General features: G+C 41.4%; 2 protein-coding genes, 4 long non-coding RNA genes, 3 other non-coding genes and 1 pseudogene across 19 annotated transcripts; 6 read left to right on the forward strand and 4 right to left on the reverse strand.

Moving 5' to 3' along the window:
• The first annotated feature begins 126315 nt into the window (after positions 1 to 126315).
• On the forward strand, positions 126316 to 126481 carry LOC138765562 (U1 spliceosomal RNA). The gene has a single exon (XR_011358564.1). It is a non-coding gene; the product is annotated as a U1 spliceosomal RNA (small nuclear RNA).
• Positions 126482 to 281783: 155302 nt separating this feature from the next.
• chl1b (cell adhesion molecule L1-like b) lies at positions 281784 to 968973 on the forward strand. Of its 10 annotated transcripts, XM_069936961.1 has the most exons (29): positions 281784 to 281968; positions 387854 to 387942; positions 427796 to 427992; positions 442114 to 442219; positions 445555 to 445748; positions 452705 to 452827; positions 454527 to 454697; positions 463945 to 463998; positions 472762 to 472873; positions 473267 to 473451; positions 488325 to 488456; positions 500874 to 501017; positions 514667 to 514778; positions 521023 to 521189; positions 574553 to 574718; positions 577067 to 577191; positions 606641 to 606742; positions 608195 to 608386; positions 630109 to 630179; positions 720965 to 721187; positions 742357 to 742472; positions 808950 to 809154; positions 823953 to 824075; positions 910235 to 910414; positions 949339 to 949452; positions 949834 to 949995; positions 951593 to 951724; positions 953275 to 953347; positions 966179 to 968973. In XM_069936961.1, the coding sequence occupies exons 3-29, from the start codon at positions 427911 to 427913 to the stop codon at positions 966393 to 966395; spliced, it is 3783 nt and encodes a 1260-aa protein (XP_069793062.1). In that variant the 5' UTR covers positions 281784 to 281968; positions 387854 to 387942; positions 427796 to 427910; the 3' UTR covers positions 966396 to 968973. The 10 variants fall into 10 exon arrangements, with proteins under 10 accessions (XP_069793062.1, XP_069793061.1, XP_069793064.1 ...); XM_069936960.1 differs by lacking the exon at positions 387854 to 387942; XM_069936963.1 differs by lacking the exon at positions 387854 to 387942 and having other exon boundaries at positions 720965 to 721184.
• LOC138765600 (U6 spliceosomal RNA) lies at positions 415248 to 415355 on the forward strand. The gene has a single exon (XR_011358594.1). It is a non-coding gene; the product is annotated as a U6 spliceosomal RNA (small nuclear RNA).
• LOC138763205 (uncharacterized) lies at positions 565084 to 602746 on the reverse strand. Of its 2 annotated transcripts, none has more exons than XR_011357392.1 (3): positions 602327 to 602746; positions 600959 to 601259; positions 565084 to 565191 (listed from the first exon to the last, which is right to left on the reverse strand). It is a non-coding gene; the product is annotated as an uncharacterized lncRNA (long non-coding RNA). The 2 variants fall into 2 exon arrangements; XR_011357391.1 differs by lacking the exon at positions 565084 to 565191 and adding an exon at positions 599133 to 599732.
• On the forward strand, positions 594601 to 597193 carry LOC138763204 (uncharacterized). Its single transcript, XR_011357390.1, has 2 exons — positions 594601 to 594760; positions 596909 to 597193. It is a non-coding gene; the product is annotated as an uncharacterized lncRNA (long non-coding RNA).
• On the reverse strand, positions 667572 to 673505 carry LOC138763206 (uncharacterized). The gene is made up of 2 exons (XR_011357393.1): positions 673233 to 673505; positions 667572 to 668146 (listed from the first exon to the last, which is right to left on the reverse strand). It is a non-coding gene; the product is annotated as an uncharacterized lncRNA (long non-coding RNA).
• On the reverse strand, positions 691670 to 699171 carry LOC138763202 (uncharacterized). The gene is made up of 2 exons (XM_069936970.1): positions 698721 to 699171; positions 691670 to 698594 (listed from the first exon to the last, which is right to left on the reverse strand). The coding sequence occupies exon 2, from the start codon at positions 696610 to 696612 to the stop codon at positions 695086 to 695088; it is 1527 nt and encodes a 508-aa protein (XP_069793071.1). The 5' UTR covers positions 696613 to 698594; positions 698721 to 699171; the 3' UTR covers positions 691670 to 695085.
• LOC138762989 (phosphoserine aminotransferase pseudogene) lies at positions 792675 to 794212 on the forward strand (annotated as a pseudogene).
• On the forward strand, positions 844628 to 844700 carry trnaf-gaa (transfer RNA phenylalanine (anticodon GAA)). Its single transcript has one exon. It is a non-coding gene; the product is annotated as a tRNA-Phe (tRNA).
• On the reverse strand, positions 926749 to 970635 carry LOC138763203 (uncharacterized). The gene is made up of 2 exons (XR_011357389.1): positions 970082 to 970635; positions 926749 to 927106 (listed from the first exon to the last, which is right to left on the reverse strand). It is a non-coding gene; the product is annotated as an uncharacterized lncRNA (long non-coding RNA).
• Between the last annotated feature and the right edge of the window lie 12181 nt (positions 970636 to 982816).

Consider the following 982816-nt stretch of genomic DNA (forward strand, 5'->3'; position numbering starts at 1 on the left):
CATGTCTCTGGCACAGAGGCTGGACCCTTGGCTCAAAAGGTGAAGGAGGGGGTGGAGGTGGAGAGAAGAGGAGAACTATAGTGATTGGAATCTCATTGGTTAGGCAAGTGGATAGGAGGGATGTTGCCTCCCAGATTCTAGAGTCAGGGACGTCTCTGATCATGTTCATGGTATTCTGGAGGGGGAGCAGCCAGATGTTGTGGTCCATGTGGGGATGAATGAATGAATAGACAGGAGTAATGATGAGGTCCTGAAGAAGGAGTATAGGGAGTTGGGTAAGAAGTTCAAAAAGTAAGCTCAGTATTGCTGTCTGGGCCACACACCAGAGAGGGTAGGAATAGGAAATTGTGGCAGATGAATACATGGCTGAAGAGTTGGTCCAGGGGGTTCAGGTGTGTGGGCCATTGGGATCTTTTTTGGGGAAGGTCTGACATGTACAAAATGAATGGGCTGCACCTGAACTGGAAAGGAGCCGATATCCTAGAGGGCAAGTTTGCTTGAGCTGTTGGAAAGGGTTTAAACTCATTTGGTAGGGGGATGGGAACCAGAATGTGAGGGCAGAGAATAGGGCTGAAGATCAATGCATGATGCTCTGTTTTCTGAGTTTGTGAGGAAGGACAGACATAAATGTAGACAGTTAGAAGAACTGAAATGTTTATATTTCAATGCTAGGAGTATTATGAATAAAAGGAATGAACTTAGAGCATATGGAGCTATGATGTTGTGGCCATTAGAGACTCGGCTGAAGGAAGGGCAGGATTGGCTGATGCAGGTACCAGGGTTTAAGCGTTTTAAAAGAGTTGAATGGGAAGTAAGAGAGGTGAGGGGAGGAGGGGTGAGTAGCATTACTGGTCAGGGATAGTATCACACCCTTAGAAAGGGAGGATGCTGCAGAGGGAGTGTCTACTGAGTCATTGTAGGTGAAGTCCGGAAAAGGCAGGGTGCAATTATTGTACTCAGAGTAGTCTATAGGCCCCCAAATAGTCCTTGGAACACTGAGGAGCAGATAAGCTGGCAGATTTTTGAATGGTTCAGGAAATACAGGGTTGTTGTTAAGGGTGATATCAACTTCCCTAATATTGACTGGCACTTCCTGATGGCAAGAGGGATAGATGGGCCTGAATTGGTCAGGTGTGTTCAATGATTCCTGACCCTGTATGTGGACCAGCTGATGACAGGAGAACCCATACTGGATCTAATTCTGGGTAAAGAACCTTGTCAGGAGGGGAACTTCTCAGTGGGGGAGCATTTCAGTGAGAGTGACCACAACTCCCTGAGCTTTAGCATAGCTATGGATAAGGATAAAAGCAGACAAAATGGAAAGGTGTTAAAGTGAGGAAGGGCTAATTTTGAAGAGAGAAGGCAGAAGCTAGCGAGGGTAAATTGGAAACAGATGTTCAAGGGTGAAAGCAAAGAACTTAATGCGGACCCCTTGTGCTGGGTTTAGGATAGATTTGTCCTACAGGGACAGGGAAAGGATGGTAGGAAAAGAGAACAGAGTTGACGAAGCAGGTGAGGCAGCAAGTCAAAAGGAAGAAGCAAGTATACATTAGGTATAGAAAAGGGGAAGTGCTCATGAGAAGTATATGATAGTCTGGAAGGAGTTTAAGAAAGGACTTAGGAGAGCTTGAAGGAGGCATGAGAAGCCTTTGGCATGTAGGATTAAGGAGAACCCCAAGGTGTTCTAGTCATATGTGAAGGACAGAAGGATGATGAAAATGAAGGTGGGGCTGCTAAAGGATAAAAGATGCAACATGTTCCTGGAGGCAGATGAGCTTCAGTATTCACAAGAGAAAAGGATCTTGATAAAGTTGAAGCTGGAATAGAACAGGCCTGTATGCTGGACAATGTGGAGATTAGGGAAGAGGAAGTGTTGGATCTTCTTTAAAAACATCAAGATTGATGTCTCCAGGGCCAGATTGATAGACCCCAGGTTGCTGTAGGAAGTGATGGAAGAGAATAGCTGGAGCAGTAGCTATGATTTTTGACCACAGGGGAGGTACCAGAGGATTGGAGATTGGCAAACATGGTCTCCTTGTTTTTTTTAATGGTAATGGGGAGAATACTGGGATTTATAGACCGGTGAATCTCATGTCAGTGGTGTGCAAACTATTGGAATGGATTCGTAAGGATAGGATCTATGAGCATTTGGAGAAGTACAGTGTACTCAAGGACAGCCAGCCTAATTCAAGATTCCATTTATTATCATAGCAATAAAACAGTGTCATATTACATGAATTTCTTTTGCCTGCTGCAAGGCAGACAGATTCCCCAGTGGCAGAAATTGTCTAAGCCCTTCTTACATTTCTTGCAGTCTGACCAATAGTCAGAGAAAGAGAAGCAAAAGAGAGTCCCCCTCAGAGTCACCGAGTATCCAAAGATTTTTCTCCAGTGCTTCTGCAGCCTCTGCAGCCACAGAGTCCAGTCCAAACCAATGGGAACCTGAGCTCCAGATCTCAACCTCCATTGTGGTCAGGGACCCTTCGGTGCCCTCAGCCCCTCCTTGTATTGAGTGCTTTGAGGGGGTAACAAAAGAAATTGATGAGGGTAGGGTGGTATATGGATTTTAGCAAGCCATTTGACAAGGTCCTGCATGAGATTCATGAGGTATGGGATCTATGGAACTTTGGCTGTGTGGATAAAAAATTGGCTTGCAGGTAGAAAGCAAAGACTAGCAGTGGAAGGAAAGTATTCTGCCTTGAGGTCAATGACTAGTTGAGTACCATAAGGATCTGTTCTGGGGCACATTCTCTTTGTGATTTTTATAAATGACCTAGATGAAGAGGTGGAAGGATGGGTCATTAGGTTTGCAGATGATACCAAATTTGGAGGAGTTGTGGATGGAGCTTGAAGGTTGTAAGATTATACAGACAGGATGGAGAGTTGGGCAGAGAAATGGCAGATGGAGTTCAATCCTGATTAGTGTGAGATGATATATTTTGGAAGGACAAACCAGAAGGCTGTGTACAGGGTTAATGGTCAGTTACTTAAGAGTGTGGATGAACAGAGGTACTTTAGGGTCCAACTCCATGCATCCCTCAAGGATGCACGCCAGTTGATACGATATGAAAGAGGCTTATGGGTTGTTGGATTTCATTAATAGGGGGATTAAGTTCAAGTAGAGAAGTCATGTTGTAACTCTACAAATCTCTGGTGAGATGACACTGAAGATATTGTGTTGAGTTCTGGTCACCTCATTATAAATAGTAGATGGAAGCTATGGAGATGGTGCAGAGGAGATTTATCAGGATGTTGCCTGGATTGGAAAATAAGTCTTAAGAGGCAATGTTAGTAGAGCTGGGGCTTTTCTCTCTCGAGCCTAGAAGGATGAGAGGAGACTTAATAAGGGTCGACAAGATTACGAGAGGCATAGATAGGGAAGAATAGATCAGAAGGAATAGCAAATATCAGAAGACACATGAACAAAGGGAGAAGTTTAGGGAAGACATGAGGAATAAGTTTTTATGCAGAGTTGTGGGTGTCTGGAGTTCCTTGGCATGGATGGTGGTGGAGGCTGAATCATTACGGGCATGTAAGAGACTCTTAGACAGGCACATGGATGGAAGTAAAATGGAGGGTTAAGAATGTTTTTTTAAGGAATATATGGGTCAACACAACATCAAAGGCCATGTTAACACCATAGTCATTTAATTGCTTTGGTAATAGAAAAACTGTGGAACTGTAAAAGAGCAACAAAGTTTAAAATGTTTTCACCAAATAACACATGCATAGATGGTGAGTATTAATGTGAAGGAAGCATCACACATAATCCTCTACAAAACCCACATTCATTGTCAATGACTGGAAAGATGTATGGCAGATAAAAATAAATATACTGAATAAATTATTGTTAAACATTCATCCTGTTATACAGCATTATCACAATGTAACAGATTAATGGAGGGAATGCAAGTTGATTTGTGAACTTCATTGTTAATATAATGATATTGTCGCGCTCAGCGCGGACATTGGCGACTTCAGGGGTTTCTACGAGGCTCTAAAGGCTGTGTACGGCCCCTCACCCCAAGTCCAAAGCCCGCTGCGCAGCTCAGACGGCAAAGTCCTCCTCAGCGACAAGATCTCCATCCTCAACCGATGGTCAGAACACTTCCAATCTCTTTTCAGTACCAACCGCTCAGTCCAAGATTCCGCCCTGCTCCAGCTCCCTCAAAAGCCCCTAAGGCTAGAGCTGGATGAGGTTCCCACCCTGGATGAGACATATAAGGCAATCGAACAACTGAAAAGTGGCAAAGCAGCAGGTATGGATGGAATCCCCCCAGAAGTCTGGAAGGCTGGCGGCAAAACTCTGCATGCCAAACTGCATGAGTTTTTCAAGCTTTGTTGGGACCAAGGTAAACTGCCTCAGGATCTTCGTGATGCCACCATCATCACCCTGTACAAAAACAAAGGCGAGAAATCAGACTGCTCAAACTACAGGGGAATCACGTTGCTCTCCATTGCAGGCAAAATCTTCGCTAGGATTCTACTAAACAGAATAATACCTAGTGTCGCCGAGAATATTCTCCCAGAATCACAGTGCGGCTTTCGCGCAAACAGAGGAACCACTGACATGGTCTTTGCCCTCAGACAGCTCCAAGAAAAGTGCAGAGAACAAAACAAAGGACTCTACATCACCTTTGTTGACCTCACCAAAGCCTTCGACACCGTGAGCAGGAAAGGGCTTTGGCAAATACTAGAGCGCATCGGATGTCCCCCAAAGTTCCTCAACATGATTATCCAACTGCACGAAAACCAACAAGGTCGGGTCAGATACAGCAATGAGCTCTCTGAACCCTTCTCCATTAACAATGGCGTGAAGCAAGGCTGTGTTCTCGCACCAACCCTCTTTTCAATCTTCTTCAGCATGATGCTGAACCAAGCCATGAAAGACCCCAACAATGAAGACGCTGTTTACATCCGGTACCGCACGGATGGCAGTCTCTTCAATCTGAGGCGCCTGCAAGCTCACACCAAGACACAAGAGAAACTTGTCCGTGAACTACTCTTTGCAGATGATGCCGCTTTAGTTGCCCATTCAGAGCCAGCTCTTCAGCGCTTGACATCCTGCTTTGCGGAAACTGCCAAAATGTTTGGCCTGGAAGTCAGCCTGAAGAAAACTGAGGTCCTCCATCAGCCAGCTCCCCACCATGACTACCAGCCCCCCCACATCTCCATCGGGCACACAAAACTCAAAACGGTCAACCAGTTTACCTATCTCGGCTGCACCATTTCATCAGATGCAAGGATCGACAATAAGATAGACAACAGACTCGCCAAGGCAAATAGCGCCTTTGGAAGACTACACAAAAGAGTCTGGAAAAACAACCAACTGAAATACCTCACAAAGATAAGCGTATACAGAGCCGTTGTCATACCCACACTCCTGTTCGGCTCCGAATCATGGGTCCTCTACCGGCACCACCTACGGCTCCTAGAACGCTTCCACCAGCGTTGTCTCCGCTCCATCCTCAACATCCATTGGAGCGCTCACACCCCTAACGTCGAGGTACTCGAGATGGCAGAGGTCGACAGCATCGAGTCCACGCTGCTGAAGATCCAGCTGCGCTGGATGGGTCACGTCTCCAGAATGGAGGACCATCGCCTTCCCAAGATCGTATTATATGGCGAGCTCTCCACTGGCCACCGTGACAGAGGTGCACCAAAGAAAAGGTACAAGGACTGCCTAAAGAAATCTCTTGGTGCCTGCCACATTGACCACCGCCAGTGGGCTGATAACGCCTCAAACCGTGCATCTTGGCGCCTCACAGTTTGGCGGGCAGCAGCCTCCTTTGAAGAAGACCGCAGAGCCCACCTCACTGACAAAAGGCAAAGGAGGAAAAACCCAACACCCAACCCCAACCAACCAATTTTCCCTTGCAACCGCTGCAATCGTGTCTGCCTGTCCCGCATCGGACTGGTCAGCCACAAACGAGCCTGCAGCTGACGTGGACTTTTTTACCCCCTCCATAAATCTTCATCCGCGAAGCCAAGCCAAAGAAGAAAAAGATTGTCCACAATTATCTTATTGATTATACGACATCATCTAAAGACGGGTTGAATTCTATCACAAAAATCAAAAAAAGGTTCTTGGATCCTTGTGCAACTGCTGTCACCTATCCTGCGAGTCACTCAATGAATTTGAAGACCAAAAATTTGAAAGAAAGCTAATGTATCCTTCGAAAAATGAAGGATTACATTTTGCAGTCTTACACTGGTATTCATTCATCTCATTAAGTGGTGCAGTCTTCCATTGCAAAGTAAAGCTCCTGCATTTGCCTCCACAAATTGTCATACATTGACCAGAAAAATAAGTTGTGGATATCTTTCCAAATCTTCCAATAATTGGTAAATTAATACAATAAATTGGAAAATCAATGTTAACAATAATCTACATTGTTAACTAACTAAATAGCATAGCTTCAAAACAAAAAGCTAATTAGGATTTGGATGTTGGATTAATTTTCATCCATTGCTTCCAGCATCAGTTTTGCATTGGCTGCTAATTAACATGACTTCTGTGAAGTGCCAGCACCAGCTGTACTATCCATTAGTTTATTGTCTCTGCAGGGATTCCAATATTATGAGTGGCTGATGCCACTCAAAGCTAGCCTGAACTAATTAAAGCTAACTTGCTTCTAATAAAGGAGTGGGGTGGGGGGGCAATATGCTCCAGGCAGGTGCAAGTAATTGTTGCAGAAACAATGCTGATTTGCAAAGAATTTATGAAAGATTCAACATTTGTATGAGCAGTCTCCTTTTTTCTAATGTGGTACTATGCGTCAGAAGGTGCACCGGGAACCTACTGCAAAAGCAATGGAAAGAGATAATTGTGATACACTTCAACAATCTATCATCTGTTGCTTGACCACCAGAAATTTAATAGACTCATCTATGCTGTCAAGGTCAGTGAGTCCAACATCAAATGCCATCTCCCACTCGCTTTACCTCCAAAATCAGCTCAATGAATTGCATCCCTATTCTTCACCTTCCTGGAATCTTTGGCAATAGCACTAGAATTCCTATTCTGTATCACCCCCCTCAGTAGCATACATTACTATCCCAAGCCCCCCCACCCGCCCCCAACACACATACAAATCTCACAGTTTGCCATTTGCTCATTGCCACCTATTCAAATATGACAGGCAAATCACATCAGCAACTTTTGCTGCATTCTTGTTGACATACACAAGCTATATCACCAGCAGTAAACAGATTCCAAGGCTCTCACCATCCTTCCCCTCACCATTTCCCACCTTAATGCTGGGGGATGGGGAAAGGGAGCACATGTCTTCTTTGGCTTGGCTTCGTGGATGAGGATTTATGGAGGGGGTAAATGTCCACGTCAGCTGCAGTCTCGTTTGTGGCTGACAAGTCCGATGCGGGACAGGCAGACACGGTTGCAGGGGAAAATTGGTTGGTTGGGGTTGGGTGTTGGGTGTTTCCTCCTTTGTCTTTTGTCAGTGAGGTGGGTTCTGCGGTCTTCTTAAAAGGAGGTTGCTGCCCGCCGAACTGTGAGGCGCCAAGATGTACGGTTTGAGGTGATATCAGCCCACTGGCGGTGGTCAATGTGGCACCAAGAGATTTCTTTAGGCAGTCCTTGTACCTCTTCTTTGGTGCACCTCTGTCACGGTGGCCAGTGGAGAGCTCGCCATATAACACGATCTTGGGAAGGCGATGGTTCTCCATTCTGGAGATGTGACCCACCCAGCACAGCTGGATCTTCAGCAGCGTGGACTTGATGCTGTCGGCCTCTGCCATCTCGAGTACTTTGATTTTAGGGATGAAGTCGCTCCAATGAATGTTGAGGATGGAGTGGAGACAACGCTGGTGGAAGCGTTCTATGAGCCGTAGGTGATGCCGGTAGAGGACCCATGATTCGGAGCCGAACAGGAGTGTGGGTATGACAACGGCTCTGTATACGCTTATCTTTGTGAGGTTTTTCAGTTGGTTGTTTTTCCAGACTCTTTTGTGTAGTCTTCCAAAGGCACTATTTGCCTTGGCGAGTCTGTTGTCTATCTCTTTGTCGATCCTTGCATCTGATGAAATGGTGCAGCCGAGATAGGTAAACTGGTTGACCGTTTTGAGTTTTGTGTGCCCGATGGAGATGTGGGGGGGCTGGTAGTCATGATGGGGAGCTGGCTGATGGAGGACCTCAGTTTTCTTCAGGCTGACTTCCAGGCCAAACATTTTGGCAGTTTCCGCAAAACAGGACGTCAAGCGCTGAAGAGCTGGCTCTGAATGGGCAACTAAAGCGGCATCGTCTGCAAAGAGTAGTTCATGGACAAGTTACTCTTGTGTCTTGGTGTGAGCTTGCAGGCGCCTCAGATTGAAGAGACTGCCATCCGTGCGGTACCAGATGTAAACAGCGACTTCATTGTTGAGGTCTTTCATGGCTTGGTTCAGCATCATGCTGAAGAAGATTGAAAAGAGGGTTGGTGCGAGAACGCAGCATTGCTTTACGCCATTGTTAATGGAGAAGGGTTCAGAGAACTCATTGCTGTATCTGACCCGACATTGTTGGTTTTCGTGCAGTTGGATAACCATGTTGAGGAAATTTGGGGGGCATCCGATGCGCTCTAGTATTTGCCAAAGTCCTTTCCTGCTCACGGTGTCGAAGGCTTTGGTGAGGTCAACAAAGGTGATGTAGAGTCCTTTGTTTTGTTCTCTGCACTTTTCTTGGAGCTGTCTGAGTGCAAAGACCATGTCAGTAGTTCCTCTGTTTGCGCGAAAGCCGCACTGATTCTGGGAGAATATTCTCGGCGACACTAGGTATTATTCTATTTAGGAGAATCCTAGCAAAGATTTTGCCTGCAATGGAGAGCAGTGTGATTCCCCTGTAGTTTGAACAGTCTGATTTCTCGCCTTTGTTTTTGTACAGGGTGATGATGATGGCATCACGAAGGTCCTGAGGCAGTTTTCCTTGGTCCGAACAAAGCTTGAAAAACTCGTGCAGTTTGACATGCAGAGTTTTGCCGCCAGTCTTCCAGACCTCTGGGGGGGGGATTCCATCCATACCTGCTGCTTTGCCACTTTTCAGTTGTTCAATTGCCTTATATGTCTCATCCTGGGTGAGGACCTCATCCAGCTCTAGCCTTAAGGGCTGTTGAGGGAGCTGGAGCAGGGCGGAATCTTGGACTGAGCGGTTGGCATTGAAAAGAGATTGGAAGTGTTCTGACCATCAGTTGAGAATGGAGATCTTGTCGCTGAGGAGGACTTTGCCGTCTGAGCTGCGCAGCGGGCTTTGGACTTGGGGTGAGGGGCCGTACACAGCCTTTAGAGCCTCGTAAAAACCCCTGAAGTCGCCAATGTCCGCGCTGAGCTGGGTTCGCTTGGCGAGGCTAGTCCACCACTCATTTTGGATCTCCCGGAGTTTGCGCTGAAGATGGCTGCATGCGCGACGGAAGGCTTGTTTCTTCTCTGGCCAGGACGGGTTTGTAAGGTGAGCCTGGTGGGCAGCTCGCTTCTTTTCCAGCAGCTCCTGGATTTCCTGGCTCTTATCATCGAACCAATCCTTGTTTTTCCTGGAGGAGAAGCCCAGTACCTCTTCAGTGGATTGCAGTATGGTAGTCTTCAGCTGATCCCAGAGGGTTTCGGGGACGAGTCCGTGAGACGGATTGCATCGTCGAGCTTTGCTTTGAGGTTTGCCTGGAAGTTTCCCCTCACTTCGTCTGACTGCAGGTTTCCAACATTGAACCTCTTTCTGGGGGCTTTACTGTTCCTTGGCTTTGGCTTGAAGTGAAGGTTGAGCTTGCAGCGAACCAGCCAGTGGTCAGTGTGGCATTCCGCGCTGGGCATGACCCTGGTGTGGAGCTCATCTCGTTTGTCTCTTTCTTACACCAGGACGTAGTCCAGGAGGTGCTAGTGTTTGGATCGGGGATGCATCCAGGTAGTCTTCAGGCTGTCCCTCTGCTGAAAAAGGGTGTTTGTAATGACAAGCCGCTGTTCTGCGCAGAGCTCCAACAGGAGGCGCCCATTGTTGTTGCACTTGCCGACACCATGCTTGCCCAGGATTCCTGGCCAGGTTTCTGAGTCTTTGCCGACGCGAGCGTTGAAGTCACCAAGGATGACAACCTTGTCGGCTGTAGGGGTTCGTTGAATGAGGTTGCGCAAGTCAGTGTAGAACTTGTCCTTTTTTGCCGTTTCCGCCTGGAGGGTTGGAGCATAGACACTGATGAGGGTGATGCGATGTTTGTTTTGAAGGGGGAGTCACATGGACATGATCCGGTCCGAGTGGCCTGTCGGGATGTTTTCGAGTTTGGAGGCAATGGAGTTCTTGACCATGAAGCCTACACCAGATAGGCGTCGTTCATCCAAAGGCTTGCCAGACCAGTAGAGTGTGTAGCCCGCGCCGCGTTCTTGGAGGCTGCCTACATCTGCCAGGCGGACTTCACTGAGAGCGGCTATGTCGATGTCACGTCTGACCTGTCCTCGGGCCTCCGCAAAGGAGCTTTTAGGTGGAGTGCAGTGCGCGCAGTACTGGCCCCACCCTTTACACCCATGGTTCGTGTGCCGTGGCCAAGCAAGCTGGGACGTGGCAGCGAGGTCCTTGGATCGTAGGTTTTATATCGGAGTGGCCTTCTCCTATGCAGGTTTCTTACCCGGACTGCAGGGGCCTGCCTCCCCCCCTCCTAGGTCAGTCCATACTGCCCGGACCGGGATCGAGGCCGCTGCCGCTGCTTTCCCTGTGCCCGGACTGGGGCCGCCACCTCCAACTTTCTGCCCAGTCCGGGGCCTCCAACTTTCTGCCCAGTCCGGGGCCTCCAACTTTCTGCCCAGTCCGGGGCCTCCAACTTTCTGCCCAGTCCGGGGCCTCCAACTTTCTGCCCAGTCCGGGGCCTCCAACTTTCTGCCCAGTCCGGGGCCTCCAACTTTCTGCCCAGTCCGGGGCCTCCAACTTTCTGCCCAGTCCGGGGCCTCCAACTTTCTGCCCAGTCCGGGGCCTCCAACTTTCTGCCCAGTCCGGGGCCTCCAACTTTCTGCCCAGTCCGGGGCCTCCAACTTTCTGCCCAGTCCGGGGCCTCCAACTTTCTGCCCAGTCCGGGGCCTCCAACTTTCTGCCCAGTCCGGGGCCTCCAACTTTCTGCCCAGTCCGGGGCCTCCAACTTTCTGCCCAGTCCGGGGCCTCCAACTTTCTGCCCAGTCCGGGGCCTCCAACTTTCTGCCCAGTCCGGGGCCTCCAACTTTCTGCCCAGTCCGGGGCCTCCAACTTTCTGCCCAGTCCGGGGCCTCCAACTTTCTGCCCAGTCCGGGGCCTCCAACTTTCTGCCCAGTCCGGGGCCTCCAACTTTCTGCCCAGTCCGGGGCCTCCAACTTTCTGCCCAGTCCGGGGCCTCCAACTTTCTGCCCAGTCCGGGGCCTCCAACTTTCTGCCCAGTCCGGGGCCTCCAACTTTCTGCCCAGTCCGGGGCCTCCAACTTTCTGCCCAGTCCGGGGCCTCCAACTTTCTGCCCAGTCCGGGGCCTCCAACTTTCTGCCCAGTCCGGGGCCTCCAACTTTCTGCCCAGTCCGGGGCCTCCAACTTTCTGCCCAGTCCGGGGCCTCCAACTTTCTGCCCAGTCCGGGGCCTCCAACTTTCTGCCCAGTCCGGGGCCTCCAACTTTCTGCCCAGTCCGGGGCTTCCGCCTGCCTCACTCGACCGAGGCCGGGGCCGCCACCTCCCCTTTGCCCTTGCCCGGATCGGAGCCGCCGCTGCTTTCCCTGTGCCTGGACTGGGGCCGGGGCCGCCGCTGCTTTCCCTGTGCCCGGACCGGGGCCGCCGCCTCCTCCTACTTTCTGCCCGGACCGGGGCCTCCGCCAGCCTCACTCGACCGAGGCTGGGGCCGCCGCCTCCCCTTCGCTCTTGCCCGGATCGGGGCCGCCGCCACCTACCCTCTGCCCGGACCAAGGCTGGGTCCGGGGCCGCCGCTGCTTTCCCTGTGCCCAGACTGGGGCCGCCACCTCCATCTATTTTATTCAAGAGCACATGTATCAGTGAGCCAAAGGACAAGATTTTGTGTGTTCTTCAGCAATAGATTCATGAGGGCTTTGATTGTTCAGGCCAGAGAAGAAAAGAACACCAGAAATAGACATGGAAATGGGCCAACCTGCTCAAGCCCATTCCATGACTAATCCTGTACCATATCTGTTTTTCAAAGATTCCTTCAATGTCAATAAATCTAATGATCCTCAGCATTGAACATCAATGAGTAAGCATCTGCAGACTTCTTGGTTATGATACAGTGAATCTTTACTCAATCTTAACTGACAGGACGAACCCTTTCTCTTAGCAATCAATCCAGAACGACTGGAGGAATATCGAAAGAGCTATAATTAGTCATACACATGACTTTAGAAGGAGCTTGGAGATCATCCTTTCAAGGATGGAGATCATAGCCAATCACTTTATCACACTTGAGGATACAATTATCATACTGCTTTGAATAACCAGTACCTTCTTGTACTGTACAATTCTACAATTTCATCTATTATTGAATTACAAGCGGTTGCTGCCCAGCTTTAGATTGTTAATGTGGAGCCAAGCCTCCTGACCAGCAAGTCCAATTTCTCCATGTCACCTGTGCTAGATGGATGTGGATGCCAATATTCAAGGGGTTTGCAAAATGCAATAGGAAATTCCAAGTACTTGAGACATTGCATAGGGGTCATAATAATAACTCTCTGAAGAATGAATCCAATTTATTTCCTCATGTCAGTCATTGGCCTGGATTGCTGCCGCCTGTGGTGAGATGGAAAAATAATCAAAGCCAACACTCTTGTTCAGAGTTATCCTCCATTTGTCCTCCTTACAAATTCAGCAAGCCATTACAAACCATGTGACAGCTACTTGGAGCAGCACTGTATAGATGCATCAAGACAGGTAATGGGAGGTGGGTGACAAGTCATGAGAGAATGCACAAAGTTGAATATTAGATGTTTGAGTTCTAGTGAATGTGACTTGTAAACTCACTGCATAGCTGATGTCAGGGATTGAGGCCTCAGAACAACATACAGTGGATAACCACAAATCTTGAGACTCTAGTACTAAAGAGTCCCTTCTGCCTTCATGTGTTTGATTAACATACTGAAGAAACATTCAGCTTTTTTTTGTCACTTAGTGGTCCCTTTTGTTAAGGTGGCTCAAATGCAGAGTGAGAATTTTTGTGTCAAGGTATTTGATGTAAGCCTTCGTGATTCACTGCAAGTCGTAACATTCCAGTTTCCACTGAAAGATTTGAATCCTTTAAGTTGCGGTGCATCTTATGAGTTGACGTGTAATACCTTGAAAAGTGATGCGTTTGCAATAAGCAGGCTGAAATCTTCGTAAACCATCTGCTGACTCTGCCTGCTGCTACCTAGATTTGATTCTTTGAATAGTGAGTGAGCGACTTCCCATCTGCAACAAATTGAGGTTTGTGGCAATTGTCTCAAGCTCCTGACTGGACAAATCCCAGTGCATTAAAAAAAAATTCCCATGGTCACCCTGACAGCCCATGGCAAAGAGGTCTTTGCTATGTGCTGAAATTAGCATGACCACACCAGCTGAGAAATTTCATTGAGTTATGTTTGTTTAAATACACATTCTTTGTATATTGTTCCTGACTGAGGATCAGGATGGAAATTTGCATGCAGAATACAGTGGGAAGATATGGTCTTGTGCTGAGCACACCTCTGGTCCTTTTCCTCCATTGTGTGGAATGTTGGTCAGTTCTTTCCAATGTGTTCCCAATCCCAGTCTGGCTGTACTCAAAGCAGACTATAAATAATTGTACCCACCATGTACATCCCATATCTAGAATTGGTTGAAGTAGAATATTTTAAATCAAGATATAATGTTTTGACCTGGACAAAGCAGCCTTTAAGACATCAGCAATCAAAGGAAAAACTCCAGGAAGTGTCGAATCATAGTAGAATTAAAGCAAATACAACCGAATTAGTGGGCAGCTGATGCTTCTTTTAAATGGTATTGATACTGTTCCTGTCTGCTTCTGATAATATATTCTACCTGGCTAAGTATCAGTTGGAGCATTGAGCTCTTGTTTGGCAGCACTAACAAGGTCATGTGATGTTATTAATCACCAGCTTCCTCTAGAGATATTGACGTATGGACAATATGCTACCTGACATCACTTATGACATTAATTTGTATGAGATTGGACTCCAAATTGGAATCCCAGACTTATTTGAGGACCTTCCAAACGAATGAAGTGCCTTGCCTTGATTTCCAGGCATTTTCATGAGGTTCTAAAATGCTGCCATACATCGTTTGCATAAGTTAGCAAAGGGAATCAAAAGAACTTCTTGGAGGATTCATAACAGGGTGTCAGGAAAACTGAAAAGATTACCTGAGGGTTGATGTTCAAAATGACTAAATAACTTGTTCTTGGTATGCAATGAATATTAGTTGCATTTGCAATTATTAAATCATGTTCTAGAAAGTCATAGAAAATATCCAGCATCTGACAAAAAAAGTTTAAAAATTACCTACAAAAGGCAAAATGAAGAAAGATTAAAAATTAATGCATAAAGTGCTCTTAATATCAGATTTCAAGGCTTGATCTGCCATTTGAACAACTAAGCTTCAAATATTCATGTGATTTATGGCAATAAATTATGGCTATAGTTAACTTTACTGTTCAATTTATTCCCTCTCCCACTGGGATGCCTGTGCATTTATTCCTTCCATAGCGTGGCAGAAAAGTGAAGCAAAATACAAATGTGATCCTCTCTCTGTTATGATCGATTTGCAGATTTTTTAAAAGTATCCTGACTTCAGGCACAGACATATTGATTCAAAATGGAAGAAGTTGATAGTTTTTGAGCAAAAGCTTAGAAGTGGTCTTCGATTGGATAGTTGTTTCTTTTCTAGCATGGACATGATAGACTGAGTTAAATCCTTCTGTGGCACTAATTTCTTTTTTAATATTTTAAAACCACATCGAAGTATGTGGTTTTCTCTCTTGTAAAAGAGAAAAAAAAATTACAGATGTGATGCGTGTGTAGTTATCCCTTCCCCTTCCCCTTCCCGCACTCACCAACTCTCCCCCACAAAATATATCAAAGAAAGAAAAAAGAAAAGAAAGGAAAAAGAAAGAATTTGGAGAATGTTTAAAAAAAAAAACAAAGTTTCAATATCAATAATGGAACTGGGGTGGTTACCAACAGGATTGGCTTTCAGAGAGTCCTTCAAATTTTCAAAACAATGTGATGCAAGTACATTTTTTGGGAAAAAAAAGATACTTTTTACATAAGTTATGTTATTTTCTCAAGTGGAATACAAGTACGCAATTCAACATGCCATCTCTCCATCCCTAAATCTGTATCTGATTTCCAAGTGATGGCTATGAACTTCCTAGAAACAGCTAAAGCTAGTCATAAAAATTCAATTTGACACATAGTTAACCTTAATTTAGGTCTAACCACTTTAATATTACCCAATAAATATAACACCAAATCCTGCGGAAGTTTATCCCCTAATATTTTCTCAAAAAAATTTCCTACCTCTAACCAAAAAGGTTTTACTCTTGGACACTTCCAAGTAGAATGCAAAAATGAACCAACTTTCTGACCACATCTAAAACATAGATATGAAAAGATTTGATTCAATTTTTAATTTTTTTTGTCATATTTTCTTTACATAATTACATCCAATCTTTTTCATCGATGTCGTTTTAAATCAACCTCATCTTAATCTTTATTTATGAAAATTCCTAACGTAGGAACTTTTTGAAGTAATTTATATATCACCAAGATGAACTTAAATCAAGCCACCCTTGCATATCAATAATTCTAATCATTTTGCCTCGGGAATATCAAATTAGGAGCTAATTTATCAACCAAGGAAGCCTTAACCTGATAATAACAGAAAAAAGGTATTATTTGGAACTTTAAATTTTTCCTTCCTTCATTGAAAAGTAATAGTGCCACTAATTTCAGATTCTGTTCCATGAATTGATATTATTAATTTGACTGTGATTAAATGAGTGCATTTTAAATATAACCCAAAGAACTGATCCACTTTAAAAGGGTATTAAAATAATGTATTCATTTCTGTTCACTTTCTAAGCCTCAAGAAACTAATACATGTTTTATTATACCAGGTACATATTTTGGAGCTATTCTGTAAGAACAGCTGAATTATCAGGCAGGCAGAATGAGAAAATAAAAACTTTTTTTCTGTTCTCAGGAGTCGTGAGAAACACACAGAATGGCAAGGATATGATGGCCAGCATATAGTTCTCTGACATGTAAATTTCTGTGATGAGATGACATGCATGACATCTAAAGTAAACCCCAATATTGAGAGCACCATTTGAAATAGAACTTCATTAATCTCATCCATGGGACCTGAAGATTAATTAGATCCGAAAAGAGTTAAGCGCAATAGTATTGTATTTCTATCAATTTGTAATATGAGATGACATGAGCATATCTGATAAAACTGTTTTGTATTGTATATAATTGAGGTACATGATCCTATCCCCCGTGATGTGTGGTCTGTGAATTTATTTGCGGTAAAAACAACTAAAATCTGTAAATTATCTATGTCTGAATGATAGAATCATCTATCCATTATGATGAGATTCATAATTAAATAAAAAGTCTATTTCTGTTGTATATCCAACACCCTGAATGGATGAATAAATGCAAAACTGCACAATCTCGCTGCACTTCACACAAGAAGTGGAATTTCTGTATTCACCACAGGGTGTTTATGAAATAAAACAATTTTGTTTAATTGGAGTTTCGATGGGGAAAAATTGCATTCAAGAACTCCTTGTGATTGGAGGTAATGCAATAAAATTTTTCTTCCTCTATGAAAACAAATGTGAACTATTTTTAGTTGTTACACCAGATATAAGCAAATTGATAAACAGACTCTGACACATCGTAAGTTTGCAGGTAAAAACTTTTGGAATTTCACAGCAGTAATTATAACTTCATCTTTCCCAGTAAATATGGTTATTTCTGCAGTGTGCATCATTAAGCTTGAAATGTATTTACATTTTCTTGTGCATGCATGTTCAAAAAACTAATAGGATGTACTGAGCTGAATCTACAAACTTTTGCAGGTTTTTTTTCTCTCGGTGGTATTGATGTTCCACACCAGGCTGTGATGCAGCTGGTCAGCACATTTTTCATGACACATCATAGAAATTTGCCAAGGTTTTTGATGACATACCAAATCTCAGAAAATTCCTTCACCTTGTTCTCAGTACGCTTTGGTAATATATGTTTTTAAACAACAGATAACAAGTCGCAGTTGACCGTTTGCCATAATTTGTATTTTATGAGCTAGATACATTGCACAATTGAATTTCCAGGTTCAGTACTATGAACAATAGTGAGGGGTAGATTTAGAACAGAAACCGATCAAGGAATTAATCTTGTTGTTCTTCTTTCACCTCAAAATTTGAATGAGGATGAAATGATCAGCAAATCTTCAGGAAATACATCTTCATGGTTGCAGAGCTGTTCCCTGAATAGCAGTGGGAGGCACAGTGGATGTAATCTTGCGTTTTAACCAAGAAAAATGCATGAACGGCATCAGATACCATGCATGTCTTTTTTGACTTGAGTAAATTCTTTGTTTGCATCTGTGGAACAGTCCAAAAACTCAATGGGTCAAAATTCAGCTTAAGCAGTCATAAATAGTCAATCAAGTTTTGTCAAATGATGAGGGAAAATTTAGATAGAAATTATATGAAGCACATCTCAATCAAGATATGCTTCAAAAAAGATAAATTTGTAGAGGAACATGGAATGAGTGTGTACGGAGAGGAGAGGTTGTCTACAAATGTGTGTGTGTGGAGGGAATCTCCTGAGGATGTGTATTTGACATCTGTGTATGTGATTGGAAGTGATATCTTTGCTAGTCTGAGGGGAGAGTTACTATCTGCACTCTTGGTTTGAGGTGAGTGTGTTGGGTTGAGTCTGTGTGAGAGGATCTATATTGGTGTACTCTGTTAGTGTAATGGTGTGTGTTGGATGGGGATCTCTTTAGGTGTGTGTTGGGGTTTGTGTCAAAGTGAGGGTGTGTGTTTATGGTTCCTACCAATGATGCTCTGTGAAGGTTGGCATTGGGCATGTCTCCATTTGACGGTATGTGAAGGCATTTATTGTAGTGCTCAGATTCTGCGAATTGGGGGTGTGTGTGTCTGTTCAAGGGTGTCTCTGGGTATAATTTTTCTGTGGGTATAATTTTTCTTGTGGAGGAGTGTGTTTGAGATGCTTTTTTTTCCTGACAGGGTATATAAGAGCATAAGAAATAGTTGGCCATCTGGCCCATTGAGCCTGCTGTGTCATTTAATGAGATCATGGCTGATCTGTCTGTGGATTCTGCTCCAGCTACCTGGATTTTCCCCATAACCCTTAATTCCCCTATTATACAAACATCCGTCACACTGAGTCTTAAATATATTTAATGAGGTAGCCTCTACTGCTTCATGGGGTAGAGAATTCCACAGATTCACTGCTCTCAATTCCTCCTCATCTGTCTTACATCTGAGTCTTGTGGAATCTCCCCTCATTCCAGTCTCACCAAACAGTGCACATTGGCTTTCCTGCCTCTATCTTGTCTGTCCCTTTCTTAATTTTATGATTATACATGATCCCCTCTCATTGTTCTGAATTCCAGCGAGTATAGTTGCAAACAACTTAATTTCTCCTCAGAGCCTGACATCCTCCTCTCTGGAATGAACCAGGTGAACCTCCTCTGCACTGCCTCCAAACCCAGTATTTCTTTTGTCATGGAAGGAGATGAGAGCTGTATATAGTACTCTGAGAAAGGCCTCACCAGTAGCCTGCAGCAGAATCTCCTCACTAGTAAATTCAATCTTTTAAGCAATAAAGGCCAATGTTCCTTCATTCACATGTTTAAGATTGTTCTCTCTTAGAGTGAGGATGCGTGTTAGGCCACTTGGTCTGTGTGTGAGGATGTGTGTCAGCTATGACTGTACAAGGGTGTTGTCTTGTCCATATTATGGTGTGCATAACGGGAGGATTTCTCCAAATATTGAGGCAAAATCCCTCTGCACTGAAGGGACTAGTCATTGTTTAACTGAGGATGTGTTGAAGCTTCACTGTGTATGGATGCGCATTGGGATGGTCTCTGAGTGAGAGGTGGTTGGGTAGTCTCTGTGTGAGATGCTGCCTTGAGTGGATGTATTGGTTTCTATCTTTGGGGTGTGTTCAGATGTGAGTGATTTCTGTTTATGTGATTGAGTTAGATGGGGTGTTTTCTATCTTTGGGGCTCTGTTGAGTTGAGGAGTGGTTTGTTTCTTTGTAGGATGTGTGTTGGGGAGGTGATGGGATATCTATTTATGGGAGATTGACGAGAGAGAGGTTGCATTGTATGTGGTGTTGAGTTGGAGAGTTCTTATCTGTGTGAACGTGGACTGACTGGTTAGTTTAAGCTTATTTGTCACATTATACCCAGTACAGTGAGAAGGGTTCTTCTGTGAGCTATCTAACAAGTTATCTCAAATATTCTAACAGCCATGTAAAGAACATCATTTACAGAGAATTGAGTTTCAGTACAACAAAAGATCAAAAGATCAATTAGTTTCAAACAAGGACAGCATGATAGCACTGTTATGGGCTTCCTTTCAGAACCTGATGGCTTTTGGGAAGAAACTGTCTTTAAGCAGGTTGGTGTGTACTTTCCAATGTTTGAATGCTCTCCCTGGAGGGAGATGAGAGAAGAGTGTGTCTCTGGGGTGTGATGGGTCTTCAGTATGATGGTTGTTGGAAATATAGATGGAGCCCATGGAGGGGAGGAAGCTTACAGTATGTTCCGACTCTGAGCTATATACAATGCCTTCTGCAGCTTCTGATTGTGAGCAGAGCAAATCCAATACCACGCTGTGATGCATCCAGTAAATACGCATTCAATGGTTCATCTGGAGAACTTGTTAAGGGACAATGGCAAACTTCCTGAGTCTTATCAGAAAGTAGAGTTGTTGGTACACTTTCTTGACTGTCCTGTCAATGTACTTGGCCCAGGTTAAGTTGTTGAAGATGTCTTTTCCTATTAACTTATAGCTTTCTACTCTTTCCACTTCAGCACCATTAAAGTGGATAGGAGTGTGGTCTCTGCCTGCATTTCTGAAGTCAATGATCATCCTCTAATTGACATAGAAAGAGGGGGAGATTGTTGGCACCATTCCACCAGACTTTGTCTCTTTTCTGTTATTCTGCTTCATGACTTAGTGGTAATTGGTGAATATGAAGATGGAATTGGAACTTCATTTGGCTGTAAATTGTGAGTATGGAGGGGATTAAGTACACATCCTTGGGTCGTAGGTTTTATATCGGAGTGTCCTTCTCCTATGCAGGTTTCTTAACCGGGCTGGAGGGGCCTGCCTCCCCTCCTAGGTTGGACCATACTGCCCAGACAGGGGCCGGGGCCGCCGCTGCTTTCCCAGTGCCTGGACCGGGGCCGCCGCCTCCTACTTTCTGCCCGGACCGGGGCCTCCGCCTGCCTCACTCGACCGAGTCTGGGGCCGCCGCCTCCCCTTCGCTCTTGCCCGGATAGGGGCCGCCGCTTGCCTAACTCGACCGAGGCTGGGGCCGCCGCCGCCTCCCCTTCGCTCTTGCCCGGATCGGGGCTGCCGCCGTCTACCCTCTGCCCGGACCGGGGCCGGGGTCGCCGCTGCTTTCCCAGTGCCTGGACCAGGGCCGCCGCCTCCTACTTTCTGCCCGGACCGGGGCCTCCGCCTGCCTCACTCGACCGAGTCTGGGGCCGCCGCCTCCCCTTCGCTCTTGCCCAGATAGGGGCTGCCGCTTGCCTAACTCGACCGAGGCCGGGGCCGTCTCCCCTTCGCTCTTGCCCGGATCGGGGCTGCTGCCGTCTACCCTCTGCCCGGACCGGGGCCGGGGCTGCCGCCGCCTCCTACTTTCTGACTGGACTGGGGCCGTCGCCTCCTACTTTCTGCCCGGACCGGGGCCTCCGCCTGCCTCACTCGACCGAGGCCGGGGCCGCCGCCTCCCCTTCGCTCTTGCCCGGATCGGGTCCTCCGCCTGCCTCACTTGACCGAGGCCGGTGCCGTCGCCTCCCCTTCGCTCTTGCCCGGATAGGGGCCGCAGCCTGCCTCACTCGACTGAGGCCGAGGCCGCCGCCTCCCCTTTGCTCTTGTCCAGATCGGGGCCTCCACCTGCCTTACTCGACCGAGGCCGGGGCCCTTTTTCAGCAGAGGGACAGCCTGAAGACTACCTGGATGCATCCCCGATCCAAACACTGGCACGTCCTGGACTACGTCCTGGTGCGAGAAAGAGACAAACGAGATGTGCTCCACACCAGGGTCATGCCCAGCGCGGAATGCAACACTGACCACCGGCTGGTTCGCTGCAAGCTCAACCTTCACTTCAAGCCAAAGCCCAGGAACAGTAAAGCCCCCAGAAAGAGGTTAAATGTTTGAAACCTGCAGTCAGACGAAGTGAGGGGAAACTTCCAGGCAAACCTCAAAGCAAAGCTCAAGGATGCAATCCGCCTCACGGACTCGTCCCCTAAAACCCTCTGGGAACAGCTGAAGACTACCATACTGCAATCCACTGAAGAGGTACTGGGCTTCTCCTCCAGAAAAAACAAGGACTGGTTCGACGAAAACAGCCAGGAAATCTAGGAGCTGCTGGCAAAGAAGCGAGCTGCCCACCAGGCTCACCTTACAAAGCCGTCCTGGCCAGAGAAGAAACAAGCCTTCCGTCGCGCATGCAGCCATCTTCAGCGCAAACTCTGGGAGATCCAAAATGAGTGGTGGACTAGCCTTGCCAAATGAACCCAGCTCAGCGCGGACATTGGCGACTTCAGGGGTTTTTACGAGGCTCTAAAGGCTGTGTACGGCCCCTCACCCCAAGTCCAAAGCCCGTTGCGCAGCTCAGACGGCAAAGTCCTCTTCAGCGACAAGATCTCCATCCTCAACCGATGGTCAGAACACTTCCAAACTCTTTTCAGTGCCAACCGCTCAGTCCAAGTTTCCGTCCTGCTCCAGCTCCCTCAACAGCCCCTAAGGCTAGAGCTGGATGAGGTCCTCACCCGGGAAAAGACATATAAGGCAATTGAACAACTGAAAAGTGGCAAGCAGCAGGTATGGATGGAAGGCTGGAAGGCTGGCGGCAAAACTCTGCATGCCAAACTGCATGAGGTTTTCAAGCTTTGCTGGGACCAAGGAAAACTGCCTCAGGACCTTCGTGATGCCATCATCATCACCCTGTACAAAAACAAAGGCGAGAAATCAGACTGCTCAAACTACAGGGGAATCACGCTGCTCTCCATTGCAGGCAAAATCTTCGCTAGGATTCTCCTAAATAGAATAATACCTAGTGTCACTGAGAATGTTCTCCCAGAATCACAGTGCGGCTTTCGCGCAAACAGAGGAACTACTGACATGGTCTTTGCCCTCAGACAGCTTCAAGAAAAGTGCAGAGAACAAAACAAAGGACTCTACATCACCTTTGTTGACCTCACCAAAGCCTTCGACACCATGAGCAGGAAAGGGCTTTGGCAAATACTAGAGTGCCTCGGATGCCCCGCAAAGTTCCTCAACATGGTTATCCAACTGCACGAAAACCAACAAGGTCGGGTCAGATACAGCAATGAGCTCTCTGAACCCTTCTCCATAAACAATGGCGTGAAGCAAGGCTGCGTTCTCGCACCAACCCTCTTTTCAATCTTCTTCAGCATGATGCTGAACCAAGCCATGAAAGACCTCAACAATGAAGACGCTGTTTACATCCGGTACCGCACGGATGGCAGTCTCTTCAATCTGAGGCGCCTGAAAGCTCACACCAAGACACAAGAGCAACTTGTCCATGAACTACTCTTTGCAGATGATGCCGCTTTAGTTGCACATTCAGAGCCAGCTCTTCAGCGCTTGACGTCCTGTTTTGTGGAAACTGCCAAAATGTTTGGCCTGGAAGTCAGCCTAAAGAAAACTGAGGTCCTCCATCAGCCAGCTCCCCACCATGACTACCAGCCCCCCCACATCTCCATCGGGCATACAAAACTCAAAACGGTCAACCGGTTTACCTACCTTGGCTGCACCATTTCATTGGATGCAAGGATCGACAACGAGATAGACAACAGACTCGCCAAGGCAAATAGCGCCTTTGGAAGACTACACAAAAGAGTCTGGAAAAACAACCAACTGAAAAACCGCACAAACATATGCGTATACAGAGCCGTTGTCATACCCACACTCCTGTTTGGCTCCGAATCATGGGTCCTCTACCGGCATCACCTACGGCTCCTAGAACGCTTCCACCAGCGTTGTCTCCGCTCCATCCTCAACATTCATTGGAGCGACTTCATCCCTAACATCGAAGTACTCGAGATGGCAGAGGCCGACAGCGTCGAATCCACGCTGTTGAAGATCCAACTGCGCTGGGTAGGTCACGTCTCCAGAATGGAGGACCATCGCCTCCCCAAAATCGTGTTATATGGTGAGCTCTCCACTGGCAATCGTGTCAGAGGTGCACCAAAGAAGAGGTTCAAGGACTGCCTAAAGAAATCTCTTGTTGCCTTCCACATTGACCACCGCCAGTGGGCTGATATCGCCTCATACCGTGCATCTTGGTGCCTCACAGTTCGGCAGGCAGCAACCTCCTTTGAAGAAGACCGCAGAGCCCACCTCACTGACAAAAGACAAAGGAGGAAAAACCCAACACCCAACCCCAACCAACCAATTTTCCCCTGCAACCGCTGCAACCGTGTCTGCCTGTCCCGCATCGGACTTGTCAGCCACAAACGAGCCTGCAGCTGACGTGGACATTTACCCCTCCATAAATCTTTGTCCGCGAAGCCAAGCCAAATAAGAAGAAAGTACACATGCTTGAGGAGGTTTGGTGTTGAGTGTGTTTGTGGATGAGATCTTGTTACCCATCTTCACTGATTGTAATCTGTTGGCCAGGAGTCAAGGATCTAGTTGCAGAAAGGGCTACTGAGGCAGAGATCCTGAAGTTTAGGAATGAGTTTGCTTGGAGCAGTGGTATTGAAAACAGAGCTGTTGTTTATGAACATTTGTCTGATGAAGGCATCCTTGCCATCCATATGTTTTAGGGTTGAGTGAAAAGACATGGAGGTGGCATCTGCCATGGATCTGTGGACTTTAAGTATTCCCTATGCCATTGGTGCTCTGTGATTAGTCAGGGATTGCTTAAGGTGGTATGTGGGTGGAAAGAAAAAAAATTGAAAACCACTGTTTTAATCATAACTAATTGACTCGTGCGCACGGTTTCATAACTCCAAAGGAAATGGACCAATGACAATTTTTCTCATGCAAAACAGTTCAGTAATAATTGGGTCCAGAGCAGTGATTCTCAACTTTTTATTCCCACTCACATACCACCTTAAGAAATTCCTTACTAATCACAGAGCACCAATCGAGATTACTTAAAATGGTATGTGAGTGGAAAGAAAAAGTATGAAAATCACTGGTTTAGATGATAGGCAAATGAAGTGGATCATGGCTGGTTGATTTCACTGGAGTTGACATGAACTATGATTAGCCTCTCAGAATGTTTCATGATTTTGTGGTTTTTCAACCTATAATAGAGTGTGAATGGAGACATTTATGTCCATAAGGATAGCTAAGATGGAGAGGTGTGATTTCAATCTCAGGGATGTAGAGTTATGATGGGGAAGTTTCTATCTAAGGGAGAGTTGTGATTATGTCTATCCATGTGGTTGTTGAGTAGGGGATGGGAAGGTTTCTATCTATTTGGCTGTATTGGGGTGGAGTGGTTTGTATCTATGGTGGTTATATCAATTGAGAGGTATGGAAGCTGGTTTTTTATCATTGGGAGGTATGGATGTTGAGAGTGGGTTCTATCGATGGGGACAGAAAGGGGGTTAAGGTTGGGTGGTTTCCATTGAAAAGGGTGTATTGGGTGGGGTCTGGTTTCTACTTTGTAAGGTTGTTCCCTTTGCCAGATCCAGGTTCTACCCAGAAGGGGTGCTTCTTTCAGCCCCACGGGTCCGGGTATTACTGGAGGGGGTTATTCCCTTCTGCCCCACCCCAGAGGTGATCCAGGTTCTTCCTGGCCAGGGTGCTCCCCTCTGCCCCACCCCATACTGGTTGAGTTTATCAGGAGGGTGCTTCCCCTCTGTCTTACTCCATCCCGGTCAGGTTGTACCAGGAGGTCTTTTCCACCCAGCTGGCTGGGTTGTACCAGGAGAGTGCTCCCCTCTGTCCCACTCCACTTGGGTTGGACGTGGAGGTGCTGCCCCACCCCACTGATTGGGTTAGACCGGGAAGATGCTCCCCCGGCCCCACCCCACTGGTTGGGTTGGACCGGGAAGATGCTCCCCCTGCCCCACCCCACTGGTTGGGTTGGACCGGGAAGATGGTCCCTCTGCCCCACCCCACTGGTTGGGTTGGACCGGGAAGATGGTCCCTCGGCCCCACCCCACTGGTTGGGTTGGACCGGGAAGATGCTCCCCCGGCCACACCCCACTGGTTGGGTTGGACCGGGAAGATGCTCCCCCGGCCCCACCCCACTGGTTGGGTTGGACCGGGAAGATGCTCCCCCGGCCCCACCCCACTGGTTGGGTTGGACCGGGAAGATGCTCCCCCAGCCCCACCCCACTGGTTGGGTTGGACCGGGAAGATGGTCCCTCTGCCCCACCCCACTGGTTGGGTTGGACCGGGAAGATGCTCCCCCGGCCCCACCCCACTGGTTGGGTTAGACCGGGAAGATGCTCCCCCGGCCCCACCCCACTGGTTGGGTTGGACCGGTAAGATGCTCCTCCGGCCCCACCCCACTGGTTGGGTTGGACCGGGAAGATGGTCCCTCTGCCCCACCCCACTGGTTGGGTTGGACCGGGAAGATGGTCCCTCTGCCCCACCCCACTGGTTGGGTTGGACCGGGAAGATGCTCCCCCGGCCCCACCCCACTGGTTGGGTTGGACCGGGAAGATGCTCCCCCGGCCCCACCCCACTGGTTGGGTTGGACCGGGAAGATGCTCCCCCGGCCCCACCCCACTGGTTGCGTTGGACCGGGAAGATGGTCCCTCTGCCCCACCCCACTGGTTGGGTTGGACCGGGAAGATGCTCTCCCGGCCCCACCCCACTGGTTGGGTTGGACCGGGAAGATGGTCCCTCTGCCCCACCCCACTGGTTGGGTTGGACCGGGAAGATGCTCCCCCGGCCCCACCCCACTGGTTGGGTTGGACCGGGAAGATGCTCCCCCGGCCCCACCCCACTGGTTGGGTTGGACCGGGAAGATGCTCCCCCGGCCCCACCCCACTGGTTGGGTTGGACCGGGAAGATGGTCCCTCTGCCCCACTCCACTGGTTGGGTTGGACCGGGAAGATGCTCTCTCGGCCCCACCCCACTGGTTGGGTTGGACCGGGAAGATGGTCCCTCTGCCCCACCCCACTGGTTGCGTTGGACCGGGAGGGTGCTCCCCCATGTCCCGACCGGGTTGCAGCGCGTGCCGCCAGGGCGCGTCCAGCCTGACTGACACCTCGATGACGTAAGCCGCCTTTTGCTCCACAGTGGAATTTGACGGTGAGGATGTGTGACTGCGCTGAACTGGCTCACAGGTTGGTGCAAAAATAACTGAATATGTGGGGGAATAAAATGTATTTGATGCGGACAGCCTTTGCAGACATGAAATGCCTGAAAGCGAGAAGGGACACTTGTTTTACCTGATGAATGCAAAACCGACCGGACGATTTTTATTCCTTAAATGTGGACAATTCATTAGTTTTGGTAATATCTGAAGGTGGAATGATTCCTTGACATTGCCCGGAAATGTGTTCTCAGCAATAACTCAAACAAAACCCTATTTGGTTTTGTGAACACGGTTAAACTGTGAAGGTTTCTTGCAAGTGGCAGCGAGGAGCGAAATACTGTAATCAAATTGGGATCCGTGGGGATGGAATCGATATGGAAGAAGGGCTGGATGCTGAATGTTTGCTTTTGTTGCACTGTTTAAAAGAAACATAACCCTGCGTGCAAGATAACGGCAGCCTCAAGCCATATTTCGGGAACACTCGGTCGGTCGGTGGAGATGTTTAAATGCGGGTTAATTCGCCAATTCCAGTTGCTCCTTTCGATCGCCGGGCAGATTGCGTAAAAATCGAAGCCCCATGTTGACTGAGACTCTCTCGAAGCTTTTCCCCTCTTGTTGGCACGTTGTCATGGATTCCCGCAAACCGCTGGCAGTGGTCACCGATGCGAGGCACCGTGAGGTCGCCCCTCTTTGTCCAGCCCAGGGAAGCTTTCGCTGGCTGGCAGCTCTTGAGATTTTTAGAAAAATGGTTTTTCGTCTCCTGGCCCTTCAGCTCTATTTCTGTGTTTGTTTCCTTCACAGATTGTCGGAGGAGACACACAGCCCACGTTCCGAGTGAGCTTTGTCCGGGTGGGTGTGCGCGTCCAGGGACAGCACGGAAGGTAGGGCTTGAAACACCCTCGGGTTGAATCCGGATTGGGTTGAGCCGAGCCGCTCGAGGTTGAATGGGATGGGGGGGTTTGTGCAGGAAGCGAGCCCGTCTGCCGGGGAACTCTCCTCGGCGGGGAAACTTTGAAGATCTGCGGGTGGCACCTCAGGGGCAGGGTGGCAGGGAATGGTTTGCACGCCGAATGAAGGGGCGTCATCTGACCTTGTTGGCTCAGTCAAATCGACGTGGCCCGAGTGAGCTGTTTCAAGAAGCTGGAGCCCAAGCGGCGGCGTGACAGTTTCGGGTGTTACCCGGCGTCTGGACACGGCAGGGGGATGCACCCCTCGGTTGTGAAGGCGGACGCCACCTGAGCTCTGTTGACATCGCCAGGGTTGCCTGCAGATGGGGGGCGGGGGGAGTGTTAACCATGCTGGGAGGGTGCTTGGAAAGAAAAGTTGGAGGGAAATCAAGAAAGCTCTGATCTGCGACTGGGCACTGTGTTGCATAGCAACCTCGCATTTAACCCTTCCTCCTCCTATTTATTTTGCACGGATCGGAATTTCTCCAGATTGCTTCTGTGGATTTGAAAGAGCCTGCGGGTGATGCGTCGAATGCCCAGTGCATTTCAATGGCGAATCGTCGAAGGTTCCGTTTCTCATGCCAAAGGAGGCGCGGCGGTGGAGTGTGGCCCCGTTTACAAATCTTAGACGGGATTTTAACCTGAATTGGGTTTCCCACAGTTTGCACGTTGCAATGCAGACGCAGATCTAAGTTTTGAAAAAGGCCGGCTTGCATATTCCAAATGCGTGATGAGCATGGGTTGATTAAAAAAAATCAAAGGACCGAGCAGTTGTCAGCAGCTGTGAAGAGACTTGATGTTTCAACAGTTGGAACCTACATGAATATCAGTGAAAAGACATGCATTGGGAGCATCATCTGTCTTCTCACTTCACACGTACCATTTAGCTGCTATGTCTCCATTGCCAGTCTTTAATACACAATATCATCATCTGCCGACTCTCTCTTGCATTTCATATTTTTATCTGATGGTAGTGAGAAATGCCGGAAGTCCATTAAGCCCACCCTGAAGATAATAGTTCAGCTTTTCACTGATTTGAAACACCCGAATCAGAATTCCAATATCACAGTATGAAATTCAGTGCAAGCATGATCTCTCAAACATGAAGGCAGTAGCTTTCCTGTATAAATATTGATCTATTTTTCCTTTGCCTTGATCTCTTCCTCTCCACTATCTTGAGTTTGATTTTGATTATTTTTCTGCCTTTCCTTTATTGCTTCAATTTTTTTGAATTTTCTCCTTTCTCTCTCCACCCCAGAGCAGATTTTCCACGTGTGCTTGACTGACCCTCCTGCATGAATGCAACTGAATTAAAAAATAAAATAATGATTTATTGCCCACCTGCCAACTCTCCTCATACACCCATCTTTTTTCCCCCCATTGTCACCCTGCATTCTGGGTCAACTCTTATGTTCTTCATTGTTTCAATCCAACGTGCTAGGTCACATCTTGAAATCCAACATAAAAGCAGAAAATATTGGAAATATTTAGATTGGTTAGTATTTATCCAGTTAACATTCAATATTGATGACTATTCATTTGAACGAAGCTGTGGCACATTTTAGAGTGCATTGTAATGTTGAGGAATTACAAGGAAAACGATCTGATGTATCAAAATTAATATGGGAGGAAATATTGGCTTGACAAATCCAAATGTTGAACTAGAATCAATTCAGGTTACATTAAGGAATAACAAATTGCAGAAAACATTGGTAATAGGACCACACCATATTTGTAATATTGAGAATGGCATGTCATATACTTAGATGTGTGTAAGAGGGGGGTCATACAGTAATCATGGAAGACCAATTGTAGGTTGGACAAATAAAGTGGGAGATGAAATTATGGAACATAGAACAATACAGCACATTTCAGGGTCTTCGGCCCTTGATGTTGTGCCAACCCATGTATTCCCTTTAAAAAAAGCACTAGACCCTTCCTACCCTGTAACCCTCTATTTTCCTTTCATCCATGTGTCTGTTTAAGAGTCTCTTAAATGCCCCCAGTGTTTCAGCGTTCACCACCATCCTTGGCAAGGCATTCCAGACACCCACAACTCTGTGTATTTAAAAAAAAATGCTTTCCCCTGATGTCTCCCCAAAATTATGGATGTATATACAAAATTGAGGAACAAGCTTGGGAAAAGGCTAGTTCAGATATTTTGTTCAATTAGAGAGGGTTAATAGTAATCTTGTTGAGGGGTTTTTGGTGAAGGGTGAGAATGACAGAGTTGAACATTGAGTTTAAAAGTGATATAATTCAATATGAAGCTTGAGTTTGCATTAAGGCAAGAAAATGAAAGGAGCATGAGAGGAGAATAGTGCGATTGTAAGAATTAATTTAAAGATTTAACAGTAGGCTATCAGTGCTTGGCATCTAAAGAACAAATGAAAAACCAAGAAATAAAACCCCTTTGACTCCCATCGTTATCTCGGCTACAATTCACAAACATGCTGTAGAAATTCAACAGGTCACTCAGCATCCATGGAATGTAAAGAATAACCAATGTTTCTGGCCTGGAATCTTTGTCATCTTGGGCCTAGGCTCGAAACATTGGTTACCCTTTATTCTCTTGGATGTTTCATGACCTGCTGAGTTTCACCAGCACATTTTTGTCTTGCTCTTGACCACAGCATCTGCAGACTTTCTTGTTTAACTCCAATTGTCTCAGCTACAACTCCTGCCACTTTTACCTGTCATTGTTCCTGTTACTGATGCCAAAACATTTCCTGTCAATGCCTTTCTTTCTTAATGGTAGCTTTCCATTAAGAAAGTCTGCAGATGCTGGGAGGGAGCGCAATACAGAAACCTGCTAGAGAAATTTAGAAGGTTGGGCAGTGTTCACCGGAAATAAAGGAAATAGTCTCCAACCACTCAGCATTAACATGGATTTCCTAATTTCTGTTAAGCCCCTACCCCAGTTTCTCTCTTTCTCTGTCCCTCTAACTCCTTTCCTACAGCTCCCCATCCCTTCTTTCTCCTATCAGTGACTACTTTTGATGCTGTCCCCCAATCACCTCAGCTTTTTGCTCTCCTACTCTTCCATCTCTATCCACTGACCTCTTTCCTGTTTGCCTGAGCTCCGCCCATTGTCCCTTCCTCTCTCCTCTTCCGCCCCCATCCCCCCACATTTTATTCAGGTGCCTGCCCTGTTTTTGCTTATACCTGACAAAAGATCCAGGCCCAAAATGTTGGTTACTCTGTGCTGCATGACTTGCTGAGTTTCTCTGATGTATTTGTGCATTCGTTCCAAGTCAAACATTGATTCCCTTGCACAACTTCGTTGTTATATTCAATTTGGTGGCTAGGTTGTATCACCTGTACATTGGTGAAACCAAACTCATTGGGTGATGACTCGATTTTTCTTTCAGCATCTGGAGTTTTATTCCAGTACATTTATTTGGGTGCTCACTGTATTTTATGAGCTAGACATTGATCTGTCAAAGACTTTGTGTAAATTATAATGTCACCTTGGCTGTTGTACTTGGGTTTATTAAAGAGGAGGAAATGCCTTGCAATTTCCCATTGTCAGTTTTTGAATGATTTTACTGATGAGATTAATTAAGACATTGCACTTTTCTTGCAATGTCTTAAATGTCATTGCATTCTTCAATGTCAGGACACCCGGTTAGTAAAGCTGATTGCATGCTTCGTGTTGATTGTTTGATTAACATTTTCTGTTTACCCACATGAAAAATTGAGTAACGCAAGTGTTTGCAAATGATTCCAATCTGTATTGAGGTTTGTAGATATTTGAACATCTTTATCTATTTTCAGTTTAGGAAATGCTGGTCCAAGTCTGTGCTGTGTGATTTCGTGGTCCTCACCATTTTTTTTGAATGAAAGACCCATTTATTCACTCCCTTTACAGAAATGGCTGATGATATCGTGGGCTGCTCCTTTTGGAGAAATATGGATTTTCTGGAGATTTCCAGGGGCTGCCAGCAGCCCCGATGCTGTGACTGCCAGCAATCCAAGTGCATTTTAAACTTTTTTTGTGAACTTTAAAACTAAATGATCTCCATTAGCAAAGTCTTATGGCATGCCAAATTAGGAACGACTACTGTAGATAATTGTGTCTAGGGTGGGATGATGCAATGAGTTTCTTATCATTTTTGGGAAAGCATTTCTTGCATTAACTGAACATCTAAATAATAATCTCTGAAGCAGTTTGAGAGTTTAATGTTGAGGATATGATACTGGATAGTGATAAGTTCATGTACCAGTATTTTTCCTATATACATTTGTTGGCGTTTGAATCGAGGTTAAACCGTGCACAAGTCTGGGTACCTTCCACTTGGTGTGCATTGAATGCTTGTGACTAAAGCCAATTTATTTTAAAACCCAAGAACACTCACACCAGAAGTGAATTTCCTGGTGATGTCTACTGATTTGGCTGCTGCAATTTCAACTGCTCCCCTGCTTACAGCTTCACCTGGGGATTTGGCTAAACTTTGGCTGAATTCATGACCTATATTTGGGAAGAATACCTGAAGAAATTTGCAGTCTTCAAATGAGGATTTATCAATGTTCTGCAGCTGCCAGTCTGCGCTGTGTTCTCTTTTAAGGTTTTAATTGTTTTCATTTTGTTTACAATTATTTGATCTTGTACAAAGTATCAATGTTTTCCTTGCAAATGAAACAACAGCACTTGCTGTTAGTTTTACTGCAATGTCCAGAATATTCTCAAAATTGCCTGATGAAAAAGCATGAGTGAGATATGATTCCAATAAACATGCAATCCAGTAGAGCTTGTGTTGGGCAGTTGAGCAATGAACAGATAAGGAGGAGAATCTTTGCGATTGGGACTGGGGTTTGAATCCCTTGCTGTCTGTAAGTAGTTTGTACATTCTCCCCGTATCTGCGGTGGCTTCCTCGAGGGGCTCTGGTTTTCTCCCACTGTTCAAAACATATGTAGGTTAATTGGGTGCAAATTGGACAGCATGGATTCGAGGATTGAAATGGCCTGTGACCATGCGGTATATCTAAATTTTAAAAATTATTATTGTACTTCAATAGTAGAATATATTATGAGAAGAATGCAGGTATGGAGAATTAATGGGTAGAATAACACTATGGTGAGATTGCTGTCAGTTTCTTGATTGCAAACGTGCAGTGGTATGTTGTATTGAAGCAGCAATTCAATAAGCATGTGACAAAGGCTTGCTTTAGTATAGATGGTATATTCTGTGTAATTCAGTGATTCTCGAGAGGAGATGTCTTGGTATTGGTAATGCTTAATACATGAACTGTGCGTAAACAGTTATCCAATGTTGACCCTAATTTTCAATGCGGGGTCACAGATGGAGTTGTTGGCTGCCGCCCACGCGATGGTAAAATGGGCTGACCTGCCAAATGACAACATTGTGGGTTTCCTGCAGGAGGTTTTCAAAAGGTAGTTTAACATTGTGTATTAACAACTTGCATCGTCAAGGGCAAGAGTCTGACTTGCTGAAAGAAACAACTTTTGATGATTTAAGAGATATTGGACATAGTCAAAAGTAAACACGTAAAAATATTGGTGGTATTGACAACTGGGAAATAATAAGAACACTCAGGATTATCCAGAACTGGGAGGGTTTAAAAAGTGCTCAAAGGACAGCAGAATCAACTATCAATTCTTATCCCCAATTCTTGGTATAGTTATATTATGTCAAAGGTATTGAATTCTTTGAAGATGAAAGAGGTCGTAAAGGATTTCAGGAGGAACAGTACAGCCCCAGCTCCATTGTATATTAATGTGGACTGTGTAGAAAGGGTCATGAATTTTAAGTATCTGGGAACATATTTGACAGAGGATATTTCTTGGACTATTACAGGAGTGGCCAAACTTGCTTAAGATAAGTGCCGCATACCTTAAACTTCATATGTTTGAGAGCCGTAGCAATCACACGATCGCAAGCCACACCTACTAACACTAACAGGTGGCCATAAAGCCCAAATGTAAAGCCGCCTAGAATACCCGAATGCGGCTGTCAGGAGGACACCTGAAAGTGGAGAACCCGTCCCCAAGGTGTACTTACTCAACCTGCCTCGGGGAGGTATATTCTCCACTTCTGAGTGCTCACCCTAGTGCTCAGCAGGCTGAAAGCAGATAGCAGCTTTCAGGTGCCTAGCAGGGGGCGGGCTGATGGCAATCAGCCCGCAACCCAACTCGCACACCTGATAGCCGCCTTCCCTGCTGCCTGGCGACCCAACTTCCCACAGCCTGACAGACCCCTGGCGCAGGACATCAGGGCTGGGGTGGCCAGTGCAGGACTACGGGGCTGGGGTGGCTAGCGCGGGAGGTTGCCCACACCTGGTACAGTTTTGTTGGGGAAAGTATTTTCCAAAACTTGTCTTGAAAATCATCCATTTGCAAAATGCTGATACACTGCAGATCGTGAAGAAGCACTGTTTCAAAGGGAGCAATTTTGCAAAAGATTTTTTTTCTAAACAAGTCTACACACAAAATGTTGTGATTCTCTCTTGCCCCTTTAGCTGCTTTTAGGTGCTTGGATGCAGATAATGCTCCTGTAGAGCCCCTTTCAGGTAGATTTGCCTGGTAAATGTGGCTCCGGAGTTTTGTGGGGGCGGACCTTTTAGGTGGCAGTGCTGAAGGCTCTGTTCTGCCACCTGAAAGATCCGCAGCGGGGAGAGGTGCCGTGGAGCAAACGGCAGCTCCCAAAGCAGGGGCGGCCGGCGTGGGACATTGGGGTAAAGGTGGCCGGCACGAGATGTTGGGGCAGGTGCGGGTCGCGCTGGCTGCTCCAGCCCCGACGTCATGCGCCGGCCACCCCTGTCCTGATGTACTGTTAAAGGGCAGAGTGTTAATGTGAGAGGGGTAAAGTTTAAAGGAAATTTGCAAGACTTTTTGTTTACACAGAGTGGTGGGTGCCTCCAACACGCCATGAGGGGAGAGGGTGGAAGCTGACAAAACAGTGACTATTAGGCAAAGCTTTCAGGTGCCTAGCAGCGGGCAGGCAGTAGTCAGCTGGCGACCCGCTGCGCGGGCGCCTGCCCTCCCCGCTGCGCGGGCGCCTGCCCTCCCCGCTGCGCGGGCGCCTGCCCTCCCCGCTGCGCGGGCGCCTGCCCTCCCCGCTGCGCGGGCGCCTGCCCTCCCCGCTGCGCGGGCGCCTGCCCTCCCCGCTGCGCGGGTGCCTGCCCTCCCCGCTGCGCGGGCGCCTGCCCTCCCCGCTGCGCGGGCGCCTGCCCTCCCCGCTGCGCGGGCGCCTGCCCTCCCCGCTGCGCGGGCGCCTGCCCTCCCCGCTGCGCGGGCGCCTGCCCTCCCCGCTGCGCGGGCGCCTGCCCTCCCCGCTGCGCGGGCGCCTGCCCTCCCCGCTGCGCGGGCGCCTGCCCTCCCCGCTGCGCGGGCGCCTGCCCTCCCCGCTGCGCGGGCGCCTGCCCTCCCCGCTGCGCGGGCGCCTGCCCTCCCCGCTGCGCGGGCGCCTGCCCTCCCCGCTTGTAAGGTATTCCCGCGAGCCGCACATTACGTGTCAAAGAGCTGCATGTGGCTCGTGAGCTGCAGTTTGGTCACCACTGGACTATTATATACCAATGCTATAGTCAAGAAGGCACATCAATGCCTCCACTTCCTGAGAATGCTTTGGAAAATCAATCTACTGGAGAAGTTATTGGTGTCCTTCTATCATTGCTCTATTGAAAGCGTGCTGACCTACTGCCTTCCTGTGTGGTTTGCCAGCTGTACAGCGGCAGATAAAAGGCATCTTCAGAGGGTTATCAATATGGCCCAGATTATTGGATGCTCCTTGTCCTCATTGGAGGATTTATTTTGATTTTGCTGCATCGGAAAGGCTGCCAATTTTATTAAGGATTCCACTCACCCGGGCTATTATGTGACCTATTGCCCTTGGGTAGACGATCCCTTGAATCATGGACAAACAGACTCAAGAGCATTTTCTATCCCAGCACCATTTGAGAATTAAACTCCACCAATTACTGTATTTTTGTGTTGTTTTAATGCAACTGTTTTTTCTCTTATTGTTTATATATGCTCTTCGATGTTGTATTTGCGAGAACCACTGGTTGCGTTTTTAGTTTCGTTATGTTTTCTTTCGCATCGGCCATAAAGTACTTGCTTATGAACAAGATGGGTTTCTTAAGTGAGTAAACACAAAACAGGAAATGGAAAAATTGTGAAGTAACTGTCTAAATTTGTTGAAGAATAGTCTTGTGTTGTAAACAGTAGTGTGAAACTAATAATTATTGGTGTGCGTTAATTCATGAAAGCTGGCATGAGTATAGAAAGCAGTTAGGGAGGCAACCTAATTTTAGCTTTTAATGCACCAAATTGGCAGAAAGGAATAAGGAAGATTTGCAACAATTGTGCTGGACTTTTGTTTTGAGGCCCCTTCTGGAGCTCTTATTTTCCTTGGATGAAAGTCCTGTCTCCTGTAAAGCGGAAATGTAAAAGTGGCCAAAACTCTGCAATTGAGGGGAATGAGATGTGATTTTTTTTAATAGAATTGGAAACAATTTGCAAAATGTGGGAGTGGACAATCCAGATTCGGGTGGAATTGCACTTGTCTTGGAATAGCAAGTTGGCCATCTAGATCTGAAATAAGGGAGACTGTTGTTAAATTTGAACTTCAGATGTCAGAGTTTGTTCATTTATTGTGTATATTCCAAATTAAACTTGCAGGGTTTTTTGACAGAGTGGAAAGGAGTGATAAGTTGATCAGCGTGAAAAATGGGACAAATAAAAGATGTAGCTGAATGGTGGAGCCGATGCCTAATTCTTGTGTTTTTGTTTCCCTATAATAATCATTATTATTAAAATTACTTTAGTATTATTTAAATATTTTCATCATGCCAACGGTTTGATTAAAAACATTTTATTCCATGAAAACCCATTTTTAGCAGCATTGAAAAGGAAGAGATTATTTTTATTACACTCTTTCCTGAAGGAAAATTAAATTCTATGATGTCTAATTTACCTTCAGCCAAGTGCAAGTAGGTTTGTGATTTTCGGGTCTTGTTCTAAACCAAACACTATGTGCATGGCAGAAACCTGAAATGAATGGCCTGCTATGGCACTGGCTCTTCCTTCATAGAGTTGACAAATCTTTTGGTTTATTTGAGGTTTTAATTCGAAAAGATATTGGGTAAATTAGTTAATGTGATGTATCTGGACTTTGTGACTGGTTTTTGGATCAAGCAAGAGATTATCAAACAGAATTAGATCACAAGGTATTCTTGCCAGGATTGATGAGTAAATGGAGAACAGTGAGTCAACTAGCAGGTTATTTACAGATAATTAGATCTCCAGATTTTCATAATCTGTATCAATGATTTGGATGAAGGGATCAAGTGTAATACACCTAGGTTTGCTGATAATATAAATCTAGGAAACAGATGGGCTGTGAGGAAAATGCAGAGGGGCTTCAAGGGAATGCATGTTGCATAACTGAATAGATAGGACATGGAAGATGTGCAAAAAAAGTGAGTATTAATTTTTCTGGAAAAAGTAGAATATTGAAGTATTTTTAAATGGAGAGGGGTTGAAAAATATTTGTTAGTGTTCTTGAACTGCAAGCAATTCAAAGATTGAAAGTGGATTTCATAAGAGTGGAGATGAGCTGTAATAATATAGAGCCCTGATAAGATTGCATCTGGAATTTTGCATTAAAAAAACTGAAAGATCTACTTGAAAGGGGAATGCAGTGAAGGTTCATCAGATGAAGTGGCAGGTTTGATGTGTGGGGAGAGATTAAGCATTCTGGGTAGTATTTTTCAGAACTATTTTTTAAAAAGGAGGTCTTGTGATGTGGGGGTGATGTTCCTCCTGGCTGTGATGCCCAGAACCAGAAATTACATTCTCAGAATGTGATCAGCTGTTAAAAGATAGAGATGAGAAGACATTTCCTTACTGTAGAATGACTGAGTAAGCACGATAGCCATCTTGTATTCATTGCAATATCACGTGCAATAATTGGGAATATTTTCCTTAATAATCAGAATAAAGTTGAAAATGTCATCCTTGGAAGAAGGAAAATTATGGAGATGGTGGGAGTTTACTTCATTTTCTCAAACAATGAAGAAGCTAATATGCATTGAGTTTCTTTTACTGATGAGAACATTTATTCATAAGCTATTTTTTCATGTAATTTCCACATCGGTAACAATGAATAAATAGTTATAATCACATTGTGTTTTAAAAATATTAAGTGTGGAAATTTCATCTGTGTAAATTATTGCATTAGGAAGTTTCCTAAATATTATTAGACAGTTGCATTGGTGTTGAAATCAAAGATTTTTTAGCAAGACTGAGAGGTGTTGATAACTTTGCCTATTATTTCACAGAATCTATTAAATGGCTTCTGATTGCTGAATTTTTTTTCTGCAGAGGTTATTTACTAACTTGAAAATTGATATATGTTCAGGGGTTTCAAATTACTGTTAAGGAGATTGATGGTATTTTAGCAGTATGTTAGATGTGAGGTAAAATGAGCAGTCTTCCTGTGCACCATTTGACTCAAGTGATGTAAATACAAAGCTTAAAAAGGACTGTTCATCTAATTACTTTCCAAAGTGCTTTGCATCAATTTAATGTTTGTTTTTGAATGTTATGATGGTTATGTTGAGGGAAAAGCAACAGCCAATTTCTGCACAGCAAGCTCATGATAAAAGCATGATGATTATCACTGGATGTTTGATGTGGTCAGGTTGATAGAAATATAAAATATCTTCTTTGAAATAGTCTGGTAGAATACTTCACACCCTTTTGACGTAACATCTGAAGCTCCCCCTCAGTCCTTCACTGGATTTAGATCTTTAAACTTTTGAATCAAGAGAACAGCATTAGTGCTTGATTTGAGACTTGGAAGTTGGTCTGTATGTCTCAGCTGGAAGTGTAGACTATCTGGACATGCTGCCATTTATTCCTCAGTTAGATAACAGCAATTGCTTTGAATTTTCCATGGCCTCAATCATTGCTAGTCAGAGGCGCTCTCATGTTGGAAGTTAGAAGACTGGATTTTAGTATTTTTCCAGTGCTTTTTTTGGAAGTTTGAGCTGTTTTTCTTTCCGATTCATGAGTTACCTTAATGCATTGGTCTGAAATGTCACTTTATTTCTGTCATTCATTATAGATTTTGGGATGGTGATTTTTTTTAAAAAATTGCATCATTCCAAATTGGTCATTATTTTATAATATAACACCACTTTCACATGAATTACATTCATTTCTGGGTTTTGGCATTTGAATGAGCAGGAATATCACATTATGTAACATTTGGTCTTCATCATTTCTTGAATATATTGTAACTCTATTTCCCTGTGACTGCAAGAAATGCTACACTTGCACCTATCCCCTTCCATCACCACCATTCAGTGTCCCAAACAGTCCTTCCGAGTGAAGCAACATTGAACTTGTGAATCTTTTAGGGTCAATTACTGTGTCCAGTGGTCCCAATGTGGCCTCCTCTACATTAGAGCGACTGGATGCAGACTGGGAGATCATTTATCCTGTATGTGGCCTCATACTGCCAGACTACTTCCTCTTCTGTGTCTCTCTCTCTTCCCTTGTGTATCTCTCTCTCTCTCCTTTCCTCCAGCCCCTTCCCTTCCTACCATCAGCGAGCGATCCCCGCTCCTTATCACTTCCCAGCTTTATTCACTTCTACCCTGCCACCTGTATCCATGCATTACCTCTTACCTGATAGGCTGCATCTTTCCCCTCCCCACCTTTTTATTCAGGTGCCTGCCTGTTTTTGTTTTTCCTGATGAAGGGCCCAAGCCTGAAATGTTGGTTACCCTTTACTTCCTATGGATGCTGCATGACCTGCAATTTCTCCAGCACATATTTATTTCACTCTTCTCCTGGTCCCTCAGATTTTACTTATGTCAGTCATTTTTTTTTCATTTATCCCTCTTTTTCCTAGATGGGAAAGAACAGTTGAGGCAAGACTGTTGAAGCTGTCACGAAAACCATAGTTTTACTCTTCAGCTCAATGAGAATTTCTTGGATGTGGAGTTGAAATACTGTATGTTTTTAAATTAAATGAAATCTTTATGTAAGTAAACTATGATATCCAAGAAGATCTTCACAGTAATGTCCAACCATGAACTGAAATGTATTTCTTAAATATGTATTTTGTTTTTGCTTCTAGTAAGGACTGGAATGCAATTAAAAAGCTGATTTCATATGAGGGTTTTTCTTGTTATCAGTGAGGTGTGTGGTTTTTTTTATTGGTTTTTAGCTGTGGTGGTAACAAGTCTGAGATATTGATTTTTTTTTGTTAATCTAAGGTCTTGACCCTTGGTTATTAAGCTCTCTCCATTATTTACACTTGGAGGATACCCAGGGAAATCAGTGATTGCACAAATTGTGTAGGTTCTTGTACCATGGCCAGCTTTATTCTTATGCAAGACACAATTTGGAAAATCAAATTTCAGGGCCTGTGTGCATTATTTCTCAAATCAATAATGTGCCAGCTATCTGGAATTTTAAACCTCCGTTGAAAAGACAAGGTTAATTCAAATTAAACAATTTATATTTTAAATAATATTCTTCACAACCTAAGAATTTATCGCTCAGTCAATATCTCTTCAAAAACAGTTTATTTCGATGAGTGTACTGGGAGCTTACTGTTCACACACTGACAGTTCTATTTTCGACAACCATGGCCACAGTTAAAGCTATTTCTTTGGATGTAAACTGCTTTGGGACAGCATGAAATCATGAATCAAACTTTACAAATATAGGCCTTTTTTTTATTGGTGTCAGAAAGGTGATAAATTTTACCCAGAGTACCAGAAATACTTTTCCATACATTCTTTGGGAGGCCATGTTGTCCGATTAATATCTAATCTCCAGTGGCAGTCCTGTATTCCTTTGATACTGCAAAGAAATGTCAACCAAGGGAAGAAGCCTGTGTTGAACTGGAATCTAATCTTTTTAAACAGCCTCTCCAGTGCTGCATGACACCTTTTCTGTCAAACAGTAAATTTAAGTTACATATTTTTGAAGGTACAAAAATGGAAGCTCTTGTAATGCCAGGAATGATGCATTTCCACAGATGATTTAATAAGTGTATTATTCTAATATATACTTGCAAGTTAATCCTATTTATACACCATGCACTACTGCAATATTTGCATTTAAATTCAGTCAATATTTCAGAATGGAAAAATATTGTTCCACGCTTGTGGCGGGAAACATTCTTTGAGAGCGGAGAGGTATTTGGAACTCTATTCTGATTTTATCCAGGAGACAAAATGTTACGGTTCCTGTAATATAAGAAATGTAGATTTCCCTTTTATAAGAGATCTGTTGAAAATACATTTTCTTGCAAGAAAATAATTGATGTCACAGGAAATCTGCTAGCAGTGTTCAAATTTTAAACATGCTTGCTCTGTGGCAGTGTTAAATACATGGGTAAAAACATAGTAACTCTTAATCATTGACTTTTAAAATTTTATAATTCTTTAAACTTTACATCAGGAAAAAGTAGAATAATTTCACTCTGTGCTCCTCCAAATGTATGATTGAACATTTTAGCAATATTTCTTTGTGGGTCAAAAAGCCCAAGGGACTATTAAACATTCTCCTGGGTTAATGTGCAGCTGGTGGGGACATTTTACACCTTACCAGACAAAGAATTGTAACATTTTGTAGTCAGTGCATTGCATTTAAAATAGAATCATAAATTATAGCTGAAGCCCTCAATCCATTTGTGGTTAAATGGCCGTATATGCATTGAATGTGTTTTTGTCATTCAAATTAATCTCTCTTTGTGCAGTGATAGATGCTCTTTGGAATATTATGTATCAAAAATAAATTATTGACTGTTTTCTGTTAAATTTGGAACCCAAAGCAGTTGCATGCTATTTTTGATCCCAAGCTGCTTTATTTGCACTATGTGAACAAAAAATTAAATTCTGGAGACAAAAAATCCTGTTTGATTCTATTTCATTTCAGCCTTGGTTTAAGTTAAAATATTTGTAATCTAAAACAGCTGGTTTAATCTCCTGGATGGGACTACAAGCTTCAGGTTAAACTTGTCCAAAATTGCTGGTCCCTCTGCAACAAATGCTCATCATCAATTTAGCTTATCAATTTTAATAGGTGGATTTCTAAATAATCTTAGATCACCTATATTCAAACCCAATTCATATTCCTTGATCAAAAATAAAACATCAATTTTCTTCATTTGACATTCTGATGCATTTTTGTAAGTTGTTCAGTTTTACTCATGCATGCCTGATTAAAACGGATGAGGCAAATATATAAATCTAGAAATTGGATCCACCTGTGAATATTTGTATATCTTTTTGTTGTGGGTTAGATCGTAGTAACCCTGCAATTCCCTTCAGTGTCTTTTTATTAATTGGATAGTAAATTACATCATTTGTCCATTGCAAACATTTCTGTGATTAATCAAATTAATTTGGCACGAGGTACAATCTGTAACCTTTAGACACAAAAAGCATGGAGCAATTTCCATGGAAGATGGGCAAAACTATTTGTATCAAGATGCTTTCAATGCAGTGTCATCTGCCATACTTACGTGTCACTGATCTGTTTGTAGATATAAGCATCACATTATTGAGCTCAGTGCCTGGGTCTATGATGTCAGCTGGACTAATGGGCCAGTGGTGTAGAGTATTGGCTTACATTGGGATACATTCTCTCACTGGAGATTGCTGATTCATCGCTGGTTCCTTTCCAAGCCTACCTTTCATGGGCAACCTTTCTCTCTGCAGCTGGTCTTGAGGCTGCCATGGAGCCAGTTCTTTGAGGTCCAACCCCCCGGGCAGTCTCTCAGCTGTGGATTTAGCACCCAACAGAATCTTCACAGTTCCTATGTTTTGCCTGAACCAACATGGAAAACATCACTACACTAACTTTAAAGGTACCTTTCACCAAGTGTTCAATATTTTGACGATCCAAATGAGTGACCGTGATGATGACACACAGCTTGTGTTCAATGCTGAGACAAAAGTGAGCTCCAATTTCTAAATAATGATGTTTATTAGTCTCGAGTTGAACAGGCAATCCTTTAATCAATGAAGGTATCTACAGAGGTCAGACGAAGTACTGGAAAGCAATCTCTGTCCCCTGAATGATATTACATGCATTGGTAAAAATTTGAAGCGTGGGCCTTGTAATTTGATGACTTTTTTTCTAAAATTTGAAATATTGCAGGTTTTAAGTGGAAAATTCAATTTATCTTGAAACTAAAATTAGGCATTAACCTGTCTGTAGCTGCTTGTCCAAGCAGTTAATCTGGCATTAGTGTTCACGGATGTAAAACTGACATCATGCTGTGAGTATTAATTTAAAGGGCATATTTGAATTCTTTAGTAAGCAGAATTTGAAGGTCTTCTTCAGCTGCTATAAACATTGAAGCTTTAAGTTGTGAGTGGGAACAGATGAAAGTTCTGCAATTTTCTGATTTAATTTTTTGTGAGATTTGGAACTTGAAGCTTATAGTTCTGTCTTTTTTTTAAAATCACATCATTTGCCTAAACCCATGAGAAATAAAATTCAAGTTTCTTTTTGGAGCTGTTGTTGAGTTTCTTTGTAGAAAGTCAAAAGAAGTAGAAAAAAAAAAGAAGAGGAATATTAGAATTATTAGTAGTCTACAGATCTAAAAAGATTGGAATACCCAAAATTCTTCGATGGTTTGATGTGTGTTCAGGCAGAATGATTCTTCCATTTAATGAGCCCATAACCAATCAGAATTTATTGTCATGGAATTTGGTGTTTTGTAGCAGCATCATAGAGCAAACATTCATATTATAAACACCTTATAACATTACTATAAATTAAAAAAAAACAATAATTGTACATGAAAAGTAAGGTGGTATCTTTGGTTTATTAATTATTCAGGAGCCTGATGGCAGTAGGGAAAAAGCTCTCCTTGTGCAGTTGAATGCTCATCTTGAGGCTCCTGTAACTTTTTTCCTGATGATGGCAGTCACATGGCCTGGGTGGTGGGGATCTTTGGAGGATAGAGGCTTTTTGAGACTGCCTCATGTAGATGTCCTCAAAGGCATGAGGTCTGGTGCCTGTGATGTCGCAAGCCAAGTTAACAACCCTCTGGAGTACATTCTTGTCCTGAGAGTTGGCAGCTCCATACCAGGCAGTGATGCAACCTGTATAATTTTCAAGAGTTTTCAATGACATACCGAATCTCCTCAGACACCTCACAAAGTATAGCCGCTGGCGAGCCGCCTTTGTGATTACATCAACATGGAGGCTCCAGAACAGATCCTCGGAGATGCTAACACTTAGGAATTTGAAGTTCTTGAGCGTCTCCTCTACTGAGACCTCAATGAGGACTGGGTCATGTTCCCTTGATTTCCTTCCGAAGTCCACAATCGTCTTGGTTTTGCTGACCTTGACTGCACAGTTGTTGTCATTACACCAGTCAACAGGCTGATCTATCTCCCTCCTGTATGCATCCTCATTGCCATTTGTGATTCTGATGATAACTGTGGTGTCATCGGCAATTGTCGATAGCATTGGAATTGTGCCTGGCCATGTCGTCATGAATGTATAATGAATAGAGCAGTGGGCTAAGCATGAATCCTTGGTGTGCTCATGTGTTGATAATCAGTGAGGAGGAGACATTTCCAATTCATACTGACTGTGGTCTTCCAATGAGAAAGTCAAGGATCCAGTTGCAGAGGGGAAAACGGAGGCCCAGAGTTTGTCGCTTCTTGACCGGCACTGAGGGGATAATAGTACTGAAGGCCGAGCTGTAGTCGATGGACTAGTCCCTCATTTAGGACAGTTCTTCATTAGGAGCCAAGTAATGGGACTGTAGAAGGCAGTGAATTATTGGAACGATGCCTCATGAACTGCCATGTTGAAACCACCCACAAATTGGAGGAAAAACCTTGTGTTCCCTCTCAGCAGTCTCCAACCAGACAGCATTTTAACTGACTTCTTCAGTTTCTGTTAATTGTCTTCCTGTCCCTCTTTTTCGCTTATCCCTGTCTCCCATCCTCCAGCTGTCCACCCCATTCCTTCTGGTCTTTCTCCCTATCACTTCATGCTTTTTACTCTTCTGCATTTCGACCTCCATCCACCTATTAAGCTTCCCCCACCCCGACCATCCCCTCTCATAGATGGAGACACCTTCCACCACAGTGACATCCCTCTCTAACCCCTGCCTGATCTTTACAATGCCCCCTGACATTCCTCGCTTGGAGATGGATGCACCCCATTGACACCATTCCATGTTCTTTACCATCCCCCTTCCTGACCTTCTCATTTTAAAGGAATGCTGTTTTCTCAGTAGACATCTCTCTGTTGTCCCCCTTTGCTTCTACATGTAAATTAGCTCTGCACATGACGTGATGTCGAACACTTCCGTCCGTTTTGTCCCGTGCCAATTTTCTCCAACTAGAATTCTCCACCCCCCCCCCCCCCCCCATGACAGACCCTTCTCCCCCTTTAAACCTTCTTTCTCCTCCTGGACACCTATTTCAGGCCTTCTGCCTGATTTGGACCTTTATATTTCCACCTGCCACTGAGACATCAACTGTTTTGACTTCACCACTTCCCTCATCCATTCCAATTTCACCCCCTTAGAGTGCCTTGCCTTCCACTCTTTCCAAACTAATCCAAACATCATCATATCCACAGGCAAGGGTAGCAGTGTTTTGGTTTGGTGCACTGACCACTATCTGGCGAAAGCCAGATGGCAACTCTCAGGCACTTCCTCCTACTTACCCCTCCAACAGAACTCCAACAAAATGCATCAAACCATTGACTCACGCACTATCTCTGAATGTATTACTTCCAGTCATCTCCTGGGCATGGCCTCCAACTTTATTGTTTCCTAACCATGGACTGCCCGGTTCTACCTCCTATCCAAGATCTATGAACCGAGTTGTCTCGGCAGGCCCATTTTTTCCACATGCTTCTGCCCCATCGAACTGGTATCTGCATATCTTGACACCAATTTGTCCTCCCAGCCCAGTTTCTCCCCACCTACATTTCCTTTACTTTATTTGCCCTCCATCACTTCAATAATTTAAAGTTCCCTGAACTTTACTGCCTCATCTTTAACATCGACATCCAAACACTATTCACCTCCATATCCTATACCAAAGGCCTCAAAGTCCTTTGTTCCTTTCTTGACAATAGACCCAACCAGTTCCCCTCCACCACCACCCTCTTGCTGGCAGAACTTGTCCTCACTCTCAATAACATCCTTTGACTCATCCCACTCAAGTCAAAGTGGTAATCATTGGTGCTTGCATGGGCTCCAGCTATGCCTAGCTTTTTGTTGGCTACATGGATCAATCCATGCTGCAAGTTTTCACAGGCAAGGCCCCTCAACTCTTCCTCCACTACATTAATGACTACTTTGGTGCTGCCTCATGTACCCATAAGCTGATCAGATTTATCTAGTTTGCTGCCAACCTCCACCCTGACATCAAATTCACTTGGTCCATCTCTTGCAACACTGTCCATTTTCTCAATCTCTGCCTCCATTTCAGGAGACAAACTCTCAGCAGACATTTCAAACCCACCAACTACCTCAACTACACTTCTTCAAATCCTGTCCCCTGTAAATATTATATTTCTTTCTCTCTATTCCTTTTGCGTCGCATCTGCTCCCAGGATAATATCTTCCATGCCAGATCATCAGAGATGTCCTTCTTCAAACAACCTGGCTTTTCCTCTACCACCATCAACTCGGCACACACCCACGTATCCTCCATTACCCTCACATCAGCTCTGCCCACCCCACCCCTTCGCACAACAAGGACAGGATTCCCCTTGTCCTCAACTACCACTCCACCAGCCTCCACACCTAACATGTCGTCCTCTGCCATTTCCACCATCAAAAGCATCTTCTCTGCTCCTCCCCTCTTTGCCTTCCACAGGGACCTCTCCCTCCATGACTCCCTCATCCACTCTTATCTTGCCACCAATTGCCCCCTTGACACCTAACCCTGAGAGGTGCTTTACTTGTGCCCACACCTCCTCCCTCATTCAGGGCCTCAAACAATCCTTCCAAGTGAAGCAGCATTTCACTTGTGAATCTGCAGTGGTCATCTACTGCATCCGGAGCTCCCATTGTGGTCTCCTCTACTTCAGAGAGAGGCTTGGTGCAGACTGGTAGATCACTTCATTGAGCATCTTTGCTCTGTCTGCTGCAATAGCGGGGATCACCCATTTCAGATCCCCATCCCATTCTCTTGCCAACATATCTATCTATGTACTCGTGCACTGCCAGACTGAGACCATCTGCAAATTGGAGGAACAAATCCTTGTATTCTGACTGGGCATCCTCCAACCAGATGGCATTAACATTGACTTCTCTGGTATCCATGAACCCTCCTTCATCTTTCCCTGCCTCTTTTCCCCCAGTTCTGCATTCACAAAGCCAATCCTTGCTCCCTCAGTCAATTCTCAGCTTTCCTCCCCCCTGTCCTCCTCTTCAGATATAATTATCACCTTGTGTTTGTGGGTCTGTACTCCTCCCCCTCCCCTTTTTGATTCAGGAGCTTACCTGCTTTTCACTCATACCTTGAAGGAGGGCTCAGGCCTGAAATGTCAGTTAGCTCCAATGGACTCTATGAGACCTGCTGAGTTCCTCCAACATTTGTTTTTTTTTTACCTCTTTCCTGTTAGCCTCTGCTCCCCCACCTTTTTTTTCAGGTGTCTGCATGGATTTGACACACCTGTTGAAGGGATTAGTCAACTGCCTTTTACTTCTTGTGGATGCTGTCTGGCCTGCTGGTTTCTCCAGCACTTTGTGTACTGCATTGGACCCAAGTATCTGCAGATTTTCTTGTTTACCTCCATTTGAAATTCTTTCTCCAGGAGGGCTGTGGAAGGTTAGATATCGTGTTAATTCTGAAATGAGGTTGATGGTTCTCTGGAGAACAAAGATATCAAGGGTTATGGGGATGGTGGAGCTTCACAGCATTTGAGTGGAATATCTGTCATGATCTTGGTGAGTGGAGGGAGTAGGCTCTCTGGGTTCAAATATTCCTGCTCTCATTTCTTATGTTATTATTAGCATATGAAATAGATAAATCTTTTAACTTGTTTTATAATTTTTAAATTTAAAGATCAAGCGCGGTGACAGGCCCTTTCAGCCCACGAGCCAGTGCTGCTGGAATGCATCCACGTAACCAGTACGCCTTTGGAATGTTGGAGGTATCTCGTATGGTCACAGGGCGAACATGCAAACTCCTTGCACACAGCACCAGATTTGGTTGGCGGCACTGTTATAGTATTGTGCTTGCTAACTGTACATTTTATTCAACTTTGTTTTATTAATTGCTTTCTCCGTGGAGATGTATACAGATCTCTTTTGCTGTACAATCTACAGTTGTCAGCTGTAAGATTTCTATATTTCTTGAACCAGCCAGTTTTACAGCTCATATGCTCGCTGAAATAAGCTTCAGTTATAGAAGGTCGTTATGGTTATAGCTCGAGGCATGGCATGATCATAGCTCGAGACTATAACAAGAAAGGAGACTCCCACACGAAGGGAGTGTAGTCGACACTGAGTTTTATTGAGATTCAGCTCTTCCTTTTATAGACAGCTGGCCGCGTCACCACCGGGGCGTGGCTTGAGTGGAGCTGCCTGCTGATTGGCTGCCTCTGATCCACAGGCCTGGATTGACCCCCTGTGATCCGCTGATGGTGATTGGTTGGTTTGGCTGCTATTACTGCCTCTGGGAGTGGGTCTCCCATCCTGCGTGGTTCTTGCTCAATCGGCGCTTTTGTCGGCTATTTCCTGTGTTGGTGGGCTGCTACACGATATCTTTCCTATGGTATTGATAAAGTACACAATGAACATAGATAGCAACTACAGCATATGATGATTATACATAACATCAATGTCAGTGACTTCCTGTTGTAAATGAACTCCAAGCTTGAAATGTAAACTATGGTGAGACCTGGCCAGATTTTGAAGCTGGGGTCGATGTTATCATAATGGTATGTTGTTGAATGAAATTCTGCATTGAACTAGATTTAAATATTTCTCTTTTATTCCATAGATACCAAGTATTCAAGAGGCCTTAATTTAAATGTTTGGAGAAGGGATTCTTCCATGAATGCTGTCTAAACATTTACATTTCTCTTTGAAGCTTGCCCTGACCAAGCTCATTCTGGATTTTCACAGAGCTCTCCTTGGAGCAGGGTTATTGATGTTCCAGACAGATAGAGGTTGAGCAGTGAAAGCAAGATTCTGCGTGATTGGAACCCAAACTGCAGCTGGTAATCTTGAGTTGTAGTTGCAGAGTAAAAGCATGTTTCTGTTCACAACTGCCTTGTGTACCCTGGTGTGACAAGTATTTTTCCCATTCAGATATCACTTTTAACTTATTCTCTCCTTCTTTAATTACTATTTATTTAATTCTCCTTCATTCTTCATGCCCATTTCTATTCTTGGATCAGGTATTTTGCTCCTTTAACTGACTCAATGTTCATATTAAAGGCTTCAGAGTGTTCAAGGTGGACACGTGCATTGGAGCATTATACTGATAGATTACTTGAACTCTGATTGGAAGAAGAGAGAACCTCGTTTCTTGTTTCTGTCAGTGTGATCAAAATGACACTTTTTTTCCATTGATGCCTTCACTGTGATTGTATCCCTGTTACATAACGTAATGTTTCTGCAAAATTAATTTGCAGTTGTGTTTGTCACTCCCATTTACCACTAACAGTGATCATTCCAAGGTTTATATTGACTTCATTATCACAGAATTATGGTTTGAGCAGCTCATCAGAATGTTGTAACATTCTAATTATTAAATTGGAAAGCTACTGTGTCCTTTTATTGCTTTGTTTGGTTATTCTCTGGAAGTGGATTTCCTCGAATTCAACTAAAAAAGAATAGCGGCTTTTACTTTATTGATGGCCAGATGAGCAATTTTGCTAAAGTTGGAAATACAGTGTAGCACCAAGTCGTAGGTAATGGTTACAGGGTGTTGTGTCTTGTTTGAGTTTGGAGAAAATTAGATCTAATGTTAAAGAGATCAAGGTTGGATTTGACAAGATATGGGGCCCATTCATGGACTATTATCATAATTTGAATACTTAGGCAGAGATGCTCTGGGTGTTTTCTATCTGATGTCCGAGAGCGGATACTCGATTCTTTATAATTTATTTGCTGATGACTGTTTAATGGGAGGGGTTAGATTAGCATAGTTTTTTTTAAATAACTATTTGGATAATTACAATATTAGAATATGAGGTGAGATTCTCAAGGATTTTTCACTTTTATATAAGACAATGTATAATTGATATGTGACTCATTCTTTATTGCATTATATAAAACCTATATAATTAATATCTAAACTATATACACACACATATAATTATAATATTTTTCTCTATCAAATGAATAAAAATACTTTATACAAGAAAGAGAAAGCTGAAGTAGTAGATCATATCTCATTGATATAGATTTTAGCTTTTCTGTCCTGTTGATTTTTGAACAGTTCTTTGATATGGTGAGTGGCTTTAAAAGTTTTGCTGGTCAAAAATAAACCTCATCAACTAAGAGATGATTTTCAGAGGTCTGTATTATCACATCTTTTTTTCACTTTTTGAAAAGCCAATATCGCGAAGCTTTACAGTCATTGAGGGGTGTCTGTGTCACGATGCATTTTGTCGATGAACTGAACCATCATATAATTGCAGCAGTAACGTTGGTCTGGACTTTGCAATGAGAAGAATACTGGCTCTTTATTAAGACTAAATAATTTCCTAGTTTCCAATGACTACACAGACACATTGAAGCATTGAAATTCGAATTTCTCCTTGACCTTTTGAATTGTTCTGCTCCTCTATACACCATAAAATACTGAAATCTCTAAATAACCCAGTATTTGGATGCATGAAAGCACATGTAATTCAAATAGTTCTTGCTGAATGCCCACTAGAGAGAAGTAACGATTGCATGTGAGTCCATTTTCAATGGTGAGGAATTGAACTGGCAAGCAAACCTGCTGCACTGAAATTTACTTTGGATTTAATTATTGCTAGATATGTTGAAAGTGGTGTTTTTTCTGTTTCACATCTTGTGATATCCTTCTATTCTTTTGTGAACATTGAATTCATTCACTATGGTATCCTGCACTTCATGATTTCAACTTCATTCTTTAACAATTCTTGACTTGTATAGTATGTACCATCTCACAGAAGCAGGCCCTTTGGTCCAAAGTGCCTTGCTGTCCAAATTGACTCCTGTATTCCTGTTCAGCCTGTAGTCTGTAAATCTTTCCTATTTATCTCCCAATCTAAATTCTTTGAAACCTTATAGTTGTCCCCATCTCTAACATCTCTGGTAATTCATTGCCTATGCTCAACATCCTCTGTGTGAAAAAGGTTCCCCCCCCCCCCCCCCCCCCCCCGAGTCGCTTTTTACATCTTTCCCCTCTCACTTTAAATGTATGCCTTCTAGTTTTAGATTCTCTTACCCTGGGGGGGTTGGGGGGGAGACTATTTTCTTTATTTACGCATGCTATGATTTCATAAACTTGCCCTTCTGAGCTGTGGGGAGAAAAGTCCCAGACAAAGAAGGCTCTCCTTTTCATTCAGGCCTACCAGTCCCAGTAGCATTGCAATAAATCACTTCTGCACTCCTTCTACTTTCATGATATCTTTCCCATAGCTGGATACCCAAAACTGCACACTTTAATCTCAATGCAGTCTCACCAATGTCATGAACAGGAATAACATTATATCCTTGCTCTTGTGCTCATTGTCCTGCCTCAATGAGTGCGATAGAGGTGGAGATAAGAAAGGTGGGGTGTTGCATTTTTGATTTAAGATAATATTGCAGCAGTGCTGAGATCTGTGATTTTTCTTTTCCTCCCCCCCTCCCCCCCCCCCCCCCCCCCACACACACACATTTGCAAGGTAATTATTCCTGTTAAGTATTGGAGCCTGAAGTGAGACCCCATCACTATGATCATTCCTTTTTAAGTTGCATTCATTTCACCTCACTGGATGATCTCCCAAGAACATCAGCTGTGATGTTTTCCCTGATCAAAAATGTAATGCCCCATCTGTCTTCTGTCTAGCTCTTTCTGATCTTTAGCATCTGCATCCTGGAACCCTGAGCTGCCAGTTCTACCCCTCTTTCTGCCCTGTTTCTGTTATTGCGATAATCTCCCAGTCCCAAGCACCTTGAGTTCTCTCTCTGTGCCTGTCAGAATTCTTTCAGTAAAATAAATGCATTTAATATTTAGATTTTCCATGCTCTGCCCTGACTTTTGCTGTCCTGTCCACTGATCACTTTTACATCTACATTAACCTCAACTTGCTCACCTCACCAGACGATGAGTTTAAAACCCCCTCGAGTAACTCCCCTCCAGGATATTAATGCTCTTTCAGTTTAGATGCAACCTTTCCCTCTTGTGCTAGTCGCACTTTTCTTGGAAGAGAGCACAACAATCAAATGATCTAAAGCCCTGCCTCTTTGTTACACATTTAGCTTTCTATTTCTAGCCTCGCCAACATTTGGCGCATGGAATAATGCTGAGATTGACACGGACGACACGACCGTGGTGGGCCTTATCAGTAAGAATGAAGAGTCAATGTACAGAGGAGGTGGAGTCACTAATGGTCTGGTGTAGAGTGACAACCTGTATTTGAACATTAAAAAATGAAAAGATGGTTGTTGATATGAGGAGCACGCTCCACTGACCATTGAGGTCATCGAGAGTATCAAATTCTTTGGTATGCACTTGGTGGAGAATCACACCTGGTCCCTAAACACTAGCTCCATTGCCAAGAAAGCCCAGCAGTGCCTCTATCTCCTGAGAAGGCTGAGAAAAGTTTATCTCCCACCCTCCATCCCAACTACATTCTACAGAGGATGTATCGAGAGCAACCTGAGCAACTGCATCACCATCTGGTTTGGAAGCTGTACCTCCTCGGACCTCAAGACCCTGCAGAGGATAGTGAAGTCAGCAGAAAAGATCATTGGGGGCTCTCTTCTTCCATGAAGGACACCTACAACACTCGATGCAGGCGAAAGGCAATAAACATTGTGAAGGACTCCACATACCCCTCACGTAAACTGTTTTCCATTCTGGCACCTGGTAGGAGATACTGCAGCACTCAAGCCCTTGTGTCCAGATTGGGCAACCGTTTTTTCCTCCAAGCCATTAGACTCCTGAATTTCCAGAACATTTGGGGATAGTGTACCATGGACTTTTACTGTATACGTTTTAATATTTCAATGTGTTTAGCTTCTGTTCTAACATATTTATGTAAATATGCGCCATGGTCCTGGAGAAATGCTATCTCATCTTTACTATGTGAGTGTGCTATGAATGATAAATAAAGGTGACGACTTGAAATTTGAAGAGGTTCTCAACCAATGACATCACTTGGCTATCAGGTCTTTTTAATGCTCCCTACTTCAACAAGTTGCAATGTGAAAGCACTCAGAAATTCTACAAGCAAACATATGCCTAATGAACAATGAAGTTAATGGAACCACTACTGACTGCAGAATCCAGGTCATTAACTTTAATGATGAGTAGGAATTTATCCCATAAATGCAGTGATAAAATAAAATAACAGCACATATTGGCTTCATCATTTGCAAAAATAAGCATATCTGGCAGCACTCCAGATCTGGTGATCTTCAATAACTTGTGAAAATCACTACAGCTGAGAGCAAACCTTTGGTTACTGCATTTTGAAAGACTGATTTTTCCCCAAGCACCATGTCTGTATTCCCAGACATGCACACCTTGTGTTGTGTCAGTATTATGAGGCATGGTTAATGTACAGATCCTCCCAGGGACTTGACAGCATGAAAGGGACATTATTGAAGGTTTGTTTGAGCTTGAGAGTTTCCAATCTGTGAATAAGATTCATGAATTTAGGGAGAGAGTGAGAAAGGTGACAGTTGGAGCAACTGAAAAACCTTTTACCAATGAAGGTGGTTACTTGATGAATGTGCTATGAATAGAGGATGAAAAGGTGTGGAAGGAAAAGTAACATGGAGGCTGCACAGTGAGGTGAAGGCTGTCTGCTTAGAACAGAAATGTGGAAGAATTTCTTCAACCAGAGCACGGTAAATTTGTGGAATTTGTTGCCACAGGTGATTGTGGAGGACCGGTTGTTGGGAGAGATTGATACGTTCTTCATTAACTGTTGTGTTTAGAGTAGGTCCGACAGGTTCAAAGAGAATTAAGGCTGGACACATGTTATGAACAAACAGTGGCCTTTATTTACACACTAGGGAATTCACAAAAAAAGGCACAGACTTAGACAGGCACAATATACCGAGAAACAAGGGTTTAACTTGTTTATCACCCAGCACCCACAGGCGTGTTATACTGAGAAACGAGGGTTTAACTTGTTCATCACCCACAGGCATGTTATAGCGAGAAACAAAGGTTTAACTTGTTCATCACCCACAGGCATGTTATAGCGAGAAACGAGGATTTAACTTGTTCATCACCCAGCACCCACAGGCATGTTATAGTGAGAAATGAGGGTTTAACTTGTTCATCATCCAGCACCTACAGACATGTTATAGTGAGAAACGAGGGTTTAACTTGTTCATCACCCAGCACCCACAGGCATGTAATATCGAGAAACGAGGATTTAACTTGTTCATCACCCAGCACCCACAGGCATGTTATACTGAGAAAAGAGGGTTTAACTTGTTCATCACCCATAGGCATGTTATAGTGAGAAACAAGGGTTTAACTTGTTCATCACCCATCACCCACTGGCATGTAATACTGAGAAATGAGGGTTTAACTTGTTCAGCACTCTTCTCCATCCCCCCCCCCCCCCCCCCCACAAGGTTTGGTATACTAAGAAACAAGGGTTTAACATTCACCACCCACAGGCAAGCACATTAATGACAGTCACAAATAAACAAGTACATACATATAAATCTGATCTCCAGTGTAGCCTCTGCTCAGGATCTGTGACAGGCCCATTGCTGTTGGCACTCTGGAACTGCCTGCAGCCTGGAGCTCAGCAATGGTCACAAGTAACAAGTACATATATATAAACCTGGTTTCCAGCAACAACAAATGCTTGGGATTCAGGACTGGCCTATTGCCATTGACCCTCTGGAGCTGGTTACAGCCTGGGCTTCAGAAATGGTTAAAAGGTAACAGCAAACAAAGAGAGTGAGAGAGTATGTGCTGCTTTTTCAATGCAAGACCCTCCAAATGACCTGCGAAGACCAGTCGTGCATCAACTTTACCTGTGGGCAGATCGAAGTGGTTCATGCAATGCATTTACAACACCAGCAATTGGGACTAGACATGGGTTTGAATCCACATGGTCTGTCAGGTTTGTATGTTCTCCCCGTATCTGCGTGGGTTTTCTCCAGAGGATCTGATTTCCTCCCAACGTTCAAAAACATACCGTGGTGCGGGTTAATGGGGTGTAATTTTGGAGGCATGGACTTGTAGGGCTGAAATGACTTGTTACAGTGCTGTATGTCTAATTTTAAAAGAATGAACCTCCACAATCAAACTTCCATCAGGTTTGAGACAGAGAGGCCACATGACCCTTCACAATTCATACTACATTAGCCAGGTCATCAAAAGCAATGGAGAGAAGGCCAGGCAGTGGGGATGATTGTGGAAATAGATTGGCTTGTGGTTAAATGGTAAGGCAGATTCCATGGACTGAAGAACCCATTTCTGCTCCCATGTCTTTTGGTCTTATAATTTGAAGATATGCACCTGGGTCTTAAATATAATGAACTTAGGAAAGGGCACTATTATTTCTGTGTACAATGTAATTAGTGTATGCACCTGGATCTTAAATATAAGGAGCTGACGGAAGGCCACTATTACATCTGTGTACAACATACAGGTATTTAGTGTGCAGTACTGACATTAATAGCATGTGTCTGACTTTGGAAGTACAGGGAAAATATGAAAAACAAGGGCAGGAAAGGAAGGCTTGAAAACAATTGAACTGTGATGTTGACAAAGAATGGATTGAAGTTTCAGAGGAGGATAAATGAAGGTGGGCATTATTATTGGCATAAAAACAAGCATTTCTATATGTTTAATCTGTGGTCTCTGGTAACTTATGAAAGCTAGTAATTTAGACATACAGCACAATAACAGGCCCTATCAGCCCACGAGCCCATGCCGCTCAATTACACCCAAATGACCTACAACTCCATGCGTTTCGAACGGTGGGAGGAAACTGGAGTCCATGGGGAAAACCCACTCAGATGTGAAGAGAATGTACAAACTTCTTATAGACAGCGCAGGATTCGAACAGGATTAGTCCCAATTGCTGGCACTATAGCAGCCTCGTGTTAACCACTATGTGGGCCATTCTGCTAACATTCCAAAGAGCTGGAGAGGAAATCAGATGGAATGGATGGAGATCATGTCAGATTCTTCAAATAATGCAGCAACATTCTGACAGTGGGTGCTAAAAGGTTTAAACAGAGTTTATCCATTATTGAAAATTCTACCTTCAGTTGCTTTGATCAGTCATTTGGCACATGTAACATTTAAATGCAATATTTTTTTTCCAGTTGCAACTTATACTCCAACTATGGCATATATTTCAATATTAGATCTGTGCTGCAGTTTTGAAAATATAAATTGGAACAATTTTTGAAGCACACATTTTGAGTCTAGGATTATCTACCCTGCCACACTAACGCTCTGAGTATATCTGGATTTGGTTGAGAAACTGCAATCACCTAACCCTGAGGATTTTTGAATAGTGCAAAATAGGAAATGGTATTCTGTGTTCTGCTCCTCTATGTGCTGACATGTTCCAAAATGTTATATTCCAAATGTTTCCTTTCATTGGATTGAAAAAGTTGAAGTGACAATGAAATTTGGTCCACCCTAAATCTTAGAAAGTACTCCTGAAAGAGGGAATTGGATTAAGCAACACATAAATGAGATGAAGATGATTGGTTGAATGAAGCACTGGACTTAAGAAGTCTTCAACTTCAGAATCAGGTTTATTGTCATGAACATGTCATGAAATTTGTTGTTTTGTTGCAGCAGTATGGTGAAAAACAAGGTGCAAAAATTACTATAAAATTACAACATAGGGAAGAAGCCGTATTTATAAAGTTGAGTGTGTCTTCAGGCTCCTGTACCCCCTTCTTGATGGTGGCGATTAGAACCTGGATGGCACAGGTCCTTGATGATAGAGACATAACCTTTCAAAGAAGTTATTAATGGAGGGAAGACTAATGCCCAAGATGGCGCTGACCGAGTTTACAACCTTCTATAGCCTGTTCCTGTCCTGTGCATTGGCATCTCCATACCATGCATTGACGTAACCAGTCAGAATGTTCTCAATGGTAGTAATTTGCAAGAGTCTTTGGCGACATACCAAATCTCCTCAAACTCTGAACAAAATATGGTCACTGGCATGCCTTCTTCATAATTTCATGTATCTGATGATCCAAGGATAGGTATTCAGAGATGTTGACACCCAGGAATGTGAAGATTCTGTCCCTTTCCACTGTTGACTCCTCAATGAAGACTGGTTTGTGTTCTCCTTCCTGAAGTCCCCAATCAATTCCTTAGTTTTAGTGATGTTGAATGCAAGATTGTTGTTATGACACTACTCAATTGGCTGATCTCACTCAAGTCAAGAAAATTAGAGAGCCATGAAATGTAACTAATACTTTAAATTTGCAAATTCTTAGCTATTGCATCTTCAACACAGTGGATTTATCATGAGGGAATGCAGCTATGGGTCATTTTAGTGCAAGGTGTGAAATTGTTCCTTCACATGCAGTATGAAGAGTTGATTCAAGCCTGGCTGGATCCATTCTTACAGTATGCTTATAACTCTGCAATTTGAGGCTGATAATTAAATGTTTAGTGGAGCAAATGTGGTTTGTGTTAGACATTGATGTTGATGTCTGCATTATAATAAGTCAAAAACCAAACTTTTAAAAACTCTTCTACTGGATGTATGTTTTGTCAAAAGCAGAATTTCCCTGTTGAGAAGGTAATGGTGAGATGGGACGTAAATGGCTGCACTCTGATGTTTCTTTGTCAATTCCTATCTGTTCTGTTTTTTACACTAAAATCCCGTGATATTTCTGTGATGAAGACCTGCCAATATGCCAGCTTTGGTTGTTCACACTGAAACGAACAAAGCTGGCATTTTTTGGGTCAGTGCATCTTTTTTACACTGGCATTTTGCGAACAAAAGGGGTGGGACATGTAATCAACAGCTTCAGTGGCTCATATTAACATACCATATTTGACAGCATGTTAGACCCACTTTCCCCCCCCCCCCCCCAAAATGGCTCAAAAATATTCTCCTGGCCTTGTATGCCAGATTGAAATTAGGGTGATAATGGTGAGTAATGCCATTAGTAATGCTGTTGCTCCCCGCACTGGTCATTGTAGTGTTGAGAAAGTGTCAGGTCCATGAGAGACAAGTCTGGACACAAGGATTTGCAATCAAATGCTACTTTTATTAACAGACAACAATTAATCAAAGAGTGTGGGAAAATAATAGCGGGAATAAGACATGTACATAATGTATAAAAGAGCATGGAAAAATACATGCACAATTTAACAAAACATAGACACACAATTTATAAGAGTGTGGGAAAATCTACTGCAAGTATTTATCTATTGAAGTGGATTTCAAATTTTTTCTTTCCACTCACATATCACCATAAATAAGTGCTGCTACCTATTGTTGGGGGCTGGTGGTGGATGGTTGGTGGGGCAGTGGGCTTCAGACTGTTCAAACGGAGGACAAACCCACAAACCATTTTGCTCACAATCTGACAGACCTAGTGTCAAATCTTTGTGCTTTGTGATTGCTCTCACAATCTGGCAGGTTAGAGTTTGTGTTAGCAGCTTACAGCAACAGAGAGCAGGCAGCAGACCTCTGGATAGAGCAATACATTGGGCTGCAGGAGACAGCAGGCCATGGGAGAGAGCAGGCAGCACTAAAAACAATTATGGTACACAATGCACATCATGACCCGAGTTGGTCCCAGAATGCCAGAAGTGCAGTTTACACTGCAGGTGTTGTGGGAATTTAACTAGGCCCTTTTTGCAGAAAAAAGACAGGATTGGAATGACTCCCTCCCCCCACCATTTTGTCTCTGTGCTTTGTTAAAAGCAGAAGTGTTATTGATTCAGGAGATGTAGGATTTTAGCCCAGCAGAGGCATGACAATAACAAGATGGCGTTGTTTCAAGATGGTGAGTGACACAGAGAGAGATCCCAGTTTCAGAATCACAGTAGCAAATCACTGAAGTTTTTTTGTCAACAGTGGACTGTGCAATGATGTAACTGCAGATTGCATAAGTGCACTGAGGCTACAACATGTATTGCTCATGCAAATGGATAGAGACAAAGCTGAAGGATGGTAAACTTCAAATAGGAAGTGAAAATAAGAATCATGTGGGTAGCATGGGATGTTGAATTGGAGTGAAAAAAAGTAAGATTTATGTTTATAATTCTGTGGACAGTTTTTAACGTGATAGTTGACTGGAATGAGGAAGTTGAAAGTTAATCAAAGAACTGGTTTATCTCATGAATCAACTGAATACCAAAAGAAGTAAGAAGGCTTTGATGTAGATATAACTGATAGCAATGACATAATCCATGAGCAATTATAATGTAACTGTGCTGGCCAAGATATTAAACATGTTGAGATTTCACTGACTGTAATACAGAAGAAAAACATTCAACAAAGTCTGCCTTAAACAGATGTTATGAGCAGTTACCTTAGGAAGTCATGTTTGACAGAAATACATTTGGAATAAATAACCAGAGCTGTTTAAACAAGTGGATTGTCTTCAAAGCTTTTGGAAGTGGGAATGTTGTGAAAATTTACCTGCAACGTGTGGCTTTTGATCTGGGGAAAATCTGATGTTTGAATGAGTGTGGTTGTTGATTGTTCTTCAGGGAGCTCAAAAGCCAAAAAACCTTCTCACTCTGTCGAGCTGAGCTGATCAGTACTTTGATTTATCAATACAGACTATTCTTTGTGCAATAGCATAAAGGATTTTGTACTTGCTAGTGATGTTCTCAACTGCAGAATGAATTACGGCAAGTCAGAATCTCACCCTCAGAGGAGACCTGAAAATTAAATTCTTCCTCAGAAATCTTTCAATCTTTTTTCCATTTTTTTTGATGGGAGAATGAAAATAGGAAATTGAACCACCTGAGACTACATATATGCAGCACCTATCAGTGGAGGTGAGATAACTGCTTTAAACCCTCATGGTGTGGGATTGAATGTAAAATTGAGTCTGTACAGGACCATAAACAGGTAAGTTCAAGGTTTTTATGTTTGGTTGAATAAACTTTCTGAAAGGATTTGTGGAAACAGTTGGGAAATTTTGGTTTCTCACTGTTCTATGTTTACTGAATCATATGATTGCAGTATGATTTGGAAATTGTGGGTTATGACTTCAAACTGGTTATAAAGCTGAAACTTGTGCATTCAAATCCAGTCAAATTTATGTTGTGTTATGTTGATTTCTATACAATGAGATGTTCAGTGTCAGTGATCTTATTGCAATGAAAATTTCATCTCTGGATACAAAGTTGATGTTGTTGTTCAAATATCAGATAAATTAATTCTTCTCTTTGATTAAAAGCAGAATCATTTGACTCTTGAATCATTCAAAGTAAAAGATTCCTATGTAGAACTCGAGGACATTGTCAATAATTATGTTAGCTCCACATCTAACTCTACAGTGACACAAATATGTTGTAATATTTAGACAATAGGTGCTGGAGTAGGCCATTTGGCCCAGCGAGCCAGCACCACCATTCATTTAGATCATGGCTGATCTTCTACTATCAATATCTTGTCCCTGCCATCTCCCCTTAATTCCCACGTCCACAAGAACCTTATCTAACTTCCTCTTGAACTAATCCAGAGAACCCACCTCTACCACCTTCTCCGGAAAAGCATTCGACAGACCAACAACTCTGGATATTTTTAAAAAAAAATCATCTCTGTCCTAAAGGGCCTTCCTTGTATTCTTAAACTATGGCCTAGTCTCCCCCAACATCGCGAATGTGCAATCGGTTTCTATCATGTCCAATCCTTTAATAATCTTATAAACTTCAATCACATCTCCCCTCATCCTTCTAAATTCCAACATATACAACCCCAGTTTATCCAACCTTTTGGCATGCATCAATCCTGCCACCCTGGGAATTGACCTTGTGAATCTACATTTCACTCCCTCAAATTAGGAGACCAGAACTGGACACAATACTCCAGGTGCAGTCTCATCAGGGCCCTGTACAACTGCAGAAGGACATCTTTACTCTTATACTCTATTCCCCTTTTTATGAAGGCTAACATGCCATTTGCCTTTTTCCAAGCTTGTTGAACCTGCATGCTAGCTTTTAGTGACTGATGTACAAGTACACCTAGATCACATTGCACTTCCCACTCCATAACCTGACTCATTTTAAATAATAATCTGCCTTCCTGTTCCTGCCACCAAAGTGGATAACCTCACATTTATCCACATCAAATTGCATTTTACATGCATCTGCTGACTCACCTAACCTGTCCAAGTCTCCCTGCGTTTTCCTAACATCCTCCTCACACTTCACACTGCCACCCAGTTTCGTGTCATCTGCAAATTTGCTAATGTTATTTATAATCCTCTTGTCTCAATCGTTTATATTTATATATGATAAACAACTGATGACGTAGCACCGAGCCTTGTGGGACCCCACTTGTTACATCCTTTCATCCCAAAAGTGACCTGTTAATCCCAACTCTGTCTGTCAACCAATTTTCTATCATGTCAGCACACTACCCCCAATACCATGCTCTTTGATTTTGCCTATTAATCTCCTAGGCGGGACCTTACTGAAAGTCCGAGTACATCACATCCACTGGCTCTCCCATGTCCACCCTCCTCGTCACATCCTCAAAATTTCAGATTAGTCAAGCATGATTTTCCCTTCAGAAATCCATACTGACTTGTAATGATACTATTATTGATTTCTGAGGAACTCAGCAGGTCCACAGAATCCTTCCATTCACCACCCCAAACAAATTGGTTTTTAAAAAAATCTTTCTGCATTTAATGTTCTTTTAATCCAAGATTGCTGCTAGTTTCTAGAGTAGAAATAAGATCAACAAAAAGTCAAATTACAATTTCAACAAATTTTTGTGCTTCCTCCCATTGTTCATTACAAATGCAACTTAATTGACCATCTTAATAGTCATAGATTTCTAACTCATTGAAAATGGCCCTTCAACCCATCCTATCCATACTTACCAGGATATTCCCATAATCCAGAATTCAGTCCATATCCCTCTAACCTTTTCTGATCCATGAACTTTCACATTAATGAGTACTCTTTATGATTTTGTAACATGTTGAACATTTGACAATGTGCATTCAGTTAATGGTGTCTCTTTCATACCTCAGGATTTGAATGGCTTTTGATTAAGTTTAAGAATAATAATATCTGACAATGTTTTTTCAAAAATGTACACCTGTGATTAATGGTGTTTCTAACTGAATTGTGTGGGTCCCCCCCCCCATTAGTTCAAAGTGATTTGAAGATTAAACTTAAATGTCTTCTCAAATTTCATCAATAAATCTTTTTAAATTAAAAAAAAAATTTGCACTGAGTCATATCAATAACAACATCCACAAATGAACAACAGTAGTGACATTTTTTCTTTTCCCCCACTTCCTCTCTCCCCTTCTCCACCCTCATCAAAAATGAGGGTCTACTTTCACATATTTATATCTTATTGTGCTCATAATTATGTTGTTTTAAGAGATGGAGGTTTGTGGTCGGCATTCTCCGATATATTTTATGTATGATTCCCAAATTTGTTCAAATAATGTACACTTGTTTTTCAGATTGTATGTAATTTTTTTCAAATGGAATACACTTGTTTATTTCTGTATACCATTGTTGTATTTTAAGGTTTGTTTCCAAATTCCAGGTTGTCAGAATACATTTTTTGGCTACTACTAGTGTTATCATAATAAATATTATTTGGACTTTGTCTAATTTTAGTCCTAATTTTTGTCTTTTATATTATTTAACAGAAGTTTTTTGGATCTTTTGGTATATTATTTTTTGTGATTGTGTTTAATATTAGGTTTAGATCTTCCCAGAAAGTTTTTAACTTTTGAACATGTCCAAATTGCATGTAATGTTGTTCCAATCTACAAAAGCATCTCCGAAGCTGCTGGGTGCCACTCTTTTAATTTCTGAGGAGAAATGTATAATCTGTGTAGCCAGTTATATTGAATCATACATAATCTACTATTTATCGTGTTCTTCATTGTTCCAATACATAACTTCTCCCACGTTTCGTTCTTTATCAAAGTGTTTAAATCTTTTTCCAAACCTTGTTTCGGTTTATACTTTATTTAATCTTCTTCTTTATATGTTAATTTGAAGGACATGGTTGTAATAAATTTTTAAATTATCAGTGTGTCTGTGATTAAATATTCATAGTTGCTACTTTCTGGTAATCTCAAACTATTTCCCAATATATCTTTTAGATAAGTTTTCAATTGGTAATATGTAAACATTGTACTTTGTGTTATTCCATATTTATCTTTTAATTGCTCAAATGTTAATAAATTATTTTCCAAAAAGCAATCTTCTATTTTCTTGATTCCTTTTCAATACCATTCCTCGAAAAATAAATCGTTTATTGTAAAGGGGATTAATGGGTTTTGTGTTAATATTATTTTTGGTATTTCTAGCATTATTTATCTTTTTTTCTTCGAGGTGTACTTTTTTTTCCATAATTTAAGTATGTGATGTAGTACTGGTGAATTGTTATATTGCACCAGTTTTTCATCCCATTTATAAAGTATGTGTTCTGGGATATTTTCTCCCAATTTGTCCAATTCTAACTTAGTCCAGTCCGGTTTTTCTCCTCTCTGATAAAAATCTGATAAGTATGTTAATTGTGCCGCCCTGTAGTAATTTTTGAAGTTTGGTAGCTGTAACCCTCCTTGTTTGTAACTCCATGTTAATTTTTCTAGTGTTATTCTTGATTTCTTACCTTTCCATAAAATTTTCCTTAGTATTTTCTTCAGTTTTGCAAAAATAAATTCTCTGTCAGGGGGATTGGTAACATTTGGAATAAATATTAACACAATATCTATTAACACAAAGTTAACAGTAGTTCTTTCCAATTCTCTAGATCTTCCTATATTTTTTAAATTAATGGTTCATAATTTAATTTGTATAAATGTTTTAGGTTGTTATCTATTTTGATACCAAGGTAACATATCACCTGTGATTGCCATTTGAAAAGGGTATTTTTTTAAAAATTCTGAATAATCCACTTTGTTCATTGGCATCACTTCACTTTTATTGGTGTTAATCTTGAACCCTGATTTCTCTCCATATTCTTTCAATTTTATATGCAGTTTTTTTTATTGACTTATCTGTTTCTGTTAAATATACTATGATGCCATCTGCAAATAGGCTGATTTTATATTCTTTCTCTTTTATTTTTATCATAATTTCCTTCCTTATCAACTCGGCTAGTGGTTCAATAACCAAAGCGAACAGTGAAGGGGATAATAGGCATCCTTGTCTTGTTAACCTGCTTAATTTAAAGTGATCTGATACATATCCATTTATTACTACCTTTGCTAAATGTCCATTATATAATGCTCTAAAGTAGTTAATAAATTTTTCCAGTAGTTTACATTTCTGTAACACTTTAAACGAATAGTTCCACTCTACCCTATCGAAAGCTTTCTCTGCGTCTAACGTAACAGCTACCGTTGGCATTTTATTTATTTGTGCTGCATGTATTAAATTAATAAGTTAACAAACATTATTAGCTGCTTGTCTTTTTTTAACAAATCCAGTTTGGTCTTGCCTTACTAGTTTCGGTACATAATCATTCAGTCTGTTAGCTAGTAATTTTGCTATTAATTTATAATCTGTATTCAATAATGATATCGGTCTGTATAAAGATGGCAATAGTGGGTCTTTTCCCTCTTTTGGGATTACTGTAATTATTACTGTAATAATTCTTGAATTAAACTTTGTTTCAATTTATCCCCACTGAAATTATTGACAAAAAGATTAATTTTTCATCTAATTTGTTATGGTATTCATGGAATGGATTTTATTTAAAAAAATTGAGTTTGGATTTCTTTCACAATGGTGTGAAGAACTGAAACAACTGATTGGGGAAAAAAATGGTAATTTCAGGCTTCAGAATGAATAGAACAGGGCGGCACAGTTGATTAGCGGTTAGCGCAATTCCTTTACAGCGCCAGTGATTGGGATTGGATGGGGGTTCAAATCCCACGCTATCTGTAAGGAGATGGTAAGTTTTTTCTGAATCTGTGCAGTGTTTCTCTGGGGGCTCTGGTTTCCACCACCATTTGAAAAACATACTGGGGGTGTAGGTTAATGGGATGTAAATTGGGTGGCACAAATTCATGGGCCAAAATGGCCTGTTACCATGCTGTATGTCTAATTTTAAAAAAAATTAAACCGTGGCACCATAAAACACTACGGCACAGAAACAGGCCCTTCATGCCATCTATTTTTCTGCCTATTCCATTGACCTACAATGAGATCATAGCTCTCTGTGCCCCTCCTATCCATGTACCAATCCAAATTTTTCTTAAATTTCAAAATTGAATCTTCATTCACCACTTCAGCTGAAGGAATGAGTTTATTGTTATATTTGTGCAATGAAAGTGCTACTTGCTCCAGATTTTCAGTTAGATTAGCATAAATTCAATGTAATTACAAGGCCACAAAGCGAAAAGGAGTTTATAAATATAAAAGGAAAAACAAATAAATAATAGATATTTGCAGTTCGCCAGTGGTGGAGGAACAGTGTTCTGTATGACAGGCTAATCTTTGATAGTCTTGAAGCAGCACGATGGTTTGGGTGACAGGGGAGATTCAAGTGCCTGACAGCTGTTTTTTTGGGGGGCAAGAGGGAGGATGTGTTGCATTAGTGGGGGCGAGGAAGCTGTTACTGAATGTAGAGGTGGTGAACTTCAGCTGCTGTATTTCTGGCTTGAAGGTAGCAGTAATAGGAGAGCATGAGCAGGGTGATGGGAATTTATTTTTCTGATTGTTGTCTTCTCAAGGCACACACATCTTCAATGACAGGAGGTTCATTGAAGGTACTGTGTGATGTATTGCTCTTGCACAGCTCCAGTAGAGATTCAATTGGTTGAATATTCTTGTTCATACTCTATCTGAATCCACAGCATAAAAAGAGGCCAGGCTAACCAGTGATGGTGCACAGACCTCGCATAAGCCACCAGCAACTCTAATTTATTTATTCTAACCTAAGAATTAGGATCAATCGTCAGCTACCTATTTTTTTTTTGCTCCATTCCAATTCAGCAAGATCAGGATTGTCCTGATATTACTGTTCACTTATAATAACTTTTCACGCCCTTGCTGATCATGAATCCATCTACTTCCATGAGTATTCAAGGCTCTGCTTTCACCACCCTTTGAGTTTTGAAGATTCACAACCCTTTTGGAGAGAGGTTTCCTCTGTCTTTGGGCAGGTTAGAGGTTTGAAGAATGTTCCAGATGGTGGGAAGTCCAGAACAGGGGGCTACAGTCGAAAGATAAGGGGTGAGCTATTTCAGAGGAAACCTTTTCACTCAGAAAGTCAAACTCGTGAACACAGGTTGTTGATGAGGCCAATTCATTTCCTTTTGTCAAAAGGGTGTTGGATGTGGCTCTCATGGCTAAAAGGATCAAGGGGTATGGAGCAAAAGCAAGAAAAGGGAACTGAAGTCCTGAGATCAGCCATGGCCTTATTGAATGCTGGAGCAGTCTTTTAAGTGCCAAATGGCCTTCTCCTGTTACAATTTTTTTTGTATTTCTTGGTTTAAAATGGGTGACACTACATTTTAAATGGTCAAGCTGCATTCCAGATTTTTCTAATAAAGAAATTATCCTCTCTTCATCCATCTTGTTGTATCGTCAATATCTTGTATGTTGCAACCAAATTCCTTCTCAATGTTCTAAATTCCACTCTGCCCTTGTTTCCATCTGACAGACATTTTAACTTTTAAAAAATTTGATGCAAAACAGTGTTTTGTTAATTTAATTGGTTTGAATGAATTACTCTGTCAAATTACAATTGGGTAGTTTTTGGTGTGTTTACAATTAGCTTGGAAATTGATATATTGTAACAACTATGAGCCACTTAATGTGTAGAATTATTTCCCTCCACTAGGAATCTGTAAGGAATACATTTCACCCTGATTCAATCACCTCTCATTAAATAATATCTGCATTCCATCAATTTGAAATTCATTTTAATAAATAAGACATAATTCTGATTCATAAAATGGTGCTTTGAGATCTTGCTTAAAGCCAATTGAAAAGTTGAGAAATAATTTTAGAATATTATTTTTATCAGTAAATTGAATATTTTGACTGATCTGTAAATAGTCTATGCATAATAACAATAAGAATGCATATAAATAGTGTCATTAGTTTAAACATCAAAACACCTTTTATATGTGTGACGAGACAGGATTTGATCAAGATATTAGCTTGGGTAAATTAGAAAATTGAGAAGTGTATAAAAGGAGCAAAAAGACAAGGTAATGGGGTTGATCCTGGTGTTGGATGTTCTCTGTAAAGAGTTTGACTCTTTTCCCTGAGTCTATATGAATTTTCTCCAAGTGTTCTGGGCCCAACAATGTATTGATTCTTCACTGAATTGTCAACTGTGCCCCAAATGTTGATGGGTAGTGGGGCAACAGGAGATGGTGGGGTTTATTGGGCACTGGAAACAGAAAATATTTTGGGAAATAAGTGTATAAAATGGGGTTAACGAGGTTGCTTTGAAAGCTGGTATAGATATGCCAGACCTCCCTCTCTTACAAAGAAACACGAGTTAAACTGTTAAAACTAAATTTTAAATATCATGATGTACTCATTTTGCTTTGCAACCTTTGCCGATTTGACATGAAGGTAGAGAAGGATTAGATTGTTGTGGATAGGTCTACATGGGTCAGCACAACGTGGTGGACCAAACTTGCGGGGTTTTTATTGTAGGGCTGAAGTACTCTGCATCTTATTCTGAGGACCTCCTACAGCAGTATCCAAGAACTGAGATAATTGTTCACCAACAACTTTGTTTTCCTCTGTGCAAGATTCTTTCTGTCCAGGCTGAGAAGTGCTTCAGTTTTCTTCACAGCTATTCCCAACCTGAGAGTAATGTTTCCCTCTTTTGTGCCTCTAAGATTTGAAGGTTTGTCTTGATTTTTGCCAGCCAGGATGTGACTCTTCATTCAATGTGTAATCTGCTTAAAATCTGATTTCAACTCTGCATCTGTTAGACATGTTCTTCAAATCTCGACGTCGTGGATCTTCTTCAGATTTGTTCTGAGCAAATTCAATTCTTCATGTGAGGTACACTTTTTTCATTTGAGGATGTGTTCTTCATGTGAGGTACACATTTTTCATTTGAGGATGTGTTCTTCATGTGAGGTACATATTTTTCATTTGAGGATGTGTTCTTCATGTGAGGTACACTTTTATCCTTTGAGAATGTGTTCTTCATGTGAGGTACACTTTTTTCCTTTGAGGATGTGTTCTTCATGTGAGATACACTTTTTTCCTTTGAGGGTGTGTTCTGGATTACATTTTATCTCTATCTGTTCCATTCACATTTTGTGTAGCTTATTTTGCTCTTAGTGGCTTCTGAGCTGATTTTCAATTCCACGTGATTCAGATATCACTTGACAATGTATTACCAATTTACATTGTGTTTCAGCTTCCAAATAAAGAATGAAAAAATACAAAATAATTTCATCTATTTTATGATGACACAGGAGGCCATTTGGCCCATTGAGCATATTTCCAGTTTTTCAAAGCAATCCCATGAATCTGATTCCTCCAACTATTTCCCTCTGAAAGCCCACCAACATAAACACCTTCCCCTCCCCCCCCCCCCACTCTTGATTTCCCCCATGTGCTACCAACACTGGAGATAATTAATTGTCATTAATTAATCGAACAACATCATGTGTAGTTGGACTTTCAAAAGGCCTTTGGCAAAGTGCAACACAAGGCTGCTAAATGAGAGGAGAGCCCATGGAATTACAGGAAGGATACCAGCATGGATAGTGAATGGACTGATTGTCAGGAAACAGGAGGAATAAAAAGATCCTATTCTGGTTGGCTACCGGTTGCCAGTGATCTTCAACATGGATCAGTGTTGGAGCTGCTTCTTTTTACATTATATATCAATGATTTGGATTATGGAATAGATGGCTTTGTGGATAAATTTACTGATGATACCAAAGTAGATGGTAGGGTGCATGGTGCTGAGGATACAGAAAGACTACAGAGAGACTTGAATAGATTAGGAGAATGAGCTAATGGATGGGAGATTAAATACAATGTTGGAAAGTGAATGGTCACACTCTTTGGTAGAAGAAATAGATGGGCAGGCTATTATTTAGATTGGGCAAAAATTAAAAAATTCTGAAGTGCAAAGGAACTTGCGAGACTGGAAGACTTCCAAGTTAACCTCCAGATTGAGTTGGTGGAAAGGCGGTGAATGCAATGTTGGCATTCATTTCTAGAGGAACAGCATTTTAGAGCAGAGATGTAATGATGAGACTCTTTAGGTGAGGCTTCATTTGAAGTACTGTGTACAGTTTTGAGTGCCTTATTGGAGAAAAGATGTGTTGGCATTGGAGAGAGTTCAGAGAATATTTATTAGAATGTTACCAGGAATGAAAGGGTTAGCATATGAAGAACATTTGTTGGCTCTTGGACAGTTCTCGTTGGAGTACAGAAGGATGAGAGGGGACTTCATAGCGGCATTTCAAATGCTGAAAGGCCTGGAGACTGTAGATGTGACATGGTTATTTCCCATGGTGGGGGAGTCTAGGACAAGAGGGCACAATTTCAGGATAAAAGGGTGCAATTTAAAAGGAAATGTAGAAATCTTTTCTTTAGTCTGTTGTGAGTTGGAGGAACTTGTTGCCACAGGCAGCTGAGGAAATTAAGTCATTAGGTATATTTAATGCAGACTTGACATTTGTTTAGTCGGGGCATCAAGGATTATGGTGAGAAAGCCGGAGAATAGGGCTGAGTGGGAGGATGGATATGCTCGTGATTAGAATGGCGGAGCAGATTCAATGGGATGATGGGTCTACTTCTGCTCCTATATCTTGAAGTCAATGGAATGTAGGAAGATTCTGAGGACCTCCACACAGTCACATAGAAAATGGGAAAACACTTCAAAGGAATCACTGCAGTGTTACTTGCAGGCCTTGGTGCTGCCCAGAGAATTCCACTGTTACATCTATTGTCCCAGTTCTCTTTATGTAAATCCTTTAGCTTCTTGTTTCTTACTATCAATTTATCATCCCTACCAAGTGAAACCCTGCAGCTTTGAACCTGATCTATTTGCCTTTGCTTTGGAACAAGATCAGATCCAGTTGTCTTGTGGCTGCCTAAGTTTACAATGGCAAGGGGATATCCCACTGATGAATCAGATTAACTTTTCTCAAAGAAATTGTATTGACCAATCAAGGTCATTACTACCAAAAAACATTCCTCAGTGCCTTTTTTGTTTTCATTTGGTTGGCATTCAATATCCCCAAAACGGTGTCTTAAGCTTCACAAAAGTTCTGTCATTCCATAGAGCAGCTTAGAAAACAGCATTGCCAGGGGATCTGCTGTAATTCCGCACAATTTCAGAAACAGTGGGTATTATTGCAAAGTTTAACGATTTGTAGATTTGGCACTTAGCCACATAACCAAGATCTCATCAGCCAACTCTTAAAGGTACATTCCACTGCACTAACTCTCTTCCAACTACTTATTCTAGTCATTCACACACTCCCAAAGATCTTGACTCTGTCATTGCATTTTCTTTCACTCTTAGTTACTCTCACTCTTAGATCCTTCATTCAAGAAGGTCACAGGTATCAAGTCTTCATAGTCACTTCTTGAAAATTGTTTTTTTAAACTCCAAATAAAGATTGTCAGGAGCTATGCTCTTTGGGAGACAGGTTGATTTCTCTGGAGCAATGAGTGTAAGGGCAGGTGAATCCAAGGATCCAAGGTACCAGGATTATGTGCGAGCATTGTCGCAGCACCACCTGATGTGAATTCCTTTTTGGGATTTTCACACAGAGATGGGAAAGGACATTGAGCTCCAACCTGCTGGTCAAGGGGAGCTGCAAAAGCCTTGTACAAAACAGCTAGAGATGTAGACAATGCCTGTTACAGTAGAAGAGCCCCCTCTTCCTATGCAACTGCACCAGTGTTCCTGTTGTTGCAGAGAATGCTCTCCATTTCTGACACAGTGAGTAAAGACATTAGATTAAATGTGGGGGGGGGGGGGTGGACAGGGTAACCTGATGATGGTGGGCTGCTATCAGGGGAAAGGAAGGCACCCTCTTAAGTTTTGCTGTGCTGATTTGGTGGGTTGGGGTTATGTGGGAAGGAAAACAAATTTGGTAGGTTCAAAGAGCAACATGTCTGGACACAGGTGGAACACGGGAAGGATCTTTATTAAAACACACACAAGAGGATTGCAACAAGGAGAACAAGCACTCATACTATCAATCACACAACATAAATAATGAGTCATATCAGACTTAACACTACCGACACTAGCAACTATGTACAGACTTACAACCACAGTACAATCCAGTCACATCAGGCTTAACATCCTGATATTAGCAACTGTGTACAGACTTGTAACAACCAAGGATTACAATACCCGCCATTCCTTATCTAATGTTGGCACAGCTCCAATGGTATCTGCAACACTCATATCCCATGTAGTGTACAACTTTCCAACAACTTCTCCAGCATTTTCCACAGTTTGCAACCTGGAGTGGAGCAGGTTTCATCTCAGGACCAAAGAGCAAAATAGGGAGAGCTATTCCACATGGTGAACTTTATAGTATAGTAAGCTGCCCAGGTAATCACTAGGTGATTGAAGGGACCAGTGGTCAGGTGTGCACTTATGGGTGAGCGGTCCAACCTTGATGGCAGGTGATGTGACTAATGACTAGTTTCCAAATGTGACCCCATAATCATGTGACCCCATAATCCACATACCCACTAGTTTCCAGACTGAGAGTTCACATGACCCTCCACAATCTACACTCCCACCTGTTTCTGGATGGAGAAGTCATATGACCCTCCACAATCCACACTATAGTTGGTAGGAACCCCATGATAGGGCAGCACTCTGCGCTGAAATAGTTGCAGGAGTAAGTGGCCTTTCAGAGTGGCTTTGGGAGAGGTGTCCCCATTCACATTCTGTCAGCATGGTGAAGGGCCAGGGGAATCTCGCTCTTTTTCCCTGAATGCTGAGAGGTATTGTGGCTGAGAATGAATTGCAGCCTCAGATGAAGTACAGTTCCCTTCTTCCAGTACTCTGATAATCTTTAAGCAGCAGTTTACTGATTCCCAGGGGCAGCAGAATTTTCTCTGCTCCGGCAAGTGTCATTACAAGAAGTCATGGTCTCAGGTCTACATTCCTGTCTTGGTTGTTTTCTGATATTCTTGCAACCTGAGCAATTCAAGATGACACGTTGCATTTTGGAGCTGCCCATTGAGAGCACAAGCTCATTGGGATCCTGAGAGGACCCTTGTATCTCAAAGCAATGCATCACCCAGGAGACAACCACTGGGCAGAGTTATTTCCACAGCTATCACAGCAATTGAGAGTAAAAAGACGATGCTGGAGAAGCTCAGCAGGTCAAACAGTGCCCTTTATGTAACAAAGATAAAAATACATAACCAATGTTTTGGCCTTGAGCCCTTCATCAAGGTTACTTTGAAGAAGGACTTGAGCTCAAAATATTGGTTATATATCTTCATCTTTGCTTAGTGTGTCTGCAAACTTCTGTGTTTTACTACAGCAAATGAGAGGTCTGATGGTGAACATGCTTTTGTTTATTGTTTGGCTAGGTTTACCTTCTATTTTAACAGCTTATGCTGAGTGAACCCATTTGATTTAATTGGCAGTGGATTGTGTTCTTGCTTTTCATTCTTAATTTCCTTACCATGTGTAAAGGTTAAAGTGGATTGCAAATTTGAAAGCAGTTCTGTTTGTGGCTTTCAAGATGTTGTTTACAAATTCTTTGATTGTCTCCTTGTAACATCTTCGAGACAAGGCCTTAAGGCTTGTTAGAGAGATTACATATATTAGTGTAGCTCCTTTGTTCTATAAAATATTAAGGAATTATAATGTTACAACAATTTTATTCACAGTTTTACAAAGTTTTAGCACCGTCTAACAATGTTTAATGACTTGTAGCAATATATAACCACAGATAATAATGTTAATAATGTTTAATAAACTTTGGAAAACTCAACTCAACTTTAGTATGGATTTGTTTGAACAACTCATAGACAACAACAACATTCTGATAGCCTGCAAGCGATTATAAAGGAAAATAGTCACTATAGCCTGGGTTAATCATGTTAAGTGATAAGTCTGCAATGGAACATTTGTGTTGCTGTCAATGCAGAGGATGAGGTGAATCCCATGTGAGTGGGTGCAGCTTGCATCCTATTGCCATGTATTTACTGCAAACGTGAAGTCCTTTTGTGTTTGTTGATTGACGCTTGCATCATCGTTGGGAATCATTCAGAGATGGGAGCTGAGCTGCTTGATGGAAATCCGGGGTGTCATGTTGTGAGACCAGATGGAGTTACACATACTGCTGCTTCTGCACCACTGGAGACAACTATAGCTGGCTAGTGTTGGATTAATTAAAGCAGAATAATTTGTTCTGAGCAATAATACTGGATTCATGCAGCTGGGGGGTTATAACACTGACTTGCTTCAGAAACTGGCCTGTTTTTTATATATGTGCAGAAAGTGATGCTGTTATGAATCTGATTTCAGAAGCAGAACCATTAACCAGTGAGTTGAGATGTCTTTGGAAATGTGAGGATGATGTTAATTTTGTATTTCACACATGGAAGGGCAGCCCATGCTTCAAGCCTTGGGTATTTGAGGTCTTTGCTGTTGAAAAGATAGCAATAAGAACATCTGCTTGAAGCACATTGTTGTATAATTCCAATGTAGTTTCTTTTATGAAGGTCTTGTGGGGGCACTTTAACTTTTGAAGTTGAACACCAAGATATGATCAATGGGCGACATTCTAGGAGATTTGATTCCAGTTTCAAATGAGACCATGTAGATATGGAATTCTAGATCAAATGAGATGATGACCACATGCAGTTGAAGTGCAAGTATTCAATTGAATTAACAAAAGATTAGTGATTGGCTTCTTTGAACAGGCCTGTTTGTTTATATTGCCTTGATCCCATATATCTACTTGTGTATTTAATGACAATTGTTCTTAAGTGTGTAGTTTGAGAGCACCAGTAAGGATTGTAAAAGGATGAAGTTTGTTTGTCATAATCATATTCAATCTTTGAGGTTTAATATGATAGAGCAGGTGTTGTATCTTAAAACCCAATGAATTTTCCAGATAACGTGGAAAAACGATTCATGTTTGTACATGGCAATGATGCTAATATTAATGAAATTATGTTTTTGTTATTAGCCAATTTATTTTGCAATGTATTGGGAAACTCTAACCTATAAATTTTAGGAGAGAAACTTGCGCAACCATCCAAGCAAAGTCACTTTATTGATATCATCAGTAATTTCAATATGAGAGAAACACGATAGGTTGCAGACACTGTGATTCTAGTACAAACACTGAAACGCTGGAGGAACTCAGCTGGTCTATTCAGAATTTAAAGGAGACAAAGATATATTGCCGATGTTTCAGGCCTGAGCCCTTCTTCAAGGAAAAATCAGAAAAGGCAGAAGCAGGATTTAGCAAAAAGTCTCAGAATTCAGACAATGGGGGAGGAATCCAGACCAACAAAAGGTGTTAATTGGATATGATGAGGATCAAGGTGGAGTTTATCATGTCTGTTCAAAAGGAGACAGCGAATGGAGAGAAGATGGGGATTGGGGGGGGGTCTATGCATGGGGGGGGGAATTTTAATGTGCCTATCATGTGCAAGGGGAAATAATTGTCTGAAGTTGCTGAATTAAAACTGATAAGTACTGTACTGCATGAAATGACCATGAGCATGTTTGAGTGGTTTGAGTGAAAAGTTGCTAAAGGAGTTAGATAGTTTGAAAATCTTTTCTGAATCAAATGTGAACTTGCAAGATAGCTGATCTTCCCAGAGCAACATGCTGTCGGGGAAATTTGCTCTTCAACCTCCTCTTATTCTCCAAAACTCATTATTATCCCAGGATGGTTCTTCACATCAGTGCTCATTTTTATCTTGAAAGTTGGTCAGCGTCGAGGTTGAGTACAACTCATAAGAGAGCACAGCAGAAAGAAACCCTGGTTGCTCAACATTGTAGAACACTGAGGAAGCAAATTCTCTGGTTGAACAGGGTTTTTGTGGCAGGAGATTGTTTATGGTTGTTGCATTATGCTTGGAGCATTAAATGGTGAGCAATTATTTGAACAGGATTGAGTCGTTTTCCACAAATCAATTCCTTTGGTCACTGTAAACCTTCAACGATAGGAGGCCTGGCTATGAATGAAAGAGACATGTGTGTTCTCTGATTTCTGCATTTGCTTATCTGAGAGGTCCTTTAATTCTCTACTACCAAATACTTGTGATAAAATGTACTCTCATTGAAAATTGGGTGCTGTGAATGGGACAACTATTGTCCACATCAGTGCATCCAATGATTGACGCACTTTTAAGGTCAGGAAATTCTCGTCACTGGTTTGCCTGCTCTGAAGGGAGATGGCGACTCCTCTTCTGGAAGAGAAAACATAATTGATTTTCCTAATACAGTGGTGAACAGAAAACAGGGGAAAACAGCATATTTTAGCCGCTGCAGGCAGGAATGATTTTAGCGTTATGAAATTGAGAGGACTGGTGATCTTGATGTCCACTGTGGGTCCAGTGCAGGCACTTGAATGTGCTTCTACCCTGGGTTTTACGAGGCCATAGATGTGAGTGACAGGTCATAGATATGAGTTGTAAGATATTGTTCTCCTGGGAATATGAGACAAGATCCTTGCTTCCAGTGAAGCTGGGGTGAATAAACTCTTGGGTAATATGTTTTACCAGGTCTCCTGCAAATTAGTGATTGGGCATTTAAGGAGTGTGTGCCAAATGCCCTTATCAAATATTAAAGAAAGAGGGCAGGCATATCCCTGCATGTTGATTGGTTTTGCTTGCTGGAAATTCATTTCAAGGGATACTTTGTTTAGCATGAGAAATGTGCAGATAAACGTGGGACTGCATTCTGGTGATTGACACTTTAAATGACATTTGAATGGGCAAAATGGAATGAGCAATCACTTGGGACGCAGGTCTATAACAAGGATCAAGCATGGAAAAGAAGTTATGTATTCTGTAGAATATTATGATTCCTCTATGTTCTCTTTCATCCTCAGATATTAAATGACCAAAGATATAAACATTTGATTTGTACACAGGTACACTTGATCTCATGTCTAATAAGGTAAAACAGGGCATGTTAATCCTCTTATGGGCAGATATTTGATAGCTCTACGTCACCTCATAACACTTAGCAGATACCTTATTCACTGTCTTTGAACCAGAACGATGGTTCTAATATTCATTGACTTAATAGAAGCCCAACTCCTATACTTGATCATAGAAATGGTATGTGGTCAAGTCCCACAACAGCCAGACAGTTCTCCATTTTGTATGATAGTGTGTGACTACCCTCCATTTTGTAACATAGAAACTTGTGCTTTTCTACATACCCTCTATCGTGATGCTACTTATGTAGTGGCCACTTCCGACTATTATTTCTAAGCAAGGTTCTGTGGATGAAAACATTGTTTTGACCAGTGAGTTTGGAAAATCTCATTGATTGCAAATTTTGGGCACTGCACTTCTTTAGAAGTAATACAGGCAAGTTTCAAACTGAAAACAAAAATGCTTGTGAACACAATAATCTCGATAAATGGAAAGTCGATGATACTGCTAAGTGGAAATGGACAAAGGAATGTGCATAACATGTCTCCACATTAAATTGATTTGAACACATTTCTTATCCATTGATTATCCTTGCTGTTTGTTGAGTAAATGATCCTCAAGATGATCTTCAAAGCAAAAGACGAAGTGTGAAATGAAATTGTAAAGTTCTACAGGTTCTCAGCAGATTTGCTGCATTTTAGGAAAGAAACAGCTATAACTTATCAGAGGGATTATCTTTTACAAAGTCAACAATTTTTCATCATTTCTGCAGTCTGAACCAGTGTTTTTTACTGCTGTCGATCTCTACAGTATCTCCAGAATTTACTTCTTTGCTCAGAATTATCCTGATTTCCAAACCTTCATCGGAAAAGTAGTAAGTCTGCAGTTGCCCGCTTCTCTCTTGTCACTTTATTAAAGATTAGTTCCACTTTTTACTCTTTCTAATTCATTCTGTCCTTTAATCTATTAATGATTGTTAATGTAACATCAGCCTTGTTTGTTTCTCAAAAATAATTTCTCCCTTTCAAGTGTATGGGATTTCTCCCTTATTGATATCAGGTATTTGAATTTTGCCTTCGGGGTGCTTTGCTGTTTATGTCTCATGAATTCATTTCTAATCCTGCACATGGGATCCAATTAGTGCTTTTGCCAGAATAATGCCATGGAATCCCAGAAAGACTGGTCCTCCCTGTCAAACCATATGCAGGATACAGAAATGAAGATACAAGATGAGTTCCTCTGAAACTTGCACTTTTCATGGTACATGTTTAGAAGTCTCAGATATAAGAGCAGAAACAGGCTATTCAATCCGTCGAGTCTGCCCCAGTATTTAATCATGAGAGGATCCATTTTCCCACTCAGCCCACTGCTCGGCCTTCTCTCCATAACACTTGATGCCCTGGCTAATCAAGAATCTATCCTTAAACACACCCACAACCACCTGTGGTTAAAAAGGTCAATAGATTTACCAACGTTTGGCTGAAGAAATTCCTCTCTGCTCAAAATGGACACCCTTCAATCCTTAAGTTGTACCCTCTTGTCCTGGGCTCTCCCACCGTGGGGAAACAATCTTTCTACGTTTACTCTGTCCATGCCTTTCAACATTTGAAATGTTTCAATGAGATCCTCACCTCATTCTCCCAAATTGAGTGCAGGCCAAGAGCTGTCAAATCCTCCTCATATGCTAACCCTTCCATTCCCAAAATCATCCTCAGATCCCTCTCCAATGTTGTATGTTTTTAAATGAGGAGCCTGAAACTGCTCACAATACTCCAAGTGAGGGCTCACCAGTTCCTTATAAAGCCATAACAATACATCCCTTCTCTGATCTTCTATTCCTCTTGAAATGAATGCCAGCATTGCATTTGCCTTTTTCACCACCGTCTCAACATTCAAGTTTACCTTCAGGTTATCCTGCATGAGGATTCCCAGGACCTTTTGCATCTGTGTATTTTCAATTTGCTCCCCATTTAGAAAATAACCTGCCTGTTTATCTCTTCTACCTAAGTTCAGGATAGTACCCTTTCTGAATTATATTTCATTTGCCACTTGTCTATCCATTCCTCTAATCTGTCAAAGCCCTTCTGTAGCCTCAACACTACTTGCTCCTCCACCTACCTTGTTTCATTGGCAAACTTGGCCACAAAGCCATTCATTCCACAATCTACATCATGAATAAACAATAGGAAAAGAAGTGGCCCCAACATCGACCCCTTTGGAACACCACTAGCAGCTGGCAGCCAACCAGAATACGATCCCTGTATTCTAACTCTGCTTTCTGCCAATCATCTAATGTTTCCTGTTGTACCATCAGCTCTTGCCTTGTTAAGTAGCTTCATGTACAGCACCTGAGGTTGAATTGGAGATCTTAAGAGAGGGTGCAAAGGAGAACTATTAGGATGTTGTTTGGAATGGAACAGGACTTGTGAAGCAGGGTTGACCAAGCTTGAGAGTTTGTTCTTTGGATCACCGAGGTGTGAGAGGTAGAGGGGCATGGACGTGGTGGACAGACACTACCTTTTTACCCGGCTTGACAAAAGCAAATAGTGGACAACTGTTTGGGGTAAGTGGAGGAAAGTTTGGGGGAGAAGTTGAAGGAAGGTTTCTCGCAGGGTGGGTGCCTGAGGTGGTTGTGTAAGTTGGTACAATGGGGACATTTGAAAGATTTTTAGATAGGCCCTTGGACATATACGAAAAATAGAGGGTTTTTGATGTGTGGTAGGGAAAGGTTAGATTGCTGTAAAGTATGCTTGCTTAAGTCAGCACAACATCATGGGCCAAAGGGTCTGTTCTGTGCTCTAATTATTTTTAGAGATGCAGCATGGTAACATTCTTGACCTATAACCCCTGGTATATTTTGAATGATGGGAGGAAACCGGAGCTCCTGAGGAAAACCCACGCAGACTTGGAGAGAACAGACAAATTCCTAACAGCATGGGATTTGAACCCTTGTCCCGATCAATTACTCTATAACAATGTGGTGTTAACAATGTTGCCCCAGTGTTCAATATAAACCCTGGTGGCTCTAATTGGACCTGTACACAGCAAGTGTGTTCATCATGCAGCCTGGCAGTCGCAGTGGTGCAACTTGGCAGCATCAGCAACTTGGGTCCCTGACCTCTGGTGTTGTTTCATGAAGCTTGCATGTGAATATATAGGCGTCTCTTGCTTTGCTCCCACTTCTCAGTGACCTGCTGGTTCGTGGGTTAATTGGCAACAATAATGAGTGCTAATGTAGTGAGTAGTAGGAGAATCAATAGTGGTGGAGTTGGTGGTCATAAGAATGGGATTATTGGGATTGTTCTAAGAGATGGCCAAACAATCATTCATATCATAAGAAAACATGAAATAAAGATGAATAAATGCATGTCTTCCAGAAGTACCTTATATATGGGTGTAAAAAAATTAATCCCCAAAATCTGATATTTCCATGTTTCACATGTAAAAATCGACTCCTCCTCCTTATTTTTGGCCCCAGGTGCCTGTCCATCCAAGATACCTATGCTCCGACCACTGTCCCTTGCCCAGGCCCCAACCTCCTGCCCATCCAAGCTCCTGACGCCTGTGGGCCCTCACCTGATGTCCCGACCATGGACCCTCGCCTCAGCAGCCCGCCCTTCCGAGCTCCTGATGCTCTGATCATGGACCCTCTTCTTGGCTGCCTGCCCACTGAGCTCCTGACGCCCCGACCGTGGATCTTGCCTTGGCCCTTCGCACAATGCCCTGTTCTCCAAGCTCCTGACTTCCGACCACAGACCCTTGCCTCCCAACTGAGCTCCATTCACTCCAAACACCGACTTAGCATCTGGTCCCATCTGCCCACCCACCCATCCAAGGAAATGATGCAGATACTTACACTGTTCAAAAGTAGTATGCATGTAATAGTCAACCGCATAAATTTTAACCTAAAAACTGGTCCACAAAATTTGACTATTACATGTGTATATGTGGCAGTCAAATTTGAAGGATGCATGTTCCTGGTTTTACTGTCACACTGAGCCTTAATACTGAATTCATATTCAGTTTATAATCTTGTTTCATTTGGCTTTTGTCAGACATTTGTGGCATAATAGCCTTTCAAAAAGGTTATGATAATTTCATCTTTCTTAATTATTTGCTTTAAATTGCCGGGTATTCCTGTTTTGGGTTATCTTTACCAGGGTCGTAATCTCCTGTCAAATTCGATTGTGTACAAACTTGAGTGATCCCAGAATCCATTTTTCTGTCATTTTATGTAACGGCTATTTTCCTTCTTCACTCCATTGTTAATTTGTTAATCCATTTAGAGTATTGATTATATTGATTTTGGAGCCTCCCAGGTCTGATAATGAAGCTATTGATCCAAGTAGCCATTCACCCATTGTGACTTGATTTCTATTTGTACAAAGCCTAATACAGTAATTCATTTTCATGTTTTGTGAAATCACAGGCTAGATTTTGGTTTTAGTGTAATTGGAAACTCAGCTATCAATGCTCCAGTAATGAAGCATCTTCAAGTGACTAGCAAATGCATAATTAAATATGAAAACTGTCGAAAACACCAGGGCATAACAAAAGGTAAATTTGGAACAGTTGCAAACTGGAGAAGATAAATTAAATATGAAATATAAAATGAAGAGTGTTAGGTCTGCTTTGTTCATGAATGAGTGAGACAAACACCAGGCTGAGTCGAAATCAGGGTTCTTTGTTCTTTATTACCGGATTGTAACACTTGCGACTAACAAAGTTAGTCGGAGAATGCATTCTGCCGTTATCAGCAAAATGGTGATTTTTTATACCCTTGGATACATGCTTAGAACATCATCATATCATTACTTGTCCAATGACTAAAACTGTTGCTATCCTTTCCCTGCTAGCTTCCTGCCTCTCAATCCATCAATGTCTCTCTTAAACTGTTGCTATCCTTTCCCTGCTAGCTTCCTGCCTCTCAATCCATCAATGTCTCTCTTATCTTGTAAGTACAAGGATGCATTCTGTTACTCCTTAGTACTGGGTGACTCCTTCTCCGGTCCCATCTCATGATGTTTTACCTAACAGGAGTACAAGGACACCTCCCCTTCTTGTTACTGCCCTGTACAGGGTAACTCCCTACACATTCCCATCTCATGATGTTTTACCTTACAAGAGAGACAAAAATATGAATGTGTGATGCATGACTGGAGCGGCTGATGATCTGAAATTATTGAACTTCATTTTGAGTGCTGAAAGCTTTAATGTGCTAAGTCAGAAGTTGATGTTCAACACCTTGAATTTTCGATCAACTTCACTGGAAATATTGCAGAAGGCTCATAAAAATATTCCATTTGGGAGTGGGGTGGAGACTTTAAATGGAAGGCCAAGCTTAATTTTGCACTGTAGTCTGCATCAATTTCCCACAACAAGAAGGAGACCACATTGCGATCACTTAATGCAGCACACCATTTTGGAAGTCAACCTCTGATTTACTTGGAAGGAGTGTTTATGCCCTTGTATGATATGAAATGGCAGGTATTACATTTACAGTGGTTGTATGAAAAGGTTTTTATGAGAAGAACAGTGAGCAATAGAAGAATCAGAATTTATTGTCATGAACATGTCACAAAATTCTGTGTTTTGCGGAAGAATCGCAGGTGCAAATATTGCTATAAATTACATTTAAAAATATATAAATTTGTCCAAAAAGAAGAGAAAGTGAGGTAGTGACTGTGGTTCATTGTCTGTTCAGAAATATGATGGCCAAGGGGAAGGTTTTTTGTGCCACTAGGTGTTCATCTTCAGGCTCCTGTACCTTCTTCCTGATGGTAACAGTGTGAAGACAGCATGGCCTGGGTGGTGACGGTCCTTAAAGGTAGAGGCTGGATGGTGTGAATAAGCAGGATAATGCATCCTGAAGGGAACAGTCTTATTAAAGTGCAGAAAGGGGAGAGGAGGAGAAGTTGTATTTAACAGCATTGCGACAATAGGAATTTTGCATCGAATTGCCTCTTCCCACTTTCAAAACTCTCTCCTGTTCTAAGGATCTAAGCTGCTTCCTTGGTTGATACTGTACAATTTCCGTAGTTCCACCCATCTTTGAAACAAATCAAAAGTCTGCGACGCAGTCAACATTTGTTGGTAAAATTATTTTGCTATGTTTTTGTCTGTGCTTTGTGCATATGGAGAGTTTTATGATCAGCTGTCTTCAGGATTTAAAATATTAAACAAGAAAAAAGTGACTGAAATATTTGTTTTCAAGCTGTGACAGATTGTTATATTTTATATTGTATTTAGATATGTTTTAAAGGAGATAAATTGGGGCAGGTTTTTTTTTTAGCGTAGGTCACCTCAAAATAGATTTTATTTAAAATGCCAGAACTCTGCTCAAGCCAGCCAGTCCAGGCTCCAGGTGCCTTTGCAAAAACTTTGAAGGGTGCCTATAAAAACTTCACAAGTAGGTGTTAATTGGACATGCTGTGGAGTAATGGATTATTGTTTTGGAAAGCAACAGATGAATGAAGATTAGGTCCGGAGCTTCAGTCTGTCTGAGTGCAGTTGGCTTTTATAAGAGAATCATGTGGTTTTCTCTGAGTGAGAGAGAGAGAGAGAGAGAGAGAGAGAGAGAGAGAGAGAGAGAGAGAGAGCTACAGTTCAGCAGCAGCAGCTGGGACTGGAACAGGACAAGCTGGCAAGCTTGTGGAAAACCCCATTTTGAAGGTAGGTTGTGAGTTCTTAGTTCAGTCGAGTCAAAGCCCTTAGGTCCATTCAAGAGGAGATGACTGGCTGCATAATGTTCCACTTGAAATAAGGGAAACAAGAAGGAACTCCATAGTAAACTGAAAGGAAGGGGTATGATCTGGAAAACCCTGATGGGGCAAGTTTCTTCGGCAAGACACTGAAGTGACTGATCAGAAGGAATCAGTTGTGGGTCTCCAATGAGCAACAAACCTCTCTCTGAAAACCGACAAGAACCTTCCTGAGTGGTAATCATTTACCTTTCAAGCTCCAAGGCCTGGTGAAATTCATAAATGTTAGTTTCTATGCTCAATTTAAGAATTGCCTGATACCAATGAACTTGGAGGAGTGAGAAGTGAGATTGGACTGTGAATTAAAGAACTTTTCTGAACTTAAATATACATTACACACACATGCACTTAAAATTAGAAGGGGGTTAAATTAGGTTAAGTTAATAGTAATAAGATAAAGTTTGATCCTGTTTTCATATTTAAAGATGATTAAAAGTAACTTTTGTTAAGTAACCATTTGTCTTTGTGAATTTTTTTGCTGCTGGGTTTTGACGTCCTCTGGGTTCATAACAAAGCACAGATATTTGTATAATGTTCAGCAATAATGAGCAATCATTTCATTTATCTTAGTCTTATTTTTCAAAATGTCAAGACTTTGATAAGTTCATGTCATCATGTGAATAGAATTGTTCACATGTAATTGATACAGGAACTCCCCTGAGAAGTTACACCAAGAGAGTATACATCATATGGAAGAACACTGCTAGATTGCAGAGTACAGTGTTAGATTCAGACGTTTGGTTAAAACAGTGTTAGGTCTGGGATAAGGTTGCATTTCAAGATATCATCTTTATTCATGAGAGGTCTTTTCAGGAGTTTAATAACAGCAGAAAATAAACTGTCCCAAATAACTTAGCTAAATAAAGAACACTGTGACCGGCTGAGTTTTTTTCCAGCACTTTTACTCAAATCATAGTGACTGCAGACTTTCTTGTTTAATTCTCAAACTGTCGTAGAATCTCGATGTGTGTGTTTTCAAATTTGGGTATCTTTTGCCTAAAAGGAGGGGGATGAAGTGACTGACCAGGGTGGGATGGGCCCTGCATTATGTTGACTGCTTTCCTGAGATAGGAGAAAGTGTAGGTGGAGGGAGGTGGACTTGTGTGATCACCTGTATTCAAAATTCTCTGCCGTTTCTTGCGATCTTGGTGAAAGCAGTTCCCACATTCGACTAGAGAAGGTGAAATCTATAGCTAAACACATTCTGCTCAAAGAACTCAGCAGGTCAAACTGCATTTTTTTGGGGGGTGGGGGGGAAGATTATGCTTTGACCTGAAACCCATTATTGAGACCCTAAACACACTGCTTGAGGAACAGTGCTTCAAGCAGTTCTGTTTTGTTGGCTCGAAATATCGACCTTTGGTTTTTCTCCCACTGGCAACACTTGACCCGCCGAGTTTCTCCAGCTGTGTGTGTTAGGCTGCCACATCAAGCTGTGAAGGACCCAGACAGAATAGTTTCTGTGGGTCAACTATAAAGATGAGCAGTGGCAATTAGGATCTTCTGAGGAACTCGAGCTCTTGATGTGGTTTTTGGCGAATGTGGTTGGACCAGGACAATTTAATAATATTTACACTTGAGATCTTACAAGCTCTCGACCATCTCTATCTTAATATCATTGATATGGATGGAGCATGGGCTTCATCTTGCTTCCTGAAGTCAATGGTCAGCTCCTTTAATTTGCTGAGTTGTGAAAAGTTAGTGTCCTGATACTATGCCACTAGATTCTTTATACACTTCCTGTACTTTGGAAATCTGCATCGTAATGCATCTGGAAATGTCTAGCTGGAGTTGGACTCACAGTCATGAATTTTTAAGGGAGTATCATAAGGGGTTGAGAACTCAACCTTGCAGGGCTCTGATTTTGAGGATTATCGTGGAAGATAGTTCTCACCAAGCCTCACTGGATTATGGTCAGGAGGTTGAGGATCCAGAAGCAGAAAGACTGAGGTCCAGGAGTTTTTAGTTGTTTCTCTCGAACTGAGGTGTTAAAGCGGGAGCTGTGGCCAATAAATAAGAGTATGCCTTCAGTGTCCTTGTTATCAAGTGTTTCCTGAGCTGAGAGTTGGGCCTGGAAGATGGTATCTGAGATGGCCCTGTCACAGTCAGCAAATTGGAGTGAGAATTGACAACATACTGGTTAGTTATGATTTGACTCTCCATGCTTTCCCAAAGATTTGAATTTTCAAGAGTGTTGTTATCTCCATCAGATTTCTGCTTTCTCTGAGCCATCTCCTTCCATTTCAGTCCCACCAAGCCAGCCAAAAGAATCCAAGACGGTAACAAGCACAGAAATATACATTAGTGATGTTGCATTTTCAGACTGCTCTGCTTGGACTCTTGTATCAGTATCTGCACTATATAGAGAAACAACATTGTTTATAATCGCCTTATCATGCACACAATGGATTTTTAACATCTAGATGAGTTGAGAAGCAAAAATCCTTTGAAGGCATCTCCACGAGCAGAGGTATTACCAGCTCAGATTTAATCATAGTAGAGCAGGAAATGCAGTCCTTCTTGAACAGTGAAGGACATCAAGCAATACAATTTTATCTAACTCGGTCACAATTGGATGAATCAGTAAAGTGCTTTTCGGAAATTCTTCAGTGACACAAGAACAATGGACAAAATAGAATGAGTTTGATGCAATTTTATGAGGATGTCACAGAAGAAACAAGGCTCAATTTCTCTGTCCGTTGCATTCTTCATGAGTTTGATAACAGGACTATTGTGCTTTCCTCATTCTCAAGGGTTAGGGCTTCACAGTGGCAAAATATTGGCTGTGATGGCTCCAGTTCACTCTGATAGACCTTCATTTAATTCTTACATATTAAAACTTTGCTTAAGGCAGTGTTGAATAAATGCTAAACTTTAATTATTTATTGTCTCAGAGGATTGTAATAATAAACTGTAAGATAATTGTACCCATGCCCCTGGGGACACGTTGAGAGAGAGAAAAAAAACCTTGATTGTAATTGTCTAAGATTTGAAGTGTACACTTGACAGGTGAATTCTTGAATGAAGATATTTAGGCCCTAGCTAATTACCGGAGCAGAACAATTATTTTCCTATTGCTCATCTCTCCGTTCTATGCAAACTGGAAAGAATTCAAAGTTTGAACATGGATATTGAATTTTCTTTTTGGAAACATCTTGAAGATAATTTCAAATTCAGTTGGATTTCATGGAATCTGGATCAACACAATGCATACATTTAAATTAAATTTAGATGTATAGCATGTCAACAGGCTATTTCAGACCTACAACCTCGGTACATTTCGAACAGTGGGAGCAAACTGGGACCCCTGGAGAAAACCGACATAGACATGGGGAGAACATACAAATTCCTTCCAGACAGCATGCACTGGCACTGTGTCTTGGGTAAACTTATACCTCTCATTTTGTTCATTTTAGATTGGTCACAGTGTTTGAGCTACCGAAAGAAAATAGACACACACACCGAGAGCAGTTCAGTTTATACAAATGTTTATTACTAATTCAAAAGCTGATTTCACACTACAATATGCAAGCCCTCCCAACTATACTTATCAACGCTTGGACTGGTCCCAACTGCCGAAGCGAGGCAACGACTGCACACTTGTAGTAGGTTGTCAGGGCGCTGGTAGCAGCTTCTCCACCTCCCCCGACCGGGACGTTGCACGGACTCTGGCTGTTCTTCCTTCTTGACAAGGGGTGTTCCCACCCCTCGGAGAGTCCAAACTTCAGCAGCAGGACCACAGGCTTATATACCCCAAAAACAATTAATCATGCGCCTACTCCTTCTAATATTTGTCAGTCAAAATCAAAACTGAACATTACATTCTACAATTTAGAAGATTAATTATTATGGAACAAGGATGTTATGATTTCCTGGTTTATCTCGTAGATACAAAGACTTATTAAAACTTCTCGAGCAAGACAGGTTGTGACCAATTCGTCAATTTCAGAGTGTTGCATTTGACAACTGCTTTCCCTGGGCCTCACAGTGGAATTCCATTTCAAAGTGTATCTTCAGATAAGTCCCCATGGCTGAGTTTAATTACATCTGCTAGTTCTGAAAGTAAGGTGACCTGCGTGTGGACCCAGTGTCGTCAGTTCCACATAAGCAAAAAGCATCTGGGTACATGGTTTTAATCCTCCATTACACACTGTCAAGGCGTTGCGCTAACTGCTACGCCAACTGTACCGCATAGTAGGGGTTTTCTTCCAAAGCATCAATTTGGAAGATCTCTGCATTTGTCTTCCAATTGATTTCCCTTGCCTTTTTACTTTTTTTTCCCTCTCCTAGTGTGTATTTAATCAATGTTTGAATATTAAATCTGATCTCCGTTCCCTTTGAGAATCTCAGAATAAAGTTTTTGACTTTTAATTTTGTTTATTTGTCACATTATATCTAGAGCGATGAAAGGAGTTCTTCCGAGCAGACCAACAGATTATCTTTAAGAGTTAAGCAGACATGTGGAAAACACAATTTTCAGAATATAGAGTCACAATGAAAAGAAAGATCAATTCAAGTCAAGCAAGGATGGTGGTGTTCATTCACAGTAATCTGGAGGTTGTGGAATGAAACTCACGTGAAGCCTGTTGGTGTAAGTTTTCACTTTCCTCAGCTTTCACCCTGATAGGAAGAGGGAAAAAAGGAATGTGTTGAGGCTCCTTGAGTATGTTGGCTGCCTTTCTTAGGCAGCTGGAGATGCAAATACAGGGGTGGGGAAGCTCCAGAAGCTTCTGATCTTGAGCAGAGCAGCTCCCATACCATGTGGTGGTATATCCAGTATCTTTGCTTTTGATGGCATACCTGGAGAATATGTTGAGGGAGAAGAGGAACATGCCAGATTTCCTTTTGCTTCTGAGACCACCACTGTGGCTGTTCCACTCAACAACAAGTATATTGCTTTGGATAATGATTTTGGGGGGGTTGGGGGGTTGGGTGGGTGAAATGATCTCCCATGGAGAAGTTGTGGTGATCATGTCTCTCTGGCACAGAGGCTGCCTCTTGGCATAGAAGGGAAGTGGGGAGAAGAAGAGAGCTATAGTAATTAGGGACTCATTGGTTAGGTTTGGTGAACGAGATTGAGGCTACCAGATGGTATGTTGGCTCCCAGGGGGAATGGTTAGGGATGGCTCTGATTGAATTTATAGCATTTTGGAGGGGGAGGGTGAGCAGCCAAATGTCATGGTCCATATGGGGACCATTGACAGAGATAGGAGTGATGATGAGGTCATGAAGAGGGAATCTAGGGAGTTAGGAAAGAAGCAAAAAAGCAGGATCTCAAGGGTGCTAATCTCACGATTACTGCCTATGCCATGTGCCAGAGAGGGTAGGAATAGGAAGATGTGGCAGATGAATACATGGCTGAAGAGTTCAGATTTGGATCTCTTCTGGGGAAGGTTTGACCTGTAAAAAAAGGATGGGCTGTATCTGAACTTTAGAGAGACCAATATCCTGTCGGGCAAGATTACTAGAGCTGTTGGGAAGGGTTTAAACTAGTTTGGCAGGGCGGTGGGAATCAGAACGTAAGTGCAGAGATTAAGGTAGAAGGACAAAAGCATGATGGTATGTGTTCTGAGTTGGGGAGGAAGGACAGGCAGAGGACAAAATACAAATGTAGCCAGTTAGGGGTTTTGAAATGTGTCTATTTCAATGCCAGGAGTATTAGCTATAAAGGGGGTGAACTTAAAAGGATGGATCAGAACATGTTGTGTTCCTCCACTTGGCTGGAGGAAGGGCAAGATTGGCTGATGCAGGTACCAGATTTGGATGTTTTAAAAGGAATAGGATGGGACATAGAAAAAGGGGTTGGGGGGGGGGGGTGGTGCAGTAGCATTACTGGTCAGGGATTGTAACACAGCTTTAGAAAGGGAAAATGAAGCAGAGGGAGTGTCACTGAGTCAGTTTGGGTGCAAGTCAGAAATCGGAAGGGAGCTATCACTGTGCTGGGAGTAGTTTATAGCCCGCAAATATCCCTTGAGACACCAAAGAGCAGATAAGCAGGCAGATTTTGGAATGGGGTAGGAAATGCAGGATTTTAGTTATGGGTGATCCCAGGAGCTGGACATAATGTACCCCAGGTTGCTGTAGGAAGTGAGGGAAGAGATGGCTGGAGCAGTAGCTATGATTTTTGAGTTCTGTTTGATGGCAGGGGAGGTGTGGAGGATTGGAAAAAGGCAAATATGGTCTCCTTTGTTTAAAAAAGGTAATAGAGAGAATCCTAGGAATTATTGATCGGTGAGTTTTACGTCAGTGGTGTGCAAATTATTGGACAGGAGACTTAAGGATAGAATCTATGAGCATTTGGAGAAGTACAGCCTACACAGTTTTCAGGTGAAGCAACACTTCATCTGTACCTCCAAAGAACTAATTTACTGCAACCGGTGTACCCTCTGTGGCCTTCTCTACATTGGAGAGACTGGTCGCAGATGAGGAGATCGCTTTGCCCAGCACCTCCTCTCCATCCACAAACAAAAATGACCTCCCTGTAGCTAACCATTTCAATTCTGAGTCAAACTCTCAAGCTCACTTATCAGTCCATGGCTTTTCACACTACCCCATCATGACCACCCACAGATGGGAGGAACAACACCTCATTTTTCGTCTGGGCACCCTCCAACCCTTGGGCATGAACATTAAGTTTATTGCATTCCACTAATCAGCTTGCCCTCCCTCCCCACAACAAATTATTCCAGTTCCAACTTCCTTTCTCTCTCCACTTAGCCTAGACTCCTCCTCTCCTCTGCAGTGCCCACCCCCCTCCACCTATCATCTCACACCCTCACCATCCTCTCCTTTTGTTTGGACGTCTCTCATGTTCCCCCACACCTTGATGAAGGGCTCCAGCCTGAAATGTTGGTGATGTATCTTCACTTTGCTACGTAAAGGCACTGTTTGACCTGCGTAGTTTCTCCAGCATATGTGTGTTTTTTCATTTAACCATGGTGTCAACAGAATCCTGTCTACTCAAGGGTAGTGAGCATTGGTTTGTGAAGAAAAGGTTGTGCCTCACAAATTCAGTGGAGTTGTTTGAGGAGGTAACAAGAATTAATGAGGGTAGGATGATAGCTGTGGTCTACATGGATTTTGACAAGGTCCCCCATGAGGATCTCCTCCAGAAAGTCATTAGTCATGGGATCAGTGGAACCTGGGCTGTGTGGATAAAAAAAATAGCGTAGAAAGAAAGCAGAGAGTAGTAGTAGTAGTATTCTGCCTTCAGGTCAGAGACTTGTTGAGTACCACAAGGATCTGTGCTGGAACCCCTGCTCTTTATGATTTTTATAAATGACCTGGCTGCAGAGCTGGAAGGATGGGTCAGTAAGTTTGTGGATCACACATAGGTTGGAGGAGTTGTGGATGGAGCTGAAGGTTACAAGAGGATATGGACTGAATGCAGAGTTGGGCAAAAAAGTGGCAGATGGAGTTTAATCTGGAGATGTGTGAGGTGATGCATTTGGGAGGGACAAACAGGAAGGCTGAGTACAGGGTTAATGGTTGGTTACTTAAGAGTATGGATGAGCAGAGGGACCTTGGGGTTCAAACCCATACATCTCTTAAGGTCATTGCACAGGTTGATAGGATAGTTAAGAAGACCTATGGAATGTTGGTCTTCATTAATTGGGGGAACTGAGTTCAGGAGTAGAGAGTCATGTTGCAACTTTACAAATTTCTGGTAAGACTACACTTAGAGTATTGTGTTCAGTTATGGTCACCTCATTATAGGAAGGATATAGAAGCTATGGAGAGGGTGCAGAGGAGATTTACCAGGATGTTACCTGGATTGGAAAACAAGTCTTAGAGCTGGGACTTTTCTCTTGGAAGCACAGAAGAATGAGAGGAGACTTGTTAGAGGTCTACAAGATTGCGAGACACACAGATAGGATGGAAAACCAGCACCTATTTCACAGAGCAGGAGCAGCAAACACCAGAGAACATATGTACAAAGTTAAGGGAGGGAGGTTTAGGGGAGACATCAGGGGTATGTTATTTTACACAGAGTTGTGGGTACTGAGAATGCCTTGCTGGAGATGGTGGTGGAGGCTGAAACATTAGGGGTATTTAAGAGGCTCTTAAGCCGCTTTTAGGTGTTCCGATGAAGATTACCCACCGACAGGCGCGTCTAGCAGTGTTCAGCCAGCACGTTTAGGTGGCCATGGAATGGATGGCTTTCTTGCACCTAAACATGCCAGCTGACTGCTAGCCATCTAGCAGCAAAAGCCGGCTACTCAGGTCAGTTGCCTAGTCCCGCCCACGCTGCCCTCACGTCATAGCAGCGCGTTGAGCTGATACACAGAATCAGGAGCATGGAGGACAGAAGGGACATTAAGGCATGCCAAGGTCATGCTGTTCAATGCAATTCCGGCTTTTAAGCCATGTTGTTTGATCCCCACGCTTCCCCAGCGTGTTAATTTCAGAACTTTGGGAGGGTGTTTTGTTTTTATTTCAACCAACCGTTTTAAAAAAAGTGAATGGGCAAACAATGTAGTCTGGCTATGGAGACGGGCGCTGCATGAACATTCCAAGCCCACACTGTCTCAGTCACGACTGCATTGAACCTTCGCAAAGCAACACCAGGTCCCAATACCTGCTGCGGCAACTTGACACCACAATATTCCCAATGATGGCTCAAGACACATTTAAACAGATTTAATTTTAATCTTGAAGGGCTCAAGCTATGAACGTATCATGAAACAATGCATTTCGTGACGTGCTCATGACTAGAAATTCTGAACCTGAAGTGTTCATTTTTACCTCTACAGGGTACGCTGAATTTCTCCAGCATTGTGTTTCTACTTCAATTACAGTATCTGTAGACATTCGGGTTTTACTTCTGAATTTTAATTGAGAATGAATCCACACATGCATTTATGAATGTCTCTTGGCAGTGTAATCTAGACAGTGCTAACCAGGCACTGGTGGTTGTGGGGGAATGAAGCTTTTCAAACGAAAATTAAAATGGGAATTTGTGGATGAGTCTTTTTTTTCCAGACAGGGTTTGATCTGAGTGGCAAACTGCAGTTGTTTTGGTGGGGGGGAAGAAAACCTCTTGATCCAAGAAGAGAAGAGACACGTCATTGAAGCACAGTGAGGAGTAAAACTGGCTGGGTAATTCTGTTTTCAAAGTCACTCCCACTGCCGGTCTCTCTCCCCTCCCGTGCCCGACTCACTATTTACCCAAACATATTTAATCCTCATGTTTCATCCATCCCGTTTTATCCCAGCCCTTCTCTCATTAAAATTTGAAGATGTAAGCACATTATTCCCTGTAAAGAAATCATAGCATTTCAACGTCTCGGTGGAATTTAATCTGGAACCCCGGGTCCCAGAACCGTTGCCGAAGCTCAGTCTGCTGAATATTCAGAAATTGTCGCGGAATAATTAATCACGGCGTGAGATAGTAAAGAGATGTAATGTCAATTTATTTAAAATATAAACATACAATCGGTGGTTCCTGTTCTGAGCTGAGTATCACTTTGACTGCTTTAAATTGAGGTGAGGGAAAAGGAGGAGGATGGGGGGGGGGGGTGTTGAGGGAAATTATTTTTAATCACCTTAAATAAATATCCAGGTACCAAATACTTTTAAAACACATGCACGCGTTCAATATTTAAAAAAAGCATGAGTGTACAGACACAAAGCAGTTCTCTCTCCCCCCCGATCTATTTCCCTCAATGCTCTCAAGAGTCGATGGCTGACGACAGCACCGTGACGTCATCAGCCCACCCCCTGGTAGCCCGGCCGCTTTCAGCTGCAATAGATGAGACTCTGAGCAGGATATTATACCTCCTGGAGGAGGGTTAGGTAAGTAGACCTCCTGGCCGGCTTTTCCTGTTTCAGATGGCCACCCAACAGCCGCACAGGAGTATAAAGTGTGGCTTTACAGTCGGGTATAATGGCCATCTGAAAGCGGCTTTAGGTAAGTAGACCTCCTGGCCTGCTTTTCTGGTTTCAGATGGCCACCCGACAGCCACACAGGAGTATAATGTGTGGCTTTACAGTCTGGTATTGTGGCCATCTGAAAGTGGCTTTAGACAGGCACTTGAGGGTTAGGAAGGTTTAGTACTTTTTTTAAAGGAATATATGGGTGCTCACATCGAGGCCTGAAGGTACTGTGCTGTAGTGATCTGTGTTCTAGTGAGCATTATTATGGTAATTTGTATTGTTTTATCAAATTTTCTGGTCTGTATTCTCTCCTTCCCAAATATTTCATCCTGGCAATAGTTTCTTGATCAGTTTATCATGATTTTGAACATAAATGTTGAATTTGTGAAATGCAATACACAAACGTGATGGAGAAACTCAGCAAGTCAGACGACATCCATGGAAATTGGATATGCTTGCCTTGATGCAATCTTTTCAGTTTTAAATGAAAAACAAATCTGCAGATGCTAGAAATCTCAAATAAGTAAAATACTGAGAAAATTCAGCAGATCAAGCAGGATCAGTTCCAATGTATTGCTTTGACCTGAAATATCTCTTTCCACAGATGCTGCATGACGACTGAATTTATACAACATTTTTTTTAATTTCCAGTGTTCTGGTTTTGAATCCATCTCTAACTGACATTAAGGAGCCAGTTTTTGAAGTTTTCTTTTAACTTTTGTATAGTTTATATTACCTCTCCTCAATTTACCTACCAAAATTCATGAATTCACCCATCGCTGCATAAAGCTATCATTGTATTTAATGATCATTGTTTCTGACTTGAATATTTGGTGTATCTTTTTTTTCCTTTCAAGATGTACACAAATTGTTGGAAATTAGCTTGGCAGTAGGGAAAACTTCATGAATTCAGCAAAGGGATTAACAAAGCTTTTTGAGTTGAAGCTCTCAGTTGTTTTGACTGTTTTGTCAACATCTGAACTGGTTAAAGATGTTTGAAAATGTTGTTTTGGGAAATAGTTTCAAAAATTAATTGTTTTTGAATTATTGAATTTGTAAAGTGTCATGTTGCAGATGTCAGATAAATACTGATTTGACTATGTTTTCATGTGGAATTGCATGCTTTTGGATTTGTAATTTATTTGTAAATTTATTTCACTTAAAATGTCATAATAAATCTGGTCTAAATAGAGCAGAAAAACCATCGAAGAGGAATAAAAGTTAATTAAGAACAATCATTCTGAAAGTTTGAAGTAAAAAGGTAGAAGCAGGCCATTCAGCACCTGCAAGAATAGGCAACTCTGTTCTCAGCAAGTGTTAGCTCTCGTAGGTTAATTTTCCTTTGCAAATGGAGTTAAACAAGGAAATATGCAGGTTTGGGGGTTGATTATAATACTGAAGAATCTGCAGATGTCATGCAGCATCCATGGGAAGTTCAGGGTAACCAACTTTTCGGTCCTGAGTCAGGAATCAGGAAAAGCAGGTCGACACCTGAATTAAAAAGGTGGGATGAGGGGTGATGGTGGAGGGGAAAAACGTGGAGAGGAGGGAGGAAATGAGAGGAGAACAGGATTACAGGTAAGAGGGCAGAGGTGAGGTGATAAGGGGAGAAGTCAGAGGATTAAGAAGGATAGGAGAAGAAAGGGAAAGGAGTGGGAGCTGGAGGAAAGTAGAGGGTTCGGGAAAGAGAGAAACCATGGTTGGAAGTTGATGGAAGTTGGACAAATTCATGCCATCTGGTTGGAGACTTCCAAGACAGAATATAATACATAAAAAATACCCTGGTGTCTAACACCAATGGAGATTGATCGATGCCAGATAAATGAATGTTCCGGATGCGTGGATTGGAAAACTTACGATCAGGTGTGCCAATTTTAAATTTCTGTATTTTTGCCTATTTATTGTTTTTGATTTTTTTGATGGTTGTTTGGGGTTGCCTGTGCTTAAATTGCAGATAACAGGGGTTGACCTGCATGTTAATCATCGAATTTGTGGATGGTCTCAATTTTCCAGTGCATGAGGCCATAGACAAACATGTTGGTGTGGAAATGCTGTGTGGAATTGTAGTGGATAGCTTGAAGGTGCCCAACAGAAGAAAGAATCTCCCAATCTGCATCCAGTCTTTTTAATGTAGAGGATCTGCAACAAGAGCACCCCAGAGGCAATTACTCTAGCACGTTCACAGTTCAGTATTGCTTGGATTGGAAGGACTGTTTGGGGCCCTGAATGATGGCGAGGGAGGAGATATAAGTGCAAGTGTAGTACTACTTGTGGTCACTGGGATAGGTACCAAGGGGATAATTTGTGTTGAATGGATGAGCGAATTCTGGACGGAGCAGTCCAATGGAAATGGGGGATGGGAGGTTATCTCTGGTGGTGGGAACACCTTTAAGTTGTGGAAATTGAGGAAGATAATATGTTTAATGTGGAGGCTGGTGGGGTGACAGGTGAAGACAAGAGGAATCCCGTTCTTGTTGCGGCTCGGAGGGAGAGGGGCCAGGTCAGATGTGTGGGAAATAGAGGAGGTGCGAGTGAGGGCTGAGTTAATGACAATAGAGAGGAAGCCACCTTTTCTGTAGCCAACTATTTCCTTTCTCAAATGCTCAATAATTACTTCGTATTTAAAGTATTTTCTGTTCTGCTTGTTTTAATATTGAGGTAGAGAATTTACTGAGTTCAATTATGTGAAAGATCTAAATCAGTGCAAGTGCAATTATTAATCTTCTGCATGTGGTTCTCAATAATCATATTACATCAAATCTGAAAGTTCATTTAACATTAAAACCACCAAGTAGCAGTTTTTCCAAACCATTTTTGTAGGTGATGTCACTGGCATTGTTTGTTGAGTGACACAAAGCCTTTACTTCCAGTTAAAATTGAACACGAGATAGATTTGGGGTCCTAGGTCCTTGGTGATGAAGATGAAATAAAAAGCCGACAATTTTTAAAAAAATTGGAGATTTCCTTGCTGCTGTCCAAAAATTCCATGTCATGGGTCATGTTTTCTGAATGAAATTTTGTTCAAATATGATTTTATTTTATTTTATTAATACTTACATAATACACTGAAAGTATCCTTTTGTGAAACAACAGTTATATTCTAATCGTGATGAATTTTTTAGGTGATGCACATCAGCATCAAAAAAGTGCCATAAAATATTAGAATTGTTTTACGGGCAAATATGTCGATTCTGCCTGAGTTGCAGGTCCCAGGGGTACTCATTAAGGTGGACTGCATTAGATGAACTGCTGTTTCATGAACTGTGCAGTAGTCTTGCAGCTATAGTTTGCTGAGTGTCTGACTTCCCACGATTAATTACGTGCGTTTTGGAACAATTTTGATTTTTCCAACATGAAGCATGTTTTGATCCTCAACATCTTTCTCAAATTATTTGTCATTTGAATAATGTAATTTTACCTTTTAAAATGTTTTATTTTGGAAATATTATCTATAATTTGCTTTAAAATAATTATGATGGTAATGGTATTCCTTTCGATCTTAGCAGACCTTTACATGCAAAATCCACTTAAGTATCTCACCCTTTGGTTGTGTTTGACAACTCAATCGTCTCTAATATCTGGAAGGTAGTCAGTAGGCTGCCTTCCAGTATAGACTCTGTTCCAATTTGGAAATGTATCACTTCCCTTCAACCTTGTCAAGTCTAAGTCATGGGACTTGGCTTCAGTAGCACAACAGGACCACTTTCAGAAGAGCTGCAGGGTTCAAAAAAGCATCTCACCACCACTTATCAAGGAAAGTAAGGATGGGCAATTAATGCTGTACTTGCCAGTGATGACAACATTCTGTAATCGTACAACCTCCCACGATATGAACATTAAAAAAAAATAACATTGTTGATGATATTTAAAAGAAATGTATGTACAGTTCAGAATTTACACTTATAAAGCCCTCTCTCTTCATCTACTTCCTTGTATGTTTTTGACCTACTATTGAATTACATGGACATGTCCTTTTGGCAAATTAAGTTCAACTTGTTCAATTAAATTCAGCTGTGGAATTACATCCTCTGGTCACTCAGATTCCATGATTCCCTCACAGCAGCAACTTCAGCTTTCACATTTCGAGCAGAATGTCACCATTGACTGAGCAAATGAAAATCTAACACATAGCAAATATTATTGGATTTCTTTCAGCAACATCATGATTCAAGAAAAAAATATTCTGCCCCAGAATTATTAATCAAATTAGTTGGAATGACTTGTGAAGTGAAGGCAGATAGGAACATAGGAACATGGGAAGTAGGAACAGGAGTAGGGCAAAAATGGCCCATCGAGCCTGCTCCACCATTCAATACGATCATGGCTGATCTAATTTGTGACCTAACTCCACCTACCTGCCTTCTCCCCATATCCCCTAATTCCTCTATCATATAAAAATTTATCTAACCGAATTTTAAATATGTTTAATGAGGCAGCCTCAACAACTTCCCTGGTTAGAGAATTCCAAACGTTTACTACTCTCTGGGAAAAACTATTTTTCCTCATCTCTGTCCTAAATCTACTCCCCCGAATCTTGAGACTGTGTCCTCTCGTTTTAGTTTCCCTGGTCAGCTCAAAAAAACCTTCCTACATCTATCCTATCCAGACCCTTCATAATCCTATATGTTTCTATAAGATCTCCTCTTATTCTTCTGAACTCGAGCGAATACAATCTTAGATGATTTAATCTTTCATCATAAGTCAACCCCTTCATCCCAGGGATCAACCTAGTAAACCTCCTCTGGACCGTCTCTAAAGCCAGTATATCCTTCCTCAAATATGGAGACCAGAACTGGACACAGTACTCCAGGTGCAGTCTCACCAGTACCTTATACAGTTGCAACATTACCTCCCTATTCCTGAATTCAATTCCTCTAGCGATGAAGGCCAACATTCCATTTGCCTTCTTAATGACCTGCTGCACCTGCAACCTAACTTTTTGCAATTCATGCACAAGCACTCCCAAGTCCCTCTGCACTACAGCATGCTGTAGTTTTTCACCCTTTAAATAATATTCAGCTCTTTTATTTTTCTTCCCAAAGTGGATAAACTCACACTTAGTAACATTGTACTCCATCTGCCAGACCTTTGCCCACTCATCCAGCTTAATTATATCCCTCTGCAGACTTTCCACATCCTCATTACAATTTGCTCTTCCACTCAATTTGGTGTCATCTGCAAACTTGGCTACACCACATTTTGTCCCCTCCTCCAAGTCATCAATGTAAATGATGAACAGTTGTGGGCCTAACACTGACCCCTGCAGCACCCCACTTACCACTCTCTGCCAACCTGAAAAACTCCCACTTATCCCGACTCTCTGCCTCCTGTCAGACAACCAGTTTTAAATCCAGGCCAATATACTTCCCCGGACTCCACTTTCCTGTAACTTACTGATAAGTCACTTATGCGACACCTTATCAAACGCTTTCTGGAAATCCAAATATACAACATCAGCCTGTTCCCCTCTATCCACCGCACCCATTATATCCTCAAAGAATCCTAACAAGTTTGTCAAACAAGATCTTCCCTTTCTAAAACCATGCTGTGTCTGCCTGATTGAACCCTTACGTTCCAAAAGTTTCACTATTTCATTTATGCAAAGAAACATAAATTGATCTTTGGGAAGATGATTAAAAATTTGTTTTGCCAGTCAGCTTTGGTCTGAAATGCCATTTTTCTGTAAGCTATGTGACGTCTATAAGCGTTTTATTGATATATTTCCCAAATTTGCAAACAATTTCAGAATCTCAGGGTTGTATGCGATGTACTCTGACAATAAATCTGAAATCTAATTTTAAAATAAATTCATGTAGATGTTTTCTTTCCTTCAATTGCTTTGAGCTGTTCGTGTCCTGATGCTTATTTCACTAAACCACCCACTGGTACTTCCTTGAATCTCTTGTTCTTGAAAGAGTATAGAGGAGAATTAATATATTTGCATTACGCATAATCAATGAGCACAGAAGCAAGTCATTAGTTGCTTTTGGTTGGTATTGCTATTTGTACTCCATTTTGTTTTAATTACCTGTTTGTACCCTGCACCATATCAACCCTGTACATGTCATTATGTGCAGCATGCAAATTATGTATCTTGGTTAGATCTGAGCTGATGTCTGAAAGTGTTGAATTAACAGAGGGGCTGTTGTCTTCATTTCCTCCATTCTCTCCCTGTTAGTTGACCAGATAGTAAGTGCACCTTGAGAGACACGAACTCTGCTCTGAGTGTGGGGAAGGCATGGAAGAGAAATACAGTTTGACTAAACAACTTGTTAATCACTGTTGTGTTTCTCTCTTGATTTCCTTCTCCTTAATTTTCTCTGTCCCTTCACCCTTCTTTCTTTGTCTCCTGGTTTCTCTTCTTTTATCCTTTGTCTTCTTTCTCATCCAGTCACCAGCAGCTACTTTTTTAAAATGTATTTTACACAGCCCTTTTGTTCCTCGACATTTGCTCATTTTTAACGGAACACCTGCTGTCTAAAGAGCACCCAGATGGAATGGGGGTGGGGGTGGGGGAGGGGGTTCTTTTCAGTCCTGGCTTTTTTCTGGCAGCAGACTTAGTAGCAGATCCGGACCGCTGGTAGTATAAAAGGCAAACACGGCATTCTGGGGCCAATTCAGTAAGGATGTGTATGTGTAGCGTAATCTTTATAATAATAATACTGTTGCCCCCCCCCCCTTTCCTGGCGACCCACTGCCCTGCTCTCTTCTGCTGTGGCCCACTCATGGAGAGGGGTGAGGCCAATCACAGATGTGACTGGGACCAGCACCAGGTACATCACTGATCTGACACGAGGTCTGCCAGATTTAACTGCAATTGTACAGCAGAAGTACAAGGCAGATTCGATCTGGCTGACAGCGAATAGTTCACAAGGCAGGCACTTGGGGTTTAGCTCAACTCGGATGTCTATGCGTGCTTCCATAAATGTTGAAGTCTGAAATGAGCTGTAGATGAAATGAGCTGGTGGTGAAATAATGATGCATCCTCTACTGGACTCACTGTTTCATTAGGTGGGTGAAGCACTGATTGTTGCTGGGAGGAAAATGAGATGATTTAATTCATAAATACATAATTCATAGTTTTGACAGGTCAGATGAGGGGTGGCTGTTAGTCTTTTAAAGTAGGGCTCAATAAGATTAAATAAGAGTGAAAGTCTTTATCAAAGGGTAATGAATCTGGAACTCTACAGAAGGAGAGTGTGAATGCTCAGTTACTGAATATATTCAACAGTCACTGACAGCCCATCAGATGTTAAGGGAGAGGAGATTAGTGTTGGGGAGTGGCATTGTGATAAAGGACCCGCCCCCACACTGACCCCACCGCCCGCTCTCAGCTGTCCTCCAGTGTCTCTAGTCACTTTGTGCTGTGAGCAAGCAAGTCTGTGGGTTTCCCCCCAGTTTGAACAGTCTGAAGCCCACTGCCCTGCTTCTTCCCCCCCCAACAAAAACATCCTATCATCATCCCACAATGATAGTGAAGGATTATTTAAGGTGATATGTAAGGGGAAAGAAAAAGTTTGAAATTCATGCTCTAGATCAATACTTGCAGTAGATTTTCCCATGCTCTTTTATACATTGTATGGAGCTGAAGATCCAGCTGCGCTGGATGGGTCACGTCTCCAGAATGGAGGACCATCGCCTTCCCAAGATCGTGTTATATGGCGAGCTCTCCACTGGCCACCGTGACAGAGGTGCACCAAAGAAAAGGGACAAGGACTGCCTAAAGAAATCTCTTGGTGCCTGCCACATTGACCACCGCCAGTGGGCTGATATCACCTCAAACCGTGCATCTTGGCGCCTCACAGTTTGGCGGGCAGCAACCTCCTTTGAAGAAGACCGCAGAGCCCACCTCACTGACAAAAGGCAAAGGAGGAAAAACCCAACACCCAACCCCAACCAACCAATTTTCCCCTGCAGCCGCTGCAACCGTGTCTGCCTGTCCCGCATCGGACTTGTCAGCCACAAACGAGCCTGCAGCTGACGTGGACTTTTACCCCCTCCATAAATCTTCGTCCGCGAAGCCAAGCCAAAGAAAGAACATATGTATAATTAAATTGTGCATGTTTTTTATAGACTGCACATGTGTGTTTTATTCCCGCTACAATTTTCTCACATTCTTCTCTTAATTGTGAGTTAATTAAAGTAATGTTTGATTGCAAACCATTGCATTCAGACTTGTGTCTCACAAACTTGACACTTTCTCAACGCAACAATGACCAGTGTGGGGACCCACAGCGTTACTCACCAGTCAAGACTAGGGGGAAATTTTTGAGATTTTTTTGGGAAAAACATAGGTCTAACATGCTGGCAAATACTGTATGTTAAATGTGACACTAGACATCGACACTATTGAGTTACATGACCTGTCCCTTTTGCTCGCAGAATGGCAGCTTACTGTGTAAAAAAACACACTGACCTGGAAAAATAACGGCTTTGTTCATTTTAGTGTAAACAACCAAATATGGCTCAATGACGGGTCTTGGTTACAGAAATATCGTGGAATTTCTGTGTTTTTTAAAAAAAATAACATATTTGTATTATAAACAATTGTCAGCCCTTTCTTATGGCATTGATGCTGACAGATTGTATCTGCAACGGCAAACCACTACTATTTTTAGATTCTCCTGCTGAGTGTCAGAATGACAAACCATCCCTTATCTTCTCAATCTGCTCACGCATTCCTGGAAAGGTTCATCAATGATTTCAGAAACACAGCAGGATCAAAGTTCTTGGAAATAAAAATTGACATCATCTGGAAAACTCTTGTTCTTGTAAGAATCTCTTTAATTTCTGTAAAAACAAATCAAACAATGCATAAACTAGCTTGAAAGTTCAGCTTGGCAACATTTGTTCCAACCCAGAAAAATATTGGTGCTGCCTTGTGCCTCTCTAATAGGTCGACATGGAACAGTTCCAAGCTGCATTTCTGTCAGTGAGCTCTGTACCTCGATCCCTGTACACTGTCAGAACATCTTACCACTTGGTGTGTCCCATGGCTCACCACTGTGTGCAGCTCTGTTCCTCAAAGTACTGAGATGAGGGGTGGAGACACTTCAAATCTACTTTACATCACTGGCTTGGCATATCAGCTTGTTTAAAATAAAAGTTTTGAAAAATCCTTCATTCTTTCCATCTTCACTTTTTTTTTCTGTTCTTTCTTTTCATTTTATCTTGTATTTTGAACAGGTTTGCTGAATTTCAGGAAATAGGTCCATAAAGGTTGCTGCTTTGATTTATCTTCATCTTTTATTTTTGTTGATGTTTGCAATTAATTTCCACTGGAGGAATCTGTCATTAAAATAATAATTATTATTTAATATCAATATTTTTATCTTTTGTTCACCTGCCTTTGAATATTTCTGGTCAGTTAGAAACAGCAAAGTCTTCTGATGTGGATATGACGTCAGGTCAGTTAGGGACATGAAAGTTCCACCCACAGCCATTTTATCGGTTCATAGAATTGTGCAGCAATGTCCCTTTGGCCCATAATTTGCGCCGACCATTGTGCCCCTTTATATTAAACCTTCTCCCTGCCCGTTGCCTCCTGCAGGGAACTCTCTTCTGGAAGAGTGGCAGGATGCTGGGAACTGCAGTGTGACAAAAAAAAAACGAGCTCAACTACAGGGAGCCAGCAGCAAAGAATGCCAGTTGTAAGTTGAACAGAGAATGCTCCACACAAACAAAAGCAAGATAGTAGTCCAATCTTGCTGAAACCAGAAGAAAGGATTTCAGATAATAAACTCTCTGGAGTAGAGATTCATCATGTGCATTACAATCTCTTAATTTTGGTTTCATTGAAGTAACTCTAACCAAAATTACACAGAATATGCACGTTGAGTACACATATTCAGCTTGGCAGTGAGGAAGGGTTGCAGCATCCCTGCATTGCAGATTTCTGAATGATTTTGACATGAGACTCCAGTTTTTGTGGAGAACCAACAGACAGGAGACTAGGGATCTCAGCAGCGAGAATGTTGGAAACATAACACAGAAACAGGTTAATCAGCCCACTCTGTTTCCTGCTGCATTCCATGAATGTAACCCTTCATCCTCATCCTTTTTATATATATATATATATATATATGTCCAGCCTGAAACACACTTGGTTCATGGTGGTAGTGGGATCCAGATTCTCAACAGTCCTTGGGTAAAGATGTGTCTTCTGAATTCGTTATAAAAGTTTTCGATAGAAGCTCTTCCCTGGAAGTGTAAGCATTCTCTCTGTATTGACTCCATCAAAGGTTTTAAAGCCACAGTTGGTGGTTACAATAGTGCAGAGATCTGCCCAGGATTATTTGTGATGAGAAGGACATGGCAGAAAACCAGAGAAAGGATATTTTTAAAAAAATGATCTTTATTAATTTTGACCCATTATATAATACACCTTCCTATATTCTCTCAAAACTTGGGGCTATTCAGTGTTATGAGACCTCACGAAGTATGTATTCCAGGACTATAATTATAGACAAGCCCAGACAAGGGTTAATTTCAATTCAGAAGTAACTTAAAATGAAATGCAATTGAGACTTTATATTTAGTAGTGGGGAAGCATTCAGAATCTATTTTCTAAAAGCAAACAGGTAGAATAAAGAAAATAGCTTTAGTTTTTCACTCAAGTGGTACTTCGTTTAGACATTTCAACCTTCACTGAGTATTGTTATCTAGCGAATGACATTGCACACTGAGCTGTCCGTTTGTGTGAAGGAGTAATAATGCTGCAGGATGTTACGTTTAAAATCACAGGTCAAACATTTTTGATAGCTTGATTCTCCAAGGTATTCTGTCAATGTATAAGCTATCTTCCCATTGGCAGAAGTCGGATGAAGAACCATGGGTACTGATGTGAACATTTTCTATGCAGCATTTGACCTTTTTCAGCAGACTGGGACTTTCAAATACATAGGCTAGAGCAGTGAGCAATAACATCTGTTTTCATTGAAGTCTGCTGGATAAACAGTTTTTTAAAGTGTTCCAATAATTATTGGAGTTTATCCTTCTCTGCTATCTTGTAATTTTACAATTTCAATACATAAGTTTTATTAAATCACATCCTGCTAGATTTTTGCTTGCCGGCGTTTATTTGATCGATATGAACAGAGCAAACCCATCATGGACATTTTTCACTTGTGTAGTCATGGTAATAAAGTCTATCACTGTCAATAACACATACGCTTTGAGCAGGGATATTTTTTTAATAAAATTGTCATCCATGATGTGACAAAATATCTTGTGTTTGCTTTGTATATAGATATGTTTTTGGGAGATAAATTGGGACAGGTTTTTTAGTGTAGGTCACATACAAACACTTCAAAACAATCTCATTTAAAATACTGAAGCTCTGCTCAAGCCAGACAGGGCAGTTCCTGGGAGCCTTTGCAAAAACTATGGGGAGTGCACAAGAGACTTCACTAATGGATTGTTGTTTTGAAAAGCAACAGATGAAAGAGATCGGGGAGTAGTTCGGAGCTGTAGGCTATCTTGAGTGCTGCTTGCTGTTTTAAGAGATCATATGGTTTTGCAAGCAGAGAGAGTAAAACAGGCTTTTCTCAGAGAGAGACAGAAGGAGAGAGAGAATTCAGTTCTGCAGTTCCACAGTCAGCAGCTGCTGGGACTGGAACAGGACAAGCTGGCAAGCTTGTGGAAAACCCCATTTTGCAGATGGGTTGTCAGTGCTTAATTCAGCCTGGTCAAAGTCCTTGTGGTCCATACAAGAGGAGAGGACTGGCTGCATAATGTTTCACTGGAAATAAGAGAAACAAAACGGAACTCTGTGGTGACATGAAAGAAAGAGGTTATCATCTGGATAACCCTGATGGGGCAAGTTTCTTCAGCAAGACATTGACGTGGCTGATTAAAAGGGATCAGTTTGTGTCCAGGAACAACAAATCTCTCTCTGAAAACCAACAAGAACCTTCCTGAGTGGTAACCATTTACCTTTCAAGCATCAAAGCCTGGTGAACTTTATAAATGTTAAATTATGCACACGGTATAATAATTGGCTACAACTAGTGAACTTGGAGGAATGAGAAGTGAGATTGGACTGTGAATCAAAGAACTTTTCTGAACTTACACACACACATTACATACACGTCCACTTAGAATTAGAAGGGGGTTATGATAGGGTAGTTAAGGTAAATAGTAATAAGTTAGAGTTTGATCATGTTTTCATGTTTAAAGATAATGAAAAGCAACTTTCGTTTAAGTAACCATTTGTCTTGGTGAATATCTATTGCTGCTAGGTTTTGGAGTCCTCCGGGCTCGTAACAATGATCTCGAAATATCACCGAAGGCACTGAAGAAAATAGATAATTTTATAAGAGAACTTAGAAATAATAACCAGATGGGTATCAGATGACATAATTTCTGGAATCACCCTCTTTAGATCTTTATTTTACATTATGTGGCATTACAGATGGTGCAATTCTGCTGCACCTTGATCTTAACTCTGATTTTCCTCTTCTGAGTAACAATTATTCTTATTAAAGGTAGTTCTGATTAAGTGTCTCTGAAAACTCACTCAGTTTGCAAGTTAAATCTGCACTTCATACTTACAATATTGCACAAATGATGTTGGGGAAGATCTTTTGGTAAATTGCTTGATGTATCCAGAGTAAATAGTAAAACCTCTGCACCATGGACTGAAGAAAAGTTCAGCCAAATGAATAATGGGCAGCTTGTTGCACAGATTTAACTCATCTTAAAATTTTGGTCACTTGTGGGAAAATAAATTGGGGTTTAATCTTCATATAGATATTTCCTATCCAAACATGAAAACAAATACTCTTTGATGCTTGAAGATTGCAGACTGATGAAAAGTAGATCCATTAATAGCAAGAGTGAATGCCTAAAATGAGCACAAGAATTTAACTGAAATTATTGCACATTGTGAAGTTTTAGAAGCTTGATCTTACTTCATTGCCAATGAATGGATAGAATAATGCTGAAGAGTGACCTGATTAAAGTTTTAAAAATTGAGAGGCATTGTTAGGATAGAGGACATGTATTTGGAGGGGTTTAAAGGAGATGAGCGGGCTTGGAAAAGCTGCCTCGAGAGGGTGGAGACAGCCCATTCTGGGCACCTATTACTCACTTAAATGATAATATGGTAGCATTTAAGAGGCTTCTCAATTGATACATGAAATTATTATAGAGAATAGAAGGATACATATCAGACCCAAGCAAAGTTTTAGTTGAAATGGTGTTATCATGTTTGGTGCAGACATGAGGGCCAAGGGGCTGTTCCTGTGCTGTAGTTTTCTATATTAAATCGTAAAACCTGTCTAGAAATGTTATAGTCCCTTTTCACTTAATCATGTACTATAGTCTTATTGTATTGCATAACTGGAATTGGCAAAGTGTCCAATTCAAAGGATCCAGTCTTTCAAAGAAACCTCTCAAAGAATACTTAATCTTTCACAGATTATTTGTTCACTTTCGGCCAATGAACTGAAAATGCCATTGCCAGGAATTTCTTTCAGTTTCACACTGTTCCTTTCCAAGAAACATTCAAAATGAATAATTGGTGTAAATTAATAAACCAACCATGAGCAGCTTCACTTTTAAATAAGTTCTTTCTTCAGAGATTGTTATTGTTTTTCTTCTGGACACCATCCAATTCACAAGGAAATAGCAAAGTTTTTCTGAATACTTTCCCATTTGAGTGAATCCTCAAAATCCACAACACTCCATTGTGATGGAGAGCATGCAACTTTAGCCCATGCTTCTCCTAAACTGAAGCAAAATATTCATGGCTGTACTTTGATTACGTCTGATTTATATTTCACTGCTGGCACCCTGGAGTTTGAAACATTGCTTCCTTGTATCTTAATGTACATCCTTCACATTGGAAAGCTAAATATCAGAGGTTCCATATCTAGTAACAAGTTCATATAAAGCAGAAATTGGAATAGAAAATCCTGAACATACATAGACAGAACTTAGGGCAGAGAGAATAAAAAGTTTGTATTTTCAGGTCAATGACCACCAGAATGGGTGAAGAGAGTAAACAAGCACATGATAACTTGCAGAAATTTGACAAGAATTAAAGGGATGCCAATTATAGGATGGACACCAAGCTTGTTCAAGTGACCTATTGCTTTTGATGCTATCAAAGAATGCTTAACAATAATTGGTCTGTGTGGAACACTGTAAATAGGCAGGAAAGCGAACATGTTGGAATTGTGTGATACAGAATTGTATCAGACTGACCTCTTTGTTTTGGGGTTCCAAGGCTGCTCCAACAAATTCCACTGTCAGTTCAAGACCCTCTTCTTTCTCAGCATATTGCAGCACTCAGGATGATAATAAATTCTATAATTTCAGGTAAGCATCCTTTGCTACTTGTCTCCAAGCTAACCAGTTCTGATGCAAGGTCAGTACCTGTCACCTCAGTTGACCTCTCTCTGTCCATGCTATGGGATCTTCTGAGTGTTTGCTGCAGTTTATTTTATTTCACATGCCCCACACGTATTGTTTTCTACGTCTCGTTTTATTTTTCTCTAACTCCTCTGTATTTTTGCTAGTTACATTCATCTAGATCAGGGGTGTCAAACTCAAATTCACGGAGGGCCAAAATTAAAAACTTGGACTAAGTCGAGGGCCGAACTAAATATTTATTGAAAATTTTCAACAACATCTGCATGTTTTCTCTTTCAACATATGTAATGTTAAACTTTTTCTTATTAAAATAAATGTTTAATAATAGTTTTGGATCAACTCTTTCATTGTCATTGTCATTGGCCCATTTCCTTTAGCATCTGAAACTGTGCACATGACGAGTCAATGAGGGATGATTAAAGCAGTGGTCTTCAAACTTTTTCTTCCCACCCACAGACCACCTTAAGCAATCCCTTACTAATCACAGAGCACCAATGGCACAGGGACGCGAGTGGAAAGAAAAAGGTTGAGAACTGTTGTATTGTGGTAACTCCACATCTGAATAGGTTAATTGTTAGGCAAGTGGTCAGAGAAGGACCCCCCCCCCCACCCCAAGAAAGGCTTAAATCACAGGAACAAAATAAGCTTCCGTCTCACTGCTCCCAATCTTACATACAGTCCTGATGTGGAATGTGGGGTCCCAGCTCCACGTTCACCCGAATTCAGGTGCTGTCTGTGTGGAGTTTGTACGCTCTCTCCTTGTCTTGGACCAACAGGTCGGTTGCCTGATGAAGGCACCCGAACCCCCCGTTGAAACACCGGCGTCCGGGGCGGTGGAGGAATTGGCTGAGAAGAGCGTGTTGCTCCCACCCCCCTCCCATGGTTCGAGAGGGATTAAACTGCGATCTCACGGCGCCGGGCTCGTCTCCAACAAAAGAAGTGGGAGGCAGGGTCCGCCGCGCACGGAGCGAGGGGGAAGGCATCGCCAACGAGACATTCGGTCCGGCGTCGCCGCTGAAGCGCAGACCCAGCGAGGATGGTCCCCAACTCCAGCCGCGTCTGTGTGTCCGGGAGCCGGGCGGGCTGGGTGCGGCGCTCCGATCCCCAGGATTTGGGACTCTGAGATCCCTCCACACCTCCGGCATCTTCATTTTCACCTTCAGTGTGCATGCGCTATACTGGCGCGGCGGCCAGCTGGCCAACTCTAATATATATTTAATATGATCTTGTGGGCCAAATATAATTATATCACGGGCCAAATTTGGTCAGCGGGCCAGAGTTTGACATGTGTGATCTAGATGGATCAATTGTAAATAATCAGAATTTATTTCCCCTGCTTTGCATCAAAAACAATTGTGTTACTTTATTCTTTCTCGCTCATGCAGATTCTGTGTTCTCACCAACCTTCCTCTCTCCAAAACATAAAATGCACTTGTTTTCTCATTGTTCCTATTCTGATCGATCCTGCTTCTTCCTTCATGGACCTGTTGAGTATACTTGGTATTTTCTGTTTTAATTTCAGCTTTGGAGCAAGTGCAGCTTTTTTTCTGTTTTTCAAAATTTGTAGTCTATCTTGTGTTTCAACTGAAACTTAAAGATCAGCTGTTGTTCTAATTCAGTCTAAAAGAGTGAAATAAACCAAGGAGCAGTACCCCAGTTAACCCTTCTCTTCCATTCTCTAAGACTGTAATTGGTCCATTGTTAGCTTTAATGCTACTTCTCCCTTCTCCACCCTCTTTACATATTTATCGAGTCTCTTAGTTCAAATGTCTGTCAAAATTTGCCTTGAATACATTCAGTAACTCCACCTCTAAACTTTCCAAGAAAGAAAATTTCAAATATTTACAATCCTTTGAAAGAACACAAGATAAAAAGAAATTCATTGCAGCAGCAAATAAAATAAAACTGTCCCATTGTTTGGAAATCCTGATGATCCAGCATCTGGCTCACCAGTGACTTCAAGTTCATGTTTATCATCATCTGAACAGTTTGACCTTTGAAATGTGTTCATGAACTCCGAATTGTTATATTTGACAGCAAGTACCATGAAATCTGGTAGACATGCTGCACCTTGAGTATGTTGAATGCAGGTGGGTCTGCTCTGAACTGCTGGGAGAAGTCAGCAGGGTGAATCATGCTGGATCAGACTTGTTCTGAGACTCCTTACCCATGGTTCGAGCCCTCCGCTACATTCACCAGACCAAATGCAGAACCAAGATTAGCTGACAGTCTTTGATAAAAGACAAGTTAAGGTGGGGTTCGAGCTTTTTCTTCTGTCGAACCTGCCAAAGATACTTCAAAGCAATTAAAATTAATACTATATGTCAGCTTTTTCCTCTTCTCGCCCTGAGGCCAAGACGTTGAATGAGGTCTCCATTCCTCGATGGGGAATCTAGCAGAGGGGAGCATTTTGGTGCTCTGGCCTAGATCTACAGCAGGTCTGTGAAACTCCTGGAGTTATTTCAGGGGAAGTAACTAAATGCCAATGAGAATCAGTGTGATTCAGCTTGAGATATCAGGGAGTGGACCTTGCAGGCAAAACTGATTGAATCTGAAATATCATATTTTCTCAAAGCAGTTCAGCAAAAGGATGACAAAGATGTCTGATCAATGTGCAACAGAACAGATGACATGGGTCAAGATGTTGTAAAACAGCTTATTGAGAAGTTGAAATCCCAAAAGTTCTCAATACAACTGGATGAATCTATAATACAGGACAGCGAGGCTCTGTTATTGGCATGCGTGAGGTATATTAATCAGGAAGAGGTTGAAACTAACAAAGTTAGTCCCTCGAATCAAAACAATTTGCAGCCACTGTCTGGGGCGAGGTTCCCACTGAAGCGATGACAATTGTTGAATGTGTGTTTGCGATGGTTGACATATATGAAATAAGTGTTCAGTGTATTCCCATTGAAATACACTTGCAGTAAATTATTTAATTAAAACTTCTTTTGAATATATAACTTTTTTACGCTAATGTCATGGTGTACATTTTTTTTAAAAATTAAAGTGGGGCCTAGGGCAAAAAAAGGTTGAGAACCACTGGTATATATGAATACTTGTCCTGCAAATGTATTGTTTGTCTGTATGGGTGCCAGGTCTGATTGTGTGTCTGCATGTTTTTCACTGAGGACCAGCGAACACTGTTTTGTCAGGTTGTACTTGTGCAATTGAATGATGATCAACTTGACTTCAAACCTAAGTTTTTGGTCTGGGGAAGAGGACCTATTGGTTGAGGGGCTGAGTAAAGTTGTGGAAAGGCTTTATTAAAAACAGTGAGACTTTATTCCATGTTTCGGATAAGAATGGAGTTCATTGGCAGCAAGAATAAACTCTCTGATGTTGGGCACAGGAAAAAAAATTAAACTTTTTTTAGGAGACGCTTGTTTCAGTTAATACAATAGTTCAATGATAAAATATGTTGAAGAAGAAGAAATCTCAGCTGTCCAAAGAGGAACAATTTCCTCTTTGGACAGCTGAGATTTAGCTCAGTTTGAAGTTTCCATGGAAAGCATGATCTGATTCAAAGGTTAAAGAAATTATCAGGGAAACTCCTCAATGTTTCAAGGTCAAAATGGAGAAGTCAGTTTTAATCAGTGTCCAAATGTTATCAGTTGGTATAATTCAATTAATTTTTTTAACTACTTTTTCTCTAATTATAAAATTTTACATCCTTTTTCATGTTTTCTGTGAAATAGATGAAATGATATATTCTTGTCTGCGCAGAATAGAACCATTTACTTCATGCCTCTTTTGCTTTGAAATCTTGCTGGGAAAGTACCTCTTTGCTGTTTTCTGAAGACAATATAAAATAAGAACATTGTGAGGAGTGATTGCTCACGAAAGTGATCGCAATGATTCAGCCTTTCAAGCAAAATGTAACATTTATGCTTGTCTTGGGTAAACTTATACCTCTCATTTTGTTCATTTTAGATTGGTCACAGTGTTTTAGCTACCGAAAGAAAATAGACACACACACCGAGAGCAGTTCAGTTTATACAAATGTTTATTACTAATTCAAAAGCTGATTTCACACTACAATATGCAAGCCCTTCCCAACTATACTTATCAACGCTTGGACTGGTCCCAACTGCCGAAGCGAGGCAACAACTGCACACTTGTAGTAGGTTGTCAGGGCGCTGGTAGCAGCTTCTCCACCTCCCCCGACCGGGACGTTGCTCGGACTCTGGCTGTTCTTCCTTCTTGACAAGGGGTGTTCCCACCCCTCGGAGAGTCTAAACTTCAGCAGCAGGACCACAGACTTTTATACCCCAAAAACAATTAATCATGCACCCACTCCCTCTAACATTTGTCAGTCAAAATCAAAGCTGAGCATACTATTCTACAATTTAGAAGATTAATTATTATGGAGCAGGATGCTATGATATCCTGGTTTATCTCGTAGATACAAGGACTCATTAAAACTTCTTGAGCAAGACAGGTTGTGACCAATACGTCAATTTCAGAGTGTTGTATTTGACAACTGCTTTCCCTGGGCCTCACGGTGGAATTCCATTTCAAAGTGTATCTTCAGATAAGTCCCCATGGCTGAGTTTAATTACATCTGCTAGTTCTGAAAGTAAGGTGACCTGCGTGTGGACCCAGTGTCGTCAGTTCCACATAAGCAAAAAGCATCTGAGTACATGGTTTTAATCCTCCATTACATTCCACCCCTTGGTCACAATCTGTCATTTGCGAGGCCTAACCAGTATTTGAGTACAGAGGGAGCGAAAAAAGAGAAATCAAAACAACAATTACAAAGATAAGCAATGACGCGAGCAACCAACGGAGGATATTGTGGCCCACTCCCCCAAATGTAGCAGTTAGCCATGAGAAAGGATTCCAACCAAGGCTCAAATTATCCTTGTTGGCCACAATACCCAGATACTGGAGCTCACGAACAGATTTTGAAACATGCTGAACAATAACATATTTATATAAGCTGCACTTGAGGCTGGTGACCGAGGACTTCCTTGGTGTAATGCATCGGACCGTGTTTCCCACTGGGAACTCCCTTGGAACGTCCTCGACATTACAAATCCAATTGCTGGCATCAAAGCAGCTGTTAAGCCAGATCACCAGGAGTGTAAAATGGAGAACCTGGAACAAAGAAGCCTGACACATGTCACTCACGATACCATAAGCGTTCAGTGTTTAAACAGACTAAATCATCCTGTCCCTCAATAGCTACCCACCGAGTGTTACCCTGGGCAGGTGTCACTATTTCCCCTTTTACAGGAGGGCCACTACCTGGTGGTGCCACCCATACTTTTTGTCCAACATTCTCTAGTTCGGGGATGGGGGGCATTGACTGTTATTCCTCTGGAATAGGCTGTAATTCAGGAGCGTGAAGAAGTCGGTGGAAAGGTGTACCTCCTTTTAAAGGGCGATGATTCAAATTGTCGACTGCCTGCTGCAGCACATGGCACCATCCCTTCTGGGTCCCCAGTGATGTTAACAAATGAATTTGTTCCTTCAGTAAGCCGTTCATTTGTTCAACTAACCCGGCAGCCTGCGGGTAATAAGGAATATGGTGGACCCATAAAATACCGTTGTCATTTGCCCAATCACAGATTGCTTTCCCGGAGAAGTGCGAGCCATTATCAGAGTGAATCTCCTCTGGAACATCATAACGATAAATCAAATGGTTTTGTCCTTGGATAGTGCTAGCTTGGTCAGCCGTCTTGGTGGGAAAAGTAAAAACCAGGCCCGAAAAGGTGTCAACCATTACTAGGACGTAATATTTACCCATGCAGTCTAGCATGGGGCCTATGTAATCAATTTGCCAGACCGCAGCTGAGTGAGCACCCCGTTTTATTCGGCCATGCGGACCAGGTGGAACGGTATGGAACTTCACAAGCTGACATTCTGGGCATGTACATATGACCATGCAGACATCATCCTTATGGATGGATAAAGCATGTGTACGGGACCACATAGCTGATCCCTTCTCCCCCAAATGACCACTCTGTTCATGTGCCCATCGAGCCAGGGGGACGGTATCAGCACAGCTGATAGTGGCAAGCTGATCTGCTACTGCATTATGTTGAGCCATGTTAGTCGCCATATTGGTATGGGCATCAACGTGATAAACGGTTATCTCACGATGGTGGGAAGCATCCCACAACAGCTGCCACAACTCTTTGCCCCATACTGGGCGGTCATGTATCATCCAGTTGTTCTTTTGCAAATCAGGCATCCATACCACAAGTCCATTAGCCAAAGCCCAGGAATCAGTAAACAGGCGAAGAGGGTGATCATGGGGATCTAGTGGTAAAGTGACTGCCTTCAACTCAGCATACTGACTGGAGCCACCATCCCCCTCCTCCGATAACTGAGTTCCTGACCTAGGATGGTAAGCCACCTGTTCGTGTATGCGGCCCACCCCTTCAGGCCCTCTGGTCGCACGACTCTGAATATACCACTTCCATTTAACAATAGAAGACTGCTGAGCCCGCCGGATCTTTAGATTAGCATCATTAGCCAGGACCCAATTCATTATAGGAAGTGCAGGTCGCAATTGAACATCTGCATCACCTGTCATTCTTTCAGTCTCTAGCAGGGCCCAGTAACAGGCTAGTAACTGTTGTTCAAAAACAGAATAACGAGTGGCAGCCTCAGGCATGGTACGTGACCAGAATCCTAGTGGGACTCGGCGACCCTCTTGTTTCTGCCAGAGGCTCCAGGAGGCCACATCATCAATATAATGGTGAATTGAGAGGGAAGGCGATACTGGAAGGTGGGTGAAGGTATACTGGCGCCCCTTCCAGGTAAAGGCGAACTGATCCTGTGAGTCCTCAGCTATAAGAATACTGAAGAAGGCCTTAGCGAGATCAATGACAGCATACCATGTTCCTGAGTTCCCAGTAGCAATGTTTTCAATAAGAGTGACAATGTCCGGAACTGCTGAAGCAAGTGGTGGGGCATGTTTGTTCAAAAAACGATAATCAACTGTCATTCTCCAGGAGCCGTCCAGCTTCTGGACCGGCCAAACAGAGCTATTGAAGGGCGACGTTGCAGGCCTCACTACCCCTTCTTCTTTCAAAGCATCAATGGTGGCGGTAATCTCCTCCTGCCCTCCAGGGAGGCGATATTGCGGAATGCATACAGGTTTTGAGGGGGGTGGCACCACCACGGGATCCCACTTGGCCTGACCCACCACTAATCTTTTTGTAATAGTCCGAATTCCGAATGCAAACCCCCCTTGGCTAGTATTAAGGGCTGTACCGGCCAACATATTAATACCCAGAATACACTCGTCAGTGGCAGCTACCAACGCATGTAACCATATGGGGGAAGGGCCATCACCCACCGTGGCACGGACTTTTATTTCCTTTGCCAGGGTGATTGCCCCTCCCATTCCTTCTATTCGAAATGTGGGTCCGTTCCAGAGGTCGGGGTTACCAGGAATCACCGAGTGCTCTGCACCGGTGTCAACCAAAGCCAAGTATTGGCGATCATTACCCCCACCCCAGTGAATTGTTAATGGTATGTAGGGCCGCGGATCCCCGTGTGTGCGCCGTGTCTCGATGGAATAGACACGGGAATCCTGCCCACACCTTCAGGCTTCAGAAGGGTTCGGGGGTTTCCAGGACCACATGCTATTGTTATCCTTAAGAGCCTGTTTAACCCATTGTTGTACCTCATCACGGGTAACTGGGGCAGGAGAAGCTGACTCGATAGAAGCAGCAGTGGGAGCAGAAGGCACAGCTGGGCCGGGAGGACCCAGCATCTGGGGATGATGTTCCCCTGCCTTCCTCTTATAAAGGGCATACAAGACTGCAGTAGGTTTCCCATCAATATCACTTTTAGGTACGCCTAACTTTAACAAAGTTAGAAAAAGCTCTTTTCTGGTCAGTCCATTATTAACAGCAGCCCCTCTCCTTTCATCCTGTCTGTCTGCTTTAACCTGGGTTGTACGTGAGTGGATTTTACCTCCCAACTCCAGTTCTTGGAGTCCAGATAGGGCGTGCACCGCCTCAGATACGAGGTGCCCAATTAGCGGACTAGTTACAGACAGGACCAGTCCCCGTATAGTAGGTTGGGCTGAACGAACCAATCGGGTATGCATTCCAGCTGTGAATAATTCTTCATCAGGGCTCCCCCCATGCATCCACAGCCTCAGGCGCCCCGCATACAAAGCAGAGGCCACGGCCTGTTGGCGAATCACTGCTATACCCTCCTCTGGTGTGCCCCAATGGTTCTGCAAATGCAGATCCCAATCTACTGGTGACGGATACACCCGTAACAGGGCTTCTCCTAGAGTAGCAAGTAAATAGTCTACATCTCTCCTTCTGCCACGTAATTCAGCAGTGACTCGAATATCAGTAGTTAATGATCCTAACCCCAACAATTCCTCAGGGGTCAGATATATGCTACCTCCCCCTTGCTCCCAAACCCGCAGAAGCCAGGCCGCCAAAGTTTCTCCTGTCTTTTGCCTAAAACGATCTCCAATGGCGGCCAGCTCTTTTATAGTAAAGTCACGTATTGTTGTTGACTGCTCCCGACCCCTGTTACCACTCTGGCACATGGGAGGCTGCTGAGACCATCCCGTTGAGGGGGGAGCCCACCTAGCATAAGCAGGGGTTTGGGAGCCTTCCCCTGGGTCCGCTTGGGAGATCGGAGCACCGGTCCCTTCAGTTTCTACACTTACATCATCCCCCCTCTCGCCTTCATCTGCCTGGACAGTCCGCTGCCTTACGGGGCGGGCTTGAACAGCGGAGGGAGAGGGGAGTATGCCAGGCACATGCCGGGGGGTATCTGCATTATTACCATTATCATCATACCAGATATTCCCGTCCCAATCATCAATTACATCAGGATCATTGCCATTCCTTATCATGGCACGAATACGGTGTGGATCAGGTTCTACCCCTTGCTTTTCCTTATTCGCACAGAGCTGTTGCCGGAGTTTAATATTACGGCAAATTGTTTGAACATGCTTATCCTCCCATTCTTTGGCTCGATCCTGACTGGTGCTAACAATTTCGCTCATCATCGAGCAGCGCTGTCGCAGAGTCTCTACTTCCTCCTCTAGTTGTTTTCTCTTATGTTCAGACTTTACCTGCTGCTGAACTAATTCAACTTCACGCTGAACGGAGTGGCGTAAGGCTGTGGCCAGCAGCCAAAAACCGTCTGTCAGCGTCCCCCGTTTTTTTGGAAATTTACTTTCTCGGAGGAGAGTGGCAACCCGCTCTCCCAGAGGCACACTTAAGGGTTCTAACCTTTCATCCCAACTGATGGGTGGTCCCAACAAAGACAGGGTATTAGCCAGCATGCCAAACCCATCATCTTTGGAAGTCCATCCTGGAATCAAAAACTGCTCAGGGCTCACCTCTTTCTTTCGGCGAAACATCTTGAGACCAACCCTGCTCGCAGCGCCAATTGTCTTGGGTAAACTTATACCTCTCATTTTGTTCATTTTAGATTGGTCACAGTGTTTTAGCTACCGAAAGAAAATAGACACACACACCGAGAGCAGTTCAGTTTATACAAATGTTTATTACTAATTCAAAAGCTGATTTCACACTACAATATGCAAGCCCTTCCCAACTATACTTATCAACGCTTGGACTGGTCCCAACTGCCGAAGCGAGGCAACAACTGCACACTTGTAGTAGGTTGTCAGGGCGCTGGTAGCAGCTTCTCCACCTCCCCCGACCGGGACGTTGCTCGGACTCTGGCTGTTCTTCCTTCTTGACAAGGGGTGTTCCCACCCCTCGGAGAGTCTAAACTTCAGCAGCAGGACCACAGACTTTTATACCCCAAAAACAATTAATCATGCACCCACTCCCTCTAACATTTGTCAGTCAAAATCAAAGCTGAGCATACTATTCTACAATTTAGAAGATTAATTATTATGGAGCAGGATGCTATGATATCCTGGTTTATCTCGTAGATACAAGGACTCATTAAAACTTCTTGAGCAAGACAGGTTGTGACCAATACGTCAATTTCAGAGTGTCGTATTTGACAACTGCTTTCCCTGGGCCTCACGGTGGAATTCCATTTCAAAGTGTATCTTCAGATAAGTCCCCATGGCTGAGTTTAATTACATCTGCTAGTTCTGAAAGTAAGGTGACCTGCGTGTGGACCCAGTGTCGTCAGTTCCACATAAGCAAAAAGCATCTGAGTACATGGTTTTAATCCTCCATTACAATGCTCAAATGAATTTGAATGTTAAAAATGCTTTTTTTAATCTTGAAGATTTGTACAACCTGAATTGTTGGAAATGGCAGATGGTGTAAATTTGGAATAAAAACAGAAAATGCTGGAAAAAACTCAGCAGGTGAGGTAGCATTTTCTATCTTTATTTGAACTAAAAATGTTTTTGGCTTCTAATTAGAAAAGTGTGAAAAATTAGGTAACTCATATGGACACATTCCCTTCCCCCTCCTGTCCCTTGACTCCTGATCACTTCACGCAGATCTTAACAGACCAGGCGTGGGTTCAGATAACAACTGAAAATTTGGTTTTGATCTGTAGTCCTCTCCTTGAAGACCACATTTAATTATAGAAGAGAAATCAAAGCCTACAACATACCTTGTATGAAAATGTTGGCCTGTATCATGATTTCCATTCACATGCAGTTAATCTGCTCCAATAGCTCATTTTATCTGCATAATCTGAAAAAAATTACCCTATTGCTTAAATCTATCTGAAGAAAATCCACTGACAGAGATGTTTAGATGGCTTGGAATAGGATGCTGTGGGTGGTTATCATGTGCCTGGGTACATCAAGCAACATCAGCTACACTACACAAGCTCAGTCTGCAGAATCAAAGCTGAGCTCAATGGCCTGTATATTAGATGGCATAGCGCTGCTTATAGCGTTGATTAGAAGTGTGTTTACGCTGAGTAAAATACAACCAGCTGCAACCTCCTCCATCAAAGTGACCAACCAGTGGCTCTAACCACAGGGGAAACAATGTGTAGATGTAATAGGGCAGGTAAAGGTTCAATAAATTCTGTTAGTGAGCCTGCACTCAAGCTTAATCCATGCTTTATCACTTTACTTCTGACGTGATGGATGAAAATGTTTGGCATGTTGATTTGGTTGGATGTGGCTTTCATGATTAATGCAGAAGGGGTCACTGAAATGATTGGTGACAGCACAAGAACTATGCAATTCTGGGGCCGCGAATTTTGTTTTATTGGTTGTCATTGTGACTGGTAGGTGTCACTGAGAAGTCAGCAGAAATGACAGGAGCTGCCTTCTCAATGTTCCACAGTGTTTTTGGTTGGTGAGTTTTGAACTGTATTTCTGTGGGGGCAGGTCCAACATACTGAATACGATTTTGATGTCAGGATCTTGTTTGATGGTGTATATCTTGCAGGCATTATACTATCTGAGTGACAGCTGCTCTCATGTTTCCAGTCTGAAAACCATGATTTGTTCCTTTTAATGGGGAGGGAGTTTTGATATATTAGCTGCATTCACTTTCTAGGCATACAATTCATTGCATCAGTGTTTTACTACTGGTCTGGGTAGTTAATGAAGATGGCTATTTTGTGCTGACGGAAATAAAGATTCTTCAATGTGGACTGAGCTGCAAATGCGCTTTATTGATGCCTTGAAACTGCATAAATTTGAACTTGCTGAACTGCTAAAGGGGATGGAATGACTTTGTAACTCTGGAGCTTCTGCCAAACTCCTCACGCTCTTCATTTCATCCTCTTCTTCCTTTACCCCCATTTTTTCGCATTGAAGATTGAGGGGAGATTTGATAGTGGTAAACAAAATTATGATGGTCAGAGAGTAAATGTTGGCAGGCTTTTTCCACTGAGGTTTGGTAAGATAAAAACTAGATGACGGGGGCGAAGGGTGAAAGGCTAAAATTTTAAAGGGAGCATTTGTTTGAACCTCTTCACTGAGAGGACCATGGGAGCATGGAACAAGCTGCCTGCTGAACTATTAAATGAAAGGTCAATTTTAACACTGAAGAAAAGTTTCGGACATGTCTCTGGATGGGAGAGGCATGCAGTGATATGGTCCAAGGGCACTAGGCATAAAAATAGTTTGCCGCAGACTAGAAAGTCCGAAGGACTTGATTCTGTGTTGTAGTCTTCTATAGTTCTATCAACAGTATGATGTCCTTCATTGCAAGAGGAATTGAAAACAAGAATGAAGATAACCCACTGTGATTACATTGGAACTTGATAAGGCCACTGTGAAGCTTTTGTCTCCTCAACCACGGTGTCTGCAGACTTTCATTTAAAACTCAGTGAAATCTCTTTGAGGGATGCCTTCCCTGAAGTTCTTTTTTTGCTCTCCATAGGGAGTTTGGGGGATTCCCTCTCACTGCTCCCCATCTGCACTTTCTGTGGCTGCTCAAGCTCCCTGACCATATACTCACACAGCTACGTTGCCTCCCCCCCACCCTCCTTGTTTGTTGCTGCACCTTCCTTCCCTTCTCCACCTATTACCTCCTGACTGTGGGACTGTGCTCCTCCCTCCCCACCTTCCACCATTTTGTTCAAGTGCCTGCCGACATTTTGTCCATACCTCGATGAAGGGCTCAAACCTGGTTATGTATCTTTGATATATAAAGTACACTGCTGAATGTATCCAGCATTGTGTTTTTACTTTAACCACAGCATCTGCAGACTTTTGTGTTTTGCTAATGATCACACTTGTTATAGAGGGTATGTCGAAGATTTGTCAGACTGGTTTCTTGCATGGTAGATTTGCAAGGTGATAACAGATTAGTCAACTCAGCTTGTTGAGTTTATGAGAAAGAAAATGACCTAATTGAGACAAATATATTTCTTTTGTGGCTCAACAAACCTGGTGCAGGGTGAATATTCCCTAAGGTCGGACTGAAGGCCACAGTCTCCAAATAAGGGAGAGGCCAATTACAATTTAAATGAGGAGTGATTTCTTCACCAAGTTGGTGGTGAAATGTTGGTAATGTGTACCCTGAAAGATTATGCAGTTGTAACTTTTTTACATTCAAACAGAGATTGATAAAGATGGTAAGCTTGATGAAAGTAATAATGGGACATGAGCAAATAGACATCATTTGAGATCAATGATCTTGAAGAACATGGAGAGATCCAAGAAGCTGACTGGCTCACTGCTCCCATTTCATATTTTCCCAAAATGTGTGAGATGTGCCACAAGTTGACAATCATAATTGGTGAATGATTTTATGTTTGAGTTCCAGTTGTATGACATGCATAATGTGATTAAATTTCTAGATCTAGACTTGTGTTAGGTTATTTAATACCCTGCAATTTGAGGATATAATGGGTGTGGTAGATAGAGGGGAACAGGTTGATGTTGTATGTTTGGATTTCCAGAAGGCATTTGATAAGTTGCCGCACAAGAGACTTATCAATAAGATACAAATGAATGGAGTTGGGGGAAGTCTATTGGCATGGATTGAGGATTAATTAACTGATAGAAGGCAGAGAGTTGGAATAAATGGGTGTTTTTCTGATTGGCAGACAGTGGTAAGTGGGGTGCCGCAGGGGTCGATGCTGGGCCCACAGCTGTTCACCATTTACATTAATGATTTGGAGGAGGGGAAAGAATGTAGGGTAGCAAAGTTTGCGGATGATACTAAATTGAGTGGGAAAAGCAAATTGTTCAGAGGATGTGGAGAGGCTGCAGAGGATATAGTTAGGTGAGTGGGCAAAGGTCTGGTAGATGGAGTACAACGTTAGTAAAGGTGAGGTCATCCATTTTGGTAGGAAAAATAGAAGAGCAGATTATTATTTAAATGGTGAAAAACTCCAGCGTGCTAAAGAACAAAAGACTTGGGAGTGCTTGTGCATGAATCACAAAAAGTTGGGTTGCATGTGCAACAGGTTATTAAGAAGGCAAATGGTATGTTGGCCTTCATCGCGAGAATTGAATTCAAGAGCAGGGAGGTCATGCTGCAACTGTACAAGGTATTGGTGAGGCCGTAACCTGGAGTACTGTGTGCAGTTCTGGTCTCCATTCTTGAGGAAGGATATACTGGCCTTAGAGGCAGTCCAGAGGAAGTTCTCCAGGTTGATCCCAGAGATGAGGGGGTTGACCTATGAGGAGAGACTAAATTGCCTGAATTATATTCACTCAAATTCAGAAGAATTGAAGAGGGAAGATCTTATAGAAAATTATGAAAGGGATTGGTAAGATAGAGTCAGGAAAATTGTTTTCACTGGAAGGTGAGACCAGAACTAGGGGGCACAGCCTCAACATTCAGGGGAGTAGATTTATGATGGAGATAAGGAATTCTCTGCCCAGGGAAGCAGTTGAGGCTACTTCATTAAAGGTTCAGTTAGATAGATTTTTACCTAAAAAAAAAGAAATTAAGGGATATGAGGAAAAGGCAGGTGGGTGGAGTTGAGTCAATGATCAGATCAGCCATGATCTTATTGAATGGCGGAGCTGGCTTGACTGGCCAGATGGCCGACTCCTGCTCCTATTATGTTTTTATGTATGCCTTGTAATTTCCAGATCAAGATTATTATGTGCTGATCAGAAAATAATTTGTGGATACCTCAATTATATTTAAATAACAAAAGTTAAAAATTTCATGACTTTTCCATCCATAAATTGCAAGAGCTATCCATAATCATATTGTATATTTGCAAGAAAGGTATAACAGAGTTTTCTACGAGGCTCTAAAGGCTGTGTACGGCCCCTCACCCCAAGTCCAAAGCCCGCTGCGCAGCTCAGACGGCAAAGTCCTCCTCAGCGACAAGATCTCCATCCTCAACCGATGGTCAGAACACTTCCAATCGCTTTTCAGTGCCAACCACTCAGTCCAAGATTCTGCCCTGCTCCAGCTCCCTCAACAGCCCCTAAGGCTAGAGCTGGATGAGGTTCCCACCCTGGATGAGACATATAAGGCAATCGAACAACTGAAAAGTGGCAAAGCAGCAGGTATGGATGGAATCCCCCCAGAAGTCTGGAAGGCTGGCGGCAAAACTCTGCATGCCAAACTGCATGAGTTTTTCAAGCTTTGTTGGGACCAAGGTAAACTGCCTCAGGATCTTCGTGATGCCACCATCATCACCCTGTACAAAAACAAAGGCGAGAAATCAGACTGCTCAAACTACAGGAGAATCACGTTGCTCTCCATTGCAGGCAAAATCTTCGCTAGGATTCTACTAAATAGAATAATACCTAGTGTCGCCGAGAATATTCTCCCAGAATCACAGTGCGGCTTTCGCGCAAACAGAGGAACTACTGACATGGTCTTTGCCCTCAGACAGCTCCAAGAAAAGTGCAGAGAACAAAACAAAGGACTCTACATCACCTTTGTTGACCTCACCAAAGCCTTCGACACCGTGAGCAGGAAAGGGCTTTGGCAAATACTAGAGCGCATCGGATGTCCCCCAAAGTTCCTCAACATGATTATCCAACTGCACGAAAACCAACAAGGTCGGGTCAGATACAGCAATGAGCTCTCTGAACCCTTCTCCATTAACAATGGCGTGAAGCAAGGCTGTGTTCTCGCACCAACCCTCTTTTCAATCTTCTTCAGCATGATGCTGAACCAAGCCATGAAAGACCCCAACAATGAAGACGCTGTTTACATCCGGTACCGCACGGATGGCAGTCTCTTCAATCTGAGGCGCCTGCAAGCTCACACCAAGACACAAGAGAAACTTGTCCATGAACTACTCTTTGCAGACGATGCCGCTTTAGTTGCCCATTCAGAGCCAGCTCTTCAGCGCTTGACGTCCTGCTTTGCGGAAACTGCCAAAATGTTTGGCCTGGAAGTCAGCCTGAAGAAAACTGAGGTCCTCCATCAGCCAGCTCCCCACCATGATTACCAGCCCCCCCACATCTCCATCGGGCACACAAAACTCAAAACGGTCAACCAGTTTACCTATCTCGGCTGCACCATTTCATCAGATGCAAGGATCGACAATGAGATAGACAACAGACTCGCCAAGGCAAATAGCGCCTTTGGAAGACTACACAAAAGAGTCTGGAAAAACAACCAACTGAAAAACCTCACAAAGATAAGCGTATACAGAGCCGTTGTCATACCCACACTCCTGTTCGGCTCCGAATCATGGGTCCTCTACCGGCACCACCTACGGCTCCTAGAACGCTTCCACCAGCGTTGTCTCCGCTCCATCCTCAACATCCATTGGAGCGCTTACATCCCTAACGTCGAAGTACTCGAGATGGCAGAGGTCGACAGCATCGAGTCCACGCTGCTGAAGATCCAGCTGCGCTGGATGGGTCACGTCTCCAGAATGGAGGACCATCGCCTTCCCAAGATCGTGTTATATGGCGAGCTCTCCACTGGCCACCGTGACAGAGGTGCACCAAAGAAAAGGTACAAGGACTGCCTAAAGAAATCTCTTGGTGCCTGCCACATTGACCACCGCCAGTGGGCTGATAACGCCTCAAACCGTGCATCTTGGCGCCTCACAGTTTGGCGGGCAGCAACCTCCTTTGAAGAAGACCGCAGAGCCCACCTCACTGACAAAAGGCAAAGGAGGAAAAACCCAACACCCAACCCCAACCAACCAATTTTCCCCTGCAACCGCTGCAATCGTGTCTGCCTGTCCCGCATCGGACTTGTCAGCCACAAACGAGCCTGCAGCTGACGTGGACTTTTTACCCCCTCCATAAATCTTCGTCCGCGAAGCCAAGCCAAAGAAGAAGAAGAAGATAACAGAGTAATGTGCAGGGGCTCCCTGCGCTTTAAATAATCTGATTTATGCAAATCCAATGTTATAAAAATTTTAAAGAGCTTTCTTAGCTGAAAATAATAAAATGGTTCATAGTTTTCATTATAGATGAAATAAAGTACATCTTCCATCAACTTAATTATGGGTAGCAATGGCATGATTATTTAATGAAATGAATGAACTATCAAAAGTGTATGTAGAGCAATACAATATGGATATCAATGGAAAGCAGATATTTCTAACTCTCAGAGAAATTGGCTTACGAACAGTTCTGAGGAATGGGACCCTGGCATGTCTTTCATGGGGTGGCACTGTTGGCATAGAGGGTAGTGCAATGCTGTTACAACGTCAGCGATCGGGACAGGGGCTTGAATCCTGTGCTGTCTGTCAGGAGTTAGCACGTTCTCCCTGTGTCTGAGTGGATTTCCTACGGGGGCTCCAGTTTCCTCCCACTGTTCGAAACGTACTGGGTGTTGTAGGTTAATTGGGTGAGCTGAAATGGCCTGTTACTGTCCTGTATGCCCACATTTTAATTAAAAAGAATATATAATCAGGATGCTGTTTGTACTTGTTTTAAAAATTATTGTTGCTGGTGTCAAAATTATTAGGTAACACATGAATGGGTGGAATATATTTTCTTTTTGAGAATCTGAAGAACATTCCTCCTCCTATCAAATTGTCTCCTTCCATCAACTCTTTTATATCCAGATTAAAAATATGCTTTTATTCACTAGCATTCTGAGTCCTCCTCATGCATCTGAGTGTTTCCTTGTGTATTAACCTCTCGCATTTGTTTTATTCTGTACTTTAAATGGTTGCCAGTTGTGTTGTCTCTTTGATCTGTACAGCACATCGATAAACTTGAGTTGTTTTAAATGTGCTCTGCAAATAAACTAAACTACTGCTGGGTAAATGGAGTTTACAGAAAAGGTGGTCAAACATATTCTAGTGGGTGGGGAGGGGCGGGGGGTGGTGAAATTTATCATTCCTCCAGGAAGATGTAGACCTTGCAATCTTGGTTGATTTCTGATCTGATTATAGTCTTTCTAGCTAACAAGATCATTGTTTTAGCTCACCAAAAAATTATTATTATTGAAGTGACCAAAATTTCTATCTCTTGATTTGTAATTAAAAACTCTCAAGCAATGGATATTTTAATTGACTTATTTTAAATTTGTGAACAAGCCCTCCCCAGGTAAATTCTTTGAAGAGACTGACAGTTTACTGGAGACATACAGTAGTTGCCTCTGTGTCACACTTGATAGGGGATGTTGGTCAGGATAGTGGGACATCATTAAATTGAACATGACCTCAGGTTGTTTCCACCATGCCAAACAACAATTGGGCACTTTGTGAATCTTCAGTTTGTGCCAAGCTTGCTAAGAACAGTTTCACACGATCACAAGATAGAGGAGCAGAAGTAGGCTAATCAGCCAGTCGAGTTTTCTCTGCCATTTTATCATGAAGTGATCCATCCTCCCACTCAGCCCCCCTCCCTGACCTTCTCCCTATAAATCTTTATGCCCTGACTAGTTTGTGAAAATTCATTTCAAATATGGGAAATAATTCTAATACATTTGAACCACAATTTTGGTCAGAAATTAACCTATTAGTGCCTCTTATGTATAAATTGTATGTAAAAAGCACATATTTACCTGTTTTGAAGTATTTACACTCATTTACTGCGAATGCTTCCCATCAATAATTTAGACCAGGCACTTCTGGGTGTTATTTACCTGTTAATGACTTCTTAACATGATTTATTCCCTTGATAATAATCTCACAATACAGAGAATATGACCTCAGGGTATTATTCAGAAACCAGAGCTGTGAGGTTGATGCAAAGATTGATGTATAAACACAATGCTGGAGAAAGTCAGCAGGTCAAACTGTGTACTTTTTATAGCAAAGATAAGGACTTGAGCCCTTCATCAATTTATGAGCCATATGTAGGCAGGTGCCTGAACAAACGTGGGAGAGGGGCAGGGGGTGGAGCACAGTCCCACAGGCAGGAAGAAATAGGTGGATAAGGGAGGGAGGACACAACAGCAAACAATGGGAGGGGGGATGGCTCTGTGAATGGAGAGGGAAAGGGGTGGTGAGTTGGAGAAAAGAAAACAGAGGGATGGGGAAGAGAGGGAGAATGGAGAATAGCCTCTATGGGCTTATGTTCCTCCCTCTGCCCTGCCCCATGATTTTGTTTGGGCGCCTGCTGACATTTTGTTCATACCTTGATGAAGGTCTGGAAACATTGGTTATGTATCTTTATCTTTGCTTTATAAAGTACACTGTTTGACCTGCTGAGATTCTCCAGCATTGTGTTTTTACTTCAACCATGGAGTATGCAGACTTTCATGTTTTACACTTTTACTGCTTTACTTTTTTATTTTTATTCTTTTACTTAGATGGGGGTGCCAGTTGAGTGTAATTGATAGGTCTTTTGATTTATGGACGATAGATTCCACTAAAATTGAGGACTTTGTGCCATCTGTGATAGCATGTCATCAAACCTCGTCCATGGTTGGGAGGAGTTCCTTCCAGAAACCCATGAGCCTTTACTTCAGTCCCACTGCCTCAGCCATGGGACAGTCAGCAAATAATGCACCGGCTGCCTCTCCAGCATTACAGTCGGACTGTGAAAGTAAACCATAATTTTGCTTGCTTCAAACAAAGATGTTCTAGTTCTGCAAGTTTTTTGAGACTTTCAATTTGACCACAGTAGTCTATTCAACATTCACCAAGCACATTCTTGGCATTTATACCTCACCCTCTGTCCCTCAATTATGATGAGATATTAAAAGAATTCCAAATACTTACTGGTCAGGGGAGAATCGGTGGTCAGGATGGCCGATCTCCCAGGATGAGGCTATCCCATTGCACTCTGCAGGTTTGTTGACGCCTGCGATGTCCCCAAATGCTGGATACTTGACAGCAAAGGTTGTGGGAGTGGGACACTGTGTTCGTGTTTATTTTTTTAAAAAATTCCCTTAGTAATTTTTGTGTTTTTGTACCTGCATCATATCAGACTTAAGTTTGGAAGGAGAATTGTGTCATTAATATTGTGTGGTCTGACATTTTATTCTGATTTCTCAAAAGAGATGATAATGTTTCTGAATTAAAATGCCTAGTTCCATGTGAATGAACAAAGCAATATATATCTACTGCTTGAGTTACTATTTTTTAATATGTTTAAAGATATGACTGATCAATGATCCCAGCTGCAAAATAATAATCAGTTTTTGTGAGTGTGGTTTTATCATGCAGATGAACAGTTTCAACCATTAGTTTGAAGATTGAAGCTCTGCTTTGTAGATTGTTCTTTTATAACTAACATTTATTATCACATCAAATGAAACATTTGATGTGGGATCTCCAAATAGCCATAGAATAATATTTTACAGTTGTAAATGGATTCAGGGAACCCAAGAAATCATGAAAACAACCACATTTGGATGTCTTAAGACAGTGATATCAATCGTAATTTAAAATTAAGCTCATTGTAAAGTTTAGAAAATTAGTGAAGCTCTAAATAAGATGTTTCAGGACAGGAAAGGTTAATACCCCATTAAATATTTCAGGCAGGCTTGACCCTTGAGCACAGAAAACTGAACAAGGTTGACTCTTAACTTGGTAATCTAAATTCATCTTCCAAAGTGCTGATTTTCATTGATAATGAATTTCTTCAATCTGAAATTGGTTGTATTATTGCCAGGTTTGCTCATTCCCATTTGTGTAAATGCTCTGCTCTGTTTTGTTCGAAACTATTTAATAAAGATCTTCTTTCTTTGGCTTGGCTTCGCGGACGAAGATTTATGGAGGGGGTAAAAAGTCCACGTCAGCTGCAGGCTCGTTTGTGGCTGACCAGTCCGATGCGGGACAGGCAGACACGATTGCAGCGGTTGCAAGGGAAAATTGGTTGGTTGGGGTTGGGTGTTGGGTTTTTCCTCCTTTGCCTTTTGTCAGTGAGGTGGGCTCTGCGGTCTTCTTCAAAGGAGGCTGCTGCCCGCCAAACTGTGAGGCGCCAAGATGCACGGTTTGAGGCGTTATCAGCCCACTGGCGGTGGTCAATGTGGCAGGTACCAAGAGATTTCTTTAGGCAGTCCTTGTACCTTTTCTTTGGTGCACCTCTGTCACGGTGGCCAGTGGAGAGCTCGCCATATAATAGAATATAAATGCACAATATTAGCTCCTGACATTTCTGTTGATGGAGCTGCTGCCTCGGTCGATCAATCACAGTGCAACTGAATTGGTCTGTTTTTGTTGTGTTTCAGAGGGAAACAAATGGAAGAAAAACTAATGTTTCAAATTTAATTTTGTGAAATAAGTTAACTAATTAACTTGCAGTTGAGGGAAAGGCAACAGGAGGTAAAACAAAAATAACAGCAGAGTGAAACAGCATGACAAATTGTCAGATTTTTCACCAACTGTAATATCAACATGCAGTTAACTTTTCATTGTTGAACATAGAAGCAGCCAGTGGCAGATAAACACAATGTATGGTGAATAAACAGTTAGGCTGTTTTATTTTATGGCATGTTAAATATTTTAACCAACAATACAGATAACATTTTACTTGTACACTGATGGAGACTGAATTCTAAGTTGATTTATTTATTGAAGCATATGAGAAGATGGGCCTTACACTCAAAATGTGTGAAACTAATGTCCTCTACCTATCTGCCCTCTTCAACTTCACCACATTCTAACAATGAAGATCCATGGCAAAGCTCTGAAAACCACCAGTTCTCGTACCTGAGGAGATGCCTCTCAGCAAAGACATCAATGACAAATTTTTTTGTAATTTTCAATCCCCCAACACAGCCATAAATAAATTAAGAAAGGGTGTTTGAAGATCCAAAACCTGGACATATGCAACCAGATGAAATGTTTCTCCAGACCATGGTGCACGGACATAGACAATACACAATACATAATAATCACAGATGCACATAGAGATGTAATTTCAAATTGCGTGGGCGTGTGTGTGTGTGTGTGTGTGTGTGTGTGTGTGTGTGTGTGTGTGTGTGTGTGTGTGTGTGTGTGTGTGTGTGTGTGTGTGTGTGTTGTAGCCACACTAGTCCTGTAGCAAGGAAAAGAACCACACAGTCGAAATTGAGTTGAACCAACGTGAGTAGAATGCTGGTGTGTGCTTATATCTCTTAGAACCCCATGATGCTTATAACTCCCAGGACCTTTGTGACATCAGCTGCCAGGCTGTGGGGTTGCCCTGCACCTGAAGCTCTCATAGCAACTCCATGAGCCAGTTTGCCTGTTGAGTTGGCAAGTTGCCACATGAACCCACCCAACCCCCCCAGAATCAGACAGTCCACGGCCAACACCTCTTTAGTCCGCTTGGGTGGTCGACCTCGTAGACGTGGGGATAGCACAGTCAGGGATTTCCAGGTCTAGGTGCACCTGCTTGAGGTGGTTAATGGTGAAGGTCTCCTCATGGCCGCTCACGATGAGGATGCACATGGTTCTTTTCTGATCCATCACCTTGTACGGGCCCTTGTATGACCACTTGAGTGGAGTCTGGTGCATGCCCCTATGGATGAAGATGCAGTTACAGTCCTGGTGATCCTTGGGGACAAAGGAAGATATCGGCCCATGGCATGAGGTTGGGACAGGACCTAATGTTCTTATCATCTCTCAAAGTCTTCTGAGCACTGCCATGGGTGTCTCCTCTATGCCACGACCCACTGGCACAAACTTGCCTGCAACCGTCAGTGGGACGCCGTATACCAACTTTGCTGAAGACATGGCTACGTCTTCTTTGGGAGCTGTGCGGATGCCAAGAAGCTCCCATGGGAGCTCATCCACCCAATCCGGGCCTTGGAGGTGCACCATCAGGACTGACTTCTGGTGCCGGTGGATTCTCTCTGCCAGGCCATTGGACTGTGGATGGTAGGCCGTGATAAGGTGCAGCTGGGTCCCAAGTAGCTGTGCCAGTGGCGACCATAGGCTGGATGTGAACTGTGATCCTCTGTCTGAGGTGATGTTGGCAGGCAGGCTGAAGTGTGCAACCCAGCTTGCAATGAGGGCTCTGGTGCAGGGACTCTGTTGGTGTGTTGGCAAGCAGTATGGCTTCTGGCTATCTGGTGAACCTGTCGACCATGGTGAACAGGTACCTTCCACCCCCACCCCGGCAGCAGACCAACGATATGCACATGGATATGCTTTGTGCATTGGTTGGAAGAGTTGATGGGTGCCTTCATGTGCCTTTGGACTTTGGAGATCTGGCAGTATATGCATGTCCTGGCCCAGTGCCTGACCTGTTTGCATAGGCTATGCTAAGCAACTCTATCCGACTCCAGTTGGATGGTTGCCCAAATGGATGGGTGGGCCAAACCACGTAGTGCGTCAAAAATGCATCGCCTCCAAGTGACTGGAACAATGGGCCAGGGTTGGCTGGTGGACATATCACAAAGGATCTTGCTGCTTGTTGAGCTGATGAAGATGTTTTCATTGTAGGTCTGAGACTGCGGTGCAGTAAGCCAGATAGACAAACACTGGGGACAAGGAATGCACCGAGTAATGGAGGTGCAAGACACTGCGTTGGCCCTGATGCTGTTTTTCCTGGAGATGTATTTGACGGTGCTGTTATACTCCGAGATGTATGACAGGTGGCATTGATGCCGTTCCGACCATGGATCCAACACTTTGGCGAATGCGAAGTTGAGGGGTTTGTGGTCCGTGAAGACCGTGAACTCCCACCCCTCCAAGAAATACTGAAAGTGCCAGATGATGAGGTTGAGGGTGAGCAGCTCCCTGTCAAAGGCACTGTATTTCAGCTCTGGAGGTCGTAGGTGCTGGCTGAGTAGTTTCCACTGATCTTCAATTAGTTGTTCCAGCACACTGCCGACTGCTGAGTTGGAAGTGTCAACTGTGAGGGCTGTGGGCACATCCACCCGTGGGTGTACCAGGAGGGTAGCATTTGCAAGGGCGTCCTTGGTCTACTCAGGTGATTTCCTTGGCGTTTGCCAGACGTCAGGCCGAACAGGGGTCACATGATTCGGGCTGCTGATGGTGGGAATGGGTGGTAAAAGTTGATCATGTTCACAAATTCCTGTAGGCCCTTGACTGTACTGAGCCTGGAAAACTGGCAAATGGCCTCGACTTCCGCCAGCAAGGGAACCGCTCCATGCTAGTCGACGCGATGCCCAAGGAAATCAATGGCCGACAGCCTGAACTAGTACCTCATGGGGTTGATGACCAGGCTGTATTTACTCAGATGGTGGCAGTGTTGGCGCAGGTGTGTCCAAAGCTCTTGGTGTGTATGGCTGGTGATCAGGATGTCATCTAAGTAGAAATCCAAACTACACCCCACTGAGTCCATGATCTGCTGAAAAGTCTTTGCTGCGTTCCTGAGTCTAAAAGACATCTGCAGAAACTCGAATATGCCGAATGGTGAGGACTGTCTTGGGGATGTTGCTGGGGTGGATGGGAATCTGGTGATACCCGCGGACCAGATCGACCTTGGAGAAGATGCATGCCACTTGCAAATTGGCCGTAAAGTTCTTAATGTGGAGCACTGGGTAGAGGTCGCCATGGTGGTGTTGTTGAGCCTTCTGCTGTCAACGCATGGTCTCCATCCTCCAGCCGACTTGGGCACCATGTCTAGTAGAGAGGCCCATAGGCAGTCTTAGCATTGGACAACCCCATCTCCTCTGTTTTCCTGAACTCCTCCATGGCAATCTGAAGTTTGTCGGTTGGGAGACAGCGTGCCCAGGCGTGTAGTGGTGGTCCTTGAGTGGGAATATGGTGTGGAAAACCATGCTTAGGGGCGTTTGTGGAGAACAGTGGCATTATAACGGTCAGGAACTCTGCTAGTATGCTGAAAAATTAATTTCCTGACAAAGTCACAGAGTCCAGGTGTGGGGCCGGTAACTTGGCTTCACCAAGCGAGGTGGTCTGGAAAGTCCCTTGAGGTTATATAGGAGGCAGTGCGCCCAGAGGAAATCTCCACCCAATAAAGGCTGTGACACTGCTGCCACCATAAACAACCAGGTGAAACTACCGTTAGCTCCTTTAACTGGCCATTTAAAGTCTGTATGGAGCTGACAGCAGTTTGACGGGGAGATTGGACCCTGCGGGAGAGCTGTATCTCCACTTCTCTCTCTCTCCATGGGTATGCACCAGTGACAGCTCTGCTGTTACAGTGGCTCTGGCAGCCCTGCCATTTTACTTATTGTGCAAAACACTGTAAACAAGAAAAAGTATAAAAAAGAGAGAAATGTAAACAAAGAAGGAAGTTCAAACAAACAGACTTCAATAGATCCATAAAGGATTACAGCACAGGAACAGGCCCTTTGGCTCTTCTAGTCTGTTCCAAACTATTTTTCTGCATGGTACCAATGACCTGCATCTAATCCATTGCTCTGCATACTCCTCCCATCCCTGTACCTGTCCAAATTCTACTGAAATGTTAAAATTGAGCCTGCATTCACCACCAGCTCGCAGCTCATTCCACACTCCCATCATTCTCTGTGTGAAGAAATTCCACAAAATATTACCTTTCCCTTTTTATCCTTAACCCATGTCACCTACTCTCAGTGGAAAAGGTTTATCCACATTTACTCTGTCTATACCTCTCATAACTTTAAATGCCTCTATCAAATCTCCTTCATTCTTCTACGCTCCAGGGAATAAAGTCCTAACCTATTTAACCATTCCCATTAACTAATTTCCTGAAGTCCTGGAAATGCACTAGTAAATCTTCTCTGCACACTTTCTATCTTGTTGATATCTTTCCTGTAGTTAGGTGATAAAAAACTGCACACAATACTCCAAATTTGGTCTCACCAATGCCTTATACAATTTTACCATGATATCCAAATTTCTTTACTCAATACTTTGATTTATGAAGGCCAATGTGCCAAAAGCTCTCTTTACAACCCTATCTATATGTCTCACCACTTTTAGGGAATTATGTTTCTGTATTCCCAGATCCCTCCATTCTAACGCACTACCATTTACCGTTTATGCCTTTTTTTGTTTGTCCTTCCAATATGCAACATCTTGTCTGCATTAAACTTCATCTGCCATTTTTCAGCCCATATTTCCAGCTGATCCAGATCCCTCTGCAAACTTTGACAGACTTCCTTGCTATTACAGAAAACAGAATACAGAAAATTAATTAAAAAATAAATAACATGCAAAGTTAGAGTCCTTAAATGTATCTCTGATTAAGTTTGTTTTCAGAAGTCTGATGATGGAGAGGCAACAACTGTTCCTGAACCTAGTATAAGTATAGCAAGTATAGGCAACAAGGAGCAAATGAGGTATATGAAGAGTACAAAAAAAAGCAAGAAAATACTGAAAAAAGAAATCAGGAAGGCAAAATGAAAACATGAAGTTGCTCTGGCAGATAATATGAAGGTAAACCTGAAGGGTTTCTACAAGTACATTAAGAGTAAAAGGATAGTAAGGGACAAAATTGGTCCCCTAGATGATCAGAGTGGTCAATTATGTGAAGAGCCTCTGGTAATGGGCGAGTTTTTTTTGCATCAGTATTTACTCAGGAATAAGGAAGGAAGGGAAACAAACATAAGGAGGGAGAGGAGCATGCTGACTTAGAGCGAATAAAGGTAGATAAATCACATGGTCTCGATATGATAGTCCCTCGGACATGGAGAGAAACTAGTGTAAAAAATTACAGGCCTGAGCTGATATATTCAAAATGTCGTTAGCTGCAGGTGTGGTGCCAGAGGATTCGAAAGTAGCTCATGTTGTCCTGTTGTTTAAAAAGGTTCCAAAAGTAAACCAGGTAATTATAGTCCAGTGAGCTTGACATCAATAGTGGGTAAATTATGGATGGAGTTGTGAGAGACAGGATATCTAGGTATTTGGATAGGCATGGATGATTAAGGATAGTCAGCATGGCTTTGTGGATGGTAGATTGTGTTTAATGGATTTTGAAGAGTTTTTCAAGGAGGTTACCAAGAGGGTTGATGAAGCAAAGGCCATGTACATTGTCTACATGGACAAGGTCTCACATGGGAGGCTAGTTCAGAAAATTATGGCACAAGGTATTCAAGGAGAGATTGTAAACTGGATTTGAAATTGGCTGTGTGGGAAAAACAGAGAATGGTAATGGGCGGTTGCTTCTCAGATTGGAGGCCTGTGACCAACGGTGTGCCTCAGGGATCCGTGTTGGGTCCACTGTTGTTTATATATATGATAATGATCTGGATAATGTGGAGAAATGGATAAGCAAGTTTGCGGATGACACAAAGAATAGAGGTGTTGTGGAGAGCGAGGAAGGTTTTCAGAGGGATCTGGATCAGCTAGGAGAAAAGGCTAAAAAAAATGGCAGATGGAGTTTAAAGCAGACAAGTGTGAGCGAATGCATTTTGGAAGGGCAAACCAGGGTAGGTCGTACACCCTGAGGAGTGCGGAGAAGCAGAGAGATCTGGGAATACAGATGCATTATTCCCTGGAGGTGTCATCTCATGTGGACAGGGTTGTAAAGAAAGCTTTTGGTATCTTAACCTTTATAAATCAAAGTATTGAGTATAAGAGTTGGGATGTTATGTTGAAATTGATTAAGACATTGGTGAGGCCAAATTTGGAATACTGTGTGCAGTTCTGGGTGCCTAGCTACAGGAAGGATATCAATAAGACTGAAAAAGTGCAGAGAAGATTTGCAAGGATGTTGCCGGATCTTCAGGAGTTGACTTACAGGGAAAGATTAAATAGGTTGGGACTTTATTCCTTGGAGCAAAGAAGGATGTGGGGAGATATGATGGAGGTTTACAAGATTATGAGAGGTGTAGACAGAGTGCATGGGAAGAGGCTTTTTCCACTTAGATTGGGGGAGATAAATATGAGAGGTCATAGTTTTAAGATAAAGGGGAAAGGTTTAGGGGGAACGTAAGGGGAAAGTTCTTTACTCAGAGGGTGGTGGGAGTGTGGAATGGGCTGCTATCTGATGTGGTGAATGTGGGCTCGATTGTGTGTTTTAAGAATAAATTGGATAGGTATGTTGATGGGGAAGACCTGGAGGGTTATGGAATGGGGGATCAACACAGACTAGAGGGGCTGAATGGCCTGTTTTCTGTGCTAAAAACTTATACCTCTTTCCTGATGGCAGCAGCGATAACAGAGCATGTCCTGGGTGGTGTGGAACTTCGATGTTTGCTGCTGCTCTCGGCAGCAGGATTCCATGTTGATGTTCGCAATGCTCGGGAGAGTTTTGTCTGTGATGTAATGGGCTTTGTCCATTAGCTTCTGAAGGGCTTTCTGCTCAAAAGTATTGGAACCTCAGCCAGTCAGCACAGTTTCAACTACACATCCAAAGAAGTTTGCCAAGGTCTCAATGTCATATTGAACCTCCACAAATTCCTTAGAAAGTAGAGGCACTGACTTGCTTTCTTCACGATGCCATTCGTGCGTTAGGTCCAGGGACGGTCCTCCAAAATAGTGACTCTCAGGAATTTAAATTTGCCACCTTCTCCACCTCTGATTCCCCCAATAATCACTGGATCTTATACCTCTGGTTTTCCCTTCCTAAAGTCTACAATTAGCTCCAATGTTTTGGTAACATTGGGTGCAAGTTTGTTGTTGGTGTACCACTCAGCTAAGTTTTCAGTCTTCCTCCTGTATGCTGACTGTTCACCTTTCTTTATATAATCCACTGTTGTTGTATAGCCAGCATATTTGTAGATACAGATCCAGGTATAAAGCAAGTAAAACAGGGGGTTAAGAATGCAGCCCTGTGGTGCTCTAGTACTGATGGAGATTGCGGAGGAGACGTTCTAACACTGATTGTGGTCTTGGGGTGAGAAAATCCAGGTTGCAATTACACAGTGGGGTATTGAGGTCCAAGTCTTGGAGTTGCCTGATCAGTTTTAAGGGGATGATGGTATTGATTGTCGAATTCTAGTCAATAAGGAGCATTCTGATGCTCTTTGCTCTCCTGGTGATCCAGAGTTTTGTGTAGAGCCAGAAAGTTGCCATTTGCCCCCGACCTGTTGTTGCAGTAGGCAGATTGGAATGGATTCATGTTGCTACTAGATAGGAACTGTCTGGCTGCTAGTCATTTAGGCAGGTTACAACACTTCTTGGGCAAAGAAACAATTGAGGCCTGTTTGAAACAGATGATTATTATGTCGGATGAGATGGTGAAGATATCCATAAATACATTGGCAAGTTGGTCAGCACCGGTTTTCAATACTTGGCTGGGTACCCTGTCAAGACTGTATGTTTTACTTGGATTCACTCTTCTGAAGGCAGCCAGCACACCTTCCTCTGTCAGTGACAGAGAATCATTAGGGGACATGGGGGTGTGCAGTGATTCTTCCTTGTTCTGGTGTTCAAATCAGGCTGAGAAAGCATTGAGTTCATCTGGAAGTGAAGCTTTGCTGTCTACTAGTGCACCAGATTTGTTTTTTTTTAAGCAGGTTATGTTATTTAGGCCCTGCCACAGTTGTCAGGTGTCCATTGTTGTTACCATTCTCATCTGACATCTCTGCTTCACCCGGGAGAATGGTTTACATAGATCATATTTGCTTCTTGTGTAGTGATCTTGGTGTCTGGACTTAAATGTTGTGATCTAGCTCTCACTAGGTCCCGGAACATACTGATCAACATGTGTTTTGATAAAGTCTATAATGATCCTGGTGTAATCATTCATATCCTCTGATGAGTTCTTGAGTCCTGACCATTGAGTTAGCTGGCAAGTGTGGATAGAAAAGGAAGAATTAGGATGGATTGCTACACACCTCTGTTGTACCTCGTGGGAAGATGTTGGATTAATTTGGAAATATGATAATGAGAAAGGGCAACCAAGTCTGGTAAAGAAAGAGATTCTCCAGCAACCAGTCCAGGTGAAAGAATAGGGACAATGTTTTTCCTCTCAATGAGCAATATTAACTGTGATGTTCTGGAGGCTGAAGGTGTGTGGTGTGTTTTATGATGAGTTGAGCAGAGGGCGTTTGATCGAATTTAACAAATAGATTCCTCTGTTGACAGATATGGGGATTTTTGGTAACATTTTACAAACCTGTTGCCAGGATTAATTGTGAGTAGAATTAAAGTGATTGGATATTGGACGTGGAAGGACAGCATTCAGTCATTATGTTCCATATCGGTTTGAATAATATTGCAAAATGTTGGCAGCAGTTCCTGTTTGGAACCACGCACCATGTGAGAGGGACAGAAATGAAGAACAGTTCTGAAAAGTTTGTAACCCCTGATTTATTCCCTGGGTCATGCAAAAATTGTTGTAGGTATAAACAAGCAAGGGAGTTGGGCAAAGGGGAATTCAATTTCATCAAAGTACAGGAACTGGAAATGAGTAAAGAGATAGAAATTCAATTAGGAAGTCAATGGGACAAAATATGCTTGTTAATTGAAATAAATTTCAAAAGCAGTGTACTACCAGTAGTACTGTTCAGTTCATTGAGTGTTACTACTGGGAGGAAATTTCTATAGTGTGTCAGGTCCATCAGAAACAGGCAAGGTTTACGATCATGAAGGAACTGATAACGCATTTCAAACAGGCAAAAGAGTAGCAGGTTCAATGACAAAGTTGCATGAAAAAGGTTTCTAAAACAAACCAAAGAGACTGTGGTGCGCTATCGAACATAAAGTCTGTTCTACAGGCTTTATTCAACATAAACTTCCACAGAACTGGCTTTGACAATGCTGTTGCAAGCTCTGAGTCTGGCTTTGAAGGGCCGGATCCTGGAGGGTGATTGGCAGCCGACTGGGTGGGGCTTGGTCCATTCAGCTCCGCTGATTGACATTTGGCCAGGTGTTGTCTTGTCCTCCAGTGCTCTTCTGCAGGTACACAGGTTTCCCCCTACAGTAGGCTAGTGGTGTATAACCACATTCATCCCCTTTAAAAATTGTCCCGAGGGGAGTTTGCAGTCCATGATCTACCAGAGCTCCAAAACATATATGCATTATTTACAAGTTTAGGCAGTCCGACGGCCGTCAGAGTCTCTGCAACCGTCGCAGCAGGGTTGGCTCCTGGTCACAAGTTGGCGAGGGTAAGTGGGGGCTGGGGGCAAGGGCTGGAGCGACTGGCGTGGTGCAGCACGGTGGGGTGGCTGGACGGGGGGGGGGTCGGGGTTGAAGTAAGTGTGTTTGATACGTTGGCTGGGTGAGGGGGGCAGGTTCGTCCCCAACGGTTGGAGTGAGTCCTGGATGCCTGGGGAGGTCTTGGGTGTCCCATAGCTGTCCGGGGTCAAGGGATTGTGTCAGGCGGGCGTGGTCCTAGGATGAGGAATGCTGTTATGTTGTGGTGGGTGCTCCTGCTGGTGCCAGGTCCCTGGTTGAGACGGTGTCCTCTGTGCCATTGCTGAACCTAATGTAGATGTAGTTATGGTTTGTGCGTAGGAAGCATCCAGAGACGTGGGAAGGCGGCCTGGCGGCATGTTGACCACATCGTCATCGCCGTCGGTACTGTGTTCGTTGTAGGCCTGGGGGGACCTGAGTGGCGGCGGCACCTGTGCTTGACCATCCCAAGTTGGTGGTGCCGTGTGGAGGTGCGTGGTGGCGGTGGCATGGCTAGCCTTCCTCTCCGGCTGCGCTGGTTGTGCCGGAGGAAGTGACATCACGTCATCTGCTGTTGGTGTGGGTAATGTCATTATGGGTGGTGGAAGTGACATCACTCTGTGGACCGGAAGTGGCATTATTGTAGTCCATGGATGTTGCCTCTTAGCGAGGCTGCACTGGCGAGGGTGAGGGCTGGTCCAGGCGCATGGCGTGCACACGGCAATCATTGCTGGTGAGTCCAGAAGCAGGGCTGTCAAGGTTGAGGAGGCCAGAAGTAGCTGCGGGGGCAGTGGTGCCACCTGGCAATCGCACTTGGCCGGGATTGGGTGGAAGGGGGATACTTTGGTGAAGTGGCCTTTCTTGCCGCATCGTGAACTGTACTGATTTCTGGCTGTGCGGTTTTGGCGCGATCAACGATCTGACCCACACTTGAATCCATAGTACTTACAAGGGCGCTGGGCACCCGCAGCAGCGATGTTCTCATCCACTGTCTGGTCTTGGGCCGCAGCTGCTGTCTGTGCTGAACATATGGAGACCTGGAGAAGCCTGGAGTTGAGGGCTTCGGTGTGCGGGGCTGCTGCCTCCAAGGTTCAGACTATCTCCACTCTTTTGGCTAGGGAGTAGATTTGTCCTCTAGCAGCTTCTGCCTGACGGATCTCAAGTGTAGACCCCGGATGTAGGCTTCTCTGATCAATCTTTTGACCTCCCTTTCATTCACCCCAGATTATGCCAGACATGGGCGGGCTAACGCATGCAAGGTTCCCACGTAGGACTCGGCCATCTCTCCGGGCAGCTGGGCACGGATACTTAGAAGGTACCTTGAGAAGACCACCTTTGTGGGAGTTTTATACATGGTCTCTAGGGTGTTCATCGCTTCTGACTACCCAGTGCAGTCTTTGAGTGCCTGGAAGGCTCGGGGACCCAGCTTCAAGCAGAGTAAAATGAGCCTTTTTCTGTCAGATTCCAGGATGTCGTCGATGTGTGCCTCAATGATTGCTTCGACTGTGTGCTTCCAGATTTCGAAGCATGCCTGTAGTTCCAGATGGCACTCAGGAGCTTTCCCATAGCAGCTTAAAATTTTATGTTGAATAAATTGTGGTGTGCTATTGAACAGAAGCAAACACACAAAACATAAAGTCTGTTCTACAGGCTTTATTCAACATAAACTTCCACAGAGCTGGCTGCGAGAATACTGTTGCTGAGACTGGCTTTGAAGGGCCGGATCTAGCTTATATCCCGGATGGCGATTGGCAGCCAACTGGGTGGGGCTTGGTCAGTTCAGGTTGGCTGATTGACAGCCGGCCAGGTGTGGCCTCGACCTCCAGTGCTCTTCTGCAGGTACACAGCATGCCCCCTGCAGTAGGCTAATGGTGTATCACCACAGAGACAAAAAAATTGAGTGTCAGAAAATGTCTTTGCCATTAAACCAGGAGTGAAGTTGAATGTTGGAGTGGGAAGACAGATTTGTGTTTTGTCCAGTTAACCTTTTTTTTGTCCAAAATTATAACACATTTATTTGAAGGATTTGTCATTTCTGAGCCAGGGCTGCAAAACAGTCAAACTTACAAAGATACCAGGTCATCTATGTAGTGATAGGGTGCGACCACCAGGAGGAGATGGAGATGGAGTGTGTAGCATCTGAGGAATGTTGCATTTTGTAAAGTTGTTGCATCTTTAGTAAATTCAGGATGGATGCCTTCCCATGAGCTCTTCATGTGTGTGTTCTGTTTGCTTAGTTAATAAATCTAGTTCTTTTATAAAGTTTTTAAGAAGCATCACAATCCATACTTAGAGAAGGGAAGGAAGGTAAAACAGGAGCATAAATGATCTAGGTATTAAAGAATACAATAACTTCAATAATGAGCATTTATGCAGCCAAGGTCTTGGCTGGCAGCAGAGTTCATGCAGAGAAATTAAATAAAATAGATTTTATGATTCAAAAGGGAGTTGTGGAGAGGTGTTTTGGCAACAACCAAGAATGATAAAGCACATAAATGCAGGAATTAGCCAAGCACACAGCAAAGGAAAAATAGTTCTAAGGTGAGATTTTTAGCTGTCATTAAGTTGAGATAGTAGGTCTGAAAGGGAGAGTGTGTTCATGGTAATTTTTATCAATAAAATGAATTGGACAAGTTAAATTTGCAAACTTACAGATTTAGTTAACAGCTTAACAAAGCATGAACTTGTATCTCATGGCAAAAATACAACTTTTTTTTCTTGCATATTGGGCGGCATGGGCTCGTGGGCCGAAATGGCCTGTTATCATGCTGTATGTCTACATTCAAAAAAAAATTAACTGTGAATATCTGTTGAATTGCTTCTTTTTCAATTTTATTTCATATCTACTACGTAGATGATATTTTTAATGAAGTGTTTGTTCACCTGAAGCAAAGAAGAATTTTGCATATGTACATTATACAATGCACAGGACAATAATCTCATTATCAAGCGATATTGAAAGCAGCTGAGAAGATCATGCTTTTCAACAAGACTTCAATGCAATGAGTGCTCACAGATAAATCTGTTCATGAGTAACATGACAGAAGGTGAGTTGGGGTGGTTGAAAGCAACTTTTATCACATAGAATTGGAAAGGATTTCAGCTTGCAAAAAAAACCCCAGACATAACTAAAGAGTTAAGCAACAAAGAATAATGAGGGAAAGGTGCAAAAGGAAGTGGAGGCAAGAGACTGAGAGGTGTGCAAAGATAACAAAACATGACAAAACAGATGGTAGGAACCATAAAACTAAAGTATCAAAAGACTTGCTGGAAATATTGGCAGGTAAGTGTGGCAAATCTCGAGGGCCATGTTTTTATCTCAGGGTTTCAAAGTAAGTTGTGCTGTCTATTGCATTCCAAAGTTCTCTTGATACCAAATGGAAAATTATGCATGTTATTATCCCATTTAAGAAAGTGGAAGAGGGAAACTGGGAATTATACCAGATAGCTTAACATCTGTTATTGGAAAATCACAAGTAGGGATGGTTTAATTAAAAGCTTTGTTCTTTTTAAACTGACAAAGGCCAGCAGGCATTTGAAAAGGGCTGTTAATGCCCAGTGAATCAGATGAAACATTTTTAGGAGACAACTATTTTGATAATGACTTTATTGACATATGCAATGTACAATTTACAAGTGCTCCTAAATTCTAACTTGCTGCAATTTAACATGTACTCAATTTAAAAAAAATACAAAAGTGATATGAAATACAGAAGAGAGATAGTCATGGATGAGGGAATGTCTGTGCATTTTATTTGTGTGGAATCCAGGAAGGCATCTGATGAAATCAACATAACTCTGGAGGAGTTTAGTAAGTCAGGCAGCATCCATGGAAGGCAATAGCGAGTCACCACATCATGCTGAAACCCTTTCATTCTTGGGTCCTCCCACCTCCCAAGAACAACAATGTACACTCGTCAGTGCCCTACCATGTATGTCCTTTCTTGGTTTGTCCTTTCAAAATGCAACACCTCACACTTGTCTGTATTAAATTCCATCTGCTATTTTTCAGCCCATTTTTCCAGCTGGTCCAGATCCCTCTGCAAGCTTTGAAAACCTTCTTTGCTGTCGAGAACTCTTCCAACCTATTAACTCTTACACAGACGATTAAAGCAGGGTATTAACCGCCATTCAAATGCTTCACCTAGCTGTGTGAATGCATCGAAGGTGGATTTGGAGATCTGAACTTACCCAGCTTTAAACTGCCAAAGTGGGGACTGTCAGAGATTGAGCATTGTGATGCAGGGCCATTCTAAAAGGGGCGACCTGTGTTGCTGGGTCAAAACCTGAAGGGAAGATGACATCGTGATGATGTCTTTTGTGTGACATAAGTGCAGGGAATTGAAAATTTTCTGACATCAATATCTGCAACAAACTCGGCAACAGTCACGATACATTCAGCTCTCTCTTTGTCTTCCAACTGGGGTGATAATGAGGTCCATGAACCCCTAACTCTCAGGACACAGGATGAAATAAATCATCAGGTAAGAGCCACAGTGAAGGCCTGATTTTTGAAAGACTGAGCACTCAACTCGGGGACTGCAACTTTATATGGAGCAAAGCTCAGGAAACAACAAAATTGAAAAGCTTCTGCACGAAATTTCTTCAGGACGTGGATCATAATGGCAGAAGTGGCAGAGGGTGTCTAGACTGGTCCTATATTGACCTGTGCCATTTATCTGAGGGACAAGATATTCTGTCATCTTGGTCACTCTTCGGAGCATCATGGATAATCCAGCTCCCCCCCCAACCCATTTCTGCTGCATCTCCCGCCACCAGCAGCAGTGATGATGCAGGAGGAGACATTAACGGCCTGGAGACAGATGCCACCACTAGAATTGATCAAACTGAGCCTCACAATCGGCAAGATAAAAGAAAATATTTTGGTTTGTAATTCCTATCATATTCATGTGTCTTTGTGAGTGTGTTTTCCCATAAGGATCCATGTCACTTATGTTGTTGTTCTCTCAGAGCCAGCCACAGCCAAAAAAGCAGGAACCAACTAAGGTGCAGATCATCTCAAAGGAGGTAGGGATTTGCTGTTTTCAATGGACAATGAGGAGGCGGAGAAGGAACGATGTTGTCTGGAAGGGCAGAGGGAACATGAGGAGCAGATTCGGAGAGAGGTGCAGGAGGTGAAGAATGCAGCACAGGTGGCATATCAGATGAATGGTTTTGGCACTGTGCTGGAATGCATTCAGCCAGAGATGATGAACAGGCCTCACTTCTGCAAGACCTGATTTCACTACTGGCTGCCTCTGTACAACAGGGCCCCTCTCCTTCTCCACTGCACCAAACTCCCGCAGACCAGTACAATGCTCCTCCATCTCAGAGGCACCATTACTATTCCCCACCACATGACAATATCAGCTTCATCCAGATGGATGAAGCTTATGAGTCATCCAGTCCACATTTCTCCTCCTCCAACCTTCAGCTGCTAGAGTGATAGTCCACTTTGATTTGTGCCTCAACACTTTTGAATATCGTAATAGGTGTCTTCTTACTTTGCACAGTTGTAAACAGTCATTTCTAGTTGTATTTGCATTCTTTATTGTTTTTTACATGTTTTAAGTGCACTAAGAAATTCTGACATGTGCCATAAACATTTACTAAGAGATGTTCAACAGTTTACGTTCACACAATGGACATTATCTGTTTACAGAATTAGTTTTACAATGGGCATAATAGCTTCACTGATCACCTACCATGTGGTGACTGTGTGCTTGTGCACGCTGATAAGCAACTCGATCAGGCTCAGGGAGATCGGGTAGCTCAGTGTTTCACTCTGGCAAGAAGTGTTGCTTGTTGTATTCACAAATATTGTGTAGAACACAACAGGCAACAACAATGTCTGAAACAAAAGTGGTACAAATATCAAGTTGCTTGGCCAGGCACCTCCAGCATCCTTTGAGATATCCAACAGCATTTTCTACCACGATCCTTGCCGAGCTCAAATGGAAATTACAGTTTCGCTGCCGTTGATTGAGTGCATGACGATTAGTGAACCCTTCATCAGCCACATCCTGAGAGGGTAAGCGGGGTCCCGTATCAGATGCGTGGGGATTTCCACTCCATTAACAGTTCTGGATTTCTGTGGGCAGAACAATGTAGATTTATAAAAACATGCAATCTCTGAAATCACAAAAAATCAGTTCACTAATGCTTTCTAATAGCCACTTTACAATGACAGGATAGAAACAAACCCTTGAACTTGTCATAGTTTCATTTCAAGTTGAGTCAGTTTAACATATAAACATTTTATTGTCATTACATCCTATATAGTGACATATGACTATAAAAACACAATTTATTGTGTTATCCACATGTACATTACAGGGCAGTGGAGTACATAAACTTACTTCGTGTGGGAAGAGGTACCTGCCTTGATCTTCGTCTTAAACTCGAGCATCATGCAGACTGCCAGGTCAACCCACAAACACATCTGTGAAGCTGGAAAAAAACAAAGGAATGAGAGCGTAGTTTGACATGTGAAACACATTCACTGATAAAGACAGGTAATTGTAATTCAGGCCAGATTCCTGTTGTGGTCAACTACACCTTTTCTGATGGTAGCCGGCTTGTGCGTCTTCATGGTGGGGTGGGGGTGGGGGGGGATGAGGGATGATAGGAATGTGTGTGCCATTGATGGCACCGGCACACGTTGGATACCCCTGTTCCACAAATCCGTCCATTGTCTCCTGGAGATGCGCATCACTTGGCAAATCGACAAAATGTTTAGAAAAGGCTCTCTTTAATGCTCCAGTAACCTGGTGTACCAACACCAACATTATGGCGAGACCAACACCAACAATACAATGAATGGATCGATATTCATGTGGTAGAATACCACCACCAGGCAACAGTGAGTCTAAACCGAGGTTCCAGAAGTTGTAGTCATTTTGTTGTCTTGTGGCTCAGTGAGTTCCAATACAATGTCAAAAGTGTTCCAAGACATACGAAAATTACTCTGCCACTCATCTTCATCAAAATTGTGGAGGACATTACCCCAGAACATGGATCCCCTGTGGCCTCTCTCATCCACATTCTTCTATCAGATACCAGTACAAATTGAATCAGAAGAACCAAATGTCTCGGTTTACGGCAATTAACGCTGCATACCTTTCTGCCTCAAACTTCTCCCTGCTTCTTTTCAAATTATCCTTGTAGATTTTTCTGATTGCACGAACATGTTGCTCACATGATTGTGACATTGCATGCATAATAAAATTGATTACGAAGCTCAGACGATTTGCTTGTGTTCTAAGATTCCACAAAATATACAAATGTACCTGCTGTTCCACCACCATTTTGAGTACAGAGCAATGTCACTTCCTGGCACATATGTTTTACATCACATGGGACACTGATGCTACTGTGCTACTCATCCTGCCTCTTTTGCTTCAGGAAGCCAGCTTGCTGTGTCAAAGGATTCACTGACCTGGCTTTTCTTCTGTGTGAACAAACAAGCCGGCTTCCAAAGATTGGTCAGGTATAGGCAGCTTTTCAGTGTAAAAAGGGCTTTTGTATAATCTGCATACTTACTGATCTAGTTTACCACATTATCATTGAGATAATTGAAATAGATGACAAATAACAATTGTCCCAGCACTGATCCTTGAGTCACACCACTAGTCACAGGCCTCCAGTCTGAGGAAGCAATCATCAACCACTACTCTCTGGCTTCTCTCATTCAGCCACTGTTTAATCCAGTTCATTGCTTCCCATGATTACCTAACTCACCCTCCCTTGTGAGGGGTGCTGGACAAAGTGGCGACTCTCTGTTAAAAAATTTCATGTATGTTGCATTTTAAATGTAGTATTATGTGACTATAATGGAACCTTTACCTTTACTTCCTGTGAATGCTGTGAACTCGATCTGGATATCTTGGGCCCTGCACCAGAGAGGCAACATACCATCTGGGATACTTGATTTCTTCCATAGAACCTCTTATCTGCCCCCCTAACTATGGAATCCCTGATCACTACATCTTGCCTCTTCTCCTCCCTTCCCTTCTTAGCCCAGGACCAGACTCTGTGCCAGACAGCTGATCTCTGTGGCTTATCTCTGGTAGGTTGTCCTGCCCAAGAGTATCCAAAATGGTACACTTCTTACTGAGGGGGACAGACACAGGGGTGCCCTGAACTGCTTACCTGTTCCCTTTCCCTCTCCTGATTGTCATCTATCTACCCTCCCCCTGCCTCATAGGTGTGATAGTATCCCTGTAACTCTTGTCTATCACCCGTCTGCCTCCCGAATAATCTGGAATTCATCCAACTCTAGCTCCAATTCCTTCACTCTGCTTGTCAGGAGCTGCAGCTGGATGCACTTCCTGCAGATGAAGTTGTTAGGGATACTGCTGGCTTCTCTGATGACCCATATTTTGCAAGAGGAGCATTCCCCTGCCTTGGCTGCCATTCCCACTGTCTATGACTAGATGAACAAAATATATATCTAAACAAAAACCTACCCTTACATTTGCCTACCTGCTGAATCCTTTTTGTTCCTCACATCGGGTGGCCCTTTCTGACTTCAACTCCAATTATTCCTTGTCTCTTACCTGTACTCGTCGAAGCCTGTTGAACCAAAACCTTACCAATCAACTTGTATTTTCTCAACAATGTACGTTAAAGAGCCAAAGATTTGCATATACAGTTAGCTATCTCAAAAGGAGGCCAATACCAAAAACATTCAGTAGCCAGTGAAATAGAAATGGTGTTTTGTATGGATGAAAAGTGAAAATGTTAAGAAAGTGAGATTTATTTATAGGTGTCACTTTGTGTTCATTTCATTCCAATAAAATATGGCAGCTTCCTGATTTGAAGTGGTTCATCTCTGAACCTTGCGAAAAGTTGGAGAGGGACATGAGAAGGAACATCCAAAATTGTCAGGGTTCATGTTGTAAAACCCCTAGGTTACACTGCGTTAAAAGGTATTGTGAAGCACACTGGAACATAAAAAAAATTACTCTGTCAGCTCATGGATCTGACGGACATTAATGCATTTAAGAAATAAGAGCTTTTTAAAAAATAATAACTGATTGACTGATCATTATTTGCAATTAAAAATGTGTGTTGGTTTTGTGCCTTGTACTTACTTATCATTAAGTTTTCCACCAATAACTTTGCGTTATTTTTGATTTCTTTGGCTTGGCTTCGCGGACGAAGATTTATGGAGGGGGTAAAAGTCCACGTCAGCTGCAGGCTCGTTTGTGGCTGACAAGTCCGATGCGGGACAGGCAGACACGGTTGCAGCGGCTGCAGGGGAAAATTGGTTGGTTGGGGTTGGGTGTTGGGTTTTTCCTCCTTTGCCTTTTGTCAGTGAGGTGGGCTCTGTGGTCTTCTTCAAAGGAGGTTGCTGCCCGCCAAACTGTGAGGCGCCAAGATGCACGGTTTGAGGCGATATCAGCCCACTGGCGGTGGTCGATGTGGCAGGCACCAAGAGATTTCTTTAGGCAGTCCTTGTACCTTTTCTTTGGTGCACCTCTGTCACGGTGGCCAGTGGAGAGCTCGCCATATAAACGATCTTGGGAAGGCGATGGTCCTCCATTCTGGAGACGTGACCCACCCAGCGCAGCTGGATCTTCAGCAGCGTGCACAGGATCAGTCAGGAGAGTTTGAAATTGGTTTGATAAGAGAAAAATAAGCAAAGTTTCTGCAGCACCTCAGGTGTTCACTCTATCTCCATCATTGCAGTATTTACAGATGCTTCCCCACACCTCTGACATGCCTTTCATCTTTCATGTGTGTTCCATCTGCTGCCTAATAGACAGCACCTCGAGCAGGAGTGATGTTCGTGTATAATCAGAGGAGAACACAATGTGAAGCCTCAATGGATCTGTTTGATTGGAACAGTTTATCTTATTTTTTTAAATCCTGACTCCAATTTGCATGTAAAGGCTATTTTTACAGAATCCATTCAGGGAAGTAATATTCGATATTGAATTTGAGGGAGATTGGAATTATTTTCTCTATTTCATGACCATCATTTTACCCCTCAGTGCAAGTAAGGGCAGTTCTTATTTATGAGAGCTGCCCTCTGGAATCTAAAGCGCTTGCAATTTTGTTTATGCCTGATTGAAGATGATGAAGAGGTGTGAACTGAGGACTTTTTTTTGTTGCCCATCAGTAAAATAAAAGAATCATGCAGTTGTTAAAGATGAATGGAGCTAATTAACCTGCAGCTAGACTTTGTAACTACAAGATGAATTCTTAGGTTTGACATCAATGTTTGACAATAAATATTTATTTGAATTGACCTTGTTCGAAGCACTAAAATAAATGTTATTCTCCTGTTTGTCTCGTTGGGTTGATAACCTTACAATCTGTTTATAGCCTTTTTGGTTCATAACTGTTTTGCACTCTTTTCTCTGACTACAAACTGTGAAGGAAAGTTGATGATTTTTTAAACTCTGAATTCTTGTGCTCAGTGTTGTCACAATCTGGAGTCATTCCAGAATGACAAGAACTTTTTTCCTGTATAGGTACACAAAAAAGTCTGCAGGTACTGGGATCTAGTGGAGTACCCAAAAGTGCTGGAGAAACTCAGTTGGTCATACAGCATCCATAGAAAGTGAAAGGTAGTTGACATGTGGGGCCTGAGATCTCCTTCAGGAATGCCAAAAATCAGGAAGATGCTTGAATTAAAAGGTGGGGGTGGGAGTAACACAAGCGAATAGGTTCAGATGTGAATAGGTGGATACAGGTTTGAAGTAAACACACTGAAATACTGGAGGAACTCAGCTAGTCTTTTCAGCATCTAAAGAAGACAAAATATATTGCCGATATTTTGGGCCTGAGACCGTCTTCAATGAAAAATCAGAAAAAGCACAATCAGAATATATTAGAGAGTTTCAGAATTCACACAATGCAGGAGGAATCCAGGCCAACAAAAGGTATTAATTGTATATGATAAGGGACTGCATGAGAATTTATCATGTCTGTGGGCAAAATGAGACAGGAAAAGGAGAGATAATGTGGGAAAAGCCGGAGGTCGATATTAATGGCATCTGATGTGGAGGGTGTTGCTCCTCCATTTTCCGGGTGGTCTCATTCTGGCAGTGCATGAGACTGTGGACAGACAGACAGAATTGAAATGGGTGGCCACTGGGGAGATCTACCTAATGCGTGGGCAGAGCCGAGCTGAGGTACTCAACAAAGTGATCACCCAGTCTGAACCTCGTCTCTCCGATGTAGAGAAGACCACAGTGGGAGCAGTAGATGACTCTTGCAGATTCACAAGTGAAATGTTGTTTCATTTGAAAGGACTGTTTGAGGCTCCAAATGGTGGTGAGAGAGGAGGTAAGGGTGCAAGTGGAGCATCTCCTGTGGTCACAGGGGTAAGGCCCAAGGGGATGATTGCTGGGGAGGGAGGAGTGGACAAGGGAGTCATGGAGGGAGAGTTCCTTGTGGAAGGGGGAGAGGGAAATGTGTGTCTCGTGGTGGGATGGCATAGTAGGCGGCGAAAATGGTGGAGGAGGATGTGTTGAATGGTGGGGTGGGAGGTGAGGTGAGGACAAGGGAATCCTGTCCTTGTGTGTGGAGGCAGAGGGGGTCATGGATGATTTACACGGGGCTTTTCTGTGTTGATGCAGTTTTTTTTGATGTGGAAAGTAACTTTGCAATGTGCGCACATAATCACTTGAGATTGCAAAAGCTGGCATGGATGTATTTTGAAGTACCTTTTATAACATAAAAACATAACATAACAATTACAGCACGGAAACAGGCCATTAGGCCCTTCTAGTCCGCACCGAACCAAACACCCCTTTCTAGTCCCACCTCCCTGCACAATGCCCATAACCCTCCCTCTTCTTCTCATCCATAGACCTATCCAACCTTTTCTTAAATAATACAATTGACTCCGCCGCCACTATTTCTCCCGGAAGATCATTCCACACGGCTACCACTCTCTGAGTAAAGAAGTTCCCCCTCATGTTACCTCTAAACCTCTGCCCCTTAATTCTTAACTCATGTCCTCTTGTTTTAATCTTTCCTCCTCTTAACGGAAATAGTCTATCCACATCCACTCTGTCTATCCCTTTCATAATCTTAAATACTTCTATCAAATCCCCTCTCAACCTTCTACGCTCCAAAGAATAAAGACCCAATCTGTCCAATCTCTCCCCATACTCCAGATGCTTAAACCCAGGCAACATTCTGGTAAACCTTCTCTGCACTCTCTCCACTCTGTTTATATCCTTCCTATAATTAGGCGACCAGAACTGCACACAGTTCCTGTTTTGAGACATCTATTGATACGAACCATGAGATTAAAAAAAGTTAGAGATAATTTTTCTTGGTTAATGAAGACCAAAGTATTTATCATGTTCATTATGCAGAAGCAGCAGGTGATATTTATGTAATATGACTATGTTTGTAGATGCATGTAATATCGGATACCGTCGTCACCTATGCCAAATGTGAGAGAGATTTGCTGAACTGTTAATCATGAAGACAGTCATTGTCTAGGAACTCATGCCCACGAGATAATGCTAAATGTGCTTATCTGGTAGCATGAAAGTCCAGTGCCTCTAAAATTCAAATCAATTCACAAATTTAAGAGGTCACTGCAAGACATTTCGTGCTTTTAACAAATTTCTATTCAACACACAGTTTCTGGATGGTGATATCTCATCTTTGATCCTGTTTTGGGTCAGGTTTATTCTCAACTTCAGTGGCTTATTTTCTTGTGGGTGCCAGATCTCACTCAGAATGCTGTGTGAAATTTTGTATCTGGGCTGGCCATTCATTTTCAGTGTTCTATTGCAACATATGCAGATTCATATATTCCATCCATTTGATTTTGTGTCGGTTATTTCCAGAGCATCAAAATTTATACACAAGTACCCTGAAAATTGCCATCAATTTTTATTGTCCCATTTCACTTTCCATTTGGCAATCTGTCGGCAGTTGCTGTATAACAATCAAGTATATCAAATAAGGGGTGGGTGGTGGGGGGGGGGGGTCCATTTGGCAATCTGTTAAACACAAAATGTCGGCAGTTGCTGTATAACAATCAAGTATATCAAATAAGGGTTGGGTGGTGGGGGGGGGTGGAGCACCATCCTCAAATTTTCCCAGACACAGTGAGAGATAACTTTCACACACAATGATGTTGCTCTATGCATTTGAGCTGGTTCAATTCCATTTCTTGTACTTTTAACCTGCAACATGAAGTGAGGAAGCTTGTATCTCTTTTGTGTCTTGTCAATTGAAAGAAACATTCCACAGCAAATCACATGAGATAATTGCATTGCACTGCCCAAGGAAGCAAACACAGCTTTCATTTTGCCAACAAAGAATGGAAAAATATGATCCCCATACTCACCTGAATTTACATTTCCAAATCAGACATAAGGCAGAGGAGAATATTTAATTCATTGTGCTTGGGCTGGTTTTTTTTTGAGTGAGCTATCTAATTTGTCCTATTCCCCTGCCCTTTTGCCATGGACAGACAGCTCTCCCATCAAAGCCTTTAGCCAATTCCCTTTTGCAAGTTGTTATTGCATCTGTTTCATTAGATTTTGGTGCCTGATGCTGATCCTTGCTGAAGAAAAGCTCGGGGCATTTTATATCACAGAGCAGCAACTATTGATGCCAAGAAGCAATTACCATTTGCGTGCAGTGTCATTTTTTTTTATTATCAAGCTGTACTACATCCTCTCAATCTCCCTGAAGCACAGTTGGCCACAATTTAAAGAAAAACCAGCAATGCAAATTAAGGAGTGTTGATTTGCACACGATTTCATGGGCATTATGCTTCAGAAATTTGATTGACCCCATCATTTTCCCAATTTTGAAGTAAAACATAAATTCAACTGAGTGAACAATTTTCATGAGTTTTTACAAATTAACATATGATCTCATTTCAGTCACATTTTACATTTCCTGCAGTGGCAATTCTTTGAATCTCTAAATATTTAGTGTGAATTTACTGTTTTGTTGTCTGGCTCACTGCTCTCCTGGAACTTAGTTCAGTTTGATGGAACCTGTGATGTTTCTTTTATTGTAATAAAGAAACTGGGTTCCTTTAAAACAACTAAACTTTTTATTAGCTATAGAACTCATGACCGCATGGATGCATTCATCTTGACTCCAACAGAGAGCTGCAACAAACTAGTTTTTCACTCCCTCTAATGGTCATGAGTATCACAAGCACTCTATCTTTACATCCCCTTTCCTTGAGATGTTTAATCTAACAACATAACACACTAATACAGTATTCATTTCAATGTAACATTCAACACAAACGTAAACACAACATCAGCAGCTTTTTTAAAGTGTGCTGTTCCTTTTAGAGATTCAGTCTATCAGGTTCTTTGATTAAACGTGAGGATCTTCTTAACACAGGGGCTTGTCTCGCCTCTGCTGGCCCACCACTGTATAGCCCTGGTGGTGTTTCCTCTGTTGCTCTGCAGGCTGGATCTTCTGCATTTGTCTGTTCCTCCAGTGTCTCTTGCATTTTCATCAGGCTCTTTCAATTCCTCCTCAATATTTAACCATCCTCTGTTCTGACAGTGTAGGGTGTTGGACTTACTTCCAACAGAACCATAGCCTTTTTTGTCCAAAGTGTGGGAATCTCTGAGTCTCACTGTCATGTTGTGCCAGTGGACCTAAGCTTCTCGCTGACTTGTCATCATTTGCTTTTTGTTTCCATTGCAAATGTTTTTGTTTCCGTTTGACATCTCTTTCCTTGTTTGGGTCTGCAGAGTAAGGATATGCTGTGTGTAATCTATGTTCCATCAGATGCTCAGCAGGCAACATGCCATGTTTAAGTGGTGAAGCTGTGTAACTCAATAGATCTGAGCCACTGTCTAGTGCTTTCTTGACCAACTGTCTAACTATGTGAACTCCTTTCTCTGCTATACCAATTGACTGTGGATACAGAGGACTTGAAGTCAAATGTTGAAAATCATACTCTTCTGCAAAGTTCTGGAATTCTATACAGCTGTAGTATGATCCAGTATCACTGTAGATAATTTGAGGAGTTGCATGTCTTGCAATGATCAATTTCATATATTGGATCACACGAGCAGCAGACATATTAAAAAGCAGTGCAATCTCCAGATAGTTTGATAGATAATCAACAACCAGCAAGTAATTTTTTTCCATCCATGTGGAACAGATCAGTCCCAGCTTTCTGCCATGGTTCTGCTGGTACATCAGTTGTGGGTTCCTTTGCTTTACATGATGTTTTAAACAGGTCTCACAGCTGGAAACCATCCTGTCAATGTCAGTATTTATCCCTGGCCAATAAACAGCAGTTCTGGCCCTCCTTGTGCATTTTTCCATTCCACGATGTTCTTCATGCATCCTTTTCAGCATCTCTTGTCTCAGTGATGGAGGAATGATAATTCTGCTCTGTCTGAGTAGGAGCCCATTGACAACACTCAACTCAGCTCTGATGTAGTATGGCTGACATTCATTATTAGGCCATCCTTCATGAAGATTCCTGATGACCTTCTGTAAAATGGTGTTGTTTTCTGTTTCAGCTGTGATCTGCCTGGATTTCATGTCAAATACAGGAAGAGATTCAGTGATTAGGTTCACGTGGAGATACACATCTGTCACTGTGTGCTTCACTCTGTATCGTTTCCCTGGATAACATATCAGCTAACACAATATATTTCCCTTGTATGTACACCAATTCAAAGTCATAACGTTGAAGCTTCATCAGTCTTTGGATTCTAAAAACATTAAAAAAAATAACAATTTACAGCACGGAAACAGGCCATTAGGCCCTTCTAGTCCGCACCGAACCAAACACCCCTCTCTAGTCCCACCTCCCTGCGCAATGCCCATAACCCTCCATCTTCTTCTCATCCATATACCTATCCAACCTTTTCTTAAATAATACAATTGACTCCGCCGCCACTATTTCTCCCGGAAGCTCATTCCACACGGCTACCACTCTCTGAGTAAAGAAGTTCCCCCTCATGTTACCTCTAAACCTCTGCCCCTTAATTCTTAACTCATGTCCTCTTGTTTTAATCTTTCCTCCTCTTAACGGAAATAGTCTATCCACATCCACTCTGTCTATCCCTTTCATAATCTTAAATACTTTTATCAAATCCCCTCTCAACCTTCTACGCTCCAAAGAATAAAGACCTAATCTGTCCAATCTCTCCCTATACTCTAGATGCTTAAACCCAGGTAACATTCTGGTAAACCTTCTCTGCACTCTCTCCACTCTGTTTATATCCTTCCTATAATTAGGTGACCAGAACTGCACACAGAACTCCAAATTAGGCCGCACCAACGTCTTATACAATCTCAACATCACCTCCCAACTCCTATATTCCATGCAATGATTGATAAAGGCCAGCATACTAAAGGCCTTCTTCACCACCCTATTCACGTGAGTTTCTACCTTCAGGGAACGATGTACCGTTACTCCTAAATCTTTCTGCTCTTCTGTATTCATCAATGCTCTCCCATTTACCACGTATGTCCTGTTCTGATTCTTCTTACCAAAATGAAGCACCTCACACTTATCAGCATTAAATTCCATCTGCCATTTTTCAGCCCACTTTTCTAAGCAGCCCAAATCCCTCTGCAATCCTTGAAAACCTTCTTCATTATTCACTATTCCACCTATCTTAGTATCGTCTGCATATTTACTAATCCAATCTAGGCGACATTTCACTGAGATTTTTCTTAAGTAATGCTATTAATGACTTGTGGTCTATCTCTTGCAGCAAGCTGTCTCATTTTCTTATCAATAATCCCAAACACAATTTAATCACGGATCATTGAATCTTGCAGTGATCCAAAATTGCATATTCTTGCTTTTAATTTTAAGACCATTAAAAAAGTATCAAAACTCGTTCCCTGCAGCTGCATGCATGAGCAAAACACATACCTCTCGAACATTTCATTTTTCTTTGATGCACGGTGTTCATAACATATCTCAATAATCTTGTTGAACTTGTCTTGGTTTTCCGCCTTGAAAAAAAAACAAATGTATTGAAAACCTCAAGTGCTTGAGGTCTCGCCACAATAAGTAGCAGTGCAATCTTCCATGCATCAGGTTTGCTATCAAGTCCAGTGGCTTGCAGGTACAGCATGAATCTTTGTTTGAACAACCTCCATTCATGGTCGATATTTCCAGTCCAATTTTCAACATCGGGAGTCTTTACACTTTCCATTTCTCTGCTGCTATTAGTGCATTCTCATCTGCACTGCATCTACATGCATCTAAAAACATAGTCATATGTTTCTTCCATTCCTGGTACCATGTGATGTTTTTCTTTTATTATAAAAAGAAACAGATTCTTTTGAAGCCTCTATACTTTATTAGCTATAGAACTCTTGATTGTGTGGAGGCATTCATCTTGAATCCAACCAAAAGCTTTAACAAATTAGTCTCCAACTCCCTCTAGTGTTTGGGAGTATCAATAGCACTCTCTCATGACAAAATCAAGTTCAAAAAAGATACTTGGAACAATTACAAGGATGAACCAGACTCAAACTCATTGAACTGAAAACTAAAAAAGTATTTTAAACAGGAATTCCATGAGTTTAATTAATTTGCAAGTTTTAAAAATAATTCATATTGCATTACTTCTAAGAATGGACAAAACCAACTTCACTTTACCACTGGAAACCTGCTAAAAGCCACCTGGCATTATCAGTCATGAATATGGCTCAATGCCCTTGAGATTTAATAACACAGGATACTGCATATTATATATACCACTTTTTGAAGAATTCCTGTAACAGATTGGGGTTGTTGCAATGTGAGCTGATTTGAAAGTGAGGCTGGTTCCAGAGTAAGGGGTTTTACTTCCTGTCTTCTTTTACTTCTGGTGTGCCCAGGAGGCTTTTAGAAATTTCATGGTTTTCATTACTTTTTTGAACGTTTGAACAAAACATTCTCTCTCCCCATTAGTACTTGGGTGATAGGGTCCAGACAAAATATGTTTGATATTGTTGTCATGCATAAATTTTAAAAATGTTCTGATGTAAATTGAGGCCCATAGTCCATAACTAATTAATAAGGCAATCCGTAAGTGTTACGGAGTCCAGAGGACCCCAAAAACCAGCAGCAATAGATATTCACCATAACACAGAGTTACTTAAACAAAGGTAGTTTTACCACAATCCAAATCATTAATATAAATTGTAAACAGCAGCGACCCCAATACCGACCCTGTGGAACACCAGTAGTTACAGGCAGCCATCCAGAATGGGTACCCTTAATTTCAACCCTTTGCTTCCTGCCTATCAGCCACTTTTCTGTCCCAGTTTAATAACTTCCCTGTAATTCCATGGATCCTCATATTATTTAGCAGCCTAATATGTGGCATCTTATCGAAAGCCTTTTGAAAATCTAAATAGATAACATCCACCCCTTTGTCTATCCTACTTGAGATTTCTTCAAAAAACTCTGATAGGTTGGTCAGGCAGGATCTACCCTTTAAAAAAACCATGCTGACTTGGACCTATCCTGTCATACATCTCTAGGTATTTCATCACCTCATCCTTGAGGATCAACTCTAATATCTTCCCAACCACTGACGTCAGACAAATCGGCCTATAGTTTCCTTTTTTCTGTCTCCCACCTTTCTTAAACAGCGGAACCACATTGGCAACCATCCAATCCTCTGGAATCTCTCCAGAGTCTATCAATTTCTGGAAGATCATCGCCAATGGATCTACAATCTCCAATGGATGGAGTTGTTCAAGTGAACCGGTACGGACTTGAAGGGCCGACATGGCCTGTTTCCGTGCTGTAAACGGTTATATGGTTATAATTATAAATGAACAAGAAAACAGAATTAAACTTTAACTTATTACTTAACCTACTTACTAACCGACCTAACCAACTTAATCCCCCCTCTAATACTAAGCACAGGTGTGTGTAATGTGTATTTAAGATTAGAAAAGTTCTTTGGATCACAGTCCAATCTCACTGGTTGCAGGCAATTTTGGTACTGTACACAGAAGTTACCATTAACAATGTTCACCAGTCTTTGGTGCTTCACAGGCAAATGGTTACCATTCAGGAGGGTTCTTGTTGGTCTTCAGAGAGAGATTTCTTTATGCTTCAGGACATCCACACCTGATTCCTTTCCAATTAGTCTTGGTGACGAAACTTGCCCCCTTCACGATTTTCCAGATGATCTTCCTTCTTTCAGGTCACCTTTCAGACAGCCTGTCTTTTCCTTTGACCAGACAGTCTTCCAATAGTTTGCCAGCTTTGTCCTTCTCGAACTATTTCTATCTCCTTTCTCTCTGTTTCACACCCTCCCTCTCTGAGAGCAAAACTGTTCTGTCTGCCTGCAAAAATCACATGCTCTCCCAGGCAAGCTGTATGCTGCAACTTTGTTGCTCTTTTTGCAAAAAGCACTCTGAAAAAGTCCTGCAAATATTCTGTGTTTTAACATGTTTGTGTGCAATTTGCTCTAATAATCCTTCCCAAAACACCTCTAAATACTCTGTCACAGTAAGTGGCAAAGATGGCTCGTAGACAGTCAATCGTTGGATCTGCTTTGGTGTGGCTCAGCTGTGAAACAACTGGCCGTTTGGAACAGCTATTGGGAAAGTCTCACCCATGAATGGTTCAGCAAAGTCTACATGAATCCGATGCTAAGGTTTGGATGGCCATTTCCATGGGTTAGCTTCGGCTTGCGACATTTTTGGCTGCATTGACTGACATACTTTGCATTCTTTTACTGTTGTTTCAATCTCTCTCTCTATAGAGGGCCATCAGACATGCATCTGGGCCAGTGCCTTCATTTGTACCATTCCCAGATGGTTGTGGTGTAGTTCTGATAACATGGTAGTTTGCCATTTGGCTGGAATAATTGTATGGGTACCCCATAGTAAACATTCTTCTTTGACTGATAGTTCATGGCAGCGTGTGCGGTAAGGTTTTAGATCTTCTGGGATGACTTCAGATTCGGGCCACCTATTAAGGGTGACATATAGGATCTTGCTTAATGTTGCCTCTTTTTGGGTTTCCTTTCCGATCATCTGGGCTGTAATGGGCAGTTTTTGAAGTTATTCTTGGTTGACGGCTGCTGCCTCCGCTCTCTATTTAATAATTTCTTCTCGTTGTTCTGTCTCGGGTAGCGGCATGCTTGATAAGGCATCTGCATGGCTGTTGAGTGTTCCTGGTTTATGTTTTATATCATAGTTATACACCTCTAATAGCATGGCCCATCTTTGAATTCTGGCTGGAGCTAATACTGGTATACCTTTGTGTGGCCCCAGGATTAAACCAAGAGGCTTGTTGTCTGCAATCAGGGTGATTTTTTTCCATAAATATATTGGTGGAATTTTTTTACACCAAAAATTATTGCCAATCTTTCTTTTTCTAGTTGGGTGTAATTGCGTTTGCTGTGGTTAATGTTTGCAAAGCATACACTACTGGTTGCTCATTTCTTTCTGTGATTTGGGATAGGACCACTCCTAGTCCCACTGGTGAAGCATCCATGCCTAGTGTAGCGTCTTTACTAAGGTCGTAGTGGATCAGCACCTTATTTGTTGACATTAGTATTTCCTTTAGTTAATCAACTGTATATTTAGTTTCTGGATTCCAATGCCATGTTTTATCTTTCTTGAGTCATTGGTTCAGCGGGCTACATAGTGTAGACATATTAGGGATATATTTTCGGTAGTGATTAACAAGTCCTAAGAATTCGGATTTGTTGGTTGGGTATGGGACCTTGTGAACAGCTTCTGTTCCTGCTGTATTCATTCGCACCCACTTGTTGTTGATTGTAAACCCAGGTATGTTACTGAGAGGCGCATGAAGACACGTTTCCCCTTTCGTAATTGTATATTGTATATTATCAAGGTTTTGTAAGTGGTCACTGTCATTTCAGCTCGTCATGATGACATCATCTAGGTAACACCCAACTGAGAGTCCATGTAGTAACTCGTCCATTGTCGCTTAAAAATTTGCAGCTGCTGCTGGAATTCCGTAAGGCCCGTGTGTCTAGGTGAATAGTCCCAGATGGGTATTGATTGTCACATATTCCCTTGATATTTTTGTCCAATTCTATCTGTTGATATGCTTGTGAAAATCTACATTTGTGAATTTTTGCCCTCCGTTTAGTGCTTGGAGCAATTCTTCTGCCTTGGGCATGGGGTATTTGGGTATTTTGAGTGATGGATTGATGGTGATTTTGTAATTGCCGCAAATGTGAATCTCACCATTTGCTTTTCGTATGGGTACGATGGGCACTGCCCCATCACAATATTGTTTTTGTTCTAATATGCCTTCATGTTTTAGTCTGTTTAACTCAGCCTCAATTTTCCCTTTCATAACAAATGGAACTATTCTGGGTTTGAAGAATTTTGGTTCTGCATCATCTTTTAATTGCGGTTTGGCTTGAATGCTTTTGATTTTCCTCAATTCTTGTTGGAAAACTACTATGTGGTTGTTGAGGATTTGGTTGTGTTCTGGCTGGGAGGTGTCCATATGGATTACATTTAGTGTTGAACCAATTTCCAGCCAGTCTAGGGGAATGTGTGGTAGCCAGTTTCTTCTGAAAAGTTCTGGTCCCTGGGTATCTACTGTTACGAGCCAAAAGGACCTCAAAACCTTGCAGAGATAGATATGCAACATGGCAAATAGTTACTTAAACAAAAGTTGTTTTTAATTATCTTCAAATACGAAAACAGAATCAAACTTTAACTTATCACTATTAACCTAACTAACCTAACTTCACCCCCTTCTAATATTAAGCACACGTGTATGTAATGTGTGCGAAAAATTAAGAAGGTGCTTTGGTTCACAGTTCAGTTTCACTTCTCCCAAGTTCTCTGGTTGCAGGCAATTCTTATATTGTGCACAGAATTTAACATTTATAAAGTTCACCAGGCTTTGATGTTCTAAAGGTAAATGGTTACCACTCAGGAAGGTTCTTGTAGGTTTGCAGAGAGAGAGGTGTTGTTCCAGGATTTCCATAACTGAGGTATCGCCATTAGACACCTCAATGTCTTGCTGATGAAACTTGCCCCATCAGGGTTCTCCAGATGATAACCTCTTTCTTTCAGGCTACTACAGAGTTTATTTGTGTTCCACTTATTCCAAGAGAAACATCAGACAGATAGAAATTCCAGCCATCTGCCACTCTGGAGCTTCTTTTCAGTTCCAACAAGCTCTCCTGGCTTGTTACAGTTTTCTGTGTCACACAGAGTCAAAGACACTGTTTTGTCTCTCATTCTATCTGAGATTCAAAACTGCCAGCAGCGTATCCTTCTCTCTCTCACTTGCAAAACCTTCTCCAGCCAACAATAGGAGTTAGTCTTCTGGTCCATTTGTTCTTTTAGGTAAACAATAACTTCTCAATGACCTCTGAGTGAGCACTTTGCAGAGAGGTCAAAAGCCTTGCAAAAAAGTCCACAACAGACAACCTGGCTCTGGAGTTCTTCCAAGACAATAGTCCATTCATTTCATGACATCATTTCAATTAGCACCTACTTGTGAAATGTGCATAATTCCTCACAGTTCTTCTTCAAAGTACTGTGGATATGAATTCTCCAATATTTCAAATAAGATCTGTTTTAAAGTGTGTGTAACCTTGTCTAATTTTACCTCCCAAAAACATTCCCAAATATTCCATCGCACTACAATGTAGAGAGTGAGTGTTTTTGGTTGCTGTTGTTTGTATTGTAATTGGACCGTACATTTTCCAAACACTTTGATTCTGTCTCCTGTACCAGATCTTAGGGTTATTTCAGTTATTTTTACCTGGAGGCATGGTAGCAAACATTCCTTTATTTTTAATGGCATTAGAAACACCTCTATGTCTAACTCCATCTTCACGGAGCCATTTATTTTTAGCTGTATAAAGATTGCTGTGTTTTCTCAATTTATTCCTCAGATGTGTAATATCTCAGGAGCTGAAATTTCAGGAGCTTGAGTGCTCAGCCACTCAAGGTCAGCCGTTGGGCTGCATCATCATCGTTGGTAGGTTGCCTCTCTCTCTGCAATTGTTTTGATTTTAGTGCTTGTTGGTTTGCAGGCCACCTTCACTTTAGAAGCGAACATTTAGCTTTGTTATGTCCTTCTATTTTGCAGTGGTTGCATTTATAATTTTTGAAGAAACAGTTTTCAGGTCGGTGGTTGTATTTCCCACAACAGAAACATTGTTGGCGGGAAGACCTCCCGACCAGTAGGTCTGGCTGACCTACATCCAAGTTTTTATCTGCCATTTCAGAGCTGCAGGCAACGCTGTATATAATCTGCAATGTAACGTCTTTATTCATAGCTAATAATTTTTGCCTTGCTTGGCGATTTGCCAGCCCCATCACTAATCTGTCTCGCTGTGCCTGATTTAGAAACTGCTTGAAATGACAGTGTTCCTCCATTTTGCTCAACAATGTCAGGTTTTCACTTACTGTTTCTCTTGGACCTTGTCTCCTTTCATAGAATAGTTGCCTTTCTGCCATTACTGATGGTTTGGGGCTTAAATGGTTCCTTAGAGCTCTGCATAATTTGTTGAATGTCTTCGACCGTGGATCCTCCGGGCCCAGCAAGGTCTTAAGGAGCTCAAATGTTTTTTCATTATACTGAGGAAGAGGGCACGATTGCTGTTTACTGGATCTTCCACAATATTGTGGGCTACACAGTAGTAGTTAAACCATTCTATGTAATTAACTCAACTTTCTTATACTTCGTTGAATTCCCTGAACTTTCTCTCTGCCATTGCCTTGATCTTTTGGGAGGAATTTGTTGGGGTTCTTAGGTAGTCATTTTCTACCTTTCTTCTGTTGTTTTCCTTCTCATGGTTGGGGCATGGAGTATGTGTAGGGTTTTTTTCATTCCACGTGCCACTGTTGTGTATGCACTCATACAATTAAGACTTGGAGATGTGATGCTTTCTCATTCTTTACTTCTATTAAACTAACATGGTTACTGGCACACAGGGTTTTATATGTCCAGCAGACGGTGTGATTATACCCAAGACATTAAAGGGCATATCAGTGAAACTCAGTGTTGACCCTGAGGCCACATTTTTTTAAGCCCAGGGCAGTGCCCTACACCATGAAAGACAAGGACGAGGAGGAGCTGAAACGTTTACAGCTGTTGGGTATCTTTGAGCTTGTCCCTTGTGAACCCGCATTATACCTTAGTGTTTTCTTTCACATTGTCTGAAAAAGTAATCTCATGTCATCTTTTAGCCTTCCTGATTGCTTTCTTGAGTTTTTTCTTGCATTTTTATACTCCTTAAGTACCTCATTTTCTCCATCTTGCTTATACCTGCTATACACCTCTCTCTTTGAACCAGATCCCCAATATCCCTAAAAAAAATAGGGTTCTCTATGCCTGTTTAATCCTGACAGGAACATATAAACTCTGAACTCGCAAAATTTAATCTTTCGCACAACCTTGGCAGAAAACAACTTAAACCAATCCATGCATTCTTGATTCTTCCTCATTTTCTCAAAAGAGGTCTTTCTCCAATTTCTACCCAAAGACCAGACCAATCCTTCTCTATAATTAGCTTGAAACTAATGACATTATGATCACTTTGACCCTATATCCTTGGACGTTAATCAGCAATCAAGAGGAGGAGGAAAGACTAGGTGAACAAAGAGGGAGGGGGGGGGGGAGAACAACTGGAAGGGGAAAGGGGTTGAGGAGAGCAAGCTTGCAGGAACTAGAAAAATCCATCTGCAAATTTGAGGACCTTTGAGCATCTCAGCGTGGACTTCAAGGGGCCCCTACCGTTGACCAACCATCATACCTACATCCTTACCATCGATGAGTACTCCCGCTTCCTGTTCGCTGTGCCCTGCTCGGACATGACCGCCTCCTCAGCCATAGAGGACCTGCACAGCATCTTTGCGTACCCCAGTTACATCCACAGTGACAGAGGGTCCTCGTTTCTGAGGGCAGAGCTGCGGCAGTACCTTCTGGAGTGTGGTATTGCTTCAAGCAGGACCACCAGCTATAACCCACATGGTAATGGGCAGGTCAAAAGAGAGAATGCTACTGTCTGGAAAGCGATTATGCTTGCCCTCCTGTCTAAAGTTCTACCCACCTCTCGCTGGCAGGACGTGCTCACTAGTGCCCTACACTCCATCCACTCCCTCCTATGTACCATGACCAATGCCACCCCTCATGAAAGGATGTTCTCTTTCCCGAGGAAATCCGAATTGGGAATGGCCATACTGTCGTGGCTCACGGTTCCCGGGCCGGTCCTCCTGCGATGCCACGTCTTGTATTCAAAGAACGACCCCTTGGTTGACGGAGTGACTCTGCTCCATGTGAACCCGCATTATACCTACATTGAGAACCTGGATGGGCGGGAGGACACAGTCTCGGTAAGGGACCTAGCCCAAGCCGGATCAGGCCCAGCAGTGCTTCCAACCCAACCTTCTCCAAATCCTTCTCCCACAAGTCATGTGCTTGAACAGAGGGTCCAGCACCACCCCACCAGCTCAGGCCAGATTTTGACAATGCCGTTGGAGAATTGAGCGAAGCAATGGCCGCACCTGACGAGCCTGCTGGCGACACGACTCCAGTGACCTCAATCCCGGCACCACAGCAGTCACGCCGGATGGTCAGGCCCCCTGACCGGTACAGCCCCTAACCTCCACCGGGCCCTTTTTTTCTTTTTCTTTTTCTTTTAACAGCCCTCCATCCACCCCGGGGTCAGTTCTCAAAGAAGGGGTGAATGTGATCGTAAAGATTCTATCACCAATGTGTATATGTACAGAATGTATTGTAGGATGACTGTGATTGGCTGAGAGCATAGCCACACCTACTAGCAGGTCTTAAAAAGTTGCTCCTTGCCAGACCAGGTCATTCTGGACTGGTTGACCTACATGTGATATGCTCTATTCTTCTAGTTAATAAATGCTTTGGTTTGGATCAACAAGCCTTTGATTCTTTCGATGTACTCTACACCCTCTATCTACTGAACTCATTATATCTTAAAAGAACTCCAATAAGTTTGTCAAACAGGACCTGCCCTTGCTATGTCTGACTGATGGATCCATTTCACTCCAAATGTGATACTATTTCTTTTTTGATGATAGCGTCAAGCATTTTCCAACTACAGATATTAAACTAACTGGCCGATAGTTCCAGGCCTTGTGCCTATATCCTTTTTTGAATAATAGTGTGACATTCGCCATCTTCAAATCTATGATCACCTGCTAAAAGTCCAGAGAATTTTGGTAAATTAGCTCCAAAACCTCAACTATAAAGTTTGCTATTTATTTCAGTACCCTTGGATTCATTCCATCAGGACCAGAGTACTTATCTATCTTTAGACCCTCAAGCTTACTGAGTAAAACCTCTTTACTGATAGCTATTGCATCCAGGTTCTCACCTCCCATCACATCCATAACATCTGTCTTTGGCATGTTCAGCATTCCTCCACTGTGAAGATTGACCACAAAATAGTCATTCAAAGTCTCATTACCTAATAGCAATGATCCCCTTTCTTCTTCCTAGGGAAAAACTTTTACTTTATCCACCCTTTTGCACTTTATATAATTATAAAACATTTTACTGTCAGTTTTTATATTTTGTGCACATCTTTTCACATTGTCTACTACCCTCCCTCTCTTTATTGCTCAGTTTGTGGTTCTTTGTTGCTTTCTGAAGGTTTCCCACTCTTAGTTTCCCACTGCTCTCAGTGACTTTGTACACTTTTAGTTTGATGCCTTCATTTATTTCCTTAATTATCCAAGGCTGGCTGCCCCCTACCCTTACTGTCCTTGCTTTTAACTGGATTATACTTTTGATGAGCACTGTGAAAAATCTCTTTGAAAGTCTTCCACTGTTCCTCGGCTGTTTCTCCATATAGCTTCCGTTCCCAGTCTACCCTGGCCAACTCTTCCGTCATCCCCTTGTAGTTTCCTTTGTTTAGGCATAACACACTGCTTTTGGACTAAACTACTGTATCCTCCATTTGTTTGAGAAATTCAATGCAACTATGATCATTTTTCCAAGAGGATCCCTAACTACCAGACAGCTAATTTTACCAGTTTCATTGCACAGGACCTGATCCAAGATGTAGGTTCAGTAACATGCTGTTCAAGAAAGCTATCCCAGATACATTATATGTAGTCCTCCTTCAGGTTGCCTCGACCATCTTGATTTACCCAATCTATGTGCATGTTAAAGTCCCCCCAATAAATGCTATTCTATCCTTGCCTGCCTCCGATATTTTTTGGTTATTGCCTATTCCACTGTAATGTTATTGGGTGGGCTATGGACAATTCCCACCAGTGATCTTTTTTTTCCCTTCACTATTCCTAATCTCCACGCAAATATATTCAACATTTTCCTCCTGAGATCTTACGTTATCACTCACTATTTCTCTGATGTCATCCCTAATTAAGAGCACTACTCTGCCTCCCTTACCTTCCTGCCTGTCCTAAATACCCGATATCCTTGGATATTTAATTCTCAATCCTCTCCACCCTGCCACCAGATTTTTTTGGCCACTAAATCATACCCCTTTGAACTGATGTGTGCCATATTTCACTGACCTTGTTTCAAATACTATGGGCTTTCCGACAAAGTGCCCTTTTACTCATTGTTCTTTTAAAATCTGTAACCTTTGCCTTTGCCCCTTTTGCACTTGATTTTGCCCCTTTACTCTTAATTTTCTCTTTTTTTAAGTTTTGCTTTTACTTTATCACACTAAAGCCCTGTCCACAGTTGTAGTTATGCAATTTGCCAGGATTCAGGTCCCATCATGATTCAGATGGAGCCTATTCACTTTGAACAGTTCCTAATTCCCCAACATTGGTGTGCATTTCCAATCTATTGGAATTGACTTTTCCCACACCTAACCTTGAGCCATGCAGTTAACTCTCTATAGTCTTGGTCCTGTGTCAATATGCACATGGCTCAGGTTGTAATCCAGAAATTACCACCTTTTTTGTCCTGCTTTTTAATTTGGTCCCTAGCTCCTCAAATTCCCTCTTTCCTGGTTCTATCTATGTTTTTGGTATTCGCATGGACCACAACAACTGGACCTTTCCCCCCCACTGCAAATTCCTTTGCAGGTCAGATTATACGTCCTGAACCTGGGCAGCATTTAGGGAATTCAGCCTTCAGGACACTCTATCCCTGCGATGGGAATAGACAATGTTCCCCAAACCTGGTCATTTATCCCTCATTAATAGCAGTGAACACTTGATATGAGAAGCATAATGTATTGCACTATTCCACTGATATTTTCCCCACTGATGTATTCCAGGCAATGCTCTGAGTAGTGTAATAATAATTGGAATGTTTTGAGAGGGCTCACCCAGAGATCCTTCATTCCTGAATTGATGCCTATGTTGCTCCTCAATGCTGGTGCTTGCACCACTTTGAGCCTGTTGCCTTAGATGCACAGACTAGTGCAGTGTGTCTGTGACCAGCTTTCCAGAGGTCTGGTAATTTTCATACATTTCCTGACACTTTGAGCCAAACCTGGACAGTTGCATGCTTGTCACAGCTAAGCTTTTGGTCACTGGTGACCAATTGGATGATAATGAAGGGACAAAGTGTATATGATGCCATTAAATGCTAAAATGAAAATGTTATAATCTCGAGCATTGCATGACTGTTGCTTGCCTCTCATCTGCCAGATCTTGTGGCTTGCAGGCATGGAATGCTTCATTATCTGACAAATTGCAAATGGATTGTAGCACCGTGCCAGCCTCACCACCCAGCACCTGACCTTTTTGATTGAAGGAATGTTGCTGCAGAATTGAAGATAGCTGACGGCAAGATTGACAAACCAACCTTTTTTTTTGCTTGAACTCTTAATCCATAAAAGAGCTCGTCAATATTTAGAAGTAATTAGGAATTAATACTGTTATCCATTTTACCCTGCATTCTGATTCAAGGCCTGTCAGGATTTTTTTGTTGTTTCTCCTACTATATTTTACCTTCCATAAGTATCCAAGGGTGAAATGTAAATCATACGCTCAGGATTGTCTTCTGTTTCTTTCAGCAAATTCTTATTAATTATACTATCCTTCTTCTGCCTTTTGTGTGGAGAAAGATTTGTTGCCATGACACTTTGTGCTTCACATGACATTTCAGATGTGGATGTAATGATGATTTCAAACACCTCGTGCCAAAATTGTGGGTTTCGGTGGAAGATTGTTTTTGTTTTATGATCTAATTTGAATAATGCATTCATCTGTGGGGATTGAGTCTACCTTATTATGATTCAAATCCCCATAATTAACTATCTCATTGTCAGATATGTAGAGCACCAGCAGAATTTGATGAAATCCATAAATATGACCTTTATGCAATTGCTGGATAATAGATAAAAATAGCAACAAATTAAGAGATTTTTAAAAACTTTTATGTAGCTACCAAAGTTTTATTTTTCAGCTGATGATCCTCCAAACTGATCATCTTTGTCTTGATTAAAGTGTTGGATCATGGAATAGTAAACATTGCAAGGAAGAAAGATCGTTGTCAACATCTCAACATTTCTGAGGATCTGTCCTGGTGCCTCCACATTAATGCAATCACAAAGAAGGCTCGCCAGCAGCTATACTTCGTGAGGTGTCTGGGGAGTTTCAATATGTCACCGAAGACTAGTAAATGTCTACAGGTGTACCGTGGAGAGCATTCTGGCGGATTGCATCACTGCCTGGTATGGAGGCACCAACTTTCAGTACAAGAATAGACTCCAGAGGGTTGTTAACTTGGCCTGTGACATTGCAGGCATCAGACTCCACTCCATTGAGGACATCAACATGTGGTAGTGTCTACATGAGCAGCCTCTATCCTCAAAGACTCTGCTACCATCAGAGAAAAGGTACAGGAGCCGAAAGACGAGCACTCAGTGGCACAAGGGCAGCTTCTTCCCCACTGCCATCAGATTCCTGAATAATCAATGAACCAAAGACACTGCCTGACTTTGTGCTTTATTATTGTAATTATTATTTATTTTATTTTTATATAGTAAAGTCATAAAGATGGTTATAATATGTATCCTTGAACTTTGATGCTGCCACAAAACACCAAATTTCATGACTTGTTCATGACAATAAATTCTGATTCTGATCCATCTGTGTTGTAAAATAGTTAAATTTAGAGTTACTTCATTACCCATAGACTTCTCTTGAAAGTGTGGTCTGCTGGGTTAATGTGAGACATGATTGGAAGGAAGCATGTTGGAGTCTGAGATCCACATGACAATGAGGAGAAATGATGGAAGGGAAGAGCATCCCTTTAATGATAAGAGTAGATTAAAAAAAAATAAACCAGCAAGGAAGACGAAATGGGAAATGATTTAAGATGATAGTGAGATCTGTGTTGTACTCTTGGAAACAGCTAAAAAAATGATAAATAAGCTGAGAGTCAGCTTATACAGTAAGACTCCTCTTATCCAGAATTCAAGAAACTGGCAAAAAAAATTGAGAGAGAAAAAGTGGATAAAAATACAGAAGTTTAAATTGGCATGCCTCGCCATTTTCGTGCAACATGCAGTCTCAAGCAACTGGAAGTCTTGCTTACCTGCATATACCAATCCCTATGGGTGCCAGATACCAGGGGTTTTCTTCTTTCTTCGGCTTGGCTTCGCGGACGAAGATTTATGGAGGGGTAATGTCCACGTCAGCTGCAGGCTCGTTTGTGGCTGACAAGTCCGATGCGGAACAGGCAGACACGGTTGCAGCGGTTGCAAGGGAAGATTGGTGGGTTGGGGTTGGGTGTTGGGTTTTTCCTCCTTTGTCTTTTGTCAGTGAGGTGGGCTCTGCGGTCTTCTTCAAAGGAGGTTGCTGCCCGCCGAACTGTGAGGCGCCAAGATGCACGGTTTGAGGCGAGATCAGCCCACTGGCAGTGGTCAATGTGGCAGGCACCAAGAGATTTCTTTAGGCAGTCCTTGTACCTCTTCTTTGGTGCACCTCTGTCACGGTGGCCAGTGGAGAGCTCGCCATATAACACGATCTTGGGAAGGCGATGGTCCTCCATTCTGGAGACGTGACCTACCCTGCGCAGTTAGATCTTCAGGAGCGTGGATTCGATGCTGTCGGCCTCTGCCATCTCGAGTACTTCGATGTTAGGGATGAAGTCGCTCCAATGAATGCAAGCCAGAGTGGTTTTAATGGAGGATTTTGATTTGCACAGGTGGCTATAGACAAACTAGGTCATTGTCAGGAAGGCAATAAATGTTCCAAATGGATCCAGGATAGTTAATTTTCATCACAGTGACTAAGGATAATGGGGTAGACAGACCACATTCAAGCTTAAAATGATGTTGATTAAGTTAATAGTGACAAATGGGGCATACTGCCTCACAGTTTCAGGGACCCAGGTTCAATCCTGACCATGGGTGCTGTCTATTTGAAATCAAAACAGAACTGTTGGTGGAACTCAGCTGATCTCCCAGAGTCCATAGAAGGTAAAGATATATTACCAATTTCGGGCCTGAGCTCTTCTTCCAAGGTATGAGTGAAAAAAGACCAACATCTGAATTAAAAGCTAGGGAAAGAAAGGAGGAAGAATGGGAGGGAGAGGTGTTCAAACCAACAGACAAAAGGTGTTAATTGGATATGTTAAGAGGAAAGGTGAGAACTGATTTTGGCTCCATGAAAGGGAACAGAGGGAAAAAATAGCAGGAGAGGAAAGGATATGGGGAAAATTATGTTGGGGGTGAGGGAAAGGTGGGGTTTCAACAGAAACTGGAGAAGTTGGTTAATGTCAACTGATTGGAAGGTACCCAGATGGAATACATGGTGTTGTTCCTCCAGTTCGCATGTGGCCTCAGTCTGGCAGTGCTTGAGACCATCTCAGCAAGGGAATGGGGTTGGGAACTGAAATGGGTGACCAATGGGAGATCCATGCTATTGCAGCAGTCAGAGTCGAAGTGCTCAATGAAGCAATCTCACAGTCTGCGTCCATTCTCACCAAGTTAGGGGAGGCCACAACGGGAGCTCTGGATGTAGCAGATGACCCCTGCAGATTCACCAGTAAAGTTTTGGTTCACTTCGAAGGACTGTTTGGATCTCTGAATGGTGGTGAGGAAGGAGATGTGGCACAGGCACTTGCTGACTGAGATATTGTGCGGCAACGGAGGCAGGCCCATCTTTTGTAATACCTGAGGCAAGTAGAACCTCAGCACATAACGGCATTTGGTGCCCTCCTACTTTGTTTCGATGCACAGCCTGATACAGCCACACTCAAAGGTAATCATCAGAATGAGGGCCACTTTGGTTATGCCCTTGCCCCTGCTATCTGGCGACTTGTATATGGCGATCTTTGGGAACCCCATTTGGCACCATCTCCCAGTGACCAGGTGGAGTTCCCTTGGTCCTATTGTTTCTTCCCATAGTTGTGGTGGTTGGCAGATTCATCAGCTGCTGTAAGCTGCACTTCGTGTAAGTATTAGGATATCAATATGGAGTTGACAGGCATGTGAGAGAGGAGATTACTGGGAAATAAGTGGGTGTTGGGGTTCATGGGATTGTCGCTTGTATAAGCAGGTCAGATGGCCTTCTGTCATGAGAAATACTTTTTTAAATGCAGTGCCGATTCAGAGGAAGAAATGGGAAACAGCTATCAAAAACTAGTTCTATGTTAGGTTTGGTTAAGAGCAACAAGACCATCCACAGTAAAAGGGGCATTTTTTTTCTTGATTTAATTATAAAACATTTTGTATTTTACATAATGTTTTACAATTACAAATTATTTATTTTGCAAATTTTAAGACTTCAGAGCTTGTGCATCATCTGAATTTATTCCCTCGAGACTCTGACATGAGAATGTGACCGAGAATATTTTTTGTATGCATACTTCCCTGAATGTTGAGTTCCTTTTGTTCAGCAGGCTTTAAGTTGTTTTGTGCATTTAATTGATCTGCTACCTTTTTAACCATGAGCAGATTGAAGTTTATTGTAGAAAATCTTCTCAGACCGCAGCTTCATGTGGTTTCATTTATTCTTTTCAAATGTGATATTGAACTCGTATCAGGAAGAAAAGGGACAGGGCATTAGCACAACACTGTTACAGCACCAGTGACAGGGGTTCTAATCCAGCGCTGTCTGTAAGGAGTTTGCATGTCCTCTCCATGCATGGGTTTCCTCTGGGTGCTCAGGTTTCCTCCTTCCATTCAAGTTTCAAAACATACTGGGATTGTTGGTTAATTGAGTGTAACTGTGTGGGACGAGCTTGAAGACCAGAAGGACCTGTTACAGTGCTGTCTGTCTAAATTTAAAATTGAAAGTCTCATATCTTTAAATGGGGGATTACGGTTATTTGAATATTCAAAATTCAATTTGTCATAGTGGAAAAAAAGTGTCCTATTACATGAAATTACCTTTTTCCTGCTGCACAGCAGACGGATACGCCAATTGGCAGAAATTGCCTAGGCACCACTTACATTTCTTATAGTCTGAGAAAGAGAAGCAAAAGAGAGTCCATAGATTCTCTTCCAGTGCTTCTGCAACCACTCAGAGTTGAGTCCAAACCATTGGCAATTGAGCTCTAGATCCAAACCTCTGACACAGTCAGGGACTCTTCAGCACTCTCGGCACCTTTTCGCATCCTGGTTCTGAGATCTGGTACCTTCTGGCCAGTTTGAGCCAGTCTCTAGCAGTCGCTTGCTGCTTCCGTGGGTTCCTTGCCTCAAGTTGCCAGCAGCCCCCTCACTGGTCCACTTCCATGGTCACGGTCCCATAGGTTGTCTCTTCCACTTCTCCATCTCAGATGGGGTGTGTGTCGGACTCTGGCTTTACCTTACTCTTAATTTAGTCTATGTGTGGTCTGAGTCCAGCGTGTTCTTTGAATGAAGTGATAGGAGAAGGTATTCGGTTCAACAGTGAATTTATTACACAGCACAAGAATAAAACATAACAGAGCTCTGGGTCAATCGTTAGTTCATAGGTCACCTGCACAGTGAGCTATTCCCCAAGACTGACCCCTATTGTCCAGTTGGCTCAGTTTATATAGATCAACCTTATCATACAGAACAAAAGTTGGCTTCCTTTGCTAGATCTTTTCGCATAAGGGTTATCACAAGTCATCTCCTGTTTTGCAGATATCTGGGGTGTAGCACTCCCATCTTAATCCTCCAGGCCAGACTATCCTGTTGTGTTGATCAGAAATTAATTCATCCCCAGATATTTCTAATCACCATTCTGTTCCTTGGCCAATTTCCGCTGTTCTCTTTAACACCTCCTCATGCCTTAATCTTCCTCCTAGACTGGTTTTCCATTCCTTTTGTTTCTTGCAGGCCATTCTTTGTTCTGGTCTGGCCTGTGACTCCTGTGCTACTCCCCACCTCCTTCAGTTTGAGCATTCCTCCTAAATCGTTTTATGCATTTCCTCTCCCTGTATTTGGGAGCAGACAATTTTGCTCAGCCAACTTTGCTCCATGCTGTGATCGCCACTTCATCATTCCTCTTTTTCCCTGAACCATGCAGTAAATATAAAATTATTAATTAATCATTTCTTTCTTAATGTTTTAACCCCCTAGATTCCAACAGTCCCCCTTTTGGTCTCATGAAAATGAGACCAACCACCAGTTAACTTATGGGACCAAGACCTCAGGAGTTTTTGCAAGGACCGGCATCTCCGACCCCTTGTCAAACTTAACCTCACAAACTTGGCCATTATGAACACACTTCAGTCCAGTGGGGGCCCCAACACAGTGTTCAGGAATGTCAGTCCAATCTGCAAAGTACTGTTCGGTTCGATATGGGCCTCCCAGGCTGAGTGCAAACACTTTGTACAGTGGTTTTCTTCCCCAGCCCCTTCAAGGGCTCGGAACACCAGTACCCATAGTCCCCACATAGTATTCATCCCAGTTCCCTTCATTGTTTTGATGCCAATAAATTGATTATACTGTCAACCACTGATATACAGTCACCGTAGTCCAATAGTCTCTCTAAAAAGGGACATGTTAAGTGTTCTTAGTCCGTAGTTGCTTCACAGGTTCTCAGTCACCTCCTTTCGAATCTATTCCGGTGTCCGTGTTGGTGGGTCCGTTGCTGTACACTGACTCCAATGATACCACATCTCGCCTTTTCCCTGTAGTTGAACCGCGTGGGACATCCTCTCCACCACTCTGTAGGGTCCTGTCCACCTGGGCTCCGACTACTTTCTTTTGATGACCTTTAGCAGAACCCACTCCGCGACTGAAGGTATCGGTGTTTCCTCTTTTCTGTTTGGACTTGTGACCTGTTGTGAAAAATCTGACACCAGAGCCGTTAGTTTATCATAATAAAGCTTGCATCCCATTGAACTTACCTCATTCTTCGTAGTCTGAATTCCGGCTCCCGGTCCCGGAAACTGGTGCCCCGTTTGTAGTTTATATGGAGTAAATCCTGTCACAGAACTTACCGAACTCCTTATTGACATTAATGCCAGGGGCAACGCATCCACCCAATTTAGTTTGGTCCGTGCCTGTACTTTCCCGATCTTACCTTTTATTGTTTGGTTCATCCTCTCCACTTTCCCTTGGGATTGTGGATGGTACACCGTTCCAAAGGCATGTTTCAATCCCAACATTGCTTCTACCTCCTGTAGATCGTTATTCTTAAAATGACTTCCATTATCGGACCTAATTTTTCTAGGAAATCCGTGTCTCGGAATATACTGGTTGATCAGGAATTTACTTACCGTCCTTGCAGCTTCTTTTTTGGCAGGGATTGCCTCCGGCCACCCTGTGAACACATCTACTGCTACTAAGAGGTATCGATAGCCACTTACCTTCTCAATCATGTCCGTATAATCAAGTACAATTTCCTGCCCTGGTAACTTAGGTAACGGGAACTGTCCTTCATGTGGCTTTACAGTCGCCTTGACATTGAAAGTTATACATACCTCACACTCTCTAATATGGTTCTCCACCATCGCCAGCAGGAAGGGGTGCCACCAATGTATCAAGTACCTTATCATCTGCTTCTTTCCACAGAGTGTTAGCCCATGCGCCTCCTTGAGGAGGGGTTTCATGAGTCCAGATGGTAAAACTGGCCTCCCGTCTATCGATCTCCATAGTCCTTGATCCTCGGTTGCCCCCCTTTTCTCCCATACCATCCTTTCCTGAAGTGATGCCTTTGCTTGTTCCTGTATTATTACTTCTACCCTACACGGTGGTAATAAGTCATGTGCTGTTCTGTCTGCCTGTATCATAATAAACTGAGGGCCGTATCCTGCTGCCCTTTTAGCGGCCATGTCCGCTTCCTGATTTCCCCGAGCCATCATCGTATCTGTTCTATCATGTCCTTTACATTTAAGAACTGCTAATGCCCTTGGTTTCAGGAGGGCCTCAGCCAGTTTCCTAACGTCCTTCTCGTGTTTAATTGGGGTCATTGCTGCTGTTAAAAACCCACTTCTAATCCATTGACTAAGCTCAACCTGTATTGTCCCTACCACATATGCCGAGTCTGTATATATATTGACCTCCTTCCCTTCTGCCCATTCTAATGCTGCTATCATTCCCTGTAGTTCTGCGAGTTGTGCTGACTCCTTTCCTCTCACTGTCCCTGTAATGATTTCTTCAAATCCTCCTGTAGTTTTTCGTACCACCGCATAGGCAGCTTTCAATCCATCTGTGGGGTGTCTGTAACAGCACCCATCTGTAAACAAGGTTTCATCTGGTTCTCTTAAGGGTGTAGTCTGTAGGTCAGGTCTTATTTTAATATCCTTCACTACCCTCTTCTCACAACAGTGTGGTTCTCCCTCTCCCATATTGTCTGCCATGCTAATGCCTTCATGGGTAAATGTAACATTTGGAGCATTCAGGATCTTTTCTAGTCTCGTCTGCCTTAGCGAAGTCATTGTAAATGCTGTCGAGCTCACAAATGCTACAATACTATGTGTTGTTAATACCGTCAGGCCATGTCCCATTACTATGTGTGCCACCTTTTGTAGAATCTTTGCTACTCCAGCTGCATGTCTCATACATGGTGGGTGTCTGTCTTTCGTCGGGTCTAGTGTGATACTCACATACATGAGCACACATCTTCCACCCCCTTTTTTCTGAAAAAGAACACCATCAATTGTGTGTGCTTTTTCAGAAACATCCAAAAAGAAAGGTAGTTTATAATTTGGAATCGCCAAATCAATAGCTGTTGTAAGAGCTTGCTTCAATAGAGTAAAACTCATCTCAGCCTGTGCAGTCCAATCAAGTGTAGCTCCCAGATTCCTCATCCCCTGCTCATTCACCAAAGTTCACAGTGGATGTGTCAACTCACCATACGATGGGATAAACTGCCTACTATAACATGACAAACCCAAAAACGAAAGCATCTCCTTAACTGTCTTTGGTTTTGGATGATGTAGTATCGCTGTTGGATGTGCATGGAAAATCCCTGTGCCTTTCGCTGAGACCATTCTACCTAAAAAGGTGACCACCTGTCTGCAGCATTGCAGCTTTGAGCGAGAGACTTTAAAGCCTGCCTTGAACAGCTGCACTAGCAGGAGACAGGTGGCCTCCAAACAGGAAGTATGATCAGGTGCTGCTAATAGGATGTCATCTACATACTGGATCAGAACTACCCCACCTGGCAGTGCTAGCCCCCCCAGCTGTTCTTTCAACACCTGATTGAAAATCCCTGGAGATAAGATAAAGCCCTGCGGAAGCCTAGTATACCGCAACTTTCTACCTTTATACATGAACGAAAACACATCTCTTAATGGTTCTGCCAGTGGCAAGCAAAAGAAAGCATTCGCTAAATCTATGCAAGAGAACCACTTGTGGTTAGGGGATAAAGCAGTCATGGCAGTATATGGGTTTGGTACTGAAACTGTGGGTGTTCGCACAATACCATTGATGCGCCTTAAGTCATGGGCCATCCGATATTTGCCCGTGTCCTGTTTCGGAACAGGTAAGATGGGTGTATTCCAACTCGAACACGAATGCTCCAACACCCCTGAATACATTAGGCCATCAATGGTATCTGCCAGACCTACCTCAGCCTCGGGTTTATGGGGATACTGTGTCTGCCAAATGGGAGTATAATCTGAAAGTTCAAAGGTTATGGGATCAACCTGCTGGCAAAAACCCACGTCTGCTGGTCCCACTGACCAAAGGTCCTCAGGGAGAGAATCTAACGTAGTAGCAGAGTCGGGATGATCCATCTTCTCTCTACCATGAAAGCGTTCAATCTGTCTATGCTCAAGGAGGACTCGATCATATGTCGGGGACAAAATCCTGTATGCCTGACCAGATGAGGAGAACTGCACTGTCGGTATTTGGGTATCGGACCAGTCACTTATGGACATCAAGTTCCGACACATCTGTCCCAAATCTTTTGCCTGGTGAGTAGTGCCAATTGCAAGGGTGACATGAGGAATGGCCTCACCTGCCATCTCATACCATTTCAGCTGTTCAGATGTCAGTGCTACCGTAGCGGCCACTCCCTCCTTTCCTACCACTATGTAGGCATGCTGAAACATTTCATCCCCATCCATATCGTAAAAGAGGGTCATATGGGGGGGGGGGGGGTCCGAGGGAGGAGTATACTGGTGTAATGCCTGGATCCACGGCTTCCATTGATTATAAAGCTTTAGCAGCCCTCCCTTCTGAGGGTCCTCTGGTTCCAGCAGCCCCAGTAAATGTCGGCCCATAGTCCCTCAGACGTGGATCCTCCAGCGGCTGACAGTAACATCTGGGAACTGGAACGAAGTGTAGTTAATGAACAGTTCATTGAATACCCATTTGGAAAGGTGACCTCTATTCCACTGGGTTCGCAAAGGATCGATGCTCCACACCTGACCAGCAGATCTCTGCCCAAAAGATTAGTAGGGCACATTGCCGACAGAATATATTGATATGCAAAAGTCTGTCCTGCCACAGAAGTGACTAGTGCTGTAGAAAACGGCAGATTTTCTGGTGTACCCGAGAACCCTATCAACTGGACGCAAGAGGATGACTTTTTAGATTGAAACTCAGCGCTAGTAAGTGTTGAAAATCTGGCACCCATATCTACTAAGAAAGATACTTCCATGTCCATCACTTTAATCTGCAGGAAGGGGTCTGCCAACCTAACCTGCTTTTGGGTGCTCGGGCCCTGTCACTGCTGGGAACATTGCTCCTCCTCCGTCAGCAATGGGAATTGTCTCGTCGGAGATAGAGCCGCATGGGGTGCCTGATGTACCGGGGGTGGCACTGACGATCTCTGGGGTTGGACCCAAGGCTCATATTGTGGTGGTCCATATCCCCTTCCCCCAGTGTCCTGAGGACTCCAAACTAGGGGGCAGTCTCTCTTCCAGTGTCCTGGCTGACCACATACAAAACATACGGCTGGCTGCATTCGTGGAGCACCCCGACCTCTCCCTCTGACTCGGAATCCCCCCATTGGACCTCCCATTTGGGGCCGGGTGCCAACTCGTATTATTCCCTTGTGGTGGCTGCGGAATCATCTGGTTCGCACCCTTTGAGGAAATCTTTTTTGCCTCATTTGCTTTTTTCTTAACCTCTTCCAATTGAAGCTTAAGGAGTTGCACTTGTGCAGACTCTGTAATTTGTTTGTCCTCCTTTTGCTTAGCCCTGTAACGCTTCATGTGATGGGTCAAATGTTTTTCCCATTGCTCATTCGAGCAACCAGGAATATCAGGGTTATTCTCTAACGCCTCCCTAACTACAGCTGGCAGTCCACTCGTTACTGCAGCCCTAAAAAGTGTAGTCTTCAAGGGATCTGTGGCTGGGTGTACTCCTGCTTTATCCGTCCAACTCTCCTTACACTGACTCAAAAAGGTCAAGATCTCCTCATCCTCTGACTCCTTTTGTCTATTGTGAGGAGTGGGGGTGGTGTGATCCTCTGACATTCTCAAGTGTCTGTTCTTGCTCTCTCTCATTTGTTTTTTCCAGTCGCATACTAGTTTCCCTTACTTTACATATATCATTCTGTATTTCCTTTGTTAACTCCTTCATTTCCTCCACCCTTTCCTGCATAACTCTCTTAAGTCTCTCCTTTGCCTCCTGGAGTTCGTGACCTGCTAATCCAGTGACATTCGCTATTCCCTCATTTATCTGCATCACTGGCATCTGTGGAATCGGATAAGGTGGTGGCAAGGTCTCTGGTAACTTTGGATATAGCGGGGCTGACGGCTTAACCTCCCCCGTTTTCTCCTTTATGATAGGGGGTCCCTTTTTAATATCATGTTGAAGGTTCGCTTCCACAGCCATGCAAGCCAATGTCATATTGTGTAAATCTGCCCTTCTCTGTTCCTTCACTTCTTTCTGTTCCATATAGATCCTTGTCCCTTTGCCTCATGTTCCTGTACATCCTTTGCCGCTTCCCTCTCGGCTTCTCCTAAGTACATTACCAGCCGGATTTTTTCAAACCCTCGTGGTACCTTCCCCTGACTCTGCAGCTCTTTCCATATCTGTTCGTACCGTGCCATAGCCTGTACCTCCTCTCCCTTCGGTAATCCTCCCAGTAATTGATTCCTTGTTTTTTCCCACTGTCGGTTTACAGATGGGGGAACCCCTCTGTCTTCCCCGAGCTCTTGCCCTACATTCCTATTTACTCCTTCCATCTCCGTTCCGATCTTTAACCCTTTAGACTTCGTACTTCACTGGGTCTCTCCCCTGGTAGGATTTTGACACCCTGCAATCTACTTCGACCCTTCCCACATTATTATAAACACCAGCGGCACACTGTACACAATCCTTAAACAAATACTTATTATAAACTATTATGATACACTATACGATTCTTAAACAGATACTTATACACTATAGAAACAAATAACTATAACACAATACACCTTATACAGATACTTGTTATACACTACTATTGTACACGATCCTTAAACAAATACTTATTGTAAACTATTATGATACACTACACGATCCTTAAACAAATACTTATTGTACACTATTATGATACACTACACGATCCTTAAACAAATACTTATTATACACTATAGAAACAAATAACTATCACAATACACCTTATTCTAATTTGCCAAGTGTCTAAACCTATATCTCGAGATCGCTGCAAGGGGACTCTAACCCCCGTTTCTTGCAGGGGACTCTAACCCCTGAAGCTTTTATACTTTGGCTTTAACTAGGACTTTTGCAGAGTAGTGACAATACACAATTTTATCGTTGCCAATAGCAGAACTTCGTTTAAACAGTCGTCTGCTTACCTCCCTTTGTTGAATGGCCACTTGTTATCACCACACCACAATCGACCGGTGGTTCATATCTTTTTCTTCCGTCACTTCTCCATCTTCATCACGTCGGGGTCACCAAATTGTCGGACTCTTGCTTTACCTTACTCTTAATTTAGTCTATGTGTGGTCTGAGTCCAGCGCGTTCTTTGAATGAAGTGATAGGAGAAGGTATTCGGTTCAACAGTGAATTTATTACACAGCACAAGAATAAAACATAACAGAGCTCTGGGTCAATCGTTAGTTCATAGGTCACCTGCACAGTGAGCTATTCCCCAAGACTGACCCCTATTGTCCAGTTGGCTCAGTTTATATAGATCAACCTTATCATACAGAACAAAAGTTGGCTTCCTTTGCTAGATCTTTTCGCATAAGGGTTATCACAAGTCATCTCCTGTTTTGCAGATATCTGGGGTGTAGCACTCCCATCTTAATCCTCCAGGCCAGACTATCCTGTTGTGTTGATCAGAAATTAATTCATCCCCAGATATTTCTAATCATCATTCTGTTCCTGTCTAGCCAATTTCTGCTGTTCTCTTTAACACCTCCTCCTGCCTTAATCTTCCTCCTAGACTGGTTTTCCATTCCCTTTGTTTCTTGCAGGCCATTCTTTGTTCTGGTCTGGCCTGTGTCTCCTGTGCTACTCACCACCTCCTTTAGTTTGAGCATTCCTCCTAAATCGTTTTATGCATTTCCTCTCCCTGTATTTGGGAGCAGACCATTTTGCTCAGCCAACTTTGCTCCATGCTGTGATTGCCACTTAATCACATTCCTCTTTTCCCCTGAACCATGCAGTACATATCAACTTATTAATTAATCATTTCTTTCATAACGTTTTAACCCCCTAGATTCCAACAGGTGGGGGGGGGGTTATCTTCCCATCCTCCTCTGGTACTGCTCCAGTCCTCCACTTCCCCAGAGTCTGCAGCCCCTCGTGACTGCTGTCCATTAATAGATGCCACCATCTTGGGTGCAGACCCCGAGGGCATGGGATTTCAAATAAAAACCACCGTCAGCTCCCTCAACAGGCCATTCAAAGCCCGTCCAGAGCTGACAGCAGTCGACTGGACAGCTGGACCGTGTGTGAGTGCTGTATCTCAGCTCCCTTGCTGCCCACGGATCTGTGGCAGCAGCACCGCCATTTTTAATTGATATTAAAATTTAATTAATATTGAGTCAATGCTGCTGTCAACAAATTAAAAAAGCATGTTTCAGCTTTGTAACTTATATAGAAATCTTGAGTCCAGTGCAATTTCATGATGTCTTTGATACCTTATTCATTTGTGAGCTTCAACCATGAACAGAGGACATTACTGACAGTGGAAGCACTGCATGACTGTGTCCTTGGTTCTGTGCTGATGTTCATTCTGAGCATTGACTTTGGCCGGGTTATTCTGTGCTGGATTACGTGGTATTTTGAACAGGTTGAGATGATTTGCTTACCTTTAGATGGGTGTGGAAAGAGTTATTCAGATTCAGGACAACTGTGGAGTAGCTTTATCAAGTCAAATGCAAGCTAGGTTTATCTTTACACTGAAATAGATCTCGATCTGTCAAGTGTAACCAGGTGGTGATTAGGAGTGGGAACACCAGCCATCTTATCCTTCCCTACTCAAGGGACATTGTCCTCCAGGTGACAAATCCTTGGTCTATTCTTTCTTTGGCTTGGCTTCGCGGACGAAGATTTATGGAGGGGGTAAAAAGTCCACGTCAGCTGCAGGCTCGTTTGTGGCTGACAAGTCCGATGCGGGACAGGCAGACACGGTTGCAGCGGTTGCAGGGGAAAATTGGTTGGTTGGGGTTGGGTGTTGGGTTTTTCCTCCTTTGCCTTTTGTCAGTGAGGTGGGCTCTGCGGTCTTCTTCAAAGGAGGTTGCTGCCCGCCAAACTGTGAGGCGCCAAGATGCACGGTTTGAGGCGTTATCAGCCCACTGGCGGTGGTCAATGTGGCAGGCACCAAGAGATTTCTTTAGGCAGTCCTTGTACCTTTTCTTTGGTGCACCTCTGTCACGGTGGCCAGTGGAGAGCTCGCCATATAACATGATCTTGGGAAGGCGATGGTCCTCCATTCTGGAGACGTGACCCATCCAGCGCAGCTGGATCTTCAGCAGTGTGGACTTGATGCTTTGACGTTAGGGATGAAAGCGCTCCAATGGATGTTGAGGATGGAGCGGAGACAACGCTGGTGGAAGCGTTCTAGGAGCCGTAGGTGGTGCCGGTAGAGGACCCATGATTCGGAACCGAACAGGAGTGTGGGTATGACAACGGCTCTGTATACGCTTATCTTTGTGAGGTTTTTCAGTTGGTTGTTTTTCCAGACTCTTTTGTGTAGTCTTCCAAAGGCGATATTTGCCTTGGCGAGTCTGTTGTCTATCTCATTGTCGATCCTTGCATCTGATGAAATGGTGCAGCCGAGATAGGTAAACTGGTTGATCGTTTTGAGTTTTGTGTGCCCGATGGAGATGTGGGGGGGCTGGTAGTCATGGTGGGGAGCTGGCTGATGGAGGACCTCAGTTTTCTTCAGGCTGACTTCCAGGCCAAACATTTTGGCAGTTTCCGCAAAGCAGGACGTCAAGCGCTGAAGAGCTGGCTCTGAATGGGCAACTAAAGCGGCATCGTCTGCAAAGAGTAGTTCACGGACAAGTTTCTCTTGTGTCTTGGTGTGAGCTTGCAGGCGCCTCAGATTGAAGAGACTGCCATCCGTGCGGTACCGGATGTAAACAGCGTCTTCGTTGTTGGGGTCTTTCATGGCTTGGTTCAGCATCATGCTGAAGAAGATTGAAAAGAGGGTTGGTGCGAGAACACAGCCTTGCTTCACGCCATTGTTAGTGGAGAAGGGTTCAGAGAGCTCATTGCTGTATCTGACCCGACCTTGTTGGTTTTCGTGCAGTTGGATAATCATGTTGAGGAACTTTGGGGGACATCCGATGCGCTCTAGTATTTGCCAAAGCCCTTTCCTGCTCACGGAGTCGAAGGCTTTGGTGAGGTTAACAAAGGTGATGTAGAGTCCTTTGTTTTGTTCTCTGCACTTTTCTTGGAGCTGTCTGAGGGCAAAGACCATATCAGTAGTTCCTCTGTTTGCGCGAAAGCCGCACTGTGATTCTGGGAGAATATTCTCGGCGACACTAGGTATTATTCTATTTAGTAGAATCCTAGCGAAGATTTTGCCTGCAATGGAGAGCAACGTGATTCCCCTGTAGTTTGAGCAGTCTGATTTCTCGCCTTTGTTTTTGTACAGCGTGATGATGGTGGCATCACGAAGATCCTGAGGCAGTTTTCCTTGGTCCCAACAAAGCTTGAAAAACTCATGCAGTTTGGCATGCAGAGTTTTGCCGCCAGCCTTCCAGACCTCTGGGGGGATTCCATCCATACCTGCTGCTTTGCCACTTTTCAGTTGTTCGATTGCCTTATATGTCTCATCCAGGGTGAGAACCTCATCCAGCTCTAGCCTTAGGGGCTGTTGAGGGAGCTGGAGCAGGGCGGAATCTTGGACTGAGCGGTTGACACTGAAAAGAGATTGGAAGTGTTCTGACCATCGGTTAATCACACATATAACAGCTGAACATCAACCTCGAACTTTCTGAATCCACAAGCAAAGCAGATCAACGGACATTTTGATAGCCCTTTGCTATAAAACAATAGATTGCTGTTTATTCATGATCAGTAGGTTTGTGCAATCGCATTCATTTGAAACCCTGGACAAACAAAAGCTGATAATAAATTGCTGCATGACATTCCAAATGGAAAAGAGGTCTTTTCCCGATTGTTTTAAACTTCAAAGACTTGCAGTTCATGAATTAAAAAGGCAGGTTTATGCACAAGTTACACAGTACTCTATTTGCTTTAATTCCAATCAGTGGAAGCACATAGCCTAGGTAGAATATCATGTGGGGTTACTTTTGTTTTGCATGTTGAGTACACTCGATTGAGGCACTATTTCCATCCCTTCCCCCAAGCAGAACTACATTTTTTGCAAATTAACTGCCTAAAAACAGAATATTTTGTGATTTGTGCGCGATATACCACTGTATGATTAAACTGAATGCAATGACTCCCATTATCATGTAATTGATAAGCAGGACGAAAATCTGTTCTGCCAAATTTGTGACTGTTTCAGCCATTTGTATCAGATCCTGATGAAAAATGAAACCAATATTTTGTGGCAGGTTTTGACTCTGATTTCACTCAGGCTTTAGAATCTAAAGGTAAAATATGTTTAAACCCCATTTCAATGACAGGATCATAAAAAAAATAGATTGATATTTCACACTCAGAGTGCTGCATTGTTACATCTTAGATAAAAAGATTCCACTCCTAATTTGATAAAGTTCTGGAGTTCTCTTGCTGTCCTTTTCTGGAGTAATTATCACCAAAACAGCATAAATGCCAATACAATATATGCAAGTTCAAGTTTATTGTTATCTGATTGTACATATGCATGTTCAACTTGACAAAACAGTGTATCTCTGGACCATTGGGCACACAAACAACATATAAACTGTACAGAGCAAACTAAAACGTATATAAAAAAAATTATGGGTTTATAGAATTGTTCAACAGTGTCACCACCTTCAAGAAGAACCTGTTTCCCAGTCCTGGTTTTTATGCTCCTGTACCTCTTCCTTGGTGGTAGAGTCTCAAACGATATTGCGGGCTGCATGGTGAGAGTCTTCAATGATGCTTTGAGCCCTCTTTGACCACAACTCCCTGTAGATGTTATCGATAGAGGGAAAGGAAGCCCCAGTGATCTTCTCAGCAGTTTTAATCATCCTCCATGCTAATGTCCATTCTGATGCTTTGCAGGTACTATACTCTGATGCATCTAGCCAGGACACTCTATTATGCTCCTTTCAAGTGTTGTTTACAACCTCCTGAGGAAGTGCTGCACCCTCCCGACTAATGAAGAGGTGTTGTGATTTAAATGGACACCAAGGAACTGTCTTCTCCCCACTCTCTCTATGATGGAGCCAGTGATAAGCAGTGGGGAGTACATCCTCCTGAAGTCCACAATCATCTCCTTAGTCTTGTCCATGCTGAAACTCAAGTTGTGGCTCTTGGATCACTCTACAAGCTTAGCAAAACAGTTGTGAGATTCTTGTGGTCTGATTAACATGATTTTGTAAAATTCCAACCAAACCTTAATTCACTATAGGGTGCTTCAGCATCCAAAGAGCAAGAAATCTACATGATAAATCTGATTAATTCTTCCAGCATTTTTGTATTTTCACTAGTGTAAATAGTATATCTATTTTCCTTTGTGTTTCGAGAATAAAAGGTAATACCATTAAAACTTAGTTCTTAAGGAGTTTTTGCATCTTCCTCAAAATTTGTTTTCCCACCTGTCTTCCAGATTTGATCAAATTGGGCAATACTGAACTCAGTCCCTTTAAGTCATTAATTTGGATTGTAAATAGTTGAGGCCCCCACACTGATCCCAGTAGCACCAGACATTTATGGTTTACCAACCTGAAATTGGTCCATTTATCTAAATGCTGTTTCCTGTTAGCTAATTCTCTTCCTGTGTTAATATATTCCTTCAAGTAGCATGACATTCTGTCTTGTGAAGTAACTTTTTCACAGAATCTTTCCAATTGCCTTTTCGAAATCCAAATTCCCATATCCACTGGTCCCCCTTCATCCATTCTACTCATTGTTCCTTCAAAGAAATTACTCATTATAATTTTCCTTTCAAAAACTGTCAACTGCGACTGTATTATGATTTTCTAAATATTTTATTGCTGTTACCTCAATAAATTCCAGCATTTTCCCAACCACAAATGGGAAGCTAAATGAAATGCAGATACATGCATTGTCTCTCTTCTCACATTGGGACAGACTGGCAGGTGTTATGGTTGTCCAAATCTAATGGGGAAAAACATTAGAGTTTTTGAAACGGATGCAAGATAAAGTGACTAAAATCAACCCAGAACTGTAATTGGTATTCTTACATTGTATCATACATCAGAATGTGTTGTGTAAGTCAGTGCTAAAACTTAACAATGTTATTGATGTTGTAACTAAAATAGTTAACTTCATCAGGGACGAGCATTAAATCACAGACAGTTTGTTGCACTCATGGAGGAGCATGAGATTGAACATGGTGACATAGGCTACCACACAACTGTAAGATGGCTCAGCCTGGGCAAAGTGCTGAAAAGAATTTGGGACCTGAAAGCATAGATTCAAGAGTTTTGTGAGAAGAAAGGCAAAGACATACCAGAGCTCTCAGATGGGAACTGGGTGGCAGATCTTGCATTTGCTGTTGATGTGACTGCACTGATGAATGAACTAAATACCAAACTGCAATGTAGGGGCCTTTTTGTTCATGAAATGTACAGCCTGCAATGTGATATGATACTGGCAGAGCACTTTAAGTCAGTATCACTGCTGGATTTTTACTCTTCTCTCAAGGTGGAGAACTTTCCACAGATGAGGAGGCATGCTCAGAATATGTTGGTTCTCTTTGGATCTACCTACATATGTGAACAAATATTCTCAGTGATGAAGTTTAACAAATTCAGGTATAGATCCTCTCTCACTGATGATCATCTGTCATCTGTCCTTCGCATATCCACCTCAGATATTCAGCCTGACTTCGAAGCACTTATTCAAGTCCAACAGAGTCTAGATTTCTCTTACTGAACAAGAAAAAATAATTGAAAAAGTGCAAATGAGGTGGTTGGATTACAAGCAAAATGGTAATAACAATTTGTATAAAGCTTATTTAATGCTGGTCTTTCAAAAATGGTATATTTCTGAACATGCAAATTTTGTTTACAATTGTTTAGGGTAAGTTTGATTGAATAAATGATGTTTTTCCTAAGCTTATTTTCCATTGCTTAATCATCACATTTACTCTTACCAGTCGCATCTTGTCAAAATGATGCAATTTACTGCTTTTATAAAGAGATAGAATTAATATTAAGCATAATTTAGTTAAGCCTATTGGTTTGGCCCTCCACAATATTTTTTGTTTCTCATGTGGCCCCTTGGGAAAACTAATTGCCCACCCTGGATTAGACCATATGTGGGTGCAGGAGTTGTGTTTCCTTTCACTTGGAATGGTGAGGCAAGCTTTGATTATCATCATGACAGGATGGGTAGAGAGAAAAATAGTTTCCACTATTTGAGGAATTCAAAACCAAAAGAAATGGATGACGAATTATTGACAAAACATTTAAGGAGTTATTCTATTGAGCTTGACAATATGTCATTAGAATCCACTTGTTTTGGTACTTTCTTCTCTCAATGTGTTGAGGGCAATGTTTGGCAATGTGAGAAGCAACCTCATTTCACATTGACTGTAGGGGTTGTGGTTTCTTTTTATGAAGGAGGTAGTCCTCCAAAGTTGTTTGATCTCAATTGATGTTTTGTGCAGCCTGAATCCAAGCATTTCTGACACAAGGCCTTCAAATAAGTGCTTAATTGAACTTTTCACATGGCTAGCCTTCAGTTGCTTGCTCACTGTCCATTTGAACTGAGAGACTTTCTACTAAGGGTTGTAAGATTTTAATCTACACATTGTACTTGTCTATTTGACAATAAATTCATTCATTCATTTCACAGTGCAATTAATTTGCATACCACTTGTTTGGTGGTAGCTACAAGTTAGTCAGGGTCTTATGGTCTTGAACACAATTGCATCTTGTTTGTTAGAGTCATTGTCATAAAGTCATACGATATGGAAATGGGCTCTTCAGTGCAATTTGCCCATGCTAACCAAAATGTTCTATCCATATTAGTCTTACCTGTCTGTGTTTGGCCCGAATCCATTTAAACCTATCCAATCCTGTAATGTCATAGAGAGAGCTGTAAGCCAGCTTTCTGGGATTGTGTGTTCGAGTATTATTACTGTACCATTGATATTTCCTACAGAGAGTTTGCATTAGAATGTGTACAAAGACAATAATATAATATTGTACAACTGACTGGATGAGCACTTCATGTGAAGTGTGAGTGCTGCCAAGAGGAACATCACAAATTGCACGTTGAATGATCTCATGGTTCCAGAGACGTCAGGGTGGAATATGGAGGTATTGGCCTGGGTGTCAAGCTTCAGATTTGGAGTGGCAATTCTTGACTTCACACACAATGTAGGCAGATCACCTATGAATCGCGCTCTGCCAGTTTTTGGAGTTTGATTTCTCCACACTGCGCTGTCTTTAAGAAGTTTGTACATTTTCCCCATGTCTGCAAAGGTTTCCTTCAGGTGCTAAAGTTTCCTCCCTCCCTTCAAAACATAATGGGTATATAGATCAATTTTGGTGTAATTGGGTGGCATGAACTCATGGGCTGAAAGGGCCTGTTACTGTGCTGTATGTCTAAAAAATAAATTTCTGGCTAACACATTTACATTGGATTGCTGAGAGCTTGAAAGCCAAAGGCCAAGATAGTTTCAGTATCATTTTCTACCTCAGAAAGGAAAGATCGAAATATATTGATGTTATATTGACATTCTGCTTCTACATGACTTGTGGTGGCAGCAACTATTAATAGCATTTATAGTAATTTATAAAACTGGCAAGCTCTTTAGAGATCATGGGATCAAATATAAGCCTAATTCTTTCTCGGAGAACTGTGACATGAGCTTGCAACAGTAACTGGATGTTATCCTTGACCGGAAACATTTAGCCACCACACTCTTTCCAGGTTTGGACAAGGTCTTGGACTCCGGCTATTCATGTGGAATTTTGTTGGTGGAATATTGGAGAGAACTACTTGAATTAATTTGCATATCACCATCCAGTTCTGCAGGGAATTTGGGAATATCCATTTAGGTCTCCTCTATCCCAGCTTTGATGGCCAATGGGGCTTCATTTATCTCTTCACCTGAGTTTTTTTTTACTATGACTAAGACTTAAAAGTAGGATCTGGTTCTTCATGCATCACCTTGTTCCCTTTTCATAGTGTCATATTGCATGGAACAGGTACTTTGACCCAACTTGTTCAAGCCAGCCAAGTTGGCATTCTGAGTGTCTAATTTGCCTGCAATTTTAGCTGGGATGTTGGAGTTATTGATAAGTGTGTGGAAATATCAAGTCAGAGCATAATAATGCTGTTTTCAAGGCTGCTCAGGATAAATGGAAACATTTAGGAGATTCTTGGACATAAAAATTCTGAGCATTCTTTGGTAAATAAATTATTATTTAAAAATTTGGAGGTACAGCCCTGTAACAAGCTCTTCCTGCCCACAAGACTGTGCAGCCAAATACACCAATTAACCTAGAAACACCATATGTTTTTGGATGATTGAAGAAAACCCACACATACACAGGGATAACATACAAACTCCTTACAGAAAATGCTGGATTCAAACCCGGGTTGCTGGTGCTTTAATTGCCATGCTCAGTTATTAATCTTTTATAATCTGAAATTGATAGATTTTTATTTGGTACCAGAGGGAATGGAGGAGGCAGACACATTATATTTGGTCACAGATGAGTTTATAATCTCATGTATGACAGAACAGGCTCATGGGCTTTAATTTTAAAATTAAGGCCCATGAGCCTTAACATCAAAATGTTACTTTGGGTGATTCACAAATGCGATATATAGTGCACTTAAAGATTAAAAAAAATATTTTTTGTCACTTAACTTAGTCAATCGATGCATGACTGTAAGTTGTATTCAGGGAGACAACTGTTTTATTACTGTCATGTATGAATCATTAATAAGGAAAGAAACAGTTTCATACCTGTCATATGTGAATAATTAAACTAATGAGAAATTAATTAGGCAAATTTCACATTCATCATTATTTTTTACATTCCAGTTCAAATGTTTTGCTTGAAATTTCATGACGTTGAACTTGTAAAAGTAAGAAATATATACACAAACTAATTGGGGCCAGCTCATAAATTAGTTACAAGAAAATGTTTCCTCCATAGTAGGTTTAAATAAAATGGGTATTTAATGCAGCTTTTAAAAACGTCCTTTCTGTTTGCTTCCAGACTAATTACTGTTAATTGGGCAACAAATCCTTCTGATATTTCAAACAGTCCTCCGAAGAAAGAGTGGTAAAAAAGAACTATGATATTGTCATCGATCAGTTGCTTTGAGTGCATTGGGATGAGAATGCCTTGCATCAACATTTAGACACTGGAATTAGCAATGAGTTATATTTGACTGGTTACAATTATTGTTGCAAATTTGCAAAACTTTCGGCTCAAAAGGAAGAAATAATTTCCTTGATCCATTGGATGAGCTTACGCAATGTACACAAATGATCAAGACACCTTACGGTGACTGCAGAAATCAAACTGCATCTAACATTGAAGTAATGGATATATCACATTCAGTTCTGTAATTATGTTGATGAATTATGGTTGTAGAAGAATCATGTATCGGTATGTTTGATCGCGTTATTATAATCGAAGAGGGGAGTGATAGGGGATGATGGGAATTATTTCAGAGGTAGGCTACAGGTACAAATTGCAAAGGGAAGAGTTTGTGGGAGCATGGGGAGGGGCAGTAAGGTCTGAAACAGCTAGAAGAAATAAGAACATAAGAAATTGCAGTAAGCCACCCAGCCCATGGAGCGTGCTCCGCCATTCATTGTGATCATGGCCGACCTTGAGGTGCAGAATTTGGGTTTGTTTGGAATATATCAGCCCTGTACTGTAAATGTGGGAAAGATGTCAAGAAATTACAGCAATAAAGGGAGGAATTCTGGCCACTGAGAGCATTGAGAAGTTTGTGGCAGTGATGGGATAATTGATTTCACAATGCATGAGCATTGGATGGTGGTGGGTCAGTGTAAAGTCACCAGGGAGGGCATTGTGGAGCTTAGAATGGCTGAGAAAGGAACTGTTAGTGATGTTGTTTGTGTGTGTAGATGGGGGAATGGATGTGAGGAGGAGCATGATAGCCGAGTTTTGGAGGGAGGGCACAAATTAAGGGGCATTTCTCACTGTAGGCTGCTACAGAAAACTTTTGAATATCAGACTGCTAGGAGGAGTTGAAAATGCAGGGTTATAGTCAACGGCTAGACTCATACTTCCTAGTTAAAGTTACAGCGATGATGGCAAGAGAGACCAATTTGTAATATAATGCAAGCAACTGCAGGCCATTGACTTCATTGATGGAGAAGCAACAGTTCTTGCCTTTGTTGCTCAGTAAGAAAGTGGGGTGGAGGAGGGTAATAGTTCAAACTTCATTACTTTTTTTAAATTTTTTTATTTTTCACACCATAAACCACATTGATCAAGATACATACATTTTCCTTTTCAAATATATACAGTGTCGTTTTCTCCCCCCCTCCCTCTTCCCATCCCACCCTCCCTACCTCCCCTCCCATTCATTTAAAGTACAGAATCTAAGATACATTAAACCAGTCAAACAATGTTGTCACTCAATAAAAATAAACAAGAAATTCCACTGAGTCAATTCTTTTCATTTCCTTCTCCTTCTGTCATTTTAGGTGGTAGATGTCCCCGGTAGGTTTTCTCTATTGTGTTTCATGTATGGCTCCCATATTTGTTCAAATATTGCAATATTATTTCTTAAATTTTTCTTTTTTCTTTGGCTTGGCTTCGCGGACGAAGATTTATGGAGGGGGTAAAAGTCCACGTCAGCTGCAGGCTCGTTTGTGGCTGACAAGTCCGATGCGGGACAGGCAGACACGGTTGCAGCGGTTGCAGGGGAAAATTGGTTGGTTGGGGTTGGTTGGTTGGGTTTTTCCTCCTTTGCCTTTTGTCAGTGAGGTGGGCTCTGCGGTCTTCTTCAAAGGAGGTTGCTGCCCGCCAAACTGTGAGGCGCCAAGATGCACGGTTTGAGGCGTTATCAGCCCACTGGCGGTGGTCAATGTGGCAGGCACCAAGAGATTTCTTTAGGCAGTCCTTGTACCTTTTCTTTGGTGCACCTCTGTCACGGTGGCCTGTGGAGAGCTCGCCATATAACACGATCTTGGAAAGGCGATGGTCCTCCATTCTGGAGACGTGACCCATCCAGCGCAGCTGGATCTTCAGCAGCGTGGACTCGATGCTGTCGACCTCTGCCATCTCGAGTACTTCAACGTTAGGGGTGTAAGCGCTCCAATGGATGTTGAGGATGGAGCGGAGACAACGCTGGTGGAAGCGTTCTAGGAGCCGTAGGTGGTGCCGGTAGATGACCCATGATTCGGAGCCGAACAGGAGTGTGGGTATGACAACGGCTCTGTATATGCTTATCTTTGTGAGGTTTTTCAGTTGGTTGTTTTTCCAGACTCTTTTGTGTAGTCTTCCAAAGGCGCTATTTGCCTTGGCGAGTCTGTTGTCTATCTCATTGTCGATCCTTGCATCTGATGAAATGGTGCAGCCGAGATAGGTAAACTGGTTGACCGTTTTGAGTTTTGTGTGCCCGATGGAGATGTGGGGGGGCTGGTAGTCATGGTGGGGAGCTGGCTCCCCACCATTTCTTAAATTATATGTTATTTTTTTCTAATGGAATACATTTATTCATTTCTATATACCATTGTTGTATTCTCAAGTTATCTTCTAATTTCCAGGCTGACATAATACATTTTTTTGCTACGGCTAGGGCTATCCTAACAAATCTTTTTTGTGCACCATCCAAATCAAGTCCAAATTCTTTGTTTTTTATGTTACTTAGGAGGAAGATCTCTGGGTTTTTGGTATATTGCTTTCTGTAATTTTATTTAATATCTGGTTTAGATCTTCCCAAAATTTTTTCACTTTCTCACACGTCCAGATTGCATGAATTGTTGTTCCCATTTCTTTTTTACAACGAAAACATCTGTCAGATACTGTTGGGTCCCATTTATTTAACTTTTGAGGTGTAATGTATAGCCTGTGTATCCAGTTATATTGTATCATACATAACCTCATGTTTATTGTATTTCTCATAGTTCCAGAGCATAACTTCTCCCATGTTTCCTTCTTTATCTTTATGTTTAAATCTTGTTCCCATTTTTGTTTAGTCTTACCATTTGTTTCCTCATTCTCCTTTTCTTGCAGTTTAATATACATATTTGTTATAAATTTTTTGATTATCATTGTATCTGTAATCACATATTCAAAATTACTTCCCTCTGGTAACCTCAGACTGCTTCCCAATTTGTCCTTCAAGTAGGATTTCAGTTGGTAATATGCCAACACTGTATCTTGAGTTATATTATATTTTTCCTTCATTTGTTCAAAGGATAGTAATTTAGTTCCTGAAAAACAATTTTCTATTCTTTGATCCCTTTTTTCTCCCATTCTCTAAAGGAAAGGCTATCAATTGTAAAAGGGATTAACTGATTTTGCGTCAGTAATAGTTTTGGTAGTTGGTAATTTGTTTTATTCCTTTCTACATGAATCTTCTTCCAAATATTGAGCAGATGATGTAATACTGGAGAATTCCTACGTTGTACCAATTTTTCATCCCATTTATATAATATATGTTCAGGTATCTTCTCCCCTATTTTATCTAGTTCTAATCTAGTCCAATTTGGCTTTTGTTCAACCTTCATTACTAATGTATCATAAGGATACGTGAAGCTAGACTTGGGACTGCCCTATTAGCTGGAACTAGGATGTGTTTTGGAAAACTTGAGGACTGAGAATAATGCAGGTAATGTATTGAAGGACAGAGGTGAGACAGAGTTTAAATTACTGGACAACCATTTCAGAGGCCTGGTTTAACAATCCAGACAGCTGGAGTCAAACTCCACGATGGCCAGCTGCAGCTTGTAATTTGTATTATTGTAAAATTCTAATACTTTGTGATCTGACTGTTTGAAGATCCCAATGGTTAACTGAGACACAGACGATGTTTGCATCCCTTCTCACTCATAGGTCCTGGTCCTGTGCTCACTTTAAACTTGCCAGGTTCACTGGAACATGGATTTGGACCTTCCCTATTAGCTGGTATTGGAATGTGATTTGGAAAGCAGGAGGACTGTGAAACACATTAAAATAACTGATTTGAAATTGTATTGGAATATTAATCCACTTTGCATGCAATAGTCCAAAAAATTCAATCCCACCAAACTCCAGGCAGAGCCAGATTAACAATCTGCATCTGCAATTTAAAAAGTAGCATAAGTTCCCATTTATGACCATAAAAATAATGGAGAGTGTAAAAGCTCTCCTTATTTACAAATCACAGAGGGAAATCTATTCTTCTCACCCAATCCAGCCAGTGGATGACTCCAGATCCACGAATGTGGCTGACTCTTAACTGTCCTCTTAAATCAGGCAGTAAGCCAATTAGAGATGAAAAATAAATGACCGCAATACCCAAATCCCAAAAAATGAAGATATCAAATAATTACAAGAATGTTTCATTGAGTCTATCCACAAAATTAAATGGCTTACAATAAATGCACACTTCCATGGAAAAACTGCACCAGACTGAATTGTAATGGGCAATAAATTTATAAAATAACCAAATTGAACTTTAAAATATTGAAACCAACAAATGTCCAAGCAATCGCTAATTTTTAATTGCCAAATGTATTCTCAGTGAGCAAGGTCTATTGAGGTAAATTATTCAATATATTACAATTTAAATACTTGATATATTCAGAGTAGTTCTTACAAATCAATTGTTGCAGAGCTCAATTTAAAAGACATTTTTGTTGGCTTATTTACACTGTTAAGATCAATTTAAGTTTATATTTTCCTAGAGATGCCTCAGCCCTTTCTTTCCCTTTATTTCGGCTATGAAAAATCAGTTTATTATGTGGGAAGGCAATATAAAATGTGAATTGGATGATTTGTTTTTTTCTGAAACCAGTAAACAGAAAAACTAATCTTAAGTAAATTAAATAAAGGAAAGACCAGAATGATATTTAAAGGTGTTCAAATTTCTAAGAGAATAATTCAGAATTATTTCAAAGATAATTGGATGTTGCCAATTATTACTCATTCCAGTACCAGGATTACTTATTTTATTGTAACTTGGTCTGATTTGGCATCTGCTTCTCTCACAGTTTAAGCCATTTCATAGAAATCATGGGATCATGGAGTTCTACAGGATGAATACAGGTCCATCAACCTAATTCATCCATGCTAACCAAGGTGATCCCATTTTTCTATGTTGGCCATCTCCCTCTCAACCTTTCCTAGCCATATACCTATCCAAGTGTCTTTTTAATGTTGCAATTATCCTTGCTTCTGCCACTTTTCATGGCAGCTCCTTCCATACATCTACCACCTTCCATGTCTTTCCCCTCTTTATCTTTCCTCTTTCACCTTAAGTTTTAGATTCTCTACCTTGGGACTGTTTGCCCTGTCTATGCCCCTTATGATTTTGTAATGAGATTTCTTTCCACCCCCCGCCCCACCCCTCAGCTTCCAATGTTGCAGGAAGAAAAGTCTCTTCCAAAATTCAGTCCTAGATGCCCAGTAACATTCTGGCACAGTGTTTCTGCTTTTCCAGATTTATGATATAATTTCTATAGCTGGGTGACCAAATCTATGCACAATGCTCCAAATCTTGTACAGTTGTAATATGACATCCCTGTCTCTGCCCTCAGTGCCCTGACTGAAGAAAACAAGTGTGCCAGACACCACCTTTATTTCCCTCGCTACCTGCTCTGCCATGTATGGAAAGAGAGCTTTCATGAGCATACTTGAAAACCATCGTTAGCAGTCATATATTACAAGGGTTGCCAAGCTTATTGGCCTTGATGTCTGCTTGCGATAATATTCAGAAGAGCATCAGAGCAAATTTCATGCTGTGCATTTTTATGGTTAACTTTCATTTTGTAAGATTTGTGGAAAAACCACTCATCCAAGACTTGCAGCGTCATTCTCACTTTCTGCTGGAGGAAAAGGCCGTGGAACTCTCCATCTTGGTCAGATACCTTGTGCAAAATGGAAATTCATTTTCAGTTCCTGTTTTCCTGCTATTTGGAAGCCAAATTACAGACATTTTTCTAATTTTGAACAAACTCTCCTTTAAAATATGGGCAAATAGCATAAGAAGTTTTCTATGAAATGACCTTCAATTCTTCTGTCAGCTTTGACAGTGCAATAAGGAATTAGGATGTGTGGGTGATGGAGGGATCTGGATGTCTGCCTCTGGCTTTTCTCAGAGGGTCCCATCACCCTTCTAATTATGGCTCAGATCAGGGGAGTACACAAATAAAATCTCATGCAGCAGAGGTGAGTTTTTTGGAACATGATGGTTTGTTCAAGCTCGGCCACCCTACACATTGGGGAGCACTTTGACTGAGAGCTTGGACCAAAGCAAAACTTCAAATAGTTCTTAGTGTTCGCAAAAGACTTGACAGTTTCACCCTAATTCATCAGTAACCTTATTTCAGTTTTTTTTATTATTATTTCTGCAGGAGTTGTCTTTAACTTTGTGACAATTGGGATTTGACAGCTATTCCCCCAACTTCTGTGTAATTGATCGACATTGATTTATAGTCTTGATATTCTGTTGGAGCTCCAATTGCATTGTAATCAATTATTCTGTACTTCATTTCCATCCAGCTGATATGCTTAGCAGGACAGTCAAGCAGCATCACATGCCTTTGTTCTATAGCAAATAAAAGCCTATCAGTTTGCTCACCTTTAGTCATGTGGAGTCATTGATGTTTTGCTATAGAACAAAGGCACATCCCTGCTGCTCAACTGTCCTGCACTGAGGAGGGGGCTGAGGAACAGTCACCTTTATTCAGGAGCCTGTGGGATGGGCCACAGGTACAGTCAACCAATGGCTGTACTCAAACAGATAAATATATACATACAGTGGTTTACCACATTCACTCCTTATTTCTTTTAAGATTCTCGCAGGATGAGGTGGTGATGCTACAGTTACAAATTAAATCCTTCAGGTGGTCTGGTTTTTCACTGTGACTGTCATACTCCCTCAGTTATTGACGACTACTCCTGTTTTTCATTTGCCATCCCCTGCTCTGACATGACAGCTGCCACAGTCATCAAGGCCCTGTGCAGTCTCTTTTCTCTATTTGGCTTCCCCAGCTATATTCATAGCGACTGGAGGGTCCTCTTTTATGAGTGATGAGCTGTGGCATTATCTGCTGGCCAGAGGAATTTGCCATGAGCAGGACCACCAGGTACAAGCCTCAGGGGAATGGGCAAGTGGAAAGGTCATCCTCCTAGCCCTGTGGTTTAGGGGCCTTCCAGTCTCCAGCTGCCAAGAGGTCATCCCAGAGGCGCTCCTCTCCATCAAGTCCCTCCTATGTACCGCCACGAATGCCACACTGCATGAACAGATGTTTTTCTTTCCCAGGAAATCTGCAACAGGGACCAAGATGCCAGCATGGCTGGCTGTCTCCAGAAGCATGCGAAGATCCATAAGTCCGACTCTCTGATTGAAAGGGTCCAACTCCTCCGCATCAACCACCATTTCACCTAAGTGGCATACCCTGATGGGCATGAGAACACTGTCTCCATTAGGGATCTGGCACCCTCAGGGGCTCTGGAGACCTCCACTTATCACTCCACACCCCTCTCACCCCTAGCCTCCCACAATTCACCAGAGCCATGATACATTACCTCACTCCCAATGAAGGTCACACCAGATTCATCGCCACATACCCACCAGCCCAACGCCGATGATTGTACATAGGTGCTCCCAGACTGCCTAGGACCACAGCACTGCGCCGCAACTGCAGCCGGTATTATGACGGTCACAGCAAAAAATTAGAGTATGTGAAAAACTTAATTTGCAACTGTAGTATCACCACTTCACCCCGGTGGACTCTTATTAAAAAAAAGAAGTGAATGTGGTAAACCTCTCCATGTACATATTTATCTGTTTGTGCACACCCATTGGCCGACTATACCTGTAGCTCCTCCCACAGGCTCCTGAATAAAGGTAACTGTTCCACAGCCCCCTCCCCAGTGCAGGACAGTCGAGCAGCAAGGATGTGCCTTTGTTCTATAGCAAATAAAGCCTTATCAGTTTGCACAACTTCAGTCTTTCGGAGTCATCGATGCCTAGTGATCTAAACGTTTCCCTAATCTAATTACCATGGTGCCACTGCTAACGTGATCTTTTGTATAGCTTCATAAGATTAGCCAAATCTCCCATCATCATCTTTTTCCAACTTTAATGACACTTTGACCAAAGTGCAAACTTTTCCACAGATATTTCTTATTCCAATAGCTGCTTTAACTTGATTCTAATGCAATTACTCTTGATTTTTTTCTCCTTTATTCTGATCTGGGGATATTTTGATTAAAACTTTGAATTTTCTCCCAAGAATCTGTTACAAGTTGCAGTATACAGCATAAGTGATGCTTTGTAGGCAGGGCTCAGTGGTTTACTGTACTTGAATAAAGAATACAAATTCTTTGTATCATTCTTGCTTAAAATCTTTGAATATTTTTACTTCTTTCAATTTAATGACACCATTACCATTCATGAAATTAATGCAAAAACTTAAATCTTATGAGTTGTGAGGCAGACCATAATATACACTTCCTGATGTCTATGGCCATAGTCCCATTTCTCTAAGTGTGCTGTGTTTTAAACCCAGTGGGCCAAGTTTAGTTTGCAGTGTAAACTGGATACTGTAGCACCACACCCACAATCCAGACATTTGTTGGCTGAGATCAATGTCTGTGGGACATCATTTCCTTTCGATGTGCACTTGTTAAGATTAGAAAGAAAAATGAAGTGAATGTCACGATGTTAGATACCTATGTGCTAGTTCTAAAATGAGAACATTCATAGGCTATTTATCTATGAATCTTGGAAAGATCACTTGAACCTTGAGAAACTGGCTGTGAAGAAATTAATAAGAAACCTTCATATTAGGTTGTGCTTAAATTTGGGTCGTTAAGTGACAAATGCGCAATGTTCAATTTCATTCAACATTTCACAGCAAAGGAAGAGTTGTCCATGTCAGTTTGCATCAAAAGCAAGAGAGATTTGATCCTGATCTTCAATGCTGTTCTTGTGGAGTTTGCAGTTTCTTTCTATGCCAATTTGATTTTTACTCCAAATGTGTTGGGTTCTTTCCACTTGCCAAAGACGTAAATTGACAATTGATTAATCACAATTAATTGTCCCCAGAGATGGAAATGTGGGGAGAATAAGTTTCAGGGGTAGTTAGTGGAGGAATGGGATTGATCTGTGAGCCAGCATTGACCAAATATGGTGAAAAGCCTCCAATGTTGGAAGGGATATGGGGATAAATGGTAGGGGCCATGAATGCTCTGCAGCCTCCAACAAAGAGAGTCTAAACCAGCCATTCTCAATGGGGGCCCTACATTCCCCCTGGGGCAACTGTGCATTTAAGTAAAAGCCTTGCTTTCTTTTCACCTCAAGAAACAAATATTTTTGATTTTTTTTGTGTCGGCAATAGGAGAGAAGTATGGAAGAAACCAAAACATGACTGCTTCACAGGGAAGGGAACTTATTAACATTGAGCAGAATCCTCAGGGACCTGATGGGGTTTACAGCCATTCAAGTCAAAGAAACAATGTTGCACGTTGTAGAACAGGGCTTAAAGTGCATGACGGTCACTCCTGTGAACTCTATTGCAGTCCTTCCTAAGCCCACAGTCTTTGTTAGCAAGAAGCACTACAACAGCCAGCACATGGGAACACCACCAGCTTCCTCTCCTACATTAAAATACCTCATAGACCTGAAACTTCATCGATAGCTTTGCAGGAATGGCTTTGTTAGAAGGATAACAGCAATTCAAGAAGATGATTCACCACTACAAGGATATATTTGTTGGGCAGTAAATGCTGGCCTTGCCAATAACACCTGCATCCTGACAAATGAATTGGAAAAATATACTTAATATTGAAAGCTGATGGAATCTTAAAACTCGTCTATGATGGATGAAAACTGGCAGCAATAAAAATCCTGCGAGAGCCAAGATGATTAAATGCTCAGAGCCACTAATTAGTTTGTTCAGGTGAAAATTTGCTCATCAGATCTCACTGCACTCAACTCCCTCATTACTTGGCTCTATTCTCCCAACATTTACCACTTTATAACGTCGCTCTCCTTTCACTTGGAGAATGTAATTGTTACTTTCATTACAGTAATGCAGCCATTCTCAACAGGGGTCCCTGGGGGCCACAGCACATTTAAAGTTGAGCACAGACTGAAATCATGAAATACTTTGTAATGTTTTTATGTGGTTGATAGAAAAGAAGGATGGAAGAAACCAAATAAACTTGACTGCTTCACAGAAAAGGAGGCCCATAAACTTTAACCAGAATCCTAAGGGGGCCATAGGCACAAAAACATTGAGAATGGCTGCAATCAAGTGTCTCCATAATTACATGACTAACATTTTCCACTGGAACTTTTCATTTAAGATCTTCCAATAAATCTGAACTTGTGGCAATGTTCCCCAATAGACCTCTTGTACTGATAACAAAATGTACCGACTAAGGTGGTGGTGCTGCTGGCTTCGATATTGCAAGAGGCCTTTTATGGATGTTCCACTTTGCCATTTTTATTATGTGGATAATATAAAGCTATTTGAGGGGTAATCAGTTGAAGCACATCAAACATGCATTGCTTGCCATATGAGCACACTGGGATACTTCTGTGCAGAACATGACACACGTAGCTAGTCAAAGCTTTCTGTCAGGTAATTTTCACAAATTCATCTCTGCCTGGATCATAACTTGTGTCATCATGTTCATCCATCTCTCTGAGTGTGTGATCTGAATTGACTGTGGTTAAACAGCAGTATTGTTTTAATATTCTTGATTTTTTAAAAAATTTCAAATCTCTCCATAGCCTTGCTCCTTTCCTACTCTGTCATCGCATATAGTTTGAAACCTGAGATACCTGCTTTTCCTTGAACCTAGCCTCTGGATCTCAACACAAATTGGCGTTAATGCCTGAAGCTGCCAAGCTATTGACAGCTTTTGGTCATCAGTTGCATTATCTCTGAAAGTAGCTTTGGTGTCGATTTTGTTTTTTTTAAAAAATATTCCCAGTGTTGCATCTTTGGGCATTTGTTTTAAGACATACAGCATGGTAACAGGATCTTTGGGCCGACAAGGCCATGCTGCACAATTGATATACAACCCTGGTACATTTTGTCAGCAAAGGAGTGAACAAATATAACATCAAAGTGTTACGAGTCCAGAGGACCCTAAAACTCATTAGCAATAGATATTCACCAAGACAAATGGTTACTGAAACAAAAGTTGCTTTTAATTATCCTTAAACACGAAAACAGAATCACACTTTAACTTATCACTATTGACTTAACTAACCTTACTTGACCCCCTTCTTATTCTAAACACACGTGTGTGTGTTCAGAAAAGTTCTTTTTGTAAACAACATTCCATTAGTGAAGTGTCTTGGGGACTCTCCAAAGCCTTTGCAAAGGCTCTTGGCGCCGATATGTCTAGCATTAGCAGAGCTCCAGTATTTTATACAAGATCTGTTTTAAAGTGTTCGTATGTGACCTACACTAAGAAAAACCTGCCCCAATTTATCTCCCCAAAACATATCTATATACAATACAAACACAACATAATCTGTCACAAAAGTTTAACTCCAAGCATCAGCCAGATCTTGCTGGGTTATTTTTTTATATATACAAAAAAATGCATGCTGTAGTTCTTATTTTCAGAGGATGCTGTACCATGATAACCTTTGATAATATGATTTTGGTTGCCTCGAATCTGGATTTCACTCTTAGGTGCACAAAATGTAAGGAAGTCACCTGCAAAAGCAATGGTGAAATTGTGCAAAACTTTACTTCTGTGGAGATGAGGCATGGCTGATTCTCTGAGTTAAACTTTGATGTTGCATTGGTTCACTTGTTTGCCTTCATATATTGCTGACAACTAAGGATTGCAGATTGTTGAAGAAACCGGATTTTTGTAATTTTATTAAGACAGAAATTACTTCATTCTGTGAAAACAGCTGCAATACAACTACTGATACATTTCTTTTATGGGACAAATATCTCTTGGATTAAAAAGGAATATATGAAAGAAGTAGGAGAATTGGAGCAAGAGATATTATTTGGGAACGGTTCTGAAAGGACCTTCAACAATGAGGAAATTAATTAACAAAAAGCTCAAGTACAATACATTACAAACTTACAGAACAGAAAAAAATGATAATTAGAACTAAACAGAAGCACTATTAGCTAGGGGAAGGAGCCCATAACGTCTTCTCCTGGCAGTTGAAAGCAGAACAGATCTCCAGAATGATAAATGCAATTAAAATAAAACCACACAGGATTTCCTATAAACCACAAGACATTAATGAGGCTTTCAAACAATTTTATGTTAAATTATATAAGTCGCAATGATTAGGAGATGAGAATAAAATAGGATTTCCTGTTACATTTGGACCCTCCAAATTTATATCGAGAAGAACGAAGAGGTCTAACTACTCGCTTTACTCAAGTAAAGATAAGGGAAGCATTGGCCTCATTACAAACTTATAATTCCTTGGGAGAGGATGGGTTCCTTCCCTGAATTTAAAGATCTTTAAATACCTCTTTTGTGGAGGTATTGGATCAGGTTTTTGTAACTTCCCGGAATCTTTTTCAATGACAATAATTATGGTGCTAACTAAAAAAGATAGGGATCCATTGAAATCATCAACATATAGACCCATATCATTACTGAATTTGGACTCTAAGGTTTTTACCAAAGCCTTGCCAAAATTAACTAAAGTGGATCAAACAGGCTTTGTGCAAAAGAGACAATCTGCAGATAATGTAAGCAGATTGCTCACCATAATTCATTTGGTACAAATTAGATGATTTGAGTGTCGCTGTGGCCTTTGATGCGGAAAAAGCTTTTGACAGACTGGAATGGGTTTTTCTATTTAAGGTGCTGGAAAAATTTGGGTTAGGGCAAAGATTTATAAATTGAATTAAATCTCTATATTCTGAGCCTAATTTCATCAGCATTCCCATTATCCTGATCCAGTGGATGAGGTTGTCCATTATCTCCAGCTTTCTTTATCCTCACTATAGAGCTGTTACTGTAATCTATCCAACAAGATCCAGACATAAAAAAGATTCAGGGAGAACATAAAATTAATTTATTTGCTGATGACGCACTGATAGATCTGACAGAGCCAACAACCTCATTACCAAAACTACAATCAAAACTGGAGGATCATGGGATAGTTTTGGGTGATAAAATCAAGTCAGATAAAAGCAAAATTTTGCCACTCTTGGGACAGAATTATAATCAAATTTAGAGAAATTCACAATTTAAGTGGCCTCGAAATGGTATAAAACAATGGTTCTCAACCTTTTCCTTTCCACTGATAGTCCACTTTAAGTATTTATATCCTTAGGAAAAAAATACTGTTTTCCTTAAATTTTGGAGTCTATACCCTTCAACACAAAGGTGTAGATTCTTAACAATTCCTGGGATTCTGGGTAAGTCAGGATATTTGTCCCTTGGCAGGAGATTGATGAATCCAATGAAACCCTTTTCTTAATTTCTTTTCTTTTTTGCTCTTTTTTCTCGCTTCAATTTTATTGACTTTTTCTTTCCTTTTTTCCCCTCGGTGGTTGGGAGGGGGGAAGGTTAGGGCTTGTTCTTTTTCTCTTGTTTTTTTTCTTTTCTTACTCAAAAGCTTTTATGAAATTGATGAATTTCATGTTTTAATGTTTTCATGTTGATTTGAAAATATAAATAAAATGATAAAAATAAGTAAGGATTGTAGATTGCACCCTCGCGTGCCTATTTACATTGGTAATCATGGAAACAGCAGCTGCATGAGTGATGTCCTTCAATACATTCAGATGGATTTTATTTGGAAATATCTAGGCATATTTGCTGGACATTGTGTAGCTGTGGAATTATCTCTGATGCAATCTAACCCAGAGAATATAGTTTTTATGCCCCCTGTGCTCCAAAACACTATGCACACTCTAACACAATTTATAGGCTAATCTTCTTTCTTTGGCTTGGCTTCGCAGATGAAGATTTATGGAGGGGTAATGTCCACGTCAGCTGCAGGCTCGTTTGTGGCTGACAAGTCCGATGAGGGACAGGCAGACACAGTTGCAGCGGTTGCGAGGGAAAATTGGTTGATTGGGGTTGGGTGTTGGGTTTTTCCTCCTTTGTCTTTTGACAGTGAGGTGGGCTCTGCGGTCTTCTTCAAAGGAGGTTGCTGCCCGCCGAACTGTGAGGCGCCAAGATGCACGATTTGAGGCGATATCAGCCCACTAGTGATGGTCAATGTGGCAGGCACCAAGAGCTTTCTTTAGGCAGTCCTTGTACCTCTTCTTTGGTGCACCTCTGTCTGGTGGCCAGTGGAAAGCTCGCCATATAACACGATCCTGGGAAGGCGATGGTCCTCCATTCTGGAGACGTGACCTACCCAGCGCAGTGTGATCTTCAGCAGCGTGGATTCGATGTTGTCGGCCTCTGCCATCTCGAGTACTTCGATGTTGGAGATGAAGTCACTCCAATGAATGTTGAGGATGGAGCGGAGACAACGCTGGTGGAAGCATTCTAGGAGACGTAGGTGATGCCGGTAAAGGACCCATGATTCGGATCCGAACAGGATTGTGGGCATGACAACGGCTCTGTATACACTAATCTTTGTGTGTTTCTTCAGGTGGTTGTTTTTCCAGACTCTTTTGTGTAGTCTTCCAAAGGCGCTTTTTGCCTTGGCGAGTCTGTTGACTATCTCGTTGTCGATCCTTGCATCCGATGAAATGGTGCAGCCGAGATAGGTAAACTGGTTGACCGTTTTGAGTTTTGTGTGCCCGATGGAGATGTGGGGAGCTGGCTGATGGAGGACCTCAGTTTTCTTCAGGCTGACTTCCAGGCCAAATATTTTGGCAGTTTCCGCAAAACAGGACGTCAAGCGCTGAAGAGCTGGCTCTGAATGGGCAACTAAAGTGGCATTGTCTGCAAAGAGTAGTTCACGGACAAGTTGCTCTTGTGTCTTGGCGTGAGCTTGCAGACGCCTCTGATTGAAGAGACTGCCATCCGTGCGGTACCGGATGTAAACAGCGTCTTCATTGTTGAGGTCTTTCATGGCTTGTTTCAGCATCATGCTAAGCGAGTGATGAGGGAGGGGGGTGGAATGTTGAAGATAGGAGAATAATTGATGTGTAATTTCCACGGAAGAAACATGATTTGCAACTCTCACCTTCATTGTGTTTTAGTTGTTTCCATTCTGCATTTCTGAGATGAGATCAGGTGTGCACTTTTAACAGAAAGAAGGAATGAGTATTGAATTTGATTATGTGTGCATTTAGCATCTCCTTCCTCAATGTATATATTGTCTTAATGTCTCTTTCCCCATTTGGTTGGGTTGCATATTTACTGACATCCAAACTCCTCTTTTCACATTAAAACAAAATCATTGCTTTTCTTTATATTTCTGTGTCAATATTTGCCACATAAGTTGTTTTCTCAAAATGATCATTCAGACTTTAATATACCAAAGTATTTCATGTTCTGATTACTAGGTCACTCTAAGTTGCAATTTCCCCAGCTAACAATCTCCCACGATTCAGTTGCCAACTAGTATATAAAAGAAAGAGTTGTATCTTTCAAAGGACTGTGGCTAGTGCTGCAAGCGATTTATTATGTTGTGCATCAAAGATACAGTGGACAAAAAAAGGATTATGGTGCTCTGAGTTATTTACATAGCACATAGGAGTGGGTCCTTTAATCTATTTAGGCATTCAGTGAGATGGTGGTTGATATGCAACCTCAGTTCTCTGCCTTGTTTCCCATAACATTTTAGGTAACAAAAAATTATCAATTTTGGTTTATAGATTTTTCAATCCTTTATTTAATTCTCTTCAGGCAGTATTTCAGTTCTACATGATGTAAACAGATTGCTTGCCAGAAATGCAGAGACAATAGCTTCATGATTCACATCATTGCAATGTTATCTTTTGGTACTTAAATGGAGTATTTTATAACCTTACTGTTCGTGCATTTGTCTTGTACTTAATATGAAGTGTTGTTGAGGTTATTTTCTTGTACGAGAGAGTTAACTAACTCAATATTTGTTAATGCACAGACTAGCAAGCTTCCTTCCTGGAAGAATGCTTGTCAATAAATACTCCGGTATAATTCTGATGCCATGAGATCATGATAGTGAAATACACCATTGATTTCGGACAGAATAACTTGATCTGGTTGCACTGTCTGAAAGGAAATCAGTTCAATTGATTCTTTTCAGACTGTGTATCAATTCTATATCATAAGCATGGGAATTCCAACTGGTAAGTCAAGCTGTCTAATTTTTTAAATTTCACTGCCTTTTTATACCTGAAGAGAAAAGATGAGCAATTTTTCTTGAGCAGAGAGACTCCTTAACTTACCTGCCTCTGTAAATTTTAAGATGTGGGTTACCCCTTCAGCACTGACCTTGAATCAATATAGAGAAGGACTGCCTTTTGTATTTTCACTGCAAGGTTGTGACATCCATGCTGTTGTACGATCTCAATTTCTGGATTAGTGTAAATCATGCTAAAAAAATGTGCAGTTACTTTTTTTGTTTACCAGTAATACAAAAAAAATCTCAGTATCACATAATACAATTTCATGGACAGTGGGTCCTTTCAGAGCTAGATTAGAACTCTTGACCCATTCATGAAACAGATTGAACATTAAGCAACAAAACTTGGATCTCTTTGCCTGGATTTGAACAGATTAACTGATGTTAAATGATCTGGCTGAAGTGCATTTGTAATCAGAGGTGTTTTGAATGGCAAACTGTGATGAATAAGGCAAAGCATGAGACATTTCTGCATGGCCCTTTTATTCTACAGTGGCAGGTTTTACCCATACGACTTGATGTAAATTACCAATTAAGAAGGAAACATGTTTAAATTTTACTTTCCAGAATTTATTTTCCTATTAAACTGTTGCAAGCTGAAAGTCTCATGTGGGTGATATGAAGTAAATCGATATTAGACAATTATTTTCTTAAATAAATGATCACTTATTGCCAATAAAGATCAGTTTTATTGATCCCTTTTATCAGATTGGAACATATTACATTAACGTGCATTGTAAAAATACTTTGAACGGTGCAGTTTTATAAACTCAACTTGGTTGGAGCACATTAACTATGTTATACAGGGTATGCCTGTACTTTAAGTCGATGACAGTGTTTGATCTTGAATGGATTAGTTGTTCCATCATTCTTCAAAAACACAAAACAAATCTATTGAAAATTATCGCCATCTCACTCAGAATAAACTATGATGCCAAAGTACCTATTTAGCATTGTTGGAAATATGTAGTGAAGCAAACAGTGTTGTTATGATGTTACTGTTACATGTTTTTTAAAAATTTTTTATTTTTCACACTATAAACCATATTGATCAAGATACACACATTTTCCTTCTTAAATATATACAGTGTCGTTTTCTCCCCCCCTTCCCTCCTCCCCTCGCTCCCTCCCTACCTCCCCACCCATTTATTTAAAGTTCAGAATATAAGATACATTAAACCCGTCAAACAATGTTGTCACTCAATAAAAATAAACAAGAAATTCCATTGAGTCAGTTCTTTTCATTCTCTTCTCCTTCTGTCATTTTAGGTGGTAGATGTCCATAGTAGGTTTTCTCTATTATGTTTCATGTATGGCTCCCATATTTGTTCAAATATTGTAATGTTATTTCTTAAATTATAGGTTATTTTTTCTAATGGAATACATTTATTCATTTCTATATACCATTGTTGTATTCTCAAGTTATCTTCTAACTTCCAGGCTGACATAATACATTTTTTTGCTACAGCTAGGGCTATCATAACAAATCTTTTTTGTGGACCATCCAAATTGAGTCCAAATTCTTTGTTTTTTTATGTTACTTAGGAGGAAGATCTCTGGCTTTTTTGGTATATTGCTTTTTGTGATTTTATTTAATATCTGGTTTAGATCTTGCCAAAATTTTTTCACTTTCTCACACGTCCAAATTGCATGAATTGTTGTTCCCATTTCCTTTTTACAGCGAAAACATCTGTCAGATACTGTTGGGTCCCATTTATTTAACTTTTGAGGTTTAATGTATAGCCTGTGTATCCAGTTATATTGTATCATACGTAACCTCATGTTTATTGTATTTCTCATAGTTCCAGAGCATAACTTCTCCCATGTTTCATACTTTATCTTTATGTTTAGATCTTGTTCCCATTTTTGTTTAGTTTTACCATTTGTTTCCTCATTCTCCTTTTCTTGTAGTTTAATATACATGTTTGTTACAAATTTTTTGATTATCATTGTGTCTGTAATCACATATTCAAAATTACTTCCCTTTGGTAACCTCAGACTGCTTCCCAATTTGTCCTTCAAGTAGGATTTCAGTTGGTAGTATGCCAACACTGTATCGTGAGTTATATTATATTTATCCTTCATTTGTTCAAAGGATAATAATTTATTTTCCGAAAACCAATTTTCTATTCTTTTGATCCCTTTTTTCTTCCATTCTCTAAAGGAAAGGTTATCTATTGTAAAAGGGATTAGCTGATTTTGCGTCAGTATTAGTTTTGGTAGTTGGTAATTTGTTTTGTTCCTTTCTACATGAATCTTCTTCCAAATGTTGAGCAGATGATGCAATACATTGTACCAATTTTTCATCCCATTTATATAATATATGTTCAGGTATCTTCTCCCCTATTTTATCTAGTTCTAATCTAGTTCAATCTGGCTTTTACCTTGTTTGAATAAAATCTGATAGGTATCTTAATTGTGCGGCTCTATAATAATTTTTAAAGTTTGGTAGTTGTAAGCCTCCTTGTTTATACCATTCTGTTAATTTATCTAGTGCTATCCTCGGTTTCCCCCCTTTCCATAAAAATTTCCTTATTATTTTCTTTAACTCCTTGAAGAATTTCTATGTTAAGCGTATTGGTAATGCCTGAAATAGGTATTGTATCCTTGGGAAAATGTTCATTTTAATACAGTTTATCCTTCCTATCAGTGTTAATGGTAAGTCTTTCCAATGCTCTAAGTCGCCCTGTAATTTTTTCATTAGTGGGTAATAATTGAGTTTATATAGATGGCCGAGGTTTTTATTTATTTGTATACCTAGGTATCGCATTGCTTGCGTTTGCCATCTGAATGGTGATTCTTTCTTAAATTTTGAGAAATCCGCATTATTCATTGGCATTGCTTCACTTTTATTTGCGTTAATCTTGTACCCTGACACTTCTCCATATTCCTTCAATTTCCTATGTAATTCCTTTATTGATATTTCTGGTTCTGCTAAGTATTCTATAACGTCATCTGCAAATAAACTGATTTTATATTCCTTGTCTTCTATTTTTATCCCTTTTATTTTATTTTCTGTTCTTATCAGTTCTGCTAGTGGTTCTATGGCTAATGCGAACAATAAGGGAGATAGTGGGCATCCCTGCCTTGTTGATCTGCTTAAGTTAAATTGTTTTGATATATATCCATTTACTGTCACTTTCGCCAATGGCCCCTTATATAATGCTTTAATCCAATTAATATATTTCTCTGGTAAGCTGAATTTTTGTAGTACTTTAAATAAATAATTCCATTCTACTCTGTCAAAGGCCTTCTCTGCGTCTAAAGCAACCGCTACTGTTGGAGCTTTATTTCCTTCTATTGCATGAATTGTTAATAAATTTACAGATATTGTCTGTTGTTCGCCTTTTTTTGATAAATCCAGTTTGGTCTAGATTTACTATTTTTGGTACATAGTCGGCTAATCTGTTTGCTAATAGTTTAGCTATTATCTTATAATCTGTGTTAAGTAAAGATATTGGTCTATATGACGCTGGTGCGAGTGGATCTTTCCCTGTCTTTGGTATTACTGTAATTATTGCTGTTTTGCATGAATCTGGTAAGCTTTGTGTTTTATCAATCAGGTTGATTACTTCCAGAAGGGGAGGAATTAATAAATCTTTAAATGTTTTATAGAATTCTATTGGGAATCCATCCTCTCCTGGTGTTTTATTGTTCGGTAGTTTTTTTATTATCTCTTGTATTTCTTATATTTCAAATGGTTCTGTTAATTTATTTTGTTCCTCTGTTTGTAATTTCGGTAGTTCAATTTTAGTTAAAAATTCATCTATTTTGTCTTCTTTCCCTTCGTTTTCAGTTTGATATAGTTGCTCGTAGAATTCCCTGAAGTTTTCATTGATCTCCGTTGGATTATACGTAATTTGTTTGTCCTTTTTCCTTAATGCCAATACCATTCTCTTAGTCTGTTCTGTCTTAAGCTGCCACGCTAGAATTTTGTGCGATTTTTCTCCTAGCTCATAATACTTCTGTTTTGTCTTCATTATGTTCGTCTCCACCTTATATGTTTGTAGTGTTTCATATTTTATTTTTTTATCTGCCAATTCTCTTCTTTTAGTTGTGTCTTCCTTCATTGCTAATTCTTTTTCTATATTTGCTATTTCTCTTTCCAACTGCTCTGTTTCCTAATTGTAGTCCTTCTTCATCTTAGTTACATAACTTATTATTTGCCCTCTGATGAACGCTTTCATTGCGTCCCATAGTATAAACATATCTTTCACTGATTCCGTATTTATTTCAAATACATTTTAATTTGTTGTTCAATTAATTCTCTAAAATCCTGCCTTTTAAGCAGCATGGAGTTTAATCTCCATCTTTTTTCAGTAAATTTGGCAGTTTCTTCCTTTTGATTTGGTTATGTATTCCATTAATATTTAAAGTCATATAGTTCAACATAGCCATTTCATACTTTGTTTATCTTTCCTTTCCATTTCCTCATCATCACCTTTCCTTCTTATCCATTTCTGCTTACTTTTTTTGAACACTTTATAAGACAACATTTCTAAAACATAAATTATTTCCACTATTCTCATATCTAAAATTCCTTTAACCCCATTTGTCCCTCCCCTTTCTGAGTTGCCCTTTGTCCCTTGTCGGGCAACCACATCTCCCCTCTCCATTTGGATTTGCGAATTCACTCGCAAGCGTCAACTGATTTCGCAGTGACCGTAACTCTTCCCCTCCCAGCCCCCCCAGAAAAGATTTTAATCTTCATATATAACAAAGGTCACTCTCTTAATTCCCCCCATACTTCCTTTCTTTCCCTCTTAGTTCTTACCTATATTCTATTTTTTTAATATATATATATACATATATATGTATACCTACATACACACATACATATAGTTTGTGGCCATTTTTGTTCTCATTACATATCTTCCTATCTCTGTCTGTTTTGTAGTTGTTCTGCAAATTTTCTTGCTTCCTCCGGATCCAAGAATAGTCTGTTTTGCTGCCCTGGAATAACTATTTTAAGTACCGCTGGATACTTTAGCATAAATTTATATCCTTTTTTCCATCGGATCGTTTTTGCTGTATTAAACTCCTTCCTCTTCTTCAGGAGTTCAAAACTTATATCTGAATAGAAAAAAAAAATTTGACCTTTGTATTCCAGTGGTTTTTTTGTCTTCTCTTATTTTCCTCATTGCTTTCTCCAATATATTTTCTCTTGTTGTATATCTTAAGAATTTTACTAGAATGGATCTTGGTTTTTGTTGTGGTTGTGTTTTAGGGGCTAATGTTCTGTGTGCCCTTTCTATTTCCATTTCTTCCTGTAATTCTGGTCTTTGTAGGACCCTGGGGATCCATTCTTTTATAAATTCTCTCATATTCTTGCCTTCTTCATCTTCCTTAAGGCCCACTATCTTTATATTGTTTCTTCTATTATAATTTTCCATTATATCTATCTTCTGAGCTAACAGCTCTTGTGTCTCTTTAACTTTTTTATCAGATTCTTCTAATTTCTTTTTTAAGTCATCTACTTCCATTTCTACAGCTGTTTCTCGTTCTTCCACCTTGTCCACTCTTTTTCCTATATCTGACATGATCATCTCTAATCTATTCATTTTTTCTTCTGTACTTTTTACTCTTCTTTTTATTTCACTGAATTCTTGTGATTGCCATTCTTTTACTGATTCCATATATTATTTTAAAAAAATATATCCATGTACTTGCCCTTCCCTTCATCTTCCATTTCTCTGTGTTCTTCCTCTTCTTCTTCTGAGTCCACTCCAGGATCTGTGTCCTTTACTTCTGTCTCTTCTGGTTTTCTTGTTGGTTTGTTTGTTTTATGTTGTTGGGCATTTTTGGTCGTCTTATTTTTACTAGAAGTGTCTTGATGCTGGTCTTCTTCCTCTGGGTTGGTCATCTGTTGTTTCTTTGATTTCTTTTTACTCTCTTCTTTCTTGTTCTCGTTATTTTCTGTGTTTTCCTCTTGCTGCTTTGTTGTGGTTGTCAATTTCAGCTGTGGAGATCGACTCCTCAGCTGGTCCCTCCTCCCGTCAGTGTTATTTTTGTCTTGCGCGATTGCGCACTTTTGTTTGGCTCCGTGAGCCATTTTTGTAGTCCCGAGTTCGGGGCTTAAACTGACCTTAGGGAGCGGGCCTCCTCGCACAGGTAAGGCCTTCACCTTCTTCTTCCGACATCCTTTCTTCTTCTCTTCTTCCCGTTGCTTTTGGCTTTTTTTTCGCTGCCATTTTCTCCACACCTTTACTTTCACTTTATTTTGGTTTTTGTGTTTGTGCCTTTGTTTTTTCACTGTCTTTTTTTTACTTTTCTGGAGAGGGCTGGAGTTCCCCAACCGGCCACTACTCCATCACGTGACCCCCCCCCCCCCACTATTACATGTTAAAATTTGCATGTGCTGCTTTAAAATAGTCCATTCGCTAAAAAGAAATGGCTACAGAAAAATAAAATTGGATATGTTTAAACTGTCTGGAAGGAAAGTATCAAAAAAGTGCATTTTTATCAATCAGAGTGTTGAGGTTTGCAATCAATGGTGGAAGAGGAGTAAGCAATATTAAGGGTTCAATCTGTCAGGTGGATATCAGAGAAAATAGGTCAGTATGTCTGCGTAAAAATCACATCACAATTTTTAAGATGATTGTAATGAATGAAGAACTATGAATGGTTTGATATAACAAAAGGTTGAATTGGAATGTGTCATTATGGTTAATGGCTATCCTTGTAGCCATCTAATATAGTTGTCCTAATATATTTCTTATTCATAGAGTGTCTAATGTTTAATAAATATGCATGAGGAGGTACAAGAGAATCCAGCTACAGTTACTCAATTAAGGAATTAATTGGGAGATAATAAATTAACTGTTCATCCAAGAACATTAATTGGATTCCTTTCCTCCGCCTGTAATACCCTACTCAAAGCAAAGCAGACTTGGAACAGTACAACTAATGGCATATTATTCAGATGCATAATGTTTACATTTGTTAAAAAAAAGATTAGGGACATTGAGAAATTGGTAAAATGCCTACATATATTTTTGTCTCAAGACCGTAATGACAGCCCTGTGATATCCCATTTCTTTTATTTGTTTGTTCACATTGTGCAAAGATTGCAGAAAATCTTGTTCAGGGAGTTGATGTTCAGCAGCTAGGTCACGTGACTTGGCTAGAGCTATAAAGAGTGTCAGGGCTTTGCACTGACCTGACAATGTGAGCATAAGCAGAAGGGCCCAAATGTTGCTGCTTAGTTTTGTGAAGGGTGAGCATCAGAATTTGCTGTGTTGAATATTTAATGTGATACTGAGTTTGAATCTTGCAAACTTTTTTTTCAATCTTTTTATTGGTTTTTTGAATAAAAATCAGGTTGCATATGTGAGAAATGAGTAAAACTAATATGAAAATATGAGAGATGAATAAAGCCAGTATGAAAGGATAGATAATAGATAATAGAATGTAGGAAGTAAAGTTAGTCTGAATAAGATAAAGGTCTTCTAGCCTTCGAGAGAGTCAGCAAGTTCCGCATATGTAATTAGTAAGCCTTAGACAGAATTAGCAGGTTCTGCATATAAGAAGTTAGTAAGCCCTGAGGGTCGGGAAGGTGTGAATAAGGACAAAGGCAGGTTTGTGAATAAGGACAATAAGGACAATGACATGATGGGACACCAACAGGATACCCACAGGTCCTCCAAGTTCACAGAAACAGCACGTAGGCAGACAGGATTACCTAATGCCAAACTCATCCAGGAGGCAGAAGAATGTAAGGGGGAGGGTACTTCTATACTGAAATAAACTGTATAAAAGTTGGGTGAGCCCCAGTGTGTGTGTGTATTCTCAGGGTAAGGGGAAGCACCAAACTTTGCATTGTTGTATAATAAATGTTCTTTGTTCTCAATTTTTGTCTCGAGCAAATTCTGTGAAGGTACTTCTGTTTCTCACACATAGATACATATGATATAATGTATCTATAAAGATAAAGTAGAATTGCAGATGATAAACAACGAATGATGAAAAAAGGAAAGAAAAATAAGCATCTTTTGGTAATCTAATTTCTAATCCCAACCTAAGCGATTGCTGACAAAGTCAAACGTCAACTACTAATTTCGATACTAATAGGTTCAAAAAAAAGGAAAGGGAAAAGAATAAGGACCAAAAAAATAATTGATTTACAAATTGTGAAAGTAGTTGAAAAAAGAACCCCAAAGAGAAGAAAATGTTATACTCGTTTTCGTAGTTGAACACGTAATTTTCTCCAGAGAGTGGGATGCCATCCAATCCAATAGCACATACATTGTGTCTGTGTGGGAAGGACTGCACCTTTCCACCGCAGCAAAATGAGCCTTCTAACAATCAGGGAAGCAAAAGCGACGACATGGGATTGAGAAGGAGTCAATATTAAGTTAATTGGCCCACTCATTCCAAAAATAGCAATAAAAGGCCTCGGAGTCAGATTGCTATCAAGAATTAAAGGTAGTGTACTAAATACCTCTTTCCAATACAAACAAGAGAGATACATAGCCAAAACATAACATATAAAGTTCCTTCCTGAGTAGCATCAATTTATCATACTGCCTTGCTCTGTACAAATCCGTGGGTTCCTGACTTGTGAACAAATCTATCGTAAAATAAGCTTATGAGGTAGGGAGAGTTTAATTTTTTTTTTGGGGGGTGGTGGTTATACATTGGTTGGCACAACATTGTTGGCCAAAAGGCCTGTACTGCACAGTAATGTTCTATGTTCTGGTGGATATGAAGAACACACAGCCAGAGGAAGAGGTAGAGGTGGGATACAATTACAGAAACAGGGATATCTGTTAAATACAGGCAAATGGGACTAACTCAGATTGAGTATTTGCTGTTCATGGACAAGTTGGGCTGAAGTGCCCTTACAACCACTCTAAAAGGGAATAAGGACACTATGTCCATTTAATCACCAGCAGAAACTTGCCATGTACCTCTCCATCCTTATACTTAATATCTGTTTTTTTTAACATAACATTCATAACAAAGTAATAAATTAGAATTTTAATTGAAGTTTTCTGATTGTACTGTGCAAGCATTCCCAATGATCAAACTATTGAAAATAGAAAATGGCTTTCCAAATAACTTGTTTTGCTTTCAGACCATTTACTTTGAATTGTGAAATAACTTCTGATCACGTCTCAAACCTCCCCAGTTGTTTATATCAATGTGGTTCTGTTTGTGCTGCCTTCTCTTCAACTTTCTCTTGTTATGAAGATCCGACTCGTGTTGGCAATAACTCTCAAGCAGTAAATGCCCTCACATACTCTGCAGCAAATAGAACTTCTTCATGTGTGGGTCTGGAGAGTGATTATTTGCAAGTCCTTTGATGTGGAGGGGGATATGAACTTTTGAGGTTTATTTTGGACTCCGTCCATCAAGTGTTTTGCTGGGAGTCATAGGTGAGAAACTTGTTGGGAGCTTCTTGTGGCTATTTCCCCAAGTTATTGTGATTTAACTGGTGACATCACTCAGAATAACCCAGAAACATCAATTTATAACCAACATGGTTGTGCATTCTATGGGGCTGCGATGTTAACATTTAAAGCCAAGCTTTATTTCAGATATATAATTTAAAATTCTTTTTACTTAAGCTGAGCTCAATAGCACTGACTATATTAATGCTCGGTCAGTTCTGAAAAAAAAATTCAGTCCTCTGTCTCAGCATGGGATGGATTGAGCATAACCATCCAATGTAAATTTATGGGAGGGGAGAATCATGACCATCTGCAAACAGTCAGGAGATCACTGAAAGCACAGGGCCTTTGCTATGTTTCAACAGAAGCTTCAGTGAAGAGCTTTCTGCTAAACAAGAGCCATATGGAACATAACTCTATGTATTGGGTTCACGTTGCAGTGACAATGTCCTTGAGCATGGGCTGCATTTGAAGTAGCTGTGAGTTCAGGGAGGGTTAGAATTATATGACTGAGATGATCTTCAGATCATGTAATGATCACACATATCTGTGAACCATTGCATATAGCTGATCATGGGAGTCTTCAGACCATAGGCTCTTGCTCCTTCTGTTTTGTTCACAAATAATCATCTTAAATCCCCCAAGATTTGCTTATTACAGTGACCAATGCCTCATGAACACCAAAGCAACTCTTACTGATGGACTCTAGAGTTGACACAGAAGTCCATGGATCCCAATTCTTGCATGTCTCTGTAGTCACAAAGACATTTCTGCCAGTGCACAGAAATCAAGTCCAGACATGTGTTTGAGAATCTTTAAATTTGTGTTATATTGGCTTAAGGAGATATTTGAAGCACTTCAAAATTTATAGCTTTTACTGACCCTTCTGACCCAAGTATTTTCTGGTCGACCTGACTTTAAATATTGATACATCTCTGACAATTTCTCCTTGTGCCAGTATCAAACGCTGAAACTTCTAAAATGCCAAACTAATTCCATGATAAACCCTTTTGCATGAGCTGTTGTCTGGGGGGAAAAAATGTTTTCTCCACGTTGGTCTATTTTTTGATCCATTCTCAAAGCATTCACATTTAATTTAAAATCCAATTTCTCTTGCTTTTCTTCCCATTGAGACCTGGCATGAGCACACACTCAAGTCTTTAAAAAAAATACAATGCCCTTTCCATTTATAAACACATTCTTCCTCAGCAGTCTCTCCAGGGTCATAGGTGACTTGCTTCCCATCTTTTATCAGGGTCTCACAGGCTAGTTTGAAATCTTAGTAAATGTAAAGCAAGTGCCTGGTTGTGGGAAATATTTTTTTTAATCCAGAATTTATAACTTATCATTAATGAGGCTTAATTTTTGCTTGGTTTTCCTCATTTCTCTGGACATGTACCTCCATAATATTCCTCCAATTTACAAATGATGGAAAGTTAGAGTATAGTAAGGAGATAATAATTGACGAAATGTTGCATCTTTTGTTTTAACTGCAAGATCAGTATTAGAAAATTAAAGCTATTTTTACAGCATTAGCTGAATAGATTCAGTGGGATTAAAAAGACTATAAAGTGTGAATATCTTTACAGCGTCAAGTCTTCTGGAGTCTGTTCCATGAATTTGTAAGCCAGTTAAAGTTCTTTATTTTGCACGACAAATCTTCCAAGAGTATTATGTTTGCAAAAAAAAATGCACATCAGAGGCAAATACATTTTCCAAAACACTGAATGGTGGTGCTGAGATCTTTTGTGCACGGTGGGCCATCACATCTCACCACCACCAAATCAAAGTTAGCTTGTGTCTGATCTTTTCATCACACTCTCTGCCAATCTAAGCTTGCCTCAGAAATCAGCAAGGTTCCAGGAATTAAGGACAGAGTAAGTCATAGTAATTGGATGGATGAGGGAGGTTATGAAGTGCAGTTAAGGATGAGTGGAGAAAGTATCAATGTGTTTTTCAAGAATTAAATAAGTGTAAGAAAATGTATTTGGAAAGGGAAAATGGCAAGGGTTGAATTAGAAAAATTAACTTGGAAATTTGTATTAGGAGGGAACAACTACCAAATTAAAAAAAATATTATAGGGCAGCGCAACTGAGATTTTTCTCAGCCTTCTTTGAAGAGGGAGAGAAACCAGCATGGATTCAAATGGAAATGAATAAAATAGGAGAGGATAATCCAGAGAACTTTCTATATAAATGGAATGATAAATTATTAAGTGGAGACTGAGATATGCCTTTGTTAAAACATTTTTAAAAAATATATTTGGAAATAGGAATAAGAAATTATCAGATACCAAGAACAATATTGACTCAAAATAAATGTATTCCTTTTTCGATAAGTAATCAACTTTTTAATGCTTGTTTTAACAAAGGAATTAAGAGAATAAAAGATTGTTTTTGGGTTCAACTTTAATGACATTTGAACAATTGAAAAATAAATATGGAATACAAAATAATCCAATATTTTCTTAATATCAATTAAAACCATATTTAAGGGATAAATGAAGACCAGGTTTGGTATTGCTGAACATGGTCATTTGGAAAACTTAATTACAGATGCATCTATTAAGAAGTTTATTTTAGTTATGTATTCTTTCTTCTTTGGCTTGGCTTCGCAGACGAAGATTTATGGAGGGGTAAATGTCCACGTCAGCTGCAGGCTCATTTGTGGCTGACAAGTCCGATGCGGGACAGGCAGACACGGTTGCAGCGGCTGCAGGGGAAAATTGGTTGGTTGGGGTTGGGTGTTGGGTTTTTCCTCCTTTGTCTTTTGTCAGTGAGGTGGGCTCTGCCGTCTTCTTCAAAGGAAGTTGCTGCCCGCCGAACTGTGAAGTGCCAAGATACACGGTTTGAGGCGATATCATGTATACAAGTTTGGAAAAAGGATTGTATAAATGAGGAGTTCACAAGTCAAGATGAAGATGGGAGACAGATTTAAATACTGGTACAGAATCCTTTATCCGGAACCCTTGGGGGACAGTGTGTTCCGAATTTTAGATTTTTCCGAATTTCAGAACAAAAGCCAGCTGCCTCATATTTAAGCCCACCTGAATTGTGCTGCTGTATCCACCCCCTTCCAGTTGCACTGCTGTCTCTCTCTCCTCCCCCGTCTACCTGAGTCACGCTGCCATCTCTCCACCCCACTCGCCCTAGTCTCGCTGCCATCTCTCTCACCCCCGCCCACCCAGGTCACGCTGCCATTTCTCAATCCTGTCCTCTGACCTACGCTGCCATCTCTAACCCTCCCCCCCCCCGCCCAACCTAGTCGCGCTGCTGTCTTTCTCTCTCTCTCTCTCCCTCTTTCTCTCTCTCCCTCCCTCCCTCCGCTGTACCAGCACCTGGAAAAAAAGGCCGGTTTTTGGAGCTTTCTGGATTTTAGATGTCTGGATAAAGAATTGTGTACCTGTATAAATATTCAAGAGAAAACTTGGTTTGAACTTTGTCAAGACAATATGACCAATACAATAAATGTTTATTATACATTGGTGCAATATAATTTTTTACATTAATTATATTTTACTCCTCAGAAATTAAATGGATTAAATCCATTTTTTTTTCAGATAAATGTTTTAGCTGTAATCAGGAAATAGGAACTTTTTTTTACATTCTACCTGAATATGTCCAAAATTAAGACTTTTATGGATAGAACTAGATTTATTTTTAGAGCGAGATACAAAAGTTAAATTTCCTCAGGATGCAAATATTATTTTACTTGCAAATATATTTGATACAGAATGGAAATTAAATAAATAAGAAAAAGAATTCATAAAGATTGCTCCAGCAGTAGTGAGGAAATGCATAGCAGTAACTTTGAAGTCGGATGTTTATTTGGGAGTGGATAGATGACATGCTGTAATACATAGCTGCAGACCACTTGAAAAGATTACGTATACTTTACGGAATAAATTTGAAACTTTTCAAAAGATTTGGGAACCATGTCTTCAATTTGCAGGCATTAGATTTTAATCACACAACCTAAATGTTCTGATTTCTTAATATGTTTTGGTGATAGATTTGTAATTTTTTAATCTTTATTTTAATAATATCCAGATGTTTTCTTTCTACCTTTTTTTTCTTTGGGGATGAATTATTATTTAGGGGGAGGGTGGGGGGTGTGTTAAATCACTGTATTAATCTTTATTATTTTGAATAAGACCATTTATGTATATATTTAATGCAGAAATGAAAAATTTAAATAAAATTTTCAAAACAAAAGGTGATTTGAGTTTTTGCAGGTTGGGAATGAAGGGTTAGCACCTGATGGAATAATAGTTGCTGTGAATAGGATCAGGCATTTGGTGGACCAGTTACAGTAGAGGCATGCAGATTGAAATTATGACTTTGCATCAGTATTCATGAAGGAAAAGGTTATGGAAAATAGTGATAGGGTGGATAATGTGCCAGATGCTAATGTGTTGGGGCTTTTTAAGATCAAGATAAAGATGGTGCTGGGACATTAGTGAAGCATTAAATTAGATGATCTCCAGAGCCCAATGGGATATATCTGAGTTTATTAAAAGAAGCAAATGAGGAGCTTGCTAGAGCTTTGACATAGAACTTTGTATCCTTGTCAGGAACAAGTGAGGGCCAGGAAGACTGGTGAATAGTGCAGAGTGGTAGGTGCCTGGAATGGTCTGTCGCTGTTTAAGGGGCTTCTAGATAGGCACATGAATAAATGGGGAATAGAGTGATATATATATGATGCCCAATTTAGTTTAAATTGGGCATCATGTTCAGTGCAGACATCTGGGTTTATGCTTTATCTGTAGAGGGGAGAGAAGTGGCCACATTTCAAGATTATGAGGGAGAACTATGTAAGGGTAAGTGCTTTCCCTAAGATGGACCGACGGCACTTAACCAGTGTTTTAATTCCGTCATCTGGCATGTTTGCAGGAAACCCACATGAAGTAAAATTGAAGCAGGACTCAGAAGTGTTTTGAGGGCCTGCTTCTATATTACAGGCCTGGCATGTACAATTGAAAATTATGGAAGGAGCAATGAAAGCCTGAGAATATGGGTTGTACTCCTTTTTGGGCACCACCACCTGTTTGCTCGTCAAACCCCACACTGAGACCCCCGCAATAGACCTGTCACTGAAACTTGATTGCAGCAATGCACAAAGACAAGTGCTGTACAATTCTTGGCACCTACCTCTTTCTGAACATTAACTCAAAGTCTCGGTGGTGGACCAGCGAAGGGCTCTGCGGCTGAAGAACACAGAGGTGACTGGCTGTTAGCGACTCAAGGCGAGGAACCCACACAAGCTCTGGGCTGCTGGCAACTGTGGTCAAAAGACACACACCAAGCTGCAGACTGCAGGAGACTGGCAATAGACTGGCTGAAGGGGTAGCAGGTATTGAAACCAGGACATGAGAGGGTGCCATGAATGAGTGCTGGAGGCTTTCTGATCATGTCTGAAGTTTGCATTTATATCTCGGGTTGCTGATGGTTTGGGACTGAAGGCTGCTGAGGTTGTGGGAGTGCTAGATGCAAATCCATGGGCACCCTAATGACTCTGGGGGGGACTCTTTTTTGCTTCTCTTTCTCTGACTGAATGGGGTGCAGGAAATTTGTACTGATAGTGAATCCTTGTCTGTCTTATGTTAAACAAGTAGAAATTTTGTGTAATATCATATTTTCATTTTTATTGCTTGACAATTAAATAATCTTGAATCTTATCCAAGAACAATGGCAATTATAGTTCACAGTCGGCATACTTAGAATGAGTTCCTCCAACCCAAGCAAAATGTGTGTGTGTGAAGAAGGCTTAATGTAAAGTGGCATTGTCCTTACGTATCATTGCCCGTGAAATTTTAAAAAAGGTTTATTTTGTTGCACATATTTTGTTGAACACAGCAAAGAAAGTCTAACTTCCACATTGGCAATATTATTTTTCATATTACTGGAAATTTGGATCATTTTGCCTTTGGAATCTATGACTCTCTGCTCCAAACCATGTATTTGGCTGAAATGAGAGAACTTCATCTCCAAACTGAGGCCTGAGACCTGTTACGAGCCCAGAGGACTCCAAAACCTAGCAGCAATAGAAATTTACGAAGATAATGGTTGCTTAAACAAAAGCTGCTTTTAATTTTCTTTAAACATAAAACAAGATCCAACTTTTAACCTATTACTATTAACCCCCTTCTAATTCTAAGCTCACGTGTATGTAATGTCTATATGTTCAGGAAAGTTCTTTGTTTCTCAATCCAATCATTCACTTCTCACTTCTCCAAGCTCACCAATATCAGGCAATTCTTATACTGTGCACTGAATTTAACATTTATGAAACTTCACCAGGCTCTGGTTTTTAAAGTTAAATGGTTACTGCTCAGGAAGCTTCTTGTTGGTTTCAGAGAGATATTTATTGCTCGTTGGACACACACAAACTGATTTCCTCCAATCGGTCACTTCAATGTCTTGCCGAAGAAACTCGTCGCATCATGGGTTTTCCAAATGATAACATCTTCTTCCAGGTCACCACAGAGTTCTTCATTTCCATTATTTCAGGAGAAACACTCCAGCCAGCCATCTCCACTTTTAAGGACTACAATAGGATTGAACAGGCTGAACAGAATTCACAACCTATCTTCAAAATGGGGTCTTTCAATAAGCCTGCCAGCTTGGCATTTTTGCAGCCTAAACTGCTACTGTAGAACTGACGTCTCTCCCTCTCTTTCTCTCAGAGACGAATCTTATTTCTTTTTTCCTCTCTCTGTAAAAAGCAAATGACTTCTTACAGGGCTCCAAACCCAATCTTTGAAAGATCTTATCAGCACTTGAGCCTGGACTCTGTTCCAATTTGCACCTCCTTTTAAAATTCTTTCCAAAGCAGTTCCATTGTCTCTGCAAAATCAACCGGAGCCTCAATATCTAGCTTCAGCAAAACTCTTGCATTTTAAATGAGATGTCTTTTGTGAACTGTTACTCTGTTTGTGAAGTGACCTACATTAAACCCCCCACAACCTATCTCTTTTAAATACATATTTATCCATAACCAAAATAACATAACCCATAACAAACCCTTTCTCAGTTTTCATGAAGTTCCACGCCAGCAAAGAAGCCACATAGTTTCAGCCCAAAAAATTGAACTGAATTGTGTTAAATGAGTTACTGTTAACACAAAGCATTTAATTTGACAGTATTTAAAAAACCCAAAATATGTTGAGAATTTTACTGGAGAATTCAGATAGAATGCAAATTAATGTTTAATGTATTTTGCCAATTTCAACAAGTGTATTGGAGGATGGTTTATACATGCAAATCTGAAAGTGACATTTTCATCTTGGATTTTGTTCCCTTCTTTATTTTTATTTTACATGTGTCTGCTTCTGTTAAATAATTTATTTTTTTCATTTGTATTTTGCAGTGTTTCAGTGAAATAATCGAACTTGAATCAGTTTGGCCAGGTGCTCTTAGGGTAAGTTTTTATTCATCTTCATTCTGAAAACAGATGATCAAAATGTTGACCTGCTGTTTTGGCAGAATTGCCATTTGATTCCTGCTCCTCTTTGAACTGATCATACTCTCTTTTAACAAATTCTAAAGGCTTCACAGTGTTTGACAACAGAGAAATTACACCACACATTGCATCACTTAGGTGAAATATGATTTTAATCTTGTCATTGAACATCCCTAAAATGCAAATATGCAAATAACAAGTAGGTTATTTGTTAACCTATTAATATAATGCAAATAACATGTGTACAATAATCTAATGCTCTTACACTTTTTCTTGAGTGTTTTGAAACTTGTTGGGTTACAAAATGAAGTGAGAGGGGCATTGAGAGACATCAGAAAATGCATTTTTGTCATGTAATTTACATGAGTTTCACTCGACAGTTAAATAATTTACAAATGTTAGCTCACATTGATAATTTTGGTGTTCCAAACTTTATTTTTTTTCATGGAAGCTCTTTCCTTCTGGGTATGAATGTAGGTGAGTTTAAAAAAGATGAAGCGACTGTTCTTGTGCATTTACCAGCATGTTTGCTTATTGCTTTAAAACTTGTTCTGTGCCCATTAAAAATCCATCATTGTAAAGGAAATTTTATTATTGGATATGCCAGGTGATAATTTGTACAAAGGTTAGATTTTATATATTATAATGTTGTTAAAATTGAGTCAAATTTTCTTTGTCATTTGCTTCAAGTCATTCAATGCCTCCAAGAAGATGGTGACAATAGGCTGGATTTTTCTGTAATATTGCATAGGATATTATCATGCTTCAATGAATTTATCTGGGCAAAGAAACAATTCTAATCTTAGTCCATTCTGAAGAACTGGTGAGAATGGACTTCTGAAGTACTGGTTGGACTTCAGAATCTGGCTTTGGAAGAGACTCAGAGACGCTCAGGATTCTGAGTGTTAATCTGCCTGGATAGACCCATCCTGGACATAGTTAATAGGCCAAACTTCGCAAAGTTTGTAACTTTATTGATAAAAATGGCAAATCGTAGTTTTAATATTTTGATTCTTTTCTTAACTTTTTATAAATGAACTAACAATGATAATCTAGTGGACATCTGGCAATACACAGCTCTTTATCTACACTGTGTGCTCTAAATGAGGATTGTGGCACAAGATTTGTCATGTGGACAGCAGAATCTTGGTTAAGGATAAAGTTACATTGGTTTACAACTACCCAGCTGTCAGGGCTGTCAGATCATTTTCCATCATGTCTGTAGTGCAAATAAAAGTTCTCACGACTGGAAGGAGAACAAACGCTTTTATTAGCTTATAACTATGGGTAGGGTCTCATAGTCGTCTTTGGAAGGGTTCTGGGTTCAGGTGGGAAACCAGGGTTATATATGGGTAGATGGGGCAGAGCCAGGAGGTGGAACACACCACCAGTGAATTCCAGTTCACTGCATTCACCCCTTCCTGCAGAATTTAGGGTCTGTGAATGAAGAGAGAGAACATGGATTCAGAAAAAAAAAAGTACAGTTATTTAAAAATTTACAAATGTATGTGGTTCAGATGTCTGGAGGTCCTGGTGGAGCGCCTTAGCACCGGGAGGCCTTGGACTCCTTGGGTCTCCTGGTCCCCTTGTGAGGGAGGAGAGGTGAGCTGGGTCTCCGGCTGTATGGTGGAGGGGAATGCACTTTTCTCCTGAACCAGATCTCCTTTAGCCCTGACTGGGGCTGGTGAGAATGAGCTCTGTGGCTCACAGGGCACTTGAGGCAACGGACCCTCTGTTCCAGTGGGTGCCATGTCCCTGATGGAAATGGTGTCCTCTCTGCCATCTGGGTACTCTACATAGGTGTACGTGGGATTGGCATGGAGCAGTTTCATCCTTTCCACCAGGGGGTCGGACTTGCTTCTCCTCACATTCTTCTTGAGAAGGAGTTGTAAACCAGATTGGGAGTGTAGTTCCCGAGGCTGACCTTCTTTTGAAATTGAATAGGAGTACTCCTGTAAAATGGCGGTGCTGGCTCGAAGGGCCGAAGGGCCTACTCCAGCACCTATTGTCTATTGAATACTTATAAGGAGTAGCGTTGGTCATGGTGCATAATGGAGACCAGATGGAATGGAGTGGCATAGGGAGGACTTCCTGCCAGCATGAGTCTGGAAGACCTTTAAACTTCAGGGCCAGCTTGACAGCCTTCCAAACTGTGGCATTCTCCTTTTTAACCTGCATGTTCCCCCAGGTATTATAGACAGTAGTCCTGCTGGATGCAATGCTATAGTCACTAAGACTATAGCTGGGATACCTGAACAGGGCGAAAATGGAGTCTCGGACCTTTATGACTGACGAAATGGACATGTCTGGACATGGAATGGAGAATGGGAAGTGGGAGTACTCATCAATGATAGAGAGGAAGAAAGTGTTCCTGTTCGTGGATGGGAGAGGTCCCTTAAAATCAATGCTGAGCCGTTTGAAGAGCCTGGGTAACTTGATCAGGTGCGCCTTTGTGGGACAGTAGAAGTGAGACTTGCACTATGCGCAGACCTGGCAAGACCTGGTCATTTCCATGACATCTTCCATGGAGTAAGGTTGATTGCGCGCCTTAAGAAAATGAACCATGCGGGTAACCCCTGGATGGCAGAGCTCATTATGCAGAGACCGCAGTTGGTCAGTGTGTGCAAAGGAACAGCTTCCTCTGGATAAGGCATCTGGCCAATAGGCGATGTTATAATTGTAGGTGGAGAGCTCGATTCTCCACCTAGCACTCTTGTCATTTTTGATTTTGTCCCTCTTGATATTATTAAACATGAATGCGACCGAGAGCTGGTCAGTGAGGAGCGTAAATTTCCTACCATCCAGGTAGTGCCTCCAGTGCCTCATGGCTTCTACAATGGCTTGAGCCTCCTTTTCCACAGAGGAATTCCAGAGCTCTTGGCCTTGTGATCTCTGAGGAAAAAAATGCAACAGGCCTGCCCGCCTGGTTGAGGGTAGCGGCCTGGTTGAGGGTAGTGGCCTGGACTACATCCGAAGCATCGCTTTCCACTTGGAAAGGTACATTCTTGTCAACCGTGTGCACGGTGGCTTTCGCAATGTGATTTTGAAGGTAGTTAAAAGCTGTTTGGGCTTTAGCCGAGAGGGGAAAATTAATGGCTTTTAAGAGAGGGGGAATCTTATAAGCATATTGAGGGATCCACTGAACATAATATGAGGAAAAACCCCAGGCATCTCCTCAAAGCCTTCATGGTCCTGGGAATGGGGAATTCTAACAGGGGTGCATCTTATCAGGATCAGGGCCAATAATGCCATTCTCCACCACGTAGCCAAGGATAGCCAGATGTTTAGTCCTGAACATGCACTTGTCAGAGTTATAAGTGAAGTTCAGGGCTTTCGCCATGTGGAGAAAACTCTGGAGGTTGGCGTTGTGGTCTTCCAACTTATGGCCACAGATGGTGATGTTATTGAGGCTGGGGAAGGTAGACTTCAACACATACTCGTCCACCATTCTGTCCAACTGCTTCTGGAAGATAGAAACCCCATTAGTGATAACGAAGGGGACCTTCCGGAATTGATAGAGTGCCGTATATGGTCGGTCCTCAGAATGGATTAGCAGCTTTCAGGTCGATGGTTGAATAGACCTGACACTGCACAATATCATTTACAATGTCCAAAATTCGATGGAGGGGTGTATGCGGCCAGGAGTGTTTACCGATTAATAGTTTGGCTAGAGTCAATTACTAGCCTAGACTTGTTTCCCCTTTTACCACTACCACTTGCGCTCTCCACTGGCTGGTGCTAGGTTCGATGATACCTTCTTCAAGCAGACGTTGTGTCTCAGACTTTATAAAATCTCGGTCTGCTGCACTGTACCTTCTGCTCTTGGTAGCAATAGGTTTGCAGTCCGAGGATAGATTCGAGAAGAAAGGAGGATGGTCGATATTCAGTGTGGAGAGGCTGCCTGTGGGTTCTGATTGAAGTCCAGACCCAACAACACCGGAGCACACAATTCATCAAGTATATACAGGTGAAATATACAGAATTTCCCCCCCTTCAAATGACAGATATACTATACAATGTTGTTGAACACGCGTAGAATGCGAATGAGATGCAAGGGATATGCGTTAAGTGAAAGGATATTTCTTTAGGTTGTACCCTTGCACCATCCACGAGTCTATGAAGCTTTCAATAGAGCCTGTGCTGATCAGACATTTAGTCGAATGTCCGTTTACCTTCACAGTCATTATAGAGTTGCTGAGCTGGTGAGGTCTGACATGATCTAGAACCATTGAGGCTAGGACCCCGGAGACTCCATTCTCCTCACTTGAGCAAGTAGGTTCGGGTGAATTTGGGGCAGATAGCTTGGGGATGAAATCAGATCTGGGAGCGGTGCACGCAGCAGACTTCCACGGGCTTGCACTGCAAACCCTCACCCAATGCCCTTTCTTGCTACAGCTAGAACTCACTGAGTCTTTAGCCAGGCAACGAGATCGGGGATGCTGGCTCTTGCTGCAGAGTGCTCCCTAGCATAAGAAGCAGCAGCCTTTAGGGCTGGGGTAGTAGGAGCAGCCAGTCCTTGGAAGGGGTCACCTGGGTGAGCAAGCTCGCTGGCTTTGAGGATGTCGTTATCGAGCTTGGCTTGTTCCATGATTTGGCCAGTTCAACATGGCTAGCCAGGTCCTTCTTACCTAATTCGAGCAGTCACTGGCTCATGTACCTTGAGCAGACCCTCATGACTAGAATGTCCCGGATCTGTTCTTCTTCACAAACACGGCCCATAGCTGCTGCGTACCTGCAGTTCTTGGCAAGTGTCCACAGATCCAGCAGGTAGTCATTGATGGTCTCTCCTGGCATTGGCAACGTAGAGTGAGTCAGTGCCCCTCTAGGACTTCGATTTGCGACTTCAGGTACAGAGCCTTCAACGCCTCAATGGCAGCATCAAATGTAGTGCAGTCCCTGATGACTGCATACCCTTTCGTTCCTTCCCTCGAAACGAGTACGGACCTCCTGAGTTCATCAGTGTGGAAGACGTCTCTGGTCGAGTTCAGGTAGGCCTGGATGCAGTCTAGCCAGTACGTGAAGTCCTCAGCCGCATCGGGGGGACAGAGGGTCTATCAGCAGCGTGCCTGGCTTAAATAGCACTTCCATCATTAGGGAATAAGCTAATGAAATTGTAGTGCGAATAAAAGCTCTCACGAATGGAGGGAGAACAAACACTTTTTTAGCTCATAACTATGGTAGGTTCTTACAGTAGTCTTCGGAAGGGTTCTGGGTTTAGGCAGGAAACCAGGGTTTTTTGTGAGCAGATTGGGGTGGAGCCAGCCATCAGCACCACATACTACCGATGAATCCCAGTTCACTGCAATGTCACAATTCTAATCCATACAATCAGCCTTAAGTCATTGAAATTAGTTTGTTATATTCTGACTGAGCAATATTATAGGTCTGGTATCTTACTGTCAGCTATTCTGCAAGTAGGGAACTCTTGCATTGACTGCTTATGTATCAAGAGAAACGTTCCTGCAGTTGACTTGACCTTGGCACATGAATATGCAGGGAATGGAGCAGCACGTGCAAGCTTCAGAGTTTTAGTTAAACTTGGACATCATGTTCGACACACTCATGGGTCGGAGGGCCAGTTCCTCTGCTGAACTGTTCTATCTTAACTGTTTTTAATCACATTTGTGAAGCTGAGAATATATTTGGAAGACTGTATAACTGGAAAAAGAAAACAACATTCAAGTTGATGCAATTAGTTCAATAAATACAAGGTAAGCAGTCATATTATTGCTGAATATAAAGGTGAAATAAATTTCTCCTTATTTGCATACAGTCTTTTCAAATACAAGGCTTCATTTTCAAATCTTTCCTGCTAAGTTGCTAGTCAGTCTCTAACATCCCCACCTTATTTTATCATGCATCTTACTCTGCCAATTCTTTTTAATAACATTTTCTACATCTTCTTCATAGTTTCTTGGGATTGACGATTCTTTTTGACTTTGTGGGTTGTGAGATGGTTAATGAAGCTCCTGCCAGTTTGCTCTGTTTCCAATACATGGTCTCAAGGTTCTCAATAAAATTTGCCTTCCTAATTTATGTAAAGCAACTGCTTGGAGTACTTGGCAAGTTCTGCTATTTGAATTTGGCAACAGGCCGAGTGTACTACTGGCAGCGAAGGTGAAAGAAATCCAGTGTGGGTATCCTTGCTTAATCAGTATTACTTCAGCATGACTCTAAGGGAATGATTGAATGATCAAGAATTTAAAATTACCTAATTGGAAACCAGTTCATTTTTGTTTTGAAAATTAACAACCCACAAGAAATCCAATTCCCCATAACCATGTCATCAAGCTTTGCTTGCTTTGTTAATCTTGGTTTGTCATTTTGGATGAATTTAAATTGTGCTTTTGGATAGTGTAGGTGAAAAAGAAATGAGCAGTCATATGCATCCTGGTCAGTTTAGTTACAGGGGATATGTGGGAAGTAAGTTTAATGAGCTGCTGGCAAATCCAGGAGCTGCTGGCAAAGAAGCGAGCTGCCCACCAGGCTCACCTTGCAAAGCCATCCTGTCCAGAGAAGAAACAAGCCTTCCGTCGCGCATGCAGCCATCTTCAGCGCAAACTCCGGGAGATCCAAAATGAGTGGTGGACTAGCCTCGCCAAACGAACACAGCTCAGCGCAGACATTGGCGACTTCAGGGGTTTCTACGAGTCACTAAAGGCTGTGTACGGCCCCTCACCCCAAGTCCAAAGCCCGCTGCGCAGCTCAGACGGCAAAGTCCTCCTCAGCGACAAGATCTCCATCCTCAACCGATGGTCAGAACACTTCCAATCTCTTTTCAGTGCCAACCGCTCAGTCCAAGATTCCGCCCTGCTCCAGCTCCCTCAACAGCCCCTAAGGCTAGAGTTGGATGAGGTTCCCACCCTGGATGAGACATATAAGGCAATCGAACAACTGAAAAGTGGCAAAGCAGCAGGTATGGATGGAATCCCCCCAGAAGTCTGGAAGGCTGGCGGCAAAACTCTGCATGCCAAACTGCATGAGTTTTTCAAGCTTTGTTGGGACCAAGGTAAACTGCCTCAGGATCTTCGTGATGCCACCATCATCACCCTGTACAAAAACAAAGGCGAGAAATCAGACTGCTCAAACTACAGGGGAATCACGTTGCTCTCCATTGCAGGCAAAATCTTCGCTAGGATTCTACTAAATAGAATAATACCTAGTGTCGTCGAGAATATTCTCCCAGAATCACAGTGCGGCTTTCGCGCAAACAGAGGAACTACTGACATGGTCTTTGCCCTCAGACAGCTCCAAGAAAAGTGCAGAGAACAAAACAAAGGACTCTACATCACCTTTGTTGACCTCACCAAAGCCTTCGACACCGTGAGCAGGAAAGGGCTTTGGCAAATACTAGAGCGCATCGGATGTCCCCCAAAGTTCCTCAACATGATTATCCAACTGCACGAAAACCAACAAGGTCGGGTCAGATACAGCAATGAGCTCTCTGAACCCTTCTCCATTAACAATGGCGTGAAGCAAGGCTGTGTTCTGGCACCAACCCTCTTTTCAATCTTCTTCAGCATGATGCTGAACCAAGCCATGAAAGACCCCAACAATGAAGACGCTGTTTACATCCGGTACCGCATGGATGGCAGTCTCTTCAATCTGAGGCGCCTGCAAGCTCACACCAAGACACAAGAGAAACTTGTCCGTGAACTACTCTTTGCAGACGATGCCGCTTTAGTTGCCCATTCAGAGCCAGCTCTTCAGCGATGACGTCCTGCTTTGCGGAAACTGCCAAAATGTTTGGCCTGGAAGTCAGCCTGAAGAAAACTGAGGTCCTCCATCAGCCAGCTCCCCACCATGATTACCAGCCCCCCCACATCTCCATCGGGCACACAAAACTCAAAACGGTCAACCAGTTTACCTATCTCGGCTGCACCATTTCATCAGATGCAAGGATCGACAATGAGATAGACAACAGACTCGCCAAGGCAAATAGCGCCTTTGGAAGACTACACAAAAGAGTCTGGAAAAACAACCAACTGAAAAACCTCACAAAGATAAGCGTATACAGAGCCGTTGTCATACCCACACTCCTGTTCGGCTCCGAATCATGGGTCCTCTACCGGCACCACCTACGGCTCCTAGAACGCTTCCACCAGCGTTGTCTCCGCTCCATCCTCAACATCCATTGGAGCGCTTACATCCCTAACGTCGAAGTACTCGAGATGGCAGAGGTCGACAGCATCGAGTCCACGCTGCTGAAGATCCAGCTGCGCTGGATGGGTCACGTCTTCAGAATGGAGGACCATCGCCTTCCCAAGATCGTGTTATATGGCGAGCTCTCCACTGGCCACCGTGACAGAGGTGCACCAAAGAAAAGGTACAAGGACTGCCTAAAGAAATCTCTTGGTGCCTGCCACATTGACCACCGCCAGTGGGCTGATATCGCCTCAAACCGTGCATCTTGGCGCCTCACAGTTTGGCAGGCAGCAACGTCCTTTGAAGAAGACCGCAGAGCCCACCTCACTGACAAAAGGCAAAGGAGGAAAAACCCAACACCCAACCCCAACCAACCAATTTTCCCCTGCAACCGCTGCAATCGTGTCTGCCTGTCCCGCATCGGACTTGTCAGCCACAAACGAGCCTGCAGCTGACGTGGACTTTTTACCCCCTCCATAAATCTTCGTCCGCGAAGCCAAGCCAAAGAAAAAGTTTAATGAAATATTGAGATGAAGCGTGCTTGAACTGAATGAGTTGGAAATGTGTGGGAGGAATACCATAAGGTAATAATCATACTTTGCTTCAGATTCTTCTCCATCTTTTATTCTAATACAGTCAACCAGCTCCTCTCTTTGGGAAGATCATAGAATCATAAAAATTTCCATCACACAAGGAGGCCTTTTGCCCCATTGTGTTCTTGCGGGCCACAGGTGATCCTTTGTTTTATTTCACTCCTTCCCCTCGTCAATATCTGTAAACTGTAGCAATTAAGAAGTATTGCTGAGAACCAGGTCAGGGTGAATGTTTTGAATGAAATAAAAAACACTCTCCGAATGCAGGAAATCTAATACGAAAACAGGAAAGCCAAGGCCACATCGGTCGGAAAAGAATCAGGGGTCAGCATTTCAGATCAGAGATGTTTAATCAGGTGACACTACGCGCTGAGCATTTCCAGCTTTATTTCTGGATGTGTAAAAATAAGAGGTAGTGCGTTTAAGACAGAGACAATGTGAATGTTCATTTTTCCTTTGAAGGTCATGTGTCTTTGGAAGAGTCTTTGAATATTTTTAAGGCAGATAGGTTCTAAGCCAGGAGAGCGGAAAATGGAAATGAGGTTACAGTTGGATCAGCCATAATCCAGTTGGCATATTTTATTTCTTGAGAGAAGGAAGGTGAGAAAATCCATTTTTATAAAGAGCATTTCAGTCATCCCATTAAATGATATTGCAGGATGTTGCCTTGTATCCATCCATCACTCGCGATAAATATTATTGTAGTTCTGCATTTCAGTCCAGGGATATGATTTGATTGGTTTGCTGCATTTGCTACAGAAGCAGATGATGATAGGGATCTGGAATAAGTCCCAAAGCTGTGGAGAGGAAGGAGAAGAAGCAGAGAGGGAAACCAGGGGGCTCTGAAATTAGATGGTCTGATGTGACAGAAAGCTGAAGTTTCAGGATTCACATTTTTTTTTACAATATTGCAATTCATGCATTGTTTTTACTTTCAACTTCCCCCAACAATATCAGAATCAGAATTTATTGTCATGAACAAGTCACAAAATGTGATGTTTTGCAGCAGCATCGAAGTGTAAATATTCATATAAACCACCTTACAAAATTAAATCAAAATGCGCACGAAAAGTCAAAGTCAGGCAGTGTCTTTGGCTCGTTGATCATTCAGGAATCTGATGGCAGTGGGGAAGAAGCTGTCCTTGTGCCTCTGGGTGCTCACCTTCAGGTTCCTGTACCCTTTCCCCGAAGGTAGCAGAGTGAGGAGGGCATGACCTGGGTGGCGAGGGTCCTTAACGATAGAGGCTGCTTTCTTTTTTAATTTAAAAAAAAAATTTTCACACTATGAACCATATTGACCAAAATACACACAAACATTTCCCTCTTGAATATACACAGTGTCATTTTCTCTCCTTTCCCCCCTCCCTTCCCTCCCTCCTTCACCCCCCCTCTCCACTCACTCAATGTTCAACCTATATGATACATTAAACCCATTAAACGATGTCATCACACAATGAAAATAAACAAGAAATTTGTGTCTTCTACTTTTACACACTGGGTCAGTTCATTTCGTCGTCTTCTTCTTCTATCATTTTAGGGGGTGAAGGTCCACGGTAGGACTTCTCTGTTGTGTTCCATGTACGGTTTCCAAATTTGTTCAAATACTGTGAGGTTATTTCTTAAATTATATGTTATTTTTTCCAATGGAATACATTTATTCATTTCTATGTACCATTGCTGTATTCAACTGTACATGCAATTTGGGCATGTGAGAAAATGGAAAGGTTTTGGGAAGATCTAAACCAGGTATTAAATAAAATCACAAAAAGCAACATACCAAAAAAATCCAGAGATCTTTCTTCTAAGTAAAATAAGAAGTAAAGAACTTGGACTCGATTTCGATGGAGCACAAAAAAGATTTATTATGATAGCCTTAGCTGTAGCAAAAAAATGTATTATGTTAACCTGGAAATTAGAAGAGGCTGCTTTCTTAATACACCATATCTTGTAGATGTCCTTGATGGAGTGAAGTTTGGTGCCTATGATGTCGCAGGCTGAGTAAACAACCCTCTGGAGTTTTTTGTTTGTCTTGAGCGTTGGCACCCCTGTACCAGACAGTGATGCAACCAGCCAGAATGCTCTCCACAGTGCTCCTGTAGATGTTTTCAAGAGTCTTCAGTGACATACCAAATTTTCTCAAGTACTGCACAAAGTATAGCTGCAAGCGAGCCTTCTTCGTGATTGCATTGAGATGGAGGCTGCAGGACAGATCCTCGGAGATGTTGACACCCAAGAATTTCAAGTTCTTGACCCTCTTCACTACTGAGCTCTCGATGATGACTGGTTCATGTTCTCCTGACTTCCTTCTAAAGTTCACAATCATCTCCTTGGTTTTGCTAACATTGAGTGCAAGGTTGTTGGTGTGACACCACTCAATGAGCTGATCTATCTCCCTCTTGTATGGTTCCTCATTGCCGTTTGTGATTCTGACAACTATAATGTCATTGGCAAATATGTAGATAGCATTGGAATTGTGCCTGGCTACAGAGTCATGAGTGTATAATGAGTAGAGCAGTCAGCTAAACAGGCATCCTTGAGGTGCACCTGCGTTGATAGTGAGAAGGAGACGTTGTTTCCAATTCGTACTGACTGTAGTCTTCTGATGAGGAAGGCAAGGATGCAGTTGCAGGGTGGGTGAAGAGGCCTAGGCTTTGGAGCTTGTTGACCAGCACTGAGGGAATAATGATGTTGAAGGCTGAGTTGTAGTCAATGAAGAGGAGCTGTATAAATGAGTGACTGTTTTCGAGGTAATCCAGAGATGAGTAAAGAATCAGTGATATTGCATCTGCTATGGAGGGATTGTGACAATAGTGTAACAATATTAATATTTTGGGGAGAATTTATAAGATTTTAGAGTAGGTCACATACATGCAAACATTTTAAAACAGATCTTATTTGAAAGACTGAAGAATTCACATTGCAGGATCTCTGGAGAATGTAAGCACCTTTCACAAGTAGGTGTTAATTGAACTGACATAATAAAATGCTTGACCATTGTCTTGCTGGAGTCATTCTGTCTATCAGTACTCTTTCTGCAAACTGCTCATAGAAAGGTCACTCCTGGATGTTTACCTAAGGGCTTTTTCAGGTGCATTCTACGCTAAGAATGCGCCTGAAGAAGCAGAAGCGGCCCTTTAAATTTCCATTCAGGTGGCAGCGTTTAAAGCGCAACGCTTTAAACTCCTTACAGGGATAATGTGCAAACTCCACACAGGCTGCACTGGAGGCTGGGATCAAACCTAGGGCAATAACACTAACTACTAAACCACCATGCCACCTGTGTTTTTTTTAAATCACTGGTCATGGCATATACTCATCTGGGCAACTGCAACAAGACCTCCTTAACCCTTCAGCTCCAGTGTTAAGGACAGAGGCAGCAGGTGCTGGAGAACACCACCAAATGCAGGTTCCCCTTCAAATGTTATGTCATCCCACCTTGGAAGTGTATCGCCATTTATTCATTGAAGATAAAAAACGGTCCAAAATCAGGGCAGCGTGGTTGCGATAGTGGTTAGCACAATGCCTTTACAGCGCCAGCGATTAGGACTGGAATTTGAATCCCACACTGTCTGTAAGGTGTTGTACATTCTCCCCGAGGGTTCTAGTTTCCTCCCACCTATCAAAACGTACTGAGGGTGTAGGTCAATCGGATGTAATTGGGCGACATGGACTCATGGGCCAAAATGCCTGTTACCATGTTGTATGCCTACATTTAAAAAAAAACATTTAGAAAGAATATTTCATAAGATGTGAATGTGCAAATTACATTTTGACAAGTAGCAGAAAACATGGATTTTTCAAAGCCTGTTTACAATTGAATGAGTAAAGCACCACATGTTAACTAATGTATTTCTGTGCAAGGCTTGGAGTCCCAAACACCACATTTGATATTAAAATGCCTGTTCAGCAATAAGTGCAAGTCTCACGTTGCTAAGAGCCACAGATGCCCACCATTGTATTCTACAATTATCTGTCAGTGAAGAAGCAGTGGGTAAGTGGACCATTTGATAGCTGCAGGCACTTGAAATTTAGTTGAGAGAAACCAGGGCATGATCACTTTAAATTCTGGAATCAAAATGATCAGGGTCCTTCAGGCTGAACAACTGGCTCATGTACAGCTTTGGACACAAACCATAATTTGAATCCTCAAAATAAGTAGTATCAAATATTCCGTGCAGTGATTCTGATTTTTGTGGGTCTGTGAAAGTATGACTAATTTGGTATATATACCATAGTTTGCTTTTCTGTTGTTTGTTTTACATATACTTTCAGAGAATCCCCAAATTTGTTGAAATCTTTCTTTGGATTACTGAGACGGAGAAACCTAGAATAATACATTACCGAAATACTGCCTTTGGACCATCTCATCCACAATGCCCATCAAGGTTAATCCCACTTACCCCTATCCTTTTCTATTAAACCATTTATCCAAATGCCCTTCAAATGGTGTAGCTGTATCATCCTCAACTACTTCCTCTCTCCATATTACCCCACTCTGTGTGCAAAGAATTGTTCCTCAGATCTCCTTTACATTTCTCCCCTCTCCTCTTAAACCTTTGACCTCTAGTTTTAGGCTCACCCCCCACCATCTGTGATTGTCTACTCTATCAATACCCTTCATAACATTTTTATACCTCTATCAGGTTACCTTTCAATTTCCTATGTTCTAGTGAGAATAAACCCAGCCAGTCCAATCTCTCCCTGAAATACTGGCCAATATTCTGGTGAATCTCTTCTATGCTTTTTTTTCTGATATGACCACACCTGTTCTGCAGTGTGGCATCCGGAACTGTGCACAGTTCTTCAAGTGCTGCCTGACCAATGCTTTGCACTGATTTATCATGATATCCTAACTCTTGCCTCACCCCAAGAAGACAAGCGTGCCGAATACCTTCATTCCCCGATCCATGCTATTTTTAGGGGAGATTGAACTTGCATCCAAACATCCCTCTGTCGCTCGACACTCGTGAAGTCCCTGCTATTTATGATGTACGTCCTGTTCGTATTTGACATCTGAAAGTGCATTACTTTACGCTTATTTGGTTTAAATTGTGTCTATCATTGCTTCATCCAATTTTACAGCTAATCTCCGTCTCAACCTTCTTTGTTTTCTACCACTCATCCAAGTCATTTAGCCCTGTGATGGTCCAGAACTGATCCCACTGGGACACCAATGATTTCAGACTTGAGTGAGGAAAGCCATCCTGTCACCACTGTCTCCCTTTAGCAACTTTGGGGCCAGATCGCCAGCATATTTTAGATACTTGTGCCCTAACCTTCTGGACCAACCTACTGCGCACAATTACTACATTGTTTTCCCTCGCTACCCTATTTATTCTAATACACGTGAAAGGTTTTGGGATTCTCTTTAATCATGCTTGCCAAGGCCATTTTGCACCCATTATGTCCTCCTAATTTCTTAGTTGCCCATTCAGAGCCGGCTCTTCAGCGGTTGATGTCCTGTTTTGTGGAAACTGCCAAAATGTTTGGCCTGGAAGTCAGCCTGAAGAAAACGGAGGTCCTCCATCAGCCAGCTCTCCATCATGACTACCAGCCCCCCCACATCTCCATCGGGCACACAAAACTCAAAACGGTCAACCAGTTTACCTATCTCGGCTGCACCATTTCATCAGATGCAAGGATCGACAATGAGATAGACAACAGACCCGCCAAGGCAAATAGCGCCTTTGGAAGACTACACAAAAGCGTTTGGAAAAACAACCAACTGAAAAACTTCACAAAGATTAGCGTATACAGAGCCGTTGTCATACCCACACTCCTGTTCGGCTCCGAATCATGGGTCCTCTACCGGCATCACCTACGGCTCCTAGAACGCTTCCATCAGCGTTGTCTCCGCTCCATCCTCAAAATTAATTGGAGCGACTTCATCCCTAACATCGAAGTACTCGAGATGGCAGAGGCCGACAGCATCGAGTCAATGCTGCTGAAGATACAGCTGCACTGGGTGGGTCACATCTCCAGAATGGAGGACCATCGCCTTCCCAAGATCGTGTTCTATGGCGAGCTCTCCACTGGCCACCGTGACAGAGGTGCACCAAAGAAGAGGTACAAGGACTGCCTAAAGAAATCTCTTGGTGCCTGCCACATTGACCACCGCCAGTGGGCTGATATCGCCTCAAACCGTGCATCTTGGCGCCTCACAGTTCGGCGGGCAGCAACCTCCTTTGAAGAAGACCGCAGAGCCCACCTCACTGACAAAAGACAAAGGAGGAAAAACCCAACACCCAACCCCAACCCACCAATTTTCCCCTGCAACCGCTGCAACCGTGTCTGCCTGTCCCGCATCGGACTTGTCAGCCACAAACGAGCCTGCAGCTGACGTGGACTTTTACCCCCTCCATAAATCTTCGTCCGTGAAGCCAAGCCAAAGAAGAAGATGTCCTCCTAATTCCTTAGTTCTCTCTTTTATATCCAAATGCTGATATATGCTTCCTCTTTATTTTGTATAAATCCTCCGATATCTTTTGCAAATGAAGATTTCCTCATCTTATTGAGGTTTCTTGATTTTTACCATCTTCAATCATCACTACTGACAGCATCAAATTTCCAATGAATGTTATGAATCTCCCTGTTACAGCACTATTATTCCTTTGATCCTTCTCCTTCCTCCACAAAGATCACAGCAATTGAAGAGTCCATACCATTATCTTCCAGCTGGTATCACTACTATCTGTTGCTTCATCATTGTCTGCGTTGGTTTCTTCCCAATCATGGACATTCTCTTTGTTCCCACCATCCTTTCTCCCTCTCTGCCACATAAAACATGCTTTTTTTCTAACATTGCCTTCTTCTGATGAAAACCCATTGACCCAATCATCCTGGTTAACCCCTCGTGCTCTTGCTCACTTCTATTCCATTTGCCTCTCCAGTTCAGTCTCTATATCAGTGATACTTCACATGCCTGCATTACTTCTAGTTCCCTGAACTCAATTGTCTCATCTTTACCGTGGACATCCAATGACTACACACCTCGACCTCCATTTCAAAGGCCTCTAAGCCCTTCAGTTCTAGTCACGTCATTATTAGGAAGGATGTGGAAGCTACAGAGAGGGTGCAGAGAAGATTTAAAAGGATGTTACCTTGATTGGAAAACAAGTCTTATGAGGCAAGGTTAGCAGAGCTGGGCCATTTCTCTTTGGAGCATAGAAGGATGAAAGTAGACTGGATAGAGGTCTTCAAGATTATGAGAGGCATTGATGGGGTGGACAGCAGCACCTGTTTTCCAGGACAGGAAAAGCAAACACCAGAGGACAAAAGCACAAAGTAAAAGGAAGGAAGTTTAGGGGAGACATCAGGGGTAAAATTTTCTGCACAGAGAGTTGTGGGTGCCTGGAAAGCGTTGCCCGAGATGGTGGTGGAGGTTGAAATATTTGGGTCATGGATGGAGGAAAAGTGGAGGGTTACAGGATAGGGGGGGTTCAGTACTTTATCTTTAGGAATATATGGGTTGGCAAAATATCAAGGGCCAAAGGATCTGTACTGTGCTGTTGCTATGTTTTTTCGCCCGCCTCCACCCTTCTCTGACTGACAGATCTTCTCCTCCCCCTGAATAACTTTTCCCTTGTCTCATCCCACTTTCTCCAAGTCAGAGGGGTAACCTGCATGGGACTCAGCTATACCTGCCTTTTTGTTGGCTTCATGGAGCAATCCATTTTATAAGCAAGGCCCCAGAACTCTTCCTCCACATCATTGATGACTACTTTGGTACTTCCACGTGCATGTTTGATGAGCTTGTTGACTTTATCTATTTTGCTGCCAACTTCCACCCCAACATCAAATTCACTTGGTTCATTTCTAGCAATATTTTTTTCTCCATTTCTTTCTTTCTTTCTGTCTCCATTCTGGGAGACAAAATCTTGACATTTTTTCTACAAATTCACCAACTTCCACAGCTACCTCAACAGTATCTCTTCACACCCTGTCTCTTGTAAGGATTCCATTTCTTTTTTACAATTCCTCTGGCTATATTGAATCTGCTCCCAGGACAAGATTTTCCATGCCAGATCATCCTTGTTCTTCAAAAAACATGGATTCCCCTCCACTACTATCAATATTGCCCTTACCCGCATATCCTCTGTTACTCACACTCTGTTCTGGTCCTCCTCTCACCCCACACACAGTGGCTATGAGGTTCCACTTTTCCTCACCTGCCAATCCACTGGCCTCCAAGTCCAACATATCATCCTCTGCTATTTCCCACACCCACTGCATGGAAATTTCTTCCTCTTTCCTGCCATCTCCACCTTCTGCAGGTACTGCTCCTTATGTCACTCCCTCCATACTGAGAGATTGCTTCATTGAGCACCTCAGCTCTCTCTGCCGCAATAGCAGGAATCTCCCACCTTTTCCCAGTGTCAACCCATTTCAATTTCCCTCTCCATTCCCATTCTGAAATGTCTGTGCAAGGTCTCATGCACTGACGGACTGCGGCCACATGCAAATTGGCAGAACAACACCTCATTTTCTATCTGTGCATTCTTCATCTGGATGGCATTAACATGGACTTCTCTGGTTTCAGTTATCCCTCTGCCCCCAATCTATCTGTATTTCTCCTTTCTTCTCTTTCTTTCTCTCCTTTTCCCTGTCTTGTTACCTCCAGATCTGCATTCACAGAGCTAACCCTATCCCTACCAATTCTCACCTTTCCAGTCCTATCCATGTCCAATTATCATATTTTTTTCTGTTGGTGTGTGCTCCTCCCCCTGCCCTTTCTTTCCTTCTCTCCAGCCTTTTAATTCTGGCACCTGCCTGCTTTTTACTCATATTCTGAAGGGCTCAGGCTCAAAATGTTGGTTATATGTCTTTGCTGCCTATGGATGTTGCAAGACCTGCTGAGTTCCTGATTTTCACAACAATCACAGTGTCTGCAGACTATCATGTTTCACTCAACTCTATTTCTCTCCCCAGAGATGTTACCTGATGCTACCTTATTTTGAATTCAGATTTCTAACTCTGCAGATGTTTATTTGGTTTGAAATATTATCAATTATATTAGGAGCAATTGGGAGGAATAAATTCATTGGGAAAGAAAGTCCCCTGTTTCATTCTGCTATCTTATTATTTGTCCTTAATTGAGTGATCATAAATTAGCAATACATTTCAGAATTTTCCACAGAAACTAAAAAATTTGAAATATTCCCAACATAATTTATTGATCCAGTTTAAAAATGTTCTTTTTTAAAAAAAGTCATCCAAAATTTAAAAGATATTTTAAATCTTCAATTTTTCCTTGTGTTTTATTTGAATAAATTCCCTTTGGTTTCAATCTATTTTGGATCATTACATGCCTTTTCATTTCTTTTTGCAAGTTCTTGGATGATTCCTTAATTTTAAATTAGCTGAGTAGGTTTAAAAAACTGGTGGTTAATTCCATATGTGGAGAAAAATGAAAGCACATAAATATATGTACAAGCCAAACACTAAAATACCACAAAAATAAAAATAATTTTGACAGTTTCAGTATGTGGAATTTTTTCATATTTATTTTCAGCATCTTTCTTTTCTTTCTTTGGCTTGGCTTCGCGGACGAAGATTTATGGAGGGGGTAAAAAGTCCACGTCAGCTGCAGGCTCGTTTGTGGCTGACCAGTCCGATGCGGGACAGGCAGACACGATTGCAGCGGTTGCAAGGGAAAATTGGTTGGTTGGGGTTGGGTGTTGGGTTTTTCCTCCTTTGCCTTTTGTCAGTGAGGTGGGCTCTGCGGTCTTCTTCAAAGGAGGCTGCTGCCCGCCAAACTGTGAGGCGCCAAGATGCACGGTTTGAGGCGTTATCAGCCCACTGGCGGTGGTCAATGTGGCAGGCACCAAGAGATTTCTTTAGGCAGTCCTTGTACCTTTTCTTTGGTGCACCTCTGTCACGGTGGCCAGTGGAGAGCTCGCCATATAATACGATCTTGGGAAGGCGATGGTCCTCCATTCTGGAGACGTGACCCATCCAGCGCAGCTGGATCTTCAGCAGCGTGGACTCGATGCTGTCGACCTCTGCCATCTCGAGTACCTCGACGTTAGGGGTGTGAGCGCTCCAATGGATGTTGAGGATGGAGCGGAGACAACGCTGGTGAAAGCGTTCTAGGAGCCGTAGGTGGTGCCGGTAGAGGACCCATGATTCGGAGCCGAACAGGAGTGTGGGTATGACAACGGCTCTGTATACGCTTATCTTTGTGAGGTTTTTCAGTTGGTTGTTTTTCCAGACTCTTTTGTGTAGTCTTCCAAAGGCGCTATTTGCCTTAGCGAGTCTGTTGTCTATCTCATTGTCGATCCTTGCATCTGATGAAATGGTGCAGCCGAGATAGGTAAACTGGTTGACCGTTTTGAGTTTTGTGTGCCCGATGGAGATGTGGGGGGGCTGGTAGTCATGGTGGGGAGCTGGCTGATGGAGGACCTCAGTTTTCTTCAGGCTGACTTCCAGGCCAAACATTTTGGCAGTTTCCGCAAAGCAGGACGTCAAGCGCTGAAGAGCTGGCTCTGAATGGGCAACTAAAGCGGCATCATCTGCAAAGAGTAGTTCACGGACAAGTTTCTCTTGTGTCTTGGTGTGAGCTTGCAGGCGCCTCAGATTGAAGAGACTGCCATCCGTGCGGTACCGGATGTAAACAGCGTCTTCATTGTTGGGGTCTTTCATGGCTTGGTTCAGCATCATGCTGAAGAAGATTGAAAAGAGGGTTGGTGCGAGAACACAGCCTTGCTTCACGCCATTGTTAATGGAGAAGGGTTCAGAGAGCTCATTGCTGTATCTTACCCGACCTTGTTGGTTTTCGTGCAGTTGGATAATCATGTTGAGGAACTTTGGGGGACATCCGATGCGCTCTAGTATTTGCCAAAGCCCTTTCCTGCTCACGGTGTCGAAGGCTTTGGTGAGGTCAACAAAGGTGATGTAGAGTCCTTTGTTTTGTTCTCTGCACTTTTCTTGGAGCTGTTTGAGGGCAAAGACCATGTCAGTGGTTCCTCTGTTTGCGCGAAAGCCGCACTGTGATTCTGTGAGAATATTCTCGGTGACACTAGGTATTATTCTATTTAGTAGAATCCTAGCGAAGATTTTGCCTGCAATGGAGAGCAACGTGATTCCCCTGTAGTTTGAGCAGTCTGATTTCTCGCCTTTGTTTTTGTACATGGTGATGATGGTGGCATCACGAAGATCCTAAGGCAGTTTACCTTGGTCCCAACAAAGCTTGAAAAACTCATGCAGTTTGGCATGCAGAGTTTTGCCGCCAGCCTTCCAGACTTCTGGGGGGATTCCATCCATACCTGCTGCTTTGCCACTTTTCAGTTGTTCGATTACCTTATTTGTCTCATCCAGGGTGGGAACCTCATCCAGCTCTAGCCTTAGGGGCTGTTGAGGGAGCTGGAGCAGGGCGGAATCTTGGACTGAGCGGTTGGTACTGAAAAGAGATTGGAAGTGTTCTGACCATCGGTTGAGGATGGAGATCTTGTCGCTGAGGAGGACTTTGCCGTCTGAGCTGCGCAGCGGGCTTTGGACTTGGGGTGAGGGGCCGTACACAGCCTTTAGAGCCTCGTAGAAACCCCTGAAGTCGCCAATGTCCGCGCTGAGCTGTGTTCGTCTGGCGAGGCTAGTCCACCACTCATTTTGGATCTCCCGGAGTTTGCGCTGAAGATGGCTGCATGCGCGACGGAAGGCTTGTTTTTTCTCTGGACAGGACGGCTTTGTAAGGTGAGCCTGGTGGGCAGCTCGCTTCTTTGCCAGCAGCTCCTGGATTTCCTGGCTGTTTTCGTCAAACCAGTCCTTGTTTTTCCTGGAGGAGAAGCCCAGTACCTCTTCAGTGGATTGCAGTATGGTAGTCTTCAACTGATCCCAGAGGGTTTCAGGGGACGTGTCCGTGAGGCGGGTTGCAACGTCGAACTTTGCTTTGAGGTTTGCCTGGAAGTTTCCTCTCGCTTCGTCTGACTGCAGTTTTCCAACATTGAACCTCTTTCTGGGGGCTTTATTGTTCCTGGGCTTTGGCTTGAAGTGAAGGTTGAGCTTGCAGCGAACCAGCCGGTGGTCAGTGTGGCATTCCGCGCTAGGCATGACCCTGGTGTGGAGCACATCTTGTTTGTCACTTTCTCGCACCAGGATGTAGTCCAGGTAGACGGCGGCGGCCCCGATACGGGCAGGAGCAAGGGGGAGACGGCGGCCCCGGCCTCGGTATTTTCAGCATAATCTTGTGAATTTACACAATCTCCCCACATTTTAGACATGAACATTTTAGACATGGAATTCTTTGCCAAAAGCATCTTTTTCGGTCAACTTTCATTTTTTTTTATTGTAGGAGTCCTTTATATTGGTGTTTTACGCTATTGTAGTGGCTCTCACACAGAGATGTGGACCGGCCCACAAAATGGCTGATGAACACGCGTATCTGGGGGGACACCAGCCGTCATCCCAGATGACCTCCCGCATGGCGGGAAGACAGAAACTGTGGTGGGAACGCTGGCTGATCCCAGGCTAGCACTCCAATGACATGGGCCCCTGACGTCAGTGCCTGGGGCCCTTGTAAACACAACAGCCAGTGCAATAAACCACTCTCGACTTCAAGACTTTGGTGTGCGTGTCATTCTCCACGAATGCTACACTTTAATTAAAGACTAATTTTCCCAAGGAGAACATGAGAATTCTCTGTGAGAAGACTAAAACCATCATAACTAACAGATCTGAATTTATAGTTTTCTATTATTTGATATTTTCTTTGCTAAATATACGACTTCATTTCATCAAGAGAAAAAGGAATTTATCATTGGATTGAAGATCTTGAATAGGTTTTGCATGTCGGTACAATCAAATGTTAGTAATGAATTTTTCTTTTTGTCCTGATCTTTTTTATTCTCCTTGTTGCAGTAATTCTCATTTGAATTTTAAGGAAGCCCCAGCATATAAATGTCTAATGAAGCCAGGTCTGGGAATTTGTGTGTTAACAATGATGGCAAAACTGGTTCCTCTTCTCACAAAGGAAAAGTAGAGGCCATTTATGTTTGAACAGTACTGTTCTTGCCCATAAAACCAGTGTTTGTGTAATCCTGGGAGACCAAGCCAGAACCGAGAGAGCAATCAAGTCCTGATTGCAAAGTATGAAGTGAAAAACTGAAATTAAACCCAATGGGTTTGCATCCTGCTTCCAATTAAGTTTTCAAAACAATGCATTCAATCTTTAATTAAGAATGATAGATGATTGTGAAGACTGGAAAATACCAGCAAAATTCACAGGAAAGACCATTTCATTTGAATATTAGTTGCTCAGTATTTTGTTCAACCACTCTCTGAATTTAGACATCGCTGGCAAGGGTTGATTTTGCTCAAAATCTTTACCTTCAAAAATGTGGTGGTGGCTTTTATGAATTCCTGCATGTGGTGCAAATGCTCATGTGGTGTAATAGAAGATGTGCCTGGACTTTGATCCAGCAACAATGAGGAAACCACCAGACATTTCCAGCCATGATGGTGAATGATTTAGATCAGGGGTGTCAATCTCAAATTCACAGAGAGCCAAAATTAAAAACTTGGACTAAATCGTGGGCCAAACTGAATATTTCTTGAAAATTTTCAACAACATCTGGAAGTTTTCTCTTCTTTCAACATATGTAATGTTAAACTTTTTCTTATTAAAATTAATATTTAATAATAGTTTTGGTTAAACTCTTTCCAGAAGAAGCATTAACAAATGAGAAATAAAATATTCAATAAATAATATTTCTCTATAACCTTTAAGTTTCTTTTAAATGTATTTTTTTCACAAGCCAACAAGTCAAGAAAATAACAACTTGCTTCAATGAAAATCCAATCTTTCAACTATGAACAGTCCAAAGTTAACCAAAGAAAATATTAATCCAAGCTTAGCTTGCTACACTGTGATTTACTCTGATGCACCTGGGTCTAAACCAGATACTTGGCATCTCTTCTTAGATGCAAGTTCATCAAACTCTGGGGTCAGAGTTTGCCTCCCACCTGTCTTGAAAGGTCCTATAACCATATAACCACTTACAGCACAGAACAGGCCAGTTCGGCCCTACTAGACCATGCCGTAACAAATCCCTACCCTCCTAGTCCCACTGACCAGCACCCGGTCCATACCCCTCCAGTCCTCTCCTATCCTTGTAACTATCTAGTCTTTCCTTAAATGTAACCAATGATCCCGCCTCGACCACGTCTGTCGGAAGCTCATTCCACATCCCCACCACCCTTTGCGTAAAGAAATTTCCCCTAATTTTCCCCTTATAATTTTCCCCCTTCGATCTTAAACCATGCCCTCTAGTTTGATTCTCCCCCACTCTTAATTGAAAAAGCCTATCCATGTTTACTCTCTGTCCCTTTTAAAATCTTAAACACCTCTATCAAGTCCCCTCTCAATCTTCTACGCTCCAAAGAAAAAAGCCCCAGTCTGCACAACCTTTCCCTGTAACTCAAACCTTGAAATCCTGTCAACATTCTCGTGAACCTTCTCTGCACTCTCTCTATTTTGTTTATATCTTTCCTATAATTTGGTGACCAAAACTGTACACAGTACTCCAAATTTGGCCTCACCAATGCCTTGTACAATTTCATCATAACCTCCCTACTCTTGAATTCAATACTCCGATTTATGAAGGCCAACATTCCAAATGCCTTCTTCACCACACCATCTACCTGAGTATCAGCCTTGAGGGTACTATTTACCACAACTCCTAAATCCCTTTGTTGCTCTGCACATCTCAATAGCCTACCATTTAATGCATATGACCTATTTAGATTTGCCTTTCCAAAATGTAACACCTCACACTTATCTGTATTAAATTCCATCAGCCATTTCTCAGCCCACACCTCCAGCCTTACTAAATCACCTTTTAATCTATGGTAATCTTACTCACTGTCCACAACACCACCAATCTTTGTATCATCCCCAAGCTTGCTTATCCAATTCTCCACCCCTACTTCCAGATCGTTAATATATATAACAAACAATAGTGGACCGAGGACCGATCCCTGAGGAACTCCACTAGTCACCGGCCTCCAATTGGACAAACAATTTTCTACCACTACTCTCTGACACCTCCCATCCAACCATTGCTGAATCCATTTCACTACCTCCTCATTTATACCTAATGCCTCCACCTTTTTTCAGGTTTGTCAAGCATGATCTACCCCTGAGAAAACCATGCTGATTACTCCCTAGCAATCCCTGTACCTTCAAATAATTGTAAATACCATCCCTCAGAACACTTTCCATCAACTTGCCCACCACAGACGTCAGACTCACGGGCCTATAATTCCCAGGTTTACATTTAGACCCTTTCTTAAACAGCGGAACCACATGCGCCACCCTCCAATCCTTTGGCACTACCCCCATGGCCAGTGAGATCCTAAATATCTCTGTTAATGGCCCCACTATCTGTCCACTAGCCTCCCTGAGTGTCCTTGGGATTATTTTGTCCGGTCCCGGAGATTTATCCACGGTCCCGGAGATTTATCCACCTTTATCTTTTTCAACACAGCCATCACTACCTCCTCGGTTATCCTTATATGCTTCATTACCTCCCCACTATTTTTCTTGACCTCAACTGGTTCAATATTTTTTTCCTTAGTGAATACCGAGGCAAAGAAATCATTCAAAATTTCCCCCATTTCCTCTGACTTCTCACTCAGCCTACCCTCACTATCTACAAGGGGTCCAATTTTATCTCTCACTAATCATTTACTTTTAATGTACTTATGGAAACCCTTTGGATTTATTTTTACTCTGTCTGCCAAAGCCTCTTCGTGCCTTTTTTTGGCCTTTCTAATTTCTTTCTTAAGATTCCTTTTACACTCCTTGTAGTCCTCCTTCAAATTGTCAGCTCTCTGTTCTTTATACCTCCTGTACACCTCCCTTTTTCTCCTAACCAAATGTCCTGTTTTCTGTCTTTCGTTTGGCCATTTTTTGTAAGGGGTTTATTACACGTGAGTTGGGCGACAGGTCGCAGATGCTAATGAAAGTAAAGAGAGAAGGTGGGGGCGATTAGTGGGCTGATGGGCCGGCGCCAATGCATTTGCAAAGCATTCTGGGATTTGTAGTATTAACTGTGCATGTGCTATACTGGCATAGCAGCCAGCGGGCCAGCTCTAATACATATTTGATATGATCTTGCGGCCCGCGGGCCTGAGTTTGACATGTGTGATTTAGATGATCTGGTACTAATGGTTCAGAGTGAAATATGAAAGTCTGCAGACTTTGTGATTGTAGTAAAAACACCAAAATGTTAGAGGAACTCAGCTGGTCAATTTGTTTATTGGTCTGGATTCCTCCCCCAACCAGCACTGTCTGAATTCCAAGACTTCCTGAGATGTCCTGCTTCTGGCCTATTCCTTGAAGAAGGGCCCAGGCCCAAAACATTGGTAATATATCTTTGTATCCTATGGACGCTGGAAAAAAATCAGCTGAGTTCCTCTAGCATTTTGGTGTGTGGCTTTTCTTTCAATTGGTTCAGTGCATCTGCTGCCTTCTTCCATTTGATGGAGACTGCAAGCAAAGACTGTGTTGTTGGAGAAGCCTTGGTTACCAGTTCTAGTGCTTCTTCTCGTCAGTGTTTACTGTTGCCATGGTGTGCTGAAATCCCAGGTGATTCATTTGCTGCAGATTACTTGCCTCTTATCTGCTTGAGGAGTAACTTACATGCCAGTTTTATTTTATTTTGTGATTAGTGCTTCCCACCCAGATAAAAATGGGAGATTAGTCATTGGCTTGATCCATAGCATACAATTTTCAACATTCCTGTAACCCTCCCAGTTTGGCATAACACTTCCAGGTGTTTCATGTTATTGGTTCAAAGTGTATGTAACACTAAACTGAGGTTGTGAATTGTGTTTGAGTACTAGTTTTGCATCTAATATTGAATAGTCTTTCCTGTTGCCATGTTAGGAGCTCCTGGATCTGTTTGTCTGACTTGGCATGATGGAATTGACAAAAGGCAAGTAACCACGGTGTAAGGGGTTAGTTTAGCCTTGACATGAGCTGTATGTCAGCCTTTCCTACTTGTGCTATGTACCGTAGACAAAGGATGAGGCTGAGTGTTTCACTGTCTGCTGCAAACCTTATTTAGCTTCAAAGTATTTGGCAGTCTGGGTCAGTGTTTGCACTTGCAGTTTGCATCTATGATGTATGTTGAATTTTCCCTGCCTCAAATATATTAGCACCTTCCTCATTCAAGGCTTCCTCCAAGAGGTAACCAGAATGGAGGAATGATTCATCAGCTGAGCGTTGAACAAGAAATCTTTGTCCTTTGTGAGTTGAAGTCATCTGGATTCAGAATTCCCACATTGAACACCAGTCTTTATCCACTCTTCCCCTGGCCTTGCTCCTTAGCATCAATAACTCTGACTTGATCTATTTTCCTTCCACACAATATAAGACAATAGCTATAGCTTCTGTATAATTTCATGAGCCCAGAGGCTGCATAGTGGCAAGTTTATTCTCTTATGAAATGAATCCGTTTTTAATTTGAACAAAATAAATAAATAAATTAATATTACCAATGAAAATATGCATTCTGGGCAACAATTAACTTCCTTGTGAATGGATCTGATGGAGTGGGTGAACAGTTGTTCTCATTCCTTGATCAAAATCAGTAACCAGCTGCTAATCAGAGTTGACCTTTGAGAACTTTACAATTAAAAATGAGGAATATTAAAGTGAAAGATTAGCTTTTCATTATTTTGGCATTAGTTGTTTAAAAATAAATAAAACTGACAATCTTAATTGTTTTCATCATGTTTACTGTGCCATTATTAAATATCTGTGATCTGATATTAAAGTCCCAAATGGTCATAGCAAATGGAAGTAATGATCAACCTTCATAATACATGTACACATTTCTTCATTTACACACTTTATTCCCACTAAATTGGCCATTCAGAGTCCCAGGATTGGAATTGAGGATTGTCTTTTCATACTTGAACACTCCGAACTGGGACAATGAATGCTTTCATACTTGCAAGAAGCCATCCCTGGGGTTAGGATTGTTCTACCTTCTACCAGTGACATCATGATGCCTCGAGTGATGGTAGCCCTGCCCTAAATCCTGATAAATGTATTATCTTGTATTTGAACAAAATTAATTGTCTAATTATAACATAATTAAGCTTTATGTACAGCACAGTACAAGCTCTTCAGCCCCTGTTGTTGTTATGCCGACCTACATAAAACTTTATAATGGACCGTGGGAAAGTGCTGGCAATAAATAGCAATAGTGGACAATTTTGAAACATCATGAGAAAGTTGGTAGTACTATAGCACTCAATTTAAACAGCATTGGAAAGTTGGAAGCAGTATCATGTAACCATGGTCTTTATAAACTGTGCACTATAACACTACCATCTTTCCCACACTGTTTAAAAATCATCCGTTATTGCTATTTATTGGTATTTATTTCCTCTCTCTCTCTCTTCCCCCCAACTGCAACTTTCTCATACCTTCATTTTAATATTTTCTTCCTTCATGTTCCTATATTCATACAAAAACTTGGGTCATTTTAATCCCACAAAGCAATTACACATTTCATATTTGCCTGGTTAAAATTAGCTGATTTTGCTTTCACACTAGGCATTTTAAAGGCTGATTGGTGATTAATTTCTGGGATCACTTGTAAGTGTGAAAGGGGCTATTGCCACATCAGTGTTTTCAGCCAACAAAGGTAAAGTTTACATTTTTGTCATGTAATACTAAATTTACAATGTAACATACTTTAAAGCAGACAAAGTTGCCTCTGTACAGTGCCCCTCACAGACACCTACACCATCTAGTGTTCCTAGGTACTCTCCCCTCCAAGTACTTACCAGTCCTGTGTCTGCTTAGCTTCCGAGATCAGACAGTCCCAGGTGTATTTAGGCTATTAGGTGCAGTAGTATGAATGGAGGACCATCGCCTTCCCAAGATCGTGTTATATGGCGAGCTCTCCACTGGCCACCGTTACAGAGGTGCACCAAAGAAGAGGTACAAGGACTGCCTAAAGAAATCTCTTGGTGCCTGCTACATTGACCATCGCCAGTGGGCTGATATCGCCTCAAACCGTGCATCTTGGCGCCTCACAGTTCGGCGGGCAGCAACCTCCTTTGAAGAAGACCGCAGAGCTCACCTCACTGACAAAAGACAAAGGAGGAAAAACCAAACACCCAACCCCAACCCACCAATTTTCCCTTGCAACCGCTGCAACCGTGTCTGCCTGTCCCACATCGGACTTGTCAGCCACAAATGAGCCTACAGCTGACGTGGACATTACCCCTCCATAAATCTTCGTCCGTGAAGCCAAGCCAAAGATTTTCATAAAGCTGAGACTTAGTAACTGCTGATTGCAGCTTTTGAGCAATGCTCAAGGTAGATTCTGTGTGAGATTAAAAACTCTTACTTTATTGGTATGGATTACCACTTTAGCTCTCTCTGTCTCTGGACGTCAGATGAACAACAGTGCAATGGCTCATCTTGCTGAGCTTCCCCAGCATTCCATCGGTTTGTACTACCATGAATCAGACCAACTATGCTGACCTTCCACACCCTTGAGGTGCACAGTGAGACCAGAGGAAGCTGGTCCCCAGAACAGCCTTTGGGATGGAGCTGCAACTCCTCTCAGAAGTTTGAATCCTTTTCATACTACACTTGGAGCTATTAAAATTGGTATTCATAATTAATGCTAAAATAATTAAAAATAACATGTTATTTAGATTATTTAAACATATAAATGAGATAAAATATTGAACTAAAATAAAATAGCATGAAAAAGCTGACTTCCTTGTGCTGAAGGCTGAGAATTCCCATTTAATTGTTAGATTTTTGGATCCTGCAAGAGGACTGACTGATGGTGAAGCAAAGAGGAGATTCCTCAGACAATAATGAAAAATTGTACTCCACCTGCAGTTCCCTGAGTCATACAGTAGGAATTGAACTTGCAGTGGGTCTTTGTACATCAGGATTGTTCAAGAAATTACGATGTTAACTGTTCAGCTTAAGTCAGTATAGCATCCTGGCTAAAGAAATACCTTTGAGAGATGTTTTCTTTAATTCTAAGGATGATTATTTTACCTAAACAGCACTGGGTAATATTGTCAACTCCATAAAATAAATCCAATTTAATTTGTTTGCAACAGAAAAAAAAACAAACTGGTTAAATAAGTGCCATAAGGTTCCATTTTTTAAAAAATCAATTTGTGCAGATTTCTTTCAAATCTAATGTGATATCAAAATACAAAGCTTAGAAAATGTTCTCTGCCTCTGCTTTGTTCTCAGCATAGATTTTTGTATTTAGTCTTCATTAAACTTGGCTGTGGCTGAGTATTAAGTAGCTGATCACACACAGTTACTCTGGAGAATATTTCCACTGAGACTAGACTGTGAAATTTTTGTCTCTATAATTTACTTGTGTGAACGTGGCATATTTCACAATGCAATGATTAACATATTTAGTTACAGTATTTAGACCAGCAGGTTTGTGTTTTTTTTTCTATTGGTACATAGGAGTCAGGCCCAGGGACAAGGATATATTGTCTTCCTAATATTTCTTTTTCTCAGTGGTTGAGGACACAGAGAAATCTAAAGGGGACTTATGATAAATAGCTTTTGTAAAAGTTAAATAAGCATGTACAGGAAAATGCTTGCAGCATTGCCAGGATGGCTTAAAAACTTTCTGGGAACGTGGAGCAATCAAGGACATTGGCAACAATTTTCAAGGGATCTCGAGCCCATCCATTGACCAGTTGGTTCTCATCCCTTCCAGATCAGGATGCCAAGTTAATGGCAGATAACAATCAGGATTTTCTTTATTTCTGAGCACCAAGTGTGGGGGAAAAAGAGGCAAGTTGAGACCCTGCATAAGGACTGAGAGGCACGATTGCCAGCACATCGGAGGAATGGCATAGTGGGTGATTCGTGGAACCAGGAAAGGGAGGGGTAGGAGGGAATGGGATAAGATGGATAATGTGCATATTAGAAGTTTCTGACTTGAAGAACTGTTTGGTTGTCCCATGTTTCACTTTTTTTTCTGGTTGATTTTGCACTAGTTCAGTAATAGAAAACAGAACTGATAGTAAATAACAACTGGGTGTAATTTAGGGAATGACTTAAATTTTCACATCGTATGTGAATGTTAAAAATAACAACAGTAGAATTATTCTTAATGGTCAATATAAAATACAAAGTGGAAAGCTAAATACTTGCTGAATACACTTTTTTAAAATATTTTTTTATTTTTCACACTGTGAACCATATCAACCAAAATATGTCCAAACGTATCTCATTAAATTTACACAATGGTCTTTCCCATTTTTTCTCCCCTTCCCTCCCTCCCCTCTACCCACCCCCTCCAATACCCATAAATATTCAACATTTACAATACAATAAAACTACAAAACAATATTTTCACACAAAGGAAAATAAACAAGAAAAATGCGTCATCTATTTATTACACACTGAATCTAGTCGTTTTGTCTTCCCATCATTTTCATTCTCATTTTAGGGGATGGAGGTCATAGGCAAGCTCTCTCTCATATGTTCTATATATGGTTCCCAAATTTGTTCAAACATTATGACTTTATTTTTTAAATTGTATGTTATTTTTTCCATGTACCATTGCTGTATTCTCATGCTCTCTTCCATTTTCCAAGTTGACATTATACATTTTTTTGCTATCACTAAGGCTATCATAATGATTTTTTTTTGCATTTTATCCAGTTTGAGGCCTAATTCTCTACTTCTTATGTTACTTAAAATAAATATCTCTGGTTTTTTTGGTATGTTATTTTTTGTAATTTTATTTAGTATCTGATTTAATTCTTCCCAAAACGCATTCACTTTTGCACATGCCCAAGTTGCATGTAATGTTGTTCCCATTTCCTTCTTAAAGTGAAAACATCTATCTGATAATGTTGAATCCCATTTTTTTTAATTTTTGAGGGGTGATATATACCCTGCGTAACCAATTATACTGTATCATGCATAACCTTGTGTTTATTGTATTCTTCATAGTTCCAGAACATAACTTATCCCATACTTCATTTTTTATCTTTATGTTTAGATCCTTTTCTCACTTCTGCTTAGGTTTATAGTTTATTTCATTTTCCTTATCTTGCAGCTTAGTGTACATGTTGGTTATAAATCTTTTGATTATCATTGTGTCTGTAATCATGTATTCAAAGCTGCTTCCTTCAGGTAATCTCAAGCTGTTTCCCAATTTATCCTTTAAATATGCTTTCAATTGATGATATGCAAACATTGTATCATGAGTTATTCCATATTTGTACTTCAACTGTTCAAATGTTAATAAATTATTTCCCAAAAAACAATTTTCTATTCTTTTGATTCTTTTTCTCTCCCATTCTCTAATGGAAAGGTTGTCTATAGTAAAAGGGATTAGCGGATTTTGCGTCAATAGTAATTTTGGTATTTGATAATTCTTTTTTTCCTTTCTAAGTGGATCTTCTTCCATGTATTAAGTAAATGATGCGGTGCTGGTGAGTTTTTATATTGCACCTGCTTTTCATCCCACTTATAAAGTATATGTCCGGAACCTTTTCCCCTATTTTATCTAGTTCTATCTTAGTCCAGTCTGGTTTTTCCCTTGTCTGGTAAAAATCTGATAAATACCTCAATTGTGCGGCTCTATAATAATTTCTAAAATTTGGTAACTGTAAATCACCTTGATTATACCTCTCTGTTAATTTATCTAATGCTACCCTTGAATTCCTCCCTTTCCACAGGAATTTCCTTATTATTCTCTTTAGTTCCTTAAATAATTTTTCTGTTAAGGGAATTAGTAATGTTTGAAATAAGTATTGTATTCTTGGAAACATGCTCATTTTAATGCAGTTTACCCTCCCTATCAACTTTAGTGGTAATTCTTTCCATTGTTCTAAGTCTTCCTGCAATTTCTTTATTAGTGGCTGATAATTTAGTTTGTACAAGTGGCTCAAGTTATTATCTAACCTGATCCCATGGTATCGGATTGCTTGTGCTTGCCATTTAAATGGTGATTCTTTTTAAAATTCTGTATAATCTGCATTACTCATTGGCATCACTTCACTTTTATTTGCGTTGATCTTGTACCCCGATATTTCTCCATATTCCTTCAATTTCTTATGTAATTCTTTTACTGATACCCCTGGTTCTGTTAGGTATACTATGATGTCATCTGCAAATAAGCTGATTTTATACTCCTTCTCCTTTATTTTTATCCCTTTTATTTTATTTTCTATTCTTATCAGTTCTGCCAAAGGTTCTATTGCTAAGGTGAACAATGAGGGGGACAGAGGACATCCCTATCTAGTTGACCTACTTAATTTAAAGTGACTCGATACATATCCATTTACTGTTACCTTCGCCAACGGTCCATTAATCAATACTTTAATCCAATCTATATATTTTTCTGATAGATTTAATTTCTGTAATACTTTAAATAAGTAATTCCACTCTACTTTGTGTAATGCGCGTCGAAAGAACCAAAGAATTGTTGATCCAAACCAAGGCTTTTATTAACTAAAAGACTGGAGCATATCACAAGTAGGTCGACCAGTCCAGAATGACCTGGTCTGGCTTGGAGCAATCCTTTAAGACCTGCCAGTAGGTGTGGCTACACTCTCAGCCAATCACAGTCATCCTGTACTACCATCTGTACATGTGTACATGTACACATTGGTGATAGAATCTGTACTATCACACTCTGTCAAAGGCTTTTTTTGCGTCTAGAGCAACAGCCACTGTTGGTTTCTTATTTCCTTGAACTGCATGAATTAGATTAATAAGTTTGCAGACATTGTCCACTCTTTGTCTTTTCTTAATAAATCCAGTTTGATCTTGTTTTTGTTTTGTTCCTCTTGCAATTTCAGCAGTTCAATTTTAGCTAAAAGTTCCTCTATTTTATCGTCTTTCCCCTCGTTCTCAGTTTGATACAATTGTTCATAAAATTCCCTAAAATTTTCATTAATCTCTGTTGGATTATATGTAATTAGTTTGTCCTTTTTCCTTGACGCCAGTATCGTTCATTTAGCTTGTTCTCTTTTAAGTTGCCAGGCTAATATTTTATGTGTTTTTTTTCTCCCAGTTCGTAATACTTTTGCTTTGTTTTCATTATGTTCTCCACCTTGCTGAATACACTTGTGGAAAAGTTTTAATTATTAAGACTAGCTGACCAAATGATTGCTTCCGTTGAATAAAAATACAGAATAAAAATGCAGGTTATACTCCTCTCCACAGAGTTGTGAAACACCAGGTTACTATTAACTGTCAAAAGAGTGGGATGATTGTGAAACTGATTGATTGAAGTTCTTTTTTCCCCTTTGGCAAAATAGATTTCAGCAATCTTCTTTGAAGACAACTCAAATGCAAAGAATTCAGTGTTGACTGAGGTCTTTGGGTGAGCTAGTTCCTGTCAGCAATGACTATTGAAAAGCAGTCAAAGATATTTGTAATTTATTTACCCATCTGTTTCCATATCTCCTTAACCATTTTTTTCTTCATGTACCAATGCCAAGGTATTTCCTGCCTTGAACTCTAAATCTGGCAGCCAGTTCTACACTCTCAGAGCATACAAAATAACAAAAAGTACTTAAGATTACATGTAAATTGCATTTCAAAGATATCACCAAGATTTTGCTTTCTTCTTCCATTTTATGCACTAGCCCCAAATTACCCATAGATCTCTCCTCAAATATCATTTAAAAATGTTTTCCATATACTCCTTGTTGCTGTTACAAGTGCTTGTGATAATCTTTCTCCAACATGCAATGCAGTCATTAATGAAATGTTGAATACCATTCCAATGAATGATTTTGTAGTTGAAAGCAAGTTGGTGTCTAGTTTGCCCTCTGAATTTCTTAATTTTGAGCATGTCAGCACATGCTAAAACTGCTCTTAAGTTTCCATCAATTGTTCTCTGAAATTGCACGTGACTCAATAAATAATCTTCTTTTGATATTTGTTCTCATCTGACCCTTGCAACCGCTGCAATCGTGTCTGCCTGTCCCGCATCGGACTGGTCAGCCACAAACGAGCCTGCAGCTGACGTGGACTTTTTACCCCCTCCATAAATCTTCGTCCGCGAAGCCAAGCCAAAGAAGAAGAAAGAAGAAGAAGTATTGCTGAGAGTAGGAGTTTGATAGAGTGCAAGACCAAAGGGAAATCTCCATGCTGTGAAAGGATCGATGTATGCTCATCAATTCTTGTTTCTTTTAAACAACTACATCTAGTGGAATCTCCTTCCGCTCCCAGAGTTGGTCTGGAGTAATACAAAGAAAATGTTAGTGCCATTTCACATACATCAACTTCATTCCTTCTCGAGAAGCTTAATGAGAATCTGATTGGTCTCAAACCCAAGATGAGCTTCAAACAATTGACTTGACATCAGTGATCATTAATATTAAGTGAGATGATCACTTTCAATGTTGTAATGTCACTTGTGTAATGAAGCAAAATTTGTTTCGTCTGAATACTTCTGCTAGTTCTTCAAATTGCACCACCATTATCTTTCCAAATGTGGGTCATCAGCGTGACTTGCATTGTGTGTGTGTGCTCACTTACATTCGCTGGTTGCCCTCTGACGAATTTGCTCTCCATTTAACCCAAATAATAGCTCAATAATATAGTCATGATAAATTATGTAGCGTCTTCAAATAGCTTTAAAAAAGAGGCTGCATTCAGTGGAAAATAACAGTATCTACAATTGGAAACAAAGTATGGAGCATTTGCTGACTTGTCAATTGATACTTTCTTCTGTCTCCGAGACTTTATTCATTCAGCATGCATTTTAATAACCATATGATGATCTCTTCAAGCGATTTGAGCACACGAAGCCTTGAAAATTCAAATACTTGAAGAATATGTCCATTTGCAATCATTCGGTTTGCTATATTTTAAATTGATAAACCTGTCGTTAACATTCATTTACTGAAAATAGCTGAAGTATGCTATAATCATTTCATGCAATTTCCTTTTCCAGTTAATAGTCAATTATTACAGTTTAATTACATGTAAGAAATATATCTTTTTTTTTTCCTTCTCCACAGCCACAAAATCTGTTCCATTTCCATGTGCAAATGATTTTTAAAAATCTTGCGACGTTTGAAGGAAAGAATACATTTATTTTTTTAAAGCTGAAAATCATACATCCCACATCATACAGGTCAAAGCATTCACACCTCGAAAGACTTCAGGAAATCTTTGAATTCACAGTTGGCTGTTGTCAGACCTAGGAAGTTAATGTACCCAGCTCAAGGAACGTTTCATTGAGCCGAGATCATGAATAGGCCACCTCCAGTGACCTGGGTTCCATCCTGACCTCTGATGTCGCCTTGTGGATTGCCCTGTGATGGTGAAGATTTCCTCTGAGTGTTCATGTTGCCTCCCATGTCCCAAGGAGGGGCAGGTTGGTTGGTTGTGAAGCGTACAATCTGGGGAGAGCTGATGGGAATGTGGGAAAATCAAGTAGGATTTGTGCAGAATTTATGTAAATGGGCTTGATGATTAGCATGGACTTAGTGGGCTGAATGGCCTGTGACCATGCTTTTTCATGATAACTTGAAGTCTTGAATTATTATTAATATAAGGTGAGTAATCCATTAAATGTGTACTACAGATTCTCCTCGGGTTATTCCATTCATTGGTAAATTGGATTTAGCTGCTTTGATGCCGCTTATATACATAACAATATAATGAAATTAAATATTTCTTTGTCTCTGGAAATTCTGCTTGTAATTATTGATAACAACAGACCATTTCAGATTTATTGATAGAGTACATACATGACATCAGATAAAAACCTATGATTCTTTTTTTTAACTGCAGGCGAGGCAGAGTTCCCACTTATTAGTAGTGCAAAAAAAAAACCCTGTACGCAGCGTATACAACTGTAAACATTTAACAGAGGTAAACAAACTGTACAATACAGAGAGAATTATAAAAAATAAATGAAGTGCACAAGTAAGAATCCTTAAATGAGTCCCTGATCGAGTTTATTGTTGAGGAGTCTGATAGTGGTGGGGTAGCAGCCGTTCCTGAACCTGATGGTGTGAGTCTTGTGGCACCTCGACCTCATTCCTGATGACAGCAGTAAGAACAGAGCGAGTGCTGGGTGGTGTGGATCCTTGATGATTGCTGCTGTTCTCTGATAGCAGTGTTCCTTATAGATGTTCTCGATAGTGGGGAGATTTTTGCTTGTGATATCCTGGGCTGCGTCCACTATCTTTTGGAGGACTTTACACTCATGTGTATTGGTGTCCCATTAGCAGATTGTGATGCAGTTGGTCAGCACACTTTCCACCACATATCTGTAAAAATTTGCCAATGTTTCTGGTGTCATACCAAACCTTCGCAAACTCCTGAGTAAGTATAGGTGTTGACATGCTTTCTTCACGATTCCATTAATGTGATGGGTCCAGGAAAGATCCTCTGAGATAGTGACTCCCATGAACTTAAGTTTGCTCACCCTTTCCAGTTCTGATACCTCAAGGATCATTGTATATCTCTGCTTTCCCTTCCTGAAGTCAACAATCAGTTCCTCAGTTTTCATGACTGTGGTGTATTTATGTTGAGCTGTCAGTCTCTCGCTGTCACTTAGTCTGCTTTACTGACATTGGACGTGTATTATCTCTACCACTAAAGGCACTCCCCTTTGTTATAACAGTGTATGCACCCATTGTCTTACATTATTGTACCACTAGTTTCTGCTAATAAAAGCCATGATTACTGGTTAACTACACAGCCTTCATCTTCTTCATTAACTGGCACTTCAATTTTATTAGCAGAAACTCAATTGACTGTGAAGCTTGGTGGTTGTTACGGACTGGAACGGTCGACTATGAAGGGGGAGGTGAATAGTGAGACTGTTGATTGCTTAATAGACTCTGGTAGTACTGATAGCTACATTCATGAAAAGGTTACCAAAGCTTTAAATTTGCAGTGATATACAGCGAACCGACATATATCGATGGCTTGTAGTGAACTTAAAAAGACTATACGAGACAAGTGCAAGGTTACTTTGAACTTACAGGGACATTGTCTTGTTGATGTTTGGCTCTTCGTAATGCCTGATCTCTGCGCTCCTGTGTTACTGGGATTCGATTTTCAATCTCAGATGAAAAGTGCAGTGTTAAACTTTGATAGGCCACTCCCAACACTTACCATCCCCCGCACTAGTTACTCCGGTCTTTCGACGCTAAAGATCAAAGCTCTCTCCCTGTTCAGTAATCTATCTTCAGAGTGTCGACTGATTGCCTCTAAGAGCCCATCTTACAGCAAAGAGGACCATGAGTTTATTAAAGCTGAGACTTGGAGACTACTTAAAGAGGGGGTGATTGAACCCAGCAGAAGTCCATAGTGAGCCCAGGTGGTAGTTGTGAAAAATCACACTAAGAAACGACTGGCTATTGACCACAGCCAGACAATTAACCGTTATTCTTACTTGGATGCCGAATCAATGAAGTGGTTAACCAGATAGCTCAATATAGAGTGTACTCGAATATCGACCTTAAGGCAGCTTACCACCAAATCCGTATTAAAAATAGCAAATGACCCTATATGGCATTCAAGGCTGATGTGGGCTATACCAGTTTAAAAGGGTACCTTTTGGAGTCACTAACTGTGTGTCAGTGTTTCAGAGGGAGATGGATGAAATCGTTACAACGTACGAGTTACAGGGTACGTTCCCCTATCTGGATAATGTCACTATCTGTGGGAAGACCCAGAATGAACAAGATAACAACCTAAAAAAAATTTAGCAACAGCTAAAGAACTCAACCTTACATTTAACGAGGGTAAATGTGTTTTCAATGCAACAGAACTACCCATTCTGGGCTACATTGTTTGCGAGGGTGAGATCCGCCCCGATCCGAAAAGAATGGCCACCCTTAAGAAGTTGCCGTCCGCAGACTCAGCAAAAGACCTTAAGAGGTCTTTTCCCACTATTGCAAATGGGTACGTGACTACGCTACGAAAGCACGCTCCCTGTTTGACACAAAATCTTTCCCTCTCTCTCCAGCAGCTCTGAAAGCTTTTGAGAGAATTAAAGCTGATATTGCCAAAGCTGCCCTTTCGTCCATCGATGAGGATGTCCCATTCCAAGTGGAAACTGATGCCTCAGATTGTGCAGGAACCCTTAATTAAAAGGACAGAGCAGTGGCATTTTTCTCCCGCACGCTACGCGGACCTCAACTTACGCATCTGGCCATTGAAAAAGAAGCCCAGGCTATCATTGAAGTGTTTGCTACTGGAGACACTTTCCAGCTGGCAGAAAATTAACCCTGATCACTGATCAGAAATCTGTAGCCTACACGTTTAGTACTAAATACAAAAGTAAAATTAAAAACTATAAAATGGCATGCAGGTGAATAGGACTCTCAACTTACAATTGAGATCCTGTACAGACCTGGCAAGTTAAATGATCCCTCTGACACATTGTCATGAACTGCTGCTGGTGCTTAGCTTGAAGGACTAAAGGAGATCCATGGCAGGCTGTGCCACCCAGGGGGTCACAAGATTCTTCCACTATATAAGGACTAACAACCTTCCTTACTCTCTCGAAGAAGTCAGAAAACTGACTAAAAGCTGTCCTGTTTGCGCAGAATTCAAACCGCAGTATTTTAAAGCTCCGGAGGCCACTCTCATCAAAGCAACCCGATCTTTTGAGAGGATCAGTTTAGATTTTAAAGGGCTGTTATCTTCTAACAACAAAAATGTATATTTCCTTACTGTAATTGATGAATATTCAAGGTTTCCCTTCATGATACCCTGCCCTGATGTCTCGACAATGTCTGTCATTAAGGCACTTGACAGAATTTTCATTATTTTTGGTTTTCCCAGTTACATTCATACAGACAGAGGCTCAGCATTCATGAGAGCAGAGCTGTGCGAAGCTCTGGTACCCAAAGGGATTGCCACCAGCTGCACCACGAGCTACAATCCCCAGGGCAATGGGCAGGTCGAAAGGGCTAACGCCACAGTCTGGAAGACTGTTAACCTCGCGTTAAAGATACATGGTTATCCTGTCACTCGGTGGCAGGAGGTGTTGCCTGAGGCGCAACATTCAATTCGGTCCATTCTATGTACAGCAACAAATCAAACACCTCATGAACATATGTTTGCCTTTCCAAAGAAATCAGGAACTGTGATGGACTGGCCAGCCTGTCTATCTGAGCCTGAAACCGTACTGCTGAAGAGACATGCTCGGACATGTAAAATGGATCCTCTAATCCAACCAGTTCAGCTACTGCACACCAATCCCAATTATGCCCATGTTAAATTCCCAGACAGGAGCACCGACACTGTACCCCTAAGAGATCTGGCCCAACCTGGTTCACCCCTTTCGCACACCCCTACTTGGAGTGATCCTGAGAGGCTGGTTGCACTACACCAGCCTCTGACCCCTAGTAAGAATTCAGATGGCCATGCTTAGGCCCCACTACCTCACGCTGGTGATTCTGGAGCGGGTCCAGAAGTCCTGCCATTTCACACTACAGACCAGGGAACTGTATCAACACCACCAGTTCCCAAGGTTGCCACTCCTGCAAAACCACCATCTGTCCTGATAAGGAGGTCTACTTGTGTTCGTAAACAACCTGAGAGACTTCAGTATTCATAAACATCTCATTACATTCTGATTGCTCTGCTGGCGACTTGCCTTGTTTTGGCTATGTCCGTGAATTCTCAATGCCATTTATTTTATTGTGGTATTATGCTCACTGTAGATTGCTTGCCTGCTTGAATGTTACTCTTGCAGCTGTCCTTTTGATTTTAACCCAACTTCTGCCAGGGGGAGACTGTGGTGAATCTATGTTGAGCTGTCAGTGTCTCGCTGCCACTTAGTCTGTTTTACTGACATTGGATGTGCATTATCTCTACCACTAAAGACACACCCCTTTGGTATAACTGTGTAGGCACCCATTGTCTTGCATTATTCTACCACTAGTTTCTGCTAATAAAAGCCATGATTACTGGTTAACTACACAGCCTTCATCTTCTTCATTAACTGGCACTTCGGTGACATTTAGTGCAGGTTGTTGTTGGTGCACCATTCAGCCAAGTTTTTAATCCCTATCCTGGATCCTGACTCATCACCTTCCTTTATACAAACCTCTAAAGTGGTATCATCGGCAAATTTATATATGTTGTTATTATCATACTGAGTCACACAGTCATAGGTGTAAAGTGAGCAGAGCAGGGGGGTAAGACTGCAGCCCTGTGGTGCTCCAGTGCTGATGGAGATTATGGAGGATATGATTGTGATCTGGAAGTGAAGAAATCCATGATCCAATTACACAGTGGGGTATCAAGTCCCAGGTCTTGGAGTCTGTGGATCTGTTTTGAGGGTATGATGATGTTAAATGCCGAACTGTTGTCAATAAAGCTCATCCTGATGAATGCATCTTTACTCTCCAGGTGCTCCAGGGCTTTATGTAGAGCTAGTGGGATGGCATCTGTAATAGACCTGTTGCTACGATAGGTAAACTGGAACATATCCAACACCAGCATTTCTAAACACTTCTTCACTTGATGTAACTGCTACAGGTTGATAGTTGTTGAGACAGGTTACTGCACTCTTCTTGGGCACTGGTATGAATGATGTCTCTTTGAAACACCTGGGTACCATGCCCTGCTAGAGTGAGATTTCAAAGATAGCTGTGAATACATTGGTAAGTTGGTCAGCACAGATTTTTTTAATACTTGGCCAGGTACTCCATCCGGGCTGGATGCTTTCCTTGGTTTTATTCTCCTGAAGGGAGCATGCACATTATCCTCAGATGGGGACATGACATTTGGCACATCATCCCAGAAAAATCAAGGAATCAATCCTATGTGTCCTATTCTACTCGATCTCCTGATAACCCTCCTTAAACTACTCCCTACTCTTTCTGCAACTAACCTGCTCTTTAGGGCAACTTTACAGTAACCAATAATCCAATCAACATATCATTGTGAAGTGGGAAGAAACCAGAGCACCCACACAGTCACGAGAGAACAAGGAACACCACACCACATCCAAGACAGGATGGAACTGAGGTCACAAGCTAGGAGATAGCAGCACTGGCTACTGTGCCCATCCTTTGGGATCAATGTGAACAAGTTTAAGGAGGATAAATCTGTAAATTTGTGGTGATGCAGGTTTGTTTAACTGCTTGACTGAACATTGATTTTTTAAATTCTAACAACGCTTGAAATAAAGTTTTTAAACTTGATCAGGTTTTTCGGGGAGAGGATCTTTTCACCTAATTCTTTTCACTCACTTCATAATATGAAACAGATTATGATAAATCAAGGTTTCTAAATTAAAAATTAAATAAATGTGATTATTTATCTTTTTATTCCTAACGTCGTCCTTGGAACAATGATGTCATGATTTATATTTGCAAATCGTTTTCTGATTTATGACACTATTTTACGATGTTGACTACAATTGTTTACATTTTAAGGTCTGGTGAAAGTAGTGTGATAAAGCTGTGAGTTATTATTGGTAACCTAAAGCTGTATTCAGTTCTTATCAGTAAACCAATCCTTCTGCCACCAACTCCAGGTTTGTCTCCTATGTATTTTTCCGGAAATGAACACTAATTGCAGTTAAGGTGTGATATATAACCACAAGGTGAAGTACAAACCACATATCTGTCACAACCCAGTAACATCATCAGAGTGAAGCTCATTTGATAAATCCCTCTATCTTTACTTTTTTTTAGATGTTCTGCAAAACCTTGTTTTCAATCAAGCAATTCGCCAGAGGTCACAATATCTCAGTGTCCATTGACTATCCTTCAGTTGCGCTGCTTGGGAGCTTTGCTTCATTGCAGACACAGTCCAGCTCATTGTTATTATTGAATTGAAGTGCAGACTTTTTAATTAATCATCGAAACATTTAAAATAGGAACGAGAGGCCAGTCAGCTCTTCAAGCCTGCTCCACCTTTCAGTAGAATGAGAATTAGAATCAGGATATATTGTCATGAACATGTCACACAATTGGTTTTTTTCTTCTGGCAGCATTACAGTGCAAATATTGCTATAAATTACATTTTTTTAAAAATGAGTGGGAAAGTGAGGCAGTGACTGTAGTTCATTGTCCATTCTGAAATCTGATGGCAGAGGGGAAGGAGCTGTCTTTGTGCTGCTGGGTGTTTGTCTTCAGGCTCCTGTACCTCCTTCCTGATGGCAGCAGCGTGAATAGGGCATGGCTTGGTTTGAGAGGGTCCCTTAAGTATAGTGGCCACTTTCTTAAGGCACCGCCCCTTGCAGATGTCCTCGATGGAGTGAAGACTGATGTCCATGATGGTGCTGTCTTTTACAACTCTCTGTAGTTTTTTTTTCCTCCCGGTCCTGTGCACTGGAACCTCCATACAAGACAGTGATGTAACCAATCAGAATGTTTTCCACGATACACCTATAGAAATTTGCAGGAGTCTTCAATAACATAACAAATCTCCTCAAACTCCTCACAAGGTATAGCCATTGGTGAGCCTTCTTCATGATTGCATGAACACGGAGGTCCTAGGACAGATCGTCAGAGATATTGACACCCAGGAATTTGAAATTCTTAACCCTCTCCACTGTTGACCCCTCGATGGGGTCTGGTTCATGTTCTCCTGATTTCCTCCTCCTGAAGTCCTCAATCAGCTCCTTAGCTTTGCTAATGTTGAGGGCAAGGCTGTTGTAGGGACACCACTCAACTACCTGATCTATCTCCCTCCTGTACACTTCCTCATTGCTGTACATGATTCTGCTGATGTTCATGGTGTCATCAGCAAATTTGTAGATGGCATTTGAATTGTACCAAGCCAGTGAACAACAATGTGTACCTGTATTTATTGTCAGTGAGGAGGAGATGCTGTTTCTAATTCGTTAAGTCCACAGTCTTCCAACTGGGAAGTCAAGGATCCAGTTGCAGAGCGGGGTGCAGAGGCCCAGGTTTTGGAGCTTGTTGACCAGCACTGAGAATATGAGCTGCAGTTAATGAAGAGTAGCTTGATATTCATGTTGCTGTTGTCTAGAGCTGAGTGGAGAGCTAATGATATTGCACCTACTGTGGAACGATTGTAGATCAATTGTAACGGGCTCATATCTTTTCTTAGGTCCATGTTAATTCTAGCCATGACCAACCTTTCAAAGCATTTCATCGCAGTAGATGTTAGTGCTGGTGGCCAATAGTCATTGAAGCATCTCCCTCTGCTCTTCTTGGGTACCAATAAGATTGATGTCCCTTTGAAGCAGGTGGTAATCTCCATTTGCAGAATGAGAGATTGAAAATGTCTGTAAACACTCCACCTAGTTGGTTGGCACAGACTTTCAGTACCTGCCAGGTATGCCATCAGGGCCTGATGCCTTACAAAGGTTCACCCTCTTGAAGGATCTTCTAACCCTGATTGCTTATCATACAATTTCAGTACCCTATTCCTACTTTATTACATTGATGAAGGGCTCAAGCCTAAAATGACAGTTATGTATCTTTATCTTTGCTGTATAAAGGACTCTGTTTGCCCTGCAGAGTTTCTCGAGCAATGTTTTTACTTATCCCCATACTCCTTGATCCCTTTAACCAAAAGGGCAACACCATATAACAATTATACCTCTATTGTGAATATATCTAATGAACTAGCCTCAACAACATTCTGTGGTAGAGTTCTATAAGTTCACAATTCTGAGAGAAAGTGATCTTGCTCCTAAGTGGCATAGCCCTAAGACTGTAACCTCTTGTTCTTGAGTTGTCCAACTTGGGAACATTCTTCCTACATTATAGTTCTGTTGGAATTTTATACATCTCAAGATCCCATTGTATTATTCCAGATTCCAATAAGTATAACTCTAGTTTATCCAGTCTTTCTTCATATATCAGTCCAGCCATCCCAGGAATCAGTCTGGTTAACTTGTTTTCTTCACCCCCTAAATGGTATGAACGTCTTTTTCAGATTAGGAGACCAAAATTGCATACAATAATCAATTACTGGTATAAGTAAAATTAAGTAAAGATTCCAGTCATGAGGTGGATTATATTTGATGTCTTACACTACCAAGTGGTAAAATATAAATAATTTAAATTTAGCCATATAGGCCAAATCTGGTATGTTTTGAATAGTGGGGGGGGTTGGTTGAAACTGGAGCTCCTGGACAAAACCCATGCAGACACAGGGTGAATTTACAAACTCCTTACAGACAGCACCAGATTGGAATCCCAATTGCTGACACTATAACAAAGTTGTGGTAGCCGCAATACTAACCGTCCCACCCTAATATAGTCGGTGAACTGCCAGAGCTCCAGCTGCAATCTTTGCTAATCCTGGCTCTGGAGTGTGGGCTGGGTGTGTGTGATCAGAGCCAGGATTGGGATAAGGACAAATTAGGGGTCAGGGTTATGACTATGGATAAGTTTGCTTCTGAGGCTGTGTCTTGAGTTCTTGCATGTTCTTCCTTGTCCTGACAAACTGAAAGTTACAAAGAAGTTGCTCCATTGGTGGGTTGATGGGCTGCTATTTGTCATTATAGTCTTGGTATCATTGCCAGCAGAGTTTGTGGTATCCACATTTATTTTGTATCTATTGGCAGTCATTGCCCCATCCCTCGTGAATAATAAGGAATAAATGTACATCATATTTCCTCATAAATAATGCTAACAGTTTTCATGCCATTATATAAGTGAGAGAATAAAAGAGGATATTTGGTTCTTGTGATTCTTCATTTGATATGTTTCAATTCTATTTCCTCAATCTTAAAATCTTTTCTCCCTTTTTATGTATTTTTTTATGTTGCAAGCAAGATCAGCATTTACCTTCCAGACATGCAGTAAGTATTCCATCAGGCTATTGATTTATGTGTTAGAAATGGTAGAAAAGATTTGGACTGTCAGACAGTGAGTCTGTTGCTACAAGATACCATACCATTGAGTGGGCCTTGATGCTAAAGTATTTGGATGACTGCTTGAGGAATGATTTTGGGTGCACACATTTTGATCGTGATAATGTCGTTTCTCAAATAGTTTTTTTTAAATATCCAGAAATGTACACTGAAAGTATTTTGATTTGGATATGAATGGAGAAAGTCAGTGTCAATTGTGAGGAAGATAGTCTTGGGCTGCAGGGCAATATTGCCCAACTGATAATTGGGTGGAGCAATAGCAGAGAGAAGTGTTCAGTGATGAAATTTGCAATGTCTCAGAGCAAATACCATTGATGGTCGGAACATAAAGAACAGTGAGGAACAGAGGGACTTTGATGCACACAGATCCCAAAAGATGACAGCACACGCCAATAAGGTGGTGAAACAGTCAAAGAAGATGTTGGCCATCAGAAGCCAGGGTATAGAATATAAGAGCATGGTGGTTTTGGTACAATCTTATAAAACTTTGGTGTGGCAGAGAAAGTAGGTGCATTGTAAGAAACTTTCCTGATAATAAATACATCAAAAAACAGACTATGGAGTTAAGGTGAGGAGTGAGAGGGTAAATAAAAGCAATTTTTATTTTATTCAGCTAATAGCTGCAATCTGGAAGTTACTGCGAGAGAAAGTGGTGGATGCAGATTTTCCTACAACACCTGCACTCACACAATTAAGACTCGAAGACATGATGCTTTCTCAGCCTTTACTTCTAATAGACTAACATGGCAACTGACACACAGGGTTTTATATATATGGAAGGGTAACATCATGATGTGGGCATCATGATGTCCAGCAGAGGGTGGGGCGTATACATAATACTGTTTTACCCCTGAGCAATAAATGCTGACTGGGCCCCTTCGAACTAATAAGATTACATTGGGCCCAGGACTACAAGTGAGAATTAGAATACATCTCATGAGTAATTATAATTATAAAAGGGAAAGTATTCAATAATAATCAGAGCACATAGTCCTTAAAACGTTCAGGTGGTCTTCTTTATCTTTTGGACTACTTCGATGTGGTTTGCTGTTCCAGTCTTTGCTCAGGACTCGTAGATAGTCGAGTTGGCAGCGACTGCCTGCCTTCACTGACCTTTGGCGGTGACTGCCCTTCTTTGCTGCCCTCTTGGCTGCGTGTCTCAGTTACTGGACTCTTGACTGAACTGCTCGGGGCCGAGAATGTCTCTGTCCCCCCTCACCTGGCCTGAGGAGTGGGATGGTTGAGGCAGGCCATGGCAGGTCTGGTTCCAGCTCCTCCAGTTCATGAGGCAGTTCCCTTAGTGTCAGTCAATCCTCATAATTGGTGAATGTGTCACTTCCACAATGGGTCCCTCACTAGAACAGAGTATGAACAGGGGCTCAATTTTTGTAAGATTATTCCTACCACCCATGGGACTTTATATTGTCTATAATCTTGTACCAGAACTCTCTCCCCCACTTCCAGTGTTTTAGGTGAGGTTTGTGGCGATGCTGTTTTTTTTCAATCGGAGACCCAGATCTGGATGAACTGTGAACAGCCTGGTCTGCAGGTTGCGGCCAAACATTAATTCTGCTGGGGTGCGTTTTGTGGTAGAATGTGGTTTGTTTCTATATCCCAATAAGAACTCTGCGGTTTTGTGTGCCCTGGAGGCATTTAGAAGTTTCATGGTTTTCAATTTCCTTTTTGGAAGTTTGTACAAAACTTTCTGCCTCCCCATTAGTACTTGGGTGATAGGGTGAGGACAAAATCTGTCTGATATTTGTTGTGCATTAATTTGTAAAAATGTTCTCATGTAAATTGAGGCCCATTGTCCGTAACTAATTCATGAGGCAATCTGTCAGTGGCAAAGGTAGTTCATAGACAGTCAATCGTGGGATCTGCTTTGGTATTTTTCATCTGTGAAACTACTGGCCATTTAGATTGTGCGTCCACGGCAATTAGGAAAGTCTCACCTATGAATGGTCCAGCGAAGTCTACATGAATCTGATGCCAGGGTTTGGATGGAAATTTTCCATGGGTTAGCTTCGGCTTGTGGCATTTTTGGCTGCATTGACTGACATTCTTTGCATTTTCTTACTGTTGTTTCAATCTCTCTGTCTATGGAGGGCCACCAGACATTCATCCGGGCCAGTGCCATTTCCGGATGGTTGTGGTGTAGTTCTGATAACATGCCAGCTTGCCATTTGGCTGGAATAATTGTATGGGTACCTCAAAGTAAACATCCTTCTTTGACTGATAGTTCTTGGCGGTGTGTGTGGCAAGGTTTTAGATCTTCTGGGATGACTTCAGATTCAGGCCACCCATTGAGGGTGAAGTATAGGATCTTGCTTAATGTTGCTTCTTTTCGGGTTTTCTTTCCGATCATCTGGGCTGTAATGGGCAGTTGTTGAAATTGTTCTTGGGTTTTTTTTGAAACTTTATTCAAAAATTTTGTAAAACTATAAACATAACAAAAAAATACAATAATGAGGGAAATAAACTGCCCCCCCCATCTAAACTATCCCATCCCATCCCACCCACCACCCCTGGAGCCTTAATTTTTTTTTAACCAGGTATTCAATATTAACTGTTTGGGATGCCGACTCTGTACATATCGTTTACTTAAGATCTATAACCATATGTTCTAAATATAAACTCCACATCTTAACAAAAAAAGAATAATTATTTTGCAAATTATGTTATTTTTTCCAAATATAAACACAATTGTAATTCATTATGCTTTCTTTGTATATTCAACTCTACATCATTTTTCCACATAATAGCTATACACTTTCTTGCTACTGCTAACCTTAATCATATAAAAGCTAATTGTGGTTTATCCATCTGCAACCTTAACATTAGTACATTCATATAACCCAATAAACACATCATCAGATCCGATTGCAAATCTACCTTAAATAAATCTCTCAAAAATTTTATAACTTTTTCCCAAAAAGGTTTAACTTTTTCACATGCCCAAACAGAATGCATAAAAGTCCTTATCTATTCCCCACATCTAAAACACAAATCTGAAGAAATAAAGCCATATTTCTTCAACTTTTCAGGTGTTAAATGCAGTTGATGAATGAAATTATAATTCACCATACTATATCTTACATTTAATAATTTCGTAACACTGTCAACACAGAAGTTGTTCTTGGTTGATGGCCTGGATGAATGTCTGGTGGCCCTCCATGGACAGAGAGATTGAAACAACAGTAAGAAAATGCAAAATATGTCAGTCAATGCAGCCAAAAATGCCACAAGCCGAAGCTAACCCACGGAAAATTTCCATCCAAACCCTGTTGTCCATTTAATAATTTCTTCTCGTTGTTCTGTCTCGGGTGATAAGGCATCTGCATGGCTGTTGAGTGTTCCTTCCTGGTTTATGTTTTATATCATTATTATATACCTCTAGTAGCATGGCCCATCTTTGAATTCTGACTGCAGCTAATACTGGTATACCTTTGTGTGATCCCAGGATTAAATTAAGAAGCTTGTTGTCTGTGATCAGGGTGATTTTGTTTTTGTAAAGATATTGGTCGAATTTTTTTTACACCAAAAATTATTGCCAATCTTAGTTTTTCTAGTTGGGTGCAATTGGCTTCACTTGGTGGTTAATATTTGAAAATCATACGCTACTGGTTGCTCACCTTATTATGTGATTTGGAATAGTACCACTCTTAGACCCACTGGTGAAGCATTCACGGCTGGTGTAATGTCTTTCCTAGGGTTGCATCTTTTTTGTTGACGCTAGTATTTCCTTTAGTTGATCTACTGTGTTCCTATACCATGATTAATCTTTCTTGAATAATTGGTTTGCATTTAGTATTGAACTGATTTCCAGCCAGTCTAGGGGAATTTGTTGTAGCCAGTTTCTTCCGAAAAGTGCTGGTCCCTGGGTATCTACAATGTAGAGAGAGAGAGTGTTTTTGGTTGCTGTTGTTTGTGTTGTACTTAGACCATACATTTTCCAAACACTTTGATTCTGTCTCCTGTACCAGATCTTAGCGTTATTTCAGTTATTTTTTGCCAGGTGATGTGGTAGCAAGCGTTCCTTTACATGTAACGGCATTAGGGACACCTCTGTCCCTGTATCTAACTCCATCTTCGGGGGTGTCCATTTATTTTTAGCTGTATAAAGATTGCTGTGTTTCCTTTATTTATTATTCAGATATTACAGATGTGTAATATCTCAGGAGCTGAAATTTCAGGACTTTGAAGGTCAGCCTTTGGGCTGTTATCATCATCGTTGCTAGGTTTCTTCTCTATCTGCAATTGTTTTGATTTTAGCTACCTGTTGATTTGCAGGCCACCTGCGCTTTAGAAGTGGACATTTAGCTGTGATATGTCCTTCTGTTTTGCAATGGTTGCATTTAGAATTTTTGAAGAAACAGTTTTCTGGTCAGTGGTGGTATTTCCCACAACGGAAGCATTGTTGGCGGGAAAACCTCCCGACCAGTAGGTCTGGTTGACCTACATCCAAATCTTTATCTGTCATTTCAGAGCTGCAGGCAACCCTGTATATAATCTGTAATGTAACGTCTTCATCCATTGCTAATAATTTTTGCCTTGCTTGGAGGTTTGCCAACCCCATCACTAATCTGTCTCGCAGTGCCTGATTTAGAAAGTGCTCGAAATGACAGTGCTTTGCCAGTTTGCGCAACAATGCCAGATATTCACTTACTGTGTCTCCTTTCATAGAATTGTTGCCTTTCTGCCATATCTGGTGGTTTGGGGCTTAAATGGTTCCTTAGAGCTCTGCATAATTGATTGCATGTCTTCGTCCCTGGATCCTCTGGAGTCTTAAGGAGCTCTAATGTTTTTCTGTTCATTATACTGAGGAAGAGGACATGTTTGTGTTTTACTGGACCTTCCACAATATTGTGGGCTACGCAGTGGTGGTTAAACCATTCTTTGTTGTTAAACCAACTTTCTTCAACTTCGTCAAATTCCTCGAACTTTCCCTCAACCATCTTGGCGCGCTTTCACCTTGATCTATTAGCGGAAATTTGTTGGGGTTGTTAGGTAGTCGCTTTCTTCCTTTCTTCTCTTGTTTTTTTTTCCTCACAGTTGGTGCATGGAGTATGTGTTGGGTTTGTTTCGTTCCACATCGCCACTGTTGTGTATGCACTCATACAATTAAGACTCAGAGACGTGATGCTTTCTCATCCTTTACCTCTAATAGACTAACCTAGCTACTGACACACAGGGTTATATATATGTGGAAGAGTGACATCATGATTTGGGCATCATGATGTCCAGCAGAGGGCAGGCTTATACCCAACTTTTAACTTGCGAAGACAGAATGTTTGCAAACATCTGGTAGTTAATGTTAAGATGGTTACCTGCGATCAGGCAAGAAAGTGGTGGGCTAAAGGGCAAGATTTTGTGCTAGATGGCTTTATGACCATAAATGAAAATCAACAAACTGTATCTGCTGCAACTTTGAAATAAAAACAGATGATCTGGAGATGTTCCTATGCTCTTTCTACAATTTAAAAAAAAAATTGATTTTCCTCTTTCACAGTCAGTGGGAGGGTCTTCTACCTGAATCAGGAAATGTGTTTCTCTTTCCACCGATGCTGCCTGACCTGCAAAGTGCTTCCAGCAGTTTTCAAGTGCACAAAAATTCTACTTTAATATCCTCTGAAACAAAAAACAATTTAACTGGCTATTATGCACCTCAATCATGAATAATTCAAAATGCTCTATTGCTCTCTGTGGTTTTAGCTAAAGGATTTTTTTAATGCACTAAAGCCACAATATCACCTGTTCATGTTTCAAAATTGAAAGGTGAATTTACTTTTCATACAGAGGATAGAAAAGGCAGATTGCGAGGTCATTTTACATAGCCCAGAGCAGCACTCTGGCTTCCCAGGGCAAGAGGGGACGGGATGTATAGCACAGCAGTGCCTGCCCTGTGACAGTCCCGCTGCCTGACAAACTCCCCCACCCCAACCCTGCTGCCTGACAACCCCGGCCTGCTGCCTGACAGCTCCCGCCACTCCATTCCCCTCCCTGCTCCATTCCCCTCCCTCCCCACCCCTCCTTCTGTCATCCATTCCTCCTTCCTCTTGCTCCATTTCCCCCAATCAGCCCCACACTGATCCCACTGCCCTGCTCCATCCTGACAGCCCCATCGCCCCTCTGCCTGACAGCCTCGTCAGGAGCAGGCAGCTTGAGAGAGCGGGGCGGGGGAGCAGCTTGAGGGAGTGGGGCAGGGGAGTGGGGCTTGAGGGAGCTGGGCGGCATGAGTAAGCAGACTGGAGTGAGCAAGCACAGCCTAACAGTGCCATCAGCTGCTCTGTGAAAGCACAGCTGGGTGAAGGGGCTGTCAACGCAACGTCAATCAGCTTACCTTCCCTGTTTGGAGCTGTTTTCAGTGGCAATCCTTTTACAGAGGAGGTGGAGCAACTTCGCTCTATCTCTGACACTACCACCCTTGGCGGATGGAATGCAGATCGCGTTGGACCTGCCAATCTTTAGCACCTTTTATGCAGGTAAGTGATGCATATTATAGGCAGAGGAAACCTGTCTTTACAAATTGCTATTTTTCACTCTAAATGGGCCTTAAATGAGCACTTAACTGCTCTTCACGTTGATAACAAATCTTATTTTGTATTCTTTACCTTCTTTTGAACATTGGTGCAATATGCTTTGCTCTTAATGCTTGTTGTTCCGTTTTATTACTTTTCATTGTATTCTGCAGCCAATCTCTCTTTTATTTGTTTCTTTCACCACCAGGCTGCTGTTTGATATGCCCCCTTTTTGACTAATTAATCTGGCTCTGTCCACAACCATCCAACATAAATGAACTAATTGCAAGTCCAAAGACTGTTAACTTCATTTATTTTCAATGCAAACCTAATCAGCTTATGGCCATTATTGCTGAAATGTTCTTGCTTCCAATAATTTACATCCGCTGTTAAATTACTCAGAACTGCATCAGACAAAGCAGCTTTATCTATTGTAGATTTGGCCTATTGATGAAGGAACCAACAATGTCGAAGCCTCCATTCTCTTGGTTTTTCACTATAATTATGCATCAGTTACTGTTCTTTGATGATAATGGTTCTTCAACTGGTTTTCATTCATATCCAGGCTTTATATTCACACTGTACACTATGACTAATTATTAGAGCCTGGAACATTTTCTCTGATTTTAAAAATGGCAGCAGTTTAGATTTACTTTAATTAAAATATATTCGGCACTTCACAGGACTGTTGTTTAAGTTGACATCAAGCCACATGAAGGGATATTTAAGACAAAAAGCATGAAGGTCATGGATCACCTTGAAAGAGGAGAGAGAATTTGGAAGGGTTAGACCTTAGTCAGCAGAAGACTTATCAACATCTGTAGCAAATGTACCGGTAATCCTGCTGCGTAGCTGGGAGTTTTGGTCGGTATGGGCAGGTTGGGCCAAATGACCTGTTTCCACATGGTACAACTCTGACTCTCTGATTGTAACTTCAGAGCTATTTCTTCAAACAAGCTTTTGACTTTTTTCTCCAATATCTCCATCATTCTTCTGGGCGGAGACTTGGGATGTTTTGCTGTTCAAAAGCTGCTCAACAACTATAACAATAATAAGAGGCCATTGACAGAAAACTCAACTCCATTTCCCTCCACAGATGCTGCCAGACCACCTGAATGGCATCAAGATTTTCCATTTTTATTCCACAAGTAGGTGTGGTGCTGGATTTTGATTTGTTTTTATTTACTGGTTTTCTTCCCATTGCTCTCAAACACCAATAATTCATCATGCAACCTCAGATGCTGGAGGCTCTCGCACATTCGCAGATCCCATGTGCTTCCTTGACTATTGAATTTTTATAAACCTCTTCTCAATACTCTTGTAAAATAAATCAATACATGTGCACAAAAATCCAAGATAATAAAATTATAATTTTAATTACTTCATTTCTAAAGAATCCAGAATGTGTGGAAGTCTGGTATATCCGTGTTTTTGATTGCAACTTCCGTGTGCATTTTCAAAAGGTTTCCAGTGGAAGTCAAAGGTTAATCAAATCCCTTTCAATGCAGTGTTTGAAAGTCTCCTGTAAACCATGAATTCCTTTGAAGAATTTTTGGCTTGTACATAAAGTCACCTCATTTCACTTTTCACTCTTTCTGGTGACACATTTGTGCTGATTAACAATTGGGTCACTGATAGTGAAACTACAAACTAACCAGAAAAGAAGTCTTTTTACTGAGCTAAATGAGGTATATATTGCCACTGATTTTCTTTAGCATCAGTAGACCCTTTTATTGATGCAATAGATTTTGGATCACTTTAAGAAGAATATTGGTATAAAATATTTTAAACATAAAATGGTGTAAACAGTTTAACATTGCAGTGCCAGGCATTTAATTTTATTATCTTAACATTTTTCAATTTATTTCAAGGCATATTGTCCATCTTGAGAAAGGTGGTGATGAGCTATTTGATTCAACTGCTGCAGTCTACCTGGTGAGGGAAATTCAGGAGTAATGCTATTGTGTTTATAAGTGAGCATCATTTGTGCCTAAGAGGAAATCTTTCCTACGGTTGTGTCCCATTCTCTTGCGAGCTCTTTGATGTTAATGGTTGCAGAATTTGGAAGTCACCTGTATGAATAACTGCAATGTATTTTGTTGCCCAACCCCAACCAACCAATTTTCCCTTGCAACCGCTGCAATCGTGTCTGCCTGTCCCGCATCGGACTGGTCAGCCACAAACGAGCCTGCAGCTGACGTGGACTTTTTTACCCCCTCCATAAATCTTCGTCCGCGAAGCCAAGCCAAAGATTTTGTTGCAGGAACACATTGCAATTGTGATGCAAAGATGGTGGAAGTAATGTTGGGATAGTGGATGGGATGCCACATTGGGCTGCTTTGTCATCCTGAATGATTTGGAGCTGTATTTGTGCAGGCAAGTAGAAACAGCACTTGAGATGTGCATTATTGAGGGTAGAAAGTCTTTGGGGTATCAGGAGGTAGGTCACTTGTTACAGCTTGAACAACTTTTGTGACCTGCTCTTGTAATTTAGATTCATGTGGCTGGTTCAGTTGAGTTTCTATTTAATGGAGTTGGGGCTTGATAGTAATTTTTAGTGCAGGTGTTAAGATTTTCTCTCATTTGAAGTGGATTTGCTTGGCCTTTCTACAGCAAAAAAAAAGAATGTACTGGAACTTATGAAGTGCATTTAACGTTGGAAAATGTCTCACTGTTTCCAAAAACCATGAGAGGAGAGAGATGTTTGAAAATCTTTTAATATTTTGCAGGACATGATGCCCAAATTAAACTTGCACTCTGTTGCTTTTCCACATTGTCATGTCTCTTCAGTTACCTGGGAAGCTTCTTAAATAACTTAGAGATGGGAGATTTCCTTAACAGAAAATACTTACTAATGTCTTCCACCATTTAAGGAAACTGTACACACACATTCACATATATTTACACCTTACAGTGGTGCACTATAGATATGCGGTGACAAAATAGTTCACAATATCCCGACTATAACATCCCTCCTTCTCAAGGTAAAGAAAAATTTAGTGTTCTTTATCACCTTCTTTACAATGCAACGGAAGTAACTGAACTTCTTCATTAGTTTATTTACACAACTTTTTAAAAAAAGTTCTTATTGATGTGGCACTGGCGGCAGTATGTTCCTTCACCATCTTGTGGATTTGGCTGCGACCGTTGGGCTCTGTGTTGCTGGTATAGGTGTAGGTGATGTAGCTTGTTGTGCTTCACCTGACAACTGCTGTGTTGATGTTTCAGTGTTAGTGGTTGAGGTCTCTTTACTTAATACCTCACTTGATAGTGGTGTTGCAGGCTTTGGTGGTATTAAAGCTTTCTGCTTCATCACGTCTTGTGTCAACTGGATGTGAATTCTGTTCCTCCTCAGATGATTGCCTGACAATGTATGATCTTAGTGTCTCAGCTTCTCTGATGACCTTGGCTGGGGTCCATTTTTTTAACATAATCTTTTGAATACACATGCTGCCCTCTGAAGAGTTCTGGCAATGTTTGTGCATGTTTGTTATAATGCTGGCGTCCTTCTTGTGTGTCAACCAGTCTTCTTCTGGTTTCCTTCTGCTCTTCTGGAGGGTGTTGGCAGAGTTGTTTTATATCTCCTGCCATTTAGAAGTTCTGATGGGGATTTCATGTCAGCCCTTAAAGGTGTTGCTCGTAGTGATAGAAGAGCTAGGTCTGGGTCTTCTTTTGTTTCGTGACACTTAACTAGTGTGCGTTTCACAGTTTGCACTTGTCTTTCAATGAACCCATGACCTTTGGGGTAGTATGAGGATGATGTAGTGATAACAAACCCGTACTCTGCAGCCAGATTTCCGAATTCTTGTGACATGTACTGTGTTCCATTGTTGCTTATAACTTGCTCGGCTGTTCCTTGTTCAGCAAGGAGCGCTCTCATTTCTGAGGTGATAGTTGATGCTCTCAGGTCTTTCACCCTTTTGACGAATGGAAACTTAGAGTAGTAACAGGCTACTATTAAATACCACTCTTGATTCTCAGTGAACAAGTCTGCTCCCAATGTTTGCCATGGCTTAGAAGGTACTTCTGTGGAAATCATTTCCTCTTTTTGTTGTGGCTGTCTGTACTTTTGGATATCTTCTTCGTCTGTATCTCATAATTGACAGAGATCAACTGCAACTCCCAACAGCTATCCAGACCAAGAATTGCTGGTCCATCTGCGTCTATCACATAGAATGTGCAGAGGATGTTCTTTCCCTTATGGCAGCCATTGATCTTAGCTCTCCCTAGCTGCTAGGCTGATAATTGACTTGTTGTTTCCAATGTACCATCTTTTGGATACCCTTTTATGTTCTCTGTGAACATCTGGTGGTAGAATCTGAGTGGAAGGGTGTTGCTTTGTGATCCAGTATCCAGCTTCACCTTTAGGTTAAATATCATTGGCTTGTTCTGGATTGTCCTTTGTATTTGGATCCTTGTGTGCAACTCGCTTCCTTCCTTCTTTCATTTCATCTGACATCTCGTGAAGGTGTATGGATTCCATGTCCAGTATCTGGGTGTTGGTGTCCTCATTGTTGTTTCCTGTTTTTGTGGTGTATCTTTTTATCTTTTTTCTTCACTGGTATTACTGTTTTCTTCATAGCAAACTTGCACATCTTTGTGCAGTGGTTTGCTTTGCCACAGGCTCTATGTTCAGAATGACATGCAGGGCATTTGTTTTGGTCATCGAAGGGGTGTTGTCCGCCACACCTCCTGCACGTCTTGGGGGTTTGCACTTTTCTGATTGTTTTCTTTATAGCATCAACCCTCCCTTCTCTTCCTGTGGGTGGGTCTGTAGAGATAGGGATTTTATTTGTGTCCTTGTGGCTTCGAAGGCTCTGGCTGTGTCTATAGCTTCGGCCAGCTTCAAGCTAACCTTCCCTCTAAGTGATTTTTGCACTTTGGGATGGGCACTTCCCCATATTAGTTGATCAACTAATTTTTCATCTATATCCTTACATCTGCATTTTGCACCAACAAATTTTAGTCTAGTGAGGAAGTCATCAACAGTTTAATTAGTCTCTTGTGTTAATCTTTGAAATTCATAGTGATTATTTCTATAATTATTCCTGGGTTCAAGATGAGAAGCAAACTTTGCAAATATCTGCTCTGGATCATTTTTCTCCACCTCTGTAAGCCCCCAGCTATTAAATAAGTCAAGGCCTCGCTCCCCTGTCCAGAGAAGTATAGAATTGACCTTCTCCTCTGCTGTTGCATTTTTAATATTGCTTTTGAATGCTAAATTGCACTTCTGCTGAAACTTTTTAAATGATTCAACAATGTCTTCAGCCTGTTGCTTCAGCCATTTTTTTAGTCATGTTTTTTTTTTCTATTCTTCCCCTTCGTATTTCAGTGACATTCTTTATTCTTGTTCTCTTAAAACACTGCCACCATGTTATATCTCTTGAGTTACTTGGGAGGCTTCCTAAATAAAGTAGAGATGCACAATTTTATTAACAGAAAAGACTTTACTTACTAATGCCTTCCACATTCTAAGGAAGCTGTTTTCCTCTCTCTCTCTCTCTCTCTCTCTCTCTCTCTCTCTCTCTCTCCCTCACACCACACAGTGGTGGAGAAGGTAGTATGCTTACGTGGTTACAAAATAGTTCACAATATCCTGACTATATAACACATGTAATACATAACCTCTTTAACTGCATTTCATATGTTTGTCTGGAGGTCTTTACAATACCACTTGTATCCACTTTCTCTTCTATTCCCGGCCACCTGCTCAAGACACCTACCACTCTCTGAGTAAAAAAAAGTTAAGTAGTTCCCCACCCCAGCCCCGCAGTCCCCCGCCGGCCACCCCAGCCCTGCAGTCCCATGCTGGGGGACTGTCAGACAGCGGGGAGGGTAGGTTCAGCAGCGGGGAGGGTGGCTGTCAGCGGGTCGCCATCTGACTGTCAACAGCCTGCCCGCTGCTAGGCACCTGAAAGCTGCTATCAGCTTTGCCCACAGCTGCTTTCAGGTGCAACAGGGGATTCTCGGAGCAGGATATTTCACCTACAGGGGAAGCGTTAGGTAGGTAAACCTCCTGCCCGGGTTCTCCCCTTTCAGGTGGCCACCCGACAGCCGCATAGGAGCACAATAGGCTGCTTTACAGTCAGGTATTGTGGCCACCTGAAAGTGACTAAAATTAACGATTAATGGAAAAAAATGTACACAGTAAATAAGTAAAGAATTTTTTTAAACTGTCAACAGATTACAAATGTAAACAAACTGCAATACAAAGAGAATTTAAAAAAATCAATGAAGTTCACAAGTAAGAATCCTTAAACAAGTCCCTGCGTGAGTTTGTTGTTGAGGAGTCTGATGGTGCAGCTGTGAACCCGATGGTGCAACTTTCCCTTTACATTCGACCTCCTTAGCTGTATTACCTCACACTTCTCTTGATTAAACTCCACCTGCCATTTTTCTGCCTGTGGCTAAAATGCTTTAGCTATAAAACTCACAAAAGAAATATGTTTGAAGAAGGCAGAATAAATGTTAAAATTAAATTATACAAACTCCCAAAAGAACAGTACCTGGTAATAAATCAATCTACTCTGTGATCTTATTACCTTTACGTTGGCGTAAAGAATAGAACAAAGCACTTACACATTATTTCTCCCAATGAACAAATGTTTAAAGGCAGCGATTTTGTTATCTCAAACAGGTTGCATTGCTGAGCAGGTTGCCTTGTGCAGTGAACGATATTCATTGAGAATGCATACAAACACTGCTGCAACTGCCCCCGATGAAGGAATATGCTGCTCCCTCAAGTGGACTCTCTCAGCCTTGACAGCACTTGCCCTCCTCTTCCAAGAAACACGCGCTCTCATTATTTCTTCAATAGTATGTCTGCTCTCCCTCTCCATCCCTTCGCCAAACCTCTGAGAATTTGCTTGATGTGTTGCCTCCTAACCGTCAAACAGAATATTGAAGCATTTTCACGTTTGCTCCCCACATGCACAACCCCACTGACAACCCCCACCCTCGCCATCTTGCATTTCTCCTACTTCTGAACAGTTTTGCAACTGTAATGATTGGCAATGAGTTCGATGATCAGCATCGGGACTGATTGTTTCAGACTTGTGTATCTTCTTTTATTTTTTTTATTTTCTTCCTCCAGTTCTCCTTATCTCTAAACCGTTGACTTCCTTCAAATCAGCTCAATTGCCCCTGCCACTACTCCGCTTTATTTTCTTCAGTGATTTCTTTCTCTCTCTACAGTTCCGCTTTCTCCTTTGCGGTTCCCTTTGCTTCAGCTTATCCTCCTGCAACTGTTACCAGGTTAGTCTCCTCTACTTCCAATATTACAGCATTGGGTTTGATAGACTGCATCTGAGGGTGGGACTGGCCAATGACTTCCTCTAGGGTTGTGAACCACTGCCACTTAGCCAATAAAGAGGTGTTCTGAGGGAGACTTTTTCTGGTAAAATTAGAAGCACCAGATTTTTATTTAATACAGGGTAAATATGTTCAGGGATAGCCTCAACAGTACAGGAACAATGAAGCTCAGGATGAAAATGGTCAAAGAAAATTATGAAGCAGAGTTGGATGCACATTATTACCGAGATGGAAGAAAATAACCTTATCTGTTTAATATAATGTGTGCCTTGAGATGAGGGTCACATAAGTTCAAATAATGCACAAAGGTTGCGATAGCTTCATTTATAGAACAGATAAGAAAAATATGAGCATGGGAAGATCACCCATTTTCTCATTGTGATTCGGGCTGATTTCTCCCAGGCTTCCATTCTTCTTCTGTGCCAGTTGCACATAACCTCCAGTCTCCTTAGTCTTAAAAAAAATCAATCATCTCTTTAAATACTGGCAGTATTTTCACTTCTACAATCCAATGAAGTGAAAGGAAATTCTAGTGAAATAACTACCCCCTTGTAATTATGTCCCTTTGAGATGCTTCTAAGATTGTCAATGTCTCCGCATCCACCTTATCATGCCCGTTAGAATCATAAATGTTTTGATAAAATCATCCCTCATTCTCTAAACTGTTCTGACTTTTCCTGTCTATTCATGAAGGACAATGCTCTTGCCACAGGAACTGAATCAATTTTATTTGGGCTGCCTCCAATGCAGGGATATCCTTTTTTTAACCCCCAAAACAAGTGGAGAAAAACTGGACACAGCTATGATCCCATTTATGAAAAGGGATATTGAGGGAGGGTGTGAATTTGTGGCAAAGGTATGGTGGTGTGGTTTATCAAGAACGGCTGGTTTGGTAATGAAATAAAACCAGTGGAGAGATTGAGAGAAGGGATAGATCTTCGTGTTACATGAACGTATATGGATCTTATACAATGAAGATCATTATGAATCAATGTGTGGTTGGGGAAGATCAATACTGAGGCCAGGTTATTGGGGAAATTGCCTGGGTATGATTAAGTATGTAATATATATTTCTTTCTTTTTTTTCTTTCTTTGGCTTGGCTTTGCGGATGAAGATTTATGGAGGGGTAATGTCCACGTCAGCTGCAGGCTCGTTTGTGGCTGACAAGTCCGATGCGGGACAGGCAGACACGGTTGCAGCGGTTGCAAGGGAAAATTGGTTGGTTGGGGGTGGGTGTTGGGCCTTTCCTCCTTTGTCTTTTGTCAGTGAGGTGGGCTCTGCGGTCTTCTTCAAAGGAGGTTGCTGCCCGCCAAACTGTGAGGCGCCAAGATGCAAGGTTTGAGGCGATATCAGCCTACTGGCGGTGGTCAATGTGGCAGGCACCAAAAGATTTCTTTAGCAGTCCTTGTACCTCTTCTTTGGTAATAATATAACTCTTTAAAAAAAATAGCCTTGTTAGGTGAAGCAAAGAGGGAGTGTACTGTATTGACATCCAGGTTAGAAGGGGTGCTGATTGACAGGACTAGTTGAGAGTGTAAGTAGAAGTAAAGAGAAGTAACTTTATTTTCCCAATTTTGATTTCTACTTTGCTTAGTCTACTCCTTTGTGAATTTTTTTTAAAAAGTGCATTCAATTTTGTTGACATAAGAGAAGCTTTGGCTGGTAACTTAAAGGTTAATCATCCACACTACACCCATCTACAACATCTGCCCAATTGCAGATTCTTGGTCTGTGTTGCCAACACCCATATTCCAGCATAATGAATTCTTTCATGCGGAAATGGTTATTTTTAATGCAGAAGAATGAATCACAGTTGCAAAGTGAATCACAGACTTCAGATAGATTTTCTATCTGTGGAGATCTAAAATTCAACTTATCAAATGGAGCTGAACTGTAGAAAGTGAAGCATCTTGGCCTGACAATCTTCTGCTCTTTTTCTCTCTCGTGCATTTGGATAGGAGAAAATTTGATTCTATTACACTGTTAAGGTAAATGTTTTCTTTAATATACCTTGAACTGTTTCAGTATGTTAGTAGCACCTTCGTCTATTTCAAAACCAGATGTATGCATTGAACCAACTGTAATATTCAAGGTTTTGATGGATAGCTTTGTCTACTAAAACGTTTATCGTGGCAATTCGAGACTCCTTTGATATCCTCAACGGGCAATTGCATGTTGCTTTTTTAATCACAGAATAGATTGTGTTGGGATTAAAATTCTCCCCCTCAAATTTTCTCATCATGCTATCCTTTAATGGAAAACTGATGAAGATCCACCCATACTAGTATGATTGAGAAGTCAACGGAAAAGATCATTGGGGGCTCTCTTCCTACCATTACAGATATATATAAAACTCAAAACGGTCAACCAGTTTACCTATCTCGGCTGCACCATTTCATCAGATGCAAGGATCGACAATGAGATAGACCACAGACTCGCCAAGGCAAATAGCGCCTTTGGAAGACTACACAAAAGAGTCTGGAAAAACAACCAACTGAAAAACCTCACAAAGATAAGCGTATACAGAGCCGTTGTCATACCCACACTCCTGTTCGGCTCCGAATCATGGGTCCTCTACCGGCACCACCTACGGCTCCTAGAACGCTTCCACCAGCGTTGTCTCCGCTCCATCCTCAACATCCATTGGAGCGCTCACACCCCTAACGTCGAGGTACTCGAGAGGGCAGAGGCCGACAGCATCGAGTCCACGCTGCTGAAGATCCAGCTGCGCTGGATGGGTCACGTCTCCAGAATGGAGGACCATCGCCTTCCCAAGATCGTATTATATGGCGAGCTTTCCACTGGCCACCGTGACAGAGGTGCACCAAAGAAAAGGTACAAGGACTGCCTAAAGAAATCTCTTGGTGCCTGCCACATTGACCACCGCCAGTGGGCTGATAACGCCTCAAACCGTGCATCTTGGCGCCTCACAGTTTGGCGGGCAGCAGCCTCCTTTGAAGAAGACCGCAGAGCCCACCTCACTGACAAAAGGCAAAGGAGGAAAAACCCAACACCCAACCCCAACCAACCAATTTTCCCTTGCAACCGCTGCAATCGTGTCTGCCTGTCCCGCATCGGACTGGTCAGCCACAAACGAGCCTGCAGCTGACGTGGACTTTTTACCCCCTCCATAAATCTTCGTCCGCGAAGCCAAGCCAAAGAAGAAGAATACTCGATGCAGGTGAAAGGCAATAAATATTCTGAAGGACTCCACATACCCCTCATGTAAACTGTTCTCCCTTCTGCCATCTAGTAGGAGGTACCGTAGCACTTGGGTCCTTGAGTCTAGATTGGGCAAAAGTTTTTCCACCAAGCCAACAGGCTTCTGAATTCCCAGAACATATGTGGATAGTGTACCATGGACTTCTACTTTGTATGTTTTAATAATTTAATATTTGAATGTGTTTAACTACTATTCAAACTTATATTTTTGTAAATATGCTCCGTGGTCCTGGAGAAATGCCTTGTCTTTACCATGCGAACATGGTATGAATGATAACTAAAGGTGACTTGAAACTTTGCAGAACATGACAATCAAACTTGTTTTCAGAAGGTCACATGCATATTTCCAATCTGTTATCAGAAGAGAAAGATTTATTCTAGTATGAAGACTGCATATCTTTTGAATTGTAGTCTCTGAAGATATCAGTAATAATTTGACTTTGAAAATGATAGTCTTTTTATTAATAGTTACATAGTTGATCAATGATCTAAAATATATTGTGTTGTAAGAGCAATTTAACTTTGCATGGGGGTTATCCATCTTAATATCTTAAAATTGGGGGGGGGAAGTATTTGGGTATTGTAGCTTCTCTTCAAAATTACCCCATACACAAAGTAAATGTTTGCAAAACTGTGGCATACATTTGCTTTGTGTATGGGGTAATATTTCATAAAAGGTGCCATAAATTTCATAACTTGGGAAAAAGAGAAGCAAAGAACAGAATGCAAGTTGTGTGAAGGACCAAAATTCTTAACAATTGCACGGTTTCTGTGAAAACCTTTGGTGTTTCACTGCAACTGAACAGTAAAGATTAATGCTTTGGGATGTTCTGCAGCTTGGATGCTTGGCAACGTAAGCCAGTGCACACTATGCCTTCCACTAGCGCTAAAGCTCTTTTTATCTATCTCCCTTCATTCACACCGTTGCAATTCCATTACTGGGGTTTAACTGTTAAAAGTCTTGTCCATAACAGCTTGCTCTGAATCAGATTAAATTCAAGTATTTTTCTCTTGTGTTCAGCTGACATGGCAAATGCTTTTTTATGGCTGAAGTTTGCAAGAACAAGGTATCTTTGTTATAGCAATTCCAGGAAATTAAAATTATTTAGGTAGTGCTTTCTGTTACACCTAAATGCTTGAAATAGGAGGTCAACAAAAATATTATATCCCAAAATTCTAATTAACTACAGACTATGAGGCAACTTCTACATGCATTTCTTGGAAAATAAGCTTGAGACAAGTATTATTATTTTCACCTTTATAAACATTTCTCAAATCTTTGGGTGACAGAGGCTGGTGGACTTGATTCAACGGGTTTACTATATTCTTACAATTGAAAATGTTTAAAAAAAAATCTTAATCATGTTTGGACTGTATTCACTCCAATGAATAAGAAGATTCAAGAGACACACCACCAGCAACAAACTCAATCAGGGACTAATTTAAGGACTCTTGCTTGTGCACTTTATTGATTTTCTTTGCTCGACCTGTCAGTTTGTTTACATTTGTTATCTGTTTATAGTTCTTTGTTGACATGTTTTACACTGTGTGCAGTTTCTTTTTTGCACTACCAATTAGTGGTAATTCTGGTGCACCAGCAGGAAAAACGGAATCGTATGGGATATCATGTGTGTACTCTGACAATAAACCTGAAATTTTGAGTTCACTGTAAATGAGATTGAAGAATGAACTCAGTGTCGCTTTAACCAGCACAAGCACAAAAGGTTAATTCTCTTTCTCTCTCTATATGCCTAAATCACAAAATATTCCCCACATTTTTCTGATCTTGTTTTACATTTCCAGCATTCACATCACTTTTTTTATATTTTGTGCAATAAGCAGTCTGCATGAACTGGTCATCCTCTCCTCGTTACAACCTCTGCCGATTGGATTGCGCAAGTGTGAGATCTAAAACATGACCACCATGAGAAATTCCATTGAATGATAGGAGACAAACAGTGAAGATTTAGGTCATAATGTGAAAATGTAGGATGTGAGAAGAGACATATTGTGAGCTGCCAAACAGAAAATCATGTGCTTGACCCTTTGCAACTAATTCAGTGAGAATGCAATTTACCAGCCAGTGCCACAAATTTGCTTTCAAAAACTGGTAAGCATGTATGTGTGCCTTCATTTTGAAAATTATCCGCTCCATAAATGGTTAAATTCTAACCAATCATGAGCAAGCATTTCACCAGGAAAGTGTAATTTATGGGTTAATTTTCACCCTCTGGTTCTGAGTTCGGTATGCAATTACATTGCTTAAAACATAAAATGTTTCAGTGAAGGTGAGGCTTTTATTCTAATATTAAAGTATGGTGACGTATCTCAGATTTTTCTTTTTTTGAAAGCAAAAAGAAAAGAAAGCACTCCTTTCATAAATACTGACCCCTTTTTGTACTTTTCCGCCAATAAACTCTCACCTCACTCCCACACCCACTTGAACTACTCAGCCTCTGTGGTCTCCCACTGCTGCCTTATCACCCTAAGAACCCTGCCTTCAACTGTCCACAACATCTTGCTCCCTGTGTATGGTAACATGGCCGTCAGCCAAACTGACAGGCTGAAAGTTGTCTCAGGTTAGTGGGAGGGAGCAAGAGGAATGCAGGTTGGGTTTGCAACACTTTGATCCATCCAGTACACTGCATTTTTCATCAATTACCATCAAGAAAGAGTTGCAGGAGTGTTAAAATCAGACTACCAGGCTGGGAAATGGCTTCATCCCATAGAAAATAGTGTCTCCTCACAGATTATCAACACAGGTGCACCCCAGTGATGCGCGCTTAGTCCTCTAGTCCACTTATTATATGCCCAGGCACAAGCCTAATGCTATCTACAAGTTTGCCAAGGACACCACTGTTGTTGGCAGAATCACAAGCGGCATTGAGGAAGTGTATAGGAGGGAGATTGATCAGCTCATTGAATGGTGTAACAACAACAACAACCTTGCACTCAATGTCAGCAAAACCAAGGAGATCATTTTGGACTTCAGGAGGAAGTTAGGGGAACATGACCCAGTCTTCATCGAGGGCTCAGTTGTGGAGAGGGTCAAGAACTTCAAATTCCTGTGTGTCAACATTTCTGAGGATCTGTCCTGGAGCCTCCATGTTGATGCAATTACAAAGAAGACTCAGCAGCAGCTATACTTAGTGATGTGTCTGAGGAGATTTCACCGAAGACTCTCATAAACTTCTACAGGTGTACCGTGGAGAGGATTGTGGCTTGTGGCATCACTGCCTGGTATAGAGGTGCCAACTCTCAAGATGAGAATAAACTCCAGAAGATTGTTAACTCTGGCTGTGACATCACAGGCACCAGACTTCACACCATTGAGGACAGCTACATGAGATGGTGTATTTAAAAAGCAGCCTCTATCCTCAAAGACCCCACCACCCAGACCAAGCCCTCTTCACTCTGCTACCATTGAGGAAAAGATACAGGAGCCTAAAGGCAAGCACTCAATGGCACAAGGATATCTTCTTTCCCCACTGCCATCAGATTCATGAATAATCAATGAACCAAAGACACTGCCTTACTTTTTTCGGACGCCGCATTTAACATGGTAAGTGCCCCCTTTCTTCACCATCCCTCCTCCCCCTCAAAGTGCAGAAGTAAAAGTCCTTAAATGAGTCCCTGATTGAGTTTGTCATTGAGAAGTCTGATGGTGAACAGGTAGCAGCTGTTCCTGAACCTGCTGGTGCGAGTCTTGTGCCACCTATACCGCTTTCCTGATGGCAGCAGTGAGACCAGAGTGTGTGCTGGTTGGTGTGGATCCATGATGATTGCTGCTGCTCTCTAATGGCAGCGTTTCCTGTAGATGTTCTTGTTAGTGGGGAGGATTTTGTCTGTGGTGTCCACTACCATTTGAAGGGCTTCATGCTCGGGTATTGATGAGCCCATTCCAGACTGTGATGCAGCCGATCAGCACACTTCCCACAACACATCTATTGAAATGTGCCAGGGTTTCTGGTGCCATACCAAACCTCTGCAAATCCCTGAGGAAGTAGAAGTGCTGATGTGCTTATCAAGGCCATTTGATCTCAGATTCTTTTGCTTCATGTTCGAAGCAAACATCTTAACTTCAGAGATATGTTCAGATTGATGCCAAGGCAGCATTGGAGTCTGGATTCAGGGAGTCCTGGAAAGTCCACGAACATCAGTGGAAAACCTGTCCAGTGGCTGGAGTCATCAATTGCTCATGAAGGTGGATGACGTGTTGGAGCTCCAACATCCCTGCTCAGGACAATATTACAGATAGTGTTCTTTGCCCAAACACCTTAATATATTCAGAACTGTCCAAATTAGGGATGCTCATGGATAATTTCCCTATGACTTTTGACTTCCTACTCTGGAATATAGCTCCTTCCTTTTCAGATTATTCAGTCTCCCCGCCTGCCCCCACCCCCCCCCCCCCCCGCCATAATTTCACACATCTCCATGAAGTCTCCCAGTTTCTTCTGCTGGAAAGAAAACATCTGTGGTGGGGATTGCATGATTCTCAATTCAAGCTGCAATTCCTCAGCAAGTGAATTAAGTCAATGCTTTCAAAAATTGAGACAACTCTCAGGCATGGGTTCATAAATACCAAGTGACATTAATGTCACAAAATACCAGAAAATGACAAGGCAGAGACTAACCACCTAACCTTGATAATCCAAGGCAAAGCCATCACTGAGTCTTCCAGCATCAACATCCTGCTGTCAGGGGAGGGCAAGAAACACCATTGACTTGATTGATCCAGCCATATAAATACAGTGGTTAAAGGAGCAGATCAGAATCTGAATAAACTGGCAAGTGACTGACCTCCTGATAATCTACAAACTTCCCACCATCTGGGAGGCACAATGCAGATATACCCTCTCAAAATGACTAGGTGAGTTAAACTTGAGCAACACTCAAGAAGCTTAATCACATCCAGGATGAAACAGGTTGCTTGAATGGCATCCTACCTACCATCCGAAATATTCACTCCCTCCATCTGTGTACCATCAACAAAATGCTTGCTATTGGGTGAGCTGCTCTGACAGTGCTTCTCACACCTGGGACCTTTGTCACCAAAAATTACAAAGGTTTTCAACACATGGGAATACCAGTGCTTGCTTCAACTTCCATGCTATTGGGAAATCTATCACCATTCCTCATTTGTCACTGGGTCTAAGTCTTGAAAGTCCTTCTCCAGCAACATTGTGGAAATAACTTTACCAGAAAGGGTTGCACCAGTTCAAGAATGGGGAATCACCATCAACTACTCAGGAAAAATTATGGATAGGAAGTAAATGTTTGCAGTGCCAGCTGAAAATTTCAGCAATAAAGTACAGCATTTGTGTCTCTATCATATTCCCATTCAATAGAGTAAGGCAGGTGAGTAAAAGCTATTAGCAAAGAAAATCATCAGGTTTTTAGCTGAACTGAAAGCAATTTTGAAATTCATGAATAAATTCAAAAAGGTCAAGTTCAAATGAGCTTGGATTTTCATTTCCAATTTATGCCCCTTCAGTTACTGCCTTTATTATCATAACTACTTTTAAGGAGTGAATTTTCATAGTATTTTGAGAAGAGTGAACCTGTCTTATAGCATTAGGCCTTCTGGCCACTTCTTTGGCTTGGCTTCGCGGACGAAGATTTATGGAGGTGTAAATGTCCACGTCAGCTGCAGGCTCGTTTGTGGCTGACAAGTCCGATGCGGGACAGGCAGACATGGTTGCAGCGGTTGCAGGGGAAAATTTGTTGGTTGGGGTTGGGTGTTGGGTTTTTCCTCCTATGTCTTTTGTCAGTGAGGTGGGCTCTGTGGTCTTCTTCAAAGGAGGTTGCTGCCCACCGAACTGTGAGGCGCCAAGATGCACGGTTTGAGACGATATCAGCCCACTGGCGGTGGTCAATGTGGCAGGCACCAAGCGATTTCTTTAGGCAGTCAGGCCTTCTGGCCACTATATAATGGAAAAATGTTTGATGATTGTGTCAGTGAAAAACATTTAATTTAATGAACAGTTCTAAATACCATGATACAAATTCTGCAATTTTCCAACATGTTTAAAAACAAAAAAAAAATATTAATCTCCTTAATGAGGTTTCTTCATGAATAAATCTCTGGAGAGGGGTGAAAGATATGAAGAAGATATATTTTTGTCCTTCAGTTCAAAGAGGCAAGCAGTTTCCATTACTCAGTGACCATTTTGACCTTCTCGGTCTTTCTTTTGTTCTGCCTCTCTGATGATGATTTGATTTTTTTGGAGCGATGCAAGATTAATCTGCAGCCCCTCCTTCCAACATTGGAAGCTCCAGTAACCTGCTATGCTGTGTCCATTCCCTGCATCTTCTGACAACTTACGATTGCTCTTGGTACAGGTTGTCTTTCACCTCACCGGAAAGCAGATTGCAGTGGTTGTTGAGTGGAAATGGAGCAAAGCATGAGGACATCGTACTTGTGACCATCTCTGGGTTAAATCATGCCAGTAAGGTTGATCATTTGGACACTTTTGTGACTGCTGTATGATTTCCACCCCAAAGCTGCACAAAATGGATGATGGAATCCATTATTAAGGATGTAATAGTGGAGCATATGACTAGCAGAGAAGGGATCGGACAGAGTCAACATGGATTTACAAAAGGTAAATCGTGCTTGACAAATCTATTGGAATTCTTTGAGATGGTGACAAGTAAAATAGATGGGGGAGAGCCAGTGGATGTGGTGTACCTGGATTTCCAAAAGGCCTTCAATAAGGTCCCACATAAACGACTGGCATGCAAAATCAAGGCTCATGGGATTGGAGGCAAGGTATTCACGTGGATTGAGAACTGGCTGGCAGGTAGAAGACAGAGAGTTGGGATAAATGGCTCATTTTCTGAGTGGCAGGCGGTGACCAGTGGGGTGCCACAGGGATCTGTACTGGGACTCCAGCTGTTCACAATTTACATTAATGATCTAGATGAGGGGATTGGATGTAATATCTCCAAATTTGTAGACGACACTAAGCTAGGAAGGGTTGTGTGCACTGAAGAGGGGGTCAGGAAGCTCCAGTGTGATTTGGATAAATTGGGGGACTTGGCAGATACATGGCAAATGCATTACAATGTGGATAAATGTGCAGTTATCCACTTTGGTAATTCAAAACTATTTGAATGGCAATGGATTGGGAGATGGGGAAGTGCAGAGAGACCTAGGGGTTCTTGTGCACCAGTCACTGAAGGCGAGCATGCAGGTACAGCAGGCGGTTAAAAAGGCAAATGGTATGTTGGCCTTCATATCAAGAGGGTTTGAGTATAGGAATAAGGATACCTTACTGCAGCTGTACAGGGCCTTGGTGAGACCCCACCTGGAGTATTGTGTGCAGTTTTGGTCGCCTTATCTGAGGAAAGATGTATTTGCAATGGAGGGAGTGCAGAGGCGATTCACCAGGCTGATACCTGGAATGGCAGGAATAACTTATGAGGAAAGATTGCGCAATTTGGGATTGTACTCGCTGGAGTTTAGAAGATTGAGAGGGAATCTCATAGAGACGTATAAAATTCTGTCAGGACTGGACAGAATGGATGCGGAAGGGATGTTTCCAATGGTGGGGGAATCCAGAACCCGGGGCCATGGTTCGAGGATAATAGGCAAACCATTTAGAACCGAGATGAGGAGGAATTTCTTTACCCAGAGGGTGGTGAATCTGTGGAATTCATTGCCACAGAGAGCAGTAGAGGCAGGTTCATTGAATATCTTTGGCTTGGCTTCGCAGACGAAGATTTATGGAGGGGGTAAATGTCCACGTCAGCTGCAGGCTCGTTTGTGGCTGACAAGTCCGATGCGGGACAGGCAGACACGGTTGCAGCGGTTGCAGGGGAAAATTGGTTGGTTGGGGTTGCGTGTTGGGTTTTTCCTCCTTTGCCTTTTGTCAGTGAGGTGGGCTCTGTGGTCTTCTTCAAAGGAGGTTGCTGCCCGCCAAACTGTGAAGCGCCAAGATGCACGGTTTGAGGCGATTTCAGCCCACTGGCGGTGGTCAATGTGGCAGGCACCAAGAGATTTCTTTAGGCAGTCCTTGTACCTTTTCTTTGGTGCACCTCTGTCACGGTGGCCAGTGGAGAGCTCGCCATATAACACGATCTTGGGAAGGCGATAGTCCTCCATTCTGGAGAAGTGACCCACCCAGCGCAGCTGGATCTTCAGCAGCGTGGACTCGATGCTGTCGACCTCTGCCATCTCGAGTACTTTGACGTTAGGGATGAAAGCGCTCCAATGGATGTTGAGGATGGAGCGGAGACAATGCTGGTGGAAGCGTTCTAGGAGCCGTAGGTGATGCCGGTAGAGGACCCATGATTCGGAGCCGAACAGGAGTGTGGGTATGACAACGGCTCTGTATATGCTTATCTTTGTGGGGTTTTTCAGTTGGTTGTTTTTCCAGACTCTTTTGTGTAGTCTTCCAAAGGCGCTATTTGCCTTGGTGAGTCTGTTGTCTATCTCATTGTCGATCCTTGCATCTGATGAAATGGTGCAGCCGAGATAGGTAAACTGGTTGACTGTTTTGAGTTTTGTGTGCCCGATGGAGATGTGGGGGGGCTGGTAGTCATGGTGGGGAGCTGGCTGATGAAGGACCTGAGTTTTCTTCAGGCTGACTTCCAGGCCAAACATTTTGGCAGTTTCCGCAAAACAGGACGTCAAGCGCTGAAGAGCTGGCTCTGAATGGGCAACTAAAGTGGCATCGTCTGCAAAGAGTAGTTCACGGACAAGTTTCTCTTGTGTCTTGGTGTGAGCTTGCAGGCGCCTCAGATTGAAGAGACTGCCATCCGTGCCGTACCGGATGTAAACAGCGTCTTCATTGTTGAGGTCTTTCATGGCTTGGTTCAGCATCATGCTGAAGAAGATTGAAAAGAGGGTTGTTGCGAGAACACAGCCTTGCTTCACGCCATTGTTAATGGAGAAGGGTTCAGAGAGCTCATTGCTGTATCTGACCCGACCTTGTTGGTTTTCGTGCAGTTGGATAATCATTTTGAGGAACTTTGGGGGTCATCCGATGCGCTCTAGTATTTGCCAAAGCCCTTTCCTGCTCACTGTGTCGAAGGGTTTGGTGAGGTCAACAAAGGTGATGTAGAGTCCTTTGTTTTGTTCTCTGCACTTTTCTTGGAGCTGTCTGAGGGCAAAGACCATGTCAGTAGTTTCTCTGTTTGCGCGAAAGCCGCACTGTGATTCTGGGAGAATATTCTCGGCGACGCTAGGTATTATTCTATTTAGGAGAATCCTAGCGAAGATTTTGCCTGCAATGGAGAGCAGCGTGATTGAATCTATTTAAGGGGGAATTAGATATATTTCTTCAGTATAATGGAATTAGGGGTTACGGAGAGAAGGCGGGGACGGGCTACTGAACTTTAATATCAACCATGATCTCATTGAATGGCGGAGCAGGCTCAAAGGGCCAAATGACCTACTCCTGTTCCTATCTTCTATGTTTCTTTCTGGTGTTGTCAGAACTTGGTCATGTTGACCTGGATAAGCCCATCAAAAGGATTCCCTGGACTATATCATGCCTGTTAAATGATCTTGCTCAACATTAGACCACTACTACTCACACCATGCACCCTCATTGCCCCTCTCCTTACTGTTTCTGCCACCACCTATCATCACCTCTAGCTTATGTAAATCCCCTTCTCTGGTCTTTATCCGCCATCTACTGCTCTGCCTTTCCCTGTACATGAGCCTGCTTTCCCTCATTTACCCTTCTCCTGATTATTCATAATTTTCTCAGACGTTGATGCTGTTGACTGTCAGCATCCCTACTCCCTCTACACTACACCCTCATTCAACCACCCAATATACCCAACCATCCTTGTTCATTTCATTCACAAACAGTACTGAGATCTGATGCTTAAACTTCCACTACTTTGGGACTGTATTTATCTCTCCAACACAGCTTTGACAGAGGACAGTGCCCGGTCATTGTTCTACTATATGATTCCCAGCCTTGTGTCCCTTCAATGGCTTGCAAGGAGTCAGGAGTCCCAGCAACTTGCTGATAGACATGCCATACACAGATTTTTGATGCTGTCGTGGCCAAAAATAGGCCAAGTTCCATCAGGATCCAAACTAATGGTAGCCAAGAATAAAGATGAAATACACTATCACCTTTAATGTAACAGAGGAAAAGGAAATGCAAGAATCAGAACCTCCGAGCTGGTTCAAAACCTACGATGTAAGGGTCATCAGTGACCCTTGCCCCCCAATATACTTCTGAAACCCTGCAACATCACTAGGGAGGTATCACTTAGACTCTGCAGAATCCTCTGAGTTCTCTGGAGGGATAATGTTAGAAATTAAAGTTCTTCTTTAGCTTGGCTTCGCGGACGAAGATTTATGGAGGGGGTAAAAAAGTCCACGTCAGCTGCAGGCTCGTTTGTGGCTGACCAGTCCGATGCGGGACAGGCAGACACGATTGCAGCGGTTGCAAGGGAAAATTGGTTGGTTGGGGTTGGGTGTTGGGTTTTTCCTCCTTTGCCTTTTGTCAGTGAGGTGGGCTCTGCGGTCTTCTTCAAAGGAGGCTGCTGCCCGCCAAACTGTGAGGCGCCAAGATGCACGGTTTGAGGCGTTATCAGCCCACTGGCGGTGGTCAATGTGGCAGGCACCAAGAGATTTCTTTAGGCAGTCCTTGTACCTTTTCTTTGGTGCACCTCTGTCACGGTGGCCAGTGGAGAGCTCGCCATATAATACGATCTTGGGAAGGCGATGGTCCTCCATTCTGGAGACGTGACCCATCCAGCGCAGCTGGATCTTCAGCAGCGTGGACTCGATGCTGTCGACCTCTGCCATCTCGAGTACCTCGACGTTAGGGGTGTGAGCGCTCCAATGGATGTTGAGGATGGAGCGGAGACAACGCTGGTGGAAGCGTTCTAGGAGCCGTAGGTGGTGCCGGTAGAGGACCCATGATTCGGAGCCGAACAGGAGCGTGGGTATGACAACGGCTCTGTATACGCTTATCTTTGTGAGGTTTTTCAGTTGGTTGTTTTTCCAGACTCTTTTGTGTAGTCTTCCAAAGGCGCTATTTGCCTTGGCGAGTCTGTTGTCTATCTTATTGTCGATCCTTGCATCTGATGAAATGGTGCAGCCGAGATAGGTAAACTGGTTGACCGTTTTGAGTTTTGTGTGCCCGATGGAGATGTGGGGGGGCTGGTAGTCATGGTGGGGAGCTGGCTGATGGAGGACCTCAGTTTTCTTCAGGCTGACTTCCAGGCCAAACATTTTGGCAGTTTCCGCAAAGCAGGACGTCAAGCGCTGAAGAGCTGGCTCTGAATGGGCAACTAAAGCGGCATCATCTGCAAAGAGTAGTTCACGGACAAGTTTCTCTTGTGTCTTGGTGTGAGCTTGCAGGCGCCTCAGATTGAAGAGACTGCCATCCGTGCGGTACCGGATGTAAACAGCGTCTTCATTGTTGGGGTCTTTCATGGCTTGGTTCAGCATCATGCTGAAGAAGATTGAAAAGAGGGTTGGTGCGAGAACACAGCCTTGCTTCACGCCATTGTTAATGGAGAAGGGTTCAGAGAGCTCATTGCTGTATCTGACCCGACCTTGTTGGTTTTCGTGCAGTTGGATAATCATGTTGAGGAACTTTGGGGGACATCCGATGCGCTCTAGTATTTGCCAAAGCCCTTTCCTGCTCACGGTGTCGAAGGCTTTGGTGAGGTCAACAAAGGTGATGTAGAAATTAAAGTACCTTTAAAGAAATTGCTCGAGACAAAAATTGAGAACAAAGAACATTTATTACTAGAACAATGCAAAGTTGGGTGCTTCCCCTTACCCTGGGAATACACACACACACTGGGGCTCACCCAACTTTTATACAGTTGATTTCAGTGTAGGAATACCCTCCCCCTTACATTCTTCTGCCTCCTGCTGGAGAGGTTTGGCATTAGGCAATCCTGCCTGCCTACGTGCAATTTCAGTATACTTGGAGAACCAGGGGGGGTATCCTGTCGGTGTCCCTTCATGTCATTGTCCTTATTCACACCTTCCTGATTCTCGGGGCTACAGTCTCTTGATATGCAGAGTTGACTCATTCTATCTAGGGTTGGCTAATTTCATATGTATAAATCTGTGTATGGTTAGCTAATTAGGAATGTATGACTTGTTACTTCTGTCCAGGGCTAGGAGACCCTTATCTGATCCAGACTACCTCAACTTCCTACATTCTATTGTACCTTACCATTCCTTATCTTAGTCTTATGGTCTTGTCACAAAGACTAGAAGATTCTTATGTTAATCGTGCTGACTCTGCTTTCCTGCATCCTAAGCCCCAAGCTTATCCTGTTTGAACTGGTTACAGCCATTTTACTGATGAACTTTAGTTTCTTCCATGTTCATAATTTTAGATCAATTTTCCCATCTCTCACAATCCTCACTTTACTTTTAGATCAGTAATACTGATCTTTCACCATGATCAGTGTTACTGATCTTTGGCTACTAGTGTCAGTGTGACTGATCCCCCCCCCCCCCCCCCTCCTCACTTTTCTTTTAGATCAGTAATACTGATCTTTCAAGTGTAAGGTGTAGTTTTACCCAGCTGGTCAATAACCGAATTGTAATCTCTGTGTAAAGTCTTTAGGTAGGGGAGCACCATGAACGTCAGAGTAGTGAGTCCAGCTGCTTATTAGGGTTGCGAGTATCAGGCTCCAGTTCTCAGTAAAGAGTCTAGTCCATCCCACATCAGTCCGAAGTTGCCACGTCTGAACATGGGCATGGGCAGATTCACGTTGAAACATTGAAGCAGTGTCTTTTAACCACCCGACTTTTGTAAGCATCGTCCTGACGAAGTCTGTGAGAGACGCTGCCTTCAGCAGCGAACAAGTAGCAGTCTGTGAGAAGCGCTGCCTTCAGCAGCGAACGAGTAGCAGTAGTCAGGCGGTTCCGTTGAATTGTGGCTAGTATCTGATGTCCTCTTCAGCCCCGAACTCTAGGGCCACCGATCTCCGAAGGCTGTTTGGAGCCTGATATTAAAGTGTCAAGCAGCTCACGTTGTTGGAAACTGGTGCTCCCCTTCACGGGGTGATGAAAAGTGACCAAGCTGGGGGGGGATTGTTTCTTGTGATTTAACTGTGTGTTGCAGCTTGTCTGCTAACATTAGCATATATATCATTGAACTTGTGAGTTGCCCTGTCTGTTAACATTAGCATATGTATTAACTCTCTCTCTCTCTGTTATATGTACAATCCTGACTACCATTCTGTCTGTCTTTGTCCCACCATGTCCTTTGTGCTATCGCTTCAAAACTCCTGTCTTTAATACCTGTGTAGGCTAAGATACAAATTAGATGTACTCCACTAAAGCTGTTCAGTTCCCCTGGTCCGTATTGGAATCCCTTGTATCCCACTATGACTATACATTAAATCTATGCCCTGTCTACATTCTAAAGGAGCCCAATTGTAACCTCTGCTGCCCCTATTCCAGGGGGGACTTAAACATTAACGAACAGTATTCCAAAAAATGAGTAAACAACAATGAAAGTAAGACCCATTGTAAGCAGCAAAAAATACAACAAAAACTGAATAAACCACAATAAATGTAAAGCTCATTGAAAACAGCAATAAAATACAACAATAACTGAATAAACCACCATAACTGTAAAGCTCATTGAAAACAGCAATAAAATACAACAATAACTGAATAAACCACAATAAATGTAAAGCTCATTGAAAACAGCAATAAAATACAACAATAACTGAATAAACCACCATAACTGTAAAGCTCATTGAAAACAGCAATAAAAAACAACAAAAACTGAATAAACCACAATAAATGTAAAGCTCATTGAAAACAGCAATAAAATACAACAATAACTGAATAAACCACCATAACTGTAAAGCTCATTGAAAACAGCAATAAAATACAAAAATAACTGAATAAACCAAAAAAAACGAGTAACATTACGGCACTTTGTCACGGCGCAGTGTAAGTTTCAGGTCTGATGGATGAGGAACTGCACGACAGGTTGAGGTTTGAATCTGTGTGTCGTGATGTTGTGGTTCAGAAGCTGGTTTAATTCTTTGAATGTGGGTCCAGCCTTTCTCTCTTGTTCTTACTGCGGTGTCTGTAATTAAAAGTACACAGAAGGGACCATCCCAGGCAGGTTTTAGTTGATCCTCTTGCCATGCTTTTACATATAACCAATCACTAGATTTTAATAAAATGAATAACAATCTGACTTTCCTTTGTGTTAGTGTAAAAATTGTAAAATGAAACACAAACCATATTTGCATGGGTTTTGAATATGTTAGACCTTATTAAAATGCAGTTGGAGCTGCTTGTCTGTATGGGGCACAACCCTCCAATTTGTTAGAGTGAGTACATAACAGACATTGCAGCACAAGAGCCCCTGCAAGAGAACTTGAAACATATTCAACCTTTAGTTCTGCCTTAAGTAAAATGCCTTGTGCCACAGCTCACAGGAGCTGGCCTTATTTAAAACAGTCTGTAAAACAGGCACCAAAAAAAGTTAAAAGATGTTCTTATGAAGATTGCACACACAATAATTTAAGTACAGGCTAGTTTCTATTATATTCCACTTAAAAGTTCTGCTGCATGAATCCTGGAGCTTGTGGAGTCATTATTGAATCAAGAAATATTGGTACCATGCCAATCTCATTCTAACATACCAATTTCTCCAGTCCTTAAGTCAAGATGTACTGAATAGCATCTGGTACAAGATCTGTGAGTTCTTAATGATATTATTATTCTTATGCACCCAATTGTTCTGAACGATGCCACCAATTTAAATCATATTCCACCTATAGCAGTACTCACACAGCACCATAGACCAGTTCGCAGGTTTATTTCTCCATTAAGCTGAATCCACTTGCGCAGGGTTTACCTCCGTGATCATTTACAATGTAACTTCTGCACTACCTGATTTAAATATAAACCCGATGAATGGGGGAAAGTTATCATGAATTAAATAACAGCGGCAATACAGAGAAATTGTGCCGAGGCATTAATTTCACTCCGGAGGAAAATGCACCAGAGAAATGAATGATTAAACTTATAGGAATCCCCATAGGAATCCCCAGAGGTATCTTTATTCTCCAGAGGTGGGTGATCTTTAAACTCACGGACCTTGACTGCTGAATGTGTAGAAGAAATACCTCTAACTGCAAGACAAGAGCCTGAAGCCTCAATTTCAAGTGCCACAGTGCACTTAAAGGGACATGCACACTCCTGCTTCAACTGGCTGAACCAGCCACTTTACACATCAGATCCTTTCTTTATCTTACATACACTTAAAATAAGACGTGTAGAACTCACCCTATTTGCGCAAACATTTCTCCCTGCAAATGTTATAACATCACAACTCTCAGGTACTCCCTGTGCAAAATCACATTTGAATACAATTTATTTCATAAATTGGAATTAACTGGTAGTTAAATTCGCTCATTCTACAGTATTGATAAACGATCCTTTATGACATTTAATTTTTAGCATGAATTTTAATCAATAATGGTCAGTGACTGAAGTGGGAAGTCGTGATTTATGAAATTATCTCTGGTCTCTACTCTCCCACTCCCGACGCTTCTCCCAACATTCAGGAGCTGGCACACAGTCCCTGCCTTTTCCATGTTACTCATCTACTATTACTTTAACTGCTTGCATCAAAATGTTAGCCTTTGCTTTCTGCTTATCCTCAGATGTCTGGACAAATGCTTTTTGTGTGATCTGTAGAAGCTGGGTTATTCCCTGCTCATGCCAATTTTCTGTCTTTTGTAATTTTCTCCTAATGTCTGGGGCTGAGTTGGTAACAAAACCTGTTAGTACCAATTGTTCCCCTGCTGGGGATTCTATGTCGAGACCCCCATATTGTATATATATTTGGTCCCAAAAATTGGTCTAACTGTTCGGCACATCCCTGGGGATCTTCTATCAGGGAGGTCAGTTCTTTCTTAAAGTTACACACTTCAGTACTGGTCAGGGGCACATTTACGAAACCGAGACCCTCTCCCATGGGAACTTCCCGCAGTGGTCTCATCCAATTGGTTTCTTAGCTTATTAGGTCTGGGTTCCTGCTCCCTGGGAAATGAATCAAAGGGTTCTGCCCTTTCTTCCTGAAGAGTCTCACGCTGTTCTGAATTAAAGTTACCTCTCTCTCCTGTCAACAGAGGTGGTAATCGAGTGCTTTGTGAGCAAGTTATCATACCACTCCTGCTCTCTTCTCTCTTCTCTAGTGGTGGGGGAGGTGGGGAAGGTGCAGAAGGGTAGGTCATAGGAGGGGAAGGAAAGATAGGAGCCGGCATAGGAGGAACATAAGGTGGAGGGAGGGAATGTAACACATTCCAACCCTGTGATTCAGGGACAAAAGGTTCCTCCTCTCTCTTATCCCTGAATTCTTTCTCATTCAAAACCAGCTGTTCAATGGATCCCTTGAGCCAGCAGGCTGCATATTCCCTGCTCTCAACATTGTCTTTCTGGTTTTGATAGAGCCATAGGTTCAAAGCTTTACACATCCATTCATCCTCGGATCCGAATTTTGGCCAGTACACGGAGCTCCCTTTAACCGGGTATTTAACCCATTCAATACAACAATACCTGACCATTGTCAGTTTGTCTTTACCACGGGTCTTTCCTGTGCCCCACTCAGATAACATCAACCCAAGCGGGCTGTACGTAGCTATCTGGTGGTCACGTCCTGTGTCAGGACTCTCTTCTTTACTGCCCGTTATTCCCATGCTTAGAAACAAGTAAAATACCTGACCGTCGTCAGTTTCTCTTTACCACGGGTCTTTCCTGTGCCCCACTCAGATAACATCAACCCAAGCGGGCTGTACGTAGCTATCTGGTGGTCACGTCCTGTGTCAGGACTCTCATCTCTACTGCCCGCTATTCCCATGCTTAGGAACAAGTAAAATACTCTTACCGAGTTCTGGCAGTACTGCTCTAGCGCGCGTCCTTCCGCCGTTTGTTCTCAATGCCTCTTCTCGGATATCACTCGCTTCTTCCACTGACCAGCCACCCGTCGCCCGTGAGTCCAGCTGAATCAGCCGGGGTGCACCTACTCTCGTCATCGGGGTACTCTTTCAGTGGAGGGAGTGTGATCCCGGACGAGCCCCCATTTGTTAGAAATTAAAGTACCTTTAAAGAAATTGCTCGAGACAAAAATTGAGAACAAAGAACATTTATTACTACAACAATGCAAAGTTGGGTGCTTCCCCTTACCCTGGGAATACACACACACACTGGGGCTCACCCAACTTTTATACAGTTGATTTCAGTGTAGGAATACCCTCCCCCTTACATTCTTCTGCCTCCTGCTGGAGAGGTTTGGCATTAGGCAATCCTGCCTGCCTACGTGCAATTTCAGTATACTTGGAGAACCAGGGGGGGTATCCTGTCGGTGTCCCTTCATGTCATTGTCCTTATTCACACCTTCCTGATTCTCGGGGCTACAGTCTCTTGATATGCAGAGTTGACTCATTCTATCTAGGGTTGGCTAATTTCATATGTATAAATCTGTGTATGGTTAGCTAATTAGAAATGTATGACTTGGTACTTCTGTCCAGGGCTAGGAGACCCTTATCTGATCCAGACTACCTCAACTTCCTACATTCTATTGTACCTTACCATTCCTTATCTTAGTCTTATGGTCTTGTCACAAAGACTAGAAGATTCTTATGTTAATCGTGCTGACTCTGCTTTCCTGCATCCTAAGCCCCAAGCTTATCCTGTTTGAACTGGTTACAGCCATTTTACTGATGAACTTTAGTTTCTTCCATGTTCATAATTTTAGATCAATTTTCCCATCTCTCACAATAAGAAAACCAATGCTCCCAGGCCAACGTTCCAAGCATTAAGTTCCTGATTACCTCTTACTCACCTTGATAGTTTTCAGCCATGGCATTCATATGCTCTCCTGAAATGCAGTTACTGTTTCCAATTGTGTCACAGGAAATGATTGCGAGGACAGCAGAAGAAAGGATGTATTCAAATATGCCTTGAAAAATGGCAACCGCTTCATTGTCTTTGATCCTGGCCCATTACCACTGCAAGAGGAGAAGGAGCATTTGGGATGGTATTGACAATCTATTGTCTATGCATCAGGAGCACACAAGCACTGAATAAGTAATAGAAGGAGTACATCCACACAATCTTCCCACACGGTCATCCATCAGGCACCTCTCCATATATGAAAAGGTTGGCAGTTTCCACTGTGGCCTCAATAGTCATGTCAGAAGCCACAAAACTGGAGTGCAAGCAAGTCGTCCTGGACCCTGACAATTTGCCTGCAAAGTAGATTTGGATTTCTCAGCATTTGTTCCTTTCACAGGGGAGCAAAGTCACATGACAGGAAATTGATTTGTGCTTGAAGTATGCAATCGTACAACATCTTTTAAGTATTACATGGATTGGACGAGGCAATTTTCAACAAGCATTATAATTCAGTTTTTTTGAGTGGCGCTTATCTGAAATGTAGCGTTTATTCGGAACTAAAAAATAAATACGAGGCAAATTTGTCTTGGAAGTGTTTCTTTCAAGTAGGCAGGTCACCACATAATAAATCTCTGGAAGGTTACTTCAGAATAATAAATATGTTCATATTCAATCACATTATGGAGAATAATCTGGGAGCACCCATGCATAAAATAAAAGCCTGTCAATTACTGACTCAGCCATACAATGTAATTAAAAATTAAAATATTGTATGAACAAAAGTGATATATTTATTAAAATATCAATGAAACTCGGCAGATTCTCATTTGTAGGACCGATGCTGCTGAAGAGTTTGTCAGAAACTAATACTGCACTGACGTTGATTGTGATATTCATTGCAAGTGTTTTAACGTGCAAGATTTAAACTTAAAAGTAAATCAAGATTGTATGCAATTTATTTTAATGTTTGGTGAGTATTTTAATTTCTCTCAGTCATTGAGTTTGGAAGTGGTGAGAGGGTTTAAAAATGTGTGTATTGAAACCAGATGTTATCTGCTGACTTCTGAATTAAAACCCATGTGCATAATGGGCAATCAGAATGCCCCTGTGGGAGAGATGGGCTGTCATTTTAAATATGTTAACACCACTCTTGGTGATTAATTAAGGGCACTTTTGAATTTAACTGGGAGTGGATGGATTTCCCAGGTTCCCCAGAAGTCAGCATAAAGAGAGGATCACACCACTGAATGGGAGTGAGGAAGTTGGCAACTAAATCTGGCTATAAATACTACAGTGTCATTCTTTGAAACAGTTTTATTTCCAGAGGGGTTGCTTTGGTTCCTTTGGACACTAAGGGAAAAATAAAGATTTTTTGATGAATTTGTGCTGATATTTTTTTTGTTGTGTGTTGCATTTCACTTTCAATGTCTTTTGGACCTGTCTGCACTTTGGAGCTCTCTTTCGTTACTCAACATTGCTGAAGCTTGTGCAATTGTACCTTTGGATGTAGACAACCCCAAGACCTTCTGGAAAAACTGCAGACTGCTAGTTACTTCCCTGCACTTGTACACAAGAAAAGGCATTATGAGGTCTAGTTCATAGGAGGCCAGTGTTCATGAGGTCCACAGGCTAAGGTTGAACTATCTGGAAAAGTATGATCATCTTTGTCTGGGCATCATGACAGAGGGTGGCAGATCCTTGCAGCATCTTTAGGATTCAGACTGCTGCCTATTAGTCCAAATGGATACCATGCCCTCAACTTTCATGTCTCAAAGTCCTTCCAAAGCTTTCCTGGAGTTGTATGTGGGGATATCACAAACAGCAGTTCTTTCATGATACCAGCAACTGATGGTGCTTTGTTTGCAGGAGTTGAAGAGGCCAGTCAGAATGAATGGGCTCACACGAGAGAGAGCACGCAGATGCTAGGACTGGAGCAAAAACAAACTGCTGGAGGAATTCTGCGGATCGACCAGCATCAGTGGGAGAGAAAGAATTGTCAATGTTTTGGGCCAGTAGCATGGATTATAGAGCACTACAGCACAATGCAAACTCTTTGACCCTTGATGTTATGCTGACCTATATATTCCCACTGTTAGAAATTAAAGTACCTTTAAAGAAATTGCTCGAGACAAAAATTGAGAACAAAGAACATTTATTACTACAACAATGCAAAGTTGGGTGCTTCCCCTTACCCTGGGAATACACACACATACTGGGGCTCACCCAACTTTTATACAGTCAATTTCAGTATCAGAATGCCCTCCCCCTTACATTCTTCTGCCCCCTGGATGGGTTTGGCATAGGTAATTCTTCCTGCCTACGTGCAGTTTCAGTACACTTGGAGGACCAGGGGGTATCCTGTGGGTGCCCCATCATGTCATTGTCCTTATTCACACCTTCCTGATTCTCTGGGCTACAGTCTCTTGATATGCAGAGTTGACTCATTCTATCTAGGGTTGGCTAATTTCATATGTATAAATCTGTGTATGGTTAGCTAATTAGAAATGTATGACTTGGTACTTCTGTCCAGGGCTAGGAGACCCTTATCTGATCCAGACTACCTCACTTCCTACATTCTATTGTACCTTACCATTCCTTATCTTAGTCCTATGGTCTTGTCACAAAGGCTAGAAGATTCTTATGTTAATCGTGCTGACTCTGCTTTCCTGCATCCTGAGCCCCAAACTTATCCTGTTTGAACTGGTTTCAGCCATTTTACTGATGAACTTTAGTTTCTTCCATGTTCATAATTTTAGATCAATTTTCCCATCTCTCACACCACCTAAAAAAAAGGAAACCATTTCGACCTCACAACTGTCTATTTTTATTTCAGCCATGTGTCTCTTGAAGAGTCTCTTAAATGCCCTTAATGTTTCAGCCTCCACCACCACCCCCAGCAAGGTATTCCAGGTACCCACACTCTGTGTAATTTAAAAGACAATCTGATCTCTGATGTAAATCACAACTCTCAGACTAATGTGGTTGATTGATAGTGCTACAATCTCCCCTAAAGGTTCCTCCCTTCACTTTGTATATTCGTCAAGTCTTGCTGGAGGGTTCTGGCCCAGAACATTGACCATCCTTTTTCTCTCACTGATGTTGTTTCACCACTGAGTTTCAGCTGCAGGTTGTTTTAGTTTTGGCTCCAGAATGAAGGGGCCATTTTGTTTGTAGCTCTGTCTGGTTACCCTCCAATGTTTGGGGATTATCAACTGCACAGAGTGCCTCTCAGGCCATTGCTGATTGCCTGGAATCTTCATTTATGGAGTGAAATGTTTTGCAATGAATGCCCAGCTGCGCAGAAAGAACTTTCTCCAGTTGTGCACAAAATCCCCCAGCAGCTGCCGTCATCTGGTTGGAGTTCTTTGTTACCCACTGGTGATTTGGCTAAGGAACCCCAGCAAAAAGCCCAGGATCCTCACACCAATAAATTTTTTTTTGCCTCAGAAATGACAATGAGTGTGTCATTGTCATGTTTAAGGTGTTCATCAATTGGTGTTACCTCACCTTAGCCTCCCTTGTCACACGAGAGTGGTATTCTGCTGCAGTCCTCAGATCAGTGAAAGGCAGACAGAGAACTGGAGGTCATACTGTCACCAAGCATTGCATTGCCTGATGTGTTGTTGGATGGAAAGATCCACTTAGTCTTGATATATTTCACCATCCAATAATTAAACAGCATATCTTTATCTTCCACAAATATAGATCGATCTAACAAAAATGCCATTTCTGCTTTCTGCAGCTTCAGCTTGTGTGAAGACAGATTGTTTGAAAGCCTAATCTTGAGGGCTGGGATACCATGCCAACCACCCCCCCCCCCCCCCCCCCGACTGCTCCACCAGCCTCTGTGCTGGGTCAGACTCAGTGACCGAGACATTTGATTGCACCTGGAGCCCATCTTCATCCTTGGTCACCATAGTTCCTCTCAGGGCCATCTTTCCTGCTAGCAATTGACAAGTTGTTGTGAATATTTTTTTGTTGCTGAATGCTTGTCAAATGTGCTATTTCCCTGATGTATTGAGAAACATGTATTGAATGAGATGGTAGTTTATTTCCAAGGCAGGCCACTTGACCAAGAAACTTTTTGCATGTTCAGACTTCTGCTTGGAGACCGTGCTGCACTCAGTGATGTAGTTACATGGCAGGCACATCACATGAGTATATCCATCACAGAGTCAATGGATATTGATGAACAAACCTGTTTGCTATTTGTTTACACTAAATTAAAGGTATTTTATAGAACCATAGAAAGTACAACACAGAAACAGGCTCTTTGGCCCTTCTAGTCTGTGCCAAACCTTTTTGTTTGCCTCATCCAACTGACCGGCACCCAGTCCATAGCCCTCCATACCTTTCGCATCCCTGTACCTGTCCAAATTCCTCTTAAATATTAATATTGGGCCTGCATTCACCACTTCAGTTGCAAGCTCATTCCACATCCCCACCATGCTCTGTGTGAAGAAGTTCCCCCTCGTGTTCTCCTTAAATATTTCCCCTTTCACTCTTAACCCATGTCCTCTGGTTTGTATCTCATCAAACCTCAGTGGAGAAAACTTATCTACATCTACATCTATCCCCATCATCATTTTAAATACCACTATCAAATCAAATCTCCCCTCATTCTTCTATGCTCCAGGGAATAAAATCCTAACTTGTTTAACCTTTCCCTGTAGTACAGTTACTGAAGTCCATGTAAGATCCTTGTAAATCTTTTCAACAATCTTTCAATCTTGTTGCTATCTTTCCTGGAGTTAGTAACCAAAACTGCACACAATTCTCCAAATTTTGCCTCACCAGTTTATACAACTTTAACATAACATCCCAGCTCCTGTACTCATACTTTGATTTATGAAGGCCAATATGCCAAAAGCTCTCTTTATAAACCCTATTCACCTGTGACACCACTTTCAGGGAACTATGTATCTGTATTCCCAGATCCCTCCATTCTACCGCACTCATCAGTGCCCGACCATTTAACATATATGTCCTTTCTTGATTTGTCCTTCCAAAATGCAACACTTCACACTTGTCTGCATTAAATTCATCTGCCATTTTTCCAGCTGGTCCAGATCCCTCTGCAAGGTTTGAAAAACCTTCTCAACTCAAATCTTAGTGTCATCTGTGCACTTTCTGATCCAATTTACCACATTATCATCCAGATCATTGATATAGATGATAAACAACAATGGTCCCAGTACAGATCCCTGAGGCACACCACTAGTCACATAGCTCCAGTCTGAGAAGCAATCATCCACCCCTATTCTCTGGCTTCTCCTGTCCAGTTCACTAATTCACCAGGAATACCTAGCGTCTAAACCTTCATAACGAACCTCCTATGTGGGACCTTGTCAAAGGCCTTACCAAAGTCCATACAAACAACATCCACAGCTTTTCTTTCTTCAACTTTCCTGCTAACCTCCTTGAAAAGCTCTCGAAGATTGCTTAAACATGACGTACCATGCACAAAGCCATGTTGACTATCCTGAGTCAGTCTATGACTATCCGAATAATTGTATATCTGATCTCTGAGAGTACCATCAAGTAATTTACCTACTACTGACGTCAGGCTCCCCGGCCTACAATTTCATGGGTTACTTTTGAAGCCTCTTTTTAAACAATGGAACTTCAATCTTCTGGCACCACACCCATAGCTAAGGACATTTTAAATATTTCTGCCAGAGCCCCTGCAATTTCTCCACTAATTTCCAACAAGGTCCAAGTGAATTTCTTGTCAGGTCCTTGGGATTTATCCACCAATTTTTGCTTTAAGACAGCAAGCACTTCATCTTCTTTAATCTGTATCGGTTCCATGACCTCACTGCTTATTTTCCTTACATCCCACGACTCTCCACCCTTTTCCTGAGTGAATGCAGATGAAAAGAATTAAGACTTCTCCCATCTATTTTGGCTCAATACAAAGCTGACCACTCTGATGTTCAAGTGGATCAATTTTATCGCTTAATGTCCTTTTGCTCTTAATATACCTGTATAAACTGTGAGGATTTTCCTTCACATTGTCTGCCAAAGCAACCCCATGCCATCTTTTAGCCTCCTGATTTCTTTCTTGAGGTTTTTCTTGCATTTTTTAATACTCCTCAAGTACCTCATTTGCTCTATGTTGCCCATACCTGTGATACACCTCTCTCTTTTCTTCTAAACCAGATCTCATGAAAACCAAGGTTCCCTATGCCTTCTAACCTTGTCTTTTATCCTGACAGGAACATACAAAGTCTGTACTCTCAAAATTTCATCTTTGAAGGTCCTCTACTTGCACATCCTTGCTGGAAAACCTATCCCAATCCAAGCATTCTAGATCCTTTCTTATTTCCTCAAATTTGGCCTTTTTCTTAACTCAGCTTGTCAGGAGCTGTAGCTGGATGCACCTCACAGATGAAGTCATCAGGGCTTCCCTGACAACCCACATTTTGCAAGAGGAGCATTCCCCTGACTTGGGTGCCATTCCCATTACCTATATGAATAAAATAAAATTGGAAAAAAAAACTTGCCTTTACCTGTGCCTACCTGCTGAATCTTTTTTCTTCCTTGAATAGGGTGGCCCTTTCTGACTTCCTTGCCTCTTGTTCTTTCTGAAGCCTGTTGAGCTAAACCCTTCCCACTCTGACTCCGCCCATTCTCCCTTTCACACATAGCCATAAGGTACAATTTGTTAATCTATCAACACATTTTGGCATACTTATAATTAGCCTTTTCCTGTGGATGGTGTGGCTTTGCACTCAGCTTTTAGAGTCTTCTGAATAGTCTTAAAAATTTGGTTATCAAACCAACTTTTAGATTGTTGATCTGAATTTGAACTTAAAGAAGGTTCATTTTCTTTGTTGATCTTGCTTAGATTTTATTTAAATTAAACTAAATTCGGACATACAGTCATTTCGGCCCATGAATCCTTCTCGTCCATTTTGCACCCTATTAACCTACACCTCTGATATGTTTTGAACGATAGGAGGAAACCAGAGCCCCAGAGGAAAATAAACACAGAAACAGGGAGCCCAGAATTTGAACCCTGGTCCCAATTTCTGGTGTTGTAAAGATGCTGTGCTAACCTCCTCATGTTTCATTCACTGAAGTCTGCATTAATTCAAATTTGGAGACATTTTATATTTGATTCAGTCACGATCGAGCTATAATTGATATCGAACAGAGACTGTATCTGGATCGAACTTTTGGATTTTGCCGTTGCAAATACTTAGGTTCCATAAACCTTCACTATAGTTCCTATTTCGCTCTTGCTTGACTTATCAGGTTAGCCAAGAACCTGAGCAAACTCATTGTTCTTGAAGCCAACATTCCTTTTCATTAGTGTCATCATAGTTTTGACTTGACCTTTGAACAGGGCTGGTGCTTTGTTAATCTTTGTTTCATTGAGAATGCTGCAGGCATATCAATCCCAAAATCTTGATCAGAATTGTGCACAAAATTGGCCAGGGAATGTTTTTGTGGAGTTTCCTGGTATTCTGACTGACATTCTGTTCATTTCATTTTGAACTCAATCAATGATCCTCGAATTTTTAGTAATCAGTGTGCACAATCTTGTGTTGTGCATTTTTTTCCCAGTGCAAAAGAATGTGTGCACTGAATGCTTGTGCAAATGTAAACTTTAAATTGTTTCATGATAATGGCACAGCCTATCTCTTATGGCTAATAAAATTGTATTGGCATGTTTTAATATAATGCATTTATGATAAACTATTTGTTTAACTGACTAATGAGTAACAGAAACAGCTAGCGGAGAGATTATTTTCAATTAGCATAATTATAATAACATTATTTTGGGTAACAAACCCTTTTGTGCAACAAACCTTTTTGTGCGCACATTAATTTCCTTGGTGTGCTGGTTGAAAAAATTGTGTGCTTGCACACAGCTTAGAGGGAATAGTGAGCATTAATTGCTTGAAACCATTATTTGTATTTGAGAACAAATAAGTATAATTGTTACTGACAAGCTCCACAGATATACTAGGACTTGTACAAGTCAACCTAAACTCACTTATTTTGTTATGATCCATGTGTTTCAGCTGATCCACTTGGAAGAATATAAACTCACTTATTTTGTTATGATCCATGTGTTTCAGCTGATCCACTTGGAAGAATATCAACTAATACCATGAAATTACCATTCTCTTTCTCTCCAAGTCCACATGCACACTCAAATAGTTTAGTTGGCCATGGTGAGGAGATTTTATTTAAATGAAGAATTGCTGGAGGAACTCTGCAAGTCAGACAGCATCCAGGAGTAGAAATAATCAGTCAATGTTTCAGGTCAGGCTCCATGACAGGCTGAATGAAGGGAGGATGTTTTACCTGGCTGAAAAGTTGCAGAATGAGGCTGGGTCATATCGGATTCAGATGAGGAGAAAGTTCTTCTCTGGGTGGTCATTGTTTGGAACCCTAAATGGCTATGGGTGCTCAATCGTTTTGTCCTTTCAAAGCAGAGATCAATACATTTCAGAACTTGAAGGGGATGAAGGGTATTAGGAGTAAAGCTAGATTGAAGTGGAAGATCAATTATAAATTTAATGAAACTAACAATTTCATTCCTAAGACAAAATACATCATTAAATAGCTTGTGGATAATTCTTTCATGATATCAAATAAGAATATGTTCACTACTTGCTGCATTGTTCTTGCACAACATGTTTATGAACATTTTCAATATTAACAAAAATAATGATGCGCATGTAATACAGTAAAACTCCTGATATCCAGCATCAAGGGGGATTGGTAGATGCTGTATAAGTGTATTTTCCAATTGCTTGAGACTGTGTTGTATGATTAGTGAACTAAGAGTGAGGCACACCAATTTTAAAACTTCCTTAATTTTTATCTTTTTATTTTCCTCATTTTTTTGCCGGTTGCTTGAATTTTGGATAACAAGGGTTTATACTGTACACTTGATCTCTCGACTTGAGATGATAATTTCAAGCTCTCAGGGCTGCCTGAGGAAGGAAGAGTCTGAGAAATTCAGTGCATTTTTCGAAAGGGAGAAATCTTTAAACTATACCATCTTGGTCAACACTATGTTCAAAATATATAGAGGGTGTAAGTTAATTGGACAGCATGGACACGTGATACAAAATGGTCTGTTACCATGTTGTATGTCTAATTTAAAAAAAAATTACATGTAGACACCATTATTGTAAGATGTATCATAATCCTGTCTCTGCATGAGTTAGCTTCAGGGAGTTCACCTTGCATCTGTTCCTTTGGATGGATTCTGTTCTCCAATCATCTATCAAATAAGCCAAGATTTGGTTCAATTGGGAAGTCGTAAAGGAAATGGGGCACGAGAAAAGGCTGGCATCAAGAATGAAAAAGAAATATTCTTTCAGGATGTGAACAGGGAAAAAAAAAAAGGATATAAGAGCTGGGTCTCATCAGAGACAAATTTATTCGGTAACAGAGGATACGGTAAGGTACTAAATGAATACTTCAGTCTTCATCATGTGGTACTGCAACCTCAGCATAGAAAGATGTAATTGAGATTCCTTGGCAAAGAAGTGAAGGAGAAGGAAGTGGATACATCACCTGGTCCATATGGGTACATTCTTGGTTATTGAGGATCATTTAAGGAATTAGCAGTGATACCTGCGGGCTGGAACGTTCCAGATGTGACATGTTTTTGCAACTGCTGTCTTGTGCAAGTGAAAATCCAGTAAATAAAGACCTTTTGGTTTGTTCTCTGTGGTGGGATACATTATTGAAACAATAATGAGAGGCAGAATCAGAAGTCACTTGGGTGAATGTCAGACAAAGGCAGCATGGATTTATTCACGATAAATTAACAGACGGGGATGATGAGGGAAATGCAGTTGATGTGATCTTAATGGATGGTTTATATCTTTCTTCGTACAATTTGGGAGATGAAATACAACTTGAAAGCATAATCAACTCTCAAAGGATAGTCAAAGTGAGACTGGTGGAAAATTGGCAGCTTAAGGTTATTGTTGAATGTGAATTGTTATGATGGAAATATGAGCAGAAGCAACAATGAGAGTGAGAGCAAAGAGATCGCGGGATGCATTTATAGTACATAATTTAAGTGGTTGGGAAGATTGAGAAAGATGCAAGGCATAATTGAGGATATTAAAGAGAATTACTAAAAATTTATTTGAATAATAAATGATGGATAGACCAGGTAAGCTGAGGTTGTTCTTCATGTAGCAGAGGTAATTTCACTTTCTGAAAGTTCAGTGCATTTATTTAAATCGTAGGCATGCACCTGCTTTACTTTCAATGGTTATGATGCCTTCATACTGTACTCTAACCAGTTTGTGGTAAGTCATCTCTTTCCAAATCAGGTACTCCCTTCTGTCCTCATCTCATGCCTCCTATTAAGGACTCAGGCGCAACTGCTGATCACATCACGCAAAGCTCAGCAATCACTGAGTAAATTACAGGTGTCCTCAAATCATGGATAATGTGCCTGGATCAATTTGGAGTAAATCAGTATTGCCCTGTAGATATATCATTGTGTGCCCTTGTACTTTATAATCAGGCTATTGAGAGGGGTTTGAGTCTTCCATAGAGTGAATGATATTTTGGACAGCTCTTGATTATCTATGATTGATCTCTCCTGTACTTTGTACGAATGTATGTAAAATGAACAGCTGGCGATCCATCTTCATTCAAAATGTATTTTAATGTAAGCTGTGTCCTTGATTTTATTCTATGATCTCTGCTGCGGGCAATTTCTAGATTGATCCTTTTCTCATTGTGCTTCTGTGTTTGTCGGGGCTCCCAGAAGAGACCACACATGAAGTATCTGTCATGTTTGTCTCTTCATTGGTGCTTGGTCCAGTGAAACTAAGAAGGAGTGTGAAATCAGGAATGCTGCTCTCTTCCAACTTAGTCACTTGGATCAGATTGCCTGTCCTTCACTATGCAAAATGTCTCTCCTATACCTGATCTTTTATCCTATTCATCTGGTCTCTCACCTTTATTCCCCTTTCCCTTTCCAATCCCTTTATTTACTTCGACATCAATTTCTTCATCTTTGCTTTGAGCAACTGTCACCTTTGGTCCTTGTCTCCCTGATCCAGTTCTCCTTGGCACTCTGAGCTCCCAATCTTCTATTGCTTTTTCATGATCCCCTACAAATAGGGTTGCCAACCTTTTAATTTTTAAATTTAGACATACAGCATGGTAACAGGCCATTTTGGCCCTCGGTCCGTGCCACCCAATTAATCTACAAGCCTGGTACGTACTTGTAGGCCAAAATGGCCTATTATCATGCTGTGTTTCTCAAAAATTAAAAGGTTGGCCACCCCTGCCTACAACCAGTTTGCTTTGTTCTTACCATACTCCTCTCTACTCACAGGTCTGCCTTCTCCCACTCTGCTTCTCAGATGTCTCTGATCAATTTTACCTGAATAGATTAGTTCCTCAGACAATGTGCTTTGAATTACAGCCACAGATAAAAGATTGGGTGATTCAAATCCAAAATGTGTGATGCGTATCATTCAAGCAGATACCTGCAGTTCTAAGGCCTTACCAAAATGATTTTAGCAACACATATCAGATATCAATCAGCCTCCCTATGTAGCATGACATTCAATAGATCAACATTGAAAAGTGAGATAGAAGGCACACAGTTCATTATCAGGTGTAAAAATAATTTGGAGAATGTGTGCAGGTTTGAAGATGTTGGTACTTTGCAATACCATCTTTTATCAGTCTCAATGTTATTCCTGTCATGAATGAACAATGTTTTCTGTTTATGTGTATGACAAAGCTATGAATGTGCAGTGTTAAGTTGATAATTATCTCTATGAAGCTTGCTAGATGACAGAACTGATTTGTTGCTGGGGATTATTTTCAAAATAACTACATCTGATTTTGGCAATTTATTTATAAGTTAGAATTTGTACAATTTTGACCAGTATTTTCCAGAATCAAAAGAAACATGGTCTTACTTTGACCAACATGGTCAAAATGGAGAAAAATCTTTGCTCCTCTTCACTGCCATGTTCCTGGTTACTTACAGTGGAATTTGAGGAAATGATGACCCAGCTTATCTGCATGCACTTTCACTACCTGTTTGCAACAAGAGAACACCTGCCGAATGTGTGGTCTGATGGTCATCCACTGCTTCATCTCTGTGTGTGTGGAATGAGTTCAGCTGTTTCTCAGTTTGATAAAGATTGAGGAAATAATTTTATTGGGAGACACCAGTGCTGATTCATAACTCATTCTCATTTTCTATGAATCATTTTAATCAAAAGACATCCATTATTCAACATTTTAATAATCATGGAAATACTTTTCAATGGATTCCTCAGCTACCAACTGCAGCAGTAATGCATTTATTTCCAACTCAGATTGGTGTGTTTTCCCTTTCTTTTTTTAAAATATTTTTTTATTTTTCACACTATGAACCATATCAATCAGAATACATACAAACATTTCCCTCTTAAATATACACAGTGGCATTTTCTCCCCTTTCCCCCCCCCCCCCACCTTCCCTCCCCCCCTTCCCACCCCCCTCCAAACCCATTAAACGTTCAACATATACAATACAATAAAACCATGAAACAATGTCATCACACAATGAAAATAAACAAGAAAATTGTGTCATCTACTTTTACACACTGGATCAAGTCATTTTGTCTTCTTATCATTTTATCATCTTAGGGGGTGGAGGTCCGCGATAAGTCCTCTCTGTTGTGTTCCATGTACGGGTACCAAATTTGTTCAAATAATGTGACTTTATTTTTTAAATTATATGTTATTTTTTTTCCAATGGAATACATTTATTCATTTTTATGTACCATTGCTGTACTCTCAGGCTCTCTTCTGATTTCCAAGTTGACATTATACATAAGGGGGGGGGGGGGGGGGAAACCGAGGATGGCGCAGCTACCAAACTTTAAAAATTATTATAGAGCAGCACAATTAAGGTATCTATCAGATTTTTATCAAACAAAGGAAAAACCAGATTGGACCAAGATAGAGCTAGATAAAATAGGGGAGAAGGTACCAGAACATATACTTTATAAGTGGGATGAAAAACTGGGGCAATATAGAAGTTCACCAATATTGCACCATTTACTCAACATATGGAAGAAGATTCACGTAGAAAGGAAAAAACAAATTACCAACTACCAAAATTATTATTGATGCAAAATCAACTACCAGGAAATATATTTCCTTCTCATCATAAAATGTCCTTGAAACTTTTCAATAAGTATATTTAACTAGATTACAGGTAAGATGTACGGAAGGTGTATGGAACGTTGGTTTTCAAAGATATTGAGACCCTGTTTAAGAAGAAGAAGAATAGGACCATTGCCTGAAGAGGGTGCACAAAATCAGTGAACCAGTGCGGACTCGAAAGGCCAACATGGTCTGTTTCCACTCCGTAAATGGTTATATGGTTTATCCCTTTCACAATAGATAACCTTTGCTTTAGAGAATGGGAGAGAAAAGGAATTAAAAGAAAATAAAATTGTTTTTTGGGTAATAATTTATTAACATTTGAACAAATGAAGTACAAATATGGATTAACTCGTGTTACAATGTTTGCATACCACCAATTGAAAACCTATTAAAGGACAAATTGGGAAGCAAATTGAGATTACCAGAAGGAAGCAACTTTGAATATGTGATTATAGAAACAACAATAATAAAAAGATTTATAACAAACATGTACATCAAGCTGCAAGAGAAGGAAAATGATGGAAATAAGCTATAAACCCAAACAAAAATGGGAAAAAGATTTAAATATAAAGATAAAAAAATGAAATATGGGAAAGGTTATGCTCTGGAACAATGAAAAATATAATAAACACGAGGTTACGCATGATACAATATAATTGGTTACACAGCCTATACACCACACCCCAAAAGTTAAATAAATGGGACCCAACAGTATCAGATAGATGTTTTCGCTGTAAGAAGGAAACGGGAACAACAGTACATGCAATTTGGGCATGTGAGAAAGTGGAAAAGTTTTGGGAAGATCTAAATCGGGTATTAAATAAAATCACAAATAGCAACAAACCAAAAAATCCAGAGATCTTTCTTCTAAGTAATATAAGAAGTAAAGAATTAGGCCTCAAACTGGATGAAGTGCAAAAAAAGATTTATTATAATAGCCTTAGCTGTAGCAAAACAGTGTTTTCCCTTTCTGACTTTTTCTTCCTCCAGTTGAGAAAAGTGTTTCCTATTGGAAATGGGATTGTGAGCAGCTTCATTTGCAGTTGCTGTTTCATTCCCACCTAAAACACTAAGATGAAATAAATTGTTTAAACAAAACCAGAAGGCATTCCATTTTTTAGATTTTATCTCAAAGTTAAAACTATTGCAGAATTGAAACAAAATTCAAATGGCAGAGAAAACTCCATCAGCTGGGTGATCAAGATCTGGTGCCATTTTTGGACAGAACTCGAAATAACTCTTTTGCTTAAAAGTTTGCAAATTATAAAAACCCCTCTATATATTGGATGGGAAATGTATAAATATTTGCTCTCTGAGTCATCTGTCCTCAAACTGCTTTGTTTTCTTAGCAATATCATAATGGTTAATGATGTTTCCCCTGATCATATTTTATTGTTAGGCATGCAGTAGTTTGTGATATATTATCAGTTGGAAAAGAATGAATTTAAATTTATTGCCTTTTTTAACTATTAACAGTATGTTGTCAATTTGTCTAACAAGATTGTTTCACGTAATTGCACTTGTAAATGACAGAATGTCATTAAAATATGGCAATAAAAGCATAGTGGAGAAAAAAAGTACCTAATCCTAATATGAAGCTTTAGAATAGCAACACCATAGCTTGTGTAAATTATTAAACAAATGCCTCTTGCTCTGGGATAGTTCAGCTTTAAAGACACAGAGTGATGGATGTCATGAAATGAAGACTCTAAACAAGGGCATCTGCTTTCTCATGAAAAACGTATGATGCTGGGATATGGTGGTCCTGGTGAGATCCTGGACTTAGAATACCAAGTAAGGAAGTTACCCACCAGGAGGAATCATGACAGATATACTAACTGCAGTTTACATACCACCCCATGCGAACATGAAACCAGAGCCAGTAACAACCACTAAACCAAGTATTCCTAGTCCACATTCACAATAGCTGGGACTTCAATCAAGCCAATTTCAAGAGCATCCTCCCTCATGAGAAACATAGGGGTGATATGCCAGAAATGCTTATGCACAGTATTCTAGCAAAGAGACTGAAAAGGGTGGTTCAGCTGTGGTTTGCATAAACAGTCCACTCACAGCCTTAGTGACTCATTTAACCACACATAAGTTGCGTTTCCATCTGAGATGTACACCAAAGATTTACTCTGAAATTAGCCAGATATTGTGAAATGCACATTTTATCTTCACAGCTATAAGTTTGGTATGATCATATTTCCTAATAATTTCATTCCCATTAATTCTGCAGAGATACGTCTTGGAATTTAATTATATTATCCTTGATGGTGAGGAGGGGGAAGGGAATTGGGTGGGAGGATGGAAATGTCATTTCGACCATAAAAATTGTCCAAGGTGCAACTAAAATTTGCAGCAGGAAGTCCATTGCTGACATTACCATTGGCTCCCCACTGCTACATCGGTTCAGCTTATTTGAGTGAACTCAAAATTGTGTATGTTCTGTCTGTGAAACTACGTCCTTGCCTGCGGATCTTCAGTTTGAAGTTTTTTTTTCTCAAGTGTGTAAGCATTTTAACCCAGCTTTTCTATTAGTCTATTTCTCCAGTATTCCACTTTACGGTTACAAGCGTTTACCCTTGTGACTTTTGTAATGGGCTAAGATTATCCAGGGTTTTGTTTTTGATTGCTCTCCAGTGAATGTGGCTGAATTATTATGTGAGAACGGGGCAAAGCTCAGAGTTACAAGTATGGTCTTAGACCAGCATTATCTGGGTACATGCATTAAACATGCTGAGATGTATCAGGTCAGATTAAATGTTTAAGAGCTTAATAAGTTCAATGTTTAATTGAACATGTGTTGGTTAATTCTGAACGGATTTCTTTTGATGTTCATTAGCAGCTGATGTGCACATAATCTACATGTGGTGGCTGGTCTGTAAGGAGCTTGGCTAATTCATGAGCCTATGTGTAAAGATTTGTAACATTAACTAAAGGTCAGAGCCTTGGCCTGCATTGGCCATCTAATGTTTCTGATGGAGATGGCAAAACTTGAAAATGAACATCTGAGCCTTGTATGTGCAAATTTGGTGAAAGAATTCATGAAACAAATATTCACTTATCAGCTGTACATATGATTGAAATATTTGCAATCGCTTGTTCGTCAAAATGGTATAAATTTTCCTCAGTTAGCTTAACTTTCTTGTTGATTTAAAGTGGCAAAAGTTGCCTTAACAAAGTAGGCAACATGGATAATTTTGTATCTGTATATGGGGAGCCAGTCATTATGAAATAGAGTCATCTGTGTCAAAATCTATCACTAGGCCTTTTTCACATTGCAGGCGAGTGGTGACCCTACTTGGACCCGGGTTAAATTCCAGGGAAGTCAGGACCTCCCAGGCCTTTCACACCATGGTCCAAATTCCCTGTAATTTGCCCTCCAATTTTTCCCAGTGATGGCATCATTGCACGCTCACAGGAAATCCTACCAGAAGTCAGAAGACTCTGTGTGTGTGTGTGTGTGTGTGTGTGTGTGTGTGAAGTAATCATGAAAAATTAACAAATAGCAGAATGAACTGATTTATTGAGCTTGACAAACTTTAAATGCTGAAATGATGACACAATGACACAGCACACAAGAGCTGATGTCATGATGCTTCCCTGTTCGGCCATTTGCAGATTCAGAACGCTTTTCACACAGCAGTGTGAAAAGGCCAACTGTCTCCAAATCAACCATTGGATCCTTCACGTAACTGCAGAAAGACCAAACCTTCCAAGATGCAACATTTCTGATATCCTGACACATAGCAGGAAAAAGGTTGTGGACAGTCAGCAGTTGGCATCTCAAAACACTGGAGATATGACACCAGCGCAATTGGTGGGAGAGACAAAGTAATGATGTTATTTCCTTGCCGACAAACATGCCTTTTGCTCACACTCATCACAGCAGCTACTTAGATAACCTTTGCTTTAGAGAATGGGAGAGAAAAAAGGTATCCCGTATTATCTGCATTCTGTAACTGAAACCAGATTCCTGATACGAGGACTCTACTTTGAACTTCAACATTGGCAAGAATATCAGAAAAAGCAATAATGAATACCTTTGAAGTTTTCTTAAGAGCCCTCAGATCCTGACCTATTCAGGAGAATCTCTGGGCCTGGCACTTTGTTGGGAGCACATGCATTCCAGGTGGAAGCAACATGGAATAATCCAAATAACTCACATGCTTGGCCTGTCAAGGTCTACGTACAAAACCTGACACATAGCAGGTAGTTTAGCCTCCTTGTTCATTGTCACATGTACCAAAATGCAGTGATGATTTGTAGGCTGACCAGTTAGACATCTCATACATAATGCAACTATTACAACATACCATGACAGAAAAGGAATGGTGCATTATTTCATACTCGTGAATTTCTTTCCTGAAGAGAGTGGGATGGAATGTGTCTTTTTTAAATTTGTTGGCTGGTTCTCCAAGGCAGTGGGAGTTATAAATTGGAGTCAGTGGGTTTGTGTGATGCCCTGAGCTGTGTTCACAACCATTTGTAATTTCTTGCAATCTTGGGCAGGACAATTCCTCTTCCATATAGTGAAGGGTTGGCTCCACTGGTACACCTGTGGAAGTTGGTAAGGGACACAAGTGACATGTCAGATTCCGTCAGGCTTTTGAGGAAATGGATACCCTGATGCACTTTCTTGAGCATTGCATTGGTGTGGAAGGACCACGATGAGTCACTGGAGATATTGTCGCCCAGGAACAAAAAAGTTGTTTTCTATCTCCATCTCATCACCATTGATGCAAACCCATAGAAGTTGGTGGAAGCGAGTCATCCTCAACTCTGGGGGATAAAATGTCATTCAAAACATCAAAACAATTGATGTAAAATACACAAAAATAAAGTAAAAATCAGTAAATAATGAACAAGTTAACTTGCATTGTTTGTCCTATTTGACAAAGTGAGAATTCTCTGCACCTTGTTCAGCACCCTCCCGCGGAAGATAAGTACGGGACCATCAAGCGGGTGCTCACCGGGTCCCTCGGCCTCTCCTGGCGCCAGAGTGCCGCTCTGATGCTTCACCTCGATGCCTCGGGAGACAGAACTCCAATCGCGTGGATGGATAAGATGCTCACGCTCATGGGTGATCACACCGACTGCCCACTCTTCGAGCACATCTTCCTCGACCATATGTCCAAAGACATCCGGCTGTTATTGTCCCAGGAGAGCTTTGACGATCCCAGGAAGGTCGCTCAAAAAGCTCAGAAGCTATGGCTTGAACAATTCCGGGAGAGCTCAGCAGTCCAACTGGTGACAAGTCCTGGGCATGACCATGCCAATCCTTCCTCCAGTGCTGCGGAGGAACACTCAGCCCCTGTAGAGGCCTCAAAAAGCATAGCCAGAAGCAAGCCATCCACTTCAGACCTCTGCTTCTTCCACCAGCGCTAGGGAGCCAAGGCTCGGAAGTGCCATCAGCTCTGCTCGTTCCAGGGAAACGAGCAGGCCGGCCGCTGTTAATGGCTGCAGCGGCTGGCCAAGAACACAGCCTTCTCTACCTGCAAGATTAAATCAGCAGCCAATGCTTCCTCATCAACATGGGCCCCAGATCAGTGTCATCCCAGCCACAGCCATCGAGTCCTGGATCCGGCCTCGAGGACCTCCACTCCGTGCAGCCAACTCGACAGAGATCCAAACTCATGGTAACAAGACCGTCCACTTCCAGCTCGGCCAGCGGAAGTCCTCGTGGAGGTTCACCATTTCGTTCCTCCGAACCTCCATCCTGGGTGTCGACTTCCTCCTCGCCCACGGGCTCCTGGTTGACCCCCGAGGTAGGCGACTTGTTGATGCCCATACCTTCCAATCCGTTCGCCTCAACGCCTCTTGCACAGAGCAGCCACAGATGGCCACGGCCAAGGCCGAGTTCCAGCGCATCCTAGACGAGTTCCCGGCCCTCCTCAAGCCACAGTTCTCTGCTGCATCACCACACCACGGGGTGTTTCATCTTATTGCCACCCAAGGCCCTCCTATCCATGCCAAGGCACGCCGGCTCCCGCCGGATAAGCTCCAGATAGCAAAAGAGGTGTTCTCGCATCTGCAGGAGCTAGATCTCCGACAGTCCTTGGGCCTCACTGCTCCACCTGGTCACGAAAGCTTCCAGTGGCTGGCACCCCTGTGGAGATTATCAACAGCTTAACAACACAACAGTACCTGACTGTTACCGATCCTTCACATTCAGGACTTTACGGCCAACCTGCATGGCACGAGGGTGTTCTCTAAGGTCGACCTGGTGCACCCCAAGGACAGCCCCAAAATGGCCATCATCACCCCCTTCGGCTCATTCGAATTTCTACGAATACCTTTCGGGCTCAAGAACACAGCCCAGACATTTCAGTATCTCACGGATACGGTGGGCAGAGATTTGAACTTTGTGTTCATTTATCTGGATATTCTTGTCGCCAGCAGAGACCGGGCACAACCCAAGTCATACCTGCGCACACTCTTCTCCCGACTGGCCGACTTCGGGCTAACAATCAACCTGGCCAAATGCCAGTTTGGGAAAGAATCCATGCAGTTCCTGGTCCATACCATCACCGCCGAAGGAGCTACACCAGCTGCTATGAAGGCCGCCGCACTCGGGGAGTTTCCGCGCCCGGACAACCTCAAGGGGCTACAAGAGTTCGGGGGTATAGTCAACTTCTACAGCCGATTTATTCCAGGCTCTGCACGCATCATGCAGCCGCTCTTTGCCCTCATCGCGGACAAGAACAAGACGCTTGCCTGGACTCCAGAGGCCAGCAGGGCATTCAAAGCCACGAAGGGTGCCCTTGAGAAGGCTACCTTGCTTATCCACCCATGCACTGGCCTTCATATGGTGCTCTCTGTCGATACTTCCGCCACCGCCATTGGTGCATGTGATAGTACAGGTCTATCACCAATGTACATAGTGTATATAGTTACTGTATCTAGACTGTGCTTACAGCGATTGGCTGAGAGCTAAGCCACTCCTATTGTCTGGGCCTTAAAGGGTTGTGTCCCTAGCCAGGTCGGATCATTCCGGACTGGTCGGCCACCTGTGAAGAGCTCCGGTCTTTTGCTAATAAAAGCCTTGGTTTGGATCAACAAGTCTTTGGTTCTTTCGACGAGCTCTACAGTGCTGTCCTGGAGCAGAAGTTTAACAGACAGTGGAAACCACTAGCTTTCATCAGCCGACTTCTTCATCCGCCAGAGCGCAAGTATAGTGCTTTCGACCATGAGTTGTGGGGCATGTACCTCGCTGTGCGTCATTTTCACTATTTCTTGGAGGGGAGGCCTTTCACCATTTTTACCGACCACAAACCCCTCACTCAGGCGCTCGCTATGGCAAGAGATCCCTGGTTGCCCGCCAACAGCATCACCTGTCCTTTGTATTGGAGTTCACCACCGGCATTCAGCACAAGGTGGAGAAACACAACGTAGTCGCCGATGCGCTCTCCCAACCGGCCATTTGCTCGCTGATACCCGGGTTAGACTATGACCAGCTTGCCCAGGACCAGAAGTCCAACAAAGAGAAGCTGGCCTTCAGGACTGCCATCTTGGGCCTGTGGTTCCAGGACCTCCCGACTCCTCTCAGTGACAATATCGTCCTGTGCGATGTCTCCATGGGCACCCTGCAACCAGTGGTTCCCCAGCAGTGGCGCACACAAGTCTTCCACCGTATCCACGACCTTTCCAACCCTTCCATCAGATCCATGGTTCATATGGTAGCAGAACGCTTTGTCTGGCACGGGCTTTGAAAGCAGATTGCAGACTGGACCAGGACCTCCACCCATTGCCAGTTTTCCAAGGTACACAAGCACACCAGAGCGCTTGTGCAGAATTTCGAACACGTCTGTGAACAGTTCAGCCACATAAACGTGGACATTGTCAGCCCCTTACCCATTTCCTGAGGTAACCGATACCTTTTCATAGTGGTAGACTGCACCACTCACTGGCCCGAGGCAATTCCAATGCCAGATGCCTCCGTGGACTCCTGCTTGCGAGCACTTTTGACTGGTTGGGTTGCCAGGTTCGGCGTCCCGACCCACCTCACCAGCGACTGAGGCGCATAGTTCACCTCCACACTTTGGGCACAGCTCGCCACACACTGGTCGAACGATTGCATGGCCACCGTAAGTCGGCACTTATGGCCCACCTCACTGGCCCCGACTGGGTGGATGAGCTTCCTCGGGTAGTCCTGTGCATCTGACCAAAGAAGACCTGCAGGTGTCATGTGCCGAGCTGGTCTACGGTGCACTACTAGCCCTGCCCGGTGAGTTTATCAATGCGCCTCACAGCCCTCAGCAGTCACCGCACAGTTTACTTCCTCGCCTCCGGGCCCAGACGGACTCCTTCACACACACACCACCGCCCAGACATGGCACATGGGGCTCCTACATCCCCAGCGAGCTGTATTCCATAGAATATGTTTTTATCAGATGAGGCCCATCCACAGCACCCCTTCAAAGACTGTATGCAGGGCCGTACATAGTCATCCAGTGTTCAGGATCCACCTTCACACTGGATATTGATGGTAAGAAGGAACTCTTTATAGTGGACAGATTAAAGCCAGCATGCCTCGACCCCAATGAGCCAATGTTTGCGGCCCATCCCAAGAAGCAAGGCTGCCCGGCAAGGACATTAGCGCCTGTTCTGGGGGGGGAGTTGTGTGGCGGCACGCCATTAGGCAGGGCAACTGGCCCTACATGTCACTCACGCAGCGGGGCAGCTGGCCAAAATGGCACCATCGGAGGTTTCTTCCTGACCTTGGCACCAGGCTTAGAAGCCCATGCTCTGCGGCCCACGTGATGCCCTGACGGCATCTGGGTCCACAGCGCGGTTCTCAGCCAGGTCTGGGCTGGGAGTATAAGAACAGCCAGGCAGACATCAATAAATCAGTTTTGCTCAATGAACTCAACCTGTTTGGTTGTGGAGTTATTCATTAAGCAGAGTAGCTGTTGCTACAGCAGCATGTTAATTTCTGACTTTAAATATCAGCATCTTTATGGTATGATGAATGTCAAGCCATAGTCGAGTAATCAGCGGCAAGTATTGCAATTAATGAGAGAGTGTTTGCTTATTCCTGACTTGTCTTTTCAGTGAACACTGAGGAAAGCAAATCATTTATACTATCATTATCTGACAGTAACCACAATTATTACTGACTGCCACATGGACATGAACATCTTTATACAATGTGATAGCACAGGTGTAATTAATTAATGATTCACTGATTTTTATTATAGTTTGTGTTGTACTCAAATTAGCCATGTCAACAGTTTGCTCTATGATCAGTTTTCCCTTTGAAAGTAGTTCATGTTCTCTGAATAATAATTACATTTTCTCATTGTGACAGGTTTTGTATGGTTTAGAATGGGGATATTTGTTAATATTGTGCTTTCAGTCAATGCAACTCTGCTTTTCTAAAAAAAAAATTACATTGGGCTTGGTAAAATGCAAATTATTTGAGCAAAACTTCAATGTTAAATTTCAGTTGTGAAAGTTTAATTGAAAATGTTGAAGAGTTGTAGTTTTAAGGTGGCTGAAGAGATGATAAAGCAAACAGCACAGCACTTGCAGCTGTTGGAAGACCTTCAAACGTACAGCTTATTAGCAGTCAAATCAACTTCCAAAATTTAATTTGGTGCCTTTGTCAATGTATGACATAAATAACTCAACTTCACTGGAAACCAGCAATGTCAAATATGTCAAACACCTCTTCTAGCAGTTGACTCTCTGTTAGGACAGCATTCAGTCCTCTCTCACACCTGTTACTTGTCATAATGGAGAAAGCCTGTAAGAGAGGCCTACCTGAGCAAAATTTCTGAAACCAAAGATTACTCATTGAGGAAGATCCTTAACCTGCCCCTGTAATGTTCTCAGATGTAATAATCTGCTGGGGGTAAAAATGAGAGCCACAAATAATTACTTCAGGTAGAAAATTGATGTTTTGAGTCTTGGGTGTTCAAAGTTTTATTTTAAAATATTAATTCAGAAATGATACAAAAGCACAAAGGAGAGTCCAAACTATGTGTGAGATATACAGTAGATCCCCAACACTTTGTGGTACTATATTTGCTTTAAAAAATCTTGCTCCCCAATACTGTGGTACTGTAGTTGCTTTGAAGAATCTTGCGATGGAAAGACTTTTGAAGGAATAGAAAAGAAGCAGCACAGACTGATTCCTTGCAATAATAAGATTCAGTTGAAGCAGATGAGAAAACCAGAGGAGAAAAGAATTTGATGCAAAGTAAAATGCATATCAGAAAAGCACCATGCACGTCTGAGAATGAGGAAGAAGCAAAGGGAAATTACAATTTGAATTCCATTCCATAAAAAAAAGGCAAAAACTGAAGCTACCAATCACGAGTCTAAAAAAAAGAGAAAAGCTCCATAAATTTTAACATGAGTAATGATAAAATAATAATAATCTTTATGTCATATTTTGTAATTATCATCTTTTTAATTTAAAGTGTTTTGCATTCATTTTTAATGAAGCACCTGTTTAGCTGCAGCAAATAAGAACTTTTTTAAACTAATAGTCTAAAGCTGGATCAGTACTTGGGTTCAAGAAACATCTGAAGTCATGCCCACTGAGCCAAGTTGCAGAGTAAACATCTCTGCCACCGTAAATGTTCAAGCAATAGCTTGTTCTGAAGGGTGGGGAAGGTGAGCAAACCCTATCATTATTTCCTTCAAATGTTATTTTTCTTTATTTGTATTGGATAGGGATTAAAATATACTCTCTAACTTCATGTCAAGTCACCTTTATTTATTGTTCATACCATGCTCGCACAGTAAATACAAGATTGCTTTTCTCCAGGATCACAGAGCATATTTACATAAGTACAAATTAGAATAAAAGTTAAACACGTTAAAATATTAAGACATATACAGTAACAGTCCAGGATACATTATCCACATATTTTCTGGGAATACAGGAGCCTGATGGCTTGGTGAAAAAAATACTGTTGCCCAATCTGGACACAAGGACCTGAGTACTACAGTATCTCCTACCAGATGGCAGAAGGGAGAACGGTTTACTTGAGGGGTGCGTGGAGTCCTTCATAATGTTTATTGCCTTTTGCCTGCATTGAGTGTTTTAAATGTCTTTCATGGTAGGAAGAGAGCCCCCAATGATCTTTTACACTGACTTCACTATCCTCTGCAGGGTCTTGAGGAGGTACAGCTTCCAAACCAGGTGGTGATGCAGTTGAACAGGATGCTCTCAATACATCCTCTGAAGAATGTAGTGAGGATGGAGGGTTGGAGATGAACTTTCTTCAGCTTTAGTAGGAAGTAGAGGCGCTGCTGGGGTTCCTTGGCTATAGAGCTGGTGTTAAGGGTCCAGGTGTGATTCTCCACCAAATGCAATCCAAGGAACTTGATATTCTTGATGACCTCAACGTTTGAGCCAGCATTGGTCAGCGGAGCGTGGTCCTCCTTGGCCCTCTTGAAGTTGACAACCATCTCTTTTGTTTTATTAACGTTCAAATGCAAGTTGTTGACTCTGCTCCAGCCCATTAGCGACTCCATCTCATCTATGTATGGTGACTCTTCATTCTTACTAATAAGGCCCACCACAGTCGTGTCATCAGTGAACTTGATGATGTAGTTCCAGCTGTGTTTAGCTGCACAATTGTGGGTTAGCAGAGTGAACAGCAGTGAACTAAGCACGCAGCCCTGAGGGAACACTGTGCTCAGTTTGATGGTCCTGGAAGTGTTGTTACTGATCTGGACTGCTTGAGGATTCCCTGACAGAAAGTCAAAAATCCAATTGCAGAGAGAGGTATTTAGACCCAGCAGGCTCAATTTCCTTATCAGGTATGATTGTATTAAATGCCGAACTGAAGTCGACAAACAGCAGTCAAACATATGAGTCCTTGTTTTCCAGGTGGGAGAGGGCTAGATAGAGGGCAGTGACGATAGCATCATCTGTAGAGTGGTTGAATCTCTATGCAAACTACAGGGGGTCCAGTGTCTGGGGCAGTAGGAGCTTGATGTACCCCATGACGAGTCTCTAAAAGCACTTCATAATGACGGACAGGAATGCGACAAGGCGGTCGATAGTCATTGAGACGACTTTTTCAGCATGGGGACAATGGTAGTGACTTTGAAGCATTTTGGGACCACGGTGCTTCTCGGGGAGATGTTAAAGATGTTGGTAGGAACATCAGCCAGCTGAGCCGTACATCCCCTGAGAACTCTGCCAGGAATGTTATCCAGACCAGCTGCTTTCCGTGGGTTGACCTTGCCTAACTCTCTCTTCACATTGGCCGCTGCAAGACACAGCACCTGATTGTTTGCAGGAGATGTGGTCTTATTCGTTGGCACGTTGTTTTTTGCCTCAAAATGTGTGTAGAATGTGTTCAGTGCATCTGGGAGGGAGGCATCATCAGCACAGGCAGATGGTGTAGTCCTGTGGTTGGTCATATCTTGGATGCCCTGTCATATGCGTTGTGTGTCCTTGCTGTCCAGGAAATGACTGTGAATGCGCTGGGCCTGTGCACACTTTGCTTCCCTGGTGAACTTAGGGAGCTTGACTCTTGCGATAGCTAGGACTACCTTGTTGTCATCTGCTCTAAAGGCATCGTTATGGTTCCTGAGAAGCACACACATCTCCATAGTAATCCATAGCTTCTGGTTAGAGCGAGTAATGATGGTCTTTGGCACAGTGACATTGTAAGTACTCTTACTAATGTAGCTGATCACTGATGCCATATACTTCTCCAGATTGCTGCTTCCTTGAACATGCGCCAGTCAGTGCGCTCTAAGCATTCTTGAAGTGCATAAGGCATTGCTTACTTCTCTGAAGCTTGCAAAAAAACTGGCAGCCAGCAGCACATGTCTGCTTTTTCCTTTGTTTAGTATTCAGGAAGTTAGTACTTTATTGTGGGAAATAGAAGAAAATTTAACCCTGTAGCAAGGCACAAGGAAGATGAATCTTAAAGTCTTCGGTCCCATTGCTAGCAGCAACAATAATGTTTTTGTGCTTACATGTATCATGATAAATAAGTTGGTTGCGGTGGCATATTAAAGTGTTAAATCCAGCTTAAATTTTCTGAGTCTACCAAAGACCATGATAGTATTTGCAAAGGTTTGTGCAAAAAACTGATGGAAGGTTTAGACAATTCTGTCAAATTCATTTTTCTGATCATTGCACTAAGAATACATCAGTAAAAAGCTGAGATGTTAAAAGTTTTGCTGTATATGTGAATTTTTGTGATGCATCAATGATGTCATTCTTGTTTTCATTTAGACTTTGATCTAATGTTGTCCAAATTAACTTTTTGCATCAAAAATTGATGCGGTAATTTTAAGAAGAAAATTTTGAAAAATTAAATTTCATTTTGTATTCTCACGAGACTGGTTTTAAACAATGATAAACAAAATGGAAAATGTTGGAATTGAAATGATCTACTCATTCCTTGAATAGGTAGAATGCAGTGTTTGGAAAAGTTTTTGGATAACATGGAAAGATTTCAAGATTTATTATTGTCATTTTAATAAATACACAAAATTTATAAACTTTTGCTTGCTATAGTTTGGAATGGATTTTGACATTTTTTTTTAACAAACAGAAAAGGTAAAATATTCCTGCTAGTTTTTGACTGTCACACTTTTGTTAATCTCTGAAGTGTTGTCAGTCATGATTCTCAATATTATTGAAAGAATGACATCTCAAGAAGAAATGAAAGTTATTCATTAAATGACTACCAGAATAGATACACACACACACACACACACACACACGCACACAAAAAATAATGAATAAATTTTCTCTTTTAATATTTTATAAATATAATCGAAGCACTCAGAATATCAGGAAACACCTCTCAAGGAAAAAAAAACAAAGCCAATATTTCAGTTTGAGATGTTTTCAACAGAATGGGAGATTACTGGAGAGGAACTGATTTTGTTCAGGACCAGAGAAGAGGAAATAGTTGGGAACGAGTGAGCAAGAAGAAAAATGATAGAGGGTAGGAGAATGTGCAACAAAAAAATCAGTGGAGGGTGTGAGATGAGGTCACTGATAAAAGATGTGCCCATAGCATAAATGTTTCTGTGGAATAGGGGAAGATAGAGAAGTGTGGGTCTGGGAAATTAGAGGGAATTTCATTGCCCTATGGATGTAATTTCAAAATTGTGATATATCATGAGTTTCACCTGTATTTAAGGAATAATTAACAACTTCACTAACAATGTAAAATTTGCCCATGTTTGATCTACAAGGATGAGAACAGTTGTAAATAGTAAGGAAAATGCAACTGGAAATCTTAATGCAAGTATCAATCGGCTAGCAGATAGCAGTGGATTGAATATCATCTGGGTGAGGAGAGGGGGCAGGGCATTAGTTATTAAGGCAGATGACTTCTTCGGCACGGGGTCAATGGTGGAGGCTTTGAAACATATTGGGACCATGGGCATTCTCAGGGAGATGTCGGTGATAACATCTGCTAGCTGAGCCACACCATCCCCTGAGCACTCTGCTGGCAGTTCCGGATTAAGGTTTTGCTGGGCTGTAGCATACATTTTAAAGGGGTCCTAAATTGTGCTGGCTAGCACATGCACGGTCCTAAATAATGCCTGCTGGTGCATGCACAATGAGGGGGAAGTACTCACACTGAAATTATATTTACATTGAAATTGCGCCTCCCCTCTCCTCCTCTGTTAAAATGTATTTAAATATTTTATGAAAACAAAACACACTTATGGCAGTGGCTGGCTGTTAGCGGCTGGCTCAACGTGGGATCAATGGCCATCTTTGTTACCCATAATTCCCTGGGTGTTTCCCAGGCACCGACATTGGCAGAGAAGTTCCAGCTGTGTGGGGGATTATGGGTAACAGACAGCCATTGTTCCATTCTCACCTTTAATTTGAGCTATTAACACAGACTCTCAGTGTGGTTTCTCATAGCTGCTGCACAAAGATGAGAACAGAAATGTTTAAGTACATAATTCATAGTACTGTCATAAACGCAGGGGTCTTTAAAATGCGGGGCCTGTAGCATATGGGATTTTCACTACTTTGTTAATCCGGTCCTGTCTGCTGGGAACATTACCTGGTCCAGCAGCTTGCTGTGAATTGACCTTGCCTCACTCTTTTTTTTACATCAACCACTGCAAGACCCTGTACCTGATCATTTGGAGGAGAGGTGGTCTTCTTCGCCACCACATCGTTTTTCATCTCAAAACATGCATAGGAGTTGTTCAGTACATCTGGGAGGGAGGCATCACCAGCGCAGGCAGATGGCAAATGGGGCTAGGTCAGGAAAGAGGGATAGGAGGGGAGGCAGGCAGACAAAGAGGGCAGATAGATCGAAGGGAGGGGAGGGTAAAGTTGGGGACTGCCAAGAGAGTGAAAAGTGGAACAGAACAGCTGCCAGTGCTGGAATATGATGAATAGGAAAGGTGATGGTATTGCTTCTGGTGAATTGTTCTTCTTTCCCTTTAACCTGGCTGCAAGAATCCACTTTAAAATACTTCTCCATTTCTTCCCATTTTCAGTAGCTGAAGCATCCAACCAGTGAACAGGATGGCCAGTGTGGCAGAATGCAGCTTACTTGGTGATGGCATTTCATAATACTTTCTTTAAAACTGAGTCAGCATATTTGTGTATCTCTGTCCTTAACCCATATTTTGGTTATCACAGACAGCCTCCTTTAATCACACAGCATGGAAACAGTCCCTTCAGCCCATTGACTCCATGATGACCAATGAGCACCCATGGCACTAATCTTACATGAATCATATTTTATTTTCCCCAGAGTGAAACGCATACATCTGCAGATGCTATTATTTGAAGTAAAAATACAAAACTGCTGGAGGAACACAGCAGTTTTCGCAGTGTCCACTAGAGGTAAAAATAAATCACAAACGTTTTTGGCCTGAGCCCTTCTTCAAGGTACGAGCAAAAAAGCAGGGAGGCACCTGAATGAAAAGGCTTTGAGAGAAGGGAAGAGATGGCAATGGGAGGAGTACAGACCAATAGACGAAGTTTTAATTGGATATGGCTATGACAGGACAGAGAAAAGGTGAGAATTGATTGGAGGAGGTGGTGGCTCTGTAAATGCAAAGTTGGAGGAATGGAGTGAGAAGGAAAGAGAAGGTGAGACAGAATTAAAGTAAAATAGAGATGGGGAAGTGGAGAGATGGGGAGAGTTGAGAGGGAACAGGCTAAGAGAAACCGGTTAATGCCATCCAGATGGAGGGTGCTCAGATGAAATATGTTCTTACAATTTATGGGTGGTCTCAGTCTAGCAGTGCATGGGACCATAGAGAGACAAGTCAGCATGGAAATGGGGTGTGGAATTAAAATAGGTTGCCCCTGGAAGATTTCCACGATTGCAGTGGTCAATGAAGCAATCTCCCAGTCTGTGTCTGATGTAGAGGAGAATACAATGGGAGCACTGAATGCAGCAGTTGACCCTTGCAGATTCACAAGTTAAGGGTTGCTTCACTTGGAAGGATTGTTTGGGGCCCTGAATGGTGGTGAGGGAGGAGGTGTGGGCGCAAGTGTAGCATTTATTTCTCCCTTTTTGCCACTCACCCCAAATTCTATTAACTCACCAACATACACAGGCAATTTACATCAGTCATCTAACTGAGCAAACCCTTCACCTTTGCAACGTGGAACACCCAGAGGAAACTCACGTGGTCATGGGGAGAACATGCAAACTTATCACAGACAAGACGAGAGGTCAGGATTGAATCCAAGTCCCTTGCAGCTCAGCCAACATGGCAGCTGCTCAACCTCAATTTATAATGCAGAACAAAATCAAACCATCTTTGGAAAGACCTTGGGTGTTAGGTTATTTGTTTTTAATAACTCAACTACTACAAATTAGATCCATTAACTGCTGCATTACACAAAGGTAAATGCTCAGTGAAGGTTGAAATGATTTCTTAAACTTTAGAATAAAATTGTTTCATATAATCACTGGCCAAAGCTTGTAGTTACAGTTGTACAGTTTGAACACAATTTATAGGAAACATGTTATCCCAGACATGATAATCTGCCAGACTTGATTACACTACCAGACGATGCTTACTGAGCCAAGGGCTAGCTAAATAACACTGGACAATAATTTTTTTCAAAAGGATTGCTTCCTGAAAACAAAATGGGGATTATGCCAGACAACTATGTGTTGAACACAAAGACGTTTTCGGATTTGCTATATCACGTAGAAAGTTGGAAAAACATTAAATTAACATTTAATGAATTTAGCATGTTTAATTGCATAATGATGCTGATACAATGTGTTCAATGAACATAAAAGTGTTTTGCTGTTGCTTTTCGTTTGTACTCAGCATCTGATGCCTCTCGTGTCAGTGTCCAACAATAGTCAGCTGCATTGATGATTCAAGTTGCCCTGATAATTCTTATCCATGGTCACAAAGTCCTGGTGAAACCTTTCACCGTAATATCGACACTGACTGCATCAAGATCAGCAGGGAAGAAGTCCAAGTGCGAATTCAGAAAATTAATTTTCGTTACACTTTGTAGTTTTGTATGCTTGAAGCATGTCACCAATCAGCTGGATGTAGTTTGATGCTCTGTCGTTGTCATTGAAATTCTCAATCACAACGTCATCTTGAAAGGCTCCATGCCTCTGGTGGCTTTGTAACTGGCAAACTGTTGTCGTGTTCTCGCCACATCATTGGAATTGAAAATGGCATTGACTTCTGAGTACTTCCGAGGTAGAATCAGGATTTATTGTCATGAACAAGTCATGAAATTCAGTGTTTGCAGCAGCGTCGACATAGTTCAAACATCCATATTTTTACCAAAAATCCCCTTCTAGCATTGACATATTTGCTGACAGACAAATATTCATTATAAAGAGAACTGATTAATCTACATCTGGGTCAGGGGCCTTTGTGAGATGCTTGCACAAACAGGTTGTACTACCTCACAAATACAATTTCCAGTCAACTTCCCTCCTCGGTGTTCTCTGCCTAAATCCTCCTCTATATACATAAAATAAGAATAGCAGTAACTTTGGTTCATTGATTATTCAGGAATCTGGTGGCAGCGGGTAAAAAGTTATTTTGCCGCCGTGGGCTCGTTTTTAGGCTCCTGTACCTTTTACCTAATGGTAGCAGAGCGAAAAGGGCACAGCCTGGTGGTGGGGGTCTTTGAGGCTTGAAGCTGATTTTTGAAGACATCCCATGTAGATGACCCTCGATGGAGTGGCGTCTGGTGCCTGTGATGTCGCAGGCTGAGTTGACAACCCTCTGGAGTTTATTCTTGTCCTGAGAGTTGGCGCCTCCATGCCACCAGCCAGAATGCTCTCCACAGTACAGCTGTAAAAGATTTTGAGAGTTTTTGGTGACATACCAAATCTCCTCAGACTCCTCACAGAGTGTAGCTTCCTTTGTGATTGCATTAACTTGGAGACTCCAGGACAGATCCTTGGAGATGTTGACACCTAGGAATTTGAAGTTCTTGATTTTCTTGACTACTAAGCCCTCGATGAGGACTGGGTCGTGTTCCCCTGACTTCCTCCTGAAGTCCACAAGCTCTCAGGTTAACTGCATATGTTGCACAACAAATGTGTTGAGGCCTGGGTTTGTCTTGGCCACCAATTTTACAACCAAAGTGTACCTCATAGACTTTCTTAGTAAGTACAATCGTGTTGCAACTTTGAGCCTTAAGTGTATACTCACCACAAATGTTACAGAATGTATTGCAGCTGTTGTAACATTGATGAGACATTTCTGCTATTTTGGATCCTCTTGAAGGCAATAAATGCTATTATTAAGTAGTCTGAAGTACATGTGTTCAATCTATATCACAGTAATACATGGCGTCTGTATATGTGAGTTGCTTTTATAGCTTTTCGGCATCTATCCTGACTAAGCATGCCCGGACCTCAGACAACGTTTGCTTCACACCTGCATTGAGTGCATGCCCAGGCATGCTTCAACTGATCAAAACAGCTTGGCTTGTAGGCAATGTACTCATGGACAAAATATCATAGGAAATCACACAAATACATTATATGTAAAAAAAAGTATGTTAAAGGAAAAATTTCAGGTGATTTTTGTGATCAGCAGCCCAATGTCTAAATAATACAGGCACATGAACCTTTATATGGACATCTAAAATCCAGAAAGCTCCAAAATCCGGCAAATGGGGAGAGAGACGACAGCGCAAGTCAGGTGGGCGAGGGGGGGAGACTGGCAGCATGAGTTGGGCAGGGGGGGAAGACCGGCAGCGCAAGTCGGGCTGGGGCTGGGGAGGGGGGTGGGGAGGTGGCAGCGCGATTGGAAGGGGGTGGGGGTAGATACGGCAGCACAATTCGGGTGGGTTTAAATCTGGCTTTCCGAAATCCAGAAAAATCCCAAATTCGGAACACACTATCCCCAAGGGTTCTGGATAAAGGATCGTGTACCTGTACCACCAAAAGTGTTCAGAAATCAAAACGTTGTCTGGTGTTGTTAAGTGTCTTTCAAATTGATGAAAGCTCAAAACCAAGCTCAAGCCCAAAACATATGTATCTTTGTTTTTGTACTATAACACTGTTTGACCTGCTGAGCTTCTCCAGCATTTTGTGTTAATTTAAACCATGGTGCCTGTAGACATTTGTGGATGACAAAGTTTCTCTGTGCACTTTTCAACTGAAGGATTCTAATGTTGATTAACTGGGCTGGTAGTTTATCTGATAATTGAAAGTGTTAAGTCAACAATTTGAGAATGCAGCTGTCCTCCCCCTCCTCCCCACATCCCCCAAAAAATCATGTTTTTCCCATTGCCAAAAGTGTGACCCAAAGTGCTTTGCAGCTCCTATCAAAATCTGGATTAAAAAAAAATGCCAATTCGCAAATTTTTATTCATCGCAAGATTAACAACCAGATAATCAGTTTCAGCGAAGTTAAATTCTTTTTCTTCTTTGCTATTAGTTTAATATTCTTTTCACAAGTTGCTCAGGAAGTCCACAGGACTGTGTCTGATCATTTCATTTAAATAAAGTATGAGGTTAGGGTTTAATATTTTACCTGATAAAGGCATGAGTTTGGACAATTCTGGTGGCTGTAATAAGCAAAGGAGGAAAAACCCAACACCCAACCCCAACCAACCAATTTTCCCCTGCAACCGCTGGAACCGTGTCTGCCTGTCCCGCATCGGACTTGTCAGCCACAAACGAGCGTGCAGCTGACGTGGACTTTTACCCCCTCCGTAAATCTTCGTCCGCGAAGCCAAGCCAAAGAATATATCAGGTTAGTTGCAGAGGCATGGAATTGTTTGTTTCCTCGTTGTACACTTAGGATTGTCTGACTATTAACAATCCTGATTGCATCCTGATGAAACTGATTATCTGGGACACATTCATCCCTCTCTGCCCTTCAAATGGTGCCGTTTTCCCTCTCTACCTGGCCATTCCCTTGGAGGTTGTAGCTGGTGGTCCTATTTGTTATTATGCCCTTGGAGAGGAAGTATTGTCGCAGCTCCTCACTCATGAACGTGGAATCCTGGTCACTCGGCACATACGCGGGGTACCCAATCGAAGTGAATGTGGTGCAGAGTGCTTTAATGACTGTGCCTGTGGTCATGTCTGGGCAGGGAATGGCGAATGGAAAGCGTGAGTATTCATCCACAATGTTCAGGAAATAGCTCTTCAGATTCGTGGATATGCTGACTTCAGGAGGGCCACTTGAAGTCTATGCTGAGGTGTTCAAAGGGGCGAATGGCCTTGATGAGGTGGGCTCTTTCTTGCCTGTAAAACTGTGGCTTGCATTGTCAGTTCTCTGATTTTCTCCACCGAATAGGGAAGGTTATGTGTCCTCACAAAGTGCTAGAGTCTTGTGACCCCAGGGTGGCAGAGGCTATTGTGGAGGGCATGTAGGCGATTTACTTGCACCGTGGCTCACCCGGCCAGTACAAGATCTTGTAATAATATGTGGACAGCTCAATTCTCCACCGCATGATCTTGTCATTCTTAATTTTGCCTTGCTCTTTGTTATTAAACATAAAGGCAATGGCTCTCTGGTCCATCCGCAGGGTGAATGGCCTACCGTCCAAATAGTGCCTTCAGTGGCGGACCACCTCCATTATAGCCTGTGCCACCTTCTCTATGGCAGAGTGTCTGCGTTTGTGGCCCTGCAGGGTGTGCAAAAAAAATGCCACTGGCCTGCCTGTCTGGTTCAGTGTGGCGGCCAGGGCCAAGTCGGAGGCCTCACTCTTCACTTGGAATGGGACCAACTCGCTGCTGGAGTGCATTCCTGCCTTGACGATCTCGTCCCTGATGTTCTCGAAAGCCTTACGGGCCTCTGCTGGTGGGGGAAGGGTCATGGTTTTCACAAGGAGTTGGGCCTTGTCAGCATAGTTGGGCACCCATTGTATGTAATGCGAAAAGAGCCCCAGGCACATTTTTAACGCTTTGGGGTTCTGTGGTAGAGGTAATTCCAGGAGGGTGCACATGCGCTCAGGGTCGGGGGCAATCACACCATGCTCCACCACGTACCTCAGGATCGCCAGCCGCTCTGTGCTGAATACTCCTTTCTTCTGGTTGTATGTTAGGTTGAGGGCTTTTACAATGGCCAGGAACCTCCGAAGGTTATCGTCGTGTTCTTTCTGATCATAGCCGCATATAGTGACATTATCCAAGTATGGGTAAGTGGCTTTTGACCCATTGTCGTCCACCATGTGGTCAATTTCTCTTTGGAACAGTGAAACACCATTTGTGAGGCCGAAAGGTACCCAAAAGAATTGGTACAGTCAACCGTTAGCCTCACATGTGTAGGACTGGTCCTTTGGGCAGATAGGGATTTGATGGCATGCAGACTTGAGATCTTTGGTTGAAAAGACCCTATATTTTATGATCTCATTCACCATGTCATCAATTTGGGGCAGGGGGTAAGCTTCCAATAGGTGAACTGGTTGATGGTTCGACTGTAGTCCATCACCATCCGGTTCTTCTCTGCCCCCTTTACCACCAGCATCTGTGCCCTCCAATGTGTATTACTGGGTTCTATTATGCCCTCTCTCATCAACCATTCCACCTCAGACTTAATGAATCCCCTATCCTCTGGGTTGTACTGGCCTACAGCTTGGGGTGAGGATTTGGAACAGTGGAAGGGAGGGGGGAGGGACACATAGGGTGGCCAGGCTGCAGGTAGGTAGTGCTGCCCAGCCTCCAGGTGTGTGATTAGGCCTCTCCAAAAGGGGCCGGGGGGGGTGGGACTGGTCGTTCCTGACTGCGAGCGAAGGATGGGGGCTGTCAAACTGCATCAGCATCCCTTTTAACTGCCACTGGAAATCCAGTCCCAAAATGACGGGGGCGCAAAAATGGGGCATCACCAGCAGTCTAAAATTTTTGTATTTCGTCCCCCCCCCACGGTTAGGTTCACGTAGCTCTTCCCGTGAATCTCTGTCAAAAGGGACTCGGAGGCTAATGTTACCCAGCACTTCAGAGGGAACACAGTCAAGGAGTAGTGTTCGGTGGTGTGTGGATATATGAAACTCTTGGTGCTTCCTGTGTCGAACAGGCGACCCGTGGTGTGACCGTTTACCTCTATGTCCATCGTGGACTGTCCCAGCTGGTGTGGTTGACTCTGGTCCAAGATGATTGAGGCTAATGTTGGTTCGCTGTCTGACCCACTGCTGCTATGTCGTTGAGTCGGCAACCGCCAAGATGACCGCCCAGAGGATCATGAAGATGACTGTCCCCATGGATCGCACACAGTTGGGCCCGGAGGTGAAGCTGGCAGGGACATCCCCCCTTGTCATGACATGGTCCTGGAAGTTTGGTTCTCCACAACCAGAAGTGATGACTGGAGCTGCTTGAGCCAAGATGGTGATGTGGGCGAGAGGCTTAGATTGGCATAGACTTGCGTAGTGCCCTTCCAGCGGCAGTTCGAGCAGGTCGCGATACGTTCAGGGCAGTACTTTTGGGGATGCTGGCTCTTCCCACAGTAGTTGCACCTTGTGTGCTCAGCAGTTGCGGCGGCTGTCAGGGTCAGGGGCCCCAAGTCCCAAGATGGTGCCACCTGTTCTGCATATCTGGGGTCCGTGTGGCCCATGGCATAGGCCTCCGCATTCTTTTGGGCCATCTCCACGGCCCAGGCCATCTGTATAACCTTCTATAGGGACCGATCTCTCTTCTCCAGGTGTCGTTCACAAATATATTGGGAGTGGAACTCAGCAACCAGCCTGTTGCGGATGAGCTCCTCCTGGTACTCCTCCACCTTCACGCCCAAGCACCTGCAGTCTCATCCCAGCTCCGGCATGGCCCACTCCAATTCGTCGACTGACTTACTCGGGCCTTGGCGTCGGGAGCTAAACTGGAAGCCCATGTACATGGCATTCCTCGGCACTCCATATTGTAGACAGAGCAGGGCCATCACGGTTCAGTAGGTACTCGCAATGGCCTACTGCTGGGAATAGTAGGTAATTCTCATCGCTGTCTGCTGTGATTTTGAGGCGCCTCATGTAGGCCTTCAAGCAGTGGAGCCACATGTCGAATTTCACGGAGGCCTCTGGGTCTTTTGGGTTGATCTCCAGCTTCTCCAATTGGAGAATTTGAGAATTCTGTGGTGTTTAAAATCTTAGATCAATAAACTGTAGCACAATCACTGACCACTCAGAGACATGAAGTAAGGGCCAACAGCTTTATTGATTGAAAGATCCAAGCATGCCACAGAATGCTGCTGGCTCAAGTCCAAGGGCAGGTATGAGGGAGGAGATTAGGGCTCTCGGCCTTTATTAGGGGTATTTAATGAAAGGGGCTACCAGTTCAGTAGGCGGGCCAGCCTTCCCAGCTCAGTGGGGAACGTGCCCGCATTACCATGTACCACCACATTAGTGTCTATGTGGGCTTTTCCCAGAGGCTCCAGTTTCCTCCCACCATTCCAAACATTCCAGAGGTGTAGGGTAATTGAATGGAAATTGGGAGGCATGAGCTCGTGTTCCGAAATGGTGTGTTACCATGTTGTATGTCTAAATTAAAAATTAAACACCTCCATTTAGACTTCTACTCACCTGTCATTTCTTCACTTTATTCCATATCTGACCACTCTGTCTTGGGCCATCAACTTGGTCCAATCAGGCCACACTTAATTTGAGGAACACAACACATTTTTCAAATTGAACATGAACTATGACAACTTCTGATCACCTCTTTTTTTCCTTCTCCACAGATATAGCTGAACTTCTCTGCTTCAAGCAATTTCATTTTTCTATCTCTTTTACTGCTAGTTTTGAAAATAATTGTGACCTTGACAACTTTGATCTGCACAAGCATTCACTCTGTTCTCTTCATCTTTGCTACTCCACATCGTATAAAACCTTTCCAGTTTGGTTGAAAGATCCTTGACCCAAGATGTCAACTGTTTCTCTCCCCACTCAACGCTTTCAGCTTGTTAGCGATTTGCTGCGTCTTGATAATACAAGATAATCTACACTTGATAACATTGTGAACCAGACTGGAAGAAGATTATGGATAGAAATACATAAGTGAAATAACATCTCCCTCATTTGTTGCAGCTTCCACTTCCAATTTAAGAAAGCATCAAAAATAGTGTGAATTTAGTTTAATCATGTTTATTGTTGATGTTCTGCACGCAGTTATAAAGTCATGATTGCCATGCAAGAAGTTTAACCATTGTAATTTGCCATATGTTTTTATACCTAATACTTCGCTATCTTGAAATACTGCTGTGTGTTGAGGAGGATTTAGGCAGAGAACACCGTGGAGGGAAGTTGACCAGAAATTCTATCTGTAGCAGATAGTGAGGTATCTCACAAGCATCTCACAAAGGCCCCTGAGCCAGAAGTAGATTAACCAGTTCTCTTTTAAATGAGTATTTGTCTGTCAGCAAAAATGTCAGTGCCAGAAAGGGATTTCTTAAAAAAAAAAGACCAAATCTGCATTGATAGTAGCGAATGTGAGTGATTGTGCACTGGGTCTTTACTGTGTTTTCCTTGGTATTGGAGCATCTGTAGAAGAATGCTTGTAAAGTATACAAATACCTTGGGAATTTTAAGGTTTTTTTCCTCTTATTTGATGTCACAATAAAAATAGCAATAAGCTTGGTCTTTGTTGATATGAACTCTATTGAGCAGAAAGCCCTGTGGTGCTTATACAGCAGTGATACAGTTCTATGCCCCAGAGATACATGATATTTCACAGATAATTTGCAATATAATTCTTTGGGGATAAAATGGTCTAAAACCAAGGCCGCATCTGATGTGAATACATATTCTATACAAAACGTAATTGATAAACAAGTTGAGATTCCACATTTCACAACAGAATACAAAACTAAAAAGGAGCTGCGACAAATGTTATATCTCTGGATTACTTAGGAGGCTTCTTAAATAATTTAAAGATGCAAGATTCAAATAACAGAAGAGACTTTACTTAATGATGCCTTTCACCATCTCAGGAAACTGCTCACACACACTCATTTACATATACTTACGTCCCACAGTGGTGCACTACAGTTACTACAATGAGAAAGATGTATTCTTACGCGGTTAAAAAATAGTTCACATTATCCTGACTATATCCTTCTCAAGATGAAGAAAAATTTAGTGTTTTTTTAATCACTTTATTTCCAGTGCAACTTAAGTAACTGAACTTGTGCACTAGTTTATTTACACAACTATTTTTAAATAGTTCTTATCAATATTGCACTGGCGGCAGTATGTTCCTTCGCCATTTTGTGGATTTGGCTGCGTCCATTGGACTCTGTGTTGCTGGTACACATGTAGGTGATGCAGCTTGTTGTGTTTCACCTGACAACAGCTGTGTTGATGTTTCAGTATTAATGGTTGTGGTATCTTCACTTGATACCTCACTTGATAGTGGTGTTGCAGGTTTTGCTGGTATTAAAGCTTTCTGCTTCATCAAATCTTGTGTCAGCTGGATGTGAATTCTGTTCCTCCTCAGCTGATTGCCCGACAATGTATGATCTTCGTGTCTCAGCTTCTCTGATGACCTTTGCTGGGGTCCATGTTTTCAACATCAGCTGTTGAATATGCACATGCTGCCCTCTGAAGAGTTCTGGCAATGTTTGTGCATGTTTGTTATAATGCTGGTATCCTTCTTCTTGCATGTCAACCAGTCTTTTGGTTTTCTCCTGGTCTTCTCGAGGGTGTATTTTGCTTGGCAGAGTTGTTTTATATCTCCTGCCATTTAGAAGTTCTGCTGGGAACTCTATGTCAGCCCTTAAAGGTGTCACTTGTAATGATAGAAGAGCTAGGTATGGGTCTTCTTTTGTTTCGTGACACTTAACTAGTGTGTGTTTCACAGTTTGCACTTGTCTTTCAATGAACCCATGACCTTTGGGGTAGTATGGGGATGATGTAGTGATAACAAACCCATACTCTGCAGCCAGCTTTCTGAATTCTTGTGGTGTGTACTGTGTTCCATTGTTGCATATAACTTGTTCAGCAAGGAGCGCTCTCATTTCTGAGGTGATAGTTGACGCTCTCAGATCTTTCACCCTTTGGACGAATAGAAACTTAGAGTAGTAACTTCTTGGCTTCGCTTCGCGGACGAAGATTTATGGAAGGGGGTAAAATGTCCTCGTCAGCTGTAGGCTCGTTTGTGGCTGACAAGTCCGATGCGAGACAGGCAGACACGGTTGCAGTGGTTGCAGGGGAAAATTGGTTGGGTGTTGGGTTTTTCCTCCTTTGTCTTTTGTCAGTGAGGTGGGCTCTGCGGTCTTCTTCAAAGGAGGTTGCTGCCCGCTGAACTGTGAGGCGCCAAGATGCATGGTTTGAGGCGATATCAGCCCACTGGCGGTGGTCAATGTGGCAGGCACCAAGAGATTTCTTTAGGCAGTCCTTGTACCTCTTCTTTGGTGCACCTCTGTCACGGTGGCCAGTGGAGAGCTCGCCATATAACACGATCTTGGGAAGGCGATGGTCCTCCATTCTGGAGACGTGACCCACCCAGCGCAGCTGGATCTTCAGCAGCGTGGATTCGATGCTGTCGGCCTCTGCCATCTTGAGTACTTCGATGTTAGGGATGAAGGCGCTCCAGTGAATGTTGAGGATGGAGCAGAGACAACGCTGGTGGAAGCGTTCTAGGAGCCGTAGGTGATACCGGTAGAGGACCCATGATTCGGAGCCGAACAGGAGTGTGGGTATGACAACGGCTCTGTATACGCTTATCTTTGTGAGGTTTTTCAGTTGGTTGTTTTTCCAGACTCTTTTGTGTAGTCTTCCAAAGGCGCTATTTGCCTTGGCGAGTCTGTTATCTATCTCGTTGTCGATCCTTGCATCCGATGAAATGGTGCAGCCGAGATAGGTAAACTGGTTGACCGTTTTGAGTTTTGTGTGCCCGATGGAGATGTGGGGGGGGCTGGTAGTCATGGTGGGGAGCTGGTTGATGGAGGACCTCAGTTTTCTTCAGGTTGACTTCCAGGTCAAACATTTTGGCAGTTTCCGCAAAACAGGACGTCAAGTGCTGAAGAGCTGGCTCTGAATGGGCAACTAAAGCGGCATCATCTGCAAAGAGTTGTTCACGGACAAGTTTCTCTTGTGTCTTGGTATGAGCTTGCAGGCGCCTCAGATTGAAGAGACTGCCATCCGTGCGGTACTGGATGTAAACAGCGTCTTCATTGTTGAGGTCTTACTATTAAATACCACTCATGATTCTCGGTGAACAAGTCTATTCCCACTGTGTGCCATGGCCTGGAAGGAACTTAAGTGGAAAGCATTTCCTCTTTTTGTTGTGTGTTTCTGTTAATGCTTTTGGATATCTTCTTCATCTGGATCAACTGCTATCCAGACCTAGAATTGCTGGTTCATCTGTGTCTTCAACATAGAACATACAGAGGATGTTCTTTCCCTTATAGCAACCATTGATCTTAGCTCTCCCTAGCTGCTTGATCATGGGTCCACCATAGGCCGATAATGTGATATTTGCTGTTTCCAATGCACCATCTTTTGGATACCCTTTTATTATGTTCTCTGGGAACATCTGTGGGTAGAGTCTGAGTATCCAGCTTCACCTTTAGGTTTATTATCGTAGGTTTGTTCTCGATTGTCTTCTGTATTTGGATCCTTCTGTGCAACTCGCTTCCTTCTTTCATCTCACCCGGCATCTCGTGAAGGTGTTTGGATTCTATGTCCAGTATCTGGGTGTCGGAGTCCTCATTGTTGTCTCCTTTCATGTGGTGGATCTCTTCTTCTCTTTTTGCCTCTCTGGTATTACTATTTCTTCATACCAGTCTTGCACATCTTTGCCCACTGGTTTACCTTGCCACAGGCTTTACATTCAGAATCGTATGCGGGACATTTCTTTCAGTCATCGAAGGGGTGTTGTCTGCCGCACCTCCTGAAGGTCTTGGGGATTTGCACTTTTATGATTGTGTTCTTTATAGCAACAACCCTTCTCTTTGTTGTGGATAGGTCTTTATAAATAGGGATTTTATTTGCTTTCTCGTGGCTTTGAAGGCTATGGCTGTGTCGAGAGCTTTGGCCAGCTTCAAGGTATCCTACCCTATAAGAGACTTGAGCTCTTTGAGATGAGCACACCCCCATATTAGTTGATCAACTAATTTTTCCTCTATATCCTTAAATCTTCATTTTGCATCAACAATTTTTAGTCTAGTGAGGAAGTTATCAATGGTTTTATCAGTCTCTTGCATTAAGCCTTGAAATTCATAGTGTTTAATTCTATGATTAGATTTGGGTTCAAGGTGAAAAGGAAACTGGAAATTTTTACTCTGGATCATTTTTCTCCACCTCTGGAAGCTGTTAAATAAGTCAAGGCCTCGCTCGCCTGTCCAGAGAAGTATATAATTGACTTTCTCCTCTCCTGTTGCATTTTTAAAATAGCCTTTGAATGCTAAATTGCACTTCTGCTGAAACTTGTTTAAATAATTCAACAATGTCTTCACCCTCCCAGTCCATCACTGGGTGAACTTCTCTTGCTAACCCCATTTTTTTCAGTATTTTTTTTCTCTTCTTCAACTTCGTATTTCAGTGACTTACAATCAATTGTATGGGTTTATTCTTGTTCTTTATACTGCTGCCACCATGTTATGTCTCTGTGTTACTTGGGAGGCTTCTTAAATAACTTCGAGATGCAAGATTCAAATAACAGAGAGACTTTACTTACTGATGCCTTCCACAATCTCAGGAAATTGCTCACACACACTCATTTACATACCTACACCCCGCAGTGGTACACTACAGTTACTACAGTGAGATGGGTGTATTCTTACACAGTTAAAAAATAGTTCACATTATCCTGACTATATAGCAACAAACGTACAATTCATGCAAAAATGTGTACAGTCAAGAGCAATTTATTTGAATACATTTGCAATGCAATTCTTCATATTAGTTGAACAAGATGTTTGTAAGGTAATATTTGGAATTATATGTGCAGTTGCCGTGCGATTGGAAGGATGTCATTAAACTGCAAATGATGTAAAAGTGACTCATGAGGACATTACCAGGTCTGGTGGTGTTTAGTTAGAAGAACAGGCTCTGACTCTTCTGCCTGAAACGAAGAATGCCGAGGGTTGACCTTGCATAGGAATATAAAATCTTAAAGGGCATAGATAAGGTGAGTACGAATTTTAATTTTTATCCTTGGTGGGAGAGTCTAAAACTGGTGGGAATAGGTTCAAGGAGAAGGGGAGGGGGGATATTTAAAAGGGACCTTTTGGGGAAAATTTTCCACACAGAGGGTGTGAATAAGCTGGTAAAAGAAATGATAGAGGTGGGTACAATTTTGACATTGAAAAGACATTTGGACAGGTAGATACATGGACAGGAAAAGTTTAGAACGATGTGGGCCAAAGATGGGGAAATGGAATGAGCTTAGATGAGCATCTTGGTCAACATGGACAAGTTGGGCTGAAGGGCCTGTTTCTGAGTTTTATAACACGGCTTCGTTAACACTGTTTCTCAATCTATCCTGTACATTTTGTAAATGAACAAGCATGTAGAAATAAAATAATATGCACAATTATGTTAATTACTAAGCAATTCCAAACAGTGACATTTAAACAGAATGAGAAAGCTATGTACAAAATATGTCTTTCCTCGGTTGCAAGTTTAATCCTAAAGTGTTCGCTTATTCAGTTTTGCTGTAAGTTTATACAGTTACAGGATAATTGACTGGCTAATGTTTGAGGAATAAAGTAACCTTTTCACTTTTATATCTGCAGCCCATTTTTTTTTGTGAATGCTATTAATCTTACCAAAACCATGGGCTATTTAGCAGTTTAGCATTACTGAGCATATTGTTTGCTTAAACATGTTCAATCCTGTTTGTATTCAACTATTTTGCTATTGATTTGTCTTTTGAGAAGTAAATTAGGCCCAGCTCCAAGATATGTTTCCATAGAACTGCTGATGAACAATGTAGAAACTGACTTGTGCAATATTTTGCAAGCAATCACAAATAGAAAGAAAATTTGAATAGTAGTTGATGGGTGTGACAGATGGTTATTGCGTTTTTGGTTCCACAAGTTTCTTGGCCTCTGCTTCAAGGCACATTTTCAGTTTTTGGGACAGTCTGGGATATGGTGATGCAAATAGGCTGGCAGCTTTGGCCAAGGGCTAGATCCTGAAATCATGTTTGTGGAGATAGACGAAGAGGGTTTGGGATGGGCATGGTGAGGTTGGATGGGGATGCAGTGAAAAGACTGGAGCTAGGAGGGCCAGAAGAGGAGATCGAGTTAGTGACTGATAATCAGGAACAGGACTGAAGGGGAAACATGGGGTATTAAAGAATTTGGGCCTTCAGGATGTTGTAGCTTTGGAAAAGGGGGCTTGGCAGTGCAAAATGAAAGAGGTAAAGGGATTAAGCTCTGAGCATTTAGTTAAGAAGGAAAAAAATGAGATTCAGAGGAAGTGGTTGATGAAGTGGTGGCCCCAATGTACAAGTAGCATTTATTTTGCTGAGGTTTAGTTAGATTTCAGAGAAAATAGGTGCAGAAAGAAAAATATAAATTCCTTAAATTTATTAACCCTGGAAATTGGTTTGCAGACCATCCTTTTTCAATGGCAAAAGTCTTGCAGAAATCAATGTATCTCAGTGTATTGCAGTAGTGATTATTTCAATGTACAATGACCCCTTTTAGGAAAGAAGACCCATCCATTCCAAGTACTGTTAGTGTGCCTGAAACAGATTCTTATCTGATGATGTTGTCAAATGCAGAACATACATTCCTGTCCTTGTTTAAAGGGGAGATCAAAGATGCAACCCCATTGTGCAACATGACAACATAATTAGGAGTTCATCGAGTTAGTTGGTTGCATTATTTGCAATTTAAACAGTCAATCTGATATCTGGAGACCTGACCAGTCACTGCAAGAAGTGACCTCTGGGTGCTCAAGACTTCCAAGGAGCAGGAGACTGCCACAATGAACAAGTGCTTTCTCCAGCATTTAATTACACTGATACTCATTCTATAGTGCTTCGTAGGTGCTAGCAAAGATGGCACTCAGCAGTTGATGCACCAGAATCAAGCCTCTCTTTGCAATGGCAGGCCTGATTTGCACTAAATAGGACACAATTGATCCAGATTCAATTCTGACTTTGGGTGCTGAATGTGTGGAGCTTGCACATTCTCCATGATGCTGTCTGGTTTTCCTCCCATATCCTCATTCTTCATTTTGATAATTTGATCAGTTAATTGTCGTGAGTTTGTAGGAGGGTAGTAGAATGTGAGCAGATTTGATTGGAATGTGGGGAGAAGAAATTAGATTAGGGGTCAGATTGGAGTAAAAATTAGTGCTTGTTGGTTAGCATGGAGTTGGTGGGCCAAAGGGTCAATTTATGGCGGCTCGCCTGCCAGGAAATTGAACCAGCTCGGGAAGCCTCCTTTGGTTATGTGTGGCATGCGGGTGGCTGGGAGCCCAGGGTTTTAAAAAGTGCACAGGTCCAACGGTAAATTATTGTTTTCCGTTTGAACTCAACGTGACTGCGACTCTTTGTTTCCCACCGCGATAGAGTGACCACAAATTTCTGTTCTTTCTCTTTCTTTCTATCTTTCTTTCTCTCTCTCTCTCTGACGATGACTATGATAAAAAATTCCTGTTTTCCAGAATTCAAGCAACTGGGAAAAAATTCACAGAAAATAAATAGGTAAAAAATAATTGCCGCAGCAAGTTTGCCAGTCATACAATACGCAGTATCAAGCAAATGGAAAATTCACTTACCCAGCATCTACCAATCTCCATTAATGTCAGATGCCAGGGGTTTTACTGTACAACTGTATATAGCACTAATTAGGCCACAACTAGAGTGTAGTTTCTAATTTTGCTCACGACACAATCGGGTGCATATGATACCACAAGACAAGGGACAAAACAGATTGGCAAGGATGTTGTCAGAACTGGACATTATCAGTGGAAGCAGAAACTGTGGTGAGATTTAATTATGAGGATCTGAGAGAGGCACAAAAGGAAAACCCCATTTCCTTCAGCAGAGATTAATTACATTTAGTTAGTGAATGGATTAGAAGGGATTTTGGAAAAAAAAATCACGTAAACTGAAATGGGATTCTGGAACCCTGAATGGATCGTGGTGGCAGAAAATAGCTTTGCCCTTCAAAAAGTACCTGCATGAATAGCTGAGAACAAACATCTGAAAGGCCGGAATGTTGGAGTTACTTAAAAAGTAACTTTTTTTGCCCAGCTGTGCTATGATGGATGAATGGCATCCTGAGCAGTAAAGTTGCTTTGATCCTACAGTGTAAATAGTTAAGAAATCATCAGTGTATTGTTTCTAAAGTGTATACTTGCATTTTTAAGAAGATGGAGAGAAGGTTGGATGTGTACATGGAGGTGAGGGGGTTGGAGGGATATTGGCGGAGAGTGAGAGGATTGAGCTAGTGGAGTTGTTCAAGTGAACCGGTGTGGACTCGAAAGGCCGACATGGCCTGTTTCCGCTCGGTAGATGGTTATATGGTTATATGTTTATGAATATCTTCCTGAGCTTGCACACATCGATGCAGTTGGATAACGGGTTGTTGTTTTCATTGACTTGAGCTCTGGATTCAACACAATCATATTTCAGAGGCCAGGGAATAAATTGTTTCTGTGGGGACTCAGTACCCCTCTCTGCAGCTGGATCCTGGACTTCTTGATTGAAAGTCCACAGTAGGTCCAGATTGACAGCAAAACTTCAAGCCCCATCCCACTGAGCACTGGCGCACCTCAGGGCTGCATGCTCAGACTACGACTGCTCATCTTGCTAACTCACGAATGTACTGCCAGTCTCCACTCCAACAGAATCGTTATTTGTGGCTGACATAATGGTAGTTGGCCTTATCAGCAACAATGATGAATCGGCTCACAGAGAAGAGGTTGAAAGGCTTGTACAGTGGTGCAAGAGCAACAGCCTGAGTTTCAACGTGGACAAGACAAAGGAGATGATTGTGGACTTCAGGAGGATGAGGGACCACTCCCCACTACATCTTATTGGCTTCATCGTAGAGTGTGGAGCTCAGCAAATAAGTCTAACATGGTTGAATAGATCATTTAAAATTTTTGTATCTTATGTTTATTAAGGAATTCTCAACTTAGTTTTATCTATTTTATTTCTTTTTTGTGTGCTTACATGTATACAAATTATTTGTTATGTCCTTTCTTTAATAAAACTTTGTAAGCTTTTACGTTAAACTCTAAAGAAAAATTAAAAAAGAAAGGAAAGAATAAAAAGGTAGGCAGAGATGAGAAGGGGGAGGGTACAGGCTATCCATTCTGTTAATTGTTCTGTTGCTGGCAAGTTCAGTCATACCCAAAACTCAAGGTGCTGGACACCACTGATGGGAGCTTGTACGTGGTACACCTCATGGGAGGAAATAACCAGTTGGTTCTGAGCCTGGATGATGACCTGGAAAAGAGAGCCGGCAGTGGGAGTTTGGACTGGTTGACTGGGGTTGATGGAAATAAATTTGAGAATCAGAACTAAGGTTGAAATGAGGCCAGAGAGAGGACTTGTATCATCAACTTAAGTTGTGGGGTGGTAGGAGAGTAGTTTGTTTGAGGGTAATTACCTTGTGAGAATGAGAAACCTTAACACCTTAACAGGAACAAGCCAGGTGGAGGACAGTGTTCAGAGGCTGAGGAGAGTAGCTGAGATAATAATCTGAAATTATTTAGGTGTTGAGTTTGGACATGTTCAGGGAATCTCCTATCTCCTTTAAATCACTGTTTCACAGCAAGCAATACTGTGAAACTCTGGCTGGACGATGTGTGCTGAGATTTCCTCATTAATGCTACAAAGGAGCCTTGGAGGAATAATAATGTCTTTGAGTTGCAGTCAATGTGTCAGACAAATCATCAAAGCAGGATGTTTAAAACCAATAGCATTGAACAACATTTTTTTTTCAAAAGGTTTGCTTCCTGAAAAAAATTGGGGATTATAATTGATAATTTCAAGATGAACACCAAAATAATTTCAGATTTGCTTCAATGGAAATTGGAGAAACATTACATTAACTTTTTATTGAATTTAGCATGTTTAATCGTGTAATGATACTGACGCGTTGCATTTGTTCAACTGACCTAAAAAATGTTTTGCCGCTGATTTTTGTTTGTATTCAGCATATGATGTTTTATGCGTCAGTGTCCCAACAATAGATGGCCAGCACTGATGACTTCCCGTTGCCCTGATAATGCTTTTCCATGGTCACAATGTCCTGGTGAAAACTTTCACCATGTTCATCACTGTCTGCACCAAGATCAGCAGGGAACAAGTCCAACTGTGAATGCAGAAAATGAATTTTCAATGACACATTGCACTTCATGGTGTTGCCTGTTTGAAGGAAACTTAAATTACAACACAAAATCACAAATATAGGTTATATCTTAAAAACGGTACATGATAGGAACATTTTATGGAGCATTTCCTGATCAGCAGTCCAAAATCCATAAAGTACACCCAAAAGTGTTCAGGAAGAAATAGCTTTGTCGTCCAGTGCAATCACTGCAGGAGGCATGACCAAAAGTGTTAGGTGGAATTTCAAGAGTATCTGTTTTGAAACAGAAAAACTGGAGTAGGAAGAACCATTTGGCCCATCAAATTCAGTTTGCTGTTCAGTACAATAACCCTCTTTTGCAGGGCCTGTTCTCTCTTTCATCTCTATTCTCCTTTTAATCCTGGGAATGATGCTTCTTATAACTGGGAATTTATCAAATCCTTCTCAGTATGTTTCTTAGGGAGCTGCAGGTTAAAGGTACTTTATCTTCCCAAGTGTCCTTTCTGATATTTGATTTGTGGTTGATAAAGCTACAGGCATTATATGCATGTGTAAGGAAGAAAACATTGAGGCATCCTGTTCTTCAGTCTTGTCATATTCCACAAAGAGAGTCAAGCGACACCAATGGAATTATGCAGTGTCTGTTCTAAATGTCTGAAGGCAATATGATTTGGAGAGGAAAATATTCAGTGTTTGTCACTGTGAAAGTTGAATAGTGACCAAGAAATCATTCTAATCATGTTCCAGATTACCTTACACACAATGTCTGAATTTCCAAGGTATGAATACTGTTTTAAGATTGTGTGTAGCTTTCAGAGAGAATAGAATGTTTTAAACATTAATTTTTTTTTTCTGTCTGATTTTCTAATTTTAATGTGTGGATGGGTTCTTATGTTAAATGGGAGCTAAAAATTGAACACTTAATGAAGTTAAACAAAGTTAAATTTGTGTGTGTGTGTGTGTGTGTGTGTGTGCGCGCGCGCGCACACGTGAATGAGGTTGGGTTGAAGAGGGATAGGAACTCTTGTTTCTTTTTAAAATTGAATAATTGCTCACTTCTGATGCCTTTTGTGGAAAATATTACATCTTTCATCTCACATTCTGAACAAAACAATGAAAATCTCTGAGTTAGCACAAAAAAATTGTTTTCTATTGTGTCCTTTTATTTTAGCCATTGTCAGTTTGTATGCTCCCTTATGAACCTTAATGTTTTTAGTCAGGTTTTTGTTTTTAAATAGCATCAAAGATACATTCAATACCATGTAAACAGTCATAGTTTATAACAGAGCAATATTTTAACAATGATTTTTTTTTCAAATTAAAGACCTTAACTTATCATTAAAATATAAAAAGCTTTTCATGAATAAAACAATCTGCAAAACGTTGAAATATATTTTTAGAGCTATACTGTAGCTTAAATTTTGGTGTTGACCTTTTGGAAAAGTTGATCTCAATTAAGGGAAAGGTTAGCAATGACAAGTTTCAAATTCCCATCCAAAATTTAATGGATTGGAAGCTGCAATGTGTACAATGTCCCAAATGAGTTGATTGTCCTCAGGGAGCTGTGGGTGAAAATTCAGAAAACTTCAAATGTCAAATAGTCTACCTTGGGTGCATTTTTAGTACATTATTTGAATTGTTGTTGATAAAAACAACAGGCATTACATGGGCAAGTGAGAAAGCATTGGAATATCCTGTACTTCAGTCTTGTCATCTTGCACTCCATCTGCACCAAAAACAGTAGAGGAATTATGAAGCATCAGTTTTAAATGTCTCAAGACAATAAGAACTGTCAGTGGTAAAATGGAATAGATGATGCTATTGCCAATATTGTGACAAGATGGTGAAAATCCTCAAAACAATAGATTAAAATTAGATTTTTTAATTAACCTTTCTTTCCAAATAGCACAATTGATAAATAAGATACCATCATAGACATTAATGGATAAATGTAAAGCAAAATCTATTGATAAAATTGAATGTAGTTATTTGATATGTTTCCTGATGATAATGTTTATTTATTCACATTTTCCTCCATTTCCATCACTATTTTCAAGTTAATCGAGATTATATTTATTCACCATTTGTAAATAAAATGTGGATCACTTTATCCATGGACAGCTGAAAAGCATTACATAGGTAGGTGATCATGTTTTGATCATGTCGTTTTAACAAAAGAGTGTGCAGATTTTTAGATTGTAGTGCAGTTCTCAAAAGTGCTGGAGAAACTCAGAAGGACATGCAGTATCTTTTGAAAGTAACGGCTCACCAATGTTTTGAGCCCAAGCCCTTTGTAAAGTAGACAGGCTTTTGATTAAAAAGTAGGGTTACAAAAAAGGTTGATGAAGGGAAAGCTGTGGATGTTGTCTATTTGGACTTTAGTTAAGCTTTTGACAAAGTTCCCCACAGGAGGTTAGGAAAAAAGATGGGGGCATTAGATATAAATAAGGAGGTAGTGAAATGGATTCAGCAGTGGTTGGATGGGAGGTGTCAGAGAGTAGTGGTAGAAAATTGTTTGTCAAATTGGAGGCCGGTGACTAGTGGAGTTCCTCAGGGTTCGGTCCTGGGTCCACTATTATTTGTTATATATATTAACGATCTGGATGTAGGGGTGGAGAATTGGATAAGCAAGTTTGCAGATGACACAAAGATTGGTGGTGTTGAGGACAGTGAGGTAGATTACCGTAGATTAAAAGGTGATTTAGGAAGGCTGGAGGTGTGGGCTGAGAAATGGCTGATGGAATTTAATACAGATAAATATGAGGTGCTACATTTTGGAAAGGCAAATTTAAATAAGTCATATACATTGAATGGTAGACAATTGAGGAGTGCAGAGCAACAAAGGGATTTAGGAGTTGTGGTAAATAGTACCCTCAAGGCTGATACTCAGGTAGATGGTGTGGTGAAGAAGGCATTTGGAATTTTGGCCTTCATAAATCGGAGTATTGAATTCAAGAGTAGGGAGGTTATGATGAAATTGTACAAGGCATTGGTGAGGCCAAATTTGGAGTACTGTGTACAGTTTTGGTCACCAAATTATACGAAAGATATAAACAAAATAGAGAGAGTGCAGAGAAGGTTCACAAGAATGTTGACAGGATTTCAGGGTCTGAGTTACAGGGAAAGGTTGTGCAGACTGGGGCTTTTTTCTCTGGAGCGTAGAAGATTGAGAGGGGACTTGATAGAGGTGTTTAAGATTTTAAAAGGGACAGACAGAGTAAATGTGGATAGGCTTTTTCAATTAAGAAAGGGTGAGATTCAAACTAGAGGACATGGTTTAAGATTGAAGAGGGAAAATTATAAGGGGAACATGAGGGGAAATTTCTTTACGCAGAGGGTGGTGGGGATGTGGAATGAGCTTCCGGCAGACGTGGTCGAGGCGGGATCATTGGTTATATTTAAGGAAAGACTGGATCATTACATGGATAGGAGGGGACTAGAGGGGTATGGACCGGGTGCTGGTCAGTGGGACTAGGAGGGTGGGAATTTGCTACGGCATGGACTAGTAGGGCCGAACTGGCCTGTTCTGTGCTGTAAGTGGTTATATGGTTATGGCTATATGGTTATAGGGGGAGGAGAAGAGAGGAGAGAGGAAGGGGCAGGGGAAGAGGATAGTGTTACAAGATCAAGCCAACCACCACAAAGAAGGCATATCACACAGGGGTAGAGATGAACAATTAATTTATTAACAAAAATTCACTTTCAAACTTTAATTCAAAATCCCCCCCTTTTATAACAATGCCCACTGGTTACTATGCAAATTTCTATAACAGTGTAAAACTAAAAAATTCCCCAGCCTAAATATAATATATGTAATTAAAGTCTAAGTTATATTTCCAACCAGCCCACAGAAAAACTTAGACACAAAATAAACACGAAACACACAAGACTCACAAAACTTCGATCTCAACCGAAGCAAAGATCATAAACAAAATTCAGTTTGTTTGGTAAACTGAAGCCAAAAGATCTTTGAGAGAGAGAGAGCACAAAATTTGAAGTTGTCTTATGTTGCTTGCAGAGAGAGGAACCATTGGCTTGGTCCGGATCCTTTTGGCTGCCTTCTGAATGTTCATCCTTTTTGAAATCCCAACATTCTAAACTGTCCTCCAGACTATGACTCATGCTCTGGGCCTTCTTCCACTCCATAGCACCCCCAGTGGTGGTTTATCGTCCAAGTCCAGAAAATTTTAGATCATTTTCTGCACATGCTTAATTTGTCTCCCACTCTCTCAACAGTCCACCTTCATCTGCGCTCTCTAAGGCAAACTGTCACTTTTTAACATAAAACCACACCACACATATACCAATACACAACACAAAACTTTGTAACACTCCCCTCTCCATCTTCCACAGGGACCACTCCCTCATGGGATACCCTTGTTCACTCATCCTTTCTCATTCTCCATTCACCCCCTTGGTACCTACTCCTGTGACCACAGATAATGTACCCACATCTCCTCCTTCACCATCATTCATGGCCCCAAACAGTCCTTCCAAATGAAGCAAGACTTCACTTGTGAATATACAGGGGTCATCTATTGTATCCAAAGCTCCCATTGCGTCCTCCTTACATTGAAGACACTGGATGCAGAATGGGAGACTTTTTCATTCGGAATCTTCACTCTGCTGCAACAACAGGGACCTCCCAGTGGCCATACATTTTAATTGCACACACCATTCCCACATTGACACATTTCTATAGCCTCATGCACTGCAAAGCAAGGCTATCCCTAAATTAGGGGTATGGACCGGGTGCTGGTCAGTGGGACTAGGAGGGTGGGGATTTGTTACGGCATGGACTAGTAGGGCCGAACACCTAATATTCTGGCTAGGGCTAGTCACTCTCCAACCAGATTAACATTGACTTCTCCGGTTTCCATTAAACACCTCCCCTGATTCTCTCTCCAATTTATTGCTCAATCACTTTACTTCCAGCTCATCACACCTTTCCCTTTCCATTCAGAGAGCTACCCCTCCCCCTATTAATTCTCAGCTTTTTTGTCTCTTCTACCCTCCTATCTCTGTCCACCAATGATCTCCAACCTATTAGCCTGTGCTTCTCCCCTTGCCCTTTCTCCCTCCTGCCCTGTTCCTTCTGTAATGATACACCACTGTCTACTGCTACTTGGTGACTGGCGACGTGCATATGTTTGGTTCATATGTTTGGTTGCCCTGCCTTCCCTTTGTGACTCCACCACCTGGAATCCCCTAATAAAGGCAGAAAAGGCAAGTCCTTCCCTCAGGACGAGTCCTAGGACCAGGCCAGAACAGGAACATGGTCCAAATCTTATGAAATTACAAGCCTGTCGTCCAGCAACTCCAGCCTTTTGATATAATTGATATTGTATCACCCTCCCACCTTTTTATTCAGGCGCCTGCCCGCCTTTTACGCATATGCTGTGTGACCTGCTAAGTTTCTCCAGCACTTTTGTGTTTTGCACAGATTTCAATCATGTCACGATGAAATGTTGTGGAAGTTTATGAGGGATGACAGTGATGGAGAGGAGACAGTCTCTCACTTCTTTGCAGACTGTGGATTTGCTAAGAGTATGCGGAGAAGGATATGAGTCCTCCTCACGGTTCATCCCCAGCAGCAGCATAACAGAGAAGTCTGATTTTTGGCTGTTCCCTGAGGGACACACACAGACACAGATATCTAGTGCTGCTGGAAGAAATTCAATGAAACTTCTTGTTCTTCAAGTATAGTGAGATTCAATGAGTGAATGCTGCCAACTGGCACATTCCAGGCTTCAGGTGAATGTGCTGACGGATGCTCTATCATTCACTGTGTATGTCCTTTCTGGGTTGTCCTTCCAAAATGCAACACCTCATTGATATAGATGATAAACAATAATTATCCAAGCACCTATCCCTGAGGCACACCACTAGTCACTGACCTCCAGTCTGAGAAGCAATCATCCACCACTACTCTCTGGCTTCTCCAGTCCAGCCATTACTGAAACCAATTCACTATTTCATCATGAATACTGAATGTCTGAACTTTCCTGACTAACCTCCCATGTGAGACTTTATTAAAAGCCTTACTAAAGTGTATGTAGACAATATTCATGGCCTTTCCTTCATCGACCTTCCTGGTAACCTCCTTGGAAAACTCGATATAATCTATATTGTAGTTTCATATTTCAATGAAAGTAAAATTCTAAGCAAAATAATTAAGTATAATTTGTGACAAAGAATGAGTAATTAAAAAAAAACTTCCTGTGTTGCAAATACCTGAAAATATTCATACAAGATAAATGTGTCATAATCATAAATCTGCTTAAAAAGACATTTGATGAGACCTGTGAAGAGAAGACAGAGATAATATGATGATGAGGTTTATGCAGGGAGTTGCAAACATCACCTGTGGGATTAATGAAGGTTTCTTCTCCAATTCTGGAATGAATAGAGATATGCATTGGAAATGGAAATAGAGTAAAACCCCTGGTGTCTAGCATATGGGGATTGGTTGATGCTGGATAAGTGAATTTTCCAGTTGTGTGAAATTGTCTGATTGGCAAACTGACTGCTCAGGGTGCCAATTTTAAAAGTTCATATTCTTTACCTATTTATTTTCCACATTTTTTTGCTGGTTGCTTGAATTCTGAATATTGGGGATTTTACTGTAGATCAATTAAAGTTGCAATGTTAAAGAAAGCAGAATTTTGCATTGAAACTGTGCCTGTAACATCTTCAAGACAGTGCAAAGAATTTATAAGGCATTTATTGCACGAGTTCCTGTTGCTTTTGCCAACAAAGTCTTACAAACCATATTGTCTGAGGCCAGCATCCCAGTCCTGACGTACAAATGTCAGACTTGAATTTATGACCCGAGTAAAATCTGAGGGCTCCCAAAGATCCAGGACCAACAAATTGTTCAGTGAGGTCATGTAATTCAGGGAAGTTGGAACCAAAATGAACATTGGAAGCTGGCCAAGAGTGGAAGCCTGACAGCTCCACAAATACCTTTGTGCAGATCATGATTGGAAGTTTGAATGATGCAAGTTGAAAGTGAGGAGGCTGCCAATAACAATGAAAAAACACAGGATGGGAACAAAAAAAATGACAAGCATAACTGCTCACTGGGAAAGAACTAAAGATAGTTATAATGATCTCAACTGAAGATCTATAGGACAGATGACCAAAAACGAGGTGGAGACATTTTCTGAGATATAATATTTAACTTTCACTTTAGAGATTGAGTCACCTGAACTAAACTAAACTGAATTTAGAAGAATGAGAGGGGATCTTTTTGAAACATATAAAATTATGAAAGGGATAGATAAGAATGAGGCAGTTGTCATGATAATGAATATGTATGAGATGTACCGGAAGTCACGTGGTATAAGAGAGAGATAAGAACACAAGCAAGAGAACAAAGGAAACGGGAGAATAAAAAGCCACGGAGAAGTTTACCTAATAAACTTGTGTTTAATGTTTCATTAACTTCACATTTCGGGCCACAAATGTGACAGAAGTAAAGTATTTTTTTTCCACTAATAGGTAGGACCAGAACTCAGGAATATGGCCTTAAGATTCAAGGGAGTAGATTTCGGCTGGAGATTAGGAGGAACTGTTTTTCGCAGAGAGTTGTTAATCTGTGGAATTCTCTACCCAAGGAAGCAGCAGAGGTTGCCTCATTAACTTTATTTACGATGTAGATTGATTTTTGCATCATGGGGTAATTAAATGTTATGGGAAAAATGCAGACAGCTGGAGCTGAGTTCACAGCCTGATCACCCAATGAATGGTGGAGTAGGCTTGACAGACCAGATGGCCTACTCCGATTTCTTATGTTCTTGTGTTATCTTCTTGTGTTATCAGTTTAAACAGTAGTCATCCGAACTACCTCAAGATTATTTTTGTGCACAAAGAAACTACATTTCGATTTGATGTGTTGAAAAATATTTAATTGGGCACTTCATTGTATGTGAGGGAAATGTTTTACAAATCCAAGAACATAGTGGGTAAAGATTCACAAAAGTCCATAATAATGATGAGTAGCTTCTAATAATTCCACTTTGTAATTAATCAGATTGCGAAGGAATATCTGCCAGAATCAAAGGTTCCATTGAATGTATTCTGGGAAGGGATGAAGTGAAATATGCATATATATTATTAAAAAAAAAGACTTTTGAAGTAATTTCGATCTGCATGATGTCTTCAGAAAGTAAGGGGCTATTTTTTAATCCATGGGGTCTTCACCATTTGTAGAAAGAACAGTACTATTTCACGCCCTTTATAAAGGAGTCATGCATTCAATGTTTTTTTTCTCTCTCATTTAATTAAAGAGGCAAGACTCTGCATTTTTTGTAAGGCAATGCAATGTAATTAATGAAGAAAAGCTGCTAATTCTTATTTCAGTGCCATGGTGCAATTGTTTCCATGGCAATGATTTTTAATTGCCATTAGATCTTCTGTACATCTGACTTGTGTCAATGTTACATTATGCATGTGCTCTAATGACATCATCCTCATTTTTGATGCCTGGTTACCTTGGTGGATATGGCTGAAACGTATCACCAGGTTGCTATCACCCATCATGCATTTCAGGTTGATGTTGTGGATAGTACATTTTTCAGTCATACTTCAATGAATATAAATGCAAAATATCTTCAAATAAAGGAACAAATAGATTATACTGTATGTTTAGAGAGCACTCTTTATTGTTAGGCCGGAGAATCTTTCACTCTACATCTCGACCTGATCTTAGAATGAAGAATGTTGCTATCGATCTAATTAATAACGTTATGTGCTCTCAGTAATGAGAACTTAAACAAAGCAAAGAATGAGACGAAAATTTTATGTGTGTAATAAGTGTCAAAAACTGAGTAGTATTTCTTAGCAACCATTGTGGGCATGTACAACCCATCAAATAGGTTTTTGCAGTGTACAAAAATCTATTCATGTTGGGTAAATGCTTAGTCAATGAGAGGAAAATGAGTATTCAGCCTTGCTTGTAATTATGCTCGATTGCAATTTTCCAAACATAGACTGGATCTGAGAATGAAGGTAATCTATAATCTGTAAGTACCATGAAGCTTTTGAAGTATTACGAGAATTCCTTCTTAACTTTATGATATGGGTTTCCATCAAAGGAGAACAAAGTTGCTTTTAAGTAATGAGGTGGAAGTAATGATCTTACCTCATTTTGGATCTCAACATTAAAACAAAATTATTGTTTTAATTTTAAGATTGCATTATAATGTCTTAATAGACAATAAGGAATTTGTAGATAAAGGGAAGAAATGCTAAGGGATCAAAACATGGAAAAAATAAATTGCATGCGATATATTGTTTAAACATTTCAGATTTATTGTCAGAGTACATAAATGTCATCACATACAACCCTGAGATTCTTTTTCCTGCAGGTAAGGCAGAATCACCATTTGTTTATAGTGCAAAATAACTACACAGCGTACACATGTAAAAAAGGCATAAACAAATTGACTCTATGTGGTGGTACACCACCGGCCTACTGCAAGGGGAAACCTCTGTACCTGCAGGAGTGTAAGGGGACAGGACAACACCTGGCTGGCTGTCAATCAGTCAGCCTGAATGGATCAAGCCCCACCCAGTCGGGTGTCAATCACCCTCTGGGATATAAACCTGTGCCGGCCTCCTGAAGTCACACTCAGAGTTACTGCAGCTACAGCCACCCTGGCTCTGTGGAAGTCTTTGTGGATTAAAGCCTGTTGTACAGTCTTTACCTTGTATGTGTCTGATTCTGGCTAACAGCGTACCACACTATACAATACAGAGATGAAAAATAAATAAATGAAGTGCTCAAGTAAGAGTCCTTAAATGAATCCCTGCAGAGAATCATGGTGGAGGGGTAGCAGCTGTTCCTGAACCTGGTGGTATGAGTCTTATGGCACCTATACCTCTTTCCTGAAGGTAGCAGTGAGAACAAAGTAAGTGCTGGGTGGTGTAGATCCTTGATGATTGATGCTGCCCTCAGATGGCAGCATTATCTGCTGATGTTCTCGGTGATGCGGAGGGTTTTGCCTGTGATGTCCTGGACTGTGTCCAGTACCTTTTGCAGGGCTTTCTACTCAGGGGTATTGGTGTCCCGATGTCAGACCATGATGCAGTTGGACAGCACATGTTCCACGACACATCTGTAGAAATATGCCAGAGTTTTTGATGTATTACCAAATCTCTGCAAACATCTGAGGAAGTAACGACATTGATGTGCTTCCTCCACAATGCTATTTTTGTTTTAGGTCCAGGAAAGATCCTCAGAGATAGTGACTCCAAAAATTTAAATTTGATCACCTTCTCTACCTCTGTTCCTCCAATGAGCACTGGATTGTACACTTCAGGTTTTCTCTTCCTGAAGCCATCAGCTCTGGTTCTGGTGACACTGAGTGCAAGGTTGTTGTTGGTGCACAATTCAGCCAAGTTTTCAACTCACTACCATGTTATCTTCTGCAAAATTGTAAATATTGTTGTTTTCGTACCAAGTCACACAATCTTAGGTGTAAAGAAAGTAGAGTAGGGGGCTAAGAATGCAGTCTGTGGTGCCTCATTACTGATGGCAGTTGTGGAGGTGAGGAAATAAAGGATCCAATTGCACAGTGGGATGTTTACAGAATGCTGTAAAAGAAGATGGTGCAGCTGAAGAAACGTTTTACATGCATTCTCTGAATTTTTGTCAGACATGAGAAGACTACAGGTGGACAAACATGGACAACAAACCTGATAATAATGGTAATAAAGGGTATGAAATAATTAAGGGTTTCAACAGAATTAGTTTAATTTTGATAGTTTTTGTTTTTGGATCTGAGTACTGCTGGCAAAACCCATTTTTGTTGCCCATCCTTAATACCCTTGAGAAGTCACTTCAGGGCTGCTGCGTTGGATTGCTGCAGTGCTATGTTCAAGGTACACCTTCCCCCACCCCTGCAAATAATCTTGCAGATGGAAGTTCAGTACTTAACATCAGTGGTGATAAAGAACTGGCAATATAGTTCCAGGGGTTGTTGAAGGGGTTTTCTGTCAAAAAAAAAGTGATTGGTGAGCTGACTGATGGGTGAGCAAGCAATCAGGTGGTGCACATTGGGTAATTCTTCCATTGTTAAATGAATGATGGGACTGGGCATGTCCAGCCATTGCTGAGGTTTTGGGTTGAATAGGGACGATGACTTAGAGTACATTATCTGGAACTTTAGGCATCTCTGTCATTTAGATCATGGTTAATCTTCAACTTCAGCACCATTTTTCACCATAACCCCTCAATGAACAAAAATCTACTGATTATATTTTGAATGAACATAATCGAGATTCCACAACCTTCTGGAGTGGAGTCTTGGGAAAATCAGATGATTGCAGCAATTCCCACAGAGTGGGGATTGCGAACTGATACACCTCTCTGCTTTTACACAGACAAACTTGTTAAGCCTGAACAAAATGTTCCTGTTTGACTTGGCCCAGAAGGTGCACAACAAAAGAAGAGTTTACCTCATGGATTTAGTCAGATAACCTTCCATGATGTGCTGAGAATCCCAACAGCAATAATTTAAGCCTTGTAATTTAAAATAAAAAACTGAATTTAACCAAGGACTCTCAGCTTCCTCGAAATGTGTTATTGAAGGATTCACCTTCTTTAACACAAAAATTGAACGGTTTTGGATCAGAATAACAAAAAGCCTTAATATCTGTACACTTGTCATTGGAAATTAATATAATTTCCATTATCTCACAACAAACTGAACAATGAACAAAATTGAAACAAATGAATCATAGCAAATAGGAGCATTTAAACTGGTGATGAGGTCATTTTTCATTTCACACCTGCTCAACCAATCAATACTCCTGATCCCTTTAGCCATTAGAACATCCTCCAGTCAACAAGAAGCTTTGAAGAATTCAATTATTTGTAAAGTTCCAAAAGCTACAGGGCTAGGAAAAGACATTCAAAATGGCTTGAAGGAGAAAGTGGAAATTATTACACGCAGAGGAAGAATATTTTTTCTTTTCAAATTTATCATGACTCAGAGTAACTTTGGCCACATACCAGTTGAGAGTGCCAAATAGTTGATGAAGAAAGGAAAAAGTAAAAGGAATCTTTGTTTTCTAACAATTGAAAGGGGAAAGAGTGATGCCTGGGATAATAAAACACAGAGGAGATTGGATTTTTTTATATCACAGAAAAAACTGCAAGGAGAAAGTTTGATCATACCACAGGAGATTAGGATCTGGGAGTAGATGGAATTAAATTGTCTTGTGGAATAAAGATTAATGAATGATAGTTTTTGCATTGGAATAAAGGTGGGGATAAATACTAAAGTGCCCTTGACTGTAAGGTAAAACATCATGAGATGGGAATGTGCAGGGCTGTAACAAGATGTGAATGCATCCTTGTACTTACAAGATAAGAGAGACATTGATGGATTGAGAGGCAGGAAGCTAGCAGGGAAAGGATAGCAACAGTTTTAGTCATTGGACAAGTAATGATATGATGATGTTCTAAGCACATATCCAAGGGTATAAAAAATCACCATTTTGCTGATAACGGCAGAATGCATTCTCCGACTAACATGGTTAGTCGCAAGTGTTACAATCCGGTAATAAAGAACAAAGAACCCTGATTTCGACTCAGCCTGGTGTTTGTCTCACTCATTCATGAACAAAGCAGACCTAACATTGACCCAGAAGAAATGAATGCCCATAACTGGATAATAAGATCCTGAACACTTCATATCGAGGATTGTTTTGAGGAAGGGCAGCTTATGTCATTCAAACAGCTAAGGAGTAAATAAGATTTGTCTAATAAAACTTTCTTTTGCTAACTTCAGCTACAATCTTTCTTTTTATTTTTTTTTATTTTTCACACTGTGAACCATATCAACCAAAATATATACAAACGTTTCTCATTAAATTTACATAGTGGCATTTTCTCTCTTTCTCCCCCCCTACCCTCCCTCCCCCTTCCCACCCCCCTCCAAAACCAATAAATATTCAACAATACAAAATAAAACCATAAAACAATGTCTTCACACAATGAAAAATAAACAAGAAAAATGCGTCATCTCTTTTTACACATTCTCTTGTCTTCTTATCATTTTAGGGGATGGAGGTCCAAGGCAAGCTCTCTCTGTAATGTTCCATATATGGTTCCCAAATTTGTTCAAATAATGTGACTTTATTTTTTAAATTATGTTATTTTTTCCAATGGAATACATTTATTCACTTCCATGTACCATTGCTGTATTCTCAGACTCTCTTCCATTTTCCAAGTTAGCATTATATACTTTTTTGCTACTGCTCAGGCTGACATAATGAATCTTTTTTGCCCTTTATCCAATTTGAGGCCTAATTCATTAATTCATGTTACTTCAAAGAAAGATCTCTGGATTTTTTTTGGAATGTTATTTTTTGTGATTTTATTTAATATCTGATTTAGATCTTCCCAGAACATATTCACTTTTGTACATGCCCAAATTGTATGTATTGTTGTTTCCATTTCCTTCTTACAGTGAAAACACCTATCTGATAATGTTGGATCTCATTCTTTTAATTTTTGAGGAGTGATATATAACTTGTGTAACTAATTATTCTGTATCAAGCATAACTTTGTATTTGTTGTTAACTAATATGGCTATACTGCCGCTACATATCCTACCCAGTCTCTCTTTAATTTGTTATGTTCCACTTCAGTTAGATGCGTTTCCTGCACAAATACTATATCTATATTTTCTTTTTTCCGTAAATTTAATAGCCTCTTCCTTTTAATTTGGTTATGTATTCTATTAATGTTTATAGTCATATAGTTCAACGTGGCCATCTGATATCTTGTTTACACCTCTTTACTGCTTCCTCACCACCTCCATCCCACTTTTTTCCCATTTTCATCTCTCAGTTTTCGCTTTTTAAACTCAATGTATGACAACACATTTAAAACATAAATTACTTCAACAATTCCCACACCCAATATTACCTTAACCCAAAATTTCACCCCCCCCCCCCGCCACCTTATCCCTTGCCGAGCAACCACAACTTCCCTTTCCATTTGGGTTGCAATCTTGCTCGCACGCATCAACTGATTTCGCAGTGACGGTTATTCTCTCCCCCCCCCCAGAAAACACTTTTTTTTACACATATCACAAAGCTCTCCCTTTTTTCCCTCTTCCTTCCTCCCCCTCTCTTTTCCCTCTTTAGTTCTTTACATATATGTTGTTTTTGCATCTTTATATATACTTTATCACCTTTCTTCATTCTTATTACATCTCTCCTTCTATCCTGCAAACGCTCTGGAACTCTTCTGCCTCCTCCGGATCCGAGAACAGTCTGTTTTGCTCCCCGAGTGTAAATATTTTAAGCACGGCTGGATGTCTTAACATGAATTTATAACCTTTTTTCCATAGAATCGATTTTGCTGTATTAAGAGTTCAAAACTTATGTCTGGGTAAAAAAATATTTTTTGACCTTTGTATTCCAATGGTTTATTATCTTCTCTAACTTTATTCCTTGCCTTCTCCAATATATTTTCTCTTGTCGTATATCTCAAAAATTTTACTAAGATGGATCTTGGGTTTCAGAGCAAGTGCTCTGTGTGCCCTTTCTATTTCCATTTCTTCCTGCATTTCTGTCATTCCCAGGACATTTGGGATCCAGCCTTTTATAAATTCCTTCATGTCTGTCCCTTCTTCACCCTCCTTCAGGCCCACTATTTTTATGTTGTTTCGCCTGCTATAATTTTCCAACATATCAGTTTTCTAAGTTAACAACTCTTGTGTCTCTTTAATTTTTTTGTCACTTTCTTCTAATTTTCCTCTTAAGTCATTTACTTCCATTTCTATAGCCATTTCTCATTCTTTCACATTTTCTACTCTTTTCCCTATTTCTGTCATGACCCATTCTAAAAACTTTGCATTTTATCTTCTGTTCTTTTCATTTTTTTTAAATTGCACTAAATTCTACTGACAACCATTCTTTTAATGCTCTCATTTGTTCTTCAAAAAAGACTTTATATTCTGTCCATCTGTTTTACCTTCTATTTCTCTGTGAAGATCTTGGTCGTCTTCTTCATCTTCTGTGTCTGTAACTGCATTTGTGTTTTCTCTTCTTTGTATCTGTGTCTCTTCTGATTCTCCTGATGAGTTGCTTGTATCACTTTGTCAGGCCTCTTCTTGCTGGGCCTCTTGTTGTTGATCCTCCCCTACTGGGCTGCTCATCTGTCGGGCTTTCTGCTGCTGCTCCACTTGCTGTTCACCTCGTCAATTTTCTTCCTTGCCTGGTTCCTCATGCCCTCTCCTGCCGCCTTCCTCATCTTCCAGCTGAGAGCCCTGGTGTTGGGCGTCCCTCAGCTGGTCGTGCCGTGGCTGCCCGCTCCTCGGCTGAGCCCCCCTCCCGTTGGTGTTTCCTTTTACCTTTGATTATGTACTGCGCACTTTTGTTTGGCTCAGAGAACCATTTTTGCAGTCCACTGGTTGGGGGGTCGCGACTCCATGAGGCCGGCACCAACCTCGGAGATTGGGCACTGTTCACCACCACTGCTCCCTGTTCCTTCGTGCAGGTAAGGCCTTCTTTTTTTTCCGGTGACTTTTCTTCTTTTTTCCCTGTTCTTTTTACTTTTTCCTTCTTGAGTGCCACCTTCTTTCTCTTCTCTGCAAATTTATCTTCTATTCCTTATACTTTATATTTGTTAAGCTTTGTCTTTTCTTGACTATTTTTCTGGAGAGGGCTGGTTTTACCCTACCGGCCACTACTCCATCACATGACTCCCCGCAGCTACAATCTTTCTTAAGGGATAATTTAGGACTGTCTATTGCCCTGCCTGTGTGTAGTGACATGGAGATTCTAATTCAAAAGGGAAATACATGTGTGATAGTACAGATCTATCACCAATGTACATAGTGTATATAGTTACTGTATCTAGACTGTGCTTACAGCGATTGGCTGAGAGCTAAGCCACACCTATTGTTTGGGCCTTAAAGGGTTGTGTCCCTAGCCAGGTCGGATCATTCCGGACTGGTCGGCCACCTGTGAAGAGCTCCGGTCTTTTGCTAATAAAAGCCTTGGTTTGGATCAACAAGTCTTTGGTTCTTTCGACGAGCTCTACAATTTTATTAGCAAAAAAGAATTTTTTTTGAAAGGGATGGAGCGTTTAACTCGGCCAGAAAAACTTGATATCGACCCACAGTCAGCTACAGCCTTCAAAGCCTTTAACTTCTGGCTGCTGAACTTTGAAAACTTCCTGAGATTCATTGAGGTGGAGGAGGATAACCAGCGTCTAACAGCATTGCTGTCTATGGTGTCCTTGAGAGTCTACGAGAACATCCAGGATGAGACCACTTACACCGCAGCCATAAAGGTACTGAAAGGACTGTATGATCAACCGGTGAACAGAGTTCATGCCCGGCTCGTGCTTGCGTCGAGGAAGCAACAGCCCGGTGAGTCCAGCAGAGCATATTTACAAGGATTAAAGGCATTGGGCAAGGACTGTAACTGTGTGGACAAAACTGCTGCCGAGATCACTAGCGACCTCGTCCGGGATGCCTATGTGGCCGGGCTCCGATCAAACGAAGTGAGGCTGCGTTTGCTCGAACAAGGGGTAGAAAAACTAGAGGACGTGGCCCGGATTGCAATCACAATGGAGGATGCAGCCTTAAAGTCCACCGAGCTCTCTAGGGACTGGACCCCTCGTTCTGATGTGAGTAAAGTGCCCTTCTACCCTACCCCTGACGGCCTGTCGGCTGCTGCTACCCTGCCCCGTGCGAACCCGAAATGTTATTTCTGCGGGAGGGACAAGCACAGCAGGTCCCAGTGCCCAGCAAGAAAAGCCAGGTGCCAGAAGTGCCTTAAAAACGGCCACTTTGCTGCAGTCTGTAGGTCTAAAATGGCCGCCAGCAAACACAGTGCCTCGTGTGAAGCTCAACCGCCACTATCCCATTCAAACTCTTCTTCCCCAGAGCTCTCGTCCAATGAGAGCGAGGGCTCCCCTGCACGGCAACGCCTGACGTCACGGAGACGCCGAACCCGGAAGGGGCAACCCACCGTCGCAACCATGGTGATGGCCTGCCTCTCGCCCCCGTGCGGAACACTTGACACTACCGCCGCTGCTGCCGCCACCACAGCCACCCCCGGGGCCGACGCTACCGCCGCTGCTGCCGCCGCCACGGACAACCCCAGGGCCGACGCTACCGCCGCTGCTGCCGCCGCCACAGCCACCCCCGGGGCCGACGCTATCGCCGCTGCTGCCGCCGCCGCCACAGACACCCCCGGGGCCGACGCTACCGCCGCTGCTGCTGCCGCCACAGACACCCCCGGGGCCGACGCTACCGCCGCCGCAGCCACCCCCGCGGCCAACCAGGTGCTCACCCTAGCGTCCATCGCTGACGACCGCCAGGGCCCGACCACCGATCACGAGCAACTACAAACCCCACTACTTACCATTCACCTGCCACAACAGCACTTCCGGGAGGTTCTCCAACCTTCTCCTCGAGCGTTGACTACGTCATCCCGTTGCGTGACGTCATCCCGTTGCGTGACGTCATCCCGTTGCGTGACGTCATCGCGCAAAACTCGCCTGTCAACTGCTTCAATAACATTAAACCAGCAATGCTCTCATCCCCTCACCAGAGCAATGGAACTGATTAAAGTGCATGGACACTACACCAATTGCTTATTTGACTCTGGGTCAACTGACAGTTTTATCCAGCCAGATCTGGCCCTCCATTGGGGTCTTGACATTATCCCCACTACCCAGAGGATCTCATTAGCGACGAGGTCGCACTCGACTGGGATAAAGGGGTATTGCATCGCCACGCTGGAAGTACAGGGCGTGACGGTCACCCACTTTAAATTATTCGTCCTTCCCCAATTGTGCGCCCCAGTGTTGCTGGGATTAGACTTCCAGTGTCAGTTCCAAACGGTGTCCCTACACTTTGGGGGACCCCACGCCCCCCTCTCGGTCTGCCATCGCCCCACTCCCGAAGCACCCGAGCAACCCGCCCCCGTGCCCCGGGGCCAATCCTGCGGCCTTTCCACACTCCGGATTGCCCCGCCAGCACTCTTCGCAAACCTCACCCCTGGCTGGAAGCCTGTGGCCACCAAAAGTCGGCAATATAGTTACGAAAACAGGCAATTCATTAGGAGTGAGGTGCGTAGATTGCTGGATGAGGGCATCATCGAACCCAGTTCAAGCCCCTGGAGAGCCCAGGTGGTGGTTGTCAAGAATGGGGAAAAACTACGGATGGTGGTCGACTATAGCCAGACCATTAACCGCTTCACACTCCTGGATGCGTACCCCCTGCCACGCATCACGGATGTGGTGAACCAGATCGCCCAGTACCGCATTTTCTCCACTATTGACCTACGTTTGGCCTACCACCAGCTCCCGATCCGCTGCGAGGACCGACCATTCACGGCCTTTGAAGCGAATGGGCGGCTATATCAATTTCTCAGGGTACCATTCGGGGTCACAAATGGTGTCGCGGTCTTCCAGCGGGAAATGGACAGGATGGTGGACCAGAACGGGCTAACCGCTACCTTCCCGTATCTGGACAATATCACCATCTGTGGCCACGACATGCAGGACCATGACGCCAACCTAGACAAATTTCTTCAAACTGCCCGTCAGCTAAACCTGACTTACAATTTGGACAAGTGTGTTTTCCGGACCACACGACTCGCTATTCTAGGTTGTGTGGTGGAAAACGGGATAGTCATGCCAGATCCTGACCGCATGCGTCCCTTAATGGACTTACCCCCCCCACATACCCAGAAAGCTCTCAAACGCTGCCTGGGCCTTTTCTCTTATTACGCCCAATGGGTTCCAAACTACGCCGACAAGGCACGTCCTCTTATCAAGACCACCTCTTTTCCCCTCTCGACCGAAGCCACAGCGGCTTTCGATCGAATCAAATCTGACATCGCTGCTGCGACGCTGCACGCGATCGATGAGTCTGTCCCGTTTCAAGTCGAGAGCGATGCATCCGACTTCGCCCTGGCAGCCACCTTGAACCAGGCCGGTCGGCCTGTAGCCTTCTTCTCCAGAACCCTCCAGGGTCCGGAGAGTAGACACTCCTCGATCGAGAAGGAGGCCCAGGCCATAGTTGAAGCGGTACATCGTTGGAGACATTACCTCGCTGGGAGGCGCTTTACACTGTTGACTGATCAACGCGCGGTCTCCTTCATGTTCAGCAACACCCAGCGTGGTAAGATAAAAAACGACAAAATCGCCAGATGGAGAATCGAACTCTCCACCTTTAACTATGACATCCTGTACCGGCCTGGTAAGCTCAACGACCCGCCTGACGCGCTCTCCAGGGGGACGTGCGCCAGCATACAGATGGACAGACTACGGAAACTCCATGAGGCGCTCTGTCATCCAGGGGTCACTAGGTTTGCTCACTTTGTCAAGGCGCGCAACTTACCCTACACAGTTGAGGAGATCCGCTCCATGACCCGAGCCTGTTCGGTGTGCGCCGAATGCAAGCCCCACTTCTTCCGTCCGGATAACTCCCACGTCATCAAAGCCACCCGCCCCTTCGAGCGTCTTAGCGTAGACTTTAAGGGACCCCTACCGTCGACCAACCGTAATACCTACATCCTTACGGCCATCGACGAATACTCCCGCTTCCCATTCGCTGTGGCCTGCCCAGACACCACTGCCACCTCAGTGATACAGGCCCTTCACAGTATTTTCACCATCTTCGGGTACCCCAATTCCATCCACAGTGATAGGGGGTCCTCATTCATGAGTGCAGAGCTGCAACAGTACCTTCTGGAGTGTGGTATTGCTTCAAGCAGGACCACGAGCTATAACCCACGCGGTAATGGCCAGGTCGAGAGGGAGAATGCCACCATATGGAGAGCGGTTACACTGGCTCTCCGGTCTAAAGGTCTCCCCACCTCTCACTGGCAGGAGGTTCTCACTAGTGCCTTACACTCCATCCGCTCCCTCCTATGTACTGCAACAAATGCCACCCCCCACGAAAGGATGTTCCTTTTCCCGAGGAAATCCGAATCGGGAACCACTGTACCGGCATGGCTCACCGTCCCTGGCCCCGTCCTTTTGCGACGCCACGTCCGGCACTCAAAGAACGACCCCTTGGTCGACCGAGTGACTCTACTCCACGCGAACCCACATTACGCATACGTGGAGTTCCCAGACGGGCGGGAGGACACTGTTTCGGTGCGGGACCTAGCTCAGGACGCGGTAGACCCAGCAAACCCCCCAACTCCTTATGCTCCAGGCCCCGTGCCGCAACAGAAGGACCAACAGCACCCCAATGACTCGGGCCACCCTGCCGACAAAACGACTGGGGAATTGAGTGACGGAGCAGTCGCACCCGATGAGCCCGCTGGTGACACCACTCCAGCGACCCCAATCCCGGCACCACGGCGGTCACGCCGGATGGTCAGACCCCCTGACCGCTACAGTCCTTGACCTACCCCTTCCTTTTCATTCTCTCCCTCGTTTTTGTTTTTTTTTTTTCCCGGGTCAATTCTCCAAGAAGGGGTGAATGTGATAGTACAGATCTATCACCAATGTACATAGTGTATATAGTTACTGTATCTAGACTGTGCTTACAGCGATTGGCTGAGAGCTAAGCCACACCTATTGTTTGGGCCTTAAAGGGTTGTGTCCCTAGCCAGGTCGGATCATTCCGGACTGGTCGGCCACCTGTGAAGAGCTCCGGTCTTTTGCTAATAAAAGCCTTGGTTTGGATCAACAAGTCTTTGGTTCTTTCGACGAGCTCTACAACATGTAAGTTCATCTCCATGATGTATCTCTATTCCAAAGTGAGGGCCCAAAGCCAGACTTAAACAAGTTAAGGGAAAGGTTGGAGACAGACTTGGGCTCAACAATCCTTGAGCAGTGCTGGTCAGACTTGTATCTAGACAGCATGACAGCAGTTATTAATGCCAGGTGTGGTGATACAACCACAATCCTACTGCAGGGGGCGATCTCTGTACATGCAGGAAGACCACCTAAGGGCTGACTCCACCTGGCCAGCTGTCAATCAGCAGACCAGATTATAGACCTGAACCGGCCCCTCCTGAGCCAGTCACATGGGAGCCACCAAAGCATGAACTGGTGTTCAGACTTTTAGTAGAATAAAGCCAGTTGTACAGTCTTTGAGTTCTTGTACTTGCTTGCTGTTATCACAGTTCATCACACAGGTACAGGTTGGTGCAACACAATTTTCTGCATCAGCTACACCTCACACCACAAAAATTACATAAATCTAAATCATAATTTTCAGAAATGTGCTTTAGGTGTGGTGTAGAGATTGGAACCTTTACCTTTCAACCCGGCTCTATACAAAGGTGAGATCCTTCTGGGAGGACCTGAGAGACATTCTGAAAAAAAATTATAAAAGTGGATTTTCCACAGGATCTGGAATTGTACCTTCTGGGAAATATTATGGACAAGAGTTTTAAACTGTCCGGATACCAAATTCAGTCGCCTTGTTGGTAGCCAGGTAGTGTATAATGGTCACGTGGAAGTCCGACTCTCAACTAAATTTTGTGATGGAATACAGAAATGCAGAGTTATATTCCCCAAGAGAAAATCATATACAATTTACGGAGAAAATGTGGCACATTTTTAAGGATGTGGGAACCCCATCTGCAACACATTGGTACACAGATATAATTATAGCCTTCTGAATAAAGGAAATGCAACAATCCATGTCAATAATGAACTGATTGAGATCAGTGAAGTGGGTCATGGTGCAGATGACAAGCTCTTGTATTTTCTTCCTTATCTTTTTTTTATTTTAGGTTTCTTTGGATTTTTTTTAAAGTTCCCTAAAAGGTTTATGAATTTACTGATACTTGGTTCTTTGTATTTGTATTTGTTTAATTTATATAATCTTTTCTTTGTTGTATTAGGATAGGTGAGGGAAGGGAAAATAGACTCTGTTATACTATTGTTGAAAGTGATTGTATGTTTGGATTTGTGTGTGTTTGAAAATCAAAAATAAAATATTTTTAAAAATGAATGATGGGTTAAGAATAGCAAGAGATAACCGAGAAAAAGCAAATAATATTTTCTCACAATCGATGATAAGATTTGCTGTGGATCATTGAGATTAGTGTGACAAATAAGAATGGTAGGTATCAAAAACATCTGGTTGCATTCCTGTTTGAAAGGAGGTACAGCAGAGGTTCTCAAACCTTTTTCTTTCCTCTCACAAAACAGTTTAAGTAATCCCTATGCCATCAGTGCTCTTTCATTAGTAAGGTGGTATGTGAGTGGGAAGGGAAGGTTGAGAATCACTGCTCTGGACCCAATTGTTACTGAAATACTTTGCTTGAGAAAAATTTGAAGTTATGAAACTGTGCACATAACAAGTCAATTATGTACAATTAAAACAGTGGTTTTCAAACATTTTTTTTCCACCCACATTCCACCTAAGCAATCCCTTCCTAATGACAGAGCACATATGGCATACGGATTACTTAAAGTGGTATGTGAGTGGAAAGAAATAGGTTGAGAACCACTGAGATACAGACTCACTTAGAATACAACCAGTGGGAGATTTGGAGTGGAATGGATATTCATAACATGAGTATTTTCTTTTCTGGATTATCTAAGAAAATGTTAAGGCACCAAGGATTAAAAAAAAGACTCAGATTTTCAATGATCTGTGAATCCGTCTGTCACTTTTATTTGAATCATAATTTGTGAGTTCTGGGTGGGACTCGGTGAGCTGAGAACAAAGATTAGAATAACCATTTTTCTTAAAATGGTTCAGCAAAAAAAAAAGCATGGCATTTTCCAATCTGATTATAAAAGTAAAAAGGCATATAATTAACTTGGCTGTGATGTGATGCACCATCAATTACTCGAAAGACTGTTGTTGAGAAACCAATCGGCTTTTATTCACTTAAGAACAATGGCACATCCACACTGTTTGACTGTCGTGCACTGAGGAGGAGGCTGTGGAACAGCCACCTTGAAATAGGAGCCTGTGGGGAGGAGCCACAGGTACAATCGACCAATAAGTGTGCTTGACCAGATATTTGCACATAACAGTGGTTCATTACATTCAACCCTTGTTTTTAAAAAGAGTCAGGTGGGGTGAAGTGGAACTTGAAAGGTTATAATTCAAATTCACAAGTTCAGTCTATCAGGTGGTCTAGTTGTTCGCTGGAATCGTCATGGTACCAGTTGCAGCTGCAGTGCAGAGGTGGGGTCCTCAGAAGTCTCAGACATCTGTATGTATTCATCAGTGCTGTGCTGGTGGGTAAGAACCAATGAATCTGGTGTATCTTTCCTCGGGGCAGATGCAGGGTACCAGGGGTCAGGTGCATTATGCGTGGTCAACAGAGAGGGGGGTGTGGGGTGATCAGCAGCAGTCTCCAGCACCCCTGAGGGAGCCAAGTCCCTGACAGAGACGGTGTCTTTTTGTCCATCAGGGTATGCTACGCAAGTATATTGGGGTTTGGCATGGAGGAGGTGGGCCCTTTCAACCAGGGGGTCAGACTTATGGCTCCTCACATGCTCCTGAGTCGGACAGGCTCTAGGGATGTCAGCCATGTGGGTAGTGTGGTCCCAGTCACAGATTTCCTGGGAAAGGAAAACATATGTTCATGCAGTGTGGCATTTGTGGTCGTCCATAGCAAGGACCTGATGGAGTGAAGTGCTTCCAGGAGATCTTCTTGCCAGCGGGAAACTGAGAGACTCTTAGACCGTAATGCTAGAAGGACTCCCTTCCAAACTGTAGCATTCTCCCTCTCCACTTGCCATTACCCCGAGAGCTGTAAAACACAATGGTGAAGAAACTCAGCAGGGAAAATAGTGTATTTTATTTATCAAAGATAAAGATACATAACCAATGTTTCGGGCTTCTGCCTTTCATCAAGGTTAGTTTGTTGAGTAGGTTTATAAAGGTCAGCAAAACAACATGGGTCAAAGGGCCTGTTCTTTGCTGCAAAGTTTTATGTTCTGCATTAAATCAAATTGACTATCCATTAAATATTCTGCCTGATGTTCCCTCTATTGCTTTGAATTGCTAAGAATATCAGGCTAATCTAATGTTGGCCATTTTTACACCATTCCCAGATTACAGTTTCCTTCAGTGAGCAAAACATGTTTCAGGAATGTTCCTCCTCACAATCAGAGGAATTCTCATTCCCAGTCCATGTTATATGATGATATAAATTTATATGATGAAATAAATTCCAGCATTAAAATTTCCACAGGAAATTCCAAAGCAGACTCGAGAAATCAGATTTTATTCAAAAAAAGGTCTGAACAATGAACACATCATTCGAATGTGTTACTGCAAATCATTCCCATCTTATTGTTAATCACTGAGCTTTTTATACCCTTCAAGTGCAATGCAGCAACACTTCCCATTATTAGGTAATATTATAGGGATAAGACCAAAATTTAAATTATCTATATATCAAAAAGAATTTGTAAAGATTGCATTGGCAATAGCAAGAAAATGAATAGCAGTAACATGGATATCACACACGCATTTAGACATGGAGTAGTGGTACGAAGACCACCATTGCTGTGTTCCTCTTGAGAAGATTACTTATAATTTGAGAAGTAAATATGATATATTTTTTAAAATTTGGCACCCGAATTTGCAAATTGCAGGAAGTAATTTATGTTTTCCCTCAAACCTCATTAACCTCATCGGAAGTATTAAAATACAAATGGTGAGAGCCGTGTGGTGAGAGGTGACCTCTGGCAACCAGGTTTCTATTCTTGTTTTTCTATGCTTTTTCTTCTTTCTTTCTTTCTTCTTGGATTTTTGTTAAGGGGAAGGGTTGTGGTTTTATACCATCATGTATAATGAAGTCAATATTAATATTTGATTACTGTATTTTACATTTGGCTATGTTTGGGAAATTTTTGAAATAAAATTTTCAAAAAAAAGTATTAGTACATCCTTGTTTGCATTTGTATTGGAGGGCTGTTATTTTTCTTGTGCATATCTTAATGTGATTCCACTGTCAGCATTGATTTAGAAACACCCAGTGCATTCAGATGAAAGGGCATGAAATGAGATGTGTCAGTGGAGATGGTTGATTTCTTGCAAAATGTCAATCACTTGAATAGTTGTCAGATATTTGTTCTTTGCTCTTATTGTCAGGGGTAATGACTTGCCTTCATTAGGCTAGCGGCTTGTGGAGAACATATGTTACCTGATTGAATTCCATCCCTATTGACTGGTCATGCGGGATTGCTCACTTGAAACCTAGAGTCTATAACCAGTTTTGGCTCCTGTGGAGGAATATTTTATAGCAATGGAAAATCAAAGGGAATTTTAAGTGAGCAATTGAAAGTTTTCTCCAGGTGTTGTAACATTGAATATTGGCAAGTTTACTTAGTGCTTGAGTGTAAACTAGTATTACATCAGTGTTACATATCTGATATTCCACCCCTTCAGGGCTATTCAGATTAATAATCAAATTAAATCTCTGCTGCAGCCACTTGTTCGATGAATGTGATAGAATGTTAGTGGCCTATATTCTTTCCAGGCCATTGGGATACAATCTTGAAATGTTGCAGTGTAGCGGCAGCTCCACTGGTCCTGCAATAACACACACAACCAGACGGGTTGAGCTCAGTGAGCAGACTGGTTTATTGTAGGCTGCTGGGCTGCACTTATACTCCCAGCCCGGACCTGGCTGAGAACCGCACTGGAGGGCGCTGATGTCACCCGGCGTCACGTGGTCCCCCAGTGCGGGTTTCTGAGCCCTGTCTTGGAAGGAAGGGAAACCCCCGAATGAGCCATTTTAGCTGGCTGCCCCGCCGCGTGGCTTACAAGCAGGGCCTGCCTCGTGGTGATCCGCCACACAGCCCCCCCCCCCCCCCCCCCCCCCCGCAGAACCGGCGCCAATATCATTTCTTGCTGGGCGGCCTTGCTTCTTGGGCTGGGCAACGACCATGGGCTCGGTGGGATTGAGGTGCGCTGGCTTCAGCCTGTCCATGATAAACAGCTCCCGTCTGCTGCCCATGTCCAGTGTGAACGTCGAGTTGGAAAGCTGTACAACCCTGAACAGCCCCTCGTACGGTTGCTGGAGAGGTGCCGCGGTCAGGTCCCACCGAACAAAAACAAACTCCGCGGAAAGCAGCTCGCCAGAAACATGAGTCGGGCGGGTGCCATGCCTGGGCGGCGGTGGGCGTTTGAAAGAGTCCAAGCGTGCCCTGAGGTGAGGAAGTAATTCGTGCGGCGACCGCTGGGGATTGTGAGGTGCGTTGATGAACTCACCAGGTAGTGCCAGTGGCGCACCATAGACCAGCTCAGCTGATAACGCCTGCAGATCTTCCTTGGGAGTGGAGCGCAATCCCAGGAGCACCCAAGGCAGTTCATCCGCCCAGTCGGGACCGGTGAGGCGGGCCATGAGCACCGACTTAAGGTGGCGGTGCAGACGTTCGACCAGTCCATTGGCTTGCGTGTGGTAGGCCGTGATGCGGTGTAGCTGGATCCCCAACCTGTTGGCGAGTTGTGCCCAGAGTGTAGATGTGTACTGGGCACCCTGATTGCTGGTGAAGTGACCCAGGAAGCTGAACTGGCGACCCAACTATGTAACAGTGCTCGGGAGCAGGAGTCAGTGGAGGAGTCTGGCATCGGGATCGCCTCGGGCCAGCGAGTGGTGCGGTCCACCACCATAAACAGGTAACGGTTGCCCTGGGAAATGGGTAAGGGCATGACGATGTCCATGTGAATGTGGCTGAACCGTTCTCAGACGTGCTCGAACTCCTGTACTTGGGCCCTGGTGTGCCTGTGCACCTTGGACGTCTGGCAATGGATGCATGTTCTGGCCTAGCCCGCCATCTGCTATCGCAGCCCATGCCATATGAACCATTCTGCCACCATCCAAACCGTGGACCTGATGGATGGATGTGAAATGTTGTGGATGTGACGGAAGACATGCCTGCATCACTGCTGGGGAACCACTGGCCATGGGGTGCCCAAGGAGATATCGCACAGGAAGGTGCCTTCGCTGCTTGGAGTCAGGAGGTCTCAGAACCGCAGGCCGGTGATGGTAGTCTTGAAGGCCCTCGTCTCCTCATCAGCTTCCTGGTCCCATGCGAGCTGGTCGAAGTCGAGGCTGGGCGTTAGCGCACAGATGGCCGGTCGCGAGTGTGTATCAGCAACCACGTTGTCTTTCCCCGCCTTATGCCGAATGTCGGTAGTAAACTCCGACATGAAGAAGGGGTAATTCTGCTGCCAGGCCGACCAGGGATCCATTGCCATCGCAAGCGCCTGGGTGAGGGGTTTGTGGTCGGTGAAAATGATAAAAGTCCTCCCTCCAAAAAATAGCAGAAATGCAGCACTGCCAGGTATATGCCCAATAACTTGCGGTCGAAGGCGCTATACTTGCGTTCCGGTTGGCGGAGCAGGCGGCTGAAGAATGCCAGCGGCTTCCAATGTCCATTCACCTGCTGCTCCAGGACAGCACCGACGGCTGTGGCAGAGGCATTGACAGAGAGTGCCACATGCAGGTCGGTGTGTGGGTGAGCAAGCATGGCGGCCTTCGCAAGGGTGTCCTTGGTAGCCTCGAATGCGGTGCAGGCTTCTGGGTTCCAAGCGAGCGTCTTGTGCTTGGCTGCAATGAGGGCGAACAGCGGCTGCATGATGCACGCAGTTCCTGGGATGAAGCAGTTGTAAAAGTTGACCATACCCACGAACTCCTGCAGCCCCTTGAGGCTGTCCGGGTGTGGGAACTCCCTGATAGCGGCGATCTTTGCAGCGGCAGGCGTGGCTCCTTCGCCCGTGATGATATGGCCCAGGAACTGCATGGACTCTTTCCCGAGCTGGCACTTGGCCAGGTTAATGGTAAGGCCAAAGTCGGCCAGCCACGAGAAAAGGGCACGTAGGTGGGCCTTATGTTGTGCCCGTCCTTTGCTGGCAATGAGGATGTCGTCCAAATAAATAAAAACAAAATCCAAGTCCCTGCCCAGAGTCCATGAGGCGCTGGAAGGTCTGAGTGGCGTTCATGAGCCCGAATGGCATGCACAGGAATTCGAACAAGCCAAAGAGGATGATGATGGCCGTTTTGGGTATCTCCTCAGGGTGCACTGGGATCTGGTGATATCCGCGCACCAGGTCAACCTTGGAGAAGACCCTCATGCTGTGCAGGTTGGCCGTAAAGTCTTGGATGTGAGGGATAGGGTAACAGTCAGGAACAGTTGCCTCTTTGAGCCATCAATAGTCTCCACAGGGACGCCAGCTGCCGGAGGCTTTTGGGACCAGGTGGAGCGGTGAGACTCACGGGCTGTCAGACCGCCAAATGATCCCCAGCTCCAACAGGTGGGAAAACTCCTCCTTCGCTACCTGGAGCTTGTCAGGTGGGAGCCGGCATACCTTGGTGTGAACCGATGGGCCCTGGGTGGGGATGTGGTGGAACACCCCATAGCGTGATGAGGCAGTGGAGAACTGTGGCTTGAGGAGTGTCAGGAACTCATCCAGGATTCGCTGGAACTCATCTGTGGGCATGCTGATTGTGGCCATCTGCGGTTGCTCAGAGCGGGAGGCGTCAAGGTGAATGGCCTGGAATGTACGGACATCCACCAGGTGCCTACCTTGAATGTCCACCAGAAGCCCATGTGCGAGGAGGAAGTCTGTACCCAGGATGGCAGTCGGGAGGGATGAGACGTTGAACCTCCACGTGAAATTCTGTTGGCCGATCTGGAAGTGGTCTGTCTTGTCTCCATACATCCGGATTGCTGCTGTGTTGGCCCCACGGGGGGGAGGTCCATGATGTCAGTTCCTTGACTTGATGGCCGTGGTCTGGATGACGCTGATCTGGACTCTAGTGTCAACGAGGAACTGCTGGCCGCTGACTGACTCCCACAGGTAGAGGAGGCTGTGTCTTTGACCAGCCACCGCAGCCATTAACAGCGACCAGCCTGGTCATTTCCCTGGAACGAGCAGGACTGACGACACTTCCGAGCCTTGGGTTCCCCAGTGCTGGTGGTAGAAGTAGAGGCCTAAGGCAGATGCTGTGGTCTTGGTTATGCTCTTGGGGGCCCCTGCATGGGCCGGGTGCTCTACTGCAGCGCAAGGGGCGGGCTTGTCGTGGTCGTGTCCATGCTTTGTGACCTACTGAACCACTGAGCCATCCGGGAATCGTGCGAGCCATAGCTCTTGGGCCTTCTGGGCGACCTTCCACAGGTTGGTGAAGCTCTCCTGGACCAGCAGCGGGCGGATGTCCCCGGGCATATGGTCGAGAAAGATGCGCTTGAAGAGTGGGCGGTTGGTATGCTCACCCATGAGCGCAAGCATCTCGTCCATCAGTTCCATTGGGGATCTGTCCCCCCAAGACGTCGAGGTGTAGCATCCGAGCAGCACACTGGTGTCTGGATAGTCCGAGGGACCCGGTAAGCACTCTCTTGATGGTCTCATACTTGTCCTCGGTGGGTGGGTGCTAAACAAGGTGCAGCAGGCGTCTGGCAGTGGTGGCCTGGTCCAGAGCAGCGACCACATGGTAGAATTTGGTTGTATCAGTCGAAATCTGGCGGAGGTGAATCTGAGCCGCCGCATGGCCGAACCAGGTCTCTGGCTCCTGAACCCAGAATTCAGGCAGTTTTGTGGGTATAGCGCAGATCCCACTCTTGCTCATGATTGGTTCAAAGGCATTTGAACCAGTCGGGGTCACCAATTGTAGCGGCGGCTACACTGCTCCTGCAATAACACACACAACCAGATGGGTTGAGCTCAGTGAGCAGACTAGTTTATTTCAGGCTGCTGGGCTGCACTTGTACTCCCAGCCCGGACCTGTCTGAGAACCGTGCTGGAGGGTGCTGACGTATCCCAGGCGTCATGTGGTCCCCAAGCGCAGGTTTCTAGCCCCAAGATGGAAGGAAGGGAAACCCCCCTGATGGCGGCATTTTGGCCGGATCCCCCGCCGTGTGGATTACAAGCAGAGCCGGTTCGCCTGTCTCGTGGTGAGCCACCGCAGCAGAAACATTTGATAGACTGACACATTTTGAAGAAAAAATTTTGAATGAAGCATAATACTGCAAGCAATTACATTTGTGTTGGAGATAATTGGTACAGGCCTATTGCCTGGTTTAAGTTCCAATGAACTGTACTATTTTTTGAGAAAGTGTAAATTTCCATTCTGTCTGTTAGAAGAGTTAGAGATCAAAATATGAAGGTTAACTTTCAAGGATAAAAGTTAGCAAAGTGTACCAAATGTACAGGAATATTCAGAATGCCACCACAAAATCAATCCATGTCATAGTGTAGGAAGAAATAACACTAAAATGGACTTGAGTTACACACACACAAAAAGTGTGGCACAGGTGGCAGAACTCGGTTGTAGGTTAATGGAAACTTGATGTAAGAGGCATAAATGGAGGAGAAGTGAAGATTATTCTGAAATACTAGTTACCAGTGCAATACAAGATCATTTATACTGAAGTATTACATTCTTTCTTTGGCTTGGCTTCGCGGACGAAGATTTATGGAGGGGTGATGTCCACGTCAGCTGCAGGCTCGTTTGTGGCTGACAAGTCCGACGCGGGATAGGCAGACACGGTTGCAGCGGTTGCAAGGGAAAATTGGTTGGTTGGGGTTAGGTGTTGGGTTTTTCTTCCTTTGTCTTTTATCAGTGAGGTGGGCTCTGCGGTCTTCTTCAAAGGAGGTTGCTGCCCGCCGACCTGTGAGGCGCCAAGCTGCACAGTTTGAGGCGATATCAGCCCAGCGGCGATGGTCAATGTGGCAGGCACCAAGAGATTTCTTTAGGCAGTCCTTGTACCTCTTCTTTGATGCACCTCTGTCTCGGTGGCCAGTGGAGAGCTCGCCATATAACACGATCTTGGGAAGGCGATGGTCCTCCATTCTGGAGACATGACCTACGCAGTTCAGTTGGATCTTCAGCAGCGTGGATTCGATGCTGTCGGTCTCTGCCAGCTCGAGTACTTCGATGTTGGTGATGAAGTCGCTCCAATGAATGTTGAGGATGGAGCGGAGACAACGTTGGTGGAAGCGTTCTAGGAACCGTAGGTGATGCCGGTATAGGACCCATGATTCAGAGCCGAACAGGAGTGTGGGTATGACAACGGCTCTGTATAAGCTAATCTTTGTGAAGTTTTTTAGTTGGTTGTTTTTCCAGACTCTTTTGTGTAGTCTTTCAAAGGCGCTATTTGTCTTGGCGAGTCTGTTGTCTATCTCGTTGTCGATCTTGCATCTGTGAGAGATGGGAAAACTGATTTAAAATTATGAACATGAAGGAAACTAAAATTCATACATCAGTTAATGGCTGTAACCAGTACAAACAGGATGAGCTTGGGAATTAGGATGCAGGAAAGCAGAGTCAGCACGATTAACAAGGATCTTTTAGTCTTTGTGACAAGAGCCACCATAAGACTAAGATAAGGAGTGGTAAGGAACAATAGAATGTAAGAAGTTGAGGTAGTCTGGATCAGATAAGGGTCTCCTAGCCCTAGACAGAAGTACCAAGTCCTACATATCTGTTAACCTTTCACAGATTTATACATATTAAATTAGCCAACCCTAGACAGGATGAGCCAACTCTGCATACCAAGGGACTGTAGCCCCGAGAATCAGGAAGGTGTGAATAAGGTCAATAACATGAAGGGACGCCGACATGATACCCCCTGGTCCTCCAAGTATACTGAAACCGCACGTAAGCAGGAAGGATTGCCTATGCCAAACCAATCCAGGGGGCAGAAGAATGTAAGGGGGAGGGTATTCTGATACTGAAATTGACTGTATAAAAGTTGGGTGAGCCCCAGTGTATGTGTGTATTCCCAAGGTAAGGGGAAGCACCCAACTTTGCATTGTTGTTATAATAAATGTTCTTTGTTCTCAATTTTTGTCTCGAGCAATTTCTTTAAAGGTAAATTCTGTTTCTAACACATCCGATGAAATGGTGCAGCCCAGATAGGTAAACTGGTTGACCGTTTTGAGTTTTGTGTGCCCGATGGAGATGGCTGGGTCGAGTGTTCCGCACGGGGGCAAGAGGCAGGCCAACATCATGGTTGTGAGGGTGGGCTGCCCCTTCTGGGTTCGGCATCTCCGTGACGTCAGGCATTGATGTGCAGGGGAGCCCTCAGTCTCATTGGACGAGAGCTCTGGGGAAGAAGGGTTTAAATAGGATAGTGGCGGTTGGGCTTCACACGAGGCACTGTGTTTGCCGGCGGCCATTTTAGACCTACAGACTGCAGCAAAGTGGCCGTTTTTAAGGCACTTCTGGCACCTGTCTTTTCTTGCTGGGCACTGGGACCTGCTGTGCTTGTCCCTTCCGCAGAAATAACATTTTGGATTCGCAGGGGGCAGTGTAGCAGCAGCCGACAGGCCGTCAGTATATCGGGGGGTGGTAGGGTAGAAGGGCACTCTACTCACATCAGAATGTGGGGTCCAGTCCCTAGAGAGCTCGTTTGACTTTAAGGCTGCATCCTCCATTATGATTGCAATCTGGGCCATGTCCTCTAGTTTTTCTACCCCTTGTTCGAGCAAGCGCAGCCTCACTTCGTTCGATCGGAGCCCGGCCACAAAGGCATCCCGGACGAGATCGTTTGTGATCTTGGCAGCAGTTTTGTCCACACAGTTACAGTCCTTGCCCACCGCCTTGACTACTTGTAAATATGCCCTGTTGGACTCGCCGGGCTGTTGCTTCCGGAGCTGGCCGATGGAGGACCTATATAAAAAGGAGAGAAAATAATATTGAACAGACTGGATCCTTGTTGTTTTAAAGGTTCAAAAGTTGTTTTTATTGTCACATAATGATACATTAAAAAGATAATATACATCATGGGTGGGCAACCTATGGTCAAATTTATTTGGCCTGGTGCGCAGCTGCCCTCCTCTCACTCTGAGGCTCCCCCACTCCCACCCCATGTGCAGCTCACCCACTCTTGGTGAGCAGCTTGTCCACGTTTGGAGCATTGGAGACCCCCCTATCCCCCATCCTCTTGTCAATACACCTCCCCACCACCCTGCACTGGTGATCCCCCGGCCTCTGTGCTAAACTCCCCTCCCCTCTACACGACACTCCCCCACCCCCTCTGCGAGGCTCCCCCTCCATCTCTGTCACTTCCTCTCTCTCTGTGTGACTCATCCTATCACTGTGACACACCCCTCTCTGGTTGAGGGCCCCCTCTCTTTGAGAAAGTCTCATGGTCTCTTTTTTTGACATTTCCCCTCTCCACTGTGATGTTCTCCCCCATCACTGCTTTCTGTTTTGGGGTTAGTGGTTTTGTTTTCATTGTGTCTAATTTTTTTCCTTTTTAATTTTTTTAAAAATTGCATCATTTTCATCACTATCTCATGATTTTTAGTGCATTTCCACATTTGAAGATGCCTTCCCTGACCTGAAATGCATCTATTAATTTTATTTATTTATTCATCCCATCTATCTATCTATCTAATTTTATTTTGGTAGCATCATTGTGGCCCAACGTTCAACCACTGATGCACCATCTGGCCCACGCATGGTAAAAAGTTACCCACCCCTGATGTACATGATGTACTTCAAATTTTGTCTCTCATAAGGCAAAGGGACACCATGAGCATTGTAGGTACTCAAAACAGTAAGAGAAAGAGAAACAAAATAGAGTCCCTTTGGAAGCCCTGGGTGTCAGTGGATTTGCCTCCAGCGCTCCCACAGCCTCTGCAGATGCACAGATTCGAATTCAATCCATCGGCAATCCAGGCTTCAGATTCCAACCTCTAATACGATCAGCACCTGAGGCCTTTCAGTGCTCCTTTTTTCCCTTAGCACCCTCTCAAATCCCGGTTCCAATACCTGGTTCCCATGAGCCAGTCTCTTTTTAATTTTTTTTCATTGAGTTTTATCATACAACCATAAATTATAAGTTCATATAAATGAAATATAAGATACATTTGGATTGGTATCACATACTATATAAATAATAGTACATAGACTCATATTCCAATATAAACATGTATAAAAAATGAATAGTAAAAAAGGAAAAAGATAAAAAAAAGTTGATTATAAAGATGTAACCCCATCCACCAACCAAGGTTGAAATTGGTATTCAAGCCGACTTGAAATCGAGCAACGGCCTCCAGAGATCCGACGAAACATCCCCATTTATTGCATCCTCGCACCTTGATCATTCCAATTACGAAAGTAAGCTATAAATGGACCCCAAGCCTATTAAAACTGATCTTAACCTTCCTAACATTACATCTGATTTTTTTTTTCTGGTTTGACGTTAAATATATGTTTACATCACTGGAGAAGCCAAACATTGGAATCAATGGACATGGTTCTAGATCCCAAAAATAGCTGAAAATAGCTGTCTAATATTCTGCTGAATTGGGACACAACCAAATATAGAGACTTCAAATCTTTTACATTTGTCTTATAATGAGTTGATATCTGGGGAGATTCGAGTGAGCTTAACTTTAGAAAAATGTATTGTGTGCACCACTTTAAATTTAATCAAACTGTGCCAAGCATATAGAGATGAGTCATGAATAAGAGCCAAAATTGATATTCAATTTTCTTCTGAAATAGGCATATTAAGGTCATTCTCTCAACCTAATTAAAGAATTTTAAAATTCAATATTTTATAATATAGGGTGGATATTATACCATTATGTACAAATTGTAATTCAAAAAGTTTGCCTTTGCAATTTGGATCTGGAAGATATGGAAATACTGAAAGTGTAGAAGGAATAAAATGTTAATTTGATAATATCTAACAAAGTGTCTGTTTGGCTGATTAAATTTCATTGTCAGTTGTTGTAAAGATGCAAAATTTTGTTGGATAAAAAGATTGTTAAATGTTTTAGTTCCTAGTCGATTCCATTCTTCACAGTTTATATCTAAAATGGCGAGTTGAAGTAGAATAGGACTAATAAATATAAATCCCATAATTTTAAAAAAATGATCCTAAATTGACTCCAAATCTTCTATCTATTTCTCATTATTAAATTCTTTGTTAGTTTTGGAATACATAGGAGTAAATGTGAGCACAATGCCGCCCGTAAGGAAGTATTCTTAATGGATTTCCATTCTGTTTCCATCCAATTAGGGCAGTCATCTCTATTATCAATCTGTAAGAATAATAACATATTCCTGATGTTCATTGCCCAATAATAAAATCTAAAATCAGGTAATGACAGTCCTCCATCATATCCTGTGTTCTTAAGATAACTTCTATTTATTCTTAGTTTCTTTCCTTGCCATATGTATGACATTAAAGATGATTCCAATGTGTCAAAGAAAGGCTTAGAAATGAAAATTGGTAATGATAGAAATAAATATAAAAATGTTGGTAAAATATTCATTTTAATCAAATGAATATGGTCCTATCATAGTTAGAGAAAGTAGGGACCATACAGAGAGTATTGTTTTAGTCTGATTAAATAAAACGACAAAGTTAAATCCTTAGTTATCATAATACCAAGGTATTTAAATTGAACTTTCACTATTTTGAAAGGATAATTAGAATATAGAGTAACTGGGCCTTTTAGTGATAATAGTTCACTCTTATGCAGATTAAGTTTATATCCTGCGAATTTACTAAAGCATGTAAATAACAACAATACCTTTGGTATGGATACCGCTGAAGTGGACACAAAAAGTAAAATATCATCTGCATATAGAGATAATCTATGTTCAATAGGTCCTATAAACAAATCTCTAATATCTTAATTTGCTCTTATAGCAGCAGTTCTTGGCTCAACCACTAAATCAAAACGTGGAGGCCTTTGGGGGCAACCTGTCTCGTGCCTTATTGTAATTTTTAAAAAAATCTTTAATTGTTAAGAATTAGTATCAACTGAGGCTATTGGAGATACATAAAAATGTTTTATCCATTCAATAAAATCTGGTCCAAGATTAAATTTTACTGAAGTGGCAAATAATTATTCCCATTCTACTCTATCAAATGTTTTTACAGCATCAAAGAAAATAATACATTCATTAGGGTGAGTAAAATGAGAATATATAATATTCATTTATCTATAAATATTATGATAAGAATATATTTTTAATGAAACCTGTTTCATGTACATTTATTATTCCTGGTAAAGTATTCTCTATGTGCTAAAATTTTTGGTAAAATCTTCATGACCACATTGAGAAAAGAAATAGGTCTGTAGGACCCACAATTATCAAGATCTTTCCCTTTTTTTAAATCACAGAAATACCAGCTTAGCTAAATGAAAGAAGTAATTTCTCTTCTCAAAATGAATCATTCAGTACTAGATTCATTGTGGAATAAGTTGTTCAGAGATTAATTTGTAAAACTCTATTGGAAATCTATCTGGTCCCAGAGATTTGACTGATTGTTGAGTGGATATTGCTTTTAGCAGTTCTTCTTGTGAAATTAGAGCATCCAAACTTTGTTTGTTTCCTGGGATATCATCAGTATATCCAAATGATCTAAAAAAAATTCATTCATCAGATCATATTCATTGTTAAATTCAGAAGAGTAAATTTTTAAATTGAAATCTGTAAAGATGTCATTTATTTTACCGTGGTCAGTGGTTATTGTACCATCAGGGAAAGAAATCCTGTTAATTTGTTCTTTTTATTCAAAATAGCTTTCAATTAATTGGCTTGTAATTTGCCAGATGCATGTATATAAAATTGACTCTTAGTTCTCAATATCATTGTTCAATTGGACAAGAGGAAAGTAGATCAAATTTGGTTTTGAGTTCAATTCTCTACTTAAATAACTATGGATCTCTACTTTGGGAAAATTGTAGATCAATCTGTTTAATTTGATTGATCAAATCCATTCTTTCTATCCTGGTATTTTTGTTTATACTAGCTGCATGTGAAATAATTTGGTCACGTAAGTAGGTTTTCATTTCATCCCAGATTATCAAATTGGAAATCTCTGGGGTTGAATTAACATTGAAAAACATTGAATCTGATTTTCTAAAATAGTCAAAAACTCTTTGTTTTTAAGTAATATGGTATTAAATTGCCACTGTTTTTTAGTACTTGGAATACTTGGAAATTCCAAATTTAAAATTACTGTCGCATGCTCTGATATATCTATGCCATGATATTTGCATGATTTAATCATATTAATCAATTGATTATCAATTAAAAATAGTCTATCCTGGTATAAGAACATTGCACACTCAAGAAAAAAGAATAATCTTGACGAGGAGGATTTAAAAATCTCCATATATCATACACTCCCATATTGGATAAGAAAGATTGTATTGACAAAGCTGATTTGGAAGGATTAACCTTTCTATTTAAGAATGGTCTAACACTGTGTTTAGACAACAGTTAAGTTCCCACCCGCCAAACGTTTGGCGGGCAGCAACCTCCTTTGAAGAAGACCGCAGAGCCCACCTCACTGACAAAAGGCAAAGGAGGAAAAACCCAACACCCAACCCCAACCAACCAATTTTCCCCTGCAACCGCTGCAACCGTGTCTGCCTGTCCCGCATCGGACTTGTCAGCCACAAACGAGCCTGCAGCTGACGTGGACTTTTTACCCCCTCCATAAATCTTCGTCCGCGAAGCCAAGCCAAAGAAAGAAAGAAAAGAAGTTCCCACCAAAATTTTGTGAATATTAGATAAATCTGGTAATAGGGCAAAAACTTTTGAAAAAAATGCAGGTTCATCCATTTTTGTAGCATAAATATCAGCTAAACAATCAATTTATTATGTATTGTCCCAATAAGGATGATATAGTGCTATTATGATGTAGAAATGGGATATTTTGTTGAATTAAAATGGAGACACCCTGATTTTAACTTTGGAAGATGAATGGTAATATTGCCCTGCCCACTTAAATATTCATCCATCTTTATCTGCCTTTTTAATGTGTGTTTCTTGAAAGAAAGTAATATCTTCCTTTAAATGTTTAATATGAGCAAGTCCCCTTCTCTTTTTTATGGGTCCATTAAGCCTATTCACATTCCACAATATAATTTTAATAGGAGTCATTAATCCAATAATTTTTAGTATAGAACAAAATGAATGGATGCATTGGGACATGTTTTATCTTTACTCCAGAGACCACAGCTGCAAATCATCGCTGCAAAACAAAAGATGAAAAAGTAAATTGTTAAAAACAACCTTGCACCTTGAAAAACCAAACAAATCCCTCCATGCCAGAAGGTCAATGAAAGAAAATGAAACTGGCTCAAAAAAAATTTTGTGCAACCCCCATTGCTTCCATAGTGGTTGTTACTGCTCCTCCTAAAACATGCAGTGTATTTTATTTCTTCCCTATAATAAGACCAAGCAAAGATATCAAATCACTAATAGCAACTTGTTAGTGTCTGAAAAATATTCAAATTCTTCTTTGCACATGTCCACTTATTTAGCACCATTTAGTCTGTAAAATATCACTTTTAACATCTAACAGTCAATGTTAAAATACATAAATATTTTCAAAAGAAAAAAGTTCGAACAAGCAAACCATCTTTTTCTGTTGAACAACTTCATATGAAATGGTTTCACATTACTTTTAAATATAAAAAAAATATATCTCCCGAAAGTACCCAGAAAAATCAATGATTGGTAAAACAGACAGAAATAATAACATTGAGAGCACCAAAAGATATCTTCTACTGCTAGTAATGTATAATTGATTAAATATATAAATTGAAAATATTTCCCAGATGTGGTAATTTCCCTAATACAAACATGTTACTTCTGAAGACCAAAGAAAGAGAAAAAATAAATATCCTTCCTTTTTTAAATTAAATTGGCCAGTTTCATGTATCAAAAGTTCACTCATCTTGATGTTGAGGTTGACAGTATCACAGCAGTCTCTCATTTCACAAATTTCAAGTCCTCTTTGGGTGAATGAAGAAATATCTTCTGATCTCCTTGATTAATCCTCAAACTTACTGGGTAGAATAAGACAGATTTGAAACTGTTTTTATACAGCCTATTACCTCATTGTAGACCTTGTGCAGAGCATCTACTTCTGGGCAGTAATCCTCCACATCTAATACATAGACCATGAAAACTTTGATTTTTTTTGAATGTGCGGTACTCAAGATTAGCTCCTTTTTTTGATAATGATGAAAGTGTAATATATCTGTTCTAGGACACTCCGAGACATTCTTTAAGGATAAGGGGCGGTGTGCTCTTTCCAGCATCAAATCATTTCTAATCACTTCGACTCCAAACTATTCAGTAAGTAATTATGTAAAAAAAACTTTATCGGTGGTTGAACCTTTTCAACATCCTCCTTCAGACCTAAAATACAAAGATTATTTCGACAACTCTGTCCTTCTAATGTCAATACTCGAGCTTTTAACTTTTTTGTTATCATCAAAGCTTTGTTTTGTTGTTTAAGTTTATCCAGTCTATTATTCACTGAGATGCTGTCGGCTTCCAATGCAGTCAGATGTTCTTCTTTTTGTGGTTCTTTTCAATTTCTTTGCCCCACATTTTTAAAGCTTTGTTAATATCCATTGACTTCTTTCCAATAATTTTGGTAGCCATTCCAAATGTTAGAGGAGTGTCGTTCAATTTCAGTTTCTTCTTCCATTTCTTCCTCCGCCTCTTTCTTTCATGGTTTTAAATTTAGGTACTTTGACTAGTCTTTTTGGCCTGAAAGGTCTTCTATGAGTAATTGATGGTCTTAAAAGTAAATTTTAACCAGTTTGGTTAATTAAAAGTGAGTAGAAGGGAGGGAAATATTTAAAAAATCAGTTGAGCTCACGATCATACCACTTCACAGCATCAGGTCACCAGTAGAAGTCCCCCATGAGCCAGTCTCCAAAACTCTGTGTGAGTCCTTTAACCCCTCACTGGTCTGCTCCTATGGCCACCATCCTGTAGGGTTGTCTCCTATGCTTTTCCTCAGTGGAATGGGATGGGGGGGGGGGCGTGGTGAGGGGTGTTCTCCTTATTCTGGTGCCCTGTGCCAGTCTTTCGTTTCCCCAGAGCCTGCAACTTTTCATGGTATCCTGTCCAGCACAGACACTGCCTTCTTGGGCACAGACTCTGACACTGCAGGATTACCAGTCTGATCATATTGCATACAAAGCTTAAACCACTGACATAACCGTGTCAGTTTGAGTTACACCTAAACCCAAAAGGGGTCAATATATTGGCAGCTAGGTTTGGTACAGCCGTCGGGTGCGGTTTAAACTAATTTGGCAGGGGGGTGGGAACCTGTATGATAGGGCAAAGGACAGAAAAGATAAAACAGGAAAAGTTAGGTTAGGCAGCGAAAGTAAAAAATCAGAAAGAGCAAGGAGGGTGAAAAAAGCAAATCTGAAGGCTTTATATCTTAATGCAAGAAGCATTCGGAACAAGGTAGATGAATTAGCTGTGGAAATTGAGATAAACAAATATGATTTGCTTGGGATTACAGAAACATAGCTACAGGGTGGGCAAGCCTGGGAACTTAACATCCCGGGGTATACGATATTTAGGAGGGATCGGCAAGAAAGAAAAGGGGGTGGGGTAGTATTGATGGTGAGAGAAGGGACCGACACGATTGACAGGAAGGATATTAATTCAGAAGATGTGGAATCTATATGGATAGAACTGAGGAATAGCAAGGGGCGGAAAACATTAGTGGGGGTGGTATATAGGCCTCCAAATAGTAGTGTAGAGGTGAGGGAAGGCATTAAAAGAGAAATTAGAAAAGCATGCAATAAGGGAACAACTGTCATCATGGGAGACTTTAATTTGCATATAGATTGGACTAGTCAAATTGGTAAAAATACAGAGGAGGAGGAATTCCTTGAATGTTTACGGGACGGTTATCTAGACCAATATGTCGAGGAACCAACTCGGGAGCAGGCCATTTTTGATTGGGTATTATGCAATGATAAGGGGATAATCAACAATCTTGTTGTCCGAGGCCCTTTGGGTAGGAGTGATCACAATATGATCGAATTCTCACTCGACATGGGGAGTGATGAAATTAAAACCGAGACTAAGGTCCTGAATTTAAATAAAAGGAATTATGATGGTATGAGACGGGAGTTGAGTAAGATTGATTGGGTGGTGTTTATGGGGGAGTTGACTGTGGATAGACAATGGAAAGCATTCACAGATCTAATGGAGAAATTGCAAAAATCGTTTATACCGGTTTGGCATAAAAATAAACCAAAAAAGGTGACTCAACCGTGGATAACAAGGGAAATTAGAGACAGCATTGGGTCCAAAGAGAGAGCATATCAATAGGCCAAAAAAAGTACCGCAACCGAAGACTGGGAGCAGTTCAAGATGCAGCAAAGGAGGACAAAGGGATTAATCAAGAGAGCAAAAATAAATTACGAAAGTAAGCTTGCGGCAAATATAAAAACCAACTGCAAAAGATTTTATAAATATGTCAAGAGGAAAAGATTGGTGAAATCCAGAGTAGGTCCTTTCCAGTTGGAATCAGGGGAATATATAATGGGGAATAAGGAAATGGCAGACCAATTAAATTCTTACTTTAGTTCTGTTTTTACAAGAGAGGATACAAATAACCTCCCAAGGATGTTGGGAAACATAGAGATTAATGCAAGGGAGGAACTGAAAGAAATCAGTATCTCTAAGGACATGGTCATGGGGAAATTGATGGGATTGAAGGCAGATAAATCCCAAGGGCCTGATAATCTACATCCTAGGGTAATCAAGGAAGTGGCCATTCAGATAGCAGATGCTTTAAGAATTATTTTCCAGAACTCGATAGACTCAGGATCAGTACCCATGGATTGGAGGGTAGCTAATGTTACCCCACTATTTAAAAATGGGGGTAGAGAAAAAGCGGGGAATTATCGGCCGGTGAGCCTTACATCAGTAGTGGGCAAAATTATGGAATCCATTATTAAGGATGTAATAGCGGAGCATATGACTAGCAGAGAAGGGATCGGACGGAGTCAACATGGATTTACAAAAGGTAAATCGTGCTTGACAAATCTATTGGAATTCTTTGAGATGGTGACAGGTAAAATAGATGGGGGAGAGCCAGTGGACGTGGTGTACCTGGACTTCCAAAAGGCCTTCGATAAAGTCCCGCATAAATGACTGGCTTCCAAAATCAAGGCTCATGGGATTGGGGGAAAAGTATTGATGTAGATTGAGAACTGGCTGGCAGGTAGAAGACAGAGAGTTGGGATAAATGGCAGGCGGTGACCAGTGGGATACCACAGGGAGCTGTACTGGGACCCCAGCTGTTCACAATTTACATTAATGACCTGGATGAGGGGATTGGATGTAATATCTCCAAATTTGCAGATGACACTAAGCTGGGAGGGGTTGTGTGCACTGAAGAGGGGGTCAGGAAGCTCCAGTGTGATTTGGATAAATTGAGGGACTGGGCAGATACATGGCAAATGCACTACAATGTGGATAAATGTGAGGTTATCCACTTTGGTAATACAAACCGGAGGGCAGATTACTATTTGAATGGCAATAGATTAAGAGATGGGGAAGTGCAGAGAGACCTAGGGGTACTTGTACATCAGTCTCTGAAGGCAAGCATGCAGGTACAGCAGGCGGTTAAAAAGGCAAATGGTATGTTGGCCTTCATATCAAGAGGGTTTGAGTATAGGAACAAGGATACCTTACTGCAGCTGTACAGGGCCTTGGTGAGACCCCACCTGGAGTATTGTGTGCAGTTTTGGTCACCTTATCTAAGGAAGGATGTTCTTGCAATGGAGGGAGTGCAGAGGCGATTCACCAGGCTGATACCTGGAATGGCAGGAATGACTTATGAGGAAAGATTGCGCAAATTGGGATTGTACTCCCTGGAGTTTAGAAGATTGAGAGGGGATCTCATAAAGACATATAAAATTCTGGCAGGACTGGACAGAATGGATGCAGATGGGATGTTTCCAAGGATGGGAAAATCCAGAACCCGGGGCCATGGTTTGAGGATAATAGGCAAACCATTTAGGACCGAGATGAGGAGGAATTTCTTTACCCAGAGGGTGGTGAATCTGTGGAATTCATTGCCACAGAGGGCAGTAGAGGCAGGTTCATTAAATATATTTAAGAGGGAATTAGATCTATTTCTTCAGTATAAGGGTATTAAAGGTTACGGAGAGAAGGCGGGGATGGGGTACTGAACTTTAAGATCAGCCATGATCTCGTTGAATGGCGGAGCAGGCTCGAAGGGTCGAATGACCTACTCCTGCTCCTATCTCATCTTCTATGTTTCTATGTGTCAGAGGTTCACATCTGGAGCTCAGGTTGCCAATGGTTTGGACTGGTTTGACTGCGGAAGCGCTGGAGGTGAATCTACGAACACTCAGATACTGGGGGGGACTCTCTTTTGCTTCTCTATCTCTGACTGTAATAGATGCTTAGACAATTGCTGCCAGTGGTAAATCTGTCTGTCTTGCAACAGGCAAAAAGAAATTTCATGTAATATGACACTGTTTTATTACTATGACAATTGTGGTGTCCTGAGGTAGCAGCAAACAAGCACAAAACTCAAAAGACTGTACAACAGGCTTTATTCCAGTAAAAGTCTGAACACCAGTTCAAGTCTTCATGGCTCCCCATGTGACTGGCTCAGGAGAGGCTGGCTCAGGTTTATATTCAGGTCGGCTGATTAACAGCTGGCCAGGTGGAGTCCACCCCTTGGGTGGTCTTCCTGCAGGTACAGATATCGCCCCCTGCAGTAGGCTGGTGATCATATCGCCACATTCACCCCCTTCTTAAAATTGTCCTAGGGGGTGTGAGGTGTGTAAAATGGTGCTGGGTGGTATTTACAGATTCAGGTGATCCAGCGGCCATCGGAATCTCTGGGATTGTCACAGGGTTGGCTTCTGGTCAAAGGTCAACAAGGGTGTGTTTGCTGCCTGAGGGTTGGCTGGGTTCAGCATAACCATGGCAGGCGTCGTGTGGGCAGCGTGGTGTCTATCTGTACATCTGTCCATGGGGGGTGGCTGGTGGTGTGGTCCACTAGGAGTGAGGCTCTCTGGAGGGGCGGAGGGAGAAGGTTAGTCCCCAGATCCTGGATGGGTCAAGGGTACCCACGGTGGGGAGGTTTGGCTGGGTAGTCATGATGCTAGGGGGTCCCTGCTGGTGCCAGATCCTTGGTCGAGGTGGTGTCCTCACAGCCACTGGGGTACCTGATGTAGGCATAGTTCTAGTTGGCATAGAGGAGGAGCACCTGCTCGACCAGCAGGTCAGACTTGTGGGCCCACATGTGTTTGCAGAGGACACTGGTCCCAGAGATGAGAGCCAAGCTGGGAGTGAGATTCCAGTCGCCGATTTCCGGGAGAACAAAAAAATGTACTCGTGAGGGGTCTGATTAGTAGTCGTGCACAAGAGTAACCTAATGACATGGAGTGCCTCAGGGAGAGCCTCTTGCCGATAGTCAATGGACCAGCCTTTGGACCTTAGAGCCAGGAGGACTGCCTTCCAGATCACCCTGTATTCGCACTCCACCTGCCCATTGCCCCTTGGGTTGTAGCTAGTCACACGACTAGTCGCAATGCCTCACACCACCAGGTACTGGCGCAGCTCCTCACTCATGAAGCCGGACCCCAATCACAGTGGATGAATGCTGGGTATACGAACATGGTGAAGATCTGTGTCAGTGCCCTGGTATCGGTGGCTGTGGAGGTGTCAGGGCAAGGGATGGTGAAGGGAAAATTGGAGTATTCATCTACGACTGTGAGGAAGTAGACATTCTTTTTCGTGGAAGGCAGGGGGCCCTTGAAGTCGATGCTAAGCCATTCGAAGGGCCGAGTGGCCTTGACGACGTGGGCCTTTTGCAGGCAGAAGAAGCGCGGTTTGCACTCCTCACAGACCCTGCTTGACTTGGTCATGGTCCAGACTTCTTTGACAGTGGAGGAGAGATTCTGGGACCTTCATGAAATGGTACAGGTGTGTGACGCCTGGGTGACAAAGGGTGTCGTGCAGTGCCTGCAGTTGGTTGGACTTATCGTTCTTGATCTTGCCTTTATGGGTGGTACTGAACATGAAAGCCATTGATGACAGTGGTAGATTTGATCACTGATTTCTCCCCTCACTGAAAAGTGCCTCTTGCAGTGGAGGAAGTCATCCATGCTTTCCAGGGTCAAAACCAGAGGGTGTGTAATGCACTAGGGGCAGGTTGACAGAGAATCCTGGTGTTGTGAATGTTCAATGTAAGGCCATTTGTACCCTTTTATCCTTTTATTTATTTGTCAAACTTAGGGTGTGGCCTCTGAGTCTGTACAAATGCAAACACCACTCACATCCTGCAGCTTGATGAATGAGGTTTGAGTGATGGTTCTGGAGTGTGGTCACTGGAGGGCGAGTAGTTTCTCATTAGTTTTGAAAATTAGCTCCACTCCCATGGGAAATTTAATGGAGGTGAAATCCAAAATTGCAGTGAGAGAGATTAATAAAATTGTTGGAGTCATCATACAGTTTTGTTTGACCTTGAACTTTACTTAGATGAGCTCTGTTGTCGACCTTCTATCTGCATCACTGGGACTGAACTGAGGTGGAGATGAATTTCTTGTGGGAACCCAAGTTTGAGGAGGATATTCCACAGGCATTATTGATTGATAGTCAAAGGTTTTAGTAAATTCAATGAATTCCATATGATATGGCTTACACAATTTTTTTTTCCCTTCAATTTTCTGGGAATTGTTGCACAGTGAAAATCATGTCCATTGCTTCCTGGAGGACAGAATCCACACTGTGAATCTGAGATCAGATCTTCAGCAATTGGAAGGTAACACTTCCCCATCAATGGTTATTTTGGCAGACAGCAGGGAGGTGCCTCTGTAGTAAGCAGAGCTGTACCTCTCCCTTTCTGTAGATAGCCACAATGGTTTTCAAGTCTCTTCCTGATAGAAAGTAGCTAATGAGACAATAATTATGCCCTCCTTTAAGCTGTAATTCATAAGCAAAATGTGATTATTAAAATCTGGAATAAAATTGACCAATGCTGAAAAAATCCTGGTAGATTCTAAAAATCTGTATCATGGTGATAACGGTGAGATGTTCCAGCATTTTCTGCTTTTCGACATGGCGAAAAATACTTTTGGAACTATTGCAGTAAAATTAGTAACTAACAAAGGCAGGGATGAGAGTTGCAACATGAGAGCCAAGTGACATGAACAAGGTTGGTAATACACAGTGCTTGTGATGGTTGATGCTTGGCTGCATGAGTTTAATTCTGATGTTAAAGCTTTGAACTATCTGGTTCTCTCAATTAATGTGGCAAGCAATGGAATTGGCGACAAGGGATTGAGTGTCAGTGAGGAAGCAAAGACCATAGCTTAGGTCTTCCCAATATTTAGTTGGATAAACATTTTCTACATTCACTGTTTAATGCTTGATCATTTATAAATGTTGAAGATAAGATAAGATGGATTACCAAGAGTATACATAGGATAAGTGAGAGTGAATGCAGTTGATACGACAGTGGCTGGCAAATAAGTTATGAGCAGGAAGGGGAATTAGGTACATTTTTTGAGAACACTTGGGGAAAATGGTGCAAGGAGCAGAAGAAAAATTATTGCAGGTGATTCTCTGGTTACAACTAACCAGTTAAGAATGGAGGCAGTGCTCTTCATTCCCTGCCACCCACCATATTTGTCTTTCCTGCTGGCCTAGACAAATAGCTGTGAAAGATCTGTGTTTTCAAGCATGCTAAAGGTTGCAGGTGAGAAATGATTAGCTTCGATCACAAAAACAGGATATCATTCATAACTCCATATTGCAGCAGGTATGGAATCCTGAGGACCATCGCCTTCCCAAGATCGTGTTATATGGCGAGCTCTCCACTGGCCACCGTGACAGAGGTGCACCAAAGAAGAGGTACAAGGACTGCCTAAAGAAATCTCTTGGTGCCTGCCACATTGACCACCGCCAGTGGGCTGATCTCGCCTCAAACCGTGCATCTTGGCACCTCACAGTTCGGCGGGCAGCAACCTCCTTCGAAGAAGACCGCAGAGCCCACCTCACTGACAAAAGACGAAGGAGGAAAAACCCAGCACCCATCCCCAACCCACCAATTTTCCCCTGCAACCGCTGCAACCGTGTCTGCCTGTCCCGCATCGGACTTGTCAGCCACAAATGAGCCTGCAGCTGACGTGGACATTTACCCCTCCATAAATCTTCGTCCGCGAAGCCAAGCCAAAGAAAGAAAGAAAGAAGAAAAAGGTTGCAGGTGAGAAATGATTAGCTTCAATCACAAAAACAGGATATCATTCATAACTCCATATTGCAGCAGGTATGGAATCCTGAGTAAAGTCTGGGAAAGATGGATATTAATTTGGGAAGCTATATTCAAAGACTGAAGAGCAGAAATGATATTGATGTCCTGGTGAGGTGCAAGGGAAAGAGGGCTCAAGGATTTTTATTAAGAGGGTTGTCGGTGTCAGATTTCAAGAAGGTAGCACAGTGATTGAAGAGGGAAAAGTGTTAACGATATTGGAGCATGAGGGACGAACTTGTGGTCAACAGTTTGTAGCAAAAGGGTGTGTGAACCAAAGGAAGCAAACTCGGAGAAGCTAAAGAAGGATGTGCTTTGGATGCAGTGGAATCCTGCTCAAGTCTGGCCTCCTCAACAGTAATCAAAAGCAACAGCAAAATATTAAGTCGATTAGGATTTGAACAACAAACAGTGGGTTGCTCCGAAAGGTGATAGTTTTAAGATTGTACGCATGAGTGAAAATCATAATTTTTGGAGCTATGGATTGTTTGAATATTACAGTTGGCCAACTTAACGAATCGTTTAAAATCCATTAACATTCTGTATTTCCTTCTGGCTCATTTTTTATTTGCTCTCCAGACTTCAGCTTCTTTGGTCTTGTCCCTTTGTTCAATATGATGTCATGCCAAAATGTTACCTTTTGCAATAATTTAATCAAATTCAATTTTGAATGCAGATTCATTGTATTCCTGATTTTATCAAATCAGTCATTTAGGTGCATGTTTGAAAACTAATTAAATTTCTACCCTGCGGTTTTTTAAAAATTTTCCCTTCGACACAGTGAGAACAAAAGTAAGATACCAAGTTGTATTTTCAATTCTCATCACTCATGTCTGTGCAACAAATCATCAAATTACAGCAACACACAAAATGCTGGAGGAACTCAGTAGGTCAGGTAGCATCCAGAGACGGGCACCATTTTTCAGTTACGGCCTGAAGTGTTGACTGTCTACTACCTTCCCATGGTGGCTGCCTGACCCACTGAGTTCCTCCAGCATTTTGTGTGTTGCTCCAATTTTCCAGCATCTGCTTGTCTCTTGTGTTACCCTGAATCAATTTGCTGTAGCCTTTGACGCTGAAGGAAGAGTAAAGATGAGGAACCTTTCATGCCAGATCGAATAATCCTCGGGAAAGTGTGTTTTCTTGTACTGTGTATCATTTACTTGATTGAAAATGAGCTAATGTTCTCACAATAGCATTATTCAAGCACCAGAATATGTTTCTGCTGACAACCCAGGTTATTCAAAATGCAAACTCTGGCACTGGAGCCTGCCTTGGGGAGGTGAATGCTTGATCTGCCTGCCTGAAATGTCTCTGCTAAATGACTGAAACATTCATATCCAACAGTGGTAAGGAGAACAAAGGAAAAAGAATTGTGGGCAAGGCAAAAAATATCCAGAAAATTGTAACTTCAATATTTCAGGCAATTTGTAAAAACTACCTTTAAATAAGAATGGAGTAAATTGATTAGTGTTGATATTTAATTTAATATCAGAAGAATGAAATTCACTGGATAGATAGAAAATGGTTGCAATGGATTCAATTCTGAAAGTCAGTGCAGACAGTAAGGGCTAAAATTTCACATTTGCCTTGTTCTTCTTGCAATATTACATTGATATTTCAGTCATTCTAAAGTATTCATACTCAATACTGGAAGAGTATGCCTTTATTATAACTCCTGTATGTTTATTTTTTTCATGGATAAATAATTAAATGTGGTTTCATTCTTGTATGTGTCGTGTTTTAAACAGCTGCTGAAAAATATTTTTATTCAAATTAAAGAAGCTTTTCCAATCTATCTGCATTGTTCATTTTTGTGGTGTTAATGATGAGTATTGTGGCTCTTTGCAATCTCTCCGGAGGATACAGGTCTTATGAATTGATCAGGATTGCATTCCACAGTCGAGATGTCATCTTACTGGAGCATTACCAAGCTTAAACTTGAACCTCAACCTGTTTTGTTTCTTTGATTGAATGATCTAACTCTGGGGTCCCCAAACATTTTAGACCATCAACCCCTTCAAGGAATACTTGATCCCTCATCGATCCCCCAAGACATATACTAATTAAATATATGGGAGTAGACATGCAGTTTTCACATGCATTGGTGAGGTAAACTGTATACCATATGCATGGTGTCCGGCCCTCCCAGCAACAACCCAAACTTTGCTACAACATCCCAATGACCAAGTAAAAAAATTAAATCTGTAAATTAAGCAAGCAAGTGATTACAATAACAGTTTAAAATAAAAACACCTTTGCTTCTGGCTGGGAAAATGCCCAACAGAGCTGGGTCCAAGTCTTCAGCATCGATGTCAGCGACTCCATTCCAACCATATTGAAGAAGTCACCTCTGGCTCCCAAACAAGAGCTGGGACCTCGGGCTCTACTATTCTTTCAACCCCAAAAGTTCGATCGACCCCCCTCCTGCATTTATCGACCCCCATTTTGACCCTTGAATGCCTTGGAGAATCCCATCAACCACTAGTGTAACTGATTGCTTTGCAGTGATTAACTATGCCTTCACATTCACAGATAATCTTTTGGCACTCATTAGGAAATGCATATAGTATTAGCCATTTTCTCTTCCAGTTTGTGAATTTTCATCTATTGTTTTGCTTTCCATTTATTTCATAGGTTTGATTAATTTCCTTTCATGGTTTGTGACAGAATATAGATATGTTTTTGGGAGATAAATTGGGGAAAGGTTTGTTGGTGTAGGCCACACACCAACACTTTAAAACAGATCTTATTTAAAATACTGGAGCTCTGCTAATGCTAGACATGTCGGGGCCTCAGAGCCTTTGCAAAAGCTTTGGAGTGTGCCCAAGATACTTCACCAATGGATTATTGTTTACAAAAAGGCAACAGATGAAAGTGATTGTCAGAGCCACATTCTGTCTGGAGGGGAACTTGCTGTTCTAAGAGAGAGAGTCATTTTCTGTGTGTGTGTGTGTGTGTGAGAGAGAGTGACAGACAGACAGACAGACAGATAGAGATCTACAGTGTTACAGTCAGCAACAGCAGCTGGAACAGGACAAGCTGGAAAGCTTGTGGAAAACCCCATTTGGAAGATGGGTTATGAGTGCTTAGTTCAGTTTGGCCAAAGCCCTTGTGGTTCATGCAAGACGAGAGGAGTGGCTTTCTAATGTTTCACTTGAAATAAGAGAAACAAAAAGGCACTCTCTGGTGACCTGAAAATACTTCCTGTATTTCATGTGATTTGTCATGTGTATTTGTGATATGCAAAGAGAATATTTGTCAAGCAAGTGTATGCCAATGCTCAGAGCAATCCCAGGCCTGGAAGGCACGTGAGCAACAATGATGCCTTCGGATTTATTTGTGACGCTGAAAGGCAACACTTGGCTCAAGAATGACCCAGCATTCTACAACAAGAGTTTAAGAGCATGATAAATCTCTGGGTTGATAAGGATGCATGATGTGCTTTGCCAAACTTGACAGTGACTTCCAGCAGTGGTTGTTTGCAGAAGGCATCTTTTCTCTGAGAATCAATGCATGCCTTTAATCAACAAATAAGCATGGGTTTTCTGCTGGCTCCCTTTATTGCCTACTAACACGAAGAACCTTAAATCATCAAACTATGTTCATGCATAGGTTTCAAGTGTGAGAAGCTGTGGAATGGACTGCTATGCTGCACCTGTGCATAGTCCCCTTAATGCTCGTGTTTTCAGCATACCAATCTTGATGTTTGTCGGGATTAGACATAAGGTATTAGATAAGGAGTTCGTTTGTGGAAAGAGAACATTAAATGTGACATATAATTTGACATTTGTAAAGAGAAATAGCTCTCTTGTGAAATGCAGATTAAATTGCTAGTTTATTTGTAGCCATGGTGGCACAATATACTTCTTGCACAGTGCGAGAACATGAACTTCAAAACCTGATCACCCACTAAAGTGGGAGCTCTTATAGCAACAGTTTTCAATGGACCTTTTGAATTGATGAGGTAGATTTCTGGCAGATTGTGCTTTGATGAAAGATGAAAGTGGACCAGTATGATGTTGTGAAAGTAAAGTGTTTGCAATATAACCAAACTACAGTTAAACCCCTGATATCCGGCACCTTTGGGGATGGGTTGATGCTGGATAAGTCAATTTTCCAGTTGCTTCCAATTATTTGTTAAGTTTTTGGCAAACTTCTTTACTTTTTACCGATTGCTCGAGGCTTCCAAATGCTTGAATTCTGGATAACAGGGTTTTTACTGTAATAAGAAATCCATGATCATGCCTGCAAGAAATCTGAATGATTTTCATCATGCTTGCAGGTCAGAAATGGAAGGAAACATCACTTGTCTCAGATGGAAAAAGAGGATGTTGTGTGATTAGGAATGGGGATCCAAGCAGGCATCAGATTTGTTCGAGCATCATCCTCCAAAAAGGAAATGTATTACTTATAATATTTGGGACAACCAACTCACCAATGAAATCCAATGACTGAGACAAGTATCAGCCATATAGTCTGTGGTCAAGCAGGCTTCCTTCCTTGCATTGAGATCTACAATTAACTTTGATGTATGTCTAAAGCATGGAGATGCACATAACTAGAGCAGCACAATATGAAAAATGTATCAAGCATTCCGATTGATTCAAATTCTGAACCTGGTGGCCTACATGCATGAGCACAAATAACTGCTCCATGGTTCACCAGACATGCTTGGAAATGCAGATCACAGGTAGTAATCAATTTTGACCTTCAACTCATTTGTGAGGTCCATGAAAATCATTCCCTGATCAAAAGTGTGTTTAGTCATTTGTGGTATGTAACTGAAAGGTGTAATGGGCCCAAGTATCAAGTAAGGCTGAAAGTATAAGGTGTTGTTTGACAAGTCTCTATTGTTCATTTCTACTCTAGCAATTCAATTGAGATAATATTTATCAGAGGATTTTAAATAGGAATTATATCAATTAAGTACTGACTGACAGAAGGTGTTGACTTTTAAATCATTTGTAGCATGCTGATCCATTAACAGTACACTGCAAAGATACTCATGAAATATTAATATGAGTGTGATTGATTTGTTTTTGCATTTTAACGGAGTTGTGTAAGTGAATACTGAACAGCTGTGATTGTGCATTCAGTAAAGAAAGGTTCATACATGCCATTAATGGTTTGACACTTGAATGTTACTACAATATGCACATATTGTTTGGACAAATAATAGAATTACTTATTATGTGCGCAGTGCGGTTTCTTATTTGAATGATATTTACCTGCATGTGAAGGTATTTAATGCACCATTTACATAATTTGCAAGCCCTGCTGATCTGCTCAATCCCCAATGCATTCGCTGCAGGTAATACACAGATTAAGCAGATCACAATAAATGGTCAACCACCCTGAGGAAGGAGGAAATAGTTTCCTGCTGCATCTCTAGTCATTTATTTCTGTTCTGCCGGAAATAAATTGCTTTCTCCCGAGTTCATTGCCATCGAGTGTTGTTGTTGAAAGCACTATCCCCAAAAATTCCCAGCACATCGGCACGCAGTGCTAATATATACCCTTACAAGGCATATCCGGGTAATGCCATTTTTACAGACATCCATCGGTAGATTTTGTCCATGTTTAATAAAATACACAAATATCACTTGATATGGTATCTGTAGTGCCCTCCATAATGTTTAGGACAAAGACCTTTTTTTCCTTTGTTTTGCCCCTGTGGTCCACAGTTTTAAAATTGTAATCAAACAATTCACATGTAACGAAAGGGCACATTCCAGATTTTAGTTCAGGTTATTTGTATACATTTTAGTTTGACAAGATAGAAATTACAGCACTTTTTACATATAGTTCCCCCATTTTAGGGCACCATAATGTTTGGGATATTTGGCTTCACAGGTGTTTGTGAGTACTCAGGTATATTTAAATGCTTCAGTGGTGCAGGTATATTATAAGAGAGCTAGGCTTGCTTCTAAGGTTTTGATCACCTTTGGAGTCTGTAGTTGCTATTTTTCAACATGAGGACCAAAGTTGTGTCAATGAGAGTCAAAGAAGCCATTATGAGGCTGAAAAACAAGACTAAAACAGGAAGAGATGTCACCCAAACCTTAGAATTCTCAAAATCAACAGTCTGGAACATCATTAAGCAGAAAGAATGTACTGGTGTGCTCAGTAATCACAAAAGGACAGGTATTCCAAGGAAGACCTCCACTGCAGAAATCTTTTTATAGGGAAGAAAAATTCCCAAACATATTAGCGTATTAAATTTTAAGCATACTGCACGGGTAACAGGTCATTTTGGGCCACGAGTCTGTACCAATTTACACGCAGTTTACCTACACCCCCACTACATTTTGAAGGGTGGGTGAAAACGGGAGCCCCCGGGGAAAACCCACGCAGAGAAGAACGTTACAAACTCCTTACTGACAGGGTGAGATTCGAACCCAAGTCCCGAATGCTGATGCTGTAAAGGGGTTGCACTAACACTTTGTCGACCGTATGTTCAGCAGATAAGAAAAGCTCTTCAGGAGGCAGGTGTGGATAGGTGAATGACTACCATCTGCAGAAGACCTCAGGAACAGGAATACAGAGGCAACACTGCAATATGCAAACCATATTAGCCACAGATAGGACGGCTAGATTACAGTTTGCCAAGAGGTATTTAAAAAAACCCTGCAGAATTCTGGAAAATGGTCTTGTGGATAGATGAGACCAAGATAAACCTCTATCAGAGTGACAGCAAGAGCCAAGTGTGGAGGCGTAAAGGGTCTGCCCAAGATCCAAAGCATACCATCTTTGCCATGGTTTGCATCTTGTAGAGTAGCCTCTGTATTTCTATTCATGAATGTGCTGTAGACAGTAGTCATTAACACATCCACATCTGCTTCCTGAAGTGTGTTTCTGATCTGTCAGACAGGTGTTTTGGGATTTTTCTTCATTATGATGAGAATTCTTATGTCATCAGCAGTGGAGATCTTCCTTGGAATACCTGTCCCTTTGCAATTACTGAGCTCAACAGCATGCTCTTCTTAATGATGTTCCAAACAGTTATTTTTTGTAATCCAAAGGTTTGGGCGATGACTCTTACTGTTTTACTCTTGTTTTTCAACCTCAAAGTCTTCTTTGACTTTCATTGGCACAACTCTGGTCTTTATGTTGATAAATGGCAAATACAGACTCCAAAGGTGATCAAAAGCTTGGAAATAAACCGAGCTCTCTTATTTCTGAACAATGAAGCAATTAAACAATTCTTGAGTACTCACAAACACCTGTGATGCCAAATTTTCAAAACATTATGGTGGCCTGTAATAAGGGAACTAAAAGTGCTGTAATTTTTCCATGGTCAAATCAAAATGTATACAAATAACCTTGAATAAACTCTGGAATTGTTTAAAACTGTGGAGCACAGGAGAAAATAAAGAGGGGGAAAAAAGTGTATTTGTCCCAAACATTATGAAGGACACGTTGTCTGCAGAGTATTGTGATGAATTGGTGTCAGAAGCAAGGGAAAAGAACAATTAATGAAAGTGGAGAGAGAGAGAGGAAAATTGTTCTGCCATTCAGTGGACATAAGTCAATTTAATGTAATAGTAGTCCTTACCCGGGAAGAGACATATAAGGCAATTGAACAACTGAAAAGTGGCAAACCAGTAGGTATGGATGGAATCCCCCCCCCCCCACCAGAAGTCTGGAAGGCTGGCGGAAAAGCTCTGCATACCAAACTGCATGAGTTTTTCATGCTCCGCTGGGACCAAGGAAAGCTGCCTCAGGACCTTCGTGATGCCATCATCATCACCCTGTACAAAAACAAAGGCGAGAAATCAGACTGCTCAAACTACAGGGGAATTACGCTGCTCTCCATTGCAGGCAAAATCTTCACTAGGATTCTCCTTAATAGACTAATACCTAGTGTTGCCGAAAATGTCCTCCCAGAATCAGAGTGTGGGTTTCGCGCAAACAGAGAAACTACTGACGTGGTCTTTGCCCTCAGACAGCTCCAAGAAAAGTGAAGAGAACAAAACAAAGGACTCTACATCACCTTTGTTGACCTCACCAAAGCCTTCGACATCGTGAGCAGGAATACTAGAGCGCCTCGGATGCCCCCCCAAGTTCCTCAACATGGTTATCCAACTGCAAGAAAACCAACAAGGTCGGGTCAGATACAGCAATGAGCTCTCTGAACCCTTCTCCATTGACAACTGCATGAAGCAAGGCTGCGTCCTCGCACCAACCCTCTTTACTATCTTCTTCAGCATGATGCTGAAACAAGCCATGAAAGACCTCAACAATGAAGACGCTGTTTACGTCTGGTACTGCACGGATGGCAGTCTCTTCAATCTGAAGCACCTGCAAGTTCACACCAAGACACAAGAGCAACTTGTCTGTGAACTACTCTTTGCAGACGATGCCACTTTAGTTGCCCATTCAGAGCCAGCTCTCCAGCGCATGACATCCTGTTTTGCAGAAACTGCCAAAATGTTTGGCCTGGAAGTCAGCCTGAAGAAAACTGAGGTCCTCCATCAGCCAGCTCCCCACCATGACTACCAGCCCCCCCACATCTCCATCGGGCACACAGAACTCAAAACGGTCAACCAGTTTACCTACCTCGGCTGCACCATTTCATCTGATGCAAGGATCGACAAAGAGATAGACAACAGACTCGCCAAGGCAAATAGTGCCTTTGGAAGACTACACAAAAGAGTCTGGAAAAACAACCACCTGAAGAAACACACAAAGATCAGCGTGTACTGAGCCGTTGTTATACCCACGCTCCTGTTCAGCTCCGAATCATGGGTCCTCTACCGGCATCACCTACGGCTCCTAGAACGCTTCCATCAGCGCTGTCTCCGCTCCATCCTCAACATTCATTGGAATGACTTCATCACCAGCATCGAAGTACTCGAGCTGGCAGAATCCGCAAGCATCGAATCCATGCTGCTGAAGCTCCAACTGCGCTGGGTGGGTCACATCTCCAGAATGGAGGACCATCGCCTTCCCAAGATCGTGTTATATGGCGAGCTCTTCACTGGCCACCGAGTCACAGGTGCACCACAGAAGGTGTACAAGGACTGCTTAAAGAAATCTCTTGGTGCCTGCCAAATTGACCACCGCCAGTGGGCTGATATCGCCTCCATCCGTGCATCTTGGCGCCTCACAGTTCGGCGGGCAGCAACCTCCTTTGAAGAAGACCACAGAGCCCACCTCACTGACAAAAGACAAAGGAGGAAAAACCCAACACCCAACCCCAACCAACCAATTTTGCCTTGCAACTGCTGCAACCGTGCCTGCCTGTCCCGCATCTGACTTGTCAGTCACCAACGAGCCTGCAGCAGACGTGAACATACCCCTCCATAAATCTTCATCCACGAAGCCAAGCCAAAGAAGTATGGGATCTCATTTATATGAGTGGATGATCATACCTCAGGCATTCATAACCAAGTAAGCGCATTTATTAGTTGAGAATAGTTCACAGTTTATTCCTGAAGTACTTACACAATATGTAAATCTCACATATTGATGTATATTTTAGATGAAGAATGCATCCATCATTATTGGGAATGAAATATGGCACCATTCATCTTTTCCTTCAACCCAAAGGAACAAGGACAAGCATCTATCTACATTGAAGGCATTCCCAAAATAAAATAATTTATAGATTGAACCCAACTCCCTATGCAGTTTACCTAAATTGAGCACCTCACCTTAGATCTGGTAAGTTTCTGTGACCTGCTTGCACTAGGCAATCCTTGGGATTGCTCTTCCACATCCTGTCCATCATTGTCCCATTTACAAAGCAGCAACACTACTCCGTAGCTGAAAGAACGTTGTTTGCATGGTATGTTCTGTTTCTGTACGATCAGATGATGATTGTATTGGATATCCCCGAATGAGGAGGCAATAAAGACTGCAATTTTCATCCTGGCAGAATGCAGTGAAAACCGTAAAGGCATTTGGGAACCTTGGAATTGAAATTATATTTTTCTGTAAAGTTTCATAGAGATTGTTTTGGGGACTGGCAATTCTGTTTTAATGCCAAAATTGGTGTGGAGCAGATCCTCGGCCATTTTGCATCCTTAATGAAAATTCTTCTAATTTTGGCCTCAAGCTCTCCTCACTTCAGGATTCCTGAACTTAAGTTTCCTGTTATTGTGAAACCATATCATAAATCTCTTTGAATTTTTTAAAACCTTTAATTATTTTTCAACTACTTATTAGTCTATAATCCATCTCAAGATGAAGGTGCATTGGGGAAATCATAAGTACCATCATATTTAAAGACTTTCATTTTTATGGCAATGATAAAGTCCTCATGCAGCTCTAACACTGCCTTCTGTTAATTCCTTTCTCTTCTCACTCGGGGCAGCATTGTTGGCGTAGCGGTTAGTGCAATGCCTTTACCATGCAAGCGGTTGGGACAGTGGTTTGAATCCCACACTGTAAGGAGTTTGTATGTTCCCACCAGGTCTGCATGGGTTTTCCACGGGTGGCTCTGGTTTCCTCCCGCCATTCGAAATATACCTGGGTTTTAGGTAAATTGGGTAGCACAGACTCATGGCCTGTTACCATGCTGTATGTCTAAATTTATATAAAAATAGCTGGGAATATTATGTTGCCTGCTTTGATATGTGCATTGCATTATCCACTGCAACTATCTGATGTCTCACCATTCCATTTAATTTCTGTGCTTCTCTGACGTGATGACAATAATTGCATAATTAAATATAAGCACTGCACTCCCAAGTTCGTCATTCTTCAAAGTACAATTTTCTTGTTCTTACTTTCAGCTTCTCTGGCAACTATCCAAATGAATGTCTCTCCATTTTCCTTGTTATTTTAAATATTTTCTTTTCTTTTTGGACTGTTTAATTCTTAATCAATCACTTCCTCCACACACACAGTACTTGCATTAAGTCTTAATCCTCCAACAATTTTATTTATTCAAATGCCCAGAGACTTGGGTGGTGAAAGGAAGTAGCATGCCCTTTGCCTGAATAATATCTAATTACTGGAGCCAAATGGATGAACACCTGGAGTCCTGAATGTTTATTCTGACACAATTTGAATCCTTTCATATTGCTTGGGGACTTCAAATAACAAAATAAATCTGGAATTAAAGCTTGTCTCAGAAAATGTAACCACAGAATCAGAATTGTCGTAAGAGGACCTTCATGACCAGCTGAGGCTTTCATGTTATTTTTGACCTGCTAATGCAGTTTAATCTTAATTGTCGTGTCAGTTCAGTGATGGACATGTCCCATGACTGAATAACTAGAACAAAATAACCTGTGCAACTCACTCTTGATTAATTAAAAATCAATCACTGTAATTTACTTTTAAAGGGAATATGCCTTCCATTGTTCATTGCACTGGACAACAAAGTTTTTGCTTGGGTTCATTTTATGGATTTTGGGCTGTTGATCACAAAAATCATCTTAAAACTTTCCTATCACGTACTATTTTTATATAACTGTGGTGCGCTGTTACCCAGAATCAGACACACACAAGGTAAGACTGTACAACAGGCTTCAATCCACAAAGACTTCCACAGAGCTAGGGTGGCTGTGGCTGCAGCAACTCTGAGTGAGGCCTCCGGAGGCCGGCGCAGGCTTATATCCCAGAGGGTGATTGAGACCTGACCAGGTGGGGCTTGATCCCTTCAGGCCAGCTGATTGACAACCGGCCAGGTGTTGTCCTGTCCCCTTACACTCCTGCAGGTACAGAGATTGCCCCCTACAGTAGGCCGGTGGTGTACCACCACAATAACCTATGATTTCCTGTCTGATTTTAAGTCCACTTCTATATTGCCCACAAAGCAAGCTTGTTTGGCCAGTTCAAGCATGTCTGGGCATGCGCTAAGTGTAGGTGCTATGCAAATATTGTCTTTGGCCTGGGTATGCTTAGTCAAAATAGATACAAACAGACTAAAAGGGCATTTAAAGAGGTTGAGGATTTTTTGGCAACAACAAAGCTCCAAACTACATCCAATTGATTGACCACATGCTTCAAGTGTACAAAACCATGAAGTGCAGCGTCCCAGTGAAGATTCATTTTCTGCATTTGCACTTGGAAGTGGGCAGGCGGTCGGCACACTTTCCACCTAACATCTGCAGAAAATTGCCAGGGTTTCTGGTGTCTCTGCAAACTCCTGAGCAATTAGAGGCAATAACGTGCTTTCTTCACAATGCTATCAGTGTGTGAGGGCCATGAGACTTCCTACATGATGCAGCAAATATGAAATTGTCTTTGTGTTCAGCATAATGTTGTCTGTCATAATCCCCATTTTTCTTTCAGGAAACGAGCCTTATGTGAAAAAAATTGGTGTTTCCTGAGTGCTTTAAATTACTGAATGGCAGAAAATGCATCTTATTCTGAAATGTGCATTGCGCTTTGATAATTCTTAAGTATGAAAATTTAATTGCAGGATTACTTATCATTCATTGAAAATCTTTATGGTTAAATATGTCTGTTCCCAGAACAAGTTGTAGGTTTTATTTATCGTAAAATTCTGAATGATGCGTGCTTGCTTACATTAATCATGTGAAGATATTTACTCAGCTCTTGGCAGCTTCTTGTGCATTAGCATCAGATTTCCATGCAATAGGACAAATTCCTTCCGGGCTTAGTCAGAGAAAAACAAGTTACTTTTAAGCCCTTTGAACAGGATAGGAAATGCTTTTGAAAATGGTCCAATCTGACCCTTTGATTGAAATTTGTCCTCCCTATGGTTCTTCCTCAGCCGTTGTCAAAATGTCTCAGGTTTTCTACTCAGCAGCAAAGGGGAAAAGAGTGTTATCTATGCAAAGTGGGGGCACTGCAGACAGTGAAGTCCATTTGTTTAGAGGTTACTTAAAGTTCTGACATCATTTGTTGGGGAAGAGAGTGTAGAGTGACAAGGTTTCCTAATAAGCTTGTCAGATGGAACAGAAACAGACTTCATATTATAAACATAGATTAGAAAATAAGGTGATGTTTTAAACATTGGAATGGGTTTAAGGAAGTAGTATTTTTATTATTTAAGGAATTATTTAATTTCATCAGTGCATACTCATAAAATAGTCTTTCAGATCTCAAGGAATTGATCAAGAGTATTTCTGACCCAGTAGACCATTAAATGTTTCGGTTAACTTATGAGCAAAGAAGTAATAGAAGATTGAAGGTCATTCGGCCAATTCTGAGTGTATAGACGTAGTTGGGCATTTTGGATGTGGATTTGCTACAATTCCTCATGTGATACACATGCTCATCAGGAAACTGTGTAGCAAGCTGTTTCCACAATGGATTTGACATTCATTCTTTGATGCAAGAGGGTCTGAACAGTAGCATTAGGGTTTATCATGGATTACCTGATTTTTTCATCTGGCTATGGGTAAAATATATTGCCAGTAATTGGTGTGTTGGTCACTTGCTTTGCCTTGGGGGACAATGATTTCCCTCTAACAACAGTGTTAACTCGTATCCATATGTTTGAGAACTTGAGCTAGAAAATTACACTTGAATACTGACACGGGACATTAATCCTCATGGCCCTCCTCTTACTCCAGAGTATTTTGTTCCTCTTGTATTTAGCCTGGGACTCATGCACTTCAAAGTCTGGGTCTTCTGGCTGCTCCTCTGATGTGGATTGGTGTCATAGTTGCTAAGGCTCTCTTCATGCTGCCTTCTGAAAAAACAGTGGCAATTTTCACCACTATCTTTGATTCTGAAAGGAAGCAACCAAATGGGAGGAATGGCAGAGGTTTGCTGTTTCCTTCTGCAGTAAGGATGTTCAGAGCCAAGGAAGTCTTGACTTCCTGAAAGAGACCAATCTAGCCTGAAAACATGACCAAAGTTCTTGCAATAGCATTTCATACTTTCTTGAACCGTGTTTCAAGAAACCTAAGTTGCAATTGCTCGGTTCATCAGAGAGGTCCAAGCAAGCTGTAGTATCTCTAAAGACTCAGTGCGAGTAGGTTCCTCAATAGTGGACATCTTCACTCCCTGATTTGAGCTGCCCTGAGTAGGCAGGGATATCCATACTTTGTACTTTGCAATGGAGTGCTAATAATGTCATTGCCACAGACACTGTCACAGGTAAATATCTCAGCAGACATTCTATTTGTGGGTCTAAACATCAGCTTCCTGTTGCGACCTTTTTAACTCTCTGAGGAATTCCCACCCCAGTGCAATCAGGAAAGCAAAGTTGGGGTACGCACAGAGAATCTACAGACACCTGTGTGACACGGGCAACGCAAGGCGTATGTGGCAGGGTACTCAAACTATAAATGATCACAAGTCAACCTTGCAGGACAGCGACAATGATGTCTCCCTTCCTGACAGGTTAAACACCTTCTATACACAGTTTGAAGAGAAAAGCGATGCCACACCATTGAAAGCCTCATCTCCCTTGATGAGTGGGCACCCTGCATAGCACGACTGAAGTAAGGGCGATCTTTTCCAGTGTGAACCCATGCAATGCTGCAGGACCAGATCTGGTCTACTGCTAAATGACTGGGTACTCCAACTGATTAAGGTCCTAACGGTCATTTTTAATATCTCACTGTATTAGTCCAGTGGCCCCACAAAATTCAAAGCAGCCACAATCATCCCAGTGCCCAAGAGAGTGGTGGTATCTGGACTAAATATTTACCTTCTCTTTTTTTTAATTCTTCTTTTCTTCTTTCTTCTTCTAGTAATTAGGGTTAAAATGCCCGAGCTGCTTTAATCTTATTGCCAGACTTCACTGGTTAGCAAGAAACAGCTGATTTTAATTAAACTGAATCATAATGAAGATTTGACTGAAAGATTTGGGCGAAGTTGTGATGTGGCCTGACACCTTGCCAAGTTATTGCACTTGCCATCATTTTGTTCACTGGTTACAGACTGCTTTGCTAACCATTTGACCTTGTTTATTTCCTGACCTAATTAGCTCAATGGTATTTGGATTTTCATTCTCCCCAGTGCTGCATGCTCGATAAAATTTCCCATTTCCTTACCTTTGAGCTTAATTCATTGGCCTTAACATTGCATCTACTCTCTGCGGCTTTGAAAGGTTTTTCTCCAATGTACAGGTTTATTTTGCTCATGATAATAAGCATTGTTCTAATCCTGTCGTTAAACAATTCAATCTGAGTAAATAGCCATCTTGTTCTTCTGCACTTAATGTGTCTGACCATCTAACAGAAAATAGACCAAGTCTCCCATTAACATTTTTTAAAAATTGTTGCTATAAATTTATCTGATGAAATTATTTATTTCATCTGCTCTAAATTTTTGATTTTTGATGGAGACCTTAAATTTTCTATCCCCTTCATGGGCATATGTGGACTCTTTGGTTAAGGGGGGGTGGAAAAGGGGTTTATTTGCCTGAAATTTTACACAGGCTGCCTCACATCTCACATTTGGTCTGGACACGATCCACTGCCTCCTCCACGAATTGGCTGCCGGCGCAAGCACCAGGGCCGTCCCCAACCACTCCGACCCCAGTCCAACTGAGGCCGAAACTCACATCCATCCCCAGGCCCAGGCTGCTTCATTGTCCATGGGAAGGTCCGTTGCTGTGGGAATGACACTGGATGATGCGACACGGGTCCTCTGACATCATCATGTGGAGTCATGGGAAGTTCACAGCAAGTCATTCCATCCGTCTGCAGTAGTCTTGTGCCCAGGCTATGACTGGCCTGTCACATGATGCCGAGCCCGGTGTATGCGCGCTGATGTCACAGGGCCTGAACACTGATGCTAGGTGCCATTGCCGGAGGAGGCTGCAGCCCGTGTATAGATCCCAGGTTGGGATATATATATACATATATACATTTTACAGATTAAGTCTATCAAGGGGTCTCCTATCCTGCAGTGATTGATGTGGTAATGATTGAATGAAGAGTTTGAATGGGATAGTGGCGGTTGGGCTTCACACGAGGCACTGTGTTTGCTGGCGGCCATTTTAGACCTACAGACTGCAGCAAAGTGGCCGTTTTTAAGGCACTTCTGGCACCTGGCTTTTCTTGCTGGGCACTGGGACCTGCTGTGCTTGTCCCTCCTGCAGAAATAACTTTTTGGGTTCGCAGGGGGCAGTGTAGCAGCAGCCGACAGGCCGTCAGTATCTCAGGGGGTGGTAGGGTAGAAGGGCACTCTACTCACATCAGAACGTGGGGTCCAGTCCCTAGAGAGCTCATTTGACTTTAAGGTTGCATCCTCCATTGTGATCGCAATCCGGGCCACGTCCTCTAGTTTTTCTACCCCTTGTTCAAGCAAGCGCAGCCTCACTTTGTTCGATCGGAGCCCGGCCACATAGGCATCCCAGACGAGATCGTTTGTGATCTCAGCAGCAGTTTTGTCCACGCAGTTATTCTTTTTTTCTTTCTTTGGCTTGGCTTCGTGGACGAAGATTTATGGAGGGGGTAAATGTCCACGTCAGCTGCAGGCTCGTTTGTGGCTGACAAGTCCGATGCGGGACAGGCAGACACGGTTGCAGCGGTTGCAGGGGAAAATTGGTTGGTTGGGGTTGGGTGTTGGGTTTTTCCTCCTTTGCCTTTTGTCAGTGAAGTGGGCTCTGCGGTCTTCTTCAAAGGAGGTTGCTGCCCGCCGAACTGTGAGGCGCCAAGATGCACGGTTTGAGGCGATATCAGCCCACCGGCGGTGGTCAATGTGGCAGGCACCAAGAGATTTCTTTAGGCAGTCCTTGTACCTTTTCTTTGGTGCACCTCTGTCACGGTGGCCAGTGGAGAACTCGCCATATAATACGATCTTGGGAAGGCGATGGTCCTCCATTCTGGAGATGTGACCCACCCAGTTATAGTTATAGTCCTTGCCCAATGCCTTGACTACTTGTAAATATGCCCTGCTGGACTCGCGGGCTGTTGCTTCCTCGACGCAAGCACGAGCTGGGCATGAACTCTGTTCACCGGTTGATCATACAGTTCTTTCAGTACCTTTATGGCTGCGGTGTAAGTGGTCTCATCCTGGATGTTCTCGTAGACTCTCAAGGACACCATAGACAGCAATGCTGTTAGACGCTGGTTATCCTCCTCCACCTTAATGACCCTTAGGAAGTTTTCAAAGTTCATCAGCCAGTACTTAAAGGCTTTAAATGCTGTAGCTGATTGTGGGTCAATGTCAAGTTTTTCTGGCTGAGTCAGATGCTCCATCCCTTTGTAAAAATAAATTCTTTTTGCTAATAAAATTGTAGAGTTCGTCGAAAGAACCAAAGACTTGTTGATCCAAACCAAGGCTTTTATTAGCAAAAGACAGGAGCTCTTCACAAGTGGCTGACCAGTCCGGAATGATCCGACCTGGCTAGGGACACAACCCTTTAAGGCCCAGACAGTAGGCATGGCTAAGCTCTCAGCCAATCGCTGTAAGCACAGTCATTACACTCTAGATACTGTAACTATATACATTGGTGATATGTCTGTACTATCACACTCCTTTCAGATTTCACCATGCAATAACAGATTTACAATGGGTAATTAACAAACATGTTTTTAGGAAGAGACCAGAGCACCTAGAGGAAAACAATGGCGCCCTGCCAAAGAAATGCTAATAAATTGTGATAATAGAATTTAATAGCAAATTTATCTTAATTCCAAATATGCTCTCTTTATTACTCAAATGAAACAGAAGCATAAAAGAAGGTTCAAAAGATGCTCTATATTAGAAAGGGGGTCTGATTTTGAGCACCTTTGGTTTCTTGAAAGGAGAGGGCCATTGACTTTTTAACGTGACAAAAGAAAGTTTTTCCACTTGTGGAAGACCTGAAAAATGGAAAAGTCATTAAAAATTGAATGGAGAGTTAAGAAAGTATGTAGAATATTCTACGAGAGATTCTTGACTCCAGTAATGTGCCTAGTAATAAAAAAGATGGACGCATAAAAGAGAAAGAAGGAATTGATCATAGGATTAGAAGTGAGAGGAAAATATTAAACCTCTGGAAATCAGGAAGGCAAAAAATTACCTTGACAGCACCACAGTCCTTTCTGTGACCTTTTGCTTCTTATTAAGTATACATTGAACATTTTTTCACTCTTCCTATTTTGCCTCATCCCACAGCCCAGTGATCCAAATAGTCCTATTGGGGAAAGCAGCAATGCACATAAACTTCTTCCAATCTAGTGCACTACATTTGATGCTCATGATATAGTTGGCATTGCACTAGAGATGTGAATTGCAGATTGGGAGACTGCTTTGCAGAGCACTTACACTCAGTGCACATGCCTGTTACTTCAGTTCTTCATCCCTTTTCCATTCAAATCTATCTATGATATACTGCACTGTTGCAACAAGGATGAAGGTAGTCTTGAAGAGCAAGATCGCATATCCCATTTGGGTACATTGCAGCCTTCAGAACTTAATTTCAAATTCCAAATTTCCATTTACTTGTTTTCTCCATTTCCACCAGAACTGACATTTTTTTTTGCTACAGGTTATAGAGTCATGGAGTTGTACTAAATCGTACATGTTGACCTGATGTGCATATTTTTCTCATCCGGTTTGCCCTCACTCAGCCCATTTCCTCTCCTCAGCTGCTCAAGAACCTGTACAAATGCATTTGAAACATTTTAATTATATCTGCCTCTCTGAACTCACTCCCTCTGTCAGTTCATCCATATAACCACTGTGTGGATAAACTTATACTTCAGATCTCCTTTAATGCCTCCCCTCTAACTTTAAACCTATACTCACGTTATAGTTTTTGAGTATTTCAGAAAAAAAAATCCATTTACCTTATCCATGCTCTCATAATTTGTAAACTTCATAAAGGTCTTGTATATTCCAGCGAGAATAAACCCAATCCAATCCTTTTTAATGTAAAACTGTCTGTTCCAGGCAACATATTGGCAAATCTTTTCTGATGTGCCACCCTGACCACATCCTCCCGACAGAGTCGTGACCAGAAATGTACCAAATACAGTCTGACCAATGTTTTGTACACATATCAAATCTTATAACTCATTGCCTTGGTCAATGAAGGCAAGCATGCTAAATTCCTTCTTCACAACCTTTCAACCTGTGTTGCTATTTTCAAGAAGCTTAGACCTGCATCAGAGGTCTCTAAGGAGGCAATCTTGGAACTATATATGGTTATAAATGAAGTGAAGAATGCACACCTTGATGGATTGGGGGTTATAAACGAACTGCAGAATGCACACCCTGATGGACTGAATGTTATTGCTGGGGATTTCAAAGAGGTGAACGTCAAGTCAGGGCTACCTAAATTCCATCAGTATGTGGAATTTGCTACGAGAGGGGTGAACATGTTGGACTTTATGTATACGAACGTATCTGAGCCTCACTCCCACATCAGGTATTCAGACCATATCTCAGTCATGCTGAAGCAGGTTAAAACTTGTCCAGCGGGGGCCATTCATGCACTTCAAGACTGCTTGCTTTGGTGCTCGCTTCGGCAGCACATATACTAAAATTGGAACGATACAGAGAAGATTAGCATGGCCCCTGCGCAAAGACTGCTTGCTTTGAGCACACTGACTGGCACATGTTCAAGGAAGTAGCAACTGAAGGTGACTGCATCAATCTGGAGGAGTATATGGCATCAGTGATCAGCTACATAGTAAGTGTTCTGACAACATCACTGTGCTCAAGACCATCATTACTTGCTCTAATCAGAAGGTATGGATGAGTGCAGAGGTGCATGCACTGCTCAAGGACTGAGACACTGCCTTTAGAGCAGACGACAAGATAGTCCTAGCTATTGCAAGAGCCAAGCTCCCCAAGACCATCAGGGAAGCAAAGTGTGCACATGCCCAGCGCATTCAAAGTCACTTCCTGGACAGCAAGGACAATCAACGCATGTTGCATCCAAGACATCACCATCCACAGGACTGCACTATCTGCCTGTGCTGGTGATGCTTCCCTCCCAGATGAAGTGAACAAATTCTACGCGCATTTTGAGGCGAAAAATTATGTGGCGGTGAAGAAGACACCTTTCCTCCGAACGATCAGGTGCTGTGTCTTGCAGTGGTCAATGTGAAGAGAGAGTTAGGCAAGGTCAACCTACAGAAAGCTACTGGACCAAGTAACATTCTCTCACAGAGTGCTCAGGCGATGCTCAGCGCCATGGTCCCAAAGTGCTTCAAAACCACCACCATTGTCCCCATGGCGAAGAAGTCATCTGTGTATTGCCTCAATGACTACTGCCCTGTCACACTCACGCCCACTGTTATGAAGTGCTTCAAGAGCTCATCAAGGAGCATATCAAGCTCCTGCTGCCCCCGTCATTGACCTCCTTCACTTTGCATACAGATCCGACTATTCTACAGATGATGCCATCGCCACCACCCTCCATCTAGCCCTCTCCCACCTGGAAATACTGTTTAACAACTTCAATTTGGTATTCAACACAATCATACCTCAGTACCTGATAGGGATATTGAGGCTGCTGGGTCTAAACACCTCCCTCTGTAATTTAATTCTTGACTTCCTGTCGGGGAGGCCTCAAGCAGTCTGGATCGGTAACAACACTTCCAAAGCCATCACACTGAGCACAGGGGCCCTCCAGGGCTGCATGCTCAGTCCACTGCTGTTCACTCTGCTGATCCTTGACTGTGTAGCTAAACACAGCTCGAACCACATCATCAACTTGGCTGACGACACGACCGTGGTGGGCCGTATTAGTAAGAATGAGGATTCAGCATACAGAGATGAAGTGCGGTTGCTAACAGACTGGTGCAGAGCCAATAACCTGTATCTGAACATAAATAAAACAAAATAAATGGTTGTCATCTTCAGGAGGGCCCACGGGAGTCACGCTCCACTGACCATTGATGGTTCCAAGGTTAAGGTCGTCAGGGGTATCAAGTTCTTTGGAATGCACTTGGCAGAGAATCTCACCTGTTCGCTTAACACCAGCTCCATACCCAAGAAAGCCCAGCAGTGCTTCTACTTTGTACGAAGGCTAAGGAAAGTTCATCTCCCACCCTCCTTCCTCACTATATATATACTCCTAGCATCCAACTGCATCACCGCCTGGTTTTTGGAAGCTGTACCACCTCGGGCTGCAAGATCGTAAAGAGGATAGTGAGGTCAATGGGGGCTCTCTTCCTACCATGATGGACATCTACCACACTTGATGCAGGCAAAAGGCAATATATACTGTGAAGGACTCCACACACCTCTCATATAAACTGTTCTCCCTTGAGCCATTTGGTAGGAGGTACCATAGCACTTGGGTCCTTACATCCAGATTGGGGAACAATTTTTTTTCTCTAAGCCATTATGCTCTTGAACTAGCAGAACATATGTGGATAGTGTGCCGTGGATTTTTACTGTATACATTTTAATATTTGAATGTGTTTTATCTTTTTTCTAATTTATATTTATGTAAATATGCTCCATTGTCCTGGATAAACGTTATCTTGATTTTACTGTGCGAGCATGGTATGAACAATAAATAAAGATGACTTGACTTAAATTTCTGCACATGTTTGTACTTGACATCCCAAAACATGTTAACTTGCATTACCTGGATTAAATTCCATCTGTCACTGCTCTATATATCTTTCCATCTAATCTATATCATCCTGTATCATTCCACAACCTTTTGCATGTCATCAGCAAATGTATGATTCAGTCCACCTACATTCCTATCTGAGACATGTATGTACAAAAAGTGCTAATGGTGTCAGCATTGACCCCTGCATACAGTGGAAAAAAAACCCTAAACCACCACTCTTCAGTCCCCAATCAACAAGCCAAATTTGAATCCATCTCCAACATTGTCAGTTTATTTCTTTCCATTGACACTGCCTGATCTGCTGGGTGTTTCCTACAGCATCTCACAGCGTTTAACTTGTCACTTTGCATTAATCCTTTAAGTCCCCTCATTAAATATTAATAATCTTTCATTCTCTTTGGCTTGGCTTTGTGGACGAAGATTTATAGAGGGGTATGTTCACGTCTGCTGCAGGCTCGTTGGTGACTGACAAGTCCGATGCGGGACAGGCAGGCACGGTTGCAGCAGTTGCAAGGGAAAATTGGTTGGTTGGGGTTGGGTGTTGGGTTTTTTTCCTTTGTCTTTTGTCAGTGAGGTGGGCTCTGCGGTCTTCTTCAAAGGAGGTTGCTGCCCGCTGAACTGTGAGGCGGCAAGATGCACGGTTTGAGGCGATATCAGCCCACTGGCGGTGGGCAATGTGGCAGGCACCAAGAGATTTCTTTAGGCAGTCCTTGTACCTCTTCTTTGGTGCACCTCTGTCTCGGTGGCCAGTGGAGAGCTCACCATATAACACGATCTTGGGAAAGCGATGGTCCTCCATTCTGGAGACGTGACCTACCCAGCACAGTTGGATCTTCAGCAGCGTGGATACGATGCTGTCGGCCTCTGCCATCTCAAGTACTTCGATGTTGGAGATGAAGTCGCTCCAATTAATGTTGAGGATGGAGTGGAGACAACGCTAGTGGAAGCGTTCTAGGAGCCGTAGGTGATGCCGGTAGAGGACCCATGATTCGGAGCCGAACAGGAGTGTGGGTATGACAACGGATCTGTATACGCTAATCTTTGTGAGATTTTTCAGTTGGTTATCTTTCCAAACTCTTTTGTGTAGTCTTCCAAAGGTGCTATTTGCCTTGGTGAGTCTGTTGTCTATCTCGTTGTCGATCCTTGCATCCGATGAAATGGTGCAGCCGAGATAGGTAAACTGGTCGACCTTTTTGAGTTTTGTGTGCCCGATGGACCTCGAATAATCTTTCATAATCACCAGTGAATAGCAATGGCAATCCTGATTCCACCCTATCAGGGATACTCCCTTTTCCCCATCTATCCATCCCCAACCCTTCTTGAAACTTCAAGCTAACTTGTTTTCTCTCTTTCCCACTTCTGATGTAGGGGTTGTTATGGGTTATATTTTATATTATAAATAAATGTCTCTAAACGAGATAGATTGTGGGGGTTTGGTGTAGGTTACTTCACAAACAGACATTAATATTTCACAAAAGACATCTCATTTGAAATGCAAGCGGTATGCATAAACAGAGACTTCTTGTCCATAGTGACTTTGCAGAAACTTTGAAGAATGCCTATGGAGACTCTGCAAGTAGGTGTTAATTGGACTGATGTTGGGGAATAAATGGACTATTGTCTTTAAAGCAACGGATGGCCAGCTCAGGAAACTGATTCCGGTGCCAGCAATCTGTCTGGTTACAGTTTGCTGTTCTAAGAGGGGTCATGTGGTTTTCCAAATTGAGTGAGGAAAAAGAAAACAGGTGATACTTTGGGGAGGGAGGGAGAGAGAGAGAGAGAGAAAGAGAGAGAGAGAGAGAGAAGGCATTTCTAAGTTCTGCAGTAGCTTTTGGGAGGCTGCAACATGGAAAGCTGGCAGGCTTGTTGAAAACCTCATTTTGAAGATGGAGTGTGAGTTCTGAGTTCAGCCTGTTGAAAACTCTTGTTGTCCTTACAAGAGGAAATGGCTGGCTAGAGTGTTTCTGCTGAAATAGGGAAACAAGAGGTTATCATTTGGAAAACCAACAATGGGGCAAGTTTCTTCGGCAAGACACTGAAGTGAAGAAATCAGATTGTGTGTGTGTCCAATGAGCAACATATCTCTCTGTGAAACCAATGAAAACTTCCTGAGTGGTAACCATTTACCTTTAAGCACCAGAGTCTGGTGAAAATTCATCTGTGTTAAATTCTGTGTGCAATATAAGAATTGGCTGATTCTGGTGAACTTGGAGAAGTGAGAAGAAAGATTGGACTGTGAATCAAAGAACTTTCCTGAACATATACACATTACATGCACATGTGCTTAGAATTCAAAGAGGATTAAATTAATATAATAAGTTAAAGTTTGACCTGCTTTTATGTTTAAAGAAAATTAAAAGCAACTTTTGTTTAAGTAACCATTTTTCTTGGTGAATTCTCTTGCTGGTAGGTTTTGGGGTCCTCTGGACTCATAGCAGGGTCTTCAGCCTGAATTATTAACTCCCTCTCTACAGACCTCCTAAGTGTTTTCAACATTATCTATTTTTAATTTCAATTTTTAATTTATGGATTTTTATAATATTTAATCATTGGAAGTGGAATTGCATGTTGAAAGAATGAAATCCTTAGCTGTACCATTGGAAGCATACTATTGAAAAACAAAAACAAAGTCACATCAAACTTGTATAATCACTGCTTTGACCATGGCAGGAAGAATGTTGTTATCTCAGGGACACGACAGAGAAGATTTACAGAAATATTTATTTCATGAAGGTGCTTTAAAAAAAAACGTTAGTGTTGTATTGTTCAGGGTTGAGAAGGCAATGGGAAGATTTAATGGAGCTATTCAGAATTGGGTAGGGTTTGATTGCACCATGCAAAGAGAATTGGTTTATCCATTGATTAAAGTGTAAATAATCAGGAGGCATCGAAGAATAAGAAGGCAAAGTGAGACTTTTTTTCATATGCAAAGTTGAAATGATTCTGAGTATGCTATCTGAAAGGTCAGTCGAACTGGATTCAGTAATAATTTTGAAAGGAAGAAAGAAAATTAGTCTATTTTGGATTGCAGTAGTCAGCTCTGAAATGATGGGCTGAATAGTCACCTCCCTGAATGTTTGATCTTGGAACAGACAGATTTCACAGGTGAGAAAGCCCAAAGTGTTACTCTGTAATGAAATATGAAGAGATGGGATTGAGTATTGAACCAAAATATCATGGAGGGACTGCAATGAGGATTCACCACTGGTCCTAAGGAATGTTGGATATGCTTTGCAAGGAGAGATGGAGAGCATCAGGCCCATATTCTCTTAGTTTCTGGATGTATGAAAGGTGTTCCTGAAATTCAAAATATTTGCAGAATTCAGTAGGAAAGGTGGATGTATCCTCTGGTTGTAGAGGTCAGACCCAGGGGTCACAGTCTCAGAACAAGGGCTTTTGGACAGGGATAAAGAGAGCTTTTTTTTCCAGACAGGATGGTGAATTATTAGAACTTTCCACCTGGAGGATTAGGGAGGTTTACCATAATCAATGAGTGGATTAAGAACATTCCTGGGTATTAAAGGAATGAAGACTAGAAGGGATACTGCATGAAATTAACTCTGGGGCAGAAGATCAGGTTGATTATGGTCAATGGTGGAGCAGCTCCAAGGGCCAAATGGCCTTCTGGCCTCCTGCACATCATGACAAAAATTTCCATGCAAAGGACTGTTTAAACAGTAAACCAAAATGAACTTCATCATTTTATTGAACAGAAAGTGTTGTTCAACAGTTCCTTCATTGAATTGCACATTAAACCAAAAGTCTGTCCATTTATTGAGTTTCACCCACTTTTACTGCCCTATGTGCACTAAATTTTACCCTAATGGTAGTTTGGTCACCAGAAATTTCAGTCAATTGGGATGGCCTTGTGTTAAGAATTGACGACAATGGCATGCTTCCTTTAATGAGCATTAAAACTGAGTTTGAACGTTTGTAGATGGCAGGTTTGCAGCAAGTTGGTGTTTCGTTTCCACACTGCTCAGGGTTTTCCTGGATAAGGGAGAGCAAACCAGAACAAAAAGTGAAGAAAGTAAATAAATAATTCCTGTCCTTGAGATTTCCACCTCATTCCGTTGAATGGGTGTGTTGTGCCTTGAAATCACTGCAAAAAAGATAAATAGATTGTCTCGAGATGTATTCTTGATCAGTAACACAAAATGTTTGGTTCAGCATTTGCATAGTGAATTGCACTGTCACAACTACAGTGACCAAAGTGAATTTCAAGGAAAGTGTTTTAGGAAATTAGTGGTCTCTTTTTTTTTGACCAGCAACTACATAAGCATTGCTGCCAGTAGTATTATTCATTGAGAAAAACTTATACAGTAAATGCTAGATTCCAGAAAGAAAGAATGCAATATGTTTGCTGGGACATTTTGGAATTCTGCAATTTCATCATTTATTTTTATTTTGTTTAATTTCCATTATTCCAGTGGTCATTAATGGCATTATTCTCTCTATATTGCTCCTCATTGAATGTTGAATTCAAGTGAGTTTCTGGTCTTTTTTAATCAATTGCAGCAGGTCTGAAATTATTTCCAGACAAGGTTCAGAAGGAGCAGACCCTGGCAGGTGGTTTTACTGACTAACCACAGTGGCTGAGATCCCCACATTAGCTAAGAGGCTATTGTCAGAAAAAGATGAAAAGAGAAGCAGGATGAAAAAATTAGATACAGACTGTTATGAAAATTCTTTTTTAAGAAGGTCTTTCTCATGAGATTTGAACTACCTTGTGGATTTAATGTCTATTTCCCTAAATACATATGAAACTTGCAAAATTAAAGCAATGAACCATGTAAATTAAATTTATTTTTCAACTGCAATGAGGAAGGGAATATCCTGCGGCTCTACAAGAAATGTATTTTCTTTATGCTCCCCTTCTTTTCATATGTTTGCCACATTTAAAATGAATTCTCTACCATCTTAAGAAAATACAACTTGGGAGAATAATTAAAGAAAATGGCCAGAACAAAGGCAAAAATGTGCCAAATCCCACAGCAGATCAGGCAGCATCTGAGAATGGAAAATATCATTTTTCGGAAGTTAATTATTTGTCAAAACTGAATGGAAGTACTGAAGGTGTTAAATCTTGCAGGTAGAGCAATCATGTCCCTTCAGAATAGATCCGTACCTAAATTTATCACAATTGTTTTGATAGTTGATGAAGTCTTCTGTATAAATGAGCTATTCTTGTCCTCCATCATGACAGGGTAGAGTATCTTGAAATAGATTTTTGTGTTGGAAGGGAATAGTATTGTTGGTAATTATGGAGGAAGCTATAAACCAAATGGCTACATTTCACATGAAGGGAACAAATAAGGAAAATCAAATTATCTCTCAAACAAAGAGCAAATCCCTTATTTTAGTTAGACACATTACTCTGTTCACAAATGACCAATCTAACTGTGAATTGGTTGTTTTAATGTTTTATTTAGTTGATGCATTTTCAAGTCCTAATCATTTGCAGTATTGTGTTTTTCCTTCCATCTCTTCTCTCTCAGTAGTTATAGTTTTCAGCCCTAAATGGAATTACTTGGGCATCCAATCATTTGTTGAAAGTGAAATGTTCTTGTCACATCCATTTAAATTTTTTGAAAATTATATTTAAAATTAGACATACAGGCCATTTTGACCCACAAACCCATGCTGCTCAATTACACCCAATTAATCTTCAAGCCCCGGTACGTTTTGGAGGATGGGAGAAAACCGGAGCCCCCAGGGAAAACACACATAGATGGGGAGAACGTATGAACACCTTACAGACAGTGTGTGATCCAATCCCCAGTCCCAGTTGCTCCCACTGTAACAGCATTGTGCTAACCACGACGCCAATAAGTAGCCTTGTTAAAATGACAAGTACAGTATGTGTTTTATACATAATGTAACGGTGCATTTGGAGGGAGTGGGCAGAACCAGCGCTAACAACTCCCATCTTGTGACAGCTAGATGCAACAGCCTCCTATCTACTGCCAATTAGCCACTACAGCCACGAGGCATAGTGATTCAGCAGAACCCGCAGACCGACTGAGAAGCCCTGGCCTACTCAAGGTAGCTACGTCATGAGGTCGTTTGCACTTCAGATGTCATGACGCCAGGTCACATGTTGTGTGTCCAAATCAAGTCTGACAGCGGGTCAATAAATGTTTCAATTCTTCGCTAGCTGACAACTTCAGGTGTGGCCTCGTTATTCCTAACATTTCAACATGATGGTGTATGAACACAAATGGCACCCCCCACAATAGCGCCTTTATAACATTAATATCTTAAATTGAAAATTAAAATCTTGGGGACATAGTGTTATTTTATTTTTACAAAGGGTGGTACTGTTAACACAGCGGTTAGTGCAGCATTGTTACAGCGTCAGTGACACAAGTTCAAATCCAGCACTGTCTGTAAGGAGAGTTTGTATGTTCTCCCCTTGTCTGCATGTGTTTCCCCTGAGTGTTCCAGTATCCTCCCATCATTCAAAACTTACCAGAGGTGTAGTTTAATTGGGTATAATTGGGCTACATCGTCTCGTGGTCCAAAAGGGCCTGCAACCACGCTGTATGTCTAAATTAAATTAAATTAAACATATTGCATAAATGAAATTGTATCTTTTATGTGGCTTTAAAGTTCAAGATAATTAGAACTGAGCCCTTGTAAAAACTAGTGGAATGACAAGTCCTTTGAAGAAAGACCATCAAGAAGCAATAATTAGATGGAGGGTCTCTACTCAACTTGTTTAATCAACAGAACAAAGTAAGACTGGAAGCATTGATCTGATACTAATGATGACAGCACATGAGCAAACGATACAAGTTGGTCTATTCAATAGAGTTTCTTTCCCATTGATGATTTGATCCAAAATTAACAATTCGTCTCTCAGCATATGAAAATGCTTTCCATTTTTCTGCTCCTCAACAGTCACGGTCTGTGAGGTTTCAGATCAGTAGCTTGCATCATCCCATGTTGGTATAGTACATCACACAATGTCTTAATCATCAACTGCTTGAGGTTCCCTTATGAAGGATACAAATCTGCCAAAGGGATTACTTATAAGGAATGTTTGTTTGCTGGAAGCTTCAATTCTCTTTCCTGGAAACATTCTGACTTTAGAAATGCACTTCACTGGAGACATCAAACTATCAGAGGGCTGACCCCCTGCTGCATCTCCAGGAGATCTGAGCCATTTTGTTCTTCTCATGACTGAAAAAGCCTCACCAGATTCATGGCTTTGATTTCTTAATAGGACAGAATAGAGAACAAAAGTATCGTCGTGCTGCAAAAGGACAACAGTTGATGCACCAAAAGGAAGGAAGGTGTATACTTAAGGGGACAGAATTTGTCTTGTCCCATTTGTGGATGAAATCAAAACCAGGTACCATGAATATAAATATAAAATAAATTCAAGGAAACATTTTGACTGAGAGTTTGCAGAACGTGGACTTAACTTCCCCAGCTGATCTAAGTAATTTAAATGTACTTCAGGGAGACACAAGAATCCTGGAGATCCTGTGATGTAAAGCAAAAAGAAAATCATCTGGAGTGGGTCAGGCAGCATCTGTGGAGGCAGAGGAATGGTTAATATTTCATGTGGAAACCCTGTATCTGGAATTTCAGCAGAACTTCCATTCAAAAAGATAAAGAAGATTGTGGTGAAATGGTTATATGGAACAGATGGGCTGAATGGCCCCAGTCATAAGAAGGCCTGTATCTGTTGGTTGTTGTTCATTGATTACAGTTTAGTATCCAACAACATTATACCAGCAAAATCTGTGGAACTCTGTTTGTCCCTTTGTAACTGGATCCTTGACTTCCTCATTGGCAGATCCCAATCAGTGGATTGCTGACCATCAATACAAGCAGCTTAAGGCGATATGTTTCAGCTATTCTCTGTGCACTCTCGAGAACTTAGCAAAATTCACCTTCAACATTATCTGTGAATTCACTGAGAACACGGCCATTACGGCCAAATAATTGGAAATGCATCACATTAGACGCATTTTGGATTTATTGTCAGTACATACATCACATCACATCCAACCCTGAGATTATTTTATCTGTGGATGAGGCAGAATTACCACTTAGTGGTTGTGCAAAAAACTGTGCTCAATGTACACATGTAAACAAATAAAGAAAAGTAAATTGACTGCAATACAGAGAGAGAAAAAAAAAATCAATTAAGGGCACAAGTAAGAGTCCTTAAATGAGTCTATGATTGAGTTTGTCGTTGAGGAGTCTTATAGTGGAGGGGTCTCTCTACATCAGCAAGACCAAGGAGCCTATTGTTGATAATAGTGGGGAGAGGCCAAGGGTCCACACACATGTCTTCATTGATGGGATAGAGGTGAAGAGGGTTCCTGGTGATTAATTTTTCAGAAAATCTTTCTTGGATCCAGCACCTTGAGGCAACCATGAAGACTGCACGCTGGTACCTCTAACTTGAACCCAAAGAAGTCAGAAGAGATTTGGAATGTCATCGAATACTCTTATAAAAATTCATCAGGTGCACCGTGGAAAGTATACTAACTGGTTGCATCACAACCTGGTTTGTTAAATCAAGTGCTCAGGAACACAGAAGGCTGCAAAAAGTATTAAACATCACCAGGTCCATCATAGACTCTGACATCCCATTCATTGAAGACATCTGTGTAAGGCACTGCCTCGTAAAGGCAGCCAACCTCAGAAAGGACCCCCATCACCATGGAAATGATCTCTTCTCATTGTTATGTTAAGGCAGAAGGAGCAAAAGCCAGAAGACAAGCACATCTTGGTTCAATAACAGTTTCTTTCCACCAGTTATCAGGCTCTTGAACCTCTCCTTATTACAGTAATCATAGACTGCTCCAACACTACAAAATGGACTATCTGCACTCTTGCAACACCACTTGTTTTTCACTTTCACTATGGTAGCTGTGAATAATTATTATCTAACTGTTGTATATATTTACAATTTAATTTAATGTCTATTGTAGTTGTTTATTATTATGAAGTACTTGCTCAGCTGCAGAAAATAATAATTTTAGTATGTATGTACAATGAACAATACACATAGCAAACTCATTATCATTAATATCAGTCAATAGATTCAGGGGTAATGTTCTTCCTTGGATTTCTGTTTAGCAGGGTAAAATCAACAATGAATGGAATAGTGTCATCAATGTTGTTGGAGAAGAAGGAAAAAATATACGCAGAGTTGTTAGCAATGAAGATGTAACAGGAAAATGTCCACCTTTCCTTTGTTTTCAACTTCATTCAGCCCAATTTTATCTTTTAATCTTTAGCAGAATAATATCATGAAGTCAGGAGCAATATTTGACGATTGATTGTTGGTTTCCCAAGAATCACCCAGTGAAGCATTACTTTTGCAAGCTTTACACATGCCCACAAACCATGAATATTCCAATCAAGCTTTGTAGCCTCCATGCAAATAACTGCATGACACAGCTTGACAGATCTGACCTCAACTCATTATGATGGTCTCTGCAGAGCCACAGAAAGCCCTCATGGACTTGCCCAGGAGCACTGGACGTCAGTCATTTGTATTGGGCCCAAGGCACTCTTTTGACCATGACTGAGTCAAATAGAAAATTGATTTAGAATATTTTTTTCTGGAATATCTTGGTGTTGAGAATGAACCCATTCATCCCCTTCTTATCTCCCTAATGAGCTTCTAAATTTGAGCTGCATCATAATCTACCTCAGCAGCAGGTTTTGATTCATGCAGAGTGATCTCAGGTCGTATTTAAAAATTCTTTGCTTTATTTTTGCAACCCATTGTAATTGCTGAACTGAACACTTTGATTAGTAAGCATGTTTCTTTCGTACCTGTCCATCCTTCCTGCGAGATAAAACAAAATAAAATGATAAACTAGTTGCTATGAATGTTAAAGAGGTTATGTAAAAATTTGTTGGAAATTCCAATTTATTTTTCATTTTCTTGAAACTTAGATGCAATGCTGTTACGTCAGAACCTCACTGATGTCGCAAAAAAAAAGAAATTTGGAATGTTGCTAAATTATCCCAAAGAATTGAAAATGCACATTTGTCAAATATTGATTATTTTGGTGATATTTTGGTAAAGTTAACTGAAGTATAAATGTTGACTAAACTGTCTTAAAGACTTTATATTACCATCTAAATTGAAAAATATATTTTGAGTCGAAAAAAAAGTGGGATCCCCTCAAGCAGTGACAACAAATCCCAGAAGGAGCAGTGTGAGTTACTTCCTTTACCCTATCACTGCTGTCACAGTCATCTGATTGCATAAAGTTCGAGGTTCTGTTTGTCTGTGTGAAGTCAGAACAAATTGAGAAAACCAAATCTCCTGTGGGAGAAGTGGATGTAAGACACAGGCATCTTTTGAGACAAATCTTGTATTCATAGTATTACGGGTAAGATTACACCATACCTTTCAACCTATTTGGGTTTACTTCAGTTTAAGTCTTGTAGTGCATGTGGATTAATTTGTACCCTTTGTACCTCTCCAGATTCTGGTCAGTATGACTCATGGCTGTGCATTAGACTGAACTGAGACCCATTGGAATCACAGGAGAGGTCTTCACATTTTCTTTTGGGTCTCATCTGCTCGCCCAACCGCTGAAGATGCTACTAAACACAAGAACTTTCCTATTATGTTTGCTATGTTTGTCGAAGTGGAGCTCATCCATGGAGATTCCAGAAGACGGTAAGGCAAAATTAATTGAACCTGTGCTTTACTGATTATGTTCCTTGCCTTTTCCCATGGCATCCACATAAATCAATAAATTTGGAATGCTGCTGTTGTGCCCCTGTTATTTTCATCTTGAATAGTTACAGTTAGAAATTATTTATATCAATTTGCAATCAATATTGTATCAACAATCTTTTTTCTCTCATTGTGATGAACAACGCAGCACTCAGAATATTAGTAAACATCCATGCTTTCAAAACTGAGGAAGTTAATTTAATATTCAGGAGTTAACATGGTAAAAATAATCCTTTTTTTTGGCCAAGAAATTAGCAACAGAATCAGATCAAGTGTTTGTAATTTTGTGATCCAGTTGCAACCAGCTACTGACGTGCAATAAATTATTGATGAGACTTGATCCATTATTCAGACTTTTAATGTGGCTGCTGGGCATGGAGGCATAAATGTTCATTAAAAGAATGCCTTGTGTATGCAATATAAAAATAAAGAACTAGCTCCTTATTATGAGAAGAGTAACTGATCAATTAATGAAGTAGCTGTCATTGTGGCTTCAGTGTAATGTAACTGATAAGTTATCTTATGTCTTTCATGCAAATTGATGGATTCTTTGCCAAAATATTTATGGTTCTCTTTTCAAACCATGTCAATATATGAAAGAAAAGAAGGTTCATGGATGTATATCCACTGTTCTCTATAATGTTTGGGACAAAGACACTTTTTTTCCTTCATTTGCTCCTGAGCTCCATATTTTAAAATTTGTAATAAAACAATTCATATGTGATTAAAGTGCACATTTGAGATTTTATTCAAGGTTAGTTGCATACGTTTGGTTTTACCATATAGAAATTACAGCACCTTTTATACGTAGATCACCCATTTCAGCGCATCAACATCGTTGGGAAATTTGGCTTCACAGGTGTTTGTGAGTACTCGGGTATGTATAATTGGTTTGTTGGAGCAGGTATAAGAGAGCAAGGCTTTGCTTTGGAGTCTGTTGTTGCCATTTTTCAAGATGAGGACCAGAGTTGTGCCAATGAGTCTGAAAAACAAGTATACAACAATAAGAGGCATTACCCAAAAGTTAGGATTACCAAAATCAAGTGTTTGGAACGTCATTAAGAAGAAAGAGCGTACTGGTTAGCTCAGTAATCGCAAAGGGACTGATAGGTCAAGGAAGATCTCCACTGCCGATAAGAACATAGAATATTACAGCACAGTACAGGACCTTCAGCCTAAATATTGTGACCGCCTTTATATTTTTGTTGTAATATTTATCGTTTTACTCATATTTAACAATCATACCAAATACAAAACATCAAGAAAATCCTTCCCTCTATCCCTTCCCCCTATAAAGTCCTATTACAAAGAGAAAGAACGAAGAAAAAGAAACATTCAGTGAAACATACGGAGACACAATAATACCACAGTGTTAAAATCTTTATAGAGGTCTACTGGCCAGAAAAAAAATGTACTAAACCTACCTTGTAACCCTCTATATTTCTTTCATCCATGAGCCTGTCTAAGATGCCCCTAATGTTTCAGCATCCACCACTGTCCCTAGCAAGGCATTCCAGGCAACCACAACTCTTTGTTTAAAAAAAACTTACCTGTGAAGCCTCTCCTAAACTTTCCTCCCTTCACTTTGTTGAGATGTCCACTGGTGTTTGCTATTCCTGCCCTGGGGAAAAACATGCTGGATGTACAGCTTATCTATGCTTCTCATAATCTTTTAAACCTCTTTTTAAGTCTCCTCTTATCCTTCTTTGCTCCAAAAAGGTGACTGAATAAAAAGTGGGGGAGGAGGAGAGGAAGAAAGGGGGAGGGGAGGAGTGCAACCTTAAAGGTAAGAGATCATGGGTGGAACAAGATGGAAGAGAAGAAGAGTGAGATGCTGAGGTGATCAGGGGAGTGGTAGCTCTCTGATTGGTGAGGGAAGGGATGGGAGGCTAGAGGAAAGGAGATAGGGAAAGAAAGAGACTCAGGGGAGTCTCATTGTTGATACTGTCTGGTTGAAGAGTGCCCATATGGATCTTCAGGTGTTCCTCCAATTTCCAGGGAGCCTCAGTTTGGCAGTTCACTCATCACTTCTCAGTTTTTCTCCTCACACCTCTCTCTACTGATGACCTTTATGGGTTAGCCTGTGCTCCAATCCCTTGCCTTTTTTCCTTCCTCCACTTTTTTTTTACTCAGGTGCCTGTCTGTCTTTTGCTCATACTTTCAGCAAGGGCTCAGGTCCAAACCGTTGGTTACCCTCAACTTCCTGTTGATGCTGCGCGACCTACTGCGTTTCTTCAGCACTTTGGTATATTGCACTGCAATGACAGCACTGCAGACTTCCCTGTTTCTCTCTCTGAGTTTTATTTGGGAGTTTGGTAGCAGCAGGAAAGAAACAGTCTTTAATTCTGGTAGTGCATGATCTCACATTTGTGAATCTTATTCCCAACCGGTGAAGAGAGCATGGCCATTGTTGAATGAGTCCTTCAATATGTTGGCCGCTTAGGCAATGGGATGGAGTCAGTGGAGGGGAGAGGAATTTTTCTGATGAGCTGAGCTGCATTCACAAATCTCTACATTTTCTTACAGTCTCAGGTGGATCAGTTCCCGTTCCATATGCAATGAAGCATGTGAAGAAATAAATATATATTACAATATACAATTATAAAATTTGTTTGAATTTTAAGCTCATAATTGACCTTGCAAGTAATCAAATTGTTCCTTTGCATGCTCAAAGCTCACAAATGATAAAATCTTGATAACAGGTAGAATATAGTAATTGTTGTTTTCATTTTCCCTTTGCCTTTCCTTGGATTCAAAGCTTTCATTCAAGAAAAAAGTAAGTTAACTTGTTGATATTAAAACATTTTCATGGTTTTCTTTGCAATTCATTGTATGAAGTACTTCACAATCTGTTCATGGATTGTATCTCAGTGCAATGCTTATTTTCTTTATTTGTAGCTTGAAGAAAAATTATGAACCTCAGGTTCAGATGGCATAAACAGTGAGAGTTATGCTCAACCTTGGTTATCCGTTTATTAGCATGAACCCGCCACCTCTCATCAGTGTACAGTTTATAGATTTTTAATACAAATTCTTTGAATGTTGGAATGCACAATACAATATTGTCTTACAATTGCTTCCCCCCCCCCCCCCCCCCCACCAGCCTCTCCTCTTGTGTTCTTCTTTTCTCTCACACTCACTTTTTCTTTCCATCCTTTGGTAGTTTGAAGTCAAAACTCACTGCTACATCACCAGCTCTAACTTGTTCTTTCTAAAGAATCCTATGGTCCAGAATTTCAGACAGCCTTCATTTCATCTTTAATACTTTGAAACCAAAATAAGCTGTTACATAATCAGTTCTTTGAGATACCTAGCTTCAACCTTTTCTTAAATTAGCAGCTGCCTGCCCAAGGAGATTCGGCACTCAACCACTTCCTTAATTTTTGAAAGGGAATCAAGCCATGAGGAGTGTGATGGATGAGAGACAACAATTCTGGCCCTCAGTGTCCCCAGCACAGATGAGGAACTGTTCAGTAATCACCACCGTAGGCTTTGCAATGATTGGGAATTGATCTTTTTTAAAAAAAAATATGTAGCAAATAACAAAGCAATATTGCTGTGTTCTGAAGGAGGTAATGAGATTATTTGCCTCATAAAGAATGCTCAGCAAAGATTTTCTGGCAGATAGAACTGTTCTGTCAACATTGACTCCTGTAATCCTTGGAATAGGTCAGCAAGGTTATTAAAAATGCAGTATTAAAGCTAAAAGAAACCAAGCTGAAGAAGAAATACCTGTCATATAAATTAGGTGCCAAAGGCAGTCACGTTCCTGCGGTTCTTTGTGATGTAAAATCTCTGAGGGTCCTGTATCCTCACATCAACATGGAGAGTCATGTTTGTTTCTTTGAATGCCAAACATCAAAAATAAGTCACATTATCAAATGCAAATATATAACCTTCATGCCTGATGATTGACACTTGGTGTCTTTGTAATGCTGATTGCAAAATATTACTGTCAAAATTAATCAAAACCTTAATTGGTTTGCAGTGTTTGGTGAAAGTAACGTATTTCATCCTAGAAGTATAGCAGTGATGCTTGTATATTGTTGAAAGACAGAGGTTCAAGTAAAATCATCCAGGATTTGCTGTCCCAAAGTAATTGGGAATAAAATTTCAAGTGATAATTTCAAATGCATTTTTGTGATAAGAAAAAATTGGAAAAATCAAATGAAGTGTGTGAGGCAAATGTGGAATGTGTTTGTAAGAATAATGAGGAGAGGCAGTACAAAATGATACTGAGGATTGTTCAGACCTAAGGAAGATGCTCGAAGATAGAGACAGAGGGGAGCGGCATTGGTGTATCAGAAGTTGCCATATAAATGTCAACATTTCATTTGGCCCAGAATAACTTTTAAAGCTGGAAGATTAGTTCATGTAGTTGAACTGATGGAGTAAATTTCCTCAAAGTCGGCTGAGAGATGTCTTGATGTGCTCAGAAGCGTGAAGAATTTGATTGCTAAAATAAAATTGCCCTTTTCCAATTTCCAAACAGGAAGACATATATTTAAGGTCATTGGCAAAAGGACCAAAGGAGCCTTGATGATCAACAATGAGAATATGAAATGCACTGTTCCTGTGCATGAACACAAGAAATCTGAGAAGGTGTTGGCCATTTGGCTTGTTGAGCCTGTTCCGCCATTCAACAAGATTGTGGCTGATCTGGCATTTGACTCAGCTCAACATACATACCTTTTGTCCATGACCGAAATTCCCCAACTATGCAAAGTAGTACTGTTTCAACAGCAAGAAGGATGCAGAGAAATAATTGTAACAAAAATTAGAAATATACTTGATTTCTATACTTTCCAATGAATCTTTTGGTGGAAAAAGTATAAAAAAAAAGTAATGTGGTTAACAAATATGTTGCTGCGTGTGCTGGTTTATTTCTTGGTTGTGCTGTGGAGCTCATGATATGATTTTTGAATTGCAAGGATAATATTCATTCTGTAACTTCCACATGTAGCCATATTTACAATAATAAATTAATTGCAGGTTTCCATATTCTATTCCTTAGGTCAATAGATGCATTGCAATCACACAGGTCTTGCTAAAAAATGGTTTCTGTGGCAACATGTCATCAAATGTCTCCCAATTCAGCTGCACAGAAAAAAGCACATGTTCAGGAAATAACTGGGACAGTTAAACACAAAAGTTAAACAGGATTGTCAAAAAATTGGATCAATTAGTGAAGTTTTTCAGTGTCACATAAATTAAAAACTATTTGGGGTGAAAATAAATCATTGCACAGTTCAGGAAATGGAACCTCCCAGTCCTCCTTTGATACATGCCTTGCATATCGGACACCAGGGTTGCATAACATTCAGGCAGTAATGTTGTATGTGATCTTGAGCACCTTTTGAGAAATACCAGGCAAAATCAGGTCATGTGCTCCTACTTCAAAGAAGTTGTTGGCCAGGTACATGAGAAAATAGGAGCAGGAGTGGGTCACCAAGGCCCTAATCAGTTACCTGACTTTTACCTTAAATATATCAAAAGTATTTGAAAGCACCTCCACCTTAAATACATTAATATGGAAGCTCTTCCATCTTAAATATAATACATCTTTCTGGAAGCACCTCCACCTTAAATACATCTTTATAGAAGCATGATGTCACATCACTTTAATTACTGCAGCTGCACAATTTACAGGACAACTCAGCTTGCTGCTGCTGTCATGCACAGAACCTTGGAGAGGTTCCTGCTTTATTGAGTAGCCACTTAACATTCCTGAACTTTCCCTTGGTTTGTTTTTGCAGAGCATTATTGACACTTGCAGCTCAGAAAAAAGGCTGAATAGACTCCGTGCCAACCATAGCAATTTCCCAAAGTCTGCTGTGTCTTGGTAATTAAAAAAAACGGCATATCTGAAGTGATTGGACGGACCACGTTTCAGAGAATACTTCAATCCATGAGGGTGACTCTGAGCTCCAGCTGTTAGTTGCAATTGTTCTTTATCAATTCCTGACAAAAGATAAACAGCCAATAAATAGAACTATAAAACCCTTCTTTGGCTTGGCTTCGCGGACGAAGATTTATGGAGGGGGTAAAAAAGTCCACGTCAGCTGCAGGCTCGTTTGTGGCTGACAAGTCCGATGCGGGACAGGCAGACACGATTGCAGCGGTTGCAGGGGAAAATTGGTTGGTTGGGGTTGGGTGTTGGGTTTTTCCTCCTTTGCCTTTTGTCAGTGAGGTGGGCTCTGCGGTCTTCTTCAAAGGAGGTTGCTGCCCGCCAAACTGTGAGGCGCCAAGATGCACGGTTTGAGGCGTTATCAGCCCACTGGCGGTGGTCAATGTGGCAGGCACCAAGAGATTTCTTTAGGCAGTCCTTGTACCTTTTCTTTGGTGCACCTCTGTCACGGTGGCCAGTGGAGAGCTCGCCATATAACACGATCTTGGGAAGGCGATGGTCCTCCATTCTGGAGACGTGACCCATCCAGCGCAGCTGGATCTTCAGCAGCGTGGACTCGATGCTGTCGACCTCTGCCATCTCGAGTACTTCGACGTTAGGGATGTAAGCGCTCCAATGGATGTTGAGGATGGAGCGGAGACAACGCTGGTGGAAGCGTTCTAGGAGCCGTAGGTGGTGCCGGTAGAGGACCCATGATTCGGAGCCGAACAGGAGTGTGGGTATGACAACGGCTCTGTATACGCTTATCTTTGTGAGGTTTTTCAGTTGGTTGTTTTTCCAGACTCTTTTGTGTAGTCTTCCAAAGGCGCTATTTGCCTTGGCGAGTCTGTTGTCTATCTCATTGTCGATCCTTGCATCTGATGAAATGGTGCAGCCGAGATAGGTAAACTGGTTGACCGTTTTGAGTTTTGTGTGCCTGATGGAGATGTGGGGGGGCTGGTAATCATGGTGGGGAGCTGGCTGATGGAGGACCTCAGTTTTCTTCAGGCTGACTTCCAGGCCAAACATTTTGGCAGTTTCCGCAAAGCAGGACGTCAAGCGCTGAAGAGCTGGCTCTGAATGGGCAACTAAAGCGGCATCGTCTGCAAAGAGTAGTTCACAGACAAGTTTCTCTTGTGTCTTGGTGTGAGCTTGCAGGCGCCTCAGATTGAAGAGACTGCCATCCGTGCGGTACCGGATGTAAACAGCGTCTTCATTGTTGGGGTCTTTCATGGCTTGGTTCAGCATCATGCTGAAGAAGATTGAAAAGAGGGTTGGTGCCAGAACACAGCCTTGCTTCACGCCATTGTTAATGGAGAAGGGTTCAGAGAGCTCATTGCTGTATCTAACCCGACCTTGTTGGTTTTCGTGCAGTTGGATAATCATGTTGAGGAACTTTGGGGGACATCCGATGCGCTCTAGTATTTGCCAAAGCCCTTTCCTGCTCACGGTGTCGAAGGCTTTGGTGAGGTCAACAAAGGTGATGTAGAGTCCTTTGTTTTGTTCTCTGCATTTTTCTTGGAGCTGTCTGAGGGCAAAGACCATGTCAGTAGTTCCTCTGTTTGCGCGAAAGCCGCACTGTGATTCTGGGAGAATATTCTCGGCGACACTAGGTATTATTCTATTTAGTAGAATCCTAGCGAAGATTTTGCCTGCAATGGAGAGCAACGTGATTCCCCTGTAGTTTGAGCAGTCTGATTTCTCGCCTTTGTTTTTGTACAGGGTGATGATGGTGGCATCACGAAGATCCTGAGGCAGTTTACCTTGGTCCCAACAAAGCTTGAAAAACTCATGCAGTTTGGCATGCAGAGTTTTGCCGCCAGCCTTCCAGACTTCTGGGGGGATTCCATCCATACCTGCTGCTTTGCCACTTTTCAGTTGTTCGATTGCCTTATATGTCTCATCCAGGGTGGGAACCTCATCCAGCTCTAGCCTTAGGGGCTGTTGTGGGAGCTGGAGCAGGGCGGAATCTTGGACTGAGCGGTTGGCACTGAAAAGAGATTGGAAGTGTTCTGACCATCGGTTGAGGATGGAGATCTTGTCGCTGAGGAGGACTTTGCCGTCTGAGCTGCGCAGCGGGCTTTGGACTTGGGGTGAGGGGCCGTACACAGCCTTTAGAGCCTCGTAGAAACCCCTGAAGTCGCCAATGTCCGCGCTGAGCTGGGTTCGTTTGGCGAGGCTATAAAACCCTACAACATAGAAAACAGGCCATTTTGTCTATCTAGTCCGTACCAAAACATCATTCTGCTAGTTCCAGTTACATCCCATTCCATAACCCTCCAAACCTCTCCCATTCATGTATCTATCCAACTTATTCTTAAAACTTAAGAGTGAGCCTGCATTTACCACATCAGATGGCAGCTCATTCCATATTCACTCTCTAAGTGAAGAAGTTCCCCCTAAACCTTTCCCTTTTCACCCGAAAGCCAAGACCTCTTGTATTTATTTCTTCTAATCTAAGTGGAAAGAGCCTATCTGCATTACTCTATCTATACCCCTCATAATTTTGTAAATCTCTATCAAATCTCCCCTCATTCTTCTATGTTCCAAGGAATAAAGCCCTAACCTGTTTAATTTTTCCCTGTAACTCAACTCCTGAAGACCTAGCAACATCCTAGTAAGTCTTCTCTGCACTCTCTCAATCTTACTGATATCCTTCCTGTAGTTTGGCTACCAGAACTGCACACAATACTCTACATTTGGCTTCACCAATGCCTTTTACAACCTCACCATAACATCTCAACTCCTGCACTCATTATTTAGATTTATGAAGGCCAAGATGCCAAAAACTTTCTTTACAACCCTGTCTACCTGTGACACCACTTTCAGGGAATTATATACAGTGTTTCCAGATCCTTTAATTCCTTTGCACTCCTCAGTGCCCTACCAATTACTATGCTTGTCCTACGTTAGTTTTTCCTTCCAAAATGCAACACCTCATACTTTTCTGCATTACATTCCATCTTCCATTTTTTGCAGAAAATAGCAGGAATATAGCATTTTATTCAGAACAGCAGCAAATCAATGCTGAGAAATAAATAAATAAATTGAGCTGATGTGTTGCTGGTACATAATTTAAATCTGCTGCTGCCTGTTGTCCCCACTGAGCTCACAGTGGTCAGGCCCTGCTTTAGAGAAATTTTTGGCCACATCTGATGGTCCAATCCTCTTCCCAGGAATAGTTGCCTGCATTCTGTGATATGTGCTTGGCCATATTTGCAGGACCCATCTTACTGGAGTTCTCCATGAGCTGTAGCAGTGATAGAATCTCAGGTGGCAAAATAAGGAGTGGCACAAATTCAGCTATCAAAAGATGAGATTAATTTTCATTTTTTGGTCTATAACATTCTGATATTCCACACTATTGAAATTAACATATTTAAAAGAAAGATAAACTGAGAGATGTTAACTTCATATTGATAAATATAGAAATAATTCAATATAAAGTATTTGGGCAACATGGCGAGCAAAGTGTTCAGTGTTATGCCATTACAGCGCCAGCGACACAGATTGGAATCCAGCATTGTCTGTAGAGTTTGTACTCTTCCCATCTGTCAGTGTGGGTTTCCTCTGGGTGCTCCAGTTTCCTCCCACCCTTCAAAAACAGACGGAAGTTGTTGGTTAATTGCTGTATTGGAGATGGGGAACAATTGCTTGTGGGCCAGAAGAGCTTGTTACCGTGCTGTAGGTCGAAATAAAAATAAAAGTAAAACAACATATAACATTTTTACTTCATCAATGCCTTCAAATAAGTGAAAGTTTATTGTTATGTACAAGAGTATAATGTACAGATTCAATGATACAAGTGTGCTCTCTGATCCAATCAAAGATCTGACCTGGGACAGGATCTAAGAGATAGTTTTGCCAGCATAATGTTGGTTTTTCTTCCCTGCAAAATTAGGCTCAATGGTTAGATTCCAAGTGGCATCCATGGGCAGAGTGATTTGACAGATCCACCTTTGGCAGTGCAGAGACAGAAAGAGGAGCAAGACATTGATGTTCCTAATGGGCCCAAAGTCTCATTAGGCCTCATCTGCCCAAGATATTTCCTATGTGTTCTGAAGCAGAGTCTCTGTGTTGGCCTCACCGACATGTCAATTACCCTGACACATTGGAGACACAAGAGTTTGCAGATGCTGGAATCTGGAGCAAAAAAACAAACTGAAAGAATTTAAGTGGTTCAAGCAGCATCTGTGGAGTCAAAGGGGATGATTGATGTTTTGGGTCAAAACCTTGCATCAGGTCTAAGAGTGTGGAAGAAGGAAAGCAGTATTTGGAAGTGAGAGGGAGCAGAGAAACAGATCCTGATAGAGAACAGGCAGAACTAGATAAGGAAGGATAACAGGCAGATGGAACCTGAAGGGGGAGGGAATAGGAAAAGTGAACTAAGGGAGAAGAAACCAGTTAGGTGAGTTTGCGGGTGTTAGATAGATGGAACCGGGTAGGGGAGGATGATGAGTCAAGATTATGAGGGACAGAGTCAAAGAAAAGGTGAACAAAAGACCCTAGTAGACTGGTGGGGCTAACAAAGGAACACGGAAGGGGGGCATGAGTTGGAAAATTCAATGTTCATACCATTGGGCAGTTGGCTATCAAAGAGAATACAAGATATAAGATGAAAGTTTTCACTTTGCCTCACCTAGGCAATAGAGAAAGCTGAAGACAGAGAAATCAGTGAAGAAATGGGAAGGGGAGTTGAAATGACATGCAACTGGAAATTCAGGATGTCTGCTGCAGACAGAGAGCAGTTGTTATTTAAAGTGGTCACCTGATCCATGCTTTGCCACCCCAATGTCGGTGAGGCCACGTCACCAGCATTGAATGCAAAAGACCAAACTAGAGCAGGTGAGCGTGAATATTTCCCTCACTTGGAAGAGTTGTTCAATTCCCTGGATGGAGATGAAGAAGGAGGTGTTGGGGCAAGTATTTCACCTCCTCCAGTTGTAGGGGATAGTGCTAGAGGACTGAGGCAGATGTACAGAAGGTCTCTGTGAAAAGCAGAAAGATAGGGAGAGAGAAAATGTGGTTGGTGGTGGGATTCCATTGGAACTGGGAAAGGATGGTGAGTTGGATGCAGAGGCTGGTTGGGAGGCTGAAGAGCAAGGGAATTCCACTTTTATTCTCTCTGGAGAGAGGTGGGAAGGAGACGAGGGCCAAGAGCAGTCATGCAGAAAAATGAGGAAATGTGTGCATGAGGCGCATGTTTCTTAAAGAATCTTAAAGAAGAAGGGCGTTTCCAGAAGTCCTGAAATGCATTGCTTAATCAAGAAAACAGGTGTATTAGAAACAGAAACTGAGAGAAAGCGATGATGTTCTTTCAGGAGGTAAGATGGAGGAGGTGTAGTTGAGATGACTGTGGAATTCCATGGGTTTATTGTAGCTATTAGATGGTTTGTCTCTTAAGATGGGAACAGAGATTCTGAAAAGGAAGAAAAAGTATCAGACATAGTGCAGCTGAATTGGATAGCAGGGTGGAAGTTGGTGGCAAACAATGACAAGTTCCACGTGCTTCCAAAAGAAGGTACTGATGCATAATTCATGTAACAGAGAAAGCTGGTGCTGCTGAACCAGTGGTGTTAGCATTGACTACTTAGCTTAGGATCACCTTGAAAACAGCAATTCATACATATGGCTGCTCCTCATAGACCACAGATCGGCCTTCAATACCATTCTTCCCTCAATGCTGGTCAAGAAGCTACAAACTCTAGGCCTCTGTACCCCACTCTGCTACTGGATCCTTGATGTCCTCATTGGAAGTCCACAGTCAGTACAAATTAGAAACAATATCTCTTCCTCACTGATCATAAACCCAGGCGCAGCCCAAGGAAGCATGCTTCACCCACTGCTCTACTTGTTATACATCCACCACTGTGTGACCAGGCACAATTCCAATGCTATCTACAAGTTTGCCGATGACACCACAGTTGTCGGCAGAATCACAAATACCAATGCAGAAGCAAACAGGAGGGGATAGATCAACTCGTTGAATGGTGTAACGACAACAACCTTGCGCTCATCGTCAGAAAAACCAAGGAGATCATTGTGGACTTCAGGAGGAAGTCAGGGAAACATGACCCAGTCATCATCGAGGGCTTGGTAGTGGAGAGGGTCAAGAACCTCAAATTCCTGGGTGTCAACATCTCCGAAGATCTGTCCTGGAGCCTCCATGTTGAAGCAATCACAAAGAAGGCTCACCAGCAGATGTTCATTGTGAGGAGTCTGAGGAGATTCAGTTTGTCACCGAAGATTCTCGTAAACTTCAACAGGTGTACTGTAGAGAGCATTCTGGCTGGTTGCATCACTGCCTAGAATGGAGGTGCCAATTCTCAGGACAAGAATAAACTCTAGAGGGTTGTTAACTTGGCCTGCGACATCACAGGCACCAGACTTCACTCCATCAATGATATCTACATGAGGTGGTGTCTTAAAAAAGCAGCCTCTATCCTCAAAAGACCCCACCACCAAGGCCATGTCCTCTTCACTCTGCTACCATCGGGGAAAAGGTACAGGAACCTAAAGACAAGCACTCAGTGGCACAAGGACAGCTTCTTCCCCGCTGCCATCAGATTCATGAATAATGAATGAACCAAAGACACCACCTTACTTTTCGTGCATTATTATTGTTATTATTATTTTATTTTTATTATAATCATACCAAGTTGGTTATAATATGTGTTTGCACTATGATGTCGCCATACAACACCAAATTTCATGACTTGTTCATGACAATAAATTTTGATTTTGACCCAAATCTGTTGTTCCTGCTGGCAAATACAGTGTATACTTTTTCTTATTAGCTTACTTCGACATCTTTTGCACAAGAGCTCACAAAAGTAGCTTTCCTTTACTGTAAACATGCCAAATGATGTACTGTTCTATTGCATGATTATATTGTAACAGTTAATAGAAGTTTCGGTCAAACCCAGAACATGGGTACAAATTGCAATAGCTGAACCTATTATTTGAACTTATTTGTTATCTGAGATTAACAGTGTTAAGACAAATGACAATTTTTAAAAAATGACGGTTTACTTTCAGATCACTGAGTTCTTTTTAAGTCAGTGGATAAATTTTGGATGCAGTCATCATTGCAGAATACCCTGGTCATCACCCACTGGGTTGAATTGCTAGGCCATCTTAGGAAAATTAAAAGAAATATAAACACAGCTTCCTTGTGCTTAAGTTGAATCTGGACACAAGATAATCATTTGTTGATTAAGATGCCCATGAGAGCTATGAGGAGTCCCATACTGGGAGTCTAAATCATAAGGAAAAATTGTCCTTTTTACCTAGAAGTAAACAAACTCGTGATCTTGCACAAGTACAAAGAAATTAGTTAAGGAATGGATAAAGCTGAACGAAATACTGAACTTTCTACTGATATCCCATGCATGGAATAAATAATGAAATGAATGAAGACACAGTAGTTCAGAGGAGGAGAATTGTCAGGAGTTTCTCTCATTTGTTGGGTCAACAGATAATAGATATAGAGATAAAAATCCCCAAAGCATTACAGAAATAGAAATTATTTTGTTTTGTTTGATTATGGGTCAATGGCTTAGAATTAATCAAATAGCTTTCCATCTATAAATGTCTGGTGGATAAACAGCAACCATTCAGTTTGCATATGTGCTCACTGATCAAACGGAGAAATAAAGAAATTTTTGCCATTTTAAAATAAACATTTATTCATCTCTCATTCCTGGGGCAGCAAGACTGAGGTATGTAGAGTGACGGTGTCATTTAGGCCCATGCTCATTGGAGTTTAGAAGGAGAGGAGATCTCCGGGAAACATTCAAAATTCCAACAGCACTGGATAGATTAGACAGAGGAAGGATGTTCCTGATGATGGAAGAGTCCAAAATGTCAGAACTGAAAATACAATAAGTATAATTTCTCAAGCAGGTTTTTCAAATTATTGTTATACAACTCAAAGTGGTATCTCTGGGAAATGGATAATTAAAATAAGCACTTAGAGTTATTATTGTATTTTAGCTATAAGAACCACTTCTACAACTTGACCTCTAATGCTTCAATTTTTCATCTGGTATTTGAATTTAAAAGAAGAATTATTTAACTGTCAGTGCGAATGATTAATTGATTTTTGAATTACATTTTTCCCTTTCTTATCGTGATTGCAACCTAATTATTGCTTTATTTAAAATGTTTTTCAGTTCATCATCCTCCTGCTATAACACAGCAGTCGCCCAAGAGGCATGTTGTATATCCCACTGATGATTTCAATATCATCTGTGAAGCCAGAGGAAATCCAGAACCACAGTAAGTTTTCCATTTGTTTCATGTAATACATGTCTTGATTACTGACTGAACAAATGGTGCTCAATGGTACAAATTGTCTATTCACCTGGCTCCTCTCCTTTGAGCTTGCTGTCATGGGTGACCTCACCAGATATGCTGGAGTGCAGATTATATTGCATTCAAGTTCTTTGGAATTATGCATGCTTCCCACCACATCAAGGCTGCAGTTCACAGAAGGACTTGGCTATGATTGCAGCCTCGATGAGGCAGGGAAGCTTGTGAGTGAGTTTTCAGTTCAACACTCATGGTTGGGTCATCCATGCAGATAAGCTCAAAGGAGAGGCACCAGGTGAATAGACAAAGGTGTTCTGACTCTAACCCCTCAATAGAAAAGCAGGTGGTTGAAAGACTTCATTCTCAATAACTGCAGTGTTGGATGAAAGCTGCACTGGAGGATTAATCCTAGAGTGTGTGGTATTGCCCTTGCCATTGAATTTGTATTTCTCTTGTACAAAGAAATATGTGGCTTTTGGTGCATGCCAAAATGTGCTGGACAAATGGAACAATGGGAAGAGATGAGGTAATCACTGGGAGTCTGAAGTCAAGTTCATGCTTGTGGCTCTCTTGATGGCCACCTCATGTGAGGGCTTGAGACAGAGGGGCAATAGCTGATAAGGATCCCAAATTGGGAAAGGGATAGAATAATACCCCAAAATATTGGTGTGTAACCTAGAATATCCTCTGGTCCAGACAGCATTCCAGCAGAGATTTTCATAGCTCATGAAGAAACTTTGACCAACAGACTCAAAGCCAATTCATTTAATGTTTGGAATTCGGAAGATATAGGAAAGCTGAGACCAACGTTTTTGAAAAGGAGTAGGGGGTCCAAATGGAAATGGGATGGCAAAGGAAGTTGGTAGAGGGGAAGGGTGAGGTGAGGAGGGGGAGGTTGGACATCAAGAATGTTGTGTATTTAGATTTCCATAAAAAATGTGCATGTAAAGGCCTCATGATATTGGGAAGTATTTGAGCATAGAAGGAGGTGCCCAACCTGGATGTGACATGCTTTTCAGGAAAAACTTATTGGGTTGATTCCTGAGAAGAGTAAATGCCACAGGAGGAAAGGTTGGCCAGGATGGGCTTTCAGTCATTGAAATCAGGTGATCTGATTGAACATTTGAAGTGGGCATGACAAGCTAAATATTGACGGGATGTTTGCTCTCACTGAGGAATCCAGGATCAGGAGATGTGATATCAGAACAAGGGGCTACCATTTCAGATGGAGATGAGGTCTCTTCCTCCATAAGGCCATGAATTTTGAAATTCCCTTCCACAAACAACAATAGAAGCTGATTCACTATTTTACACATACAGCATGGTAACAGGCCCTTCTGGTCCGCAAGCCTGTGCTGGCAAAATACATGAATTAACCTATACATTCTTGAAGGATGGGAGGAAACCAGAATACCCAAAGGAAACTCACGCAGTTATGGGGAAAATGTACAAACTCCTCATAGTCAGTGCCAGATTCAAACCCAGGTCACTGGCGCTATGCTAATTGTTACACTAACTGTGCCACCTAAGATAGATTTTTTTGTTTCATAGTGTGGCATAAAAATGAAACTGAGGCGAAGGTCATATCAGCCTATGAATGTATCATTAAGCAGAGCAGACAAAGAAGGGATATATGGCCTGCTCCTGTCCCCAAAGTTGTAATGTTGCATTCTAAAATGGCATTGGAATAGTAAGAGATGGAAATTGAAGAGCTGGACTGATTTCACACACCCAAAGTATAGCAATCAGTGAAAGAAGGCAGAATGAGAAATTGTCACAAAAAAGTAAGAAAAGGGAGTGGGGAAAATTAGTGTAGAAAATGCCCCAAAGACAAGAATGCTGCAGGAAGAAGAGGTGAATTGCACAGTAAATTAGAGAAAGCTCTTAACTCTTCAAAATAAGTGGAGATTTGAAGAGTATGGATCATTATAGATGAGGGTGTGTCAGAGTATATAGATATGTTTTTGGGAGATAAATTGGGAAAGGTTTGTTAGAGTAGGTTACATACAAACACTTTAAAACAGAACTTATTTGAAATACTGGAGCTCTGCCTCATGCATGACATATTGGCTCCACATCTTTTGCAAGAGCTTTGAAGAGTGCTCGAGAGACTTCATTAATGGATTGTTGTTTACAAAAGGCAACAGATGAAAGATCTTGTTGGAGCCACAGATTATCTTGAATAGAAATTGTTGTTCTTAGAGGGTCATGTGATTTTGCAAGCAGAGAATGTCAAAAAGGTTTTCAGTGAGGGAGTGAGAGATAGGCAGAGACACAGAGATCACTTGTACAGTGTTACAGCCAGCAGAAGTGGCTGGGACTGGAACAGGACAAGCTGGAAAGCTTGTGGAGAGACCCTGGTCAAAGCCTTTGTGGTTCATAAAAGAGGAGAGGGTTGCTGTCTAATATTTCATTTGCAATAAGGGAAACAAAAAGGCATTCTCTGCTGACCTGAAAGAAAGAGGTTATCATCTGGAGAACCCTGAAGGGGCAAGTTTTGTCAGCAAGACACTGAAATGACTGATGGAAGTACATCAGTTGTGGATAACCTGGCACAACAAATCTCTCTCTGAAAACCGACAAAAACCTTCCATTTACCTTTCAAGCACCAAAGTAAACTTTATAAATTTTAAATTCTGTGCACAGTATAAGAATTGTCTGCAACCAGTGAACTTGGAGGAATGAGAAATAAGATTGGACTGTGAACCAAATTACATTTCTGAACTTACACACACATTCTATACATGTGCGCGTAGAATTAGAAGGGGGTTAAGTTAGGTTAAGTAAGTCAATAGTGATAAGTTAAAGTGTGATTCTATTTTCATGTTTAAAGATATTTAAGCATAACTTTTGTTTGAGTGACCATTTGCTGCTGGGTTATGGGGTCCTCTGGGCTCGTAACAAGTGACACTATGCTTCTCCTCCTCCTTGATGTACGTTATCTATTGATTATTATAAATTTGCCCTGCTTGTACAGTGAGGACATAAAATTCTACAAACATTTTTATCTTTATTCTTTGGCTGCATTATTTTTATGTCATTTAATTCAAATAAATTTCCATTGTACATTTGCTCTGTATTTTTAGTTCAAATGAATATTGAGTTATGCAGTTTGAGTGTACCTTTATTTCTGCCATTTTGAGTTTGTGATGCATATCCAGTTTAATGTATGCAAAAACCCAAGACCATGCTGAGATCTTACCATGTGGCCAATCTGATCTGAATTTTAAATCTCAATGTGTAATCTGTGAAGAGAGTAAACAAATGAAAAGTGAGTAAATTCTTCCTTGATTGCATCCTAGTTTTCGATGGACCAAGGATGGAAAAGAATATAATCCATCACAGGACCCCAGAGTGATATCATCTTTAAACTCAGGGACATTTACAATTAAAAATAACAATGGGAATTTGAAGGCTTTTCAGGGAAAATATCGTTGCTATGCCAGCAATGAACTGGGGACAGCAGTATCTGAGGACATTGTTTTCACAACTGCAAGTAAGTTCTTCATGCTTTTAATTTTTGGTTTTGTTTCATAGAAAATTTAGAGTTAACACAATTATTTTTGAATTTATTATGAAAGAGGGATGTATGCTTCATTTAACATTATTCAAAATTAGCAGACAATAAATGAGTAACCTTAAGACCAAAGCAGCTCCAAAATCGCACAGCAAGCAACAGAACCTGGAAAGTAAATCAATAAATTACTGTCAACACATTCGTAGAGCAGTGAAGAGGGTCCTGCAGCCCATTGCACCCATCTTTTAGTTGGGATGGTCATTACTTTTCCAGAACACTTGCAGTGATGGAAAAGCCATTGTGTCTCATTATTTGCCTTGAAGCATGCAGTATCTACCAATAGTTCAGCTTTGGACCAATATGAATCAGTCATTGCAGAAATTTCCTTGAAAAAAATCTATAACACTGATTTGCATATGACCACATTCAAACCAGGAAATTATAATGAGTTGCATAAAAGGGCTGGAGAAACTCAGCACATCATGCACCATCCATAGGAAATAAAAGACAATCAACATTTTGTGTCTGAGCCTTTCGTCAGGAGAAACAAAAATCAGGTAGACATCTGAATAAAAAGGTGTGGTGGGGGTGGGATGGTAGGGAGGGGAGGGAACACAGGCTAACAAGTAAGAAGTAGATTCAACTAGGACGGTAGAAGAGAAAGAAGTGATAGGGGACGAGGCCAGAGGAAAGCTAGCTCTCTGATAGAAGAGAGGGAAGGGGATGGGGTTCTCAAGGATGGGAGATGGAGGATTGAGGGAAAGACAGAGATTGGGGGTTGGTGTTAATGAAATTTGGAGGTCGATATCAATTCCATCTGGCTGGAGACTGCCAAGATGGAATCTAAGATATTGTTCCTTAGCTTGGCATTGCATGTTAGTGTGGCAATGCTGTGTGAATTGAAGTGGTTTGCCACTGGAAAATAAAATGAAATATACATGATATACATCAACCTTTGGCTGCCATAAAGGCAAACAAAGAGTTTCCATTAGCATTGTGCAATGCCCCCAAAAATAAGAGAAAGAGAAGCAAAAAAGAGTCCCTTCAGAGTGACCTGGATTTGCCTCCAGTGCTTCAGAAGCTACTGCAGCCTCAGGCTCCTGTTCAATCTATCGGCAACCCAGGTCCAAACCTCCAATATGATCAGGAGGCTTTCAGCGCCCAAGGTCTTTTGGGAGTTTTTCTTGCCCTCAGCACCCTTCCAAAACCTAGTTTTGTTACCTATTTCCCATGACCCAGTCTCCAGCAGTCTGTCGGCTGGTGTGAATGCTTATGTCCACAAAACATCAACAGCCCACAGCCTGTGATGGAGAGAATATGATGTGCCCCAGATGTAGGTGAGTAAGGACTGGATCAAGGGGACAAAATTTAGTTTGGATATAATGATGCCACTTCAGTAGGGCAGGAGCACATGAAAACAATGTGTTGACCAGGGCAGTTAGGTTTGTGGATCTTGGTTGGAAGGTGGAATTGAGAAGAGCAGGGTTAGGGAACATTGAGATTTGAAGGTGTGGAAGAAAGATTACCAGGTTTTGAAGTCAGTGTGTGAGATGGTGGCCTGATATTTCTTGGTGGGGTCCTGGTCAAGGGGTAAGCAATAAGAAGTGTCTGAAACCTCTAGTCAGTCCTCAGAAATGTGGAGGTCAGTGCACCAGACTACAACGGCACCACCCTTGGCTTGATCACTAGGTTAGGATCAGTGCAGGGACAAAGGAGGGTAGTGTGTTCTGAGGGGGTGAGATTGGAATAGGTGAGTTGAGTGGTGAAGTCGAGACAGTTGATTTCTCTGCAGCAGTTGAACGAGAAAAATCAAGGCAGGCAGAAGGCCAGAATGAGCTGTCCAAGAGGAGGAAAAAGGATTCAGGCAGGAGAAAGGGTCCTCAATGGAGTGGAGGGGGGGGTGGGTGTTGGAGAATCCTATTAAAAGAAGTAGGTTCAGTGACAGAGACGGCAGAAGAAGAGTTCAGCTTTGTGGGTGTTGTGTGTCAGGTGAAGAAGTTCATGCCTCTATTAGGACTATGTTTCCCTCATGTTTCCTCCCCAAGTTTACAGCTTTGATACAAACATTTAATTGATTGAGAGTGCTCTATAAGAAGAAACATGAGTGGGACATTTATAATTTTGTTTGTAATTTAAAAGGCAATACAAACTCGATTCTGCTTGAAATTTCATACTGGGCATCAGTTAGGCCTGACCAATATATTGTTGAATATCAGTGGAAGCTCCGGTGAACCATCTGGGAGCATTACAAGTCAAATGTTGAATTGTTTTTCTGTTGATGGCACTATAATTTGTGCCAGCAGGTGTTCAGCAGCCTGTTAAAGTTGTAACCAAACCATCTTCTTTGGCTTGGCTTCGCGGACGAAGATTTATGGAGGGGGTAAAAAAGTCCACGTCAGCTGCAGGCTCGTTTGTGGCTGACAAGTCCGATGCGGGACAGGCAGACACGATTGCAGCGGTTGCAGGGGAAAATTGGTTGGTTGGGGTTGGGTGTTGGGTTTTTCCTCCTTTGCCTTTTGTCAGTGAGGTGGGCTCTGCGGTCTTCTTCAAAGGAGGTTGCTGCCCGCCGAACTGTGAGGCGCCAAGATGCACGGTTTGAGGCGTTATCAGCCCACTGGCGGTGGTCAATGTGGCAGGCACCAAGAGATTTCTTTAGGCAGTCCTTGTACCTTTTCTTTGGTGCACCTCTGTCACGGTGGCCAGTGGAGAGCTCACCACATAACACGATCTTGGGAAGGCGATGGTCCTCCATTCTGGAGACGTGACCCATCCAGCGCAGCTGGATCTTCAGCAGCGTGGACTCGATGCTGTCGACCTCTGCCATCTCGAGTACTTCGACGTTAGGGATGTAAGCGCTCCAATGGATGTTGAGGATGGAGCGGAGACAACGCTGGTGGAAGCGTTCTAGGAGCCGTAGGTGGTGCCGCGTTCATATAAGCATGTTTATGCAGAGGTCCTTATGTGGCCTCATTGGCATCATGGCACTGGAATTAGTATGTGTTAAGAATCCTTTATAATAAATGAATGCTAGCATTATATAAAGTTATAGAATGATCAGGTCCAACTGGTGCATCCATTTTTCTGTTGATAATAACATGTCATTGATCCATGTGATAAAGTTAGTCTTAATTATTGAAACTACAAATTCACTTTGAGGCATTGTTGATGATTTTGTGCAAGGCAATGGTATTTAAGTATCTCTGCTGGTGGTGGGGTGGGGGGGGGGTGGCGGAAAGGGTAGGGTAACAGCTTTCAAAATAATCCTGGAGTTAAATTTTTGATTTACTATTTCGCTTAACTTTCAAGACTGGGCAGTGGTGGAGATGGAGATGGATGAATCTAATAACTGGCTTCACCAAAGAGCAAACATCAGACATAATGGATTGAATCATCTACAAAGCAGTATTGTTCTGGGATTCTATGAATTATAAAATTTTGCTTGTAAGGGTGAATCCACAAATTTATGAAATTACAGAAAAATAAACATTAATTATCAGTTAACCATTTTTATTATTATGTCACTTCATTAAAAAATCTGCTTTGGCTTCCTGTGACTTCTCCATTACCATCCAAGAGAGCAGATGGCATCTCTTGCCACTCCCCCCCAAAAAAAAGACCTTTGCAGATGTATGATAATTTGCAAGTTTCTTCCTTTCCAATTCCCATCTCCCAGCAGTGAATGAAAGAGCTAATCTCGACTTGCTGGTAAAACTGTTTTGCAATTCACCAAAATGCAAGTGAGATATTAAAACATGAAACAGTTTTTGATTCATGGCTCTGTGGCTGTCAGATCTTAGAAAGGGATGTTGCAGGGGAGCATCATTTTCCCCAAACTGGTCTCAGATTAATTGCAAAAAATTTTTAAAAAAGGATAGAAGCTATCTCAATCAATAGAGCCTGTAATGTTATGAAGGGGAACTGGGTAATGATGATGTTATTGCAGATTAAATTGTTGAAATAGGGTTACTCACAGCATTTAATAAATGTCCAGAACACCATGAGAATGGCTTGGCTGCAGAAGGGCATGGGCCAAGTGCTGTGAGATGGGATTAGAACAACTTGCTTTTCACTGTTTGGCCAAGATACAATGGGCTAAATGGCCCATTTTCATGAAAAGTACCTCTGATTAAGTCTACTATAAGACAGCAAAGTAGTTCAGCAGTCCTCATTTTCTCCAGCCGGGGTTTATAGAAAATGCTGCTCTTACATGGACTGCTTACAGAGTCATCATTGATGCAGTCTTTTCTTCCTGAAACCTCATGTGACTTTGTGAAATCCCAATCACAAGATCTCACTGTAACATGACTGATTATACTCAGAGACATATGAGGAGTACAAATATGCTTTTAAGAGCTTATACTCAATGGCCTGTAGATACAATAGTCCTCAGGTGAATCTGAGGTAAGGTGGGAAAGCCAGGGTTTATATTGGGCTAAGTCAGGGTGGAGCCAAGGGAGGAGCCAGCCATCAGAACAATACACAGGCAGTGAATTCCAGTTCACTGCACTCACACAAACAGTGCCCTCCATAATGCCTGGGACAAAAGCATGTTTATTTCCCTTTATTTGCCCCTGTGCTCAGTTTTTAATTTTTAATCAAACAATTCATGTGATTAAAGTGCACATTCCAGATTTTATTCATGGTCATTTCTATTCATTTTGGTTTGACCGTGAAGAAATTACTGCACTTTTTATACATAGTTCCCCCATTTCAGGATATCATAAAATTTGGAATATTTAGCTTCACAGATGTTTGTGAGTACTCAGGTACGTTTATTTGCTTCATTGGTGCAGCTATAAATGAGCTAGGCTTGCTTCCAAGCTTTTGATCACCTTTAGAGTCTGTAGTTGCCATTTTTCAACATGAGGCCCAGAGTTGTGCCAGTGAAAGTCAAAGAAGCCATTATGAGGCTGAAAAACAAGAATAAAACATGAAGAGACATCACCAAAATGTTAGGATTACCAAAATCGACAGATTACTTCCAATCTTTGACACGAGAGCTTGAAGGAGGCACAAGAAAGCATTTGGAAGGGTATGGGGAGAGAGTCTGCCAGCTGTGCACTGTTGCAGAGAACCAGATCAGACATAGAATCCAAATAGCCTCCTGTCACCATTCTCCAGCTCCACTGCATCACCTCCCCCATCACACCCTCCACCGTCTGGCCACCTTGCAACCTTTGTGTATTTTTAGCTTCAACCAAGACTCCAGTGCTTACTTTTCCACTTGTGCTAGGTACCCACACACTCATCTCTCCTCTGCTTGCTGAAAGATTGTTGGCTTTCTGTGAGGAAAAATTTTGCCTGAGATCAATTGAAAAATACAACATTCTTCCAAGAACCCAACTGCTGGATGTGATGGGTGCTGGTGTGGGGTTACCTCCTGTCCATCTGCATGTGGTCAGGGGTAACTGGGCAAGTACAGCCAAGCCACGGTGTTTTCAAATTGCTTAAATGCACAGGAGACCCCAAATGATAAGGACTACTCACATCAAAACAAGACAAAAGAGGATTGAAGTCTTCTTTAATGTTTGCTAAAGGAATGTTGGTTTTATCTGATCATTTACTAGCAAGTTTTAAGCATCCATCATCTTCCTAATATCTTCCTCTTCAATTAGCTATTTTCCCTAAGAGTCCAATTACCACCTGTTTGTGATTCTTGTGCATTCCCCAGACACCCAATCCTACCAACCTTCCCAATCCCCACAATAATGCACTTTCCCTCCCTGCTTTCCAACTCTAATCTAATCCTCTTTTCACACTGTCTGCCTCCCTCTTTCACCACCAACACCCACATGTCATGCAGCTGATCTGACTTTCTTCACCAGATCACCTTTGATCACTCCAGATCTACATGAGTTGTCACAAGTTGTGTTTCAGTCTTACACCAGATTGAAATTTGTTGCAAATACCTTGCTGTCCCTTCCTGACCACCCCCGCCCCCCCCCCCCCCCCACAAAACCACTGACAATTCTGTACCTACCCTTCCAATCCCTTTCCATCATAATATTATTTTTCAGGCCTATGGAATTTCTGGCTTCCTGATTTACAAATTTTTCATCCTTGCTTTTAGATTTATCTGAGGGTTTGCTGCTGCATGGATCTCCAGCACTTATGTCACCATGATCTCTGTCTTCTCCAATCTTAGTCCCTTCAACAACCTCGATTTTAATTTCTCTGTTATTGGTGGCTCAACCATCAGCTACCAAGGGTCCAAATTATGGCACATCATTTCCTTTTGCCTTTGTGGAGTGGTGCAGGGCTCTTATGAAATTTGATGACTCAAGTACAAGTTGTTAATCAACCATGAGGTTACAAAGGAATCATAAGGAGTTATTTTAATGGCTTTCATTAACATTGAATCTGCCTCCTTCCTTTGTATGAATCTGAGATGCAGTGACTGGAAGAGGTTTTCTTCATAAAGAAATAGCCAAGTTGCAAATTCCAAATTAATTGCCCATTTATTCTCCAAATTATTCTGAATAGGTTTCTAAAATATATTGCTGTCTTTTGAGTGATAAATTCTGAACCTTTGAAAATATATAAATGAGCAAAATGTTCAGAGCTTTTCATCTTCAGAATTTTAACTGTTAGAACAATTCAAATGGCTCACAATAACTGCAGATAACAAGAGATTGTTGAATACCGGACATTGAACTTGTGGTATCAAACTATGTTTGAACTATCCATGCATTTTGAGGCAGTGAGCTGTAACATTCTTTGTCAAAGAGTGAATCTGTAACTTGAACAGTTTGCTATTGATTTCCATTCAACTGCAAATTTTAGATTTTTTTGTTGTTTCTGTTGAATTTCCTCCTGCTGAATCCATGACCTGGCCTCTGCTCTTCTTCCTTAGTTGATATTTGGTTTGCATCATTGGTACCGCTTAAAATTCTATTTTATGTTGAATAACAAAGAATAATAATTTCTTTTCACAGCTATCCCTAGATTCCCAAAAGAGAGCATGAAACCGATTGAGGTAGAGGAAGGGGAGCCTGTGGTCTTACCATGTAACCCTCCTAGTGGGCCACCACCATTAAATATTTATTGGATGACCAGCAGTAAGTACTGACTTTTACATATTGATAACAGATTCCAGTTGATTGTTCAGCTGAAGTGTAAAAATTCTGTCTCAAAGCCACCTGGCAATTCCAGTTTTTTCCATTTTTGGCCCTAATGGATTTTTTCCATTGTGAAATTTTCACAATTGCCATGAATTAAAAAAAAAGATAACATGTAAAAGGAAAGGTCAGAAGTCTAATTGGTTTTCATTTTGCAATCGTTCTGCAATAAAAAGATGTTATTATAAAATGACATTGAATTACTCTATTGAAGCAGTTATATGATTACAATGTAGGGGAAGGGTAAAGTCAAATTATTAATTACAAGTCAATAATGAGGACCTAAATGGAAATTAACATAATTTAATGGCAAAATGTAAGAGTTCTGAAAATATGGAACTATCTATCAGATCATCCCCATCATTTGACACCCTTTGTGCTCCATTTGGGCAGCTGTCACTCAGTAAATTGTGAAGTTGCTGGGAAATGACAGCAGCTCTTGTGCTGTCATATCTCTGCAGAAGTCCTGCCAAGGATAGAGGGCACAGATAGCTCCTGAATGTGCAAGCTGCTCTTAGCTTGGGCTTTACCACCTGCACTCCAAATCTGGATTATGATAAACGTTATTATTCATTTCTCCAAATTGCTGAAGTATAATGAAATATTTTATATCTTTAAAAGTATTCTTGTATTTAATTTTCATCCTGTAAATATGTATTTCTTTAAAAGCTGTTTATTTGATGTTGAAGTTTTAAAATGATCTTGGATGATTGTGAATATCTCTGAATGTCAAGGCCATTCGTCGTTTGGTAGCCGGACAGCTGGCTTATTCTAATCCTCATCGTGCTGCAGTGAGGGGCCTAGCCATTTAGGACAGGGACAGTGTTTACCAGCATGTCAAACTGAGAGAGGTTAATAACAAGTGTGGGCAGCTTATCAGCATGTTACATTCCCAAGGTGCACAATAGTCATTTTTAAGGTTTAATAAGTAATTACATGGATTGATTTAAAAGCTTATACATTAGCTCTTCAAACAGCATCAGTGATATATTTGTACCGTCTAATACATTTTCTCAGTGATGAGATTCCAGGGATAACACAGCAATTTGGAGAGGCAGTTGCTCAGTACAATTTCCTTCTTCTTAAAAAAAAATGATTATTTATCTTTCTGGTGTTTCTGTTCACAGCAATGTTAAGATCAAAGTAAAAACACAATGCTGGAGAAACTCAGCAGGTCAAACTGTACCTATAAATGGTGGGACTATACCAGCTCAACCTTGGTGCTTATCTGAATTGATTAGAAATTCAGCACACTGAAAGGACTGAGAAAAATTGCTTCCTTACTTCAATTTCTTTTATTATATTATTAAGTATATTTTGCTGCATTGCTGAGATGGATTACATTTCAGAAAGATCAAAGATTTAAAAAAAGAGGAGCTATTGCTTATGTTCATATCATGGACTGCATTATTTATTCATTATTTGAATGAATTGAAAAATTATGTGGACATCCTTATCATCCCAAGGGCAAAATGTGATGTACACTGGAAATCTGGAAATACTGAGCAGATCAGACAACAACTGTGGAGAGTGAAACTGGATGAATGTTTCACGTCGATAACTGCTAGTAAGGTAGAGTGAGGGAATCAATATGTTAATTAATAATTACACTTTAATGGAAGTTTACTGTCTTTTTCAGAGATGCAACGCATCCAGCAGAACAACAGAGTTTCCCAGGGACTGAATGGAGACCTTTATTTTTCAAATGTGCAGTCACCTGATAGTCGGGATGATTACAGTTGTTTCGCCCATTTTTCAAGAACAAGAACAATTGTCCAGAAAGAGCCCATCAGCCTGATTGTTAAACCCTGTAAGTTTTTATTCTAGTAGATGGACGGGAATAAGCAACAATACATGGTCGTAACGTCTCAGCATGTGTGGCAGTGGAGAAATGTGTAGCAACAAACAAGAAATAAGTACTTGATAGTGGCGTGTCACCATGGTGGGTTAATACATTAAAAGCCTTGGTGTCCACCACCTATGGGGATTGGTAGATGCTGGATAAGTGAATTTGCTGGTTGTTTGAGATTGCGTATTGGGTGATTGGCAAAGTAACCACCAGTTTAAAACTTACGTATTTTTTAACTATCTATTTTCTGCAAGTTATTTTTCTGGTAGCTTGAACTCAGGATAACGGAGAATTTAATGTACACGCAATGTCTATTACTTTTAAGAGTACATTCTTGATTAATTACATCTTATGGAACCGCTACAGTATCCCTCTTGAACACATTACTTTTCCACCATCTGTCCTTCCTCAGACGGATTGGCGCGTGGATTCAATCCCTTCCTTCCCATTGACCAGCATCATGAAAAATATCTATTTCTGGTTGAATCATTTTGGAACTTCTGGAATGCATTTCACTTCAAGTAATGTTTCTTTTCATCACCTAGACTGAGAATTCAAATCTCAATGTCAGCAAGCAGTGACTGGCTGTACTCTCCAGACCTCAGAAGAAAGATGCCAGTCAATACCATGTGTAAATGTTACTTCATGATCATTATTGTCCCAGTGCTCATCCATGTAGACAGTTGGAACTTTTTGTGCAACGCACAGTTCCAGATTACATTGGAGCAATGACCTGTTCCTGTGAATAAAGAATCAAAGAAAAAAAATGCCAGAGCTGCTGCAATGGCAACGGCTGCCACTGATGCCGACACGCAGAGAGCGGAGTGCGGAGAACATCACTCCTCCGCAGGGTTATAATGCCCAGTCCAAATACCAACAGCTCCTTACAGGCTTTAAACTGTCCGTTAAAGGAGCCGACGATGGTTTATTTTAAAATCAAGCGATCGCAAGGTCTGGACCTAAGATGGTGCCACCTGCGTTCGGCAGTTGCCTCGAGGGGGAAGCAGAGAACTGGCACAGGTTACCAGAAAATGGGGATACCCCCCCCCCCACTTGAGAAAGAGAAGCAAGGGAGAGAACCCTATGGGAGGGTGATCACAGCGGTGGACCAGTGAGGGGCTCTGTGGCTGAAGAACACACAGGCGGTGGGCCCTACGGGAGGGTGATCACAGCGGTGGACTAGTGAGGGGCTCTGTGGCTGAAGAACACACAGGCGGTGGGCTGTTGGCAACTGCAGTCAAAAGACTGAACCTCTGGCTCAAGGCTGGATGAAGAAGGAACCAGGTATCAGAACTGGGGCACTGAAGGCATAACGGAAAGTTCAACATAGAACTCAGGTTTGCCATGGTTTGGTCTGATGTCTGTGTGACTGAAGAGACTGCGGGAATGCTAGAGGCGAATCCACGGACACTCAGTGACTCTGGGGAGTCTCTCCTTTGTTTTTCCTTCTCAGGTTGCAAGAGGTGCCCGGCAATTTCTGCTGAAAGCAAATTTGGTATAATGTTGCAACTTTTTATTACATGACAATAAAAAGCATCTTGAGTCTTCAGGATTACCAAAAACACACAGCTTTGGGACAAATAACTCAAAGTTCACTCTTCTTGCTATCTGTCCCAGTACTTGGTTGAGCCTCCTCTTTCTTGATTCACAATTTCCTCTTCCACCTTGGAAAATTATTGACTGGCTCCTTCTCCAGCCTTTTCTACCCCCACTTTCAACCATCAGAGCCTGCGTTTAGGACGAGTAAATGTCGAAGTGCTGAAATGGAGATTTTAGAGGCATAATCTCTTCGGCATATTTTATGGAGTTTTGAGTCTTGTCTTTGACTTGGCTTCGCGGACGAAGATTTATGGAGGGGTAAATGTCCACGTCAGCTGCAGGCTCGTTTGTGGCTGACAAGTCCAATGCAGGACAGGCAGACACGGTTGCAGGGGAAAATTGGTGGGTTGGGGTTGGGTGTTTGGTTTTTCCTCCTTTGTCGTTTGTCAGTGAGGTGGGCTCTACGGTCTTCTTCAAAGGAGGTTGCTGCCCGCCGAACTCTGAGGCGCCAAGGTGCACGGTTTGAGGCGATATCAGCCCACTGGCGGTGGTCAATGGGGCAGGCACCAAGAGATTTCTTTAGGCAGTCCTTGTACCTCTTCTTTGGTGCACCTCTGTCACGGTGGCCAGTGGAGAGCTCGCCATATAACACGATCTTGGGAAGGCGATGGTCCTCCATTCTGCAAAGGTAAATATTTTCTCTATATTTTCAACCCTTTTGTGCAAGAGCATGTGGGCTCTCAATTTGACAACTGCTGATGGTGAAGAAAGGACATGTTAATTACTGCAGAGATTTACAAAATTCATGAGGCTGGATTCTAACCTGCTGACAGGGTAGGTGAGTGAGGGCGAGGAGACATACCAATAGATGGCCAATAGATAGTCGAATGGGGAAATGTGTGCTGGTCATTAATCCAATAACTGAATTATAACATCAGTTCCACCTTTGACCAAAAATAGTGGGGCAGTTCTCCATTCCTTCCATTCTACCAACTATAATCCATCAAATTGCATGTTCAAATTCTCTCTCCATACAGGGTGAGACAACACAACAGTTTGGACGTTTTCATCTTATGGGCTGCTGGGAACTGTTGGGACTGTAGCGGAAGCAGATTACAGCCACTTGCACAAGGTGTTGGTGAGACAAAATTTGGAAGTGCAGTTCAGGTAGCCCAGCTATGGGAAGGACATCAATGAGTTGGAAGGCGTGCAGAGGAGATTCACTCGGATGTTGTTGGATCTGGAGGAGTTGTCAGGAGAGATAGGATAGGCTGAGTTTTTATTATGTGGAGCATAGGAGGCTGAGGGGTGATTATATTGTTTATAAATTCATGAAGAGCATGGATAAAGTGAATTCTCACAGTCTATTTCCCTTGGTAGACAAGTCTAGAACTAAATGGAAAATGTTTAAGGTGGGAGGGGAGATGTATAAGGGGGCACCTTTGCATTCAGAGGATGGTCTAGATGTGGAACAAGCAGAGAAAGCTCTAGAAGTGGGTATAATTACAATGTTAAAAGGCATTTTAGACAGATGTATGGATGGGAAGGGCTTAGAAGAATATGAATCAAATGGAGGCAAACGGGACAGGCCCTGAATGCACACCTGGTCGGAACAGACAAGTGCAGCTTTAGCACATGTTCCCTGTTGCATGACTGACTTTATAAATGTGCGAATAGCTGGAAGGGGTAAATGTGACCACAGGGCGAGACTGAAGTTCAAGCTTGAACTATGGGTTGGATTGAGCATGACTACTTCCTTTAATCCTCAAGCTCATGTCCCTGTTGTTCAACATTAGCTAGTTTCTTACTACAGATGACATTTCCAATCATTAAATGGATCCATCATGAATTATTGAATCACCTCTGCTGTCGTCATAACTTTAATTATATTAGACATTTTTAACTGAATTCATTAATACCAAAGTAACTTGTTTTATATTGAGTGCTTTATATTCAAGAGTCAATAATTATTTTTGTCTCTTATTTGAAGATATTTTTAAAACTATGTCTTTCATCTCATTCTACATTTGCAGCCCAAATTAATCAGCAGAATTTTGTTCACATCATGTGTCTCTCATTTGAATATGCCACCTTCCTCTTAATTTCTCTTTGACTGATGAACTCTGCGAATCTGTTGAAACATGCAAGAGTTAAGTTTTAAACACTGTTTCTTGTATTCCACCAAATACTGCAGTGTCACCACTCCATCAGTACAATTACTGTATTTATGAAATGAGCTGGGTTACAGTTTTGGAAAGTTTGTAATTTTCTGCCCAGCCAATTAAATAATTGTTCTGAGAATCAAACACCACTACTGGGAATAATCCTTAATATTTCCCTTGGATGATGGTAATGAGACAGCATATCTTAAATTAATTATCTTCATCCTATCAGCTTTCTGTGCTGTTCAATCCCTTTTCAGCTCAACAACACATTAACTTATGCCCTCCAGGCATGCTCTCAGGAGAGGGAGAGAGAGAGAGAGAAAAAGCTTGTGACTTGAAGTGTTAATCTCCTCCTACCATGTGAGCAGAACTACCTCATGAATATGAAATGTATTGGTCCAAAAAAATACGGCTTTTAAATTTCGGTGGTGATCTTCAAAATGCTTTCCCTAGCAATGTGAATGTAGAAATTTTGATTAGTCTGATTCTGTAATTGATCAGTAAAGAAAGTGTCTGATTCAAACAACTAACATTTGGGCCAATTGTATTCAGACACTTTAATCTTGAAATAAATCAGTAAAATTTAAATCTCTCCTTGAATTCTGAGTTCCGTTGGAATGAGTTCCCATTCCAGCTGTGTCACTGCCACCAAGTAACTTTGGCAGATCCTTCCTCCAAGCCCTTTCCTTTGTTCCTGGATGTTTCATTCTGCCTGTGGCTCTAGTTTTCCACAAAAGATGCACTATATTCATTCTTTAAATGCAGAGAGCAAAAATGGAGATTTCAGAATCAAAATTTATTGTCCTGAACATGTCTCAAAATTTGTTGTTTTGTGGCAGCATTATATTGCTATAAATTATATTTAAAAATAAAAAAAAGTGAATATAAGGGAAAGGCTCTTGGTTCAATGCCCACTAAGAAATCTGATGGCAGAGGGGAAGAAGCTGTCATTGTGCCACTGGGTGTCCGTCTTCAGGCTCCTGTACCTCCTTCCCGATGGTAGCAGTGTGATGAGGACATGGGCTGGGTGATGGGAGTCCTTGAGGAGAGAGACTGCTTTCTTAAAACACCACACCTTGTCGATGTCCTCAATGGAGTGAAGACTGATGCCCATGATGGCACTTGCCAAGTTCACAAGTCTCTGTAGTCTTTTCCTGTCCTGTGCATTGGCACCTCCACACCTGACAGTGATGCAACCAGTAAGAATACTCTGTACACCTGTGAAAAATTTGCAAGAGTCAGGTCGGCTCTTTCAGGTGGCCAGAATGCCCCGATGTAAAGCTGCATATTCTGCCCCTATGCAGCTGTCGTGGTACCCACCTGAAAGAGCCGACCTGACTCTTGCAAATTTTTCACAGGTGTACAGAGTATTCTTACTGGTTGCATCACTGTCAGGTGTCAGGTGTCAGGTGTGGAGGTGCCAATGCCACGACACCTGCCCCATAAACCCCCATGCCTTCGAGGCGCACTCACCAACCCTCCTCCAGGAGGGATAATCTGCTGATTGCCGAAGTTCCCCGCCAGCCGCCTGAAAATGGCTGCTAAGGGGAGGGCTGATGGCACTATCAGCTGGCGACCCAACTCCCTGCTGCCTAACAGACCCCCGCCACGTGACCCGATAACACCCCTTCCTGCTGCCCAACAGCCCCTCTCCCCGCTGCCCCTGCCCTGACATGCCCTGCCGGCTGCCCCTGCCCCAACATCCCCTGTCGGCCACCCCTGCCCCGACATCCCCCGCCAGTTGCCCCTGCCCTGATGTACCACCGGCCTCCCCTCCCCAGTAAGACAGGGTCTGTCAGGCAGCGGGGCGGGAGGCTTCAGGCAGTGGGGAGGGGGCTGTTGGGCAGCGGGGTTGGGGCGGCTGTCGGGTAGTGGAGAGTGGAGCTTCAGGCACTGAAGAGTGGGGAGTGGAGAGTGGGCAGGGGCAACCAGCGGGGGACGTCGGGGCAGAGGCGGTCGTCGGGAGGTGGCCAGTGTGGGCTGTCACAGCCCGGCTGGCCGCTCCTGCACTGGGGCCGCTCTCTGCTGAGACGAGACGTCTCTGGAAAAACAGGCGTTTTCAGGTGGGCTGTAGCAGCCTTTTAGGGCTGCCACCTGAAAGGTGAGTCTTCAGGCTGGGATTCGCTCCTGCAGCCGCCCTCAAGGCAGAGGATGTACCTGAAAGCAGCTTTTGGTGACATACCAAATCTCCTCAATTTTGAGAGATCGTACGTACTTTGCACATTTCAAGATTTGATGTTTGCTTTCAAACATTTTGGAGGAAAATTTACATGAAAAAAACGTGTGGGTTTGGTGGGTTAATTGGCTACTGTAAAGTTCATCCAGAGTGAGACAATATGTGGAGAATTGATGAGAATGTGAGGAGAATAAAGTGGATTAATGTAGGGTTGTGTAAGTGGGTGGATGGATTTAGTGGGTTAAATAGTCTTTTTCTAAGCTGAATAATTCTATCATAATCCTAACAGCTTTTACTGGCATTTGTGTGTGGCCAATTTAATTTATCAGCTCAGAAATCAACTGGTCTACTTACATTTGACATTTAAACCCTCTACCCTCTTGACTTGAAACTCCTCATTGTCATTAGAGGTTGTTTTAAATTTCTGTTTGGAAATTGGACAATCTTCAGTAATGAAACATTAGGCTTCTTCAGGTGCATTCTCCGCTAAGAATGCACCTGCAGAAGTGGATGTAGACCTGTGAATTGCTGTTCAGGTGGCAGCGCTGAAAGCGCAGCATTGGCCATCTGAAACGGGCAGCTACACGGGAGGCGCCTTGGAGCGCACTCTGGCTCCTGGCCCTTCGGGCTGTCAGGGTTGGGGTGGCGGGCTGTCAGCGCTGGGGCAGCTGGCGCAGGCTGTAGGGGTTGGGGCAGCTGGCACGGGTTGTAGTGGTTGGGGCAGCTGGCGTGGGCAGAGCAGTTGGATCAGTGTGAGGACTGACATGGGGCTATGGGGAGAGAGCAGAGCAGTGGGATCTGTGTGGGGACCGACATGGGGCTATGGGAAGAGAGAGCAGAGCAGTGGGATCAGTGTGGGGACCAACATGGGGCTAGTTTAATTGGGGGATAATGTTTGGTGCAGACATTGTGGGCAAACGGGCTGTTCCTGTGGTGTACTGTTCTTTGTTTTAGATATTCATTATATTTGGTGTTTGCATTTCCCTCTGACAAACTCTCTGGGTTTTTATTTGCTACCCTGGTGTCTTTTGCTACTTGGTTCATGTGTAAATTGCTCTGCACTTCCGAGACCTGTGTGGTTATATATTTCTCCCGATACCTCTGCTAGTTCAAACTCTCTGCTGGTCTGATTCCTCTCTGAGCACTCAAGGTTTGGCATGGCTTTGGGCAGATTATCAACAAGCATTTGGTGCTCGGTGCCTGCATTGGAAAGCAACAAATTAATCTGTCACTTATAAGTGGGATCAGTATGGGGACAGACCGCGCTGGCCGCCCCAACCCCTACACCCTGCGCCGCCCACCCCAACCATTAAAGCCAACCCCTACAGCCCGCTCCGGCCACTCCAACCCACGACACCTGCCCCAACCCCTACAGCCCACGGTCAGCCGCCCCAACCCCTGCAGCCCGCTCCAACCGCCCCTGCCCTGATGTTCCATGCCGGGGGGCAGGGGCAGCGGGGAGGGAGGATGTCAGGCGCTCACCAGCTGATTGTCATCCCCTCAGCAACTGCTTTCAGGAGGATGCATTCAGGTGCTGAGAAGACCACTGTGCTGCGGCGATTATCCCTCCCGGACGAGGGTTACAAAGTTCGCATTGCATGCGCCTCCTGCGCTTTCAAGTGGCCTCCCGACAGCCGCATATGGGCATAATATGCAGCTTTATATCGCGGAATTTTGGACACCTGAAAGTGCCTATTGGTTAACAAGTGAGATTCACTTTAAGTCGATAATACCCAATGAAACTGAGAATACTAGTGGAGAGGGGCAGGGAAGTTATATTGTACTTTTAGCACCTTTTTCTCTTCTCATGTAAATCAAGCTTGTAATGAAAAATCACCAGTTTTTTTTCCCCCTTTTGTCTCAGTCCTAAATGAAGGGTGAGCTGTGGATGTGGAATCTGAGATGAGGGTGAATGCCCCTGATCACTGAAATTGAGTTGGGAGTTATTTGGAAGCCACTGTCTGCTGAGATAACTCTTTTCTGGAATTAGCATAGCATTGGTCTGCAGTTAGTCTTCCATGTATGAAGAGACTCGAGGAAACTGAGCACAGAATCCTCAGCACCTGCTGCTCCAAGGGGAGGTAAAATCCCCGCAACATTGCATACTTTCTCAATTTGTAGTAAGGAGTTTGACTTTCCCTGAACTACAGGATATGAAACCTTCTGGAGTTAACGGTGTTTCATTACCTCTGAGGATCTGATTTGAATATTCTGCAAACTTATGTGGATGGTGCTATAAAAAACTTCTTCTTTCACAGTTCCTGAAGTGCAATTATTTTTATTCTGATTGTTCTCCATGGAGGAGAAACCATGACTGATGTTGCACCCTCCAACCTCTTATGCAATCTGAGGAGATTCTTGTTCAACAGTTTAACACTCTGGATGTCTCTTTCTTTTTTAATTGTGGTCCCCTGCCATTATTGGCTCCATGCCAATCAGCCCTCTTTTGCTTTTATTGCAGAGCTTCCCGTTTTACATTCACGACCTCTTCCTTTGTTTGACATGTAACATTTACTCTCCACATCCACTCTGTGTGGTTTGCTTAATGTGAGTGTAGTTGTGTTCCACTGGATGTCCTTTCTGTTTGCAATCTCTGGTGTTAACTTATTTCCTCAGTCAAGATTCTATATTTGAGGAAGAATGTGAAGAGTTGTAATCAGTAAATATAACATTGTTTATCATCTTCTTGTAAAAGAGTGGTTATAAGCAGGTTGGAAGAGTCATATTTTCACATAATACAAGATTAAACCAATCATGACTTTCAGAATATGATGTTGATGCCTTTTTAAGCAATATTTTGCTGTGATGGAGGGAGAAGTGACTTCAGCATTAAGGTTATGAAGGGGGTAAAAATAAGTTCAGGCCCTGTGCCTGGTCACCACTTGATTGACTCACAGTCAATTAATAATTGATCACTTAGTAAAAGCATGATTTTAAGATTAATTTGCATTGATCAGCCCAGATGTTATATTCTCCTCCCTTCACAGTTGCAGACACTTATCCCTTATACATAGATGAAGGAAGCTTGTCTGAACCAAGAATCGTCATTAATGGAGGTGGACTCCAGACAGATTTCTGAGGAAAGGCAAATTTGAAAATGAGACGTTACAGAAAATTATATCTGTTGACAACTCCATACTTTATGGGACTTAAATTATTTTAGAACCGGTTCACGATAAATGTTGTCTTTGGTGATGCATGTGATATGTGAAATTAATTCTTTTGTTCATCTGCTTTATCCCTTACAAGTGTTTTGTTCATTATAATTTTTGTGTCTCCTTGTAACTTTTGTTTAATTTTCTGGTTTTGTTGACTGTGTTTGTTCCAGTTGCACGTTCCAATGATACAGAGTCACCTGTAACTGATATTGACCGGTCTGCTGGTGAGTGTTGAGTTCAACCACTCATGTAGATCTTCTGTACACTAACAGCTTAGCTGCTAATGCTTTGCATGAAGTAACACAAATCTTAAAAGTTGGCATTAATGCAGGATCAAAGAATTTGGAACACAAAATCATCAATGCTTTCAGGGGCATCACGTGTGATTAATTTGAAACTTAAGTTTAAGATGCCAAATTTAACAAACAGGCAAATATTTTCAAACACAGATATGACAAAAGGAGTAAAAACACAATGCTGGAGAAACTCAGCTGGTCAAACAGTGTCTTTTGTATAGCAAAGATAAAGATACATAACCGACGTTTCAGGCTTGAGCCCTTCATCAAGGTATGGAAAACTGTCAGCAGGTGTCTGAATAAAAGGGTAAGGGGAGAGGCGTGGTCGCAAAGGCAGGAGGTCATAGAGAAGTAGGGAGGGCACAGGAGCAAGTAAGGGGAGGAGGGATGGCTGGGTGATTGGAGAAGGAAGGGGTGGAGAGCTGACAGGGAGAAGGAAAGGGAGGGGGAAAGGAGAGCAGGTTAGCAGAAACCAGAGAAGTCGCTATTAATACCATCTAGTTGGAGGGTTCCCAAACAGAAAATCAGGTGTTGTTCCTCCAATTTACAGGTGGTCTTGGTGGGATAGTACATGAAGCCATGGACAGATATGTGAGAATGGGAGTGTGATGCAGAACTGAAATGGTTGACCACTGGGAAGATTCTGTCGCTGCTGCAGACGGAATGGAAGTGATCTCCCAGTCTGCGCCCAGTCTCTACTCAGCGAGCAGACTGGATTATAAATCTAAATCAGTTTGGGGCAATGGCACTTGAAGGGATTTTTTTTGTTCTGATCCAGCAACCAGGAAAGAAAACTAGATGCCAGAAACCTACAGAAAACTCAGCTAATCAGGCAGTATTTGTGGGGAGAGAGCTTTTGTTAGAACTGAAAAGGAAGCATGTCAAGTGGTGGGGGTGAAAGGGTTGGAAGTCTCTTAAACTGGGGTGAACATGTGGAAAAGCTGTAATGAAGGTTATTTGATCAGTGAGTCAATTAAAGCAGTTTGAGAGTGAGAACATAGGCAAATTAATGTGAGCAGGAAGACAGGCCCAATAGGTCAGAGAGGGGACAAAAAAAAACCTGGGTGTGTATTACAAACTGATGTGGACCAAGAAATCAAGTTACCTGAAATTGCAGATTTCAAAGTAAAGAAGGTTGCAGTGTGCCCAAACACACAATGAAGTGCTATTTCTCAAGCTTGGATTGGGTCTCATGGTTATAGTGAATGAATGCACACATTGATAGTGGTGTGAGAATTAAAGTGGTACACAACTGAAAGCTCAGGGTGTTCAATGACTGAACATTGTTATTCCACAAAGTGAACTCCCAATTTGCATTTGGTGTCTTGAGAACCTGAATGAGTACAGCGAGGCTGTCACACACTTTATCAGAACAGCTGTTCTGAGTATGCCCCACCAAATCATTCAGGGTTTTCCCCAACCAGAAGCCCTTGGATGAACAATTTATCTGTGGGCATTCACACAGATCCAGAGTGTAGCTGTGAGCACTCAGACTCGTCCAGAAGTCTAGCTGTGGACACTCAGACTGGTTCAGAAGTCTAGCTGTGGGCATTAACACATGTCCAAATGTGTAGTTGTGGACATTAACATGTATCCAAAGGTATAGCTGTGGGCACTCGCATGTCCTCCAAAGTATATTTTCGTGGGGTATGTGGAACTGTCTTTGTTTCAGTCCTATTGAGGCCCACTCTATCAATCATTTCATTGGTACACTAATGTACCGTACTCTCTCCTCACTGAAGCAGAAGTCTACAAGTTCATTACTTTTTCTGCCAATTTCCATGTTTCCCTCCCCATCACATGGTCAGTCTCTGATTCTTCCTTTTTTCCGGATCTTTCTGTCTCTATCTCAGGAGGTAGCCTATCTACTGAGATCCTTTTCATGTTTGCGGACACCCACAACTCTCTTGATGACACTTTGTCTGAATATGTTTCCTGTAAAGGCTCCATTCCATTCTCCCAGTTTCTCTCTCACTCAGCTTTTTTTTCTGAATGAAATACAGTATATCTAATATTCTTGCCTTAAGATAGTTAAGACTTGTTACAAATAGAAGAATTAGGAGCAGAAAATTTTAGTGTTGTCTAAATAAATAATCAACATGTGTATTCATACTATCTACAGGAATACTAAGGAATGTATCTAAGTTTAATTTTGCTTTGGAAGTAGCACAGCTTTTGGGATCTGCATAGTCCAGGGAATGTTTGTGGAGAGAAAAAAGTTTTCAACAGCTAGTTGTCAACTGTCTTTCGGAGCAGCTCAAAACTCATGAATCATACTTGCATTTGGGAATTACAAGGCTTTGTGAAAGGAACATCCAGAAAGAACTCCCAGTCACATTGAAATGTTCATTATTGCATTCTTAGAAACAGGTGCTTTGAACAGGTTCTTAGAAACAGTTTGCTTATTGTGCAGCTCTGAGTGCCATGCCTTTGTTTTCAAGAAGTATAATCAAGATCAGTAAATGCGGTGGTTTCTTTCTGGAGTACACAATGCTGTGAACAACAAATGTTCATCTAATTCCCAGTGTAATTTAAATAACATTTACATTTCTGTCTTAAGTTAAAATGAATTGCACATTGTGAAATACAAAACTAGCTTAATTTGGTAAAATGATTGTGATAATCTTGTTTTAATTATGTTGCTCCTCAGCAGAACTACTTTTAGCATTTTCTCTTTATGATCGCAGCCTTTAAAATATTCAAATTAAAGACAAAGTCAATGTACTGACATACTCGAGCTTCCAGTCAATTCCAAAAATTAGAAATAACATTGGGGAAAAAAAACTATTCCACACAGCAGACAGAAACTGCAAAAGAATTTCACAGAATCCTCCTGACATGATTATACAATTGTGACATTGTAAACACTCCCTATGCATAATAATAATGGAGAATGGGGTTGTATATTAAATCTGCTATTCTACCTAACTTGCATTGTAAAGATCTCAAAGTAAGTGCTTCTTAACTGAACTTTATTTGAATCAGCCATCCAAATTAGCTTAAATGCAAAGAAGCACAAGCAACTTGCCTTTCTTTTTCTTTTCCAAAATTTTTTACAAAATTTATCGATATGCCTTGGAACATTGGATAACTTAAAATGTGCGCTTCACAACTGCAAGAAGTTACCATGAAAATGAGATTTTCAATAAAACCTGGGAGTGACGGTTTGCACGATTCAATGGCCAGTATAAGACTTGTGAGGAATAATGCTTCTGAAATGGAGGCTGGTTTGTAACGATGTGTGTGGGTCAGATTTAAATGGACTTAAGATAATCCCCTTTCTATCCTGTTATGTGGATCCTGAAAGGCAGCAAATAAACTTAAGGTTGCTCAGCTCCTGAAAGCAAGAGAATAAAAGTTTCATCTTCTATTTTGCCACCTGCTGAAGTGCGTGTCCATTTTTCCCAAATAGTATCCAGATTTCCAACACGCACAGTCCACTGGCTTAAAAAAAACCTGTGATTTAATTGTAATGCCATTGTGGAGTTTTTTTTCTTTAAACGAGAGACATTAAATAAAACTTAGTTTCTTGCCTCCATAATGACCAAATGTTATTCATTGTCGAAACATTGATTTTCCCAACAAAAACATTTTAGATATCACATGTAAATCTCGTAAAGTCTGTTGATGTCAATACATCCAATGTGGGAAGTATAATTTATATTTAAAAAAATCAATAATAAGAATTAACTTGATGCATCCCCTAATGTTCCCTCTGGTCCTTCATTTTATGTTGCGAATCGAATGATCTGGATTGTCCACGTCTCCTTTTGTGATCAGCCGAAAGGAGTTGTAATTTTGAGGAACTAGCTGGGTACTGGCAGTTTTCAGGCTCATTCTTCCAACCCAGAAAATAAATAGTGAGCATTGGTCAGGAATGAAACTCAGCTCCAAGACTTTTAAAACTTTTGTGCCAAATATTTGTTTGTGAAAGTAGAGAGATCGGAGCGGTTCAGTAGGTCAGGCAGGGAATTTTCACTCAACATTTTTGGCCAGTTACTTTAACAAGATTCTCAATAAAGGATATGATTTGAAAGGATTTGACCAGTTCTCTCCCTGGATGCTGCCTGATCCACTGAGTCCATCCAGCCTTGCTTTGTTTGGTCAAGACTCCAGCATCTGCAGTTTTAATGTTTCTGTATTTCTTTGCTCGAGCTGTCTTGTTGCCTGGGAACCCATGTGCATAGTCTGTTCCATTGCAAATAGACCCAACTTACGATGTTCCGACTTCAGATAATTCAAAGTTATGATGATCTGAATCCTTTTTGAATAAAGGCAAGTCGGAATTTACCTGTATCTATGTGGTTACATTTCCTTCTCTGATCGCTTCCACTGCCACCAACCCCCCCTAATTGTCACCAGTTTGGTGCTGCTCTTGTAGTGACATCAAGGAAACGTTCTTTGTTTGATCCAATGCAATTTTAAAAAAAAGGTGATTTGGAACGCATGCACTGATTGCCGTTGCTGGGGAGGGAGAGAAAGCAATGGCAATCTGCACCGGCATTCCAAACAGGTTGCGAATTTATGCCACTGCCCTTAGTTACCAGGAACCATCTTGGGCTCCTGCCAGGAGTGGGATGTTGGCCTCCCTGCAGAACCAGCGTAGAAAACTATCTACACAGGTAAACCCTGATGTGATAATTTCACTTTAGGAAGCAAGTCGCGAAACCGAACCCCATCGTTAGGAAGGGTTGACCTGTAGTTTATTTTAAAGAGGAATGTTTTTGTTAAAGCATATGATAAAAGGTCTGTGGGACATCTATCTGGTTGATTGACGATATAGAAATCATGAGGTATTAAATATTCCAAATCTAATTGACGTGACACTGTATCTTCCCATTTATAGCCCTGCAGTATTTCTTTTTCACACTGATTTATCAGAACATGAATAGCTTTATAATTGACAGCTGAAGCAAAGGTTGTGGGATGTGGTTTTGAATTTGAAAGTGACATGAATTACAGTAGATGGCTCCAGGTGAAGAACGAGAAGTAATATGAAGGACCAAGTGGTGGCCTCCAATACTGTTTATTTTATGTTTTACTTCAGGCAGATAGAGTCGCCTCTTCTTTCTTATTGTTCGTTCTGACTTCTGCACTGAATTGAGATGATGTGCTCTGCAACTATGCCAGTGCTCAGCAGGAATGAAATATCCTGGCTCAAAGGCATTGCATGGCATATGTGCCTTTAAGGAGAGAAATGATAAGGACACAGGGAGAATGAAACAGAAGGCTACAAAGATAGAGTAGGAGATGCCTTGGATAGTGCATTAACCAGCAATGCTGAATGTCCTGATTTAATCCTGTCAATCATGTGGTTTCTTCAGGCTGTCTGATTTCAGAAGGTAACCTGGTTTATCTTTGCCTGCAGGGTATCTTCCCATCTCCTGAATAATCATTGAGCAAACTAACGATGCATGCATGTGCAACCTTCATGTGTAATCTCTTCCTAACATGCTTCTCAATAATACCTGCGCAAGGCTGTTCTCCTCATAATTTTTGTTGAACTGGTCATCACTTTGCCTTGTCATTTGCTCAGCTGACCTCTACATGGATATGCTTGCTTGTTTCTTCACAAATCAGTTTTCATAATCAGTTGACTGATGATGTGACACAGCTTTTCAAGGTTTTGCTGCAGTGCTCTTTCCATGGGTAACATTCAGAAGCCCTAAATTTACGCACAATAGAACAGAACCATAATCATTTTGTAGTTCTATCTCGTTCTAGACCAGTGGTGGGAAAAACTGCCCAGAGACTTTCAGCAGACTTGACAACAGAGTTATGCAGTCAGTTTGATTGCAGTGCCCTCTATTGTGAACTTGTGGCGAAGCAGCCCTTCAGACTCAAAAGAATTCACCCTGAGATGCCAAATGCAGCTGTAAAACATCCAGGGAACATCAAGTTTATTCACTGAGTAGAGAGAAAAGGATATGTCCAAATGATGGCATTAAAGAAGAGAAATAAAATAAAACAAAGAGAAAACCCAATAAATAAAATGGTGCAGATGGAGGAAAGCTGAAGTAAAAATAGAATTGCTTGGGTAATACTCAGAAGGAAAAGGAAGCATTTTTGGAGATTTTTAAAAATCATAATCTTGTAGGCCTTTGATTATTGAAAATTGAAGGGTGATCTGAATGAGTTGCTCAAAATATTTGAAGTGTTTTTCTTCGATTGGGGAAAATCCAGGGTCTTATCAGAAAAATTTGAGGCAGGTCATTGAAAAGCAAAATTTAAAAAATACATTTTCTCTTCAGCAAAAACGCAAGTCTAAACCCAGGAGTCACGGTCTTTTAGGAACAGGAGTAATTAAATATTTGAACCTCAAAATTCAGGAAGGAAATTCAAGATGTAAGACCACAAATGGAATTTAAGCACAGATCAGCTATAATGGGAGAGCAGGCCTGAGGGACTGTATGGCCTGATGTGCATCCTACCTGCTGAACCAACTGATGCGCCTTTAAACCAGAGTTCAGACTGATAATGAAAACATCCTAGCACTTATGGTCATAATGATTTCTGGATGTTAAAACTGGGTATTTTTAAAAAGTAATCAACATTTTGCCTCTGGTTATACATTTAATATACTTGCTGCTATTTGATGCTACTTGCATAATGAATTATTTGCTAAGAAGGAGAGCATGTTGAAGTTATGATTCTTTATGTCTACACTTTGATTGACACATACACATATTTGCTTTTGGCTGTGCAAGACTTCAAGACTTACTGAATAAGCAGTTTATCTTTTATTGGATTAATGTGTTTCCATGTATCCAAGTAACTCTGATAATTAAAATACAATCAATAAAATAAAGTAATTATTATGCAGAATAAATTGTAAATGTTATTATACTAAAGTAATTCTGAACATGGCCAAAATGTTTCATCATGTTGAGATAGTCCAGGGCAAGTTAACATCGGAGTAACAACTCATCAAATGGCCCATTTGTTATTTGTGTGGAGAAGGGTGCCATGCTTAGTGTAGCGGTCAGCACAATGTGGCAATCCGGCGCTGTCAACAAGGAGCTTGCATGTTCTTCGCATGACTGCTTCCATTTCCTCCGGATGCTGCAGTTTCTGCCCATATGCCAAAGAAGTACTGGGTTCGTGTTTCAACAATAAAGTCTGTAGATACTGTCTTCTTTGGCTTGGCTTCGCGGACGAAGATTTATGGAGGGGGTAAAAAGTCCACGTCAGCTGCAGGCTCGTTTGTGGCTGACAAGTCCGATGCGGGACAGGCAGACACGATTACAGCGGTTGCAGGGGAAAATTGGTGGGTTGGGGTTGGGTGTTGGGTTTTTCCTCCTTTGCCTTTTGTAGCTAAATACACAAACGTGCTGTAGAAATTCAGCAGGTTACAGAGTGCTCCTTATGCAGCAAAGGTACAGTATCAATGTTTTGGGTCTGAGCCCTTCATCAGGTTGTGAGCAAAAAGCAGACAGGTGCCTGAATAAAATGGTGGGTAGGCGGTAAGGAGAGGAACACAGGCCAGGTGGAAATTGCTGGGAGGGCTGAAGAGAAAAAAAAGCTGGGAAATGATAGGGGAGGGGATAGCTCTCTGAATAGTGAGGGAAGTGGGTGGGGAAGTGGAGAAAAGGAGATAGGGAAAGAAGGAGAAACAGGGATGACCCCTGCCAATTCACAAGTGATGTTATTTCACTTGGAAGGACTCTTTAGGGTCCCAAATGGCGATGAGTCAGGAGGTTTTACCAGCGATCATAGGGATAGATACCAAGAAGGCAATTGGTAAGAACGGATGAGCGGACGAGGGAGTCCCGGAGTGAGCTGTCCCTGTGGAAGGTGGAGTTCGGAGGAGAGGGAAAGATGTGTCTGGTGGTGGGATCATGTTGTAGGTGGTGTAAATTGTGTAGAATGCAGAGTCTGGTGGGGTATTAGGACAGAGTGGGCCAGGGCAGATGAGTGGGAAATAGAGGGAATACGGGTAAGGGCAATTAATGGTGATAGAGGGGAAGCCATATTTTTGGAAGAAGGAGGACATCTCAAATGATCTGGAATGGGAGTCCACATTCTGGGAATAGATACAACGGAGAAGCAGGAATTTTTAAAAAAGAGTAGAATTCTTACAGGGGACAGGGAGTGAAGAATGGTAGTCGATATAATTGTGGGAGCTGGTGGATATGTAGAAAATATCTGAAAAGTATTTGCTTCTTGAAAGATGGAGACTGAAAAATCAAGTGTTGCCAGAGATGGACTAAAGGAGCAAGTGGATTAATTAGTCATGTGGACTTGTGGGCCAAATGGCCTTTTATTGTGCTGTGTCTCTAAATTTAAAAAAAACCTGGATTGGCTCAATGAGGTTTATTGAAGGACCCCAGTACCATGTAAGTCTGCTGTGATAATGAGTTTTCCCATGTCTTACTCCAGACACTGGAGAGCAGGAACATTCCACTTATGTACCACAATTTTCAGATATTGAAATGTGGTTGAGCTATATTCATATCTTTTGAATTTGGTTGAGAGGAATTATTTTTAATTTTAACAGTCTCTCATTGCAAATTTTTATTTTATTTCTGGTCATCTGTTGAATACTAATTTACATGCATAGTTTGATTTCATTTTATTTTCTTTAACTTTTTAAAAGTCACTGAGATCCTTGCCAAAATTCAAGTTGCCATTATGAAAATTATCACCTGTTCACCTAAGGTCACATTAAAAATGAACTCTTTCACCTTGCAGCAAATTCAATAAAAGATCGACCTCCAAGTTTTCTGACCCCTTCTGGCAGCAGCTCAATGATAACTGCACTACGAGGCAAGACTCTACAGTTGGAATGTATTGCTGAAGGGCTGTGAGTAGAAACAAAGCAACACTTCAAGTAATTAATAGTCCACTTTGACACTGGAACGAGCATGACAAGTTTAGTCTCTGACTTCAGGGGAAATGGTGTACACACAGATGTTCACCTAGTTCATTAATTTTGCCACATGAGCTCATGATTTTGGCCTCTTGACATAATGTTGATCATTTCAGAATTTATTAATTATGTGATGTGTTTGCATGTATATTGTAAACTGGTGGGTAATTTCTATATTTTCAGTCCATTACTCTAAGTAACACTAGCTATGCAATTATTTTGCAGATAATTTATTGATTTAACACAAAATATTCCAATTGATTTGCACTATGAATTCTGTTTGACAGGATTAAGTTATTTCCTAACTGCCTCTTGTTTCTTTCTCAGCCCCACTCCACAAATATCTTGGTCTAAGATAGATGGTGATATGCCCAAACATAGAGCCACAGAAGAGAATTTCAATAAAACCTTGAAGATCACTAATGTGACAGAACTGGATGATGGAAAGTATCAGTGCAAGGCTGAAAATGCATTTGGTGTAGAGAAACATGCTTTCTCTGTTACAGTGGAAGGTAATGTCCTCAGTTCATTTGATCAAATTGCATTACGATAATGCTTTGTACATAGACTGTGATATTACATTACATTTTAACTATGACCCAACTAACTTGATTTAACAACATTTACATTATTTAAGATTGAATTCATTTAATCTGTGCAATGTTCAATGCATTAATGATCAGCTCAATTGGTCTATTTAAAGTCTTGTGTAAGAATGGCAAATCCGTGATAAATAATGACGTCAGGAATGATTGCAACCTTCAATTAATGACCAGATAAACTTGTGGTACTGCCTGTTAAATTAAATCTGGCTGAGTGGATTCAATGCCAGAGAATTGAGATTCTGTCAAGTAAACTCAAAATGAAATGTCTGATTGTTGAATTGTTTTCAGTTTTAATATGGTCATTTTTTTTTATTGATGAGTGCTCTTGGTTAAAATAATATGCATCAGAATTGAGAACACAATGAATACTAAAATTTAGTTTATAAACAGTTCCAGGAATATAAAATTATTTTGCACCAGGATAACTGTGAATATTTTATTATCTTTCTATCTATCTATTGTATTTGTTCTCTCTTTTTAATTCAATTAAGTCAACATTGCAATTATTTTTTTTACAAAGTACCTGTTTGACTGCAGCAAGTTCAGTGCATATGTACAACATACAATGTATTTGACAACAAATTCATTATCTGTATAATTATATTTGTATAGAGATTAAAATTGATCAGTGGGGAAGTTATTTGAGGGCATTCTGAAAGACAGGATCTCTTAGCATTTGGAAAGGCAAGGGCTGAATAGAAATGTCAGCAAAACTTGTGCATGGGGAAACTTGTTTCTTAATTTACTGAGTTTTTTAAAAAAGGTGACCCAAGAGGATTGACAAGGGCAGGTTGGCAGATTTGTCTACGTGGGCTTCAGTAAGGCTTTGACACGATCCTGTAAACTGGTCCGGAAGGTGAGATCACATGGGATCCAGAGCTCGCTCGCCAATTTGATACAAAATTAGCTTGGAAACAAGTGTCAGATTCTGGTCATGGACAGGTTGTTCTCAGTTGGACACTTGTGACAAAGGAGCAATGTATTGAATACAAGAGTTGGGGCATCATTTTGCAGCTAGAACATTGTATGCATTTCAGAATGCCACACAAGAGAATGCATGTGATTCAGCTGACGAAGGTGCAGAAAAGATTCACATGGATGTTATCGGGAATGGAGGGCTTGAGATGTAAGGAGTGATGGGATCATCTGCGACTGTTTTCCTTGGATCTAATGACCTTAGAAGTTTATTAAATCATGAGGGGGTTAACATTTAGAACTGGGATGAGAAGACTTGTCTCCTCAGGATCTGTGGACACGAGTTGCTGAGTAGCCATAAGACAGAGTTTCTTGGATATTAGGGAATCATAACAAGTGCTTTGTTCAGGAAGGTGTCAAAGAGGAAAAAAATCTGATATGATCTTACAAGATTATGAATAGACAAAAAGGAGTGAAGGAGCAAATGATCTATTCTGGTCTTAATTCTTTTTTTTTCATATTGGTTGTGATTGGAGTTGAGCAAATGGTCTTGGACGGTTGGGTTTTGCCAGAGCAAGCAGATTATGGGCATAGACTCATGCTGATTGGCTCAGGATGGGCAGGGAAATTATAGAGCCTTGGGCATGATATATAAAATCTTCTGAAAGAGAATTTTGAAAGGTGCTGACTGAATTAAAAGGCAGCACATTTACAGTGTTGTATTCAGGAATGGAACAAGGTCTGAAGAGATGTCTAAGTACATTCAGGATGTTTTCCATCTGAGCTAATGGATACACAGCTTAAGATGGAACATCATTGAAAAGTTTACCAGAGAATCCTCCTGATACTATTTTGATGACGAATCAATTGTTTTCAAGTGCCTTGCTTCACTTCTTTTAAAGCTGATGTACTCCACCTAGTGGAAATCTTTTATAATCATTCAATGGGGTATTTTTTTATTAATTGAGGTAAGAACAAAATAAGTATAATTTTAATTGCTTGAAGCACTGACCTTTTCTTTAAAAAAAATTAAATTGAGAGTAAAATGTTACTGCTGTTAAAATTTGAATGTTAATGATAGTTCAGAGAAAAATACCATATATTGGGAATTCCCCAACTACTTTAATTCAGTGTTTCATGAGGAAGGAATCTACTCCTGGGAAACAAGGCTTGGGCAATTAGTACTTCCTTTGTCAGCACTGCTCAAATCCCAGGAAAGATTTTATGTAAATAAAGAGACAATTAATTTAAATTATTTGACATTTTTTTAACCATAATCTTGACAATTTTCTGATATCCAACTGCATTCCATACACGTTTTTTGTGGAAAATAGCTTCTCTCTGAGATAAAAATACAAAAGAAATAAACATGCTTATTTGTTGTTATAAATTGCAATTTTTCTCCACAGCATTCTTTTTACAAAACACGTAGAATCCTCTGTCAATCTTCAATTTGTATTCTAAATTCAACATTACTGTGGGAGAATTTCTCTGCAGGATATTCTCATTGAGTACCTGCTATTAGAACTTCATTCCCTCTTTCTAAATTTGTGAAGTTTATGTCAGAATTTGTGGGGATGAAACAAATCTTTCCTGGCACTAATCTTAGATTTCCACACTGCTCCACAGATACTGTGGTGTTAAAATGACCAAAATTAAGTCGTAATTCTGCCTGGATCACAGGAAAAAGAATCCCAGGGCTGTATGTGATGTCATGTTTATCCTCTAACAATAAATCTGAAATCTGAAAATCTATTTTCCAGCATGTTCAAATTGTGGGATTACAGAGGCTCAAATTACTGAAGAGAGCATGTTTTACCATTTATTTAAGGGACCTTAACAAAATGCTCAGTTTTACAATTTGTTTGCCTCAACCCCTTTTTCTAATTGATAGACTGCCCTTGCAGAGTGTAACGTGTCATATTTAGGAAGATAAGTTATGCTGGTGTCAGAATCTAGCAGCACCGAAGTTAAGTTAATCCTAGAGATTTTGACAACATAATCATGGACATTGTTGGGCTGTGTTTGTCAACAGTATGTTCTCAGTATCAATTTCAAAATTTTTATTGTGGTTGATAGTGGAACATGTAGAGCTTTGAGGTTAGAAGTATTGATAATGCTGTAAAACACCTTTTCATTTCAAAAATAAGTAGCGAGTGGAATAGCATGGGTAACAACGGAACAGATAGTGAAGCTGGTTCCTTACCTTTCAGATGATCTATTTAATAATGATTGTTTGTGCTGTCCCTGTGGAGTTTTTGCATTTTCTGCTTTCTTTCAAGTCCCAGAGACGTGTGTTGATGGGTTCCTCGGGTCACTGTGAGTAGCCGCAAGGGTGTGCAGATGAGTGATGGAATCTGGCAGTTGTTGAGGACAATATCAGAGATGATAGAGTGAGATTAGTAGAGATAATAGAAGTAAGGCATTCACAGTAAATGGTAGGGCCTGGAGGAGCAAAGAGATCTGGGAATACAGCTTCATAATTCCCTGAAGGTAGCATAGCAGGTGGGATGGTTGTTAAAAAAAAAGCTTTTGGCATCTTTGCATTTATAAATCAAAGTATTGAGTACAGGAGTTGGAATATTATGTTGAAGTTGTTTAAGACACTAGTGAGGCCAAACCTGGAATATTGTGTACCGTTCTGGTCACTTAACTAAAAGAAAGATATCAATAACATTGGAAGAGTGCAGAGAAGATTTACTAGGATGTTGATGGGTCCTCAGAAGATGAGTTTCATGGAAAGATTAAACAGGTTAGAATTTTATTCTTTGGAGTGAAGAAGAATGAGGGGAGCTTGCTGAAGGTTTACAAGATTATGAGAGGTACCGACAGAGTTGGTGCGAGTAGGCTTTTTCCACTTATATTGGGGGAGATAAATACAAGAGGTCATGGTTTTAAGCTGAAAGGGGAAAGGTTTAGGGGAAAGTTATTCACTCAGAGAGTGGAATGAGCTGCCATTTGATGTGGTGAATGTGGACTCGATCTTGAGTTTTAAGAATAGATTGAATAGATACATGGATGGGAGAGGTCTGGAGAGTTATGGAATGGGAGCAAGTCAGTGGGACAAGCGAAATAGTGATCAACACAGACTAGAAGGGCTAAATGGCCTGCTTTCCGTGCTGCAGCATTCCATGGATCGGTGGATCTACAGGTGTCTAACCTTTTATCCGGGATCATCTCACACCTGCCATTGTTCGGAATCTTATGGATTTTGGAAAAGCCACAGAGTCTCACTCACCTTCTGGACCAAGTCCTTCCCAGAAACTGATTCTCACTACTCCCCAGTGCCAGCTGCTCATCTACTACCTGGCGCTATTATTCACCAAGCACCAAACTGTAGCTATGACCGTTAAACTGGACACACCTCCCCTTCATGTGATGGGTCAAATCTGTGGTGCCACGCACAAGGAGGGCCCTACCCAGCGGTCCTCCATAGACATGTGCAAGTGGTATATCACAGACTATGCAGAGTGGTCCTGAGTGGATCAGCTACTTGCATGAACCAATTATGTCCCTGCCCTCCTACCTACCACCCCACTGCCCAACATCGAATCCAGTGAACGCTGGTGGGGTGCATGTTTCAGGAACTGCTATTTTCTTCTTGACAATCTGACAAACACTAGGGTGCCAACTCTCAGAGTGACTTCCCAACTGGTGAACAGGGCTAGGGAATGTTGGTTTAGATGTTTTGATGAGCACTGGTTCAATCTGTTGGTAGGGTGCAGCGAGTGTGAACGGAATAGTGTCCAGATCCGCCAATGTCCACAGCTCCCCATGTGATGGTATGGCTGATGCTTTTCAGGATATGTTGTGGCTTTTAAAAATTTTATTTATAATTTGTATATCATATAATATTAATTACAACCTATTCATACAGAAAATATATAATTAAATAAACCACCCACCACCCAACCTCCCTCATCCACACCACTAACACCCACCCTCCTGCCCCTTCCACCTACAAAGAAAGAAGAAAGGAGATCATTACGTACACAAGAATATTTAACTTTTTAGCTGTGGAAACCAAGACATTCACTGGAGCGGATTGAGAGATTCAATCTTCAAACCAAAAATTTTTAGGTATGGGCTCCATAATTTTACAAAAAAATGATATTTATCTCTTAAATTATACATGATCTTTTCTAAAGGAATACATGGTTTCATTTTGCTTTCCTAAAACTAAATTAGATTTCCAGGTGATGGCCAAACATTTTTTAGAAAGGGCGAAAGCAAGATGTAAAAATTCAGTTTGATACATCATCAGTTTTAGTCCTAAAGCAATCGACTTAATGTCCCCTAATAAAAACAACATTGGATCAAACGGAAACTCACTTTTAATACTGTGCCAAAAACAATTTAACTTGTATCCAAAAAAATTTAACTTTAGAACAGGTCCAAATTGAATGAAAATAAGTACCTATCTCTTGTCCACATCTAAAACACAAATCCAAAGAAATTAAATTAAGTTTCTTTAATTTTTGAGGAGTTAAATATAATTGATGTAAAAATATTATTTAGTACTAATCTATATCTTACATTTATAACCTTAGTCATACTATCCTTACACAAATTTCTCCAAACATTTTTATCTATCTTCCTATTTAAATCAGATTCACATTTTAATCATGATTTATGAACATTGAACCTAGACATTTTATTTTGTAGTAACTTATACAATTCAGAAATAAACTTATTTGTTTCTTCTTTAGTAAGTAATAATTCCAAAGCAGATCGTCTCAGTACAGGTACATGATCCTTTATTCGGAAGCCTTGGGGGACTGTGTGTTCTGAATTTCGGATTTTTCGGGATTTCAGAAAGCCAACCCGAATTGTGCTGCCATATCCACCCCCACCCCCTCCAGTCACCTGGCCGTCTCCCCCAACCACGATCCCTCGGCTGCCTCCCCCAACCACCAGTCCCTCGGCTGCCCAGCTTCCTCCCCAACCACAGTCCCTTGGCCGTCTCCCTGAACGCGGTCCCTCAGCCGCCCAAATTGAAATTTTTGCAAGACCTTAAATAAATAATTCAATTCTAATCTATCAAAAGCCTTTTCAGTATCTAACGATAAAACTCATGCTAAATCCAATTGCTTCTGAAAACTATGAATTCGACTAATTCATTTAGTTATATTATCAGCAGAATATACTTTCTTAATAAATCCAGATTAATCAAAATGAACCAACTCAGGTAAATATTGACTCAATCTATTAGCCAAAACTTTAGCAACAATCTTATGATCAATATTTATAACGATATTGGCCTATAAGATTCCGATTTTAATAAATCTTTATCTTTCTTAGGTATTACTTTTATTACAGCATTTAAAAAAGATTCTGGTAATGATCAAAGTACAGTTACTTGTTTTACTACTTCCATTAATAAAGGCATCAATATGTTTTTAAATTTTTTATAAAATTCAGACGTAAACCCATCTTCACTGGGAGATTTACTTCTTTCAACATAAATGGAGAATCTAAATCCTTTTTAGCTTGGCAATTCAAAGGTGGATGTTGAAGCTTCTGTAAAAAGTCATTAATTTCTCCTTCATTATTCAATGATTGAAATTAATATAACTTAGTATAATACTCTCTAAAAGAATAGATTATATATTGTAGTTTATTAGTAAGTTTTGAATTCTTTTTGACAGCATTAATAATTCTTGATGCTTGCTCCATTTTCAATTGCCAAGCTAATACCTTATGTGCTCGTTCTCCTAATTCATAATATTTTTGTTTTGTTCTATCAATTCATTTCTCAATCCTATGTCTGAATTGAATTATAATGCATTGTTTTTATTTATCAATTCAAGCCTTTTTTTATCAGATGTTTTTTTTTGTAATTGTTTTCCAAAATTATTATTTCCTTCTCTAATTTATCTACTACCTTAATTTTAGTCAAATTTTCATTGAATAACTAATTAATAGGCCCCTTAAATAAGCTTTAAATGTATCCCTTAAAACAAATTTATTATCAACTGAATTAATATTATGTAAATACATCTGTATTTGGCTTCTCTTAAAATCACAAAATTCTATATTTTTAATAATGATGAATTAAATCTCCATCTATAAATTGAATAAATTATATCAAAATTCAAGCATGACATAAATAATGGTGAGTGATCTGATAAAATTCTAGGTTTATATTGTACATATTCAGTTCTTCCTTGTAAATGAGCTGAAATTAAAACAAAAATTATTCTAGAATAAGAATCAAACTGATAAGAATAAAATGAATGATCTCTCTCCCTACGATTCAATTTCCTCCAAATATTCATCAAATTTAAATCTTCCATTAACATCAATATTCTTTTGGCCATTTTTATTAAAGATTTTGTAGATTTATCTAAAATTGGATCCAAACAGCAATTAAAATCTCCATCAATTTTTATATTTCCATTTACTTCTACCAAATTAAGAAAAGCATCTTGAATACATTTTTCATCATCTATATTGGGAACATACACATTTGTAAAAATCTAGGATTCTGAATAAATTTGACAATTTACCAAAACAAATCTACCAACAGGATCAATAAATGTTGATTTTAATTTAAATGGAAACTTTTTTATTAATTAAAATAGCCATTCCTCGTGCTTTAGAATTAAAAGACAAAGCTATAACTTGACCAACCCATTCTCTGATTTTTGATGTTCTTTCTCACTTTGATGAGTTTCCTGCAAGAAAGCAATATCTACTTCCATCTTCTTAATATGAGCCGAAACTCTCTTCTTTTAAATTTGATTATTGAGCCCATTCACATTAATTCAAACTATGTGTTGCCATAATATTATTTTTTAAAAATACTCAACTCTCTTCTCCACCCTGGGTCATCCCAGCTCCACAGCCATCTTTCAAGAAATATATCATCTCCAAAGATAGAAAGTAAGAAACCCCAAATAATAATAAAATAATAAAAGAAAAAAAAAGAGAAAAAAACCCAAAAGTGCTGATTAGGCCAGCAGTAACTCCCTTAATTACAAGTTGCACAAGGCCATGGAAGAGGAAAACAGAATAAAAGAATCTGCCTACCCCAAACTGAATAGCACAATTTAATTTCAATCAGTCAAGTATGTTAAGCTTCTTCAAGGTCTCTATTTACTTGAACATCATCAATTTAAACTTGAAGCTTGGTTCACTGTCTTCCTGCTGGAATCCCTCACTTCAATTTTTCTTGATCCTCTTCCATTTGTTGAGAAGGATAATATTGTTTTCCATTCTGCTTATTATTAAGCAATGAATTAGCAAATTCCAAAGCTTCAGATTTATTAGTAAAACATTATGCTTGAAATTGTCCATAAAATATTTAAGAACTGCTGGGTATTGAAAAGTAAATCTATATCCCTTCCTCCACAAAACTGACTTTGCTGGGTTAAATTCTTTTCTTCTTTTAACAATTTAATTACTCAAATTTGCTTAGAAGATTACTCTATCATTCTGAATCATTAAAAGGGCTTTGTTGTTCCCTGGCTTTTTGAACTCCCATTTTCAAAATCATTTCTCTGTATTGATAATGTAAACATTTAATCAAAATAGAGCATGGTGGTTGTCCCGGATATGGGTTTTTTCCTTAGAGCTCAATGTGCTCTATCAAGTTCCAAACCACTTGGAAAATTCTCTGGTCCCAAAATTTCAGGCAGCCAATTTTGAAAAAAAAAACTGTACTGGATTAGTGCCCTCAAAGTTTTCAGCAAATCCAACAATTTTTACTTTATTTCTTCTATTCTGATTTTCCAACATATCAACTTTTTGCAATAAATCTTTCTTCTGAATTTCCCACGCCATAACAGAATCTTCTATCTTGTTAAGTTTCTTTACATTCTTCCACCTCCATATGACATTCTTGAAAGTTTTCTTCAAATTTTTGAACTTTAATTTTAATTTTGTCAACAGTTTTATTACACTTTACCATATCTGCCTTCATTACAGTAATTTCTTCTCTAATAGATCCCAGTTGAGTGTAAAATCTGCTTTCACTTCTGCAAAATTCGTTTCCATTTTTCCACTGATTGAATCAGTTTTTTCAAAAATTTTATCAAAAATCTGTGGATCAAGAAGTTTTTGGGTTACATAACATGCACCCATTTTACGTTAAATGTATTGATCTCCTCCTTCTCCTTCTGATTCCTCTCCCTGTGATTGTGGCACAAGACTTTCCTCTTCCACTCCTATCTCTTCTTCTTTTGTAGATGTAGCCAGTGGTTGAAATTGTAGATGGGCTTTCTGCTTGGTCCTCATTTGACCTGTTAACGTAGTAGAAATTGGGTCTGCAGGTTCTGACTCGATCACTTCCGCAGTGAGCATGCACAAAGTCCCGCGCATGCACGTTGATTCGACAGTCATTTCTGTCGTTTTCTTCCGTGCTTCAGCGCCATCTTCTCGGCTCCCAGAGAAGGAGAAGGTGGTGCTGGAGTTTGAATCCTTACCTGAGGAGGCTTGATTGATCGAGCCTGGAGAGGAACCCAAATCAGAGGCTGAGTCTTCAAGGTAGGCCCAGCTTCTTCCATCACTATAACTTCAGTTATAGCCATTTATTTTGCAGTGTGTGTCTAGAATTTTTTGCGGCCATCTTTTGAGACCTCTAGAAGAGTTTTAAAATGGTTCAATATTTAATTTTTTAAAAAAAGTCAGGTATTAATTAATTCTGTCAGGAGAGGCATTTTCCATGCCTTCTCCCTACGCCATCATGCCATGGTCCTCAGATATGTTGTGCCTTGTATCCACCACCTTAATGACCTCAGGGAGGATTTAGCCTTCCGCAGATACCGGGACAGGAGGGGAATTACTGAGGATGAAAGGTTCTGGATGATTGCTTTCCCACCTATCCTGCAAAGTTATCTGCATGACCAGCGTGCTGGAGAGGCTGACCAATGAAAAGGCTGTGGCTTTTTAGCATACGGAGGATTCTCTGTCTCAAGTGGTAGCAGAACCGACAGCTGTCCGTGTTGTAATCTTTCAGAACTGATGGCACTGGTCTACCTACGTGCCACTGAAGGTGGTACCAAAGGAATGCTGAACTTACATTCCCAATGAATCAGGGAACATCTTTCATTTGGCTGAGCATATCCAAGAGTAGGTGTGTAAAATTGAAAAATCAAGGGACTAGTTTCTGTATCATGACTTCTCCTAGGGAAGCTGATGGACGTTTGGGGCCCTGGGGCCATTGCAATTCACTAGGCCACAACTATCACTCTCGTAGTGGTAGGTGTTGTCTTTTCTATTGTCTTTGTAAATTTATCTGGAAAGCTCCTAGTCTGTATGTAATGATTGCCAAGTGACACGACTGTAGAGGGGTGTAATGCCATGTGGATTGTGAAGCGTCATGTGACCTTCATCTGGAATCTGGTGGGAATGTGAATTGCAGAGCGGCATGTGGTCTCTCCATCTGGAACCCAATCGGAAGTCACCTCACCTGCAAATCGAGGTTAAGCCTTGCCCACTGATCAGTGCACACCTGGTCAATGGCCCCCTTTAATTGCCTAATTGAAAGTCATCGGTAAAGTGTGTAGCGACAAAGAGTTGGTTGCTCCGTATTGTATGTTTAGAAATCACTCTCCCTAGTTCAGAGTAGTTATGAGCGGTACCTGTGCTATATCAAGGGGTAGTGGGTATCATATGTTGTAAATTGATTAGAAATCTTTCTATCTCCAAGTGGTTACAAGTGTGTTGTAGTGTGTGAAAGAGAGGGAGAAAGAGTCTTTTATCCCCGTTGCAACTCCCTGACGTGCCACTGATCTTGGGGAGATCAAGTCCAGCTCGTCCAAGTTTTCCTCGTAAAACTACCCACCCATTCTAGCTGAATGTTGTGGGAGCTGCTAGGAAGATCAGAATTTATTGGGCATCTACAATCGGCCTTGAGAATGTGTTGATGAGGTGCTCTCTTGAACCACTGGTGTCCTACTGATGATTGTACTCCTGCAGTGTTGTTGGGAAAGGAGTTCCAGGATCAAGATCAAGATCCAGCACCAATGAAGTAAAGGTAATACTTTTCCAAAATGTGGTGATATGTATATACTGTTCTGTGTATATGGCTGGTCCGCCCATTGACGAACTAACCGGAGGCCATGGCTGAACTCTGCAACCTCTACTGACCCCGGATGAATGAAGTACTCACGGTACCAGCTGGCCTCGAGGAGATAGCAACCCAGTGAGTCCATGGATGAGTTCCTCCGAGCACTATAGGACCTGGGGAGAGACTGCTGTGGCACTGCTGCAGCCCCCGTGCGCGTAGCCCAGTGTGTGGAGGAGCTGGTCTGAGATGCCTGCATGGCTGGAGTGAGGTCTGACTACATCGTCAGTGACTGCTAGAAGAGGACAAGCTTCCCCTGAAGAGAGCCTTCCTGCTTTACAGGACCCTTGAGTCGGCCCAACAGATTGCCAACGAGGTCACCAGTAAGAACTGGGCCTCCACGTGCAGACCACGGGTGCCATCATGTTGGGACCCGGCATCACAGACTGCCTCCACGATAGTGAGGTACAACGCCGCCACTGCAATCGGACACCCAACGTGCCACTTCTGTGGCCAGCAGTAGAACCCCTGACGACTCTGGCCGGCTAAGGAGATGGTCTGTTTGGGATGTGGGAAGAAGGGTCATTATGAGTGTGTCTGTAAGTCCAAACCTTCCCGAGCGAGCAGCATGGTGCTAACGTCACGTTAAACCGTGAATGGCTCAACCATGTGCACAACTCAGGAATCGCCATCTTACCTACCATTTCCTCAGCTCTCCTGGATGATGTCTCCTCCACCTTCTGCTGCCCGGATGACGTCACTTCCTCCTTCTTCCACTGATGAAGCAGCATGGTCAACATGGAGGCCGCCATCTTACCGGTCAGGCCTCCCCTCCGACAGTGTCGACAGTCCTGGCCTCTGTGACTCTGAGCCAAGGCAGCCCTCATCTGATCGCCCACTCGATGATGAAGATCGAGGTAAACTGGAAAACAAATGAACTGGCTATTTAACAGTGGGAGCACAGAGAGCTTTATCCACCCGGACTCTGCCCAGAAACTCTCTCTCTCTGTCAGATCCATGGCTGCAAAGGACCGATCCACTGAGATCCAGGGGTACTGTGTAGCATTGTTAATGGTGGGGGGGTGAATGTAATAATAACTTTCATTTACTTGTGAAGACACATCTCTGTGTGACGATACTCCTGGGCCTTGACTTCCAGAGCCAGTGTAGGAGAGTGATGATCACGTTCGGAGGACCACAACCACTAATAACGGCGCACAATCCCCATCTCACAGCCCCCTCCCCCGGCAGCCAGACCCCACCTGCGGTCTCTCCACCCTCTGCATATCCCTTCTGTCATTATTTGAGAACCTGACCCTGGACAGCAGGCCCATCACGTTGAAAAGCAGGAGCTATTGCGCTGAGGACTGGGCATTTATAAAGTCCAAGGTGCAGTGACTCCTGGCAGAGGGAATCATAACTCCCAGTTTGACCCCGTGGAGAGCCCAAGTCATGGTGGTCAGGGATGGGAGCAAACCCCGTATGGTGATCGATTACAGCCAGACAGTCAACTGCTTCATTTAGCTAGATGCTTACCCCCCTCGCCTGGATAGCCGATACGGTCAATAAAATAGCCCAGTACAAAGTGTACTCCACTATTGACCTGAAGTCGGCATACCACTAACTCCCACTTTGTCCGGGGGACCGCAAATATACTGCCTTCAAAGCAGATGGCAAACTTTATCACTTCCTTAGGGTGCCCTTCGGAGTCATCAACGGGGTCTCAGTGTTCCAAAGGGAGATGGATCGGATGGTAGACAGGCGTAAACTGACAGCGACATTCCCCTACCTTGACAATGTCACCGTCTGCGGTTAAGAACCAGCAGGAACATGACGCAAACCTGGTGAAATTTCTCCGCACAGCCAAGTCCCTGAATCTGATTTATAACAAGGAGAAATGTATGTTTAGTACCACTCGCCTGGCCCTCCTTGGATGCATCATGGCATATGGTGTCATTGCCCCCGATCCCAACTGCATTTGTCCTCTCATGGAATTCCTGATCACTCACAACCTCAAGGCACTGAAATAGTGCCTGGGGTTCTTTTCTTACTATGCCCAATGGGTACCCAATTATGCCAATAAGGCTTACCCCTTAGTAAGATCCACAAGTTTTCCCTGATCAGCAGAAGCCTGGGTGGCATTTGACCAAATCAAAGGAGACATCACTAAAGCCACGATGCAAGCCATGGACAAATCCATCCCATTCCAGGTGGAGAGCAATGCCTCCAACTTCGCACTGGCCACCACTCTCCACCAGGTGCGCAGGCTGGTAGCATTTTATTCCTGCACGATCCACAGCCCTGAAACATGGCACACTTCCATCGAGAAGGAGGCACAGGAGATCATTAAGGCCGTGCGCCACTGGAGTCACTACCTGGCTGGGAAAAGATTTACACTGCTGACAGACCCAAGAGCCATTGCCCTCATGTTTAACACAAAACTGTGGGGTAAAATCAAGAATGATAAAATCATGAAGCAGAGAATCAAACTCTCCACCTATAACTACGATATTCTATACCGGCCTGAAAAACTCAATGACCACCCAGATGCTCCAACTCGTGGGACGTGCGCCAGTGTGCATCTCGACTGCCCCGAGTCCCTCCACAATGACCTCTACCACCCCAGGGTTACGAGGTTGCTCCACTTCATAAAAGCCCGTATTCGATTGAGAATGTCAGGTCCCTGACCAGGCACTGTCAGGTCTGCATGGAATGTAAACCACAGTACCCCGACGGTCTTGAGGACACAGTCCCTGTCTGGGACCTGCCATGTGCCCGAGACACCTACCTACCCCCGGCCCTGGCCACCACATACACGCACATATCAGCCCCTACAGGGACTTGGTGCAGGCTATTGACGCCCCCGGACATCCACACTACATCCCCGACACCCTCGCCCATCCGAGCTGACCACCCGTGACCACCCCCACAGATGACCGAAACAAACCCCTACAGTGAAAGCCTTGCCCTCCAACCTTGTCTCCCGACCAGCAACGTAGCCGACCAGTACACTACCGGTGGACCTAGGCAGATCAGAGAGACAGAAGAAACCTGCTGAACCTTTAGGACTGGATTTTGTTTTTAAAGAAAGGGTGAATGTGGTGATCTGTATATATTGTTCTGTGCTGTTATGTGTATAAGTGGCTGGCCCGCCCACTCATTCCCCTGTTACCCTTCCCTCTGTGACCTTGCCATAAAGGTTGACCTCCTAACCCCCTTCCATTCATTCAAACACGGAGTTGGCCCAGATGAAAGCCAATTGTTCCTCACTCAGCCTTTGGAGTTCAGAGATAGTGCATATCACAAGATGTGCATAATTTAGAGGAGAATCTGCACAATGTGGTGTTTTCATGTGTCTGCCTTCTCCTTGACTTTCCCAGTGATCAATGTTGTGGAATTGTGAGGTGCTTTTGGAGTAGTCTAGACAAGTAACTGCAGTGCATTTTATAGATTGTTCCCAAAGGAGCACTGGCCAACTGTAAACAGCAAGGTCTGCAGACTTTATGATTGTAGTGCAATACACAAAGTGCTAGAGAAACTCAGTAGGTCATGCAGTGTACATAAAAAAATAAAGAGATGATGTAGAGAAATTAATACTCATGGTGGTTGGTTTTCCTTAAATAGTATGTTGACTTTCTTGAGAAGCTAGAGTGTTTCAAAGGGAAATGAAGGCCTGTCTCTTCATCTTCTCTTCAAGTTGACTCCTCATAATTGACAAACAGATTATTTCATTGAAAGAACATTTAGAATTTACATTACAGTAAATAATGTAACACACATGAGGTATCACACGTGATAATTGAGATAACAATTGTATTTCCTCTTTTAAAAAAATGTTTTCTTTTATTTTTAACAGCGGCTCCTTATTGGATCAAACATCCAAGAAGTAAGGTATATTTTTTGGAAGAAAATGCTGAAGTAGAATGTGAAGTAGATGGTAATCCACGACCTGAAGTTCACTGGAAAGTGAATGGGAAACTTGTGAATGGTAAGGAACTTTGGTTGACAAAGGAAAATTAGATATGGATAAAGAAATGGTCTGTTTTCAAGCTTAAAAGTAATACAACAAAATGGTTGGAGAGGTTAAAATAAGAAGCTTTGTGCGCTTTGTGTATGATTGTTGGGAAATTGGATGGATTAAAAGATACACGTTTGCAAAATCATCTCACCAATTTCTTAAATCACCAAATTGAAATATTCTCATTCTGATGCTGTTTGCTTCATATTTCCTTTGCCTGTTACTGAAGATTTTTTGGAAATTTTACTGGCACCATTATTTCCTTTCATTTTAAATGCTTAGAACATAAACCTTTAAATATCTGGTGTCCTGTTCACAATACTTCTGTGCTTCCCTTGTTGGAAATATGTTCCATGGAGTCTAAATGCATCATAGGCTCCCTGATAGTATGTTGCCTCCCAGCTGCCAGGGTTCACAGCATTCTGGAGGGGGAGGGTGGGTAGCCAGATGTCGTGGTCCATATAGAGACCAATGACATAGATTGGAGCTGTGATGATGTCCTGAAGAGGGAATGGAGGGAGTTAGGAAAGAAATTAGAACGCAGGATCTTGGGATTGCTGCCAGTGCCATGCACCAGAGAAGGAAGGAGTAGGAAGTTGTGGCAGATTAATGCGTGGTTGAAGAATTAGTGCAGGGGGCAGCGGTTCTGATTTCTGGATCATCTCTTCTGGGAAAGGACCGAACTGTACAAAAAGAACGGGCTGTGCCTGAACTGGAGAGGGATCAATATCCTGGTGGGCAGGTTTGCTAGAGCTATTAGGGATGGTTAAACTAGTTTCGCACAGGGGTGGGAAACAGAATTAGAGTGCAGAGAATATGGCAGAATGTGAAAAACAGTATCCTATGTGTCTTGAGTTCTGAGGAAGAACAGGCAGGGGACAAAACATAATGCTAGTTAGTTAGAGGGTTTGAAATGTCTCTATATCAATGAAAGAGTATTAGGAATAAACGGTGTGAATTTAGAGTATGGATCAGTATGTGGAACTATGAAGTTGTGGCGATTACAGAAACTTGGCTGGAAGATGGACAGGATTGGCTGATGCAGGTACCGGGGTTTAGATGTTTTAAAAGGAATAGGATGGGAATTAGGAGAGGGAGGGAGTAGATTTACTGGTCAGGGATAGTATTACACTGATAGAAATGGATGATGCTGCAAAGGGAATGTCCACTTTGTTGATGTGGGTGGAAGTCTGAAATAGGAAGGGAGTAATCACTGTGCTCGGAGTTATCTATTGGACCCCACATAGCCCTTGGGACACCGAGGAGCAGTTAAGATGGCAGATTTAGTAATGGTGCAGGAAATACAGGGTTGCAGTTATGGGTGATTTCAACTTCCCTAATATTGACTGGCACTTCCTGACTGCAAGAGGGATAGATGGGGCTGAATTTGTCAGGTGCGTTCAAGAAGAATTCCTTACACAGTATGTGGACCAGCGAACGAGAGGAGAGGCCATAATGGATCTAATTCTGTGTAATGAACCTCGTCAGGTAGCAGATCTCTTGGTGGATGAGCAGTTTGTTGAAAGTGAACACAACTCCCTGAGTTTTAGCATAGCTATGGATAAGGATAAAAGCAGACAAAATGGGAAAGTGTTTAACTGGGGAAGGGCTAATTAAGGTGGCATGAGGTATAAACTAGCGAGAGTAAATTGGAAACAGTTGTTCAAGGGTGAAACTACAGAACTAATGTGGTGGAAGTTTAGGGACCACGTGATAGATTCAGAATAGGTTTGTCCCAGTGGGACAGCGAAAAGATGGTAGGAAAAGGGAACCATGGTTGACAAAACAAGTGAGGCAGCAAGACAAAAGGAAGAAGGAGCATATATTAGATATAGGAAGCAGGAAAAAGAAAGGGCTCATGAGAAGTACATATTAGCCCAGAAGGAGCTTAAGAAAGGATTTAGCAGAGCTCAAAGCGGGCATGAGAATGCCATGACATGTAGGATTAAAGAGAACCCCAAGGCGTTCTATGTGTATGTGAAGAGTAGAAAGATGAGCAGAATGAAGGTGGAACTGCTAAAGGATAAAAGGGACAACATGTGCTTAGAGGCAGAGGAGGTTGGGGGGTCCTAAATTAATACACACAAGAAAAGGACCTTGATCAGGGTGAGGTTGGAATGTTGGAATGTGTGCTGGAAAATATTGAGATTAGGAAAAGGAAGTGTTGGATCTTCTTTAAAACATTAAGATTAATAAGTCCCTGGGCTGGATGCAATATACCCCAGGTTAGTGAGGGAGGGAGGTAAGGGAAGAGACAGCTGGGGCAATGGCCATGATCTTTAAATCCTATTTGGCCACATGGGAGGTGCCAGAGGAATGTGGCCTCCTTGTTTAAAAAAGGTAATAGGGTGAATCCTGGAAATTAATTGCATTTTTTGAGGAGGTAACAAAGAAAATTGATCAGGGTTGGGCAGTACATGTGTTCTACGTGGATTTTAATAAGGCATTTGACAAGGTCCTCCGTGAGAGACTTGTTCAGAAAGTCATGAGGCATGGGATCCATAGAACCGTTGCTGTATGGATAAAAAATTGGCTTGCATGTAGAAAGCAGAGAGTACTAGTAGAAGGAAAGTATTCTGTCTGGTGTGTGTGGAGGCGGTGGGGTCAGTGACTAGAGGAGTTCTCCAAGAATCTGTTCTGGGACCCCTCCTCTTTGTGATCTTTGTAAATGACCTAGATGAAAACACGGAAGGTTGGGTCAGTAAGTTTTCAGATGATACAAAGGTGGGAGGAGTTGAAGGTTGTCGTAGGTTACAAAAGGATATAGGCAGAATGCAGAGTTGGATGGAAATGTGGCAGATGGAGTTCAATCCAGATATGTGTGAGGTAATGCATTTTGGAAGGACAAACCAGAAGGGTGACTACAGGGTTAATGGTTCATTACTAAGTAGTATGGATGAACAGAGAGACTTTGGGATCCAAATCCATACATCTCTTAAGGTCACCATGCAGGTTGATAGGATAGTTAAGAGGACCTATGGGATGTTGGGCTTCATTAATAGGGGTATTGAGTTCAACAGCTGAGCTTATGTTGCAGCTCTACAAATCTCTTGAGAGATAGCACTTGGAATATTGTGTTCAGTTCTGGTCACCTCATTATAGGAAGGATGTGGATGAAACGGTACAGAGGAGATTTACCAGGATTTTGTTTGGATTGGAAAATAAGCCTGATGAGGCAAAGTTAACAAAGCTGGGACTTTCACTTTGGAGTATAGAAGAATGAGAGGAGACTTAATAGAGGTCTACAATATTATGAGAGGCATAGATAGGTGGACACCCACTGCCTTTTTCCCCAAGGCAGGAATAGCAAACACCAGAGGACATGTGTTTAAAGTGAAGGGAGGGACATGAGGGTTAAGTTTTATTTTCTCAGAGTTGTGGGTGCCTGGAGTGCTTTGTCAGAGATGGTGGTGGAGGCTGATATATTAAGGGCATTTAAGAGTCTTAGATAGGCACATGGATGGAAGAAAAATGGAGGATTACAGGTAGGGAGGATTTAGTTTTTTTTTAAGGAATATACAGGTCAGCACAACATCGAGGGCCGAAGGGCTGTACAGTGCAGTAATGTTCTATGTTCTATATCAGATCCTCTACCCAGCATTCAGTACTTGCTTCAAGGGTAGATTGGTGTTTGATACAAGCAAACTGCATGTTTCTGTGACATTGATGTTTTTCCCTGAGATCAATTTTGTCATCCATGCTAGCTCCTGCCATTTTCTTTCCTTTGAATTCTTTCATTGCAAATTAGCTTGATCGCACTGTGAAGTCACCGTTAAGCAAATTTCACGCAACCTTTCAGAAGTTGGTGTGCTCTAATTTTAGGATGTGGAATTGAGAAAAAAAAAATCAGATAATATAGAGATGTTGGTCTGGGCTCTTTGGGATAACATCCGTGAAACTGTAATATTTCTGTTCTGTGAATTCACCAGCATGTGCATGTGAAGCTGGAAATGCAAGAGTTACTGACAGCCATTAGTCTTTGAGAAGTGAACCGCACCCCGGCATTGAAATTCAGTTTGGATGTGGGGTGTGATGGACATTCCCTTACGATGGGGAATCCTCCTGAAGATCCTTTTCCCAGCTGGAGTGATGCAAGCATTGTTTCCCCATTGATTTGATTGGAAGGGAGAACCTACAGTAAATGTTTCTTAATGGGAAGTTCTTCTGGGGTTTGATGAACTTGGAATATTTTGAGTTTGGAAATTTATAGTGTTCTAGTTTTCGTTTTGGGTTGTTGTTTTGACCCTTCCTGATATCAAGGGCACAGCTGAGATGGCTGCCAAGATTTTATTCATAGACATGTATTGATTTGGCTGCTCCAAGAGGTGTTCCTTTTGTTATCCTGAGACCCCACTGAATGTTGAGGCTCAAAAGTAGGAAATACTCTCATTTCATCCCTATTTGCACCACCACCAAAAGGTTCCAGTGCGAGAATTGGGTCAGAGAATTTTTTTAAATGTTAGAAGCAACATTTGATCTATCTAATCGTCTTTAGCCCCATTTACACTTGCGTCCCACTAAATTGGCCGTTCATTGTCCCGCGATAGGAATGACGCTTTTGCTGTTCACACTTGACCGCTCTTGACTGGGACACTGCACGGATTCACAGTTGCGAGGAGCCATCCCCGGGGTTAGGAATGTTCCACCTTCTACCGATGATGCCATGATGCATCGAGCGATGGTGGACCTCCCCTAAATCCTGATCAATGTATTTGAACAAAATTAATCAGGCTATTTATAACAAAACTAACCTTTATGTACAGCACAGTACAAGCCCTTTAGCCCTTGTTGTTGATGTGCCGATCTATGTAAACTATTATAAGGGACCATGGGAAAGTTCTAGCAATAAATAGCAATAGCAATTTTTAAACAGCATGGAAAAGTTCATAAAACTATCTTGCGCAATTCATACAGCATGGTGAAGCTGATAGTCCTATCGCACAATTTATAAATACCGTGGGAAAATGTGATAGCAGACCTGCCCTCCCACAATGCTGTGTGGCAGAGAAAGGGCTGTATGCACAGCTGCATGCATGGAGCACTCATGGAGGGGTTTCTCTGCTGCCTGGCACTCTGGGAAGTCAGGTCCACCATCGCCTTTTCCCACGGTCTTTATAAATTGTGTGCTATTGCGCTACCAACTTTCCCACACTGTTTAAAATTTTTTCGCTATTGCTATTTGTTGCTATCTATTCTCTCTCTCTCTCTTTCACTCCCCCGCTGCGACTTTCCCATGGCAAAGTTTATACCTTCATTTTAATCTTTTCTTCCTTCACATTCCTGCACTCATGCAAAAACTTGCATCATTTCTATCCCTGAATGCAATTACCCATTCAACACCTGCCTGATTGCAATGCTGGTGCCTGCAGGCACCGAGGATTGTACTCGGGATTGAGGCAGTTTATCCCTGGAGTGAGATGAAGTCATCTCATACTGGAGTTGAACAGATTTTCCTTTCACACTAGTCGCTTTTTAGTTTGATTGGCCATTAATTCTTGGGAACATTTGCAAGTGTGAAAGGGGCTTTTGATTACACCTGTCTAAAACTGATACATTATTGCCCAAAGTTAAAAGAAAAGTCCAAATACTTTCAGAAGACATGAAATAGCTGCTGAATTACAACATGGAAAAAAATGTATTTTTGCCCTTCCCAATCTTCTCTCCCTCCTTGTCCCACACATTCCTGTCTTAATTTCCTTTCAACCTTTCTCCTCTTCTGACATCCTCTACCTCAATCTTTCAATAGCCATGTGATTAATTGTATCCTCTTTTCTACTTACTGCTTGAATTTATTTTGTACTACATCAGTGTGTGCATTGACTTGTATTTTTCCTTGCTTAATAACAAAGAGCATGGCAATGGATTGCCTCCAAATTCTTGCTGTTTTTCTCCATAATCAGAGATAGCAGGGAGGCAAGATAGGCTCATGTTGTTTGCTCTGCAACCCTACATAGCCTTATCTCAAGAAAGATATCAATAGAAATGAAGCCAAACAAGGGTTAATGTTTTTTATGTTTTAAAGGGCGCATGGAAACAGCCCCTTTTGGTGCATCAGCCCTGTGGCGCTCAATTACACCCAATTGACCTACAACCCCAGTGTAGATTTTTGAAGGGTGGGAGGAAACCGGAGCACTCAGCGGAAACCCATGCAGACACGGGGAAAACATGCAAACTCCTAACAGGCAGATTCAAACCCACAGCGTTACAGTGGTTATTCAAGTCATTTTCAATGTTTTTTTTTGCAATTATAAGTAGCTGGGTTGCTGTGTAAAATGCTGGCTGTGGATATGGGAGAGGATTTTGATGAACATGGACCATTGCAGCACAGGAACTAGCCCTTTAATTCACAACCTCTGCCTTGAATATGATGCCAATATTAACCAAAATTCTGCAGTTTGCACATGATATCTATCTCTCTATTTCCTGCGCATTAATTTGTCTTCCTAAAAGCTTTTTAAAAAAATCACTAGCATTGCATATTTATTGTGTTCTCCACCACTACCCTTGTGGCTGGGTACTCACCATCCTTGTGTAAACATTTTCCCCCACACATCTCCCTTCAATTTCCATCCCAATGTCCCCCGCCCCTCCCGTGACTCACATGAAACACAAATCCTACAGTATGTGACATTTCTACCCTGGGGAAAAAAAAATTCTGACTTCTTACCTCATTTCATAATTTCCCTGCTACTGCAGGGAACCCAAGGTCCCTGCTCTGCCGTGAGCTCAAGATCACTGCTCCTGCTGGGGGCCACGTTCCTCACTCCTGCTGGGCCCCCTCCCTTCTGGCTCCCTAGGCTTAAGCCTACTTAGCCTAATCCTTAATTTGCTACTGCTTGTAACCAGCTCGCCCTCCCTTGACCATATTTCTGTTATGGCTGTAATATTCCAGTCCATGCCCAAGTTCATCTGTCTTACCCGTCATGCTTCTTGCATTAAAATCGCATCATTTTAGTGCAGCCATTCACAACTTATGGCCCCCTTAGGACTTTACTCAAAGTTTATGGGCCCTAGACTTATCTCCTTCCAAATATATAAAAACATAAACAAAAATTTTATAATTTCAGTCTATGGATCCCCTTAAATGTGCCAGCAATGAAAATGGCTGGTTTTGTGTCTTAGACAATCCTCCAGCTCATTTTTTCTGCTCTTTCTCTACAACTTGAAATTACCTTTATTTCCCCCTCCCCACCCGCTCCCCACTGAACTTTGCCAATTCTGATAAAGGGTGTAATGCGCTGTGGTGCATGCACAAAACAAGAGAAGACTGTACTACAGGCTTTAATCAGCTCAAATTCTCTACACACAAGTCTTAATATCTGCTGTCTCCCACTTGTGCCTGACTGTCCTTAGCTGGCTCCACGAGTCCAACTGACCCCGGGAGGGGCCAGCTCAAGTCTATATACAGGTCAGTGATTGACAACCAACCAGGTGGGGCCAGCCTCCCAGGTTGCCTACCTGCAGGTACAGTGGTTGCCCCCTGCAGTAGGGTGGGAGGAATAGGGTCACTGGTGTGGTTGTATCACCACATTCACACCCTTCTTAAAATGAGTCCTCAGGTGGGGTGGGGGGGGGCTAGGTTGTCCTTTGCCACCAGATAGTATTTACAAGTTCAGGCAGTCTGGCGGTCATCTGTGCCTCTGAGACCATTGCAGGGCCAGCTCCTGGTCATTGGTTGCAGGAATGGGGCTGTTTGAGGGTTGGCTAGATCTGGGGTGGCCAGGGCGGCCGGTGGTGTGGACAAGATGGTGTCTGGTATCAAGGAGGTGTAGTTGTGGGGCGGTTCCACAAGAGGTGGGGCTTTCTGGAGAAGTGGAGGGAGGTGTTGGCTCCTGCGGAATCCTGGGTAGCCCAGGGGTGCCAGGGGTGGGAAGATTGGGCCCCCCGCTGGTGCCAGATCCCTGGTCGAGATGGTGTCCTCTCATCCATTGGACTACGAGACATAGGCATAGTTCGGGTTTGAATGGAGGAGCACCTGCTCAATCAGAGAGTCGGACTTGTGGGTCTGCACATGTTTGCGGAGGAGTAATGGTCCCGGAGATGTCAGCCACATTGGCAGGGAGACACAAGTTGCTGATTTCCTAAGAAAGGAGAAAAGGCTTTTGTGAGGGGTCTGATTGGTAGCTGTGCACAAGAATGACTGTAAGGCATGGAGGGCCTCTTGCCAGTAGTTGACTCACCAGGCTTTCAACTTCAGGGCCAGGAGAACTGCCTTCCAGATTACCCCATTTTCATGCTCCACCTGCCTGTTGCCCATAGGGTTGTAGCTAGTTGTGCAACTAGCTGCAGTTGTCAGATACTGGTGCAGCTCCTCACTCATGAAACTGGGCCCCTGGTCGCTATGGACAAATGCCGGATATTCGATCGCGATGAAGATCTGTGCCAATGGCTTGATAACAGGTGTTGGAGGTGTCAGGGCAAGGAATGGCGAAGGGAAAAGGGGTGTATTTGTCTATGATCGAGAGAAAATAGACGATCTTTTTTGTGGAAGGCAGTTGTCCCTTGAAGTCGACGCTGAGTCACTCCAAGGGTCGCGTTGCCTTGACTACATGGGCCTGTGGCAGGCAGAAGAAGCACAGTTTGCACTCTGCACAGACTCTGCAGGACTTGGTCATGGCCTGGATTTCTTGGACAATGAAGGGGAGGTTCTGGGACTTAATGAAATGATACAGGCCTATGACACCTGGGTGGCAGAGAGTGTCGTGCAGCATCTGCAGTTGTTTAGACTGTGCACTGGCGCAGGTCCTGGACAGGGCATCAGGGGAGTCGTTGAGCTTCCCCGGCCTATATGGGATGCCATAGCTGAAGGTGGCCAGCTCGAATCTCCAGTGCAAGATCTTGTCGTTTTTGATTTTGCCTCTGTGGGTGTTGCTGAGCATGAAAGCCGCTGCGCGCTGGTCAGTGAGAAGGATGAACCCTCTGTCTGCCAGGTAATGATGCAGGTGGTGGACCACTTTCACAAGTGCCGGGGCCTCCTTTTTGATGGTGGAGTGTCGAGCGAGGTCTGAATCGTGGGAGGGTCCTGGAGAAAAAGGCCACTGGTCTGACCCCTTGAGGGTGGGTGCAATAGCAACGTCAGAGGCATCGCATTCCACCTGGAATGGGGTAGTCTTGTCCATGGCATGCATCATGGAATTGGCAATGTCCTGTCTGATGCGGGCGAAGGCCACTTGCACCTCTGGGGGGAGGGGAAAAGTGGTGGCTTGGGCCAGTGAGTGGATCTTGTCCAAGAAGCAGGGAACCCACTGGCAATTGTAAGAGAAGAGCCCTAGGCACATGCAGATGGCCTTGAGCATGTAGGGGAGGGCAGTTACATTAAGGGACACATGTCATTCAGGGTCGGAACCGATGACACCATGTTCCACGATGTACCCCAGGATGGCAAGTTGGGTGGTGCGGAACATGCACTTTTCCCTGTTGTAAGTGAGGTTCAGCGGCTCAGCCGTCCGGAGAAATCTCTCGAGGTTGGCATTGTGGTCCTGCTGGTCATGGCTGCAGATGGTGACATTATACAGGGACGGGACGGTCACTTTTAGATTGTGCCGTCCATCTCCCACTGCAACATGGAGACTCTATTTGTGACCCCAAAGGGAACCTGGCGGAACTGGAAAAGGTGCCCACCTGGGCATGGATGGGGAGCTGATGGTAAGCCAACTTTAGGTCAGTCGTGGAGAAGACCCTGTAAGTGGGCTATCTCATTAACCATGTCGGTGATTTGGGGAATAGGGTAGGCGTCTAGCTGAATGTACCGGTTGATGGTCTGGCTGTAGTTGATGAACATCCTCAGTTTGCTGCCCCCTTTTATAACCAGGACCTTGGCTCTCCAGGGGCTGGCGCTGGGCTCTATGATTCCTTCTGCCAGAAGCCATCTCACCTCTGCCTTGATAAAGGTCCTGTTGGCTGCACAGTAGCGCTTGCTCTTGGCAGCTATGGGCTTACAGTCTGGCATCAGGTAGTTGAAGAGGGATGGAGGGAGCACTGTAGTGTGGAGAGGCTGCAGATGGACTGGGGGCAGTCGTTGGGCTTAGTGATGTGAATGGTGATTGGGAGGAGTCGGCCACTGAAGGCAAGAGTGAGGCTTTGGAGGTGGCACTGGATGTCCAATCCCAGGATACAGGGGCACAGAGGTTGGGCTTGACCAGGAGCCTGAACCCTTGATATCTTTCCCCCCTCACTGTCCGGTCCACTGAGCAGCACCTGAGCGCCATGATAGAGTGGTCCTAGGCTGCGAAGGCAATAGAGAAATTTGCTGGGTATTCCTTTAATTTCAGCATATGGACCATAGTCGGGTGCACAAAGCTCTCAGTACTACTGCTGTCAAACAGGCATTTTGTTACCTTCCCATTGACAGCGATGTCCATCATCGAGCGCCCGAGTGCATGGGGAATGTCCTCCATTAGCATGGTGGATGCTAGGACCATCTTGGGGTCTGAGTCGATGCTCCCCGAAGGTTGTGGTGAATAGTGGCCAGTGGGTGCCCTTTGGAGTGTGGGGTGCAGCAGGTGTGCAGTTCTGCACACACAAATGTTGACCACATCATCCAGTCAGTGAGTGAAGCGAGTTGGGGTGGTCAGGAGGTGTGGGTGGACAGCTGGGTCGGAAGTGACGTTGACAGTGTGTGCTGAAAGAGGTGGGTGGAGTAATGGCACTGTCTGGCATTTGCATGTGGCAGTGTCTGGGGGTGGGAACGGCTGCAGCAGTCCCGCTAAGTCTGGAGAGGCACACCTTAGCAAAGTGACCTTTCTTGCCGCATCAGGAGCAATGCATGTTGCTCGCCGGGCAGGTCTTTTGGGAGCGCCTGTCTGACCCTTATGGGGACCCGCAATACTTGCAGTGGCGGAAATCATCTCGTCCATGAGGAGCCCCTCAGTGACTGCTGTCATTGGCGTCGACCAGGCTGGAGGTTGGGGGAGTTGAGCATCGAAGGCCTCTACATGGTAAGCTGCAGTTTCTATGGAGGGGACCACCTCCATGATTCTGGTAAGGTAAGCATTATTCTCTTCCAAGAGTCTCTGTCGTTTCACCCTTGACTGCAACCCTCGCACGCACACATCTCGGACAAGTCGCTCCCCTTCAGTCACCCAGCTTGGATCGTACATGGGCATGCTAGCTCCCGCAGTGCCCCCAGGTAAGCATCTGCCATCTCACCTGGCTGCTGTACCCTGACGCTGAGCAGGTACTGTGTGTAGAGTACGGTCGTCAGGGGCTGGTATATGCCCTCCAGGATGGCCATTGCTGGCTCGAAGTCTTTGCTGTCTCAGATAATCTGGAAAGCACAGGGGCCCAGTTTGGTGCGTAGTTTCTTTTGGTTCGTATTGATGACCTCAGCCTGTGTCTGGATGATCACCTTAATCACATGCTTCCAGATCTCAAAGTATGTTGGGGCGTCCAGGTATTGAGGGTCGATATACTGCTTCCTGATGGTGAGGAACCTCTCCATGGTCCTTTAAATTTTGAGCTGATTGAATTGTGATGTGCTGTGGTGGAGCAAGCAACACGAGAAGACTGAACTACAGACTTCAATCAGCTAAAACTCTGTACACAACAGTCTTAATATCTTTGCTGGTTCCATGTGTGTCTGACTGTCCTTTGCTGGCTCCAAGTGTTCGACTGACCCCGGGAGGGGCTGGCCTGAGTCGATATACAGGCCAGTGATTGACCGCCAGCCAGTTGGGGTCAGCTTCCCAGGTTGCCCACCTGGAGGTTCAGTGGTTGCCCCCTGCAGTAGGCTGGTAGGAATGCAGACAGTGTTGTAGTTGTATCACCACAAAGGGTCTCTGACCCGAAATGTTAGTTGTTTCTCTTTCCATGGGTGCTGCCTGATCTGTAGACTGTTTTTATGGGCTTTTATCCATTGGTATTTTCAGATTTTCATGGTTTGCAGGCGTATTTTCACAATATTTGATTTTGGTTCCTGTCCTGGAATAAAGATAAGGTGCAGAGAGAGTTTGGATTGGGTTGAGGCTTTAATGAGGAGGAGGAGGAGATGATTTAAATGCAGCTGAATGCTAAAACCGCTGAATGCAGACATCATTTCTGAGATGCTTCATTTCAAGATTGATCAATTTCCAACAAATTGGTAGCAGATGATTTGAATCACAAAGTGAAGAAAAAGGCTTTGAAAGTTTTAAGAAAAAACATTTAATAAGTAAATGTCTATAATGATGAAAAAGATACAGGTTTAGCTGATGTGGATTGAAACTGATGGCTCAAGGAGGAACAATTACACTTCAGTTGAAACACCTCTTTGAATTAATTGATGTAGCGACATTCAGGGTTCCCTTCATCATTATTTGTCACCAGAAATCAATAGTAGTATGAAATGAAAATTGCTCTGCAACAAAATTGATGGCCTTTAATAAGAAATAATTTTTTTATGTATTACAGAGACACAGCCTGCCATAAATCGAAAGATTTCTCCAGGTGTTATCACTCTCACAAATCTGCAGTTGAATGACAGTGCAGTCTATCAGTGTGAAGCTTCTAATAAGCATGGATCCATTCTTGCCAATGCCATTGTCAATGTCCTGAGTAAGTGCAAATGTTGAAAAATTGTCTTTTGTGCTCATATTGCACCACTCAGATTGGATATATCATGTGATAGTACAGACTCTATTACCAATGTGTATGTGTACATTTGTACAGACGGTAGTGTAGAATGACTGTGATTGGCTGAGAGTGTAGCCACACCTACTGGCAGGTCTTAAAGGATTGCTCCTAGCCAGACCAGGTCATTCTGGACTGGTCGACCTACTTGTGATATGCTCCAGTCTTTTAGTTAATGAAAGCCTTGGTTTGGATCAACAAGTCTTTGGTTCTTTCGACGCGCATTGCATATCAAACTACTTATTCCATTTGTTTTTGTAAGTACTGTTCATGAATGTAAAAATATATCATTTGGAAAATACTCCTTTCAAAGTTTACATATACAGACAGTCCCTGCGTTAAATTCAAATTCGGATTTAAGTTGGAACAGGTACATACGGTCCTTATTTAGGGTCAGTTAGTCAAATGTTTATCTTAGTATATAGTATATAATTTACCTTTATATGGATGTAAATCTCGTCCCAAAAACTGAAACATCTTAAGCGTAATAATATAGTGCATAATAATACATGTAATAGTAAAGTACTGTATGCAATAATAAAAATAACTACTCAAGATCGTGATTAATGCTTACAGGAGAAGATGATGGAGATATAGCAACAGTACAGGTACTTCCAGTTTCAAATTCTGAATCCATTCCCGCGCTTGATATATGTGGTATGCCACTGTATCGTGATGCTGGCCGATGGCCGCGCCCACGGCCCACCCGCATCTTCACTCTTTCTGATCTGTGCCCATCTCCTTCTCTCGGTCCCCCCCTCCCTCCATCCCTCCTTGGTGGCTCAATCGCACTTTAAGGCTGGGCTGCCATTTTGCAGAGCTAAGTGGCGGCCTCACACTGAGCTATAACGGTACATGAGGTGTCACGATGGCGCATGGTGCTTCTTCTTCTCCCTCCCCCCCGCTCCCCTGCCAGGCTGCTTGTTCCCTTGTCCGCTACTCAGAGTAGCATGACAGCAATGCATGTCACCGGCCACCTGACAATCGACAGGGCAGCGAGCCAATGGAAAGTGAGATCCACTCAAAGCAGAAGTAGATGGCATTCTCCTTCCGTCGGCTTGTCGATTCATAACTGCAGGATGTTCATAAATCGGATGTATTCAACTGCCTGTAACTTAACTTGTTGGTAGTTTATTTGAAGAAGTTATTCTTAAATCTTATGCAATGATACTCTCATTTTAGAATCCCAGTATTTAATTTACAGGAAGGTGACTTAAAACAAAAGTGTATATATAAAATGAAAATAAAATATTGATTTTTGCACATAAAGATTCACATAATATAATCTTTGCTACTAGTCCTGCCCCTTCCTCTGCTATGTCACTGCTCATGCTATAGTATCCCAGTCTCAAGTACCTACCCATTTCTTGAATTAATTTGCTTTACCCATCAGGCCTCTTGCATTCAAATAAATGCAATTGGATCCATTAGTCCTTTTGCACTCCCTGCTATGCACCTGCCTGTCCTGAATACAGAAGTTGCTTCCTTTAACTGCAGTATTCACCTGCTAAATGAGTTGAATACCCCTGAGTCTCACAAGCAAATCTCCCAGCAAGGATATGGAATCCCTCCAGTTCAAGTGCATTTACTCTCTGATATCGAAGAAATCCAAGTCATCCAAGAATCTGAATCTCCCTCACCTGCATCTCCACCACGCCTTCATCTGCCCAATCTTCCTCTTCCACCCTGACTAGCACATGGTACTGGAAGTAATCCAGAGGTTGCTTTCCTTGAGGTTCTGCTTTTTAACTTTCTTCATAACCACCTGTATTCATTCTGTAGGATCTCGTCCCTTCCTCTATCTATGTCATTGGTACCAAAGTGTACAACAACCTCCGGCTATTTACACTCCTTCTTAAAAATGTTCTGCAATAGCTCAGAGACATTCTTGACCCCAGCATTCGGAAGACCACATATCTTGATAGCTTCATGTTTGCGACTGCAGAATTTTCACTCTGTACCCCACTTATTAAGTCCCTGTCACGTTAGCTCTCTTTGTCTCTACACTTCTCTGCTGCACCTCAGAGCCAGTTGTGGCTCCACAGACCTGGTTGCCGTTGCTGCCCTCACAACAGCATCCAAAAAGGTGTGTGTGTTACTGAGTGAAATTCTACACACTCTGCCAACACCTGAGACCCTTGGGTGTCTGTATTCTATCCCATGCCCGGACTTTGCCAAGTCAGATCATTAGGATGTGCTGATGCCATGTGCATACGAGCAGAAGCTGAGGATGGAGGCTTCAGTGGTGAAAGCCTGAGGGACTGCTTCAAGTCTGTAGACTGCTCTGTATTCATGGAACCTCATTGGATAAATAGCCGCTGACACTCACTTCATCATTAAGTGTATGAAAGACTGTGTGAACGAGAAGATAAGAAAGGCATTCTCCATTCAGAAACCATAAATGAATCAGGAAAATTGTTCACTGCTGAGACCAGATTAGAGGCATTCAAATCAAGAGGTCTAGCCCTCTGTGAGAAACCTATGCAGTCATGAGGGAAGCAAGAGATGGAATTGCACCATACTCAAGATCCAAGAGAAAATTACAGACACATGGCAACTGTGATCAAAGATACGTAGTGTCATGAAATACAAAGCAAAGCTGGACAGTAGAGCATCCAAGAGAGCAACATTCCCCAAGGAAATAATTATGTTCTTTGCTTGGTTTTAACTGAGAGCCAGCAGGGAGGTGACATCCACACCAACCACTACAAGCACACAAGGTCACCATTGCTGAAGTCAGGACCGCTTTCTGGCAGTGGAACCCATAAAAACTGGCCCAGACAGAGTGCGCAGATCAACTAGAAGACATATTCACAGATACCTTTAATCTCTCCCTGAAAGAGGCCGTAGTTCTCACCTACATCAAGAAAACCACCATGGAACAGTACTGAAGAAATGCCCCACAACAGACCTCAATGAGGTCTGGTGGTTTTGAGATGCATCAGTTCCAGCCAACCAACTTAACCCACTTCAATCTGCCTATCATTCAGTAAGATTCATAGCGCCATCTTCCTTGCTCACTACTCAGTTCTAGAACACCTGGACATCAAGGACACCTACAGAATGTCAAACTACTGTTCATAGACTATAGTTCCACCTTCAATACCACAGTCCTGAGCAAATTAATTCCCAAACTTTGAGTTCTTGGAATCAGTACACCACTCTGCATTTGGATTTAGACTTTCTGTCTAACAGACTGCAATCAGCAAAGATGGTTTATGACATCTCCATCTTGATCACACTTAACAACAGTGCTCCTCACGGATGGGTACTCAGTATTCCCTCTTCACCCACGACAGTAAAACCAATTACTGTTCCAACTCCATCTTTGGATATGCTGACATCAACATAGTCATAGACTAAGTATCAAATAACAAGACTGAATGCAGGAAAGAGATTGGAAATTTTGTAGCATGGGGCCATAATAATAGCCTATCTCCAAATGCTAATGTGATTGGGAGATGATCGTTGATTTCAGAACACAGGGAAAAGTCTACACCCCTATCCACATTAATGATGCTGAAGTGGAAAGAATAGATAGTTTCAAGTTTTTTGGAATAAATATCTTTAGTGCCCAAATCTGGGACAAACATGTTGACATTCACCAACATCTCGACTTTCTCAGAAGGCAGTTTGACATGTCTCCCTTGTCTCTCAACACTTCTACAGATGTATCATTGGAAACATATTTGCTAGAAGCATCACAGTGTGGAATGGGAGTTTCTCTGCTTTGGGTCAGAAGATGCAGGAGATTGAGAATGCAGCTCAGAACATAATACAACCTTCTCTCCTCTCCAGGGATCCATCGACATCTCCTGCTGCCTAGGAAAGGCATCTAACCACACCCTAGGCATATGGTTTTCTCCCCCTTCCTGTCAGTAAGAAGGCTCAAGACTGTTAAAGCATGCATTAATAGGCCTCAACACTTCCTTTCCTACAGCAAATGAAGTCCACATCAGTGCTCACATCTGCCCTTGCTTAGTGCATACTGATCTTTTCATTGTAAATCTAAATTCTATAGATTGTGATCTTTACGTGGCTGTATGAATATTAGAACTAACATATGCTAGAGAACACTTCTCACTGTACCAGGTATAATGAGACAAATAAACTTAAAACCCTTTCTTGGTGGTCACCTGGCACCTCCACCTTTGATGTGACCACCTCACTAAAGCTCCTGTATATGATGGTCTCAGCATTCTAGGTGCCCTGAGTGAGTTCAGGTACAGCTCCTGATGTGGTCAGTCATGAATGCAGCTGGACATACGGTCACAGTTACAGTCAGAAGTCACTCTGTTCTCTCACATGCCTCAGGAGGACCAGACCAATGCTCGAACTGCCATCTCATCTTCAGTCAAGCTAAAGAGAAAAGTTAGATCTTACCTCACCTTGACCTCCTTGTCAAAGCCTCTCTTGCCAAAATATAAGAATCTGCTCCTGGAGTGCAGCATTTCAACCTCACAACAGTGTCTCTCAACAGCTATGTCAGAATGGCTGCTCCTGTTGAACTTGGCTCACTTTTGATCGCTGCTGGGCCTCTCATGAAACAATCAAATCATCTGCTTGCTCTTCAACAGCCACACTCGGTGTGCCCTTTCTCTGGACATCTCAGTAAACAATCCAAATAATACAGCTGATTTTTTTAAATTCAACAATGTCATGGGAGGATGCAAGAGGTCAAATGATGGATTGGACTCCATTTGAAAACAAAAAACATAATATTTTCAGATTTTTTTTTCATCTGGACAAGATCTAGCTGGATTCCGATACCCAACCACACCTCCATGGACTTGATTTAGCTCTAATCATTCAGTTGCAATAATGTATTGGGGGGAAAAAGGGGGAGAAAATGACACTGTATATATTTAAGAAGAAAAATGTCTGTATGCATCTTGGTCAATATGGTTTATAGTGCGAAAAATAAAAAAATTAAAAAAAAATTTCAGTTGCAATAATGTATTAAAACTCCTAGGGACCCAATAATCTCAAATCACCACTGGTGTTATTCTGTGTGACTTGGCCTTCGGCAGTGGTAACTAAGGTACCTCCCACAGGCACTTCTTGAGGACCTTCAGACAGCTTGAGCTGCTATAAGACATTTGCAAACAACTCTGAAATTGGTCATTTAGCAACAATTGAAAGCTCACTCAACTAAAACAAATTAATAAAACATAAAAATAGAAAATTCACTCGGAGCACCACTAACAAAAATACATTGAATCAAAACAAAAGCCGTATGGCCGGCAATCTTATTCATGTGACTGGTATGATGATGTATACATCAACTGTGTCCCTCTGACTTATAATCGAAAGGATATAAATAAATTGCGTCCTTCTCCTTCCTTAGTAAAAGGTAAAGCTTCCATTATTGTCACATAATATTACATACTTGAAATTCATTAACTTTGTCTACTATAAGGAAGACAGAGAGTTGTCACTTTGTCAAGCACCCCTCACAGAAATGAGGCCCTGCGAGGAATGAACTCATGACCGCTGGTTTGCAAGGCCAGTACTCTAACCACTGAGTGATTGGAGCCTACCCAATGGAATAATGGTTCCCAACCTTTTTCTTTCCACTCACATTCCATTTTATGCCACAAGTGCTCTGTGATTAGTAAAGGATTGCTTAAGGTGGTAGGTGAGAGGGAAGGGAAGGTTGAGAACCACTGCTCTAGACCCAATTGTTACTGAAATATTTTGCTTGAGAAAAATTGTCATTGGCCCATCTCCTTTAGAGTGATGAAACTGTGCACATGACAAGTCAATTAGCTATGATTAAAACAGTGGTTTTCAAACTTTTTCTTTCCACCTACATACGACTTTAAGCAATCTCTTACAAATCTCAGAGGACCTATGGCATAGGGAATATTTAAAGTGGTATGTGAGTGGAAAGATAAAGGTTGAGAACCTGGAATATCCCCAGGTACAGAATAGGAGGTTAAATGCAGCTGTATCTAATTCTAGAGTGTCATTTGATTAATATACTTGTATTCTGATGCTTTCTTCGGACACAGAAGGAGACGATGCCAGCTCTTGGAACATTCCATCAATCTTGCTTACTTCCCTATGACCTGTTCTTGTTCACATGTCCATTAACTTGCCCTCCTCCCCCTTCCCCCGTTTCTCCAGCGATCCACCACACCAAGGGTCCGAGTTACAGATACAACCAGTCTGCCTTTGTAAGTAAAGCTTCCCTGGGGAATCCTACAGAATTTACAGGGAGTGAAACACAAAAGTAAGCAGACATTGTGATTGTAGTAAAAACACAGAAATGCTGGAGGAACTCAGGTCTTGCAGCATCCTTAGAAGATGAAGATATATTACTGATGTTTTGGGCCTGAGCCCTTCTTCAAGGTCTGAGTTAAAAAACAGACAGGCACCTCTATTAAAGGGAAAGGGAAGAATGGGAGGGGGAGGAGTACAGAACAACAGACAAAAGGTGTTAATTGGATATGATAAGAGGACAGGAGAGAGCAATGGTGCGATGGATTGGGGGGAAGGAAGGGTGGTTCGCAGGGAGAATGTGCACATTCCATATACTCAGCATCAGAATCAAGGCTGTATTATCTGCTGCACCCTGTGTGATGTTCACGATAGAAATCTGCAACATGCTGCGGTGAACAATGCAACAACTAACTGTCAGTTCTGTATTGACCTACCAACCACCCATCAGTGCAGTCAGGCCTTTTGTATGAAGGATATCGATCTGTTCCTTTTCAAGATACTCTTATCCAGATTAACCTTTCTCCATCTTCATCCCACAATGCTGCCTTCATTTGTCTCAGGTTTATCAAAATGGATGATGCATTCAGAATTGGCAGGAAGATTGCCCAGGGAGCTTATTTTACTTATGATATAAATCAATATTGGAAGCTGTACTATCTTTTTCTTCAACAGACATGAAAAGATGTATTTGTACAATATTTAATTGGTTAAATACAAGTTATTGCCTTCCATTTAAAAAAAAATATGAAAGAAACTGTTGAAAGACTAAATTAAATTATGCTTTATGGCCATTATTTGAAGACAGGTAGACTGTGACTTCTGACCGACATGAGTTACATACAACTAAAATTTTTACAAGTTCATATTTTGTATAAAAAGTAATATATACAGTGGTTCCTGCTCCCTGCGGCAGCCCGAGATCCCCATTCCCTGACTTAAGACCAAACCCGAGTTACAACCAATCCTTCCGTCCCCATTACGGTTGTAAATCAGAGACTACCTGTTTATGCATCAATTTGGCCTCTAAGTCTTTCAAAGTTGCTGATGAGATAAATTATTAAAATGAATTGTCTTGTCTGAAAGTTATCTGGTATGTAGGCTATGTTTCATTGAGTCGAGGGCTGACCCAAATAACGTGACTTCAACATGCAGAACAAGTTAAATTTGTCTTACATGTAGTCTGGAAGAATATAGTTTGGCACAGACCATAGGTGGCACAGACCATAGGTGTCAAAGGGCCTGTTTCTGTGCTGTAGTATTTTCTGGTTCTATAATTTCAACCAATTAAAGGTGCGTTAAATAAACTTTGAAAGCAGCAAATCTAAGGAAGCCAAATAAAATATGAAAGGAAACAGAAAATAGAACAGAGCCATGGTTTGATAAGATGCAGTTTCTGTGGGGTTAATACTTCAATGACTGGGAGCAGATTGAAGTTTTCAGAAGCTCAGTGTGGAAACACTCCATTTAAACAGCTAAGATAAAGCAATTGATGCAGCTGCTCCATTTATCATTAATGCACCATGAAGCAACTGAAGCACAAATTACAGTGTTGAGTTGTGAGTTGTTGTCCAGTGAGTGTAAGATTATTCATATGCTTCCTGAAGACAGAAGCTGAGTGGAAATGAAGCATTGAACACAATTGATAGAGAATTGTAGTTGTATAATTTAAAAAAAAAACTTTCTGAAGAGTGTGAGCATTGCTGGAAATGGCAGCATTTGGCAAGTATCCCAAATTATCCTTGATAAAATGGTACTAAACTCCCAGCTTGAAGTGCTGTGGTTTTTGTGGTGATGGTGTGCTATGCTACTGTTCTACAAGTAAGCAATCCCAAGACATTATTCCAGGAGCAATATGGAAGCAGTCAGTCAACAGTTCAACACAGAAACAGGCCCATTAGCATAATATGTCCATACCCACTGAGTTGCCCATTCAAATTGGTGTCTTTTGTCTGCTTTGTCAATATCCCTCAAATCATTTCCTGTCCAAGCGCCAGAGCAAGATCTTTTAAATGTTGTAATCATACCTGCCTCTAAAACTTCATCTCACAGCTCATTCCACATACTGCTATCCATAGGTCTCAGGTCTCTTTTAAATTATCACCCCCTTACTTTAAGTCTATCCCCTTGAGTTTTAGAGTCTCCTACTCTAGGAAAAAGATTGCGACTATTTATCCTCTCTATGTTCCTGATAACTGTAGATTCCTCTATCAGGTCACCCCTCAGTCTTCTACAATCCATGGAAAATAAAGGCATTCATTCCTACGTCTTCTTATCTATCACTATGCTCTCTTATCTTGGTAACATCCTAGTGTCTATTTTTTTTGCACCTTTTCAAATTTCAGTAACTAGAACTACAAACAATATTCCAAATGTGGCCTGGCTAATGTTGTGCACAGCTGTAATGTGACATCTAACTCCTGGTCCCAGTTTCCTCACAGATGACGATAAACCAGCTAGCACCTTCTTCAATACCCTGTCAGCTATGTTGCCACTTTCAGGAAATGATGTACCTGAACCCAAAATCATTCTGTTCTACAACATTCTCCAGGGCTCCACCCTTGTGATTTTTCAAGAAGCGACTAAACTTCCAAGTCAGAATGGTGAGTGATTGCAAAGGAAACTTGTCTGACTGCCTGTTCCCACTTGAATACCAGCCATTTCCAAACAGATTTCAAGGAACCACTTTTAAGGAACTATGTACATGTACCCCTCAATCTCACTCTTCTACAAAAGAGACCTCAGACTTTCTGATGCTGAAGTTTTGTTTAATATTCCTTGGAGAAGTTTTGGTTATTTCTTTTCACGACACAGTCTTTTCATGGTTATGATAGTCACATGACTTGGTTTGGACTTGATAATGTTGGACTTCGTAAGTCTAAATTAGATCAAGATCTTGATTTATGAGGCCCTTCTGGTGCTTGTGTTCAACAGCCAGCCCATGTTAGGCTCCTTGTGGATACCCCTGCAGAGACCAACCTTATGGGTATTCTGGTATTCTTGCTTGCCAATTCAGATGCTTTGGCATCAGCATCTCTGTATTGAGTGAAAGAAAACAAGCAGGGGCTGGACATCTTAAAGGAGCTGGTACATTTGGGGAAAACAGGAAGAGGAACACTTGTCATGGTGTGAGTTTTGCCATCAAGAATGAGCTGGTTAACCTCGAGGCCAGGCATCAGAAGTATATGTAAGGAGCAAAGGCATTATTCTACCTCACAAACTACCCAGCTGGTGCCACATCAGGCACCCTATTCCCCATCCATAGTAGGAGCCAGTCATCTCAGATTTCGGGAGACTGCCGGGGAGAAGAAGATTTAATCCAGGCATGGAAAGATTTCCTTGGCTTTGGTAATTGGAGTTTGATGAGCTCATAAGTACATTGTTCTGTGTGAAATACCAGGGGTGCAGCGCTAATTTTTTAGGTGGCGGAGTTCACCAAAATCGGCGACAATGATGTGCCTGAAGCAGCCCCCCGAGGCGCCGGAGCAGCATTCTGGTGAGCCTGAGGACCTCAGCATTCTGATGAGCTCTGGCAGCACCACACCCCTGAAAATATCCGAAGTAAATATACCCCCCAACAATCACAAGCATCTGCAATTGTTCCAAGCATGACTCCAGTGTGTGCATTCTCATTTCCAAGCAGAGAAACAAGACTTACAACCGTTTCCCCATCCATCCTGATCACCATTACTCAGCCCCTTCATTTTCAAAAATCCATCTCAGCTTTGAATATAGCTGAAGGACAGATCTTCTGAGAATTCTCCAAAAGGAATTTCTTATCACCTCAGTTTCAAATGGTCAGCCTATTTTGCTGATTTTAAAGTCAGCATCAGGTAAAGTCATCTTGTGGCATCTCACCTTAGAATCAGCTTATTCTTTTGAATGATGTGTGAGAAATTTTCATTCAATCCTCTCATTGATTTCTTGTGAATCTCTTTTGGAAATCTACACCAACTCTAAAGTCCTGTATGTCTTTCCTCCTTTATGGAGTCCAAAACTGCACATCATATCCAAATGTGAAGTCTTCGAAGCCTTGTGAACCTCACTAAAACCTGCTTCTTTCTGTCTTCCACACCCTGTTAGATTCTGCTTCAATGTCAAGAGCAGTTTAAAATTGAGATCTTCTGACTTTGTTTGCCTTACATCATTTTACAGATAATTGAGAGAAGATATGGAGTGGTAATTATCAATAAACTGAATTTGTTCATTTCTGGAGAACACATCATTGTGTGGCTATACTGCTGAGCTTTTCACTCTTGGCCCCACTTTGTATGTTGTCGGGAGTTGGAACTTCGGCTAGAACATTTGCTATCTGCAGCACCAATTATCTGTACATTTTCGTGAATGTTCATTGTTGAGCTGCCAATTCTGAATCTATGTAAGAACAGAGCAAACAGGAGCAGGAATCAGCCATTTAGCCAGTCAAGCTTACTCCACCATTCAATAAGATCATGGCTGATTAGGTAATGGACTCGGATCTGTTCCCCTTAAATTCCCCTGTTCTTCAAAAATCTATCTTATCAGTGACTTAAATATGTTCAGTGAGGCAGACATTATTGCTTCCATAGGCAGAGAATTCCAAGATTCATTGCTCTTTTGCAGAAGCAGTTCCTCCTTCTCTGTTTTAAATCTACTCACCGAATCTTGAAGCTATGCCCCTAGTTGAAGATGCACCACCCGGCTTCGATCTTATCTATCTCTTTCATAATTTTAGATGTCTCTCAACTATCTGAACTCCAATGAGTATTGCCCCAAGCCCATCAATCCCTTCTCATACAATAACCTCTTCCGGAATTAACCAGGTGGACCTCCTCTGCACAAGGCTAGTATCTCCTTTCTCAAGTCATGGGAGCAGAATTGCACATGGTACTCCAGGTGTGGCCTCACCAGTACCCTGTGCAGTTGCAACAAAACCTCCCTGCTCTGTTCCATTTTGTACAACAGTAGCCTCTTAGCAGTGAAAAGATGTGCCTTAGTTCTGTGCAAGGCTCTGCTGTGGTCCCTGCAACCAATTCCATGCAAAAAAAATCCAGCCGTGACAAGTCATTTGGTGAAAATAATATAGGAATTGTCCTCTGGTTTGCCGTCAGATCAAGTCTGATAGCTGTACCTTTTAGGAGTCAGCCTTTCTGGCCAGTGGGATGTTGGAGGGCTATCAAGTCGTTCATGGGACAGAGATTTTCTCCCCCTCCCAGGACTCCAGTTGCTCTCACTGGTTCCACTGATGCTCTCTCAGATCCTGCAGCTGAGGCATAGTGTGAGTTTGCAGTTCTTTGTCCCTGCTGAACTTCATGCCATAAAATTTCATGGGCAGTGGAGCCCCCGAGGAGAGTTCCCACATTCTCGGTTTTTCAACCGCTGTACACGATTGTGTTGGCACTTCTGATGGAGCAAGAGTTGACAGGCACATGAGATGAAAGGTGTAATTTTGTCCATGTGACCATTTCAGACTGTTAATTGACAGGTCTTTGGGACAACTTTCTTTGTTCTTGAGGATTTGGCAAGGTTCACAGCACTGGGTCTGGCCTTAACCAGTACTTATTACCTGTCTTGTTTATTCATACTGTACTTAAAAGTTGATAACTGATCGGTTTGCTCAGCCTGTTCAGAAATCTCAGAATTATTGCTGCCACACATAACAGTCTGATGAAATCCTGCACCTTTCTATCCTTAGATGAGATTGGAAAATTGGATGACTATCTTTTTTTAATTTTTTTTAAATTTTTCACTCTATGAATCATATCAATCAAAATACATTTCCCTCTTAAATATACACAGTGGCATTTTCTCCCCTTTTTTTCCCCCCTACCTTCCCTCCCTCCTTCCCACCCCCTCCAAACCCATTAAACGTTCAACATATACAATACAATAAAACCATTAACCCATGTCATCACACAATGAAAATAAACAAGAAAATTGTGTCACACTGGATGAGGACATTTTGTCTTCTCATTTTATCATTTTAGGGGGTGGAGGTCCGAGGCAAGCCTGTTGTGTTCCATGTACGATTCCCAAATATGTTCAAATAATGTGACTTTATTTTTTAAATTATATGTTATTTTTTTCAATGGAATACATTTATTCATTTCTATGTACCATTGCTGTACTCTCAGGCTCTCTTCTGATTTCCAAGTTGACATTATACATTTTTTTGCTACAGCTAAGGCTATCATAATAAAGGCTATCTTCAATCATATAGTTTTATGCCCACCATTTGCGATTCCATCCTCTTATTCTTTATTATTCAGTTAATTGAATTTTAATGCCTGAGTTGCCATGGTGGAATTTGGAGTTGAGTCTTCAGATAGTTTGAGTACTCTGTGCAGTACCTCTTTGTCAAAAGCTGCTCTTCCTGATCATATCAGTACATTCAAATTATTCAGGTTTTATAGGCTCCTGATAACTTTTTGATCATTAATTCAGCTGATTAATGCATACACAGTACATTTCTGATTATCAGAAAAACACTTCACTGAAATTCTCAGTTATCCACAAAAGTTTTTGGCAGCAACATAATGTAACAAGTTGAATTTTTTTAACCTGCTGTGCTCAAGTGGGACTCTGACACACTGTTAGCACCATTTTGAATCCAACGGAGCTCTCAGGTACTCAAGTCGTACTCCAATGCACCGCTAGTGCCGTCTTGAATCCATTTTGAATGTTGCTGCATTTATCTTACTTTTGTAAGCAGAGATCACATTTTTTTTTGGTAAGAATAAAACTTTATTTCAGGCTTGAAAAGCCTTCCCTTGTTCTTTGTGTCATTTTATGATGATGCTTACTGGGCTGGCATCGGAGCAGTGACCTCGGGCTCATGGGCAGGTTCGGCGACAGTGGTGGAGATGTGTCAGGGATCGGAGCGGGGACTTCGGGCTTTGGGGCAGGTTCAGCAGTGGCAGTGGGGAGATGTTGGGGATCGGCGATGGCGAATATAAATATTCTGCTGCTAAAACTGGGCTGCTTAAAGCCATTTCTCAGATATCCAGAAAATACAGTTAACTGATACACATCCGGTCCCGAGCATTTCAGATAATTGTAAATTTACTGTATCATTGTGTATATCTTTAAATCACACAGAGGACTGACTGTCACATTACTGATCATAGATTGATTCAGATCCCTCATCCACGTTGTTTTGAAGACTCCAAGGCCAACTTCACTGATATTAAAGCAATGTCTAATCTCAGTGGATGTTGGTGAAAAATAACAAATGTTCAACGTGACTTTCAGTGTTTTAGAATCATAAAATGCAAGTGCTTAAAATAAGATAAAGTTTAAAATGTGAATGTCCTCAAAATCTGCAGGACATAAATATTCTGCATATAATTTTTTTAATGAATATTCACCAACAGATCTTGCACCAATGATGCTGACTCCTGATGACCAGAGATATATTGCAATTGAAGGCAAAGCAGCTCATCTTTACTGTCAAGTGTTTGGCTCTCCTTCACCTACTGTATTTTGGTAAGAATTTTTTGGTTTAGAAAAAAATATATTTTGCACAATTCTAGCATCAGATCTGAACTTCCTGTTGAATTTCCTGGATGACAATGAGGGGGAAAGTCTGGACCAGTCATTGACGCTGGATAAGATGACAGATCGGTACATTGCTTTGAGTCAAATTAAATTCCTGGAAGCAACAGCTTACTGACTTAGTTGGACTTGGCTCTGTGGGACTGGATGGGCCCAGATCTGATGGAAGTGTACAACATGATTTATCTGGCTGGCAGCATGTAACATTGCATGAGGAAGGTTTTCATCATTTTCATCCACAAGCAGAAAGGGGGGAGATGGAATACATTGTGAATTGGAGCCCTATCTCATTGTGGAATATGGATAAGAAAGATCAGTGTAAACTGGATCAATTTTTCTCTGAGACAGGAAATCCACCCAGACCAAACCTATGCTATACTTGGCAGGAAAATCTTGCTCTCTTCAGAGATATAATGGCCTACGAGCAGGCCAAGAGGATGAACACCTGCCTGGTCAGCTTGGACTCAGAGAAGACCTTCAGCAGGATATCACACATGCTCATGTGCTCACCAAAATGAGCGTTGGTGAAAGAATCAGAAATTGAATCCAACTGCTTTCCACAGACATCCACAATGCAGTTCAAATCAATGGGTTGGAAACAGATAGCTTCTCCTTCAAGTCTGGAGTTGGGCAGAGTGGCTCACTCTCTCCTTATTTGTTTGTGTATAGAACTTTATCTCAAGTTCATTAGGAATGACAGGATGATGTTGGCAGACAGTAGAGTTCCCAGGTCACAGACTCCCTGTACATAGAGGATGTCACTGCTACTAGTCGGATTCACAGTTGACTTCAGATCAATTCAGGCACCAGAAACAATCACAAGCCCACCATGTCCTTCATCCCCTTTGCTGCTCTATTTGGGGCAAGTGTGGTCCATTCCTCACTTCTTCACCCTGGCAGTCACCAAGCCACCTACTGGTCGATCTGGAAGCAGAATAATCCAGGCCAGCCCCTGACGCTGGAGGAGCAGACAGGTTCATATGTTTCTTTGACTCAAATGAAGTTCCTGGAAATGATGTAATGTACAAGTCCTTGGACAATGAGGCCAGAATCAAACCCAAGACTGCCCTCATCCTGTTGGCCAGTTTCCTGTGTGGTTGTACCATACTATGCCTGGAACCAAGGTACCTGGGCACCAATCCACTAAATTTCCAAACATCCAACATTTTGTTGGGACATTGTTCCATTGGGCAGAATGGGCAAACACGTGTCCATCAAGCAGTGGTCGGCAGAGAGCATCATGCAGGCAGCATGGGACAAACACATGATAGATCCTGTGGGATGGGACCTTGAATAGACTGTCCAGATCATCTGGAAGAATGCTTCATAGTCAAAAGTCTCTAACAAGCACCAAGACCTTGCATGCCTGGCAGTAAGAGCAGCCTTATCTGACAATTTTTTTCTTGTGTGGGTGGACTCTCACTCCCAACACATAATGCCATTGAGGGGCTGAAATGTGAAGGAAATGGTTGTTAACTTTCTTTTCATGCTGTATATTTGCAAAAAGGATCTAGAGAAGGATGTAAGGTTCATCCCAAGCAACTGCATCACGGGGGACTCTTCAATCTAAGAGCTGTTTCCGGGAATGGAAACAGAGACACATCTAGTGTTGCTGGAAGTTCAGAGACTCAGAAAAAGATGCTTGTTGCTCCCTGAAACTTAGTGACCTTTCAGTACAATGAAATATCCAAAAGGGAATTCTGCCAACTGGCACATTCCCAGCTGCAGGAGTATGTAACTTAGGGATGCCGGGAACACAAAAGTTTTTTTTTAAGATGTAGACATGCAGCATGGCAACAATCTATTTCAGCCCACCTCATCAAGTCAGGGGAGAAAACATACCGGAGGAATAGAAGGCACATCCTCCCGGTCAAAGAACCAATATTTTTGGATGAATATAGAGACCCAGAGGACCCAGAATTGATAGGGAGCCCCGTCTCTGTTGTTCCAGAGGAAGTCATTAGTGACACAGACAGCAAACGGGGGTGATTTTCTAGTGGAGCTCCCACAGGCCTCAACTTCCAAAGGATTCTATAAGACGGGGGCAGGGCGTGTATGCAGGCCTAACCCGCAATATCAGGACTGAACCAGACATGTGTATATATTTTGCTTAGTTGCTGTTGGTTTGATATATGTAGATGTGGAATACAATATGTGTGGGGGCCAGCCCAAGAAATGGAATTTAGGCAGCTGTTGTTATGGCAGTTCTACTCCTGCTGCAATCGTGCTGCAGCCTCCGTACTTACAGTGTGCGGGGTACCTGGTTGATTAGTTGGAAGTAGATGGAAGGCTGTGGATGCACGCTGCAACTCTTGCCCCCCCCTTCCCAGTAATGTAAATATGTTTTGCTTGCTCAATAAAGCATTTGTTGTGGTTCACTGCATCTACCGACTCTACTCATTATATTAAACACAATAATGAACATGGTGCCACCCAATTAACCACCAACCCCAGTATGTTTTGTTTTGTGGGAAATACTACCTTCTAAGATACTTTTGCCATTGGACATTGAGTGACTGGCCTGTGTCATCTCAGTGGGGTCACATGAGTGGCACGGGCATTATGTAAAAAGAAGTGCTTACACTCTTCATTTGTTGACCCCCACAACAGTGGGAATTTAAAAGCACTATTGAATGTAAAGAACCATGTACATCTATTTCTGTAACGAATAAAGTTAATTTTTGCAGTTAAAAAAATGAATGGAGGCATTGGTTTTTGTGGGCGATTTCCCATCCAGACTAATTAAGTTGTTTGTACTGAATGTGTCATCACCAATGTTTCAAAAAAAAAGTACTGAGATATTGGTTGATTAGACCCATTTGGATAGAATTGGGGGAAGAGTTGATAAAAATTGTGGGGGTGAACTTCCCTCTAGACCCAGAATAGTTTATTCTGGGGAATTAGGCTGTTATAAAAGTTAACTTCTCCAGAAGTAAATCTAAATTTATTAAAATTATGTTGTCAATAGCCATGAAGTGTTTAGTGGGTATATGAAAATCCGATTCCCTACTTCACATTAATCTTTGGAACATGGATGTGCAAAGTTGCATTCCCCTTGAGAAGATTACTTATAATCTTAGGAATATATAGAAAGTTTGTCAAAATTTGGCAACATTATTTAGAGTACTTCAATGCCCAGATTGTATGATTTATTTTGATATTTGTCAATTAGTATACTCCTTAATAGAAATTTAATACTTGTAAAATGATGTCACTGAAATGTCAAACCTTGCTCCTGTTGCTTTTTCTTTTCTATTTTCTTTCTGTCTATCCCCTTTTCTTTTGAATCTGGGGAGGGTCGCTGGGAGAAGAGGGACCATCCTTTTTATTTTTTTCGGACCTTATGAATGTTTTTCAATGATTTTATATTCAATGCATTATTGTCATATTAATTGAGTCCTATATTCTGTATTTTCTTAAAACCTAAATAAAATATTCCAAAAAAATGAGATATTGGTTGATGATGAGAAAGGTCCACTGCATTCAAGCATTCCTGTCTGATCAGCATGGGGACCATTAACACGTGCTGTAAAACAAAACTCTGCAGATGCTGTGATTGAAGTGAAAACACAAAAATGCTGGAGGAACTCAGCAGGTCTTGCAGTGACCATAGGAGGTAAAGATATATTATTGACATTTCGATCTGAGCCCTTCCTCAAGGTACGAGCAGAAGGCAGGCAGTAGCGTATATTAAAAGCCTAGTGAAAAGCGAAGAATGGGAGGAGGAGGAGTACAGATAAATGGTGTTAAAGTGAATGCGATAAGAGGACAGGGGAGAGGGGAGCAGCAGTTTTTGGCTCTGTGAAAGGAGTCAGAGGGAGAAGGGGAGAGAGAGAGACAGAGCTTGAGGAAAGGAGGCACAAGAAAAACTAGTAGGGTTGGGGTAGGAGGAGGGAGTGCAAATGGAAACTGGAGAAATCAATGTTGATGGTGTCTGGTTGGAAGGTGCCCAGATAGAAAATGAGGAGGTGTTGTTCCTCCAATTTGCAAGTGGTCTCAGTCTGACAGTACATGATGCCATTGGCAGACATGTGGGCAGGAAATTGAAATTAATATGCACTGTGGGATCTATGCTATTGTGGCAGACAGCGTCGAGATGCTCAACAAAGTGATTCCAGTCTGCATCCAGTTTCTCCAATAAAGAGGAGACGACATAGATAAAGAGGAGACAACTGGATGCAGTTGATGTCTCCTGCAATAGGACCCCAACCTTGTGGAAGGGTCTCAGGCTGAAACATCTTTACCTCCAATGGACACTGTGAGACCTGCTGAGTTCCTCCAGCATTTCTGTGCTTTTACATTATCACATGTCACTTTGGTGATGAATGCAAGAGAGGTGAAACCACTCCTTATCTACTTCATGCAAGTGGGTTGGTAAGGATGGTCCAAGATGAGCAGAAGGGGGAGATTTGTTAAGAAGCTGTATTACTCTGTGATGTTCAGGCAGTTGCTTGGAAAACCCATCAGACAGATATCACCTGCTGCTGGGAAATAATGAACATGATGAAAAACTCTGCTTTCCTGAGCAAGATACTGTCTCTGATCAAACTATCTTGGGGTAAGATCTAATACAACATGGTGGATGTGCTAAAGCTGTGAACAGTCACTGAAGGAATGCCGCATGTTTCAAACCCTCTTATAATGTCACACAGAATTTAGAATAGCCATCAGCTTGTTGCTTTAAGGTTGTAACTGAACATGAACTAAATGTTTCATTATGGAAATATTTTAACTTATCACGAACATTGAACCATAGAAAACTACTGCACAGAAACCTTTTGGCCTTCTAGTCTGTGACTTGAAGGTGGTGTTTTACATATATCTGTATTTTTTAAAATAAAGTACATCTTAGCATAGTGGTTCCCAAACTTTTTTAGCCTGCCGCCCCCTTGGCCTCCGGGCCACGTCCCAAGTACCCCTCCCCCTGACAATGGAGCTGGGGTTAGGAAGGATGTTGGTAGCAATGCTGAGCAGGGGGTTGGTGGCAGCACTGAGGGGGGTAGTGGCAGTGCTGGGAGGTGGGAGTGGTGCTGAGAGTGGGAGTAGTGGCAGTGCTGAGGGAAGGTGGTGGCAGCGCTGAGTGGGGGAAGTGGCAACACTGAGAAGGGGGTGGTGGTGGGGCTGAAAAGGGGGTTAGTGGTGGTGCTGAGAGGGGGAGTAGTAGCAATGCTGAGGGAGGGTGGTGGCAGCACTGAGAGGGGGTAGTGGCAGTGCTGAGAAGGGGGTGGTGGTAGGGCTGAGAAGGGGGTTAGTGGCGGTGCTGAGAGGGGAGTAATGGCAGTGCTGAGGGAGGGTGGTGGCAGTGCTGGGAGAGCAGTGGCGGCACTGGGGGAGGTGGTAGCGGCGCTGAGAGAGGATAACGGTGGCGCTGATGCCAACACTACATGGCAGCTACCAATACCAGGACATGCAAGAGTGTCATCATTTATGTCGCTCACTACTGCCACTGGCTTCTTCATTAAACTTTGCAGCAGAGTGAATAATAACAAGACTGAAGGTTCAGACTGCCCCATTTTCCTCACTGCCCCCTTGGATCTTTTCATCACTCATGGGGTGGGGGGTGGTGGGCAGCAGAGCCCACTTTGAGAATCACTATCTTAACATATGAAAAATCTATTCTGCTTTAAAGCATAATCCCCAAACCAGAAATGGCCTTTTGTCATTATCATACTTCTTAGGCTGTGACAGTTTATAGATATGTTTTTGGAAGATAAATTGGGGTAGTTTTTTTTTTAGTGCAGGTCACATACAAACACTTTAAAACAGATGTTATTTAAAATACTGGAGCTCTGCTCATGTTAGCTCCTCCTGAACTGTAAAACTGCAGAACTGAATTTTCTCTCTCTCTCTCTCTCTCTCTGCTTGTAAAACCACATGACCCTCTTAGAACAGCAAGTTCTGCTCCAGACAGCCTGCGGCTTTACATTCCTCTGTTGCCTTTTTGTAAACAACAGTCCATTAGTGAAGTGTCTTGGGCATTCTCCAAAGCTTTTGCAAAGGCTCTTGGACTATCTGGCATGAGCAGAGCTCCAGTATTTTAAATAACATCTGTTTTAAAGTGTTTGTATGTGACCTACACTAAAAAAACCTGCCCCAGTTTATCTCCCAAAAACATATCTATAATCTGTCACAAGGCATTCCAAGTTAATGTTATATTTTCTAATGTTTTTTCCAGGCTAAAGGAAGACATGGAAACAGCACTTGAGGGCTTGAATTATTCTGTGCATCCAAATGGTACTTTGGAAATAAAGGATGTTCAGAGAGAAGATGCCGGATTCTACACTTGTTGGGCAACTAACGTATTAGGAAATGGCACCACCACCTGCATGTTGGAAGTCAGGGGTAGGTTAACTTTATCTAGTCAGCTGTTATTTTTTTTGTCTCATCTATAAAATCGTGACTTTAATTTAAATCTCATTTCATCAAAACAGTTATATTTTTCCCCTTGTTCTTCAATTTAAAATGTTTCTCATCAGTTTTCACAGCATAGTAATTGACTTTTAGGAGTATGTGATTTAAATTTACAAGCCATTTTCAGCTATGACTTACAGTTTTAAATGGCAATCAAGTGAGGAGCAATCTTTTTCTTGCATGGCTGGTCAATTGTGCGAATACACATCGCAATCCACACTGCTTACAGCAACCTATGAAATGGGAAGTGGAATAATACAGGCAAGATTAGTCAGAGAGCAACGGCTCAAGTTTAGAAAGAGTGTTCTTGTGTATTTCATTCAGTTAATACATGAAAGGATACATTATGTATTGTTGTTATCTTATTTACAAATTATTTTGTTTTAAGTTACATTTTATTACTTCAGATATTTCTATCAACGTTTCTGAGCACTCCGATCTTTTGATAGAAATTCATGAGCTGGAATTCAACCAGAGTTTTTACATCAAAAATAGCAGGAAATAACTCTTAATTTACAAATACAGTAAAACCCATTATCTGGCACCTATGGGGATTGGTAGATCCTGGATAAGTGAATTTGCTGTCTATTTGAGATTGCGTGTTGCATGGATTGGTGAACTGACAGCTCGGGGGTGCCAATTTTAAACATTCATATTTTTTACCTATTTATTTTCTAATTTTTTTGCTGGTTGCTTGAGGCTGGAAGTTCCTTGAATTCCAGCAAACAGGGATTTTACTGTACTGGTTGAATGGAACATTTTCCGATGCAACCACTACATAAATTGAGAGATGCCTGTTCCACTTTGGTAATAAATGGCAATCATTGATACACAAAAAATGGCAATTTCTCACCTTGGTGTGTGGTGCCCTTTTACATAAGTGGACCAGCTTTGTCATTTCTTCAAAATCTAATTCAGTTTGTGGCTGAGGATTCGCAAAATTTTCTGTTGGTGAATTGAAAAACAAAGCACATGATTACAATTTTTTGCCAAGCTTAGCAACAATGATATCCTGGAAATTTCAATGGTTGTGATGGCACACCACTCTTACCACTTACCACTCTTACACACTCAGTTAATGGTGGAATTGACACCATGTTCTCTTCAGGGTGCACTTGTAGCCTTCTCAGATGTAATTCAAACTTCATCTTGTAAAGTAACATTTCATGCTGCAAGATGTTGAAACATTACATGGATTCATGCAGTTTGGAAACACGCCCAACTTGCCCACGCCGACCAAAACCTCCCACCCACACTGGCGCCAGTCGCCTGCATTTGGCCCGAGTCCTTCACCTGTCTTGTTCATGTGTCCATATAAATGTTTCTCATACATTACAATAATACCTGCGTCAATGACTTCCTCTGGCAGCTTGTTCCAGTTAATGAAGAAGACAAAGGCTGTGTAGTTAACCAATAATCATGGCTTTTGTTCGCAGAAACTAGTGGGACAATAATGGAAGACAATGAGTGCATACACAGTCATACCCAAGAGGAGTGGAAGAGATAATATACGTCCAATGTCAGTAAAGCAGGCTAAGCACAGAGAGAGAGACTGACAGCACAGATTCAACACACTCACCACCATCTGTGTAAACAAAATTTCTCCCCCCCTCCTTCAATCTCTGATTCTTGATTCCCTTACTTGGGGAAAAGACTGTGTGTGATCATTCAATCTATTCCTCTCATGATTTTGTTCATCTCCATGAGATCTCTCATCCTCCTCTGCCCCACAGGAAAAATAAACAACTTGCTCAACCATTCCCTTGTTGAGGGAGGTGTAATTACCAACTTTACTAAGGTGCATTCACCAACTTTGGGGATCTTCAAAGCACTTTTTAAAAATTGTGATATGTCATCTATTCACTTTCAAGATCAAAATTCCTTTGTATTTTTAAAAATATTTATTGGTCAATCTATGTTTGATGTTTCAGCTTCTAAGTCTGATGAGAACGGTTCAGTCTGTATTTCCTCTGAAAAGTGCAAAAAAATGTTAATCATACTTCTAAACTCCATGGTTTGCAAGTTGTGAGAAATGTTCCAATGGATTAGCTGTGTTGCCTGCTTGATATATCATTGTATCTCAATGACACAGGGGCCTGCAGAAGGTGCCATATTGCAAGTCACATCACCAGACCCTTTCAAACTGCCATGTAAAATGGGGTTAACTGGGCAATTTGCTCGATTGACAAACCAGGTACATGGCTATTTGAAAGGGTCCAATCAGGTCAACCTGGTCAAAATCCAATCAGGTCCCAGACCAACCTCAGAGGTGGTCAAGGGACCCAGTAAAACTTACCCAGGTGTCCTGCTCCCGTGATTTGAAAGCAGAACTGGCCGATCAGGTTACACTGGTAATGTCAGCGCTTGCATGCGTGCATCACAGGGAAGTGATTCATCCCTGGGAGAGGGGGGAGTGATTTCTGCCATGATTGTGGGAGAGGGGGACGCGATATCCCACCGCAGCCAACGGAGAGGGTGGATCCAGTGATCGGGGGTGGGGCTGCGATGTGCTGCTACCACAAGCGCCACTCCGTTTCGCAGTGATGGCTCCATGCGGGAGTGCAGGAGCAATGGCTGCCTTCCTTATCCATAATTCCCCATGCCATAGGAACTGCTCTGGCGGTGGCTGAGCTTTTCCAATGGGGTGGGGGATTATGGGTAAGGAAGGAGGTCATTGCTCCCACATTGAGCCGTCGCTGCGAACTGAAGCGGCATGTCACGGAAGCAACCACTCCCCCACCTGTTCGCAGCAGCAGCACGTTACTGGGGGATGGACTGACACAGAGAAGGGGCGACTGTCCGGGGTGGGGGGTGACTGAAGGCTGAGGGGGGGGCTTTTAGGAGAGCCTTAAAACAGAAAGGGAACTAATTGCTTGACATGTCACTCACCATGTCATCGCAGAGGTGGGATTCTCCCTTAAATCGCCAGGTTGGCGATCTATCAGGTTGGTCTGGCTGTGATTTGAAAGGTTTTTTTTTGAATATTTTATTTAAAATTTGAAAACCATGATGCATATAATAAAAAAAGACAAAGATGGATAAATTTATTTATAAATGGAATTCTAAATTGTAACATCATTATAAGTCGCCTAATTTAATACACTTGATGGACTTATGGAATGTGATAAATGAAGAAATACTTACAGAAGGGAAAATTTCAGGTAAAACATCTTTGGATCAGAATAAACTTTTTCCTTTTATGCATAATAATGTTTTTGAAATTATGGGTCCAAAAAGGAATTAAAACTGTACAAGATTGTTTTGAAGTGGGCCATTTTATATCTTTTCAAAGAATGAAAGAGAACTATGAAATATCATCAAATTTTTTTTTGTTATTATCAAGTTAGAGCTTTATTATTGGATCATTTTGATTATACTTAAAGGTTATCTAGACTATCTCATTTTGAATCTTTACTTATAAAAGGTGGGAAGAAGAGATTTATATCTGAAATGTATTTGTTATTGCAGAATAAAATGCTTAAGTTAGATTTGCAAAGGCCTAGGTTAAAATGGGAAAAAGATTTAGGGATTGTGATTATTCAAGAAGATTGAAGGAATTTGCGTAAAGATAGCATGACTATAATTTGAAAGGTTCATCCTGCACCCACGAGCCTTTAATCACACCTGGGTCCCAGGAGGGCTATCCAGGTGCTGCAATGGACTGATCAATTCCAAAGACTCCGCAAACATTTTGTAGGGAGGTTCCTTTGATGGTACAATGCATTTGATGCTGCTAAATATCCATGGTGACATGATACATCTCAAATACATACATATTTTATATAAATTCATTCATCAATTCTAAATTATTTTGTCAGAGAGAAATTCAACACTGAAACAGAAAGCTTGATGTTGTTAACCTCTCCTCTAACTTGAATAACAACCACCATTATTCACTGCTTTCTATTTTCAGGCAATTTAGCTTCCAGTCAGCTTTTGTTTCCCTGACTGACAATCCACCAACTTTTGGCTTCCAGTTCGTACAGTGGGCAGAATCATACACACCCATTTGCAAGCACTTTTTCTCAATTCCCAATTTGGTTCCAGGTGGTGAATTTGTATCAGGGGAGTTTGGTGCAGAGTCCATGCCCCTTGACAGGGGACAAAACTGAAAACATAATGCTGGAGAAACTCAGCTGGTCAAACAATATACTTTACATAGCAAAGATAACCAATGTTTCGGGCTTGAGCCCTTCTTCAAGGAAAGTTTCTCCAGCTGAGTTTCTCCAGAATTCTGTTTTACTTCAACCATGGTGCCTGCAGACTTTTGTGTTTTAGAGGAGGCAAAACTGTGGGAGGAGCTTTACAGGCTGCAAAGCAATCGTGGATTTAACCAGTTTTAGTATAGCTGCTTTCAGGTGGAATAGCTGGGAGAATGCAGCTCTGGAGCCGGCTGTGGGTGGGTGCGAAGCGACATTCAGGTGGCAGCGCTGAAAGTGCTGCTCTGGCACCCAAAAAGTCCACAGCGGGGAGAGGCACCGCAAAGCAAACGCCGGCTCCTGTCGACTGTGGCCATCGTCCCGGCCCTTTCAGGTGCCTCGGGGGAGTGCTCGGAAGCGGAGAATATACCTACCCGAAGAGGGTTGGGTAAGTACTCCTTGGGTCAGGGTTCTCCGCTTTCAGATGGCCTCCCAACTGCTGCATTAGGGTATTTTAGGTGGCTTTATTTTGCGGCTTATGTCTCTGACATTGAAATACCAATGGTGTCCTTGGATTAATTACAGCAGTTTTGGCCTCATATGTGCTGTGAGTTTGGGAAAGTTATAGATCTGAGTAATGATCAGGTTAACTGGAAGCTCAGCTATATTTAGGACAAGGAAGACTTGAGCACAACATTGTAGCTATGGCCCTGATAGACTTAGCAGAGGCATCAGGGTGCCCAATGACTATAGGAGATGGAAGTATTGTCGAAGTTTAGTCAGTCTGTGCATTGGGTCCTTGTGGATGTTGGGAGATGTGAAGAATGGGGGTATAGGGAGGGAGGTGGTGTGCAGATGGTCTGGCAGTCAGATTTTTGTGTGAGGATCGCTGTGAGTTTTCATGTCAGGTCTCTTCCTCCTCTGACAAGATTGTACAGTTTGAAGGTAATTGAAATGATTGCATATATTTATTTTGACACAAAGCTTTATTATGTTCTAGATCAGCGTTTCTCAACCTTTTTACCCTTGTGAAACCCTTGAACTAGTTTTCATGTCTCAGGGAACCCCTGTATAAAAATTATTATATCCCATTATTAATATCTATCTCTTATATTTTTATTGTATTTCCATGGTAAACATAGTTTTTTTTCCCGATAACTTGTTTAAGGAAAAAATTACCCCCTTTTTTGTCGAATTTATTGGCAATGCAAAAAAAAACATGCTGCTTGTTTATGAGACCTCACACCGAGGTTTTCATTTTAAATAATATGAGGTTCAAGCCTTTATTATAATAACCACTTTAATACACAACTGACCATAATTAGGTAGCAGTAATGTTGGACTGAACCACATGCGCATTTTACATAATATACATATATTTCTTTGATGTACTTTGAGATAAAGAAGTAGCATTTTGAATCACGTTCATTTTCAGAAGGAAGCTGCCTTCTTTTCTAGCTTCCACATTTTAGTATTTGTTGGCAGTAATTTGTTGCCCCCTTAAACCATTTAAAATAATATGCTGGCAGTCACTGAAAAGTAATCAACATCGTCTGCAATCCTGGAATACAGAATGGTAAACTTTCATTTTACTCAATTTATAAATCATGCAAAAAGCAAGCATGCCATTTTTATTTTCTGTACCTCTGCTTGGTAGATTCCTTTTAAGCAGGAAAATGATGCTTTTGGAATTGTGTTATCACCAACATCGAAGTACTCGAGCTGGCAGAGTCCACAAGCATCGAATCCATGCTGCTAAAGACCCAACTGCACTGGGTGGGTCACGTCTCCAGAATGGAGGACCATCACCTTCCCAAGATCGTGTTATATGGCGAGCTCTCCACTGGCCACTGAGACAGAGGTGCACCAAAGCTGTACAAGGACTGCTTAAAGAAATCTCTTGGTGCCTGCCACATTGACCACCGCCAGTGGGCTGATATCGCCTCCAACCGTGCATCTTGGCGCCTCACAGTTCGGCGGGCAGCAACCTCCTTTGAAGAAGACCGCAGAGCCCACCTCACTGAAAAAAGACAAAGGAGGAAAAACCCAACACCCAACCCCAACCCACCAATTTTCCCTTGCAACCGCTGCAACCATGCCTGCCTGTCCCGCATCGGACTTGTCGGTCACCAACGAGCCTGCAGCAGACGTGGACATACCCCTCCATAAATCTTCGTCCTCGAAGCCAAGCCAAAGAAAACAAAAAATTCTTCATACAATTAAATGTCAAAATAGGAAATTATTTCAAAAATATTTGTCAGTCACATCATAATTTTTAACCATAATAGCAGCCCAAATGAAGTTATGCAGATGATTTTCTGCACCATTGAATCCTGTGTTAGAAGATTCTGTAAAGCTCTACAGCTTATTTATTGTTCGTAATGATTTCCTGTCACAGGACAAAGATTTTTACTGAGCCAAAAGAGGAGGGAGAGAGTAGAGAATATGAACTTGAACATCCAAGAGGTGCATCTGAGTCTCACAAAGATCCTTCTTTTGTGGGGTTTGCAAAGGAAATGGATTTCTTGTCATTCGCAAGTTAAGGAACTGAATCCACAGTGAAAGCCTGCAGATGGTGCTGTTAGATTAAATTGGACAAGGGAAGCTCTTCAGAAAATTCAGCAGGAATTTAACGGTACGACATGGCAAGCCTCAGGGATGAGGGTAAGTGGTGCAAAGAAGGCCTCGCAATCTGATAGAGACACATCGGTTGAGGAAAGAGTCCAGGCCAAGGTCAACATTCAAAACGTGAATAGTCCTGGTGTGGCAGCTCATGGAAAATCAGTGTCAGTGCTCCTCTTCTTGACCAACATCCCAGCCTCAAGGCTCTGAGCCAGCTCTCCAAAACCACCTATCTACACTGACCACTGTTTGCATGGAGATTTGTGGTAGAAACGGTCATTCTCAAACAGTACACAACAAAGTGTGACATCCTTACCAACTGTAAGGAGTCACTGATGGGTCTACTCAAAATGAAGCACATTCAGATTGTGTTGGGAGCAAGAGGTCATGGAGCATGACTGAAGTACCACCTGCCTCGCTAGTGACACAGAATGTGTATCCCAGATACACCTTCAGTACCAGGACAGAAGCAGATCATCCTCATCTCAGAGTCCTGTTAAGGGAGCTTTATTGCCCTTGGAGAGGTACTGCCTTTAAACAACTCCAGTCTTTTGGAACACATTTTCAACTTGAAGTCATGGTCAGAATTGAAGGACAATATTCAAAGATAAAATTGGAAAATACCGATGTACACAGAGGACCTACCTGACCTCATTTAGGAGATTATCATGTTCTCACCACGAAGAAAAGGTGTTATGTTAATTTCCTATCATGTTGGCACTTTGTTACAGCGTATGTGCTTGAGGGAGAGGAGCTCAATAGCAGACGTTCTAACAATCCCCCGAGGGAATTTCTCTCATCCTGCGTGAGCCAGTTGAGGTGTCAGAATTTGAATAGAGTTTCCCCGGACACAGAGTGCTGCCAGCTTGATGAACATCTCATTAGTAACCCAAAATATTCATACTTTCCACTACCTTGACAACAGAAAGTACTATGCACAAAATCCACTGAATTAATCTGCAGAGGCTCCTTTGAGAGCAGCTACCTATGAGAAGAACAAATGCTGCTGATGCAGGGGAACACTGCCACCTCTGGGTTTTCCCAAAAGGCTGCATATCATCAAGACTGTCCCTTCTCTGAGGCAATTAGGAATGGGGCAATAAATGATGGTCTTGCCAGCAATGCCCAGAGTTTTGAATAAACAAAAATGACCAGTGCAAAGAATTGAGGTGACAGGAGGAAAAACATTTTCAAGGAACAAATAATCATCACCTGAAATTTACAGTCAGAAAGGGTAGCATGGGGAGAACTGCTTTCACAAAGGAACTCTTCTGAGTGTTAAAAAACATGTAGGAATACAAAAAAGAAACAATGGAATAGAATAGATGAGATTGTTTTGCAGGGACTTGTGCACATTGAATGGAGTGAATTCTGTCATTCATTGATTTCACTGAAGTTGATAATAGGAAGAATTTAGTGAGGTTGGGTGACAAAGGCCCTTTGTTATTTAAGTTTAGAAAATAATAGGTAAATGAACATAGATCTTAAACTGGGTGACAAGTTAATGGAACACAAATACTGCACTGAGAACATGAGGTTTTTAAAATTGTTGTTCAGGGCTTGAAGGGCTATGAATAAATTGCTTGGACAACATTTGGTCTAGCTTTGTCATGGTTAATTGAAATTACCACAAACATTCAAATTTAAATGCCACAACTCGCACCACAGTGAACGTTGCAATTTAACACATCTGCTTTCCCACAAAATTAAATGTTGCAGTGAATTATGGACCAAATAGAATCAGTGCAATTGTACACAATGATACATTTATTTTACAGTTTTACTCTTTGTTCCTGAAGCGCTTTTAGCTTGACAACAGTGGCACTAATTTGTAGGGATATTTATCATTTGGAGCTCAGCCTTTGAATGGCAGAGGCTGAAATTTAATCACATCCTGCTGAACCAATGCACTTCACTTTGATTTCCCAGTCAAATGTTTCATTTGACTTTCCGGTGTACATTATGACTGTGAAGATTAATTTGTGAGACAATTGGAATTACCTGAATTATTTCCATCTGTAATTTGTTGTTATGCTACATTAATTAAAGAAAAAGAAAAATCTCTACGCATATTTCACATTTCTGACAAAAAGTTTTCAGCCATTTGCTTTCAATTGGCTCTGGGGAGTATAATTATCCCAGAACAGTTGGGCTCATTAAAAGTAGATGATACATTAAAGCAGAATTCTGCTTATAATGTTAGCATTGGATAAAATGGGAAGATTGATTGCAGTTATATTCATATAATTTTTATGTAATTATATGGTTTTCCTCCACATGGGAAATCTTGTGCATCTATTATAATGTGCAGTGAGCAATTGGGATGGCTGTGACCGGTGGAATCTATTTTACCTTCATTACTGAAGTTCACACAAGCTGTTCTTGTGTTTTTTTCACCACCCATGCTGCCTATTTCAGAGTATGAGAACCATTTAAGGATGATGTTAATTAGACTTGTGGATTCTCACTAAATTTACAATCAATGGATGAGTTCTAATTTTTTTTTGCATTGGACCTTGCTATCAGTGCTGCAATTAATCCAATAAAAAAGCTTAACTTGAATTGAACAGAAGAAACAAAACAGCAAATTGGACACCAAAGAAAACTGGAGACTCATCAATGATTTAATTGGCTCACCTGACTTCAAGTTTTATTGATTACATTAGAAGGGAATTAGCCATCCTGAACATGAACGATGCAGGGTGACCAACTTCTTTTGCCAATTATTCAGTTGCAATTCTTTTAATTTGATGCTCTTTGCAAATTGCTTGGAGTATTGGTTGTGGACAATACAGTAAGCCCGTTGGTGATGTGGCACGTGAAGCTGTGTCTCCTAACTGAGGTAAGCTTTGTTCCCTAGGTTTAGTGGACTGATAATCTGGAAACCAGTTTCACCCTTTTTGCTCATTTGTGATAACTAGTTGGACCCTTTAGCCAAATGGGTCACTTGTGTTACCCCTTGGGATTGTTTGTCATCTGGAAGACAGCTGGATGTTGGCCTGCTATGTTCAGTGATGTTTCAAAATCACTTTATTCCACTCCCACAGATTTTGCATGAAAGTGAAACCTTTCTCAATTGAGTGATGGCACTTATTTTAATAATTATAAGCATGTGGGAAGTATTTTTGATCCATTATTTGTGAAGTACAGTGCGGTTCTGTCTCCATACTTGAGGAAGGATATACTGGCCTTGGAGGCAGTCCCGAGGAAGTTCACCAGGTTGATTCCGGAGATGAGGCGGTTGACCTGCAAGGAGAGACTAAATCGCCTGGGATTATACTCACTTGAATTCAGAAGAATGAGAGTAGATCTTGTATAAAATTATGAAAGGGATAGATAAGATTGTTTTCACAATAAAATTGTTTTTACTAGTAGGTGAGACCAAAACACATTCTCAAGATTCAGGGGAGTAGATTTAAGACAGAGATGAAGAAAAACTGTTTTTTACAGGGGACCAGTTGAGACTACTTCATTAAACATATTTAAGGTTCAGTTAGATCGATTCTTGCATAAAAAAGGAATTAAGGGCTATAGAGTTGAGCTATAGACATGATCTTATTGAATGGCAAAGCAGGCTCGACGGGCTGGATGGCCAACTCCTGCTCCAATTTCTTATGTTTTTACATTCTTGACACTTCACAACCACGTGCACTGCTATTTTGCCCACCATTCTCCCAGAGGGGTGAAAAAAAATGAATGAATGCAAAGCATAAATAACAAGAGATCACATTAGTGTGCCATAAAGTGTGACTAAACAGTGATATTCTTTTTGTGTAGAGAGGTAAACTGGTGGGGGAACTTGATGGTGACTCGTAGTTGCGGATGGTTAGGCATAAAATAACTTTTTGGAGCAGGTGATCGTGCAGTTACAGGCTGTTTTCCTTTTGGAGTACTACAAAGTAATAAGAAATATATCGGATAAAGAGAGGTTTGTGAATGTGAACACATAAATTTTGGAAAATTGTATAAAACGCAGTCATGCATAAGATTGGTCCACACATTTAGAAAAATCAGAGCCAGGTTATCCTTGTCTTAGAAATTTGTAGTTGATTGAATCAGAGATTAAAAGGGTAGTTCCAGATGAAACGACAGTACACAGTACAGTGCAGCAGAGAATGGGCCCTTCTATCAATGCTGAGCATGAGGCTCAAATTAAACAAACTCTGCTGCTTGCATGTGATACATATCCCTTCATTCCTGTATATTCATATTTTCAGTTAGAAGCCTCTTTAATGGAACGATTAAACAACCTCCCCCTCAAACTAAACACATGTCCTCTACTATATGATACTTTTACTTTATCAATGTCTGTCATAATCTTAGAAACTTCTTTCAAGTTACCCCTCAGTATCTGATGCTCCAGAAAAAAAAAAACCCAGTATATCAAACCTATCCTTAGTTGGAAATATTCTGGTAAATCTCTTCTGCACCCTTTTCAAACCCTCCACATCCTGTCCGTAATGGGGCAAGCAGCTCTGCACACAGTACTCATAAGTAGCTCAGCGGTTCTCAACCTTTTTCTTTCCACTCACATACCCTTTTGAGTAATCCCTATGCCATAGGCGCTCTGTGATTAGTAAGGGACTGCTTAAGGTGGAATGTGGGTGGAAAGAAAATGTTTGAAAACCATTGTTTTAATTGTACCTAATTGACTCGTTATGTGCATGTCCAAAGGAAATGGGCCAATGACAATTTTTCTCAAGCAAAATATTTCAGTAACAATTGGGTCAAGAGCAAGATTCTCAACCTTCCCTTCCCACTCACATACCACCTTAAGCAATCCCTTACTAATCACAGAGCGCCTATGGCATAGGGATTGCTTAAAGTGGTATGTGAGTGGAAAGAAAAAGGTTGAGAACCGCTGGGGTAGCCCCACCAAAGTTTTATGTATAGCTGCCACATTATTTCCTTATTTTCAAGACCAATGCCCTGCCCAAGGAAGGCAAGCACATCATACACCTTGACAAACCCATCTTCACCTTGCGTGAAGGTGGCATTTTGATGCCACCATTTTGAACACTGAAATACAAAGTGCTCAGATTACTCACCCAGCTTCAAGAAATCTGCGGAGGTGTTGCGGCTGACCAGGAAGTGGGCCTGCGGCTTTGTGGACCACCTTTCCTTGGATGGCCCTTGCTTTCCAGAGTCGCTGCCATCGCTTACTTCCCCACTCCCTCTCTCCTTCCTTCCCTCCTGCTTGCTTTCTCTCTCTCTCCCACTCACTCGCTCTTTCCCGCAGTGCTTTGAGGGGAGCACTGGGCCTTGATCATCAGGCTTTGTTTGATGAGCACGGCTCCCAAGCAAATTGAATGAGGCACAGAGGCAGGTGGCAGTGAGCAAGCAGGCTGTCAAGCTCAGCTCAACAGGCCTCTCACTTACTGCCATCTGCCCCCGCATCTAATTCAATCTATTCATGGAGCAGTGTTCATCGAATAAAGGCTCAGTGTGGAGCCTGGTGACCAAGGTCCAGCATTTCCCCTCAAAGCAAGCGATCTAACGTTGTGTCCCTGGGCCATGCCCATTGCCTGGCTTCTTCTCCTCCTGCCCTTGCATGGCCGCAGGTCCTGATGCACGTGTCCATCAATCAGTGTTTATACTGTTGGGTGGGGGGGGAAGCAGCCTGAGCCTTGGCGGGCAGGATGATGTGTTGCTCTGTGCAAGGAGGCTTCTACATCTTGGGTTAGGGTTAAGACAAGGCTGAAGGATTTCCGTTGAGTGAAGGTAAATACACTTAAAACAATCTCTTGCTAAAAATGGGCGGGGAGGTCTGATATGCCAGTGGGTGGTATATGCCATCAGATAGATTTCCATAACCAGATTAGATTTTCGCAAACTTACTGTGGGAAGCAAGGAAGTAGATTACTGAGCCACTGGTACCGGAAGATTGTAGGGTTATAAATGTTCCCCTGCCTTGGAACCAAGCCAGCCACGTGTAAGCTGTGCTGACATTTTAGGGTGATTCAAGCCGATTAATCACAATTCTCTGTCTGATTGTGGTTGATTGGTAGTACAAAAACAACTTCTGAAACTCTAGTTTGGGATACTCGCAGGTCTGCCTGTTCCCCATGAAATCATAGATCACAGAGTCTTACTTAAGTGATGGGCAAGCTGTTGGAGAAGATCCTGAGAGACAGGATTTAGAAGCATTCAGAGAGGCAGAATCAGATGAGGGTTAATTAGCATGAGGAAGGTTTTATGTTAATTATTTGAGGATGAAGCAAAACAGATTGATAAAGGTCGAGCAGTGGATACAGTGTATATGGATATCAATAAAGCATTTGAAAATGTTCCCCATGCAAAGCATATTCAAAAAGTAAGGAGGCTTGGAGTTCAAGGAGACCTTGGTTTGTGGACACAAAATTGGCTTGCCCAAGGAAGGCAGAGGGTGGTTGGAGATGGTTCGCATTCTGCATGGAGATCAGTTGCCAATGGTGTTCCACAAGGATCTGTTCTGGGATCCCTCTTCTTTGTGAATTTTATAAATGAGTGTGGATGACACACAGGCTAGTGGAGATGTGGTCACGGGGGACATTAATAGGGTAAAGAGTTGTGCTGAGAGGTGGCAGATTGAGTTTAACCCAGAAAAGTATGAAGTGGTTCATTTTGATAGGTTGAATTTGAAGGCAGATACAATGTCAAATGGGAGGACTCGGAGTAGTGTGGCAGATCTTGGGGTCAGTGACCATAGGACACTCAAAGCTGCTGTACAGTTTTAACATGCTGTTAAGGCGAATAGTGTGTTGGTCTTCATTAACCGTGGGGTCAAGTTCAAGAGCCTTGAGGTTATTTTGTATCTATATAAGACCTTGGTGAGAACCCACTTGTAATATTATTTTCACTTCTGGTCACCTTATCACAGGAAGGATGTGGATGCCATAAATATGATACAGAGGAGATTTACAAGGATGCTGCCTGGATTGGAGAGCATGTTTTATGAGGATAGGTTGAGTGAACTTGATCTTTTCTCTTTGATGTAGGATGAGTGGTGACCTGATAGAGGTGTATAGGATGATAAATGACATGCATTGATCATGTTGATGGCCAGAGGCTTTTTCCCACAGCTGAAATGGGGGGGAGGGGCCTAGTTTTAAGGTGGTTGGGAGTAAGTTCAGGGGAATATGAAAGGTAATTTTTTTCTACACAATGTTCTGCTAGCAACAGTGATGGAAGTGGGTGCAATAGGTTCTTTAAACCCTTTGAACAGGTCATTTTTAACCTTTCATAATATATTACCTTGGACTGGGTCCATGGGTAAACTTCAGATCGAACACCAGTACGAACTAGCTGGTGGTTGCATACAAAGCCAATCACGGAAAATCGGGACAGTGAGTATATACTCTTGCTGGTAATCCCTGAAAACCAGGACATGGTGTCCTTGGCACATGGAACTGATTTTTTTTTTAATGGAGGATTATGCAGTCCGGACAAACAGTTGAAGTAGTTTATTAGGTCGCCACAATACTGTGCTGTAGCTTTCTAGTAATGATTCAGGCCTTTGAGAGCTGGAAATATAAAGGTAAAATGTGGAAGAAGGGAGAAGAGAGGAAAGAATTAAAGGGATGTGTAGCAGGAAGGGAGGCAAAGATCTGGAATGACAAAGGGATGATAGTGCTATACAAAATTGCCTTAAAACTGGAATGGATATAGAAACAAACCATGTTAAAATTCCATTTGCATCAAACAGGGTTTATGGACCCTCTGCAGTGTAGATGAGCAAAACAATAGGCCTGGGTGTTCTGGTCCAAAGGGCCCATTTCTGTGCTGTATATCTCAGTGACTCTAAGCTCTTAAATTGTGAGACATTGCTTGAGAAGTTTTGCAGGCAGATTTAGTACATGGAAAACTGTGGTGCTACCACTATATATAAAATATAATGTATGTACTGTATTGGCTGGCCTGCCCCCTGAACCTGTAACTCCTCCCTCCCAGATATCCCCAGAAAGGTTGTTACACCTGGACCCCTCCCTCAGTACCTGCCTTGGAACCAAGCCAGCCACGTGTAAGCTGTGCTGACATTTTAGGGTGATTCAAGCCGATTAATCACAATTCTCTGTCTGATTGTGGTTGATTGGTAGTACAAAAACAACTTCTGAAACTCTAGTTTGGGATACTCGCAGGTCTGCCTGTAACATGGAGTTGAATGAGAGACATGGTACGGGTGCTGAATTTTGAAGAAGTTTAGTGAAGGATGAGAATCCAAAGAAGGAGGGTGTTAGCAAAATGATTAAGGGATTTGCTGAAGAGACAGAATGATGGGCAATGCTTCAGTAGTGAAAGTAAGTTGTCTTGTGGCTGGTGATGGATAAGGAGGGTGATGGATGATTGAGCTTTGTGTTGAACAGGATGCCAAATTTTCAAATGATCTGGTTTTGCTTGAAGAAAATGTGTATTCAAGGTAAGTGTTAAATTCTGTGACGAGTAAGGAAAATCTGCAACAAGAACAAGAAACAAATAGTTTGCATCTCCCTGACATTAAAATAGTAGAATCTTTTTTACTCTTGTGATTGTATGTCAGAAAACAGAACAATTTAAAATAAATGATTGAAAGGTTTTGTCAGGATACGAAAAGAAGCCAAATTGATGGTAAAGTTAATTCAGGTGTAGTCACAGAAATGTGTAGGAGAGAAATAGACCCTTCAGTCCACCTTGTCCACGCCAGCAACATTTGCCTATGTTTGACCTAAAATCTCTTTATATATAAAAAAAAAATTTCTCATCCACGTCCCCATCTAAATGTCTTTTAACCTTTGTAATTGCACCTCCACCACTCTAGCAGCCCTTTCCACATACTGACCTCTGTGTTGGAAAAAGTTGTCCTTCAGGTAAATCATTAAATTAGGAGAATGAAGGGTCAAAGAAAATCTACAGGGAAAGACTGGAGTTAACTCTGCAGTTACTACTGGGCTCATTAGTTTGCTTCTATAGCATCAGTAATTCATCCAAAAAATCCCCTCCCCCATTTATCCCTCCACTTCTTAGATATCAGCAGGTACTCCTGCTTGCCTGGCACTCCAGCACCTGGCACAGGTGCTGAGTAGAGCGATAATTTGAATCTTAATTGTGACAAGAGTGATATGTCCCTTGATCAGTCCTGCGTAATGTTTGGAACAATCAACTGTGCCATTTCCCTCCCCAACATGATGAGCTGTCCTCATGTGGTATGTGTCGAACCTGTGTTAATCAGTGAAGGCTGTGATTTATTGATGATACTAATCAAGGAAGGTGCAAAGTATATTTAAGGTAAATTATACTGGTTTATGTAACTTCTTGAAGTCTTGAATTATTCAAAAATAACACTGAGGCAAATAAAGGTTTATATAGGCAAACAAATGCTTTAAGAAGTTGTTATGAAGCACAATGTGCTTTTCAGTAGACATGTTCAGTTGAAAAGGAATGTTGGTGTGTTAACCAATAACAGTTGAAAAGATAGTTTTATCAAATGTTCTTAAAGAAAATTGATGATCAATGGCAAATGTCATCAGTGCTTGAGGGTTTTAAAGCTCTCGCATTGAGGGACATTTACATAAGTGGAGCAGAGCAAAATCCTGGAAAGAGTTGGAGATAAGACCAATAATTACATTGCAACACCCACCCGCCAATGAGGGAGATTGAGGAGTGGGACAATAAGCAATAGGAATCGAGTGCAAGCTGGTAATCAGGTAGATAAATTTTGAACTGCCTGAATTTATGGAGAGTGATAAATGAACAAAGTCAGGGGGGCGGGGGGGGATTAGAGAAAACAATATCTGAGGATAAAGTGCGAGCAGAGGACAAGGCATTTATTGTCTTGGATTAGGCTGCTGGGAGCATGAAACTGAAAATGAGAAAATTTCAGAAAAGAAAGCTTAAATTTAATTTCACTGAGATTTCTCTGTTTCTCTCATGAAAATAATGACAGATTTCAACCTATCCAGTTCATGATTGTGCTTTTCGTTTTAAATTGCATTACTCTGTAGTTCCTACTGGGCTCACTAATTTATTTCTGTACTATCAGTAATTCATTCCAAGAGTCACCCACCCCTCCCCTTTAATCATGTCTCTCTCTACTTCCTAGACCTCAGCGGATACTCCTGTCTGCCTGGCACACCAGCACCTGGCCCAACAGTCTGCTGTTATACTTCCCCATGTAGACTCATCCTACTGACTGTAATCTGCTCACTTGTTAGCATCTGACCAAACTTAATAATTTAAATTCTAATTTCATGTGATGAAATCTGGTGCCAATAGGTTTTAAAGCAATGTTTCATTGAAGCTTGTGTATAAATCAGTGTCAATAATTTATTCTGGGCAACAGACATTCACTAATTTGATTAAATCCTCGAACAGCTCATTCGGATGAGCAAAGCGGAACTATTTTTCTCTCAAGCTATAATTGGAATAGCTAGTAATTGGCAAAGTCTTGAAGGACCCCACACATTTTCTGACCTGCAGGAGCTGTCGAACCCCCTCAGGAATGATTTGGATGGCCTGGTTTCTGCCCCTTAAATTTTCAGACCGATTTAGAAGAGCAATTAAATATCAGAAGTAATGACCTGGGAAATAATTCTTCCATTTCTTTCCATACTGTGCCACCAATGTCAACAGCCCAATGTTAAGCAGTATCTGATCCCCAACTGTAGCTACAGTAATTTCTGAATTGATGTATGGAAACAGGAACAATAGCATCTCAATGACATATTGCAGGGCTTGTGCACCTCATCATCAAAGTGAATGCAGATGAAAACTATCCACTGAGCAATTCTGTTATTTCCATATTCTCCAAATAAAGCCAGTCTTTAACATTCTATAATCTCTACATTTTATAATCCTCTGATCAGACTATGAGGGATTCTTTACTGTTGCAGCTGCATTTATAAATTTAACATTCTTAACTGTGCAGCTATCACTTCTCATTTCCAATTAACTTTCTTCATGAAACAGATTTTATCAAGTTTTTCCTCTCCATTAAACAATTCTGGATTCATCTCAAGAAAGCAGCTATTTTAATGTTTTATTTATTTTCTTCAGGGATGGCCAAAATAAAATTCTTCCACAGAAGGGAGATAGGTCTCTGAGATTTCTTGGAAGGGAATAATTAAGCTTTAGAGAAGATGATGGTTTTTATTTTAGACAATGGAGTATGTTGGAAGAATCCTTCAAGGAGAACATTAATGAAGAAAGCAAGTGGTCAGCATACTTGGCTGAACTCAGTAATGAAGAGGAACTGTTTTGCTCTTCTTCATTTCCTACAGCTAGTAATCAAACTGGTAAATGTGACCTTGGTTACACATTTCTAAACTCGGCATTGATGCCAGAAGTTGAGCTTTCAAGTGAACCATTTGTGCTGATAATTTTACCTGAGTGGGAATGTCACTTGTGCAGAGCACTTTAACAAACACTCAGTTCCTTAGCCTGCAATTCTCTGTTCTCCCAAGAATGAGGCTGACAGTTAAGAGTAGTCCCTGTTCAATTATTTAAAGTTTTGTTTGAATGTAACAATTGGAAGTCAAGAAGATATAAACCAGAGATTTCATTTCATTGCATTTTTAGTTTTGTAAGAAAAGAAAACTCTGGAACCACTCTGAGGTCAGGCATCATTGATGTAACGAGGGGAAGATTTAATGTTTGAGGCTTGAGCCTCTTCATTAGAACCAGCACCTGGTGTTTTGTTTTGATTCATAGTCTTCCAGTATAGACATCAACCACCCATTTACACAGTCCTGCATAAATTCTATCTACACCTTTTTATCTTCTTTGAGTCTCCACATCATGTATTCACACAAGTGATCAGGATTCTTCATTAGGAAATAGGCCCTTATCAGTGCTGCATTGCAACTAAAAGGGAAGCTTGTGGGTGGGACCTTGAGTGAAGGTCCTAGGAACAGCACGGATCCCTGAAGCCCATACATTCTTCTCAAGCTGCAGATAGCATCTTAAATGTATAAAATAAGTAAAAGAAAATAAAGGATGCAAGGACTGACAGCTTCCTCTTCCTGAAATCTGGTCCTTCAATTTTAAAAGCAGCTCTGCAAGGTATTCAGGAAAAAAAATACAGAGAATCGAAGCGGTTTGTATTTCTAAAAGCTAACAGTTCCTATTAATTTCTGGGGCAATTGGTTCTGACTTTTCAAGTCATGAATACATTAAACACTGACTTTGTGAGGGACCCAGGCCTGGTATCAGGTGTTTTCAGTGGGGTTGTGCAATTGAATGTTTCCCTGAACCTTAAGCCTCAACTCCCCAGCACTTCCTCAGATCATCAGGGGGAACTGGTACTCCCTTCAAGGACCTTTGGACACACTATGCATTCCCTTCCATTGATCCCATGGCATATAGTGGATTGGCATGACCATTAACATCCTGTATTGATGGCATTTGGCACAGGAAACCTTTCGGATGTAAGGACCACAATGCAGGACTATTGGCAAGCTTCATGATTCATTTACTTTCTGGTTTTGTGGAAATCCCTGCTACACACAAGAAGCGCAGATGTTACATTGATGGTGTCGTGTGTTCTGCAATCTATTCATGACTTCTGACTGGTCAAATCCTTCCATAGGTCTGCAATTAGCACCCACTGTGGGTCATAAACTAAGAAAAAGATGAGTGTAACAGAAAGCTGCCCCTTTGGTTGCTCTTGGATGATGTGACCATTCAATGGGTATTCTGAACCACAAGCCACTCCTCCTTAACAGGTGGTGCGAGCATGTTAAGATGTATTTATCACTGGGCAATAGTCAAACAGGCCAGTGAAATTCAGGATTGAGATTGAAACTGAGGATGGGTGGACATCCTCAAATCTGAATGGCAACTGTTATTTTTGGCTATTTCCCTGTGATTTTGAAATAAGCATTCATAATACAATTGATGAAAAACTAATTGGTGGTGCCTTAAAACCATGGGTTAATTTGCAAATGTCATTCTAACCCTGCATAATTTATGTTTGTTTATTTTAAACATAACCTAAGAAAAGACACCTTGAATGGATCCATTTCGATTGTAAATTTTAGCCTAAAATAGGTGTAACTAATCCATCATGCATGTTCTGTAACCTTGTGAAATAGTTAAGGAAAATCTTGTTTGAGCTATATTTTCACTTCAAGGATTCTCAATGACCGAGGGCGGATCGTCCCATGATAGCCACTTCAGCATAATGTTTTCTTCTCTCTCGGATGTGTCATTGAAAACTCACCTGAATATATAGAGATCATTTATCTATAGTTTAAACCCTCAGGTGAAGATCAGTATGTTGTGTAGATTATGCTTAAAAGGCATAATTTCCATTATGATGAAAATGTTGGCTGCAGATTGTATTTCCTGCAAAACGAATGTGCATCCTTCAGTATGTTCATCGGTTGCTGTGTGGTGGGTCATTGAATTTAACATTGAAGAACCTGCAGCTGGAGAACTCAGCAGTGTGTGAGGCCCCAAGGCATTGTACGTGATGTTGAATGGACTTCACAAGAGGGTGTATCCATCTTCAGGCCAGTTTGTGGAGGGAGAGAGGTTCTATGAAGTGAATGGGAATTGAAAACATGAGTCCAAGCCAGCGTCTCTGCAGAGAGGTCAGACCCAAGACCTCAGTAGAAGCGCAAGGCCAAGATTTCAGTGGAAGAACAGTTGGGCTTTGGGGCAGGATCATGGTAGAGCCTTCAGCAGGGATCTGCTCAAGATCTTGGTGGAGAGGTGGTGATTGATTTGCCATGGGCTTCTCTCAATTTAAATAAAAATTAACATGACAGGATAGGGGACACGATACATCAAGTCTGTGATTTATCTTTTGGTCTTTCATTAGCCTGGAGTGCTGACTGCAGATAGCACTCTGCAGCTAACCTGAGTGACATTATTGTGGGTGCTGGAGGGTAGTATTAGTTTCTGTAGTTCAGAAGCTGGGGTTTGGGATTGGTGGCTACACGTTAGATTGAAAATGGAAGTCGGTTGTGAGAGGAGTTGAGCTGGGTTAGGTTGGTGAGGTATAGTTAGGATTGGAGATTGAGTGTCATTAACTGGGATCACAGAGAGACACTCCGAGGGAGAGGCAGGTTCTTTTTTTTCCCCATAAAATTAAACTTTACTCACAATAAATTATTGACAAAAAATAAAACATTTTTTTTCTCATCCTTCGTGTCATATCATTACATCTCCATCAATGTACAATGTTACATTCACACTCTATTTTGCACCTTTGCCACCACTCTGGAACCTTATAGTTACTCTCCCTCTGTTGCTTGAGGTTCTTCCCCTTGGTCTCAGCCCCTCAAAGCCTGGTAATGGAAGGACCCTAGATTGGTCCTTGCCTACAGCACCATGGTGTTGGCTGCATCAAGTCTCAGTCCATCCCTCAGCATGTATTCTTGTAGCCTGGAATGTGTTAGTTGGCAGCATCCTCTCAACAGCATATGTTAATGTTTCACTTATTAAAGCTATGTTAGACATGGGGTCCCAGTGTCTTACTCTGGAGACTGAAACCTACGCGGTCAAGTCCTCTTTAAGTAACCCTGAAGCATATCCAATGAGTGTGTGTGGACTTGAAAATAACAATAACTGCAAATGCTGGAAATCTGAAATAAAATAAAAAAAAAAATATTGCAAATACAGAAGGTGGGGCAGCATCTGTGGAAAGAAATCACCATCTATAGCCCTTCAATAGATTGGAAATGTGTGTTATCTGAACTGATATGCATACTTCAGGAGTAGCCACTGCCAATTGCTGTCTCCTCCATTCATTTAGCACTCCAGGCTATTGGAAGACCAGAAGGAAAATCACAGCCATGATATAACCTTCTCTTGGTCATCCATCATTCTGTTTTGAAGTTTTAGTTGAATTCAATTCTCAAAAAATATAGTCCTACATGATCCATTTGGTAGGTAAGTTTGCCCGTGAAGTTGAGGGTAAATTGCAAGCATGTAAATTACTGGAGTGTGCATGCCAATTTGATTCATGCTACCTATCTGAAAGAGAGAATAGGGGTGATAGTCGAGCCATCTGAGTGGTGGTCAATGGAGAGGATAGAGGCAATAGCCAACCCATCTGAGCGGTGGTCAATGGAGAGGATAGAGGCAATAGCCAACCCATCTGAGCAGTGGTCAATGGAGAGGATAGAGGTAATAGCCAACCCATCTGAGCGGTGGTTGATGGAGAGGATGGGGGCTATAGCCAACCCATCTGAGCAGTGGTCGATGGAGAGGATAGGGGCTATAGCTGATCGATCTTGAAGATGTGGTTTAGCAATAAGCTTTTACTTGTATCTATCTGTTGGATGGAACATCAATTATTTATGTTGAAAAAACACACTGATGCTGGAGACACTCAGCAGGTCAAAGAGTGCCTTTATGGAGCAAAAGTGAAGATGCATCACCATGGTGTCAACAGAATCCTGTGTTTTACCAATTATTTCTGTTGTATTTTTCTGCATAAAAGAAGTCCTCTAAATTCTTGCCTGCACAATCGAAATTGCTGAGTGTGCTGCAGGAAAACGGAATGAACAAGAAAGGCAAGAATATAAGAAAAAGGAGTTGCAGTTCAAATTTTAAATTTAGATATACAATACAGTAACAGGCCATTTCATGCCACCAATTTATACCCCATTAACCTACACCCCTGGCATGTTTTTGAATGGTGGGAGGAAACTGGAGCTCCTGGATAAAATCCACACAGACACAAGGAGAATGTACAAACTCCTTAAAAAGACCATGGGATTTGAACCCAGGTCCGATCCTGATCGCTGGTGCTGCTTTGGCATTGCACTAACCTCTACACCCACTGTACCGCCCAATTATGGCAGACATTTGATGTTGTACTTTCTCCACCTCTCTTTTTGCCAATTCGCAAAAAGCTGCAATTTATTCTTGACCAGATTGACTGACTGAGCAACACAGCCATCCTGGGGGAGAGAGGTACAATAGCTGACATATCTTTGGAGTGGTGAAATCGTTCCACAACCGTGCCAGACCCTTGGCTGATCTTCGGATGGTGCAGACTGAGCAGCAGATTCTCAGCATTCACCCACTCAAACCTACCAGGGATTTGATGTTTCAATGGCATCAGGTTGTGTTCATCTTGGCTCAAAGCAATCTTTCCTGCCCTTTCCCTCTGCGGTGTGTTTATTGTCTGTGTCTTTCAAGATTCATGTTTTTCAATTCTCTCAGTACCTCAGGAAAAGTAAAATTATTACACTTTAGTGATGTGCTGCCATGATACTTTGGGATTATTGCAATTTTCTGCCTGCTTCTAACAAACCTTAATGACTGTGACATTTTTAGCATGGCATTCCAGAGTGCACTTTGTTGAAAAGGAAATCTATTTCAGTGGCGCATTCCTGTTAGGATTGATGGCACAAGTAACTAATGGTCAAAAGCATCACAAAGACATTGTTCAAGAATGTCACTGCTTAACACTGGTGAATTCAAAGAGCATTTTAACAAATTTTAAGATAACTTTGGAGAATGAATATTGGCTCTCATCTCTTTGTGGTTTCCTCCATCATACTCTCCAGTGACAGAAGGAGCTCAAGGTTTTGTTTCTCACTCGAGCTGAGACGATCTAGTGTGCAGGTTCCCATCTTTCCCCGACCTCCAAATACATTTTTCTTTGTAATTTCTGCAGGCTTCCTTGATCCCTCCCAAGTTTTTCCTCGATTCAAGGGATCCACCTCTGATTTCTCCCCATCTTATTCCCTCTAAATGAGTGACCACCTCTTCTCCCAGGTCCAGGAAGCAGCTGCTACCCCTCCACCATCAGACTCCTAAAGAGCAGACACAATCAAGGACTCCTTTCAGGATTCTTACGTTGCACATTATTTATGACTGAATAACTTTTCTGTATTTGCTCAGTCACTTTCTTTACATATCTTCTTTTTGTATACCTATCTTTTTTGAGAACAGTTTGCACTACCAAATGAGTAGAAATTCTCCCTGACCCACAGGAAGAGGAATCTCAAGGTTGTATGTGATGTCATGCCTGTACTTTGTCCACCAAACTTTCCTCTACCTCTTATTTTAATGGGTCATTCTTCTGAGACACAGCCCTCCTCACCTGTAAATCTGCTGATTAAAACCCATTTCAAAAAGCAGTTTTACTTCCCTGTCCTTAAAAAGTACCAACTTTGTTATTTTTTTCTATCCTGACCATTTTTTTTTGTTCCCTCATAAATCAATGTTCTTTCCCCAAAATGCACCTTTTGGATCTCTCCGGTCAAATTTCTGGGGTTGCCTCTTTGCTGCATCTTCTCTATCCAAGTTTGCTAATGTTACCAATCTGCTCATTAATTCTGGTGCCTTTGTTGTTTCTCCTTTTTGTTGCTTTAACCTCCTTGACCTGTTTTTGCCAAACTCGCTTGATTCTTAATTGTCCACCTGAAAAGGATCTTTTTCCCAAGCTTCATAAACTCTGATGTCCCCAAGAACCTATCCTTGGCCCTTGGCTCTGCATATTTCTTCCTCCCTGATCAATACATTGTAATTTTATTTCTATGTTGATAATCCCTCAACCACACACCCCCACCCCCTGCAATCAAAGCTCTGCCTTCCTTATTCCCTCTACAGCTCTAAACTGCCTAACATCTGACAACTTGAATTAATATTGGGGAGACTGAATTATTGTTCCCATCAAGACTCCAGTACTTCATAACTCCACCCATTTTTTTTGCACTTATTACTTATTGAAACTAAACCAGAAAATGTTCAATAGACCCCAGTGTTTTAATGGCACGACCAGTTTTATTGACACATGCACTGTTGTTAGGGCCATACATTTTGCACATCAGTTATGTTGCTCGTTGCATCCACCACTGCTGTTTATGACCTTTTTTTGTCTTTGTCACTTCTGGACTTGATTATTCCCATGTAATCCTGGCTGCTCTCTCTCCTTTATGCACATGTTGTCATCTAAATTGCCGCTGTTCATGTCCGAATTCAAAGCAAGTCCTAACCAACTATTCCTCTTGTTTGTTACCTGTGTTGGTTTCTGGTTAAGCAAAGGCTCAAATTTAAACTTGCCTCAAAAGTCTCTTTCAAACTTTCCCCCTCTCCCCTTCAATCTACATCCTCTAATATTTGAATTTCCCACTTGGGTGGGGGGGGGGGGGGTGGGAAAAGACTCTGATGATCTACCATATAAATGCCTCTCATTGATTTCAGAATTTTGTCAGATCATTCCTCTGCATCATCTATTCCAGAGGAATCAATCCAAGTTTGCCCAGTGTCTCCCTGCAACTTAAACTTTTAATTGAGGTAAAACCTGATTAACTTCTTCTGCATCCTCACCACTCGCTCCATGTTCTTCCTTTAATGTAGTAACCTCAACTGCATACTATACTTCAAATGTAGCCCAACCAAAGAATAGTACAGCCACAATATGACTTCCAAACTTTCATAACCAGTAAAAGTATGTACTGTATAATCATTCACCATATTTCAGAGCTGTGGGCTTGCACCCCAACATTCCTCTGAACATCAATGCTCCAGAGAGTCTTGCCATTAACTCTATGTTTTCACTTTCTATTCCACCTCCCAAATTACAATACCTCCCATTTGTCTGGATTAAACTCCATTTTTCTTTTCTCTGCCCATATTTTCAACTGCTCAGTGTCCTTCTGAATCCTCTGCCAACCTTCCTCACAATCCACAACTCTTCCAATTTTTGTGTCATCTTCAAACTTATTCATCGGTCCATTTGAATATTTGTAACTCATTTACACATATGCAGCAAAACTTCGAGCACAAATCCTCTCTGAACATCAATTGTTTCAGGCCTCCAATCTGAATAACTCATCCACCAACAACCCTCCACCTTCTATGATCAACCAAATTTTTGGATCATGACTAACGTGTTTCCTTCAAGCCCCTCTGCTTTAATGTCTGGATCAGCTTACCATGAGGGATTTTATTGAAAGCTCTACTGAAGTCCATTTATACCAAATTGTCTAAATCCTACTATAAGCAATTATCTTCATCGCATCCTCAGAAAACTTAAGTCATGTTCATAAGACATGACCTCTCCTGCACAATGCCTGATGACTATCCCAAATAGGTCTATACTATTCCAGATGCAAGTCCATCCTATCCCTAAGAACCTTCTCCAATTATTTCCCCACCATTGATGGGAGGCCTACTCACATTTATAAATTGGGGGTAAAACACCGTATTCTGTAGACACCGAGGAAAATTGCTCCTTTTAAACCGAGGAATGACATTGGCAAGTCTGCAGACCTCCAGGACCTTGCCTTTGGCTGAAGAAGATGCAATGGTCTCTGTCAAATCTCTAGCAATCTCCTCTCTTCCATCTCTCAATGACCTTGATAGGATCCATCAGAGCCACTTCCATATTCTTCAAGAAATGCAACACCACCCCCACCTCAATATCAACATTGCCCTGAACTATCAGCACAACTCCCTGATCTTTCTATCCTCCACGTTCTTTTCTGGTTGATGCAAAGTACTCACTGCAGACAAATTTCTTCATTTGTCCTTGAGTGGTCCTCTCTCCTCCTCAATAATTCTAATGTGTTATTAACATGTGTATACAATGCCTGGAATTCTCTTTAAGCCAACATGTCACAGTCATTTCATGGTCCCTTTTAACCATCCTGATTCCCTGTTCTTTCCTGAAAGGCCCTGTCTAATTTCACTTCCTAAAGTTTATTTATGAGTCCTTTTTATTTTTGACTAAATTTTCAACATCCCTCATCATCCAGGGTTCACAAACTGTGCCATCTTTCTTCCTCATAGAAACATTGGTCCTGCATTCTCACCCAGATGCCCTTTAAATGGTTCCCACATCTAATATCAGTCACTCCCAATCTCCTCCCCAGCTCTCCTGTTCGGTATTTAGCCTGTTCCCTTTGAGGTCCAGTCTTATCCTTTCCCAAACGTTTCCCCACTGAGACTCTGATCACCTGGTCTTGTCATTTGCCAATGCAAAGACCCTTTGCCTGGTTCGATTATCTACACCAGTGCTTTTCAAACTGCCCCCTTAAACTCACATTCTAATTTAAGCAATCCATATGCCATGGTGCTCTGTGATTAGTAAGAGATTGCCTAAGGTGGTATGTGAGTAGAAAGAAAAATGTTTGAAAACCACTGTTTTAATTGTACCTAAGTGACTTGTTATGTGCCCAGCTTCATAGCTCCAAAGGAAATAGGTCAATGACAATTTTTCTCAAGCAAAATAATTCCGTAACAATTGTGTACAGAGCAGTAATTCTCAACCTTCCCTTCCCACTCACATACTACCTTAAGCAATCCCTTACTAATCACAGAACACTTGTGGCATAGTGATTGCTTAAGGTGGAATGTGAGTAGAGGAGGGCAATTTGAAAATCACAGATCTGCACTGTGTCAAGAACCCTTCCGAGATGTCCTCCCTCTGAAACCAGGGTGTGGCAATTAAAGTCACCCACTGCAACTAATCTGTTGCTTTTAAATCTACATATCTGTTCTATCTCTACTGGCTAATGGGAGGCCTGTAGATTATGCCCATTATAGTGACTGCTCCTCTCCTATTCCTGAGCTTTACCAATTCTGCCTCACTGAATAAGCCTCACAGATGGTGTTGCTAAGTTTATTAAACTGAGGTGTCCACCGTCACACCCCTTTCCCTTTTAATCATTGCTTATCTTGTCCTTGCATTGAGCCCACAGGAAAGTTTTATTCTGTGGCGTATTGTTTGCCCTGGTTTGATAAATCGGTTTCACTTTGTTCTGTCCTCCTTCCATTAAATTTAAACCACATGCAGAAGTTATCTCCTTGTTATCAAGAGGCTACTAAATCTGCCACAATTTAGTCATGGCCTGTCTCTCCTGGGCTGGCTCTTTACATTCAGAAAGTAGCTTGTAATTCACTTTAGTTCTTGTAATTTACAACTAGCCAGCTGCTAAAAGCTTTGATTTTCTGGTTATCTCCTTCAAATGACCTCCAACCTCATTGTTTCTCATCCCCGCATTGACAGGTTCTACCTCCAACCGAAGATCCACAAATCCAATTTTCTTGGCAGATTCATCATTTCCCTGTGCTCCTGCCCTACTGAAGTGGTATCCACTTACCTCAACTCAGTTTTGTCCTGCCTGGTCCAGTCCTTCCGCAACTACAATCCTCCATCACTTCAACAACTTCCAGTTTCCTGAATGCAACCATGTCATCTTTAGCATGGATATCTAATCCCTGTACACCTCCATCCTCCACTCTGAATGCCTTAAAGCCTTTTGTGTATTTATTAACATAGATCTAACCAGTCCCCTGCCTTATCTCACCAGTCTCATCTCACTGGAAGAACTTGTCCTCCACCTTAATAACTTCTCCTTTGACTCATCCCACTTTCTTCAAGTCAAAGGAGTTGCCATTGGGATTCACATAGACCCCAGCTATGCCTGCCTTTTTGGTGGCTACATGGAACAATTCATGCTATAAACCAGGGGTTGCCAAACCGCACCTTGCAAGCCACATGCTGTCTTTGACATGTAATGTGCAGCTTGTGGAAATATATTGGGTGTTTTAGTGGGCGTGGCTTTCAGAAGATGATTATGGCATGTGTGGTGACAGCGGACTCTCATCTAGGCCGCAGCCACTCAAATGCTGGAACTCCTTATGCCCCAGCTGTCCACCCTTCCAATGCCTGAACTCGGACATAACACCTGGCCCTCACCAGCCACTCACTGATCCAAACTCCCAACCCCTCTAATGCGGACTTACCAATATAAACAAAATATTTGGTATGTATATGTGTACTTTTTGATTATTGAAGCTAATACAAATGAGCAGTTTAAAAACTACATAAGAAATACATATATGTTGTATTATGTATTCACTTAATATTTATGTAAAATTTTTAGAAAAAAGTGTGCATGGAAGAGTAATTTTTTCTTAATGTCTTGTGGCTCTCAAACATCTGAAGTTTATTGTATGTGGCTCTTGCGTTTGCCCATTCCTGCTATAAGCCTATACAGGAGAAGTTATTAAGGTTGAGGACATGTTCTTCCACTGAGATGAGAGTGGTGGTGGCAGGGGACTAGTTAGGTCTATGCCAAGAAATACACAGGCAACTCTTCCTCCAGTATATCCATGACTTTGGTGTTACCTAATGCATCAATAATGAACTGATTAACTTAACCCACTTTGCTGCCAACTTCCACCCTGTCCTCAAATTCACTTGGTCCATCTATAGCAACACTGTCCCCTCCCTTGATCTCTCTGTCTACATCTCAGGAAACAAAATCACAACAGACATCTTCTACAAATCCACCAACTCCCACAGCTAAATTGACCATACCTCTTCACACCCTGTCCCCTGTAAGGATTCCATTCTTTTCTCTCATTTCCTCCATCAAATTTGCTCTCAGGATGAGGTTTTCCATGCCAGATCATCAGAGATTCCCTTCTCATTCAAAAAACAATGCTTCTCCTCTACCACCATCAACTCGGCAATAACCTGTGTATCCTCCATTGCCCACACATCTGGTCAAGTCCCCACATGTAACAAGGACAGGATTCCCCTTGTCCTCACCTACCACCTCATCACCCTCTGTATCCAACACATTATTCTCTGTAATTTCTGCCATTTACTACATGAACAAACCATCCTGTCTTCCACAGTGATCACTCTGTCCATGACTACCTTTTAGACTCCTCCTTTCCCACCCTTGGCACATACCCCCGTGACTGCGTTAGGTGCTCGTTTCATGCATACTTCTTCCCTTACTACCATTCAGGTCCCCCGTCAGTCCTTCCAATTGAAGCAACACTTCACTTGTGAATCTGTGGGTTTATCTGCATCTGGTGCTCGTGTTGTGGTCTTCTCTATATCGGAGAGACTGGACGCAGACTGGGAGATCGCTTTGTTGAGCACCTTGTCTGCGCCCACTGCAATAGTGGGGATCTCTCGGTGTGACACATTTCAATTCCCCACCCCATCTCCTTGCTAACATCTCTGTCCATGGACTCGTGCACTGCCAGACTGAGACCAACTGTAAATTGGGGGAACAACACTTCATATTCCGTCTGGACAGCCTCCAAATGGATGACATTAACATCAACTTCTCTGGTTTCCATCAGCACCTTCCTTCCCCTCCCCCCCCCCCCCCCCCCACTTTCCCCCTGTCTCATTTCTCCAAGCTCTGCTTCTGACAAGCCAAAAGGTAACCACCCTCCCCAGTCAATTCTCACCTTTCCCTTCTCATGTGACCCAGCCATATCCAGTTAACACCTTTTGTTTGTTGGTCTCTACTCTTCTCTCTGGAACTTTTCCTTTTCCCTAGCCTTTCAGGTGCCTGCTTGCTTTTTACCCATATCTTGATGAAGGGCTCAGCCCCAAATCATTGGTTATCTATCTTTACCTTCTATGAATGCTGCAAGACCTGTTGAGTTCCTCCAGTTCTTATTTCATGCTTGCCTCGTGCTGGAAGAATTCGGAAAGCAAGCTCATCTCGTCTGTTTTCGAACTACATCATGAGGTCGGGCCTCTTCTGGCCCTTTGGTTCAGTCTCAGCCTCTCATCAATAATTTCAAGCATTAATTTGTGCCTGAGGTCTGGTTACAGTAACTTGACGAAAACATGCTTGAAATTGTATTATTTAAGAAAAGGTTGGACAGGTATATGGATGAGAAGAAGATGGAGGGTTATGGGCATTGTGCAGGGAGGTGGGATTAGAAAGGGGTGTTTGGTTCGGTGCGGACTAGAAGGGCCTAATGGCCTGTTTCCGTGCTGTAATTGTTATGTTATGTTATAAACAGACCTCCACAACCATATTGGTTATGGTCTGAGACTGAATCAATCAATATTTAACATCTTATTTGGAGACATTTATTGGAGTTTTAAATTTGGATTTTATTTGCAAGAGCACAATTAGGCACTTTCAAAAAGCTTTAGAACATCATAAATATTGTTAAATTGCTTTCTTCAGTTAACCAATAAAATCAGTGAATGCTTCAATATGTTTTTTTAATTTCACTGTGCCACTTGTAAGAGACCAGTCACTGGCTCAAAGTATTTTTTCATAATAAAACCATTTCAGCTGTTTTAACAAAATAGAGAAGGAAATGGAAGCAGAACCATTGTAAAATATGATCCAATATTGCTGGTTTCTGACTGATCTAAATTTGCAGATGTGTTGGTGGAGTATTGATAAAGTCAGTCCTGAAGATTGTATAGCCTTAAGTGCAATTAGTTTGAAGTGAAGCGGTTTAGTCTTGCTGCAGAGATAACTGAAAATTTAATTCTTCTTATTAGCAATATTATCTGGTGGTCATGAACTCCTTGAAATATACAGTGTATAAAGAGGCCTATTGTTTTCATCTCAGTTAATCCGTTTTTTAAAAACACATGGCTAAGCTCGCACCATGGACTTTCATGCTTTCTTCCAATTTTATTTCAACTCCATTGCCCAACATTTCATAAAGTTAGAGTGTTATGAACTAAACCAGCAGCAATGGGACTAACCAAGGCCATGGTTTTGGTAAAACAATAATTTTTGTTATTATTTATTAACATCAAACATATAACATAGAACTTATTACTTAACTATAAACTTAACCCCTCTTTGCGCAAATGTAAATATGTATGTGTGTTAAAGCCAAAACCATTATAGTTTAAGCTTGATTCTTTTTAGAATATTTTTATTCAGTTTTAACATATAAATCCTTCATACAAAGTGATCTGATATAGAAAACAATAGGTCATATCATATTACAAATTAAACATATAATGTTCATCAAAAACCTATCCATAATTGTTTATTTGACTTGTTTCTTTAAAACCGAATTCTGTCAATATGGTCATTAACAGTTTATCCTTTTCTCATAATATATATCACTTTAGTTCTGGATATGAAATCGGACTAAAATTAAACAATCCCTTTATATAAACAAAGGGTCAATTCTATCTTAATTAATGATATGATCCATGACAGCAAAATTAAAACCTATATTTGAGTAAAACAAAAGTAAATATAAAAGAAGAAAAGAAAACAAAAAATCTCTGACTACTCTAACCCCTCCATCTAAGTAAGGTTAACTTGTAAAATTATAAAGATATGAATAGAATAGTGACATTCAGACACAGACAGAGAGTTACCAGAGCATCCAGACTTCTAAATCTTCCAATATGATAGCCATCTGTGAATGATCCCCACATCTTGTCAAATTGAAACTTTATATCTTTAACTTTACATCTAATTTTCTCCAAATTTAAACAGGACATAAACATCATGTAACCACTGAGTATGAGTGGGTGGAGAGTCATCCTTCTATTTTATTAAAATTCTTTGTATAGCTATCATCAAGGTAAAAGCTAAAATTTTCTCATGGGTTGAAGTCAAGAAAATAATCTTTTTCTCGAGAAAAAGCAATGAGAGGACATGGTTCTAATTTATCTTTAAAATCTTGGATAAAGTGTAAAAAATCTTTCCAAAATTTTTCTAACTTGCGGCAAACCCAAAATACATGAATCAATGCGGCTTCAAAGCTTTTACACTTATTGCAGAGTGGATCAACATCTGAGTAAAAATGAGAAAATTTGACTTTGGACATATGTATCCAATGCATCACCATAAATTGTAACAAACAATGTTGTGCACAAAATGAGGATTTATTAATTAAGTCAAGAATGGAAAATCAATTTTGGTCTGAAAAAGATGTATTCAAATCGGATTTCCAATCTTAGATCTAATAAATTATGGTAAATACTCGATATTAACCCACACTGGGAGAACTGCAAATCTGAAAGCATAATCAATAATATTTTTTCTGATGTTTGAGGAAAATCAGAAAGCTTAGAATGAAGATGTAAATATCAGAAAAAAATGTTGATTGGGAAGTTTAAATTTGTCTTTCAATTGTTCAAAAAAAGCAAAATTCTTTTGAATAAAAAAAATCTCTAATTTTTGACACCTAAACTAACCATTCCTTAAAACTTGCATCTAACAAAGAAGGTTGAAAAAGATGGTTATCTGTAATAGGACTGGCAAGAGAGAAACTATTATGGCCAAAACATTTCCTAAATTGTGTCCATATTCTCACTATCGGATTATATGTCATTTAAAAGAGGAGAGGGGTAAAGAAAAACCTAAAATAGCAGACATAGATGCATTTTTAGAGAAATCCAATTCCATTTCTACCCAAGAGGCTGGTTCAACTTTTATCACAATGTACCAAAAAAGGTAAATTACGTATGTTAACCACCCAAGAGTAAAATTTCAAATTTGGAAATAATAGTTCCCTATTACATTTAGTCTTTTGAAGATGATCTTTATTTATGCGAGGTTGTTTTCCTTGCAATATGTATGAGGAAATAAATGAATCCATTGAATAAAAGAAAAATTAGAAATGAAGATTGGTAAAGGTTGAAAAAAATGTATAGAAACTTAGGTAAAATGTTCATTTTAATTGAATTAATATTTCTAATCATTGTGATAGATAAAGTTGACCATCCCAATAACAAATCTTTAGTTTGATTAAATAATACCAAAACACTTACTTTCAATGAGTTGATTCTGAAGTGATGGTTTTAAAGTTCAATCTCAGAAAGCTTTTCTGTTGAAACTCGGTCTTTACTGTCATTCAAAACCAATTATGGAGTTAGTGTGAGGCATCAAATTTCTTTGAATTGTTGCTCAAAGAGAATAATGAAGTATATTGAATCATCAAGTCATCAGACCTCAATGTTTCTTGATATGAATAATTTTCTCTCTTACTTGAAGATTTTTGGAATCTGTGCTCCACACAGGCTCTGCCCTCTTTTCAAAGAGACAGCAAATGTGGCTATTTTCTTCCATGATTATTTCACAAATCCAGACAAGAGTTAAAGAAAGTGGCCATACAAAAATGGACCTAGTAGAATTTTGTCCTCTTTTCCAAAGAGACAGCAAAGTGGTCTTCCTTATTTCAAAAGCCACTTAATTTGTGTTCCCCTTTTCCCAGGAGTCACACACACACACACACACACACACACACACACACACACACACACACACACACACACACACACACACACACACACACACACACACACACACACACACACACACAGCACATTTTCTTGTTACTGAACCTTCAAACCTGAAGCTATCCTTTTTTTGTCAAAGAGACAGTGAAGTGGCTCTTTTTTATTGCCATTGATTTTGTGTATCTCTTTTGATAAGGATAATACAGAAAATCACCTCTCTATTTCTCCACTACTGTTTTTTAAATCCTGTCTTCTACAGGATGGTCACCTCTTCTGGTTTCAAAATGCCTCTCGTTCCAGTACTATGTTTCTCCTAAAATTCTTATCACATGACATGTTTCTGTTTCATTTCTCCAAAAGCATGAATCATGCCAGATGACCTTTTGGAAGGACTTCCAATTTAATTTGCATCAATATGCTAAAAGCATCTTAATCCATTAAGACCCACTTCAAAAGTATGATATGAAGTGAAAGTTTCCAAACTGTCTGTGCAGATCACTCAAGGTAGAACTTGTTTGAACAACTGGCACTAAATATCCATTATAACTACATAAGTAAATAAGCAAAAAATCTTGTATTTAAACAGATGACATCCTTGAGCAACCAGCAGATCTTCTTGAGTACTTAAATATTCAATTTTTAATGAAGCAAACACTCCATTGTTCTCAGTTTCTCAAGAACCATCGTAAAGCTTTTCATCTTCCTGTTTCAGCTTCAGATGTTTTGTCTCCGCAAATGGCTTGTCACCTCCCATCTTAAAGAATTATGGGTATACGTGAGTGTGCCCCTGTCCACCCAAAATCCTTTACTAAAATGTTTAAGATTTTAATTTAACTTTAAAGATTAATATGGACACATATCCTTTACACTGAGTAAAACACAAATGTTGGCAGACGCCATGATTAAAGTAAAAACCATGCTGGAGAAACTAGATTTAATTCTCCAGCATTGTTTTTATTTCACAAAGTTACCCTTTATGTAATTCACAATGATAAAGGAGAAATTTTAGAATTTTGTAGAACTGTAAATTTTATGCCATATTGTCTGCAATATTTTGAAGGGACCGATGAAATTTTGCCAAAGTGTACCTATTTTAAGGGATTCAAGGCTGGAGGCATCTGCTCTGCCCTTGCATTGTTTTGGATTACCACCACATTAGTATGAGGTTGCTGTACAATCTTTTTTTTCCAATGAAAATGTAGTGGTTGAATAGTCCACAAAATCCCCACTTGGGGAAACATTACATTTATCCAAAAACAACTGCTTTACTCTCTAAGTTCTCAATTTCTGTGCTAAAATAACATTCCAATAAATCTACTTTTATTGTCTCCCTGATTTCCTTTGTGAAATTTGATCCAACTACTAAAAACTGGACAAAAAATCAGCTGCACAAAATTTAAAGAAGACATAAAGTTCTTGTAAAATGCATTCAGTTTTCCCTGAAGCTAGAATAACAAGACTTTCTGAATATATTTCCTAATTTGCATTTCTCGTTTAGCAGGTCATGCAGCATTTGTGGAAACATTTCACCTGAAGACCCTTCACAATAATTGTTTCACATTTCTTTCTTAGAATTTGTTGTTTTGATTTTTCATTCACTGTTATGTTTCTAGTCTGCAGTTTTTTTACAAATCTTTCTGGCAACAACTTCAAATCCCCATCGATATCCTGCTGGAGATATTCAGGAGGTCAGGCAACTGTTATTCCCATTTCAGTTGATTATTTCTTGGCATCGGTTGTCATCCACATCTAACAACTTTATTTGTCTCATTGCATTGTTTTTGTGTTTTTTTTTAAACAGTAGGTTTTCAGATAGAGAATGGATGTGCAGTTCCTTTGTGATTATCTGAATGTTTCAATATATGCATAAATCGCTGTGTGTGGAATCTGTCCACTTAATTGCAGCAATAATGAAATTCAATTGGTAAACCTTAAGGACTTAGATCCACAAGTAAGCATTAAGGTGTGGCTGGAGTTTAATTAATCAAACACAAAACACACCAACTTAGATCAACAATGAACTGTGGACCCCTTTTGCCTTGGTTTTAAGAGATTTCTTGATATTTATGAATGTTCAACCAAAAATAATGTGAAACACTGAAGCAAGGTTGATTGTAAAGACATCTGTCAACTTTCACTTGAATTACCTTAATGATCGCTCTCAGTCAAAAGTGAATTCATATTTTTCATGCAATCAATAGATTTCAAGATTACCAGAGAAATGATTCCGAAATTAGATGAGATTTTTTTCAGGATATAATAAGCCATTAATCAGAAAATTAGCCACAAAACTATTTCATTAAGTGTAATTTCCCCCACAAAATTGGCTCTTCTTCGATGAATTCGCCCATTCAAGGACTGAGATTAACTTTTTTATTGGGATGAAACCTTTTCTTTGATTAGCACACGCTTATTGGGAGAGTATGTTATTTAGATGTTCTGTTAATTATTTCTTTGTCAATGTTGAAGTTTAAGGATTACTCTTGCATTACTTTTAAAAAATCAATGTTTGGAGTGCTTAGAGGTTGTCAGCATATATTGCCAAAAGTTTGTAAAGTAATATCAGGATTCCCCGTGTAACTGTGGGGAACTTGACAATTTATATTTGTATGTGGGAGGCCCTGGTTACAGATTGTGGATGTTGCCATGTGTCTACCTGCACTGATCTGTGTCTTCCCTTAAGTCTGCAACATTTGTATTTATTTTCTTTTCCAAGTCTGATGATCTTAATAGTTTTTGATTGAATGCCTGAGACAGACAGAAGCTTTGAAAATATTTTATGACTTTGAAAGTTGTCGCTACACTAGGTGATCTGCCTCATCCAGTGAATGAGTATTTTCCTTCACTCAATTTTTAGGATTGTGTGACCCCCCCCCCCCCCCCCATCTGGTTTCATTTGATGGTCAGATTTATTTAACTCCTATTTATGTTAATTCATGGTTCTGGAGAAACGCTATCATCTTTACAGTGCACTGCATTAGTAGTTATGGTATGGATGACAAATAAAGGTGACCTGACTTGAGTCACTTCAAGGGAGCCTGTTGTTTAGCCACCACAAATTCTAGTGGCTCAGATTGTGATGGTTAATGTGATCCTTTCCTATCAAAATGGATGAAAAATCTCCCTTGTTGGAGAATCTAGAAATTGGGGTCTCTGCTTAAAAAGAATTCTCTCATTTGAAATGGAGGTGGGATTACGGTTCACAAGTCAATCTTGTGAATTAAGGTCAGTTTCCTCCCTTCTAGATAGACTGAACACCTTCTACGCACGGTTTGATGAGAAGAACGAGATGATGACAAAGAAAGCTCTGTGTCCCCCTGATAAATGGGCCACCTGCATGTGTGTGGCTGAGGTGAGGAAAACTCTATCCAAGGTGAACCTAAACAAGGCAGCAGAGCCAGACAACATAGCTGATCGAGGACTGAAAGACTGTGCAGTCCAATTGATGGAGATCTTCACGGATAGCTTCAATAGCTCATTGCAGCAGTCCATCGTTTTGGCAGGTTCAAAACAGCCACCATCATCTGGGTACCCAAGAGGACAACAATAACAGGGCTCCTCAATGACTTCTGCCCTGAGGCACTGACCTTCATCATTATGAAATGCTTCGAGCATCTGATGATGGAACGCATCAAAGCATACCTCCCAGTGATGTTGGATCCATTTCCATTTGCCTATAGAAGAAACTGTTCCACAATCAATGCTTTCGTCTTGTCACTTCACTCCATCTTGAACCATCTGGAAAATGATGCCATACACCAGGTTGTTGTTCATTGATTTCAGCTCAGCATTTAATATGATCATGCCCTAGAGGCTGGTGGAGAAGCTGTCCTTACTGGGACTCAACACCCCTCCCTGAAACTGGATCTTGGACTTCATAATGGAAAGACCACAGTCTGTTCGGGTGGCAGCAGAATATCGAGCACCATCACACTGAGCACTGGCACACCTCAGGACTATGTGCTCAGTCCACTTCTGTTCACGCTACTGACCCATGACAGCATTGCCAGATCCAGCTTCAACAGTGTCATCAGGTTTGTGTCACACTACAAAGAAGAGGTGGAAAATCATGTGAAAAGGTGCGAGAGGAACAATCTTAGTCTCAACATGGGCAAGATGAAGGAGATGATTGTGGACTTCAGGAGGACCAAGGATGACCACCCTCACTAAACAACAACAACTCTAGTAGAGAGAGCTGAGAGAACCAAATCCCTTTGAGTTCATTTAACTAGTGATCTATTGTGGACACTCAACATCTCCTCACTTGTCAGGAAGATGCAACACTGACTGTACTTCCTCAGAAGTCTGAAGCGGGCAAAGCTGCCAGCTACCATTGTCAACCTTCTACATGAGGTCTATCAAGAGCATCCTGGATGGCTACATCACAGTGTGGTATAGTTGCTGTAGAGAAATCCACAGGAAAATAAAAATGGCAGAGAGCCTCATTGAAATCTCCCTCTTTCCACCTCCCCAGCTCCCAACATCAATGTGATCTACCAGGATTGTGGTCTGAAGAGGGCATGGAAAATCACTGAAGACTCCTTTCACCCTGAACACAGCATCTTCAGCTGCTCCCATTGGGGAAGAGATACAGGAGTATGTGAGCCAACACCATCAGGTTGAGGAACAGTTTCTTCCCATGGACAGTGAGAATACTGAAAGACCAAAAGAACTGTTCACACCAAACATCTCATTTGTACAGACAATCTATTTATTTATTTTTATAGATACAATACTTGTCTTGCATATGTATTATTTGCCTGTATGCGTTTACGTCTGGTTGCATGTCTGCCTGTTTTGCACCGAGGACCAGAGAACCTGTTTCATCTGGTTGTACTTGTACAATCAGATAACAATAAACTTGATAAGATGAATTTTTAACTCTTGAGCTGAATTCTTATTCTTCTAAGGTTGTGAGTCTTTGCCATTCTCTCCCTCTGAGAGTGGTGGTAACAGAGCATGTTTATGTCCAAAGCAAGAGAATGACCAGTTTCCTGGGATAGAAATCTGGGATAGAGATCAGGTCTTCACGAATGAAGAGTACATTTGCGGGACCCAGTGACCAACTCTTGCTTTCAGTGTTTATTAACATCTTTTTGTATATGTATAGCTTGTTTACTGTTCTTCTTCTTTGGCTTGGCTTCGCGGACGAAGATTTATGGAGGGGGTAAAAAGTCCACGTCAGCTGCAGGCTCGTTTGTGGCTGACAAGTCCGATGCGGGACAGGCAGACACGGTTGCAGCGGTTGCAGGGGAAAATTGGTTGGTTGGGGTTGGGTGTTGGGTTTTTCCTCCTTTGCCTTTTGTCAGTGAGGTGGGCTCTGCGGTCTTCTTCAAAGGAGGTTGCTGCCCGCCAAACTGTGAGGCGCCAAGATGCACGGTTTGAGGCGTTATCAGCCCACTGGCGGTGGTCAATGTGGCAGGCACCAAGAGATTTCTTTAGGCAGTCCTTGTACCTTTTCTTTGGTGCACCTCTGTCACGGTGGCCAGTGGAGAGCTCGCCATATAACACGATCTTGGGAAGGCGATGCGCCTCCATTCTGGAGACGTGACCCATCCAGCGCAGCTGGATCTTCAGCAGCGTGGACTCGATGCTGTCGACCTCTGCCATCTCGAGTACTTCGACGTTAGGGATGAAAGCGCTCCAATGGATGTTGAGGATGGAGCGGAGACAACGCTGGTGTAAGCATTCTAGGAGCCGTAGGTGGTGCCGGTAGAGGACCCATGATTCGGAGCCGAACAGGAGTGTGGGTATGACAACGGCTCTGTATACGCTTATCTTTGTGAGGTTTTTCAGTTGGTTGTTTTTCCAGACTCTTTTGTGTAGTCTTCCAAAGGCGCTATTTGCCTTGGCGAGTCTGTTGTCTATCTCATTGTCGATCCTTGCATCTGATGAAATGGTGCAGCCGAGATAGGTAAACTGGTTGACCGTTTTGAGTTTTGTGTGCCTGATGGAGATGTGGGGGGGCTGGTAGTCATGGTGGGGAGCTGGCTGATGGAGGACCTCAGTTTTCTTCAGGCTGACTTCCAGGCCAAACATTTTGGCAGTTTCCGCAAAGCAGGACGTCAAGCGCTGAAGAACTGGCTCTGAATGGGCAACTAAAGCGGCATCGTCTGCAAAGAGTAGTTCACGGACAAGTTTCTGTGTCTTGGTGTGAGCTTGCAGGCGCCTCAGATTGAAGAGACTGCCATCCGTGCGGTACCGGATGTAAACAGCGTCTTCGTTGTTGGGGTCTTTCATGGCTTGGTTCAGCATCATGCTGAAGAAGATTGAAAAGAGGGTTGGTGCGAGAACACAGCCTTGCTTCACGCCATTGTTAATGGAGAAGGGTTCAGAGAGCTCATTGCTGTATCTAACCCGACCTTGTTGGTTTTCGTGCAGTTGGATAATCATGTTGAGGAACTTTGGGGGACATCCGATGCGCTCTAGTATTTGCCAAAGCCCTTTCCTGCTCACGGTGTCGAAGGCTTTGGTGAGGTCAACAAAGGTGATGTAGAGTCCTTTGTTTTGTTCTCTGCACTTTTCTCGGAGCTGTCTGAGGGCAAATACCATGTCAGTAGTTCCTCTGTTTGCGCGAAAGCCGCACTGTGATTCTGGGAGAATATTCTCGGCGACACTAGGTATTATTCTATTTAGTAGAATCCTAGCGAAGATTTTGCCTGCAATGGAGAGCAACGTGATTCCCCTGTAGTTTGAGCAGTCTGATTTCTCGCCTTTGTTTTTGTACAGGGTGATGATGGTGGCATCACGAAGATCCTGAGGCAGTTTTCCTTGGTCCCAACAAAGCTTGAAAAACTCATGCAGTTTAGCATGCAGAGTTTTGCCGCCAGCCTTCCAGACCTCTGGGGGGGATTCCCCCCAAAAAAACCTAAAACTGTAATTTCGAATCATGCTACAGTCTGTTTCTGATCATCCGAAAACTACTTTACCTAAATTCGCAGTTATCTGAAAAAAATGTTGGCAGTGACATGATGTCACAAGTGTTTTTTAAACCCACCATGCTCAAGTGGGACTTTGACGTTCTTTTAGCGCTATTTTAAATCCAATAGAGCTCTTGTGTACTCAAGGTCAGAATTAACTTTTATTTCATGCTTGAAAAACCTTCCCTTGTTCCTTGTTGTTGTTTTATGCTGATGCTACTGGGCTGAGATCAGAGTGAGGATCTTGGGCTCCCGGGCAGGTTCAGCGTCAGCGGTGGAGAGGTGTCAGGGATCGGAGCAGGGACCTCGGGCTCCCGGGCAGGATCGGTGACTGTGGTGGGGAGGTGTTGGGGTTTGGCGACGGCTGATACAAGTATTCTGCTGATGCTACTGGGCTGCTTGAAGCTATTTTTCAGTTATCTGAAAAATGCTGTTAACCATTACATGTGCTGAGCAAAACATACTGTATTTTTTATTTTCTAGAATGTTTTGACTTTTTAACTTTATCTTTCACTAACTTAAAAAAAAAACCAAAACAAATTTGACAGGGATATTTAATTCTGAATCTTTTTATCTTTTGGGTGGTACAGATATGGCCCTTATCATTTGCCTCTCTCCTGGTACATGTTTAAGAGAAGTTGTCACCAATCAAGCCATTACAATGAACTTTACCCCCAGAGATGAGTAATAGGAGTGGATGATTGGGGATCTGAGGGTATGAAGGACACAGCATGGGCCAGTTTAAGTTGATTTGTTTTCTGATTGTACCAGTACAACCTGATAAAACAGTGTTTTCCATCCATGATGCAAAACAGTACAAACAAACAAATGGACACATATACAATCTATACATATACATAGTACATATGTACACATTAAAATAATATTCTAATAAATAGTGGAATCTTGGGAAGTTGTTCAGCAGTCTCACTGCCCATGGGAAGAAGCTGTTTCTTAGCCTTGTAGTTTTGGTTCTGATACTTCTGTATCTTTTTACCAATGACAGTAGCTGGCAGATGCTGTGTGTGGGGTGGTCGAGGTCCTCCCTGATTTTGTGAGCGCGTTAAGTGGCTGGTTACATAAACTTGTACTGGGGGTGTGGGGTCCACCATGTAAGTTCCGTAAAGGATTTTATGATTTTTGTTTGGAGGCCTGGAAGCCACCAGATCACTTCATATTGCCAGTCACCAGATGATCCAGCTCTCCCCCCTCAGAGTTTCATTTATTTTCTGAAGTTCTGATGGGCGCAAAGTTGATGAGTTTGAATAAAGTGCATGTGTTAAAATAGCCCATGGCCCACACTGGCACCTTCATCCCTGTTCTGTATCCATGTCTTTATCAAATTTCTAAGATTAAACAGTGTTTGTTTTGTTGTTCTGGTTCATAAAATCATTTGAAAGCATTGAAATGAACTGTGATTCACCTAGGTTGCCACAAGTTAGTGCTGTTGTCCAAATTATCTTCTATGTCTTACTCAAATTTGTTTTATGATTTTTAAAAATATAACAATTGTAATAATTCTATTTACATTTGTATATTTTCTAAAATCAGCACCTCAAAAGTCCAGACTTGTAACATGCATCTGGCCCTGATGTCAGTTTTGATTTAGCTCAACAAAATTAAACAAATACTGTATTCACAAACTAATAGAAATGTATTTGCAGCACATTTTGAAATTGCATGGAGCCAATGGAAGCATTTTCCCCCAATGCTCTCAAATCGAGCATTGCAATATTTGAAAGCTATGTTAAAATGGCTAGCCTTAGAATGTTTAGCACAGCAATAACATTTATCTTGTTTCCAAATTCCACTAATTCTGATAAATGATATTAATGTAAATGCTCGTGCTCCATAATACTGGTAATTTATTTTAATACAAGTGGCAATGCTCCAGTATTGTGTAACATGTTATTTTGGCAAGGCATGGTTAGTCACTGCCTCTTGTGTGAAAGAGATGTGCAGTGCTAAATTGGGTGGTACAGATATGGCCCTTATCATTTGCCTCTCTCCTGGTACATGGGCTGGCTGCCAAGCCTGACGTCAGCCAGCTGGGTTGTTTGCATGACCTGATTTCCATCAGTGTTAGTTCAACCACACAGTGGCAGCCCTTGCATTGAGAAACAAGTCTATAACCTGTAATTAAAGTGTACCAACTAGGAGGCTTCCAGCTGTCAAGTATTATCAGCATTTTCAAGTGCTTGCCTGGTTCTGTTGGTGTTCTACCACCCCAAATCCCTGGTCCTTCAACCTGCAAGAGATCTTGGGGTTAAGACTTAGAACTAACTTCTTTGTTTTCCCCGGAAAGGAGAGAGAAAGGCCCCTTGTAGTCATGGCAGCTGTTAAAGGTGCAAACCTAAAGCCAGTTATCCAGGGTAAAGCCATAATCCTGCAGCAAAGAGAAGTCTGCAGTATCCTGTATGGAGAGTTCAGTGATAGCATTTGCTCCTTCTGTTGGATTAATATTTTGATGCAACATTAAGTTTTAATGCTGTATTTCTGGCAACTCCACTGAAATTAAAGGAGATTAATTTGCATTATGTTTGCTCTTTACAGATGTTTTTGTAATTTTATTTAATGTTTTATTGGACATTTTTTAAGAAACAGTTGATGCCAGTTACTATAAATACTATAAACCTCATTTTCTGGTGTTTCAAACAATAGTCACACACAATAACCATGCTCTATTAAGCAGAAGAATTTAACTCCGAAGAATATCCTGGGAAGTGTATAAATTCTTTTGATACTATCATGTCAATATTGAACAGAAAGAATTTCTTTCCAAATTCAAATCAAATGTTCTGTTTGAAAAGCATGATATAATCCTGGCTACTTAGAGAAGATCTCTCATCAAATCTCATTGAAGTATACAAAATTCTTACGAAATGACAATACATAAGTTTACATTGGCTCATTCAACTAGATACATCTTAATTTTGAAATAGCCATACAGGGCAGAGATGAAAAGAGGTTTCACTATGGAGTTGGTAAATGTTTGGAATACTTTTCACAGAAAGGCTTCTTAAAAACATCAAGATTGATAAGTCCCTGGGGCCGGATGTGATATAACTCCAGGCTGCTGTGGGAAGAGATAGCTGGGGCAGTAGCTATGATCTTTGAACAAAAAGAAGCACTGTTATTCAGAGATGAGGAAAAAGATGTCATAATTTTTGCAAAGGTATATGGCACTTTACAATGTCAAAATATCTCACAGTACAGGACAAAATCACCTTTTCAGTAATTGATAACCTTCATTTAGTTGTTTTAATCTTGCCAGTTTTGTACCTCGCATGCTGTCTCTGAATCGCTGACTCCTTGCTGTGGAACAATACTGCAGGAGCTGTCTGATAATGAGATGATTAGTATGCTTGCATGCATGCATTTTTGAACAAGTTCTACAATGAACAGATGTTATATTGTGTTACAATACAATTACATCAAAAAAATCATAAAAATATTCTTTGACCCACAAGCACATCTTGCTACTGTATTGCTTATTTAATTTAAAATCTTATTTTTCTGTATAAATGAGTATGGTAATTTGAGCTTATTTAATTTTTACACATCAAAGTATACATAGGATCCAGTGGCAACCATTATCCTTGAGATAGCATAAACTAGGTATCGGTTTCAAAAGCACTTGGTTTTGATTGCCTGCCACTGACCTGAGTTCTTTGTCTTGATTGGCAGAGTGACATAGTAGGCCTAGCGCTTAGCGCAACACCTTTACAGCGCCAGCAATTGGGACCAGACCTGGATTCAAATCCCGCACTGTCTACGAGGAGTTTGTACGTTTTCCTCGTGCCCGCATAGGTTTTCTCCGGATGCTCTGGTTTCCTCCCACCCTTCCAAAATGCACCGGAGTGTAGGTTAATAGGGTATAAATTGGTCAGCACAGACTCATAGGGCTGAATTGCCCTGTTACAGTGATGTATGTCTAAATTTTTATTTAAAAAAACTTTAAAAGCAAAACTGAGCAGCTCTGAAACTATTGTCCATTCATAATGGATGGCACTGGGGATGAATTTTTAACTACCAGGTTACTTCAAAACTTAAGAACATGAAGAAATATCTTTGTCAGAATTTTTAAATGCTGGAGATTTTACCAGGTAAACCAAATGGTCTCTGAGTCAGGTCTATTTCAAAAGTTTGTATTCTGTGTCTGAAACAGCATTTAATTAAATTGATCTAATGCAATATTTTGGCAGTAGATTTGAGGGAGAATTTAAGTATGAATGTAGTGGTGTGGACAGGATGGGGTTTATATGCAGATATTAATGGTTCAGAAAAAGCCACCTCCCAACATTCCTCATTCCTCGTGAGAAATTTATCTGGATTGCTGTGTGGAAGAATATATCTCAATGAAATAAACAAACCATTAAGTGTGATTGTGTATCAAAATGATGCGCGAGTCAACTGATTCAATGATTTTCCATTCCAGTGCATTCTGTTTGGTCAAATCTTTGATGAGCCAATTAATAGTGCGCTGTTGAGAGTGGCAATTTTACATTCAGCAAATGATAAATCATTATTCTTCCTTATTTTAAACATCTCCTGGAAACATTTTTTTTAATTCAAGCCACTCCTTTCAAGAGAATGCATCTGAGATCACTAGATAAGGGATAGAAACAACAGGCTTTTGTTTTGAGGGTGAATTGGTTTTGCAATTCAGCCAGAAATATTGATTATCTGGGTTTGTGTTTCTAACTGTCCTTGGGGATCCTATTGATAAATTAGATGGAAGTAACCAGCAATTAGATTTTGTGCTTCAAGTTTTTGGTGGGGCTGGACTTGCATTGTTCATTTTTCATTTCACTTTATTTGCTTTATCTGAATGGAGATCAACTAAAACTAATGCAAATGAGATGTTATCAAATATAATTTGAAAAAAATTACTTTTTCTAAAGTTGTCATCTTTAGTAAAAGATACTTGCCAACAATCCCCTGACAAACAGATGAAATCAATAAAAATCACCAAGATCACTGCAGGGTAAGGTACATTTAATGAGAATAAATTTATTGCATGTATTAAACTATCTTCTTCAGGATGATGCTGAAACAAGCCATGAAAGACCTCAACAATGAAGACGCTGTTTACATCCGGCACCGCACGGATGGCAGTCTCTTCAATCTGAGGCGCCTGCAAGCTCACACCAAGATACAAGAGCAACTTGTCCGTGAACTACGCTCTGCAGACGATGCCGCTTTAGTTGTCCATTCAGAGCCAGCTCTTCAGCGCTTGACATCCTGTTTTGCGGAAACTGCCAAAATGTTTGGCCTGGAAGTCAGCCTGAAGAAAACTGAGGTCCTCCATCAGCCAGCTCCCCACCATGACTACCAGCCCCCCTCCACATCTCCATCGGGCACACAAAACTCAAAACGGTCAACCAGTTTACCTATCTCGGCTGCACCATTTCATCTGATGCAAGGATCGACAAAGAGATAGACAATAGACTCGCCAAGGCAAATAGCGCCTTTGGAAGACTACACAAAAGAGTCTGGAAAAACAACCACCTGAAGAAACACACAAAGACAAGCGTATACAGAGCCGTTGTCATACCCACGCTCCTGTTCAGCTCCGAATCATGGGTCCTCTACCGGCATCACCCACGGCTCCTAGAACGCTTCCATGAGCGCTGTCTCCGTTCCATCCTCAACATTCATTGGAATGACTTCATCACCAACGTCGAAGTACTTGAGCTGGCAGAATCCGCAAGCATCGAATCCATGCTGCTGAAGATCCAACTGCGCTGGGTGGGTCACGTCTCCAGAATGGAGGACCATCGCCTTCCCAAGATCGTATTCTATGGTGAGCTCTCCACTGGCCACCGAGACAGAGGTGCACCAAAGAAGAGGTACAAGGACTGCTTAAAGAAATCTCTTGGTGCCTGCCACATTGACCACCACCAGTGGGCTGATATCGCCTCCAACCGTGCATCTTGGCGCCTCACAGTTCGGCGGGCAGCAACCTCCTTTGAAGAAGACCGCAGAGACCACCTCACTGACAAAAGACAAAGGAGGAAAAACCGAACACCCAACCCCAACCAAGCAATTTTCCCTTGCAACCGCTGAAACCGTGCCTGCCTGTCCCGCATCAGACTTGTCAGTCACCAACAAGCCTGCAGCAGATGCGGACATACCCCTCCATAAATCTTCATCCGCGAAGCCAAGCCAAAGAGTAAATCAGTCTGTTAATTAACTACAATTCAATTGGTTTGTTGCATTCCATTTGGTCAAATCTTTGCTGAATCGATCAATTGTTTATGTATTGACATCTCACAGTTTTGTATTCAGCAAATAATAAATTATTTCTTTATTAAATTGATCAATTATCATTGCCTTTGTTCTTTCTAATTTTGATTCTGTTGAGATGAACTTCTCCTTAATCTAATCAGTTCTGAAGTGACAATTAACAAAATTTGCAAAGGAATCATGCCCATTTGATTTAATTCCTTCTGGCCTTTCTCAACCTATTTGTAAGACTTTGATTCAGTCACACGCAGCACTTTCATGGTGTCATACAACTTAGAAACAAGCACTTCGGCCTATAATGCTGACCCCTCCACACCAGCTCCATTTATCAACACTTGGTTCATTGCTCCTCTTCCCTGGTGATTAAAGTGCTCTTTAAAAAATATTATAAGACTATTTGCTTCCAGCACCCTCAATGCATTCCATTTCAAGACGGCTATCTGAATTAAATATATTTTTTTTCTCTTAAGATTTCCTTTAACCCTCTTATTCCAATGCCCTCTAATTATGGTTGTCGGTGTTGGGGACACTATCTATCCTAAGCTGTTCATATTTTTGTATATTTTATTCAGGTTGCCTGTAAGCCTATTTAAAGGTAGGGAGGGCACTTAAAAGTATTGATGTGCAGAGAAATGTCCATGGGTCCTTGAAAGTGACCACATAAGTAGCTTGGGGAGGAAAGAAGGTGGCTGCCTTCATTGGGCGAGGCATTGATCATAAAAAGTCAGGTTGCAAGGCCTTATGAAATTTGAGATTTTGCTATTGGGCAGTTAATATTCGCTCTATCATTTTTGGATTTTTTACTTTGATAAATTTGATTGTCCACTCTGGGTAGATTTGGAATTGAAATCTGTCCAGAATTATTCCTTAACTTTTTTTTGCACCAGCATTACCCTTTAGACAATCAAAATTAGTAAGTATATTTCTAATCCAATTATTAAATATTCATTATGTATTTGGTTTCAATTTCAAAGGTTTTTGGGGAAAAAAATGCCTTGGCTAATATACATCTTAATTATATTTTTACACCATCTACTCTTCACCAAACTTTCCTTATTTGATATTATCTTCTTTGTAGATTTATTTGATGATGGTGGTTTTATATCTTTTGAACAATTTTCTACCAAATGTAATTTAGCATACATGCATTTTTTTTTTAGATATCTGGAGATTAGAAATTTCTGAAATACGGTAATGTCTAATTATCTAACATTACAGCAACCAAATTTACTTAACACTTTGTTCTGGTTAAACCCCTTTCAGAAGGGTTTAATTAGTACTATTTGTACTCTTATATTAAATTTGAGATCGGTCCCCTTGGATAAGATTCGAAAAGCTTGGGAATCAGAACTTCAACTAACATTATCTCCTGCAATATAGGGAAAAATTAATACGTTAATACATTAATACTTCTTCACTTTGTGCATGTCATTCTTTTATACAATTTAAAATAGTTCATAGAGTTTATATGTCTAAAGATAAACTAACTCGCAACTTTCCTAATTTGAGCTCCACTTGTAATAGATGCAATACTGATGTGACTTCGTTGACTCATATGTTTTGGTCATGTCTCATTGTAAGAAGTTTTTGATAGAGTTTCAAAAATCTTTCCTATGATACTGTTTATTCACTTATAATCTCACTCCTTAACTGCTTGTTTTGGAATTAAAGATGTAGGCTCTGTATATTGAGCCTACACTATTAGCTAGAAGAGCCATTTTACTTCAATGGAAAGACTCTGATTCTCCTACATTATTTCAATGGCTTTTTCATGTTGTGTCTTTCTTAAGTCTAGAAAATATCAGGTTGTACTTGAGATACAACTACTAAATTTGAAGAAACTGAAACCATTTATTGACTACTTTCATGGCATTATTCTATGAATTAACTATTCCTTTCCAGATGCAATACAATTCTTGCTGTTTTTGTTATCTGTAGCTGAGGATCCTTGGGATAGGCCGATCAGTTTTTTTTTAAGTAGATTAGTTTTTAATATATTTATAATATAATTATCTCTTTTATTTGTTTGGAGAATTATTCATAATATGTTACATTTTCACTCTTTGGAATTTATATTTGATACTTATACTATGTAGACTTGGACATATCCAAAACCAGATTCTCCAAAATCCTCATTTATCTGAATTAAAAAAAAAAATAGGATAAATGATGATATCCGGGGGGAAAAAAAATTTACAAATCCTAATTTATACAATTTTTTTCGGAGCTGAACTGACCGGGGACGCCAGGCTCCCAAGGAGGAGCGGGGCTTCGGTGGGGTGGTGTCAGTGATTGGTGAGAATTAAACAATACTTTAATGCTTAAAAACTCTTCCCTTGTTGTTGTTCTTTAAACACTGTTATGAGTGATTTGCTGTTGCTAAGCTGCTTTTTAAAAAATAACCGGTTCTCTGATAGACACATTTATCCATCATGGACCTGGTCACAACCATTTTGGATATCGGAGTTGTACTGTATCATTTTAATTGAGTTATTTCTATTCTCCTTATGGTATGTATATTATGAAATGTTAATAAAAAAAGAAAGGAAGTCAGGTTGCATCAATAGACACTGAGATTGGACTACAATTATAGGAAGCATGTGGAGGCTTGGGAAATGGGACAGAAGAGATTTACCAGGATGTTACCTGGATTAGAGAGTATGCACTGCAGCAAAAGTTTGGAGAAGCTTGGGCTGTCTTTTTTTCTGGCACGTCGAAGGCTGAGGGTGACCTGATGGAAGTCTATAACATTATCGGAAGCATATTGGACAGACGGTCAGAATCTTTTTTTCCCAGGATAAAATGTCACATAAAAGGGCATATTTAAAGTGAGGAGGAAGAAGCATAAAGGGGATGTGTGGGGCAAGTTCTTGTATGCAGAGAATGAAAAGCACCTGGATGGACACATTTCTATCCACGTTGAATTTCTCTGAAATGCATGTACTTTAATGCAAGAAGCATAGTGAGCAACATAGATGACCTCAGAGCATGGATTGGCACTTGGAATCATGATGTTGTGGCAATTAGTGAGTCCTGGTTACAGGAGGGTCAGGAATGGCAATTAAATATTCCAGAATACAAATGTTTTAGATGCGATAGAACAGAGGGTAAAAAAGGAGGAGGAGTTGCTCTGCTTGTTAAGGAGGACATTACTGCCGTGAGGTGGCAGGATGATTTTGAGGGATCGTCCAGTGAGGCTGTTTGGGTGGAATTGAGGGGTGGAGGAGGCATGAGGGCACTAATAGGAGTATTATAGACCACCAAATGGGCCAAGAAAATTTGAAGAACAAATTTGTAAGGAGATAGCATATATGTGTTATAAACATAAGGTAGTGATCATGGGAGATTGGGATACCCATACAGTAAGAGGGCTGGATGGGCTGAAGTTTGTCATATATGTGCAAGATAGTTTTCTTAATCAAGACGTATAGAAACCGACTCGGGATGGTGTAATACTGGATCTCCTGTAGGGAACGAGATAGGTCAGGTGTCTGAGGTTAATTTTGGAGAACAAATTGGGTCTAGTGATCACAACTATTAGTTTTAGGGTAGTTTTAGGGAAGGGCCTGAAGTTGAGGTTCTAGATTAGAGAAAAGTAAATTTCGAAGGAATGAGAAAGGCTTTGGGAGTATTGTGTGGGATATGATTTTTTCAGGAAAGGATGTAAATGAAAAATGGAGAATATTCAAAGAAGAAATTTTGAGAGTACAGAGTAGATATGTCCCAGTGAGGATCAAAGGAAAGGCTGGAAGTCATAGGGAGCCTTGGTTTTCAAGGAATATTAGAAGTTTGGTTAGGAGAAAGAGAGAGGTGTACAAGAGGTATAAATAGCAGGGTGATGAGAAATTGAAAGAGGACTACAAGGAGTATAGAAAAAATCTTAAAGAAATTAGAAAGGCCAAAAAGAGGCATGAAGAGGCTTTGGCAGGCAGAGTAAGAATAAATCCAAAGGGTTTCTATAGGTACATTAAAAGTAAAAGATTAGTGAGGGATAGAATTGGACCCCTTGTAGATACGGAGGGTAGGCTATATGAAAAGTCAGGGGAGATGGGGGAAATTTTAAATGATTTCTTTTCTTCGGTATTCACTAGGGAAAAAAAATGTACCAACTGAAGTAAAGAAAAATAGTGGGGAGGTCATGAATCATATAAGGATAACCGAGGAGGTAGTGATGACAGTGTTAAAAAAGATAAAGGTGGACAAATCTCTGGGTCCGGACAATGTATTCCCAAGGACACTCAGGGAGACTAGTGTACAGATAGTGGGGTCATTAATAGAGATATTTAGGATGTCACTGGTCATGGGGGTAGTGCCAGAGGATTGGAGGGTGGCTCATGTTGTACCGCTGTTTAAGAAAGGGTCCAAATGTAAGCTTGGAAATGCAAGACCTGTGAGTCTGACGTCTGTGGTGGGTAAGTTGATGCAAAGTGTTCTGAGGCATGCCATTTACAAATATTTGGAAGAACAGGGATGGATTTTTTCAGGGGTAGATCATGCTTAACAAACCCTTATAGAGTTTTTCGAGGGGGTTACAAAAAAGATTGATGAAGGAAAGGCCGTGGATGTTGTCTATTTAGACTTTAGTAAAGCTTTTGACAAAGTTCCCCACAGGAGGTTAGGAAAAAAGGTGGAGGCATTAGGTATAAATAAGGAGGTAGTGAAATGGATTCAGCAATGGTTGGATGGGAGGTGTCAGAGAGTACTGGTTGAAAATTGTTTGTCAAATTGGAGGCCGGTGACAAGTGGAGTTCCTCAGGGATCGGTCCTGGGTTATATATATTAATTATCTGGAAGAAGGGGTGGTAAATTGGATAAGTAAGTTTGCGGATGATACAAAGATTGGTGGTATTGTGGACAGTGAGGAAGATTACCGTAGCTTAAAAAGAAATATAGGAAAGCTAGAGGAGTGGGCTGAGAAATGGCTGATGGAATTTAATACGGATAAGTGTGAAGTGTTGCATTTTGGAAAGGCAAATCTAAATAGGTCATATACATTAAATGGTAGACAATTGAGGAGTGCAAAGCAACAAAGGGATTTAGGAGTTATGGTAAATAGTACCCTCAAAGTTGATACTCGGGTAGATAGAGTGGTGAAGAAGACATTTGAAATGTTGGCCTACATAAATCGGAGTATTAAATTCAAGAGTTGGGATGTTATGATGAAATTGTACAAAGCATTGGTGAGGCCAAGTTTGGAATACTGCGTACAGTTTTGGTCACCAAATTATAGGAAGGATATCAACAAAATAGAGTGCAGAGAAGGTTCACGAGAATGTTGTCACGATGTCAGGGTTTGAGTTACAGAGAAAGGTTGATCAGCCTGGGGCTTTTTTCTCTGGAGCATGGAAGATTGAGGGGGGATTTGATGGAGGTGTTCAAGATTTTCAAAGGGACAGAGAGAGTCAACGTGGATAGGCTTTTTCAATTAAGAGTGGGGGATATTCAAACCAGAGGCCATGGTTTGAGATTGCAGGGGGAAAATTATAAGGGGAACATGAGGGGAAATTTCTTCACGCAAAGGGTGGTTGGGATGTGGAATAAGCTTCTGGCAGAGGTGGTTGAAGCAAGGATGTTATTTATATTTAAGGAAATACTGGATAATTACATGGAGGGAAGAGGATTGGAGTGGTATGGACCAAGTGCTGGTCAATAGGACTAGGAGGGTGGGGATTTGTTCCGGCATGGACTAGTAGGGCCAAACTGGCCTGTTCTGTGCTGTATATGGTTATATGGAGTAGTGGTGGAAGTAAATACAAGAGGAGTGTAGAAGAGGCTTTTAGATAGACACATATAAATAAGCAGGGAGGGGAGAGATATGTATCACGTGCAAGCAGCAGTTTTAATTTAACTTGGGGATCATGTTTGGTTCAGACTTTTGGGTCAAAGAGCCAGTTTTTGTGCTGTACTGAGTCAGATTCGGACATCATGTTCTGCTAAAAAATGATTGTACCTGTCTAAGCATATTTCTGCCTTAAATGGCACCATATTTTACATTTGGACAACACATTAGTCAAGCTTCAGGTGACAGCTCATTAAATGATGTGCAAATAATTTCCCTTGGCCTCAAGTGAAGATCATATTATACATTCTTTTTCAAATACATATTAGATTACAATGTATCTCCTGCATTTTAAGTTTATATTCTACTGTGAATACAAATTATTTCTCAGTAAAGAACATTCCTAAGTTTTTTTTTAAAACTGCATTATAACTTCATACAATGGTGGTTTTACAATCAGACACTAAGCAACTGGGCAGGTAAGAGAGATTTAGAAAGCTGCTTCCCCAGGCATACATTTCACATAGCAACCAATGACATTAATTATAGCCATTCATTGATCGAAATGTCCAAATACTGTCATGTTCAATGTTCACACATGTAAAATGGTTCTGCAGAGTTTTATACATTTATTACCATTGTGAAAATTATGCTCACTGCATTCTCTCCTTCAGTTGCAACAGAAATAGTGGTTCCTCCAGAGGATTTAATGATACAGAAGGCTGCGACTGCACAGTTTAAATGTCATGCAGAATACGACTCGGCATTCAAAAATGACTTTGAGTTATCATGGCGGAAGGATGGGTTTGAGATTTACAGTGACCAAACCGAGAATGACAGGTAATATTTTTTAAAATGGACAAGGATGCTTTTATTTCAGTCACAATTGTAACCAATGTCAATCCACCATCAACAGCATCAGATTGAGTGAAAACTCTGCCCAAGCAGCAGGTACTTCTTCTTTAGGTGAATTGTTTTTCATACTTCTAAAGATGGAATTAATGTGCTTCGTGAGATAAATTGAGTAGTGGCTGTTAAAGTTTTATATGATGCAAACATTTTTTCTGTGTTTGATGCAAGCACATAGTTCAGTTGTTGAAAATACTTTCCATATATTCAAAGAAATCCCTTTTTTATCTGTCTCTCAAATTTTAAAAATGAACAAAGAGTTAGAAAGCTTTTAATTTTTATTTTTGTTTAAAAAGAAGCTGTGATTCACCTGCAAGTTTTTGTGAACTACATTCACAATATGAACCTGAAAAGCTGACATCTTGCCAATTTATTCCTGACTTTGTAACTTTCCCTTGAAACTGCATCTGGCCATTTTTGCAGGGTAACTTTTGGCATCCTCACTTTTTCTACTTGTACTTATTGAGCATCTCGCTCACAAGCTAGCAGTGCAACTGAAAATGCTGGAGGGAGGTGGAGGGTGTGTGCATTTTCAAAGAGAGAAGGCAAGGGAGACAGGTTCATAATTCCCTGAAAGGGGCAATGCAGGTAAACAGGATGGAGAAGAGAGTGTTGGCATGCACAGGAGTTACTCATGTTAGAGTTGTACAAGATGTTGATAAGACCACATTTAGACTATAGTGTACAGTTACAGCTGCCAAACTATAGAAAGGATATAATTAAACCAGAAATGGTGCAAAAAGAGTTCATAAATTCACAAGGGCAATAGCCAGTCATTTTCCGAGGGTAGGGGAGTCTGAAACAAAAGGGTATAGGTTTAAAATGGGGAAAGGGGCATTTAAAAGGGATCTGAGAGGTGACATTTACACCCAGAGGGGAGTGTCTGCTTGGAACAAAGTGCTAGATGAAGTGATAATGGGAGTGGGGTGGGGGGGAAGGGGGAGGGGGAACAATTACAACATTTGAAAGGCATTTGGACAGGTACATGGATAGGTCAGGGGTATGGGCCAAGCACAGGCAAATGGGTCTTGCTCAGATAGACATGCATCTATGTTGGGTCGAAGTACCTGCTTCTATGCTGTATAACTGTGCCTCTATGAGAAGACTAATGCAGCAAGTGAAGGTGCAGAGAACAGGGAGAGCATCAACAATAGACTCCTGACCTAAGTTGTCAAATCAATAACTTCTCAAATAAAAACACCATGTGGAGCAAAATGAAATGCAAGTATGTGGAGATGCAACAAATTGAAATCAATATTCAGGAGTTAGAGGAGGTTTGGTATGACTCCAGAAATCCTGGCAAATTTCTACATGTGTGTGGTGGAAAATGTACTTTCACACTGGTTGCATCACAGCCTGGTATGGAGAAACTAATACCCTTAAACATAAAGCCATCCAAAAGATAGTGGACACAGCCCAGAACATCACAGGCAAAACCCTCCCTCCAGGGAACACTACCGTCAGCGATCATCAAGGATCCACATCACCCAGCACACGCTCTGTTCTCGCTGCTGCCATCAGGAAAGAGATACAAGTGCTAGGTGCAGGAACAACTGCTACCCCTCTGCCATCAGATCCTCAACAACAAACTCAATTAGGGACACATTTAAGGAATCCTACTTGTGCACTTCATTGATTTAAAAAAAAATTCTCTCAGTATTGCACTGTTTGTTTACATTCGTAATCTGTTTACAGTTATTTACATGTTTACACTGTGTACATTTTTTTTGCACAACTAATAAGTGGTAATTCTGCCTCACCCACAGAAAAAGAATCGCAGGGTTGTATGTGATAATCATGTATGTACTCTAACAATAAATCTGATCCATAACTGTTGGGGGGGGGTGGGGGGGGGAGTTTGGGAAGATGACAGCTGCAGTTTGTGAAACTTGATATTCAGTGCATATGGTTTCTTGAGATGACACTGGATATTGTTTGGCAATACAGGAGGCCAAGAGTATCGAAGTCAGACTGAGACTGTTGACCCAGACTAATTGTTGGAATTTGCTTAATTGTAACTGAATGATAATTCTTGTTATTGCGGGCAGTATATTGTGGAATAGTGTGACTTTGACATGACACTCAGTCGAGAAGGAAATGTATCTAGTTCTTCACATAGTTTTGCTTTGATACCAGTGGACTGAGTGTAATTTATGTGCTCTAAGTTAGGTCATTAATCTTGCATCCAAGGGTATTGCTGGAATACTATCTAGTATAAATAAACATGAAAATCAGCTCTAAAGTTAATAATAAATGATTTGTGATTTGCTACTTTCTAGAATAATAATGGATGATGATATTCTTCAAATTAATGATGTAAGTGAAGATGATGAAGGGATTTACACTTGTGTTGCAAGAACCTCCTTGGACACTGATACAGCAGATGCAAAACTTCTTATCCTTGGTAAGCATTACTGAAGAATCAACGCTGCTATGTTCTGTGCATTTGTTAGAAACACTGATGATGAGATGTCCATTAGCTGGCTCTGACTGACCTAGGTATTGAACACTGCAATCTTCCATGCATGGTGAATTGTCACTTCTAATTATTCACAGGTGATTTGAATTGCTGCATATCGATAGTAATTTCACATCAGCAAGTCCAGTGATGTTTTTACAAGGGACTACAACAGAAGAGCTTTTACAAATGAATAATTCTCATTTCTTAACATTGTAAAAGCAGTGTCAATGACCTGCACTCATTTAATATGCTGTTCGTGCTCACACCCTTCTGCCGTTTTGCTATATTTGCCTGCAGTGGCTCAACTGTAAAAGCAGCCAAGACTTGCTTCATTTTGTGATCGTAATTAGTATAATATTGGGCACCAAAGTAGCCCAATGTTTCTTCAACAAAATTTTTGTGGAATGCTTGAAGGGCCTTCTAAACAAAGTTCAGTTCAATGTAAATTTTAACATCCTGGATTGAAAATCTGCTGGAGCAGGATTGACACTGGGATATCTGCCATTGACCGAGGGGAGGGGCAGCTCAGAAAACAACTGCCATTCAAGGAGTCTGAGATTGGCAGCTGTTGAAGGGCAAGATGGAAATGAAAACATGGTTAATACTGTGTATTTCCTAATACGGAGATCTGACTAGATTTCTGCAGAATCGATTGCAGCCCATGAGAATGGTTCCAGCAAAACACAGCAGATGCTGGAAGTCTGAAAAAAGAGCAGAAAGCACTTGGTAGTTCAGGCAGCATCCATGGATTGGTAGTCTGTGATGCACTATAGTGCAGTAAACAGAAGCAAGATTCAAAGACTCAACAATCGGCTTTATTCTACTTAAAGTCTCTGCTGTAGTTAGCTGTAACTCCATGTGACTGACCTCGAGGGGCCAGATCTGGCTATCTCCCAACGGATGATCGGCAGCCAACCGGGTGAGGCTTGGTCCATTTAGGTCCATTCAGGTCGGCTGATTGACAGCCGGCCAGGTGTGATCTTCCTGCAGGAACACAGGTCGCCCTCTGCAGTTGGCTAGTGGTGTATCACCACATTCACCTTTTTTTAAAAACTGTCCCGAGAGGGTGGTGGGGAGGTTAAATCCCATGTTCCGCAACCCCCAAACATTTGTACATATTTACAAATTTAGATAGTCCAGCGGCCTGAGTCTTTGTGACTGTCGCAGGGTTAGCTCCTGGTCAACGGTTGGTGAGGGTAAGTGGGTGCTGTGACTGTCGCAGGGTTAGCTCCTGGTCAACGGTTGGTGAGGGTAAGTGGGTGCTAGTCGTAGGAGTGGGGGCGCGGTGCAGTGCGGTGGGGTGGCTGATGTGGCTGGAGTTGGAGCATTTGGGTGGGGGGTCGTCCCCCAAGGTTTGAGTGTGTCCGGGGTGCATGAGGTAGGGAAAGGGCAGCAGGTCGATGCGGTCCTAGGTGCCCCACTGCTGTCTGGGTAGGGGAGGTACATCGTGCCAATGTGGTCCTGGGGCAATGGAGGATGTGGTGCTGCGGTGGGTGCTCCCGCTGGTGCTAGGTCCCTGGTTGAGACAGTGTCCTCCCTGCCACTGGGGTACCTAATGTTGGCGTCATTGTGGTTGGCATGTAGGAGGAATACCTGCTCGACCAGGGGTTCGGCCTTGTGTGCCCACATGTGTCTTATGCAGGAGCACCGGTCCCGGGGACGTGAGCCGTGCTGGGAGCGAAATTCCAGTAGTCAATTTCCTGGGGAACGAAAACAGGCATTCATGAGGAGTCTCATGAGGTGCACAGGAGCGACCTTGGCATGGAGCTCCTCGGGGAGGGCGGCCTGCCAGTACTCTACGACAAGCCCTTGGACTTGAGGTCCAGGAGGACTGCCTTCCAGATTATCCCGTTTTTGAACTCTACCTGCCTGTATTCCCTCTGGTTGTAACTAGTCGTGCGACTCGTTGTTATGCCTCTTGCAGTCTGGTACTGGTGCAACTCCTCACTCATGAAGCTGGTCCCCCGGTTGCTGTGGATGAATGTGGGGTAGCTGAACATGGTGAAAATCTGCATCAGTGCCCTTATGACAGTGGCTGTGGATGTGTCTGGGCATGGGATGGCGAGGGAAAACTGGAGTACTCATCTATGATCGTGAGGAAATAGGTGTTCCTATTTATGGAAGGCAGGGGGCCCTTGAAGTCTATGCTGACACGTTCAAAGTGGCATTTATGACATTTGCCTGAGGCAGGCGGAAGAAGCGGGGGTTGCATTCCACGCACCCTGGCACTCTTCACTCTTGGTTCTGGTGTACGGGAGGTGTCAAGACGACGAAATGTTAAAGGCAAGTGACGCCTGTGTGGCAGAGGGACTTGTGCAGGGTTTGCAGCTGGTAATCATGTAGCAAAGTGCAGGTCCGGGAGAGGGCGTCAGGGGAGTCGTTAAACTTCCCCAGTCGGTACTGTATGTTGTAGCTGCCATGTTGCAAGCTCGCCTCTCCAACGCAAGATCTTATCGTTCTTAATCTTGCCTTTGTGGGTGGTGCTAAACATGAATGCCAGTGCACACTGGTCAGTGAGGAGGATGAATCTCCTGCCAGCCAGGTAGTGATGCCACTGGCGGACCGCTTTCACGATCCCCTGGGCCTCCTTTTCAATGCCGGAGTGCCCAAGCTCGGAAACGTGGAGGGTTCTGGAGAAAAAAGTGTCAGGGCACACTTCCTAGTTAAGGATAGCAGCGAGGGCTATATCAGAGGCATCGCTCTCCACCTGGAAGGGGGAGTCCTCATCCACAGTGCGCATCATGGCATCCACGATGTCCTCCTGATGCACGTGAAGGCTGCCCACGCCTCAGGTTAAAGGGGAAAGGTGGTGGCCTGGGCCAGTGGGCAGACCTTGTCTGAAAAATAGGGAACCCACTGTGAGTAGTACGAGAAAAGGCCAAGCCACCTGCAGAGGGGTTTGGGCGTTTGTGGGAGGGGTAGCTCCTTTAATGGCCGCATTCATTCTGGATCCGGGCAATGACACCATATGCCATAATGCACCCCAGGATGGCGAGGCTGATGGTGCTGAACAAGCACTTTATTGTATTTCTCTGCCATCCAGAGAAATCTCTCCAGGTTGGCTTCATGGTCCTGCTGGTCGTGGCCGAAGATGGTAACATTATCCAGGTACGGGTAGGTCGCCTTTAATTTGTGATGGTCTACCATGTGATCCATCTCCCTCTGGAAGACTGAGGCCCCGTTAGTGACCTCAAGTGGAACTCGGCTTTACTGGTAGAGGCGCCCGTCCGCCTCGAAGTAAGTCTAGGGCTTAACCCATGGGTGGATGGGGAGTTGGTGATAGGCTGACTTCAGGACAATAGTGGAGAAGGCCCTGTAGCGGGCTATCTAATTGACATTGTCTGCTATCCTCTGTAAGGGGTAGGTGTCCAGCTGGGTGTACTGGTTGATGTTCTGACTGTAATCTATGACCATCCTCTGTTTATTGCCCCCTTTGACCAGCAGGACTTGGGCTCTCCTTGGGCTGTTGCTGGATTCTACAGTATCTTTTGCCAGAAGCCGCTGCACCTCTGCCCTGATAAAGTTTCTATCGGCTGCGCAATAGCGCCTACTTCTGGTGGCTATCAGCTTGCAGTCTGGTGTGAGGTGTGCAAAGAGGAGGGGGGGGGGGGCGATGCGCAGTTTGGAGAGGCCGCAGGTTGGCCAGGGCTGGTTGGACAGCGTGCTGTGAAAGGTGGTGGGGTGGATTTCAGAGAGCACGCCTCTTTTGGGTGAAAGAAGCTCTCGGTGCTGCCATTGTCGATTAGGCACTTTGTTACCTGCGCGGTGTTGGCTTGGGAGGCCTTGAGTGGCTGTGGAGCCTGTGCGCACCGGGCCTAAGATGGCGGCGCCATGTGGGAGTGTGATGCGGTGACATGGCTACCTTCCCCTCGGCGTACAAGCAGTGGAGGATTTGGAGTCAAGACTTGGGGGTTTGGAGCTCTGGTGACTGGGGAGACCAGAGCTCGCCAACTTGGCAGTGAGTGTTCCATTGGCCCAGGAAGCTTCCCCAGGGATTAACCCAAACCCTAACCGTACGTGTTGGGGATTGGCTGTAATTGGCGGTGGTCAGCATTGTTTGGTAAGAATTAAATATTATTTTAATGCTTAAAAAGCCTTTCCTTGTTTGTTGTTGTTTAAGCATTGATACAAATAATTTACTGATGCTACTGGGCTGCGTTTTTTAAAAAATGACCAAAAAAAATACGTTTATCCGACATAGGCCCAGTCCCGACCATTTTGGATAATCAGAATTGTACTGTAATTCCTTAATATTTAATTCCCTACCACTAATGATGGTGTTTTATGCAACATGCAATAACAGGCCTTTGTCACATGTAAATCTCCTGACTGACCTTTGCCTACAAACCATTTATAATGTGAATGAGACAACTGTTTGTAAGAACCCTGTAGTCAAAATTACTAGTCTTCAGCAGCAACTTCAAGTATTAGAGGTGAAGAATGCAAAGAGCACGTTTAACATCTGTTACTACCAACTGGGTGAAAACAGATTAGAGTTATTCACACAAGGTTTTTCCCGTGTCCTTTACATAAGATAAGCATAATGTCTTCTTCACATTAATAAATTACTTGTTTCAATTAAATTTGAATGATGGCAACTATGGTTGCCATAATGCCCTCAACAGAGGTTATGTTATCGTCTGTACAGATGTTATATTCTCAATATCCTTGTTCAATAACCTCCTTGCAAAGGTTGTGGGATGTTGAGGTGTCAGAGAGTGGAGGCAAGTTGAATGGAAGAGCTCAAGAGGGAAGAGAGAAAAAAGAATAATGCTGAATGAGGACAGAGAAGGGGCCAAAGAACTGGAGTTTGGTGGTGATGATTATTGAAACGTGGTTTGAGGGAGGAATCAGGCCATTGACCAACAAACCGATCAGTGAAAGAGGAGGGATTTCTACTTTGTCAGAGTAGTGATTGTGGTTTGGATGCAGCAGCCAATATTAAGTTCAGTTGTCTAATGTATGTAGCATAACATCTGCAAGATATCTCAAAAAAACTTAACATGTAATTAATTATTTTGTGAACTGCTGTCACTGTTCTGTGCACAGATGTATGCAGCAGGGAGAAATGCATATCCTACTTCAGAGGCAAAAATGCTTCACATTGAGCTAAATTGACAGAATGAAGCACAGACTGGGGAATCAGACCTAGAACCTGCCTGGCCTACATGATTAACTTATGCATTGAATAAACACACTGAGCCTTCAGGGAGCTGTTAACACTGGTGTAATTTTTTTTTTGCTGTATTTTACATTGGCTCTCAATGTACTGCAGGGTTTTTTTAAAATTTAGCACTTCAGAACATGGAACTATTAGCATGTTGTCCCAGTTTTGTTGTTGTTCTCATTATTTAAAGGGGTCCACGACTGACTGCAGGTTGCTCCCTCCTCTAAAGATTATGCCTCTATGGAGAAATACTTGGACAACCTTCAAACATGGAGCAAAAAAGCAAACAGTTGGAGGTCCATGGCAGGTTGTGTAGCATCTGTGGAGACAAAGAGATGGTCCATGTTTTGGGATGAGATCCTGCATCAGGACTCCACAGCATCTTTGCCTTCACAGATGCTGCTCAACCGCCAAGCAATTACTCCAGCAATTTGTTTTTGCTCCAGATTACACTCTCTTGTGTCAACATTCGCAAGTGTTTTGGTAAGTGACAAGTAATAGTGCCAGATGAAGACCATCTCAAACAAGTGACAATAGTGGCATTAACATTGGTGAGTCATCAACTTTGGGATGGAATCGTGGAGAAGGTGGTCACCATTGTCAAAAGGGGACTGAAGCAGTAGAGCAACCTACCTCGTGATGTGTCAAAATGTTTCCACCATCAAGAAGGCACAAATCGATAGTACAATTGAATATTCTCCACTAATTGGTGGACTGTACTTCCAACAGCTCGAAAGAAGCTCAATACCATCCAGGACAAAGCAGCCCTATTGGTTGCCATTCTGTCCATCATCCTAATTCATGGTAACTTGGCTGCAATGTGTACCAAATTTATTCCAGCTACTTGCTGAGCCTACTTCATGAAGATAACACATCCAAAACTTGTGAAATGGAACAAAGAAAGGACAAGGGATTCTGGTCCATGGAAATGCCACTACCTACAGTTCCCTCTTCAAGTTGTATAGTCGATGGCAAATGCTTTGTTTCCAGGAAACATGCACAACTCCATCAATCTTGGGGATTAATGCAGAGGAACAAGTTGCATCCTTTACTTACTCATCTCAGCATGCTCTCCAATCACTGTGCTTCAGTCAGTGCACACCAAGCAGATGCAGAAAAAAATCTTGGAGTGCTGCATGTTGTTAACCATAGTTAGTAGGACATTGATGAGCCAGACATCAGGGTGACTTACAACCAGAGAAACAAATGGAAGAATGATGTCCTTGCTCAATATCTACATATTCAGTGCTCAGTTAATTTGTGAAGCATTAATATAATGGATTATTTGGGACTCTTGTTGGGGTAAAACTTCTCCAAAGGAGCCTATAAAATCTTGGTCAAAATAAGGGAAGTAACCCTTTCTATACCTCAATGATGACCACAAGTAGTACACACAAAATCAGATAGAGAAACCTGGAAGACATACAAATTCTGCATACCAGGACAGCCAAGGCTGATTGAAATCCACAAATTGATCTTTTTTTCTGATTGCCTTTCCTCATGAGAGTCACCTGATTTAAAGGACTCAAATCTCCACATAACATGCATTTGTCTGTAAGGATTTGTACTTAGCAGGTATAAACAGTGGTGTGTTGATCACCTTAATATTTTGTATTGACATGAAGTGTCCTTCAACTTTGCTGTGTGGTTCAGGGATGTTGCTACAAGAGAAGAGGATGATACTTCTGAGGCTTGTCTTGTTGTATCCTGGCATGCATCTCATTGACCAGGGCTTGCTTGGCTCTGTGGGTACATGTGAGTATTGTCCATCTCCTCCATGGCAGTTATAATTGGTGTGTTGCTGCTCTGTTATGGAGAGTGTGCCCTTAAGGGTGGCTGCCTTTCTCTACTGGGGCAGGAGATTAGCCAAACTAAATGAAGTCTGAGTTTTACTTCATTGCTTGTTTCTGGATGTTGATCACTCAACAGTTTCAAACAAGAGAAGCTAAAAGCTGCAGATGCTTGAAAACCTTAAAAGGGTCCTGGTCAAAAACATCTCAGGAACGGGTTCCAGTCCGAAATGTTTACTTTCTATTTCTTTCCATGGATGTTTCCTGACCAGCTGAGTCCCTCCAGTTTCTCATTGTTTGCTGTTTCAAATATCTTTCTGTCCAGTTCCTCAAGGTTTTTCAAGGGATCAGATTGACGTTAACATCAAATGCAATGTGTTTACCACATGTGCAATTAACAACATTTAATTTCTGGAAAAGGAGGACGGGGTGGTCCACATCTAGTTTATGAACTACCACAACCATTGATTTTTTGGTTTGGTTGTTGCCTTTGATCTGCTATTGCTTGTGCATGTACAACCATCCAGTGTCCGATCTATGGCTCAGGGTCGTCAGTTGAAATCCCAGAGATGTAGTTTAATGTTAAATCATGAAAAACTGTTCTTTTGAAAAGTGATTGGAGAATGGGAGAAAGAGTGTTTTCTAAACAACATTAAATTTGATATAATCATACAGAAGAGAGCTGACAGTTGGCATATAGTAAAAGCAGTACTTCAAAACATTTCTCCATCGAGAGCTGAAACTTAACACTATAAAGTTTTTCAGTCTGTCTCTTGAAGATGGCTCAGTTGTGGTCATGTTTTATTGCTGCTTCATGTGTCTGAAGATCCGGGTGAACACTGTAAATGTAAATGATGTATGATCTTCTGAAAAGACATCCACACATCACTGTCACAGGTGAAGTATACGCCTTCCTTGAATGGACTTCAAATTAATTTTCAAGTGCATGCAATCTGTCAACCTGTTTTTAGTTCTCCTTGGATGCAATATGCACTCAATTGAACAGTAAAAATATAAATTGTTCCTTCACCCCCAGAAAAAAAATACTAAATAATAATAGTTGTATGTGAAACAAGCATTAAGAACATTAAATACAAGGTACTTTTCACTTGACAGTTGTGTTGTAGTTTACAACTCACTCTAGACCACTCACATTTCTAAACTGGAGTATATCGACAAGTCTACAATTTTAGGTTACAAACATCAAGTATGAATCTTCAAAGATTTATCAGCATTATCTGAACCCCTGTCCTACTGTTCTCTTCCTTTTTTGTGATACAATGCAGTTTGAAATTTTACTGATACTTTTATTGAAATCTGGTTGCTATCTGAAGTAATAAACAGTTGAAGCATAGCCACATTTACAGTAGTTTAAACTGTCATGCACTTGTACGCTGTGAGTTAACGTTTAGTCCCATTTTACCCTGTTACTGAAAAGTAAATCGCAAAGTAAAGGTTTGAAAGTTGGTTTTTTTGCCAAGCTCTCTGCTTACAGAATTATCAGAAGGTGTGGAAACTGCTTTTCTCTCTTGTACACATGATAATTACAGTTGAAACAGATAACTTGGCGTTTTAAATCGTATAAGCAATAAGATCCTAACCTCAACAAGTTTTAAACATCCAAATATTGCATCAAAAAATGCGGGATGTTTGCTCTCACTGGTGCCTATGGGCAATTATTGTACTCCCAGTGCTTTTATTTTGAGAGGCTCCAGGTTTTTGGTGTCAAGGCAATGCTCACACCTATTGCCCCTTAAACTTAATGCTAAAGCCAGCAGGGAGAGAGAGAAAAGTTAACTGCATATTTGGGAGCAAGGAGATGCATATAAGCTGGACGAACTAAAGATGACTGATTTCTTTGTCCAATGAAAATAAGTGAACCAGATGGATTCTGCTGAAAACCACATGGTTTTCACGAGTGGGAATGTTTGCTTTTTAATGCATTTCAGTTATGATTTATGAAGTCATGCTGAGAGAGGGCAACAGATATGTGCCCCAACAACCTGTTGCTACTTCCTTTGAGTGACAATTCAGCATCCTGTCATATGTCATATTGGAATGTCGTCACCTTCACATTGCTCATCCCCAATGATTTCCCACGTGCCCAGGTCTGAACTGGCATCCAAGGCCAGGGTTAACATCTGAGAGGGTGCTGCAGTTAACAGACCTGCTGAAGGGGTAACATCATTGTCACTGCTGTGCTGCTCAGACACTTTCATCTGCCTGGGAGGGAAGCAGGTGGTTTGGCACTCTGATGTAAAGCAACATAATTCTTCCATCTCTTACAACCCATCAATGTGCTGTCATTGTCATCCATCTCCCTGGCGTGACATTGAGCTCTGCATTAGACAGTCTCTCCTATGATGGTGAGATGTTGGAGCCCATTGTCCTGTGCTGCTTTATATTGCAAATTCTCACAGAAAATAAATATTGGTGAAACACTAAAAAAACCCTCAGATACTGGATATTTGAGCAAAGATCTGGAGGAACTTGACACAATAAAGTCTCGACAAATGGCGTCAACCCAAACATTGACCATTTCTACCCGTGGATGCTGCCTGACCCACTGAGTTCTCCCGCAACTTGACATCTGTATGTGATGTGTCTGTCATGCATGATTAACTGGCAATTTGTGTACGGTGTGAGGAGTGGATATAATCTTTCAGCAATGGGAAGTGTTTGTGAGAAAGTAAGGAACGAGGATATTCACCTCTGGCTCTGATATACAAAGGTTATTAGTTGGTGGGTGATGGAGGACATTGTATGGAGCATTGTGTTTGAGGTTAGAAGGTGGGAGCTGAAAGTATGTTAACAAATTTCAATCAGAATCTGAATTTGTTGTCGTGAACATGTAACATTTGCAACCACTGCAACTGTGCCTGCCTGTCCCGCATCGGACTTGTCAGTCACCAACGAGCCTGCAGCAGACGTGGACATACCCCTCCATAAATCTTCATCCGTGAAGCCAAGCCAAAGAAAGAAAGAAGCAACATCACAGGTGCAAAAAATTGCTGCTGGTTACATTTTTTAAAATAAATCCATTTGTGCAAAAGAAATTTAAAAATGAGATGGTGTCTGTAGTTCATTGTCCATCCAGAAATTTGATGGCAGAGGGGAAGAAGCTGCCCTTGTGCCTCTGGGTGTTCATCTTCATGCTCTTGTTCCTCCTTCCTGATGGCAGCAGTGAGAAAGGGCATGGCCTTGGTGGTGGAGGTCCTTGAGGATAGAGACTGCTTTCTTGTAGATGTCCTTGATGAAGTGAAGACTGATGGCTGTGATGCCGCTAGCTGAGTTCACAATTTTCTGCAGCCTTTTCCTGTTCTGTGCATTGACACCTTCAGTCAGAATGCTCTCCATGGAATACCTACAGAAATTTTCCAGCATCATGGTGTACAGTGGGCAGTGAAGAAGGCTAAAATAGGATTACATTAGAATCTAGATGTACTGGGGAGCTGGTTAAGGAAAGGCCAATGGAATTTAACATGGACAAATGCAAAGGGCTGCATTTATTTTAAAAGCCAAACTAGGGCAGGACACAATGGATGGCAGGTTGCTGGGGAGTGTGGTAGAACAGAGAAGCCAAGAGGTACAGGTAAATAGTTATCTAAAAGTGGTAACAAAGTTGGGCAAGGTAGTGAAGAATCTATCGTCTTGAACAAGTCATGAAATTCGGTGTTTTGCAGCAGTATCGTAGTGTAAACATTCATATTATAACTATCTTATAGCATAACTATTAAAAATAATAGTGCACAAAAAGTAAGGCAGTGTCCTTGATTCATTGATTATTCAGGAATCTGACGGCAGCGGGGAAGAAGCTGTCCTTGTGCCGCTGAATTCTCGTCTTTAGCCTCCTGTACCTTTTACCCAATAGTAGCAGATTGGAATCCTGTTATTCCAATCCTTGTAGTACAAATCAACTGTTCTTAGTGGAGGCTCTAGCACATTTAAGTAAAATCCTTGTTTTCTTTTCACCTCATGTAACACATTTTTTTGTGTAGTTGAGAACTATGATAGAAACCAAAACTTAACTGTTTCACAGGGAAGGGGCCATAAAATTTGAGCAGAGTCCAAGGGGGTCAAAGTCATAAATAAGATTTAGAATAGCTGGCGTGGGAGAACTTATGGAGGTTATAAAATCAGAAGGGGAGGTCCTTTAGTTACATTCTCTTACCCAGGGTTGGGGGAGTCTAAACTAGAGGGGGTGGAGGGAATAGATTAAAAATAGATCTGAGGTGCAACATTATTTCACATGGCTGATGGTGAGTATATGGCAAGAAAGCTATAGGTACAATTGTGACTTTTATCAGTCATTAAGACAATTTCATGGATAGAAATAGCTTAAAAGGATATGGGCCAAATATGGGTAAATATGATTAGTTTGGAGGGGCAACTCTGGTTATCATGGATGTGTTGGGCTGTATCCATGCTCTATATTCTATGACCCATAGAGAAGATCATTAGACTTAGTGCAACATTGGACTTGCTGCCTAATTACATTCATGTCTTTGGATTTTGGCAACTTTGCAAAACTGTTCCCCTGTTTCTTGGGATTGGTGGAACTGTTATCAAATATGAAGAACAATATTACAAAGTTTCCTCAAAATTATCAGCGGTGTTTTTTTTTTGTTTCTCCCTCCCTCAAATAATCTAGGTTATTCATGTCACAGAATGTGAAAGGGGATTAGGTTCAAAAAATATGAGGACAATTCATTGAAGAAGCAGTTGTGGTTTTTACACAGGCACTGCATAACGGAAAATTATTGCAAAATTCCTTCAGTGCAGGCTGTTCAGAATGGAAATTAACGACTCATTCCCATTGACGGATTAACTATCACCCGGGCCCAAAGGCTGAGCTTCAGTAAGGACCCCATGACCTTGCCCACCTTGGTGATGCCCTCCCCTCATATTCTAAATTTATCTGCCAAAAATGTACTCAGGGTCTGCATGTGTATGCTGTGCTAGACAATGGCAGGATAGAATTGATGGGCCAGGTGGCAATAGCCTGGAGGAAAGGGGTTGGGCTGGTAGTGGGGTGTCTTGGTGCTGGTTGCTGATGTGGACCTCATCACCAGGCTCTGACAGCCTTTTGGGCAGTTTGTACCTGTTCAGCTCTCTGCTGCACAACAACCCTCTCCCCCCCAAAAAAAACCTCCTTCTTGTACCAGTTTGGCCATCCACCTGAGTAATTCAGCTCTTGCCCCACACCATGTAAATTTCATAACGGTCACTGACTCCCCAATGTCTACATCACAGGGATTTAACATTGATTAGAAACTGAGGTTTCTTGGTCTTCTACACAAGAGTTGGAACCTATGAATCATGCAGTGTGTAACTCACCAATAACTCACTGCTGCTCAAGAAGATCGACCACATACACAACACATCAGCCTGGTTGGTAGGCATTCAATACACAAGCATTTACCAATTCTCCACCACTGACACATAGCAATAGTAGTTTCTACATTTGTATCACCTGCATGCTGCAGCCACCATTCCGAAATACTCCTTGGGCAGGATTTTTCAACCCATGATGACATTACATGAAGATGTAAGGACAAGGGCAGCAAAAGCATGGGGATACCAGCATGTGGACGTTACACAACAAGCTACACACAATTTGACTTAAAATACCCCCACTATTTTCCATAATTGTAGAGCTGTCTTGGTTTTTTGTGAAACATCCTGTTCTGACATCACTTTTTAACAGGATTGATTATTAAAAAAAAAACCCAGGTCAGCTCTACAATTATGGAAAAAGGAAAAACCATGCAAAGATAGAATACATCAAAGATCTATACAACGACACAAAGACCGAGAGGACGACTTTGATGTTGGCGACAATGACGAGGGTCCAGCAACATGAAAGAAGAAGTGGAACATGAAATCATCAGAACCCAGATCATATTCTGGGGCATGTGAACTGTATGAAGCGCTAGAAGGTTTTGGTGTAGAGAAATTAGCAATCGTATTGAACATTGAACAAAGAATATATAACAGTGGTGAAGTACCAGAAGATCTTATAAAGACAGTATTCATTGCACTGGAAAACAAACCAGGTGCCACAGATTGTGGACAACACAGAACAATTAGTTTAATGAGAGCCTTCTCACAAAAACTTGACTGAGAAGCATCCTGTAAGGGAACATCAAACATCACTTATATTCTCAGGAATATTATTGTAAGGTCGATAGAAGTACAACAAGACCTATATTTCTGTTTCATTGACTACATAAAGGCCTTTGACACAGTGAAACACCAAGTCATCATGAGATTGTTTAAAGATATTTAATATTGATGGAAAAGAGTTAAGATTAATCAGGAATCACGAGTGGCAACAAAGTGATGTCATACAGATTGACAACAGGATTGGTGAATATCACCCAATAAAGCAAGGAGTCTGAGAGGGATGTGTTCTGTCACAGATCTGTTCTCCCTGTTCAGTGAAAACATCATGAGAACCACATAAGACATATCTGGAATAAGTATAGGAGGACACAATATTAACAACTTCTGCTATGTAGATGATACAGTACTGGTAGCAAACAGTGGAGTAAATTTACAGAAATTACTATCGACCATCAACACAGAGAGTGAGAGACTTGTCCTGACTTTAACTAAAGAGAAAACTGAAGTAATGGTAATATCAAAGAAACCTGATAATCCAAATTGTTGGATCAAATTGGGAAATGAAATCCTGAAACAAGTTCACAACTTCAATACCTTGGATTATGGGTAACATCTGATGGCAAATTGGAAATAGACATAAAAGCAAGAATAGCAATGGCAAGATAGGCATTTATAGAAATGAGAAGCATCCAAAAGAACAAGAAAATAGCAAATGACATTTGCCTTAGAACTCTCAGCTGCTACATTCTTCCCATACTGATGTATAGCTGTGAGTCATGGACCATCACAAATGCAATGGAAACAAGAATCAATGCAACAGAGATGTGGTGCCTCAGAAGAATGCCATGCATATCATATATGGACAGGATAACAAAGAAGTTCTTCAAAGAACAAAAACAGCACCTACATTACTTAAAAGAATCAGAAAACAACAATCAAAATTCTTTGGACACATTATGTGAAGAGATATATTTAGTTACAATTGGAAAACTGGAAGGCAAAAGAAGCCAAGGCAGACAGAGAATGAAAATGACAGATGGATTAACATCATTGTATTTTGGTATTTAGTGTACAATCGGCGTCAGGGTCTGGAGATTTTATGTTTTGGTTGCTTCTGTGTGAATGGCCACACTTGAACGTAGGAAAAAAATTGTGAACAAAAAAGTCTTTCATTTTAATGTAAAATAACATAAATGTTATTTATTTTCAGTAGATTAACCTATGGTTAAAATATCAATTGGATTATAGAAAAGATTTGTGATTACCCTGCAGCAAAATACAACCCTTTAGCTTCATGGTAAATATTTCTGCTTTTCAGATAAATTAAAAACATTTGAAGGGAGTGTTTTCAGGAATATTAATGTTGCAGAATAATGTCTGCAAAAAATAGACCTTATTCTGTCAGTTTTTCTTTTGTTCTGGGCTATCTTCAGTGCTTATCTTTGAAGACAGCTGTTAGTAACAGGAAAATCAATTGAAAAGGGAGGCACTATTCACAGTAATGAATCACATTCCAGTGGCTTTGTCATACGGTTAACATTGAATCTTCACTCCATTACAAGCTCATGATGATTCTTCTTTCTTTGGCTTGGCTTCGCAGACGAAGATTTATGGAGGGGTATGTCCACATCTGCTGCAGGCTCGTTGGGGACCGAAAAGTCTGATGTGGGACAGGCAGGCTCGGTTGCAGCGGTTGCAAGGGAAAATTGGTTGGTTGGGGTTGGGTGTTGGGTTTTCCTCCTTTGTCTTTTGTCAGTGAGGTGGGTTCTGCGGTCTTCTTCAAAGGAGGTTGCTGCCCACTGAATTGTGAGGCGCCAAGATGCATGGTTGGAGGCGATATCAGCCCACTGGTGGTGGTTGATGTGGCAGGCACCAAGAGATTTCTTTAAGCAGTCCTTGTACCTCTTCTTTGGTGCACCTCTGTCTTGGTGGCCAGTGGAGAGCTCGCCATATAACACGATCTTGGGAAGGCGATCGTCCTCCATTCTGGAGACGTCACCCACCCAGCGCAGTTGGGTCTTCAGCAGCGTGGATTCGATGCTTGCGGACTCTGCCAGCTCGAATACTTCGATGTTGGTGATGAAGTCACTCCAATGAATGTTGAGGATGGAGCGGAGACAGCGCTGACGGAAGCGTTCTTGGAGCCGTAGGTAATGCTGGTAGAGGACCCATGATTCAGAGCCGAACAGGAGCGTGGGTATGACAATGGCTCTGTACACGCTGATCTTTGTGTGCTTCTTCAGGTAGTTATTTTTCCAGACTCTTTTGTGTAGTCTTCCAAAGGCGCTATTTGCCTTGGCGAGTCTGTTGTCTATCTCTTTGTTGATCCTTGCATCAGATGAAATGGTGCAGCCGAGGTAGGTAAACTGGTTGACCATTTTGAGTTCTGTGTGCCCGATGGAGATGTGGGGGGGCTGGTAGTCATGGTGGGGAGCTGGCTGATGGAGGATCTCAGTTTTCATCAGGCTGACTTCCAGGCCAAACATTTTGGCAGTTTCCGCAAAACAGGATGTCATGCGCTGGAGAGCTGGCTCTGAATGGGCAACTAAAGTGGCATCATCTGCAAAGAGTAGTAAACGGACAAGTTGCTCTTTTGTCTTGGTGTGAGCTTTCAAGCGCCTCAGATTGAAGAGATGCCATCTGTGCGGTACCGGATGTAAACAGCATCTTCATTGTTGAGGTCTTTCATGGCTTATTTCAGCATCATCCTGAAGAAGATAGTAAAGAGGGTTGGTGCGAGGACGCAGCCTTGCTTCACGCCGTTGTCAATGGAAAAGGGTTTGGAGAGCTCATTGCTGTATCTGACCCGATCTTGTTGGTTTTCATGCAGTTGGATAACCATGTTGAGGAACTTGGGGGGGGGGGGGGACCTCCGAGGCACTCTAGAATTTGCCAAAGCCCTTTCCTGCTCACGGTGTCAAAGGCTTTGGTGAGGTCAACAAAGATGATGTAGAGTCCTTTGTTTTGTTCTCTGCACTTTTCTTGGAGCTGTCTGAGGGTAAAGACCATGTCAGTAGTTCCTCTGTTTGCGCGAAAATTTCCTCCCAGAATCACAGTGTGGCTTTCGCGCAAACAGAGGAACTACTGACATGGTCTTTGCCCTCAGACAGCTCATGTTGAACAGTATTCGTTAAAAGTGGCTTGTCTCTTCTCAGTTTGTTTATTTTGTTTGTCAAAATAGTCCTGGACTTCCAACCTATGCGAATTACGTCCACCCACACATACGACCACATTTTAAAAAATTTTTTATTAAAACTACTGCAACTACCAACAACAGCCTGAAGTCCCTGCTCTCCACAGCAGCCCAAAGTCCCAGCTCCCAGTGGCAGCACAAGGACCCTGCTCCTGGTGGCAGCCGGAGGCCTCCTGAGTTAAGACCAACCCGGTGTTGTAAGTCGGGGACTACCTGTATCCGTAAACAAGAATCAATGCTTTTGAGCTGAAAGGTACTGGTATGCATAAGTTTGAGAATGGAACTCAAAAGCTTTTTGCTGAGGGAAGAGCAATGTGGCAGAAGTTAAGTGAATGAGATTGAGGCTCCCAGATGGTATGTTGCCTCCCAGGAGCCAGAGCCAGTGATGTCTCTGATCGAGTTCTCAGCATTCTAGAGGGGTAGAGTGAGCAGCCGGGTGTTGTGGGCCATGTGGGAACCAATGACATTGATTGGAGCTGAGAGGTCCTGAAGAGGGAATTTAGGGTGTAAGGGTAAAATGTTAAAAAATAGGTCTTCAAGGGTGGTAATCTTGGGATTGCTGCCTGTGCCACATGGCAGAGAGGGTAGGTACAGGAAGTTGTGGCAGATGAACGTGTGACTGAAGAGTTAGTGCCAGGGGCAGGGGTTCAGATTTATGGATCATTGGGATCTCTTCTGGGGAAGGTCTGTCTTGTACAAAAAGGACAGACTGCACCTTGTGATAGTACAGATTCTATCACCAATGTGTATATGTACAGATTGTAGTGTAGGATGACTGTGATTGGCTGAGAGTGTAGCCACGCCTACTGGCAGGTCTTAAAGGGTTGCTCCTTGTCGACCTACATCTGATACGCTCCAGTCTTCTAGTTAATAAAAGCCTTGGTTTGGATCAACAAGCCTTTGATTCTTTCGATGCGCTGTACACACCTGAACTGGAAAGGACAAGGATTGCTTAACTATTAGGGAGGGTTGAAACTAGTTCAGCAGAATGGTGAGAATCAGAATGTGAGTGCGGAGAATAGAGCTGAATGCCAAAAGCATGATGCAATGTGTTCTGAGATTGTGAGGTAGGACAGACAGGAAACAAAACATAAATGTAGCCAGTTAGAGGATTTGAAATGTGTCTATTTCAAGACTAGTTGTATTAGGAATAAAATGATGAACTTGGAGCATGGATCAGTACATGGAACTATGATGTCGTGGCCATGACTGAAAGAGCAGGATTGGCTGTTGAAGGTACCTGAGTTGAGGTGTTTTAAAAGGAATAGGATAGAAGGTAGGAGAGGGTGGGAGAGTGGGGGGTGGAATTGGTGGTGTAGCATTACTGGTCATGGACAGTATTGCAGCTATTGAAAGGGAGGATACTGCAGAGGGAGTGTCCACTGAGTCAGTTTGGGTGGGTTAGAAACAGGAAGGGAGTAATCACTGTGCTGGGAGTTGTTGATAGACCCCCAAATAGCCTTCAGGTCACTGAGGAACAGAGAAGCAGGCATATTTTGGAATGGTGCAAGAAATACAGGGTTGTAGTTATGGGTGATTTCAACATCCCTAATATTGATTGGCACCTCCTGACTGCAAGAGGGATTGATAGGGCTGAACTGATTAGATGTATCCAAGAAGAACTCCTGACACAGTATGTAGACCGGTCGACGAGAGGAGAGGCCATACTAGATCTAGTAATGAACTTGGTCAGGAGGTGGACCTCTCGTTGAGGGAGCATTTTGGTGAGAGTGACCACAACTCCCTGAGCTTTAGCATTGCTGTGAAAAAGATAAAAGCAGACAAAATGGGAAAGTGCTTAACTGGGGAAGGGCTAATTATGAAGGGATGAGGCAGGAACTAGAGAGAGTAAATTGGAAACAGATGTTCTAGGGAGAAAGCACAGAAGTAATGTAGAGGAAGTTTAGGGACCACGTGCAGGGCTCAGGATGGGTTTGTCTCACTGGGACATGGAAAAGATGGTATGAAAATGGACCCATGGCTGATGAAATGGGTGAGACAGCAAATCAAAAGGAAGAAGGAAGCATATATTTGAAGTAGGAAGCAGGAAGGGCTCATGAGAAGTACATGTTAGCCAGGAAGGAGCTTAAGAAAGAACTTAGGAGACCTCAAAAAGGGCATGAGAAGGCCTTGGCATGTAGGATTAAGGAGAGCCCCAAGGCATTTTATCTATATGTGAAGGGCAGAAGGATGACGAGAATGAAGCTGGGGCCGATAGAGGAGGCAACATATCCCTGATGTGGAGGAGCTTGGGGAGGTCCTATATGAACACTTTGCTTCAGTATTCACAAGAGTAAAGGGCCTTGGTCAAGGGGAGGTTGAAATAGAAGAGGCTTGTGTGCTGGACAGTTTTGAGATTAAGGAAGAGGAAGTGTTGGATCTTATTAAAAAACAATAAGATTGATAAGTTTCCGGGGTCAGATGCATTGTACTCCCAGGTTGCTGGAGGATGGGAGGGAAGAGATGGCTGGGACATTGGCTATGACCATTGTGCCTTTTTTGGCAGCAGGGGAGGTGCCGGAGAATTGGAGAATGGCACATATGGTCTCCTTTTTAAAAAAAAGTAATAGGGAGAATCCTGGGAATTATAGATTGGTGAGTCTTACATCAGTTGTGTGAAAACCCTGCTGTTCAGTAACTGTGTCTCGAATTTCCTCCTCTACACTCACCCCCTCTCCCACCACCAACATCCAATCCCCTCTACCTCACAACTTCTTTCCCTTCAAGGCATTTTTTTTTTTTCAAAACACTCACCCCACTGCCCTAGCCACATTTTTTGGCCCTGTCCAATAACTTGCAGAGCCTGGGAGCAAATTTTGTTTGGTACATTTCCGTAAAACACCATGAGAATGTTCAGAATATGAAATGAATGTTGTTATTTCCTGCATCACCAGCCAAATTCAATTTGTGGGAACTAATGTGTTAAAATAGCCTGAAGCTTCAAAATCCACTCTCTGGAGAGCCATCCTAATTGAGGGACCATTCATCCTCAGAGGGAAGACAATGCATGAAAGGCCAGATGTCAGTGGGGGTCAGACTGGAAAGGAATAAGGAAAGGCAAAGCTTAAGCGATCAGGTGTGATAACAATTATTAGTGAAATTAATTTGCAGGGAAGGTTAGACATCAGAAGGGAATAATGATTGGTACTTGAGCAAAGGATCATAAAATGTAAGACGGGTCATTGGATAGGTTACAGAGATCATGGAAAGTGGTTTACTAGTTCAATTGTATGGTGAGTGCTAAATACCTTTTTTTATGGCATGCTAACAGTGCAGGAAAAAGTGTCCTCTGAGGACTGATCTCAACCTACAACATTCTGCTGCCAATTTTCCAAGCCTATGGAGATGTTAAATGCAATGTCAATTCTTTTTATGTTATCTTAGGGAGTCAGAGCTTCCTACCTACCTGCAGGAATTGCAGCCATGACTTCAGCAAGCAAGCTACTCAGAGACATCCAAATGTATCCCATTTAACCCAAGAGATGCAGTTGAAAATGAACTTACTTTAATGAACTCATTGTTCCGAACCTCCAATTCCTACAAATTTAAAAATGATTAAGACAAATGGGGGTTCACATTAAGTGTGTGTGTGTGTGTGTGTGTGTGTGTGTGTGTGTGTGTGTGTGTGTGTGTGTGTGTGTGTGTGTGTGTGTGTGTGTGTGTCACAATTGCAATCCTACCATGAGACTCAGAGAGAAACTCTATCAGGGCTTACCCAGACTGATCGGAGCAGTTCCTCCAATGTCTGCAAACAAATGAACAAAATGAAAGCGCCAAAACAGGTACCTCAGTGACTTTTGTGGTGTTTTTGACTTTGCATCAAAATATCCTGTTACATCTGCACTTGCTATTGTTTGTAATTCAATAGCTGACGGTCTCACTGTCCTTGTGTTTGATTCTGCCAGTTCTCACTTTTCCACTTGAGAACTGCTTCTGCAACTCAGGGGACTTGAATCTCCTCCTTTGCTACAGTTGGGTGGTTCCTACTGGTTGGCTGCAGGCAAGCTGTTGTTGCTTGTGGCAGCTACAATAGCAACAGTCAGCTTTCCACACCATGGTAGAGAGGGAGAGCAAGCTTTTTTTTTTCCAGTTTTCATTCCCCAAAGCTAATTCTTTGCATGGATGGAGAGGTTAATTTAAAAAAAAACTGAGAAACTAAGCAACTAAGTAAGTTGGTGCAGGGGCAATGGTTGGAGAGTGTGGTGCCATCAATGTCCCTGTTATTTATTTGATAGTTTAATCTGTGGAGAAAAGTAAATCCTCAGAGCAATTTATCAGTTTTTAACACAGGTTACTTTTTATTCCCTCTCTTTTTGTCTCTGCATGACAACATAACTTACAAAATAACAAACATTTACATTTTTAATTGTTTTGTTCCTTCACCATTTGGTTCCGTTGAAAATCGTGATTAATGTCAGCAACATAATTTTCTATCTTTAGATGAACTAACTGGCATTTACTTCTGAATCTTTTCTACTGGACAGCTCCTCTCCAAATGGTGATGGGTCCACTGAACTGTTTTTACCCACTGAGCAAAGCAGCACACGCAACAGCATGATCTCAATCAAGGGTTTTGACTCAAAATGTTGACCATTCCTTTTCACTAACTGATGCTGCTTGACCTGCTAAGTTTCTCCAGTATTTCTGAGTTTTTACAAACCTCTGAAACCGCACCCCCCCCCCCCCCCCATTAACCAGCTTTGATATGTGGGTCACCATCTCTCTTTCTTGAACTAATGTTTAGCTTCTGCTCATTTTCTCTGTTGCATAATGTGATCAGACCAGATAATTTTTTGAAATGACGACATGCTAATAAATATACGACAGCGGCCACAGGAAATTACATTCAATCTGGTGTTAACAGTGCAAGACCAAGTCCTTGGGATAGACATTCAACAGAGAAACTACCTAATGTTACTTTCTATTGACTTTAAATTTCCTACAGTCTTAAGTTAAAAAGTCCAACCCCTAAATATAGTTGCAAATGAGCAATAGCTGACATGGAATATTTGCTGATTTCACAGTTTGTTTGGAAAAGATTGTTGCTTGGGTTCCAATTATGGTTGTCAGTTTACCACAGATGAGACTGTTCGTGAAACAAGTATCAAGTCGATGGTTTGGGAGTCTTCCTGATGGTGAAATAAGTTTTGTCAATAGGACTATCTTTGACATTGACCTTGATTACAATTTTCACTGGATGCCTGTTGGGAAATCTTTTCTCAGGCAATCTTTTCTCTGTTTAACAAGAAAACTCCAAACAAAACAAGAAATCCCACTTGGTTTTAGGGGAGCAGTTGAGTTTCTTGTGTTAATTAATATTCATTCACTTTTGAATGAAACTATATATGACCTTAATTGTGAAAGCCTTTGCACATGTGCCATGATAAACATAAGCGTCGAGTGTATTCTCGAATCTCTAACCTAATATTTTTAATCCATTATTTTAAGTAATCCAAGCAGATGTTACAAATCTACGTAAATTTAGTCCAGAGTTTTATTACCAGATTACAGCACCCTTTGGCCTTGCCTCATTCCCAGATGTTCTGTCTACCTTACCAGTTTCAGAAATACTTCTACAAACAGCTGTTGTTGTGATGTTATGACCAGTTCTTTGAGAACAACTTTCCCTGAAGTTATAGTCAAATGTGACTAAAATTGAGCTTTCCGTAATGATTATAATTGACAAGGTGTGCCATTGTACTGCAGTATGAGCAAGTATTGCAATGTTTATTGGCTGTATTCTGCAAATTGTTCTTCTAATTTTTGCTCAGTATTAACTTGGCCAATTTGGATTCCCCACTGAGTTGTCAAAAGCAACAGCTGGTCTTCATCTGAATGTGTCACAGTCCACATCGCATTATAATTTTATTCAAACCTTATTCATCTTAACATTTATGCAGGTTAAAGTGAATTAGCAGTGCTAATTGGTCATTGTTAATGCCATGGCACATTGTGAAATACTTTTCTCAAATTTGATATGAAGAGATTGTAAGCAGTAGCACACAGGCAAAGTTCACAGGCTGCTGGCTTGAAGATCAGGGTTAAAGGGAGGAGAGAGCTTGGAGTCTTTTGCCTCACTTCTAAGATAGATTTGTGCTGTGTAGACTGAGCAATTGTTCTGACGGTGATGGTTAATTGTCACTCCTCTGGTTTGAATTCAGTTGGAACCCTGAGTTCAGTTGGAGAGGAACTTGAAAATATAAAACATCTGAAATTAAACCAACAGTGGATTACCCATTTGCAGACATTAAACCCTAACTTTGCAGGGAGGACGCTGATTAAACAAATGATCACTTGGCCAGGCTCTGAGTTACACAGGTGAGAACTTGCATAGAACTCACAAATACACAATCTATGATGAACCATCGACCACAGAGTCCAGACCATGTAGCAGCTTTGAGCTACCTGCTAATTGTAATTATGATTATGCCATCAAAACATTACAAATATGTTAATTGTTTGAATGCATAAGCAAGGACCCAATATATGAAATGTGCAGTACTAATTAATTCTTGTTTCCCCGGCTTGAAGCAATCTTACAGCTCAAGGGAGTGGTGCATTGTGACTGGAGCAGGTTCTGACAGCAATTGCATCATCAAAGTTGACCTGCCAATTCATGTTGACTAGCAAACACATGAAAGAGGTTGAGCTGCAAGATTTTGCACTATGATTGCCAATAATTCTTTTCAGTTACCTTAGATTGCAGATTTCACCAGGTTTACACCTGTGATCTTATGAACTCCTCTCTGAAGCAGATTTGTTTCCCTAATTTCAATGTATGTGCATTGAAAGTCGACTGAAAACTTGCAGAATAACTGAATGTGTGATGTCACTCAGTTTGCATCATTGACTTCTCATCAGCAATGTCCAGACATCAATATTCCAGCAGGTCCCTTGTCAGAAGTTGCAAGGCTGAACCCATGTCAACAACTTGAAATTACCCTCATCCCCACACTATGAGCATTATTTCATTCGATCAACAACAACTTATAGGTCAGTGGCTGATTTTGGGGAAGTGGGTATTGCTAGCAAGGAGAATGTTTACTGTCCATCTACAGTACACTTGCAGGTGAAGGTGAACCAACTTCTTGATTCTCTCCATTCTGTTTGGTGAAAGAAATACTAACATTGCAATGCCATTTATTTGTATTCTATGTTCCATACACTAAATATCTATAGCATTTCATATAAATACAGGGAGTTGTATCTGCTTCATTAAAGAATCAGGAGTAGTTGGGGGCTTGGAGGGAGACATGAAAGGACACCTCTCCCGAAAGAACTGCAAAAAACCCGACCTTAAAAGTTTTGTAAACAAAAAAAAAATTAAGTATTTTATAAAGTGTTATTAACTGCAATAATGAGAAAGACAAAGGCACAAACAGAAAAAAAAATGATTCAGAAGCAACTATCATGTACTGAAGCATTTGGGCCTACCTTCGAGATGGAGCCTGGGGACTTGACTTCTCTTCACCCATGTCCACAGCGACAATCTTCAGTGAAGGTAAAGTTGACTCTGGTGCCGACTCCTCAGAGTGCCAGGGAAGATGGTGCCAGAGCCCCGAAGACGACTTCCTCCAGACTATGAGGAACAACCCGTGCATGCACATTATATCAAGTTCGATCCATGCTGTGGGGGTGGTAGGGGGAGGAAGGGTGACCCCCTCAGGGCCCAGCGATCCTGGACTGTTGAGGGAGAGGACCAGAACCCGCAGACAGGTGGAGATGCCGTTGATTTCTACAGAGTAGGAAGAGTGGATGTCATTGGTGGAACTGAGGAAGAGGATGTTTACCCAGGCACAGAAGAAGAAGAAACTATACAAGGATAGGTCCTTACCTAAGCATATTCAAGGGAAGCCTGATATTTGTCATTATGTAGATCCTGAAAATCAATTGAATACTTTGGCTAAACAAATTGAAACTATGTCAAATCAGATGAATCAAGGTTATTTTTAATCTTTGAAAGATCAATTTACTGGCATGAAGGACGAAATGTTAACTATTAAGACTGATGTGGCAAAATGTGTGAAGCTGGTGGATAAAGTACAAGATAAAATTAAGAAGATTGAAGAGGATTTTCGTGATGATATAGAGCGATATAAAGAAAGGATGGGACAGACGGAGGATTCTTTGACTGGATGGAAAATTCAACGAAATGATTTATTAAAGAAGATCGATGCTTTGGAGCGTCAGAGTCGAAGAAATTATGTTAAAATTGTCGGGTTGCCGGAAGATTTTGAAGGTGCAGATCAGTGCAATTTTTACAGAAATGGATCCCTGATGTTTTGGGAAAGGATTATTTTCCAAATGGTCTAGAATTGGACAGAAGTCATAGAATGATTATGAAAAAGCCATGCTCTATATTAATTAGATGATTGCATCATCAAGATAGAGAATTGATTTTGCGTGAAGCAGTTCAAAATGCAAGAAAACATCAGGGTCGTTTGGTGGTTAGGAATAGTAGTCTTTTTCTACGCAGATTTGAGTCAAGCTATTAAAGCGTTTAATTCTGCCAAAACTGTATTGTGGAAGAAAGGATATAAATTTGCTTTTAGATATCCAGCTATTCTTAAAGTTTTTTTAATAGAGATTTTCAATCCTATTTTTTTAATGATGAAGGTATAGATTTTACATTTGCTAATTCTTTGCCTGATAATAAACAGTAGAGAAGTGAAGAATGTCTTTCTCAACAATTGAAGCCAACTCAAGAAGAGATTAATAATGTGCACGGGAAAGGGAATGCCATCAATTGGTTGAAATTGACTTTGATCAAGCCAATAGAGTCTTAAAATTTTATTTACTTACTGTTTTGTTTTATTGTTCTGTTCGGGGGAGGTGGTTTTGTTTTCTTCTCCTTCCGAAGTCTTTGGCCAATTTGTGACATTGGTCATTTCCTGTATAATTGAGAGAGGTAGTATTGTGCTCCAGTTTTTTTTTGGTGAAGTTTTATTAAAAAAAAAGAAAATAAAGAGGTGTAGTTAAGAAGCCCACAAGGAGAGTATTGGAGCAGAAGTACAGCTTGCAAGGTCTCCGCGGCAATATTTCTAGAATTACTACTTCATTACTTTGATGTAAATCACAAAGGCCAATACAAAACAATCTACTTCCTGGTTATTGTAATGGAAGATTGCATTTCAGAGAAAAATTAAAACACTAATTCATAAAATCCCTTCACTAAGTTTGGTAGTCAGTTTGTTTTTCCTATTTGTTGATATTGTGGTGGTGTGAGCAGTGGAAGAAACGCAGCCCCCACGTTGAAGATCGTTAACGACTATTTTGTATACAAATTCAGCGCACCCCTTTAAGGGCAGCATGAGCTCAGTCACCTGGTGCATTGTGACATCATAATCGCTGCCCAGGGTGCGCGCTGGAAGGGATGCTGGAGTCAGAGAGAAACCTCTGACGATGCCATTTCCCCATGGCTCTGCCCCTCCACGTGGCGATACATGCGGGGCCGGTTCACCGTGAGGATGTGCGTCGCCACAATATATTCATATAATTACTGGCAATGCATTATTGTCCACCTGCACAGAATGGTTTGGTGGACCATTTTAGGGGTAGTTAAGAGTCAATTATATTGTTTGGGCTGAAGTTGGAGGCCACGTTAGATTAGGATAGCACCCAACTATCCTGAGGGATGTTGATGAAACAGAGGGCTTGAACCATTCTGGCTGTTTATTGATCCAGTACATAATTCATGCAAACTCATCATTCCAGGCTTGTTCCTTGAAATCAAATTCCCCACCAACCAAAGATTTAAATGAATTTCATTGGATCAATAAACTACTGGATGGATTTCCAGGAATGTAGCCACACTGCTCCATACTCGCCAAATCATCATATGCTCTTCTGTGAGAGGTCATCAGGCAAGAACATCAGCTTAATTTCTCTTCACGTGCACGGCCTGATCTGTTCACAACTGTCACTTTTAAAAGTTACTCAACTACATTTTCTGGTGACTCACATTCTAAATCCATGCATTGAACCAAATTATATCTTAAAATATTGAAATAAATATCTGTAGAAATTAATTAAATTGCAGCTGCCATGTTCTTCAAGTATTTTGGCATTTTTAACAATACCATGCACTTCTGCTCTCTCCATACAACTCAGAATCCACTATCTTTACAATTCTTCTATTTGTTCAAATTATTTCAACAGATCTCTTGTGACAGATTTACTTGTCAAATGATTATGTAACTTGCTTCAGTCTCTTGGAAGCTTCTAAACTTTGTGGAGATACCAGTTCATTCAGCTACTAGTGAATCTTTGAAACTTAATTGACTGCAATGTTGTTTGATGCCTGCCTTTAGTCAAACATGAACCTTCTCTAAATTAACACTGACAAAAGTAAAACATGTCCAGTATCGGGAAGAAATTGCAGGAACCAACTCAAAATTTCATCAGGTGGGAGGTATAGGAATATCAAAATCAGGACTGCCAGGCTGGGAATTGCTTGTTTCCACTGGTTTTGAGATTGATGAACTGTATCCTGTAACTTTGGGTCTTAATTAAACGAGTAAATTATTCTGAAATATTTAAACATTTATTTTGTATTATATTTTTATCTATCTTCGTGATATTTATGTGCCCTCCAAAATATTTGGAACAAAGATCCTTATTTCCTGTATTTGCCCATTCTACACAGTTTTTATTTTTTTTAGTGAACAATTCATGTGATTAAAGTGTACATTCTAGATTTTATTCAAGGCTATTTGTATACATTTTGGTTTGATCTTGTAGTAATTACAGTGCTTTTTATACATAGTTCCCTCATTTCAGGGCACCATAATATTTGGTATAGAGCAATGGTATGAAAATTAAAGTCGTCATGTTTAGTACTTTGATGAATAGTACTAATAGCATTTTATTTTACTTGAAGACTGCGATTCATGGACATCAACAGGTGCTGAGTATTTTCTCTGGTGATGCTCTGCCAGGCCTCTGCTCCAGCAATCGTCACTTCCTGCTTGTTTTGGGGCTTGTCCTCTTAAGTTTTCTTTTCAGCATATGGAAGGAATGCTAAATTGGATTTAGATTGGGTGATTGACTTGGCCATTCAAGAATTTTCCAGTTTTGAAAAACACTTTGTTGATTTAGCAGTATGTTTGGGAGCGTGTTCTTGCTGTAGGATGAAGTGCAGATCAAGAGTTTGGAGGCATTTGCACAAACTTAAGCAGTTAAGATGTTTCTATACACCTGCTACTACCATCAGCAGTTACATCATCAGTAAAGATAAGTGTGCCAGTACCTGTGGCAGCCAGACATGCCCAGCCAATAACAACCCCACCATCACATTGCACAGATGAGGTGATGTGCTTTGGATCTTGGGAAGTTCCTTTATGGCTCCACACTTTGTTCTTGCCATCACTCTGATAAAGATTAATGTTGGTCTCATCTATCCTTGACCTTTCTGCAGGCTCTTGAATATTTCTTGGCAAAGAGTAATCTGGCCATCCTGCTTCTGTGGCTAGCTAGTGGTTTGCATCTTGCAGTGAAACCTCTGTATTTCTGTTTATAAAGTCTTCTGCAGATAGTAGTCATTGACACATCCATACCTTTCTCTTGAAGAGTGTTTCTGATTTGTCACACAGACATTTGTGGTTTTTCTTCATGATGATGAGAATTCTTATGTCATCAGGAGTGGGGGTCTTCTGTGGCCTACCCTTAGCAATTGCTGAGCTTACCAGTGCACTCTTACCTTTTAATGATGTTCCAAACAGTTGATTTTGGTAATCCTGAGGTATCTTACTGTTTTATTCTTATTTTTCATCCTCATAATGTCTTCTTTGACTTTCTTTGGCACAACTCTGGTCCTCTTGTAGAAAATCAGCAGCTGCAGACTCCAAAGGTGATCAAAGGCTTAGAAGCAAGCCTAGCTCTCTTATATCTGCACCAATGAAGCAAATAAACATAACTGAGTAATTCCAAACACCTGTGAAGTCACATGCCCCAAATATTAGGGTGCCCTGAAATGGGACAACTTTGTACAAAAAATGCTGTAATTTCTACATGATCAAACCAAAATGTATACAAATAAAGTCTGGAATGTGCACTTGATATATATGTGAATTGTTTGATTTCAAAACTACAGCACAGGAGCAAATAAAGGAAAAAAGTGTCTTTGTCCCAAATATTATGGAGGGCACGGTTTGTCTACATCGTGATCATGAGAAATGCTGCTTTGTTTGGTTAGAAAGGTGCAGATGATCTTGAACTTGAACATTCACTTCTTCCTTTGAATAGACTTCATTTTAACCAACTAATATTCTCTGCCTATACTGAGTTTCAGTGGCACAGCTCTCCTACAGCTCCAACAATCCCAGTTCAATATTGACCCGAGCCACTGTCCGTTTGGAGCTTGCGGCCTATGTGTTTGCTTCATTAACTTTAGGTTCTTTCCACCTTAAATATATGATGGAAGCATATTATTTCCTGTAAATTGTTTATAGTGTATCTGAATGGCAAGAGAATTGGGGTTGATAGACATACATGAGAAGATTTTAACAAATTATAAAATATGCATAATTGGTTTTACTTAATTATGGATGTCATCAAGCTTTATTTTTTTTATGAGCAGATAAATAGTTTTGGCTATGAAGTAATTATTGGTTGCTAAGCAGTTTTAATGAGCCAACCATTTTTCACTATTAATCATCGTAAACCCTTCATACATGTTTCTGGTGGAAGAATGTTCTAAATTACTGTTTTGATATTACAAGCAGGACAATTATACACACTCCTTTTCCTCAGAATTTAAAAAAAAATTATCCGCTGGTAGTTCTTGAAACTTCAAATAAATCCATTTCATTGCAAGGCAATATATTAGATTTTTGTTGATCTCATGTAGTTGGGAACAACATGACATATTCAATTCCTTTGGTATAAAAGCAACCAAAAGATGTACAAGGATCAATCTTTTCATCATGATTATGCATTTTTTGTTGCTATTTGTTAACTATCTGGAAAGTTTCACCATTTTCTCAAAGTAGAATCTATCCTAGTCAATTTATCCTCAGGCAAAACACGTGGCATATTTAAGCAGGTTTTGTTTTCAACACTAAGTATGATCTGCATTTTCAAAAATCATTGGGCATCTAAAAAGGTCATTTCTTGTAGATGTTCCAGAGCAGCCAGAAAACTTGAAATTATCTATTCTGCGAAGCAGAAGTGCAAGATTAACATGGGAACCTGGTTACAGCCACAATGCTCCCATAACAGGTAGGCAATGCTGTATATTTCATTGTTTTTTTTTTAAAGTAATGCCCAATGAAGGATCATAGTAAATAACTGAAAGATTGGATTGGAATTGTTTGTTTAGAAAATTGATGTGAATTCTTCCAATTTGTATAACTTTGGGATCACAGATAAAGTCAGGGAGAATGGGGCTAAATGCATCACACAGGACTGTGTTGATTGTAAACCAAATTGTAGGCGATGTTTTAAATAGCAAAATAAAGACTGGAGTGGACAGAGGGGAAAAAAAAACAAGCAAAGAATCCTCTTTAGAATTAGATTATTTGGTAGGCAACACATATGTGCTGGATAAACTCAGCAGGTCATACAGCATCCATTGGAAGTAAAGAGAAACCAACAGCAAAGAGCTTTTAATGGCCAAATATTAATTCTTCTCACCAACATGTTTTTTTTAAATTTATTCAGCTTTATTGTCAGAGTACATACATGGCATTACATTTGCTGTTTTTGATATTCACCGTTGTTTTACAGTAAAATCATCTGTGGCAACGGGACCTGGGTGTCACTGTGCACCAGTCATTTAAAGTGGGTATGCATAAACAGCAGGCAGTGAGGAAAGCGAATGGTATGTTGGCATTCATAGCAAGAGGATTCGAGTACAGGAGCAGAGAGGTTCTATTGCAGCTGTACAGGGCCTTGGTGAGATCACACCTAGAGTATTGTGTACAGTTCTGGTCTCCTTATCTGAGGAAAGACATCTTTGCCATAGAGGGAGTGCAAAGAAGGTTCGCTAGATTGATACTAGGGATGGCAGGAATTGCACATAAAGAAAGGCTGGATCAACTAGACATATACTCATTGGAATTTATGTTTGAGGGAGGATCTTATAGAAATTTATAAAATTCTTAAGGGATTGGACAGGCTAGATGCAGGAAAGTTGTTCCTGATGTTGGGGAAAACCAGAACCAGGGGTTCTCAGATGGTGGTGAATCTGTGGAATTCTTTGCCATGGGAAGTAGCTGAACCCAGTTCTTTATCAATATTTAAAAGAGTGTTAGATTTGGCCCTTGAGAAGGCAGGTACTGGGCATTGAGGAGACGATCAACCATGATCAAAATGAATGGTGGTGTAGGCTTGAATGTTTAAATGGCCAACTCCTGCACCTATTTTCTATGTTTCTATGTGGACCAAGGCAGTTACTTACAGATATAATAGTCATCAAAATGCACAATTTCAAACAAACTTTACTTAATTTGTTTTTCATAACAATATGGAAAACTTAATGAGGCATCTTTCAGTGAAAGCTTATCAAACTGAAATGTTGACCATGTTTCTTTTTCCAGGGTGATGGTCCAACTTGCTGAGTGCTTAAACAGTTGATTTTATTTCAGGTTTACAGCATTCACTGCATATTTTCTTTCTATTTTTCAGTTGTGTGTGAGTTATTCACCTCTGGAACTTGTTTATTTTTGATAGCATTTATTGTGGAGGAAAATACATTTGAACCTGGAAGATGGCATATAAAGGCTAGAGTTAATGGAAGTCAAACTTCAGTCGTGTTGCAACTCTCCCCTTATGTAACCTACCAGTTCCGTGTGACAGCTGTAAATAAAGTGGGCAAAAGTCATCCAAGTCTACCTTCTGAAAAGCATGAAACACAGCCTGCAGGTCAGTAAATGCAAATTATAGTTTAAGTTTACCATTAAAATAAAACTTCAGACATGCAATAACAAATTAATACAGTACTATACACATGAAACCAATTGTTATCTGAGCAGACCTATTGGAATATTTTCAATTTTATATTGTAGCTTCGATAAAATATCATGTTTCCTTTGAAAAATAGTTTGTGGAGGTATTCCAATTTCCTAATTATAGTTTTTGAAAAGAGAATGTGCCAACTAATTTTCTTTCATTTATATTTAAATGAAAGACAATGTTGGAAAGCGTACACTCATGTGATTTGGTAGAAGGAATATAATGGCAGACTCTTGGATGGGGAGAAAAATCAAAATTCGGAGGTGTAAATGGACTTGGGAGTCTTCCTGAAGGATACCCAGAAGGTTAACCTCCAGATTATGTCAGTGGTGAAGAAGGTGAATGCAATGTTAATATTCAGATCTGGAGCAATAGGATATAAGAGCAGGTAAGTGATGTTGAGGCTTTTTAAGGCACCGTTGAGGCATCACTTGGAGTACAGGGTACAGTTTGGGAATCTTTATTTAAGAAACAATTTGTTGGCATTGGAGAGGGTTTGGAAAAGATTTACAAGAATTATTCCTGGAATGAAGGGATGAACGTGTGAGGAACATTTGATGGCTTTTAGACTGTACTCCTTGGAGTTAAGAAAAATGAAGGGGGAATTCATAGAAGCATTTCAAATGTTGAAAGGCCTGGACAGAGTAAACGTGGCATACTTGTTTCCCATGGTACCGAAATCAAAGACAAGTGGGCTTCAGGATTATCTTCCTACCATCCACCTCCTGATCCATCCCATCTTCCTTCCCACCACCCTCCAGACACACTCCACCCCACTGACCCTCCCCTAATCCCATCCCCTCTGACCTACCCCTCTTGGAGACTGGATACACTGTCCCCAGTAAGTCAGTAGGTGCCTCATCTTTGTCCCCCTTCAACCACACCTCAATTTGATCTGTGCACACCATGATGCTGAACTTGACTTCCATTGGTTCCATCTATGCCCACTTCAAAAATCAAAATTCTCCACCCCCCACTACAGACTCCTTCTCCCACTGTAAACCTTCTTCCTCCTCCTGGACACGTTGTTCCAGACTTCTGCCTGCTCTAGACCCAGATGACAACTTTCAGATACTTTCTCTTCCTTCCCCTCCAACAGAACTTCACCAAAACTCATCAAGTTACTGTATCACATATTATCTCCAAACTCATCACTAAAGGTCATCTCCCTTGAACAGCTTCCAACCTCATTGATTCCGAACCTTGAACTCCCCTTTTCTTCCTTTTACTCAAGATCCATGAACTCAATTGTCCCGGCAGAGTGATCATTCCCACATCCTGCCACACCAAACTGATATCCGCTTACCTCGACTCAGTTTTGTTCTCCCTGGACCAGTCCCTCCCCACCTACATCAGGAATACTTCACATATCGCCATCATTGACTTCCAGTTCCCAAAACTCGAGTAACTCAACCTTACCATGGACATCCAATTCCTATACACCTCTATCACCCATAACAAAGACCTCAATGCCCTTTGTTTCTTTCTTGACAATAGACCAACCAGTCCCCCTCCACCATCACCTTTCTCTGGCTGGCAGAACTTGTCCTCACCTTCAATAATTTCTCCTTTAACTCATCCACTTTCTCCAGGTCAAATGGGTAGCCATGGGTACCTGCATAGGCTTCAGCTATACTTGCCTTTTTGTTGGCTACGTGTCCTCTGCTACATCAGTGACTACATTTGATGCTGCCTCATGCACCTATGATGAGCTCATCGACTTTAAAGACTTTGCTGCCAATTTGCATCCTGATCTCATATTCACTCAGTCCATCTCTACAAACATTGACCCTTTTTCTCAATCTCTCTGTGACCATCTCAGGAGACAAAATCTCGACAGACATTTTCTACAAACCTACCAACTCCCACAGCTTGCTTGACTACACCGCTTCACACCCTGTTTCCTGAAAGGATTTCATTCCTTTCTCTCAATTCATCTGTCTCCTTCGTATCCCATGATGAGGTCTTCCATGCCAGATCATCAGAGATGTTCTCCTTCAAATAATGTGGCTTTCCCTCTACCACTGTCAACTTGGCTCTCACCACATATCCTTCATTACGTGCACATCTTCCATGGTGCCCACTTCCCCCTGTGCACAAGGACAGGATTTTCCCTGTCTTTACATACCCCCCACCCATCTCCCATCTAGATTCCGTGTCTAACATATCCTTTGTCACCATTTCCTCCACCCACTATGTGATACCACCACCAGACACATTCCTCTCTCCTCCCCTCTCCACTTTCTGCAGGAACTGTTCTTCTGTGACTCCCTTATCCACTCCTTCCTCCCCACCAATCACCCACCCCTGTGACCATAGCAGATGCTTCACTTGTAATTCCCTTGATGACATGTCTGTCCATGGTCTCACGCACTGTCAGACTGACACCACTTGAAAATTGGAGGTAGTACAGCTCATTTTCTGTCTGGGCACACTCCAATTGGATGACATTATCATTGACCTCTCCAGTCTCTATTAAATCCCCTCCACCATCTTCTTCTTCCTGTCTCCTTTCATTTTCTCTCTCTCTCCTCTTCCCTTTTCTCTCTGTCTCCTTCCACAGAGGCAAAATCATTTTTCTCCTTGCCTCTTATCGTATCTACTCAACACCTCTTGTCTGTTGGTATGGACTCTTCCCATTTTCCCCCTTTCGCTCTCCAGTCGTTAATTCAGATGCCTGTCTACTTTTTACTTATACTTTGAAAAAAGGCTTATGTCTGAAATGTTGGTGATGTATCTTTATCTCCTATGGATGCTGCAAAATTGGCTGAGTTCTTCCATCATTTCTGTGTTTTTGCAACTTCAGGATTGAAGGGCACCCATTTAAAACAGAGGTGGAGAGGAACTTCTTTCACCAGGACTGGTGAACCTCTGGAATTTGCAGTAGAGGCCAGGTCATTGGGTGTATTTAAGGCAGAGATTGATAGGGTATCTGAATACTCAGGGGATCAAAGGTTATGGGTAAGAGGCTGGCGTGTGAGGCTGAGCGGGAGAATGAATCAGCTCTTGATGGAATGGTGGAGTGGACTCAATGGGCCAAATGGCTGACTTCTGATCCTATGTCATATAAACCATATAACAATTACAGCACGGAAACAGGCCAATTTGGCCCTTCTAGTCTGCACTGATCCAAGTACTCTCCTCTAATCCCATCTACCAGCACCCTTCACATATCCCTCCATCCCCCTTCCATCCATATACTCATCCAACTCTTTCTTAAATTACAAAATTGACCCTGCTTCCACCACCTTTTCCAGAAGCCCATTCCACACAGAAACCACTCTCTGAGTAAAGAGGTTCCCCCTCATGTCACTCCTAAACCTTTGCCCATCAACTATCAACCCATGACCTCTTGTATCCATCTCTCCTACTGTCAATGGGAAAAGCCTTTCCACATCAACGCTATCTATCGCTCTCATTATCTTAAACACCTCTATCAAATCCCCTCTCAACCTTCTACATTCCAAGGAATAAAGACCTAAATTGCTCAATCTTTCCTTGTATTCCAGATGCTGATTTTTATGGTGGGGTGGGCATCCTTTTTAAAATTCACATTTAAGCAATCCCTATGCCATAGGTGCTCTGTGATTAGTAAGGGATTGCTTAAGGTGGTATTTGAATAGAAAGAAAATGTTTGAAAACCATTGTTTTAGTTGTACCTAATTGACTTGTTATGTGCATGGTTTCATCACTCCAAAGGAAATGGGCCAATGACACTTTTTCTCAAGCAAAATATTTCAGTAACAATTGGGTCTAGATTCTCAACCTTCCCTTCCCACTCACATACCACCTTAAGCAATCCCTTACTAATCACAGAGCACTTATGCGTAGGGAATACTTAAGGTGGAATATGAGTTTTTAAAAAAGCTTGCCCATCCATTTTATGGTATTCCTTGAACCTGATGATCTGCAAGTTGTTCCTCCATTTCCTTTCCTGTATTGCTGGTTTTTCTCTGTCTCAATTTGCTGTCTCCTTTTCCTTAACTGTTCACTATGTGACTATTTATCACTTCTTCTTTCTTCACCCCATATGCTGTTGAGACTTTTACAGATAATTATTTAGTGCTGACCAGACAGATTTATTTTTCTTGAATGTTGACTGAAAAATAATGGAATTTTTCACAATTTGAGACCTCAAATTTTCCCAAATGAGTTATTTCACTGACTAACATGACAAAATAATGCATCACATTGGAGAAGCTATTTAAAGGTGAAATAATTAATGTACCTTTCTTGAGAAGGATTCAGATATAGAAAAAATACATTTTCTGTGAGAGCCCATCTCTGAAACCCATTTGGTTGGAATACACTCAAACTATGGGTGGAGGTGGTGGGTTGTGGGGGGTGGGGGGGGGGGATGGGTGGGCAAATGTTTTCCTTTTCACCACTTAAAACAATGTACATGTACATTGTCTCATCTGATGGTATGAGACAATAACAGTCACATGATCATTTTGTAGAACAGGCTGTACATTTGTCATATCAGATGAAAATCAAGGTTTTTTTTTTCTTTTCTGTGGCATTCCAAAATGCAGAGTTCACATGAATGAGCCTCATGGGTCATTGTCAGGATTTACACATGATAAATAGATGGGTCTTCATAGTACAAAATATTCCAGTGAAGTTTCAAACTGGTCAGGATCTGAGGCAATGTAATAAAATAGTTGAGGATGATTGACAATCAAGTCCAAGATTATGGCGGCCTGCGGTGGCAGCACTCGAGCCGGTGCTCCAGGCAGAGAGTGTAACCAATGGCCAGCAGGCCACACAGTGGCACTAGCCCAAGCAAGTGAACCGGCGGGTGAACGGCAAGGGCATCTTAAAGGCCAGTGACCCCAAAATGGTGCTGGCCTTGTTGTGCAGCCAACGGGGGAGAAGGGCATTGTTACGCAGGAAAGTACCCACGCGCGGGAAACTTGTTTTTGTTATGCATGCCAAAAGGGGCCACAGCAGGAACAGTGCAAGCATAAAAGTCGGACCTGAACCCTAATAAACTCAGAGCTTAACCTGACTGCACTACGGGTATGCGTATCTTTTTTCGAGTAGCACGCAGCTTCAAGTGGTGACCCCAATGGTTTAGATGGCATCTAATCCCAGTGATGAGTGAACAGGCAGCAGTCAACATGGTCGCTTTCAAGCTGCCGAATTTCTGGATGAATCAGCCACGCTGGAGACCATGCACTGACTAAGGCCAGCTCAATGAGGTCACAACACCAGATCAGTACCCCGTGCCGCACATCCAGGACTTTGCAGCTAACCTGCACAGTGCAAAGATCTTCTCCAACGTGGACCTCGTGCAGGGATATTATCAGATCCAAGTACACCTCGATGATATCCTCAAGACCAGCATAATCACCCTGTTCAACCTCTTTGAATTCTTCCGAATGCCATTCGGGCTAAAAAAAGGCGCACGGACCTTCCAGAAGTTCATGGAAACAGTGGGCCGAGACCTGGGCAGCACCTTTGTGTTGGACGACATCCTGGTGGAGAGCAGGAATCAACAGGAGCATATGGCGCACCTCCGCAACCTCTACACCCGACTGAGCGAGTTCGGCTTTACGATCAACCCAGCCAAATGCCAGTTTGAATTGGAGGACATCAACTTCCTGTGCCACAGGATAACCAGGGAAGGAGCCACACCGCTACCCAGTAAAGTGGAGACCATCCAGAAGTTCCCCAGACCCAACACGACCAAGGGACAACAGGAGTGCGTGGGTGTGATAGTACAGATTCTATCACGGATGTGTATATGTACAGATTGTAGTGTAGGATGACTGTGATTGGCTGAGAGTGTAGCCATGCCTACTGGCAGGCCTTAAAGGGTTGCTCTAAGCAGATCAGGTCATTCTGAACTGGTCGACCTACATGTGATATGCTCCAGTCTCCTTAATAAAAGCCTTGGTTTGGATCAACAAGTCTTTGATTCTTTCGACGTGCTCTACAATTTTATTAACGAGAAAGTTTTGAAGGGATGGAGCGTATGCTACAGCTGGAATGTCTCAATGCCTCAACATCGACCCACAGTCAGCTACAGCTTCGAATGACTTTAAGCACTGGGTCAGGTGCTTCAAAGCATACTTATAACTCTCTGATCCTGCCGTGATAGAGGACAGCAATCAACTACTAAAATTGATGACTATGGTGTCCCCAAGAGTCTATACCAGGGCATCCAGGATGCGACCACTTATGCCACAGCCATGAAGGTGCTGAAAGGTCTCTACGAGCAACTGGTGAACAGGGTCTATGCTCGGTAGAAACTAGCGACAAGGAGGCAACAGCCCGGTGAGTCCTGTAGAGTTTATATTCAAGCACTAAGAGCAATGGGCAGGGACTGTGCCTGTACAGACAGAACTGCTGTGGAGACCACAGACAATCTCATTCGGGATGCCTGTGTGGCCTGGGTCCGATCGAATGAGGTGAGGCAGTGCCTGCTAGAGCACGGGGGAGAAAACCTTGAGGAGATAATGGAGGATGCGGTCTTAAGTATGGACGTGTACTCGCCAGGCTGGACCCCACGCTCTGATGTGAGTAGGATGCCCTCCTTCTAAGCTACTACCCCCTGGCACACCGACGGCCTGTCGGCTGCCACTACACTGCCTGATGTGACCCTAAACTGTTATTTCTGCAGGAGGGCCAGAAGTGCCTTAAAAATGGCCACTTTGCTGTAGTCTGTCATTCCAAAATGGCCACTATCAAACACAGTGCCTCGTGTGAAGCCCAACCGCCACCCTCCCATTCAAACACTTCTTCCTCAGAGCTCTCGTTCAATGAGTGCAAAGATACCACCCACCCTCGTCTCAATGATGTTGGCCTGCTTTACCCTCCGTCACGAAGCAATGTCCGACCAGGCCCCAGCCCCGATTTCAACGGCCACCATCACTGCCGATCAGGGACCCGGTGCCGCCATCACTGCTGAGCCCACCACCGCCGCTAACGATGCTGCCGACCAGTGACCCGCTGCCACTGCCAACCAAGGACATATCACACCCACAAATGCTGCTGACCGGGGACCCTCCACCATTGAGGCAGATGGCCAGGTACCTGCCTCCGCGACCGTTGCTATCCACCCGGCACCCACCGCCGACAATGCCTGACTGACCGCCCCACCGCTGGCAGCAAGCAGTGACCCCCAGCACTTACCATTGGCTGGCCGACACCCCCAGCAGGCTGCAGGCAGCCGCACCAACTCCCCGATGTTGACTGCTCCGGCCTGACTGTTTTTGTGACGTCACCATACACACGATGCGTGACGTCATCAAGTTGGACTTCACTGTCCCCATTACAGTCACTGCATCAGTAACCCTTGACCAGGACTGCCCCCATCCCCTCACAAAAGCAATCGAACTGATTAAAGTGCATGGACATTGCACAAATTGCTTCTTCGACTCGGGGTCAACTGACAGTTTTATCCGCCCAGACCTGGCCCACCATTGCGGACTGGCTATTCTCCCCACTGCCCAGAGGATTCATTGGCAACCAGATCCCAATCGACGCCCCTGTACTGCTGGGACTAAACTTTCAGTGCCAGTTTCGAACCGTTTCCTTGCACTTTGGGGGCCTCACGTTCCACTCTGTGTATGTAACCACTCCACCCTGGAAGCCTCCTGCCAGCGGCAGCCCGAGCCTCCCACCCCCGCGCCCCGGGGCCTCAAGTGTAGCCTCTCCACCCTCTGAGTTGCTCCACCAGCTCTCTTTGCAAACCTTACCCAAGGCTGGAAGCCTGTGGCCATCAAAAGCCAGCAATATAGTTATGAACACAAGAAATTTATAACAAACAAGGTGCACAGACTGCTGGACAAGGGCATTCTCGAACCTAACACGAGTCCCTGGAAGGCCTGGTGGTGGTGGTTGTTAAAAACAGGGAGAAGATGTGGATGGTAGTTGACTACAGCCAGACAATCAACCGCTTCACGCTTCTGGATGCGTACCCCCTTCCACGGATCACTGATGTGGGGCATCAGATCCTCCGAGAAGACCGACCTTTCACGGCCAAAGTGAATGGGCGGCTGTATCAATTCCTCAGGGTACCCTTTGGGGTCACGAATGGCGTTGTGGTCTTCCAGCGGGAAATGGACTGGATGGTGGACCAGAACGGGCTGACTGCTACTTTCCCATATCTGGACAATGTCACCATCTGCGGCCATGACATGGAGGATCTTGATGCCAACCTTGAGAAATTTTTTCAGACTGCAACTCGGTTGCACTTGACCTACAATTTCGACAAGTGTGTCTTCCGAACCACTCAGCTTGCAATTCTAGGTTGCGTGGTGGAGAACAGGATGGTAATGCCAGACCCTGACCGCATGCGTCCCCTCATGGACTTGCCACCCCCCCCCCCTTCCCCCACACCCAGAAGGCACTCAGACCCTGCCTGGGCTTTTTCTCCTACTACGCCCAATGAGTTCCACACAATGCCGACAAGGCACGGCCACTTATCAAGACCACCTCCTTCCCCTGTCAACTGAAGCTAGAGTGGCCTTCAACCCCATCAAATTGGACATCGCCGCTGCAACACTGCACGCCATCGACAAATCCTTCCCGTTCCAAGTCAAGAGTGATGCGTCTGACTTTGCACTGGCAACCACTTTGAACCTCTTCTCTAGAACCCTCCAGGGTCCTGAGAGCTGACACTCCTCTGTCAAGAAGGAGGCCCAGGCTATAGTCAAAGCAGTACGTCGTTAGAAACACTACCTCACTGGTAGGCACTTTACTTTGCTGACTGACCAACGCACGGTCTCCTTCATATTTAGCAATACCCAGCAAGGTAAGATCAAGAATGACAAAATCGCCAGGTGGAGAATCGAACTCTCCACCTTTAACTGTGTTCTCGCACCAACCCTCTTTTCAATCTTCTTCAGCATGATGCTGAACCAAGCCATGAAAGACCCCAACAATGAAGACGCTGTTTACATCCGGTACCGCACGGATGGCAGTCTCTTCAATCTGAGGCGCCTGCAAGCTCACACCAAGACACAAGAGAAACTTGTCCGTGAACTACTCTTTGCAGATGATGCCGCTTTAGTTGCCCATTCAGAGCCAGCTCTTCAGCGCTTGACGTCCTGCTTTGCGGAAACTGCCAAAATGTTTGGCCTGGAAGTCAGCCTGAAGAAAACTGAGGTCCTCCATCAGCCAGCTCCCCACCATGACTACCAGCCCCCCCACATCTCCATCGGGCACACAAAACTCAATCTCGGCTGCACCATTTCATCAGATGCAAGGATCGACAATGAGATAGACAACAGACTCGCCAAGGCAAATAGCGCCTTTGGAAGACTACACAAAAGAGTCTGGAAAAACAACCAACTGAAAAACCTCACAAAGATAAGCGTATACAGAGCCGTTGTCATACCCACACTCCTGTTCGGCTCCGAATCATGGGTCCTCTACCGGCACCACCTACGGCTCCTAGAACGCTTCCACCAGCGTTGTCTCCGCTCCATCCTCAACATCCATTGGAGCGCTCACACCCCTAACGTCGAGGTACTCGAGATGGCAGAGGTCGACAGCATCGAGTCCACGCTGCTGAAGATCCAGCTGCGCTGGATGGGTCACGTCTCCAGAATGGAGGACCATCGCCTTCCCAAGATCGTATTATATGGCGAGCTCTCCACTGGCCACCGTGACAGAGGTGCACCAAAGAAAAGGTACAAGGACTGCCTAAAGAAATCTCTTGGTGCCTGCCACATTGACCACCGCCAGTGGGCTGATAACGCCTCAAACTGTGCATCTTGGCGCCTCACAGTTTGGCGGGCAGCAGCCTCCTTTGAAGAAGACCGCAGAGCCCACCTCACTGACAAAAGGCAAAGGAGGAAAAACCCAACACCCAACCCCAACCAACCAATTTTCCCTTGCAGCCGCTGCAATCGTGTCTGCCTGTCCCGCATCGGACTGGTCAGCCACAAACGAGCCTGCAGCTGACGTGGACTTTTTTACCCCCTCCATAAATCTTCGTCCGCGAAGCCAAGCCAAAGAAAGAAAAACTGTATTGGCCATGTAAACTCAACGACCCGCCAGATGCAATCTCCAGGGGGACTTGTGCCAACATACAACTGGACAGGCTGCACAGACTCCACGAGGAGCTCTGTCATCCAGGGGTCACTAGGTTTGTGCACTTTGTCAAAGCTCACAACCTGCCCTACACGGTCGAGGAGATTCGCTCCATGACCCGAGCCTGCCCAGTGTGCGCTGAGTGCAAGCCCAACTTCTTCTGTCCGGAGAATACCAACATCATTAAAGCCACCCGCCACTTTGAGCGTCTCAGCATGGACTTCAAGGGGCCTCTACCGTAATACCTACATTCTTACAGCCGTCGATGAGTACTCCCGCTTCCCGTTCGCTGTGCCCTGCTCAGACATGACTGCCTCCTCAGTCATAGAAGCCCTGCACAGCATCTTCGCCATCTTCAGGTACCCCAGTTACATCCACAGTGACAGGGGGTCCTCGTTTATGAGCGCAGAGCTGCAGTAGTACCTTCTGGAGCGTGGTATTGCTTCAAGCAAGACCACCAGCTATAACCCACATGGTAATGGGCAGGTCGAAAGAGAGAATGCCACCGTCTTGAAAGCGGTTATGCTTGCCCTCTGGTCCAAAGGTCTCCCCACCTCCCGCTGCCAGGACGTGCTCACTTGTGCCCTACACTCCATCCGCTCCCTCCTATGCACCACGGCCAATGCCACCCCACATGAAAGGATGTTCTCTTTCCCGAGGAAATTCGAATCGGGAACAATCACAGTTCCCAGGCCGGTCCTCCTGCGACGCCACATCCAGTACTCAACCCCTTGGTTGACCAAGTGACACTGCTACATGCAAACCCGCATTATGCCTATTGAGTACACAGTCTCGGTAAGGGACCTAGCTCAAGCTGGATCAGGCCCAGCAGTGCCTTTAACCCAACCTCCCCCAAATCCTTCTCCCCCAGGTCATGTGCTTGAACAGAGGGACCAGCACCACCCCACCAGCTCAGGCCAGACTGTCAACAACGTCATTGGGGAATTGAGCAAAGCAGTGGCCGCACCTGAAGAGCCTGCCGGCGACACGACTCCAGTGATCCCAATCCTAGAACCACAGCGGTCACGCCGGATAGTCAGGCCCCCTGACCGGTATAGCCCCTAACCTCCACCAGGCCCTTTTTTCTTTTTCTTTTTCTGTTTTTTTACAGCCCTCCATCCACCCCAGAGTCAGTTCTCAAAGAAGGGGTGAATATGATAGTACAGATTCCATTACCAATGTGTATATGTACAGATTTTAGTGTAGGATGACTTTGATTGGCTGAGAGCATAGCCACGCCTACTGGCAGGTCTTAAAGGGTTGCTCCTAGCCAGACGAGGTCATTCTGGACTGATCGACCTACATGTGATATGCTCCAGTCTTCTAGTTAATAAAAGCCTTGGTTTGGCTCAACAAGTGTTTGATTCTTTTGACACGCTCTACAGTGGGGATGATCAATTTCTACCACTGGTTCATCTCCTCAGCTGCCTGGATCATGCGGCCCTTGTTCACCTGGATGGCAGGGAAGGCGAAGGACTTTACCTGGGACGAGGAGCCAGTGGAAACCCTTGTGAAGACCAAGGAAGTCCTGGTGGATGCCACTCTCCTGGAACATCCCAGATCAGATGCTCCAATGACCCTGACACAGTGGATGCCTCAGGAATGATGAATAGAGGAGTTCTGGAGCAGCATGTTGAAGGAAGTTGACAGCCGCTGGCTTTCTTCGGCAAACATTTGAGGCCTCCAGAACTGAAGTACAGCACTTTTTAAAGAGAGCTACTGGTGCTGTACTTAGCCATCCGTCACTTCAGGTACTTCCTAGAGGCAGGTCCTTCATGGCTTTCACAGATGACAAGCCACTGACTTTTGCCTTGGCTAAGTTCTTTGTCCCCTTGTCGGCCCACCAGCAATGACACCTGTCTTACATCTTGGAGTATACCACAGATGTAAGGCATGTCTTTGGCAAGGACAACATGATGGCCGACGCACTGTCCAGGCAAAGAATCCATGTGCTTTCAAGAGGAGTGGACTTTGTGGCACTGGCTGAGGCACAGAAGAAAGATGAGGAGATATCTCAATACCTGCAGCTCCAGGACATCCCAGTTGGCACAGGTAACACCACCCTCCTGTGTGATGTGGCAAACAGTCAGGTCAGAACCATCGTCCCAGAAGTTTGGAGATGACAGATTTTTTACTCCAACAGACTGGCTCACCCATCCATCTGGACCACGGTCTGGCTGGTGGCCAGCAAATACATGTGGCATGGATTGCGGAAACAGGTCAGCGGGTGGGCAAAGGCGTGCACATAATATCAAACCACCAAGGTATAGCATCACATCAAGACCCAAATTCAGCACTTCGAGCCCACAGAACAAAGGTTTGACCACATCCACGTGGACATAGTAGGACCCTTCCGGTATCCCAGGGTTTCAGCTATCTGTTCACGATGGTCAACCGCTTCAGTAGGTGACCAGAAGCAGTCCCGCTGGCAGACACATTCACAATCTCATGGGCCAGGGCCTTCATCTCGTCCTGGGTGGCACGGTCTGGGTTACTATCCCACATAACATCTGACAGAGGGGCCAAGTTCACCTCCAGTCTGTGGTCTGACCTCGCTAGCCTGTTGGGTACCCAGCTGCGTCATACAATAGCTTACCATTCACAATCCAATGAGTTGGTGGAGCACTTCCACAGGCACCTCAAAACGCAAACACCAAGGACCAAACTGGGGGTCCCGGGAGAAATTATACCATCCATAGGTGGACAGCAGGATGACTCTGTAGCGTTCCTCAGCAGGTTCAGGGAAAGAGTTGGCAAACTGGCCCCAATTCCACCTTCCAGGCACGGACACGTGAGGTCCATCATACCCAAAAACCTGCAGGAGTATGAGTATGTTTTCATTCACAGAGGGGCATATCGTCCACCGCTTCAGAGGCTGTATGAGGTTTCATTCTGGGTCATCCACAACAACGGGGCCACGTTCAAGCTGGAGATTGGAGGCAAGACAGAGATCTTCTCCACAGACAGGCTGAAGCCAGCACACTTGGACCCAGTGTGCCTGGTTGAGACACCAGCACCACGCCTAAGAGGCAGCCCACCTAAGGCTGCAGAGACTTTGCCTCCAGGAACCAAGGACAATACCACCGGTTCTGGGGTGTGGGGGTCATGTGGCGGCCCGTGGCAGCAGTGAGCGCAACCAAAGGCCAGCAGCCCGTGCAGTGGCACTGGCCCCAACAAACGAATTGGCAGGTGAACAGCAAGGGCAGCTTAAAGGCCAGCGACCCCAAAATGGTGCTGGCCTTGCTGCGCAGCCAACAGATCCATTGACAGTATAACCAAAGAATAGTTCATTGGGAGCACAGAAACAGGAAGAAACAGAAACAAAAAGGTTTAATACCTATTTATAATGGATGTGGTATCTTCTAATGTTCTCAGTGTTTGTCATCTTCTGGTTACTATTTCCAACAACGCGCGCGCGCGCGGAGACACACACACACACACACACACACACACACACACACACACACACACACACACACACACACACACACACACACACACACACACACACACACACACACACACACACACACTCTTTCCTCTAAATTTTTTTCCTAAATAAACCCTGAGCTCAGGTTCAAAACTCTATCAGATATTCAATTCAGGTTTGCACTAGGTATATCTGCAATTTTCTTCATGTTGGCCAAAAAGACAGCACTTTTCCTGTATAATAGCACCAAAAAGGATAGAAAATTCTTTCAATGATATGCCATATTATTGGAATGTATCACATGCTGGGATGTGATTTTTTTCAATTTGATAGGTAGATTGAATAAATACATTTAAACCAAAAATTTGTTGTGCATTTAACAGAAAATTGAGTAGTGTTTTAAAAATGATGGAGTTGTTTTGTAAATTAAGTTCTCTTTCAAAATGATGTGTTGCTTCTGCAATATTTCAGTATCTCTTGATCCCAGGGAGATAATTGTCCTTTGCATTCAAGACAAAACATTACCAATATCGAACTATCCCAGTCTTTCAGTCAGCTGTAAATTCTCGATTCACCGACCATGCCTGGGTAATTGTATATAATCCCTGACTGGAGATGCCTGACCACTGAGCAGAAGCTGAGGGATCTGTGATCAGCCAGTAACTCGGCACCTTTCACAGATCTCACCCAAGGCAATCAATCATATCCACTATCCAAAAATATTTGATGCTTTTACACAATTTCACCGAGCTCATTTAAAATGCTGCAATGAACTGTCACAAGAAAATATGTGAACCTACTGAAATACTTTCAATTAGATAAAAACTCCGTTCAGAAGTTTCAAAATGAGAGGCTTAGCCAATAAGAAAATTAACATGAACGCCATTGTGTGTGTGGATGGGTGGGGGGTGGGGGGCGGGGGTGGTGGTGGGGGGAAATAGTGGGATTCATAATTCAGAGAAAATTTATTGTCTTTCTGCTTCCACATTCAAAGCAGATTCCTGCAGCTTGCAAAATTATTAACAGGAAACACCTCTTAACCTTAGTGTTTTGTAACTAACCATAGAGAAACCAGGCCTAACTAAAACAAACAAGCATGCTTTATTTTTGACACATGCCCTTCATGCACATAATTGGCCAAAAATGTTTTTTTTAAATCAGCTAAATTCCTTAATGATGCTGAATCATCAAAAAAAATCTTTCTGTTGCCCACCTTTTAATCCTTGAGAATAGGTTGTGTGTGACTGAATCATGTAAATATGGCTTTCCATTTGCGCTTTGTGAATTTTGAATGACTCATGCCTGGATTCCATAATGTCTTTTATTAGTTTAAACTTGTGACTGTGTCCCCATCTAATATTGATAACAGATAACCTTACAATTACATTTAAATCTTCTTTTGATCCATCAGTTATATGCAACTCGTCATTCTGAAAATCTAAAAATGCTCCTTCATCTCATCTTTCAATCAAATTCTTGATTAATTTCACTGCTCACGATTGCCAGTCAGCTGCACCCACCCATCTTAAATTCAGGAGTTTATTAAATGTGTTTTGAAAATGTATTTGACTGGCAAAGGAGGAGTCTTTTTGGCAACATCATAAAATGGAATTTGATTCTTTCTGTCACAAAGTTACAGAATGTTGCTGTGCATTGCATTCACTTGTCACATCTCTGCAGTCAAAGGATGAACAGTTGACCTCAACTCACTTTTTCCTACCTCACAGCCAATTACCAACCATGTCACCAGGATTTTATTATCAAATGCTTTCTTGAAGACTATACAAGTAATTCATACATACTCAATCATTCAAGCGAGTGAACACTTGGAAGGTTCAGCAGTTAGTCAGGTATGATGCAGTCTTCAAGTGCTGGCTTAATTTGATGAGGTTGTATTGTCAAAGTTCCCAGTTTCTGATTCTGATAATGGATTTCAGTAACTTTCAACAGGTGACATTAGTGTGAAGGGTCTGAAGCTTCTAACTTCCTTTCTCTCTAACTTCATTCGTAAGGGAATAGCATTCCCAATTTAAAATTGCAATTTTTTTCAGAAGAGCAAGTGTTTTTCATAAAATTACAAACTGTTGTGAATAATATCACTGGTGAAAATAAACCCAGCTCCTAGGTTAAAATTTCCAGTGATGGCACATTGAGGCAGGGTCACTGCCAGGTTGGCTGGGGTGATGTGGCATGATTTTCTGGTGCACACTAAAGTTTGTAGACTTGTTGTGACACCAATCCTTGTGATTTGGTAACTTGATACCCACTCAACCACAATAGGAGCACCATGATCCTCTGTTTTAGCAGGGAAACCTTGAACTGACAACAGAAAACATGGTAACCCAAGGTCTGTCCACAAGGCAAACACACGTTGAGGTATCTCAAGCAAGAGGAATAGTTTCAGATAAAGGGCAGCACATTTCATACAAGGAAGAATTTATCTGTAAGATTTCAAAATCTTTTGATTTCCTGCAGAAATTTCAACTACAAAGAAGTAAAGATGTTCAGAAAGAGAGAATAATCAACAATAATGCTGAGTGGGAGAGCAACTCAAGAGAAACATTGTCCCACTCCTACTTTTCAACAGCATCAGCCAAACCCACAGGACATGAAAAGAAGAGAAGAGTGTAAGGAGCAAGCAGACCTGCAAGGAAGTAGGAAGAATTGGCAATGGCCTAGGCATTGTGAAAAGTTATTAGGTGAAGAGCCAGCACACCAGGTCGGATTGAGTGGGAATGGGTAGACATTGTTCTGAAAGGAATGCAGCAGTGCAAAGTACACCAGGCTTGAAAAGAAGACATTAGTGTGATGCTCAAGTGGACATGAAGCATGAAGAATGTGGAGCACAAAAGGACCTGAAAGAATAGGGACAGCATGGAGTATGAGCAGATCTGAAAGGAGTACCACAGCACCATGCTCAGGGTGTAATGACAACCAGCCCAGCAATGCGAAGCAGTAATGCGCCGCTGGGTGAAGCAGGGTGATTGGGGAGTTCCTTCATGGTCCAGACGATGACCACCAAAGTGACAAACTGATGTACCAGGTATGGTGGGAGATGGCCTCAAAGGGAGAGTAGGACGCAGGAAGAAATTAAGGTCACTGAGTAGTAATTGTAACATTAGATGTGGCATAAATCAGGAAATTAAAGGTAGGGATAAAGTGCTAATATAAGATTCAAGAGAAACTTCTACTTCTATTTCAACCCATTTTTGTAGAAGATAAATTTGTAGTATATAAAGAAAAAGCTTTCTCAATCATTCTAGATCTACTCTAAAATATATTTGGCTATGTAAGGTATGAGGAATGTTGACAAAACGCAGGTAAATGGGAGTAGCCCAGGTGGGCAGCTTGGTTGCCATGGTCAAATTGGGGGTGAAGGATCTGTTTCCATGCAATGGAACTTTATGACTCAATTTAAACCTTGAAAGTTGGACTGGGAAATGTCAGTGTATCTCTATTCTTGTCGATAATCTTCGCATTCACATGACCACAGACCTTGAACACAAGACCAAACCAAATCAACATTCTCAGCTGCACAAGCACCCAATCCAAGACAAATCTATTGATCTTTGTGCATTCCCATGGTTTCTGCTGCTCCTCATCGTTCTGCCCAGAGGTTCCAACCTAACTGACAGATGAGTTCTGGCTTGGTGGAGGATGCAACATTCGAGTTAGGGTTAGGCAACCATACAGGGTAGCTCTTTGACTTGTCTGGCTCTCTGTTCTCAGCATCAGTCTGGGTCAGCCAGCAGGATGATAGACAAAGATGAAGTGGCCGTGATGGTTTTTCAAATGTGGCCCGTACCACATGAAGCCATTGGCTTTCCCTTGAGGTGATACCTGTCATCCATGTGAAGGAAATGTGTGCAATGCAGAAGATGCAGTATCTGAGGAAAGAGAATTAAAGTTAGCATTTCAAATCTAAGATCCTTCAGTATTTTTTAATTTCAGGATTCCAGCATGTGTAATTTCAATCAGATTGAACAATGGGTTGCTAGGCAACCATGTTGAGCCCCTTTCAGGAATGAAATGCAGAGGCATGATGGTGAGATTTTGAAATTGCATGCCAGGGTGTCTGTGAGAGAACCCAGCCTTGGCCTGGTTTCTGCTCCTTTTGCTGTCAGACATATGAAGAGTCGGATGGTGATAATGGTTATATGTTTCTGACTGGCCACCGTATTCCTTTGCTGGGGTGATGTGGCATGATTCTCTGTATAAAAGAATAGGATCTCACCACTGTGGGAAAGGTTGGGATTAAAATCCCAAACTTTATGACCTTTCACACAGCGCTGCTGATGTTCTTAAGTATTTCATTTTTTATGGACAACAGTCTGCAATGGTTCCATTGTAGTTTCAAATAAATTCTTGGATAGAACTCATGGTTGACCTTGTTCTCTGGTTAGCTAGAACCTTACTGACTCTATTCTCCTGACAGACCATTGATATCTGAAATCTCATCTCTTGCCCTCAGACCACCCTCTACAGCAGCCATTCTCATTTTTTTTGGCTATGGCCCCCTTAAGGAACTGCTCAAAGTTTATGGACCTCTTTTTCTGTGAAGCAGTCAAGTTATTGTTTCTTCCATACTTCTCTCCTACCGACTACAGAAAAAACATTTTTAAAAAAGTTGTTACGTGAAGTGAAAAATCAGCAAGGCTTTTACTTTAATGTGCTGTGGCCCCAACTGGAGGTGCAGGGGTGGTGGTGGGGGGTGGGGGTGGTGGGTTGTGTTGGCCCCCATTGAGAATAGCTGTTCTACAGTATTCAAAGAACTCCGACCTGCTCATGCAGGTGAGATGATGTTGAGGAAGGCACCAAAAATTATTTATTGGAGTTGGTGGCCACGACCAATCGAGCCCATGGTCAGAATGGTCTGTTACTGTGCTGCATCTCCAAAAGTAATATATTAAATTAAATTCAGCTGTCTGGGCAAGTTGGAGTTTTTGACTCTGAAGGCAAGAGGAGAAAGGTTATGCTAAGGAGAGGTTGCAAATTAGAGGTGAGTACAAAGATCCTCTGATTTGTGGGATAGGAGAGGGCAGATGGGATGTAAACATGTGTGCTCTTCACATGCTAGCCATGCTGGCTACTCCAGGAATTGCCAGGAAACAACTCTCCCCAGAGGTGGGCTGCACTGGCATTTTCCCCCTTCTCATTTGTTGATGTTTTAGCCTCAGTTATACACCAATCGCTGCATGAGAAAGAATTGGGTGAGATGCCTCATATAGTGAATTTCCATTGCTGTGTGGAAGTGAGATGTAGATGTTAAGCTGGGGAGCAGCAGTGAGTGCATGAGGAGGTGGTTGGGAATTGGGTACCAGCGACGGGGTGTCCATTTTTAATTGTTTGTCCATAGGCGTTGGGGTCTTCGTTCATTGCATTGACCTCATGCTGGTCTTATCTCACTCTCACTGAGGAGAAGGCTGGGGAGTGGAGCCAAGTGGATCAGCTCATGACAAAATGGCAGAGTGGACTCGATGGGCTGAATGTCCTACAACTGCTCCAATATCTTTTGATCACATTTGATGAGGTTCCTGGACAACTTCGTGTCCCCCTGTGGAAGAAGTCCTACCTCTTTCTCAGACAACCATCGGGGTTCTTCAGGACAGAAAAGGGATGGGCTCATTCACTAAAATAAGTAAAGACCAAACACATCCTCTCTGTATAAAATATGGCAATTTTATATTTAATCATCATCAATAACATTCTCTGATTTGTTCTGAGCCAAATAGATTAAGGTGAGCTTGTGACCAGTAATTTCTGGCCTACCATCTCTGTGTGATCAGCCTATGTCCTATCTACTGCAGTGTCTAAGGATTCTGTACTGAGAGAGTGGCATGTCTTGATTAGCTATGTGCATATTTAGCAATGTCACCTGCATCACTTACATGTACACATTGAAAGCATCCTATCAGGGTCCATCTCTACATGGTATGGGAACTGCTCTGCCCAAGGCTTCAAGAAACCACAGAGGGTTGCAAACATGACTCAGGCCTTAACCATCTCCACCCACTCCATCTACAAATCCAGCTACCTTGTAGAAGCAAACAACATATTGAAAGACTCATCTTACCATGGCCTTTCTCTTCACTGCCATCACCCACATCTCTCCCTTGCCCAATCACGAAGAAGATTCAAGAGTGTGAAATTACGCACCACCAGATTTAAGGACAGTTTCTTTCCCACCCCATGGTGAGACTGCTAAATGCATCCCAAAATATTCAGATGTTGCCTTTGTTCCATTCCAATTAATTTTCCTCCGTAACTCTGCACTTTTGTATTGCGTCTTACTTGTTCTACTATGTGTGACATGTCCACCCATCTGCTGACAAAACAACCTCAATTACTGCATCTTGGTATAGCTGACAATAAACTTGAACTTAAATCATGTAACACACTATCTCTATCCTCACAATCCACCCTGGGGCCCTGGTGTTTTTTGCTGCACTCCCTTACAACACTCACTGTCGAGGGATGAATTCTGACCATTCTCACATTTCAAGTTTGTTTCAGTGAGTGTTGGGTTCTTCCTGGACCCATTCCTCTCAAAGCTAGGCTGAGGGCTCTAAGATCAACCCTGACTCAAATCTATCATCCTGTTTTCTCTGATGGCAGATCCTCAAGATACAATTTTATTAGCTACAATCAGAAAGCATGTGTCATTGCTGTACTCGTGTGGAAAGAGAATGTGAGAGAGGGAGAAAGAAAGATTAATTTGTTAAAAAGTGAATGAAAAGCAATTTGGATCCATAATCAAAATAAATTCAGAAAGATTTTATAAAAGAACATTGACTACTTGCAGTGATGACACTGAACTATGACTGAAAGTTCAATCAGCTTAAAAGTAAGCATATTATTAACAAGATACTTAAAGTCTTAATCACCAATATTAAGGCACTGGTGTCGTCAGCGATGAATATGTGAAGCTTGGAAGTTCTCAAAATTATTATGGAGGCATTGGACAAGAAACCATTTATGCAAAGCAAATGGTGGAACAAGATAAACTGGCAACTTTTGTTTGAGAGATTATTATCTCATGATGTATCTCTTATTCCCAGGGGTGCACTGATCTGGCACCTCTGCTTCCATGCTACTCCATTCCTTGTCCAGTTGTCCTGGACTTTCGGCACCTTGTCCTGACCTTGGCTCCTGCTCGACAACCCTCTCTCTCCCTCTGATCTTCTCAAGTCCCACTTAGGCACCTGACCGCAGCTGCATCCCAGCCCCACTGGCAACAGGCAAGCGGGTCCACAGGCATCATGGGGAAGAGAGTGGCTTCCAGCCGGAATCTGAACTGGGTGCTACCGTAGGATATGACATCAATCTGGATGGAGGGAGAGAGAGAATGAGAGAGGGAGGGTGAGGGAGAGAGGGGAAGGAAGGAGGAGAGAGAGGGGAAGGAGAGAGGGAGAGGGTGGGAGGGGTATAAGGGAAAGGAGAGAGAGAGCAGAGGGAGAGAGATGGGAAGGGAGGGACAGAGAAGGGAATTGAGGGAGGGGGAAGGGGAGAGGGAGATAGAGAAGGGAAGGAAGGGTGAGGAGTAAAGGAAATAAAATGGAAAGGGGCGAGAGAGTGAGACGGAGAAATTGGGAGGGAGGTAATATTTCTTTCATCTTGGTTTAATGCTTGACATTATAAGAAGCCCTGTTTATATGCAATACATATGTTACAGCCAATTTGTGTACCTGCTCATTTCATGTATTGGGCAGGTACACAAATTGGGTGTGACATATACAGAGAGAGGATATAGGAAATGGCAGGTATTTTGTCAGATCCGGCACCTAAAAAATTAGTACTGTACCCCTGCCTATTCCCTGAATATATTTTTGCATTGATATTGACTTGAATCATTAATACACCATAATTTTTCCAGCAGGATTCAAACCATTATTGCATTAAGCAATCTATCATTTAAGAATAGATTTACAAGTACTATATCAATGCGATCTACTTTTATTTAATTCAATATAATGCAGATGAAAGCAATAGTGGGTGCATTTTTTTTTACGTTAAACAATTATATTTATTAAAAAGTCAATGTTAAGTTGAATGTCTGTAATTTATCCCAGAGTTAAATAAACCTGGAAATTGTAGAGACATTTGTCCATCTTGTTGAGATTGAATTTCTTCATTTAATTGATTACATTTTATTTAGTTCCTGAGAAGAATCCAAAAAATGTCAAAGGAGAAGGAACAAATATCGACAATATGAAAATTTCATGGGAGGTAAGGAAATGTACTTGTTTTAATGTCAATGTGGAATTTATTACTGATGTTGAAAACCTTCAATACCATCTTCAAGTATATCAAAATATTGAAAATGTTGCAGTTTCTTCATAATCCATGTACAATATTGTGAAACCTGTGGTATCTTCCAATTGAATTACTGCAAAGACAATAAAGAAATGAGAAGACATTTAGTATTTGTAATTGGGAGATGAATTGAATGTTGATCCCGATCCAAGAATACAAATGTGTTCTTTAAATGTACAATTTGGACCAATCACGATTTCTGTTCATGGACTATGTAACAAGAGAAAATGAAGGGTATTGTGAATCAGTCATGGTGACCTGTGCTCCCACTTCTCAGTTCCGCCTTTGCTTTTAATGGGCTCTGCAGTGAAACTGGAAACTCACAGTATATCCTTGTGGAGTTACTTGGTGTGTGAAAGGATACACCAATAAAAAAGAATGGAAAAGTACAAAGTTAATGTTTGCTAAATTATATATGTATATTAAAAATACTTTTAAATGTAATTTCTCTGTTTTTGAAACAAATCTGATATGTCATTGACCAGGGCAAAGATTACAGCAACCAATGGGTAAATTCTTTCCAAGCCTCCACTTCATAAGTATTTAAAGGGAAAGGTGTGGGAAAGTGATCTTCCCTCTGCTTCTCATAAACCCTAAACACTGTTCCATCAGTGAATCCACCCAATTAACCCAATGATACTGGAAAAACACTGGTGGAAATCCTGGATAAAAAGCTCAATGCATCAGGAAAATGCCATGTGAATTCACTGAATAACGAAATGGTCCAGTATAGACCAGTGTTCTGAGAGCATGCAGCGGATTAGTTTCCTATCCACTCCTGAAATCTACATTCCGAATGCCTTCAGATTATCAGAAGTGGGGAATATTTCTCTTTGCCTGCACGTGCACAACTCCACTTGACGAAGTTGATTGCTCGATTCTCTCAAGTACAATTTGGAGAATCTCTCCCTTCATTAAAAATGTCTCAACAATAGGCTTTAATTACTTTTAAGCACCATTGCTTTTATTTTCATCTTATCAACTCCTGACTATCTAATCCTCAAATTTGTCGAAGATTTGAACACTGCAGTCAATTTTGTCTCTGTTTTGATTGTGCTGGCGTTCAGTCTTTGGAATTTCTCCTTCGAAATCCTTCATTTTTCATTTGCCCTTCTGAGTTCCAGGCTTTTAAAATGCAACTTTGCTGTCACTCATCTGTTTTGTCTCAGATTTCTTTGTTGTTGATGGTCAGAACGGCGGACAGTGCATGAAATTTGCACTGAGATAGAAGATCATGCACAAGGGACTGATTGACCTCCTGCTTCCAGCTGTGATGTTCATTGCTGTTGATTTACTCAGTTTATGATAAAGAATCTCAGAACTTATATTCCTCACTGAGAAAATAAGTCTCAGCAAAAAGTACGAAACAAAAATACCCCAACCTCGAATTTTTTGTTGCAATGGGATAAGTGTGATTCTGTTCTCTAAAGAAACATAGTGGAAAATAATGAGATTTTCTGCGAATTCTCTTTTGATGGAATTGGTGTTTTGTGTGATACTCCTTACTATTTTATTAACTTTTTAGGATCAGTGGTAAATCAGCTATTTATTGTCCATCCTTCATAAGATAATGGTGGCTCATTTTCTTGAACAAGCCATAGTCTTGCTGGGGAGTGAACTTCAGGATTTAGACCCAGCGGTGTTGAAGAACTATTGTTATTTATTTTTTATATAACAAGTCAAGATGGTGCGTGATTGAAGGGAAACATGGTTCGGAGGTGATCCCAGTCGCAAGCTTCCCTTATTCTTGGTGAAAGAAGTCGCAAGTTTTGGAGTTACGGACAGAGTTGCCTGGATAATGAATTGTACATTTTTTTTACAGGTGGTTTTCACTGCAGCCACTATGTCCTGGTGGTAGAGATAAGAATGACTAATGTTTTGGGTCATGGATGGGGAGGCATTCAAGTGAGTTGCTTCTACTGAGGTGTCAGGTTTCTTGAGTATCGTTAGAGCTGCAGTCTTCAAGTATCTCTTATGTTTTTTACATAGCTGCTGTATTCCAAAAATTCCGGAACACAGTCTGTGTAAAAGATGCTGGAGGTAAAATATAGTTCCGATATCTTACCTACTGGACCCCAGAGAATTTCACGGAACGCTTGCAGTCTAAATACAACTGCAGGCATTTGGTAGCAACAATGGGAAATTATTGATGACGTGCGATGCTGTACATCACACGTAGGCTGTACGTCACAGTCGATGTTGATGTATCCCACATTGAGCAAAGATACCACACCTCAGGTATTTAGTGTAAATGAGCAGTGAGATCTGAATTTTTGGTCATTCCAATGTGAACGGCCACACAGGAAGGTAGGTGTGATAAATGTCGACAGAAAATAACAGTTAGTTATATGTAAAAAAAACATGTTTCATTGCAAACTTGAAATGTCTGGGTGATGTTACTTTGCCTGAACTATACTAGTACAGTGACTTCACCTGATTTAATACATGAAAGGCAAAAAAGTCATATCAACATTAGAAAACAGTGAGACAGTGCAACTTGGATAGAAACTTCTGGATAGCATTGAATAGTGCACCTACTTATCTGTCTCAGTATTATTAAAGGTCCAAAGTCTTCACGAGCAAAACATCTCATCAGTGTACTATTTATTAAGCTTTCTTTCCTCCAAAATCTATGCCTTCAAAGTTGGAAGCAGTCTGGCACCTGTCAGGATGATTAGGTCAAAAACTTAAATTAAAAATAAAGCATGAAAAATAAACTGAGAAATGACTAAAATTGAGGGCAAATTAGAATGCCTAAATTAATGTCAAATAAGCCTCAGGAAAGGAAAGTGTCTGTCACCAATTCACTGTCTGGAAGAACGAAACTCTGCAGTTGAAGTTGTTAACTTCCCTGCCTGAGAAGTTGATTGGCAGTTATCACCAATTATCACATTGTTAACAAGGTTAATATCTAGTCTAATTTTCCTGTGACTAGTTTTAATAGGCAATTAATTTGCACGTTGAACAAGTAATTAAAAATAGGAACACTTAGTGGGTTGCCATTTCAGGCATATCAAGCAATTAAAGAGAGTGACATTGGCGTTAACTTACATTTCGTGGAACTTGCCTGTTAAACAGAATGAGAACATGGTATCAGCTGAAGGGACCAACCAGAGAGTATCATTGAAATTTCAGATACAGAAGATCATTTGAACCATCATTCTCTTGCTGGCTGGGTGTGGGGAGTGGACTGGTTGGTGTGGGATGGTGGTGATGCATATCCTTCGTCTGGAACATTATTTTTCATCTTTCATCTTTCTCATGACATAGGAAGAGGCTATTCAGCTCACATTTCACAGTTATTGACTCATTCCCTAGCACATCTTCGAATTGTCAGTGGAAATCGCAGCACCTGGGAGATTTTGGGCAATCACTTGCAAATTGCTCAGTCTCATCTAAGGTCCTAGTCGCTGGATCTCTGCAGCAACTCTACCTTCTCCTGTCTGGCTTTGGTTCTGGCACTTTTGCTGATTAAAACACCTCATGTTTCTCCCTGCATCTCCTGACATCATGCTACGAGTTCCAAATCACCATCACTCTTTAATCCGAAATAAATTCTCAGTTCTTTCCTATTCCTTTTGCCAATTGGTTTGAATCTTTATCATCCAATTAATTGCTCTTCAAAAGAAAATTGTCCTTCCATTGCTTAAAATGTTATACATTTCCATTATATCTCCCCTCAATCCTTTTAGTTATGAATAAAACTCCTACCTTGCTGGTCATTCATTGTAGTAACTAATATTCTCCAGCTCTGGCAACACATTTCTGGACCTTCTGGCATACATACAAATAAGTAAACTTTAATCGTTGTTGTTTTCTTGCCTACTCATGGGGCTGAACATTCACAGTTCCTCTGCCATAAAGTTATTTAATGTATTTTTGAGATTTCCTTAACACTTGAGAAGTTTTAGTGTTGAAATTAATTCTGTTCCTGGTTGTAAGGTAAAACATCATGAGATGGGAATGTGTAGGGAGTTACCCTGTACAGGGCAGTAACAAGAAGGGGAGGTGTCCTTGTACTCCTGTTAGGTAAAACATCATGAGATGGGACCGGAGAAGGAGTCACCCAGTACTAAGGAGTAACAGAATGCATCCTTGTACTTACAAGATAAGAGAGACATTGATGGATTGAGAGGCAGGAAGCTAGCAGGGAAAGGATAGCAACAGTTTAAGAGAGACATTGATGGATTGAGAGGCAGGAAGCTAGCAGGGAAAGGATAGCAACAGTTTTAGTCATTGGACAAGTAATGATATGATGATGTTCTAAACATGTATCCAAGGGTATAAAAAATCACCATTTTGCTGATAACGGCAGAATGCATTCTCCGACTAACATGGTTAGTTGCAAGTGTTACAATCCGGTAATAAAGAACAAAGAACCCTGATTTCGACTCAGCCTGGTGTTTGTCTCACTCATTCATGAACAAAGCAGACCTAACATGGTCCAGAATGATGAACAATTATCATCACTATTCACAATCATGGTTACTTGTAACATTTAATTTTGCATTTTGTGCTGTGTGTATTGGGACAAAGTCTAACTCCTTGCAAAGATCATTTGCCACCAGTGCTGCCATGCTGGTACACACATATCCATTTAATACATCATGATCACTCTTTGGAAACCAAATCCGAACAGTAGCAGATGTCATATACCTGCTCCATTCAATGGGGTCCTCAATTATGGATTTGATTTTGGTGGTGGGGTTGGGATAGGGAAAGCATTGTATTTTGTGACTGTGCTGTGGACTTGTCAGAATCAAAGACATAGATATCAAAGGTGATATTCAGCATGGATGTTTCAATTTAAGCCACACCAGGCTTCCAACCCAACCAAAAGCAGGAAGACGGAGGGTATAGGAGGTGAAATGGGTTAGGAGCCATGGTCAGGACGAAAGAGCCTAAAGAAGCTCCCTTGAACAGAACATCTCTTTCTCTCTCCACTTCAAAGGAGCAATCTGTCTGGTCACTGTTTTCTCAGGATCTGTCACAAACCTGAATCCAAGTCATATACAATTCAAGTCTGAAAATGCCTATTCCTGCCCCTTTGTGTTTGAACATTCACTACATGAGAGCTATTCTCTGATAATTGGGGAGAATTTCAAACTTATTCGGAATAAAGGGACCACCACCATTGGTCCCAAGTAATCACCTATCTATGGCTGGAAGAAGACCTGATCGTAACTCAGTGCAAGGTCAATGACTTGAGGTAGCTGGTGTTCTCAATTTCTGTACTTGTGGAGTCTCCCAGGGCTCTGCTGAAGTAATTTGCATTTGGGGAAAGACAAGTATGTAAGATGACTGACAACTTCTTTATAATGGAGATCAATTTTACAATTCTGCTGCCTCGTGACTTGCAGCTCCTGCTAGCTCCCCGAGGTATAGAGTTCATGAATCAGTCTTTGGAATTTTCTTGCTCCAAGATTGGTGGGAGCAGAGTTTTTGAATATGTTTAAGGCAGATGTAGATTGAGCCTTGGAAAACATGGGGTGAACTATTTCCAGGACAAGATAGTTTTGAGTTTTCTATCAGCTCAGACATGATTTTCTGCAATAGTCATGTACACTTGACAGACTGGCTGATTCTTGCTCCTGATCTGAATGCTTATGAGGTGCAGAAGCGCAGAAACAAATGAACAGACAAATTAGTTGCAGGAGGACACTCGCGTAACTTGTATGTCTTTGTAATGTCCTTCTTCATAATTTACTTTCCTAACCATTTTTGTGCCATCAACAAAATTAGCAAACATACTTTTGGAGACTGTATTCAAATGTATGAAGTTGAACACCATCACCATACCCTGAGGCACTCAAATGGCATGTAGGTGTAGGTTCCTGTGGCATCCCTCTGGAGCAGTCTTTGCATCTGGACATCGCTAGCAGGCAGCTAGGGGGTGAGGAATGTTGAACTAAAATGTTGCTCATAGACTTCTGGGGAGTGAGGCTTTGAGCTGGTACAATAGATGCTTGGAGGCCATCATATGTATGACTGAATAAATACCATCACTGCTCTGAAGATATAATTATGGAGATCATCTAGCAAGTACCAACTAATGTCTCCAGAGTAGTTGTGGGGCCCCGATTTCTGAATCGTATTTCCATTTTCTTCACCGTCTCCTTTGCCTCTGTTTCTCCAAAGAGGCTTCTTTCTCCTCTTCTAGGTCTCAGATGCTGTTCATTTGTGTAACATCAGTGAACATTCTCCCATTTCTCCCATCAAGTTGTGGGCATCCACTGCCGAGCATGATCTGCTTGAGTCTCTGGGGAAAAAAAGGGCCATATTTTGATGAATATCTGAAAGCTCGATAGGAGAAGAAAGCAGACTGTCAAGGTAAAAATGCTGGCGGTCATCGTTTTGTCCATGATCATATTTTGGTGACTACTATTATCAAACCATCATCTCTATACAGCACGAGGCTTCCTGCTTTGTACTGGGTAGCTAGCAAGGTTCCCCATTCCCAATGGAGTGAATTCTGCTGATCCTCAGAATTCCCAATTCTGCAGGAATTAGCTGCGATAGTTGGAGAACTATTCTTGTTCTCGCTCTAATGTTCTTGCAAAAAAAAGGAAACAGAAGAGGATTTGAGTGATTGCAATGGACTGTAGGAAGAACACAATCAGCAGTTTGTGTTTCCCCATATCCTCTGAATCCTCAAGCATTAAAAGCTCAATTTGAATAAAAGCATCCACAGCTACCAGGAACAGGGAATTGCAAAGATTTCCAACACACTGCTGAAAGAAAATTCTAATATCGGGGCTACGTGGTGAAGCTCTTATCACCAGACTTTTTTCCCTTGTCTAGAATCCCCAACTGGGGGAAGCATCTCTGGAATCCTCTCGCTCCATCCTCGCCAATGTCTTTTGTGTCTCCTGAAATCATCTCACAGTCTTTGCAAATATGCCATCAACAGACCATTCTCAGAAAGTACTTGCAGAGGGATGGAGATCATTTGTTGAAGTGCTTATTTGGGATATTATTGCATAAAGAAGTGTACCAAGAGTGCTGTAAAATGTTGATATTAGTGACAAAGAAAATCATGAGCCTGCAAAGTATGTAGGTGCGAGGTGAAATGAGTTTCAGTCAGATTAATTGGGCAAGTTTTATGCCTATATCAAATGTGGAGGAATTTGTAATTTTGCTTATCTTTTATTCTCATTAGGAGAGCTATCTGCATTGCAACCCAGTATTTTACTTTATTTTGTGTTTGCAAACCACAGAAGCCTTTGCTTTCAAATCCTCTCAAAAACTGGAATTATTGAAGTGTGCGCTTAGTCAGTTCCCATGGTAGCCTTCAGTCAAGTTCTTAGGGTCAATTTACGCTTCCAGAATTCTGCACAGGGAATTCAGCACACATTCTCAAAAAGGGAATAAGTGCCTTTGAATTTATTTTGAAAATGAAAAGGTAATTGTTAATCCATTGCTGCAAATGAATCAAGCTTTTCCTTTGAATTGTACCTATATGCATATTGCAGCTTCGAAGCTAATGATTGCATAATTGTTAGCTGTCACCTATGTCGTCTAAATCTCCAGAGACACTTGCCTCACTGACTTTACCACAGAGCCTTTATTGTTTGTTGGCATAGTTGTAAAATGAATTTTCCTTGTCCAGACCTTGACATCTGGATTGCTTTATTTGACATATAATCTCAAAATTTGAATGTTTGTTGTCATCAAGTTATTGATAGTTTGGGGGATGGTGTATTCATAATTGTTCATATTTTCAAGATATTAAAGAGCAGTTATGCTGTTTGTTGTGGGGCAGAGAATGAGGGTAATACTTCATCTTTATGATGTATCATTAATTTTGGCCTGGATTTCACACAGGATTGACAGTAAAACCTTATGTGTTTGCCATCATTATGCCATTAAGCTGACAGTAACTTTGAGATTTTTGTGCATGCACAATTTAACACAGAGTACCTGATGCTGCTGTCAGAGAACCAATTCTATGTTGTTACTATTTTCTACTCCAGATTCAATGAAGATACTTAAATTGGTGCTTTTAAAGTTTCAATGTAAAACATCTGAATGTATGCAAAGCCATAATTATTGATGATCAAAATCTCTGGCGTTTACATTTATTTTAATGAATGGGATATGCAGTTCACATAAATAATACAAAATATGATGGATTTTGAAAGAAATATTTAGAGTTTTTTTTTCTGACTTTGATTAAATCTCTGTCCCACCACAATGCGCCTAATTTCATTCACCCAGTTTTCAGGAAAACATTCAAAATGTTGGGGAAAGATTATGCTTTCCTCTTAGGGTTTGGTATCTTTAGCATCAGGATATTAACGTGATTGACCACTTGACCAATGTAATGACATCATCACTTCTGGACTCCAGGTAGTGATTAAATTCTGGAGAGAAGCTTTGTAGATACACTGAAGTTAGAATTTTCAGAGCACAGAGATCTGAAAGTTTCGCAGTGATTGGGAGGGAAAAGACAGAAAGTGGGCCAAAACCTTTGGGGATGCTTAATAACAAGGACAGCTATTTTAAAATAGCTGTGTTCAAAGACTATGAGTAGCTTTGAAACAACAAAGGTAATGATTTAAGATATGGACAGAGAAGCCTTGAAGTACAAATTAAGGTAAGTGGGAAAATGGGAATTTAGTCAGATGACATTGGAAAGATGTCATGGTTGAAATAAAATCAAAATGCCGGAGAAACAGTGTTCTTTATCAAGCAAAACTAAATAATCAATGCTCAGCTTGAGCCTTTCATCAATGTACGAAAAAATGTCACCAGGCATCCAAACAAAATAGTTGGGGGGGAGGAGCACGATCCCAAAGGCAGGAGGTAATAGGTACATAAGGGAAGGAGGGCACACCAGCAAATAGGGGGAGGAGGGATGGCTCTGTGAATGGAGAGGGAATGAGGTGGAGGGCTGGAGTAAAGAAGAAAATAGAAAGGGAGGGAGGGAGAATGGAGAGTAGGCTAGCAGAAACCGGAGGTCAATGTAAATGTCATCCAGTTGGAGAGTGCCCTGCCCAGATGGAAAATCAAGTGTTGTTGCTCCAATTTACAGGTGATCTTGGTTGGAAAGACATGTGAGCTTGGGAAGGGGTGTGAAATTGAAATGGTTGGCCACTGGGAGATCCCTGTCACTGATGTGGACAGAGCAAAGGTGTTCAGCGAAGCCAACTTTCAGTCGGTGCCCAGTCTGTCCACCCCCTTCCTCCTCCATTCACAGAGTGGAAGGCCACAAACGGAGCACTGGATGCAGTAGATAACTCCCACGGATACATAAGTGAAGTGTTGCTTCACTTGGGAGGCCTGTTTGGAGCGCTGAATGGTGGTGAGGGAGGAGGTGCAGGTGCAAGTGAGCCACTTCCTGTGGTCACAGGGGAAGGTGATTAGGGCAATTAGTGGGGAGGGATGAGTGGATGAGGGAGTCATGGAGGGAATGGTCCCCATAGAAGGTGGCAGGGGATGAGATGGGAAGATGTATAGGGATCCTTTTGTAGGTTGTGGAAATTAAAGAGGATAATATATGGAAGATAAAGACAAAGGGAATTCTGTGTTTGTTACATTTGGGAGCAGAGGGAGCCAGGGCAGATGGTGGAAAATGGAGGGGATGCGGGTAAGGGCAGAGTTGATGGTGGTGGAGGGGAAGCCACAAGCCACATATGTGGGAGAAACTTTTCAGATGATCTAGACTGGAAGACTTGATCTTGGGAACAGATGTGGTGTAAATAGAGAAATTACGAGAAGGGAAGGGAATCCTTGCAGAGGACTGGGTGTGTAGTCGAAGTAGTTGTGGGAGTTGGTGGATTTGTAAAATATGTGTGTGGAAAGCTTGTCTCCTGAGATGGAGAGAGAGAGAGAGAGAGAGAGAGAGAGAGAGAGAAAGAGAGAGAGAGGAGAGAGTGTTGCCGAGTTGGACAAGGTAAATTTGAGATTGGGCTGGAAGATGGCAGCAAAGTGAATGAAGTTGACGAGCTCATCATGGCTGCCTGAGGCAGCCCCAATGTAGTTGTCAACATAGCAGAGGAAGAGTTGAGAGGCGTTGCCTGTGTAGCTTCCAGCATAGATTACTCCACAAACCCCACAATTAGGCAGTCATGGCTGGGACTCTTCTGTATGATGGATAGAGGTGTAAAGGGACTGGACATTCATAGTGAAAATGAGATGGTCAAGTACAGGGACTTGGAAGTTATTGAAGAGATAGAGGGCATATGAGATATCGCAAATGTTGGTGGGGAAGGATTGGTCCAGGGAAGAAAAGATGGAGTTGAGTTAAGACTATACTAGTTTGGTGGGGAAAGAGTCAGTGGACAATTGGGTTCATGTATCTTGGATAAGAGGTAGAACCAGGCAGTTCAGAGTTGGAAAACAATGAGATTAGAGGCCATGGGAGGGAAGTGACCAAAGATGGTGAGATGGTGGCTTGATGTGCTATGGTGGAGTCCTATGGAAGGGGTAAGTAGGAGGTGTTTGAGAGCTGTCATCTGCCTCAGCAAAGTTGAGTTCAATGCGCCTGACCACATCAGCAGGTTTGATAGTGAAGTTGGGATTAATGTGGAGAACATTCAGAGGATATAAGATTGGAATTAGAGAGGGGAGTGTTGAAGTTGAGATGGTTGATGTCTTGGCAGCAAGTGGAAATAAATGTTTCAGACCCAGGGTGAGTGGGGAGTTTGTAGATGGTCCAGATGATGTGAGGACCACCAGGGTGATGAACTACTGTACCAGGTATGATAAACAAATTGAGATAGATGAGACCTGAAAGCAAGTGCAGGAAACAGAAAGAAATTGAGGTCACCAAATATTAATTGTAACATTGGACATGTTATAAATCAGGAAATTAAAGATAAGGGATAAAGAGGTAATGTAAGAATCAAGGGTGACTTCTACGTATATTTCAACCAGAAAACACATTTTTAAATTAAAATAGAAGATGAATTTGTGGAATATAAGCAAGAAGCTTTTCTTGATCAATCTAGATGTAGTCTAAATTGTATTTGGATGTATAATGCAGGCAAATGGGAGTAATTCAGGTGGGCAGCTTGGCTGCCATGACCAAGTTGGGGTGAAGGATCTATTTCCATGCAGTGAAACTTTATGAAAGCCTTAAATATTGGACTGGGGAATGTGTCCAATGTACCTTCATTCTTGCCGAATCACACATTTCTTTTCTTTGGTGATAATCTTTGCATTCAGATGACCACAGATCTTGCACCCAAACCAAGACAAGTCCATTGATCCTTGTACGTTCCCATGGTTTCTTCCAAAAATGGTGCTGTTCCTCATTGTTCTGCCCAGAGGCTCCAAGCTGATTGATAAATGGTTTCTGACTTGGTTGAGGAGGCAACAGACAACCATAGAGGGTAGCCCTTTGATGTTAAAAGAGAAATTAGAAAAACGTGCAATAAGGGAACAGCTGTCATCATGGGAGTCTTTAATTTGCATATAGATTGGACTAGTCAAATTGGTAAAAATACAGAGGAGGAGGAATTCCTTGAATGTTTACGGGATGGTTATCTAGACCAATATGTCGAGGAACCAACTTGGGAGCAGGCCATTCTAGATTGGGTATTATGCAATGATAAGGGGCAAATCAACAATCTTGTTGTGCGAGGCCCTTTGGGTAGGAGCGATCAAAATATGATCGAATTCTCACTCAACATGGAGAGTGATGAAATTAAAACCGAGACTAAGGTCCTGAATTTAAATAAAGGGAATTAAAATGGTGTGAGATGTGAGTTGAGTAAGATTGATTGGGCGGTGTTTATGGGAGAGTTGACTGTGGATAGACAATGGAAAGCATTCACAGATCTAATGGTGAAATTGCAAAAATCGTTTATACCGGTTTGGCATAAAAATAAACCAAAAAAGGTGACTCAACCATGGATAACAAGGGAAATTAGAGACAGCATTGGGTCCAAAGAGAGAGCATATCAATTGGCCAAAAAAATGTACTGCAACCGAAGACTGGGAGCAGTTCAAGATGCAGACAAAGGGATTAATCAAGAGAGCAAAAATAAATTACGAAAGTAAGCTTGCGGCAAATATGAAAACCGACTGCAAAAGCTTTTATAAATATGTCAAGAGGAAAAGATTGGTGAAATCCAGAGTAGGTCCTTTGCAGTCGGAATCAGGGGAATATATAATGGGGAATAAGGAAATGGCAGACCAATTAAATTCTTACTTTAGTTCTATTTTTACAAGAGAGGATACAAATAACCTCCCAAGGATGTTGGGAAACATAGAGACTAATGCAAGGGAGGAACTGAAAGAAATCAGTATCTCTAAGGACATGGTCATGGGGAAATTGATGGGATTGAAGGCAGATAAATCCCAAGGGCCTGATAATCTACATCCTAGGGTACTCAAGGAAGTGGCCATTCAGATAGCAGATGCTTTAAGAATTATTTTCCAGAACTTGATAGACTCAGGATCAGTACCCATGGATTGGAGGGTAGCTAATGTTACCCCACTATTTAAAAAGGGGGGTAGAGAAAAAGCGGGGAATTATCGGCCGGTGAGCCTTACATCAGTAGTGGGCAAAATGATGGAATCCATTATTAAGGATGTAATAGCGGAGCATATGACTAGCAGAGAAGGGATCGGACAGAGTCAACATGGATTTACAAAAGGTAAATCGTGCTTGACAAATCTATTGGAATTCTTTGAGATGGTGACAGGTAAAATAGATGGGGGAGAGCCAGTGGATGTGGTGTACCTGGACTTCCAAAAGGCCTTCGATAAGGTCCCGCATAAACGACTGGCTTCCAAAATCAAGGCTCATGGGATTGGGGGGAAAGTATTGATGTGGATTGAGAACTGGCTGGCAGGTAGAAGACAGAGAGTTGGGATAAATGGCTCCTTTTCTGAGTGGCAGGCGGTGACCAGTGGGGTGCCACAGGGATCTGTACTGGGACCCCAGCTGTTCACAATTTACATTAATGATCTGGATGAGGGGATTGGATGTAATATTTCCAAATTTGCAGATGAGAGTAAGCTAGGAGGGGTTGTGTGCATGGAAGAGGGGGTCAGGAAGCTCCAGTGTGATTTGGATAAATTGAGGGACTGGGCAGATACATGGCAAATGCACTACAATGTGGATAAATGTGAGGTTATCCACTTTGGTAATACAAACCGGAGGGCAGGTTACTATTTGAATGGCAATAGATTAAGAGATGGGGAAGTGCAGAGAGACCTAGGGGTACTTGTACATCAGTCTCTGAAGGCGAGTATGCAGGTACAGCAGGCAGTTAAAAAGGCAAATGGTATGTTGGCCTTCATATCAAGAGGGTTTGAGTATAGGAACAAGGATACCTTACTGCAGCTGTACAGGGCCTTGGTGAGACCACACCTGGAATATTGTGTGCAGTTTTGGTCACCTTATCTAAGGAAGGATGTTCTTGCAATGGAGGGAGTGCAGAGGCGATTCATCAGGCTGATACCTGGAATGGCAGGAATGACTTATGAGGAAAGATTGCGCAAATTGGGATTGTACTCGCTGGAGTTTAGAAGATTGAGAGGGGATCTCATAGAGACATATAAAATTCTGGCAGGACTGGACAGAATGGATGCAGATGGGATGTTTCCAATGATGGGAGAATCCCGAACCCGGGGCCATGGTTTGAGGATAATAGGCAAACCATTTAGGACCGAGACGAGGAGGAATTTCTTTACCCAGAGGGTGGTGAATCTGTGGAATTCATTGCCACAGAGGGCAGTAGAAGCAGGTTCATTAAATATATTTAAGAGGGAATTAGATCTATTTCTTCAGTATAAGGGTATTAAAGGTTACGGAGAGAAGGCGGGGACGGGGTACTGAACTTTAAGATCAGCCATGATCTCGTTGAATGGCAGAGCAGGCTCGAAGGGTCGAATGACCTACTCCTGCTCCTATCTTCTATGTTTCTATGTTTCTATGTTTGACTGGCTCTCTGTTCTCAGCAGCAGTCTGGGTCAGCCAGCAGGATGATGGTTACAGGTGAAGTGGTGGTATTTGGTTTATAAATGAGGTTCATAATATTTTGCATAAAATTGAAATAATTTTGGTGATGCAATGATCTCTGGTGGGAATCATTAATGGAATATAGATCCAAAGATAGAAAAGGCTTTATGATGGTTCCCAAGAAGAGTCCAAACATTGTGCAGCTGTGTAATGAACAATTATGGTGGGTAATCTCCAGTTCAGTTGATGAAAATGTTCTGAACTAGAACATTTCCTACAGCCAGAAAAGAGAGGATAGGTTAGAGGATGTATCCAACTGGGCCAATACAACAGGGAGTTTGTTCCAGGTAAGGAGCATCATTCACTGCTCCAATTGGCACAGGAATGTTGCATCACCTTGACAGGGACTGGCTCAATGGCTCCATATCATCAGCTAAAACTAAAAGGGGGGGATTGAAGGATGGAGATACAGAAAGACTAAACATAGTTTTGGAAAGTCACTCTACAAGGTCAAAAGTTTGTAAGGTTGGTAATGAAGAGGAAGGAAAATGAAACTCGGGTTTCTCTGTTTCCTCCCATGTCACTAAGATGTGCAAGTTGACCCTGACCTATTTACTTCTGGTAATCTCTTTTCCACACCCTCTAATCTCATTGGGTCCAAATCCTGCACTGCCTAGTTCTGTCTACTACCTGTTATCCACAAGCCCAATGGCTCTGATAGACCCACTGTTTCTGTGTACTCCTGACCCACCGAACTGGTAGCATCATATCTCAACTCCTTGCTCTACCTTGACAGGTTTCTTAGGCTCTGCGAATTGTCCCTGGTGTTAGTGGGTGAGTGAGTTGTTGGCACTTGGAGAGAATGGTTTACAAAGCAGTGGGGAATGGGATTGCTCTGTGTGCCAGCGTAGACTCGCCTCCTCCGTCATAAGCAAACATCAAAATAACCTGAGGCCTGGGAGGCGAGGTGTTGTTTACATTTGCATGGTTGACAGAAGATTAGAGGACAGGAATCCAGTCTCCTGGATCAATGCTTTCAAAGAGAGCAAGGCAGAGGATGCGGAATGTTCTGGAGAAAAATGTGACATAATGAACACAATTCATTGTTGAACTCAGTGAAGTCACTGGCACTTAAAATGTTATCACCAGTTTAACCCGGTATGCAGCTAATTTAAATAGAGTGGGATAGAAGAGGAGGTTTGGTGATACAGCTAAGCTAAGTAAAGAGGACACGTACCTTTGGAAACAGCCTGCGCTGGTTATTGTTGTGTGAATGCCATACAAATAAACAATATTTTTCTGCACTCATATAATAGGTATTCTTTATAGTTTTGAAAAAAAGATGGAAATGCATGCTGGTACTTTGGTGTGCTAATTTTTATTTGATTTCTTTAAATGATTTTGAGTCAGTTTGGTGGTCAATATTTGGACAACTAAAGAATGATGATGATCCAGGTCCTTTTCTCTGGTGAATACTGAAGCATTCATTTAGGACCTCTCCAACCTCCTCCTCCAGGCACATGCTGCCTCCTTTGTCCACAAGCAGCCCAATCTTCATTCTCGTCATCCTTCTGTTATTCGCATAGAACGCCTTGGGGTTCTCTTGAATTCATCTTGCCAAGGCCTTCTCATGAAGGATTTTCTTCAGTCCCTTCCTACCTTTTCCTACCATCTTTTCCGTTCAGTGGGGCAAACCTATCCTGAACCCAGCATGTGGTCCCAAAACATCATTCTTCTGTGATATCTCCCATGTACATCTGTTCCCAATTTATTCTCCCTTTTTCCTGCCTCATCCCATTGTAATTAGTCCTTCCCCAATTGAACACTCTCCCATTTTGTCTGCTTTTATCCTTGTCCATAGCTGAATCTTATGGTTACTGTCACTGAAATGATACCCCACCAAGACATCTGCCATCTGACAAGGTTCATTACTCAGTACTAGATCCAGTATGGCCCTTCCTCTAGTCTGCTGTTCTGCAGACTGTGTCAGGAATCCTTCATGGGCACACATGACAAATTCTGCCCCATCTATCTGTTTTGCAGTCAGGAGGTGCCAGTCATCATGAGGGAAGTTCAAGTCTTCCTTGACAACAACCCTGTAATTTCTTCACCCATTCCAACTTCTACCTACTTATCTGTTTTTCGGTGTTCTGAGAGCTATTTGGAGGCCGATAGACTACTCCCAGTACAGTGATTGCTCCCTTCCAATTTCTGACTTCCTTCTTATTTGTGACTTTGCATCCATACTAACTCAGTGGACACTCCCTCTACAGTGTGCTCCTTTTTTATAGCCATGATACTTTCCCTGACCAGTAACAACCCTATGGTGGTCTGATCAAGTTTAATGATAAATATGTTATTTTGCATCCATGAAAACATACTGTAGTTATTTAATGATGGAGACCAATTCAACAATTGCTGAAACAGTGGAGGCTCTCACTTTTTTTCATGACTTAGCTGCTGAACAGAGTTAATGATTTACAAATCTCTCAGATAATAACTGAGTGAGTAACAGGCCAGCTAGAATGCAGAGGTCTTTAAGGTCAAGGCTGGAAATGTGGAGTGAGGGCTTAGATCCAAACAAGTTCAAAGTCAGGGGAATGAGACCTCCTCTCTTATTCATATTACCAGTGAATATCCAGTCACTGGAGAATAAAATTGATGACCAGAAGGCAAGGCTGCTTTGTCAGAGACAGGTGAGACAAATTTCCATTGTTTGCTGCATCAAGACCTGGCCAACAAAAAAACACCCTGGACACTGCTATTTGACCAAATGGTTTCACCATTCATAGTCTAGATCAGAACTCAGATTCTGGCAAAGAGAGGTGGGGGGAGTAGAGTGTGCTTTTATATTAATACTGGGTGATTCACGGACATTAGGGCATTGTTGACCTCCTCCTCTACAGTCTTAGAGCAAATCCCAATTAAATACAGATGCTTCAATTTATCCTGAGAGTTCTCATCAGTGATTCTCACCAGAGTTTATATCCCTCATGATTCCAATTACAAACAGACACTTGCGGAGCTGCATGATGTGGTCAGTAAACGAAATGGCCCAGACTGAAACATTACAAATCTTATTTGGCGACTTCAACCAGGCCTGTGTCAAGAAAACCCTGCCCAACTACCACTCGGATGTAACCTGCTGTACCAGAGGTCCCAGGATACTCGATGATTGCTACACCAAGATAAGGAAGGCCTACCATTCTATCTCGAAACCACATTTTGGCCAGTCAGATCACTTGGCTGCGCTCCTTCTGCTTTCATGCAGGCATAGCCTAAAAAGAAAGGCTCCAGAGATCATAACAGCTAGAAGGTGGTTGCAGGAGGCAGCAGAATGGGTACAGGACTTCTTTAAGTCATCAGATTAGGTGGTGTTCAGTTGAGAATCTGAACAGTTACACCAGGGCTCTCATGGACTTTATCAAAACAACTGAGGATGTGTGTGTGTCCCCACCAAATCCTTTAGGGTTTTTTCCAGCCAGAAGCCCTGGATGAACAATGAAAGCCGGAACCTGCTGAGAGCCAGATCACAGCCACTTAAGTCCGAGGATCCAGATAATACAGAAAGAATTGGTATGACTTGGTTCGGCTGGGAGTCGGAGGAGGAGGAGCTCGGAGAGAGTCGGGCTGGGAGTCGGCGGAGGAGGAGGAGCTTGGTGAAGGGGTTAATTGGTCAAGGGGCCAATAAAAGGAGTGAAAGGGGAGGGAGCGGCCAGTGAGGAGTGGGGCAGTGAAGGAGTGGAGACTTGGGACTTTGGCTTGAGGGACTTCGTTAAGAAGGAGTTCCCTGTGTGGTAAGGTGCTCTTTTTGGTTAGTCTTTTAGTATTATTTGTTTAGTTTTTCTTTTAAATAACCTATATACATTGAGAAAGAAGGTAATGGAGTCAGCTGGGGTAGTCAAATGCACCAAATGTGGGATGTGGGAAGTCAGAGACACCACAGCTGTTCCTGACGACTACACCTGCAAAAGGTGCATCCAATTGCAACTCATGAGCGATCGTGTTAGGGAGCTTGAGTTGCAATTGGATGTACTGAGGATCATAAGGGAAGCAGAGGCAGTGATAGAGAGGAGTTACAGGGAATCAGTCACCCCAAGGACGCAGAAGTCAGGGAATTGGGTGACTCTAAGGAAAGGAGGGAGAGTGCCAGTGCAGAGTACCCCTGTGGAAGTGCCCCTCAGCAACATGTATTCGGCATTGGATACTGCTGGGGGGAACAGCCTATCAGGGATGAGTCGTGGGGGTCAGGTCTCTGGCACAGGGGCTGCCCCTGAGGCTCAGAAGGGAAGGAGGGATAAGAACAGGGTAATTGTGGTTGGGGACTCACTTGTCAGAGGGACAGATAGGAGGTTTGTTGGATGAGATCGGGGATCCAGGTTAGTCTGTTGCCTCCCTGGTGCTAGGGTCAGGGATGTCTCTGATCGAGTTCACAGAATTCTGCAAGGGGAAGGTGAGCAGCCAGAAGTCGTGGTCCATGTGGGGACCAATGACTTAGTTAGAAGTGGGGATGAGGTCCTGAAACAGGAATACGTAGAATTAGGCAGAAAGTTAAAAAACAGGGCCTCTTAGATAGTAATCTCTGGATTGCTGCTGGTGCCACGCGCTAGAGAGGGTAGTAATAGGAGGATGTGGAGGATGAATGCGTGGCTAAAGAGCTAGTGCAGGGGGAAGGGGATAAGATTTTTGGATCATTGGGATCTCTTCTGGGGAAAGTCGGACCTGTACAAAAGGGAAGAACTCCACTTGAACTGGAGGGGGACCAATATCCTGGCAAGCAGATTTGCTAGAGCTGAGGGGGAGGGTTTAAACTAGTTTGGCAGGGGTTGGGGAGCAGAGTTTACGAGCAGTGTCTAGGGTGCATGGCCACCTAGTTAAGAATGATAAAAATAACAAAGGAAGGATGGAGGTTAAGGTAAAAGATAGAATAGGGAATATATGTGAGGGTCATTCTCTGAAATGTGTGTACTTTAATGCAAGAAGCATAGTGAACAAGGTAGATGAGCTTAGAGCATAGATTGGCACTTGGAATCATGATGTTGTGGCAACTAGTGAGACCTAGTTACAGGAGGGTAAGGACTGGCAACTAAATATTCCAGAATACAAATGTTTTAGATGCGAGAGAACGGGGTATAAAAGGGGGAGGAATTGCTCTGCTTGTTAAGGAGGACATTACTGCCGTGAGGTGGCAGGATGGTGTGGAGAATTCATCCAGTGAGGCTGTTTGGGTGGAACTGAGGGGTGGAGGAGGCATGAGGGCACTAATAGGAGTTTAATAGACCACCAAATGGGCCAAGAAAATTGGAAGAACAAATTTGTAAGGAGATAGCAGGAGATTTTAACTTCCCTCACATTGATTGGATTACCCATACAGTAAGAGGGCTGGATGGGCTGGAGTTCATCAAATGTGTGCAAGATAGTTTTCTTAATCAATACGTAGAGGAACTGACTCGGGACGGTGTAATACTGGATCTCCTGTTAGGAAACGAGATAGGTCAGGTATCTGAGGTTAATGTTGGAGAACAAATTGGGTCTAGTGATCACAACTCTTAGTTTTAGGGAAGTTCAAAGAAGGGTCTAAAATTGAGGTTCTGGATTGGAGAAAAGCAAATTTTGAGGGAATGAGAATGGCTTTGGGGGAGTATTGAGTGGGACATGATTTTTTCAGGAAAGGATGCAATTGAAAAATGGAGAATATTCAAAGAAGAAATTTTGAGAGTACAGAGTAGATATGTCCCAGTGAGGATCAAAGGAAAGGCTGGAAGTCGTAGGGAGCCTTGGTTTTCGAGGAATATTAGAAATTTGGTTAGGAGAAAGAGGGAGGTGTACAAGAGGTATAAATAGCAGGGTGATGAGAAATTGAAAGAGGACTACAAGGAGTGTAGAAAAATCTTAAGAAAGAGATTAGAAAGGCCAAAAAGAGGCACGAAGAGGCTTTGGCAGGCAGCGTAAGAATAAATCCAAAGGGTTTCTATAGGTACATTAAAAGTAAAAGATTAGTGAGGGGTAGAATTGGACCCCTTGTAGATAGGGAGGGTAGGCTATGTGAAAAGTCAGGGGAGATGAGGGAAATTTTAAATGATTTCTTTTCCTCGGTATTCACTAGGGAAAAAAATATTGTACCAGTTGAAGTAAAGAAAAATAGTGGGGAGGTCATGAATCATATAAGGATAACTGAGGAGGTAGTGATGGCAGTGTTAAAAAAGATAAAGGTGGACAAATCTCCGGGTCCGGACAATGTATTCCCAAGGACACTCAGGGAGACTAGTGTACAGATAGTGGGGCCATTAACAGAGATATTTAGGATGTCACTGGTCATGGGGGTAGTGCCAGAGGATTGGAGGGTGGCTCATGTTGTACCGCTGTTTAAGAAAGGGTCCAAATGTCAGCCTGGAAATTATAGACCTGTGAGTCTGACGTCTGTGGTGGGTAAGTTGATGCAAAGTGTTCTGAGGGATGGCATTTACAAATATTTGGAAGAACAGGGATGGTTTTTTTCAGGGGTAGATCATGTTTAACAAACCTTACAGAGTTTTTCGAGGAGGTTACAAAAAAGTTTGATGAAGGAAAGGCTGTGGATGTTGTCTATTTAGACTTTAGTAAAACTTTTGACAAAGTTCCCCACAGGAGGTTAGGAAAATAGGTGGAGGCATTAGGTATAAATAAGGAGATAGTGAAATGGATTCAGCAGTGGTTGGATGGGAGGTGTCAGAGAGTACTGGTAGAAAATTGTTTGTCAAATTGGAGGCTGGTGACTAGTGGAGTTCCTATATTAACGATCTGGAAGAAGGGGTGGTAAATTGGATAATTTAATACGGATAAGTGTGAAGTGTTGCATTTTGGAAAGGCAAATCTAAATAGGTCATATACATTAAATGGTAGACAATTGAGGAGTGCAAAGCAACAAAGGGATTTAGGAGTTATGGTAAATAGTACCTTCAAAGTTGATACTCAGGTAGATAGAGTGGTGAAGAAGGCATTTGGAATGTTGGCCTTCATAAATCGGAGTATTGAATTCAAGAGTTTGGATGTTATGATGAAATTGTACAAAGCATTGGTGAGGCCAAGTTTGGAATACTGCGTGCAATTTTGGTCACCGAATTATAGGAAGGATATAAACAAAATAGAGAGAGTGCAGAGAAGGTTCACGAGAATGTTGTCAGGATGTCAGGGTTTGAGTTACAGAGTTTCAGAGAAAGGTTGAGCAGCCTGGGGCTTTTTTCTCTGGAGCGTAGAAGATTGAGGGGGGATTTGATGGAGGTGTTCAAGATTTTCAAAGGGACAGAGAGAGTCTACGTGGATAGGCTTTTTCAATTAAGAGTGGGGAATATTCAATCCAGAGGCCATGGTTTGAGATTGCAGGGGGAAAATTATAAGGGGAACATGAGGGGAAATTTCTTCACGCAAAGGGTGGTTGGGATGTGGAATAAGCTTCCGGCAGAGGTGGTTGAAGCAAGGATGTTATTTACATTTAAGGAAAGACTGGATAATTACATGGAGGGGAAAGGATTGGAGGGGTATGGACCAGGTGCTGGTCAGTGGGACTAGGAGGGTGGGGAATTGTTCCGGCATGGACTAGTAGGGCCAAACTGGCCTGTTCTGTGCTTGTATATGGTTATATGACTGACAAAAAGTGGAGATTCCAGATGAAAAATGGCAACAATAAAGGACACAGAACAGCTGTGGCAGAGACTAAATGATATAACCTCTGACACAACCAACTCCAGTGAAGTAGCAGACAGAAAAGCTTCACTCCCAGAGGAATTCAATGCCTTCTAAGCCTGATTTGACCACAGTAATAGTGCAGAACCACCCCTCTCTACCCCATGTCCCCTGATGATCCCATCTTGTTTGTATCCAAGGATGACATGTGTGCTGCCTTCAGGAAAGCATCTAATCCAGACGGAGTACCCGGCCAAGTATTAAAAATCTGTGCTGACCCAAGTTACCAACGTATTAAGGATATCTTTGACATCTCACTCCGGCAGGGTGTGGTACCTACTTATTTCAACAGGTGTCAATTGTACCGGTGCCCAAGAACAGCATAGTAAGCTGCATTAATGACGATCAACCAGTAGCACATACATCAACAGTGATTAAGTGAAAGGCTGGTATTAAAGCATATCAGCTCCTGTCTGAGCGGTGACTTGGATACAATCCAGTTTGCCTATCTAGCAACAGGTTTACAGTGGATTCCATCTCACTGGCTGCATACAAAGCCCTGAAACAACTGGACAGTAAAGATGCATTCATTTTGGATTTAACACCATCATCCCCTCAAAACTGATCAGCAAAGTCCAAGACTTGGGATTCAACACCCCACTGTGCAATTGGATCAGTGAGGATTGGTCAAAACATCTCCTGCACAATCTCCATTAGTACCAGAGCACCACAGGGCTGTGTTCTTAGCCCCCTGCTTTATTCACTTTACACCTATGACTGTGTGGCTCGGTACGACAATAACACCATCTACAAATTTGCTGACGACACCATGGTAGTTGGATAAATAAAGGCAATGAGACAGCATACAGAAGTGAATTTGAAAACTTGGCTGAATGGTGCACCAGCAACAACCTTGCACTCAATGTCACCAAAACTAAGGAAGAAGGGAAAACCAGAGATGTGTGATCCAGTGATCATTGGGGGAATTGAGGTGGAACGGGTGAGCAAATTTAAGTTCTTGGGAGTTACTATCTTAGAGGATTTTTACAGGACCCAACACACTAATGGCATTGTGAAGAAAGAACATCAGCACCTCTACTTCATCATGAGTTTCCATAGGTTTGATAAGACACCAGAGACCCTGACAAATTTCTACAGATGTGTGGTGGAATGTATGCTGACAGGCTGCATCATGGTCTGGTGTGGGGGCACCAATACCCCAGCATAAAGCCCTCCAAAAGGTAGTAGACACAACCTAGGACATAACAGGCAAAACCCTCCCCACTCTCAAGAACTTCTACCAGGAATGCTGCCATCGGAGAGCAGCAGCAATCATCAAGGATCCACATCACCCAGCACACACTCTGTTCTCAATGCTGCCATCAGGTAGGTTCCAGAAGACTTGTTCCACCAGGTTCAGGAACAGCTGCTGCCCCTCCACTATCAGACTTCTCAACAACAAACTCAATCAGGGACTCATTTAAGGACTCTTACTTATGCACTTTATTAATATTTCTTATTCTCTCTGTATTGCAGTCAGTTTGTTTACATTATCTGCTTATAGTTTTTTTATTTGTTTACATGCATATGTTGTGTACTTTTTTTGCACTACTGTTAAGTGGCAATTCTACTCGCCCACACGAGAAGGAAAAGGAATCTCAGTGTTGTATATGATGCCATGTAATAAATCTGAAATCAATAAAAAATTTAAGATGTAATTAGGTAGATTTTTGCCAAGTAGTGGAATTAAGAGTGATGGGGAAAAGACAGATAGGATCTGAGTCCACAGTCACATCACCCATGATATAATTGAATGGCGGAGGACGTTTGATGAGCCAGGTTGCTGACATCTGCACCTATTTCTTCTGTCATAGAGTCATTCCACAGGTATCAGGCCTAACATATCCATGCTGAACGAATTGGCATACTGGGATAGACTCATATCCAAAACCTTTTATATTTACATATCTGTCAAAATGTCTTTTGAATATTGTAGCTGTGCCCATTTCTATAGCTTCCTCTGGTGGCTTATTAGAAATATGGCCCACCCTATGCCTGAAAAAGTAGGCCCTCAGGGCCCTCTCACTTTAAACCTATTTCCTCCAGTCCTCGAATTATCTACCTTGGGAAATAGACTGTGAGCATTCATTTTATCCATGCCCGTCATGATTTTTTTTAAGCCTCCATGAGGTCACCCCTCAGCCTCCTACACTAGATGCGATAAAGATTCAGCCTATCCACCCTCCCCCTATATCTCAAGTTCTCCAGTCCTGGCAACATCCAGGTGAATCTCCTCTGCATTCTTCAAACTTACTGATATCAATCCTGGAGTTGAACCGACCTGAACTGCACAAGGCGTTGAGACCATGATTGATCTCAACAGCATCTTATAGATGAATAATGAATTCCCAACTGTTGCATTCATATCCCATCCAGTAAAGGTAGTGCCAAATGCCAGCTTCTCCACCCTGTCCACCTGAGCCGCTGTTGGCATGCAGCTTTTCCACTGTATTTCAAAATCTCTCTGTTCTGCAATGCTACGTTGGTTCTTAAAGAATTTATTTGCAACTGCCTTCACCCTGGAAACACAACAATTGAACCTACCATGGTTATGATGTACCAAAATGAAACAAAACTTCAAATGGAGATGTATTTTACCAACAAAGGATAGATTAAGTCATGAGTGACAGGTGTTACCAGTTGGCCTTGGTGAATCCCTGAAAGAAGCTATGCTAATTTGTTTCCATTTCCTTCACTTGATGTTGGGCCTCTTTCAGTAAAGGTCGCTTCTCAAATATCCGATGTACTATTCAGTAACTCGCAGCTTTGAAGTGCCATCCATCATGTATGGACAGATATTGCAGGACCTGCTGTGTTTAGAGAAATTATTTATAGTTTCAAGCATGGTTCATTTAGAAACAGTATTGATGAAGCCCAGCTCTTTGGTCTCCGTTGGAAAGATGGATGCTGCTGCATTTCCTGATTCACAGTCACCACCTGCTTCTGGCCATTTGTTCTCTGCATGTCACCTGGTGAATCATTCTGCAGCTCATTAAATAAACACCCTTGTGAATATTCCTGAGTTGGTGATTGCATTGGCTGTAAAACAGGATGCTGTCAAGTGATGTCCCACCAGACTATCCTACCAGACTATTCGTGTGTGAGTCCCTGGTTCATGCACATAATGAAGAGGTTTTTCTGCAATAGATGGATGAATAGAATACCTTTTAAAAATTGAATGATTTTGCTGATTTAAATTCTTACTTTTTTCATAGTTTTTTTTTCACTTTCAGTTTCTAGCTTCCAATTTTAAAATTTCAGTCGCAAATAAAAGCAGATGAAAATGAGAAGGGAACACACAATAAATTTTTGGATTGTTAGTAAAAGACGGACAATATTATTCAAAACTCCTCGGAAGGAACATGAGTCAAATAATATTGATATAATGAGCAAGACATTTATGCTTGTAGGCCTTTGAAGAAGGCAAGACAAGCTTAGAAAAAAATATTAACAAGCTTTATTTAAAAAAGGAATAAAGTAAAAATGAAAGAAAATTATGCTAATCCATAATAGTTCGGTCTTGACTGGCGTAATGTGTTCAGTTTTGGTCATTCACACTTTAGGCCTTTGCATCATTGCAGAAGAAGTTGATTGGAAAGGAACGGATTGAACTCCCATCTGTCACTTTTCCACTCAACTCTGCATCCTGTCTGTATTCTGTTGTAACCTACGACAACCTTCTATACTATCCATACCACCTCCAACCTTCATGAGATCTGCAAACTTACTGACTCATCCCTCTACTCATTAATCTCAGTCACTGAAAAAAAAACACCAAAGAATAGGGGACCCAGAACAGATCCTAGTCACTGTGTTCAAGCAGAATAGATTCCATCTTCTACAACCTTTTGTTTAGTACAAGCAAGCCAATTTTGAATCTATACATGCAAGGTTCCATGGATCCCTTGCCTCATGACTTTCTGAATGAGTCTACCACGCAGGACCTTGTCAAGTACCTTCCAAAATTCATCGACATGACATTTACTGTCTGACCTTAATCTATTTATTTTGCTACTTTCTCTAAAAAATCAATTAGGCTCAAGAGATATGATCTCCCTCGACCAAGCTTTGCTGATTGTCCCCGAGAAGATCCTCATAAATCCTGTCCTTAAGAATCCTCTCCATTAGTTTGTCCACTACTTACTAATTACTGGTCTATAATTCCCAAGATTCTCCCTATTTTTTAAAAGCAAAGGGCCTCCATTTGCCATTCTCCAATTCTCTGGTATTTCCCCTGTGACCAAGGAAGATGCAAAGATTATTGCCATTCCCCCAGCAATTCCTTCCCTCATTTCCAATAGTAACCTGGGGTATATCTCATCTGGTCCCAGGAACTTATCAATCATAATGTTTTTAAGAAGATCTATCACTTCCTCTTTCTTAACCTCAACATGCTGTAGCATATTAGCTTGTTGTACACTGAACATGCATTGACCAAGGTCTCTCCTTCTGGTGAATGCTGAACCAAAGTATTCATTTAGGATCTCCTCTACCTCCTCTGCCTTCAGGCACATGTTGCTTTCTTTATCCTTAAGTGTCCCGAATTTCACTCCTGTCATCCTTGTGTTCTTCATGTATGCATAGTTTTCTTTAATCATACTTCCCAAGGCCTTCTCATGCTCCCTTATAGGTTTTGTAAGTCCTTACTTAAGTTTCTTCCTGGTTCCATATAATTTTCGAGCTCTTCCTGTCTATTGCTTCCCAAATTTTATGTATACTTCCTGCCAACTAGATGTCTTAATTCTTTTGTCAACCACGGTTCCCTTATCTGACCATCTTTTCCCTGTCTCAGAAGGACAAACCTATTCAGAACCTCATGCAAGTAGTCCCTAAAAATGTTCCACGTTACTTCTGTGCTCCTTTCCAGAGAACATCTAGTCCCAATTTACTCTCCCCAGTTCCTGCCTAATCCCATTATAATTAACCCTTCCCCAATTAAACTCTTTACCATTTTGTCTACTATCCTTGCAAATAGCTGTGCTGAAGGTCAGGAATTTGAAGTCACTATCACCAAAATGCTCCCCCACCGAGATGTCTGTCACTTGATCAGGTTCATTACCGAGTACGAGATCTCCTCTAGTTGGCTGGTCCACATATTAAATCCTTGGATACACTTCACACCATAACAACAACCCTGTAATTTTTGCACCATTCCAAAATCTGCCCATTTAGCTGTTCCTCAGTGTTTTGAGCTATTTGGAAGCCAATAGACTGTTCCAAAACATCACTTTCCTGTTTCTAACTTTCACCCAAACTGACTGAGTAGACAATCGTTCCACAATGTCTTTCTTTTCTGCAGCTGTGATACTATCCCTGATAAGTAATGTTACTACTCCCACTCGCCTCTTTTACTTACCCCTTTTAAAACATTGAAAACCCAGTTTTGCATCATCCAATCCTGTCCTTGCATTAGCCCAATATCTGTAACAACCACAGCATTTTAATTCCACACACTGATCCATGCTCCATCTCCCTTACTCCTCAAAATGGCCATATTTATGCTCCGTCCTCTGCCTGTTCTTATTCACAAACTCAGTTCACATTACATCAACCTTTCCACTTCTGCTCCATTCTCTTCCTCATCATTCTGCTTCGCATTCCTCTGCCAAACTAGTTTAAACCCACCCCAACAGCTCAAGAAAATCTCTCTGCCAGGATTTTGGTCCCCTTCCAGTTCAGGTGTAAACTGTCCTTTTATTACAGATTTGTTCTTTCCAAATATCCAGAGTCTTAAAAGCCTGTTCCCTGCACAAATTATACAGCCACATATTCAACTGCAAAGCTTCTTATTTTTACCCTCTCTGAGCCAAGGCTCAGACAGCAATCCTGAGATTACTATCCTTGAGGACCTGTCTTTCTTCTTCCTATTTCACTCCCTGTATTTTCTCTTCAGAATCTCATCGCAGTTCCTCCCAATATGTACCATCAACTGCTGGCTGCTCACCCTGCTTTTTTCAGAATGCCAGGGTCCTGATCCGAGATGCTTCTGACCCTGGTACCTGGAAAGCAACAAACCATCCCGGTGTCTCTATCATGTCCATAGAATCTCCTGACTGTCACTCTAACTATTAAATCCCCTATCATTACTGCTTTCTTTTCCCCCTCTTTCCCTTCTGAGCCATCGGGGCAGGCTCAGTGCCACAGACCCAGTTTTACCCAAATGTGGCCTTGCCCTAGTAGATTGTCCTCCAACTGTATCCAAAGCAGTATTATTATTGAGGGGAATGGCCACAGGGGTACTCTGCTTCCCTTTCTTTTCCTTCTCCTGACATTCACCCAACTTCCTGCCTCTTGTGGTGTGACTTCTTCATGCAGATATCACTGTCAGGGAGATGCCAACTCTCAGAATTCCCACAACTCACTCGACGAACATTCCACTAACATTGTTGTCATTCTGACACTAGCACAAGGTTGAAGAATGAATAATAATAAATTCTCACCAGAGACTAACCTTGCTGAATCCTTGATCTCAAGCTTCAACTCACCACTTAACTTTGGCTCACTCATACAATGGCCACTCCCATGATGGCCACTCTGTTTATGATGCAATTACTTAAACTGTCCTGCTCTTGCACACTCTCGCTCCAACTTCCAACTGGGAAAGAAACTTACCAGCACAGTGTTTCATCTTGTATTTGTTTGTGTGAGTGTTTAGGCAACACATGGATGAAGGAAAAGGTTCTTTACTTTAAAGTTGTTGTCAAAGCACATGAGGCATGCCTTGAGGCTGCAAGTCTCCATTACAGATCTGCATACTGAGTCTCAGCCCCTGGTGGCAGCCAAGTATAATCAAGCAGTAAGGCACTGATAGTTGCCTTGCAACCATGATTATTATCATTATATCACCATTTCTTAAAACAAAAGTTGCTTACTTTTAACTAACCTGTTTTCTTTGTTTAACTCTACAATTTTAACTTTAACACCAAGATCTTACATTTTCATTATTATCAACATTGTTAACATTTTTAAAACTTGTGTGTTCACAATGACATACACTAAAACGTGAAGAGTGAATAAGATAGCATTACTTCATTCTATAGCAGGAGTCTTTAAATTTGCTCAATGAATCTCATGTGTTTGACAATCTCCTAATTGATTGTCCTTGAATCTGAGTTGTTGCCTCAGACGATGTCTTCTCAGATGTGCATTCAGGTTGTTCAACAGTATCTATCTTTCCATCTACTGTGGCCGGTCCCATTTGATGATCTCGATGATTTCTTCACAGAACAGCACCTTCATCTGTCTGAATAGTGTATGATCTTAGATGGACTTCATTAAGAACAGTTCCCTTCTGAGTCCTTAAGTTTGTTTTGACTTTTAGCCTTACTTAATCACCAGTGTGGAGTTCCGGTAGATTCTCTGTTCCTCTGTCAAAGTAATCCTTCTGCTTTTCTTTCTGTTGTTCTTTGAACTTCCTCACTTTCTCCCCCTCTTTTGTTTTTAGGAGGTTCTCCTGAATGGGTAGTTTTGATCTTAGTCTACATCCCAGAAGGAGTTGGACTGGTGACTTACAACATGGCCAAGAGGCATTTTGTGGTATACTAGCATGCTCTGGTAGAAGTCCGTTCCACTGTCTTTTGCCTTGTTTATCAGTCTTTTCACTGTCTGTACTGATTTTTCCATTAGACCATTGGACTGCAGAAAGTGAGGACTTGACATGGTGTGTACAAAGTCCCACTCTTTGGCAAACTGTTGGAACTTTAAATTGCAAAACTGGGGTCTATTGTCCGTGAAGTCCTCTCTTACCATGTCATGTCTGGAGAATATGGCTTTCATGCCTGTTATTACAGCATCTGCAGTGGTGGTGTTCAGTTCACACACCTCTGGATACAGGGAGTAATAGTCTGTGACTACAAGATAGTACTACCCTTAACATTCAAATAGGTCATCATCTACCTTCTGGTAGGGTCTGTATGGTGCTAAGTGTGGCTTTAGTGGTTCGGTAAGATTGCTTGCTTGATATTTCTTGCATATTGTACAGTTTGACACTTCATTTATTATATAATTGTTGATTCCTGGCCAGTACATCACCTCTCGTGCTCTTTACTTTTACTCTTTTGATTTTGAGATGTCCTCCATGGATCCTTTTTAGTATTTCTTTTCTCGGATTTTTTGGGATAAGGATTTTGCTTCCTTTGTAGATGATGTATTCAGCCTATGGTGATATGTAGCTCTGGACTGCTTTATATACAAGGTCACTGGGATGACCCCAGGTGACCTAGTGGTGTAATTACATATCACCACACAGCTACTGATAGTTCTGCCCTGCAGTTCCAGTACTCTGAAACGTCAGGTGAGCAGTCCTTCTCCATGTTGGGCCATCCATCCAAGATGTTTTTTTTTAGTTGTCTCAGTATTTCATCTTATGAGCTCCATTTTTGTATCTGATATGGGCAGTGCACTTGTGATCATGTCCACGAAAGCATTCACGTCTTCATTCATTTTAGTGTTTGTGGCTCTCTCGAGTCAAGAGCTCTAGAAAATGTGTCTGCTGTGTACATTAGCATACCCGGAGTGTACGCTGCATTCAGTTTATAGCATTGCAGCCTTATCATCATTCTTTGTATTCTAAGTGGACATTCATTTAATGCCTTTTGGAACAATGTAATCAAGGGCTTATGGTCAGTCTCTACACTGATTTCTTGTCCTGACACAAACTGATGAAATCTTTCACAGGCTTATGTGATGCTGAGCAGCTCCTTTTCAATTAGAGCGCGTCATGTCTCCTTGTCTGTCATTGACCATGATGCATACGCAGTGGGTTGCCACTCATCATATTTTTTGCAGAAGTACTGCACTGAGCCGACTATGTGATGCATCTGATGATATCTTGATGGGTCTCGCTGGATCGTAAAACCGCAGAACTGGTTTCTCTTTGAGCAGTTTCTTTAGTTCGCTCCATGACTGACTTTTCATGCATATGATTCCACTCCCATTCAATGTTCTTTTCTGTTAGTCTTCTCATGGAGCCATCTTTTCTGAGAGGTTTGATATGAATTTACCCATATAGTTGACCATTCCATTAAACCTCTGTATGTTCTTTTCGCATTGTGGCCTTGGCATGTTCCCAATGGCGGACACCTTTCTGGAATCTGGTCTGATGACCTCACTGCCAATAATATCTCCTGTTCTGTCACCCCGAGCTGGCATTTTTCTCTATTCATCTTCAGTTTTGCTTTCCTTGTTGCTTCCAGCACTTACCTTAGTTTCTCATCATGCTCCATTCTCATGGTTCCCCATACATTGATGTCGTCCATTGAGGTATCAACATCAGGTGCTCATAGACCATATGGATAGTTTTGTGATACACCTCAGGAGCTGAGGCAATTCCGAATGGTAACCTTAGGAATCTGTATTTGCAAATGGACTATTGAATGTGCATAGTCTTGAACTTACTTCATCCAATTTTAACTGCCAAAATCCCGATGATGTATCTAACTTGCTGAAAAACTTTGCATTTGCGAACTGTGACATGATTTCTTCACATGTCGGAATCTTGTGTTCTCTCTTTTTTGCTCTGTTTAGGCAAATTCTAAGCTTTCCATTCTTTTTGTCCACAACGACAACAAGTGAACTCACCCACTCCATTGGCTCATGTATCTTCTGAATTATGTTCAGGCTTTCCAACCTGTCAAATTCTACTTTTAGTTGCTTTTGAAGCACAAATGCAAATTTTCTGCATGGATATATTATCGGTGGCACACATTTATCCACTCTGATCATGTGTTCTCCTGGAAGGCAACCTAGACCCTGAAATAGGTCAATGTACTCTTTCATGAGTACATCATAGATTGTCTCTGCTTTCCACAATGAAGACTCTTTTCACCAGGTTCAGTTTCTCACAGGCTATTAAACCTAGTATGGCCTGTACATCCTTTGGTACTATGATGAATGCTAGCATGTGCTCTTTGTCCTTATGTCTCACTTTGACCATGCATTCTCCTTGCACTGGTATTTCAGTACCTGAATATCCTGTCACCTTCAGTTTTGTTCCATACATCTTTGGTCTGGGTCTAATCTTCTTAAAATCAGTCTCTGATATTACATTAGTTTGTGCTCCAGCATCCAATTTAACTGAAATGTATATGTCATTCACTTTTAATCTCAACATTCTGTCTCTGTTTTCTTTCTTGTTTTCAATCACAATATCTACATAGAATTCCTCTATCTCCCTTTCATCTACTGCAAGAACCTTGCTTTGTTGCACTTGGTTCTTACAGCAACAGGTGTAATGGTTGTTTTTGTTGCACATATAGGATATTTTCTTATATGCTGGACATTTTTTGATAAGTGTTGTGTACCGCATCAACGACATGGCTTTTGATTGTCCCTTTCACTTTTGTTTGCTGGCCACGTCTCTCTTTCCACTTAGGCATGCTTTTTGTTAATAGTTTATGTCTGTTCTTGCTCACTGCATCCTCGTTGCAGCTAGTTTCACTGATCAGCTCTTTGTGCCTGCAATGTTACAGTTTCTACAGCTCTACAGAGTGCTTTGGCTTTTTTCCAGGTCTAGATTTTGCTCTCTTAGCAGTGTTTCCCTTAGTCTATTATCTGGAATAGAACACACAAGTCTGTCTTTTATTAGCGAGTTGGTCAGTCTACCAAATTCACACATGTTGCTTCTGTTTCTTAATTCAATCACATATTGATCAATATTTTCTTCCATTTTCTGTGCACATGTGAAAAATCTGTGCCTCTCAAGTATCACATTATATTTAGGTATGCAGTATGCCTCAAATTGTTCCATTATTTTTTTCCAATTTAATTTTGTCTCCTTCAGCAGTAAATTTGAAGTTATACTACATGTCCAGGGCTTCATCACCCACAACATGCAAGAAAACTGCTGCTTTCACTTTATCACTTTTCTCGTCAGCTCCGACTGCCTCTGAATACAATCCAAAATGCTGTTAAAATCTGTTCCAATTTTCAGCCTCATTACCTGTCAGCTGAAGTTTCGCTGGTGGATGTAATTCTTGCATTTTTCACTGTGTTAGCTTCTCTTCACTGATCATTTGCTGACTTTAGATTTTCCTTTTAATTTATTTCCTTCTAATTTCCTTCATCACACTTTTGATTCCATATTTCATTTGTATTCGTATGTGAGAGTTCTAAGACAACACATGGATGAAGGAAAAATTTATTTACTTTAAAGTTGTTCTCAAACCACATGAGGCATGCCATGAGGCTGCAAGACTCGATTACAGATCTGCATACTGAGTGTCAGCCCCTGGTGACAGCCAAGTATAATCAAATGGTCACACATTGCTAGTTACATTGCAATCACGATCATTATCATTATACACAGCACTCACCTGCTTAAACTGTCCTGCTCTTGCTCCAATTCCCATTTGCTGGGAATGATCCACAGATTGCAGTCTGTCAAGGGGTAGGTTGGTGAGTAGCTGAACTGCAGTGGGTGAGAGAAAAGAAATGTGTTTCAAAGAGGGTTTCTATGAAAGGAAATCAGTATCTTAAACTCTAATGCACTGCACTAGTTGAGGTTCCCTCTCTTTGGATATGCTGATATAGAACTCCTTCTGGAGTTCAAGCCATCTTTGATGTGACTCAGCATGCTGTTTACATAAGTCCACTGTGTAAAGCAATTTATTTGGAAGGGATGTCAAAATCGACACATCCAGAGGGCACACTTCATTGCCATTCGTCATTCGATTGGAGCTAAAATTCAATCCTATATGTATAATAATGTTTTGCTCATGTTCTTTGTTGCTACTGCATCAACCTTTTCATTTTGGATTTTAGTTGATTACATTCCAGGTGCATGTCTTTTCTACTTTATCAGCAAAGGAGTAATTAACCAATTATCCAACAATCCATTAAACAGGAATTTATTAACTAGGAGAGGAGTCCGACCCACGTTCTCCAAATCAATCCCAGGCTGCCCCCCCCCCCCCCCACACACACACACACACACACACACACACACACACACACACAGTCCAGGGGCCATGCAGAAGAATTGGCAGTCAGACTTAGAAACAACAATTGACAAACAGACCTGGTCAGATCTATGTCAGGAACTATGTTGGCTACTATCAATGCCAGGTATAGATTGGTCCATTATAATTTTCTCCATCACTTGTTTCTTACCCACAGAAATTACACCAATTATAAACCTGAATTATCAGAGATGTGTTTTAGGTGTGGTGTAGACGTTGGTTCCTTTTTACATTCTACCTGGTTTTGCATGAAGGTGAGGCCCTTCTGTTATAACATCTGTGACATGTTAACCACCTTCCCAGTAGACCCAGAGGTTTGGCTTCTGCAGAACTTTACAAAGGTTGGTAGATCGCTAACTAATTCTCAAATTGAATTCACAGAAATTGCTTTATGTGTGGCGAGAAAGTGCAGAGCAGTAGTGTGGAAGTCTGACTCCCTTCTGCTCATGGATATGTGGTCTTCGGAGATGAATAGATGCATCCCACTTGAAAAAGTCAAATACAATCTCAGGAAAGGATATATCACATTACTAAAAATCTGGTAGCCTTATTTAGAGCATATGGGTTCCTCATTGGCATCAATATAGGGTTACGATTGCTACTGGCTAGCCAGTGGACCTCTGTAAAGATTTTAACACAATGGTATTATTATGTCTCCATGTTTTACTGTATGCACTGACAATGGGATGCTTTTTTTGTTTCTTTTTCTTCGTCTTTCTCTTTATTTGGACATTTAGAGGGGAGGAGGTGGAGGGAGGGATTTGATGTTTTGTATTTGGGATGATTGTTGATTGTTAAATAGATATAAAATATTACAAACAAAGAATTTGGGCTTATAAAAGAGATAAATCATTCAGGCATTGTTTATCTTTGAAACAGGAACTGTAAAACATGCAGGTCAAAATCGGTAAGATATTTCAAAACATACCTGAACAGTACTGTCTTCAAGCAGCCCTGGAAATGTGTTTGTGTTCCACATGAAGAATACACCTTACTTTCATTAATTTTTCACAGGTTAGATGCAAGGGGTCTCTTAAATAATAATTTCTAAATGGGGTTAAACCTCTGGCCTTCTAGCATTAGTTTCCATCTTGTCACACCGAAAAACTTGACAAAGTTGTTTCCACAAATCACCTCAGCATTTTAAATCAAGGGTCATCATCCTCCCGATCCTGCTTCCTCTGTGCTTGGCCATAATCCCCATGGATCCTGCTCCCTGTGCATTTGGCCAGAAACCGCCCCCCCCCCCCCCCCCCCCCATCACCAGACCTTGCTCCTTTTGTGTTTGGTCATAATCCCACACCCCACCCAACCCTTCCGGATCTTGCTCCCTGTGCACCTGGCCATAATCCCTCTTGTTCTGTCTCAGGGTAATCAGCTGTCATCACCCCAAACCATCCTCCCTGTATGGTCAACCACCATCCCCTAGACCCTGCTTCCTATGCACCCAGCCATAATTACCCTGGACATTGCTCCTTGTGTGGTTGGCCATCATGACCCTGGACCTCGCTCCCTGTATGCTTGGCCAGAATCCCACTGGACCCTGTGTGCTTGGCTACAATCCACCCAGACACTGCTCCCTGTCTGCCCAGCATTAATCCACCCCCCCCCCCCCCTAACACTGCTCCCTGTGTGCCCGGCCACAATATTTCTCTACTCTGTTTCCTGTCTTTCTGGCCATAATCCCCTTGGACCTGCTCCCTGTGTTATCAGCTAGAATGCTCCTCTACCCTGCTCCCTGTGAGCTCAGCCATAATCCCCCAGACCTTGCTTAGCTATAATCCCCTTGAACCTTGTGCCTTCTGTGATCGGCCAGATTCTCCCTGAACCCTGCTCCTCCTGTTGCTCCTTGCCAGAAGCAACAGTAAAGTTGAGGTGAAAGGCTAGAATTGTCATTAATCATAACAAGTAGCTTGATTTAGCTAAAGTCACTTAAAAACAGTGAGTGCTTGCAAAGCTGCTTCGGAACAGGCCATTGTTTCTTTTAAGTGAATCAATTTTAAAATGTGATCGATTTTTTGTTATACAAGGTTTTTCTCTATCATGTAATTCTTTCTTGTTTTCCTATATTACTGATTGTTGGAGTGAAGTCAACTTTTCTCTGCTTGTATTGAAAATATTATCATGCAAAATGTGAAATTATTAAGAAAAATTAATTATATTTAATCCCAATTTACTGCTGCTGTCTTCAGTGATGAAAAATATGAGTAGGGAGAATGTATGAGGTCCTTTCTTTGACATTAACCCTTCTCACACTGGTAAACCAGTAAATTGGCTGCTAAACAAACTGGTTGAAGAAGCCGTTTTCGCCATTCATACTGGACCACTGTTCTCTGCGACCTTTCACATTCACCACCAGCATTCCAGGGAGAGGGGCACCTATCCTCACTAATTGGTCCCAGCATACTCCCTGTCCCTTTTACACTGGGCAAACTGGGGCTCAGGCCCCAGGTTGATACACCCTACCTAGTCGGTCCATCTCCGGGATGATCTAATGGCTGGGTGCCATTTCATGAGCATTCACACTGCCAGTGTGAATGGAGCTTCAGGAACTTGATATTTTTGCTGTCTGAAATATTCCCACTGTTGTGATTTTCACAGGCCGGTAAATGATCAGTAAATGCACATATTGAATTTCATTTCATCTGTTTGTTGTACATTAATTGTCACCATCTTGGCTTATTTAAATGCTTCTTGTTTAAAATTTGTACTAATCAAGGGTAGGTGCCCACCAGGGAAGTTTGCTCACCGAAGGACCAACTAAGAAATTAGTTATATCTGCCATTCCCTCATTTTAGAATTTCAACAGTCGATCATTCCATGTTTTGAGGTCATGTTGAATTGTTGCATGCAACCCACTCCAAACATAATTTATTCCACTGGCTAGTTCAGTTATCAATATACTGTGCTATTTGTCATGCATTGGCTGACAACCAAGAACATTTAAGGCAACCAAGTGGACACTCTTTCCTGATTTCTCTGAGTTACCTAACACCTGCTTGGCTCCCTTGCACTGCCTGGAATCTTGAGCAAACCAGTCTCCACTGAACCGTCCAAATGCATTTCATTAATTTACCTCACTGACAGCCTCTGCATCCTTTCAGTCTTGGGCAACTCAGCAAACTGTCTCTTTCAGGTGGCCATCCAGTTTGTAGGGTATGAATGAAGGTAGACTGTATCCGTGGCAAAACCCACCCCTTGTAACACCAAGGTGGGGACCTGCATAATCTGGTGGCTTTCCATCCAGGACTTAAAATTGTACCTGATAGTTCAGACCCTGAACAAGTTTGAAGCTGGGAACTGTCTTAAGTCACAGCTTAGTAGGATTAAAAATAGTTTAATTATGTTTCTTTTCATGTGAGTGGAAAGAACATTTATTTCATTTTGGTCTCTGGAGTTCCGTTTTGTTTTTATTCCTCTATTTCTACTTGTTCAATGTTTTTTATTCCTCCTTGTTTCTATATACTCGAATCGATTTTCTCATTGCCTGAAACCAGATACTAACCATTCATTATATTGATTAACTTTTTGTTGCAAGAGTATTAATCAAATCAACTAACAGCCTGTAACAGTTCAAACTCCTTCGCATATAACATTAGTAGGTGGGGCTTGCAGTAAAGAAATCACCTTTTATGCACAGTCAAGGAAATTTTGTGCAATATACCATTTTCTGTTTAATGACATGACAATAAAATAATCTTAAATCTTGAATTTTCCAAACCAGTGTTTATTTTGCTTTCTTCTAATTTGCAGGCAAATATAGATACCTTCAGAGCAACTCTTTTCACTGCTGTACATGAACAGCTGTGGAAATGACATTTTGCTCCCAGATTGAGAAATAATTTAAATCACAATGGTGCAATCATAATAGCAAAAGATTCAGATATATTTTGGTTTTTTTGTACTCAGAGGAATTTGTTTTCTTGCATAAAAGCTTCAAGAAGTGCGTTGTGAATTATATTTCTTAATAAATGACATAAGCACTGTTTTCAATTCTTTGGAGAAATCTTTTTCACGTGGTTTGGTTCCTGCTGGATCTGATTATGTCTCATAGTCTTGAGCTACTGTTCACCTCTCTTTTAATCTCGGTGTTGCTGCCATTTTTACAGATGCCTTCCTATCTATTAGAGCATTTCATTCCCTTTGGCCAGATGGTACTGACTGTCCTTTTTCATGCAGAAGCTGTCCCAAAAGGCTTAAGTTGCATGTTTGTTCTTGTGGAAGGAATAGAGTGACCTTAAAATAATTGCTTCGTTGGAAATTCAGCTGGGCTTGCTTTGTAGGTTCTGAAGAATAAAAATAGAATTTATTATTCAGCAACTCCAATGCAACTCCCATCCCTCCCAGCATGACCACATTATGTGGAAGAGTAGCAAACAGTCAGGCAAAAACACTTTGGCTAACTGAGTGATATTTGCAGCTGTAAGATTGTGCATGGCCTTTGGCCAACAAGATTATTAGTTCTGCCTTGGAGAAATACTCCAAATTTCAAAGACATATATAAAATTGCTTTTGCCAATTGTTACAAACCCAATAACAAATCCAAACATTATACAATAAGATCCACGCTATCCAGAATTTAGGCAACAGACAACCTCAAGTAAATGGCAAAAAATAAATGAGTAAAAAAGTACGGGCTTATAATTGTTCTGCCTCTGAGTTATTTCTCCATTCACTCAACATAGTCTCAAGCAACTGGAAAAGTCACTTATCCGGCATCTACCAGTCCCCATAGGTGTCGGATACAAGGGATACAAATATTTCTAATAGGACGACTATATTCAGTCTTTAACAGAGTTTTAACCCTTAACTGCATCTCCTGACATCTCTCACTCTCTCCAGGTGCCTGTCTGTACTTCCTTTGCAAACTCCCTTTTTATCTCTCAATATTTCTCATTCCTTAACTCAAGGTGATTTTAGACAGACTTCTCTTGGCAAGCACTCAAGATGTTATGGAGGAATAGATTTTTACATCATGGAAACAGGCCCTTTAGTTCAACTTGTCCATGCTGATTAATCATGACCCATTTGTCTGCATTCAGCCCATTTCCCTAGAAACCTTTCTTATCCACATACCTATCTAAATGTCTTTTGCAATTGTCCCCACCTCTTCCACTGTCCAGTTGCTTATTCCATGTACTCAACACCATCAGTGTGAAAAATGTTACCCTCGGGTCCTTTTGTTCTACCCATGACTTGCAAAGTGCCCCTTTTTCTCTGACCCCTCTTTATTTATAATTGAAAATTCACATTCATGATAATTGTTACAAACCAAATAATAAATCCAAACATTTGTTTTCTTTGATTATTCCACCTTCATTCTGTTTGATATCTAACTATTTGCACAAAGCATCATTTTGATGGAGAACTGTTTTTGATGAACAACTGTAAACTTATTCAGTAGTATTTCACTGACGTTTGCTCTTACAGAGTTAGGGCAAGTCTTTTTGTGATGACTTTGTACTTCAGCATCCTTTGCAAACTCACAGAGGTCCATAAAAAAAGTGTGTGTTTGCATAAGCAACTATATCCAGAGCAAAACACAAGCTGCTGGGGGAGCTCAACAGGTCAATCAGCATCTGTGGCAGAAAAAGAATTGTCCTGAGCCTCCATAGATACTGCTTGACCCATTAAGTTCCTCCCACTTAGAGTCATAGGGTTTTACAACACAGAAACAGAACCACGGCAACCAAGTTGTTCATCGAAGCTCGACCCATTTTCCTGTGTTTACCTCATGTCACTCGTAACCTTTGCTAAGTACCGGTCGGTCTTATTTTGAAACATTGTTTTTGTACCCGACTCTCCAACTTTGGCAGCTCGTTCCATATACCCACCACCCTCTGTCTGAAAAATGTTCTCTCGGGAGTTTTTAAAATCTTTTCTGCACCCTTCCCAGCTTAATTATATCTTTACCCTAACTGGGTGCTCTGAACTGTGCACAATACTCCAAGTGTGGTCTCATTAATGTGTCCTGTACCATTGTAACATGACATCTCTGTTCCTGTGAAACACAAGAATTGGAGATCTTGGAATCTTAAGCAAGCAAAGAACGGTTGGAGAAACTCAGCAAGTCAGAGGGCTTCCATGGATAGAAATGGTCTGTCAATATTTTAGGTCTGGACCCTTTATTGAGACTAAAAGGGCTACGTTGGTGGGTCTTTGGGATTGGGGGATGTTGAGGCTTGCAGTGTGAAGTAAGCACTGACTATGGAGGTGTGGACTGAGTTCAGAATATTCATGAGTCCCAGCCATGGAACAGGCACATTGTGGTTTGAGGTGGTTGTAGTTTGCTGGGTTCCAGCCATAGGGTAGACATGAGCATGGTCTATGGTGGTTGCAGTTTGTTGGGTCCCAGCCATGGTACAGACATCAGTGCAGTCTGAAGTAGTTATCGTTTTAGTCTTGATAAAGGTATCCAACCTGAAACGTTAACTGACATTTTGACCCACAGTTTTACCCTTTCAGTTCCTCCAGCAATTCTCACAGGCAGCAGACTTCACTCCATCGAGGATATCAACGTGAGGCGGAGTCTTAAAAAAAAGTAGCCTCTGTCCTCAAAGACCCACCAGGTCATGCCCTCTTTACTTTGTTACATTCAAAAAAACCGTACAGGAGCCTAAAGACAAGCACTCAACAGCACAAGGACAGTTTCTTCTCCGTTGCCATCAGATTCCTGAATAATCAAAGAACCAAAGACATTGTCTGACTTTTCGTGTGCTATTATTTTAATTTTTTTATAATAATGTTGTAAGATGGTTATAATATGAATGTTTGCACCATGATGCCACCACAAAACACCAAATTTCATGACTTGGTCATGACAAAAAATTCTGACCCTGATTGTGCTTCCTGTATTTATGACTGATTGATGGCACAAGCATGCCAAACATCACCACCCTGTGTACCTGTGTCACTACTTTCAAGGAATTATCCATCTGCACTCCCCAGGGCACTTTACTGTCATTTACTGTACAAGTCCTACCCTGGTTTGATTAAGCAAAATGCAGCACCTCATTCTTGTCCAACATAAATTCAATCTATAATTCCTTGGCCCACTATTCCATTGCATCTAGATCTGTTTTGTAATCTCGTGAAACTTTCTTCACTGTCCACTATGTCACCTGCATACTTCCTCACCATGTGAACTACATTGTCATCCAAGATATTAATATAGATGACAACAGTGGACCCAGAACTGATCCCTGCAGCACATTTCCAGTCAAGAGCCTCCAGTCTGAGTAATAACCATCTATTACTACCCTCTGACTTCTACCATCAAGCCAATTCTGTATCCAATTAGACAGCTCACACTGATCCCATTTAATCTAACCTTGTGCTACACCTTCTCAAGGGCCTTGCTGAAGTCCATGTAGACAATGTCTACTGCCCCTACTTCATCAATCTTCTTGGTCACCTCTTTAAAAACTCTATCAAATTTGTGAGACATGATTTTCCATGCACAAAACCATGCTGACTGAAGATCCTTACCCTCAGAATGCCCTCCAGTAATTATCACAACATTATGCTCACCAACCTGTCCTTGCAGCCTTTCCAGGTTTTTAGATCACTGGGCTCTATTCCAGGGAAGGTGGGATCTGATTTGATGGGACAGATTGCATCTGAACTGGAAGCGGATTAATATCCTTGTCGGTAGGTTTGTTAGTCTTGTCTCAATGGCTTTAAACTAGATTTGCAAGGGAAGGGGAACCAGAATGTTAGAGCAGTTAGTGAGAAGGAGGATGAGTTTAACAAATCTTGTAGAGTTTTTTCGAGGAGGTTACCAAGAAGGTAGATGAAGGAGAGACTGTGGTTGTTGTCTACATGGACTTTAGTAAGGCCTTTGACAAGGTCCCATGTGGGAGGTTAGTTCAGAAGGTTCAGACACTAGGAATCCATGGAGAGGTGGTAAACTGGATTCAAAATTGGCTGTGTGGGAGAAAACAGAGAGCGGATGGTTGCTTCTCGGATTGGAGGCGTGTAGCTAAAGGTATGCCTCAAGGATCTGTGTTGGAACCATTGTGGTCTGTTGTTCATACCAATGATAATGTGATAAATTGAATCAGCAAGTTTGCTGATGACATAAAGATAGGAGGTGTTGAGGACAGCAAGGAAGATTTTCAAAGCTTGCAGAGGGATTTGGACCAACTGGAAAAATGGGCCAAAAAAAGGCAGATGGAGTTTAATACAAACAAGTGTGAAGTGGTGCATTTTGGAAGGGAAAACCAAGATAGGACATACACAGTAACTGATAGGGCACTGAGGAGTGTGGAGGAGCAAAGAGATCTGGAAATACAGATACCTAATTTCCTAAAGATGGCGTCGCAGATGTACAGGATTGTAAAGAAAGCTTTTGGCATCTTAGCCTTTATAAATCAAAGTATTGAGTATAGGAGTTGAGATGTCATGTTGAAGTTGTTTAAGACATTGCTGAACCCAAATTTGGAATATTGTGTCCATTCAGGATGCCTAACTACAGGAAAGTTATCAATAAGATTGAAAGAGTGCAGAGATTTACTGGGATATTGCCGAGTCTTCAAGAGTTGAGTTGCAGGAAAGATTATACAGATTAGGACTTTATTCCTTGGAGCAAAGTAAAATGAGGGGAGACTTGATGGAGGTTTACAAGATTTTGAGAGGTCTAGATAGAGTGGATGCGAATAGGCTTTTTGCACTTAGATAGGGGGGATATATGTACGAAGGGTTATAGTTTTAAGATGAAAGGGGAAAAGTTTAGGGGGAACATTAGGGGAAAGTTCTTCACTCAGAGAGTGGTGGGAGGGTGGAAGGGGCTGCCATCTGATGTGGTGAATGCTGTCTCGATCTTGAGTTTCAAGAATAGATTGGATAGATACATGGGTGAGAGAGGTCTAGAGGGTGATGCAGTGGGAATAGGTCAGCGAAATAGTGGTAGGCACAAACTAGAAAGGCTGAATGACCTGCTTTCTGTGCTGTAGCATTCTATAGTTCTATTAACCATTAAAACAGTATTCTCTGGTCCTTGGTGCAAAACATACAAACACATAACCAGACATAACACACATCCATCAAGCAATACATATGCAGGACAAATACACATATATAAAAATAGGTACCAGTATATATTGTTTAATAAACAGTAGTATCTCATGGTTTTTTTTTTAATTTTAATTTTTCACACTATGAACCATACTGACCAAAATACACATAAACATTTCCCTCTTGAATATACACAGTGTCATTTTCTCCCTTTTTTCCCCCCTCCCTTCCCTCCCTCCTTCCCACCCCCCTCCCCACCCACTAAACGTTCAACATATCCGCTACATTAAACCCATTAAACAATGACATCACACAATGAAAATAAACAAGAAAATTGTGTCATCTACTTTTACACACTTGGTCAGTTCATTTCATCTTCTTCTCATTCTGTTTTTTTTTCTCATGGTTGATGTGAACAGTTCATTTAGCTGTTCAGAATTCTCATTGCCGGTAGGACGAACTATTTCTCAGCCTATTAGTGGTGGTGAGGAAGTCATGCAAACTGTAGGTAGAGCTGGGCTAGTGCAAGTGTAGTTAAGTCAGGCTTTGCACCATGGTGGTGAGACAGCAGGAAGAATAAATCAGAAAAAGTCAGCCACAAATTGAACAAGATGTGCCAAGAGCAGTGAAGGTCATGGCAGCATCTGGAAGAACAATAGAGCATCTGTTAATGTGTACATGCACTGATTAATATTAACTTCAAGATACTTTGTATATGTGACGAGCTAACTATTGGGTATTGATAAGCTGTAGCTTATTGGCATAATATTATGCAGTATGCTACGGATCAGGATAAAAGAGAATGTTTGGTCGCTGTGCGGGGAACTTTTTATCATGACTCCTGAATTGCAATTCAGTAGTCTTTGGCTTGGCTTTGCGGACGAAGATTTATGGAGGGGGTAAAAGTCCACGTCAGCTGCAGGCTCGTTTGTGGCTGACAAGTCCGATGCGGGACAGGCAAACACGGTTGCAGCGGTTGCAGGGGAAAATTGGTTGGTTGGGGTTGGGTGTTGGGTTTTTCCTCCTTTGCCTTTTGTCAGTGAGGTGGGCTCTGCGGTCTTCTTCAAAGGAGGTTGCTGCCCGCCAAACTGTGAGGCGCCAAGATGCACGGTTTGAGGCGATATCAGCCCACTGGCGGTGGTCAATGTGGCAGGCACCAAGAGATTTCTTTAGGCAGTCCTTGTACCTTTTCTTTGGTGCACCTCTGTCACGGTGGCCAGTGGAGAGCTCGCCATATAACACGATCTTGGGAAGGCGATGGTCCTCCATTCTGGAGATGTGACCCACCCAGCGCAGCTGGATCTTCAGCAGCGTGGACTCGATGCTGTCGACCTCTGCCATCTCGAGTACTTCGACGTTAGGGATGAAAGCGCTCCAATGAATGTTGAGGATGGAGCGGAGACAACGCTGGTGGAAGCATTCTAGGAGCCGTAGGTGATGCCGGTAGAGGACCCATGATTCGGAGCCGAACAGGAGTGTGGGTATGACAACGGCTCTGTATACGCTTATATTTGTGAGGTTTTTCAGTTGGTTGTTTTTCCAGACTCTTTTGTGTAGTCTTCCAAAGGCGCTATTTGCCTTGGCGAGTCTGTTGTCTATCTTCAGTAGTAGCAGTGAGTAAAAATAACCCCGCGAACCCAGAATCCACACTGGCACTAATACTCCTATACTTCTTTCCCGATGGGAGTAGCTGTGCAGGGAGGTTGGGGGTCCTCAACTATTTTTTACACACACTCTTCCAACAGCAATCCTGGTAAATCACTTTGATGAGGGGGAGGGAGACCACAGTGTTCCTCTTTGCCTGTGGCTTGGCCTCTCATTCACTTCTCTTCAGCAACTCCACCACACTGTGATGCAGGCAGCCAGGATGTTCTCGACAGAGCTCTTGTGGAAGGTTGACATAATGGTGGTGAGTAGCCTTGCCCACTTCAGTCTTCTCAGGATTTGCAGTCGCTGTGGTGCCTTTCTGACAAGTGAGGGGACGTTTGTCCAGGGCAGGCACTAGTTTAGTGGACTCCGAGGAACTTGTGAAGGTGCTCTCTATTTTCTCCATAACTGTTATTAATTTGTGCTGGAACTTGTGAAGGTGCTCTCTATTTTCTCCATAACTGTTATTAATTTGTGCTGGACAGTAGACATACCTGCTCCTCCTGAACTCCACAATCATCTTGTTCATCTTGTCCACATTGAGACTAAGATTGTTATTTTCGCACATCATCATTGTTGCTGATGAATCCAACGACTGTTGTGTCACCTTGATGACTCTGTTGGAGCTGGACCTGATGATGCAGGTGGGGTCAGTAGCGTGAACAGGAGTGAGCTGAGCACACAGCCCCGAGGTGCGCTAGTGCCCAGCATGACAGTGCTTGATGTTCTACTTCCAAGCCAGACAGACAGTGGTCCTTCCAATAAGAAGTCCAGAATCCAGTTACGGAGAGAGGTGTTGAGTTCCAGCTAGGTCAGCCACTCTAGCAGCTTCTGTGGAATAATCATATTAAATGCTGAGCTGAAGTCAAACAGCAGCCTATGTTCTCCAGGTGGGTCAGGATGTAGTAGAGGGACAAGGCTCTGGCATCATCAGTAGAACAATTTCTTCTCTAGGCGAATTGAAATGCATCCAGTGTCTCTGGGTATGCTTTGATGTGTTCCATCACAAGAGACTCAAAGCATTTCATAATGGTGGAGATTGGTGCCTTGGGGCAGTAGTCTGTTAGTTTTGCCCTCTTTGGTACCGGGATGATGGTGGCTGTCTTGAAATCCTCAGGAACGATGGACTGCTGCAGTGAGGTGTTGAAGATATCTGTAAAGACCTTTGTCATTTGGTCTACATATTCATTCAGTACCTGACCAGGTATGTTGTCTGGTTTCACTGCCCTGTGTGGGTTCACCTTGGACTGGGTTCTCCTCACCTCAGCCAAGGCAAGGGGCCCATTCATCACGGGGACATAGACTTCCTTCAGCGTTAGCCTGTTCTTCTTATCAAACTGTGCATAGAAGATGTTGAATATGTTCAAAAGGGAGGCGTCATTGTCTTTAACTTGCAACAATGTCTTGTGATCTGTTATGATCTTGAGACCTTGGCACATGCGACTCATGTCGTCGGTGTCACACAGCTGTCTGTTCGTACAGATCTCCTGTGTGCACCCATGCTTTGTCTTCCAGATTGCACAGGAGAGTTCAGCCTTGGCTGATCCTAGTACCATTTTGTCTCCTGTCCAGAAGGCAGCATCAGTAGCTCTGAGAAGTGCCCAGACCTCTGCAACCAACCATGGATTCTGATTAGTCGTGGTTGTGAAGCATTTGATTTTGGTGACGTCCTCAATGAACTTGCAGATGCAGCCAGTCAAGTAGCTTGCGTAATCATCACTGTTTACATGACTGTTCTTGGTGGACGCCGCCCTGAAACAGCTTCAGCCCGTGGTATCAAAGCAGACTAAAAGCCTTCCATTTACTAGATATCCCTTCACCTGCAAACAGCCTCTCCAAATCAACCCCTGTAGGTTTCTGTTAACCCCATAAAAATTGTGTCCTTTGTTTTTCTGTAACTATTTTAAAACTGAGAGAATTATGGTCACTGCTTGTAAAAGATTTCCCCATTGACACCTCAGTTACTTGCCCTTTTTTGTCTCCCAAGAGGTTGTCAAGCGTAGCCACCTCTTTAGTCAGGCTCTTAAAATATTGCTTGTGAAAACGTTCATTAACACACCACAAATGTCACCCCACGTGAGACCTAAGCACAATGGCAATGCCAGTTAATATTGGGCAAGCTAAATTCCCTGACTATTGTCATCCCATTTGTCATGCAACTACAGGGCATTCTCCCTACGTATTTACCCCTATAACTATTGCTGGGGCAAGAAGGCAAGGCGATCATCCCCTTCCTATTCCTCAATTCCATCTACAAATCCTTATTAGATATTCCTGCAGGAATATCTTCTCCAAGTACTCCTATGAAGTCCTCCCTCATAAAATAACACAACCCCACCCACCCCCCTCTTTTACTTCCACCTCCATCATGCCTGCAGCATTTATAGAGTCACCCCGGTTGAGCTGCCAATCCTTTTCTTCTCTCAGCCACATTGCACTCAAGCTCTGGGAGAGTGGGGAGAGACTTGTTTGAATGGCAAATATGAAGGATGGTGCCACCAATAGCCCAGCATTTCACTGAAGTGTCAGACTAAATTTATCCCCCCATGTCTCTGAATTCTGACATCTAATGACTCAGTGCTACCAACTGAATATAATACAGGCAATAATATTATTTTAAACTCTGCTGTTCTGAGATTTACAGAAGCATACCGCAAATGAGAGACAAATGTACAAACTATAGTTTCTTGAAAGCTGTGTGTCATGACCACGGATAACAGTTTTAATAAATTGTGTCAAATAACAAAACAAGCAAAGCAAGAAGGTATGCATTTAACAAATCTTTGAAGTCAATCAGAAATGACTCCTACCCTGGAAAGATAAATTCTTCTTTCAAGGAGAGGTGAGAGAGGAACAAGCCAAGAGTGAGAAATGGAATGCTGTAATTTAAACTCTGTTACCATTATTATTGTTCATCTGTGCTTGAAGAACCAACTGCCTTGGGTGAATAAACCTCACTTGTTTTGAACATTAAGTTCTGGTCTGCATGTCTAAATGACCATTGTGTCTGCTTTGGCTTGTTACATCACTGCATTAGTGTCCTGAAGCACGAATGGTTGTGGCATTATGGAAATGAATGCCTGGGGTTTAAAATTGAAATGTTTGAAGTCTTGTCAAATGATACATTATGATGCAGGAACAACTAATGAACAAATAGAACAAAGTAGAGATCAGGAAAATTGAGTCAAAAATTGTTGTCAATATAAATAGCAAAGCTAATGATGCCCTTTATGTGAAAATGTCATTGTAATGTCACTCAATAGACAATAGACAATAGATAATAGGAGCTGGAGTAGGCCATTTGGCCCGTCGGGCCAGCATCGCCATTTTAGATCATGGCTGATCATTACCATCAGTACCCCTTTCCAGCCTTATCCCCATAACCCTTAACTCCGTTACCCACAAGAGTCTTATCTAACTCTCTTTTGAACGTAGTCAGCGAATCTGCCTCTACCACCCTCTGTGGCAGAGCATTCCACAGATTCACACTTCTCTGGGTAAAAAAATGCTTTCTCATCTCCATCCTAAAGGGCCTACCCTGTATTCTTAAACTATGCCCTCTAGTCCTCGTCTCCCCCATCATTGGAAACAAGTAATCAGACTTCACCTTGTCTATCCCCCTGATGATTTTGTATACCTCAATCATGTCCCCCCTCATCCTTCTAAACTCCAATGGATACAAGTCCAGTTTTTCTAGCCTTGCTGCATATGACAACCCTGCCATCCCTGGAACTAACCTTGTAAATCTGCGCTGCACACCCTCTATAGCTAGTATGTCCTTCCTCAAGTTTGGAGACCAGAACTGGACGCAATACTCCAGGTGGGGTCTCACCAGGGCCCTGTATAACAAGGGTGTCTCTGTTCCTATACTCCAATCCCCTCTTTATGAAAGCCAACATTCCATTTGCCTTCTTCACAGCTTTCTGAACCTGCATGCTAGCCTTCAGTGACTGGTGAACAAGTACACCCAGATCCATTTGCACTTCCCCACTCCCTAGCTTGTCTCCATTTAAATAATACTCAGCTTTCCTATTACTTCCCCCAAAATGAATAACCTCACATTTGTTCACATTGAAATTCATCTTCCATTTAGCCGCCCACTCCTCCAGCCTGTCCAAGTCCCTCTGCATTTTCCTTACATCCTCCTCACACCCCACACCGCCACCCAGTTTAGTGTCATCTGCAAATTTGCTCATGTTATTTATAATCCCCTCATCCAAATCATTAACATAAATTACAAACAACTGAGGACCCAACACCGATCCCTGAGGCACTCCACTCGTCACATCCTGCCATTCTGAAAAAGACCCATTTACTCCAACCCTTTGTTTCCTATCTCTTAACCAATTTCCTATCCATGTCAGCACCTTACCTCCAATACCATGCTCCCTGATCTTGCCCACTAGACTCCCGTGCGGTACCTTATCAAAGGCCTTCTGGAAGTCCAAATACACCACATCCACTGGCTCTTCCGAGTCCACCCTCTTTGTCACATCCTCAAAAAATTCCAGAAGGTTAGTCAAGCATGACTTACCCTTAAGGAATCCATGCTGACTAGCCCTTATACTATTATTACTGACTAAGTGTTCTGCTATTTCTCCTTTTATGATGGACTCCAATATCTTCCCCACCACTGATGTCAGGCTAACCGGTCTATAATTTCCCGTTTTCTCCCTCCCTCCTTTCTTAAAAAGCGGCACCACATCAGCCACTCTCCAATCCTCAGGGACCTCCCCGGAATCTATTGAACTTTGGAAAATGTCAACAAGTGCCTCCACAATTTCCATAGCCACCTCTTTAAGCACCCAAAGATGCAGCCCATCAGGCCCTGGGGATTTATCAGCCCTCAGTCCCAACAATTTACTCATAACCTCCTGCTTCTGGATCCGGATATCCATTAGATCCCCTACCTCCCCAGTAAAGTTCCCCAAGTCTCTTGGTACCGCATGACCACCACCCCCTAACTGACTATAACCTATATCCTCCTTGGTGAAGACAGTTGCAAAGTATTTGTTAAATTCCTCTGCCATCTCCTTGTTTCCGGTAATAATTTCACCCTTGCCCATTTTCAAAGGGCCAATTTTAGACCGAACCAATTTCTTCCTCTTCACATACTTAAAAAAGCTTTTGCTATCCTCCGCAATATTATCTGCTAATTTCCTCTCGTACTTCATTTTCCCGTCTCTTATGGCTTTCTTAGTTACCCTCTGATGTTCTTTGAAGGTTTCCCAATCCTCTAATTTCCCACTCCGCTTCGCTATCTTATAATTACTCCCTTTGGACTCAAAGGCAGATCAATGGGAGAGAGTGGGTTGATATTCAGAAGTATGCAAAAATAAAGGCAGGATAAGGTTACTTGGCACTTCAAACCAGCCCGCCATTCAAGATGACCATGTGTGATCCTCAGTCCCTCAAACTTTCAAACATATATCTACCTCCATTTTAATTAACGAATGGTGCAGCCTTCACAGTTCTTGGGCTGCTTGGAGAATTCCAGCGATCCACAACCTTCTGCCAGAAATTGCTATGCACCTTGGTTTGCAAAGACTGCCCCCTTATCTTGAAAGCAATTCCCATATTTGAAATTCTTCCACGAATGAAAACATTCCATATCTTCCCTGTTAAGCCCTCTTATGATCTTGTATATTTTGACAAGTTCACTTCCCATTCTTCTAAACTCAAAGGAATGCAGAGCAGGTGATCCTTGAAGTGATTAAATGTGGAACTAAAAATGTTGCTGTCCAAGGAACATGAGTGCTGTGACTCGAAACACTCAGACAGATACATGGAGAGGAAGTGTTTTGAGGAATATGAACCAAACACAGGTAAAAAGTGAGGGTTAGCAGTTGGTGGACATTGACACTTCAGTCCAAAAGGCTGACTTTATGCAGACTTCATGATTCTCATGTTAAGCGACTGCCATGGAATTGGGGGGGGGGGGGGGTGGGGGCGGGTAGGGAGGGTGGAGATGGAACTAATGGATTGCTCCTCTGAGAGCTGCATTGGATCTGATGGGCTGAATGGCTTTCTGCCATGTCATTATAAGATAACTTGACTGCCTTGTTCAGATGAAATGCATCTGTTTGGTTGATCTGCAAACTCACCACAGACAGTAATTAGCACTGGATGTATTCCAACTTATAATAAGAGAAACATGAATTACTGATGGGCAAACTGATTTTGAAAACAATTGCTTGCTAGTAGAGTCTAATTCCTCAGTTTCAAACTGTTGGAAATATATTTATTTTCCTTTTTAGTTTCTCCGACTCTTAAATCACTTTTTCCTTCTCGATGTTTTACAACCTTGATATGACTCTGAATTCACCAATAAAACTTGTATTTTTTTCAGACATTTGTGTTGTAAATTTCCCATGCTTTTCTGTCAGAGTGGTTCAACAATATTACAGCTGCTGGGATTCTCAATACTCTGCGGAAGCCACAGAAGAAATTGAACTTCAGAAGTTGAAGCAGAAATAGTGCATTCAGCCTTTTGTGGATGCTTTGCATTCATTAAAATTGTGAGTGATCGTTCATCTTTGTGCCTCATTCCTGCCCCAAACCCAAATCCTTTGATTTCCCCCAATATCCAAAGCCCAACCACACCGCATCTTGACTATCTTCAGAACTACTTGGGGGGTGGTGCATGTGGGGAAGAATGCAAATCATTCTGGAGAATAAGGAAATTGCAAGTCATTTCTGTCCTAACTCTATTTCTGAAACCACGATTCCTTTTTCCAGATACACCAACATGGGAAATACTGTCTCTGTATCCTTGTAAAACCCAAAATGAATGTTGAATGCTTCAATCAAATGATGTCATTCTTCCAGAATAAAGAGGGCATTGGCCCTATCTGCTTAATTTATCATTTTCGCACTTTGCCTCCTTGCAGTATTTAACCTCATGGACCTTTTTTTACATTCCTTTATTTCGAAAATAGATCCTTCCACGAGCTGGAAAACTAGGAAACATTATTACAAGTGTTACTGGAGTCCAATGTAACTGCAATTTTTTGCTCTTGTGTTCAATCCTCTTGCAATGAAAGTAAATGTATCCTTTGCTTCCCAATTGCTTGCTCGACGTTGATGTAAACATTCACTGTTTTGTGTACAAGGATAGCCAGGCTCCTCTGATTTAAAAAAATGCTCAGTCTCACATCATGATAAAAAAGATGCTATTATTTTTCTTTTTACGACCCAACATTTCTCTACAATATGTTTCATCTGCCATTCACTTATGCTGTCAATTCTTCTCAGGCTTCTTTACATCCTCCTTGCAACCCATACTGTCATCAAGTTTTGTGTGATCTGCATACTTGGATCCAATACATCTTGCATTGTGAACTGGTTGAATACCAGCACATATTCCTGTGTTATGAGCCCAGAGAACCCCAAAACCCAGCAGCAATACATATTCACCAAGACAAATGGTTACTTAAACAAAAGTTGCTTTTATTTATCTTCAAGCATGAAAATAGAATCAAACTTTAACTTATCACTAACTTACATAACCTAACTTAACCCCCTTCTAATTCTAAGCGCACATGTATGTAATGTGTGTGTAAGTTCAGAAAAGTTCTTTGGTTCACAGTCCAATCTCACTTCTCATACCTCCAAGTTCACTGGTTGCAGGCAATTCTTATACTGTGCACAGAATTTAGCATGTATAAAGTTCACCAGGCTTTGGTGCTCAAAAGGTAAATGGTTACCATTCAGGAAGGTTTTTGTTGGTTTTCAGAGAGAGATTTGTTGTTCCAGGACATCCACAACTGATGTACTTCCATCAGTCACCTCAATGTCTTGCTGACGAAACTTTCCCTTTCAGGGTTATCCAGATGATAACCTCTTTATTTCAGGTCACTACAGAATTCCTTTTTGTTTCTCTTATTCCAAGTGAAACATTAGACAGCCAGTCCTTTCCTCTTGCATTAACCACAAGGGCTTTGTCTAGGCCATCTTCCGAACTGAGGCTTCTTGCCAGCTTGTCCTGTTCCAGTTCCAGCTGCTCTTGCTGGCTGTAACACTGTAAAAGTGATATCTCTCTCTCACTCTCTCTCTCTCTCTCCCCCCCTCTCTCTCAGAGGCAAAACCACATGACCCTCTCACAACAGCAAGCTGTCCTTCCAGACAGCAGTGGCTCCAGCCTTCTCTTTCATCTGTGGCCTTTGGTAAATAACAATCCATTAGTGAAGTCTTTTGGGGACTCTTCAAAGCTCTTGCAAAAGATGTAGAGCTGATATGTCTAGCATTAGCAGAGCTCCGGTATTTCAAATAAAATCTGTTTTAAAGTGTTTGTATGTGACCTACTCAAACAAACCTTTCCTTATTTATCTCCCAAAAACATTTCTATATACTCTGTCACACCTGCAACAGCCCATCACTCATAATTTACCACCATTAACCAATATTCTGTCGATACCAGCATATAGCCCTGGTATCACATGCCCCAATTTTACTTGACAACCTCTTGTTTAGCATTTTATTGGTCCAAAAGAATGAGTGGAGTTTCATTCCATTCAGAACACTGCAACCATCTTGATTGTTGCCCTTTTCACCTCCCCAAACATCCCCTTTCCATGCCCCTGATGCAAGGGGATGCACACGATGCAGTCAACAAAGGCACAGAGGTTTCTTCCTGGGGCATCTCTGAAAGAACTTCCTAAACCCAAGATCTCCACCACCAAGAACTATTTCACTGCCATTTTCACAAGGACATTTTGAAAACGTCAGTAAATGCCAGCGATGCCCAGATGTTCTATAAAGAAAGAATTAAACATTCACTAATTCCTCATCTATTTCACTTTTCATTAATACAAAAACCATGAATAGATTAGTCAAATATTTTATTTCATTCATAAATTCATGCTGAATTTGCTTGATTGTATTACTATTTTCCATTAATAATTGATTATTTCCTTAATAATTGATTGTTCCTTATATCAGGTGAACAAATGTGTTTTTCATTGCTTTCCCTTTCCCTCCTTCATTAAATAGTGGGGTTATATTTACATCTTTCCAACCTAAAAGATACATTTTATTTTCAATGGAATTTTGGAGAATGACATCTAGTGTATCCAATATCCAAATCTACCATCTTTTTATATGCTCTTGGGATTTGGAAGCATTATAATTGTTTTATTAATTTGGAAAAATATCTTAGTGATTTTTAAGAGCATGAAAATATGTGCCATTATTTGTAATGATCACAGTATAATCACTACTAAACTGCTTTAACTTGCTTAAGTCCAATCAAAAGTCAGAAGCTCCACATTTTGATGCTTCTAGAGCTATTGAACATTGGCCTTTCTTGATGTTCAAATGTTTGTTTGGAGATGAGCAGTTGTTGAAAGTATTTTACCTCCTTGACCTGATACTATGAGGCATTAGAATATAATAATTAGAATAGAATATTATAATAAAATACAATTGTGCTGCTTAACAGTGGATAATTTTCATATCATAAACTGTGTTAAAGCTTTGTTTAAAATCTCTCTCAAACCCACCCAACTACAATCATTCAATTCACCCAGTAGATGGAGTCTTTTAAGCCTTCTTTTTCTTCATTGCTCCTCTGAACTGACACAAATAGAGTTGGTCCTGTAATGATTTGAGGTTGGACATGAAAGTCTTTTGCAGCAGTTTTAAATTGCATTCTGTAAATTGGCTGAAACCATAATCAGTGAATTGAAATACTGTCGCTCTGAGGGCTCATTTAAAATCAATTTGAGTTTCTGAAAGGATTTTTAAGCTATCAATACGTTTCCATGCTTATTGCTTCATCTCCCCTTCCCTTTCTTGCAGCAGGTATTGGGTTCTGGCATTTGCACTTCAATCATTGGTCCAGCTCTCTTTGGAGCTAAGACTTCATAGCAAGTTCTGGTCTTGCGCTGATGTTGATATTGGAGTCATTGGGTGGATATCAGAAGAGTAAGCTTGCCTGATTTCTCTTTGCTCTGTGAAGTATATATTGATCAGAATTCAAGCACTATTATAAACATCCAAAGAAAACTCTTGTCCCTCATGGCTCAAATAATATCGAAAGCCAATCAGAAAAATGTCTAATTTTCTATTGAAAATTTTTGCAAAATGTTTGTACATACAGTAATCAGAAGGTGAAAAAATGTCATGTTAGTATTTCAAAGGTCTCTGAAATATTGGAATAATTTTACAATGTAAGATTGAAATGAGGATATTGCCTCTTCTGGAAAGCTTGGTTACAAGGAAAGGCTGGATTGAGCAGATTACCACCCCAAGCTGAGGGCTGACCTTGTCAAGGTTTGCAGAATCACGAGGGGCATGTAGAAGGTAAATTGCCATCGTCTTTTTCCCAGGATAGGAGTGCCTCAAAGTTGGAGGGAAAAGATTAAGCAGTTACTCAAGGAACAGATTTTTCACAGAATGGTAGTCCAGAGGAATTAGTAGAGGCAGGTACATTCCAAAGAGAGCAGGATAAGAAAAGAAATTGGAAATAACGTGCAGGAGTCAGACAGCCTGCAAACCAGTATGTCTTTTGAGAGGAAACTCAAGCACCCAGGACAACATATAAACTGCACACAGTCAGCGCCTGAAATGAAGACCATAATTGTATCACTGGATCTATGAAACAGGAGAGTGGCTGTGAGCTAGTGTGCTACCCAGTGACTTCCTCTCCTCTCCTCAGCTCTGCTCATTGCTTTTTTGAACTATCTGCCCTTCTGTGATCCTCTCTATGGTCCCATTCTTATCCTGACTCTGCACACCAAACATTTTTCTCCTCCAAGGAACACAGCTACCAAATAATTCTCATTTATGTGATGACCATATTTAAAATATGTTCATTCATGCTCTTACCAGATTGATCATACTTCATCAACCCATCCAGGTTTATCTTCATTTTAGAAGACAGAACTTTGCTATAACTCTAAATGCCATGGAGTTCTCCAAATATAGTATTCCTCTCTTTGATGTATCTGGTCAGATTGCAAAGTGACTTAATTGCCAAAGGAAACCCATGTATTTATCATACAACAGACTAACATCTTTCTGCGCATGCCTTCAACCTGCTGTGTAGATTGATGGGGCTATTTCCCTTTATTTAAGAAAACTTAATGTTCGCTGAATAGAAGGAATGAAACAAACATTTCTATGCTTTGGGAAGGGTTTGGGTTATTAAAATCTTAAGAATTAATATCGAACATAGAACTCAAAAGCATAGTACAGGGGCTTCAGCCCTTGATGTTGTGCCGACCCATATATTCCTTTAAAAAAGTACTACACCCTCCCTACCCCATAACCCTCCACTTTTCCTCCATCCATGTGCCTGTCTAAGAGTCTCTTAAATGCCCCTAATGTTTCTGCATCCACCACCATCCTGGGCAAGGCATTCCAGGCACACACAACTCTCTGCATAATAAAACTTATCCCTGTTGACTCCTGTAAACTTCACTTTGTGCATATGTCCTCTGGTGTTTGCTATTCCTGTCCTGAGAAACAGAAACCCTCTCATAATCTTGTAGACGTCTATCAAGTCTCCTCTCATCCTCCTATGCTCCAAAGAGAAAAGTCCCAGCTCTGCGAACCTTGCATCTGAAGACTTGTTTTCCAATCCAGGTAACATCCTAGTAAATCTCCTCAGCACCCTCTCCATGGCTTCCTATAATGAGGTGACCAGAACTGAACACAGTACTGTAAGTGTGGTCTTACCAGAGGTTTGTAGAGTTGCAACATGACCTCTCTACAGCTGAACTCAATCCCCCTGTTAATGAAGACCAACACCTCATTGACCTTCTTAACTATTCTATCAACATGTGCGGCAAACTCGAGGATGTATGGATTCGGACCCCAAGATCCCTTTATTCATCCATAATCTTATTAATCCTATACTCAGCCTTCTGGTTTGCTCTTCCAAAATGCATCACATCCTACTTATCTGGATTGAACGCCATCTGCCACTCTTCCATAGCATACTTACTCACCAATCATTCTGCCTTTTTATCGTGGTCATTTATAAAAATCACAAAGAGCAGGCATCCCAAAACAGATCCTTGCGGCATTCCTCTAGTCACCGACCTCCAGACAGAGGACTTTCCTTCCACTACTACTCTGCTCTCTTCCTGCAAGCCAAATTTTTATCCACATAGCCAAGGGTCCACTAATCCCATGCCTCATGACTTTCTGGATGAGTCTGTCATGGGGGACCTTGTCAAATCAATGTAGACCATACCTATCACCTTTCCCTCATCAATTTATTTTGATATCCCTTCAAATAACTCAATTAGGCTTGTAAGGCACAACCTTCCCTTCACAAATCCATGCTGACTATTCTTGGGTAGACTGGACTTCTCCATTGCTCATCGATCCTATCTTTAAGAATCCTCTCCAATAGTTTGCACCACTGACATAAGACTCACCAGTCTATATTTTCCAGGTTTCACCCTATTATCTTTTTTAAACAAGGGGACTGCATTTGCCATTCTCCAATCCTTTGACACCTCCCCTGCAGCCAAAGTGGTTTCAAAGATCATAGCTACTGCCCCAGCTATCTCTTCTCTCACTTCCCTCAGCAACCAAGGGTATATTGCATCTGGCACTGAAGACTTGTCAATCTTCCTTAATCTTTGCATCATCCAGCATACAAGCCTGTTCTATTCCAGCTTCACCCTGATCACAGTCCTTTTCTTTTTTTGAATTACTGAAGCAAATTATTCATTTAGGACTTCCTCAACCTCCTCTGCCTCCAGGCACATTTTGGCCCCTTTATCCTTTAGCAGTCCAACTTTCATTCTAATCATCCTTCTATTCTTCACATCCACATAGAATGCCTTGGGGCTCTCCTTAATCTTACATGCCCAGTTTAAGCTGTCCTAAGTCCTTTCTTAAGCTCCTCCTGACTGCCATATATTTCTCACGAGCTCTTCCTGCTTTCATTATCTAATATATGTTTCCTTCTTCCTTTTGACTTGCTGTCTCACCTGTTTTGTCAACCATGGTTTCATTTTCCTACCATCTTCTCCTTGTCCCAATGGGACAGGACGATCCTGAACCCAGCATAATTGGTCCCTAAACTTCCTCCACATTAGTTCTTTGCTTTCCCCTTTGAACATCTGTTTCCAATTAACTCTCATTAGTTCCTGCATCATTCTTCGTAATTATTCTTTCCCCAATTAAACACTTTCCCATTTTGTCTGTTTTTATCATTTTCCATAGCTCTGCTGAAGCTAACTGATTTGTGATCAATCACACCAAAATGCTCCCCCAACGAGATGTCCATCACCTGACAAGGTTCATTCCCCAGAGCCAGATGCAATATGGCCTCTCCTCTCATTTTACGGTCCACATACTATGTCAGGAAATCTTCTTGGACACACCTGACAAATTCAGCCCCATATATCCCTCTTGCAATCAGGAGGTGTCAGTCAATATTAGGGAAGTTGAAATCACCTATAATTACAACCCTCTATTTCCTGCACCATTCCAAAATCTGTCAGCTTAACTGCTCCTTGGTGTCCTAAAGGCTATTTTAGAGATTACTCCCAGCAGAGTGATTGCTCCCTTCTTATTTCTGACTTCCAGCCATACTGACTCACTGGACACTTCCTCTGCGGCATCCTCCCTTTCTATAGCCGTGATACAGTAATCCCACTCCCCTCCTCTCCTAATTCCCATCCTATTCCTTTTAAAATACTTAAACCCTGGTACCCGCATCAGCCAATCCTGCTTTTCCTCCAGCCAAGTTTCAGTAACGGCCACAACATTGTAGTTTCATGTATTGATCCATGCTCTTAAGTTCATCCCCTTTATTCCTAATACTCCTAGCATTGAAATAGGCACATTTCAAACCCTCTAACTTGCTACATTTATGTTTTGTCCTCTGCCTGTCCTTCACAAATTCAGAACACATAGCATCATGCTTTTATCCTTCTGCCCTCATATTCTGATTTCCAACCCTCTGGCAAATTAGCTACCCCTATTTTTATTTGTCACGGCCACTTATCTTAAATACTCCTTTCACCAATCACTATTCTGTTTAACCCTTAATTTGCCCTCCACTCATTTTTTAAAGGCACTCACCTAACGCTGGCTGCCGTCATTCCAAATTCTCTCGAGTCCCATGCTCCTTCTCTTTCAATAATGGTCTGTGAGCCAAGTCCTGCTCCACTCGCTTTTTAAAGGCACTCACCTCAAGCTGTCTCCCGACACTCTCAGTTTTCTGAAGTTCCCCGCTCCTCTGCTCTCAGTGCCAAGATGTATTAATTTGCATATATCTGGTGACTATTTAATGTTGGGTTTCTTGTGATATTAGGTATTGTGATTAAGTTTTTCTGATATCTACCCACCCTGTCTTTCCCTTGGCTTCTCCCACCCTGCCCATCCTGTCCCTCCTGTACTCTCAACTCAGTCTAAAGCTTTTGAGCACACAATGATCCAGATACAGCAACAAACTTTGGAAGACCCTAGATGAGCCATAGAACATCAGTAATTGACTCGCACCTACATTTCTTGAAGGAATTGGCAAAGCAAATTTATAAATCTTTCAAGCATTTGTTTAATTAGGAGAGGCGACAAAGCACTAGAGTGACAAATAATGCAATAATTTGGGAAAATGTTGAGAAATGTTGTTGGAAGTTATTCATCAACAATCATAAAGCTTGTTGGCTGCGAAATTATATAATTTAACAAAAGAGCACATGTTAAACGATAATTTGTTTGTGATTGAGATTAATATTGGTGAATTTAGTCGCACAATTATCCAGTGAACTTGCCATAAAAATCTGTTCAATGTATAAGGGAGGGGTGGGGGGGGTTAATGAAGGGGAAAATTATCAAGTACTTTCAGTGAATGTTGGGTGTTTGTTTCAGAATTTTAAAGTATTATAGAAATATTCTTTCTAAGTTTTAATTTTTAATGGTGCAAATATTATACTGGTTGCATCACTTTATATTCTTTGTGAAATATTTTTATTGAGTTTAACATATAAATCCTACATACAAAGTCATCTAATAAGAACAAACAACAGATCATATCACATATTAAACATATAATGTAACTCAGAAACCTATCCATAATTGTTTATTTGACTTGTTTCTTTAAGACATCAGATTCTTTCAATATATTTAACTGTTTGTCCCTTTCTCATAATATATCCCAATATAATTCGAGATAGAAAATGGATAAGACAAAATCAAACAATCCCTTTATATAAACAAAGGGTAAATTCTATCTTAATCAATGATATGATCCATGAAAAAAAGCCCTATGTAAAACTTATATTTAACTTGTAATAAAATATTTTGTGTTTTATATTAAATATATGTTTTTGGGAGATAAATAGTGGCAGGTTTGTTTTTAGTGTAGGTCACATACAAACATTTCAAAACAAAACACATCTTATTTAAAAGACTGGAGCTCTGCTCAAGCTAGCCTTTACAAAAGCTTTGTAATTGTCCCAAGGGACAATTGTTTTTAAAAGCAACAGATGAAAGAACTCGGAGGATTAGGTTCGGAGCCCCAGTCTATCTGAGTGGACGTTGCTGTTCTAAGAAGGTCATGTGGTTTCACAAGCAGGGAAAGTAAAACAGGCTTTTTCTCTGAGAGAGAGAGAGAGAGAGAGAGAGAGAGAATTCAGTTCTGCAGCGCTACAGTTCAGCAGCAGCAGCTGGGATTGGAACAGGACAAGCTGGCAAGCTTGTGGAAAAACCCATTTTGAAGACGAATTGTGAGTTACTAGTTCAGCCTGGTCAAAGCCCTTGTGGTCCATACAAGAGGAGAGGACTGGCTGCCTAATATTTCACTTGAAATAAGGGAAATAAAAAGGAACTCTGTGGTGACCTGAAACAAAGAAGTTATCATGTGGAAACCCAGATGGAGCAAGTTTCTTCAGCAAGACACTGACATAGCTGATTAAAAGGGATCAGTTTGTATCCAGAAACAACAAATCTCTCTCTGAAAACTGACAAGAACCTTCCTGAGCAGTAGCCATTTACCTTTCAAGCACCAAAGCCTGACTAACTTCATAAATGTTAAATTCTGTGCACAGAATAAGAATTGCCTGCAACCAGTGAACTTGGAGGAACGTGAAGTGAGATTGGACTGTGAACCAAAGAACTTTTCTGAACTTACATAAACATTATCTACACGTTAGCTTAGAATTAGAAGGAGGTTACATTAGGTTGAGTAAGTTAATAGTGGTAAGTTAAAGTTTGAAACTGTTTTCATTTTTAAAGAATATTGAAAGCAACTTTTGTTCAATTAACCATTTGTGTTGCTGAATTTCTGTTGCTAATGGGTTCTGCGGTTCTCTGGGCTTATAACAAACTTACTAATCTAAAAGAAAGAAAAGATAAAAAGAAAAAAAAACAAAAATCTGACTTATCTTACCCATCCCAATAACCATGGTTAACTTGTAAAATTGTAAAGATATGGATTGAATAATGACCTTCAGAGACTAGACAGAATATCCAGAGCATCCAGGCTTCTTAAATCTTCCAATTATGATAGTAATCAGCGAATGGGCCCACATCTTGTCAGATGAAACTTTATATCTTTAATGTTGTATTTAATTTTCTCCACGCTTAAATATAACATCGTGTAACCATGGAGTATGAGTGGGTGGAGAGTCATCCTTCCATTTCATTAAAATTGCTCGACAAGCTATCAAGGAGGTAAAAGCAAGAATTCTCTCTTCGGATAAACCCAAGAGTATATCCTCTTTTTGAGGAAAACCAACCAAAGCAATGAAAGGGCATGTTTGTAAATATTTTTGAAGCTTTATCAATGATTGCATCAGTTTCTGAATGTTCATGGTTGTTTGAAACACTCGGAGCTTGATGTTACTAAACCAGTACAATATCGTGCTGCCTCTCAAAGTTGTATTAATGGGTGGAACCTTTTCCATCTCCCTCTCTCTCCACACTCACTGAGATCCCAGAGCACCATGGAAAGTTATTTCCCTCTGTAAGCACCATCACAAGATATGTATTGCCAATTTCTACAGGTTACTTGACATTGACCAAAAGTTCTGGAACACTGAGGCAAGAGAGATGTGTGATAGCCCTATGTTGAAGAGGGTTTAAAATGGAAAACAAAAAAAAATGGACAGACTTAAATGGTGCTTAGTGTTAGGTCTGCATTGTTCATGAATGAGTGAGACAAACACCAGACTGAGTCGAAATCAGGGTTCTTTGTTCTTTATTACCGGATTGTAACACTTGCGACTAACAAAGTTAGTCGGAGAATGCATTCTGCCGTTATCAGCAAAATGGTGATTTTTTATACCCTTGGATACATGTTTAGAACATCATCATATCATTACTTGTCCAATGACTAAAACTGTTGCTATCCTTTCCCTGCTAGCTTCCTGCCTCTCAATCCATCAATGTCTCTCTTATCTTGTAAGTACAAGGATGCATTCTGTTACTCCTTAGTACTGGGTGACTCCTTCTCCGGTCCCATCTCATGATGTTTTACCTAACAGGAGTACAAGGACACCTCCCCTTCTTGTTACTGCCCTGTACAGGGTAACTCCCTACACATTCCCATCTCATGATGTTTTACCTTACAATCCCTCCTTTGTCCTCTTTAGAGGACAATCTCGCCCTGACTATGCTACCACCGCGTTACATTATTTCGCCTATTATTGCCAAGCTCTATACGGGTTCTGTTCACAGGGTAGTTCGGCTGGTGGGCGAGGGTTCCCCCAACCCTCCTTTGCGTACACCCCCCATCCGTCACCCCGATCCCATTGCCCGTTTACAAGTTTCATCCCATTTGCCCCCAAGCAAAAAACTAGCTAACCCCCCGTACATTAGTAAATTCCCAAGTTAACATATGGTCTACAATCTAATTCATAATACTTGTTCTACAATCTGATTAATAATGTTTGTGTTACAATCAATGTTATAATATTTGGGTTACAAGCAAGGTTAAAATTATATGTGTAACAATCTAATTCACAATCCCTCCTTCCCATCACATTCCCCTTCAGACTCCAGATCGATCTCAGCAACTTTCTCCGTCTCCTGTAATGTGAGATAGTCTTGCTCCACAGCCTGCACAGCTTGATATTTCGGAGGCAGTTCATCACGGTCAGCAAGGGCTGTCTCTATGGTCCTCGTGACCAGCGTTCGAATGCATGGAATACAACAACAGCCACAAGTGATAAAAATTGATACAGAAATGAACAAACCCAGCAAAAGTTGTCCTAACAATGTGCTCCATCTCCCAAACACTCCCTGTAACCAGGATAAAACAGGATTGGAGACTCCAGACTGGGCTTTTAATTCTTTCGCCAATGCCCTAAGTTTCGTTAACCCCTTAGTGAGTGATCCATCTGGCCCTGTGTTATTAGAGATAGAAGTGCAGCATAGATCTCCAAACATAGCACACACTCCACCTTTCTCTGCCAGGACCATATCAATCGCTATCCTATTCTGAAGTGTCATAAGGGAAGTTTCTGACAGTTGTTGATGTATTGCCTCAACAACGTCCCTGGTCAAATTTGCAAGGCGCTGGACATTATAGTGAATAAGGTTGATCCTATTAACATTCTTATTTACAGTGATGGGAAAAATTGCACTAAAAACAGGAAAGCTTTCAAACCCAGCTGCAATCTCATCGGCTAATTTAAATTCGTCCGGAATATTCCGGGCTTGGCCAATGGCATCAATCCATACCCCATCAGGGTTCCTTCCTCCCGGCCCCAAGAGTCCAACACTCCTCCTTTTTCTCCACAGCCAACTCTCTGTGTGGCGCAATTCTAGGGAATCCTCGTCTCCCTCCTGCATTTTGACAATCAGCACTGGCGCATTAAGAGTTACTAGAGCACACCGACCATCCCAGTTAGCGGGGAGCCAGTTGTACAGCACTCTTCCTCCACCAAACTCATCTGTGTAGTCATTCAATCTGCTACAAGTCTCCTTAGTTTCAGATTCATTTTTTTTGTTATGGGACCTCAAAATCATCCCCTGTATATGTTCATGATAACCAGTAACCTGTTTGGCTGCCCTGTCAGGCACCCATGTGGCGTTTTCCCTGCTAATAGTAGGTCGTCTACATACTGAATCAGTGTAACATCTTCCGGGAGCTTTAATTTCATTAGGATTTCGCTAAGGGCCTGATTGAACAGTCCTGGACTGTCCTTATAACCCTGAGGTAATCTAGTGTATGTGTACCGATGTGCTTGGTAAGTGAAAGTGAACCAGTCTTGGCATTCCTCAGCTAATTTCAAGCAGAAGAATGCGTTTGCCAGATCAATGACAGTATAGTATTCGTGCTCCGGACTCAGAGCCCTAAGTGCTACATATGGGTCTGGGACTGGTCTCCCGATGGTCTTGGTAGCCAAGTTAATCTCCCGGAGGTCGTGTACCATCCTCCAGTCTTTTCTACCCGGTTTGGGAACAGGCATGATGGGCGTGTACCACATACTGTCAGGTGCCGCCCTTAAAACCCCTGACTCCATTAACCCTTCTATCGTTCCTTTAATACCCTCCTCCTGACTGGGCGACAAGCGGTATTGTTTTCTCCATATTGGTTTCTGCCCGGGGTTGGCCAATTCTAGAAATACCTCTCCTTTTATTACTCCCACATCATAGGGCCCCGTTGTCCATATATGTGGACTCAGATTAGAAAGATATTTGTCTGAGTCTCTGTGATCAATATTTTCTCCTTCTATGGCTCGGTCTCTTTCTACTTTCTCATTCACTACCTGGTCCCATGCTTCAATATTCAGTCTGACAAATTTTCCTCCCTCCGAGGTGGAATATCCCGGGATTTCTGTCTGCCTGTATTCACACCCTATCGCTTCCTTTACCATTGGACCCAGCTGTCGAGCGTGATGATCTTTGTCAATACCCAAGGTCACATGAGGCACATTTTCTACTCCTAAGCAGAACCACTCCATTTGTTCTTCTGTCATGACAACCATAGCAGCTATTCCCTCCTTACCTACAAAGATAAATGGACAATGTATCGTTTCTGTCTTCCCTTCTTTTAGAGAGTCCCACCTCTCCTCATATTCCTGGTCCGGGTGGATGGTGTAGTTTAATGTAACATGCATAGGATCTAGTGGATAATGGTAATCCCCATACCGAGGAATACTGGCCCTCCACTCAAAAAACTGTTTAATCAGCCCTGGGCCTGGTTCATCATACAGTAGCCGACTCCAGAAAATACTTCTGAAGCGTTAGATGGGGTCATTACTATAAACTGTCCTCCCCTTCTTATTGTATCCCCTGGGTATGTTAACCGAAGGCCCTTCTCAGAACATTGTATGGTTATTCCTAGTTTGGTAAGAATGTCCCTTGCTAATAAATTAATGGGGCAACTTGGCACAACCAGGACAGGCGTTTTAACCCTTTGTCGTCCAAATGTCATGTCGATGTTATCTGTATAGGGCTGTGTTTCCCTTATCCCGGAGAATCCTATTGTAGATAATGTTTTGCCCGAAAATGTGCTCCCTGGGGGTTTTTTAATCACTGTCGTAACTGCTGCCCCTGTGTCAACCATAAATTCAATTTTTTCTCCATTTACCGTCCCCCAAATTTTTGGTGGCTCCCAGGGAGGCGTGATTTTTGATTCTCCAGGGCACCTTCAATAATCAAATTCAGCACCTTCCTCAATATAGTCATTACACTGAGGTGCCTGGACTTGTTGATCACTCTGCCACCCCCCGATTCTCTGGGGCCCATCAATGTGTCCACCCCTACCCCTTGCTTGTCCTCTTAAGTTTCCTCCTCTTCCCCGATAGCCTCTCATAGAGGGTAATCTTTTTCCCCTTGCTCTCCCAGCCTCCGGACAGTTCCGCTGGTAGTGTCCAGGATTTTGGCAGTACCAGCATACTGCATGTTCCCCTCTATACATTGTACCTAGCTGTCTTTCCCAACCATTTCTTACTTGGGGTCCCGGATTTATCACTGGCCCCATGACCTGTGGGACTATCTGTTGGGCCGCTAATTTAACCCCTATATGTTCTATGGCTCTCACCAATTTATCGGTTGTTTTGTCCACCTCCTTCTGGGACGCACTTTCTGACTTAGCATGCTCTGATTGACGATGTCGTTTGATTGCATGTGTCAGGTGTCTTTTCCACAAATCCTCTGACATTGTCTCTACTCCCACAATGTCCCTTAATTTTGCTTGAACCGTAGCAGGTAGTCCGTTTATTATCCCATTACGAAAGTGAGCCCTTCCTAAGGGGCTGTGGTCGGGTCTTTCTCCAGTCCCTGTTTCCCATAAGTCCCATGCTCGAGTGAAATACTCGTGTGCAGTCTCTCCTTCCTTTAGTTGAAGGGTTACCAAGGCATCCAAACTATAGGGTGTAGGAAATGTTTCTCTAAGTGCTTCCCAAAATTTATTCCAAAGTGGGTTAAATTCTATTTCATCCCCCAATTTACTGCTTCTTACAATTTTCTCTATTTGCTTCAGGGCCCCTTCTGCCTTTAATTTTATCATGATAGTTCTGACATCTGTGAGTGCTAATTGTTCTTGGCAGGTTTCTCGCTCAAAACAAGAAATCCATGGACTAGCCCCATTACTCAACGGAGGTAGTTTTTTCATTAAACTCTCTAAGTCCATTCGTGACCAGGGTACATATTTTTGAGTTCCCCGTCCCGTGATCAGTAATGGGCATTGATATCTCAATTTTGGGGATTTCTGCTCCTTCTTTACTCTTGGCATGCATTTATTTATCCCACCTTGTTCTGACTCTTCTTCGTCACTGTCACTGTCCCTATCAGCTTCCAATGTCTCAGGGTCAAAGGTATATTGGTCACGTTCATCTCTAAGATAATCTTTTCGGCCATAGTTTAGTTGTTTCACATCTTTCTCTTTTGTTCTAACTATGTCCAGGTAGGCATGTCTATTTTTCTCCCTCCCGAGTCTTTTCCTTTTACTTTCCTCCCATGGTGGATCGTATCTCGTTTCCTCATCTGTACTACACTTTTCGTCCTTTACTCCTATTACCATTCCTTCAGCTTTAATTTCTCCTGACAGTGTTGTAGTTATCTTTTCCACTTCCTTCAATACACCTACCATTAATTCTTTTTGATCCTCACTGATCTGCCCCAGCACATTAATATCTCTGTTTAAGTTTTTAATGTTATCCTGAACCTTTTTCATGTTCCATTTCTGTATCTCTAACTCCTTTTCTATTTTCTTGGACTCCAGAGGGGTCTCTACATCTATTACTCCCCCTTCTATTTTTATTAAAGGGGCCTGTACCTCGTCTGATGTGTCCCTATTCCCGTGGTTCTTGTCACACCCCAGTGTCTCAATATCTGAATATAAGGGACGTGACTCCAGTGTCCCATCTGGGGTGCCAGAGAGAGAGAGAGAGAGAGAGAGAGAGAGAGAGAGAGAGAGAGAGCATAGCGAGAGAAAGAGATAGAGAGGCAGATACACAGAGCACAAGAGATAGAGAGAGAAAATGCCTTGCACTGGCCCCACTGGGAGAAAAGTCTTCAGATTAACACTTTCGTTTCAAAGGTTTTAAAAGGTTCTCATCCTGTGATCACTGGTCTGGATCAGATTGGGTCTCCCACCACTGGGAACTATCACTCCTTCCTTCCCTCCCACCTCGAGTGAGCTACACGTCAGCCCACAATGTCTGCCCTGATCCCGCAATGGTGGGGGTGCGGGAAAAAGGGAGGGAGAGAGGATAAAACAGGATCCCATTTGATGCGGAGCTGGAATTGTGGGCACAAAATTAAAACCAAATTGTATTTCTCTGCCCTGCCCAACCTGGGGATTTCAGGGCAGCACCACCACAGATTGGGATTGGGAGGGGGAGTGGGTGAGAGAGGAGGGGGGGGGAGAAGAGAGAGAGGGGGAGAGAAGAGAGAGGGGGGAGGGTGAAAGGAGGGAGGGAGAGAGCAAACCCGGACACTTCGTGGCTGGAAACTGGAAACAGGCACTTTTCCTTTCCCTTCTGTGTTTTGTTTCTTCCAGCTTATCTAAGCCTCTACGTTTTAAAATTTTTTTTCCCTCACCTGTCAGGAACATCTCAGTGCCCCCGGGTAACCAACCCCTCTTCCTCCAGCGGTCTACACATTTTCGGAGCATTTTTTGTTTTTCCAATGCCGCATTACTGGTATTTCGCTCCTCTAATTCCTGATTAATTTCCTTAATAACTTGGTCAAAAGTCTTAGCAGGCAACTGTACAGCCATAGCTGCGGGACCGCTTTCTAATGCCTGTTTTAATTTAGGTTTTTGTCCGTTTAGGGGATCTATGTCAACGAAAATTGCTTTTAAAAATGTCTCCTTGCAAGCTGGATGACTAATATCTTTTAAAAGAACAGTCTCTAAGTCTTGTCCTCCAATTGACTTCAGACTGTCCTGTATACTCTGATTGCTCGTTTTCCACTCTCTGTTTTCCCAAAGGGGTCTGAAAGTTAAATTACAACTAGAAAACCAAATATTTGGGCTATACTTTTGTCCTGTTTCCCTGTACCAATCTATGAATTTACGTAACTTTATCTCCTTGGTGATGTTGGGAATACCCTCATTTAACTTATCAAAAGTATTTCGAATAAACTGGGTGTCTCTTAGGAGTTTGTCAACTTTTTCATTAATATCTCCTACCTGATCCGGACACAGCTGTCACAGCCTTCTGTCGTCGTTCTTGTTCACCAGGCAGGCGTCCCTGAGTACTTTTTTTGTTGTCTCAAGGTCTCTAGTGTCTGCTGTGGTATTCCACCACGGCGAATTGGGGAAATAAATTCTTAACTTCTCAAGTGTACAGACATTATCATACCTACCGGACATTTATAAGTCAGTCTCTCAGATACAATTGAGGCCAATAAGCCTGAACCTTTGTTTTCTTTCAAAGCCCAACCTTCACGTGGGAGATTTCTCCTCTTAATAACCAGTTTAGGGCAGAAAACTCAGGTCCTCAATTGTTTATAGACCACCTTCTCACTCTATTGGACTTTGCAACGACACAATAAAGACTTTTAAACTCTAGTAGTTTCTTGCAAAGCACTTAATAAATGTCATTCAAACACCTTAAGGACTTTTATCTTGTCTGTAATCACTTACGTGTTACAATCCTGGCATGCGACCTTCAATTGTGGTCGTCTAATTTGTCCGATCTCCAGTTCTTACTGACAATCATAAAGATTTTAAAAAAAAGAGAGAATTTTGTTAAAACAGGCTTCTCTGGACCTTTTTATCAGCCGGCTGAGATGATTGTCAGAAAAAACAGAAACCGTCGTCCAGTGTTCACTCACCCATCACGTCGGGGTCACCAAATTGTTAGGTCTGCATTGTTCATGAATGAGTGAGACAAACACCAGACTGAGTCGAAATCAGGGTTCTTTGTTCTTTATTACCGGATTGTAACACTTGCGACTAACAAAGTTAGTCGGAGAATGCATTCTGCCGTTATCAGCAAAATGGTGATTTTTTATACCCTTGGATACATGTTTAGAACATCATCATATCATTACTTGTCCAATGACTAAAACTGTTGCTATCCTTTCCCTGCTAGCTTCCTGCCTCTCAATCCATCAATGTCTCTCTTATCTTGTAAGTACAAGGATGCATTCTGTTACTCCTTAGTACTGGGTGACTCCTTCTCCGGTCCCATCTCATGATGTTTTACCTAACAGGAGTACAAGGACACCTCCCCTTCTTGTTACTGCCCTGTACAGGGTAACTCCCTACACATTCCCATCTCATGATGTTTTACCTTACATTAGTCAGAGGAATGCTGCAAACAGATAGTATAAATTTGGAAAGACAGCATTGTAATAGGCCATTTCACTCCATGAGTCCATGCTGCCCAATTTACACCCAAATAACCTACAACCCCTGGTACGTTTCGAACAGTGGGAGAAAACTGGAGCTCCCAGGGAAAACCCACACAGACACGGGGAGAACGTACAAACTCCTTACAGAGAGCATGGGATTTGAACCCCAGTCCCGATCGCTTGCTCTGTTGTGCGTCGAGCTGATTGCTACACCAACCATGCCATCTCCACCCTCGCCTTCCCCACCTCAACCACTAAGCTTCTACTACTTATGTACACATGAGGGACAAGTTACAGTGTCCAGTTAATCAGCATGTCCTTGGATCACCTGGGAGAAAATCACGCAATATAGAGAATAAGTAAAAACTCCTTGTAGACCGAAGACATTGAAGATTTACAGATATCTAAATAGAAGGCAGGGAATTTGTGGAAATTCATTAATCCAAATTTTGAGGGATTTAAACTGCACAGAAATGGTGCTACTCAACAGGTCAGGCTCAGTGTGTGGAGAAAGAAATAGCCTTAGTATTTCAGCTAAATCACCTTTCATTGGAGGTGAATATGTTGCTGTTTCAGGTTGATGACCTTATGTTTTCTTTGGGAAACACACACCTCTGTTGGATTCAATCAGCTTCTTATCATCAGAGGTGTGTGTTTCCCAAGGAAAACGTAAGGTCATCAACCTGAAGCAGTAACTTTTTTCCCCTCTCCTCTTATGCTGCCAAATCTGCTGTACGTATCATGCATTTTCTCTTCAAAGTTAAATTTCCAACTTTTGCAGCTCATCAAAATTATTTACACTGCTTTAGTTAAGTTAGTCAACTGTATTGATCTGTTAAAACAATTAGGCATTTTGTATTGACTAAAACAGTGTTAATATGGAGGATGGGGAATAAATAAAATAATTATGTAACAATTAAATTATAAAAGGTATTTAAATGAGCACTAATTTACAGTGGAAAAGTTGAAACATGAAGGAAGAACAGATCTTGCATGGCATGCAGTTGGCTGTGAAGAAAATCACTTGACATTTATCTGTTTAAGTGACAACATGTCTGAAACATCCACGGGTGATGTGGCAATTTCAAACTGAGGGAAATATAATTGAAGCTACGTCTGTCAACATTCCCGACACTGGGCTGCAACTTGGTTTTAGGAAATGTGAAACCAGCTGATATGATGATCTAAGAATACCACCATAACTGACTTCAAATCTTCCCAGGAAGGCAACAGGTCATGGGAATTTTTTTTTTCATTGCAGAAGAAGCATTTCATTAATACAGGTTTATTATTTCTAATAGTTTGAATATCTTTGGTAATTTTTGAAATATTTTGCAGGTCTTTGAATGTCAAAAGTGTTAGGTGTATTTCACAATGAGCAATAATGGTCTGGATTGTGAGGTGCCCAAATTCGCCATCATTGCTGTCCATCCAGCTACACTCACCAGTTCCAGGCATAAAGGATTGGCAAACTGATCCTTTTACCTGAGAATGCTGCTGGGAGACTTTGAAAAATATTAGTGGCTGCTCCTCAGGTGGCATTAATCCCTGGAAGCCTGAGGTGACCTATTGACAGGTCACTGCTGTCAAAGATCTTTGAATTTTTAAAAATATCGAATTAAATTGTTTTTACATACAGCATGGTAACAGGCCCTTTCGACCCATGAGCCTATGCCGCCCAATTACACTGGATTGACGTACAAACAGTGGGAGGAAACCAGAGCCCCTGGGGAAAACCCACGCAGTTATGGGGAGAACGTACAAATCCCTTGCAGGTAGCGTGGGATATAAATCCCGATTGCTGGCGCTGTAACTGCATTGCACTAACCACAAGGCCGACCAGGCTGCTCATCAATTCAATAAACGTTACATAAAATTAAATAATTTGGCACCCCAATATAAAAGAGAAAACAATTGCTCACAATGTCTTTAGAATGCACAATAAGCATGATTTGTGCTTTAGAAGCTTTCTACAAATCATTAGTTCCTGATACATTTTAAAAAGTGTGCAACTTCAATTGTTTTGGAACCAAAAGAACTATCATAGATCTCTGATTAATAGACTGTTTCAATTTATATTTAAGCAATAGTTTTTTTTTCATGTTACTTGAGGAAATATCAGAATGTGCATGAACGTTTTTTTAATTGAAAATGCATTTCTTTTTTAAAATAAATGTCCCCTTGTTATCGTCGAGGTGCACACAGATTCAGCAGGATCCGTTTTACCATCCAATCACATCACTTGCATTATCCCTGAAGCCAACTCTCTATCATGTGCTCATCCACACCTTTCCCTTCATACTCAACTGCACTAGGGGCAATATGCAATGGCCAATTAACCCACATCCAGAATGACCTCAGGATGTGGAAGGAAACTGAAGTCGTGAGGCAGTCGAGCCACTGTGAGCCAAAATGCACTCACTGTCTTCCTTCCAACTACTCTGGTCCTCTCTCTGATATGCCTGAATATCATGTCTATGCTTCCCTTCTCATGATTGAGACAGTACATATAACATTTCGAGAAAGTAAATAGAACATTGCAAGACAATAACCAGGCAGTAAGGAGTACAGATGCTAAATGATGTTCATTATGCGATGACTTCATTATGTAATAACAATATTGGATTTTTTTTATTGTTCTTGCTCCTGCCATATTGGATCTCCTAAATGGAGGCACTTCATCAAGCGATTAAATTTTATTTCCAATTAAACAGATGAAATTTGGATAAACCATTTCAATGCAACAAAATCATTCCTGCTTGAGTTTTATTTCTTTTATGAATCTTATGAGTTTGGAACCTGTTACCTAAGTAAAACTGTGCTTGCGGTGGTTGGTTCATTAAATGCAAACAGGGTAAAGTCCTTCAATCTACTTGCCTTTGAGTTGCTATGTAAGAAGGCTGGTTTCTTTTACTTTACAAAATGTCATCTAAAATTTTTCACCAGCATAAAATAAACCATCTACAGTATTTGTTTTAGGAAATTATAGGGTTATCAAATACAGCAAAAACAAAATGTATATATAGAGCCAAGCAACCTGACTTTATCAAGTATTCTTTGCGAAGTGGAATGGTGGCAAGTAGAAAATGGGGCCCACTTCTGCAATGTCAGGGTTAAGATGCAAGCTGCAAGCAGATTCTGCAAGTAGTCTGTGTAGACATTGTTAACCTTCTTTGAGTGTCTCCTTAGAAATGTATTCTTAGACAAAGTCTCTCTTTCTCTGCATGTTTTAAGAAAAATGGTCTTTTTTGATTCCCTTTGTTCTGCAAAGATGGAGGGGCTTGAAATGGTCCAAAAACTTTTATTGATCATTTTAAGTGTTGTGTTAATCATCATTTATGTTTTTAATCATAGTTTTAATCATAGTAAAACAAAGTTGTAATAATGTAGTAACCTATATAAGATTTAATAAACTGAAAAACTCAACTCAGCTTTGGTATGGATCTTTTTTGAACAAGTCATAAACAACGACGACATTTAAGTCTCTCCAGGCGATTGTAAAAGAAGATAGCCATGACATTTAGTCAATAAGAGAAGAACTATTGACTCATTTAGGACAATAGAAAGTTGTATATTGGATTTGGAATTCGGACTGGATCGATTGTGCTCTGTTTAGAGCATTTCAAACTCAAAAAGGCACGATCATCAACAGCTTAACCAAGAACATTGAAAAAAAGGTAAGCCTTACTACAGGATTCCTTCTTTGTGTTTATTAGAATACAGTTTGGAGAAAATACTGCTTGTCCTTTGAGGACTATTTTGGTATTGGATTTATTGTTGTGCCTGTTCAATGTCTGAGTGCAACAATCAATAGAATAGATAAGATGGCAGCCACCACTGAAGCTACTGCACCTGTGGAGCTATGTGTCAAGAAGATGAAGAAAATGGAACTGATGGAAGAATTGCAAAGGTGGCAGTTAAATGTAAGTGATGGCAAAAAATTGGTACATTACATACCATGGAGTTTTGCTTCTACAGAAGAAAAATCTTTGTGTGATGTTTGATTGTGGAGCAACCTTTCAAGGAGTTTCACTAAATTCTCAACTCTTACATGGTCTTGATTTGACCAGTACAAATCCGGGTACCTGATTTAATAGAATTCTTAACTAGATTCCATAAAGAACCTGTCATCATCACTGCAGACATTGAAGCAATGTTTCATCAGGTGAAAGTATGGAATGAAGTGTGCTGAGGACAATATGGAACAATTTATCTCTCAAGCCATAATTAACATCAGAAATAACTTTTATGTGGATGACTGTCTGACTTCTGCAGCTACAGCTAAAGAAGCAAAAGCTCTTTATCATCAGACGAAGGTGATCTGTTTTAAAGGAGGCTTTTTACTTACCAAATGGACATTTAACAATTGCTAGGTATTGACTACCATACCTGAAAGAGAGAGGGAAAAAAAATGAAGAATTTGGATTTAGACCATGATAACCTTCCTGTTGAAAGATTGTTATGTGTATAATGGTGTGTCCCGAGTGATGTTTTGAAGTTCAAAATCTTTTTGAAGGACCAACCTCTCACAAGAAGGGACATTCAGTTTGATATATGATCCTTTAGGAATATTGGCATCATTTGTCCTGACTGCCAAGAAGATCCTGCAAGATTTTTGCAGGAAGAGGATTGAGTGGGATGATGAGATTCTGGGATCCATTGAACAAAAATGGATGTGTTGAATACAGGAACTTTGTAAGCTGGAAAACTTCCAAGATTGACAGATGCTTCAAACCTGCAAATGTTGTAATTGTGACTTGTGAAGAGGCATGTGAAGACAGTTATGGAACTATTAGTTACCTGTTACTGCATGATAACAAGCGTCAGGTACATTGTGGATTTGCAATGGGAAAAGCCAGAATGGCTTAATTGAAACTAGTCACTATCTCATGACTGGAGCTGACGGCTGCTACCATGGTGAGCAGAATGGACACAATATTTTTTAAAAATATTTTATTTAAAGTTTTCATCCATTTAATTATAATAATATAGAGTCAATACTTAAAGTATGAATATTACAGTGATTACATTGTATTAACCCTCCCCCCTTATCTACCCTCCCCTCCCTCTTATCCCCAAACACAAAAAAGATAATAGATGGAATATATAGGTATATAATAGAATTATATAAAAAGAGTAAAAAAAGCATAAAGAAAAAGTAATATCAATCTGAATTGCACAAAGGGTTGGATCACACACTGGAATATTACAGTATTTATATTAAATGACTCTAGGGAAGAAGATTATACAGGTCTTAAGAGGCTGGAAGTACATTTTTACGTATTTGTCCCTAAACTTTTCATATTTGTGCAAAAGTTGAATATTTATTTCTCAAATTTTATATAATTTTCTCCAGTGGTATACAGCTTTGAATTTCCGAGTGCCATCTTTCCATGCCCCAATGCACATCTGATTTCCAAGTCACTGCATAATACCTTCTATGCCGATGCTAAAACTATTCTAATAAATTTCATTTGATAAAATTATAGTTTTAATTCAGGTGTTGTTCTTTCTATATTCCTCAACAAAAATAAATCTGGATTTTGTGGAATAACAATCCCAGTAATCTGTTCCAAAAACTTTCCTAAATTCCTCCAAAAAGATCTTACTTTAGAATATGACCACCTAGTGTACAACAAGGTCCCTACTTCTTCACCACATCTAAAACATTTATCTGATAAATCTGATTTCATTTTATGCAATTTTGCTGTGTTAAATATAATTGATGTAAATTATTATATTTAACTAAACTGTATTTAACATTTATAATATTTGTCATACAATCTTGACAGAGTTCTGCCCATCTTTTCTCTATTGTAATATATAAATCAATCTCTTTTTTGTCTAGATTTATGTATTCCCTTTTTAATTGTACCTGCTTGTAATAAAATATACATTGCAGAAATAAATTTCTTAGTATAACCTCTCCTAATAATAACCTTTAAATCACTACTAACTAGCAAATATATTGTTGGACCTCATTTTTCCCACTGGCACGCTCTCAGTTGAAGATAGCTAAAGTGTGCGTTTTGAGTAATTTCATATTTATTTCTTAACAGTTGAAACAACATCAATTGACTTTGTTCATAACAATCTTCTACATTTTAATACTGTAATGAAACCAAATATTTTTAAAAAGGTTATCTTTAGTATAAGGTATGTGATTATTTTGAATGAGAGGTGTTTTCGGTGATATTCTTTCTTTTGTTCCTATTTCATTATTTATCTTATTCCAAATAGTAATTAAATGTTTAAGCAAAGGTGCCTTCTTCACATCAGTTAGTAACTTTGAATCCCATTTATAAATAAATTATTCTGCTAATTTCTCTCCTATTTTATCCATCTCTATTTTGACCCAAGCTGGTTTTCCTGATCCCTCAAATAAAGAAGTAAGAAACCTCAATTGAGCTACTTGATAATAATTTATGTTGGGAAGCTGCAAACCTCTCAATTCATATTTCCATATTAGTTTCTCTAGAGATACTCTTGACATTTTACTTTTTCAAATAAATAATCTTATATATTTATTTAATTCTTGAAAGATCTTTTGTGGTATCTGTGTAAGTAAAGTTTGAAAAATATATTGTATGTGCAGAAAGATATTTATCTTAATGTAATTTACCCTACACACTAATGTTATTGGCAAAGTCATGTATTTTTTCAAATCTTCAACTTTTTTAAGAAATGATAAATAATTCAGTTTATATAAATTATTTAAATTATTATCTATCCAAATCCCTAAATATTTAATTGCTTCCTTTGGCCTTTATTTTGAGTAATTCTTTGACAAAGAGTATAATCTCCTTGTGTCTAATATACTATATAACCTTAAACCTTGACATATTCTTCAACATTTAAATGTAATTTATACACGGATGTCTCTTGCTTAGTCAAATAGATCAAAACATCATCTGCAAAGTAACTAATTTTATACTCCTCATGACCAACCTTAATCTCCTTCTAAATCACTCCTAATTATTTCAGCCAATGGCTCGATAGCTAACGTAAATAAATCTGGAGACAAAGAACAACCTTGTCTATGAGATCTCACCAGATAGAATTGATCAGAGATTTGACTGTTAGTTACTACTTTTGCCTTAGGATTTTTATATAATGCCATGATCCAATTTATAAAAGTTTGTCCAAGCCCAAATTTACCTAATACTTTAAACAAAAAGACCCATTCCAATTTATCCAAAGCCTTTTCTGCATCCAATGCCACTGCTATACTTAAATATTTCCTCTTTTATGCGGAATGTGTAATACTAATGAATCTGGCTACATTATCCACTGACTGTCTCTTTTTAACAAATCCTGTCTGATCCATGTTTATTAATTTTTTAAATAATTTAGTAACTCTGGCATAAATTTAGCCAATATTTTATAATCTGCATTCAATAATGAAATTGGTCTGTAAGAAGAGGGTTTCAAAGGATCTCAATCTTTTTGGGGAGCACAATAAAATTTGCTGTTGAAAAAGAATCTGGAAGAGTATTGGTTCTTGATGCTTGATTCAGTATTTCCATGAAAATAGGAATCAATTCATCTGTGAATTCTTTGTAAAATTCAGGAGAAAAAGCATCCTCCCCTGGAGATTTGTTACTTTTTTATGAACTTATTGCTTTGTTTACCTCTAATTCTGTAATTTGTGCACTTATTTCTATTTGTTCTTCCAAGTCTAATGTGGGTAGATTTATTCTCGATAAATCTATTTTATTTATCTATTTTGTTAACATATTTGAAAGATTTCAGCAATATAATTTGGAATAAAAGATTTTGAAAGTTTCATTTATACCTCAAGGTTTATAACTAATTTCATTGAAATAATTAACTGCATTAATTGTTTTTGAGGCCTACTCAGATTTCAATTGCCATTCAAGAATTTTATGTGCCTATTCATCTAATTCATAAAATCTCTAGTTCTTGTAATCATTTTTTTCAGTTCTACAAGTTTGTCATTTATTATATTTTAATGTTTTTATTAATCAATTGCCTACACTTATCTTTTGAGCTGAGCTTCTGAAGATCTTTTTCTATTATTTTAATATCTTGTTCCAACTGATCTACTTCTTTTATATAATCCTTAATTTTTGTAGTGAATCTTATAATTTGCCCTTTCAGATAAGCTTTCAAGGCATCCCATATTACAAATATATCATTCACCGAGTTCAGATTTGTATCACAAAATAATTGAATATGCCTTCGAATAAAATCACAAAAATCCTGCCTTTTTAATAATGTTGAATTCAATTTGCATCTCTATACCAATTTTTCCTTGTCTGGCATTATAATAGTCATTAACAATGGCGAATGATTTGATAATATCTTTGCTTTGTATTCAGCACCCAATGTCCTCCCTTATATTTGTGCAGATGTTAAGAGTAAGTTGATTCTAGAATAAGAATCATATCTGTTTGAATAAAAAGTGTAGTCTCTCTCTCTAGGATGAACTTTTTTCCAAGCATCTATTTAATTTAAATCTCTCATTAAAACCAAAGTTGTTTTTGCTGTTTTAGTTCTTACTATTCCTCTTGTTGTTGAAGAATTGAGTCCAAGCAAAAATTAAATTTCCCTCCTATCAAAATATTATTGTGTGGTTCTGCTTGTTTCAAAAAGGTATCGAATAAATCTCTCATCATCTATGTTTGGTGCGTACAGATTTAGAAGTATCCATAATTCCCAAAATATTTGACAATGTACCATCACATATCTTCCAACAGGATCTATCACTGCATTTTGTATTTTAATTGGAATATTCTTTTTAACCAAAATAGCCACACCCCTTGCCTTAGAATTAAAAGAAAAGGCAACTACATATCCAACCCAATCTCTCTTTAATTTCAAATGTTATTTTTCAGTGAGTTTCTTGAAAAAAGACTCTATCTACACCCATTTTATTAAGATATATTAATGCTCTTTTCCTCTTCATGGACCAATTTAAACCATTAACATTATCATTTACAAATTTAACTGTTTTACTCATTCTACTACTGGTAGTTAACTCTTTCTTCCACCTTGGCCTATAAATCTTCCTCCATGAATCCAAACCCAAAGTGCTGATACACCTCTCATGTGGAAATTCAGATAAAAAGATAGAAAAAAGAAATTAAAATATTTTGAAAATATGCTTATAACAATATATATAACTATAAATAAATTGAAAAAAAAATCCATCCCCAATAGGTGCTATAATAATATAATCCAACGCCACCTCCCTCTATTTTATGGGTCGTGACCAGAGTCACAACTACCCAAATGATACAATAGAAGTCAGAAGCACCCTTTCCTCCAACCCCCCCTGATATTTATACTTGAAATCCTTTCAATCATAAATCTAAAATTAATTGAAAGAAAAATATATATACAATATGCGAAAAAAATAAGTAGTAAAGAGAAAAGTGGTCGATATAAGGTATCTTATTTTACACCTCATAAGTAAACTACCAAAAGATCAGTGCATCAGAATCAAAGCATTCATCAATCTTCACTCTCTTCACTCCCTCTTAACACTTGGATGACTATGAGCAAAGTCCTGTGCTTCCACGTAGATCTAAAAGAACTTATTTCCTTCACCCAAAAGACTTTCAATGTCACCTATATCCTTTCTGCCTTAAAGTATTCTTAACCAGGGTGAATTTGCTTCTTTTTATTAAGTCTACACTTATATCAGGCTAAAATAGAATTTTAGCACTTTGATACTCAAGTGGGCCTCCTTTCGATTTTGCCCTTGGTACCGGACAAATTTAATTAATATAGATTGTGGATTTTGATTTGGAGATGGTTTGGTTTTGAGAGCACTGTGTGCTCTTTCAGTCTCTATGGGATGGTAAAAATGTTCAGCACCCAACATTTTAGGAAGCCATTACAGGAGAAAGCCAATCATGCTTGCTTTTCCACATCTTCTTTAAGACCCACAATCTAAATATTGTTTCTCCTACTAAAATTTTCCAATGCATACTCTTATTGCTGTAATTTCTTATTCTCCCTAAAGTAGTAGTAGTGTCTTCTACAATAGTTACTCCAGCTTCTACATGGTCCATTTTAATCATCCTCATTTCATCAAATCAAACTACAAATCTCTCAATTGTACACTATTTAAACAAGATAAGGCTCCTTTAAAAGAAAGGTTTTTTTTAAAATCATGACGGAATTAAAATCCTGCTTAACTCCGAAGCCTGTCTTCAATCTATTTAAATGATTATTTTATCCTTGCAAATAACCTCTGCATCTCTTTTCTCCTGACCCTCTCCAAAGCTTATTAATGTGTTACAGGAGAATATCATCTATATAATGGATGATTGACACCTCTGGGCAAAGTTAAATGGGTTGTAATTTGTGGGATATTAACTGTGACAGATATTGGGACTATGGAATGCATTTTGTATCCTGTCCCAAGTGAGTTGGAATGTAGAATACTACACCCATGTGGTATATGCGTGTGTGCGCTATACAGGAATATTTTACATAGTTTAAGATTTTCCATGTGTTATATGCATGTGGGCATTATATGAGTGAAAATATGGTATATTTACAAATACTAACTGCATCTGAACTGGTACTTTGTAAAACAAAACTATAAAAACAAATAAAAGACACAAGAACAGTGTATATAATTGAATTAAAAAGAATCAATGCATTAAAAAAAACTAGGAAATATTCAAGTTATCCTAAAGCAATCAAAAGGTAGTATTGCAATTGACAGTCCTTTGGTGGTGTCAGAGCAGGTGCTGATTAGTGTAACAAGGGAGGTTCAAGATCCTGATACCTTTTGGAAAGAAATTAAAAGTGTTGATTTTCAGAATTCTATACCTTCTTCCCGAATGTATCAGTGAGAAGAGGTTGTGACGAGGATGATGGAGCCCTTTATGATTTTGACTGTCTTCTTGAGGCAGCGCCTCACATAGTTGCATTCATGTATAGAAGGAGGTTGAAGCTTGTGATGATCCAGGCTGTGTTTATTACCTTCTGGAGCCTTCTGTGATCCTGAGCAGTCATATTCCTAAAATCAGGTTGTGATGCAACTTGATGCAATCAGTGTAATTTCCACAGTGCACCAGTAAAAGCTTGATAGCGTATTGGATGACCTGCCAAATCTCCTCAGACTCCTTGGAAATTTGAGTCAATGGTGTGCACATCACCAGTAATTATCTACAATATTGCTGGCAAGAGGTGAGTATGATCAGGCCAATTGATCAAAAGATGATGTAACTCACATGAAAACTCAAGTGGCTCAATTCAACTTGAATGAGAAGAACTCTTTTTTATAAGCATTTATCTCAAATGTTTAATATAAATAAAACCTCTCCATGAGCTGCAATATGTTCCAAAGTTGGGAGCAGAAACATGTCTTGCCCTGCCTGCTATAGCATCTACGTACCGAGCTCTCTGCTCTGCACTGATTACAGATGCATTGACAGATGGAGTGGGAAAAGATTGGCTGTGAGAAATAGGGCAGAAAATGAACCGGGTATTAGTTCAGCATAAAAGACAGATCTCTTGAGGGCAATATTGCAAAAGCATTTCATGGAAGATATAGTGGATCCATTACTTTGTACTTCATGATGTTCATCTGTGAAATGAAAACAAAAATGTAGTTTCCAAGAATGTTGTTTTGTGTACCAATGTGGAATGTGAGAATGGTGCTTTAAAGAACCAGCTGCTTTACTGAGATGGACGACAATGTTCATTGAAATCTTATGGATGATCTAACATTTGTAACTATGAAACTGTTGATAAATTCACACTGCACATATTCATGTTGATAATCTAATAATATCAGTGACTGGTTATAGTTGAATAAAAATTGTAGAATTTGATGAATCAAGTTAAGATAACCATTGTATTAGGTTTTTTCTTTGTTCTGGGTACCTTTTAGATGTAAATTCTGCATAATAGATTAAAATTTCTGAGAACCAAAACTACAGTAAAATGTTAAAATGTGTTTTTGAAAGAACAAACCAGGAAATAAAATCAATTTGATGACAAAATTAGGTAGTATTTTTCACAGGAAATAAAAGGAGCCCTGTCAATTTAGATACATTCATTCTCAAGCACCTTTTTTTTTCTCAAATGGTTTTGGGTGGATTTACAAAAGATTAATCTTGATTTCTCCTTTTTCTATTAAATATGCAGTGAGGTATGTCTTTACATTCTACACATTGTGCCATATAACAACAGTCTGCCACACTGAGAGGTCCCAAGGGGCTTATCAGGAGAATTATCAGTCAGAAATTATACACTGAGTTATATAAAAAAAAATAGATCAAAACAGATTCCGAAAAGCCTGCTTGAGGAGGCAGATCTTAAACAGCTTCTTAAAGGATGTGAGTGCTTTGAGAAGATGATCAAAACACGGGGAATCCTATTGCACCCACCTTTAGTAGCCCAAGGAAAAGAATGTTTCAAGACCAAGATCTCAAAACTTGATACCAATCTTATGGTCTGTTGACCAGCAATAATTCTCACCATAATGTACATGTGTAAAATACAGACAGTCTAAAGGACACATTTTAATGCTGTGTTTACATAATCCTCCACATCCACTGGCTGGACAGATGCACCATTGTTTCTGAAGAACACCATGGGCCACAACATCCATCGACTCTTGAAGTAAGCACTTTGCTACAGCAAGCCAATCTCAGGAGAGCAAAACAAAAACACTTCAGGAATGTATTTGGAGCCTTCTTGAACAATTATAACATTCTCACTGATCTATGGACATCTCTGGCCCATTGCTTGCACTGGTGATAATGTGAAAGAGAAGGCACCAAGCACTCAAACAAGAAATAATCTGGGCTGATGAAGAGTTCCAACCCAAAATGTTGACTTACTTTTTCTCCCACTAAAGATGCTCAAACCAGAGTTCATCCAACAGATTAATATTTGCTCCAGATTCTAGTATCTGCATCCTCCTGCATATCACCAAACACTTAAAGAAGTTGTTCTCAACCTTTTTCTTTCCACTCACATGCCACATTAAGTATTCCCTATGCCACTGGTGATCTGTGATTAGTACGGGATTGTTTAAGATGGTATGTGGGTGGAAAGAAAAAGTTTAAAAACCACTGTTTTAATTGTACCTAATTGATTCACTATGTGCACAGTTTCATAATTCCAAAGGAAATGGGCCAATGACAATTTTTCTTAAGCTAAATATTTCAGTAATAATTGGCTCCAGAGCAGTGATTCTCAACCTTCCCTTCCCACTCTCATACCACCTTAAGCAATCCCTTACTAATCACAGAGCACCGATGGCGTAGAGATTGCTTAAAGTGGTATGTGAGCGGAAAGAAAAAGGTTGAGAACCACTGACCTGAAGTGTCTCAGAGTCACGTGTTGCCATGTTGTGCTCTCTTTTCCTATTTAATCATGCTTAAGGGACCAACTACCCAACCCTTAAATCCCCTTCTGCTGAAAATGTGTCAGAATATTCATGTTCCACATGGGCCCCATTATTCACCTCAAAACTGGAGGGGAAGCGAGCCATCCATGCCCCTAAGGGACTGCTGCAGTGGAAAAGGTGTAAAACTCAGGATTATGCAAGATATTAAATTTAGGGAGAATGGAATCTAGAAAGCTTGCATATCTGGATTGCATTCTCATGTTAGGTTTGGCAGTTGCAAATGAAGCCATTGAGGCCTTCAGTAAGAAAATATTTTTAAAAGTGATGTTTTGTCAGACCAGAAACCAGTATCAGTAAGCACAGATATGATAAGTGCAAAGGCTCTGGTGGCTAAACAGAAAGGCGCTAGGTTGATGGAGAAGCTTTGTTTATCCAGGGTAGGCAGAGCATTGTCAAATCTTGAAGGCAACAGGGACGATTTCAGCAGGAGGTCAGCTGAGACAGAGCTGCTAGCAAGCAATGTGATTGAGGTGGAAAGAATGATGGACTGGAGACAAAGCACTGAATAAATGTAAAAGACAGCATCAGGTTTAGAAACTGGGTTACATCACTTATAAGGTGGCACAGTTAGCACAGCAGTTAGTGGAATGCTGTTACAGTGCCATAACACAGGTTTGAATCTGATGCTGTATGTAAGGAGTTTGTATGTTCTCCACTTGACTCCATGGGTTTCCTCCTGATGCTTCAGTTTTCTCCCAACCTTCAAAATGTACTGGAGGTGCAGAACAATTGTGTTTAATTGGGTGGCACATGCTTGTGGGTCGAAAGAGACTTTTCCTGTGCTGAATGTCTAAATTTGAAATTTAAAAATTCTAACAACTTCCAAAGACTGAAATAGTACATGCTAAGATTCAAAGTATTCACCTGGAGAAGAGTTTTCTTCATCCAGCAGCAAATCACATTTAGTCAAGTTGTTCAGCGATGTGGTGGTGTGATAGAATTGAGCATCCATATTGGATGTGCCTTCAAAGAATGTGATGTAGGGTGTAGGACATGTAGTTGAGAAAAAGCCTCCAAGGATAAATTCCTGGGGCATCGTAGAGTGGGGAGTCAGGAAAAAAACAACAGGATCTCGACACAATTTAATTATTTGTTTTCAAAATCTGGAAAGTGGTGGTGCTGCTGTAGTAGCAGCAGGGTTGTCACTGGTGCTGACCTGGGATCGGGGGCAGGGAGGAGCATGTCCTCCAGAGTTTCTCCATGAGGTCTTACTGGCTGGTCCTCACACCAATGTGCAGGTTTAAATGGCTTGCAGAACAGGGCAAGCACTGTTTTGTTTTAACATTGCCGAACCCAAGGTGGTCCATACCCAAGGTGTTCCTCCAACAATCTACAAGTCTTCTGTGAAGTACACTGCAAAATAGTATTGCATTTGACCAATGGAGTCACACAATGGCTTGTGTGCCGACACTTTAAAGTGGAATCCACACTCAAATCAATTGCAATTTTTATCTCACAATGATTTATCATCACCATGTTCTTGGAATAACATTACGGCTGGAAAAGAGTGACACGTGAAGGAATTTTGTTTCTTGGGATACCTGCATTGTTTGAGGTACCCCAGAAAGTAGGCTTTCCCTCTGCAGCCATTGCCAACAGCCTTTTCTGTCTTTGCATGCCTTGTAACCCAAGAATTTATCTGAAGTCATTTCAGTCTTTAATGTACTTTTTTTTTGCAAGCCTGACTCTCACAGCCCCGAACTAACTCCTGAGTAAAACTGCTTCATTTTCTTCAAGCTCATTTATATTTTGGTGCTCATTTTTTGTTCAACTATTTGGTCCACCATGTTATAACGTTTGGCCCGACTTCTGTTGTTCACCATTCTGCACATGAAATGATCATCAAAAGGAATAGAGCTTTCAGCTGTTCTACTTGTTCAGTTCCTCTGGTGACGTGCACTCTCGAATATGGCTGATTGAAATATTCCCTCAGTGTTTGTCATTTGTCTTAAATAACACTCCACTGGTAGTTTGTGGTGCAGACAGGCTCACCAATATTTCAGATGTCTCTGACTTTTCTTGTTTCCATGACTACACTGAAAACTCTGGTATGGTAGATACTCAGGACCATTTTGACTCTGCTTGTATTTTTCAAGCTTGCAGTAAAAGCTCAAGCAGAGCATTAGGACAACCAAGAGGAGCCATGAAATGGCCTTGGTGAGCAGGATTAACGAAAATCTCAAGGCATTTTATACTTACACTAAAAACAAGAGGTTGACTGAGAAAAGGATTGGTTGTCTCAAGAACAAAAAAAGAGGAAAATTATGCATGGAGTTAGATAGACAAGGAACTAAATGAGTACTTTGCATTCGTATTCACCTTGGTGAAGGAGAAAAGTGACAGGAAGCAAAGTACAGGGAATGCTAAAGTGCTGGGGTGGGCCAGTGTGATATATCACACGTTGTTGTGAAAAGGTTGCTGGGGCTTTGATGGAGATCTTTCTAGCTTCACTAGCATTAGGCGAGGTAGCCAAGGTTGTTTCACTGTACAAGAAGGAAAATAGAGATAAACTAGGTAATTATAGGCTGGTCAGTTTCATATCAATGGTAGGGAAACCATTGGAGAGGATACTTCGAGATAGGATCTGCACACGTTTGGAAAGGCTTAGTCAGGTTAAAGACATCCAACCTATCTTTGTGCAGGGCAATACACATCTTACAAATTTGATTGAATTTTTTGAGGAGGTGGTAAAGGTGGCGGATGAGGATAGGAGTGTGGATGCTGCCTACATGGACTCATGATAGGTTGATCCAGAAAAATGCAGATACATAGGATCCATGTGAATGGGTGGTTTGGATTCAGAATTGTCATACCAATAGTAGATAGAGGGTAATGGTACCTTGAAAAAAGGCTCAGACCAAAACATCACTTATATATGTTAACATCCAACGGATGCTACAAGACCTGCTGAGTTCCTCCAGCAATATCTATGTTTCAAATGTAATGTCTGTGTGTTTCTTTATATCACTAGAAGCAGAGGTGATTTAAAAAATCCAGACATGTAAATAGTATATCTTTTAACTCTAATAACCTGCACATCAAAATATATCAAGGTATAATGAATTCTTAAAAGTGCCTTTTTGCTAATATAATAATCTCCTTGCATTCAAGTTCATCTGTTGTAGATGTAAGAAGTGTGAAGATAGCTTGTAACAGAAACTGGAAGTTATATCTGCATTTATAGATAATCTTGGATGAAACTGTTTTGGCAAAGCTGTTCAGAACTACAGGGCACTCCATGGAGAACAGTTAGGCTGAAAGACAAAAACAGAGAGGAAAACCTCATTCAAAATTGACCTGGTCTTTGGGCTTATGGTTCAGAAAATGTTCAATTCCTCATGCTGAGCAGTTTATCTGATTGATTATTTTAAAGTTACAATATCAAACGAAAATTAAGCTTTTAGTGCTTACTATCTCAAAGGAAACTATTAGAGGCCTAAGGGCAGATTCGTTCAAAATTTTCAAATCTAGTGAGATACTACAGGAAGTATTTAGCTTGGACAATACCTTGTGATTCTTATGCATTTTTTCCTTTTGAGTTGACCTCCTACTCTCTACTTCATGTGAATCTCTACTGAAATTATATTGTATATTTTCCACTCAGCTGGTTACTTAGGTCAAAGTTTTTACTAATTTTGAGATGTAAATGTGAAATGTCTTTCTATGATGTGATTTTATGCTGTCATCAAGAGAACTTCAACTGTCATATTACCTCCTCTGTTGTCCAGATGGTAGGAGTTTGCCTAACCTTTGTGCTGTATCAAGGTTTAATCATCCTGAATGGAACTTTTGTTGCCTGAGATGCATTAGAAAAATTTGCTGAATGATTTCTTGGCCTAAAATTCCTTATTTGGCTGATTTAAAGAACATAGTGTGGCACAAACACAGTGGTTTCCAAATTGATGGTCTGGTCAAGATGTTGTAATTAGCTCTCTGGCCTGAAGGAGAGGGCATGGAATGTGTATCCAGTGTTTATTCCCAGGGAGGAGAGGGGAGGGAATGTGTATCCAGTGTCCATACCAGGGAGGAGAGGGAATGTGTATCCATTGTTCATTCTCAGGGAGGAGAGGGCAGGAAACATGAATCCAGCATCCATGCCAGAAAGGAGAGGACACAGAATGTGTATCCAACATCCATGCCAGTGAGAGGGCAGATAGCGACCACCCAGGTCACAGGAAAGAGAGGTGAGGGAGTGGTCACAGGGAGGAGAGGGAGAGAGTGTACCCCTCTGGCCACAGGAAGGAGAGGGTAGGGAATGGTCACCCAGAGTCACAGGTAGGAAAGGAGAGAAGAGAGATGGAAAGGTTCACCCATGCCCACCGACAGTAGTAGGGGCAGCATGGGCAGCATGGGGGAAGGAGTAAATGTTCATTCAGACATAGGGGAGAGAGGAAGGAGTGTTTACTCAGAGTCACAGTGGGGAAAGGAAGAGAGTATTCTCCTTGGGTTGCAGAGAGAAGATGGGGAAATGGGAAGGAGGAAGTGTTCACTCAGACATGGGGGATAGAGGAGGGATTTGTCACTCAGGTTCATTGAGAAGAGAGAAAATGTTCTCCTTGGGTCACAGGAAGGAGATGGGAGAAGGGAAAGGAGGAAATATTCATTGAGACACAGGGAGAGGAGGGAAGTGGTATTGACACAAAGTCAAGGAGGTGGTTGGGTGGGAAAGGTGGGAGATGTTTACCCAGGCTTGCATGGAGAGAGAGTGAGGAATTGTTCATTACAATACAATGGCAGGGAGGAGATGGGAGGGAGGGTGCACCTCAACTCACTGGCAGACATCTAGAGCTTTGATCAATGTAACTCACTTGCAGTGGAGTTTTTATATGCCCCAGATCCTGGTTGACAGAGCACTATGCATTAGCTCCTGGCACATGATGACCCTGCATCTCATCATTTGAGTTCCTCTACTTGGTAGTCTGTGTTATAATAATAATCCCCTTTTCTGCTCTGTCTCATCCCCTGAGCTGAAAAAAGCATGGACAAAGGCATATCTCATGAATAGAAGATGGGTGACTTCTCTGGTGGTGCAATCAACCACAAACTGTGAGGTACCAGTAGAAACTGCATGGTGGCCTGCATCTTTGGGACACAAACAGTCAAGGTTCTGGGTCAATGACCTTTTGTGCAACCTAGCAAAATTTTGGATGACCCACAGGGTCACAGAGAGAACGTGTAATCTCCACGCAGACAGCACCCGAAGTCAGAATTGAATCTGGGTCTTTGGAGCGGTGAGACAGCAGTTCAACTTTTAAGCCATTTTGCTGCTCTCTGCCATCCAAGTCTTCACCTACACTGCCTTTATTATAATCTTCATCGATAGGAATGAAACCCAGTGAGTCCAAGGAGTCAATTACTTGAAATTCAGATGGATTCCATTACCCTCTTGGAGACATTGCTCTCCATGAAACAGTTAAACTTTTTCCTGCCTTCTGGCAGAAGCATCTCCACTGATAGTTCTCACCTGCTAATGCACTTGTTGCTGAGGACAGGCTCAAGACCTTTGATACCAGAGGACATGACTTGAGTTGTCAATGCAAGGCACCTTCTTTACTTGGTTGTTTTCTTGTCTTCCAAAGGTAGTGAGGCAAAGGAGGTGAGTTTAGTAAGTGACCACAAAAAATAATGGTGATGATTTGTACAGACAGCCCAAAGAAAATATAAATTGTACTAACCTTCAAAGCAAGGGAATTCAGTTCATAGGATAATACGCTTTCAGAATATCATATACCATGTCACCATCCTCTTAAATAGGTTGGTTCTGAACTCTCATCTACCCCTGTTCATAAACATTTATAAATTGACTAGATTTTGAACATAAAACTATTCCTCCCCTACTCTCTGTAACATCAAAACTCACTTGTTTTCTGTTGGGTTTTTAATTTTATTTTTATATATTTTTTAAAATTTAGATATACAGCACAGTAACAGGTCGTTTGGCCCACGAGTCAGTGCTGCCCAATTTATAACCAATTAACATACACCCTGGTACATCTCGAATGGTGGGAGAAAACCGGAGCCCCTGGGGGAAAATCCATGCAGACATGGGGAGAATGTACAAACTCTTTACAGACAGCGCGGGATTTGAATCCTGGTCCTGATCACAAGCGCTGTAAGGGTGTTGCACTAACAGCTACGCCAACCGTGCCGCCCCCAGACCTGGAATGTTAACTCTATTTCTGTTTCCACAGCCACCTCCAGAAGTTTTGAGTGATTCCAGTATTTTCTGTTTTTATTTCAGATTTTCCCCATTTGTCACAGATTGATTTTCACAGGAAACCAAACCAATGATATTTGTCTGAGCCAAATAAATCATCGCTGTGTCGCCCTGTGCCACAGTGTGGTGTAATTAGCTTCCACTTCCCAGAATCATCAAAGATGAAATGAAACCAGAGATTCATTATCAGAAACTGTTTGGTGTTAACATGTATGTTGTTAACACCATTAAAGATTGAAAAATGAGGTTTAGACAAAGTAATGAGTAATTAATTTGGCAGAATGCAACTCTGCATCAACATTGCTCTAGTTTCCAAATATTACATTTTCTCTCCACCAGTTGGGTTCTGTTTAACAAGAACTTCACAGTTATTCCAGCATTTAGAATTAATTTATTCTTTGCATTTGGAATCTCTCATACATTTCCAAAAATAAGGAAGTCTGCTTGTGACATAAAAAATATACAATCTTCTTCAATTTTGTAGCATTAGACAATCAATTTATCCTTTGGAAATTTGAGGCTTTAGCTGCAATAATATGTCTTTTTTCATTGGCTCTTTCAGCATCTCATTCCTCCAATTTTCGTTGTTGGTTAAGGACAAAAGGCACAAAATTAATGGCCTGTTTCCGTGCTGTAATCGTTCATTGTTATATGAGAAAGCTCATTCAGATATCAACATAGACATGGCTGGAAAATGAGATTGCAGTTGTTTGGATTATGTTGAAAATATACTAAAACAGGATACTGAAGCTCCTTGGGAGTTCAAAAGAATGAGGGGGGACCTCACAGAAGCAGAGAAGATGTGGCAAAGGCATCTAGGACGCGAGGGGACAACTTCGGGATTGAAGGGCACCTATTTAAAACAGAGGTGCAGTGAAATTTCTTGAGCCAGAGGGTGGTGGACATCTTGAATTTGCTTCCACCAGCAGCTGTGGAGGCCAGGTCATTGAGTGTATATAAGACAGAGATTGATATATATTTGAATAGCCAGGGTGTCAAAGATTATGAGGAGAAGGCAGAGGAGTGGGCTGAGTGGGAGAATGGATCAGATCAACTCATGGTGGAATGGTGGCATGGTCTCAAAGGGCCAATCAGACTACTTATGGTATCTTATAAAGCAAAATATTTCAAACAAAGTAATTTACTTTTGCTATTGCTATTGCCAAGGGTGGCCAAGTTTTTTTGCTAAGAAACTCAGGCGATCTGGCCACCTCTGTTGAGTAAGGGATTGATTGACAGACTTGCCCTTCCAAGTCTCAGAACCACAGTCATGCTCGCCAATCTGTGATTAACTTAAGACTCAGTGGTTGAGTGCCCGAAGCTCCTGTCAGAACCAACTTTGACAGCCCGCACAATTAGACCCTATATGATTGAAGTTGAAATTGTTCAAGTGGTGCATGTACCACCCTACTTTATATTCTCAATTCCTTACTTTGTTACTGTGGTGATATGATCGTATACACTGGCTGGTGCGCCCTCCGTGTGTCTCCCTACCTTAGCTCCTCCCTACCTTAGCTCCTCCCTTAGTCCAGCCCATGTGACCCCAGGCCATAAAGGTCAAGTCCCCTCTCCTTCCCACTCATTTTCCAAGCCTGGACCCAGGCCAGCAGTTTCCAGCTCAATAAAGCCTATCGTTCCCCTCAGTCCTCTATTGGGGCTACCGACAGTGCCCAACAGTTAAATAGTGAAAATTTATCAAATCACTAACTTGAGAAGAGATTTTCTGACAATAACGTGATCATTCTTTGGCCATCAAACTTGAATCAGTTGTTGGGTTTGTTGGCTCAAACACGTGTTCTCTGAGATTGATGCTTGTGTTTGCTGAAAGCATTTCAGTCCTTGCATAATATCGACAGTTCAGCTGCTTCTATGCTCCTCAGGTTATTTGACCCCTTTACAAAATCTGATCTGACCAGGATACTGACTTCTCTTTATTTTGCAAGCATACTTCCATTATTTCCAAAAAAAAATCCTTTTTATGCTGAATTTGATTTCTGTAAAAGGATTGAGGCTGAGAACAACTTTGACTTTGAAATAAGCCTTTTTTTTTGGTTGATGAAACTCTTTCATAAATCACTAATATTTTCTATACATATTTTACAGCCACTGAAACGCATTGACTGGAATGGACAAGGATTGAAGTACAAAGTTAGTTGGAGACAACAAGGAGTTGACACAAAATGGCATGAGCACACAGGCAGCAAACATTACCACTTTGTTGAGAATACTCCAACATTTGTACCTTACGACATCAAAGTACAAGCCTTGAATGATATTGGACCAGGTCCCGATCCAAAGATTGTAACAGGATTTTCAGGAGAGGGTAGTGAGTATTTTTACCTCAGTTTTCCTTTAAAACATTTCTATATTTGTGTTTTACATGTAAAAGTGTATTACATATAAAATGCAGTGTTTTAGTGATTTCATGGTTGTGACTTCATATCCCTGTGATAGTACAGATTCTATCACCAATGTGTATATGTACAGATTGTAGTGTAGGAAGACTGTGATTGGCTGAGAGCGTAGCCATGCCTACTGGCAGGCCTTAAAGGGTTGCCCCAAGCCAGACCAGGTCATTCTGGACTGGTCGACCTACTTGTGATACGCTCCAGTCTTCTAGTTAATAAAAGCCTTGGTTTGGATACAACAAGTCTTTCGACGCGCCCTACAATTTTATTAACTAGAAGACTGGAGCATATCACAAGTAGGACGACCAGTCCAGAATGACCTGGTCTGGCTAGGACCAATCCCTTAAGACCTGCCAGTAGGTGTGGCTACGCTCTCAGCCAATCACAATGGTGATAGAATCTGAACGATCACATTCACCCCTTGCGGTCAGTCGGGCGGCGGGTCCCTGGACAGCAGTGGCAGCGGTGGCGGTGATGGCGTCGGCTGGCTCACCGGTGATGGCGGCGGCGGGTCCCTGGTCGTTGAGGTCGGGGCTGGGAACTGGTCGGACATTGCTTCATGAGGTAGGGTGAACGTCATTGTGGCAAGGGTGAGTTGTACCTTCTGCGCTCGGAGTCTGTCCTATGATGTCTCATTGGACAAGAGCTCTGAGGAAGAAGTGTTTGAATGGGAGGGTGGCAATTGGGCTTCACATGAGGCAATGTTTAATGGTGGCCATTCTGGAGCGACAGACTCCGTTTTTAAGGCACTTCTGGCACCTGGCTTTTCTGGCCAGGCACTGGGACCTGCTGTGCTAGTTCCTCCCACAGAAATAACACTTTGGGGTTGCATCGGGCAAAGTAGCGGCAGCCGACATGCCGTCGGTGTGCCAGGGGGTAGTAGGATAGAGGAAGGACATCCTACTCACATCAGAGTGTGACGTCCAGCCCCGAGAGTACATGTCCATACTTAAGACCGCAGCCTCCATCGTCTCTGCGATCCAGATCATGTCCTCTAGGTTTTCTCCCCCGTGCTCTAGCAGGCGCTGCCTCACCTCATTCGATCGAATCCTGGCCACATAGGCATCCCGAATGAGATCTGTCTGTGCAGACACAGTCCCTGCCCATTGTCCTTAGTGCCTGAATATAAGCTCTACAGGACTCACCGGGCTGTTGCCTCCTTGTTACAAGTTTGTACCAAGCATAGATCCTGTTCACCAATCCCTCGTAGAGCCCTTTCAGCACCTTCATGGCTGTGGCATAAGTGGTCGCGTCTTGGACACTCTGGTAGACTTTCGGGGACACCATAGTCATCAATATTAGTAGTCGATCATGGCAGGGTCAGAGAGCTGTAAGCATGTTTTGAAGCATCTCACCCAGTGCTTAAAGTCATTTGAGGCTGTAGCTGACTGTGGGTCGAGGTCGAGGCTTTCCAGCCGTAGCATACGCTCCATCCCTTCAAACATTTTTAGTTAAGAAAACCCTTGGTTTGGATCAACAAGTCTTTGGTTCTTTCGACGCGCTCTACAATCACATCAAAGGAAAGTTCTGCAACTTTCAATAATCTGGAAAGGCTGGCAAAAGAACAAGACAAGGAAAACTGCTAGGTAGTAATGAAAATCTGAATCCATTTATCATGTACACATAAACACTTAGCTGACATGCAACTCCAATCCTACATGATGTTGTTGTCTCTTAATCAACATCTTGGAAACAAAGGATTGGCCATACATAAAGTCTTACCTACTTTATGCACAACCCAAAGGTAAGTATCAAGTGGAACAGTTTTCCACAGTACATTCCACATCAAAGATCAAGTGTGCATCATATGAATCTCAAATCATTCCCTTTCCTGCTTCTAAAACATCAGAGTCTTACAGTAACAGCAAGGTAGGAAAAATGTGGGAGGAAACTTGGGAGAATGAATAACAGGTAAGGAAGGGCCACTGGTTTCCACTACCACAGACAATACTTGACTGGGTGAGTTTTTGCAGCATTTTCTGCTTTTATTTCCCTCTGGTGCTGCTACATGAGCAGTTGTGCTTATTGCAAAACTTTTCCAATGTGCTTCTCAACCACAGCCAGAATCTGGTTAGACTTTGGTCACAGTGACATCCATGCAGATGAGTCAAGGAGGAGGTTGAGAATGGGAGGGTGGTAAGGAAAAGTGGAAGAGTTCTGTCATGTATCAGCCACACAATGATTACCATATATGTCAGCGTATAGATGATTCTTTAAGATGACCCCTTGAATTTCCATCTAAATTGTAGGTTTTGAGCTATACTCACTGTATAAAACTATCCACATCTGGCACTTAATGCTGATCAGTGGGCTGATGCTGATGGGCACATTTAATACACTAATTCATAATATTTTAAAAGCAAATTACCTAGTTAAGGTTTAAATTTTATTGACATATTTTAAAATAAACCACTATCAGCTCCTTCAACAGGCCGTTTAAAGCCTGCCGATGGCAGTTAGACTGGGCAGATGGACCCCATGGAGAGCTCTGAGACTTCGTTGTTATGGTTCAGATTTTATACTTGGTGCAGGGAAGTGTTGAGACTTCACTGTTAAGGTTTGGATTTTATACTTAATATATAAGATGACCTCTGGTTTTGGGGTGACATTTTTAAAGTTCAAGGACTGTCTTCTATGCTGGCATTTACAGTACTTCTGGATCATCCAAACTGAACACTTTTCCAGCTATGCCCCAACAATATCCATCTCTAGAAAGGAGATGTAATCAGATTGTGGAAATTAGCATTGGGATGAGTTGTGATTGTCTGGCCTCACTGGAAGGACGGGCAATTTATGAGTGACTGCCTATGGAGTTAAGCTTGACAAACTGAATATGTTGGGCAACTGCTGGTAGATGAGGAAAGAACCCATACAGCTTCAGGCCCACAAGCAATGGTCTGATAGATCCTGCCATCAAAACAGAAATGGATCAGGAATACTGGTGTTCAGGCATTATCACTGAAAGGAAAAAAAGTTGAATTGGAAAAATATTTTGGGAACTAACCCATCATCCCAGAGGCATATTGATCACTTACTCCCATCCTACCCTCGTTAAAACGAGAAGTGGCCATTAGCTTATTTTTATCGATATTCCACCATCCTCTTGACATCACAGCAAGAAAAGGCAAGAATCAATTGCAGAAAATGTTAACTCATACATTGATGTATGGAATTTGTATGTGACTTGTTGATACAATTTCTTCAGAATTGTTCTCTCCATATATACCAGATCCAAATTTACACAGTGATGTCTCCTTGCAGCTTCTTTCCAAAATGAAAAAAAAACCTTTGTCTGAGAAAAACATAAATGAGGTTTGATCTGTCTTGCAGAGTTTATGGTTTGCATTTAATACGCAACAACAAAAAAACTGAGGAGAAATTGCAGCAATATAACTGAAATGTTGCTGTTAGATTCATTCAGATTCTAAGAAAAATCTGCTGCTCCTGCACAATAGCATAATATATTAACAACAACATTTCAAAATCCACGGGGAAAATCCATAGCCTGTTGTGTGCTGAATTCATTTGTAGTGAGTAACATCACATACATTCTCTCCGGCAAATATCAGAACTATTTGGAACTGTTAGCTTCTTTGGAAAGACCAAACTACAAGTGATGCATTTTGGGATGTAAATTAGGGTAGGACTTGGCAAGTGAATGTTGGGGCATGAAAGAATGTTGATAAACTAAGAGAACAAATGGACCTAATGCATGAACAAAGAGACCAAGTGAGGGGTGGTGAAGAAGGTATGCTTCCTTTCATAGGGTGGGGTATAGAATAAGTGTTAGAGCATTATGTTGAAGCTTTACAAAACATTGGTTAGGCTGCATTTAGAGTACTGTGTACAGTTCTAGTTGCCACAGTTTTAGAAAGTTGTGTGATTTTGCTGATGGGAGTGCAGAACAGATTCACCGTAACTGTTGCCGAGATCAGAGGACTTCAGTCACATAGAGGAATAGAATGTGCTGGTCTTATTTATCCTGGACAAAGAAGACCAAGTGATGGCCTAACAGAATTAGATAAGATTGTGAAAGGCAAAGAGAGTCAAATTTTTTTCCCCATAGTTGGGGTATCAAATGAATAGAGTCCAGCTTTAAGGTGAGAAGGAGGAGTTTTAAAGGGGATATTGGAGGTAACCCCATTTTTTTTTACACAGAGTGGTTGAAATCTGGAACAGGCTGGCAAGGGGTGTGATGGAACTAGACACAAGCACAATGTTTAAGAGGCATGTGGACAGACATTCAAGGAAGATATCGATGTATACCATACTAATATAGGCAAATGGAATTCGTGCAGATGGGCAAAGGGGGTCACCAAAGATATGGCGGATCTAGGCCCTGTTTCTATGTATCACTTTGGAACTCTGTACAATATTTTTAGAGAAGTATTAAATGTAATAACTTAGTATTTGTCAAACTTTGCAGTAAACAAATCGGTGGTCAACTGAGCAGGCTTCTAAGATAGAAGCAGAAACAGTTAGTATTGAACCATTAAGAAGTAAATTAGTTTTTTTTTTCTGAAAGTAACAATTGAGGAAATAATGTTGGATATACTAAAAGTAAAACCTGAGAAATAATGTGACTTTGGAAATGTTATTTCCAAATAATATTATGTTATGTTTTTTCTTAGTTTATAAGGACTTATTGATTGGAATCAATTGCTAAGATTGATTTTCACCTCTGTAATTGCATTATTACATGAAACAGGATGGTGAAAGGCAAATGAAATAGGGTATAAATATTTTGAGCATTTCTTGCAATGGAATAGATTAAGGGCTTTATCATGTGCTGCGGGTTGATGTACAAAATGTTTAGAAAATGCAGGAAATAGCATAGCAAAAACCTTTGTTGCTCCGCTGGGCATCCTTAAGACTTTTTTTTTATTTTTAAATGTTTTATTTTTCACACTATGAACCATACTGACCAAAATACACACAAACATTTCCCTCTTGAATATACACAGTGTCATTTTCTCCCCTTTTCCCCCCTCCCTTCCCTCCCTCCTTCAATCCCCCCCCACCCCTCTCCACCCACTCAACGTTCAACATATACGATACATTAAATCCATTAAGCCACAAGGTACATTCAAGTGAAATGTCGTCTGTCCATTGTTCTGTTGGTATTCCTCATCCTTCCATAATTGCCATTTACAAGCTCATTCAGTCCAGTTCATTCATATTCCTGAAGTAAATTTTCCTTTGATAATTCCTTCAAATTATTTCATTTTTAGCCATTGATTTTATAATTCGTGAAGACAAATGTAGGTTCCATACAATGAGAAATAGAAAAATTTATAATGAGGTACAAAAAAAAGGCAGAGCAATTAAGTCAAATGCTGTACTTTTGTTCTACTTTCATTGAAGAGAATGTAAATAACTTGCAAAAAAATGGAAGGGGAAAAAGACTCCAATGAAAAGGAAGAATAAAAGGAAAATTCTGTTTTAAATAATACTGCTGGAGATCGAATTGCATTCGAAGCCCATCAGTCCATCCACTCTGCATTCAGAGTATTAAACAAAGCAACTGTGAAAACAGTGTCTGCGATTGCAGTCACCTGCAAGCTTCATAGATGAAGAGATAGTTCTTGCATATTAGCAGGTATGGAATAAATCCTCACATTTTTCCATTAAAAAAAAAGGATAGAAGGATAGAAAGAGAAGACATGGAACAACAGTCTGGGTTATCCTGACATGAATAATAGGGCAACTACTAAATTCCACAATGTGATAAAACAATTATTTTTAAATCAAGTGGCTTGAAAAAGTCATAATGGATTTATGGAACACAGATTGCATTTGACAAATCCCTTGAAGTATTTTGAGGATGCAGCTGGTCAAATTGATCAGGGAGAACCAGTGGATATGCTATATTTGGATTTTTAGAGGTCCTTAAGTCACAAAGCACATCATCTGTGTATTCCAAAAATGCAGTGAGTTCAATTTTCTAAGCATCATTATTTTTTTTAAATCCCTCTGAATACTCCTGAAAGGCCATTCCTCATGCTTCTTGTTCTCTTATCCATATATAAACACTTGTCTTGAAAGTTCAATTGATATTATGGATTATTTTCAATGAGTTCCGGGTCTGAAGCCAATTATATTTAAATGAACTCCCTAATTTCACTCCTCAATAGTAAGGCTATTATTTTAAGCTTCTCATCCCCTCCAACAGAGGATACAGTTTCTCTGTGTCTTATTGGTCAAATTTTGTTTTGGGATGTTAACTGCTCTAATCAGAAGGAAATATCAATAATGTTTAATTTAACTTTTCATTTGGAGATTTATAAATTTAAATATAGACATGCAGCATGGTAACAGGCCCACGAGCCCATGCTGTCCAATTACACACAATGGGCCTACAGGTCTGGTATCTTTTGACTAAAAATAAATATAATTATGTTGCCAAAAAAAGAAAATGAACCACATTGGTGAAGATAACAGATGAGACCTTATTTGGAATATCATTGTTGTAAAGAAAGAATGTAAGTAAAGTCCCCATTATCCTGCACTTATGGGGACCGTAGATGCTGGAAATACTAATTTTCCAGTTGTTACGAGCCCAAAGATTCCCAAAACACAGCAGCAATAGATATTCACCAAGACAAATGGTTACTTAAACAAAAGTTGCTTTTAATTATCTCTAAAAATGAAAACAGGATCAAACTTTATCTTATCACTATTAACTTAATCTAACATAACCCCCTTCTAATTCTAAGCGGATGTGTATGTAATTGTGTAAATGTAAATTTAAGAAAAGTTATTTGGTCCACAGTTCAATCCCACTTCTCATTCTTCACTGGTTGCAAACAATTCTTATTCTGTGCACAGAATTTAACATTTATGAAGTTCACCAGGCTTTGGTGCTTGAAAGGTAAATGATTACTGCTCAGGAAGGTTCATGTCAGTTTTCATAGAGAGATTTGTTGTTTGCTGAACACAAACTGATTCCTTTTAATCAGCCACATCAATGTCTTGCTGAAGAAACTTGCTCCATCAGGGTTTTCCACATGATAACTTCTTCTTTCAGGTCACCACAGAGTTCCTTTTTATATCCCTTATTTCAAGTGAAACATTAGGCAGGCAGTCCTCTCCTCTTGTATGGACAACAAGGGCTTTGACCAGATTGAACTAAGCATTCACAACCTGTCTTCAAAATGGGGTTTTTTCACGTTTGCCAGCTTGTCCTGTTCCAGTCCCAGCTGCTGCTGCTGAACTTTAAAAAAACTGCAGAACTGAATTCTCTCTCTCTCTCTCAGAGAAAAACCTGTTTGACTCTCTCTGCTTGCAAAACCACATGTCTCCCCAGTACAGCAAGCAGCACTCAGACAGCCTACAGCTCTGAACCTAATGCTCCGAGTTCTTTCATCTGTTGCTTTTCAAAACAACAATCCATTAGTGAAGTCCTTTGGGCACTCTTCAAAGTTTCTACAAATGCTCTTGGTGCTGGACTGTCTGGCTTGAGCAATGCTTCAGTATTTTAAATAAGATCTATTTTGAAGTGCTTGTAGGTGATCGAAACTAACAAACCTGTCCCAATTTATCTCCTTAAAGCATATCTATATACAATATCAAATACAACATATTCTGTCACACGGTTGACTGAGACCCACTCTTATAATGCTGAACCAATACACCTGCATTAAGAATACACCATTTAAAAGACAAAAGACAGTGCAGAATGGAAAATAATTTGAAAAAAAAAATCAGTAAAAACATAAAATGCTGGAGAGACTCAGCAGGTCAAACAGTGTCCTTTATGTAGCAAAGGCAGAGATACGGAACTGGCATATCAGGCTTGAACCGTTCATCAAAGTACGAGAAAATGCCGGTGAGCATCAGAAAAAAAGAAAGGGAGGGAGAAGGGGGAGTGACAGGTCAGGAGATGATAGGTGGAAGAGGGAGGGAGGGGACAGCAGCACTGAGGGGGATGGGGGAAAAGCAGGGCTGTGTAGGTGGAAAAAAACTGGAAAGGCGGGAAATGGGGGAGGGGGAAGAAAAGGCAAGCAGGTTTAATGGAAAGCAGTGAAGTCAATGTTCATGCCATCTGGCTGGAGGGTGTCCAGACAGAAAATAAGGTGTTGTCCCCAATCTGCAGTTGGTCAGGGTGGGAGAGTACATAAGGCCATGGACAGACATGTGAGCGTGGGAGCATGTCCCAGAATTGAAATGGTTGGCCATTGAGAGGTCGCTGTGGTTGCGGATGGAGAGGAGGTGCTGAACGAAGCGATCTCCCAGTCTGCAACCGGTGTCTCCGATATAGAGAATGCCATAAAGTATGCACCAGATGCAGTAAATAAGTCCTCTGGATATACAAGTGAAGTGTTGCTTCACATGAAAAGCCTTTTTGGAGCCCCGGACCATGCTGAGGGAGGAGGTGTGGGTGCACAGTCTGGGGCCCCATACTTTGAAGAAGGATTCAAGCCCAAAACGTCATAAAGGACACTGTTTGACGTTCTGAGTTTCTCCAGCATTTGTGATTTTACTTCAACAACAGTGTCCACAGAATTTTGTGATTTACTTCTGAAGAAAATTAGCATGGTAGTCTTGTAATGTCTGAGAAAAAAATGCATCCAGCCTGCCTGCCTGGTTGAGGGTAGTGGCCAGGGCCATGTCTCAAGTGTCACTTTCCACATGGAAAGGTACATTCTCATTCACTGCATGCATGTCGGCTTTCACATTGTGGTTCTGGAGGTAGTTAAAAGCCATTTGAGTTTCAGGCAAGTGGAGGAAATTAGTGGCTTTTAAGAGAGGGCGAGCCTTATCAGCGTATTGAGGGATCCACTGAGCATAATATGAGAAAAGCCCCAGGCATCTCCTCAAAACCTTTGTGGTCCTGGGAACGGGGAGCTCTAACAGGGAGTGCACCCTATTAGGGTCAGAGCCAATGATGTCATTCTCCACCACGTAGCCAAGGATAGCCAGATGTTTAGTCCTGAACATGCACTTGTCAGAGGTATAAGTGAGGTTCAGGGCTTTTGCCGCATGGTGAAAGTTCTGGAGGTTGGCGTCATGGTGTTCCAAGGTGTGGCCGCAGATGATGACATTATCAAGATAGGGGAAGGTAGCCTTCAACCCTAACTTGTCCACCATTTTGTCCATCTGCCTCTGGAAGATAGAAACCATGTTAGTGATACCGAAAGGGACCCTCCGGAATTGATAGAGGTGATCATTAGCCTCAAATGCGTATATGGACGGTCCTCCGAACGGATTGCCAGCTGGTGATAAGCAGCTTTCAAGTCAATGGTCGAATAGACCCGATACTGCGCAATATCATTCACCAGATCCGAAATTCAAGGGAGGGGGTATGCATCCAGGAGTGGGTACTGATTAATCATTTTGCTATAGTCATTCATTAGCCTGGACTTGTTTTCCCCTATTACCACTTCCACTTGCACTCTCCACGGGCTGGTGCTAGATTTGATCATACCTTCGTCAAACAGATGTTGTGTCTCAGACTTTATAAAATCTCAGTATGCTGTGCAGTACCTCCTGCTCTTGGTAGCAATAGGTTCGAGAACAGATTCGGGAAGAGAGTTGGGGAGTTGATATTCAGGGTGGAGAGATTGGATGTGGGTTATGATTTTTGGGGCTCTCCATTCCGAACCGTTACGGAGGCAGGGGATCAGAATATTCCAAGGTCACGCTTTTGAAGAGACACAGGAAGTCCAGACCCAACAACACCTGAGCACACAATTCATCAAGTATATATACAGGGGAAATTTACAGAATTCTCCCCCTTCAAATGGCAGATGTATTATACAATGTTGTTGAACAAGCATAGAATGCGTATGAGACTCAACGAAGGATGCATCTTTAGGTTGTACTCTTGCACAATCTGTGAGTCTATGAAGCTTTCAGTAGAGCCTGTGTCGATCAGGCATTTAATGGAATGTCCATTTACCTTCACAGTCACTGTGGAGTTGCTGAGCTGGTGAGGTCTGTCCTGATCTAGGACCATCAAGACTAGGTCCCCGGAGATTCCTTACTCCTCACTTGAGTGGTTCCCACTGTCCTGGGTTGCCATGGGTGGGAAAGATGGTGTTGGCCTTGTGAGCCGCCCTCCTTCCTTCTCTGACGATGATGGCGCCGAGTTTGAATTTGAGTTGCAATAAGATGGCCACCGAGCCATTTTGCACTATTTCCTCTCTGCCACCCTCCGTTGGTGTGTAGCACAGCAAGTGAGCTCGGTTGAATTCAGGGTAGACGGCTTGGGGCTGGAATCTGATCCAGGAGTGGTGCAAACCGTGGACTTCCCCGGGCTTCCCTCACATGGAAAGCCCTCGCTCAGTGCCCTTTTTTTGCCAGAGCTGGAACACACTGAGTCTTTCACCCGGCAATGAGATTGGGGATGCGGGCCCTTGTCGCAGAAAAAGCACTCGCTAACACAGGAAGCAGCAGCCGTTAGGGCTGGGGTAGCGGGAGCAGCTGGTCCTTGGAAGGGGTCACCTGGGTGAGCAAACTCGCTGGCTTCGAGGTCGTCATTCTCAAGCTTGGCCTGTTCCAGCAATTTGGTCAGCTCAACGTGGCTAACCAGGTCCTTCTTTCCTGACTCGAGCAGTCGCTGCATCGAGCAGACTCCTGTGACTAGTGTCCTGGATCTGTTCTTCCTCACGAATGCAGCCCATAGCCACTTCGTACCTGCACTTCTTGGCAAGCATCCACAGATCCAGCAGGTAGTCATCAATGGTCTCTCCTGGTCATTGGCAACTCAGAGGGAGTCGATGCCTTGTGCTAGGACCTCGTTTTGTGACTTCAGGTTCCGAGCTTTCAATCCCTCAATGGCAGCATCATATGTAGTGCATTGCCTGATGACTGCATACTCTTTTGTTCCTACCCTGGAAACGAGTGCGGACCTCCTGAGTTCATCAATGTGTAAGATGTCTCTGGTCGCGTTCAGGTAGGCCTGGAAGCAGTCTAGCCAGTATGTGAACTCCTCAGCCGCGTTGGGGACTGAGGGTCTATCAGCAGCATGCCTGGCTTGAGTAGCATTTCCATCGTTTAGGGAATAAACTAAGAATATTGTAGCACAAATAAAAGCTCTCACGACTGGAGGGAGAACAAACACTTTTATTAGCTTATAACTATGGATAGGGTTTCATAGGAGTCTTCGGAAGGGTTGTGTTTAGGCGGGAAACCAGGGTTCCAGCCATCAGCATAATACACTACCAGTGAATCCCAGTTCACTCCACTAATATACCTAATACTAATAAATATATGGACTGTTACTAAGCAGGGATAGGGAGACACTTTGGGAGAGTCACCCCAGCTGCGAACAGCATCGACCTGCTCTTCATTCTGGGGTCCCGGTCACACCCTCGATGTAACCCAACTCACCTCCACACCAGTGTCCTGGTCAGGCCCTCAGTGCACCTTCCCTAAAGTTCGAACCCCATTCATGAGCACTGTAACTGTGTTGCGCTGCCCATTGCTCTAACTGTGCTGCCATCAAAATTAACCCACCATCCCCCAAGTTTACAGATAAATAATACACTAATAAAGATAAAGACTCTCACCAGGCAGGGATAGGGAGATACTTTGGGAGAGTAACTCCAGCGGTATCAGCTGGCTCTTCATCTGGGGCACCGTAATAGCTGCTGTGGATAGGGTACAACCGGGGCACTCCATTGGCTGAATGCTTGCTCCCATCTTCACCATGGGGTTATGCCTTGCTTCGGAGAACATTTACTTTATAAATTTAAACTTTTATTTCAGCTTTGGTTGAAAACTTTATTTATTCACTTTTTAAACATTATTTATTTATTTCATTGTATTTTTGCCAGTTGTTTGAATTTCCAGTTGATTGAATGGTGGATAATGGGGATTTCCCTGTACTTGGAATAAGTACACCCCAACTTTACTAGATTAATTTCTTCATGGCAATGAGAAAATTGGTAAATCTATACAGTTAAAAATAGATACATGGATAAAGCTGCTTTCTCCTATTCAAACAAACCTCTAGAGGACCTTAACAGATGTCAGCAGAGAGAAAGCAAAAGCTCAGAACAAATTACAGGACAACCAGGAAAATAAATAGTTTACATCTTGCACTAACTGATGATCTTGCTGTAACCCATGAAATAATTCTTGAGTAGGAATCCAAGATCAATGCACTGCAGCTATTAGTGATTTAAGTATATTTTTATGCTTTGAATTAGATATGAGGATATAATTAAGAGATTATTTTGAGTGGAATTTTCAAATGAATGCAAAATTGTAACCCATCCATCCAAAGAAATTATGATATTAGTGTCAAGAACAGATTATCCATTGCATGCCGTTTATTAAGGTTAGCATTGTGTCCACCACTACTTTCAATGCTTGTCTCAACAGGCCCTGCTTACTAATCTACTTTATTATGAAAATAATTCATGGCTTTCTCTTGATGTGCGTGAAGCCATTGTTGATTAATAGTTTTATCATTGTACATAGGTAAATTTGGATTCACTTTTGTTTCAATTCAAACTTAAAACAAGAAGGAAAGCTTAATCTGATTGAAGAAATATTGACTTTTCTTCTTTGCTTTGCATGTTGTTGGCTGCCCACGGGAGTGCTAATTGATGGACTGCACATAAAGTGTTATTTCTCTCTAACATTATGGGCTTGCATTACACCACTAGTATCCTCATATTGACAATAATCACGAAGGAAAAGCTCCCTGGTTGAACCTGTACGGCTTTTACCCATGACCAATGCACTGGAAATGGTGCATTGCTTATAGAAGGCTTCTCAAGGTACTGGGAAGATATGAATCTCCCTATGAGCTTTACCTTTTTGCTTCCATTTTCTTGCTTCCCTGATCTTGTTGCTTGTACGACTCCAGACTTGCGATTGAGATGAAAACAACGGAATTAGATTAGGGTGGGGATTAACTGAAATTATAAAAATCAGGGGGAAAAAAAATGATGTGTTGTTCCTCAAGTTTACATTTAGCTTCACCCTAACTATGGATAAATTGAAAACTGTTCAAGTTTATTATCATCCAATTCCACACGTACAATCCGACAAAACAGTGTTTTCCAGTCCTTGATGCAAAATATGCATACATATACATCCAGATATTACAGACATACAGACAAACAATATATGCACAGGGCAAATGTACATATAAATAAATAGATAAGATACATACATAAACATTGTGTAAGCAGTTCCTTTGGTTGTTCAGCATTCTCACTGCCCAGGAAAGAAGCTGTTTCTCAGCCTGGATCTCTTTCCCAATGGGAATAGCTGAAATATGCTGTAAGCAGGGTGGTAGTGGTCCTTAATCGCCCCTTTCAAATTGCAGCACCTGGGTAGCCCTCCTGGATCCTGTGATTACTGGAGCAAAGGTGCTGGAAGTACCTTTCAAATTGCAGGTGGATCTACTCATTAAAATGGCAACCCAGCAATTTAAGGGGATCCCGCCTCTGCAATTATGCTGTTAATTACATGTCACGCACTCACCGGAAGAACTGTTTCGAAGCTGACTGCCCAGTCACTTTCTTTTTTAAATGGGCCATGGACAAGACCTAGGTAAGTTTAATTGGGTTCCCTGATGACCTCTGAGGTAGATCAGGGACCTAGTCGGGTTCCAACGGGGTTGACCTGGTTTGACCCTTTCAAACTGCCGTGTAACATGGGGTTAACCATGCAACTTGCATGGTTAGAGCCCATGTTACACACCAGTTTGAAAAAGCCTAATGATTTTGTGCGCCCTCTTCACACAACTGAATGGAGGGGAGGGAGACTCCATTGATCCTCTCTGCCACTCTTATGGTCCTGTGGATTGACCTCCAATCCATTTTTCTACAGCAACCATACCACATTGTGATGCAGCCAGTCAGGATACTCTCAATAGAGCTCCTGTAGAGGTTTGACATGATGGTGGCTAGTAGCCTTGCTCACTTCAGTCTACTCACGAAGTATAGTCACTGTTGTGCCTTCCAGACAAGTGGGGAGATGTGTGTCCAGGATAGGTCACTTGTTAAGTGTACTCCAAGGAACTTGCTGCTCTCAACTCTCTTTACTATGTGACGTGGAAGGTGATTGTCCCTAGTCCTCCTGAAGTCCACGATCATCTCCTTTTTCTTGTCCACATTGAGACTCAGATTGTTATTCTTGCACCATATCACAAGATTTTCCATTTCATCTCTGTTGTGCGACTCATCGTTGTGGCTGATGAGGCCAACTAATGTCATGTCATCTGCAAACTTGATGATTCTGTTGGAGCTGGATCTAGCGATGCAGTCGTGGGTCAGTAACATGAATAGGAGCGGGCTGAGCAGAGCTGTTTGGTCTGCCTATGCTCAACATGACAATGCTTGACTTTCTGCTGCTGACCCAGTCAGACTGTGGTTTTTCTGCTGGGATGTTCAGAATCCACTTACAAAGAGGACTTTTGAATCCGAGCAAGGATAGCTTCTCTACCTCGACGAATTGATTTCCATCACACGATATATTTTGAAATAAAAATATGAACTGCTAGAAACACTTAGCAGGTCAGGAGAATCTGTGTTAATGGGAAGAGAACTAGTTGAGTGGTGTCACAACAACCACCTTGCACTCAAAATTACCAAAACTGAGGAACTGATGTGACTTCAGGAAGGGGAAACCAGGAGAAACAAACCAGTCCCCATTGAGAGGTCAGAAGAACTTCAAATTTCTGGGTGAAACCAGTTTTCTCAATTAAAATTTCTAACTTTAGGCCTACAGCATGGTAACAGGCCATTTCAACCCATGAGCCCGTGCCACTCACTTTCACTACAACCCCTGATACGTTTTAAACGGTGGGAGGAAACCAGAGCCCCTGGAGGAAACCCATGAAGACATGGGTAGAACATACTGTTACAAACCAACTTCAGCCAAAATTAGTGCAGAGCGAGTGGAGGGCCAGGCGTTCCGAGGGAATGAGATTGGAATTAGTGAAGGGAAAGGTGAAGTTGATACACTTGATGTCACGGCAGCAGTTGAAAAGATAAAGGTCCAGAACAGGCAGAAGTCCAAAAAGGGGTGTCCCAGAAGCAGAAAAAGGTTTAAAGCTGGAGAAGGGAACTGCAGTGTAGGTTGGAGAATCTCTGTTGTGGAAGTAGGCATGGAGATGGAGCCAAAGGAAGACCATGTTCAGAATCATGGTGTTTACGGAACTCGTTGAGGTGTGGACGAATGTGAACGAAGATGAGGCCTCTACTGAGGATGGCATTCAGTCTCAGAAATGGGAAGGTCAGAGGGCATGATGAGGACTTGGTGCAGACTAGGAGATCTGAGCATTTTGGCTCTGACCACCGCATTAGCGTGTATCTCTTTGTGGCCACCAATTTCAATTCTTCATTCCATTCACTTGCTGACATGTCTGTCCTTGGTCTTATAGCCAGCCAGATTGAGATCAACCACAAATTGGAGGAACAACAATAGGGGTGACACAGTTGGCATAGCAGTTAGCATAACACCTTTACAATGCCAGCAGTCAGGTCCGTGGTTCGAATCCCATGCTGTCTGTCAGATGTTGTACTGTTAAAAGCCCAGAGGGCCCCAAAACCCAGCAACAATAGATATTCACCAAGACAATGGTTACTTAAACAAAAGTTGCTTTTAATTGTTGATATGGCATAGACATGGACCAGACAAGTGTTGTACTAATACAGGGCTTTTATTAACAGACTATAACCACCGCTAAATTGGCCAGTGGGAAAGTATCTCCATCTGTTATTCCAGTAGGGTGGAGTATCTCTACAGCCATAGCCAATAGCAAGTGGTCAGTATGATACAACCCCACCCCGATTACATCATCACAATTATCTTTAAACATGAAAACAGAATCACATTTTAACTTATTACTATTAACTTAACTAACCTAACTTAACCCCCTTCTAATTCTCAGTGTATGTAATGTGTGTATAAGTTTTAAAATGTTCTTTGATTTACAGTCCAATCTCACTTCTCATTCCTCCAATTTTACTGGTTCCAGGCAATTCTTATACTGTGCACAGAATTTAACATTTATAAAGTTCATCAGGCTTTGGTGCTTGAAAGGTAAACAGGTACCACTCAGGAAGGTTCTTGTCGATTTTCAGAGAGAGATTTGTTGTTCTTGGACACAAACTGATCCTTTTTAATCAGCCACTTCAGTGTCTTGCTGAAGAAACTTGCCTCGTTAAGGTTTTCCAGATGATAACCTCTTTCTTTCAGGTTACCATAGAGTTCCTTTTTATTTCTCTTATTTCAAGTCAAACATTAGGCAGTCCGTCCTCTCCACTTGTATGGACAACAAGGGCTTTGACCAGGCTGAACTAAGTACTCACAACCAGTCTTCCAAATGGGGTTTTCCACAAGTTTTCCAGCTTGTCCTGTTCCAGTCCCAGCTGCTGTTGCTGACTGTGGAACAGCAGAACTGAATTCTCTCTCTCTCTCTCTCTCTCTCTCTCTCTCTGAAGAAAAAGCCTGTTTTACTATTTCTTCTTGCAAATCCACATGACCTTCTTAGAACAATAAGCTGCACTCCACATAGCCGGCGACTCCGAACTACTATTCCGATCTCTTTCATCTGTTGCTTTTCAAAACAACAATCTATTAGTGAAGTATCTTGGGCACTCCCCAAAGCTTTTGCAAAGACCCCCAGGAGCTGCCCTGTCTGGATTGAGAAGAACTCCAGCATTCCAAATGAGATCTGTTTTGAAGTGTTTTTATGTGGCCTACACTAAAAAACCTGCCATAATTTATCTCCCAAAAACATATCTACATACAATACAAACACAACATAACCTGACACAGTACATTCTCACTGTCTGCGTGGGTTTTCCCCAGGGGGCTCCGGTTTCCTCCCACCATTCAAAACAAAAATACCTGGGGTTTAGGTTAATTGGGTGTAAGTTAGGCGGCACAGATGCATGGGCTGAAATACGGTTACCGTGCTGTATGTCTGAAATGTTTTTAAAAATTAAAATTTAACACCTTACTTCTGATTGGGCACCCTCCAACTGGTTGATATTAATATGGACTTCTCTGTACTACGTATGTACTCTGACAATAAATCTGAAGTCTGAAATCTATCTTTCATTAAAACCCCCCACCTTCCCCATGCTTTGTCTCTCCCTTCCGGTCTCCTTTTGCACAGACATGATAAATTCTCACCTCTTACCCTTATCATATCCAATCAACACCTTTGGTTGGTCCGAATACCTCCCCCACCCAGCATTGTCTGAGTTCTGAGATTTCCTGCTTTCAGCTCATTGCAGACCGAAACATCAGCAATATAGCTTTGTCTTTTATGGACGCTGAAAGGCTGGTTGAGTTCCTCCACCATTTGTGTGTTTTTCAATTACAGAGAATTATGAACTCAGCCAGCACCATCATGAGCATTAGTCTTCACTCCATTAAGGACTTCTACAAGAGGTGGTGCATCAGCAAAGTAGTTTCTATCGTCAAAGACCCTCACCACCAAGATCATGCCCTCTTCTCACTGCTACCATCAGGAAGGAGGTACAGGAGCCTGAGACAAACATCGAATGGCACAAAAACAGCTTCTTCCCCTCTGTCATCAGATTCTGAAAGGACAATGAACCACTACCTCACTTTTTCTTTTTGAACTAATTTATTTATTTCCAAAAATATGTGATTTATAGCAATTTTTTTAACTCATGATGCTGCTGTACCAACTAAATTCTGTGACACATGTTCATGACAATAAATTCTGAATGCCAAAAATAATTTACTAAAATCTTTTCCGCCAATTCTACTGGCTGACAGCGGGGCTGATGGATAAATCCCATTCACAAGATGGCTATCTATGCTTCTCCTGGGAGTATTAACATCCAGAACACTTCCTGGAAGTGAAATTACTTGGATCAGTCTGATCTAAGCAATCTATAATGGGTTTAGTCATGCATTTAATTGGATTTTTTGGCGTTAAAGCAAATGGTTTTTTTCCCCCCTCTTTATCATCTTCACAATTTAATTTTATGCATGTATAAAAAAAATGTTGATTTTTAAATTGTGATCATTTTAAAGAATATTTTGACTTTGTTAATTCAATTAAGCATTTTGATCGTCAGAGTCTTCTTTGGCTTGGCTTCGCGGACGAAGATTTATGGAGGGGGTAAAAAGTCCACGTCAGCTGCAGGCTCGTTTGTGGCTGACAAGTCCGATGCGGGACAGGCAGACACGGTTGCAGCGGTTGCAGGGGAAAATTGGTGGGTTGGGGTTGGGTGTTGGGTTTTTCCTCCTTTGCCTTTTGTCAGTGAGGTGGGCTCTGCGGTCTTCTTCAAAGGAGGTTGCTGCCCGCCGAACTGTGAGGCGCCAAGATGCACGGTTTGAGGCGTTATCAGCCCACTGGCGGTGGTCAATGTGGCAGGCACCAAGAGATTTCTTTAGGCAGTCCTTGTACCTTTTCTTTGGTACATACATGACATCACATACAACCCTGAGATTTCTGTTTCCTGTGGGCGTGGCAGTTATCACTAATTGGTAGTGGAAAAAATAAACACTACACAGTGTAAACAAATAAAAGAACTGTAAACAGATAACAAATGTAAACAAACTAGCTGTGCAATACAGAGAGCCCAAAAGAAAATAAATTGCATAAGTAAGAGTCCTTAAAAGAGTCTCTAGTTGAGTGTGTTGTTGAGGAGTCTGATGATGGAGGGTAGCAGTTGTTCCTGAGCCTGGTGGTGTCAGTCTTGTGGCATCTATATCTCTTTCCTGATGGGGATATTCACTTGAATATCATCTGAAAAAGCATTTATTTTTCCATATTGTTTTTCTTTATTTATTCTGTTGATGTAGACTGATAAAGAGTTGTACCGTTTTGCATATTTTTCATCGTCTTATGGACACCATCTGTTGGAAGCAGAATTACTGGTGAACAGTTGTATTTACAAGAATCAGTATTATAGAACATCATAAAAAGGGGTCATTATTTTCAGGGAGTTTTACATCAACTTAGAGTGAACATCTATGCTGTAATAAATATCTCCAATTATATTAAATAAAATAATCTCTTGTTCAGCTGCAATATATTGTTAGATATATTTTGTTGGGTCCAAAAGAGAAAATGTCCCAACAACTTCTTCAATGAAGCACTTTGCATTGTAGAGTTTTCTGCTAATAGATTTAAAAATACTGAAAGTTAAAATATTCTTCTGTTTTAAATAATATTTGCAAAACATTTTATCCATGTAATTTAAAATCAATGTGTGGTCTCTAATTGTTCACAACAATTCATGGCAAGCGATGAACAGACTTTCATGCAGTTAACTATGTTCACACTTCATTAGACCTGCAGGCATCAGATACTTTTTCAGTATACATTTCTTTCCAGAAGGGAATGCTTGTCACCAATGTTGATTGCACTACAAATGTGATTGTAGAATGAAGTGCATCTCAAAGTGTGTAGACTCTTGTCGAGAGGGTGATTTGCTACTTCTGTTCATGAATGATGATGGATAATTAAACAACTAACCGGGGAAGGAGGAGAAGGCTTCAGGAACAATTGTCAGGCACTGCATGTCGGTCTGAAAGACAAGGCTGAAGCATTGACAAGCATGTTCATCCAGAGGAGATGATCCAGTTTCTTAGAAGAAAAAAAATCATGGAACTCATTTTTGGCCCAAACTGAGGGCACTGGATGCTGCAAAGACTGCAGGACAAGATAACATCAATCCTGAAGTCTTGTACATCTCCCAAGCTGTTCCAATGCAACCATAACATGAGCAATTAAACTAGTTTTTCTCAACCTTTTTTCTTTCCATTCACATACCATTTTTAAGTAATCCCTATACCATAGGTGCTCTGTGGTTAATAAGGGATTGCTTAAGTTGGTATGTGAGTGGAAAGAAAAAGTTTGAAAAACCACTGTTTTACTCGTACCTAATTGACTCGTTAAGTGCAAAGTTTCATAAATGGCCCAATGACAACTTTCTCAAGCAAAATATTTCAGTAACAATTGGGTCTAGGGCAATGGTCCTCAACCTTTCTTTCTCACTCACATACCACCTTAAACAATCCCTTACTAATCACAGAGCACCGATGGCTTAGGGATTATTTAAAGTGATATGTGAGTGGAAAGAAAAAGGCTGAGAACCACTGATTTAAACCTCAGTGCAGGTAAGTGCGAAAGGAATCAGAAAGTTGATTGGCTTGGTGACAATGCAGATGAAAAAAAGTTGCAAGCTTTATTGAAAATAAGGGAACTAGCTCAGGCATGAGCTAGTCTGGACCTTGTGGGCTGAATGGCATCATAATGTCAACCTAACCCAGGCTATTTCAGACGTGAGCACTTTACCTCCAAAGCAAAACTTTGTATTTTCTCTCATTCGCAAATATGATGTGAGTTGACAATATGAACTGTTCAAGTAGACTTTGTGAGTGCATCTCTGCAAAAACAATCTTTTGGTTACAAACAACTTTTTTCAATGAATATTTCCTAATACTTGATGGATTGCACCTTGTTTTCTTTTTTGATTCAAATCGAAAGCTCATTAAAATGATCCTCGTGACACACTGCTCAGTCGATGAAATTAACATCTTTTATTAATTCCTACTTCTAAGGCCAGAACGTGAGGAGGAAGTTTAGTTAATCTGATGAAAAGCTGTCTTTAACTCCTCAGCACTTCTTCAATTGCAGATTGCTACATAAATTTCCCCCATGAGGCAGGTAATAGAAAATGAATAAACTTTAGTTTGAAGCAGTCATATAAGTTTTAAAATATCGCACCAATAATGTGCAACCATATTTGAATTTTATTTTAGTTCATTCTAAGCTGCTGGATCAATGGCCAATTTTCAATACCATCCTTAAATAGGGGTGATTAAACAATTTTAAGCAATAATTAACATCAGTCATATTTGTTCAACTAAATGAAAATTAAGTTAATTGTGCTCAATTGTCATTATCAAGTTTGTTCAAGAATTTCCAACTGAAAGAGAAAAATAGATTGCGATGTTATCATGAAAAATATTACTTGAGAATTTAGTCCTTATGTATGATGACACCTGATAAATTTGTACAACCAGTGATTTAAGTAAGTTCCAAGGACAACATAATAACTAAGTAAAACTTTGCCTTATTTCATAGTCTCCTAAAATAATTTCACGATCCTGTATTTGTTTCAACAGTTCCTGAAGTCGCTCCTTTGAATGTTGCTGCTAAAATCATGAATAGTACTTTAATTAAAGTCACTTGGTCAGAAGTACCAAAAGAATACATTCGCGGACATCTGGGAGGTTATAAGGTAGGCTCTCATCTCCATTTTATACGCGTTTATACAAGTCTGTGTTATTATGGAGGTGATGCAGATAAAAAATGTATTTGTTAACTTTAACAAATAACTTCATGAATGTAGCTGATCATGTGCATGTATAATCCTCTTGGATTTCACAGCAAGAAATCTATAATTATCAAAGTTAAATAAGTTGTGTGAAGTCATGGTAATATATCATTTTCAACTTCACAGGACTTTGTGTGCGACCAAGACCTATTTAATTACAAATGAAAAATGTGGTTACCATAGTAAAAAGCAATACTGTTCTCATTAAAAAGGCATCCCCTCCTTATGTTTTGATAAAATAGGAAAGAAGTTTTATTTAGGGCCCAGAGACATTTATTTCTGCTTCAGCATTCAATAACCAACAAACAAGTTGTCATTGATACCTCAAAAAAATTGCCTTGTTTCTAGTGTCAGGTTCACTCACCCTGGATTCCATGTCATCTGACCTTCCGGACCAGCCAAACAGGTGAGACTCTTTCTGCGTAGACAAGGTCCACCACATTGCCCTCATCAAACTGCTTTGTCATCACTGCAAAAAAAAAAAAAAATCTGCAGAAGTACTTTCTGGCATGGTAGAGGCGGCAGGATGAAAAGTAAAATATTGGGGGAAAATTTTAAAGTTAAACTTTGAATTGCAATCAGTTCTGCTTTATTCTATGATAGTACCATGTCTCCAAATTTGTCCATTATATGGGAAATAACCAATGAAAGCAAGATCAGAGGAGATGCCTCAGACTTCCAAATGGCTGTTGGAGTGACATTTTGTCATTAATTTGAGATAATTCCATGGCTACCAACCCCACCTTCCTTATGCTTTCTTGCACCACAATCAATATATTTGTTCCTGGAGGTCCACAGCATGGAGGAGAAATTTTGATAAACATATTACAAAATGTATTAGGAGTTGCAAGAAAGAAATGGATCAGTTGAGAAGACCGAGTCAAACTAGCTGTGACAGGCAATTCCGAAAGAAATTGCCAGCTTTCAGCCACTGGCAGGTGAGCAAATTCTCCTCTCATGTAAACATATTGTTAGTCCAGGGTGTTGAGTCTCAAGCATCTTTCTATCTGTCATGGCACTCTATTGCAGGCCTCTAAGTGCTGTCCAGATTGATACAATCAAAATGGATTTCTTATTATTACACTGGGGATTTGGTCTTTGCAAATCCATGCCAGCCAGTGCAGTAAAGAGATTGGAGTTCCCAATCATTTGAATGAAGAGTTATCAATCTAGTTTCAGAGAAAAAGGTATGTTAAGATTATTGTTCACTGGTTTCCCCATCAATGAAGCACAAAAAAAAATCACTTCTCCACTTTTCCAAACCAAATGCATTAATCAAACCATGCCAAAAAGCAGACACATTGAGATTTTCATCCTTGCCATTGGATGTGCAATCCTTTTACACATCCATTCTCCATCTGCTACCTTCTTGAACACAGTTGTTTAGTCCACACTGTCTAACACTTTGCTCTGTGTGGCAGAACTGGCCATACACTTCGCACCTTCTCTTGGACTCCTGTTTCCTCCAAATCCTTACATACTGTATAGCTGAACAGTTTCTGACACCTCTCTCCCCTTCTTGGACATCTTAGTCTCCATATTTTCTTATACCTTTGTCCTCACCTCACCTCCATCCAGGTAGAACAGGACAGAGTGCCTTTGGTCCTCATTTTCCCACCCCATCAGTCTGCACACTCAACTTTCCAACATTTCTGCCAACTTCAGAGCAATCCAACCACTAGCCTCATCTAACCCTCCCATCCCCAGACTAGACTCTTTTAAATGGATTAGTCTCTCCAAGATGCCTAGGTCTGCTCTTCCCTCCTCATCCATCCTTCTGCCCCCTCGAGTATTTCCCACTATAATCACAGAAAGTGAAAATATTGTCCCCCTCTCCATCCAGAGTCATAAACAGACTTACCAAGTGAGGCAGAGCTTCACAAAAACATCTTCCATCCTAATCGATTCCTTTTGGTGAATTCCACGTGGCCTTCTTGACATTGGTGAGACCAAATACTTTGCCAAAAATCTGAGCTCTGTCTATGGGTTGAAGCTAGAACTCCCAGTGGTTCTATACATTTTTCTTTTCACAAACATGCCACTTTAAGAATTCTCTATGCCATGTTTCTGTGATTAGTAAGGGATTCCTTAAGGTGGCTTGTGGATGGAAAGAAAAAATTTGAAAACCAGTTGTAATTGTATCTAATTGACTCATTATGTGCACAGTTTCATAACTCCAAAGTAAATGGGCCAATGACAACTTTTCTCAAGCAAAATACTTCATTAACAATTGGGTCTAGAGCAGTGATTCTCAACCTTTCCTTCCCACTCTCATACCACCTTAAGCAATCCCTTACTAATCACAGAGCAGCAAAAGCATAGGGATTGCTTAAAGTAGGATCTGAGTGGAAAGAAAATGGTTGCGAACCACTGGGTTAATCATTTCAATTCCAGTCACCACTCCCACACAGACATATATATTGTTGGTCAAATATAAACTTGAAGAACATTGCATCATATTCCTCCTGGATATCCTTAAACCCAGTGGCAAGAACTTTGATTTTTCTAGTTTTAAGTAGCTCCCACCTCTGTCTGATTCCACTGTTTTGATTTCTCCTTTATCTACTCTGGCTCTTTTCTCTCAAACATTTTCCCTCCCACCTCCATGGTCTCTCTTCCTCTCCAACCTGCTGTCTAAGACCCTATCACCTCAGCTCTTCTCAAATTCTATGCCTTTTATTTTTATCCCCTTGATATACTTGTTTTAATCCCTTCCTACTCAATGAAGGGTTGATCGTTTCTACCCATGGATGTTGCCTGACCCACTGAGTCCTTGTTTGCGGCATATATTATAAATGTTAACTGATCACCCTGATGAATGCATTTTGTGTCTATCTTCTGCTTGCCAATATCTGAGCTAGTGCTTCTATGTTTTACTGCCCCAATGTTGCAGTATGGGTGGTGGAAAGCTGATGATATTCAAGGCAAACAAGGAGCCGGAGGAGGGCTCTGGGTCCATCATGATAGTGATGTGTGCTGGCAGGCAATGGCATTGACAGCATGGATTCCGTGGAATCACTCACAGTGTTGTCAAAGATATCTGCAGCAAATATTAATCAGAATTACTGTATGTGTTTTCCCTTGTAATTTTTCCCACCTCCCATCTCAAAGGAATCCACATTAGGCTATCTAATCCAAAAACATCAAGGCCAATAACAACAAAATGAAGCCTTGCCAGCAAATTGAAAATATGATTTTAAAAAGACGACATTGTAATTTTTCAGTTGACATTGGTGAGTAACCTGCCTGGATAATGTTTCTGGTCATTTCAAATCTGAGATCTGTGGTAGCATTAGACACCAGAAAGTAACCTGGTCCTCAATCTTTTTCCTTGAATAGCAGTACCCTCTCATTTTACAAAACCTTCTGAATTACAAGCTGCCGATGATCCATTGCTTCCTTCTTCATCTCTCATCACTCTCTTTCTCAAAAACGATTGTAAATGAAAGAGGAAAGCATGGAAAGAACTATAAAGGACTGGATAGTCAAACACATATTGACACTCAGAGCCACAAAAATAAAAGGAGTTTCCTGGAAGTTAGTTTACAGCCAGAATTTGCTGGTGGTGAATCACTGGACAGGAATAGACTACTGCCAAATGTTCCTGGTCCATCATAGGCCAGCAGAAATAGGAAGTCACCAAGACAGTGTTATTTTTAAAACAATATATTTATTTCTAATTACTAATAATAATTAACCCCAACTATGCTCAGATGTATGTGTGTGATACCCAAACCATTACAGCTTAGGCACAATTTTGGAAAGTCATTCCAAATTTCAGGTCTTAGAAATCCTGTGTTGAAACTCCAACTTATCAACTGATGCACAGAAGTAATCAGGAAGGAGGCGAGAGAGACTGAGTGATCAGACTGCCAGAAACTCACAAATTTTTGTCGAGTTGCTTCTAGAGAAATGTCCTTTCATACAAATGATTCACACAACTCCCTTCTTTCTTCCATAGGGGAAACAATGTGTGTGACTTCCAGGTCATGGGTCAGGCATGGGTCAAACAAAATGACCATCGTAATGGTCACAATCCAATGAACCAATTCTCCTGATTCCTTTATCCAGATATGGGTCAATCAAAATTACCATTACGATGGTCCATGATGGTTCAATTATTCCCCTAATAGGGACATTCAGGAGAATTGTCCATTTTACACAGTCACTTTACCTCTGTTTTCAGCAGGTGGCTGGCTGATCAATAATGAATCCTGTTTCATTCAGTGTCCCAATCACATCTGTCAATCACAAAACACCCTAACCATCTGCTTTTCCTGAAAAACAACCATTATTCTTTTCTTCTTCCAGAGTATTAACTTTTGTTTATAGTCAATACTTAATAGTACCACTCCATCTCGCCACAAGCTGCAAATGGTTGCAGCTTGCCCTAATCCTTAAAATGACAGTCACTAAATGAAATTTGAACTTGTAATAGTTCCCCAAAAGCATATTCAAATGCTACATTTCAATAATGATGAACCATTTCATTAAAAAGAAACCCTTGAAATTTCCCGTAAACAGCAAATAATGCATTTGGGAGTGGAACAAAAATGATGTTTCAGAAGTTTTCCTGGTTGATAATCTTGCTTTGCAGAGCAAACATTGTGCTTTATATACCACAAAGTATTTTTAAGCCTTGCTGCAGTATTATTTATTTCACATGTTGATATGAAAAGTAATGCAAAATGTTACACTTCATCCAGAAAGCACAAGGAAAATCAATACAACCTTTTATTTGTTGGAGAAAAAAAGGATGGTTGACCTAGAAATTTATCATTATAAATCATTAATCAATCTGGGTGCCCCCTGATTACTTAAATTCCTGAAATTCATCATTTTTTCTTTATTTCATTGGATCAAAATCTTGGATCTCCCAAAACAATAACACTGCAGTATTTCCACAGCATTTTCAGAGAGGCAATAAGATGGGTAAAATAAAAATGCTGATTGGGATGGTAGTGATCTCATCCAAAAGTGAATAAAATATTTTGAAACCTTTCATAAGATACTGAATAAGACATTACACCAAACAAAGAATTGTAATTAAAGAAAATTTTAATTTCATCATCTTACTGAGAGAATTCTTTTGCTCACACCAATAAAAGTGTTTGGATGTGGTCAGAAGTTGTTATACTTCCGTCATCATAAAGATCTTAATAACAAAGAAGTAAATAAATTGCAGGAGTATAACTTAACATGAGCCTCTTATTCACATTGGAATCAGCCATCACATGAGTATCATTATCAATTCGCACTTTTCCTCATCATATTCATCAACACATTTTGTCTATTGTTCTGTACTCCTGCTCCTTCGATTCTTCCCCAGCTTTCAGCTCAGATGTCTGCCTGCTTTTTGCTTATACCTTGAAGAAGGGCTCAGACCCAAAACATTGGTAATATATCTTTAACTCCAATGGACACTGCGAGCCTGGCTGAGTTCCTCTACCATTTCTGTGTTGCTTTGTGAGCACCTCGATTCTGTCCACCGCAATACCATGGATCTCTCTGTGGCCACCCATTTCAATTCCCCATCACATTCCCTTGCTGACATGTCTGTCCATGTTCTCAGCTGCTGCCAGACTAAGACCACCTGCAAAGTGAAGGAACGGCACCTAATCTTCCGACTGGTCACCCTCCAACCGAATGGCATCAATATTGACTTCTCTGGCTTTCATTAACCCCCACCCACCCACCTCCCACTTCTTCCCCACCATCTTCCCCCAGCTCTGCCTCTTTCCCTTTTTGTCTGTCTCCCCTTATCATATCCAATTAATACCTTTTGTTGGCCTGGATTCTCCCCCAGCCAGCATTATCTGAGTTCTGAGATTTCCTGCTTTTGGCTCAATCTGCTTATTCCTTGAAGGAGGGCTCAGACCTGAAACATTGGCAATATATCTTTGTCTTTTATGAATGCTGAAAGACTGCCTGAGTTCCTCCAGCATTTTGGAGTGTTTTAACTGCAATTGCAGCGTCTGCAGGCTTTCGTGTTTCACCACATAACTCACCTAGTTAGAGAAAAAGATTGCTGTTTCATGGGGAAAATATTTTTCCCTTCCTCCAAAGATTGAATTATTATCATTTTTTTTTTAAAGATTGACTCAGGGCTTTCATTCCTTTGTATTTATGCAAATTGCCTCCATGTCTCTTTTCTCTTTTTTACCAATAGAATGTTGTTACGAGCCCAGATGACCCCAAAACCCAGCAGCAACAGAAATTCTCCAAGACAAATGGTTATCTAAACAAGAGTTGTTTTTAATTATTTTTAAACATAGAAACAGAATCACACTTTAACTTATCACTATTGACTAACTAAACCCCCTTCTAATTCTAAGTGCACATGTATGTGTGTGTAAGTTCAGAAAAGTTATTTGATTCATAGTCTAATCTCACTTCTCACTCCTCCACGTTCATTGGTTGCAGGTAATTCTTATACTGTGCACAAAATTTAACATTTATGAATTTCACCAGGCTTTGGTGATTGAAAGGTAAATGATTACTGCTCAGGAAGGTTCTTGTCAGTTTTCAGAGAGAGATTTGTTGTTCGCTAGACACAAACAGATTCCTTTTAATCAGTTATGTCGATTTACCTTGCTGAAGAAACTTGCCCCATCAGGGTTTTCAAGATGATGACCTCTTTCTTTCAAGTCACCACAGAGTTTCTTTGTGTTTCCCTTATTTCAAGTGAAACATTAGGCAGCCAGTCCTCTCCTCTTGTGTGGACCACAAGGGGTTTGACCAGGCTGAACTAAGAACTTACAACCCATCTTCAAAATGTTTTTTTTCCACAAGCTTGCCAGCTTGACCTGTTCCAGTCCCAACGGCTGCTGTTGAACATGTAGAAATGGAAAACTGAATTCTCTCTCTCTCTCACTCACACACACTCACTCACACACACACACGCACACACACACACACACACACACACACACACACACACACACACACACACACACACACACACACACACACACACACACACACACACACACACACACACACACACACACAAACCTGCTTAACTCTCTCTCCTTGCAAAACCACATAATCCTCTTAGAACAGCAAACTGCACTCAGCCAGCCTGCAGGTCCAAACCTAATCCTCTGAGTTCTTTCATCTGTTGCTTTTCAAAACAATAATCCATTAGTGAAGTCCCTATAGATTTTCCCCAAAGCTTTTGCCAAGGCACTTGGAGTTGGACTGTCTGGCTTGAGCAGAGCTCCAGAATTTTAAATGAGATCTGTTTTGAAGTGTTTGTATGTGACCTACACTAAAAACCTGCCACAATTTATCTCCCAAAAACATATCTATATCCAATATAAAATACAACATAATCTGTCACAATAGTTTCAATAAATTGCAGATATAATTCCAAACATATATGTAAAATACATATATATCTTATATTCACTCCATTGATATCTATATTGATGATTCTTCATGCACCCACAATGAGCTTGTCAACATTATTCACTTTGCTGCTAATTTGCACCCAACCTCAAATTCACTTGGTACATCTCCTGCAATACTCTCCACCTTCTTGATTTCTCTGTCTCCATTTCAGGAGACAAACATTCTATAGACATTTTATCTCTTCTCTTTGGCTTGGCTTCGTGGACGAAGATTTATGGAGGGGTAATGTCCACGTCAGCTGCAGGCTCGTTTGTGGCTGACAAGTCCAATGCGGGACAGGCAGACACGGTTGCAGCGATCGCAAGGGAACATTGGTTGGTTGGGGTTGGGTGTTGGGTTTTTCCTCCTTTGTCTTTTGTCAGTGAGGTGGGCTCTGCAGTCTTCTTCAAAGGAGGTTGCTGCCCGCCAAACTGTGAGGTGCCAAGATGCACGGTTTGAGGCGATATCAGCCCACTGGCGGTGGTCAATGTGGCAGGCACCAAGAGATTTCTTTAGGCAGTCCTTGTACCTCTTCTTTGGTGCACCTCTGTCTCAGTGGCCAGTGGAGAGCTCACCATATAACACGATCTTGGGAAGGCGATGGTCCTCCATTCTGGAGACATGACCTACCCAGCGCAGTTGGATCTTCAGCAGCGTGGATTTGATGCTGTTGGCCTCTGCCATCTCGAGTATTTCGATGTTGGAGATGTCTCCGCTCCATCCTCAACATTCATTGGAGCGACTTCAACGCTGGTGGAAGCGTTCTAGGAGCCGTAGGTGATGCCGGTAGAGGACCCATGATTCGGAGCCGAACAGGAGTGTGGGTATGACAACGGCTCTGTATACGCTAATCTTTGTGAGGTTTTTCAGTTGGTTGTTTTTCCAGACTCTTTTGTGTAGTCTTCCAAAGGCGCTATTTGCCTTGGCGAGTCTGTTGTCTATCTCGTTGTCGATCCTTGCATCCGATGAAATGGCGCAGCCGAGATAGGTAAATTGGTTGACCGTTTTGAGTCTTGTGTGCCCGATGGAGATGTGGGGTGGCTGGTAGTCATGGTGGGGAGCTGGCTGATGGAGGACCTCAGTTTTCTTCAGGCTGACTTCCAGGCCAAAGATTTTGGCAGTTTCCGCAAAACAGGACGTCAAGCGCTGAAGAGCTGGCTCTGAATGAACCAGCTCTTCAGCGCTTGACATCCTGAGACATTTTATACAAACCTACCAACTCCCACAATTACCTCAACTTTTTCACATCATGTCCCCTGTAAGGATTCTATTCCTTTCTCTCAATTCCTTTGACTACATCATATCTGCTCCAAAGTTGATGTCTTCCAGTCTAGATCATCTGAGATGTTCACCTTCTTCAAAAATTGTGATTTTCACTCTACCACCATCAACTTAGCCCTTACCCACACCTCCTCCATTTCCTACACATCTACTATTGCCCCCTCTGCTCCAGATACAACAAAAAACAGGATTTTCCTTTTCCTCACCTATCACCCCACCAGCTTCTGTATCCAACATATTATTCTCCGCAATATCCTTCACCTATAACATGATAACATCACCAGGCACATCTTTCCCTTTCCTACACTGTATGCCTTCTATAGTGACCGCTCCTCCCATGACCCCCTCATGCACTCATCCCTTTCTACGTATCACCCCCTTGCACCTCCCATGACCACAGGAAGTGCCACACTTTCACCCACACCTCCTTCCTCACCACCACTTGGGGCCTCAAACAGTTCTTCCAAATTAAGCAACACTCCATTTGTGAATCTGCAGGAGTCATCTATTTCATCGTTATGGCCTTCTTTAATGTCTCATGTTTCCTAAGCAAACTAGGAAATAGTTTTAAATAATAGATGGTTTTGCATAAAGTTGCTGTGCAGATTGATAATGTGGCACAACAACAAGTGTTGTAATTCTAACAAAGTATTTTGAAATATATTTGTTACTTTATGCATTTTCCTGATTAACCTGTATTTAGGTATATAAAGGGGTCAAGTGTATCCAAACAGTGCCTGTAGCTGACACCTGGGGAATACTCAGTTCAGATGCCGAGCTACAAATCTTAATACCATTGTGGTCATCCATTGCAATAATGCATTAATCCCATTGGAATTATTTCTTTTTTCAAACTTGCTGGTGTGATGGAATAAAAAAGAATAATGGAATTTTAGAATAACTATTATCTTTCAGTATCCTTTGTAATTATGGCTAGACCAACACCGGATACTGTAAACTACTAGATGCAGTTTCCGTCAGAAGTGATGGGACCTGAAACTCATGAATAATAATTGAACTAGAGATTTATGTTTTATTGAGAAGTTTTAAGTAAACTCCTTTATTAGTCTCAGTGTCGATCCCAGACAAACACTTGTTTTCTTGAGCAGACCCAGAGTAATAAGAAGTAAGTTTTTCCAGGGTGGCATCTTCCCTGTGCAATCACAGAAGGCTTTGAATTGTATGTTCCCTTATCAGGGGATCTGTGAGACCTTGGCCCTTATTAATTGATGATTTCCATCTTGTGAGACAGATGTTGCCATGTGTGCACTGTTGTGTGTAAATTAGATGTCTGGTATTCTAGAATCTAGCAGATCCAAATCTTTTTTTTTTATATTTTTCACACTATGAACCATATTGACCAAAATACATACAGACATTTTTCTCTTGAATATATACAGTGTCAATTTCTCCCCTTTTTCCCCCTCCCTTCCCTCCCTCCTTCACCCCCCCTCCCCACTCACTCAACGTTCAAAATATATGATACATTAAACCCATTAAACAATGTTGTCACACAATGAAAATAAACAAGAAATTTGTGTCTTCTACTTTTACATACTGGGTCAGTTCATTTCGTCTTCTTCTCCTTCTGTCATTTTAGGCGGTGGAGGTCCACGGTAGAACTTCTCTATTGTGTTCCATGTACGGTTCCCAAATTTGTTCGAATACTGTGATGTTATTTCTTAAATTATATGTTATTTTTTCCAATGGAATACATTTATTCATTTCACTGTACCATTGTTGTATTCTCAGGCTATCTTCTAATTTCCAGGTTGACATAATACATTTTTTTGCTACAGCTAAGGCTATCATAATAAATCTTTTTTGTGCTCCATCCAAATCGAAACCAAGTTCTTTACTTCTTATATTAATTCGAAGAAAGATCTCTGGATTTTTTTGGTATGTTGCTTTTTGTGATTTTATTTAATACCTGGTTTAGATCTTCCCAAAAGTTTTCCACTTTCTCACATGCCTAAATTGCATGTACTGTTGTTCCCATTTCTTTCTTACAGCGAAAACATCTGTCTGATACTGTTGGGTCCCATTTATTTAACTTTTGGGGCATGGTGTATAGCCTGTGTAACCAATTATATTGTATCATGCGTAACCTCGTGTTCATTTTATTTCTCATAGTTCCGGAGCGTAGCTTTTCCCATGTTTCATTCTTTATCTTTATGTTTAGATCTTGTTCCCATTTTTGTTTAGGTTTACAGCTTATTGCAGTTCGATGTACATGTTTGTTATAAATCTTTTAATTATTATTGTGTCTGTAATCACATATTCAAAACTGCTTTCTTCTGGTAACCTCAGACTGTTTCCCAATTTGTCCTTCAAGTAGGTTTTCAGTTGAGGAATGTTATTTTCAGCTGCACTTTCCCCCACAGAATGGAAGATTTAAATGTGAGGGAAATTTCAAACTACTTTTGAAATGTTAATCTTAGTTGGATGCTATGGTACTTGAGTTTCTTGATTTCCCTACACACGGAGTTATGTGGTGTGTTAGCCCATTATAAATCATAAAAACAGGTCAAGTTTATCCAGTAGTTTGGGAAGCATGTTAATTTTCATGCTGCTTTACTCTGATTAAAAATGCTGGCTTGTGATCAATGACAATTTGTTTTATTTTGAGCTTGTTAAAAGTAGAAGCTTTGATATTTTAGTCAGAATGATTTTGAAGCAAATAAGGGAGCTGCTGTCTTGAACGCGAGTTACAAGAATGATCATTCTTTACTGAGACAAAAAAAAACTATAATATTAAATAACAAAACAATAAATTGTGTCTGGGAAAGAAAAACTGAGATGATGTTCAACAAAATGGATTGGAAAATGTGAAAACAATTAACGGTTCAATGATTGATAATCTAAAAGTTTTAAAATTCCACTCAAGCTGTGAGACAAATGAACCAACAAAATTTGAAAATGGACGTAAAAGAAAATAAAATCATTAAAAAAAAAATCTTTAATACCAAACCGAAAGGTAAGAATGTAATTGTGCAAAGACAGGTGTCAGGTTGGAAGATTGGACAAAATCTAAAAGCACTAAAGACTGACAAAATATCAGAGTAAAGCAATCTGGAAAAGAAACGACAGAAGGAGAAGACGACGAAATGAACTGACTCAGGATATAAAAGTAAAAGACAAAAATTTCTGTTTATTTTTATTAAGTGACGACATTGTTTAACGGGTTTAATGTATCTTATAGATTGAACTTTAAATAAATGGGAAGGGGGGTGAGGGAGAGAGGGAAGGGAGGGGTGAAAAGGGGAGAAAATGACACTGTATATTCAAGAGAAAAAAATGTCTGTATGTATTTTGGTCAGTATGGTTTATAGTGTGAAAAATTAAAAAAAAAATAAAAAAATAAAAGAAATGTAAGAACAAATTGCAAGAGATTCTTTAGATATTTTAAAAAGAAAATAATTAATAATGAATGTTGGTCACTGCAATGAAAATTAATCCAAGGAAATAGCAAATAAACAAATATTTTGCAGCACCCTTCATGATATCATCCCAGAAATAGCTGTAAACCGAATGGAAAAGAAGGGTAAAAAATGCAAAATTTATTATCATCAGGGAAACAGTGTGGATAGTGATATAGTTGATATATTCATTTTAATTTAGAAAAAATCTCTAAATTTGGAGAAGACACTCTCATTTTTAAAATAGCAAATGTTACTATTCACATGAAAAGCAGTTGGGAAAGTCAGGAAGGTACTGGAACTCAGGAGAGAGAGTTTGCAGAATGCCTACAGGATGGCTTTTTGGATAAGCCCATCAGGGGATTGGCGGTTTTGGATTGGGTGCTGGGTAATGAACCTGAGGTGATTAGGGAACAAAAGTTAATGGAATTCTTAGGATCATAATATGATTGAGTTCAGTTTCAAATTCAAAAAGGAGAAGCTGATATCAGGTGTGTCAATATTTCAGTGGAAAAAAGGAAATTATAGAGCTATGAGAGAGGATCTGGCCCAAGTTGACTGCAAAAGTAAGCTAGATGGACGGACAGCAGAGTAGAATTGGATGATATTTCTACAGGAAATAAGGAAAGCTCAGAATATATACCAAGAAAAAAGAAAAATTATGAATGGAAAAAAAAATGGTACAAATATGGCTAACGAGAGGTTAAGACTAAAATAAAAACAAAAGGGAGGGCATAGAAGGAAGAAAAAAATAGTGAAAAAAACAGAGGACCGGAAAACTTTTAAAAACTGACAGAAAGAAACTAACAAATTCATTAAAAAAGAAAAGAATTATGAAAGGAAGTTGGTAAATAACATACAAAAGGATACTAAGGCTTTTATTTTAGTATGTGAAGAATGAAAGGAGACATGGGTAGATAGAGGACCGATTTAAAAATGATCCTGGAGAAATTATAATGGGCAACAAAGAGGTGGCAGAGGAACTAAATGTGTATTTTGCATCAATCTTCATTGTGGAAGACATTGGCTATATACCTGATAGTCAGAAGTCTCGGGGAATAGAATTAAGTGCAGTCAAGATTACTTGGAAGAAAGTGCTTGGTAAGTTAAATGGACTAAAAATAGATAAGTCTCCAAGATCAGATGAGGTGCACCCACGGGTTCTGAAGGAGGTGGCTATAGAGATTGTGAAGGCGTTGAAAATGATTATCCAGGAATCAATAGACTCTGGGATGGTGCCGGAGGACTGGAAGGTTTAAAATGTAGTTCTGCTGTTTAAGAAAGGAGGGAGGCAGAAAAAAAGAAAATAACAGGCCTATTAGTCTGACATCAGTGATTGGAAAGTGATTGGAGTCAATCCTCAAGGACAAGGTTACGAAATACCTCGAGGTGCATTACATGATAGATCCAAGCCATGTTTCATGAACCCACCTATTGGAATTTTTTGAGGAAATTTCAAATAGGATGAACAAGCAAGAGGCTGTAGATATCCATTTGGATTTTCAAAAGAATTTCAAAATTCAAAATTGAAAAAAATTTTCAAAAGATAAGGTGCCACATAAGAGGCTGCTAATAAGATGGGAACTCATGGAATTACAGTAAAGATATTAGACTGGGTGGATCAAGGGTCAGAATGAAGATTTCCTGTTCTGGTGGGTTGCCAGTTACTAGTGGTGTTCTGGTTTTGGGGCTGCTTCTTTTTACAATGTACATCGAGGATTTAGATTATGTATTAAATAGTTTTGTGGCTAAGTTTGCAGATGATACCAAGATGAGTGAGGAGCAGGAAAGAAACGGCAGTAAAAAAAAGTGAATGCTATGTTGGCATTCATTTCATGAGGAATAGTGTAGAAGAGTGAGGAGGTATTGATGAGGTTTTATGGGGTACTAGTGAGACCTCATTTAGAGTGCTGTGCAGTTTTTGGCCCCTTATCTAAGAAAGGATGTACTGATGTTGGAGAGAGTTCAGAGAAGATTTACAAAGATGATTCCTAGAATGCAAGGACTAGCATGAGGAGCATTTATTGGCTCTTGGACAGTATTCATTGTATAGAAGGATGAGAGGGGATCTCATAGAAACATTTTGAATGCTGAAAAGATTGGACAGAGTAGGTGTGAATAAGCTGTTTCCCTTGGTGGCTGAATCCAGGCCAAGAGAACACAGTCATAGAATTAGTTGGTACCCATTTAAAACAGAGATGAGGAGATGTGGATTTGTAAAATTCTTTGCTACATACAGCTGTAGAGGCCAAATCATTGGGGAAGTTTAAGGAGAAGATTGATAGGAATCTAATTAATCAGCTTATCAAGGGATATGGGGAAAAGATTGCAAATTGGAACTTGAGGTTAGAACGGTTTAGCTCATGGTGGTGTTGCGGAGTAGACTCGATTGGCCAAGTGGCCTACTTCTGTTCCTTGATCTTGTGATTCAAAAATAGTGAAAGCAGGATATTACTGGCTTGTTAGCTGAACGTGTCATTGCAAAAATGTTCAAGTTTATATGGAAAGCATTGAAGCAGGCTCCTTTGAAAAGTTCAGTAGAATCAGGCAAAGTCAATATGGTTTTGTGAAAGAAAAATCATGTTTGACCAATTTCTTGAAGTTCCATGTTATGGTGGATAGAGAGCCAGTTCATGTATTGTACTTAGATTTCCAAAAGCCACTTGACAACATGCCACATCAAAGGTCATTGGTGAAGATAAAAGCTCCTGGTGTAAGCTATAACCGATTTCCTTGACTAGAAGATGGACTTGCTAATAGAAGCAGGAGGAGACATAAATGGCTTTTTTCTTGGTTGGCAAGATTAATGAATGTTGTGCCATTGGATCAATCAAGCGAGTACAACATTTTACAATTTATATAAATAATTTAGATGAAGATGATTACAAAACTTGTTGGAAATAAATTGTAAAGAGGGCAGAAGCAGTTTCAAAGGGAAATAGATAGTTAAGTGAATGGAAAAATGGAGTATAATGTGGTAAAAGATGAAATCATCCACATTGCCAGGAAAAAAGCTTCTCATCTCAGATGCCGGGGTACCTGAGTATACTTGTACATGATTTTTTAAAAAAAGGCCATTACACAGGTGCAACAAATAATTATGAAAGATTTCAGACAGGTATATTTTATTATGAGGAGCATTGAGACCAAAAGTAGAACATTATGCTTTGGTGTTATCAGGCTTTGGTGAAAGCCCACTTGGTATGCTGTGTTGAGCTTTGAACTCCTTATTTCTGGAATTATGTGAAGCTGTTGGAAGAAATTCAGGAAATGTTTATTTGATGGATACCTGGAATTGGTGAGTTGTCTATTTGGAAAGGGAAGATTGAATGGAAAAGTGAGAAAGAAATTGTTCGAAACATGATGAAGGATCTTGAGAGGATGGTGAAGACTGTTTGTTTTCTGTTGTGGGAGAATCTGGATCTGATGGTAGAAAACCAAAGGGTTGCATATTTAAGACTGAAATGTAGTGAGTCTTTAGAACCACTGTTCTGAAAAACTTTCAGATTTTTCAATATGCTTAAGGTGAATGCAGTTAGATTATTGTTCAACATGAGCATATAAAGTTAATGTGGAGAGATGAGATTGCAAAATTGAACTTGCAGTCAAATGACCCTGTAATAATATGTCACTGAGGGCGATGTCAGAACATCATTCAAGGGGGTAAACCCTTGCAAGGCGTAAGACCCTGACGGCATACTTGGCAGGGTACTGAAAATTTGCACCAACCAACTTGCCAGAGTGTTCACAGACATTTTCAACTTCTCATTGCTGCAGTCAGAGATTCCCACCTGCTTCAAAAGGGCATCAATCATCTCAGTACCTAAGAAGAGTAGTGTGAGCTGCCTAGCTAACTACTGCCCAGTGGCACTAACTTCTGCTGTGATGAAATGCTTTAAGAAACTAGTCATGGCCACAATTAACATGTACCTAAGCAAAAATCTGGACCCTTTGCAATTCACCTATCGTCACAATCGCTCAACAGCAGATGAAATATTTTTGGCTCTCCACTCAGTTCTGGATCACCTCGAAAACAGCAGCGACAAACAGCAACTGCTCTTCAACTACAGTTTGGCCTTCAACACCATTATTCCCTCAGTGCTGGTCAAGAAGCTGCAAACTCTCAGCCTCTGTTCCCTCTCTGCAACTGGATCCTTGACTTTCTCATTGGAAGACCACAGTCAGTGCGAATTACAAACAATGTCTCCTCCTCACTGATTATCAACACAGGCGCACACCAAGTAAGTGTACTTAGCCCACTGCTCGGTTCATTATACACCCATGACTGTGTGGCCAGACACAATTCCAATGCTATATACAAGTTTTCCGATGACACCACATTGTTGCCAGAATCATAAACAGCAATGGGGAAGTGTACAGGAGGGAGATAGACCAGCTTGTTGAATGGTGTAACGACAACCTTACACTCAATGTTATCAAAACCAAGGAAATGATTGTGGACTTCAAGAGAAAGTCAGGGAAACACAACCTGTCCTCATCGAGGGCTCAGTAGTGGAGAGGGTCAAGAACTTCAAATTCCTGGGTGTCAACATCTCCAAGGATTTGTCCTTGAGCCTCCATATTGAGGCAATCACAAAGAAGGCCTGCCAGTGGCAATACTTTATGAGGTTTCTGAAGAGATTCGGATTCACTGAAAATTCTCATAAACCTCTAGAGGTTTACAGTGGAGAGCATTCTGGTTGGTTACATCACTGCCTGGTATGGAGGCGCCAACTCTCAGGACAAGAATAAACTCCAGAGGGTTGTTGATTTGGCCTGCGACGTCAAAGGCACCAGACTTCACTCCATCGAGGATATCTGCATGAGGCAGTCTTAAAAACACAGCCTCTATCCTCAAAACCCCCCCCCCCCCACACCCTCTTCACTCTGCTACCAGCAGGAAAAAGGTACAAGCCTAAAGATGAGCACTCAATGGCACAAGGACAGCTTCTTCCCCACTGCCATCAGATTCCTAAATAATCAATGAACCAAAGACACTGTCTTACTTTTCGTGCACTCTTATTTTATTTTTTTATTGATAGTAATTCTGTAAGATGGTTCTAATATGAATGTTTACACTGTGATGCTGCCACAAAACACTGAATTTCATGACTTGTTCATGACAATAAATCCTGATTCTAAAATCTGCCATGTTCTTACTGAATACTCAAAAGGCCAACTCTGATATCTAATTCATATGTTTGCACATAATCCATGACTGTCACTGATGGCACCATTGAGCAAGAGGTGATATTTTGGGAAAATATATTGAGGACATGAAAGATCTGAAAACAAGTTAACAAATTTTAAGATGGAAGCATTGACACATGGGGCAGGTGGGAACAAGGTTTGTTCTGAAATAGGATGTGAGGAATATTATTCTGAATGAGCTAAAATTGACAGAGAGCAGAATCATGAAGGATACTTGCATTGCGATACTAGATATAGAGGTATCAGACATTTCACTGAGAGTTTCAGTAACTCACAATACAGAGATGAAAACAGACAGTCTCTGACAATGGAAGCGGTAAAATTACTTGGTGTAGATGTCAGCATTAAATTTTCCAATATATTTTACACTTTTGTCATTGTAACTCTACTTAAACCTTGGTTAAAAAAAAACCTCATTTTAATGATCAGGCTATTTATAAATTCTAATATAAATTCAGTCTTCAGCAATGATGAGTTAGTCCTTTGCTGTGCAGTGAGTAATTAGTAAATGAATAAGATTCTTCAGAGGCAAATCTTTAATCATAATTCATAGCAACAGACATAAACAGCGGTATGTGCTAATTCTTATGTATTTGCCACATCAGCTAATTGCATCAATTGAGAAAGCAATGAAACTGTAGAACTTACTGATTATACTGATTAACTATATTCCTGTTATCTGAGGAAGGTGTCCTTATTTTCCAACCACTTGCATTGACAGTTCATCTTGTACATTGTTGTTATTTTCAGTTAGAGAAATACAGAAGTAATCATTTGTGCAAATGTTAGAAAATACTTTATCGGAACCATTGGTTAAAGCAGCACGACATGTATTTTGGATTTATGGCTGCAGTCAGTGGGTTATGCTGATCTGTACAAATTTATGTGATCCTTTGATAACAAGAAAAAAAACATTGCTTGCCTATGACAGTACTTCAATAAAAGGGCTCTGAGTAGGTCTGCAATGTTATTTTATATTTTAGTAACAGAAAAGATCATTATTATTACTACAATAAATAGGGAGATAACATTGGTGCACATAAATAAATGATCACGTGATGTGAGGATTGGCATCTCAAATCAAGTGAATGAACGCACTTACTTAAACCCACTTTATATCTGCAATGAAACAATTGCCTGTAGCAATCAAGGTTTCACTTCACTCTATTGTCTTTCCATTTATAGAGTCAAACTAATTGAAGATCAGAAATCAAAGTGGCGTTTCCCAATGTAGTGTGGTTGCTTAAACAGTAAAAGAAAAACAAAGCTGTGTTGTTTTCTGTAGATCATGGGAAATGACAGGGCAGATTCTGTCTCCACTGCCAATTTTTTTTTGTTTCTGTGAAAAATATCCTGAAAACTGCTGGTGATAAGAACTCTAACTTGAAAACTTTCCTTACTGCTGAAATGTTATATGTTTGAGTTCACATATATCTGCAGGTAATTCCACTGTCTTTGATCAACTCAAAATAAAGATGAACTTAATCCTTAGAGAAACACAAAAGCTGAAGATTCTGGAATCTAAAGTTAACAATGAGAAGCTTGAGGAACTTAGAAGGTCAGAAAAGGGCAGTCAGCGTTTTGTATTGGAACCCTATATCAAGACTAAAATAGGGAAAAAAAATACATCAAGAGGGGTGGGGTTGAAGAAGCTGGGGAGGAGATAAGAAGTTATTGGGCAGAAGGTGGGAGAGGTGGAGAGGGAGGGGTAAGGTGAGAGAGAAGTGTAAGAACAGAAGTAGCTGAAGAGATGAGAACAGTGAAACCAGAGGTGGGAGTTATGTAAAATTAGAATATGTTGATGCTTGATGAAGATGATGAATTGTTCCTCAAGTTTACTTGTGGCCTTACACTGGCAATGGATGAGATCAAGGATAGACATGTCTGTATGAGAATGGTGAAGGGAAATGAAATGTTTGGCTACTGGGAGTTCCAGTTTTGACCCATATCAGAGTGCAGGTGTTCGGTGAAGCAGTCATGAATTTGACGTTTAAAAATGAGGAGATAGATCTCCACTGTGCTCTTTGCTGAAACAGCATTAGTGCAATGGTTTGGAATATCTCAGGATTTGTTTTCAGGGAGAAGTGTAAAAAGAATTGGAGTAATAAATTAAGAGGCAGAAAGAAATATAAGTCAGTGAATATCCAAAATGTTATCAATGAATAGATGCTTCTGACTAATATGACTGGTCAACACAGATGCACACTGTGCAGGGTGATCAGGACAGGGAAGATTGGCGGCAAAAATGCAAGAGAATAATCTGTGCCAAATATTCAAATTTCAATTTTCCTTGCAAATTCCAGGAATTTTTTTTTGCTTTATTTTTCATTGAAAGATGCTGTTTTTGAATTCCCTGACATTGTGAGAGAATTGTTGAACATTCTTATGGGATTTAGCCACTTCTTTTCTGTGAGATCAAAGAGCAGAGATAAGGATAAGATATCAAGAGTGAATATCATCTGTGAATAACTGTGTAAGACAATTTCTGAATGAAAGATTGTGGTTACAAAGGAAAAGCAGCAGCAACAAAATTGGGTATTGATAACACATTGGTTGCTGGGTAATAGATAGGGATCATAATGCACCCCCTCTCAAAGTTATTGGATGATGTGGCCTCTTGCTTCGGCCTGCAACCCTCGCATATGAGGAGAACTAGCACGTGGAAAACCCATGAGAAATTTGATGGAGCAGAATAATGATTCTGCTGCCCCATTCACCCTGGAGGAGCCCTGTAATACTGAGCAGAGAGGTTTGCAAGATCCAAAGATATTTGTTGCTTGAGCTCACCATCGCAAGGACAGAGAGCTTGGCATCAGCTGCACAAAAGGAGCATCAGAGGAGAAAAAGGAAGGCAAGAGGCAACCCGAACATGTTACCTGACTTGGTATCTGGTTTGGAGATTTTTTTGTTACTTAATTATTAAGAGAATGTGTTGGTAATTAAGATGAAGCCATGATATGATCAATAGCAGGGACATGTTTTAATTAAATTATTGCATAAGTATAACTTGCATTGTATGGGTCAGAAAATATTAGAGAAAAATTTATCACAGTTGTCAGAATACAAATTCAGGCAAAGACAAAACAAATTTAAATAAAGGAGAAGATTATGATGGGGAAGAAGAAACCCCCGTCTGTTGACAAAACTCACAGAGGAGAAACATGAGCTTTAAAGCAATGAACAAGAAGATAAAGTCTGGAACATTTCATTCTAATTACTGGTACTTGGACAGAGTGGCTTCTCAGGAGATATCAAACTGATGCAGGTGTTCAACTCTCACCAATGTGTTCATCAGACTGTGCCAGACTGCTGAGCTCACCAGAGAATTGGTGAATTGATAACTGCAGAATGATAAAAGTACTAAAGTGATCAGAACCAATAGAGCTAAATATATGTAAGACACTGATCACAGTCTACCTAGGATGTGTCCCCCAGTCACTACTCACTGTCTCCCCTGGGACATTTCCCACAGTCACAATCTCCCCTGTCACTCAGTCACTCACAGTCATTCATTCCTGGAACATGTCCCCTAGGATGTTTCCCACAGTCACTCACAGTCTCTCCCAGGACGTTTCCCACAATCACTAACAGTCTTCCCCAGACATGCCAGACACAGTCTCTCCCTGGATGTGTCCCTTAGTCACTGCTCTCAATCTAATCTGGGATGTGTTCTTCACTCATTCACATGCTCTCCCAGGACGTCTCCCACAGTCACTGTTTGCAATCTCTCCTTGGACGTCTCCCACAGTCACTGTTTGCAGTCTCTCTCGGGACATCTCCCACAGTCACTGTTTACAGTCTCTCTCGGGACATCTCCCACAGTAAATGTTTACAGTCTCTCTTGGGTCATCTCCCACAGTCACTGTTTACAGTCTCTCCTGGGACGTCTCCCACAGTCACTGCTCACATTCTCCTTGGGTCATGTTTCTCAGTCACTGCTCTCAGTCTCCCCTACGTCATGTCCTTCAGTCAATCTTATTGTGCTAACATCTTTCTTAGATGCTGTATCTTAGTCACTGTTCAATTTTTTCTGGTCCATGTTTTTTAGGCACTCCTTATGAAATCTTTCCTTCGTCATATCTTTCAATTACTCTTCACAGTCTCTCCCAGGTTATGTCTATGAATCACTGCTAACAATCTGTCCTGGATCATATGTCTGAGGTGCTGGGAAACACAGTTAATATTTCAGATCATACATCCTTTCCCTGAACTCAGAAAACATAGGCACGGTTTACGTTAATGGCACACATTTACCACGGCAGTGGACCAAGGAGGGGATCAATGGCTGATGGGTCCTCACAGATTGTGGGCTGTGGCGATTTGCGGTCAAAGCTGCCACACAGGAGACTAGGACATGGGGAGCAGGTATCGGAACCGAGATTCAAGAGGGTGCGGAGGGCAAAAAGGGCTCCAGAAAAGCACTGAAGGCTTCCTGATCAAATCGGCAATTTGGATCTGGAGCTCAGGTTGCCATTGGATAGATCAGGGATCTGTGCAGCTGCTGAGGATGAGGGAACACTGGAGGTGAATCCACAGACACTCAGTGACTCTGAAGGAATTTCTTCTGTTTCGCTTTCACTGACTGTAAGGGGCAGTGGGGAATATTGATGGCAACTATTTGTCTGTCTTTAGATGCTGAAAAAGCTTTTCATAGAGTTGAATGGAATTTTTTTATCTAAAGTTTTGGAGAAATATAAGTTTGGACCTTTTTTTATTGGTTGGGTGAAGGCATTATATAATAATCCCGTTGCATGGGTGGCGACAAATGGTCAAACCTCTTCTTTCTTGAAATGATCACATTCAACCCATCAAGGTTGTGCTTAGCTGCCAGCTCTATTTGAATTGGTCATCGAACCATTAGCTCAAGCTATTAGGCAGAATGAGAATATTAGAGGTATAGGATAGCAGGCGATGAATATAAGATTAATCTATTCGCTGATAACGTTTTGATATATTTAACTAATCCAGACAATCTTTAATTTACTTGCAAGAAAGTTTAGAACAATATGGTAAATTATCAGGATATTGCAGACAAAAAGAAATCTTGAGTATTATTATTGTTTTATTACATGACCATTAAAAGAATATTGAATTAAAAGAAAGGGAGCTGGGAGATGAAAATCGATCTACACTGCTAAACTAGTTTTAAGTAATTTCAATATCTCAGTGTGAGATAGTCACCCCTCTTAACAGTGGTGGAGATTCAGTGCAGATGTGAGATAGAAGGATCAGTATGATTGAGAAGAGAATGCAATGAAACGCATCTGCCAGCTATATTGTCTGATATGATGTTATGCTTGCCATAGATCATGTGTCTGCTTTGGTGAACATATAACATTAAAGCACAGGCCCTCAGCCCATGATATTGTGCTGATTTATATATACCTAACAAAAAAAACAGAACCCTCCCTACCTCATAACCCTTTATTTTTCTTCTATCCATGTGCCTATCTAAGAGTATCTTAAATGTTCCTATTGTTCCAGCTTTCACCATCACCCCTGCCAATCCAGACACCCACCACTTTCTGTGTTTTTTAATAAAAACTTATCTTGATGTCTCCTCCCTTCATTATGTGCAGATGCCCTCTGGTGTTTGTTACTTATACCCTTGGAAAAAGGTGCTGGCTGTCTACCATATCTATACCTCTCATAATCTTGTACACCTCTATTGTCAACTCTCATTCTTCTCTCCAAAAAGAAAAACCAAGCTCTGCTAACCTTGCCTCATAAGATTGATAGAGCTGCAACATTACTCACGACTCCTGAATTCAATCCCCTCACTAATGAAGCCTAGAATACTATAGGTCTTCTTAATGGTCCTATCAACCTGCATGGTAACCTTGAGAGATTTGGATTTGAACCCCAACATCTCTCTAATCTTCCACACTGTTAAGTATGCTGCTGTTATCCTGTACTCTCTCTTCAAGTTTGATCTTCCAAATTGAATTCTATCTACTTTTCTGCCCAACTCAGCATCCTTTCTATATCCTATTATAACATAAGACCATCTTCCTTTTTTAAAAAACTTTATTTAATATTTTCAAAACAAAAAACTTTTACAAAATCCATAATATAAAAATAAAAACTACAACTATCCCACCCCCTTACCCCCACCCTCAGCAAACCCCACAAGGGAAGCATTGAGAAAATAAAAAAAATACATACAGCAATTTAAGATATTACTAAATTCATACATTTCAAATAAGGTGACCACATGTTAACAAAAAAAATCATAATTATGCAAATAATGTTATTTTCTCCATATAAATACAGGTCCTCAACTCGTTACGCCAATGATTTACTTTTATCTCAACTTAGTCTTTCCAAGAAATTGCAATACATTTACATGCTCCAGCCAATACTAAATGTAAAAATCCTGTCTGAAACTTATCTAACCCCAAATCCATAAATGGAGCAGTATAACCCAACAAAAAGATTTTGGGATCTATCAAGAATTGAATTTTTAACAAATTTTGAAGAAATTCCCTAATTTTATACCAAAATGATTGAATTTTATCACAAAGCCAAACGGAATGTAAAACTGTTCCTACACGTAATCCATATCCAAATCATAACTCTGAATTACTAAATCCATATTTTCTCAATTTCTCAGGGGTTAAATATAACTGATGCAAAAAATTATGATTAATCATACTATATCTTACATTAAGCAATTTTTTCACACCATCAAACACATGATCTCCCAGTCGGCCTGATTAATATCACAAATTAAATAATTTTCCCATTTAATCCTGGATTTATCTAAATTTATTTTATCCATAGTGTCTTGTAACAACACATACATCACTGAAATAAAACCCTTATCTGAAAAATGAGAAATCATAAACTCAAATTTTGTTAACTTAGGAATTTTCATTTCTCTTTCAAAATTATCTTTCACTAATGCTCTAATTTGATAATAAACAAAGAATTCACTGAAATTCCAAATTTCTCTCTAAGTTGATTAAATTATAAAAGTTTACCCTCTTCAAAACAATCCTACAATAACTTTATTCCTTTAGTCTGGCATTTTCTTAAAAATTTATTATTCAATGAAAAAGGAATCAATTTATTTTGATATTTTGGGGTTTGAACTGATATTTTACCTTTCAAACCTATTAGTAAATTCCTTTTAGTCCAAATCTCTAACAAATGTTTCAAAATCGGTACATTATATCTCTGTAATAAAACAGAATTCCATTTAAATACAAATTGATGTGAGTAAGGTTACAATATACCAGCCAATTCTACCCTGGCCCAACTAGGGGGGCACGAAACATCTAACATACGGTTAATAAATCTTAATTGAGTTGCTTCGTAATAATTTTGAAAATGGGGTAATTGCAAACCTCCCAAGGCGTATTTCCAGGTCAATTTATGTATCGCTACTCTAGCTAATTTTCCCTTCCATAGAAATTCTCGAACTACTTTATTTAAATCCTGAAAAAAAAAGATTTTGAAAGTAAACAAGGAATCAATTGAAAGAGATACTGAATTCGTGGAAAGATATTTATCTTAATACAGTTTACTTGACCTATTAATGACAAAGGTAAATCCTTCCATTTAATCAAATCTGCTTTAAACTTTCTCGTTAATGGTACATAGTTTAAATTATACAATGATTGAATATTTACATCAATCATTATCCCTAAATACTTAATTTTATCAGTCCAACAGAGTTTAGTAATTTGTCTACACTGGTCACAATTTCCCTCAGAAATTGGTAATATTTCACTTTTGTCCCAATTCACTTTATATCCTGATAATTTACCATATTGTTCTAAACATTCTTGCAAGTAAATTAAAGATTGTCTGGATTAGTTAAATATATCAAAACGTTATCAGCGAATAGATTAATCTTATATTCATCGCCTGCTATCCTATACCTCTAATATTCTCATTCTGCCTAATAGCTTGAGCTAATGGTTCAATGATCAATTCAAATAGAGCTGGCAGCAAAGCACAACCTTGATGGGTTGAATGTGATCATTTCAAGAAAGAAGAGGTTTGACCATTTGTCGCCACCCTTGCAATGCCTTCACCTAACCAATAAAAAAAGGTCCAAACTTATATTTCTCCAAAACTTTAAATAAAAAAATTCCATTCGACTCTATGAAAAGCTTTTTCAGCATCTAAAGCAGCTACCATTGGTAGGTTGGGTTGCTGACATGAAGTGTTGATCAGCGAAATCGCTCTAAGAATATTATCAGAAGCATACCTATTTTTAATAAAACCAACCTGGTCAGCATGTGCCAATTGTGGTAAATATTTAGCAAGTCTATTCACCAATAATTTAGCTATTATTTTATAATCCACATTTAATAAAGAAATTGGCCGATATGAAGCTCCATTCAAACGATCTCTATTTTTTTTGGTATAACCATTATTATTGCATTTAAACACAAGTCTGGTAAAGCTTGTTCCTGCGTTACCTGATGAAGAACATCCATAAATAAAGAGAACTTTATAAAATTCATTAGTTAACCTATCATCTCCTGGAGACTTTCCGTTAGGCATTTGTTGAATAGCATCCTTTATTTCTAAATCTGCAAAAGGAGAATCCAGTTTCCTCACATCATCTTCCCCTAATATTGGCAAATTTAATTCTGACAAAAAAGATTCAATGAAACCATCATCTTGAACTCCCTCAGAAGCATATAATTTCTGGTAAAATGATAAAAATTGGTAATTGATTTTCTGAGATTCAAAAGTAACTGAGTTATCCTTCCTCACAGCGTTAATAGTTCTCGATGCTTGTTCTGTTTTCAGTTGCCACGCTAAAACTTTATAGGCTCTGTTCCCTAACTCATAATAACATTTAGATCTTTGAATCAAACATTCAAATTGATATGTTTGTAGTGTATTATATTATAACTTCAATTTAGTCAAAGCTGCCTTATTATCCTCCGTACAATTCCTCTGCAATTCTTTTTCCAAATCAGCTATCTGTTTTTCCAGTGACCGAGTCTCTGCCACAAATGTCTTCTTTTCCTTTGATTCATAGCTAATAATTTGACCATGTAAAAATGCCTTCAAAGCATCCCATGAAGTGAACTTACTCTGAACTGTATTCCTATTCAAATCTAAAAAAGAAACCATTTGATCCTTAATGAATTTTACAAATTTAGTTTTTTTCAATAACATTGCATTAAACCTCCACTGAAAAGTTGATTGAATAACTTCCGGCCCAACACAAGAAATGAATAACAATGAATGATCAGAAATTATTCTACTCTTATATTCAGCTTGAATAAAAAGTGATTGCAAATGTGCTGATGCCAAAAGGAAGTCAATCCTTGAAAATGAATCATGACGCGACGAATAAAATGAAAAATCTTTCTCAGTAGGGTTTAACCTTCTCCAATCCTCTATCATCAAAGAATCCAATTGGACAGCTGCTTTTAATTTTTTCAAGATTTTCGGAGATTTATCCAATAATGGATCTAATACACAACTGAAATCTCCCCCAATCAAAATATTTTCTTTAGCTTGACTTAAAGTTAAAAAAGCTTCAGACACAAATTGTTCGACATCAACATTAGGTACACACACATTCAATAAAGACCATGACTCAGCAAACAGTTTACAATTAATCATTAGAATTTGGCCAACTGATTCCACCAAAGATTCAAGTTCAAATGGTATTTTCTTATGAATCAAGATCGCCACTCTTCTCACTTTCAAATTGAAAGAAGATGAAAATACACGACCAACCCAATCCCTCTTCAATTTCAAATGTTCTTTTTCAGTTGAATGAGTTTCCTGCAAAAAAGCAATATCGACTTTCATCTTTTTTATATAGGCTAAAACATGTTTACGCTTAATCGGGTTATTTAAACCCTGCACATTTAATGTTGCAAAATTCAAACTAGACATTGTTATCAGAGTAAAGTAAAAAAAAAACCTCCTTCTATTCCTTCAATCCACACAAAAAAACCCTCTCCTTAATAAGAAAAGGTAAAGCTCCCCTTGCTAAATAGCCCCTAAATTAAACAACCACTAAACCCCTCCCTAAACAAAGTAAAGCTTACACAAAGAAAAGTTGTTTTTGAAAAAAAAAGTAGAAAAGACAAAAGTAGTAGCTCCCCACTTAACTGGGTGCGGAAAGAAAAAAAATTCCCCCCCCCCCACAGGTGGCGGATGACTTCTGACATCTATCCTCCCCAACCGGACTTATAAAATTATAAGTCTAAGTCAGCTCACAGCCCCAATGAATTCAATCCCAAGGCTTGTTCCATCAATATCAATCAAGCTCTTTGACATATTTGTCTTCCCTTTCTCATTTTCATTCTTCTTATCAGGTGTCTTCCTCTTAGGTAAAGAATGCCTTTCATTAGCCCTGTCTGGCAAAGAATTGGGAAAAAGTAAAGCATCACGATCCCTCTCAAAAAACTGTGAATTGGAAATTACCATAAAAAATCTTCAAAACTGCAGGGTAGGTATCTAAAAGAAAATTTATAACTCTTCCTCCAAAGCACTTCTTTAGCAGAATTGAATTCTTTGCACCTTTTAATAATTTCTTGACTTAAATCTGGATAGAAGAAAACCTTATTTCCCTGTACCAACAACGGAGACTGATATCTCGGTGCATTTTGGACTGCTACTCTCAAAATAGTTTCCCTATCTTGATACCATAAACAACAAATCAAAACAGCTCGTAGATGTTAAAACCAGGATATGGTTTGCTTCTTAAAGCTCTATCTAATTCCAAACCTTCTGGAAAAAAAATTCCAATCTCAATGCTTCAGGGATCCATTTAAAAAGAAATATTAGATCCAAACCCTCAATTCCTTCCGGAATTCTCACTATTTTAACATTATTCTGATGGCTTTAATTTTCCAAAGAATCTATCTTCTTCAATAAGACCTTCTTCTGAATTTCCCATCCAACAAAAGAATCTTCCACTTTTTTCTACTTTTTCTTTATTACGATACACTTGTTTTCTACAAACTTGAAAGACACCTTCCATTTTCTTAAAATTGTCTTGAACTGTATCCACCATATTCAAGCATCTATTAACATCAGCTTTAACAACAGAAATATCTTTCTTAACAGAAGAAACTACTTCACAAATATTATTTACTTTTTCAGTCATGTTTATAAATCCATGATCAATCTGAGTAGACATTTGTGTTGACATATTACCCATTTGATGAGCTATAGATTCCAAAATTGTAAAAACAGCATCAAAAGTAGTGTCACTAGTCTCTCCTTGAGGCCTACCTTCTTTCACTTCAGTTACAGTCAGTGATTCTTCTTCCATTTCTTCAGTTTGAAAATAAGTTTTCCCTTGTTGTTCTTTTGATTCTACCAGCAATTTTGTCACTTTGCTTGTGGTCTGCATGGCTATAGACCCAGTCCCGATGTGGTCAGGCCATTGCCGACCAACTTTGCTGACATCCCAAACCCTATCCAGAAGATCACAGACACACCGCGCATGGCTGGCAGCGCCGGGGCCCATGCATCTTTCGACACACTGCCTCGGGCCTCCGCGCTGCCAGGACCCACAGTGGTGTCGCGCACCGGGCCCAGCACTGTAGACTCCGGCAACTCTACAGCACACCCGACATCGCGAGCACACTGATCAAGATAAGAAGAAAAAATTAGAAGCCCGGCGCCATCTTGCGAGGGCGCCGGGGTAATACTTAAGCGAGTTGGAGTGTGTTGTTGCTTAGGTGGCTGTCCTATCGATTCCGTGGATTCCACTTGGGAAGTAGGCCTCATTTCTTCTGTACTCATAAAAGGAAGTTCCTTCTGAATCTGTATTTTCCATTTCTTTGTATTAGCAACCATTGTGGTCTTTTAACATTTAGACAACTTCAGAGCAAACTTTCAAGACTTTTTAAAGTATTTTAATTTGGGTATTTATTATTCCTACTGGGGGAAGACAGAATTACACTTCTTTCTTCGCCATCAGGCCACGCCTCCCGACAATCTTCAACATCACTATCCAGGATGCCTCCAATCTTCATGTCGTCTGCAAACTTACTGACCCATCCCTCTACTTCTTCATCTATGTCATTTATAAAAATCATTAATTACAGACAGATCTCTGTAGCACTCCATTGTTTACTTACCTCCAGGCAGAATATTATCCATCCACTATTACTCTCTGCTTTCTACAGGCAAGCCAAATCTGAATTCACACAGCCAATGTTCCAAGGATCTCATGCTTCATGATATTCTGAATGAGTCTACCATGGGGGCCCTTGTCAAATGCTTTTCTAAAATCGATAGCTACCACATCTACCACATAATTAAAAAAATAAATTAGCCTTGTGTAGTACAACCCTTCCCTCTCAAAGCCATGCTAACTATACCAGAGAAGTCTGGACTTCTCTAAATGCTCAGAAATCCTGTCCTTAAGAATACTCTCCAATGGTTTGATGTAAGACTCACTGGTCTATAATTCCCAGGATTCTCCCTATTACTTTTTTTTTGAACAAGGGGACCACATTTGCCTTTCTCGAATCCTCCGGCATCTCACCTGTGGCCGAGGAAGATGCAAAAATCATTGCTAATACCCCAGAAATCTCTTCCACCCATTCCCATGGCAACCTGAGCTATATCTTGTCTGATCTTGGGGACTTAGTAATACTAATGTTTTTAAGAAGATCCAGCATTTCCTCTTTCTTAATCCCAACATTGTCTAGCACATAAGCTTATTCTATTCTGACCTCTTGATCAAGGTCCTTTTGCCTGATGAATACTGAAGCAAAGTGTTCATTTAGGATCTCTCTTACCTCCTCTGCATACCATTGCCTTCTTTATTCTTAAGCGGCCCTACCTTCACTTATGTCATTCTGACTGTTCTTCATATAAACATAGAATGCCTCAGGGTTTTCCTTAATCCTACTTGTCAAGGCCATCTTATGCTCCTTTCTAGCTCTCCAAAAACCTTAAGTTTTTCCTGGTGACCATATAATATTGCAGACAGCCCCTTCCTATTTTTTGCTTCCTATATCTAATGTATGCTTCCTTCTTCCTCTTAACTAGCTCCCTCACCTGTTTTGTCAACCCCCCCATTCCCTTTTCTTACCATCTTCTCCCTGTCTCAGTGGGACAAACTTATCCAGAACCTCACACAAGTGATCCCTAAAGATCCACCGCATTACTTCTGTGCTTTCTTCTGAGAACATTTGTTCACAATTTTCTCTCCATAGTTCCTGCTTAAATTAGCCCTTGCTTAATTAAACATTTTCCCATTTTGTCTGCTTCTCTCCTTGTACTTTGCAATGCTAAAGTTCAGGGAGTCGTGGTAACTAACATCAAAATGCTTCCCCACGGAGAAGTCTAAAACCTGATCAGGTTCATTACCGAGTACAAGATCCAAATATAACCTCTCCTCTAGTCAGCTGTTCAACATACTTTGTCAGGAATCCTTCTTGGACACACATGACAAATTCTGCCCCGTCCAACCCTCTTGCAGTAAAGAGGTGCCAGTCAAAATTTGAGAAGTTGAAGTTTCTCATAACAACAATCCTGTTATGGGTTTCTGATATGTTTCTATCCATTCCAAAATCTGCCTACTAATCTGTTCCTCAGTTTCCTGAGAGTTATTTGGGGACCTAAAGACCACTGCCAATACAGTAATTGCTCCCTTCCTATTTCTGACTTTACCCACGCAAACTCAGTAGACATCCCCCTCCACGACATCCTCCCATTTACCCCCATCATATCCCTTTTAAAACATATAAACTCTGGATTCTGCATCAGCCAATCCAGTCTTTGCATCAGCCAAGTCTTTGTTACAGCCACATCATCATAATTCCACATACTGATCCATGCTCCAAGTTCATCTCCTTTATTCCTAATACACCTTGCATTGAAATAGACACATTTCAAACCCTCCAATTGATTACTTTTATGCTTCCTCCCCTGCCTGTCCTTCCTCACAAACCCACACACATTGCATCATCATCCTCTTCTCTATCCTCTACCCTTACATTCTGGTTCCCATGCCCCTGCCAAACAGTTGTGTTCTGCAGCTCTCAGAATAGTTTAATCAATTGAATCTAATGCTCACTCACACACAGCAAGTAATTTTAAAATCAAACACTAACCATAAGCTACTTCATTGAAACCCTCCAGTCAGTGCAGTGCAACTAAACTTGTGCCTGACCTTGTTTTCCAGCCAGCTGGCACCTGTGCTTTCCTTCCTCCCTGCCCTGGTTGCAAGCCATCCATACTGATAAGTTGCCAGCTGCAGATTCCATTGTGTGTGAGTTCATTCCGTATGCAGTGTCAGTACCTGAGCAGGTAGCTTGGGGTGTTTAATTATGTAACAAAGTGTTTTCATTTTATTTATTCTTTGCTGCATGATTGATGCCCTGCAAGATTATTATTCTTGGCTGTCTAGAAATAGAAATGTACAGGGTAGAGTGCTAATGAGTGGAAGAAAGGAATCAAGAGGTGTGTACTTACAGGGTCGACTGCATGTAAACAGAAGAGATTATTCAATGAAAGTGATCGGCAAGTGGGAAGTGAAGTTCCAAGGGAATTCTCACTTTATGTAGCTTCTCCCTCACCACTTGATTACATACTTGGAAATAACCTCCGATGGGAGTGAGCAATTTCTTCTCTGTGGAGTTAAACTGATGCAGTCATGCCTATCTCTTTCCAATGAGGTGCTGCTGGCTCTCTTTGTAGACCAGTCATCCCAATTTCCATCACAACAAAATGTGGATGCTGGAAATCTGAAATAAGGAAATAAATTGCTGGAAAGTCAGTGTTGTTAGTGAGAAAAGAGGTTTGGTAGGTCTCAAAGGCAAGGACTCTGAACACAGTTTTGATGTAGGGAAGGATTTTATTTACAGAAGGCAAGTGTGGGAAAAATGGAAACTGATGCAGAGCGCGCACACACACGCAATGAACTGGTACATACAACGATCAGGGAAAAATCACTACGATGTCCCACCAGCCCTTGACTCAGTGCAGGCGTGGCTCTATGCTTCAAGGGAAACTAATTAAATGCTCCCAACCCTTTTAACAGAGCACATCTTACCAACAGTTTCTCCAGCACCCTTCTACATTTCTAGGCCTGGAGAGAAGCAGGGTGGTCCCAAGCTGGCAAAGAGAGAGAACAAAGAGCACATGGCACCATTATAGGGCTGGAGAGACAAGCCCAGATCATTTCCAGGGGGCCAATGACTTGGTGCCAGGAGGGTTAATCCAATAACCACAGCCAATGGCCCAAGGCCAAGTACAGGCAGGCTGGTGAGTGCAGTCCAGGTAATTTACATGTGTCCAATAGCAAGGTATGCACTAACAGGTAGGGCAGAATCAAACTTTGATTGGCAGCTGGTGTTGTCCTCTGACTTGGTAGGGGTCAGTGCTGTCACATGACAGCCATCACCCTTCCCAATACACACAGCATGTCAGGTAGCATCTGTAGAAAGAGAAACTGAACATTATCTCAGTGATCTGCTTTGATTATACTTCAACTTGAAGCATTGACTCACTTTCTCTCCCTGATTGTTATGTTTTCTTATAAGCAGAACTTAAAACATTTTTTCTCCAATAATATGTTTTTTTTCTAGTGTCGAATCACTTTTTTTTGGAAAAATTTATTTAAAGTTTTACAAAATACAATATAAAACACAAAATAAAACTAAGTCTACCCCCTATGACCCCACCCTCTCACCCCCTCCTAACTATCCCACCCCTTACTACCCTCCCCCCTTGGAGCTTATACATATATATATATATATATATATAAGCGGTATGTCAATCTACATCTGCCCTGCGGTATGCGGTATGTCAATCTACATCTTTAACACAAATAAATCATCTACTTTACATCTAAATCCATACATTCCATCGAATCACTTCTGACAACTCCAGTTGTGCCTTTCACAATGGGTATTCAATTGCTCCTGCTATTGGCTGACCTGAATTTACCAAGGAAACATTTTCGTCAGTGTGGCATCTTGAAATGAGAAACACTCAAGAAATGTAAATTGTCTGATGTACAATTACTTTGGGAAGGAACTTTCCTTTGCTATCTGCGCTTCAACTGAGTCACACCGACCAAAGTAGAAGCTTCAGATGACATTCTGCAGAGCGACAACCATGTCAGTTGATGTTAAAGTGACCACCTCATTGAATTCTTAAGCTGCTTGCTCATTTCAAACCATTCCCAGTGAAATGTGTCAGATAAGTTAGCCATCTCTCCACTGATGTTGCAATCAGGTGCCTGGAGTTTTATTGGTCAGAAAAAGCTATAATGTTTTATTTTTAGTGGAGTGAACCCATGACTTATGCCAGGTAGTGCAGTCCCCTTAAATGCAAGACCATACTTTTGTCAAATTAATCAAATTCATGCATTTGAATTGAAAAATAATTCATTTGGTCAACTGACATGGTGTGAGAACACTCCAACCCAATAATTCAGATTTCCATACGCCATTCTGCTATCAGCTATTCATGTGACGGTGATATGGCGTCAGAGGCTGACTTTTTGTCAGTCAATGATGCTACATGAAAGAGAAAGTTTAATGAAAAAAACATTTTTTGGAAATTCAGAAACACCTCACCCTTGAACCCCTTTTCCACTGGTACCTTGTCCAAGGGATTAACTGGAACATGGTTCAGTGGAAAAAGAAAACTGTCAGCACACCAGCGTCATTTCATGCCGGGGATTAACCACCTCAACCCCTACTCATATTCCCAGCATCAGCTGATAAAACCAGTGGATAAGGGACAGCTGAAAGTCAGCTGTTTCCAGTTGAAAGTAGAACACTCCAATCCCCCTCGATGAGTTGTGTTCCAGTTAAGGGTGGCCCAGTGGAAACAGCACAAAGGACTTTCTATCCCAGGACATTGCACAGCCAATTAATTGGGATCCCAGTGGAAAAGGGGCTTTTGGATTTTCACTCTGAGATTAACTACAGAAGTGCTGGAGGTTAATCTACCGACACTTGGTGACTCTGCGGGGACCCTCTTTTGCTTCCTGTTCTCTAATCATGAGTCTCACTGTAAGAAATGTAAGAGGCGCTTAGGCAATTCCTGCTGGTGACGAATCTGTCTGCCTTGCAGCAGGCAAAAAGGATTTTTTGTCATACAACAGTGTTTTATTACTATAATAATAAACTGAATTTTGATCTTGATCTTGAACTGAAAATAGAGTTGGGTTTTTGCCTCTACCTGAATATATTAAAAATATTTCACTCAATCAAGCTCTCAATCCTGAGATGATTATTGATGTATCAACACACATTGGTTGAAATACTCAGCAGGGTAGTCAGCATCTGAATGTCCTTTCTCAGAGTTGTTAACTCTGTTGCCCTCTCCACAGATGATGAATATTTCTTGAGTCACCTGTCTTTATTTCCCATATGTAGCATCAGTGGAGATGACTGCTGGAATATTGTGACTGTTTTAGCTGTTTCATTCAGAGGGGACAGAAAGATCTCCAAAAACTATGTATTACAGAATGATGTCCCTGGAAGCTTCCATGCTAACTTCATTTCATTCCCAAACCCTTCCATCCTCCTGCTTTTGCTGATCTACTTCCTCCTTCTATTACTCTATCTTCCTATTGACGTTCCCAATTATGAATTGTGACTAGTTCTTCAGTGTTTGGATTGATTTCAGATATTAGATCTCGACATTGAAAGTTCCTGCGCAGAGAAGAAAGAAGCAATTCTCTGCAGTGAGTCTGAAAACAATGATTCTTCATGGGCAAGCATTGAAATGACTAGTGAATGAGTTATTTGTGATATTGCATGTTGGATATGAAAACACCAGGGTGAAAGATTGGATCACATAGTACTTTGTTTTTGTATGCTGCATTATTCAATTTCAATAAGAAGTGAATTGCAAAGAAAGTTGTGGACCAGGAGAGACCTGCAGGATCATGATTATCCTTCCACCCAATGTATGAGAGCATGGGTGCTCCATGGCTTACAATGCACACCAAGATTCATTGAATCACACAACCATGACCAGCTGATGGAGTGATTTCCTCAGATGGAAACTGGCCCAATTCATTCTTCCTTCGAAGGAGACTGCTCTTGGAGTCTGGCATCAAAATCTTATCCATTTGTCCCTTTCCAATCTTACCATGTACTCCTAGGTGGCAGCCCCTCAGCATACCCTCTCCACTGGAGACTGTGCGCTTTAAGTTTTTTGTCATAAGACCATTTTATAAATAAAGTGTTTTGAACCCAGAGAACCCAAGACAAATGATTACTTAAACAAAGTTGCTTTTAATTATCTTTAAACATGAAAACAGGATCAAACTCTGACTTATTACTATCAACTTAACTAACCTCACTTAACCCCATTCTAATTCTAAGTGCACGTGTATGTAATGTGCATGTAAGTTCACAAAATTTCTTTGATTCACAGTCCAATCTCACTTCTCACTCCTCCAAGTTCATTGATTGCAGGCAATTCTTATACTGTGCACAGAATTTAACATTTATGAAGTTCACCAAGCTTTGGTGCTTGAAAAGTAAATGATTACCGCTCAGGAAGATTCTTGTTGGTTTTCAGAGAGAGATTTGTTGTTCGCTGGACACAAACTGATTCCTTCTAATCAGCCACATCAGTGTCTTGCCAAAGAAAATTGCTCTATCAGGGTTTTCCAAATGATAAACTCTTTCTTTCAGGTCATCATAGAGTTCCTTTTTTCGTTTTCCTTATTTCAAATGAAGCATTATGCAGCCAGTCCTCTCCTCTTGTATGGACCACAAGGACTTTGAATAGGCTGAACTAAGAAATCACAACCCATCTTCAGAATGGGGTTTTTCCACAAGCTTTCCAGCTTGTCCTGTTCCAGTCCCAACTGCTGCTGTTGAACTATAGCGCTGCAGAACTAAATTCTCTCTCTCTCTCTCTCACACAGAGAAAAAAAACCTGTTTAACTCTCTCTTCTTGCAAAACCACATGACCCTCTTAGAACAGCAAACTGCACTCAAACAGCCTGCGGCTCCGAACCTAATCCTCCGAGTTCTTTCCTCTGTTGCTTTTCAAAACAATAATCCATTAGTGGTCTCTATAGGCACTCGCAAAGGCCCTTGGAGTCGGGCTGTCTGGCTGAGCAGAGCTCCAGTATTTTAAATAAGATCTATTTTGAAGTGTTTGTATGTGACCTGCACTAAAAACCTGCCACAATTTATTTCCCAAAAACACATCATAATCTGTCACAAAAGAGCAAGGTCGGAGAGAACAAAGGAATTGCAGGAACAGCTGGTGATTTGGCTTGTGAGCCTGTTGTGCCTATAGAGGACACTGTGGCTGATCATCATGCCCTTAGTATTTTTTCGATCACCTGTTAAACCATCGGTTAACAGAAAAAATCTAGATCAATTTCTTATTCAGCAATTAGTTTAGAATTAGTTTCTTTTGGTAGAAAAGAATGAAAATTTTCTACAATTTTGATGTGTGGATAGTATTGTAACTTTACTCCCAAGAATCCCAGGTCTTATTTTGCAGATTGTGTGAAATATAAAGTGTTCACAATCACTACTCTGGAGACAAAGTCTTGGAGAACAGGTTCAACTTTATTTCGAGTCTGCAGAGTCAGGTGTCCCTGGTCTGGAGACACACTGGAGGTTCAGAATCATCACTCCTTTGTACAGTCCCATGCTCAACATCATCCCACCTTCATTTACCTTCTTCCAATCAGAATCCTAATACATTACAACATTCTCCTTCTCCCTTCCATCAATTCAGGTATCACTCAGTTCCTCCCTCTTCATACATCGCATGTTATGTTAATTAGTTCATTCCCTCCTTAGGGGCGTCTAAGTTAATATTCATGTCTCTATTATGCAAGCGCTGTACTAGCATTAGACTTCCTTAGGTCACTGTACCAGCCTGAACCTGATCCTTGAATCCTTGGGCTCGAGATAAGAATGGGCCCACGAGCTAGTACTGTTTACTCTCAAGCTTCTAATCTACATACTTTGCATTCCATCACTTTTCACAGAATGGTGCAAGTTTAATTACTTTCAACCATTTTTCACAGATTGTGTTCCATTTCTTTCTTTGTTATAGACTGCCAACGTGACGAAATATTTTCACTCTCTGCTCCAGATCATTCCTTTGAAGCTATAGTCAAATTAGGGAAAGCAATCTCAACTTGTGTATTCTCACCTCAATAATTAACCTTTGAAACCTCGTTTTATCATGTCGATACTTCGTTCCGCCCAAGACCAATCCATCCTTTCATTTGTTCAGCAAAGCAGGTGATGGGGTATTGCCAACTGCAGAGTATTCAGAGCATTTCCAATGTGCTTCAAAAGCCTAGCAACCACAGAAGTCCCAGATGCTTTGTGTCAGCAAGATTGTTGCTCTATTTCCAATGTGGACAAGTAGGGATGAGGGAACAGGAACATTCTCTGACAATAGGAAAAATATGGCCTACTGATATATTTTCCTCACTCCAAAAATGGCACCAGGGCTTCTTTAGGATCTGTGACAGAATTTAAATCATAAACAAGTGAAATCCGTGGATGGAGCTTATAAACCATTGACTTTAATATCAGTAAATCCATTCAAATGATCTATGCATTTTCAGTGAGGTTTGATTGAGAAAAGTTTCTGCTCTTCTGAAAGTTGTGCCTTCAAAAAAAAATAAATCAATGTTCCAGATTTTTGCAACAAAAAATAAGATCATTTAATAAATTAAAATGAAATCAGGCATATGAAAATATGCTATTATTGGATCTGGTGCAATGAAAACAAGAACCCAAGTTAAAAATTAACGAGACATTAATATTAAAAATGATTTCCCCATTGAATACTGCCGGAAAAACAGTTCTTATTGTATTATTTAGCTCTCTCCAATGGAGCATGATAAATAACTGGAAAACTGAATAATCTGAACTGATGGGCTCAGTGGAGCTGGAGCTGAAGTGAGGAGGAGAGCATCATCCACAGAGGCAGCTCGCCATGGCTGAATGTGAAACTGCTGAGCTTGCTTTGATTCTATTTATTGGTTTTTGATGGATAGTAATAACTAAAACTTGTGGTTAGGTGCAACCATTTCAAAATTTGCAAAACCTGAACTGCAGTCAAACAGTGAGGAAGATAGCAGCAGGCACGATGCTTCAAGAGAGGCTGGTGGAATGGACAGGCACATTGAAGTTTCAGTGCAGAAACTATATTGCAACGCATGCAACAAGGAAGTATGATATTGTTTTAACAAACAGAATGGGATGTTCGTGGAATAATATTTGAATATAAGGTGAGGTCAAAAAGCATTGGACAACAAAGATTTTGCTACTGTACACTTTTGGGTCTATTTTACGGATTTTCAATTGCAGATCATGAAAATCACCTGAAAATTATTCTAACTCGTTCTGTTTTTTTTAGATATAACCTATTTTTATGATTTCCCGTCTACTAGTATATTGTCCATAACACAGCCTTTTTTGGTCAGTCCAAGCACTAAGTTCAAGTGCTATGCAAATTCTTCGTTATTGTGTGCTTAATAATGAGTCAAATCGGTGGGTGAGGTAAATCAAATAAAAGACTTTATTGAATAGAATCAAAGATGATAAACAGGGTAGGGAGAGAGAGAACCTACAACGTGGCATCTGCTCCCTGCTAGTACTCGATTCAACTAACACACCCTTGAGTTTCATCGCTTCTGCGCCAGGGTGCCCTCTGTGCAGGATCTCCACATACATATTCTGCAGTGGGCTAGGAGTGATTGCTCTAAGGCCCTTCATGATCACCCCTTCAACGATAAGCCTTTCATCGCGGTACGAAAAGAAGGGTTGCATGGCTGGTGGCAGCTGTGCTGCTTGGCCGGCCAGCCGCCTTTAATGAAGGTGCCCAGGGTTTTAGGATCTGTCTTCTGCCTGTGGTTTCTTAGTTCGTCCAGCAGGGCTGAGGATATATGGGTTACCGTCATCACATCGAAACTTTCCTCTTCCTTGACCTGCTGGACCGTGCATTTTCTGGGATCCCGTGATAAGACATCGGCTAAATGCATTTCTTTGCTGCATTTGTGTAGAAGCGTGATGTGGTATTTCTGGAGCCTGAGATTCATACTCTGAAGCCTCACCAGTGCTATGTGAGTTGGCGTGTTTATTATGGTCTCCAGAGGTAAGTGGTCAGTTTCTATGGTGACCGGCCTGCCGTAGATATAATCATTGAATTTTGAGCAGGTGAAAACCACCGCCAGTAGCTCTTTTTCAATCTGAGCATACCTAGTTTCTGTGTCCTGGAAGCATACACCATTGGTCTTCTGGCTGGCTGACATGCTGCCCCTAGGCGTATTGTGAAGATTCAAAGGTCAGCATCACCGGTAAGAGAGGACTGGAGGGCAGGACATGTTTCTTTAGGGGATCGAAGGCTTTTTGTTGTTGTTTGTGCCAGGTCCATTCAAAGGGTAAACTGTCTGAGCAGGGCCATCAGTTCACAGGAGTTGGGATGAACTTGCCCAAGTGTTTCACCATGCCCAGGAACCGTTGCAGGGCAGCAACATTCGCTGGCACAGGCATTTCAAGGGCTCTACCTCCAGGCCCTTGCTGATGAACATGTCCCACAAAGCTGACTTGATTTAGACGGAAGCTGCACTGCGAGGTTGAGCCACAGGTTTACCTTCTTCACCCTGTCGAGCACCTTCTTTAGGTTGGCATCGTGCTCTTCTAGTGTCCTGCCACCTACTAGTATGTTGTTAACTATGATGGCACAAGGTATCCAGCAAAAATTTGTTCCATGGACCTTTGGAATACCTCGCTGACTGAATTGATGCCAAATGGTATCTTCAGGAATCTTTACCGTCCAAATGCTGTCCTAAATGTGGTCAGTCATGACGAGTGGTAGTCGAGCGAGACCTGCCAGAATAAGTTCTTCATATTCAAGACTGAAAATGCCATTGCACCAGCCATCTGTGCGGCAAATTCCTCTACGGTGTGCATGGCGTGATATGGACTTTACAGGGCTGTATTGATGTCTTGTGGATTTATACAAATTTGGATTTCCTGTCCATCTTTTTGCTTGGCAGCCATCATGGAGGATACCCATTCAATTGGTCCTGAGACTGGAGTGATGATGTCCAAGTCCTGCATTCTGTGCAGCTCAGCCTTGACTTGATCCTTCATTACAACTGGAATGCAGTACACCAGATGGACTACGGATCTTACTTCTGGGTTGAGCCGCATAGAGTACATCACCAGCAGCTTCCCCAGCTTATCACTGTACTCAGAAAAGATTTTCTGTGAGGAATTGTCCTCGGATGAGCTTATCTGATGGACATCTGTGCTGAACGAGACAAGCCCCATGTCCTTGCATGCACTGAGGCCTGGCAGAGGCATGACATCCTTGTGGACCACAAAGAAGATTAGCATGTGGAGCTGTCCTTCTACGAAACAACGTAGTCATGCCATAACGTTGGTCTGGATTCTGCTGCCTCCATAAGCTACTTGGCTTGTAGCCTTGATGCATGGCTTGACTTGTTCCATCTTTCTCAGCCAGTTGAATGTCCCCAGCGTCATGACATTGCATTTGGCCCTAGTGTTGGCTTTCATCTTGGCCATCTTGCCGTTGACTTCCATGGACACAAAGGCCTCATTGTTACCTCTGATTTGGGTGTCTGCTGGGTTGCCTGCCATCCTTGTGGTGAGCCCGTTGATATAGTACTCATCATCAGGGTTGCTCCCTCTTTGCTCCAGACCAAATGGTCCTCCTGGGTCTGGTCCATGCGGTGATCTGCTGCCTGGATCTGCAGCACCTGTTGAAGTGGTTGCATTTGCCAGAGTTCCTGCACTGCAGCCCAAATGCTGGGCATAGCTCCCTTCTCGGCATGTGGCCTCCTCCACAACTGCAGCATTCTGTTCTGGGTATGGGATGGCCTAGCTGGCTTGGTTGACTCTTCCTTCTAACCTCCAACCACTGTCTGCATGCCGGTCCTGCCTGTATCATGTCGACGCTTGTGGCCTGCTGTTGTGGAGAAGCCAGGCTTCTACTGTTTTCCTTGGTAGTTTCATACGCTAAGATAGCCTTTGCTAGTGTCAGCTTGCTGTCTCGCAGGAGCACCTTCTGCATATTATCATCGCAAATGCCATAGACCATTCTGTCTTCAAAGAGTTCATCGCAAAGTGTGCTGAAATTGCAGGTTTTCACCCTGATTTTTAAATAGTTGACGTATGAGTGTATTGACTCGCCAGGGTTTTGGTCTCTCATGTTGAATTTGTGCCTTTCCATTGGCACATTTCTATGATGGCTGCACATTTCTCTAAATTTATGCTTTAAACATTCTGGGTCCTCTCTCGACTCATCTGGCTAGCCTGCGTACACAAATGTCCTTTCCCTTTCAATGGCTTTTTGGACCAGCAAGTTTAACCAAATGTACGCCCTGGTACGGACAGGCTTGTCGCTATGTGCTGCAGCTATGAGTAGGTCATATTCCTGTTCAAAGATACACCAGTTTTCTGCCACATTTCCATCAAATACAAGTGGGTCGGCCCGCCTGAATCCGTCCGCCATTATGGCAACCGTGCAAAACGTGGTTGTGGTTACTCACTGTGACCGATTTATGATTGGAAGACTTCAAGCTTGGGACACTCTTGATCCCACTTCTGACACCATGTTCATTATTGTGTGCCTAATATTGAGTTGGGTCAGAGGGTGAGGTAAACCAAATAAAAGACTTTACTAAACACAACCAAACATGATGAGCAGAGTAGGGAGAGAGACGGAGTTCTCGGTGTGGTGTCTGCTCCCTGCTAATATTCAATTCAACTATGGCGCTCTCACAGTGCTCGCGCATGTGCAGTGCACTGATGCGAATATGGTACCTGCAGTGCCATTGCAGTGGGTGCAGAGCAGCTAATGGCAGCTGCTGTCTACACAAATATTGGCTTAGTCCTGGAAGCCATTTAAAGATGTTATTTAGAATGTTCTCATCAACTGCAGAGTACCAAACTACATCCAGCTGATTGACAACATGCTTTAAGCTTACTATGAAGTGCAACATGTCATTGAAAATTCATTTTCTGCATTCACACTTTGGCTTCTTCCCTGCTGATCTTGGTGCAGTCAGTGACTTTGCGACCATGGAAAAATGGTATCAGGGCAACAGGAATCCATCAATGCTGGCCGAATATTGTTGGACACTGTCATGAGAGGCGTCAGATGATGAGTGTAAGCAAAAATCAGCAACAAAACATTTTTAGTTCATTTGAACTCGTGCAATGTGTCAGCATCTTTATGTGATTAAGCCTGCAAAATTCAGTAAAAGCTAATCACTTTTCCCCAACTTCCTACGGGACACTGCAAATCTGATATTAGCTTTGTGTTCACCATGAGGTTGTCTATCATAATCTCCAATTCATTTTCAGGAAGCAAACCTTTCGGGGGTGGGGTGGGATTGTTGTCCTGTGTAATTATACAGATGCTGTGCTGTATAACGTTAAAGTATTAAAGCCAAAAAAAAAACCCACTGAGACCAAAAATCACAAATTTGACCCCAGCTAGAGCATCCTATTCAATTCTGAGTTCTGCATTATGGGAAGGATGTGAAAGCTTTGCAGAGACCGTTCACTAGGATGCTTCCAGATGATAATGCAGTCATGCTGTGGAGGCTGGGGGGGATTGTCTCCTTCAATCAGGAAAATCCAACATTGAGGGATTTGAAATCATGAAGGTTTGGAATGGATTTTTTTTTCAATTGGTTGCATGAGTACAGATTTATAATGAGCACTCAAATAATCAGTTATTTGGTACTGACATGCTGAAGTACACTCCTTGTGTGCTACTCTCCTTCTGTACTTCGCTCCTGTGCTGTGCCTCTGTACTGCACTCCTTCTATGCTGCAGTTCTGTGTTGAATTCTTTCAAATTTTAAATGGGTGGAGGGGTGCCTCCAAATGCTTAGTTTAACAATGGACTAAGTGGACAATGGGCTAATTAACATCTTTTTCATCTGTGCTTACTTACATACAGTACAACTCCGATTATCTTAAATGGTCCAGACCCGGCCATTTTTCGGCGAACTGGTCATTTTTTAAAAACAGCCCAGTAGCAACAGCAAATCACTTGTAACAGTGTTTTAACAACAACAAATGACAATGTAAGGGTTTTAAGTCTTAAAATAATATTTAATTTTCACCAAAACCAAAGCTGTCCACCGCCAATCATCGACACTTCCCCACCAAGGCCCCACTTCTGCCTGGGAGACCGAGGTCAGCGGCTGCCGCCACTGGGACCCCGAGGTCCCCGATCAGTTTGGCTCTGAGCAAGTTTCAGATAAATTATGATTTCTGATTTGTTTTGGATATCCTCATTTATCCAATTTTTAAAAAATATTCCGGATAACTGAGGATTTCGGAGAATCCAATTTCAGATAATCAGAGTTGACCTGTACTTGGAACTGGAGATTATTTTTTTGTCCATATAAGAAGCACATCACAAAGGGTTTTTGATGGACAGTTTTTACTATTTTCAACTGAAAAATATTTGACATTTGTATTCCAGAAAGTATAATAGAATTAAACAAACCTGGTTGCCTTTTGGTATTAATAATCTGTGAAAGTAACATATCAAGTTGTTATTATCTGCAGGAATTAATCACGTTTTATTTTTAGTCATCACAGTTTTGTGAACAGTGCATAATGAATGCTTCCTGGATATTTTTTTGTTTTTATGAGCTCTGTTGGTAATCAGAATGGCTCACAAGTTCATCGGCTCATTTGAATGTATAATGTTGTTTTGGAGAAAATTCACATCGGAAATTCTATTGCAAAGATAAACGAGAAAAGCTAAAGATCACCATACTATTCTGCAACCTATTCTGTCAAGGCATGTTGAATTATGCAAATATGCAAACGTAAGGAAATGCTTGACCTTATCTCTGCTCTCAAAGACATATATTTGTGACTTTAACCAAATGTTTTTGGGATACAAAAAATATGTTGTGTTTTTCAAAACAATGCGGAAGTGGTTATTTTATAATGTTATTATTGTAATGAAGTATCAAAACAAGTGAAAAGCTAAACACTAGTGCCTTAGCTCGTAACTTGGTTAATCATTGATATCCACAGAACCACATACTTTGGTCACTGCCTTCAGAAGAAAATTCTGGAAGGCTTCCTTAAGAAATCACAAAATGTACATGCAGTGCCCTTTCTTTGCCTTCCCATTCAAAATATTTGCGTACTCCCATTTTTTTTAGTAATGTTCACTGATTAGCTTTTCAAAATTTTTTTTTCACAGCCTGACCAGTAGCTTCCTTGGGTGGTATTTCTGTGTTAGCTCAACAGGATGGCTTGGGAGGACCTGATATGAACAAAAGACATCTCAGTGGAAGCTATATTTCCTATTGTCGTGAACCAGACTAACCTCACCTTTTTGCAGTTTAGTCTGGATTTCCTGCAACTGGAATTAAAGATTTAATCAGAGGAGCCCTAAGATTTGCAGGGGATTATTTACAAATTTGCCTGCAGTTCATTCCAAGTAAACAAAGGAACATTTCTTTGGTTACTAGCCCAAATCCTTACGCATTCCATGCCATTGGGCGGCCAGTTAGCAGACCAGTTAGTGCAATGCAGTTACAGCAGCACCGATCAGGACTGTGGTTTGAATCCCCCACTGTCTGTAATGAGTTTGTACAATCTCTCTGTATCTGTGTTGGGTTTTCCCTGTGAGCTCTTTTTTTCTCCCACCATTCAACATGTACTGGGGGTTGTTGGTCAATTTGGTGTAATGGGGCGGCACAAGCTTATGGGCCAAAAGGGCCTGTTATCATGCATAGGTATAATTTTTAAAAAAATTAAAAGCATTGATGACATGGACCTAAACTAGTGAGAACTGAGTTCAGCAAGTGACCGATAGACTTGAAGATTATTAGCTCCTGCAACCAAATTAAGTATTTTAACCGATCTTGTCATTTAGTTATTTGTTCAGAAAGCAAAGATCTGTATCTTTTGTGCATCTCATACCTATCAATTTGTCAATTTTAATTTCATTATCTTCTTCAAGATAACTTTGTTATTAATGTGTGAAATGAGCATGTGCACGGTTTCCTGCGCCAGAACACAAAGATATTTTATATGCTTTGCCATTCCCTTCTTTGTAAAATGAATATCTTAAACTTCCCAAATTCATAAACAATCAGAAATGGTCTGTAAGAACCAAAGGCTCGTTGCTTGGTTTGACTGTGGGCATTGGCGGTGATCCAGGGTTCGGTGGCTGCGCGCATATAGAATCTTTAAGTGCGCATGCACTATGGACTGGGGATTGGCGTATGTATGGGAGTTTGGGCAGGCTTGCAGAGTCGTTAGCCTTCATTGACTGTAATGATGGAATAGACAGTGGGTGAGTGAGGCTTCGTATTTTCTGTTGACTATTACCGAGGAGATTGAACATTACGATGTTGAAGAGACTGGCCTTTAGACTATAGACATTGACTATTACAGTTACCAAGTTTAGAAATGTTACCACAGATGTTACAAGTCCTTTTCTGTTAATTAATAAACCATTTTCAAACTCATCTGGACTTCATTGTGAATTCCTTGAACACATCAAAGCAAAGAGCGCAGTTAGCTTCCAAGCGGATTTTTTATGGATAGTAGTTGCTACATTTAATGAACATAAAACATTGAACAAGATTGAAATGAACATGTTGAACATCCCTCTTTGGTTTTGGAATGATACTGAAAGCAATATGGCAGCCATGTTGGAAATATCGACTGCAAGCCACTGACAGCAATCAGTCTGAGCAGTGGCCACAGAAGGGTCCAGGGATTCTAATCCTAAAGCAGAATGTCCTTTATACATGCCGGCAGGGTCACTTGCCGAGAATCACAGTGATATCATTGACTGCTGCTGTGGTGGAAACTCCTCGTTGACAACCTTCAGAAGCTGTAGGATTACTTTTGAGGATTTCGTCTGTGTATTTATTTAGTTTGACTGTTGATTCTGAGCTCATGTTGTGCGTGCTTGGTGCTCAAACTCGGCAGATGGTTGAATGGAGATGTGTAAAGGCCACCGCTGCTGACATTGCCGCTGAGGTGTGATTAAAACCACTGCAGAAGACTTCAACTGAATTTAAAGTCAGCAACTTGAAAATGGCAGAAAGTGGGTCACAAAATGGTGGTGAAGAGGATGAAGAAGCAAAGGATGTGCAAATCAAACTGGAGAAAGAGTCAAGTATTAAGGCAACATCTGACATGCAGAATGAAATACAACCAGGTGACAGTGTGTCAAATGTTGGAAGCAGGACAAGCAAATGAAGTTCTTCTGGATCAAGCTCCAGAGTCTCCAGTACTGCATCTGCACGTATAAAGGTAGAGGCTGAAATAGCTTCTCTCACTATATGACAAAAATTGTTTCATGATAAACATGTTTTCGAAGAGCAGGAGGAGCAGCTGAGGAGGAACGAGGATCAGATAAGGAGGAAAAAAGAGCAGCTAAAGCTGGAAGCAAATATTGCTGCTACTCGAGCCAAAGTGAGGGTACCAGGAGCCTCAGAGGGATCTGGTGTTTGAAGTAACTTATCTGAAGTGACTGATGGTATGGAGTCATATTTTGAGAAAGGACAACAGCTTAGGCAGATCCTTTTGTGCCACAGTTACAAGACATGCATCACACGGATAAATCCTCCCAAATCACGGTGTTTACCAATCCACAAACACCAATAATAATGACCTCAGATAGAGCTGTAACTCAATTCCAGTCCCTCGCACAACTCCCTTGACAGTCCAGTCAAGCATCAGAAATCTGGGTGAACATGTACAAGTGACATCTCGAGCTAGATTACGTGCTACAAGCAACGGTGAATGGAGCAATGTATTCTCAGTCATGGAAAGGCAAAATGAAAAATCTCTGCATTATTAATCCAGCTGCAGTGTCTCTCTTCCATGCCCAAGAATGAGATTCAAGTTTTTGATGGGGACTCACTTCAGCACCAAGTATTCATTAATTCCTTTGAACGTGGTACTGAAAATAAGAACAAAAACTCCAGAGATTATCTCTATGAACTGGAACAGTACACAATAGGACAGTCAAGGGAACTTGTCAGGAGTTGTCTATATAATGGCCTCGGACAGAGGACTTGAGAAGGCTAAATCTTTACTACAGGACCATTTTGGCAAGGAGCATAAAATTGTTCCAGCTTACGTGGAGAAGGCTCTTTCATGGTAATCAATAAAACTGGATGACACAAAAACTCTACAGGCATACACCCTCTTTCTAAGAGGATATTGTAATGCCATGGAAGATATCAACTTCATGCATGAGCTTGACGTGCTGCTAATTTGCCATTCATCATAAGGAAGTTGACTTAAAAGCTGAGGGACACATGGAGTGCTGTGCCCTATGATGTCCGGGAAAAACGCTATCAAAGATATGGTGGATTTCCTTGAATCGCAAGTGCAGATTGCAACAGAGCCAGTATTTGGAGATATCAAAGACACTCCAACAGTGAGCAAGTATGTAAGGTCCAAGACATAGCATCATCTGTGAGTGCTGCTTGCCGAATAATTCTGACGCAAAGTCCACAGACTGTACAACAGGCTTTAATTATCTTAAACTTTGTACACCAGTTTTAGTATCTTTGCTGACTGTCCCCTGAAGGGGGCCGGCTCGAGTTTTTATACGGGGCGGTGATTGACATCCGGCAGATGGAGCCAGCCTCCCAGGTTACCTACCTGCAAGTACAGTGGTTGCCCCCCGCAAAAGGCTGGTAGGAGTACAGCCCGTGTTGTGGTTGTATCACCACATTATCCAAGAATAAAAGGAAGTATCTTTGCCAACACTGTAACAGTTGCAGATAAGAAAAATGATAACGTAATTAAGTTAAAGGAGCATTTACCTGCTGTGAAGAGCTGTTTGTTCTGTGGAGGTGGACATGGTTTGAAGCTGTGTCCTCATTTGGAAAATATGGAGAAAATTGCTTTCCTAGAAGAAAATGGAGCATATTTTGGCTGCCTGTGTAAAGGATGCATCAGCAAAAACTGCAGGAAGTGACTCAGCTACCACATATGCGGATTAAAGCATCCCAGGATGCTGCATATCCACCAAAGAAAGAAGGAAATGGGAAAGGAGCAAGCAGAAAGAAAGGAAGCAGCTGAAAACAGTGCTATAGTCTCTATTCAGACAAGTGGTCACAGTGGGGGCAGTGAAGAAAACTGCAAACTCTCAATAGTGCCTGTACAAGTCCAGGCCAGGAAGGGGAATGCAACAGTGCATACTTATGGATTTCTTGACCCAGGTAGCACTGCATCATTTTGCACAGTGGGGTTATCCAAACCATGATGCTGTCAAAACCATGCTTGGTTGGACGATTAATGGACCATTAGGAGGAAAAAAATGGTGATGTTCAGGGGAAGTCAGCGACAAGTGTCAACAGGATATCCGTTGTGAAATTTGAAGAGCTGTGGGAACAGCAGTTCAGGACAAATTTTCCTGAATGCCTCAGTGATGACCAAGTACCTTCAAGAGAAGACAAGCAGCTCTTGGATTTAGTCTCAAAATCTCCTGAGATGGTTGATGTCCATTATTTATTGGATTACCTTTAGTGGAAAGTCCTATGAAGGTGTTGATTAATTCCTTGGAAGATCCAACAACTTATGACATTATGGATCTTGAAGCTGGACTGTCCTTCCTCATTCTAATCACAAAATGTTGGATGTGGCTTCCTTAACCCCTGACGCGCAATCTCTCCTCAATGATCCAATAGACAATTTTGCATCTACAGTTCCTGCTAAAGGTGCTATTTGTTGAAATTTTAAAATAAAGCCAGACGGACATGGATACGGCAATGCGACCTGTAAAACATGAGGCAGATGCTGCAATGTGAACTGTGAAACAAGAGCTTGCTGTCCAGGAAGGTATAACTCTGGAATGGAAGGAGAAGCACGTGGAAAGCCTTGCACAGCGTGCAGAAATGAAAAGGATTGTTGATGAATAAGCTAAAATCAGTTTTCAAATGATGGACGTCAAAAGGAATGAAAAGACCAAGGCAGAGCTAGAGAAAGTAACCAAAGAAAAAGAGCAAGTTTTAAAGAAGATGAATTCAATTGAAACATAATTTTCTGAGTTGTTCAAACGATTCGAGAAACATAAGGAAGTACAGGAATGGGTGCGTTGGATTCAGGATCTTCATAAGCTGGAAGACTTTAAGGTTGACAGATGCTTCAAACCCACAAACTTTGGAACGGTGACATCAGCTCAACTGCATCATTTTTCTAATGTGTGCGAGGTTGGTTATGGAACTGTTGGTTACCTGTAACTGCATAATAACCATGGTCAGAAAATGAGCAAACAAAAGAAATACCCAGATCCACCTCACATTGTTAACACCCACGGTGCAGATGCATGGAGGCTGCACCTTATCAATTCTCCTACTGTAAGAGCAGAAAATGTATGGTTTAAAGACAAAGGAATGAGAGATGTTCTCAAGGACGTCTTCCTACCTTGGAACAAAGCATCCGGGTTCCTTATTCAGAATATTCAGAGATTGCAGAAGGAAGAGAGTTTTCAATTTCTTTTCAGTGAAAGAACAGTTGGGGACAGTGACAATAACATGGATAAATGGAAGCTTTCATTTACACAATCCCTAATCCGATTTTTCAAAGCAGAAATGGAAGCATTCAGATTCTACTCTGTGGTGCCCAGATTAGTCAGGTTTGTAGGATATGGTCACAAACTGGTATGTGTGAATGAATCGTAGGTTTTAAGGGTGAAAATGGTAGAGAATTGTGAAAGAGCTTTGGAAACTTTGCATATACTGGCTGATGGCACCATTTACACCATTTATCACTGAACTCGTGTCCCAGAACATAAGGCACTTGGTTGATCCATCCTCTGGAGAAAATAAAGATACATAAAGCAATCGCTACCTCATGCTCCCACAAGTAAGGGAATCTGTTATTGATAAATGTACTGAGGCAGCAGTCGCCCAAGTGCAGTCAGTTACTGAGATTGGACAAATGATCCGAGACAGAAAGACCTTTCCTGTTAAATACCCTTTGAAAGTTGTGGTTATTCACCAGGATCCAGAAGCACAGAAAGGTCTGTTTGATTACAGAGGGCTTGGAAGTAGTGTTCTGGAAATGGGTCATAGATGGGCAGACATCATCAAAATTGTCAACACTGCAAAAAATAACCTGCAAGAACAACTAAAAATTCCTGAAAACAACAGTGATCTTTCTCCAGGGAGATGGAACTGGACCATACAGTGCTGTATCTTTAAATCTTATTGGATTAAAAGAAGGGAGGAGTGCACATTATGTGGTTACTGGAGCCTGGTCTGCCAATGCAGCCAAAGAGGGATAGAAATCTGGAAAAGTGAATATTGTGCACTCCAAGCTGGATGCTTACAGTTTCATCCCTAATCCAAGCAACTGGAATTTGAACCCAAATGTCCCTTATGATTATTATTGTGTCAATGAGACCATTTATGGTGTGGAATTCCCCTTTATCTTAGACAAGAAGGAAACTGTGCCAGTTTGTGACATGTCCTCAAGTTTTCTTTCAAAGCCAATGGATGTAACCAAGTTTGGTTTGATTTTTGCTGGTTCTCAGAAAATTGTTGGATGTGTAGTAATAATCAGAGAGGATCTTCTGGGATATGCACTGAAAGAATGTCAAGTCATATTTGACTTTAAAGTGCAAGGGAGTTGCAGTTCTCTGTACAACATTCCAGCAATCTACAGTATTTACATTATATTTCAATGGATCATATATTCTGGAGGTGTGAAGCAATGGGTGAGAACAGTGCTGTGAAATCAAAGTTGATTTATGATGTAATTGTGTGGTGCGCTGTCGGTCAGAAGTAAACACACAAAACCAAAAGACTGAACAATAGGCTTTATTCGACATAAACTTCCACAGAGCCCACTGTGAGGAGAGCTGTTGTAAACTCTGAGAGTGACTTTGAAGGGCCAGCTCAGGCTTAAATCCCGGAGGGTAATTGACACCCAACCAGGTGGAGCTTGGTCCATTCAGGTCAGCTGATTGACAGCCGGCCAGGTGTTGTCTTGTCCCCATGCTCTTCTGCAGGTACAGAGGTTACCCCCTGCAGTAGGTCAGTGGTGTACCACCACAAATTGATGGATCAAATGGATTCTATGTGTATCTGCCTGTGTCAACCTGCAGAAGCACAATGAATATTTCAGTGTGCATTGGGAATGCAAATGGAGACAGTGTTCTTGAAATAGAGTTTCTTGACAAAGCTGGTAAAAAATAATATGATATAATTAAAAGGCCACAGATCTGTTGGTGGGATTCAAATGCTGCGACAATGGAAGAAACCCAAAAAATGGCTGTCTTTATTTTTGTTGGTTTTTGGACTTTTCCCCTTGTCCACGACACAGACTACAGACTTTACTGGTCCAGAGTGGTCGTAAAGATTACTCTTTTCAAGGCTATGTACTGGTAACCTCTGGCCTATGAAGAATGAACATCTACATAATATTGGAATTTATTGTATTTGATTGTTAATTATAATTGTGTAATAATTATTATTTGAGACATAATAATTAGGGGCTGTTGTAAGGGCCAAAGGCTTGTTGTTTACCGTTGTCAGTTTGGTTGCAGGAGTGTGTGGCTTCCCAGGTTCCAGAGGCTGCATGCATTTGGTATCTTCCAATGTGCATGTGCTGTGGAATGGGGATTGGTGCATGCATGGGGGTTTGGGCGGGCTTGGAGAATCATTAGCCTGCATTGACTGTAATGGTGGAATGAGCGAGGGGATTGAATGTTATGTTATTTAAGAGCCTGGTCATTAGTCATTGACCATTACAAAGTTTAAGAACGTTGCAACAGACTTTGTGTTAATTAATAAACCACTTTCAAGCCCATCTGGATTCTTCGTGAATTCCTTGAACGTATCAAAGCAAAGAGCCCACAGCCTCTGAGCGGCTTTTTTATGGATAGTAGTCAATATATGGTCATTTGAACCTTTACTAGAGAAAATACATTTGAAAAAATATATACAATGAGGTTGTTAAAGTCATGTTAAATAAGGCTTTTTTTTAAAAATATGCCACAAAGTATCATAGTAATTATTTTTATGCAGAATGCCCTGTTAAATTGTATCATATTTTCACAATGTAGCATTGAATGTTTTGTCTCAATTTAAACCGTTAATTAGTTAATAAAGAATCATTGTTGATAATTCAGTGCTCCTTACATCCATGTTTCTCAAGTACAGTAAAACACTTGGTATTCAGCAACTATGGGGATTAGTAGATGTTGGAGAAGTGAATTTGCTGGTCTCTTGAGATTGTGTGTTGTATCCGGCAAACTGACCCAGTTGGGGGGGCTCCAATTTTAAAATTTAATCCACCTCGTTATTTTTCCATTTTTTTCCTGGTTGCTTGAGACTCCCTGTTGTTTGAATTATGCATAATAAGGATTTCACTGTACATGAGTGTAAATAAGCTTCCAGCCCTATTCCCCACCACCGACAGGCATCTCAAATGTATCAGTGAAATGTTCTTATTTAATCCTATAGACCACCATTGTGTGAAATTATGAAGAACAAAAAATGTGGTAGTGTGCAAAAGTGAAAACAAACGTAGCCATGATTTCACACAAAACAGCAAAACAGTTAATGCCCAGGAAATATGCATCAGGATTATAGGTCAATTGGGTGTAATTGGGAAGCACGGGGTCATGGGCCGAAAGGGCCAGTTAACATATGCTGGACGCCTAAATTTTAAAAAAAATATGCAATCAATGATATATAAAGTGTCTTTCCCAGAACTGCTCACAGTGCTCAATGTACAGGCTAACATGACTTTTGCTTGTAGGATAACTTGAGTTCCAATCCTTAAGACATAAAAGCCATGACATTATCAACCTAATTATTAAAAAACCATATCATTCAATTATCCCAGAGTTATTTTAGTTCTTCATAGTTTGGAAATGTCTCAGTTCTATCCATTTGAAGTCCAAAGCAGGTGATATCACGTTTGCCAATCTTGAAATCCATCTGAATTTATTTCTCTTGTTTGCTATTCATAGACCTAACTTTATTTCATATATTTGTCATTGTTTTTATTTTACTTGTTTCTGACAGCCCAGTGTGTTGGTGGCAGGATCGGGGGTGGGGTACAATCAGCAGTGCAATCCTGTGAATCTCATTTCCCTTTCCCCTGTCTCCCTTCAATTTATTCTCTTCCACTATTTAATTATCCCAACTGCAGCCCTGAATCTCTTACCATTCTCTGCAATCCGGCTAACTTACTGGGATCAAAATGTAAGAGGAAACTGAAGCATTTGGGGAGCACAGGGAGAGCAATGCAGTCACAGTGAGAACATGCAATCTTCATGCTGACAGTATCACAAGCCTTTGCATTTCCACTCCAGTTACTCAATCTGCTATCACTGTACTTTTTACGTTTCATTCATTTTTAATTGTTGTTGAAAGTGTCTTTATATCACTTTCGAGCATTCATTTTCAACCTTTTATCCCCCTTGGATTCTGCTCAAAGTTTATGGGTCCCCTTCCCTGTGAAGCAGTCAAGTTTTTTTGTCTTCCATAATTCTACCGACTACATCAAAAATATTAAGGTAAGGTGGAAAAAAAAAGCAAGGCTTTTATCTAAATGTGCTGTTGCCCCTGTTGAGAATGGCTGTTTGAGAGAACAAGCCAGGCAGGGGTCAAGCCATGGGCTGCTGTTGAAGTTTTCTTTTCACCACCATTGTGACTGGGCATTTATCCTAGAAAGCTCTGTATAAAAAATAAGGTTGGAATTGGTTTGCCTTAGAAATTCACCAAAGGGAAATGGGGACAAAAATAGTGGAAACATTTTGCTGTTACCAAATTATGTCACGTTTCCTCATAGACAAACATTCTATGTATAAATTTTAACAATTAATGGACTCTTTGGAGTCCATGACTTCAATCACAAAACTGTTTTGAATATCATGCACCATATTTCCCCAACATTTGGATTTACTAAATGTTATTGACAAAATATTTCTCAGAAATGAACTGCACACCATTCTGCAAATCTTTGTCATATTTGGAGTTCGTAATGTTTTTTTTACCTCAGGTGGGACGGAGTGTACTAAATATGCCAATGAAAAAACACCAGTTATGGGCACACCATTTTTCTCAGACTTGATTGAAAACTGTTGAGCAGAGCTGTCTACCCACCAAAGTGATTTAAGTTCTCAGGTCCTGCCCCAATAAAAATGTTGAAAAGTGTAAGCAGTGTCACGCTGCATCTTTGCTGACCTCATCCACATCTTCTATGATAGACCGCCAGCAAAGGTGCAAGGCAAATGTATCGTTGAAGTCATGCAGGAGCAGGCTGCTTACTGTCATGAACAGCTGGTTTTCAATGCGGCAGTGCTGCTGGCAAGTCCACATTGCAGAATTATTAGCATTATGGCTGCTTGTCATCTCATGTGCATGGTCCAAAATTTCTGTGTGTGCTCGGCTTGAAGTCCCTGACAATATTCTGCAGGCGATTTTTATACTTCTTAAATCTCTTCACCATAACCATATAACTATAACCATATAACCGTATAAGCATATAACCATATAAACCATATAACCATATAACCATTCTGGACCAAGCTCCAGGTTGACACAGTGAAAATGATGATTCAAGTCTGGCACTCTTGCCTATAAATAGTAATTGAAACTAGGTAAATTGTTTTTGAAATAATATTTTTTTTGCCCCTAATTAAAATATATTATGTGGAACTGTGTGGATTGAGCTTGATCATAGGTTAGCCATTATCACATTAACAGAGGATTGATTCAAGGTTTTGTGCTCCCATGTTTGTGAGTGGGAACTTCTGCTCCCCATGAACTGTTGGCAAGATAGAGTGCCTGTGAAATGATCAGCTCTGCAGGGATAAGTCTCCATTTGAAAACGAAATAGAGATTGATTTGAAATGCAAGGTGTTTTATTTCACAGTGGTAGATCACCCAGCATGAGTAACTCCATCATGCAAATAACTGCATCCAAAAAGACTATTAATGAAGAACTTGCATTGGGTACCAGGAAGGTATTTGTTTATGAGAATGATATGCCAAGTAACTTGGGCCTTTTCAATGTTGATGCACACAAAGGTTATGTTATTTCAGGTGCAAAAACTTAATTGCGTGGTCTTCTGTCCCAACCAACATCCCCCAGATTTACCAACCAACTGCATGTCTTTGATATATGGGATGATACCAGAGCGCTTGAATAAAGAAGAAAATGTGCAAACTCCCAACAGACAATGCTCCGAGCACAGGATTGAAGCCAGGTTGCTGAAGATGTGAGGGAGCGGCTCCACTGTGACACCTTCTGGTGGCTTTTCTGTGTAGGTTTGAAGAGTGTGTGGCATCGCAGGTCAAGTTTATGATCATCTGACTGGACATAAAGCACCAGACGAAACAACATTTCCCAAGACCATGGTGCACAAACATGTAGTACATGGTGCATAATAGTCAATAATACTGTAAATACATTTTAAAAAGTCACAAATATACTTTAAGATTAACACCAAATTTCATGACTTATTCATGACAATAAATTCTGGTTCTGATCATTTAAAATAAATACATGAACAACTATGTAATAAATATATAAATAATATTTATGACATGGATGTTTGCACCATGATGTTGCTGCAAAACATCGAATTTTGTGCTTGTTCACACAATAAATTTTGATTTTAAAATATCTTGGGATCATTCATTCGGTGACAGGATACTGTTTATTCGTTGAAGAAGCTATTTCCCAGCTTGGCAATTCTGATTTTGATGATCCTGTACCTCCTTCTGATGGTAGTGGATCAAAGCTACTGTACGCTGGATGGAAAGGGTCCTCTGTAATTCTTTGAGCCCGATTTAAGCATCACCCATTAAATGTCAATGGAAGAAAGGAAGACCCTAGTGATCTTGGCTGTTTTGATGATCCTCTGTATTGATTTCCTGTCTGATGCCTTGGAGCTTGGATGCCACACAATGATCCAGCCAGACAGGACACTCTAAATTGTTGTCAATATCGGGGTCACTCGCCCTGCCCTCCTCAACATCCTTAGGAAGTTGAGGTGCTGCTGTGCCTTCCTGACTGATGAGGAGGGGTTGTGGGTCCAGGATAGGTCATCCTCTTTCTGCATACCAAGGAACTTTGTGCTCATATTCCCATTGTGCACTATGAACATTCCGAAATGATTGATTTCAAGATCAAGATGAAGATTCAATTTAGTATCATAGTCATAAAATTACAGGAAACTTCTTTTTGCCTGTTGCAAGGCAGACAGATTCGCCACTGGCAGGATTGCCTAAGCACCTATCACAAGTCTGACTTACAATTTTCTGGAGCTCCCCCCAGCCACACAGAGTCCAGTCCAAACCATTGACAACCGGAGCTCCAGATCCGAACCTCCGACATGGTCAGGAACCCTTCAGCTTCCATTGAATCATATAAAAACAGGCATTGCATGATTGAATTTCCTCACAACAGTACCATCAATACAACAGTGTACTGCAGAATTAATTACTCTGTGTTTGGCAACAGGAAGCTCACACAACTCTCTGCTCTTTCCAGTTACCCAGGATAGCATTTAGTTTGTATCACACCTCAACAAGTGCCTCTCATTTTAAAAGCCCATCTCACAGCTCCTACAAACAATTTTTTTTAAAATTCAACATTATTACTTGAAATTATCCTGTCAATCCGTTCCTCTGAATGATCATTTAAAGTTTTCATCGTGCAAATGTTTTAAATTAAAGGAATAGATTAAATAGTTTTCCAAATTGTTGGAGGTAAATTTGAAGGAAAATTATATCATTTATTTTTCTTGTTGGTTTGTGCCCGTGCAGTGATTAACGATCTGCTTCTTAAAAAAGGAAACAATGGTTGACAACTGTAGTGTAGAAATCGATAAATAGGACAAAGTTCATGTTACTGTCTGATTCTTTCTCTGACCTTGAATGGACAAAGAACACTTGCTTTAGGATCCTTGGAGAAGGGTATCGTTAATCATGTATGGATTGATCCATTTGCAAATCATGATTATAACTCAGTTTGCATTACAATTAAATTCCACTTTGAAGAGACAGCTATGATGTAAAATTCACTCTTCTTTGATGTTTAACACTGTAGATTTTGCACTGCTGAATTTTTCTTTCATGAATAACTAGCGAGTTTGAGTAAATAATGAGATTGCCTGTAAACAACTTGCACACATTTTCTAAATCACTTGAGCAATATAATTGTGCTGTTTTCACACATCAGTTGGTCTTTCAAGAGAATTGTTGGAAAGGATTATTTTTATGGGGTCCTGGAGTGCATTCAAATGACAAATACAGTGTCTGTAAGAGAAAATTTGATGCCAGAAATTTTGTAATTACAATATAAACGTGGACTAAATTCAGAATTCGTGTCAGACGCAACAGTGATTAGACCTTCAAGATAATATTGTATCCCACTGCTTCACTTCCAAAATATATTGAGGCATGAATTACTTAATTAGTTTCCTATGATATGACAAGAGTCACCTTCTGAGCAGTGAAAGCCAGTCTAAGAGATGTCTAGATCTATTGTGGCTGACTCAAATGCAGTTAGGAATGGAGAGACCTGCTGGGAACTCAATTATTAGATCAGTTACAAAACTGTTTTTGCAGACATAGGTGTCTGACCATTATGTCCTTGGTTTCTCCACCACGTTATAATTTTCAGGAAGTGTCCTGACCACATTGTAAGACTTAAAAAGGGTTGTTTACATGCAGTACATCAGCAAGGTATTTTGAATGGGCTAAGATTTGCTGCTCCTCAGACAGATCTGGCCAGCCTAACACTGCAACGTTTGAGAACACTGGATCATTGTAGAGCTCTAAGCCAGCATTAGATTCGAATGAGCTGAGCATTCACTTGTATTTTCCTGTGTAAAAACTGGGATCTTGTTTGGAATTACAAGTTTTCACCAAGTAACCAGATGGAGTTTTAGAATTTCTCAGCAAGGGCAAAAGTCCCAAATTGTTCAATAATTTGAGATACAATTGGTATTTCCAAAGATTTTCTGGTGGGCCTATTCATTATGAAGGCAATGGTTTAGGGGTAAAGTAGGAAAATAATTTCAATATATTTGACTGATGCCCAATGTTTTTCAGTGTACCTCTTCACTTTCAATATTTTTCACAGTATTTTTTTCACAATATATTCCAAATCTCAGAATTAGTCACAAGAATATAATTTCTTCACCAATTTTGTTGGTGATCTCAAGGTATTTGAAGGGAATCTCTTGAATTATGCATCTCTGATTAAAGAATACACGTGTTATTTACAAAGTTGAAAGTTTAAGACTGGAAATATTATGCCGAATAATAACTACAAAATTCTATGATATTCAGCTTTGTTGGAGTTGCTAAAATGGCATGACTGCTGCTGCTACAGAGGCAGGAAAATGGGGAGCAGAGACACAGCGCTGCACAGCAGAGTCTTACTGTCCAATTGTAATGCAAAAAGCTCCATACACGCTTTAAAGGGAGTCCTGTTAAACAGTGGAGTCACTAGGGTTGGTGTCACCCAGTGCAGTAACTCAAGGTGCCCCCCCCACCCCAGACTTCCTCCCGTATCTACCATACAGAATCCTTAGTATTTTTTTTTGATCGAATGTTACTCGTAAATCGTAATTCCTGTATATCACTGAATGTAAAAGCAATAGCAGTGCGATGAACAACTTACAAAATTAAAATTACATGTTCAAATTGCAATCTCATACTACTTCATTCTCGATTAAGTTATTGATATCGGTTCACAAATACTAATTACCACAATATTGTAGCTAAAACACTAGAAAATTTGACAAAAGCAGTGACTATAAAAACACCAGCAGCAACAAAAACAACAGCACATGCTTGTAGCGCCTGCAGACAAAACCTTGTGATTGGAACCGTCATTGTAATTAGGTAATAATGACAATTCTGACCGGAGCACATTCGAAGGTTCAAAAATTAAAATAGCATAGATTTTAGCCTTGTAGCTGCAGTATATTTATACATGTAAGCTGGGCTTACAGAAAATATTTTTGTCGTTATAACCAACTACAGGGATATTTTTATAAAAAAAAATAATGTTTAGCCATGGGGAAGTGCTTCACCATTTATGGTGGTGTGTTTATAGAGATGACTTATGGCTAATTTAAATTTTGCTACTTTTAATTTTGACAGGCTTAATAATCCAATTAAAAAAATAGGGTATTGGTATATATTAAAAAATTGAAGGTTGATGTTGCTTTTTTGCAAGAGACACATTTGACTGAAAAGGAACACCAGAAATTAAAAAGAGATTGGGTTGGACAAGTCATAGCATCTTCTTTTAATTCTAAAGCAAGAGAAGTTGCTATTTTGATCAATAAGAATTTATCCTTTAAATTGGATTCCGTTTTTGAGGCAGCTGGTAGGCATTTGATTGTTAATTGTAAAAAAATTTCTGAATTTTGAACTTTAATGAATATTTATGCTCCTAATATAGATGAAAAAAAATATGCTGAAACACTGCACAACAATTTTATAGATAGTCACTTTGCTGTTACACCCCCTGCACCCTCCTTGTGACACCAATGCTGTTAAAGGAAAACTAAGGTGTTTTTTTTTAAATCCGGCCACCATGGAGATCTGGGACAAGGATGGCAGCGCCTGTGCTGGATAGCATACCAGGGGGATTTGCAGACTCTGGGGGAGCAGGGGAGTGGTGAGGGACACTAGAAAAGGGGAGAACATCTCCCCTTCTGCCCCCCAACCCCTGTTGGGAAGCATAAGCATGGGAGTCAACCCATCAGGGAAGGTGACCATGGCAGTGGACCAGCAAAGAACTCAGCAGCTGGTTCACTGGCTTAAGAACCCACACAGGCTTGCATGACTCACACAGGCTGCTGGAGACTGGCTTATGGGAGCCAGATATTGTAACCAGGACTTGAAAGAGTACTGAGGGCAGAAGGGCTCCCGAAGGGTCTAAGGTGCTGAAGACTTCTTGACTTATTGGAGGTTTGGACCTGCAGCTTGGGTTGCGAATGGATTCAACTGGACTCTGTGCATCTGCAGAGGCAGTGGGAGCGCAGGAGGCGAATCCACAGACACTCAGTGTTTCCAAAGGGACTTTATTTTGTTTCTTTTTCTCATATTATTAGGGATGCCAGATAATGTTCATAGTGACTCTTTGTTTGCCATATGGCAGAAATCAGTTAAAGTAGACAATGTTCATGGTGACTCTTTGTTTGCCATATGGCAGAAATCAGTTAAAGTATATCATATATATTATATGTTATGTATCATTATGTGACAATAAAAGAAGGTTGAACCTTGAGATGTGGGAAGAAAATTTGTATTTCATTTTTAATTTTATTTCAAGGCAAAAGTTTTCTAAAACTTTTGAAAAGATTTAATTGCTTTGGCCTCTATTCTAATCTAGTATTGTTTTGGAACAAAATAATAAATCTCAGCCATCTAAACCAAGATTGAATGTATATATTTTGTGGTTTGCAAGGGAGAGGGAAGGCCCATGAACCTCAAGGGTGTAGTCCACAAACTCTTTCTGTCGTTGCACGACATACCTCCTCGGTGGCTATTTGAAGAGAGGTTCACCAACTCCACCAAGATTTCAGATTCAATTCTCATGCTCTAAAGACCATGCAATATTACACAAAATTTGTTTCATTGACAGAAATTGACTGAAGCACCTCTTACAGTCAGAGAAAGTGAAGCAAAAGAGAGTCCCCTCAGAGTCACCACGTGTCCATGGATTGGCCTCCAGCGCTGCTGCACCCACACAGAGTTCTGTCCAAGCTATCAAAGGCCCGAGCTCCAGATCCAAACTTCCCTGACATGATCAGGAGCCCTTCGGCGCTCACACCCCTGTTCTGATACCTGGTACCCCCCTTCAGCCTTGAGCTCGTCTCCAGCAGTCCACAGCCTGGTGTGAAAACCTTGATCACAGTTGCCAACAGCCTGCATGGGTTCCTTGCCTTGAGTCACCAACAGCCCATCGCCTGTGTGTTCTTCAGCCTTAGAACCCCTCACTGGCTAATCACCATGGTCACCGTCCCATGGGTCATCTCCTCTGCTTCCCCTTCTCAAATGGGAGGTGGTCTCATCTTCTGGTGCCCTGCATCAATCCTCTGCTTCCCCAGAGTTTGCAACCTCTCATGGCTGCTGCTCATCATAGGCACTGCCATCTTGGTTACAGGCCCCATGGTTGCAGGATTTTAAATGAAATCATTATCGGCTCCAGTTACAGGCCATTTAAAGCCTGTATGGAGCTAACCACAGATATTCAGTTGTCGCTTTTTCACCAACTCAAGATGAGATGGCACATGAGTATTTTCTTTGGACATCACCATCCCTGCATGTTTACCAAGATCCTCTGTTTGTTCAGTTAAGGTCTTGGTTACCATTGTAATCATACCAGGAGCAGGCATATTTTCTCCAGTGGCTACTTACTTCCAGGGTTCTCTTTCCCCATTCTCTGTGAGTAACAAGATCGATTACCTAGAATGATTTGAGACAAGTATCCATCATTTCCCTCCCGAAATATTGGTTCTATATATGACCGTTTATTTGCCCCAATCAGTGCATTCTGTCTTAACTTGAGGTCCTATTTTGCCATGGAGATAGTTCTGGAGTTGTTCTAAAGTTACCCCTGTCATCATCGACCCAATGAGAGCTCTTTTAGCTCTAAATTCGCTAAACACAAAGGCTGCTGTGGTCTTTTGCTTCCTGTTGTGATACAGAGGTGATCTGGAATGTTACTAAACCTTCTCGTCTGATATGCATGTCTGATTTGTATGGTTGGGTTGAAATGCATTTTTCACTTTATAGTTTAACCTGCAAATTAATCCTGCAGACTATTTTCCCCATACCTATTTTTAAACCAGTTCGGTTATTATTTCGAGTAACTGAAGAACAGCAATGAAGAAAGGATTCATTGCTTCCTTCAAACTCACTTCATTTTGTCATTGTTTTCCACTTTTGGTTCATCTACTGTCATCCAAAACAAAAAAAAAGTTTTGAATTTTCTGACTTTGCCGGGCGTAGTGGCGTGCGCCTGTTATCCGGCTACTCGGAGGCTGAGGCTGTAGGACTGCTTGAGGCCAGGAGTTCTGGGCTGCTGCGGGCTATGCCGATCGGGCATCCGCATTAAGTTCAGTATCCATATGGTGCTTCCAGGGGAACCTAGGAACCACCAGGTGCGATAAAGAGGGGTGAAACGGCCCAGGTCGGAAACGGAGCAGGTCAAAGCTCCCGTGCTGATCTGTAATGGGATCATGCCTGTGAATAGGCGCTGCAGTGCAGCCTGCCCAATACAGTGGGACGCAGTCTTTTAAAAAAAAGAAAAAAAGAATTTTCTGACTTCCTCAAATGCTCCCCATGTACATTTTCCATAGACTGCTTATTTTTATCTTTCTTGATCACATTATTAAGTTACCATTGACTCCAAACTCAGAGCTTCACAACCCACATTTGCCAACGTTTGTTGTTTTATTAGCTTGACTCGTCTGGTTTGACGTGCTGACTTGTCAGCAAGCACATTTCACAGTTAAAGAAACTGTCTGATACACTTATATTCCCTTTATTTTTCTGGCAACATCCATTAGAACTTCCTTGACAAGAAAATGTTGAAATTTTAGATATTCAGCACAGTTAACATAAACTCGTGCTGCCTGATTTCCCCCAATTAGCTACAAACCCCGGTGCATTTTGAATGGTTGGAGGAAACCAGAGCACCCAGAGGAAACCCATGCAGAAACAGGGAGAAAATACAAACTCCTTACAGACAGTGCTGGATTTGAACCCGGGTCTCTAGCACTGTAACAGGACTGTGTTTCTTTCTTTCTTTGGCTTGGCTTCGCGGACGAAGATTTATGGAGGTTGTAAATGTCCACGTCAGCTGCAGGCTCGTTTGTGGCTGACAAGTCCGATGCGGGACAGGCAGACACGGTTGCAGCGGTTGCAGGGGAAAATTGGTTGGTTGACCACACTTGGAACACCGTGCACAGTTCCTGTCTCCATATCCCTGGAACCGACCACACCGGGAGCACCGTGCACAGTTCCTCTCTCCATATCCCTGGGACCAACCACACCAGGAGCACCGTGCACAGTTCCTTTCTCCATACCCCTGAGACCGACTATTTTTTTTTTTTGGCCTTATTCATGGCACAACTTCAGAGAATTCTCCAGCAAGCCTCATCTGTTCTGGGTGCCGACGCGAAGTGAGATATTGGCCAAGGCGTCACCTCAGGTTGGCAGAATATTTATTGTAAAAGTGAGGTGGAATTCTCCCAGTGTCCAGATCACTGACATCATTACATATTTTGGCTGCCTCAAAATTACACTTCAAAGATTACATGAAATAAATATCAAAACTTTCTTCACAATATTTTGTTTTGTTAATTTGTTGAGTATGGTGGCATAAATTGCCAACTGTGCATTTTTCAGTGAAATTATTCCCTTTTAGCGATGCTCCCTACCTCCACACATCCTGACACTGCATTGCAATTATCTGAAAATGGAGGCTTTGCACCAAGTCAGAATATTGTGAACCATTAAGAATATTTTGAATAGTAGATCAATCGTTTCAAGAAATGTATTCATTTGGTTGAGCCTGATGACTTAGCAGTTTTGAGTTAGCTATTTTACAATGCAGTGTTAATACTCTGTATTATGATGAAACCAATAGTTTCACTAGGTGAATAGTGTCAAGCTCCTTTTTGTTTTTAATTTTAAGCTGAAATTCCTACCTCAAGAGAGAAAACACAATTATGATCTTTAATGATAGCACAGCACTGAAACATTTTTTTTTGACCAAGGAGCCAAAATAAACAATTGAAAAAATGGCAGCACAGAAGTATGAGGCAGTGAAGGTGAATTACTCAGCCTCAGTCAATGAATCACCTGTCTGATGATGCATCAGTTCTATGCATTAATAAGTAAGGATGTTATACATTCGCATGCATATCTGATCAGATTAATACAGGCACTGTTGAATCCAAGAAAGAAAGAGTGTCAAGCAGCATCTATGGAGGTAAAAGGATGGAAAGTCACCAGTTATCATGGTCACGGCAATCACAGACTCATGATTGATCCAATCACTGATCAATCCTTTGCTTCTGCTTTATACTGTTTGAATTGCTGGGTTCCTCCAGCAGTTTAATTTTTGCTCCAAATTCCAGCATCTGCAATCCCTTCTGTCTCCCCTGCTTTTTTATCAATAATCTATCGTGATAGATTATCCATAATATGACTAAGAAACACATGATGCATGTAGTACAAGTGAATTTTTAATACAATAAGCATTATTCATTTCAAAAGTATTATTTCAAGTTATCATCTGTCCAGAGAGAGATAATGACCCAGATTTTGCTTCCACTGATTTAAGAACAAATGCATCCAGACGTCATGGTTATACTGACTTTTTTCTGGCAGAAGAGGATCTACTGCTGAAATTCAGTGATTTCCCTGCATTAGCATGAATAGTTCAGCCAGATTGCAGAATGTATTTTGAGATATCTTGAGCCTGTACGGGTCAGAATAAAATGTGTAATAAACAAAAAATAATGGGATTAAGCTAAGCATATCAAAAAGACAGATGATAACTTGAAATAATACTTTTGAAATGAATAATGCTTATTGTATTAAAAATTCACTTGTACTACATGCATCATGTGTTTCTTAGTCATATTCTGGATAACTCATGGCAGAGTTCAGAATTGTCTGATCTTTATTTGTTGTATTGTTCAATCTGTGAGATACAAGTGTTGCAAATCCAGTGGAGCCACTGGAAGTTCTCAATAGAATTGTTAAAAGCTTCACCAATCTTACCATAACATGCAACTCTATACTGTATATATTTTGAGTGGTGGAGATTATGCCCTGGGGGATTATGTGCAGAGGAGGAGGAAGTTTTCAATTTCAGAAGTTCCTGTGAATCTAATTTCATTCCCTGAAATTGTGTGCAACAAATCACAAGCATTGGAGAAAAAATAAACTAATGTGTGATGGCAGAGCATTTTACTTTGAATCAATGTTTCTTTTCAGGTGACAATGTGAAATCATGATTCTCCATCATATACATAATAAAAAATAAGTTTGTGAACCTTTGATAGATAATCACGATGGTTGGCATTCCCAAGCTTATGGATAAGACACTGATGGCTTCACAAATGCTATCTGTGAAAAACATTCTGAAGATTCTAGTCTTAGCAGTTTTTCAATATGCTCCTCATTTTTTTTTACAGAAAAGGGCAATGTCCCTCGCAGTATCAAATTGCTCCACTTGGGGAGAAATTTCGAGTTTTGATTGCAAAAAATAAAACTGTTGATGCTAAAAATTGTTAGCAGGTTAGGCAGCATTTGGAGGGAGAGAAACAGAGTTGCCATGAGATCTTATCCACAGATGCTGTCAGGCTTGCCGAATGTTTCCAAATGCTAGATTTAATTTCAGATTTATAGCGTATGTAGAACTTTGCTGTTGATTTTAAGGGGTACAGTCTAGAGATCCCACATGCACCGTTTAAACCATCAAGGTATTTGAGGCACAAGTTATACTCTGCAAATATTGGCTTTTCATGATATTTCATTGTCATTAATAAATAATAGCGCTGGAAGCCAGAAATTTTTTTTAAAATCATCATTCTGCTAATATGCACTATTTGAGAGACTTTGAGGAGGCTCTGAAATTAAGCCACTTCTTCAGTATAAATGTTAAGATTTAATTTTTTTAAATCAAAGTTGAGTAATGCATTATAACTAAATGCTTCAGTTGAATTTGGAAGCTCATTTGGTGATTTAAAAGTGGATACTCTCAGCAGGAAGAGTAAAATTAGGAAAAAAAAAGTTTATTTTCATGAAATAAGTATTGTTTCAGCTGATTAAGAGAATAGTGCAAATTGTGATTTTTAAATGTATGAAAATAATGGTAATTGTGTGAGATTTAAAATGTTATTGATTTTTTTGTTATTTAGTGATATATTAACTTGAACAACAACAGAATAAAATTTAAAGATATATTTTACAAAATAAGTTACCAATGTAAACGAGAAATGTGTCAGAACAATGTTGTTTATTAAAATATATTGCAGGCACGAAATCTTTATTTTGTAACCCATAATCCTTTGTTTTCTACAATGTATATTTGCAGATAATAGACTTATTTTAATCTGTACAGATTGTATACTGGAAAATAAGAAATTTATTGGAGAGGAGAAAACGCCATGCTGAAAAACACATCCTAACTTTCAGTGGACATCGCAGCCATGGGATGGTTCCAGGTCTCGAGCCCTGGAGTGAATACGGCCTATTTGTGATGGTTTTTAATAGAAAGGGTGATGGACCACAAAGTGCATCAATCCATTTCAAGACTCCAGAAGGAGGTAAAGATTTTTTCTTCTCCCAGCATTATCAATTGCGGAAGTTAAGCCAAACTTAAATATATGGCAGGAGTAAATCACAAAAGTCTGCAGGCACCATGGTTGAAGTAAAAACACAATTCTGGATAAACTCATCAAAGAGTGTACTTTATATAGAAAAGATAAAGATACATAACCAAAGTTTCAGGCTTGAGCCCTTCATACCATTTTGCTCTGGCACTACCTATGTTTTTTTTGTTCATAGCTTGATGAAGGCTGAAACATAGGTTATGTATCTATCTTTGTTCTATAAAGAAAAATGCTGAGTTTCTTCAGCATTGTGTTTTTACTTAAATATTTGCATTTATTTTTGTAAAGTGCTGTATTTCAAAAAAATTGTGCATGGATACAAAAGACTCAATTACCAGAGTTAACCAGAAATTAACCACACAAATTTGTTTCCTTGACATATTTCTTCTTTCTCAACTTCCTGCAAATTCTATGTATCATCATGAAAAGGCTGAACTTATATTGGAAAAGATTTAGGACTTTTCTGAATCATGATGTCCTTCATGAGTGCCTGTTAAACATTCTATACAGTGGGAGATAAAATAAGAGTTTTGGACTGTACTCCCAAAGTTAGTTCAAAAAGAGAATTTAAATTTAATACATTTTAAAGTGATACATAGAATGCATATGTCTCAAGTTAAATTATCTTGTGTTTATTCTGATGTTGATCCATTATGTGATAAATATAAAATCTTTAAGGCCTCTCCGATTCATAAGTTATGCAAATGTCCAAAACTAAAAGAATTTTGGGAACATTTCTTCCAAACTTTATCAGAAATTCTTCGGATTAAATTGGAACTGTGCCCTTTTATTGCTTTGTTTGGATATTCTCTCAAGGAAAATATTTCCTTGAACTAATTCAAAAAAGAATAGTGGCTTTTACTTCATTGATGGCCAGAAGAGTAATTTTGATGATATGGAAAGATTCCTTACCATCAACTCAGTGGGTACATGTCTTGCTTGAGTTTGGAGAAAATTAGGCATTACTTTAAAAAGATCAAAATTGAGTTTGACAAGATATGTGGTCCATTCATGGACTATTATCACAATTTGAATACATAGGCGGGGATGCTCATGGGGTTTCCTGACCGATGTCCGGGCTCCGAGACTTAGTTCTTTACATATTATTTGCCGGTGATCATGTTTAGTGGGAGGGGTAGGATTAGAATGGGGGTCCTTTTTCTTTTTTTAAAATTTTTCATTATAAGTGGAAGAGATTAGTTCAATTAGAAAACCAACAATGAATGTGCCATAATATTAGATGAAGTGAAGTTTTTATAAGGAAATTTCTACCTAATTTAAACATTGTGTACAAGACAATAATTAAATCACGATTCATATTCTATATGACATAATATAAAAGTTACATAACTAATATGTGGACAATATATAACGTGATATATCTCTCTACCAAATCAATAAAAATACTTTAAATGGAAAGGAAAAAGAGAATAATGGCACTTTCTGTGTTACCTTCAGAGTGAAACTGAAGACTTATTTCAGTTGATTTCTGCATTTGAGCATTGTTACTCAGGACAGAAAAGCCCTTGTTATCTGGAATTAAAGCAACTGGCAGCCTCAAGCAACTGGCAAAACAATAGCCACAAAATACTGAAGTTTAAAATTGGCACACTTTTGCCATTATTTCACTAACCACACAACACACAATCTCAAACAACCAAAGTTCACATATCCAGCATCGACCAATCCAGACAGGTGCCGGGTGCCAGGGGTTTTACTGCATATTCATAGAATAATCAGTTGAAGATTCTGGTTTTTAGGGTCAGAGAGAAAAACATGGGAAAAGGCAGTTTGGCCCATTCAGTCCACACCTATCATCAAGAATCCCTTTTTAACACAGATACTACACAAACCCATTCTATTCTCCTCACATTCCCATAGAACCATAGAACATTCTTCTTTACTTCTTTTCTTTGGCTTGGCTTCGCGGACGAAGATTTATGGAGGGGGTAAAAGTCCACGTCAGCTGCAGGCTCGTTTGTGGCTGACAAGTCCGATGCGGGACAGGCAGACACGGTTGCAGCGGCTGCAGGGGAAAATTGGTTGGTTGGGGTTGGGTGTTGGATTTTTCCTCCTTTGCCTTTTGTCAGTGAGGTGGGCTCTGCGGTCTTCTTCAAAGGAGGTTGCTGCCCGCCAAACTGTGAGGCGCCAAGATGCACGGTTTGAGGCGCTATCAGCCCACTGGCGGTGGTCAATGTGGCAGGCACCAAGAGATTTCTTCATTGAGTTTATTTTAACACAAGCAGCCTGACAGGGAAAGTGGATGAGCTATGGGCTTATTGGGCACTACTGTAAAGAAGGTGGCAAATGTCATGACTCCCACATAAAGAAAAGTTTCAACAGTCTCCACTTTGATGTAGTTCTGAATGAGAAGAGACAGCATTTTCTTTAAGAATGGCTTCTCAGTATTCAAGTTGCCTGCATAAGGTTTCCATTTTGCACAAAAGAATTAAATTATTTTTCACACTTGTCAGTTTCTTTGACTTTTATAAATCTGTAAACTGGCTACCTTAACTGGAAACATCAGTGAAAGAAACTGCTTTCCATAGGTGAAGAGATCAAGACTTGTTCAAGGCACCAATTTTGGCTTTTTTCCCCTTGGAAAATTGGCATTGACATGAAAAGGCTCAATATTTTGCAGAACATTTTGATTGCCAAATCCGCAGGAACATGAGTGGTACTCAGCTGCTCCTTGGTGTTCTGATGGATATTTGGGGGCCTATAGATTACTCCCAGCACAGTGATTGCTCCCTTCCTATTTCTGACTTCCACCCACACCGACTCAGTGGCCACTCCCTCTGCAGCGTCCTCACTTTCTATAGCCGTGATACTATCCCTGATCAATAATGCTACTTCACCCCCCCCCCCCACCCTTCTCCTTCCTCCCATCCTAATCTTTTTAAAATATTTAAACCCCGGTACCTGCATTAGCCAATCCTGCCCTTCCTCCAGCCAAGTTTTTGTAACAGCCACAACATTGTAATTCCACATACTGATCCATGCTCTGTTTATCTCCTTTATTCCTAATATTCCCAGCACTGAAATAGACACATTTCAACCCCTACATTTATGTTTTGTCCTCCCTCACAAACTCAGAACACACAGTGCTTCTGCCCTTATCTCTGCCCTCATATTCTGTTTCCCAACCCCCTGCCAAACTAATTTAAACCCTCTAGCAAACCTTCCTACCAGGATATTGGTCCCTTTCCACTTCAGGTGCAGCCCGTCCTTTTTGTACAGGTCAGATCTTCCCCAGAAGAGATCCCAATGATCTAAAATCTGAACCCTTTCCCCGTGCACCAACTCTTCAGCCATTCATTCATCTGCCAAAACTTCCTATTGCTACCTTTTCTGGCGTGTGGCACAGGCAGCAAACCCAAGATTACCACCCTCGAGTTCCTGCTTTTAAACTTCTTTCCTAACTCCCTATATTCCCTCTTCAAGACCTTATCCCTACTACTTTCTATGTCATTGGTCCCCAAGTGAACCACGACATGTGGCTTCCCTTCCAGAATGCTGTGAACTCAATCAGAGACGTCTCTGACCCTGGACATCTCTGACCCTGACACCTGGGAGGTAGCATTCCATCCAGGTGCCTCGATCTTGTTCACAAAATCTCCCATCTGCTCTCCTAACCAACGAGTTCCCAATTACCATAGCTCTCCTCTTATCCCCCTTCCCTTCTGAGCCAAGTGTCCAGCCTCTGTACCCGAAACATGACCACCATGGCTTGTCCCTGGTAGATAACAGGCATATTTTGGAATGGTGCAGGAAATACAGGGTTGTAGTTATGGGTGATTTCAATTTCGCTAATATTGACTGGCACCACCTGACTGCATGAGGGCTGGATGGGGAAGAATATGTCAAGTGTGTTAATGAAGGATTCCTGACAAAAAATGTGGAATGGCCAATGAGAGGAGAGGCCAAACTGGGTCGTGTTCTGGGTGATGATCCTACGCAGGTGGCGGTCCTCTCGGTGGGGGAGCATTTTGGTGAGAGTGATCACAACTCCCTTCACTTCAACAATGCAATGGAAAATGATAAAAACAGTCAAAATGAAAAAAAGTGCTAAACTGGGGAAGGGCTAATTATGAAGGGATGAGGCAGGAATCAGTGAAAGTAAATTCAAAACAGATGTTCAAGGGTGAAAGCACAGAGGTAATGTGGAGGAAGTTTAGGGCCACTTGTGCTGATTCAGGATAGGTTTGTCCTCATGGGCCAAGCAAAAGATGGCAAGAAAAGGGAACCATGCATGCCAAAACAGATGAGACAGCTATTCAAAAGGAAGAAGGCAGCATATATTAGATATAGGAAGAGCTTATGAGAAGTATATGGTAGCCAGGAAGGAGCTTAGGAAAGGACTTAGGAGAACTCAGACGCATGAGAAGACCTTGGCATGTAGGATTAAGGAGAGCCCCAAGCTGTTCTATGCAGATAGGAAGAACAGAAGGATGATGAGAATGAAGGTGGGGCTGCTAAAGGATAAGGGAGGCAACATGTTCCCGAAGGTCGAGAAGGTTGGGGAGGTCCTAAATGAATACTTTGCTTCAGTATTCACAAGAGAAAAAGATCTTGTTCAGGGTGAGGCTGGAATAGAACAGGCCTGTGTGCTGGACAATGTGGAGTTTAAGGAAAAGGAAGTGTTGGATATTCAGAAAAAACATCGATTAATATGTCTCTGGGGCTGGATGAGACATATTCCAGGTTGCTGTGAGAAGTGAAAGAGGTAGGGTCGGCATCAGAACAAGTCTAATCAGGGGGTATTAGGGTAACCGTGGTGGGAGGATCACAATCTGATGTTTCAAAACTCGCTCAGCGGGAAAGGAGGGGGTTGTGGTGCCTACCTACCATGAACATGAACCTCCTCTATGTGCTGTCATCACATTTTTCCCTCCCTGCAACGTAACGGACAAATACACTGCTTATATAGCATAGAGTCTAGTGCTGTTTGTGCTGAGATTAGGGGAGGGAACAATAACTCATTTGCAGGGACAATGCCCACAAATTCCCCCCCCCCTCCCCCACCCTTTGCATCGACCGTGGAGAGAAGAAATAGCTGGGGCAGTAGCTATGATCTATGAATCCTCTTCGGCTGTAGTGGAGGGCTTACAGCAAATGTAGTCCCTGGGAAGGACATCAACCACATGAAGCAGGGTGAAGGTTAAATGCAGGCTTTTGCAGAATGATATATACAGCTAGGTCTTGCCTCTGTGCAGCCCAGGTCAGAAGGAGGAGCATGAGCTCAGATCGGCTTTATATACAGGATCACCGGGTGGTGGCCCCTGGTAACCTAGTGGTATAATGGTATACCACCACATTCACCCCCCCCCCCCACAAAGGAATTTGGCCACTCACCCCCCTGCAAGTTCATAAGTCCAGGATTTGGCAGGCTTTCCTTAGTCCCTTGGACCTTCGCTGTACTGGGGCAGGGGAGGTGGAGGATATTTGGGGCAGGGGGTCCTGACATTGAGTGGTTGAGGGTGCAGGGCTGCTCATCGGCTGCAGAGTAGGGGTATGCTGGAGGGATGTAGGGCTTTCCGGATGGGTACCGGCTGTTGGGGGTAATCAGTCGGCGGTTCGTTTTGTGGTGATATGATGGTCTACTGTCCATCTTGCTTGTCCGTTGGGGTCCGTGGTGTCTGTGACCCTTCCTCATCGTACATGATACCAGCCGGCGCAATGTCCCTGATGCCTACCGAATCTTCCTATCCATCCCTGAATGAGACGACCGCCCAGTGGATGTTTGCGTGCCTCAGCTTTTCTGGCTCCACCAGTGGGTCTGTTTTGTGGGTCCTGCAGTGCTTCAGGAGGAGCACCAGACCCAGTGTCATCAGCCATCTAGGCAGCACCGTGCCCGCCGCGGCTTTCCTTGAAAATGAAAACAAGCAGTCATGTGGAGTTGTGTTTGTGGTGGTACATAACAGTGAGCATATCGAATGTAAAGCCTCCAGAATCACGTCCTGCAATCTTGCCACGGATAGGCCTTTTGCCTTTAAGGTCAACAGTACTGTTTTCCAAATAGAGGCATTTTCCCTTTCCACTTGCGCATTACCCCTGGGGTTGTAGCTTGTAGTGCAGCTTGTGGCGATTCCTCTGTCCCGTAGGTACTGCTGAACTTCTGCACTCATGAATGCAGCACCCTTGTGGGCGTGCATACAGCTGGGGTACCCACACATGCTGAAAATTTATTGCACATTCGGGTTAATACTGTGGCTGCCGACACATCGGAGCATGGAATTGTGAAAGGGAAGTGGGAGTATTCATCTATGGAGTTAAGGAAGTAGACATTCCTATCGTAGGAGGGGAGTGGGCCTTTAAAGACGAGGCTGAGGCATTTAAAGGGTCAGGTGGCTTTTATCAATGTAGCCCTGTCTGGCTGGTAGAACTGCGGTTTACATTCCGCGCAGATGGGACAGCCCTTGTTTACTGTCCTTACCTCCTCCACCAACGATAACGGGAGGTTGTGGATCCTAATGAAATAGAACAATCTAGCGACCCCTGGGTGGCCCAGCTCATTGTGCAAGCTCTGCAGCTGGGACGTGTGATTGAGGGCCATGCAGATCCCCCTGGACAGCGCATCTTGGGGCTCATTGAGCTTCCCGGGCCGGTATAGAATGTCAAAATTGTACGTGGATAGTTCTATCCTCCAGCACAAAATTATGTTGTTTTTTTGAAAATTTTCCACCTGTTCTGGTTGTCAAACATGAATGCCACAGATCGTTAGTCCATGACCAGAGTGAAGTGCTTACAAGCCAGGTCATGTCTCCAATGCCTCACCGCTTTTACGATGGCCTCCTTCTCCACTGCTGAGTGTCTCACCTCTGACCCCTGTAGGGTCCACGAGAAAAAGGCTACTGGTTGCCCTTCCTGATTCAGTGTGGCTGCTATTGCTACATCTGTGGCATCCATCTCCACTTGGAAGGGAATGGTCTCATCTATGGCCTGTAGGGTTGCTTTTGCAATCAGGTCCCTAATCTCTGTAAAGGCTTTGATTGCCGCTGGGTGAAGGGGAAACACTGAAGCTTTTATGAGCGGGTGGGCTTGTCAGCATAGTTGAGAACCCACTGTGCATAGTCTGCGAAGAGTCCCAAACATCTCTTTAACGTTTTCTGTGCATGAGGGATTGGGAGGTCTAGAATTGGGTGCATGCGGATAGGTTCTGGGCTGATTTCCCCATTTTGTACTACGTATCTCAGAATGGCCAGTTTCTTTGCGCTAAAGACACATTTGTTCTTATTGTGTGTTAGGTTACACTCCTTAGCTGCCTGAAAGAAGTGCTTGAGGCTCGTATCATGGTCGGCTTGAGTGTGGTCACAAATGGTAACATTGTTGAGGTGAGGGAACACTGCCTGGAGTTGATACCCATCTACTATCTACTCGTCTACTCATCTCCTGCTGGAACAGTGACACCCCATTAGTGATGCTAAAGGGGAGAGTCTGCCATCTGCCTCAAACGCCATGGATATGTGGTTACTCTCTCTGAGGGGAACTGGTGATATGCAGCCTTGAGGTCTATAGTGGAGAACACCTTATACTGCACACTGCTGTTCACCATGTCCGCTATGCGTGGTAGTGGGTAGGCGTCCAGCTGCGTAAACTTGTTGATGGTCTGACTGTCATTGACCACCATCCACTGCTTCTCCCCTGACCTTACTACAACTACTTGGGGTCTCCATGGCCTGAAGCTCTTTATAATGTCCTCTTGTAGGAGTCTGCGAACCTCTGCTTTAATGAACTCTGTATCCCACGGGCTGCACCTCCTGCTCTTGGTGGCTATTGGCGTGCAGTCCAGGGTGAAATGAGTGAATAGCAGGGGAGGTTCTACATTCAGGGCTGTCGGGTTACAGGGCTGTTTGTTCTTAAGGAGCAGTGGGGGAAGGGGCCCATTTTGCGCCATTGTGACGCTCTCCAATTGACATTGAAAGTCCTGCCCGAGCAGGACGGAAGCACAGTGTCGGGGGAGAACTATCAATTTAAATTTGTCGTACGCTGTGCCTTGTACTTCCAACGTGACTTGCAGAAGCATGTCACTTTAGCTGTATGGCTGTTGGACGTGAACAAAATCTGGTAGTCACTAGAGTATGTGTTCAGGGCAAGGTGCTCTACTAGCCCCTGGTCTCTTAAACTTTCAGTAGCCCACTGTCCATCAGGCAATTTACTTTTAACCCATTAATTTTAATACTAATAGTCGCATTTGGTAAATCGTGTGGACTTGCCTGGTTCAGACGTAGAGAGGCCAGCATGGCATGTCCTCCATTCTGGTATTCAGCCTCCTGAACATAGTAGAACTCTGGGTCATATTCCTCCCCCGATGGTGGTGTCCTTTGTCCTACATCCTTTGTCCAACATGCACGTGGCACTCTGTTTCTGCCTACCTGAGGAGGAGGAAGAAGAAGAGCTTTCTTGCCTCTCATTTGCATGAGAAGAGGCTTTGGCGGGAACCTTGGGGCTTCTGCAGACTTTTGCATAATGCCTTTTCTTTCTGCAGTTTGAACAGTTAGCTTCTCTTGCTGGGCAGAGAGCTCTGGGGTGCTTGCGCTGCCCATAAAAGGAGCACTTGGAGAGTTCCAGTGGGGAGGCTGCTGCTATATGTTGCCCTTGAGTACTAGTGTTCCTCTCCCTGTGCAGGACTAATGAGTCCAGCAAATTATACTCCTCCAGTTCCTTTCTAGTATCTTCCAGAGCCTCTGCGATAATTTCTGCCTCCTCCAGCCTGACTGTACCCTTTTCTTGAAGCCTCTGCCTGATCTCGGTAGATCTGACGCCCGCTACAATCCTGTCTCTTATGAGCTCGTTCGCATACTCTTGAGCAGATACAGTTTTAAAAGTGCACTCCCTAGCTAAGTCCTTCAGGGCGAGGATGAAATCCCTAACAGACTCCCTGGCTTGCTGTGACCTGGTCATGAGCTTGTGTCTGGAGTGGAGCTCGCTGTGCCCTTTATTATAGTGTCTCTACAAGATGCTCATAGCCTCTTGATAGGACTTAGCATCCTGTATAAGGGAATACAGGCGATTTCCCCAGCTGCGCTAGCAGTAGCATAAGCATTTCTTCCTCCGACGCCCTATCAACCCCCAAGTAGTTTAGGAAACATCTCTGCCACTGATTGAAGTGAGAGCTTGCCCCGGGGGTCCTGGGGTCTAGTTCCAGCCTGTCTGGCCTCAGCACCTGGCTGAACTTGAGTCTCTGATTCTGTGGCAGTGGGGACGCATACCAAGTCTGATCCCTTCCCCAAGCGACCACTCTATCCTGGGGAAACATGAACGCCCTCTGGGGAGTTGGGGTTAGCTGGGATTGTCTCTGGGGGAGCAGGCTGTCCTCGCGGTCCTGGCGGTAGATTGAGATCAGGAGTGATACATGTCGTACGCCTTCTGCCCGCGCTTGTCGCAACCCTTGACTATCAAGCAGGAGCCCAGTGGGCTGCATGGCTGGACCCAGTTCCAGAGAGTTACTTAACAGACAGGGCTTTGGGCAATTCTTTACCTGCGAGCAGGTACTTCTGTCCCTCTCGCAGTCCTCAGTCACTGGGCGAGACCCTCTCTCCGCTGCGGCTTCGGTCCCATAGCTCCCCGCCTGGTCTAAATCCGGCTGCACGTCCATGGGGGACATCTCCATTTTCGTATCCTTAGATCTGGTTTCGGTGGAGTCGGGAGCATAGGCGAGGACAGGAGTAGCTTCCATCCCAGATATAAATCACTCTATTAAAATGGGACTGACATAAACCACACAAATCAAAGCGAAGGTGAAATGCAGGCTTTAATAGAGTGATATATACAGCTAGGTCTTGTCTCTGTGCAAGCCCAGGTAAGAAGGAGGAGCATGAGCTCCAATCGGCTTTATATACAGGGTCGTCAGGTGGTGCCCCCTGGTGACCTAGTGGTGTAAGGGCATATCACCACAGTCCCCTTGTTTATAAAAGGTAATAGGGAGAATCCTGGGAATTATAAATGGTCCAATTGGTCTATGTCAGTGGTGTAAAAAGAATTTGAGAGAATTCTTAAGGATAGGATCTATAAGTATTTGGACAAGTGCAGTGTACTCAAGAATAGTCAACATGGGTTTGTGAAGGGAAGGTTGTGCCTTACGAGCCTAATTGAGTTGTTTGAGGAGGTAACAAATGAAATTGATGAGAGTAGGGTGGTAGATGTGGTCTACATGGATTTTAGCAAGGCATTTGACAAGGTCCCCATGAGAGACTCATCCAGAAAATCATGAGGCACGGGATCTGTGGAACCTTGGCTGTGTGGATAAAAAAAATTGACCTGCAGGGAGAAAGCAGAGAGTAGTAGTGGAAGGAAAGTATTCTGCCTGGAGGGCGATGACCAGTGGACTGCCACAAGGATCTGTTCTGGGACCCCTGCTCTTTGTGATTTTTATAAATGACTTGATGAAGAAGTGAAAGGATAGATTTGTAAGTTTGCAGATGACATGAAGTTTGGAGGAGTTGTGGTTGGAGCTGAAGTTGTCGAAGGTTGCAGGAGGATATAGATAGGATGCAGAGATGGGTGGAAAAATGGTAGATGGACATCAAGTGTGAGGTGATGCATTTTGGAAGGACAAACCAGAGGCTGAGTACAGGGTTAATGGTCAGTTACTTAAGATTGTGGATGAACAGAGGGACCATATATCCCTCAAGTTCGCAACACAGGTTGATTGGATAGTTAAGAGATAGTTATGAGATGATGGGCTTCATTAATAGGGGGATTGAGTTCAGGAGTAGAGAGGTCATGTTACAACTCTACAAATCTCTGATAAGACCACACTTAGAGTATTGAGTTCAGTTCTGCTCACCTCATTATAGGAAGGATGTGGAAGCTATGGAGAGGGGGCAGAGCAGGTTTACCAGGATGTTACCAAGATTGGAAAATGTCTTACGAGACAAGGTTTGCAGAGCTGGGACTTTTCTCTATGGAGTGGAGAAGGATGAGAGGAGACAATAGAGTTCTATAATATTATGAGGGGTATAGATAGGGTGAACACCCAGCATCTGTTTTCCAGGGCTGGAATAGCTAGCACCAGAGGACATATGTACAAAGAGAAGGGAGGGAAGTTTAGGAGCAACATTGGGAATAAGATTTTTATGCATAGAGTTATGGTTGCCTGGAATGCCTTGACAGGGATGGTGGTGGAGGCTGAAACATTAGGGGCATTTAAGAGACTCTTAGATAGGCACATGGATGGAGGAAAAGTTTAGGGTTATGGGGTAGGAAGGGAAGACATACAATCAGACATATCGCACATACAGACAAACAATATATATTCAGGACTAGTTTTCATAAATGTGTGAGTCTCAGATGGATAGTGTGAACAGTTCCTTTGGTCGTTCAACAGTCTCACTGCCCAAGGGAAGAAGCTGTTTCTCAGACTGGTGGTGCTGGCTCTCATACTCCTGTGCCTCCTTCCTGATGGGAACAGCTGAAAGTTGCTGTGTGCAGGATGAAAGGTGTCCTCAATGATTTTGCGTGCCCTCTTCAGACAACAATTCCGGGAGATCACGTCAATGGAGGGGAGGGAGAATCTAGTGGTCCTCTTTGCCACTCTTATGATCCTGTGGTTGACCTCCAATTCATTTCTCTGCAGCCACCATACCACATTGTGATGCAGCCGGCCAAGTTGCTCTCCATATAGCTCCTGTAGAATTTTGACATGATGGTGGCTGGGGACTTTGCCCACATCAATCTTCTCAGGAAGTGCAGTTTCTGTTGTTCATTCTTGACAAATAAGGAGATGTTGTGTGTCCACGAGAGGTCACGAGTTAAGTGAACTCTGAGGAACTTGATGCTCTCCATTCTTTCCATTACAGAGTTACTGATAAGTAGTTGAGAATGTTTCTTCCTTGTCCGACTGAAATCCACGATCATCTCCGTCATCTTGTCCAGATTGAGACTCAGGTTATTACTCTTCCACCATACCAATAGCAGATTTTCCATCTGCTAAGAACCAGAAAAACTTAAAATAGTGTATCGAAGAGATTATAAAACCCCTTGTGGTGCACATCTTCTGACAATCCCTAACCTATTCAGAACCCATAGAAGAGTTCTGTCCACTAGCAAACCCATGTTCATTCATTTTAAAAGGAGCAGGTTATCTTTGGTATTGGGAACAGGGACAAGGGTATTACTTCACTTTTGAGTCCAGTGAGGCATAACTGCTGGATCAGGATCTGAACTCCAACAACCAATTGCAGGAATTTTCACTGTTGGACTTTTCCCACAAAGGAATAAAATTTCCATCACATTCTGCAGTTCAGAGGAAGGCACAAACCATAGCTCAGCTAATTGCCACTGCTCTCAGACATTGGCTTCTCAGTGATGGAGCATGAATTTCAACCAATCACTGCAGGTTAAGAATAGAGAGAGAAAGAGAGAGTGAGAGAGAGAGAGAGAGAGAGAGTGTTTTTGACTTGATGAAATTCATTTCAGTGCAGCTGATTATTTTTCATGTTTCCCATTATTTTGAGTGATTTTGTTTTATAGAAGTGATTTTTGATAGATTTTGAATGTATCTGTCATGATGATATTCAATTATTCACATTGTTTAGTCTTAGAGTGCAGCTTGCCCTACTGTCTGTCTCACAAATGCAGCCTGCATTAATAGGTCTACAAATAAAAAAAATAATGACTTGCACCAAGTGTTACATGGTGGTGGAGGGGGGTATTTTTCAAGTTAAACAAATTCACGAGGATCATAGGTAATGGAAATAGCCATCATCTTTTTCCCAGGGAATGGACACGTAAAACTGGAAGGGCTAGATTTAAGGTGAGAGGAACGATTTCAAAAAGACCTGAGGAGAACCTTCCTCACAAGGCTGGTGGGTGTATGGAACAAGCTGCCGGGGGAAGTGGTAGAGGTGGGGACAATCGTAATTCTTAAAAGACATTTAGACAAGGACAAGGATAGAAAAGGTTCAGAGGGATGTTTGTCGAACCCAGGTAAATGGGACGAGCTTTGACAGCATGGACAAAATGGTCCAAAGGCTATCTTTTGGTGCTGTAAAAATCTATGACTCTAAATATTTCATAATTTAGTACCCGAGTCACTTGATTGATATTCTATCTTCTGCATATTTCAAAATGCATTTAGTTGCCCATTCAGAGCCAGCTCTTCAGCGCTTGACGTCCTGCTTTGCGGAAACTGCCAAAATGTTTGGCCTGGAAGTCAGCCTGAAGAAAACTGAGGTCCTCCATCAGCCAGCTCCCCACCATGACTACCAGCCCCCCCACATCTCCATCGGGCACACAAAACTCAAAACGGTCAACAGTTTACCTATCTTGGCTGCACCATTTCATCAGATGCAAGGATCGACAACGAGATAGACAACAGACTCGCCAAGGCAAATAGCGCCTTTGGAAGACTACACAAAAGAGTCTGGAAAAACAACCAACTGAAAAACCTCACAAAGATAAGCATATACAGAGCCGTTGTTATATCCACACTCCTGTTCGGCTCCGAATCATGGGTCCTCTACCGGCATCACCTACGGCTCCTAGAACGCCTCCACCAGCGTTGTCTCCGCTCCATCCTCAACATTCATTGGAGCAACTTCATCCCTAACATCGAAGTACTCGAGATGGCAGAGGCCTACAGCATCGAGTCCATGCTGCTGAAGATCCAGCTGTGCTGGGTGGGTCACGTCTCCAGAATGGAGGACCATCGCCTACCCAAGATCGTGTTATATGGCAAGCTCTCCACTGGCCACCGTGCATCTTGGCGCCTCACAGTTTGGCAGGCAGCAACCTCCTTTGAAGAAGACCGCAGAGCCCACCTCACTGACAAAAGGCAAAGGAGGAAAAACCCAACACCCAACCCCAACCAACCAATTTTCCCCTGCAGCCGCTGCAATCGTGTCTACCTGTCCCGCATCGGACTGGTCAGCCACAAACGAGCCTGCAGCTGACGTGGACTTTTACCCCCTCCATAAATCTTCGTCCGCGAAGCCTAGCCAAAGTAAAGTAAAAGTAATAAAACAATCGAGTTTGGTCACAGTTGTTTTTGTACAGCCATGAAAACTACTTTTCAGTTGACCTCTCCCTTCTGATGAGGTTAGAAACTCTGATATGAACTTCATGGTTTTTGAGCATCTGTTGATGTTAATAATTCATGAATTAATGTTCGATCATTTTCGTCAGCATGAAAGACAACAATTTATTAAAAATACATTGGGCCAGAAGGAACTGGAAAAGATATTGCAAATTAATGAGGTTCTCCTTTATTAGTGCACAAATGCATTTGTTTTTCTGGCATAAAATTCCATGCAAATTGCATGGTAGTAAATATGCAACTGAGTTCCAATTCTCTGATTAGGTGACTTGCATTGTCAATAATATCACCAAAACTACAAAAAACCTATCACATTATGAATGCACTTATTGTGTGCTTTGAAATTGCGAGATTTGCTTCATTAATGCAAAATAATCTGTGGGCGCAAGTTATCATTGATAATTCATGTCATATGGGCCATATTAATGATATGATTTATGGAGCAGTGGAGGTGTGCCTGCTTTCACGGAAATTGCCTCCTACTGTTTGATGGAAAAGTAATATCTGAAATGCAATGAATAAGACATTAATTTATAGAACTGATTTTAATATTCCAAAATATTATCAAAATATTTTATGTACTGTTGGTCAGTTCAGAAAGCATTTGTCTTCGATATTTGCAATCGGTTTTTATTCTTACTGTAGAGTGTGAAATGAAAAATTTAAGTGAAAATGATTTGCTTTGTTTTAACAGTCCCTGCACAGCCTGCTTTTCTGAGAATTGGGAATTTTGCCAAAAACTCTGTGACTCTGATGTGGGGACCTCCAGAAAAGCCAAATGGCATTCTGACAGGTTATCTGCTTAAGTACCAACTGAGTAAGTACAAAATGTGGTTTCTTGGACTTGATTGCAGATCAATTTCATTTTCTTTCTTTTTGTTGTGTGGAATAGAATAAATGTTGAACAAATGTTTATTTAGGAAATTCATTTATATATCACCATTCACTACCTCGCAGAATCCCAAAGCACTTCACATCCAATGATTTTCTTTCTGCTGTTGGTTTAATATAATTTTTTAAATCTCTTCTTTGAAATTGTGTGATTGGATCTTAACATAGCAGCTGAGGAAACAAATAGGTTTAATATCAATGTTCCAGTAACCCCACATTGATGAACTAGTGTAGACATAGTATCCAGACTGAATTGTTATAGAAACAGACAAGAGCGTTTCACACATCTGTCACATCAAATACCATTGGCATTATGGATGGACTGTTCAAATGGACATTTTTGCCTTAACAGAATTATGGCAATGTACTGTATACTATTTTGCTTAATGCATCAGAATATTTAGAAAATGAAATTCTACAACGAATTGGGCTTGCACTCAGGCCCATAGAGTCATGTGTAACAGATGAGGATGTACATTCTCAAAGACGAATCCTTTTTCTGAATTACCAATGCAGAGTGCACAAAGAAAAGGCCAGATCATGTTGGAAGAAGTGAGCTTGGCTTCCATGAAGAGTGACCTGTTATGTGGGAATGATATTGGAATGGGGGATGTGGGTCTGAGAGGTTGGCAGAGAGGTCATGCTGTGAGTTAGGAAGTTGGTGAGGGCAACTGGTCCCAGGTAAAGGATTGGGGCATCTGATTGGTAGAAGTGTTGGGGTGATGTTTTGCTATTGGATATTGAGATGGGGGGATATAGCGACAGTTGCCAACAGAGGAAGTTAGATGGATATCAATGATTGGGTGGATTGGACAAGGGTCACAAGCGATTGAGGATCGCTCTCTGGGTCGGTGACATTTGCATGTTCAAGCTCTTTTGTGCATTTATTTGTAAAATGCATTGGAGCAGCCAAATGGACATCAGAAACCACAGCAAGGCTCCTTTGTTTTATTTTGCAATGAAATTGATTGCTTACCTTACAATGACATCATCCCACATGACCCATTTCCAAGCAAAGGCCCTTTAATAGTTGGAAGAAGGAGAGTTTAATGACAAAAATGAATTAAGTTGATGATGTAAGGTCAAAAGTAATTGAAAAGGGATTGGTAATATTGTGAAAGATGGGTCTCAAGGAAGTGTAAATGAAAATAGCAAAATTGTTACCAAAAGCTCTTGCCTAAAATAAATGCTCAATTATAATGGTGTAAAATTGCAAAATGCAATTTGGAGTCAAGAAAATGATAATTTTTTGCAGTGAAATATGATGTGCTATGTCTTAAGCTTAGATTGTGCCCTGTTAGAACAGTGCAGGACAAATGTCAGGATGAGAGTAGAATGGACAATTAAAATGGCAAGCTCACTGAAACTCTGGGTTGCATTTGCTAGCTCAAAGAGATGCACTGTCCTGTGGTATCTCAGTTTCCATCTGGCGTCTTTAATTTAATTTTCCAGTAATTATGCTACACCTGAAAGATATGCAGGCATGTTGTTATTTGTGCTTGGAGATCTTGGGAAGAGGAATAGTTAAAGTACACATTTTGTACCGACTGTGACCACAAGGCAAGCTGCTGTGGGAAGAAGCAGGTTGTTGGGAATGATTGAGGAATGAGCTGGAATGCTATGGAGCAACCTTTGAAATGCTGAAAGCAAGGGAAAGGTGGGGGATTAGCATGCATGTCTTATCATGCAACATTGGTATAAAGAACTTTTCCAAAACCATCAAAATTGTTCAAGACCAGAAGGCAGTGGATAAACTTAATATTGATGTAAATCAAATATGTAATGATCAACATAATGTTTACAGTTGAAACTGTAACTCTGAGTGAAAGTCCCAACCAGGAACCCAAAGCAACTGCAAATCTGTACCCTTCCTACCACTTCTATGTGGTTCAGCCCTCCAAAACAGAGATTGAGGCAGATTGTTCAGAATGTTGAAGGCTTTATCAAGGAAAACACCTCCTCGCCACTTCTCCTCTTCACCAGAATTTGACATCCTTGTTAACATTCTTGAATACCTCCTTCATCACTCAAGTTGTATCACATCCTACCAATAATCTGGAGAACAGTACAACATCTCTTGTTGTAACTTAAACACTTACGTATGGTTTCACTGTGATGTCCCCTCTCAGGAACCCAGTACCTCCACTAGTAAAAATACCTCACTATATTTTCCGACCTAAATAGTCTGCAGCCAACATTTTCTGGTTTGCTGGATTAAACCTATGGCCCAATGCTATGCATTACCAACTTCAAAATCATGACTTGGATATTTAAGAACAAATCATTGATAAATATGATGGAAAGCAAGGGGTCTAGCACTGAAACCTGCAGAACCCCACTCCATTAAATCATCCAGTCACACAATGCCTGTCAGCCAATGGTCTTTGCTCTATACCATAGAACCAGTTTTGGGCTACTTCCTCATGGAACCCAGGGGTGTTTGTTTCTAGACTATTTTGTTATCTGGGACTCCCAACACATTCACTGATAAAAGCTTACTGCATGGATGTTGCATGGCAAAAACGAGTGTTTCATGGATCCTATTCAAACTGTGAAGCTCCTTCATAAAGACTTGAATGATTGGATTGTTTGGTGCACAGTGCAGTTGTCCAATCATTTAATGGACAGAAATATCCTCTCTGCCATCAGATTTTGCATACTTTAGCAGACATTCATTTAATTTGAGACAAACGTTTCCCATTTCCCTGCAAACATTGTGTGGGTTGTGAAAACTGCCCGAACACCATATATTCTTTGCTCCTGTTTGTTGATTGATCTTGAGGTGTAACATCTGATCAAGATGAGTTTGAAGGTCCATGCATCCTCTCATCTAAACTTTCCATTATTTCTCCCATGCACATCATTTGTTCCTATATCATAAGGTGAAGTAGGAGCTGCACAGGTGAGATGTGCACAGGGAGGGGAGAATGAATCAGCGAGATGGAAATGTTTGAGGACTGATGAAACAATAGAGTACAAAGCACAGCAGAGTATAAGTGAATGTGTAACAATGCTTACATTTTCTGATGTGATACTGTGATTGAGTTGCGTGCAGCATTGATTCTACAAACTCCATTCAACCACATTTTAGTATCAACAGCAGGCTCTTTCCTTCCACTCACAATGATTGCCCTGAGTGTGCAGGCTTTCAAGCTTTGTTATGACAAGTAGTGAGTAGGCCACTGAACCTTGGGCCCATTGTAGTGTAAGTGCAGTTCATTTTGTGTTTAGTGCAGCTTTAAGTACAGAAATTATCAAATAGTCTCAATGAGTCTTCAGTCACAGAGCAGAAATCATGTTGTGCTGGTGTTACGAGTCCAGTTATTCACCAAAAGAAATAGTTACTTGAACAAAAGTTGTTTTTAATTATTTTTAAACATGAAAACAGGATCCAACCCTAATTTATTACTATTAACTTTCTTAACCTAACTTAACCCCCTTCTAATTCTAAGCGCACGTGTATGTAATGTGTGGGTAAGGTTAGAAAAGTTCTTTGACTCACAGTCCAATCTCACTTTTCAATCCTCCAAGTTCACTAGTTGCAGGCAATTCTTCTTCTGTGCACAGAATTTAACATTTTTGAAGTTCACCAGGCTTGAGTGCTTGAAAGGTAAATAGTTCTTGTTGGCTTTCAGAGAGAGATTTGTTGTTTGCTGGATACAAACTGATTCCTTGTAATCAGCCACGTCAGTGTCTTGCTGAAGAAACTTGCCCCATCAGGGTTTTCCAGATGATAACCTCTTTCTTTCAGGTCACCACATGATTCCTTTTTGTTTCCCTTATTTCAAGTGAAACAGTAGGCAGCCAGTCCTCTCCTCTTGTATGGACCACAAGGGCTTTGACCAGGCTGAACTTAGAACTCACAACCTGTCTTCAAAATGGGGTTTTTCCACAAGCTTTCCAGCTTGTCCTGTTCCAGTCCCTGTTGCTGCTGCTGAACTCTAGCACTGTAAAATGGAATTCTCTCTCTTTCTCTCTCTCTCTCTCTCTCTCTCTCTCTCTCTCCCTCTCTCCCAGAGAAAAGCCCTGTTTGACTCTCTCTGCTTGCAAAACCACATGATCCTCTTAGAACAGCAAACTGCACTCAGCCAGCCTGTGGCTCCAAAACTAATCCTCCAAGTTCTTTCATCTGTTGCTTTTCAAAACAACAACCCATTAGTGAAGACCCTATATGCACTCCCCAAAGCTTTTGCAAAGGCACTTGGAGCTGACCTGTCTGGCTTGATCAGAACTCCAGTATCTTAAATGAGATCTATTTTGAAATGTTTGTATGTGACCTACACTAATAAACCTGCAACAATTGATCTCCTTTAAAACATATCTATATACAGTATAAATTACAATATAATCGGTAACACTGGTCTTCATTGTTCTAATTGGAGTGAAGGGACCCAGAAATAATGCTTTGGCTGTGTCTAGGTCAAAGAGACTCTGGCAAAAGCACATCTAAAAATTGTGTTTCCCTTAAATAGCCCACATGCAACCACAAGGTACATGACTTATTTATCCCCCTTCTCACTGTACAAGTGCTGTTCAGAATCTGGACTGGAGCTTGAATCAGATAGTGAATGTTATTTGAGACATTACTAAATGTCTAGTTTGATGGGACTGCAGTTACTTCTGGATGGGCAAAGTAGCTATTTTCATCATGGTCTATTTTGTGGTGATCTGAAGTTGAAAGTTTAATAATTTTCTCACGTTTACCACTTTTAATCTGAATACCTTCAGAATTCTAAGGTTAAAAGGAATGAGCATTTTGAAATAATCAGTATATTCTACATGAAAGCTCTGACTTTAATGTGACTTATGCCAGTTTTATTGCATAGGACAGTATTTGCCATTACAATTTTTCAAATTGGCAATTATTTTTTCACGACTTAACTATTAAACTTGCAGTCATTATGCCATGAGAAATTATGTCCATCTGCTTAAAACTTTTGAGTAAGTTCTGAATTAAAGTATAATTCAGAAAAGATGGTTATGACTTGGTCTTATTGTAAGAATCTGTTGCAAATAAAGACAATGAAATAAATTATAATCAATTCCATTCATATGACTTAACTTAGAAGCCTTCTAAATCTGCTTCCCAAGGCTTCAATTGCCAAGTGATGTTGCATAGCTGTTCCTATATTCTTTCCTTTAGAATGAAAGTTAGAATTCCAATGAATAGCTGAAAATATCTCACTGTTGCATAAATCTAATCAGAAAAGTGAAAATTAAATTTTCAGAGTTCAAGTGGGAAAAATGGAACCTATGAAAGAAACCCTTGCATCTTCTCCCAAAAAAAAGCATGGTAATTTTTCCCCCCAAAAAAGCAGTAAGTGGAGCTCAGGGGCTCAGCATCATGTGCTTCTGTTCAACATTAATCACTGACAGAATATTTCTCAACCTTTTCAGACCACTGATGATCCTAGGGTTTGTTATTGGCAGTCCTTGATAATATTGGAAAGATAAATATGATTATAGTAATAAACAATAGTGTGCAGAGCGACCATGTAAATTTGAAGACAAAATAAAGATGATTTTTCCAGCAAAAGCAACAAAAAAAAAATTTTTTTTGTATTGGTTTGGGATGGAACTCTTGCTCACCAGCCACACTTCAGGTGTTCCGTGGGTAAAGAAAGATTGTGACACTGAAATGCGATTACTCAGCTTGATTAACCGTGGCATTCCCTAATATTTCCAACTCTACCTAGGAATAAGCAGCCTATAATTTAATATTGTTTCCAAATTATTTTCAAAAATTAAATGACGCATCGTTATTGATTTCCAAAATCTTGTGCCAAGTTGTTCTGGAGAAAGGTACTACACTGAGCTGTTCAAGGAAATTCATACTGCAAATAATAATTAGATTTGATTTCACATTGCATGAGGATGTTTTCTAAATTAAAGCAGATTGGCTGCAGGGCTAAAACAAATTGCAAGCAAATCATCAAATTCTCCAGTTGTCACTTGAATAGCAAACATTTTCTTCAAATAATATTATAAAACCAGACAGAACCTTGGGTCAATTTATAGCATACATATGAAAAGCTACCAGTCTCTATTTCTCAGTTATCTTTACTCTGTAAAGCTTGGGGAATCGGGTCAGACTTTGACACATATTTTTAACAGATGCTTGTCAGCAAAACATTTCAGCTGTTGCAATGAAGACCATGAACAGCTGAATGCATTGGAAATGGAATTGAGGGAGTGAAGTGAGGTGAAAGCATGAGCATGTCCATGGTTTTGCCCATCAATAATGTTTAAGATTAACTTTTGCAGTTGTACAGCTTTGAAATGCACTCACAATTTATTTCAACAAAATGTAACATTGAAGGCATCTGTTTATGCAAAAGGTTGTTCTGTTCATCTTTAGATTCCAACAATGTCAAGTAATTGTGAGTTATGTTTCTGGAGATGTCATTTACATTGCCCTCCATAATGTTTGGAACAAATACTTTTTTTTCCCCCTTTAAGTACCCCTTCTGCTCCACAGTTTTAAATTTGTAAACAAACTTTCACCTGTGATTAAAGTGCATATTCCAGATTTTATTCAAGGGCATTTATGTACATTTTGGTTTGACCATGTAGAAATTCTTCATACATTGTCCTGTAGCAGACTGTTACAAAGAAACACACACACACGCACGCATACACACACACACACACACACACACACACACACACACACACACACACACACACACACACACACACACACACACACACACACACACACACTGTGTACATGCACAGGCCATAATACACAGTGTGGCAAGTTAAGCTCACTCCTTTATTAGGGCTGGAAAGGCTACTTTTATACTGTCCAAGTTCCCGCCATTTTTAATGAATGACTGAGTCATCCATATGAATAACAATAGCGGCGGGAATGTCCATGCATATAAATGCCCTTCTTCCCAGTCTGCTTTTGCTGAGTTAGCTGTACAGCTTGACCTGTGCCATTTTTCGGCTGTTGGGATGATGCTGCCCCAGCTTCTACCCCCGCCAGTTCGTTGTCCTGGGAGTCACTTTAGCGATCTCTGTCCACATTTGCTGTCGCGTGATGTGCCGGCCTGATCTTCGCAATTGCAGGCCGCCACAGTCCCCTCATTTTGGGGCCCCGTAATATTTGGGACATAGCTATGGTATGTATATTAAAGTCATCATGCTTACCACTTTTTTTGCATATCCCTTGCATGTAATGACTGTTTGAAGTCTGTGATTCATAGACATCACTCGGTGCTGAGTATCTTTTCTGGTGATGCTCTGCTAGGCTTCTACTGCAGCCATCTTCAGCTGCTACTTGATTTGGGGGATTATCAGCATATGGAAGGCATGCTCAATTGGATTTAGATTGAGTGACTGACTTGGTCTTTCAAGAATTTTCCAGATTTTAGTTTTGAAAAACTCCCTTGTTGGTTTAGCAGTACATTTGGAATCACTGTCTTGCTGTAGGATGAAGTGCCGTCCAATGAGTTTGGAAGCATTTACTTGAACTTGAGCAGATAAGATGTTGTAATACTCCTCAGAATTCAATTTGCTACAGCCAGTATCTGTGGCAGCCATACATGCACAGGCCATAATACACCCACCACAATGTTTCAGACATGCAGTGGTATACTTTGGATCTTGGGCAGTTCCTTTGTGCCTCCACACTCTGATCTTGCCATCACTCTGATACAGGTTAATCTTGGTCTCATCTGTCCAGAAGACCTTTTTATAGAATTCTGCAGGCTCTTTCAAATACTTCTTGTTATATATTTGAGGTTTACAAATACACTGCACACAGAGATGTGATACTTCTTTCATTGTTTAATATAAGTCTAATATGCTTCCCCACACCACACAGTATACATGAGTGACCCACATGCAAGCATATATACATAACTCTCTTTCCCCCCATTCCCGCCCACAAATAAATGCTTTGTGAAAATAACATATGGGCAGCCCTTATAATGAACTATGCCCCTATACTAATGGTGAGGATTATAATTACACTATAACGTAAGTATGAAATGATAAATTGCCAAGCCACTGTACATAATCTTTCAGTTGTTCTGGAGGACATTTTTTCCTCTTTTATCATCTCTGAGAGAGAATCCGTCAGAGTACTTTTTGGTTTCTCCAGACTCTTTTCCTTTTGGTTGGTGGCAAGGACTGTGAAGTTTGTCTTTGGCAAACCCCATTCGGATGTTACATAGGACTGTGATGTTGAACAGGACGTAGTGGAGGACTGCTCTGTTAAATCATAGGACTGCTTGGTGGAGGACTGCTTGGTGGAGGACTGCTTGGTGGAGAACTGCTTGGTGGAGGACTGCTAGGTGGAGGACTGCTTGGTGGAGGACTGCTTGGTGGAGGACTGCTTGGTGGAGGACTGCTTTATTTTTTCCCAGGCCTTTTGTGAAAACTGTCTGGTACTTATTGAGAACTTACACCAGTTTTGGCTTGTCCTTATCTCCCAAGCATTAGTTCATTCTGGATCCAATTTCTATCCAATCTAGTTGAATGTGTGATAGCTAGTTACTTCCGAACAACGCCGGCTCCTTGGTGTCAATGATGTCAAGGGGTAATCTTCGGTGTTTGGTCTTTATATTTCACATTTATGCTGCATTTTTCAACACCTTGTCTTTCTCCCTGTGACTGTTTTTAACATCGTGTTGGCTTCTTTAAGGGTGAGGTGGGATAGCAGTTGTTGTTTTAAATTTAATGGCATTAGTGAAACTGCTGCCCGTGTCCAAATCAATTCGAAGTTTGTTGTTGATTTTCACCTTGATGTAGAAATCTGATTTTCTATCCTTTAATCTGTGAACATACATGACTTCCACTGTCTTGTCTTCTTCCGAGTTATTTGTTTCAGTGCTGGGGCTTTCATCCTTCTACACTGTTCTTACTCCAGTGGGACACCTTTTTTTTAATCCTTTTTACCTTTGTTTCTCAGATACTTGGCTCTGATGTGGCTCTCTCTATCACAAAGATGACATCTAGATCTTCTGAAATAACACTTAACGGGACTGTTGTTGTTTTTTCCACAGTGAAAGCATTCTTGGCAGGAAAATTTGCCCATCACTAGTGGTTCACCTTGGTAGATGTCCAAGTTATTATCGGCAACTCTCGAAACCTAAGGCTCTGTCATAAGTTGAATTAAGTGTTACTTCTTTTTTACTTAGTAATCATTGTCTGGTACTGCAGTCTGTTAAACCCGTTACCAATTGGTCTCTTAATGCTTCGTTTAAGAATTCACCAAACTCACAGTGTCATGACAATTTATGTAATTCAGTCAAACATTTGCTTACCAATTTGCCCGTTCTCTGTTTTCTGAAATAAAATCTTTGTCTTTCTGCCATAATAGGTGGTTTGGGACTGAGATGTCCCCCTCTATTAGCACACAACTCTGCATATGTTTTTGTTCCTGGTGTTTCAGTTGCTAATAGAGATCAGGACTGCTATCAGTTGAAATGTTTTACATCCCATTTGGCTTAGAAATAGTGACTGTTTTCAATTTTCAATTTAAAGGTTCAGTATCAGTAATATTATGAGCAACACAGTGATGATCAAATCTTTCTACATAGTCATATTAGTTTTCTTCAGAGACCACGAACTTCCCAAACTGTCTCTCACCATTCTGAGGCTTTGTTCTTTTTTCTTTGTTCTCTGTAACTAAGCTTGTGGGGTCCACTGTGGGAAAAATCTTGTGTTTCCTTTTTAAATCTTCACTCCAATGTCTGGAGCATCAAAGAGGTCCGTTTCAGTCCTCGTTACTAATCTGTTATGTATTTGAGGTTTAGAAATACTTTGCACACAGTTACATGATGCTTCATTCATTGTTAAATACAAATCTAAAACGATTCCCCGCAACACACAATATATATGAGTGACGATGTCATAACACGGAGCATAATGACGTCATACGCACACAGGCATATATACATAACACTTTTTGAGAAACTAAACTGGCCATCTTTTTTCAGTGGCTATCTACCATATTTTCACTCATATAACATATACACCCATGTATTATACACATACACCCATGTATTTCACTCATATAACAGGCTTATATACATATGCACACAGGCATATATACGTATGCACACAGGCATATATACATAACACTTTTTGACAAACTAAACTGGCCATCCTTTTTCAGTTTAGAAACTAAACTGGCCATCTTTTTTCAGTTTAGAAACTAAACTGGCCATAACACGGAGCATAATGACGTCATACGCACACAGGCATATATACATAACACTTTTTGAGAAACTAAACTGGCCATCTTTTTTCAGTGGCTATCTACCATATTTTCACTCATATAACATATATATGAGTGACGATGTCATAACACGGAGCATAATGACGTCATACGCACACAGGCATATATACATAACACTTTTTGAGAAACTAAACTGGCCATCTTTTTTCAGTGGCTATCTACCATATTTTCACTCATATAACAGGCATATATACATATGCACACAGGCAAATATACATATGCACACAGGCATATATACATAACACTTTTTGACAAACTGTAAACTGGCCATCCTTTTTCAGTGGCTATCTACCATATTTTCACTCATATAACATATACACCCATGTATTATACACATACATATAATGCACAAGTGTAGTAGTCTTGACCAGCACCTTAATAAAATGACCTATAAAAATCACAAAAAAACAGTGATACATGTTCAGATAACATTATCAGCCTCCATAGCGAAAGATGTAAAATGGTTATTTTAAATATTAATTTAAAAAGAATTTAATTTAGAACCAGTGGCGGCTCAATTAAGTTCACTTTAATATTCAATGTGTAAAAAAATTATTGTACAGTGTGCACATGCATATAATGTGCAGGGGATCACATGGTTGTGAAAAAACACATCCATAAAAATACAGTAGTGGTTTGCTTTAAAAGCTTCGAAGTGAGCCCAGCTCTCTTATACCTGCACCAATGATGCAATTAAACATACCTGAGTATTTTCATGCACCTGTAAAAACAAATGTCCCAAACATTATGCTACTCTGAAATGGGGGAACTATTTATAGAAAGTGCTGTCATTTCTACATGGTCAAACTAAGATGCATATAAATAACCTTTAACAAGATGTGTAATGTGCACTTTAATCATGTGAATTGTTTGATTACACATTTACAAATGTGGAGCACAGGGCCAAATAAAGGGAAAAAAAATGTCTTTGTTACCAACAGTATGGAGGACAATGTACATTGCCTTTTTTAGAGGTACACTGCATTTCAAACTGTTCTGGGTGCATTTCAGATCAATGAGATTTTATAATTCTGGTTGTCTCAGAGTTTGTTTGCTCACTGACTAATTTGATTGTGTTTGTTCTGAGGTTAGAATGTCAGCATCAACTGTCCTTTACAACTGTCCTTGGCATGTTTATGGAGTCCTTTATCTGTACAATGAGGAGTTTAATTTGTTTTGCTTGTGGACGTGCTCAAACAACAGGGCAGCTAATTTCAGTTGCAAGTCCTAAATTCTCTTCTTCCGAGAAAGAGATGGAGCAACATCAATGGAAAGATAACATTATCCAAATTAACAGGAACCTTATGAGAGTGAAACAAATGTTGCACAGCCATCTTATTTTCAACTCTGCTGCTGTATTTCTTTTGAGTGTTTGTGAATATTTTGGGATTTCATTCTCTTTCTGCAAAACTTTCCATAAAGTTATTTACTGCAGTAAGGCAACATAAATTGTTTGGAAAGGATCATTATCAAAAGTAGAGCATAAAAGCTATTTATACATCAAAGAAGTCAATGGTTAAATTACTATTGTATTTTCGGAGTTGCGGAATGTCTGCAAAGTGCTTTTTATTTGACATTTTATCAGCCAAACCCACAAAGCACTTAAGTGAGTCCATAATCTTGCATTTCTTTCAATGAACTGTCTGATGTGAGAAGGCCACCAGAAGCATCAGTGTGAATACATTGATATATATTTACATAATTCAATTATAATTAATTGTTTTGATACAGAATGGCAGAATATTTTCTTTGGTGAACAATGCATTGGCCTCTGAGTATGTTGGAAAAGAGGTTAATGGCTTGTCACTTTGCTTAAATTAAAGTTAATTATTCCCAGGATGTCAATAAAACAAAACCAAATCAAATTGTGTACAGTCCTGACCTGTGTCGATTCTGGCAGGGAAGGATATAAAATAGATTTCAACATTTGGTTTTCCATCAGCTACACCAGAAAATGTTCTCAGCACAAGTGTAATGCATAGATATATATATATATATATATATATATGATATGGAATATTGTGAGCAATTTTAGGCTTCTCGTTGAAGAAAGGATGTGCCAACATTGGAGATGGTACAGAGGAGTGTCACAAAGAAGATTTCAGGGATTAAAGAGTTATCATAAGAGGAGCATTTCACAGCTCTTGGCCTACATTCATTAGAATTCATGAGAATTAAGGTGAAGGATCTCACTGAAACATTTCAAATGTTGAAAGGCAGAATAGATGTCAAAAAATTGTTTCCCATGGTGGGAGAGTCTAGGACAAGGGGGCTCAATTTCAGGGGTGAAGCAGGCATCCACCTCGAAAAAAGAGACGGAGGAATTTCTTCAGCCAAAGAATGATAAATCTGTGGAATTTGTTGCCATAAGCAGTTGTGGAGGCCAAGTCATTGGATATAATTAAAGGAGAGATTGAATTTGTTGATTAGCCACAGCATTAAAGGTTATGGAGGCCCACCTCACTGACAAAAGACAAAGGAGGAAAAACCCAACACCCAACCCCAACCAACCAATTTTCCCTTGCAACCGCTGCAACCATGCCTGCCTGTCCCGCATCGGACTTGTCAGTCACCAACGAGCCTGCAGCAGATGTGGACATACCCCTCCATAAATCTTCGTCTGCGAAGCCAAGCCAAAGAAAGAAAAGGTTATGGACACAAGGCCGGGCAGTGGAGCTGAGCAGGAAAATGGATCAGCTCATGATTGAATGGCAGGGTAGACTCAATGGGCTGAATGGCCTATTTCTGCTCATCTGTCTTTTGGTGTGTGTGTGTGTGTGTGTGTGTGTGTGTGTGTGTGTGTAAAGGTAAATTTTTTTGTCATGTAATAGTACATAAAAATACAGTTTTCATGATATTTGTCTTTTGTCTGCCATAAGGCAAAGAGTTACCATGAGCATTAAATGGTGCCACGATCAAGAGGAGAAAGAGAAACGAAAGAAAGTCCTTTCTGGGACATTGAGTGTCCGTGGATTCCCCTTCAGCACTCCCACAGCATTTGTAGCAACATATGCACAAGTTCAAACCACCAGCAACCCAGGGAGAGGGGAGGGAGGTGGGAGGAGGGGAAATGGGAGTTTTATATACCACATGTTTAACTTTTTGAAATAATTTTTGAATTTGATGAAATGCAATTAATATTGTGGTTTAAAATTTAAAAATAAAATAGTTTAAAAATACCATCGGCAACCCTTTCTCCAGATCCAAATCTTCAATTCTATCAAGATGCCTGAGCACTCGAGGCCCTTTGGAAGCTCTTCTTGTCCTCAGCACCATGTCAAATTCCAGTTCCAATGCCTGGTTCCCATGAGCCAGTCTCCAGCAATCTGCAGCCTGCATGGGTCCTTCAACCCTGCAACACCTGTACAGCAAGATGCAAACTTTAGGATGCTCTTTATTGACTACAGTTCGACATTTAACACCATCATCTCCTTAAAACTGATCATCAAACTGCAAGACCTGGGAGTCAACATCCCCCTGTGTAATTGGATCCTTAATTTCCACACCTACAGACCACAATCAGTGAGGATTGGTAAGATCATCTCCTCCACAATCTCCATCAATACTGGAGCAACACACGACTGCATTCTTATCCCCCTGCTCTATTCACTTTGCACCTCTGACTGTGTGGCTTGTTTCAATAACAACACCGTCTACAAATCTGCTGACGACACCGTGGTAGCGAGTTATGTATATAAAGGGATGATGAGTCAGCATACAGGATGGAGATAGAAAACTTGGCTGAATGGTGCACTAACAACAACCTTGCACTCAATGCCACCAAAACCAAAGAGCTGATTTTTGATTTCAGGAACAGAAAACAAGATATGTATGATCTAGTGATCAGAGGTGAAGAGGGTGAGCAAATTTAAGTTCTTGGGAGTCACTATCTCAGAGGATCTCTCCAGGACCAATCACACTAGTGGCATCCTGAAGAAAGTACCTCTAATTCCTCAGAGTTTGTGGAGGTTTGGTATGACACTGTAAACCCTAGCAGATTTCTATGTATCTGTGGTGGAAAGTGTGCTGACCTGCTGCTTCACAGTCTGGTATGGGGACACCAATACACTTGAGTGTAAAACTTTGAAAAAGGTAGTGGACACAGCCCAGGACATCACAGGCAAAACATTCCCCATCATGGAGAACACCTATGGGGAACTCTGCCATTGGAGAGCAGCAGCAATCATCAATAATTTACACCACCCAGCACATGCTCTGTTCTCATTGCTACCATAATGAAAGAGGTTTTGGTGCACAAGACTCGCACTAGCAGATTCAGGAACAGCTGCTACCCCTCCACCATCAGACTCCTCAACAACAAACTCAACCAGAACTCTTACTTTTGCACTTCATTGTTTGTTTTTGTTCCTCTCTGTATTGCACAATTAGTTTGTTCACATTCCTTATTTGTTTATATGTGTTCATTAAGTACATTTTTTTTATTGTACCACCAAGAACTGATGATTCTGCCTCGCCTGCAGGAAAAAGAATCTCAGGGTTGTATGTGATGTCATGTATATACTCTGACAATAAATCTGAAATCAACCGCAAGTTGCCAACCACCCGGAGCCTGTGTGGGTCCTTCAGCCTCTAAGCCCCATGATGGTCTGATGCTGTGGTTACTGTCCTGTAGGGTTATCTTCTGTGATTCTCCTTTTCAACAGGAGGTGTTCTCCCACCTTCTGGTGCCCTTCGTCCATCTGCAATTTCTTGTGGTATGTTGTCCAGCACAGGCAGTGCCATCTTAGCCACAGGCCAAGTGTGTGTGTGTGTGTGTGTGTGTGTGTGTGTGTGTGTGTGTGTGTGTGTGTGTGTGTGTGTGTGTGTGTGTGTGTGTGTGTGTGCTTCCGTCTGTCGTTATGGCTCATTGTTTTGATGTATCTCCACCAGACATACCTGTGGATTCACTTTCAGCATTGTAATTTCTGCAGTTTATTTTGCTGCATTAGAACTGAATCTAATTCCTGTCTCCCATTCTACAATATGATGTGCATGTTTAACCACTGGTGTCACTAGGGGGGTGCGAGGGGTACAAACCGCACTGGATGACACCATTAGAGGGGGCGACAGCAAAATGATTGATTATAAATTTTTTGTGAAGTGTTTCAGCAGAGATTTATTATTTTTTATAAAAATATCCCTGTAGTTAGTTGTAACAACAAAAATATTTTCCATAAGACCAGCTTAAATGTATCAATATTCTGCACCTACAAGGCTAAACTTGATGCTAATTTACTTGTTGAACCTTCTAATGTGCTCCGGTCAGAGCTGTCATTACCCAATTACAATGACGCTTTGAATCATGTGGTTTTCTCTGCCTGGGGTACAAGCATGTGCTGTTGTTTTCGTTGCTGCTGGTGGTTTTATAGTCACTGCTTTTGTCGAATTTTCTGCTGTTTTAGCTACAATATTGTGGTAATTGATATTTGTGAACCTATATCAATAACTTTTTTTTCAGAATGAAGTAGTAATTAAAAGAATCTACGTAAAAATGTAAATACATTTAGGCTGTGCATATGATCTTGTAATTTAAAGGTGTAATTTTAATTTTACTAGTTGTTTTCTCACCATTATTGCCATTGCATTCAGTGATATTTGGAAATTATGATTTACAAAAAACATTACTGAGGATTCTGTGTGGTCTGGTACGGGAGAAAGTCCATAGGGGAGGTGTATGGGGTGACACCAACCCTCGTGATGCCACTAGGTTAAACATAGTACAGCACAGTACGAATCCTTCAGCCCACAATGTTGTGCTGACTTATACAAACCTACTCCATGTTCAAACTCATCCTTCCCTCCCTCATAGCCCATAACACTTCACTTTTCTTACATCCATGTGTCTTTTAAATGTCCCTATGGTACCAGCCTCCACCATCACCCTTGCCATTGCATTCCAGGTTCCCACCTCTCACTGTGTGAAAAACCTATCTCTGATGACTCCCCTAAACCTGCCTCAACTCACCTTAAACTGAGCGTCCATGGCTTCATGCACTACCAAACGGAGGCCACCCACATATCAGAGGACAAACAATTAATAATCACTCCAGGCACTCTCCAACTGAATAATATTAACATCAACGTCTCTGGCTTCCATTTGGCCTCTCACCTGTCTCCCTCTGACTCCTTATCTGCAGCTCTCCATCCTCTTCCTTCTCTATTCAGAGAGCCATCCCTTCCTATCACCTCAGCATTTTTGTCTTGTGCCCCCCCCCCCATCCAACCCATGACCTCTTGCTCCTCCTCCTGCCCCTCCTCCTACCATTTTATTGAGGTGCCTGCCTGCTTTTTGCTCACACCTTGCTTTGTGATCCACTATCCAGCATCACCTTTAGGTTAAATATCATAGGCTTGTTCTGGATTGTGGTCTGTATTTGGATCCTTGTGTATAACTCACTTCCTTCTTTCATCTCAGCCGACATCTCGTGAAGGTGTATGGATTCTGTGTTTGGTATCTGGGTGTCAGAGTTCTCCTTGTTGTTTCCTTTTATGTGGTGATTTTCTTCTTGCCTTCTTTCTTCACTAGCTTTACTGTTTTCTTCATACTAGACTTGCACATATTCGCCCAGTGGTTTGCTTTAGCAAGAAGGTTCTACATTCAGAACCATATGAGGGGCATTGGTTTTGGTCATCGAAGGGGTGTTGTCTGTCACACTTCCTGCAGGTCTTGGGGATTTGCACTTTTCTGATTGTATTCTTTATATCATCAACCCTTCCTTCTCAGTGCTGTGGGTGGGTCTGCATAGATAAGGATTTAATTTGTGGCCTCATGGCTTTTAAGGCTCTGGCTGTGTAGATAGATTTGGCCAGCTTTAAGCTATCCTTCCCCATAAGGGAATTTTTCACTTCGGGATGGACACTTATTAGTTGATCAACTAATCTTTCCTCTATATCCTTAAATCTGCATTTTGCATCAACAATTTTTAGTCTAGTGAGGTTGTTATCAACCATTTCATCAGTCTCTTGCATTTAGCCTTGAAATTCATAGTGTTTAATTCTATGATTAGACCTGGGTTCACGGTGAGAAGCAAACTTTGCAAATATCTGCTCCAGATCATTTTTCTCCACCTCTGTGAATCCCAGCTATTAAATAAGTCAAAGCCTCGCTCCCCTGTCCAGACCTTCTCCTCTGCTGTTGCATTTTTTAAATGGCTTTTAAATGCTAAATTGCACTTCTGCTGAAACTTTTTAAACAATTTAACAATGTCTTCAGCCTCCCAGTCCATCACTGGGTGACCTGCTGTTGCTCCAGCCTTTTTTTTTTCAGCAGTTTTTTCTCTTCTTCCCCTTTGTATTTCAAAGACTTACAATCAATTGTATGGCTTTATTCTTGTTCACTTATAATTCTTCTTAAGTAAATTAGAGATGCAAGATTCAAATAACAGAAGAGAGTTTACTTACTGATGCCTTCCACCAACTCAGGAAACTGTTCACACACTCATATATACATATTTATATGCCCCATAGTGGTGCACTACAGTTACTATAGTGAGAAGGGTGTATTTTTACATGGTTACAAAATCGTTCACATTATCCTGACTATATAACACACTGCTTATCCTTCCCCCACTTTTCCACCAACTGCTCCATGCTCCCTGCTAGCCTAACTTTAAGCCCTCCAAAACAGCTTTTGCAAACATGCTTACAAGGACATTGGTCCCTCTCGACATCTTCCATGTGGTTTGATTGAGATGTTAAATCATGTCCCATATCATTCTCAGATGGATAAAAGATCCCACAGCACCTCATTATCTTAGCCAATACTTATTTGCTCATTCAATGCCACTAAAACCAGTTATCCAGTCATTGTCATTTTACAATTTGTGATACATTGCTCCAAACAGATTAGTTGTGGTATTTGCTGCATTGTAATAGTGACTGCTCTAAAGTATTTAATCAGCTGTCAGACTATTTGAGATGTCCTAAGGGCATTAAAGCCCTTGCATGTACCAAAGTCTTTCTATCCTTATCATTCTCTCCTTCTTTCAAAAAGCAATACAGATGTGTGTTAGTGTGGATTTTTTGTGCAAGTTTACAAAGCTCTTTGTAATTGCTATGAAAAGATTACATTTTTGAAAGATTTGCCTGATGCTCCACAATTAACAAAAAATATCCTTGGAAAGATCTTCAGCAATAATTCAAGTGTTTCTGCAGTTAACTGGAATGGTCTGTTAAAATTAAATCACAGGATTGGAAGAAAACTTATGAAGGTTAACACCAGATCTGTGCAATGGACATAACAATGACAATTTAGCATTCTAATTGAATTAACATTTCTTATTCATTCCAAAATTAGTGTGCTCCCAGTCCAAGGTATTTACTTCATAAAGTAGATTGAGACGTCCCTCTCTCCCATGCATTGGTCTTGCAGAGAATAGCCAATTCCAATCACATCTTTGTCATTCTGCCCAATAGAGAGCTGGCCCTTGAACTAAGGAAAATGAGAGTGGAAATTCCTTTTTTTATTGCAATTTTTGCTCTTACATCATTATTACTGATCATCTCATCCCAGAACCAAGAACAAGGTCCTTGCCTAGACTATCCTGATGCAATATGCAGGAGACCAGAGTGAGACTGGGTTGTTTTCATTGGAAGAAGAGAAGCAAAAGAGACTCACTCTAGCCTCACCGAGTGTCTATGGATTCATCTCTAGTACCCCTACACCTTCCACAGCCACCTCCAGTTCAGTTCAAACCATTGGTAACCTGAGCTCCAAATCCAAACCTCCGACACGTCGAGGAAGCCTTCAGTGCCTGAGGTTTTTCAGGAGCCCTCCTTGTCTTCAGCACCCTCTCGAATCCCACTTCATTTATCTAGTACCTGTGACCCAGTCTCCAGCAGCCCGCAACCTGGGGTGATTCCTTTGACCTCATGTCACCAGCAGCCAACAGCCTCTGTGGGTTCCTTGGGCACAAGTCACCAGCAGCCTGCTGTCTTTGTGTCCTTCAGACGCTGAGATACTCACTGGTCTGCTGCTTTGGTCACTGTCCCATAGGGTTCTCTCCTCTGCTTCTTCTTCTCATTAGGGGGTGTTCTCCCTGTTATTGGTGCCCTGCACCAGTCTGATGCTCCCCCCGGAAGTCAGCAACACCACAATGGTGCTGCCGAACACTGGCATCGCCATCTTGGGTTCAAATCCCATGATTGCAGGATGTTAAATGAAGTACTATCAGCTCGTTTAATAGGCCATTTAAAATCTGTATGGCGCCATCATCAGCTGGACTGGGTAAGAGAACCCTGCAGGGGAGTGCTACGTCTCCGCTCTTTTTCCTCCTTGGGTCCACACCAGAGGCAGACTCCTGTTAAAAGAGCTCCAGCAGGACCACCATTTTTTTCTCATGAACAAAACCAAGATAGTAAAATCCCGTGGGTTGGGGAATTTAGGAAGTTTATTGGCCCAAAATGGGGTGAGTCTGGAATGCTCATCGAGATGGAAACAACAACAATGTTTAATGGACAGATTAGGTCTTTATTCTTTGGAGCGTAGAAGGTTGAGAGGGGATTTGATAGAAGTATTTAAGATTATGAAAGGGATAGACAGAGTGGATGTGGATAGACTATTTCCGTTAAGAGGAGGAAAGATTAAAACAAGAGGACATGAGTTAAGAATGAAGGGGCAGAGGTTTAGAGGTAACATGAGGGGGAACTTCTTTACTCAGAGAGTGGTAGCCGTGTGGAATGAGCTTCCGGGAGAAATAGTGGCGGCGGAGTCAATTGTATTATTTAAGAAAAGGTTGGACAGGTATATGGATGAGAAGAAGATGGAGGGTTATGGGCATTGTGCAGGGAAGTGGGACTAGAGAGGGGTGTTTGGTTCGGTGCGGACTAGAAGGGCCTAATGGCCTGTTTCCGTGCTGTAAATTGTTATGTTATGAAGTGCTTGGATGACCATTTGAGGTTCCTTAATTTATGAGATTGTGGATTGACTAGAAAGTGGGCTCAGCCTTTGCAGTTTTCTGAACCGATGACTCACCATCTCCTCTAGTCTGCATCTTGCTATCCATGAAACCCTCTGACTCTCCTGAATGCTTTGTTCAAGAGGTGGAAGCAGAATATATATGGTGGAAAAACAATAATGGAGCCATATCATTCAAGGCAAATATTTAATTTTTACAACAGCAACACTGATTTTTTTTTCAGTAAGGGTTTTACACACACACACACAAAAATAGTTCAGAGCAAAGAGCTCTTTGTCCTCCACATTGGAAGATGTGGCTTTATTGACCACCAAAATAGCTCAGTTGGGAGAGCATTAGACTGAACATCTAAAGGTCCCTGGTTCAATCCCGGGTTTCGGCAATGATAGAGATTATGGGCGACAGAGTTCCAGCAATCGAGATCTAGGTTTGAATCCCTCACTATCTCTAAGGAGTTTGTATGCTTTCCCCGTATCTACATGTGTATTCCCCAGGCGCCCTGGTTTCCTCCCACAATTGAAATCAACCGAGAGTATAGGTTCATTGGGTATTAATTGGGAGGCACGGACTCATGAGCTGAAATGTCCTGTTACTGTGCTGTATGTTTAAATAGAAACATAGACTGTATCTGATAACTGTCAGTCTGCTAGTTCAAGGTATTGGGAATTCCTTCAAACACTGTAGACATCTGCCAACATTAAACACATGGGTATCCAACAGGTTGTATATTTTTATAAGTTGTTTATGCAAATAGTCCAGAAGAATTAAGGCTCAAATGAAGCAAATTTAGGACATCCTGGTGTATTAAACTTTGCTTCTCTGAATACATGAAGCAACAATCAGTAGAAGAGAGATACATGGCACATTCCTTACATTGATTTCCCAAGTGCTGACATTGCTGCCCTGTCCTAATTGCTTTGATGAACTTATTTCTAGATTGGCATTTAAAAAGTCTGGACAAGAAGACTGGTGGAACAACTTCAAATTCTGTAGTCCAGTGATTCTCAACCTTCTTTTCCACTCACATACTACCTTAAGTAATGCCTTGCTTACCCCAGAGTACCTGTGGCAGAAAATGCCAAAGAAAACAAAAGGTTGAGAACCATTGCTTTAGATGCACAGTTGCTGCTCCATTTGTGTATGTTGCTTCTCCAGCTGTAAGCCAAATGTAAAATGCCACATGCAGTGAAAAAGCAATGCTTCCAACAACTGATCTTCCCCAATTATAATATTTGAAATAAAAGCATTTTTTGTGAAACAAGCATAGTTGTCACATAATAGAAATATCCAAAGTCAAGGAAGCATTAAAACTACATTTTTCCCAATCTCAGGTCATCCTTAAATAACTAATAACGTACATATGAAGTGCCATCAGCTTTGCATGCAGGATAGAAAGAAGTTGAATTTCACCCACCATTTAACAGTAGGGAAATTATCCACTTTATTGGCTTTCTCAGCAGAAAGCCATCAGTGCGGTGATAAAATGCCATCAGTAGCTTGTGATCACCCCACTGTAAAGTGGCTTGAATCCACACAGGGAGTCTTTAGACTTGGAGAAAATGTGCGAACGCTGACCCAATAATCAACCTCTTGACCATGGAAGCAGCTTCAGATGATTTGTGTCAACATATTGTGAATTGACTTTCAAAGGGTTAGGTTTGTGTATTCAAGCCAAAGGAATCAGTTTGTGGAAAAATCCTTCTTGTGTATCACATCAGTCTTAGTTAGACTCTGAAAGTCCATTTGAGTAGCACAGTGAATTTCTTGAAGAAGGAACAACTTATTTAATTGGAAACTTTGGAGGTCAAACCCAAAGTGCAGAGAGCCAGGAGAAAGGCAGAGCTCAAACTCCTGGTTCCAAATTTCACAACAAATTGAAAAACATGAAGGAACATTGGGATTGGCAGGCAAGGAAGGAAGAGAGGTTTCCTCTCTGTCAGTAAAACACTAAGAATCAATGACATTGTGTATAGGTTTGGGAAGGAGTCTTGACTTCTTGGTTGAAGAATTTTAGAGTTCATAGAACCACAGAAATTTATAACTTTGGAAGAGAAGCAAAGCTCAGTCCCCAGTCTGCATTAATAGTGATGAGGTAGAGATGGGTAAATAGCGTTTAGTTTCCACATTTCTGATGACTTCACCGAATGCACTGACATTGACACAATGGCCAAGAAAGCATATTTGCGCCAATACTTCCTCAGAAACCCAAGGAAATTTGGCATGTCACCTGCATTGCTTAACAATTTCTGCAAATGCACCATGGTACTTTACTGCATGGTGCAGGAGCTGCTCTGCCCAAGACCACAAAAGACTGAGTGCTATAAACATGGCTGTCAAGATTCAAGATTATTTTATTGTCATGTAATAAAACTGAAAATGTAATATTAAACAAAATTTCCTTTAGAGTGCCGTAAGGTAGACAAAGAGTCGCTATTAGTATTGTCCGGTACCACTTATAGTAAGAGAAAGAGAAGCAAAAGAGAGTCCCTTCAGAATCACTGAATGCCATGGATTCGCTTCCACTGCTCCCACAGCCTCTGCAGCCTCCAAGACTCCAGTTCAAACCATTGGCACCTGAGATCCAGATACAAACCTCTGTTAAGATCAGGAAGCCTTTAGCACCTGAGGTCTCTCAGGAGCCCTTTCTGCCCTCAGCGCCTCATGTTTGCCCAGCACACATATCTCTCTCCCCTCTTTCAACTCCATCTTGGAAAATCAGCCGAGATTAATATTAAAGTCTCATCTCACCCCAGCTGCATTCTCTTCACTCTTTCCCTTCCCTTTCAGGAAGAAGAACCATGAATACGAGTTCACAAACCACCAGATTCAAGGACATTTTCTTTCCTATCATTAGCCAGATTCCTGAATAACCTCATTTCAGTTGCCTTTGTTCTCTATCAACTGATCTGTCTGTTACTTTGCACTCTGTGTCTTACATGCTGTACGATGTATGAGATGTCTAACTGGACTGCACACAAAATAAACTTTTATCATTGCATTTGTGATAATAAGCTTAATCTTGATTTGGCCTATCTCTCCTTGTTTGCCAAAAAAGCAAAATATGGGCTCATCGCACTTCCTGATTTTCCTCCAGGGGTGTGTGAACAATTCTTTGTAAACGTTTGAGTATTTTTGCCATTACAACCTTCAGACTGATCTGAAAAATCTCCATAACCATTTAGGTAAAAAAGAGGAATTATCTTCGATTCTTCTGCTAATTATTTTAACATCTATTCCTCCTGGATTCCAATGGCTCCTCTACTGAATTGGTTCCAGCTCCTTCTCCAGCATCCTCTGGAACTGTACTTTGTGAACTGTTGCTGGTTCTGGTCAAAGTTAAAGTAAAGCGAGATGGACTAGTTTGTGGTGATCCACTCGTTCGCTGATAATTTGTAACAACAGCTAATGAATCTCACCCATGACCGCTAACTGGAGTATGGTGCATGGAGCCGATTGGGAGTTTATTGGAGAATAGTCTGTGGAGCAAGTCAGGAGATTGCCCTGTGCAGTTAGGAAGAGTTTTAGTGTAACAGCCTCTCACCATAAGGGTAAACTGAAAAAAACACACAGATACTGGAGAAACTCAACAGGTCAAACAGTGCCTTTATGTAGCAAAGGTGAAGATACATCACTAAGCCAGAAATGTTGCTGATGTATCTTCACCTTTGCTACATAAAGGCATTGTTTGACCTGCTGAGTTCCTTTAGCATTTGTGTTTTATTTTTCACTTAACCACGGTGGCAAAGAATCTTGTTTTACCCAGGAAGGATAAACTGATCAGAAAGATGTAACAAAACGAAACCTTGGACAATATCCAGTGAAGGCTTGTAATTTGTAAGAATTGGGTTGAGGAAATGAAAGTACAAGGCCATTTAAAACACAATATGAAGTATCTCATTACTGGGCTGAAGTCAGGAAAGGCTGAAAGTGCATAGAATGTTAGTACTCATCAATTCATGGAATTTTGTTTTTGATGTTTGCTCCAGGAACCTAGTTGGAACCTTTAACTCATCTGTTGTTTTTGAGGTTGACAACTAACCTTTCCACATTGTTGCATTCTTTTTTATTTAACACCTGCTATTCTCTTTTTTCATTTGATCAAAAGATTCAACTGCTCTTGGTATTGGTCCACTTAATCATCAATACTTAAATGGACATAACAATTGAATCTTTCAGGGACACCTTCAAATTTTTTATAGTGGCAAAATTAATGTATTTAGTTCAATGCTTATGCCGAGAAATACTCCCTTTCAATGTTGTTTGTCTAAAATATTTTAGTGCTATTATGCAGGATTTTTTTTCTTGTTCACCTACACATTAAATACAAAATCCAGTCTGAAACATGAAAAAGATGTTCTGAATGTAAGTTGGTACATTGGTGATTGACATATTCAGCAGCTCTCAGTGTTGAAGCGAGAGAACTACATGATCTTTAAAACTGAGATTAAGCTTTTTAATGCCAATGCGTTGTCAGGTTAAAATGTCTGTATGATTTACTGAAAAAGATGACCCGCTGACTGCACCCTGCAATTATAGCCTCTTTCAGTGCTTTGGCTTTGGGGGAGGATGTGTATGTGCTGGAAACGATGTAAATAAAAAATGACAGAATGTTGCAGTGTATAGCTAACTTGGTAACTGAACTGTCATCGCCATATATCTCATGTGGCAATTTTAGCTCCAATGTTGTCCTCTTTTTTCCTGAAAGCCCATCTGCAATCATTGTGATCAATAGAATGTGCACACTCCATGAGAATATTAATGGAAAGACATTGGATTTAGTCATTCTGCTTCAATTCTGCATCAAAGGACTGGATGAAAACATATCCGAAGACAAGGATTTTCAATGGCTAAAATTATGACTCAACTTTAAACTTTATAATATCACAGTATCAAAATATATTGCACTTGAACAAACCCAGGGGTTATAGTTATTACTAAATAAACAAGATAACTTCCTTTTGTCAAAGACATCAAAGAGAAAGTCGGACAGAAAAATCTGGACTGGTACTCCTTTGATAGTCTCTTTAATACCAACATAAAATGAATCGTCATTAGAACATCTATTGCTGAATCTCTGGACAGCGGAGTTTATGAAACAATTGAAATTAATAGATTCTCTGAATGAATGAACCTCCTCTCATCACATGCCCTTTTTTTCCCACAATATCGACTTGGAATAAATATTGAAAATTTAAATTGCTGCAGATTTTTGCAGGTATTTGCATGAACTTCTTGGGAATCTGAAAGAAGAAGAACATCACCATGTAGTTCTGGTGAGAAGGATAAAAACAGAAAATACAGGCTTACAACATCAGAGATTGTAAGTCAGGAAGGATGGTGGCTTAAGGAGGATGTGTGACAGAAGAGAATACATTGAGGAGATGTCATCATCTTCAATTGTTGCAGAAAATATGCCAATCAGAGATGAAGCAAAAGATGTCCGAATAAAGGTCGGCACTCTACCATGTCGACCACGTGGATTGTATCCTGTAGGCACCAGGAATGCAAAGTCTTCTTCTGCCTGAGGGTGTGCAGAATATTGGTGATGATTGTGTGATCTATTTGGGTGATTTTCCTCATTTGATTGAATAGCCAACACTGTGTATGTCCTATGAAATGCTGGAGACAAAGTATGTGAAGTCAGACTGGGTCGTTGTGATCCTCCTCCATGCCTCTGAGATTTGACACCAGTCAGAAGGCATCACAAAGTGCAGGAAAGGTAGCATAATACTATCTCTGCCAATTCCTTTAAATCTGTACCAAGATATGCAAATCTATATCATGGTCCTCAAGCCAACATTTCACCATGAAGGCACAAATTACTCTCAGAAGGCAATGTTAGGTTTGCACACGAGGCCAAATTCTCCAGTAGGTATGCTTCACCAACAGAATAAGAGATTACGAAGAGGACAGAAAACCCAGTTCAAAAAAATGATCTCCATACTTGCTTATAAAAATGTAATATCCTCACTTACTCACAGGGATTCCTGGCTCAAATTGGAGGGCCGAGAAGAGCAGTGAGGACTGGAGTCTCTTTATCCAGAGGAATCAGAAGTCCAATGAAGAGGACAGTAAGAGCACAAGGATTCAAATTTAGGTGCTATTTTCTCAGTCAGAGACGCAAGATCTTACCGTGGGCAGATTTCATGCTGGTTCCGTCAGTCTTACCATTGGGGACAAGGCTCAACACATATTCTTTTTTTCAACCTTACTTCACACTGCAAGACAGAAATATTAACTAAAAATATCCTTCCTTGAGAAAAGGTGAAATAGCAGCTCCTTGGTCTTTAATATAGCATTTATCATCAAAATGAATCAACTGCCAGTTACATTGATGTTTTGTTCATCTCTCAGCAATGTGGTTTCTGGACTTTCCCAGGCTCCTTATGTTTGCAGAATTTAGTGGGATGATATAAAAAGCCATTTGGTCAGCCATCTAGCTGACCATTTACGCTTTTGAAAGGCTTTTCACGGAAACTCTGGGTATCGTTTTTCTACTTTTCCCAAAATGAAGTTAATCTTGGTTGTTCTTTTGACAGTGAATACCAGTATTGTTGAGGACACATACTTTTCTGACCATGACAACAGTGTTCACCACTGCCAATTTTGTGTCCTTATATCCAAACTTACGTTATGCAATAAAATTCTTCCAGAAATATTTACTGCAGCTGGAGCTTTTATTGAATTAGTTATTCAGATACAGAAAGCGGAGTGTGTTGCATTAATTGCAAGTGATTGCTTCACTAAATCTGGCTCTCTTGTCCAAATCCTTTATGATTTAGTCATATAAGCACTGGGAACAAATTCACAAATGTTAGTGATTGAAACTCCAACATGACAGCTAGTTTGGAAGCAAAACTGCTTTCCTGTTGATTTGTAGCATCATAGAATCATGAATGTAAAAAGAGGTCTTTTCCAAATGTGCCCGTAGTGACTGTTGCGAAGAACTATTCAATTATTCCCGGTCCCCTGTTCTTTCACAGGATCAGTAGAAAATTAGCTGTATGGATAAAAAAAATTGGCTTGTAGGAAGAAAGTAGTAGTGGAAGGGAAGTATTCTGCCTGGATGTCAGTGACAAGTGGAGTGCCGCAGGGATCTGTTCTGTGATTTTTATAATTGAACTGGATGAAGAGGCAGAAAGATGGGTCATTAAGTTTGTGGATGACATGAAGGTTGGAGGAGTTGTGGTTGGAGTTGAAATTTGTTGAAGGTTGCAAGAGGATAGAGACAGGATGCAGAGTTGGGCAGAAAAGTGATAGATGGACTTCAATCAAGATAAATATGAAGTGATGCATTTTGGAAGGACAAACCAGAAGGCTGAGGCCAGGGTTAATGGTCAATTATTTAAGAGTGTGGATGAACAGAGGGACCTTGGGCTTCAAATCCATACATCCCTCAAGATCACTGCACAGGTTAATAGATAGTTAAGAAGGCCTATGGGATGCTGGGCTTCATTAATAGGGAGATTGAGTTCAGGAGTAGAGAGGTCATGTTACAATTCTACAAATCTTTGGTGAGACCAAATTGAAAGTATTGTGTTCAGTACTGGTCATTTCATTATAGGAAGGATGTGGAAGCTATGGAGAGGGGGCAGAGGACATTTACCATGATGTTGCCTGGATTGGGAAACAAGTCTTATAAAACATTCTTAAAATCTACCAGTCTCAGAATACATTCATTTTACACACTTTGAATGAACAAATTGTCCTGCCCTCAGTCTGAGCAAGAAGACAACCATCCCAGTATCCATGCTGTGAAGTCCCTTCAGAATTCCTCGAATTTCAGTGAAATGGCTTCTGTTTTAAACTCCAAAGAATGAAGTGCATTCCACTTGATCTTTTCTCAATTAATCCAGTGACCCTTGTTGCATTGAATACAGTACAGATATGTGATCAGGTGACCTAAACTGTACACAGCACTCCAGATAGCACCATTAATTCATCACCAGTGTCTCTGTCTGGTAAATTGCTACCTCTAACCTATTCATATCCTTTGTCTTGGGCACTTCTTATCTGACACCGAAGCAAATTACTTTTGAAAATCTCATACAGTCACCAATTCCTCCTTATTTATCTCTTTAAACAACTCATTATACATTGTGAAAACACAACTTCCTTAACATAAAGATGCATCTCTAACTGATCATAAAATTGGATGATATTGTGCTATCCTTTTTATTGTTGTTATTCTTTTCTTTGGCTTGGCTTCGCGGACGAAGATTTATGGAGGGGGTAAAAAGTCCACGTCAGCTGCAGGCTCGTTTGTGGCTGACAAGTCTGATGCGGGACAGGCAGACACGATTGCAGCGGTTGCAAGGGAAAATTGGTTGGTTGGGGTTGGGTGTTGGGTTTTTCCTCCTTTGCCTTTTGTCAGTGAGGTGGGCTCTGCGGTCTTCTTCAAAGGAGGTTGCTGCCCGCCAAACTGTGAGACGCCAAGATGCACGGTTTGAGGCGTTATCAGCCCACTGGCGGTGGTCAATGTGGCAGGCACCAAGAGATTTCTTTAGGCAGTCCTTGTACATTTTCTTTGGTGCACCTCTGTCACGGTGGCCAGTGGAGAGCTCGCCATATAACACGATCTTGGGAAGGCGATGGTCCTCCATTCTGGAGACGTGACCCATCCAGCGCAGCTGGATCTTCAGCAGCGTGGACTCGATGCTGTCGACCTCTGCCATCTCGAGTACTTCGACGTTAGGGGTGTAAGCGCTCCAATGGATGTTGAGGATGGAGCGGAGACAACGCTGGTGGAAGCATTCTAGGAGCCGTAGGTGGTGCCGGTAGAGGACCCATGATTCGGAGCCGAACAGGAGTGTGGGTATGACAACGGCTCTGTATACGCTTATCTTTGTGAGGTTTTTCAGTTGGTTGGATGGAATCCCCCCAGAAGTCTGGAAGGCTGGCGGCAAAACTCTGCATGCCAAACTGCATGAGTTTTTCAAGCTTTGTTGGGACCAAGGTAAACTGCCTCAGGATCTTCGTGATGCCACCATCATCACCCTGTACAAAAACAAAGGCGAGAAATCAGACTGCTCAAACTACAGGGGAATCACGTTGCTCTCCATTGCAGGCAAAATCTTCGCTAGGATTCTACTAAATAGAATAATACCTAGCGTCGCCGAGAATATTCTCCCAAAATCACAGTGCAGCTTTCGCGCAAACAGAGGAACCACTGACATGGTCTTTGCCCTCAGACAGCTCCAAGAAAAGTGCAGAGAACAAAACAAAGGACTCTACATCACCTTTGTTGACCTCACCAAAGCCTTCGACACCGTGAGCAGGAAAGGGCTTTGGCAAATACTAGAGCGCATCGGATGTCCCCCAAAGTTCCTCAACATGATTATCCAACTGCACGAAAACCAACAAGGTCGGGTCAGATACAGAAATGAGCTCTCTGAACCCTTCTCCATTAACAATGGCGTGAAGCAAGGCTGTGTTCTCGCACCAACCCTCTTTTCAATCTTCTTCAGCATGATGCTGAACCAAGCCATGAAAGACCCCAACAATGAAGACGCTGTTTACATCCGGTACCGCACGGATGGCAGTCTCTTCAATCTGAGGCGCCTGCAAGCTCACACCAAGACACAAGAGAAACTTGTCCGTGAACTACTCTTTGCAGATGATGCCGCTTTAGTTGCCCATTCAGAGCCAGCTCTTCAGCGCTTGACGTCCTGCTTTGCGGAAACTGCCAAAATGTTTGGCCTGGAAGTCAGCCTGAAGAAAACTGAGGTCCTCCATCAGCCAGCTCCCCACCATGACTACCAGCCCCCCCACATCTCCATCGGGCACACAAAACTCAAAACGGTCAACCAGTTTACCTATCTCGGCTGCACCATTTCATCAGATGCAAGGATCGACAATGAGATAGACAACAGACTCGCCAAGGCAAATAGCGCCTTTGGAAGACTACACAAAAGAGTCTGGAAAAACAACCAACTATTGTTGTTATATTTCAGGCATAAATCACTGATTCTACTTGAAGTTGTATAGATTCAACTTTATAATTCAGCTTGCAGAAAATTGAAGGCAGGTTCACACTCATGACATGATATCTTCAGATGTCCTTATTTGGAATGTTGGCTACTGAAATTAAGCCATGGTTTTATGCTTTAGAATGATCAGTGTGGACTCACTGAGGCCCATGGCCCATAACGTCTGACTAAATCCCAACAGCTCTGCATGGATTTAGTCATAGCACAAACCTTGTTGAATCGAGTAAGGTCATGGGACCTCTTTTTCTGCTGCTCTCACGTACCAGCTTGAGGCACTGATATCCATTTCCATCTCTTGCCACTTCTGTTTTATTAATTTGGGGCTCCTCCCAGCTCCTAAGTACCAAGAACGTAGATAAGATGGGATTTCACCTGAAATTTCTAAAATAGGTGAAAGTATTATATTCGAGCCCAAGGCCAAGAGTGAGGGTGAATGGATTTTTCTCTCAGTTTTTCAGGGAAAAACGTGGAGTTAGGCAGGGAGTCCCTTGCTCTTCGATATAAGCTTAGAGCTACTTGCGGAAATTATTAGGCAAGAGGGTTATATAAAGAGTATAAAAGATGATAGAAATGTGGATCATAAGATATCCATATTTGTGGATGATACCATCCTGTATGTGACCGACCCTATTGCCTCACTTCATGCAAGTTTTAAAAGAATATGAAGAAATATCTGATTATAATATTAATGACTCAAAAATGTAAGCTATGATGCTTTTGGGTACGTGGCTATAAGAATTAGATAACCAAGTCTGGTTTCATTGGTCTAGAGAGGGCTTTAGATACCTCAGCGATACAATCATTCTCTCCATTTTAAAACCATACGAAGCCAATTATGGAAAGTTATTAAAGGAGATAAAGGCAGATATGCTCAGATGGGAGATTCTCCCCTTAATGTGAAATAATATGCTCAGATGGAAGATTCTCCCCTTATCATTAATTATTAGAATTGAAACTTCTGAATGAATGTTTTGCCCAGACTGCTTTTTTATTGCAATCTTTGCCATTAGAAGTTTCTTTGATAGCATTTAAAGCTCTTGACAAATTAATATCAAAATTTGTATGGCAAAATAAAAAAACCTAGAGTTAGACTTAAGACATTGTTATTGTCAAAACAAAAAGGGGGCCTTAATTTGCCCAACATTAAATATTACGACTGGGCAGCACAGCTGAGGAACCAGATAACAAATGATATGGAAACGGGTTGGGTGAGTTAAGAATAAAATTCATACCCTAGTATTTCTTTGGAAGGGCTACCATTCCTAAGCCAAGCAAATTGGAAGAAATTTAAAATGGATAATAAACAGATTAAATTCACAGTGAAAACTTGGTTAGCTATTAGAAAATTACTAAATGTTTTTAACTCGTATGTCCAGAACATCAAATCTATCCCAGAATTCCTACCTGGAAAAATAGATAACAGCTTTAGAAAATGGGCGGATAAAGGACTAACTCAGCCTTTTGTAGAAAAACAGCAGCAATGGAAATTGATGAGTTTTTAAAATCACCATTCTTTGTGGGTTTGCAGATGACCAAAAAGGAAGAATTGGTGGATATTGCCCAAAGGTTGGGACATACTGCAATAAAACAGTATATGAAAAAGGCGGAGATCTGAAGAATTATAGAACAAAACTATATATCAAAGGGGAAGTTTGGCGAGGATGTGTTAGAGCAATTTCCGAGAGTAAATCCCTTGAGCAGCAGTTAACGTTGGAACAGATTGAATTAGAAAAATGTAGATTTGAGGTGGTGAGAGACAAAGGCAGTTTAAGCTATGTGTATTTGAATTCGAGTTAGAAAAATGTAATTTAAGGTGGAGGAAGCAGAGAGCCAAAGGCAGTTTGAGAGAGAGAGATGAGAAACAGAGTTCCACCTTCTGGTCCTAGAGAAAGGTTTGTGACCAGTAGGGAGATTAAGTTAGTTCCTACATTTGATGAAGCTGAGATTGATAAATACTTCCAGTATTTTGAGGAAGTTGCTGAGTTTAAAGTGGCCACAAGATTATTGGTTACTTATGTTACAAAGAATGATAAAAGGGAAAGCCCAGCAGGCTTACTCTGCCCTTAAAACTGAACAAGCTGCTCAGTATGAGATTGTGAAGCAAGCCATGCTTAAAGCTTATAAATTTGTTCCAGAAGCTTACAGGCAAAAATTCAGGAATTTGATTTTGCCAATGACAAAACTATGTACTTTGACCAATAATGCACATTAAAAAAAATAAACTGATGACTATAAGAGACTGAGAGAGCTGGTGTTAGTTGAGAAAATTAAAAGGTGTGTTCCAAATTACATAAAAACACATTAAAATGAAAAGGGAGTGGAAACTTGGCAGGAATCTTCTAAATTAGCAGATAAGTGTGCTTTAAACCATAAGGTTTAATTTGCGCCAAGTAGAACCTTTCAAAAAGGGTAATATGGACTATCCAAGTAAGTTAGAAAATAAATTGGGAAGTAGCGCTAGGGGTAAAGATGAAGGGGAGCAATAAAAGGGAAAAGCTTTGGGTTCTCTTTGCCACTACTGTAAAAAAAAACCTGGTCACATGACAGCAAATTGTTCTGTGCTAAGATAAGAAAGAAAAGGAGGGAGCAGCAGATGCATGTATTCAAAGAGTTGAAACACATAGAAATTAAAGAGGTTCCACACCTGCTGATAACATTAGGGATGAATTCAAATAATTTGTGTCAGAGGGCTTGGTTTCTGTAAAGAAAAGGTAACCACAAGTGAAGTGAAAATCTTTTGAGATACTGCAGCTGCCCAGTCACTCATGTTGAACAGTGTTTTGGAGTTTGGCAATGAATCTGCCACAGGTGAAATAAATTTGATTTGAGATTTGGAGGGGGTGATCCAGAGTCAATACCTCTACACAGGATAGTGTTGAAATCAGCTTTAGTTGATGGAGCTGATACAATAAGGATTCCATCAAGTTTATCAGTGGAGGGAGTTTTGTTGTTATTAGGAAATGACCTTGCAGAGGGTAAAGTTGTCCATACGGTACTGATGACAGCTAATCCAGTCACTGATGAGACAAAGAGAGGTTTGGATGTATTTCCAGCCTATGCGGTGACTTGAGCTATGGCTAAAAAACTTGCCAGTGCAGACAATCCTGTGCAAACTGATTTCACAGGGACCAGAATCTGTTTATGTACAAAACAGCACTCAGATTTTAATGACCTGGAAATGTTTCTGCTGAGTTAGCTGGGCAGCTTGACCAATGCCATTGTAGGGCTGTTGGTCTGATGCTGCCCCATCTTCTATCCCCGCTGGTTCGTTGTCCTGGGAGTCACTTTAGCGATCTCTGTCCGTGTCTGCTGCCATGCGATGTGCTGGCCCGACTTCCACAATTGTGGGCCGCAACATGACCCCTCCCCCCCCCCCCCCCCAGAACCAGCCTTACAGTCAATAATTATCCAAGAAATTCAATGAAGATCAAAAGATTTCTTCTACCATAGAGAAAGAACTATTGTCCCTTCTACTGGCTTTGCAGCATTTCATTGTTTACATCTGCATTGCTCAGGAACCAGGGGTGGGAAATTGCATAAATATTAAAATGTGCCCAGCATAATGTATTGTAACAAACAAACATAAATATGACAGTAATTGTGATCCAAACCAATCTACTGACCTTTGGCCAAAAGAAGAGAAGAATATGGTGGTAAGCTTTTGGAGGGGCCTCTTCAATCTGAGGCGCCTGCAAGCTCACACCAAGACACAAGAGAAACTTGTCCGTGAACTACTCTTTGCAGACGATGCCGCTTTAGTTGCCCATTCAGAGCCAGCTCTTCAGCGCTTGACGTCCTGCTTTGCGGAAACTGCCAAAGTGTTTGGCCTGGAAGTCAGCCTGAAGAAAACTGAGGTCCTCCATCAGCCAGCTCCCCACCATGACTTCCACCCCCCCCACATCTCCATCGGGCACACAAAACTCAAAACGGTCAACCAGTTTACCTATCTCGGTTGCACCATATCATCAGATGCAAGGATCGACAATGAGATAGACAACAGACTCGCCAAGGCAAATAGCGCCTTTGGAAGACTACACAAAAGAGTCTGGAAAAACAACCAACTGAAAAACCTCACAAAGATAAGCATATACAGAGCCGTTGTCATACCCACACTCCTGTTCGGCTCCGAATCATGGGTCCTCTACCGGCATCACCTACGGCTCCTATAACGCTTCCACCAGCGTTGTCTCCGCTCCATCCTCAACATCCATTGGAGCGCTTTCATCCCTAACGTCGAAGTACTTGAGATGGCAGAGGTCGACAGCATCGAGTCCATGCTGCTGAAGATCCAGCTGCGCTGGGTGGGTCACGTCTCCAGAATGGAGGACCATCACCTTCCCAAGATCGTGTTATATGGCGAGCTCTCCACTGGCCACCGTGACAGAGGTGCACCAAAGAAAATGTACAAGGACTGCCTAAAGAAATCTCTTGGTGCCTGCCACATTGACCACCGCCAGTGGGCTGATATCGCCTCAAACCGTGCATCTTGGCGCCTCACAGTTTGGCGGGCAGCAACCTCCTTTGAAAAAGACCACAGAGCCCACCTCACTGACAAAAGGCAAAGGAGGAAAAACCCAACACCCAACCCCAACCAACCATTTTTCCCCTGCAGCCGCTGCAACCGTGTCTGCCTGTCCCGCATCGGACTTGTCAGCCACAAACGAGCCTGCAGCTGATGAGGACTTTTACCCCCTCCATAAATCTTCGTCCGCGAAGCCAAGCCAGAGATTATGAGCTCACGTCCCTTTTAGTGTAAGTATAATTTTAAGACTAGTACTAGCTGAAACCATTCATAACTGTGGAGAGACTGGGTGGCAACACCTTGGACAGACTTAACACAAAGTTGATGCTTTGGAGGAACAAAAAGAACATTTGTTCTTTATTCAGGAATAAAGGTAATGAGAGAGTCATGTGAGTAGAACACTGAAGGACACCACATTCATTATTGATCGGCAGCCAACTCATGAACACTGAGGTGGAGTGACGTTGTGTAAAATGGACAATTCGGCTGATTCTCCCTGTCAGGGGAATTATCGAACTACGTTCCGACCGAAGGAAAGGTCACTTTGGTTGACCTGTACCTGGAGAATAACTGCATCAGATTGTGACCATTTCCATTGTTCCAGACCTGGGCTTTGGAAAAAAAAAGGTGTTGTGACAACTGTTTGTCCAGAAGGATATTTCTCAGCAAGAAACATGGCAGGGATTCATGAGATTTCATCAGTCAGGTCTCTCCCACCTCCTTAATGATTACTTCTAGGCAATAGAAGTCTGTGTTTCAACTATGGATTTCTCAGACTGAACTTTGGAATGACTTTCCAGAATTGTGCCGAAGCTGTAACTCTCTCTCTCTCTCTCTCTCTCTCTCTCTCTCTCTCTCTCTCTCTCTCTCACTCTCTCACTCACTCTCACTCACACACACACGCGCGCGCGTGTACGTATATTCGCGCATAATTGTAGTTAATTTAACTTCATTAGTTAAAAGAAAAACAATATCTTTGCCTTGGTGAATTTCTGTTGCTGCTGGTCTGCGATGTAGCATCATGCATTTGTTCAAATTAATGGCTTCTGAGTAATAGCTACAAAAACATTGTAATATTAATCAATTTTTAATGGATAAATTCAATGTCCACAACACTGATGGATTAGCACATGATATATCAAAAATACCTTTATTTTCTTTAACCATTACCATTTGACATTTTTCAAATGTAAAGAGTTTATTCTTCTCTTCTTTTGGCCAAAGCTCAGTAGATTGGTTTGGATTAGTATTACTGTCATATTTATGTTTGTTTGTTCCAATACATTATGCTGGGCCCATTTTAACATTAATGCAATTTCCTTTCAATTTTCTAAGAAGTAAACACTTGGCAGACTTGTGAACAATTGGAGGAAGTCCTGTCCAGTCAATTTTCCAACTCAATAAATCAGGATGATGATGTGATATGTACAAAACTAGATTATGAAAAAAAACCAGTGGATTTATGTTTGAAGTTGAGTCGAAGCAAATGGTGCAGCTGGTAGAATTATTGCCTCACGGTTCGATGCTGACCTTGGTGCTGCTGATGCATCGTTTAAGTTCTCTCTCTGACATGTGCTTTGGTTTCCTCACACATCCCGAAAATATGCAACCAGCATGGAGTAGTGATGTCAAACTGAGGGGCGGGAATTGATAGATATGTGGGGAAAATAAAATGGGTTCATGTAGAAATTGGTGGTTGATGTCAAAGGATGCATTTATGTGTTGTAAGCTTTCTACAATACTCCAACTTTTATAAATATTAAAGAGCAGAGCTGCATTGAGTGATAAAGATGAATACTAACAGAAATTAGCAAAAGGGAATCAGAGTAAAATCATTTTTGGTCTTGGCTAAGAATGAAAATCTAGTCTGTCAATTCTTCTTGTATTCTGACTGGACAAAAATTACTCATTACAAAGTAATAGTGAGAATTTTCTGCTTAACATTTAAAATAGCGTCTGGTTACAATTTTCATTCAGTGTGTTTAAACATAAAAAATCCAACACTTTGTTTTACTCTCAGTTTGTACTCTCACTGTTTTATTTCAGTTAAATTGTAAGCAGTTCTTCCTTCATGCTTTGATAAAGTAACCAAAATATGCAGAATTGAAATAGTAAATAACATCACATTGAATGGAAATAAATATTGTTTAAACATGTTAGTTGCTCACATTTATACGTTGTTACGGAGTCCAGAAGATCCCAAAAACTAGCAGCAATAGATATGCACTGCAGCACAGGGTTACTTCAACAAAAGTAGTTTTTAATTATAATTGGACAAAAAAAAACAGAATGAAACTCCAATTTATTACTTAACCTACTGACTTAACCTTCCTAACTACTTAATCCTCCCTCTAATACTAAGTGTGGGTATGTGTAATGTATATTTAAGAATTGAAAAGTTCTTTGGTTCACAGTCCAACCTCACTGGTGCAGGCAATTCTTGTACTATGCACAGAAGTTAGCATTAACAAGGTTCATCAGTCTTTGGTGCTTAGGAGGCAAATGGTTACCACCCAGGAGGGTTTTTTGCTGGTTTTCAGAGAGATTCCTTTACCGGGACATCCGCAACTGATACCTGTTTAATCAGTCTTGCTGATGAAACTTGCCCCCTTCAGGGTTCTCCAGATGATCCTCTTACTTTCAGGTCACCTTCCATACCACCAGTCTTCTTCTTTTACCAGGCAGCCTTCCAAATTTGGCCAGCTTTGTCCTTATGGAAATAATTTCTGTGACTCTTCTCTCTGTTTCACCCCCCCCCCCTTTCTGAGAGCAAAACTCTTCTCCTCTGCCTGCAAAGATCACATGCTCTCTCAGACAAGCTGCTGTCAATACTTTGTTGCCTCCTGCAAAAGTCCTGCAAATATTCCGCGTTTTAAAATGTGTGTGTGCGAGCTGCTGTAACAATTCCTCCCAAACCACCTCTAAATACTCTGTCACAACGTCAATAACAAAGGAAGATTCCCAAGCCCATCATCATAATGCACTTCATGTTGATAAAGGAATGAATCTCTGTTTTAGTTGTGAATCTTTTGTTTTTCTTTTCTCATAGTTTGCATTTTTAATTACTAACCTTTTTATGAATATTGACAACGACTTAACTTCTATTCCACTTCAAATTAAAAATGAGATTTCCAAAACATGATTACTTTGGTGATTTTAAGGTGTTCTCTGATTTTTAAAAAAACTGTTATGCAATTCCAGGAGCTGCCTTGAATTATTAACAAAGTTCTGTTTCTGCACCATTGTTTCAAAATGTGCATCATTTCAGACCTCCTTGGAGACAGAATCCTATTCTCTTTTGTCAATTTTGCTGGAGGTTGTCTAAGACAACCTACTTTTATTTACTCATTTTTCCATCACTTTGCATTTGGCCCAGTATTATGAGAATTCCGAACTTCTGACACAAATTCAGATTTTTTTTCCCCCAGTTTAGTTTATTTGCTTCCATTGTGGGGTGGAAAAAATATCCTATTCTCAATTTTCTTCTCATGAGGATGCTGAATCTCTGAAATCTCTTGGCAGCATGGTTGGCGTAGCAATTAGCCAATGTTGTTACAACGCCAGTGATCGGGACCAGGATTTGAATCCAACACTGTCTGTAAGGAGTTTGTACATTCTCCCTGTGACTGCATGGGTTTCCTCTGCGGGTACTAGGTTCCTCCCACCGTTCAAACCATATCAGGGATTGTAGGTTAATTGGGTGTAATTGTGCATCACAGGCTCATTGGCCAAAATAGCCTGTTAAAGTACTGAATGTTTATGAAAAATTTAAAATTGAATTAAAAAAAAAATCTATACCTGGAGGGAGAATGCAAGAATATTGGAAGTATTAAAAAAGGGAGATTGAGAAATATTTGAAGGACCAGAGTGTTTTGGGGAAGTATCAATGAATTCAATGTTCAGATTTATTGTCAAAGTGTATACATGACATCACATACAACCCTGAAATATTTTTTTCTGTGGACAAGGCAGAATTACCACTTATTGGTCATGCAAAAAATAAATTGTACTCAAATGTTGCCCCAGTAATGAAGAATAGATGAGGCAGCAGAAAGGAAATTATAGACCAGTTAACTGGATGACAGTGGTTGGGAAGGTATTGCTGTCAATTGTCACAGATGAGGTTATGGAATACTTGGAGGCACATGACAAGATGGGCCAAAGCCAGCATGATTTCATACAGGAAAAATCTTCCTTGATGAATCTATTGGAATTATTTGAAGTCGTGACAAGTGTTTAATCTTGTATTCTTATGTGTAAGTTCTTAGACAATAACACATGGATGAAGGAAAAGATCTTTTACTTTAAAGTTGTTGTAAACAGCACCATGAGGCATGCCATGAGGCTGCAAGTCTCCATTTCAGATCCAGCATACTGTGTGTCTCCTGCTCTGTGTCAGCCCCTGGTGGCAGCCAAGTCTAATCAAACATTAAGGCATTGCTAGTTGCATTGCAACCACAATCACTATTATTACATCTGTCTTTCTTAAAACAAAATTAGCTTACTTTTACCTAACATGTTTTCTTTGTATAACTCTGCATTTTTAACTTTAACACCAAGAACTTATATTTTCATTATTATCAATATTGTTAATATTTTTAAAACTTGTTTTGTGCGTTCACATTTACATACACTAAAACTTGAAGAGTGAATAAGATAGTAGTACTTCCTTCTTTACAGGGGTCTTTAAATTTGCTCAATTAGTCTCTTAAGAGGATTCTTGTGTCTTGAAGATCTCCAAATTTATTGTCCTTGAATCTGAGTTGTTGCCTCAGAAAATGTCTTCTCAGATGTGTATTCAGGTTGTTCAACAGTATCTATCTTTCCATCTACTGTGTCTGGTCCCATTTGATGATCTTGATGATTTCTTCACAGAACAGCACCTTCATCTGCCTGAATGGTGTATGATCTTGGTTGGTCTTCACTAAGGACAGATCCCTTCTGAGTCCATAAATCTGTTTTGTCTTTTAGCCTTACTTTGTCACCAGTGTAAAGTTCTAGTAGGTTTTATGTTCCTCTGTCAAAGTAATACTTTTGTTTTTCTTTCTGTTGTTCTTTGAACTTCCTCATTTCTCCCCCTCTTTTGTTTTTAGGAGGTTCTCTTGAATGGGTAAGTTTGATCTAAGCCTACGTCCTATAAGGAGTTGTGCTGGTGACATACCACACTCAAGTAGTGTTATGCAGTATACTAGCATGCTCTGTTAGAAGTCTGTTCAACTATCTTTTGCCTTGTTATCAGTCTTTTCACTGTCTGTACTGATTTTTCCACTAGACCATTGGACTGTGGAAAATGAGGACTTGAAATGCTGTGTATAAAGTTCCACTCTTTGGCAAAAGAACTTTAAATTGCAAAACTGGGGTCCATTGTCTGGGAAGACCTCACTTGCCACACCATGTCTGGAGAATATCACTTTTGTACCTATTATTACAGCATCTGCAGTGGTGGTGTCCTTCCCTTGACATTCAAATTGGTCACCTTCTGGTAAGGTCTGCATGGCACTGGGTGTGTCTTTAGTGGTTCTTCAGGATTGCTTGCTCGATATTTCCGGCATATTGTGTAGTTTTACATTTCATTTTTTATATCATTGTTGATTCTTGGCCAGTACATCACCTTTCATGCTCTTCTTACATTTTTTGATTCCAAGATGTCCTCCATGGATCCTTTTCAGCATCTCTTTTCTCAGACTCTTTCAGTTAGGGATTTTGCTTCCTTTGTAGATGATGTCTTCCATCACTGACAGTTCCGCCCTGCAGTTCCAGTACTCTGAAATGTCAGATGAGCAGTCTTGCTTCTTGCTGGGCCATCCATCCAAGATGTTTTTTTCTCAGTTGTTTCAATGTTTCTTCTTTGTTTGTCTCTGACTTTATGAACTCAATTTTTGCATCTGATATGGACAGTGCACTTGTGATCCTGTCCACGAAGGTACTCACATCTTTATCCATTTTGGTGTTTGTGGGCTCTGTCGTGTCAACAGCTCTAGACAACGTGTCTGCTGTGTGCATTAGCTTACCCGCAGTGTATGCTACATTCAGTGCATAGTGTGGCAGCCTAATCATCATTCTTTATTCTAAGTGGACATTCATTTAATGGCTTTTGGAACAATGTCCCTACACTGATTGCTTGTCCTGACACAAACTGATGAAATCTTTCACAGGCTTATGTGATGATGAGCAGCTCCTTTTCAGTTTGAGCGTATTGCCTCTCTGTGTCTGTCATTGAGCACAATGGTTTGCCAGTCATCATACTTTTACAGAAGAACTGCACCGAGCCCAGTATGTGAAACATCTGATGATATCTTGATGGGTCTCGCTGGATCTAAAACCTCAGAACTGGTTCATCTGTGAGCAGTTTCTTTAGTTTCCTCCATGACTTTTCATGGTCATGATCCCACTCCCATTCAATGTTATTTTCTGTTAGTCTCTCAATGGAGCCATCTTTTCTGAGAGGTTGGATATGAATTCACCCACATAGTTGACCATTCCATTAAACCTCTGTACATTCTTTTTGCATTGTGGCCTTATGGACACCTTTCTGGGATCTAGGCTGATGCCCTCACTGCCAATAATATCTCCTACAAATGTTAGTTCTATCACCCTGAGTTGACATTTCTCTCTATTCAGCTTCAGGTTTGCTTTCCTTGTTGCTTCCAGCACTTTCCTTAGTCTCTCATCATGCACCATTTTCATAGTTTTCCCATTGAGATATCAACTCCATCAGCTGCTCATAGACCATATGGATAGTTCTCTGATACACTTCAAGAGCTGATGCAGTTCCAAATGGTAACGTTAGGAATCTGCATCTGCCAAATGGACTATTGAAGGTGTACAGACTTGAACTTGCTTCATCCAATTTTAACTGCCAAAATCCTGTGATACATCTAACTTGCTGAAAAACTTTGCATTTGCACACTGTGACATGATTTCTTCACACATCGGAAGCTTAAAGTGGTCTCTCTTTATTGCTCTGTTTAGTTCTCTTGCATCTGGGCAAATTCTAAATTTTCCATTCTTTTTGTTCACAACAACAATGAATGAACTCACCCACTCCATGGGCTCATCTATCCTCTGAATCACGTTCAGGTTTTCCATCCTGTCCAACTCTGCCTTTAGTTGCTTTTGAAGCACAAATGGAACTTTTCTGCATGGATGTATTATCGGTGGCACATGTTTATCCATTCTGATCGTGTGTTCTCCTGGAAGGCAGCCTAGACCCTGAAATAGGTCATTGTACTCTTTCATGAGTTCATCATAGACTGTCTCTCCTTCGCTTTCCACGAGGACTCTTTTTACCAGGTTTAATTTCTCACAGCTGTTAAACCTAGTATGGCCTGTACATCCTTTGGTACCATGATGAATGCTAGCATGTGCTCTTTGTCCTGGTGTTTCACTTTGACCATGCATTCTCCTTGCACCGGTATATTGTACCTGAATATCCTGTCACCTTCAATTTTGTTCCATACATCTTTGGTCTGGGTCTAATCTTCTTAAAATCAGTCTCTGATATTACATTAATTTGTGCTCCAGTATCCAATTTATCTGAAATGTATATGTCATTCACTTTGAAACTCAACATCCAGTCTCTGTTTTCTTTCTTGTTTTCAGTCACATCTACATAGAATTCCTCTATCTCCCTTTCACCTACTTCATGAACCTTGCTTTGATGCACTTGGTTCCTATAGCAACAGACATAATGATTGCTTTTGTTGCACATATAGCATGTTTTACCATATGCTGGTCACTTTTTTGGTAGGTGTTGTGCACCACTTTGATGGCATGGCATTTGATTGTCCCTTTCATTTTTGTTCGCTGGCCACACCTCTCTTTCCACTTAGGCGTGCTTTTTGTTAAACAGTTTATGTCCGTTCTTGCTCACTGCATCCACATTGCAGCTAGTTTTACTGATCAGCTCTTTTACCTACAATGTTACAGTTTCTGTAGCTCTTCAGGTCTACAGGTCTAGATTTTTCTCTCTTAGCAGTCTTTTCCTTAGCCTATTATCTGGAATACCACACACAAGTCTGTCTTTAATCAGCGAGTTGGTCAGTCCACCAAATTCACATGTTTTGCTTCTGTTTCTCAATTCAGTCACATACTGATCAATACTTTCTTCCATTTTCTGTATACGTGATAAATCTGTGCCTCTCAAATGTCACTTTACGTTTAGGGATGCAGTATGCCTCAAACTGTTCCATTATTTTTTTCCAGTTTCATTTCATCTCCTTCAGCAGCAAATGTGAAGTTATTATACACTTCCCGGGCTTCACCACCCACGACATGTAAGAAAACTGATGCTTTCACTTTATCACTTTTCTCGTCAGCTCCGACTGCCACCAAATACAATCCAAAATGCTATTTAAATCTGTTCCGATTTTCAACCACATTATCTGTCAGCTGAAGTTTCGCTGGTGGATATAATTCTTGCTTTTTTCACTATGTTAGCTTCTCTTCACTGATCAGTTGCTGACTTTAGATTTTACCTTTTAAATATTTCCTTCTAATATCCTTCATCTCACTTCTGACACCATGTTTCATCTTGTATTTGTATGTGTGAGTTTTTATACAATACATGGATGAAGGAAAAGGTTCTTTACTTTAAAGTTGTTGTCAAAGCACATGAGGCATGCCTTGAGGCTGCAAGACTCCATTACAGATCGGCATACTGAGTCTCAGCCCCTGGTGGCAGCCAAGTATAATCAAGCAGTAAGGCATTGCTAGTTGCATTATAACCACGATCATTATCATTACAACAAGCAGGCGAGAAAAGGAGACATATTGGATGTTGTTTATTTGGATTTTCAGAAGGCCTTTAACAAGATAAAAGCCCATGGTATAACAAGAAACATTCTAGCGTGGATAGAGCTTTAGTTAATTGGCAGGAAGTAGAGAGTTAGAATACATCGATCATATGCTGGTTGGCTGCTAGATCCAAGTTGTGTTCCACAGGGATTATTGGGGCTGTTTCTTTTTATGTTGTTTATTAATGATTTGGATTATGGAATGAAAGGTCCTTTGGCCAAGTTTGTAGATAATACGAAGGGAGGTGAGGGAGCAGGTAGCGCTGAGAAAACAGCGAGGCTGCAGAAGAACTTAGACGGATAAGGAGATTTGGCAAATGAAATACAATGTCGTAAAGTGTACAGCCATGCACTTGTGTAGAGAAAATTAAATGGGCTGAATTTTTTTTTTCTCAAATGATGAGAGCCTTGGACAAAAAGGCACAACTTCACAATTGAAGGCTGTCTGCTTATAACAGAGACACTGAAGAATTTTTTCACCCAGAGGGTGGAGACCAGCTGTTGTGGAGCCCATGTCATTGGCTGTTATGAAGGCAGAGATTGATGAGTTCTTGATCGGCCAGGGCATTAAAGGTTATGGTGAGAAAGCTGGGCAGTAGGGCTGATGGGGAAATGGATCAGCTCATGATTAAATGGCATGACAAACTTGTTGGGCTGAATAGCCTATTTCTGGTCCTATGTATTATGGTCTTATTATGTACAGATGCCAGTGAGCCATATGTACTAGTTCATCAAGTGCTTAATAAGTTTTCACATAATAATACGACTGATTATAGAGTTCGTGTAAATAAATGGCAATCTGAATAATTACTGGGCAAGGCAGAAAATATAACCATTGTGCAGTTGAAAGTGATGTCCAGGTACTCAGTGCTACTACAGTGTTGGCTTGGCCCAGGCCCTCCTTGAGTGCTGCTGCAAATATTGGCCTGTCTGGGCCAGGCACTACATCAATGCAACACAATGTTAGCCTAGTTATTATCTCAGTGTTGCCCTACTGTGGGCCAAGCACTACACCACTACAACCTAGACTTGACCTGAACATTATCTCAGTATTGCCCCACTGTGGGCCGAGCACTATGTTAATACTACCCAGTCTTGGCCTGGTCATTATCTCAGTGTTTTCCTGTGGGCCAAGCGCTATGTCAATACTGCCCAGTGTTGGCTTGGGAAATATCTCATTGCTTTATACATTCAAGCTGTGCTTGGTGTGGAATACTGTGGTCTCTGCAGTGAACCAGTCTCAGCAGTATTCTGCTGAAGCCGCAGCTCCTGGTCTTCCCTGAAAGCCAAGCACAGGCACAAAGGGGCAGAGCCTCACATCACTGTTGAAAATTGTGATGGAGTCTCTAAAGTGTGAAAGAAGTGGAGTGACCTCAATTCCTATCAGGGATGGGGACAGTGTCTCATCCATCAAAGTTGGGGGTTGACCTTCACGTTCAGTCAAAGGTGAGGAGTGGTCTCTCATCTCCTGTAAAAGCTGGGGACGGAACCTAACTTGACAATGTTAGAGGTGAGGCCTCGCCTCCTGTCAAAGCTGGGGGTGAAGCCTCGTATCCTGTCAACAGCTGAGCGTGGACCTCATATCCTGTCAACAGCTGGGGGTGGAGCTTCATATCCTGTCAACAGCTGGGGGTGGAGCTTCATATCCTGTCAACAGCTGGGGGTGGAGCCTCACACATCAAATTTGGAGGTGAATTCCTGCTTTGTGTTAAAACAGGGATTTTGGTCTAAAAGTTCTGAAATGTTGTCAGGGATATTTAAAATCTATTTCAATGTTGTTGAATTAATTAAATAAATAAATTTGTTTAAAAAATATAAAATTAAGTAAAAATCCAAAGAAATAACTAGTATGTCTAAGGATAAAAAGTGAAACTTAAGTAACTTTATCTGTCGTTCTCTCCTCTTCTCCAAGTCCAACTGGCATACAATCTGGGCAGGAAATTGTGGCAGGACTGGACTCCAAATGTGGAGATTAGCAACAAAGCAGTGATAGGGAGATTGGCATTTGTCACTCAACACGTCCCCATTTCACAGCACCTTGAAATCAATCCATTTTGCTACACTGCTTGGAGCTAAATATGAATGGTTTCTTTCAGAACCACTGACACAGTGTCATCTACTGCCCAGGTTTTGAATAATTTTAAATCTGTTTTGTTCTTATTTTGCTCCTGAAGTGGCAGTGATTTTTTTTTGTAATCCCTTGTGAAGATCAGAATATTTATGAAGATATAACCATTTGAAAAACCTACATTTTATTGTGAACATTTATGTCTGCATCAACTTTGGTAAAAAGTTCAGCAAGCAGATGGAAAAGAATGCACACCACATTAGAAACCCAAGTTGAAGTTCAGGTTAACTGTCACTTTTTCCTGGTTAGAGTGAGAAGGGTTTGTTTTTGTGAGTGGTGCAGCCAGAGGAATCTCACATGCATATAGCAGTACAATGGAAGAGTAAGTGCTCATTACAGTGTGTGGTGTAACAATGAAAGTCGGTGTGTGGCAGAGAAAGAGCAGTATGAGGTCAGTATTTTGAAGTTCAATCAGTAGCCTGATGCCTGCAAAGAAGAAACTGTCTTTGAATGTGCTACCGCGTGATCTCACACTCTTTGAATCTTCTCCCCAACGAGGTGGAGGAAAATGCGAGTGTGGCTGGAACAGGTTGGAACCTTCAGCCTGTCGGCTGCCTTTCCAAGGCAAAGGGTACAGTAAATGGAGTTGATGGAGGGGAGAGAGATTTGTGTGATGTTCTGAGCTGCATTCATCGACTTTGAACTTTCATTCGAACTAGGGTGGAGCAATTTGCATGCCATGCTGTGATGCATCCAGCTAGGATCCTTCTGATGATGCACCTGAAGAATTTTACAAAGGCAACAAAGGAAGTTACAGAAGAGTACTGAAATCAGAAAGAAATTCAAGAATATTTGTCTCAACTGAGAAAATTGATGCTGCTGGTGAGGGAAGAATGTAACTCTCAAACAGTGAACTTTTCTCCAGGATTTACAGAGAAAATGGAAAAGATACAGGAACAGTATTGACAGCCTTGAGATTCAGAGCTGATTTGATAGAAAAATCATTTACAAATAGTTCATCAAATATTCCAAAGAACTGGATAGCAGAGTGTCTCAAATGTGCTGAGTTGAATAAGAAACCAATTTAAATTATAGGTTGAAGCTAACTATGAGCCATTTGACAGAAGCATTAATATATGATTGTCACAGTTGCAGCTTGACATAGCTGGAAGCACTGGAGATGGTAATCATGACTAAACACTGGGAGAAAATGAGAAGCACAGCCAGGTAATCATGACTAAACAGTGCAAGAAAATTGGAGGCACACCCAAAAGCAGGAGAAATCCATTTAACCATCCTAATTTGATTGATGAAATGAATATCAGATTTTTTAAAAATAAGTATTCACGTTCTTTGTGCTGGTGGATGACAGTGCCAATGCATGGAAGACACTTTCATCACCCAGAACCTTTATTAGAATTAACTTAGGCAATGTGAAGAGAAAATCTTTCTTTCATTGTACCTAAGCCCAATCCTCAGAAGACAAGTCCCGCTGCTATGAATTTTCTCCATGACACTTCAATCAGCTCAGTGACCTCCCTGAGTGAAAGTTCCAATTAGTGCTGAATTATGGATGGTTAGTGCTGTGAGTAGAAGTTCACTTGGAAATGGGTTGAAAGAGCACAAACTCATTTCTTCTGCCATCTCCAGAGGGAGGTTTTCAAACCATCAGTCTGGGAGCATTTCAATCTTGGACTGCAGAAGTGAAAGAAATAGGTGATATTTTACCCAGTCATTTGACCTCATTGGTTGGTCAAAGGTTATCATTGTGAGGCTTCACAAAGTGATCTTAACAATCAACATGAAATTAAAGTGTGTGTTTTCTATGAGAAGTGGGATAAAATGATTTCTGCAGAGATTCGTGAACATAAAGTTTCTCTCCAAAGCACTCATTTTTGGGATTATGTTTGCTCCTTTGGTTCCACCATCATTTCCAATGCATCCATGGACATATGTGATAATAGTTAGCTCAGATGGCCCTGTGGGCTCTAAAATATTAATACAATTTAATTTAAAAATAAAATGCTGATTAATTTTAAGGGAAGCAATCCAATGATGCTTCAATGTTGAAGCGACTTCCTTCAACCTGAGTAGTTGCTCTTCAGCCCTGTGCCATATCTGTATCAGATATGAGCAGGTTGAAGGAACACTGGAGATAGATTTGTTATACCTTACATGCTGTTCAACAAAGCACCTATATTTCTGCAGACTAAATGTTAAAATATCAATTGATTACCTTTTCAGAAAATATTTCAAATTGACCTCTTAAAGGACTGCTGTTAAACTACAGTAGTTGTAACTAAGTTGGATCTTCATGTTTGACAAAGGGGGAGCAGTTCAACAACAAGCACAAAGAGTGACATCGGAGTGGAACAAAAAGAAGGTCATTTTGACCTTCAATTTACACTTTTTTTAATGATGGTCATTACTTAACAATGAATTGTTTGTTTTGTATACTTTTCCAGATTTGTATATTTGTTTTTGATTATTATGCCGGATAAAATCAAAAGATTTTCATTTAAATTCTGCACTGACTATTGTACTGAGGTCACTTATCATTTCCATTTCCTCCTACTCTGCCAACAGCATCTGTTGCACAAGCTCATAAGTTACTGTTTGTTACAGCTTATGTTTTATTTTATTTGTATCTTATATTCTATATTTTAGTGGGTTGCTTTGTGGGTTGGACAGGGAAAGACACACACATTTTGAATCCCAGATGCAAAGGCACCTAAGTTCAGAGTCATAAACCAGTGGTATTGTTCTCCATTGAAAGCCTGAAACAATGAATGTTTGCTAAGATGGACGCCTGTTTAAACGGAAAGACATCTGGTCATTTGCCAAAATGACTCATACTTTTGGGGAAAAAAAAGAAATTAAAACGGTATTGTTCAAACCAGCCACTTGATTATGACACTTCAAAAAGCAGCTTGAATATTATCAACCAGATTGATCTGAAGACAGAAATGCAGAGACATTCTGTGAGATGGACATTGCTGTTGTGTTCTCCTTTTCAGGGGAAAACAATGATTTGCTGTAGCTATTGTAATGGTCACTTGTGACTGACCCACATTTGGGTTAAGAATCAAGATCATTCTTGGATTTTGATGGTTATTCCATCTAAACCCATTGCCTGGGTCTGTGAAAACATTGTGGAGGTCACAAGCTTCAAAACCTCTACACAAGAAAGGGGAAAGTTGTGTCACATCATTCATATGAAGAAACATTTCTCTGAAAGCAACTCAACAAGAATTTGTAAGTTTTGAGAATTCTGATAGTTCAGTGTCTCAATGACATAATTACTTCTGAACAACAGTTTTAGAAGTTCTGAGCTTCAGCACAAAATTTTTAAGATTATTTTGAATTTGACTTTTCAGAATTGTGCCTAAGCTGTAATGATTTGGGTAATCTATACACATACAAAACATAAATATATATATTTATATATATCTATATATAGATATATATATATAGATATATATATAATCTATATATCTATATATGGTCGGTGTAGAACTTGTCCTTTTCCGACCTGCGCAACCTCATCCAACGCACCCCTACAGCCGACAAGGTTGTCATCCTTGGCGACTTCAACGCTCGCGTCGGCAAAGACTCAGAAACCTGGCCTGGAATCCTGGGCAAGCATGGCGTCGGCAAGTGCAACGACAATGGGCGCCTGCTGTTGGAGCTCTGCGCAGAACAGCGGCTTGTCATTACAAACACCCTTTTTCAGCAGAGGGATAGCCTTAAGACTACCTGGATGCATCCCCGATCCAAACACTGGCACCTCCTGGACTACATTCTGGTGCGAGAAAGTGACAAACGAGATGTGCTCCACACCAGGGTCATGCCCAGCACGGAATGCCACACTGACCACCGGCTGGTTCGCTGCAAACTCAACCTTCACTTCAAGCCAAAGCCCAGGAACAGTAAAGCCCCCAGAAAGAGGTTCAATGTTGGAAACCTGCAGTCAGACGAAGCGAGAGGAAACTTCCAGGCAAACCTCAAAGCAAAGCTCGACGATGCAACCCGCCTCACGGTCCGTCCCCTGAAACCCTCTGGGATCAGTTGAAGACTACCATACTGCAATCCACTGAAGAGGTACTGGGCTTCTCCTCCAGGAAAAACAAGGACTGGTTTGATGAAAACAGCCAGGAAATCCAGGAGCTGCTGGCAAAGAAGCGAGCTGCCCACCAGGCTCACCTTACAAAGCCGTCCTGCCCAGAGAAGAAACAAGCCTTCCGTCGCGCATGCAGCCATCTTCAGCGCAAACTCCGGGAGATCCAAAATGAGTGGTGGACTAGCCTCGCCAAACGAACCCAGTTCAGCGCGGACATTGGCGACTTCAGGGGTTTCTACGAGGCTCTAAAGGCTGTGTACGGCCCCTCACCCCAAGTCCAAAGCCCGCTGCGCAGCTCAGACGGCAAAGTCCTCCTCAGCGACAAGATCTCCATCCTCAACCGATGGTCAGAACACTTCCAATCTCTTTTCAGTGCCAACCGCTCTATATATATAGACATATATATCTATAAATATATATTTCTATATAAATATGTGCATAGTTGGGGTTAAGTTTAGAATTATATTATTGTTCATAGTTATTAGTAAAAAAATATTGTTTTGAAGATACCATTATCATGGTGAATTTTTATTTGCTGCCGGTCTATGATGCAACACTGGTAAACATTTAGCTCATCAGAAGTAAAGGTGCCTCTTGCATGTATATTACATCTTCCATTGTCCTCACCATATCCCAAAGTACTCTGCAGTGATTGAAGTACTACTAGTGAAAGATCATCACTTAATATCTAATTGATCATAATGCAATTCTTTGCTGGCATCAGATACTTCTAACTCCAGCATGCTATAAATAACATCCATGTATATTTTATGTTTAAATAGGAATTGAAACCATTTAACAATTATTTTCCATGAGGATTATTATTGTTGGCAGCAATTCTCTTCTATTGTTAGCTTTGCTAATGGAGAAAAGCACAAATTAAATATCAGCAGTGAAAGTGTTTTCTTTTACCCTGCTAGGCATTTTGCAAAGAAATGCGCTCCCATTCTAATTAATTACCTAGCATTCTTTGAGTGCTGGAGGCAAATAAGCCAAATAGCAGCAATCCATATTTAAATTTATATAAACCTGCAAGTTGTTTTCCTTTGTTATTTGAAGATATTTAGTTTCAGGACATTATCACTGTTGTGATAATAGAATTAGCTTAACAAATGATTAGCCACTGGAGTAATTTTCTAAGATATTCAGTCAGGGAGTCAAAACCTTTCCATGGTTTCAAAGTAATCCATAATCTATTTAGACTCCTGTAAAAGAAAGATCAAATTGAGTTAGGGATTGGTAGTCATCCTGGTAAAATACACAACTAAATTCACATTCAATTGTAACATAAGAGCTGATTATAAATTCATAAACTGATGTTTTTTTTTCCCAATGTGGAAAATGTGGTTTAAAATCCAGCTCAGATTGTAAAAAAGAATCAAAGTCATCACATAATCATTTTATGTTAATCATATTTATAATATTGAATGTATCAATAGTTAAACCCCATTTAGATTGTATAAAGTAGAATTAAATGTATATATTGGCAGTAAATATATTTGAAATATCACTGGAGCATACACATGCATGAAATTGACAGCAAGAAAAGATACTGTCACTTGGCTTAGATCATGTCAGTTGCGGGTGAAATCTCTTCTGTGGTCCATTATGCTTGTAGATTTGTTGCGAACAGATATGTGTAGAATTTGTGTAATTGAATATTTTGTTCATGCAAAAATGTCAAGTTCTCAGACTGTTTAAGATGGTGCATTTAGAAGAGTATTATGATTTTTACACATACATAACCAGAAAATCCTGAAAAAAAAATTACATACTTACCTCCAGAGTGGTGGTTTATACAGGAAACATGTTGACATTGAATTCCTCTGTTGCAGAGATTGTCAGAGGGTAAATGTGGGCGGATTTCGATACATTGACAGCATAATTTATGTTGCTATCCTGCATCCAAAAAATCCTCAGGAAAGTGGAAAGGTTTCTTGATCCTCAGACAATTGCAAAGGTGATAGATAGTTTGATTAGCGGTATGCTTATGGAAGCCGTCCAATGTTTCAACATTATGTTCATCTGTTTATTGTAATTTGAATGTCTCCTTAGATTTAAAAATCCCACGTTGCCATTGCGGGCTGAATGTGTCATCACGTTTCAGAGTGCGTCACCAGGAACCTCGTATTCATTAGCCCAATTTCTTACAGAGTGACTGCGGTCAATTTAGACGGCAGGCAGCCCATAAAACATATCTTGGGGTTCTGGATGAAAAATGACGGGTTAAAATTAAGCTAATGAATTCCCTCACAACATTTTTACACTGCCAGCGGAGCAGAAAATTTATGCTGTGTAAAGATCGTATATAATTCAGAAATGAACAGACTGAAGCTCACATGTTGCCTTTGGGTAATCTTGTCCTAGTAATTAACATTGTCTTGCACTTTCACCAATGGCACACATTTGCCTGCAAGCCATCAAAGTTCATTGTTTAACATTTGAGATAAATTGTGTGGCAAACACCCCATGATAAGAAATTGGTCATTTTGATTGCATGTGGCTAGTGCATTACCATTAAACTCTCGTTCAGATGCAAATGGATATGTGCTGTTTTGCTAATAACAATAATCTGTGACAAATCTGGGAAATATTGGAAACACGCAGCAGGTCAGATAGTATCTTTGGAAAATAAAACCAATGTCTTTCAGAGCTAGGAGTAGCAATTAACAGGCAGAAAGCAGCCTGCTTAGTTGCCACTCAATAGGCCCTTTCTGTCTGTACATCGCTGCATTTAACTCCGTAAAAGGACTGAAGGTGAATGGACTACTTGAATATGCTCCAGCTTCTATTCGCCTAGGGGGTGTAGAGTAGATATAAGTTTAGAATCTCAACTGGAGGGATCATTAAAGTTTGTATTAGCTTACAACATACATAGGTTGAGTTCATGAACAGGCTTCAGAGGCGTTCTGGGTTTATGTGGGAAACCAGGATTATATACAGGCCCCCGGGGGAGTAGGCGGGAAGCGGGACCAGTCGTCAGTAAAGGACACTTCTAGTGAATCTCAGTCCTTCCTTCACAGAAGATAAATATTTACAATAATGTTTACAGATTCCAGCAGTTTGGGGATCTTGAAATCCTGGTTGAGCACCTTAGCACCAGGGGGCCTTGGGCTGCTTGAGTCTCCTGGTCCACCTGTGATGGAAGGGTAGTGGGCTGGAACTTTGGCTCAATAATAGAGGGGGGTTCACTCTCCTCCTGAACTGGGTTCCTTGATGCCCTGAGTGGGGAAAAAACTCGGTGGCTCATGGGGCACCTGAGGCAACAGATCCTCGGTGCCAGGTCCCTGATGGAGATGGTGTCCTCCCTGCCATCTGGGTACTCCACGAAGGCATACATGGAATTGGCATGAAGCAGTTTCACCCTTTCCACAGGGGTTCAGTCTTGCTTTTCCTCGCGTGCTTTTTGAGAAGGACCAGACCAGGACTAGTGAGCCAGGCTGGTGCCGACCTTCTGTCGAATGTGAACATGAGCTCATGAGGAGTAGCATTGGTCGCAGTGCGGAGTAGCGACCAAATTGAGTGGAGCGCCATGGGGAGGACATCCTGCCAGTGCGAGTCTGGAAGGCCTTTTTGTTTCATGGCAAGTTTGACAGCCTTCCAGATCGTGGTGTTCTCATTTTCAACCTACCCATTCCCTCGGGGGTCGTAGCTGGTAGTCCCGCTGAACACAATGCCCCTCACCAGCAGGTACTGACTCAGCTCGTCGCTCATGAATGATGAGCCCTGCTTGCTATGAATATAGCCAGGATACCCGAACAGGGTGAAAATAGAGTTGAGGGCCTTCATAAGAGACGAGGTGGATGTCTGGGCACGGGTTGGCAAATGGGAAGCAGGAGTACTCATCGATGACCAAGAGAAAGTACATGTTCCCATTAATGGAGGGGAGAGGTCCCTTAAAATCAATGCAGAGTCATTCAAATGCCTGGATGATTTAATCAGGTGTGCTTTCATGGGGCAAAAAAGTGCAGTTTGTACTCAGCTCAGATCTGACATGACCTGGTCATTTCCCTGACGTCTTCTTTTGAGTAGGGCAAATTGAAGGACTTGACAAAATGAGCCATGCAGGTGACCCCTGGAGGGCAGAGCTCATTGTGTAGGGTCCGCAGTTGACCGGTATATGCGGAGGCACAGTATCCCTTGGACAAGGCATCTGGAGGGTCGTTAAAGGCCTTCAATGTGTCCTCATCCACCATCCTGTCCATCTGCCACTGGAAAATAGACACCCAATTGGTAATCCCAAAGGGACCCTCTGGTACTGATAGAGATGCCCGTTAGCCTCAAATGCCATGTACAGACAGTCCTCAGAATAGATTCATGGCTGGTGATAGGCAGCTTTCAGGTCGATGGTCGAATAGACTCGACACTGCACGATATTGTTCACTATATCCAAAATGCGAGGAAGGGGGTATGCGTCCAGGAGTGTGTATCTGTTAATTGTTTGGCTATAGTCAGTCACTAACCTTGACTTGATTTCCCCCTTTATTACCACCACTTGCGCTCTCCATGGGCTGGTGCTGGGTTTGATGATCCCCTTCTCCAGCAGTAGCTAGGTCTCCATCTTTATAAACTCCCTGTATGCCTTGCTGTTCCTCCTGCTTTTGGTGGCGATAGGCTTATAGTTGGCAGACAGGTTTGAGACCAGGGGTGGGAGGCGGTTGATATTCAGTGTGAAAAGGCCGCAAGTGAATCCTGGTTTTGAGGATCCTCTGTTCCGAACCGTTACCAGGGGAAGGGGACCAGAAATCTCCAAGGTCATGCCTTTAATGTGACACAGGAAGTCCAGTCCCGACAATACTGGAGCACACGATTCATTTAAAACGTACATGTGAAATTTACAAAATTCTCCCCCCTCCACCAAAATAACAGAAGAACTATACAATGTTTCAGTACACATGCCAAATGAGACTGGGATGCAAGGAAGATTCAGTAATTAGATGGGTACATTATTAAGTTATATTTTTGCACAGTCCGTGAGTCTATGAAACTTTCTGTGGAGTCCGTGTCAATCAGGCACTTGGTCAAATGTCCATTTACCTTCACCGTCACCATTGAATTGCTGAGCTGGTGAGGTCTATTCTGCTCCTTGTGATGAGCGCTGACCTCCAGAGCTTGTCAATTTGGAAGATGGCCCTGGCCGTGTTCAGGTAAGCCTGGAAGCAGTCTAGCCAATATGAAAACTCCTCAGCCATGTTGGGGAATTAAAAGCGTACTGGGCTTGAGTAACGCCTCCATCCTTGTTTGTAAGCTAATAAAATTGTAGCGTAGATAAAAGCTCACACTCTTGACTGGAGGGAGAACTAACACTTTTATTAGCTTTCAACACATGTAGGTTCATGAACAGGCTTCAGAGGGGTTTAGGCGGGAAACCAGGGTTATATACGGGCCCCTGAAGGAGGAGCCTGGAAGCAGGACCAGTCATCAGAGCACCTCGACTTTAGTGCATCCCAGTTCACTACAGAGGGGTACACTGAGATGGAGAGAAGTCAATTCACTGCCTCCATAAAAATTAATGCTACTGAAAGTGGCTCCAAAGGTGTCATGACAGCCCACGATCTAGGAGCCACCACCCAGGGCTTCCACGATGATTGGTGCAGGAGATGGCTCGGGGATGGCTCAGGGTGACACAGCTGATTATGGATGTGCCTAGGGGCATTGCATGTGTGTCCCACCGCAGAGCTCAGCCTTAGCTCCAGTGTTGGTCACTTTTTAAAAAATATCTCAGAGCACATTAAATACCATAAACAGCAGAAAATAAGATTGATACAATAGTGAAATGAATACTAATTTCAAGTAAAATAATTAAAGAATGTGCTAATTGTGTTTTAAAAAAAATGCTGTTATCATTTGTAAGTGACAAATCCAAGTCATGCTCCCTTTCACTCTTGATCGGAACTTGCAAAACTGTTCTCAAATCCATCAAATTACTATCAATAATTGATATTGAGCCTCCATGAGAAAAGTGAAAGTCAAAAAAGTAAATCAAGGATATTTGTTTCAGAAATTAATGGAAAATCAAAGAGCTTGGACTGAACAAACTGTGTGGCTTATCGATATCTGAAAAAATGACTAATAGGTAATTTAAATGTTGCCTTAAAGATACTGAGATATTGTTCTAAATTTGATTAATGAAACCTCCTTCTGTGCGCATCATTGTTTGTTGCAATTCAAAGTGATACATAGAGCACATATTTCAAAAGGTAAACTATCTTGCATCTTTTTCTGATATTGATCCATGATGTGATGAATGTAAAATTTTTGAGGCTTCATTGATGCATATGTTTTGGACTTGCCCCAGTTTAGAAATTTTCTGGAAAAATTGATTTCAAAATGTATCAGTCATTTTTCAGATTAAATTCGAACCATGCCCCTTAATTGCTCTATTTGTTTTGTCCCAAGACAAATCTCAGAAGCAAATTTTAGCTTTTACCTCATTAATAGCGAGATGGGCAATTCTGATGAAATGGAAAGACAGTGCTCCACCTACTCGACTCAATGGTTACAGGAGGTCATGTCTTTCCTACGTTTTGGAAAAAAAAATCAGATATGATGTTAAAGACGTAAAGGTGAATTTTTACAAGATGTTGGGCCCATTCGTGAAGTATTACCATAAACTAAATAATTTAGGGTGTGTGGAAACTCCTGAGCAGCATTGTCTGGTTTCTGAGTGTCGTCTTTCATTTCCTCTCTCTATTAGGTATGCATATTTGCCTTGCTTAGAGTGAAGGGTTTGATTATTGTGGGGGGGGGGGGGTTGGAGGGGTCTTTTTACTTCTTTGTTTTAATTGTTTTTCTTTTGAGGTATTGTGGCGGCGCACAGCCTAATGGTGAACTGGCTCCACTTGTATTGCCATGTGGCGGGGCAGCCATTAGGAGATGGCATCATCAGGGGTTTCTTCTTGACTCCAGCATCCCTTCCAGCACACGCCCTGGGCAGCGATTATGATGCCACAATGCGCCAGGTGACTGAGCTCATGCTGCCCTTATAGGGTTGCACTGAATTTGAATAAAAACAATCATTAATGACCGTTGGTGTGGTCACAGCAATTTACTTCATCTTCTCAGAGTGCCACAGTATTTTGATAAAATATGTTTGATCGAGAAGGGTGCATACAATTCATACTATATATGTTTATGGTATATTTGAGAAATACAAATTATTTGTCTTTTCTTATATTTCAGCCCATGCATTGGATTAATATATGTGCATTTTTTAATTAAACAATAAAGATATTTTGAAAAGAAAGAAAAAATGCTGTTATTCAAGAATAAATGGAACACTGAAGAGTTTATCTATTTTCCCTCATATTCAAAATCACTTGTTTCTGAAAAATTTGTCAATCTTAATTTAACGGTATTTTGCTGTTAAAGCTTCCAGCACCATTTTGGTGTGATTCTGTTTCCTGAGAAATATCCAGTTGTTCCTCCCCCTGTGATATGCCTCCCGCTCCCTCCTTCCACCCAGAAATGTCCTCTTCCCATTCCCCCTCCACTCCTTCACCAAGGCCACGAGACTTAGGAGCAGGAGGGCATCGAGAAGCCAGAGAGAGTGGGAATGGGCATGCAAGTGGAGGGAGTCTGGCCTGATGGGCGTAGAGGCCCAGTGGGGGGCAAGGTGAGTTGGAGTGCCGAGCCACCAGGCCAGAGGGCGAAGGGACATAGGTGCTAACCTCCACAGCCTGGGAAAAAGGAGGAGAAAAATGAGCTGGCACCGAGGAGAAGGTGGTGCCGGAGGGAGAGAGGCCAAGCGTAAGCCAGGGAGCAGCTGAGACCGAGCAGTAGCAATAGCTAGGCCCAAGGGAGGAGCAGTTGATGGGAATCCCACCTGCCCTGTTGCCGACAGACCGGGTAATGGGAAACCCCCGAGCAATCGGTGCAGAGGGACCGGATAATAGGAAGCCCACAACCCCCCGCCCAGCAGCAAGCTGGTGCAGAGGGACCAGGTGATTGGAAGCAAGCCCTGGGACCAGATGATAGGAAGAAGACCAATGTCAGCCAAGCTGGGCTGGAAGGAGGCAGACAAAGGCAGAGTAGAGCCTGGTGGGATGATCCTCAGGCTGTTGAGGAGTGGACACAGGGAAGCAGAGCCAGGGAGCCCAATGGACGAAAGAGGGGAGCGAAGAGCCGGGCTCAACGTGTCAGAATCTCGGTGCTGGGCAGAAGAGCTGGAAGAAGGAGACTCAGCTTTTAAATAAAGAAACTTCTTTGGTTTTAATGCAGGATCAATGGCTGTCTTTGTTACCCATAATCCCCCATGCAGTTGGAACCACTCTGCATTTCCCTGGCATTGACACTGACAGAGTGATTCCAACTGCGAGGGGGTTTATAGGTAACGAAGATGACCATTGCTCCTGCATTGAGCTGCCATTGCGGTGAGATGCCAGAGTGACACTCCGTTGAGCTCCAGCAGCACTGCACCGCTGGAAGTAAGTAAGTATGTCATGGTGGCAGGTGGTGCTACTGCACCACTCACTCCACCTCCTTCAGCTCTGGAAGTCAGATCCAGACTCAGCTGTGCATAAAGGGACCACAGGATCCACCTTATAGGTCGTCACCATAAAAGGTAAAATTGCCTTTTTTTTTCACTTGAGCTACTATCAAAATAGGACATATATAGTAAAGGGGAGGACATTGGGGAATGCACAAGAACAAAGAGATCTTGGAGTTATGGTGCAGCATTTCTTGAAAGTGGATTCCCATGTTAAGAAGGCATTTAGTATGCTAGCCTTCCTAAATCATTACATAGAGTATAGGAGCTGGGAAGTGATGCTGCGACTGTTTCAGGCTTTGGTGAGGCCAGGTTTGGAGTATTGTGTTCAGTTCTGGTCTCCAAATTTTAGGAAGGATATAGATAAGGTGGAGATGGTGCAAGAAGATTTACAAGGATGTTGCCTGTCTTAAAATGCCTAGAGTACAGAGAAAGATTGAAGAGGTTAGGATTTATTCATTGGAACGTAGATGATTGAGAGGTGATTTGAATAAGGTGTTTAAAATTATGAAGGGAATAGATAGACTAGATGCAAGTAGACTCTTCCCCCTGAGAGCAGGGGAGGTTGAAACAAGAGGACACAAGTTGAGGGTAAGGGGGCAAAATTTTAGGAGAAACATTAGAGGATGCTTCTTCACTCAGCGAGTGGTGGCTGAATGGAATAATCTTCCAGAGGAAATAGTTGAGGAAAAGTCAGTTCTTTCATTTAAGAGGAGACTGGATATATACATGGATAGGAGGGGGTTGGAGGTTTATGGGCGGAGAATAGGCGGGGGGATCTCGTGGAGTTGTTTGAGTGAACCAGCATGGACTAAAGATGGTATAAACTGTTATATGGTTACTGTAATGTGTGGTTTCACCATAAAAATACCTAATATTTCAATGCACGTGTTTGGGTTGAATTATTGGGTGCACCACTGTGGATTCTTCAACCGCATCCCCTAACCTGCAACTTCTGTTGGTGAGGTCAAGAGCTTCAGGCACAGCCATGCAGGCCAGTTGAGTAAGTTACATGTTAGTGTTTTTTTGGGAATATACCACCATGTTTTCATAATAACTGGGTCCAAATATAGGCATTCGCTACCCATCATGTTGTGGAAGTAGCTTTAATGTAGCCATGGGAACAGATTGAAAAGATCTCACAAGCCAGCTTTTACAATGGACATTAAATACTGTTTCTGTAAGTGAAACATATTTTTCTTTTATGATTTGAAGAAAACATTTAATTTAAGAGCTGAAGATATGGTGTTTCATTAATTAATGTACAAATGATTTGCTACTGGAGTGATTTTCAGGAAATCCAAACGTTTCCTTAATTTCAAAGTGATATATTATCTAATTAGAATTCTGTGATAGAGGGATTAAATGGAATTAGTGATTGGTAAAATTGTGCTGGTAAAAAAAAAGTATAATTTTTCCTATTTTAGAAAGTGTGGTATAAAAGTCCTGCTCAAATGGTAAAAGATAATTAAAGTTATCACTTCATGATTTTATACATTAATCACATCTATAATATTTAATGTTGTCTGAGCCAAGGCAGTTCAAAAAAAGGGGGAGCTGAAGATGTGTGGTTCCAACATCAACTCCTTTTGGTGTTGTGACAATTGTCAGTAATGTGTACACTGATCAACACTGTCAACCTTGTATTTATTCAGTGTGATCATAAAATTGGTCAATGTATGAAACTAATTAACTAATAAAGAGGAAATAAGTTGCATAATATTTTAATGTCTATTACTTATACATTAAGGCATAAAAACAATTATCAAATGGTTTTCAACAGTTTATGGCCATTCATTTCTGAGTCAAATTTGCTTGAGTCTGATTTTGATGTTGAGAGGGCACTGCCTGTTAATGTTGTATTTTCTGCTGTCTGTAAAAGTGTTAATTACATCGGTAAATTGATAAAATATACGTTCTACCAGTAACTGCTGTGTGTCATAGAAATCTGGCAATTCTGGGTTATGAGTGTCAAAAGCTTCAGGATCTAGAATTGTACATTCTGGGCATGTATTTTAAACTGTCCAAGTATCAAATTCAGTTTGTTAAGGTCATCTTGCTGTTAGCCAGGGAATGTATAGTGGTCACGTGGAAGTCCGACTTTCAAATAAATATTACATCATGGAATACGAAAATTATGTACAATTTGATGAGGAAATATGGCACATTCATTAGGGTATGGCAGCCTTATCTGCAGCATATAAGTATGCAAATATAGCTACACCCCTTCCAAATAGAAGAAAGGTTAAAATTCGTACTGTGACAGATGATAGATTTGCTTTTGGGAGATAAATTGGGGAAGGTTTTTTTTTAGTGTAGGTCACATATAAACACTTTAAAACAGATCTTATTTAAATACTGGAGCTCTGCTTATGCTATACAGGCTGGCTCCAAGAGCCTTTGCAAAAGCTTTGGAGAGTGCCCAAGAGACTTCACTAATAGATTGTTGTTTACCAAAAGACAACAGATGAAAGAACTCATCGGTGCTGCAGGTTGTCTGGAGTGAAACTTGCTGTTCTAAGGGGGTCATGTGGTTTTGCAAACAGAGAGAGTAAAACAGGTTTTTCTCAGAGAGAGAGAGGGGGGGATTCAGTTTGGCATTTTTACAATTCAGCAGCAGCTGGGACTGGAACATGACAAGCTGGAAAGCTTGTGGAAAAACCCCATTTTGAAAATGGGTTGTGAGTGCTTAGTTCACCCTGGTCAAAGCCCTTGTGGTTCATGCAAGAGAAGAGGACTGGCTGCCTAATGTTTCACTTGAAATAAGGGAAACAAAAAGGAACTCTGTGGTGACCTGAAAGAAAGAGGTTATCATCTGGAAAACCCTGATAGGGCAAGTTTCTTCGGCAAGACACTGAAGTGGCTGATTAAAAGGAATCTGATGTGGGTGTCTAGCAAACAACAAATCTCTCTCTCTGAAACTGACAAGAACCTTCCTGAGTGGTAACCATTTACCTTTCAATGCCAAAGCTTGGTGAACTTAATAAATGTTAAATACTTTGCACAGTATAAAAATTGCCTGCAACCAGTGAACTTGAAGGAATGAGAAGTGAGATTGGGCTGTGAATCAAAGAACTTTTCTGAACTTATATACACACTATTTACATGTGCGCTTAGAATTAAAAGGGGGTTAAGTTAGGTACAAGGACTGCCTAAAGAAATCTCTTGGTGCCTGCCACATCGACCACCGCCAGTGGGCTGATATCGCCTCAAACCGTGCATCTTGGCGCCTCACAGTTCAGCGGGCAGCAACCTCCTTTGAAGAAGACCGCAGAGCCCATCTCACTGACAAAAGACAAAGGAGGAAAAACCCAACACCCAACCCCAACCAACCAATTTTCCCTTGCAACTACTGCAACCGTGTCTGCCTGTCCCGCATTGGACTTGTCAGCCACAAACGAGCCTGCAGCTGACGTGGACATTACCCCTCCATAAATCTTCGTCCGCAAAGCCAAGCCAAAGAGAAGAGAGAAGAAGTTAGGTTAAAGTTAATAGTGATAAGTTAAAGTGTGATTCTGTTTCCATGTTTAAAGCAACTTTTTTTAAGTAACCATTTATCTTGGTGAATATCTATTGCTTTTGGGTTTTGGGGTCCTCTGGGCTCGTAACAGTACTAATAGTTGATCGATTGAGATAAATGAAGTGGGTCATGGTGCAGCTGACGTGCTCTTGTTCCATATCTTTTTCATTTCACTTTATGTTACTCTGGGTTTATATTTGGTTCCTTTAAGGGTCAGTGACTATAGATTTCTGGTTCTTTATGTTTGTTTAATTTACATAATCTTTTCCTTGTGGTATTAGGGTATAGAAGGGAAGTGAAAAGGGAAAAATTGGACTCTGAATGTAATGTAATATATCATTGTTGAGAAGTTGTCATGTTGTTTTGGATTTATGTGAGTCTTGGAAAATCAAAAATAAAATATTCAAAAGTGACATAAGCTTGAAGATAAGTATTTTCTCTTCATTTTAGATTATGTTTACCATCCCTTGTGTAGTCACAGTTTCCCCAGCAAAAGGAACAGGAGCATACTTTTTTTAATTACTGGATCAGTCACCCAAATATTTCCAAATCCTGCTTTCGAAGAAGGAATTCATTTTTAAAAAAATTAGAATTTGATATTTTTCTGTGCCCTCTTTCTGTTCTGAAACAATATTAGCAAGCTCTCTAATATTGTTTCAAAAAGGCTTTAAGCCACAAAATGTGTCATTGTCTGCTCCTTAACAGCAGCTTCAATTTCCTTAATGAAGCATTGTCTTGTTCAAGACAGCAAGAACAGGGGTTCTAATGCCCTACCTTGGCAACACTTTTCATCACAACTTTGACCTCTGCCAGTAGCCCTTAAAAGCTTAAATGTACACAATACAACCATCACTCTTTTGGCCGGTTGAGATGTTGACAAGGAAGGGTTGTATGTTCTCTCATGGGGAATTATGACAATGATCTTCAATCTGAGTCATTAGCTTTTCACATCTTTCCACACTTGCTGGAAACACTCTATAGATCATGCAGCATGTGTGGAAATGCAGGTTTCTCATATTAAGGACTCCTTTTCTAGACCAAGCTGTGCCTCCAGTAAACCTGGGCAGGGACATTTCCAAAATCAAAATCTACAGTTTTGTGGAGAATTGGCAAGAAATGCCCGGTCTGCAAACTGCTTAAAATGTCCCAACAATATCCTCATCAATTACTTGCCATCACTCACCAACAGTATTCTTATTGATGCGCAGTTTGTTTTTTTTCTGAACAACTTAGCCATTGGGAGGAAGGCAGCAATTAACTGAATGAGGCATCAAGACATCCTTATTAATGGAATCATAATTCACATGAAGGCTGGTAAAAGCAATCATCCTCGCCCAAGTGTTCCTCGGGCCAGGGCTAAGGAACCTTCAGCTTCATCAATGACCTCCATTCACCACAAGGATGCTTTCTGATTATTATTTTTTTAAATAATTTGAGATGTTAGCTTTTCACTCCGCTTTTTTTTTATATAAAAATGCCATATTTTTATAAAGAGGTACACAAGAAAAAAAAACATAAACCAAAAAAAACAAGCAAACAAACAAAAAAAAACTCCATATTTTTTCATATGTTGCTGGTTTCCTTCTCATACCATACAAGGTCTTTTCAGACCAGGTACTATAGGGTGTTAACTCATTTAACCATTGTTTCTGTGAAGGAGGAACTTCACCTTTCCAGTTTTCCCAGCTGTAGCTGCAAGCAATACATTTTTTTTGTGGTTCACATTAAGACTTTGTAAATCTCCCAAAATCCATTCCGTTAGGTCAAATGAAATTTCAGTTTTTATAATATCTTATGTTATTCAAACAATGTATTTCCAGAAGTCTTCCAGAGAAGAGCAATTCTAAAGCATATGAAGTAAATCTCTGTCACAAATTTTACATTTGACAACTGGGAGAGAAGTTATGGTATATTTTGTGCATTCTATGTGGGGTGTAGGAGCTTCTATTAAAGATATTAAACTGTATTTGTCTATATTTAGTTGAGATTAATATTGCTTGAGACATTTGAAGGATATTACACCAAACAGCATCATCATAATTGCATTCAAGATCTGATTCCCATTTATTTTAATATCATTCTTCGTATAGATGTGAAAAGCTAACATCTCAGGTTAAAGATCATTGTCATAATTCCCCATGAGAGAACATATAACCCTTTCTTGTCAACATCTCAAATGGACAAAAGAGTGATGGTTGTATTGTGTACTGTTTAAAATAATATAAATAGACGATGTCAGACACTATGTCATGTGCAGGGCTTCACTAAGCAAGTCCTTTTCAAATGGGGATTCTGTTGGAATTTGAGGATAGTTTATATAACTTTTATGGACCCAGTGTCCCATCTGAAAACAGTGAATAAATTGGTCAATTGAATTTACCAGATAATTGTTGGAGATTGCCGGTTATCTTGGCTTATAAAACTTTAACTGTTGTTATACTACTATTAACCCAATTTTATTTTTAAAAAATATGTAATCACTTGGTGAATATTGGGTTTATTCCAGAGGAGTTTTCCAAAATAACGAGGTATTTATACCAATAATTGTGTGAGCTTCTTGCCATACTGCAAAAGAATGTAGAATTATAGGGTCCTTAGTAATAGTTAAGAGTGCTTTCTGAGATGTTAAAAAGGGAAGAACTTTTCAGGGAAGGTTCTTTAATTGATGTTGTTCAATAGGAAGCCATTTGGCCTCATTGTATTCAGAGAGCAACCAACACCATATTGGATGGAATTGAACTGCAAGGTAGTAACATTTAAAATTAGGAAGATTTAATCCTTCCTTGGCGTATGGAGCTTGAAAGGTTGAGAGTTTGACTCGAAAAACTTCAGCTTTCGATAAGAAGCTAGATATCGATTTGTTTAATTCGTTAAATAGACTTTTTGGAATTTTAATTGGGGCACATTGGAATAAATATAGAAATTTGGGGAGACTGTATTCCATTTAAAAGAATGAAACATTCCATTCTAATGTTCAACATTGATATAACAGCATTCAAACAAGGACTGAGATGTGGTCGGTAACATTCCATCCGCACAAGAACCTGCCAGTGAATATTTCTCGAAAGAGTTGGTCCATGATCCTGGCTTTTTTCTTGGCATTCAGAATTTTGTTTTGTCTGTGCAACAGTTAGGTCCAGGGTTAGCTCTCTAAATGCAACATGAAAGCAAGAGGTTTATGACCCAAAGCAATTGTTCTTCCAGAATTGTTGTCATATTAAATACCAATGCTATTTTCAGTTCTAACTATTACATCTATGAACTTGAAACAATGAATGAGAAAAGGAAAAGATCATATTGCAAAAATGTATTTATTTTGCCATCATTTTTACTCACTGACAATGAACTGAAAGGTTACTCACGCATTTCAGAGATCTATCAGGACCCATCCCAGGTGGCTATGGGTCTGGCAGATTTGGGTTTCTTTGTCATATCATATGAACTGGTGCAATTTATGTCAATCCAGCAGTTTCAAATTCTCCATTGTTATCACAAGGATTTTATCTGCCAGATATACTTTAGTGCTTGAGCTTACATTCCTTTGCCACTGAGGCGGGAACAGAATTTATATACCCATACTTGAAACATTACAGTGGAGCAGATAGGATGAATAAAGTTTCATCATGCTACGGTCCAGAAGTCCAATTCAAGCAATTCAGCCATGCCATTCTCAATTCAAATTGCTAATTGATTTGTTGGATGAGAGGAACCATCTGGAAATGCATTCGTTAATGGCACCCAAATAGTCAGGGAATAGTTCTGCTGACTCTCAAGGAGAAAATCTAGAAGTTTAAGGTACATGGTATCTGAGCTATGTGAGCAAACTGGATAACTGGATTAAAACTTGGCTGGGTGATAGGAGGTAGAGGGGTGAATGGGTGTTTTTTCCAAGTGCAGGTCTGTAACAAGTCATGTACAGCAGACATTCATGCTGAGGCCTTTGTTATTTATCGCTATACATACACACATGACTTTAATGAGAATGTAGCAGAATGTAGATGGTCAGATAAGTAAGTTTGAAAATGACACAAAAGCTGGTGGTGTTATGGATAACAATATTGGTCAGCTAGAAAGTTGGGCAGAGGTGGCAGATGGAATATATTGTACTTTTGGAAATAAAATACTGTTTATTTGAACATGAGATCAGTACGACATCATGATGTCCAGTTTTTTGACAATTTGTTGATGATGCACTTTTTCACCAAAGACATTCTCTTCCATACTTTGGACTTAATGAAGATGTCAAAACACTAGAAAAGGAAATGCTGAAGACTTGCTTTACTTTCTATCTAAAATTTTGTGATCCTTGAAGTACAAAGTTGAAAAAAAGTTTACATTTCAAACTTATTTTCAGAGTACATTCATGACTTCACATATAGCCCTGACATTCTTTTTCCTGTAGGCGAAGCAACATTTCTACTTAAAGGTAGTTTAAAAAAATTATTCAAGAAAATATATGTTTTCAAAAGAGAGAAATGTAAACAAAGAAAGAAACGCAAACAAACTGACTGGGCAATACAGAAAATAAATATTCAGTAATAAATAATGTGCAAAGTAAGAATTCTTAAATGAGTCTCTGATTGAGTTTGTTATTTAGGATATTGATGGTGGAGGGATAGCAACTGTTCCTGGATCTGGGTAGTACAAGTCTTAAGGCACTTATATCTCTTTTCTGATGCCATCAGTGAGGACAGAGCATGTCCTGGATGGTATGGATACTTGATGATGGCTGCTGCTCTCCAACAGCAACATTCCATGAAGATTTTCTTGATGGTAGGAGAGTTTTGCTGTGATCTACTGGGCTGCATCCTCTACCTTTTGCAAGCGTTCACTCAGATGTATTAGTGTCCCCATAGCAAGCCGTGATACAGCTGTTCAGCACACTTTCCACTACACCTCTGTGGAAGTTTGCCAAGGTTTTTGATGTCATACCAAACCTCCGCAAATTTTTGAGAAAGTAGAGGCACGATGTGTTGGGCCCAGGTAAGGTCCTCTGAGATCAGGACTCCCAGGAATTTAAATTTGCTCACCATCTCCATCTCTGAACCCTAATGATTTACTGAATCATACACCTCTGCTTTTCCCTTCTTAAAGTCTACAATCAGCTCCTTGATTTGGGTGACAGTAGGCCGTTTTCATGGTGCAAAGCCACATTAAAGGTGGATTTATCTTTTTATGGAGAAGGCCTATACGACTGATCCAGTGTTGCTTTCAATTCAGAAGCATCGGGAGCTGTCGTTTGGAGCTGAGGGAGGTAGAGGGAGTGGTGCAGTAGTGCCACCCATCGCCATGACATCAAACATAAGCACCAAGAAGGGAAAGCGGACTTTATTCCAAATGGTGGAGATCTGTTAGGACTCAGGCAGATCTCCTGCACAACCTAATAAGCCATATGATTTTAAAAAATCACGCTCCTGGGTCATCTCTACATCATCAACCCACCCCTTCACAGCCGCTTTCAGCGGCATTGCCTTCATGGAGGAGGTGGAATGATCTCACTCCACCTCTAAATATACCCCCTGAGGCGGATCAGAGTTTGCCTGCTGAAACGGAACTCAGAGTTTTCATCAAGGTAGATGAAGCGATGGGCAGGCAGAGAATATCTGTATTTACATTTGCTTTTCTTTCCCTCCATAAAAAGGCCTGTTGAGTGTGAGATTGTTGTTAATACATCGCTCAGCCAAGTTTTCAGTCTCCCTCCAGTAATAGTTACAGTGGCTTGGTGAGATCTACCTTTATAATTGCATTGTTTTTTTAGAACTTTGTTATATTTGAAGCACCTTGCTTTAGATCTCTTGTGAAAAACTATCAAATGACCTCTGAAGGGAGAGATGATTGATTACAAGTGTATTATCATCATTTACAAACTACAATGTGTCCTTCAACAACTGATTAGGAATGATACAATTCAATAAATGCTGGCATGAAGTTGGCATTTTTCTTTTGAAACATATATATTCTTGTGGAATAAAATAAACCCAACCAATCCTGAAATATGAGAACATTTTTTTAAATCGTTCGATTATAATTTGTTCTTTAATTTCTTCTCTGCTTCCACCTGATGTAAATTAAAGCAATGATTACCTCGACAACTTAGATGGTTTGCACCATATCACACACAGTCTCTTCTCCCGCTCTTCCCTTTTCTGAAATATAAAAAATGCTTTGTTTTTCCACTCTTACGATTCTGAGGAATTGATTTGAACCATTAAAAGTTTTTTTTTCTCCACAAATGCTGTTCTTCCACCCTTATTTATGTTGTGATTAGAATCAAAAAGTGTGATGGTTTTGTTTTTCTGCTCCCAATTATTTTAAACTTTTAATACAGCTTGCTTTTGGTTGCTTTTGCCTGTACTTTTATTGGCACATTATTGCTGTCAATAAACTAAAGGCACAGAAACATAATTGTTGGTTTATTAGTCCAGCATACAAAACCTTGAATCATTAGCTTGGAATCCCACCATACTAGCTGCAGAATTTAGATTTAAGTGACAGAATAAATCTCAAATTAAACAGAAAGCTAGTATCAGTAATGGGAGCCAGGACATGATCAGATTGTCAACAACTCCATCTTCCATCCTTCACGTTTGAAATCCGTCTTACTGATCTCAGCTCTGGACCAATTAATGTGGTTAAATCTTAACAGCCACTTCCATTTAAGACCATATAGGGATGATCAATAGTGAAATGTACTCTCAATTACTAAATTAAAATGTTAAATTACTTCTACTTTAATTTTCTCAACTCTGTATTGAGCTTCTTTATCTCACATTTTAAGCCAGTTTCCTTCACTCTGGCAGGAGGTTCATGCTGAGATTAACTTCCAAAATATGGGAATATTTTGAAATACTGCTGAAAATTGATCTTCATTTAATGACTGGTGAGAATATGAAACTGAGGAGAGGAGGGAGAGATTGAAATAACTTATGTAATGCAGTGGCCTGCGGCCCACGCCTCAGGGCGAGACCGGAAATGGCCTTCAAACATGGCGACCGGAAAAGCATCATGTTGGCTGAAATGCCCGTTTCCATAGGTCACTGGCAGAGCGCTGAAACTGGCCAATCACCGCCCAGTGGATCGCACGGTATCTGGTGCTCGGGTATCTGAAGTAACCAATCAGCAACCGGCCTGCTCAAGCCACACCTGATGGTGACACGGCCGAGCTGACTATAAAAGCAGAGCTGCCACTGAATAAACTCAGTGTTGAATACACTCTACTGGTGTGTTTGTCTTCTGCAGATTTGAGCTACAGCCTTAGGGCTATAATTGAGAGCTTTAACCTAGATGTAGCCATAGTGACCTCGCTATAATGGTGACCCTGACTGGTCCAAACAGCGCTTTGGACCCGAAGATGAAAGAGCAACCTGCGATCAACGACGTAGCATTGAATCTGCCTGGCTTCTGGACATGGCAACCACGGGTGTGGTTCCATCAAGCTGAGGTGCAGTTTACCATTCAACTAATCTCCACTGATAAGGCGCGCTTCTGCCATGTTGTCAGTGCCCTCGATCAGAACACTGCAGCCGGCATCATCGACTTCCTCCAGCAGCCTCCGGAACAAGGAAGGTATGTGGCCATCAAAGAGCTGTTAACCTGCACTTTCTGGCTCTCAGAGTGCTCTGCCCGATTGGCATATTGATGGTTTGGGGGACAGGGCCCCTTCTGCCCTCATGAGCTACATGCTCGCTCTCAATGAGGGACACACCTCTTACTGCTGTTCTGGCAGATCATCCTGGAGGGGCTACCCAAAGACATCCGGCTGCTCATCTCAGAGGAAGACTTCAATGACCCCAGGAAGGTGGCTGCCCGAGCAGACCTGCTATGAGTGGCGAAGAGGAATGCCTGCACTTTGCTCGAGCAGGTGACAGCACCCCATCATCAGTGCCCAGCCAGGAAGACCACTGACCGACCATCCGACCGACTGTCCAACCAACTGAACACATACCACCGGTGAGCAGTACTGTTTCTATCACTGACAGTGAGGTTCCAAGGCCCATCGATGCCGCCCCCCCCCCCCCTGACATTCCAGGGAAACACCCAGGCTGGCCGTCATTAATGGCTGTGACAACCAGCCAACTGCATATGCCATCGACGGTGAAGGGACTACAAGAGTTTGCCGGTATGGCCAACTTTTATCGTTGCATTATACCTGCAGCCACCCACATCATGAGCCCACTCTTACCCCTCTTGGCAGGACCCATTAAAAATATACAATGGATCCAGGAGGTTACTGAGGCCTTCCAGGCCACCAAAAGCACCCTAGCCAACGCTACCCTCCTCGTGTACCCGTGGACAGACGACCCGTCCTCCCTCACAACAGACACCTCCAGCATAGTGGCTGGGGATGTACTTGAGCAGCAGGTTTATGGACATTGGCAACTACTTGCCTTTTTCAGTCAACACCTCAGGCCACCAGAGCCCAAGTACAGTACCTTTGATAGAGAACTGTTATCCTTATACTTGGCAATTCAGCACTTTCGTTACTTCCTGGAGGGCAAGAATTTCAAAATTCACATGGACCACAAACCCTTTACCTTCGCCTTCAGTAAGGTGTCAGATCTGTGGTCAGCCAGGCAACAGCGGCACCTGTCCTACATTTCCGAATTTATAACGGAGGCACATATATATTTATGTCAAAGGCTCCGTTATTATGAAGGGGTAGAGGTAGTTTGGGTTTTTTTTTTGTAGTGGGGTGGTTGGGTGGGGAGGGGGTAGTGTAAAAAATATCCTATTAATGATATATTATTATGGGGTTCTTTAACATATATTTGTATCTTATATATTATAAATAAAGATTTAAAAAAAGCACGCTGTGCAGGCTGAAATGCCCATTTCCATAGGCCACTGGCAGAGCAGTGAAACTAGCAGTCACCACCAGTGGATCACAGGGGACCCAATCAGGGCCCGGGCATCTGAGGTAACCAATCGGCAGGCGGCCCATTCAAGCCACACCCCAGTGGCGACATGGCCGAGTTGACTATAAAAGGCAGAGCTACCACTGAATAAACTCAGTGTCAAATACACTCTACTGGTGAGTGTGTCTTTCTACTCCTGCAGATTCGAGCTACAGCCTTAGGGCTATAACAGAGAGCTATAACCTAGCTGTAGCCGTAGTGACCTCGCTACATTTAGGAAAAGTCTGGGCACTCTCATATGAGGCAGAAGGGAATAGGGGATGTGCTAATGGATTGAGATGAAAGCTAGAAGACTGGAATGGTGCATATATGCTTGAATGGATTGATCAGGCTGAAGGGCCTGGCTTCTGTGTTGTAACTCATAATTTCTTAAAATTGAGGCAAGATCAGCCAGAATCAAATGAAATAACCACTTACAGCACAGAACAGGCCAGTTCGGCCCTACTAGTCCATGCCGTAGCAAATCCCCACCCTCCTAGTCCCACTGACCAGCACCCGGTCCATACCCCTCCACTCCACTCCACTCCCCTCCATGTACCCATCAATGCTGAATGTTCTGGTTGAAGTGCTTTATCCTCTCAATTTATGGGGTCAGTTCTGTCTCATGAACTCTAATATCTATGTTCCTCTGCATTTTTCACCAGTGAAGATGATTGGTAAAATCAATTTCACAATTTGTTAATATCATTCAATCGTTTCCCCATATCATCATTTATAGGTCCTTTGTACTTGTTTCCTCGTTATACAGTACAGGAATATATTACCCAAGTTTTGATTTTCACATGAGTTTGAGGCAAATTCTTTAATTTAGTTTCAAAAATTCGAGTTTCATTAAATATATATCATTTTGTCTCTTTTTTTCTATTTGTTACTTGATAACCTGACTTTTTAATTTTTTGTTTTACTTGCTAACCTGACTATTTAAGCTTTTGAATCTATGTTTCAACGTGACAATTCCACTTTTAGAAGTATTTTATTTCTGTTTTGTTACTTTTTTCCCATCAGTGCTTGTTATTGATTTATCTTTCAGCAGTATTTTTTAAGTAATTGCATCATAATTGGATTTCTGATTCAGGTGACACTTCAGGTCTCAAAGAAAATCATGCATGGATTTGCCATTAGGCCTTTAGATTAATTGAGGCTAATATGATGAATCAGGCATTCAAAATCCTTCTGATGAAGGTGGATTTGTCAAGATTGCACAATGGCATTTTCTGCCTGATATTATCTATGTCTCAAGGACAGAAATTGATCATTATCAAATCAGATTAGCCATTCTGGGAGTACAAGGTATGGCATGTGTTGATGTATTTTGAATTTTCTCAATTCCTTTCAAAGCGTACATATAGAATGTACTGTTTTGTAGAGCATCCTATGTTTTCTTCCACAACCGATCTTGTGAAATCAAGTCTATGTTCTGTGAGATGATTACTGCTGGAGCAAAAAGATGCTTTTTACAAGTTTATTATTGTTACTGGAAACTACCAATTGAAAATGCTGAACGAGTCCCACCAATATTCCAATTGTAATTTTGGATGCCTGATCAACAAGATTCTGACTCTGTTTCCCACTGTTCATTTTTGGAATTGCTCTATAAATAGTGCTGCAATTGCTTCTAAATTTGATGACCCATCATCTGTGCAGACATTGTCATTCAGTCACAAAGCATGGAACTGGCCCTCCAGCCCCACTTAAACATGTCAATCAAGTTGGTATTCTGGGATAGTCCCATTTGCCTGCCTGTGGCCAAACAACATTTTATACAGCAGCTGCATGACTGCCTAATTTTAATGCTTAAGTGACCTGACTGATGAAGGCAAGCTCCTTCTTCATCACCCTCTCCATGTTTTCACTTTCAGGGAGCTCGGCACTTGCACCTCAAGAACCCTCTGTGCTTCGAAGGGTCCTGCCATTTACTACATATTTTTCTCCAGCGTTTTACCTCAAAACTCCATCATCTCTCATTTGTATGAAACCATGAGCAATTTATCAGCCACACTTTCCAACTGATCCATCTCCTGTAACAACCTGTCCACGATAAGACCAATTTTCACGCCAACTGCAAACTTACTATCAATCTTCTTTATTTTCTTCAAAATAATTAACATATTATTAACAACAAAGGTTCCGGCACCGATCTTTGTGAAACATTGGTCTCAGACCTCCAGTCAGAAGAAATTTCCCTGCAGTCAGAAAAAAAATGTCCCTCTCTCTACCCAGTACCTTTGATGGTCAAATTTACTAATGGATCCCATGAGACTAAATCTTCTGGATCAGCCTACCAAGTGGAACCTTTCAAATACCTTATTAAATTCCATGTAGACATCATCCACTGCCCTATCATTATCAACTGCCTTCGTCACCTCCTCAGAAAACCCAGTGAAATTTGTGAGACAGGGGCTTTCCCACACAAAGCCATGCTGATTATCGCGAAAGAAATCCCTCCTATTCCAAAAGCATTTATATTCCAGACTGTGTGCCTCGGTACGACAATAACACCATCTACAAATTGCCGACAATACCACAGTGGTGGATTATATAAAGGAAGGGGATGAGTCAGCAAATAGGAGGGAGATTGAAAACGTGGCTGAATGGTGCACCAACAACAACCTCGCACTCAATGTCACCAAAACTAAGGAGCTGATTGTTGACTTCAGGAAAGGAAAGCCAGAGGTGTACAATCCAGTGATCATTGTGGAATCAGAGGTGAAGAAGGTGAGGATGAATAAATTTAAGTTCGTGGGAGTCACTATCTCAGAGAATCTTTTCTGGACCCAACATACCAATAGCATCTGGAAGGAAGCATGTCAGCACCTCTACTTACTCACCAGTTTGTAGAGGTTTGGTACGACATCAGAAACCCTGGCAAATTCCAGCTGAAGTAGTAACAGTGGAGGTAGTAACCACTGGAATACAAGCTGTTTAAAAGGGGCAATATAGCATTGCAAGACCATGATGGGAAAGGATGTGTTTGTGTACTGTATTTTTTTTTAGTGAATTTATAGGTAAGCATTTAAAACTTGGATAAAACATGGAAGAAGAACAACAGTAAAAATCTTTTAAATAATAATACCGCTGTCCCGCTCTCTCCCGATGGCCTGCTGCCTGCTCTCTGTTGCTGGTGTCCGCTCATGGAAAATTACTGATTTATAGGTCTGTCAGATTGAACTGCAATTGACCGGCAGGCATTTGGGGTTTAGCCCATCTCCAGTGTCTATGCATGCCCCCATAAATGCAGAAGTCTGAAATGAGCTGGAGATGAAACAAGCTGGTGGTGAAATAGTGATGCATCCTCTACTTGACTCACTGTTTCATTAGGTGGGTGAAGCACTGATGTGTTGCTGGGAGGAAAATGAGAGATGATTTAATTCATAAGTACATTAATCATGGTCTTGACAGGACAGATGTGGGAAGGCTGTTGGTCTTTTAAAATAGGGATTGATCATTCATGAATAAGATAAAAAGTATGTATCAAAGGGTACTGAATCTGGAAATCTACAGAAGGAGAGTGTGAATGCTCAGTTACTGAATGTATTTAAGACAGTCACTGACAGACCATCAGATATTAAGGGAGAGGAGGTTAGTATTAGTGAGTGGCATTGTGATAAAAGACCAGCCCCCAAACTGATCCCACTGCCCTGTTTTCAGCTGTCCCCAGGTGTCTCTGATCACCTTGTGGTCTGAGCAAGCTGGTCTGTGGGTTTTCCTTCAGTTTGAACAGTCTGAAGCCCACTGCCCCACTCCTCCCGGACAGCCTGCCATCTGCCCCCAGTGATAGATAGCAGTGAATACCATAAACTTTGGTATATAAGTCAACCTTCAGATAAGTTGGGTCCCCATTTTCAATCTCATTTTAATGGTTTCATAAATCAGGCATATAAGTTGACTCCACCAATTTTCTGCAAGGAACATGCCAGTGACTGGAGTCTGGGCTTCCCAGCAACAACCCAAACTTTGTTACAACACCCCAATCACCAAGTAACAAATCTGTAAATTAAGGAAGCAAGTAAAAAAAAAGCTTTGCTTCTTGCCGGGAAGATGGCAAATGGTGCTGAATCCAAGTTCTTCAGCATCGGGTGCAGCCGGTTGATGCCCAAGTGTGCTCGGTGCAGGAACTATAGGTACAGGTTGGCTACTGGGCAGGAACAGGGACCTCGGCCTACTGGGCAGAAGCAGGGACCTCAGGCTTTACAATTGTCAAATGTCTGGGTGGGTTATGGTGGCACCGGTGGTGGGGAAGTGCTTCCAGGATCATCTTATATGTCAAATGTCAAGCAGTTTTTTGAGTTGAATTTAAGGTCTCATATTTGTATCTGGGATACGTTGACCCTTGAGTTTTGAGGGTTGCAAAACTCAACATACACCAAAATATACAGTGGTAAGGGATTTCTTAAGGTGGTGTGTGGAAAGGATAATTTTGAAATCCTCTGATCAATACTTGCAGTAGATTTTCCCACACTCTTAACATAACATACATAACAATTACAGCACGGAAACAGGCCATTAGGCCCTTCTAGTCCGCACCGAACCAAACACCCCTTTCTAGTCCCACCTCCCTGCACAATGCCCATAACCCTCCATCTTCTTCTCATCCATATACCTGTCCAACCTTTTCTTAAATAATACAATTGACTCCGCCGCCACTATTTCTCCCGGAAGCTCATTCCACACGGCTACCACTCTCTGAGTAAAGAAGTTCCCCCTCATGTTACCTCTAAACCTCTGCCCCTTAATTCTTAACTCATGTCCTCTTGTTTTAATCTTTCCTCCTCTTAACGGAAATAGTCTATCCACATCCACTCTGTCTATCCCTTTCATAATCTTAAATACTTCTATCAAATCCCCTCTCAACCTTCTATGCTCCAAAGAATAAAGACCTAATCTGTCCAATCTCTCCCTATACTCTAGATGCTTAAACCCAGGTAACATTCTGGTAAACCTTCTCTGCACTCTCTCCACTCTGTTTATATCCTTCCTATAATTAGGCGACCAGAACTGCACACAGAACTCCAAATTAGGCCGCACCAACGTCTTATACAATCTCAACATCACCTCCCAACTCCTATATTCCATGCAATGATTGATAAAGGCCAGCATACTAAAAGCCTTCTTCACCACCCTATTCACGCGAGTTTCTACCTTCAGGGAACGATGTACCGTTACTCCTAAATCTTTCTGCTCTTCTGTATTCATCAATGCCCTCCCATTTTTATAGATTGTGCATGTGTGTGTTTTATTCCCACAACAATTTTCCCACACTCTTCTATTAATTGTGTGTTAATAAAAATAATGTTTGATTACAAAACCCTGTGTCCAGACAGCTCCATCGAACCTGACACTTTCTCAACACAACAATGACGAGTGTGGGGAGTGACAGTGGGACACTGAGAGAGTTTCAAGAAAGCACATCACCTGCCCCCACACTGAACCCACCACCCTGTTTCCCCCAAGCAGCCCACCTCCCCTCCCCACCCCGACAGCCCTAGTTTCAACTTCACATATAAGACCAGGGGAATATTTTGACCCATTTTTTGAGAAAAAAGTGGACCTAACATGCCATCAAATACAGCATGTTATATGTGAGACTAGACGTCACGCCGATGCTGTTGTGTTGTATGTCCTGCCTTTTGTGCTCTCAGAATGCCGGCTTGCTGAGTAAAAAGACACACTGACCAGGCATCATGCTGGCTTTGTTCTGCTCAGTGTAAACAATGAAAGCTGGCTTCATGCTGGATCTTCCTTGCAGGCACTATCATGGGATTTGCAACAGAGTACTTCAACTCTGCCTTGGAAATCTAAAATATGCCAACATTAAGTTAGCAGGTTGGGGAATTGTTAAATTGATATTTGATTGCACCTGACAACTGGTGCAACAGATTTTTAAAAAATGGTTTCTTATTGAACCACAGAAATTCATTTTCAGGCAGTATTTGGTGCAGTATTTATAGGTGTCAGTCATCCATTCACTGTTGAAAGTATAAACTTCATTGGACTGCAGAAACAAACAACAAAGTTGTTTCATATTGCTGCTTTCTTGCAGTATAATAGAGGGAGCGGTAAAGTAAAGGTACAAATTATTGTCTCCTTCCAAGTCTGCATAGGTTTGGTGATCATGACCAACAACTCTGACAACCGTCGATGTAGTTTGATAATTATGCAGTTGGGCTGCTCCATGTGGCTCAAAAAAAATTCTGCTGGAGGTCCAGAATGATTCCCACACTCATGAAGAACAGAATCTCATGTCAGCCATTTGCAGCAACGTAAAACAAATAGAAGCATTTGAAGCCATACAGTGAGCTTCTACACATCCTATGGCTGCTGAGATTATTGGACTTGCTATATTCTTGTGGCTGTCACAAGCAAGCATACAGTGCTATTTGAGAAGCCTTCTGGAAAAGCTGCACACTAATGCTTGGTGATTGGGCAGAGGTTTTTCACTGTGACAATGAAGGAATGGGAATATCTGTCCAATTCAAATGATGTATGGTTCAGAAAGGAGTTTGGCCTGTCGTGATCTAGCCCAGTGTCTGCTACCTGCTGAATGCTACCTTACTATTATAAAAAGTTGGGTAAGGTACTGCCGTGCATCTCAGTGGTTTCACATGGGGGAGGGGGGGAGGGATTGTGTAATGTCAATCAATAGTTCACTGTCTCTGCTTCTTCAAACGTTGGTCCACTGACAGAACTTATTACCATTAGTTAAGCCCTTTGGTGAACTATTTTGTCACTATTTGGTCACTTGAAAAAGTGTATAAAAGCCATTCACATAGCTCATGGAAGGTCCTTAGCAGAGTTACATTGCATAAGGGCTTAAGGCAGCCAAGTGTTTGAGGTACCAATCAAGCAGGAAGTTTTGATCAGGATGACACCAAGTCTTTTGGTGGAGTCACTCCATTCAGAATGACCTTGTGTATTCAACCGTTTTAATATAATCAATGGAAAGACATTCAAGATTTGGCCAATGGCCCATTCCCACTAAATACCTGATTTCCCACTGTTCGCGGAGCCTTGCTGTTCATATGGTTATTCTAGTCATGTTTCTGGTCAACATTGTTATTGATTGTTTGGAATTTGAGGACCGTAATGTTATTGCATGCCACAAAGACTTGGTGAGCCGTTCATTTATTGGAGATGGTTATTGTCTAGGACAATGTGGTCTGTCTGTTTCTTGTCATTGATTCCAGTCTTGCTTGTGCTCACAAATTGCTTCACTTCATAAGGAGTCACAAGCAGACTGAAAATGAATAAAATTCCCCCTTCTGATTCAGAGTGGAGGGGTCATTGCTGAAGCAGTAAAGCTAGTTGGTTCTAAAACATCACATTCTTCTGCAACCCTGTCTTGAAGTTGGCAACATTTATCTTCACTCATCACAGCCATCTTCCATTGTTCCAAGAATGACTTAAATTCATCGAGATTTTCTCTGGCACTCCTTGAGATCAGTTTTACAAGTGCACCTTGATATTAAACTTGCTCAAATTCTGCCTTCACAAGAAAAGCAGCTGCATCTTCTGCAGGTCAGTCCTTTTGTTCATGCTTGGACAAGTGCTATAACAATATCAGAATCTGTTATCATGAATATGTGTCATGAAATTTGTTAGTTTGCATCTGCATTATACGCTTTAAATTGCTATAAATTACGTTTTAAAAAAAAAGTAAGAGTATGTGTGTGTGTGTTAGTCTTCTTTCTTTGGCTTGGCTTCACGGATGAAGATTTATGGAGGGGTATGTCTACGTCAGCTGCAGGCTCGTTTGTGGCTGACAAGTCCGATGCAGGACAGGCAGACACGGTTGCAGCGGTTGCAGGGGAAAATTGGTGGGTTGGGGTTGGGTGTTGGGTTTTTCCTCCTTTGTCTTTTGTCAGTGAGGTGGGCTCTGCGGTCTTCTTCAAAGGAGGTTGCTGCCCGCCGAACTGTGAGGCGCCAAGATGCACAGTTTGAGGCGATATCAGCCCACTGGCGGTGGTCAATGTGGCAGGCACCAAGAGATTTCTTTAGGCAGTCCTTGTACCTCTTCTTTGGTGCACCTCTGTCTCGGTGGCCAGTGGAGAGCTCGCCATATAACACGATCTTGGGAAGGCGATGGTCCTCCATTCTGGAGACGTGACCTACCCAGAGCAGTTTGATCTTCAGCAGCGTGGATTCGATGCTGTCGGCCTCTGCCATCTCGAGTACTTCGATGTTGGAGATGAAGTCGCTCCAATGAATGTTGAGGATGGAGCGGAGACAACACTGGTGGAAGCGTTCTAGGAGCCATAGGTGATGCCGGTAGAGGACCCATGATTCGGAGCTGAACAGGAGTGTGGGTATGACAACGGCTCTGTATACGCTAATCTTTGTGAGGTTTTTCAGTTGGTTGTTTTTTCAGACTCTTTTGTGTAGTCTTCCAAAGGCGCTATTTGCCTTGGCGAGTCTGTTGTCTATCTCATTGTCGATCCTTGCATCCGATGAAATGGTGCAGCGAAGATAGGTAAACTGGTTGACCGTTTTGAGTTTTGTGTGCCCGATGGAGATGTGGGGGGGCTGGTTGTCATGGTGGGGAGCTGGCTGATGGAGGACCTCAGTTTTCTTCAGGCTGACTTCCAGGCCAAACATTTTGGCAGTTTCCGCAAAACAGGACGTCAAGCGCTGAAGAGCTGGCTCTGAATGGTACCAAAACTAGAAAAGTGAGATTGTATCTGTGGTTCATTGTCCATTATCTGATAGCAGAGCGAGGCTACTGTAGCTCTCTCCTGATGGTAGCAATGTGAAGAGGGTGAGGGTCCTTGAGGATAGAAGCTGCTTTTTTTAGATACCACCTCTTGTCCCTAATGGACTGATGCCTATGATGGGGCTGGCCAAGTTCACAACTCTTTCTGTAGTCTTTGCCTATCCTATGTGTTGGCACCTCCATACTAGACAATGATGCACCAGTCGATGAGGACTGGTTTGTGTCTCTTCATTTCACCCTCTGAAGTCCACAATCAGTTTTTAAATTTTGCTAACATTGAGTGCAAGTTTGTTGCAGCACCACTCAACCAACTAATCTATCTCACTCCTGTATGCTTCCTCATTACCATCTGAGATTCTGCCAACGTCAACAGAATGATTTTTCACAATAGCAGAATGAGCATCAATACACAGTTTATTGGTGAATGATTCCAACAAGCACTACCAACAATGCCATGCCTCATCTTTCAGAACATGATGGAGGGGATTTGAAATGGCTGGATTGAATTTCACCTTTTTATGATCATGGCAGCTTCCCATGTCAGGACGTGCATGACAGGTGTTGCTGCCACACTGGAACACAGAGAGAAGACCAGCTGATTTTAGAAAACAAATCTTCTCACTGCTTGCTTCAGGTAGAAGGTACAGAAGCCTAAAGTCTAGCACCTCTCAATTCAACAATAGGTTATTTTTCCAATAGCAATCAAGCTCTTACAACACTAATAACACTATAACATTAATCATAAACTACTCTGGCACCACAAATGAAGCCTATTTGCACTATTGTAGCTCCACTTTTTGTCTTGAACAATGGTAACTGTGAATATTTATTACCCATCTTTTGTATTTTTTTCTATCTTTTCACAGAGCAATTTTACATATACAATTGTAGTTTGTTTTGTGACATACTTGTTTGGTGACAACGAGTAAGAATTTTGGCACTTATGTACAATGTGTATGATAATAAATTCATTATTATTATTTTCATCATTGCCTCTGTGGTGAAATGAACTTAAGAAGGAGGCCAAGATGGGCCATCCATTTGCTACCTACTTTTGAATTGTCATTTGCTCTGGCCTTCACCAACATTGAGGAAGGGAATGGTCATGGAGGCACCTGCTCCAATCAGTTTGATTGTTTTCCACTGTTCATTGCTGCATGTGCAGGTTTGACCCAGTCCAGAAGCTCTGCCTTGTTGATTGCTTTGGTGGTGTTTGTGTTGCAAATTTTTAATGAATCACTCTGTGCTACCAGCAAGTGAGACAGTTTGTTGGATGTCAGATGCTGCCTTGTCTTTAAGGAATCCCTAACAGTTTGAGATGGCTTTCAATTTGCATTTTGTCCACCATCAACCTAACACCCTGAATTTGTAAGTCAAGTATGGCACTTCAGTGATTTATAAGGAGGTTCTTCGAATACAAGATTAAAGAAGTAATGATACATTTGCATTAAATCAATAGTTGGCCACATTCTAAGCACTTTGTGCACTTTTGCATGTCCCATTAGAGAAATGACATTAAATCCATAAAGTACATAGAAGATAGATTTTGCAAGACACCAGATAAGTGCAGTTGTAAAAAGAAATTTGAGATTCTGGCATTGTTTCCAGGGAGCAGAGTGGATAAAAAATACAATGAAGATTTGTAAATCAATGCTGGATTTTGATGGGCTGAGTAAGAAAGAACAATTTCCAGGGAGAGGGAGCCAATAGACAAGGTATCATGAGTTTAACATTGCCTTGAGCAGAATCAACCTTTTGTCAGATTGGTAGAATGTTTACTTGTGGAATTCAGAGCGAGACTATTTTACATTTTAAGGAAATAGTGGATAAAGATTAGAAACAGACTCTAGTCAAAACTCCATCTTCATTTAAACCAGCACAGAGACATGACAAACATGAAGTTCTATGAACATCATCAAGAATTATGTGCTTACCTCTTTCTGAGGTATTTCCAAATCATTATATTAACTATGGAAAATCAAGTGAATAATTCATCACCATTTCCAACATGTATTCTGGAGGAGGTAAGAAGAAACTGCAGAGGGTTACAAATGTGCCTAAGGCTACGCCCATACAACCTCCTCCCCTCCATTGACTCCATCTACATCTCCTATTGCCTTGAAAAAGCAGCCAATATATTAAGTTAAAATTAGAGATATGATACAGTAACAGGTCCTTGTGACACCATGTGACCAATTAACATTTGGACCATGTACATCTTAGGAATGTGGAGGAAACTGGAACATCTGGAGCAAATGCAGGCAATGACGCAAAGAACTTACAAACTCCTTACAGACAGTGCCGGATTCGAGATCAGTTGGCTGGCATTAAAGAAATCATCCCACCCCAGTCACATTCTTTTCGCCCCCCCTCCCCCCACCAACTGTGAGAAAAGATCCAAGAGAGCAAGATCATGCACCACCAGATTCAAGGACAGTTTCTTTCTTTCCTTTATCAGACTACTGAATGAACCTCACAACAATAAAATTGTGTTGCCTTTGCTCTGTACCAACTGATGATTCTCTGTTAGTTTGCATTTATGTATTGTGTTTTACTTGCTTCACTGTTAATGTTGTACTATGCATGAGATGTCCATCTGGACAGCTTCCAAATCAACTATATCATTGTATCTTGCTCTGTGTGACTATCAACTTGAAGTACAAGAATTGCCTTCCCTTATAAAGTGTTACTATTACCAAAGAGGTACTGTTTTTTCTGGCTACAAACATCTCCTGTTCACAATGCAAGGTTGTGTGATTGAAAATTCAATGATCTTCAAAATGCAATCAGTGAATACTGCTTTCAATATTTATCCTATAAAAATTAATACAATTGCAAATTAAGGAAATCTAAAACAAAAACAGAAAATACTGGAAACACAGAACAGGTCAGGTTGCATGTGTGGGAAGAAAAACAGAATCCGAGTAAAGATTTCAGGTTGAATACTGTTCAGTCTGAACTGAAAGATTCTAATTGAACAGGTACAAACCAAACTGGTGTAATGGTATGGATTGTATGTACTCATTGGCCGGTAAAGGCTCGGGCTGGCCCACCCCTTGATGACACTATCCCTTGGACTTCTTCCCTGGGACCCAGGCCATAAAGGTCGGGCCACCTCTCTCTTCCCTGCACTTCCCTAGCTTGGATCTGGTCCAGCTCAAGTCTTCTGTATAATAAAGCCTAGCGTTCCCCTCAGTCTTTGTCCTTGTGATTATTAGGGCAACTGGTAGTGCCCAACAACTGGACTCTGACCTGAAACATTAACCCTGTTTCTCTTCAAGCAAATGCAGGCTGCTGAATATTTCCTGCATGTTCTGTTTGTGTTTATCATATGATTCCATTTGTAGGGAATTTTCTCTTTGCAAACCAAAAAAGATTGTATACTTGTGTGGAACTGTCGCATAAATTTAGCCTTATGCTCCAATGTGGGTCAAGTTGGCACAATTATATAAAGTCCATATGGCCTCAGGATAAATGAAGAGATTATACTGGTCAACAATGTTTTTCAAAAGGTTTGCTTCCTGAAAAAAAAATTGAGGATTATGATAAGACCACTTCAAGTTAAACACAAAGATAACTTCAGATATGCTGTATCACATAGGAAGTTGGAGAAACATAAAGTTAACTTTTATTGGGTTGAGCATGTTTAATTGTATAATGATGCTAACACATTACATGAGTTCAACTGACCTAAAAAAATTTTGCTGTTGATTTTCCTTTGAACTCACCTTCTCATGTCAGTGTCCAACAATAGTCAGCCAGCACTGATGGATTCCATTTCCCCAGATTCTGCTTTTCCATGGTCACAATGTCCTGGTGATGAAATGTTTTGCCATGTTCATTGCTGACTGCAAGAAAGAAGTCGAAGTGCGAATGCAGAAAATGAATTTTCAAAGACGTTGCACTTCGTGGTTTTGTCTGCTTGAAGTAGACTTAAAATGCGATAGGAAATCACAAAAATATGTTTTATCTAAAAAAACGGTATGAGCTAGGAAAATTTTAGGATCATTTTCATGATCTGCTGCTCGAAATCCATGAAATACAACCAAAAATGTTCAGGAAGAAAAATCTTCATGTCCAATATTATGTTCTCCCTATGGTCATGACATGTTACACTAATTTTTCAGATATATTTTGAAAAAGTGGGAAACAGACTATTTGCACAAGTGGAACTTTTTTTTAAAACATATCCTCATGAATAAAGTAGATAAGTAGGGAACAGCCAAACATCTATTTCTCACTGACTTAATTTCTCACCGAAGCAACATCTGTTTTAATGAGGCAAACAGAGCACAGCAGTAACTTGCAATAAGTCACAATTCATGGGATGCCTCCTATTCAAAGCAAGTTGTGAGACAGTTTGCTTATTAGGCAGACCATGAATTTCAGGATTAGTATGTTATTAGGCACTTTTACACAGCCTTCGAGAAGCTGCAAATTTTCTGCTCTGCTGGCAGTATAAAAATGTCAAGATGGAATTTATTTGCTAAATTCCATCCCGTAATTTTTCCGCCAAGGACCTATACATTTTTACAGAGTGGCTGCAGTCTAAATTGACCGTGTGGATTCCTTAAGAAACTGGGCTAATGAATATGAAGTTCCCATTGACGCGCAATGAAACGTTCAGCTCGCAATGGCAAGGCAGGACTTTTAAATCTGCGGCATAGTGAGGACACATTCAACTTGCATGCAGCAGACGACGTTGATGGCCGAGTCGAAGCACTGGACTTTGTCCAAGGTCCAAGCCCTCCTTTGCATTTGTCCTGAGGGAGAAATTGACCTGCATCTTTTGGGAGCAGGATAGTGTCATCAATTACGACGTCCACAGGGTGACGTTGTGCATCGGACTTACGTGGCACGTCCACATCGACATCCACTAACGTTCACCCTCCAACGAACTCTGCAATACAGGAGGGCAGTGTAAAAGTACTTTCTGTTGTCAATGATCACTCTAGAGCACACATGTCAAACTCTGGCCCGTGGGCCAAATTTGGCCTGCGATATAATTATATTTGGCCCGCAAGATCATATTAAATATATATTAGAGTTGGCCCGCTGGCCGCCGCGCCAGTATAGCACATGCACAGCAGCAAGTACTACCATAGTAGTTTTTAGCACTTCCACAGCAGGCACAGCAGTACACCGATATAGTTAACGGGAAAGTTAATTAGATATTCACAGCGGCGCCGATACAACGGACCCACCGCCTAGCTACAACGGACCCGCTACCTAGCTCCAACGGACCCGCTGCCTAGCTCCAACGGACCCGCCGCCTAGCTACAACGGACCCGCTACCTAGCTCCAACGGACCCACCGCCTAGCTACAATGGACCCGCCGCCGAGCTCCAACGGACCCGCCGCCTAGCTCCATGTGGCTGAATGTGGTGGGTCACCTCCGCGTCTCCTTGAGCTTCATCTGTTGGTGGGTGCATCAGACTTTCCACTGGGGTGGAGGTCATGGACGAGTTCCACCGCTCTCACGGTATTCCCGGCGAGATGGCGAGACCAGAGGGGACTCCTTGGGTTGTTGGCGGCCGTTGCGGCAGGCGGAGGTGGGGGAGGAGGAGGGAGAGGGGGCGGGGGGGATGCCTCTCGGTTTTGCTGGCTAGGCTGGGGAGGGCTCCCTGCAGACCTCCGCTCCCTGGCATGCTTCTCGGCAACGTGCGATCCTTGGCTGAAAGGCTAGAGAGAAATATTATTTATTGAATATTTTATTTCTTATTTGTTAATGCTTCTTATGGAAAGAGTTTAACCAAAACTATTATTAAACATTTATTTTAATAAGAAAAAGTTTAACATTACATATGTTGAGAGAAAACATGCAGATGTTGTTGAAAATTTTCAATAAATATTTAGTTCGGCCCTCGACTTAGTCCAAGTTTTTAATTTTGGCCCTCGGTGAATTTGAGTTTGACACCCCTGCTCTAGAGGTAAGTATACAAATTTTTCTTTTATTTCTGTATAAAAATCATATTTGAAAACAGTAGTTTGCAGTCACTTCAAATCTTCATCATATTTAGCAAATTTATTCATCTGTTTTACATAGTTTCATCTGCAAGCAAATCAGACATCATTGTTGGGATATGTCATAATTACCTACTTAATTAGAAATGAAATAAAGCTTCTGCAACTTTCCACAAAAGTGATCAATTGATCAGCAGTGATCAATTTGGCCATCGCTGTGCATTTTGAGGATTATGGGCATTGATCATCATCTCATATGAGCTCTTCATTGCACACTAATTAATGGAGTGTGATATCGATGAAAATGCCATCTATGCTGTTGATTGGATGCTTTACTGACTTTTCAAATGATTGTGTCAGTTTTTTTTAATGAAACATTTGTTGAATTCGAACCATTATAATTCAAAGTGTCACCTTATTGATGTGAATTTGCAATGCCCATTTTATGAACATTAGTTGGTCTCTCTGGATAATGGAATTTAAATTACAACTCACCCCAATTTGAGGTGCTATTGAATGTCATGGTTGTCAGCACTCCATAAACAAGCAGAGAAAAGAAGAGACAAGATGCTTTATGGTAACTGGATTCATGAATACTTTGGTGAAAGGTTTGCACTAACCAAACAACTGGGAGAGAGAAAAAAATACATTAGTCTGAAAATGAAACAGGAGAACATCAAGAAGGCACTGTCTTCCCGTGCTATTTATTTACTCCAATTAGTGAGGAAACTAACACAGGAAATCATTTTCCTTTCATGTTTCAGATACAAATTAAACTGTTGAACTATGTAGTAGCTAAGACTGATTCGTGAATGCTTTACTTTACAGTTAATGACACAGAAGAAATTGGTGCTTTGAATACGATTAATATTACGGACCCTAACACAACTAAGATAGTGGTGTCTGACCTAGACACAAGCAGCAAATATAAGTTCTACCTGAGTGCTTACACTAGGGCTGGACCTGGGAAGCTTATTACAGAAGAAGGAACAACATTTATTGATGGAGGTAGGAAAACTTTGCAATTTGAAATCATGGTGCAAAATATACTGGAGTTTTAATCATTTTATTGAAATAATAAAGATACTTCTTGGACATTAAGTGGTAAACTTTATATATAATTTAGATCAGCTATTTATAACAATGTCTTCTTTGTATCTTGAACAATGTGTATTTTTGTTTCATTCATTTTACTTGGTCTATCATTTCATAAAATGGGCAAATGAAAACGCATAAACACAAAGCAATTAATTAGACATAAAATCAAACTTGCATTTACTTTCTAAATTCAAAACTCCAGTTCTGAAAGGATACTCAGAAATTCTTTTGACTATTCTTTGTGTTAATCTACATGCATTCAGATTAACAGTTTTAGAGTGTCCATTTTATATCATGACGACAATTAGAATGTGGAGTACTGCGTCGTTTGTATCTTTTTCATAATCAGAGACGAGCACCAAATATCAGCCGTCCAACTAGACCTAAAATAAATAATGGAGTGCATTTTCAAGCATTTAATATTTATAAGCATGGTAATGATGAAAATAATAGAATTCAACATAGACAAATCACCAGTGTAAGGTTTTCACCCTTGGGGCTGAAAAGAAATATTGTGAAGAAATTGCACATGGGGCATTACTCAGAATTTTCCAGGGTTCTAAGAAATTGTGCCTTAAGATTGGAAAATTGCAAAGCTCACTTTATTATTTAAGAAGTGAAGGAGAAACCTGGTAAGCACAGATCGGAGGCCATTTAATACCAACTATGAAAAAGTTCCAGGAATCTATCATCATCGATGGAGCGGGTGAGCACTTGATCAGAGTCGGTATTGATCTGTGAAAGATAGATCATGTCTGAGTAAGTTTCTTGAGACAGTAATGAATGGAGTAAATGTCTGATGAATGGAGAAGTGAGTCTAAATAAATGTGTTCTATGTCCATTTTAGAAGGCACTTAACAAGGTCCTACACAGAGATTTCAAACATTAGAGCAGAGGATTTAATGAAACATTTTAACATGGAATGGTAATTGTTTGGTGGGGAAGAGACACTGAGTAGGGATAAGAATCTGATTTGCCCCAGCTTTCTGCAATCAGCTTTCACTTATCATAATAACAATAAAAGGACCAATGCAGGTAACAACAGGTAAATATTCCGTAAAATGATTTGCTTGTTGTGCAAACCAATAACATGACGGTAACAACTAAAAATTATAACAAAGTGGAGAAGACTGAATTCTTTCTTATGCTTTTGGAGTGCCAAATAAATTTAAAGCATGTGCAGCCAAATGTTGCGGCATGCCTCATTTCTCTTAGGACACAACATATCCAAATAGAATTTCATTTGAAAGGTAATGAAGCAATTCTGCTCTATTTATTTCTGAAAGAATGAAACTGAACAACTTGGGAGATCTGTAGTACAGAATCTCATGGAGAACATGTTTGTCTGTAATTAAATACCATTAAGATTATCACGAGTTTATAATACAGTGACAGTTGAATGTTATCAATTGGAAAAAAATTGTTTTGATATGAGCCCAAAGGACCCCAAAACCCAGCAGCAATAGACATTCACCAAGACAAGTAGTTATTTAAACAAAAGTTGTTTTTAATTAACTTTAAACATGAAAACAGAATGTAACTTATCTCTCTACTTAACTAACCCAAATTAACCCCTTCTAATTCTAAGTGAATGTGTATGTAATGTGTGTGTAAATTTAAGAAAGGTTCTTTGGTTCACAGTTCAAACTCACTTCTCCTTCTTCCAAGTTCTCTGGATGCAGGCAATTCTTATACTGTGCACAGAATTTAACATGTATAAAGTTTACCAAGCTTTGGTGCTCGAAAGGTAAATGTTTATGGCTCAGGAAGGTTCTTGTAGGGTTTGCAGAGAGAGATTTGTTGTTCCAGGATTTCCACAACTGAGGTACCACCATTAGTCACCTCAAAGTCTCACTCATGAAACATGACCCATCAGGGTTCTCCAGACAATAACCTCTTTCTTTCAGGCTATCACAAAATTCCTTTCTGTTCCCCTTATTCCAAGAGAAACATCAGACAGATAGCACTTACAGCCATCCACTGCTCTGGAGCTTTCTTTTTCAACAAGCTTTCTAGCTTGCACTGTTCAGCTGATTTCAGTGTCACACACACTAGCTGAGAGAGCTTGCTCAACTTGTCTTCTCTCTCTTTCTCTCTCCAACTGAGTCTGCTAGAAAGCCCATGTGACTCTCTCACTTGCAAAAACCCCCACCTTCTTCAGCAAAGCACAGGAGTTCTCCTCTCTTGGTCAAGCTGTTGTCTTAGATAAACAAAACCCAGGAGTGACCTTTCTGTGAGCACGCTGTAGTACTTTTAAACAGCCAGTTTGTCTCCTCCAAACAATGGTCTAATCATTTCATGACATCATTTCAATTAGCACCTACTTGTGAAATGTGCATAGCATTCTCCATAGATTTTGCAATGTTCCTGAATATGAATTCTTCAGTCTTTCAAATAAGATCTGTTTTAAAATGTGTGTATGCATGTAACCCACTAATCTTATCAAATTCCTCCTAATACTTATCCATTACTCCAAAAAATTATAAATGTTTATTTTGAAATGTTCCCTTCAAAACAATCTGGAAAATCTTTCTACAATCTATATTCTGGACTCCACATCACAGACAGGAGATGAAAGTATGGTGCAGACAATATTTCCATGGATGTTTCCAGGCTAGGAGACCTTCGCCTACAATAAATGATTGAAAAGGCTCAAATTGTTTGACCTTGGAAGAGATGAGGCCAAGGGCATATCCAATCAGTTATTTTAATGCAGAGCTTCATAGAAGATTTCAAAGGGTGTTGAGGAAACCCAAAGTATGACTGGGTCTATAACTCACTGCTAAATGAGTGGCAGCAGGAGACACCTGTGGTATTTTAAAACAAGTTGAGTGAGCAGTGAGTGCCTTAACTTTCAAGGCTGGTCCAAAAGTTGGGATTTGTAACACTTGAGATTGCTCTTCTTTCTCAGCTTGGAAACAAATCAACTAAATGGCAACTTCCCATGATTTTGTAAAAATGGGTCAATTCGTAACCAAGAAAATTTTGTTTAACCGCTTGTTTGTAAGTTTGTACGTCACTAAAGACTTGATCCATGATCGAAAGTCTATTTGCCAAACTGAAAAACATATTTTCATGGTTTGGCTTGACACCATCAGACTTGATATAATTTTTAAGTTTTATAGACATGGAAATCGATGAACCAAGGGCACTTTGACCATTTACTACAGCTGTAGAGAGTGAAGTGATATTTGCATAACTGCTATTTATTACTTTTAATATGATCTGCTATTTCAAATAATGGCCATGCTTTTGGGTTCATATTTATTTAACCGGAACAATGACTTTAATCTTCAGAATCTCATCTGGAGTGTTCTGTGCCATTTATTCCGCTGTGCAACAGTAGCTCCTGGTGATGAAGGCGAATGGAACAGTCATTATAATTTACGAAACTATAATAAAGATGATAAAAAGTGGATTAAATATTTTATGTTCAGTCTTAAATGAACCAAGAAATCATGGCCTGTTCTCTGTAAATGTGCAACATGAAACAATGCACCCTACTCCTATTAACATAAACTGAAGCAATAGCAAGGAAAGAGCATCATAGATCACTTTATAGAATGAGATGTGTGAGTATTTTATAGACTTGAACATGACATTTGTATCTATAATGGGGAAAAAAGCAAAAAACAAAAATGTTTAAGACACAAAACTGCTGAAGACACTCAGCAGGTCACAAAGCATCCAGAGGAACAAAGATGCTGTACATTACCAACATTTTGGGCCTGAGCCCTTCGTCATGGTAGACTCCAACACCTTTGTGTATCAAACTACAATCACAGTGTCTGAAGATTTTCTAGTTTAATTGAAATGAAAATGTTTCTCTTCATATTGTAACAGCCAGTAATGCAACTTTCCCAATTTGTTTGATTTTTCATTATTCCTGAAATAAAAAGCATGTAAAAGAATCAAGCACATCAAGTGTCATACCTGGAATCACTTTGAGTCAATTAAGCTGTTTTACCACCGACAAGGTTTGAAAATTTGTCGAGTAAGATGAAATGTTTGCTTCAGATCATTACCCTGTAAATAACAATTCCAGTTATGGAGATTTGACAAACTTGTATGGAATGACAGAAACATAGAAGGTTCTCTGTTCAATAAATAGGATGGGAACAGATGGGTGGAATTAGCAGTATGGACAAGGTGGGCTGAAGGGCTTGTTCTCTGAACATAATTTGCTGGTGATGGTGTGCTCTTCATGCTTGCTGCTGAGCTAACTTTTGCCGATTTATCTTCCTCTTTCCTCAGATAAAGCATTTTCTGTTTTCATTTCTTCTCAAGGACACTGGCTAATTTAATTGAATTAGTTTTGTGAAACGATTAAATAATACTCTTATGTTCTAGTAATATTTACAATTGATATTTAGAGTTTCTTTTTAAGGGTTTCCTCTTTTGTTCTTGTTGGATGTGCCAGTGCATGCCCTGAAGTATCATGCATTCAGAAGCAATATCTCTTCAGTGTAGATCATCATGTTCCAAAGAATAGTCTCTCAGAAATGTGGAAGTCACTGAAGTTTCCTTATTCGCTGGCCCTGAATTTGCTGGTGATGGTGTGCTCTTCATGCTTGCTGCTGAGCTAACTTTTGCCGATTCATCTTATTAGCTTGTGCTCGAAAAGCTAGTCGTGTGTGTGTGTGTGTGTGTGTGTGTGTGTGTGTGTGTGTGTGTGTGTGTGTGTGTGTGTGTGTGTGTGTGTGTGTGTGTGTACGTGCATGCACGCGAATGTTTTGAAAGGGAGGGGAACATCTGAGCAGATCCCACTATTAAACAATAGCAAAACTCTGTTAAAAGTTGAAGTCATGCCACCTGACTCAACTGGGCTGTGGAACATGTCAGAAATATCAAATGAAAATGGGGCTGAAAATGAAAAGCATTAAAATAATCAATTAAGAGAAAATACCGGTGCATTACCAACACATTTTAATAATTTAAAGCGTTTCACTAAATCTAAAGCCTGAATTCACCATTAAATACTTTGCTCCCAAGTAGCCGTCTCTTTGCTTGTCAACATGAATGGGTTTACTATTTATATTACAGTTCTAATCTGATACATGCTTAGAGTAGATTCCATCAAGTAAGTGCTGGCAATCTGCCAGCAGTTCATGATCTCCCTGGACTCCACAAGGAGTCCACTTCAGGCTGCAGTTTTCAATTCATCCTTAAGAAACAGCAGACAATTTTAAGTTTGGGTATTCATGCTGGAATCCCAACTTTCTCGCATTCATTGGGAGAAATGCCTGTGAACTGATTCCTGGCATTTCCTAGCAAAGCCCACCACATTCTCTTTGATTAACCCTCTGTAATTTAATGATGGTTCCACAGAAAACTAACTTTAAAAGCTTTCAAAATATCACATAACATATTTTAAAATTGTGACTGTGACATTTAAAGTAATGCATTTTTCATCATTTGATACTTTTCCTTCCTGTACTTCAGCAATATTTTCATTAACATTTTGTTTCAGCAGTAGGTCACTAATATTTTGCTTCCTCTGGAAGACACTTCATCCTAATGCAGTCAGTGAGGCAATTCAGCTCCTCGAGTCCATTCAATTGCACATTAGTTGATTTTTACAGCAGATTAATTAACCCTTCATTCATGCTTTTGATACATTTTCACTTGACCTTCAGTATTCATTGCCCATTGGAAATGTTAGATTCAAATGTCTATTATAAATTTTCTTGGAATTTCAGTCTGATGAAAAGAATGAAAAAGCAGACCATTATTTCAATGGAAAGAGGTAGCAAATTAGTAAAATACAAAGGGATTTGAGTATTCTTGTACATGAAACACAACACGTTAAAAGACAGGTGCAGCAAATAGTTAAGAAGACATATTGGCCATTATTGCAAGGGGACAAGTTGGGTGGTTGAAGTTTAAAATTAGAATGATTTTTAATAATTGTACAGAGGGCTGAAGATGTCACAGTTGGAATACTTTGCTCCCTTGGTTATGAAAACACATAGAAGGATTGGAGACTGTTCAAAAGAGATTTATCGGGTGATTTCTGATGACAGGTTGCCGTATCACACAAGGCTGAAGAAATTAGATGTATTTTTCTTGGTGTGTAGGTGAACAAGGAGTGATATTATCAAAACAAATAAAATCTTCAAGGAGCATGATTGGGTCAATGTTAAAAGCTAGTCATGTTTCAACCGCTGTTTCAAGTGGTGGGAGATGTTCAAATGAGAGGGCATCGTAACAGGTTGGGGAGGTCATTCAAAACTGATATGCATAGCAATTTTTTTGCAGAAATTAGTGAATCTCTGGAATTCTGTACCCCTGAGAATTGTGGAGACGGAGATCATTGGAGAGAGAGATAAATCTAAGAAGGATTGGGGAACTCCACTCCTTATCTCAATCCTTTTGAAAGGTCGGCTAGGTTTGCAGGGACTGTGGCCAAATCCTACTCCTGTTCTTGTGTGCTGAATGACCAACCCCTTATTTTGGAACTGAGATTTCTTCATCTCCATTGTCTTTGTTGGTCATGATGCACAAGATGTTATCTTGTGACTGATTTTCTAAATGGTATTAGCTCACAATTTGATTTCATCAATTTTATACGTTATCAAAACTTTCAGCCATTTGAAACTGTGAGCCTCCCTCACCCCAATTGTTGAGACTTCTCCCAGAGGAAACACTAATCCTGCATCTACCCAGTGTAGTCCCTCAAAACTTCAGTACTTTCAATTAGGTCACTAAATTCACAAATGTTTGGATCCAGTCTCCTTACTCCATTCTCATCCAAGTGAAGGGTTGGTTGGACAGTTTTGCTGATTATGAGGGACCATCCATGGTGAAGTATGGGTTTCAAAATTGTAGTTGTCTGCTTACTTCTGAGTCATTGCCAACTAATAATTAAGGCAAACAAAAAAAGCAAAATGCAGTGGAAATAATGAGCTGAGCAAAGCAGAGGCTGGTGAGGAGCAGCTATGTAAATTTCATCTTCACAGCTTCGGCTCTCAAGTGGAGATCAGTGATCTTCACAACTTTTTTCACTGGAAGAAAAAAGAGCTGCAAGTACAAGCTGTATTCATGACAAACATCACACATTGTTTGCTAATCATTAATGATGTATTTTCCAGTGTCGTGTGTCTCTCAAAGTCTGCCTTTACAATGAAATTACTTGCACTCTTTTTATAAAACAGACAGAAAAATTGTGCAATACACCTTCACTGCACCCAGTCATCTTCAGCGCGCGCATGCACGCACACACACACACACACACACACACACACACACACACACACACACACACACACACACACACACACACACACACACACACACACACACACACACACACAGCCCATTGTCACCTCACTCCCTCCAAACACTTGGGGCCCATTGCCGTCTCACTCAATCCGTACATTGGACCCCATTGCCATTCATGTCCCTTCTCACCTCACACCATCCATACACTGGACCCCATTGCCACCGTGCATCATATGTACACTGGACCCCATTCCTCACTCCATCTGGTCACTGAGCCCCATTGGCACTCAGCTCCCTTCCCACCTCACTCCATTGGTACACTAGTTCCCATTCCTACCTCCCTCTGTGCATGTACTTGACTACAGCCCGCCCATTCTACCCATACTCCCAGCCCCATTTTCTCTAATTTGATCCTGACTGTGTGGAAATGCATGTCCCCACTTTGCTTTCTCTTGAATACGCTGGTTTTCTCTCGTGGCCCAACTTGGTCAGATATAGCTCCCCTAATATTAAACATTCTGAAAGGTTAATTGGCCACTTAAATTATGTATGCAAGTTAAAAAAAGAATGAACATTACATTTAATTTCTTGAAGGCAGCCTTACTCATGAACTCAAACTCCCTTGCAATAAATAGCAGCCCCAGAATAAGCTTTCCAAATAGCTTGTTGTATCAAGATGTTTACTTGCTGGCTTTTATAAATGAGAATGCCAGGGTCCCTTTGCTTCATTTTAAAATGTGCCATCTGCCACTTCCTAGCTTCTTTATTCAATGTGTTCATAATTCTTTCCATACTCCCTGCCTCCTCATCATTTCCATTTTCAAATTGCTAAGAATCATCATCAAACACGGAAGTATTACACAGGCTTTTCATCACTTATGCCTATTGTTGTCATCAGCTGAAGAGCTAATTTGAAGTAGATGAGCATCCGCCAAGATGGATAAAGCAAAATTATTCTTCTCTTTGTCCAGCCAATAATCAGCACTGCTTTGATCCTCCACCCCATGAACCCTTATTTAAAGCAGCAGCTGGATCATTTTCAAAGTCTTGATACAGTCTATTTCATCCTCTTGTTGCTTCTTTATTTATCTTGCTGGTTGTATGCACATTAAACTCTCAAATTTGTCAAAGACAATTTTCCTTTCAAAAGCCAGTGAAACAAGCAAGATGGATTGTCAGTATTTCGGGGCGGGACACCTTTTTGAGATTAAAGTGGGATGGAGGGATAGCAAGCATGAGCTGGGAAGGAGCCAAGAGGTAGTCAGGTATTGGATAAATGAAAGGGAGAAAGGTCAAGGCAAAAGTAAGGAAGGGGACTATTAATGGGAAAGGATCGTGGTGGATGGGAGAAAAGCAAGTCATGGAATGGGCAAGGACAATGAGAACAAGTGAAGGACACAGGGAAATAGTGGACCTGGATTGGAGTCAGTGTTTCCTGAAATCAACAAATGTGATGTTCACGTCATTCTTGCCATGCATCTTCCACCCTACTGTCAAATGTAGTAGGACAATTTGTGATACCTCCCTCCCTTTTCTTGAGGTCTCCATCTCTATCTCTGGAGACAAATTAACCAACATTTATTATGGACCCACTGACTCCCACAAGTATTTGAACTAAGCCTTGTCCCACCCTGTGTTTTGATAGGATGCAGTCCCTTTCTCCTTATTTCAACGTCTCCCCCACATCTGTTCCTAGGATGAGACCTTCTATGCCACAACATCAAAAATTATCTCTCTCTCTTCAAGAAATGTGGCTTCCCACTGTCATAAATCCCTTAACCATTTCTTCTCCATACCACGCACATATGATTTCATCTGCTCCTCCCAAATGGAAATTCATTGGTGCTCACTTTCCACCTCACCAGGCTACACATCCTGCACATCGACAATTCCACCAACTACAACATGATCCCAAGACCAATATTCATCCCCTCCCCATCCCTTTCAACCTCTCACAAGATCTATTCTCTGTGACTCCCCATTTCACTCATTCCTCCCCACCCCAGGAGGAACCTCCCACTGCAACTGCAGTCGGTGTAATTCACCTCTTCTGACAATGTCTGCTACACTTGATCCACTTGATGTGGCTTCCTCTACATCAGTGAAACTAATTACAACTTGGGTGACCACTCTGCCATCACTCAACCTCTATCCTCAGGTGCAAGTTGGGACTTCTGGGTTCCAGCCATTTTAATTTCCTTCACCATTCCCATGCGGACATGTCTGTCCTCAGTCACTGCCAGAGTGAGGCCAATCATAAACTTGAGGAACAACATAACACATTCCACTTAGATGGTCTAAATATTAATGGTATTCACATCGAATTTGCCAGTTTCAGGCAACCCTCACATCGATCCAGTTTCGCTGTTTCCATCTGTCCTTTACTGGTTCTGATGATCTTACTCTATTTTCTTACAGCCAACCTCCACTCACCCACCCCCCAAAGTGGTCTCCTCCTGTACCTGTGCCTCCACCTCTCGCACCTGCATTTGTCCAACTTTTAGTTATCTCTTGGCCCCTCTGGTCTCCATTTTGCTCTCTCTCCTTTTCACCTCACTCTTCATGGAAGGTCCTGCAAATTAGTTCACACAACGTCACAGAGCCTTTCATTTGGTCACGTCCTAGTTCTCTGGAGTGCACCATTAAACTTTGTTTTCTCTATCTCTCTCTCTATCTCCCCCCCCCCACCTTTCCATCTCTCCACCTTTGTTGTCTAACAAGGCAGTCGTTCATCAAGTCCTCCACCTACAGGAACACAAAGCAAATTCTCTTTGTCTTCGAAGAGCAACAGCTACTGCAACAACCTTGCATCCTCTTGTACGATGATGTTGATAATGATGAAACAAGTGCCACCAATCTAACCTCCGTAAGCTTTGGAGGGTGGAAAGAAACCAGAGCACCTGGAGAAAACACATGCAGGTCATTGGGAGAATGTACAAACTCCTCACAGACAGCAGTGGATTCAAATCCAGATTGCTGACATGTTAAGTGTTGCATGATCCATGATGATAACCGCACCATCCTTCTCTGGTCTGTTTCCCTTACCCATGATCAGGTAGATCCCACAAATGCCAAAATCCAAAACTGCCTCATGGGACAAGCTAAGTCCTTCCTCCTGCATTTTCTGAAAGACTGGACTATTCCAACCAGGATTATCTGCCCCTTGTCATCCTGAATTGTCCAACTCCACATAATACATTGGCAGGCTTAGCTTTCTGACACTATCCTTCCCAATTACTCTCAACTCCCTCCAGTCACTTCTTCCCTTGCCTTTTAAACTTATGATACTTATCATTACTGTCACTCTGACTTGCCATTCAGTCCATTCGTGGGCCATACTGTCCCCCCTGGTTCTCGGCATTTTGCTTTAACCAACATGTGTATGTCTTTGGGATGCATCTGATGAACTTCAATTATTTCTTCAAACTTGGTCCAAAATTCTACATTCCCATATGCAACTCAAAGTTAGGGCAGCTCAGATCGAATGCTCCACTTCTCCATGACGATGAAGGGTTTGTGGATATAGAGAAGAAAAAGCAAGTGGAAAGACAGATTCTCCATCTTTACATCGCTCCACTTACCTCCATAAAAGGTCTGAAGGCAGATTGACTGCTCAAACTCACTCCAGCTTCCATCTGCCTAGTGGGGTACACTTAGAGGTTGAGTGAAGTCGCTCCACCTTCTGCATAAGAGGATTGCTGCTGAAAGCGGCTCCAAACAGGAAGGCAAGGTGATTGATGTGGCATTGACAGTCCTGTTGCTCCACTGCGCTGTCAAAGAGCGGCCGGTGGAGCTGTCAGGCTGCGCTCACCCACACTCCTCCCCTGCCCTGCTTCCTCATGCCACCTGTTCCCTCACATGGCCTGGTCCCTCACGGCATTCCCCTGCCCCATTCCCTCACACACCCTGCTCCCTAACACTGTCCCACACCCTCATGCTGCTCCCCTGCCCTGCTTCCTCATGCTGCCTGCTCCTTAACACCACCCCGCTCCCTCACACCACTCACCTGCCCTACTCCGTCATCCCATTCCCCTGCCCCACTCCCTCACACTGCCAGTTCCCTTACACCTCCCCGTTCTCTCATGCTGCTCCCCTGCTCTGCCCCTTCACACTGCCCGCTCCCTCACACCACCTGTTCCTTCACACTGCCTGCTCCTTCACGCTGTCCCACTCCCTCAAGCCGCTCCCTCACCATTCTCTCTCACACTGCCCATTCCTGATGGGGCTGTCAGGCAATGGCGCAGAGAGGCTATCAGGCAGTGGGCAGACGAGCTGTCAGGTAGCAGGACGGCTGCTGCTGTGCCCCGTTTTGCCCTGAAAAGCTGGCATGCTGCTCTGGGCTACATAAAAGGATTGCGGTATCTGCCTTTTCCGTCCTCTACATAAAAGGTTAATTCACCTTTTTTAAAAGTTGAGCAGGCAATAAAGTAGCTTTTGTACATAAAAACCGCTAGTGTCAAGGACTGGCTGTGGTCATCAAGATTCTGGGCCTGCTGCTGTCTGACCTTAATAGGTGCTATTCCTGTAACCCCTTCTTTTTGCAGCTCATTCCCACCAGACAGCTTTCCTGTCTAATTTGTTCTGAGATTCTAATCCTTCTGTCTATTTCTCACCTCTGTTTGTGTTTCTCTCTATGTGCTTGAACTGTTCCTTAAGTTTGTCCAACTTTGCTTAATGCCCCACAAACTCTTCTATGCACCAGTCTCTTAAAATACTTCCATACAATTCACATATTGAACAAAGACAAGGGAAAGGCAAAGATAAAAGAAGACATATTTAAAACCAGAGAATAAATACCATATATTTTGGTGTATAAGTCATCGTAAAACCCTCAAAAGTCATTTTAAAAATGGGGATTTACTTATATGCCCGATATACCTTTGAGACCTTAAATTCAGCTCAAAATCCAATCCATGCTGATAAGTCGATGGCAGATAGGTGGACCCCCCTTTTTTTAGCCTCATTTGAATGGTTTTATGGTATATCTGGCATATAAGTCAAACCCATTTTAGGTTGTCCAGTCCTCCCAGGAACAAGTATCAAAACTGTAAAAAAAAACCTCAGCCTACCAAGCAGGAGCACAACCTCAGGCTCCCGGGTAGGAGTGGGGACCTCCATAATTGTAAAATGTCTGGGTGGGTTACAGCAGCGCCTGGCCGTGGAAGGTGTCGGGGATGGCAACTCCAGTGGAGGGGGAGGTGCTTCCAAGATCAAATAATATGTTGAATGGGCACTTCCAGAATCGACTTATCAGCATGGATTGGATTTTGAGCTGAATTTAAGGTCTCAAAGGTATATCGGGCATATAAGTAAATCCCCATTTTTTAAATAATATTTGAGGGTTTTACGATGACTTATACACCAAAATATATGGTATTGAAATATCTCTCCCTTCTGTTAATGAGCTTCATCTCTCCCTCTCTCTCACTCACACACACACACACACACACAAAGCGTTTGTCAGGCCACACTTAGAATACAGTATACAGTTCTGTTCACCCTATTACAAGATGGATGTGGAGGCTCTGGAAAGGGTACAGAAGAGGTTACCAGGATGTACTTGGTTTAGAGGTTTGAGTTATGGGGACAGATTAGACAAACTTGAAGCTTAGGAGGCCGACGAGTGATCTGGTAGCAGTTCCCAAAATCAGGAGTGGCATTGATTGGTTAGAATAGTTAGAATCTTTCCCAGATAAAAACGTCACACACTGGAGGATATGCTTTTAAGTTGAGGGGGAGGAAGCTTAAGGGCACCGTGCTGGGCAAATATTTTACACAGTGAGTGGTAGGTGCATGGGAGAGCCTGCCAGAGTGGTGATGGAAGCAAAGCTAAACATAGCATTGAGGAAAATTTGATTTAAACAGATCAATATGAATGGATTGGAGGCATTCGCATCAAGTGTAAGCCTTTGAGTTTTAATTTGGAATGGAAATCATGTTCGTCACAGGTGGGCCCAAGAACCTGTTCCTATGTTCTATAATTCAAATAATAACAATGACATTGTTTACTTCTATATTTTAGTTTGCAAATGTTTCCTTTGAATTACACATATACAATGGAAGCACACTGTAATAAACCTGACAGTTCTGATTGTTCAACTATCTATGCTGGGGCAAAGCAATACACATGGTTGGTCTGAATCCAGACACCCATGTGTTGTAATGGCTGACTCTGGGGATACAGACATCTCAGTTAGAGACAGGCAGAACATGTGCAAAGTAACAAGATTAATTTGGGTCTGGAGGCCTCATTCATCCCAGTTAAAACGGTGCAGAATGACGGCTGAAGGCGTATCTGAAACCTGATTTGATGTAAGGCAATAAAGTCAGCCCCATTGTCTTTCAATGTTCACCCCCCACCTCGACCCACTCCACTGCTGCTGTGGAGTAAGGACCTGAGCTCTGTAGACTACTGTTTGTGGCAAAGCTATCCTTTTAATTTTAAAACAAATTACTGCTTGAAAAGTGCATGCGAACAGGTTTTATGAAGACTGGTTCTCATTATGTTATGTCTCATTGGTCTCATCAGAACATAGTTTGGAAACAATTCCCAACATAATCCTTGCGTGTCCAAAAGGGCACCCATTAATATCAGTTTCTTATCGTCAGCAGTGAGGGTTTACCCTCCCTATATCAGAATCATCCATAGATTTTCCTGTTGGTGATTGCCATATGTTTGGGGAGTGCATTTGCCTCATTCATCCTCAGGGAGACCAAACTGCCAGACATTGAGTGTTGTCAAGGGAATGGATTGTGGGTTTCAGAACTAACCTCTCCTTCCATGGCTCCACTGTGGCTGCAGTGCAGTGCAGAGTGGCAATGAGCTGTTATTTGAATAGTCCAACCCAATCTCAGTGCTCAAGAGGATCCCATAGACTCGCTGAGGCAAAGATAAAGTCAAATGGGAAGCCTCCAAGGCTTGGATTGAAAAAAAATAAGAGTTTAGAATGTTTTGATGCTTGCTTTTCACACTTTCCTCCCAGGATGTCAAGTGTCCCACTTTGCCAAGTCCAGGAGCTGAAATAATTTTTCTCTGTCCACTTTCAATAACCACTGGATTTTGTAATGTCACATTTATCTGAGAATCCCTCAAATTCCCCCATTTACCTATTCTCAGCAAGACATCGGGAGACTAAGTTAGGGCATAGTGTAGTAAACCAAAGATTCTTGCACACCATGTTCCTTAACAGTGGTTTTTTAAATCGCAGTTGGTGGCCTGACAAGATTTGCCTCCACCATTGGAGTTCTCCTGTGCCTCACTGTTATATTTAACATATAAAATTAGCCTCAAACTCTAGGCTTGTGCTGTGACAGACTGTGCCCATCTGTAATCCATTCCTCTATCCGGCTAGATGTGGAGCTGGATCATGACTGGGTCTGACATGGACCATGAGTCTTTGGATGACTCAACCTTGCATTCCTAATTTCAGGATCGTTCAGGTCAAGGTAGCTTCCTGGTGTTTTGGAGCCAGTGATGCCTCTGATGCCAAGCCCAGCAGGAGCTGGTTGAGTTGCAGATAACAAAGAGGATTTGCCTCCTCTCTCTGGAATCCACCATGCTCTTGTCACTTCCAATGTACTTGAGCCTGATAATCTCACAGCCTGCTTCTTTGAAGGGGTTTGGTCTATCCTGGGGTTCCTGGGAACTGCTGCTAAGGCAGGTGAGTGGCCACCCAGACCTCACAGTGCAAGGTTCAGAAATTCACATTCATCCTGAAAGAGCTATCATTTTCCAGTCCTTCTATCTATCCTTGGCACTCAGAAACTCTCTCCTGATTCATATCATTGATGAGAAAATGCTGATCTGTCTCATGAAGGGTTGCCTTGTTCTCCCCTGCAGCTTCTGCCTCTTCCATCGTGTGCTTTGCTGCTGTCTGCCTACTACAGGGAGAAAACATTTAACAATTGGAGTTCTTCTCAAAATGATCCAAAGCCAAGTGAGAGAAGCTACTGTAACAGAATTGTCCCATTTGGAACCATGCAGGTTTCATTTTAGGCTGTGTGACAGCCACTCCATCAGCATTTCCAATTTTTTTTTTTTGGCTAGGTTCAGAAATATTTTGGGGTGGGGTGGAGCTGACTGGATATCAGCAACAACCAAGGCATTTGTTTACTGCATCAAAAAAAGAGTCAGGTCCAATTTCTTAGTAAATAAATGTCACAGGAAATTCTTGGGAACCTTTTCTGGACATGACCAAAATATAAATAAGCTATTAGAATGGTTATCACACTTGACCCATGAAAAGCTGACCATCTCGGATGACAGTATAGAGCAAGTTAAAATTTAACCATATAAATTAGGAGTGTACATTTTTTATATTGATCCCAACTTGGGAATTTCACAAGGAGGAAACAAAAAGCTCCAGTGCCTACTTAAAATAACCTCTAACTGCGTCACGTGCTGCAAGAACCTTGCCAACTCTTGATCTATTTGTATTGAATTATCCGTTGCAGTGACATTCTTTCTGCAGTTTTAGACAGAAGATGGAAAGTTTCTTGTGCGCTGGAAGCAAATTGTTGAACCCAGGCTAATTACTCTCCATGCAACAGTGCACTCTGCCTTAACCAGCTGTTTTCACTGTAATGAGCTGTTCTTCACCAATGTGTTGTTTGCTCTTTGGCCTGTGGATGCAAAATTTCCAAGACACATGCAATGAAATTATTTAAGACTTCTGTTCTGAGCTTCAGCTTTTCTGGCCACATTCTAAATATTTAATATCAATGAAAAGAGCACTGGTAAAAACCCCAGCTGATTGATTTCAATCACTTTAAACACGAAGCAGAATACCCACAACCAACCAATGTCATTGAAGCCCTGCAGCTGCTGTGAGTCTGACATATCCTCACAGCATGGTTAAGTGTCCGAAATGATCAGAGATGTGAAATCTACTTATAAGCTCAAAAATTACATTTACTAAAAAACAACTATTCAAATAAAATATCAAAGCAGAATGCATTTCATGCCACATTTTGTTCAAGTGTTTATGCTCACAGAAATCAATCAATTTAACATCACCAAAAAATAATTCAGAAACATTTTAATTCTGTACTTTCATCTTCCTTCTTGAAAATGTGCCCCTCCTGTAAGGGAAATGATGATTTCTTCACCCACTCTGTGCATTTTTGCTACATTTTATTTTAAATGTGGCCCTTAAACTTCACAAGTCTTTTCCTCTTGCCAGGTTCTGTCATGTATTTTGATTTATTCACAGTTTCCTTGACTAAATTTTGCACTCTGATGCTTGAGGGGCCTCTGCACACATTCAAACTTCCTTGATGGGATGTAAATATAATTAATACAAGGCACTGCTGATTCCACACTCAGTGTTAAGTTTACTCGTCCTTAACATAATTGATGCATCTGTGTTGGTGTTTAAAGACCTGGAAATTAGAAAATCATAATCACAGTCCATTAACGCAGATTCCTAGATCAATACTGAGCTAAGTGACTCGACTTCAGAAGTTGCAATGGCCAGGGCAGTCAGTAAAAAACCCTTTGGGCCTATCACCATCTACCAAAATAAATGTGAACGTTCAGCACATTGGGGAGCATCAATGGAAGGAGGAGGTCATCATCAGAACAAGGAAAGAGAAAAAAGTTTTCAAGTTGCAGAGAGGGGGAGGAATGGATGGATTGGACAAAGGGATTATCTCTGATAGGATGTAGCCAAAATTGGTATTGGTTCATGAGGGGAGTTAGAGAGAGGAAAAGTAAGTAGCCATGCAGAAGAAGCTGCGAATGCAGGTCAAACCTGCAGTAAATACAAATCATGCAGAATCGGCTCAGGTGGCCATTGCAAAATAGGACATGGTCATAGATTAACACAGTGTGTTTGCATTTGATGTTTTTGCAATACTGTTTAATTCATTCTTCTAAATTCCAGTGAGTACAGTCCCAGACAACTCAATCTCTCAAATATTATCAGATCATATCCACAGTGCAACAGAATATTTAAATTTTAAATTTAAATTTAGACTTACAGCTCGGCAACAGGCCCTTTAGGCCCACGAGTCCACGCCACCCAATTTACATTCAATTAACCTGCACCCCCAGCACGTTCCGAATGCCAGAGCCCCTGGGGAAAACCCATGTAGACATGGGGAGAATGTACAAATTCCTTACGAGCAGAGCGGGATTCAAACCCCGATCCCGATCGCTGGCATTGTAACAGCGTTGCACTGACCACAACACCAACTGAAGCTGGAGTGAGTCTGAATGAAGGGAGGTCATTAACTCTACCTTGTAATAATTGTAATTTTTCATTTTCTTGTTGGATCCTCTTTAAAGGATATGTTCATGAAATTTTCACTATAATTCTCCAACATCAAACTAACAACAGTGCAACCCGTAACACTTTTATCGTTCAAATAAAAACAGAAAATGACAGAGATATTCTGCAGGTCAAGCAGTATCTGTATGGAGAGCAAAACAGTTAGTGATTTCTTAGCCATGTAATCTTACCTTGAAGAGAAAACTCTGATTCACTCTGTCTTCTTCAAGGCCCCCCCCCCCCTCCCAACTGAAACTGGAAGAGAGAGGATGAATAGGTTGTGTCTAAATTCTTTGGAGCTGTGGAGAATGAGGGGCAATTTTCATGAAACTTATAAGAGTATGGCAGGGTAGATGTCATGGAGTTTTCACAATTTGGAGAATTTCAAATTATCTGTGCATAGTTTCAGGATAAGAAGCCAATCATTTCCACATTTATGTGGAAATTTCTTCTTGCAGAGAGCAGTAAATCTCTGGAATTTTCTGCTCCACAAAGTTGTGTAGGATGTATCATTGAGAGTATTAAAAGTGGAACCAGATAGTATTTTGAAAGATTAGGGGATAGAGGGCAATGAGGATCTGGAGTCAAGGAAGAGACTTGGGGGAAGGTCCACTCCTGACTCTATTGTCTGGCGTGTAATGCTGTTATGAGCAGGAGGTCACAAAACAGGAGGTTGTCCTTTGCAAGTGCAATATCCCAGCAGGCTGGAGGAGATAATCCTCCTCATGGCTACAGAGGTGAAAACTACCACTGAACCAGAGGCGACACTGACACTCCCAGCAACAATGCTCACCAACAATAATTCAGTGCTGTGAGAGGCTCGGACAAAGAGGATTGAGGTCAGAACAGGAAAGGTCCCTCAGCTTGTCAGACAGGGTAATCAGTCAGGGCAGAAATTTGTTCCTGCGAGATGTGGGATATTGGGAAGATATTGTCCCTGGGGAATTACATTTGAGGGAAGTGCATCCAGCTGCAGCTCCTCAATGAATGTGTTCAGGAATTGACATTGAACTCAGGATTGTTGGAAGAGCAGAGAAGGTTAGAGACTGCAACTATGGTGATGTAGTCTCACCTCAGGTACATGTTGCAGTCAGTTGGGTGAAAACTAGGAAAAGAGGGAGAAAGTAGACAGTGCAGAGGTATACTGGATATTGCTGGGTGAAATGACCCATCAGAGGGTAGCAAGAGCAGCAATACCACGACTGTCTCTGAATATCAGCAGGGAAGGTGAAATCAGGTGAAACAAGAGTAGGCGATTGTATGGTCGGGGATAGACAGTAGAAAAAAAATTTCTGTGGCTGAGAATGAGACTCCAGATAGCGTGTGGGGATCCAGATTCAGGATTTTGAGTAGGTACAAGACATTCTGGGAGGGGAAGGAGAACAGCCAGAGGTCATGGTCCATATTGGTACCAATGACAGAGGTAGGAAGGGAAATATGTCCTGCAGAATGTTCAGGAAGTTAGTCAAGTCAAGTTTATTGTCATCTGATTGCCCAAGTACAACCTGCCAAAACAGCGTTCTCCAGTCCTTGGTGCAAAACATGCAGACACTCACCCAGACATAACTCACATAGAGATAAACAATGCATATGAAGGACAAGTATTCATCTACACAAATAAATGTTGTTTCATGAAGATGAGAGTCTCGGATGGTCAGTGTGAGCAGTTCCTTTGGTTGCTCAGCATTCTCACTGTCTGTGGGAAGAAGCTGTTCCTCAGCCTGGTGGTGCTGGCTCTGATACTCCTGTATCTCTTCTCCTACGGGAGCAGCTGAAAAATGCTGTGTGCAGCATGGAAAGGGTCCTCAATTATTTTCCGTGCTCTCTTCAGACAACAATCTCAGTAGATCACATCATTGGTGGAGGAGCAGGCAGGGGAGGGAGACTCCAGTGATTCTCTCTGCCATTCTTATGGTCCTGTCAATTGACTTCTGACCTATTTCTCTGCAGCAACCTTACCACACTGTGATGCAGCCGGCCAGGATGCTCTCAATTGAGTCCTATAGAAGGTTGACTTAATGGTGGCCAGTAGCCTTGCCCACTTCAATCTTCTCAGGAAGTGCAGTCACTGTTGTGCCTTCCTGACAAGTGAGGAGATGTTGTCTGTCCACGATAGGTCACTAGTTAAGTGAATTCCAAGGAACTTGGTGCTCTCCGCTCTGCTGCAAAATGGTTAATGTGCAGTGGAGGGTGGTAGAAAAATGTTTCCTAGTCCTCCTGTCATCCACGATTATTTCCTTCCTCTTGGCCACGTTGAGACACAGGTTGTTACTCTTGCACCATTTCACAAGATTTTCCACCTCATCTCTATATTGTTGTTGGTGATGAGGCCAATTACTGTTGTGTCATCTGCAAACTTGATGACACTTTGGCAATGCAGTCATGGGTCAGTAGCGTCAACAGAAATGGGCTGAGCACACAGCCCTGAGGTGCATCAGTGCGCAGCATGACAGTGCTCACGTTATGCTACCGACCCGGACAGACTGCGGTCTTTGTGTTAAGAATCCAGTTACAGAGAGGGGTGTTGAGTCCCAGCAAGGACAGCTTCTCCACCTGCCTCTGGAGAATGATCGTGTTCAATGCTGAGCTGAAGTCAATGGTGTATGAGGTATTATTCTCCAGGTGGGTCAGGACGGAGTCAAGTAACAAGGCTATAGCATCGTGTGTGGAACAGTTTATTCTTTAGGCAAAGTAAAATAGGTCCAGTGTCTCTGGTAGGTGTGCTTTGATATGTTCCACAGTTGTAGTCATAGTGGCTTGATATTGTCGCCCTCTTGGATACTGGGATGATGGTGGTGGTCTTGAACACTGCGGGAATGATGGACTACTGCATTGAGGTGTTGAAGATGTCCATTGAGACCTCCTTCCATTGGTCTGGGTAGTCTTTCAGTACCCAACCAAGTAAGTTGTCTAATCTCGTTAATGTGTGGATTCACCTTGGATAGGGTTCTCTTCACCTCAGCCACAAATATGTGAGGGGTCTGTTCATGATCCCTTGCCACATATGCCTTGTGTTTCCAGTGTCACACAGCTGTCTGTGGATCTTCTGTGCATAGCCCACCTTGCCTTCCAGATTGCATGGAAGAGTTCACCCCTGGCTGATCTTAGTGCCATCCTATCCCCTGTCCTGAAGGCAGCCTCACGAGTTCTGAGAAGTGGTCAGACCTCTGCATCCAACCATGAGAGACCTTTACACAGCCTTGTCATTCCAGGATATTTACAGCTTTTTTGTCGTAAAAGCACTGACACGAAATGGTGGGATCTTTCCAGTCCCGACTTTTTTCCAGCAACAGGCACAGTGTCAGCCCTGGAAAGCCATCTGTGTATGAAGGGATTCCATCGATCCGGGACCAACTCGGGTAAGGATGTGTACTATATTTTTTCAAGTGTATTTACAGGTAAGCATATAAAACTTCAACAAAGTATGCAAGGAGGACAAAAGGAAAAAAATATTTTTAATAATAACACTGCTGTCCCACTCTCTTCTGGCAGCCCGCAATTATACAGCAAAGGTAAAAGGCAGAATCGATCTGGCTGACACCGAGTAGTTCACTCGGGAATACCTGACTGGCAGGCACTTGAGGTTTAGCTCATCGCCGATGTTTATGTGTACTCCCATAAATACAGAAGTCTGAAATGAGCTGTAGGTGAAATAGCTGGAGCCAAAGATGAAATAAGCTGGTGGTGAAATAGTGATGCAACCTCTACTAGACTCACCGCTTCATTAGGTGGGTGAAGCACTGATGTGTTGCTGGGAGGAGAATGAGAGATGATTTAATTTATAAGTACATAATTCATGATCTTGACAGAACAGATATGGGGTGGCTGTTGGTCTTTCAAAATAGGGCTTGATCATTTATGAATAAGATGAAAACTATGTATCAAAGGGTACTGAATCTGGAACTCTACAGAAGGAGAGTGTGAATGCTCAGTTACTGAATGGATTTAAGACAGTCACTGACAGACCTTCAGATATTAAGGGAGAGGAGATTAGTGTTAGGGAGTGGCATTGTGATAAAAGACCAGCCCCCACACTGACCCTACCGCCTGTTCTCAGCTGAACCCAGGTGTGTCTAGTCACCTTATGCTGTGAGCAAGATGGTCTGTACCTTTGTCCTCAGTTTGAACAGTCTGAAGCCCACCACACAGATTCCCTCCAACCCCCCCCCGCCCCACGCTCCTGACAGCCTGTCACCAGCCCCCAAAGATAGGTAGTGGTGATTAGTAAAGGATTACTTAAGGTGGTATGTGAGTGGAAAGAAAAAATTTGAAAACCACGCTTTTATTTTCTTTTTAAATTATTTTATTGATTTTAATAAATAACTTATACAAACAAAAAAGGTACAATTCAATAAGATGACATAGATAGTTACACAAACTAAATAAGATATTTTGTTTAGCACTTGCATACATAAATTCTAAATCATATCCATAATTACAAGATGAGAGAGCAACTGCAGCTCATAGCAGCCTCTCCGGACACAGGTGTTACAATTATCTAAGTAGGTGCTATGAAGGAACACTGAAATGGATCGAGGATGATCTCTGGAATGATGAGGAATGGGAAAGGCAATGCTGGTGGAGATAACACGAAAGAAGCAGATCTTTTGAGAAGTCAATGAGTTCTGACTCGATCAGCTGGTGCTGGCAGCAATAGCTCATTGTGGCCTGGTGGTCACAGACAAATCCTCCATGCAGAATCGGTGGTGAAAGCTGGAGTCAGCAGGGTGGTGGCTGGCAGTCATAAGGTGGGGTGCAGCTGCGAGGGCCTTCTGCATCACTGGTACCGGTGCTGTGTCGGGCTAGAAAAACGACGCAGAGTCAAGGAGTTAGTCCGAGGGTCCGGAGCGGTGGGCTGCATGCTGGCTTAGCCATTTTGGCTAGAAGTGCAGGGTATAGCAGTGGCTGGTGCCGGGACCAAGGCTCTGAGCAACTGTACACTGAGGGGCGTTTCCCTGAAAAATAGGCTGAAGGATTCTTATTACCACCTCTGGACAGGGGAACGACAACTATTGAGCCAGGAGTCAATTTATGCTGATATGGACATTGCTATCCTGTCTACTGAGCCCACGGACTAGTCTCAGTCTATGAACATGTTCCATTCACTGTTATTTTGTACATTTTGTTGAGTAGTTTGTTTTAAAGTTAAATGTAATGTTATGCTGTTAATTTGTAAGGGATAAAATTGTAACTGGGAGGCTAGGATAAGTTGGTAGCTGTGGTTTGTGATGGCTGAGGAGCAGTTGCTCACAGAAGCCTCTTGCTCCAGTGCCATTTTGCCCACTTCTGTGCTTGATCCTATGTATAGTATTATGTTATTAAGTGAAATCTTGTCCTGGAGAAATGCAATTTCATTTTTATAGCTCTTTTGCAGTTTGAAAAATGGCAATAAATTCTGACTGACTGACTGATAATTCATAATCTAAATAGTATAGACCTTGTTTTAGGAAAAAACTGTAATAATGCAAAGAAGAAGAAAGGAAAGAAGAAAATAGTAAAGGAGAAAAACCCAAACCCCTTACCTAACCCTGTTGTCAGATGCAATATATGTCTGGCATTAAAAGAAAAACGAAGGCAAAAATAAATTAATATAAAGAACTTAGAAAAAATAAAGTCAGTCAATTTAATTACATTGGAGTAAAATTATAAAGTAAGATCATGAGTCATAAATGATCCCCATAACTTCTGGAATCCTAGATCTGAATTACTGATTGAATAACGAATCTTTTCCATGTTCAAACAGGACATGATGCCACGCAACCATTGATCATGATTAGGCGGGGTAGCATCCTTACACAAGTAAAATCCCATGCCTCGTGAAAAGAGAGGCAAAAGAAATGGTCCTTTGAACCAGAGATAAAGAAGAATCATTCCCTCCCATTGCACCAAAAAGGGCCACCAAAGAATTCGGTGTTAAATCTGTATTGAAAATTCATATGTTCTGGACGTCCTAATCTAGAAAAATACTGGAGAGGTTTTCCATACTCTATCGAAAACTACTGTTTTAATTGTACCTAATTAACTCATTATGTGCATGGTTTCATAACTCCAAAGGAAATGGGCCAAATGATAATTTTTCTCAAGCAAAATATTTCGGTAACAATTGAGTCTGGAGCAGTGGTTCTCAACCTTCCCTTCCCACTCACATACCACCTTAAGTAATCCTTTACCAATTACAGAGCACCAATGGCATAGGAATTACTTAAGGTATAGATCAATACTTGCTGTAGATTTTCCCACACTCTTATACAAATTGTGCTCGTGTGTTTATTTCCATTAACATTTTCCAACACTCTTCTATTAATTGTTGTGTGTTAATAAAAGTAATATTTGATTGCAGACACTTGTGTCCAGACTCGTCTCCCTTGAGCCTGACACTTTCTCAACATGACCAGTGCGGAGACCGACAGTGGGCCACCGGGAGAGTTTCCCGCCAGCCCACCACTAGCCCCCAATGAACCACGCAGCGAGAATAATCACCATTATCACCCTAATTTCAACTTTGCAGATAAGACCGGGGGAATATTTTTGAGCCATTTTTTGGAGAACAAAAGTGGGTCTAACAAGTCGTCAAACACGGGCATGTTGTAGCTGACACTAGACACTGATGCCAACATTGTTGAGTTGCATGTCCCACCTCTTTTGCTCCTGGAATGTTGGCTTGCTATGTAAAAAGACACACTGACCTGGCATTGTACCGGCTTTGTTCAATTCAGTGTAAATGACCAAAACCGTCTTAATGCCAGGTCTTCCTTACAGCAATATCGTGGGATTTCTATGCAAACATCTCTGTGGCTTCCAGTTAGCCCTGGTTGTGAAGCATTTGATCTTGATGATATCCTCAATGCACTTGCTGATGTAACCAGTCATTGAGCTTGTGTACTCCTCTATGTTTACATGACCATTGTAGGTGGCTGCCTCCCTGAAATTGCTCCAGTCCGTGGTCTCAAAGCAATCTTGTAGCACTGCTGTGCCCACCCCTCCCCCCAGCCATGTCCTAATCTCACTGAAAACTGACCTATTTTGCTTTGTCAGTGATCTGTACATCAGGGATAACAGGACAGATATGATAGTAAGTTAATTTCTATGTTGTTACCTTGGGATTACTATCTGTGCCACATGGTGGTGAAGCAAGAAACAGAAATAAAGTGCAGGTTAATGCATGGTTAAGGAGCTGGTACAGCAGGGAGGGATTTGGATATTTGGATCATTGGGCTCTCTTCCAGGGAAGATGGGACCTGCACAAGAAGGATTAGTTGCACCTGAATGGGAAGGGGAGCAATATCCTTGCAGGGAAGCACTGGGGATTGCAGGGGAACCTGAGCAACAAGGCAAGTGGATGTGTTGAGGGGATGGTAGATACTCAGGCTAGCAAGCCTAAAAGGAAGGAAGGAAAGGACAAATGAATGGTCACAATGAGACTGAGGAGCTGAAGTGTGTTTATTTTAAAGCAAAGAGTTTTATAATTTAGGCAAAAGAAATTAGTACCTCAATCTGATGGAGACAAGACTGTAAGAGGGACAGGACTGTTGTTTTAAGCAGGACAGAGAAGGAGGTGAAATGGGCATAGGCATAGCAATGCTTCACAGCTGCACCAGAGAGGACCTAATGGTGGGCTCAACCACTGAGGCCTTGTGGTGGAGATCAGGAATAAAGAGGTGCAATCACTTTGATAGTGCTCGTATACCTCCCAAAGGGCATCGAGAGGTGGAGGAATAGATACACAGAAACTATGGAAAGTTGCAAAAGCAACAGGGTTGTCATTGTAGAAGACTCATTTCCACAAAATTAACTGATTAGTGCCAGAGGCTTAAATGGAGCTAATTTGAGAAGTACGTCCAGGAGAATTTCTTGAAACAACCTTTGAAATTAAGAGAGAGGTGATGTTGGGTCTATAGAGGAGTATTAGTCACTGGGCTTGATGGGTTATATCCCCAGTGAGCCTTGACAAAGATCTTTGCATCCTTACTCCAGTGGACTGGAGTGTAGCTAATCTTGATCCTATATTCAGAAATGGAAAAAAAGAATTATAGGCCAGTAAGCCTTACGTCAGTGGCAGGAAACTATTGGAAAAGATATCCAGGGATATCTTTGGATAAGCATAGCAAAAGAGCTATAAAAATGAAATTGCATTTCTCCAGGACAAGATTTCACTTAATAACATAATACTATACATAGGATCAAGCACAGAAGTGGGCAAAATGGCACTGGAGCAAGAGGCTTCTGTGAGGGATAAGTCTTGTCTTACCAATAAATTTTTGGAGGAGATAACAAAGTTGTTGATGAGGGCAGTGAATGTTGTCAGCATGGATTTTAGTCAGGTGTTTGACAAGGTCTCTCCTGGTTGGCTGATTCAGAAGGTGTAGATGTGTGGGATCCATGGTGAGTTGATAGTATGAATTTGAAAGTGGCTGGTTCATAGAAGACTAAGGGTAGTGATAGAAGGCTGTTATTCCATCTGGAGGCCTGTGTTGAGTGGCCTTCCACAGTTATCAGCATCAGGACCCCAGTGTTTGTGTTATATATTAATGACTTGAATGTGGAGGCTTTGGAAGAGTACAGAAGATTTTTTTACCGGTATGTTGCTTGATTTGGAAGGTATGAACTGTGGGACAAACGTGTAGAAGGCTGAGGGGGTGACCTGATGGAGTTTTCCAAAATCATGAGAGTCATTGATCGGGTGAGACAGTTGGAATCACATTCCCAGAACAAGGGTCTCACACACTGGAGGACAAGCATTTAAGGTGAGGGGAAAGAAGGTTAAGACTTCCATGCTGGGCAAATATAGGTGCTTGGAACAGGCTGCCAGGAACAGTGATGGATGGAGATACAATAATAACATTCAAGAGACTTTCAGATATACACAAGAATATGAAGGGGATGGAGGGGTATCTATCAGGTGCAAAAACAAGTTTTCTGTTTCACTTAGATATCATCTTTTGCATAGATCTGTGGGCCAAAGGGCCTGTTCCAGTGCTGTACTCTTCCATGACCTGACGTGATCTCAACAGGGACCTTATTACCAACTCACTAAAGCAAAACAAAAATCCCATTGGTGGTCTGGGAAGGGGCTTCTGCTTGCCAGCACCCCCTCCCCTTCACAGGTTTATTAAAAGTGGTGCACATTCGGTGAAGGAATGCTTCAGAAAATAAAAGGAAGGTGGAGGAGCTCAGTAGATCAGGTACAATTCACAGAGAGAAATGGACAGTCAGCCTTATGGGTCAGGAATGCCTCAAGGTATATGAGTAAATGAAGATTGAGAATCCCTGCATGAGAGGCATTTGTGGCTTTCTGTTCAACACTAGATGAGGGACTTCCACAGCAAAGGTAAAAGGTTTCCTGGAGTCCCAGAGACATTGAGGAAAACCACAATTGAGATTCTTTCATGACAGGGCTGTTACAGATTGCACAGAGAAGCTGAACACATTGTCAAAAGCAAGTGATGACAAGGATTGTGAAGGTGTCCATCTCTATCTTGTGCAAAAGGATGTGGAGGATCAAGTATTTTTGCATATCTTGCAATGACTGATCTTCTGTCCTTCACGATACTGATTCATAACTGCACGACCAAATTCAGTTTCAACAGAATAATCACATTTGTGGATGATACAACAGTCGTTGTCCTCATAAGCAAAAAGGATGAGTCGCATTACAGAGAGGAGGTTGAAAGGCTCGTAAAATGGTGCAAAAACAATGACCTGAGTCTCAACGTGGACAAGGCAAAGAATATAACAATGGACTTCAGAAAATGAAAGTCAACCATTCTCCACTACATATCAATGGTTCTGTCATGGAAAGAGTGGAGAGCACATAAGGGATGACCTATCCTGGACTCATAGCACCTCCTCATTGGTCAGGATGGTGCAGTAGCGCCAACACTTCCTAAGGAAGCTGAGGAGGGCAAGGCTATCAGCCCGACCTTGACAACCTTTTACAGGAGCACAATTTAGAGTGTCCTGTCTGGCTGCATCATTTTGTGTTCTGGAAGCAAAGCATCAGAATGGAAGTCAACACAGAGAATAATTAAAACAGCTGAGAGGATCACAAAGGTCTCCTTTCCTCTATAAATGACATTTACTGGGAGCATTGTCTAAATAGGGCTCAAGGAATTAGAAAAGACCCTTTCCATCCAGTGCAGAGTATCTTCAACCCACTACCATCAAAAGAAAGGAACAGGAGCATCAAAACAGGGTGACATGGTTGGCGTAGTGGTTAGCGTAATGCCTTTACATCACCAGCGTTCAGGACCACAGTTCGAATCCAGCACAGTCTGTAAGGAGTTTGTACTTTCTCTCCGCATCTGCATGGGTTTTCCCAGGGGGCTCCAGTTTCCTCCCATCTTTCAAAACGTACCAGGGTTAATAGGGTGTAAATATGGCAGCAAGGACTTGAGCCAAAATGTTATCAAGCTTTATGTCTGCATTTAAGTTTAAATTTTAAAGATCAGACTGCCAGGCTGGTAAATAGCAGATTCCCACAGGCTGTGAAACTGATGAACTCTAACCTATAAAAGTGAAAATCACCCCAAATATTTATATGTATTTATTTTAATTATTAATGTGATCTTTATGTACTGCTTATTTTGTGATTTTGAGCGTGCAACATGGTCTGGAGAGACATTGTTTCATTGGGTTATATGTGTACAATTTTGAATTTAAACTTGATATATGTTAAATTACTGTGCTTGATTGTAGCTGGATATTGAATGACACTTCCCCTTCACATTGATAGCTACATTTTAGGAGACCACATGACTGTGAAATAATTAGGACTCATGTTGTGGCTGTCATGTCATTCCACCAATGACTGCGAATGACCCATAGTGCTATCCTGTGACTCCACTCCCATGGTTTCTCTCACCTTTGCAGCCCCAGGAGACCAATTGATCTGGAGGCCTTCAGGCAGTGGATCCCAAGGTCCTCCACCTGTGGTCTGATGACTGGCTGTCAAAGATCTTTGTATCTCTTTCTGCTAATCAAAGGCATTTCAAAACAGGTGAATTAACTATAAAATCATGTTTAAAAAAATGGGGCCAAATATAAAGCATATCAGGCCCTCAGCTGATGAAACTCAGCACAATATTTGACTCAATGCTGAGTCGAAGGGCAGGGAAGAATCTCAAACAGGGAACATTGAACGTTGTACAGACATGACATTCAGGAACATGCCACACTGTTTCCTGGTATTTTGTCCACAATGACAGGTGAAGAGGACCTAGTCTGATCTATTGCGGACATCTCTGACAGAGCTGCTCGTGAGGCAGGGAAAGATGCCACAACATGAGATGAAACATCTGTTTGGCATTGCACCAAAGTCCTGAAGCTTTACTCTGCCTTTTGTGTGAAAGCATTGGTAATGCGAGAGCATGTCTGTAAACAGTGGTATGCAATACAAAACACTGACAATCTGAACCAGTGTTCAGAACTGTAGAATATCATTGATTTTAGGAAATTATATTTTGTGCAAAGGTCAAGAAGAGTATATGGTGTCATTGATCAGGATAAAAAGAGGTTTTATAAAAAGTCACATAAGTAACAGATGAAGTAACCATTCCTTTCTTGGTTATATTCAGTGCAGGTGGGCTTTCACTGCAGGATGGAAGGGATTTTATTCTTCACCTGCATTCTCCCAATGAATTGTTGTCATTCCAAATTGGTGATCATGTTTATGTTGTGGGGTAGATCATAGCATCATGACTCTCTTTTCAGGCTCTTTATAAAAATTGATCTCTCACGATGGGCTCCATATGTCCACTGCTGTTGATACTTGCCTACCTTACTCTACTTGGACATGAGGCTGTGGGTGCTGAGTAAGGATATAGCCACCTTTAACCTACTTCTGCTTTTGGGTTTCATGTCAAACTATGCGAGATAATCATAGTTACAGAGAGAGAAAGAGAGAGAGAGAGAGAGAGAGAGAGAGAGAGAGAGCAAAACACCAGGTCCTTAATGAAAATTGGCACAGGTTTCCTGAAGATGGGTGTGTAGCATCCAGAGATGCCTTGGAGTTCATGCCATGACCAGCAAATACAGACTCAGGATAAATTTTATATTTTAAATTTAGACATGCAGCAAGCCCGTGGTGCTCAATTACACCTCATTCACCTATAACCCCAGTACATTTTTGAATGATGGTAGTAAACCGGAATACCTGGAGGAAACCCATGCAGACACAGGGAGAATGTGCAAATTCCTTACAGATAGCGCCACATTCGAACCCCCATCACTGGTGCTGCAACAGTGTTGCACTAATCGCCTCTCTCACCGTGTTGCCTCTGTGCTTCCCAGACATGGTATTCACATTGAGAGAAAAAATGTTCCAAGTCATGAAAGACAATCCTTAATAGGCCATGATTAAAGTCAAAATGGACTCATGGAGAACCAGCCAGCATTCAGTGTGTGTCTGAAACTAAGGAAAAATCAGTCTGCACCCATGTCCAATTTCACAATTGGCCTGACTTTACCAAAAAAAGATTATTAGCTCTAACACTCAATGTTTTAATTAGATTTTCTCACTTTCTGAGACCAAGTACATTTAATCTCTCCTGATTGCTCAACCTGTCACTCAGGAATCTGCACACCACCTGCCACAAGGAAGGTATGTTCTACTGAGACACTCTGAATGAGGTAGTTTGAAAGGCTAGACAATCTCAAATCAAGTTCACTTGCTGTGATATTTTGGTGATTCTTCACTCTAGACATTTTGCAACAATGGATAAAAATATATGCCTTCCTTATTCATTGCAGTGTCTAATCTCTGTGCCTCATTAACTGGCACACCAGATCCCTCTGTACACACTTTCAAATCTCCCATTCTGTTTTTCAACTTATCTTCCAAATTGCACAACTTCACATTTTCTCACATCATACATCATCTTCTGTCTTTTTGTACCCTTGGTAATTTTCTGTATCCCATTTACATCCTCTTCATAGCTCAGTTCCACTCTTAGCTACGGTAGGTTACATTGGCAAATGCTGAAATATTCTCACTCTATTTTTTTCATGCAAGCCATAAAGATACATTCAGAACAGCTGAGGTTTACTTCACTGTTAGTTTGTCAGTCCACAAATCATCTTTGCTGCTTTTTATCTTTTAGCCAGTCTTCTAACCATGCTGTTATACTGACTGTACAAGCACACAGGCCTATACCTTGTTATAATTGTCCTACCTTACCAAGAACATAAAAATCTACTTCATCTACTGGTTTTTCTTTGTGTACTCTGCAAATTACATCCTCAAAAATTCTCTTTCGCACCTGATTCTCCCCGCCTCCCCCACCAATGTAAAACTATGTTGACTCTGTCTAATCATGATATTGGACCAGCTCTTGCAAACCCATTCATACCACCTCAAATCATTGCATGTAGGGCCCACATGCCCATTCTAACTTGGTCCAGATATAAACTTCCCTGGCCCAAAGCATTGGTAACTCCTTCATCATTCTCAATGGGCACCAAGGTCTCATGAAACCCTACCAATAAAATAGCACTGAAAACTTCACAGCAGACTAGGATCTACCTGACCACCAGCTTTGTACATAATCAATGTAATTAATCCAATTACAGTGCCACCAAAATAATTGAAATTCAAAATTGAACTGTTTTTAAAAACAAAAAGTATATTAACAAAAAGCACCTAAAATGTGAATTATAGCAGCAGAATAAAGTCACTGATATGATTTTCCAAATTTGTCAGGAAATCCAAGACCTCTACAAAAACTCCCAGCTTTTTGTCTTCTCTTTTTATTTTGCTGTTAACATCTTATACTCTTTATTCAAAAATTCTGACAAAAGAACATTTTCTCTTTGAGATGGCATTATCAAAGTAAAGAATAAATCCAGATTTGTTCTATTAAGGATGCTCTCCATTTGTTGATTTTCCTCACACAAGAATGAGTATTGTAACAATTATTCTGAAATAACTCCTATTCAGAATCTGTACTTTGGCCCTTTTTTTGTTTTTGCCCGTAAAATTCTGTGGCTAATGAATTCTGTAAATGAAATCTGAATTCATAAAAATTTAAATTTAAACATGACTTGGATTTGGCCAAAATAAATTGGTTCATTTGTTGTCAATTTATACCTTTAGCTGATAATGTATGTCCAGCTTCAGAAATATATAAAGTTGCATTTTATTTCAACCAACCAATAAGAAAATGGTTTGATTAAATTTACTTAATATATTTGAATTTTCTTTGAACTTGAGACTTACCCAGGCTAATTTTATTTGAAACCTTAAAACCATTGGCTCCCATTCTACAGAATTTAATAGTGTGGTGTAACATTTGCTAATTCTAAAACTATCATTCATTCACCAGAATATCAGTTCATTCTTAAAAATTAGATGTCACTAATCTGTATTTTTCCTTCTTTCAAAAGATTAATTTCTCTACTCACAAAAAAAAGAGACTGGGGACTATAAATACCGTTTAAGAAAGCCTAATTACAAATTACCAACATTTGATAGAATTTGAAATGATTTGCTTCAGGTAATAATAAATAATTAACAAATTAAAGAAAATGTCAATTGTTTTCAATCAATGTGAGATGATATAGAACCATTGCTAGTGAGTCACATCATCACAGTAAAACATTAATGTCACCTTCAGACAAAAATGGAATGTCTGGCTCAAATAATGTGCAATGTTAATGATGTGCAAGAGTCCAATCAGAATTGTTGACAACAAAACCCTCTTTGTAGCAAGTTCTGGTTCCCTGACATAATTAAATCTTTTAACCTTCACTGGAGGCTGTTTGAAGAGGTAGCTTGTTCAGTACTGCTTTTATCCACAGTGTTGCTGGGGTTTACCCCCATGCAGATTGTTTTTTAAAAGTCATAAATTGATTCTCATTAAGTGTTCAATTAAATTTAACTGACCCTTGGGGAGAATGTCAATTCAGTATTCTCATGCAAATCGCAAGCAAAACTGTGCTTATTTTTCTCTCAAAAAATTTACAATATATGTGAAACAAATGCAAACTTCATCATGAACTGGTGCAGTCAGGCAACATGGCAGAACTTATTTCAACAAAGAAATATGAAACCAGGATTTAGCTGGGCTAAAAGTTGATGAAAAGTAATTTTGAGAAAGGCTTAGTTTACTTAAAATGGATTAAAAAAATCTTTGGTTCAGCATCAGCCTGGCCATAACCAAATAAGTGCAGGTTCAGGGATAGTGTCTATGCATTGGAAAATTTCAAATATTGTTCCTTTGTTCAAGAATGGGCGTGAGGATACAGTCAGGATACACAGATCAGCCAGATTAACCACATTTGCTGGGACAGTTCCAGGAATAATTAGGGAGAGAATTAAGCAGTCTTGATGAATGGCATTGATAAGAGAACATCAACACATTGTATCCAAAAAACATGACAGAGCTTTGATGACAAAGGGACAGAGGTGATGGATCAGGGTAATTCGGTTGATGTGATGATATATATATTCCCTTCCAAACACTGATAAAATGCCTCACAAAAGGCCTGTCTCCAAAGTTGAAGTCTCTGGAATAAAGAAGCTCCAGCATTATAGAAGGGAAAGAGTATGTCTGAGGAGCTGGAGGCCAATCCATCTTTCAAATCTTCACCCACTCATTAAAAACATGGCTGATTTTCTACCTCAATGCCATTTTCCAGAACAATCCCATTATCTCTCGATTCCTTTGTTGAACAGACATCCACCAATGGTTATATGGCATGGTTAATATAGCAGTCAGCACACCACTATTAAGCATCAGTGACGGGTTCGAATCCAACTCTTGTAAGGAGTTTGTTCATTCTCCCTGTGTCTGTGAGCGTTTTCTCCGGGAGCTCCAGTTTCCTCCCATCCTTTCAAAAGGTACAAGGTTGTAGGTTGGTTAGAGTAATTAAACTGGACCGCCTCATGGGCTGTAAGGGCCTGTTACCATGCTGTAAGTCTACATTTAAAAATATATTTATAATTATATTTTGAATGAATTCATTGAGTGAATCTCCATGTTTCTCCTGCTTCTAAACAACTACATTAAGACTTTTGTACTCTTGTCTTCAAATTCTCTCAATACAAAGGCTAACAGATCATTTGCCCTTTGTCACACCAGCATGTTGGTTCTCAATGTCTTCTGTACATGCATACCCAGGACCCAATAAACATTTACACCACCCAATAGCTTGCGATTCACTATATACCTTGCTTTTTCTGTTGTTTGCCAAAGTGAATAAAGTGACATTTTCCTGCCTTAACATTCAACCTGCTACATTTTTCCCTGGTCAATCAAACTGTTTATATCTATTTGAACCCTCTTTATATTCTTCATATTCAGAATCCCACCCACTTGAGCATCACAAGCAAACTTGGAAATGTTGTATTAGTTCTCCTCAGGCAAATCATTTATGGTTTTTACACAGCCGCTGCAATAATTTCCCATCGACACTTTTTGCACTTACCTACCAGATTGGTAGTTCACACAGGAAGGATGTTTACACTAAATACCTGAGTTTTGGTAATTTTGTTGGCTGGACATGAATTGACATTGACCATGATGTAGGCTCTGCATGCGACGTACAGCGTCACAGCGTTGACATCGTCCTATTCATTTAGCCCTTTCTTGCAGACCACCTGCAGTTCAGTGTAGATGGCAGGCAGTCTGCAAGTACTGCCACAGGAAAATTTTTGGAGTGGGAATGAGTCAGTCATTTCCATTCTGAACATTTTACCTAGCCAATGTTGCGTTAATTTTGCAAAAATTTCCCATGACACAGCGGCTGTGTAAAAACCATAATTATGTACAGCTGGAGCTCAAGACCAGCAATGCCACTCTTATCGTGCGAAGTGATTATTCTCAACCTGAGCACACAAATAAAATCTAAAATAGTGAGTCATTATGATAACTGTTAAAAACAACAATGTGAGGTTTTCATCGACCTTACAAAAAATGCCTCAAATAGAATACACTTAATCTTCATTCTGTTAATTTCAGATTATGATGTATAAAATGAAGAAGAAAATTGGCCTGGTTCATGAATATTAAATTTTTATCAGGGTTCTCTACAAATTGGCAATAGAATGTTCTTTGTCTCACCATCACTCTGCAAAAGCTTTACAAATATTTCCAATCTGAACCAAAAAAGCTAAAAACATTAAAATCAAGTCCAAATAAGATACTGAAAGACATACAGATATTTCAAATTGATCCTTCAAAATATTTGTGTTAAAATTGTACCTCGGGCAAATGCTTGGCACAGATAATCCTGCAGCGATTATATCATAAGGACATGACTTTCAGTGCATGATGCTATTTTCAACTCCCAATGGATTGTGGCAACCCAAGTATACATGCATAAAATACAGTACTGAAAAATATATTTTGTGTAATTCCTCTTGGCTATGAAGTCTCCACCAACATACTTTGAAAACTAAGCCAATGAGAAGCTGTTCAGTTTGTGACCTGCAGTGATTGGGACCTAATGTTCCAATGAAGGAAACAGTCAAACGGTGTTTTTGTATGCCATGGTTTAGTAAAGATGCCAATATTTCAGGCGTAATAGTTTAGAATATTGGCATTACATTGTTGTTTAATGTTGAGTAGTATCTGTATGAAAATAACCAACTAGATATTGGATGTCATGACATTAAAATTAAAAATAATAGTGGCTGGAGACTCAAGAGACTGCAGATGGCGGAATCTGGAGCACATACTGCGAGGGGAACTCAGTCAGGCAACATCTGTGGAGAGAGAGACAGTCACCATTTCAGGTCAAGAACCTACATTAAGAGCATGTAAAGTGAAGATAGCCTTTAAAAAGTGGAGAGGGGAAGGCAGGAGCTGGTAAGCAGTGGGGTAGATCAAGGTGAGGTGGGTTTGATGGGCAGATGGAGATGGGTGGAGACCAGAAGGTGGAGCTGGTGGTTGAGGTTGGATACTAATCAGTGGAGAAAACAGATAATTGAATCTGATTTTTAAAAAAAAAGGAAGGTGATGAGTGAAACCAGATTAGGGAGAGGTGGAAACAGTAGGGGAGGAGGGTTAAGGTGACAGGCAGATAGAGCTAGGTGGATGAAAGAAAAGACACTGGGTGACAGGGGATTAGAAAGAAGAATGTGTGAAAGGACTTGGGCAGATCAGAAGGAAAAAAGATTGGAGGGAAAATGGGTTACCTAAAATGGGACAATCTAATGTACATGTTATTGAGTATTTGGCTACCCAGAAGGATTAAGAGGTGCTCCTCATCTGGGTTCTGTTTGGCTTCACTCTGGCAGTGGAGAAGGCCAAGGACAGACAGGTCTGTGTAGGAATTAGGAGGAGATTTAAAATGGCTTGCAGCTGGGAGCGCCAGATGGTCATTACAGACAGAGCATAGGTTTTTGGCAAAGCAGTTGCCAAGTTTGCATTTGGTCTTGTTGATGTAATGTATCTGTGAATATTCATCTAGATGTATGTGAACACTGGAAATTATCTGGATAAAATACTATTTATTTGGTTCTTAATTGTTTCTTAATTGGTTCTTAATTGTCAGCCTGCAGCTGACGTGGACTTTTTACCCCCTCCATAAATCTTCGTCCGCGAAGCCAAGCCAAAGAAGAAGAAAGAATTGTTTAAATATATTTGAAGAATATACAACATTTAATTTTCATATTATTAATGAATATCAGTGTGTATGTGATTCAAATTGTGTCTTTATTCAATTTAAATTCTTTTCCAATTTCTGTTGACAGTTCTGTGTCTCTGGCTTTATCTTTCAGGATTCTCCTCCACTTTCTTTACTTCTACTACTGCCCCATTCCCAGTTGCCAGTAGCCTCTTTTACACTTGTGCCCCACCAAATCAGCTGTTCAATGTCCCGGGATAGGAATAATGTTTTTGCTGTTCGCACTTGACCACTCTTAACTGGGACACTGGACATGTTCACCCTTGCAAGGAGCCATTCCCGGGTTTAGGAGTGTTCTACCTTCTACCAGTAATGTTATGACACATCAAGCGATGGTGCACCTGCCCTAAATCCTGATCAATGATAACCTTATATTTGAACAAAGTAATCATAGAACATAATGAAGCTTTATGTACAGCACAATATGAACCCTTCAGCCCCTGTTGTTGTTGTGCAACGTATATAAACCTTCATAAGGGACTGTAGGAAAGTGCTAGCAATAAATAGCAAAATCATGGACAGTTTTTAAACAGGGTGGGAAAGTTGATAGCGCAATCGCGCACAATTTATAAAGACCATGGGAAAAAGCGATGGCAGACCTACCCACACAGAATGCTGTGCAGCAGACAAAGGGCTATATGCATGACTGCATGCATGGAGCACTCGTGGAGGGGTTACTCTGCCGCAAGGGCTTTTGGGAAGTCAGGTCCACCATCGGTTTTTCCACGGTCTTTATAAATTGTGCGTTATAGTGCTACCAATTTACCCATGCTGTTAAATAAAATCTGCTATTGCTATTTATTTCCTCTCTCTCTCTCTCCTCCTGCCACTTTACCACAGCAAAGTTTATACTTCCTTTTTAATATTTTGTTCCTTTACATTCACGATGTATATCAAAAACTTGGGTCATTTCTGTCCCATTCTACACCTGCCTGATTGCAATGCTGGCATCTGCAGATGTGAGGGATTATACTAGGGGTCAAGGACGTCAGTCCCCGGCATGAGATGACGTCATTTCACGCTGACGTGTAGACAGTTTTCATTCCACACTGGACCCTTTTTTAGGCCAATTAGCTGTTAATTCCTGGGACTACTTGCAGGTGGGGAAGGGGATAATGATTCACTGTCTTCTCTCGGTATTTCATGTCAAGTTGCATCATATCCAAAATTTCAGCAACAAAGAATTTAAAATGCTGGACTACAGGAAACTACTCGAAGTTATGACACTATCTTTTGTTTCTGTGTACACTGGAGTATCAAAATGAAATTTGTGAATTTGGTCCTTTTTTGTCTAGCTCTGTTTTGCACTGTTAAGGTTTACTGCAGGGAACATGTCAAAAGAATCTTACCTGCACAGAACTTGATCCCTCTCAAACTTGGACTACAAATTGCCCTATCTCATGATATGCAAATGGAAATGGGATGGGGGAAATTACCACATTCAAAACAACACTTTTAACTGCATATTACATGGTATTTTGTGCCATCTGACATGGGATTGTATTGAATGAACCATGATGGGACTTTCAAAGTCTGAAAATGTTTTTTTTTGTTGAAAATCTATTTTATTATAAATGAAGTGTACAGTAATGATCATATTTCCATAATGCATTGGTTAAAATTACTCCTAAATTTGTGCACTTTTACTTAAGAAAATGATGCCTTTCTAACAGATTGTTCTCATGTGTGCAAAAGCATTCACACCCTTTGAACACATGAGCAGAATGTCTTTCACACTTGGAAAGGATTATTTATAAATAGGACGGTTTACTTTTTAAAAATGTCTATATACAGTATAAAAGGTATGGTGATGAAACAGGCCTTGCTTCATTAATCAACAAATAATTATTTTAAAATGACCTTGAATTGTATTGAAAGCTGAGATACCAGGGAACAATATGTTTCCTCTTTTTTGTTACTAAAGAGACATGGCTTAGAGCTAAACTACTGCTTAAATTGCACTTCTATCAGCAATCATTTCCTTGTGCTCATAAAATTCTTCTACTCTGTAGCCTTTTATTGCAATTCTCCAAAGCCCTTAGTGACAAGCTGTTGAAATCAAACATTGTTCTGTTAAAATTGTTGTAATAGAGACAGATAAAATATTTTGTTTCTCCGCAATTTTGGTTATGCAGAATCTGCCACTTATTCGGTTCCTATTTCATCAGTTTTATCAATTTGTTCGAATCTGTTACCTTGGGCTTCACAAAACTTTTTCATTTGACCACAAATAAGATGGAGATGGACACATTTTCTTTTATTCAGAGCTTGCTGTATGCTGACACCTTACTGCAGAATGGAATATTGTACAGTTAGCTGTTCTGAAGCTTCACTATTTCAAATGAAAATATTTGAATTCGATCTTAGATCAATTAGCCCCATTGCAACATTCTGCTCATCAGCTATTTGTCAGCAACAATAAAAACTTACGTGCAAAAATTAGTTCTTTATTGTTTTTGATTCATAGTTATTACTTTGTTGCATTCTGCAGTGTGTCAGGGTTTGACAAACATGCACTTACTGTTGATTTTCAGACCAGAATCTAATCAGCTGCCCGAAGCTCCCCCAGCACTGCTTTAGCTGTTCTCTAGTTACAAACCCTAAAGTGTGCATGCTATTGATAAAGTTGTAATCTAACTCTACTGTTCACTTTCCTGTATCTGCAAATAACAATGCTGCTTTAATGGAATATTGCTTGTCTTGTTACTTATTTAATAGTTCCAGTCTTGCTGAACATCAGTTCTTCTGTAAGTGCAACATATGCAAACATCAGCTGGATTCCAGGAATGGGACATGCAGCTTCTGAATTTTATGTTGCATACATGAATAACCGTAAGCTGTTCTCACTTTCTAATTCTGCAGAAATTGTAGTTAAATCCCCATGGGCCTATTAATGTCGCTTTCCTACTAGCCCTGCTAACTATGATTAATGAAGCAGATCAATGCAGTTAACTACTTTACAACTTGCTCTCAAATTAGCAGCAGCTGCAGGCAAGTTTTATGATAACTAAAAGAATGTATTGTTCCTTTTTAACATGTATTGTTATATACCTACCAATAACAGACACACATGGTGACACTTTAAGAAATAATAAAATGCAGTGATAAATGTGACATAAACTTTATATTTTAACTTGAGTATACTTGAGCTGTTTTGGGATTTTAATCCCAGCCATTGTGTTGCAGTTAATTTTCTTAATGCAATTTCCATAGGTAAAGGTAAATGGAAGATTTCAGACGCAGTAAATGTTTCACAAAATTTCCACATCTTAGAAGGGCTAGAACCTGGAACTGAATATACAATCCGGCTTATGGCTGAGAACTGGTCTGATAACAATAGCATTTTTGAAGATGTTATAGAAACAAGGGGAAAAGGTGAGGCACTGGTCCCATTCAAAATCTAGTGAGCAAACGTGTCAGGCGCTAAAAAGAAACATTGACAAAACCAGTGGCGGAGCTTGTTGCAGGATTGGAAGCAGTGGTGGTGGTGAAAGTCAGGGCCTTGGGCCAGGATGAATGAAGGGTCAAGCTGCCCTTCAACACCCCCCCCCCCACCCCTTTCAACCTCGGTGGATGACCTACATGCTTTTGAAGGGTAGACTCTTTCAAACCTAAGTTTGGCTTCCTAGGTTTGGCCAGGAAATCTCAGCAAACCCAAGGCAACGCCCATGACCAGTTGCCAGTCAGCCCATTCCCCCCCCCCCCCCCACCCTGAGCAATCAATTGAACTCCTTGTTTTGGTATCTTCTCCATTTTCTAGCATGGCCCTCTGCTCCCAATCACTGCCTCCCCTCAAACCCATTTTTTCAGCTCAGAGAGTTGTCCAACTTCTGCTCCGTCACTGAGAGAAATCTCAGCTTATATTTAAAAGAATTGTTGATGCTATGGAGAAAAATAATGATTTTTAAGATTATGAAAAGAACTGTTAAAGTGCAAGATACTGAAAAACACATATTTGCATGAATATTATTGCACATTACATTCAGTTCTTTGGCTTTCTATATGCTTTGCTGCTATCCTGTTGGTTCAACTTGCTTTTTGCTAATTTATAAGCATTGTTATGCATGCGCTGTTGAGTCTTTCCCTTTCCTGAGCCGGTTCTTACTGCCATGCTTTATAATTCATTTGTGACTGGTATTTCAAGCGAAGTTTAGACGTGATGAGAAAACAGTGAATTAATCAACCTAATCAATAACCAAGCACACAGTGATAATCCAAGATTCATTTTGAATTTCAAACCTGTTCTCAATTCCCTGAATAATTTTATGTATTTGCACAGCAGATGTTAAGAGCAATTTGCTGAAATTTGTATCTAATAAGGAAGAAATGGTTATTACACACAATGTTAACCACAATTGCATTTTCAGAATGTAACTATGTAATTTGTTTTCTGCACTTCATGTGTAGCAACATCGATTCATAAAATGACAATAGAATGAACAACTAAAACCTGGTTGTCTCCTGACAAAAGGCCGTTGTACTAATGTTGGCAATGGACAAGATTAAGGATAGAATCATTTTCAGTAGTGAGGTTATTTTTGTACAATGTAAACAATACCATGTGCTCCTTTGAGAGGAAATTCAAAATGATGCCTGTCTCCTTTTGTTTATTTCTTTAATTTGGACAAATTATGTCAATGGAAGAATTCTTTCCAAAAAATCCATTTTCAAAGGTATAACTGCACCACTGAAGCATATGAAATTTTATTCTTGGAGCTCATTGCCAGGTTAGAATATTTACAGGTATCACAAAATAAACAATCAGTTCCTCATCATCAAGTTTAAATCCACAAAATATTTATCAATTCTTGACATTTTGATTTGGCAGATGAGAACGATATCACAATTGCACAAAATTGTTACAATTTGTCTTGCATTTTATCTTTTTTTACTGACGGTTACAACGATCACTTCATTCAACTAATTACTTCTTTTCTTAATGATTAATTACTGGGTATATGGTCTACAACAGCTTATGCAGGAATACATGGAGGAATATCAACACAAGGATGGTTTATTGGCCTTATGTGTGCCGTGGCTCTCCTTACCTTGATTTTACTAATTGCTTGCTTCATAAAGAGAAACAAAGGAGGGAAATATTCAGGTATGCTCTCATTTTATGATTCAAACTGTGTGAATATAATGGGTAAACTGGTGACTGGTTCTGATCGAGGGAATGCAGGGTCTGAGAGGAAAGAAAAGGTCTTCAGAACAGCTTTAAAAATCATTCTGTCCACTCATGAAGCAAATATCAGCTTTTAAATTTGGATTTAACCCTGTAATGATAAAATAAAATGCTATCTAAACAGAATCTATTTACAATCTCTTTTAGGTGTTTCATTAGATCTGTGCATGAATAATTAGAATATGAGCAGCAGGCAAACATCTTTGAAAAAAAAAATTACAACATCTATATTTGGAGAGCTGACTCAAAGTTCTTCAATATAGATGGCAGAGAAATTTATCTTTCAGCCTAGTGTTTGGTTCCAAAGTTGTCAATTATTTTTTTCCATTTAAGAAATACAAATAATGAAAGGGCATAAACTAATAGCACATTGATTTCACTAACATTCGTGCTATAATCTCCTTTAATTTGGAGACTATCCTTCCTCTAGATCGTGATAAATAACTGTGTCGGAAACCATCTTATGAAGAATCTTTTGTATGTTACTTCTTTTCATCTTATAACAGCATTTATATAAATTATTGAAGGTGCTTTTGAAATAGTTGGAAGGCAAATCCCACATCTTAATAGTGCCCTTTGATAACCGACTCAGATACTCTGCCCAGAATGAGAGGTTGTGATTTCTGCAAATTTTCCAAAAGTAATCACTTCTTCAGTTAAAAAAAAACTTGCACCATCAAATATTCAGGAAAACATGTTGCCGAGAAGTTGATGTTTTGAAGAAAGACAAGAAATTGAATTTACAATGAACCAAAATACAGACAAAGCTAATTGCAAATGAATGATGTAAAACACTTCATTAGAATATGCACGTGGAGTACTCAATGTTGTAGTTACAGAATATCATTTTTGAGTAATTGATTGAACAGCACAAAGCAATAGTTATAATAACGACATGTATTAGAGTTGATTATGATCAATGAATTTTGTTTTGTTCAAGATGTACAGCTTATAACTTTGGTTCATTTTGAATTCATTCAACTAAATGTTTACTACCAAACATTGCAGGGCATGAATATGCTTGATTTAAGGAAACAGGAATACTATGTCAACCGAGGAAAGAATAGACGCTTGCTTTCCATACAAACACCCAACCCACAACTCCCACCAAAAGTGAAGCTGCAAAAACTCAGGACACAAATCAGATTATTATTTCTGGCTATTTCATACATGTTCCTGAAGCAAGATAAATCTGAGCCAAATGTCTTAACTTTGAATCCTTATTCTTGTTTCAGACACCGAGCTCATTTTCATCTGTGCCTCATTAGAGTTCAGCCGTATTTTTAGTTAGTTAATTGGTCACATGAGTGTATTTGGACAGTGTGGGGCCTTGTGGGCTGGAAGGGCTTGTATCTCTAAATTACATTTTAAAAATTAATTATTGAGATTAAAAGCACACTTGATATATTCTGACTTCAATGGCAAAGTTTGATGAATGATATCTTTTGCATTTTCATCTGCTTCTCCAGTTAAAGATAAAGAAGATGCACGGGCAGATCCAGAAGCTCAGCCAATGAAAGAGGAAACATTTGGAGAATATGGGTAAGTACCTGAAGAAAACTGAGCAGAAAGACCATCACCATTTTGATCTCTCTTGTGAAATTTTACATTCTGACTTAAAATGCCACCATGTGTAAACATTGCACAAGCATTGTGGCAGCTTTCCTTCAGAGTGGAGTTCACACATTTTTATACCGATTTATTTTCAAGCTGCATGTCACGGTAAATTAATCCAGAATTCACTTCCATGTTGTTATTGGTTACTTTTACCTTGGTTACTTCATAACAATAACTGCAACATTACAGGATTTAGAATTCCCTCAATTTGAAGTCGTCCTTTGAACCCAGCAACTATTCCCTCATTCGGAAGTCTGCAGCCGTCTCCCGACAAGAGGTGAAGCATTCCACTGGGGAATATTCACTGGGGAAGGCAGAAAAGGCAAGGGGAAGACACTGAAGGAATGGATGTGTGGTGATTTGATTTCTGCTTGTTCTGTGACATCATATTTTTGGAAACCTCTTTGCATTATTGCTGTGTGGATGGTCGGCGGCAGGAGGTGACCAGAGCATTGGGGATTTGAATTGATCAGCTTTTTACAATTTTACATGTTCTTCATAGGACTTGGGCCTCTGCCCAACTTTCCTTCTCCTTTCACTTTCTCCTCTTCACCAAATCCTCATGCTTCAGCTCCTGAGCTATTTGCTGCAGAGTTGGCAGCAGAGACCCCCCTCACCCATGGAGATGGCGGGCATAAAACGCCAGAAATCAAGCCTGCTTTGCCAGGTACTGGAAGTCTTCCCTCAGCCCCACGATGAGTAGAGTGATGCTCCATCAGTGACTGAAGTTGAGCAAAATGATCGGCGTTTATCTGCTAGAGAACAAAGGCACATCCATGATGCTCGACTGTCCTGCACTGGGGAGGAGGATGTAGAACAAACACATTCATTCAGGAACCTGTGGGAGGGTCCACAGGTACAGTCGCTAATGGGTGTACCCAAACAGATAAATATATACATACAGTGGTTTACCACAGAGAACAATATTTAAGTGTGCAAGTAGCCTTCTTTCTCCAATTCTGTGGGTTTCATTACATCCCTATTACTCCCACCTTTTTTTACTAGCTGGGTACAAGCTGTGAAATGCAGGGGTGAGGTTGGGGATGGTGGTCAGTCACCAACACCTCCAGATTTAGATTAATGTTTGTCCCTGATCCCGCCTATATTCTGCCACCCTTTTCAGCTGCCTGCTCAGACTTGTGGAATAACTTTAGCCAGGTGCAAGTTGACCTCCTGCCTTAAGAGGTGTCAGCGACCTTTATTAAACACAAACTGACGCTTAGCTGTTTTCAAATCAAACTCCATGCTGAGGCACCAAGACCGTCAACCGTGCACTTCGCACAGCTGGATGCTGAACTATAGAAGTAGACAGGCATCGCATATTCTGTTCATTCTCTTCACCAGTTTGAACAAGCAAGGTTTTAACCCCAGCATCATCCATCTTGGTACCCCAATTTTAGTTGCGCTTCATTTTCCTTACACCATTTTTTAAACGTTTCTGTGTGCGGCAGAATATTCAGTCAAATTAACATTGAATCTCATTGATCAATGATAATTGTGATCATCTTTGCTGTTTATTAATATTCTGCTACTTCAGTCACAGGCTTGATCTGTGACTGCAGAAATAAATGATATTGCTCACTAAATATAACATCTTCAGTGTGTGTGTAGATCTTTTATTTGATGTTATCTTCATGACTGCATCACAGTTACAGTGTAGAAAAAGAGAAAATCAATTCAACACGTATAGTTTTATTGATTGAAGCATTCAAACTACTTTTGCAATTGTGCCTTGATTAATACAGAATGGAAATGTTATCATTCAGTTTATGGTAACTGGCAGAAATCTTTTCAGAGAACCTAAATGTGTAACTTGCTTAATATCTTCAGCCAAGACCAGAACTGAGGGATTACTTTCAGGCACCACTATCCAATGTGATATCTGGCCAAGTCCAGATGCCCAGGTAGTGCTTAAAACATCGGGTATGTTAATTAAGAATTGAGAACCTGTTTTAAAGCAGCATTGCAGTTGCAAACAAAAACACAGCATATGGATGGGCTGCTTTTTCCAATTTTGTACTGAGCATGTGCCATTACTTTTTCCGCCTCTTTGGTGTCATAATTACATTCCTTCAAGGGACCCTCCACTGACTAGTAATTTTATGCATATATGTTGAGCCAGGAGTCGCACTGGCAGCCATGTTCACTCACCCTTTCCACTCCCCCCACCCAAATGAATCACCACTCCCTGGAGTCATCTGAGCATTGCCTCCCAGCATTTCAGGCAGCCATGAATGAACCCTTCCAAACAGGTCATTGATTAAATCCACATTTGGCAAGAGCCTTCACAAGGTCATTTTGGATATCTTGAGTTGTCTTTGGCATACTCAGCAGGAACTATCTGCAAATCCCTACTCAATTACATGTGACAACTGTCAATTTATTGTATTTTACAACTGGCAAGGGTCTCGTCTGTAAATTTTTCCAGAACTTAAAACTGATAGATATTTTAAATTTGGCTTTTTCTAGAAGTACTGTTTCCAATTTCACCAGGCAAACCCTGCACCTGGCAGTCCAGCTTGCATGACAGAAACAGTGACACTTTTCATTTTTGTATTTTTTAATGATAGTAGATATTTAAACATTTTAGCACATTAAATAATTTGGGAATTAATCAAGAGTGCAAGGGCAAGTTGTGTTTTTTTTTTACTCACTTTAATATCAGATAGTTAACATCCATTAACGTAACTCTATTTGATTTTTTATGCACAAAATGTCTGCTGTGCTCATAGGATGACTTTAAAGATTGGGGAGAATGTCTTTGACCATCAAAAATATAGTGCCAGCCAAGCCACCATTCACAATGCTGCAATAAATATTTTACAATTGCATCACAATTGTGACTGACAGTTGAATGTTCCAGGATTTCGCTGCTTTAGATGTGACAGAGTTGGTGGATTAAGAGGGGGAGGTGTGGCATTACTTTTCAGGGCGGATATTACAGCAGTGCTGAGGCAGGTAGACTGGAGGGCTCATCAAGGGTGGCAGTGTGGGTAGAGCTGAAAAATAAGAAGGATGAGGTTACTATTATGGGGTATATTATAGGCCTCCAAATGGGGAAAGGGAACTAGAAGAGCAAATGTGCAAGGAAATAGGTGAGATGTGCAGGAGAAATAGGGTGGTGTTGGTTGGGGATTTCAATTTTCCAAACTTAGATTGGGAAATGCAGTCAATAAAAGGGCAGGATGGCTTAGTATTTATGCATTGAGTTCAGGATTGCTTTTTACAGCAATATGGTGAGACGCCAACTAGAGGGGGAGCGGTGTTAGATCTATTGTTTGGGAATGAAATGGGGCAGGTGACAGAGGTAAACGTTGGAGAGAACTTCAGATCCAGTGATCATGGGTCTATTAGCTTTAGCTTAATGATGGAAAGGGATAGGTCGGGTGTGGGGTTGAAGGTCTTCGAGTGGGGGAAGGCCAGATTTGGAAAATGAGAAGGGATTTGCAGAGAGTTGTGTGGGCTGATCTTTTCGCCGGAAAGGATGTAGAGGAATTTTGGGGGGCATTTAGAGGTGAGATTTTGAGAGTACAGGATCTTTATGTTCCAGTCAGGCCGAAGGTGAAGACTAAAGGTTCGAGAGAGCCGTGCTTTTCTGGTGAAATTAAGAAGTTGGTTCGGGACAAAAGGGAGGCCTATACCAAATATAAAAAAACAAGAGTTTGAGGAAACGTATGGTCATTACTTAGATTCCAGGAAGAACCTTAAGAGGGAAATTAGAAAGGCAAAAAGAAGGTATGAGGAGTCCATAGCTAATAAGACGAAGTTGAATCCTAAGGGTTTTTACAGATATGTGAACAAAAGAAGGAGGGTTAAGGATAGAATAGGTCCACTGGATGATGGGACTGGTGAACTATGTCAGGAACCGTATGAGATGGGAGAAATATTGAACAATTTTTTCTCGTCTATATTCACGGGGGAAAGGGACATGAGATAAGAGAGGCAAAGGGCTTAGTTATGGAAAGGATAGGGATTAGTAAAGCAAGAGTTTTGGAGCTTCTAGGGTCAATTAAGGTGAATAAGTCTCCTGGTCCTGATGGGATTTTTCCCAGAACTTTAAGGGAGGTCAGGGAACAAATAGCGGGGGCACTGACAGTGATTTTTCAAAGATCACTGGAGGAGGGGGTGATACCACAGGATTGGAGGGTTGCAAATGTTGTTCCATTGTTCAAAAAAGGCAGTAGGTGTAGGCCAAGTAATTATCGGCCAGTATGTTTGACTTCGGTGGTGGGGAAGGTTATGGAGGGTATTCTTTGAGATAGTATACACGCATATCTGGATAGGCAGGGATTGATTAGGGGCATCCAGCATGGGTTTGTAAAAGGAAAGTTATGTTTGACGAACCTTGTTGAGTTTTTTGAGGAAGGGCCAAAAAAAGGTTGATGAAGGTAGAGCGATGATTGTGATCTATTTGGATTTTAGTAAGGCTTTTGATAAGGTTCCGCATGGAAGGTTAATAAGGAAGGTTCAGTAGAGAGTTGGTGACATGGGTTCAGAGGTGGCTGGGAGATAGACAACAGAGAGTCATAGTGGACAACTGTATGTCAGGTTGGAAGCCTGTGACAAGCGGGGTGCCTCAAGGATTGGTGCTGGGTCCCTTGTTGTTTATCATTTATATTAATAATTTAGAGGAGGGTGTGGTTAACTGGGTAAGCAAATATGCAGATGATACGAAAATAGGGGGAGTGGTGGATAGAGAGGTAGATTTTCTTGGATTACAGAAGGATTTGGTTTGTTTGGAAGAGAGGGCTGAAAGATGGCAGCTGGAATTAAATGTAGACAAGTGTGAGGTGTTGCATTTCAGTAAAAATAACCAGAATAGGACATATACAGTTAAGGGGAGGACATTGAGGCACACAAAGGAGCAAAGGGACCTAGGGGTTATGGTACAGAGTTCACTGAAGGTGGATTCCCATGTAGACAGGGTGGTTAAGAAGGCAATTGGTATGCTGGCCTTCATAAATCATAGTATAGAGTATAGGAGCTGGGAAGTGATGCTGCAGCTGTTTAAGGCATTGGTGAGGCCTGGTTTGGAGTACTGTGCTCAGTTCTGGTCTCCAATTTATAGAAAGGATATAGATAAGGTGGAGAAGGTGCAGAGAAGGTTTACAAGGATGTGGCCTGGCTTACAGCATATGGATTACAGGGAGAGATTAAGGAGACTGGGACTTTATTCATTGGAACGTAGACGACTGAGAGGGGACTTGATAGAGGTATTTAAAATTATGAAAGGAATAGATAGACATAAACAGAATCTTTCCCCTGAGGGCAGGGGAGGTTGGAACAAGAGGCCATGAGTTCAGGGTAAGGGGGAAACACTTCAGGAGAAATATTAGAGGTGGCTTTTTCACTCAGCGAGTGGTTGCAGAATAGAATAAACCTCCGAATGAGATAGTTGTGTCAGGGTCCCTTCTGTCATTTAACAAAAGGTTGGATGTGTACATGGAGGCGAGAGGGTTGGAGGGTTATGGCGGTGATCGGGAGGTTTGAGCTAGTGGAGTTGTTCGAGTGAACCGGTGCAGACTCGAAAGACCGACATGGCCTGTTTCCACTCCGTATATGGTTATATCACAAACATGAACTTCAGTTGACTAATAATTAAATTGTTCAGACAAAAAATACTTTGGTTGTAAAACAACTTCTCCTCATGTCATTGAATCTCACTTTTAACAAATTAAATAAATGTAAAATAAAGGTATTGATCACCTTGAGCATTGACTTTCATCTGAAAGATTACCATTGTGATTACCTGAGTTGTGCGTTAATTAGCTGTGGTTGATTCTAGTTAAATTGTGTCAGGTAGGAACAAATCCTGAGCCTCAGAAACAGCTAATTCTGCATTCAATCTTATCAGGAAAATTGAGTCTAAGTTTGACAAAAATATATATGTTTTGAAATGTCTCTAACAATTTATCCTGAAACATCATTGTGACAGATCTGAGCTGTCAATACTGCAGGTTTGCTATAAAATTTATTTCTGCCAACTTTATTCATTCAGGTGGAAATCCAGGGTATTGAGATGCAATTCAAGGAGAAGCAAAGGGTTTTATTTAAACTCCTGTTACTTGCTCGGCCCTTGTGACCAAATTCAATTAGTTTGTCTTTCCACCTCCTTATTATCAGTTGCTTGGTGTGCAATTAATTCTTGTCATGCAAAGTTCTCTGAGACCTTTGTGTGAGTATTGATAAGGAACTGTTTGGCATCAAACCATTTTCCAAGCAGAAATTCTGGCTAATTTACATTTAGATAACATGTTATAGCTATGAAATAAAGGTCTAGCAAACGGCACAGATTTCCTACTTATGAAATTCATATTTTTCTTGCATTTATGAGAAAAATATACTGTATTTGGCAACAGGAGGCCAATTCTATCAAAATAGTTCCTATCGCTAAGGCAAATGGATGGACAATAATTCCCTGGTTCATGGGATAAATGTCATTGAAATATTGTAAATAATTGCATAAGAATAAATTATGTTACATTGCAAGGTTGTTTTTTCAATCTATTTTAAATGACAGAGTTTATCATTGCTTGTCACTGAACTATTTCCTCTGCAAAGTATGGGGTTTTAGTTTAATGCATTATATGCTTTGATTTTATGCTAACTGTAATGGATAAAGGTCTTTAGAAAGGTAAGGTAACAGTATTTATTCCTTATTAGCAGTGGTTGACTTTTCATATTTTAATTTTGTTTATTAAGTTTCTACTGCATTAAAAGTTATTGTGAAATCAGTCATTGGAGCAATTTCCACAGTATTTCCCTCTGAACAAGCTCTGCATTTGTGATGTAAAAAATTAATTTAATTTATTTTGAGGGATCATTAAAAATATGATCCAACTTGTTTTGAATGTTCAACGACAATGTGTTCAAATCCTTTTTTTTTAATTTTAAGATCATGGTCACTGGTCTCAAACAAGTTTATTGTTTCAAACTACTTCAGAGAGGTTTCTCTAAGCTTAACATTGCAACACTGAACTAGATCAGTTATCACACTGAGGTCAATATCTAATTTATTTATCATATTGACCTCTCCTGTTCAGGATATTGATGGCAGAGTTGTCAATTTTTGCCATGTTTATCCTTTGTCATGGACAGTAAATTTGAGATTTCTGTGCATGTGGCGATAATTATGGAAACCCTCAATTTACCATCAGAATGAGCTGGAATTCAGTGAAGAAGCAATAATTTGCATTGTGGTCATCTGCGACCAATTCTGGGGTATTTTTGTGGAACATTATCTATATGGTTGGATGTTGAGTTGCTCCAGTATAAGCATTTGTTAATTCAGGTATTTCAAAGTAGTTTAGTCTGAGGAATAGAGTAATATATGTGTGTGTTTGCAGTTGTACGTGCACTTGCTTTTAATTTTTTAAAATTTAAATTTAGACATACATCATGGTAACAGGCCATTTCAACCCATGAGTCCATGCTGCCCAATTTACACCCCATTAACCTACACCTCTGTACATTTTGATGGTGAGAGGAAACAGAGCCCTTGGAGAAAACCTATGCAGACACAGGGAAATTGTACAAACTCCTGACAGACAGTGCGGGATTTGAACTCCAGTCCAGTCCTGATCACTGGCGTTATGCTAACCCTAACGCCAATCGTGCCACCTTGTTCAAAAGGAAATTAATGCTTTTGGATTGATTTTCATTATTTTTGGGTGTTTTTAACTGAAAGATCCAGAGGCTTTCACTCTTCAGCAGTTCAGGTCAACTCAAAAGCTAGAGTAGACTGCCTGTCAAGTGTTTTATTAATTTTCTGTCAAGCTAGCTCTGGACTCTACATGAAATCTTCACCTGGTTTTATGTCTCAGAAATGAGGGAGGTCAAATGTGGCAAAAACAATAAGAATCTAATTAATTGTCACATGTACCAATATACAGTGAAAACCTCCATTTTGCATGCTATCCAAGTGTCACAAAAAAAGTTACCAATCTGCACCATTTTGGATTTAAAATTCATAGAAAACATGGTATAAATGAAGTAACTAGATGATTCACAACAAGAGTCAAACTGGTTCAGGACATTTAACATCACAGGCAAATTGGGTTCATTCACGGAGCCTTCATGCCATTCCAGAAGCTGCTTGGTCATCAATGGGTGAATGGAAATCGGCACAGAGTCGCACCATAGTCCCGGTAGAAGGAGCTTCTATGACCGTATTAGCCATCCTGTCCCCTGAGCCCATTTGAGTAGCCGTCACCCTCTCCCTACTTGCACCAGCCTCCGGTGCCGCATCTGCGCCTCTTACTCTCTCAGTACCTAACACCATGCCTCTGTTTGCCATAAACATTGGTGACTTCAGTCATAGCTGAGATGACCATGTAGTCTGAGACTGAATCCCTCCTCACTCTATCACAACTTGTCAGAGGGTAGAAGCACAGAGGAATATCCCGAGCCCATCCTGGTACCAATCTGGATGGCACCACTGCTCCCTCATCAGAAAAAAAAAAATCATTCACAACATGGTCAGATTCAGATGAATTATGGAAAAGGAAAAAGATCTACCAAAGTTGAAATAATTGATTGAAGGAAGACAATTTTCAATGGAACGAGAATAGATCTGGCCCACATCAATCCGAACCAAAAATTAGAATGCAAAACTGTAACAGAACAACAGCTACCTTTAGGGAAGAACTGGTCCAGCATCAGTGAAGGTACATAAGTATCAGGATCAAAGGAAGAGCAAAGAAGTCCAGAATTGTCTGAAGTAGATGACGTTGAAGCAAACTGAAAGTATGTTCATGCAAATCATTGAGCTTTATCAGTGAAGGCAGAGAATTGTGCTTGAAATGTTGTATTCATTGTTGATTTGAAAAGATAGATGAGAATGGTTTCAGAGATGAGCAAAGGATTGATTGAACTATTTTATATTGAAAGGTGATAGCTAAGGAGAGATTTGATGAAGACATGTAAAATGATATGAAGTTTGGACAAAATAGATTGTGGGAGGCTGGTCCTTTTAATGGAGGAGTTGACAGTGAGAGGTCATGGTTATAAAATAAAGGGCAAGATAATTTAAAGTGACTCAAGAATGTGGTTAGAAGCTGGAAAGCACAACCTGCATATGTAATGTAAACAAATTTTGCCGTGGACTTATAGAATCCTCGAGTTTCTGTGCCATGCAAATAAATTAATATTATGAATGAAAAATACCAACTCATCATAAATGGAAAGAATTATCATGAATACAAACACACAGATCACTGAAAAGAGCAGTGTATGGTTATTAAGGCTATGTGATGAAATGCCTAGGCATGAAGCATTGGTTACCCTTGACTTTCAATGGATGCCACGTAAACTGTGGAGTTTCTCCAGCAGCGTCATGTATCACACTTGACCCCAACATCTGCAGATTTTCTTGTATAAGTGAATTTGCTTTGAAATTTTGCTGAAGGTGATTAGGATAAGAGGAGAATGAGGTAATCATTTTGATTGTTTTCTTTTGAGGTTAAATATTATTTATACAAAACATTGAAGGTTAGAGTATCAGAGAATTTTATGTGCAGATGATTCTATTTGTGACCTATTGTCCAAGCTTCCTTATGTTACTTTTTAGTTAACTCCATCGCTCTTCTCTCCATTTATATTGACACTCTTCTTGCTTTTAGTCCTTTCAACGTTATTTCCACAGATATGGATCTTATCTTTTTCTACTGTGCAGGAGATTATATGTCAGTTAAGGCTGTGTACATGAATTCTTGATCTGAAGAAATGACTTGGCCACCGTGTGCTGCAGAGACCAGCTCCCTTGAAGTGACAACAGGGGTAGAAGCCAGAAGTGGTGCAGATCATTGGCAGACAAGCAGGCTCTGTCCCAAAACTGCTGACTGTGTGAAATATATTCTGTTGGCATGTATTATGCTATTTTCCATAGTGTATTACTTGTCCTACCTTCAGAACTAATGAAGAGACACAAGTGATAATGAGAGGAGATGATTTATTGCTCCTGATGATTTGCTATTACTAAGATCTGAACAGAAACAGTGTTTACACTGCCTCTGGGACTTTTTGTGTAAGATTATATTACTCAGTACAAAATTGTGCAAAACACATACTGTAGAAATCCGGGTAATGCATGAAGTCCACCTTAAAGATAAAATTAGACAAGTGTCTAAAATGAAAAGAATCATTCTTTTACAGTTTCATCCACAATTATGCACCACGGAAATACAAAAATAGAGCAGAAATGGGAAGGGAAAGAAGATTGCTCATAGTAAGTGCGAAAACTAAGAAATTTTGTGATTCCAGGCAAGTGAAGAATAGTCACAGAGGGCAGATGGAAATTTGCCAGCCATTCATTCATTGTTACCATTGATTTGTTTTACAAGAATACTGCTAATGCAAATGAAAAAGGTGATCAGCTATAGAAATAAACTCATCTAGCTGCCAATACCTGCCTTTGTCAGTTAAGATCAACATCTGCTCAGTGTTTGTGCAATGAATGTCAAAAAAGAATCACGTAATGTAACAATTTATAAAATAATCATGGCCAGTTTTATCTGCTGCACTTCAGGATAGAAGAGTAACTAGAAATGGCAAAATAGCTGACATTTTTCCATTGCTTCTACACTCCTTTCTAACAAAGTATGCAAGTTCAAATAATGTAGATCTAGTATTGGGAAATAAACCAGAGCAGAAAGGAGAAGTAATTGCCATCGAGTTACAGAATACCTGAATATTTCGCTAATGATTAAAAGAGATGCCTATGAGAAGGACCAAAGTAACAGATTTGGGGGTGGACATAAATTCCTACCCACCTCCCCCCACCACCACCCTGGGGGCCACAGCACTTTGAAGTAAAAGTAATGGTTTTTTTTCCACATAACTTCTCTGTACTTTATGGTTTTATTTTAATGTCGTTGGAGAGAAGAATGGAAGAAACCAAAACTTGACTGCTTCACAGGGAAGGGTGGTCATAATCTTCAGCAGTCCGAGGGAGGCCATAGCCAAGAGAAGGTTGAAAATGGCTGAATCATAGAATTCAGTTTTGCCCCAGTCTCTGGGGCTGCAGTATACTGCTAAGTTAGCAGTAAACAACAACAAAAGTGTTCAGAATAATTAAAATCGAGGATGTGAATTTTCAAATCAAGAAAGATAAAATATAATGCAAAAAGATAAAGATGAGGTTGTCACTCAGAGAACAAATGAAGGATTATTTGTGACATTTCCAGAGCTGTTCAAATAGCAGCACTGACACAGTTGCAGACCCAGGGAGAGCAGCGAGCAGAGACACAGCCCTTTTCCCCAGGGTTCAACCATTCAGTCCTACTACTACTGTCAGCTCTGCATGGGCTTTAAACAACCTGAAAAGGAGCAAATAGTGTTTTATTCTAAAATCCTGCAATGGTGGGGTCTAGGCTCAAGATGGTGGTGCCTGTGCTGGCAATGGCCTCAAAGTTTGGCAGATTCCGGGGAAGCAGAGGACTGGTGCAGGACACCAGAAAATGGGTAGAATACCTCCATCCTCACCTGCCACTCCCCCTTGTTTTAGACTGAAAATCAATGGAGATGACCATGGTGTTGGATCACTGAGGGACTCTGCAGCTTGAAGAACACATAGGCAGCAGACTGTTGGCGACTTGAGGCGAGGAAACTAATGCAGGCTGCCAGCTACTTGCAGTCAAAGAACTCACACCAGGTTGTGAACTGCTGGAGTCAGATTTGAGACTGGCTGAAGGGGTGCCAGTTATTGAAACAGGGATGTGAGAGGGTGCTGAGGGCGTGAGGGACTCCCAAGGGGCCTCAGGGACTGAAGACTTCCTGATCATGTCGGATGAAGGTTTGGATCTGGAGATCGGGCTGCTGATGGTTTGGACCGATGTCTGTGTGGCTGCAGAGGCAACGGATATGCTGGAGGTGAATCCACGGACATCCGACGACTCTGATAAGAGTCTCCTTTGCTTCTCTTTCTCTGGCTGTAAGGAATGCCAGGCAATTTCTGCTTATGCTGAATCAGTTTCCTGTAATATTACATATTTTATTAGATGACAATAAAATAAAATTGAATCTTGGATTTAACAAGGGCTTCCTTAAAAGGGGATGGTGAACACGTGGAATTCACTGATCATCTTCAGTGATTAAAGTGGACAGCATTGAAGTTCTGATGAGGAAATTAGGGAATTTCGAGGTTGCAATGCAGATCAGGGTTCAGAATGGAAGAATTAACAAGAATAGGGTGTGTGAAATAGCAAAAGTAAGTGTCAACTGGCTGGTACTGAAGTTTTTGACTCTACTTCCAAGTGTGTTTCTTCTCAATGCAATTAAAATTTCCTGCAGTTGTGAACAATATTCTAACGTAAGTCAACAAATCTTGCTGCAGCAAAGCATGATGTAATGTGATTCCACAGTGACTTGTTTACAGAATAAATTCTAATTTTTGTATAAATTATCAGCAATAAAGATGATAAAATGTGAAGCATCTGGAGAATACAGCAATTTGCTCATCGATGTAAATCAATACTGTTGATGCACACTTGGTCTTTGAAAGAATTGATCGTATATTTGAAATACTTGACATGGAAAGGAAATGACAAATGCTTATTATGTCAGGCGATCAGTGTTCTCTAATGTTGAACTGTAGGATTATCATTTAAAATTATTAATCCCTCAATCAAAGAATGAAGGATAATAGGATTGTTCAGCAGTACATCTCTAAATGGCAAGTTCATCTCAAGATTTTTTTTTTAGCTTACTACCACCAAGATGCCATGCCCTTGTTTTCTGACAGCAGTCTTTTTTCCGCAGTGATAATGAAGATAAACCTTTGAAAGAAAATCAACAGTCACTGAATGAGGGAGTGAAGCCAACAGGAAGTGAAGACAGTTGGGCAGAATACGTAGAAGGTGATTCACAAGGGGAATTTAATGAAGATGGGTCGTTCATTGGACAGTACAGTGGAAATAAAGAGAAAGATGTTGATGGAAATGGAAGTTCTGTCGCCACTTCTCCAGTTAAAGCATGAGGAACATGTGCAGAAACTTCACTTGCCTTTTTAATATATTTGTGATACAACTGAATATTTGGTACATTTGAATTAACTGAGATTACCAACCTGCTTAAGAGAATAAAATGATTCTGGTCCACAAAGAATTCTTAACTGATGGACAAAATTAAGTCAAATTTAAGATGCAGAACACATCTTGTTGCAGAGGGATATATTGTGAAAAATTCTTGATTCAGAAGGGTACATTGTGCAAAGTCTGTGTAAAATCTAAAGTCTGTAAATTCACAACAGAATTGTTTCTAAATTGCTGACACAGTAATATTTCAACTTTTAAATCCTTGCTGCTGTTAGCTGATAAAGTTTGTATTGTTATGGTATTATTGGAGCTTGTGACCCTCGATGCTCAGAAGTTAAGAACCTGAAGAACTATGATTGCTGTAAAAAGAGACCAAAACCTGTCTCTTCGTACAATGGTTTGGCAGCTGAAGAAACAGGAGAATGTATTCCTGTTTTTTTTAAAACAAATAATACATCTTGCAATATAATTTGCACTTTTCAAATATCCGAAATTATCATCTCAATTCGAAGTGAAATTATTTGTAGAAATCTGATTTCAAAATCTGAAGAATTGTCACAGGCAAGCAGGAACAAAAAAACTATTCTGTCTGGTGAACTTGTATTTGTTCAAATGAAAACTAATGAGTTGTCAGGACCAGAAATTTATTATGCTCACAAACCACTATTGGACATGCACAAGGCCATTCAAATCCTGTGGATTCCTTCAAATGTGCTCTTCATCCAATGTTCTGCATTTAATTATCGTATCCATGATTATTAAGCCAGGAGACCATGATGTATATTTTGTAATTAGGCAAAAGTTTAGGATTTGGGGAGGGACTGCAAAAAGATCATTCTCAACAAATTATCAGTGTTTTTAAAACAATATTCCTTCTACAAGTTCTGAATGTACACCTTGAAGCATTACTTTCTGTTAACACAGACTAGATGTATTTAAGAAGTAGTTACATGTGTGAATTTATATTGTGTAAAAAAAACATGTAAAACGTAACGTTGTGATGTTGAACTAAATAAACTACATGTTGCCACCCAGAAAATTGAAATACTTTTAAAAGCTGTAGATTCATTTTTTAAAAATTAGTGAACAATTGTGAAGTAATTGTACGTGTTAATGTTTTATTACGATTGCTTCGATATGTCTTGTCATTGATCCATGCTTAACAATGCTGACAAAATTTTAATTTGAAAGCTTATCAATTTGCAACATTTTTGTAAAAAGGGTAGAACCTATTTATATTAATGAATTGGAATGTTTTTGTCATAGTTCCAAACAATTGAAGTAAACGTTCCATTACTTTTAAACAGATAAAAATATTCAAATCTGAAAAATAGTTCAAATTTCTTGAGTTTGGGTAAAAGAAAAATTAAATTCCATCATTTCTTGAATACAAACCTACTTTTATTTTTCTCTTGCTGTTGAGCAGATAGCAAATTCACATCTTTTTCAAACATGACAACATTTTTGAGCTTTGGTTGATGCACAGTTGTGCACAATACTGTAAACAAAAATTGATGAGGATGAACTATGTAGTGTTTGAAAAAGCATACCTTAACCATGCAAAACCTTGTAAGAAACCTAATCTAATAATTATCTAATTCAACGAAATTATTACTGATACAAAGTTTCTTCTTGTATTTTCTTTCACAAGGGTATTGCTTCCTAATTTGGTCTTTTTCCCTTTTGTAATGTTGACAAACCAAAGTATAATTTCTGATGACTAGCCTATGTTTGTCTAGCATATTTGTATTATATCTTTGGACTGAAATGCTGCACGATGAGCAGAGGAACCGGTGCATATGAGAAGAAATTATATTGCCAGTTGAATCCGTGAAGCACAAAACATAAAAACAGGTTTGTTGCTTTTGAAATAAACTTGAAGCCAAGGGTATAATAAACCAAATACTGACTGCAGTTGTCAGATTATATTGCTCCTCAAGTTGCAGGATAGCTGTTGTCCTTCATCAAGACGTTTCATTTCTCTGCGGATTCTGTTCATTTGATGACCATGTAGACTTCAACTGCAATCAGTATCTGTATAATTTTATGTCTTCTCAAAAGAAAATTTGGAAACTTGTATCAAGTTTAACAGAGCAAAATTTGTTTGATTACTTAAATAGTGCAAAAAAAACCAGTAACTGCTGTTAAATTATTTACTGTAACTTTGTAGTGTTGTGATGTTATCATAAAATATGTGTGCCATATGGTGGTTGTAATCCCTGGTATTAGTTAGAAACCGTTTGCCATATTATTTGATAACCAATTTAACTATCACCAATAAAACTGCAGATATAATCCTTCAGGTGATACAAAAGTGGGTTTTCATTGAAAATGAAAGGTTTTCATTGAAAGGTTTGCAAACTCATGTTTTCTATCGGTGTAACATCTTTGTATTATATGAAAAGTCATTTTGGAATGTTTCAACTACTAATGTGTTGTGCAAATGACCTTGTGATCTTTCGAAACATCGATGCTTGTCTTATTAAACACAGAATAACAATGTTTTATGTGTCTTCTGCTATTTGCACATAAAATCATACTTGCATTCATTATTGTAAGACAATATTATTAAAACACCTCTGTGATGGGGAGACCTCATAAAAGAATTCAAGCTCTCCCGGATGCTTTCAACAAATACGAAAGCTCTTCTGGGACCTATTATAATATTTGAAGGACAATGTAGCTTTCTCAAAGTAAACAAGTCTCTGAGGCAGAATTTCTGAAAGAGAAATATTCTGATTCTGATTGTTTCCCTTGCAGTCACATTCAGACACAAAATAATGAGATGTAAGTATACCCTGTGCAACTCTTCTCAATCCATTGCACTGGCATGGTTGCACAGGTAGGCATCCAATCTTGATTGAACTGCAAATTTGGAAAGAATAAAAGTGCTGGGGGTTGTTAAACTCTGTAGCCCACAGGGTCCAATTTCTGAGTGTCATGAGTCCTCAAACTGTGAAAGTCCATAATGAGTGAATGTATTTCCAGTGGGATGGAGACTGGATGCAATCTGACAATTTTAGTTGCCACGAGCAGCATGCAGAGAAGGCAGGTCACATCATCAGTTTACCTGCATCAAATGCCAGGGCTTCAACTTTTGAGTTACACCCTCATACATAAGCCATCCCTTCAACTTCAAACATGATGTTACACAACCTAAATGACCCTCCTCCCCCTCACATTAATTTAAACGTTTAACAGAATTTGTCTGCGCTCTAATAATGGTAAACATATTCATAACTGGTAGCATTGTCACTTCAAGCTGCACTGCCATTATTTTTGTAGCTGGTTATGTCATATGCACATGTTTTACATCACATTGGACGCCAACGCTGTTGCATCACACGATCTGCCTCTTTTGGACCAGAAATCATGACCTTCTGTGTGAAATTACACCGTATCCCAGCATTTTGCCGACTTTGCTCGGTTCTGTGTGAACAACCGGGTCAAGCTTGAAGCCAGGATACTGCTGAGTGCTCCTTACGGCAATATCGCAGCATTTCTGTGTGAAATATCTAGAGTCTCAGACTTGAAACTGTTTCTCTTTCCACAGATGCTGCTAGTTTGCCTGCATGTTTACAGCATTTTCATCTCTTATTCCTATTGTTTAGTTTTTTTGTTAACTCACAGAAAATGCAGCTCAGAGGTCAAGAAATGACAGGAACCTGTTCTAATTTCTCACAGGTGGAAGGGAGCAATATCTCTTTCACATGATTTCTCTTGAGTGATGGGTCTTCTGTGTAGAAACTGCAAATATATCTTCCACCTTGGCAAGGGTTCCAAATGTAGCCTATGGGCACTGAGGCATCATAACAGGAAACATTGCAGTTGGCTTTGAGCCAGCCTCTGAGACTAGGGTGGATTTGAATCAGATTTTCTTTGGACTAATAGGCTAGAAATGGGCTTGGGTTTCATGTATCCTGAGTAGACAATGGGACACTGTGACATCAGAGGTGGGCACCTAGGACACAGTTTTTTTTAACGTTCATAATCCCACTGATCTGGAAATGTAAAAGGCTTTTCCTCTGACATTAGAGTCATCAAATCTATCACAGGTTTAATGAGTCTCTTCATTGGCCAGTATCTCAATTAAGGATGGCTACTTTATAACTTCGGCTCGAGCTGGTCTTCCCCCAGTTAATAGGTGATATCCTTCCAGTCAGAGCCCAGGAAACCTCTGAGGCACTTATTGCTTAGGTGTTGCAGTACAACATCAAGGTTGTGCCGCATGTCAAGTGGCATTGTTGCTGTGTGCTGAGTGATGTCAGTGCATAGTTTTGTCGCATGCATGGAGGGTAACCATAAAAATTCTCATAACACACGTTAAAGTCCTGATTGGTTTCAAAAATCATGTTTAGGTTTACAATCTTTGGGGGGGCGTGGCGTGATGGCGTAGAGACTAGACGTGTGATCCCTGTCCTCCCTGGTCAGAATTTTAAGTATGAGTTTTTTAACCCTTTATTTAAAATTTTAAAATTTTAATTTTTAGTTTGATATCTCGGTGAGTCATTATGGCTGCTAATGTAAAAAAAAACCTAAGTCTCAGTTACAAAAGAAAATACAGTTTCGAAGTGCAGAGGAATTGGGGCCTAAATGACCTGGAGCAGCGACGGACTTGATTTCAGCAATCTCCAAGCCTCAACGATCACCGGTGGGGACAAATGTTAAAGCAACAGTTACTTACCAATCTCAAGATGGCGCTGGTTCGACCTGTTTTCTGGAGGAAGAAGCGCACTCCTGAGAAGCTGGGTACGAGCCTGGAGGCTTGTTGCAAAGAACAACCCCTTTGGAAGAGATCCAGGGAGCGCGGAGAAAGTGGACTGTAATGTTAGACACACAGTCTATAGTGACTGTGGATGTGAGTAACCCTACTAATTATGGAGGATTTCGTAATTTTATTTTAAAAATGGTCCGAGGGGGAAGGACAGCGACGACCCCCTGAGGAATTCGGGGGGCCGTCATTGAGTGTCCAAACCCGTGGTAAAACAACTAAAATGCTGCCTTTTAAGTACAAACAGAAGAGGACTTTCCTTACTTGGCCACTATACAGGAAATAGAAGAAGAGCTGGAAGAAAGTGAGTTACAAATTGTGGAACCGGATCCTGCATTCCAAACTGCATCTCAGCATGTTTACATGATGCTTGAAAGTATTGCTTCCTATTTGGATATCATTACTGGTCAATTGAACCAGCTGGTTCAAATGAATACAGATATGAGATCAGACTTAACTGCGGTTAAGGCAGAAGCTAAAGAAAATTGGGGAAATTTTTAAAAAAAATTGAAACTTCCTTTTCTGAATGTAAACAACAACTACAATCCAATACAGAAACAATAGTAAAGGTGGAAAAAACAGTTAAAGATTTAGGAGCCCAGGAAAGAGAATTAACAAAAAAAATAGACTAGTTGGAAAATCAAAGCAGAAGAAATAATGTGAAAATTGTGGGTCTGCCGGGAGGTCTAGAAGGTCAAGATCCTGTCAAATTTTTAAAAATTGGATCCCTCAGATGCTAGGGGAAAAGTCTTTCCCTGATGGATTGGTATTAGAAAGAGTACATAGAGCTTTAAGAAGAACACGTTCACCTCGTCAACCTCCAAGAGCTGTGATAGTTTGTTGGTTGAATTGTTTGGATAGAGAGACAATTCTTCGACTTGCAGTTCAAAATGCAAGACAAAGGCCAGCTCCAATGAAGATTCAGAATAGTAGAATTTTCTTCTATCCTGATTTGAGTCAAGATGTTATTAGATGCCGACGTGAATTTAATCCAGTTAAGGATGTTTCATGGCGTAAAGGTTACAAATTTGCTTTTCGTTATCCCGCTGTGTTGAAAGTGTTCTATGGAAACTATCAGTCTCAATTCTTTGAGAGTGAACATGAAGCAATGGTTTTTGCTAACTCGCTACCAGATGTCAGAGGACAAAGAAGAAGTCCACCACTATCTCCTAAAAGAAAACTTGATGGTTTTGGAAATGGGAAAAATGGCAGGTGAAAAGAATGGGAATGGAAATGAGTTCATTATCTGGACTGGAATCTCAAGGCTGAATTATTTTTCTTGCAATATGTTAATATTTTTGATTGGCTGGCTAGGGAGGAGGGGATTGCACTGATTTCTTTGTTAGTCATCAGTCACTAGTGGGTAATCCACACCCATTTTTTTCAGGGAGTTATTACCTTTTGGTAGTTTTTTTGGGGGGAGGGATTTGCTGTTTTTTTATTGTTTTTTTAAAATGAATATTACATTTATTTGAGGGCCTATAATATTTTAATTTGAGGGTCCGATATATAACAATTTTTTTTATTTCTTATTAATTTTGTGGTTATTTTTGGTATTTAGTAATTGTATTATATATGTCAAATTAGAAATTTGCTACTTTTAATGTTCAGGGATTAAATAACCCGATTAAGTGTAAGAAAATTTTGGCATATATCAAAAAGATGAAAATTGATGTTGCTTTTCTACAGGAGACACATTTGAATGAAAAAGAAAGTATGAAATTGAAGAGGGATTGGGTTGGACAAGTTTTTTTTTCCTTCATTTGACTCTAAAGCTAAGGGAGTAGCAATTTTGATACATAAAAATGTACCTTTTGAATTATAATCATATCAATTTTGTTTTTCCGAGGATGACTGGTTAGAGATTTGTCATGATCATGTTACGAGATCGATAAATGTTCGTGATGCAATCCAATTGTATTTAACACCCGAAAAGTTAAAAAATATAGTTTTAGTGAATCAGACTCTTGCTTTAGGTGTGGTAATTCGGTTGGAACTTTTTTTCTTGCTGTTTGATTATGTGTACATATACAATCTTTTTGGAAAGCAATTCAACTGTTTTTGGAACATTTTCATAAGATTAAAATATTTTTAGACCCGACAATATTTTTGTTGGGTAAGTTGAAACCTTTGAAAGATTTGGGACTAGATAAATTTCAGATTGCTTTTGTATATTTAGCTTAATCTGTAGCAAAAAAAACGTATAGCAAGTACATGGAAAAATGCTAATGTGATTGATATTAACAGATGGCATAATGAGATGAAAACTTGTTTGGTAATGGAAAACATTATGTATATTTTATATGATAATTATTATTTTTTTCTTAATATGTGGTCTTTATATTCAGAATATTTACATTTAAATTTACTTTGATTAGATTTTAGTGAATATCTTTTTGTTTATATTTGTTTTTTTTTCTTTTTGGCTCTCCTAAAGAGAGCTGGCTGAGAGAGGGATGGGGGTTCTTTTTTTTCTTTTCTTTTTCTTTTCTTTTTTCCATTTTATATTTAAAAAAATTTATTGTTCACAATATGTATATTTTTCCCACTGTATGTAATAACCTTGTTGAACGAATAAATAAAGTTGTGAAAAAAAAGGTTTACAATCTTCCGTATCATGCTCAGTGCTAAAATTTCTAACCCTTTGCCTTCTTGCACATTGTTTGAATGTTGTTGTTTTTAATTGATTGGCCAGCACAGTTCATGTCGCTGTTTGCGCACTGCCTTTATAGTGCCAGTGACCCGGATTCAAATCCAGCACTGTTGGAAGACATTTGTACACTCTCCCCATGTTTGGGTCGGTTTTCCCTGGGTGGTTCAGTTTCCTCCCACCTTTTAAAAACTTGCAGAATTTTTATGTTGATTGGAGTATTTGGATGGCATAGTCTTGTGGGCCAGAAGGGCCTGTTACCATGCTGTATGTCTAAATTTAAAAAAAAATGAAATAACAAGACTACATTCCTTTGAATTTTTTTTACAAAAGACTGCGACTGAAGATAAATTATTTTGACACACTGGAGACCATATGCTTGAAATCTTTGCTACTTTAAATAAATACATTATGTTTAGGTGTATAGAAAATCAACTCAAGTTATTCAGTATCCAACTTTAGTTCCAGTTAAAGACATCTCCCAGATTTGTGAATATTCAAAATGTTCAACATGAAGCTGAAGTAAGGACTTAACAACCAAAAAGTTTCTTTCTCATCACAATTGACATTGAAGAGAAAATTATTGTTGATTCTGTCAGGAACTGGATGGATTATATCAATGTGAATTTTCAGCCTGAGAAGTGATAAAGTGTAATCATTTCACAGACTGTTTTGTGATTGGCATGATGCCAGCCTCTTAACATAGTGATAAAATTAAATGAAGTAATACCAAAGTGGATACATAGATTATTTTTATGTCATTTGCACAAAGCTGATGTCGCTGCCAAAGCCAGCAATTATTGGTTTTCCCTAATTGACCTTGAGAAGCTGCTTGAGCTGTGGCAGCTGTGTGAAGTTATTACTGCGATGCAGTTATTTAGACCCAGTGACTGTGAAAGAAAACTCTATATTTCCAAGTGAACACTGTGGACATCTTAAATTTGAAGATACATACCACGCCATCCTTGTGGGTGATAGATATGACTGGTTCTGAATGTTTTTTTAAAGAAGTCACGTTTAAATTATTTTATTGACGTACAGTGGCCTTGAATTCACAGGAACATGGCAAATTGCAAAGATCATTTTACCTTTGAACTCATTTCCAAAGAAGGAAATCTTTGACATATACCTGAGTTTGCTTCATATCATCAAAAGCTAGGTTCTAATTTTGGAGCATGTCTCTGTATCAAATGATTGGGAATGGTTTCCATTCACAGTATTAGCTCTCCCTTATCTCAAAAACATGGAGAATATAAATGCATGTTGTATAACTCTTGTAAGTTAAACCCCAGTGTCCATATTTCCTCACATTCATCAAAGATCCATATTCCATGAGTACATTTTTTACCACCATACCTCCTGTTAGGATGTTATTTTCTCAAGATGTGTTCTCTTGGGCTTATAAAACTTCCTCCTTCAGAAACATAACTCCCTTCCATAGTTGATGAAGCCCTCACTCATATTTTTTTTTCATTTTTCATGTGTCTGCTCTCATGTCCCCCCACCCCAAACGCAACAGAGATAATGTGCCCTTTGTCCTCATTTTTAATTCCACCAGCCTCTGCATCGAGATTGTGGAGTGTTATGTGACGTCTCCAGCAAGCCTGAGATTGGAAATGATCACACCTGCCAATCAAGGGTTAGATCAGGCCACCTGTGAAGTGATGTGTGATTGACCCTTGAAGCTGATGTGTGATTGGTCCTCTGGCAGTCAATCAATTGCCCACAGGTGAGGCTGATGCATGATTGGTCTGACAGGTCATGTGCAAAGGCCCTGCATTGGAAGGACATATGTGGAGCCTGATTATCCTCTTTTGCTGCTACTCTGAGACCATCACTGAAATCCAGGCTGCTAGAGGGCTGACTGTGATGGACCCATTCCAGATCCTGAGCTGTGGTCGATGCTGGAAACCAGGTTTATTTGATATACTAGTTAGTTGTAATTAATTTACTGTTCATTAGTGTTTTGTGCCTATGGGTAGATGGGAAATGAGTGTTTAACCTTTGCATTCCCCATCGGGAGTTGAGAATGTTTAGCAGTGATTTATTTGCACCCAATGTGTATTATTCTAGGTTGTTCTGTGAGTGTGTGTCTTTTCTGGGCACAAATAAAGTCCACTGTTTGTTGGTAATAAGTGTCAGCCTTGATTCTCTTTAAACCCATCAAACCTATTCTGAACACTACAGCATCCAACACACTATATTCTCCCATTATTCAAACTTCAAAGTAATCCCAGACTAGTCACATCTCCCACTCTTTCTACTTTCACAGGGATTATTCTCTGTGTGATTCCTTGATCTACTCATCCATTTATCTCCACCTATTTCTCTCTATCAAATGGAACTTTTCTCTATAGGTGCAATACCTATCCCATTCAGGGAGCCAATTAACCCTTTCCAGGTGAGACAAGAGAACAATAACAATATGTTCCACTTGGGTAGTTTGTAACCCAAAGGTTTTAACATTGAATTTTCTAAATTCAAGTCATCTACACCCCCTGAATTCACCTTCTGCACCCTCACCCTTCCAATTTGTTTTTTGTACCCTTTGTTCACCATTCCCATCTCCTCTTCCATCTGCCCATCATTCTCTCCCAAACTAGGTCCACCTCAAACCTACCAGACTCAGTCCTCCCTCTTACTGCTGCACACTGGCATCTTCCTTCTTGCCCCTTGGTCCTTGACCTGAAACATTCCCTTATGTCACAGCTCAAACACTGCTAGACCCGCAGTTCTGACAGAATTCTGTATTTTGTTCTTGATTTCAGCATCTGCCTTCTCTTCTGTCATCAACATACCTTTGTTCCTCGCTTGGAACTGCGAGAGCAGGATTTAAAATTAGAATAAAGCTGGTTTTAAAAGCACTGGGGAAAGTAGGTGCTTGAATCTTTAGCATTGGGATCTGTGAGAGTGGGACTTAAAATCAAAAGAGGATTGCTTGAAAAGCACCAGGAAAGGTAGCTGGGAACTGCAAAAGCAAAACTTGGAATGTGAAAAGGAGCATTTAAAAGCACTGTGAAATTTCTCCATTGGCCAATTAGCTGGAGCTAATAGAAAGAAGGGGAGCTTAAGTGGATTGAACACTGAGAGTGGGATTTTTGAGGCTTTGAATCGAGAGGCATTCTCATGGAGGGAGGATGAGCATCCAGATATCATGGTCCATGCGGGATCTGATGACTTGGGTAGGAAGGGTGATGAGGAAAGAAAGTTTAGGGCGGTTGAAGGATGGGACCTTCAGGGTTGTGATCTCATGATTACTACTTGTGCCACGTGCTGATGAGGTTAGGAAGAGGAGGCCAATGCAGCTTAACACATAGCTAATGAGATGGTGAAGGAAGGCTTAAGATTTCTGGATTATTGAACTCTTGCAGGGAAGGTGGGACCTGTACCAATGGGACAGTGCATCTGAACAGGAAGGAGACTAATATCCTTGAGAAAATGTTTGGTCATGCTGGTCCGGGAGGAAAATGGGGGGTGGGTGGGAGTCAATAAAACTAGATTCGCAGGGGGATGGGAGCCAGAGTGCCAGAGAAGATAGTGGAGTGGCAGAGGAAAAAATGTTATGATTATATAGAAAGACAGAAATCAAAGGGTTGTTCATGGTGGAAATAATGTTCTGAGGTGTGTCTATTTCAGTGCAAGGAGTTTTGTGGGAAAAGTTTTTGAGCTTTGAGCATGGACTGGCACATGGAAATAATGACATTGAGGCCATTAGAGAAACTTGGTTGCAGGAGGGACAGGGGTTCTATTGTTTAAGATGTGATAGAGCAGGAGGGAAGAAAGCAGGAGGTGCAGCATTGTTTGTCAGGGAAAATATCGTAGCTGTGCTCAGACAGGATAGACCAGAGGTCTTGACAACAGACTATGTGAGTGCAAATGAGAAATGGAAATGTATGACCACATTAATGGGCTTGTATTGTAGACCACACAATAGTTAATGAGAATTGTAAGAGCAAATCTGCTGGGAGATAGCAGACAGCTGCAGGAATCATAAAGATGTAACATGTGATATATTGACTGGGTCTCCCATACTATAAAAGGGCTGGATGGCTAAGAGCAGTGGTTCTCAACCTTTTTCTTTCAGCACACATACCACTTTAAGTATTCCCTCTGCTATAGGTGCTCTGCGATTAATAAGGGATTGCTTTTGGAAAGACAAAGTTTGAAAACCACTGTTTTAATTGTACCTCATTCACTCGTTATGTACAGTTTCATAACTCCAAAGGAAATGGGCTAATGACAATTTTTCTCAAGCAAAATATTTCAGTAACAATTGTCCAGAGCAGTGATTTTTTTCAACCTTCCCTTCCCACTCACATATCACCTTCTCCCCTTTCTCCCCTCTTCCCCCAAATCTGCCTTGCATTGCTAATTGAAAGGACCAAACGTGGATCAGCCAGAGACATTGCAATGGCTACTGATGATATTGCTCTGCTTTTATGAGATGGATTAAGTTGGCAATGTGAAGAAATAAAATGTTTATCTAAAATATTATTTGCATCACTGTAGAAGTTTATTCTGGCCATTTGCATCTATGCTGCACAATTACACCAAAATTAACCTATAATCTAGCATATTTTGGAGGCTAGGAGGATACTGGAGGATCTGGGGAAATCCAATGCAGAAACTGGAAGAACATGCACGCTCCTTAACACGGTACTGGATTTAAATGCATCTCGCTAGTGCTGTAATAGCATCGTGCTAGCCGCAATGCAAATGTGGTAGCACAAAATCTTAGTTCCTAAATTTTGATGAAGTTTCCCCTCCCACTTTTCATCAGTCACATTTTGTACACAAAGCATTGTATGTTTTGAGTTTCCTTGTCACTCAGTGTGCATAGTAAGCACTGATTAGGTCAGGAGGGCACCTTACTATTTAGCTCTGAATTTCATCTCTTCCACTGCAAAAAATGTCCCAGATTCTCAAGATCATAATCATTTTTGCAGAGTGACAAGGTTAAGGTCTGGATTTCAATATTTAGAGTAGAAACTCTTTCTTATGATTTCAGTGTTTGCAGCACCTAATGAATTTAGTTGTACACAGAACATGACATCAGTACAGGCCCTTCGACTCTCCATATTCCTTAAAACAACAAAACCCTCCCTACCTCATTACTTCTTCTATTCATGTGTCTAAGAGTCTCTTAAATTACCTCAATGTTTCAGCCTCCACCACTCTCCCCCAAAAAGCATTCCACGCACCCACAACTCTGTGTGTATATATATTAATTACATAGATTGATAGATGTCCCTGATGTTTCCCCTAAACCTCCCATCCTTCACTTTGTACATGTCCTCTAGTGTTTGCTATTCCTATTCTGGGGGGGAAAAGGTGCTGGCTGTCCATGCTATCTATGCCTCTCAGAAATGTGTAGACCTCTATTAAGTCTCCTCTCATCTTTATTCATTCCAATTGAGAAAAGTCCCAACTCTACTAACTTTGCCTCCTTAGACTTCTTTTCCAATCCAGGAAATATCCTTGTAAATCTCCTATGTACCCTCTCATATCTTACACATCCTTCCTATAATGAGGTGACCAGAAATGAATGCAATACTCCAAGTGTGGTCTCACCAGAGATTTGCAGAGTTGGCTTTTGAACTCAAGCCTCCTATGAATGAAGCCAAACATCGCAGAGGCCTTCTTAACTATCTTGGCTACCTTGGGTGACACATGGATTTGGACTCTAAGGTCCCTCTATTCCTCCACACTCTTCGGTAACCAACATTCACCCTGTACTGAGCCTCCTGATTTGTCCTTCCAAAATGCATCATCTCACACTTACCTGGATTGATCTCCATGCACCACTTTTCTGCCCAACTCTGCATTCTGTCTATATTCTTTTGTAACCTATCACAACCTTCAACCCCATCCACAACTCCTCCAACCTTCGTGTCATCTCCAAATGTATTGACCCATCCTTCCACCTCTTCATCCAGGTCATTCATAAAAATCACCAAGAGCAGGGATCCAAGAACAGATCCTATGGAGCTCCACTCCACTCAGAAATGACCTCCAGACAGAGGACATTCCTTCCACTACTACCCTCTGCTTTGTACACACAAGCCAATATTTTTTGTCCACACAGCTCCGGTTCCATGGATCCCCAGCCTCTCGACTTTCTGAACGAGTACCTCATAGGACACTTTGTCAAATGCCTTATTAAAATCCACGTGGACCACATATAATGCCCTACCCCAATTTCTTTTGTTACCTCCTAAAACAACTCAATTAGGCTTGTGAGGCATGACCTCTTTACAAAGCCATGCTAACTATCCTCCAGAATACTGTGGACTCTTTTAGAGATGTCCCTGACCCTGGGAACTGGAAGGAAACATACCATCCATGATCCTTGAATCGTTCACAGAACCTCCCATCTGTTTGCCAAGACAACAAGTCCCCAATCACAATAGCTCTCTTCTTCTCCTCCCTCCCTTCTAATCCAAGGAGCCAGTCTCTGTGCCAGAGATGTGACCACCACTGTTTGTCCCTGGTAGAATATTCCCCCAATAGTATCCAAAATGGTATACTTATTGTTGAGCATGTTACAAGATCAAACCAGCAACCACAAAGAAGGCATATCACACAAGGCTAAAGATAATCAATTACTTTATTAACAAAATTTCACCTTCAAACTTTAATTCAAAATCCCCCCTTTTATGACAATGCCCACTGGTTAATGTACAAATTTCTATAAGTGTAAAACTAATAAATTCCCCAGCCTAAATATAACATATGTAATCAAAGTCTAAGTTATATTTACAATCAGCCCACAGAAAAAAAACTGACACAAAACAAATACAGAACACATAAGACTCACAAAACTTTGATTACAATCAAAGTAAAGATCGTAAACAAAATTCAGTTTGTTTGGTAAACTGAAGCCAGAAGATCAGAGAGAGAAGTGGTCTTCTTGTGTTGTTTGCAGAGAGAATAGAGAAAGAAGAACAATGGCTTGGTCCAGATCCTTCTGGCTGCCTTCAGAATCTTCATCCCTTTTAAAATGCCCAACATTCCAAACTGCCTCCCAGACAATGACTCTTGCTTGGGCCCCCTTCCACTCCACAGCCACATCCAGCCGTGGCTTGTCTTCCAAGTCCAAAAATCTCTAGATCATCTTTTGCACATGCCCAGTCCGTCTCCCACTCTCTCACTCTCAGCAGTCCACTTTCACCTTGACTCTCAAAGGCAAACTCACTTTTTAACATAAAACCACACAACATAGAGGTCAATACAAAACACAGAACTCTGTAACAAGGGGATGTCCACAAGGGTCCTCTGCACTGTCTGTTTTTTCCCCTTCACTCTCCTAACAGTCACCCACCTATCTGCCTCTTGACTTTTGGGGGTGACTGTCTTCCTGAAGATCCTTCTCTATCACTGGTTCTGCCTCCAAATGAACTGACATTCATCCAGTTCCAGTTCCCTCAGTATCTCCAAGGACCTACAGCCAGATGCACCTCTTGCAGGTGTCGCCATCATGAATATGCTGTCCCAGATCTCCCACATGTTGCATTAGGAGCATTCCACTGCTCAAATGCTGTCTTCATTAACTATTATTTGTTTAAATGCAGAAGTCTTACCTATCCTTAACTTACTAGAAACAAGCTTGTCCTCAGCCTCTGCTCAATTAAGCCTCTCAAGTCAAAGTCTCAAAGTCACTCCTAACCTGAACCATTCACACACTGCGCAGTTTACTGCTCTGCTTGAGTTTCCCCTCTTTTTATCTGTAGTACCCACTCCCACCAATCTTTTCAACCCTTAAAATGCCCTTCGATCCCTTTTTAAATGCACTCACCAAAAGCTGGCTCACAACACTCACAGCTCTCCCGAGTCCCTCTCTCCTTGTCTTAGAGCAACAGTCACAAAATTATAATGGCCCAAGTCTCCACTCCGCTTCCTTTTTAAATTCATTCACCAAATGCCTTACTAAAATCCAAATAAACCATATCTACTGCCATACCTACATCAATTTTGTTCTTGTTACTCAATTAGGCTCCAAATGCTCATACGTCCTATCATTAAGAATTCTCTCCAATAGTTGACACACCACTGATGCAAAATTCACAGGATTTTCCCTATTACTTTTTGTAAACAAGGGGACCACATTTTCCATTCTCCAATCCTCTGGGACCTCCTCTGTGGCCAAAATGGACTCCAAGATTAGACCCACTGCCCAAACTATCTCTTCCCTCACTTCCCACACCAACCTGAGGTACATTGTATCCAGCCCTGGGGATATCAATCTTGATGGTTTTATGAAGACCCAGAACTTCCTCTTCCTTCATGTCCACATTGCCCAGTAGACAAGCCTGTTCTATTCCAACTTCACCCTGATCAAGGTTCTTTTCTCTTGTGAATACTGAAGCAAAGTATTAACTTAGGAGTTCCTTAACTTGCTCTGCCTCCAGGCACGTTTCCTCCTTTAGTGGCCCCACCTTTATTCTCATCATCCTTCTGTTCTTCACATATGCATAGAACACCCCTCAATCCTATATGCCAAGACTTTCTCATGCCCCCTTTAAGCTCTCCTAAGTCCTTCCTGGTTATCATTCCTGTTTCCTACTTCCTAAATCCAAGGTATAATTCCTCCTTCCCCTTGACGAGTTGCCTCATCATTTTGTCAACCACGATTCCTTTTCCGACCACAGTGGGGAAAAATATATCCTGAACCCAGCATGTGGTCCCTCAACTTCCTCCTCATTAGTTCTGTGCTTTCACCCTTGAACATCTGTTTTCAATTAAATCTTACTAGTGCCTTTCTCATCTCACCATAATTAGACCTTCCTCAATTAAGCACCTTCCCGTTTTATCTCCTTTAATCCTTATCCATAAACTATGCTGAAGCTCGGGGAGTTGTGAACACTCTCACGATAATGCTCCTCCACTGAAAGGTCCGACACTTGACCAGGTTCATTTTCCATTATAGCCTCTGCTCGCGTTGG

This window comes from Narcine bancroftii, chromosome 5 (genome assembly GCF_036971445.1).
Source record: "Narcine bancroftii isolate sNarBan1 chromosome 5, sNarBan1.hap1, whole genome shotgun sequence".
Taxonomy (NCBI): domain Eukaryota; kingdom Metazoa; phylum Chordata; class Chondrichthyes; order Torpediniformes; family Narcinidae; genus Narcine; species Narcine bancroftii.

What these genes read in the sequence shown, in the direction of transcription:
- chl1b (XM_069936961.1), top strand. Translation starts at nt 427,911, where the DNA reads ATGCTACTAAACACAAGAACTTTCCTATTATGTTTGCTATGTTTGTCG. An exon ending in GACCAAACCGAGAATGACAG is followed by an intron (nt 574,719 to 577,066) that starts GTAATATTTTTT and finishes GCTACTTTCTAG; the next exon opens with AATAATAATGGATGATGATA. An exon ending in GACATCTGGGAGGTTATAAG is followed by an intron (nt 742,473 to 808,949) that starts GTAGGCTCTCAT and finishes TAATCTGTACAG; the next exon opens with ATTGTATACTGGAAAATAAG.
- LOC138763202 (XM_069936970.1), bottom strand. Translation starts at nt 696,612, where the DNA reads ATGAAAAAGGTTCAGGATAACATTAAAAACTTAAACAGAGATATTAAT.